At 36.6% G+C, this 1,153,433-nt stretch overlaps 4 protein-coding genes across 7 annotated transcripts; 2 read left to right on the top strand and 2 right to left on the bottom strand.

The window, feature by feature from the left end:
- Positions 1-80,883: 80,883 nt before the first annotated feature.
- Positions 80,884-82,123, bottom strand: Gem2 (Gemin 2). The gene has a single exon (XM_090411369.1). The coding sequence runs from the start codon at positions 81,933-81,935 to the stop codon at positions 81,081-81,083; it is 855 nt and encodes a 284-aa protein (XP_090267495.1). The 5' UTR covers positions 81,936-82,123; the 3' UTR covers positions 80,884-81,080.
- A 10,971-nt stretch (positions 82,124-93,094) lies between these two features.
- LOC150094614 (MKRN2 opposite strand protein-like) lies at positions 93,095-140,833 on the top strand. Its single transcript, XM_090411237.1, has 4 exons — positions 93,095-93,641; positions 118,323-118,372; positions 130,967-131,132; positions 138,653-140,833. Exons 1-4 carry the CDS (start codon positions 93,415-93,417, stop codon positions 138,858-138,860), a joined length of 651 nt encoding a protein of 216 aa, XP_090267363.1. The 5' UTR covers positions 93,095-93,414; the 3' UTR covers positions 138,861-140,833.
- Positions 140,834-208,282: 67,449 nt separating this feature from the next.
- Positions 208,283-778,715, top strand: LOC150094613 (diacylglycerol kinase theta-like). Of its 3 annotated transcripts, XM_090411566.1 has the most exons (21): positions 208,283-208,669; positions 281,139-281,218; positions 335,734-335,836; positions 349,025-349,113; positions 380,736-380,867; positions 387,522-387,678; positions 415,046-415,141; positions 446,590-446,684; positions 450,018-450,084; positions 462,423-462,564; positions 484,845-484,987; positions 489,826-489,890; positions 498,224-498,374; positions 525,665-525,849; positions 586,946-587,070; positions 626,909-627,166; positions 639,634-639,825; positions 677,588-677,743; positions 723,233-723,398; positions 743,778-743,876; positions 778,192-778,715. In XM_090411566.1, the coding sequence occupies exons 1-21, from the start codon at positions 208,486-208,488 to the stop codon at positions 778,414-778,416; spliced, it is 2,910 nt and encodes a 969-aa protein (XP_090267692.1). In that variant the 5' UTR covers positions 208,283-208,485; the 3' UTR covers positions 778,417-778,715. The 3 variants fall into 3 exon arrangements, with proteins under 3 accessions (XP_090267692.1, XP_090267690.1, XP_090267691.1); XM_090411564.1 differs by lacking the exons at positions 208,283-208,669; positions 281,139-281,218; positions 335,734-335,836; positions 349,025-349,113 and adding exons at positions 350,373-350,456; positions 378,678-378,789; XM_090411565.1 differs by lacking the exons at positions 208,283-208,669; positions 281,139-281,218; positions 335,734-335,836; positions 349,025-349,113; positions 778,192-778,715 and adding exons at positions 350,373-350,456; positions 378,678-378,789; positions 765,433-766,470.
- A 130,278-nt stretch (positions 778,716-908,993) lies between these two features.
- LOC150094612 (enoyl-CoA hydratase domain-containing protein 3, mitochondrial-like) lies at positions 908,994-1,137,692 on the bottom strand. Of its 2 annotated transcripts, none has more exons than XM_090411285.1 (9): positions 1,137,624-1,137,692; positions 1,102,714-1,102,823; positions 1,085,904-1,086,039; positions 1,041,504-1,041,609; positions 1,002,360-1,002,444; positions 968,606-968,715; positions 931,767-931,825; positions 919,748-919,854; positions 908,994-909,563 (listed from the first exon to the last, which is right to left on the bottom strand). In XM_090411285.1, exons 2-9 carry the CDS (start codon positions 1,102,797-1,102,799, stop codon positions 909,443-909,445), a joined length of 810 nt encoding a protein of 269 aa, XP_090267411.1. In that variant the 5' UTR covers positions 1,102,800-1,102,823; positions 1,137,624-1,137,692; the 3' UTR covers positions 908,994-909,442. The 2 variants fall into 2 exon arrangements, with proteins under 2 accessions (XP_090267411.1, XP_090267410.1); XM_090411284.1 differs by having other exon boundaries at positions 1,137,629-1,137,683.
- Positions 1,137,693-1,153,433: the final 15,741 nt, after the last annotated feature.

The following is a 1,153,433-nucleotide window of genomic DNA, read 5'->3' as shown; positions in this document are numbered from 1 at the left end:
CTACTTGTATGTGGAAGATATTGACCAGCACATCAGTTGCCTTAGTATTCCATAATTCAAAGAACACTTCCTTTCAGGTGTGTATATTGCTGTGCATTATGGGAACGGTCACTACCCAGAGTGTTTTCAATCTTTACTTAGATCTCACATCAGTGAGAACAAGACCCAAGAAGATAGAAGATACCAAGGTTAAATTGATGTAGAAGTCATATATTTTCCTTATACAAGCAGTAAAGAGATATCCACTCTATTATTAAAATATTTTGGATAAGCATTAATTCAATTTTGGTGTCTTCTTGCATGTGACTGTCAATGATGAGACCTCAATAAAGTTTGAAATGGTCTGGGTAGTGGGTAGCGACCCTTCCAGTATTGCATAACAATATAACGAAGTATGCTTTGCATCATGGAATGCTAAGGCAATCAATGTAAGGTCAACAGCTTTCATATACAAGCTGCCTAGTCAATGAAGAAACTTCATGCAGAAACTTGTTTGCACTTAGACAAAGGATTAAATAAGAACATAATTTCCTGTCAAGTATAATTTAATGCATTGTGAATTCTGGGAGTGTAAATGATATTGCCAATATTACCAAGCATTTTTTTAAATAATGTATGAAAGAATTAGCTATGTCCTTGATCTGGCTGTTATTATTATTATTTATTATTATTATTATTATTATTATTTCATGACAAGTCCAAAGGAGGACTTGTCATGAAATAATATCAAGGGAGGGCACCTACTCTACAACTCTCCGTCTCCATAATCTACATCAGGAGTCTTCAATGCATGGTCCGCAGAGCTCTTTGCTGTGGCCCACCAGCCATTTTGAAAAAATAATACTTAGCATTAAATAAAAAATAATTTGAATGAAGCCCGCAGGCCACTAAGCTATACTGCAATATTTAGAATTGTAAGATGCTTCCCAGATTTACAAAGAAACGCTGTGCATTTGATACTTTACACAAAATCCTATAAAAATAAATATTAAATAGACATGCTTCTTCAGCCATCTACCAGCGGCAAGCAGTACTTAAGTACTAGTACTAACATCGCAGGTAGATGGCTGAAGCAGTAATTCGTTTGAGTACGCTGTCTAGTGCCTTCCAGATACATCTCGAAGGTTCTCGATCATAGCCTATTAAGGTTTTATATTGCCAGACTTTTTTCATTAGTGTGAGACATTCAGTGGATAATAACCGTTACACGGCCATTTTGGATCATTTTTTGGGTTCACCTTCCATTACTATTGTGTCTATCAGTAAAAAGTGTAAATCAAGTGATTCTTGTCGGGTTTTTAATGAAAAGTGGACCAATTTGTAATTTTTTGTGCTGATCGACAATAAGCCAGTGTTAAATGGATAAGAATCCTATATTGTTATATAGCCAGTAAGTGAAATTCAAGATCGATAACTACGATCTATGAGTTTCAATGCCGAAAAACTATCGGCGAAGGCAATTCGAAGCAAAGGTGGAGCAAGCTCCCTCACTATTCTTGATATTCTCTCATAATGTAAAACACAGCTCCTAGGAGATGTAATACTGTCATTACATTATGAGGGGAGGTCACTACCCAGACCGGTTTCAACCTTTTTTGAGGTCTCATCAGTGAGTAGGTAGACCTGGAAAATATCAAAGCTTAGTGAAAAGAACTTACATACCTTCACTATATGAATGCCATAAAGGTGTGCTTGTATTTTGTAATTAAAATAAAAAGCCAAAAGGCTAGTTTTCTAGCAATTGAATAGACATTAAATGAATAAGAATCCTATATTGTTATATAGCCAGTAAGTGAAACTCAAGATCGATAACTACGATCTATGAGTTTCAATGCCAAAAAACTATCGGCGAAGGCAATACTCACTGATGAGACCTCAAAAAAGGTTGAAACCAGTCTGGGTAGTGACCTCCCCTCATAATGTAGTGACAGTATTACATCTCCTAGGAGCTGTGTTTTACATTATGAGAGAATATCAAGAATAGTGAGGGATCTTGCTCCACCTTTGCTTCAAATTGCCTTCGCCGATAGTTTTTCGGCATTGAAAAAACTCATAGATCGTAGTTATCGATCTTGAGTTTCACTTACTGCCTATATAACAATATAGGATTCTTATCCATTTAGTATCTATTCAATTGCCAGAAAACTAGCCTTTTGGCTTTTTATTTTAATTACAAAATACAAGCACACCTTTATGGCATTCGTACAGTGAAGGGATGTAAGTTCTTTTCACTAAGCTTTGATATTTTCCAGGTCTACCTACTCACTGATGAGACCTCAAAAAAGGTTGAAACCGGTCTGGGTTGTGACCTCCCCTCATAATGTAATAACAGTATTACATCTCCTAGGAGCTGTGTTTTACGTTATGAGAGAATATCAAGAATAGTAAGGGAGCTTGCTCCACCTTTGCATCGAATTGCCTTCGTCAATAGTTTTTCGGCATTGAAACTCATAAATCGTAGTTATCGATCTTGAGTTTCACTTACTGGCTATATAACAATATAGGATTCTTATCCATTTAATATCCATTCAATTGCCATAAAACTAGCCTTTTGGCTTTTTATTTTAATTATAATAAGCCAGTGTGTTTAATTTGTCATGAGTCAGTGTCAGTATCAAAAGAATACAATATAAAATGACACTATGAGACAAAGCATGCGTCCAATTTCAATCACATTCAAGGGTGGCTTTGTATGGATAAAGTGAACCATCTCCATATTGATTTAAAATGCCAGCAGGGTACATTTAAAAGGTAGAGGGAAGAGAGCAAAGCATGCGTCAAAGTAAGTTATGTAATAGCTGAAAAAGCTAAAAAATCAAAAGACTTCTTGGACAACGAGTCTGTGAAAGAGTGTCTCATCACTGCAGGGGAAATTCTGTGCCCAAATAATAAGGAAGTGTTCAAAAAACTGAGTTTGTCTGGGGTAACTGTAGTACGACATGTTGAAGAACTTGCCAATGACATTGAAGGAACTTTAAAAAAACTGAAATAGGTGTAAGGAGGTTGTTATGCCACCATATATAGTATTGATTAGACTATACCTGTGGTCATATTTGGTCACCTATTTTTCATTGTGATGTAGATATTCTAGAAAGAGTTCCAGAAATGAGAGCAATATCGCTCTGGAATGATAGTTATGGGGAGAGGATGAGGGAATATCCTCTCCTTCGGTATTGAAGGGTTTAGTTGGTTGGTTATTTTGGATTTATGGCAAAAGCAACTAACGTTATGATACCAATGTATTATGTCTATAAACTGCATGTGTTCTTCTGGCCAGTTTGCCTGCTTTGCAAGGGGAAATACCCTGAAAACATCACATGGAACTACAGAATTTGGTGGATTATATGATAAAGACTTCTAAGTTAGTGAGGGAATTTTACTGGATCAGTACATAGGGAATTAAAAAAAGAATGGAAAGTAAGAGAGAGAAATAATGAGAGAACATCCCTAAAAGTTGTGTAAAGGTGTAGGAAAGGGGAGTAGATTATTTTTTAAGAGAGGGAGGAATGAGCAGAATGCTGAGATCCAAGATCTCAGATATGATAGACATGTTGCTTATTAAGCAAGCATTACATTTATTGCTATGAGTCTGCTGACTCCACGAAATTTATTGTGAAATAATAATATATAAGTAGGAGAAGAAATAATTTTGGAAGAATAACATTTGACAGGGTACCACATGATAAGTTGATATTTAAGTTGCAGCAAATGCATTTAGATGTCAACTGGATTCAGGATTGGCTATCTGATAGGTATCGGAGTTGTGTATGGTGGGGCAGTATCAAGGAGGCAGAAGGTTACAAGTAGGATCCCACAGGACTTAGTATTGGAACCTGTATTGATATAAAGGTTAAAATCAACGATATTGTCAGTGGATTGAAGAGTGGGGGGTATTCAGTTGTTTGCAGATGATGTGAAGCTAGGAAGGGTTATTAGTAATAGTGCAGATATGGCAGCCCTGCAAGAGGATTTGAATAAACTGGACGGATGGGCAAATGAATGGGATATCAGTTTAATGCAGCAAAATGTAAGGGCTTGAAGTATGGGATACATCGATGGGAGGCTACATACCAGCCTGGTTGGCTGAGCGGTTAGTGTATCTGCTCTCCAGCCAAAAGGCTGCGGGTTCGAATCTCACCGTGGGCATGGATGTTTGCAATTGTCTGTGGAAATACTAGTGGTGGTGGCAGCCGGTAGATGGCGTTGGTGTAGGTGCGGTTATTTGTAGTTGGTGGAGATAGAGAAATGTAGAGTAGGTGTCCTCCCTCGATGAGTCTTTGGACTCCCTGGAGGTGTCGCATAATAATACATACATACATACATCTTCAAGGCCCACCTTTCCAAATTGGTTTGTGGGGGCAACAGCTGCAAGAGGAACTTCCAATGGTCATGATCCTCTGCCACTAAGCTCAGGTGTTCTGGTGGGATTCCCAAACGTGTCCACCCAAGGTTTTGGATATAATCTATCCAGTGAGTCCTTGGCCTTCCACGTGGCCTCCCACCCTCTGGCTTGGCAAAGAGGGCCTGCTGAGGGAGCCTCTCTTGTGGCATTCTGACCAGGTGCCCATACCAACGTAACTGTGATCTCTCAATACAGAGAAGCAGCAGTTGAGTATTGAGGGTTTCCCGAATTGCAGAGCTCTGACTCTGTCGAATCTTGTCATCCCCGCAACCCCTCGAAGGAACCTCATTTCAGCCGCTTGGATTCGTGTCCGCATTCTTTCAGTCATTACCCAACTCTCATAACCATAGGTGAGGATGGGGACATAGACTGTATTGAAGACAGCCAGCTTTGCCTTCTGGCTTAACTCCCGCTTCAATACTACTGAATGGCCAAGCTCCCGCAATATTGAGCTTGCTAAGCCAATTTGAGTATCTAGCTCTACGTCCCATTTTCCATCATTCGTGAATATGGACCCAAGGTATTTAAACTTCTCCACCTGCCTCATTGGGCATGTAGAGAATGGTACATGTAGAGTGCACTGGGATGGTTGTCTTGATACCACAAATGTTTCAGTTTTGGCCACACTGATCTTCATTCCCGCATCTGCACAAACAGCTACAAACCTATCCAGGGCCTGCTAGAGGTCATCTGTGGAAGAGCTAAGCAGAACTAGGTCATCTGCAAAAAGCAGACGTCCAATGCTACATCTTCCAATTCTGACACACTCACTTCCTTGGCTGTGCCTATCAATCCAGTCCATAAATATTATGAAAAGGAGGGGTGACAGAACACACCCTTGGCGGAGGCCAACGGAGACTGTGAAAGGTTCAGACTTTGTGCTGTTTACCCTGACACAAAACTCTGGGCATTCATACAGGGACTTGATGGCAGCTAATAGTTGGCCATCCACTCCATACCGCTGTACTACTTGCCAAAGCTTATCTGAGGAACCCAGTCATATGCCTTCTCCAAGTCCACAAAACATGTGTAGACATTCTTGGCATATTCCCAAGATTTCTCAAAGACTTGCCTTAAAGTGAAGATTTGGTCAGTTGTGCTTCTACCAGGATGAAAGCCACATTGTTCTTCCTGGAACTTTGACTCAACTATGCTCCTGCACTGTCTTTCCAGGCACCTAGCATACACTTTCCCAGGCAGGCTGAGCAGAGAGATGCCACGATAGTTACTGCAATCCCTCTTGAAGACTGGTATTATTATGCCTGTCTGCCATTGCTTTGGTGCTCGCCCAGATACCCAAGCAGCCTGACACACTTGAGTCAGGCAGAGAACACTGTCTCGATTTCAGGCTTTTAGCATTTCGGGCCGAATTTCAACATCGCCAGCAGCCTTGCCCGATTTTAGCGATTTTATTGCTAAATGGACCTCTTCTGCTGTGAGACTAGTCATTGCCCCGATCTGCACCTCTTGGATGTCCACAAATGCTGGGCCACCCAGGTTAAGAAGGCTCTCAAAGTAATCCCTGCATCTGTGGAGGATATCCTTCTCAGTTGTTAAAAGTGTACCATCAGAGGCCTTAACTGCCCTTGCTGTACACAATTTCCTCCCTCGAAGGTGGCGGACGGTCTGCCAGAATACTTTGCATTTGCATAGGATGAGTCTAATCTTTCTCCAAAAGGATTCCCAAGCCTTCTGCTTTACTGTCTTTACTGCCACAGCAACAGCTTTTCGTGCCTCGGCATACTGCAAACGCATCTCAGGTGACCTGACCCTAAGCCATGTTAGGTAGGACTCCTTTTTTCCCCAGACAGTTTTTTGGACTTCTTGGTTCCACCAAGGTGTCCTTTTCTCACTGCCCGTTGCCATGCCAAGCTGCTTTCTGCCATAGCATGAGAGTCCAGAGGCAGTGACAGCTGTTCTGAACAGCTTCCACTCCTCCTCAACATCTGCAGTATGCTTGGGAATCTCTTTGAACCTGGAGGAAATGTCATCTGCAAAATTCTTCCTCACAGCCTCATTTTCCAATGCCTCCCATTTCACACGGTATAGCTGCTTAGGCCTACCAGCGTTGATGGTAGCATCTGGTTTCTGAAGCTGTAGAGTGCACACAACAAGGTGGTGGTCAGTTGACAGTTCTGCTCCTCTTCTCACATGAACGTCCAGAAAAATAGGTCTGCTGAGACTATAAAGAAGTCATTCAGAGCCCTTTGTTCTAGTGTATCCCTGTACCAGGTATACTTATGGACTTCTCGGTGCTGGAAGAAGGTATTCGTTATGGACAAGCTGTTAGTACAGCAGAAGTCCAATAATTTCAACCCATTCGCGTTAAGGTCAGGGGTGCCATTCCTCCCAACCACATCCCTCCATGTCTGGTCATCTGTTCCAACATGTGCATTGAAGTCGCCCATTAGCAGGACTGATTCCATGTCTGCCACCCTGTCAAAAGCAGCATCGACTTCCTCTAGGAAGGCAAAGTATTCTGACTCCAGATTAGGTTCGTAGGCTTGCACCACAGCCAAATCATGGTTTTTCATCTGAAGCCTTAACACACATACCTGTCCCCCAATGGGATACACTCAGCAACACAGTCTGACAGCTGGGGGCTTGTGAGTATCCCCACACCTGCCTGAGCAGACATTGTCGAGCTCACACCAGAGTAGTAGAGTTTCCACCCCTTATCCAGGTCGACAGTTCCAGAGCCTCTTGGTCGAAGAAAGCCCGAAGAAAGCCTGACTATGTCTAGCCAGAAGCTCTTGGCTTCCTCGACCAGTTCCAACTCCTTCCCTGTCAGAGAGAGGATGTTCGAGTTGCTAAAGCATAGTCTGGTGGCGTTGTCATTGCCATTTCCGTCCTTTTGCAGAACCATTTCTTTGCGCTATCCCTAAACACCTCCCCAAACGGGTAGCAGGTCCATTGATGTTTCCTCTAGCAGAGTGCTGAGGAGTGGTGTCTAAGGGAGACTGTAACATATTTTTCAAACGGGTCCCTCTGCCTAAAACCGGAACGCGTCCCTTGGTAACCCGCACAACGGACGATGCAGTATGAACATTTTTTGATGGCCTGATCATGTTACGGTGTTTGATAATGTCCTGATAGCACAAGACAAAATGACATAGCAAAATAGGAAAGATTCCCCTCGAATACACTAATAGCATTTGGGGGAAGGAGCAAGAAGAGAAGAAAGAAAGAAGCAAGGAAGGAAGAGGAGTGACCAGTCTACAGATAATATAACAGATGTATATCACATGAAGTAAGGCATGGTCCAGCATCAGGTACCTCGGGTTTGCCACGCCCGTACTCACTAAAGTGAGTCCCTGAGAAAGCATAATAATAATAATTATGATTATTATTAATAGATTTTTTGCCACCCTGGTTGGCCGAGTGGTTAGCGTATCTGCTCTCCAGCCAAAAGGCCGCGGGCTCGAATCCAGACGTGGGCATGGATGTTTGTGATTGTCTGTGAAAGCACCAGTGGTGGTAGTCAGCAGTAAATGGTGTTGGTGTTAGATGATGAAGGCTGGTGGAGTAGTGAGATAAAGAGTTGTAGAGTTGATGCCCTCCCTCGATGAGTCTTTGCACTTCCTGGAGGTGTGATATAATAATAATAATAATAATAAAATATTCTGTTGGAGGAGATGTACTGGAGGAAGTAACGGAGGCAAGAGATCCTGGGGTGGTGATAATCATAGAAACCTGAAATTAAGGGAACATTGCCAAAGAGGTGAAGGTAACCCACTGCAATACTGAGAAGGACACTGACATGCAGAGATAAAAGAGTTCTCATTTCATTGTATAAAGCCCTGATCAGACCATACTTGGACTATTGTTCTCAGGATTTGAAGAGGATATATTAACCCTGGAAAGAGTGCAGAGGTGGATAACAAAGATGGAAAGATGGTAATAGGACTGTACAATGTTAGTTATGAAGATAGCTGAGGGATGTGGACTGCAGAGTTTGATAGATAGAAGAAAGAGAGGTGAGCTTTTAAACTGTCAAAAGTTAGCTGCAGGGTTGACACTGGGGGAGGGGGTGTCTTTTGTTTGGTGGAAAAGAGGGAAAGAGCAGGAACAAGGGACCATCCCTGGAAGTTATGAAAGGAAGCTGTGAGCAAGAGGGTGAGGAGTGGTTTCTTTGCATGGAGGGTGGTTGAACAATGGAATGCATTGCCTGATATAGTGGTGGGAGCAAGAACAGTCAATAAGCTCAAGGAGAGGTATGATAGACTTCATTTTCTAGGAAGGGCCTCCCACGATGAGTCTTTTGACTCCATGGAGGCATGAATCATCATCATCATAATAATATCATAAAAAAACAACTAAGATTCTTTAGTTAGAGAATCTAACTATCACCTTTTACCTGGTTTATTAGTTTGGGTTTTGTGACATCAACCAGGCCATGTGAGGCTTCCACATAATCATACTGTCCAATAAGCTATCTGAAAAGAATAATATTGTACTTGCCATTTATAAAAACGGCACAATTATAATTCTGTTTGTACATCCTGTTGTTTTAGTTATTAGAAAAAATTTTAGTATCAGAAAACATGATCAAATTGGTATAGATGAGTTCTTAACTATAGTCCGTAAGAGTTTGTAAAAGGTTGCTCTTGCTTTAGTGCTCTACTTGTATTTATTATTATTATTATTATTATATGACACCTCCAGGGAGTCCATAGACTCATTGAGGGAAGACACCTACTATACAACTCTCTATCTCCACCACTCAATACACCAAAACCATCTACCTCCCACCACAGTAGTAATTTCACAGATAATCACAAACACCCATGCCCACGGTGGGATTCGAACCCGCAGCCAAAAGGCTGCGGATTCGAAACTGCTCATTCACAGTTTCCACACACACACACACACACACACACACACACACACACACACACACACACACACACACACACACACACACACACACAGAGTTTCAGGTAATGTATTCCACTCATCAATCACTCTCCAACCAAAGAAACTACTTCTCACTTCCCTCCTCATGCCCTCTTTATACAGATTCCAGGGATGGCCTCTTGTTCTATCCTTGTCTCCCTCTACTCTATGAAAAATCTCCACCACATTAATCGCCCACTCAACCAGCAACAATGATCTTTGAATTTATTTACACTACCTGTGCTCACAATGCACTCAGGCAATGCATTCCACTCACTAACAACTCTCCACATAAAAAATCTACTCCTCCACCCTACTCAACCACATCTTTATAGAACTCCCAGGGATGGCCTCTTGTTCTATAAATTTTAACATTTACTCTTTTTTATAATTTCTTCTGTATTAATCTGATAAAATCATTTAACTAAGTTGAAGGTCTTTATCATATCTCCTCTTTTCCTCCTATCTGGCAACCTCTGTAATCTGCATTTTCTCAAACACTCTTCATAGTCAACACCTCCAGAGTACTGATATCACTTTGGTTATTCGTCTTTGGACCTTCTTTAGTGTTCTAACATCACAATGAAAACTAGGTGACCAAATGTGAGCACAATAGTCCATATGTAGTCTGACCAATGCCTTATATAGAGGCAGTGCCAGTTTAAGGGGCAGGCTGAGTGGATACCCACCCGGGGCACCAAACATATGTGGTGCCAAAACTAAGGTCTGCACTAGGGCCTTAGAGCCTGCACTCCTAAAAATAATGAAAAGAACGATTTGCAAATTTGAAATTCAAAAATGACAGTTTACATCTGGAAAACATCAATTTGCTGTTAGAAACTTTACAATTTTTAAAAGCAACAGAGTTTGCCCTGGGCAGACTCTGTGTGCACCCTGGACACACATACGGAGTCTGCCTGGGGTGCAAAATTATATTGGTCCAGTTTTGTATAGAGGCACCATCAACTCGTTATTCCTACATATCAATGTACTTTTTATCACAGCAGCTATATGATGTGCAGCCTTTGCAACATGTGGGATGTGCCCTCGACCTACGCACAATGCAGTATGTAGCCTTATATCTCTGTACATCTGAAAGTTTAACACCTTGCATTTATAACATCAAAACTGCAAAACTGCAGCCTCACTCATTTGTCCAAGCTAAATGTCATTGAAATCTTCCTGGAGAGAATTAACCTTGAACTGCTCCTTGCCTTTACATTATTAGCAAACATTTGAAGATCCCCAGTCAGTCCACATGAAATATCATTAACAAACAAGTTAAACAGTAGGGGCCTAAGAACAGAACGCTGGGGGTACACCACTGTTCACCTTCCTTTTCTGAGACATGGATCCATCATACAAAACTTGCTAGTATCGTTCAGAGAACACTCTCCGATCCATCTAACCAATATACTATCAATTCCTATCCTCTGCAGCTTGTACACCAACTTATCATGTGGTAATCCATCAAATGCTTTTGAATAGTCCAAGAATATCACTGTACGTGATTCTCCCTTATATTCCTCACCCTATCATAAAACATAAGGAGATTGCTAAAACAAGACCTGCCTTTCCCAAACCCATGCTGACCATCATAGAGAATCGTATGTTCATCAACCCAAACCTGTATTCTATTTCTAATCCATTTTTCCAACACTTGGAGCACAACTGGAGATATACAAACCAGTCTATCATTAGAAACTTCTGTTCTCAAACCACACTTGTGTAGAGGTATTATTTTGTCTTCTTTCCACTCCTTAGGAACCTTCCCCACTGCAAGACTCATTAAATAAGCAGGAGCATCACTAACTCTTTTGCACATTCTTTAAAAATACGTGGTGATATGTCATTTATTCCAATAGCCTTATTAACATTTAACCAGAGCAAAACTTGACACACCTCTAATTCTTTCACCTTTAATTCTCCTAATTCTTGCCTCCCTTCTACATGTTGCACAGCATCATTCACACCACTACGATATACACTAATAAAGTGTTCTTTAAATAATTACACTATATCATTTGCTATGGTTACTCTGCTCCCATAACTATCCACCAGCAACAACCTACCATAATTTTTTTCCCTCTTGCTTGCTACATAGCAGAAAGATTCGCTTGGATTAGCATTGACCTGACTAACCAATCTCCACTCATATTCTACTTTTTCTTTTTTAACCATGCTTGTCACTCTTCTAGCCTGCATTTTATGTTCATAATGCATCTGTTCACTCAAAATGTTTTGTACTTCCTCCATAACTTCTTCTGTAACACTGCTTGTTTGATTTCCCTGTTCATCCATCTCACTCCTGCTCTATTTGTTCACTTAACTTGGTATGCGGTTATGCATTGCTTGTGTTAGAAGCTGCCTTATCATTTCCCCTGTGCTGTCAACATCTTTTCTACACAATTCATCAGTCCAATGCATTGATGTTAGTTGACTAAGGAGCTTCTGATAATTTCCCACCTTATAATTCCACATGGTGACCTTCTTGATTACAACTTTTTTTTTTGTTCGACTGCCTTCCAAACCAATACCTCATAATCACTTTCACCAACAGGTAGCAGTGTTGATACCTCATTCACAACCACATCCTGTGAGGATATCACCAAATCTAATACTGATAAACCTCCTGTTGCTTTCATCACGTGCTGCTTTAGATTGGTATCCTGCAGAAACACAACAAATTCACTCTATGTTGTTACTATACACTATCTCTTTTTCCCAATCCACATTCCTATAATTAAAATCTCCACTAGGATCACCTTCCCCTTTTATTATTATTTGACAACTCCAGGGAGTCCAAAGGTTCATCGAGGGAGGGTACCTACTCTACAGCTCTGTCTCCTTTACTCAATCCTCCAACTGATCACAACTACACCAACGTCATCTACTGTCAAGCACCACCACCACTATTTCACAAACATCCATGCCCACAGCAGGATTCAAACCTGCAGCCTTTTGGCTGGAGAGCGGATACGCTAACCACTCGGCCAACCAGGCTGGCTTGGTTAGCCGAGTGGTTAGCTCTGCCAACCAAGTTTGTCTAAACATTTCACAATCCATACTCTTCACATTCCCTTCCTATTAACATCATCTTATTAGCTATACTATTCTGCTGATCTCAACTTCACACCAAGCAGCTTCAAAATCTTCACACATACTACTATTTTCCACTTTGACTCTTGAAGGACACAACTCCTCTCCTACCATTAACAATACTCCTTCCCTTTTCTTCATCTTCGTATCCTTTTGATAAATTTTATATCTCACCATTTCAAGTTCTGACAGTATATCATCCTAAGTCAACCAAGTTTCACTTATGACAATTAACTTTGGGCATACTAATTCAATCAATATTGCAAACTCCACCCTTTTATTTCTGACACTCCTCACAATAGTATACACTTATTGAGGCCATCTAATAAATACAATCACTTTTTACTCTCTCTCTCTCTCTCTCTCTCTGCTATAGTGCACTTCTCTCTCTTCATTCTGACCATCCCCATTTCCCTGATCTTCACTATGATTTTCGCATATATTCTTATCATTCCCCATTGTTTAGCACTGCATCACTTTGCTCTGCTATAATCACTTCCTCACCTTTGTATCTATCCTCTTCCTATCCTGATCTGTTCAAATTATCTGATCAAAATTTGTCCTTTGCCCACACTACCAATTTAAATAAATTTACAGTGTAGCAAAGGACAATGGCTGTCAATTTAATGTTATAAAATGTAAGGGAATACACTTCGTGATGCAAAAATTGCATGCTTCATATTATACTAATGGTACTAATTTATATGAAATTAATGATGCTAGGGATCTGTGTATGATGGTGGATAGAGATTTGAAATTCAGAGAATATATTGCAAGAGTTGGCAAAATAGCTTAGAGGATTACTTGGATGTTGAAGAACACATTTACAAGTAAAGATAGGGAGGTTATTATCCATCTTTATGAGGCTATGATTCGGCCACATGTTGACTACTGTGCACAGATTTGGTCAGTTGTGTTTCTTGAGGATTGGGAGGTGGTGGTGGTGGTGAAGATTCAGAGATGAGTGACCAAGCTGGTGACAGGTTTGTGGAATGTTCCTTCTGAGGATAGATTGAAGGTTGCAGAGTTTAGCTGACAGGTAAAGTTGAGGGGATATGACAGAAACGTATAACTAAAGGGATTCTATAAGATTGACATGAAAGAAATTTTTCAATACATGTGGAGTAGGAGAAAAACAAAAGATCATGATTGGAAGTTGTCTAAGAGTGTGGTTAGTAAGGGTGTGAAGACTAGGTTCTTTACTTACAGAGTGGTGAACAAGTATAATGGATTGCCAGAGGTGGTTGTGAACACCAGAATAGTAACTAAGTTTAAGGAGATGTGGATAGTGTGGATCTCCTACAATGAGTCTTTTGACTCCATGGAGTACTCATATAAATAATAATAATAAATGTAATGGGCACTAGATATGCACAACATTAGAGATGTATGAGGTATTGAGTAGGATAGATGTTAATAAGGCTATTGTAATGTCCTTGACCTGATTCTTTAATGATAATTTTTCACTAGGATCAGTGTTAATAAAATTCAAGTACTAGAACATATAAATGTGAAGGAATGGCAATTTATGCTAAAAGATATAAGCATCAGTTCTAATGCATTCTCATACAGAATGCAATATGATATACTGAATTTTTTAACATGGTAACCTTGCTCATGTTAAAAATTCACATTTAAAAATGGTATAAACACCTGTGTCATGTGAACAACATAGAAAATATGGCATATTCCTGAGAGTATTATTAATAACAAATCTTCATGCAATTAACAGACTTATCACACAAATTTTCATCACCCATCAACATATCTGTTAATTTAAACCTTAAATTTTTACCACTCCAAAAACATATTCCACTCACTTACTACCCCCATATAAGAAATCTACACCTTACTATCTTCTTCACCATATCCTTCTGCAACTTCCAGAACAAGATCTCTTGTTCATGCTATCATATCTATCCTACTCAACACCTTATACATCTCTGATTCTTGCATATCTAGAACCTGTTATATTTGCCTTCCTTATGCACAGCATCATTCACACTAGCTTGATATTATTATTATTATTAAACAAGACCTCATGGAGTCAAAGACTCATCTAGGAGGTCCTTTTATCTCACACACATCTCATCATACCGGGTCTTAAACACATTCAAACTCCTTGCAGACACCACACTCTCAGGCAAGGCATTCCAATCATTCACAACTCGGAAACGAAAAAAACCTACCTCTCACTCCCCTACTCACACCCTCTTTATAGTTTCCAGGGATGACCTCTGGTTCTCCCCTGATCTCCCACTATTCTCTGTAGAACTTCTCCACCATTGATCCTATAACAACCCCTTACCAACTTGTAGGTCTCTATCATATCTCTCCTCTTCCTTCTCTCCACTAGACTCTGCAAATTACATCTTTTCAATCTTTCCTCATACTTGACATTCCAGAGGTCAGAAACTACCTTAGTCAGTCGCCTTTGGACCCTTTCCAATATCTCTTCATCCTTCTGAAAACCAGGTGACCAAATCTGGGCACAATAGTCCATGTGTGGCCTAATCAAAGCCTTATACAATGGAACAAGAATCTCCCTACTTCTACGCGTCAGTGTCCTCTGCATCATTCCCAAAGTCTTTGTGTTGTCTTCACAATTTTGGCGATATGTCCCCTAAATTTTAGATCCTTATCCACTATCACCCCAGATCTCTTATTTCCTCTACTTCCAACAATATATTCTCACCAAGCATAAATTCTGCATCCCATCTTTGTTTTCCAAATTTTAAAACCTCACATTTTGCAACATTGAACTCACATCCCCATTTCCAAGTGCTCAATCACTCAATTTATTCAAGTCTTCTTGCAAGGCCACAACATCTTCACTACTCTTTATGGTTCGTCCCAACTTTGCATCATCTGCAAACAACTGAATATCTCCATCCAAATCTTCGCCAATATCATTAATATACAAGTTAAATAGTAATGGCCCTAAAACAGATCCCTGAGGCACTCCACTAGTGACTTTCCTTTTCCTGGATATTGCACCCCCATACACAACTTGTTGATACCTATCAGATAGCCAGTCTCCAATCCAATGCACTAATCTAATATCCAACCCCATCTGCTCTAGTTTGACTGTCAACTTATCATGAGGTACTCTATCAAAAGCTTTTGCGAAATCCAAGTATATTACTGTGTATCCTTCTCCTCTGTCCAAGGAAGCAGTCACTTTATTGTAATAAGTAAGTAGATTACTAAAACACGACCTCCCTTTAGCAAATCCATGCTGTCCATCAAAGATTATACCATTGTTGTCAACCCAACTCTGGATCCTAGTTCTCACAAGCTTCTCCAACAACTTAACCACAACACCTGACACACAGATAGGCATATAGTTTGATGCTTGAGTTCGATCACCTCCTTTATGAAGTGGCACAATCTTGCCCTCCTTCCACTCTTTAGGGACTTGACCAAGTGCAAGACTCGTATTAAAAAAATATGTCAAGGCAGGCGTCAACTCTCTGGCACATTCCTTCAGAATACGCGGTGATATATTATCAAGTCCCACAGCCTTATTTACATCTAGTTTACTCAACTCCCAAAACACCTCTTGTTCACTTACAGTCAGTCTCTCCTCCCCATCATCAACTGCTCTTAATCTCTCCATGAAGTCACAATCACAAGATTGAAAGATCTTTATGAACTGCTCATTAAGTATCTCCACCACACATTCTGCAACAGCTGTCTTTATACCATTTCCTCCAATCAATGTCATCCTTCCATAATCATTCTTTCTTTTGCTGGCTACATATCGAAAGAACTCCCTAGGATTCTTTTTAGCTTCATTGGCTAACTGCTGTTCATACCTCTCTTTAGCTACTCTCACCAACCAAGTCACTCTCCTTGCCTGGTCTTTGTAGACCTCATGAAATTGGTTACTTCCACTTCTCTTATGCTGCCTCCACAATGCCCTTTTTCTCTGTATTGCATGCTTAATCTCTTTATTCATCCATCTCACACCTACCTTATTTAACCTTCTCACCCGTGGTATACATTTAGACATTGCATTCACTAAATATTTTTTGAAATATACACTGACTAAGACAATATCAGGACTTTGGAATATTGGCTATGGAGAGAGGTTAAAGGAATAAAAATTCCAGAGTTTATGGATAGGAGGTAAAAAAGTGATATGATAGAAATGTTGAAGTTAGTGAGGGGATTTTATCAGATTAATCCAGAGGGAATTGAGTCCATTTTTTACATGGAGAGTTGTGGGTAAAATGAAAACATTACTAGAATATGTTGTCAATGCAGGGATTGTTAAATATTTTTAGGTTTAGTATGATAAATAGTTGTCAGTTGAATGAATTTCCCATGATGAGTCTGTTGACTCTGTGGAGGGCATAATAGTAATAATAATCCCTTCTGTATTAATGACATAAAATCCCTGCATTGAATTAAATGCCTTCATATGACAGAGGAAAAGGATACACAGTAATATATTTGGATTTCGCAAAAGCTTTTGATAGAATACCTCATGATAAGTTGACAGTCAAGCTAGAGCAGATGGGGTTGGATATTAGATTAGTGCATTGGATTGGAGACTGGCTATCTGATAGGTATCAACAAGTTGTGTAGGGGGGTGCGATATCCAGGAAAAGGAAAGTCACTAGTGGAGTGCCTCGGGGGTCTGTTTTAGGGCCATTACTATTTAACTTGTATATTAATGATATTGGCGAAGATTTGGATGGAGATATTCAGTTGTTTGCAGATGATGCAAAATTGGGACGAACCATAAAGAGTAGTGAAGATGTTGTGGCCTTGCAAGAAGACTTGAATAAATTGAGTGATTGGGCAAGCAAATGGGGATGTGAGTTCAATGTTGCAAAATGTAAGGTTTTAAAATTTGGAAAACAAAGATGGGATGCAGAATTTATGCTTGGTGAGAATATATTGTTGGAAGTAGAGGAAATAAGAGATCTGGGGGTAATGGTGGATAAGGATCTAGAATTTAGGGGACACATCGCCAAAATTGTGAAGACAACACAAAGACTTCTGGGAATGAAGCTGAGGACACTGACGTGTACAAGTAGGGAGATTCTTGTTCCATTGTATAAGGCTTTGATTAGGCCACACATGGACTATTGTGCCCAGATTTGGTCACCGGGTTTTCAGAAGGATGAAGAGATGTTGGAAAGGGTCCAAAGGCAACTGACTAAGGTGGTTTCTGACCTCTGGAATGTTGAGTATGAGGAAAGATTGAGAAGATGTAATTTGCAGTCTGGTGGGGAGAAGGAAGAGGGGAGATATGATAGAGACCTACAAGTTGGTATGGGGTTGTTATAAGATCAATATGGAGAAGTTCTACAGAGAATAGTGGGAGATCAGGGGAGAACCAGAGGTCATCTCTGGAAACTGTATAAAGAAGGTGTGAGTAGGGGAGTGAGAGGCAGGTTTTTTTTGTGCAGAGTTGTGAATGATTGGAATGCCTTGCCTGAGTGTGGTTTCTACAGTATGATGAGATGTGTGTGATAAAAGTACCTCCCAGATGAGTCTTTGACTCCATGAGGTCTTGTTTAATAAAAATAATAATAATAATATATCCACACTTTTCCATATATTGATTAACCTTTGTAATTTACATTTTCTCAACCTCTCTCTTCCCTCCAGTTTTCTCATCACAGTGGATGTAGTATGATCAAGGCCTTATATAGTGACACAACCACCTCTTTATATTTACTTGCTGAGTGTGCTTCTAAACAGTAATATGCTGCATAATCTTTGCAACACTTGCAATGTGCACTCTGAGTTTCAGGCTTCTTTCAGCCAAAACAATTTGATCGTCTCATCTACTTCCTGGATAGTTCCATGAATACAGTGCACATTTCTACATTTTGTACCAAGATGCAACACTTTGCACTTAATATACATTAAACAGGATTCCCACTCATTTTTTTCAAATTAAAACAGAACTGAGAGTTCTGTTTTAATTTGTGATGCCAATATCAGAACTGAAGAGTTCTGATATTGGCATTACTCTTTATAGCAGACTGAACTATGTATGATCAGTGAATATGCTACATTATTCTTTGTGAAACATTATTAACAAATCAGTTGTACAAATGGTCCAAGAACAGAAACTTGCGGCACACTACTAGTTACATTTCTTTTTTGGGGGATGTTGGTGTTCTCCCATTTCCATACAAATGTTAGTACCATTCAGATGACCAATCTCCTATGTATCTCTGATGTTAGAAATTTCATCTCTCCCAGCTTAGATGTCATCCTGTTATGCAGCAGTCTGTCAAATACCTTTCTGAAGTCCAAGAATGTTACTGTAATACTGTCCAAGAATATCACTGTACAAGTCCCCTTCATTTTCCTTATTGAGCATATTTGTAATTATCATTGCCGGCCTGGTTCATAGTCTGGAAACCCAGACTATGCAAAATGTAAATGTAAAAATATGTTTAAAAAATAAATAAGATAATAAATATTAAAATGGAGGATGTTATGGTTACAACCATATTTTGTACCCAAATACAGAAAGAAATTTAAAAAAAGTTTTGAAAATTTGCCAGATAGCTTATTGTAACTTTTGGCAACAAAGTTGCATTTCTTGTACTATTTAAAAGACACAAGTTCTGCCCAGGAATCCATAAATTTTCCCTATTTTAGTACTTCAATTATATTCATTGTGATCCAACAATTTGAAATTCGACAGCAATTTCAAATTGTTGGATCACAAGAGAACCCTGACAGAATCAAATTACCGAAATACATTGATGAAAGGCTTCAACTTTAAGTTTCTTTCTATATTTTGCTATAAAATATGGTTGGATCCATATTATACTTCATTTTAATGTCTTACCTATTCCTAACTGAAGCTTTTCAGCTGTATTTTGGTAATTTGAAATAATAAAAAAATTATAATAAAATTTCTTGCCGTACTGACGTACTATAGGTTTACAACCTTTTGGGAGCAGGGCCATCTTAACAAGTTTGAGCGCCCTAGGTTAAAAAAATTTGGCGCCTTAATTAAATTGGATTGAGCAATAATTAAATAACACATATAATTAATTAAATAACTTTCATTGCAAAAAATTATATTTTAAAATATATCGACATTGCACATTTTTATTTAATTCAACAATATTTATAATATAATAAAGGTAGTTTATTTGTAATTCTGCCATGTGGAGCATATGCTCATCCCTATGCCAGTCCAAAGTCTGGTTAAAAGAGGAAGGTTGAATGACAGGTTAATCACCCAACCTCATAAAAAAAACCATGATTACAGAAACCACGAGTGAAGCAAGAAATCCCTTGGGGCAGAGTGCTAAGACCTGTGGTCTCCCAACAGACGAATATTTACAGGACTTTACAGGGGAGCCAGCATCAATGATGCAGGTAAGGAAAAGCCTCATGGAACCTCACTTGCAGATGAAGTCAATCACTCACTTAAAATTAAACTTAAAATTGGAACATGGAACATTCACACAATGTACCAAATTGGAAAAACTAGGCAGATAGTCAACGAGATGAGTAAATACGGTCTTGTAAATACGAAATACGAAAATAAATACGAAACAAGATGGACAGGTTTTGGTGAGATAAGAACAACCGACAAATATTGCATATTGTATTCAGGAGATGATGAAAGACATGAGAAAGGAGTTGCAGTGATTGTAAGTGAGAAAGCAAGGAAAAGTCTGATGAAATAGAACCCAATAAATAACCAAATAATTAAAGCTAGATTTTTCTCCAGGTTCATGAAATTGACCATCATACAAGTATATGCAATCAGAAATGATGCCGAAGAAATGGAGAAAGCCAATTCTATGAACAACTCCAAAAAGTGATTGATAAAGTCCCTAAACACGACTTGTTAATTTTGATGGGAGACATGATTGCTGAGTAGGGAAAAGAAAGACGGAGGATGAATGTGCTATAGGAAACGAAGCAAGTGGTGAGCAAAATGAAAATGGAGAACTTTTTACATCCTTCTGTGAATTAAATAACCTCATTATAGGAGATAGTATCTTTAAACATAAAGAAATTCACAAACTAACATGGATCTCCCCCCCCGCTGGAAAAACAAAAAACCAGATTGATTACATTGCTATATGTAATACTTTCAAGAGGACGTTACAAGATGTAAGGGCTAAAAGAGGAGCTGATGCAGCTTCAGACCATTTTCTGCTAATTGCAATAGTTAAATTAAAGCTAGCAAGAAATTCAAAACTAAAAAATAATAAGAAAATTAAATATAACATTGATAAACTGAAGGAAAATAAAATAAAAGAGAAATTTACCAATGAACTGAAGAATAGATTCTCAGTTTTGGAAGAATCAAATAAAAAATTATGAGGAAAATAAGATTGAAGCCAACTGGAAAAAGTGTAAAGAAGCCTTCAATAAAACTGCAGAAGATATTTTAGGAGTGACAAGTGGGAAATCACACAAAGAATGGATTACAGGAAAGACATTAAAACTAATTGAAGAAAGAAAAAAGATAAAAGAGAAAATAAACAACTGCAAATCAGAAAGATTACGTGCAGAATATCAGAAGCAATACCAAGAAGTACATAAGATGGTAAAGCACTCTGCCAGAAATGACAAGAGAAACTACTATCAGCTGTTGGCTGAGGATGCTCACAGAGCGAATGATACTGGAAATCTTGGAGAAGTTTATAAAATTATAAGACAACTTGGAGGAACCTATCAGATGAATGAATGTGGGGTTAAAGATAAAAATGGTCAACTACTAACTCAAGAGCAAGAAGTTCAACAAAGATGGAAAGAGTACTTTGAAGAATTATTAAATGTTAAACAAGACTATAAATCCAAATATTGAATCCCCTTTTGAAGAACTGCCAAATCAATTCGAATTTCATATAAACATGGGAGAGATCACAGTGCAAGAAATCATGGAAGCAATCAAGATCCAAAAGAATAGAAAAGCAAGTGGAAATGACAACATCAGTGCTGAACTACTCAAAGTTGACCTAAAAACATAACATCAGCAACTATACTGTATAAACTGTTTAATATCATATGGGCATATGAGAAAGTTCCGAGTATCTGGAAAGAATCACAAATAGTCAAAATTCCAAAAAAAAAGGTGATCTTACAGAATGCACCAATTCGAGAGGAATCAGCCTATTGTCAGTACCATCAAAGATCTTCACTAGAATCATAATAAGCAAAATAAAAAATAGCATTAAGAAAATTCTGAGAATAGAACAAGCAGGCTTTAGAAATGGAAGAAGCATAATGAATCAAATTTTTATTCTTAGAAACATAATTGAACAGAGTATTGAACTAAATTCCACTATGTATCTCAGTTTTATTGATTTTGCCAAAGCTTTCAACAGCATATACAGAGAATGTCTATGGAAAATCATGAAAATGTATGGATTTCCTGACAAAATAATAAATATTATAAAAGATTTGTATGATGGAAGTAAAGGACAAATTCTATTAAATGGAACAGCTTTCAAAAGTTTTTACATCAAAACTGGTGTTAAGCAAGGTTGTGTCATGTCTGGAACACTTTTCATTATTGTCATAGATTGGATAATGCGAGGTACCCTCAAAAACCTGAAAACTGGAATAAGATGGAATATTGACACCACATTAGAAGATGTGGACTATGCTGATGACATTGTACTGCTATCATCTAGATTTGAAGATATGAAAATTAAGAAATGAAAAAATGAAGGGCCACCCTTCTGAAGGGGTGCTCTTGTTTTAGCAATATACTAGCCTTTTATGATAAAGTTACAAGAGCATTAGATGAGCGAAAGGCATATACTACCATTTTCCTAGTCTTAACAAAGGCATTTGACAGGGTGCCACATGATAAGCTGATATTCAAGTTTAAGCACATGGGTCTGGATGTCAGATTGGTCAACTGGATTCAGGATTGGCTGTCCGACAGTTATCAGAGAGTTGTGTATGGTGGAGCAATATCAAAGAGGCAGAAGGTTACAAGTGGGGTTCCACAGGGCTCAGTACTGGGACCTATATTGTTTAACCTTTATATCAATGACATTGTCCGTGGATTGCAAGGGGATATTCAGTTGTTTGCGGATGATGCAAAGTTGGGAAGGGTTATTAGTAATAGTGCAGATGTGGTACCCTGCAAGAGGATTTGAATAAGCTAGATAGATGGGCAAATGAATGGGGTGCAGTTTAATGCAGCAAAATGTAAGGTCTTGAGGTTTGGGACACATCGATGGGATGCTGCATACTCTATGGGAGGAGTTAAATTGGAGGAAGTAGGAGAGACAAGAGATCTGGGGTTGATGATTGATAGAAACCTGGAATTTAGGGGACATATTGCAAAGGTAGTAAAGGTAACACAGAGGAATGCTGCAATAATGAGAAGGACACTGACCTGGAGAGATAAAACGGTTATCATTCCGTTGTATAAGACTCTGATCAGACCACACTTAGACTATTGTTCTCAGATCTGGTCCCCAGGATTTGAGGGGGATAAATTAACTGTGGAAAGGGTACAAAGACGATAACAAAGATGGTGTTGGGACTGTACAACATTAGTTATGAGGATCGGCTGAGGGAGAGTGGACTGCAGAGTTCGGTGGATAGAAGGAGAGGTAATATGATCGAGACTTTTAAACTGTTGAGAGGTGGTTACAGGGTTGACACTGTGGAGTTCTTTCGCTTGGTTGAACAGCGGGAAGGAGTCATGACAAGGGGTCATCCCTGGAAGGAAACTGTGAGAAAGAGGTTGAGGAGTGGTTTCTTTGCATGGAGGGTGGTTGAACCATGGAATGCATTGCCTGATAGAGTGGTATGATAGACTTTGTGTTTCCTAGGAGGGACCTCCCTCGATGAGTCTTGATAGACTTGTGTTTCTCAGAAAGGACCTCCCTCGATGAGTCTTTTGACTCCATGGAGGCCTGAATAATAATTATAACAATAATAAAAAGTTAGAGGAAACTGCTAAACAAATAGGCTTACACATCAATGAGAAGAAAACCAAAATATTAAAAATCAACAGTAAAAAGAATGACCCAATCTTTATAAACGGAAATCAAGTAGAAGTGACAAACACTTTTAATTACTTCGGAACAACTGTCAACACGGAAAGTGGTACCAACGAAGACATTGCAATAAGAATAAAAAAATCTTGCTATGCATTTAAAACTTTACAGAAAATTTGGAAATCATCCAATATAAAAACAAACTTAAAGGTGCAAATTTTTAAGTCAACTGTTAAATCTGTATTACTTTACGGAAGTGAATCATGGAAATTAACCAAGCAACAAGAAAATAAAATAGATGCCTTCCAAACAAAATGCCTTTGCAGAATTCTCAAAATTTACTGGCCAAATAAAATCTCAAATATTGAAATTTACAACAAACCAAAACCAAACCCATTACAATAGAGTTAAAGAAACACAGATGGATATGGATAGGCCATGTATTGAGAATGCCAACATCAGAACACACAAGAATAGCATTGACATGGACACCTGATGATAAAAGGAAGAGGGGAAGACCCAAAATTACATGGCACTGGATGATAATCCAAGAACAAAACAAACCAGGATGGTCGAACTGGGGAAAAGCAAGAGAAGCAGCACTGGACCGAAGAGGATGGCATGCTAAACTCGGTGCCTCATGCACCTTACAGGTGTAAAAAGCAATAAGTCGAGTTTGTTTGTATTCATAAAATTACACACAATAGAAAAAGGCTACTCGGTTCTTAAGTGCCCTTGGATCTATAGCGCCCCTGGGCTTTATCCATTGGCCAAATGGGCTATAGCCCAGGGGCGCAATGAAAGCAACATATGATGCTGAGAGATACATAAAAAAAATCAACTTTAAAAAAATATATATATATATCAGCATCATATGTTGCTTCCATGATGTCCTCCTCCGGATTGCATGTTTAATCATTCATTCATTTCACTCATACTTTATTTAACCTCCAGATCTTTTGCATTTAGATATTGCAATAAACAGTTCTTGACTAGTGCCCAAGCAACATGATCTTCCTTCTATCCAACTCAACATTTTATTCTGTAGTCCCAAGATGTCATCTGAGCTTTCTGTAATCACCATCCTTGCAGTTCCACATGTATTGTTTTTCTTCACAGAAGTCTTCATTGTCAGCTGCCACCAAGGTTAATAAAGCATGACATTGTGGTCTCTCACCAACTGAAAGGAGATTCACCATCCTATTTATAATGTCATCTGATGAGATGATCGATTCTTGGGTTTCTTTTGTTACTTACTGACTAAAAATTAAAGGTGCCAAGAAATTATATTCTTGGTTTAATCCTTCATCCTACGTGTAAGCAAACAAAGTTTGCGCATGAAGTAACTTCATGAATGGGCTACTTTTATATAGAGGCTAATGACTTCACATTAATTGCTTCAGTATCCCATAATGCAATGCACATATCCTTATGGACATGTATAATGCTACGCATTATGGGAAGGACTTCTGCATTACTTCAACCTTGGTCTTTTACTTCTTTTGGTCTGGTTCTCACTGATGAGACCTTAATAAATCTTAAATCGATATGGATAGTGGCTCTTCCCATAATGCATAGCATTATACATCTCTGTAAGGATATGTATTGCATTATGGGATACTAAAACAATTCATGTGAAGTTATTAGCCTTTATATACAAGTAGCCCAGTCATGAAGTTACCTCATGCACAAACTTTGCTTACACTTAGATGAAGAAGTAAACCAAGAATATAATTTTCTGGCACCTTTAATTTATAGTATAACCAAGTGTAAAAACTTTTAACACTTACTGACTAGGGTAGCTGTTTCTCAGAAACTTGAAAAAAATTCATTTTCCTTTCCCCCAGATGTCATCACTTTGAGACCTTTTAGTTATTTGCTAAAGTAATTGGGGTTTACATTTTCTTGTTACTACACTTACATTTTCAGGCCTATAGCAACATCAAACTGAATATGTCCACCTCCACACCATACTGTTTGATAACCACCTCCACAGTTACCACCTTGCATCTCCCTTTTGCACAGGTATAATGTCTCTGTTGTCATTAACAGCACTACTCCCTCCCTTTTTGCCTTTCTTATCATCATACTTACGAAATGGATTCTTAAAGAAGGGAAACGAAGCCGAGGACATCCTAAAATAAGATGGAGTGATGAACTGTCCGAGTTTATTGGGGAAAGTTGGTCAACCATTGCCAAGAACAGAGAAAGGTGGAAAGAACTGGAAGAGGCCTTCATCCAGCAGTGGACAGAAAATGGCTGAAAAGAAGATCATCATCATAGTAAAAAAAAAATCATTTTATTTTCTTATTATTTTTCTTCTCTTTTTTTTCCATGGAAAGGTATTTTTACCCTACGACATCTGTTATTACAACAGTTTTTAAGTGAATGATCGTGATCAATGCAACAATTTGATCCCCTTATTTCCAGTACTCGTTGCATTTATAGACAAATATACCGACCTTCAGAATGATTCCTCCATACCAAGGCACAGAGTCAGAATGGGGTACATGGTGCATTATCAGATGTGTAGTAATGGAGGAGAAATTTCTGTTTTCCATACATTCCATTTCTTTATTCTGTGCTCACATACATTCACTATTGCATCAAGCATCCACCCATCTTACACTATCTCCAAATAAATAAAAAGGAATGAAATGCATGATTAGTAAAATAATATACATTCACTCACACACATTCACTACTGTTCAAGCATTCACCCTGCCAAATAAATAAAAAAGGAATGAAATGAATGAGCAGTAAAATTAGGCAAGCAAGATGAATATAAAATACAGACTAGAAAAGTGATAATTAGGGTAAAAGTTTGATCTAAGACTAGCCTTTTAGTTTGATTTATATTAGTATTATTGTTTGGTAACCTCCATGGAGTCAACAGACTCATCATGTTGTCACCAACTTCTGCATCTCAATCGTAACCCCCTTTTCCTTCTTCTATCCACAAGGCTCTGCAAGTTACATTTCTTCAATCTCCTCTTCTCATATCCAACATTCCATAGACCTGACAATGACTTGATGAATCTTCTCTGGATCGGATCCTCTGCAATACATCCTCATGAAAATCAGGCAACCCAACTGTCCATATGGTTCCTGATCAAAAGTTTATACAAGGGAACCATAACCTCTTTTTTAAAACCGATAAACATTACAATGAAAATGGAGGGGAGGGGGGGAGCATGTCCCAGAAGAGGAAATTCAACATAGATATGTGGTGGATGACACTGCTGTTTAACTTGCATGTTAAAGATATTGGGGAGGGCAGGTTTAAACAGGAATATACAGTTGTTGTAAGGAGCCTTTGATTCCTTCATATAAGACCTTGATTAGATCACACAGATTACTCTGTTCAGATTTTCAAAGAATTAGAATGACCTTATTCCCTTGAAAACAGGTAATCAAATCCAGAAATGACTGATTAAGGTAGTTTCTGGTCTCAGAGCCAGTCCGAGAGTATCTGATGCCCTAGGCAAAGAAAATTTAGGTGCCCCTATACATTGTCTCTCTCTATATATATTTTGTCATACTCACACAAACATAAGCCCCGAAGCCTTAGCACCCCTAAGCGATTGCCTAGGTTCGCCTAATGATAAAACCGGCCCTGTCTGGTCTCTGGAATGTTAGCTAGAAAGAAAGAATGAGGAAATGCAACTTTGCAGAACTTTATAGATAGGAGAAGGAGAGAGGAGGGGATGATATAATTGAGACATAAATAAATAATAATACGAGATTTTGTAGCATGCAGGACTTGTGAAATGTATGCATCCTGGCGATTGTATATGTGGCAGGTGAGAGAAGGGGGAAATACGTATATGCGCAAAATGCAGGTAATGGGAGGAACTTGGTGAGTTAGAGATGACTATAACTGACCTCATTGAGGCAGGAGATTCTCCACATAGAGAGAGAGAGAGAGATGAGTGGGATGACAGAGGGAGAGAATAGCAAGAGAAATATGAATAAAATAATGAGAGTGGGGAGTATGGAAAGGTTGAAAGATTGTGAAATTTTCGGAGATGGTCTCAATTGGGAGGATGAATGGCAAATAAGAGTGGCTGACTTGCAGGGAGAGAGAGAGAGATAGATGAGCAGAAAGAGCAGGTGGAATGTCTAGGGAATTAGATGAGAAGTGTGAAAGATGAGATTAGGCGAATGGAAGAGACGAATGCAAGGCAAATCACAGTAGGAGTGAGAGAGAATTACGGGAATGGTAGAAGAGGAGAGAATAGGAATAGAAGACAGGGAATGAGAGAGAGTTATGGGAATGATACAAGAGGAGAGAATAGGAACAATAGAAAAGCGGGAATGAGAGAGAGTTATGTGAATGATAGAAGAGGAGAGAATAGAATAAATGGAAGAGAGAGATATGGGAATGATAGAAGAGGAGAGAATAGGATAAGTGGAAGAGAGGGAATGAGAATGATAAAAGAGGAGAGAATAGCATAAGTGGAAGAGAGGGAATCAGAGAGAGTTATGAGAATGATAGAAGAGGAGAGAATAGGAACAATGGAAGAGAGGGAATGAGAGAGCATTATGGGAATGATAGAAGAGAAGAGAATGGAAACAGTAGGAAAGAGAGAGAATGAGAAGAATGCGAGGGAGCACTAGAACCAGGGATAGAGGGATGTCAGGAAGGCAGGTAAGTAGGGGAACACAGAGAGAAAGTGTTAGAGGAGAGAGAGAGAGAGTGAGGGATGCATGTGAGCAATTGAGGAACAGGGTGATAACAGGTGTAATGTATGGGGACTCAATGATCCGTGGTGTGCAAGATAGGATGCTTGAAGAATGTTTGCCTGCAAGAACGATAGAAAGTGTGGCTATAGCAATTCAGAGGGATGAAAGGGTGGATGAGATTATTGTGATGGTAGGAACAAATGACTAGAGAGGGAATGTAAATTGGGCAGCAAGAGATATGAGATTCTTGCTTGAGGTTGTATGAAAGAAGATGCGGAGAGGAAAGATAGTGTGTGCATTGCCTAGGTACGATTGTGACGAGCTAAGATGTCTAAGCTCGATATAAACAATTGTTTATATCGAGCTTAGACTCGATATAAACAATTGCTTCTGCTTAGCTCGATATAAACAACTGTTTATATCGAGCTAAGCAGAAGAGCAGAAATATTGAATAACATAATAGCTAGAATGTGTCAGAAGAGAGGATTGGAATATGTGGATGCTTGGAGGGCATTTGAGGACAGAAAGGAATTGTATGTTAAATACAATTCCTTTAATACAATTCCAAATAATTGTAGATTACTAAAACATGACCTCCCTTTAACAAATCCATTCTGTCCATCAAAGATAATGCCATTGTTGTCAACCCAACTCTGGATCCTAGTTCTCACAAGCTTCTCCAACAATTTAACCACAACACCTGACACACAGATAGGCCTATAATTTAATGCTTAAGTTTGATCACCTCCTTTATGAAGTGGCACGATCTTGTCCTCCTTCCACTCCTTAGGAACTCGACCGAGTTCCTAAGGAGTGGAAGACATGCAGAAGTATCAAAGAGATGGGAACATATGTGGAATTATAAGGCAGTTGATTATAATAGTCTTAGACATCAACTTGGGGAAATTTCATGGAGGGAGGAATTGGAAGGACAGGATATCATTAGTGCTTGGGAAATTGTGAGGGAATATTTATTAGCAGCAATAGTAAACTGTATTCCACAAGTGAAGAAGAGGATACGATTTGGAGTAAAGTGGATAACAAACAATATTAAACAAGAACTGCATGTGAAGAAGAAGTTATGGAAGAGATATAAGGAGACAGGTGAAGAGAAGATGCATGAAGAATATAAGACACGGGCCAGGAGAGTGACTAGTATGGTAAGGAAGGCGAAACTGGAATATGAGAAGAGATTGGCCCTAAGATCCAAAGAAAATCCAAGGGAATTTTTTTAGCTATTTGGCCAGTAGGAGGAGAAATGATTGTAGAAGAATTACATTGTGTGATAAAAATGGGAATATGACTGATCCAGAGGACATAGTGGAATTGTTCAATGAACACTTTACTGGAGTATTTCATCCTGGAGGAGTAAATTTTAATACCAGAGGGATAGGTCAGGTTCGAGGTTTAGAGGAGAATTTGTTCTAAATACTGAGTACTCTGGATGTCAGTAAAGCTGTGGGACTGGATGGTATTTCACCACGAGTTTTGAGAGAATGTGCTAAAGTACTAACAGCTCCTTTGACCTGGCTTTTCAATGAAAGTCTGGCTACAGGAAAGTTTCCCAGGGAATAGGTCACTTTGTGTGTCATCAGTAGTTGTTAAGATCTTGGAGAAATTAGTGAGGGACTGTATACAGCATTGGGAAGATGATGGTAATGTAATCTGTGAGAGTCAACATGGATTTGTTAAGGAGTGCTCTTGTTTTAGTAATATGCTAGACTTTTATAATAAAGTTATAAGAGCAGTAGATGAGGGAAAAGCATATACTGCCATTTTCTTGGACTTAGAGAAAGCATTTGACAGGGTGTCACATGATAAACTGTTATTTAAGTTGTAGCGCATTGGTTTGGATGTCAGATTGATCATCCGGATTCAGGATTGGCTGTCCGATAGGTATCAGAGAGTTGTGTATGGTGAGGCAGTTTCAAGGAGGCAGAGGGTTACAAGTTGGGTCTCACAGGGCTCAGTACTGGAACTTATATTGTTTATATCAAACCTTTATATCAATGATATTGTCTGTGGATTGGAGGGAGATATTCAGTTCTTTGCAGATGATGTGAAGCTAGGAAGGGTTATTAATAATAGTGCAGATGTGGTAGCCCTGCAAGAGGATTTGAATAAGCTAGAAAGATGGGCAATGACTGGGGATGTCGGTTTAACGAAGCAAAATGTACTGTATCTTGAGGTTTGGGAAACATTGATGGAAAGTTGCATACTCTATTGGAGGAGATATACTCGAGGAAGTAGGGATAAAAAGAGATCTGGGGTTGATGATTGATACAAACCTGAAATTCAGGGGACATATTTCAAAGGTGGTGAAGGTAACACAGAGGATTGCTGCAATAATGAGGAATGCTGACCTGCAGAGATAAAAGAGTTATCATTCCATCGTATAAGATCCTGATCAGATCACACTTAGACTACTGTTCTCAGATTTGGTCCCCAGGATTTGAAGCGGATAAATTAACTGTGGAAAGGGTACAAAGGCAGATAACAAAGATGGTTTCAGGACTGTACAATATTAATTATAAGGATCAGCTGAGGGAATGTGGAATGCAGAGTTTGGTGGATAGAAGGAGGATAGCAATAACAACAGGGTGATATGATTGAGACTTTTAAACTGTTGAGAGGTGGTTACAGGGTTGACACTAGGGAGTTCTTTCGCTTAATCCTTCTGCTAAACAGCAGGAAAGTTTAGCTTCCAGCGATGACAAGGGGCCATCACTGGAAGTTATGGAAGAAAACTGTGAGCAAGATGGTGAGAAGTGGTTTCTTTGCATGGAGGGTGGTTGAACTATGGAATGCATTGCCTGGAGCGGTGAGAGCGAGAACGGTCAATTAGTTTAAGGAGTGATATGATAGACTTTGTGTTTGCTAGCAGGGACCTCCCGCCATGAGTCTTGATAGACTTTGTGTTTCCTGGGAAAGACCTCCTGCGATGAGTCTTTTGACTCCATGGAGGACTGAATAATAATAATAATAATAATAAGAGGTTGGTAATGGATTAAAGTGGAACACATTTTTCGTAGCATAAGGGGAGTAAAAGGTAAAACAACGAGGCCATTCCTTGAAAGTGAAAGGGAGGATTTTTTTTGTTGTTGTTGTTGGAAAGAAGCTGGTGAGTAGAGTGCATTACTTGAGAGTACACTAAGTGTGAAAACAGTGAACGAATTTAAGGCATAGTTTCATGAGATATATATATATATATATATGACTCTCATGATGAGTCAGTCTTTTGACTCCATGGTGGTTTCATGATAGCAATGACAACAAGAATCTGCATGATTCTATCGATTTCTTTTCTCAACAAGTAGTAGTATCCCATGGTACTACTGTATGTTAGGTGCTGGTTCACACATAACAATTCTTTTTTATATATTATTTTCATAGATAACAAACCAGAGTGCAGTGACAAAATTATTTTATTAAGCAGTTTTTACTGTTCCTTCAATTTGATCTTAAGACTTACTCTAAAGGTGTAGCCTACAAATTACTTAGAAAACAGTCTCATTCACTTAATCTACTCAAGGATGCCTGCTACCAGTTACATCTCAGAAATTTGCAAAATATCAGATTTCTATCTGCAAACAGGACATATTGAATTAACAGATTCTCCAACTTCAGCAAATATGGTCAAGGCATAAATCCAGAATTTATTTATTTTTAATTATTTATTTATATTTGGTGAAGAAAAGAACCAAAATCATAAAGGAGGATTGCAAATATACATATTAGTATTTTTATCATTTCCAATTTTATTAATATACCATTTTTCCTTGATGTCAGGCTGAATAGATTGTCATTGCAATTAATCTGATGTCTTTGAAACTTAATTAATGCTCTGATAGGACAGTTAATCCAGTCTGGATATATATGTCAACTGTGTGTTCTTCTGGCCAGTATGCCTTTTTTGAAGGAAGAAAACCCTGAGCGTCCAGGTGGAAAGCCTTCCCACCTCTATATGAGACCAGCCAACTCACCTATAATTGAAAAGTCCACTTTAAATCTTCAATGGAATTCAAACACAGGTCCTTCCAACCAAAGGGCATTATCAAAATTGAATGAGCTACACAAGCTCTTTTAAGAAACTTTATTAGAAACTAAGTTTATAAAATTTTATCTAATTAAATTTATTTCAAATTTATAAATTTACATCATAATTCAAAAACATATACACTTTTAGATATTAATTGAAAAGTAAGCTTTTTTTTTTTCCCTAATTTCTTGAGGGAGGAGCATTCACTCCTGATAAAGTCAAGTGAACCTCCCTAAAATATGGAAAACTGTAATATTAAGATACATCTCCCTCTTTTAAGTTCAATAGTAAAAAGCTACTACTTGATGTATATTCTCTATTGGTGTTGCAGAATCCACAGAAAATCAGACTTCATGCTCTATTCATTAAATTTAAAAGATGGGCATCTAGTATTTAGCTAACTGGCTGACTCAAACCATCAAAGATATGAGTTGGAGACATAATGGTAAAAAAAAAAAAGTATTTTATTCATGCTTCCAAACTAGTCCAACAGAGAGCCTAATAAATCAGCTTACAGTTAAATGATATAACTTTATCAGTAACCAACTGAGTAGCTGGAAGATTACTGTATACATATCCACCTATCTTTCTGTAGCTGATGCTTCCTTTGTAAATGAGGTAATTAAAAAATTTATGTTGAATGCAAATAAAAAAGACTGCCTTGAGTAATGAAGTATAGTGAGAAAATTATTTGACTGAATGCAACTAAAAATTTATGATTTGAAAAATGAAACCTGGGTTTAAATAGGTCTCTGTCATTCACATACAAGTCTGTCAGACACAGACTCCTCAGCACAACCAATGCTCTAACAAACTTAAAGTTGAGCACAGTCACTGAACTGTACACAAAGTTCCAAAATTGTTGAAATTATGTCCAACATTATGCAAAAAATTCTGTATGTGTGCATAAAATATATGATAAGAGTTGCATATACACATACTAACAAGAATCTCAATTAATGAAGTAAAATACTGAATCCAATCAGTATGTAAGTATAGCATAAATAAAACAAAATATTTTTTTAAAGAAATCAAGCTTATATAGTTGTGCAAAAAAAAAAAGTATATATATATATATATGTGTATAGATTTAAATTAACCTACAGGAAAAGTCTTATAAGTTAATTTAAATCTATACTTACTATGTCAACAACAACGACAATAATAATAATAATAATAATTTATTATTATTATGTGGATTATCATCCACATTTCATTCTGTCACACTTCAATAGGCGCGAAAAAACGTCATGCCAAGAAAGTGTGTCCACAACAGGAAAAAAAAAAGTTTGAAAAGAAAAACAAATGGTATACTTTATATATATGAATTTTGATACGGGTTATATTTGATAAATTATTAACTTAAATTAGCAATAATGAAGTTACAATAACGTAAATTCGATACTAACAAGCAAAAACCACTTACCCAACTTCTACCCCTTCACCATACATTAATATGCTCGCACAAGAGTTAAAGTAGAAACCACACATGCTTCCTGTTACTGGACCATGTGAACGGTTGCCTTGGAAACTAGTAACAACACAAAGACATCCAATGATCATGTACTATCAGATCTTGTGGCATATTTTTAACACGCCGTCAAACCCAATCACAGTTTAGATGGCGGAATGAGGAAGTTCTGGTGATACAAGCAAAATCGAGATCTTACTGGTCCATGTTAGTAGGCTAAAAGTTTGTATTTAGAGTTCCGGAGCTTATTATTGATCACGATTATAATAGATAATAGTTCGCTCGTCCTTTCTCGTGATTTCTGCTTAATATTCGTAATGTCAGGAGTCACTGAAATCCGGCTAAAACACATTTCTCCGACAACTGTTAATAAAGTTATTGAAAATGTTCTTAACTTTGATTAAAGATAAATTTTATAATACCAAAATTCGAATACTCAGATATCCTGAATTTTGACTTGCGGTCCTCGTATTCTACAAATTCTTTTTGATAACAATCTAAAATGCCTTCATTGCAAGAGCCAGTATTTAGTTTAATAATCAAGTGTAGGTTGTATCTCATACAAGAAGTTTGGGTTCCGTGGGGTTCAAAGATGAACTGAATTCTACAAGCTAGCATTTAGCGTCTTTATCGATGACAATCAGTGTGTCTTATCATATCTTCATGCTTAAAGGATTTCAGGTAGCCTCAGAGCAAGTAATTCCCTTGTATTACTACATTTTTATATTATTAGTTAAACTATAGTTTTATGGACATGGAACTGAAAGCAAGTATTTGACGGAAGCAATATACTATAGCTATTGGCGAAATGTGTTGCCAATTCCGATTTGAAAATAATAATAATATTATTATTATTATTTGACACCTCCAGGGAGTCCAAAGACTCATCGAGGGAGAGTGTGCCAACAGCATCGAACGATTAAACAATTCCAGTTACTAACCGCGCTCAAACTTGCTTAACTTTTTGCGTGAGCATTAGTAGAGGAGCTCTACCAATCGACCAACCTTTGCTGGCAATATTTCCCTCAAAAGTGACAAAAATAGATAAAATGTCTCTTAAGTAAAGTAAATTTCGGTAATTTTTAGAAATTAAAAAGTTCATATATTTTGATGAACAAAATAAATAAATCCTTGAATTCTTTTCACTCCTCAAAGAAAGTGCAGCCTACTCTCCTTGAGGAATGAAAAGCCCTATTTTTAAAATTGGTATGCAACCCGTCACTACCGCGCCATCACCAGGGCTGCATTCATCTTCATGCTACGTTCTTATCCTAAATAGTTCGCTGTTTCTTTACTTTGCGCAGTCGATTTACTGAGTTGTGTGGTTAAAAGTACAGTTTCTACCGAAAGAAAAAAAAATCTAATCACCTGAGCCAAAGAACGGCAAATTCTGAACCTAGCTAGCGAAAAAAAAAAAAAAAAAATTAAAAAAAAAAAAGCGTTCCTTTAGTCGGTGACTAGATTCCAACCTAGAAGTAATTTTTCTGCTGACTTAGGGTCAAAGTTTATCACGAAACTACACGGGTACATTGGATACAGTGAACAGTTCTGAATAAAGCTGAGTCACAAGCTAAATAAGCAGTTACAGAGAATCAGTTGTAATAGTTTTGTGTAGCAACAAAAATAAAATATTACGTGGCGAGCTGTGGGCTGCCATGAAGAAAGCTCTTAGCCCTCATAGATGGCAGCATATTTATCAGTACTTAAGGTAGGCAGAGCCCTAATTGAGCAGAATGGCTTCCATAATGGACGCACACGGGCAGGATTGAAATTGTGAACCTTCATTGGTCATACGATTGCGTAGAGAAAGCAAAGGGAAACCATTTTGCGCTTTCCAGTGATAACCTAAATGTGTGATGTATATCCTCCAAATATAATTAGCAGCTAGACTGACAAACTGATCCATTTCTCAAACCAATACCAAATCTGTCAAGAAACAAATTAATCCCTCTTAAGAAAATATTAAGAATAGGAAGCTGTAATGATCGTAGTCTCCTGCAGATAAGAAAATTAGATATACTCCAGGAAGAAATGATCCTCCGAAGATTAAACATTTTAGACCTTATTGAATCCAACTGAAGAGAGAGTTTAGGCCATTTTGTGACCAATTTTGTGGCTTACAATAATACGTTGGAGTAGCTGTGATGATTGATAGCAACACAGCAAAGCTGCATATTGGTGTCAACTTTATTAGAGACCAAATTATGATAAACTCAAAACCCTCTGCTGATCACATTTTTTCTAGCTTATGCTGCTACAGCCGAACAATGATGAGGGTAGATATAATTGACATCTTCTACGATGAATTAAATAGAGCCTTCAGAGGAATACAAAACAACGTTATTGTAATACTTCAAGGAGATTTTAATGCTGGTTGGATAAGCTAATCGATTTTTCTTTCATTGACAATAACTGTCTACCATGAACACATTTTTTCAAGAGCATATCGCGATTATGGATTGTAGATTACGAGGACAGATTGAGAATATGTGGACTGCAGATACTGGCAAATAGGAGAAAGAGGGGTGATATGACAGAGGTATATAAACATCTAAATGGGTGTTATAGGTTATCAAATGATGAAATTTTTCGTTATATATGTAGGCTGACCATATTTTCTTGAGACAAAAACGGGACATTGGGATGGCAAAAACGGGACGGGGTTATGTAATATTTTATATTCATGAAAAAGTAAGACGACAAAAAAGTTTTACTTTGCTCAATATGTATGTATGATGATAAAACATTGGTAATTATTGCTTCTGATTTGGGACGTGCTGAAGAAAATTTTGGTTCATAAATTTTATTGATCAATGTTGACAAGCAGTCATTTGCGCGAAAACTTTGTCCGTGACGCACAGCATAATAAGCAACAAGAGCTTCACGTGATGCTATTTTATCGTTTTCACTATCATGACATCACGTCTCACCATAAACGAGCTGATATTTTTAACTGAAGCCAAAGTCTTTTCAGCATCCTTATGTTTCTGGCTATGCAGATATCTCTTCTGCCACCATGAACAACGGAAAAATGGACATTACAATGTTGGCATACCACTGTTGTTCCATCATTGCACAGCTTGTCCATTTTAATAAATTTGAATTCTTTCTGGAGATCGTCATTATAACTGCAGTTTCACCTCTTTGACATTAGAAGGATAGACTTAAAGCTTTAAAAAAATAAGACTTGAAACTTTTAAAATGAAATTTAAACCACCGGCATTGAATAACAAAGCCACCGGTTAGCATATACGCAAAGCAAAAACTAACGCTATCGCCTGAAATTAGTACGCAAAATAGCTCCGCAAAATATTTTATAAATTACGGAGCCACATAATGAGAGGCAATTCTACCAGCGGAACAGACGCCGCGTCTGAGACGCAAGCGTTGCCAAAATGTATTTATTATTTTCTCTGAATAAACCACTGCAGATATCGATATTTAGTATCGAACAGTGCGACTCCATGGTTATACAAATTACTGGTATCCATGATATTGATATACAATTACAGGTTATGAATAATAATTTATGATAAACATATATTAAAATATATTTATAGGTTTTATTAAAAACGGGACAAAATTGACATTTTTATTAAAACGACGGGACGGCCTGGAAATATGAAAAAAACGGCACGTATGCAGCCTATAAATATGGAAGTCGGAGAGAGAGGACAAGAGGAATTCATGGAAATTAGTTTTGTGGGTGACGGTTAAGAAGGAAAGGGGTGAGAGCTATATATTTCTCGCACAGAGCAGGGAGTGAGTGGAACAACTTGCATATTTAAGTAGAGATGCCATCTAATATAAATGTATTTAAGAGAAGGGATGACATTTGGTGTGGGTTGTTATTATTATTATTCGTGTGGAGTTCTCTCTCGATCCTCGACCTCCCTTCAGGACTGGTTGAGCCCTCCTAATGAAGGATTAAGTATGTATTTTTGATTGTAGCAGCGTGTGTTCACGGGGCCGGTTTTCTTGTTCTCAGGGAAGAATCCGAGTTTCCGAAAAAAAAACCCTCTCCCTTGATGGGTCATTGACTCCCTGTGTGTGTGTGTGTGTGTGTGTGTGTGTGTGTGTGTGTGTGTGTGTGTGTGTGTGTGTGTGTGTGTGTGTGTGTGTGTGTGTGTGTGTGTGTGTGTGTGTGTGTGTGTGTGTGTGTGTGTGTGTGTGTCTCTGATGATGATGATGATGATGATGATAATAATAATAATAATAATAATAATAATAATAATAATAATAATAATAATAAGCAAAAACTTTACACATAGAAGTCACACCTGGAAACAGAGATAGAAATCAAATATATTATATAATTATCAGAAACAGATTGAAGACAATCGTACAAAACTCAACGGCTTGTTCTGAAGCAGATTGGGGATAACATCAACTGCTAATTGTGATGTTAGAATCCATTTAAAAACCATAAAGAACAAACTTGTAAATAAATATGATTTTACCAGAACCCTATAAGCACATAACAATGAAAGCGAAGAAGGATTCCGCGAGGTCTTACAACATGCTTCAAATGTCCATCAGATGAATTATGGAACCAGGCCAAGATGATCTTGACTGAAACAGCAAATCATTATATCACAGAAATAAGTGGAAGGAAAATTAATAACTCCTTCAAGCGACACAATCAGATCAACCCAGAAAAGAAATAAAATCTTTGGGAATGACAAATGAAAGTTATAAAAGTCAATAAAATAAATCTTGTAGGAACGATAAAGGAACATGCATCAATAAAATATGTAAAGAGATTGAGTCCCATATGGACAGTAATGAAGCATACTTTGTCTTTTTAAAGATCTTATCTTTGAAAAGATGAAGTATTAAGATCTTGTTAAGATCTGGAAGAACAGGAAAATATCTATCAACACAAAGACCAGACGGATCAGATCCTTTGTCTTTTCTGTGATTCACAGTGTTGGACACTGCATAAAGCAGTTGCATTCAAAACTTGGACTTGGGGAAGGAATTTTCGAGTTCCTTGGATAGATAAGAGAGTCACCCTGAACACCAGACATCAATTAAATCTAGAAGCGATTCTCTGCAACATGGTGGAGGTGAAGAATCCTCATATATTCTGAAGACATTGCAAGAACAAAGGGAGAGAACATTGAAGATCTCTTCATGTAGGGCAAGATTCCAAGAGCAAACTTCATGTGAGATGGCTAGATCAAGCACCTTGTTACTAGACCAAGACTGGGGGGGTGCGTTTAGAAGATAGAGATAAATGGCGAAGAGTAATACATTGGGTAACAAGCCCACAGCCAACGGGCGATTGATTAAGATCGAGATAAGTAAATTAACACACACGCATACAGGTAGATATAAATATAAGTGTATATATATATATACACATATGTATATATATATACATATATGTGCGAGGGTGGTCTGAAAAGTTCTCGGCCTCGACCATAGATGGCAACACTATCGACAAGATTTTTTTCCAAGTTCGTACATCTGCCATAAGCATCGATGTGAAATTGCAAGTCATTCTATCAAGTTTGTTTTATACAGCTGTCTGAAGCAAAAATGTTGTGTGTATCCCTTGAAATAAATAAAATTGAGTGTTGTGCGGTTACAAAATTCTTTGTAAAAGAAGATTTAACGCCAAAAGAAATTCATTCGAAGTTCAAAAAAGTTTATGGGCACTCTTCTCCTTCGTTTTCGACAATTAAGAAATGGACTACATCAATAGTTTAAACTGCTGATGCAGCCCATTTAAACTATTGATGCAGTAAACGTGGCCATACCAGCCTTGAAGATGATCCACGTGACGTCCAAAAATTGTTACACCAGAAATCATTGATCAAGTGCACGATATAGTATTGGATGACCGGGGAGTCAAAGTGCGTAAAATTGCTGAGACTATAGGCATTTCAAAAGAACGTGTAGGATATATTTTGCATGAAGAATTGCATATGAAAAAGCTTTACGCAAGATGGGTGCCGAGCTTGCTCAGAGCAGATCAAAACACACTCCCATGAAAATCTCTGAACAGTGCTTGGAGTGTTTTAACAAGAATAAAACTGATTTAGTGCGTCTATTTATTACTATGGATGACACTTTGATTCATCATAACACACCAGAATCCAAACAGCAGTCAAAACAGTGGACAGAAGCCGGCTGTTGAGCACCGAAGAAGACAAAGTCGGTTCCATCAGCCATAATTGGGATATTAAAGGCATTTTTTTATTAATTTCCTTGAAAAGGGTTAAACAATAACCGGAGAATATTATTCTGATCTTTTAACCAGATTAGACGAAAAAAATTTGTGAGAAAAGACCCGGTTCGAAGAAGAAAAAAAATCATCTTTCATCAGGACAATTCACCTGCCCACAAAGGTGTTTTGGCAATGGGAAAATTAAAGGAACTGCACTATCAGTTATTGGAGCAGCCACCCTATTCCACAGATTTGGCCCCCTCTAATTTATATCTCTTTCCAAATCTAAAACTCTTCCTTGCTGCTCAGCGTTTTTCTTCGAATCAAGAGGTCATTGCAGCTGTAGAGGGGTATTTTGAAGATCTTACTGAGAACCACTTAAGGGAGATTATGTTGAAAAATAAAAATAATTTTGAAATTATAAATTCGTTTTTTCATTGTTAGGCCGAGAACATTTCAAACAACCCTCGTATATATAAATATATATGCATCGCCTTTCATCTAGAGTGCAGCGGAAATGCCCTCAATGGCAGCAACTAAGAAAGATGGAGAACAGGCGACTAGCGATTTCCAAAAACGTCAGCTCTAAAAGAATGCATCTTCTTTTTATTCAGGGAAGAGTAGACTCTCTGAGTGGATTTTTATTATTGTTATTATTTATAATGTCTCATTATATAAGGATGCTGCTTAACAATGCCCCATTTTGTACAAAAGGAATTGTTGCATTTCAGGATCCTTTGCATTCCATATCATAAAAACGTAATGATGCTAAAAAGTGATAATATAACTCCATGGGCTCTACAAAAAAAAAAAAAAAAAAGTACACTTTCCAAGAATCCATAATGTACTCTCATTCACTAATCAGTAATTGTCAGATTCACTGTTTTCTAAGATGTCCACCAAATGTGTAATGCACCAGTGCTTATTTACCACTCAATCCTCAGTACTAGTATTATAATCAAACATAATAATAAATATGGGCTCGTTTTTCGATTGCACAATTTTCATAAATAGTCTTTTTTTCAGTTGCTCACCAAAATAAAATTTTAATATCTTTGTGTAAAGTAAACAGCTTTCTTCATCCTTTGTTATTCTCCCCTGCCCTCTTAAATATTCAATTCTTCTTTTAAATCTATAATCGAAGTACGTTTCTGGGTCTAGACATTATTTATGACTGGAAACAAGAGGATAGACTCTAATGGTTGGAAGTATCAGCTTACCAGTAAACTGATTTTTTAAGAAGGGTGGAATTTATTATAGAATAAATACAGTAACTATACAGTATTACAGAGTATTATAGCAACTTTATTACAGAATGCGAGCAAGTTGCTCAAACATGATCCCTTAATAAACCCATGCTATTCATTGCGTAGTAGAGGTTCTTTGTCACCCCATTTCTGAATTCAAGTTCTAGCCAACTTATCCAAAATATTCACCGCCACTTCAAAGATACTAACCGGACTATAATTGGATACATCAGTCTTTGCACCATCCTTGTGGAATGTGATAACCATACATTCTTTCCACTCCTGTAAAATTTTCCCTTTTCTGAGACTCAAATTATATAGCATGGTAAAAGGAATAGCTAGTTCAGCTGAACATCATTTATCAACCATGCTGATATTCCATCAGTTCCTGTTGCAGAATTCTTATTCAATTTGCGAAACAGCCTCTAGTACCTCCTCCTCATACATCAATCCAGTGAGGAGGTAACAGCGAGCACAATGCTGTATACACCAGGTTGACCACTTTTAACAAAGCGGATGCTCATTACTTGAACAAACTCTTCTGCATCTGGCGTCCCATATCGTTTGCATTCATTGGAATTATTCTTTCAAATTCTTTCTTTCTTTCTTCTTGCAGAGCTGGTTTCATTTCATTCACAGACTTATATTTCCGTGTAGTAACAGTTGTAACTGTTATAGGCTGTTTCTTATCATTTCATACCTGACATCATCCATATGCACACAGTATTCCTTCCACATCATCTTTTTCTTACGAATCTTTCTCAATAAGATTAGACATTTATTTCATTCTTACCCTATTTATTCTTCGAACTCTAGGGACACATACCGGTACTGCATTATTTAAATATTTTAAAATGCATTGCACTGTCAATATTCTTCCCATTCAATCATTGCGCAGAACCCATCATACTCTTCATTTGGTCATAGTTTCCTGGTTGGTAGTTCAGCATTTAACGTTTTCTGAATGAGACATTCAGAAAAAAGTTACATGCTGAATGGATTGACAGTTAGTAGTAGTGATTATACGTTGGTGACGTGTAATCACTGTCACCAACCTGAAGCAGAATACTTATGTCTTTAACTTAAAATCTCTTTGACATTATAATCAAATCTAACTCTCTTTGACATCCAGTTGTTACATGTTTCTTGAGAAAGTTGTCTCGTAACAGAATGAAACTGAATTTATTTACTTTCATTCTTCTCATGAGATTTTTACAGCTACTCAATCAGTGTTCTAATAATTAAAGTCCGTTTCCTACCCATTATCATCTTTATTTGGTGCATTTCTTCATCACTAGCAATGGATCCAGTAGGTCAATAATAACATCCAATTATGTATTTGATGTTCTTATACCAAACCTTGATGTTCTTATACTAAACCTCACACCAGATGACTTCAAACTTACTGTCACATGAAAACAGTTACTAGTATTACAGTCAAAAATCTCAACTCTAACTGGATTCAAGTCATCGAAGATCATTAGCAGAATACCTCTCCTCTTCTATCCTGTCTATCCTTCCTAAAAATACTGTACCATTTACACTCCATAAAAGTTACTATGTCTGCTTCTGATGATAGCCAGGTCTCACTAATACCTACAATCTGAGGTCCCAACGTAATGACCAAGGCAACAAACTTCACCCCTCTGATTCTCCCAGCATTCGTGTACAGATAATAATATACTTGCATGCTTTTTTTTTTTTTTTTGTATACTCTTTTCTGTGATTTGTGTGATAGATTTTTATAAGTGGGACAGCTTACACCTGAATGTGTTTGGTATCAAGGGTCTAGGAAAATTTACAGGAAAAAAAAATAAGGGATTGGATCATTTTAGTGAGTTTCAATAATTTATTTCCTTTTAGTTTCTTTTCCTCTATTTTAATAAATAGGCGTCGTGACGACGAGCTTTGACGACCTATCTACACAACAAACTCCGGATAACAACAAGCGAACTGTACTGATTAAAAGATATTGCTCTTACATACATAAAAACATTAATCTACAAGGCATTACGTTAAAACATTTCAAGATATGGGACTGCATCATAGGCATTCTGCGCAGAGTATAAACATAACACATTACAATCGTTGCAATATAAAATTGTAAAACTGATATTATGGAAACAAAACTCCAAAATAAGAACACATAACATAAAAATATAACATACATACATACACACATACATACATAATATAAAAGTATAACACATAACAAAAAAGTATCAGTACGGAAAAGCCACCGGGATCTTCTAGATACCGAACATGATCAATAAAAAAATTCGATAAGAGAAACCTAGAGACCTACACAGAGCTGATAAGGGCACTATATAGATATTATAGCAAGATGGAAATTTAGAGGGAAAATACACAGACACAAATCATAACGAAGTTCTCTCAAACATCAATACAATGACAAAAATACCCTGTCCACCTTTAAACAGGTTTAAGCACAGGTAGGCGCTGTACTCACTTCTGCAGGCTAGCCAGAAAAAAAAAAAAAACTTATATGTAACTTTATTATTATTATTATTCCTGACACCTCCAAGGAGTCCGAAGACTCATCGCGGGAGGACACCTACAACTGTCTCAACCACTACACAGAACCTCTACTACGAATTATCTCAATCAACGCCATCTACCGCCCACCTCCGCCACCACAACTAGTATTTTTTGTCTGTAAATTGCGTGTGTTCTGAAGGGCCGATTTGTCTGTATGTGGGATGAAAAACCCGAGTTTCTGGGAGAAAAAACCCTGCTACCTCCTATGTAACTTTATATTTTTAATTTTTGTATTCCTAATCTTGACTGATATCATACAGATGTACGAGAGTAGTGGCATAAGTAATACAGATGTATGTATATCATGTATGACTACAGCCGATCTTTTTCCGAGTTACAAGATCAATAACCAAGTATCCCTCCGAGGTCGGAAAAATCTACTTACTTATGCCAAAATACAGACTAATATAAATTGAAAACAGTCGGGGGGGTGAAATTCCTGTAGTTAGTCACTCAAATCTATGAGTCTTTTTTCGAACTGACTTTATGAAAATTACCATGAAGTTACGTGAAGAATCTAAGAGCCATCACATAATGATAAGGAAATCCTATAATGCTATTGAATCTTGCTATTAATGCAAAAAAAGGCAAATTTCATTAATACAAGAGATGGAAATGATTATGAAAAGCATCACTTGAATTATCTAAATTATCTTGTACCTGTTAATCAGTTAAATTTGTTTCTGTTTTCTTCAAGTACTTGATGTCAGGGTGACAAGAGAAACTTTACATTTTGTTAGGGTTTCACTAATCTCAAACTATAATTTTTGTCCCTTCCCTGCAAAAAGCTTTCGAAAGTCTTTTCACTGTAACTGAGACTATCAAATTTTTAGTAAAACTCCATTACAGCCTTCCTTTGCCTCACCTAAGCTCTTCCTCTCTTTACGCATTGCAGGAATTCACGATTTGGTGGCTACGCCTCTGGTAGCAACACAAACTGTCAGTGTGTCTGATGTGGATACTTAGTTACTAAGTGCCAGTGACGCGCCCAGAGGGGGGGGGGGGACCAAGGGGCCTGTTCCCCCAAAGAAAAAGGAAATAAACACTAAAAAATTTTCCAAAAATTTTTTTCTAATTAAAATTCTTTTTATTTTTATTTTTATTTATGCTGTGTCGTGTCTTCTATTTCCATATTACCTATGAATTAGCGATCATTGCAGATGCTCAGTCATAGGTCGTATGAGATGCGTAGCGTGTATTTTCCAATCGTCTACTCAACTCTTCCCCCCCCCCCAAGATTAAATCCTGAGTGCGCTACTGCTAAGTGCACTGCGATGAAAGCTTTGGTAACAATTTTAAAGCAAAAGTAACACGTGGTAGCAAACAAGCTTTTGCTACACTCCTATTTCTTAAGTTTTAAAGTAGTTTTGAACTCGCGGATTAATGTTCAAAGTTTATCAATGAATTCAGTTCGTCAAGACGAATTTATTAATTTAAAAATCGTAAGTATCTGTTAAGAAGTATAAACGATTTCTAAGCTTAAAGAAAACACGGTTAAACATGTACTTTCTATCTTTCTATCACCGGAATAATCCGAAGCTACATGGCAACGAAAATGGAATGCAAAGCTCGACTAATGGAAGCGCCTATACTGTAGGAAAATCAAAGCAATGCAGCCTTCAACGGCATGCGACAAACAGCCAACACAGAAACTAACATCAGGGGAAATAGAGGACATGAAATATAATAACGCAAACGCATTGACCACATTTTAAATCTATTACATGAAAATATACCACAAAAATTAAAATACTGCTTAATCACATTTGAATCAAAAACTATTTGAAAAAACAGACCGCACATATTAGGGGGAAAATTAATCAATACGAGGAGTTTATCAAGTGTAATAATAATTCTGTAGAGAATTATTAAACTTGAATAGCGTAAACGTGCTAAGCGAAAGGCACCATAACTTAAAATTAAAGAGACAACGAAACTAAGTTGTCTAAAACTATATTGCGAATTCCAGCATATAAATGATCTCCTCATAGATGGTCTAAAAGGAAATCATAGAACCAAATTGAACCAAAAGATATCCCGTCAGTTCGTCGGTTACTTCAAAAAAAGGATAAAAGAAGGTTTGCCCTGACCTCCTCCGATTGTAGTGTGACTCATAAACCGCCAGACAAAAGATAACTGTAAAAAAAGCCAGAAGGATAAAGGAAAGCCAGTTGCCAAGGATCTGAATGGAACTCATGACCATACCCAAATCTGCCTGTACTTACCTCTTCACTGACAGTGAAACGGTTATTCTCCAAAACAGTTAATCGGGATCTTTATGTACTTCGCTCTCTTTGAGGGCACCATAATATTGTTTTTGTCTAAGTTCATATATATCAATATTCTCAGAAACAAATTAATTACCAACTAATTTTTATTATCCCCTAATTTTGTTACTATTTTATATTCAGTTAACAGAGTTTACAATCAAAGAAATACAGGAAACATGAAACAAAGTAATGAAATCTTTGACTGGCAAATGAGTCCAATTCGAATCTTATCCAACATGCTAGCAATCGACAAGATATCGCTGTTGTGAAATATCCCTAAAAGTACCATTTTATGGAGCTGAGGTGGCGTTATACCTGATTGGGATGCTGAACTTTTCCACATGTTTCAGAAATGTCAATGGTATTGCTCCTAGCGCTCCTATGAAAATTGGAACTGTTGTTGCTTTCTTGCTCCAAAGTCTTCGAATTTCAATCTCCAGTTTCCTATACTTGGTTAGTTTCGTGCACACTGTCCCCTAGTATTGCCAGATCAGTAAACCACACATGCTGCTGTTCGACTAGAACTTACGTCTGATATATTATATTCAAGATGTTTATCTGTCTGAATTTGAAAGTCCCATAATATTTTGGCATTTTCATTTTCAATAACTTTTTGAACTGTATTTCAAAGGGAGTTTGGAAGTTGGGAAACCATATTTCCTGCACAATCTCCACAGTAACAATTTTTCTACCAGACCATGACTTTGTTTATAGTCTGTATGGGCAATCTCGCTGCATAAACTAATTGAATGGTGCACTGTTTCTCCTTTATTTCTGCACAATCGGCATTTGCTGTCGTTAGAGATCTTTCAATTTTCGTCTTTATTGCATTCGTTTGTAGTTCTTGTTCTTGAGCAGCAAGTATCAGACCTTCTGTCTCTTTTTTGATGTTGCTTTGCTGAAGCCATTACCAAGTCAAGTGACTGTCAACTTTCGCTTCAATATCTTTTAAAAATTGACAATGGAGTGTTTTATTTTTCCAACCTCCTGATCCTTTTGCCATTTCTTTCTTCTTGCACTACTTTTTCTAAGCTTCCGTGCATATATTCATTCAACGCTCGTTTTTCTTCTTCTACTGTTTTCTTGACTTGGAAAGTTGGGAAACCATATTTGGTATCCATAAAACACTATGTCCTCCACGTTTCCTGGCTATGTAATTATCCGATCTACATCATGGGAAAAAAATTATTATTATTATTATTGCATATAGGCACCTTCATGGAGGCCATAGACTCATCGCGAGAGGTCCATTTCTAAAACATTAATTATCAGATATCAATGTCTGTATATATATCGATACCAATATCGATGCCTTGAAACCATTCACTGACAAAGCACACGCAACTGATTATGGCAATCTATTCCATGCATTCACCAATCTTCAAGCAAAACATTTAGTCCTCACTCCCATTCTAAACACACACTCTTACTCAATTTCCATGGGTGACCTCTAGTTTTCCTCGCATTATTCATGTACTGAAAATTTTCCTTCATATCAATCCTATAAATCTCCCCTAAGAATATTATATATCTCTATCATATCTCCACTTATCTGCTGATCAATCAGCTTCTGTAACTCACAAATCTTCGGTTTTTCCTCATTTAAAACATCACACAATCCTGCCATTATCTGGGTCACTCCCCTCTGAATCCACTCCACCTCGTACACATCTCCACGAAACTTAGGCGACCAGATCTGTGCACAGTAATCCAGATGAGTCTTTATCAAAGCCTTATAAAGAGGAATAATAACCTGTTTGTCTCTGCATATCAGAGTGTTTCTTCAATAACTAGGTAATCCTATAATCTGTTTTAGCTACTTTTTTGCAATATGTCCTCTGAACTTCAACTCTGCATCCACCAATACCCCGAAATCCCTGGCTTCAATTTCACGGAGTACAGCCCCATCAATATGGTACACAGCTGGTAATCTTTACACTCCAAAATGCGTAACCTACTCTTTGCCACATTAAATCTACACCCATTCTTTTTTGCCTATGCTACCAGTTTATTAAAATCATCCTATAAAATATTAACATAATCTTAATTGACTATTCATCCATCCATCCATCCATCCATTCATTGGACATCATCAGATATTGTATGGGCACTCTGTTACTTGGTGATGTGCCACAACCTTCCTAGCCAGTTGGCCACGTTGTATGCTTTTCTGAAGACTTTAACTCTCTGAAGATCAGTCACTCCAGACTCCAGACAGACAATCCGTCCATCTCGTTGAGGGTCTATTCCTTCCTTTTTTCCTCACAACTTTATCTTGTATTACCTCTTTGAGAAGTCTTCCTTCCATCCTTTCAAAGTTTCCAAAGTATTTCAGGTTTCTTCTATCAATATCTTTAAGGAGCTTTAAAGTTCTATCAATCCTTTCTAGCATTTGACCACCTTTCAGTATATCCTCAACACTCTTCTGTGACACCACATCTTGAAAGCAGTTATTATTTTCCTATCATTCTTTAGGTTCCAACTCTCACATCCATAAGTCGCTGTTGGGGAAAACTGACAATTGATCTACCTTATTTTGATCATCTGCAAACAAATGATTATTTCTCCTCAGATCATTTCCTATATCATTAATGAACAAGCTAAATAGTAGTGACCCAAGTACAGAGTCCTCTTGCACGCCACTAGTCACAGGTCTTCTACGGACTCTGTACCTACCTGTATAAACTACTGTATGGTATCTCTCCAGCAACCATCCTGTTGCCCATATGCTTAATGTCAGTACCCATTTTATGTAATTTATGTATCATGATTTTTTCTAATTCTAAATTCTTTATTGTGAACTTCATAGTATACTACAAAATTTTGAATATTCATATGTGTAACTTAAGAGCAACAGCTCGTCCAGGTTACAATATGCATATAGTTATAGATAGAAATCATCATTATATGCACGTATGTATATATACACATGTGGCCTGCCAGACAAGTGATGTCCAATACATTTGATAGGACAGTGTATACAGAAAGAAAGTTGCATACAACATTAATTAGATTTTGGAACAAAATAAAACAAAGTGATTAAATAACATTTAAATTACATTTTACACATGAGCCTGGACTTTGAACACAAATAAGCCAGAAGCCATTACCTAAAACCAATAATTTGCGCAATTATTTTGAACAGATTCCTCATTTCTGTAGAAAAATAAATATTCTTTCATTACCTAGGTTTGGTTTCACTTCTTACTGTTAAAGGTAGTGTGTTGAATATTATTTAGTATGGTATATTTATTGCAGATTGCAGCATGCTTGTATTTGTTTCTTTATTTTATTTTAAGATTTGAATTACTTTATTCTGCGTCAAAACTAGAGGTTTCGATGTAGCACAATAGATTCCTCACCAACTTAAAATACCATATTGTAGTGTGTTTTGAATCCCTGCTGAGTATAATATTTTTAATATATTTAAATTTAAGAATCTATTTAAATAGTAACTTCTGTTTATCATAATCCTCACTTTATTTACATCATGATGTGCGGTTTCCAAGTTAAATTACTAATAAATTTTAATTCCAAATGAGTAATTACATTGATTTTTTCTATTTCCATACGGTTGCAATGTACATTTGTTCTGCAATTCTAATCATGTAAGAAAAATTGTGAAGCGAAGTTCATTATACTTTTTTTTTTTTTTTTTTGCATTTCGCAAGTTAAAATATACATATTTAGTTTTTGAGACATTCAGAATGAGTTTATTTGACTGGAACCGATTTGTACTTTTAAAAGATTAGCATCCACTATACTGTATTATCTGCAAAAGCGTTTAGTTTATATTTAGTTTAAGATTGCAGGTCATTGATTAAATGCTAAATAAAAATGGTCCTAAGACAGATCTTTGTGATACACCATAGTCAACCGTTTTGGAACTTCTATAGCTGTGTTTATTTTTTTTTTTAATTTGTGATCTAGCATTTAATTAACTTTTTGAACCAATTTAGAGCAGTACCTCGTATTCTTATGATTTTAATTGTTCTTATTTAAATTGCATGTATTACAGTGTGTACAGCTTGTTTAATTTCAAAATGCTGCTAATGTTAATTTATGGTCATGTAAAGAGGTATAAACTGTGTTTATACAGTTCAACAAAGCATGCTCTGTGCTATTGTCTGAACCCAAACTGATTCTTTGAAAGGGAAAAAAAAAGTTATTTTTATCCAAATATTTCATGAGTCCAATTATTAGCAATTTCTCTAGTATTTTTGAAAAGGCAGGTAGAAGGACGATTGGTCTTTAATTTTTCAAATCATTTTTGTTTCTGTTGGAAACGTACCTGTCATCAGTGATAAGTTTAAAATGTACATTAGTAGTTCCGTAATGTATATTTGATTTGACATTTTTTTCCAACAATACTAGTGTTAATGCCATCCTGTCACGAAGGTTCGATGTCTGTCCTGCCAAACGCCTGCGCGAAGTCCAACAGTATCACTGTGCACTCATTACCTTTATCCAAATCAAATGTCACTTTATTATTAAAAGTGAGTAAGTTACTGAAACATTACCTACCCTTCACAAAGCCATGTTCCTCCCCCCCCCCATATAATATCCCATTCCTATCGATCAATTCCTAAATTTTGTCTTTAACCAACTTCTCCAATACTCTGACCCACTCCTGAAATGCTAATCGGTCTATAATTTGCTACTTCGGTCGTGGAACCTCCTTTATGCAATGGAACTATTTTCAGCTCCCTCCATTCCCTTGGAAGGAGGTGAGTCTCATATCGTTCAATTATTATTATTATTATTATGTGACACTTCCAGGGAGTCCAAAGACTCATTAAGGGAGGACACCCACTCAACAAATCTCCGTCTCAATCCACTACCAACGCCATCTACTGCACACCACAACCACTAGTAATTTCACAGACAACCACAAACATCCATGCCCACGGCGGGAATCGAACCCGCAGCGTTTTGTTTCGAGTGCAAATATGCACTCGAAAAATTTGTAACTGAAAATATACATGTATATAAAATAAACATACATTTCGAAAAGAGATTTTAGACATCGTCTTATACGCCCAATCGCCTTGCATTATGATTATAAACGCTGCATGGCTTTATAATAATTAAGTTGTGAAAGCTCAGTGCCTGACAGGAAACTTACAGTAATCTAACGTCAGAGAAAGATCTTATAAGCAGTTTTATCTTTATTATTATTATTTTTTCTGTTATGATTTAAACACTTTTGTATCTGTGGCCAGCTGCAGAATATCCCATTTAGTTAACAGATTTCATACTCATAAAATAATATAATATTAAAAAAAAAAGAAAAAAAGAAAAAATAACAAAATATTTCAGCGCAGCGGGACTGACTTTTCTAGGTGATTAACTATTCGAAGCAAATAGAAGGTTGCTGAAGAGGTTACTATTATGGTTGCGTGATACAACTGCTGACTGACAAACAATCCATCTTTTTTGTGCTTCATACTGCTGACGTGACTACACGATAGTGAACGCACGGTGCTCTTAATCGATTACTGTTGTTACTCTACTCTTTTTGTTGAAACGCGTGTGATTAGGACAATGACTGTGTGATTAGGGCAAAAATCCTTTTGAATGAAAACAAAACCTTGAATCACTTCCAATTCGTTACGAAGAGGCTATCTTAGTATGATTTTTATTAGAAGGATTACAGGATTCTTAAAACCTATCGGGAAAAAAAATACTCTAGAAAGAACAAAAAAATATCAATTATGTATACAGTTCTACTACACAGCAGTAAGTTGTGTATAGTGGAATAGTGTGCCCTCCCACGATAAGTCCTTGGATTCCTTTGGAGGTGTCACGTAGTAATAATAACCCTTTCATGCCAGACTGTGTCTCAAGCGAATTGCGAGTTAGAAACGTGCTTGACCGCATATCATGTCCCTTCCACATCGGGCGAACACATTTTTACAAACTATTAAATATATATGGCACTCCAGCATCAATTTATCCGGTACACTTTTATTTCTAAAATTTGTTTTTCGAAATAGCTTAATGTTATAAAATCTCCAATGCGATGTTATATTGTTTTAAATCGTAAAAGCACCATATTTTCGTTTGAAAATTTTCATTACTTAAATTATTGGTGTCTGTAATTTGCGAAATACATGCAAATTAATTAATTTTCCTTGTATATACATTTAAAAAAAAAAAAAAGCTATGAGCATAATGTACTCTATTTAGCGCTATATCAAAAATTTTACTTTGTTTGGCTTGCGACTGTGCAATATGATGTCAGTGGGGAAAGGATGTTTTTTTCTCTATAGTGGACGAGCATGGGCGGTGTCAATCGAAGCTAGACAAGCGACAGCTTATACTCTGAGTCTTACAGCCTCACATCATTACAAGGGCCTCTGAAAAGCTATTAAGCCTATAATTTACTCATCAGAGGGAAGGCTCTTAAACATTGCAGGGTGGGGGCGGGAGAGTGCATAACATCGAGCCGTGAGGGAGAGTTAAAAAATTGTCAGTTAAAGTAAATTAACTTCATTTAACTTCCAGGGATACAATTTGTAAATTTCGGAAATGTCTAATTGTTTAAAGTACAGTTTCAAAAAAAAAAAAAAAAAAAAAGAAAGAAAGAGAGAAAGAAAGCAAGCATTGGATGAACGCTTAGAGTACGATACCAATTTCAACAAGTAAATACGCACGAGGATTTTCACAAATTAATCTAATCGTCATTCCAACCGTAGCTTCGTTGATGGGAAAAAAAAAAAAAATTCTTCGTTACTGTTTGTTATAATTGTCAGTGACAGGCTTCGATTCGTGGCAACTTCGGGAACATCATTTAACAACAGGCACAGATAGTAAGGAAATAAGTCGGCCATATTGAACTGGATGAGAACTTAATGAAAATTTGGAATTTTTAAATTATCATATACATTTTAGTTATTTTTTTTTATTTAACTCTACAATTAATATATACTTAATAAACTGTGTTTTATATACTTAATTTGTTGTTCTTATCCCAAAAAACATTATCCCACTGTTAAGTAAGAATATCAGTAAATAATTTATTTTATTTTTAGTTATCTTTTCATATTCTTTTAATTTTTAATTTCCATGCTAGCAAAGAATGAGTATAGAAGCGTGTGGGATTCGCCTGGTCCCCACGCGGAAAATGGGCAAGGGCTACCGCACCAACAGCGAGTGCTGCCAAAGAAGATAGCTCGAAAGAGGAGAGGGAAACCAAAGTCAAAAACTACTTCACACATCAGAATGGAAAACCCTAACGGGGGTTCCCTGACCGGAAGAAGCTGAGAGGTTGCAGACATAATTCAGCAGCAGGGAAGGCTGGTGATACTGTGTGCAAGAGACAAAATGGAAAGGACAAACAGGCACGACAGATTGCAGCATGATATAAGGTATTTTATTGTGAGCGGGAACTGTACACAATCAGAAAATTAAGGGAAATGTGTTAGAAGTGAACAGAAAATCAGTCAGAATAAATGCAAACCCCATACACCTTGATTGTGAAATTCTGAATTTGGTGACGGTATGCGCACCTCAAGTTGTCGTGAGGAAGACGAAAAGGAAAAGTTTTGGGGAGATGGAGAATGCATAATAAGATTACAAAGTAGGGAAAGGATCTTTGTGTGTGTGCGTGTGTGACATCGATAGCCATGTCAGAGAAAGTAATGAAGGTAGGGTGACAATACATGGAATATAGGGAGCCAGTGCAAGGCACAAAGAAGGCGATAGAATTTTCTGATTTTGTAATGGCAGGGAATCTTGTTATATTGAACACCTTCTATACCAAACTATCAAACTACAGGAACGCATATAAGAGTGGAGGAGAGGCAGTCCCAGGTGGATTATATACTCTGCATAAGAGAACATATGAAGGAGGTAAACGATTGTAATGTAATACGAGGTAATAATAAGGTAATTGTAAGGAGAAGTAGTAGCAAGACAGCAGGCTTGTACTCTATCATGTAGAAATAAAAGGGGAAAAACAGATGCCAGTGAAAAGTATAATCAAAAACAAGATGGTGGTAGCTGGAAGAAAAAGACTTTAGGGAAGAGCCTGTCAAAAAAGGTTCAAATAAGGACTGCTGAAAATGATCCAATATAACAGGAGTGGCAAAGTTTCCTAAACTAAAGTGCCACTTAAGACTTACAGATAGTAGCGAGCCACAAGATATTTTCTAAAAAAAAAAAATTAATTATTAAAAACACAGATACATATGATTCTACTCACATTATTGGGCTGTTTAATTACTTTATTTTAAAACAATTTTAAAATACACTTACTCGTCACAATACAACGACCTCAGAATAAGTTAAGGGATGCTACTGGATACCATTGAGCGATGATTGATGTTAATTATATTATCGAGTTGATGCATGTCGAGCAGATCAAAATGATCTAAGAATGACGTATTTTATAGTCAATTTAAATCTTCTTCAGTTTTTATATTTGTTTATATTATGTGAAAAATATATGTATTGAATATTTGTATGTTATTATATGCATTCGGGATTTGGTTACAGGCAAAGAGAGCAGTAGACAGTCTTTAAAGATGTTAGTGTGTTTCTTTTCCACTGAGCTACATATTTCTCTCTAATAATATTTCTATATTATTAGAATTTTTTTATACTTGCTACTATTCGCTTGTGTGAAAGCTGCTTGACTTTGATAATTCCCATTTAAAATTCCATGGATATTCATGTATGCTGTTATGCCAGTGTTCATAGTGACATCAACAATAATAAATTTAATAAGACTTTTCTTATGCCTTGTGCGTGATCTATGTCAATTTGTGCACACCCTTCTGCTGGAGCGGTAGTCCATGTCTGACCAGAAATCCAACAGGTGCTTACGATTATTATATGCTTTTCCTAAAATTTACCGAAACATTTTTATATATCTGATAATCATTTCCTAAATATGTCTATTTGTCCAATTTCCCATTTTAAAATTTGCCTAAATCATTTTATTGATAGAACGAGGAGTTTTATTAATCACATTTGACACATTAAACGATTTGCTTGTGAACACTCTCATTCATATAATTGAATACTCATCTAACTTAAGTCTTCCATATATTCTGATATTTATGTCCGCTTCAGGAGAACAAAAGCGAAATGAGCAGAACAGTTGTTCACCGAAACAGAGAATATCTCGTCAGCCCTTTGGACTACTCTTGAAATTACTCAGAATTGATAACTCAAACATAGAGTACACGATAATCTCGATTTTCATATGCATACTTTAAAAATAATATATTCATCCATCACAGACTTTTTTCCTTATAGCAATATGGTTCCCTCTACTGCCAGGGGGGATGAACGGTGGTACTACTTTGTAGGCCTCCCGGCTAGGTCCATGGGACCCGCTAACCAATGACAGCTGCGGTCCTCCATTCATATTGGGGGTTGAATGGTTCTGGCGGCCCATTCCATAAAAAATGCCGCTCCGTAAAGCATCATGTCTACACAGAAAAGAATTAAAGCCCGGGTAGTCTCAGCCCGAAACGGTGGTGTCAGGGTGATATAGCAGGCCCTGCGGTATCGTCAGTCCGTGCCTGCTATAAAGAAACTCGACGCAGAAATTGCTTGAATGTTGCTACATGGAATGTGAGAGGATTGAATAAATGCGGGAAATTGGCTAATATGATGAGAGAGAGATGGGGAGATTGAATATTAGTATACTAGGAATAAGTGAAACTTTTTGGAAAGGATCATCAAATTTTGAGCCGAAACTTCCAAATGGTAAGATATATAAAATATATACGTCAGGTGGTGAAATATCAACAAGAGGTGTAGTGTTTATTGTAGAGAAGAAAACTAATAAAAACATTATCCATATAATCAAAAACTCAGATAGAGTAATGGCAATTCTAGTGAAATCTAAACTAGAGATATGCTGATCATCCAAATATATGCTCCTACAAAACAGAATAAGGAAGCAGAAATAGATATCATGTATGATGAAATAGAATGGTGTATAAAGGAAGTCGGAGGCAAGAAAGATCGAGTTATTTGTGCTATGGGTGACTGGGATGGAAAAGTTGGATCAAAGAGAACATCTACACACGTGGGTCCGTTTGGACTAGGAATTCGGAATGAGAGAGGACAAAAGCTGATTGATTTCTGTAACAAGCACAATCTCATCATAACTAACACTTATTTTGAACAAAAACCAACAGCAAGATACACATGGGAAAGTCCGGATGGAAGATACAAAAATCAGTTAGACTATATTGCAATCAGTAAACGTTACTTCAATGGAATACGGAATTCAAAGGTGATGCCAAGTGCTGACTGTGGATCTGATCATAGACTGGTCTTAACGAAGATGAATATTCGCCTGAAAAAACAATAACAATTAAAAGAAGTCAACCCCTAAAATGGGATCTGCAAATGGTACGAAATCCGATTATAAAATTAAAATTTAATGAAAATATTTCAGTACTGCTGTCTGCACAGTTGCAAAACGAAAATGAACCCTCTAAATGGAATAGACTACAAGCAGCTATCATAACATCTGCTAAAAACCACATCAATAAACAAGAAGAAAGAAAGAAAAAAACATGGATAACTCAAGAGGTAATCACCCTTATTGAGGAGCAAATGAAGAAGAAAGGTTAAGAAAACTTTGGGTAAAAGAATCAAGCACTTATGTAAAAGATTGAAAGAAAACTGATAAATAGGCAGTGCACCGAGATAGAAGAATTACAAAATAGGAACAAAACCAGAGAAGCATTCCTGAAAGTGAAAGAACTTAATGGAAAAACAAAACGCACACAATCTAATAACATTAAGGACAAAGGGAAACATACTCATTGATAAGGAAAAGTTAAATGGAAGATGGGTGGAGTACTTATCAGATCTCTATGTTGATGATAATGGTAACATGTTGGATGATTCACGACACCTTAAGTTAAACGTAACAACAGATACCACTCTACCGACAAGAAAGGGGGTAGAAAATATAATTAAGAATCTTCCTAATAATAAATCCTCTGGGTGTGATAATATTCCGGCTGAGCTGCTGAAAGCTTTGACTGGCAATAATAACAACTATTTAGTGGAATTCATTCAGGACATCTATAAAACAATACAATTACCTGAAGTTTTTACAACATCTACCTGTATACCAATTCCAAAGAAACATAATGCACAACATTATGAGGATTATAGAACTGTGAGCCTAATATCCCATGCATCTAAAATTATTTTAACCTTCGTTAACAAACAAATTGAAAGAGCCATAAGCAGTGAATTGAGTGAACAACAGAAAGGCTTCAGAAGAGGAATGGGAACAATTAATGCTATCCTGGAACTAAAAATACTAATAGAAAGATCACTTGAAAGAAATAGAATATTTACATATGCTTTATAAACTTTCAGAACAAATTGAGTTTTGTTCTTGTTAAATGTTCCAAGCACTGTTCAGATTTTCATGCGAGTGTGTTTTTGATCTGCTATGAGCAAGCGCGGCACTCATCTTGCGAAAAGCTTTTTCATTTGCAATTCTTCATGCAAAATATATCCTACACTTTCTTTTGAAATGCCTATAGTCTTAGCAATTTCATGCACTTTGACTTGCGGGTCATCCAATACCATATTGTGCACTTGATCAATGATTTCTGGTGTTACACCTTTTGGACGTCCTTCAGGTAGATCATCTTCAAGGCTGGTACGACCACATTTAACATGCTCATTGGCAATCACGCGATATCACGCGATGAGAGTTCTCACCGGTCGGCCGATCACGCGTTATCGCGTGGACGTCGCTAACTAAATTAAACAATAAAATAAATTTGGCCACTACACGAAATTCCAATTTTCAGCTTAGCAATGAAAGTGTTAAACTTTGCAGCCCATTTCTTAATTGTCGAAAACGAAAGAGAAGAGTGCCCATAAACTTTTATGAACTTTGAATGAATTTCTTTTGGCGTTAAACCTTCTTTTAGAAAAAGAATTTTACAACCGCAGAATACTCAATTTTATCCATTTCAAGGGATACAGACAAACTTTTCTTTAGACAGCTGTATATAAAACAATACTTGATAAAATGACTTGCAATTTCAAGTGGATGCTTATGACAGATGTACCAACTTTGACCAAAAAAATTTTGCGGATAGTGTTGCCATCTATGGCCTAGGCCGAAGTTCATATATATAATATATGTGTGTGTGTGTGTGTGTGTGTGTGTGTGTGTGTGTGTGTGTGTGTGTGTGTGTGTGTGTGTGTGTGCGTGCATCCGCATTCAGCAGGGTACACTATTATGCTGATTTCATTATAAAGGTGATGTTATATTTATTTACTCTCCTTGTTGCTGAGTTTACTTGTGTGGAGTAGAATTTTGTACCTTTTACTTTTAGTCTGTTGTCTGTTTACTTCTAATGAGAATTGTTGAATGCCTTGTGTGCTGTTATTTCACAATTCACCAGGGGACATAAGTCCATCAAGAATGACAACATTATTAACACTCGAAGTATTCTAAGCCAGATTCAAGGTTGATCCAACTCAAAATACCAACAAAATTACCCATATATTGTCTAATGCCACTATGGTAAAAATTTAAATCGTCTCCCTGAATTCCTGACGTTGAAGAGGATAGCTCACACTTCTTAACAGGCATAACGTCACACAATCCTTTTCGTTATACATATACAATAAAGCAATGTTAATGTGGTCAATAGTTCTAATTACATGCAACATGTCATGCAAAATTTCAGCAATGTCAGTTTACAATAATATCCACAGGTCCCTTGCTGGTTAATTTGTGTTTAAAAGTTACAGTAAACCCAGTGGCGTAGCTAGAGCTTTTTCCGCCCGGGACGGTCCCTGAGTTTGCTGCCCTTCTCAATGTACACCAAAAATACTACAAAAAAAGTCAAAAAGACGTATAGCATGTCTGGCAATCTTAGTCACAGTCATCACTGGTCAGACTGGCGGAGTTTTCGCCGCAGCTCCTTGATCGCCGTAAACTCCCAAACGCACAGCAGTATAATAGATTTGTTTAAATCTGGACTCTAGACCACAGGTGAGCAACTTATTTTAGTGGGCATGCCAAAATCGCCAAATCTTTGATGCAAAATTTTCTCCCGTGCCAACCGAAATTTTGTGGAACATATTATTTGGTGTCTTAAGTATTGGGAAGATTTTCAAATGATCACACTAGAATGGTAAAATCAAAGAATATTGTAAGAGTGATTATTGTAAGTGATGTAAGATTGAATGAATGTAAAAAAAATAGTGATGGAATTTTTACTTTACCTTCTACCCTGTTGATAGTTTGAATATTTTTTATTTCATTTAAGTGTAATTCTAGCTGCCATATAAAGCCGCACAATTTAAAGACGCAATTTTAACATAAGCAAGAGTAAACAATAATTCTGAATTTTTTTTTTTTTAATAAAGATCAATCAGACATAAGGTTTTTCAAGTTTTTCCAATATATTGCAATGCACAATCTCATAATCGTTTTACTTGACTAAATCACAATAAAAGAAAAGAAAATTAAAGATATAATTTTATTACTTCTTAATCCTTTAAGAGTAATACATGAAAATTACAGATAAATGTTATTTTATCTACATAATATATTAAAAGAAATTAATCTTTACAATTTTTTTAGCAGAAAACATCAAATCAAAGTTTTTCAAGGTTTTTCCAATATATTGCAGTGCACAATCTCATAATCGTTTTATATTTATTTATATTTCATATTTATTTAATTATTAAGGTGAGCCCTGGGTTGCCTGAAAAAAGTCATTGGCGTGCCACGTTTGGCACGCATGCCAAGGGTCTACTCTAGACTAACCATAGATAAAGAATACAATACGTTTTCAACGGTTTCGACAACGACCAAATGATATACAAATGTGTAACATTTATATCATTTGGTTAAATTTGATTAAAAAAAAAACTAATGATGAATCAAGAATTTTGGAATCATGCTTGTTAATTTTTATACACGCATCAAAAGTGTTAAGCAAAAATCGTAATATAATAGGGGACAGCAGAAATATTATTACTGGGAGCCTAAAACCCTGTCGATGGCCATAGTTATATGCAAAATTAGAATGGAAAAAAAATAAATACGTTTTCACAAATGTGTACTGACTGTGCGATGCCTATAAGCAATAACCAATAAAGCAATTGCCTTACCATGCGTTTTCTTGTTTAATTTTTAAGAATTTAAATTATAGTATGATAGGGAAATGTAACGGTTTTGTTATATTTATATTTTGTTTATTTTAGTTGTATAATTGTTAAAAACTAATTATTAATTAAGTAATAAAATTTACTAATTTAACATAAATAAAAGAATCGTCGACAAATAAAATTGTCTCACGTGAACCCCCCAAAAGTGTCGCCCCCTCCGCAGCGCCTAGCTACGCCACTGAGTAAACCATAATCAGTAACAATATCTGCTGCTTGTCAACACACCAAAAGACATTTATATCAGTTAAAAACCTTAATCCTAATTACTTAAACTAGGTTGTTCTGTATCAATTAATACGCATTTTTATTTCAGTTTTTGTACATTCTTAAATCTACCATAACATTTATTATTCATTCTTAATGTAATTCACACTGTTTACATTCAACACTTGCAGGAAGTTCATAACTTTTTCCATCCTAACCATAAAAAATGAATTCATTTTGCTCATTACCCTTATATCCCCTAATAAATCCATACTTCCAATCTTTAACATCATTGAGAGATGCGGGATCATCTGGACCCAATTTTATGACTGCAAAGAGAAATTTTACAACTAATATGATGAGTGTTCTGAAAGTAATGCCTCCGTTAGAACTCTTCCCTCAAGATATATAATAGGCACTTTATTCAGTACCTTTCCTGCACTATATAAGTTTCTCACAGCTGTAATAGTAAAACTATCCAGGCTGTGATGGCTGTTCCTCAACATGATCACAAGTACTTCACTGTTTCAAGGTTTTCACACAGATCTGAATTTACTCCCATCTCTTTCACAATACTGTCCTGAGGAATTTATGTTTGCGTTTACAAAAGATAGCATTCATTCTCCTTTGAAGGTGGCATTTTGGTCCTAGGTGAGATGGGGGAGGGGATATTTCACAGAAAATTTTCATTCTGGCTCATAAATGACTGACCCAACATTCATGATTATGGGAAGAAAATCATTGCATCCTCTTTGGTGTTGATTTGTCTGTTTTATTTTTCTAGTCAAATGATGTAGAACCTAATGTGCATGTATGCACGCACGCACATTTATTTCTGACCAATTCTGTAATAACTCAAGCTAATCCAGTGTTCAATTTCAGTGCAAGTGATCTGATTTATTTTCCGATATTCTCCAATTAACAACTCGGCTTTCTACTTACAAAAAACATCAGTTTTGTTCTTCATGTTCCGACATACGAGTATTGGACTATATAAATACGTATCCTGTAACTTATCTATCAGCTTATTATGCAATACCATGTCAAATGCTTTTGTAAAATCAAAAAAGCAGCAAATGCCTTTCCCTCATGCAACTGCTCTTAATTTATTATAAAAGGCAATCAGATTACTAAAACACAAGCACACCTTAAATCCATACCGATTCTCAGATAACATTACTCTTAACCTGCCAACTCGGGTGTGTGTCCTGTCATGTTGCCAAAGTGATGTCTGTTCTTCAACATAATTGTATATGATTTCTCACTAATTTCTCCAAAATCTTAACTGCAGAAGAAATGCAAACTGGTCTACATTCTTGTCTTGTCTACATACTAGTCTTGCATTATACAAACAAGTTGATGGAATGGCACTATCTTATCCTCCTTTTGCACCCACCTTTCCCATAGTTACTCACTATAAAGCCAAATCAACACTGCCAGTTCTGTATCTTATTCTCTCGAAACAAATGTTGAAATCGCATCCAGTCTCATTGTTTTATTGACATCAAGAGCACTTAGTATTCGAAACACACTCATTATGCACTTCTAAACCTTGAACCATCCCTCTAGTAACAAAAACTTACATTTCCAGGTTGAAATAAAGGGATCACTAAACAACTCCAGTTTATCTTCTACATTCGCTCTATTCTCATTTTTACCTAACAACATTATCATTCCACAATAATTTCTCTTTCTATTGCCCACATAGCAAAATAATTCCTTCGGATTTTCCTTGGGTCTCACAGCTAATCCCTTCTAATATTCAAGTTTCATCGTCCTCACCACGGTAATCACTTTCCTGGCTTGAGACTTATGTATTCATGAATTCACTGTCCAACCCTCTCTTTATACTTCTCCCATAACTTCTTTTTTTACATCTGCAGGTTCCCGTTTGATGCAGAGAGAGAGAGAGAGAGAGAGAACAAAATTCCCTTGCACTGGCAATGTCTTGCCCTTCCAATTCTTCATCCATGAAAATGCCTCAAGCTGATTTCTAAGATTATTATAATCACTTACCTTATAATTCCACATAAATTGCTTTCTCCTAAATGCTTCTGCCTGTCTATTATTCTCCCATCACCCTGAAGTCAAGACTACATGATCATTCTCTCCAATCAAGGCTAGGGATGTAATCTTAGTAACAATCAGATCTGCTGATGCTATGACCAAATTCAAAACTCTTGAATCTCATTTCTTCAACATACTGTCTGAAACATTTACACATCAAGAATTCCAGAAATTTTATTCCTTACTACTACTACTACTTGCTGTTTCCTCTTTCCAATTTATACTGCTGTAGTTAAAATATCCCATAATGATCATCTGTTTCACACTGACCAAACTGAATTGCCTAAACATCTTCTGCTCTTTACCCTTTTGTGTTCCCTAGCTCAGCAAACATTTCACTAAATATTGTCCTACCCACCTTATACCCCATACGTTCTCAAAACCATTAGTGCCATTTCTCCCCAAATCCTCCACTCTGAAAGAACACAGCTCATCAATTATAAGTAATAATCCATGATGTCTGCTATTCTAATCCTGCTGAAATATGCTATACCATGCTACTTCTACCCATGTCAGCATATTATCATTATTATTATTCCTAACACCTCCAAGGAGTCCGAAGACTCATCGCGGGAGGACACCTACAACTGTCTTAACCACTACACTGAACCTCTACTACGAATTATCTCAATTAACGCCATCTACAGCCCGTCTCCACCACCACAACTAGTGTTTTTTGTCTGTAAATTGTGTGTTCTGAAGGGCTGATTTGTCTGTATGCGGGAGGAAAAATCAGAGTTTCCGGGAGAAAAAACCCTGCTACCTCCGTATGAGATCGGCTAAATATCATCTTCCGTCAACTGCGTTTCACTGATTCCAATATTTGGATCAATGCTACCAATTCACCTCCTTTGTTCCAGATCCTCCTAACATTTGTATAAAGAAACATCATGGCATTATCAGTGTTTCTATTCCCATTATTATTCCACCCAGATGATGCATTACACCAATGATGTGCAACCCACGGCCCTCCGTCTACTAATCTGTGTCCTGAAACGTTGCACTTCATTTAGCTGAGGTGGGAAAATTTTAGCAAAAGGTACAATTGCTGGTGACGATAGTTCCCACGATTGTGTCATTTGCCTTTTCATTTTCAGTCGCGCACGAGCAGTCGTACTTGAACGATATATGAAAGTACAGTGGTATATCGCTAATCCGAACCTCTTTAGTCCGAACCCTTCAGTAATCCGAACCGCTGTTTTAAAGAAAAAAAAAATATTTATTACGTATTATTATTTTGTGTACTATTATTTTGCCTCCAAACTGTACTCCATTATTGAAACCAATGGATCAGAACATAATACAATCCATTAAATTAAAAGATCGCAAAGACCTGCTTTTAAATGTAATTTCCCAAAATTATGATGTTACTTATCAATAAAAAAATAATAAATTTGAAGGATGTAGCATTCTCAGTTGTTGCTGCTGCTTGGGAAGCCTCGAACCTGAAGCAATTAGAGCGTCATGGAAAAAAACTGCGTCGATCTAGAATTTATCAACATAACTACGGTGATATATATGCAAAAGGAGGAAATTCAAAACGTGCATAATTTAGTTAAAAATATACATCCAGATGTTATTTCACAAACAATTGTTAAGGAATGGATTACAGGTAGAACCGAAAGTGAATTCGAAATCAAATCAGATGCTGAAATTATAAATATGACGATATACAGAATGAATTAGAAGACGATGATGACGATAAAGAATTCGAAGGGAAAAAAAGTAAAACATGGAGAGGCAGTTGACAGTTTAATGTGTGTATAGAATGGGCTAAGCAGAATGAAACTCCATTCCACAAAATTTTATTGCTAATGCAGCTCCGAGAAGAAGCATTCGAAAAAAAGTTTAGCTTCCAAGAAGCAAAAGAAAATCAGTGACTTTTTTTTACAGAGAAATAAAAAAAAAACTTTTTTCGTGTGTTATTTTGCGAAACTTTTTTTGTGTTGTGTACAAGAAAGTGATATTTTTTTACGCAAATTAAGTTATGTACAGAACTATGCAATTTTATTAAATCAAAATCCTCAACAATACAGATATATAGAAACTAAATTTTTTACTAAAACAAACTTATTATTTTTTAAGTTTTACATTACAGTAGCTTTTTTTCTATCAGTTACTTCATTTATTTAGAATTAAATTGATGTACCATTAGAATCTGATTTTTTTTTTTTTTTTTTTTGTCTTAAACGCTAGTTGTCTCTTAGGGAGAAATTCGCTAATCCGAACGATCACGATTTTTATTAGTTCGGATCAGCGAGATACTACTGTAGTTACATTATTCTTTAATAAACTTATTGATACAAGTTCTCTCAAAACTTAAGCAAATTATAAATTTATAACGGTAATATTTTTTCTTTTAAAAATTGCGTCTTGACGAATTTTTTTTTTTTTTACAAACAGAACCCTGTGTTTAATCAATGAGTTCAAAGTCAAGAAAACGCAAAGTCGGGGACGAAAATCAGTTAAACAAAAGATGGACAGGTGACTATTTTTTTTTTTATTTGCATAAAAGAATTATCAAGCAAACAGCATTAAATGCTGTTTGCTTGATATGTTGTGAAAAGATATCTGTTCTGAAGGAATATAACATCAGTAGGCATTATAAAATTACGAGTAAACGTTTGTTCTTCAAAATTTGACAATTTGTAAAACAGTTTCGCAAAGACAAAGTGAATCAACTGCAAAAAAAAAATCTTACAACGGCAAAATGTATTTAGAGCTGCTTCATTAACTGCAGCAGTTCGTGCAAGCTATATTGTTAGTCAAATATTGGCAAAAAGAATGAAATCATTCTCCGAATATAGCAAAAGAATGCTTACTAGTAGTAGCAAATGTCGCTTTCTCTATTTATTATTATTATGTGACACCTCCAGGGAGTCCAAAGACTCATCGAGGAAGAGTGCGCCACCATTGACCATTGACGTTACTGACAGGATGGGTGAAGCACAAGTGCTTTTCATATTCCCCTTTATCTGTAATGAGAGTTATTTGGGAATGGGAGATTTGTGAGCAATTAAGCTCGCTCTCTGAGGGCAGTAGTGTTAGCTATGATCGGTTGAGAGAAGAATAGCCTTCGGTCTTTTGTGTTTGTAGTAATCAGTCTCACTGTAATTGACAGCTTGCACGATTAGTGGGTTTGAATGTGAACTTGACTTCACGAAGAATTTTTCTGCAAGATCACGAAGAAAGGAGGAGATGTATGGAGTGCCGGTTTCTCGGTGAATTTCTGATGAACCACGGTGCATCCAGGATCATCCTAAGGCATTTGTTTTGGATTCTCTGTAATTTTGAAATGTTTGATCTTGAAGTGTGACTCCATGCTGGTGAGGCGTAGGTAATGACTGGACGTATTACCATCCGGTAAAGAAGCAATTTGTTATGTAGGTTCAATTTGCTCTTGCGGTTGATCAATGGGTAGAGCTGAGCTATGACTTTGGAAGATTTGGAGCAAATGAGATTGATGTGTTTGTTGAAAAGGAGTTTCTTATCCATCAATACCCCAAGATATTTGATCTCTGAATGCCATGGGATCTTTTGACCAGAGAGCAGGATGTCTTCTTTGTTGCAGATCTTTCTTCTTGAAAACATCATGGCTGAGCTTTTGAGGTGGTTTACTTAAATTCTCCAGTTGGTGAACCAGTTTGCTAACTCATTGATACTTCCTTGGAGTCTAGTGATTGCTAGGTGAGGGCTGAGCGATCTAGCTAAATAGTGGTGTCGTCGGCATAAAGAGCCGTAGTAGTTGTTTTTTGGGTTGAGAGGAATATCTGCCATGCAAGTTGTGAAAAGTATTGGGGCCAGAAGAGAAGAACCTTGAGGTACTCCCGCCAGGATTTTGCGCTTTGAAGAAACAATTCCGTTGAGTTTTACTTGCATGTATCTTTCATTGATATATGAGTTTCACTAGTTTAATTGGGATATTGTTTTCAATTAGTTTGAAGATAAGGCCTTGATGCCAGACCTTATCAAAGGCCTTGGCAACATCCAAAAATACAGCAGCAGTATGAAGGTGCCAGTTAAAGCCATGAGTGATATGTTCTGTTAGTCGGTGAATTTGTTGCACTGTGTTGTGAGCTTTGCGAAACCCAAATTGCTCATTTGGGATTATTTTCTGTTGGTCCACTGCTGATTGTAATCTTGATAGGATGACCTTTTCTATTACTTTGCGAAGACAGGAAAGAAGACTGATGGGCCTGGAGCTTTGGGGAAGTTGTGGGTTATTACCAGGTTTTTTCAGAGGTATAATGTCCGCGATTTTCCAATCAGAGGGAAAGTATTGGAATCTTAAAATGGAATTGGTAATATTAACTAGATGAATTATGGCTTTCTGTGGGAGTAGCTTTATTATTCTATTGGTAATGCCGTCAGGGCCGGGGGCCTTTTTATTCTTCAGATGGGAAATGATATTTATTATTTCTGTTGGAGATGTGGGGGTGATGGTTTCTGAATCATCCTTAGGCTGACTTAATGCATATCTAACTTTACGATGAACTTTGTAAATAAGATTGATATTTAAGTTTGCATAAGATGGGCTGCATTGATTTTCCAGATTGTCAATTAGGGCTTCTACTTTTTCTTCATCTGTGTGTGCAACTCCAAGATTGGTCTTTAAAGGGGGAAGTGGTTGTCTTTTGGTACGAAGAGATTTTACAAACTTCCACATGGAGTTATCTTCTGGGTTGATTTCCTTCAGTTTGGTTTCCCATTTGGAGTTCCTGTGGACCTGGAGGGCTTCTCGAACCTGTCTGTTCAAAGTGTTTAAGGTTGCTTTGTCCTGCAGCATCGCACGATTGACCCTTCCAACTAATAACCGCGCTCAATATTGCTTAACTTTTTGCGAGCCATTAGTAGAAGAGGCTGTACCAATCGACCAATATCTATTTTCGAAAATCAGTTTGTCGCGATTTACAATTGCAAGAACGAGTAACGATCTTTCGCAAAGTATTGAGGAAATTTTGCAGGGACATATTTCTAAGTAAGAATGGATTTCTTTGGCTTTGGATGAAAGTTGTAATATTAGTGATATGGGCACAACTAGCTGTCTTTTTTTTGAGAGGAACAGATTCTAGTTTTAACATCAACGAAGAATCTTCATCTTTATGCACTGATGATGTGCTGTTATTTTCAATATGAAGTATCTGTACTTTCATTTCATTAAGGTTAATTACTGTGGTTATTGTATAATTTATTTATACTCATGGCACAGGTACCTTTAAAGATTAGATTAAGTACAGTAGGTAACTGCATGGGATTCAAATTCACTGCTTGCAGGCTATAGAACAAAACCCTAATCGCCTGCCTAACTATGCAGAATTTTTAAAATATAGAACTACTAAACTAGTCAAGCATGAAGTGTTACCATCAAGTTCCTTCCCCCCCCATGAAACTTACTTCAGATTTCCAATAAGTGGTGTGGTGGTCACCTACTGGGTGATAAAATTAACCTGTTACTTAAGGATATTAGCTGCCATGCTTGCAGAGGGATCAGAGCATAGAGCCGGTTATTAGTTGGTCGGACAGTGGACGTCCTTAACGCTTACTGGAAAATGGAAGTAAGAGTATTGGGATACACGAAGACCAATGTTCCCTTTAGGCTGTGCATGTAAGCACATGCACACTGGTCAAAAAGGGAGTGCACACAGCTAGTAACTATGCACATAAATGATTTGCTTTCAGAATTACGAATTTACAGTCAATCATTTTTGAATACTATATAAAAATGAATTACCGTATTTGCCGGCGTATAAGACGTACTTTTTTTCCTTTGAAAATAGTTCTGAAAAACAGGGTGCGTCTTATACCCCGATACTTAGTTTTTTATTTCTTTCATTTCTGGAAATTTTCTGCATTCCGAGTTACGCGATTTCTTTCTTGCTTACTTGCAGTGTGTGAGAGCATTCCAGTTACACAGAGTTCAGTGGATGTGCTTAAAACTGCTTAAAGGAGTGTTTGTACATGTTCACGCAAAAGGCTGGATGGATGGAGGAGGAATGAAGTTATGAATAGATAAAATTTGATCTAGGCGCCCTGCGGACTGTTGAAGAAGCCTACCCTGCTAGTATGGGATCAGTTTCATTCTCAGAGAACAGACTATGTTAAAAATAAACTCAAGGAATTGAAAACTAAGTTAGCTATAATTCCAGGAGATCTAACTAGTCAGCTTCAACCTTTAGATGTCTGTATTAATAAACCAGTTAAGGGATTTATGAAGGAGAAGTGGAGCAGCTGGATGCAGTCTTCAGATTTTGAGGTTATGCCATCAGGAAGAGGCCCTAGCATTTCGCAAGTTTTGTGAGTGAGTCAAAGCTTCATGGGATGCTGTGAAAACTGAGACAGTGGTTAAATCATTTAAGTGTGGTATTAGTTGCACTGGATGGTACAGAGGACAATTTGTTGTATGAGGACTCAGATTCTGATTTAGAAGAGGTTTCAAGTGTCTCTTCATTTAGCTGTGGAGATGAATTTCTGGGTTTTGATGAAGAAGATTAAAAGGAGGGTACTCTTTCCTAGTTAGATTAGGTATTTGTTGAAAGTACATCTACTTATTACTTTATATTTGAAATACTGTAAATTCGTTATAATATTCAGTGATAAAGTTTTTTTCCTAAAAAATGTGTACAAAAAAGAGGTTCATCTTATACGCTGGCAAATAGGGTACATGATAAATGATGATACCTCACCTATTTCATTTAGTAATTTCTCCAGTGTCTCCACTCCAACATTACTCTGACCCATTCCAACTTAATTCACTCTAATTAGTTACTTTTAGCCTTAAGTTTTTGGAGAACTGATACTGACATTGGCAAGCCAAAGAGGCATATTTGTTTAGAGCAGGGGTTGGCAAAGTGGTCGATAAATGTCTAGGGGTCAAAAGGGGATTTAAATTTTTAATATAATTTATAAATTTTTTTAAAGTATTTTCTTTAAATATTTCTTATTGAGAAGCAGTAATGAAGTAAAAGGGTGAAGGAATTATTATTTTTCAACTGAGAAATTTATTACTATAACATTTATTCATTTATTTAACATGATGGGGGTCGACGAAGGGGTCAATGGTCTAAAAAGTTTGCCAACCCCTGGTTTAGAGTGTCCACTGTCTAGATAGTACAGTCACTTGAGCTTGTACAAACCCTGATGGATATTTGTAGCTATGCAAATTTAAGCGAATAATTTAGTGCTTGCAATTTTACAGGTTACATACACACACACAAAAGTTACACAACATTAATGGGAGAAATATTACATTACCTGTTTTAGCATGTTAAACCCTCAAAATGTCAGCATCAAAATTAAAGTGGAAAAGAACTGTAAATTCATTTAAATTTGAGTGGCTGGACAAATGTGACACTTTGTTTATAAACTACATGTATGTACGTATATTCAGTATTCCTGATAGAAATATTTAGCATGCAATGCACAAGCTCGTTTAACAAAAATGGTGTCACCAATTTTAGGCATATTAAATTAAGAGTGTGTGGCTTGTGACTTTCACTACTGTGAGCACAGGCTATTGCACACATCGAGTCTAAGATAGGAAACTTGCACAAAAAAAATGTCTTTCATGGGGTGGCAAAAATCAGAAAGAATACTGATGAAGGCAGTTGAAAAAATCCAAATCTTGACAGCAGAAATGTATATAAGGACAAAACTGAAAGAATGGTCTTGAAGTCTGAGAAATAAACAGAAGAGAGGAGATATATAAGGTGATATATCTCCTCTCTGGTGATATGACAGAGAAATATAAGGTGATAAGTATCTCTCAGAGCATAGATATGGGAATCTGCAGGTGAAGAAATAACTTAATGGAAGTAAATAGATTAATATAATGATATTTCCTATTACACAATATCTGCACTGAATCTACTTGTTAAAAATTTCAGATTTTAAAATTTAAGGAACTTAAATCCAAATAATACTTAATAAATTTAAAAGTACCTAATGTTTATTTTCCTTACATCCTAACACTTGACAACTTCATCTACTATCAACTGTGAAACCAGATGCAAATGGCCTACAAGTAGAAAAAATGGGATTGTTGTCAACATCTCATCAAGAAGACAAGCAACATTCTGCAGCATATGCTGAAGGACCACTAGTGAGAAAAAAAAAAGCAGTGAGCATTTGGAAAGTAGTTAAAATTATTGAATATTCAGGTAGGCATGTGAAATATTTAAGAGGTCACTGACAAATGTTGTGGAATCTCTAACCAATGAGGTTGGAAAGGGAAAGCAAGCTCAGGTTGTGGATGTTAAAATCCCAAGAAAAGTAACATTATTATTAACACTGGGAAGGAGAAAATCACTATTTAAAGAAAGGTAATTAAGGTTAGAATGAATGATGACATTAAAAGAGATAAACACACAACAAATAAAAACTGACAGAATGCAGTTAAAAATCTTTTGCCTCGGTTTTATCTTACCTTAAACAGCTAACCCTGCAACTGAGATCATCTATTTCTGAAGTGAATATGGAAAGCTTTGGTTAATTTTGCATGACTTTTCAGGGTTAGCTGTTTAAGGTAAGATAAACCGAGAGCAGCAAGAAATGGACATGAGAAAGAAATGAGCGAGAGAGTTAGTTGTGATTGTAGAGACAAATGATCTAACTGAACATAAGGAGGAGGTGAGGACAAATATCAGGAGATTATTGAGAAGAGTGAAAGATAACAGTGTAGTAGGAAAGGTTGTCAGTGTGTTACCCAGGTATGATGATGACGAGTTGCGACAGAGAGCCAAAATCATGAATGGTATGTTGGCAGAGCTGTGTGAAGAGAGGGAGTGGAGTTTGTGTATGTATGGCATGTGTTTGAGGGAATAATGAAATTATATAGAGTGATGGGTTGCATTTAAATGGCTGGAGTGAATGTGCTAGAGAAAGTGTTGCTGGATGAAAGTATAGTGTGTGGAAGTACAGTGTGTGCCAGAGATCAGAAAGAAGAGATGAAGAGAAAATCAGGAGAGTGGTACTGAAGAGACAGCAGTGCTTGGCAGTGGAAACAGTAGTGGTGTGAGAGAGGAAGAGAGAATGGGAATACAAGAGGAAATGAGGGAGCTCAGGTGGACAGGGAGACATGATATAGAGAGAGTGAATGTTGAAAGTGGCAGTAAATGTGTGTATGAAGGAGTATATTGCAACGTGGGTAGAGAAGTGGAGATTGAGGAGGTATATGTGGTAAGCAGTGATAAAGGTGATTTGGCAGGTATAGTGGAGAAATCACAACCAACATATGGCTTGGATGAGACTGGCTATAGACCTAAAAATGAACTGTTGTGATTGTTTACAAATGCCAGAAGTATAAGAAATAAAGGGGATAAAATGATTTCAGTGATTGATTTTATTCGTCTCCAAATCATTGGAATAAGCGAAACATGGTTGAATGAAGATGATATCATAATGGGAATAGAAATGGAAGGGTACAGTATTTTTCGTGAGGATAGAAAGGGCAAGAAGGGAGGGGGAGTGCTGCTGATGATAGCAGGGGAATTAAGTCCACATAAGGTAGACATGAAAGGGGGAAATAGTGGCAATGGTTATGAGGCAGTGTGGTGTAACATGGAAGTTGAGGGGAAGACATATTTAGTTGGATGTTGCTATAGGCCTGAGATTGTGGAAGGTGGTGATGAAGAAATGTATAAACAACTTGGATTAGTGAACAAAGGAAGGGTAATTATTATGGGCGATTTTAATTATGGCGGTATAGATTGGAATGAAGAGATTGCATTTTGGAATAAGGAAAGTGAATTTCTCGAGTCCTTGAGAGATAACTATCTCAGGCAGCATGTAAAGAAAGGCATGCGAGGATTAAGAGTTCTAGATCTCATCATTTCATCAGAGGACGTAATTGTCAGAGAGGTTTCACATTTTCCTCTAGTTGGTGAAAGTGATCATGAAGTAATCACCTGTGTCATGGCTAGTCATATGCAGGCTTTTGGGAGGAAAGGATATATGTGGAATTATAAGGCTGGTGATTATGGCAAGCTTAGGAGACAACTTCGAGCTATAACATGGAACGAGGAGTTCAGCGGTAAGGAAATAAATGCTGCATGGGAACTTAGAGAAATACATAATAGCATCAATGTACGAATGTAACCGAAAGGCCAAAAGGCTGAATAAGGTTGGTGTAAAATGGATGAATATGGAGCTTACGCATGAAACCTGAAAAAAATTCATCTTGTATTTCCTTTGGAGGAAATACAAGATGAATAATGGTAATCAGTCACATGAAGAATATAAAGAACAAGCCAGGAGAGTGACTCAGTTAGTAAGGAAAACAAAAGTAGAGTATGAGCAGAAAATGGCAAATGAGGCTAAGAAAAACCCTATAGTTTTTTTTTTTTTTAGATATGTGGCAAGTAGAAGGAAGAATGATCATGGAAAGATGAAGTTAAGGGATGAAAGTGGTAGAATGGTAACTGCTGCAGAAGACACTGTTGAGGTATTCAGCAATCAATTTATAAGTGTGTTTCATCCTGATCAGTGTGGAATCATGAAGAACTTAAGTGTAGAGGATGGCTTAATTGTGAGTGAGCAGGAGGTATTTGAGGAAATAAATAACCTTGATGTTAATAAGGCAATAAAATTTGATGAAATATCACCACACATCTTAAGAGAATGTTCCAGGGAACTGGCAGTAGCATTGGCATACCTCTTGGAACCTGTGCTGTTGCAAAACAGCACAGGTTCCAAGAGAGTAGGAGGGTAAAATTGTTCCACTGCATAAAGGCGGTGATAAGGCTGTAGCTTCAAATTATAGACTGGTCTGTATATCTGGAGTTGTGGTGAAGGTCCTGGAGAGATTGGTAAGAAGTAGCATACAGAAATGGGTTGATAACAGCAGTATTATCTGTGGTTATCAGCATGGATTTGGAGATCATGTTTCACTAACTTATGTACTATAACAAGGTGACAAATACCTTGGACAGAGGCGATGCATATACAGTTGTGTACTTGGATTTTGCAAAGGCTTTTGATAGACTGCCACATGACAAGCTCTTAAATAAATTGAAACAGATGGGATTGGATAACAGACTTCTGTGTTGGATCAGTGACTGACTGTCAGATAGGTATCAGAAAGTGTATATGGGGGGGGAAGAGGCAGTATCTCGAAAGAGAAAGGTCACCAGTAGTGTGCCACAGGGGTCAGTTTTGGGGCCATTGTTGTTCAATTTGTATGTTAATGATATTGGGTTGGGTTTAACTAGTGATCAAAACTGGGAAGAGCAATGCACAGTTAGGCTGATGTTAATGCCTTACAAGAGGACTTGAATAGATTGCATGAATGGGCAGGTAAGTGGAACTATCAGTTCAATGTTCCCAAGTGTGAGGTTTTGAGATTTGGTAAACAACGATGGGATGCAAAGTATACACTTGTGGAGAAACTTTAACAAAAGTAGAGGAGATAAGAGATCTAGGAGTGATGGTGGACAAGGACCTGAAATTCAGGGGACACACTGCACAAGTTGTGAAGACATCACATCGAATAATGGCAATGATGTGGAGAACCCTGACACGCAAGAAATACAGGGGTTATGATGCCATTGTTTAAGGCCTTGATCAGGTCTCATATGGATTATTGTGCACAGATTTGGTCGCCGGGTTTTCATTGGTACAAGGATATGTTGGAAAGGGTCAGAGAAGATTCACAAAGGTAGTCAGTGGTCTTTGAATGTGGAGTATGAGGACAGATTGAGAGAGTGTAAGTTGCAGAGCCCCATGAATAGGAAGAAGAGGGGGGGGGGGGATATGATTGAGACATATAAACTGGTCAGGAGTTGTTATCAGGTAGACATGGAAGAGATTTTTAATAGAATTGGAGAGGGGAGTAGAACAAGAGGCCATTGCTGGAAAATGTATAAGGAGGATGTGATTGAAGGAGTGAGAAGCAGGTTCTTTGAATGGAGGGTAGTTGGTGAGTGGAATGCATTGCCTGAGTGTGTTGTGGACACATTAAATCAGTTTAAGACGTGGTTGGATGAGCACTGTATGCAATAGTGAGTACCTCCCATGATGAGTCTCTGACTCCATGGAGGTCAGGTGTTGATGATGATAATAATAATAATAATATGCAGTAATAGATCCTTTTCCTCAGCCACAGACATAAACATACATTTTCAACAATGGAGGCCTCTTTAGTGTTTCTCCTTACCACTACTCAGAACTGTAACTGGTAAGAAGACTACTTGATAGCTAACCTGACATCAACCTGAAAGCATCAGCATTATGTCTGGTCTGATATACTATCTAGTAACCAGTTGGTAGAATAAATGTTTTTAAGCTGAGACTTGAAGAGAAATCTTTGGAACTGTAAAAGCCAGACAATTCAGGAACTGTCATTCAAACTGCACGCTGGAGGAAACAAGGGGAAAAGTAAACAATCTTTGCACTGGAGGACAAATTTGATTTTGGTCACTTCAACTGATAATTGAAGTGACTGAATCACTTGTTAATTTTCTTAATAGTCCTAAATGTGTGTGTTCTGGCTGGTTTGTGAGATGAAAAACCCTGCCACATCCTTATGAAACAAGCTTCCAATTGAGGGAACTCATAATGGTTCTTCACAATCCACCAGATTCAAAACCAAGTGTTTCTTAACTAAAAGACAGTCCTGCATATGTGCATATGGGGACAGAGATGACATGCTCTTGGGAAGTAAGTGGCTAAAAGGTATGACAAATTCACAATATCAACTAATAGCCAGGACTGGAACATTTTTATAGATTTTTGATAATCCATATCTGTATGGGGGAGAGAGTAGCACAGTTTTAAGTCTGTGGTTTCTGAGATCTAGGAAATAATAATCTTTATAAGTTTTTTTTTTTTTTTAATATCATATACATGGCTGCAAACCTATTATACAATCATGTTAATAAAAAGCCAACAGTTTGATAGATATGGTTATAGTTGTAAATACTTTTTGGAGTGCAGTAATTATTCCTGTACTAAAACAAGATCAGTTTTTTTTTTTTTTTTTTTTTTTTTTAAAGAAAAGAAAAAAATAAATTTCTGTGAGCTTTCTGAGGTGTTTTTTTTTTTCTTTTTCCCTTTGATAGATTTAATTTTCCTATCATCAATCAGAGGTAAACCAACCTATTCAACAGATGGACAGAAAGTTAAAGAGAAAGGCAGCCTCCAGATTCTGGAAATACAAAAGAAAGACTGTTTCGGAAGACAGCAGTGAAAGGCAGTGTTTTTTAATTTATTATTACTTATTAACCTTTATTAACAGCAACACATGACATACAGATGAAGCATCGTTTTACTTAATTTTTTCTGCTGGCAAAGAATGCTTACAAGCACCTATTGTTTTCCAAAAAAAAGCTGGTAGAAGGAATGAATAAATGAAGTTAAAAATGTGTTCTGCAGGTTTGCAGTTGACCTGCGCAGGGATGATGAATAGCTGTTGCATGTGTTTTTACAGATTTAGAAGCATGAGGGAATTATCAGTGCCAATTATGATTAACAGTGTCCACTGAAATATTTTAGAAATTACAACCAACAGAAACTGAATTTGCATGAAAGAGTGACCTAGTAAGAGATGGGTCATTAATCAATATAGCTGCTTAGGGAGCACCATCCCAAATGTAAGAACAATATTCAATGTTTGAATGGATGGATTAGGGAAATGCTGCAGAGATATCTGAAACTTGTTCATGTCAAGAGAGAGATTTGAAGTTTAGATAATCCTAAGAAAAGGAGAGAAATCTCATCTTGTCTAGCCTAGCAAGTTGCCAAAATTTGAGTGGAAAGTTTATTTTAATTATTATTATTACATGACACCTCCAAGGAGTCCAAGCACTCATCGAGAGAGGGCACCTACTCCACAACTCTCCATCTCCACCATCAACAGCGAACTACCATCATCATCATCTATACCAATGCCATCTACCACTCACCACCAGCTTTTAGGCTGGAGAGCAGATACACTAACCACTTGGCCAACCAGGCTGGCATTATCTATTGCGAGAAATAAAAATATTGAGTTTTATTAAGGGTTATTTCAACTAGAGATTCCCTGCTGATAAACAGTGGCCAAATCTACACTGGCAAATGTTTATCAGTTTATTACAAGATTTAAAGCAGGATAGAAGATGTATTAAAAGAACTAGCATAACATCAAATTGGACTGTAATTTGATGGCCAAGATTTATCCCTCTTAGGATAAATTAGCTGAATATATTAATTTTCAGGATAGATACCACTGGAATAGGAGAGAATAATAAAGCAACATATGAGTTAACTCTGGATGAGAAATGCCACCAGGATCAAGAGACAGACTTTTTGATATCCAGTTTGGACAAGATTGTTCTGACCTCTTTCTGGTGAAAAATCCACAGAAGCACTGAATATGTTATGTTATGAAATGGAAAGATGACATTTAGAGAAATCGTAAGTACAAGAATTAGAGAAAAAGTAAACTAAGAGAATGGCTTTACCTGTCATTACCCACAGATAGTCAATAAACTGGCTGATTCTTGCATCCCCCTTTTCAAAATAGCTTACACTATTTTGTGCTTTGGTACAAGCAGAAAAGGCATATAGAGATTTTGATGAAGGCCACATGCGATATGCCTAGTTCTTCTCTTGTACAACTTTGGCACACTTCTCGGAGATCCGATGCTTCAATTTGAGATTCAAATTTAAAGTGGAATGAGGAATAAATGTTTCATACCAATAAGAATTACTTGAGTGAAAGGGTAAGTGGAAATATTTAGATTACAAGGCTAAAAACCAAAAATACAACCAAGCAAATAAGGCACAAAAATCATCCTGCTTGACATTAAAATCTCTAAGATGACCTTATTATTCAGAGCATCTGAATGTAGAACATCAGCATATAAATAAAGGAAATCAGCAGCAAAGGAGATGACAAATGAATCCAACAGAATGGACATGAAAGTTTGAAAAAAAAAAGGAGAATTTAAGTTGGAAATGCTGACGTGGTATATGAGAGTGAACATATTTACAAACCCTACCTTTGAGATGAAAAGAATCAAAGAGTGACTAGGAAAACTGAAGTGAGTAAACTTAGAAAAGGGTGTGGTTTGCAGAATGGAGGTGGAAATGAACATTACTTAGGTTGGAACTAAGACCATATATTTGTAGAAATATATATTTGTGAAAGTTTATTTTTCACTTGGTTAGACTATAATAAATTTAGTTTAATCCTTTATCCAAGTGTGAGCAACTAGTTTCGACCTTTATTGAGGTCTCTTCAGTCGGGGCCTGGCCCAGATGTGGAGATACCAGGCAGAAGCAATAGCAAGGTCATCTCTACCTATAGGAGTTGCCAAAGGGTGTGCCACCTTTTTATTAAATTACTCTGGATTTAGAGAACGATGTCGAAAGTTTATTTTTCACTTGGTTAGACTATAATAAATTTAGTTTAATCCTTTATCCAAGTGTGAGCAAACAAAGTTTGCACCTGAAAGTATCTTCAGGTCTAGGGTAAGGTAGTACAACACCGGGCAACTCGTTGCAAAGGTGGAGCAACCTAACATCACTCCTATCTCAGTATCTTCCATAATGCAAAACACATCTCCTTGCAGATATGTATAATGTTATGCATTAAGGGGCTGGCTCCCACTGAAGAGACCTCAATAAAGGTCAAAACTGGTCTGGGTACTGCCCCCCCCCCCACTTAATGCATAACATTATACATCTCCTCCATGAGATGTGCTTTGCATTAAGGGTAAATATTAAGAATAGTGATCGGGGCTTATTCTACCTTTACCACGAGTTGCCTTGACTTGCACTACCTGCAGGGTCAGCTAGACTTGCAACACTTGCAGGTGCAAACTTGACTGACTTGTCTGTTTGCTTACTTGGGAAATGGAGTAAAAAAAAAAAAACACAGGTTTATATTTAAAATAGCTTGGTATCTTTAACATATATTATACCCAAAATTCTATACATCTGTTTGTATGCAAAATGAAAAACCGGAGTTTCCAAAATAAAAAAAAATAAAAATAAAAAAAATTAAAAAAAAAAATAAATAAATAAATAAATAAATAAAACTGCTATTATGTTGAAGTAGTTTTCCAATTCGCCAATTCCACTTCTTTTCTACTGGTACTTCTGTTTATGTTGCTGATTTCGAATTCAGCCATTGTTTAGTTTAAGTTTATTCAAATAGCAGACTTTTCACTGTTTGTCCTGGTTTCCAGGAGAAAAAAAACAGCAGAACCCTGGTTTAAACAAACCAGGTAATGCCACAGCTGACATGACATTAACTTGTTGTAACATTACTCTCTTAATTTAATACAAAATACAATTTAAATGGCAAAATCCCATATGGCTATCAGCTAAGGATTTAGCAGTCCAGTTGTTCATACAGTATCCATGTAGATATTTACTAATGGGAAGAATCACAAGAAGGTGAGGAATGAACATTAGGTCAGAAGCCCGAGCCATTTCTCTATATTTTATAAAAGGCTATGTAGAAATCTCCAAGTTATCTAGCGTTGACTCTTAAATGATCTCCGAGTGGTAACAGATGCATTTGGTGGTCTTCATAAGGGACCAGAAATCTTGATTCTCATTTAAGCAGGAGACTTTTTTTTTTTTTTTTTTTGCACATAAACAAACAGCAAAAATTATTCAAAACCTGACTAGCTCAAGTGCAAAAAATACTTGCCTCCAAGTCCCTTACCAAAATCACTGGCTGTAGTGTTTGCTCATTTGTGTTTACATCTCTTACTATTATCACTCTTCTCCAATTCCTACAATGGTGACTGAGGAAAAGTATTCCAACCCACTTTACCAATAACTACTCATTGCATGTTGCCTCAGGTCTTTGAGAAAGGCATCTGAAGAATCTGGAACAGCCTTGGTAACCAGAAGTCATCTGTACAAAGTAAATCATCCTGATCCAGTGGTGGCTAGTGAAAATTTTAAGTGGGGGTGCTGCATATATAAAACCAGAAAAATAATTCATTTTTTCCTAATCAATAACCAATTATCATTAATTTATTTTTTTCCTAATCAGTAACCAAATTTATTTCTTTGAGATGCAAAACTTTTATTATGGTGCATGTTTGTGGTGAGGGCGAAATGGTGAAATATTTTTTGCCAAAAATATTTCACCCTCAAATGGCAAAAGTTTCGTATCTCACAGAAATAACGCACGCAAGCATACAATTTATCTGTAGTGACACTGCTCAATGAACAGTGTTGGATTTACTTGTTACGGACAGTGACAAGTGCAAACAAATATCGAAAAGTCTAGCTGCAACTGACCGAATGTGATAATTCCAACACCGTGTTAGATCGCAGTACATTTGTTTTGTAATCTAAAGCATTAATTGAGCAATTCCAATTACTATTCAATCAATGTTGAAATATAAGCTGTAACCTTTAGCATGCTGTATTGCATTTATATAATATTGTAAGCATTGTTTTTATTTATAAACACAAACAAAATTGAATTTTTTTTTTCTTTTTTTTCCTTGGGGGTGCTGCAGTGTTTATGTACAAGCCGCCACTGTCCTTATCCCAGATATGCTGCAGAATGAACACCTGTCCCATCAGCTTTATGATATTCCATACTCATCTGCCATGTATCCTAAAACATGAAAATAGGCTTAAATTCAATGTATTACAAAGGAAAGGGATAATAGCCAACCATCAAGCTGTTGTCCCATTATACTCACCTCAGGTTTTGTGAAAGAGAACTGTCACCTTCACTTCCTGGAAGCCCACTAGTTTATCATTCATCAACAATATACATTCTGTCATGCTACCAATTATTCTTCAAATTACTGCCTCAGCAGTACTTCCCTATATATCCACTTGATTTCTCTTCAGGTACACTTGGCAGAATTGTAGCAATACAATATGCTAAGTGACCTGAAAGTCTCCTAAAGTATCTCCATTAGGTTTGATCATAAATACTGTCCAGCAGCCAGTCTGCAGAATAACTATTTTAAAGCTGCATCCTCAAAAAGATGGAATATGTCTTTGTTATGTCTAACAACATTACTTCTATTGCATACTGGAATAAATAAACTGGAGAAAAAGTAAACTGTCTTTGATAAGGAGTCCAAATATGATTTTATTTTATTTTTAAGTTTCCAGTAAACAAAATAATGGTATTATTGAAATTCATCTGGCACACCTCATTTTCTGCAGACTTTAGTTCACTCCTTGATAGTTTCCTCTGGTCTGATGGATTAATGCCTACTGGCTGGGAGCAGCATATCTAATTGTTACTTATTGGTCGCCAATGTGAAGGTATAGACCAGTATTTCCCAACATTTTTTGGATCATGTCCTGCCTCAAAGATTTTGATGTCCCCCCCCCCTCACCGACAATGGTGAGTGTTTTGAGTATATCAGTGATGAGGTGATGAATGCAACATCATTTTCAAATTGTCTCCCAAAATATTCAAACTGTCCCCCTGTCAGGCATATGCCCCATGCGTTGAGAAACACTGGTCTACACCTGGAACGTGCTCTTAATAGCTATTGTTAAGAGCATGTTCCAGATGCTACCTGCATACACACAATAAGATACTGCTCAACATTTATTACCACATCAACAATACTTCAATTATAACAAAACCCATGCCACAAATAGAGCCAATTAAATTCTGTAGAAATAAATCACTGTATATTCATGGATTATTAGTTACTTTAATTAAAAGCTTTTAAACAAAAATCATACTGCAATTTTAATACTGTTACTGCTCTACAATTATGACCATATAGCAGTATTCCAATTATAACAAATTCTCATATATATGTCATTTTAATTTGCAGGAATAACTCACTTTGTTGTATTTGATTACTTTAAGTCTTAATATAATTTGTTCTTAATTCACAGATTCTGGCAAATCCATCAGATCTTTCTGATCAAAATAGCAAGCTACAAGACAAATAAGAAGGTTCAGTGGAACTAGGTTCATGTCATCTGCACTTTTGATTCTAGCTCTTAATCTGGAACATAGACGAGCTAGTGATCTCAAACTTGAACATACCTCTGGAATTAGTGGCTTTTCCAGGCAAGTCAGTAAAGCATATAACCAACAACCCTGATGTTGGGTAAATCCACAGTCATCCAACCACTTTATGTGATAATTTAATACCTGGGATACAACAGGCTGACACATTGAGCACATAATACTAAGCAAAGGAGAAAGTCCATCTGGCGTCTCTATATCATTTGTAAGCTTATGCTCTTGGACTGAATCCATATTACTTTTATCAATCAAATTTATTCGCTTTGCCATTTTAGTTCCTAAACACAGCTGACACCACCCTATGCTATCATTTACTTTTGGAAGTTCAACTAGCTCTATTCCTGCCTTTTTTAAGGATGTTCTATACACAGCGAAGTCATGACGCAGAGCTGAGAAATCTGCAACCTTCTGTTTTTGCCATGTTAAAGAAGGTGCAAAGCCTTCCGGCGCTGGCAGTAGGTCATTAGAGGAGCTGACTCGAACTGTCTGTTTATCAAGAAAAATGCTAGTATCCACATTTGCAGTGACTACAGCAGGGCACTGCTGATATTCCAGTTGCACTCTCCTCAAATATTCTTGTCCAGATGTTGGTGGCTGACTTATATCAAATTCCTCTTCATTGTTTTCAACTTGGAAAACCTTCACCATTAAACGGCTATCATCATCTGAATCACTATCCCTTTGATTTTTGGATGAAACTCGCAACATACTATAGGCTTCAAAACGTTGTCGGGTAAAAAAATAACATGTAAGTACACGCTTAACAATACCCAAGCATTCAACGTCCAAAAACACGAAAGAAAAACCGACTTTATAACGACTATAACAAAATTAAAGGCTAAAAATTTCTCAAATACACAAATACAATGCAAGTATTCAAACAAGATACAAATATCAAGTTAATCAACTAGCGCCACCTAAAAGAAAAAAAGAAATTTTAATGATACTTATTTGAAAATATTTATTAATTTTACCACATGCAACTAACGGAATGGGATAAATACTATGGATTTATTGTTAATAATTAATTTATGTCATGAATTAATCTATTGTTAATTCATATAGATATATATTTTTCGTATACGATAAGATTCGCTAAAAATATATTATTTTAGCAATGAACATAGTTATTTGCAATTTATTGTAATATATTATACTATAATATTACATATTATAGCATGCTAGACTGGCTGGCTGGCCAAGTGATTAGCGCATCCGCTCTCCAGCCAAAAGGCTGCGGGCTCGAATCCCGCCGTGCGCATGGATGAATGTCTGTGGAAATACCTGTAGTGGGTGGTCGGCGGTAGATGGCGTTGGTGTAGTTGCGGTCAGTTGGTGGATTGAGCAGTGAAGACAGGGCTGTAGAGCAGGTGTCCTCCCTTGATGAATCCTTGGACCCTCTGAAGGTGTCACATAATAATAGCAGTAAACCTGCTTAATACTTTGGTTTTGTTTTTGGATCTGAGGATTCTTCATTAACCAAATGGATGTCTTCATTTCTCGATATTCTGAAAGAAACCCCACAAAATGTTAATTCTATCAACTATCTCACCATGGTCCTAGTCAGAAAAGTAGGATTCTTAAAATCTTAGTGGATTTTGCCAAAGCTCTGTGATCCAGATGGCTACATCATCAGGTATTATAATATATTCATTATTATTATTTTATATTTTATTTTTTATTTTTAATAGTAATAGTAATTTTATTGATTGCTAAAATATTTACACATATAATAAACATATTGAGTAACATTGCAACTTATAATTTTACAGAATTCAGCTCTAAGTGCTGCATTTTCTACATTGATTACAACTAAAAATTTTAATAGTATTTTTTTGCCTCTATATTATGTATTTACAGCACATGTTCTTCTAATGTTAACAATGAAGATTATTCAGAATTTTTGTATAATAATTTTTTGTTTATATAATTTTTTAATTATAAGAATAATTTATTACATTATTTTTTCATGTTACATAAGAGTATTATATTAATGATATTATCACATAATAATCAGTATCTTCTTTGTTGTTGTATACTTTACTAACTGTTTTATTACATAATCTGCGTCTTTGGTTATAAGGATTAGGTGTGGCTGAGTGAGGCGAGTTAATCCCACCTACTACTACTGTTTATGTATGGGATGTTGGCATTGGATGCTGGTGATTTGTGATGTGTATGTTAGTGTTAATGGTATATTAACTTTTTTGGTATATTTTCTTCATGATTTAATGTTCTGTAGTTATCTATGTGTTTTAAATTTCTTGGTAAGTTGTTGAGTTGCGTGGGTATCTGATGTGATCTCACATCAGAGAAGGGTGTAGGGATGTAGATTTATTTTCATTCATTGAAGGGTGTAGGGATGTAGTGAGTTGTTGTAGGTCGTGTTATACGATATGTGTCTCTGTTGTTTCGATAGGTGATGTTGAAATAATTCCTTATTAATATCATGTAGTGTTTCAGGTTTTTAATGCTCAGAATTCTGTGTATCGCCATGTGCTGGTCAGATGTTGGTTGTTGCATGTAAGGTGTCCGGATCACTGTTGACACGATTTTCCTGCGTAATGTTTCTAATTATTATTATTATTATTATTATTATTATTATTATTATTATTATTATTATTATTAATTTTTCTCTCTTCACTGCATGCCACTTAATTAGTGATAGCCTTGGGCCAGCTATCTCTGATTGGGTACCAGTGGAGATTGAACTGCCCACTCAGTCTCCAAAAGTTAGATTGGGATAAAAACGGTCTCGCCTTCTCCCTATATACGGGAATAAAAAGGCGTTGGCTGATTTTTTTTTCTTATTTTATTCTTATTATTATTTCATTATTATTTTCCATTTATGGTCTGAATATCATATACTGTAGGGGGATGTCAATTGCATGGCCTAACTTTAAAACTACATCTCTGAGATTTTCTGTGGATGCAGTTTCTGGAAGACCGTTTATGACAAGATCTTCTTTATGTTGTTGTTGATTTAAAAGTTCATATTGTAGTTTTAAGGAATTAAGTTCCTCCTGCCCAACAATAAAAAAAAATATTATTACCTGGCACCTCCAGGGAGTCCAAAGACTCATCGAGGGAGGGTATACCTACTATGACCACTCGGCCAGTTTTAGTGAATTATCTTTATTAAAGCGTAATTGAAATAATATATTTTATTTCATTCATTTTTGTTACGCTTTTGTCAAGTAAAACGGGTATTAGAAAAATAATGATATACTGAACAAAATTCCAAGGAGCACTAAAGGTTTGTTTTTTAAAGGATTTTGCAAATTTTAGCATGCAGCCTTAAAATGGTTTGCAACCCCCCCTTCTTTAGAATGTCTTTAGACATTCTTTAGATGACTGCGTAGATGATTTTACAAGCAAACTGCATGTAATCGATAGATTCATCCAGTGAAACCCTAAACATTATGTAAATTAGTAACCAACAATCAGACAATACTCAAAAACAAATTCTGACTACTCTACTTATTCACCAGTCTGCAAGTGAAAAATCAACACTTCACACCGTTACTCCATACTCTTACCTCAATTTCCCTCGTTTTACCTGGTAGTATACTCGCCGCCAATGTTGTGATTGTGTTTACATTTAAAGGAATTAAATGTTAAGCTGCAAGGTAACAAGACAATTATTGTCATGTTTGATTTAATCAAAACATTCGAAGCTAAATTACCAATTTTTAATTGTGACGTTATTTCCAATACCTTTTGTATCATTTCTATGAGTACCTTAAAATAATTTCTATGACTATCTTTTCACCCTTTCCTGCATATCAGAAAATTTCTGTAACTCAAAAGCTTTAATCTATGTTCATAAGCAGTGGCGCACTCAGGATTTAATCTTGGGGGAAGGGGGGGACGAGCACTTAAGGTTTAATCTTGGCGTGGGGCCGAGTTGAGCAGACGATTTGAGAATACACACTACGCATTGCATACGACCTATGACTGAGCATCTGCCGTGATCTCCTCTGACCCATCTCGGGCAAAGTAGTGTGCGGTCCGCTCGGGCACTACTTCATTCGCCTTATGTTCACAGCGGCCGTGATTCCCGAGAGTTATAGGGTATTCCCACCTTATGTGACCGCTAATTCATAAGTAGTATATAAATAGAAGACACGACACAATATAAATTTTAAAAAATGAATTTTAATTAGGAAAAGATTTTTGGAAAATTTTTTAGCTTTTTTTTCCTTTTTCGTTTGGGGGACAGGGCCCCCTTGGCTCCCCTTGGGTGCGCTACTGCTCATAAGAAACATTCCATAGAACTGTCCCTCTCATGATCACTTGACCCAGGATACTTTCTAACTCTTCCTCATCCCTAAGAAACCCACACGACTAGATTTATAAGTGATTGTCCAGATGACTTTTTATCAAAGCATTATAAACAGGTGTAATAATCTGTGCTTTTGTGTTATATGCGCTCGTTTCTGTTATTCCGCTGTTATATGGACTTGTCATGGTGTCCCTCAAAAATAGTTTAACCAATGACCTAATTTACCTGCTTTTGTAATATGTCATCTAAACTTCAATTCACTATCCACCAACAGCACAAATCTCTGACTTCATTAATTTCTGGAGTACATTGTCAACAATATAGAATATAGCAGGTAATGTATTCCTTCTAAAACGTTAGCTTACTTATTAAACTGACAATAATTTTCGTTTGATGTAAAAGTCTGTTTTTATCACCGATCAGTATTTCAAGATTATCAGTGTATAGCTCTATCCATTTTTGTATCATCAGAAAACAAACGAATATTTCCCATCGTTCAATCCATATTATAAAATAATAATATGCTAATACGTTTTATTCCTGAAGCTTTTTAACCCTATCTAGCTTTTGGAGACTGAGTGAGCAATTCAATCTCCACCGATAGCCAAACCGAGATAGCTGGCCCATGAGTATCACTAATTATAGACAGACACCGATGAAGAAACCAACAAACAAGTGCTGCCATCTCCTGGTACCTAACCCTAACAGGATGTGTTACTGTCTGAAATAATGCTATTCTACGGGGAGATTTTCTTGAGCTTACAGGATGAAAAACCCGAGTTTCCAGGAGAAAGAGAGAAAAAAAAAAAGAGAGAAGAATAAAAAACACCTCCTCGTGCTAGAGATCGACTAACACGGGAACCAGTCAAACAAATGCTTAGAAAAAGTTCCCCCAGTCGGCGACTAGACTTGAAGTCTATCATCAGGTGGAGGATGCAAGCACCACTTCCACTGAGCTGCATAGGCCTTATCCTAAATTTTTAATATATAAATTAAATTTTAATCGCAAAAGTACAAGCCCTGTAGCATGCCGCTAGTCACAAGCCTTCTGCTTGACTCTGCTTTTGAATAAATTACTCTCTGATATCTCTCTCTCTGTTGGCTATGATCATATCCATTCCCATTAACTGTAATTTTCATAACAGAATTCCATGCAGTATCGGGAAAAATCTGTTGCAGTCCAGAACTATCATCCGGTAGGTATTATCTTCATCTACCTCACTGTAACTTTATTATTAAAATTACCTAAATTACTCATAAATGACCAACACTTTGACCAGAGCAACTGAAACACTGAATGATTGATAATCATGCCATCTGTGTCAGAGTCGCCTTTATACATTGGAACTATTTCACCTTCTTTCCACTCCTTTGGGTATATGCAGACCCTAAATAATCACCTGATCAAATCACTGTAAATTCCACAGGACATTCTCGTAATACGCGAGCTGATATACCAGGTCATCTCATAGCTGCAATCAAATCAACATTTTATAATATCTCTGCTCGCGCAACATTCTATGACATCTATGCTGCCGACCTAGCTGACCGAGCAGTTAGCGTATCCGCTCTCCATCCAAAAGGCTGCTGGTTCAAATCCCGCCATGAGCATGAACGTTTGTGATTGTCTGTGGAAATAATAGTGGTGCTGGCGCACGGTAGATGACGATGGTGCAGTTGATTAGTTGTAGTGGTGAATTGAATGGTGGAGACAGAGAGAGAGAGATGTAGAGTAGGTGTCCTCCCTCGATGAGTCTTTGTACTTATTGAGGGAGGACAATCCCGGGAGGTGGTGTCACATAATAATAATATTGGAGAGTCACTAATAGGTGATCTCTAATTGTTTTGTAATGAGGCAGAGATCGGCAAGGCAATCAGAGATTCTACTGGTATAGAGTATTTACAGGATGATTGAATATGCTTGAAGTGGGAGGAAATGATGTCTGTCATTTCAATATTAGAAAGTTTAAAGTTACACAGTTTGGTGACGCAATATCCATCAGCATATATTGACAGCATTATGGATGGAGTAACTGACGCGCCTAGAGATATTGGAGTTATGGTGGATAGCAAGTTGAAGTTCAATAATCATATAACAAGCATTACAAATAAAACTCAAAGGATAATGGTGATTTTGAGAGGATATGGAAGTCATTTTGACTGTTTCCAAGGTCTTGATACAACCGTGCCTTCAATACTATGCTGCGATTTGGTGTCCTGTGTTTCAAAGGGATAAAGAAACTGAGGACAGGCTGCAGAAAAGAGATACAAAAATGATATTAGGATTATGGAATGTAAATTATGATGGTAGATAGAGAGCATATTCTGAAGTCACTAGACAGGAGAAAGAGGGGAGTGATATGATTTTATGCAGTTACTAAGGGATAACTACACGAGGCAGCATGTGATGGAATATACTGGGAATTTGAGAGTGTTCGATCTAGTAATTAAATCTGAGAATTTGTCTATAACGAATACGATTACGTTGCCATGAATTAGTGAGAGTAATCATGTGCTCCTGACCTGGGAAATGGCTAAATGAGTGGAATTTTCAGCTAAGACGGGGTATATGTGGCACTACAGCTCGTAAGTATGACAAGATTAGGTGATTGCTTGAATCGATGCGATGGCATGTGAAACTGCAACTGCTGGATGTTCACAGTACATGAGAAGTGGTAAAGGAGTGCTTGAGGGAAATAATAGCAGACCGCATATCTAAAGTCAGGAGAATAAATCAAGTATCAAGTGGGAATTTAATGGATGAATATCATCACTAAGATGGTATTTTCTTTTACTTGCAGAGTATGAAAGTTAGCAATGCAGACTAAATAGAATTCCAAACGGTTTTTTCGATATGTTGCAAGTAAACGAAAGAATATATATAGCAGAATGATTTTAAGGAATGCAGATGAAAGAAATGTAAGTGCATCAGTCGCAACAGTAGAATTACTAAGTGAACACTTTGCAAGACCATATCACCATGGTAGTGATAGTGCAGGTAGTACGAGAGAGCCAAAGGCTGGAAACTCAGGTAAATTAAGTGGAGGTGCATAGCATATTACAGAACCTTAATGTGAATACAGCTGTGGGATTGGATGGTATACCAGCCCGAGTTTTACATGAAGCGCGGAGGGAATTGTCAGTGCTCTTGACCATATTGTTTAATCCAAGTCTCAGCTCTGGGTTAGTCCCGAGAGGGCCGAAAGAGGGGAAAAGTTCCATTGCATAAAGGAGGTTCCAAGATTGATGTAGCAAATTACCCACCGATCAGCATTAAAGGAGTTATTGTCAGAGTATTGGAGAAGTTGGTCAAGAGCAAAATACAGGAATGGATAGATAGATATGGAATACTGTGTGGGTGCAGCATGGTTCTGTGAAGGGTAGGTAATGCCTCAGTAACTTGCTCATGTTTTATAATACACTAATAGCTGAGTTGGATAAAGGTAATGGGGTCTACAGTGATACTGCTTGACTTTGCAAAGGCCTTTGACAGGATATGACATAGAATTCTAATCAGTAAGCTGCAGCATATGGGGATGGCTATAGGGCTAGTGAGATGGATAGAAGGGTAATTGATGGAGAGATATCAGAGAGTAATTTATTCAGGAGTAGAGTCCCAAAGATGGCCTGTTACTGTTGGCGTGCCGCAGGGTTATTTTCAATGACTGCTACTGTTTAATTTGAACACTAACAGTATAGGAATGGATCTGAGAGGAATTGTTCAGTTTTTTGCTATGGATGCAAAGTTGGATAAATTAATAGGTAATACAAACGATGTCAAAATTTTGCAGGATGATTTGGATAGATTGGCAGACTGGGCAAAGGATAATGAATATCTGTTTCATGTGGCGAAGTGTAAGAGTATTTGGATTGACAAGATTACCAGCTGTATACCACATTGGTGGAACTGTACTCCAGAAAAATGATGAAGCCAGAGACTTGAGAGGGTTAGTGGATAGGTAGATAAACTTTAGGTGCTACAGAGCAAAAGTAAAAAAAGCAGCATGTCTTACTTGGTTACTGAAGAATACTTAGACGAGCAGAGAAAATACGGTTATTGCCTCTTTATCGAGCCTTGATAAGATCTCATCTTGACTACTGTGTGCAGATTTGGGGGCCAGGTCTTCTTGGTAATGTGGAGGATTGGATCTAGATTGGATCTCAATCTCTCCAGCGACCAAAATGGTAACTGGTCTATGGAATAAACTTTATGAGAACTGGTTGAAGATTTATGGGTTACAAAAACTGGTTGATAGGTGGAAAAGAGGTGATATGACAGACATGAAAATTACTAAGGGGAGTTTTACAAGATTAATTCAGAGGAAATATTTCAGAAGAGGTCTAGTGGTGGGAGGACTAGAGGCTATTCATGGAAACTGATCAAGAGTGTAGTTAGCAAAGTTGTTAGAACTAGGTTTTTTTACTTGGAAAGTGGTGAATGAGTGGAGTAAGTTGCCAGAGTCTTTTGTGGGTACCATGACTGTCATGAGTTCAAAGTAAATTATGATAGATACTGCGCAAATATCGGATAGTTCTTGACATAATGTTCAGGTCCTCCGTCGATGATGTAAGGGCTCCTTGGAGTAGCACATAATAATAATAATAATAATAATAATAGTGGCGTTTACACTCTACGGCGCTTGACCCCATGAAGAAAGGATTCGGTGGTTCAAATCTAGTCGCCGACTAGGGTAAATTTTTCTAAGCCTTTTTTCGACCGGTTCCCGAGTTAGCCGATCTCTGGCACGGGATAGCGGGTTTTTTCGTCCCGTAAACTCAGGAAACTCGACCGTTGAACCAACATTATTTTCAGAGATTAAAAAGATTGTGTTAGGGTTAAGGACCACGAGATGGCGGCACTAGCTTGCTGCCATCTTCACTGCTTACCGATGAATCACTGATAGCCTTGGGCCAGCTATCTCTCTGATTGGCTACCAGTGGAGATTGAACTGCCCACTCACTCTCCAATAAGTTAGCTAGGGTAAACGGCCCTGCGTACTCCTTATACGGGAACAAATAGGCATTAGCTGATTTTTTTAAAATAATTTTTTTCACTTTATCGTGTCTTGCATACACATAATAATTACATTATAAAATTATAGATATTACAAAATTTAAAAATTACATATGTATGATGATATTATTATTATTTTTAATTCAATGATTTTTTTTATTAAAGTTATGATTGCATATTATGCATTTACGAAACATGTTGTTCTAGTTTTGTTTTGTTTTTTCAGTGAATATCATACAAATTTCTCCGTTTTTTTGTATAATGTGTTAATATTTACCATAGATGGTAATTTATAGTTTGCAATTGGATAAAATTACATTTTAAGAGCATTTACAGCATACTAGTGAGTTAGATATATTTAAAAATTTTTGCTTTTAATGTTTCTAACAGCTGTAAATATGGCACTTCAATATAATAAATAATTCTTTTTTTTTCTGTTGATCTCGGTTGAGATGTAATGTCTCTGCTTGCATCCTCGAAGTTTTTTAATAAGCTTATCTGAGGATGACACCAGTTAGATTTTTATTTAATTTTTTGTATTGATTTGATTGCTGCGTTGGAAGTAGGCTGATGTTTGGGAGGTCAAATGAATAATCTGATAGGTCTGATCGAAGGGAAATTGCCAGTATATTCTGGTGTTATTGCATCTGTCTTGATGGTTCACATTCATTTTTATTGTGGTCTTCTTTTTCAACTAATTACGAGACTTTTTTCACTGTGGCAGCCTTCCTATGAGCTTTTAATTTTTATCAGCTGTGAAGTTTGTGACTTCCTCAAGAATATTTTGGCATCTCTGATCCACAAAAATAACTTTTTTATCTCTGTATGTTAGTGTGTTCTTCAATAACCAAGTAATCCTATAAGCTATTTTGGACACCTTAGCAATGTGCCCTGTGAACTTCAACTCACTATCCACCACCTCCCCCAAGTCCCTGGCCTTATCAATCTATTTGAGTTCTGTAGCATCAGAACTCTTAGAAAGTGTATGAATTCTATTTCCTTTTTGCCATATGATCTGTCCTCTTTACAATCGATATCACCATAATTAAAATCCAGAAAATAATAATCAGTAACCCTGCACTCATTGTGGTAATTTGCTGATGCATGTCTTCTACAACATCCCTTGTACCCCCTGGCCTATAGCACAACCAACTGTATATTTGTTTCCGTTGGCCACTATTTCATACCTGATCGCCTCAAATAAACTATCATTCACACGTCCATCTTCTTGATATACTACTTTTTTGGCTGCAGCTCTTCAGCTATCATCAGCGACACTCCTCCCCCAAGTTCTATTTTCTCTATCCTTCCTGAAAATACTGTACCCATCACATGCAATTCCTGTAACTACATCTTCTACTGACAGTCAAGTTTCACTAATGCCTATAACTTTTGGAAAGTCTGCACTGACTAAAGCCAAAAATCTTTCCTCTTATTACTAATATATACTAATGCAAGAAGGCTTTTTGCATTAGTATACAAAAATTGTAGATTCCCTTTAGATTCCGCTCTATTCTCCAAATTATTCCGCGAGAAAGGATCACCAAACACATTCCCTAGATAAGCTTTTCCTTCTTACTCTCAATCTCTTCAATTTTAGTTTCCCTGTCCAATTACTTCAACTTGCTCAGAAAACAGCATCCTCTTCAAACTTATGATCTTCCATCTTCAGATGCAACCTATCTCTTGCATACAGCTCTCTTTTGCCTTCAAGCACACTCCAGACAGCAACGAATTCCAGACATCTTTTTCTGCACATTCTTGCAATCGTATCATTTATTGTTATCGCTCCTCTACTAAATTCATAATTATCAAAACGAGGCAGCACACACTTTGACACTTTTCTTCTTCACGATATTATTATTATTATTATTATTATTATTATTATTATTCTGTGACACCTCCAGGGAGTCCAAAGACTCATCGAAAGAGAATGTTCCAACAGCAACGAACGATTGAATCCCTTCCAACTACTAACCGCGCTCAAACTTGCTTAACGTTTTGCGTGACCCATTAGTAGCAGAGGCTCTATGAATCGACCAACCTTTGCTAGTATCTATAATGTTCTTAAATTCTTTGCTACTCGATTAATACTACCGCTCAGGTCATTTTTTGCCCACCATCGCTGTCATCTTTTATACATCTTGCCCTCTCCTTATCTCTAAAGTCACCCTCTCTATTGTTCCACAAGACAAGCACTCCTTAGGCGTTCTACTCTCCATACCATTAATCATTGAATCATATCATATCCTTCAAAAGAAATTTGTTGTTTGTATTCCAGGGAAAGATTGATTTTTTATTCTATTCTTAATCATCCTCGAAAATATCTTGCTTTTCTTAGGAGTAAAAAATAGAGGTATTAAAATATTGTTTAGATAAGGCTATTAAACGTGGCCACTTAATAATCTTTTGCCTTCTGTTATCTAGTTGTATCATTGTAGGTTGAAAAATGTTTTATGGTTTAGGTTCTAGTAGACTTCAAACAGCGCCTGCGCACTGTTTGAAGAAGCGTCTGAAAATAGGAAAAAAAAAGTGTATTATCAAAATATTGTTTTCTTTTTCTTTTTTTTTATAATAAAGACGACTTTTTTAAAATTATAAAAAAGACTTGAATTGTTTTTTACATAAATAAATAAATGATATTCATTACTGATGTGAGTTTGTTTCAAGGACTGTAAATAGAGTTTTGACAGTCGAATTAAAAGTTGAAAAGCTACAATTACTGTATTCAGTTAGGCATGTGAAGAGTCCAAATTTGTATTGGTGTTTATAATTCAGTGCATACGCGTTTTTTTTAATATATATTTATATTTATTTTATGGAAGTTTTAATGTATGCGTTAGTAGATTGAGATAGTGTTTGATACAAGGATTTGTTTGAGGTGAACTATGATTAATTTGTACCGTCGCTCTCGAGACCCAGGAATTTTATGCTTTCAACATTGTGAAAAGAACAAAAAACTTTTCAGCTTTAATATACCTGATGTATGCCCTTTGTGCCAAGAGGACATACAAAGAACTGAGATTTCTCCTGTGAGAGTGCCATATCCATTTCAAAGTGCAGAAAAAATTCCGTGCACTGTCGTCATACGCCCCACAAGTGGCGATTTCTTATAGTAAGTAAAGTGGGATAGGGCGACGGAAGTATCAGGGACGGCTTGAATAAAGAGCGATTGCAGTGTGCCCTGTTTAAATAGTGATGTAATATCTGTAAACATATCCCCCCCCCCCGTCATATTAAACTCGTAACGCGAGTGTTCAAGCCGACTCTGCGTTTAACTGTAGTGATGAGATTCAAAACTAATTTCACAAACTTCATCCGTTTAATGAATTTCTTTTTAGTGAGACCATTACTCTGTTTATTGAAGGCCTGAAGTGGATTGAAAAAAAAAAAAAAAAATTTTTTTGTATCTTGGAGTAAATTTCCTAATTACATGAATTTTGGCTGAAACACGGCATTGTTTTTAACATTCTGTAGGCAAGATTATCATTTAAAAAATGTGTAAAAGATGTCATTTCAGGGTGGTTGGTGTGTAAACTCTTGGTTTTTGATCACTGAGAAGCAACTGGCATAAGCTTGCTTTTCCAGTATTGAATGGTGCCCAGCCCTAGCGCACATTATGCTCATTGTCTGGTTCTTACACCAGTAAAAGTAGTGCCCCTTCTGAGAAGGAAGAATGAATATTTAAATAAAACTGAATGAAAAGGTGGATCAAAAGTAGAATGGCATCTTTTTTTGTGTGTGTTTATGAGTATGTGTGCTGTTCTGATAGTACCTTTGTGCACTTCAGAGGTCAGATTAGTTTGTCAAGGACCAAAGATGCATCTTTGTAATGGTTTAGGGCTGTCAGGTATATGTTGTTTTTGTTGGTTAATGATTGTGGTTTACCCCTACATTTTCTTGTGAATTAAATGCCATGTTGCAGAGTTTAATACACAAAAACACACACTGAGAGTGGAAAAACGTTAGTTTCTTTCCAACCACAATAAGAAATCAACAGTTGCATGCAATGTAGATGGTAAGCTATGTGATGTAGAATTCCTTTCCATTATAAGTGGAATCCATGGAGGCGTTACATGATAAAACATTGCATTTTTGATGCAGAAAAAGTGTGTGTGTGTATATGATTAATGCACATCATTGAAAGTTATAGGAAGCTATTTACAAACATGATGGGAAGTTATTTTTTGTAATACTGAAATTTTTTAATGTATGCTGTGTTCTTGCAGAGTTGAAGTTTAGTTGCTTTGTAATCTTGAATAAGAAACAGTACTTTCTGGCAACAAATACATTACACATCACAAGGAGTTGTTGTGTTCTGTTGTTTTCTTTCAATTCACTATATTGTTTCTCAGTCCAGAGCAATATGGTAACTATTCATCTAGGTACCTCTGGTTGCAGCTCATGAATGCTGGCAATATTTATATCCCACTCATGTCTAATAGCCTTCAAATAGGCTTCCTGTTTTTGGCAGTATTTGTCTATCAGTTTTTCATGACCAGGGCCATACTAATGCACAGGCACATGAGGCTTTAGCTGGAGGGGGAACCAAAAAATTAGGGCTAATTTAAGTACTCTAGATAATGAGAGAGGACGGCCCAGAGCAGTCTAGTGCTTCAGAAAAAGTGTAAGCACTGCCCTGGTCATTACTCCAGTATTGTTGGAACTTATATTTTGCTTCTACCTATCATTCCACCTCCATCTAGGCCATCCTACTGGCTTTTTCCTGCCATCTGGTCAACACATGTTTTTCTATCTTTCTTTTCCCATTCTATTGAAGTGACCATACTATCTTAGATTAGCTTTGTTCCTGCAATCCTAAATGCTAACAGTGTCAAGTTCCTTCCTAATATTAAGCACTTTCATTGTGCAATTGGAAGAACGATGATACATTGCATTGTTTGATCGAAAAGGCCTGAGTTCGATTCTCATCGTGATGAGAGGAATCTTTATTATTATTATTATTATTATTATTATGGGACATCTCCAAAGAGTTCAAAGACTCATCGAAGGAGGGCACCTACTCTACAGCTCTCCGTCTCCACCACTCAATCCACCAGCAAACTGCAACTACCATCATCTACACCAATGCCATCTACTGCCCACCACCACTAGTATTTTCACCAACAATCACAAACATCCATGTCCACAGAGGGATTCAAACCCATAGCCTTTTGGCTGGAGAAAGAATATGCTAACACTCGGCCAACCAGGTTGGCAATTATGCTGGGTGTTCTTCAAAGAACTTGAAATCATGTGCATTATATTTCAAGACTCCATATACACAACACAACTGCATTCACTTTTTAATATATTGTTGATGATAAAACTTAAACAGTTCTCATAAATACAGCTCATATCTAAATGTTAGTACCATAACTTGTTAGCTAAGCACCATAGGCATGTCTTTTTCAGGACCAAATGATCAACTTAATTATTATGAGTGCAAAACTGTTTTGGAGTAGTCTTGCATGTTAATGAACTTTAAAAACCATTGTAAGTTTTTCCACTTGGTTATACTATAAATTAAAGATACCAAGAAATTATATTCTTGGATTTATCCTTTATCTAAGTTAATGCAAACAAGTTTGTGCCTGAGCTATTTTCAGGACTGGGGCAACTTGTATAAAGAAGCTAATGACCACATCACTTGCCTTAGTAGTAGGGTGTGACACCTTTTGGCTACTCATATACGAAAATATGACTTCTGCATTACTTCAACCTTAGTATCACCTCTGGGTCTGCCTCCCATTGATGAGACCTCAATAAAAGTCGAAACTGGTCTGGGTAGTGATCCTTCCCTTAATGCATAGTATTATACATGTCCACTAGGAGATGTGCGTTGCATTATGGGATACTAAAGCAAGTGATATGAGGTCATTAGCTTCTTTATAGGAGTTGCCCCACTCCTGAAAATAGTTCAGGTGCAAACTTGTTTGGATAAAGGATTAAACCAAGAATATAATTTCTTGGTATCTCTAATTTACAGTATAACCAAGTGGAAAAACTCCCAACAACTTTCTCTAATCCAGAGTATTTTAGTAATAAGGTGTGACACCTTTTGATTACTATATAGAAATATGACCTCTGCATTACTTCAACCTTAGTATCCCCTCTGGGTCTGACTCCCAGTGATGCACTTTAGCATTGAAGCAGTTACTGGCCTGAGATATGAGAGGCTCTGCTTGTGGGTTGGTTTTTGCCCCTCTTTGATTGGGGCCACTGCTGAGTTTATGGCTCTGCTTGGTGGTGGGAGTGAGCCTGCCATTGGGCAGAGCCAACACTGAGGGTTCCTGTCTGTTGCAGGGTGGGGCTGTCACTGAGTGGAACCACTACTGAGTAAAATGATCCTTTGGATCGCTCACACTTGCTGAGTTTGGACTGATCTGGGGGATCTCCCTTCACTTATATAGTGAAACTGGTCTGGGTAGTGATCCTTCCCACAATACATAGCATTATATATGTCTGCAAGGAGATGTGCTTTGCATTATGGGATACTAAGGCAAGTGATGTGAAGTCATGAGCTTCTTTATATGAGTTGCCCCAGTCCTGAAAATAGTTCAGGTGCAAACTTGTTTGCATATACTTGGATAAAGGATTAAACCAAGAATATAATTTCTTGGTATTTTTAATTTATAGAACTTTAAAACAATCGCAACAGATCAAGCACAGACATACAATTTCACTACATACCAAACAATGTGCATGAAAAGTTGTGAAAAAAAAAAAAAAATATATATATATATATATATATATAGTGATTGAGTACAACTATGTAATCAAATAAAGCAAAAATGAAGGAAAAAAAAACTAAACTAAAATTTAAAAAAAAAATAGACCTGCCAATACAAATACTTGAAAATAAACAAATGTTCAAAAACCACACCTGTTTTCAGATTATGTAAAAAATATATTTAAAAAAAAATCAAAAAAATAAAGAAGAAATAATTCAGAACAACACAAACCTACTGCTCGGGTTCTCCAGTGTTGAAAACCATGTACCTGCTTTCCAGATTATGTAAAAAAAAATTAATAAAAATAAAATCAAGAAAAAAAAAAAGTAAACCAGAAATAATTCAGAAATCTGTTCTAGTTTCCCATTGAGGTGACCAATTAAAAATGAACCTAATTCTGTAAATGTAAAGGTGAGTTAGCTGATCTCATACAGAGGTAGCAGAGTTTTTTCTCCCAGAAACTTGGGTTTTTCATCCTGCATACAAACAAATTGCCCTTGAGAATACATGCGATTTACAGACAAAAAAAATACCAGTGGTGGTGGTGGTAGTAGCAGAAGTAGATAGCATTGATGGTATGGTTGTGTGGTATGTTTGGCAATTGTGATGGAGGCAGAGAGTAGTAGGTATCCTCCCTCTGTGAGTCTTTGGACTCCTTGGAGGTGTCGCATAATAATAATAATAATATCCATTTTTGGTAGGATTCTACCATTGGCACCATCTGTTCACTCCCCTAATTTATATTAGAATTCTCATATTAAGAGGAGTGAACAGATGGTGCCAATGGTAGAATCCTATTAAGAATGGATAGTCTCTTAGTTTCTAGTCTTTGGTTAATTGTTGTATTTCTAACCCGACTCTTAGATCTATAAGTCAAGTTGGTTTTGAATGTTGTCCTGTATACAGCTGGTTTAGTGTTTTAACTAAATTCTATCCATTTTCATATAAATTTATTCATTTGATTATCTACCATATCAGATTTGTTTATTCTTTTGTCTATTTCCATATTTAATTTGTTATCTTCATTTAAAATTGTGCTGAATACCTGAAATAATTTCCATGTTCTATAGGTTCTATATTCAGGATAGGATGTAACTGATATTTCAGTGCACCTGCCATTTTGCATAGTTTGTCTTTTTATTGCTGATTTTCATGTCATATTTGTTGCAGCAATTATTCAGGTTAGTTAAGGAATATGGCAGACAGTGCTGAATTTATATACGTGAAAGCATCATAACCTAAAGAGCTGCAATTAACAGCCTCAGATTATTAAATTATTTCCTGAAATAATTTAATAGTAACATCCTCAAGGTATGTAGGTTAAGTGATTTTGAAGGTCATGCACAGGGATACATATATGAGGGAAAGGCATATACTGCAATTTTCTTAGACTTAGCAAAGGCATTTGACAGGGTGCCACATGATAAGCTGATATTTAAGTTGCAGCACATGGGTCTGGATGTCAGATTGGTCAACTGGATTCAGGATTGGCTGTCTGATAGATATCAGAGAGTTGTGTTTGGTGGAGCAGTTTCAAGGAGGCAGAGGGTTACAAGTCGGGTCCCACATGGCTCAGTACTAGGACCTATATTGTTCAACCTTTATATCAATGACATTGCAAGGGGATATTCAGTTGTTTGTGGATGATGCAAAGCTGGGAAGGATTATTAGTAATAGTGCAAATGTGGTAGCCCTGCAAGAGGATTTGAATAAGCTAGATAGATGGGCAAATGAATGGGGGGGTGTCAGTTTAATGCAGCAAAATGTAAGGTCTTGAGGTTTGGGACACATCGATGGGATGCTGCATACTCTATGGGAGGAGTTATATTGAAGGAAGTAGGGGAGACAAGAGATCTGGGGTTGATGATTGATAGAAACCTGAAGTTTAGGGGACATATTGCAAAGGTGGTGAAGGTAACACAGGATTGCTGCAATTATGAGAAGGACACTGACCTGCAGAGATAAGAGGGTTATCATTCCGTTGTATAAGTCTCTGATCAGACCACACTTGGACTATTGTTCTCAGATTTGGTCCCCAGGATTTGAAGGGGATAAATTAACTGTGGAAAGGAATACAAAGACGGATGACAAAGATGGTTTCAGGACTGTACAATGTTAGTTATGAGGATCAGCTGAGGGAATGTGGACTGCAGAGTTTGGTGGATAGAAGAAGGAGATATGATTGAGACTTTTAAACTGTTGAGAGGTGGTTACAGGGTTGACACTGTGGAGTTCTTTCACTTGGTTGAGCAGCAGGAAGGAATCATGACAAGGGGTCATCCCTGGAAGTTACGAAAGGAAACTGTGAGAAAGAGGGTGAGGAGTGGTTTCTTTGCGTGGAGGGTGGTTGAACCGTGGAACGCATTGCCTGATGGGGTGGTGAGAGCGAGAACGGTCAATGGGTTTAAGGAGTGGTATGATAGATTTTGTGTTTCTTAGGGGGGGCCTCCCCTCGAATAGTCTTGACAGACTTTATTTTCTTAGGAAGGACCTCCCACGACGAGTCTTTTGAATCCATGGAGGCCTGAATAATAATAATAATAATAATACACTATAAGAGTTGTATCAATGTATGCAACAAAAAAAAAAAGCAAATAGAAAAAATTAGACCAAAGGACTAAGAAAAGCATCTTCTGTAGGCACTGGTAAGTTGCCTTGGCTGTTATTATTATTTGTTGAAAGATTTTCCACTTGGGCCAAGTGTAAGCAAACAAAGTTTGCACATGAAGTAACTTCACAACTGGGCTATTTGTATATAGAGGCTATTGACTTCACATGAATTGCCTTAGTATCCCATAATGAAAGAAGCATATCATTACGGACATGCATTATAGGAAGGGCCACTACCCAGACTAGTTTTGAACTTTATTGAGGTCTCATCAGTTGATGCTATTGACATGAAGTCATTAGCCTATATATACAAGTAGCCCAGTTGTAAAGTTTCTTCATGCACAAACTTTGTTTGCTTACACTTGGATAAAGAATGAAACCAAGAATATAATTTCTTGGCATCTTTAATTTATAGTGTAACCAAGTGGAAAATCTTTCAACGTCTATCTCTAATCCAGAATATTTTAGTAATAAGGTGTGACACCTTTTGACTAGTTTATGGAAATATGACCTCTGCATTACTTCAAACTTGGTATCACTTCTGAGTCTGGCTCCTACTGATGAGACCTCAATAAAGGTCAAAACCAGTCTGGGTAGTGGTCTTTCCCATAATGCATAACATTATACATGTCCATAACGATATGTGCATTGTATTGCTAAAGCAATTGATGCAAAGTCATTAGTCTCTATGTACAAGTAGCGTAGTCATGAAGTTACTTCACACACAAACTTTGTTTGTTTACATTTGGATAAAGTATGAAACCAAGAATGTAATTTCTTGGCATTTTTAATTTTTATTATTATTATTATTATTAATTTTTAGCATCTCCATGAAGTCCAGAGACTCATTGCAGGAGACACAAATCCTGTCATACTCTCCTTGAATCCATTCATCATCAATCAACTCACAACCAATTCTGGCAAAAAAAAAAAAAATTCCATCACAGCTGTTGACTGGTGGTCTGAGAATTATTGTTTTCCATTTCTTGGGAAGTTGCTTTAAAGGCGCACACAGTCTACTAAGGTTTAGCTGGTTTTAAGATCTGCTGATTCCAAAGAAAGTGGATTTCATGCATGATGTTCAAGTCCTAGTTTCTTAGTAGGCCTGACTGACTGACCATAACTGTAGCAGCATTTAAAAGTTATAAGAACATGTAGCCTTCAATAGACCTGGAATTAAGATGAAGGAATTGGTCTTTAGAAGAGCAGATAAGAGGATTGAAAGCAGTGGAGTAGTTATAGTTCTTTAAAATTGTTTTTGAAGAAATCTGTTTTCTATGAAGAATCCTGTACTAGTACTAACTTTACTATAATCTTCACTGTGTTATGATTGTTTTTTTTTTTTGTGTGTGTGTGTGTGTTCATGTTCTTCTTCGCTTTCTTGTGCAGGATGAGAAATCAATTTCTAGGAGGGTGAAACCCTGCCTTTGCACGAGACTGAGAAACTCACCTTCAGTGGAAAAGAATGTTTAACTCTTTGAGCAGTAAAGCAGTGTGTGTGTGTATATATATATATATATGTATTACCATGCTTCTATCTCACAAGACAGTATTGATGTGTGTGTGTGTGTATATACACACACACATATACAAACACATCAGTATATGTGTATATATACATATGTTCAAATTTTAACTATAACACAGCTGTAAATTTACATCGACTTTTTAGATTTTGAATGGAGACACTTCAGTCTCTTAGCTACTTTTTTTTTTTTTTTTGTCATGCATTTGAATGCCATAGAAGGTGAAGGGATTTTTAATTTACTGTCCAGAGGGGATAAAAAAAACGTTCTTCACATCCTAGACAGAATTCATTATCCAAAAGAGGAAAGAAATGGAAGGAACAAATGGAACTGTATAAGAGTGATGGGCTACATTTGAATGTTTTTAGTGTGAGTCATCTGGCGATGCTGTTTTCTGGATGGGAGAGTAATGACTGTAGAGAATGAAACCGAGCAATTAAGAAGTGATGTGAAAGATCAGAAGGTAGAAGGTATTAAGGAATGCTTTTGAATGGAGAAGTGAGGAGCAAGAGTGAACAATAAACAGGGAAAGGGGTTGTTAGGTGTGCACAGTGTGAGAAAAGTCGATGCTGGAATATGTGAGTAAACAAGGAATGTTGTGACCTGGGATGGATCGATGTGTTTGAGGGAGAGAGCATTTGGATCTAGAGAAGTTTCTGGGATGAGTAACGAGAGAGAGTAGAAGGTAAGGAAGAGTAAACTTTAAGAAGTTATCAGTGGTACTTGTTATAGACCAAGAAACGAATTGCTATTTAATATACAAATGCCACTAGTATCAGAAATAAGAGGAATGAAATTGTTGTATTGATTGAGTTTGTTCGCACAAAATTGTTGGAATAAGTGAGAAGACACTGTTGAATGAGTCCTGATAGAAATAGAGATGGAAGAGATATGCATATCTTTTTCTTGTAGAGAGAACGAGCAAAAAAGGGAGATGGGATGCTGTTGATGATAGAAATGGAGTTCTGCCTTGCAAGGTAGAGAAGCAAGGAAGAAGTAGTGACAGTGGTTTGGAGGCAGTACAGTGTTATTATAGAATCACATGTGCACCACAGTCTATTATACAGATATTTAAACATCTTGCATGTTGTAAGACTTCATCAGCGTGGTTAAAAAACAACAATGAGGAATTTGAATTTTAAAAAAACAGTAGAATGCATGCATTATGTTGGAATCCCTTTATTTATAGAGTCATGTGCTCATTACAAACTATTGGGCTGAAAATAATATAGAAATTAGATAATTTTAAGTTAAAAAAAATTTGAGAATATAGTTTATCCTTAACTGTATCCTTAATACAGTTAAGCATGACAGTTTCCCACACTTCAGGAATGGTAAGTAACCAATGAACACATGACTGTGTGTGTGTGTGTGTGTGTGTGTGTGTGTGTGTGTGTGTGTGTGTGTGTGTATGGAGAGAGAGAGAGAAAGAGATTCCAATGTAACATATGTGCTCTAATGTTTCTTTTATTCAAATTCCATGTTATTTTCTGTCCACACACACATATGATGTCTTCTGATACATAATACAAAATATCTGCATAATAAATCAATGTTTACTGTACACATGTGATTCTGTAATGATAGATATCCCACAGGTCTCATTATATTATTATTATTTATATGGGTACTCCATGGAGTCAAAAGACTCTTCACAGGAGACTAACTTTATCCATTAACACAATACCTTATCATACATCTCCTTAAACATATTGACTGTTGGGACACTCACAACCACCTCTGGCAACCCATTCTACTCATTCACCACTCTCCAAGAAAAGAACCTAGTCTGCACATCCTTAGTTACACTTCTTGTGTGATCCCTTCTTTTCTTCCTTCGTCTCGTGTATTGAAAAATTTCTTCTGTGCCAACCTTATAGTATTATCCCTTAAGTAACATAAGTTTCTCTCATATCCTCTCTCCTCTGCCTGTCAGCTAAACTCTGCAACCCACTCACCTTCAATCTATCCTCATAGGGAACATTCCACAGACCTGTCACTTGAATCCTCTCCAACTCTGAATCCTCTTCACTTCCTGATCTCCAAGAAACACAGGTGACCAAATCTGTGCACAGTTGTCAACATGTGGCTGAATCATAGCCTTATAAAGAGGGATAAGAACCTCTCTATCTTTACTTGTTAATGTGTTCTTCAGCATTCAAGTAATCCTCTCAACTATTTTGCCATCTCTTACAATATGTTCTCTTAATTTTAATTTTCTATTCACCATTCCCCCCCCCCCCACATCCCTAGTCTCATCAGTTTCCAATAAACTAGTACCATCATTATGATATAAAGTGTGTAATCTTTTCATCCCGAAATGCATTATCTTACATTTTACGACATTGAATTGATAACATTAGCCTTTGTCCACACTACCAGTTTATTTAAATCATCCTGTAAGATATCTACATCGCCTTTATCAACTATTGCCTCCCTAGTTTTACCTCATTGGCAAACAAGTAACATATCTCCCTTCAGATCTTCTGCTATATCATTAATGTGCAAATTAATGAGAGCGATCTTAGTACAGATCCCTGGGGCACTCCATTAGTCACTCTCATTCATTTTGATTCCACTTCAACATCCACCACCATCTGATGTCTATCATCACTCCTCCCTATCCATGCCACCAGCCTCATATCCATTCCCATTTGCTCCAACTTATGTAATAGTTTTCCATGCAGTATTCTGTTAAAAGTCTAGCAGTATCATAGTGTAGCCCAGGGTTTCCCAAATTGTGTTTTCCGCAGAAAGTGAATAAGTGTTCCGTGAAAACTTATCAAAATTAATATGAGTCTGGAATGGTTTTAAATGGTGCGACAAGTTCAAACATGTTTGAAAATCAGGCACTCCTCATTTTGCATGTGGATTGTGCTTTTAAAGCCAGCGTGCAATGGCCTTAATAGCATAGCGATAGTGTGCGCTTAGCTTTACATTGAATATGAGACTGATAATACTCTACTCCAACCAAGGTGTTCTGTTAAAATTCAGGATTTGTGAAGTGTTCTGTCATAGGAAAAATTTGGGAAAGAAACGCTGGTGTAGCCATTTCCTTTATCCAATTCTGCTGTCACCTTATTATAAAATGAATAAATTACAGAGGCAGGAGCTACCTTTTACAAAGCCATGCTGCTTCCTGTAGAGTATCATATTCTTATCCACCCATTCCTGAATTTTACTTTTCATCATCATCATCAAATTCCTGGTATGTATATATATACCCCCTCAAAGGGTATACAGGATATGATATTACTACATGAAAAATTTGCATCATTACTAACTTCCTATCTACAATTTTCCTCCAAATCAGTCTGTTACCTGTCAAGACTCCAACGTTATCAGATCTTATATTTCTTAATCTTCTAAGGCTTTACTGTATCAGTCCACCTATATCTTGGTCTTTCTCTGGGCCTTTTTCTTTTTCAGAGAACACTTGTTTTCCTAATCTTTCCTCTCCCATTCTGTATAAGTGACCATACCACCTGAGATTAGCTCTTCTAACATATTCCTGGATGCTGAGAGTGGCAAGTTCTTTTCTAATATCCTCGTTTTTATTATGATATTGCCACTGATGCCATCTGTTCATGCTCCTAATCTTTCTCGGGGCTCTCATATCTGTGGTTCTCTAGTCTTTGGTCAAGTGTTTTACTTCTCACCCAGCTTTCAGATCCATAAGTTAAAATGGCTTGAACACTGTCTTGTATATAGCTACTTTAGTGTTTTGGCTGATTTCTCTCTTATTCCATATAAATTTATTCAGTTGACTGCCTACCATACCAGCTTTGTTGATTCTGTTATCTATTTCCATATTTAATTTACCATCTTCACTAAAAATCGTGCGTAAGTAGCTGAAATATTTTACTTGTTCTATAGGTTCTCCATTCACAATGGCATTGATATTTTCAATGTTTTTGCCTATTTTCATGTCTTTGTCTTTTTAATGCTGACCTTCATACCATGTCTACTACAACAGTTATTCAATTTAGTCAGGGAAGCTTGCAGACTTTTAGCAGATTTATTTAGAAGTATAACATCGTCCACATAAAGCAAAGAGCTGAGATTAACATCTCCAATTTTGATATCAGGTTTAATACCATTTTCCTTCATAATGTGATCCATATAGATAATGAATAACAGAGGGGATAATATACATCCTTGTCTAACACCAGATTTAACATTAAACTGCCTTCCTGTACTTCCTTCATTTCTAACTCGATACAAATTAATAACGGAAAACTCACGTACAAAGATTATTTAATAGTATAATTTTTGCCTGTGTGTCACAGGCATTTTCAGTACATTTTAAGCTCAAATTGAACAATAACTGACAATTCCAAAAAGCACCACCTAAGTAGCTGGTGTAAGATAAAAAGGTCAATAAATTTCCTAACAAAAAAAAATGTATACAATAAAAAGTTAGGAAAGATTAGCTGATTTATAAAGTACTATCTCCCATAAAGGGGAATAGATGTAAACCCTCGGATCTGTTTAAGTTAGGAGAATGAAGTAAAGTTTCACATGTTTCTTTATAAAGGTGCTCCATGAGGAACCGACTTTTGTCTTTCTCCAATGAACTCTATGTCTAGTGAAGATGGCCAGTTCTGCAAGTCCAGACTTTTCAGGTTTCAAGTATTCAATATAAGATTGGTGTTCTTCTAGCTGAATAGAGGCAGATCTTCCTGTTTGTCCGAAATAAGATAATCCACAAGAGCACGAAATCTGGTAGACACCTGGATAATTAAGGTGTGGAAGCTTGTCCTTAGGAGAAGTGAGAAAGGTGGAGATTTTTCTAAACGGTCGAAAGGCAACAAAAATATTCAGTGGTTTTAAAACTTTTGCTATACGTTCACTAATGCCTTGTGCTTAAAATGTACTGAAGATGCCTGTGACACAGGCGAAAATTATACTATTAAATAATCTTTGTATGCGAGTTTTCCGTTATTAATTTTGTATCAATATGTCTACTCACAGTATATCTCTTTTAAAATTCATTTCTAACTGCTGACTCACAGCTGAAATAATTAGTAAGTATTTTTCTTGATATAATGCCCTATTGACATTATATCAAGTATAACCATAGCATTTTGAATAGCTTCTCTCTTGGCACCTTGTCATATGCCTTACTTTTAACCAGCTTTAATATTTAACCACTACTACAGAGATACTAATTGGTCTGTAATTTGCTACTTCAGTCTTGTAGCCACATTTATGTAATGGTACTATCTTGCCCTCTTTCATCAGAGGCCAGTTCTCTTGCACCTTCATCTTGCACCTCTACCTTATACAACTTTGCCCCAATCACTGCCAGTTCACTTGCACATTCTCATTATACACGAGCTGACAATCCAGGCCTACTGCTGTATTCAATCGATATACTGAGTACCTCCAGTTCATCTACCTCAATGCACTCATCAATGACTGTCACCTCAGTAACTGCAAAGTCACCACCTTGATGTATACCCTTGCAAAGTGATCACTTAGTAAGTGAACTATTTCTTCTGCTTCTATCATTTTCCTACTATTAGCACTGAGTAAATTTATCTTTCCATAATCATTCTCTTTTAGATTTACTTTGGTCTATCTACCTAATTTTCTCTCAAAATCTGATTTAACTTTCCTTACCATACTAGTTACTCTTCTTGTTTGTGCTTTATATTGCTCATAGGCACACTGATCATGTGTTAGGTAGAGGATAGAATGAATATTTGGTTGGATGTTGTGATATATATATATGGTAATGTGGAAGGCAGTGACACAAAAGGTAATCATTGTGTGATTTTAATTAGGATAACACAGATTAGAATGAGCATCTGGAAGTAAATGTATTAAGTTCTTGAGGGATAACTACCTTGAGCAGTATGTAACAGAGCACACTAGTATCAAGGATCTTGTATTTGAGGATATCATAAATAAAGTGTTCCATCCTTGATTGCCAGCTGTAAGAGGTTTCTGTAATGTGGAACTACAACTATGGTGATTATGAATCACCAGCTGTATCGTTCAGTGAGGATTTGGGTGAAAGGAGATCATTGCTATTTGAGAATTATCTAAAAGAAGCAATATTTAAATGTGTTCCAAGGGTCAGGAGGTTAAATCAGGTAAGTGTGAAATACATGAATGAAGAGGTTAAGCATGTGATCTGGAGGAAGAAGAAGAATTCCCTTCTCCAGCCAATTCTAGCCATACATCCTCTGATGCTACAAAGGAGCCCTTTCGAATGACCTCCAGAATTTCTACTCCTTTCCTTGGTTGACTATTGCTTCCATTCACTTGACCATAACACCTGCTGTGAACAAGTCACAGAAATTATTCTCACTGGTATGAAGGCCTTCATCTCCTGTTCAACTCATCCGCATCCACTTTGCAATACCTGGTTCAACCAAAAATGTGTCAAAACAGTCGAAGAAAAAATTCAGCTTAATGCATGTGGCATCCATGAATAACTCCAGCTTCATATTCTGTTTATACCAAATACCAAAGCATGCAACATATGCAAATCAGTCATCTGTAGATCCAAATCCATCTTTATTAAAGCTACCAGTAGAAAACTCACCTCCTGTCCAAATGGAATCTGTGCCTTCTGGTCACTTGCTTAGGCCATTGAATGCATCTTCTGCTCTCCTGCACTTCCTTTTCTCATCCTGGTGGCTCCATTGTTGCTTCACACAAAGATAAAGCTGACCTTCTGACATCAAACTCTTACACAGATGACCAAGGCAAATCACCTCCTACCATATTGACATCCAAGCACTGGTCTTCTGGTCCTGAAGGCATCTCCCCAATTGTTCTCAAACAATGTGCTCCAGAACTGACACCCATCCTGCATCATTTTCTTAATTTATTATACATATCAGGTACTTATCCCAATGTATGGAAGCAATCCGATATCCATCCTATTCTTATAAAGGGTATAGAAGCCTACTGTCAAATTACCGAACCAAATGCCAACATCTCTGTCATCTCCAAAATAGTGGAGAAAGTCATCAATATCCAACTCTTCCACTACTTAAAAGCCCACAAATTAATCATCGACCACCAGTACAGATTCTGCCATTGAAGATCTACAGCTGACCTTGTAGCTTACATCACCCCCACTGGACATGTACTATGGAAAGGTTCAGAGAAATTTGTGCTATTGCCCTTGATATTTCCAAAAGAAGCTTTCATCCGTGTGTGGCATCGAGACTTACATATTGCCATCCTTTGGTCTCCCTGCTACCCTCTGTAATAGTGTAACCAGCTTTCTCTTTGGCCATCCCCTGTAGGTCATGGTAGATGGTTCCCTCACTTTGAGCTTCACCTCTAATGTTGCAGTCCTTGAAGGGCCTTTTCTATCACCTACTCTCTTTCTCCCATACATAAATAACCTGCTCACAGTAACCACTAATCTTGTCCACAGCTTTGCAGATGAGAGTACTCTCCACTCATCCTACTCATTTGACAAACTATGCAGTATTCTGCCATCCCAGGCTACAAGGTTATCTATAGCTAGTGCCTTAAACATTGATCTATATTTTTTAGAGCAAGGACAACCTTCAATTGAATTATTCTGGTTTTGTGACCACATGTTTATTAAAAAGAACTGTTTTTTAAAACTAAACAAGTACTAAAAAACAAACCCGATAAGTTTCGTTAGTTGTCAGACTAACATCTTCAGGGGTAAAGAGAACTAACAGTTTAAAGCACAAACTATAAGAAATTGCGAAAAAACAAGTTCATTTGTTGGTATTATGAACATGAAAAAAGTTTGTTAAAAAAACCGAATAACAGATCTATACAACCGTTAATGCGTGTTAGCTGGAAAAGCAGTGCTGTTTGATGTCGCGTTCTGTGGTTCACTTTTTCTGTCCGAGGTCTGAACTGGGTAAATTTTTAATAAATGCTGACCAAACTTGATTTAAGATCAAACCCTGATTTTTGTTGCATTGCGTAGGAAGTTTAATCATATTTGCTGCCTCTTTGAATTTTCTTGTGAAACAGTTTTTATCAATGTGGGACATGTTTGTTCTGTCCCAGAATACATCATGACCAGTAGAAGCTGTGTGAAATGCCAAAGGCTTATGTTCTCTCTTTTTTTGTACGTCCTTTTGATGTTCACTCATGCATATTTCTTCCGATCTCCCCGTCTGGCCTACATAGCAGATGCCACTGGAACAGTGAATATCATAAACTCCTGATTTTTTCATTGGGTGATGTGAAGGTTTCGGAGGATGAAGAGATTTTGATATTTTTTCAAGTGGCAGGAAAGTCGCTTTTATGTTATACTTGTATAGAAGTTTGGCTAATTTATCTGTTACATTTTCTTGATATAAGGAAGTGTGACTGCATTCTTGAAGTCTTGTTTATTTAAGTTTCTTGTGGGTGCTGTATTGAGAATTTTCTTAATTCTTAGTTTTGAAACCATTCAGTTGTATGATCTGTGTTAAGTATTGTATTTCTTCTTTCCGCTTTTCTTCTGTACTGGGGATGCTGTATTCTTTATCCTTTAAGTTTTTTATTAGGCCTATTTTTTGCTTGGGGTGGTGGTGTGAGGTAGCATGAAGGAATTTTCCTGTGTTGTTGGCTTTCTATAAATGGAGAATGATAATCTGTTTTTTCTTTCATTTATTTCTATTAGGATGTATAGGAAAGGAAGTTTTTTATTTTCTTCTAGTTCCAGAATAAATTTTATGTTAGGATGTAAGTTAATAAGATGGTCTTTAAATGCAGTCAGTTCTAGTGCTGTTCCTGGCCAAATAATGAAGATATCGTCCACATAGCGGAGCCAAATTTTTGGTTTGATGTGCCAGTTTTGTAGAGCATTATTTTCAAAATTTTCCATATAGAAGTTTGCTAGAGTTGGTGAGAGGGGTAAACCTATTGCTAATCCTTTCTGTTCCCAGAATTTGTCTTGGTAAAGGAAGAACGTGTTTTTTATGGAATGTTCATAGAGCTGTACAATGTCTGGTGGGAAGAGATTTTCTAGGATGTTTACTGTTTCATTTCTTGGAATCTTTGTGAGAAGGCTGACCACATCTAAACTCGCTAATATGTCTGAAAGATCTATGTGTATATCTTTTACCTTTTCTATGAAGCCTGTGCTGTTCTTAATGAATGATGCCTTTTTTCCTACATGTGGCAAAATCAAATTTGTAAGCTTCTTTTCCAGATTTGAGGTAGGAGAGTCTCTTCCATCTACTATCGGTCTTAGTGGTATATCTTGTTTATGAATTTTGGGAACTCCATATATTCTAAGAACTAGTGGGTGTTTTGATTGTAAATTTCTTTTTAGTTCCTCAGACCAATTTGGTATATTCTTGATAAGTTCATTAGTTTTGTTGTGAGTTTGCTAAGTGGGGTCTCTGTCTAATGCTGTGTAGGTGTTGGAACCTTCAAGAAGTCTTTTCATTTTTTCGTTATAATCTTCTGAGTTTAAAATCACTGTTGCATTGCCTTTGTCTGCTTTTATTATGACTATGTTTTTGTCTGGTTTGAGTTTATTAAGGGCTGCGAATTCGGTTTTTTTTTTAGGTTTTTTGGTGGTAATTTGCAATTTTGGAAGTTTATTTTGCACTTGGTTAGACTATAATAAATTTAGTGTAATCCTTTATCCAAGTGTAAGCAAACAAAGTTTGCACCTGAAAATATCTTCAGGACTGAGGCAACTTGTAGTAAAGGTGGACCAAGCTCTCATCACTCCTTGTCTCAGTATCTCCCATAATGCAAAGCACATCTCTTTGCAGACATGTATAATGCTATGCATTGAGGGAAGGGCCACTACCCAGACCGGTTTCGACCTTTATTGAGGTCTCATCAGTGGGAGGCAGACCCAGTGGTGATAATAAGGCAGAAGCAATGGAGAGGTCATATTTACCTATATGATCTTTCGTATTTGCCTCCCACTGACGAGACCTGAATAAAGGTCGAAAGTGGTCTGGGTAGTGGTCCTTCCCTTAATGCATAGCATTATACATGTATGTCTGCAAGGAGATGTGCTTTGCATTATGGGAGATACTGAGACAAGGAGTGATGAGAGCTTGGTCCACCTTTATTACGAGTTGCATCAGTCCTGAAGATATTTTCAGGCACAAACTTTGTTTGCTTACACTTCCATAAAGGATTAAACTAAATTTATTATAGTCTAACCAAGTGCAAAATAAACTTCCAACATCTTTCTCTAAATCCAGATAATTCAATAATAATAAGGTGGTACACCTTTTGGCAACTCGTATAGGTAAATATGACCTCGCCATTGCTTCTGCCTTAGTATCACCACTTCTGGGTCTGCCTCCCACTGATGAGACCTCAATGAAGGTCGAAACTGGTCTGGTGGCCCTTCCCTTAATGCATAGCATTATACATGTTTCCAAGGAGATGTGCTTTGCATTATGGGAGATACTGAGACAAGGAGTGATGAGAGCTTGGTCCACCTTTACTACGAGTTGCCTCAGTCTTGAAGATATTTTCAGGCACAAACTTTGTTTGCTTGGATAAAGGATTAAACTAAATTTATTATAATTTGCAATTTAATAGTGGCATCTGCTACATAGGCCAGACGGGGAGATCGTGAGAAATCTGCATGAACGAACATCAAAAGAACGTACAAAAAAAGAGAGAACATAATCTGGCTTGGCATTTCACACAGCTTCTACTGGTCATGATGCACTCTGGGACAGAAGAAACATGTCCTACATTGATAAAAACTTTCCCGCAAAAACTCAGAGGCAGCAAATATGATTAAAATTCCTACGCAATGCAATAAAAATCAGGGTTTGATTTTAAATCAAGTTTGGTCAGCATTTATTAAAAATTTACCCAGTTCAGACCTCGGACAGAGTGAAAGTGAAGTACAGAACACATCAAATAGCATTGTTTCCATTTGCTAACACGCATTAACAGTTGTATAGATTTTTTTTTTTTTTTTAACGAACTTTTTTCATGTTCATAATATCAACAAATGAAATTTGTTTTTTCGTAATTTTGTATAGTTTGTACTTTAAACTGTTAGTTCTCTTTATCCCTAAAGATGTTAGTCTGACAACTAACAAAATTTGTCAAGTTTGTTTTTTAGTACTTGTTTAGTTTTAAAAAACAGTTCTTTTTAATAAACATGTGGTCACAAAACCATAATAATTTGATTGAACTTCTTAACCACAGAAACTCTGCATGATTAAGGACAGCCCTGTTATATTCAGTGCCATCAAAACAGTTTTACCTTTTCTCACACAAAAGAGATCCAGGCTCACCTACCCTTGCCTTTAGTAATACACAAATCACCAGACAAGATCCAGATCTCTTTGCCTGAATCTCTGTTGTTTATTTCAGTCTTTCCTGGCATAAACATATCACTAGTCTCCTCAAGATCCAAGAAACTTGGCATCTCTTTCATTCAAGAGTTATTTTACATCCAACCAACTCTTCACTATATACAAATCCCAAATCAGTCTATTTTTAGAATACTGTCCGCATGTTTGTGGTGATGTACTTAAAATTTCCTTTAAAATCCTTGACAATTAGGCCATAGATGATTCCTCTCTTATCGACTCACTTAAACCTCTATCTCACAGGCAGTGTTTCTGCACTGTGTCTATTCTACAGATACTTCTGTGGTTACTGCTCCAGTGAATTGGCAGCCATCATTCCTCCACTTTCTGTTGCTCCTGTTAATACAAGAGCTGTAGCTGCCTTGCACTCCTTTACTATTGCAACTGCAAACACGCTGAACCTGCTTTTATATATTCTTTTTGATTCCGTCCATCTTTGTCCTCTGGAACAGCCTTCCTCGTGAAGTATTCCCAAACAACTGCAACCTGCAACTCTTCAAAAAAAAAAAAAAAAAAAAAAAATCGGTAAACTTCTATCTCAGTCCTCATTTGCACCCCACATGCGGCATTAATGTGCCTATAGGTCCCTCAATCTCTTGTGTGTAGGATCAATATTTATTAAAAATAAAATCAGTTCCATGAGGAGTGTAAAGAACAGATAAGGAGTGACTCAGTAAGGGCAAAGGTGCAGTATGAGCAACAGTTAGCTAGCAAAGAAAAAAAAAAAATACATAGGGAGTTCTTTCAGTGTTAGTCACAGAAGAATGAATGATTATGAAAGGCTTGTGTGGGTCAGTGAAAATGGTAAAAGGATAAACACTGCAGAGGTGAATGACACCATGCAGAATTTGAGAAGAGTGGAAAGGGAGGAGGAGAGACTGAGTGAGCATAAGGTATATGGGGAAATGATGTTGATAGGCTGTGTGACTTGATGGTACATCACCATGTGTTCTGAGGGTATGTGCCAAGGAGCTGACATTTGCCTTGGCATACTTGTTTAATATAAGTTTTACTTTGGCCAGTTTCTAAAGGAGTGGAAGGAGGATAAGATTGTACTACTTCATAAGACATGACTCAGGCTTCATATTATAGGCTAACCCTGTGCATTGACTTGTTTTTGCAATCTTTGCTCCTCATCATTTTACTCCCATCATGTCACTGCACTTCAACAGACTTTCATATCCTCTTGCTTTCCATATGTCACCTTCAAAATTGTTTTGTGCCTGCCAAAACTATTAGTACTAATAATTTTGAAGGTGACACCTATGGAATGAGAGAGGATATGAAGGTCTGTTGCGTTGCAGTGGAGTGGTATGATGGGAGTAAGCTGATAAAGAGCATTAGAATGCTCTTTTCATTCTAATGGCATCATTAAGAACTTTAAACTTTCCACCATGAAAACAATATTTTAGCTCATTCTCATAAAGCACTCTCCAATCCTTGTCATGGAATTGCTATATGATCAGTGTGTGTTAATTCCCCTCACCCCTCTTGCTCTCACTCACTATGTCAATCTCTTCATTATCTTTCTTCTCCTCTCCTTGTCCTTTCTACAACCTGCAACTCTTCAATAAAATAAATTAAAATAAATAAAATCAGTACAACTCTTCATCATTGAATTTGAAACCAAGAAATGCTTCATCCTGGACAAGACTGCATTTTGAAGTTCTCATTATTCAGTAATATTATTATTACATGGTGTCTCCAAGGACTAAATGTTGTCTTTTTTGTTGAAATTATTATTACTGAAAGAAACATCAGAGAAGCAAACCGCACATTACATTAGTAGAAATAATGTCTCTCTTCAAGTTTTGGACGACTACTAAGAAGATATGAAACAGTGTGAAATAAGTATCACCAGCCATTCTCTCAATCCTAATAATTCATTTTACATACATATGGTTGTTAATTATTTAACCCCTTAACGCACTCAACCGACTTAACTCTAGTCCGAGAAACTGAATTTTTTCCGCATACCCGAGTTAATACGTGTAACCGTGAATTTTGGTTTCACATATAAATGCAACCAAATATACACGCTAGACAATTTTGTGCCTATTTCCTTTCAGCTGAGAAAAGTTGCCATCGGCGTGTGTCAGCTATTCCGTTTGCGTTTGCACATTTTTTGTCCACTGTTGCCTGCTGAAAACCAGAATACCGTCATTATTGGACAAAAAATCCATTATTATATACACCAGCAAATCAAACTCGCCCAAAAAATTGGTGGAAAAACGACCACTTTCTGATTTTTAATTGGTGCGTTAAGGGGTTAATGTATATTTTTTGCTTTAATTATCATTTTGTGTATGTATTATTATCTCTTTCATATTAATTTCTCTCTCACACAACAACAAAAAAAAAAGTTGTACTCCTACAGTACATTAGTAAATGGGAAAAGGAAGGCTAGAAGTTAAGCAAAGCACCAGCAAACAAATGCAATTCCTACATAAGACAGTTTAAGATGTGTATACTAATAAAATAAGCTGAAGATCTCTGCAGTTTCTCCTAGGAAGGACCTCCCACGATAAGTCTTTTGACTCCATGGAGGCCTGAATAATAATAATAATAATAATAAATACAAGAGATTATTTTGGATATTGATCATAAGTGATTATACTAACTTTGGCTTCAACCATTCAAATAGTCAAAAGTTGGCAGTCGCCACCTGATTGGTGAATTGGTTAATGAATCCAATCACCAGTGAGCTAGCTTTGGGTTCAAATCACATCATGGGCATGGATGTTTGTGATTGTCATGGTGGTGGTAGTCACACACACCAGGTGTGTGACTACCACCACCATGACAATCACAGGCCTCCAACAATCACCACCATGCTTATTGGAGGCCTGCAGTAGCTTGGAAAAAAGTTCATGTTTGGTCTTCAAGCAGGGTTTTTCAGACTATGTAAAAATAAATAAATAAACATTTATAAAATTCCATACCTTGTTTACGGTACTGAAGTACTATAATAGGTTTACAACCTTTAATGGGTTGGAGACAAAAAAAAAAATGTTAGTGAAGAGGGAGACAATGTCGAAGCTAATTAGCATGTCAGTTTCCAATAGTTGAATGTCTTTTATTTTTGCATGAAACTCTGTGGAATTTTTAATTGATGAAGCTGAGTGGCCTATGTGAGGATGGAGAAGGTTAGATAAAAATGCTAATTAGCTTCGACATTGTCTCCCACTTCGCTAACATTCCCCATAAGGAAACGGTAGACTTGTTAACTCAAAAATTTCTGTCTGATATTGTTGAATTATTCAAATTTGTTATTACGTCTGGTTACTTCACTTGGAAAGAAAAAATTTACAAGTAAGAGGAAGAAACAGCAATGGGGACTCCCTTATTGCCAAACTTAGCAAACTTGTTTCTAGAATATCTTGAAGAAAAAATTTTCACGTTTAAACCCAAACCAAAAATTTGGCTACGATATGTCGATGACATCTTTGCTATCTGCTGGGATCATTCCGAACAAGAATTACACCTGTTTCTAGATAAAATAAACCTCCTTCACGTTGAAAGTTTATTTTTCACTTGGTTAGAGTATAATAAATTTAGTTTAATCCTTTATCCAAGTGTGAGCAAACAAAGTTTGCACCTGAAAGTATCTTCAGGACTGGGTTAAGGTGGTACAACACCACAGCAACTCGTTGCAACGGTGGAGCAAGCTACCAACACTCCTATCTCAGTATCTCCTATAATGCAAAACACATCTCCTTGCGGATATGTCTAATGTTATGCATTAAAGGAGATGTGTTTTGCATTATAGGAGATACTGAGATAGGAGTGTTGGTAGCTTGCTCCACCGTTGCAACGAGTTGCTCTGGTGTTGTACCACCTTAACCCAGTCCTGAAGATACTTTCAGGCGCAAACTTTGTTTGCTCACACTTGGATAAAGGATTAAACTAAATTTATTATACTCTAACCAAGTGAAAAATAAACTTTCAACATCTTTCTCTAAATCCAGAGTAAATTATAAAAAAGGGTGGCACACCAATTGGCAATTCCTATAGGTAGAGATGACCTGCTAATGCTTCTGCCTGATATCTCCGCTTGGGACTGGCTCCCACTGAAGAGACCTCAATAAAGGTCGAAACTAGTCTGGGTAGTGGCCCTTCCCTTAATGCATAACATTAGACATATCCGCAAGGAGATGTGTTTTGCATTATAGGAGATACTGAGATAGGAGTGTTGGTAGCTTGCTCCACCGTTGCAACGAGTTGCCCTGGTGTTGTACCACCTTAACCCAGTCCTGAAGATACTTTCAGGTGCAAACTTTGTTTGCTCACACTTGGATAAAGGATTAAACTAAATTTATTAAACCTCCTTCACCCTTACATCAAATTTATGCTAGAAAAAAAATCTCCACAGGGTATCTCCTTTCTGGATTTACGCATCCAAAGAAAAGAAGATGGTTCCATCTCCACTTCTATCACAAGCCAACATTTTCAGGTCGCTACATTCACAATTCTTCTACTCGTCATCCATCTCAAAAATTTGGCATCATTAAATCATTAGTAACCAGAGCACACAGATTCTGCTCCTCTGAAGAATCTCTAAACCAAGAATTGGAAATAATCAAAAATACAGCCATATAATCTTAAAACTACTCAAAAAATCATCAGTCACTTCCCCACACATCAACATAAAGAAGAACAAGTCCATAGGATTCCCATACCTTATGTCAAAGGCATCTCTGAACATCTTAACTTGTTACCTTCTCCTAGAGACTAACTTTCACCTCCGATGCTATCTGGCATATACGAGGTTCCATGCTCCTGTAAATTGTCTTACTATGGACAGACAGGTAGATCTGTTCAGAAACGTATTTCGGAACATCAAGACCATATCCATTTTATCAAACTGCAGAAATCACGGAGTTGAAAACCCAAACCATAAGATTCATTGGGAAAAGACCAAACTTTTACATAGATCTTTATGTAAACATGAAAGTTTATATAAAGAAAGTGCTGAAGCCCTGCTTCGCAGACCAAATCTAAACCGTAATGACATTCTTGCTATTCCTAAAGTATCGGAAATTGTCATACAAAATTGTGTTAAATAATTTCTTTTTATGTATGTTATCTTATTTAAATTTTTTTTTTCCCAGTTATATTTTAATTTAATTCTATATCATGCTAGCGTACACATATTGGGATTCCATTGTAATCATGTGCCCTAACTGTATGTTATTCCTAGTATTGTTTGAATTAACTGTACTGACGATGTCCTAAGATACTTAGGATGAAATATTTACTTATTTAAACTTATTACTGTGGTTATTACATGTGTTTGTTTGATCATATTTTGATACTTAAGGTTTGAAAATAAGGCATGATTCTTTCTATGTTACCTAAAAAAAACTTTCAATAAAGCCTAGCGTTTCATTAAACATGCATGAAAAAACTTAGCAATACAGTAATTAAAAAAAGTAAATACTTTTTTGTGTATATAAAGTATGCAGTTACATATTAGTATATTTTTTGTCACATTAGCCATTTTTAGACCACCATTTGTATTTGAAATCAAATTGTTAGTATGAATTTATATGAGAATCTGCTAATAAATTAAGTGTAACTATGTAACTTTTGAAATGGATAGCCTTACTTTCATTTTCAGTGTTTATAACAAGGCTGCAGATCTTCACATTGGCATTACTGACTCTCAAGGTATGTACTTTTTTTTTTTTTTTTTTTTTGACAGTGGGGAGGGGGGGGTATATTCATGATATAAAATCATAATAAGTAAAATTAATTTTTATCCTTAATTAAGCAGACCCTACTCTAAATGATCAAATCCTTTTCCAGCCAACTAGATAACATTGCATCCCTTCAGGTGGCGCTGGGTTTGAATTTTTTGACATTTCTTAACATAGATGTTTGTGAAAATTATTAGGAGGTTTGAAGTGACTTGGAAAAAAAAAATGTTTATTTTCTAATAGGCTCTGACCATTTAAATCCTTAGCCTCCCACAGTAACTAAACATACCATAAATTTCACTCTTTTTATAGTACTCAGATGCATTTCTAATATCTCTTAATTGATAGTTTATAAAATTTAAAAACATAACTGTTTTGAATTCACAAGTATAGCTAAAAACTTTACATACTTTTCATTTTGGTTTGGATGGTTTGTCTTAAAGTTGAATAAATTTGTCTAAAAACTGAATAGATTTTATTTACCTACTGTTGTTTTTTAAATGTTCATTCTGTTCTAAAAATAACTGATCCACAAATAAATTAAAATCAAGGGTCATGTTTTAAAATTGATGAGTGAGCCAATTATATGCTTGGTTTAATCCTTTATCCAAGTGTAAGCAAACAAGACCTCAATAAAGGTCCACTGACAAGATATTAGTTTTCAGCAAGATAAGTACTTTGGTTTTCTTTTGTTTGTTTTTTACTTTAATTTATTTTACTGGTGCTAGTGATGGTTTCGTTCCCATTAGCACTGGTTTCTTTTAATAAATATTAGGATTGCTGGCAGTGCAGTTAGTATCTGCATTACGGGATTAGTTTTAGCAGTATCACTGCCACCATTTATATATAGTAGCTCAAACAAACATTTGCTGGTGGTGTAGAATTATTTCTGTATCATGGGATTATTTTATTCTCAGTCTTATGACTGAAAGTTTTTTTTTCCTTCCAATTAAACGCAGATATATATAGATTTATAGTCTTTTTCACACTTGAGATAATGGTACCAATTCCTTCAAGGGTGCAAACTCTAGGAATTAAAATTCCCAGGAATATGTTAGAAGAGCTAATCTCAGGTGGTATGGTCACTTATACAGAATGGGAGAGGAAAGATTAGGAAAACAAGTGTTCTCTGAAAAAGAAAAAGACCCAGAGAAAGACTAAGATATAGGTGGATTGATACAGTAAAAGCCTTAGAAGATTAAGAAATATAAGATCTGATAATGTTGGAGTCTTGACAGGTAACAGACTGATTTGGAGGATGTGAAGAAGTAAGATGGATAACTAAGGTTTTAAAAGAGATAGTCGATGCAAAAAGATTTATTCTTTCACCCCTTACGGTGGAGGGAAATATTTAATTGTAGTTAAAGATGTGGAAACTAGGGACAAACTATTACAGGGTTTTATTTTCGAAGGCAGCACAATTATTCCTGTAATGATCTGGAGCCAGGTAAAAACATTAAAAATCAAAAGATTTCTGGTGGAACATATAGAGAATAGTAACGAAATTCTTATACAGACATTTTCGAAATGGAGTAAGATTAGTAATATATGAAAGAGTTTGTCAAGCGAAGATCCAAATTGGTTTTCTGGTGATGTCACCTTCACAATGGATATGAAGATGCCTGTACCAAATTTTGTCAACATCGGTACAATGCGAGTTATGGTAAACTATCCCAGAGTACAGCATCAATGCCTGCATTGCAGTTCATACGATCACTTATGTGATAACTGTCCCAAATCTAAATGTTTCAACTGCATGGAGATCGGACATATCACTAATCAGTGCCTCAAATGCTGTCAGAAATGTGAAAGTTCTGAACACCGCATTAATACCTGTCCTTTTAGAACTTTTGTGGAAAGAGTGGGAGCTCCTGTAGAGCCAATTAGAACACCATATATATCATAGAGGCATAATGAAGAGTTCCCAGATCTTCCAATTCAGTCAAGTAAAGACGGCACTTTTAAGCAAACTACACTTGGTAAAATCAAAAAGTGCATGACCAAATCAGTTAGAAATTATCCCCAAAATTCTAGATCTGCAGGAGAAACTTTTCCAGTCAAATACTGATGGAACATCAATTAAAACTACCAATAATGAGCCTAAAATAACAAATGAACAGGTACACAATGAAATGCAAAAACATTCAACTGTTCTACAAGGAGAAACTGGAGAAGAAACAGAAAAGCAAGTAAGACAAAATCATCAAAAAGGAAAGTTGAATTAATACTAAAAATTGAAGATAAACAAAAAAAAATTAAAAAAAAAAGAACTACAACTAAAAGAAAAAGAAGTAATAAAAAACGTAAAGATGGAAAGACAGTGGATCATCAAATGAAAACTCATCAAACTCAGAAGAGCTCATGCTAATAAAAAGAAATCAAGAGATACAATTAAAGAAAATATAATAAGCTTTGCTGATTTAAAGTTTTTTCAGTACAGTCATCATCTACATGAAAAGAAAACAACTAGCTTCCAAATCAAAAATGATAGCTGTGAAATCGAAGTAATGGAAAGCAACTGTAAAAAAACTGGAAAACAGTTTACAAGAAGCACGTTACGCAATTGCTTCTTCGCAGATTGAAGACCTCATCAGGTTCATCCAAAATTTAGAAGTTAAGACTTACCAGTGACACTGCAATAATCATAGCATCTCCTTTTTGCATTGCCTCATTAAATGTACGAGGATTCCATAGGCAAATTAAACAAGAAACTATATGGAAACTTATGCTATGCCATAATATCGGGTTTTTGTTTCTCCAAGAAACATATTTCTGCAGATAAAGATATAAAAAGTTTAACAGATAGATATCTACTTCTTTCTTATTGGAGCTTTGGAAATTTAACAGGGCTGGAGTAGAGATCTTATTTTTACCTCCCTCCTTGGGTCATTCTGTAATATCCAAAGGGATGCAGAAGGGAGAATCTTGACAATAGATTGGAAATACTGTGGATGTGTAATAAGGTTTATAAATGTTTATGCTCCATCCAATGGAACAGTTAGACAAAAATTCTTCCAGGAATTGGAGCCATATTTATATGGTACCCACTACATCATAACAGTTGGAGACTGGAATTGTATTGAAAACCCCACATTAGACAAAATAGGAGGACACCCCAGGAGTGGAAAAGTGGGATATGTACAGTTAAAAACTGTCTTGACAATGCTCAATTAGTAGATATGGAGGATTTGCAATCCTAATTGAGCATTGTCAAGACAGTTTTTAACTGTACCAGGCATACACATACATGAATCAAGGTATTGGCATTATATTGATCGAATTTATCTCTCTTCTTCCCTTATAAATAGGATAATTCAGATAAAACATCTTGACATCAATATGTCAGATCATAATCCAGTTATACTTAAGTTCCACTGCATGTAAAAAGTAGAGATCTCTTCTGGACCATGGAGATGTCCATCAAATTTTCCATTGATCTTTTCAACTAAATTGAGTTAGAATGATTAGTCTTTTGCCACGGTATGACAGTGAAATGTTTAAAAGGAGGGCTATAATTGCAAATGACTTTATGCGTGGGTTATGTATGACGAGTGGTGTGGAATTTGTGGATGTGTGGAGTGAGTTTGATGGGCGAAAGGATCTATATAAGATGGATGGCTTGCATTTGAATGGTTACGGTGTAAGAAGACTTGAGAAAGTGTTGCTGAATGTAGTGGATGTGCAAATTCAGGGAAACTAGATTTGTTAGGGGGGGGGGGAGTAGAGATACAGTCCTTATGGAGGCAGTTGAATGTAAGAATGAATATAATATGCCAGAGCAAATAAGGACAACAAATCTGAGTGGGATAGTTAATATAAAGCATCAAGGTAGGGTTGGGGCTAATGGGGGTCTTAAATTCATGTACACTAATACTAGGAGTATTAGGAACAAGAAGGAAGAGTTTTTGGCCATGGTTGGCACTTCCAGACCACAGGTTATAGGTATTAGTGAAACATGGCTGACTGTAGATGATATAACTAGTGGGATTGAATGTGATGGGTATAGTGTGTTCAGGAATGACAGAGAGAATAAAATGGGGGGAGGAGTATTGTTGATGATAGCTGATGAGCTCCAGCCAAGGAGAATAGAAGTTGAATTGCAGGATAGAGAAAAGAGCACATTTGAGGCCATTTGGTGTGAGATTATGGCTAGCAGAACTAAATATACAATTGGGTGCTACTATAGACCAGGTGATGGAAAAGATGGTGGTGACAGTATGCACAAGCAAATAGAAGAAATGGGTGGAAGGAGGGTGATTATTATGGGAGATTTCAACTATGGTCGCATTGATTGGAGTGAGGAGAGGTCACACGGGAGGAAGGAACTGGATTTTATGCGGTTATTAAGGGATAACTATCTGCGACAGCATGTAATGGAAAATACTAGGGGTCAGAGAGTGCTTGACCTAGTAATTACATCTGAGGATTTGGCTGTAACGAATATGACCACATTGCCACCAGTCGGTGAGAGTGATCATAGGGTCTTAACTTGGGAGGTGGCTAAAGGTGTAGAATTTTCAATTAAGACAGGGTACATGTGGAATTATCGGGCTGGAAAGTATGACAAGCTTAGGAGTTTGATTGGTTCAGTGCCATGGCATGTACAACTGCAAGGACTAGAAGTTGATAGTGCATGGGAGGTAGTTAAGAAGTGCTTGCATGAAGCAATGGCTGACTGTATACCTAGAGTCCGAATAATAAATCAAGTAGGGGTTAAATGGATGAATAACACCATTGAGCTTGAGTTGCAAAAAAAGAAACAACTATATAGGGAATTTAAGGAGAAGGGTGACTGGCAGGCACATGAACGGTATAAAGTGCAGGCCAGAAGGGTGACGAGTGTGGTAAGAAAAGCAAAAAAGGATTACGAAAGAACATTGGCCATGCAGGCTAAAGAGAATCCTAAATAGTTTTTTAGATATGTAGCAAGTAAAAGGAAAAATGTACATGGCAGATTGATTTTAAAGAATGCCGATGGTAGGGAGGTAACTGAATCAGTTGAGATAGTTGAGTTACTGAGTGAGCACTTTGCAAAAGTATATCATCCAGGTGGTGACATTGCAGAAACGAATAAACCAGTAGATTATACGGGAATTGTGGTTAATGAAGTGGAGGTGAGTAGTCTATTGCATAACCTTAATGTCAATACATCTGTGGGATTGGATGGTATACCAGCTCGTGTTGTACGAGAAGCAGCTAAAGAATTGTCAGTACCCTTGACCATTTTGTTTAATTTGAGTCTCGGGTCTGGGTTAGTCCCGAGCAGGTGGAAAGAGGGGAAAATAGTTCCACTGCATAAAGGTGGTTCCAAGACTGCTGTTGTAAATTACCGACCGATTAGCATATCAGGAATCATTGTCAAGGTCTTAGAGAAAATAGTCAAGAGGAAAGTACAAGATTGGATAGAAGAAAATGGGATACTGTATCAGGGACAGCATGGTTTTGTGAAGGGTAGGTCATGCCTCAGTAACTTGCTCACGTATTATAACACAGTGACGGCTGAACTGGATAAGGGTAATGGGTTTACGGTGATTCTACTGGACCTTGCCAAGGCCTTTGACAGGATTCCACATGGAATTCTAATCAGTAAATTGCAGCATATGGGAATGGACATAGGGTTGGTGAGATGGATAGGAGGGTGGTTGACAGAGAGATATCAGAGAGTGGTTTACTCGGGAGTAGAGTCCACAAGACGGCCTGTGACTAGTGGTGTGCCACAAGGATCTGTTCTTGGACCACTGCTGTTTAATTTGTTCATAAATGATATAGGAAATGATCTGAGAGGAACAGTTCATTTGTTTGCGGATGATGCGAAGTTGGGTAGGGCAATAGTGAATGCAGATGACGTCAAAATTTTGCAGGATGATTTGGATAGATTGGAGGTCTGGGCTAAGGAGAATGGATGTCAGTTTAATATGGCAAAATGTAAGGTTATGCATTTTGGGGTGAAAAGATTGGCGGCAATTTACTGCATTGGTGGAACCGTGCTCCAGGAAATTGATGAGGCACGAGATTTAGGAGTGTTGGTAGATAAGGAATTGAAATTTAGGAGACACATTGCAAAAGTGACCAAAACAGCTCATCAAATCACTTGGTTGCTGAAGAATACGTTGACAAGCAGGTTATTGTTCCTCTGTATCGAGCCTTGATAAGACCCCATCTAGACTACTGTGCTCAGATTTGGTCACCTAGGTTTCTTCTTGATGGGGAGGAGGTGGAGAGGATCCAGAGGCGAGTGACCAAGATGATAGCAGGTCTGTGGAATGAACCGTATGAGAACAGGTTGAGGATTTGTGGGTTGCAAAAATTGGTTGATATTCGGAGGGGAGATATGATTGAGACATTCAAATTACTGAAGAGTTTCTATAAAATTAATTCAGAAGATATTTTTGAGAACAGGGCTAGTTGTGGGAGGACTAGGGGACATCCATGGAAACTGGGCAAAAGTGTGGTTAGTAAAGGTGTTAGAGCTGGGTTCTTTACTTTTAGAGTAGTGAATGAGTGGAATGCGCTCCCTGAGTCTGTGGTGGATGCTGTGACAGTGAATGAGTTTAAGGTGAGGTATGATAGATACTGTATGAATGCCAAATAGTTGTGATGAATATGATTTGGGGCCTCCCTCGATGAGTCTAATGACTCCCTGGAGTTGCCCGTAATAATAGTAATAGTAATAAATCCCAGACCCTCTGTTTGAATTGGAATAATGTGACCTGAAATTGGGATATGTGGTTAAAATTCAAACAAGCAGTAAAGCAGAATATGATGGAATGGAGAAAGGAACAGGCTTTCCTCAAAATGAAAAAGTTGAAAGATCTGTATAAAGAGAGAAGCTGGTTTGTAACAAACCAATGCAATGGTATAGAATGTAGCAAAGTCAATTAGAAACATTAACATAGAGATAGAACTGGAAAGGCAGAAACAAGTAAAAGAAAGAAATTTTAAGATAAGAATACAACAGCACTTAGCAGATAGCCCTTCAGCTGCATCTTCAATAGACAATTTACAATATTTTGCAAAGAAAGGACTACCTCTCAAATCTATGTTGATGGAAAGACATGTCCACCACTAAAGACATCCTTGACTTCTTTCCAAAATACTACAAAATCTGTTTGAAGACAATAGTACTGTTGGAAATTATAACTCTTGGAACATTAATGGCTTTCCTGTTCATATCCAAGATTGGCTTGACAGCCCCATTATAGCATCTGAAGTTACCACAGCCTATAAAGAATGCCAGACAAGAAAATCCCCAGGACCTGATGGCCTAAGGATAGAACTTTATCGTGAGGCCTGGGATTTTATTCTTCCCATTCTAGTTACACTGTTTAATTCCTTTCTCTCATGAGGACACATACCAAGTGAATTTGTAGCAAGCCATACTGTCCTCATTTCTAAACCTAATAGAGATCACACCTTAATCAGCAGCTGGAGACCTATTTCTCTATCTAATACTGACTACAAGATATTTTTCTGTATCATCAATAACAGGCTCAAAGTGGGAATGAAATATATAATTAAAAGCACACAGGTGTATGGAGTACCAAGTCGAGCAGTAGAATTTAATCTATTTCTACTACGTGATCTAATCCGCTTAGTTAGCACGAAAAAAGCAGTCGATGGCAGTGCTATCAGTTGATCTTACTCAAGCATTCAATAATGTCTGGCATCCCTTTCTATTCCACATCCTCCAGCAAATTAGTGTAGGTAAAAAACTGCTATCTGTTATCAAAGGAGCCTATGCCAATTCAACCACCTGCCTCTTAGTTAATGGGTTGTTGTCAGACCAATAAAAATTCAAAAAGGAGTCGAGCAAGGTCGTCCTCTCAGTCCACTGCTCTTTGCATTGGTTCTTGAACCTTTCTAATAACAATTCAACAATACACATGCTGTGTGAGGAATAACAGTTCTTTCAACTAAAAAGGAAAATAAGGTATTAACATATGCTGATAATGTGGTCATTATTAGCATATGCTGATAATGTGGTCGGAACTTTGAAGGATAATGATTCCATATATATATTTTTTGGTATTTTGGAAAAATTCAGCAAAAGCAGCAGATTAATTAATAATGCAGACAAGACAAAATTAAAAGTTTATGGAAAGTGGGATCTTAGACCAAAAAGCATTCTTTTGGTCTAACCCCTAAAGAGAGAGCCTCTCATACTTGGAATTCCCTTCTCCACTTAACCAATATTACCAGTCGAAGAACTTATATGCAAGAACTTGGAAATGTTAGAAGACTGGAAAATAGGATCGCTCTCCTTTTCTTCTAAAGACATAGTACTCAAAATCATAATCGTTCCTGCTCAGTTGTATACATAATAAATATTACAGACATCACAGAAACTGAAGAAAAGCAATTATATAGTAAATCTCTACAATTTTTTTGGTCTAGCCGATACCAAGAAGTTAAAAAGGAATTTCTTCAACTATCAACAAAGCACGGAGGATTTGGACTTCCAGTCTTAAAATTCTGCTATTTAAGCAATACAGCTTCAAAAATCCATAAAATATTGCAAACTAATCACATATGTGCAGACCTTCTCTGGTACTATTTGGGTTTTCATCTTCCCCTGTTTGGAGTTAATGATTATAAAGGTCCAAAATCTAAGATTGTTCCTGAATACTACAACACTCTGTGCTTAACTCTAAGACTGCTAAAACACTGCAGAATTGACATTCTTTCCATTAAAAAAAGTAAAATTTGGTATAAAGAAATCTTTAATCTCTTTTGCTGCGAAGTTCCACAGTTGGGTACTGACAACAATATTTTGTTTCATAACTTGATTAAGTTCCAAGGGTACCCTAACAGGAAGGATCTTGCTTGGAGAATTTGCATGTGGTCGCCTTCCAGTCAATGCCATCAAATGGAGGTACTTGAACATCAGAGATCCAATCTTTGACATCTGTTACTAATTGGAAACAGTAGAACATGCATTGTCCGCACGGTTGGCCTAGTGGCTTTGCGCTTCGCAACCGTATGCCCGGGGAAGGAGTGTCCTAGGTTCGATTTCCGTTGGAGACATGAGGAGCTGAAGGATCTTCCTCAGCCATAGCCAAGTTAGCCGGTCTTGGGCACGGGCAGTAGGGTTTTTTTCCGCCAGTTTATCTGGTGTTTTTCATCCCACAAGCAGGCAAACCGGCCCCGTGAACACACAGGGATACAGCCAAGAATACCTTGAGGCATTGGAGTGACCATTCTATCCTCGTATTTCGGTTACGAAATCCAAGCATGCTTGGAAGGTTGTGGGCTTAAAGCCTGTTAAAGCCATTGGGATAGATAGAACATGCATTCTACAGCTGCCCTCTTGCTCTGCATATTTGGAACAGATTATGTAATGTGTTGGACATGCTACTATTTACAACAGAACAGGTTTTTTTTTTTACAATACCCACCACCTGTCAGCCATAGGAAGAGAATTTTGATTTTTATAATTAATGAATTAAAATACCATTTATGGAAGGTTTTTAAAAAACATGGATTTGAAAACCAGCAATATGACATCCAAATGCTTTATAATATTGTATTGTGGAAATTTTATTGTTCAGTCAGATGTTTTTTGTATTTAGAAAGATGCATTCTAGGAGATATCAAATTTATCACTAGATTGTGTAGACCACCCATATTATGCAATATTCACCGGGGGGGGGGGAGATAAAATTCTGTCTATTCTTGCTATGAGAGGTTTTTTAAATAGTTCCATCCTCTTAATTCAATGTAGTTTTATAGTCAATTGCAGGGATGACTGGAGAGCAATTCCAGGCCAAGAAGGCCAACTCAAGGCGGTTAATCCAGATGGGGCTAACCACCTGGGTATCAGTCATCTTTGCACTTTAGTTTCAATTGGTGTTTTGGTCGTTCATCTATATGAGATTGGTGAAAAAGGAAAAGCCTTTGGCTATATGGTGATATAAAAGAGCTGAGGCCTTTTCTCTCTCTCTCATGCTATCTATCTGTCTTTTTTTCTCCTAATACTATCAGGTTCTCTTGAACCCCTATACTAACTACTCTAGGCCTATGATGAGCAACCCTTTACTTTTTCACCTCAATAAAGGTCAAAACCAGTCTGGGTAGTGACCCTTCCCATGTCTGCAAGGAGATGTGCATTGCATTATGGAATGCTAAGGCAAGTGATGTAAAGTCATTAGCTTTTTATATGAGTTGTCCCAGTCCTGAAAATAGTACAGGTGCAAACTTGTTTGCTTATACTTGGATAAAGAATGAAACCAAGTATATCGTTTCTTGGTATCTTTAATTAAAAGAGAACAGCTTTATCTCTTTATTTATTTATTTTGTTTATGCCATTGGCATGATTTAGGTACAAGTAGTAATTGAGGAAGAAAAATTACTCTAACAATGGCATAAAAAAAAAAAATCTGTTCTTGCTTAACATGTTAATGCTCACTGGTCCTTTATAGCTTAGTGAGCTTCTGATAGGATTATCTGAAGATGCATACTCTTCTGTGCCTACAATTTCCATGTATTTTCTTGCAGTTTTCTTGTTTTGCAGGTGGAAAAAGCCTAATTTTCCAGGAGGGAAAATGGGAAAACCTTCTCTCCGTATGATATCAGCCAGTTTCGTTGAAAATTCCTTATAATATATGCCATTCATGTCATTCTAACTAATTAGTGCCATCATACTGACTGTGCTATGGAGAGAGTATGGAAAATATAATTAAAATTTAAAGTGATAGCTAAATACAAAAGCAGTGGAAGCATAATTTGACTACACAAAATAGGAGAGAAGCGAATAAATAAAAATAATAATAAATCCGCTAATGCATTTTATTCCCTAAGGGAATATAAGCGAGGCTATTTAACCCTAGCTAACTTTTGGAAACTGGGGACAGCCAATCTTCACCATAAGCCAATCAGAGATAGTTTGTCCAAAACTATCAGTTTTAAATTGCATCTGCAGCACTTCTGAGTACAGTACATTACTACTCAAGATGGCAACAGTTGTATGACCAATCAGAAACAGCTTGTCTTTATCATCGTTTCAGATGGCATTCAGGAAAGAGAGTATGACATACTGCCATCTTGTGCCCCCCCCCAACACTAGTGTTAGGGGGCCACAAGATGCCGTACTCTCTTCCCCATGTGCCATTTAAAATGACTGATAGTCTTGGACCAGCTATCTCTGATTGGCTAAGGGTATAGATTATCTGTCCCCAGTTTCCAAAAGTTAGCTAGGATTAAACAGCCTTGTCTATTCCCTTTGGGGAATAAAAGGCATGAGCAGATTCGTTTTTCTTTCTTATTTTTTTTTTATTTATTCTTTTCTCTCCTAACAGCTGCTCTATTTGCATAGTCAAATTTTGCTTTCATTGCCTTCATATTTAGCTATCACTTTTAATTATGTTTTTTATATTGGCTGCATAGCACAATCAGTATGATGACCACTCATCTGAAATAGCATGAGTTCTATCAGTTTTCTTGAGAGGTGGATTAAAAACCTGCGTTGCCAGGAAGAGAAACCCTGCATGCCTGTGCCAGAGATAAACCAACTGGGGAACCAGTTGAAGAAAGGTTTGGAAAAAGTTCCTCTAGTAGTAGTGACTAGAGTCAAACTTAGAATAGTTTTTCTTTATGTGGCCTAGCACTTCAGATGCAAAGAAAAGAAAGTTCTTTCACTATGTGACAAGAAAATGGAAAATAACTATGGAAGTGATGACTTTAGTGTTGATGGTTGGAAGTAACAGAAGCAAAAATTGAATAATCACTAGGGAAAGAGCTTTGATGAAGCAGATAAGTTTCGTATGCATTTTTATTGATATATTCATAATAAAAATTCATATCAGTCAATTCATCAGACTTGAATTCACCTTCCATTAGAAAACACTGACATATGGATCCTTGAAACCAATAACCACTGCTCTTGCTCAGGATCAACCTTTTAGACTGAGCATAACTCTAGGCATGTGATTCTGGTTTACAATCATGCATATTCATTGAGATGATTGTTTACAATCATCTAAATTCACTGAGTTGTGTTTATCTGCTCTGCATGTTGTGAGCATTTATGCTGCAATTACAAAGGAATATATCATGGAAATGCAGTGTCCAGACCTTTGTTTACTAGGATCTTTTTGTTAGTTTTTTAAGTGTAGATTTACCTTCAAAGTTTATGACAGGAATGTATTATCATCCTGTATGTATGTGTGTTATTTTTAATTTTATATTTTTGGCTATAATTGGATACTATTTTTCTTGATAAAACAATCACAATTATAATGATAATGATTATTCCTCTCTAATTTGATGGGATTCATTGAAAAATTATATTTTTTAGTGAAATTCTTTTTATTTTAGCTGGACAGTTTTAATGCAAAATTAGGCAAACTAAAATTATGCCTACAGATAACAAAAATAAGTGTTTAGTTGCTTTCATGATGAATAATATTGCTATAAAGAATGTTAATACAAATTCCAGCAATTTTGATTGCTTGTAATCATTACTTGTCTCATGAAGATATATAAATTAGTTCTTAACGTGCCATATTTATTTATTACTGTAATTATTTTAATTTAATGGTGGCCTTTATTTCTTATTATTTTTTTATAGGAAATGTTCATGCATATAGTTATGAAGGATTGCAAGTGATACAAGGTTTTTGTTGGAATCAGTGTCTTGAAATTCCAGTAATTTCTAGAACAGATTCTATTTGGAAAGAATTTTGGGATCATACCTTAAAGAAAATATGGTGTCAAGATCAATTCAAGGCTCAGAGGTTTATTTTCTAATACACATTATTAATGAGTAGGAATGCACAGAATAAATACTAAACCTATTTATTATTTTTATTTAATATTTAGTATGTTTACTAACTCTTACATTTAGAAAATGGAATGTTTAGTAAAATTCAGTTTTCCTCAACTACTGTAAAATATCCAAAAAAAAAAAAAGTTTGCAGCACTTTGATAGGATTTTATGAAAGATGTTTATATTGCTTTTGATTTAACATCAATGTTGTATATAGGCTTAGGTTCTGGATGTTATTCATCTCATTTTTATGGAATTAAAACATAAAAAACAATAAATCATATAAAGATATTTATGAACTGGTTTATATTTTGCTGGGTTTCAAACATCCTTCATTTCCATTTTCCTAGCACATCTACTGCTTACAGTACAAATACTTTACAGTATGAATTGCTTCATGCTCATCATCATGTTTGTATACTGTAATTAGTAGTTCTCTTAAAATGCTGGTTTGAACAACTATTGAAATATAAGCTAGTTAATATCTTTATATGAGTTATTGTTTTTCATGTTATACTTCTACAAAAAGAATGATAGTTGATCTAAACATATTTGAATTTCCAAAAATCAAAGCGATAATGTAAATTTTGGATACATTTTGGTGGAAGAATACTATACTTAGCAGTCTATTCAGATTTCATCTTCTCTTGAATAATAATCATATCATTGCAAGATAAACTTGATGGAGAAATTATAGTAAATAAAAAGAGCATGTTCTCTTCAGGATACTGCCATTTATGTATACTAATGCCAGAAGCATTTATTAAGCTAACTAGTGCCAAAAGCCCCTCTTAGAAGGGCTTTTGGCCCTAGTTAGCTTAATTGGTCAAAAATTATAGTAATTAATGACACTTGGTTGACAGAGGAAGATTTAAGGTTAGAATGGTATTTTTAAGGTGGACACAGAGAATAATATATATATAGAGAGAGAGAGAATGAGAGCAGAACTGTATTCATCAAGAGCAGTTCACCTGGAGGGCAGAATATGGAAGTGCATTTCAGGTTATCTGGTGTAAAATAGAGATCAGAAGGACAAAATATATAGGCAAAAATCAGGAAGGTGGCAAAATGTATTGGAGGCTATTAAAAAAAGCTTAGCAATGGAGGAAAGTGTACAGTAATAGAAATTAGAGATGATAAAAAGTGACATGAAAACTGAAGATAAAGATATTCTAGATGTCTGTAATAATTACCTCGAAAGACTGCTAAATGGAACAACCAGTGACAGCATGATGACAGAAAACACTCAACAGGAATGCAATCAGTAATACATCAGTAGAAAAAGTTATCAAAAACCTGAAATGTGGAAAGTCAGCTGGAGTAGATAATATTAAACTGGAAATGCTGAAATATGGAGGTATAAAAGCTTTGCAGTGTACACTGCATAATTCAGAACTTGGTCAGAGGGTTGAATTCCAGATGATTGGAGAAGAGCTTCTCATAGTACCTGTCTATAAAAAAATTTCCCTACTTAGTGTTCTTTGCAAGATTCATGCAAGTATACTTGAGAAACGGCTAAGAAAAATTGTGGAAGGGCAGCTTGGAAAAGAACAAGCTGGATTCAGGCCATATGGAGGTTGAATCAAATTTTCACTTTAAGACAAATAGTGAAAAAATCATGGAAATATAATATGTTTTTTTATTTTTTTAAGAATAAAAAGTCAAGCCTTATAAACTCAAAGAACTATACAAGCTTGTCTAGAGCAGACTTATACAAAGCATCCATGCCTATAGTGGGACTCAAACCCATGACCTATGGGTTGGAGAGCAGGTATGTTATCCATCCGGTCAATCAGGCTGCCATGATCTGTATTTAAGTTTCGTAGATCTGGAAAAGGCATATGACAAGGTGCCAAGAGAAAAGCTGTTCAAACTGCTAGAGTTATATGATGTAAATTGAACATTATATGAAGCAATACTTAGTCTATATTTGAGTTGCAAGTCAACAGTTAGAATTGAAGGAGTTTTGTCAAATTTTTCTTGATAATATAGTATGTCAAGTGATACTTCTATACAGAATTTTAGTTTTCCAGTATTAGTTACACGTGATGATAAAAACAAAAGACAAAACTATGAAATTTTAACAGTCCTGCTTTGAATCTGATTCCTGTATTCTGCTTCAGTCTCATGTCACATAGCGTGATGTTACTTGTACAGCTTGATATGGGAGTGGAGCAAGCAAACAAACAAATAATGAAAAATCTTTATTCTTAGCTAGCAGTGTGTTCAATCTACTTGTACTCATAATCTTGTGGTGTAAGTCTGTTTTCCTTCAAGCTTCTGTCAGGTAGATTTGTAAACTGTGTAGTTTCAACACACTGTATTTATTCAAAGTTGTAGTGCAGATTAAATATATGTTTTTCATTTGGAATTGATACCTCATATTTTTATTACATATATATATAGAGTAGTATAGCAAGGCAGATATATAAAGTGTGTAGCATACTAAAATAACAGGGAAAAAGTTTTGCTTGTAACTCCATGTGTTCTTTTATTGATCTGTGTCCGACATTTTTTATTTTATTTCATTTGATACTTGAATTAAAAAAAAGTTTTTACTTCAATTAAAAGTTAATGAGCTTAATGTGCTCTAGAGCTAAAGACATGCCAGTTATTTATGAGGATGTGCTGAAAAGTCATGATAATCACAATGAAGGAATTGAAGCAAAACCATATAACTTACACATTATTCTACATATTCTCCACAAAGTGTTATACATTTGTTACAATGCTGCATCATTTGCAATCCTCTGAGAAAAAAGTCTTTCCCTTGTTTCACAGTGGAAAGACTTTTTTCCAGTCCTCAGCTGTGGATAAGACTTCATCATCTGTGGTAAATTTTGTTTCTTTCATGTGTTTCTTTAAATTTGGGAATAGGAAATAATCAGATAGGGCCAGGTCTAATTGAACAGAATTTGAGATAAGATTTCTACAGGAATAAGGCTAAAGGTTTCCTTGTCATTATACATGAATTAGTAAATTATAGCTGAAATTTTTTGGGACTTCATAAACTATGCATGCCTGTATTATTATAGGTACATTGAGTTACATGAAATCTAGTTGCTCATGTTCTAGTTTACCATGTCTGGAGAATGGATGCTATAACTGCAGTAATCACCATAAATGTCTTTAGTTTTGGTATTTATGCCATTAAAAAAAAAACTGATAGTTGCATAGTTGAAAAATCATCACAAAATAACAGTGATCTGTTTAAGAAAAGGCATATTACAAGGTGCCAAGAGAAAATCTGTTCAAAACAGTATGATTATATAGTGTAAACAGGACATTATATTGACCACCATGTTGTTGAAGTTATAAGTCAGCAATTAGAATTGAAAGAGATACAGGAATAATTTGATGTAAAATCAGGTATCAGACAAGGGTGTGCACTATCCCCATGTATATGGATCACATTATGAAAGAAAATAGCATTAAACTTGATATCAAAATTGGAGATGTTAATCTCAGCTCTTTATTTATGCAGATGATGTTACATGCTTAAATAAATTCAGTACATATCTGCAGATTCATTAACAAACTTTAATTACTGCTGTAGTAAATTTCCATTGAAATCAGCAATAAAAAAAACAAAACTGTGAAAATGGGAAGGAATATTGAAAACACCGACTGCATCCTGAATTGAGAACCTATAGAACAAGTAATACATTTCAACTATTTAAGCAGAATTCAGAGTGAAGATGGCAAATTAAATGTGGAAATAGACAATAGAATAAACCAAGCTAGTATGGTAAAAAGTCAACAGAAACTTTTCAAGTAGAGAAATGCCAGAAAAATCCATAAATATATTACATGAAAAACTAAGCCAGTAAACATTTGTATGCACATCATCTAGACCCTTGTTCTTCAACCTGTGATCCGCAGAAATTTCCTGGCAGCCTGCCAAAAATTTCTTCGTCTCTCAGAAACAACGCGCCAGCCAAGTATATCAAATTTTCTAACCTCTAAGCAGCAGCAGATGTCGCACTAGCTAAAAATTGTAATTTTATAACATTGGATTTAATAAATAAAATACTATCTACATTGGTTTATGTTTCTGTCTTAGCCATCAGCCGGTCCGCAAAATATTTCTCCTATTTTCCCTGGTCCACAGGTGTAAAAAGGTTGAAGAACGCTGATCTAGACTAAATAAGTATAAGGGAAATTAATAATTAACAGTTTTTATATATAGGCACAACAGCATCATATTGCCTCTGTGGCTAGCCATTTGATGATTTCCATCAAGTTGGTTTGGCAAAATAAGACTGTTATGATTGGATTGTAATTACCAATCAAAACATTTTGCTAGTTTTTTAAACCAACATCATCAGAGCACAAATTACAACTGTTGTAAACATGAATGCTCAATTTCTTTTTGGTTATAATTCAACTTATAACTGAGAAGGAACCAATGGCCTAACAAAGTGCCCTCTAGAAAGCTGATAACAGTGAAGTTGATTTGGAGAAGTCAAGCTAAGTGTGGTCTTAAAATTTGTCTTTTAGATCTTTGGCAAATGAATGCAGTCATACTTGTTGAGATTAGACGAGTGCTTCATAGCTAATGTTAATTCTAGAAATAGTCTCTCAGACCTGTGGTGATTTCTGTGTGTCACAGTTGTCTTCCTTCATTTAATCCTGTGCAAGAGAATATCTAGAGCATGATCTGCCAGTCTTGACTTGTCATACAGATGATCGTGGATATAGTTTTTCTGTCCTTCAAAGTAGATGTTAATGCATCTATCAGCCTATCCAAAGTAGGCAATATGCAGGCACAAGGAACATTTTGTGCTCCAGGATATGTAAGAGAATGGTGCTAATCCTAAGAGAACAGATGAACATAGCTGCTTGAATATGTGATTTGAAAGTGGGATAGAGATTAGATCTGTGGAGAACTTTGGCTATTTTTTCAGATGTATCCTGAATAAGGGATGGGAATAGTTTTGTTCTGATCTTGTGTGGTGGTGGTTGTAGGAGGAATGGTGGGATGGTTGTCACTTCCCAAAACAGAACTGTGTGACTACTGTTGCCATTTAGATGCAAAATAGTTACCTCATTTACTGTCAGATTCTCAGATGTTATTACCAGATATAATATTCTTGCACCCTGAGCCCTTCCTATGCTTCTTAAAGAAAAGCATGACTACAAGATCTTCTTGATTAATTTATAATAACATACTATAGCTTGCTGTTCAGTCCTTAGCATCTTCCTTTCTCTTATTTGAGGATTTGTGTACAACTCTGTGGCCAAGATTGAACTCAGATAAATTCCACACTGTCTTGTAAATCATATATATTTTTGGGGTATATAATGCAAGTGAAATATAGCATCTATATTATTATTATTATTATTATTATGTAGAGTGCTTTCCCACAATGAGTCTTTGGACTCGTGGAAAAATGTGTTATGATAAAAATCAAACTCGGATCTTTTCCAATCGAAGGGCGCAATACTCTGTTGTTCTTCCAGTTAGCTCTGTAGGCACTTATGAGAACATAGTGCATCAGCAGAAATTTTATGATATTAACATGCACACTGACATCCATATAGAAATGTCTCTCTCTCTCACACACACACACATTCTCCACACCTACATATATTTGCATGTCAAAGAAATTAAAATAAATTCAGGAAAGACAATTCACTATTTTCCATAAAATTACTTTCCCTGTTTCACTTTGAAAACGTGTTCGCTTTTTTGTGTTTCAAGCAAAAGGAAACATTTTTATCCTTTTATGTACAAGTTCATTTCAGGATTTAAAAGAACTTTTATAAATGCTTTTTAACTGAACTTATCTAACCCCACATGGAAGGGAAGCATCTTTTTACTCCCAGAAACTTGAGTTTTTACTTCCATAAATAAGACACATCTGCTAGAGAACACAGTTAACAGACATAATTGTACTGACTTCAAGACCTTAGCTGTCTTGGTCTAACCATTCTCAGTCTCATCTATTGAAAACTTCACTTAGGGACTCAGAAGTGCACAAAATGCTGAGCAGAGTTTAAGGGGCTAAATAGCATTTCACTAGTATAAGAAAATCAAATAAACGTAAAAAAAAATTAGTATACATTCACAAAAGGAGGAATGTAAAAATAGAAATTAATGAAAGAGTAAGAAGATAATGTATGTGCGTGTGTGTGTGTGTGTGTGTGTGTGTGTGCGTGTGTGCGTGTGTGTGTGTGTGTGTGTGTTTGAAACATTTCTGTGTACTTGTTAGTATCATAAAATATGAATAAAGAACTTAGTCATGTTATGGTTATAAAAGACTATCTCTGTGATTAGTGGAAATTTTCTTTCATACTGAATCAGTTATATGAATATCACTAAAATGTTATACTGATAAAAATGATAAAAGGCACAAAGATCAGAGATTGAATAAACTTTCATTTGAATTTTGTCCATAATGCATCAGCATATGAAGTTAATTTCATGTGCGAGTGGCAGGTTTTTTCCTCCCCAAAAATTTGGTCATTTTATGCAAAACAAACTGACTAATGAACATATTCAGTTAACTCTTTTTTTTAGAGAAACTTGTGCCATAGTTTTATGAATTATTTACATATAAACACAAGGTAAATGTAATAATTTATTATAAGGCCATATATTTCAGTCTTTTTTGCCACTGAATATGGTCTATAATTTTCAGACTGAAATATATTATTACCTTTATCTCATGTTTACATGTAAATAATTCATATTCAGTTAACATCACATAATATAATATACTTAGCAGCATGGTTGGCTGAGTAGATAATGCATCCTCTCTCCAACCAATAGGCTGAAGGTCCAAATCCTCTCTACGGGCATGGATTATTGTGATGGTCTTATTAATTTTGTGTGTAAGGGGAGTTACTTCTTCTAGCAGAGACTTCACTCCCAAAAATCCTATGAGATGGGAATGACCATAATGGCATCTAGTAAATGCCATATGGTTATCTAGAGATGATAATATGACCAAATACACTAGTCATATGGTCTTCTTAGTTACATTGGTCATAATTCCAGCCAGCTTATTATATATAAATGTCCATGTATGATGAACTGTTACTATAGCAAAATGATAAAGATCAAAGAAAATATTTAGTTATAGTGGGTGGTTTGGCATAGTAATTTCTATTAGAATAGTATTGATGCTTAGAGCTTTGTCCAGTACTTTTTTTTTTTTTTTGGCAGTTTATAAGTTCACTAGAACAGTCCTTGTTATAGTGACAATGGAATGTGTAATACCTTTATTACATTCAGTTATTGCCAACCATTTAAGTGATTGAAGAATTAAAAAAAAGGAGAAATATGTGTGTGACTCAAATTTTTTAAACTGAATTTATAGTACATATTAATTAAAAAACCATTTATGTTATGTTATGTTATGTTAAACCATTTATTTATGTTAAATCAAGAATTCAAGTTAGTACCTTGAATTCTTGATTTAAGTGATTTTTTAAATTTTATTTTTGGATATATTAATTTTTGAAATATTACATTATTTGTAGGTATCATGTGGATCATCATAACTGCTATACTTTCGTGATGACTTTTTTGAGTATGTTATCTGTCACCGAATTGGAATCATCATTAACAAATAAAACAGAGTTTTGTAAGAAATTTATTGTTCCACATACAAGTGCAGTAGCAGATTATATAGTCCTTTACAGATCATTGTTTTCAAAACAAGTTTATATTCAAACAGAGATTCCATAGAATTGAACAGATTGTGAATATTGGTTTGTAAAATAATAAAAGGGGTATTAATTTAAACATATATTCATAAAAGTTCATAAGTTAATTCTCCTTCAGAAACATTGAGTAAAAATGCTCATTTTGATATAAAAATTATAAACACGTTAAGACAAGAATTTAATTTAATGTCACAAGTGTCTCTCATTTTGGTATATATTTTATTAATTATATCATACCTGCATTAATGCATGTTTTGTAACATTTTTATATATAATTATATAATTTCTGTTATATAAATAAAATAGCAGTTGTACAATTGCTATTTTATATTTATTATTATTATCGTGTGTGTATCAGCATTATCTTTTGAATTTAGTGAAATTACATGTTTTTTCTTTTATCTTATAAATTAACTGGAATAACAAATTAAAATTTTGTCTAGTATTAATAAATAATAAAGGAATATTAAAACATGGACCAAATTTGTTACATCAGGCCAAAATGCTTTAGGAATTTTAATTTTTGAGAACTTACATATTCTGATGTTAGTTTGTATTTCTTGTAGTAGATATTGTATATGTTTATTAAAACAAAAGTGTCATCACCTTGGCTGATATCCAGGAAGTGCAAGACAACAAATGGTAATGCCTCTGGCATGGTATTCATTATGTTTCATTGTAGGGTTGGCCAGCTGATGCATTCCTGTGTGAGCATTCATAAATGCTATGGCAGAGTTCACAGGGTTTGCCCTACTTCTTTCTTGTTAGCTATAAGAAGTTTAGTTATGGATTAAACATTCTTTAGTAATGATACCAGCATGAGAAGTTGTTGAATCCAGAGCAGAGTGCCATCCATTTTCATTAAAAGTAATCAGGTCATTAACATAAAAATTTACCATATTTTATTTTGAATGGGTGGAAAATATCATTATAGAATTGGTAATCAGTTGGCAAGATAACAGGTAGACTCCAGTTTTTTTTTTTTTTGGTAAATGGTGATTTTTATAATTCAGTTTTTTGCAAGACACATTTTTAAAGATTAGATATTATTTATATTTGATAAGTGCAAGGTGTGAAGATAATTTTTGTATTAGTTAGAATGCATTATATATAGGTTAAGATTTCTTAGCATTCCAGAAATACTATTTAGCATATAGAATGAAAGTTCCAGTTAATTTATTTCTGTAAAGCTCTTACAGAAACAAATTAATTGGATCAGATCTTACTTTATACAAACAGTTGTAAGAATTCATTTCCAGACTTTTAAGAAATATCAGCCTACATAGTGCATTCCAACAAGTATTAAAATTATTTTAACTCTGCAATCCATATTACAGACAAACAGTAATCTCTATCTCAATTGGGCTCATGTAGTCATTTATTTTGGTCATACTGCTGGAGATCTACAGAAATTTGCAGATAATAACATAGGATACCTTGTCTATCGCCAGTCAGAATGGTCAGGATTTAAGAATTTTAACCTTTCTCCATATTATGGAAAAAGATTAAAATCTTGCATATACAAGTAAATATTTATATGAAGGATTTTTCAGTGAAAGTTGTGATTCCCTTCTCCACTCTTTTTACCTTAATTTATTTAGTGCATAAAATGTTGCTGTTTTAAAATGCTGTTCATCATTACTATTAAAACTGTTTTTTTTTTTAATTAATTAAAATGCAGAAACATAGTCGTATTGACTTTTTTAGCTTTACTGTATGCAGATGCAAGTTATGCATTAGTATACTTATGCATATTTTTACTTTCATGGAATTTGATTAAGTGTATTAACCTGTTGTTGTAGTTTCAACTTTGATGACTAAGACAGTTAGTGGAAATATTATTGTTGCAATAAACAGAATCTGAGGATAATTGAATTATTTTTTACTTCATCATGCTATAAATAAATGGAAAAGAGCATAGTAACATAATCTGTAATTTAAAAGGAATGTTACTTTTATTCAAATATTTAATAAAATTAGTATTCTGCTTTCTTATTTTTTCAAGAAGAGATCCATAAGTATTTACATGGTGCAAACAAAATCATTAAAACTGTAACAGAACCCTACAGAATGAATGGTCCTGTTAAAATTTTAATAGCCAGAAATATACAATATCATATGCATGTAATTACATCAGTTTGTATTTTATGGCTAAACTTCAGTCCACAACAACTGTGATCACATATAATATTATGCTCAGCAACAATTACAACGATACTATCTCCACAGTATGCAAGAATAGAATGGCATTATCAGAAATTGGGCAATGAAAGTTATGCACTTTAACTGAAGAGACTGCAAGCTGTGTAATATATTCAATGGGGTTGCATTGTAGGAAATTGATTAGACCGAGGATTTGTGATCATGTACAGGGAATTTAAAGTTCATATAAAATATTTCAAATGTGGCAAAATAGTGCCAAGGATTACTTGATGTTAAGAAGCGCTCTGAGGTATAAAAACTTCCTTGTCTTGACAAGCAGGATAAGGGGGTTGTTATCCCTCTTCACAATAAAGCTTTTGACATTATCCACATCTGGACTGTTGTCCACAGTAAATCTGTGGACAACTGTGGGCTTCTTGGGACATGAAAGTGGTGAAGAATACACAGAGGTGAGTGCTCAAAATGGTGACTGGTCTGTGCAGTGCTTGCTATGAGGATAGATTAAAAGTTTGTGGGTTATGGTTTAGGCAGTTGAAAAAGAAGGGATGTGATAGAAACATGTAAATTGCTATTGGGATTATTTTACAGAGTGGATGCTAAAAATATATTTGTTGAAAGTTTTATCACTTAGTTATACAGTGATATCTCACTAATCCGAACTAATAAAAACTGCTTGCTCGTTCGGATTAGGGAATTTTTCCCCAAGAGACAACAATAACTAGCGTTTACAACAAAAATAATCAGATTCTAATGGTACATCAGTTTAATTCAGTAAATAAATTAACTGATAGAAAAAAGCTATTCTACTGTAATATAAAACAAAAAAAAATACAGTACTCAAGTTTATTTTAGTAAGAAATTTAGTTTGTGTGTACCTGTATTGTTGAGGATTCTGATTTAATAAAATTGCATAGTTCAGTACGTAACTTAATTTGCGTAAAAAAAATATCACTTTCTTGTATGCAACACAAAAAAAAGTTTCAGAAAATAACACAAAAAAAGTTTTTTTATTTCTTTGTAAAAAAAGTCACTGATTTTCTTTTGCTTCTTGGAAGCTAAACTTTTTTCGAATGCTTCTTCTCGGAACTGCATTAGCAATAAAATTTTGTGGAATGGCATATCATTTTGCTTAGCCCATTTTTTTCACATATTAAAACTGTCAACTACCTCCTCATGTTTTACTTTTTTTTTTTCTTCGAGTTCTTCATCATCATCTTCTAATTCATTCTGTAGTGTCATATTTATAATTTCAGATCTGATTTGATTTCGAATTCACTTTCGGTTCTACCTGTAATCCATTCCGTACCATCTGTTTGTGAAATTTCAACATCTGGATTTATATTTTTAACCAAATTATGCACGTTTTGAATTTCCTCTTTTTGTGTACATTTGTGATTTATGCTGACATTACAGTACGTACTATACAGTATAAAAAAAGCAAACGTGAACACACGATAAATCCAAATAGGCCTCCAGTAACCATACAATAATAATAAAATAAATAATAATAATTATTAAATAAAAATAATAGTACACAAAATAATAATACGTAATAAATAAAACTTTTTTTTCTTTCAAACCACAGTTTGGACTACTGGAGGGTTCAGATTAGTGAGATACCACTGTACTATAAAATTAAAGATGCCAAGAAATTATATTCTTGGTTTCATCCTTTATTCAAGTGTAAACAAACAAAGTTTGCACATTAAGTATCTGCACAACTAGGCTACTTGTATACAGATGCTAATGATTTCACATCAATAGTCGGTATGGATAGTGGCCCTTTCCATAATGCATAGCATTATACATGTTTGTAAGGATATATGCCTTGCATTATGAATACTAAGGCAATTGATGTGAAGTCATTAGCCTCTATATACATGTAGCCCAGTCTTGAAGTTACTTGCAAACTTTGTTTGTTAACACTTAGATAAAGGATGAAACCAAGAATATAATTTCTTAGCATCTTTAATTTAAATATTTGAATACATGACTAGATAGGAAAAACAAGGGATCACCCTTGGATAGAGTATCAGTTTGGTTAGCAAGGTTGGACTCAGTTTTTTGTGTAGAGCACAAAAACTGAGAATTTTGTGAATGAGTATAATGGGTTGCTAAAGACATTGAATGCTCTGTTAGTATACATGTTTAGAGAGGTATGATAGGCATTGTAGTTAGTATGGCCTCACATGAGGAGTCCTTGAACTCCATAGTGATGTCAATGTAGCAACAATAATAATACTGTCACTACTTTAATCTTGATAAATGGATCTGGAGCATAATGATATCTTAAGTAATGCATCAACTTTTGATGATGTAGTTGGTGAGACCATACAAGTTTTGACATATGTGGTCTCACTACATTTTAATTTAATATTTATGACAGTGTTTTGTCCCAGATGTCTATGGTTAAGGACCCTGTTTAAAAACAATGTGATATCAATGGACTGACAAACCCAGAGCTTATCTTAACTCTCGTGGAGATTTGTGAGATGGATTGCAGAAAATTTGAAAGCTTGTTGTCGAAGTTGCTTCTGCTAACTGTATTAACAGATGTATGATGAACTGCAGAGTATTCATGCTACAACATGTCACGTGTGGAAAGTCTGCAATGCACTATGTTGTAAGCTAATGAGATGTGTGAGGCACATCATTAGCCTATATATAAATAGCAGATCATTTGTTTGAATTTATTTTTTGTGTTTCAGTACTTTATGGACTAGTATCTTGCGAAATTCATTAGACTGCTGAGTCTGACAATTATGTTTTTGCTCTCTTCTTGCTAATGTTATTGCAAGCATGTGACAGAAGGAACTCAAGGTCAAAGAGTGTTAGATTTGATTATAGTGTCAGAGGGCATTTCAGTTAAAAACATAACTATTCTGCCTCCGGTTGGGGATAGCAATAATGCGTACTCACTTGGGAAGTGACTAAGTTTATGAATGTTCCATTCAGGAAAGGTTACATGCTGAACTACAAAGCAGGAAATTATGACCAACTGAGGAGTATACTAAGTTCAGTAGAATGGGATTGGTTGCTAGACGGGAAGAATATCGACAGTGCATGGGAAGCATTTAAACAATACCTTAATTGATGCAATATCAGAGTGTGTCCCAAAGGTTCAAAGAATAAATAGAGTAGGAGTCAACTGGATTTGTAATCTTAATAAGCAAGCAATTCATAAGAAAAGGATTATCTGGAAGGAATACTATGTGCATAAGAATGATGTCAGTTATGAAAATTATAAACAGTAGGCTAGAATAGTCGCAACTTCTGTATGGAAAGCAAAGTCTGAGTATGAAAAGAAACTGTCTCTGCATGCTGAAGACAATCCACAAAAATTCTATCGATATGCTGCAAGTAAAATAATGAATGAGCATGAAAGGATAACTCTTCTAAATGCAGATGGCATGATGGTAACATGCCATCTGAATTTAGAAGTGACTGTTCAACTAATGGGTACCCATTTTGTTAAAAGCTATCAATCAACCTGTGTGCGTAACATTGAGTTCACTGCTACCTCTTCACTGGATGATGAAACTTAGGCAAGAGATTCGTAAGAAAAGGATGATGTCCATTATGAAAATTATGAACAGTCGGCTAGAATAGTCAACTGTTGTATGGAAAGCAAAGTCTGAGGATGAAAAGAAACTGTCTCTGCATGCAGTTTGAGGATCAGGTATTAGAGCTGTTGCACAAACTGAATAAGAATTCAGCAATAGAGACTGATGGAATATCAGCAAGTATGGTAAAAGAGTGTTCAGCAGAACTGGCTATTTCTTTGACCAAGCTGTTTAATATGAGTCTCAGAACAGGGAAGATTCTGCAAGATTGGAAAGAATGTATGGTAATTCCATTGTACAAGGGTGGTACAAAGATCGATGTATCCAACTATCAACCAATTAGTATCTCAGGAGTGGTGGCGAAGATTTTGGAAAAATTGGTTAGGGCTCATATTCAGAAATAGGTTGACAGTGAATCTCTATTTTGCAATGAGCAGTATGGGTTTACTAAAGGAAGGTCATGTTTTAACAACTTGCTCACATTCTATAACAATGTTTCTATTGAACTAGACAAGGGGGAATGGATACACCGTGATACTTTGGGATTTTGCTAAGGCTTTTGACAGAATGCCGCATGGTAGACTATTGCATAAATTGAAGAATATGGGTTTGGGTTATAGAATATTAGCATGGATAAGAGGATGGCTGACTCACAGATATCATGGGATATACAGGGGATGTGAGTCTGCAAGATTTAAGGTAACTAGTAATGTACCACAAGGGTCAGTGCTTGGTGGACTGTTATTCAATCTGTACATTAATGATACTGGGAAGGATTTGACAAGCAATACAGCTATTTGCTGAGGATGCAAAGATAGGTAGGTAGGTAGGGTAATCAGGAATGCTTCTGATGTGCAGAACTTGCAGAATGATTCAAATAGCTGGAATTGTGGGCATGGGAAAATGAATATCAGTTCAATGTCAGTAAATCTAAAGTCATTCACTTCGGCATTATTAGATATCCAATACTGTATTATATTGGTGGGATTATGCTAGAAGAAACTGATGAGACTAGGGATCTTGGAGTGTTAATAGATAGGAAGTTGAAGTTCAGGGGCCATGTAGCAAATATTGCAAATACAACTCAAAAGATAATTGCAATACTGAAACAATCATTCACATGTAAAGATAAGGATGTCATTTTGCCTCTTTGCAAGGTCTTGATAAGACCTCACTTGGACTATTGTGCACAGGTCTGGTTTCTATCATGGTTCTGATATGTTGGAGATAGAGTTTGCAAATGAGTGTTAAAAATGATATGAGGATTATGGAATAATGATTATGAAGACAGCTTGAGAATTTGTAGACTCCAGACACTAGCCATGTAGGGCCAAACAGGAGAAAGAGGGGTGATATGATTGAGACTTACAAATTTCTGAAAGGGTTATACAGGATTTCAGTTTATGGGGAGTGAGGAAAGGACAAGAGGGCATCCTTGGAAGCTGAGAATGAATGCTTCTAAGAAGGGGGGGTGAAGGTTATATTTTCTCTCATATGGTGGTGTGTGATTGGAATGGATTGCCAAAGGATGTTGTGAGTGCAAGAGTGTGAATGAATTCAAGAATAAGTATGATAGCTGGTGTGCGTGTGTGTAGTATGTGGCCTCCCTTGATGAGTGGCTGGCTCCCTGGAGATCTCTCTTAATAATGATAGTAATAGTAAGAAAAGGGGGTGCTTAAGGGTCAAAGCTGTATAACTGAGAGGAGACCTCCACATAGCCTTTAAAGGAATGCGGAGAACCGACCAGGGCTTCTGACCTAATGTCCAATCCTCACCTTCTCGTGGTGCACCCTGTTGGGTATCTACTTTGATACTGAACAAACGAGGATGGGCTGGCAGTTTCGGATTTAGCCGACCAAATTGTATTCTTATTGGTTAAACCAAAATAAAAAATGATGGTACAACATGACAAATTTTCATGCCGGCTGGGGCGTCGCCCGGTTAAACAAGGCCCCCGTTGTTTTCGCCAGGGAACCAGGGCGAACAGCGAAAAGTCAGCTACTGGAACAAATCTGAAAACAAACCCCAACTCAACATCACCAGAGTTAAAGATCGGTACTATCAACGTAAGAAGCCTGAATGGCAAAGAAATGGAGCTAGCTGAGGAGTTAGATAAGTACCAGATCGACATAATAGGGGTGACTGAAACAGAAAAGACCAAAACTGGTGAGATCTTTCTGAGCAATAAATACAAAATGTTATATTCAGGCAATGACAATCAAGGAAAAGAAGGAGTAGCCATAGTATTCAACACAAAATACGAGGCTAATCTTCTTGAATGGCAGTCAGTCTCGAGTAGAGTAATGTGGGCAAATATGAGAATGGGGAACTGGACAATGAGACTTATTTGTGCCTATGGTCCCACAGAAGGTTCTACTAAGGTAGAAGTGGAGGAATTTTTTGATGCTTTAGAAAAAGCAACTGACACAATGAAAAAGGAAAAGTTGGTCCTTGTTGGGGATCTAAATAGTAGAGTAGGAAATGATTGTGAGACATACAAAAATATTTTGGGAAAATTTGGAGAAAAGAGCAAAGCTAATAATAATGGCAAATATCTGTTGGATTTCTGCTCAGGACATGGACTGGTTATTACTAACACCATGTTCCAACATAAAAATGTGCACAAATTCACATGGAGAGAAGAGGCTAGGAATAAGAAAAGTCTCATTGACTATGTTATTGTTGATAGTGATGTTTTCTCCCTGGTGCAGGACACCAGAGTGTACAGAGGATTTGAAATTGGAAGTGATCACTATTTAGTCTTGAGCAGGATAAAATTGAATTTCATATTGAAAAGAATAACATGTAAGAAAGTTTTAAAGCGAATAAAAGTTGAGCAGCTCTCAGATGTGAACTGTAGACTAAAATACAGAAATATTATTGAAAAGAAAATGAAAGAGTTTGAGAACAGGAATCAAACCTTGGAGATTCAGTGGCAAACTCTGAAGGAAACATTGATTGATTCTGCCAGAGAAGCATGTGGTGAGGTTGTGTGAAAGGATAAAAAAATCAGAACTCCCTGGTGGACACAGGAAGTTAAAGAGGCAGTGAAGGAAAAGAAGAAAGCATATCAAAAGTTCCTGGCAAATAAGTCAGCTTTTACTCTTACAGAATACAGAGACAAATGTAAGAAAGCTAAACAGTGTGTAAAACTAGCTAAACAAAAGTCATGGGAGGACTTTGGCAAGAATATAGAAAATAAATATCAAGAACACCTTCTTGATATCAAAATATTCTGGAGGTTGTTGAAGAAGCTTAGGAATGGAGGAAAGAGTGCTGTAAAAGGAATTAGAGATGATAAAGGTGAAATGAAAACAGGAGAAAAAGATATCCTTGAAGTATGGAGTAATTACTTTGAAAAACTGCTAAATGAAACAAGCAGTGATGACAGCACAGTGATAAAAAACACTGACCAGGCATGCAGTCAGGAATACATATCCATACTTGAGGTAGAAAAAGTCATCAAAGGCTTGAAATGTGGAAAGGCAGCAGGAGTAGATGATATTCGACCAGAAATGCTGAAGTATGGTGGTATAAAAGTCTTACAGTGGCTGCACTGCATAGTTCAGAAAGCCTGGACAGAGGGACGAATTCCCGATGATTGGAGTAGAGCTCTCATAGTACCAATATATAAAAAGGGAAATAAAACTGAATGTGAGAATTACAGAGGTATTTCCCTACTGAGTGTTCCTGGCAAGATCTATGCAAGTATACTTGAGAAACGGTTGAGAAGAATTGTGAAAGAAAAGCTTGGTGAAGAACAAGCTGGATTCAGGCCAAACAGAGGTTGTCAGGATCAGATCTTCACTTTACGACAAATAGTCGAGAAAGCATGGGAATATAACAAAGATCTGTATTTAAGTTTTGTCGATTTGGAAAAGGCATATGACAAGCTGCCAAGAGAGAAGCTATTCAATACGCTGCAGTTATATGGTGTCAGTGGGGCATTATATCAAGCAATACTTAGTCTTTATTTGAGTTGTGAGTCAGCAGTTAGAATTGAAGGAAGTACAGGAAGATGGTTTAATGTTAAATCTGGTGTGAGACAAGGATGTACATTATCCCCTCTGTTACTCATTATCTATATGGATCACATTATGAAGGAATGTGGTATTAAACCTGATATCAAAATTGGAGATGTTAATGTCAGCTCTTTGCTTTATGCGGATGATGTTATACTTCTAAATAAATCCGCTACAAATCTGCAAGATTCTCTGACTAAATTGAATAGCTGTTGTAATAGATATGGTATGAAGGTCAGCAATAAAAAGACAAAGACAATGAAAATAGGCAGAATCATTGAAAATGTCAACTGTGTTGTGAATGGAGAACCTGTGGAACAAGTAAAACATTTCAGCTACTTAGGCACAATTTTTACTGAAGATGGTAAACTAAATATAGAAATAGACAACAGAATCAGCAAAGCTGGTATCGTGGGAAATCAATTGAATAAATTCATATGGAATAAGAAAGAAATTAGTCAGAACACTAAATTAGCTGTATACAAGACTGTGTTCAAACCAATTTTAACTTATGGATCTGAGAGCTGGGTCAGAAGTAAAACACTTGACCAAAGACTAGAGACTGCAGATATCAGAGTCCTGAGAAAGATTAGAGGCGTGAACAGATGGCATCAATGGCAATATCATATTAAAAATGAGGATATTAGGAAAGAACTTGACATTGTGAGCATCCAGGAATGCGTTAGCAGAGCTAATCTCAGATGGTATGGTCACTTAAATAGAATGGGAGAGGAAAGATTAGCAAAACAAGTGTTCTCTGCCAGGTTGGCAGGAAAACGACCCAGAGGAAGACCAAGATATAGGTGGATTGATACGGTACAAAGTGCCTTAGAAGATAGAAATATAAGATCTGATAATGTTGGAGTCTTGACAAGTAACAGACTGATTTGGAGGAAAATTGTAGATAGGAAGTTTGTAATGATGTAATTTTTTCATGTAGTACTGTCATATCCTGTACACCCCTTGAGGGTACATGGCAGGAATTTGATGATGATGATGATGATGATGATAGTAAGAAAATCAGAAGATACAATAATTCAGGTGTGTAGAACACATCAATGCAGAACACATTTTTGTGGTGGAGGGAAGGAATCCCATTGATGGTGCTGGCCCTTTTTATTCTTCATCTATCTACTTCTTGTATACTGCACCCTACTTCTCAATTTTTTTGCTTTCTTGCTCTACAGACCATCAGTTTGGGATTCAGTGTCCTCCTTCTGTGTACACGTGCAGTGAAATCCCTGAACAACTGGAAAGAAGAAGGATCCTGATGAGGGTGTGTATATACTACTTTGTCCTCTGCTTCAGCAAGTGGGCAGTCTTGGATAGCACAGCCAAGAACAGCTAGTTAGTGGGCTTAACTTTATGGATGAGTTTGCAGATCAGTGGTGGTTTGGAAGAATCAGTTAGTGGGCTTCTTTGTAAGGGTCAGTTGTTGTGTGGTAAGTTTCCTTTCCCATGGTTTATGGCTTGCTGCAATGCTAGTATAGCATCCAGGATTACCCTAATGTTCCACTTCTGAGTGCATTTATTGCTTGCTGGATACTTGGCATTCATGTGTTGCCTAGTGATAGCTGATTATATCTGACACTGAATCAGAAATCCCTTTTGAGATAAATTTTTTATTCTCAAAATTTTCTGGATCTTCACAAAGGCTTGAACCATGTATAATATAATTATGGATATAAGCAGTCCTTGCTATATGTCTTAATTAACCAATTCCCTGCCTTATCATGGACTAGAACTTGAAAGAAGCTCCTGCATTTATATGATTTCATTTGCAATGCACACCAAATTATTTCCTCTACATATCTCCAACTCAAGCCATCCCAGCTGTCCCAACACAGCTCTCTTATGCCACCCAGTCTCTTTGTTTCTTTTACAAGTTAATAACCACATTACAGCTTTGCTTAGGTTTACAGCGATTTATTTTGTATATTACCGTACTCATCCAAAAGAATTGGTTAGGCAGCTCCTGTCCATAAAAGAAAGCATGCCAGCTATGTACCAGATATTAAAATGGATAATGTTAAACATAAAGTGGTGAGTGGGTAATAGGCATTGTTCTTGTCCTCAGTATGCTAGGAATTGATATCTTACTGTTTTTAAGAATGCTAACAATTATGAAGCCATGACGATGCTGAGGCAGTCTGAAATAAAAATTTACATGAAAGAGGAGTGAGACAGTGTCAGTGGCACACCCAGTGTGTGTGAGGGAAAACACTAGACAATTTTCCAAAAATCTTTTTCTAATTAAATTTCATTTTTTTAAAATTTATGTTGTGTCGTGTCTTCTATTTCTATACTACTTATGAATTAGCGATCATTGCAGATGCTCAGTCATAGGTCGTATGTGATGCGTAGTGTGTATTCTCAAATCGTTTACTCAACTCTTCCCCCCCCCCCCAAGATTAAATCCTAAGTGCACTATCTGACAGTGTTGTGCTGATTATAGAATACTAACTAGTAGCAACATCAATAGCAGATCTTTATGGAAAAAAAAAAAAAAAAGTAAGCATGCTCAGCCCTCAAGGGAAGAGCTTAATGACTCTCAGTCAGAAGCTTCTAGTTTCCAGATGTCTTATGGTAGATGTGCAGATGATCCACTTAGTTTATATGCATCTCCTTCATTTTCTAACTCCAAACCAGCAATTTAAATTACTCATTCTTTTATATAAACTTTTGCATAGTTATGAATGTCCTAATCACATGAACACTATATTCCTTATTTCTTATGGTAAGTTATACTATGAGTGGATTTATATAGAATATTTAATCTGTGTTTTCCATTGGTATAGGTGTTGTTTCCTGTGTTATGATTCCCATTACACCTTAATTACATTAACTCGTATGAAAATTTAGTACTTGCTATGAAGTTTGCGTGCCTAGATGGCTGAATGGTTAATATACCTTTCATCCAACCAACAAGCTGCTGGTTCAAATCCCACCTTGTATGTATGGATGTTTGTGTTCATCTTGAGGTGGAAAATGAATTTCAAGAGTACCATCCCACTTATCAGAGGCCTCAAGTGGCTTGAGAAAGTTCCATTTTTGGTGTCTAAAATAGGGTTTCTGGATTTTGTAAAAATAAATAAAAGTAATAAATTCTTAGCCTACGCATGGTACGTATCCACTATAGGTTTACACCTTTCTCATGGGGTAGGATCGCATAACTGGGAGGATTCATCATTAGTGATTTTTTTTGTTGTCCATTATTGACTTATAATGAGGATTCTTATGCATCATTTTATAACAGAAAATAAGTAATAACAAATGATGTTTGATACATGTAAATGTACCATAATTTCTCACCATCTATGCACTGACCTAAAGGAATAATATTGTCACCTTTCTTTATTCAGAAAAGTTTAGTTGGATTGTAGGATTTTTCCATACAGCTAAAAACAATTACTTTTTGATGATATAGAAGGATTGCGTGTTGGCAACATTCAGAAAAGCTACAAGCAGTCTCCATAGGGAGGGAATGCCAGTTACTGTAATACTCCATAAAACACTCAATTATTCTTAGAGAATCATATCAGAATGGGATCTTTTTTGACATTCCAGATGAGGAAATGTGTTTCGATGTTACGGTCATACCTGTTACTCCTTGGTGATGAAAACTCACTGAAGGTCTCAAAATAATAGTCTTCCATATTTTAGGTAAAGCAAGGCAGCTGAATTTGTTCAGATTTGGTGATTGCTTAATTCTATGGCAGATTCTAGAAATAATCTCTCCTATTTATATCTGTTCACGTATAAAAAGGGAAATTTCTTTCCATTGCGATTAAGTGTCCATAGTATCGTCTGTTATTCCAGAGTGACTGCAATGCAGATAATGGACATAATGGGTGGTGGTGGGGGGGGCGAATCTTCCTTTTCCTACAGAAACAGATACAAATTTATAAATCGGAGATTATTCCTAGAATCTGCCACAGCATTCACTAAATATGTATATGACATATACATATTCATAATAATGGATATGTAAATATGGGCAACCATTATTTTGAGACCTTCAGAAAAGTTTCCATCACTGTACCCATATAGGGTGCAAAATTATGACTATAGAATCCTACATTTCATACTCTGTGTTTGCCTTTGTGTTAGTGTTACTTGCTTTCACATGCTTACTCTTTTGTGCCCAAGAAAGTTATTGAAAATATTGGCCGAGTAATTTATTAGCTAAATAAATTTAGTTAATGATTATTATCTCTAGATGTGTGTTTTCTCCAGTAAACTTCAGCATGAATGTTAATTAATTCTAAGTATCCATCTCACATGAAAGTAATTCTTGAAATGATTCTGCTGAACAAGAGCCTACTATTCAAAAAAATTATGGCATAAGCTCCACATAAAGAAATGCCCCCACCCCCCAGATACATCCATAGGAAAAAAAAAAGATAATTCAATAGCCACTGTAAACAACTAAAACAGATAAATAATCAGAGTAATAAGCATTTTTCCAGAGAAGATAGACACTGGCCAGCCATACCTCCTAAAATCATTTCACAAAGGTAAGCCCTCAGCCACTTGGAAATTGGATAAGTTACAAAGAAAAAGAATGTGGAAATTCGTACATTTTCTATTAGTCATAAGTTGAATGATTTGAGAGTAGTAATGTATGGGGATTAGATGGTAAGAACTGAAAAAGGTGTTTTCTGGGATGTAGAATGAGCTGGGTGATTGATGCATTGAATAAGAGGAGTACGTGAACAAAATAGTTGGTAGTGGTAGTTGGCACAGATGATTTGACTGGTAATAATAAGAATATGAAGAGGGATGTCATGAGGCTATTAAGGAGAGTGAAAGATAATAGTGTGGTAGATAAGGCAATCTGTGTGTTTACCAGGTGTGATAATAATGAGTTGAGAAGGCGAGTGAAGATTATAAATGGTATACTAGCAGAGTTGTGTGAGGAGAAAGGAATTTGTTTTGTGAATGTAGAGCTGAATAAATGAGATAAGCTACATTTGAATGGATTTGTTGAGTTATTTAGAGAAACTGTTGCTGCAAGAGCAGAAGAGTAAGGCAGGTGAGCTTGTGAATGGAGAGGTGAGTGGCACGAGTGAAGAGAATGAGAGAGAGAGAGAGAGAAGATGATGGACAGGGAAATGGGAGAAGTCAGGGTGACTGGAAGACTGCAATGATGATTTTAGTAGATGTGTGCAAGAAAGGATTCAAATAGTCAAGGATGTGGGGATGACATTTAGGTCTGTGGAGGGGTGAAATATCAGTGATGATAGGCAGGAATGGATGGGTGGGGGGTGGGGGGTGGAGGAGTGATATCCAAGAAGTGGGGTCAGTGGGACTTGCTATAGAAAATTGCTATAGTGTGCATGTTTACAAATGCGAGAGGTATCTAAAATGAGGAATGAAATTGCAACATGGATAGAATTCATTCATCCAAAAATTACTGGTATAAGTGAGACTGGTTGAACGAGGATGATATTCTGACAGGAATAGAGATGGAGACATATGTAGTCTTTTGTGAAAATGGACAAGGCGAAACGAAAAGGGAGGAGGGGTGCTATTGATGATGGCAGAAGAGTTGTGCCCAACTAGGAGATGTAAGGAGCAAATACCGACATTGGTTTGAAGCAGAGGTGGATAGGATGAAATGCTTAGTAAGTTGTTGCAGACTTGATAATGTGGAAGACAGTGAGAAGGAAATGTTTTGGAAAATTTGTCTGGCTAATAAGAAAAGAATGATCATAATGAACAATTTCAATTATATAGACTAGAATGAAGGGACAGCATCAGGAACCAAACAGAATGAATTTGAGTTTTTGAGGGACAATTACCTAACAGTACATAACAGAGGCCATACATGGATTGAGGGTATTAGATTTGATTGTAAACGTGATGCTATTTTATCTATATTCTAATATTATAGTTATTGGCCTTTGTATTCTATTATATCTATTTGTACAATCTTTTGTATTTTTCTTATTATTCAATTACTCTTGCTACGTTCTTCTTTATATTTTAATTTACTACTTCTATATCTGTTCTTCACTATCCTTATTTTTATCCTTTCTTTATCTAATCCTTTTATGTACTCTATATTAACTTTATTATCTTTGCTCTACCTTCAGTATTCCTTCCTTATTACCAGAGATCTCTAGAAATTTATTTTTTTTACAGACTGCGGCATTAAAGGTCTCCTTGTGGTATAAGAAATATCAATACTTCCAGTAAAGTTCGCTTTCTATACTAAGGCCCTTCTCAATAATTATTTACAGTCGTGGCTAACTCTTAACTTCAATTCGTACCTATTTTTCAATTCTCCGCTCACAGGATCGTATTTATTTGGATCAGTGCATTGCGAAAAAGATCAAGCAGCACACTTTGTAATTAAAACAAACACGTTTATTTATGCTGAAACATCATACAAATTATACACTAATGAAATGCCGGGGTGCACCGGCAATACGTGCAATGTGTGCAATGCACACAGGCGCCAGGATAGTAAAGGCGGCAAAGATTTCAGGTCAGGAGGAAATACTTAAAAAAAAATATTATTCATTAATTATATCAAAATAAATTACATTTTTGTTTAAATTTTAATTATATTTTATAGATTTGTCTTAAACAAATTATTTATAATCACTTATTTGTTATTATTCCTTAAGATCTTATTTTTTTTTCTGATCCTAGTTCTAACAAGTAGTTTAGCGTAAACAAGTAAAAACTTGAACTTGCGTGAGTTTACTGTTTACAGGATGATGCACGTTTGAATTTGTTTAATCTTGTTCACACTCGCATTTGCTCTAAACATATATAAGAAAATCTGCTGCAGTTTTTAACTTTATCCTATATTCTGCTGTTCTCAGCAGAATATAGGCAACATCTTGCAATGTACCTGAATCGTCATGAGAAAAATTTAAATCATTTGAACAATTACAAAAAATGGACAGAATTAATTACATCCTTAAAAAATAAAACTTGTATTGATCATTTGCAACAAACAGTTTTAGATAATGAAAGGAAACGTTAGTATGAAGTTATAAAAAGAATAATTTTTGTAGTACAGTTTTTAGGCAAACAAAATCTAGCTCTTTGTGGTAAAAGTAATAAACTTTACGATCGCAACAATGGCAATTTTTTAAAATGCAGTGAGATGTTAGAAAAGTTTGATCCTTTTTATATCGGAACACATACAATGTGTAGCTAATGATCCTGACTTTAAAAATATGCCCTCCTATTTAGGAGATAAAATTCAAAATGAAATATCACTTTATTGGCATCAAATATTAAAAATAACGTTTTTATAAAGTGTTTTTTTATTGGAGGGGGGGGGGGTATAGTGGCGCCAACCAACTAAAGTTTTGCACACAGGCACCAGACACTACTGCCATGCCCCTGATGAAATGCTACTTGTCACTCCTAAGTTAAGCGCTTTAGAGGAAACTTTCTTTTAAACATTTATGTAAGCATGCAGATGATATTATACTTCTAAATAAATCCGCTACAAGTCTGCAAGATTCTCTGACTAAATTGAATAGCTGTTGTAATAGATATGGTATGAAGGTCAGCAATAAAAAGACAAAGACAATGAAAATAGGCAGAATCATTGAAAATGTCAACTGTGTTGTGAATGGAGAACCTGTGGAACAAGTAAAACATTTCAGCTACTTAGGCACAATTTTTACTGAAGATGGTAAACTAAATATAGAAATAGACAACAGAATCAGCAAAGCTGGTATGGTGGGAAGTCAATTGAATAAATTCATATGGAATAAGAAAGAAATTAGTCAGAACACTAAATTAGCTGTATACAAGACTGTGTTCAAACCAATTTTAACTTATGGATCTGAGAGCTGGGTCAGAAGTAAAACACTTGACCAAAGACTAGAGACCGCAGATATGAGAGTCCTGAGAAAGATTAGAGGCGTGAACAGATGGCATCAATGGCAATATCATATTAAAAATGAGGATATTAGGAAAGAACTTGAGATTGTCAGCATCCAGGAATCCGTTAGCAGAGCTAATCTCAGATGGTATGGTCACTTAAATAGAATGGGAGAGGAAAGATTAGCAAAACAAGTGTTCTCTGCCAAGTTGGCAGGAAAACGACCCAGAGGAAGACCAAGATATAGGTGGATTGATACGGTACAAAGTGCCTTAGACGATAGAAATATAAGATCTGATAATGTTGGAGTCTTGACAAGTAACAGACTGATTTGGAGGAAAATTGTAGATAGGAAGTTAGTAATGATGTAATTTTTTCATGTAGTACTGTCATATCCTGTACACCCCTTGAGGGTACATGGCAGGAATTTGATGATGATGATGATGTAAGCATGCAACAAAATATCAGTGATACAAATAATTAAGCAATTAAATGAGTAACTATCAGCCCATTTACATAGGAATTATCATGCTTTGATTGACTATAACCATAAATTCCAGCCCTTACTCAATATATAATTCTCTTTATGGAAACTGCTTCTCATAATATATATAGTAATTCTATAATCTTATCAGTTCTTCAAAAACAGTCTTTTACAATAAACAAAATTACTTTAAAAACAACTTCTCTCTATGCAAACAAATTCATTCTATTGTATATAGTAATTCTATAAGATTATCAGTCCTTCTAAGCAGTCCTTCACAAATCAGAAAATTTACAACAAAAATTAACTCACATGACTCTCATCAGTGTAGTACACTTATTCATACTTCCTTTACAGGTTTCCTGGATTCCAATCTATGTCAGGGCTCGGGCTCTTACTTTAGAGGGTTCATGGATACCATATTCTCCTCTGGAATGGCATGCAGGGCTGGAGTGCAACTTTTCGGCGTTATAGATATTCAGACGTACAGTCTGACGATCAAGTCTTAGTCATCCTGGTCCTGGGCTGCTATTCGCTCTGTAAGTTTTCGCCTTCGGTTTTCCCTCCACGGCCGCATCCGGATTCGACGTAGTCCATGGATCGATTCCCTCCTCTTTTTTTCTCCTGGCATCAACTCTGCTATGGTCGAATGTCGATCTCTTTTCTATGATCCTTATATTTGGTTTTCCACAGGACTCTGGGTGAAGGTTTGGGACCCCCAAACATTCCCGTGCAAACTTTGAACTAGGTCTGAGACTCCTGTACTTTCACGTGCAAACTCTTAACCTTATTGAAAACGCAGACTTTTAGCTCTCCCTGAGGAGTATGTTTAATCCTTTTTACAGCATAGCAGAACTGTTTTTGATGTGTACCGTTCTCTTTTACTATTGACCTTGAAGGCGGTATCGGACTGACTTTGGATACAATAGGTTTCCTTTATACTAAACGTTAACATCAGTACATTCCGAATTCAAAGGCACATACTTCAAAGGCCCTTGAACATAATATTTTAAGACATCTTCTGTTTACTCTATTTATCATGTTAATTCCGCTGGGTTTCTATACATGGGCTTTTGGTATTACTTGGACAATTAGAATACATTTCTGATTTCTGTGACATCGCCCTTGAATTTAACATATTCACATATCTTCTATTTACACACTTTATCATGCTAATTCTTCTGAGTTTTAATATATGGGCTGTTAGTATTATTTACATATAAAATTTACAAGTTTACTTTTTGTGAATTTTTTATGTGACTCCTGTAAAAATCGATGCAATAAAAATAGAAAAATTTACGCTGCATTGAATTTTACATGATCATCTCATCAGAAGATATTGTTGTAAATGAAGTGTTGCATCTTCCTCCAATTGGTGAAAGTGATCATGAAATGATCATTTGAGTGGTGGCCAGCCATATCAGGACCTTTTTGAGAAAGGGTTATATGTGGAACTATAAGGCAGGTGATTTCAGGAGACAGTTTGCATCGATATCATAGAATGAGGAATTGGATAGGAAGGAAATATGTGCTGCTGGGTCTCTACCCAGGAAGTATCTAATACTAATGATCAATCATTAGTATAAAGTGAAGTCTCATAGAGTGTGCAAGTGTTTGTGTAACTTCCTGGGCTACACTTCCATTTACTCCTGCTTCATTAGTACTACACAAGTGATCCCTACAGTGTAAATCCAGCAGTAGTGATGCCTTCAACTTGTGTTAATAGTGCGAATAGCTTTTGTTATATTTGCAGAGAAGTGACTGTTTGCAAGCCAGAAAAAGGCCATCAATCCGTTAGTGAAAAAAAAGGCGTATCAGCTTTATTTTGGATGTAAAATTGGGGATTAGGACAAGACCTGCCCCCCCCCCCCACACACACATGCTGTATGTGTATGTGTGCTAGAAATCTTCCGAAGTAGATGAAAGGCAGTAGCGTATCAATGCAGTTTGCTATTCTGTGGCTTGGAGGGAGCCCAGCAATCCTGCAATTGACTGCTATTACATAGTATCACCTGTTTCAGGAAGCATCATGAGGAAAAAGGAGTGGACTCAGTGTACCCAAATATACCATCTGCTCTCCAACCATTCCAGAACCTCTGAAAGAAATTTCCATCAATCCAGAGGATGGAGGTGAACTGATGTTAGGTTGCCTGAGCCTTTGGCTTTAATGATGATCCACATATCAGAAAGAGTAATATGTGGTATTGCTCATGACAAGGGTTATATGTGGTATTGCTCATGACAAGTGCAAAACAGTCATTTGGAATCTTCTTAAGGAAAGTGTCCGAATGACTGTTTTACACTTGTCATGAGCAATTTGTGCCTTTCTTATGAAAGGGAGATGATGATCTTGTGTTCTGCTGCAATGTAGGTGGCCATGAATACCCTTTGAATTGAACATGACCTGCATATAGACTCAAAATTCAGTCTCAAGGTGGTGTTGCTGCATAATGGAAACCAGCTTCCGTCCATTCCAGTTGGACATGCTGTCTGTATGAAAGAAACCTACAACAACCTAAAACAGCTGTTGCACTGTCTTCAATACAGCAAGTATGGCTAGCATCTCTGTAGTGACTTGAAGGTAGTGTCTGTGTTGATGGGTCTGCAGTTAGGATATACAAAGTATTGCTGTATGAATGGGACTTTGTATTTTTTGTATGAATGGGACTTTGCCCTATGAGAAGAGAGACTGGCCTGCGAGGAAATCAAATCTCTGAAGGTTAGAGAGAAAAATGTGCAACACATAAAGAGGGAGTTTTTGCAGGTCCTCAGATCCAAGAGCTCTTCATTGATGAAATGTTTGACAACCTACTACAGGGTGATGAGAAAAAAAAGCTTGGGATGTATTTTGTCTAGTGTCAACTAACTTCTCGGAAGTGTCAGGGCAGGGCAGAAAGCTACAAGGACTGGTTGAGTACTTGCTGTCTCTGTATCACAAACCTGGCTGCAATATGTCCTTAAAAATACAATTGCTCCATTCCCCACTTGGATTTCTTCCCTGACAACTGTGGTATGGTTAGTAATGAGCACAGTTAACTTTTCCATTAGGAAATTGCAATGATAGAGAAATGATACCAGGGAAAGTGGTCTACTTCCATGTTGGCGGACTACTGTTGGACACTCGCTAGAGATGATCCTGAGCAGCTATACAAGTGACAGTCAAAATGACATAGGATGTAGAAGTTGACATTTACTGGCATATGTGATAAGGAGGAACTTTTCCAAATTCTCTAAGAAAGATGGTATCTATATTCTGTGATACAGCTTATGAATTTGGAATAATAAAGCAAAAATGCTTATCTGCTTGACCTTGATTTGAAATATGCAAAAATTTCTTACAAAGAAATTTTACAGAGACTTACTGTTAATGATTTTTACTTAATTATTGCCTTTACATATTCCAGAAAAGTAATAAAAAATAAAGTGGATTAAATTGTGGGACTTGAAAAAAAGTGCACAATACTGAATACTCTGTGGTCAAGCATTTTTAATCCTGTCTTATGTCAGATAACATTGTGTAAGTAGCATCATAAGATGCAAAAGAACTCAGTGGATAAGTAAATATTTTGGAAATTCATAGTTTATTAACACTAAACTGTTGCAATTCACTAATTTTGTGAATTGCTCATCAGATGCTTTACAGAAATGTAAAGGAATAGCAGTTTAGCAAATTCGTATACAAAGCGCTTAAGTCGACAGATTGAGTGGTTGTTTGCTTGTAACTAACATTTCATTTATATCCATTCCGTTTTGTGGAATGGATATGTACAGGGATGGCTCATGCATAGGCACTGCGGAACTGCAGCACCCCCAGTTTTTCTTGATATATATTTTTAAAGTGCTTAAGGGTCAAAGCTGTATAACTGAGAGGAGACCTCTACATAGCCTTTAAAGGAATGCGGACAACCGATCATGGCTTCTGACCTAATGTCCAATCCTCACCTTCTCGTGGTGCACCCTGTTGGGTATCTACCTGGATACTGAACGAGCCAGGATGGCCTGGCAGTTTGGAATTTAGCCGACCAAATTGTATTCTTATTGGCTTAAACCAAAATACAAAATGATGGTACAACATGACAGAATTTCATGCCAGCTGGGGCGTCGCCCAGTTAAACAAGGCTCCGTTGTTTTTGCCAGGGAACCAGGGCAAACAGCTAAAAGTTAGCTACTGGAACAAATCATAAAACACACCCCAACTCAACATCCCCAGAGTTAAAGATCGGTACTATCAACATAAGAAGCCTGAATGGCAAAGAAATGGAGCTAGCTGAGGAATTAGATAAGTACCAGATCTACATAATGAGGAGACTAAAACAAAAAAGACAAAAACTGGTGAGATTTTTCTGAGCAATAAATACAAAATGTTATATTCAGGCAATGACAATCAAGGAAAAGAATGAGTAGCCATGGTATTCAACACTAAATACGAGCCTAGACTGCTTGCCATCCAAGTAGAGTGATGTGGGCCAATATCAGAATGGGGAACTGGGCAATGAGACTTACTTGTGCCTATGTTCACACAGAAGGTTCTACTATGGTAGAAGTGGAGGAATTTTTTTTGAGGCTTTAGAGAAAGCAACTAACACAGTGAAAAAGGAAAAGTTGGGGATTTAAATAGCAGAGTAGGAAATGAATGTCAGACATACAAAAATATTTTGGGAAAATTTGGAGAAAAGAGCAAAGCTAATAATAATCGCAAAAACCTGTTGGATTTCTGCTCAGGACATGGACTATGTTATTGTTGATAGTGATGTTTTCTCCCTGGTGCAGGACACCATGTACAGAGGATTTGAAATTGGAAGTGATCACTATTTAGTCTTGAGCAGGATAAAATCGAATTTCATATTGGAAAGAACACATTAGGAAGTTTTAAAGTGAATAAAAGTTGAACAGCTCTCAGATGTGAACTGTAAATTAAAATACACAAACATTATGAAAAGCCAAAAGGCTATTTTTTTCTGGCGAGGTTGATATGAGTTAAGGGGATAAAAATCCCTTCTTGTGGTCACTTACGCGTATCCAAGCGTAAGTGGTCACTTAAGCTTGGATACGCTAACAGTTCGTCGGCATGAAACGTTACAGATCGTAGTGTTCGATCTTAGTTTCGCTTGCTGGCTGAAAAACAAGAAGGGATTTTTATCCCCTTAACTCATACACAAACATTATTGAAGAAAAAATGAAGGAGTTTGAGAACAGCAACCAAACCTTGGAGATTCAGTGGAAAGCCTTGAAGAAAACCCTGACTCAGCCAGAGAGGCATGTGGTGAGGTTGTCTGCAAGGATAGAAAAATCAGAACTCCATGGTGGACACAGGAAGTTAAAAGAGGCAGTGAAGGAAAAGAAGAAAGCATGTCAAAAGTTCCTGGCAAATAAGTCAGCTTGTGCTCTAAGAGAATACAGAGACAGATGTAAGAAAGCTAAACACTGTGTAAAATTAGCTAAAGTCATGGGAACACTTTAGTAAGAACAGAAAATAAATATCAAGAAGGTGGCAAGATATTCTGTTGAAGAAGCTCAGAAATGGAGGAAAGAGTGTTTAAAAGGAATTAGAGATGATAAAGGTGACATGAAAACTGGAGAAAAAGATATCCTTGAAGTATGGAGTAATTACTTCGAAAAATTGCTAAATGAAACAAGCAGTGATAGCACAGTGGTAAAAAAAAAATAACAGGCATATAGTCAGGAACACATATCCATACTTGAAGTAGAAAAAGCCATCAAAGGCTTGAAATGTGTGGAAAGATGATACTGATGAAAGATGAAAGGCACAGATGATATTCGACCAGAAATGCTCAAGTATGGAGATATAAAAGTCTTACAGTGGCTGCACTGCGTAGTTCAGAAGGTCTGGACAGAGGGATGAATTCCCAATGATCGGAGTAGAGCTCTCATAGTATCCATATATAAAAAGGGAAATAAAACTGAATGTGAGAATTAGAGGTATTTCCCTAATGAGTGTTCCTGGTAAGATTTATGCAAGTATACTTGAGAAACGGTTCAGAAGAATTGTGGAAGAAAAGCTTACTGAAGAACAAGCTGGATTCAGGCCAAATAGAGGCTGTCAGGATCAGATCTTTACTTTACGACAAATAGTGGAGAAATCATGGGAATATAACAAGGATCTGTATTTTAGTTTTGTAGATCTGGAAAAGGCATATGAGAAGGTGCCAAGAGAGAAACTATTCAAAATGCTGCAGTTATATGGTATTGATGGGGCATTATATCAAGCAATACTTAGTCTTTATTTGAGTTGTAAGTTAGCAGTTAGAACTGAAGGAAGTACAGGAAGGTGATGTAATGTTAAATCTGTTTTCAGACAAGGATGTACATTATCCCCTCTGTTATTCATTATCTATATGGATCACATTATGAAGGAAAGTGGTATTAAACCAATCAAGATTGGAGATGTTAATGTCAGCGCTTTGCTTTATGCTGATGATGTTATATACTTCTAAATAAATCCGTTACCGGTCTGCAGGATTCCCTGACTAAATTGAGTAACTGTTGTGATAGATATGGTATGAAGGTCAGCAATAGCAAGACAAAGACAATGAAAATAAACAGAATCACTGAGAATGTTAAGTGCATTGTGAATGGAGAACCTGTGGAACAAGTAAAACATTTCAGCTACTTAGGCATGGTTTTTAGTAAGGATGGTAAATTAAATATGGAAATAGACAGCAGAATCAACAAAGCTGGTATGTAGGAAGTCAATTGAATAAATTCATATGGAATAAGAGAGAAATTAGTTGGAACACTAAATTAGCTGTATACAAGACAGTGTTCAAACCAATTTTAACTTATTGATCTGAGAGCTTGGTCAGAAGTAAAACACTTGACCAAAGACTAGAGACTTCAGATATGAGAGTCCTGAGAAAGATTAGGGGCACGAACAGATGGCAATATCATATTAGAAATGAGGATATTAGGAAAGAACTTGACATTGTCAGCATCCAGGAATGTGTTAGCAGAGTTAATCTCAGGTGGTATGGTCACTTAAAGAGAATGGGTGAGGAAAGATTAGCAAAACAAGTATTCTCTGCCAGGTTGGCAGGAAAAATACCCAGAGGAAGACTAAGATATGAATGAATTGATACGGTAAAAAGTGCCTTAGACAATAGAAATATAAGATCTGATTATACATGTCAAGACTCCAATAGCTATTAGAGCTATTGGAGTCTTGACAAGTAACAGACTGCTTTGGAGGAAAATTGTAGATAGGAAGTTAGTAACGATGTAAATTTTTCATGTAGTACTATCATATCCTGTACACCCCTTGAGGATAAATGGCAGGAATTTAATGATGATGATGATGATAAATATATTTATTAATTTATTTATATTTGCTTGTAATATTTAATTTTATCATCACCAGTCCTATACAATTCTCTTATTTTGTATAAAAAATAATAAAAATCCATTTTGTAGCACTTAGGAGAGCGAAGGACGCTAGCAGCACTGTGTTTAGCACAGTGTCATATTGCTAAGTGCGCAAGCATATGCATGTCATAATGAGATGTGAGTTATTAGCATAATGCAGCACTGTCCGTTGCACAGTTCCACTATTGTTTATATGCAGTTTGTGCCAGTAGTAGAGTGTTTGTAGTGCTCATCATGTTTACTCCGTCTCTTTAAATATTTGGACATTACAATTAAAGGACATAACATTTGTTATAATTTTTATTTTAGAACATTATTGGGGTTATGATAATGAATTTTATCTTTAAGTAATTTTAAATCATAGCAAACTGTATAATTTTATCGATAATAAACAATATTTTTTCATGTTTAATTTTTTTTAAATTTTTACCATAATTTTGATATTTTATGCAAACACGTGTATGTATATTTCGAAAGTTGCAGCACCCCCACGATTTCAAGCTACAAGCCGCCACTGGATATACATGAAATGAACACCAACAGAATGTATATGTAAATTTCTTAAATGTTTTGCATAAAAAACTACATGATTTTCTTGTAAGCAGGAGTTCTTTAATCTTACATAAGAAAAGCTTTATATAGTTATAGCCTTTTGCAACCTATTTAATTACAATATTTATTTGTAAAAAGGACTTGCCTGTAATTTAGTCTTATTTCTGTAACGTCAAACCATGAAGAAATGCCATGTTATCAGGCAGTAGTAGTGTGCTTATATTAACTCTTTTGAGAGGAAGATGATCTAGTCAGAATATTACACTTTGAAATATCTACTGCATTGGTTAGAATAGGGCTCACATTGGTGAGTATGGGCATGGCAAACACGAGATACCCAAGCTAGACCTGATCTTACTTCGTACGATATACACATGGTATATCATATCTGGAGACTGGTCTCCTACTCTTCTTTCCCTCTACTCTCTCTTACTTCTTACTCCTCCCCCCCCCCTTCAGTGCCCCAGTGCTATTAGAGCAATTCAAGAGTGAGGGGGTGACTATTTCCTCTCAAACTGTAGTTTCCTATCTACTAAAAAAATTCAAGCCTAGTTGTCTTAAGGTGGCAGCCCCACCACTAGGATACCTATTGTCATGCTAGTCACTTGACATGGGAAACACATATTACTTTCAAGTCTCAACGAAATCCAAACTGGACAGAAAACATGGGAACCGACTGCAAACTGGAAAAGGTTAAGAAACTTTGGAAAAAGAAAAACGTGGTGAAATATGCTACATGGAACATTAGAAGCATAGCACATGAAGAAGTAGAATTAGATAAAATTTTAAATGAAGAAAATATAGACACTGCATTTCCTACAGAAACAAAAAAAGAAACTTTAAGGAACAAAAGAAACAGCTAACTACAATATCATATATAGTGGAGTGGAGACAAACAAATACATGAAAAAGCTGGTGTAGTGATTTGGATCCATAAATCAATTAAAGCAAAAATAACTCATTATACATACTGGAATGAAAGAATATTAGAAGTGCTATTAAAATTAAATACAGAAAATTTAACAGTTGTTGGAGTGTATGCTCCTGAAGAAGGAAAAGAAGAAGAAAATGATTACTTTTACAAAGAGTTACAAGGAATATATGAAAAATTAACAATAATATACAAAACTTTGGAGAACCAACATTAAACAAAAATGGAAAGCGACTCGTTGATTCTACAATATATAATAATTTTAAAATGTATTTATTATTTTTCAAACATAAAAATATACATAATACATGGTGTGCAAGAGGACAAAAATCAATAATAGACTACTTTATAGTAAATGAAAAAGCAGCAAACCTCTTCCTAGACGTTAAAATTAAAAGAAGGCTAGAAATGACAGATCACTATTTAGTACAGGCAAAACTAAGATTTCCACCAAACTGGCTATAAAAAATACAAAAAAAAAAAATAAACAAACTAGAGAAACAAAATCTAATTATAAAGTAAAACTACTAAATGATTCAAGTATAAGAAATTTATACTAACAGAGGGTTAATAATTACTTAGAAAAAATACAAATAAATGAAGACATGAAGAAAGAATGGAATAATATAAAAGAAAGTATCACATCAGCATCATATGAAAGTCTAGGAACACACAAAAAATATAAAAATAAAAAATTACATATATGGGACAATGAAATAAAAACAATAATTGAAAATAAAAAGCTGGCTTTTAAAAGATTGTTAAGTAGCAAAAAACAAGAAGGAAAAGAAATTGAATATAAAAAAAAGATGAGCAATAGCCAAAAGAGAACCCAGAGACACAGAGAAAGCTGGGAAAAATTTGTATCATATCTAGAAAATGACATACAAAATATGTCATTTTCTAGATATGAAAATGACATATTTTGAATATGAAAGATATGAAAAATTGACATATACAAAACATGTCAATTAAACAAAATATTGTTGGATTAGTTTACAGATCTTTGGACGGATAATACTGGCATCAAAAATAATTACACCGGAAACTTACAAAATGCATTAAATGATATGATAATGAAAGAATTAAAGGGCAACCTAAATAAAATAAAAAAATGGCAAATCAGCAGGAGAAGATGGGATAAACTTCGAACTGTATAAATTTACTGGGAAAAAATTTCATCAATGATTACTAAAGTTTTTAAATAAAATATATACAAATGGACAAATAACAATAGAATGGAATACAAGCAAAGTAATACCTATATTTAAAAAAATAAGATAAAACAAAACCTGCCAACTACAGAGATTTTAGTTTATTGAATACATGCTACAAAATATATAGCAGAATATTAATGAAAAACTAAATTTAGAAAAGGACGCTCTATAATGGATGCAGTTTTCTGTTTAAAACTACTCATAGAAAAAAGAAGAGAATTTAATTTGGAAACTCATCTTTTGTTTATAGATTACAAAAAAGCATTTGACAAAGTAAAAAGATATATACTGTTTGATACATTACAAAGAATAAATAAACATACCTAATATTTTATTACATGCAACATTGAATATATATGTATAAAGATAATGAAATAAAAATAAAAATACATGAAACGTTGTCTGATAAACAATCTATAAACCAAGGAGTAAGACAGGGATGCCCTCTGTCTCCAACACTTTTCAATCAATATATTTACATTAATGAAATATTAATACAGTGGAACACCTTAAACAATCAAGGTATAAAAATTTCCTGGAATAACAAAATAAATGTGCTATTATTTGCAGATGATCAGGTTATAATATCAGATAAGGAAGACAATTTACAATGAGCAATATATATAATTTAAACATTATAGTAGAACAGTTTGGAACGAAAATTTCCATAGATAAAACTAAAACAATGGCATTTAGTGGACAAACTCCAGTTAGAAGCAAAATAGTTATTAATAATAAAATAATAGAAAACGGATAAATACTTTCAGTTATCTTGGATGTGAAATATATGAAGGAGAAAAAGACATAAAATTAAAAACTTCAAAATTTTTACAGATTACAGGCCTGATAAATAGAACACTCAACCCAAATGTAGTACAAAAAGAAACACGCTTGAAAATATATGATACTTTAGCAGTGCCCACATTATTATGTGGCAGTGAAATTTGGACAATAAACAAACAAGATGTAAACAAAGAATAAAAACAAGTGTGAAATGAGATTTATGAGAAGAATGCAAAATACACATTATTAGATCAAAAAAGAACTGAAAACAAAATCAATAGAAGAAAAACTAAACAATTATAAACAAAAATTATTGAACATGTAAACCGGATGGTCAACACCTGACATCCTAAACAAATACTAAAATATAACCAATTTAAAAGAGAAGGCAGAGTAGACCTCAAAAAAAGATATTGGATGGATAATGAGACCAGAACAGACCAATATGGTCTACCAGTAAATAACGTTATGATGATGATGTGATAAGTACATATTACTCTATTATATAAGAAACTGTTGTGGATCTCTCACAAACCATAGCTAATTTTGCATTTTCATTGTTATATTAATTTTCAGCACCTCGAAATCTATAAGAAATGACTAAATTAATCTGGGGGGGATGACGTTTGTAAAATTTTGTTGTCCAGTGTAATCAGTTACATGAGGAATACAAAGAGCAAGCAAGGAAGGTGACTTGCTCATACTGCACTTGCTTGCAAAAGTGCAGTATGAACAGCAGTTAGGCTAATGAGGCTAAAAGAAATTCTAGGGAGTTTTTTCGATATGTGGATATACTACATATATCCTGTAGTATATCCTATTTCGATAAATAGGATATACTACAGGTGTTTAATGAGCAGTTCATTAAAATATACCATTTTTGTAATTGAAACAGAATGGAGAACTTGAAAGCAGTGGGAATGGGAGAGGAACCAATGATGGTGAGTGAGCAGGAAGTATATAAGGAATTGTGTAAACTTGATGTCATCAAAGCCATGTGACATAATGGTATATCACCATGTGCCTTGAGGGAATGTTTTAGCTTTAACTTGCATTTTTAACAAGAGATTAATACAAGATCCAAAGGAGTGGAAAGATGGCAAAATTATTTCGCTTCATAAAAGGGGTGATGGTTTCGAATTATATGCCAGTCAGCTTCTATTGAGTTATGGACAAGGTGTTGGAGAAGCTAGGGAGGATAAGGATTCAGAACTGGATTGACAGCAGCACTGTTTTCTTTAATGGACAGCATGGATTTGCTAAAGGAAGATTATGTTTTAGCAATCTGCTTACTTAGAATAACAAGGTGACAAATACATTGGACAGGGGTGGGATGCATATGCAGTAGTATGTTTAGATTTTGCAAGGACTTTCAATAGTTTGCCACATGACAAACTAGTAGTTAAATTAAAACAGGTGGAGTTGGATAGATTATTGCATTAGATTGGAGATTGGCTGTCTGATTGGTATAGCAGATGGTGTATGGAGGGGGGAGTAATATCCCAGAAGAGGAAAGATATTAGTGGCATGCCTCGTGGGTCTGTTTTGGGGCTATTGTTTAATTTGTACACAAATGACATTGGAAATGGCTTAAATGGTGGTATATAGTTGTTTGCAGATGATGCAAAGTTGGAGAGAATTATGAGAAGTAGAGCAGAGGTTGTAGTTTTGCAAGAGTTTTGGTGAGTGTGTGGGGGATATCAGTTTAATGTAGCAAAGTGTAAAATTTGAGAAGCAAATATGGCATGTAGTGTATAGGATTAGGATTGGTGGGGATATTTTAGAGGAGGTGGGAAAAATGAAAGATCTGGGGGTGATGGTAGAAAAGGACTTGAAATTTCATTGCCATTTTGCTAAACTTGTGAGAACAATGCTGCATATTATGGGAATGATGCAGCAAACACTGACATGTAAAAGTAAGAATGTTATGATTCCATTGTGATTCCACAAGATTTTGTTGTCTGGTTTTTCAAAAGGATGATGAGTTGTTGGAGAGGTCTCAGAGATGATTGATGAAGTCGGTTTCTGGTATCTGGAATATGAGAACAGATTGAGAGAAAGCAAATTAGAGCAGTGCTTTCCAAACTTATGGATGTAAAGGCCCCTTTGGAAAAATTAAAATATTTCATGGCCCCATCAAAAAAAAAAATTGCATGTGATCTGTGCTATCGTTGCCCTGCACCCCAAGCATATTTCTTTCTCATGCATTGCCCACACCTGTGTACACTCTAGCAATGAAACATTAATTTAAAGTGTGAAAAACTTGGCTGTTTTAAATGAGCGCAAGTTTTTGCGTTTGTAAGCTTTTTTGTGCTTCTTATCAATACCTTTGAAACGAAACTTATATGAATAAGCATATATTTACTAATATTCATTAAGCGTCGAAATACACAGGAAGCGAAATTTGTGAACCAACGCCAATGTGTGATTTTTTTTCCATTAAAATATAAAAAATAAATACATTTCTTTTAAGATAAAAAAAAGTATCTACTTAGTTAAAACATTTTAAATTTGTTTTCATTATTTCACAGCCTCCTCAACAAAACTAATGGCCCCCAAGGGGGCCATGAACCACAATTTGGGAAGTGATGAATTAGAGAACCTAGTGGATGGAAGGAAGAGGGGGAGACATGATCGAGATGTATAAGATCATGTAAGTGATCATTTCCCTGGATATCATCACTGGAACAAGCATTCTACTTCATGTATACCAAGCAACCAGGCTGACTAGAATATCTTTTCACAACTAGCAGAATTTAATCAGTACCAGTCATTCACCAAACACCTATCAGTGAAGCTGTGTATCTAAACAGTGTATGTGTTGTCTAGGTAGTGACAATTGTATTTCCAAAAAAGATCATCTATATTTCAATTCCATCCAAAACAAACTATGGGTCAGAACCCAGACTACCAAGCAGCCTAAAAAAAAAAAAAAAAGAGATCAAAATTGAGCATGGAGTATATTTTTTAGGTACCGTTCTTCCTAAGAACATAAAGTCTATCACGACTCATCAAGGGGAGGTCCCCTTTAAGAAACACAAAGTCTATCATACCACTCCTTAAACTCATAATGTTAGATTTTAGATTTAGATTAACCATAATGTTAGATTTATATTTCAGAATCAAAAACCAATCATGAATTGGGTTTACTATGATTACATAGTGCAAAAATAGTAGGGGATAAAATCAAGAAAATGAATGGCAGCTAATAAACAACATACACCACACCAAACCATTTGTTGATCCTATTATTATCACGTCTCACCTCCAAGTACTCAGAGGGTATTCTACTTTACTGCACACATTTCCCAAATGTGCCCAGACATGTAATATTGCTCCCATATTTGGGCTAGTGCACCAAAATTGTCTTTAAGATTGCTCAATTCTATCTAGAAAAGGGCAATCCAGTTAATTAATGATCCGTCTCTCACACACCCACTTCAGTTCCTCTCTCTCACAGACATTCAGTTTCTGTCTTATGACTCTTCTACAGATACTTTTTTCATGGGCAATACTCTGCTGAATTGGCCATTATTATTTCTCCATTCTCCTCCAAAAAAAAAAAAAAAAAAAAAAAAAGCCACTGTTAACCATCACCCTTCTGCAGTCCATCTCAAAACTCACCGAACAAACGCCATTGCCTCCTCTTTCATTACATCTATTTCTGTCCATTGGAATAGTCTCCTTCACTCTGCCTTTCCCAAAGATTACAACCTTCAGCTGTTCAAGCAAATTGTGAACAAATTTACCATTTCTTCTATTCTTCTTGCCCACACAGGTGGTATTAATGTATTATTGGTACAGTTATAAAATAATAAAATGATTTTATTATTATTTCATGACACCTCCTGTGATGAGTCAGTGGAAGTGTCATGAAATAATAAAATATGGTCTTAGGTGATGATTTTTTTTTTTAATGCTTGGTGCAAGACCACTACTCTACTTATTTTAGGCTTGAAGTGAAGTGAATGTTTGCTGTCAAGAATGTTTTCCAGAAAACCCTTGGTTCACCCTGGATATTGTATTAAGAAATAGGTCTGCTGTTTTTTTAATCCAGTATCCAGCAGTTTAATTCTATGTTGTGTAAGAGAAGAAGAGAAATTCATAGTTATGTAAGCTAATAAGATACTTTTAGTATTCTGTAATTTCAGTACTCATGTCAACATCATAATCAAATTTTGATTATGTATGCTCAAGGTACATACACAATACTGATAGCACTACATAAAAGATTTACAGTATTGATAGCTTCTTATCAAATATATTTCTTCAAATTAATCTTATCTTTCAAGACTCCAATATTTCAGATCTTATATTCCAGTTTTATAGGTTACCTCTAATGGTATCAATTCACCTAGATGTTGATCTTCCTCTGCAAGTTTTTTTCTGCCAGCCTGGCATAAAACACCTGTTTTGCTAACCTTTCTTTTCTCATTCAATTTAAATGACCATACCACTTTATGGAAGTGCAGCTTGTACATTCCTGAATGCTAACAATACCCTCAACTTTTAACATGATTCTGCCACTGATGCCATCTGTTCACTCCCTAATTTTTCTGAGGATTGTCATACACGTGGTCTCCAGTCTTTGATCAAGTGTTTTATTTCTAAACCAGCTCTCAGGTTCACAAGTTAAAACTGATTAAACTGATTTCCATGCCAAATTTGGTACAGCATCTGCTTAATTAAGGAATCCTGCAGACTTGTACTGAATTAATTCAAGTATATGTAACATCATCTGCATCAAGTAAAGAGCTGAGATTAGCATCTCCAATTTTGATATTAGGTTTAATGTCACTTCTCTTTGTAATTGATCCATAAACATGATGATTAATAGTGGAGATAGTATGCAACCTTACCTTGCACTTGACTTTATATCAAACCATCATCCTGTACCTCCTTCATATCTAACTGCTAAATATATTATTATTCGTGACACCTCCAAGGAGTTCATAGACTCATCGCAGAGACCCATGATTTCCCAACTGTTTGTCTTAAAGTGCAAATCTGATCCCTATAATTCCTATTTGTCATGTTCCCTACTTGTTTTCCAAGTTTCTTTCATAATTTTCCATAGCCTTTTCTCAATCCTCAATCATGCATAATTCTTACCTGAAAGATTCAGTAGGGAAATTCCTCTGTTATTCTTACATTCTGTTTTATTTTATTTTATACATAAATAAAATATATAAAAATTATATTTATTTATATATATAATTTTATATATAAATAAATATAAATTTTATTTTATATATTTTATAGCGCCTCCGTAGCACAATTGGAAGAACGACGGCATATTGCGCCGTTCGATTGGAATAGGCCTAAGTTCGATTCTCGTCGCGACGGGAGGAATCTTTATCTGGACGATTTCAATCGAAGGTGAGTTAGCCGATCTCATACGGAAGTAGCAGAGTTTTTTCTCCTGGAAACTCGGTTTTTCATCCCGCATACAGACAAATCGGCCCTTCAGAACACACGCAATTTACAGACAAAAAATACTAGTTGTTGTGGTGGTGGAGGTGGGCAGTAGATGGCGTTGATGGAGATGATTCATAGTAGAGGTTCAGTGTAGTGGTTGAGACAGTTGTAGGTGTCCTCCCGCAATGAGTCTTCGGACTCCTTGGAGGGATCAGGAATAATAATAATAATAATAATAATAATAATGTTTTATTTATTTATTTTTTTTGTAGATAAGTCTATGATAGTTCCTCAGTTAATCTGGAATTTGATCCTTTGACCATTCCTTTTGAATTATTCAGTGTAGCCACTGGAAAACTTTTTATATCTCCATATTTGAGCATTTCTGGTCAAATGTGATGTACTCTAGCTGTCTTTCCACATTTCAGGGTGGATTTTCTACCCCAAGTGTTGATGTGTCCTGCTGATTTTTATATTGCTCTTGCTTACAAGAAGTCAAAAGACATATTAACTTAATAAAGAAATAATTTATTAAGAAGTTTCTTGAAAAGCTGGAGGTTGTACTCATTGGAAAAAATAATATGCACAAGTCTGCGAAAGAACAGAAGTAGATGGAACAAAGGAAGATGATGAAACGTTAGTTCAATATTTTTGGAGATTGATTGTATATAAATGTTGTTTAGTGCTGCTCTAGATTGCATGTTTGCATTCTTTTGAATGAAGGCATATCATTCAAGAGGAATGATTACATTCTCCCTTAAATATTTTCTACCACAATTCTGTTGCCATTGTTTCATGACCATTACTTTCAAAATAATTACTCTAGATATTTAGAATATGTTCATTTAGAATATATTAGAATATCTTTAGTTTTCATATCCTCTTTATCATCTGTGTTACTTTTACAGTATGCTTCCACATTTATACATTTCTTTAATAGCCTGCAATACATTTTACCATACAAATGCAGTACATTACTAAATTCTGACCAAAATCTTCACATGGTTTTTATTTAGCTACTTTTACATGCTGCTTCACATTCTTACATTTTTCATTTTTGTCTGTATTCTTCCAGAGCACAGCCTGACTTGCTAGGAACTTTCATTATGCTTTCTTCTTTTCAATGACTGCCTCTTTAGCATCCTGAGTCCACCATGGAGTTTTCATTTTTTTTCCTCTCTTCACCTTGGAGACAGCTTCTCCATACTCCTCTGCTGGCTGAATCAATCACTCTTTTTCTGCCACGAAACTCCAAAGTTTGATTAAGTCTTCAGAGTTTTATTACATATAGTGGTGCACTCAGGATTTAATCTTGGGGGGGGGGGGGCACTCAAGATTTAATCTTGGAGGGAGGGTTAAGTATACGATTTGAGAATACACACTATGCATTGCATATGCCCTATGACTGAGCATCTGCAGTGATTGCCAATACATGATACCCATGATCTCCATTGGCCCAGCTCGGGCAAACAAAGTAGCACTCGGTCATACGGAGCAATACTTCGTTCACCTCGCATTCAACAGTAGCCATGATTCCCAAGAGCTATAGGGTATTCCCACCTTATGTGATGGCTAATTCATAAGTGGTATAGAAATAAAAGACATGACACAATATAAATTTTAAAAAAAAATTTTTAATTAGGAAAAGATTTTTGAAAATTTTCTGGTGTTTTTAACCTTTTTCTTTTGGAGGAGGCCAGGGCCCCTCCCTGGGTGCGCCACTGATTACATAAGATAATCTCATTTTAGACTTCGTAGCCCCAGAACTAAAAGAAATATACATGTTAAGCTATAGTAGCTCTTTTTAGAATGAAAGAAAACATTTTTATGCTTTCAATATATCACATAATAGAACTTGGTTATAATTCTTCTCACGGTAAGTGAAATTTTGCTATTAAACATCAATACAAAATTATGCTTTATCCACACACACACAAAAACTTTTGCAGCCTTTCATGCTTAAATGCAGCTTGGCAATGCTTAAAAATTCATGCATTTATGGCAATTGTAAGATTCATATTTATTGAAATATAGCTAATTAAATTAATGTTAATTTAATAACATAAATTAACTGAAAACATGATTAACCTGTCCTCCACTACTCTCAAAGAAGGTGCTGTGAATGCACTAAGTCGTAGCCAAAGCTTTTCCATTGCACCCAGATATTTACTGGCTAAAGATTTCACGATCCAAATCAAACATGGAATCTACAACTTGCTCTCAGTCAGGCTAACAGTATAAGGCTAGATGTAGTCAATTCTGTCACAGGCATAACCTCTTGAAAGTAACCTTCCCAACAGAGAAGATGGAGCTGTAATAAATCTCAAAAATAACCAACAACAACAACAAAAAAATCTTGAAAAATACAGGCAATGCAACTGTTATTTCTGAGCTATTCAGATTGCAATAAAAAAAATAATAAAATAAAAAATAAAAAGGGCCATGCTTCTTAAAAGCCATTCTACCTCTGCCAGCAGAGGTGGTAAACAACCTAAAACTCTACAATTCCCTCTCGCCCTGAATATATGAGTTTCCAAAGTACATAAAGAGGAAGCACCACTACTCTCAATTGTAGATGGTACAGACTTGCCTAGTACAACTTAGCCAAATATTTAGTCAAAATACTACTCTCTCATATTACAGGCAACATCTCTTCACATAAAAAACTGTCCATTTTAAGTCCTGTATAGAAGACCTCAGCAGATATAATGGCCAGTTTCAATGTCTCCTCTTTATTTTCAACGTCTCGCTTAAAGACATTCTCTAACTTAAGCAGAATTTCCTCTCAATATGTCAGTTCCTGTTTGTTCACTATGAACTCAGGCTATTTCATTTGGAAAGGAAAATTCTAAACAACTACAGGGCACAGCCATAGGCTTCCCTCTTTATCCTCTCTTGAGAAACTTTTTTATGGAAACATTTAAAAATAAACTTTTAAATTTCTAATCCCCCCCTGCAAACTTACTATTTGGCTATTATATTATTATTATTACCACCCCAAGACCTCATGGAGTCAAAGACTCATCTGGGAGGTCCTTTTATCACACACACACAGCTCATCATACCATGTTTTAAAAACATTCAAACTCTTTGCAGACACCACATTCTCAGGCAAGGCATTCCAATCATTCACAACTCTGCATGAAAAAAACCTGCCTCTCACTCCCCTACTCACACCCTCTTTATACAGTTTCAGGGATGACCTCTGGTTCTCCCCTGATCTCCCACTATTCTCTGTAAAACTTCTCCAGCAATCATCCTATAACAACCCCCTTGCCAACTTGTAGGTCTCTATCATATCTCCCCTCTTCCTCCTCTCCACCAGACTCTGCAAATTGCATCTTCTCAATCTTTCCTCATACTCAACATTCCAGATCAGAAACTACCTTAGTCAGTCGCCTTTAGACCCTTTCCAACATCTCTTCATCCTTCTGAAAACCCGGGACCAAATCTGGGCACAATAGTCCATGTGTGGCCTAATCAAAGCCCAATACAACGGAACAAGAATCTCCCTACTTCTACACGTCAGTGTCCTCTGCGTCATTCCCAGAAGCCATCTCACCAAGCATAAATTCTGCATCCCATCTTTGTTTTCCAAATTTTAAAACCTTACATTTTGCAACATTGAATTCAAATCCCCATTTCCGTGCCCAATCACTCAATCTATTCAAGTCTTCCTGTAAGGCCACAACATCTTCACTACACTTCATGGTTCATCCCAACTTTGCATCATCTGCAAACAACTGAATATCTCCATCCAAATCTTCACCTATATCATTAATATACAAGTTAAACAGTAATGGACCTAAAACAGACCCCCAAGACACTCCACTAGTGACTTTCCTAGATATCGCTCCCCCATACACAACTTGTTGATACCTATCAGATAGCCAGTCTCCAATCCAATGCACCAATCTAATATCCAACCCCATCTGCTCTAGTTTGACTGTCGACCTATTATGAGGTACTCTATCAAAAGCCTTTGCAAAATCCAAGTATATTACTGTATATCCTTTTCCTCTATCCAAGGAAGCAGTCACTTTATTGTAATACATAAGTAGATTACTAAAACATGACCTCCCTTTAGCAAATCCATGCTGTCCATCAAACATAATTCCATTGTTATCAACCCAACTATGGATCCGAGTTCTCACAAGCTTCTCCAACAAATTAACCAGAACACCTGACACACAAATAGGCCTATAGTTTGATGCTTGAGTTCGATCACCTCCTTTATGAAGTGGCACAATCTTGCCCTCCTTCCACTCCTTAGGAACTTGACTGATTACAAGACTCATATTAAACAAATATGTCAAGGCAGGTGTCAACTCTCTGGCACATTCTTTCAGAATACGTGGTAATATATTATCAAGTCCCGCAGCCTTGTTAACATCTAGTTTACTCAACCTCCCAATACACCTCTTGCTCACCTACAGTCAGTCTCTCCTCCCCATCATCAACTACTCTCAATCCCTCCATGAAGTCACATTCACAAGATTGAAAGATCTTTATGAACTGTTCATTAAGTATCTCCACCACACATTCTGCATCAGCTGTCTTTATATCATTTTCTCCAATCAATGTCATCCTTCGATAATTATTCTTTCTTTTGCTGTCTACATATTGAAAGAATTCCTTAGGATTCTTTTTGGCTTCGTTAGCCAACTGCTGTTCATACCTCTCTTTAGCTACCCTCACCAAACAAGTCGCCCTCCTTGCTTGGTCTTTGTAGACCTCATGGAATTGGTTATTTCCACTTCTCTTATGCTGCCTCCACAATGCCCTTTTTCTCTGTATCGCATGCTTAATCTCTTTATTCATTCATCTCACACCCACCTTATTTAACCTTCTCACCCTTGGAATACATTTAGACATTGCATCTACTAAACAGTTTTTGAAAATCCCCCAAGCTGCATTGATTTCTTTTCTAGCTAACTCTTCATTCCATGCTACACCCACAAGCTGTCTCCCGAGCTCTTCATAATCACCCCCCCCCCTTGTAGTTCTACATATACCTTTTCTCATAAAGGTCCTTGCACTGCCCAGGTAATCACCTCATGGTCACCCTCACCAATTGGTGGATGATTTGACACCTCATTTATAATTACATCCTCTGATGAGATGACCAAATCCAAGACCCTCAATCCTTGTGTGCCCTCTGTTACATACTGTCTGAGGTAATTATCCTTCAAAAACTCAAGAAACTCATTTTCTTTACTTCCAGTTGCTACCTCATCATTCCAGTCTATATTGCCACAATTAAAATCACCCATAATGATCACCCTTTTCTTATTTACTTGGCTAATTCGATTGTACATTTCATTATCACCACCATCCACATTACCTGGTCTATAACAACATCCCACCAAGTATTTAATTCCATTCACCTCTATCTCACACCATAATGCCTCAAAACCACTGGCACTATTTCCCTCTTGCATCTCTACTTTATATGGACATAACTCTTTCTCTATCATCAAGAGCACTCCCCCCTCCCTTTTTACCCCTTCTGTCCTCACGAAACACATCTTACCCTTCCATCTCTATTCCTGTCAGGATGTCATCCACTTCCATGTCTCACTTATTCCGACAATTTTTGAGTGAACAGATGCAAATAGTGCAACCATTTCATCTGCCTTGTTTCTTATACTTCTAGCATTTGTATACAAACACAACAGCTCATTTCTGGATCTACAGCTAGTTCCACTGATACCACTCACTCAGTGTGATCTCTCCATGCTCAACTGGGGCCATTTCCCTTTCTGCTTCTGCATTTTAAAACCCTTTTCAATTTCAACTGTTTCCTTTTGATCCCTGGTCATCCTATTACTTTCCTGCCTACACATGTTCACCTCCTCTTGGAGCATAGATGATGTGTTTGCTGTTTAGTCACATGGCTTAGTGGACACCTTTAATATTTAACTATTTGAATGGCCAACATCCAAGGATCCAATTCACAACATAAATCGAAAGTAACAACTGCCTACTCTTCCTAGACAACCTAGTTAAAAGACACACACTCAGGTAAATATATTCATCAACAGTCACATTACCCCTCCCAACAGTACAGTGTAAAATCGTGTATAGAAGGATTTTTATACAAAAATACCATACATACCGATTTTACTGGTAAACAAAATTCACTAAAAATACTTGTGGGTTAATAGAGAAATTTTCATATTTTTTAATTTGGAAATAATAAAATTTGTATATTACTGAATATTGTCACCTTAAAGGGTTTTGTAAAAGAACAGAAAATTAAGTGTAAGATTAATAGTGGCTAAAGAAACCTCTTAGTCACCAGTAATTCCAGACGGATTAAGGTATTAAGAAATGACCTGGGCAACTGCAACCTCGAGGGTCAATAGTGCGCAGGGTACTCCGAATTACACTGATCGACGAGGGCGACGGGTGCAAACCACCAAAGTAACCGGGGGACGATGAGGTAAGCAAAAAACGAAGGTCATCGGGACCGTATAAATAGCAGTTCTATGTCGAAAAGGGGTCTTGTCTTGCCTTTTTTTCTTGGAGTTCGAATCGATCCAGTGTGCGGTCCCGTTCTCGGGTCAGCAAGGAGTTTCGAGGTAACGTGGGGTTCCGACCTGAAGTTACGATGTACGCTACGGCAGCGGAGGTTTGCTAATATCGTCGGAGATAATTTGTAATCGCCATCGGAGACCTGTGTTCCAGATAGAAAATTGCTGATGGACCGACGCGACTAAGATAAGCTGTTTTAGAAGAAATTAGAAGCCGATTTTCCATGCTGCTAAGTTCCTGATGTCCGCTGATAATTAACAAGGATCTCACAAGCCCCAGAAAAAGGTATCCCAGTTCAATGCTAAAGTCAAACAGGAACAGAAGGAGATGATTTCAAGGATCATTCAGAGAAGTACAGACCTCTGTTCAAGTAAGATCTTTCCATTGCCTAACTAGAGAAAAAGATTGACGGTAATTTAATTAAGGGACTTATTTTATAGTGATACTTGAGGACTTTAGGCCTTATGCTGATAGTTAAAATATTTTGTTATATATGAGAGAAGGTCTGACTAAAATTTAAAGTGAAACATCGTGTATTTTATGTTATAGCTATTGCTTAATCCTGCAGAATGTTATGTAAGATTGATCTGAGTATAACCATGATTAACGAGAGAAAATTATAGACACGTGGTCTTACTAGAATTGAATATGACGAGGAACTAAATTGTAAACGTAGTCATTAGTTGTGATTTGAAGCATAGATGCTAATTTACTTGGTACTTAAAATCGACCCATTGTACATTTCATTGATGTTAAATAAATTATTTTCTTGTTTAAATAACTTGCCTGACTTCTATTTCCAATGCACTACTCATAAACTCGAATCTGTGTGAGCCTTAAAAATAAATATTGTCACGACTGCATAACAGGAAATTTAAGTTGATAGATTTACTTAGAATTAAGAGAGAAAAGTTCTGCGTGGCTTACTGTGTGTTATTCTTTGGAGGGAGATTCACCTCCCACCCACGAATTTGGTGGCACAGCTAGAAACTAAATAAATTTTCCAAATTCAGTTGAGAATAAACACCAGTAGGTCAGACAAAGAGATTGGCTTCAGCCTGAGGCGATTTCTTTGTTCTGTAAGTTTTGCACACGGGAGCTTTATATTATTTTCGGCCATAAGTCAGAAGTATAGTAAAGGTTGAGAACAAAGGTTTAACCGAGATAAGTATAGTTTTTATAAAGGCGCAGAAGACGAGATATAATGAAGATTTGATGATAATATTTAAAATAACGACATTTTAACAACAGCACTATAAGAACCGTAGTCCACAAGGTTAAAGTAATTTGTTTTGATAACACTGTACTCACCACAACTCAACTATATACAAAACATCTTTTTAGCCAATGGCTTTACTTCCACTAGATAAAAAGAATTCTAACATCTCCTTTCCCCTCCTCCAAACATAGATTACAACAAATCCATCACCATCTTTATATCCATGGCCTCCACAAAGGTGTTCAAGATTGTAAGCAATCAAGTCACTATTTACAAACCATAAAGTAGTATTCCTTATCTGCTTTCCCAAAAATCAACTGCAATTTCTGAATTTACATGGGATCTACCAGGTACCCTGCAACCATTATACTGTGGCCAGACAATATCAGAACACCAAGACTACATCCGTTTCCACCACTATAGGTGGAAACAGATGTAGGCTTGGCAGACCATGCCCTGGATAATTGTCACAGGGTCTGATGGATAAAGCCACCTTACTCCACTGAAGCAAGTTTAATATTGAGAGGCTTTTCTTTGTATCTGCTGCACCTCTGATGGCTATCCCAACCTGAACAAATATGGTTTCATCAGCCTTCCTCTCCTGTGAGAAAACCTTATCTGCAGACAATCAGCATAGTGGCTAAGAACACTTGACAAAGTCAGTAGGTGACGTAGTTTTAGGATTGGAGGCCTACCTGTATTTCTCCTGTTCCATCTCATTTACTGAAGTGTGCCTGTGTGCACATGTTGAAACAAGTGCACTAATCTCTGAAACTTTTAGACATTCAGGACAGCAGTTTGAGCAATTCCACTTTGCCCATAAGCAAAGGCAAAAAAAAAAAAATTGTAAATGTAAAATAATTTATGAATTATTATTATTATATAAGGTGCCTACATGGAGTCAAATGACTCATCACAGGAAACTCAACACTAACCGTTATTCACACAATACCTATCATATTCCCCCTTAAACTCATTCACAACCCTCTGGCAACACATTCCACCCATTTACTACCCTCCAAGCAAAAAATCTAGTCCTAACTTCCTTGTTAACCACACTCTTATACAATCTCCAGGGATGACCCCCTCATTCTCCATTCCTGCACGGGTCTTAAAAAGGTTATCAGCATCAATCCTATAAAACCCTTTTAATAATTTATATGCCTCTATCATATCTCCTCTCCTACATCTATCAACTAGTTTTTGAAGTCCACAGAATCTATCCTCGTTAGAGACATCTAACAGGCCTGCAACAATTTTCGTAACCCGCTTCTGAATCCTCTCCACCATTTCCACATCACCAAGAAATCCAGGTGACATGATCTGGTCATCTGGATTTCTTGGTGATATAAATCCAGGTGACCAGATCTGTGAACAATAGTCCAAATGAGGTCTTATTAATGCTTTATAAAGTGAGACAATCACTTACTTATCCCTGCCTGTCAGTGTGTTCCTCAATAACCATGTAATCTGATGTGAAGTTTTGGCAACCTTTGCAATATGCCCTGGAAACTTAAGTTCTCTGTCCACAATACCTCCCAAGTCCCTAGCCTCATCAACCTCCTGCAGTTCAGTTCCTTCAGTATAGTAAACAGTATGTGATCTCATCTTTCCGAATTGCATCACCTTACACTTGGCCACATTGAACTAGCAGCCATTTAGTTTAGCCCAAACCATCAGCCTATTTAAGTCATCCCGCAAGATATCCACATCATCTGAATTAACCATCGCTCTTCTCAGTTTTGCATCATCACCAAACGAGTGGATATCTCCTTTCAAAGTATTCTCAATATCACTGATGTACAAATTAAATAATAGAGGACCAAGCACTGAGCCCAGAGGCACACTACTAGTCACCTTCCTTCTACTGGACTCTGCACCACCATAAACCACTCTTTGATATCTATCCACTAGCCACCCTCTATACTTTAACAAGTGCCTTAACACTGAACTCAGAGATGGAAAGGAGTCTAATATGACTCATTTATATACTAATTCATGTGTACTTGTCAACTAGTTTCATACCTATCTCACTAGCTAACTAGCAAGTTAAAAGTTTTGATGTAAAAATCATATAATAGAAATTACTAGGTTTGTTATAATTGACCTTCTTTTAATGAAATCATGCATGCTATGCTCAGTAGTCATTCCACTGAAGGATATATATATATATGATTCTTAATTAATTTCCCCATTACCTTGTTTCTGATACTGATAAAAATTATGTAATGCATTTTTATACCTCGGGATTTAGGCAGATCTCTTTTAGTCCTAACATTCAGCAATTACAGGAAAGCTAGTCTCCATTCTTATCCATTACTGAAAGTGGAGTCCACAGCTATTGATTATTATTATTAACAATTGACCTCCATGGACTCAGAGACTCATCGTGGGAGGTACTCACTATTGCATACAATGCTCATCCAACAGTGTCTTAAACTGATTCAACGTATCCACAACACACTCAGGCAATGCTTCTAAAATCATTAATGATTTTAGAAGCAAAATCATTAATGATTTTAGAAGCAAAGCAGCAAGAAAGCAGTAGACATCTGCTGCCACCTTGTGATCATAAACTGTAAGACATGATGTGAAATATTGTTGAGTTGTGCAATCAATTTTTATTCTGAGATGCAGGGTTGAAATCCAAATGTTTTTGAAAAAAATCCCTACTTGCTTCTGGCAGAGATTTAATAATTTGGGAACTGGTTGGAGAAAAAAAAGGTCTCTATTAATATTTAGAAACGTGTAAAGTTTATAATTAGAAGCCAACTGAAATCATAGTAATGTTCAGCAATAAGATCAACATAATTTCGTTAACAAATAAAAACTTTGCCTGTTTGGCAATGTCATAATACTTGACTGCCAGAAGAAATGCTATTATGGGTTGTCAAGTATTATGACATTGGAGACATTGCCAAACAGGCAAAGGTTTTACTTGTGAACGAAATTATGTTGATCTTATTGCTGAACATTACTATGATTTCAGTTGGCTTCTAATTATAAACTTTACAGGTTACTAAATATTAATTGCTGCATATACTTTTATTTAATAATATGCACTTTATTGATAGACAAGCTGTGTACACACCTCTCAGAAATGATATATTATTTTCCCAGTGGTATAGCATTACAGTAATTCCATATTTGAAAGTCTGTAACTGGTTTCTTTCTCTTCATTAGCTAGAAGTATTCAAAGCCCTGGCTTTTTTTTCCCCATGTTAGGCAATCTTGATTGCTTATGGCAGCGATTTTTCTTCTGGAAATTCAACAGAAGTTTGAAGACGGTTGCAGAAATTTCTTCTGGAATGCAGTTGGTGGTTTATATGGAATGAAGTGCTATCACACCATGAGTTCTTAGAAGGTGTCATGTAATAATAATAATAATAAACAGGAAAATGACCATAGAACTTCTAATTCAAACAGTAACACAGGAGCTGTACTAATCACTGTATTAATCACCACTTGGGATTAAGCAAACAAGAAAGCAGCAGTCATTTGCTTTATTCTTGTCACAGTAAGTTTACATGTTTGAAATGAATTCAAAGATTCAGGCTACTTTGTGAAATGAAAAGGAATTGCAGGATCTTTAAACAATATTTTTTAAATAACTTAAATGAAACTGAATATCACTTTAAAAAATAGTAACAAATCTTCTACTAGCTATTTACTCTTGGAAACCTGTGAGTCATCAGTCATCATATGTAGTCATTGGCACTGAGTTAACTTCTACCAGTGGACTGGTGACAAGAGTATAGTAAATGATAACTACTGCCATTTGGTGTTTCTAATCCTAACTATTATTTTCTGAAATTAAATATAAATTCTACTATGCATTTTTATGCGTTCCGAGATTAAAAATCTGAGTTTGTCCAAACAAAAGACTACTTGTTTATGCCAAAGATCGACCGGCACAAAAAAACAGCTGAGAATGCCTAGAAAATTGATCAAATTTTCTAGGCCTTCTCAGACTAATATAGTCGATTAGAATAGAAACTATCATAGTCATTCATTGATCTGTCGATCATTGTTATGGAAGATGGAACAATACTTGCATCTTCCACTTTCAAAAAAAATATGGAAGTCCTGACATTGTGCGGTAATTTCTTCCCGCCTTACTTTTCTCGTTGGTTAGCCCAAGTTATGTATTATCATTTTAATGATTGATTTATTTGATAACGTGAATTTGGAAATGTGGATGGTGTCTTTGCTCTCCAACCAACATACAGAGGTTTTTTATAGTGTCATATGCTTGTGACATCTGTCAGTTGGAAAGCATCCATAACAAACATTCTCCTATTTAAAACCAATGCAAATGCAAAACTTATGCACATCAGTATCCTGTGTGGGTAAGCATTTAAGAAAAACGGTGGAACCTGTTGAATTTGATTTTTGTACAACTGGAGCTTGTAGTCATCAGGGGAAACTAGGGAAAACTTCCAGAGCAGAAGTAGAAGATATGAGCGAGTACAAAGAAAAGTTGGTTTGATATATTTGGAGCTGGATGTGGACCAGCAACTACTTGTCTATGGCTTTGAAGGAAAGTGGAGTCCCTCCAAAAGGAATGATATTTATTAGTTCAGTGGAAAAATAGTTCAGGAAAATATCTAGAAAAGACACGAAGTGGACATGATACATCTATGAGGTAGTGAATGGAGTGTGAGAGAAAAGGGTCACCAGTTAACAATCTCCCTCAGAACAAGTAGCATACTCAGAATTTAATCTTGGAGTGGACCGAGCACTCATGATTTAAACTTGGGGGGGGGGCCGAGTTGAGTAGACGATTTGAGAATGCACACTACATTGCATACGACTTATGACTGAGCATCTGCAGTGATTGCCAATACATGATACCAGTGATCTCCTCTGGCCTGGCTCGGGCAAACGAAGTAGCGCTCGGTCCGCAAAAGCATTACTTCGTTCGCCATGCGTTCACAGAGGAGGGGATTCCGGTGAGCTATAGGGTATTTCCACCTTATGTGGCCGCTAATTCATAAGTAGTATAGAAATAGAAGACACAACATAAATAAAAAAAAACAGAATTTTAATTAGGAAACGATTTTTGGAAAATGTTTTAGTATTTTTTCCTTTTTCTTTTGGGGGTGCCAGGGCCCCTTGGTCCCCTCCCTATGTGCGCCGCTGCTCAGAACAGCAGTACGCATTTTCGAAGAAGTTTTTGATGTACTACATATCTGCGAAGAATATTTTGAGGCCGTGTGCATTTGATATTTATGCAGTGTTTGGTGTTGTACTGGTGAGAAATAACGTTTTCAATAGAAAAGGACACTCAGTTTTGCAGAAGAGGCTATGGATACGATGTGCTTATGTCAATAAGCTTATGTGCTTAGGTCAACTAGCACAAATTCAATTCGCCATTGAATTTGACAAGGTTGTTTTCATCCACAGTGTTGCATGATCAGTGTTGAAGCCACTGATTACAGAACACCTTGCAATTTGGAAAATATGGCAAATAGAAGGTTTGTTAAAGGAAAGGCAACTATCTTCAACAAAAAATGTGGATAAGATTTGAAGTTAGTAATACTCATTTATGAAGAGGAGGTAGAGCATGGGCAAAACTAAGCTACCCGCATTGAATGACAAGAAAGGAAATTGGCAATTCAGTTTGCAAAGGACAGTACACATTACAATGGTAATTTGTTAATTATTATTATAATGTTAATTACCACAGCTGATCAAAAGTCTTGGATACATCTAGAGCGACTACACTAGTTTCACCACACCTTTCCATAGCTTCAGCATAGATAGATGTTGGTATAGCAATCTGCTCTAGAACGAGAGGAGGAAATCCATACTAATGATCACTGATTAACTGATGGACTTATAGGTGGTGAAGAAGTTGATTGTTGATGACAGAAATATTTCCATAGAACTGAGGTGAGTGCAATAAAATTACATTTGGCAGGATGGCCTTTATTTTCTCTCATTGGGATTGGATATAAACTTGTTCTGGTTTAAAGAGTACATGACAGACAGATAAGTATGAAAGACTGGAGTTGACACAGGATGGATGGATGTAAAAGAACACAAGTTTTAAACACAATTGGGGAAACCATCAACATGAGACACGTGTTGGTATTCAAGCTATTAAGGATTCTGTCTTTCTATCAAAGACTGAAGGAAGCATGTAGTAAGTTCTTATGAAGTGGACAAAGAGCATGGGCAAAAGTAGTCTCTGAAGTACTTTGTATCGAAAATAATATGGATGGGATAATTTGCTTTGTCAACCTTGGTTGGTGTTAGAATGGTCACGCCCAAGCCCTTGTATGCAACCAGAACGTTCAGCTGCTATTTCAGCAGTAAGTACGTTTTTTAAACTTAGTCCTTTCAGAGTCAGATTTGAAAGCTGCTGCATAATGCATTGCAAACTAAATAAGATGCTGGAGTTTTCGTTTTAAGCCATTCGTGGTATGCAGATTTTTTTTAACTTTTTTTGTACCTTTTGGAAAAGAAGTTCGTAAATTGTTTGTGATTTTCGATGGAATAGGGATGAAGGTCATTTTTCATTCATTTCATTTCATTTCTTTATTATTTCTTTATTATACAGAAGATATAAAAATCATAAAAGTTCTAATTGGCGAACTAATAGAATTAAGTAGACTTAAGTTCAAGTCTAGTCGCCGACTAGAAGAACTTTTTCTAAGCTTATCTTCAACCGGTTCCCGAATGAGTCACTCATTGGCACAGGCAAGCAGGTTTTTTTTTTCACCCTTATAGAAAGTAGGTGAGGCCGTTTTAGCCCTCTTTAACTTTTGGAGACCGAGTGGGAAGTTCAGTTTCCACTGGCGGTCAATCAGAGATAACTGATCCTAGTTATCACTAAGTTAATCACCACGCAGTGAAGAGAAAAGTGACGCCATGTCTTGCCTAACGCTACCACAATATTTTTTTAATGTCAGAAAATAGTGCGGATTCAATGGTCGATATATATATATATATATATATATCGACCATTGATATATATATATATATATATATATATATATATATATATATATATATATATATATATATATATATATATATATATATGAAAAAATTGAATGACTAGAACCGAGATTTAAGTAAAAAGGCTTTAATGTAAACACACTACTAGTTTCGGCCTGTAACAGCCTCCTTCAGGTGACATTATAAAAGAAAAAACACTAAACATTGAGGTTTAAAAGACTATGAACAAGATAGACAGTCTTTATACATAATTAGCATGAAAACGTTGTAGTTGTATTTGAAGCTGTTCTTTCGTTTGTTGCATTGTTGGGAGAGTGCGTGCTTGCTGCATCACGTGAACGCCAGTACATGATTACAGCTGAATGACTATCTGGGAGGTTGTAGCTTAAGTTGTTATTTAGATGAACAGGATTGAAGATGATTTCTGTAGATTCTACAATTTTTCTCTCTATTTCGTCACTGCAACGGAAGATGTTAGTAGATTTTTCCCAGCAGACTTTGTGACTTTGGTTATCATCATTAGGATTAGCCGAGAAAAGGATATGACTTGCCCTCTTTAACTTTTGGAGACTGAGTGGGAAGTTCAGTTTCCACTGGCGGTCAATCAGAGATAGCTGATCCTAGTTATCACTAAGTTAATCACCACGATTAACTTAGTGATAACTAGGACAGTCTTTTACTCTCATGTGTTCTTCCATACGCATTTCGACAGATTTGTCTGTCTGCCCGAAATAAGGAATATCGCAGTCACATAATATTTTATATAATGTGTGATAGTCATTCAGCTGTAATCATGTACTGGCGTTCACGTGATCAGCAAGCACGCACTCTCCCAACAATGCAACAAATGAAAGAACAGCTTCAAATACAACTACAACGTTTTCATGCTAATTATGTATAAAGACTGTCTATGTTGTTCATAGCCTTTTAACCCTCAATGTTTAGTGTTTTTTCTTTTATAATGTCACCTGTTACAGGCCGAAACTAGTAGTGTGTGTTTATATTAAAACCTTTTTAGTTAAATCTCGGTTCTAGTCATTCAATTTTTTCATAAATCTATGTATGTTAACCGAGTCAATGATCATTCTGTCATCTATAACCTTCATGACGAGGCTTCTATTATCAATAATAACAGAAACTTCAACAAGACACTAAAGAGGATTGGACTAAACATCAACAGGTTGGTCTTCTTAAAACGTTGCAAATTCCATGCTGTCTTTCCTAAATTTATATGCTTTAAAGAAAACATAACAACTGAACGTGCGAAGAGAATCTATCATAAAGCTAAATTAGACCTACTGTCTGAAAGAATATCGGATACTAAACGCACTCTCGCTTTTCTTTTCAATAAAAAAAGAACCATAGCTGAAATACTGGAAGAATCTCTAGATAATGAAAGTTGACATACCTTTAATACATACTGTGAATCTCAAGCAGCCAGAATACAATATAATAACAAAGTAAATCTTATAAGTAAATTTGAAACATTAAAGAGATTACAAAATAATAGGAACTCAAAACCACACATCAATATTGACAAAGTCGTTATCAACAAATCCTCCTATATACTTTTAGATGTAGAACAAAGCATTCTTAGTAAGAACAGCTTCAAATACAACTACAACGTTTTCATGCTAATTATGTATAAAGACTGTCTATGTTGTTCATAGTCTTTTAACCCTCAATGTTTAGTGTTTTTTCTTTTATAATGTCACCTGGAGAAGGCTGTTACAGGCCGAAACTGGTAGTGTGTTTATATTAAAACCTTTTTACTTAAATCTCGGTTCTAGTCATTCAATTTTTTCATAAATCTATGTATATTAACCGAGTCAATGATCATTCTGCCATAGTGAATGGCTTTACATTTACTGACATTGAACTGATATCCATTTCCCCATGCCCACAAATGCAGCCTATTCAAATCATTCTGCAGGTACTGCATATCAGCATTATTCCTGATTACCCTACCCATCTTTGTATCATCAGCAAATAGCTATATGTGTCTCTTGTCAAATCCTTCCCAATATCATTGATGTATAGATTGAATGGCAGTGGACCAAGCACTGGTCATTGTGATGCATCACTGGTTACCTTAAATCTTGCAGAAACACATCTCCCATATACAACTTTTAGATATCTGTCAGTCAGCCATCCTCTTATGCACGCTAACATACTATAATCCAAATCCATATTCTCCAATTTATACAACAGTCTACCATGCTGTATTCTGTCAAAAGCCTTAGAAAAATCCAAAAGTATCATGGTGTATTAATTCTCCTTGTTTAGTTCAATGGCAACATTGTTATAGAATGTGAGAAAGTTGCTAAAACACGACCCTCCCTTAGTAAACCCATGTTGCTCATTGCAAAGTTGAAATTCACTGTCAACCCATTTTTGAATGCAAGCCCTACATCACCACTCCTGAGATACTAATCGTTCGATAGTTGGATACATCGGTCTTTGCTCCACTCTTGTGCAATGGAATTACCATACATTCTTTCCATTCCTGCAGAATGTTCCCTGTTCTGAGACTCATATTAAACAGCCTGGTGAAAGGAAAAGCAGGTTCAGCTGAACACTCTTTTAGCACATGTACTGATATCCCATCAGTCCCTATTACTGAATTCTTATTCAGTTTTTGCAACAGCTCTAATACCTTGTCCTCAAACCGCAGCCAGAGACAGTATCTTTTTAAACTCAGACTTTGCTTTTTGTACAACAGTTGTGACTATTCTAGCCTGCTGCTCATAACTTTCATAACATATGTCATCCTTATGCAAACGGTATTCCTTCCACATAGTCATTTTCTTACGAATCTCTTGCTTAATAAGATTACACATCCATTTGACTCCTACCCTATTTATTCTTCGAACTCTCGGGACACATTATAATATCGCATCATTTAAGTATTGTTTAAATGCTTCCCATGCACTGCCGATATTCTTTCCATCCAGCAACACCGATCCCATTCCACTGAACTCAGTGTACTCCTCAGTTGTTCATAATTTCCTGCTTTGTAGTTCAACATGTAACCTTTTCTGAATGGAACAATCATAACTTAGTCACTTCCCAAGTGAGTACCGTATGATCACTCTCACCAACTGGAGGCAGAATAGTTACATCTTTAACTGAAACGCCCTCTGACACTACAATCAAATCTAACACTCCTTGACCCGAGTTCCTTCTGTCACATGCTGCTTGAGGAAGATGTCCCGCAACAGCTCAATAAATGCATTTTCATTTTTCTCATGAGATTCCATTGCTACCCAATCAGTATTTGGATAATTAAAGTCTCCCATTATAATTACTCTTTTCGCGTCCATCTTGTCTATTTGGTGATACATTTCTTCATCACTAGCAACCGATCCACCAGGTCTGTAACAACACCCCACTATGTAATTGATCTTGTTAGATTCCACCTCACACCAGACTCCAAACTCCTTGCAACATTAAATGCTGTTAGTAGTACTACAATCATTGGTCTTCCTGTGATTCTTCCTGGATTCAAGTCATCTGATATCATTAGCAGCAGGCACTCTCCTATCCTTCCTAAAAATAGTGTGCCCTTTACAAACGATACCAGTTAGTATGTCTGATTCTGATAGCCGGGTCTCACTAATGCCTACAATCTGAGGTCCTAACAACTTTTGTATACTCTTGTCTGCAGTCAGCACTACACAGTTGGACAACTTGCAGATCTCTTATCTTCTCTAGTGCCTTATAGATGTAGACATCTTTGCAACGTTTGTCGGGTCCGAACCGGACGAACACAAAGTCGAAATCTTTCCTCGTCAACATTTCCATGACAAAGCCCTATTATTATTATTATTATTATTATTATTATTATTATTATTATTATTATTATTATTACGTAATACTCTCAGGAAATCCAAAGACTCATTGATGGAGGGCACCTACTCTACAGCTCTGTCTCCACCACTCAATCCACGAGCTCCCACGAACCGCAACTACCATCATCATTTAAAACAACGCCATCTACCAGCCATCACCACCACTAGTATGTTATATAAATAAATATATATATATATATTTTTTTTTTAAACAAATTAAATTACTATAAGCCGTGAGATAAAAATTAGCTATTTTAATATAAATCGACTGCACAACTAGTTTCTTCTTCTTCTTCTTAGAAGGCTTCTTCGGGATATTATCAATGCTTATGAGCCTCGAGGCTCAGTATAGACGAAGCCCTTTGGGCGGAATGATGGCGGTTTGATTCCCGCCAGTGACTTGAGGAACCTTTATCTGATCTCTTTCGACAAAAGGCGAGTTAGCTGGTCTCATAGGGGCTAGTGTTTTTTTCTTCCGGAAACTCGGGTTTTTCGTACCCCATAACAGGCAAACCGGCACCGTGAACACATGCATCTACAGACATAAGACACACCGGGAGGAATATGGCTAATCACCTTATCCTCAAGTTATGGTTGTGGTTAGTTGGAATTGAAACCTCGATATCGTAAAGGTAGAAGAGGGAGGGTAGAAGTAAGTATTAACGCTTATACTTTAATACGCTGACGTATAGATTGCATAGATTTATACATTCTATACTGTAATACTATATAATACTATAATGCATAGATATTTTTTCTCTCTTTCAATGTTTGTGGGTAGTTCCCACAAAGAAGGCTATCCGCCCCCGACTGCAGTTTGAACCTTTCTGAAATTTTGCAGTTAAATCTAAAATACAGTCTGGAGAACTCAGCTCCAAATATTGTAATACTACTGCGAATTTTCCTCACAATTGCTGTAAGTGTTACTAGTTGTGAGAGGAATTTTTCTAAATAAAATAGATTAAGAATTACCTACATTATTATGAAATAGACTTTGTCAATGTCATCGATTTTGCTAACAGAAAAGCAAGAAAAATAACATTTTAGAATGCTGAAATTAAAGTTTTACTTCAAAAATAAACATAAGTGTTTTAATGTGTTTCCCTATACGTCGTTTTCACTTTTTTGTAGTATTTTTGGTGTGTATTGAGAGAGGCGACAAACTCAGGGACCGCCGCGGGTGGCGGCAGCTCTACTACGCCACTGGTAGTTCCCTCATGTTATACACCCGAAGAAGGCTTCTAAAAAGACGAAACTAGTTTGCAGTTTATTTAAATTAAAATAGTTTTTTTAATCTGTTTTTTATTTCTCGGCTTATAGTCATTTAATCTATTTTGAAAATATGTCTCTCAACCGAGTAAATCAATTATATATATATTGTTTCTTCTTCTTCTTCTTTACACGATTCTGTTTGAATAGGGTTTACAACTAATGCCATTCATTTATAGAACCCATTATTCCAATGCCGACAAAGTAGCTACAACATTTTCTCCACCACACGAATTCCATATTTTATCCTTTTAGTGTATGCCATTAGCGTACCATTTAACATTCACATCTCACATAGCCGTCAGAATATTTATGCTCTGTTAGTGCGTACCTCTGAACATATTTAGAATCACTTAGTCATCTGGCGGGAATAGAGTTCATTTACCTTTTCAGAATTAAGAGTAATTTGCTTTGATTTTCAGAAAAGATTAGCTTTTTATGACTAGAAGAATCAAAGACATTGGCAAAAACAGTGGCACGTTGCATTTATTACAATCATTCACTAGTATTATGAATAACTAAGAAATTTAGTCTATTTTTATCTGTGTAAATGTGTCAACTTTATTCATCTGAAAGAGCCTTTAGACAACTAGCTTTTTAAGACTGTTAACACATTCTATTAGGGCGGAGTCTTTCTACAAAAAATAATGCACAATTTCCGTAGGTCAACTTTCCTGTCAAATAATTTAGCTCTGAACTAGGTTAAAAGAACGTATGGATTATCTAATAGAATGATAAGAAGGTGTGTTTAGACCAGTTCTTAATTATATTAAATAGAAGCTGGAAGCCTACAGCCAGTTCTCAAATTAAACAACTAATTAAATGTAAATAATTAGTATTCTTAGAGTTGAGGTTTTGACGATATAAATCAACATAAGTTCTCCATTAATTAATGAGAAAAATACAGAACACAACAAGCAAAAAAAAAACAACAAAAACATCAGAATTATATAAGAGTACTGTTTCATTTTAAGTCTTAATCACGACTTGAGGCATAATTACTAGTTTAAAAGAAAATTGCTGTTAAAAATCGTACAATATGAACGCTTGTTCTGAGAGTGTGTTGTTATTGTTATTATTATGTACACACCCGGGGTCAAGTCTCAATGAGGGAGGTAATAGTAACATGCAATCCAAAGAGGTAATGCCTATCACACCCAGTAGCTCACTCAGGATTTAATCTTGGAGGGGGCCCGAGCACTCAAGATTTAATCTTGAGGGGGGGGCGAGAATGCATGCTACATTGCATACGATCTATGACTGAGCATCTGCAGTGATTGCCAATACATGATATCAATGATTTCCCCTGATCTGTCTCGGGCAAACGAAGTAGCGCTCGGTCCGCAAGAGCACTACTTCGTTCGCCTTGCGTTCACAGCGGAGGAGATTCCTGAGAGCTATAGGGTATTCCCACCTTATGAGGCCGCTAATTCATAAGTAGTATAGAAATAGAAGACACAATATAAATATAAAAAAAAAAGAATTTTAATTAGGAAAATATTTTTGGAGAATTTTCTAGTGTTTTTTCCTTTTTCTTTTTGGGTGCCAGGGCCCCTTGTCCCCCTCCCTGGGTGCGCCACTGATCACACCTCATCTTAAATTGATTCAATATTTGTGCACTTCTGACCTCATTCGGCAAAACATTTCACTCACTAACAACTATGCATGCAAAAAAGTTGTCTCACTCTCTTATGCACCACACCTTTATGCAATTTGCAAGAATGATATCTTGTTCTTATTTTCTCCTCTCCTTCAATCCTTTGAAAACTATCCCCAGTATTCAGCTGATAAGCTCCTCTTAACAATTTCTGCTTATCATATCACCTCTCCTTTGCCTAATTATCAGAATCTGCAAATTACATTAATCCAATTTATCATCATAGTCAGTGTTCCATAAACCAGATACTGCGTGTGTTAATGCACCTCCAAATCTTTTCCAGAGCTTGCTCCTCACCTAGAAACGCAGCAGTCCAGATATGGCCTAATGCAAGCCTTGTTCAGTAGAATGACCACATCCTTTTTTTTTTTTTTTTACTTGACAAAGTTTTACTTGACAAAATAGCACAAAGCATTTCTTTGTGCTATTTTTTTTTTATCACTTTTGAAATATGTCCTTCGAACTTTAATTCTCTATCTACCAATATTCCAAGATCCCTCGCTTCTTCCACCTCTTCTAAGGCGGAGGAAGAGGTGGATCATACTGGAGACATTGTATGTCTCTAGTATGATACACAGCGTTACATTTCCGAGTTCCAAAGTGCAATATCTTACATTTATTGCTGTTGAGTTTTCATCACCACACAGCCAATCTCTTCACAGTCTACACTGTCATAATAAGCTATTTCAGCTAAAAATGTCCATAAATGAATGAACTCAAGGAGTGAATTCATTTATGGACACATTCAAGTTTTTCCTCCTTGATTTCATTCATCAGTAAAGTAACCAAAATTGTCTTTAAAACTTGACTTTCTTTATATTTAGAGCGTAGTTCATTTTAACAAATCCGTCATTTGAGTCCTAATAGTCTTTGTTTATTAATAACAGATCCTTCTTCACCTTCTGTTTTAATGGTTACTGACTGTTCTCGTTTTGACTGTCGTTCATACATTTCATCGATCTGATCTATTAACGTATTCGCTATTTTCTATCTTTCTAAGGTTAACTACTCTAATTTTCTCTTCTGTTCTCTTGTTCTTACTGTCCATTTTTGTTCTTTCGTTTGTTTATCCATCTAGATGATTCCTTTCCTCTTTTTCGAGCTTCTTTGTCCCTTTTCCTCCTTTTAAAGTAAAGACCATAATTTCGTATTAATTATTGCTTAAGATGTGGCTAACTTTAGAGCCTACATCGGCAGCTCATTAGGACTGAGCACTACTTGTTTGCCATAAAGGCACCACAGATACAAATCACGCAGCATGGCCGCAGTACACTGCAAATATTCTCGTCCACTAGAATGTTGGGAGTAGATTTCGGCAACTAGCAAATAGCTGCAGGCAGGACAAAATAGAATAGTTAATTAAAAAAACTTTCTCATCACAATTTACTTTTAAGAAAATACAGAAGAATATGTGAAGGGCTATTCTAGTAACAAAAGATAATGAACTAAATTATATTAATTTTCATGAAATTAATGTGTGCACGCTGTACTTTTATTTCTTATTATCATTTACTTTTCCTTCATCGAATGGTTCGCATGCATAGCTGATCTTAAATGCCTCCGTAGCGTAACTGGAAAAACAACGAGACATTGCTCCCCTCGACTGGAAAATATCCTGAGATCGATACTCATCGTAACGAGAGCAATCGTTATATGAACTTTTTTCATCTGAAGGTGAGTTAGACGATCTCATATGGCAGCAGCAGGCTTTTTTCTTCCAAAAACTCAGGTTTTTCATCTGTCATACACATAAATCAGCCATGGAAACGCACGGAATATACAGACAAAAATGCTGTTAATTGCTGTAGATGGCGTTGCGTGTTGATGATATCATTGAGGTGGCTGTAGGGTGAAGGAATCCTTGGAGGTCTCACGTAATAATAATGCGGTATAGTTCGTGCTGTTTGCAATGAAGCAGGATAAAATTTTGTATGACAATGCACAACAAAATAACAATATAATGTGTAACCAGCAAGAAACGTCATACAGGGACGTAGAGATGTATAAGTATTACCAGAAAGATCAGAAGTAGACAGAATGTGCTTAAAAAATATGGTCACATAACATCAGTTTGGCATACAATCTTTTCTAACTGCTAAACCGGTCTGACAGTGATGGACCATGCTCGATATAAGGATGTCTATAAAATCCCATTCTTCAACCAGATCAGACTTTGGCTCAACAAATGACAAGCGGCGGCTGTTTGGCGCATATTGCCAATCAAGTACCTAATCCCCACACATGTTTGATAGGACTTTTGTCTAGTAATCGTGCTTTTCATAGTAGTTGTAGTCATTGAATATTTTAGTTCCAAGCTATTCCTCCACCACTTGAGTTCTATGGGCAGCGTCATGCATTAAAGAAAATATGGGCCACTGTACCCATACAATGTCTGCAAAAGGTTTGAGGATCTGTTGTCAGTACCTCTGCACAGTTCTGGTGCTCACTATTACAAATGTGAAGATGATGCTAATGACTATACAGGAGAACGCTGCTTCCATCATAAATGTCCCTTTCTCTGAAGTTGAGAAGGTACAACATTCATCGTTCCAGATTAAAGAACATCTAGAATCCATTTGTAGGGCTAAAACGATACTCATCAGTGAACCGAGCTGTACCCCATTTGTCAGAGCTGCAAGCCGCATGCTCATGACAAGTTTTGACGCAGCAGTGGGTTATGATTAATGAGATACAGACCACTGGCTTTGTTGCGTAGAGTCCATTTGAACTGAACTTTTCTCACACAGTCAGGTTGAAAATGTTTTCATCTGGGGCCACAGCAATATCAAGAGACAGTTGGTGATGGGACGTTGTTGGGTTTTATTTTCCTGTTACCAGTCTCTTATGGTTGATGTGTCCTTCAGGCGACGTTGTACATCTTTTCTTGTAATGGTTTCTGTCACGAAATTTGTTTCCATAGTGCTGAGACTACACTCACATTAAGTCAACTTTTCACCTTCGCCTGCGAATTTCCTGTGTCAAGTCATCCAACAACCTGCCACTTCAAGGAATAATCTAAATAATGCTAGCCTGTCATCCTGAAGGCACTCAAAATATGGCTAACCATTGCACATTTTGAGTGGTTTCAACCCTTGTTTTTATAGGCACGAATAATTTGCTTTGTGTGCGGACCTGTTGAGTATTAGATCAATTTCTATTTAATGCTCTGAATTTGCATGTCAAAATGCTTGCTATATGCTGAGTTAACTTTGTCGTAGGAACACCCACCTCTCTGTGCAATTAAGCTCGCAGACGTCTAAGAGCAGATTTCACAAGGTGTCGAACATCATGCGTAATTCGAATCAATATCTGCTACAGCAACTCCGTCAGTGCACGTACTTCTGTGATGAAGGATCAGCAGTTCTCACACACACACACACACACACACACACACACACACACACACACACACACACACACACACACACACACACACACACACACACACACACACACACACACACACACTATTCTAAGCATAACCCACATATGTTCACTTGAGTTACAGTCAGGGAATTTGGGGGGGGCAAGGCAATGTGGTGAATTCGCTGCTATGTTCCTCTAACAACTCAGTAGTTGTATGAGCCCGATGACAAGGTGCGTTGTCCTGCTGAAAAATGCCACTGTGGTCAGGATAGATTTCCTGCAGTTATGAATGGAGATCGTCTGCTAACAGGTCTCTATAGCGTTCACCATTTAATATTTGTGGGATGATAAACAAAGGGCATTCCCCAGACCATAACACCGCCAATGCTGGCTTGTTGAACCCTCAACTGTGCCAACAGCGCATAGGGCTTCGTGCTGTTAATACCAAATGAGAACCTGGCCATCAGCGTTATGTGGCAGGAAGCGTGACTCATCACTGCAGTGACCCTTTTTCCATATGTCCAGGTCCATTACTGTCCTTTACTGAAGAACAGGGCAATTCAACCCATTTCCACATGCACGTGCGGCGTACTTTGCCTGGGGGTCCACAGCTAGAGAAACAAGGATACCCATGAGGCAAGAAGCTCCAGGCAAAGCAGAGTTAGCCGCATGGAGAAATAGGTTGAACTGCCCTGCTGTACTGGTGGGTGAGCTGTTTGATTGGTGCAAATGGTTGCTGAGATACCAGTCGTGAAACTGATGCTGACCAATGCCAGTCCTTCTGCTGAAGTTTATGGTTTATGGTTAATTTAGTCCTGGTACACCCTTGATACAGTAGTATAGGAGCTACCAACAAGTGCGGCTATTTCCGAAATACTGGCACCTACACTCCGGGCCCGAACTATTTATCCGCGGTCAAATTGGCTTACGTCGCCACGTTTCCCAATTACTGTCAAACGTTTATTGCTTACATACAGAGGATAGATGTGTGCCCATTTATAGTGCTGCAAGTGATGTTGATATCATGCGGTACTTTGTTATCGTGCCGAATATGTAAATTGGGAGGGATATTGCAATAATGCAAAGCTAACTCAGTGTATTAAGTAATTGCTTTTGGAGACACTGTTAAATTCATGTTGTCGAGCATTTTACACTCATATGGTGCAGGGCTCGAAATATGAATGGTTTGTGAAGCCTTAGACTGTACGTGTTTATATATATACATATATATGACTACTACTATTAACTCGGGGTTGGGATATGTTCATTTTTAATATAAACTGACTATAAACCCGAGAATTATAACAAATTGAGATTTATTTGAAAACGCAACATGTTTCGTCGAGATTGGCTTCATCAGGCGTTAAGAACATAGATATTAAAAGACACTGAAATAAACATTGAGACACTCTAAAGCTATACAAGTATAAAGTTATGATATTCGACTGTAAAGTGAATATCATTGTAAATTGTAAATTTGTTGCTCTGGTTCTCTTATAAGTAATGTCTCTCTGGTGCTCCTCAAGACATAGAGAATAGATTTCTCCGTTTGGCCATAGTAAAGTTTTCTGCACTCACATGTGACTTTGTATACACCTGGAAATTGTAGAAGGTTGTGAGATTGTTTATAGTTGCTGAAACTTGATCTTATTTTTAGAAGAGTCGAGAAGCACGTTTGTATGTTGAATTTCTTTAAGATTCTACTCAGTTTTTTGGATAGTGTGCTGATATATGGCAAGGAGATATAACCTTTGGAGTCGTTCTGTGTCTCTACGTTGCTACGTTGACGGTGGGATAATTGTTTGTTGATACTTTTTAAAGAGTAGCCATTGCTTTTAAAGGTCCATTTAAGATGTTGTAGTTCTTTTTTTAGTTCTTCTTCATCTGACAGTACAGATCTTGCACGATTCGCAAAAGTTGATATAATACCCAACTTTTGCGCTGGATGGTGATGTGAGGACGCATGCAAATATCTGTCCGCGTGTGTTGGCTTTCTAAATATAGAAACTTTTATTGATTCAGGTGTCTTGGTGAGTTTAACATCAAGGAAACAGACGGAACAATTTTCTTCAATCTCCATGGTCAATTTTATATCCTGATGGAGGTTGTTTAAATGGTTGAGAAACCTGTGAAGATTCTCAATACCATGCTCCCATATGAGGAATATATCGTCCACATATCTAAGCCAAATTCTTGGTTTTAAACTAAAAGAGGAGATTGCCTTTTGTTCAAAATCCTCGAAAAAAATGTTGGCTAATATAGGGGAGAGAGGGGGATTCCTATAGCTAATCCTTTGACCTGTTTATATAGTTTACCTTCGAATTCAAAATAGCCAGAGTTTACACAGTGAGATAGTAGAGAGAACATTTTATTTGAAATCTTGTTCTTTAAAATATGGAGAACTTCTTGTGAGTTGTGAGTTTCTTCAGTATGATCTGCTCCATAATTTGATTGATAATTGGTAATGTTGCTATGGGTCTGTAATTGCTGATTAACAGTAACAATAACCAATGTTTTCGGATGCTTCTGATGTTAATATGCAAGATTGAGAGACCTCTCGCTTGTTTCAATGCATCAAGCGATTCGAAAGTACAACAGTACCGATTAAATGCCGATTAAGTACCGAATACGAAAGTACCGATTAAATGAATCCAAACGAGCCGAATTTTCGTCAAGTTTTGGTTTTTGTTTCAATTTACATTAGGTTTGGTTTTGGTTTCGCTTTACTATTTTCGGTTTTGGTTTTAGAGTTCTCTATTTTGGTTGAGTGCTGTGCAACAACAACAACAACAACAACAACAATAATAATAATAATAATAATAATCCTTAGAAAAGGAAGCGCGAGCAAAATTATGGGTGTAGTTGCCAAGATGATAGAGTACCGATTAAATGAATCCAAACGAGCCGAATTTTCGTCAAGTTTTGGTTTTGGTTTCAATTTATATTAGGTTTGGTTTTGGTTTCGCTTTACTATTTTCGGTTTTGGTTTTAGTTCCCTATTTTGGTTGACTGCTGCATGTTTTAACTGCCTCTACTGTGTTTATTAATAGTGTTGTGCATTTTTAATAGCGTAAACAAGTTGACATGCGTACTGTTTTGTGCAATTTCTGTAGCTATAGAATGGATACATCTCCAAGATGTATCCATTAATGCGAATTTAAAGAGGTTTAGGGAGACAGGTACCTTTTCTCCTGACATGCGAGCGAAAAGGAAAACTACACTTATTCAAGATCGTTTATTAGTCAGGAAAAGCGAAATGAAGCATCCAAGATTGTGTGCTGTAGACTTAAAAATAGCCCAGCTTTTAAAATAGCGGCTGGGCAACTAGTGAGATTAATGTTTCTGACATGACAGTCTGTCGAAGGCTGTTGGAAGAAGTGGGGGACTGCCCACAGACCAAAAAAGAAAGAAACAACTGTTTACCAAGGCTGTGCAGAGAAAGAGACTCCAGTGGGCAAGAGTATAAAGATTTGACTATTGAGAAATGGAAGAAGGTCATGTTCTCAAATGAGGGCCATTTCTTTGTCCAAGGATAGGGAATTCCCTATGTTCGTAAATCAGTGGCTAAGACTTCTCTCGTCACCTTTAGCACGCTTCTAAACACCCAACTAAAAAGATATTCTGAAGTTGATTTACACATGACGGTCTAGGATAATTTGTGCCTGTTGACGGTCTGATGAAAAGTTATCAATACATAAAAATATTGGAGAAAAGAGTGGTACCACATATCCAGAAAGACAAGAAACTTACTTTCCAACAGAATCTCGTTCTATGTCATACTTCGAAAAAAGTGAAAGAGTTCCTCAAAAATCACATCCAATCGCTTCAGTTTCCAGGTAACTCTCCTGACATTAATCCAATAATAAAGAGACTTGAGGAAAATTGGGATTAAAAAGATAACTTAATACCATCCATTATGAAATTATGGTTTCGATATGCAGAAATAAGAAAAATCTGTTCTACGTTGGTAGAGTCCATAAGCAAATTAATGAACTTATTAGGAATAGAGCCCCACATATAAATTATCAGGTAAAGTTGAAGTTTAATTTTTGTACTTATTTTCTTTTCTATTAAATTTGTACTTATTTTCTTTTCTATTAAATTTGTACTTATTTTCTTTTCTATTAAATTTGTACTTATTTTCTTTTCTATTTAATTTCTATTAAATCACATTTAATAGAAATTAAAACTTTTCTATTAAATGTGAGTATTTGAATTAATTTGTTTGATACTGTATTTTACATCCAAGTGCAGTATATCGGAAAGGCGAGAGAGTTAAGAAAAGGCCCAGAATGTGGAGGATGGTGAGGATTTACGATATTCTAGAATCGGAGTAGGTACATTACATAATTTCTGTTATACACGAACATCAACTACTTCGCCATCTCTTACATCTTGATTAGTGGAGTTTACAGCGAAATCCCTTTCAGTATTGTGAACAATGTGGTTCCTGAGAAGATAACGCAGAAAATATAGAAATATAGAAAATATACTTCAGAAATAAATAATCAAAGAGTTCAAAGTAGTTAATTATCAAAATTGGAAGAGAGGTAAAGATAACAAATTTGTGTAACAAAGTGTGGCTAGAAAATTTTGAGACAAAGCAGATAGGTAGAGAGGAATTTTAGGTTTCTGGTATTCTTTAAGAAAGAATATAATATTTAATGAATGTACATATACCGTTCTAGTGCCGCCATGAATCATGTAATGAATCTGGACAGTTGAGATGGACCCTGGTTATTGAGGATGTTCGTTCAAGTTATATATATATATATATATATATATATATATATATATATGTTAAGGATACCAAGCTATTTCCCCAAGTAAGTCAAGTTTGCGCCTTCACGTAGTGCAAGTCTGGGCGACTCCGCATCTAGTGCAAGTCTGAGGCAACTCGTGGTAAAGGTGGAATAAGCTCTGATCACTATTCTTAGTATTTACCCCTAATGCAAAGCACAACTCCTTGCGGAGATGTATGATGCTATGCATTAAAGGCAAGGGCCACTACCCAGACCGGTTTCGACCTTTACTGAGGTCTCATCAGTGGGAGTCAGGCTTAGAAATAACAAGGTATAAGTAATACAGAGCTCATAAATTTTACCAAAACAAGTTGCCATAAGGTGCTTTGACCTTATTAAATAAAAATCTCAGGATGAGAGATATATAATTTTCTACATTTATTATTATTATTATTATTATTATTATTATTATCGTGACACCTTCAAGGCGTCCGAAGACTCATCGCAGGAGGACACCTACTATACAACTGTCTCCTCTACTACCAATCATCTACATCAACGCCATCTACCGCCCACCACCACCACCACCACCACTAGTATTATTGTCTGTAAATTGCGTGTTCTGAAAGGGCCGATTTACTGTGTATATATATATATATATATATATATATATATATATATATATATATATATATATATATATATATATATATATATATATATATATATATAATGTACAGTAAAACACCGTTTTTACGTTCCCGCAATGTACGTTTTTCTGCCATTTACGACATTTTCCGTTGGTCCCGTCTTAAGGCCTATTTTTTACGATATATTGTTTTCCCGGCATTAACAACTTGATGTGGACGTTATTTCCCGAGATTTGAGTTTTTTTCTCGGGCGGCAATACCGATTTTCGAATTGATTTCCTCTCATTCAAATCTGCACATCTCTATATCCAGATGGCGTTGCTTTCGGCTGTAGTTTCGTTTCCGTTTCCGCCATCATTGTGACTTGCACGCTTGCAGTAGTGATGAGCGATACCGTGATTTTTCAATCACAGTACGAATTGATATTGCAGAATTTCTGCTACGTAATTTAGCAAGTAATTTAGCTTTCAAGTTGCGGTAGTGGATTATCCATGGAGAAAAAACACAGAAAATGTATTTCGGTAGAAGAAAAGATGGCAATTCTGCGGCGTGCGGATTGGCATGTCGGAACAAGTGTGCATTTTGCAAAAGATCTTGGAATCTCCGTGTCCACTTTGAATACGATAATAAAAAACAGGTCAAGCATTGAACTCAATGCAAAGCAATCTGGCGTTATGTCAAAAAAAAAAAAAAAGAAAAAGAAAATACAGTATATCCGGACATCGACATACGAAGAATTCGATAAACTTGTGACGGAGTGGTTTGTTTCTACGAGAGCGTCGGGTATTCCAGTCGATGGTACTATATTCCGAGCGAAAGCCCTTGAATTTTCTGCAAGGTTAGGGTAATCCCTAACCTTGATTAATGGTTTTACTGCGTCAAATGGATGGATTGATCGTTTCAAGATTCGTCACAATATTCTGTACAATCAAGTGTGTGAAGAAAGTAATAGTGTTGCAGGAGAAATTGCTAACTAGTGGAAACATGAACTAAAGACTATTCAGGACTACGAACCGAAAAATATTTTTAATGTTGATGAAACTGGGCTCTTTTATAACATTTTGCCAAGCACGGTAGAAAACTCAGGAAGCAGAGGGTAACTGTTTTGCTCATGGTCAATGCTGATAGATCAGAAAAATTACCACCACTGATCATTGGTAAATTAAAAAAGCCAAGGTGTTTTAAGAACGTGAAAAATCTGCCTACTAAGTATGATGCCAACATCACAGCATGGATGACCAGCAGCATCTTTACATCCACCATACATGTTCTGGATGCTAAAATGGGGGCAAATCACCGCAAAATACTACTGCTGCTGCTAAACAAATGTCCTGCATACCCTAAAGATCTGCAGCTCAGAAATATTAGATTAGTGTTCTTTCCCCCTAATTGTACAAGTGAGCTTCAGCCATTAGATCTGGGCATCATCCATGCATTTAAATGGAAATATAGAAAAATGCTTGTTGAAAAAGCTGTGTTTATGCATGACAATGGTATGGACCCAAAATAAATCACCATATCATTTTTTGATGTCATGCATTATGTGGCCAAAGCGTGGTTGCATGTTACTACTGAAACCATATCCAACTGTTTCCGGAAGGCAGGAGTTACGTTTGTGGAAGAGGAGGAACAACTACAGGAGGAAGAAGAAGATATGTCAGAGCCCAACAACTGGTATGTGATGGATGAGATTTCCTCATTTCAAGACTATGTTGATGTTGATGCTGGTGTGATCAGATTAATGATACCAAGTGTAGAAGACATCCTTTCCAACCACCTTGGTGAAGAAGAAGAGGAAGAAGTGGTTGAAGAAGACTGTGATCAAGACCCTACCGTTCCTACTAGTAAAGACGCAATGGAATCTATCTCTGTGTTGAGGCGGTATATTACAAGTGCATCAGGAGACGATGGGGGATTTAATGCCTTATACACTGTGGAGAGGCAGGTGGAACTTATAAGAGTGCAGAAAAAGCAAAAACAATCAACAATTAAAGATATTTTTAAATAGATAAATGTACGTAATTGTAATTTTATTTATTTTCAGTTATTAAATTTTGTAATCTAGTATGTAGACTCACATACTAGCAGTAAGTAATCTTTTAGCCTTTTTTTTAATGTTTTTTACGTTTCCTGATATTTACACTTTCCTGGTATTTACACTTTTTTTCCATCGGTCCCTCTGGAAAGTGTAAAAAAGGGGTTTTACTCTATATCTTTGTTTGTAAACTTTTTTTGGGGGGGGAAGGTGATCAGGGGGTTTCATACACAGAAAACCACTGTGCTTTTGTTGGCTTATGTGTATATGTCTCCCCTCCCAAATGCCGAGCGTCTCCTTTGCACAGTCGGATGAATAATGCGGCCACGATACGCGTTGACATGTGAAATATTTCTTGGGAACTAAAGAGCTTTTCAGCTGAAGGAGTGTTTAGCGAATTCTATGAGGTAGTAGTTTTTCATCCTTTACACAAACCTAAGAACATAAAAGGAAGACAATAACATCGCTTGTATTATGCATTTCCTATAGACGATCTGAATACTCAGGGTGTGTTATTAGAGAAGGGTGCCTATAATCTTATCACTAATATTGGAATCCAGATCTAGGGTAAGAAAATTCATCGGAACTTTAATTAGATATTGTAAATATGAATGTGACTTTTGAAGGTATCTACATATTCGATCAGTGGACTGACTCGAGGACAACTTTAGAAACATCTTTCTGCAACCTTCTCCCCTCGTGCAATCAGTAATCAACTGAAAACCTAAACTGCGTTGCCTTTATAAGGTGTGTTTAAAGCTGAATCCTCAAGAGCTTTGTAATTGTAATTTTATAGCTTTGTAGGTTTTGATGTTCTTAATCCCCGAAGGATTAAACTGTACGATTAATATTTCTTAGGGGGATATTCTGAAATATCGATATTGCAAAAAAAAAAAAAAAAAAACCTTATTGTTGTTGTTGTTATTATTATTATATGCTTTATAAACAAATTTTACGAAAACTGTTGCATCCACATCCTCCTTAAACAAATCCACGCGAGTGGATTTGTTTAAGGAGAATTGAGAGCTTGACTTGTTTTCATTTTATTTTATTTTTTATATATGACACTGATTTTTATATGCTTGTGATGTTCTACGATTAATCATTACATATTCATACTTCCTAGGGGAGAGGAGTGAAGTTATCACTCGAAGTGGCCCAGTGAACACACCAAAAGAAAAATAATTGATAATATAAACAATGCAGTTGCTTGGATTCCTGCAGAGATAGGTACAGAAACGTCGATGGTTTTCAGTCCACTTGATAATGTTTCTTTTCAACTCAGGGCCGTATTTACTCATAAACTAGACGGGGTCTGTGCCTCATTATAGATAACCTAAAATGTACTCAGTAGAGGGGGGGGGAGAGACTTAAAAGTTATAGCTTAGGAGACAAACCAACCGTAAATTCTGCCCTGCTTCAACCACTACAGTATGAAAGCGTAAATTATTCGAACCGAGCATCAGCGTGATGTATTAAATATTGTAATAATTTTACTCGCTAGCAATGTATGGAAAAAGTATACAAAACGACAGCAATATTCTCTGCATAACTTCATAAAACTTTCCTTCTTTACAGCTAGCATACAACAGAATGGAGGGTACGTTCAAAATTACTGGTTTTGAACGTACCCTCCATTTTATTTTTGTTTTATTTTTGTTTTTATTTTATTTTTGAACAGGCAGGCTTGAGTTTGACCAAAAAAAGCGTTTGATTTTCTGTACCTGAACAATCAAATACAAGAGCTTCCATTGTAGATGCTTATATCCGATTTTGAACTTATTAACATCTTATTCTTGGCGTACATCTACTTTGGCAAAAAAACAAAAAACAAAAAAAAAAAACATGAGCATGAAAGAAGTGTATTTTAAAATGCTTCCTCATGTCTTGACTTTCAGCGGCATTTTTTTAATCTGTTAAGGAAAATTAAAAATGCTGCTGAAAGGCAAGAAGACATAAGGAAGCATTTTACGGCATTCTGGAAGCATTGCATTTCGGAATTTGCTATTCTGCACGCTAATGAAGTATTGTATTTGAAGCGTATCTGATAATCGTTCACAAAAGAATCCAGAAGTTGCTTTTCAACTCTGTATTGACTCGTCATCAATAAAAAAGGAATAAATGAATAAAATAAAATAATATTCTTGAGTTTTTGGATTGAATTTAGTGTTGATAATTTTACAGCAATTATTCGCAACAACAACAATAATAATTATAATAATTTATTTTTGGCTCACAAAGAAAAAATTGTTTTAAATTATTATTAATTATTTACAGCTGTTCTTTATTTCAGTAGTTAATATGGCCTACGACGCAAGTTATGAATCCAATAATCCTATTCTAAAATGACGCATTTCGTATGTTTATTTAAGAATTCTCCACTCAGAAATCACTTCAGGTGCATTTTAAACTTTCGAAACAAACAAACTTTTCGAATTTTAAACTTGCAAAACAAATACACAGACACAAAAAGAAAGAATAACTGAAACCGTATTATCAGTGTAATGCCGTTTCAGTAGGAAAGATTTCTCTTTTTGTTGTTTTCATTATGATCTCTTCAAGATGTAAGAGCAAAACGACATTTAGGAATACTTGAAACGTTTAATGTGTATTCCATCTTCTTCCTGAAGATGCCGCTTCTTATATCTTAAAAAAAAAAAAAGTATTCACTAAAACATCTCTGCGGAAACGCACAGGCGCTGCACAAGAGAGAGAATAGCGCTTCGCGGATCTTTATATTGAATTGTCACAGTCCTTCACTCAGCATGGCTGGCAGACGTCAGTATCGCAACTCTTCCTCAGTTCGAGGGGGATATAATTTCGAACAAATAACACGGGAATAATGTTCCTTGTTAGTTTATGAATATCTGTATATCGATGTTTGATGCGACTATTCGTGTGCGTTACGTTGTCCGCATCTCGAGTAGTGTGCGAAGGGACCGGTGACTTTCACCGCAGTGGCGACTGTCCTTCGCAAACTGAACAATATGGCTTCGGGAGCTAGGCCTAATTTTGGGAGGCCATATGAAAAATCAAGTCCCACTACAGAAGTGCCAATGGAGTACGAACATGGACACTTCTTTTCAAAAAAGACCTTCCACAAGCCTACATATTGTCATCACTGTACTGACATGTTGTGGGGATTAATTGGACAAGGTTACATATGTGAAGGTAAGGCGGATGCCTGGTTTTCATTTGCTTGCAGAAAATATATTTTGCGGTCTTTTTTTCAGCCCAATTCAGTATGCGTTCTGCCCAACATTGTTTTAAACATAGCCAATAATATATATATATATTATTGGCTATGTTTAATATATATATATATATATATATATACTTTGCTTGATTACATGATAATTACGTAGTTCTTCATTTCTATTATTATTATTATTCGTCACCATTTCAAACTATTAATACTTGGGCATTTGTACATCATTTTCATTAATATGCAGAATGTAAATTTTGCTGTCCACGTTTTGACTGCTATTAACCTACATTTTAGATAGCTTCCGTGAGTCATATGACCCATATAAATCACTACAGTGATAGCCAAAAGATCGATTTTTCCACACGACATGTGCTGTTTCAAAAATAACGTACAAAAATAGGCCTTATGTTATTATTTCTTTAATATTCCGACAAATGGATCTATATTTCTGATAACCATAATTAATATATTGTGATTTTTATGTGGAAAGTATATCATGTTTTGTATTTCATCTATTTGAATGGGTCGACTAATTTGTCTTTTCTGTTCACATCAAAAGATAAAATAGTGCCATTGGATTTCTAAAGCTTTCCACGCTTACGAATATTCATATTTTGTATTAGAATTTCAAAGAAAGAGTAAGGGTTCGTATGCGATATAACCCGGTAAAATCAAATCTAAAATACTCTTTAATCGCATTTGATAATTTGATACATTAAATAGTTACATGGGATCCGTTTACGTAATGATGTTATGCTGCATTTAGTTCAAAATACGAATATTCGTAAGCGTGGAAAGTTTTAGAAATCCAATGGCACTATTTTATCTTTTGATGTGAACAGAAAACACAAATTAGTCGACCCATTCAAATAGATGAAATACAAAATATGATATTATACTTTCCACATAAAAATCACAATATATTAATTATGGTTATTAGAAATATAGATCCCTTCGTCGGAATATTAAAGAAATAATAACATAAGGCCTATTTTTGTACGTTATTTTTGAAACACATGTCGTGTGGAAAATCAGACATACATGAACATAATATTATTAACAGTATTATTATTATTATTACGGGTTACCTCCAAAGAGTTCAAGGACTCATCGTGGAAGGGCCCGCTACTTTTATTAGCATTTTTTTTTCTAAAATATATATGCTATAACAACATTTATTTATTTATTTATTTTCGAAACGGCAGATGAATGATTGTAACGCTACATAAACACTTTTGCTGATCGATGAACGCTACTGAACAATCAATAAACAACACTGCGTCTCAGTATAGCATCATCGTTGTAAATCCAACCTTAGTATTTTATTTTACTTTTAAGTATGTCAATGAATGTGTGATAATTACATATTGAACTATATGTAACATAACACCATTACGTGAACGGATGCGTATAAATATTTATTTATTTAATGTGACTAACGTGTAGTCAGACATCCGGTTATATCACTGAGTAACCCCTTATCATTTCTTAATTTTCATAATAATAATTTTCGACAACTGCAGATATAATGCATCTTCACATACGTATACATTGAGTTTCATCAATAACACATGATCTAATCTCCCTCTCACTTGCTCGCTCGCGCTGCAGAGAAAAATGCAGCGTGTTTATTATCGCCTCGTTCTGTAAAACATATAAATAATCCACCGTTTTTCAGCGGCAGTGTTTTAGTTGATCCAGTTACCTCACATGAGGTTTGCTTTAGAAGATTCGTTCCTTTTCAACAGTAGTTTAAGAAAAGGAGACTGCAGAGAAATGGTGATATTGATTTAAGCCTAGTAACGAGCATCGATAATCGATTTTGTGCAGCTTCGCAAAATTTTCACACGATAGCGGTTGTAGCGTCATATCGATTCCATCAATTTGGAAATCCTGTTTTGTGCGCATTCGTAGGAGTGTGTGTGTGTGAGAGAGAGAGAGAGAGAGAGAGAGAGAGAGAGAAAGAGAGAGAAAGAGTTGTATTTCTGGAAGAATATTTTTTCACATGTATTTTATTTCACTTTTCGAATTTGTTTGTGAATTGAGGTTAATTTATTTTATGTTACTCAACTTGGCAAATCGTCCGTATGCTTATCGTCGCTGAGGTTAACACAAGTCCTTTTTTTTAAATTATGTAATATCAGCATACTATACAGGATTATAAAATGTCAGCATTACTTGCTGGTGATACACACGGTTCTCTGACTTTCTATTTAATTACAGATTTATTACTAACTTAACTAATTATGGTCAAGTAATCTGTTAAAACTAAATAACACTATTAATTTTCAAAACTAAACTAAATCATTGAGAGTCTCCGTAGCTCAGTTGGTTTCAACGAAGCTCTTCGAGTGGAAAGAACTAGGTCCGAATTAGTCTGTCTCATCTGCAGTTGGCAGGGTTCTCCCCCACACCCCCACCCTTCCCCGGAAACTTGGATTTTTAATCCCAGAGCTAGGCAAGCAGCTCAGGAAACATGCAGTTTACACATGCGATTATAGTTATGATATAATTCTAGTCATTATATCTAAAAAGCTTAATTAACAAATAATAATAACATTTAATTTCATTAATGATACTGTGGGGTCAATATATTTATAAACGATAAACTATGGTGTTTCGAAATGGTAGGACTGCGACATGTTATACTAATCCAGAATAAAGCATACGACCAATTTCATACTGATAGGCTTATATTTAAAGTTATTAAAATAAATCAGTTTTACCTGATTATATAAAATTTAAATTACAAAAACATTAATATTATATATCAAAATAACAAAAAAATCATAATAGTTTCATATTTCCTAAAGAGTTGGAAAGTTATCTGCATTATTTCTGTATTTTTATTTTCTTTTTAATTGACTAAAATAACATTTAAAAAAAAAAAATCTTTTGGTCTAACAGATCTGTCCATACAGACAGTCCTAGGAGATGAACAATAAGCGATGTTTTCAATAAAGTACTGTACTGGGCTCATCAAATATAATAGAGAACAGTTTCAACCAAATGGGGAAAAGCAACTCTAGAAGCTTTGAACTTATCACACTGTAATAAAAAAAAATAAAATAAAATAATAATAAAAAAAAAGCACAGATTATTTTTTGAACATCGTAAATACCGTTGCTCCGTAATTCCTAACAACATAATAAAACGTTTCGTTTAGTTCCAGCTATTCAAAACACGTATCTATAAAAAGGGGGGAACCAAAATTTAAAATAACTGAACAGGACAATTTTTCTTGTCCTCTTCTCAAATATACTGACAAATATTTCCTTGAATGCTCAGTAAGAAAATTTACAATTGTCACATTTAATTTTGTTTCTTTTATTTTATTATTATTTTTTAGGGAATGTTGTCAGGAGAACCCACCTCCAATTCAACCTACTAATAAACTCTTCTGAATCATTTGAAATAGTTATTGTAATTTTATTTTCCTGCTTTAAGTCGTCGAGTATAGAATACTTCCGCTGCCTTCGCATTGTTCATTTAAATGTAAGATGGTTTTTCCATATCCATTATTGAATTTTTTTTTGTTTAAAAAAAGAAACTTCTCGCAAAAGGAGCGACAGATCTAAAAAAAAAAAAAAACGCACCAAAATTACTCATATGAATCTATGCAAAGCGACAGCAAAGTCACAAAATTGCATTCCATTAATGTGCAGATTTTTAGTTAATAAGACTTGTAAGCAATATTGTTTGTTATTTTTTATGGTTAACATCCATTCTCCATTGATAACAGGCATAGCTCAAGGTTTAATAAGCTAGAATCTTCCACTGAAGACCAAACGTTTTTTTTTTTTTTCATACTATCTGAAGCCTCAATAAGCAAAGTTTAATTAGTGACACAACATTAAGGAAATCTCTTCCATAGTTCAGTCTGTATCGACGATATATCTTTATTTGAAAGATCCAGGTTCGAATCTCGTCTGACGCGAAAAACATTTGTAATATATATATATATATATATATATATATATATATATATATATATATATATATATTAGCTGCTTCGGCCGTAATTCTGAACAACCTTAATATAAAGGAGAAAGAAACTTCTTTGGAGAAAAGATTGTGCTTTCGCAGTCCAATGTCAGTAGTCATCCGCTACACTTGTGAAGGGAGCCTTAACTTTGTGGGATTTTTATTTTTTTCACAAAATTGACGAGCGCCGATTTCTGTGTATTCTAACGAACTTATGAATATTCACTCTCCTTGATTTCTATAGATGAACGAGATTCTTGTTTGTAATATAACGCCACATGCGGTTGCGAATGAGAAAGTTGACAATATATATTATAAATTATACTATGGATGTGGTTGGTTGTCAACTGCAAGTCAGGTAACCCAAAACGTACACATGTCTGCGCAACTGTATTCTTCTTTTAAAAAGCTCTTAGAAGAAGACAAAAAATTCACTCTGAGAAAAGCTATCATCCAAACTTATTTTATTTACGAATATCGGTTTATTTATTGATCTTAATCATCCTATAAAATTATATTAATATTATTATTATTATTATTTTACGTGACACCTCCAAGGAGTTCAAGGAATCATCGTGTGAGGGCACACTACTCCACACAACTTAAAACAAAACAAAACATATATGTGCAATTAGCAGACATAATAGCGGTCGTCATAGTTTTAGCTGTTGCGACCGTTATTAAAAATAACCCAACAGTACTACTTACAGTAAGCATTAGTTACAAACAGCGCTGCTTTAGCATTATAAATAACATAAATTCTCTAACTCTTTTTTTTTTTTTTTTTGGAAATTGTTAAGCACTCTGTTTCCACGCTTAGTCATAACTGATAATTGAGCGAACATTATACCTACCATCATCATGTATTCCGAAATCCTAATTGTTATTATTGTCTTAAACAGTGTGAATTCTGTTGTTGAATTTTTCCGAGTTTGGTTACAACCCCGAATTCCCGGGATAAAAACGATACTTACTTGCTATAAAGATCGAATAACTCGGGAACCAGCTGAAAAAAGGCTGTGAAAAGTTTTAATCGGCGACTACAGTCGAACCTAAAACAGCGTCTTTTTCATGGCAGCCTAACGCTATGGAATCATGAAACCAGAAACGGTGTTGTAACAGACACACTTCAATGTATAATTGTTCAAATAAAATGGCTTTATATGTTCTTTAATTAATATCTGAGTCTTATATTTGTGATCTAATAACCAGGTTTGTCATCCTGTGACCATTTAATAGTTCCAGCCTTATATTGATAAACCGCTGTGGAAAATAAGTAAGTAATTTAACGCGATTTTAAAAACCCGTGGTAATGTATAATTAGCATTATACTTTGCAAAATTTACGTGAAATTTATTAGTATTTCCTTCTTAGGCGTGTGAGCAAGTGCAGAGCGCCTGTTAACTTCATAATGTTATTTATTTATTTTATTTTTTACGTGATTTCCACCGATGAAAGGTTGTAAACATATAATGCATTAGTGCCATGAGCGGACTAAGGATTTTCTCACCCCTTTATTTATTAATTTTATATATTTTGTATTTCATTTCTTTTTTACATAATTCTCGAAACCCTGTTCTAGAGACCAAACAGGAGACTTTTTAAAACCACTTCAAGCCGCCAATAAAAGGGGAAGTGGATTTTTATCGGGCTATGGAATTCATCTTTTATTTAAATGTAGTCAGAAACATTCATGCCCATTGCAAGATTCGAGCACTGTATATTTTTTGTAGCTCGAATCTCGCCACGAGCATATTAGTTGGAGAGCGGATAAGCTAACCGCTCGTCCAGCAAGCACAGTCAATAATTTGGGAATTCGGGGACCAGCTGAAAAAAGGCTGTGAAAAAAGGCTTCATTTCTTTCAAACAAAATGAAATTTTGTTTGAAAGAAATGAATTTTTTCTGGAAAAAACAAAGCAGCTGGGTATACCAAAGTGTTATTATAAAACAATTAAAAAAATTTTACAATCCCTGAATATAAATTCAATTAACTGCTATCTATATAAGTAAATATACTACTATACGATATATGGACAAAATAGAACATTTAAATCGAATAGACAATAGCATACTGCTAAAAATACTATATGGATATAAAAATAAATGGAAAAAGAAGGATTGAAAGACCAAGAAAGTGATGACATAACCAGAACAGGTCGCTTGGCCTATGATATCTATGATATGAAGAAGACTTCGTAGAAAATTCGAATAATTGCAATTTTTGTTAAAATCAGATAGTAATAAGTACCAATTATATGAAGATGAAAATATATTTTCACTATTCTAGTGAATGTTTTCTGGAGCAAGTGATTTAAATCGCTCTCTTAGGATCAGCAAATTAGTCCTGTCCAGTGAAACGTTGCAGTAATGTGTTGTGTTTTCTTTTTGTCAAGTACCAGTCGTTAAGCATCTTAATATCGCCAATATTTATTGTTTTGAATATATATATACTGTACGTTCTAAATTGCATTTTGAAATATATATGTTATTTAGAAAAACAGTGATGCAGATATAATACCAGTATTTGCGTTGCTGTTTTTGTCTAAATTATACATTTATCCGTTTTTTTTTTTTTGACACTTTTCCCCTTAAACGTTTGCGCAAAAACAAAGACGAAGGAGGAAGGCTTCTGTAAATATTTTTATTCAGTACTGTTTTGTTTAGCAGTCTACGAAAAGCCACGATATATAGCGTGTGTTTTGGGCGTGGTTTCTGGAAAATGACTATTTTTGTTGTTTTTCCGTTAATTCAGTGGAATGTGTTTTTGTATACTACTCTTGGTTCAAGAGGGATAGGTTCGCTATAATTAACATTTGTACTTTAATGGTGCTTATTATAACTGAATTGTTTCAGAATTCCTTTTTTATTGTATCCACACGTGAGGAGATTTTTCCCCCCTATTTCACTTGTAAATGATTAGGAAGTATTAAAATAAATAAATAAATAAATAAATAAATAAACGGAATCAGTTGACGTGTTTTTTGAACAGTTGGCCTTGATAGAAACAGTCAAGGAAAAGTTCTTCCAGTGAACAGAGGGGGATAGAATGAAATATGAGGAGGAAATAGCATCACACCTTGGGAGGTTATTGGTGCATCATTCCAAATGTAAGAACAATATTCTAAGGTAGGACGGATTTAGAATTTTTACTATTTTAGGAATTTACAAGTGAGAAGTAGTGATTTGAACGGAAGGATAACTTGCAACTCTAGCCATAAACTTCTAGAGGTGTAGTCAGTCCATGAAGAGGAATGTGATCTTGACTGGAGAGCTGAGTAGGATCAAAGTAAGGAGTGAAAAATATTTCTATTTTATTTTTTATTTTTTATTGTGAGAAACAAGACAAGACTGTGCATAGAGAGCATTGTCGTGTACTAGATTATTCTCACCTCACTGAAGACCAGTGTAAATTTAAGACATCTGTAATGGATTGTCTTGAATCTGAAAGTAGGTCATTAGTTCGTTGAGGTCTTGTTGCACGTTGGAGAGAGAGATAGAGAGAGTATTATTATTATTATTAATAATGTCTCTGTGTGTGTAAGTTAGTCTTAAAATCTGCGAAACAATCATTGACTGTAATTAAGAAAAAGTAGTAGTAATAATAATAATAATAATATTATTATTATTATTATTATTATTACTACTACTACTATTAATTATTATTATTATGATTCATTACGTGTCAGCATATTCGCGATATTGACATGGCTGGCCGAATGATAGTGTCTTTGTATTCCACTCCACAGTCTGTGGATCCAAATCCCATTATGGCCTGGTTGTTTGTGAGTATCCCTTTGGAACAACCGAAGTAGAGAAGTTTCCATTTTTGGTCTAGAGCAGAGTTCCCAGATTACACTATACAACATTGAAGTATGCCTTTAGGGAAAAACGCAGCGATTTTGCGATTAACGTAATTGTGCGTATCTGAATATCAAAATAACATCCATATTGTTCCATCACTCAGTATTGCTTAAGTACATGCCTTTTGTTCTGTAGAAGTCAGCCGCATTTATTTAGTATCATACGTTGACACAGTAAAGGGTATGGAAGGATTACATCATATGATACTAATATTTATCATCTGTTAACCAATGTTGTGAGTTTAAAGTGACTTTGTAAGAGCGCATTTTAATATAGTTTGCTTCTTGCGTAAAAGAAAGACCGTGTCATTTTGATTGCTGATCTAATGTGGCAGTTGACATGGCTGGCGGAATAACAGTGTCTCTGCTTTCCACACCGCAATATGTGGATCTAAATCCCACAGCAAACTGACTTGTTTGTGAGGCACTCCCAAACAGATCAATTTGTGTGTGTGTGTGTGTGTGTGTGTGTGTGTGTGTGTGTGTGTGTGTGTGTGTGTGTGTGTGTGTGTGTGAAGTTGGTCTTAAAATCTGCGAAACAATCATTGACTGTAATTAAGAAAACGTATGAACTTCGAATCTGGAGATTAAGATCGAATCTGGACTCCTTACATATCGAAGCGAAGGGGTGCTTCTGCAAAACGTTTTCTCTGTCATTCATATCGGATACTTTACATAGTACTGTAAAGGGGGATTAAGGGTAGACTTTCGTCAACCATTCCCCACTAGAATGAAGGTAATCTAGAGACCTTGCGAATGATTGGTAGAGCAACCAAAGATTTTAGGTACATAAGTCAAGTATCGATACACTAAAAATGCAGCGTCATGTTCCTTTGGAATCGGAACTAAATTTTCAGCTGTCGGTTATCGGTTATACGATCACCCTATTTAATCACTCAAGTTGTATTGAATCTGTAGAGATTTGAATTTTAGCAAAAATAACAGTTGAATTATCTAGACTACCAGAATGCAACCTTCTCGAAAATGATGCGAAGATTCTCTCATTTCTAAAGCTTCAGCAAAATTATTAACTTTGCTGAATGTAGCTGGAAACTTCATATTTTACAAATATTAACAAATTAATGAAAGCACTTAATTAATTAATCTTATGACATCGTGGTTTTACTTCTTCTTCTTCTTCTTTTTAAATACATTACCTATATCGAATACAGGCGGGAGATTTGCAGAGGTCTTTTGATCATAGTACTTCTGTGCAGTTAAAAATGGTATTATGAAGATTTTTTTTTAAAAAAATGCCAGTTCGATAGAATTTAGTACCAGGCGAGATGATTTCATATTCCCTTTGTGAAGCGTAAAAAGATTTCTTGTCGTTGCTCTACATTAAATCAGGCGTAATGAAAAAGTTCTTTAATAAGAATGATAACAGTTTCCGGCATTTAAAGAGCACGCTCCCAAGAATAAATGATGCAATAATTAAAGAAGAAATCTTGATCGTATTACATATTCTTAGGAAGGACATTTCTTTCGATAATATTTTAAATGATTAAAAAAAAAAAAAATTGGAATATTTTCGAAATTGTTATTGCTTTCAAGATCTGTTGGACGTAGTCGTTTATGGATGAAAGCTAGATAACTGGAAAGAGACCTCCACATAACCTTTTAAAGAATGTGGACAACTTACTGGGCTTTTAACTTAATGTCCGTTGCTCATCTTCGCGTGGTGCACCCCCTTAGTAGGTATGTTGATGGATACTTAACGAACAAGGATTTGCTGAATTTGGAATTTATCCGACCAAATTGTATTCTTACTGGCTTGGGCCAAAATAAAATGATGGTATAACATGATTGAATTTCATACCGGTTGGAACAATGCTCGGTTAAACAAAGACCCCAATGTTTTCGTCAGGGAAACCAGGGTAAAAAAGTCAGCTACGAAGCAAATTTCGCATGTTCTAAATTACCATCAGAAAAATTCAAGATTGTCACATCAGCATAACAGGCATCAACGGAAAAGAAGTGGAACTGGCAGAATGGAATCTTCTTCGAGACTTACGTGTACCTATGGGATCACAGAATGTTCTACTAAGCGAATGGGAGGATTTTTCGTCATTAGAGAAGGAAACAGAGACAGAAAATGGAAAAGTTGGTCCTTGTTGAAGAGCTTAACAGAAGAGTAGGAAACGAATACCAGACATACAAAAATGTTTTCGGAAAATTTGGAAAACTTACACTAAACAAGAGACTAGAAAATTAGCAAAGTTAATTTCTTCTTAGTTTCTTCTCAAATGTGCATGAGATGATAGTAAGAAAAATTGTGGAAGGGAAACTTGGAGAAGAAGAACAAGCTGAATTCAGGCCAAATATAAGTTGTCAGTATCAGATTTTTACTTCAAGACAAACAGATGAGAAATCATCGGAATGTAACAATGTAAACACACATAAATATTGAAACCGATTCCAGCAGTAGAGTGGAGAACAGTAGTCCAGATGGAAGTGAAGGGGTGCATCTGCAAAAATTTTTCTTTGCAATTCATATCGATAGGTCGAGCTCCTCAGGATGCTTGGGCAGAGGATCCTTATATTACAGCTTTTCATGCTTTGACATCAGCCAAAATTAAAATTATTTTATGGATGATTTCGATGGTACAATCATAATTATTCACAAGTATGGTCATAAAATTTAGGTTTCGTCATTAGAGAAGCCAACTGACACGGAAAATGGAAAAGTTGGTGTCCTTGTTGAAGATCTTAACAGAAGATTAGGAAACAAATACCAAATGAATCACTTCAGTATGAAGTGATTCATCTCCGTAACTCTGAGATTACTTCTTCCTGAATCGAATTCTGATCCTATAACATTTCATCCAGGAAGATGCTAGATTTTACTGATTTATTTTTTTTTATGTTATTGTGATGAAGACAATTGTGGTTTCGAAGATAACGCCATTGATTCCCTTACAGAGAGTGGACGAGGCCGTTTTATCCCAGTCTAACTTTTTGTAGACTGATGGAGGAAGTTCAGTTTCCACCAGAGGCCAATTAGAGATAGTTTGTCCAAGACTATCACTAATAATATCCGGCATCCGATGAAGAGAGGCGGCTGACAAGTGCCGCCATCTCGTAGTCCATAACACTATATATTTATTGTCTGAGATAGTGTGGGTTATACGGTCATTTTTTTGAGTTTAAGGGACGAAAAACCGAGTTTCCCGGAGAAAAAAAACCGCTTGACTATACCAGAGATCGACTAATGCAAAAACCGGTCGAAGAAAAGCTTAGAAAATGTTCCTCTAGTCTGCGACTGGATTTGAACCTAGGCCTTCCTTCAGGCGAACAAGCGTCGTAGAGTGCAAACGCCACTTCCTAAACGCCACTTCGACACAACCAGCTACACAGGCTGGTTGTGTCGAAGAATACATTTAAATCGGAACAAAGAATGCAATGAATGAGTCGCATCAGAAAACAACTCAACAACTCAAACATCTTTTGTTTATATTCCCTAAAATCAGTACTTCCATTGAACCCATATTAGACAAATGTTTGACAGATATTAGACAAATGTTTGACAGATATTAGACAAATTTCCAAGTTGTTGTCGTTGTGTAATCTAACGAACAGTCGAAGTGAATTTGCACTTCAACTGTTGATCCAGGTGCGAATATATTCTCATCCAGAGGATAATACCGTTTCTCTGATGTTATTATTTGTATATGGATTGGAAGTGTGTACGTTGAGTTCATTTTTGATACTAAAATATCGATGCTTGGGAAAATTGTTTTGCACAATTAATGCAGTATATATGTTAAAAAGCGTTTAATTTTCTTGACCAAAAAGCTCTGGAAAGACTTTTAATGGGATTATATTGATCAAGTGCATATAATAAACAACTATGTTATACCAACTAGTTTCACCAACTAAGGCTGTTAGCATCTTCAGGGTACATAACTGATGTAAGGCACTAAAAAGTAAAAAACTGTTACAAACTATAATCAACCGATTCCAATTATATTAAACAGAGCGCGTACAATACATGCATAGAGCGTGCATGATATCACTTGTTGATATTTAGGAACGTTCTATAGTTGGCACTATAATTCAGTTCTGGCGAGTTGAAGGATTATGTAGATATGTTTTATCTTAACCATGGTCCAATAAATCCAGTATAATGTATCATATTTAATATGGACTGTTAAAAAGGAAGATGAAAGTAAAATACAAGCAGCAGAAATGAGATATTTAAGAGCTGTTACAGGATGCACAAAAGTGGATCATAATAAGAAACGACGAGATCAGAAGAGAGGAAGATATTTACAACGTAAATGAAAAGATCAAGGAATATAGAGAGAAATGGAAAAATATCGGCTGCCAACAGAAGCGAATAAATATAGACCAAGGGGAGAGGGGGGAGAGAGAGAAAGAGAGAGAGAGGGGAAAACCAGCTGCAAGACGGAGGATAGATTAGTGAAGTCGGAACATGAAAATGCCTAATCCTTGAGGAGGAGAAGTAGAAGACTTTTATGCAGATAAATTCATAATGCCCGTTTTTATTTCAACAAAGGAGTGAGTGGAACTGTCTAGTCTAAGCTAAGCTTTAGAAATTGGAAGTGGCAGTCTTACTTGTCACTGGTAGCTGCGTAAATTCATGGCTGCTCATGATTTTAAGACTTCGGGTTCGAGAATGGCAGATAACTTCACTATCTCGTATTTATAATACCGACTACTGTACTTGTATTATTGTTATTATCGTTGTTATTAATTAATTGTTCTTATTAATGTAAAATTCAATAAATTGTCCGAATTGACATCGCACAAAACAAACTACCTGCAAGTGTATAACTCATTTCTTTAGTTTAGTTTGCTTCGTTTGTTGGAAGTTCTCAGAATAATAGTTTGATCTTCACCTTTCAATTTGTCGAGTTGCTACGCATATAAGCAGAATATGTTATCTTCTATTTATTAGAAGACTAGATAATGAAAAGTGTACTCGTAACATCTTGATATTCACATAAAATAAAACACAGTTGTCTGTTCACGACATATTTCTGTTTTTAAGCATATTTTCAGATTTCTTGCAATTCATAACATTTTGTACTGCTGTGCATGGGCAAAATTAAGAGTAAAAATTATAACTCGGAAGCTGTTTTATACATCAAACATGGTGGAAGAATTTTCACAAACAGAATATGAGAATATATACACGTATATAATTTCTGACTTTTGCTACTTAGTGCAACGGTTGGTGGTTGTCTTTCTTTATTGTGTTCCGATTAACGGGAGACAGTCTCCTTCCCCCCCCCCTCTCTCTCTCAGTTTCCTCTCTTTGCCATTATTTTTTCATTCCCTTTATGCATGATTTAACCAAAGTTTAACAACAAATACCTTTGAATATTTTTCTGACATCTGCAATCAATTCCGCGCAGAAAAGAGCAGGTAGATTGATTAATGACAACAGATCGCTGAAGTACTTGGACTTGTCTTGTACTTCATTAATGTTCATCCTCAAAAATTAATCAAGACACGTCATCATTACTGGAGACTTCAACTGCATCTTTGACCCCAAAATGGACAGCTCAAACTGCATTGAGCATCGCACCTCTTTAACCAGCCTCTACAGGAAATGGTGAACAATAGTGAACTTGTTGATGCCTTCTGGCACCAATATCCAGAAAATTCCTACACTTGGAGATCATCTATTACATCATCTAATAGGCTTCTCTACCGGGCTCAACTAGACAGGTTCTACTTCTAAACACACTATGCCTATGATAAGAAATATATCTCATATCCCGTCCTACATCTCAGACCACTGCATCATTAAACTGGAACTGTCATTACCCTACAAGGCATCCAAACCAGGAGGCACCTATTGAATCTTTAACAATACCCTCATGCAAGGCTAAGAATATGGACAGAATCTCCAGGCCTTGTTGTCCAACCTTACTAAATAAAAAAAATGCAATAGAACCCACGAAAATATGGTGGCCTAACCTGAAATCTCAACTGAAAGCGCATACACAAATCTATTGTCATCAATAGAGGAACATCAGCATTAGACAACTTGAACAACTGCTTCAGGTCCTCACTGAAGAAAGTTCACAAGACAATCAGTTCTCCAAGCACACCTCGAACAGTTCATCTTCAAAAATTATTCATCCAAAGGTTTCATCCTTAGATCATGGTACACAAACATAAACTTGTAGAAAAGAAATTCCAGACAGCAGCTTGCATCACAGCCATTGGAATCAGGACGGCAACATTACAGAAGACCCAAATAAAAGTACATCCGAAATATTGAAATACTACAAAACAATATATACATCCATAGGAATCTCTACTGATGCTATCCATGAAAGGCTGAGAAGAACAACAAAACTCTTCTGCACTACGAAACAACCTGGAGAAACCCATCACCTTGGAAAACAGCATGTAAATCTCTGGTAAAGAAAAAATCCCTTGACCTGGCCTGGACCGGCTTACTTCTGAGTTCTGCCAGGCATTCTGGGATTACCTGGGACAATTCCTCCTTAAATTGCTGCAAGATGTACCTAAATGGGCTTCCACAATCCGTCACAAACTAGTTGCGCGTTTCATTCCAAAGAAGAAGGGGGCTACATAGATCTTAGAAACTGGCACTCTATATCACTAATTAACACAGACTGCAAAATAATTTCCAAAGCAATCGCAAACCGTCTGAAGCCCACACTACCTGATGTTATTGGCCAATATCAATAGACCTATTCAGTGCCAGGAAGATCAATACATGATAACCTTCATTTAATCAGGACGATCAATACATGATAACCTTCATTTAATCATGAAGATCAATACATGATAACCTACATTTAATCAGGAAAATCAATACATGATAACCTACATTTAATCAGGGATATCATATACATCGCAAGCAGCCAAAACGAAAACTTAGCTCAAATCAATCTTGACCAGGAAAAGGCTTTTGACAGAGTAGAGGTAGAGCATGAATACCTTTCGAAGTACTGAGACATTTGAATACGGTCTCATCATCCAAACAGTCAAACTACTATACAGAGAAGCATGTCTATGTCTAAAAATAAATAATCGGGTCATCCGCACATTGCCGTACTCTTAAGGAACCATGCAATGATGTCCACTCTCTGGACAACTATACACACTAGCCATTGAACCTTTCTTGAGTAAAATATTCATCATCGTGATTACAGTACCATACAACACATGAAGATCAGCCTATCAGCATACGAAAATGATGTTACAATCATCATACGCAAGGATGAAGAAATGAAAGCAATCCACACAGTTCATACACTTATTCATAAGCCTCTGGGGGCAAAGTTAAATACTGAAAGTGTTCTTGCTTGTGGCCATGCAATTGGAAAACTAGAACGCACTCTCCATTCAAATGCAACTGTCAGGTAAAGGACAAAAATACCGCGGTAACATCCAAGCTTACAATTCACACAACTGGACCCAGTTACGCAACCGCTTCAAACAAGTGCTAGGTAAATGGCACAACATACGAGCAACTTCTTCACTTAGAGAAAGAGTACTAATCATTAGCCAGATGGCTAATAATGTGCTTTGGCACAGCTTCAAAGTATTAACAACGCCTGAAGACTTCCTTCATCAAATCCAGAAGTCAATAACATGATTGCTCTAGAACAAAATTAACTGGACAACCTACTCAGTACTCTGTAGGCCACTCAACAAGGGAGGCCAGGGCTTGGTCTTCTTGAAAAGAAAATCACCTCCTTTTAGGGTTATTTTTCTCTTTTGGACACTTTAACCTATTCGACAATTCTCGAACATATCCTGAAAGAAGTCACAGATGACTTGCGTTATTCACAATCCTTCAAGTGGTTATGCGCCGCCACCTCCCAAACTGTCTCCATTCTACCACGATGCCTTACAACGCTGGAAAAGCACAGAGCCTCATAACACACTAACCGGATAATCCCAGGAAGCAGTGCTCACAGCGCCTCTGTTCTCAAACAGAAACATTAAAGTCCCATACTGACCACCCTTTCGTCTTCACTATCTGGGGTTGGAGAGATATAAGAACTATAGAAGACCGTCTAACTCAGAAATAGGAGCCGAAATCTTTCAAAGTTTACCGCTGAAAATCAACAAAGCAACACAGCAATATCAACAAATTCAAACAGACATTATGAACGTTTCCAGACATCATTACACCACAAGGAATTCGAATTTCAACCTGAAATTATCAAGAACCCACCTTTCAACTCTTGTCCTCTGAAACCTTTCTTCTGCTTCTGTCTATTAATTTCAAGAAAGTATACCACCACCTTACTTCGGTATATCCTGACACATCCGGTTTCATGTATGAGTGCGTCGAATGTTTTAGTTAAGTCAATAAAGCTGCCATGAAAGTTTTGTTTTTATCTAATGCGGCATAAATTATATCTGTAAAATCTTCCAAGAGAGATGTTTTTCTCTTATTCTTTTGAAAACCGTACTGTATTTTGGGAATGATATGAAATTTCTCTGTATATGTTGCAAGTATGGGTGTATAATTATTACTAAAATTGTGAAGACGATACAACGGATTATGAGAATGATGCGGAAAACGCTGACGTGTTGAAGTAAGGATGTTTTGATTCCATTGTAAAAGACTGTGATCAGGCCGCATATGGATTACTGTGCATGCACAGATTTGGTCCCCAGATTTTCAAAAGTCCAAGGACTCATGGAGGGAGGGCACTACTCTACAATTCTGTCTCCACCACTCAATCCACACCAACGCCATCTACTGCTCACCACCGCTACTAGTATTTTCACAGACAATCACAAACATCCATGCCCAGGGCAGGATTCAAACCCACAGCCTTTTGGCTGGAGAGCGGATACGCTAACCACTCGGCCAACCAGGCTAGTAGCTTGGTTCGCCGAATGATGAAGACGTATAAGTTGGTAAGGGGTAATTACCAGATTAGCGTAAATGAGATTTTTCATAGAATATATGGAGACAGGAGGAGGAGGAACGGAAACTGTATAAGGTGGTTCTGAACAAGGGGATGAGAAGTAGATTTTTTGCATGGAAAGCGGTGGATGATTGGTATGCATTGCCTGAGAGTGTGGTGAGTGCAGGGACAGTGAGTCCATATAAGTTGAGGTACGATGAGCTGTGCATGTGAGAGTGGGGACCTCCCATGATGAATGTAGAAGCTTCGAGTTGCCTTTCCTTAGTGATCATTATATTTTTATATGATATGATTAGTTGTCCGAGGTCTTGTTATAGAGTATGTATTTCTGGCTGTCCTGCAGGACAGCCAGAAATACATCAAACCAGAAATACATCAACCAGAAAAAGGCATCAAACAATATTTTAGTATGGCTGCATAAGAAGTGTTTTGCTATTAATATTTTATTTTATGACATTGCAGTTAGTATTAAGCCGGTATTGTTTCTTTGTTCCGAAAAGATTAGCGTTATCACTTTGTTTATCTTTGTTACGTTGAGACCCTTGGCTAACCGAAGTGATGCCTCTTACTGTCACCGGAATTCCTATATTAGCAGCTATTGTCTGTATCGGGGTGGACAAGTCTTCTGCCTTCTCACTTGGGATTATGTACAAACATGGAAAAAAAGAAAATTAATTTCTTTTCCCATGTTTCTACACCTATATATGTGTGTAACTATAGCAGTCTTTAACATGATGGGTATATATACGTTCAGTGTCAAAGGTTTTACGGATTAATTTTAATATAATCGAACGTAGTTTAACTGCATGTTGTTTAATATCTTTGGGTTTGATGCCATCGAGTCCTAGACCTTTTACTGGCTTAGTTCGATAGACCATAGAGAACAGTTCGGTTTCTCTTATGGTCGGGAATTATGTGTAGTTTGCTTGTGGCCCGTGTAGGGAATTGCGCTTTGTAGGAGGAAGGATCGTTCCATGAAGTTGCAGGACGAAGTCCAAAATACTGATTAAAGCAATTTATTAGCTGCTTGGAAGATTGGCTTCTTTCATTAAGCTGTACTCGATAGTTTCAGAGACAGTGGTTTTTGAACAATCTAGCATCACGTGTGAGATGCCAGATTTGTTTACATAATTTTGTGCAGAAGTTAATTTGTCTCTATAGCACTTTCTGTTTTGCATTGCTTATCCGCGTTGTAAGGCGATTCCTTGTAATCCTATATTTGATTTTTAAAGCTGCGTTATTTGAGTATTTCTTTAATTGTTTCCACGGATTATCCTTTCTATGCTTATGCATATCTGAGATTATCTTTTGTGTTCCCAAAGGTTTCGGCTTCTTTGTGTGCTTATTTCGATTTTCTTTATGGTTTTTTAATATATTTCCTCCGATGGGGTAATTAACGTTTTGCATAAAATATCAGTCTCTACATAATCCGTGATATCATGAGTTTTCAGGGTTTTTTTTTTATTTTTTTTATTTTTTTTATTTTTTACATATTGCTTCTCAGATGCGTAGCAACACAAGGATTCTGTATTGGTATCTAGGTTTAGAGTCGTGAAATAAGGGTGTTCTGTTTTGCATTTTTCACTGCTGATGTATAACTATTTGATGGTGCCCATATGTTTATATGATCTATGATAAAATCTGTCATAGTATTTCCGACTATTTCTTCTCTTTTGCATGATATTATAGCTGGTGTTAACTTATACATGGATAGGTTATTGTACAGTGTCAGGTTATTGTACAGTGTTGTTGTGATTTATATTTACAATATTTATGTTTATATCACCGATCATCATTAATATTCAGTTAAGTATGATTCTGAACATGACGGCTAACTAGTTCATGTAAGGATTTTTAATCTTTAAGATTGGTGGTGCTGTTGATTAATAAATAGTCTAATAATAGATATCGCCACCTAATAATAAATAGCATTTATTATTTATTTTTTTGCCCTTTTTTTGGGGGGGGGAGAAGGGGGCGGAGAGGAAGAGGACTGATTTCTCTGAAATGCAGATAAGCTTATAACATGGCAATGCTCTCGAATGCTGTTTGTGTTTATTTTATGTGTAGAATGGCAGCTCTGCCTAGATCAGTGTGTTGCTTCTATGCACTGAGCGAATCAAAGACATACTAGCGTATTTTGATGTTGATGATTTCATAATCATTTTTATACGTTACCGTCTTCTTTTTTATGTGATTAAAAGTCTTTTTTACTATAGTAGCCTATGGCTTCTGCTTTTGATAGACTTTGAAGTTTTTGATTTCCTAAAGAATACCATTTCATCCATGACCTACAAAATTAGTAAATTTTCTCTGTTTTTGCTTTTCTTGCCTGGGACAGCAAATTCTGATAAAACGGTCATAAATACTTTGACTTAAAGATTGGTGTATTATCATGGGATGGTTTAAATCCTTGACCACTGGCGTTTTTATTCTGATGCCTTTTATAATATTATCCTATAAAAAGCCAGTATCCTGAAAAAGTCACCAGGTAGAGATAAGCCTAATCTCCTGAACTTCGCAACCGTATCACGTTGCGAAGTTCCATGAGATTAGCAGGAATAGGCGGCACAAAGAAGTGTCCTTCATGAATCCCCACAAGAAAAAGTCCATGGGGTTAAATCCGGTGACCGGGTTGGCCACGGCATTAACGTATCATCATCTTAATGTGTGCATCCTACCTAATGTTGTGGCAAGTTTTCGTTGAGGCACTTCGCACTTCAGTGTGGTAATGAGCCGGACAGCCATCTTGTTGACAGCTGTAATAATCAATGTCTTCATTAAGCTGTGGCATCAGCTAGTTCTCCAACATGTCCATGTACGTCATCCCTGTGACGGTGGACTTTGCCAAGAAAAATGGGCCGTACACCTTCACCTTTTGAAATTGTGCAAAAGACATTCACCTTTGGCGTGTCTCACACATACTCGATGACTGCATCGGGATTTTCGTTCCCCAGATTAGCACATTGTGTCGATTCACCTTCCCACACACATGAATAGTTACTTCGTCACGAAAGATGAGCGACTTGGCGAAACCATCACCTTCAAACCCTCCTGTAAGTCCTTGCAGAAATTAAGACGCACTTCTTTGTCATTAATGCTGAGAGCCTGATGCAAGTGAAGCTTGAAGGGTTTAACTTTTAGTCTCTTACGGAAAATTCATCTCGCTGTTGATTGCGAGACGTCAACTTCTAAACTTGCACGTGTAATGGACTTCCGTGGGCTGCGCGCATAGGCTTCTCTAACCCGATTCACAGTTTCTTCATTTGGCCCTGGACTTCGCGGCCGAATAGCGGTGCACAGGCAGCATTCATCGCGGAATTTCTCATACCACTTCTTGATAATGTTTTACACAGGCGGTTCCTTCTGAAATTCTGCTCGAAATCGACACTGCACTGTCACAACGGACGAGGTTCTTGAGTATTCTAATACACAAAATGACTTCTCACGTTTACTCAGACATCTTTGCTACTATTGCCTCCTAGCGGCAAACCACGGCAGCTACGCGCGGGCGATTTCCTCAAACAAACTTGTCGAGTTTGTCGTCCTTTCAGCATAAAACTTACCATTATCTGTTGCGTAGTTTATTAGTGGTCATCATCATCATCATCATGCATATCAAGGATTTAGGCCTAGCATGGCCTGTTCCGGCCTTAGAAGTCATCGTTGAATCGTTTAAGAGAATGTCCTGGTTTTCTTTTTCCTAATGGCTTGTATTTTAAGACTTGTTTTGGTAATCTTTCTGTTTTCATTCTTTGAACGTGTTCCATCCATTTATGTTTATATTTTTTTTTTAAATTTTTTTCTATTACTGGTTCTTGGTTTAATTCTTTCATAATTTCTTCATTTCTTTTGTGATCAAATAGGGTATACTTTGCAGTTTTTCTCATAAACTTCATTTCAACTGTTATTAATCTTTGTTTGTCTTTTTGTTTTATTGTTCAGATATCGCTTCCATACATTAAGACTGGCAGGGCTAATGTATTGTATACTTTTAGTCTGGTTTGTTTTTGAACTAGGTTTGGTTTAAATATAGAGTTAATTACACCTGTTATTTTTAAATATTTTGCAATTTTTACGTTTATATCTTTTTCATTTTCATATGTGATCATACATCCTAGGTACTTAAATGAATTCACCTGTTCTAAGATCTTGTTATCTATCACTATTTTAGTTCTTGCTGGATCTTGTCTTTTAAAGGCCATAGTTTTTGATTTTTCTGTTGATATTATCATACCATAATCTTTGGTTATCTCATTTAGATCTAAAATAGCTTTCTGTAGTTTATCTTCAGAATTTGTAATTATTATTTGGTCGTCGGCAAAGAGGAGAGTGTTTAAGTTTACTGTAGGAGAAAGTTTAATTCCTTGATGTAAATTTTTATTCCATTTTATTATTATTTCATTTAAGTAGATATTAAAAAGAGTTGCTGAGAGGGAACATCCCTGTCGACTCCTTGGTTTATCTCTCTCGTATATGATAGCTCATGATTTAATCTTATTGTTTGGCTTTGGACTTCTAAATAGCCGTCATGCGCAAAACATTGTTTTGCGCATGAAATACATTCACGTCTGCGCTACTTGTATATAGGGCAGGGGCTGCTCGTGCATAGGCACTGCAGAACTGCAGCACCCCCCAATTTTTCTCGATATATAAATATATTTATTAACTTATTTATATTTGCTTATAATATTTAATTTTATCATCAACAATCCTATACAATTCTCTTATTTTGTATGAAAAATAATAAAAATCCATCTTGTAGCACGTAGGAGAGCGAAGGACTCTAGCAGCACCATATTTACCATAGTGTCATATTGCTACGAGCGCAAGCATATGCACGTCATAGTGAGATGCGAGCTATTAGCGTAATGCGGCACTGTTCGTCGCGCAGTTCCACTGTTGTTTATATGCAGTTTGCGCCAGTAGTAGAGTGCTCGTAGTACTTATCGTGTTTACACCGTCTTTAAATATTTGGACATTACAATTAAATTATTTAATTGTAATGTCCATAAATTGTAAATCCATTCCTTTAATCACAATTAAAGGAATGGATTTTATTTTTAAGTAATTTTGAATTATACTCACTGTATAATTTTATCGATAATAAACAATTTTTTTGTTTAATTTTTACCATAAATTTAATATTTTATCCAAACACGTATACACTGTACTTACAGTGTGTATGTATATTTCGAAAGTTGTAGCACCTCCACGATTTCAAGCCACGAACCGCCACTGATAATAGAGGCTAATGACGTCACATCACTCGCTTTAGTATGTATCCCATAAAGCAAAGCACACACTCACCCTTTTGGATGTGTAAAATGCTATGCATAAATGGCAAGAGCCACTATCCAGATCGGTTTCGACCTGTATTAAGGTCCCATACTAAAGTAAATGATTTGAAGTCATTATCCTCTGTATACAAGTAGCACAGAAGTGAATGTATTTCACGCACGAAACATTGTTTTTCTGTCTTGTGATTAAAGGATTAAAACTAAGTACTGTATATAATTTCTTGGTATCTTTAATGTATAGTAGAACCAAGATAAAAAACTTTCAACATTATATATATATATATATAATTATTATTATTATTAGCTTTAAAAATTCTTCTTCCACCTCTCCTTCTTATACTCACTGCAGTCAGTAGCAACGTATATTTTTTCCATTTGTCTCCAAAATGGAATTGAAAAATTCTTCTCTCCCAACTAAACCCGAAAATTAGTCAAGAACAGGCAACAACAGACTGACAAACATAACATCGACCAACTACATCTGGTGCTTTGGAAGCGAATCAATGCAATCCTACATAAGTGTATTATCTCAAGCAAATTAAAAACTATTAATCACACCTCTCTACAAATTTGGAAAAAATGACATACAGAACTATAGATCCATCGCTTTCTACACTAGACACTACACTAGAAAAAATGATACACACTAGACTGCAAATATTACTCACAAAATACAATATAATCTCACAAAAACGATACGAATTCCAGAGAAAACAAAAAGTACTCACGTTATTAGAAGATATTATGGAACGCCATATACTGTTAGATATTAAAAAAATTCGACATTTTCGACCTAGACATGTTAGCTCGGTGGTAGTGAAGTTTGCATCATCTGCAACCCAAAGAAAGACTAAAGTTCAAATCCAGTCGCTGACTAGAGGAACTTTTTCTAAGCCTTTCTTCGACCGGTTCCGAAGTTAGTCGATCGGGAGAAATTTCGACTCACGGTCGAAGAAAGGCTTCGACCGTGAGTTTACGGGAGAAAATCGACTCTGGAACCCATACTATAGCAGGCAGTAAGATATATTGTTAGGGTTAGAGATCACGAGATGGAAGCACTTGTTTGCCGTCGGATTTCGCTTATAATTAGTGATAGTCTTGAACCAGCTAACTCTAATTGGCTGTCAGTGGAGATTGAACTGCCCACCTGGTCTCCAAAAGTTAGATTGGACTCCCTATAAGAGAATAAAAGCGTTAGATGATTTTTTTTTTGAAATTTTCGTCCACCAAATATTACTGGACAAATTAAACTCCATTGGAATTTGTGGAAAGCTACACTCTGGTTCAGAAATTACCTGTGAGACAGAATTCAGGTAACAAAAATAGGTGCCAACCATAGGACAGTCATTCAAACCAAGGCTCAGTATTATCACCCACCCTTTTAACATATACATAGACGATACTCACAACCTTCCCATATAGAGCCAGATATATCAGTATGCAGATTATGCGGCGGTACTAACATCCACAGAGATATTAACATTTCCCTCTCCAAAGCACAACAAAACCTGAATGAATTAAAGAGATATTTTCATAACAGTTCAATCATCATAATAATGCAAAACCCAAATGTTGATTATTGAAAACCCAAGGGTCATATCACACTACTCAGTCACACACACAATTATTGTATTATTAGTCCCCACAATTACTGTTGTACCGAAACCCCATCCTTAACACAACAGTAGTAGTATCTATTTCCTTCAGCCTCATGGCTGGTGGGGTAACTATATGCTACTATCATGAATCAAGGTGATTTCCCGTTGTCTTCCTTACCGCAACAGTAGTAATAGTATGTATATTTATCTAGAAATGTATTTTGTACTGTATGTTTGTATTAAACATAAAATTTAATATGTGAATTGTCTAAATGTAAATAGTCAGTATGATATCCCTTTGTAAAACTTTAAACAAATTAAAATGCAACTTGTGATCGTATTATCTATCATGTGTAACTGTGAACTATAATTGCAAACCATTATTTTGATCGTTATTATTCTGCTACATGAACTGCACATTATATGGATATTAATTGGCGTCTGAAGAAATCACGTGTAAGAAATTACAATATTGTTGCCTAAATTTTATAGAATATGAATATGCATGTAATTTATGAAAGGTAATAAAATGTTTTTTTTTTTTTAAAATACAAACAAACAGGCATCTCCATTGAGTCAGAAAACTTATCACGAAACCTATTACTCATATACTGGCTATCATTCACACAATACCTATCATACGTCTCCTTAAACTCATTTCAAGCCAATTCTGGCAACCCATTCCACCCATTTATCATCCTCCAAGGAAAAAATTTAGTTCAAACATCCTTGCTAATCATACTCTTACACAGTTTCCAGGGCTGACCTTCCTTCTCTCCTTTCCTACTGAAAAAAGTCTTGTGTCATTCTTATAAAATCCCTTTAATAACTTATATACTTCTGTCATGTCTCCTCTTTTGTCACATATCAGCTAGTGTTTTGAAGTCCCATAGACCTTAATTCTGTTCTCAGAACCACCACAGTCTTGTCATTTGCCTCTGGATCCTCTTCACTACTTCATCATCCCCACGGAATCCAGGTGACTTCATCCGTATGCGGTCTTCCAGATGTGCCTTATTAAAGTCTTATAAAGAGGAACAATAACATCGCTATCCCCTTGTCAGTTTATTCTTCAACAATCAAGTAATCTGATGTGCTGTTTTGTTCAATTTCGCAATATGCCCTCTACACTTCAACTCCCCATCCTCTACCAGCAATTTATCATTGCCTATATTGCCAGTCCATTTAAGTCATCCTTCAGAATTTTTGCATCACCTTCATTGACTGTTGCTGTTTCCAGTTTTGCATCATCGGCAATCAATTCAATATTTCTCTACATGTCATTTCCTGTATTACTGATGTACAATTAAACAACAGAGGACCAAGTACTGAATCCCATCACTAAACATAAATCTGGCACTGAAATATATTTGTCGAATGATGACATTTTATAGCTTTATAATTAAGAGAAAAAAAATCTAGTCCCCGCATGCCTTCACTCCACTTCCAGAGTGGTGACCCTCTCTTCTTTCCACTTCTGTCATGTATCGAAAAAACTTCACTTTATTTAGTTCTGTAGAACACCCAGTAGCAACTTGTGCGTTTTTATCATGCCACATCTCTTTCTCTCTTCATCCATCAATCAATTTCCATAATTCTCAAACGTTCGATCTATCCTGATACTGAGCCTTCCATAAGCCTCTGAATTCTGACTGATGTGGATTTATCTAATCCTACTGAAGAGGGATAATAACTTCCTCATCATTACTTGCCAGAGTGATTCCTGTTCACTATCACTTTTACTTTTAAATCGCTCATCTCATTAGTTTCTATCAGTGCAATCCCATCAATATAATACATAGCTTGAAATGTTTTCAGTCTAAAACTTTACATAACTTTACATGCTTAGAATGAATAAATTGACCAACAAACATAGTTACCTTCACCTGATTTGCCGTTTTTTCTCCAGTATTGCTCTGTGCTTGGACTTGCTCTTTTAAGCCAAAATTATTAAGTAAAATTAACACTTGCAACGAGCACAGCATTAGTATTTTGCCGCAGATGGATAAACTAGTAAACTAGTAGTCAGAAATTGATTGTTCAGTATGTATTGATGGATGGAAAAGAGGAATACTATTTGAACACTTATGAGCTGCTGTTGCCATCAGCTTGGTTTCTAATAGGTTTTTTTTTTCATTAAATATTGTGATGCAGAACCATAGCAAGATCTCAATATATCTAACTCAGTATAACCATATCTCAGTAGTAGAGGAATCGCTTGTGCTTTAGAGGTGATTAAGAAATATTTGATAACAGCTATTAATAAATTGCATTCTTCAGGTGAGAAAGATAAAGAGATTTTTTTAAAGAATCGTTACGAAGGGAGATGGGAAGCATTTGCATATGCAGTATGAATCTCGAATTAGGACTTACTGGGCTTATAAAACTTTGTAGAAAGCAAAGAAAGACCAGAAAAGCAAAAACTTTTTTCGGTTCTTGCTTTTCTGGTACAGCAGATTTCGGTAGAATGACTTAAATGTTGGTAGAAGATTGGTGTGTTATCTTGTGATACGCAAGCCATAACTAGATGAATAAAACTCACTACAGAATTGTCCGCGCGGTTAGCCTAATGGCTGTGCGCTTCGCAACCATATGACTGGGGAAGGAGTTCCCAGGTTCGATTCCCGTCGAAGATGTGAGGAATTTGAGGATCTGCCATAGCCAAGTTAGCCGGTCTTGAGCGCGGGCAGTAGGGCTTTTTCCGCTAGTTTATCTGCCGTTTTTCATCCCACAAGCAGGCAAACCGGCCCCGTGAACACACACGGATCTACAGCCATAAATACCTAACCTCCCATGAGGGAACTCAACTTGCTCCAATAGGGACGGGGGAGAAAAAGGGAGGAAACTCCATACGAATAAATTAAATAAAACTACAGAATTGTACGAACTTAATATTTTTATTATTCAGCACAGAATTTTCGTCCAAATATCAAGTGTATGTCCTTGATATTTGGACTTAGTATGTACTTAAATTTAAACAACTGTACTTGATTAAATTGAAGGTCATAACAGAAACCGGAAGAGTCAACAATGCAAACGCGTGAGCTACACTTACATGATTTAGAGTGCCACAGTCTAACAAATTTCCCGTAATATTTTCATAATTTCAGTCCATCATTTCTGTTCAGATTAGGACCGTGTAGTAAGGTTTCACAAACTTTCTTTGTATAAGTAAAAAAAAAAAAAAAATCAGCTAACGCCTTTTTATTCCCGTATACGGGAGTAGGCGAGGCCATTTAGCCCTATCTAACTTTTGGAGACTGAGTGGGCAGTTCAATCTCCACTGGTACCCAATCAGAGACAGATGGCCCAAAGCTATCACTAATTAAGCGGTACGCAGTGAAGAGAGACGGCTCAAATGTGCCGCCATCTCGTGGTCCCTAACCCTAACACAATATATTTAATGTCTGAAATAATGTGGGTTCTACGGTCGATTTTCTTGAGTTTACAGGACGAAAAACCCGAGTTTCCGAGAGGAAAAACCTGCTTGCCCGTGCCAGAGATCGACTAACTCGGGAACCGGTCGAAAAAAGGCTTAGAAAAATTTCCTCTAGTCGCCGACTAGACTCGAAATGAAGTCTTCCTTCGTTCGGCCAAGCGCGGTGGTGTGCAAACGCCACATCCACTGAGCTACAGAATTTGTATAAGTAAGCGTTCCATAAAATAGCTACTATTGTTCAGGACCTTATATAAAGTATAAGGTCCATACTATTTACAATGTATAATGTATTAATGTATACATGTGCACATATGTGATTTTGTGATTTACAATGTATACAGGGTGTTCGGGATAAATTTGACAGTTTCGTAAGGAAAAAGAAAATCTTCTTTGTATCTATTAAATTTAATGAATTGACAAAAAAACATTACAGGCAGAGTTAATTACAATACTATCAACAAGATTTACTCAAAATAACCACCATTAGCATCGATCACAGCTTCAATTCTGCTTCGGAACCTCGAACAAGCTGATGCTACAGTCTCCCTGGGAAGGGCCGCAAAAACTGTTTTAATTTTATCCATTAACTGGGCTTTTGTATTACTGGAAGTGCGATTGGTGTCTTTTTCAACTGCGCCCCATACAAAATAATCCATGGGGTTAAGGTCTGGGGAGTTTGGAGGCCAAACATTTGGACTGGTGAAGTCGTAGAAATTTTCAGACAACCATTTTTGACTTTTCCCAGAGGTGTGGCAAGGGGCCGAATCCTGCTGCCATACATACGGCCTACCATTGGCTACCCTTGTTATCCAGGGCTTGACTACAGTTAGCAACTCCACGAACAAAGCCCGAATTCCAATGCCAGGGTTCTTCAACACCTGTTCCTGCAGATTTGCGAGGAATTCTGCTGTACGAACGCAATCAGATCGTCTGCTAGGGATCTTTCTTCTGGCTACATCCTCGTAGTCACCATTGCAAGTCTCTAGTTCATGCCTGATTGTTTTTACTGTATTCAGGGAGCATTGGGCAGCAGTCGTAATATCCTTATTTTGATGGCGGGCACGAATCATCATGATACAAGTTATTCTCTTCCATGATTCAGGTGGGTTCCAGCTATCCATCCTTTCTGACATCTTGTATATGAATGAAGAAGGGTCCAAACTTTTAAATGAAGAGAAGTGTGTGTTAATACATGTAACTTACGGAAAAATATAATTAATTATAAATATGTCAAATTTATCCCGAACACCCTGTACATGTGCACATTTGTGTATACACACACACACACACACACACACACACACACTAAAAGTTTACGTTTTCTGTTCATTAATACATTTGTTTCATTCGCCCTATACATTTCATATACGTTATTATCTATGCGTGTTACATATACGAGTAGATACTCGTAGTAAGTACAATAACCTTAGCAGTATATTTAACGGCTAATTGGTTCATATCTTTCGAAGACAATGTTTGGCTAAAATGAAGATGCTTTAGGTGCCATTAGAGTATATAATTAGAATAGTAATTATTTTTATATTGGATTACTTTACTTTATATGCTTAAAACTATTACTAACTATTGCTGATATGTATACAAAGTACTTTTTTTGTACTGACTTTAATTGTACATATAAAGTATTATAATTATGCCATTCATGATACATTTATTGAACACATTAAGCTGAGGACATATTTTTTTTTTAAAATATACGTCATTATAATAATCGTAGTAGTAAGTACAATATTTTTGCAGTATATTTGATATTATTTCGTTCACATCTTTCGAAATCGATCTTTGCTTATGTGTTTTAGGTGATATTCGAATAATAATAGTTTTTGCATGTGGTTACTTTAATATCAGGCATTGTTATTGCCGGGTGTTGAGTATAAGGATCACAAAGCTCTCTTCAGGGCAGCATATGAAGTTAGGTTCTTTATATTGTACGGAAGCTTATTTAATAAGTATAATATATAGAATTGACGGGTTGCTTCTCCATGTGCGTTATTATAATTACTCTTGATATACTGTATGTTATATGCTAAGGCCTGATATGACATGGAATTGTTACTGTTTTTCGATATTTTCTGGAAAAGTAGTGCTTTTGCATGATAGTGTAATGTCTAAGATTTTTTTATAGTCAGAAATTGATTGTTCGATATGTATTGATGGATGGAAAAGAGGAATACTATTTGAACACTTATGAGCTGCTGTTGCCATCAGATTGGTTTCTAATAGGTTTAGTTTTTTCATTAAATATTGTGATGCAGAACCATAGCAAGATCTCAGTATATCTAACTCAGTATAACCATATCTCAGTATAGACTCACTTAGGGATTTGTAGACGATTTTCCTAGTATCTGGAGATAATATGTCTTGTAATTCATTTTATGCAATAATATTAGCATTTTTTTGTATATAGTTAATGTATGTGTTATTGCACATTGTAATCAAATTGCAAGCCTAGGTGTTCTAGTTTTCTTTGGACAATATGGGATATATTTCAGCGATATGTATAAGAGATCTATAGTCATCTGAGGATTTCTAAATATAATGACTTCAGATTTTATTGCTGCTTATTACAATAGAATTATGCTTGAGCCAATCAGTGATTATGTCGAAATCTGTTTGTAAATGTTGTAAGTCCGTTGAATGGTCTTTGTGTATGAGTGGTGTGTCATCTGCGTATTGGTAGACAGTAGCGCACCCAGAGTTTAATCTTGGGTGTGTGTGGGGGGGGGGGCACGTTGAGTAGACGATTTTGAGAATACACACTATGCATCGCATACGACCTATGACTGAGCATTTACAATGATCGCTAATTCATAAGTAGTATAGAAATAGAAGACACGACGCAACATAAATTAAAAAAAATGAATTTTAATTAGGAAAAGATTTTTGAAAATTTTTATCCCTTTTTCTTTGGAGGGACAGGGCCCCCCCCTGACCCCCTCTCTGGGTGAGCCACTGCTGGTAGATGTGACTATATAGTTATAAATTGGATAGATCATTTACAAAAATATTGAAAAGGCATGGCGCTAGGATTTCCCCTTGCGGAATGCCACAGTTAATCTCACTTCTGTTACTGTTGTTGTTGCTGTTATGTTCCATTGAGTTGAGTCGTTTTCGACTCCTGGTGACTCCATGAACATACATTCTCCATTCAGTGTCCCTGGCCATATATTTCAGAATTTCCAAGCGCATTGCAGTTGCTTCTTTAATTCCATCCACCATCTAATTCTTGGTCTTCCTCTTCTCCTGCTTCCATCAATTTTAGCAAGCATCATCATCTTCTCTAGACTGTCATTTGCTCGCATAATATGTCCGAAGTATGACAATTTTTGCTTGATGATCATAGCTTCGAGGGAGCAATCTGGCATTATTCTGTCAATCACTATTTATTGGTTTGCTTTGCAGTCCATGGTATTCTTAATAAGGGTCTCCAAACCCATAATTCAAATGCATCTATCTTCCTTCTTTCACTCTTTCTCAGGGTCCAACTTTCACATCCATACAGCACCACAAAGAATACCATTGCTTTCACGATTCTGATTTTTGTTGCGAGGCTAATATCTTTATCTTTAAAGATCTTGCTTAAATTTGTCATTGCTTTCCTTCCGAGTAATAATCTTCTTCTAAATTCTTCAGTACAATAACCTGTTACTATAGGTGCGATTTATTTTTCTAATGTTGGTGCTGTTTTTGAGAAAGTTTTCGAACTAGTTATGATGGTTTCTTCTTTTGTCCTGCTTCTAGTTTTTTTTTAAAAAAAAACAATTGTGCTCTATGATGTCAAAAGCTTTAGAGAAGTCAAGAGTAGTGCAAATACAAAGTAATTTTTGTCCAGAGATGAGTTGATTATGTCACAGAGATCATCCATTGAGATACTGGATCCTTTATTTTTACGAAATCCTTATTGAATGTTAGATATTATATAGAATTTCTCTAAATATGTGGATATTATTTCATTAACTATTCTTTCCATGATCTTTTCTATTACTGACAGCGAGGATGTAGGCCTGTAATTGTTAATTTCGTGATTTTCGTTTTTTATGTAGTGGAGTTGAGTTAGCGCTGCTGTTTTTAGGTCTGATACTATTTTACACTTCTGGAAAATTAGGTTTAGCAATTTGAGTATAGCTGGTCATTAGACAGAGTCATGCCTTTTTATATCCTCTGGTGGTATCTAATCTAATCCATGGGTTGCTTTAAAATTGATTTTTGAGATAACCCTGTCCAAGTCTTTTTGTGTTATCTGGGAAACAAAAGAGTTTTATTTTGTGTTTGGATAGTGATGGTTTTTGGTTTTTCCAAGATTGGGTATAGTTCGCCTCAAGTTTGTAATTTGTTCCTTGAAGGTATCATTAAATTTGTTCGCTAGTTGCTTGCCATTTAAACTATGTTTGGATCTGGATAATAGTCATTGAAGCAGGGGGAAGTGGTGTTTTCTTGAGTGTTTCGTTTATTATTGTCCCTGTTCCTTTAATTTTTCGTTAATTTAATTTTATTAAATTAAGGAAATTAATTTGGCGTATTTCTGATTGGAGTTTGTTCCTTTATTCTGTATATTCGCTTTTTAAGCTCTGATTATATGAATTTCTTTTGAACTGATAGTTCTATTTTGTATTTGAAGTAGTATATCGTATTTTATCCATGGAGGCGAATCCTTGCTGTTTTTAATCTTCGATATCTGGGTAGCTTTCTTATAATACGACGCATCAATGTGACGAAAGAGTCATACAGTTCGTTTCCTGATTATCGGAATGCATCATATGATGCCATCATCAGGTTTTCCTAATTTCTTTGTTAACGATGCAGTCGTCGATTAACTTTTTATTAAATTGTTTGACGTGAGTGAAAATTGCAATTTTGCTTTTTCGGTGCCGGACTATGTGATGATGTGAAGTAGTGGTCTGCTAGTTTTGCTTTAATAGTTGCGGACTTTACAAATTTCCACATGGAGTTATTTCTGGGTTGATTTCCATGGGTTTGGATTCCCATTTGGAATTCCTGTGCATCTGGAGGGCTTCTCGAACCTGTCTGTTTAGGTTGTTTAAGGTTGTTTTGTCCTGCGGGGCTCTAGTGTTGTGATATCGTTTTCTGGCTTTACGTTTGGCCCTAATCAGGTCTATTATCTCTTCTGGGATCCAGTTGGGAGCGTGAAAGACAGTAGTTTGAGTGACTGATGCTATTGCTGTGTTGATTTGCATAGTTAAATTGCTTACAGCTTGGTCTATTTCTTCTTTTTTACGAATGACAGGGAGTGGACCGATGTGGACTGGGAGAACCTTAGAGAGCTTTTCCCATGGTAAGAAAGAATGATTGGGAGAGAGCTGATGTTGAAGTCCTAGCCTGAGCAGGATGGGATTATGATCTGAGTTAAGCTCTTCTAATGTCTCCAGCTGGTATTGATATTCGATGTTTCTGAGGATAACTATGTCTAATACATCAGAACTTCCTGATTGGCTGTGGTGGGTGGGCTCAGTGGGTCCAGCTACTATTGATGAGTTGAGTGACGTGTAGTTGAATAAGGTACGGCCTTTGGAGTTGATTGACGAACTGAACCAGGCCGTATGTTTGGAGTTTAGGTCTCCTGCTATAATTATGGAATCCGTGGAGCTGAGGATGGAGTCTAAGTTTGCTGTCAATAATGGAATGATTGTACACTGCGTAGATTTTGAGTTTGCCTCCGTTATTAGTGTGTGCCTGCACACCTGTCACCTCAAGGTTTACAGTTTGGGGGCTGGTCAACGAGTTGTGTCTCAAATAATTTTTAATAAAAATAGCTGTGCTGCCTCCACTAGAGTTAAGTCTGTCTGTCCTATATAAAATATAACCTCTTAGTTTTGGGTTGTTTGATGGTCTGAGGTGGGATTCACTGATCAGGATTATGTCTGGATTGTATCTTTTTGCAAATTCTTGCAGCTAGAGAATTTTATTTGTTAAGCCATTGGCATTCCATGCTGTTATCATGAGGGAATTCAGTTTACATTTTTTAAACATTATAGAGAGTTGTTAATATGGATTGGGTTTCGAGATAGAATCTTTTTCTGGAAGAAGGTTGCTTGCTTTGCTGAATTCATGCAGTATTGTTGCAAGTGACGAGGTTAAAGTTGATGTGAGTTTAGAGCTTGTTTGCTCTTGCAATGAAGGAGTCTGGGTTCTTACCGCTTCTGCATATGATTTGGACATGGATGAAGGTCGAGTGCCTTCCTGTGCTCCCGAATGTGAGGTATTATGATCTGGAGGGCGACCTGTTTGGTTGTTTGTATCATTGCTTGGAGGAGCGTGGTTCGTTCTTGTCGATCCACGGTTTTTTGGATGGAAAAGGCATCCCTTGTAATTAGCGTGATGTGGTCCTCTACAATTGGCGCAGCAGGCAGGTGTGGATCTAGTCTTGGTGCAGGAGGTCGTTTGGTGACCCTCACCGCATTTTAGGCATTTGTAGGCAGTTCTGCACAGTTTTTGGGCATGCCCGAATCTGTGGCACTGCCCTGCCGATGCCTTCTTCCTTAGAGATTCGGTTGTAATTTTAAGCTTACAAATGTCAGTAACTTCATAGATTATTTTTTGTGTATTGGAGATTTCGACCAACACTAGTGGCATTGGTGTTTTATCTGACCTCAGCATCCTACTGTTTGATTGGGGTCAATCCTTGACTGATGAGGTCAGCTGTGATCTCATCAGTTGTGATGCCTTCAGCCACTCCTCTTAGAACCACTTTTAAGTTCTCGCTTGCTAGCGCAAAGGTGTGGAAGGGCAATTTAGAGTTGTCCAGCATTTTCATCATCATGCGATAATCTGTGAGTGGTAGGATGCATTTTTACACCCTCTTCAGTATTTCTTGTCCAGGAGAAATTGATATTTTGTTCCTCTATGGATCTTGAGACTGAGGTCCATTTATCTTTATCTCGAAGGATAACTGGAGGGACCTTTTCTTTTCTATCTTGGGTGACCTGATTTTCGTGAGTTGTTACATCATCTTCCATTCCATCTTCCGATGTTCTGCGTCTTTTATTAGATTGTTCCTCCTGTGAACAGTCGAACTGTCGGGGAGTCTTTGTAAGTGGAACAGGTGTAATGTCCTCTTCGATGTCCAAATCATCGTCTTCGGTGTCATTTACTTGACATTTACTTTGACGGATTACCAGGATAATCTGTTTCAAATTTCTTTAGAATGAATTTGAGAATGTCAAGTGACATATCTTGGTTTAAATGTTGAATGGCGTCGTTGATATCTTTTACATTCTCCATCCTTGTGTACAATGAATGAATATTCTGATGTCTTATTCCTGACAACCTAGGAGGGTCTTGACAAATCCCTTAGACTCACGCTAGAGTCTACCAGCTAAGCAATGTGTAATCACAAAAATAGTCAAAAGGAAGAAAGCTTACTTCTAAATATATCATTCGGAAGTCCCAACAATATCACACTAATCAAAAAACGCGAGCAGCTAATTCGTAATCATACTTCATGATGTAATCCAAACAAATTCACACTAGTTTCATATATACAATTAAACACATTATGAGTATTATTACATTTTTATTACTACAAAAATTTAGTCAAATTACGGAGTACATGCATTTATATAATAAATGCATGTACTCCGTAATTTATTTATATATTTATATAATAAATTTATTATATAAATAAATTTATTTATATAAGAATTTTGTCATTTATTTTTATAATAAATGCATGCATGATAAATAAATAAATAAATATTATTTATCATAAATGAATGTACTCCGCAATTTGTATACTAAATTATATTAGCGTGTCTGTGTGTGTGTGTGTGCGCGCGCGCGCGCGCGCACACACACACACACACACACACACACACACACACTGTTATAACATAAATATCCATGACTGTTTTTGTTACCGCTGCGCTGAATTTTTTTTTTCGTTTGTTTGTTCGAAGCGTTTTGTCTGTTTTCTTCAAAGATTGAGCTGAGTTTATCTGAGGAAGATATTAGAAGGCGGTGATTTCGTGGTTTTATTTCAATATATATATATATATATATATATGTCTTAGGCGCGGGCAGCATGGTTTTTTCCCCAGTTTATCCTGGGGTTTTTTCATCCCGCAAATCAGGCAAACCTGCCTTGAGAACTCAACACTACAGGACATAGGATACACCGTGACGTAGGGCTGACCACCTTATCCTGTGAACGGTTTAAGGTCCGATGATTAATAAACTCTGGACACCACAAGGTAAAAGAGGGTAAAGGAAGAAGATGATGATGATATATACGTGTGTGTGCATTCTTTCGGGTTAGTGTGTAGAAGCGAGTACATGGACAACCACTGCATGTGCGTAGTGTAACCTTTTTTGAAAGGTGTGGACAGGGGATGTTTGTGTCCTTGAATTGGTGTCGAGAGGAATTTATATGTTTTCTTTATTTTTGAGTAATTTCTGCCTAGTTTTCCATTTCTCTATAATATATTATAGATATTCTCTATATAGCACCTGTTTCAGGTTTTCTGTAGGTCTCTAGGTTTCTCTTGTCAAATAGCACTTTATTCGTCATGGTAGTATTTAGAATCTCCGAATACCTTTTCCATGGTGATTATTGTGCTAAAGTAGTGTTTTAACATGACTATATGCGGAATATTCTCTTTGTTCCAAGAATATCAGTTTTACCGTTTTATTTTGCATCGATTGTAATATGTTATGTTAGTTGTCTGTACAGAATGCATATGATATAATTGGATACCTTAAAATGTTTTCATATACTGCTGTCTAGATTAGTATTTTAATGTATGTGAAAGTAATGAGTTTTAATTAGAATAGTTTGCTTGATTTATTTGGAGTTTGTTAAATAGGTAATTTTTATGGCTATTCCAACTTAGATTAGCATCAACGTGAAGGCCGAGATATCGTGTTGTTTTCACCTGTGTGATGGCTGTGGTATTAGCATAAGTGTTTTGTGCTTAGTAGGATAGATGTAGGATAGTGAGATGGTTGGGTCTTGAGGATTTTAATATCATTAGCTTTTTTTTTCTTTCTTCAGTTTATACAGTGTATGCCATTTTCAGTTAGCCAGTTGGTGATTAGATTGATGTCGTGTTGCATATTTGCATAAGCTGTGTTTGCGTCGTTGTGAATGTTTGCGTCGTTGTTTGTGTCGTCTGCATATTGGAAGATATGACTTTTTTTGATAAATTGGTTAATATATAATAATAATAATAATAATAATAATAATAATAATAATAATAATAATAATAATGTTTCAACATATTAAACAGAATCGGTGAAAGAACAGCTTCTTGTAGTACTCCACAGGCTACTAGTAGCCCTGCTGTGTGCTGATAGTACGTGTGTGATATACTTTCTGTTTTCCGTGTATGCTTTGAACCACTGTAGTAGACATCCTCCGATTCCGATGTGTGTTAGTTTGTTCAAGAAGATTTCGTGTGTTAGTGTGTTAAACGCTTTTGTTAGGTTAATAAAAACAACTAATACTATTCTGTTTTTATCTAACGCTGCATTTATCAGATCTGTGAAATCTTCCTGGAGTATTGTTCCTATATTCTTTCGAAAACCTAAAGGATGATTTGGAATTTTTCAATATATCTGGTTTGCAATACACGATGCTTCCATAATTACGTTGATTACCGACAATGTGCCGATGGGTCTGTAGTTACTTATAATGTTTCTTTTTAAGTGATTACTTATGGGAATGAATAATACAGTCCTTAGTATTTCAGGTATGTATCCCGTTTCGAAAATTGTATTTAACTGTTTTAGTATTACAGGACATAGGTTATTAAATGTCTTTTGATATCTTTTGCTCTGATTCCGTCTATATCTGGTCCGATTTTAGGGATAATTTGATGAATTGAAAGTGACAATTTTTCTCTTGTTACTGTTGGAAACCGCATTGACTGGATGGCCCATAGGCCTGGAGAATATTTTTTTGTGTGAGGTAAGAATGTTTCCTGCAGTTTTGGACAGAGTTCATGAAGTTCTGATTGTGTTTTTTCATCTTAAATGAAAAAAAAAAAACACGAAGTTGTGTTTTTTCATTTAAGGCAGTGGCTTTATGTGTACTGTCTAGCATTTCATTGATCTGGTGCCAGGTTTCATTTATGTCGTTCTGAGCTGAGCTGTTATCACTCTGTTTCTATAATATATTTTTTTTTTCTGGCTAATCTGTGTTGTTAGGTTATTCCGTTTTCTTTTGTATCCAGCTTATTATGATATTATGATATTATGATACGCAAGCTCTTAAGTTGTTTCCAAAGGGCATCTTTCCTTTGTATATCTATTAATATGCTTTCTGTTATCCATGGATTCTGTCTGATTTTTGAGAATATTTTTATTTTTGTGATATATTTTATTATATGTAAGTCTAAGATTAGTATATATATATAGCATCTGCAGAGTGTGAAGATGCTATCTGCATGTAGTCTATTTTTCCATTTCGTCATTTATAATATTTTCATTTATGATGCTATTGTGTTGTTTTGCAGTGTTAGTGAGTTTTAACTCTTCTGGTTTAGTATGCAGTTGTAATACCATCACAGAATGGTCTGCTAAATAGTTTGCACGTCATGACGGTTGCAGTATAACTATTTGTAGAAACTTGTTTGTTTATGTGGTCATACGGGGGAGGTCATTGTGGACGGGGGGGGGAACACTGCGTGACAAGTGTAGATGATGGTTTCAGGAGTAAATGTATGAGTGCGCAAGAAAGGAATAAGACACTCAAGGATATAGGGGTGTCATGTAGGTCCGGGGAGGGTAATGTCAGTGAGACAGACAGAAACGGACAGGTAAGACTGTGGTGGAGTTATGTCCAAAAAGTGGGATTCGTGGGACCTGTTATAGAAACAGAAATGAGCTAGTGTATGTATGTTTACAAATGCTAGAATTATTCGAAACACAGGGAATGAAATTGTAGAATTGATAGAATTCATTCGCCCAAAAATTGTTGGTATGAGTGAAACATGGTTGAACGAGGATGACCTTCTGAGAGGAAATGCAGGGATATGTAGTGTTTCGCGAAAACAGGCAAAGCAAAGCAAAAAGGGAGGAGTGTTATTGATGATAGCAAAAGAGTTGTGCCCATCTAGGGTGGAGATGTAAGGAGCAAATACTGACACTGATTTTTGATGCAGTATGCTGTGAAGCAGAGATGGACAGGATGGCATGTTTAGTAGGGTTTGCTGTAGACCTGGTAATGTAGAAGTCAGTGAGAAGGAAATGTTAGGTAAATTTGTCCGGCTAATAAGAAAAGGGTGATAATTATGGACGATTTTCAAGTAGAATAATATTTCATTCTCTTAGGAACCAAAGAGAATAAATTTCTTCAATGTTTTTTGAGGGACAACTACTTTAAACAGTACAGAGATATGTGGATCGAGGGTGTTAGATTTGATCACCTCATCAGAAGATATTGTTGTAAATGAAGGTTGCATCTTCCTGCAGTTGGTGAAAGTGATCATGAAGGGATCATTTTGGTGGGTGGTCGCCAGCCATATCAGGACCTTTGTGAGAAAATGCTATATGAGGAACTGTAAGACAGGTGATTGTGACAAACTCAGGAGGTGGCTTGCATCGATATCATGGAATGAAGAATTGGATGGGAAGGAAATCAGTGCTGCTTGGTCTTTAGTCAGGAAATAGTTGGCAGAGGCAATGACTGAGTATATTCCAAAGATCAGGAGAATAAATAAGGTACATATAAAATTGATGACTGAAGAGGTGACGCGTGCAGTCTAGAAGAAAAAGGCATTGTGGAGGCGGCATAAAATGAGTGGAAATAATCATTTACATGAGGAATGCAAAAAGCAAGCAAGGAAAGTTACTCACTTAGTAAGGGTTGCAAAAGTTCGGTATGAGCAGCAGTTAGCGAATGAAACGAAAAGAAATCTTAGGGATTTATTTTTGATATGTGGCCAGTAGAAGGAAGAATGGCTATGGGAGGATGATGTCGGTAGGTGATAATGGAAGAATGATAAACACTGAGGAGGATATAGTAGAGGTGGTAAATGACCAGTTCATTAAAGTATTCCATCCTTGTGATTGTAACATAATACAGAACTTGAGAGCAGTGGATGGGAGTAACCATTGATGGTGAGTGAGCAGGCGGTATATGAGGAATTGAGTAAACTTGATGTCAACTAGGCCATGAGACTTGATACTATATTCACCACATATCTTAAGGGAATGTTCCAGTGAATTAACAACAGCTTTAACACTTTCATTGCCAAGCTGAAAATTGGAATTTCGTGTGGTGGCCAAATTTTTTATATTTTTTTATTTAGTTAGCGACGTCCACGCGATAACGCGTGATTGGCCGTTTGGTGAGAACTCGCATCGCGTGATCGCGCGATATCGTTCATTGCCAAGCTGAAAATTGGAATTTCGTGTGGTGGCCAAATTTTTTTTTTTTTTTTTTTTTTTTATTTAGTTAGCGACGTCCACGTGATAACGCGTGATCTGCCGTTTGGTGAGAACTCGCATCGCGCGATATCGCGTGGTTGGCAATGAACGTGTTAACTACATTTTTAACTTGAGTCTTAGATTAGTCCGTGCCCAAAAGAAGGGACAGATGGCAAAATTGTTCCGATTCATTAAGGAGGTGATACGACTAAGACTCTAAGCCAATCTGCTTGCCTGGAGTTGTAATCAAGGTGTTTGAGAAACTAGTGAGGACAAGGTTTCAAAACTGGATTGACAACAGCAGAATTCTGTTAATGGACAGCATTGGTTTGCTAAAGCAAGATCGTATTTTGGCATTCTGCTTACTTAATTATAACAAGGTAACAAGGTTGGGGGAGGCCATATTGGAACGAAACTGAGACAAAGTAGTGATCGGAGATTTTGATGTCGATTATTGATGAGGTATGTGTATTAATGGGTGCCCGTAACACAATCACGCGCTGATATGATCAGCGCGTGATTATGTTAGTGAATTGTTAAGTATTTCTTCTCTTATTGGGGAGTTTATAGTAAGGTTTATTATTATTATTATTATTATTATTATTATTATTATTATTATTATTTGACACCTCCAGGGAGTCCAAAGACTCATCGAGGGAGATTGTGCCAACAGCATCGAACGATTGGTTCCCTTCCAACTACTAACCGCGCTCAAACTTACTTAACTGAGCCATTAGTAGCAGAGGCTCTACCAATCAACCAACCTTTACCGGCTTATGTTGAATTGATTTAGTATATCAACGTATGTGTTAGTGGTTGAAGAAGCATGGTCAAGAGTATTTATGTTAATGTCTCCTATTAGGATGAGCTGATGTATTGTATGGATTTCAGTAAGCATATCCATGTTTCTAATTCTTGTAGGAAAGTGAGTGTATCATTATCTGTGCGTCTATATATTATGTTTATCCTGTATTTGAGGCTATGTCTGTTGTTAATCGTGATTTCCAAAATTAATGTTTCCGCATGTTCGAAACGAGTTTGTTTTTCTGTCACGCTGTATTTTTCTTTGATAAATGTCATTATGCTGCCTCCTCTTTTGTTTGGTCTGCATAAGGTGTTAGACTAGTAGTTATCAATATTGTATGCATAAGCTTCTGTGTCATTTATTGCAACTTCGGTCAGGATTAGTACGTCAATGTCTGTCGTACTATGCTTTTTATGTTTCTGTATATGATGGTGAAGTCGGTATTTGTGGAAGTATTGTCTGACTCCTTCAAAGATTCAAAGACATCCCCACTGGATATTCTCGCCCAGATCTGAGATCTTCGTGCTATAGTTTTTAGAAATAATTTTTAAGCTTTTAAGGATGGAGGAGAGGAGAGAGTTAATGTAATATATTGGTAGACTGCTTAGGTCGGATTCTCTTGAAATTACATAAACTCGCGTATTGTCATTCAGTCTCATAAACACTTGTGAATCCTTAGTTCACAGAAACGTGTAGTGTTTCTTCTGTTTTTGTTTTCCTTGTCAGATATAGAAGCTTTTTAAAAGTGAGGTCAAGTGTTGAGATATGTAGATTGGAGTTGTGGGTTTGTTGTCGGAATCGATGTTGCCGGCTTTTGTTTTCGTGCTTGCTGCGTAGAATGCGGTTTCTCCACGTTTGTTGGTAAAAAAAAAAAAACGATGATTAGTGGTAGTAGTCTCGCTTTATTTTTTTATTATTTTTTTGTGGTCCTCGATTAAGAGGGGTGTTGTCCGTGGTTGTGACTGGAATGCAGATGGTTGTGGCAATCAATTGCATTATGGAGCTCAAATTTTCTGTCTTTTCTTTTGATATTCCATCTGTTTGCAGATTTTTTCCCCTCTTTCTTTTTGCAGTATATGCTCGATTTGACACATGAGTGTTTACCTCTTTTTGCAGTTCTTCATTTTTGCGCTTCAGGTTTTCCTGCGCTTCTATTGCTGCTATTAGTTTCAATTGTATGGATGTTCTAAGCACTTCTATGCTGTCCGTTATTACCGTTACCGTTAATAAATTACCGTTATTATTTTTAAGTAAATTAATGAGTACTGATAAAATTAGGTAATAATAAAACCTTGTTAATAATAAGTTTGGTAATAAAGAATAATAATAAATGTGGACTAAAACAAAAATATGTTATAATACATACAATACATATAATAAATACAAAAAATATGTTATAATACATACATACACAAAGTTAGTGAATATATGTGGTATAAGTAACCAGAGTAAAATTAATGTCGTAAGAAGCATATGATCTTTAAGGATGTCAGTAGAAAGCCGATGTTCCATAGATAATATCGATTAAGGTAACTTGACCTAGATGTTAATTGTTATAGAATTATAATTCCACCTTCTTTGAAACTAGATTAAGCTTTTATGAAGAGAGTGGGATTATACATATGTGGTGTTTTCCTTTTAATCTCCTAAATGACTGATCATATTTAGTCTTTCGGTTCTATGCATGTCATGTTCTAATCGTGTTGGTATCACTTCCATAGTTATTTCAGTGTTTGATAATTGTTTAAGGTGTTTTATGTTGTGTAGTTATCGAACAATTGAGCAGAGTAGGTATCAGATGCTCTTTCACAGCTACAGCGTATGTTTATTGTACTGTCGTGTTGTAAGAGAGTAATGTCAGGCCACGTTATGTGATGTGTCTGTATGGCTGATGGTAATTATTACTGAAGTAATTATTTGATATGATTACACAGTGTCTCTAGTTTCATATGCATAAAATTTTATGTGCAAACATTGGTCAATGTTTCGTGTATATTTGGCCTCCAAATCACCGTTCAAATGGTTCTTTTGTGCAACGTTTCTAATTTCGATAGGTTAACGCCCTGTTCGCGTAGAATGTTATGTCGTATCTTGGTATTCTTTCACAGATGCCATTGTAGTTAATTTCGTTAGTTTGTTTGTTGACTGGCATATTATATTGTATATTATTGTTTGGTCTATATGTGTGCATGTGGTGTTTTTCCTTTAATCTTCTAAATGACTGATCAATTTAGTCTTTCGGTACTATTTACCCAGGTAATACCTCTCATTTAAACCCCTTCGTCAGCAATCTGTCATATTGATAGATTGAAGGGAAATAGATTGAAAGACCGAAGATTGATAGACTAAAGGATAGACTGAAGGCATGTAACTTTACATACCTTCAGTGTATCCTCATAGTCAGCATTCCAAACTCCTGAAATCATTTTTGTCAACTACTACTGCGCCTTCTCCAGATGTGGTCCTAGATGCGGCATAATCAGGGCTTTATTCAATTAAACCACGACCATTTTATCTTTGTTCGTTTAATGTTCTTCTTAATAAAGCAGCAGTCCTCTGCGTTATTTGTCTTTACAACCTTTGTAACGCGCTCCTTGAAATTTAGATTTCAATCTGCATCTCTAGATTTTGTGTCTCCTCCACTTCTTCTAGTTGTTTCATATATAGAGTATGCACTCTCCCATCTGCAGATCCCAAAGTTCAAAGCCTTATACTTTAGCGAAGTTAGCGACGTTAATCTACAACCCCCATTTATCTGCTCACCTTTCCAGCTTATTCAGATCCTCTTAATGAGCCGCATCATCTACACTCAATAATTCCCCTTGCTTCGCGTCACCCACAAACAACTGAACATGTTTCTTTGAAGTCCCGTGATAATATCAATTATAAAGGTTGAACTGTAATGGTCCTTGAACAGAGCCCTATGGAACCCCACTGGTAACTTTCCTTCTTCCTGATATTGCTTTCCACTACACGACTCTTTGATATCTGTCAGACAGCCAGTTGTGAATCCACTCCGCCAACTTAATATCTAAATCCATACCTTGCAGCTTAAATGTGTGACTATGATGTCGCAGCCTGTCAAATGCTTTAGCACAATTCGAACAATAAAAAAATGTATGCATTTACTTCATCTACCACTCACGTTATTTTATTATAAAAACGCAACCAGATTACTGAAACAAGAGCACCCCTTCATAAATCCGTTTGACATTCACAGTTATTATTACCTCACTGCCTGAATACACATGTATACGAGCTCTTACCATTTTCTCCATATCTTAACATTTACTCAAGTAATGGTCTGCAGTTCCCCATTCCTCCATCGCCCCTTCCTTACCTTATGCTACTCAACGGTCTTATCCTTCTTCCATTCATCCACTCCCAGGGACTTTTGCATTTGTAATCTTTTCATTAAACAGCCAAATTAATGGTGCTCGTAGTCATTTAGCTCGTAGTCATTCTTTTCAAACACGAAACGAAATCTCATCCGGTCTCCATAAATTTATCGATATCTTTGGTAGTTAATATTCTTAATACATTCACTTTGCTCACTTCTAAAACCCTCTCCATTCCATCTGGAATAAAACCTGCTTCGCCAGAATGAAATACTGTAATAGTGTATTCATTAAGCAGCTGCAGATGTCATATGCCTTGGTCACTCTAATTGTGCCATCTAGTAATATCATATCAAAAAAGAATTGTAATTTCCACCTCCTTATATACTAGTCACCTTTCTCACTTGAACTTTATATTCCTCACGCAACTGTTTTTCATCTAGAATTCCTTTTAATTTCCTTAGTCCTTCATTTTATCGCAAATATTATTATACCATTTTATCCCAAATCTTTATTACTGTTAATAACGAACCAGTTATTTTATTGAATTCTTCTTCAGAAGCCCAGAAAATGTTAAAATGTTAGAAATAATCACTTGAATATGTTACCATTGTATTTACTACTAGCGGATTCGGAAAAATATCTAATCTAAAAATTATGTTTTAAAGAAATTTTCTGCACAACCACATATAGCAGTGTGTGTGTGTGTGTGTGTGTGTGTGTGTGTGTGTGTGTGTGTGTGTGTGTGTGTGTGTGTGTGTGTGTGTGTGTGTGTGTGTGTGTGTGTGTGTGTGTGTGTGTGTGTGTGTGTGTGTGTGTGTGTGTGTGTGTGTGTGTGTGTGTGTGTGTGTGTGTTAAAATAGAGAATATTTTAATTTGGAGGTCCGATAAAGTGATTTTACATTAAGGAGAAACGGGAATACTTCATTTTCGAGAGCGAAATCATCGCCATGCGCACTTTCGAGAGCGAGAGTGTGCATGGCGATGCTCCACGGAAACTCGGCCATTCTTGCGACCTCGGTAGTAATGTCGTCCTAGCTCAGGGAAACCGATGAACAGGGTGCCGTAGTACACGTTGCGAAGAGGAGCTATTGATTTTCTTCCGCATCTACGTCTATTGCTGGCGCCTTTTGTGCTCTTTTCTGTCGGGATTGTAGCCGGATCACTTCCACTATGCACAAAGGGGAGAGGAAATTTAGCGGGGGTCAAAGTGACAGTTTACATATAAATACCGCCAAGCACTGATATTTTCGGTGTTCCGCGACTAAGCTTATACTTAAGTAGAATACATTGGAAAGTCCACTTTAGGAGGAGTATTTTAATAAACCTAAGCTGCGAATGGAGAATTTTTATTTCATATACAGATGCGGTCTGAATTCTTGATATAATATCTAAAATGTAACATAATATGTTAAATTTTCCATATAATATATATATATGGCAGATTATGAGCATTAGAAACTGTAACCGAATTAACTATTCCTGTTTTTATATGAATCTATGATAATGTACACTGTTGTCACTGAAAGGCGACAGAAATTAAAAAAAAATAAAAAAAGCTTAAAATCGAATGCTATGTCTAAATCTTAGTTAGCCGAATATAAACCCAAACGAACTCAGCAAAATTCAATTACTATGTAGATTATTCCACTTCTTGAATAAACTGAATACATGGAGCTGTGAATAATAATAATAATTTTTCTCAGACCATATGTTTTAACAGTAGTGATATTTGCTGTGTTTTATTGGTGTTTAATTTTTACAGTTTACAAACTTTCAATACAAGTAATTTGGTTGGTTAGTTTATGGTTTATTGGTACAGGAACAGCAAAGGTCATACTGCGCCATAGCAAAAGTTATTGCAGATACACAAGGTCAAAGGTCACAACAATACATAAACAGTCAAAGACAAACTAGTAAACAATATTAATATACAAAAACTAAGCCAAGCAATGGAGTATCTACATATAAATAAAATTATAGCAAAGGTTATGAGAAATTAGCAAACAATATGCACGCACAAAACTTAAAGTTTAGCAATGCAGTATATAAACAAAATTACAGTCAAATGTGTTTATACAAATTTATTTTGTGTGGAAGGTTAAAAACATCAGGCAATCTGTCTGAGTCTGATATCATCTTCCGGAGTATATATGGCTTGGCTTGGCTAGATAGGCAAAAATTTCCTTCCTCTCTCGTGTAAAGTGCTGGGCACTGCTGGCACTCGACCAGAATATGACAAATAGTAAGACGCATATTACATTTTTCACATGTGATCTATGCGGAACCTAGCAAGAGCAACTTCCTCTCTTCTCTTTCTACGTTGACTAGAATGCTAATGCTTAATTTCAAGCTTAATGTCGTAATTTTTGTTTATCAATGCTTCTTGTCACGATGACTGCCATTGAACGATTAGCTTTGATGCTATAAATTGTCTGTATATGGTACTATCAAACAGTACGTGGAGAAAGTATGAGCTGATCTAACAGCTGCATCTGCAGTTTAATTCCAATGTCGCTGGGAATCCAGCACAAATGAATATAAAAATTAAGGATTTTCATTTTGTACAATACATGTAAAACCTCATACAGCACTGAATGTGGATTATACATAGGAAAGGAGATAGCCTGCAAAGAGCTCAATGAGTCTGTATAAATTACATATTTTTGGTAGTAGTTTTCTTTTATATGCACTGAATAATTACTGCAATCTGGTTGGAGATAATAATGTCAGGAAATAATAATGAGATAATAATGTCAGGAAACACGGCAGCACAACCAACACAGTTGTCAATTCTTTTGCCATCAATATAAACGGCAAGAAATCAGAGTGGGCTGCTCTATGTGCGTTACATAACTGCAGGTAGACAGACGATAGAGTATGAAACTTCTGTAGTTGACAAAGTGAAAGGTTGCAGGATGAAGTGCAAACCTGCCATGGAGAGATGCTGTTATGTTTGGTGTGGTCACTGTCAACATTCATGCCAACAACTTGCATTGTCTCTTTAACGCGCATACCAAAAGGACGTTTGGCAGTTTGAGGGTATGACATTGAGCTTCCCAACGCAGAGAAAAGAGAGACTGGTCCATGTAGGATGCTCTAGGAGAAACAGAGACTCTATCTTTAGGGCATAATTAAGAGACAACTATTTTCGTCTAAGTGATAGAGCAGATTCATTTGCTTCAACATAAAGACTTTGAGTGGGTGATGTGCGAAATGCACCAGTAGCTATCCCTATACTCTGATGATGGACGGGATCCAACCATCGCAGGTTATTCTGCCTTGCAGAACCATAGATTGAGACTCATAATCCAGCTTTGAATGTATAAGCGCACAATAAAGAAGAAGCAATGAAGATAGATCTGTACCCCCCATTCAGTAGATAGAGTGCGAAGGAGATTCAATGCTCTCTTGCACTTTTCTGTTAGTTGACGACTGTGTGTAAGGAACGCCTGTTTTCTGTCAAAGATGAGTCCCAAGAACATGGCTTCTGTTGCTACTGGAATAACAGTTCGTCCCATTCTTAATTCAGGATCTGCATGAAGAGTGCATTTTCGACCGAAGTGTACACAAAGCCTGAACCCATTACTAAGAGCCATGAGCGTCTGTAGAAAATTTTCCAAGGGGGGGGGGAGGCAAAGCTTGGAGACAAATAAATACATCAATAAATTTTTATTTAAGTATTTAAATTTTGTTTCACAAGTACATCAGGGGGGGAAAGTGCCCCGTTTTCCCCCTCTGCGGACTCCCATGGTAAGATCCTAGAAAAACACGACTAAAATCTTCCTGAAGTTTGTCTTTCAATTACACTCATGTTACGAGGGTTGTGAAGTAATCAATCTATAGAGCATTGTCTACAGTGGGAGGAAGTTGTTCAGTGATGAATTAACTTTAATAGCAAAAAGTGTCACACTTAAAACAGAGCCTTGGGGAACACCCTGTTCATGATGATATGGCTGAAATAGCGGACTTTCCACTCTGACTTGGAAAGCTGTGTTGCCACTTATGCTGAGCTGCATATGATCGGATCCCTCATTACGTTGTAATAAGCATGTTGAAGGTCAGGATCGTCATGAGGGCATGTGTCTATCCTAGGCAAACGTTATTTTCCCGTCGCTAGATTCAAGAAACGTTAAAACAATCGGGCTTTTTATGGTTGAGATACAATAGTTACAATTTATTTTAACATTTAAAAATATGACGTAAGCGTTTTAAGGTAAAAGTATCCACAAAGTAAAATTTTTAATAATTAAACAAAATACGAACATAATAAAATACTCAAAAAAAAAAAAAACAATAGTTAAAAATGTAAATGTTTACTTTTTATGGTGTTTTTAATGCAAAATCAGCAACGCGTTCTTCTAAACCTAAACTTTATACAATTTTATTTTCAATTTAAATTGTCTGATATTTTATTAATTTAAGTTTTGAAAAACTTCTTTTGGCTATAGCAATACTTACCGGAATGATTAATAATATTCTCTAAAGTTTGGTTAAATTTGGATATATTTCTGTTAAATTTTGATTTAATATTAATTTTAATGCGTCCTGTGGTCCAGTTCCTAATCAAATGATTGAAATATTTTAAACTGTTCTTGAAGATCTGTTCCTTTAGTATCTGATTTATTATTATTAATTTATAAAATTTCTAATTTACAATAATTCAAGAGTGCTGCTAAACGTTAATGAATTAATATCATATAAAATGATTTATTATCATCATACAGGTATTTGCCTTATATAAAATCATACAGAATGTATTACATTCTCTATATTACATGCGCAATGAATGTATATCAGCTCAGATTTGTAACCCATCCTCTCGTTTCCAGTCTTCAATGAATCATGCACCCAGCTGATATCCAATTGCGCTTACTGCTTCGATCCGCGATTCTCAGCTTTTAATCGAAATATTTTTACGATTAAATTTAGTAAATATTTCTTTTAAAATATGATGCTTATCATTTGATGTAACGAAATGTTATAATTATTTCATAATAGGTATATGCAAGACCATGACGTTTATTGAACAAGAGACGAGAACTAAACCTTACGTGAAAATGAATTTAATAGATGTAAAATTTTCGCCATAGTATCTGAAGTATCTTTTGTGCATTGACAGTGGACACACACACACACACACACACACACACCACACACACACACACACACACACACACACACACACACACACACACACACACACACACACACACACACACACACACACACACACACACACACACACACACACACACACACACACACACACACACACACACACACACAGAGAGAGAGAGAGAGAGAGAGAGAGAGAGAACCTTGATAAAATACTATTTCCAAGAAATGAGATAACCGAAGTCTATCAGATCTATTTACATATGGACGATGTGACGATGTACGAGGGCAGTCTGAAAAGTTCTCGGCCTCGACAATAGATGGCAACACTATCGGCAAGATTTTCTTTTCTAAGTTGATACATCTATCATAAACATCCTTGTGAAATTGCAAGTCATTCTATCAAGTAGTTTGTTTTATACAGCTGTGTGAAGCAAACGTGTTGTCTGTATCCCTTGAAATGGATAAAATTAAGTATCGTGCGGTTACAAAATTCTTTGTAAAAGAAAGCTTAACGGCAGAAGAAATTCATTCAAAGTTCATAAAAGTTTATGGCGCTCTTCTCCTTCGTTTTCGACAATTAAGAAATGGGCTGCCGAGTTTAAGCGTGACCGTACCAGCCTTGAGGATGATCCACGTGAATGACGTCCAAAACGTGTAACAACACCAGAAATCATTGATCAAGTGCACGATATGGTATTGGATGACCGGCGAGTCAAAGTGCGTAAAATTGCTGAGACTATAGGCATTTCAAAAGAACGTGTAGGTTATATTTTGCATGAAGAATTGCATATGAAAAAGCTTTGCGCAAGATGGGCGCCGCGCTTGCTCACAGCAGATCAAAAACGCACTCACATGAAAATCTCTGAACAGTGTTTGGAACGTTTAACAAGAATAAAACTCATGCTTCGATTTATTTCTATGGATGAGACTTGGATTCACCATCACACACGAGAATCCAAACAGCAGTCAAAACAGTGGACAGAAGCCAGATGTTCAGCGCCAAAGAAGACAAAGTCGGTTCCATCAGCAGGAAGGTTCATGGCATCGGTGTTTTGGGATGCTAAAGGCATTTTGTTTATTAATTATCTTGAAAAGGGTAAAACAATAACAATAAACAATAATCGGAATATTATTCCGATCTTTTAACCAGACTACGAAGAAATTCATAAGAAAAGACCCGGTTTGCAGAAGAAAAAAATCATCTTTCGTCTGGACAATGCACCTGCCCACAAAGGTAATGACAATGGAAAAATTAAGTGATCTGCACTATGAATTGTTGGGACATCCACCCTATTCCTCAGATTTCGCTCCCTCTGACTTCTATCTCTTCCCAAAAACTAAAACTCTTCCTCGCTGGTCAGCGTTTTTCTTCGAATCAAGAGGTGATTGCAGCTGTAGGGGAATATTTTGCAGATCTTACTGAGAACCACTACAGGGACGAGATAATGGCGCTGGAGCATCCCTGGAATAAATGTATTAGTGTTAAGGGAGATTATGTTGAAAAATGAAAATAATTTTGAAATTATAAATTCGTTTTTTCATTCTTAGGCCGAGAACTTTTTAAACCACCCTCGTAGAAAGGCCTCACAATTCTCTTTGTATAAACGTTTCACAAGAAATATACTTTTGTTTTAAAGCTTTTTTTTTCCCTAAAAAAAAAGTACTCTATGTTTGGTAGGGCTGGCATGTTCAGCTATGCCAGATTGCACGCTTCATGGTACTAGTGATAAGATTTGTGTTCCTCGCTACGTACACAGCCTCGGATCTACCAGACTGTCCGGAATAAGATCAACCACCGGACCTAGGGATTTATCTACTAGACACCTGGAAAGATGAGTGTAGGAAGCTTATCTTTAGTTAAGACATTCCCTTAACATGTAGAAGAAGAATCCGTAAGATTTCTTCTTGAGACCCGAAGACTGGGAACCTAAATGTGCTAAATATTTAAAAAATAATAATAATAAATAAATAAAAAAAAAATAAAAAAAAGCAGATTTGATATAATTCAGTTCTTGGCGTAGACCTTCTTCAATTGAACATACACTATGAGCACAAATGTATTCTCTTGGATGATTTGAATTCTAGGATGAATCATATTTATTTTTGAGACAAAGCAGAATTACAAATGACATGGCGAATCATTCGATATCGGAAATATATAATCGACATATCTGTATCATAGTGTAGTTTTAGGAGAAATGTCACTAAGAAGACGATCTTCAAAACACTCCGTGTATTAGTTGGCAAGCGTAGGAGAAAGAGGGCTTCCCATGATTATACCTTCACCGTACTGATGTAATTAATTCTGGTCACTAAAATAACCGGAGTAGATAACTAACTCAAAAAGTTTGATAATCTCCGGAGGTAATTCTTGTTTAAGTAAGTTAATACACATACTGGCCACTGAATTAGAAACCTTTATGCATCTGCATGTAAACGTCTTACGCAGCGTGTAAGCAAACTTGGTCACGTTCGTTAACATGTGTTCTAGACAACTATTTAAGAATGCTGCTGGTCAGTAGTCAATAGTGTTGATCACAATGGGAAAAACAACGGATCTTTCAGATTTAAAGGGCTTCATGTGGGTGCCGTCTGACTGGAGCCACGATTTGGAAAATAGCAGAGCTGACTGGTTTCCTAAAAGGTGAGATATCTCGGGTGTTTAATCAGTGGAAAAATAACTCTCATTACTTGTCTAAGGAGGCGTAACTGCTTCTAAGACAGTCTATCAGGAACGAGATCTCCGTCGTCTGACAAGGGCTTAGAACTTCCTATATGTAGCAATTGATTGAAGCAATTAACGAAAGCTCTTCCGGACCGATATCTCACCGAACTAAGCGCAAGGTATTGAAGATCGGTATCGTCAGTCACATGCCTATAAGTTCAACATGGTATTAAATAAAAGTTTCTAATTCAGTCGCCTGTATATGTATTATCTTGAAAAGGAATGTTAGTGAAAAGAGAGGCTATATCGAGATTCATCATAGTATTGCGTTAATTACTATTTTACAGCTTTTTTTTTATTTTTATATTTAATGTTATTCATCGTTTTGAATTTCTGGTGTAATATTGTGTACTGTTTTTTTTTCTTTCTTTTTCTTCTTGAGTATTCTTCATTTTATTTAAATGACTTTTCAAAACACTATCAAACAAACTGAACATTCGACGAGTTTTTTTTTTTTTTTAAACTATCCATTGTTTTGTCCGTGCAATTTTGATACCCTCTAAATTCTGGGACTCTGTTGTACGAATTACTGCATATAAACGAAGAACAAAAGAGCTGTAGTGCTTATTTTCTCCATCAATTAAAATTTGTTGTTCGAAATCTGTAGTTTTGTATAATTTTAAATGAGTTTTAATTTCTTTCCATATTGCTATCCTCATCAAGCCTTTCCTTGATGAGGGTAGGAAAAGGGCAGTCCGAGCGACGGTTAGCTTAGCAGGCTAAAAAGAATCCCAATGAGTTTTTCGATAAGTAACGAGCAGAAAAATGAATGGTTATGGAAAGATGATACTAGTTGGTGAAAATGGTGGAATAATAACAACTGCAGATGATGTAGTCGAGATGATTAATGAGAATTTCGTAAAGGTATTTAATTCTTGTAAATGTGACATCATGCAGATGAATACAGTGGGAAGGTTGGAGGAGGAGCTACTCATGGTGAGTGAACAGGAGGTACATGAGGAAATGAGTAAACTTGAGGTTAATAAGGCAGTATTGTTTGATAATATATCACTACTTGTTTTGAAAGAATGTTCCAGAGAGGAGTTAACAACGCCTTTTACATACCTTTTTCACATGAGTCTCACACTGGACCGAGTTCCAAAGGAGTTGAAAGAGGGTAAAGTCATTCAGCTTCATAAGAGAAGTGATAAGACTAAAGCTTCGAATTATAGACCAGTCAGACAAGAGTTGGTTGTGGTTAAAGTATTGGAGAAGTTTGTCAAGACCAAGATTCAGAACTGGGTTGATGACAGCAGCATTGTCTTTGATGGTCAGCATGGGTTTACCAAAGGATGGCCGTGTTTAAGTAATCTGCTTACTTATTATAACAAGGTGACCAATGAATCAGATAAAGGTGATGCATGTGCATTTAGATTTTGCAAAGGCCTTTGATAAATTGCCACATGATAAGATGGTAATTAAAGTGGAAAGCATGTGGTTGGATAGTAAGTTAGTGCGTTGGATAACAGATGCTCTGTTTGATAGGTATCAGTAAGTTGTGTATGTACGAGCGATATCCCAGAAGATGAAAGTTACTAGTAGTTTATTCCAAGGATCTTTTTTTGGGGGGGGGGGGTTGTTGTTTCACTTGTATAGTAATGATATCTGGAGGGATCTGAATAGGGATATTCAGTTGTTTGCAGATGATGCAACGCTGAGAAGAACAATCAGAAATGAAGCCAATGTCGTGGTTTTGCAAGAAGACTTGAATACTCTTGGCTATATGGTCAAGTTATCGGGGGTTACCAGTTCAGTGTTGCAAAGTGTAAAGTTTTAAAATTTGGGAAACAAAGATGAGACGCAGAGTATACAATTGGTGACAACGTCTTGGAAGAGGTTGTGGGTTGTGGAGATGAGGAATATGGGAGTGATTGTAGATAAAGACCTAAAATTTTGAGAACACACTGCTGGAATCGTGAAGACAGGAGGACATCAGATTATGGTAATGATACAGAGGACATTAATACGTAGAAGTCAGATGGTTCCGCTATATAAAGGCTTTCATTAGTCCACATATGGACTACTGCGCCCAGATTTGGTCATCTGGTTTTCAAAAGAATGAGGAGATATTGGAAAAGGTCCAGAGACGATTGACACTAAGGTGGATTCTGGTCTCTGGAATGTTGAGTACGAAGACAGATTGAGGAAATGTAAATTGCAGACACTAGTAGATAGGAGGAGGGGGAGGATATTATTTAGACATATAAGTTATTAAGGGGGTTGTTACCATGTGAATGGTGTGTTATATAGAATGGAGAAGAACAAAGAAAAAACAAAGGCATTCGTAGAAGCTGTATAAGGAGGATGAGAAGCAGCTTTTTTGCATGGAAAGTGATCGCGAGAGTTTTATGAATGCGGAGACAGTGAATATACACTATCTACCAATAATTGTCCGGCACCCCTTGTTATTTTAAGTTATGGAACATTCCAAGTTTGTTAATGACATAAAAACCGGTGTACAGATAGCAGAAAACAGTATTTCATCATAGCAGTTAAATGCAGGTGGTATGGCAACACTACGTGAAATATATGACACCTCGAGAGAGGTGTCATTATGGGCTGTCACATGGGCGGCATGTACATATGTTCCATTGCCGCTCAACTAGACCATCCAAAATCAACGGTTGGCGATGTGATCAACAAATGGAGACGTTCTGGCATCACTAGTGCAAGAAAACACCCAAGGCGGCCGCCGTAAATGGCTGACAGTGACAGGAGATTGTTAAACGGGGTGGCATGCAAAAACCGGCTACAATTGGCACACACCATCGGTGATGAGTTCCAGAGAGCCAGTAACACATGGTGATCACTAATACTGTACAAAAATAACTCCATTTACTGAGTTTTCACGGAAGAGCAGCGACATACAAGCCGAACATCACAACAACGAACAAGTCGACTCGTGTGGCCTGGTGCAAAGAGCGTGTGAACTGGACAAGTGACCAGTGAAAACGGTACTCTAGAGCAATGAATCAAGGTTCACCTGTTTCCAGTCTGATAGCAGGCTGTGGGTGTGGAGGCAGCCTGGTGAACTCTCATTACCACAGTGTGTTATACCCACAGTAAACTTTGGTGGTGGAGGAGTAATGGTCTGGGATGTATTCAGCTAGTTTAGAGTGGGACCACTGGTCATTGTCCGTGGATCCATGAAGGCAGCTCACTACCTTGATATTCTAGATAATCGGGTACTGCCTACACTGGAGTTTTTATGGAAAGTTGTAAACAATCATTTTTACAAAATGATCTTTTTTCAATACCAATATCATTTGCATGGTTATGTTATATTAACTTCCACCCACTGAGCAACATCAGTGGGTGGAATACCAATCACATAACACCTCATAAAACACTCAATTCCTATAGAGGAGTGATATCAGAATGGGATATCCTTGATGTTACTGATGTTCAGAGCTTAAAAATCTGGGAGTGACAGGTGTGAATTGCCTGAAACCATACTTCTGATGGGCGACTTTAATAGTCACAATACTCTGTGGGGTAGTGCCAACACAAATAGACGAAGTCGAATCATTGAAAGAATCCTTCGCAATAATGACCTCTCCCATCTGAATAATATACTCAATATTTTCTTCCATATGCCTACCCACTCATATTCTGCGATTAATCTTACAATGTGCTTCTCTTCCATTCTTCTACTGCTCACTTGAGACGTTGAAGAGAACATATGGAAGCGATCACTTATTCTGCATAAGGTCTTGACAGAAACACGTTCACCCACACGGATGCCCATGTGGAAAATGGACCAGCCTGATTGGAACACTTTTTCTCATCTTGCAAAATTTAATGCTGATATGATACCCTCAATCAAACACCTATCAATGAAGCAGTAAAGTATATAGCAGAGTGCATTGGCGAGGCAGCAACAGCCTCCATCCCGAGAACATCTGCATTCTGAATTCCACCAAGGCTTTGGATAGAGTGGAAATCTGGATTCAATATTTCAAATACATATTTGCATTCCTATCTACATAAATGACTATTTGAGTATCAAATTGGAATCTCAATTAGGAGGTATCCAAGATTAGATGGAAGTTTTCTAAAAACATGTTGAATGCATAGAATGACAAATCAATGAATGAATTCACTGAACGACAAACACACTTCATTTCTATACAGGGTGCAACATCCTTTATATACTGTATATATATATATATATATATATATATATATATATATATATATATATATATATATATATATATATATATATATATATATATATATATATATATATATATAAACTATTCCACTATTCACAAGCACTTTTGTAAAACAATATCAGTTGATTCATCAATGAGCAATATAAACTGTAATCTAAACTACAATATAAACTGTAATTCTTACTTGCAGATCTCTTTTGAAATCTGCCTGTAATGCTGCACTGATCACCTTTTATTATTATTATTATTACATAACACCCCCAGGGAGTCCATAGACTTATCGAGGTAGAACACTTGCTCTACAGCTCTCTGTGTCCACCAACTACATCAACGCCATCCACCGTCCACTACCACATCCATGCCCACGGAGAGATTCGAACCAGCAGCCGTTTAGCTAGAGATCGGATACGCTAACTACTCGGCCAACCAGGCCGGCAATTTTTTAATTATCTGTGTGCACTTAGTCCGGCGCAATTTTATTCGTTCAAGAAAGCAAGAGCGCTGCATTTTCCTTGATTTTTGATTAACTCACTCTAATGATCAGCAACGATCATTGCATAATGACAAATAACCACTACTGCTAAGTTAATTTCAGTCCGTTTAATATTTTCTCGAAATTCAGAGTTTTCTCTAGGCACAAAAGACTCGAGAGTATTTTCATTCAAACCACTATTTTTAAATTTGTTTAAGAGATTTGTGTCTACTAAAATTATATAATTTACGTTTCACAGTAAATTCTGATGCATATTGTTAACCATGAACACTTTTTTTTTTTGGAAATCGGCGCTCACTACTGCCCACACACGTGAAAACAACAGACTGATGAGTAGACACTAATACATGCGGCAAACCAGCCAGTTCCTTCAGTACATGTTCTAAACGTCTTGTAACTTGTCCAGTATGCATTAGCTTTTCAAGCATACGAATGTGACAATTTAATTCCAGGAACGGCCGCGTAGTGACGCTCGTGTGGTGATTTGGTTGGAGTCACGTGAATACTCGTCTTTTTACATGTTTTAACTAATGCGTGCGTAAACCTCAAGCCGATAGAATCATTTGCTAGTTGGCTATTGCAAAAACAATAGACATCTGCGGGTAAACTTTGGCGTAAAAATGTGTGATCGAAATTTGGAGCAGCGTGTTAGCATCAAATTTTGTGTGAAAATCGGCAAAGCTGTGAAACGTTGGAGCTGTTGAAAGTGGCATATGGTGTGGATGCTCTGAAAAAAGTCAAGTGTCTTTGAGTGGCATAAGAGATTCAAAGGCGGGCGAGAAGATGTGAACGAAGAAGTGGTCAGCCAAAAACAAAAATGACGGGCACAAATGTGAACAGAGTGAGAGATGATTTAGTACAGTCTGATAGACGATTAAGTGGGTGATTAGTGGCTGATGAATTACAAATGAATCGAGAAACAGTCAAGGTAATTTCAACTGAAGAATTGGATATGCAAAAGATTTCTTCGAAGTTTGTGCTTCGGATCTTGAAGGACGAACAGAAGCAGCGGCGGCTTCAAGTTTTGACTGATCATTCTGCAAATAAGCACATGTTTCCGAGAGTAATTACGGGTGAAGAAAACTGGTACTTCCAGTACGATCCCGAAACAAACGCCAGAGCATGCATTGGAAAACCCTGAGTTCGTCACGTCCGAAGAAAGCACGCATGTCACGTTCTCAGTTCAAGACCATGCTGGTGTGTTTCTTTGATCACAAGTGGATAGTCCACTATGAATTCATTGATCAGGGATAAACAGCCAACCAAGAATGCTATTTAGAGGTAGTGAAAAGATTACAAGATTCTGTTCGGAGAAAAAGACCTGAATTGTGGCCTGACAAATGGGTCATCCATCATGACAATGCGCCAAGCCATCGTGCACTCATCGTGAGAGAGTTTCTGGTCAAAAAATCGATTACCGAATTAGGTCATCCTGCTTATTCACCCGACTTAGCGCCCTGTGATTACTAGCTGTTTCCAAAATTAAAGACTATCCTTAAAGGACGATGATTTTCTGACATCGCTGATATCCAGCATAATGTGGTAAAGAACTCAAGAGTATTCCGGAAAATAAGTTCTAGGCCTGTTTCCAAAAATGGGAACACCTTCTAAACCGGTGTATAAAATACACAAGTGAACTACTTCGAAGGCAAAGGCGACAATAGTCACTAATGTATAGTTCCGAACGTAGGTTTTTTTAAAAGTGAATTCCAGGAATTAAATTTTCACACCTTGTATATATAATACACTACTGTATGTTAACAAAAGTACATGTATGCCTAGTTGTGATAAAAAAATGCGTTTTAATTCCATTTCTAGTAACGGGTGGGACCATCTTTGGCCTGAATTACAGCAACTACTCTTAGCGGCACTTTCAACCAATTTCTGATACGTTGCAACAGTAATATTCTTCATTCCTCGCGCAAAGCTACTCCCACTGCCTGCCAATGCCGATGACTGCCGCTGTTGTCTGGAGTGAATTCTGGATTCTAATTCGTATCGAAGATATTCGATGGGGTTGAGGTCTGGACTCTGAGCCGACCAATTCAACACTTCAACATTGTTTTGTGGAAACCAGTCTTGGGAAAGCAGTACAGTATAGCATGGAGCATTGTCGTGCTGAAACATGCAAAGAAGTATGGTATGGCACAAACAAAAAAACAACAACAACAAAAAACCAGGACTGGACCTCGACACTCCCTTCAGTACACACGCTATGAGATATGTTGTTGGACTGTGTGCACATTAATAGAAAAAAACATCTGTAGAGTCTACGCCATTACATTTATCTGACGTTGAAAGAAAATATGTTTATTGTCGAGCATTATTTTCGTTCATAGAGAGTTTGTAGAGCAAATGGTCCAACTCTACGATATTTCTACAAGCAGTTTGTTCGTTGTTTCTCATGCCCCAAGCAATGGTGTCATCATTGCCTTAATCGAGAGGTTCTGCCACAACGCATAGGACATTCGGGAAGACCACGAACTGTGCTGTCTCCCAAACTTAGTGAACACCAAACATCGGTAAAACTTGGAATACCGAGGCGGTCCCTACAGAGAATTCATATGGAACTGGGTGCCTTTTAGTTCGTCATTCAGGTGGGTCAGTGTTTAAGCAACGGATTACGCTGCACGGCGGGAATACTGTGCACACATGCTGGCCAATATATATGAAGAGCCGTCCTTCCTCCTTAATGTCTGGTTCTCGGACGAAGCACATTTCCATCTAAGTGGTCATGTAAACAGACGACCCCACAGATCACGATTTCTCGAGACCGGAATTTGTCCAAGAGAAATCACAGTGAGAAGGTCACCTCATGGTGCGCAGTTTTTGGCAATAGCACAATAGAGCCCTGCTTCATTGAAGAGGGTGGGTAACCGATCTTGAATAGCGAACGCTACATCGAGAATGTGTTGGTTCCATTCACCAAGGATTTGCACAGGATGTCTCGTGCGAAAAACATACCATTTTGTGTACAGTTATTCCAAACAGGCCGAGCAACGTGTCAGACATCACCTGGTTCTAGAGCCTATTTATGAGAGCACTTTCCCAGGAGATTCATCTTGAGGTTCACAGAATTCCCATACCCTTCACATTCCCCTAATCTCACATCACTTGATGTGTTCGTTTGGGGTATGTTGAAAGTATGGGTATTTCACCATGACACATCTTTAGACCTTGATGAACTGAAAGGATAAAATCACATGGTATACCCAGCAGATGTCCCAACTCTTGTTCTCCAAGGTAACAGAGATCCTATGCATGCGCTACTAAACCTGTCTTGAATGACAAAATGCCCATTTCGAGCCCGTAATCTACCTTCGTGAATGCTTTATTCGACCAAGATTCTACCGATAGTTGTGTGATGTACATATCATCGTGTGTAAACATATATTTCTTTGTTAGTATACCCGTTTACTCCATAACATATATCGTTGTAGTTATTCAGTGTTTTTTTTTTTTTTTTTTTTTTTTTTTGGATCGAACTATACCGTACTTCCACAGCGCCGAAAGTATGAAGCTATGTAGCATGTTTAGGTAGCCATAAAATATTATGGTTTTGGGCACATCCACAATGGACCAAGCTCCATCTAACTGAAAACCCCCCATACTATCATCGAGCCACCACTAAACTTGACAGTTGAAATGATACAGTCCTGCCAGAACCGTTCCCCAAGTATTCTTCACATCCAAATACGATCATCTGAATGAAACAATTGAAAGTGATTCATTGCTACAGAATCCTTTTCCAATCATCTAAGGCTCAGAAATGGTGTGAAAGACACCATTCCAAACAGTGTTTGGACGTCTCTGAGAACATTTCTAGTGCTCACATGTCTCTACAGCGTTTTCCAGGGTGACTGCGAGGTTCGCTGCTGATAATGTGCAGGATATTCGAAAATTCCGAGACAGAGCTCGTCAGTCAGTGAGTGTCGGTGGCCTTCCAGGGCGTTTTCTTTCTTTGATAGCACCAGGGCCGGTTTTATCATAAGGCAAATCTAGGCAATCGTCTAGAGGCGCTAAGACTTGTGTACGTGTGCTTGCGTGAGTATGACAAAATATATAGAGAGAGACAGTGTATAGGGAACCTAAATTTTCTTTGCCTAGGGGCACCAGATACTCTGGGATCGGCCCTGGATAGCACCATCAACTTTCCATCTATAAATGACATAAGCAACGGCGGATTTCGGTGTACTGAGATGGGTAGCTATGTCATGAACAGAAAGACCATCAAAGACCACCTTTTATTGTCAGACTTACACAGACACTCAGACACTCCCTGATTCTACCGATAGTTGCATATGGTAGGATCCGAAACTTGCATGGCATAGGTTATATTATTATTATATAATATATTTTTTATTTAATATAACATATCTTCTCTGCTGGCTGCTTAATTAGTGATAGCCTTGGGCCAGCTATCTCTAATTGGCTACCAGTGGAGATTGAACTGCCCACTCAGTCTCCAAAAGTTAGATAGGGCTAAAATGGCCTCGCCTACTCCCTATACGGGAATAAAAAGGTGTTAGCTGATTTTTTTTATTAATAATAATATATAATATTGTATTAAATCTGAATTTATAACATGTTATTATAATTTTGACAATATCCACAAGAAATCCTCTAGAAAAAATTTTAATAGCTAGATTATAGAGGAAAATATCTCGTCTCATTTTACCTTCTTTTACCTTGCGGCATCAAGGGTTTGTTAATCATCAGACCTCAAACAGTTCACAGGATAGGGTGGTCAGCCCTATGCCCTGGTGTATCGTATGTCCTGTAGTGTTGAGTTCTCAAGGCCAGTTTGTCTGCTTTGCGGGATGAAAAACCCCAGGATAAACCCCACTGTTCACGCCCAAGACCGGATAACTTGGCTATGGCTGAGGATGATCCTTCAGTTCCTCACGTCACGAGAATCAAATCTAGAACACTCCTTCCCCAGGCATATGGTTGCGAAGCACAAAGCCACTAGGCTAACTGCACGAACAGAGGAAACGATGTCAAAGCAAATAATTTTTCAAAAAAAAAAAAAAAAAAAAAAAAACGAGAAATGGTCAAAGCAAAATTTTTATGCCAGTAACCTTTGAAAAAGGCCAAACTTGGCCACAACCTCCAATGGCAAAATTAACAATTATACATGAAGCCATGGGCCGCAACAGAAAAAAATCTCGAAATAAAGAGGAAACAGATTTTTTAATACTAACATTAGAGTGTATAAGTACAAAATACAATTACAAAAATACATATAAAATATAAAGTTTACATATCTAAATAAAATTATACATATCACAAGAAACTTGACAACGTTTTTATTAACGAAATCTTCAAACTTTGGTTGAATTTGTTGAGTTGTAGTTATTGTCAATATTGCTTGCATATGCTGGTCAGTTAATCTTGATCTTTCCACAGTTTTATTATTCTTTAAAGTTGAAAATAGTTGTTCGCATGAATATGTGCTGCCGAACATAGATAAAATAGGTCTAATTGCACATAACACATTGGAGTATCGATCGACTGATAAATAATTATATAACTTTGGAATTCCAACATCCGTATATTTTTGTTTCAATACGGAATCACACTGAATTTCGATTAATTCCAACTGCAAACTGTCATCAGCAGTTTCAACATCAATAGATAGAGGAGAAGTAAATAGGTGAAACTAATTTTCATATTTCTTAAATTCTAAAAATCTTCTTTCGAATTCATTTAAAAATAGCTTAATTTGATTGGCATATTCTGAAAATTTAAATTTCGTTGATTTTTGTAATAATGATTGACAACATTCAAAATGGGATAAATTTTCTTTTCGAATTTTTTTTTGCCCAAGTAATGATTTCTGTTTGAAAATGTTAATATTGTAAAATAACATGGTAACTACTTCATGTTTGCCTTGTAGCTTAAGATTAAGTTGACTAAGGTGACTTATAATGTCAACTGAAAAAGCCAGGTCCTTTATCCATTGATTATTTTTTAATATTTCTATTAAAATTCATAATTTTTCGATTAAAAAAAATGGTAATTTCGTCCAGCAATTCGAAGAATCGTTTTAAAACTTTATGACTGGAAAGCCTTCTAATTTCTACATAATAAGGTAGATCGCTATATTCACTTTCTATATCTTCTAGAAAGTTACTAAATTGGCGATGATTAAGCCTGCGTGCACGAATATAATTTATATTTTTAGGAGATGCCCAATATTTAAAACTTTGGAGCATAGTGTGTGCTGATGAATAATGCAATGAAAATGTTGAAAATTATTATTACCTTGTTTTTTGCATTTTTCTTTTAAATTTGTAACAACTCCTTTAACAACACCAGTCCCATGACAGGAGCACCATCAGTTGCAAGACAAACTAGCTTTTTTAACGGTGAAGTGTATTCATTCAAAACTTCCATAATTGCGTCAAAATCATCAGCTTCAGTGGTTGTATCATACATAGGAATAATTTCTAGAAGTTCTTCACTTACTTTTAAGTTCATATTACATCCACGAATAAAAGTAGCCAGCTGAGTGATATCCTGTACATCTGTACTTTCATCAATTGCAAGAGAATATTTTAGTTGATTCCTTAAGTTCCCGGTTATGTAATCAATTCTGCTAGCAATGGTATTTCGAGATAAGCTTGTATTTTTAAATTTCTTTAATTGATCAGGATACAACACTTCAACTGCTTTAATAATATATTCACGAATAAATTCACCTTCAGTGAATGGTATCGACTTGTTTGCAATTAAATGTGATAATAAACTTTAATTCTGACAATTTATCTCCACGAAGTTTCGCAACATATTTGTCATAGTTATCTTTATGATTTGTATCGTAATGCCTTTTAATATTATATTCTTTTCAAACTGTAATAGAATTTCCCATATCAGGCATCATGTTTTTTCCCCTTGAATACAAAAATATTGTAACTCCCATTTTTCTTGAAAACTATGATGTTCTTCTTCAATTAATCGTTTTTTACTCATACTGGTCGAAGGTTTCGACATTATTATTTTTATTCTTTATAAATTATAAAATTTATAAAGAATAAAAGTTTTGAATGTTGAGATCTGTACAGAAGTTGCACAGAAGGATACTTCCAGTATTGATATTCAGGAGAAGAGTGAACATGACTCAAGTAACCAGGCCTTGTTACTTGCTGAGGTGCAACAGAAAAAACGCAGTACAGAATTGCCACCAGTAATTAAGAAGAAAAGAGGAAGACCTCGAAGTAGATATCTTCGTGGTTCTAACAGTAAAGGTATGAAGGCCAATGTGTCATCAAAAGTAAATGAATTAGACACAACAGAAGATACTAACAGGCCAATAAAGTCGTTCACAAGTGAAGGAAGGTTAGAACTGTCAGGAACTGATTATCCATTAAATGAGATTTCTGTTTCTAATTCAAATATATATCCTAGTCCAACTCAGAACTGATTTCCATCTATACAGAGTTCAGTGTTGGTAAAAGGATCACAACAAAGTGAAGATACAATAATAGAAATTGAGGAATCGCAGGTGGTGACAACATCTTTTGACAGTTTGCTCCAAAATTCATTGTCAATCCCAGTAATGAATACGATGCCTATTCTTAATACTGTTGAGTTAATTGAAACTCACTCAAATAACATAGAATAAGGGCTAAGTAGATAGCCGAATATTAGTTCCTTATTCTGTATCATCTGAATTATCTACTTCTTTTCAAGTTGCACAAAGTATGATAAAAGATATCGAACCTGGTGTCTCGCTCTTATTACCTGGAGCTGCAGTTTCACCTTGTGCTAGTTCTTCACATCAAGACAGTAGATCCATGATGTCTTGGGATACATCCAGGCCTACTGCTGTTATGCCAAACATTCCTAAAATACATGATCAGCAGCTTCCATTACAGGATCAGAATGTTGCTCAAGAGAAGGAAAATGGGTCAGTTAATTATCCATGGATATCATTGTCAGAACATCATAGTGTGAGGACTGTTGTAGATGCTCCGAGACCAAAAATATCCAAAGACATAATATGAAACTACATGAAAATGACAGACAGGAATATATATTGGATGCGGATATGAAAGCAGAGTTGATGATGATGAAGCAAGAGATGACCTGCATGCGAAATGAAATGAAAAGAATTAGAGACATACATGGATGAGTGAAAAAGAGCAGAAGGAAAGATGGCAATGCGAAAGATATATCGAATGATTCGAGAGTGGTTCTCTGTGGAGATTCCATTATTAGAGGTGTGGTGAATGAGAAGTTGCATAAGGTTTGTTTTCCTGGTGGTAGAATGGAGAGAGTGATTGAAGCGTTGGACATGAGGAATAAGAGAGCACAAGAGTTGGTGGTTGTACTTGGAACAAATGATTTGGATGGGAACAAGGAAAATTCCAGATTGGATATAAGGAGATTATTAAGGAGAGTAAAAGATAACAGTGTGGTAGGAAAGGTAGTCGGTGTGTTGCCAAGGTATGATAATGATGAATTGTGGAGGCGAGCAAAGACTATGAATGATATATTAGCGCAGTTATGTGAGGAGAATGGAGTGCATTTCGTGAATGTGTGGGAGGAATTTGAGGGATGGATGGAATTGTATAAAGAAGATGGGTTGCATTTAAATGGTTTTGGTGTGAGTCTGCCGGAGAGATTGTTACTGGCAGGAGAAGTAATGACTGTTATGAATCTATCTGCGGTGGTGCGAAGTGATATGAAAGAGCAAAAAAGTAGGGTAGGGAGAGGTATTTGTTCACTTGCAAATGGGGAAGTGAATATTATGAATGAAGTAAATGAGAGAGTGCAGGTACAACACGAACAGGGAAACGGGGGAAGTCAGGGTGGATGGGGAGTAACTTTATGAAACATTTGGGTGCTGAATTCAGAGGTGAATGTGTAAGCTGACAAACATAGATTGGGATGGGTGGGAAGAGTTTAGGTGAGGAAAGTTGTAGAATTGGTGGTAATATAGAGGAAGTGACTGGGGAAGGTATTGAAGAGTCACATCATAGGTGTGACGTTTGTAGGACTTGTAGAAGCAGTAATGATTTCTTATATTTATTCTCTAATGTTAGAAGTATTCAAAATAAGGGGAATGAAATTGTTGCTTTGCTTGAGTCTGTTCGCCCCAAAATTGTTGGTATAAGTGAGACGTGGTTACATGATGATGACATCCTGACAGGAATAGAGATTAACGGATATGATATTTTTCGTGAAGATAGACAGGGAAGAAAGGGAGGAGGAGTACTGCTAATGGTAGCAGATGAGTTGTGCCCATCTAAGGTGGAATTGCAAGGTACAAATAGTGGTCACGGTTTTGAGGCGGTATGGTGTGAGGTAGAAGTAAACAGGATGAAACATTTAGTTGGATGCTGCTATAGCCTGGTAATATGGAGGGTAATGATAAGGAAATGTATAGGCAAATTGGCCTAGCTAGCAAGAAACGAGTTATCATTATGGGCTACTTTAATTATGGTAATATAGACTGGAAGCAAGAGACTGCATCTGGGGGTAAAGAAAATGAATTTTTGGAGTTTTTGAAAGATAATACCTTAGGCAGCATGTAACGGAGGGTACATGAGGATCAAGAGTATTGGATTTGATCATCTCATCAGATGATGTTATTATAAATGAGGTGTCAAATCTTCCACTAGTTGGTGAGAGTGACCATGAGGTGATCACGTGCAGGGTGACCAGTCATTCGAGGACGTCTGTTAGAAAGGGATATGTGTCGAATTATAAGACTGGTAATTACGAAAACCTCCGGAAACAGCTTGCGATAATAAATTAGAAAGAGGAACTGGATGGAAAGGATATCAATGCTGCTTGGGCCATACTCAAGAACTATTTGGTGGAGGCAATATCAGAGTGTATTCCAAGAGGGTATATAAAGTGGGTGTAAAATGCATGAATCAAGAGATAAGGTATGCAATCTGGAAGGAGAAGGTATTATGGAAGAAACACAAAATGAGTATTTATAACAACCAGTTGCATGAGAAGTACAAAGAGCAGGCGAGGAAGGTGACTAGCTTGATAAGGGTAGCAAAAATTCAGTATGAGCGGCAGTTAGCTAAAGCGGCCAAAAAAAATCCTAAGTGTTTTCGATATATCGCCAGTAGAAGAAGGAATGATTATGGTAGGATGGGATTGATTGGTGAAAACGGAGGAATGATAATCGCTGCGGAGATATAGTTGAGATATTTAGTGAGCAATTTTTAAGGCATTTCATTCTTGTGAATGTGGCATCATGCAGAACTTGAAAGCAGTGGGAAAGGAGGAGGAGGAGGATTAGGAACTGTTAGTAAGTGAACAGGAGGTATATGAGGAATTGAATAGACTTGATGTAAATAAGGCTGTTGGACCAGATGCTATTTCACCATGTGTCTTGAGGGAATGTGCCAGAGAGTTAACAACATCTTTTGTATATCTTTTCAACATGAGTCTCTCACTGGGTCAAGTTCCAAAAGAGTGGAAAGAGGGTAAAATTGTTCCAATTCATAAGGGAGGCGATAAGAGTAAGGCTTTGAATTATAGACCAGTCTGTGTGTCTGGAGTTGTGGTCAAGGTATTAGAGAAGTTAGTTAGGAATACTCTTTGGCGGCCAGCATGGATTTACTAAAGGAAGATCATGTTTTAGCAACCTGCTTGCTTTTTATAATAAAGTGACAAATGCGTTGGATAAGGGTTTGCATATACAGTGGTATATTTAGATTTTGCAAAGGTGTTTGATAAATTTCCACATGACAAGCTGGTAATTAAATTGGAACGGATGGGCTGAACAGTAGATTGGTTCGCTGGGTTGGAGATTGGCTGTCTGATAGATATCAGCGAGTTGTCTATGGAGGAGCGATATCCCAGAAGAGGAAAGGTATTAGTGGTGTACCTCAAGGGTCTGTTTTGGGTCCATTGCTGTTTAATTTGTATGTAAATGATATCTGAGAGGCCTGAATGGTGATGTGCAGTTGTTTGCAGATGATGCAAAGTTGGGGAGAGCTATCAGGAGTAGTGTGGATGCTGTAGCTTTTGCAAGAGGACTTGAATACACTGGCTGAATGGGTAAATAAGTGGGGATGTCAATTCAATGTTTCAAAGTGTAAGGTTTTGAAATTTGGGAAGCAGAGATGGGATGTAAAGTACACAACCGGTGCAAATATCTTGTGATTGGGAGTGATTGTAGACAAGGACCTAAAATTTCGTGGACATGTTACTAAAATAGTGACGACAACATAGCGGATAATGGGAATGATGCAGAGGACATTGACTTATAGAAGTAGGGATGCTATGGTTCCTTTGTATAAGGCTTTTATCAGGCCACATATGGATTACTGTGCACAGACCTGGTCACCTGGTTTTCAAAAAGATGAAATTGCATTGGAAAAAAGTTCAGAGGCGATTTACTAAGGTGGTTTCTGGTCTCTGGAATGTAGAGTATGAAGACAGATTGACAAAATGCAATTTGCAGAAATTGGTGGATAGAAGGAGGAGGGGGGGGATATGATTGAGACATACAAGCTGTTAAGAGGTTATTACCAGATTAATGTTGGGGAGGTTTTGCACAGAATGGGTGAGGATAGCAGGAGAACAAGAGGTCATTCTTGGAAGCTGTATAAGGAGGGTGTGATTAAGGGAGTGAGGAGCAGGTTTTTTGCATGGAGAGTGGTGAGTGATTGGAATGCTTTGCCCGAGAGTGTGGTGTGTGCAGAGACAGTGAATATATTTAAGGCACAGTATGATAAACTGTGTGTATAACAGTGGACCTCCCACGATGAGTCTTTGACTCCATGGAGGTTTTTATTATAATAATAATAATAATAATAATAATAATAATAATAATAATAATAATAATAATAATAATAATAAAGAAACCGCTCAGAGAGATCCCTGAGTTTTCCGTCCCTCTACACACCAAAAATACTACAAAAAGTCAAAACAATGTATAGGGAAATAAATTAAAACACTATGTTTATTTTTGAAGTAAAACTTTAATTTCAACATTCTAAAATGTTATTTTTTTTTTGCTTTTCTGTTAGCAAAATCGTCGATGACATTGGCGAAGTCTATTTCATAATAATGTAGGTAATTCTTAATCTATTTTATTTAGAAAACTCCTCTCACAACTAGCAATCCCCTACAGCAATTCTGAGGAAAATTCGCAGTAGTATTAAAATAATTGGAAATGAGGTTCTCAAGACTGTATTTTAGAATTAACTGCAAAAGTTCAAAAAGGTTCAAAGTGCTGCTCGGAGCAGACTGCCCCCCCCCGCCCCTTCCTGGCTATGCCTCTGCAAATAGAACATTATTTCTTTTAGAAATTGCAGAGTAGTTTGACGTATAAAATAATCTTAAGTGAAAATGGTATTTATTATTATTATTATTATTATTATTATTATTATTATTATTATTATTATTAAAACCTCCATGGAGTCAAAGACATATCGTGGGAGGTCCACTGTAATACACACAGTTTATCATACTGTGCCTTAAATATATTCACTGTCTCTGCACACAGTGGATGTGGCGTTTGCACACCACGGCGCTTGGCCGCACGAAGGAAGACTTGGTTTCGAGTCTAGTCGGCGACTAGAGGAAATTTTTCTAAGCCTTTTTTCTACCGGTTCCCGAGTTAGTCGATCTCTGGCACGGGCAAGCGGGTTTTTCCTCCTGGAAACTCAAGCAAATCGACCGTAGAACTCACATTATTTCAGACATAAAATATATTGTGTTAGGGACCACGAGATGGCGGCACATTTGAGCCGTCTCTCTTCACTGCATACCGCTTAATTAGTGATAGCCTTGGGCCATCTATCTCTCATCCCAACCAGTGGAGATAGAACTGCCCACTCAGTCTCCAGAAGTTAGATAGAGCTAAATGGACTCGCCTACTCCCGTATACGGGAATAAAAAGGCGTTAGCTGAATTCGGTGTTATCAAAAGTTAAATAACCATATTGGTTACAAAGTTTGGCGGGCCGAATGTTACCTATCGGCGGGCCTCATGCGGCCCGCGTGTTTGACATGTCTGTATTAGACCAACTAACTCTCCTCCAGTTGTAAAGCCCTGATAAAGGTTTTTCGCATTCTGGACAGGATTCTAACCCATGCCTTTCCAACCAAAGTGCTTCTTCTACACCGTATACTAATTAACCCCCACTCGGGCTCTATCAAAACACTCAGTAGAGCAAAATATAGCATCCACCCGCATTAAACATGGAAAACCGTAATAAACACGAACATTTTATCTATAAAAACAACAAAGAGGCTATGTTATTATATGACACCTCCAAGGAGTCCAAAGACTCATCGTGTTAGTGTATTCCACTCCATCCTGCCCATCATCTCCACTACTTAATTCTCTGTGTAGACATAACGCCATCTACTGTCCGCAAGCTGTATTTTTTGTCTGCAAGTCGTATTTGTTCTCTTGTCCGATTTGAGTGTGTGTGTAAGGAAAAACCCGAGTTTCCTGAGGAAAAAACCGTTGCTATCGACGTATGATATTGGTTAACTCACCTGCAGTTGAAAAAAAAAAAAAAAAAGCTATTTTTAATGAATTCCTTCCATAATGACCAGAAATGAACTCTGGTCTTTTCCAAGTTGAAATGCGTAATACGGTTTCCCATTTTGGGTTTACGATGTTTTTTTTCTTACTGTCATTCTTATAAAGCTGATTCCAGTTTGAATCTGTAAATTACACGTCTCGTCATATCATTATTGTTATTATTATTAATGACATTATTTTACCAAACTCAATTTATAAATTTACTCTTTCTTTTACTTTATTTTAAGCCATGATTATGTGAAAAAAATTGCTCATTTTATTTCGTCTTTATTTGCAAGTTTTTTCCTTCCTTCTCTCCATTTATCCAATACCATTCTGTTAATCATAATACCGATAAGCTCAGTGTAATTATGCTATTATTACACTGAACTTATCAGTTATGTAACTAATAATGCTATTATGTCAATTAAATACACCAATTAGAATTATGTCAAGACCTATATGAACAACTTGTAACATAATGTATTGAATAGATTCTGCATCAGCATCGTATAAGTAATTATTAAGTTTAAGTTACATGAAGAATAATTAAACTATTTGATTAGTAAAAATATATAATGATTATTAAATATATAATGATTTGATATTAACATATGTAATGATAATATTATCATATAACCAGACCTCCTTATTATCTATAATTTCTAAAGAATGATTCAGGCGTTTTGCACAGCCGGCAATGTTTTAATGCATAAAATTTAATAACACTGTGAAGTTTTAAAACTACTTAGTTAAATACCCTGTGAGATAGTAAAATCACTGTCATTGTATACAGTATTCTTTATATGAACTTTTTGTATTATTACAATAATAATGTAACGTTACTGAGCATTTTTACTATTAAAGTTTGTTATGGAATTCTCAATGTCTGTTAATCTGCAGCTGCAGTAGCAGTCCAAATTTCATTTCTGATGTTTTGATAGCATGCCCTCACAGGTGTTTGATTCCAGGATGGCACAAAAATACCAGAAGACAACATCTAGTGGACTGATGCAGTTAGAAGTGTTCCAGAGGACTGAAATATAAGATTTGACAATATTGAAGTTTTATCAAATAATAGATCAATTTGGATCAAAACTGTTGATAGGAAGTTAATAACAATGTAAATTAAAAAATTATGGAAATTAAAAAAAAAAATAGAAATAAAATCCAAGCTATATAATTCTGATGAAATGCAAAACAATATTTAGCTTATTTTATATGGATTAGGAAGATAGTTGGTTATTCACTGAATATTTCATATTATCTGATGTGAAGACCACATGCATGAATTTTGAGGCTGAAATCTGCAAACTTGGCATGACAAAAACTACTTCAGAAAATCACTGAACATTGATTTTTAAAATGATTAACCACTTAGCCATCCTGAAGTAACATGCATATGAAACATATTTTTTATATGTATTATCTATGTGGCTGTTTTGATGGTTCATAATTACGATATCATTAATGATGATGACACATTGACAATTTATATTATATATATTTGAAAAGTTTTTCCACTGGGTTACAAAATAATTTATACTAGACAAGAAATTGCATTCTTGTTTTATTCCTTTATCCAATATAAGTAAAATTTGTATGTGAAACATCTTCACGACTAGCTAACCATATGATATATACTACTTCAATGTAGATTTCATACAGAATCATGAAGATACTTCATGTGCAAACTTTCATTGCTTACCAGACAAGAATATAATTTCTTGATTAGTATAATTTATTGATATTTATTTTTTAATCAAACAAAGCTTTGTTAAAAGAAGATGCTGAAACTCTCTGTCTCCTTTTTACAAAGTTTGATAATGCTACTTTTTTTTTTTTTTTTAATTCTGCTACTACTGATGTCATTTTTTAATGACTTGTTTGGTTTTTATCATTTAAGGATTGTGAAGTAGCTCTTTGAATGATCTTGAGGACTATAAATTAGAGATGCCAAGAAATTGTATTATTGGTTTAATCCTTTATCTAAGTATACATAAACAAAGTTTACACTTGAAGTAACTTCATAAGTGGGCAACTCGTATATATAGAGGCTAATGACTTCACAGCACTTGCCTTAGTATCCCATAATGCAAAGCACATATCCTTATATGTGCTTTGCAAAGCATACTAACCAGAGTGGTTTCGACCTTTATTTAGGTCTCATCTCTAGGAGCTAGATCCAGAATGATACCAAGGTTGAAGTAATGCAGAACTCATATTTCCTTGAGGACTGAGGTCTTGAGGACTCACTATTACTTTTGTTATAGGGTGGTATATTCAGTGGATGTTAAAGTAATTCTTGTATTATTGCATCCTGAGTACACTGAGCCCCCGACAAATTTTCTAATCTTTGTTACAGGGTATTTTGCAATAACTTAGAAAGTAATATGATTGAGAGTCAATGCAAAAAAAGTAAACTGTTGCATAATTTAATTTGTATGCAGTGGAATCATACAAATTAAATGATTAGGTGTAATGTATTGCAGTACAGTCTAGAAGCAATTTTTTTGATAACATGAATTTTAGGAAAAGTAGGTAATTCAAAATGGCTGCTGTAGAGTTAATATGGTGGGCATTTTTTTCTGTCATTTTAACTCTTTGCTCAGAAGGTAAAGCAATAGTCAGAGTCCAACATGCAAATGGAAAGATTCAGTGATTATGATAATAGAGAGCTGCATATTTAATTTAATTTAAAATGAATGATGATGATGGAAATCAGATATATTATTACAATGCAAGATTTTTATATGCATATTGTTCTCTTCTCATGTAGTGTGTAACTTTGTTGTCCATGAGCGATGCCAAAAAACAGTGGTGTCACCTTGTTCAACTATAGCAACAGTTTTAATCAAAGTAAGTTTTACTTAGCTTTTTTATTTATAAATATCATTTAATATGATATATATGAGGGAAGTTTTCATTTAATATAATTGGAAAGTATTGTTAAGAATATGGATAACACACATATGGATGCATGCAGGCACACACAGAGTTACTAAAATTAGAGTTTACAATGGCTGAAAAAATTTTATAAGAAATAAAAAAAATAGTTATTATTAAAAGAAATAATAACTTCCTTATCAGTCATTTACCCTAGAATAAAAAGCATTGGTAAAAATGATGATAAAAAAAATGAAAATAGCATTTTTTCATAATTTCTGAGTTTTCAGAGTAATTTAGTCGAAAATTCTAATATCTCTGAATGGAATCAAAGGCTTCTTCATTTTCTATAAAGTCCTAATATCTCTGAGTGCAATCAGATACTTCTTCATTCTCCACTAGTCCCTACTCTCATTGCAGGAGACCTATACTATACTATAAGTACTAAGAATACTATACTACCTATATTAAACACTTTTCCTTAATGCATTCTTTGAATCCTTTCTTACCAAACTTCTAAATATGATCCTCATTATTCTATCCTCTTATGTTGTAAAATATTTCATTTACAGCTATCCTATAAACTCCATTAGTAACTTACACATTTTCTCATATCTCCTCTTTTCTGCCTGTCAACAAAATTTTGTCATCCATAAATCTTCATTTTATCCCTAATGGGGAGCTTTCCCTGAGGGAAAGCTCCCTATTAGGGATAAAATGAAGCTCCCTACCTACCTTTGGATCCTTTCACATCTTTGTCACCCTAAGAAACAAGAAACAGGGGGTGACCAAACCTATGCACAATCTAAGCTGAGTAGTCCACATTTGGATTATTTGTGCTAAGATTTGACATAGATTTGAAGGGAAAGAACATTAGAAGGCAGAAACTGGAATTTAGGTGCAATAAATGATGAGATAATTATCCACAACAGCATGTGATGGAGTGAAATTGAATTTGAGAGTGCTGAGTATGATATATCACAGGATTTGTCTATAACCAAATATTCTCTTTGCATCTGACCAGGCAGAGTAATCATGCAGTTTTGATCCAAGGGGTGACTAAATTTGTGTAATTTTCAATTAAGAAGGGACATATGCAGAGCTACACAGCCAGTGATGATGATGACAAATTTAAGAAACAGCTTGGAGAGAAGAAACACCATGGCATAAAAAACTATAAGAGAAGGATTTTAACAATGTGTAGAAAGTGGTCAACGCATATTTAAAGAGAATCATTATTGGACTACATACCCAACATTAAGAGGATTAAATAAGGTGAGATATTTCCTACTGAGTGTTCCAGGCAAGATTTATGCCAGTATACTTGAGAAACAGTCGAGAACAATTGTGGAAGAAAAGCTTGGTGAAGAACAAGCTGGATTCAGGCCTAATAGAGGCTGTCAAGATCAGAGCTTCACTTTACGGCAAGTAGTTGAGAAAGCATGGGAATATAACAAAGATCTGTATTTAAGTTTTGTCGATCTGGAAAAGGCGTACGAGAAGGTGCCAAGAGAGAAGCTATTCAATGCACTACAGTTATATGGTGTCAATGGACATTATATCAAGCAATACTTAGTCTTTATTTGAGTTATAAGTCAGCAGTTAGAATTGAAGGAAGTACAGGAAGATGGTTTAATGTTAAATCTGGTGTGAGACAAGGATGTACATTATCCCCTCTGTTATTCATTATCTATATGAGTCACATTATGAAGGAAAGTGGTATTAAACATCACATCAGAATTGGAGATGTTAATGTCAGCTCTTTGCTTTATGCGGATGATGTTATACTTCTAAATAAATCCGCTACAAGTTTGCAAGATTTCCTGACTAAATTGAATAACTGTTGTAATAGATATGGTATGAAGATCAGCAATAAAAAGACAAAGACAATGAAAATAGGCAGAATCATTGAAAATGTCAACTGTGTTGTGAACGGGAAACCTGTGGAACAAGTAAAATATTTCAGCTACTTAGGCACGATTCTTAGTGAAGATGGTAAATTAAATATGGAAATAGATAACAGAATCAACAAAGCTGGTATGGTAGGAAGTCAATTGAATAAATTCATATGGAATAAGAGAGATAATAGTCGGAACACCAAATTAGCTGTATACAAGACAGTGTTCAAACCAGTTTTAACTTATGGATCTGAGAGCTGGGTCAGCAGTAAAACACTTGACCAAAGACTAGAGACCGCAGATATGAGAGTCCTGAGAAAGATTAGAGGCGTGAACAGATGGCATCAATAGCAACATCATATTAAAAACGAGGATATTAGGAAAGAACTTGACATTGTCAGCATCCAGGAATGCGTTAGCAGAGGTAATCTCAGGTGGTATGGTCACTTGAATAGAATGGGCGAGGAAAGATTAGCAAAACGAGTGTTCTCTGCCAGGTTGGCAGGAAAACAACCCAGAGGAGGACCAAGATATAGGTGGATTGATATGGTACAAAGTGCCTTAGACGATAGAAATATAAGATCTGATAATGTTGGAGTCTTGACAAGTAACTGACTGATTGGAAGAAAATTGTAGATAGGAAGTTAGTAATGATGTAAATTTTTCACGTAGTACTATCATATCCTGTATACCCCTTGAGGGTACATGTCAGGAATTTGATGATGATGATGAAATAAGGTGAGAATTAATGAATGAATAACAACATTAAGTAGAAGCTACAAGTAAAGAAAATGCTATAGAGGAATTATAAGGAGAAATATAATCAACATGCTCATGAACAGCTCATGATCTAGTCCTGAGATTCTTGATCTCTTATTCTGTCATGATCACTTGTTCATACAATACTTATTATACCTCTCCTTGAACTCATTTATGACAAAGTATGCTCATGAGAGACTCTGGAAACCATAACACTAATTCACCACTCTCCTTTTTTGGATGAATGAAATGAGAGTTTTTTTACTTTCCAAGTGAAAAATCTAGTCCTCAGACTCTTAATCTCTTATTCTGTCAGGATCACTTGTTCTGTCATTTACTAAAAAATTTCCTCTGTATCAGTCCTGTAAAATTCTTTAAGCAATTATATATCTCTATCGTATTCCCTCCTTTTCACCTATCAGCCAACTTCTGAAACTTACAGATCTTCAATCTATCCTTATAAGAAGCATTCCAGAGACCATTCACCATCTTGGTCACACTCACTTTTGCATCTTCTCCCCATTTACCTTATCCTCAAGAAAATTCAGTTGACTAGATCTGGGCACTATCAATTAGATGTGGCCACCTCAAAACCTTATGAAGAGAAATAATAACTTCCTTATATTTAAAATGATTAAATATGCATAAAAATAATTAAATATGAATACCTTTTCAAAAAAGTTATGAAGCCCTTTTACATTCCTTTCTTTTAGTGTTGCACGGTGATCAGCATTCATTTTAGAAATTATGGACTTTGCAACCTTGCTATAAATAGCTATTTTAATTTCCCAGCAATTTGACCTTCATATTAAGGTCATCATCTGGAGCATAAACAAGGACAAGCTGAGCTACATTTCACACAGTAAGCTAAAGAAACAATGATTTGATCACTGGTTATTCTACTGGCATGACCTCTAGTGAAAAAAAAAATACAGATAAAATTACAAATTAATTAATTATTTAGAAACTACATCAAATCTAAATTCTATTTAAGATAACATGAGAGAAACATTCTTTCTTATAGAAATTGTTTTCTTACAGTAACAATGATGTCCTATTTTCAACATTACAATTGTCATATTAGATTTAGGATTCTGGATTATCTAGAGTCCTGTTTATAGTTAACTCTTAGGGAGAAAGTTCTGTGGGTAGAATATGTCTTCCATATGCTTGGGATTTTGAGACCATCATTATTGTTCAGATTGGGGTGGTTACATTGTCTTAACTTGAATCAGAACGACTATCTCTCTCTCTCTCTCTCTCTCCCCCCCCCCTCTAAAAGTTTGGGAGATTCTCAATTCATGCAAATATCAAAAATAGTTTTATATTATTTTTTATATTATTTATTAATATTAATTTCTAGCATGCAGCAATTATTTGTAATTGGTAAATAAACTGATTGTTGTATGTATTCCTTGTATTCGTGTTCTTAGATTTGCTTGTTGTTTCTACACATTGATGTTGTACTATTATTTTCAGTACAAAATATTCTGTCCTTTCATTAAAGTTAGTACTGTGATTATTGTGTAATTTTGTTGTTTTAATAACTTCTTTATTTCTGCTTATTAGTGTATTCTTCAATGACCAAGTAATCCTCTGAGCTACCATGACAACATTTGCAATATGCCGCTGAAATTTAACTCTCCCACCCCAAAGATCAATTTTCTGAAGATCCATTCCATTAATGTAGCACAATATTTTCATCCTGAAGTACATAACCTTTCATTTTTCTCACATTAAACTGGTAACCATTATCCTGCTCAAACTGTCACTCTACTTAACCTCTCTACCAGCCATGGTGGATGAAATAGTGAGACCAAATGCACTTCTTATCCATGTTATTCAATGGGTGTTACAGAATCATATTCAGATTTTTCTGGACATATGTAGATGTCATGGCCTGTTGGGGTGTTAAATCATTCTGTAAGATCTCTGTATCCATGATTAACTATTACGCTACTAATTTTGTATCCTCACCAAAAAATATATTATTTCCCTTCAGATTATTTCCTGTGTCATTAATGAACAAATTAAATATCAGTAGTCCAAGTACAGAGCTTTGTCCCATACTGCTAGTTACCTATCTTCTCCAGGATTCTGCTTCTCCTCCATCTACTATTCTTTATCTGTCCATTAGCTACTTTCCTACCCATATCAGCAACTAACATCCCCAATTGCTCCAATTTATGTAAGAGAGTTCAAATTTTGCCTTTGCAAAATCCATTGATATCACTGTAGATATTCCATTTATCAAAGGGAACTGTTGCTCCATCATTAAAAAAAAAATGAGTAAAACACTAAGGCATGATCTACATTTTAAATAGTTATGCTGTTTATCCCCTCCCCCTCCAAATTATCATATTCCTATCCACCCATTCTTAAATTTTGTTTCTGATCAACTTTGTTAATCTCAAATACCTTTACCACCTCTCTAGATACTGATCAGACTATGATTCACTACCTCTGTCTTGGAGCCTCCCTGGATCCTCCATCCAATCACTTGGAACCTTACTAGAGCTGAGACTTAAATGAAATAGCCTAGTCAGAGATACTGCCAGTTCCTTTGTATATTCTCATAATAATGCATAAGCTGATATCCCACCTAACCATGTAACCATATTTACATTAAAATTCTGTCATATTCTGAGCACCTCCAACTTATGTACTTCTTGTGCTATATTATTTCCTATCAATCATTACTTCCCCTGGATGACAAACCCTCACAAATTGGTTACTCAGAACCTTTACTTCTGTCATCTTCCTACCATCAGCACATATATTTTCCTTCCACAGTCATTCTTCCTCTTACTTATCGTATAGTGAAATAACTCTTTAAGGTATCCTATGGTCTGTTCAGCTAATTTCATCTTGTTTTCCGATTTTGCTTTCCTTATCATGCTAGTATTCCTTCTTAATGACCAGCATGATAGTTTGTGAGTGAACTTGCCAGTTGAAGTTTTCCTTATATACCTCCACTGCAGTTTGATTACTTCTTTATCACCTTCAAACACTGCTAATATCCTTCTCTTGCAGATTCATGTCATGGCACTGCTTCATGCTGCCTCCTAAGCATGTCACAATCACTTGCCCTATTGTTCTGTGTGTACCCACTTCACTGAAAATTCCATGTTTATCAACCTCCTAAGTCAAAACAGCATGATGACTCCCCATTTGGAGGCACTTAGGTTACCTTAGTTAAAGATAATTCTTTCTCTTTAACTAAGTAACTGCGATATCTGAGTAACTCCATTACATGTTAAGATATTTATGATATTATGCGATCCCAATCTGAATGTGAGCCTGGGATTAGATGGAATATTGGCCTGTGTATTATGAGAAGGTGCAATAAAATTAAAAGTACTTCTAACCAGGCACATTAATTTAAATGTCAGCACTGGTCCAAGGAAGTGGGAAGAGAGCATAAGAATTGTTTTATGTAAAGGATTCTCCACAGTAGGGGTATAAAATTATAGATTGATTAATATCTCAGATAGTGGTGGTTGAGTTATTTAAATGTTGGTTAAGGTCCAACAGTATCGTATTGCTAGACTTTGCAAAAGCATTTGATGGGATACCAGATGTATATTTATTGCATACATTTTAGCAAATTGGGATGGATATGAAGCTTGTGACATCACAAAGATGTTCATAGCAGAAGAGAATTATGAAGAAGATAAGTGGTCTGGCAGAGCTCTGTACTTCACTGCTATGTAATATGTACATGAGTGATGCTGGAGATGAGGGGCAGAATATTCTGTTGTTTACTTACAGTGCAAAACTGAGGAAGGCATAGTAAATAAAGAGATGGGCTGTTCTTCCAGCATGATTTGAATACTCCCTAACATTTTGATCAGAGGATAATGACTGTTTCTCTATCCTTACACATATGGCCATATATAAGGTTGGGACTGATGAGGTTAGAGATTTTCTGGTGATGGTATACTGGTGTTTATGCTCAGGAGCCATATTACAAAGGTGAAGAAATTAGCAAAAGTCACTTGGATGTTAAAACACACTGACATGTACTGATAAGAAAATTACAGAAGTGATTGTCCATCTTTATGGATTTGATATTTTTACATTTTGATTTTCTCACTTGAGATTGCTGTGGATAAGAAAGTGTTGGAGATAGCCCAGAGGTTGGTCACCAGAACACTGACAGGTCTGTGGAATTTTCCAATAAAAATAGATTGAAGGCTTATGGGTTAAAAATTTTCACTGATAGGTAGAAAAGACAGAAATGATAAAAGGTTTTATAGGATAGATGTAGAAGAATTTTTAAGCATAACAGGAGTGAAAATAAGGCATCAACCCTAGAAGCTGAATAAGAATGTGTATAGCAAGAATGTAATAATAGATAGATTTTTTTTGGCTTGATGAGCGAAAGAGAGTTGAATAGGTCAGAATATTTTTGCTCGTGGAGTCGAGGAGATTGCAAAAGTGAAATAGATTATCAGAATAATCATTCTGCTTGTTCAGTAGTGTGTGTTATTAGTTATTTTGTTTAAGGAGACATTTTTATGTATGAATATTGGCTAATATGAGCCTCCATGATTTGTATTTAGATTTAAACTCATAATAATAATAATGCCAGTGATTTTTGGCCAAGTTGAATTAACTCATATCAAAAAGAGAGAGAGAGAGAGAGATTTTTTTGATTATTTTATATTGATCCCACATGTAAGAGACCTATAAACACATCATTGCCTTGTATATGAGAACTGAGATAGAAGTGTATTGATGATTTTTTGTTTTGTTTTTTTGAAAAGCTGCAGCTGATGTTTCTGGCAATAGTAGGTATGAACAGTTCTGTCTTCTTTCTTCCACATTTGTAGTTTTTCTGAGGTCTCAAATGTGATTTCAACTTTTAAATCATTATAAGATGAAGGATATCAGATTTGAGATTTCAGAAAAACTACACTCAGCAGTTTCTAGCATTCCATTCTCACTCTTCTAAATGGGCCACTCACCCATCCATACCACACCTTCCTTCTAATGACAACAATTTTCACTCAGCACTTCTATTGTCTCACTGAACAACAAATTCTTTGGACATCTGACTCCAGATCCATTCATTTTTTTTATTTCTTTCAGTATCTCTTTCATGCCATACTTGTTCCCTTTCTAATCATTCATGCCTACCAAAACTATCAACTCCTTTAATTTTATTAGGTGGAGTGGTGATTAAGATACTGGAAAAGTTGGTAAAAGACAGAATTCGAGAATGGGTGGACAGGAATATGATATTCTTTGGAGGCAGCATGGTTTTATGAAGAGGAGATCTTGTTTTAGTTAATTTGCTTGCTTTTTTTTTTTTTTTTATAATAAACTGATGGTTGCCTTTGGTAAAGGAAATAGCACCACAGCGACACTGATGGAATTTGCAAAGGCTTTTTAAGAGGATACTAAATGGATCTATGTTACAGAAATTGCACAAAATAGGGTTAGATATGAATCTGATAATATAGATAAGAGAATGGCTGATGAACAGACGTCAAAGATTAGTATATGGGTGAGTTGAATTCAGGAGATTCAGTATACTAGTGGTGTATACTGCAAGGCTCTGCTTGTGCCAATATTATTTAATTTGAACATCAGTGGTAGAGGAAATGACATAAGAAGACATATCCAGTTCTTTGCTGAGGATGCAAATCTGGGAAAAGTGATAGTTAATGAAGAGTATTTAAAGAATTTTGTAGGATGACTTAAATAGGTTGCATGAATAGTGGCTGCTAGTTTAATGTGGCAAAGTGTAAGGTTATGCACTTTGGGTAGAAGAGATTACAAGCCTCATACTAGATTGATGGAATCAATGTAGTATGAGGCTTGTAATACAGGAAATACAGGAAATTGATGAGTCCAGGTATTTGGGAATGACAGTGGACATCTCATCAAATTACTTCTGTTGAACAACACAATCTGGGATACATAGAATATTATTCTGCTTTAAAAGGCTTTGATAAGGCCACATCTGGATTACTGTGCAGTAATCCAGATGTGGTCATTTGAATTCCTTGGGGATGAGGAAATTATTAAATAGTAGAGTGAATTGAGACAAGTGACCAAGATTGTAACAGGTCTAGAATGCTTCCTATGAGGATAGATTGAAATTCTGTGGATAATAATATAAATACCTAGTCTAGCCAAAACACTGTTACAACAACCTTTAATCTATCAGTAAATCATATACAGCTTTCAGCATATACAAACTATATCTATAACATGCATATAGCAGCACTCAATGTTCAAAACATCCCCTTTTGTCTTCACAAATGCCTGAAGTCTGTGAGGCCTCATATCAATGGTGGCATGCACAACATCCAATGGAAAAGCTGCCATTTTTCACTCCAAATCCATCTTCAGGCTAGCAATGCTGGGGGGTCATTTCTTGCAAGCTTCTCTCTCTCTCTCTCTCTCTCTAGCTTTGACCACAATTTGAAGTCCAGTGGATTCAGATTGGGACTTCCAGATGGCCAATCAGATGGTGATATGTGGTCGAGCACATTCACCTCCAAACACTTTTATGTGGTCCTTGCCTTGAGTGCAGGGCCAAGTACAGAGTTGGAAGGTTCACTGCCTACTGTGAAACAAGGTATTGATATGTCACCCCCCCCCACACACACACCAAATATTACTGATGACACAGGGTGATGACCTCTCTGAATCCTGGGTGTTATGGCATGTGCTGTGTGTCCATCCGGAGCATATATCCAATAGTTTTGGCAGTTGAACAACTCTTCAGTGAAAATATTCTCATCTGTGAAGAGGATATCCCTGTGTCTGTTGTTTGTGTACTGCTGGATGGATTTTTGCCTTTGATTTTATCATCCTCTGCTGCATAAGTTTTGTTGTTAGTAAGTGACAATAGGTCAGTAAGAATGACAATAGGCTCTCACCCCCAGGTATTCTCTGTGAAATTTCATCTCTTTTACGACATCACTTTCTGTGTTCTCACAGGTATGGGGGAGGCATGCTTTCACAGTCCTCACATGCTGTTGCATTTTGACGCAGTGTGGTTAGCTTGTTCTTTGGTTTCCAGATATGTCTTCTTTACCATTATAATGGTTAATAGTCCAATATATGAGCATCCTTCTGATCTTAAGTATTTTTAGCATATTGAAAATAACTGGTGGCTGCATTCTAACCTGAAGTACTATTACAGCTATGTGGTTCTCATAATTTCTCCACTGCATGTTAACCCATACAGTTAGACAACTGTCTCTATCTTTTGATAAACATGCAAATGTTGGCTGCACACAGTGTCATTAATGGAACTGGGCTTGTTCAATTCTGTGAGCAGTGCAGGGGTTTGTGGAAGTTTAAGAATATTTATGGCAAGCTTGTGTATAATGAGTGAAGTTGAAGCTTTAATATTTAAATAAGTGCAAGGTGTTGCATTTTCAGGTGCTGAAATATAATCTCATCCACTTCCCACTGTACTGCAGGAAGTGGCTGAGATTCCAGATCTGGGAGTGATGTTGACAGTAGACTGTAATTTAGAAGGAATATTGCAAATGTTGCAAAGACTGTGCACATCATAGTGCTGCTTTGATAAGGAGGTGGTTGCGCCACTGCATAAAGTACTGCTCAGACCACACTGACTGTTGAGCTCAGAAGGTTGGTCGATTGGTAGAGCCTCTGCTACTAATGTCTCGAAAAAAGTTAAGTAAGTTTGAGTGTGGTTAGCAGTTGGAAGGGGATCAATCGTTCGATGCTGTTGGCACACTCTCCCTTGATGAGTCTTTGGACTCTCTCCACCGAAGACTCGTCGAGGTGATCTAATAATAATAATAATAATTTGGTCACCTGGTGTTCATTGTGATGTGAAAACCTTGGAGAGGATCCAGAGACAAGTGACTGTTTGGCTGTGTAGAGAGGTTGGAGGAATTTGGATTGCATATTTTGGTGGAGAGAAGGAAATAAGAAGGATTAATCCAGAAGGGATTATAAAAAGAGTAGAAGGCAAGAGAGAGAGAGAGAGAGAGAGAGATGTGACCATCCCTCGAAGTTATGTAAGAGTGTGGTGAAAGAGGAGTGTGAGGAGTAGATTTTTTAGGTGGAGAATTGTAGATGAATCAACACATTACTGGAATATGTTGTTATTGCAGGGAGTGTTAAGGATTTTATGATTCAGTATGATAAATATGTTGTCAGTTGAATGAATCTCCCATGATGAGTCTGCTGACTCCATGGAGGATGTGATGATAATAATAATATTGCATTCTAACAGCATTACTAACATTAATCTTCTCACTCTCTTCAATTAAACATGATTTTTTTGCTGTCTCATCAAGTGCACCACTCATTTTGGAATTGCTGTATTATATGATGTCCTTGCTATTGCTCTCATGCTGTTTCCTATTCTACTTTCTTTTTCAATCATGGCTTTCTTTTTTTTTCTCTTCTCTGCTACACTACTTGCTATACCTTTCTGCAGTCATAATCTTTATAGCAAGGTTTTTGGATTAACCTCATTCCATCCATGGTATTAAAGTGCATTATAATATTTGAGGTGTTGGTTTGGTTTTGAATTGCAGCCAAACCATTAGAGCTATGAAGCTAGCATATTATGCCTGTTAATTGTATATGTTATTCTGGCTAGCATGTTTATTCCACAAGATGAAAAAAAAACTAAAGTTTTTTAGAGGAAACCCTGCTACTTCTGTACATGAATCCTAGATGGGATTCAAACTCAGATTTGAAAGTGTATGCCATACAGTTTTGATTAAAATAAAGATCATATTTTGTTATTGCCAATTTTACAAACAATTTAAAAAGAGATAGTTAGCCAAACTTAACTGCAGAGATATTGTGAATGTGTCAGTGTAAATATTGTAACAAATTGGGGTCTAAGTATAGACAAAGTAATAGTTTCTGTATATTATGTATACTGAAAAAGTAATAATTTCTGTATATTATGTGCAACTTGCCTCCATTTCATTCAAGTAGCTTTTATTATTTTGATACTTCTTATGTTTATGCTAAGCAATAAATATTCTTTCACAAAACATGCCTCATTAAGAAAGATTAGAAAATTGATCTGTAACAGAATGACTGTTTATCATTATTGATTTAGTAGTGCTGAATAAATAAATGAAAAGACTAAAACTGAAAATTGATATATTACTATGGTATATTATTTCAACTTAATTTCAATTGTCAGTGAATATTTCAAGTAGTCATTTTTGGAAAAGATTACTGCACCACATTGAGAAGTGTTGAAAGGATAAACTGTTGAAAGAATACACATTCTAAAATAATGGCATTGCTAAGAGCTAAAAACAAGAACAAACATATTTAGCATTAGTATGTTGCCTGTGCATATAGTTTGTGCAAAAAGGGTCTTCCTTTTTACATGATTTCCTTTTTATATACAGCACCATACCCCACTACATATAACTTTTACTGTATATATGATTTTTTTTTAAATTTAGATAGAATTTTTAATTTATATCAAGTAATAAATAATATGTTCTGTGTCAGTGTTTTGCAAAGAAACTTGGCCATGTCAGGGCAGGGAGCGCAAATTGATGGCCAAGAAACAACTTCATTCACACTATTTCCAGCACAACACAATGCATGTTATTGTCATCATTGCTTGTGATTGTCTCCTTGATATTTATTCATGAATAAATAAATAAATAATTATTAATATTAGTAATATTTATTCTTGAATAAATACATTATTATTGTTGTCTTTATTAACAGACCAACAGATTCATTGGGGATGTCTCGCACAATCATAACACATGATTGTGTGAGATACACATGACATTGTATATCTTACACAATGACATCATGTCACATCATGACATAGACACACATGACAGTGTGTGTATCACACTGAACCATAACTCTTTCATATTCCTGGTGTTACACTTTCTAATGCAGTATTTCTCAAAGTTTCTGGCTGTTGCCCACTTGGACTATACATATTATTCAGCACTCTCTAGGCCCCATACCTCACTCTTTACCAGTAGGTCATGTTTTACCACCTAGATGAGCCTTCATATGTTGTCTTCAAGTGCAAAATTATGGAATAGTTGGCATAATATTTTTCAATGAAAAATAGGATAAAGTTTCTCCACTTTGGCTGGCAATACAGTGGGTGACTTTATGTACCACTATATGTATTGTGTGTTGAGATATACTGCGTGTGGCAAATTATTATGCATATTGTTATGATAAAAATAAACGAATTATGCAAGAGAAATTTTTAATTGTTAGATTTTTAATATATTGTATTCTAAATTGAATCTGGAAATTTATAAACTAAGATTAAAAAAAAAATTATTTACTACCAAATTTCTCTTGTGGGCCCACCAAGAAAACCATATCACCTACTGGGCTGCAGACCACACTTTGAGAAACACTGTTCTAATGCATTGCACTAACCCATCTCTTTCCATGTTAAAAATCTATTCCTCACACCCTTTTTCACACACTCCATAACTTTAAGGGATGAAATATGGCCTCTTATTTTCTTCTTCTTCCTATAATCCATATTTTATTAATCCTGAAAATCCCCTCACCAACTTAATCTACAATGTTGAAAGTTTATTTTTCACTTGGTTAGACTATAATAAATTTAGTTTAATCCTATATGATGGGTAGTGGCCCTTCCCTTAATGCATAACATTAGACATATCTGCAAGAGATGTGTTTTGCATTATGGGAGATACTGAGATAGGAGTGATGTTAGCTTGCTCCACCTTTGCAACGAGTTTCCCAGTGTTGTACCACCTTACCCCAGTCCTGAAGATACTTTCAGGTGCAAACTTTGTTTGCTCACACTTGGATAAAGGATTAAACTAAATTTATTATTAATCTACAATGTCATCACTTTTCTACATATTCACTGAACTTTTCTCAGTTTACATTTTAGTGACTTCTTACTAGGAATGTGCTAAACCATGATTTTGTAAAATAACTGAATACCAAATATTTGGTTTGAAATTTACCTGAAGAAGCAAATATTCAGCTGAAGCATGCTGAATTAAATTTCATAAACAAATGTTTTGGAAAAAAAAATGCAATGATTAAAAGCTGATAAAAAAAATCGTAATTACGTGTATATTTTTTTTTTTGTTCAAAACATTTGTTTATAAATAACTCAAAATGTTTAAAATTTAATTCAGAATGTTTTGGCCAAATATTTGGTGCATCATCCAAATTGCAGAATGAAGAAAGTTTGAAAAATATGTATAATATTACTTTACCTAATAATATAATCACATGAAAATATGAAAATAAAAAGAATCATCTTATTTCATAACTGAAACTATGTATGGAAACTCGGAAAGTTTCGAAAAAAGACCAGAGAGCTTATGGAAATACAATCCTTGACATTGGAGTTGCCTTGGACTTGCAGTACTTAAAAGACATAAGCACTGCCTAGGGCAGGGGCAAACAACCATTTTAAGTGCGGGTGCCAAAATTGCCAAATGTTTGATGCAAAAATTTTCTCACGTGCCAACCAAAATTTTGGGGAACATGTTATTATTGGGTGTCTTTTAAATATTGGGAGAACCTTTTCAAATAATCAAAAATTACACTGGAGCTGTAAAATCAAAGAATATTGTAAGAGTGATTATTGTCTAAGTGTCTAGGAGTGACTATATTTGTAATAAATTAAATATATTAATTGACAATAAATGCCCCCATTCCATATTTTAATGACTTACGATTTAATTAAATCCACATATGTACGCACTTTAGAAAATCAATAAATTCTTTACGAAAAAATATATAAAATGATGGTAAAGGAGTCAGGCTACATCTGGTTGCCAAGGCAAATGATGCAACAACTGAATGGGACAAAACTTGTCCGTCACAGAGATAGATGGCTTGGAAATAGGATGTTTGTGTCATTTTCTTATTACTTATTATTACTAAAACAGTTGATAATGTTTGTTTCTTTATTGAATTTTATTTGGTATTGTTCTACTTAATAAAATTGTATTATTAAGTTAAAATATATAACTTAGTGAAGATGTTGGATATGTATTTATTTATCTGATTATTTTTTTAAGGTGAGCCTGGATTGATCGCTGAAAAAAACTCGGCATGCCATGTTTGGCATGCATGCCTAGCGTTCTACACCCCTGGCCTAGGGCATCTGTGTATTTACTTTTATTAAGATTTTTTTTTTATTATTAAAGTTTCACTGGCCTAACAGCTGTCCACTGTTGGTTCTCATCAGAGATCAGACAGAAACCTTAACAGGACAAACCCTCATTCAGTACCAAAGCAGTCATGTGTCAATGAGCTGTATTTTTCATAAGGCTAGGTGCATTGACTGTCAGACATGCTTTTGTTTCAGCTCCTGCTTCCTTCATGTTTTTTTGTGGTTTTTCCTTAAAGTAGATCCAGCATTAATGCATAGTTGTTTCAGTTTTCTATCAACTCTAGTTTATTAAATCTCTTGTGTTTGGATGCAGTGACATGTTTTCTGGAACAATTTGGTGATTCTGTCTAGTAAAAGTCACCCAGCTTAACAGCTTAGCTCCACAACTTTTTCCAACTTTGCTGCTGGAAGGCAAGTGGTAATGGCATTTGAAACAAATCAGTAATTCACATTGGGTACACCCTGCTGAACTAGGAATTCACTGCTCTACTGGTCATGACTCTGCTATGCTATACTATATACTATTGTTTTGTTAAGATAAGGTAGCTAAAATCTTTATTTTATTTTGATATTCTATAGGTTCATCTTCAACAGTGCAAATTCATCATGTAATACAGTCATACAAAAATCTTCTTCATACAAATTCAGCAGCTGAATGAAAAACTAGGTTTCCGGAGTTTCGAACTTGCTTCATGCTAAGCTTTCACATGTACTAAGATTTCACATGGTGATTGAACCAGTTACCAGTGAAAATTTGACATCAGAGTTAATCTATTATTGAGAGTATATTGATATATTTTATAACTTAACATTGCTGGCTTTTAACTTAGTGATTAATTTATAAAAGATGGATACTCAGCAGATCTACTTGAAACAGAACAATTGCCATTGATTTGTTAAATGTTTCTAGTCAATTACTGTCAAGTGAAACTTTTCTAGATGTCACTTTAGTTTCTGAACAGAAACTCAAGAAGCCTGGAAGATAACTTCCAGGTCTGCGTATCAATTCTTATACACATTGTGATCCTTACTATGATCCTCAAGGACATAAAATATTCAGATCTGGAAGTGATCGTGGAATTTGTGTACAAGGGTCAAATGAACATTTCGCAGGACCAGATTGCAGATGCTTCAAGTATTAATGTGACTGAGTAATGTAATCATCACTCGAGTACCCAGGCTTTATCTCTTACTGCGGTACAGCATAAACAACATAATGCAGTATTATTATTATTATTACACCCTCCACAGAGTCCATAGACTCATCTTGGGAGGTTCATTCAACTGATAACATATTTATCACATAGAATCTTAAATCCTTAACACTCCTTGCATTAACAACACACTCTGGTAATGCTTTCCATTCACTGACATCTCTCCATGTAAAAAATGTACTCCTCAGAATCCCTCTTCACTTCACTTTAACATAACTTCTAGGAGTGACCTCTGGTTCTTTCCCTTTCACCTTCTAAGCTTTTTATAATCCCCTCTGGATTAATCTGATAAAATCCTCTCACTAACTTAAATGTCTCTATCATATCACCTCTCTTCCTCCTATCCACCAAACTTTTCTCAACCTCCATAGCCAGCATTCCAAACTTCTGATACTGTCTTAGTCGCTCGTCTCTGTACCTTCTCCAATGTCTCCACATCACATTGAAAACCAGGTGACCAGATCTGAGCACAGTAGTCTAAGTGTGGTCCGACTAGTGCCTTATGCAGTGCACAACCACTTACTTATCCTTACATGTTAGAGTACTTCTTATCACAGCAGCACTACAACGTGCAGCCTTTGCAACCCTAGCAATATGCCTTCTAAATTTAAGTCTACTGTCAACCATCACTCCCAAATCTCTAATCTCATCCACTTCCTACAGCATTGCACCATTGATATAGTACACAGCCTTATATTTCTGCACTCCAAAATGCAACACCTTGCACCTATTGATATTAATACTACAACCCAACTCTTTTGTCCAAGTTAAAAAGTCTATTCAAATCTTCTTGAAGGGATTTAACATCAGCAGTGCTACTTATAAATCTTCCCAACTTTGCATCATCAGCAAATAACTGAAGATCCCCAGTCAGTCCACATGATATATCATTTACAAATAAGTTAAACAGCAGAGGGTCACAAGAACAGGACCCTGGGGTATACCACTGGTTACCCTCCTTTTTTGATACACTGCGCCATCATACACAACCTGCTGGTATCGTTCAGAGAGCTAATCTTTGCTCCAGCTGACCAATATACTATCTATTCCTGTCCTCTGCAGCTTTTACACGACTGACCATGCAGTTATCTATCAAACGCTTTTGCAAAGTCTAAGAATATCACTGAATATGATTCTCCCTTATCTAACACATTTGTCACATTATCATAAAATGCAAGTAAATTACTAAAACAGGACTTACCTTTACAAATCCATGCTGACCATCATAAAGAATCCTATGTCCATCCACCCTATTCTGTATTCTATTCCTCACCAATCTCTCCAACACCTTTACCACAACTGCAGTTATACAGACTGGCCTATGGTAGGAGACTTCTGTCTTAGAACCATTCTTGTGGAGTGGTACTATTTTGTCTTCTTTCCGCTCCCTAGGAGCCCTATCCAGTGCGAGACTTTCATTAAATAACCAGGTCAAAGGTATAGCCAACTGTGGTGCACAATCTTTAAGAATATGTGTTGATAAGTCACCATTCCCACAGCCTTATTCACATCTAATCCAACCAACATCCAATACACCTTTGTTTCTTTCACTTCCAATTCTCCTAATACTTCCAATACTTTCACTTCCAATTCTCCTAATCTCCAATTCTCCTGCCTCTCTCCTATATATTGCATGGCATCATTTACACTATTATTATATATGCTGATAAAGTGCTCATTCAATAATTCCACTATATCCTTTGCAGCTGTTAGTCTGCTGCCATGACTATCCACCAGTGTTAGTCTGTCATAATTATTCTTCATCTTGCTTGCCATGTATCAGAAAAATTTCTTTGAATTAACCTTGGCCTGACCATCCAATCTTCTCTCATACTGCACCTTTTCTTTCTTTACTATGCTCATCACCTTTCTAGCATGCACTTTATACTATTCATGGATCTGATCACTACCAACTGTCTTGTACCTCCTGTATGACATTTTCTTTTCCAGCACAGCTTGCTTGATTTCACTCTTCTGTTCATCCATTTCACTCCTACTCTATTTACTTGCTTAACCCTTGGTATGCAGTCATACATTGCTTTTATCAGATACTGCCTTGTGAGTTTCCATGTATTGTCAACATCTTTTCCGCTCAGTTCATCTACCCTACATACTGATGCTAAGTGACTACAGAGCTTACTATAATCACCTGTATTCATTTTTGGTAGTGACCTTTTCTTGTTTCATCACTTCCAAACAAGTGTCTCATGATTACTCTCACCAGTTGGTGAGAGTAATCATGAGACAGTGTCAGTGATATCACTGGTGTCAGTGTAAACACTTCATTAACAATTGCATCTTATGAAATTATCACCAAATCCAAAACATTAAAGCCTGTAGTTGCTTTAATCACATTCTGCTTGAGATACTTCTCTCAGAAATTCCACAAACTTTCTCTCCTTTCCACACACTATCTCCTCCTTCCAGTCTATATTCCTGTAATTAAAGTCTCCCATCAGGATCACCTTCTTTTTACATGCCCAGCTAATTTGCCTAAACATTTCACAATCAGTATTCTCTGTATTCTGTGATCTATAATAGCATGTTGTCAGATATACTAACCTGTTTATTTTAACTTTGCACCACATAAATTCAAAATCTGTGCATGCACTGCCAGCTTCCACTTTCTTTGTGGAGACAATTCCTCTGCAATCATTAACAGTGCTCTCCCCTCCTCTTTTCACATTTCTATCCTTCCGGAAAATTATATATCCTTCTAATTCTATTCCTGACATCACATCCTTCTCAGACAACTAAGTTTCATTTATTCCAATTATATTTGGACATACCATTTCAATCAATGCAACAAACTCAGCTCTCTTGTTTTGAATGCTACAGTTAAGTAGCAAGAAAAGAGAAGGACCTAGAAAAAGAGTTCTTAGCAACTCCCATAAAGACAGAAAGAAAAAAGGTGCCATCAAGGAACTAGACACACTGGAGGCATAAAAAGATACTGTTGGAGAGGTCAATACTCATTCTCATGTCATGGAATCAGGAGATCAAGTTTTAGTTCCTAGTTCTGTGCTATGTAGGTTATTCACACCAGATCAAAGTACTCAAAGTATAATACAAGACATCGATCCTGGCATCCCAGTTTTATCTGATGTAAGGGACAGAGCTTCAGCAGAAGACTGTACACAAGACCTAGGCTCCATTTTACTGGAAATGAGGAGTCTAAGGACCGAATTAATGTTGGTGCAGAATGAGATACAACAATTAGGAAAGAAGTTGACTATTGGAAGATAGTCTGGAAAGGTGCCAGTAAATGAGAACTTAATGGTGAATGGTTGTAGCAGCAATTTAGAATGTACTCAAGAATAGTATTGTTGGGGATTCAATTATCAAAGATGTAAAATCTGAATGTGTGCTAAAAGTGTTTCTGAGAGGCAGTACAATTAATGGAATGACTGAGGCTATGAAGAGAGAAAGAATTACAGATGATTTCAATGTGCTAGTTGGAATGAATGATTTGGGAAATAGTGTAAATTGGGCAGCATGGATTCTAGAATGTTATTAGAAGCTGTGAAGCATAAAAGTGTTAAGGGTAGGTTGTAAGTATATTGCCCAGGTATGATAGTAGGGAGCTGAAAAGAAGGGCGATGATTATGAATTGTATGATAGAAGGCATATGTAGGAGGCAGAATTTTGTGTTTATTGATCTGTGAGATAAATTTGAAGGTAAGAGAGAATTATTTGGAGTGACTGAGAATGGTTTTGCTGAGGGTGGTTTGCATTTGTAGTGATTTGTAGAATGGTAGTGATAAGCTTGGTAGATTACTGTTGAGTGGAGGAAAGAGTTTGTCTTGTCAAACTCATTCTAGTTTGACAAGAATTAGACTGAGTTTTTGAGTGAGTGCTCACAATAGGCATGTTTTGGATGGTGATGGAATGCACAATGTAGCTTCAGGGTTCAGTCCCCTATCACTATTCCTATCACTCTCGGGGTTCAGTCCCCTGAGAGTGATAGGAACTATATAATTGAAAAGGATTTAATGAGATCTTAAGCATTCTTATTAAGGGTGATAAATTTCCCGATTGGTGTGAGATTGAGAATGCAAAGATAGAGAAAATAGTGCGAATACAGAAGATTCAGGTAGGGATACACGTGGACAGGGATAGCAGTAAGGAAAATGAGTGGATTGAAAAAGTTGGATTTAGGAGCTAGAAAATCGGAATGAGATGGTAATTACAAAGTGCAGGAGAGTTGCGGAAAAATGAAGCAGTTCAGTTTTATGTCAAACTCAGGAGACTGCTTGGAGAAGTGCTTGTGGAAGACATTTAAAGAGGAAGGTGATCAGCAATCTCAAAAGCACTATAAAGCACAGGATAGATGGGTGACTGTATGGTAAAAAAGGCAAAAAAAAAAGAATATGAGGTGAAATTAAGTGAGTGAGCTAAAGATAATCTGAAGGAGTTCTTTCAGTACATGGCAAGTAAAAGGAAGAATGACTGTGGTAGAATAACTTTGGTAAATACTAAATGAGGCATGACTGAAGCAAAAGAAATAGTTGAATTGCTGAGTGATCATTTTGCAAAGGTGTATCATGCAGGGAGATATTGAAAGAGAGGTAGATGAAGCCGAGGTGTACATGGTCTTACAGAACCTTGATATGAATACAGCTATGGGCTTAGATGGGGGTATCAGCTCGTATATTACGAGAATGTGCTGCAGTACTAGTAGTGCCTTTGACCAGATTGTTTACTTTGAGTCTCAGCTCTGGGACAGTCCCAAAGGAATGGAAGAGGGCAAAATAATTCCATTGCATAAAGGAGGCCCCAAAACAGAAATAGCAAACTATCGACCAATCAGCATCTCAGGAGTGGTGGTCAGGGTATTTGAGAAATTGGTTTAAAAAAAAAGCAAGAACCAGGAATGGGTGGATAAAAATAGTATATTTTATGTGGGGCTGCATGGTTTTATGAAGGGTAGGTCATGCCTCAGTAATTTACATTGCCATTTAACTTTTTATAACTTAATTTTTTTTTTTTTCAGAGGAAGGACCCGCAATGGAGGAGCCTCCTTTCATTTCTCATTCCTTGTGCTGCCCATCCCCTGTACACACTTTGCACAGCGGGACTAGTCAAAGTGTGTATAGGATCTAATGTAACTTCCAAGTTGGATAAGGGGAATGGTTACGTAATGATACTTATAGATTTTGCAAAATCTTTTGACAAGGTACTGCATAGAACTTTGTTACATAAACTGGAGCAAATGGGCTTGCATATGAAACTGGTGAGGTGGATAAAAGGATGGCTAATAAATAGACATCAGAGAGTAGTTTATGGAGTAATTGAATCTAGGAGAAGGCATGTGACTAGCTGTGTGTCACAGGGCTCTGTACTTGGGCCATTACTATTTAACTCGTATACATGAACCATTAATGATATTCAGTTATTTGCTGATGATGTAAATCTGAGTAGAGCAATTGTCAATAAGGATGATGTGAAGATTTTGCAGGATGACTTATATAGACCAACAATATGTGCAAAGAAGGATGGCTATTAGTTTAATATGGCAAAATTGTAATAACGCAAAATGTAAAATGAAAAAAGGTTATCTGCTATGTCTAATCTTTAAAGATACCTGTGGCTTAACTATAAAACAACAAAATTACACGATAACCACAGTCATTTCATACTGAAAATAACAGTACATCATTACTGTGCAGAAACAGCAAACAGATCAAAGAACAGGAATACAAGGCACATATACAACAGTCAGTTTACCAATTAAAAATGGTTGCCATGTGCTAGAAATTAATATTAATATTAATAAATATAATATTAAAACTATTTTTGTATTTTTGGGGTGCTTAAGGGTCAAAGCTGTATAACTGAGAGGAGACCTCCACATAGCCTTTAAAGGAATGCGGAGAACCGACCGGGGCTTCTGACCTAATGTCCAATCCTCACCTTCTCGTGGTGCACCCTGTTGAGTATCTACTTTGATACTGAACAAACGAGGATGGGCTGGCAATTTGGGATTTAGCCGACCAAATTGTATTCTTATTGGTTAAACCAAAATAAAAAATGATGGTACAACATGACAAAATTTCATGCCGGCTGGGGCGTCGCCCGGTTAAACAAGGCCCCTGTTGTTTTCGCCAGGGAACCAGGGCGAACAGCGAAAAGTCAGCTACTGGAACAAATCTGAAAACAAACCCCAACTCAACATCACCAGAGTTAAAGATCGGTACTATCAACGTAAGAAGCCTGAATGGCAAAGAAATGGAGCTAGTTGAGGAATTAGATAAGTACCAAATCGACATAATAGGGGTGACTGAAACAAAAAAAGACCAAAACTGGTGAGATCTTTCTGAGCAATAAATACAAAATGTTATATTCAGTCAATGACAATCAAGGAAAAGAAGGAGTAGCCATAGTATTCAACACAAAATACAAGGCTAATCTTCTTGAATGTCAGTCAGTCTCAAGTAGAGTAATGTGGGCAAATATGAGAATTGGGAACTGGACAATGAGACTTATTTGTGCCTATGGTCCCACAGAAGGTTCTACCAAGGTAGAAGTGGAGGAATTTTTTGAGGCTCTAGAGAAAGCTACTGACACAATGAAAAAGGAAAAGTTGGTCCTTGTTGGGGATCTAAATAGCAGAGTAGGAAATGATTGTGAGACATACAAAAATATTTTGGGAAAATTTGGAGAAAAGAGCAAGGCTAATAATAATGGCAAATATCTGTTGGATTTCTGCTCAGGACATGGACTGGTTATTACTAACACAATGTTCCAACATAAAAATGTGCACAAATTCACATGGAGAGAAGAGACAAGGAATAAGAAAAGTCTCATTGACTATGTCATTGTTGATAGTGATGTTTTCTCAATGGTGCAGGACAACAGAGTGTACAGAGGATTTGAAATTGGAAGTGATCACTATTTAGTCTTGAGCAGGATAAAATTGAATTTCATATTGAAAAGAATAACATGTAAGAAAGTTTTAAAGCGAATAAAAGTTGAGCAGCTCTGAGATGTGAACTGTAGACTAAAATACAGAAATATTATTGAAAAGAAAATGAAAGAGTTTGACAACAGGAATCAAACCTTGGAGATTCAGTGGCAAACTCTGAAGAAAACATTGATTGATTCTGCCAGAGAGGCATGTGGTGAGGTTGTGTGCAAGGATAAAAAAATCAGAACTCCCTGGTCGACACAGGAAGTTAAAGAGGCAGTGAAGGAAAAGAAGAAAGCATATCAAAAGTTCCTGGCAAATAAGTCAGCTTTTACTCTTACAGAATACAGAGACAAATGTAAGAAAGCTAAACAGTGTGTAAAACTAGCTAAACAAAAGTCATGGGAGGACTTTGGCAAGAATATAGAAAATAAATATCAAGAAGGTGGCAAAATATTCTGGAGGTTATTGAAGAAGCTTAGGAATGGAGGAAAGAGTGCTGTAAGGAGTTAGAGATGATAAAGGTGACATGAAAAAGGGAGAAAAAGATATCCTTGAAGTATGGAGTAATTACTTTGAAAAACTGCTAAATGAAACAAGCAGTGATGACAGCACAGTGGTAAAAAACACTGACCAGGCATGCAGTCAGGAATACATAACCATACTTGAAGTAGAAAAAGCCATCAAAGGCTTGAAATGTGGAAAGGCAGCAGGAGTATATGATATTCGACCAGAAATGCTGAAGTATGGTGGTATAAATGTCTTAGAGTGGCTGCACTGCATAGTTCAGAAAGCCTGGACAGAGGGACAAAATTCCCGATGATTGGAGTAGAGCTCTCATAGTACCCATATATAAAAAGGGAAATAAAACTGAATGTGAGAATTACAGAGGTATTTCCCTACTAAGTGTTCCTGGCAAGATCTATGCAAGTATACTTGAGAAACGGTTGAGAAGAATTGTGGAAGAAAAGCTTGGTGAAGAACAAGCTGGATTCAGGCCAAATAGAGGCTGTCAGGATCAGATCTTCACTTTACGACAAATAGTCGAGTAAGCATGGGAATATAACAAAAATCTGTATTTAAGTTTTGTCGATTTGGAAAAGGCATATGACAAGGTGCCAAGAGAGAAGCTATTCAATACGCTGCAGTTATATGGTGTGAACGGGGCATTATATCAAGCAATACTTAGTCTTTATTTGAGTTGTAAGTTAGCAGTTAGAACTGAAGGAAGTATAGGAAGGTGATGTAATGTTAAATCTGTTTTCAGACAAGGATGTACATTATCCCCTCTGTTATTCATTATCTATATGGATCACATTATGAAGGAAAGTGGTATTAAACCAATCAAGATTGGAGATGTTAATGTCAGCGCTTTGCTTTATGCTGATGATGTTATATACTTCTAAATAAATCCGTTACCGGTCTGCAGGATTCCCTGACTAAATTGAGTAACTGTTGTGATAGATATGGTATGAAGATCAGCAATAAAAAGACAAAGACAATGAAAATAGGCAGAATCATTGAAAATGTCAACTGTGTTGTGAATGGAGAACCTGTGGAACAAGTAAAACATTTCAGCTACTTAGGCACGATTTTTACTGAGGATGGTAAATTAAATATAGAAATAGACAACAGAATCAGTAAAGCTGGTATGGTGGGAAGTCAATTGAATAAATTCATATGGAATAAGAAAGAAATTAGTCAGAACACTAAATTAGCTGTATACAAGACAGTGTTCAAACCAGTTTTAACTTATGGATCTGAGAGCTGGGTCAGCAGTAAAACACTTGACCAAAGACTAGAGACCGCAGATATGAGAGTCCTGAGAAAGATTAGAGGCATGAACAGATGGCATCAATTTCAATATCATATTAAAAATGAGGATATTAGAAAAGAACTTGACATTGTCAGCATCCAGGAATGCGTTAGCAGAGCTAATCTCAGGTGGTATGATCACTTAAATGGAATGGGAGAGGAAAGATTAGCAAAACAAGTGTTCTCTGCCAGGTTGGCAGGAAAATGACCCAGAGGAAGACCAAGATATAGGTGGATTGATACGGTACAAAGTGCCTTAGACGATAGAAATATAAGATCTGATAATGTTGGAGTCTTGACAAGTAACAGAGACTGATTTGGAGGAAAATTGTAGATAGGAAGTTAGTAATTATGTAATTTTTTCATGTAGTACTGTCATATCCTGTACACCCCTTGAGGGTACATGGCAGGAATTTGATGATGATGATGATTAAAACTATTTTTGTTGGTGACATAAAAGGAGAATCCTAACCCTAACTTTTTTTTTTGGGAGGAGGGGGAGAGAGAGACAATTGTTCTGATTCACATTAAACCAATGTAAAAAGACTTCACAGCTTTCTTTGAAAAGGTGTTCACATTTAAAACTGCATCTGTGGAGAAGACGAGCTTCATTTTATAGGATACTGTGTTTAGTGTCAAAACTATGCTGTACCAGACTTCATATGTTTCAATATAGTATTGATGTTCATCAATACTGTGCTGAATATGTGAAACTTCGGTAATCTTGTCTGACACAGCACAGTTTTCACACTAAACATAGCATCCTATGGAATGAAGCTCATCTTCTCCATAGAAGCAATTTTAAACATGAATGCTTTTTTACTTGGACATTGAGGGGAAAAAAAAAATTAAAATTTTGGGAAGCTTCAAGATGTGGATTTGGAGAAGGACGGAAAAAATAAAATGGACAGATAAAACAAATAATGAAGAGGTCTTAAAAAGAGTAGAGGAAGAAAGGAATCTGTTAAAAAGGATAAAAAAGAAGAAAGGTAAATTGGATTGAACATATCCTTAGAGGAAATGGAATAATCAGATATGCCATTGAAGGAATAATAGAAGGAGAAAGACCTAGAGGAAGAGTGAGGAAAACAATTCCTGATGACATGTTAAATGGAGAAAGATATACACACCATGAAAGAGAAGGCTCAGAAGAGAAGAAAGTGAAAGGAAAGTTTTTTGCTACTAAAAGAAGAATCCCCAAACGTTTGGGAGATTATCATTTTATGTAAACATAAAAGAGTTTTTATATTATTATTTATTAATGTTAATTTCTGGTACATGGTAACCATTTATAATTGATAAACTGATTGTTGTGTGTCTACTTTGTATTCTTGTTCTTTGATTTGCTAATTGTTTTTACATACTGATGATGTATTGTTATTTTCAGTATAATATATCTGTACTTTCATTAACGTTTATTACTGTGATTATCGTGTAATTTTGTTGTATTGGTGGAACTGGACTGCAAAAAATTATGGAAGCTGGGGATCTGGGGGTGGGTGGGGGAATGGATATTAGATTCTGGGTTAAAGTTCAGAGGACATATTACAAACGTCACTAAAATAACTCATAGAATTACCTGGTTATTGAAGAATACACCAACAAGCTGAGATAAGGAGGCCATTATACCTCTTTATAAGGTCTTGATACAGCCCATCTTGACCATTGCATACAAATCTGGTTACCTGGGTTCCTTGGAGATGTAGAAGAGGTGGAAAGTATCCATAGATGGCTGAGCAAGATAATGGCAAGTCTATGGATGTACATTTTGGAAAATTATGGAGACAACTACTGTGTTTGAGTAAACTTAAACACGGTAGTTGTCAACCTAATTTTCCAAAATGTATTCGGATCACCATGTAAGCCTAAAAGAAAGGTCTATGGATGTGTTTTTTATAATGATAGATTGAAGATTTGTGGGTTATAGAATTGGTGGATAGGAAGAAAAGTTTTGGGGGGGGCGGTGATATGATGGAGACATAAATTACTTAATTATTGTTATAGGATTGACACAGATAAAATTTTTCAGTACATGACTAGTATGGTAGTTATGCACTGAATACTAACCTTCATTTGCATGATGCCTGTCATGCTTTGCTTTGAACTCATTCATCATCATCACACTACTCACAACTGACTCTGGCAACCCATTTCACTCATTCGCCACTCTCCGAGCAAAAAAAAATCTAGTCCTCACTACCTTACTAACTAAACTCTTTTTAAATTTCCAGGGATGACCCCTATCTCCCCATTAAAATACTATTTAAATCTGTCCGGCTTTGATTCCTTTTTTTTTTTAGCTTCAGTAAATCCACTGCTAACTTGCAGAGCCTGTCGCAGCTTCAGCGAATCAGTTCAAAGCAAATTATGACAGGTATCATGCAAATGAAGGTTAGTTTCCAGAATGTTAGTGGACCTTCTGCAAGTGAGACTGTGGACTCCATTGAGGTGTCCATAATAATAATAATAATAAGCAAATGGCAGTTGGTGTGTAAAAGTAATTATCAGGGAAGAGCCTAAAAGTCCTCAATTTGGAATTGTAAAATAAACAGATCAATCCATATTTCATGCTGTCGTGTGTGTGTAACTCTTCTCCCTCGCATATGGAATTCATCCCCCCATTCACTTCAGATGAAATAATCTAATCTAATCCTGTGGCCTCCTCTTTAAGAGGGTTGCAGCTGATGAACAGTCTGCTTTCATGCCTCTCTGTCTCTTGCTTCTGTAAGATTCTTGCCTGTCCAATCTTTGATGTCGTCTTTTCATTGCAGTCAGGGTCTTCCTCTCCTTCCCTCCACCATCCCTGCAATACTATTCTGGGAAGCTCTCCTAAAGAACCCCTCATCAAATGTCCTGCAAACGCTATTTTTCTTCTTTGGATACTAGCCATATAATCTCTTTTCATTTTGAATCTTTTAAGAACCTCTTCATTGCTCAGTCCAGCTGATACAATCCATTTTTCTCAAGTACCACATTTCAAATGCATTCAGTCGGTCAATCATCACCTTATTGATCAGCCAGGACTCGCATCCATGTGTCCCCATGCTCCAGATCATTGTCTTGAGGATTCTTACTTTCAACTATTTGTTCAGATTTCTATTTCCTAATATGTGGTATATTTGATAAAATGCTGCTTTTGCTTTTTTAATTCTGTTCTTAATTTCATAATTAGATCTATTGTCTTCTGTTATCCAACTACCAAGGTATTCACAACTTTTTGCATTTTCTATTCTTTGTCCGTTCAAAGTGATTTCCATCCCATCATGGATGGAAATAAACATCTTCTGGATGTTTATTTTCATTTTATATCTCATTTCCAATCCTGTTCAGTCTGTTCAAAATTCTTTGCAAGCCTTCCTCTGTTTTGTTCATAAGTACAATGTCATCTGCATATCTTATATTATTTATCAAATGTCCGTTTATTTTTATTCCATCCTTCAGATCTTCCAAGGCCTCCCTCATCATCCATTCACTCTAGACATTAAAAAGGAGTGGAGATATCCCACAACAACCTTGCCTCACACCCTTTCTTATGGGGATCGATTCAGTATCCTCTCCTTCAAGTCTGACCCTGGCTTCTTGAGTTTTGTATATTCTGAACAAAATAATTCTCATAATATTTTTATCTATTCCTATTTTATGCAAAATATCAAATAAAACAGAGTGATTAACATTATCAAAAGCTTTTTCATAGTCCACAAAGCATATAATAATAATAAAACAGATGAAATAAAACAAGCATTAAAACAAATGAAAAATGGAAAATATCCTGGTGAAGACCTAATTCACATAGAATTAATTAAATGGGAGCGAACAGAATAATTCACCATGTCACAAACATACTAAATCTATGACTGGAAGAGTGTAAGATAACAAAAAATTGGAAAAAATGCTACTTTGATACTGTTATTTAAAAAAGAGGACAAAGAAGAAGTAAAGAACAATAGACCAATTAGTATCCTCTCTAATCTGTAGAAAATTCTCACAAAAGTAATAACAAACAGGTTAACCCCTCTCTTCTAGACTCAAATCAACAAGTAGAACAAGCAGAATTCCGTAAAGGCTTTAACACAATTAATCATATTCATGCAGTAAAACAAATAATAGAAAAAGCAGAAGAAAACCAATTGCCTCTCTGTTTAGCCTTTATTGATTATGAAAAAGCATTTGATTCCATCAAAACTAATGCAATAATCAAAGCACTGCATAATCAGGGAGTTCCTGGAGAATATATGAACCTCCTCCAGGAAATATATCACATTGCAACAGCAACAATCCGACTTCACACTAGTAGCAATAAATTATCAATTGAAAAAGGTGTTGTACAAGGAGACTCTCTATCACCCAAAATCTATGCAGCACTTCTTCAAGAAATATTTAATAATATAAACTGAACAAACCTTGGTATAAAAATTAATAACAGAAACTTAACACACCTAAGATATGCAGATGATATAATTTTTGCAAACACTCCAGAAGACCTTAATGTAATGATAGAAGACCTATATCATGAAATCAGAAAAGTCGGTCTAAAAATAAACAGAGAAAAAACTAAAATCGTGTTTAATCACTTTGTAACACCAAAAAACATAATAATAGAAAACAATTTCTTGGAAATATTCTCTTCATATACATACGAGGGCAGTCTGAAAAGTTCTTGGCCTCAACCATAGATGGCAATACTATCGGCAAGGCTTTTGTTTCTAAGTTGCTACATCTGTCATAAGCATCGACATGAAATTGCAAGTCATTCTATCAAGTAGTTTGTTTTATACAGCTGTCTGAAGCAAAAGTTGAAAGTTTATTTTTCACTTGGTTAGAGTATAATAAATTTAGTTTAATCCTTTATCCAAGTGTGAGCAAACAAAGCTTGTGCCTGAAAGTATCTTCAGGACTGGGGTAAGGTGGTACAGCACTTGGAAACTCATTGCAAAGGTGGAGCAAGCTCACAATACTCCTATCTCAGTATCTCACAAAATGCAAAACACATCTCCTTGCGGATATGTATAATGTTATGCATTAAGGGAAGGGCCACTACCCAGACTAGTTTCGACCTTTATTGAGGTCTCTTCAGTGGGAGCCTGAGATAGGAGTGTTGTGAGCTTGCTACACATTTGCAACGAGTTGCCCGGTGTTGTGCCACCTTACCCCACTCCTGAAGATACGTTCAGGCACAAACTTTGTTTGCTCACACTTGGATAAAGGATTAAACTAAATTTATTATTGAAGCAAAAGTGTTGTCCATATTCCTTGAAATGGATAAAATTGAGAATCGTGCAGTTATAAAATTCTTTGTAAAAGAAGGTTTAACACCAAAAGAAATTCATTCGAAGTTCATTAAAAGTTGATGGGCACTCTTCTCCTTAATTTTCAACAATTAAGAAATGGGCTGCAGAGTTTAAATGTGGCTGCACCAGCCTTGAAGATGATACATGTGAAGGATGTCCAAAAAGTGCAACGGCACCAGAAATCATTGATCAAGTGCACGGCATGGTATTGGATGACCGGTGAGTCAAAGTGCGTGAAATTGCTGAGACTATAGGGCATTTCAAAAGAATGTGTAAGATATATTTGGCATGAAGAATTGCAAATGAAAAAGCTTTGTGCAAGATGGATGCTGTGCTTGCTCACAGCAGATCAAAAACACACTCGCATGAAAATCTCTGAACATTGCTTGGAGTGTTTTAACAAGAATAAAACTGATTTTGTGCGTGGATGAGACGTGGATTTACCATTATACACCAGAATCCAAACAGCAGTCAAAACAGTGGACAGAAGCCGGTTGTTCAGCACCAAAGAAGACAAAGTCAGTTCCATCAGCAGGAAAGGTCATGGTATCGGTGTTTTGGGATGCTGAAGGCATTTTGTTTATTAATTATCTTGAAAAGGGTAAAACAATAACTAGGGAATATTACTCTAATCTTTTAACCAGACTAGACGAAAAAATTCGTGAGAAAAGACCCTGTTTGCAGAAGAAAAAATTCATCTTTCATCAGGGCAATGCACCTTCCCACAAAGGTGTTTTGGCAATATGAACATTAAGGAATCTGCACTATGAATTGTTGGAACATCCACCCTATTCCCCAGCTTTGATTCCCTCTGACTTCTATTTCTTCCCATAACTAAAACACTTCCTTGCTGGTCATCATTTTTCTTCGAATGAAGAGGTGTTATGTCTTCGTCTTCTCTGGTTTTCCTTTGTTTTCTTTTATTGTTTCTTTCTTTTCTTTTCTTCTATTTTTAGTTTTATATCTTAAGGTTACTTGTACCAGAAGTTAGTTTCCGACAAATTTATTTATTTTAGATCGACTGCGCCAGCCGGTAACTAGTTCCTGATACTCAAGCTTACTCTACTAACTATCTCGACAATATTATTTAGCATTGGGAACACGTGGTGTGCAGTCGCGGCTCACCTTTTTATCTTACATCAAATGTCCCCCCCCCCCCCCACTTACACAGGTTTGAAATTTTCTAAGTGGTAAGTCAGTCTCAAATAACAGAACGTACAAACTTCGATTTAAAATAATGCATTTTAATACAACTAAAAATCAAATACAGGAAATCATGTAATAATAATATAAAAGAAATGAGTTCATGCACAAATGCTCACGCAACTGCAATAAGCTCACTCAATCTCTCTCTCTGACATACTTTTTAATATGCAGGCTCATACAATTATATTCCACGAGCATCAGTTAATTAATCTTATTTCCGTGGTTTGCGTTAAGATTAAATGATACTCCAGTGGTTATGCAAGCTTTGGCAATACAAAGTTAATTAGATTGCACATGATATGTTCACTCAATTTTATCAATTACTATTTTTGTTAAAAAAAACTCCTTGCTATAAATCTTATACAAGTCACAGGCTTAATGTACAGAGCAGTGCCTTCACTCATTGTATCTCATATAATAAATCATCTCTTAACTGTTCCACTATAGTTTCACTCGACCACAAAATTACAAATTACAACAGGAAGGTCCTATCAAGACGTTCAGTCCAAAAACGGATCTTCTCGTTGGTCGAGCAGGGCTATGCTTAAAGTTCTCCTCCTTTTTGCTCTCTCTGGTTTTACAGCACTTGATATATATATAGGGTAAAAGATATGCACCTTACTGGCTATTTTCCTTAGCGAAATGGTTCCTTTGTTTTAGATCTGGTCCTCCCTCAGACGCAAGATTTTCTTGTCGCTCTGCTGTCTATCTCTGTTCATTCTTTTCAAAGTGTGGCTCCTTCACTATCATCACATTGGGAAACTCACCAATGGCCCTGTCTGCTGGTTCCCTGTTGTTCAGTTGGACGTCCTGTACACATAGAGTCCCACAGCAACGTGGAAAGTTGCTGGACACCAAGCTTCCTCAGCTCTCACGTCCTTCGAACTGGAACACAGAAAATTGCAGAAACAAGAGACTGTTTGAAGTGCACGCCACTCCTTATATCTCAACGGCAAGCGCCCTCACTCTCTGTCTGTGTCACTCACTCAGCCGTCTTTGATTCGTGAGATAATGATGAGGTCATATCCTTTTCTTGGCGGGACTGTTACTGCAGGGGGTTACTGGATGACTTTTCGCGTTTTCTGCTGTGTCATGGACTATTGCATAGTGATCAGACCTTCCGCTGATTGGTTAACATAATTTTCCCTGTATTGGGTGTGATTCTAAAACAGTATTTGAATTACACTACAAGAATATTATCAATTAAGTTAATATATCTTTCAATTACAAGTTATTTATTACCTCTCTGCCTCTGCTCTTGAGAGTTTAAGCATGTCTTTATGTTAAGATACTATTTTCTTATGTTGTGTTTGAAACAAATGGCCGACTTATAGTGGGCCAGTTATTTCTGACACAACAGAGGTGATTGCAGCTGTAGAGGGATATTTTGCATATCTTACTGAGAACCACTACAGGGACGGGATAATGGCCCTGGAGCATCACTGGAATAAATGTATGTCTTAAGGGAGATTATGTTGAAAAATAAAAATAATTTTGAAATTATAAAATCGTTTTTTCATTATTAGGCCGAGAACTTTTCAGACCACCCTCGTACTCAGGTCATCTCATTGATCTAAACTGTGGACTCCGAAAGGAAATAAATAGGACAGTTCAACTTGCCTGAAGTGCATTTAGAAAATTGAAAAGCATTTTTCAAAACAATGATGTCCCACTCTGTTTAAAAAGGAAGACATTTAACCTGCATATACTTCCAGTCATCATATATGGTTGTGAAACTTGGTCTCTAACAAAAGCACTGGCAAATAAACTAGGAACCACTCAAAATGCAGAGGTTGATTTTAGGCATCACATTAAAAGATAAGAAGTGAAACACCTGGATAAGATGCCAGACTCATATCACAAACATCATTCTTCACCATAAGTGACTATATGTCTGGAAATGGGCCAGACATCTATCCAGAAGAGAAGATGAGTGATGGACCACCATACTAATGCACTGGATTTCAAAAGAATGGAAGTGAGGCCAAGGACATCTTAAAAAAAAAAAAGGTGGAGTGATAAATTGTCAGATTTTGTTGGGAAAAATTGAAGACCAACTATAGAATAGAACAGAGAAAGGCGGGAAGAACTGGAGGAGGCCTTCGTCCAGCAGTGGACAGCAAATGGCTGAAAAGAAGAAGAAGAAGATATCAATGGCATCGTGTAGCCATTTAGGTTGGGTGTGCTGTCGTGTGGCTTATGCAATCTGTGGTTCAAAATTCATATCAGTTTGACTGTACGATTGCATTCTTATTGATGTATAAAAGTTTTAAGAGTGCATAGCGCATCAATGCTCATCTTAATTGGTCCAGTGCAATTAATTGTAGGATAAATATGAATACTTTAATTTATTAGTTAATATAATTTTAAATATGGAAAGTGTAAAAGTCAAATGAACAATAGCTATGCTTCACACTTGTCATTTATGTGAGATGCACAAAGAGTTTACTCTTCATGGTGAGATTAGATTGTCATTGGCAAATACTAAAGTGAGACACGGATAATTTGAATTTTTATACGATTTTTAAATACAGCCATATAATACGTACAAAAATCAGAATCGCTTGGGAAAGTATTATTTTTTCCATGTTGAATGAAAGAAAGCTGATTAAGTAAAGAAATTGCTTTTCTTACTTATTATACACAGATTCCAACCTCATCCGACTATAATCATACAGTCCACAAAAGCTCTTGCAGCAAACTGGACATTCAGTACATCATCAACCCTGTTTCCCATTGTAAATATGGGAAAAAAAGTTATAAATTATTTATAGAAATTATAAATATATATTAAAAACTTGTCTATATCAGTGTCATAAATATGTCAGCTCACACTTCATGTTTAAAACAGATGAAACTCAGAAAACAGAAATAGCAACTCATGACAAATGACAAATAACTTTCAATTGGATTGCTTCAATAACCAATCACAGCCACTAACGACTTGTTGGTGCTATCATCTCAGGGCACACCTTGCCTCGCCTTGGCTGTTTAAAACCACTGGAATGCTAAGAATTTGATATGCTGTACCACCTGTGCACTTGTTTAAAGGGCTCATAGGTTCCTGTAATTCTGACCGCACCCCTGGGCTATTAATGCAAACGTGATGCAATGTTTATGCTCCGAAAAGTGTCCTCTTCATTAAGCATTAGTATATTGTGTTTAATTTTAGGAATCACAGGAAGCCAGGAAACAATTAGGGGAATCTTTAACAGGAATAAATGCAATGATATAATAATACAGTCATCCCTCGCCTTACGTCCATTCAAGTTACGTCCTTTCGAAGATATGTCCATGACCCCATAAGGGAATAAATAATATTTTCTGCTCCAAAAAAAAGAGGACCTGAACCAAAAGCGCTTATATAGTCACAGTGCTAAGGCACTAAGTCTCTTCAACATGTTGAAGGAGAAATCAGAACTTGATTATGACTACGAATTCAATGCTTCTTCCAGTTGGTTCATGAGATTCAAGCAGTGTTTTGCACTGCATAATGTGAAAATGTATGGGAATCTGCAAGTGCTAAGAAGGCTGCCAAGGAGTTTGTGGAAAAATTGGCTAAAATTATTATGGAGGAAAATTATTTGCCACAGCAGATATTTAATATGGTTGAGATGTCCTTGTTTCCGAAAAAAATGCTGAGCAGACAGTCATCCACAAAAAGCCAAAATTTATACCTAGTTTCAAAGCTCTTAATGCCCATATTATGATTCTGTTACAGCTAATGTGGCTGGATATAAACCGAAACCATTTGTGATATGGCACAGTGAGAATACATGAATCCTCAAAACATTAGGAAGCATACTCCCAGTGCATTATCGGAGCAATAAGAAGTCATGGATCACTCAAAAATTGTTTGAGGATGCCTTAATCAACTGTTATGCGAGTATAATTAAAAGCTATTGTGTGAAATAAAATGTAAAATTTAAAATTTTATTAATTCTAGGTAATGCTCCAGGTCATCCATCTTGTACATCTTATAGCAGTGATCTTCACCAAATTCAAGATCATGTTTCTCCCTTCAGACAGTATTTCATTGATCCATTCGATGGATCAAGGAGTTCTTGCAGTGTTTAAGGCTTATTATCTATGGACAACTTTTTCACAAGCCTTTTTTTTTCTGTCACTGAAGGAAATGACCAGACTCTCATGCAATTAGGGAAAACATTCAATATTTATCATGCTGTTAAAAATATTGCTGTGGCTTGGGATGAAGTGACCTCTCAATGTATGAGTGGCATATGGAAAAAGACATTAAAAAGGTTTGTGCATGATTTGTGCAGAGGAAAAACGAGGAAAGGAAGTGAGAAAAGAGAAACAGGAAAAGGTAGTTAAACAATTTACAGTGAAGGGTCTTGCAGAAATGTTCTTTGCAGTTAGCGATGTTCTCAAAATTGATAAAGACATGGACCCTAATGTTGAGTGCTACTTATTAGTAGAAACGAAAGTACATGATGTGTTTGCTTGCTATGAACAAATTTATAATGAAAAGAAGAAGAGGAATAAGCAAAGCACATTGGAATAGTGGAAGTAACACACAGTACAGTTTTATAATAAGGTTTAAAATTTAAAATGAGAGTGTGCTTATTACGGATTAGTCCCTAACCCTTATAACTCTGTTGATTTAATGTATCGACTTATGTCCTTCTGGATGGAATGGAACTTAGACGTAGGTCGAGGGATGACTGTATAATATCGTTGATATTGCTATTCTGTGGCTATTCTAGCACACCTGGAATATTTGTCCCTAATATATTAGTCCCTTCTTTGATAAAAAAGCAGAAATAAAATTTTTGCTTTCCATAAATATATTAAAAGTAGAGCTGACTGGCTTGAATTTGGCATTAGTAAGATATTGAAAGGAGGATATTATGGATCCATTCATGTTTTAAAGCCAAATGCAAAAAAATTTACTAGAGCTTATGAAACATAACTTTGTGTTTTTAGTCACTAGTACTGTACATCAAGATCTGTTTTGGGTCCATTGCTGTTTAATTTGTATCTAAATGATATTCAGAAGGGTTTGAATGTTGATATGCAATTGTTTGCAGAAGATGAGAAGTTAGGAAGAACTACGATGCAATGATGTTGTAGTTTTGCATCTGGACATTTGTGAATGGCAAATGAATGGGGACTACGAGTTCAATGTAGCAAAGTATAATGTTTTAAAGTTCAGAAAGCACAGATGAGATGCAAAGTATAAGATTGGTGAGGATATCTTAGAGGACGTGGTGGAAAGAAGATGAGGAATCTTGTGGGTGATGGTGGATGGGGGACCTGAAATTTTTTAGACAAGCTGCTAAAATTGTGAGGACAGCACAGTGCATTATGGCAATGACGAGAACACAGACATGTAGGAGTAATGATGCTATGATTCTGTTGTATGTGGCTTTACTCAGACTATATGGATTACTGTGCACAGATTTGGTCACCAGATTTTCAAAAGGATGAAGAGATGTTAGAAAGGGTTCACAAACGATTGAGTAAGGTGGTTTCTGGTATCTGGTTATCATGTAATTTTGACAGACAGATTGATCAAACTGCATGTAGATTACAGTACATAGATTTGGTCACTGGGTTTTCTAAAAGATGAAGAGATGTTAGAAAGGGTTCAATTGACTAAGGTGGTTTCTGATCTCCGTAATGTTGAGTATGGAGACAAATTGGGGGAATGCAAATTTCATGGTGTGGTGAATAGAAGGAAGAATGGGGGACACGATCTAGACATATAAGTTCATTGTGTAGAATTTATGGAGACAAAAACAGGTGTTGGAGTGATTATTTTACTTACAATTAAGAAAATATCAACATTTCGATCTCTGTATTGCCATCATCATCATCATCAGGAAAATATATATATGAACAAAACTCAAGTTAGATAACACTACACGTATGTATGCTAAATCTAACTGCTTTGTTAGATTTAGCATACATACATACTAGCCTGACCTCTGGTGAGAAAAAATAAAAAATTACAATAAATTAAATGTAGAGTGTTGAATAAGAGGGATGGGTTGGCAAAATTAGTTGAGAGTTCCCTGATAGTAAATGAGTTTAAGAAGAGGTATGATATGTTTTTGTGTATAATAGTTAGTTTGGGAGTCTCATGATATAGTCTCTGGACTCCATGGAGATACTGTATAATCATCATCATCAAATCTAGACATGTACCCTTAAGGGGTGTACAGGATATGATGGTACTACATGAAAAATTTACACCATTACCAACTTACTATCTATAATTTTCTTCCAAATCAATCTGTTACCTATCAAGAGCTCCAACATTGTCAGATCTTATATTTCTATCTTCTAAGGCACTTTGTACCATATCAATCCACCTATATCTTGGTCTTCCTCTGGGTCATTTTCCAGCCAACCCGACAGAGAACACTTGTTTTGGTAATCTTTCCTCTCCCATTCTGTTTAAGTGACCATACTACCTGAGATTAGCTCTGCTAACACATTCCTGGACGCTAACAATGTCGATACTGTATAATAATAATAATAATAATAATATACAGAGAATAAAAGAATTACAATAAACTACATCAAAATACCTCTCTACAGTTCTGTTATCTTAGGATTTTCATGTTAGGGTTCTGCTAGCATGTTCTGGATGCTATATAGGTTGCAAATAGGTCTTCCATATTCTTGGAATTACTAATTCATCATTCTTTGATTGTCTGGCTTTGATTCCTTTTTTTTTAAAGTAAATCCACTGCTGGCTTGCTGAGCCTCTCGCAGCGTCTGCTTATTAGGAGGCAAAACTCCCACTGCAAGGGAAATAGAAAAGATATATCTTAGTCCTCAAAATATTCTAATAGCATTGGGGATAAGGAGCAAGAAGAAAAGAAAGAAAGAAAGAAGAGTATAATTTCTTCTTCACAGACTCCTACTGTGATTGTTTTGTCCGTAAACATAGGAGGTTACTATATCAATTTCCTGGTGTTCCGTACATGAATGGCAAGAGGACCAATAGCAAATAAATGCTATGTGTGGGCACTGGTTTGCTTTGTCTTTGTTTATATTTAATAATTTCTTTTAACTTTCTGTATTCAGCTCATTAATCATTTGTTGAAGTTCTTTTACAGAGTTTTCTGCAAAATCAGCAAATCATAAGTGATTTAGTTCTTTCCCATTTACTGTAATTCCTCTATTTTCCATTCCAGATTTTTAAACATAGAGTATGACTATATAATCCCCCATTAACCAAGTCTTACTAATGCCTATAATCTTGGGCTAAATTGAACTAACCAATGCAAAAAACTCTTTCCCTTTCTGATCTGCAGTATACGCTTCAGCTTCCTCTCATCTCGTCTTTCCCACTTAATTTCAGAACTTGAGGAACTACATTCAGCATTTCTTGATCACTGCTCCATTTGTTTGCCTCAAAGATGTCTGAACACATGCATGCACTCTCTCTCTCTCTCATCTAACCCCCCCTTCCCAAAAAATTGTAAATTCAAGACATCTATATTCATTTAAACCATCAGCCTTATATAAGTCCTTTGATCCATGAAACTTCTTTTTTTTTTAATGTGTGGTTCCCATACACCACACATCCACACCATTTCTTCTGAACTACCTATGAATTGACTCATTTGCAATTGTACCCTTCTTCTCAACTTGCTTCTATTATGACATGTCAGCCGACTGGTTATTCAATTTCCTCAATTTCTTATAGTAGACACAATTTCCTCTGTGTCTACTATAAGCATTATTAACATTCTTGATCTAGTCATTGGGTTTAAATGAAGAAACTTTGGAAAACTCCATATATAATTGATACACTAACCACTCTCCAGCCAAAAGGCTATGGGTTGTTCAAATTCTGCCATGGGCATGGATGTTTGTGATTGTCTGTGGATATACTAGTGGTGGTGATGGTCGGTGGTAGATAGCATAGGTGTAGTTGTGGTCAGTTGGAGGATTGAGTGGTGGAGACAGAGATGAAGAGCAGGTGCCATCCCTCGATGAGTCTTTGGACTCCCTGGAGGGAGTCCAAACACTCCTTTATTGTTTGACATCCCATTGATGAGGTATCAAATAATAATAATAATTGATTGACTAAAGCAATATTTACATTTCCACAACCTCGCTGCATAACCAACATTCTGAAGTGTTGGTTATATAATTTCCTTTCTGCCTGTCCACTAAACTCTACAATTTACATTTCCTCAGCTTGAGGAAATGTAAATTTCCTTGAGGTTGAGGAAATATAAATTGCATGGTTTAGTGAACTGGCAGAAAGGCGGTTATATAATAGAAATGTTTAAGTTGGGAATAGGATTTTACAGGATTAACAGAGAAGGTGTTATATGCAAGTGTATGTTGAGAAACGGTTCCTGGAAATTGGATAAAAATATGCTGAAAAGGGGATAGAGTGAAGAGTAGATTTTGTACATGTAGAGTGGTGATTGAGACCTCCTCTCCATTGATGAGTATGTATTCTCCATGGTGGTGTATATTAATAATAATAATAATAATAAATATTCTTATTGGTTTCTGAATATGACAAGGTAGCATTAATGTGTTTTTTACATTGTTTAAAAACGTGTGTGTTAACTGCTTTTCCTTCTTTTTTTCTTTCTCTTCTGTGAGAAAGAAATTTTATATGAGAATATAAAATTATGTAAAATTAATAATGTAAATGTTTTATGTGGTACTATCATAGTATCCTGTATGCCTCTTGAGAGTACATATCAGGAATTTGATGGTGTGAATGTGATAGCAGTCTTCATGAACATTGTTCATTAAAAAGATAACAAAAAAAAAAAAAACAGGCATAGGAATCTGACCTTCAAACTATCGACTCTTCAATTAACGGATCCCTTGCATGTCAACAGACTTTGGACAGAGCTGCTCTGTTAATTGAAGAGTCTGATAAATGGTAGATTACTGTAATTATAAAGAGATTTTTTAATAGAATTTTTTAATAGATATTTTTTAAGATATATTTTTATATTTTTTAAAGATATTTTTTAATAGACTTCTTATAAGGTGGTTTCGTCTATAACGTTGGAATTCTTATAAGATGGTTTCGTCTATAGCATTGGAATAAGTGAGACATGGTTTGATGAGGATGACATCCTGACAGGAATAGAGATGGAAGGGTATGATGTATTTTGTGAAGATAGAAAGGGTAAAGAGGAAAATGGAGGACTATTGATGATAGAAAAAGAGTTATGTACATACAAGTTAGAGATGGATGCAAGGAGGAAATAGTGATAGTGGTTTTGAGGCAGTATGTTATGTTGTGAGATAGAGGTGAATAGAATGAAATACTTTGTTGGATATTGTTGTAGACCTGGTAATATGAAGGACATTGACCAGAAAATGTATAAGCAAATTACCCAGGCAAATGGGAAAAGGGTGATTTTAATTATGGGAGTAAAGAAATTGAGTTTCTTGAGCTTTTAAGGGACAACTACTCTCAGGCAGTATGCAACAGAGGGCACATGAAGATTGAGGAGCTTTGATTTGATCATGTCATCAGAGGATGTTATTATAAATGAATTGTCATATCTCCCTTCAGTTGGTGAGAGTGACCATGAAGTGATTACCTGGGTGGTTGCCAGCCATGTGATGACTTGTGTGAGGAAAAAATATATGTAGAATTATAAGGCTGTTGATTATGAGAAGATCAGGTGACAGCTTGCAGCTGGAATGAGGAATTGGGTGGATAGGAGATCAGTACCGCTCGGGTGCTGTTTAAGAACTATCTAGTAGAAGCAATGTATCCCAAGGTAATATGTTTATATGGTAACTAGGTACAAATATCAGAAACGTTAGCACAAATTTTCTGGCATCTGATTATAGCATCACAATAATGCATCATACTACATGGTCCTAAGTGGAGTGCCAAGGAATTATTTATAGTGAATTATATTACTTTGAATTAATAATTGCATATTGAAATGTAATTTGTGTGTGCATCTTGTGAACGAAACTAACAGAGAGAGAATTTCAAATATGGCTTACATCGTAAGTCAAGGTATGTCTGTATTCTGCTTCTTCAACTGCCTTCATTTTACACACACAAATGGTGAGAGATCATAATGCATTTCCTTAATATGGTTGGTGACCAGATCATGTAGCAAAGTTTGACACTCAGACCCACTCACATGCTTCATTCTTAGATGGACACGTAGTTATGCGGAAGGAAGCTGCGAAAATACATCCGTGAAAATGCAAAGAGAATGTCATAAAAGTAATTAAAAATAATAAGAATTTTTCCAGTGGATGTCCCACCGACATCTAGAAAAGGTTAGCTTAATTCGGTAGTGAGTAATATGACTGAAAGAGCTTATTTTTCTCTACGTCGAATGTTGAAATACTGAAGAGCAGTGTGTGAAAAGGGGGAAAACATATTGCAAATTTGGTAAGACCACCAGAGAGAGACTAATAAAATATTACAAATGTTAGGATAATCAAAGTTAAACTGATCCACAATTCATGGGAATCTAGATTAAATAAAGTTAATAGCTTTTCTTTTTTTCTTTTTTTTTTTTAAACTTCAGTTCTATCAACTTTCATGCAAAGGATTATGTGCTTCCCAAGGCTAGATCCCAAATCAGACAGTTCACAGTCATTCTCCAATGCCTTCGAAATACAAATAATCAGAAACGTCATCAACAATTTTTTTTTTATCTATTTATTCATCACAATATTGCGCCATATTACTCGGCACTGAGTGTCCAAGAATTGTTAGTAAGTACAGCATCCAAATGACTTCACCCACATTGCTCGACCCCCCCCTCCCCTCGAGACCTGTGGTTCTCTGAGATTGAAACACACCTTAAGGGATGCTATTTCGAGGCGGATATAATCTTGAATATGAGCAAACTACAAGTCAGTTCTAAAAAGACTTGAAATAAACAATACGTTTTTGAAGAAGGTAACTCAAATTACCTTGGTGATTTTTCTTTTCTTTCTTTCTTTCTTTCTTTCTTTTTTTTATTATTATTATTCTTTCACACATGACATGCGAGGCTACAACACACACTCACATACAGAAATGCTCGTATGATATAATTGGTAAACATAGAATAATTTATTTATCAAGAATATTACTACTTTCTTCTTAATTACATACTTTTTAAGTATAAAAAAGTAACTGGGGGGGGGGGGGGGGCTACGTGCTCCCCCCACGTGTTCCGGACTGGTAGGCCAGTTCTCCTTGAATTCTGGTGACTTGAATTTTAAAGACTCGAAAGGGGGGGTTCTGCCCCACTGGCACGGTGCCCCCCCCCATGTTCTGGATTGGTAGGCCAGTTCTCCTTGAATTTTGATGACTTGACACTCAGGATAGCCTCTGAGTTTCAAAATGTTTCAAAAAACATACAAATGTGACATAAAAAGGCTTATCATTTTATATATATATAGGGTAGATAACACTGGATAACAAAATTTTACAAAAGTCACCCCCCCCCCAGATTAATTTAATCACTTCTTATAAATTTTGAGGTGCTGAACATGAATATGACAATGAAAATGCAAAATTGGCTAGAGTTTGTGAGAGATCTGCACTAGTTTCTTATATAATAGAGTAATACGTACTTATCACATATTATATAAATAACTGATAAATGTCTGCTTTTACATCCGATGTCACTTTCCTTCGCTTGTGTAGCTGCTGAGGATATCATCTCTAGTGAGCATCCAACAAAAATCTGTCAACATGGAAATGGACCATTTTCCCTGGTATCATTTCTCCATCGTTGCAATTTCCTAATGAAAGCATTCACCATGCTCATTACTAACCATGCTGCAGTTGTCGGGGAAGAAATCCAATTGGGAATGGAACAAGTATATTTTTAAGAACATGTTGCAGCCAAGTTTGTGATACAGAGATAAGTCCTCAACCAGTTCCTTGTAGTTTTCTGACCTGACATTTCCTAGGAAGTTAGTTGTCACCAGAAAAAACACATTCCAAACTTTTTTCTCATCACTGTCTGCCAGTGCTGGGTGTTGCACATTCTTCTCTCTCTCTCTCTCGCCTGAGATTTCCTCACAGGCCAGTCTCTCTTCACATAATGCAAAGTCCTTGCTCAGCTGTCCCATTCACACAAAAAAAAAACAGCAGTACTTCATATATCCCGGTTTCAGACCCATCAACCATCAACACAGATGCTACCTTCAAGTCACCACAGAGATGCCAGCCATACTTGCTGTATTGAAGCGCCAAAGCCAATCTAACAACTGTTTTAGATTGTCGTAGGTTTTTTCCCTATAGAAAAAACTGGAATGGATGGAAGCTGGTTTCCATTATGCAGCAACATCGCTTTGAGGTTCAAATTCAAGGATTCTATGAATCGTCACCATTTGTACAGGTCATGTTCAATTTGAAAGGCTTTCATCAAGCAAACTACATCATAGCAGAACACAATATCATCTTCCCTTCGGAAGTAAGGCGCAAACTCATGACAAGCACAAAACAAAATCACTTGGACATTTTGTTTTGAATGAGAAGATTCCATTGTAGAAGTCTTGATCCCAGTAGCTCTACTTTGGCCTTGACAGCTCCAGATCATGAATGAGATCATCCAGTTCTAGTGTGATGCAGATTATATACCTTGGCTGATATGGATCAAAATTAGACACTGAAAGCTCAGGAGAACTCAACTTTGGTTTGCCTCTATCCTCTGAATTAATGGAAAATGCTTTTGAAGGTTTGGGAATGGGAAGTTCTTTGTTGTCTAGAACTGGTCGGAGAGCAGATGGTATATTTGGGTATGTTATTGTCCACTTCCTTTTCCTTGTGATGCCTTCCAAAACAGATGGTACTATGCAGAAGTAGCAGTCATTTGCATAATCACTTGGCTCCCTCTAAATAGGAACAGCAAATGGTATTTAATGCTTTCCAGCTACTTTAGAAGATTTCTAGCACACATACCACAGCATATGTGTGGGGCCCAGGACTTGTCATGCTCCTGGACAATTTTTTTTTCCCAAGAACTATGGAGGGATGGAGACTTCAACATGATTGGTTATATGCAGAATGTCAAGTTAATTAAAACCTAATTGTTTCATATTTTTTACAAGTAGCTAAGAATATAAAATATACAGGTAGAAAAATTTGCCTTGGAAGGGTAAAAATTTTAGAGGAGGAGGGATGGAACATGGCTCCTGGGGTTGTTGTGCATGATTGGCTGATGCAATATGTTGCAATCAGGAGACTGAAATACAGCGTTGCCAAATGATACCTGTTTACACAATGTGGACTGAATGTCTCCTAAACAAGAGCCAATCTCTAGATTTTATTGTCATATAGATATTTAATGAGCAGTTCATAAAGGTCTTTCATTCTTGTGAATGTAACATCATGGAGAGTTTGAGAGTAGTGAATGATGAGGAGCAGAGACCGGCTGTGAGAGGGAGAGGTATATGGAAAACTGTATAAAGAGGGTGTGAGTAGGGAAATGAGAAGCAGATTTTTTGCTTGCAGAGCTGTGAATGATTGGAATGCCTTGCCTGAGAGTTTGGTGTTTGTAGAGAATTTGAGTGTTTAAAGTGTGGTATGATGAGTGTATGTGTATGATAAAAGGACCTCCTAGATGAGTCTTTGACTCCATGGGGTCTTGGGTAGTAATAATAATAATAATATTTCATACTGAAATTAACAGTACATTATCAGTGTAGACAAAAGCAATTCAAAGGAATACAAAGTGTATTCCATTGTATTCCATTCTTTTGAATTGATTGTTGTCTATACTGATGATGTACTGTTAATTTTTAGTATGAAATATCTGTACTTTTATTTCATTAAGGTTAATTACTGTGGTTATTGTGTAATTTATTATTACAATTATGTCACAGGTGCCTTTAAAGATTAAATTCTCCTTCATTCTTTCTCTGATACTCAATCAATATTCAGATAATTTAACTCATCCATAATAATTACTCATTTAGTACTCTTCAAGGTAATTTGCTGGTGCATTTCTTCATTTTCCCCAGTAACTGAATCTCCAGTTGCTGGGGAGGAATGAACATCCTGTTAGCTTCCACTTCTCATCAGATAGCCTTAAAATAATAATGTCAGTGCTACACAGGACATTATTATCATCTTTCTTGTGTTTCTGTTCTAACTGAACTTGAGTCATCTGATATGTTTGGTAGTACTCCTATCTCTCCAATCTCTATATAAGCTCTTCATGATTACTAACTTTCTATTTACAATATTTCTCCAAATTAGTCTGTTATATGTAGAAAGTCGAATATTATCAGATTTTAGATTTTGGTCTTCTTAAGATTTTGGTCCTCTTGGTATTTTCCCTCCCCATCCTTGCATTGAGACCCTGCTTTTGTAATCTTTCCTCTCCCATTTTGTTTCAGTGATAATACCACCTAAAATAGCTCTGCTGACACATTCCTGAATGCTAACAAGGGCAAGATCCTTCATAATATCTTCATTTTAAACTTGATTCTTCCACTGATGCCATCTATTCACTTTCTCTAATTTTTCTTAGAACTCTCATATCTGTGATCCCTCATCTCTGATCAATTGTTTTACATAATTATATCCCAGCTCTCAATCCATAAGTTTAAATTGGTTTGAACACTGATGTATATAGAGCTAGTTCATTGCTTTCATTAATTTCTTTCTTACTGCATATAAATTTATTCAGTTCACATCCCACTGTGCAGCTTTGCTTATATTATTGTGCCTAAATAGTTGAAATGTTTTAATTGTTCTATAGATTCTCCATTCAGGATGTAGTTGATGTTTTCAGTGTTCCTGCCATTTTATTGTAGATTTTCATGCCAAATTTTTTACAGTTATTCAATTTAGTTTAGGAATCCTGCAGACTTGCACTGGATCTATTTAAGAGTATATGTGAGGCTATTAGGATGCAGAAAGGTAAAGTGAAAGAGTTGATCGTTTTGACAGGTGCAAATTATTTGAAAGGAGACAATTATGGTTAGGTATGAGTGAGTTGAGATGAGAGGAATGAGAAGGGCTATGATTGCAAATGAGTCAGCACATAGGTTGTGAAATAGGAATAATATACAGTTTATGGATGTGTGAAGTGAGGTTGATGGATGAAAGGACTTGTATAATGCTAATGATTTGCACTCGGAGTGATTTGATGTTTGGAGTCATCTGAAAAAATGTGCTGAATGGAGTGAGAGTGAAGGTGCAAAATCAGGTTGACCTAATAGTGGAAGATGCAGGTGAGATTATTATTTTTATTATGATTATTACGGGCAACTCCGAGGAGTCCTTAGACTCATTGAGGGAGGTCCTAAACATCATGTCAAGAACTATCCAACATTTGCGCAGAATCTATCATACGTTGTTTTGAACTCATTCACAGTCATGGCACCCACAACAGACTCTGGCAACTTGTATTAATTCTTTGTATTTTATGTGTATGGCTCCTGCTGATGTGGAAGCTTGCTTGGCGTATCTTTCTGTTTTAGTGATCACTATGATGACCTAAGTTTCTCTGGTTCTTTCATTGCTTTTCTGAAACACCTCTCTCTCTCTCAGGTGAGTAATTGTTATTTTTTTCTTTGCTGCATTTGCAAGTACACCAACTGGACACTTATTAAGTATCCTGCACTGCAGCCTGCTTGCTACTGCCATGGAATATTTTGCCCCGAGATTGTTTGGTCTCTGCATGTCAACTTTTACTTCTTCTGGCTTGCTTTCCATGCAGAGGGAAGTGTGTGGGGGATGAACCGAATTTCCTAGTGTTTTTTTCCTCCTTTATCTTGTCAGCTCAATCTTTTGAGGAAGATTTTCTCTTTTTCAGGCACTTCTTAATACAGGATTTCCTCTTTTGCTGGTACTTCTGCAGAACCTTTCCTTTTACTTGCTGGTGCTGTCCGATAGCCAGTGTGGGATTAATTTGCAGGTTCTAATTCTGTTTTGCTTAGTGCAGAGTTAGTTTGCTGGCACTAATTTTTCTTAGTGCAGGATTTTCTTGCTGACACTGACTTTCAGTTTAGCCCAGTATCAATGCAGACACTTAATTTGATTTGAATTTCATCTTTCTTCTTGAGCTGTCTTTCAGTTCAGTTTCTTCCATGCTAGTAATGAGAAATGCAACTCTTTAGAGGATTTCAAATCTATCAAACTTAATATCAGATAAAAAATTTGAAAAGCTTGCTTAAAAAAGTTTCTTCCTGGTCTCCTGAAATTTAAAAAAAAAAAAAAAAAATCAACTCTTAGTTCTTCCCCTCACAGATATATGGATTTTCAAAATTGCACAAACCCATTTCCCTCCGAAGACCTATAATAGATGCTACAGATTCTCAGTGCTATAAGTTAGCAAAGCAGTAAGCAACCAACCCCCCCCCCCCCCCCACACACACACTGGTCATCATACCACTTCCTATACATATATAAAAAAACTATCCATTTTAAAACTTCTGTTGAGAATTTAATGTTAAATCATGCAGATATTTTGGTTAGCATTGATATCACCTCACTGTTCACCAATATTCCCTTAAATTACACTTTATCACTTATTATTATTATTACACCCTCCATGGAGTCAACAGACTCTTTCTGGGAGGTTCATTCAACTGACAACATATTTATTATATAGAATCTTAAAATCCTTAACACTCCTTGCATTAAAAACACACTCTGGTAATGCTTTCCATTCACTGACAATTCTCCATGTAAAAAATCTACTCCTCACAGTCCTCTTTACTACACTTTTACATAACTTCCAGGAGTGACTTCGGGTTCTTCCCCTCTCACTTTCTATGCTTTTTATAATCTCCTCTGCATTAATCTGATAAAATCCTCTCACTAACTTAAATGTCTCTATCATATCATCTCTCCTCCTCCTATCCACCAAACTCTGCAATTCACATTTCTTCAACCTCTCTCTCCATAGCCAGCATTCCAAACTCCTGATGCTGTCTTAGTCACTCATCTCTGTACCCTCTCCAGTGTCTCCACATCACACTGAAAACCAGGTGACCAGATTTGAGCACAGTAGTCTAAGTGTGGTCTGAGCAGTACCTTATGCAGTGCACAACCACTTACTTATCCTTACATGTTAGAGTACTTCTTATCATAGCAGCACTACAACGTGCAGCATTTGCAACCCTAGCAATATGCCCTCTAAACTTCAGTATACTGTGAACCATCACTCCCAAATATCTAATCTCATCCACTTCCTGCAGCATGGCACCATTGATATAGTACACAGCCTTATATTTCTGCACTCCAAAATGCAACACCTTGTGCTTATTGATATTAAAACAACAACCTGACTCTTTTGTCCAAGTAAAAAGTCTATTCAAATCTTCTTGAAGGGATTTAACATCAGCAGTGCTACTTATAAATCTTCTCAACTTTGCATCATCAGCAAATAACTGAAGATCCCCAGTCAGTCTACATGATATATCATTTACAAACAAGTTAGACAGCAGAGGGCCCCAAGAACAGGACCCTGGGGCATACCACTGGTTACCCTCCTTTTTTGAGACACTGCTCTATCATACACAACCTGCTGGTATCGTTCAGAGAGCTAATCTTTGATCCAGCTAACCAATACATTATCTATTCCTATCCTCTGCAGCTTGTACACCAACTTATCATGCAGTTATCTATCAAATGCTTTTGCAAAGCCTATGAATATCACTGAATATGATTCTCCCTTATCTAACACGCTTGTCATATTATCATAAAATGCAAGTAAATTACTAAAACAGGACCAACCCTTTACAAATCAATGCTGACCATCATAAAGAATCCTTTGTCCATACCCCCTATTCTGTATTCTATTCCTTACTAATCTCTCCAACACCTTTACCACAACTGCAGTTATACAGACTGGCCTATGGTAGGAGGCTTCTGTCTTAGAACCATTCTTGTGGAGTGGTACTATTTTGTCTTCTTTCCACTCCCTAGGAGCCCTACCCAATGCAAGACTTTTATTAAATAACCAGGCCAACTGTGTGTTTCATTCTTTAAGAATATGTGGTGATATGTCACCATTCCCACAGCCTTATTCACATCTAATCCAACCAACATCCAATACACCTCTGTTTCTTTCACTTCCAATTCTCCTAATACCTGCCTCTCTCCTATATATTGCATGTCATCATTTACACTATTATTATATATATGCTGATAAAGTGCTCATTCAATAATTCCACTATATCCTTTGCAGCTGTTAGTCTGCTGCCATGACTATCCACCAGTGTTAGTCTGCCATAATTATTCTTCCCCTTGCTTTCCACGTAGCAGAAAAATTTCTTTGAGTTAACCTTGGCCTGACCATCCAATCTTCTTTCATATTACATTTTTTCTTTCTTTACCATGCTCTTCACCTTTCTAGCCTGCACTTTATACTCTTGACGATTCTGATCACTACCAACTGTCTTGTACCTCCTCCATGACATTTTCTTTTCCAGCACAGCTTGCCTGATTTCACTCTTCCGTTCATCCATTTCACTCCTACTTTATTTACTCACTTAACCCTTGGTATGCAGTCATACATTGCTTTTGTCAGGATAGTGCCTTGTGAGTATCCATGCATTATCAACATATTTTCTGCTCAGCTCATCTACCCAACATACTGATGCTACGTGACTACAGAGCTTCCTATAATCACCTGCTTTATACTTCCACATGTGTTCATTTTTGGTAGTGATCTTTTCTTGTTTAATCAGAAAAAATAGCCAGAATCTTAAAGAAATACAAACTCTGCATGACTTTCAAGCCCCACCTAAAGCTTACTACACACATGTTCTACTAAAGATCAGCTCCCTCCTCTCTGTCTATGCCTATACCTACTAGATGAGTCTTTGACTCTATGGGTCCATTTTTCATACACACACACACACACACAGCTCATCATACCGTGCCTCAAATACATTCAAATTCTCTACAGACATACACTGTCAGGCAAGGCATTCCAATCATTCACAACTCTGCATACAAAAAAAACTTGCTTCTCACTTCTTTGCTCACACCCTGCTTATACAACTTCCAGGGATGACCTCTTGTTCTCCCCTGATCTTCCACCATTTTATTCAAAACCTCTTCAATGCTGATCCTATAGCAACCCCTTATCAACTTCTACATCTCTATCATATCACCCTGTTTCTCCTATCCACTAGATTTTGTAAATTGCATCTTCTCAATCTTTCCTTATATTCAACATTCCAGAGATCAAAAGCTGCCTTAGTTAGTCTCCTCTGGACTCTCTTCAACCTTTTGAAAACCAGGCAACCAAATCTGTGCACAGTAATCCATGTGTGGCCTAATAAGTGCTTTATACAATGGAACAAGACTCTCCTTACTTCTACAAGTCAGTGTCCTCTACATCATTCCTAGAATTTGTTGTCTTGTCCGGACAATTTTGGCAATGTGTCCTCTAAATTTTAGGTGCTCATCCACCATCACCCAAAGATCTCTTATTTCCTCTTCCTCGAACAGTATATCCCCACCAAGTGTAAATTCTACATCTCATCTTTGTTTCCCACATTTTAAAACTTTACATTTTGCAACATTGAACTGGCATCCCCACTCCCATTTCCGTTCACTCAGTCAGTTCAAGTCTTCTTGTAAGGCCACAACATCTGCCCTATTTCTTATAGTTCATCATAACTTTACATCATATGCAAACAACTGAATATCCCCATTCAAATCTTCTCCAATATCATTAACATACAGGTTAAACAGCAATGGCGCTAAAACAGACTCCTGAGGCACACCACTAGTGACCTCTTCCTGGATATTGCTCCTCCATACACAACTTGCTAATACCTATCAGATAGGCAGTCTCTGATTCAATGCTCTAGTCTAATATCTAACCTCATCTGCTCTAGTTTGGCTATCAACTTAGTATGCAGTAATCTATCAAAAGCCTTTGTCCAAGGAAGCTGTGACCTTATTGGAATAAGTAAGTAAATTACCAAAACATGATATCCCTTTAGCAAATCCATGTTGTCCATCGCTATTTTTGTCAACCCAATTCTGAATCCTGGTTATCACCAGCCTCTCTGACATTTTAACCACAACAATTGACACACAAATAGGCCTATAATTTGATGCTTTAGTTCTATCACCTCCTTATGAAGTGGCACAATCTTGCCTCACTTCCACTCTTTCGGAACTCGATCCAGTGAAAGACTCATATTCAACAAATATGTCAATTCAGATGCTAACTCCCTGACACATTCCTTCAAAATACGTGGTGATATATATCAAGTCCCAAGCCTTATTAACATCAAGTTTGCTCAATTCTCCATATCCCTCTTGCTCATTTACACTCAGTCCCTCTTGTTCATCGTCAACTGCTCTCAAACTTTCCACGATGTCACATTCACAAGAATGAAAGACCTTTATGAAATGCTCATTAAATATCTCAACTATATCTTCTGCAGCAGCTGTTTTTATACCATTTTCTCCAATCAATGTCATCCTTCCATAATCATTTTTTTTGCTGGCTACATATTGAAAGACCTCCCCAGAATTTTTTTTGGCTTCATTAGCTAACTGCTGCTCGTACTTCACTTTTGCTACCCTTACCAGCCAAGTCACCCTCCTTGAAGAAACAGGGAACTTTATAGACATTTATGTTGAGGATTACAAAGATCAGGCAAGACCTTTTGTCCATGTGTTTCACTTACTTTTGTGTTGCCTTTGTGTGTCTGTTACAAGTCCCATATTGCACTCTCTGATGATGTCTCAGTGACTGAGATGAAATACTGGAAGAGTTAAATAATATTTTAATCCTTTTTCAGTGCTGTTTCACTTCATTAAACCTCTAACATGACCAATTAGATATGGCTTATAGAGAATCAATTGGAAAAAGACCACTTTCTGTTGCAGTAAATTTGTAAGACCAAGACTATTTTTAGAATCTGCAACTGCGCTCAGAAATCAGCCAATTTAAATAAATATGGTTGCATTAAACTTCCAAAATATGGGAAACACTAATACTTTGAGATCCCAGTTTACATTTTAGGCCAACAGGTGCCCATAGAGGGCAGTCCACCTAGTTAGGACTGCAGTCTTTTGTCCACGTGTTTCGCTTAGTTTTGTGTTGCCTTTGTGTGTCTGTTACAAGTCACATATTGTACTTCCTGATGATGTCTCAGTGACTGAGATGAATATTTTCAGTCACTGAGATGAAATATATTTCATCTGAAATGAAATATTGGACTGAGATGAAAAATTAAAAATTAATATTTTTAATTTTTTCTCAGTGCTGTTTCATTTCATTAAGCCTCTAACATGACATCATAATAACAGTATTTACATCTTCATAAACACAGGTGTAATTCCGGAAGAATTTGTATCAAGCTGTACTGATTTTTATACCCAAGGCAAATAGAGATTTAAGTCAAACTGAAAAGTGGAGACCAGTACCACTGTCATTCTGGACTATAAAATACTATTCTGCATAATCAACAACCAGGTAAAAATAGGAATGAGAAATATCATCAAAAAGCACAGGTTTACGATATTTTGGGCCAATCTGTGGAGTGTAATTGGTAAATGATGAGAATCTATGAATTACAGAATTGAGTTGAGGTGCATTGATTCATTAAGATTAGATGGGTAACCCCTGTACTTAAACAGTAAAGAGCTGAGGCTTGGCATAGCTGGGATTTGCCTATGGCTGTTCAGGATTGAGGCTTGGAGTTAAGAGTTTAAGTAGAAATTTTGGTTTCAGTTACATAAGAGAGTGACCTTTTATTAGGTCATGTATGAGTTTTTGGAATTATGAGGATATTAAACTAATAACAACCTCAGTAAAATTGGAAACTAGTCTGGGTAGTAACTCTTCCTGTAATACATAGCAATATACATGTCTGAAAGGAAGTGAGCTTTGCATTGGGAAAGTGAGGCAGTTGTTGTAATGTCAATGGATTTTATATGCAAGTAATCTAGTCATTAAGATACTTCACTTGTAAATCTTGTTTGCTTATGCTTGAGTAAAGGATTATGCAATGGTATAATTTTTTGGCAAGTACAATTTACCAGGGGATGCAAATGAAGATTGTGCTGATGCATACACAGTATGCCTGTTAGGTAATGAGACAACAATTATTATATCAAATCAAAGAACTATATTTGGAATTGTCAGTTACTCAGATTCAAAATAATCTCCCTAAAAATGCACACAGTGTTTACATCTGTCTTAAAGGTGGTGGAAGTCCTAATTGGGAACCTCCTTCAGTGTCTGGGTCACACTGCATTGGATATCCCCTTTGTTGCTGAAGTGCTACCCTCTCAAGGTGCATTTTATCTTTGGGAAGAGGAAAAAGTCCCTGGGGACCAAATCTGGCAAATAGGAGAATGTTCAATCACACAGATTGACTTTGAAGCCAAAAACTTTTTCATAGACAGTGCACAGTTCTGGCAAAATGATTTTAAAATGAATGAACCATCATTTTTAGTTAGAAAATATAAGGTGTTTTTATTCAAGATTTTGTATGTTGTATATATTTTATTTTATTATTATTATTACATGACACCTCCAAGGAGTCCAAGATTCATCGAGGGAGGGCACCTACTCTACAACTCTCCATCACTCAATCCTACAGCAAACTGTATCATCGCCAATGTCATCTACTGGCCACCACCACTAGTATTTTCACAGACAATCACAAATGAAATATATAGGAATATACAAGGATTTGTATTTAAGTTTTGTTGATTTGAAAAAGGCATATGACAAGGTGCTAAGAAATTTACTAGCCTAGTTTTATTTAACTATAGTCATATAGCCTGTTACAGTCAGAATTCAAATACAAACATATATATATATATATATATATATACACACACACACACACACACACAAACATTATCATCTCCATATTATAGCTAGAAGAACAATATGTAAATTGCTACTCCTTTTGACTGGAAAAAACCTTGGCTCAGTTCTCATCATGAATGATGTGAGGAATCTTTATACTGGCTTTTTAAATTGATATTTAAATTTATATATTGATATTTAAATTTATACTGGCTTTTTAAATTGAAGGTGATTTACCAATCTCACACAGAGGTGTTATGGTTTTCTGCCTTGGACACTCAGTCTTTTCCTTCCTCAAAGCAGGTATACCATATGCAATTATCAGACAAAAATAGTCTGTAGTGTGTACAAGATGGAGTAAGTAGATGGTGGATTGAATAATGCAGATAGTGGATTGTGTAATGTAGAATGGTCAGTGACAATTGATATGTCCCTAAGAATTAATGGAGGCGTCATGTAGTATTAATATATATTTTGTATGTGTATACATGTGTTGTATATGTGCTTTATAAAATTATCTTTATTTCCATAGAATCCTGTTCCTCATTGTTGGAGTGAGCCAGGTCACCTCAAGAGAAAGTTTTGCAATGTTTGTAGGAAACGAATTGAGGACAGTTGTGCCATTCGGTGTGAAGGTAAAAAATTTGGAACAGATAAAAAATAAAAATTACTAGAAGGACAAAATGTTATTATGCTTTTTAATTAATATTTTCATTAATTATTAGTAATTAAGTTTTAATATATATTTTATCACATTCCAACTGCATTTTAGCAGATATGGTGAATTCATACATTATTATGTGAAATAATGAAATACAATAGGAATATACAAGAATTTGTATTTAAGTTTTGTTGATCTGGAAACAACATATGACAAGGTGCTAAGAAAAAGCTTTTCAAAATGCTACAGTTATAGGGTTAAATGGAACATTATATCAAGCAATATACATAGTCTATGTTTAAGCTGTAAGTCAGCAGTTAGAATTGAAGGAGGAACAGGAAGATGGTTTGATGTTAAATTGGGTGTGCGACAAGGGTGCATATTATCTCCACTGTTATTCATTATCTTTATGGATCACATTATGAAGGCAAGTGGTATTAAACCTGATATCAAAATTGGAGATGTTAATATTATTAATATTATTATTATTACATAACACCTCCAGGGAGTCCAAAGACTCATTGAGGGAGGGCACCTACTCTACAACTCTGTATTCACTAATCGCAACTACCTTCATCATCTACACCAATGCCATCTACTGCCGACCACCACCACTAATATTTTTACAGACAATCACAAACATCCATTCCCATGGTGGGATTCAAACCTGCAGCCTTTTGAGTGGAGAGCAGATACGCTAACGCTAAACACACATATGCTAATCTTGCTCTTTACTTTATGCAGATGATGTTATAATTCTAAATAAATCCAGCAAATTCTACAAGATTCCCTGACTAAATTGAATAACAGTTGTAATAAATTATTATTATTATTATTCAGGCCTCCATGGAGTCAAAAGACTCATCGTGGGAGATTCTTCTTAGGAAACATAAAGTCTATCATACCACTCCTTGAGCTCATTGACTGTTCTTGCTCTAACCACTCTCTCTTGGTAGGAAATTCAGTAATAACAAGACAAAGTCAATGAAAATTGTCAGAAACATTGAAAATATGAACTGCATTGTGAATGGAAAACCTATAGAACAAGTAAAGTATTTCAGCTATTTAGGCACAATATTTAGTGAAGATAGTAAATTAAATATGGAAATAAACAACAGAATTAGTAAAGCTGGTATGGTAGAAAATCAGCTGAATAAATTTATATGGAATAAGAAACACATTAGTCAGAACACAAAATCTTTCCTCCCCATCCTTAAACAGGATGGGGAGGAAAGATTAGCAAAACGAGCGTTTTTTGCCAAGTTGGCAGGAAAAAGACCCAGAGGAAGACCAAGATGCAGATGTATTGACACAGTAGTCCCTTAAAAGACAGATATAAGATCTGATAATGTTGGAGTCTTGATAGGTAACAGATTAATTTGGAGGAAAATTGTTAATGGGAAGTTAGTAATGGTGTAACTTTTTCATGTAGTACTATCATAATTATCGTGTACCTCCTGAGGATACATATCAGGAATTTGATGATGAAATACATAAGCCCTTTGATTCCATGGAGGTCAGATAATAATAATGAAATACTCATGAGAAACATATTAGGTACATTATGTTCTCAGCTTGGAAAAATTTTATGTTTAAAAACATAACTGTTTTATGTGAGCCTTCTGAGATTGTTTACACTTGTTTCTAGTTTATCATCCTGATGATACTTAGAGATAATGACAACAAAGCATGTTAGTGATTTGTTTAATCTGAATAAAACATTCAGATGAGCGTATTCTTAGTGTCTTGCTGTTTTTACTATTATTAACTATTAACACAGATTGCAAGCTGCATTTCTTGCAGAGATCTAAATTTCACATTTAAAAATCATTCTTACAATGAACAATTATATATTTTGAACAAGAATAATAAATACAGATTATTTACACAAAAAGAATGTGTTTTTTTTTTTACACAATTGCTAAAATGAATACCCTTTAATTTAAATCTCACTTAATGTAATTTTTTTTAAATAAAAGGATCTGCTCCATTGCAAAAGAAGCATAGCCTTTTTTTATCCAACATTAAAAAACTTTAGGAGCATCATGAATTTTCAGAAATTTTTTAGTATTAATATTTTTTATTTATAAAATTTTTACCCAGGATGTCATGACAATTTCTTGTATGATTTGAAAGATGCTGCCATAGCACAAGTATACATAACAGAAGGACTAACAATATGAATGAGTTATGAGTTGTGAAGTGGTGTTATGATGAAAGATTTGAGGTTAATGTTGGTAAAAATAAAAACAAGGAAAGATAAAATAAGATGTGTGGACATTCAGAATGTTTTGGATGAAAAAGCATTGAAGAAGCTCTTGTGTACTTCTGATGGCAATAGTTTGAACATAGAATGAATTCAGAAAGATAATCAAGTAGAATGTATGGAATGAAAATTGAAGGGAAAGACCAATGGAAGACCATCGAAAAGGTGGGGAGAGACCACATAAAAGAAGATTTAGGAAAAAAAGTAACTTGAGATGGAAGAGTGGTGTTCTTGAAAAAAGAATATGGGAAAATAGAAAGATAAATGGCAATCTTTTCTGTTTGGAACAGTTGTTGATAAAAAGAAATCATGAGTTGTGATAAAGCAGCATTGTTTAAATTATTATTATTATTATATGACACCTCCAGGGAGTCCAAGACTTGTCAAGGGAGGACATCTACTCTACAACTCTTTGTCTCCACCATCTGCACCAACGCCATCTGCTGCCCACCACCACTAGTATTTTCACAGACAATCACAAACATCCATGCCCATGGCAGGATTCGAACCCACAACATTTTGGCTGGAGAGTGGATACGCTAACCACCCGACCAACCAGGTTGGCCAAAATTAAGTTCAGTAAAAGTATAAAAAAAGAAAATGAACATTGATAGGCAGTGTTAATGAGCAGCAACACTACTTCTCACATAAATATATAAATGTAGTCCATCCATCAGACATGTTTAAAATATAATGATGTAGTAATGCATTATAACTCTCCTTATAGGCTTTCTATATGGAACCAATCTTAAGTCGAACTTTAGTGTGTGTTTTCTTAACCCTATGTGTAGAAACGATGGCTGCTTTACAAGCCTAAACTGTTTTTTGGTTTGTGATACTTGATGTATTTTTTATGTTCCTCAAGAGCTGCAGATCTCCATCTGTCAAAATAAACTTCATAAACAAATTTGAAGTGGCAACAGTGGGAAGTATTGTTTCTACTCTTCTGCAAATTTTACTGCTTCTCTCTTCATCAGGGTCAGCCTCTAAACATTGCTGCTTTAAAACTTTGATTGAACGAAAAGTATATTCAAATTGTTTCTGTGAAATCTCTTTTGGCTGACTGTCAGTGGTTAAATTTTCTTCATATTCTTCAGGATCTTCCTGCTGTGCATCTAAATTTAGCAGTTCGGAAACACTCAATTTCTCAGAATGAGATTTAATTAACTCTTGGACGTTATCATTGTCGATCTCATCAAAACCCAGTTCACACCCGATGTTGGCAATTTGCTCAACAACATTATCCATTTCATTTGAAACGCCACTAAAATCATTTGCACAATGTGGAAGAATGTGCTTCTAAATGGCTTGCATATTGCCAGCAGTAATTTCATTCCAAGATTGATGAATTTTGCAATAGATTTAACATTAAATTTCTTTCAGAATTCTACTAATGTCATAGAATTCTCCCCTGATGTTGCTTCTATTGCCTGTTTAAATGTTCTTCTCAGGTAGTATGCCTTAAAGTTGCAATAATCCCCTAGTCCATAGGTTGTATGAGAGAAGTTGTATTTGGCAGTAAAAATATCACTTTAATGTTCTTACACAATGAATCAAGAGAAATAGGGTGACCAGGTGCGTTGCCTAAAATAAGCAGAGCTTTAAAATCAAGATTTTTTTTGGCAAAAATTCTCAACTGTTAGACAAAAATAACTTGTGAACCATCTTTTGAATAAAGCTTTAGTAATCCATCTGTTCTTGTTAAACTTCTGAATAACTGGGAAGAAAGCTTGATTATTGCCTTTGAGGGCACTAGGATTTTGTGCCCTATAAACTACTATGGATTTTAACTTTAGCTCACCTTCAGCATTGCCACCTAATAGAAGAGTCATTATATCCTTTATGACTTTATAATTGATTTCTCTGATTTGGCCATAAAAGTCTTGGAAGGCACTTTCTTCCAAAAATGGCTTGTTTCATTGACATTAAATATTTGTTGGTCACAATAGCCTCCCCCCCTTCCACAATTTTCTTCAAAATCTCTGGATAATTTGCGACCACCTCCTTATCTGCACTTGCAGCTTCATCTGTGATTCAAACATTATGTAGGCTATTCCTCTTTTTGAAAGGCTCAAGCCACACACAGCACTAGTGTGGAATTCTTCTTCTTTTCCATTATTGATAGCCCTCTCTTTAAAGGTTGCAAAGAGACTTAATGCTTTTGATTTAATAAGGTCAGCTTAGTGGGATCCGTTTTTGGTTACAATCTTCGATTCATGTTTAAAGAAGTCTGTCCAATTCAATCATTATAATACTTTGGTTTTGAGTAGTCTGCATGCATGATGAACCAAGCAGCCTTACCTTTTTCTTTGTATCCAGCAGCTTTGCTTAAAATTGTTCTTATAGTTGATTCACTCATTTTGTGAATCAACTATAAGAATCCTTTCTTTGCTCTGGACTCACCTCGTTCATTTTTCTTCATTATTTCAAGTTTTTCTTCCAGTGAGATTACTTTTTGAATCTTTTTTATACTTCTACTTTTATGCTCACTAATTCTTTTACTCATGATTAAAGATTGGGAAAAGCCTTTAAAATATGTTATGATCAGCAAAATGCTATGTAATTAAGCAGATGACATAAATTTTGGCAGTAAATTTGAACCTAGTGTACATGGAAATATGTAGTACAGTACTGTATGCCATTAAAAATAACTTTGTAATATGTTTTAAATCAGTAACTAAATTATTTCATCCTGGTAAGTGATTTTTTAAAATATCTATATTTTTCTGTCTATATATGTTTTTATAGTTAGCCATAAAAACATGTATAGATAGAAAAATTTTAAAATCTGTAACATTTATTTTTAAGATGTATAATATATAGGTGTACTGATTGAATTTTTGAGGTGCACTAATTGCATTTGGGCATGGAAAAAAAAATGACGCTAATCCCACATTATTCGAGGGAATGCTGTACTCCTTTTTACAGCAAGAAATAGAACGGTTCACATCGGTTTTTCTCAAGATTTTAGGGATAAACAAGGCCATAACGAATATGGAGCTACTCCTCTAAAATCTGAGTGTATCACCATAATTCTTAGATCTCTGCAACATTCAAGTTTAATTCCATCCTGTTCAAATGATTTCTTCACTTTTGAGTTTTGCAAAAGATAAGCTTTCTCTGCTGGCATTCTTTGATATTTATCAGATCCCTTGCACCAGGAGATCTGCTGTTTGTATTTTCGTATGTTCATATTTTCTTATTTCCTTCAAAGGAACATAAGAAACACATTAAGTACTCTGAACCAGAATAGTCTGAGCTTGTAGCTTATCCTATCACCTTTACACACAGAGTTTGATGTAAAAAAGACTGCAGTTCTATATAAGGGCACGTTCCTTATGGAAAGACTATATAAAAAAGATATGATGCATTACTACATCATGCAATCTAAACAAACTCAGTGAACTGTATTATTTATCTTCGGTGTGAGTGTTTTTACTTAACACTGCTCAGAATGTAATTTAATTTTTTTTTTGTATATTTTGTATACTTTGGTCATGTGACACTTTAGGTTCTGGAACACTGTCATATAGTAAATCTCTGCCTCTTTCTTTATTTTTTTTGTTTGTTTGTTTTTGTTTTTACTTGAAAATGCATGTAATTATTATTATTATTATGTGACACCTCCAGGAAGTTCAAAGACTCATCACAGGAGAGTGTGCCAACAGCAGTGAACTATTGATCCTCCCTTCCAACTACTAACCACGTGTTCAAACTTGCTTAACTTTTTGCATGAGCCATTAGTAGTAGAGACTCTACCAATCAACCAACCTTTGCCGGTTCAATAACATTTATGAGCAGTCATATATGTGCAGTGGCGCACTCAGGGTTTAATCTTGGGGGGGGGGGGGGGCGACTGAGTTGAGAATGCGATTTGAGAATAGGCACTAAGCATTGCATACGACCTATGACTGAGCACCTGTAGTGATCGCCAACATGAAACCCGTGATCTCCTATGGCTCGGCTCAGGCAAATGAAGTAGCACTCGGTCCGCCCGAGCACTAAGTTGTTCACCTTCTGTTCACAGTGGCTGTGATTCCCAAGAGCTATAGGGTATTCCCACCTTATGTGACCGCTAATTCATAAGTAGTATAGAAATAGAAGACATGACACAACATAAATAAAAAAAATTATTTTAATTAGGAAAATATTTTTGGAAAATTTTCTAGTGTTTCTTTCCTTTTTCTTTTTTTTTCTTGGGGGGGAAGCCCCCCCACCCCCAAGTGCGGCACTGTATATGTGCATAACTGACATAAATAAAGCATCTAGTTACATCAGCTATGCCAACAAAAAAATTTATATAATTTTCTTAAATGAAAAAGTTATTCTAAATAGCTTGGCTTAACAACAAACCAGTTCGGTCATCTATCTACACCATTAAAAGTTTTTCCATTTCTGCAATAAGAATGCACATTTACAGAAAACTGTAGTATTAACCAGTGTAACACTTTTCACTTCCTTAAGAACTTGATCTTTGTTTTAAGCAACTGTAACAAGAGTAGTGTGAGATAAGGTTTAGCCTGTGGCCTATCTTAATAATTTTAATCTTGGTATTTAATATTACAGTTTATAATTTGATGCCTTTTGTTTTCCTTCATATGATATTTCACATCCAAGACAATTAACAGTATTTATCTGTTCTATTCTTTTATTATTAATAACTATTTTACTTCTAACTGGAGTTTGTCCACAGAATGCCATTGTTTTAAGTTTATCTGTAGATATCTATAGATAACTGATGCAGAGGACATAGTGGAATTGTTCAGTGAACACTTTATTGGAGTATTTCATCCTGAAGGAATATATTTTAATACTAGAGGGAGAGGACAGTTTCGAGGTTTAGAGGTGCAGGAGGAGAGTGTGTTCCAAATAACTGACTACTCTGGATGTCAGTAAAGCTGTAGGATTGGATGGTATTTCACCACGAGTTTTGAGAGAATGTGCTAAAGAACTGACAGCTCCTTTGACCTGGCTTTTCAATGAAAGCCTGGCTACAGGAACGGTGCCGATGGAATGGAAGGAAGGTAAGATAGTACCATTGCATAAGGGCGGTAGCAGACTGGAAGTATCTAATTATAGGCCTGTTTGTGTGTCATCAGTAGTTAGTAAGATCTTGGAGAAAGTAGTGAAGGACCTTATACAGCATTGGGAAGATGAGGGTAATGTTATCTGTGAGAGTCAACATGGATTTGTGAAGGGGTGCTCTTGTTTTAGCAATATGCTAGCCTTTTATGATAAAGTTACAAGAGCATTAAATGAGGGAAAGACATATACTGCCATTTTCTTAGACTTAGCAAAGGCATTTGACAGGGTGCCACATGACAAGCTGATATTTAAGTTGCAGCACATGGGTGTGGATGTCAGATTGGTCAACTGGATTCAGTATTGGCTGTCCGATAGGTATCAGAGAGTTGTGTATGGTGGGGCAATTTCAAGGAGGCAGAAGGTTAAAAGTAGGGTCTCACAGAGCTCAGTACTGGGACCTATATTATTTAACCTTTATATCAATGACATTGTCAGTGGATTGCAGGGAGATATTCAGTTGTTTGCAGATGATGTGCAGCTGGGAAAGGTTATAACAGATGTGGTCGCCCTGCAACAGGATTTGAATAAACTGGACAGATGGGCAAATGAATGAGGATGTTGGTTTAATGCAGCAAAATGTAAGGTCTTGAGGTTTGGGACACATCGATGTGACTTCATGCTCTATTGGAGCAGTCATACTGGAGGAAGTAGGGGAGACAAGAGATCTGGGGTTGATGATTGATAGAAACCTGAAATTCAGGGGACATATTGCAAAGGTGGTGAAGGTAACACAGAGGATTGCTGCAATACTGAGAAGAACGCTGAACTGCAGTGATAAAAGCGTTATCATTCCGTTGTATAAGACGTTGATCAGGCCACACTTAGACGATCGTTTTCAAATTTGGTCCCCAGGAGTTGAAGGGGATAAATTAAATGTGGAAAGGGTACAGAGGTGGATAACAAAGATGGTTTCAGGACTGTATAATGTTAGTTATGAGGTTTCTAAATCACTTAGGGAATTGAACAACGTAGATCCGAATATAAATTAAATTATACTTTAATAAATATTTCCGATATTTCGGCAATGTCACGTTGCCATTTTCAAAAGGAACTTACAAAAAGGCACGTGCATGCAGGCACTACAACACAGTAACTGAGAATGAAGATATGAAGCTATCGTTCTCCTAGAAGTCCTGATGGTGCCCTCTAGTGGGCTGAGTAAGTGTTCTTGGCCGTTGGGCTGAAAGTCTGCTGATGTATGCCTCCCAAATTTGGGGCAGTCACATACAACCAAATTTGTTGAGGTTTGGAGAGTTTCTTTGGGCTGAAGCTGATTCCATAAATAGTCTTTCGAATTTGTATTTGCTACGGTGTATTACTCTAGCTTTCTTCCACCGTATTCTGTCGCGTGTATCCAGAGCATAGTCTGCAAGACCAGAATGGCTGTACTTGTGCCACAGAATATGGCGGAAGAAAGCTAGAGTAATACACTGTAACAAATACAAATTCGAAAGACTATTTATGGAATCAGCCTCAGCCCTAAGAAACTCTCCAAACCTCAACAAATTTGGTTATATGCGACTGCCCCAAATTTGGGAGGCATACATCAGCAGACTTTCAGCCCAACGGCCAAGAACACCTACTTAGCCTGCTAGAGGGCACCATCAGGACTTATAGGAGAATGATAGCTTCATATCTTCATTCTCAGTTACTGTGTTGTAGTGCCTGCGTGCACGTGCCTTTTTGTAAGTTCCTTTTGAAAATGGCAACATGACGTTGCCGAAATATCGGAAATATTTATTAAAGTATAATTTAATTTATATTCGGATCTACATTGTTCAATTTACTAAGTGATTTAGAAATGCCTAACCAGTGTATAAGCCTGTCTACGAGAATTAGTTATGAGGATCGGCTGAGGGAATGTGGACTGTAGAGTTTGGTAGAGGTGATATGATTGAGACTTTTAAACCATTGAGAGGTGGTTACAGGGTTTTCAATGGGGAGTTCTTTCGCTTGGTGGAACAGCAGGAAGGAGTAATGATTAGGGGGCCATCCCTGGAAGTTATGAAAGGAAGCTGTGAGCAAGAGGTGAGGAGTGGTTTCTTTGCATGGAGGTTGGTTGAACCATGGAATGCATTGTCTGAAAGAGTGGTGAGAGCTAGAACGATCAATGAGTTCAAGGAGTGATATGATAGACTTTGTGTTTCCCTAGGAAGGACCTCATGTAATGAGTCTTGTTAGACTTTGTGTTTCCTAGGAAGGACCTCCTCCAGTTTTTGACTCCATGGAGGCCTGAATAATAATAATAATAATATTTTCAGAGACATTCGAAACTGTTCTGCTATAATGTTTAAATTATATGTTGCTCTTTGTAAATCGTCTTTCTTATCTGATATTATTACCTGATTATCTGCAAATAATGATGTAATTATTTTATTATTCCAGGCAATTTCTGTACTTGGATTGTTTCAAGTGTTCCACTGTATTAGTATTTCATTAATATTAAAAATTTTTGGAGACAGAAGACATCTCTTTCTTACACCTTGGTTTATAGATTGTTCTCCAGACATTTTTTCATTTATTTTTATTTTTATTTCATTATCTTTGTGTATATTCAATATTGCCTGTAATAAAATATTAGGTATATTTACTTAAGTATAAAGAGCTAATAAGCTTCATTTCGGCAATGAAAACATTACTTAAATTCAGGGGATATTAAATCCCCTGAATTTAATAAATTTCGTACCAATAAATTTGGTACGAAAATCAAAGACAGTGAAAATAGGCAGAAATAATGAAAATATTTTCAAGCATTGTTCTGTCACTGCTAATCGCATTTATCAATCTTTCCAAAATAATTATTGCACTAATCCAAAATATCAAAGTTTCTATGCTATTTTTATCATCATTAATTCCTTCTGTGCTATCCTTTCTTCCATCCCTGGAAATTCGGTTCTAAAACCGAATCATTCGGTTTTAAAACCGAATAAGAAACTCAAAGATTGGAATCAGAGAGTTTCTTGCCGAATATAGTAAACTATAAAGTATCGGCGAACACTTAGCGTGAACTAATGCAAGTGGCCCAGTACGTAGTACAATACCGGACGACTCGTTGCAAAGGTGGGGAAAGTTTAGATCGCTATTCTTAGGTATTTTCCATAATGTAAAAACACATTTCCTGGGAAATGTATGCTGTTATTACATTATGGAGGGAGGTCACTACCCAGATCGGTTTCAGCCTTTTTTGAGGCTTCATCAGTGAGTAGCTAGACCTAATACCGAAGTGTATTAAGTCTAGCTACTAGCTATTATTATTAGCTACTATTATTAACTCTTTATACCTAAGTAACTTAATGGTTGCACCTGTTTGGAAAACTCGTTCGCAGAGTACATAAGTTCTTTTCGCTATACACTTTAGGTCTAGCTACTCACTGATGAAGCCTCAAAAAAGGCTGAAACCGATCTGGGCAGTGACCTCCCTCCATAATGTAATAACAGCATACATTTCCCAGGAAATGTGTTTTTACATTATGGAAAATACCTAAGAATAGCGATCTGAACTTTCCCCACCTTTGCAACGAGTCGTCCGGTATTGTACTACGTACTGGGTCGCTTGCATTAGCTCACGCTAAGTGTTCGCCGCTACTTTATAGTTTACTATATTCGGCAAGAAACTCTCTGATTCCAATCTTTGAGTTTCTTATTCGGTTTTAAAACTATGTGGGATTTAATATCCCCTGAATTTAAGTAATTAGGTATATTTGTTCTTAGTGATATATAAACAACATATGTCTTTTAATTTATTAAATGCTTTTTCATAATCTATAAACAAAAGAGTTTATAAATTAAATTCTCTGCAAAATCTCCAAAATGTTTTATAACAGGTATGTAAATTAATGTGCTTTAATTTAAACCTCACTTGATTTTAACTTTTGTTAGCCCAATTATTACAAAAGGACTGCTCCACAGCCAAAAATAGCATTTCCAACTTTAAATAATCTTGGTGTTTAGGCTTATATGTTGATTCTTTTGTATCTTTTTTTTTTTTTTTTTTGTCATCTTTGTTACTAAAGAACATGCCTACATGCATGTGTTTAATACCAGTGTTTTGAAGTCCTCTTTGTTTGTTTGTTCCTCTGACCTTTCACTACTGCATTTTCAACATTATCACTGACACTAACATTTTCTGGACGTGTGTTAATATTATCTGTCCCATTATCTTATGTTTTACTCTTTCTACAAAACTGGCACTCACTCTCAAAATTCTTTCTATATTATTATTATTATTATCATCATCCAACCTCCATGGAGACTCATCATGGGAGGTATAGACTATTGCACATAATGCTCATCCAACTGTGCCTTAAACTGATTCAATGTGTCTACATTCACACACACACTCAGGCAATGCATTCCACTCTTCAACCACTCTCCATGTAAGGAACCTGCTCCTGACTCCTCTGTTCACACCCTCTTTATACAGTTTCTAGTGAAGGCCTCTTGTTCTACCCCCCCCCCATCTCCCATTCTATGAGAAATCTCTTCCATGTCAACCTGATAATAATTCCCGATTAACTTATATGTCTCGATCATATCCCCACTCTTCCTCCTATTCACGAGGCTTTGCAACTTACATTCTCTCAATCTGTCCTTGTACTCCACATTCCAAAGACCACTGATCAACTTTTTGAATCTTCCCTGGACCCTTTCCAGCATATCTTCATCACCATGATGAGGCCTGATTAAGGCCTTATCCAGTGCCATCCTGACCTCTTTATTTCTGCATGTCAGGGAGGTCCTCTGTATAATTGTCTTATCCAATGTGACGTCTTCACAACTTATGCAATGTGGCCCCTGAATTTCAGGTTCTTGTCCACCATCACTCCTAGATCTCTCATTCCTCTATTTCCTCTACTTCCTTTAAAGTTTCTTCATCAAGTGTTTACTTTGCATTCCATCACTGCTTACCAAATCTCAAAACCTTACACTTTGCAACATTGAACTGATAGTTTCACTTACTTGCCCATTCATGCGATCTGTTCAGGTCCTCTTGTAAGGCCATACATCTGCTTGACTCTGCATTGCTCTCTCCAATTTGGCATCATCTGCAGACAGCTGCATATCACTAGTTAAACCCATCCCAATATCATTAACATACAAGTTGAGCAACAATGGTCCCAAAACTAACCCTTGTGGTACACCACTAGTTAACTTCCTCTTTCAGGATACTGCACTCCCCATGAACATTTTGTCATGTGTCAGTCTATCAGTCAAGCGAATCAAGTGAATATATTCACTCATCATTCTCACTTTCCTTCTACAAATCTTTCATCTTTTGTGAAGAATACATCTCACACAGACTGCACAGAATGTAACAAAATATTTGCAGATGTAATAAATTCATACTTTGTTTTGTCCTAATATTGCATTTTCAGCTAATACCATGAAACATAATATGAATATATCATTGATTTCAATTGATTTTGTTGAATTTCTTTAACTGGCATAGTAATTTTCACTTTGATAAGTGCTGCAAGTAATATTACTTTTCATAAGAACTAAGTGTTTCAGGCTAATTCTTTATTGACAGTTTTTACAGGCTTGATAAAGAATTGATGCTTGTCAATTCTTTATTTCTATAGTTTTATTACAATTTCAAGTGAAAGAAGGAGGATAATAATAGTGAAAATTTGGAACTGTGCTTTCATCTACAATTCCAAAACTTTATATCACAAAATATATAGCATAGTTATCTTACGCATAAAGTTGAATGATCAGAAACCTAATAACTTTTAAAAAAATTAAGTTTTTGAAATTTTTATAGCCTTTTATTATTTTATTTACTTTCTTTCTTTCTTTTTTTTTTTTTAGTATGTGAATATTGTGTACATGTTGAGTGCCAAGACTTCGGCGTAGCCGATTGTAAAGAGTGTGCAACTTATGTTCCAAGTAGAGATCTTGTAAGTATGCTTATTTCTGAAATATATTAGTTTCATATTGTGTGAAATTCAACAGTATTCATGTTAATAAATTCTGCTTACCCTTTGCCCTAAATGTGTTAGTTTCAATGGCCTATCTTGTCCAAGTTTTCATTGATAGAATTATGGACATAAATTACCGTATTAGAGTGCTTTAATTCAAGATAAAATAACGCCCATTGTTTTCATCCTTTATATCACAGTCATCATCAGGAACACACACATACACCCTGGGACACAAGGTACAGAATATACTACAGTGAGCTACAGCATAACGTTTTGATCAGCAGTTGACCCTAGCCTGACCTCAAGTGAGGTAGAAAAATTTACCGTTAAAAAGAATTTACAAAGTTTGTTTTCATATAAATGTAATTAATGTCATGCAGTGGTTAATCCAATCCAGATAATTTGCTATATTTCCATAAGTATTTATTCTCTGATTGGTTTGTTTTTTGTAGGATTAACAGCCCCCCCCCCAAAAAAAGAAAATTGTTATATCTTATGAAACAACTAATAATATTGCTGTTTCACCTTAAGTTGGAAAAGTCCTTATAAATATTCCTCAGAGCCTGTTGGAATTTCCCATCCAGATGGGCATCATTTAAGCAAACTAAACTATGTATATGAGCTTGTGTTTTCTTTTAATATAAAATTTCATTTTCACATGATTCTTCTTCTTCTAGCTTGCAAGTGCTGTCTTTGACTTGTTTCTATCCTGAGATCTTCCATTCCAATTCATGTTTCCAGTCTCAACCAGATATTTTCTGATGATATCTAGCCAGGATTGCTGTGATTTTTCTAGGTCTCTCTCTTTCTCTCTCTCTCTCTCCACCAGGTCTCATCTTGAAATGTTGTTTAACCATTCTTTCCATGTGTCTAAGTCATATCAGTCTGTAAGCTCTAATTTCATCACTTAGCAACGGACTTCTATATAGCTGGGTAACTTCTTACAATTCCAGATACTTTTTGAAGGATTTTATTTTCAAAGAAATGTAAGGTTTCTTCATCTTGATCTAATACGCTGCAGCTTTCTGCTCCACATAAAATAGTAGGTTGAATGATTGTTTATCTCTCTTTCCTTTCCATTTCAGAGAATTTTAAAAGATAATATATGGTGAATGATAATTAACTTTATTTGACTTGTATTTAACTTCTACATACCACTACAACAGACTCTTTAGTTTTTACAATCTGATTTCCAGGAAGATATTGTTAACCTATTTAAATTCACTATCAATACAGAATATTGTGTACATGTTGAGTGCCAAGACTTCGGCGTAGCCGATTGTAAAGAGTGTGCAACTTATGTTCCAAGTAGAGATCTTGTAAGTATGCGTATTTCTGAAATATATTAGTTTCATATTGTGTGAAATTCAACAGTATTCATGTTAATAAATTCTGCTTACCCTTTGCCCTAAATGTGTTAGTTTCAATGGCCTATCTTGTCCAAGTTTTCATTGATAGAATTATGGACATAAATTACTGTATTAGAGTGCTTTAATTCAAGATAAAATAACGCCCATTGTTTTCATCCTTTATATCACAGTCATCATCAGGAACACACACATACACCCTGGGACACAAGGTACAGAATATACTACAGTGAGCTACAGCATAACGTTTTGATCAGCAGTTGACCCTAGCCTGACCTCAAGTGAGGTAGAAAAATTTACCGTTAAAAAGAATTTACAAAGTTTGTTTTCATATAAATGTAATTAATGTCATGCAGTGGTTAATCCAATCCAGATAATTTGCTATATTTCCATAAGTATTTATTCTCTGATTGGTTTGTTTTTTGTAGGATTAACAGCCCCCCCCCAAAAAAAAGAAAATTGTTATATCTTATGAAACAACTAATAATATTGCTGTTTCACCTTAAGTTGGAAAAGTCCTTATAAATATTCCTCAGAGCCTGTTGGAATTTCCCATCCAGATGGGCATCATTTAAGCAAACTAAACTATGTATATGAGCTTGTGTTTTCTTTTAATATAAAATTTCATTTTCACATGATTCTTCTTCTTCTAGCTTGCAAGTGCTGTCTTTGACTTGTTTCTATCCTGAGATCTTCCATTCCAATTCATGTTTACAGTCTCAACCAGATATTTTCTGATGATATCTAGCCAGGATTGCTGTGATTTTTCTAGGTCTCTCTCTCTCTCTCTTTCTCTCTCTCTCTCTCCACCAGGTCTCATCTTGAAATGTTGTTTAACCATTCTTTCCATGTGTCTAAGTCATATCAGTCTGTAAGCTCTAATTTCATCACTTAGCAACGGACTTCTATATAGCTGGGTAACTTCTTACAATTCCAGATACTTTTTGAAGGATTTTATTTTCAAAGAAATGTAAGGTTTCTTCATCTTGATCTAATACGCTGCAGCTTTCTGCTCCACATAAAATAGTAGGTTGAATGATTGTTTATCTCTCTTTCCTTTCCATTTCAGAGAATTTTAAAAGATAATATATGGTGAATGATAATTAACTTTATTTGACTTGTATTTAACTTCTACATACCACTACAACAGACTCTTTAGTTTTTACAATCTGATTTCCAGGAAGATATTGTTAACCTATTTAAATTCACTATCAATACAGGCATAATAAATTGTTTACTTGGCATAATAAATTGTTCAAACAAATTGAAGGTACAACAATCAACAGTCTTATCTCATCAGCCTTATCTGATTATTTTATGGAACATCTAGAAAAACAACTCTTTGACACTATATTTCCTCGGTTTCATATATGGTTATGTTTTGTTTCTGATATATTTGCAGTCTTGTTAATAATTTGATATCCCACAGGTCATGTTGAAATTTCAGTTTATTGGAAGCGCCAACTTTTACTGATAGATACATTTACTCATCCTACCATCATCATTCATCACAGAAGATGAGCACTCTATGTACAAGTCGTACATAGAGCTCATACAATCTGCTCTTTTGATTCCCTTTTGTTTAGCTGAACTAAATAAAATTAAAAGCAATCTGATGTATAATGGATACCTCAAAACTATCAAAAAATTATTGATAATTATCATCCTTCTACCAGACTACAATACGATGTTAGAAGAATTTCAGTACTCTATCTTAATGGAACCTCGGAACAAATAGCACGGATTCTTTTTAAATTCAGACTTTCCTTACTAGGCATCTATCAAGTGCCCCGCTCATGTCATATTTGCTATTTTGGACAGACTGGCTGTTCTGTCTAGATTAGAATTGAAGAACATCGAGACTCTAATATATTTTTGGAATCCTACAAGTCTAGCATTGCTTCTCATGTTGTTGACACTAGGTACAGAGTTCTTTGAAACTAGACAAAACTTCTTTATTCCAGAAAGTTCAAATTTGATCACCTTTTCCTTGAAACGTGAAGTGCTACAAAATTATCGAACCTCAACCAATCAGACTCAGACTTAGAGACTGGCATGCTTGACGGTCTCTAAGTTTTGGAAAGTGATCACTATTAATTATTCAATTTTTTTAAATTAATGATTATTTTAAATTATTTTTTATCTACACAGCTTTTTACAGTTGTTCCTTTGAAGTCAGTGTAATTATATACTTCAGCTGCAACCAAGACAAAAGGATTTATGATTCATTATTGTGATTGATGAGTTGAATGTACACCCTCTGTCCAAAAAAAAAAATAAAAAAAACCCCGAACTTTAGTTAGAAAATAAATCAGAGTCCAATTATAATTATTCAAATAATTTATTTCAATCAATATACTCTCCCTCAGCTTCGATACAGAATTTAGCATGGTCAACTAATTCGTTAAATGAGTTTTTAATATTGGGTTTTTGGGATACTGTTGAGGGTCATGGTTACTGCTGCTCAAACGTTTCAATGGTGTCGTATTTTTTACTTTCCTTTCATTGGCAAATGATGTCAGGGGAAGAGAAAGAAGTCACAGGGTGCTAAATCAGGTGAATACAGTGAGTGATCCAACACAAAAACTTGGTTTTTGCTCAAAAACTGTCTCATAATGTTCGAACAATGAGATGGGAATTATCGTGTGAAAGTGACCAGCTGCCTGCATCACTCATGCCGTATGCAACAAATTCTCGTTATCAATCACTTCAAAAATTCAAGTTAAATGCCCCATTGACAATTTGGCCAGGCGGACCGAATTCTTTGTGGATTCAAACCTCATATGCCCTTGGAATCATAGAAACAAATCAGCATTGTCTTTACTTTTGACTTCTCCAAGCGACTTTTTTTTCGGATGTCCCTCTTCTTGTGATTTCAACTCAGCACTCTGGCATTTTGTTTCTGGTTCACACTCAAAACACGTTTTGTCACCAGTAATGATTGTTTCAAGGAAGTTTGAGTCCTTACGAGTGGTTTTAATGAGGTCCTTGCAGTGTTCAATTCGATAAATTTTTTGGTCATCGGTCAACTTGTGGGGAACAAATCTTGAATTCAATTTATGATGGCCTAAACTCTCAGTCAAAATGTTGTGCACAGTTAATATTGGAATCTGCAATTCATCTTCAATCAATCTCATGGACGATTTCAGGTTTTCTTTGATGAAATCATGCACTTTTTGGATATTTATTCGCTCAGACCAGTTTTTGGATGGCCCGGCTTTTCGTCGTCCTCAAGCATCTAAACCACTTTGAAATCGCTTAAACCACTCGTAATCTTGAGTGTGGGATAAGCATTCATCACTGTAAGCCTTTTGAAGCATTTGATGCATTTTGGTAAAACTTTTAAAAAGTTTAACACAAAAGTCAATTGCAGCTCTCTGTTTGAAACTCATTTTCCGACCATTCGTGAAAACAGACTGTCACTCTTAGCACTATAACTCGGCTTCTAATGAAACAAATGTCATAAATAGTCGACACAACACTAATGAAGGTTGCTGCTTCCAACAACAAAAATATACAACAGGTGGCGCCACTGGTTTCTTCTATTTTCAAACAGTTCGGTTTCTTTCTGAACAGAGGGTGTAGTTAACAGTCTGTCTATCAAATGATGTCCATGTAATGTTCATCATCAGCCTCATCAAATTCCTGATACCCTCTAGGGGTGTATAGGATATGATAGTATTACATGAAAATTACATCATTACTAACTTCCTATCTACAATTTTCCTCCAAAGGGGTGTATAGGATATGATAGTATTACATGAAAATTACATCATTACTAACTTCCTATCTACAATTTTCCTCCAAATCAGTCTGTTACCGATCAAGATTCCAATTATCATATCATTATCAGATCTTATATTTCTATCTTCTAAGCCACTTTTTACTGTATCAATCCACCTTCATCTTGGTCTTCCTCTGGGTGTTTTTCCTGCCAACTTGGCAGAGAACACTTGTTTTGCTAATCTTTCCTAATATCCTCGTTTCTAATATGATATTGCCATTGATGCTATCCGTTCATGCCCTTAATATTTCTCAGGACTCTCATATCTGCGGTCTCTAGTCTTTGATCAAGTGTTTTACTTCTGACCCAGCTCTCAGATCCATAAGTTAAAATTGGCTTGAATACTGTCTTGTATACAGCTAATTTCTCTCTTATTCCATATAAATTTATTCTACTATACCAGCTTTGTTGATTCTGTTGTCTATTTCCATATTTAATTTACCATTTTCACTAAAAATTGTTCCTAAGGTAGCTGAAATGTTTTACTTGTTTTATAGGTTCTCCATTCACAATGCAGTTGATATTTTCAATGTTTCTGCCTATTTTCATTGACTTTGTCTTTTTAATGCTATCTATTACAACAGTTATTCACTTTAGTCAGGGAATCTTGCAGACATGTAGTGGTTTTATTTAGAAGTATAACATCATCTGCATAAAGCAAAGAGCTGAGATTAACATCTCCAATTTTGATATCACGTTTTATGCCACTTTCCTTCATAATGTGATCCATAGATAATGAATAACAGAGGGGATAATGTACATCCTTGTCTGACACCAGATTTAACATTAAACCACCTTCCCGTACTTCCTTCAATTCTAACCACTGATTTACAACTCAAATAAAGACTAAGTATTGCTTGATGTAGTGCCCCATTGACACCATATAACTGTAGCATTTTGAATAGCTTCTCTGCACCTTGTCATATGCATTTTCCAGATCTACAAAACTTAAATACAGATCTTTGTTATATTCCCATGATTTCACAACTATTTGTTGTAAAGTGAAAATCTGATCTTGACAGCCTCTATTTGGCCTGAATCCAGCTTGTTCTTCACCAAGCTTTTCTTCCACAATCCGTCTCAACTGTTCCTCAAGTATACTTTCATAAATCTTACAAGGAAGGCTCATCAGAGAAATACCTCTGTAATTCTCACATTCAGTTTTATTTCCCTTTTTATATATGTACTATGAGAGCTCTACTAAAATCATCCGGAATTCATCCCTCTCTCCAAGCCTTCTGAACTATGTAGTGCAACCACTGTGAGACTTTTATATCTCCATACTTGAACATTTCTGGTCGAATATGATCTACTCTTGCTGCCTTTCCAAATTTCAGGTTTTTGATGGCTTTTTCTACTTCAAGTATGGATATGTATTCCTGACTGCATGCATGGTCAGTGTTTTTTACCACTGTGTTGTCATCACTGCTTGTTTCATTTAGCAATTTTTTGAATTAATTACTCCATACTTTAAGGATATCTTTTTCTCCTGTTTTCATGTCACCTTTATCATCTCTAATTCTTTTTACAGCAGTCTTTCCTCCATTTCTGAGCTTCTTCAACAATCTCCAGAATATCTTGCCACCTTCTTGATATTTATTTTCTATATTTCCTAAGAGCACAAGCTGACTTATTTGCTAGGAACTTTTGATATGCTTTCTTCTTTTCTTTCACTGCCTCTTTAACTTCCTGTGCCCACCATGGAGTTCTGATTTTTCTATCCTTACAGACAACACCTCGCCACATGACTCTCTGGCTGAATCAATCAGTGTGTTCTTCAGAACTTGCCACTGAAGGTTTGGTTCTTGCTCTCAAGCTATTTCATTTTTTCTTGAACAATATTTGTGTATTTTAGTCTACAGTTCACATCTTAGAGCTACTCAACTTTTATTCTCTTTAAAACTTTCTTACATGTTATTCTTTTCAATATGAAATTCAATTTTATCCTACTCAAGACTAAATAGCGATCGCTTCCAATTTCAAATCCTCTGTACACTCTGGTGTCCTGCACCAGGGAGAAACATCACTATCAACAATGACATAGTCAATGAGACTTTTCTTATTCCTTGCCTCTTCTCTCCATGTGAATTTGTGCACATTTTTGTGTTGGAATATTGTGTTAGTAATAACCAGTCCATGCCCTGATCAGAAATCCAACAGATATTTGCCATTATTATTAGCTTTGCTCTTTTCTCCAAATTTTCCCCAAATATTTTTGAATGTCTGACAATCATTTCCTACTCTGCTATTTAGATTCCCAACCAGAACCAACTTTTCCTTTTTCACTGTGTCAATTGCTTTCTCTAAAGCCTCAAAAAATTCCTTCACTTCTACCTTATGGTTCCACAGAAGGTTCTACCTTCTACTTTTGGGCCTATGGTCCCACAGAAGGTAGAACCTTCTGTGGGACCATAGGCCCAAATAAGTCTGATTGTCCAGTTCCCTATTTTGATATTTGGCCACATCACTCTACTTGATACCGCCTGCCATTCAAGAAGATTAGCCTCGTATTTAGTGTTGAATAATATGGCTACCCCTTCTTTTCCTTGATTGTCATTGCCTAAATATAATATTTTGTATTTATTACTCAGAAAGATCTCGCCAGTTTTGTCTTTTTTTGTTTCAGTCACCCCTATTATGTCTATCTGGTACTTATCTAATTCCTCGGCTAGCTCCATTTCTTTGCCATTCAGGCTTATTATGTTGATAGTACCGATCTTGAACTCTGGCGATGTTGAGTTTTGGTGTGTTTTTAGATTTATTCCAGTAGCTGACTTTTCGCTGTTTGCCCTGGTTCCCTGGTGAAAACAATGGGGGGGGGGGGCATTGTTTAACCAGGCAACGCTCAGCCTTCATAAAATTCTGTCGTGTTATAATATCATTTTTTATTTTGGTTTAAGTCAATAAGAATACAATTTAGTCAGCGAAATCCCAAATTGTTATCCACCCTTGTTCGTTTAGTATCCAGGATGCACAATGAGAAGGTGAGGATTGGACATAAAGTCAGAAGCCCTGATCTGTTCTCAGCATTCCTTTAAAGGCTATGGAGGTCTCCTCTCAGTTATACAGCTTTGTCCCTTAAGCACCCGATGAAATATATTGGAGGTCTTGAATAAAATTCTATATCCCAGGAGTATCAAGAATAAAGGAGAGGAATTGTTTGCATTGATAGCATCAGCCTGGCCAAAGATTATTGGGATCATTGAGATGTGGTTGACAGAAGAGGATATAATAACAGGAATAGAAGAAACAGGGTATATCGTTTTTCTGCAGGATAGGAAGTGAAAGCGTGGTGGTGGAGTACTGCTTATGATAAGTGACAACTTATGTCCTCTATGAGTGGAGGCTTTGGAAGGCAGTGACACTAATGATTCTGAAAGCATATAGTGTGAGGTACAGGTGGGCAATACCTGTACCCCACACATGTAGCAATACCCCACTAAATAAGATATTTAGTGGGGTATTGCTACAGACCCAGGAGCACAGAGGGTGGGGACCAGGAGATGTTTAGGTAGTTGAGTTTGGCAAATGCAAGAAGAATGATTGTTATGGGAGATTTAACTACATTCATATAAATTAAGGAGAGGAAGATGCATGTAGCAATAAGGGAATGGAATTTCTAGAATTCTTGAGGGACAATTGTCTTAGGTAACATGTAATAGAGGGAACAACAGGTTTAAGAGTTTTGGATTTGGTTATAGCATCAGAAGAGTTGATAATAACTGAGATGACATCTCTCCCACCAGTTGGAGAGAGTGACCATATGGTTTTGACATGAAAAATGAATAGACATGCAGGAGTATCAAAGAGATGGGAATATATGTGGAATTATAAGGCAGGTGATTATAATAGTCTAAGAAGTCAACTTGGGGAAGTTTCATTGGCCGGGATATCATTAGTGCATGGGAAATTGTGAAAGAATATTCGTTAGCAGCAATATGTAAGTTGTATACTACGAGTGAAGAAGAGTACACAATTTGGAGTAAAGTGGATGACAAACAATATTAAACAGGAACTGCATGTGAAAAAGATGCTATGGAAGAGATATAAGGAGACATTTGAAGACCAGATGCATGAAGAATATAAGAAACAGGCCAGGAGAGTGACTAGTATGGTAAGGAAGGCAAAACTGGAATATGAGAAGAGATTGGCCCTAAGATCCAAAGAAAATCCTATAGAAGTTTTTAGCTATGTGGCCAGTAGGAGGAGAAATGATTGTGCAAGAAAGACATTGTGGGATAAAAATGGGAATAGAGTGACTGAGGCAGAGAACATAGTGGAAATGTTCAAAACACTTTATTGGAGTATTTCATTCTGGAGTAGTAAATTTTAATACTAGAGGGATAGGGTAGGTTTGAGGTTTAGAGGTGCAGGAGGAGAGGTGTTGCAAATATGAGTACTCTGGATGTCAGTAAAGCTGTGGAACTGGATGGTATTTCACCATCAGTTTTAAGAGAATGTGCTAAAGAACTGACAGCTCCTTTGACCTGGTTTTTCAATGAAAGTCTGGTTATGGAAAGGTGCCCAGGGAATGGAAGGAAGGTAAGATAGTGCCATTGCATAAGGTGGTAGCAGACTGGAAGCATCTAATTATAGGCCAGTTTGCGTGTCATGAGTAGTTAAGATCTTGGAGAAATTACTTAGGGACCGTATACAGCATTGGGCAGATGAGGGTAATGTTGGTCAGAGTCAACATGGATCTGTTAAGGAGTGCTTTTAGTAATATGCTAGCCTTTTATAATAAAGTTATAAGAGCATGTTGTTTCAGTGATACTTGTGACATAAGACTGAATGATATAATCACGTAATCACAAGAAAGATATTTATTTAACCAGATATTTCAGTCTGGAAATAGCAGACCATCTTCAGTGGTATTACAAGAACAGTTTAAAAAATACAAGCTAGAATACTAACAATAGATCGTTAAAATTAGAACACGCCACGTGATATTATATCACTAAGTATGAAACGGAATATTTTGAAGTAGAAACATGATTGAATTTGCTATTTAAAAAAAAAAGTGATTGGGTCCTAAAGCAATGCTACATTTTCTATATACCAATGTCAGAAGTATCAGGAACAAGAGGGAGGAGTTTTTGGCATTGGTTAGTGCAACCTCATCAACCTTATTATAGGCATTAGTGAGATTTGGCTAACAGTAGATGTAACAGTAATTACAGGGATTGAATGTGATTGATTTTAGTATTTTCAAGGAGAATAGAGTAGACAGGATAGGGGGTAGGGTACTGCTGATGATAGCAGATGAATTGCAGCCAACAAGAGTTGGAGTCAGTCAGGCAGATGGCAGTTCTTTTGAGTTGGTCTGGTGTGAGATTGAGGCCAAAAGGACAAAACATAAAATTGGTTGCTGCTGTAGGCTGAGAGGGGGGAGGGGTGCCAGGGATGATGTGGAAGACATACATCTGAAAATTAGTACAATGAGTGCAAGTCAAGTAATTATTATTGCAGTTTCACCTTCATAGATTGGAAGGAGGGGAGATCACATGGCAGGAAGCAAATGGAATTTATGCAGCTGCTGAGAGATAATTACTTGAAGTAGAATGAAGTGTGAGACTTGGGGTATGAGAGTGTTGGTTCCTGTTATAGGATCAGAAGAACCGTCCATAACTAAGGTGCTTTCCTCCTATGGGGAAAAGTGATCATGTGGTTTTTTGACTTGGGAGGTAGAAAAACATACCAAAAACAGGAGGTGGGGTGCCAGGGATGATGTGGAAGACATGCATCTGCAAATTAATACAATGAGTGCAAGTAAAGTAATTATTATGCTGGTTTCACCTTCATAGATTGGAAGGAGGGGGGGGGGGGGAGATCACATGGCAGGAAGCAAATGGAATTTATGCAGCTGCTGAGAGATAATTACTTGAAGTAGAATGAAGCAAACTTTGGGTATGAGAGTGTTGGTTCTTGTTATAGGATCAGAAGAACTGTCCATAACTAAGGTGGTTTCCTCCTATAGAGAAAGTTTTGGTACCTCCCAAGTCATGTGGTTTTGACTTGGGAGGTAGCAAAACATGGAAATTCCAGTTAAGGTGGGGATACATGTGGAACTACAAGGCAGGTGATTGTGATACATTTAGGAGGCAGCTTGAAGTAATACTATGGCATAAAGATCTGCAAGGGAAGGATCTTCAGTGCATGGGGGAATAGTCAAGGAATATCTGGAGGAAGTAATATCACACTGTATACCCAAGGTCAGGAGAGTAAATAGTGTTAGATGGATTAGTAGTATCATTAACTAGCATCAGCTCAAAACTAAGAAAATGTTGTGGAGGGTATATAATTAGAAAGATGACCAGTTAACTCATGAACAGTACAACGATCAGGCAAGAAAGGTAACCAGCATGGTAAGGAAGACAAAATCAGATTATGAGAAGAGATTAGCTGAATAGGTGAAAAAAAATTCCAGAGTTTTTTTTTGTTATGTGACAAGTAGGAGGAAAAATGACTATGGAAGAATAACTTTAATGAGTGCAGATGGTAGAGAGGTAATAGAGGCAGACAAAATTGTTGAGCTATTGAGTGATCTTTTTGTAAAGGTATATCATCCAAGTGAAGATATTGTTATGACAGAGGTGACAGGGACTGATGTGAAAATGGAGGTTAAAGAATTGGAGATACTTAGTATATTGCAGAATCTAAATGCAAATACAACTGTGGGACTGATTGGGATATCGGCTCATGTATTATGAGAATGTGCAGGGGAACTGGTGATGCGTTTGACTAGGCTGTTTAATTTAAGTCTCTATTCTGCCCAAGAGAGTGGATGGAGGGCAAAATAATTCCTTTGCATAAAGTGGATCTAAGTCTGTGGTAGCAAATTATAGACCAGTTAGTTTACCACCACTAACTGGTCTATAATTACCACCACCCATTCCTAAAGTTGGTCAAAAAATCAAAATTTAGGAATGGGTGGTTATTTGAAGGAAGATATTCAGTTATTTGCTAATGATGCAAAGTTGGGTAGGATAATAGTTAACCAAGGTGATTTAGAGAGCTTGCAGGTGATTTAAATAAGCTTACAGTATGGGCAAAACAATGTATGTAAATGTAATGTGGAAAAGTGGAAAGTTATGCATTTTGGGATAATACAAAGATTACAAGCTGTGTACCACATTTAGATAACTGTACTCCAGGAAACTGATGAAGCCAGGGATCAGGGACAGTAGTAGATATAGAGCTAAAGTTAAGAGGGTATTGCTTAAGTAGCCAAGGTAGTTCACAGATTATTTTGTTATTGAAAAATACACTAACAAGTAGAGATAAGGGAGTTATCATTTCTCTTTATAAAGTCTTGATATGACCACATCTGGATTACTGTGCTGCTCAGGTAACTTGGGTTTCTTGGGAATGAGGAAGTGGTGGAGAGGATCTAGAGGCAAGTGACCAAGATGGTGAGTGATCTGTGGAATGCTCCATATGAGGTTAGATTGAGGGGTTTGTGGATTGCAAAAGTTGATAGGTGAAATGAAAAGGGGGTGGATATGACAGAAACATTTAAGTTACTTGAAGGATTTTACTGGATTGATACATGAGAAATGTTTCAGCACTTGGCTAGAGGAAGCAGAACAAGAGGTCATCCCTGGAAGTTGGGTAAGAGCATAAACTCTCCATGATATCACATTCACAAGGACAAAAGATGTTCATAAAGTGCTCATTAAATGTCTCAATTATATCTTCCACAGCAACTCTCCTAATACCATTTTCTCCAATAAATTTCATCCTACCATAATCATTCCTTTATTTTGCTGACTGCACATCAGAACTCTGTAGGATTTTTTTTTCTTTGCTTCATTAGCTAACTGCTACTCATACTGCACTTTTGCCACCCTTTTGCCTGTTCTTTGTACTCCTCATGGAATTGAAATACATTTAGGCATTGCTTCTACTGGATAGTTCTTAAATAGCACCCAAGCTCCCACCCAACTCCTCATTTCAGCTACAAGCTGTCACCTGAGCTTCTTATAATCAACAGCCTTTTAGTTCCACATATACCTTTTCCTCACAGAAGTCATCCATGGCTGACAACCATCCAAGTAATTACTTCATGGTCACTCTCACCATCTGGAGGGAAATATGATGCCTCATTCATAATGACACATCCTCTGATGAGATGATCAAATCCAAGATCCCCAATCCTTGCATGCCCTCTGTTACATTTCTTTAGTTTTCCTTTAAAAACTAAAGAAATTATTTTTCTTTACTTCCAGTTGCTATCTGGTCATGCAAATCTATATTGCCATAATTAAAATCATCTGTAACAATCACCCTTTTTCAATTTGTTTGGTTAATTTGCTTGTACATTTCATGGTCATTACCCACCGCATTACCAAGTCTGTAGCAACATGCAAGTAAGCATTTCATTCTATTCACCTATATCTCACACAATACTGTCTCAAAATCAAATTCATCAATCGAAAGTCATCAATCCCCACTGCATCTCTACCTTGTATATTCATAATTCTTTCTCTATCACCAATAGCAGTTCACCTCCATTTTTACTCTTTCTATCTTCATGAAACACATCATACCCTTCCATCTCTATTTCTGTCAGGATGTCATCCTCATCCAACCATGTCTCACTTATTCCAACAATTTTTGGTTGAACAAACTCAATCATTGCAAACATTCCCTTGTTTCTGATATTTCTGCCATTTGTATACAAACATAACAGCTCATTCCTGGATCTGTAAAAGTTTCACTGATACCACTTATTAGATAACTTATCTGTACCTTCCTTGAGCCATTTCGTTTTTCTTCTTACCCATACCTTCTTCAAATCCAACTGTTTTTTCTCTCTACATCTTAGGACATTTCATTCCCTTCTTGTCTGCACGCACACATTCACTTCCTCATTGAGCATTAACCTTTCTCACACTGTGTTCCCCGTCCACCCCGAGTATGTCCGTTTCCCTGTTTGTCTTGCACACTTGTTCTCTCATCTATATTCATGCTACCTACTTCTTCATTCAAAATCATCAATTTAATCTCTTCTTTTTACTCTTACTCTTTCACATCTCTTTTTACTTGATCAGATTTATTCTCTGTACTCATTACTCTCTCTTGCAGCAGCAGTCTCTCCAAATGACTCATGCCAAAACCATTCAGATGCAGTCCATCACTCTTATTATTATTGCATAGGCACCTCCATGGAGTCCTCAGACTCATCATGAAGGACTAAAACTATCAACACAATAACTGTCTTACCTCTCCCTGACAACATTAACAGTCAAATCACCCACAAACTAACTCACGCAACTCATTCCACTCATTCACCGCTCTCCAAGCAAAAAATCTAGTCCTCATTCCCTTACCACAAGATAAGATGATAGTCAGACTAGAGAGATGGAGTTGGATATTAGACTAGTGCATTGGATTGGAGATTGGGTATCTGATAGGTCTTGGCAAGTTTGTATATGGGGGAGCAATATCCCGGAAGAGGAAAGTCACTAGTGGTGTGCCTCAGGGTTCTGTTTTAGGGCCATTGCTGTTTAGCCTGTATGTTAATTGATATCAGGGAAGATTTGAATAGTGATATTCAGTTGTTTGTAGATGATGAAAAGTTAGGAAGAACTATGAGGCATATATCAGACAGATGTTGTGGCCTTACAAGAAGACTTTCATGGGCTGAGTGAATGAGCACAGGAGTGGGGATGCCAGGTTCAGTGCTGCAAAATGTAAAGTATTATTTAAATTGTACATATTTGGTCTGATGTATTAAAATAAAGAACTTTTATTATTAAAAGACCAGAAGGTAAATGATAAAATATACAAAGAGCCAACAAGTTTCACTAGCCACTGTCTAGCATTTTCAAGGCTGAACTGGTGTGAAAACAAATGCATTAAGTTACATTTAAAACATACACTTTAGTAACTGTTATGCCGTTACATTTGATCATTCGTGTTTGATGGCATGCATGTGTTCGAATGCTTCAGTCAGAATCCAGTACATGACCACGTGTTGTGTAGTTTTTTGCATATTGTAGTTCTGTTGAACTGAGCGAGATGATGAGATTTTTCCATATGTCTTTAAGAATAATACCTTGATTTCTATTTAAATTATTGCCTGTGCATAGTACCACAGCTACTTCTTTTAATGACTACAGACACAGAACTTTAAAAGAAGCAGCTGTGGTACTACGCACAGGCAATAATTTAAATAGAAATCAAGGTATTATTCTTAAAGACATATGGAAAAATCTCATAATCTCTCTCAGTTCAACAGAACTACAATATGCAAAAAACTACACAACACGTGGTCATGTACCGGATTCTGACTGAATCCGATTCGTGTTTGATGGCGTGCATTCGAACACATGCACGCCATCAAACACGAATAATCAAATGTAATGGCCTAACAGTTACTAAAGTGTATGTTTTAAATGTAACTTAATGCATTTGTTTTCACCCCAGTTCAGCCTTGAAAATGCTAGACAGTGTCTAGTGAAACTTGTTGGCTCTTTGTATATTTTATCATTTACCTTCTGGTCTTTTAATAATAAAAGTTCTTTATTGTAAAGTATTATTATTATTATTATTATTATGTGACACCTCCAGGGAGTCCAAAGACTCATCGAGAGAGAGTGTGCCAACAGCATCGAACGATTGATTCCCTTCCAACTACTAACCACTCTCAAACTTGCTTAACTTTTTGCGAGCAATTAGTAGCAGAGGCTCTACCAATCGACCAACCTTTGCTAGTTTCTCTTCCATCCTCAAGATGGGTTTAGTCCCACGTGGATAAGAGCCTTTCACCTTTTTCTGTCCAAAGCAAGCTGTTTCATATGTCAGCAGCTTTGAAAGTCCAATGCAGCTCTGAGGGCTTTATGGCATGCCAAATTGGTCTTCCCCTGGGTCTTGTACCCTCCATAGTGTCTTCAGATATCAGCCAAGGAAGTATCTGATTCTATTCGCGCATTGTGACCAAACCGATGGAGTTGGAGCTTTTTAACTGTGTTAAGAGTTGTTGAGTTAGGAATATTCAAATCTTGCCATACTTGTACATTAGTCTCATGGTCTGTCCAATGAGTTCTGTTTATTTTCTTGAACTTTATGGCATGCCAAATTGGTCTTCCCCTGGGTCTTGTACCCTCCATAGTGTCTTCAGATATCAGCCAAGGAAGTATCTGATTCTATTCGCGCATTGTGACCAAACCGATGGAGTTGGAGCTTTTTAACTGTGTTAAGAGTTGTTGAGTTAGGAATATTCAAATCATGCCATACTTGTACATTAGTCTCATGGTCTGTCCAATGAGTTCTGTTTATTTTCTTGAAGTATTCATTTCAAAGGTTAACCATTTCCTCTCAGCTTCTTTTTTTAAGGTCCAAATTTCTGCCCCATAGAGAGATGTAGGTAGTATTATACTTTCACATATATATATATACAATAGTATCTTGCTAATCCGAATCTCTTTAGTCCGAATACTCCAGTAATCCGAGCTGCGGTTTGAAAGGAAAAAAAAAGTTTTATTTATTATGTATTATTATTTTGTGTACTATTATTTTTATTTAATAATTATTATTTTAACTATTATTATTTATTTTATTATTATTACAGTATAGTATTTTTTTTCATACTGTCAATTGTACGGTTACACTGTAGGCCTATTTTGATTTATTGTGTATTCACGTTTGCTTTTTAATACTGTAGTACGTACTGTATTGGTGGCATGAATCACCACTGTCGAGCATCATAGAAAAAACTGTGGCCTTCTAGAATTTACGAAGATAACTATGATGATACACAAAAAGCGGAAATTCAAAACGTGCATAATTTAGTTAAAAATAATTCTCGTGGAAAGGCTTAGATGTTGGTTATGCATTTTTACTATTATCCTATATACATTATAGTATATATACTATAATGTATATAGGATAATATCCTGTATACTATATAGGATATACATTAAAATAAATTTTAATACACTTCCAATATTTCAGCAACATCACTTTGCCATTTTCACAGGAACTTATAAAAACAAGACACGTGCACGCAAGCACAACAAACAGTAAATGAGGATGAAGCAGGAAGCTATTCTTTCTCCTAAAAGTCCTGGTGGTGCCCCATAGCAGGCAATGTTGGTATTCTTGGGTGATTGGGCTGAAGGTCTTCTGATGTAGGTTGCTCAAATTTGGGGCAGTCTCATGAGTATCCAGCGCATTGTCTGCAAGACCAGAGTGGCTGTACTGGTGAAACCGGATGTAGTTCTTCTTGTGTTCTGAAATTCTGATATCAGCTGTCCTGCCTGTTTGGCCAAAGTAGGACAGCTTACAGCTGCAAGGGACCTGGTATACACCAGGTAGGTCTTGGGGGGGGGGTCTCTCCTCAGAAAAAATTACAAAAATCCTAAAAAAACATGACTTAACTTCTTGTTACAGACCATATAAAAATTGGCATCCCTTATCCGCTCTACTACCTGTCCTACTTTGGCCAAACAAGCAGGACAGTTAATATCAGAATTTCAGAACACAAGGACTACATCCAGTTTCACCAGTACAGCCACTCTGGTCTTGCAGACCATGCGCTGGATACCCGCCATAGAATACGGTGGAAGAAAGCCATGATAATACACCATAGTAAATTCAAATACAAAAGGCTTTTCATGGAATCAGCCTCAGCCCTAAGAAACAATCCAAACCTCAACAAATTTGGTTGCATGAGACTGCCCCAAATTTGAGAAACCTACATCAGACGACCTTCAGCCCAGTCACTCAAGAATACCAACATTGCCTGCTAGGGGGCACCATCAGGACTTTTAGGAGAAAGAATAATGAAGCAGGAGAAAATCCTGCTTCATTAATGATGACAAGAAATTATATTCTTGGTTTAATCATTTATCAAAGTGTAAGCAAACAATGTTTGCATGTAAAGTATCTTCACGACTGGACTGTTTATATGTAGAGACCAATGACTTCACATCAGTTGCCTTAGTATCCCAAAGTACAAATCACACATCCTTAGGATACTAAGGGTGTGTGAGAACTCATTAGCTTCTACATACAAGTAGCTCAGTCGTGAAGATACTCCATGCACAAGCATTGTTTGTTTATATTTGGATAAAGGATTAAACTAAGAATATAATTTTTTGGCATCTTTAAGTGATAATATAATCACATGAAAAAACTTTCAAAAGGAGTAAAAGTATTTACTCCTTTTAAAGCCTGCAGATGATCTAGTAATTACAACAGATAACAAATCAAATATCCAATACCAGTTTGCAAAATTATAAGAAATCTGCAGAAATTATAATATGATTATAAATTCAAGTAAAACAAAGATATTGACAATTGGAAGACACCCAGAAGATATACAGACAACACTGAATCAGGAAAACACAGGACAAGTTAATGGTTTTAATTACCCAAGAGCATATTTGACTTCAAATTTAAATGACATAGCAACAATAAAATACAGATTATCCATAGCATGATCAATGATGAATAAACTAAATAAAATTTATAAAAACAGAAAAATTACTGCAATTCTATACATATATATATATATATATATATATATATACAGTGGTATCTTGCTAATCGGAACTAATAAAAACTGCGCTCGTTCAGATTAGCGAATTTTCCCCCAAGGATGGATGATGTGTTTGCTATTTGGCCACATGGCATGGACACCTTACACACTAATCCCATTCCAGTGAAAGCAGATAAAAGACATCTATTGAACTGTCATCCCATTATGCTAATTTGAATTCTTTTGAAAATAATTGGCAAAGTCATCACCATTCATCTTCTTCATGATCTGGAAAATCATGAATTAAGCAACTATTAATGTGGATTCTGCCGCTCTTGATCCATAGCAGATCTCCTTATCAACATCACTCATCTAAGGAAAGAGCAATTTCTAGATTGACCACATGGTTTTGGGAAAACCCATGTGGTCAATCTAGAAATTTACAGAGCATTTGATGAGGGCTGAGAGAAACACTTATTTAACTAATTACTATCTTATGTTATATTATCCCCTCCCCATACGATTTGGATTTCAGTTTTCTCTCTTTGATTATTCATTATTTATCATGTTAGTTACTTTCCTCTTTTCCAGATTCCCCCACCAATGCTGCTTTTGCCTGTCCTTTTTTCACAAGTGACCTTGACCTTTTATCATTAACCTCAAATCCTATCCATAGTTTGGCTAGTGACTTCCTCTTTTTCATTTGACAAACTTGCAGTATTCATATATCCCAAACTACATGATCCTCAGTAATCAAACGTTGATTTCCTTGCCATATTACATGGTGTGAGGACAACTTTGTCATCATGCCATCAAAATATAATCCTATCTTATAGGCAGGGCCAGCGGAAGCAGGCCTGCATTGTAGGCGGGCGCCACTACTAGGTGGGCGCCGTTTCAAAGTGTTAGTATAAAGTTTCATTCTTTCTTTAAATTTTTGTAAATGAATTAAGTAATAATAATTAGGTAAGTCAATATAATTGCTGCAAATTTACAGTTACAAAAAGTTACAAATTTACAAAGTTACAGTTACAAATTTACAAAACATTTTTGTAAATTCTTTTCACACGATTATGACAAAAATAAAAATAAATGAATAAATAGACATTTGTTTGGGGGCGCCCATTTCAGCTTTGCAGGCGGGCGACGTCCAGCTAAGCAGCTGCCCTGCGTATAGGATTATATTGAAGAAAGACCACACATACATTTGATAATGCTAAGATTTCCAAACACAATCTAGATTCTGTATTGGACTGATTTACACCTCTGGTCTCCCTCATAAGTACACTACATCCATGCCCTCCTCAGCCTCCACAAAACTATGCATCTTCTTTTCTGCTCAAGACACCTCTCTTGCACAACTCCTAACACCATGTAAATTCCATATCTACCCTATCTCAGAATATTGTTCTCACATATTAGATGGCATATCATCTGATTAATTGATGACCACTCCAATTACTTTCTCTTAGCTTTACCATTCTGCTTTATGCCTCTTCTAGAGGTATTTTCATGGATACTGTCCTGAACTTGCTGCCATCATTCTTCCACTTTCCACCAAGTTCATAAACACACACGCGCACTGATGTCCTACTTCAAGCATGCTGAATCAGTTTCCCCCATCTTCTTTCATTTTCCTTGTACTTTTGTGCTTTGAAACAGATAGAAGATTTTGGAACAATTGTTCCAAAATAAAATAAAAGGTTTCTTCTTGACCTCTTCAAATCTTTTTCAAATATACTTGAATATCAAAAGAAAGATTTCGGTATTGCGACCACATATTTATTAAGATAAATAAAGATAAACAAACCTGACAAGTTTTTGTATGTCGTTTGACTTACATTTTCAGGCATTAAAGGTAACTAAAAGTTTAAATCAGTGTTGCCAATTTAGCTCTTTTGGAGCTAGATCTAGTTCTTTTTTTTTCTTCCCTAGCTCCGAAAATTTTAATCTAGCACCTAGCTCCCAATCTAGCTCCTTCAGAACTAGCTTCAGCTCTTTTTAGTTGCTTTTATAACTTACTGTTAAAGAAATTGTTTTAAAAGTTTTCCAGATGTTCGCATTTGATAAGGGATTGTATTGTTCATTTGGTGTGAGCATCGTACACGTTTCAAACTCATGATGGCATCATGATGACAAAGTCAGTCACGTGGTCCAACGGTCTGCCATTTTGTCGCCTTAAAGTTGATAGCACTGCTACAAGTTAGTCTTTGCACAGTGTTCTGGTTGGTAGTTACGATAGTGAGTGGGAAGTTTTCAAAGACTGATTGTAATTTGTTGCAGTAAAGAGTTGTATACCCTTCAAAAATGAGCAAAGAGAAAAATAAAGCTTACAAGCAAAAATTTAGGAGGGAGTGGTTGCAAATGGGAATGTTTAGTAAATGGTTGCGTGAAGTTCCTGGTGATGCCACTGTAAGTTTTGCAGATGTGATATAGCTGCTAAATATTTTTAGCTTGTAAAGCATTGCAAAACTAAGAAACATCTTCTGCAGTTCCATATAAGGCTGTTCCTATTACAAATATGCTTGTGATAAAGTCTGATGAGACTGCGAACTTTGAAGATAGGTTAGCATTATTTCTTTGTTGTCACTCATCATTCAACAGTTGCGATCATCTAGTAGATATTTCCAAAAATATCATCCCAGACAGTCAAATTATGCCAAAGGTAAAAATACACCAAACCAAATGCTCTGTAATTGTAAAGAATATTCTAAGTGAGCATTTTGAAGAAGATCTAAATGCAGACATTGGAGATGGAAATTTCAGCTTGCTAATAGATGAATCGAATGGTATCACAGTGAATAAGATTTTAGGAATGGCTATCATTTATTACAGCAAGAAATTCAACAAAATTATGTATACATTTCTGAGCATGGTGGTTCTAGAAAAGTGTGACTCTAGTGGTATTGTGGTTGCACTGAAAAAAAAAAAAAGAGCTCTTGACCAAGAAACTGGGCATTAAAATTCTCATTGCAATTGGTACAGACAATGCCAGTGTTATGATGGCATTTATGAACAACTGAAGGCATATATTCCCTCCTTAATTTTAATTAGATGTGCATGCCATTCATTACAACTGAAATTTCTCACACCTGTGCAGAATCTCTCCCAAGAAAATTAGAATTTTTAGTTGCCGAAACACATAAGTGGTTTTCACATTCTTCTTCAAGAGCAGCATACAAAGAGCTATATCAAACTATCAGCGAAAATGATGCTCCTCAAAATTGTAAGCAATTATGCAACAATGTGGCTCTCCATTGAATCTCCAGTAGACAGAATTCTCAGCCAGTGGTTGGAATTAAAAACTCACTTCGAAGTTGTAAGGTGACTGAGAAATGTTACAAAGCTCAAATTTTGTGGGAGATTTACAAAGATGAAAGGAATCTGTTGTGCCTTTTATTTTTGCATCCTGTTCTAGTTCAAGTTCAGCAAGTTAACAAAATTTTCGAATCTAACAGTGCGGATAAGATGAGATTATTTGAAGACCTTTCTCGTTTGATTTGCTCTATTGCTAATATGTTAGTGCTACCATCATCCACAGTTGATCCTCTAGAGTCAGAGATTGATGACTATTTGGATCCCAATCCAAATCTTGGTTACAGATTTGAAAGAAAAATTTCAGAGGTTGATGATACAAAAGAAAATAATGCAAAATGATGAGCGAAATCTTAGGAGTATACAAGACAGTTTCTTCTTGGTCTCTTCAAACAGCTTAAGCAAAGGTTGCCTGAAAACTTGAATATTTTAAGAATGATGTCTTCTTTTTCTGTTGACAATACCCCCAAAAATATAAAAGAACCTATTACCCCCATCTTAGAAATAATACTGAAAACAGAAAAAGATGTTGCTGCTGCTGAATATCAGTACAATACTATCCACTTAAATAAATGGACAAATATAGAAAACATTGAGCTATTCTGGACTGAAGTACAAGAATATAAAGATACATCTAGAATGAATCCATTTAAAGAAATTGCTCAGTGTGCAATAAATTTATTAATACTGACACATTCTAATGTGAAAATTGAACAAATTTTTTGTCTTATAACTGTAGTTAAAACTAATTAAGAAACAAGACGGAACTGCCAATGGTACAGCTATTTTGTCAGTCAAGTATGGCCTCAGGCATAACAACAAGTGCTGTACAGACTATCATTTACCAGCATCTACACTGAATAATATTGGAACGATGGCCACATATAATAAAGCTGAAAATCTAAGTGAAAATGTGGGCGAATTAAGCGCAGAAGACCACATGGAAGATGTATTTAGCCACTTATATGCAAGTATCACTTCAACTTGAATAAAGTAAGTAACTTCAGCTACTACTTTTAACATTTTAGCTTCAAATTTTTATTCTTAACTCCTTTTTAGCTCATTTTTTTTTTAAGATTTAGCTGTTTTTAGTAATTTTCATTTGGCAACACTAGTTTAAACACAAGAAATTAGAATTTACTCAAAATAATCCATTAGATGTTGTTATGGCTCGAATTAAAAAAATCCAAATTTAGAATTGATACACACTCTAATGCATGCTATGTTTGAACAGTGCTGGATGTTGTCACATTCTGTTGTTCACGTTCACTCTGTCCGAGGTCTGACTTATGTATATTTTTTATGACTGCTGACCAAACTTAGTGGAATTAGGCCGTGGATTTTGTTGCATTGTGTTGGAATTCTAAGCATATTTGCAGCTTCCTTAAATTTCCTTGTGAAACAGTTTTTTTCAATATAAGACATGCTTGTTTTATGCCAAAGTACATTATGGCCAGTGGAAGTTGTGTGGGATGCTAGGCCTGATTTGTGTTCTCTCCTTTTTTGCACGTCTTTTTGATGTTTCTTCATACGAATTTCCACTGATCTTCCTGTCTGCCTAAGTAATAGATGCCATAGGAACAGTAAATTTTATAGACACCTGTTTTTTTTAAAGGGTGATGTGAAGGTTTTGGGGACTGTAGAAATTTTGATCTTTCTTCTAGCAGTAAAAAAGCTACTTTAATGATATGCTTGTATAGTAATTTCGCCAATTTGTCTGTAACATTCTTGATGTATGGTAGCATAACTGCGTTCTTGAAATCTTGCTTTTGTGAGATGCATATATGAGGTGTTGAGGATTTTTTTGATTGGCTTAGGTTCAAAACCATTTTTTGTTAGGATTCCCAGAATATTCCCAGAAATTAAACAGTGAATCTCCTTGAAGATCTTTTTCCACTGGACATTGTAGAACTATATAAATATTGCATAAAAAATATGTTCTCCATGTATCAAGACAAATTTTGGGAACAAAAAGGACTGGCAAGGGGCTTCCTCTATCCCCAGCTTTAGCAAACCTATATATGGAAAATTTTGAAAATAATGCACTAAACAACTATCATAAATAACTGAAAAGTTTGCTTTGTTATGTAGATGATATTTTCATCATATGGACATTAACAACAGAAGAACTCACTGCTTTTAAAGATTACCTTAATATTCTGCACAACAACATAAAATTCACTTTGAAACAGGAAGAACATAAAAAACTACCTTTCCTTGATATCCTAATAGAAATCAATGAAAAAGAAAACAGATTATCTTTCTCCATTTATAGAAAACCCACCAACATGGGAAGATTTCTTAATGCTGCCTCACCACCACCCCGTGCAAAAAATAGGTTTAATAAAAACCTTGAGGGATAGAACTTACAATATTTCCAACACAGAAGAAAAGCAGAAGGAAGAATTACATTATTTAACACAGATCCTCACAAAAAATGGTTTTGAACCTAAGACAATCAAGAAAATCCTCAACACACCTCCTACAAGCATCTCACAAAAGCAAGATTTCAAGAACGCAATTATGCTACCATACATCGAGAATGTTACAGACAAATTGGCCAGATTAATATACAAGCATAACATTAAAGTAGCTTTTCTACTGCTATCAAGATTTCTACATCCCCCAAAACCTCCACATCACCCTTTAAAAAAGCCAGGTGTCTATTTACTGTTCCTGTGGCATCTGTTACGTAGGCAAGACAGAAAGATCAGGGGCAATTCGTATGAACGAACATCAAAAAGACGTGCAAAAAAGGAGAGAACACAAATCAGGCCTAGCATCCCACACAACTTCCACAGGCCATAACGTACTTTGGCATAAAACGAGCATGTCTTATATTGAAAAAAAACTGTTTCACAAGGAAATTCAAGGAAGCTGCAAATATGCTTAGAATCCCAATCCAATGCAACAAAAATCAGGGCCTAATTCTACACCAAGTTTGGTCAGCGTTCATAAAAAATATACCTAAGTCAGACCTCTTACAGAGTGAACGTGACAACATCCAGCATTGTTCAAACATTGCATGTATTAACGTATGTATTGATTCTGCATTCGGATTTTTTAATTTGATGAACAGTTAGACTGCCATAACAACATTTAATGGACTATTTTGAGTAATTTCTCATTTCTTGTGTTTAAACTTTTAGTTACCCATAACCCCTGAAGATGTAAGTCAAACGACATACAAAACTTGTCAGGTTTGTTTATTTTAATAAACATGTGGTCCCAATACCGAAATCTTTCTTTTGAACTGCTAAACCACAGAAACCTACACCTATACTTGAATATCATTCACCTCCTGAAGCACACTTTGATTGATTCAGTACAAATCACTATACCTCTGCACACTACCTGCACAATAACAGTGTGAATACAAGAAAAATCCTATGGTGTGCTACTTGTTAATTTCCTTTTTTTTGTGGATGTTGTACTCGTTGTACAACTATCTTTCGACTAACTAATCTTCTATTTGTATGAATAATCTATTATCCAACTTTCCTGGATCAAAACTAGATAAGACTTATGGGGAGGAGACCTCTATACAAATCTTTTAAGGAATGTAGAAAACCAACTGGGGCTTCTGACTGCATGTTCAGTTTTCTCCTCAATGTGAAACCCCCATTATTTGGTAGCCTGACTACTAATGAATGAGAGTGAGCTGTAATATTCCCATTAGTTTGAAGAAAAAAGCTTTTGACAGATGTGTCTTACCTATAATTACATAATGCAATGAAACTGAGAATTTAACTAAAGATTTGGTTCACGAACTGGTGAACCAAAAGTTATTACCTATTTCATAAGATAAAGAACAGATGTACAGAATATTGTCAAATGCATGATACATTCAGAATGGAGCTGGATACATTGCATAACATACCAAAATAATAGCTTTCCAGAGGTAATTCCCTGAGCAAAAAAGAGAACATCTGACTTAGATTCTGAAGAGGTAGTATTTGTAATGTTTTTTTGTCAAGGAGAGAAATCTGTTGTCGAGAGCTTTGTGAATTTGAAAAAGAAAGAATGGAAGAGCAGGCATCACATTTTACTAGCAATGGAATTAACAGAGTTAATCTTTAATGGAATCTGTGACACAATAATCAAGAGTGAAACACATAGACATAAGGTATTATTTCTGGGAAAATTCCCATGTTATTCCTCTAAGTAAATATTAATTTTATGGCTATTTAGCCTATTTTTGTTTAGAAGTGCCCCCCTTTTATAATGTCATTGGCTTTTTATTCAAATTTTAGGGCATTACTGATGTTTTTATATATAGACAGATATATGAATATCTGAACACATTTAATAATAAAAAAAACCAGGTTTTTCAAAAAGGTTCACCATACCCCTTGCCTCAGCAATAATTCTCCCGCATCTCTCTGCCCCCACTTTTTCCAGCCCTCCCTTTCTTTCAATCATACTTCCTTCCTTCCTTTAACAGCAGAGGAATGTATATCACTACACACATCAGGATGCTGCTGAATAAGAAGACGACCAGCAACATCCTGCAAAGATATGTTCAAATTTTTCCTCCTATATATTCTTCATATATCTGTCTATATATAAAACATCAGTAATGCCCTAAAATTTGAGTAAAAAGCCAATGATATTATAAAAGGGACACTCTTATAATGCTAACTTTGTTTATTTGTTATTTGTTTTGAGATGTTTATTCACAAACTAAACATCTCAAAGCGTGCATCCTAAAATAAATTTCACTATAGAAAAATAAAGTAACAATTGTCTCTCCTTTCGAGATACACTAATGATTTGTCCTCATTATCCTTTTCCATTTACAATAAACCCACACATACAGGCAGGTACTTTCATAAGCAATCATACAACCACCTATCCCAACAGTATGACATCTTCAAAACCATTTCTCAAAACACTGACATCCTCAAAACAACAACTATTTGGTCAAATGACAGTCCTTAAAATTAAGCTCAGGGACTTTCAACACCTTTTTAGTGTATGGCTACAGCCTATGTAAAATAGATAAAATACTGCATGCCACCCCCCCCCCCCCACCACCACCACATCACTCATACAGCCAGTGCACAGGATCACAACAAAATTATTTCAGTCCCATACATTAAGGGCACATCAGAAAATATAGCTAAAGTTCTTTACAAATGCAATATTCATGCCACTTTTTAACCACTCATGCAGCTTCTGCTCTCTTCATCTGCTCTCCTAAAAATCAACTTCATCCTCTTACACATCCTGGAGTGTATAAAGTTTCTTGTGCCTGCAGTTTGTGCAAGAGGATGAAGTCGATTGGCCAGACTAATAGATAGTTAACTCTGCATTGAAGAACACAAAAATTATAGCCACTATCATCTTTATGGGAAGTTGTTGGGACTTGAAGACCATGCCCTGGATACTCCTTCACATAGGATTAAATGGAGGAACACTCGGTCAGTATAGGTCCAGAAGATGCTGATTCTACTTTTAGAATCAGCATCTGCTATAAAGCACTCTCCCCCAACCTGAGTGAGTATGGTTGCATAAATTTACCAAAGATCTTGTAGACAATCATTCTAAGACTAGTTAGCCTGACTTCTCCAAATTAACTGTATATTTAACCGGCTCATTGAGGGAGCTATGTTAGGATATTAGTTCTGTGTCATTTATGGACTGAATTATTTCTAATATTTTAGTGTAGTGTCCATGTGCTTGTCAGTTATAATTTATGTTCTGAAGATGCTGGTAGAAAAGCAGTGAAATATTCGTAAGTTGAATAAATTAATTTATTTTTTTCTTCTCTTGTGTTGTTTATGTCCTGAAGCACTATTATGAATCTTGTAACACCTCCTGTCACTCCTTTTTCCTGGTTAGTAATATCTGTAGTCCATATATTCTCAACCTGTCTTCATAATCTACATTCCATAATAATGTGTTACACTTTGGAGTGCAATGATATGAGGCTTTGTTCCGTATTGGTGGAACTGTGCTTCGGGAAGTGGATGAGATTTGAGATCTGGGGATGAGGACTGACAGCGGACTGAAGTTTAGAGAGCAAGAAATATCTACTGTTTACATCCTTGTTCATCACCAACCTCCAGGGATGGTCTCTCTTTCTTCCCATCTTATATTATACCATTTTAAAATAATTTTCTGTATTAATGAGATAAAATCCCCTCATTGACATAAATGTTTCTATCGTATTACCTCATCTCTTTTTCACCTATTTACTAAACTGTTCAATTTATATTTCTTTAACCTCTCCTCATAAACAACATTCCAGAATCCTGATATTGCCTTGGACACTTGTTTTTGGAACTTCTCTGATGTTTGCACATTATAATGAAAACTAGGTAATGATATTCAAGCCTGACAATTGTGTAATCGATAATTGTGTAAAGGTGAGAAGAATAGGGATGGGAAAAATTTTTTGCATGAAGAATTGTGGATGAGTAGAATACATTACTAGAATGTATTGTGAATGATGGGAGTGTTAAAGAGTTTAAGGTTCAGTATGATAAATATGTTGTTATGGAGTCTACTTCCTAATGGTGAGTCTGCTGCCTCCATGAAGGTCGATGTGATGATGATAATAATTATGATAATAATTATTATTAATTGATATTTGATTATTGATTACAATTGGTAATTGATTATTATAAGCATGATGCATGGATTTTTAAACAGTGATTAATTAAGGTTTAATGAATCTCAATATTGACATATCAAAATCCTCATACCAGAATAGTTCTGAGCAGTGTGTGGTATGCTGACATTGTCTAGTAATGTATCAGAGCATATATTTTAGTAGAATTGTCAACTGATAAGAAGGTTTTTTTTAATTATTGTTGTTGTTATTATTCAAGACTCATAGAATCGCAAAGACATCGTGCGAAGCCCATCTTAGCAGTACAGAGTTACCATGCCATTTCTTAAGCTCGTTTGCTATCTGTACTTCCATGACCCTTTCAGGCAATGCATTACATAGTTGAGCACCCTCCATGCAAAAAAAGCTACCTTCACCTTCTTACTTACCACTTATTTTTTTCATATTCCAGGGATAACTGCTTATCCTTGTTCTACAATATGAAAACCTCCCAAGTATCAGTCTCCTCCTAACAAACATTGTACAGACCCGATATCATTTTTATTACCTGCCTCTGTACCCTATCCAAGGTTAGTTTGTATCTTTCAAATTTTGATGACTAGATGTGAATACAGTAACACCTAGATGGGGGTCTGATCAGGGCTTTATGGAATGAAATCACCACTCTTTTATCTCTGCTGGAATAGGATTTCTGCAACACTGATAAGCAATCTTCTGGGTGACCTCCGTGATATGTGCCCTAAACTTCAAATTTCTATAGATCATCACCTCATGATCAGTCATCTCTTGTACACAAATATTGTGGCAGATTATCATTTGTGCTTGAGCATCACCAGTCTGTAAATAATTGATATCATAATGGGAAACTAGAGTTCTGCTTTTGCATCCCTATCACAAATGACTTGAGAAACTTCTACTGGGACAGGATGAAGAGGTTTATTATTCTGTTGATTACAGTGCATTTTTGATTGAAAATAATAAATATGTCACAAACAGTTTTTACTTTATTAGGCTTTTCCAGATCAAGGCCAATCAAGAACAAAGGTACAGCATGCACCTTTGCTCACAGAGAGCAGATGAAGGCTGGAGGTGGGCTGCAGGCTGGATAGGAGGAAGAAGACCAGTAAGTGGCAGTGATCAGGAGTGGATCCTCCTCACTGTTATAATATTCTTTGCTTTATAATATATCTCACTCCCCCTGTTTGCAAATATGAAGCATACCTTTTCATAATCTTTTCTTCTTCCACTGCCTGTCATCCTGTACAATGTTTCCTCTCCATCTGTTAAGCTCTTCTGACCAATATAACTATTGGTCATGTTTCACCTCCCTCCCCCCTCACCCATCTGTCAAGCTCTCCTGTTAATGACTTTCCTTCAGTCTGTCCTCAAACTCATTATCCTACAATTTTTATCTTGGTTACTTGCTTTCAAGTTCTTCATGTTTTTTCTCGGTACGCAATCTGTCTACTGTCATTCACATGTGACTTAGAAGTTATTAGGTCAGCATAATCGAAATTTGTTGACATTTTCTCATTATGGTAACACTCCAGAAATTCAGAAAAAATTTTCTGGAGAAATCTAGAAAAATAGATATGATTGCCCTTTCCATCCTTTTTCATGGAATCTGAACAAAAATAATACTGTGAACGTTTTCTTGAAGATTAAAAAATTGACTTATCTATATACATTTCTATGTAGTTAGATTTATTTATAATACTCATAATACAAATTTAAATTATAACACAAATTAAAAAATCAAAACAAATACAAAAAGAAAATGAAAAATTGCAGTGAATTATATTATTATAATAATTAAAAAAGCTTCTTTAGTAAGTGTTTCAATCCCAGCACATTGTCACCTCTCCCAAAATCAAAGTTTGATCGGTTACCAATTCTAAATAACTTTTGGTATGGTCTCTGAACCATCTTCACCATTGGATCCTTGTCTGATCCACTTCCCATGCAGTTTCTGTTTCACCAGTATATAGTACACTATGTGTCTTTGTCAAACAATGAAGACTGCATTCAACTGAAAATATTCAATCTTCCTAATGTGCTCTTTTGCTGCAGTTCCTTATTACATGAAAACAAGAAGGCTTTGCAGGTTACACCCAACTTTTTGCTGCTGTTGTTTTTTTTTTATTTGACCTGCAGTCCTCCCTGTCCTTATTTTGTGTTTTATATTCCAGGTTTTCATGGTAATTAATTTGCCATTTGTTGATGATCATTATCAAGCAAAGGAAAAAATATTTTGAAAGTTTATTTTTCACTTGGTTAGAGTATAATAAATTTAGTTTAATCCTTTATCCAAGTGTGTGCAAACAAAGTTTGTGCCTGAAAGTATCTTCAGGACTGGGGTAAGGTGGTACAACACCAGGGCACTCCTTGCAAAGGTGGAGCCAGCTACGAACACTCATTTCTCAGTATCTCCCATAATGCAAAACACATCTCCTTGCAGATATGTCTAATGTTAATGCATTAAGGGAAGGGCCACAACCCAGACTAGTTTCGACCTTTATTGAGGTCCCAGTCCTGAAGATACTTTCAGGCACAAACTTTGTTTGCTCACACTTGGATAAAGGATTAAACTAAATTTATTAAAAGAAAAAATAGTTCTTACACTTCTGAAATCTGGATATGTGATTTGAAATCACGGATTTTATATTGATTCTGAGAGAGTGCAAGTCTGATATATTTTTTCTTTCTCTCAATCTCTTTCATGATATGCTAATTTTACTCTGAAAGAATTAGGATTTTCTTTATGTTGTTAGTTATTTATATATCTATCTTTTTTTACAAAACAAAGTAAGGTTCTTCTAGATGAGTAGTCCAGCTATCCTGGACTAGCAGATGCATCAAACCTCACTGATATTTATCATGGATTAGAAAACATTACTGAGGAGCAGCTAGAGCTTCATAAGTGACCCCTGAGTCTTCAGAAATCATGATGAAATGAACTATATGGGGAAGTTGTTTGTTTTGTTTTGTTTTAAAATACTCTGAAGTGATGATATAAATGATATAATTAGAGATTATATAATCTTTGTATTGATTTTTTTTATTTTTTAGCCTTCAATTACGCAATTCCACCACTGGAGAGAGGGAAATTTACCTGGAAATTCAAAATGTCACCATTGTAAGAAGACATGTTGGTCTGCTGAATGTTTAGCAGGAATGCGTTGTGAATGGTGTGGGCTAACTGTAAGCATTAATGTCATTGTAATATATTTTGAAATGTTTTTTTCTCTAAAAAATTTATGTATATACAAAATTCTTAACATTTCTGTCTAAGTAAATTAAAATCTTCAGTATTTAAGGTATCACTCAAATAGCATTTTCCAGTTTTGAGCAACTTCTTCTTCTTCTTCTTCTCTCTTCCATCATCTATTATTATTATTATTATTATTATTATTATTCAGGCCTCCAAGGAGTCAAAAGACTCATCGAGGGAGGTCCTTCCTAAGACATAAAGTCTGTCAAGACTCATCGAGGGGAGGTCCCCCCCCCCGAGAAACACAAAGTTTATCGTACCACTCTTTAAACTCACTGACCGTTCTCGCTCCCACCACTCCATCAGGCAATGCATTCCACGGCTCAACCACCCTCCACACAAAGAAACCACTCCTTACCCTCTTGCTCACAGTTTCCTTTCGTAACTTCCAGGGATGGCCTCTTGTCATCACTCCTTCCTGCTGATCAACCAAGCGAAAGAACTCCCCAGTGTCAACCCTGTAACCACCTCTCAACAGTTTAAAAGTCTCAATCATATCACCTCTCCTTCTTCTATCCACCAAACTCTGCAGTCCACATTCTCTCAGCCGATCCTCATAACTATCCTTGTACAGTCCTGAAACCATCTTTGTCATCCGTCTTTGTATCCTTTCCACAGTTAATTTATCCCCTTCAAATCCTGGGGACCAAATCTGAGAACAATAGTCCAAGTGTGGTCTGATCAGAGACTTATACAACGGAATGATAACCCTCTTATCTCTGCAGGTCAGTGTCCTTCTCATAATAGCAGCAATCCTCTGTGTTACCTTCACCACCTTTGCAATATGTCCCCTAAACTTCAGGTTTCTATCAATCATCAACCCCAGATCTCTCGTCTCCCCTACTTCCTCTAGTATAACTCCTCCCATAGAGAATGCAGCATCCCATCGATGTTTCCCAAACCTCAAGACCTCACATTTTGCTGCATTAAACTGATACTCCTCCCATTCATTTGCCCATCTATCTAGCTTATTTAAATCCTCTTGCAGGGCTACCACATCTGCACTATTACTAATAATCCTTCCCAGCTTCGCATCATCCGCAAACAACTGAATATCCCCCTGCAATCCACTGGCTATGTCATTGATATAAAGGTTAAACAATATAGGTCCTAGTACTGAGCCCTGTGGGACCCCACTTGTAACCCTCTGCCTCCTGGAAACTGCTCCACCATACACAACTCTCTGATACCTATCAGACAGCCAATCCTGAATCCAGTTGACCAATCTGACATCCAGACCCATGTGCTGCAACTTAAATATCAGCTTATCATGTGGCACCCTGTCAAATGCCTTTGCCAAGTCTAAGAAAATTGCAGTATATGCCTTTCCCTCATCTAATGTTCTTGTAACTTTATTATAAAAGGCTAGCATATTGCTAAAACAAGAGCGTCCTTTCACAAATCCATGTTGATTCTCACAGATAACATTACCCTCATCTGCCCAATGCTGTACATGGTCCCTCACTACTTTCTCCAAGATCTTAACAACTACTGATGACACACAGACTGGCCTATAATTAGACACTTCCAGTCTGTTACCACCCGTATGCAATAGCACTATCTTACCTTCCTTCCATTCCCTGGGCACCTTTGCCAAAGCCAGACTTTCATTGAAAAGCCACGTTAAAGGTACTGTCAATTCCCTAGCACATTCTCTCAAAACTCGTGGCGAAATACCATCCAGTCCCACAGCTTTACTGACATCCAGAGTACTCAGTATCTGAAACACACTCTCCTCCTGTACCTCCAGACCTCGTACCAGTCCTATCCCTCTAGCATTAAAACTGACTCCTCTAGGATGAAATACTCCAATAAAGTGTTCATTGAACAATTCCACTATGTCCTCTGCATCAGTCACTCTATTCCCATTTTTATCCCACAATATCATTCTTCCACAGTCATTTCTCCTCCTACTGGCCACATAGCTAAAAAATTCCCTAGGATTTTCTTTGGATCTTAGGGCCAATCTCCTCTCATATTCCAATTTCACTTTCCTTACCACACTAGTCACTCTTCTGGCCTGTGTCTTATATTCCTCATGCATCTCTTCACCTGTCTCCTTATATCTCTTCCATAGCCTCTTTTTCGCATGCAATTCCTGTTTAATATTGTTTGTCATCCACTTCACTCCAAATTGCATCCTCTTCTTCACTCGTGGTATACAACTTACCATTGCTGATAACAAATATTCTTTCACAATTTCCCACGCACTGGTGATATCCCGGCCTTCCAATTCCTCCCTCCATGAAACTTCCCGAAGTTGACGTCTAAGACTATTATAATCACCTGCCTTATAATTCCACATAAGTTCCCGTCTCTTTGATACTCCTGCATGTCTATTCATTTTCCAAGTCAACACCATATGGTCACTCTCTCCAACTGGTGGGAGAGACGTCAACTCAGTTATTATCAGCTCTTCTGATGCTATAACCAAATCCAAAATTTTTGAACCTCTTGTTCCCTCTGTTACATGTTGCCTAAGACATTTGTCCCTCAAGAATTCTAGAAATTCCATTCCCCTATTGTTACATGCATCTTCCTCTCTCCAATTTATACTACTGAAGTTAAAATCTCCCATAACAATCATTCTTCTTGCACTTGCCAAATGTGGATGATGATGAGGCCGAATGAACTCTTTACACTTCTTTCTGTCCCAGGAGAGTCCGAGCAATTCGGTCCAGTTTGGTGTCGCTTGTTGTGCAACTCTTTTGGGAACTCTTAATCTTTAATCACCCAGTCCACTTATAGGTGATGAGCAATTATTTCTGGAGCTATTTAAGTATCTATTTTTTTTTCCCTTTAAATTATGTGAAAGTATATTTCAATATCACTAGATGTTTTAAGCAAGCCTTTATAACTTTTTTTTTTACCCTGGAGGAACCCTTGAAATAATTTTTAGGTCACAAGGAAACTCTCTCTCTCTCTATATATATATATTATTTATACAATGTTTATATTTTTAAGAACAGTTGCTCACAGAACCTCTAGTGACATATCGCATAACATTAGGATTCTGTGGAACTCAGGTTGAGAAACTCTTTTTTTCGACTATAAAAATAAGATCATTTTCATTTCTGTTACATTTCTAGCTAAAGCATTTATTCTTCCTTATCATTACACTTATGTAACACTTGTGTACAAATGCTTTTATTTACACACATCTTACTTACCTAGAAGGCAGATACAGAGTACATTGATCAGTCATGAAGACAAGGGGAACATATAACATGACAGTTCTACTAATAAACAACTATAAAAAATACACAAGATAATGCTAATAAAAAAAATTAATATACAGTTTCATCTAGAAATACAATTTTTGGAGTTTTTTCATTATATGCTCATGATAAAAATATTAGAAACAGTCAGTGCTTAATGGAATCTAATCAGGGGTCCACAGAAAGATGCGGATCCCATACATTGGCAGATTAGCACAGTGCATGCAGGCTGAGTAATTATTATTATTATTACATAACACCTCCAGGGAGTCCAGGGACTCATCGAGGGGAGAGTAGCTACTCTACAACTCTTTGTCTCCACCAATCCACCAGCCACACTATGTTCATCTATACCAACGCCATCTACTGCTGACCACCATCACTAATATTTTCACATACAAACATCCATGCCCAAGGCGGGATTCGAACCTGCAGCCTTTTGGCCGGAGAGCAGATACGCTAACCACTCAGCCAACCAGGCCAGCATATAATATAATAAGGTACTTCAACTATGGGAACATAGATTGTTGGGAGGGAGGGAGGAAAGGGTGCAAGTGGAATTGATAAGATATAAGTGGAATTCATACAGTTACTAAGGGACATTTATCTGAAACAGCATTTCATGTGGGAACCAGCAGTTTGAGAGCACCTGATCTCCTAATAGCATCTGAAGATGTATCCATAACATTGGTAGATACTCTGCCTCTGATTGGGGAAAGTGACCATGCCATCTCATTCTGGGTTGTTAAATGTGTTGAATTCTCAGTAAGAAAAGGTTTATGCTGAACTACAAAGCTACTAATTATGACAGACTTAGGAGGCACTTGGAGCAGCCATGACTTAAGTAGCTACAAGGAATGAATGTCAGTAGTGCATGGGCAGTGGTCAGGGAGTGTTTGAGAGAAACAGTATCATGCTGTACCATGGTCAGGAGGATAAATCAATTGGCAGTTAAATGGATGGATAGTGAAATAAGACAGGAGCTTAAAAAAAAATCTGGATGAAATACAAAGAAAGAAGATGATCATGAGCAGCACAATGAGCAAGTAAGAAGGGTGATAGTATGGTAAAGGCTTAATCAGAGTATATGAGAAAATTAGCTAAATAGGCCAAAGTAAATCTGAAAATGAGTTTTTTTTTTGCTATGTAGCAAGTAGAGAAGAAATGGTTATGGAAGGATAACTTTAATTATTGCCAATGGAAAGCGACAGAATCAGAAGAAATAGTCGACTTACCAAGCAATCACTTTCTGAGTGTGTATCGTCCAGATAAAGACACTGCAATTACTGAAGTGAGAGAGAGACTGATGTGAGAATTAAGGTAAATAAACTGGAAGTATGCTCAGCACATTGAAAAAAATATCACTGAGAATACAGTGGGACTGGATGGCATGTTGGCCACTGTGTGATTGTGCAGAAGAACTGGATGTGCATCTTGTGAAGTTCTTTAATCTACTTCTCTGCATTGACAAAGTTTCAAAAAGATAAAATACATTTCATAAAGGTGGCTACAAGACAAAAAGTAGCAAATTACAGATTAGTTATTATCCCTGGACTGGTGTTTCACTTATTGGAAAAGTTGGTTAAATGTAAAATCCAGGAATTTGTGGATAGGAATATGATACTCTGTGGAGGGAAGTACAGCCTTCTAAAAGGTAGGATCTACCTTAGTAATTTACTCACATTTTATAATAGTGTGATGGCAAAATTAAATAAGGGAAATGGCTAAGCCATGATATTCCTGGACTATGGAAAGGCATTTGACAGAATGCCTCATGTAAAAATATTACGTAAGTTTGAGCAGATAGGAATGGATATAAAGCTGGTGGCATGGATAGGTGGGTGGCTGATAGACAGATACCAGAGAGGTACATGGCAAAGTGGAATCTAGGAAAATAAGCATGACTAGTGTGACTGTTTTTGTATATTAATGATGTAGGGAATAATTTAAGTGTATTCAACTGTTTGCTGATGATTTAAGACTGGGGGATTGCAATAGTTGAAAGGTGATGTAGATATGCTGAGGATGATTTAAATAAATTGGGACAAAGAATAATTGTTGTCAATTTAGTGTTGCATACTGTAAGGTTATGCATTTTGTGAGATATGTGTACCTTCAGAAAAGAGGCATATGTGTACCTTCCCACAAGGAGTCCAATGACTCTTTGGAGGTATCACTTAATAATAATAATACCGTGTATCACATCAGTGGTACTAGATTGGAGGAAATCGATGAGGATAGGGTTTTGAGGGTAATGGTGGGCAGAGAGAGCTGAATTCATAGGGCATATTGCAAAAGTTGGCAAACTATCTTAATTGATTGCCTGGATGTTGAAAAACACTAAATAAATAAAGACTTTTTATCCCTCTTTATAGGCTATGATTAAGCTGTATCTTGACTACTGTGCACAGGTTTGATCATCTCAGTTTGTTTGGGATCACAAGGTGGTGGAGATGATTCAGATGAGTGACCAAACTAGTGATGAGTCTGTGGAATGCTTCCTATGAGGATAGATTGATGGTGTCTGGGTTGCAAAGTTTAGTTGATATCAAAATGATATCAAAAATGAAAGAATTTATAGAATCAGATAATTGTTTTAGTGTCTTACTTTGGATGAGTGTACCAGTATTGGAAATAAAAGGTATTTCAGCATTGTTGTTCATTTTCAGATACAAACATTTTTAACTTAGGATTAGTTCATATGGAAATATTCAGAAAAATGTTCTTCAACTAATATTCAAAATATTGTGGTCACAAATGAAAGAATTTGGAATAATTCTGAAAAAAAAGAAAAAAGAAAAAAAAATATTGTGGTTCTAAAGACAGATGGAGAGACAGCAGCACTGTCACTCCATCTGTTATGTGGATTGAAAATTCACTCTGCTTTAATTATGCCATTTATTTAGCAGTTATTGACTCATTTTATAAGATTATAATAAATAATAGATATACTTAAAAATAATTTTTATGAGCAAAATTGTATAGTCCCAGGGATTTCCAGGACTTGGAAAAAGAAAAGTCTTGAGTCCCTGGAACAGAAAGATAGCAAAGATTCAGAAACCCTATTCTTATACTTATCAGTGAAAGTTATGGCTTGTTAAGTTCTTTCATTATTTTTGTACTTATATATTTAATTTTGTTAACTCCTGGTGATGTTACGTAATATGGATAAAAAAAAACATTGAGTTAAAAATAAATGAGTTCTATTCATTCTCACATGTTGTTAATATCCAAAAATTATACTGAAATTTATTAGAATGGAAATACTTAAAAAAACAGGAAAGGAAATATTTATTGATTACTTTTTCTTATTTGAGACTATAATTGACTGTGAAAAGCTCATTTTTGATATGTTTTTTCTTTCAGGCTCATGCACTGTGTTATAAAAGTCTACCACCAGAATGTATGTTTGGATGTCTTCAGAGTATAATGTTACCTCCATATTGTATTAGCATACCACGAACTGATGTCCCTTTAGAAACTATTATTGGTGCACAGATGAAGAGGAGAGAAAATCTTTCCCGTAAGTTAATTATACTTAAAAAATGAATCTTTTAACATATTGTAATTTAACTATTTAACTGTAAAAAAAACTATTTATTTTAACAATGTGTTGAAACAAATAGTTTTTCTATACATTCTTTCATATTCAGAACAATAAGTAGTAAAGTGAACTGTGATAGTTTTTATAAGCAGATATCCTACTCTACCTAAACGGCTGCTAATTTGTAATCTTAGATATGATGCTTTGCAAACTTCACTTCAACATTTCTGTAGTTTGGGAAGCATGTTTTGCAACCGTTTTGTCACATTATCTCAAAAGTCATTAGTAAGAGTAATAATATTATAGACTTATAGACCAATTAGTATCATAGGAATTGTGGTTAAGTTACTGAAAAAGTTGGTTAAGGACAGAATTCAGGAATTTACACAAGTTGGAATTAGGGGGGGGGGCGGTGCTGAAGGGTCAAAGCTATATCACTGAGAGAAGACCTCCACATAGCCTTTAAAGGAATGTGGAGAACCGATCAGGGCTTCTGAACTAATGACCTAATCACCTAATGTCCTCACCTTCTCGTGGTGCACCCTGTTAGGTATCTACCTGGATATTGAACGAACGAGGGTGGGCTGGCAATTTGGGATTTAGCCGACCAAATGGTATTCTTATTGGCTTAAACCAAAATTAAAAATGATGGTACAACATGACAGAATTTCATTCAGGCTGGGGCTCACCCAGTTAATTAAGGCTCTCGTTGTTTTAGCCAGGGAACCAGGGTGAACAGCAAAAAGTCAGCTACTGGAACAAATCCTAAAACACACCCAACTCAATATCACCAGAGTTCAAGATCGGTACTATCAACATAAGAAGCCTGAATGGCAAAGAAATGGAGCTAGCTGAGGAATTGAATAAGTACCAGATCGACATAATAGGGGTGACTGAAACATAAAGGCAAAAATGCTGAGATCTTTCTGAGCAATAAATACAAAATTTTATATTCAGGTAATGACAATCAAGGAAAAGAAGGAGTAACCATATTATTCAACACTAAATACAAGTGTAATCTTCTTGAATGGCAGACAGTCTCAAGTAGAGTGATGTGGGCAAATATGAGAATGGGGAACTGGACAGTGAGACTTATTTGTGCCTATGGTCCCACAGAAAGTTCTGTTAAGGTAGAAGTGCAGGAATTTTTTGAGGTTTTAGAGAAAGCAACTGACACAATAGCAAAGGAAAAGTTGGTTCTTGTTGGGGATCTAAATAGCAGAGTAGAAAATGATTCTCAGATACAAAAATATTTTGGGAAAATTTGGAGAAAAGAGCAAAGCTAATAATAATGGCAAATACCTGTTCAATTTCTACTCAGGACATGGACTGGTTATTACTAACACCATGTTCAAACATAAAAATGTGCACAAATTCACATGGAGAGAAGAGGCAAGGAATAAGAAAAGTCTCATTCACTATGTTATTGTTAATAGTGATGTTTTCTCCTTAGTGCAGGACACCAGAGTGTACAGAAGATTTGAAATTGGAAGGGATCACTGTTTATGCTTGAGCAGGATAAAATTGAATTTCATATTGAAATGAATAACATGTAAGAAAGTCTTAAAGCGAATAAAAGTTGAGTAACTCTCAGACGTGAGCTACAGACTAAACTTTGGAGATTCATTGGCAAGCCCTGAAGAAAACACTGATTGATTCAGCCAGAGAGGCATGTGAGGTTATCTGTAAGGATTGAAAAATCAGAACTCCATGGTGACACAGAAAGTTAAAGAGGCAGCGAAAGAAAAGAAGTAACATATCAAACATTCCTGGCAAATAAGTCATCTTGTGCTCTTAGAGAATACAGAGACAAATGTAAGAAAGCTAAACACTGTGTAAAACTAGCTAAACAAAAGTCATTGGAGGACTTTTGTTTAGATAAGAACATAGAAAATAAATATCAAGAAGGTGGCAAAATATTCTGGAGGCTGTTGAAGAAGCTCAGAAATGGAGGAAAGAGTGCTGTCTGTTACAGTCTGTTACCTTTCACAGGTAACAGACTGTAAAAGGAATTAGAGATGATAAAGGTGACATGAAACTAGGAGAAAATAATATCCTTGAAGTAGGGAGTAATTACTTTGAAAAATTGCTAAATGAAACAAGCAGTGATGACAGCACACTGGTAAAAAACACTGACCAGGCATGCAGTCAGGAATACATATCTATACTTGAAGTAAAAAAGCCATCAAAAGCCTGAAATGTGGAAAGGCAGCAGGAGTAGATGATATTTGACCAGAAATGCTCAAGCATGGAAGTATAAAAGTCTTAGTGGCTGCATTGCATAGTTCAGAAGGCTTGGACAGAGAGACGAATTCCAGATGATTAGAGTAGAGCTCTCATAGTACCCATATATAAAAAGGGAAATAAAACTGAATGTGAGAATTACAGAGGCATTTCTCTACTGAGTCTTCCTGGTAAGATATATGCAAGTATACTTGAGAAACGGTTGAGAAGGATTGTGGAAGAGATGATTGGTGAAGAACAAGCTGAATTCAGGCCAAGTAGCGGTTGTAAGGATCAGATTTTCACTTCGTGACAGATAGAAATCATGGGAATATAACAGAGATCTGTATTTAAGTTTTGTAGATCTGTAAAATGCATATGACAAGGTGCCAAGAGAGAAACTATTCAAAATGCTACAGTTATATGGTGTCAATGGGGCATTATATCAAGCAATACTTAGTCTTTATTTGAGTTGTAAGTCAGCAGTTAGAATTGAAGGAAGTACAGAAAGGTGGTTTAATGTCAAATCTGATCTCAGACAAGGATGCATGTTATCCCCTCTGTTGTTCATTATCTATATGGATTGCATTATGAAGGAAAGCAGTATTAAACTGGATATCAAAATTGGAGATGTTAATCTCAGCTCATGTTGAGATTAACATCTCCAATTTTACTTCTAAATAAATCTACTACAAGTCTGCAAGATTCCCTCACTAAATTGAATAACTGTTGTAATAGATATGGTATGAAGGTCAGCATTAAAAAGACAGAGACAATGAAAATAAGCAGAAACATTGAAAATATCAACTGCTTTGTGAATGGAGAACCTATAGAACAAGTAAAACATATCAACTACTTAGGCACAATTTTTAGTGAAGATAGTAAATTAAATATGGAAATAGACAACAGAATCAACAAAGCTGGTATGGTAGGAAGTCAACTGAATAAATTTATATGGAATAAGAAAGAAATTAGCCAAAACACTAAATTAGCTGTATACAAGACAGTATTCAAGCCAATTTTAACTTATGGATCTGAGACCTGGGTCAGAAGTAAAACACTTTGACCAAGACTAGAGACTGCAGATATGAGAGTCCTGAGAAAGATTAGAGGCATGAACAGATGGCATCAATGGCAATGTTATATTAAAAACGAGGATATCAGGAAAGAGCTTGACATTGTCAGCATCCAGGAATGTTTCAGCAGAGCTAATCTCAGTTGGTATGTTCACTTAAACAGAATGGGAGAGGAAAGATTAACAAAATAAGTGTTCTCTGCCAGGTTGGCAGGAAAAAGACCCAGAGGAAGACCAATATATAGGTGGATTGATACAGTAAAAAGTACCTTACAAGATAGAAATATAAGATCTGATAATGTTGGAGTCTTAACAGGTAACAGATTGATTTGAAGGAAAACTGTAGATAGGAAGTTAATAATGATGTAAATTTTTCATGTAGTACTATCGTATCCTGTACACCAATGAGGAACAACATGGTTTTTTTTTGATTGGAGGTCTTGCCTTAGCAAATGGCAAATTGCATACTGTGAGTGAAAGAGTTAAACTAATTTTCAGTAAAATGGATAACTGCAGAAATCAAACAGGAACTCAAGTTGAAAAAGAGGTTATGGAAGACATAAAGAGAAAAGTGGAAAACAGTTGTATAAGGAGTGTAGGCTCAGGTTACGAAGATGATTACTGCAGTTAAGGAGAAAAAAATCAAACTAAGAGAGGAGACTAGCACTGCGATCCAAGGAATCCCAAGGTGTTCTTTCACTATCTAGCCAGTAGGAGGAGAAATGATTATGAACGAATGACTTCCTGAATGGAAACAGTAGTCAGGTGACCAATGCAAGTGATGCAGTAGAACAGTGTTATTTTATTCCTAGAGAGATGGGTAAGATTGAAGGATTAGAAGTGAATGAAAAGGCTGTATTCCAAAATGCTAAGCACTCCAGATGTCAGTAAGGCAGTGGGACTAGCAGCGATTTTTCACATGTTTTAAGGTATTGTGCTGTGGAGTGGACTACCATTGACCTGGCTGTTCAGTGAATGTCTGCCAAAATGACAAGTTCCTAATTAGTGCAAAGAGGATAAGATTGTGCCATTGCATTAAGGTATTAAACTCTAGACTTGTTTATATTTCACCTATGGTTGTTAAGATTTTGGTAAGAACTTGTATTTAGAATTGGACAGATGAGGAAAATATTATTTATGAATACCAGCATGGATTTATTATGGAAAGTGCTTGTTTTAATAATTGGGTTGCTTTTTATAATAACCTAATAGTAGCAGATGAGAGAAAGGCATACACTATTACTTTTCTGGATTTTGTAGAAAGCTGCGTAATTAGTTGCAACATATGATCTTATAGGTTGCAGTGTATTTCAATTGTAATGTATAGTGGATAGTTGTGTATGGAAGAGCAATATCAGGGAACAAGAAGGTTACAATTAGAGTTTCACAGTGCTCAGTACTGGGACTTTACTATTTCATCTTTATGTTAATGATATTTTCACTGGATTACAGGGAAATATTAAGTTGCAGATGATGTGAAACTTGGGACTATTATTATTAGTAGTGCTGATGTTATGGCTCTTTGGGGGGGGGGTGATTTGAATAAACTGGAAAGGTAGTAATAAGTGTGGGTGTCAGTGTGACACAGATAAATGTGTGGCTTTGAAATTTGTGATCCATTAATGAGATACAAAGTCTCTTGGTGGAGCTATATTGGAAGAAGTGGAGGAGGTGTCAGATTTTGGGGTGATGGTAAACAGATATATGAAGTTCAGACAACACATTTAAAAGCTTTAAACAACCAGAGAATTTGCTACAGTACTGAGCAGGATGTTGATCACCTATAACAATGCAGTTTCATTATAAAGACTGATCACATCGCACTTGGGTTACCGTGCTTGAATGCTTCATCCCATTCAAATGCTGGTGAGCATCTGAATGGGATGAAGTGACTGTGTAGAGATTACATAGGTGGATAACAAAAATTATATCAGAATTACAGAACATTGATTATAAAGATAGATTGAAGGCAGCATGCAATCTTCAGAGTGTGGCAGAAAGGAGAAGAAGGGTGATATGATTTTGGCATTTAAATTGGTGAGAGGTACTTACCAGCTGTTAATGGCAAGATTTCTTATATGGTAGAATGAGGGAAAGAAACAAAGACAAAGACCAGGTCATCCCTGGAAGTTTTGAATTAAATGGTGAACAAGAAGGTTTTGAAAAGCAGTGAGTAGTGCCTGAGAATGGTGAGAATTATCACTCCTAATAATTTTAAGAAATGTAAATAATAATAATTTGCTTACTTTCTGTAGTAAAGTGACAGCTGAATTGGATGGTGTAAGTAATAGTGTAAGTTGCAGCTGGTGATAAGATAAGATTGTGGATGGCAGCTAAACACGAGAGAATAGTATATTGTGGAGTTGAAACATAGAAAAAGGTAAGTTACCAATGGTATGTTACAGAGCTCTGTACTTAGGCCTGGCCCGTTCTGTTCAGTTCGGACGTTAATGATACTGAGAATAATTTGAAGTGAATGTTAAATTTTTTGCTGATGATGCTAAAGTTAGGAGAGCAATAGTTAATAAAGGAAATATAGAGATCCTGCAGGATGATATGAATAAACTGACAGTGTGAACTAAGGAGAATGTCTGCCAGTTCAGTGGATCAAAGTGTAAAGTTATTATTATTGCAATTATTTAGGCATCTTCATGGAAGCATGGACTCATTGAGGGATTGGCCTTGAAGGTCATGAAATGCCTTAATACCTGTCATACCATGCCTTTGAAACACTCACAAAAGACCAACTCACATTGTCACACTGGCAACTTATTCCATTCATTCACCACACACACACACACACACACACCATGAAAAGAACCTGGATCTTACATGATTCCTGACCACCTTTGTGTAGCTTCCAGGAACAATTTCAAGTTCTCCATCCCTGCCATGAGAAACACAATTTTACTGGTACTTGTACCTTAAGATTCCCCTTTTCAAGCCTGTATGTTTCTGTCATACCTTTGCTTCTTCTGTTTCTCAAACTTTGAAGGCTATGCACTTTCAATCTGTCTTCATATGCAAAGTTCCAGAAAAGTCATGCTATTAGGTCTTAAAATGATAGTCTCCCAGATCTTTGATAAATTAATGCAACCATACTTGCTGAGGTTGGGAGAGAGTGCTTCATAGCTGATGCTGATTCTGAGAATTACCTCTCAGACCTGTGATGACTTCTATGTAATAAAGATGTTTTTCTCCATCTGTTCCTATGTGAAGGAGTATCCAGAGCATAATCTGTCAATCCCAGCTTGTACTTTATATGGTTGAAACTGCACATACCACTCCTGTCTGGAAAAATGGACATTTCTAATAACCATGGTAAGTCTGGGCTTTCTGATCATTCCCTGGATACTCGACACAGAATTAACTGGAAAGGCATCTGTTCATTACATCACACCAAAACTTGGTATGAGCGCAAATTTATGGAGTTATGTGAAATTCTAATCAACCAGTCTAATTTCAATAATAATGATGAACTAAAAAAGCCAAAGAATATGGATGGCACATGTTCTATCCACATAACCTTTTGTTCTAAGAGGTCATTGTAAATTATAATTAGGACTGTAGTAATCTAGGATCTTAGCCTTAATGTAACATTAGCTTTAATATAACAAACATTTGTGCTAAATTACTGATAAGGCCACCACTACTGCTGCTGTATTAAAAGTATTAAAAAATATTATAAATTTGTTCTCTATGTAAAAATAGGATATTGCTTTAATGTACTGTTTTTTTTCCTCACTAGGGGGTCAGGCCAGTATAATAATGGTTGATCAAATGAATGTAACTTTGGCATACTCTTTGATATATTTTGATATAACCATTTTATATACATAGACAAGATACATATTGTAATGTAACTTGTCTCTCTATATATGAGGGTGGACTGAAAAGTTCTCAGTCTAACAATGAAAAAATGAATTTATAAGAGCCTCTGCTACTAATAGCTCGCAAAAAGTTAAGTAAGTTTGAGCATGATTAGTAGTTTGAAGGGGTCAATCATTCGATGCTGTTGGCACACTCTCCTTCGATGAGTCTTTGGAGTCCCTGGAGGTGTCAGATAATAATAATAATAATAATTTCAAAATTATTTTTATTTTTCAACATAATCTCCCTTAAGACTAATACATTTATTCCAGTGATGCTCCAGCACCATTATCCCATCCCTATAGTGGTTCTCAGTAAGATCTGTAAAATACCTCTCTACAGCTGCAATCACCTCTTGATTCGAAAAAACAAATACTGACCAGCCAGGAAGAGTTTTAGTTTTGGGAAGAGACAGCCAAATCTGGGGAATAGAGTGGATGTTCCAACAATTCATAGTGCAGATCCCTTAATTTTCCCATTGCCAAACAATGCACCTTCCAATGGGTAGGTGCATTGTCCTAAGGAAAAATGAATTTTTTTTTCTGCAAACCGGGTCTTTTCTCACGAATTTTTTCAACTAGTCTGGTTAAAAGATCGGAATAATATTCCCTGGTTATTGTTTTACCCTTTTCAAGATAATTAATAAAAATAATGCCTTTAGCATCCTAAAACATTGATGCCATGACATTTCTTGCTGATGGAAATGACTTTATCTGCTTTGGCTAAACAACTGGCTTCTGTCCACTGTTTTCTGTTTGAATTCTTTGAATTCTGGTGTGTAATGGTGAATCAAAGTGTCAGCCATAGAAATAAATTGACACACAAAATCAGTTTTATTCTCGTTGAAATGCTCCAAGCACTGTTCAGAGATTTTTGTGTGTGTGTTTTTGATCTTCTGTATGCAAGCACGGCACCTATCTTGTGCAAAGATTTTTCATCATCATCATCAAATTCCTGTCATGTACCTCAAGGGGGTGTACAGGATATGATAGTACTACATGAAAAAAATTACATTATTACTAACTTCCTATCTACAATTTTCCTCCAAATCAGTCTGTTACTTGTCAAGACTCCAACATTATCAGATCTTATATTTCTATCGTCTAAGGCACTTTGTACCATATCAATCCACCTATATCTTGGTCTACCTCTGGATCATTTTGCTGCCAACCTGGCAGAGAACACTTGTTTTGCTAATCTTTCTTCGCCCATTCTGTTTAGGTGACCATACCACCTGAGATTAGCTCTGCTAACGCATTTATGGATGCTGACAATGTCAAGTTCTTTCCTAATATCCTCGTTTTTAATATGATATTGCCCTTAATACCATCTGTTCACACCTATAATCTTTCTCAGGACTCTCATATCTGTGGTCTCTCTTTGATCAAGTGTTTTACTTCTGACCCAGCTCTCAGATCCATAAGTTAAAACTGGTTTGAACACTGTCTTGTATACAGCTAATTTAGTGTTCCAGCTAATTTCTCTCTTATTCCATATGAATTTATTCAATTGACTTCCAACCATACTAGCTTTGTTGATTCTGTTGTCTATTTCCATATTTAATTTACCATCTTCACTAAAAATCGTACCTAAGTAGCTGAAATGTTTTACTTGTTCCACAGGTTCTCCATTCACAACACAGTTGACATTTTCAACAATTCTACCTATTTTCATTGTCTTTGTCTTTTTAATGCTCACCTTCATACCATATCTATTACAACAGTTATTCAATTTAGTCAGGGACCCTTGCAAACTTGTAGTGGATTTATTTAGAAGTATAACATTGTCCGCATAAAAAGAGCTAACATTAACATCTCCAATTCTGATATCATGTTTAATACCACTTTCCTTCATAATGTGATCCATATAGATAATGAACAACAGCGGGGATAATGTACATCCTTGTCTCACACTAGATTTAACATTAAACCATCACTTCTGTACTTCCTTCAATTTTAACTGCCAACTTACAACTCAAATACAGACTAAGTATTGCTTGTCCCATTGACACCATATAACTGTAGCATTTTGAATAGCTTCTCTCTTGACACCTTGTCATATGCCTTTTCCAGATCGACAAAACTTAAATACAGATCTCTGTTATATTCCCATGATTTCTATCTGTCGTGAAGTGAAAATCTGATCCTGACAGCTACTATTTGGCCTGAATCCAGCTTGTTCTTCACCAAGCTTTTCTTCCACAATTCTTCTCAACCATTTCTCAAGTATACTTGCATAGATCTTGCCAAGAACACTCAGTAGGGAAATACCTCTGTAATTTTCAGATTCAGTTTTATTTCCCTTTTTATATATGGGTACTATGAGAGCTCTACTCCAATCATTGGGAATTTTGTCCCTCTGTCCAGGCTTTCTGAGCAGTGCAGCTGCTGTAAAACTTTTTTACCACTATATCTCAGCATTTCTGGTCAAATATCATCTACTCCTGCTGCCTTTCCACATTTCAAGCCTTTGATGGCTTTTTCAATTTCAAGGATGGATATGTATTCCTGACTGCATGCCTGTAGATTGTTTTTTACCACCGTGCTATCACTGCTTGTTTCATTTAGCAATTTTTCGAAGTAATTACTCCATACTTCAAGAATATCTTTTTCTCCTGTTTTCATGTAACCTTTATCATCTCTAATATCTTTTACAGCAGTCTTTTCTCTATTTGTAAGCTTCTTCAACAACCTCCAGAATATCTTACCCTACCTTCTTGATATTTATTTTCTATGTTCTTGCCAAAGTCCTCCCATGACTTTTGTTTAGCTAGTTTTACACATCTTTCTTACATTTGTCTCTGTATTCTCTAAGAGCACAAGCTGACTTATTTGCCAGGAACTTTTGATATGCTTTTTTTTCTTTTCTTTCCTTCTTTTCCTTCACTGCCTCTTTAACTTCCTGTGTCCACCATGGCATTCTAATTTTTCTATCCTTGCAAACAACCTCACCACATGCCTCTCTGGCTGAATCAGTCATGGTTTTCTTCAAGGCTTGCCACGGAATCTCCAAGGTTTGGTTCCTGTTCTCAAACTCTTTCATTTTTTCTTCAATAGTCTTTGTGTGTTTTAGTGTACGGTTCACATCTGAGAGCTGCTCAACTTTTATTCGTTTTAAAACTTTCTTACATGTTATTCTTTTCAATACGAAATTCAATTTTATTCTGCTCAAGACTAAATAGTGATCACTTCCAATTTCAAATCCTCTGTACACTCTGTTGTCCTGCACCATTGAGAAAACATCACTATCAACAATGACATAGTCAATGAGACTTTTCTTATTCCTTGTCTCTTCTCTCCATGTGAATTTGTGCACATTTTTATGTTGGAACATGGTGGTAGTAATAACCAGTCCATGTCCCGAGCAGAAATCCCACAGATATTTGCCATTATTATTAGCTTTGCTCTTTTCTCCAAATTTTCCCAAAACATTTTTTTGTCTGACAACCACTTCCTACTCTGCTATTTTGATCCCCAATAAGAACCAACTTTTCCTTTTTCATTGTGTCAGTAGCTTTCTCTAGATCCTCAAAAAATTCCTCCACTTCTACCTTAGTAGAACCTTCTGTGGGACCATAGGCGCACAAATAAGTCTCATTGTCTGGTTCCCCATTCTCATATTTGCCCACATTACTTTATTGGATACTGACTGCTATTCAAGAAGATTAGCCTCATATTTTGTGTTGAATACTGTGGCTACTCCTTCTTTTCCTTGATTGTCATTGCTTGAATGTAACATTTTCTATTTATTGCTCGGGAAGATCTCACCAGTTTTTGTCTTTTTTGTTTCAGTCAACCCTATTATGTTGATCTGGTACTTATCTAATTCCTCAGCTATATCCATTTCTTTGCCATTCAGGCTTCTTACATTGATAGTGCCAATCTTTAACTCTGGTGATGTTGAGTTGGGGTTTGTTTTCAGATTTGTTCCAGTAGCTGACTTTTCGCTGTTCGCCCTGGTTCCGTGGTGAAAACAATGGGGGACGTTGTTTAACTGGGCGAAGCCCCAGCCGGCATGAAATTTTGTCATGTTGTACCGTCACTTTTTATTTTGGTTTAACCAATAAGAAAGAATACAATTTGGTCAGCTAAATCCCAAATTGCCAGCCCATCCTCATTTGTTCAGTATCCAAGTAGATACTCAACAGGGTGCCCCATGAGAAGGTGAGGATTGGACATTAGGTCTGAAGCCCTGGTCAGTTCTCCACATTCCTTTAAAGGCTATGTGGAGGTCTCCTCTCAGTTATACAGCTTTGACCCTTAAGCACCCCTCAAAGATTTTTCACATGCAGTATTCTTCATGTAAAATATATCCTACATGTTCTTTTGAAATGCCTATAGTCTCAGCAATTTCACGAAATTTGACTCACTGGTCATCAAATACCATATAGTGCACTTGATCAATGATTTCTGGTTCTCCGCATTCCTTTAAAGGCTATGTGGCAGTCTCCTCTCAGTTATACAGCTTTAACCCTTAAGCACCCTTCAAAGATTTTTCACATGCAGTATTCTTCATGTAAAATATATCCTACATGTTCTTTTGAAATGCCTATAGTCTCAGCAATTTCACAAAATTTGACTCACCGGTCATCAAATACCATATCGTGCACTTGATCAATGATTTCTGGCATTGTTGCACTTTTTTGGATATCCTTTACATGTAGCATCTTCAAAGCTGGTACGGCCATGTTTAAACTGTGCAGCCCATTTCTTAATTGTCGAAAACGAAGGAGAAGAGTGCCCATAAACTTTTACGAACTGTGAATGAATTTCTTTTGCTGTTAAACCTTCTTTTACACTGCACGATATTCAATTTTATCCATTTCAAGGGATACAGACAACTTTAGCTTCAGACAGTATAAAACAAAGCTACTTGATAGAAACTTGCAATTTCACATGGATGCTTATGACAGATGTACCAACTTCGATTGTGGTCGAGGCTGAGAAATTTTTAGAGCACCCTCGTGTATGTGTGTGTGTGCGTGTGCATGTGTGCACTGCAGATAATGACTTTAATATGAAAGTTGAAACACACAAAATGCACATATATGATGTAGAGTTTCATGGTCTAAATACATTAAGGTTCTTGTGAGAGTAACTTTAAGAAGGCAAAACTGGAATATGAGAAGAGATTGGCCCTGAGATCCAAAGACAACTCTAAGAAATTTTTTTGCTAGAAAACACAAAGTACCACTCATTGAACTCATTCACCATTCATGCTCTCATCACTCAATCAAGCACTGCATTCCACAGTTCATCCACCCTCCATGCCCAGAAACCACCCCTCATCCTCTTGCTCACAGCTTCCTTTCATAACTTCCAGGGATAGCCCCTTGTCATCTCTCCTTCCCTCTGTTCCACCAAATGAAAGAATTCCCCAGTGTCACTCTCCATATGTGTGTGTATACCTTACAATACATTGACACTCTCCAGTGAACTACCTTTCAACAGTTAAAAAGTCTCAATTATAACACCTGTCCTTCTTCCACCTACTGAACTCTGCAGTTCACATTCCCTCAGACTATCTTCATAACTAACATTGTACATTCCTAATACTATCTTTGTTATCCGTTAATACACAGCTAATTTATCTCCTTCAAATCTCGGAGACCAAATTTGAGCACAATAGTCCAAATGTGGTCTGATTAGGACTTTATACAATGGAATGACAACTCTTTTATCTCTGCTGGTCAGTGTCCTTCTCAGTATTTCAGCAATCCTCTTAGTTACTTTCATCACCTTTGCAGTTTGTTCCCTGAATTTCAAGTTTCTATCAATTATCACCCCAAGATCCCTTGCCTCCTTCACTTGCTCCAACAGAATATGCAGCCTCCTACTGATGTATCCTAAACTTCAAGACTTTACGTTTAGCTGCATTAAACTGGAACCCACAATCATTTGCCCATCTTTCCAGTTTATTCAAATCCTCTTGCAGGGCTACCACATCTGCAAACAGCTGAATATTCCCTTGCAATACATTGACAATGTCATTGATATAAAGGATAAACAATACAAGTCCCAATCCCGAATCCAGTTTATTAACCTAACATCTAAACTCATGTGCTGCAACTAAAATATCAGCATATCATGTGGTGCCCTGTAAAATGGTAGAATATGCATTTCCCTCATCAACCACTCTTGCCACTGTATTATAAAAGGCTGGCATATCACTAAAACAAGAGCATCCCTAAATGACACTAAATGACTTTCGTTGAATTGCCAGGTCAATGGAGCTGTCAGTTATTTAGCAAATTCTCTCAAAACCCATGGTGAAATCCCATCCAGTCCCACTACTTTATTCACATCCAGAGTAATCAGTATTTGAAACACAATCTTCTCTTGCACTTCTAAACCTCGAAGCTGCCCTATCCCTCTACTATTAAAACCTACTTCTGCAGGATGAAATACCCCACTAAAGTGTTCATTGAACAACTTCACTATGTCTGTCCTTTGCATCAGTCAATCTATTCTCATTTTTATCCAACTATGCCATTCTTCCACAATCCTTTCCCTCTCCACCCCCTCTCCTTATATCTCTTTCATAACCTCTTTTATAGTGAAGAAAAGAACACCAAATTGTTTTCTTTTCTTCACTCGTATACAGCTTGCTATATGCTGCTAATAAATATTCCTTCACAAATTCCCAAGCACTAATGATTCCTCCCTTCATGGAGCTGTCCCCAAGTTGATATCTAAGACTGTTATAATCACCTTATAATTCCACATACATTCCTTTGTCTTTGATACTGTTGCATGTCTATTCATCTTTCAAGTCCAAACCACATGGTTACTCTCTCCAGCTGGGAATAGAGATTCCATTGCAGTTATAATCAGCTCTTCTGATGCTATGACACCAAATCTAAAACTCTTAAATCTCGTGTTCCTTCTACCACATGTTGCCTAAGACATTTGTCTCTCAAGAATTCTAGCAATTTCATTCCCTTATTACTATATGCAGTATTCTCTTCCTAATTTATACTGCTGTAGTTAAAATCTCTCACAACAATCATTCTTCTTGCACTTGCCAAGCTCATCTGCCAAAATCTTTTGCTAATCACCTTGTGTGCTCCCTGAATTGTAGCAGCACTACACTAAATATCCTGCCCTGCCCATCTCTACCTCCACTATATGCTTTCAACACTATTATTGCCATTGCCCTGAAAATCATCAACTATATGTCATCAGTTATCATGAGTAGTACTCCAAACTACCAAGTTTTCCTTTCCTATCCTGTCAAAAAAAAAAATACTGTAAATTCTTCGATGAACAGTACTATTTGAAAGGCACTGATCAACCCCGCTACTTCTATTCCTGTTAGTATATTGTTTTCCATTAACTACATCTCAGAGAAATCAATAATCTTTGGACAGGGCTGTCAGTGCCACCAATTAATCTCCTTCATTCCAGATGCTCCTGGCATTGGTAAGCAGTGTTTCTCAAAGTGTGGTATGTGTACCTCCTGGGGGTATGTGGCAATTTTCATCCATGCATTATTAATGCATGGAATCATTATTAAGAAAAAAAATTATTTTAAACATATTTCTCAAGAAATTATATATTATGTATGAATTCTCCTACTCAAATTGTGATAACTGCTTCATTTGAATAGTTTGCAAATTTGTGGGTGATCACTCGTGAATCTTCGTTCAGTTTCATAGATGAATGTACATTACGATCCTGCAACAACAACATGAAAAGCTACAATAGCGACTGATGAAAAAGTAATTAATGAATCAGTAGTAGATGTAATTAAGACAGTTAAGCAGATATTAATCAGTGTGCTTCATTATTTGATCATACTACAAATTTATTGTTAGTTGAAATAGCAATTAATAGGTTTGTATTACTTTTACAGTGATATAATTGCCTTAATAATGTACAGCAAGTTATAATACCTATAATAAATATAATTTTTTAGCTTTTAAATTCTTAAGTTTGAATCATTATTTAAAGACTGGATTTATAAACTGCACAAAAGAGAGCAATATAACAGATACAATTAGCTGTAAGCAACAAGAAAACTTTGATATTGTTTCTGGATTAAATGAAATTGATAAGGACGTGTCATCTGACATCTCTAAAGAACCAACTAGGAAGAAGATGAAAAAACTTCATAAGTACGATATGAATTACTTGAAATGTGGATTTTTCATGGATGGGAAATGAAGAGGAACCTATGAACTTATGGCAAAAGTGTGTTGGTAATAGAGAATTTGACACATTTCCATCTCTGTATGAATGCTCGCAGGTTCAAATGAACAAATTGATGTTTTTCTTGATGAAAATTTTGAATTGAAAAATCATTTACATAATTGGAAATGGCTCACATATATTTACTGTATTAAATAATCTTAATTTATTTTTAAGGAAAGGAAATTTCTATATTTCATTTTTAAGATGAAGTTATGGCAAAAGTGTGTTGGTAATGGAGAATTTGACATGTTTCCATCTCTATATGAATGCTCGCAAGTTCAAATGAACAAATTGATGATGATGTGAAAATTACTATCATGCAGCATTTACAAAGCTTACAAATGAATCTAGAAAAGTATTTCCCTGAATTGGATATTAATATTGAGCGGATAAGATATCCTTTCAATATCAACAAATCTATGCCAAAGGGTCTGTCAGTAATAGAAGAAAAACAACTTTTAGAACTAGCTTCTGATGGTTTCCTAAAAAATAAATATGATGAGAATACGTTATCACCATTTTGACTACAAATACGGAATCAATTTCCTGAATTAACAGATAAAGTTTGAAAGTTTATTTTTCCATTTCCAAGTTCATATCTGTGTGAAGTAGGATTTTTAGCCCTTGTAGGTATTAAGACGAAAAAGAGGAACCGCATTATAGATGTCGAACCACATCTAAGATTGAAATTAACAACTATAGAGCACAATTTTGCTGAAATTTTATCCCACCATAAGCAATTCCACTCCTCTCATTGATGATAAATTATTTAAATTAAGTAAAAATTTATACTAACTTTATAAATTTTGTTCTATTAAAAATAAATCACATTTTTTGTTTACATGCACATCTAAATTCAAATAAAATAGACATTTACAATGAAATATACTTATTTATTTATTTATTATTATTATTATTTTGGTAAGGGGGCTTGGTAATGATGAAAATTTAAGAAGGGGTACATGGATATCTAAAGTTTGAGAAACACTGGTATAAAGAATCAAGGCATTGTCAGTGTTTCTATTCATATCATTATACCCTCCATACTCCACTGGATTCAGCATTATTCAATGTATTTCTCTTTCTCCCAAGTACCTCTTTCCACAAGAGGCCATTCCTGTCTATCATCCACCCTGATATTTCTTGTTTCCCTGCATTGACACACACTGACTCATTCAGAGAACATACAGTTCCTTTGTGTCCTCAAATGCCTTCCAAGCATCCACATATCCCAAGCCTCTCTTCTGACACATTTTGACTATCATGTATTCCTTATTAATGCTCCTCTACTCAGCTTGTCATTATCATACCTGAGCAACAACCACACACACAATCTTCTCTCTCTCTCTCTCTCTCTCTTAGTCTTCCTGATCTCTTGCCACCTGATTCACACTGCCTGTCAAGTCATTCGTGCTCATCATCACAATTATTTCATCCACCCTTTCACCTCACTTAATTGCCATAGTTACACTTTCTATCGTACCTCCAGGTAAATACTCCTCAGGCATTCTATCTTGTACACCGAGTCTCCATACATCACACCTCTTACATATTTTTTCCCTTGCTCACCTGCATCCCTCACTTCTCTCTCCCTCTTCTAACACTTTTTTTCTTTATTTCCCTATCTACCTTTTGTCCTGTCATCTTTACATCACTGGTTCCAGCACTCTCTCTCACATTTTTCTCATTCCGTCTCCTTTACTGGTTCTCCTGTTCTCTTCTCTTCTATCATTTCCCATAACTCTCCCCCCCCTACTCTGATTCACTTTGCATTCATCGTTTCCATGGCTTAATCTCTTCTTTCATTCTTCTGAACTTATTCCTGAGACATTCAACTTTCTCTTTCACACATCTCCCTCTCTCTTTCTCTCTCTGCAAGCTACGTACTCTTGCTTGCCATTCATCCATTCCAATTTGTCAAGTTAATTATTCTTAACATGGTAGTAGTCTCCATAATTTATCAAATTGAATGTTAGTCATTGTGTAACATTAAAAGAAGAGATTCTTATAATCATTGTGAAAGTAATTTGATGTACTTTGGGCACACAAGCTCTTCTGTGAAAAAAAAAAAGAAGAATTAACGAACATCAATACTACATTGAATACATGAAACCTCAGAAGTCTGGTCTGGCACTGCATAGTTTTGACACTAAACACAGTATCCTGTGGGATGAAGCTCATCTTTTCCATAGAAGTAGCTTTAGATATGAATGTCTTTTTAAAGAAAGTTGTGAAGGCCTTTTACACTGGCCTAACCAGAATTGGAATGATTGTCTCTCCCAAAGGTTGGGAGATTCTAATTTTATGTAAACATAAAAAAAAAGTTTTAATATTATTTTTAATATTAATTTCTAGCATGCGGCAGCTGTTTTTATTTGGTAAACCAATTGTTATATATACCTTGTATTCTTGTTCTTTAATTTGCTTGTTGTTTCTGCACTTTTTCATGTACTGTTCATGTTGTTCATGTTTCATGTTCATGTACTGTTATTTTCAGTATAAAATATTTGTTTTTCATTACCATTTATTATTGTGGTTATTGTGTAATTTTTTTTGTTTATTAGCACAAATGTCAAAAAGAGGAGATTAAAGATTAGGCATCTTCTGGTAAGGAATATTTGGCCATACAAAGCACAAGTACCACTCTTGTGGCAGAATGAATACAGAGTGTAGTTTGGAGAGGTAAGATTGACTGTGGTTGGTGTGATAGTAATTTTGGGTTTGGTCAAAAACAGATCAAGTTTGGCTCTCTGTGATGATGGTGTACATCACTGAAGTTGGCATTTATGCAATTGATGTTGGTGAGATGGATGTGAAAGAGATTTTTTTTTTGTTTTTTAAGTTTTTTTTGCAGCAAGTTTGTTTTTCATTTTAACCACGGTGACAATATATCTATTAGAGTTTATTGTCATATTGGTTTAAGAACAGAGTTGGATTGAAGCTTTCATTTCAGTGTGAATATCTGTAATATGATCATAACAGTAGAGAAACACATAGTGGAAGTGATAGATTCTTAGATATGTTGTGCATATAGACCATCTAGTTTCATTGCCATAATGTATCCCTAACAATGTCCTCTGACATGCCATTACATTACCTCCCCACAGACACAATTTGTAAGTGTAGAAGGCAGCAGAATTGCACACTAACTGAATGGGAAATACATTTAAATGTGAGACCATCAAGTTTGTTCTGTATACAGTTTGGTGGCCAGCTTGTGGAAGTGCTTTACTTTTTTCTGAAAACCTATAGTACATTTATGCCATGGATGGGCTAAAGTTTTTTAAAATTTTTATTAATTTTATATATTTTTTGAATATAACTTTTTATGTTTATTTATTTTTTGCATAGTCTTGGAAACCCTGCTCCAGAGACCAAACATGGAACTTTTTCAAGCCACTTCAGGCTTTCAGTAAGCAAGGCACTGGTCTCACATCAGGAAATGAAATTCACCTTCCACCTAAAGACAATCACAAGCATTCATGCTCATGACAGAATTTGAACCTGGTTGGAGAGCAGAAATGCTAACCACTCATCTAACCAGGTCAGCACCCCCCTTCAAAGATTCAGTCTTCCCATCTTTGATGGTGGAATAGTATTCTCGAAGATGGGGGAGTGCTAACCTGGTTATCATATGAAAGTTATCAAATTGCTTGTCAGACGATTTGAAGAAGGACAGAAACTACAATTCCTGCTCTATGGACCAAAGATAACATCAGCTGCTTAATATCATGCAATAAGCAGGGTGGTTGTAGTTCACTGGCCAGTGAAAGTTATCTACCATCTGGTATGTCTAGTTGGCATTTCTTCCAGTTAAGATTGGTATATTTTAACTGCAGGAATGCTCACTGATAATCAGAACCTCTTTGGAAATGGGCTACTTCAAGAGGCAGAATTGACTTGACTGGGTGAGAATGTATGTTGTGCATCTCTTGCCTACTAATAGGCAAGTGATGCACAAACCCTACAAGTTTTGTAAGTCATCAGACTTACATCATCAGGAGTATTAGAAAAAGTTGTACAAAAAAGAGACCAGAAACAATCAGTTACACATATTAGATGTTATCAGATCTGGGGAAGACTGTTTCAAAGGACTAAGGTGGATGATTGAAGAAAGAAGATGATAAGTTGGTCCTGTAAGTTTGAAGCTTAACTGGATATATATTGACCACAGGTTGCTCCTGTACTTACCTGATTAGAGGATAGCAGAAAATGATAATGGTCAGCTTTATGAGGCAGTGCCCATGAAAGTATATGTAAAAAAGACAATGCAGAAACAGAGCATCTATGAGAAAGTGACCAGAGGGAGTCTCAGAGAGAGAGAGAGAGAGAGAGAGAGAGATCTCATCTATTAAGTGGATTGTCCTCTTCCATATATAGTTGGGAATTCATAGGTAGGTTCTGGGTGCACCTCTTCAAATGTGTGAGACCAACAGTCTAACATCTGGTGGATTTGGTTCTTGTGTAGAGGCTTAAGTGCTGTGAGGACATTGTGTTGGAGGTTTAATGGATTTTTTACAACACTCAAAAAGAATTAAAATAGAATTTAATACTTCCTATATTTCGTCCTAGTCACTAGGACATCTACGGGGATTACAAAGACAATTAATATAACATGCACACAAAAACTTACAGTACTAAGCCCAACCACGTGGGTGACAATAAAGTCCTATCTAGGTGGAGCGCCCTCTAAGGGCAGTAGTAGGTGGCCTGGAATGTAAGGTGGGACCTCTGGTGATGACTGTTTCCCAAATCTTCGGAAGCTTAATGCAACCGTATTTGTTAAGATTTGGTTGGTTTCTGAGATCTGCTGCTGCTTCTAAGAAAAGTCTCTCTTTCTTGAATTTGCTGTGGTGGAGCATGGTGGTTTTCTTCCATGATACTCTGTGGGTGGTGTCCAAAACATGGTCAGCCAAGCCTGAATGGCCATAGTTGTGTTTAACGATGTACGACTTGTGTTCCTCCAGGCGGATGGATGCTGATCTGCCTGTCTGTCCAAAGTACGCAAGCTTACAGGAACAGGGTACTTTGTAAACTCCAGGCAGAGAGAGAGAGAGAGGAGGGAGCTGATCTTTCATAGAACAGATAAGGGTAGCCAGTTTGCGGTAGGGCTTATATGCTGTATGTAGGTTATACTTTTTTAGTATCTTGGCTATATTTTTTCCGAAGTGCCACGGATGTAGGGTATGGTGATGGCATTTTTAAATTCTTGTTGACGAGAGGGATGGAGAATGGGGGAGGAATTGATTATTTTTTTGATGCTGTGTTCGCTGTAGCCATTGGAGAGGAAAGTTCTGTGTATGTGGTTAAGCTCAGTAGTGAGGGCGGTTCCACTGGAACAAAGATTGTGGGCTCTCTTGGTAAGGGTTTTAATGATGCCATATTGTTGTGAGGGGTGGTGGGAGAGTTTGTGAATGTATCTGCCTGTGTGTGTGTGTGTGGGTTTTCTGTATACAGTGAAGGCAAGTGTATCATTAGGCAGGCACATGACTAAGGTGTCTAGGAAGGGTAAACAATTGTTCTTTTCCTTTTCCATAGTAAACTGGATTCTTGGATGTAGGCTATTGAGATGACCGAGGAAGGAGTCTAACGTGTCTGGGCCATGAGGCCAAATAGAGAACACATCATCTACATATCTTAGCCAGATAGAAGGTTTGAGTGTGGCTGAGTCTATGACTCAGCCCCACTCAAACCTTCCTCGGTCATCTCAATAGCCTACATCCAAGAATCCAGTTTACTATGGAAAAGGAAAAGAACAATTGTTTACCCTTCCTAGACACCTTAGTCACGCGCCTGCCTAATGATACACTTGCCTTCACTGTATACAGAAAACCCACACACACAGGCAGATACATTCACAAACTCTCCCACCACGACCCCTCACAACAATATGGCATCATTAAAACCCTTACCAAGAGAGCCCACAAATATTTGTTCCAGTGGAACCGCCCTCACTACTGAGCTTAACCACATACACGGAACTTTCCTCTCCAATGGCTACAGCGAACACAGCATGAAAAAAATAATCAATTCCTCCCCCATTCCCCGTCCCTCTCGTCAACAAGAATTTAAAAATGCCATCACCATACCCTACATCCGTGGCACTTCGGAAAAAATAGCCAAGATACTAAAAAAGTATAACCTACACACAGCATATAAGCCCTACCGCAAACTGGCTACCCTTATCCGTTCTACGAAAGATCAGCTCCCTCCTCTCTCTCTCTCTGCCTGGAGTTTACAAAGTACTCTGTTCCTGTAAACTTGCGTACTTTGGACAGACAGGCAGATCAGCATCCATCCGCCTGGAGGAACACAAGTCGTACATCGTTAAACACAACTATGGCCATTCAGGCTTGGCTGACCATGTTTTGGACACCACCCACAGAGTATCATGGAAGAAAACCACCATGCTCCGCCACAGCAAATTCAAGAAAGAGAGACTTTTCTTAGAAGCAGCAGCAGATCTCAGAAACCAACCAAATCTTAACAAATACGGTTGCACTAAGCTTCCGAAGATTTGGGAAACAGTCATCACCAGAGGTCCCACCTTACATTCCAGGCCACCTACTACTGCCCTTAGAGGGTGCTCTACCTAGATAGGACTTTATTGTCACCCATGTGGTTGGGCTTAGTACTGTAAGTTTTTGTGTGCATGTTACATTAATTATCTTTGTAATCCCCATAGATGTCCTAGTGACTAGGACGAAATATAGGAAGTATTAAATTCTATTTTAATTCTTTTTGAGTGTTGTAAAAAATCCATTAAACCTCCAACATAAGGTGGATTTGGTATTTATGAAGTGTTAGGAATGGAGCAGGAGAGAAGTAGTATTTTGGAACAAAAGAGAATAGCAAGTTTTTTGGAAGCCAAGAAAGTTATAAATGCAAGGTGTTTGTGTCAGAATAAGCAAAATGCGAAAGCCAACCCCAGAAGAGAAAACTGATTATAACTGGAGATTGGAACATTATCAAAAGGAAATTAAGTAAGGTTTTTTCTTCCAGGAAATTATTATTATTATTATTATTATGTAATGCCTCCAGGGAGTCCAAAGACTCATCGAGGGAGAGTGTACCAACAGCTTCAAACAATTGAGCCCTCTTCCAACTACTAACCATGCTCAAACTTGCTGCTTAACTTTTTCTTGAGTGATTAGTAGCAGAGGTTCTACCAATTGACCAACCTTCACTAGATTATATTTATGTATGTTGAGAATAGTGAGGAAATTAGCATTTAAGACATTGGTTATAGGAGATATTGAAGCTTGAATCATTTGAGTACTTCAATGTTTTAGAATGAAGAAGAGGAATGGAGAGTATATCATCACCAAAATTATGGATAAGATTTGAAGTTAGAGAAAGGTTATTGATGTATAGGAGGATAAGATTTTCACAATAACATGGACAAAAAAGCATGGATCCCTGGATTGTTCCAGCATTCAGAAAGAAATCTGAGAGGAAGCCATCTGCTATGATATGAATGAAAGAGGAATCTCCTTTGTGATTGGATTGCAGGAAGGAGACCATAAGCTGTTAGTTGGTTTGATGCCAGATATAATAAAACATCTTAGAAGTACAAGAGCAACCATGTGAATTTTTCCAGACTTTTCTATGGCCTGTGTCTGAAGGTGGGTAAGGTTCGAAAGGAGATTTGCTTTGTAATGAGAATCACAGGTGGTAGTTAATTAACTGATGTGTTGTCAGATAAAGAAGCTGGTCATTAATGACCTTTTACATTACTTTTGAGAGTCCTGAGGTTAATGGAACATAATTGGATGGCTGATTTTTATGTCCTTTCTTTTAGTGTTACACCGTGATCAGCATTCATTTAACACAAATTGTGGACTCTACAACCATGTTATAAATAATTATTTTAATTTCCTTACGTTTTGACCTTCATATTAAGGTCATCATCTGGAGTGTACACATATATATACAGAGAGAAGCTAAATTACATTTCACATAGTATGTTGAAGAGACAATGATTTGATTATTGGTTATCCTACTAGCCTGACCTCTAGGAAAAATAAAATAAAATTACAATAAATAAATTAAATAAATTAACTACATCAAAGCTATATTATATTTAAGACAACATCAGGGAAACATTCTTTTATATAGATAGTTTTGTTACAGTAAAAATGATGTCCTAATTTAACATGACAATTGTTATATTAGATTTAGGATCCTGGATTACCTATGGTCCTATTTATAATTAACTCTTAGGTAGAAAGGTTAAGTGGGTAGCAAGCATATGTGCCTTCCATATGCTTGGGATTTTTAGACCATTATTATTGTTAAGATTAGGGTGATTGATAAGAATATGACAGGCCTCCTTAAATTTATGTTCATACCATGTTTTGGTGTGATGTAAACAACAGGTGTGCTTTTCCAGTCAATTCTATGTAATTCAGGGCATGATCAGAAAGACCAGCTTGACCATAGTTATTATATTTAATGTGTCATTTATGTTCCTTTTTTCTGATAGGAATTGTGCATCCTGTTTCCCCTATATAGGGAAAATTACAGGTGCAATGAATGGTATACTCCAGGGTGGGCCAGCAGAGAGTGGATCCTTGGATGAGTTGAGTAAGTGCTTTAATTTTGCAGGAGGTTTAAAGATAGCTTTAAGATTGTATTTTTGTAGTATTCTGTTTATTTTGTCTGATATCCCTTTATTGTATGGAATGGTTACAGTTTTATTGTAGTCTTGTTTATTTTTGTTTTTTTAAGTGAGGTCTTGTACAGAATTTTGTTGATAGTATTTTGGCTGTAACTTTTTTAGGAAGGTATTGCTGAAAGCTTTTAATTCATCTTTAAGTACTTGTTCATTGGAGCAAATCTTCAAAGCCTTGTTTTTTAGTGTATTAATGACCCCTAGGTTTTGTATTGGGTGGTGGTAGGAGTTTTTGTGTATATATTGGCTGGTATGTGTCGGATTCCAGTTAACAGTAAAGGAAATACTGTCAGAAGGAAGATATATGACAAGTGTATCTAAAAACATGAGTATGTTCTCCTTTTCAATCTCAATTGTGAATTGTATGCATTTGTGTTGTTTGTTTAGGTGACTGAGGAAAGTGTTTAATGTCTGGCAGCCATGGGGCCAGAGAGCGAAAACATCGTCCACGTGTTTTAGCCAGACTTTGGGTTTTAAAGGAGAGGAATCTAGAACACGTTGCTCAAAATATTCCATGTAAAAGTTAGCAGGGGGGGGGGATAATGGTGAGCCCATGGCTCTGCCTTCTTTTTTAAAAAGAACATTGACAATGTTTCAAATATGTTTCACCTCTCTCACATCCTGATAGTAACATGATAATATCATCCCAAAGTAAGATAGACTTCCTGATATCAGTCTTTTCCTCCAATTCTTGTGCAGATGGCCAAAACAAATTGCCTCCTACTATTCCATGAACCACTCAAAGCATTCATCCTCTGCTCTTTCAGCAGAAACATATCAGAAAAATATGCAATAGTCTTGATACCAATATGACTCCTAGCTCAGATGGTATCCTTCAAATTGTGCTAAACCTTGTGCTCCAGAACTAACACCATCCTTTATTGCCTATACAAGCTGTCATATTCATCTGACATCTACAACAACATGGAAACAAGCCTTCATCCATCTATACCTAAAAATGGACATAAAGGACTTTATGTCCTCATAAAACTCACATAAAATACTGTCTGAGGTAGTTGTCCCTCAAAAACTCAAGAAACTCATTTTCTTTACTTCCAGTTGCTATGCCATCTTACCATTCTATATTGCCATAATTAAAATCTCCCATAATGATCACCCGTTGCTTATTTGCTTGGCTAATTTGATCATATATTTCATAGTCACTACCATCCACATTACCAGGTTTGTAACAACATCCAACCAAGTATTTCATTCTATTCACCTCTCTCACATACTATATTGCCTCAAAACCACTGGTGCTATTTCCCTCTTGCATCTCTACTTTGTATAGGCATAACTCTTTCTCTATCATCAATAGCACTCCCCCTCCCTTTTTACACTTTCTATCCTCACGAAACACATCATACCCTTCCCAAGGCAGGATGTCGTACTCATCCAACCACGTCTCACTTATTCCAACAATTTTTGGGTGGTGAATAGACCTGATTGGCCGAGTGGTTAGCATATCTGCTCTCCAGCCAAAAGACTGCGGTTCGAATCCTGCCTTGGGCATGGATGTTTGTGATTGTCTGTGAAAAATACTAGTAGTGGTGGTGGGTGGTAGATGCCGTTGGTGTAGTTGGTGGATTGACCTGTGGAGATGGAGCTGTAGAGTAGGTGCCCTCCCTCGATGCATCTTTGGACTCCTTGGAGGTGTAAATAATAATAATAATAATAATTCTTGCTCTCTGCCTCATCTCACCATTGTCATACCTAGGCAACATTCTTACCACCTTTCCTATCACGCTATTCTCTTTTATCCATCTAAGCAACCTCCTGATATCCAGTCTTACATGTTCTTTGTTAGCAGTCAAGTCATTTGTATCTATTACAACTACCTTTTGCTTGCTTACTTCTCATATTCAATGCCTCAATCACTCTACCCATTCTACCTCCAGTAAAACATACCTTGTGCATCCTCTCATCCAGCACACCTTTAATAATTGAATCACCATACAATGCCACTCACAGGTCTTTCATTATTTATTTTATACCAACATTATTTGTTTTCATCATTTTCACTCTCTTATACATATCTCAAATGTTCTTTACTTCATTCGACATCCATTTCATCTCTTTCCTCATCCTAACCAACTCAGCTTGCGAATCTTGCATCACACTTTTGCTCTCATTCATTCTTTCAAGTTTTCGTACTGTTGAACCTTTCATCAAACTTTCACTTTCATTCATTCTTTTTAATTTTCAAGCTTTCGAACCTTGCTTCACACTTTTTCTTTCATTCATTTTCTTAATTTCATTGCCTTTTGCCACATTCACATCACTTTATTAGTGTCTTTATATGAGTTGCCCAGTCTTGATAATAGTTCAGGCACAAACTTTGTTTGCTTACACTTGGATAAAGGATTAAATCAAGAAAATAATTTCTTGGTAACTTAATTTATAGTATAACAAAATGGAAAAACTTTCAACCACTGTCCTTGGAAACTGTATAACTGTTTGGTTGGAAAGGAGGTGTGAGAGAATTTTTTATTTATTTTTTAATGGAAGAGTGGATCATTGGAATTTATTGTCAGACCTGTGAATGAATTTAAGTTTGTGATGTGACATGCATTACAGAATTCAGCATGAACTTTCAAGAATGACTCATTTGTTTGTTTTTATGGAGGTATGCTATAATAATAATAATAATAATAATAACAATATACAGTATATATGACTTGTACCACTTTACTTACTAACTCTCTTTATTTACACGAGTTTTTGTGTAATTTTTGCTGTTTTTTTTATATTCAGATTTTGAGAAGCATAACTGTTTTAAATTGATTTAAAACAAGGTTTCTCTGGTTCACATGAAAGTTGCTTTTTTTTTTATATATCATTCATAACAATTTTAAGAACAGTCATTTGGCACTAATTTAGAAGTTTTTCTAATCTGGTTTATTAATTGAAATTGAATTAATAATTAAAAATTTGCTTTATGATTATCAAGTACAATATAGGATACTAAGCAAACTGCATGAAATTTCTTTTGAGTCCTTTTTTGATTAAATTTATAGTGCTTGTTGACTGATAATTATTCACATGACACTTTAAATCAAGAAAATAATTTCTTGATTTATTGGCTTAGCACTTGATCTGCCATTTTGATTTTTTGTTATTCTTTTTTTTTTTTTCTTCTTAATATTGCTGCTAAGCTCTATGACATTATTAGATATAATGTTATACTCTTTGTTATTGGAAACTAATTACTGGAAAATATATTAGAAATGACTAAATTGCAGCTTTAAGTAATTGAGTTGAATAAATGAACCATGCCTAGTTTTGATGAAATATTGATATTTTTGATTTCAGCAAGAAGTATATCAGAAGAATTTTCCTCCATTACTGATTTGAAGACTAAAGAGTTTGATGAATATCTTTCACAAAAGGAGAAGGATAGAGATGAAGGTAATGTTGAATTTGAAAATTATGATTTGTCATTTTATTCATATTGCAACTGAGGAATGGGAATGTGTGCATTGAACACAGGCAGTTGAAAGTACTGGATACTTGAGTGTTACTGTCTTTGCTTTAGTAGCAGCAGAAGTTGTGACATGAAAATGTGTGTGTGCTGACATTTAGATAAAAGTAGTGTGTTTGAGGGGGAAAAAGAATGGAAAAAAGGAGTTGATGGTTTGACTATCGACTCCTTTTTTCCAATTTTCCATGCAGAGGAAGATGTTTTGATGGATGGCTATAACTGCATGAGTGAACGTTGGATGAAAGTAGGGTGTAATCATCGAGAAAGAAATAGAGGTGTTGAGAAAGGAAATCAAAGGCATGAACACTGAATTTAGGAGAGTGTCTGTAGAGATTATGCGACTTGCAAGAATACATATGAGAGAAAGGTATGACAGTGAGAGATAGAGCAAAAGCAAGAAAAAATGGTGAGAGAATGAGAGAAATAGGAAGAGAGAGGAAATGAAAAGAAGTTGGGAGAGGTGTATGGGTACAATGGATAGTAGATGAAAGGAAGGAGGAAAAGTGAGAGAGCGAGTGTGGAAATGGGAAGAGTTAGGGATATTACTGAGAAAAGAATGAATGGAGCTGTGAGGAATGTGATATATGGAGATTTGATGATTTGGGATCTGCAGAGTAGATTGATAGAGGAGTGCTTGCCTGGAGGAAAATATAGTGTACCAATGACAATGAAGCAGAGTGAGAATATGGATGGAACAATAGTGATGGTTGGTAGGAATGACCTGATAGGCAGTGAATTGGGTGTGTGTTGACTAGGTAACTTAATAAAAAGCTGAGGAGAAGAGCATTAATAATGAATGAGATGACAGTGAGAATGTATAGGAACATTAAAGTCTGGAACATATGGATGCTTGAAGTACATTTGATAGCAAAAAAAGTGAGCTTGGAAATTAGAGTTGCCAGTTCAAAGATAGCAGGGATGGTCTTATGTGGGGACAGTGTCTTGGAGGATGAGAGAGAGTCTATAGTATATTGCAAAGCCAAGTGGAGCTGTGGAGAGTAATAATAGTAATAGGAATATTTGACGGTGCGTTCATTTTCTCTATACTAATGTCAGGAGTATTAGGAATAAAGAAAATGAGTGTGTGTGGCATTGACAGACTTAGTATATCCAAAGGTTATGAGTATCAGTTAAAACATGGTTGAAAGAGAAGACAGGGATAGAAAATTTTCTATCCTGACAGGGATAGAAAATTTGAGAGATATAGCATATTTCTGCAGGATAAGGAAGGTAAATGGGGTGATAAAGTGTTATTTATAGTAAGGGATGAGGTGTGCCCGGGATAGAGAATTGGGAGGGAAATGATACTGATGGCTTTGAGAGTATATGGTGTGAGATAGAGGTGGAAAGGACAGGATATTTAGTGGGGGTTGCTGTAGGCTGGGAAATATAGAACATAATTACCAAGAAATATTTAAGCAAATTAGTTTGTCAAGTACAAATTAGTGGTCATTTTGCACTTGACAGGCTTTACATTGCTTACTTTAACTGTAGCAATATAAAGTGGGCAGAGGAAAGAGCATTCAGTAATAAGCAAAAATTTTTTCTAGAATACTCTTAGCCAACATGTGATGGAGGGAACACAAGGATCAAGAGTTTTGATTTAGTCATAGCATCAGAGGATCTGATCGTGACTGAGATATCATATTTGTCCACAACTGTGAAAGTAACTATTTAATCCTGACTTGAAGAATGAATAGACAAGGTGAGGTAACAAGAAGGAAAGAATTTATATGTAATTATAAAATACATGATTATAATTGACTTGGAAATTAGCTTTGGACAGTACTATGGATAGGAGAATTGGAAGGAAGAGAGGGCAGTAAGGCATGTCAGTTACTTAAGAAACAGTTATTAGCAGCAGTGTCAAATTGCATACTTTGGTGATAAAGATAAATGGTCTGAGTCAACTGGGGAGACTGTGCTGCATGGGAGAGTAACTACTGCAGTGAACAGAAAATCAAAGGAGGTGATAGGTGATGTAGAAGAGCATGAGAGTAGGCTAGAAGAGCATGAGAGTAGGCTAGAAGAGAACTGAAGAAGCATGAATGCAGAGATGCGTAGTGTGAGCTAGGAAAGTGAAAGAATAGGAAAACAAGACAGGCAGGGAACCAGGTGGACAGAGAGAGATACTGCATGAGAAGACTGGATACTGGAAGCATACAGGGATGTGTGAGCAGACAAGAAAGAAATTGAGTGGGCTGGGATATAAGGGGAACATTTGTATCTGGAGAAAATTATGGGATAGGTGGTGATAGAAAGGAAAAGAACTACTTATCAGATATGGAGTTACATCTGATAATTAGTATCAGCAGGACTTCTTATAGACTCAGAAATGAACTACTGTGTTTGTTTATAAGTGCCTGAACTATGAGAAATAAGGGAAATGAAATTGTTGCATTTAGTGAAATTTTGGTGAAATAGCATTCACCTCAAAACTGGCAGAATAAGTGAGACATAGTTGGATGAGCAGAATTCTGATGGGAATAGAGATGGAGGGGGATATGTTATATTTCATGAAGATAGAAAGAACAGAAAAGAAGGGAGAGTACTATTAATGACAGCAGAAGAGTTATGCTCATGCAAGGTGAAGATGGAAAGGGGGAAATAACAGTAGGGCTTTTGAGGCAATATGGTGTGAGATAGAGGTATATGAGATAGAAGCGTACAGGATGCAGTATTTAGTTGGGTGTTGCTACAGGCCCGGCAGTGTGGAAAGTATTGACAAGGAAATGTATAGGCATATTAGTCTAGAAAATAAGAAGAGATGATCTTTTTGAGTGATTTTAATAATGGTAATATAGACTAGAGTAAAAAGTTGGTATCTGGAAGAAAAAAGAATGGATTTCCGAAGCTTTTGAAGGGAAACCATCATAGGCAGTACATAACAGAGGGGACACATGAGATCTTGGATCTGATAATTTCACCAAATGTTATTACAAATAAAGTGTCCAATCTTCCTGCAGTTGGTGAGAGTGACATAATATGAAGTTATTAATTAAGGGGTGGCCAGCCATACGAGGACTTCTACGAGGAAGGGATATATGGAACTGTAAGGCTGCTGATTATGAAAAGCTCAGGAGACAGCTTGTAGACCTATCATGGAAAGAATGATTGCACAAAGATGATATTGGCCTGGTGACAGTGATAGTAATCACAGCAGTGGATATAGTTGAGATATTAAATGAGAATTTCATAAAGGTATTTCATCCTCATGAATATGACATCATATAGAGCTTCAGGTGCAGTGAGAAAGGAGAAGGGACTAATAGTAAGTGAACAGGAGGTATATGTGGAATTAAATAAATTAGATGTCAATAAGGCAGTAGGTTTTGACGATATATCACTGTATATTGGGGAAATGTTCGAGGGAGTTAACATCTGTTTGCCATGAATCTAAAACTGGGTATTGACAGACAAGTCAAAAGAAGGCAAAATTGCTCTGCTTCATAAGGGAGATGATAAGACTAAAACTTCAAATTATAGGTCAATCTCAATGTAGGCAACATCAGAGGATCTGTTGTTTTCATCCATAAATGCATAGGGCAATGGTTAGGCATATACTGTTGTATTATTTATATTTTCATGGATTGCCACATGACAGGTTGGTAATTAAATTGGGACAGATGGGGTTAGATAAGTAACTGGTGCATTGGATTGGAGAATAGCTATCTGATAGGTATCAGCAAGTTGTGCATAGGAGTTGGGGAATATTCCAAATGATGAAAGTCACTAGTAATATTCCTAGTGTTCTGTTTTGGGGTCCTTACTGTTTAGCTTGTATGCTAATGATATTCCAAACTTTGCAATTGATGCAAGGTTCAGAAGATCTGTTAGAAGTAGAGTGATTGTTGTGGCTTAACAAGAGGACTTGAATAAACTGAGTGAGTGGACAAGCGAGTAGGATTACCAGATTATTTTGAAAAATTGTAGGGTTTTAAAATTTGGGAGCGCATGATGGATATTATTATTATTATTATTATTATAATATGACACCTCCAAGGAATCTGAAGACTCATTGAGGAAGGGCACCTACTCTGCAACTCTTCGTCTCCACCACTGGAATGGTGGTGGTGGAGATGGACTCCATCCATCAACTACAGTGAACTGCTACTACCATTGTCACCAACACTATCCTATCTACTGCCCACCACTGCCACTAGTATTTTTTGTCTGTAAATTGCGTGTGTTCTCAAGGTCGATTTATCTGTATGTGGGATGAAAAGCACGAGAAACTCGTGCTTTTCATCCCATGCAAATGAGATTGTTGGCCAATCTCAGACTGAGTATGAGATTGGCCAACTCATCTTCAATTGAAAAACACCCATATAAACATTCCTTTCATCACAATGAGAATTGAACTTAGGCCTTTCCTAACTGAAGGGTGCAACATACTGTTGTCCTAATTGTGCTACGGAGGTGCTTAAAATGAGATACTGTTAAAAGTGCAGAAGTACCTCTCCAAAAACTGAGTGAACTAAAGATCACTTTAAATGTCACATAGTGACCCAAAAGGATCACTCCTAAATTCGACAAACTCTCATTGGTGGCTCTACTCAGTGACAAGCAAAAATTTACCACCAAGCAGAACTGCTCTACTCTCCTAAATCAAGTCCAAAGATAAAGATTATTAAAATGTCATCAATGAGAACCAGATATATACAATCGATGGGAATAGATATATCTTGGAAGAGGTGGAGGAAATAAGAGATCTAGGGATGATAGTGGATAAGGATTTCAAATTTAGGAATATATTGCTAAAATCTTGAGAACATCACAACAGATATTATGGTAATGATATGAAGGACACTAATGTGTAGAGGTAAGGAGGTTATAAGACCTTAATCAGGCCACATAGATCACCTGCACTGATATGATCACCAATTTTTAGAAGGATGAGAAGATATTGGAAAGGTTCCAGAAATGATTGACTAAGGTGGTTTCTTGAAATGTTATGTATGAAGAAAGATTAAGGGAATGCAGCTTGCAGAGTAGATAGGGAAACAATGGGGATATGATTTAGACATATGGCATGAATGAGATATATGGTAATGCATCTGCTGGAAACTTCCCAGTTAGCTTTCAAATAATCCTGCTACTGCTTACTCTAACTGGTCAGGTCCCTCACTTAACATTTTCCCATCAACTCTGCCAAGAAAGGGAACCAAACAAATGCTACCATGAATACCATTGAAAAATATCTCCCATAAAAAATTAAAAAAAAAAAGATATAACAAAGAAATGAGAAAAACAACAACAAAAATATGCCCAACAAACCAAAATAGCACAAGAATTTCATTCAATAAAAAATACTTCCACATCCATTTCAGGAACATCTGTAACATCAATACACATGCTGGCCACTGAATTAGAAACTTTTATGTAGATATATTAAACGTCACTTATGCAGCATATATGCAAAATACTTGGTCATGTGCATCATCACATATTCTGGGCAACCATATAAGAATGCTGGTCAGAATCAACAATAGTGTTGATCACAATGGAAAAACAAAGGGCTTATTGCTGCCTGTCTGGCTGTAGCCATGATTTCAAAACAGCAGAGCTGATTGGTTTCTCAAAAGATGAGATATCCCAGGTGTTAAATCAGTGGAAAAACAACCCAAATTTCTTGTTTAAGAGGTGTAACTGTGGTCCTAAGGGAGTCTGTCAGGAACAAATTGCCATCATCTGAGAGGCTTGTATCAACAAACAGAACTTCCTGTGTGCAGCAATTGACTGAAGCATTTAATGAAGGCTGTTCCAAAAAAACCCTGCTGTCCATGCCCAAGACTGGCTAACTTGGCTATGGATCTTCCTTAGCCATAGCCAAGTTAGCTAGTCTTGGGCGTGGACAGCAGGGTTTTTTCTCCAGTTTATTCTGGGGTTTTTCATCCCACAAAGCAGGCAAACTGGCCTTGAGAACTCAACACTACAGGCCATAGGATACACCGGGACATAAGGCTGACCACCTTATCCTGTAAACGGAGTGAGGTCTGATGATCAATGGACCCTCGACACCGCAAGGTAAAAGAGGGTATAAGGAAGATGATGATGATGATGATGTTCCTGACTTATATTTCACTGAACTATGCACAGGAAATTGAAGAGAATTGATATTGTCAGCCATATGCCTTTATGGAAACTACTAATTTCTTCTAAGAACCAGAAATTTCATCTACAGTGGTGTTAGGAACACCATTATGACACTGGAAGACTGGAAAAAATTCATGTGGTCCGACAATTCATGATACACCTTGTTCTGTAATGATGATAGGCAGTAAGTTTGGCAGGAGTCCTTTGAAGCAATGAACCCAGCTTGTCTCGTAAACACAATTCAAGGTTCTGGAGGTGATGTCATGGTGTAGGGCATGTTCTGTTTGTATGGAACAGGTTCCCTGATATTGCTAGAAGGTTGGGTGTCCTCGAAGGAATATCTGAACATTGTTGCTGATCAAATCCATCCTGCAATGTTGACTTTTTATCCAGAAAGTGATGGTTGTTTCATGAACAACAATGCTACTGTCTATTGCACAAGATTCTTTCAGCAGTGGTTGACATGACAAAAACTTCCACCATCTTTCCTGCCACCACAAAACCTGGGTCTGAACCCATTAAGAATATATGGGACATGTCAAAAAAACAAATTCGGAGCAAAGTCCTCTTCCATCAAATCTGAGCCAGTTAAAAGATTGTCTGGTGAATTACTGGTATGTTATAGACGTAGATGCAATCCAACACCTTGTGGAATATATGCCAAACTGTATACATGCTGTAATTTGGACTAAAAGAAGTTGAACACAGTATTAAATAAAAGTATACAAACATTAATGATACACACACACACACACACACACACACACACACACACACACACACACACACACACACACACACACACACACACACACACACACACACACACCACTACTTACAGGCATCAAAATCCTTAACCGAATCTCAGTTTGCATTCCCTGCAACTCAGTCCATCTCAGTTATCCGAACATCTCACATGATGCATTGCACACAAAAAAAAAAAGGAAGGAACAAGTGGTAAATCAATCATCCCTTGCTAAAGGCATGAAACTTGAATCCCTGCATTTTGATATCCTCTGTCTCAAGATTTCCACACCTCATGTTATAGCTTTCGTTTGCTGTTTTACCACCCACTTTATTCAGACAACCGTGTTGCCAATTTTGACTACTTACTTCTGAAAGTTATTTCATAGAATAATTATCCAAATTGTGAGATTATCTTCTTAAGCGACATTAATATTCATAACACAAACTGGCTAACCTTCTCTAACTTCACAGAGCAAGCTGGAAAGGAAGCCAAATTTGCTATCAGTCATGATCTAATAGAAATAGTTAACCTACTGACCAGAATACCATACAAGCCTCATCATTTCTTTCAACATTATAAAATTTTGTTAACTAGCTCCCTCCTAATACCAAATAGATACCTACTTGTCTCTTGGAAACTCTGGCTATAATCTTATTCATGTCTCCTTTTCCACAGATTGATTTCCTCCACACACCAATCTTACCTCATACCCTATTGCACTATAACAGTGCCACTTGGAATGATCTCCTGGATTTCTGCACCTCTTTTCTATGGTCAGTTCCTAATCCCAATACCTGCTCTGAACTACTAACTAAAATAATCCTAACTAGAATAAGGGCCTTCATTCTCCATTTTGCTGCAATCCCCTCCAACCTTTATCCAAACTTGGTTCTATAAACATTTTGCCTCTGCAGTTCATGATAAAAATACAGCATATGTTATTATTATTATTGCACAGGAACCTCCATGGTGTCCTAGTTTGGGAGACCCAAACTATCAATGCAATATCTGTCGTACCTCTCCTTGAAACAATTAACAGGCAAAGCACTCGCAGCCGGCTCAGGCAACCCATTCCATTCATTCACCCTTGATAACCACACTCTCTCTTAACTTCCAGGGATGACCTCTTGCTCCCACTCTTAGATCTTAGAGGGAAACTTTACATAGGTGCATGGAATGTAGGTCTACAGATGGGTATTCTTGATATTGTCTGTAAAGAGATGGAGAGGTATAAAATTGACATTGTGGGAATAACAGAAACCAGATGGAATGGAGAAGATCACTTCAAAAGACAGGATGGTAAGCTAATTGTTTATTCAGGAGGTGACTCAAAGCATCATGGCATAGCTGTGATACTGACACAGACAAGAGCCCTTCTTGGTTATAATCCCTTTAATGACAGGATACATTCTATTAGACTTAAGGCTCATTCTACCAAATGTGCCAATTGTGTAGTTTATGTACTACACACAGATAGGCCTGATGAAGAGAGTGAGGAATTCTTTGAAAACCTACAGATTATGTTGGACTTATGGGACTTTAATGCAATAGTGGGAAAAAGTATGACAGTTAGGTCTGAGTGTGGCATGTTTGGGTGAATGTAACAACCATGGTAAAAGACTGTTGGAATTTGCCCATGCTAACAGATTAGTTATTACCAGTACCTGCTTACAGAAACCCACAATGTACCTACAGTTAAACATTTAACATTGATAGCTCAAGGAACCAGATTGATCACATCATGAATCTTTAATGGTGCAAGACAAGCATCTCTGATGTGCATACTTGATCTGAAGCAAACCGTGGTATAGATCAGTGCTTCCCAAACTGTGGGCCGCGGCTCCCTTGGGGGCCGTAGGTTTTGTTGAGGGGAGCCGTGAAATAATGAAAACAAATTTAAAATGTTTTAAGACTAAGTAGATTTTTTTTATTTTAAAAGAAACATATTTAACTTTTTATTATTTCTTTTTTGTTATTTTTTATATTTTAATGGAAAAATTCACACATTGGTGTTGGTTCACAAACTTTGCTTCCTGCATATTTCGGCGCTTAATGAATATGAGTAAATATTGCTTATTCATATGTTTCATTTCAAAGCAGTGGTTAATTGTATTTACTTCGAATGCTCTCCAGGGAAGCTCCAAATCTTCCTGTTCCTTTCATCAGGCGTTCGTAATCAGGGACTGTTGATATTGACTTTATATACATATCAAAACTCGTTTTATATCATCACTGTCATCCGAGCTAGTTTTCTGTTACCAATAAAAGTTTCGCATATACTTCACACATGAAAAAAAGCTTAAACAAGTTCATGTGGGGAGATAGTAACTCGCTTGCAGTGGTAAACAACATGCCCTCCCTAACAGCCACTATACTGAAGAGGCAATAAAAACAAGTACTTTTATTATGCCAGTGAATAAGGTATGAGGAGTCTGTGTAATATATTTCTCAACAAATAGTGCAATAAAAACAAGTACTTTTATTATGCCAGTGAATAAGGTATGAGGAGTCTGTGTAATATATTTCTCAACAAATAGTGCAATTAGAGACAACCGGGATAAAAACACTAATTAATGAATCACATGACCCCTCATACAGAAACTATGCTGTATAGACTGAAACAAAACCATATATTGCATGGGCAAACACAGTATCTAACTAAAAACAATTGTTATTAATTAGATGTGTGTGAGTTCGATTTCCCAAGGCAACAATAAAATTCAACCGAACGTGTTAAAATTCATAAAAGTGTTAAAACTAAGTAATATATATATAAATAATGAATGTTATGGTAGTTTCACATATGGAATTCGGTTGAAGAGTTTAGGATTTCAACTCAATTGTTAGCTATGCTTTTATCTTTGGGTTGCGCGATCTTTTGTTAATACCGCACCAATCATATGCACGTTTTAATAACCTGCCTTTGCTGTCTGTTTCGCGTTAGGCTTAATTACCGTAAAGGGAGAAAAGTCACAAAAGAGAAAAATGTTCCTGGTCCAGGGATTCCCTTATTCAGGTGATATTCACTAATTTCATATTATCAGTCTGTGGTGTGCCAGTATCGGTAAGTGGTGATATTATTTGATCTATTCCAGATCAAATAATATCACCTTGATATCATCTCTAACCCTGAGATGGATAAGTGGCTGATTAAAAAAAAAAAAAAATCCCGCGAACAATCAGAAGAAGCAGAAACAGACTCAAAAAAAAGGACAGTATTTCATATTTTACCAGAACAGCCCGTATCGTCTTCAGAACCAAACGGTAAGAGGCAAAAAATGTAATATATGCATTTGATTTTTGCAATATTCGCTGTGTATGTTTTGTATTGAATATAAATATAATAAATATTATAATAATATATCTCTCTATTACGATTTTTTTCGAGGGGGGCCGTGAATGAAATATTTTAATTTTTGCAAAGGGGGCCCTGATATCCAGAAGTTTGGGAAGCACTGGTATAGATGATCAGCTATTAAGAGCCAAAATAAGACTAAGGCTACAAAACCTTTCAAGTCAGGCATATCCCAGTAGACTGGATGTTTGAGTAATCCTTAGTGTGTTCACAGAAGAAACATCAACTCTATTGGATGATTTTTTGGAGACTAATGAGAAGAACTTACCTGAAATGTTTGGGGAAGTAGTCAAAGTTATAATACAGCATACAGCCAAGAAGTCTCTGCCCAATTAGAAGACCAAGAGACCCATTTATATCAGATTCAACATGGGATCTAATCGAAAGAAGGTGATTGGAGAACAAATAGACACAGAGACTGAAGAATATAAGAGATAACATAGAGAAGTAAGAAGACCCATCAGGCAGAACAAGGAAAAATTTTATACTAATAAATGTGAAGAGATAAAGTTCCAGATGAGGAGGCACATTCATAAAAGGATGTTTCATTTAGTTTTTGACCTAAAACACAAGTTTAAGCTCAAATTGAATGTCATCAAAGACAGGAATTAAGCAGTACTAACAGAAGGACTGGAAATCAAAAACAGATGGAAAGAATACTGTGAGGAATTGTACAGCAGAGAGGATAAGGAAAATTAGGAGGCGTCCTCCCACCAGGAAAATTTTGATTTGGAACTTCCTCCACTTCAGCACGAGGTTGAAATAGCAGTTAAACAGCTTAATAGCAATAGGGCTTCACGAGAAAATAGTCAAGAGGAGAATACAGGAATGGATAGATGAAAATGGGATACTGTATGGGGGACAGCATGGTTTTGTGAAGGATAGATCATGCCTCAGTAACTTGCTCACGTTTTATAACACAGTGATGGCTGAACTGGATAAGGGTAATGGGTTTACAGTGATCCTACTGAACCTTCCTAAGGCCTTTGACAGGATACCACATGGAATTCTAATCATTAAACTGCAGCATATGGCAATGGATATAGGGTTGGTGAGATGGATAGGAGGGTGGTCGATGGAGCGATATCAGAGAGTGACTTATTCAGGAGTACAGTCCAAAAGACGGCCTGTGACTAGTGGTGTGCTGCAGAGTTCTGTTCTTGGACCACTACTGTTTAATTTGTTCAACGATATAGGAAAACGGATCTGAGAGGAAGTGTTCATTTGTTTGCTGATTATGCAAAGTTGGGCAGAGCAATAGTGAATGCACAGAATATCGAAATTTTGCTGGATGATTTGGATAGTTTGGAGAACTAGGCTAAGGTGAATGGATGTCAATTTAATATGGCAAAATGTAAGGTTATGCATTTTAGGGTGAAAAGATTAGCAGCAGTATACCACATTGGTGGAACTGTACTCCAGGAGATTGTGAGGCCAGGGATTTGGGAGTGTTGTTGGATAGGGAGTTGAAATTTAGGGAACACATCACAAAAGTGGCTAAATCAGCTCATCAAATCACTTGGTTGCTGAAAAATACTTTGACGAGCAGAGACAAGCAGGTTATTGTTCCTCCGTATCGAGCCTTGATAAGACCCCATCTAAACTACTGTGCCAAGATATGGGTGCCTGGGTTTCTTCTTGATGGGGAGGAGGTGGAGAGGATCCAGAGATGAGTGACCAAGATGATAGCAGGTCTATCGAATGAACCTTATGAGAACAGGTTGAAGATTTGTGGGCTGCAGAAATTGGTTGATAGGCAGAAAAGAGGTGATATGATTGAGACATTCAAATTACTGAAGGGTTTCTATAAGATTAATTCAGAAGATATTTTTGAGAATAGGACTGGTGGTGGGAGGACTAGGGGGCCATCCATGGAAGCTGGGCAAGAGTGTGGTTAGCAAGAGTGTTAGAGCTTGGATTTTTATTTGGAGAGTGGTGAATGAGCGGAATAAGCTTCCAGAGTCTGTTGTCATTGCCATGACTGTAAATGAGTTCAAGGCGAAGTATGATAGATACTGTGTGAGTGTTGAATAGTTGTTCTTGACATGACATTAGGGCCTTCCTCAATGAGTCTAAGGACTCCTTGGAGTTGCCTATACTACTACTACTACTACTACTACTACTACTAATAATAATAATAATAATAACTTGTACTGTGAGCAAGAAGCCATGGTAAGAAGAGGTGTTGGATTAACTGATTGACTTCAGGTTGGTAAGGGAGTTAGGCAAGGATGCCAACTTTCTTCTCACCTGTGTAGTATCTGTGCTGAGGACATCATTCATGTAGCACTAGATAAGCTAAGACAGGAATTAGGATAGGTGGTCAGTTGATCAGTAATCTAAGGTGTACTCATGATACAGTGCACCTTAGATTACAAATCTAAGGTTCACTGCATATTTTGCAAAGTTAATAAGATCAGATCTTTCATGATCTTTAATGATCATGAAAGATCTTATTAAAAGAATTGTTCTCTGTTAAATTAAAGTCCTCTTTTATTACTGATCTTATTAAAGATCATGAAATGATCTTTAATAAGATCAGAAATAACAGAAGATTTCAGCTGAATCCTAGCAATACAAAGATTATGATTCTGAAAGTAAATACAGAACAGACAGGGAAGCTCCTGAGAAGCAACTTTACCTTAATGGAAAAAGTATTGAGGAAGTCATGAAGTTTGAGTACCTTGAATCCATTATTAAAGTGAAGAATTGCTGTTCAGATGTCAGAAGAAGATTAGGAATAACTAAAATAACAGTCAGAGACTTGTCTAAAATCCGGAAGGAGGGATCAATCTCCACAGGAACAAAGTTGAGGATTTTGTATGCAGCTGTTTTTCTAACAACAACTTATGGATGTGAAACTTGGAACCTAAGGAACTTTGATAAGAAAAGGATAGCTGCTTTTGAGATGTGGTGTTACAGAAGACTGTTGAGGATACCATTTACTGAAAGGCAGATAAAGGGATGGGTGCTTGAAAGGATCGGTTTAACTTCAAGGCTCCTTAAGCATATCAATAGAAAAAAGTTGAAATACTTTGGATACATTGAAAGGATGGAAGGAGGACTTCTTAAAACAGTACTAGAAGATAAAGTTCCTGGAAAAAGAGGAAGAGGTACACCGTGTGTGAGATGGATGGGTGGTTTGTCTGGAGTGACTGATCTTCAGAGAGTTGAAACCTCCTGGTGACTGGTGTGGCACATCACTGAGCATCTGAGTGACATCTGATGATATCCAGCAATTAGATAGATGGACCATTGTCGCATTGCTTTCACCTCAGTATCCAGTACTCTCAAAAGGATTGAAGAAGATCATCAAACCAGTTTCTTTACTACTTAGAGATCCATTAGTTAATTAGTAATCACCAATATGGCTTTTGCTATTCTTGTTCTGCAGCAGATCTCCGTACTAACCTTATCCACCTTTGGATACATGTCATGGGAAAATTTGGAAAAACCCATGTGGTTGTTCTTGATGTACCAAAGGTGTTTGATTTTGTTTAACATTGAGGTATTCTCACCAAGCTATCATCTTATGGTCTCCTTCCTTCACTTTGTGATTAGATTGCCAGCTTTCTCTCTGATCATTCTCTGCATGTTATAGTAAATAGCTTCCTCTCAACATATATCTTTATCAATGCTGAAGTACCCTGTGGTTCTCCAGGGTACTCCAGTATTGATAAGGAAATATGTTTTGTTCATTTGTAGATTGCAGAGTATATACATTAGCAAAAAGGAATGTAATGCACTCTCTATAGCAGAACTGGGAATGGGATTATAGTCAACTGGAAAAGGTTATTAAAAGAATAAAATTAGTAAAAATTATTAGAAATTATGACCAACTGAAGAGTATACCGAGTTCAGTGGAATGGGATCGGTTGCTGGATGGAAAGAATATCGACAGTGCATGGGAAGCATTTCAACAATACTTAAATGATGCGATATCAGAATGTGTCCCGAGAGTTCGAAGAATAAATAGAGTAGGAGTCAAATGGATGTGTAATCTTTTTAAGCAAGAGATTCGTAAGAAAAGGACGATGTGGAAGGAATACCGTTTGCATAAGGATGATGTCTATTATGAACATTATAAGCAGCAGGCTAGAATAGTCACAACCATTGTACAGAAAGCAAAGTCTGATTATGAAAAGAAACTGGCTCTGCGTGCTAAAGACAACCCCCAAGAATTCTATCGATATGCTGCAAGTAAAAGAAAGAATGAATATGAAAGAATAACTCTTCTAAATCCAGATGGCATGAGGGTAACAGATGCAGAAGAGGTTGTTCAGTTAATGAGTGCCCATTTTGTTAAAAGCTATCAACCTGGTGAACACAACATTCAGCTCACTGTTACCTCTTCACTAGATGAAGAGGTAACAGTTGCACAAATTGAAACTGAATAAGAATTCAGCAATAGAGACTGATGGAATATCATCATGTGTGCTAAAAGAGTGTTCAGCTGAACTGGCCATTCCTTTGACCAGGTTGTTTAATATGAGTCACAGAACAGGGAAGATTTTGCAGGAATGGAAGAAATGTATGGTAATTCCATTGCACAAGGGTGGTGTGAAGACCGATGAATATACAACTATCGACCAATTAGTATCTCAGTTGGTAAAGATTTTGGAAAAATTGGTTAGGGCCCACATTCAGAAATGAACAACATGGGTTTACTAAAGGAAGGTCATGTTTTAGCAACTTGCTCACATTCTATAACAATGTTACCATTGAACTAGACAAGGGGAATGGATACACCATGATGCTTTTGGATTTCGCTAAGGCTTTTGACAGAATACAGCATGGCAGACTGCTGCATAAATTGGAGAAAATGGGTTTGGGTAATACAATATTAGCATGGATAAGAGGATGGCTGACTGACAGATATCAAAAAGTAGATATGGGAGGAGCATGGGGCAACTCCGAGGTTTACCAGTGCCACCATCTCTTTACATGACGTATGGAGTGTAGATACATAGTTATAAAGACTTGGGCTTATGCAGAAGGATATAAAAGATTTTTCCTTGAGGGCCCTACAGGGGCACACTGGTGCATAGTTGCCACCAGAGAATGACTACAATGATAACTAGAGCATACATAGGGTAAAATACTTGTAAAGGCTTATTCCTATATCAAGTCTGGACGTGATCTAAGGGTAGTACTGCCCATAATCAGTACAACAATTAAAAAAATAACAAGTGGTGTACCACAAGGATCAGTGCTTGGTCCACTGTTATTCAATCTGTACATTAATGATATTGGGAAGGATTTGGCAAACGACATACAGTTATTTGCTGATGATGCAAAGATAGGTAGGGTAATCAGGAATGCTGCTGATATGCAGTCTTTGCTGAATGATTCGAATAGGCTGGAATTGTGGGCATGGGAAAATGGGTGTTAGTTCAATGTCAGTAAATGTAAAGTCATTCACTTCAGCATGATTAGATATCCAATGTCATGTTATATTGGTAGGATTAGGCTAGAAGAAAGTGATGAGGCTAGGGATCTTGGAGTATTAATAGATAGGAAGTTGAAGTTTAGGGGCCATGTGATAAAGATTGCAAATACAACTGAAAAGATAATTGCAATGCTGAAACGAACGTTCACATGTAAAGATAAGGATGTTATTTTGCCTCTTTACGAGACCTTGATAAGACCTCACTTGGACTATTGTGCGCAGGTCTGGTTTCCGTTGTGATTCTGATATATTGGAGAGAGTACAAAGAAGAGTGTTAAAAATGATATCAGGATTGTGGAATACTGATTATGAAGACAGATTGAGAATTTGTAGACTGCAGACACTAACAAACAGGAGAAAGAGGGGTGATATGATTGAGACTTATAAACTTCTGAAAGGGTCATACACGATATCAATTGATGGAATTTTTCAGTTCATGGAGGGTGGGGAAAGGACGTGAGGGCATCCTTGGAAGCTGAGAATGAAAGCTGCCAAGAAGGGTGCTAGGGCTAGATTTTTCTCTCAGAGGGTGGTGCATGATTGGAATGGATTGCCATTGGATGTTGTGAGTGCAAGCAGTGTGAATGAATTCAAGAATAAGTATGATAGTTGGTGTGTGAAGTATGTGGTCTCCCTCGATGAGTTTCTGACTCCTTGGAGGTCTCTCTTAATAATAATAAAAATAGGCAAAAGGGTGAGCTGGATGCTCAATCCACAATATATAGCCTCTATCAGTCAAGTCACTCCCATCTTTCCATTGTATGTTCTGTTTCTATAAAAATGGTACTGGAAAGACAAGTATTGTTGCCTGATAAGCATGTTGGAAGAAATGTCACCCAGACCTCTGGGATGACCTTCATTGCCTGTGAAATGCCATTTCCTTTCTTATTGGATGTGAAGTGGCTATCAACATGTTTCACTTCCTGAATTGGATCTCTGGTTTCAGTTTCCACCCCATCTGTGTTTCTGTTTCAGGTGATGGTCTTGATGGGCATATTCAACATAATGTAATTAATCAGGAAGTTGTCACCTCCTCAATTCAAGTGGTTCCACAGGTCATCACTATCTGCTACATGAAACTGAACCCAATGTTAACATGTTAGGAGGTTTCACAACTACCTGACAAATTATCCTGCTACTGCTACTTACTCTGCGAGATCAGCCTGGAGGGAGGACAATAGCAGTATGCAGGGTACACTGTCAAGACACTGTTTGGACTGGAGTCAGAGCACTCCCTATGTGGGACCCAGATTCACAAGTCATTTACCCATACCGCATGCCTCTGCTGTGTAAGTTTCTGACATCACTAAGTATGGAAGACACCAAGATAAGTAATAGTGACGATAATACAGTTGAAAAAAATCATCAAAAGTCATCCAAAAAAAATCAACAAAAAATCATAAAAATATCAGAAATACCAAGTAAAAAAAAAATTGCAGAAAAAAAAAACGCCATGCAGAAAAACAACAACAACAACTTTACTTCCACATCCATTATACCAGTGTTTCTCAAACTTCAGATATCCGCATACCCCTTCTTAAATTTTCATTATTACCAAGTACCGTACCCCCTTATCAAATAATAAATAAATAAATAAAGTATATTTCATTGTAAATATCTATTTTATTTGAATTTATATGTTCATATAAACAAAAAATATGATTTATTTTTAATAGAACAAAATTTAGAATAGGTTCCTCTTCATTTCCCATCCATGAAAATCCACATTTCAAGTAATTCATATCATACTTAAGAATATTTTTCATCTTCTTCCTAGTTGATTCTTTAGAGATGTCAGACGACACACCCTTAGCAATTTCATTTGATCCAGATACAATATCAACGTTTTCTTGTTGCTTACAGCTGCTTGTATTTACTGAATATTGCTCTCTTTTGTGGTTATATAAATCAAATCTTCAACCAATGATCCATACTTAAGAATTTGAAAGCTAAAAACATTAACGTATTTACTCGAATATAACTCTCACTTTTTTCCCAGAATTAAAGCAAAAAAATTGTAGTGCGAGATATATTCCGGGGATTTTCTGAAACTAAAGTTATCAGAAAAAAACTGAAAATGATGTGACTTACCAAGAAGCTCCTACTCACTATCACTACTTTTGGCATTGAGAACAGTTTCCTTGTGTACATCGTCAAAGTCATCTACCCAAATAGCTTCGTCTTCTTTCCCATTATTTCAAGCAAAAATGACCAGTAATTTACAAGACTTGAGATACGTAGAGCAGCTATGAAGAAGTGCATATGATTGGTGCGGTATTAACGAAAGATCACATGAACCAAAGACAAATTAGCATTTCAACAGTTGAGTTGAAACGTTAATTAACTTCAACCGAATTCCATAATATCTGAAACACATTCACTATATATTTCTTAGTTTTAACACGTTCATGACGGGGTGCTGTCAAGCGAAGCCATATATTTAACCATATATTGCTGGTGCAACATATGGTTTTGCTTGAGTCTATACACTAGTTTCCATTGGAGGGGAGATGTGATTCATTAATTGCACTATGTGTTGATAAATATGATTCCATGCGTTAATCATGCATAGCTGAAAATTGCCACCTATCCCCAGGGTGTACCACACTTTGAGAAACACTGCATTACACTAATGTCCATGACCTCAGTTATAAACATTAATCAACACACCTCAATTTCCATGTATGCATCTAAACTTCATTCCTTACTAAATCTGAACAACCACAGTTCATTTTAACTGTCCTAACTACATTCTGCATGATCCTCTTCATAAGAAAGGCAGAACATGTGCATTTGATTTCACATGCCATGCTCGAGATTACTAATCCTGGAATCTTCCTCTATTTGAGGAGGATTCCAGAAATAGTAATCATGATTTCCTTGCCTCACTTTGTTGCTGTCATCTACTGCTCTTTTACTATCCTAATTCTGATGACAATACTAACATTTTGGATTATTTATTTCTGATTTCCTACAGTCTATTTACTCAAGTAGTCAAATTATCTTCCTTCGTACTGGAATCATATTCATCATTCAGATTGGCCTTCTTTCTCTGACTTAACAAATCAAGCTGGAAGAGAACTGAATATTTGCTGACAGTAATCATTTAACACAAACTAATCACCTATTGTTTACTAGCAGTTCATCCAGAATACAGAATATTAGATAATCCTCATTGATCTGGACCTTTTCTGCAAGTACAGTGTTTGTTCTCTCCTTTTTGTGGCACGGATCATAACCTCGTTTATGTTTCCTTTTCTATAGATATGTCATCATCCTGCCAATATCATCCTCATGTCCTTTGTCAATACTCTGTACCAATATCGATGCCCTTTAGGATTTCTGGGCTTCTTTCCATGGTCTAATTGCTATTTCTGTTCTCCTCACTTAAACATCTACTCCTACCAAATAACTAAAAATAACATGGCTGAAACAGGGCCTTCGTTCTGGGTTATATACCATTCCCTATTCACTATCCAATCCCTGATTCTCTATACAAACTGGAGCCCAAGATAAAAATTCATCATCATCATCAAATTCCTGATATATATCTTCAAAGGGTGTACAGGATATGATAGTGCTATATGAAAAATTTACATCATTACTAACTTCCTAGCTACAATTTTCCTCCAAATCAGTCACTTGTCAAGACTCCAATATTATCATTATCAGATCTTATATTTCTATTGTCTAAGGCACATTGTAGCGTATCAATCCACCTATATCTTGGTCTTCCTCTGGATCATTTTCCAGCCAACCTGGCAGAGAACACTCGTTTTGCTAATCTTTCCTTGCCCATTCTGTTTAAGTGACCATACCACCTGAGATTAGCTCTGCTAACGCATTCCTGGATGCTGACAATGTCAAGTTCTTTCCTAATATCCTCATTTTTAATATGATATTGCCATTGATGCCATCTGTTCACGCCTCTAATCTTTCTCAGGACTCTCATATCTGCGGTCTCTAGTCTTTGGTCAAGTGTTTTACTTCTGACCCAGCTCTCAGATCCATAAGTTAAAACTGGTTTGAACACTGTCTTGTATACAGCTAATTTAGTGTTCCAACTAATTTCTCTCTTATTCCATATGAATTTATTCAATTGACTTCCAACCATACTAGCTTTGTTGATTCTGTTGTCTATTTCCATATTTAATTTACCATCATCACTAAAAATCGTACCTAAGTAGCTGAAATGTTTTACTTGTTCCACAGGTTCTCCATTCACAACACAGTTGACATTTTCAACAATTCTACCTATTTTCATTGTCTTTGTCTTTTTAATGCTCACCTTCATACCATATCTATTACAACAGTTATTCAATTTAGTCAGGGACCCTTGCAAACTTGTAGTGGATTTATTTAGAAGTATAACATTGTCCGCATAAAAAGAGCTAACATTAACATCTCCAATTCTGATATCATGTTTAATACCACTTTCCTTCATAATGTGATCCATATAGATAATGAACAACAGCGGGGATAATGTACATCCTTGTCCCACACTAGATTTAACATTAAACCATCACTTCTGTACTTCCTTCAATTTTAACTGCCAACTTACAACTCAAATACAGACTAAGTATTGCTTGCCCCATTGACACCATATAACTGCAGCATTTTGAATAGCTTCTCTCTTGACACCTTGTCATATGCCTTTTCCAGATCGACAAAACTTAAATACAGATCTCTGTTATATTCCCATGATTTCTATCTGTCGTGAAGTGAAAATCTGATCCTGACAGCTACTATTTGGCCTGAATCCAGCTTGTTCTTCACCAAGCTTTTCTTCCACAATTCTTCTCAACCATTTCTCAAGTATACTTGCATAGATCTTGCCAAGAACACTCAGTAGGGAAATACCTCTGTAATTTTCAGATTCAGTTTTATTTCCCTTTTTATATATGGGTACTATGAGAGCTCTACTCCAATCATTGGGAATTTTGTCCCTCTGTCCAGGCTTTCTGAGCAGTGCAGCCGCTGTAAAACTTTTTTACCACTATATCTCAGCATTTCTGGTCAAATATCATCTACTCCTGCTGCCTTTCCACATTTCAAGCCTTTGATGGCTTTTTCAATTTCAAGGATGGATATGTATTCCTGACTGCATGCCTGTAGATTGTTTTTTACCACCGTGCTATCACTGCTTGTTTCATTTAGCAATTTTTCGAAGTAATTACTCCATACTTCAAGAATATCTTTTTCTCCTGTTTTCATGTAACCTTTATCATCTCTAATATCTTTTACAGCAGTCTTTTCTCTATTTGTAAGCTTCTTCAACAACCTCCAGAATATCTTACCCTACCTTCTTGATATTTATTTTCTATGTTCTTGCCAAAGTCCTCCCATGACTTTTGTTTAGCTAGTTTTACACATCTTTCTTACATTTGTCTCTGTATTCTCTAAGAGCACAAGCTGACTTATTTGCCAGGAACTTTTGATATGCTTTTTTTTCTTTTCTTTCCTTCTTTTCCTTCACTGCCTCTTTAACTTCCTGTGTCCACCATGGCATTCTAATTTTTCTATCCTTGCAGACAACCTCACCACATGCCTCTCTGGCTGAATCAGTCATGGTTTTCTTCAAGGCTTGCCACGGAATCTCCAAGGTTTGGTTCCTGTTCTCAAACTCTTTCATTTTTTCTTCAATAGTCTTTGTGTATTTTAGTGTACGGTTCACATCTGAGAGCTGCTCAACTTTTATTCGCTTTAAAACTTTCTTACATGTTATTCTTTTCAATACGAAATTCAATTTTATCCTGCTCAAGACTAAATAGTGATCACTTCCAATTTCAAATCCTCTGTACACTCTGGTGTCCTGCACCAGGGAGAAAACATCACTATCAACAATAACATAGTCAATGAGACTTTTCTTATTCCTTGTCTCTTCTCTCCATGTGAATTTGTGCACATTTTTATGTTGGAACATAGTTTTAGTAATAACCAGTCCATGACCTGAGCAGAAATCCAACAGGTATTTGCCATTATTATTAGCTTTGCTCTTTTCTCCAAATTTTCCCAAAATATTTTTGTATGTCTGACAATCATTTCCTATTCTGCTATTTAGATCCCCAACAAGGACCAACTTTTCCTTTTTCATTGTGTCAGTTGCTTTTTCTAAAGCATCAAAAAATTCCTCTACTTCTACCTTAGTAGAACCTTCTGTGGGACCATAGGCACAAATAAGTCTCATTGTCTAATTTCCCATTCTGATATTTGCCCACATCACTCTACTTGAGACTGCCTGCCATTCAAGGAGATTAGCCTGATATTTTGTGTTGAATACTATGTCTACTTCTTCTTTTCCTTGATTGTCATTTCCTGAATATAACATTTTGTATTTATTGTTCAGAAAGATCTCACCAGTTTTTGTCTTTTTTGTTTCAGTCATCCCTATTATGTCGATCTGGTACTTTTCTAATTCCTCAGCTAGCTCCATTTCTTTGCCATTCAGGCCTCTTATGTTGATAATACCGATCTTCAACTCTGGTGATGTTGAGTTGGGGGTGTGCTTTCAGATTTTTTCCAGTAGTTGACTTTTCGCTGTTCACCCAAAATTCAGCATATCTTAAATGGCTCAAGTCAAAAACCCTAGTTGCATTTAACCTACACTACTGCCTGCACAATCTATAAAAAGTTTGCCTCCCTCAAATGCCAATTGAGTCTTCTAGTCCTTGCTAAGACTAATGGATGCACTTTTGCTCTTTTATGCTTCCATATGTTTGACATCAAGAGAACACCTGGTAACATCACCTAAAGATAACAATGACCTCTTGACATTAGTCTTATCCTCCAGCTTTTATATATAAATGACCAATGGAAATTATCTTCCTCCTTACCACAGACAATGAACTGCATATTTCCTCTGTTCAGGAAGACAGAAAAATCCTTAACATTCTAGATACTAATAAGTCTCTTAATCATGCTAATATCCCTCCAATTGTTATGCAAACTTGAGCTTCTCAATTAATAGTCATCCTCTATTGCTTATACAAGCTGTCATACTTGTCTGGCATCTAGCCAAAAGCATGGAAGCAAGCTGTCCATTCTCTTCCTATAAGAGAGATATAAAGTCGACTATTGAACTATGATCCATTATTCCCACCTTAATACCTTCAAAAGTAATGGTAATGATAAAAGTAATGATCGTTAATAGCTAATTTCTCCACTACCTGGTGATCCACCAGTTAATTATTATTATTATTACATGACACTTCCCGGAAGTCCAAGGACTCATTGAGGGAGGGCTCCTACTCTACAACTTTCTGTCTCCATCACTCAATTCGCCAACTACGACGAACTGCAACTACACCAACGGCATCTACTGCCAACCACCACTAGTATTTTCACAGACAATCTCAAACATCCATGTCCATGGCAGGATTCGTACTTGCAGCCTTTTGGATGGAAGTTCGAATATGCTAACTATTCGGGCAACCAAGCTGGCATCAGTGATTATTAATGTGGATTCTGCCACTCTTGTTCCACAGCCAACTTCCTAGCCAACCTTATGACACAAACCATGAAAAAACTTGAGAAACATCTGGTTTGATTGAGTCTAGCATAGAGATCTTCATATGAATCTATCATTCTATGGTCTCCTTTTCACCTTTTGTGATTAAGTGCTATCCGTTTCTTCTATGGTCATTTATTGATATCATGGTGATGGCTTCATTTCCTCTGTTGATGCTGGGGTACCCTAGAGCTTCATATTTTCATCCACACTTTTTCTCCTCATTAATGAATTTCCCTCACTAACCTCAAATTCTCTCCACAGCATTCTGAAATGGAGTGTATTGCCAATGACAATATACTCCATTCCTCTTCCTCATTTGAGAAAACTTGCAATTCTAATGATTTAAGCTTCTAGACCTTCCACAGCCAATGTCTTAAATATATAATCTCGTCACCATTCTCATATTAGGGTGAAAAAAAAAGCAGTGAAATTCAGTTCTACCAAAACACAATTCTGTTTTATTTCTCAGAAGAAAAATCTTATTTCACTCCCTCTTACTTTTAATGAAATTCCAACTTCTATTCATGATCTTTTTCTTATATTGGATGGGATGGGATTCTTACCTTGGATGATGGAATGCAAAGTATACACTTGGTGGGGAAACTTTAAAGGAAGTAGAGGAGATGAGAGATCTTGGAGTGATCGTGGACAAGGACTTGAAATTCAGTGGCCACATTGCACAAGTTGTGAAGACGTCACATCAGATAATGTCAGTCATATGGAGGACCTGACATGCAGAAATAGAGAGGTTATGATGCCATTGTATAAGACCTTGATCAGCCCTCATATGGATTATTGTGCGCAGATTTGGTTGCTGGGTTTTCATGATGATGAGCATATGTTGGAAAGGGTCCAGAGAAGATTCTCAAAGGTGGTCAGTGGTCTTTGGAGTATGAGGACAGATTGAGAGAATGTACGTTGCAGAGCCTCGTGAATAGGAGGAAGAGGGGGATATGTTTGAGACATATATGCTAGTCAGGGGTTGTCATCAGGTTGACATGGAAGAGATTTTTCATAGAATGGGAGAGGGGAGTAGAATAAGAGGCCATCTCTGGAAACTGTATAAGGAGGGTGAAAGCAGAGGAGTGAGGAGAAGGCTCTTTGCATGGAGAGTGGCTGGTGAATGGAATGCATTGCCTGAGTGCATTGTGAATGTAAACCAGAAGAACACCAGTAGTTTCCGGTGCCTGTGTGCAAAACTTTAGTTGCCCCCCCCCCCCCTCCAATAAAAAATGTTTTTTTTAAAGTATTTCATCCTCTTTGGCACCTTTACTATCCTGGCACCAGTGTTTGTTGCACACATTGCACATATAATCGGCGTGCCCCTGATGTAAACATATTGAATCAGTTTAAAGCACGGTTGGATAAGCATCGTGTGCAATAGTGTGTACCTCCCATGATGAGTCTCCGACTCCATGGAGGTCAGATGTTAATAATAATAATAATAATAACCTTCTCAGTCATCCAAAAAAAATACTTGGTGTCCTCTTTCATTCAGAATACTACCCTTTTACCTATACAACTCTCAATGCATTATTAAACTCCAAATCCACCTGATCTTAGAATAGTGTTCTTACGTATGGAATGGGACACCAAAAATCTCCCTAAAATGCTCAATGTTATCAGACACCTTCTAATCACTTTCTCATTGATGCTCTTTTCTGCATTATGTTCAACATCTATCCTTTCTTTGCAGAAGCCTTCATATGGTTGGCCACCAGCTGATTGCTTCATTTTCACTCTTCCCAACTGAAGGGAGATTCAGCAACCCCATTCACATCACATCCTCTGATGATATAAGATCTCAGACTCAATTCTTGTGTGCCATTATTTATATATTACCCTAGATAAATGTCCTTCAAGAACAAATTGAAATTCATTTTCCATATTGTGAGATACCATATGTTCTTTCCAATCTGTATTACCATAATTGAAATCATCATCCCTTCTATTATTCACTTATCCATTTCTGGCACCACTCTCTCACATTTTCAGCCTATAGCAACATACAACTAAATATCTTATCCTGTCTACCATTTGGCCTCAAAACCACTGTTACTATTCCCCCCTTACATTTACATCATCTGTGGTATAATTTCCATGCTCTCATCAACAGCACTCCTCTCTCCCTCCCTCCCATCTTACCCTAATGAAAAAATATCATTCATTTCCATCACTATTTCTGTCAGAATATCATCTTCATGTGTTTCACTTATTTCACAAGTCACCATCTTTCTGATACTCATAGCATTCATAAATAACCACAGCAATTCATTTTAGGATGTATAAAGCAGGCATATCCACCCTACTTCTCAGCTGTGACTTCTCCACACTTTACCCTTCCTGCTCACATTTATTCTTGCTTCCCACATATTTCTCCCCACACTCAATTCTTTCCCTTAATTTCAGGCTGTTCTATTCCAGTGCTGACCATCCTCATACACCCAACTATTACTTCCATCATCCTCTCTCCTTATGCTATGCCTCCCCATCCATCTTCCATTCCTGTTCTCTCATTCTCATCTCTTGCACCACTCTCCTCTCATCACTAGAACCTCAGTCCCTCCTATTCCACTCTCCTGCTCTTTCAGATATCCTCTTTCTTCCTCTGATTTCTTTTTCATGTCACTCATTATTCTCCTATCCAGCAACAGCCCCCCCCCCCTAATATTCACACCAAATTAATTTAAATAAAATCAATTGCTTTGATACACATCCATCTGTCCCTCAAATTCATCCCAGAATTTATGTGAACTATACATTCACATAAATTCCTACTTGTGGTGGAGATGCAATGAGATTACTGGCAATAGTTTTGAGGCCCTAAGCATTGAAGAGGCGGAAGATGACAGGAAGAGATATTTATTTGAATATTGCTATAGGCTGAGTCATGCAAAGTTTGCAAAGAAATGTATAGGCAAATTGGCTTAGTGAAAAAGAGAGCGGTGATCATTATGGAAAATTTCAGTTATGTTAATATAGATTGGAATGAGGATATAGCATCTGGGAATAAGGGCAAAAATGAATTTAAGTTCTTGAGAGATAACTCTCTTAGGCAGTATGTAACTGAAAATACACGAGGATCAAGAGTCTTAAATCTGATCATATCACATCAGAGAATATGAATGCAGATGTAAATATGGTGTCAAATCTTCCCCAAGGTGACAAAATGATCATGAATCAAGGTGATCAAGCTGACATGAGGACTGCAAATTTTCTCAAAAATATTTAGATAGCATTTTTGAAAATATAACAGAATTCTATAATATTAAATTGCTGAGTTCTGCTTTACATAAATTTGTAAGCATTAAGTGAAATTGAATGTGTATCTTTTTCTTCTTACTGATAACACATTTGGTTGTTCTTGAATTGTGTGATCATGGATGTCCTTAATATAAGCAAATATTCATTTGAATTTTTGTGCTTTAAATTGCAGTAGTTAATTTGAGACCAGATTGCTTTAGACATAAGGAACTATACATTGCTTCATCAACCATAGGAGGTGGAGAAGATCTCTTTGGTGTAATAGAAGACAAAAAACTGCAGATATATACAAGTTGTCATCTGGATTACTGAAATTTTTTAATAATAAAATATTTTTCCTTTAACTATTTTGAAACTTTAAAGAAAATCCGCACGGTTAGCCTAGTGGCTGTACGCTTCGCACAGTGTCCGAGGTTCGATTCCCTAGGACACTTCCCCCAGGAGTGTCCTAGGTTCGATTCCTGTCGGTGACATGAGGAGCTGAAGGATCTTCCTCAGCCATAGCCAAGTTAGCTGGTCTTGGGCATTGACAGTAGGATTTTTCCCAAAGTTTATCTTGGGGTTTTCCATCCTGCAAAGCAGGCAAACCAGCCTTGAGAACTCAACACTATGAATAGGATATACCGGGGCATAGGGCTGACCATCTTATCCTGTGAACGGTTTTAGATCTGATGATTAATGAACCTTCGACACTGCAAGGTAAAAGAGAGAAAGGAAGATCAGATGAGAAGAAAATAGCATTTTTTTTTTTAATAAATAAAGTTAATCATCTAAAATGCCAAGAAAATTTTCTTAAAATCTTAACTAATAGGGTATATATAATAAACACAAATAATATAAGCAGTGATTATTTGTGTTTGTTCTATTTATTTATTTATTTAAAAAAAAATTAACTGGCATACAGAAATGAACCTTACATTGTTCAACAGGCAGGTGTAAAAAAAAGGTTTTGATACAGTACAGGTGTTTAGTTAAATTTTTTCTTTACCTTACTTTATATATTTTTTCCTTCACAATGACTGAATTTATCTGTTGTTTTGATGGGTGAATAAGGATAAACAGGGAAGAAAGTTATTTTCTCCTCTTGCTAAGTGGTTTCTGTTTCTATTATTTTTACTCTTCTTTTTCTCCTTGGAAGAGGCAAATTTTGAAGATATTAGTTGATAGCTGTAGCAAGATAGTTTGTCATCTGGCATAAATATTCTGTAATGATTGACTTTATAAAAATAGAGGAAAAGACATTTTCTCAGAATTTGTTGATTGTGGCAGATGCAGTTTATGGCTGATTGAATGTGTTCAGTTTAAGAACTATACTTAAACAGTTGCTGAATGTTATTATTTATTTCTGCCCTCCTACCTGGCTAACTTTTTTTTTTCAATATCCCTCCCCCCCTCAATATGCACATGACAAACTGCAAAATCTTTGCATTGCATATCATGTGTGTTGGCAAGTGCTGGGAAGTGAAACCTGTTACAGGTAACCCTCGTATAACGCAGATGTTTGGTTCCTTAGAAATGCTGCGTTATATAAATCGCATTATGCGAGACTCAGATTACATAGAAAAAGTAGGGTTATGTTCCGAAATCGTTTTTTTTTTTTTTAATTATATAAACAACAATGACATACTTAACAAACATATATTTTAAATTAATTCTTGTAATTCATGTAAGTTAAGAAAATAAACTATGAAACAAATATATAGTATAAACTTATAAAATTGCAAATTGTACGTAAACTTCATTGCACATAATAAAGTGCATATTTTAATCGTCATCACTGTCTTCAAAACGAACATTTCGTGGATGTTCTTTATTTGCGAGTAGCCAGACATCGTCATCACTTAAAATCTCTTGGACATCATTTCTATCATTTTCATTGCATACTTCTGCTGGTTTAGTTATCAAGAAGTCAGTAATAAGACCTTGTTTACCACTATTCTGCAATTTTTTATTAAGTTCATAATATGGAGCTAAACAAATATCCAATTGTCTCGTGAATTTTCTGGAGAGCTCTGTTGAGGGATCACTATCCGTAAAATAGCTTCCTAACTTTCTTGCCAAGCCCAATCCTTCTGCTAATTTCTTCAAACTGAATTTTTTTTAACGGATTCATCACAATCAGAATCTTCAGTAGAATTTCCCCCGCCATTTGGTTCGACGTAATCTATTAATTTTACCAGTTCCTCCTCATTTAAATCTATTTCCCCATCAATTAATTCACTAATTTTGTTTTCAACCATATCGCAAAAGCTCTCTAAGTGGCCATTACTATAAAAATAATTTTTTTACATAAAAAAAAACATTACATATTGTATGTAACTCACCAGAAAATAAAGTGCTCAGCACAGATTTTTAATGCGCTTTCCTGGAAGAAAACGAAGACAACTTTTAACAATAATTAACACTTTATATGGTAAACAATTGACGTACATGCGTGCTAAAGGGTATTTCCCCTAATATAAATTCGCTGCTTATCACTACATGCGCGATACGGGCAGACACAAATTTAATGAAGATAAAATTTGATTTTTAAGTAGCGAGGTGAAAAATATATGAAAAGATAAAGGGTTACTCCAATTTGTGGACTGTGTTATATTGAAACCATTGTAGAAGTACCACGTTGAACAAGGGTTGCTACAATTTGAAGACCACGTTATAGTGAACCCACATTGTAGAAGTGCCGTGTTATATGAGGGTTACCTGTAATTTGTTTTATGAAGATCTGGAAGTTGTGATCCTTGAGTAAAATGATGGAGATAGCAAAAGAACACAGGTAAATGGAATGAAAAAGGTAAAAAAGTTTTTTTTTTGTTATATGAGTTCAGCCCATGAGAAGTTGTAAATCTATCATATATTTAGTACTAACTCACTTTTTATCCACTAGTTCTGCCAAAATTTAGTAGATAGTGATTATGCTCTTACAAGAATTTATAAATAATGGTTATTACTGTTTTTGTCTCTTAAATATGACATGATGCAACATTTTTCTCATTTTAATTTAAAAGTCATCAATTAACATTTAAATTTAATTAAGTATTTTAATAAACGTAATTAAATGAAATGACAGACAAAAGAGGCAGACCCCAAACTCAATATTGGAAATACATCATTAATATTCTCCCCATTTCCTCCCATCTCTCTACATTATAGATCCATCAATTAGTACAGGGTGGCCATAAAATAACTTTCCCTCTTTGGAGGCATCTGTAGCTAAAACCAATAAACGGAATGAGACCAAATTTTATATTGAGACTTTTGAAGGCATGGGGAGATGATTTCTGCAAAAAAAAGATTTAGTACCAAAAGTCGCCGATAGGTCAAATTTTGGCGCTGGTGGAGCCGAAAACAAGCAGATAATTACATTAAAGGCAGATAAAATGGAATAATAACATTTCTACGGTGTAAGCAACAGCCACATCACTCATTCCAGCTGGATTGTGGCATGTCACAATGATAATAAGAATAATAATTATTAAACTAAAACAACAACTTGCGAGAGACACAGAAATTAATGTAGTGATTGAACTCACAAGAAATAATGTTTTATTCATCAGAATCAGGGTCCCCTGGACCACATACATGATTTTCAGTTAGCAACGTCTGTTATTGTGTCTTCTTGCACTGCTTTCCGTCCTCTGCCAGGTCTAACTCCTAGTAATCCAGTTTCTTCAAACTTCTTAATCATAGCTCTCAGTGCTACAGCTGGCATAGGACCTGTACACAGGTTATGAAGCCACCTAAATTCCTGAAGGGCTACTATGGCATTGCACTGTTTAAGGTAAAACAACTTAACAAGTAAAGCATGCTGAGGCAAGGTAGGATGCATATTGAGCACAAATCGTCAGTCATTCGAATAACTACCTGAACATTCCCAATCCCTATTAAGTGGAATTGGTGGTGCTGCTGTCATGTACGCACAGTAAAATTTGCATAATCCTTTTTACCTGCGTTTACTGCAAATATCTGACTGCTTTTTTGCTCTGCCAGTGCCAAAATTTCCCCTATCAGTGAGTTTTGGTACTAAATCTTTTTTTCGCGGAAATCATCTTCCCATGCCTTCGAAAGTCTCGATATAAAATGTGGTCTCATTCTGTGTGTTAGGTTTAGTTACAGATACCTCCAAAGAGGGAAAGTTAATTTATGGCCAACCTGTATATGACAGAGAAGCCTGGTTTTCCTTCATGTCATAAGAATCTCCAAGTCTTACCTTAGTGTATACACACAGACAACTTATTTGTTTTGATTGGTTTCCCTATTTATAATTGCAAAATTATAAATAAACAATGGTGGTGATTAAATGAAATAAATGTTTGATATTTCATTCAAATACTTAATAAATGATTTTTATTTTTTAAAAATAAAAATATTTATTATATATATATATATATATATATATATATTTGCCAGCCTAGTTGGTCGAGTGGTTAGTGTATCTGCTCTCCAGCCAAGAGGCTGCTGGTTTGAATCCCACCTAGGCATGGATGTTTGTGATTGTCTTTCACCTTCATACATTCATTCATTCATACAAGTGTATTAACCCCCCCCCCCCAAGATGGACTGGGTCACCATTGGGTAGTAGATCCAACCCTCCTGCAATGGGAGAGGCCTTCACCCTGTAGTGGTTATAAAACCAGCAAAGGTTGATATCAATTGGTAGATCCTCTGCTACTAATGGCTCACGAAAAAATCAATCTATCACTGACATCTATCAATTTGATATATAACACGAGGAAAACCTTACTTTGTGCATACTTTAGTGTATATTAGTGAAGTTAAATTTCATGATATTGGCAAAAAATTTTTGAATGCTCAGTAAAAAGTGTTAATAAATACACCTTAGGAAATTATAACTGCAAAATTTTTCAATGTTGTCTGTAAGTGACTATACATGATTTCACTGAATATGATGGCAGTGGTATTAATTGCTTATTACAAAATTTATTTGTTTGTTAGAAATGATAAAGGTTTATGATGGAAATGGTTCTATTAAAAGAAGAATGTTCAGGACAATCATTGTACCCAGAAGCTCTACAAAGGATCAGATCATTGTGAGTGGTCATATAGTATCATATTTTATGTGTAATTTTTTTTGTCTTAATTGGATGCATTTTTATATAGCACTGTATAATAAAAAAGGTTTGACAGATTTCATAACTTACATTTCAGAATACACACACTAAATAATTTGCAATAAAGCCCTGGATTAAAATTCCTGCTATTTTATCGTATCTTTAGTTTTATGTATTTTATTTTACAAGCAAAAATATTCTTTATGTGTAGTAGTTCAGCGTTTTTATGAAAGATTGGTAATACCAAATATCACTGCTATGAAATATAATTGAATCCTGTTGTCCGACAAACTTGGCATTTTTTAGCTTTCAGTAAACTATCAACATCATAAAATTCATGACATATGAACCGCTCTACACCTCAAAATGAACCCAAAGACAAACATTATTAAAATGTTATCAGTGGAAGCCAGACCCATATGAGATCTCTTTAATGGGAACCAGACCAAGAAAGATACTAAAGTGGAATGAGTGCTTAAATCACATATTTTCCATATACAAGTAGAAAAAAAGGTGTATCACCTGATTATTCACTTGTTTACAAAGTAAATTATAATTGCCACAAAATTATGTTCTTGTTTAATATTATTTTAATTCTTCCACTAGCCTCTTGTCCCCACTGATGAGTCCTCAATAAAAGTGAAAACCAGTCTGGTTAGTAACCCTTCTCATAATGCATAACAGTATGCATTACTTATGGGAGACTGAGGAAATTGATCTACAGTCAGTGTGGCACATATTACGTAACCTTTTCAACCTGAAGTGCATAACCTTACATTTTGCAACATTAAATTGACATCCATTATCCTTCAACTATAATGGAAGTTATTTAAATCATCCTGCAGGATATCTAAACCTTTATGAACTTTATGTTATGAAAGCAAGAGTGGAGAGAAAGTGTGTCAGAATTGTTTCATGTGTAAGTGCAAGAAATGTGAGATAGAAAAATAGAGGTTAGATGCAGAAAAAAAACAACAACCAAAAACATATTGATTTCCTTGGAGATCATTCCTTTAATGAGGGAAATTTAATTTAGTGCATCAGCTGTAAACAGCTTGATCTGAGACTGCCATTCTTTTGTGCCTTCTCTTAATACATGGAAAGATATCTCATCCATTCACAGCTTTATTTGTGTCAATATTTTGATGTCCTGAACACCTTATGTTAACCTACCTGTTTTCTCACACTAGTCCTGGTCACAGTGATCACTCAGTAATTGAGTTGTCTTTTACTGCTGTCAGCTTACTATTATCTTCATTAGTCATTTTCAATGAGTAGTGCCCACAGAAAAAAACTATAGAGAAAGTATAAAACAAAATCAGAATATGATGATAGAATGCAGAATGAGTTAGTATGGGAGGGTAAATAACCTGGTCTGGAATTATCATATAGAGAAAGAACTATCTAGGATTTTCTATAGCAAGCTTGGCTGATTTTCTTAGCTTTTGATTAATCTGATTTTGTTTTCCTTACCATGCTAATCACCTTTCTGCCTGTACTTTGTACTGCTCATGAGCTTGATTATCATATTTCTCTTTATATTTTTCCATAACTGTTTTTTTTTTAATTTCTTCTGCTTAATGATGCTACTCAACCATTTAACTCCCACCTGATTTATCATTCTGACTCTAGGTATACAGTCTAATACTGCTCCTCTCATACTCCCTTGACCATTTCCCATCTACTGCTCACTCCAGTTTCTGATGATATGGTACTACTCCAAGTAGGTTCCAAGTTTGTCGTAATTATCTGCTCTGTAATTCCATATATCCTATTTCTTAATTAAAAACTCAACATGCCACATCTGCATGCGCCTTCTTCCCAGTTAGAGGCAAAGTGGCTCTGATTGGGAAGAGTGCTGAATTTAGTGGACAAATCCTCTGATGCATTTACAGATCCAGCACTCTCCCCTTCACATGTCCTTTCCTTCTTCTATTATAGATCCTCATATTGGAGCTTCTTCATTATAGATCCTCACATTGGAGCTTTGTGCTATGCTCATTGAGCTAATTTGCTAAAGTATGGTCCATCAACATGGTTACACTAACATCAGTAACTATTTTTATTGATTAGTGCACTTGTGGGTAAAGTTGCACTAATCAATGTCAGAATTCCTCACCTTTCTTTGCTGAAATTTCTGACATTATTGGACTAGCATCACAATTGGCTCTCAAGTTTATAGATGCACCTATTACCCTTAATATGTGATCTGTAATTTATTAGTGGTATGGCAGCATACAAACAGGATTCAGAAAAAATTATAACACTATTGATCATTTATATGTAATAAGATAAATAATTGAAAAGACAAATGAATACCAAAAAACTCTTAGGTTTGGCATTTATTGATTTTGAAAAGAAATTGATTTAAGCTCAAAATTAGCTATTTTAGAAGCCCTTAAAAATCATGGAATTGTAAAAACTTACTTTGATATACTTAGCCATATATAATTGAAAAAAATTTACAAATGATCAATGAATTGAATGCAGAAAGTAAAAAGAAAGGATTAAATATATAAACAAAGACAAAACAAAAATCTGTATACTAAATACATCACCAAAAAGTCAGTACAAATAAAACATCAGGAAATTGTTATAGTAGCCTCCTATGTGTAACTAGGAGGAAAAAATAAAGGGAGGCTATGAAGAAGAAATTATACATAGAATTCAACTTAGTTGGATAGCCTTTGGAAAACATCTTAAAGCACTCAAAGGAAGCATCCCAATCTCTATAAAAGAAAAATATTCGATAGTTGTATACTTCCGGTCATGACATATGGAAATGAAATGTGGACTTTGAGTAAAAAATTGCCCAACAAGTTGAGGATTACCCAGAGGAAAATGGAAAGATCATTGCTCGGTATTACCATTTTCTGAACTCAGAATAGGGTGAGAGACATAACAGTCATTAAAAGATCCAAATGGCAATGGGTAGGTCATATTGCAAGAAGTAACACTCAGAAATAGATCAAGTTGATATCAGAATGATATCCCAGAGATGGAAAAAGACCTACAGGAATACTGAAGAGATGGTGGGAAGATGAGATTAAAAAGATGGCTGGAACTCAGTGGCATAGAAAATCTCAAGATAGAACTGAATGGAGGACTTTGTGGGAGGCCTTCGTCCAGCAGTGGACAGAAAATGGCTGATGATAATGACAGCAGCATACTTGACAGCATTGAAAGTGCATCCACTTTGTCAATAAAGGACTATTTATTTCATATCATAGTATACAAACATGAAAAAAAATTTTTGGCATAACATATACATTTAAAAGCTATTGTTCTAATATGGATTTGTTTAAATTTCAGGGTGCAGCATTAAGAGCGTTTCACATGCATGAAGACCCTAAGAATTATTATTTAACCGATATGGGTGGTGAGTATGTCATTGTTAATAAAAATTTCTTAGCAGGTATACAATACTGTGAGGCTTACAGTTGGTTTTAATTTTCTTTTTCATTGCCATAAAGTTCAATTTGGTTTGTGTATGTTTTCAGACATACCTGAATCATGAACAGTTTGGGGATATATTTTGATTTTGCTAAGACATTTGTCAAGTCCAGTGTAAATTTCTGAATAGCATATTTGTGTTCAAGTTGAGGGATGTGGTAATGGAAACAAATTAGTGAGATAAATATGAGACTAACTATCTGACAGATATCAAATTATGTATATAAGAGTGGTGTCACAACAAAGGAAGATGGAGAATGTTATGCAGCAGAGATCAGTTATTGCAGAGATCATGTTGTTCAGCTTATTTATGAATGATATTACAAGTGGTTTTGAAAGGAGATACAGACCACTCTTGCTGTAGTAAAATAATTGAAACTACAGGAATAGAAATTTGGCAGCAGAAATAATTACTGATAGCTTCCGTTTGGTGGAAACAGGGAGCATCTGAAGAGGGTGAAGTTGACTTGACTTGTAGAGGCTGTATATTGCACATTACCTAGTCATTTGTAGCCTGTTAATAATTTTCCTTTAAAATAGTACTGTGCTTTTGGAATTTGGATAAGACCTAGATAGTTTGTTGTTTGTTGTAGTGAATGTGTATGTCATAATGGTATTTGCTGTATTGAGAGTTGATTGTATTAATCTTTTTGCTGACATTGCAAAGTTGGGGAGAATTATAAGGAGTAATGATAACATGTCTCATCAGGGAGATTTAAATATTCTCATAGCATGGAGTTGTTTATTATTGTTACATACATAGTTTTCTACTTTGAAGTGCAATAGGATAATCTGTGTACTGCATTAGTGAAGCTGTGCTTCTGGAGGTGAAAAAGATGCAGGATTGTTGGGTAATGGTTTATCTACAAGGACCTGAATTTCTGGTTATGTATAGTCAGGATTGTAAAAACCATACAGCACATTACTTGTATGATGATTAGAACAAACAGAAATAAGGATGTTGTTATTTTACTGCATAATGCCTTAACAAGTTGCATCGAGAGTGTCCTGTACACAAAGTTGTATGGTTTTGATAGTGGTAAGGAAAAACCAGGACTCAGAATATTAGTTATGAGAGTAACTTGTGGCTTGGTGGATAGGCAGCCAAGAGGTGAGGAGATTTTTTAGAGAGAGAGAGAGGGGGGGGGGCAGAATTAAGAGCCATCTCTAGAAATTGTATAAATATTACAATGAGCAAGGGAATGCCAAGTAGAGGTGATTTTTTTTTTTTTTTTTTTTTTTTTTAATGGAAGGTGAAATATAGTTCCAGAAGATGTTGCATATGGAGACTGTGAGACTGTGAATAAATTTAAGATGAAAACATAACAGACATGCTATTGAAATCGAATTTGCAATTTAGGTTAGACATGAATTATATATGATAGTCTGTAATGAGTTCTCTGCCTCCACAAATGTTGAGGAGTAATATTAGCAATATTATTAATATATTATATTATTAAGAGATCTCTACAACTCTCCATCTCCACCACAACTCCATCGATCAACTACAGCAAACCAGTACTACCATCATTGCCTACACCAATGCCATCTACTGTCCCCCCCCACCAGTATTTTGTTGTATGTAAATTGCATGTGTTCTCAAGGCCAATTTGTCTTTATGCGGGATGAAAAACCTGAGTTTTGTTTTTGGGAGGAAAAAACCCCTTCTACCTCCATACGAGATTGGCTAACTCGCCTTCAATTGAAAAAACCCATATAAAGATTCCTCTCATCACAACGAGAATCAAATTCCAATCAAAGGGCACAACATACTATCATTCTTCCAATTGTTCCACAAAGATGCTTTCTGTGTATAAAGCATTAATCAATCACATTTGGATGATTGTCCAACTTCACAATGATATTAAAATGCTGAAGAGAGAGAGAGAGGAAATACAGAAATATGCCATGAAAAAGATATGAGAGGTAAGAGGAATACTGATAACTCCCTTATCTCTGTGTATTAGTGTGTTCTTCAATAACTAACTAATCCTGTGAGCTAATCTGGCTACTTTAGCAATATGCCCTCTAAACTTGAACTCTCTCTCTCTCTCTCTCTCTACTACTATCCCCAAATACCTGGCTTCATCAATTTCCTGGAGTACAGTTGTGGTACACAGTTTGTAATCTTTGTATCCCAAAGTGCATAACTTTATACTTTGCCACATTAAATTGACATCCATTATGCTTTGCCCATACTGTCAGCCTATTCTCTCTACATCATCTTCATTAACTATTACTCTACCCAACTTTGCATCCTCAGCAAACAAGTTGGTAGGATATCAATTTCATTACACAGCGTAAAACTGCCACTTCACTCAGTGGCGCACTCAGGATTTAATCTTGGAGGGGGCCGGGCGCTCAGGATTTAACCTTGGGGGGGGGCGAGTTGAGTAGATGATTTGCGAATACACACTACACATCGCATGCGACCTATGACTGAGCATCTGCAGTGATCGCTAATTCATAAGTAGTATAGAAATAGAAGACACGACACAACATAAATAAAAAAAATTAATTTTAATTAGGAAAAGATTTTTGGAAAATTTTCTAGTGTTTTTTCCTTTTCTTTGGGGGTGCCCGGGCCCCTTGCCCCCCCCCCCCAGGTGCACCAGTGACACCTCACTTATAAAATACCTGAAGTGACTTGAAAAAGTTCCATGTTTTGTCTCTAGAGCAGGATTTCATATTTGCTCACTTCTTGCAGAGCAAAGAAGATAAAATCCTTCAGAGGCAGCTTTTGTTGTACATTCACTAAAAAAAATCTGAAAACTCAAACTGTTTGAATTCATAACAGTTTATTTATTTATTATTTTTTTAATTTAATTTTCTGAACTGTGTACCTTTATCCAGCTGCAGATAGCAGCCATAACTTGATGTGCACTATATGTAAAGGCATTCACAGGAGTTGGCATTCAGCAAAGAGAGTTTTTATTTTTATTTTTTTAAATATTTTTATGTTGAGTCCATACACGAGAGGTTGGTTAATCAACCTGTAGCATGTTAGTACTGTGTGGGTAGTGTGTTGGGAAAGGAGAAAATCTGATTTAAAAGCCTGTATATTGTATTCCTTGGGAAACACATCAGGAGAAAGACTGTTCCACAATATAGCAGTAGCAGGGATGAAGGAGGAGGAAAAGAAACTTGTTCTGTAGGCTTCACGATGCACTGTGAAGGGTTGTTGGGCAGCAGCTGCATGTGTTCCAACGTACTTAGTAATGAGTGGGAGAATTATTTATGCTATTTCAGAGGAACATTTGCTATGACAATATTCATAGAATATACATATTGCAGAAACAAAATGCCTGTGCAAAAAGTTGGAGGAATGAGTTGGTAAGAGATGGGTTATTAATCAATCTAATTCCCCTCCTCTGTATTGTGCAAAGAATTTTGAGGCAGCTCTTAGAGGACACTCCGAATGTGGGAACGTTATTCAATGGCTGGGCAGATTTGTAATTTGTATAAGGTTATAGCAGCTGTTCAGAGTGAAAGTAATGTCTTCAGCGAAAGAAAAATCCGAGTTTTTTTAGAAGCTGAGGATGCAATAGTCGTGATGCGTTTATGCCAAGAGAGGCTCGATGAACCGTACATCGAAAAATGAATTATAAGACTTGAAGTGAAGTGTATTTATCAAAATGAGTTGCAATTTTTAATGGATTAACTTATGATGCGGTTGATGGTTAGCATGATGTCCCCTTTATATATATTAGATGTGGGTGGTAATTTTTCCTTTTTTTTTTTTTTTTTTGCAGAGATATAACTTTCAGTCAGTATATGTGTTTCATATATTTTATCTATGTTTTATTACACAATCTGGAAAAAATTATGTAAAAATCTTTGTCACCATGGATACTTCATCTCATCATCGTTATGTTTTCCTAATTAAAGGCACCTATTACTACTATTTCTCTTAATTATTATTATTAATAGTAGGTGCATTATTATTACTGTTAGTAGTAGTAGTAATATTCATCATCATCAAATTTCTGACATGTACTCTCAAAGGGGTGTGCAAGATATGATAGTATTACGTGAAAAATTTACATCATTACTAACTTCATATCTACAATTTCCCTCCAAATCAATCTATTATCTGTCAAGACTCTAACATTATCAGATCTTATATTTCTATCTTTTAAGGCACTTTTTACTGTATCAATCCATATATATATTGGTCTTCCTGTGGGTCTTTTTCCTGCCAACCTGGCAGAGAACACTTGTTTTGTTAATCTTTCCACTCCCATTCTGCTTAAGTGACCTTACCACCTGAGATTAGCTTTGCTGACACATTCCTGGATGCTAACAATGTCAAGTTCTTTCCTAAAATCCTCATTTTTAATATGATATTGCCATTTATGCCATAGGTTCACGCCCCCTAATCTTTTTCATGACTCTTTTAAAGCAGCGGTCACTAGTCTTTGATCAAGTGTTTTACTTCTAACCCAGCTTTCATATCCATAAGTTAAAATCAATTTGAAAACAGTCACATATACAACTAATTCAAAACACAACAGTGTTTTGACTAATTTCTCTCTTATTCTATATAAAGTTATTCAGTTGACTTCATACGATACCAGCTTTGTTTTTGTTCTGTTGTCTATTTCCATATTTAATTTGCCATCTTCATTAAAAATCATGCCTAAGTAGCCGAAATGTTTTACTTATTCTATAGGTCCTCCATTCACAATGCAGTTGATACTTTCAATGCTTCTGCCTATTTTCATTGTCTTTAACTTGTTATTGCTGACCTTCATATCTATTACAACCAATCAGGGAATCTTGCAGACTTGTAGCAGATTTATTTAGAAGTATAACATCATTTGCATAAAGCAAAGAGCTGAGATTAACATCTCCAATTTTGATATCCAGTTTAATACCACTTGTCTGACACCAGATTTGACATTAAGCCATCTTCCTGTACTTCCTTCAATTAACTGCTGACTTACAACTCAAATAAAGACTAAGTATTGCTTGATATAATCCCCCATTGATACCATACAACTGTAGAGTCTTCCTGGTAAGACTCATTAGAGTCTTACCAGGAAGACTCATTAGAGAAATACCTCTGTAATTCTCACATTCAGTTTTATTTCTCTTTTTATACATGGCTACTATGAGAGCCTTACTCCAATTATCTAGAATTTATCCATCTGTTCAGGCCTCCTGAACTATGCAGTGCAGCCACTGTAAGACTTTTATACCTCCATACTTGAGAATTTCTATTCGAATATCATATACTCCAGCTGCCTTTCCACATTTCAGGCTTTTGATGGCTTTTTTTACTTCAAGTATGGATATGTATTTCTGATTGCATGCCTGGTCAGTGTTTTTTTTTTACCACTGTGCTGTCACTACTTGTTTCATTTAGCAATTTTTCAAAGTAATTATTCCATACTTCAAGGATATCTTTTTCTCCTATTTTCATGTCACCTTTATCATCTCTAATTTCTTTTATAGCAGTCTTTCCTCCATTTCTGAGCTTTTTCAACAGCCTCCAGAATATTTTGTCACATTCCTGATATTTATTTTCTATGTTCTTACCAAAGTCTTCCCATGACTTTTGTTTAGCTAGTTTTACCAGTGTTTAGCTTTCTTATATTTGTCTCTGTATTCTGTAAGAGTACAAGCTGACTTATTCATCAGGAACGTTTGATATGCTTTCTTAACTGCCTCTTTAATTTCCTGTGTCCACCATGGAGTTTTGATTTTTCTATCCTTGCAGACAACCTCATCACATACCTCTCTGGCTGAATCAATCAATGTTTTCTTCAGGGCCTGCCTCTGACTCTTCAAGGTTTGGTTCCTGTTTTCAAACTCTCTCAATTTTCTTTAATAATGTTTGTGTATTTTAGTCTACAGTTCATATGAGAGCTGCTCAGTTGTTATTCACTTTAAAACTTTCTTACATGTTCTTCTTTTCAATATGAAATTCAATTTTATCCTGCTCAAGACTGAATGGTGATCACTTCCAATTTGAAATCCTCTGTACACATTCTAGTGTACTGCACTGAGGAGAAAACATCACTATTAACAACAACATAGTCAATGAGACTTTTCTTATTCCTTGCCTCTTCTCTTCATATGAATTTGTGCACATTTTTATGTTGGAACATTGTGTTAGTAATAACCAGTTCATGTCCTGAGCAGAAATTGAACAGGTATTTGCCATTATTATTAGCTTTGCTTTTTTCTCCAAATTTTCCGAAAATATTTTGGTATGTCTGACAATCATTTCCTACTCTGCTATTTAGATCCTCATCAAGGACGAACTTTTCATTTTTCGTTGTGTCAGCTTTCTCTAAAGCCTCAAAAAATTCCTCCACTTCTACCTTAGTAGAACATTCTGTGTGACCATAGGCACAAATAAGTCTCATTATTCAATTCCCTATTCTGATATTTACATCACTCTACTTGAAATTGCCTGCATTCAAGAAGATTAGTCTCATATTTAGTGTTGACCTGAATATAACATTCTGTATTTATTGCTCAGAAAGATCTCACTAGTTTTTGTCTTTTTTTGTTTCAGTCACTCCTGTTATGTTAATCTGGTAGTTATCCAATTCCTCAGCTAGCTCCATTTCTTTGCCATTCAAGCTTCTTATGTTGGTAGCACCAATCTTGAACGCTGGTGATGTTGATTTGGAGTGTGCTTTAGGAATTGAGGAATTGTTCCAGTAGCTGACTTTTTGCTGTTCAACCTGGTTCCCTGGTAAAAACAACAGGAGCCTTATTTAACTGGACAACTCCCCAGCTGGCATGAAATTCTGTCATGTTGTACCATCGTTTTATATTGTGGTTTAAGGCAATAAGAATATAATTTGGTCGACTAAATCCCAAATTGCCTGCCCATCCTTGTTTTGTTCAGTATCCAGGTAGATACCTAACAGGGTTCACCACAAGAAGGTGAGGATTTGACATTAGGTCAGAAGCCCTAGTCGGTTCTCCGCATTCCTTTAAAGGCTGCGGAGGTCTCTTCTCAGTTATACAGCTTTGATCCTTAAGTATCCCTAGTAGTAATAGTAGTAATATTAATGGTTATTATTATTATTAGGGAATAATTATATAGTGCTACATTATTAGGGAATAATTATATAACATCACAGTTTCCTATTATTTTTCTTGTCCAATAAGTGTCTCCTGTCTGTAAATAGGTGTGTTCATTGGGCTGGTTTGCCTGTTCCCCCAGAGGAAAAAACCCTGCCATCTCTGTATGAGGCCTGTCATCTCACCTAAAGTTGAAGAGGACTGATAATAATTATTCATGTCATATATGGGATTCAAACCCAAGTCTTTCAACATATTGACTGAACTATGGAAACTCCATCATTATTACTATTATTATTAGTATTAGTATTAGTATGTGACTTCTGCACACAGCAGTTATATGGGGTGGATGGAAGTGTTCAACAAATTTTTTTTACAAAATTTTGTTGAACATTTCCATTTTTCATTTCAGCTATATCCTGGGCTACATTGGGACAATTTGTCAAAATTTTATATTACAATAACTCTCTGACTTAGTGGATTTCAAAGAAGTAGTCTCTACAAGAAGTTGATGGAGAAAAGATGATATATAGAAAGGAAACATAGACTAGGTTATGGTAAGACTTGTCAGTAGGAGAGCTATCAGTAGTGTATTTGGAAGAAGACTGGCTTAGAAAGGTTCAGGGTGATGGGAGAATGACCTGGAATTTTAGTGGTTTGTGACCATTTTGTGCCAAATCATTGCTGACAGCAAACAGATTAAATTCTCTTCCTGGTTAATCTGAAGTTTGTTAAGAAAGGCCAGTCTAAATTATGATGTTTAAAATCTGTGGGGTGGGGGGGGTACTTAAGGGTCAAAGCTGGATAACTGGGAGGAGACCTCCATGTAACCTTTTAAAGAATGCAGAGAACCAAGTGGGACTTTTGATCTAATATGGGATTCGATTGGTAGATCTCTAATATGGTTCACCCTATTAGAGATCTACCAGGATACTTAAAAAATAAGAATGGGCTTGCAATTTATGATTTAGCCAACCAGATCGTATTCTTATTGGCTTGAATCATAATACAAAATGGTGATACAACATGACAGAATTTCAAGTTGGCAGGAATATCTTACTACTGGTTAAACAAAGCACTGTTGATTTCGTTAGGAAACCGAGATGAACAGTGAATAGTCAGATACCGGAACAGATCCTAAGTGAAAATCAGCAGAGCTCTGGCACCATCAACATAAAATTCATCAACAGAAAAGAAATGGAACTAGTAGAAGAATTGGATAAGGACCAAATTAACATAACATGTGTTACCAAAACAAAGAAGACAAAATCAGGTGAGATATCTTTCTAAGAAACAAATATAAGACATTATATCCAGGCAATAACAACCAGGGAAAAGGAGTAGTATTCATATCTAGGATTGAATAGTATTCAATCCTAGATATGAGGATACTCTTCTTGAATGATAATCACTATCAAGTAGAGTGATGTGGACAGATATCAGAATGGGGATCTAGATAATGAGCCTTATTTGTACCTATGGTCTCACAGAAGGTTGTAGTAAAAAAAAAAAAGTGGAGGAATTTTTCAAGACATTATAGAAGACAGCTGATACAACAAAAAATGAAACATTGGTGCTTGTTGGAAATCTAAACAGCAGACTAGGAAAATGATTACCAGACATATAGAAATGTTTTAGGAAAATTAACTTTAATTAACAGAGGAAAGCTAATAATAATGGTAAGTTACTGCTGGTCTGGTTGGCCGGGTGGTTAACCGCTCTCTAGCCAAAAGGGTGCAGGCTCGAATCCCGCTGTGCGCTTGAATGTTTGTGATTGTCCATGAAAATATTAGTGGCGGTGGTCGGCAGTAGATGGTGTTGGTGTAGATGATAAAGGTAGTTAGTTGTGCGTAGTGGATTGGTGGAGACGGAGAATTGTAGAGTAGGTGCCCTCCCTCGATGAGTCTTTGGACTCCCTGGAGGTGTTACGTATTAATACTAATAATATTTCTTTTCAGGATATGGACTAGTTATTACTAACATCATGTTTGAACATAAAAATGTAAATAAATTCACATGGAGGGAAAATACAAAGGATAAAAAAAGTCTCATTGACTATGTTATTGTTGATAGCAATGTTCTTTAAATGGTCCATAACAAAAGCAGAAACAGAGGATTTGAAATTGGAAGTGATCACCATTTAATTTCTAGCAGGAAAATTTGAATTTCATATCCTTGCCCCAAATCCCCCTCCTCTTCCTCCATCTCTGAAACTCAACTCTGTGAATTGTGCTTTCTCAATCCTTCTTCATATCCAACATACCAAAGACTGGAAACCATCTTAAACAATCCTTTCTGGACCCTTTCAAGATATCCTCAATTCTCCTTGAAAAACCAAGCACTTTTTCATTTTCAGCTATCTCAGTTTCCTGTTCTTTGACATCACTTCTTACTTCTTCAGTTCTCTTGTTCCGTTTTTTTTTCCTCACTTCATTGCTTGGGTTTTTCACTCAGGCTTTTTCATCCCACGTACAGATAAATTAGCCTTGAGAACACATGCAATTTATAGACAAAAAATACTGTTCTTAGCAGTGAGGGGCAGTAGATGGTGTTGTAGTAAAGAGGATGAGATGCATTTAACAAAGTAGAGTAGATTGCACTCCCACGATGAGTTCTTGGACTCCCTGGAGGTGTCACGTAATAATAATAATAATAATAATAGCTCTCTCCACTTTGGCAACGGACCCCTTCATCAGCACTACCCCCCCCCCCAGTTCTATTCAGATGCTGTCCATGATTCTTATACTGTTCTATTCATCCCTCAAATTCATCCAACACATTCTGGTGAACACGCAAAATGCTTCTCCTACATACTGTTGTCTTTCTCTCTCTCTCTCTCTCTCTCTACAGTAATCTCTTGATATTCATCATCACTTTCTCTTTTTGTCCAATTGAATCATTTGTTTCCAGATTCACTACTAACTCTCTTGCTCAATTACTCCTCATATTCAATGCATCAATCATTCTGTTTATTCTCCCTCCTGGAAAAGCAATTTAATACACTTTCTCATTCATAACACTTTTAATAATGGAATCTCCATACAGCACAAAGGGATTCTACAATGAAAATATGAAAAAAAAGTTTCTATAACACATGACCATGACATACATATGTTGTAAACAAAATTAAACTCATACATAATTTTGTGTATGAGTTTAATTTTGATTAAACTCATACACAATTTATTAAAACTAGTAAGTTTAATAAATTAACTGAGGGTACATTAGCTGGCACATTAAATTTAAAAATTAAGAGTATTAGTCAAATTAATAGGTGATTTTTACATAACAAGTACAAATCCAAATAATAGACACTTGAAGGACTGATTTTCAGAAGGTAGGTAAGAGTATGGGAAAGCTGGATAAGGAAAATTAAATAGAACATCAGATATCATGTATATCATTGTAGTAATGAATGCATCATTTAATTCGTAGAATTAACCGCCCAACCTCTAATAATGTGTGTGTGTACATATCATAGTTGTCATGGATGCAAAGTACATATTAATATTGTAATACGATTGATATTACATTGAAATTTCATGGATACAAAGTGCATAAGGAGTGATATATTTCATCCATATTGACGTTGATGTTGTTAATTTAAATGTGAGAAATGAGAGTCATTGTTTTTTTAAAAATGATTATATCTTATTATAAAGAACATTTTGAAATAAATTCATCCATTTTTTGCATAATAATGCATTGTATCAAAGAATTTTCAGTGCAGTGTAATGAATATTTGCTTTGAGGCAGTATTTGACAAGGTTCTGTTCAAGAATGGAAGATTGAAATGTTTCTTGTACAAGTTGCTTGCAACATGTTGCAGGCAACTTGCATCTTGACATGTATCCGTTCAAATTAATTAATCTTAACAGCAGAGAAATGAAATCAAGACATTCAGACATTGATGCAGAGCTGTAATTTTCTAAATAAAAAAATTGCGTTTACCATTTTTTTAATATTTTAAAATCAAGGTAATAAATGGGATTGATAAATGTTAATGAGTTTTATTATTATTATTTACATCTGACCATGGAATAACTCCTTGGAATCAAAATACATACTGTATGTGTGACAGTATGGCAACACAGTGTGTTATGTCAAACATTTGACAGTATCAAACTATGCTTTAAAATCATTCATTGTGTGTGTGTGCGTGCGTGCGTGTGTGTGTGTGTGTGTGTGTGTGTGTGTGTGTGTGTGTGTAGTCACAACACTCTGAGGCAATGCATTCCACTCACAAACCACTCTCCATGCAAACAATCTGCTTCTTGCACCCTTACTTCTGCCCCACCCTCATTATACAGTTTCCAGGAATGGTTCTTCCTGTCCTATGAAAAATTTCTTCTGCATTAATTTAGTAACAGTCCTTTTACCAACATATACCTTCTCTTACTCCTCCTTCTCTATTTGCTTATTCTTCCTACCTATTCACAAGGCTTTGTGAATAGGAAGAGTAAGAGAAGGTATCCATCCTCAATCTGTCTTCATACTCCACATTTCAAACACCAATTAGTACCATAGTTAGTTTTTTCTGGACCCTTTCTAATATCTTCAAAACTTTGAAAACAGGTGATTATATCTGTCCACAATAATCTATATAAGGCTCAATCAATGCTTTATACAATAGAACCATAACATCTTTATTTCTACACATTAAGGTCCTCTGCATCATTGCCATAATCTGATGTGATGACTTCACACTTTTCTGCAATGTGACCCCTGAAGTTCAGGTCCTTGTTAATGGATGAAAATCCATCATTTTCATCGATTAACATAATCACTTTTCTTACTACTTGCCTTACTTTTGTTTTATTAAATGATTACCACATATTCAGTAAAGAAGAGGAAGAGCAGAGATGGTAGAGGCATTTATGAAGATATGAGTACCAGCACATCCTTTTTTGCGAAAAATAAAAATGAAGACGGTACAAATTTTTAGTAGCATGCTGATAGTTTTCACAGTTAAAAAAAAAGTTTTTTTATTAATAATCTCCATTTTTCTTATTGCAAAATTCTTTGTTATTGATATATTTATTTATGTTTGGTATAGAAAAATTAAATTTTCTATAAAAATAGTTTTGCCTTGTGGTTAAAAAAAGTGTTGCATTAAAATACTTCACTCTTTTAATTTCCTCTCCCTCCTTTTCTTGGTTGCTGCTGTAATGTAGAAATGCTTACTTCAGATTTTTTTTTTTTTTTTGTACTCTTGCTTAGATCCAAATGAAAGGGAATTAACAGAGCTCATGCCAATACAGAATCTTACTAGGCGGGAAGGTCAGAGAGCTACTGTTGTTCTACGTTTTCGACCTCCAGATTCTGACATAGGTCACATCAAAGTTTATCCAGGAAAGTTAGGGTAAGTAGCCAAATAATTGTTTCCATTTATTATTATTATTTTTTATGACTCCTACCACGAATGGTTGTAATTCTATGACCATGGGTGAGTTAAGGATTTCTTTCCATTTTTTTTTAAATTTTTATATATTTTGTATTTTTATTTATTTTTTACACAATCTGGAAACCCTACTATAGAGACCAAACATGAAACTTTTTCACACCACTACAGGTGTCTAGTATGTGGGAAGGTAGTCTTACCCCTGGCAATGAAATTTATGTCCTGCCTAAAGAAATTATGAACATCCATGCCCGTGGTGGGATTTGAATCGTCAGCTCATTAATTGGAGAGTGGATATGCTAACCACTCATTCAGTCATCCAGCAAAAGAATTTTTAAAGAATATTTTTTATAAATCTCCCGAAATTATTTATGTCATAGTTTAGTTCTACAGTTACATGTAATATTTGAGTTATACAACAAAAGTACTTATATGTAAAATGGATATCACATAAAAATCTAAATAAAATATACATTTAATTATTTTTTCTGTTCATATGGAAACCATTCATCACTTCTAATAAGCAAGAAAAATTAAACTTCATATAAATTGATGACATGTAATTTCATCAAATAAGTGCTGCATATTACCTCACCTGTGCTGTGAATATATATTAGAATTAAAAATCAATTGTGCTGTTAGTAAAGTTGTCAGTTCTTTCTTAGGTATGACTGTGGTGAGTTGAAATGTCAAGCAAATATTGTGAAGGTCTGTTGGTTAAACTGCAGGAGAATAAAGAAGTGCTGTTTGTTAATGAATATAATGAATTCAAGAGGTACATTTCTAGAATTGCATACAACTGATGGATTGTATTTAAATGTATTTTATTTGAGTTGGAGGCTGTTGTTGGAAGAGAAAGTAATGAGTGATGTGAACAAGTGGTGAGATGAAAGAGCAGAAGAGTAGGATATGTGAGACTGAAGAAGCACTTAAATTAAAGATGAACAGTGAAACAAGGCAAGTTGAGGTGGACAGGGAGATTCGGCATAAGGAGAGTGGATGCTGGAAGCAGCAGTATGAGGATGGTTAGTATAGAAATGGAAATTTATGAATGCCATGAATATCAGAAATAAGGGAGATGAAATTGTTGCATTGATTGAGTTCATTATCTTAAAAACTGTTGAAATAAGTGAAACATCATTGGATGAGAATCATATTCTGACAGGAAGAGAAAAAGGAAAGGCAAGAAAGTATGGGGAGGACTTTTGATGGTATTAGGGGAATTATTATTATGCCTGCACAAGGTGGAGATGCAAGTAGGGCAGAATAGTGGTAGTGATTTGTAAGCAGTATGGCGTGAAGTGGAATTAAAGAGAGTGGGATATATGTTTTTATGATAGAATGATTATGCACAGTCTATCATAATGAGTTCTCATCTTCATCATTTTCTCTCATTCACCCAATCATTCCTGGAATAAAGTTGACATATAAAAGGTAGAAGGAAGTTTAGTGCATTTCAGAAGGTACTTCTGTGGAATGAGGGTGGTTTGTTACTTGGAGTAACCTTTGTAAAGCTTGCTTTGGTGATAGCAGAGTGGATATGACCGCTGATGAACAGCAAAAATTTTATCAAACTGGTTCTGTCTACTCTCTCTCTCTCTCTGTCTTGGGGAAAAAAAAGGTGTGGAAAGGATTTAAATCAACAGAACATTTTGTTTAGCAGCAAGATAAAAACTGGAACCATATTTGGCTTATGATGTTAAATAGTTTATGTATTAATTTCTATTATTGTGAATCATATGACTTTCTTTCCCCCCACTAAAAATGTAAACATTTGTCTAATAAAACCAAAATTCTACAGAAATCTTAAATACCAATCAGAGCAGAGTTAGTGTGTATGTGTACATACTAATTGATATATATTAACTGAAATACTAAAAAAAAAAATATATATATATATATACTGTGGACAAGGTATAAAATTGTATCATTAGAAATTGTGGAATACAAAAAAGTGCCAACACATAAAAAAAAAAAAAATCAAGAACAGAAAAGAATGAGTCTTTTCATAGAAACTAGTTTTATTTTTTTATTTTATTATCTATTTAATTATGATATTTGTATTTATAATAATTAGGAAATAATTTTAATTAGAATATCTATTGGAAAAAAGAAATAGTGTATGGAATCAAAGCAACTGAATATATAGAGGTACCATGTGTAAACCACATGGTACCTCTATATAATCCAGCACTCAGAAACCACATACCTTTGGTTTCTGAGTGCTGGATTTAGGAAGAATGCTGTGTTATGATAAGGTATCATAACACAGCATAAGGTACTGACTTGGGAAGTTGCCAAGTAAGAGAAAATTTCCATCCAAAAGAGATATATATACAGAGCTATGAGGCTGGTGATTATGAAAAGCTAAATAATCAACTTACACAAAATGATGGGCTCTTTTCCTCACTACTCATCATCTCATACCATGGGATGATGAACAGTGAAGAGAAGAGGTTACATAATATAATTAGTTAAAACACATTTGACTCAGGCTATGTACAGCTGCATACCATGAGTTCGGTAAGTGAATAATGTAGGAATGAAATGGGTGAACAGTGAAATTATGCAAGCAGTATGAAAGAAAGTTGTTGAAATGAAAAAAGTGCAGTATGAGAGGAGATAGATAACTCAGCAAAATGTAATACAAAAGAATTCTTTCAGTGTGGTAAGGAAGAGGATGAATAATTATGGTGTGATACTGGCTGATGGTGATGTGGCAAAGTGACCACTGCAGAGAATTAAGTGTAATTATTTAATAAGCACTTGGTACCTCATACTGGTATGAAAGATGTTATGCGGTGCCCAGAAGGAAGGCAAATACAGCAGCCACCAGAAATGAAGGAAACAGAGGTGTTCAAGGTGTAAGTAAACTAGATATTAAAAGTCGTGGAGCCAGATGATATATTGTGAAGAGTAAAAGAATTTGACTCCTTGATCTATTTGTGTAATGAGAATCTGGCAATAGGTCTCAAAAGAATGGAAAGACTAATAATAGACCAGCCGGTTTATCTGCAGTTGATTAAGATACTAAAGAGATTGCTATTGCTTTTTTGTTTTGTCAACTTGACCCAACCACCTACACATGCACACATAAGTGGCCATACCCAATGCATCATGTGTTATGTGGAGGATAAGTGGTTCAGGAAAAAAAGAAGGAATCTGTTAATTTGTTTATTGAAGAACTTGAGGGGAGGAGGTTGTGTTTATTAGAAAAAGCAGTAGGAGGAAGGCTTTTCAAAGAACAGAGGTGGATGGAACGAATGAAGAAAATGAGAAGTTGGTTCATTAAGTTTAAAATTTTGTTCTTACATGACTGGAGGAAAGCAGAAGAATGGTATTGGTTAGTTTGTTAGAGTACTGCTGATGAAAGTACCTGTGAAAAGACACTTCAGAAACTGAATATCTATAAGAAAGCATTTGGAGGTGCTCTTTCTCTCTCTCTCTCTCTCTCTCTGTGTGTGTGTGTGTGTGTGTGTGCGTGTGTGTTTATTCTAAGGACAGTATTCTAAAGACTGGTGGATTTGGAAATAATAAAATGTTAAAAAATGAAGTAATGTTTTAAATGGAAAGAATACCAAGTTTTTTGGAGACTATGGAGGAGGCTATTCATTTGATGTGTTTACTACAGAATAGACTAGAAGTGAAAGCCAACCCAAGAAGTGAAAATCAATCTTGTGTGGATATTGAAAATCTTTCTTTTGAGAAATAAGACAGGATTGTATTTCGATAGCATTCAAATCAATTAGATTATCTTCAACCCAAGTGAGAAGGTCAATGTTTAAGTCATTGGTTTTGGAAGGTCTTCAAGCTAGAATCATTTGAGTAGTGCAGAGTTTCTCAAATAAGTAAAACTATGAATAGAATTTGAGGTTCTTAAGAGAAGGTAACCAATGTTATAGGAGGCAAAGTGTTGGAAAGTGCACAGAGCTCTGAACTACTCCAACATTAATTTATTTATTTATTCATATGGAGTTCTCTCCCTTTCTCCCCCATCCCTATTGGGGCGAGTTGGGCCCCCCTCATGGGGGATTAAGTATTTATGGCTGTAGATCTGTGTGTGTTCAGAGGGCTGGTTTGCTTGCAGGATGAAAAACTCCAGATAAACTGGGGGGGGAACCCTGCTGTCCATGCCCAAGACCAGCTAACTTGGCTATGGCTGAGGAAGATTCTTAAGCTCCTCACGTTGACGACAGGAATCGAACCCAGGACACTCCTTCCCTAGGCATATGGTTGCGAAGCGCAAAGCCACTAGGCTAACCGCGTGGACACCAACATTAATAAATAAATATGACAAGAGGAATCTAGGAGGAACATTTGGTAAGAAGGCTTCAGTGCCAGACAGGATCGCCTTGTGAATATCAAGAGCAACCTTGTGAATTTCTCCAAACATTTCCACTGCTTGTATCCAAAGGTGGGTATGGTCAGTGAGAATGTCTACCATTGAATGTAAATGGTGGAATGCATATTGGCAATTGCTACTTAACTTGCTTCCATAAGTATAGGCAGTACAGGATTGTTAATTCAGGATAAACAATACCAAGAGAGGAAAAATATATATTTATTGAACTCACTAATATTTTGCTGGTTTTCTTACCAGCATCATCAGAGTACAGTTATAACTGTGATAGGCCATAGCACTAAACTATGTAATTGAGGAAAACAATTTAAATAGCAACTGACAACAGATGTAATTTCCTCACTTTGCAAATGTTGTATAATGCAGTAAAGGCTGAGTGGGATGTTATAGGTTTTGTTTCAAGTTGCTTGCAATATGTTGAATTATTTTTTTGGGGCTGATTTGCCACATTTGTTGGAAACCTAGGTATTGGCTGTTGGTCTATGTTTTTGGGATAGAATGGAGCCTTCATTCCATTAAGAGTTATTGGAAATATCTGCTGAAGCAGGAGTTTGGATAAAAAGAATAAAAACAATAGTCAGCCAAGAAAAAGAGGAGTATAAAAATGCTGGCTATCCCATTTGTCACTGTTGTAATTTTCCAAAGGATACGAGACTAAGAATGAGTAGGTGAAGAGCATTCTGCTGGAAAAGTGACTTGGATAGGTTATGGTTGGATTTACCAAAAGGAGGGCTGACATCCAAAGAATATTTATCAGGAGCATTGGATAAGTAGTCGAGAGCATCAGACAAGGGAAGATTCAGTTATGAACATTAAAGACTCCCAAGGAAGATGGCCTCACTATTAGGTACTTGTATATAACCAATGTCAGACAAATACTGAATTATAGAGACAGCAAATGAATGCATCTGAATGGTTCAAGCCTACAGAACAGATCATAAAATGGAGATTCAAGATTTGTCTTGAATCTCCATCTGACACTGGATTTCTCAGATTTGACAAAAACATAGGTTCTATTCTTCTTGCAGAAGAAATTAGGCATAGTACTTTGAAAAAATGCTAAGAGTTTCAGGAATATCTGTACTGAGTTTTTGGTACTGATCGAATCATACCCCATGGATAATTGCTATAAACAAAATTAGTTAACTAGAAGTGAGAATACTAATTCTGAGATATATAATTTTTCAAGAGGATAGAAAGTAGAAAAGAAGGGTGGGGAGCTTAACGAATGAAACTTAATTGTGAATGGCTCAGATTGTCGGTGGAAAAACGTATTACCTGCCTATACTTTCAGAAAATTCTGTATCTCTCCATTTCTATTTCTGATGGTATATCATCATTAGACAACCAAGTTTGACTTATGTTAAATTATCTTTAAGCATACTGACTTAATCAGTGTAAAATCTAAGCTTCTTTATTTCTGATACTCCTGATGTTAGTATACAAACATAATATTCCCACTCTCTTTGATACCATCTCACCAACACACTCCTCTGAGTTCTTTAGTACATCTCTCTCTTTGCTCTGACCACTCCTGTTTCTCTGTTTCAGACTGCTTTCCATTCATATCTCTCTCATCCCCACCTTTATGTCTTCCATCACTCTCTCTTTCCATAATCTCTTCTTCTTGTGCCCATCTTCTTTCTGTCCTTCCACAATTTCTTCCTCTATGTTAACTTTATCTTGAACTCTGTGCATTCTCAGCAAACACAGTGACAAGTTTCCTTTAAGTGTCCAGCACGAAACCCATTCAAATCCTTCAACCTTAAAACATTCCAATTTCCTTTCAAATTTACTCCATATTTGTGCCTACAACTGCTACTGACAAAAGATCAGTTATTTGTTGCAATGTGCCATTTGGAAAACATGCTTTATGTACCCTGTTATTCACCACACCTCTAATGACTGAATCCCTACATGATCCTAGACAATCATCCTTTGATGCTTACTTCATACTACTAACTTTCTTCTTCTCATTCACATCAGTCAATGAAGCAGTTCACTTTCAGAGCATTCAATTTCATCCATCTGTTACTTAATTTCAATTTTCATTTTCATCAACTCTTGCCAAAGCTCTTTTACCAAGTTGCCATTGTTATCATTACCAGCACTTCCATCCATTCATGACTACTGTTGGCAATACTATTCTCCTTTTTGGAATACTATAGCCCATCATCGCACTTCCCTCATACTTTGATACTTACCTCCTTTTCAGGAATGGCTCCATAAGCTATTTACATTTTTAGTACATACATATAGAGGGGGCGCTAGTGGGTCAAGTGCTACGAACGTGTTTTGAAGAGCTCCTGATTCAGATAAGTTTTACTAGGAATAATTAAGTATATATGCGTAATTGTTTAAGTAAGAGCGGTTGTAAATGTTGTACGCTACCGATATTATTAGTGTGGGGTTTTTTTTCTTGCTTAAACTAAATACGAAAACGTTAATATTAGACCTAGTAACCTGCAGAGAAAAAAAAAAAAAAAATGGCGGCGGCATTATCATTCCATGATTTTAATTTGGATTTCAGTCGGTTCGCTAAGTGTGAGGTCTGTTATATGTATTCCTTCGACTACATAAATGATTTGTGGATGTTTAGTGCGGATGGAAGAAGGGTGTGTGCGAAATGTGACCTGAACGAGGAATTGATGAATGCGAATATGAAGTTGATGACAGAAAGTGCTAGTACCGATTGTGTCGCGAGTGCACATTTGAAAGAGGAGGATGGTGAGAAGACAGGCGAAAAAATGTTAAAAAATCAGGAAAAAAAAAAAAGAGCGATTTGACAACCGTAACGGATGTTAAAAGGAACGAAAGTGAGGCAGAAAGAAACGAAATTGAGAGAACGAATGAAAGTAGAAATGGCGTGGTGCAGAAATCGCAAGTAAAAAAAATCGAAAATGAATGATAGTGAAAAAAGAATGACTGATGGCGAAAGTTGGACGCATGTTGGAACGAAAGTACTGAACCAAAGAAAGATGAATGACAGTAAAAGTGAGAAGAATGATAGCGAAAGTTGGACACATGTTAGTCCGAAAGTACGGAAACAAAGAAAGATATGTGAGAGTGAAAGTGAGAAGAATGATAGTGAAAGTTGGACGTATGTTGGACCGAAAGTACGGAAACAAAGAAGGATGAATGAGAGGGAAAGTGAGAAGAGGGGGTTGAGAGTTAGAAAGTTCGAAAGATTTAATGATAGAGTGAATGTGTCGCGAGGTTTAGAAGGTGAATTGGATTGGATGAAGCAAGAAATGAAATGGATGCGGAATGAAATTAAGAGAATTCAGGTCAAAACTATTAAAATAAATCATGATGGCATGAAAGAGATAACAAAAGATGAGCGAGTGGCGTTGTATGGCGACTCCATTATTAAAGGTGTGCTAGAGGATAAAATGCACAAGGTATGTTTTCCAGGCGGTAAAATGAGTAGAGTGATTGAGGCATTGAATATGAGGCGGTAACGAGCAAAAGAGTTAATTGTATTAATTGGTACGAATGATTTGAGAGAGAACAAAGAGCATGTCAAAATGAATGTCAGGAGACTGCTTGGAAAGATAAAGGAGAATAGTGTGACAGGAAGGGTGGTCAGTGTGTTGCCTAGGTATGATTGTGGTGAAATGAGGCGGAGAGCAAGGATTATGAATGATATTCTGGCTGAAATGTGTGAGGAGATGGGAGTACAGTATGTTAATGTGTGGAATGAGTTTGAGGGACGAAGTGAGCTGTATGGGAGCGATGGACTGCATTTGAGTGGTTATGGTGTGAGTCGCTTGGAGAGACTGCTGCTGGAAGGTAGAGAAGTGAATAGAGAGAATGAATCAGATCGAGAGGGGAGTGATGTGGAAGAGCAGGAGAGTAAGACAGGAGAGATTGAAGGAGTGGAAATGAATGTGGAAGTGAGTGGTATGAGTATAGAAAATGAGAGAATGGGTGTGCAAGAGGAGCAGGGAAACGGCGAGGCTCAGGGTGGACAGGGATACACAGCGTGAGAAAGGTGGATGCTCCAAGAGGAGGTGAGAGAATGTGTAAGCAGGAAAGTAATGGGATGATCAGGGATCAAAAGGAAACAGATGGAATTGCAAAGGGTTCTAAAATGAAGAAGCAGAAAGGGAAATGGCCCCAGTCCAGCATGGAGAGATCACATCGAGTGAGTGGTATCAGTGGAACTATCTGTAGATCCAGAAATGAGTTGTTGTGTTTGTATACCAATGCTAGAAGTATAAGAAACAAGGCAGATGAAATGGTTGCACTAATTGCGTCCGTGCACCCAGAGATTGTCGGAATAAGTGAGACATGGTTAGATGAGGACGACATCCTGACAGGAATAGAGATGGAAAGGTATGATGTGTTTCGTGAGGATAGAAGGGGTAAAAAGGGAGGGGGAGTGCTATTGATGATAGAGAAAGAGTTATGTCCATACAAGGTAGAGATGCAAGAGGGAAATGGGGCCAGTGGTTTTGAGGCAGTATGGTGTGAGATAGAGGTGAATAGAATCAAATACTTGGTGGGATGTTGTTATAGACCTGGTAATGTGGATGGTGGTGATAGTGAAATGTATAGTCAAATAAGCCAAGCAAATAAGAAAAGGGTGATCATTATGGGTGATTTTAATTATGGCAATATAGACTGGAATGAAGAGATAGCAACTGGAAGTAAAGAAAATGAGTTTCTTGAGTTTTTGAGGGATAACTACCTCAGACAGTATGTAACAGAGGGCACAAGAGGATTAAGGGTCTTGAATTTGGTCATCTCATCGGAGGATGTAATTATCAATGAGGTATCAAATCATCCACCAATTGGTGAAAGTGACCATGAGGTGATTACTTGGGTGGTTGCCAGCAGTGCAAGGACCCCTGTGAAAAAAGGGTATATGTGGAACTACAAGGGGGGGTGATTATGAAGAGCTCAGGAGACAGCTTGCAGGTTTAGCATGGAATGAGGAGTTAGCTGGAAAAGAGATTAATGCAGCTTGGGGGATTTTCAAAAAATATTTAGTGGATGCAATGTCTAAATGTATACCACGGGTGAGAAGGTTAAATAAGTTAGGTGTGAGATGGATGAATAAAGAGATTAAGCATGCAATACAGAGAAAAAGGGCATTGTGGAGGCAGCATAAGAGAAGTGGAAGTAACCAATTTCATGAGTTCTACAAAGACCAGGCAAGGAGAGTGACTTGGTTGGTGAGAGTAGCTAAAGAGAGGTATGAACAGCAGTTAGCTAATGAAGCTAAAAAAAATCCTAGGGAGTTCTTTCGATATGTAGCCAGCAAAAGAAAGAATGATTATGGAAAGATGACATTGATTGGAGGAAATGGTATAAAGACAGCTGTTGCAGAATGTGTGGTGGAGATACTTAATGAGCAGTTCATAAAGATCTTTCAATCTTGTGAATGTGACTTCATGGAGAGATTAAGAGCAGTTGATGGTGGGGAGGAGAGACTGACTGTAAGTGAGCAAGAGGTGTTTGGGGAGTTGATTAAACTAGATGTAAATAAGGCTGTGGGACTTGATAATATATCACCGCGTATTCTGAAGGAATGTGCCAGAGAGTTGACGCCTGCCTTGACATATTTTTTTAATACGAGTCTTGCACTTGGTCAAGTCCCTAAAGAGTGGAAGGAGGGCAAGATTGTGCCACTTCATAAAGGAGGTGATCGAACTCAAGCATCAAACTATAGGCCTATCTGTGTGTCAGGTGTTGTGGTTAAGTTGTTGGAGAAGCTTGTGAGAACTAGGACCCAGAGTTGGGTTGACAACAATGGTATAATCTTTGATGGACAGCATGGATTTGCTAAAGGGAGGTCGTGTTTTTAGTAATCTACTTACTTATTACAATAAAGTGACTGCTTCCTTGGACAGAGGAGAAGGATACACAGTAATATACTTGGATTTTGCAAAAGCTTTTGATAGAGTACCTCATGATAAGTTGACAGTCAAACTAGAGCAGATGGGGTTGGATATTAGATTAGTGCATTGGATTGGAGACTGGCTATCTGATAGGTATCAACAAGTTGTGTATGGGGATGCAATATCCAGGAAAAGGAAAGTCACTAGTGGAGTGCCTCAGGGATCTGTTTTAGGGCCATTACTATTTAACTTGTATATTAATGATATTGGCGAAGATTTGGATGGATATATTCAGTTGTTTGCAGATGATGCAAAGTTGGGACGAACCATAAAGAGTAGTGAAGATGTTGTGGCCTTGCAAGAAGACTTGAATAAATTGAGTGATTGGGCAAGCAAATGGGGATGTGAGTTCAATGTTGCAAAATGTAAGGTTTTAAAATTTGGAAAACAAAGATGGGATGCAGAATTTATGCTTGGTGAGAATATATTGTTGGAGGTAGAGGAAATAAGAGATCTGGGAGTGATAGTGGATAAGGATCTAAAATTTAGGGGACACATCGCCAAAACTGTGAAGACAACACAAAGACTTCTGGGAATGATGAGGAGGACACTGATGTGTAGAAGTAGGGAGATTCTTGTTCCATTGTATAAGGCTTTGATTAGGCCACACATGGACTATTGTGCCCAGATTTGGTCACCTGGTTTTCAGAAGGATGAAGAGATGTTGGAAAGGGTCCAAAGGCGACTGACTAAGGTAGTTTCTGACCTCTGGAATGTCGAGTATGAGGAAAGATTGAAAAGATGTAATTTGCAGAGTCTAGTGGAGAGAAGGGACAGGGGAGATATGATAGAGATCTACAAGTTGGTAAGGGGTTGTTATAGGATCAATGGTGGAGAAGTTCTACAGAGAATAGTGGGAGATCAGGGGAGAACCAGAGGTCATACCTGGAAACTGTATAAAGAGGGTGTGAGTAGGGGAGTGAGAGGCAGGTTTTTTTCCTGCAGAGTTGTGAATGATTGGGATGTGTGTGAGATAAAAGGACCTCCTAGATGAGTCTTTGACTCCATGAGGTCTTGTTTGATAATAATAATAATAATATAACAATTTTTTTCAGCATGTCCATCGAGAAAAATTCAGGGTAAAACTTAATATTGGAGCTGATGCACTTCCTTATGGACCATTTCCAAAATGTTTCACCAAAACAGAAACAACCAGCAACAATGCAAACAGACCAATAAAATTAAGATAATAAACATTACAGAAGATTATTATTATTATTATTACCCAAGACCTCATGTAGTCAAAGACTCATCTGGACACACACACACACACCTCATCATACCATGTCTTAAACACACTCAAACTCCTTGCAGACACCACACTCTCTGGCAAGGCATTCTGATCATTTACAACTCTGTATGAAAAAAACCTGCCTCTCACTCCCCTGCTCACACCCTCTTTATACAGTTTCCATGGATGACCTTTTGTTTCTCCCCTGATCTTCCACTATTTTCTGTTGAACTTCTCCAGCATTGATCCTATAACAACACTTTATCAACTTGTAGGTCTCTATCATTTCTCCACTCTTCCTGCAAATTACATCTTCTCAATCTTTCCTCATACTCGACATTTCAGATGTTAGAAACTAACTTAGTCAGTCACCTCTGAACCCTCTCCAACATCTCTTCATCCTTCTGAAAACCAGGTGACCAAATCTGGGCACAATAGTCCATGTGTGGCCTAATCAAAGCCTTATACAATTGTAACAAGAATCTCCCTACTTCTACACATGAGTGTCCTCTGCATCATTCACAGAAGCCTTTGTGTTGTCTTCACAATTTTGGCTATATGTCCCCTAAATTTCAGATCTTTATCCACTCTCACTTCCAGATCTTTTATTTCCTCCACCTCTGACAATATATCCTCACCAAGCATAAATTCTGCATCCCATCTTTGTTTTCCAAATTTTAAAACCTTACATTTTGCAACATTGAACTCACATCCCCATTTCCGTACCTAATCACTCAATTTATTCAAGTCTTCTTGTAAGGCCAAAACATCTTCTCTACTCTTCATGGTTTGTCCCAACTTTGCATCATCTGCAAACAACTGAATATCTCCATCCAAATCTTCACCAATATCATTAACATAAATTATATATAAATTAAACATCTTAATGCCCCTAAAACAGATTCTTGAGGCACTCCACTAGTGACTTTCCTTTTCCTGGATATCGCTCCTCCATACACAACTTGTTGATACCTATCAGATAGCCAGTCTTCAATCCAATGTACTAATCTAATATCCAACCCAGACTGTCAACTCATGATAAGTTGACAGTCTGCTCTAGTTTGACTGTCAACTTATCATGAGGTACTCTATCAAAAGCCTTTGCGAAATCCAAGTATATCATTGTTTATCCTTCTCCTCTGTCCAAGGAAGCAGTCACTTTATTGTAATAAGTATGTAGATTACTAAAACATGACCTCCCTTTAGCAAATCCATGCTGTCCATCAGAGATAATACCAATGTTGTCAACCCAATTCTGGATCCTAGTTCTCACAAGCTTCTCCAACAACTTAACCACAACACCTGACACACAGATAGCCTGTAATTTGATGCTTGAGTTCGATCACCTACCTTATGAAGTGGTATATCCGGCCTGAAAAGATAATAATAATAAGATTATTATGAAGGTCTTGAATTATGGATGTCCTGAATTAATATTTATTCAGGACCTCTATAGAGTCATGAGACTCATCTTGGGAAGCCCATCCTATACGACACAAAGTCTCTCATACCACTCCTTAAACTCCTTCACTGTTTATGCTTCCACTAGCCTATCAGGCAATACATTCCATGGTTTACCCACCCACAAAAAAAAAGCCAATCCTCATCATCTTGCTCACCACTTCCAATTGTAACCTCCAGGGATGGCCCTACTTGTCCTTATTACCCCTGTCCTTTGTTCCCATATGAAAGAACTCCCTAGGGTCAACCTTGTAACCACCTCTCAACAGCTTAATTGTCTCAATTGTACTACATCTCCTTCTTCTATCTTCCAAACTTTGCAGTCCATATGCCTTCAAACTATCCTCAAAACTAACATGGTTCAGTCTAGATAATTATTTTCATTATCTGCTTCTGCACCCATTCCAAAGTTAATGCATCCCCTTCAAATCCTGGTTACCAAACCTGAGCACATTAATCCAGATATGATATGATCAGACCTTTACACAATGGGATTACCATTCTGGTATCTTTTTGCAAGATGTCCCCTGAACTTCAAGTTTCTATCAATAATTACCCTAAAAGTTCCACCAACAGAGTATGTAGAATCCCATCAATGGATCCTGAACTTCAAGACCCTACATTTAGTTGCATTAAATTTACAACCCCATTAATTTGCCCATTTGTCCAGCTTATTGAAATCCTCCTGAAGGGCTATCATTTCTGCATTGTTACTGATAATCCTTCCCAAATTCACATCATCAGCAGACAACTAAATATTCCACCCCCTTGTACCCCATCGATATAGAGGTTAAACCACACAGGTCCCAGTACCCCACTGATCTGTGTAGAACCCTATTTATGACTTCTGCTTCCTTGATATTGCTCCCACATACACATCTTTGTGATATCTATCAGACAGCCAATCTCCAATCCAATTCACTAACCTGACATCTAAACCCACATGCTATAATGTAAATGTCAGTTTATCATGGGGAATTCTGTCAAATGCCTTTATTATTATTATTATTATTATTGTTATTATTATTAAGAGAGACCTCCAGGGAGTCAGAGACTCATCGAGAGAGGCCACATACATCATACTTATTCTTGAATTCATTCACACTTCTTGCACTCACAACATCCAATAGCAATCCATCCCAATCATGCACCACTACCCTCTGAGAGAAAAATCTAGCCCTCACACCCTTCTTGGTGGCCTTCATTCTCAGCTTCCAAGGATGCCCTCTCATCTTTTCCCCACTCTCCACCGGAAACATCAACGGAAACTAGGAGACCAAACCTGCGCACAATAATCCAAGTGAGGTGTTATCAAGGCCTTGTAAAGAGGCAAAATAACATCCTTATCTTTACATGTGAACAATCATTATCTTTTGAGTTGTATTTGCAATCTTTGCCACATGGCCCCTAAACTTCAACTTCCTACCTATTAACACTTCAAGATGCCTAGCCTCATCAGTTTCTTCTAGCCTATTCCCACTAATATAATACATTGAATATCTAATCATGCTGAAGTGGATGACTTTACATTTACTGACATTGAGCTGACACCCATTTTCCCATGCCCACAATTCCAGCCTATTCAAATCATTCAGCAAAGACTGCATATCAGCAGCATTCCTGATTACCCTACCTATCTTTGCATCATCAGCAAATAATTGTATATCGCTTGTCAAATCCTTTTCAATATCATTAATGTACAGATTGAATAACAGTGGACTAAGCACTTATTCTTGTGGTAGTATACCACTTGTTACCTTAAACCTTGCAGACTCAGATCCCCTGTATGCCACTTTTTGATATCTGTCAGTCAGCCATCCTCTTATCCTTGCTAATATTGTATAACCCAAACCAATTTTCTCCAATTTATGCAGCAGTCTTCCATGCTGTATCCATGCTGTATTCTGTCAAAAGCCTTCGCAAAATCCAAAAGTATCATGGTGTATCCATTCCCCCTCGTCTAGTTCAATGGTAACATTGTTATAGAATGTGAGCCAGTTGTTAAAACATGACCTTCCCTTAGTAAACCCATGTTGTTCATTGCAAAGTAGAGATTAACTGTCAACCCATTTCTGAATGCAGGCCTTAACCGATTTTTCCAATATCTTCACAACCACTCCTGAGATACTAATTGGTCGATAGTCGGATACATCGGTCTTTGCACCACCCTTGTGCAATGGAATTACCATACATTCTTTCCATTCCTGTGATATCTTCCCTGTTCTGAGACTCATTAAACATCCTGGTCAAAGGAATGGCTAGTTCAGCTAAACACTCTTTTAGCACACATGCTGATATTCCATCAGTCCCTATTGCTGAATTCTTATTCAGTTTGTGCAACAGCTCTAATACCTCGGCCTCACGCAACTGCGTTTCTTCATCTAGTGAAGAGGTGACAGAGCTCAATGTTGTGTTCACCAGGTTAATAGCTTTTAACGAAATGGGCACTCATTAACTGAAGAACGTCTTCTGCATCTGTAATCCTCATGCCATCTGGATTTAGAAGAGTTATTCTTTCATATTTATTCTTTCTTTTACTTGAAACTTGAAAAGAAACTGACTCTGCATGCTAACATGCAGAGCCAGTTTCTTTTCATAATCAGACTTTGCTTTCCATACAACAGTTGTGACTATTCTAGCCTGCTGCTTATAATGTTCATAATGGACATCATCCTTATGCAAACGGTATTCCTTCCACATCATCCTTTTCTTATGAATTTCTTGCTTAATAAGATTACACCATCCATTTGATTTCTACTCTATTTATTCTTCGAACTGTCAGGACACATTCTGATATCGCATCATTTAAGTATTGTTTAAATGCTTCCCATGCATTGCCGATATTCTTTCCATCCAGCAACTGATCCTATTCCACTGAACTCAGTATACTCTTCAGTTGGTCATAATTTCCTGCTTTGTAGTTCAGCATGTAACCTTTTTCTGAATGGAACATTCATAAACTTAGTCACTTCCCAAGTGAGTACTGTATGATCACTGTCAACAACTGGAGGCAGAATAGTTATGTCTTTAACTGAAATGCCCTCTGATACTATAATAAAATCTAACATTCTTTGGCTTTGAGTTCCTTCTGTCACTTGCTGCTTGAGGAAGTTGTCCCACAACAGCTCAATAAATGCATTTTCATTCTTCTCATGAGATTCTACTGCTACCCAATCAATATTTGGATAATTAAAGTCTCCCATTATGATTACTCTTTTCGCGCTCATCTTTTCTGTTTGGTGATGTATTTTTTCATCACTAGCAACCGATCCACAGGTCTGTAACAACACTCCACTATGTAATTTGTCTTGTTAGATTTTACCTCACACCAGATGGCTTCAAGCCCACTGGCACATGAAATATTGTTAGTAGTATTACTACTTTCATAGGTCTAAACTCTAACTGGATTTAAGTCATCCAATATCATTAGCAGCACGCCCTTCCTCTCCTATCCACACTATCCTTCCTAAAGATACTGTACACATGCACTCGATACTAGTTAGTAGGTCTGATTCTGATAGACAGGTCTTACTTATTCCTACAATCTGAGGTCGCAACATATTGACTAAGGCAACAAACTCTATCCCTTTGTTTCTGATACTCCTAGCATCTTTTTAAAAAAAAAAGCAGTGTATGTATTCCTGTCATCAACTGCTCTTGTTACTTTATTATAAAAAGGCAATCAGATTACTAAAATAAGAGCTTCCCTTAACAAATCCATTCCAATCCTCACAGATAACTTGACCCTCATCAGTCCAATACTGAGTATATACAGTGTATCATGACTACTTTCTCTAAAATCTTAACTATAGAAGAATTACAAACTAGTTTATAGTTTGACTCTTCCATTCTATCCCCACTCTAATGCACTATCTTATGCTCCTTCCAATCCTATGAATTGTAAGGGGGATATATCATCAGTGCATGGGAACTAGTGAAGAATAAAGTGATCATTAAACAACTCTGTAATGTCTTGAGCATCAGTCGCTGTACTCTCATTTTGTCTAATAGCGTCATTCTTCGACAATAATTTCTCCTTCTACTGGCCACATAAAATGAAAGAATTCCTTTGGATTTTCCTTGGAATTCATGGCTAATCTTTTCTCATATTCAAGTTTTGCCTTCCTTAACATGCTAGTCACTTTCTTGGACTCACTCTTATACTGTCATGCGTCTATTCCTCACCACTCTCCTTATACTTCTTCCATAACCTCTTCTTTATTTGCAGTTCCTGTTTGATATTGCTTGTTGTTTACTTTATATCAAATCATGTTCTTTTTTTCATTACATGCATACAACTTGTCATTGCTGCTAATAAATACTTCTTCACTAGTTCCCATGTACTGATGATATATCCCACTTACAATTCACATAAATTCCTTTTTCCTAGATACTTCTATCTCTCTTTGTTCATCCCCAAATGAACTATGTAGTCACTCTCTCTCTCCAATTGGGGATAGGGATGTCATCTCAACTAAAATCAGATCCTCAGATGCTAAGACCAAATCCAAAACTCTTGAACCTTGTTGCCTAAGATGTCCCTCAAGAATTCCAGAAATTCCATTCTCTGAATACTACATTCTGTTTCCTCTTCCCAGTTATACCAGTGTAGTTAAAATCTCCTGTGATGATTATTTGTTTTGCACTTGCCAAACTCAACTGCCTAAACATTTCCTGCTGTTTGTCATCTGTGTTCTCTAGCTTATAACAACATTCACTAATCCTGTCTAGCCCACCTTCACCTCACATTAGTGCTATTTCCCTCCAAATCTTCCATCCTGAGATGGAACAACCTATTACTTATTATAAGCAATACTCCACCACACATTTTTCCTTCTTATCATGCAAAAATATACTATTTCCTACTACTCCTACTACTTTCAGCATATCTTCTTCTGTCAACCATGTTTCACTGATAACTAATCTTTGGACAGGCCGAGGCTGTCAGTGCCACCATTTCATTTCCTTTGTTCCTATACTCCTAGCATTTGCATAAAGAAACAACAATGCATTGTCAGTGTTTCTATTTCTGTTATTATTCCCTCTAAGTTCCATTGCTTCTAAACTCATTACACCATACATTTACCCCTTCTTCCAAGTGACTATACCTACAAGAGGTCACCCCTGTTACTATCAGCCCTGCACTAAAACTGTCACTTGTCCCAAGAACAACATTCTCTCTAGATGCCTATGTCCTTCCTTATTGAAATGCACTGTTTCTTGCATTTCAATAAGGAAGGTCTCTTCTGTCTTCAAATGCACTCAATTCATCCAATAATCCATGCCTCTTTTTCAACACATTCTTGTTATTATGACATTCATTATGGATGCTCTCCTCAAGTGGATAACATGCTCACCATCCTTTCTCTCTCATGATCTTCTGCAGTATCACCTCAGATCTTTTTCCAGCCAATCCACACTACCTCTTAGTTAATTTTTACCCACCCTAACAATCATCGACCCTTTTACCTCACTTAATTGCTATAGCACACTGTATTATTTCTTCAGGCAAGCACTCTAGCATCTGTGTTTGCACTCCATGAATCACTGAATCTCCATACCTCACACTGCTCCATTCCTACCTTGCCCACTTGCATCCCTCATGTTCTCTCTCTCTCTTTCTTTGCACTCCCATTACCTGCCTTCCTGTCATTTCTCCATCCCTAACTCCTGCATTATTTCATTTTCCTCTTTTTTTCCTGGTTCTCCTTTTCAATATCCTTTCATTTGCATGACTTTCTATCACTCTGGCTCTTGTTTGTCTCGCATCACTTAAATTTGTCAACATCTTAATCTCTTCTTTCATGCTTCTGAACTCATTTTTATAAAAAGCTACACTATATAAATATAAATGGTTGAAAGGAACTGTTCAGTTAGCACACTTCTGCTACATTCATTTTAAATACTCAAGTACTTTTGTTTTTGTGACATGACTGAGTAAAAATAAAATGTTTAAAATATGTTTTAGTTTATGCATTCAGCAGTTTTTTGATTCAAGTACAACTGCAGGCTAGACATTCCTAATTTACCACACAAGGAACTGTCTTGCCACAAAACATGTTACGTGAGAACATGCGATATATAATGCTAGATATTATGAGACACATATGAGATATTATGCCATATTATGCTGTATATTCAACATCAAGTGGATAACATATATGTTGAAGCACGTTTTATATGACAGCTTAGTTGGATAAAGGTAATGGTTTTACAGTGATATTGCTGGACTTTGCAAAGGCCTTTGACAGAATACCACATGGAATTCTAATGAGTAAACTGCAGCACATGGAAATGGATAAGAGGGTAGTTGATGGAGAGATATCAGACAGTAGTTTATTCAGGAGTATAGTCCAAAAGAAAGCCTGTGACCAGTGGCATGTGCCACAGGGTTCTCTTCTTGGACTGCTACTGTTTAATTTGTTCATTAACGATATAGGAAAGGATCTGAAAGGAACTGTTCAGTTATTTGCCAATGATGCAAAGTTGGGTAGAGCAATAGTTAATACAGATGATGTCAAAATTTTGCAGGATAATTTGGATAGATTGGCAGACTGGGCAAATGAGAATGGCTGTCAGTTTAATGTGGCAAAGTGTAAGGTTATGCATTTTGGGTGAAAAGATTACCAGTTGTATATAACATTGTTTGAACTGTATTCTAGGAAATTGACGAAGCCAGAGACTTGGGAGTATTAGTGGATAGGAAGTTAAAGTTGAAGGGTTACATAGCAAAAGTGGTTTAAGCAGCTGATCAGAATACTGGTTACTGAAGAATACTTTGATGAGCAGAGACAAGTAAGTAATTGTTCCTCTTTATCGAGCCTTGACAAGACCCCCCATCTTATTAAGATGGGGTCTTGTCAAGGAGAGGATCCAGAGGCGAGTGACTAAGATGGCAACAGTTCTATGGAATGAACCTTATGAGAACAGGTTGAACATTTGTGGGTTACAAAAACTGGTTGGTAGGTGGAAAAGGGGGTGATGTGATTGAGACAAAGAAATAAATTACTGGGGGATTTTTACATCTTGTAAAAATCCCTCAGTAATTCCTTTTCCTCTGAAAAATTCAGAGGAAAATTTTCAGAACAGATGTGGTGGTGAGAGAATTATGGCCCATCCATGGATACTGAGTGTAGTTACCAAAGATATTCGAACCAGGTTTTTCGCTTGGAGCTTGATAAGACTTTATCGAGCCTTGATAAGACCCCGTCTTGACTACTGCATGCAGATCTGGGCACCAGGGTTTCTTAGTGTAGCGAATGAGTGGAGTAGATTGCCAAAGTCTGTTGTGGGTGCCGTGACTGTGAATGAGTTCAAAGCAAAGTATGATAGATGCGAATGTTGGATATTGACATGATATTTAGCGCCTCCTTTGATGAGTCTAAGGAATCCTTGGAGTAGTCCGAAATAATAATATATGCGTGTGGGAAACATCTCCAAGAACCAGCAAACTGAAAAATTTCTGAAAAAAACAGAAAACAGAAAAAAAAAATTTTTTTGAAAAAAAAACAAAAAACTGTTCAATTAACTTTTTCAGATGGTTAATAAATGGGAAATTTAACTCAGCTTGGATATGCATTATCTGTGAATAAATGATATGCAATTAAGCAGACAAATTAGTAATGGGAACTTAAGAAACAGTTTGAAACTTTTACTTTTTATGCACATAAGCATTGCATGCAATAAGCAATATGCAATTAAATGTTATGGTCGATATTAAAATAGAACCTTGTTTTACATGGTTCTTGTTTTGTATCCCACACACAACAGGAACTAGAACACTAATAGCACACTAATGCTATATGTGAGGTAAATATGTCTCTATGTTCCTACATAACATGCATTTAAAGCAACTAAAATGAGTTTTGCATGTCATTTGGGATATATATATATATATATATATATATTAACTACATAGTATTGAACAGGTAAAGGGTTTATGAGGCTTAAGAATTTTTTTTTTTTTTTTCAAAATTTTCTACTAGAGGCTCTCATATCCATACTTTCAATTAGCCTGTAAGTTTTTCTTGCCATATGTTGCTGGCCTTGTTGGCCGAGTGGTTAGCATATCCGCTCTCCAGCCAAAAGGCTGGGGGTTCAAATCCTGCCGTGGGTATGGGTGTTTGTGATTGTCTTTGAAAATACTAGTGATGGTGGTGGGTAATAGATGCCGTTGGTGTGGTTGTGGTTCGTTGCAGTAGGTGTATTGAGTAGTGGAGACAGAGAGTTGTAAAGTAGGTGCTCTCCCTCAATGAGGCTTTGGACTCCCTGGAGGTGTTGCATAATAATAATAATAATGTTTTTCTTACCATATAATTATGAGAACTGATAGTTCTCATAATTGAGTTTCAGTTCTCATAATTGAAACTCAAAATGCCAGTAACATAAAGTTAACTTTATTAGCAGTTTTTATTTTAAATACAGACAGCTATATTCAACCAGCATTGTTAAAATAGAATGGGGACATAATTATTAGTATTTTAAACAGACACCAAACTAAAAAAATTTTACAGAACTCCCACTCATAAAAAATTGTAACCCTTTAGTATGTTAGTACGATGTGAGGACCAAGGATTTTTTCCATCTTTAAAAAATTACAAAAAATTTTTGTAATTTTTTTTATATTTGTACTGATTTTTTTATCATAGTCTGGAAACCCTGTTCTAGAAACCAAACACATAAGTTCTCACATAAACATCAAAAGTTCTCACAGAACTTTTTATAAGCCACTTCTGGCCTTCGATAAGCAGGGGAGATGGAGTCTCGCACCAAGTAATGAAATTCATCTCGCATATAAAGGCAATCATGAACATCCTTGTCCACAATAGGATTCTATCCCACATCCTTTTGGTTGGAAAGCAAAAATGCTAACATACAACCATGTTGCAGACCTGGTTGCGATGCAAAAATTAGTTGTGATCATCATGATCTGGTGGAATTGTGGACCTATTCACATTTATATTCCATTAAAATGGATTTTAGAGATATTTTGTTTCCAAATGCTGTATAACTTGATGAATGCACAGTGATACAATGATCTCTCAATTATTGGGTTTTCAAATAACCAAATCTTTAGTGAACCAGGCCTTCAATTGGTTGGTTTGCATGTCATGTGACTCCTGGAACAGAACTTTGTAATACATCCACTTAATCACACTCAATTAACTAACCAGTAAATCCATTTCCTAATATGATCACCTAATTGAGGAATCACTATAAATGCTCTCTAATTTTAATTTTCTTAATTCTGAAATGGTCTAAGTTTAGGTTTTATGATTTTTAGAGCATTGAATACTCATCAAGTGTTAGATGTTACCAGTGATACGTGTGTTGAAGATGTTATGACTGAAGCACTTAAAAAATTTGGTCTTGATCCTTCAGATGTGAACAGATATCGACTTAGTGAAGTTTCGTTGGACAAAGGATGTAAGTAAATTTATTTTTTGTACAGGTCCTTATTCCACATGTGATATTAAGTGAAATATCATAAGAAATTTTATATCTTAATAATTGTCATTTTATGCTTTATACAGGATGTAAAAAACTCTAGCATCTCCATAGCTCAGTCATTATAGACGAAGCCCTTTGATTGGAAAGACCTGGGTTTGAATCCTGCCTAGGATACAAAGAACCTTTATCAGGGCTTTTCAACTGAAGGTGAGTTAGCCGGTCTCATATGAAAAACTTCCAGGAGGGTATTTTTTTGGAAACTCAGGTTTTTTTTGCTCCACAGAGCAGGCAAACTGCCCATTAGAACACACACAATTAACATACATAATACATTGTCTGTAGGGAAACAACAGTTTGCCATAATGAGGGTCCATAAAACCAATGGACAAATAGTCCAGTGGCATACACATCATTGTATTGGTTAAGGGGCCAGCCCCATCCAGGCACCAGCTTAATAAAAAAAAGCCTCTACCAAAAATTTGATAGATAAATTCCCTCACATCAAAACAAGACAAAAGTCCAGTGTGAATTATTGTCCTATCTTGCATAATTTCTCAGGACATAGTTGTGTAAAGGTTTGCTGGACTTACCTACACAGAAATAGTTTTGAAAAACAATACTGCCTATTAACCCTACGAGGTTTGTGAGAGAGAGAGAGAGAGAGAGAGAAGACCAGACCTGATTTTATATAAGTACTTGATTTTTTTTTTTTACAATGGGAGGGGGGGGGGGGGTACAACATTTCAGAAGCCAACTTGAATTTCTAGATGCGTTGTAAGCAACATAGGCCATCTTGATTTGCTGGCAGAGCACGTTCCATTTGTTATACAGAAAACTAGACTTCACTTATGTATCCTTTGGTTTTCAGCATCTTTGACATATTTTGCTGTACAGATTTTTTCAGAGCAGCTTGCTTTTCCTATGTAGCAGATACTACATGAGTAATGGATTGTGTGTGCACACGTTTTCATGGACATACACAGTATGTCCATGCACAAGAATCAGTAAAATTTCCTCTCTTGATTTAGTCACTTTTATAGGACTTTGTGATGTTTTGCAATCATACAATGTTTGTTTTACTATGATCATCTATCACGGCTTTCAGAGATGACTATCATCATATCCTACTGTGATATATACTTTAAGGGGGGGGATAGGAATGCAGGATATTTTGATAGTACTATATGCAAAGTTTTCATCATTACCAACCTCCTATTGATGATCTGCCTCCAAAATCAGAATTCGAGTATTGGCAGATCTTGTATTTCAATCTTCCAAGGCATTTTTCACTGTATTAGTCCACCTTGATCTTAGTCTTCCTCTGTTTTTTTTTTCTGACATCTTATTAAAAAAAGCAGTTGTTTTAAATCTTTCCTTTCCCATAATGTTTAAGTGACCAAACTCTGCTGTCCACATTCCCTCAGCCAATCCTCATAACTAACATTGTACAGTCCTTAAACCATCTTTGTTATCCGCCTTTGTACCCGTTCCACAGTTAATTTATCCCCTTCAAATCCTGGGGACCAAATCTGCGAACAATAGCTTAAGTGTGGTCTGATCAGAGTCTTATACAATGGAATGATAACGTTTTTATCTCTGCAGTTCAGCGTTCTTCTCACTATTGCAGCAATCCTCTGTATTACCTTCACCACCTTTGCAATATGTCCCCTGAATTTCAAGTTTCTATCAATCATCAACCACAGATCTCTTGTCTCCCCGACTTCCTCCAGTATGACTCTGCCAATAGAGCATGAAGTGTCACATTGATGTGTCCCGAACCTCAAGACTTTACATACATTTTGCTGCATTAAACCAACATCCCCATTCATTTACCCATCTATCTAGCTTATTCAAATCCTCTTGCAGGGCTACCACATCTGCACTATTACTAATAACCCTTCCCAGCTTCGCATCATCCGCAAACATCCGAATATCCCCTTGCAATCCACGGACAATGTCATTGATATAAAGGTTAAACAATATAGGTTCCAGTACTGAGATCTGTGGAACTCCACTTGTAACCTTCTGCCTCTTTGATATTGCTCCACCATATACAACTCTCTGATACCTATTGGACAGCCAATCGTGAATGCAGTTGACCAATCTGACATCCAGACCCATGTGCTGCAACTTGAATATCAGCTTATCATGTGGCACCCTGTCAAATGCCTTTGCTAAGTCTAGAATAATGATAGTATATGCCTTTCCCTCATCTACTGCGCTTGTAACGTTATCATTAAAGGCTAGCATATTACTAAAACAAGAGTGCTCCTTAACAAATCCATGTTGACGCTCACAGATAACATTACCCTCATCTGCCCAATGCTGTATATGGTCCCTCACTAATTTCTCCAAGATCTTAATACTACTGATGACACACAAACTGGCCTATAATTAGACATTCCAGTCTGTTACCACCCTTATGGCACTATCTTACCTTCTTTCCATTTCCTGTGTACCTTTCCCATAGCCAGACTTTCATTGAAAAGCCAGGTCAACGGGGCTGTCAGTTCTTTAGCACATTCTCTCAAAACCAGTGGTGAAATACCATCTAGTTCCACAGCTTTACTGACAACCAGAGTACTCTGCATCTGAAACACACTCTCCTCCTGCACTTCTAAACCTCGAACCTGTCCTATCCCTCTAGTATTAAAATTTACTCCTCCAGGATGAAATACTCCAATAAAAGATTGGCCCTTAGATCCAAGGAAAATCCTAGGGAATTTTTTAGCTATGTGGCCAGTAGGAGGAGAAATGACTGTGGAAGATTGACATTGGGGGTTAAAAACGGAAATAGAGTGACTGATGCACAGGACATAGTGGAATTGTTCAATGAACACTTTATTAAGTGTTCATTGAACAATTCCACTATGTCCTGTGCATCAGTCACTCTATTTCCGTTTTTAACCCCCAATGTCAATCTTCCACAGTCATTTCTCCTCCTACTGGCCACATAGCTAAAAAATTCCCTAGGATTTTCCTTGGATCTAAGGGCCAATCTTTTCTCATATTCCAGTTTCGCTTTCCATACCATACTAGTCACTCTACTGGCCTGTGTCTTCTTCATGCATCCTGTCTCCTTATATCTTTTCCATAGCTTCTTTTTTGCATGCAGTTCCTGTTTAATATTGTTTGTCATCCATTTTACTTCAAATTGTGTCCTCTTCTTCACTCGTGGAATACAGCTTACTATTGCTGCTAACCAATATTCCTTCACAATTTCCCAAGCACTAATGATATCCCATCCAATCCCTCCAATTCTGCCCTCCATGAAACTTTCCCAAGTTGACAGTCCACAATTGCTAATGGTCACAGTATAGATAGGATTTACAGCCAAGTTCATTATTGGGTTGTTTTTCTTTGAAGAAATTCATTGAGCATGAACTGTGATTGGCATGATCATGACTACACATTATTGGAATATGTTGAGCAGTTTTGCCATCCCACAACTGCAACAAAGAGGGTGCCCGAATACAACAGTGTTGATGCATGATGGAACATCTTATCACAGAGGATATGAAGTTCAGTAATCAACATTTTGCAGAGATAGAGTAATCATTCACTCTTTTTCTATGAAATGGACACTGAATTCACCAGACCTTAACTCATGTGATTTTTGGCTTTATGGTTACTTCAAAAGCATTGGGGCAAAGTTCTTCACTTGGCAGATTTGAAAGACAAAATTGCACATCAGGTGCGAAACCTTTCAACAAATCAATTGCGTTCTACTGTCGACTGTATGATGGTATTAGCTACTTCCTTCACAAAGGCCGACACATTAAGCATTGCCTCCATCATCATCCAGATCTCCTAGACTATTCCTTGCAGCAAGTTGGCTCTATGCAATATGTTTTCTGTATCACATTATTTTATGAAATAAGCAAAGTAAACATACATCATCAAATAACTTCATTTGTCATTGATTCTGAATCATTTCACAATTGCATATCATCCAGTTCACATTAATGTAAATTTTCTTCTGCTCACAGTGCCATATTTCCCCTATTGATCATTTTTGAACTTTTTTTTTTTTTTGTCAAAATCTTTCCCCATGATATCTGATTAGGATACCTATCCAGTTTGAAGGTACTTTGACTACTGGTTTTTTTCCATAGATTGCTCTGAATAGAGTTACTTTAATTTGAAACACCCTGTATATCAATGATATTGGGACAGTTTAACTGTAGATGTGCAACTGTTTGCATATGAATAAAAATGCCAAGGAATTTAGCTGATGTGGTCCTACAGAGGTATTTGAATAGTCTGTATGAGTGGGACTCTCACAATATCATTCAGTAGTCATTTCTCTTATCCATTATCACCTGCTGACACATGAGCTGACTAAAATAAGACCTGCCTTTTGACAAAGCCATACTGCCCTCTATAGAGGATCAGAGTGCTGCCTATCCATCTGTGGATTGGAAATATGGTAAAAGGTGTATGGACATGAGACTCTGAATCGATCAAGCAGCACTTTGATCCTAACTAGTCTCTCAGAGTATCTTCACTCCAGAGATAGTGATTGCCTGATAATTTTTTAATCAGGTAAATGCCTGATATTTTTTCTTGTATCACTAATTTCAAACTTGATGATTAGTATCCTTTATCTAAAAATAATATGACTTAAAATATCTGATCCATTCTATATGATAATCACAGAGTAGTGGATAATTTTTTAAAATTAAATATGTCTTTTGCTCTGTAAGTGAAAGTGTCATGGTAACACTAAGCCATACAATACCATTTGATTACTTGAAGTTTTATCCAGTAAGTAATATTATTTTTTGGCAATGTAAAGTTTTCTACTCTTACAGCTGTGCATGAGAGAGCAATGGATAACCAAGAAGGTCCATGGGATCTTTTAAAAAATATTGCAAGGGTAAGTCAATCATTTTTATAAATTTCTTATATTTCTTAATAATTATATACCACATATATATTTTAAACTATGTTTTTTACTTTTTTTAATGTGACAGTTCACATGAAAATTTGTAAACCTATAGTACATTAGTACCATGGTGGACTAAGGATTTTTTTTCTTTCTTTTTTTACTACTCAGCCAGATTGGTATTTCACATGCATTGTATAGTACACAATGTGGTCCATAAGTTTTAGGATTTGATTTGTTATGCATACAGTACTGGGGGCAATCTATTGGCAAGTGTGCTAGCTAAGTAATACCAACTAATGTCTAACCCCCCCCCCCAGAGAGTGAGGTGACATTAATTTACATTCAGTAGTGTGTGAGTTATGATGTACAGTGTAAAGTACTTTTTCTTTATATGTCATGGATATGAAAATTCAACTGAGAATGAGATTAAAATCTGTTTTAAAGTGGTCTTTTTTTGCTACAAAAATCCTGGAAATATGGTAAAAGGTGTATGGACATGAGACTCTGAATCAGTCTACTGTCATCAAGTGGTATTCATGATTTCATGATGAAAGGGAGTTCATAGAAGATAACGAGAAAAGTGGTTACCCCACGTAGGCTCGAACATAGGAACACATTGCCACTGATGCTAAGCTGGTTAAGAACGATCATCAAATCACATCAATGACGATAGTGGAAGCTTCAAACATTCCTAAGAGCATTGCTCTTTGCATTCTGAGTGAAGATTTAGCAAAGAGGAGATTGCACGCATGTTCATGGTGATGTCCTGAAGGCAGATGCAAATGAAACTTTCTTTAACAAAATCATTACAGGAGATAGGAGTTGGTGTTTCACCTGTGATCTCACAACAAAGCAACAAGTTCTGAATGGATTGTTGAAACATCTCTCAGACCGAAGAAATTGAGATTCCAAAAGTCACACATCAATTTATGACTTATTTTTAATGGTATTAACAGCATCAAACAAACTATGTTATCAAAAGATGTTTTATTAACTGCTTATATTTCGCTGGATTTCAAATCAGCATTACCAGAGCACAACACATGTATATGCAACAGTGAGTAAGTGAAACAATACAACTGTAATGAACAAAAGATCTAAAGTCCTATTTTTTGCACCCTCTAATGTTATAAAAAAAAAATTTAAAAAAATACAGCTATGTGGGAGTTGCTCTTAAGATAACAGTCTCCCAAATTTTTGGCAAATTAATGCAACCATATTTGTTCAGATTAGAAGAATTCTTCATAGCCATGGCTGACTCAAAAAATAATCTTTTGGATCTGTAACGACTTCTAAATAGCACATTTGTTTTCTTCCATCTAATCCTGTGTGAAGAGGGTGTCCAAAGTGTGGTCTACCAGTCCTGACTTGTCATAATTATAGTCGCGAATGTATTTTTTATGTTCTTCCAGGCAGATGTTAACCAATCTTTCCTGTTTTCCCATAGTAGGCCAAGTCACAGTGAACTTCATACTTCCCAGGGTGTACTAGAGGGTGAAGTTTATCCTTAGGCGAGCAGATCAGAGTTGGTAGTTTAACATGAAGTTTGAATGTGATGCGAAGGCCATGTTTCATCAGTACTTTGACTATCTTTTCTGATGTATCTCTGACATAGGGAATAAAAATGATAATGTTGTGGTCCTGTGTATTAGGAGAGGCAGGGAGTAATGGGGCTATGTAGTATTTTATCTATTTTGTAGGAATTGTAGCCATTGGCCAAGAACGTATGGCACAGATATTTGAGTTCTGTTGACAGAGTTGTATCATTAGAACAAATGGCTCTGGCTCTGTGTGTAAGTGTTTTCAAAATGCCATACTGTCGGACTGGATGATATGATTGTTTATATATGGATATTCCTGTGTGTGTTGGTTTTTCTGTAAATGGAAAAAGATAGTGATCCATCTGAAAGGCGGGTGACTGAGGCGTCAAGAACACTTGCATTGAGCTTGTAAGTTAAACAGCTCTATCACTGCTTTACAAGGAGAACTAATCAATGTGTTAAATCCAGAAATGTGGACTGTACTACATTACATCTCTAAAGTTGCTGCAAAAAAAGAATTCACAAAAGTTAAAACAAGACACCTGAAGAAATATGAAATCCTACAACAGTGCCAACATACTACGTTCTGACCACAACTTCGACAAGACCCCATGGTTGTAAATTTATCATCAGAAGTACTTACTGAAGAAGTCAAGAACACTCTTAGTCTAGGGTATAACCTTACCATCACACCCAAACAAATTTCAAAATTAAAAATCATGATGAAGGTTGAACAGGGCATCTATGATCTCGCACTGGCAATGGCCAATAATGTGCATTTAGATATAGCAAACATCCTAAAAATGGCTAAACTACCAACAAACAATATACCACATAATGAAATAACTGCCTTAAAAAGTTGCATAAGAATAAAAATATTAATATTACAAAAGCCGATAAGGGAAATGCAACAGTTACCATGGATCATGAAGATTATAATAGAACTATACAAGATCTCCTATGTGACGGTTCTACATGCCAAATTTGGTTTGGTTCTATGTACCAAATTATAGATCAAAACTCCACTATGTCTTTAAGGGAAAAGTATTTAAGGGAAAATTACTGAAAAATGTGACTTCCTGGACAAAAGAAATCATCCAAAAAAATAAAACAAATTCATGTTAAACTACTCCATATTTATGGATTACCAAAAATTCGCAAATGTAATATCTCCTATTCCCCATAGTCAGTAACATAGAATGTCCCATCTATAAACTTGCCCAACATTTAGCCAAGTTGTTTCCTTCTTCCCTCCCCATACTAGCAACTCCTGTTCTTCTGTAAAAAAAATCAGTCCATTTCAAATCACTAATACTGTTAATACCGTTAAAAATCATATCCTTAAAAATTCAGACACAATGGCTAGTTTTGATGTCACCTCTCTATTTCCCAATGTAACTCTTATAGACACTCTTGATTTGATCAGGTCTAAATTTCCTCCTTGATATTTTTGAATTATTCAAATTTACTATGTATGTAGGTTACTTCACATGGGGAGGAAAAATCTACAATCAGATTAATGGTACTGCTATGGGTTTCCCCTCTTCCCTGCTTTAGCAAACTTTTACATGGAACACTTTGAAAACAAAGTACGTACCACAGCTACATACAAGCCACTAGTGTGGTTACACTATATTAATACTGTTTGCTATTTTGCCCCATTGGACAAGACACTTTGGATGCATTTGCCACCTACCTAAACAGCCAACACCTTGAAATCCACTTCACAGTAGAAAAAAGAATCTAATAACTGTTTACCATTTCTTGACAACTTAGTCACCCTCCTTTCAGTTGAATCACTATCTTTTTCCATTTACAGAACACCAACACACACACACACACACTGGAAGATACCTACATAAACAATCGCATCATCATCATCCAAGTCCAACAGTATGGCATTTTAACAACTTACACACACACACACACACACACACACACACACACACACACACACACACACACACACACACACACACACACACACACACACACACACACACAGAGCCAGAGCCATTTGTTCTAATTATACAGCTCTATCCACAGAACTCAAATATCTGCACCACATGTTCTTGGGCAGCGACTACAATTCCTACAAAATAGATAAAATACTACATAACCCCATTACTCCTCCCTCCTTCCCTCCCCCTAATATCCAGGAACCAACGTTACCATTTCTTTTCCCTATATCAGAGGTACATCAGAAAAGATAGTCGAAGTACTGATGAAACATGGCCTTCGCACCACCTGTGAGCAAACAGGAAGATTATTTAACATCTATCCTCCTGGAAGAACATAAAAAATATATTTGCCACTCTTATTATGGCAAGTCCGAACTAGCAGACCACACTTTGGACACCCTTCACACATGATTAGATGGAAGAAAACGAATGTGCTATTTAGAAGTCGTTACAGATCCAAAAGATTATTTTTTGAGTCAGCCATGGCTATGAAGAATTCTCCTAACCTGAACAAATATGATTGCATTAATTTGCCCAAAATTTGGAGACTGTTATCTTAAGAGCAACTCCCACATAGCTGTATTATTTATTTATTTTTTTTTTTACAACATTAGAGGGTGCGAAAATAGGACTTTAGATCTTTTGTCCCTTACAATTGTATTGTTTCACTTACTCTCTGTTGTGTATACAAGCTGTGTTGTGCTCTGATGATGCTGATTTGAAATTCACTGAAATATAAGCAGTTAATAAAACATCTTTTGATAAAATAGTTTGTTTGGTGTTGTTAATACCGTTAAAAATAAGTCATGAATAACCGTCAACACCTAAGGTTATCTGTTAGAGAGACACATCAAAACAATGCTGATAATAATTTGTTTTGGCTTTCGAGGCACAATGTACAAAAAATTCATACCTCAGGGGAGAGCAGCGAATGAGGAATTTTATAAAGAAGTTATGGATCATCTCCCAAAATGCATTCAACATGTTCACCTTGCTGAATTCTGGTCACGAGATTTTTTCCTGTTGCACTATAATAATACGATGCACACATGTGTACATGTTCATCACATTTATTCCCTCCAACTCTTTTCTATTTCCCGATTTGAAAATGAAGCTGAAAGGACACCAGTTTGCATATGTTCCACCCATCCAAAATGCTGTAACCGACGAATTAACGACAATCCAAGAAGTAGAATTTTCTGCAACACTCTGAAAACTGTATGCCTATGCTAAATCCTTTATAGATGCTAATGGATTACTTTTTGAATAACAAATATGTTTTATCTTTCCCTCATGTGTTTTTGATTTTTTTAAAATTTTTGTCCTAAAACCTCCCTCAATGAGTCCTTGACTTCCTGAAGGTCTAATTTTATGGACTTCATTGTGGTTTTTTACTAAAATTATCAATTACAAACATTTACTAACTGATGTACCAAAGAAGAGTATTATTACTATTATTATTATTTGGCTATCTCGATAGGCTCTTGAGACTCATTGTAGAAACTTGTGCTAATTCGTGTATCTATAATATCTTTCCTTATACTCATTTTCTAATTTTGCACTTAAAGCCAACTCTGATAACCTATTCCATTTGTTCAGTACTCTCTGAATAAAAAAAAAAAAATTAGATCTCACATCCTTGCTAATCATTCTCTTACTCACTTTCTAGCAGTGAACTCTTCTTCTTTTTTCTCGTGCTAAGTACTAAAATATCTTCTGCATCTTTGTCATGAAATCCCTTTCATCATCATCATCATGCCTGTCAAGAATTTAGGCCTAGAGTGGCCTCTTCTGGCCTTAGAAGTCATCATTGAATCTCTTAAGAGGACGTCCTGGTTTTCTTTTTCCTAATGGTTTGTAATTTAAAGCTTGTTCTGGTAATCTTTCTGTTTTCATTCTTTTAATGTATTCCATCCACTTATGCTTATATTTTTTAATTTTTTTCTATTACTGATTCCTGGTTTAATTCTTTCATAATTTCTTAATTTCTTTTGTGATCAAGTAGAGTATACTTTGCAGTTTTTCTCATAAACTTCATTTCAGCTGTTTGTCTTTTTGTTTTATTGTCCAGATTTCACTTCCATGCAATAGAACTGGTAGGGCTAATGTATTATATACTTTTAGTCTGGTTTGTTTTTGAACTAGGTTTGGTTTAAATATATAGTTAATTACACCTGTTGTTTTTAAATATTTTGCAATTTTTAGGTTTATATCTTTTTCATTTTCATATGTAATCATGCATCCTAGGTAGTTAAATGAATTCACCTGTTCTAAAATCTTGTTAAGAACTAAAATAGTAATAGATCTTACTGGATCTTGTCCTTTAAAGGCCATTGTTTTTGATTTTTCTGTTGATATTATCATTCCATAATCTTTGGCTATCTCCTTTAAATTTAAAATATCTTTCTGTAAGTTATGTTCAGAATTTGTAATTATTATTTGGTCATTGGCAAAAAGGAGGGTGTTTAAGTTCACGGTAGGAGAAAGTTTAATGCCTTGATGGAAATTTTTATTCCATTTTATTGTTATTTCATTTAGATAAATATTAAAAAGAGTTGATGAAAGGGGACATCCCTATCGGATTCCTTGATTTATCTCGCTTGTATACAATAGCCCATGATTTAATCTTATTTGTATTTGATTATTTTCATATATACTTATGATAGCTTTTAGAATATTATTTGGTATTTGTCTTTCTTTTAATATGTTAAATAAAATGCTTGTTTTAACTTTGTCAAATGCTTTTTCAAAGTCAATAAATGCAAAATGTGTTTCTAAATTGTATTCTCTATTATTCATTTTAGGCAAAAGGCTGGGTCAATACATGGTCGTCCTTTTCTAAATCCATTCTGTACTTCTAAAATAAAGTTTTCAGAATATTTTATTAATTTGTTATAGTTCTGCTATATATACCTCACAATTGTTTTTCCATTCTGTTGGGGACTAGTCAAATAGATTTTATTTAAATATAATAGGAGTCTTTCTTTGAACCTTATTCCTGCATATTTATATAATTCTGAACCTAACTTATCTTCTCCAGGTGATTTTCTGTTTCTTGTTTCTTTCAGGCTGAGTTCCTTTTACTGAAAATTTTCTCCAATTCTACTCACAATTGGGTATTCCAAAGACCTCTCACCATCTTGGTTAACTGCCTCTCAATCTACTTCATTGCCTTCTCATCTCAACAAAACACCACACAAAAAACTCTGAGCACAAGCATCCAAATATGGTTATACCAAAACCTTATAAAAAAAGGATAATAACTTCCTTATCCATATTTGTCAGTATGTTTTTCAGAACCCTTTATGCTGTGTTTTCAACCTCTGTATTTTGTCCTCTGAACTTCAAATTCCTCTCCATTACTCCCAGATTCCTTACTTCATGACTTTCTTACAGTGCAGTTCCATCAATGTAAATCACAGCCTGTAACCTTTTATAGTCCATAGTGCAGAACCTTGTACTTTGTAACATTGAACTTGCAACCATTATTCTTTGTCCATTGTGTGAGTCAATTCAAATCAGATTAATTTACTATCTCTCCATAAGATTAATTTACTCTCTCCACCTTAGCATCATTTGCAAATAATTGCAGGTTCACTTTTCACTCATCCCAATATCAGGAATGTACAAACTGTGTAGCAGTGATTTAAACATAGAGCCCTGTTCCATATCATTGGTTATCTCCTGGATTCTGTTTCAGCTAGCCTCTTATCCATGCCTCCAGGTTCATATAATATTCTAGGAATAATTCTCAGTATAGTATTAGATCTATAATGCCTTGATTTTAATTATGGTGGTATAGATTGCAATGAAGAGATGGCATTTGAGAATAAGGAAAATTAATTTCTAAAGTTCTTTGAGCGAAGAGCTCTAACCTTTGAGCTGGATCTTCATCTTCGGGAAGAGAGCGAAGTCTGCAGGACCCAAATCTGGTGAGTAGGGTGGGTGCAGAAGTGAGATCATGTTGTTTCTGGCGAGAAACTCGCATGTGAGGAGAGCTCAGTGACAGGGTGCATTGTCGTCGTGGAGCATCCAGTTTTTCGCATGCCACAGATCTGGTCGCTTTTGCTGAATGTCCTCCCTCAGATGCCTTAAAACCTGGCAGTAGAACTCACTATTGACGGTCTGGACCCTGAGGATGAATTCTCAATGCACAATGCCGCGAATGTCGGAAAAGACAATGAGCATGCACTTGGTCAAGCTGCAGACCTGCCTCGCCTTTTTCGGTCATGGAGATGATGGGCTCTTCTACCATGAAGACTGTTGCTTCGTCTCAGGGTCATACCCATACACCCAAGTTTCGTCACCAGTAATGATCCTTGAATTTCAGATTTTTTCAAATGTGAATTTCACGTTTGCTCTTTGTTCTAACTTGCTGTCCATGATGAAATTGCAGATGTGGTAACGCAGGTGGTCAGAATAGCATCAGTTGCACAGCTCCCAATGTACACAGGACAGTGTCTTTTGGCACACTGACTTATGAAGGTAGGTGCTCCATGTGACTGTGTGTGCAGCTTTGTGCTGCCATCTGTTGGCGTGTTACCAATCTAGTCTTGAAACTTTTTGATGCCACCTCGTATATTGTATTGAAAACATTCGATAAACTACAATATTACAACAAAAATGCAGGTTTAATTTTGATAAGTGTTAAATTTTTCTAGGCTCATTTTTGAATTTATGACATTTCATGTACTTAAAAACATATTTTTATTGAAGGGAAAAATAATGTTTTCAATATAATAGTTTAATATTATTTTAATTCTTTAAGTATTTTGAGATTAATCAGGCTTAATAAAGTGTGTTATATTGATTCCTATAGGAGTCTGTTCGGCAGAAGGAACTTACTAGGTTTTGTCTTCGTCAAAAGGAAGACCTCCAAAGCTCATCTGTAGCACTCTTTGTTGGAAACCTTCCACCTAATTTATCTCAGCGGCAATATGAAATGCTCCTTCTAGAAATTTTGGGGAAACGTAAGTTTAAAAAAAAAAAAATTTAACTTGATAATATTTCTTTTCCATTGCTTGGTTACTATTACGATGTCTAAAACAAAATAATATTACATATATAATCATTGTTTCTTATTTAAAAAGAATCTTTAGTAGATAAATCATAAATTTTCAACCATCTTGCTTGCAGATCAGTAGGATGAAGTTTTAGAGAAGTGTAAAAATGAAAAGTAACTATTGTTGTACATGTGGTAATTTCTAGTGCTATGGATGGGTTACGGAATGAGAAAAAATTTGTTCATATTAAAACAACAAGCTTCTTACTGCCAGCAATCACACTGGAAAAAAATAATAAAATAAAATACAAACTTATGAAAAAAGTGTGAATAATAATTGATGAAACCAGATACTAAGGCAAGTGATGTGAAGTCATTAGCTTCTATATACGAGTTTTCCAGTTGTGAAGTTGCTTCGTGTGCAAACTTTGTTTGCTTACACTTGGCATGTTTAACTTATCAGAGCATGAAGTTAAAACCAATATCATATTACATTCACTTCTTAGATTAAAAAGAAGCTAGTATTAATACATTTGTATATATAAATTGTCAGGGCTTTCTCATCATCTCATCAAAATGCAGGCAATATATAGTGACAAATAACTTGTCACTTCATATGAAGTGTCAAGTTACTTGAGTGTTAGAATTTTATGCTGTAACAACAATGGAATTAGTGCACTAGAAACAAATGAGTGCCAGCAAAGAGATATAAGTGGCATGTTGAGGAAAACATGGAATAGATATCAAATGGGTTTATCTCTAGATAGCATGACTGAGGAAGGTGTAGCATTCTAATAGATGGCCTTCATTTAGTGGATAAATGTAGGGTTAAGGCTGGATGTTTGAGAGAGAAATAGAGGTGTTGAGAAAGGAATTAGAATGTATGAAGTGTGGAATAAGAAATCTTAATAGTAAGATAGAGAGAGGGGAAACTCTCTCTATCTTACTGATAATACTGTATCTGATGCAAGAAAAACAAGAGTGGAAGTTAGAAAAAGTCACGAGAATGAGACAATAAGGTAGAAAATGTAAGTGAGATGAGATCTAGAGGATGAAAGAACAAGGAAGCGTTTGTGAATAACATGATGGCAAGACAATGGGAAAACCATGGAAAGAAAGAAACAAAATGAGAAGTAGAGAGAGAGAGAGAGAGAGAGAGAGAGAGAGAGAGAGAGCAGATACAAGGGAAAGCAGGATTAGAGGATGGAAGAAAAGTGGGAAACAAGAGGGATGGTGAGTGAGGAATTCCAGTAAAAGAAGAATGAATGGTATTGGGAGAAGTATAATGTATGGAGATTTGGTGAGTTGGGATGTGCAGAGTAGAAGGTTATCTGGGTATTTGCCTGGGAGACAGTGAAGAGTGAACAGCATACGAATGACATGATGCTTATGGTTGGTATAAATGATCTCAGAAGCAGTGTAAATCATGTATTCATGATCAATTTTAGGGAATTAATATGCAGTAGAAAAGTGCAGAGAAGTGCACTATTTCTATTTGATGATGATGATGCAGAGTTGAGGGGAAGAGCAGTGATGAAGAATGAAGCAAGAATATGCAGGGAGAGGTCTGTGGGTGCTTGAAATGCATTTGATGAGGTGAATGGTGTATGGAAGAGATAAAGTGCATCTGAATGTGGAAGGATGCCACCATTCGGAAAGATTGCTGTTCTCTAGTTGAACGAGTGTTTGGACAGGGAAACTGGAGTTGCTAGGGTCGAAGACCTCAAAGATTGTCTCAGAATGTGGCATGGGAGATTGAATAGTATATCAAGTATAACAAGTGAAGTGTGGAGAGAGCAATAATATCTATCATGCAGATATTTCAGTTTTGTGTATCACAAACCTTCTTCAGTGTAGAGTAAACAGTGGAAAATTCAAAAAAAAAAAAAAAAATTAAAATTAGGTGCTATAAACAATGACATCTCCATGTGCAGTTGTGAAGTTTCCAGGTTGCCAATTATCAGGATCCTAAAGAAGAAGGAAAAACAAAAAAAAATGACAAAGTTGCTAATAACATTTTTGAAAATTAAGTTTAGGTTGGTACAAAGCTCAAGCACTCACTTTGAAGATGTGTTTGAATTTGTAGAATGCTTTTATGTAGCAACTTTGCACCATTCCAGGGATCCTGTGAAGTGTGAATTTCTCGAACATTTATTCAAGTGAAATACACATCGTAGCGAAATACACATTTCAAGTGAAATACACATATATTATTTGCTTGTAAAAAAGACGGTTATTTTTTGTATGAAATCTCTCAAAATGAGTCTTTTTATCTATGTAGGTCTGATAATAATGATTCTTAGCTACTGTCAATATTTGGAAATATATATATTGTTGCAATAAAATATATTGCAAAATATTAATAGTGGCCAAGAATTATCATCAGACCTCCATAGAATTAAAAGTCTCATTTCAAGACATTCATGCAAAAAAGATCATTGAACAGTGCCTTAAACCCATTCACAGTTTCCACACTCATTACACCCTCAGACATGGCATTCTTCACCATCCACTCTTGATGCAAAGAACCTGATTTTTTGCTTACACCCTCCTTATACAGCTTCCAGGGATGGTCCCTTATTTTACCCTTGTCTGCTTAATGAAAAATCTCCATATTAATATAGTAACAACCCCTCACTAACTTATTTTTCTCAATCATATCACCTTTCATTCTTCTAACACTCCCTGCAATTTGCATTCCCTTAATGTCTTATATCTCACATACCAGAGACCTGACATCTACTTAGTGAATCTTCTCTGGACTCTTTCTCTAAAATATCATCATCCCCTTGAAAACCAGGTAACCAGATCTGCACATAGTAGTCCATATGCAGCCTGATCAAGGCCTTATACAAGAGAACAATAATATATTTACTTTTGCATGTCAAGGTCATTCTCATCATTGCCATAATCTGTTGTGATATTCTTAAAATTTTGGCAATATGATCTTTACACCTTTAAGTCTCCATTCATCACCACTTGCAGATCTCTCCTCTCTTTTAACTTCTTCAAAATTTCTCCATTAATTGTATACTCTGCATCCCATCCTTGCCTACCAGATTTTAGAACACTATGATTTACAACATTGAACAGTAGCTCATTCACTCGCCCATCTACACAGCATATATAGATCTTCCTGTATGGTCACAACATCTGCTCTACTCTGCTTAGTTCTTCCCATCTTTTCATCATCTGCAAACAGGTGCATATCTCCTGTTAGGCTTGTTGCAATAATATTTATATACACATTAAACGGTAATAGTCCTTTGAAAAATCCAAGTCTACCACTATTTATGCATCGCTCTTATCCACTGAATTTGTCACCTTGTTGCAGTACATCATCAGCTTGCTAAAACATCACTTTCCCTTAACAAGTCCATGCTGACTATCATAGAGAATAGTACTATTATAAACACAATTCTGAATCCTGGTCCTCACGAAGCTTTCTAATATTTTAATCACTCCAGACACACAGACCAGCCTATAATTTGTATTCTCACTCTTATCTTCCTCTTTGTGAGGTGGAACAATTTTACTTTCTTTCTACCTCTTTGGGAGGTAGAAAGAGAGTAGCAGACTTGCCTTGTAGCAGACTCATGTTAAGCAGGCATGCCAAGAATGCTGTTAACTCTCTGGAACATTGTTCAAGACATGTAGTGACATATATATATATATATACTTGATATACTTCCTGCTCACACATTATCAATCCGTCCTCCACCATACTCTCTAAACTTAAGCTACTTATGATGTTGCATTCATGAGGATGAAAAAAATATATATATATATATACTTGATATACTTCCTGCTCACACATTATCAATCCGTCCTCCACCATACTCTCTAAACTTAAGCTACTTATAATGTTGCATTCATGAGGATGAAAAACCCTGATATACTGCTCATTTAATAGCTCAACTATATCCTCTACAGCTTTTATCAGTTTTTCAATTGGAGTCTGCTAACATCATCCTCCCATAGTCATTCTTTCTTCTACTTGTTGTATATCAAAAGAACTCTCTAAGATTTTCTTGACTGGCCAATTTCTGTTTGTACTGCACTTTTCCTGTCTTTATCAACCAAGTCATCTTCCTGGCTTGTTGATTGTACTCCTCATGCAACTGATTATTACCTTTCATCTTATACTGCCTAAAGCCTTCTTTTTCTAGATTGTGCCTAATCTCTTCATTCATTTGTAATTATTTAGAACATGGGTTAATGGTTACCATTGTTTGCATTGTAGCAGAGCTGTTCCAAAACAAAGTAAATTCTTTTGGTGTACAGAACAGATTTTGGACAAAGCAAAAGAAAATATTGAAAAGAAAAAAAAAGTTACAATATTTTAATGAAGGTATTTATATATATTTATCTCTAGATTAAGATTCATGTTGATAGTGATAATGATAAGTACAGAAGTGAAGAATCTGTATGTGACTGATGGAATCTGTATGATTCCATCAGTCACATACATGTAACTGATGGAACATGCCACAGTGCATGACATATGACACAGTGCATGTTGACTGGCAATGGGAGAATAAAGGAGCAGCTTAAGACCACATAGCACATAGAAAAACAGAGAAAGAAAGAGAAGGAAGTGATTGAAAATTTAAAGTTATGGGATAATATTAGTTGAGATCTTCTTTAAAATTAAGGAATAGAATGGAAATTTTATTAGGAAGTACACAGAAATACAGTCTCTTAAGGACAATTGATATGCTGCTACTTTTCAAGTACCTCTTAAAGGAATTGTTTTTGTTTAATTGAGAAAGCAAAGTAACAAATTGTTTGCATTGTAGCAGAGCTGTTCCAAAACAAAGTAAATTCTTTTGGTGTGCAGAACAGATTTTGGACAAAGCAAAAGAAAATATTGAAAAAAAAAGAAGTTAAAGTTACAATAGTTTAATGAAGGTATTTATATATATTTATCTTTAGATTAAGATTCATGTTGATAGTGATAATGATAAGTACAGAAGTGAAGAACCTGTAAAAGAGAAGAAACTGTTTTTATATATGTTATATATGTGGCTCTGTTATGTTATGTAAGAAAAACTGTCATTTCTTCATACAACATGGAAGTAGTAAGTGTTTTTATTGATGAATATTTTCTATACTACTGGAACTAAGAAAACAACAACTTTATTTCAGTGCAAGGATAGACATGATTTACATGCTCAGGATAGTTGACCAAACTAAGAGTGAAATTTAACATAAAGTGGTTTGATGGATTACTGTGGTATTATTTCTTGGCTTGTGTTTTTCTCACTGTGAGTTTGCTAATTTTAGTTGAGCTCAACCATCTTTGTTTATTGCACAGTTTAATTTGAAAAAAATTGTGTGAGTGAAGTAATTATTATTAATTTACAGTTTAATGACTTGTGTGTATATGTTTACTAAATGATTTGTATATAATTACTGTAAATAATATTTGATTAATTAAATTATTTATTTTGAATACATGGAGTAATTTCTAACTTCAACTAGAATAATTAATATTATTATTATTATTATTATTACATCACACCTTCAGGGAGTCCAGACTCATTGAGGGAGGGCATCTACTCTACAACTCTTCATCTCACTACTCCACCAACTTTCATCATCTAACACCAATGCCATCTACTGCCGACTACCACCACTAGTACTTTCACAGACAATCACAAACATCCATTCCCACGGCGGGATTTGAACCCGCAGCCTTTTGGCTGGAGAGCAGATACGCTAATCACTCGGCCAACCAGGCTGGCATGATTTAGTTGTGTTGAGTTGGATACTTGAGGTCTGAAATCAGTAATAGCATTTCTAAGGATGAACCAGCATTTCAGCATTAAAACTAAATGCATACTAAAAAAATAAAAGAAAATATATTAAACATCATAAGTCTGCCTTGTATAAAATATAATTAACAACACCATCCAAAAAATCCTTTGGAATGATGCAAATCGTACTGCCTCTTCAAAGAATGTGTTGAGGCTCTTCTACATCATCCCAAATTAAACCTAAACAATGGACTATCTTATGCTCTTAGGCATCCCTGTGATTGTCAGTAATAGAAAAAAAAAAAAAAAATATAAACATAAATGGATGGAACATGTTGAAAGAATGAAAACAGAAAGATTACCAAAACAAGTTTTAAATTACAAACTATTAGGAAAAAGAAAACCAGGACATCCTCTGAAGAGATTCAGTGATGACATCTAAGGCTGGAACAGGCCACTCTAGGCCTAAATCCTTGAAAAGCGTGATGATGCCTCCCCACACCATGATCCCCAGCACTTCCATATCTTTCCCTATCAAGAACATTCTCATGATGGTAAGCAGTACTAGTTTCAAGTAGTACTGCTTACCATCAAGTAGATCAAGTGTCATCTAGATTCAGAGGAAAGACTAAAACAACTCTTATCTGTAAAGAGTATTATTATTAGTATTATTATTACGGGCAACTCCAGGGAGTCAACAGACTCATCGAGGGAGGCCATAACATCATGTCAAGAACAACTATTCAACATTCACACAGTATCTATCATACCTCGCCTTGAACTCATTCACAGTCATGACACCCACAACAGACTCTGGCAGCTTATTCCACTCATTCACCACTCTCCAAGTAAAAAAAAACATAACTCTAACACCCTTGCTAACCACATTCTTGCCAAGCTTCCATGTATGGCCCCTAGTCCTCCCACCACCAGTCCTATTCTCAAAAATATCTCCTGAATTAATCTTATAGAAATCCTTCAGTAATTTCAATGTCTCAATCATATCACCCCTTTTCTGCCTATCAACCAATTTCTGCAACCCACAAATCTTCAACCTGTTCTCATAAGATTCATTCCATAGACCTGCTATCATCTGGGTCACTCGTCTCTGGATCCTCTTCACCTCCTCCCCATCAAGAAGAAACCCTGGTGCCCATATCTGGGCACAGTAGTCTAGATGAGGTGATCAGCTCATCAAATCACTTGGTTGCTGAAAAATACTTTAACAAGCAGAGACAAGCAAGTCATTGCTCCTCTGTATCGAGCCTTGATAACACCTCATCTAGACTACTGTGCCCAGATAAGGGCACCACGGTTTCTTCTTGATGGGGAGGAGGTGAAGAGGATCCAGAGACGACAAGGCTCGATACAGAGGAGCAATGACTTGCTTGTCTCTGCTTGTTAAAGTATTTTTCAGCAACCAAGTGATTTGATGAGCTGATTTAGCCACTTTTGCAATGTGCCCCCTAAACTTCAACTCCCTATCCATTAACAATCCCAAATCCCTGGTCTCATCAATCTCCTGGAGTACGGTTCCACCAATGTGGAACCGTACTCCAGAATCGTACTCCAAATTAGTAGCAGATACTGCTACTAATTATAGCAGATACTAATCTTTTCACCGCAAAATGCTTGACCTTACACTTTGCCACATTAAACTGGCATCTATTTTCCTTAGCCCAGTCCTCCAAACTATCCAAATCAACTTGCAAAATTTTGATGTCCTGTGCACTCACTATTACTCTACCCAACTTTGCATCATCAGCAAACAAGTGAACACTTCCTCTCAGATCCTTTCCTATATCGTTAATGAACAAATTGAAAAGTAGTGATCCAAGAACAGAACCCTGCGGCACACCACTAGTCAGAGGCCATCTTTTGGACTCTACTCCTGAATAAACAACTCTCTGATATCTCTCCATTAGCCACCCTCCTATCCATCTCACCAACCCTATGTCCATCCCCATATGCTGTAGTTTACTGAATAGAATTCCATGTGGTATCCTGTCAAAGGCCTTAGCAAGGTCCAGTAGAATCACTGTAAACCCATTACTCTTATCCAGTTCAGCTGTGATCGTGTTATAAAACTTGAGCAAGTTAGTGAGGCATGATCTCCCCCATACAGTATCCCATTTTCATCTATCCAATCCTGTATTTTTCTCTTGACTAATTTCTCCAAGACCTTGACAATGATTCCTGATATGCTAATCGGTTGGTAATTTACAACAGCAGTTGAACCTCCTTTATGCAGTGGAACTATTTCCCTCCCTTTCTGCCCCTTTGGGACTAACCCAGACCCGAGACTCGAATTAAACAAAATGGTCAAGGGCACTGACAATTCTTTAGCCGCTTCCCGTATGACACGAGCTGGTATGCCATCCAATCCCACAGATGTATTGATATTGAGGTTTTGTAATAGACTATTCACCTCCACTTCATTCATCACAATTCCCGTATAATCTATTGGTTCATTCATTCTTGCAATGTCACCACCTGGATGATATACTCTTGCAAAGTGCTCGCTCAGTAATTCAACTATATCAACTGATTTGGTTACCTCCCTATCATCTGCATTCTTTAAAATCATTCTGCCATATACATTTTTTCTTTTACTTGCAACCATCGAAAAAACTATTTGGGATTCTCTTTAGCTTGCATGGCTAATGTTCTTTCATAATCCGTTTTTGCTTTTATTACCACACTCGTTACCCTTCTAGCCTGTGCTTTATACCGTTCATGTGCCTGCTGGTCACCTTTCTCCTTAAATTCCCTCCATAGTTGTTTCTTTTTTTGTAGCTCAAGCTTAATGGTGTTATTCATCCATTTAACCCCTACTTGATTTATTATTCGGACTCTAGGTATACAGTCAGCCATTGCCTCATGCAAACACTTCTTAACCGCCTCCCATGCACCATCAGCATCTAGTCCTTGCAGTTTTACATGCCATGGCACTGAACCAATCAATCTCCTAAGCTTGTTATACTTACCAGCTTGATAATTCCACATGTACCCTGTCTTAATTGTAAATTCCACACCTTTAGCCACCTCCCAAGTCAAGACCCTATGATCACTCTCACCAGTTGGTGACAACGTGGTCATATTCATTACAGCCAAATTCTCAGATGCAATTACTAGGTCAAGCACTCTCTGACCCCTAGTATTTTCCATTACATGCTGTTGCAGATAGTTATCCCTTAATAACTGCATAAAATCCAATTCCTTCCTCCCATGTGTCCTCTCCTCCTTTCAATCAATGTTACCATAGTTGAAATCTCCCATTATAATTACCCTCCTTCCCTCATTTCTTCTGTTTGCTTATGCATACTATCTCCACCATCTACTCCATCACCTGGTCTATAGCAGCACCCAACTTTATATTTTGTTCTGCTAGTTTCAGTCTCACTCCAAATAGCATCAAATGTGCTCTTTTCTCTATCCTGCAGTTCCACTTCTATTCTCCTTGGCTGTAGCTCATCAGCTATCATCAATAACACTCTTCTCCTCATTTTATACTCCCTGTCACTCCTGAACACTCCATACCCATCACATTCAATCCCACTAGCTATATCATTTTCTGTCAGCCATGTTTCACTAATGCCAATAACCTGTGGCCTGGAAGTGCCAACCAAGGCCAAAAATTCTTCCTTCTTGTTCCTAATACTTCTGGCATTAGTATATATGCATTGCAGAAGCCTATTTGTCCCATCCCTATTTTGATGCCTTATACTAACTATCCCATTCTGATTTGTTGTCTTTCGTACTCGTTCAGGCATGTTACACACATTCATGCACTCAACTGTCTTCCTAAAGTCTGCATATCTACTCCCCCCCCCCCTTTAATAACTCCAGTTTCCCTGATTCTGCACATCCACTTCCACTACATTCAACACCTTTTCAAGTCTCCATACACCAAATCCATTCAAATGTAAATCATCCATCTTATATAAATCCTTTTGCCCTTCGAACTCACTCCACACATCCACAAATTCCACACCACTCCTCCTGCATAATTCACTCATAATGTCATTAGCAATTATGGCCATCCTTCTATACTCTTCGCTGTCATACTGTACTGTGGCAACAGACTCACCATCCTAACTCTCTCACTCTTCTCTTTTGCTATCTCAAGCAATTCCTTCAGATCCTCTCTCATAGCCATTTTGTCTCCTTTCAAATCATTTGTACCTGCTACTACTATCAATTCTTTAACCCGCTGCTTTTGCAACGGGTGAAAGAATTGTTAGTGCATTGGTGTTTTGTCCAATTTTTATTGATACAACACCACTGAAAATGTGCTCTATGATGAACTGTCAATAAAGGGATGCAGACTACAGGCATTTGGACATATAGGCGTATGTGGCAGATATTTTACAGCAGTTTGTCGAGATATCTGCATACCTGTGCTTGAATGGAGCTTACTTGCAATCTGACCTGCCATGGTGCGTTGATTATGATTTGCTGATATAAACAAAATCAAAAATGTTCCATGGTAGAGTGAGGGCGACCTCTTAGCAAAAGTCTGGAACATTCCATTGGTTTGAAATGCTGCCCAGAGCCTAGATATAATGCTAAATGAGATTCCAAACTCTCTGGCAATATCATTAATTTTGCAGCCTTTTTCCTTTCCAATAATTCTTCCCCATGTGAAATTATCTACATGATGTATTTGAGACTTAGAAGACATCGAAGACAGCCTTTCCTTCATCATATTGTCATGTTGTATCCAAGAAAGCCTTTTGCCTTTTATCCTGTTGAGTGCTACTACATAATCCCCTTTGTGTGTGATTCGAAAATTGAACTTATACCCACTTTCCACTTGAAATTGTCAGTTATACAAATTGCCACAAGCTGATCCATCCATCTGAATTTGCAATTGTAATATTCAGAAACAGTGTTTGCCCTTAGGCTTTGAACACCAGTGTATTTACACATTAGTAAATAGGAATAATCTCAAGTTCTTTTCTGATATTTTATTTTTTAATATGGTTCTGCCATTGATGTCATCTTTTCATTTGTCTAATTTTCATCAGAACTCTCGTATCTGAGATCTTCAGTCAACTATTTTGTTTCTAATCCATCTCTCAGATCCATAAGTTAAAATTGGTTAGAAGATCGTCTTATATTCTACTAGTTTAGTAGAATGTAAGTTCATATAAATTTATTTAACTGCCTCCCATCATACAAGCTTTGCATATTGTGTTGTCCATTTCTATGTTTACTTTGCTATTTTAACTAAAAACTATGTGCAGATTGTTTTATAGGGACCCTACTAAGAGTGCAGTTGATGTTTCCTGTTCTACTGTTTATTTTCAGTTTTCATCTTTCTGTTGCTGATTTTCAACCATAATTTTCAAACCGGTTATTAAATTTGGCAAAAGACTCGACAACTTCTTGCAGATTTATGAAAGGTCATAATGTTAGCTGCATGGAATTGGCTAGAGCTGTGCCTAATATTTGTTCTGTATGAATATCAGGCTCAATATCTCTTTCCTTAATGTGGTCAATGTAGAATATCAGTATCAGTAGAAATGGCATATAGCCTTCACATTACATCTAATTAAACATCACAGAATCTTCTTATATATCATTCAAATCTAGCTACAGATCTGTTGCATGAGTATAAGTTAATGTATTGATCAATAGAAGATTTCATTCATGTATATTCTTAATGTTTTGAACCTTTTTCCATGTTACATTTCAGCACTTTCTGGACAAATGTCTGCTAAGAGCATGTGTCTAACTTTGGGTTTAGTTTGTAGGTTTGGAGGTATACGATAACTTCCTCCATGGTTACAGATTCTCTTATTCCTCATACTACCACTTTATTGTGATTATTGTCATCCAAGAACTTAGTGCATGATAGTCAGCCTCTGTCTGCAGAGCTCTTCATCCATCTTTCTGGCTTTTGTAAAATTGATCTTATGGCTTTTGAGGATAGCAGTGGTCACTGCCATTCATTACTTCATAGCTTGCAGAATGACTGGAGAAACTCTTTTCTTATAGTGGTTGGTTTCTCCATTCATTATGTGTTGGTTCTTTACCTCATTTTTCTTCTTGTTTACTGCAGACCCATCATGTATTAAATCTGGAATGAACACTTAAATTGTCTTTGAGTATTTCATTCAGGATTTAAATGAAGTGCAAAGAAATCTCCTAAAAAGAATTACTTCATCATCATCATCATCTTCCTTATACCCTCTTTTTACCTTGTGGTGGGTCGTAGCTTCGAGGCGACAGAGTCGAGATGGAGTCGTTCAGCGGCGGTAATATGGTCAAAATAGCGGGCTTGTCCAAGCATAGTCATCCATGCGACGGGACAAACAGCGTACGCCAAAACTTCGTATAGCTCCAGCCATACCCATCTGCCAGACAGATTCTTGGACATAAGGTAAAGAAGTGATCCATGATTGAAATCTCCAAGAAGTCAAGGCAAGTAACAACAGCTCGATGAATAGGGTGATGACTGAAAGAAACCTACAAGAAGACACGATGAAAAGTATCTCCTAATGAATTCATCTGGTTGGTAACGTAAGACTTTATTTCTAATTGTATTGTGTAATTCTTAGGCCAGAGTGAGCTACAGTGTAAAATTTCCTTGGATCGGACTTGTTAAGACAGATTATAGGACTTTAGTACCTCTAACTATTCCTCTAACAAGGATCGGTGTAGTTATAGAAGTGTAGTGTTACAAGAATTGTCATTAGTTTAAGGTTAGTTTGAATTCGACGCATTGTATGTGCATTAATTGAGGAAGAAGTAAGGCATTCATCTACATATTTGTGTTAAGTAATCGGGTTAAGGACAGTTTGGATTTGTTAATATCACCTAATGAGAGATACCTATTGTGAACTAGATCTTGTTTGTTATTTGCATAATTAATTTTAGGGACCTTCATTTATCTTAGTTTTGGATTAACATGTATTGTATTTTAGAATGAATAAATTTCTTTGTTTCTTAACCCAAAATATGTGTATGATCTTCCAAGCCAATGCACCACCTGCTAAAAATATCGAACCTGTATAAGTAACAACGCGGGAAACGGTTACGACTGCTGTTTAGAAATAATAGTGAGAGCTTGTTTAACTTTGATAACTTTTTTGGAATCATGATAATCTGGGTCAAATCCCTGACAAGAAGTTCTCTCTTGTATAGGAATCAAAATGGCGCAGCTAAACAAATAAATTTTCTTGATTCCGAAAAGGACTTGTCCCCAGAATTTATAGATCAGGGAGAATTCTCCTTGTTTGAAGACTTTTGCACACGATTTAAGATTGAAGGAGAGGCCACGAAAGATTACAACAAAGGCACAGCAGACAAGGGATATAGTTATGGGTTAAATAAGACAAGGTTTATCTTTGAAAGAGTTTTTAAGAGTTAGTCAATATAGAAATATAGAGTTTAACACTATATGTAAAAAAATAACAACATTAAATATAAAACAGATAAATATAACACATGTTCTTTGGCTGTTTTCTGGGTCACCTACTAGTCGGATTGAAGATGTATAGTCTGGGATTCAGTCAGTTTTCAATGTTTGGGGTAGCCACTGATCTTTCAAATTCAAATTGTATAAGGTTATGCTATTTGGTCTGGACAAATGCCTGATTGAAGTCTAGCCTTTCCTACTGGGGATTTCCCATTAGAGGTTAATTGTGCAATTGCAAATTCTAATTCTAAGGGAAAGGGATAAAATTACTAAGTGCAATTTAAAAGAAGGTAAATGAAAGTATAAGAGAGGATATGAATATTTTAGATCTAAATAACTAATAGGTACTTAACCTCTATAACACCAGATTGAAGTCTGAAATGATACATCTTCACATGAAAATGAGATATCAATTGTGTTTTCTATACTAAGTCTCAATCTAGATCTCAATCAAAAAGCAAACACAGATTCATGAGATCTTAGAGGTCAAGAAGCAATTAACCATACTGAGGTTGAATCAGTGCAGATTTCATGTCTTTTTCCTATACAAGTGGTATAGAAAATGGCATATCTCCATATTATCAAAACACAGAAAGTTTTTTCACTTTGTTACAAAGTAAAGTATACTTGATTTCAAAGTACATTAAAACTTTCTACTGCAAAGTGGAGTTAGTAGGATAAATCAAGTAGGAGTTAAATAGATAAACAGCATCATTAACCATGAATTGGAGAAAAAATGCTGTAGAGTGCATATAAGGAGGAATATGATTACAAGTTCCTGAATAATACAATGCACAGGTGAGATAAGTGACCAGCATGGTTATTATATAATCCCAAAGAGCTATTTGAAATAATGATTATGGAAGGATAATGAATGCATAGGAAGATTACAGTGGCAGAAAAAAAAAAAAAACTAAATTACTGAATAATTACTTTTAATGATATATCTTTCAGATAGACATAATGGTGATTCAAATATAGTTCCATTGCACAATGCCTTCAAGACATAAGCAGGAAATTATAAATCAGCAGTTTCTTAGAGGTAGTGGTTATGTTATTGGAAAAATTAGCTCAGGACAGAATTCAGGAATAGGTTGATTGTAATATTATATTCTATGGATGGGTAGCATGATATCGTGGAAAGTCAGTGCTTTCCGTAGCAGCTTATTCACTTTTTGTGTGAAAAAACTCGCCTTTAAAAAGTGAGTTTTAGCAGTGAGTTTTTGTTCTAATGGCTTTGGAAGAAAGTGGAGAAATGATAGCTAGTTCAGCAGAACATTGTCCATGAATGTACCTGTAGGATGAACATAAGTAGAAACTAAATCTCTATGAGAGAGTAGTTGGAGTAGATAATAACAGAAATAGAAGTAGCCAGGTACAGCATTTTTCAGCTGGATAGAAAGGGAAAGTGTGGTGGTGGAGTACTGCTTATGATAAGTGATGATTTATGTCCTCTAAGAGTGGAGACTTTGGAAGGCTGTGACACTAATGATTTTGAAAGCATGTGGTGTGAGGTGGAGGTGGGCAAGACAGGGTATTTAGTGGGGTGTTGCTACAGACCAAGGAGCACAGGGGTGGGGACCAGGAGATGTTGAGACAGTTGAGCATGGCAAGTGCAAGAAGCATGATTGTTATGGGAGATTTTAACTACAGCAGTATAAACTGGGGAGAGGAAGATGCATGTAGCAATAAGGGAATGGAATTTCTAGAATTCTTGAGGGACAAATATCTTAGGCAACATGTAATAGAGGGAACAAGAGGTTCAAGAGTTTTGGATTTAGTCATAGCATCAGAAGAGCTGATAATAAGTGAGATGACATCTCTCCCACCAGTTGGAGAGAGTGACCATGTGATTTTGACTTGGAAGATGAATAGACATGCAGGAGTATCAAAGAGACGGGAATATATGTGGAATTATAAGGCAAGTGATTACAATGGTCTTAGACATCAACTTGGGGAAGTTTCATGGAGGGAGGAATTGGAAGGCTGGGATATCATTCGTGCTTGGGAAATTCTGAAGAAATATTTGTTAGAAGTAATAGTAAGCTGTATTCCACAAATGAAGAAGAGGACACATCCCTAAACAACCCCTGCTCCCCACCCTTTGTGCTGTTTGGTTTGTAGCAACACCTCACTAAATATCCTGTCTTAGCCACTTCTACCTCATACCATATACGTTTAAAACCATTAGTGTCACTGCCTTCCAAAGCTTCCATTCTTAGAGGACATAAGTCATCACTTTTCACAAGCAGTACTTCACTATCACATTTTCCTTTCCTATCCTGCTGAAAAATACTGTATCCTGTTACTTCAATTCCTGTTATTATATCATCTTCCTTCAACCACATCTCAGAGATCCCAATAATCTTTGGCCAGGCTGATGCCATCAGCTCCACCAATTCATTTCCTTTATTTCAGATACTCCTGGCATTAGTATGCATAAATCATAAAAATGTCACTGCTTCTATACCTATCATTATCTCCTCCAGACCCACTGGACTCAGTGTTACCTGATGTCATACCCCTTCCCCCAAGCACCCATCCCCACAAGAGGCCACCCCTGCTACCATCCGCCCGGGGAATTCTAGTTTCCCTGCATTGACACACCGACTTGTTCAGAAAACAGCAATTTCTCCAGATGTCTTCGCCCTTCCTCATTCAAATGCAAGTGGTCTCTTGCATATAGTTCCCTTCTGTCCTCAAATGCCCTCAAAGCATCTACATATTCCAATCCTCTCTTCTGACACATTCTGTCTATCATGCTATTCAGTATTACTGCTCTTCTGCTCAGCTCGTCACTATCATACCTGGACAACACATATACAATATTTCCTCTCAACATTTTCTTTTATGCAACCTCAAGCAAGAATCTCAGATCTCTTGCCACCCAATTTACATTGCCTTTCAAGTTATTCGTGCCCACCCCTCTTAATTGCCATAGAAATTACTTTCTATCGTCCCTCCAGGCAAACATTCCTCTGGCATCCTATCTTGCACACCATGGATCATGATGTCTCCATACATCACCTCTTATCACCCTGTTCCTTGACTGCTTACTTGCATCCCTCTCTCTCTCTCTCTCTCTCTCTCTCTCTCTCTCTCTTTCTCTCCTCTAATCCTTTCTCTCTCTGTTCCCCTACTTATCTGCTGTTCTGGAATCACTCTATCCCTGGTTCCAGCACTCCCTCACATTCTTCTCATTTCCTCTCTCTGAATGTTTCCATTCTCCCCTCTTCTATTATTCCTCTCTCTCTCTCTCTCTCATTCCTGCTCTTCTACTGCTCCTATTCTCTCCTCTTCTACCATTCCTGTACCTCTCTCTCTCTCACTCACTCCTACTCTGATTTGCCTTGTATTCATCTCTTCTTCAAAAACAGAGAATATACTTCATTTACTAAATTTTCAAAGAATCTTGTAAAATCTTTGAGCATTGTTCGCTTGAAAGAAAATTTTTTTTTTATATTGTAGGCAAGAGCTCAAAAACCTTGAACTACTGTGAGACAAAATTGTTTTGTATTCGATATCATCTACAAATTCACAGAATTCTTTAAGTTGGGTGGTTCTAACTGTGTATACATGAAAATATTTGTATATTTTAATTACTGTCACTTCATTATCCACAGATATCTGCAGTAGTCTGAACACAATTATTTGCTATATGTGCCAAGCAACCAATGCCTAGAACAAGATGAGACAAACTTCCTTCAATTTTTCTGAATACATTTTTTTCTCCCCTCCTATTTATTCCTCCAAAATTGGTGTTGCTATTATTGGTGCAGTAACATATCACCATTTTATCAAGACAGTATTTCTTGACTTTTCAAAAAGAAAATCACACAAGGTGTCTGAAGTTTCTCCTGGTATATCTTCAAAATGTAGGAGTTTTATCTGAATCCCATGATTTAAAGTAAAGTACCGAACCACTATAGGGACTAGTTTTATGTCTTTATGATTTAAACTATCGATTGTTACAGTTACGTAACTAACAGTTTTAAAAGCATCCAATATTTGATTGAAAATTAATGGCGGTATCATATTTATAATTATCACTTCAGTTTTTGTGCGAGTGGCTGAAAATTTTGGTTTGAATAACTTTTCATTAACTTAGGTGCACAGTCCGAAGTCTTGAAACTGATTTCATGCATTGCAGAATGATAAGCAGTTACAGCTGCTTTAGAAGCACATTTAAGGTCATCATCAGTAGTGTCTGTTGATTTAAAATTATTATTATTATTACATTCTCCATCGAGTCGACAGACTCATTGTGGGAGGACAATTCAACTGACAACATATTTATCATATAGAATCTTAAAATTCTTAACACTCCTTGAATTAACAACATATTCCAGTAATGCATTCCATTCACTGACAATTCTCACATGGAGAATTGTCAGTGAATGGAACACATTACATGAAAAAAAGTTTTACATGAAAAAATCTGCTACTCACACCCCTCCTCATCACACTCTTACACAAATTCCAGGAATGACCTCTGGTTCTTCCCCTCTCACCATCTACTCATTTTATAATCCTCTCTGGATTAATCTGATAAAATCTTCTCACTAACTTAAATGTCTCTATCATATCACCTCTCTTCCTCCTATCCACCAAGCTCTGCAATCCACATTTCTTCAACCTCTCTCTCCATAGCCAGCATTTCAAACTCCTGATACTGTCTTAGTTACTCATCTCTGGACCCTCTCCAATGTCTCCACATCACATAGAAAACCAGGTGACCAGATCTGAGCACAATAATCTAAGCACAATTCTCCATGTAAAAAATATGCTACTCACACCCCTCTTCACCACACTCTTACACAAATTCCAGGAATGTGGTCTGACCAGTGCCTTATGCAGTGCACAACCACTTTATCCTTACATGTTAGAGTACTTCTTATCATAGCAGCACTACAATGTGCAGCATTTGCAACACTAGCAGTATGCCCTCTAAACTTCAGTCTACTGTGAACCATCACTCCAAATCTCTAATCTCATCCACTTCCTGCAGTATGGCACCATCAGTATAGTACACAGCCTTATATTTCTGCACTCCAAAATGCAACACCTTGCACTTATTAATATTAAAACTACATCCCCACTCTTTTATCCAAGTAAAAGTCTATTCAGATCTTTCTGAAGGGATTCAGCAGTGCTACTTATAATTCTTCCCAACTTTGCATCATTAGCAAATAACTGAAGATCACAGTCAGTCCACATGATATATTGTTTACAAACAAGTTAAACAGCAAGAGCCCAAGAACAGAACTTTGGGCATGCCACTGGTTACCCTCCTTTTTTGAGACACTGCTTCATCATACACAACCTGCTGGTATAGTTTAGAGAGCCAATCTCTGATCCATCTAACCAATATGCTATCTATTCCCAGTCTCTGCACCAACTTATCATGTGGTAATCTATCAAATGCTTTTGCAAAGTCTAAGAATATCACTGTATATGATTCTCCCTTATCTAACACACTTGTCACCTTATCATAAAATGCAAGTAAATTACTAAAACAGGACCTACCCTTTACAGATCCATGCTGACCATCATAAAGAATGCTATGTCCACTAACCCAATTCTGTATTCTATTCCTGACCAGTCTCTCCAACACCTTGACCACAACCACAGTTGTGCAGACTGGCCCATAGTTGGAGACTTCTGTCTTAGAACCATGCTTGTAGAGTGGTACTATTTTGCCTTCTTTTCACTCCTTAGGAACCCTACCCACTGCAAGATGTTCATTAAATAACCAGGTCAGGAACATAGCCAAATATGGTGCACATTCCTTAACACGTTCGCTGCCACGCTCCTCAGGCATAGTTTGTTCCCGCACGCCAAGCGCTTTCACGTCTTCAAGGTCATTACGAGTAATCTCGTAGCTGGCTTATGAGATAGAATTTTGTTTCATAGGCCAAGTATGAGTAATCTCATATCACTTCCACCTATATATTACCTGTGCTGACGACGGTTTTTATTGCGTCTAGTCTAGTTTTAGTTTCTAGTCTCTAAGAACCTTCAATTTTGCCATGGCCAGTAAAAGAAAACTTACTGATATAGAATTAGAAGCTTATGCTAATATGAGCGATGATGAATTTCATGAAATATTTGGTTCCAATTCTGAAGATGATCCTACAGAACTCTAGCAGTGACTCAGATGATGAAGAAACTTTTGAAGATGAGGTTAGCATCCAGCCAAATACATCAACATCTGCTTATTGGGAAAATTCAGAACAAGAGCCCCCACAATTTGACTTTGTTGAAACTGCAGGTTTTAAAATTGACACTGGAAATTTGAGTATCAAAAGGTTAGTTGAACTTTTCTGAAGATTTTCACACAATTTTAGTAGAACAAACCAATTTATATGCTTTACAAAATATTGAGCAAAGCTGAGCACAGATCAAAAAAGTCAAAGAATTTCAAACTGGAAAGCAAAGGACATACCTGAAATGAAATTATTTCTTGAACTTTTACTTCATATGGGTATTTGTAATTTACCGTCTGTTGAGCATTATTGAAGTACAAATCAACTTTACAATTTGCCATTTTGGCACTCTAAAATGAGCCGAAATCGGTTTCAAATTTTATTGCGTCATTTGCATTTCGCAGATAATCCCAAGCAGCTTGATAAATTGTCCTAGATCATTTTAATAGTGTAATGTGAAATAGCTACACACCAGACAGAAACTTATGTATTGATGAATCAATGGTGTTGTGGCACGGTAGACTGGCTTTTCGACAATACATAAAAAACAAAAAACATAAATATGTCATGAAATTCTATGAACTATGCGAATCGAATGGATTGGTGATAAAAATAAAAATTTATACAGGAAAATCTGAATCCTCTTTAGCGAAAATGGGTCACGCACATAATATTGTATTCCACTTGATGGAAGAATATTTAGACAGGGGTTATGTATTGCATATGGATAATTTTTATAATTCTGTAGCTCTGACGGAATCGCTTACTGACAGAAAAACGTACATGTGTGGAATGCTGAGAAATAATAGGAAAAACAATCCACCAGATATTATTCAGAAGAAACTAAAGAAAGGGGAATTTGTCTGGCAAAGAAGAGGTCCTGTTGTAGCCAGCAAATGAAAGGATAAGAGGGAAGTTCTTTCCATTTCAAATATGCACAAATTTGAAATGGTTGAAGTGCAAAATCGGAATGGTAAATTTCAATTAAAACCAAATATTGTTAGGGATTATAATTTGGGTATGTCAGGCACCGATCTTTCTGATCAAATGCTTTCTTACTATTCCACCTTATGAAACACAATTAGATGGCCAAAGAAATTGGCAATACGCATTCTTGAGGTATACATTCAAAATGTGCATAAATTTTATAACATGATTACTGGAAATGCAATGACTGCATTTAAAATTTAGAGATCAATTTATGTCAGTTTTTGTTGGAATGGATAAGCTTACAGCATCAGAGAATATCAGGAGGAATCGGGATTTTCATTATTTGGAAATTTTACCTCCAACAGAAAAAAAGAATCGTCTGACAAAGCCATGCCGTGTGTGTACACGAAACAAATGACGACGTGAAACACGTTATTATTGTCCTGTTTGCCAAGAAAAACCCCATTGTGCTTGGAAAATTGTTTTAAAATGTAGCATTCTTAATTTGAATAAACTGTTTTTTTATTTTATTGATTGGTTTTTATTTTTATTGATTTTATTAGTTTTAAATTGATTTACAAATTATGTGTTATACTACGGATTAACTTGTGCTTGGCATAGGAGGTTGGTAATCGTAGTTATATTCGTAGTTGACTTCTGAGGCACATATATAATATACTATATTTTAGTTGAAATTATCCAAGGGTCCAAATTAAGGTAATTATATTAAGGGTTAATTCGTGTTTGGCATAGGAGATCGGTAAATCGACATACGAGTATACTTGTAGTTGGCTTGTGAAGCTCATATACGAACTACGAGTATGCTCGTAGTTGGCAGCAAACGTGTTAAGCATACATGGTGATATGTCATCCATTATTCACATCTAATCCAACCAACATCTGATACACATCTGTTTCTCTCACTTCCAATTCTCCTAATACTTGCCTCTCTTCTATATATTCCATCACATCATTTGCACCAGTATGATATATACCTGATAAAGTGCTCGTTCCATAATTCCACTATATCCTTTGTGGCTATTTATATGCTGACATGACTATCCACCAGTGTTAATATGCTATAATTATTCTTCTTCTTGCTTGTTATGTAGTGGAAAAATTTCCTTGAGTTAACCTTGGCCTGACCAGCCAATCTCCTTTCATACTGTACCTTTTCTTTCTTTACCATGCTTGTTACCTTTCTAGCATGCACTTTATACTCTACATGAGTCTGATCACCACCACCAACTGTCTTGTACCTCTTTCATAACATTTTCTTTTCCAGCACAGCCTACTTAATTTCACTGCTCATCCATTTCACTCCTACTCTATTTACTTGCTTAACCCTTGGTATGCAATCATACATTGACTTTGTCAGATACTGCTTTCTGAATTTCCATGCATTGTCAACATATTTTCCACTCAGCTCATCTACCCAACATACTGATGCTAAGTGACTACTTAGCTTACCATAATATCACCTGCTTTATACTTCCACATGTATCCATTTTTGGCAGTGACCTTTTCATGTTTTCTCACTCCCCAAACAAGTACCTCACGATCACTCTCACCAACCAGTGGCAGTGTCAACACTTCATTAATAACTACATCTTGTGAAGTTATCACCAAATCCAAAACTTTAAAGCATCTAAAGCATCTAGTTGCTTCAATAACATGCTGCTTAAGATACTTATCTCTCAGAAATTCCACAAACTCGCTCTCCTCGTTCCCATACACTATCTCCTCCTTTCAGTCTATATTTCTGTAATTAAAGTCTCCCATCAAGATCACCTTCTTTTTTAGATGCCCAACTAATTTGCCTAAACATTTCATATTCAGTATTCTTTGCATTCCCTGAACAGCATCCTATCAGATATAAAATGTTTATTTCAACTTCAAACCACACAGATTCAAAATCCTTGCATGCACTCTCAACTTCCACACTTTGCAGACACAATTCCTCTGCAATCATTAACAGCACTCCTCCTCCTCTTTTCACTTTACTATCCTTCCAGCAGTTGTTAAATTCAGCTGGGGGCCCTCTGGGGCCTGGCCCCGGAACTTTTTTATGCAGCAGGCCAGGACCCTGAACATTTTTCTGTTTTGCGACTTTTCTCCCTTTAAGGTAATCACGCCTACATTATTGTGTTATTATTCAACAGTTGTTTACAGTTTCGAATGTGTATATAAAGTCAATATCAACAGTCGCCTAATTACAAATGCATGATGAAAGGGATGGGAAGGTTTGGAGCTTCCTGTAATGAGTTATCTTGCAGCGATTGACAAGCATTTTGACAGACTTGTAGTGATATTTTGTCTTTTTTGGTTGGCAACACTGTCAGCAACAGTCAGTAACTAACAATAGAACAACGAATTAACAGTTGCTTATCAGAATTCATGATTGTGATAATCACAAAGAAAATTGTGTAATATTTTTGTGTTTATGTAGGCCTACTACTTCAGCTATGGATAAGTACATTGGTACCTTCTTTAAATGGTAAAATAGCTCGGATTTTTTTTTTTTTATGTTGGGCCCATATACGAGAAGTTGGCTGGTCAACCTATAGTACTTTAGTACTGTATATGGGTAGTGGGATGGGAAAGGAGAAACTTGTTGACATTTGATTTAAAAGCCTGTATATTGTATTCTTTGGGAAATTCATAAGGGGCAAGGCTGTTCCACAGTATAGCAGTAGCAGGGATGAAGGAGGAGGAAAAGAAACTTGTTCTGTGGGTTTCGAGGTGTACTGTGAAAGGATGTTGGGCAGTGGCTGTACGTGTTCCAATGGGCTTAGTACAGAGTGGGGGAATTATTGATGCTGTTTCAGATGAACATTTTCCATGGAAATATTTATAGAATATTCAAATTGCAGAGATTAAACTTTTATGTGAAAGTGGGGGAAGTGAGTTGGTAAGAGATGGAGCATTTATCAGTCTAATTGCTCTCCTCTCTATATTGAGTCAAGCATTTTGAAGGAGCTTTTAGGAGCCCACTCCAAATGTGAAAACAGTATTCAATAGCTGGGCAGATTTGTGATTTGTATAAGGTTAACAGCTGTTTTGAGGTGAAGTAACGTCTTAAGCAAAAGAGAAAGCCTAGTTTTTTGGAAGCTATGGATGCAATGGTTGTGATGTGTTTATGCCAGGAGAGGCCTGATGTCAAGGTAATTCCGAATGGGAATTTGAGTGTTATCAAAAATAATACTGGGGGAAAATGGATCTTTTTTGTGGGGAAATAAGACAGAATTGGGTTTTACTAGTGTTGAAGTTGACGAGGGTTATCTGAGCCCCATTGGAGGATGGCATGGAGGTCCAAATTAAGGGAAGTTGTGGTTGATGTTCTGTGGGTTGAAGTGAGTTGTGTAGGGTAAGGTTTATCAAATGAAAGGGAGGAGTGCAGTGTGCTGTCATCTGCAAAACTGTGTGTTGAGTTGGAGGTCAACCGAAGTAGGTCATTGATATACAGAAGGAAGAGGGTCTGTGAGAGAACCGAACCTCGTGTGACCCAGCATTAGTTGGATGGTGGGAGGATAGGGAGCCATCTACCATCACACATAGTATGCATGCAGACAGAAAGCTGACAATCCATTTTCAGAAGTCCTGAGACAGTCCAAATGATGGAAGTTTGTTTAGTAAGCCTCTGTGCCAGACCTGGTCAAAGGCTTTATAGATATCAAGTGCAACTACTTGGAATTTGCCAAATTTTTCCATGGCATATGTCCAGAGATGGGTGATATATGAAAGCAGGTCACCTGTTGATCGGCATCGACAGAATCCATACTGGTGGTTGCTTAATTGCTGCGTACCCTCAAGGTACAGTAGGAGTTGAGAATTGATTGTTTTCTCCATCACTTTAGATAGGATTCAGGTGAGTGAGATAGGCTGGTATTAGATGGCAGCCATTTGTCATCCTTTTTAGGAATGGATTGAATATAGACCAATTTCCAGGCTTTGGGATATATATATACCAGTGGAATAAGAGAGTATGTACAAATGGCATAGGATAGGAGTCAGTTCTGCTGCACAGACCTTCAGGGCAATTGAAGGAATGCCATCAATAGGAATCAGTTCTGCTGCACAGACCTTCAGGACCATTGGAGGAATGCCATCAGGGCTAGGAGCTTTTTTTGCATCTAATTTTGACGAGAGGTTTATGATATCTTTCTGGCAAAAGGATATAGGGGCATTGTATGTTGGGCTCGGATGACAGTGATAATACAAAACGAGTTTGTAATGACAGTTTGTGTGTAGTTTCTGAAGAGAAAAAAGTCTGTAACCACAGAAACCAGGATTCCTATCAGTTGCAATGCGATAATATGAATACGTTGAACGGAAAGATTTATATTTGTATTTAATGTTTCTAGTGGTGTGGAAGAGAAGGCCTGATGACTTTAACTCCACCAGAATAAATAAATAAAATTTTTAAAAAATGTTGCGACAATCTAGCAATAGCCTCATATTTATGATCCTTACTTTAAGGGCCCTCAGAGCTTATTCGTTTAGAATTTAACCACTGCCTTCCAGTGTGTTTGGGGCAATTCTACTAGCACCAACATTCTCTATTCTAGCTGCTATATCACACCTCTCTCTTTGGCTTGACCACTCCCATTTCCCTGATCCTGACTCTGATTTCCATTCCTACCTGTCTCATCCTCACCTTTATGCATTCCATCATCTTTTTCTGCTGCAACCACATTTTCATCCTCATAATCCATCATCCTCCTGCTGTACATTCTCTTGATTTGTGCTATCCTGCATTACAGGTAGGTAGACTCTTATCATTTGCTACATTAACTTCTTGACCCTGTGCCTTCTGAGAAAACAATTGCCTTTCTAAATACCAACACCAAACCCTTTCAAATGTAATCCATCAGCTTTATACCATTCTAACTTCCCTTCAAATTCACCCCACAGATTTACAAATTGAACCCCTTTGCCTCATACAACTCAGCCATCTTACTATTCATTATCTCTGCTCTTCTTCTCAATTCACTGTTGTCATATCTGGGAAACATGCCTATGACTTTCCCAACAACACTATTCTTCTTTGCCTGCTGCGACAACTTCCTCAAGTTTCTGTCAGCATTCTTTTTCTCCCCAACTTTCATAAAGTTGCATGTGCCCATGACTACCACTAATTTTTATGCCCGGTATTTCCTTTTCTGAAATATTTATTTGGTTATTTCCTTCATTGTTCCACCAAGAAAGCATGTTTTGTGTACTTTATTAGTAATCACATGTCTAATGATCGATTCCCCATACACTGATATATGACTATCCTTTGACTCTTTCTTCATAATATTAACTCCTCCTCCTTATCATCAGCCAATCTCGACTTTAGATGCTTAATATCATCTTCCAGATGTTTCATTTCGCTTTTCATTTTGACTAATTCCTGCCGAAGCTCTTCTACTATGGTCCCATTTCTATTCACTCTAATCTATCCAGACACTTTTCACATATGTTAACGCTTTCCTTCTTCTCGTTTACCCAAACAGTCCACAGATCTTTCACTTTTTTTTTTTTTTTCGGTGCATACATATAGCAGTTTTTGAAATGCATCCACTGTGAAAAATCCAAAGCAGAGCCAGACTTTCATAAAGAAGCCTTCTGTGCCACTGACATACCTTTCTTTATGGATGCCATCTTTAGAACCTGAAGCAGTACAACAAATAAGTAGCAAAACACTATATAAACAACAAAAATTTTCAACACCACCACCACTGAAGGACACTTGTATCCAAACTGAAAAAAATATGCACACAATTTACAACAAAAATCCACACTATACACTAATTAAAAACCACACTAATTAAAATATAAGCAGCAATGTTAGAATATGAAACACTACTTACAACTCTCTTGTGTTTAGCACTTTTTATATGATCTTCTATATCACCTCTTCCCTTGTGTGTGTGTGTGTGTGTGTGTGTGTGTGTGTGTGTGTGTGTGTGTGTGTGTGACTAAGAAGTCTCTATTATACAATGTGCAACTTACACAATCACTGTCATAAGAAGGTTTTAAAAACTTAGTATAAGTTTTTAAAACCATAAAGTTATAAAGTATAATGTTTTTTATACTCAACTTGCAACTTTTCATTGAAACTGCATTTTCTCTTTCCCATAGTAAGTAAATAAGGAATGCAAAAACTAAAAAAAAAAGATAGCAGACTTTTCAGACACAAACATCAAACACACAAGGGGAATTACTAATCACTAAACACATAAACTGGTAATTTAAAAATTCCAAACTTTTTTCAATCCTGCACACAGCTCTGGACATAATTACAAATCCAGGACTGTCTAGGCCAATCCCTAATGTCTGGTAACTCTTATTCTTCTTCTTTCACTATGCGTTATTCCTGCTTCCTATGCAGGGTCCGCGTGTTACTTAGAAGCGACTTCTTGTTAATACCACTCCCAACTGACCTGTTGCTAGCCTGCCGCTGGGGTGATATATTTTTGAACTGTAGAAGCGTATGTTCACAGGGCTGATTTGCCTGCTTGCGGGATGAAAAACGGCAGATAAACTGGTGGGAAAAACCCTACTGCCCATGGCCAAGACCGGCTAACTTGGCTATGGCTGAGGAAGATCCTCAAGTTCCTCACGTCTTCGACGGAAATTGAACCTGGGACACTCCTTCTCCAGGCATATGGTTGCAAAACGCAAAGCCACTAGGCTAACTGTGTGGATGTTTGGTAACTCTTATAATGAGGCAAATTTTAATAGCAGTTAAGCAGAAGTTTAAAAGCCTGAAACTTTGGTTTGCTTTTAGCTTAGAAAACAGTTCTCTTACAACTAAAGTATGCATACTTCTTTTTATATTTCCTTATAATGTTATATTACACATTTGTGGAAAATGTATATATTTTTCATGTAGCTTCATATAATCTTCTAGATTTAATGTCTTCATTATTGTGATTTTTTTTTTTTTTAGCTTATAAATTCCGCCACATAGGACCAATTTATTATGAATATGGCTCACTCATTGTTACCTATGACAATGCAGATATTGCTGTGAAAGCATTTTATATGTTGAGGGAGACTATTTATGATGAAAAGAACTTATTGGTGTTGCTACTGCCCAATATTATGGCTGAAATGGTTCCTCAGGGAATAAGGGTATGTGCTTTATAATTTTCATTCTGTGGATTATATATTATTTATTAATCTTAAAACATCTTAACCCTTTAAGTGATTTATTACAATATTTTCTTCATTCAAAATGTTTGCAGTAATATGTTTAGTTGATAGTGTTTATTCAATAACTACAGAATAGCTTGCATTTTTAACTGCAAATATGATATGTATTTATTTTGTGTGTGTGTGTGTGTGTGTGTGTGTGTGTGTACCAAATAAATATATATCATAATATACAAAAATGGAACAGTAACTATAAGACAACAAATAGAAATTAGCAAGATCCCTTTACAAAGTGGGATAAGACAAGGAGATTCTATCCTCTAGAATTTTTAGCAGCACTTCAGAAGATGATTCAAAAAATTAACTTGAGTTCCAAAGGCATAACAATAAAAAGTGAAAAATTAACCAATTTAAGATATGCAGATGATATTGTATTAATTTCAGAAGCAGCACAAAACCTACAGGATATGATAGATATACTAATAGAATGCAAGAGGATAGGTCTTAAAATGAATAGAGAAGAAACAAAAGTTAGGTTCAATAGGTACTTAAGAGCAAAAACAAAAAAACTTAATCATGAGCCAATAGAAATAGTCTCCTCTTATGTGTCTAGTCTCCTCTTTAGGCAACTTTTTGACATTGAAAATGGATTATAGAGCAAAATTAAAAGAAAAATACAGTTAGCTTGGTATTCATTTGGGAAATTGAACTACATCTTCAAAAATAACTTACCCATCTGCCTGAAAAGCAAAACATTCAACCAAATGCTAAACTAAATAAATGGAAAAACAAATACTGGTGATGGAAAGAAGAATGGAGAGAATCATCCTAGGAATAACACTAATGGATAAAAAGAGGAAAGAATGGATCAGATCACAGACAAAAGTCTTGGATGCAATAAAAATTGTAAAAGCATCCAAATGGAGATGGGCAGGACACCTGGCTGGAGGAATGGACAATAGATGGACCAGAAAAGTAACAGAATGGATGCCAACTGGAAAGAGAAAACAAAGACACCCAAAAACAATGAGCAAATGAAATAGAAAAACTGGTTGGAAAGAGATGGATATCAGTAGACCAAGAAAATTGGAAAGTCGTGGGGGAGACATTCATTGTCTCCCCCCACAATTGGATCTAAAATGGTTGAGAAAGAAGAAGAAAAAAAAAAATATATATATATATATACAGTATATTTATTTATTTATCTATCCACACACACACATATGAGAGGTACAAGAACTTATGGTACATCAATGCTGTGTGTGTGTGTGGGGTGCAGATGGGAGTTATTTATTTTTATTTTATTATATGACACCTCCAGGGAGTTCAAAGACCTCATCGAGGGAGGGTACCTACTCTACAACTCTCCGTCTCCACTACTACAACTACTTTTTTCATCTACACCAATGCCACCTACCACCAACCACCACTTTCACAGACAGTCACAAACATCCAAGCCCATGGTGGGATTCGAACCCGCAGCCTTTTGGCTGGAGAGCAGATATGCAACCACTCTGCCAACCAGGCCGGAGTTGAGAAAGAAAAAACTATTGACATTCTTCTTCTTAAAGAGCTGTAGTTTGAAATTGTTGGGAAACACATCATGAGGAAGGCTGTTCTAGAGGACAGAGGTAGATGGAATAAATGAGGAAGATGCACAGCAGGTTTGATAAGGTTGCAGTTGCACTGTAAAGGGATGTTGGACAGCAGTGCTCTTGTTTTAACAGGCCTAACACAAAGTGGAGGAATGATGTTTGCCAATTCACTGGAGCAGTGACCATGGAAGTACCTGTAGAAGAGACACAGAGCTGAACATTGCATCTCTGAAATAGAGGTTGACGTATGTGACGGAAAGGTCATCTATGAGCTGAATTGCTCTCTTCTGGACAGCATCAAGAATTTTTAAGGAGGTTTTAGGTGCACCACCTCAAATGTGTGTACAGTATTCTAAAGATGGGTGGATTTGGGATTTATATAAGATTAGTAGCTGGGTGGGTGGGTATAAAATAAGCAGAAAAGAATGCTTCATTTTTTTAGAAGCTGAGGAAACTATTAATGTGTCAGTCCTAGGAGAGAGAGAGTTCATCTGATCTGATGTGTGTATTAGTGAGGATGAGGGAAGGTGAACTGAGATCCCTTTTGCGACAGAAAAGGCAGGACTGCATTTTGGTGGCATTAAAGGTAACTAGGTTATCCTTGTCCCTCTGAAGGATGGTGTGAAGATTGGTGTTTAAGGCACTGGTTGCAAATGATCTTGATGTAAGGGATATCTGGGAACTACATGTTATTCAAAGGAGCAGGATGAGTGGAGAGTGTTATTGGCAAAGCTGTGATAGGATTTGTAGTGATCGAGATTAGGTCATTTATGTACAGGAGGAAGAGGGCAGATGAGAAAATGGAGGCTTTGAGGTACTCCTGCATTGGCGGCAAAGCTTGACGAGAGGGTGCCATCCACCATGACATGCAGTGAAAACCAGAGAGAAAGCTGGTTATCCAGTAACAGAGAGTGGCAGGTAGACTGAAGGAAGGCAGTTTGAAAAGCAGGCCTTGATGACAAACATGATCAAAAGCCTTGGAATGCCAGGGGCAACGGTATCTGTTTCTCCAAACCTTTTCATAGCACATGTCCAGTGGTGAGTGATGTAGGCTAAGATAGTGGCCGTGGGTCTGGTTTGGCAGAATCCATACTGGTGGTTACTGATTAATAGGTGAGTTTAAGTAGTGAAGAAGTTGGCCATTCATAACTTTCTTCATTATTTTGGAGAGGATTGAGGTGATGGCAGTTGGTCAGCAGTTGAGCAGTAGACTTTTGCCTCCCTTTTTTGGAATAGGTTGGATATATGTTAGTTTTCATAAGATGGGATAGGTGCCAGCTGAGTTTAGAAAATTGAAGAGACAGTAAGGGATAGGTTAACACCTGTCCTCTATTGTCTTTGTATTTTGTAGTGTTCAGGTTGTTTATTATTCTTTTTATGTCTTTCTGCTGAAAGGCCCACAGGAAGCAAATGATATTCAGTTGGTGGTATGGAAAGCGGTGATTTGCCTTCATCATCTATGCGGGAGTTAGAGCAAAAGAGTGATGGTAGGAGATCAGCTTTTTCTTTGGGTGCTGTAACAATGGTGCCATCAGGATGGAAACGAGGCGGGAACACAGGTGAGCCTAAGTTGCATCTGATGGCTTTTGTGAGGGACCAGAAGGCATAGCTACTGTTTGGACAAGAGACAAGTTTTCTGCTAGTAGCTTTTATGAAGTTAGATTTGGATTTGCTGATAATTGATTTACATTTATTGCATGCTTTTGCATAGGCTGAGTGTGAAGCTTGATTTCTTGATGCAAGCCACCTGTGATAGACTGAGATTTTTCTTTGACTTCTTTCATTCATCTGCTGTTGAACTCCAGGTTTTGAAAGTGGATGGGAATTTTAGATGGAATGAGGAATGAATGCCTTCATGCCACTGAAAATGATTTCTGACTTCTTCAGTGCAGGTATCTGGGTCAGAAGAATGGAAGGAATATTCATGCCATGGGAAAGAAGAGTAGTAGTTTCTAAGATCATCCCAATTTATACCTTTGTAGTACCAGGGGACATGAGGTTGGGTGTGGTCAGAGAAGAGACGTTCTTTTAGACTGGAAACTTGCATTAGATTATGGCCTGAGTTGCCAAGAGAAGCGGTAACATATACAGTGTGTAGGAGAACTAGTTAAGAAAAGATCAATTGGGAGAGTGGAGGGATTATCTGGAATTTGGATAAGTAGATGCATGATTTGCATTAGATTGTTGCTTATAGCAAAAACTTCTGTATCACATTTGGCTCGATCTGTAGTGTTGGAGAAGAGAGCCAGTTGTCGTTGTGGACATTCAGGTTACTTAGGATGATGACTTCACTGTTTTCACTGTTTGGGTAGCTGGATTGCAGATGGTCAAGTTTCATGGAAAGGAAGGTGAAGAGGGGGTTTGGTTTTCAGAGTTTGGAGACCAGTAAATGCAGCAGATGAATGTTATTAAGTGGGTCAAGGAAACCTGCTGCCAGAGGAGGTCTAAAGCAGGGGATTCTAAATTTGATATTCTCTGAATGAATGCCATTTATGTTGGAATTTATGCTGCATATGTTTGTGAAGTGGATGTGGAAATTAATTATTTTAGTAGGTATCCTTGTAAGTTTGGGATATTATGTTTGGTTTGAATTGATTAAATGAGCTGCTTGTTGAAGGAGATTTATTATGTTTGTAGTGTTGCTGTCATTGTTTGTCTGTTTCATTTTTTTTTTTTTCATTTTTGGTTTATTATTAGATGAAAGGAAAGAGCAGGATGTGTAGTGGGAGGAGATAGACTAGTGAACATGACATCCATTCAGAGAGCAACCAGTCTCCTTGACATATCATGGCCTCGACAGTGGCTTGCACATAACTACTACTCAGACTCTATCACCAGGCATGACCACTGAAAATGTATGTGGCAGTTGGATTATGAACCAGTTGACCAATAAGCCTCTTGGCTCTTCAACAACTGGTTCAGACCCGAATATTATCTGGCAGCCACCCTATGCTACTACCATTTTAAATGCTGTACCCTTGAAATGAAGGTAGGTCTGGGTCTTCAAATATGTTAGTCATGCCCTTGAAGGATATTGTTCACACTGTGTGGAGAAGTGATGAATGGGATGGAGGCCAGAACTTGTGCTCTGGAGGCCAAACATAGCATTAACCATTTCAGGCCTCTCTGTAAAAAGGGTGGTGGTGCTTCACCCAGTGATGAAGGTCATCTACCACCTAGTGGTTTAGTTGGCTTTTCCTCCAACTAGGAAGATATCCTTTTGCAGTAGAAATGCTCACTTTCTGCTGCAAAATCTACAATCATGTGCTACAAATGCCAAGCCCCTTTTGTGGAAACATATAAATGCATATGTATGTTATTTGATATATATATATATATCAGTGGCATTGCATGCCCATATCGGTTGGGTGTGCTGTTGATGGCTTCTCATCTCATCTCATCTCTTTTGCCTTGCGGTGTCGAGGGTTTATTAATCATCGGACCTCAAATTGTTCACAGGATAAGGTGGTCAGCCCTATGCCCCGGTGTATCCTATGTCCTGTAGTGTTGAGTTCTCAAGGCCAGTTTGCCTGCTTTGCAGGATGAAAAACCCAAGGATAAACTGGGGAAAAAAACCCTACTGTCCACACCCAAGACTGGTTAACTTGGCTATGGCTGAGGAAGATCCTTCAGCTCCTCACATCACCAACGGGAATCGAACCTAGGATACTCCTTCCCTAGGCATATGGTTGCGAAGCTCACAGCCACCAGGCTAGCCACGTGGATGGCTTATTAACTTATGCTACAAAATTCATGTCAGTTTCACCATATGATTGTGTTTTTCTCAATGTATGAAAGTTTTAAGAGTGCATGCCACATCAACACTCATCTTAATTTCTCCAGCACAGTTATTTGTAGGATAACATTGAATACTTTAATTTATTAGTTAATTGTGACCAAATCTGCATAGAGTAGAGTATGTGTTAAACATGTATTGTGAAATAGAGAAGTGTCTCATGCACTCAATTTTTGCATTTCTGTGCTTGCTCAGTAAATTTGAAAGATGAGGACAAGTCTTATCTCCTTCAACTACAATCATGCAATCTGCAGAAGCTCTTGCAGAAAATGGGACATTCAGTAGATCATTAACACTGTTTCCTATTGTAAATATAGGCAAAAAGATAAATTATTTATTGAAAATTATATATTAAAAACTTGTCTATATTGGTGTCCTAAAAACACATCAGTTCACACTTTATGCATGCAAAACTGATGAAACTCAGAAAACAAAAATAGCAACAAATGACAACATTCAATTGGATTGGGTGATACAATAACCAATCACAGACACTGATTTTTGGGTGCTGATTTCTGGTCTCAGCTGATTTCTGTGCCTCACCTTCTGGATGGTTTAAAACCTCTGGAATGCTAAGAATTTGAACTGCTGCACCATCTGTACATAGGCTCAAAGCATCCATATTTGTGACTGTACACTCAGGCTATTTACATAAATGTAATGCAATGTTTACATGTAGAAAAGTGTTCTCTTCATGAAGCGTTAGTATATTGTGTTTAATTTTAGGAATCAATCGAAGCCAGGAAACAGTGTTAGTGGAGTCTTTTACAGGAATGAATGCAAAAATATAATGTCAGTGATATTTCTATTCTGTGGGTGTGCACTGCACACCTAGCACACCCTGAATATATGCCTCTGATATATATATATATATATATATATATATATATATCATCCATATTGATGAATCAAAACTAGCAGATTTGGTATCTACTAATTTTGAAAGTAGGAATCAAAATTAGCAGAAGAAACTGCTTTAAAATAATTCATAGATATCTAAGAAATTTAAAAATATCTTAAAATGAAATATGCACTCCACACAGAGCAAAGATCAAATATATTATGGTATAGATTTTTTGAAAATGGTTTGTTGTCATATGAGTGCAGCATGTATGCATAGCAGAATGTGTAGGATGTATTTCTAGAGAGAGAGAGACTGAATAGCAGGTCAGAGAAGATATGGTTCCTAGAAAGTGCAATATTTTGTTGAATTACTAGTTATCAGCAAATGTGAAATATGCTGACAGAATTAAAGCTAGCATAATTGTGCAAAAGATTGCATGTATAATGGAATGAAAGTCGGTGAGATTGTGGAAGTCAAAGAACATATAAATTAAGAAATTAAACTGTGTGAGATGGAAACTTAAAACCCAGGGATGAGTAAATGAAAGTGAGCAATGGTGTGGAAGTGAAAGAAAAGGATGTTACAACTAGAGGTAGGAAGACTGTGGGAGCAATAGAGAGAGAATTTGCCAGAATGCAAGATATGAAAGATAGTTGATCAGAATGAGAAATAAAATGAAGAATATGCATATTTTGATTAGAATTTTGACAAAAGAAAATGAAAAAGTACAAATAGATGGAATGAAAGAAATTAAAGAAAAAGAGATGGGTGAATGATTGAGAATAGTGATGTATGGAGATCCAAAAATCTGTTTTCCAGGATAAAGCAAGATAACAGATTCAGTGCATATGAGCAGTCAACAAGCAATAGAGTTAGTGGTGGTTGTGGGAACAAACGATTTGGTTGGACATAAGGAGAATGTGAGGATGTATAACAAGAGGATATTGAGAAGAGTGAAAAATAACAGTCTTGAAGGCTGAAAGACATATTGCTAAAGGAGCCAGAGTAGCTCACATGATTACTTGGTTAATGAAGAACACACTAACAAGCAGAGATAATAGAGGTATAATTTTTCTTTATTATAAAGAAAATAGCATTGACATGATCACATCTTGGTTTACTGTGTGCTCAAGTCTGGTCACCTAGGTTTTTTGGGGATGAGGAAGAGGTGAGAGGATTCACAGACGATTGACCAAGATGGTCACTGGCCTGTGGAATGTTCCCTATGAGGATAGATTGAGGATGTGGATTGCAGAAGTTGGTTGATAAGAGAAAAAGAAGGGATATGATAGAAACATTTTATAGGATTATGATTTTATAGGATTGAATCAGGGGAAATGTTTCAGCACTTGGCCACAACAAAAGATCATTCCTGGAAGTTGAATAAAGGTGTGGTTACTAAGGCTGTGAGGATTAGATTTTTTGCTTGGAGTGCTGGGAATGAGTTGAGTGGGCTGCCAGAGTCTGTTATGAGTGCTTTGTCTTTTAATAGTTTCAAGGATAGGTATGATATATTGTGTGGATAGTTTGGGTCTCCTGTGATGAGTCATCAGACTCCATGGAGGTGCCCATACAATAATAATGATAATAATATTTAAATTATACATTTTTGGTCGTTTTATAATAGAAATACAATTTTATTAATACAGACCAGTTTACAATAAAAACATTTATTAAAACCTACCAGTTTCGCCAGCAAACTGTCTGGCTTTTTCAAGGCGTTACGGAGATATGAAAGCTAGTAAATGGAAATTAAAAGGAACATAAAAAACGTTGTATAACCAAACTTCACGTGAAACGTGTAACCAAACTAGTAGCTATGGTTACACGTTTCACGTGACAGAGATGACTTATTGTTCTTATTCATTATCGTGTTTGTTTTAGACTTGTAATGTGATTACTGGCTAGCTGTAGTTCAGATTGATTGAGAGAGAGAGGATCAAGTTTTTCCACGAACTGTTTAGAATTGCACCCTGATTTCTGTTGAGGTTTCCGCCAGTTATTAATACTATTGATATGAATAAGAACAATAAGTCATCTCTGTCATGCAAAACGTGTAACCATAGCTACTAGTTTGGTTTACAACGTTTTTTATGTTCCTTTTAATTTGCATTTACTAGCTTTCATATCTCCGTAACGCCTTGAAAAAGCCAGACAGTTTGCTGGCGAAACTGGTAGGTTTTAATAAATGTTTTTATTGTAAACTGGTCTGTATTAATAAAATTGTATTTCAATGATAATAATAATAATAACATCCAGTTTACTCATTTCCATATATACCTCTTGTTTGCTCACAGTCTCCCCTCTGCTCTTAAACTGCATGCTATCACATTCATATGAATGAAATACCTTTACGAACTGCTCACTTAATATCGAATCTAATCCTCTGAAGCAGTTATCTTTTTATCATTATTTTTCAATCATTGTCATCTTTCCATAATTATTCTTTTTTTTTTCTGCTGATTAAATATTGTAAGAACTTCCTAGGTTTTTTTTTTCTTTGCTTCATTAGCTAATGCTGTTTGCAATGCACCTTTGCTACTCTTATCAACTGAGTCACCCTCCTTGTTTGTTCTTTGTACTCCTCATAGAACTGATTATTACCACTCATTATGTGTTGCTTAAATAATTCCTTCTTCCTCTATATTGCATGCTTAATCTCTTCATTCATCCATTTCACACCTACTTTATTTAACCTTCTGATCTTTGGAATACATTTAGGCATTGCTTCTACAAGATAGTTCTTGAATAGCACGCAAGCAGCATTGATCTCCTTTCCGCCCAACTCCTCATTCCTTGGTACAGCTGCATGCTCTCTCCTGAGCTCTTCATAATCACCATCCTTGTAGTTCCACATATATATTTCCTTCACAGATGTCCTCACATGGCTGGCATCCACCCAGATAATCACTTCATGGTCACTCTCACCAACTGGAGGGAGATTTAACACCATACTGATATCCTCAGTTGAGATGATCAAATCCAAGATCTTGAATCTGTTGATGCCATCCATCTGTTACATACTGTTAGAGTTCTGGACTAAGGAGAATGGATGCCAATTTAACGTGATAAAATGTAAGGTTATGCATTTTGGGGTGAAAAGATTAGCAGCAGTATACCACATTGGTGGAACTGTACTCCAGGAGATTGATGAGGCCAGGGACTTGGGAGTGTTGGTGGATAGGGAATTGAAGTTTAGGGGGAACATTGCAAAAGTGGCTAAATCAGCTCATCAACTCACTTGGTTGTTAAAAAATACTTTGACGAGCAGAGACAAGCAAGTTATTATACCTCTGTACCGAACCTTGATAAGACCTCATCTCGACTACTGTGCCCAGATTTGGTCACCTAGGTTTCTTCTTGATGGGGAAGAGGTGGAGAGGATCCAGAGGCGAGTGATGAAGATGATAGCAAGTCTATGGAATGAACCTTATGAGAACAGGTTGAAGATTTGTGGATTGCAGAAATTAATTGATAGGCAGAAAAGGGGAGATATGATTGAGACATTCAAATTGCTAAAGGGTTTCTATAGGATTAATTCAGAGGATATTTTTGAGATCAGGACTGGTGGTGGGAGACTCTCTCTTGCCCAGTCACTCCACACTCTTGCCCAGCTTCCATAGGGGTCACCTATGGAAGCTGGGCAAGAGTGTGGTTAGCAAGGGTGTTAGAGTTGGGTTCTTTACTTTTAGAGTGGTAAATGAGTGGAATAAGCTGCCAGAATCTGTTGTGGGTGCTGTGACGGTGAGTGAGTTCATGTCGTATAGTTGTGTGAACATGATGTTTAGGGCCTCCCTCGATGAGTCTAAGGACTCCCTGGAGTCACCCGTAATAATAATAATACTGCCTGGAGTAGTTGTCCCTCAGAAAATTGAGATTTTTTTTTTTTGCTTCCTGTTGTATCTTGTCATCTTAATGTATATTGCCATAATTAAGATCACCCTTTTCCTATTTGCTTGGCTAATTTGGTTATACATTTCATGGTTGCTTCCAAGAGTGAATATTTCGTGTGTGTGCTAGGTGTGCGGTGCTCATCCACCAAAAAAGCAATATCACCATTATTATATTTTTGCATTTATTCCCATTAAAAACTCCCCTAATTATTTCCAGACTTTGCGTGATTCCTAAAAGTAAACACAATATACTAATGCTTCATGAAGTTATACTTATCGACATGTAAACATTACATCACATTCGCATTAATAACCTGATTGTGTGTGTTTAAGATACATACACCTTTGAGTCCTTTGAAAACATGTAGAGATAGTGCAGGCAGATCAAATTCTTAGCATTCTAATAGATTTAAACCACTCAGAAGGCAAGACAAGGTTAGCTCTGAGACAATAGCACCTAGAGGCTGTGATTGTGTGAACCAATCCAATCGAACGTTGTCATTTGTCATCAGGTGCTGTTTTTGTTTTCTGTTTCATCTGTTTTACATGTGTGAAGTGTGAACTGATGTGGTAGGCAAGTTTTTATATATAATATAGACAAGTTTTTAATATATATGTATATTAATATATATGTATATATAGCTGTATGGGGATTCGCTATTAAGAGGCGTAATAATTGAGAGTTTAACGAAGTCGTACCAGCCGGGTGCGATCATAAATGACGTCAGCGAATCTATTCGACTGCAAAAACAGAGGGTGAAAGAGATGATAATCGTGGCAGGAACGAATGATTTGAAACAGGGCAAAATGGAAATGATAGAGGATGTGAGGGAGTTGTTTGAGGTAGCAAAAGAGAAGAGTGAGAGAGTTAGGATGGTGAGTATCTTACCGCGGTATGACAGTGAAGTGTTTAGAAGGAGGGCCATAATTGCCAATGACTTTATGCGTGGGTTATGCATGGAGAGTGGTGTGGAATTTGTGGATGTGTGGAATGAGTTCGATGGGCGAAAGGACTTATATAAGATGGATGGATTGCATTTGAATGGAGTTGGTGTACGGAGACTTGAAAGAGTGTTGATGAATGATGTGGAAGTGGATGTACAGACTCAGGGAAACTAGATTTATTAAGAGGGGGGGAGTAGATATGCTGACTTTAGGGGGGCAGTTAAGTGTATGAATGAGTATATTATGCCCGAGCGAGTACGACGGACAACAAATCAGAATGGGATAGTTAGTATAAGGCATCAAAGTAAGGATGGGACAAATGGGCTTCTGTGATTCATGTACACTAATGCCAGGAGTATTAGGAACAAGAAGGAAGACTTTTTGGCCATGGTTGGCACTTCCAGGCCAGAGGTTGTCGGTATTAGTGAAACATGGCTGACAGAAGATGATAAAGCTAGTGGGATTGAATGCGACGGGTATAGCGTGTTCAGGAGTGACAGGGTGAATAAAAAGGGGGGAGGAGTGTTATTGATGATAGCTGATGATCTTCAGCCAAGGAGTATAGAAGTTGAACTGCATGATGGGGAAAAAAGCACATTTGAGGCTGTTTGGTGTGAGATACAATCCAGCAGAACAAAATATACAATTGGGTGCTGCTATAGACCGGGTGATGGAGTGGATGGTGGAAATATGCATAAGCAAATAGAAGAAATGAGTGGAAGGAGGGTAATTATTATGGGTGATTTCAATTATGGTAACATTGACTGGAAAGAGGAGAGGGCACATGGGAGGAAGGAATTGGATTTTATGCGGTTATTAAGGGACAACTATCTACGGCAACATGTATTGGAAAATACCAGAGGGCAGAGAGTGCTTGACCTAGTAATTGCAACCGAGAATGTAGCTGTAATGAACATGACCATGTTGTCACCAATTGGTGAGAGTGACCATAAAGTCATGACTTGGGATGTGGCTAAAGGAGTCGAATTTACAATTAAGACAGGGTACATGTGGAATTACCGGGCTGGTAAGTATGACAAGCTTAGGTGTGTGCTTGGCTCAATGCCATGGCATGTAAAACTGCAAGGGCTGGATGTTGATAGTGCATGGGAGGTGGTTAAGAACTGTTTGCAGGAGGCAATGGTTGACTGTATACCAAGAGTCCGAATAATAAATCAATTAGGGGTTAAATGGATGAATAACACTATTAAGCTTGAGCTGCAAAAAAAGAAACAATTGTGGAGGAAATTTAAGGAGAAGAGTGACCATCAGGCGCAGGAACAGTATAAAGCTCAGGCCAGGATGGTAACAAGGGTGGTAAGAAAAGCAAAAGCAGATTACAAAAGGAAATTGGCCACGCAGGCTAAAGAGAATCCCAAACAGTTTTTTCAATATATTGCAAGTAAAAGGAAAAATGCTCATGGTAGAATGATCTTAAAAAATGCTGAGGGCAGGGAGGTAACCGAATCAGTCGATATTGTGGAATTACTGAGCGAGCACTTTGCAAGAGTATATCATCCAGGTGGTGACTTTGCAGGAATGGAAGAACCAACAGCTTATACTGGAATTGTGATGAATGAAGTAGAGGTAACTAGTCTATTACAGAACCTCAATGTCAATACATCTGTGGGATTGGATGGTATACCAGCTCGTGTCGTACGTGAAACGGCCAAAGAATTGTCAGTGCCCTTGACCATTTTGTTTAATTTGAGCCTCAGGACTGGGTCAGTCCCAAGGGGGTGGAAAGAGGGGAAAATAGTTCCACTGCACAAAGGTGGTTCCAAGGCTGCTGTTGAAAATTACCGGCCAATCAGCATAACAGGAATCATTATCAAGGTCTTAGAGAAAATAGTCAAGAGGAAAATACAAGATTGGATAGAAGAAAATGGGATACTGTATCGGGGACAGCATGGTTTTGTGAAGGGTAGGTCATGCCTCAGTAACTTGCTCACGTATTATAACACAGTGATGGCTGAACTGGATAAGGGTAATGGGTTTACGGTGATTCTACTGGACCTTGCCAAGGCCTTTGACAGGATACCACATGGAATTCTAATCAGTAAATTGGGGCATATGGGGATGGACATAGGGTTTGTGAGTTGGATAGGAGGGTGGTTGACGGAGAGATATCAGAGAGTGGTTTACTCAGGAGTAGAGTCCACAAGATGGCCTGTGACTAGTGGTGTGCCACAAGGATCTGTTCTTGGACCACTGCTGTTTAATTTGTTCATAAATGATATAGGGAAGGATCTGAGAGGAACAGTTCATTTGTTTGCGGATGATGCGAAGTTGGGTAGGGCAATTGTGAATGCAGATGACGTCAAAATTTTGCAGGATGATTTGGATAGATTGGAGGTCTGGGCTAAGGAGAATGGATGTCAGTTTAATGTGGCAAAATGTAAGGTTATGCATTTTGGGGTGAAAAGATTGGCGGCAGTTTACTGCATTGGTGGAACCGTGCTCCAGGAAATTGATGAGGCACGAGATTTAGGAGTGTTGGTAGATAAGGAATTGAAATTTAGGGGACACATTGCAAAAGTGGCCAAATCAGCTCATCAAATCACTTGGTTGCTGAAGAATACGTTGACAAGCAGAGACAAGCAGGTTATTGTTCCTCTGTATCGAGCCTTGATAAGACCCCATCTAGACTACTGTGCTCAGATTTGGTCACCTAGGTTTCTTCTTGATGGGGAGGAGGTGGAGAGGATCCAGAGGCTAGTAACCAAGATGATAGCAGGTCTGTGGAATGAACCGTATGAGAACAGGTTGAGGATTTGTGGGTTGCAAAAATTGGTTGATAGGCGGAGGAGGGGAGATACGATTGAGACATTCAAATTACTGAAGGGTTTCTATAAAATTAATTCAGAAGATATTTTTGAGAACAGGGCTGGTTGTGGGAGGACTAGGGGACATCCATGGAAACTGGGCAAAAGTGTGGTTAGTAAAGGTGTTAGAGCTGGGTTCTTTACTTTTAGAGTAGTGAATGAGTGGAATACGCTCCCTGAGTCTGTGGTGGATGCTGTGACAGTGAATGAGTTTAAGGAGAGGTATGATAGATACTGTATGAATGTCAAATAGTTGTGATGAATATGATTTGGGGCCTCCCTCGATGAGTCTAATGACTTCCTGGAGTTGCCCGTAATAATAGTAATAATATAATTTTTGATAAAGTTATCTTTTGTTGCCCATATTTACAATGGGAAACAGTATTATAGTCGAAGGAGGTAAGTCTTGTCCTCCTCTTCCAAATTTTACACCTTTGAGTAATTCAAATACACAAATCAAATATAGCATTCTCCTTCATTATTGTTTTCTAATATTCAGTATCTTAAAACAAACATATTGTCCCCCATTCTGTGTAGATTTGGTTACAAATTAATTGTAATTGATAAATTAAAGTATTCAAAGTTATTCTACAATTAATTGCATTAGACCAATTAAGATGAGCACTTATATGCTATACACTCTTAAACTTTATATATATCGATATATATAAAGTTTTATATGTATATATAAACTTTATATATCGATAAAAATGCAATTTTTATCATCATCACACTCTGCCTAAACCACTCAGACCGCACTTAGACTATTGTTCTCAGATCTGGTCCCCAGGATTTGAAGGGGATAAATTAACTGTGGAAAGGGTACAAAGGCGGATAACAAAGATGGTGTCAGGACTGTACAATGTTAGTTATGAGGATCGGCTGAGGGAGTGTGGACTGCAGAGTTTGGTGGATAGAAGAAGGAGAGGTGATATGATTGAGACTTTTAAACTGTTGAGAGGTGGTTACAGGGTTGACACTGGGGAGTTCTTTCGCTTGGTTGAACAGCAGTAAGGAGTCATGACAAGGGGCCATCCCTGGAAGTTATGAAAGGAAACTGTGAGAAAGAGGATGAGGAGTGGTTTCTTTGCATGGAGGGTAGTTAAACCATGGAATGCATTGCCTGATAAAGTGGTGAGAGCGAGAACAGTCACTGCATTTAAAGATTGGTATGATAGACTTTGTGTTTCCTAGGAGGGACCTCCCTCGATGAGTCTTGATAGACTTGTGTTTCTTAGAAAGGACCTCCCACGATGAGACTTTTGACTCCATGGAGGCCTGAATAATAATAATAATAATAATAATATCTGTTCTCTCATTCCCTACACTCATTCTACCCACTTCTCCTTTCATAAGCACCACTTCAAACTAGCCCCTTCTTTAGTCTTCTACTCTTCCACATCTCTTCTTATTTGCTCAGATTTATTTTCTGCACTTATTACTCTTTCTTCCAGCAGCAGTCTCTCCAGATGACTCATACCAAAACTATTCAGATACAATTTGTCACTCTTCTACAGTTCAATTCATTCTTCAAACTCAACACATATTCCCTGACCGCACTCCATTCTCTTCACATTTCTGCTAACATATCATTCATGATGTTTGCTCTCCACCTAAATTCCTGAATGTTATACCAGAATATACAGAAAACACAGAATACTTTTCCTACACTATTATCTTTTATTCTTCACAGCAACCTCTTGATATCCATTCTCACCTTCACCTTATTTTCAACCAAGTCATTCGTTCCTACTTCTGCTAAAAACTCATTTACTCGCTTACTCTTCATGTCCAATGTCTCAATCAGTCTACTCATTCTTCCTCTAGAAAACAAACCTTGCACATCTTCTCTCTCTCTCTCTCACACACACACTACATCCCTAATAATCAAATCTCCATACAATGCCACATGTGAGTCTTTCGTTACCTCTTTCATACTGACATCAGTCCTCTTCACTCTTCCATACATATCTGCAATTTTCTTCATTCCTTCTTCCACATCTTCTTCATCTTGCCTCATCTTCAAAATCTTGTGTAATTTTTTTCACTGTCATTCTCTGTTGCTTTCTTACTATTAGTTGCACAACTTTTTTTTTTTTTTTTGCCTTTAGCCCCCACTAGCCATCTAGTGGGGCTAAAGGCAAAAGGTGTCTGTTTCTCACCATCATTATCACATTCTTTCTTATTGTCAGTTAGACTATTTTCTTTGCCATTAGTTTCATATGCTTTCTTAACATTTGCACAATCTTCCTCGTCATCTCTTTGTTCCCTACTCTAATTCATACATGTCTCATGGTCCATCAGTATATCACTTCCTGCATATTCATACATGCTCATTTGTCTTATTCAACTTCTCCACATAAACATGCACAACTTCTTACCATGCATATATATGCTCATGGCACTGTACCAACTTGAAAAAGCCACCATTCACTGTGTTTGTCATTTGTGCTGACCTACTCAATAATTTTCCTTTGCCATTTTGTTTCAGAGCTCTAAAAAGAAATAAAATTTTAAATAGTCTAGTCTTAGAAATTTAACCAAACATAAATATCACACAGCAAGACTCACTCTAAAAATTATGTGATATCATCACAGAATGAATATAAAATTAACTTATCTTGCTGTACCTCATCCAGTTACTGATGTTTATGCTAGCCACAAGGGAATTTTTTTGAGTTACTGAGGAAAACAATCTCAGGCAATGTATAACAGCAGGTACTCAGGGATTGAGTCTTTATATTATTAGAGAATGTGACAATGATTGGGATATTGAATTGCTCTCACTCCATTTTGCTAGAGTAATGACCATGATGGGTGATGGTCAGCCATGTTAAGACCCCTGTGTGGAAAGGACATATGGGGAATTACAAGGCCAGTGATTATAAAAAGCTTGAGAGATATCTTGGATATATAGCATGGGATGAGAATTTAGATGGAACAAAGATAAATGTTGCTTGGGACTGATCAAGCGGCATTTAATAGCAGCAGTGTATGTATTCCAAAAGTCAGATGATGAAATAAGGTAGGTATAAAAAGGATGAATGATGAGGTTATCATGTCATTGAGATGAATAATAATAAGAAAAGGCATCATGATGGTAGCATGAGATGAAAGATAATAATCACTTGCATGATGAGTACAAAGAGCAACCAGAAAGGTGACTTACTTGGCAAGGGCTGCCATAGTACATTAAATTGTCCATTCAAACCAAGAAAAATCCTAGAGAGTTTTTTGATATGTGCAAATCATTATGGATTTGTATATATTGATATGTGCAAATCTCGTTAGGGTTCTACGGTCAATTTTCTTGAGTTTACGGGATGAAAAACCTGAGTTTCTGGGAGGGAAAAAAACCCTGCTTGCCCATGCCAAAGATAGATTAACTCGGGAACTGGTCGAAGAAAGGCTTAGAAAAGATCCTCCAGGCAGCGACTAGACTTGAACTTAAGTCTAACTTCAGGTGGCCTAGTGCAGAAGATGCAAGTGCCACTTCCACTGAGTTACACAGGCCTTATGTAAATGATAAATTGAGAGTGGCTGTAGAGGATATAGTTGAGGTATTCAATAAGCAGTTTCATAAAGGAATTAGCATTAAGGAATTCCATCCTTATAAGTATAACATCACAAGGAACTTAAGTTAGAAGGTGTGGTGGGACGGTAGGACTTGATGATATAATACTGCATTTCTTAAAGGAATGTCCAGAGAGTTAATAATAGTCTGTTTAAGAAGAGCTTTGCAGTAGAGTAAATAGTTCTGCTGGAGTAAATATGACTCCAGGTAAATAGTTCAATCTATTTACCTGGAGTTTATAGTGAAGGTGTTGTAACTTAGTGAAGGCTGAGATCCAGAATTGGGTTGATAATTGTGGTATTCTCTTGATAGTGAACATGGATTTGTAAAAAGCTGGTTGTGGTTTAGTAATTTACTTATATACTACAACAAGGTAATAAATATATTGGATAAGGGTGATGCTTGTATAGTGGTTTTGTTCAGATTTAGCAAGAGCCTTTGATATGTTGCTACAAGACATTTCAACTAAACTAGAATGGTTAGGGTTAGATAATAGATTAGAGAGCTAGGCAGCTGACTGGCTGTTAGATAGGTATCGACAAGTTATGTATGTAAGAGTGATATGACAAAGTGATTACTGATGTGCACTGTATGGTTTTCTTTTGGGACTATTACTGTTCAACTTGTACATTAATGATGTTGAAAAGGATTTACTGGAGGTGTGCAGTTGTTTGCTGATGATGCAAAGTTAGAGAGAACTATAGAGCTGTAAACTTGAGACTTCCAGTAGGGCTGATATTATGAACCTTACAGGAATATCAGAAAAGATTATATGAGCTGGCAAGTGAATGGAGCTACCAGTTTGATGCTGCAAAGGGACAATATGTAGATATGTGGAAATTTTTAAAGGGTTATAGCTGATATTGTAGCCTTACAGGAATATCAGACAAAGATTATATGAGCTGGAGTGAATGAAGCTACCAGTTTAATACTGAAAAGTGGAAATACACTGCTTGGAAAGAAGTTAATAGACTCCCCCATGGACAAGGTGCCTCATGCCATGTAGCGAGTTAGGTGTTTGTATCCAGTATAAATTGGATGTGAGAAGGGAACAGATGGAGTTTGAAAGAGGTTTTGTAACAGGATGCCATATTGCAGACCTATCTGTTGACAAATTGAGACATATCAGGTCAACAATCAGTGATACCATACTGAGGTGGAAGTGCAAGGAGTCAACTGCAAGTGCTGTAGGGTGCTATGAAGGATAATAATATGTAAAAACCACCATTTGTCAGCTGACACATTGAATGCAGAGTTCTGTGCATTGACTTCAACATGAATCTGCACAAAAACATTCACAACCCAAGACTCACTACATGGGTTTCTATGGTAGAACTGCAATATACAGGCCCCACATTACCAACATCCAACCTCATCTTCAATGGTGAAAGAGTCTGTACAGTGGGATGTGGAAGCTTGGAAAGCTGTGTTATGGAGCAACGAATCACGCTACACCCTCAACCCAGCAGATGGTGTAGGTGTGGCAGATACCCAGTGAATGTCTCTTACCAGAATGCATAACTCTAACTATGAAATTTAGAGATGGTGGTGATGTGATGGTATGGTCCTATTTTTCATGGTTTGGCCTTGGACCTCTGTTTGTGGTTCCACAAATATTGAACTCCGAGAGGTATGTGAATATTCTAGACTAGGCATGGCCAACTTCATTCTATATGAGGGCCAATACATGATGAGTGGTAGCATCACAGGCTGCACACTTTTAGACAAAACTTAACTAAAAATAAACTCTGCATTTTTTCAAGGCAATAGTTATATGTATTGAATTACTATATTTGTTAAATCATTTTACTACTGGGAGAACAATATAAAATACTTGATTGATTTAAATGTTAGTTGTTATATTAAATTTAATTACATATTTCTGGTTTTTTCACATGTAACACGACTTAATGAGAACACTGTGGGCATTCATGTGCAGCAACAAGTTCATCAAAGTCGATTTTCAACAATGATGATGATATGCGTAACAAATCCTGAAGGTGGTCATCAGTCAGTCGGCTACTTTGTGATGATTTAACCACCCTCATAGTTGAGAAAGCACATTCACATATGTATGTGCTTCCAAACATGGATGCAATTCTCAAGCTGAAATCACTCAATGCAAGGATATTTTTCCCTTTGTACCAGTTTCCAAAAGTCAATACCTATCTCCACCCTTGACTGGAAAAAGGGGTCACTTTGAAGATCACACAACAGCAATTGAATAGCGTCATGCTGCTCTGAAATGTCACATTTCATTGGTTGTTAAATAATGTCAATTGTGGCCGCATGTCACTGAAGTCAGAAAATCACTTACTGAATTGCTCCAAAAGTTGGTCTAACATTGGAACAGAAAACTTGAAATCAATGTTATGGCTCTCCTCCATCAACTCCCTGTAGGAAGGGAATTGTACCAAGTTTCCTCTGAGTAAGGTGAATTTAAAAACCTTCAGTCAATTTATGAACCCATCTAGGTGTCCAACTAAATCTGAGATTGTTTGGTTATGTCCCTGTAACTTCATGTTGAGTTCATTCATGTGGTGTATGATGTCTGTTAGAAAGGCGAGTAAGCTGTTAAAATGAGGATCACATAGTTTTGCGATTAGTTCTTTGTTTGTCTTCTCATGTTCCTCTAAAAACTGTTTTATTTCCTTTCTCAAAGCAAAAAACGATTTCAAACAGTTCCCTCTGCTTAGCCAGTGTACTTCTGTGTACAACACTAAATCATCATATTCTGCCTCCATTTCTGTTAGAAAAGAAAGAAACTTACGTTGTGTCAAGGCCCGATTTCTACCCTTAATTAGATTCACACACTTTATTTCAGTTTTCATAACATCCTCTGTCTCATGAATTTTACCACACAGAGCCTCTTGATGTATAATGCAGTGCAATACAGGGCAATTGATTCCTTAGTTTTGAGTACTACACATTGATTTGGCACCATCTGTCACAATAGCTGTGAGATTGTTGATGTCACCAGTACCATTTACAACCTTCATGACTGCATCATAAATGTCTTGACCTTTGGCTGTGTTATGCAATGACTCTAATGCTAGTAGCTCTTCATTAATAACAAAATCTTTGGAAACAGTTTGAATGAAAATTAGAAGTTGAGATGTATCTGTTATGTCAGTTGATTCATCCAGAGCCAATGAGAAATAAGCTGAATCTGAACCTTTTTAATTTATTTAATATGTGAGAACCTATTTCCTCGACTCTTTTTGTTACAGTTTGTTTTGATAATGGGCCACTTTCAAACTCACTGCCAATTTTATCTTCCCCAAATGCACGTGCCATTTTCACAGAACAGTGTTTTACAAATTCACCATCAGATAATGATTTTTTTTGCTTTTGCTATCTCTGCGCTTACAACAAACAATGCCAAGAGTGAGCTTTTTTTTTTTATATTGATGTTGGTTTAGTAAAAATAGATTTCTGAACACTAACCTTTCTCTTCAAATTACATACAATTATAGTACGTACTTGTCCAATGTATTCTTAGTATTTAGCGGCATGGTGCTGTATCTATTGGCGTTTGAGATTTTATATTCCTTGTGCACAGACAATACTTGCAAACACACAAGGCACTGTGATTTGTTGTCATTATTGTTTATAAACAGAAATTCATTTTCCCATTTCTCCTGAAATGACCTGTTTTCTTCACCAATGCATATCTTACTCATAGTACACAAAGGCTGAAGTAACTGACCAGGGCAAACAAACTGCAACAATAACATTGTTAACTGTGAAACTAAGTCTCTGAAAGTGATCACTGTAACCAGAACAGAGCAAGTGACTTTCATTGATATGTCACTCTGGAATGCATAGAAATCTACCACTCCCACTACTACAACTTACGCAGAGAAGCAGTAGATTTTATAAATTGAGTAATCTTTTTAAAGCAATTTTGATTCCGTGTTGAGAATGTAAATTGTTTCTGTCATCAGAAATATGAATATGACTAGTATATCAATCAGAAAATCTGCAGTCAAAAGTAATAGCTAAATTGATAATATATATGATTTAATATAGTTTTTATTCTGCCGAGGGCTGCACAAAATCACTTTACAGGCCACATGCAGCCCACGGGTCTGCTGTTGGCCACCTATGTTCTAGACAATGCAGTGCTTCCTACTTTATGGTGTTTCTATGGAACTGACCATTGTTTATTTCACCAAGCCAATGCATTGTGTCATAACGCTGCTGTAACTGCATGGTTTGTGCACATGAACATCGTCACACTTGACTGGCCTTCAGTGAGTCCTGATCTCAACCCTATTGATTGTTTGTGGGATGAATTGGAGCATTGAATGAGGTCAAAGTACGCCTGTTCTACAAGAGTCCATGACTTCATTACATGCCTATAGGAAGAATGGTTCAAAATTCTCATTGATTGCTATCATACACTTGTCAGAAGTATGCCCAGTAGGATTGCTGCAGTCATCACAGCGAAAGGAGGTCCTAGGTCTCATTATGGTGGGTGCCATGGCTGTTTGTTCCTCACACTATGGTGTCTGTTGACTTCTTTCTAAGCAGCATGTATAGATATGTAGAAATTTTGAGGGCGATGGTAAAAATATGAAATCTAGAGTGGTGGTGAATACCTGAAGTTTAGGTGTTGCATTGCATTGCTAAAATTGTGAGAATTGCTGTGAAAAAACTGAGAACACTGTGAGAATCAAATTGTTAAATTATTAAAAACTGTTAAAATCACACTGGATTATGGAATTAATGAGGGGATTATGTTTCTATTATATAAGTCTTTGATCTGGTTATGTAGGGATTACTGTGTTCAGATCTGATTGCCTAGTTTTTCAAGGGGATGAGGATATCCTGGAGAGTATCTTCAGAAAACTGACAAATGCAATGTCAGGTTGCTGGAATGTGGGATATGAAGACAGAGTGAGAATGCCACTTGTACTTGTGAATAGGACGATTGGGACATATGATTGAGACATATAGTTTAATAAGGGATTGTTATCAGATTAATGTGGAGAATTTCTAAGAATGGAAAGCAGTCATCTCTGGAAGTTGTGTAAGGAGGTGTGAGCAAGCAAATAAAGAGAAGTTTCTCTGCATGGAGAGTTGTTGGTGAGTGGAATGCATTGCCTGAGAATGTTGTAAGTGCAGAAATACTGAATGAGTTAAAGGAATAGTTGCATAAATTTAATGTGTAACAGTTCCCTTCTCCAAGATAGTTGTTTGCCTCCATGGAGGTTTGGCACTAATAATTATAGTAATAATTATCTGCAGCTAATATAAACTTATATATTTGCAGTATAAAACAATTGAACTGGGAAAGATAATTCTGGGCCATACTGTCATCCACTCACCACAGAAATGCAACATCTTTAGCACTCTGATGGTGAAAGCACATGTAATATCAAGTGATCAGGGAAAGAAAAGCCAGGAGATTAAATACCTAAAGGATATTAATTAAAAAATTGTTGCATATGATAGCTTATCATAAACATCTTACAACCAGCACTCAAAGTGGCAGTTTAATAGTATAAGAACAAAGGTGTTTCATAAGAGGATAAGGATGTATTGAAGTAAGTTCAAGGAAGTTGATTATGTCAGTGTTGGCTCCTCAGAATGTTAAACATTAAGGCAGATTATTACAATGCCATTGCACAACCTTGTGAATAGGAAAGTAGAGGTATGTTTGAGATATATATAAGTTAGTAAGCAGTTGGTAATAGTTAAATGTGGAAGAGATTTTTCATAGATTAGATATAACAGGAGTAGAACAAGAGGTCACTCCTGGAAAGTGTATAAAGAAGGGTGTGAGCAGGTGAATAGAATGCATTGTTTGCGAGTGTGATGGGTGCAGAAAGGCATGGTTTGATGTACCCTGTGTTTGACAGTGGGGAACTCCCACAATGAGTGATTATTCCAGTTCATATCTGTATCAAATTAAATTCAAAGATATCATATTGTTTCCTCCTGAGTGGTGGTAATAGTTTTACAAATGTATAAGTTTTGTATTTAGAATGGCAGATGTTAGTTATTATGTACTTATTGTCAGCTGATTGGCTCAGTAAATTCTTAATATATTTTTTTTTCTTATCACTAAGTAGATTGATTTGCTGGGATTAATTGACAGGAGTGAGTCAGCTGATATCAGAAAAAAAAGAAGTGTGAGAAAAGAGAAAGGAATGCTTGACTAAGAGAGAAGGAAAAATTAAGGAGCAAGTCTTGTAGGATGATTCTATCATAAGAGGTGTGATTGGTGAGAGATTACGAAAATCATGCTTACCAGGTGTAAATGATGAGGCTATTAACTTGTTTTGGATGGAACGAATGATTTGAAAGGAGAAAAGTATTTTGGGGTGAAGAGATTACCATGAGGAAGTACATGAAAGAATTACTGTAAGAAGCAAAAGAAAAGAGTGAGAAAGTTAAGCTGGTGAGTCTGTTTCCATGGTACGACAGAGTTGAGTTGAGGAGGAGGGCCATAATAGCTAATGACTCAATGCATGGGTTATGCAGGAGGAATAATGTGGAATTTGTGGATGCACGGAGTGAGTTTGATGGGTGAAAGGACTTATACAAGAAGGGTGGTTTGCATCTGAATGATTTGGTATTCAGTGTCTGGAAAAGGTATTGTTGAATGAAGTGAAAGAGGATGTGCAAAATCAGGAAAACTAGCACTTTTAGGGGGAAGCTGTTGAGTGGGTATGCAGATATCAGTCAGGCAGTTGAGTGTAAGAATGTGCATAAAATGTCTAAGTTAGTACCACTAGTAACAAAAACCAAAATGGGATAGTTAGTATAAAGCATCAGGATTTTAGTGGGCCTAAGTGGCTTTTGCACTTAGGAGGCTCCAAGACTAATGTATCAAATTGCAGACCGATGACCATATCAGAGTCATTGTCAAGGTACTGGGAAAGTTGGTCAAGAGCAAAATACAGGAATGGATGGACAGGTAAGGTATACTGTATTGGGGGGCAATATTGTTTTGTGAAGGGTAGGTCATGCCTAAGTAACTTGCTCATGTTTTATAATAGAGTGACAGCTGAGTTGGATAAAGGTAATGGGTTTACACTGATGCTATACTTTGCAAAAGCCTTTGACAGGATACTATATGCAATTCTAATCAATAAACTGCAGCACATGGTAATAGATATAAAGTTGGTAAAGTGGATAAGAGGGCAGTTGATTGGAGAGATATTGGAGAGTAGTTTATTCAGGAGTAGAGTCCAGCAGAAAGTCTGTGACTAGTGGTGTGGCACAGAGTTCTTCCTTGGGCCACTGCTATTTAATTTGTACATTAATGATATAGGAAAGGATCTGAGAGGAACTGTTCTGTTGTTTGCCAATGATGCAATTGGGTAGAGCAATAGTCAATACAGACGATGTTAAAATTTTGCAGGATGATTTGGATAGACTAGCAGTCTGGGCAAATGAGAATGGATATCAGTTTAATGCAGTGAAGTGTAAGGTTATGCATTTTGGAGTGAAGATGTTACCAGCTGTATACCACATTGATGGAACTGTCCTCGAGGAAATTGATGAAGCCAGAGATTTGGGAGTGTTAGTGGATAGGGAGTTAAAGTTTAGAGGGCACATAGCAAAAGTGACTAAAGCAGCTCATCAGAGTGCTTGGTTACTAAATGCTACTTTTACAAGCAGGTTATTATTCCTCTTTATCAAGCTTGATAAGACTCAATTTTGACCACTGTGTGCAGTTCTGGTGATCTGAGTTTCTTGGAGATGAGGAAGAGGTGGAGGGGATCTAGAGGCAAGGAACCAGGATGGTAACAGGTCTATGAAATTAACCTTATGAGAATAGATTGAAGATTTCTGGGTTACAGAAATTGGTTAACAGGCAGAAAAGGGGTGATATTATTGAGACACACAGAGGAAAATTTTCAGAACAGGTCTGGTGGGGCTAGAACTAGGGTTCATCCTTGGAAACTGTGTAAGAGTGTAGTTAGCAAGGGTGTTAGGACTAGAATTTTTGCTTGGGAAGTGGTGAATAAGTGGAATAATTTGCTAAAGTCTGTTGTGGGTGCTATGACTGTGAATGAGTCCCAAGCTAAGTATGATAGATACTGCACAAATGTTGACGAGTTCTTGGTATGATGTTTAGGGTCTCCCTTGATGAGTTTAAGAACTCCATGAACTAGCCTGTAATAATAATAATAGTTTCAGGGGTGAATGCTGGTCTTGAAATTCACGCTTGCTCTTTTATCTTTCAGGGAGTGAGAGGTGTGATTGAAGTCTGATTAGCAGAATAATGAATTACTGACCATTTAAAACTATATATTTAGAAATTTATGTACATTTAATCATACAAATAAAACATTTATTTTACAAATTATATTCTATCTTTTTCAGTTTAGCTACTTGAAAACAAATTCTACCCTACGGTTCTTCTTTATGAACTGGTCAATAACATCGTCATAAAAAGTTTTTTTAACTTAATTTTCCTAAGCAACATGCACACTTGCAAAGGCTGGCTGAAGCTCACTGGCTAGAGCTACTTTGACTGCATATGGCCTGTGTTTAAGAAGGGAGAGGAAATGGCTCTGCGCGTGCATGAAATCACTGCAACTAGGACCTGGAAACTTCTATAACCGAGCAAGCCAAGGTAGCTTTGACTAGAGGAGCAAGCATCGGCCTTTAATGTACAATGCAAAGCTCAATTATTGCCGCGCAAGTTTAAGACGTCTTCTGTCTACAGAAATAAAAGCCTAAATGGAATGCTTATAAATGCATTATGCATTTATTAACAAATAAATATTACTTTTTTCTCAATTAATGAGCTTGTGCAGCAAGCATGGAGAATTCGCCACTGAATAGTTTAAATTAATGGAGTTCATGGTGAGTCAGTTGGTGACTAGATTTATGTCATATTGTACTTGGCCAATTCTTAAATTGTTATGAATGGATACTGTAACTTTCATATTTGCATATTAATAGAGATATCTTGCCTTTAAGTAGTAGTTGGTTAATATCATTAAATACTAATGTTTAAGAAGATTGGAGAGAGAGAGAAAAAATCACTTCATGTGGGACCCCATAAGTTACTGATATCTTCTACTGAAAGTTGATCCAATATATGTAATTTGTTTTCTGTTCTGAAGATAATTCTTAATTGTAAGTGCCCACCTATTTTAATATGTCTAACCTTTGTAAGTAGAGTTTTGTGTATAATGCTCATAATAATTATTATGTAAACAATTACTGTGTTAGAGTAAAACTTCAGTTTAATATAAACCAAAATAATCACTCGACCAGACAACCTTCACATTAAGGTCATCTGGAGTATACAAATATATATAAAGAAACAAGCTGCACTACATGGTATGCTAAAGTTACATTGATTTAGTTAACTGTTAAAACTACTGGCCTGACCTCTGGTGAAAAAAAAAAACCAAACTTCCTACATCAACTCTAGAGTTTTGTTATTATTATTATCGATTTGGTTACAAAAAATAAATCTACGATTGTTTCCATTATTTTTATGATGAATTCTGATCACAGTGTAACCATGAAGGAAAGGATTGTGTATAATGCTTTAGGCAGGTCTATAAAGATGACCATGCCAATTTTGTTTTTGTATTTTTGCAGCACTTGATTAGGTAATGAATAATGTGAAATTGTTTTCAATATGTGATGAGGTTTTTAAGAACAATTTACTCTATAATTGGGTTGAATTTTGATTTGCTGATTTTGAATTTATGATTGAATTTCTTTTCCTTTGTTTATATATATGTGATTAGTGCAGTCTTTAATATGTTATATGTCCCACTTGAATGATTTTATTTATTAATTTTAGCATTGGAACTAAGCATATTTACTGAATGCTGTTAGTCTTATGGTCCTGTGCCACTGATTCCTTAACCTTTGAATTAATGTGATAACTACAGAGAATGGTTCTGCTTGTGTTATGGTTGAGAACCATAGTGTGTGAGATTTGCTCATTATCTGAAGGGAGAGTCAGGCTCTGTGCAAGGAGGTATTTTTTTCTGTAGTTCATGAGTGTGATTGACAAAAAAAAAACAGATAAAATAAAATAATTAAAAAAAAATGAAAATACCCTTAGAATCTGATAAAACTGGCCTTGTATCCCATGCCACTGACAACAGCCATAGAGCTTACCGGAATCAAACTGAGACACTCCACACAAGTCAGTTCATATATGATCATCTCTTTTTTGGATAGGTGAAACATTACTGGATTGTCTAAATCTGAAATGTTCACACTCAGTGCCTATATCCAAGATTTGGTATATCTGCAATTAATTATTAATAATTTTTGTAACTCAGAGCAAATTATGCTTGTGTGGAAGAGCCTAAATGAGTGCCAACCTAGTTGGCCGAGTGGTGAGCGTATTACTCTCCAGCCAAAAGGCCGCAGGTTTGAGTCCTGCTGCGGGCATGGATGTTTGTGATTGTCTGTGAAAATATAGTGGTGGTGGTCAGTGGTAGATGGCGTTGGTTTAGATGATGAAAGTAGTTGTAGTTGGTGGATTGAATGGCAGAGACAGAGAGTTGTGGAGTAGGTGCCGTCCCTCAATGAGTCTTTAGACTCCCTGGAGGTGTCATGTAATAATAATGATAATAATAATATTATCCATGTCCTTTTTACATTGGTGTACTACCATTTGAAATAGATGTACTTCTTCAGGATACACTGTGTTCAAGATTTGCAGCATGAGCTCCTCAAAGAATCAGCTGGCTTTCAGCAGAAGAGCTGCAAAATGTTTTATATTATTATTATTTTTATTATGTGACTTCATCATGGAGAATAAGCACTCATTGCAGGAGAGTGCTAGTCTCACTATCCATCATTAACACTATACTATCTACAGTCTACTAATATACTACATAATCCACCTGCCAAACACAATGCCATCTATCACCCACTAATAGTATTTTTTGTATGTTAATTGTATGTGAATGTAAGAGATAACTGATTTCTCTGTATGCAGGATGAAAGACTTGAGTTTCGAAGAAGAAAAAAAACTGTTACATCTGTATGAGATCAACTAACTCACTTTCAACTGAAAAAAAATTCATATAATGTATTATATAATATAGTACAAAATATATTATTATTATTTTTACGAGCAACCTCCAAGGAGTCAACAGACTCATCGAGGGAGGCCCAAACATCATGTCAAGAACAACTAACCTAAAAAACCTAGCTCTAACGCCCTTGCTAACCACATTCTTGCCCAGCTTCCATGTATGGCCCCTAGTCCTCCCACCACCAGTCCTATTCTCAAAAATAACTTCTGAATTAATCTTATAGAAACCCCTTCATTAATTTGAATGTCTCAATCATATCACCCCTTTTCTGCCTATCAACCAGTTTCTGCAACCGACAAATATTCAACCTGTTCTCATAAGATTCATTCCATAGACCTGCTATCATCTGGGTCACTCGTCTCTGGATCCTCTTCACCTCCTCCCCATCAAGAAGAAACCCTGGCACCCATATCTGGGCACAGTAGTCTAGATGGGGTGTTATCAAGGCTTGATACAGAGGAACAATGACTTGCTTGTCTCTGCTTGTTAAAGTATTTTTCAGCAACCAAGTGATTTGATGAGCAGATTTAGCCACTTTTGCAATGTGCCCCCTAAACTTCAAATCCCTATCCACCAACACTCCCAAATCCCTGGCCTCATCAATCTCCTGGAGTACGGTTCCACCAATGTGATATACTGCTGCTAATCTTTTCACCCCAAAATGCATGAGCTTACACTTGGCTACATTAAATTGACATCCATTTTCCTTAGCCCAGTCCTCCAAACTATCCAAATCATCTTGCAAAATTTTGACATCCTGTGCACTCACTACCCAACTTTGCATCATCAGCAAACAAGTGAACACTTCCTCTCAGATCTTTTCCTATATCGTTAATGAACAAACTGAAATGTAGCGGTCCAAGAACAGAACCCTGCGGCATACCACTAGTCACAGGCCATCTTTTGGACTTTACTCCTGAATAAACGACTCTCTGATATCTCTCCATCAACCACCCTCCTATCCATCTCACCAACCCTATATCCATCCCCATATGCTGTAGTTTACTGATTAGAATTCCATTTGGTATCCTGTCAAAGGCCTTAGCGAGGTCCAGTAGGATCATTGTAAATAAACCAATTACCCTTATCCAGTTCAGCCGTCACTGTGTTATAAAACGTGAGCAAGTTACTGAGGCATGATCTACCCTTCACAAAACCATGTTGTCCCCCATACAGTATCCCATTTTCATCTATCCAATCCTGTATTTTTCTCTTGACTAATTTCTCCAAGACCTTGACAACAATTAATGATATGCTAATTGGTTGGTAATTTACAACAGCAGTCTTGGAACCTCCTTTATGCAGTGGAACCATTTTCCCCTCTTTCCACCCCCTCGGGACTAACCGAGACCCGAGACTCAAATTAAACAAAATGGTCAAGGCCACTGACAATTCTTTAGCCGCTTCACATACGACACAAGCTGGTATACCATCCAATCCCACAGATGTGATGACATTGAGGTTTTGTAATAGACTATTCACCTCCACTTCATTCACCACAATTCCTGTATAATCTATTGGTTCATTCATTCCTGCAATGTCACCACCTGGATGATATACTCTTGCAAAGTGCTCGCTCAGCAATTCAACTATATCAACTGATTTGGTTACCTCCCTACCATCGGCATTCTTTAAAATCATTCTGCCATATGCATTTTTTCTTTTACTTGCAACATATTGAAAAAACTGTTTGGGATTCTCTTTAATTTGCATGGCTAATGTTCTTTCATAATCCGCTTTTGCTTTTCTTACCACACTCGTTACCCTTCTGGCCTGTGCTTTATACCATTCATGTGCCTGCTGGTCACCTTTCTTCATAAATTCTCTCCATAGTTGTTTATTTTTTTGCAGCTCAAGCTTAATGGCGTTATTCATCCATTTAACCCCTACTTGATTTATTATTCGGACTCTAGGTATACAGTCAGCCATTGCCTCATGTAAACACTTCTTAACCGCCTCCCATGCACCATCAACATCTAGTCCTTGCAGTTTTACATGCCATGGCACTGAACCAATCAATCTCCTAAGCTTGTTATACTAACCAGCTTGATAATTCCACATGTACCCTGTCTTAATTGTAAATTCCACACCTTTAGCCACCTCCCAAGTCAAGACCCTATGATCACTCTCACCAGTTCGTGGCAACATGGTCATCTTCGTTACAGCCAAATTCTCATGCAATTACTAGGGCAAGCACTCTCTGACCCCTAGTATTTTCCATTACATGCTGTCACAGATAGTTGTTCCTTAATAACTGCATAAAATCCAATTCCATCTTCATGTGTCCTCTCCTCCTTCCAATCAATGTTACCATAGTTGAAATCTCCCATAATAATTACCCTACTTCCACTCATTTCTTCTATTTGCTTATTCATACTATATCCACCATCTATTCCATCACCTGGTCTATAGCAGCACCCAACTGTATATTTTGTTCTGTTAGTTTCAATCTCACACCAAATAGCCTCAAATGTGCTCTTTTCTCTATCCTGCGGTTCTACTTCTATTCTCCTTGGCTCTAGCTGATCAGCTATCACCAATAACACTCCTCCCCCCATTTTATACTCCTGTAACTCCTGAACAGACCATACCCTTCACATTCAATCCCACTAGCTATATCATCTTCTGTCAGCCATATTTCACTAATACCAATAACCTGTGGCCTAGAAGTGCCAACCAAGGCCAGAAATTCTTCCTTCTTTGTTCCTAATGCTTCTGGCATTAGTATACATGAATTGCAGAAGCCCATTTATCCCATCCCTATTTTGATGCCTTATAGTAACTATCCCATTCTGATTTGTTGTCTTTCATACTTGCTTCGGCATATTACACACATTCATACACTCAACTGTCTCCCTAAAGTCTGCATATCTACTTCCCCCTCTCCTCCTTAATAACTCTAGTTTCCCTGATTCTGCACATCCACTTCCACAGTCTCTGTACACCAAATCCATTCAAATATATATGTAAGGAAGTCTAGATGATAGTAATATCAGGAATGAGGAACATATTTTACATAATGAATGCCAGGAAAATGGAAAACAATGTGAGAATGAAATAGAAGAGATAAGGTAAGTAAGTAGCTAAAGAGGTTTTCATTGCCATTTTAATCATCAGAATCATCATCAAATTCCTGATGTGTACTCTCAAGAATACAGTATGATAGTACTACATGAAGAGTATACATTACTAGTAATTTCATATTGAAAATTTTCCTCTTAATTAGTATGTTACTTGTCAGGAGTCCAGTATTATCAGATCTTATATTTTGATATCATAAGGCAGTGAGATCTGGCTCCCACTGATGAGACAACAATAAAGGTCAAAATATAATTATGAACATACTTCACATTGAAACTTTGTTTGCTTAGACTTGGATAAAGGATTAAACAAGAATATTATTCCTTCGAAGGTGTAATTTAATTTAATGCCTACAACCTGGCATCAAAAATCTGGTTTGCTATTCTCTTCTCCCCCACTCTCTTTAAGTGATCATACCACCTAAGATTAGCTCTGTTTACACATGCCTGAATGCAAACAGTGTCAAGTTCCTTCCTAATATCTTCACTTTTACATATGGTTTTACCACTGATGCCATCTATGCATGCCACTAATTTTTCTCAGGTCACTAGTCTTTGATCACTTGCTGTATTTCTAACCCAGCTCTCTAATCCATAACTTAAACTTGGCTTGAACACTATCATGCACACAGCTAGTTTAGGGTGCTGACTAATTTCTCTTTTATTCCATAAAATTTATTCAGTTGACTCTCCACCATACCAGCTATGCTTATTTTGATGTCTATTTCCATATTAAATGTGTCATTTTCACTATAAATTGTCTGAATAGTCAATCTGGAGTATCAAAATGTTTATAAGTTTGTTCTATAGGTTCTCTATTCAAAATGTAGCGCATTGTTCCTACTTTCATAGTCTTTGTCTTTTTTTTATTGCTGGTTTTCATTACAAATTTATTACGGCAATCAGTTCAGTTATGGAATCCTGCAGACTTGTACAGGAAGTTCAGAGAGCATATTGCAAAAGTAAATTTAAATTTTCTGAAAGGATTACTTGGATGTTTAAAAGTGCACTAACAAGAAGATATGGAGGTTATTATCTCTCTTTATAAGGTTATGATTCAGCACTTCTTGACTACTGTGTGTGTGTAGATTTGGTCAGCTGGGATTCCTGAAGATTTGGAAGTAGTGGAGAGGATTTAGACATGAGAGACCAGCTGTGACAGGTCTGTGGAATGCACCTTATGAGGATAAGTTGGAAGTGTGTGTGGGTTGCAAAGTTTAGTTGATAGGCAGAGAAGAGGGGACATGATAGAAAGGGGCTTCATAAAATTGATGCAAGGAAAATTTTTCAATATATGACAAATAACCAGAGAACTAGGGGTCATCCATGGAAGTTATGTAACAGTGTGCAGACTAGATTTTTTTTCTTGGAGGATGGTGAATGAGTGGAATAGATTGCCAGAATTAGTTATTAGTGTCCTGACAGTGAATGGGTTTATGGAGAGAGAGATATGATAGGCATTGCATGTATAAGGTTATTGTGAGTCTTCCTGAATGAGTGTTCTGACTCCATGGAGATATCCATATATATTTTTTTATTAATAATAATAATTTTTTAATGTTTATTCTCTTTCAAAGAAATTACATGTACTCAAAAGTAAATAAACAAAAATTAACACTGTAATATAAACGTTTGTTACAATAAGTGGAATTGATATATGTAAAAAATAATAATAGTAAGCTTTTTAATAACAATAATAAACTTATTGCCCTTAAAGAATAGTTACACTTTTTTTTAACACCATGATACAAAAGTTTCAATTGCTGAGTACTTCGTTTTTATTACATTTAGTAGAATTAGTATATGTAATTTTTTTTAATAATAATAATAATTTTTTTTTATTGATCTCAAAATATTTACATATGTGCAATAATTGTCTTAAGTGACATTCCAACAAAACCGAAAGAATAATAAAGACCAGCCGAACAAACAAGAAAAACAAGTAAAGAAGAAAATTATGTATGGAGACTCAATAATCAAGGGAGTACTTAACGAAAGTATGACATAATCGTGTTTCCTGGGTGCAAAAATTCATGATATTAGCCACGCCATCCAGATGCAAAAAAGTAAGTTGAATGAAATGATTGTATTCTATGAGGCAGGATGTAAAGGAGTTGTTAGAAGAGGCAAAACTGAAGAGTGAGAAGGTGGAGATCATAAGTCTCCTACCATGCTATGATAGAGGAGGAGGGCATTGATAACCAATGAGTCTATACATAGATTGTGAAAAAGAAATTATGTAGAATTTGTGGATCTGTGGTCTCTGACGGAAAGAAGGATTTTACAATGCAGATGGACTACATCTGAATAGTTTTGGTATTAGATGTCTGGAGAGTGCTTTGTTCACTGAGCATTCTGACTTGCAAATTCAGGGAAACTTAAGCAATTAGTGAGGAAGCAAGTGCAGGGCTGACTCTACTGATGATGCAACATGTGCATATACATGGGGTGACAAGATTTTGGGGGGTGGCAAAATTGGCCTAAACTATATGAAAAATAAATTATAAAAACATTTATTCCTTCTCTGTTGAAACCAGACTTCAGGAGGTCATTAGTTAAATTTTTACATAATAAAACTTCATTGTACTGTATATTTTTTAAAAATCATAATAATTTAAAATAATGTAGTATTATGTTGTGTTTAATATTGCACTGTCAGTGTTAATATCAGACAACATGACAATAGCAGAACACCTTCTATCTTGCATTTATTTCTGATTCCATTGTTGGCCATGAGTTGACTTGAGGGTAAATCTCATTTAACCAATCAAACCAAAGGACCGTAATGAGATAATTAGTTAAGTGTAAACTTATTAAAGAAATAGGATCAAAATACATAAATACCGTTGTGCAGTGATTATTAATAATACTTTTTTGATACAGTTATTAGGATTTGGCTTTTAAAATAATTTTAACATTCCAATATGTCTGATAAAAGAAAAAAAGCTATCAGGTGCATAATATCGCAAACGTAAATTGGAAAAAGAACACGATATTCAGAATTAAAGCGGGGGCTTTGCATAAATATCAAAAAACTGAATCAGCTAATGTAGTACAAGAAAAATAAGTGAAAGGACCGAAATCCAAAAATTCTGAGCTCATGGCAAGTACTTCTAATTGTGATCCCAGTAATGTTAACATTAGCAACAGTGATTGCGAAAACGAAACTAATTTAACATCTTCCTCTTCAAAAAAATTAAGTGATGAACTTGAAATGAACATTGATCCAGCAAGATGGAATCCCTCTTTAAGTGATGCCAAAAGACTGGAAATTGTAATGAAAGGTCCGCCGGGGAGAGACCAAAAAGCCATTTTGATTTTTCCACGCAGTTCTAATGGTCAGAAATTTTGATTAAATCATTACACTAGGGAACTAAGCAATGGAGAACATATTAATCAGTCATGGTTAATGTATTCTAAGTCCGCATGGTTAGCCTAATGGCTTTGCACTTTGCAACCATATGCCTAGGGAAGGAGTGTCCTAGGTTCAATTCCCTTCGGTGATATGAGGAGCTTAAGGATCTTCCTCAGCCATAGCCAAGTTAGCCGGTCTCTTGGACATGGTCAGCAGGTTTTTTCCCACTAGTTTATCTGGGGTTTTTCATCTCGCAAGCAGGCAAACTGGCCCTATGAACACACATGGACAGGGCCATCATCAGATTAGACTACGCCCTGAGGCAAACAATTAAATATCGCCCCTGATTGATTATAAGACAAAAATATAAGAAAATCTCCAATTGCTATTTTGTTTTTATTACAAGAGAAACATTAATGCAAAACAATTACATAATATTAATTAAATGTTTGCTCGGGGATATCATACAATTAAACTGTTTATAAGCTCTTCTAAATTTAAATTACAAGCTATGTCTGCCTCTATCGATATAGTTGCTAGACCAACCAATCTTTCTTGGGTCATTGCTGTTCGCAAATAATTTTTAATCAGTTTAAGCTTGGAAAAACTTCTTTCTGCACTTGCTACGCTAACAGGAATTGTTAACAATATCATTTTTTTTTTAAAAATGATTCCATGCATTAATGATGCATAGCCGAAAATTGCCACGTACCCTGAAGACCTTTCAAGTACGTATCCCCCCCTGGGGTGTATGTACCACTTTTTAGAAACACTGATCTAATAAGTGGATTCTAAAATGTTTAGTTTTAGTATGTATGACTATAATTTTTTTTTATTATTAAAATATAATAAGCAGATAAACTAAATGCCATATATTTGTAAAATATCTTGTTGCCATAATATAGTGCCTATTACAAAATGACTGAACGAGCACCCTTATTAAGCGGCAGTGAGGTTGGCTGCCTCTGTGCTACACTCTGACAACAGTATAGCACACGAATCTACAGTCATAAATACTTAACCCCCCATGAAGGGGCTCAACTCACCTCATTAGGGATGGGGGAGAAAAGGGAGGAAACTCCATACGAATAAATAAATAAATGTATTCTAAAGAAAATGATTCTGTATTTTGTTTCTGTTGTAAGTTGTTTTCCAGTAATAAAATTTCACTCACTGCTGACAGATATAATGATCGGGGGCATCTATATCTGTATCTTAATGAACATGAAAAATCTAAAAACCACTTGGAGTCCCATTAAAAAAATGGATCAAGTTGTCACCTAGGCTTAAATTAGAACAGACTGATTGATTCAATGCAACGAAAATTGTTAAATGCAGAGGCTTGGCACTAGAGGAGCATAATAGAATGCCTAATTGCCATTGTTCAATTTTTAGCTCAACAGTATTTGCCCTTTCGGGGAACATCTGATAAATTATATGGTCACAATAATGACAATTTTTTTGAATCTTGTTGAATTAATTGCCAGATTTGATAATGCTATGTTTGGACATTTACCGAGAGTATCTCGTGGATCAGCCGAACATTATCTTGGGTAAAAATATTCAAAACAAATTGATTTCTCTCCTCTCTGGAGTGGAGAGAAATTTTTCTGTGGTGCAGAATGCTAAATAATACAGCATAGTTGCAGACTGTACTCCCAACGTAAGTCATATTGAACAATTAATACTAATTATAAGATTTGTTAATGTGGATCAAGGTGATATTAGTATCCACGAGCACTTTGTTGGTTTCATTCCTGTAGAAGCCCAGTGAATGTATTTTTAAAAAATTGTCAGATATGAATATTTCTATTGTAAACATGTGTATCCAGGGTTACAAGAATGGTTCAAACATGAAAGGAAAACATTCAGAAGTTCAACAACGCAGTAGGGATTTGAACTCGAGAGTTTTTTTTATATATTGCTCTTCTCATTCTCTGAACTTAGTTGTCAATTATCGTGTGGACAGACTTATGTGTTCATCGTACATGTTGTTTATTTTTTAACGGTATATATTAGAACACAGAATAATAAGTAAATAATTATTTATTAACTTATTGCTGATATTTCGCTGGCGTTATAACCAGCATCTTCAGAGCACAAAAACACAGTTTGTCACAATACGCGAGACTATAACAACATGGTGTAAACAACGGACTAGTTAAACAAACTTGTAGCAGCAACACAAAGACTAGAGTCCTGACTTTGGCGCCCTCTATCTGAAAAAAAATGCAGCTATCACATAAGACTAGAGTCCTAAACAGAGAAAAAAACTGGTACTAGTTTTTTCTTAAGATGACTGTCTCCCAGATTTTAGGAAAATTTATACAGCCATATTTGTTGAGATTTGGAGTGTGTTTCAGGGCTTCTGTTGCTTCTAAGAACAATCTCTCCAACTTGTAAGAGCTTCTGTGCAGTACTTTTGTGTTCTTCCAGTTGATCCTATGTGCAGGGGTATCCAAAGCATGGTCTGTAGGCCTGACTTGCCATAGTGATAATGCCGGATGTATCTTTTGTGTTTGTTGATGTGGATGTTCACAGTTCTTCCTGTTTGACCATAGTAGGCTTGATTACATGAGCAGGGTACTTTGTAGACTCCTGGATGTGATAAAGGGGGAATGCTGTCCTTGGGTGAGTGGATAAGGGTTGCTAATTTGCCACACGGTCTGAATGTGGTGCATAGTTCATATTTATTAAGAATTCTAGAAATTTTTTTGGCTGTGCCTTTAATGTATGGGATGGTGACTGTTTTGTTGTAGTTCTCTGTGGTTGATAGTGGGGGGGATTTCTTAGAAGCATTTAGTATTTTGTTTATCTTATGGGGATTATAGCCTTTGGCCAAGAAGGTGTGGCATAAGTGAGCCAGTTCAGCAGCAAGAGCATTGTCATTGGAACAGATTGCTCTCGCACTGTGGGTTAGTGTTTTTAAAATGCCATATTGTTGAGAAGGGTGAGGGTGTGATTGTTTGTGTAAATATCTCCCTGTATGTGTGGGTTTTCTAAAAACTGAAAATGATAAGGAACCATCTGGAAGACGTGTGATAAGTGTATCCAGGAAGGCCAGACAGTTATTAGCTTCCAGTTTTATTGTAAAGTGGATTTTTGGATGTTGGCTATTTAAATGCACTAAGAATGTTTTCAATGTCTCTGGGCCATGTGGCCAAATAGCAAGCACATCATCAACATAGCATAGCCAAAGTGTTGGTTTGAGAGTGGCTGTATTGATTGCTAGTTTTTCCAGGTGTTCTATCTAAAAGTTGGCTGGGGGGGGGGCATGGCTGTCCCATCTATTTGTTGTATTTTTCCCTTTTCATGTGAAATATCCTGCATGTATTGTGAATTATAATAGTTCAAATACATCAGGGGGGGGGGATTGTGACTTCAGTAGATTGAGGTTCCTTATCATTTTCAGTTTTTAGAAAACCCACACATACAGGGAGATATTTACACAAACAATCACACCCTCACCCTTCTCAACAATATGGCATTTTAAAAATGCTAACCCACAGAGCGAGAGCAATCTGTTCCAATGACAATGCTCTTGTGCTGAACTGGCTCACTTATGCAACACCTTCTTGGCCAATGGCTATAATCCCCATAAGATAAACAAAATACTAAATGCTTCTAAGAAATCCCTCCCACTATCCACCACAGAGAACTACAACAAAACAGTCACCATCCCATACATTAAAGGCACAGCCAAAAAAATTTCTAGAATTCTTAATAAACATGAACTATGCACCACATTCAGACCGTGTGGCAAATTAGCAACCCTTATCCACTCACCCAAGGACAGCATTCCCCCTTTATCACATCCAGGAGTCTACAAAGTACCCTGCTCATGTAATCAAGCCTACTATGGTCAAACAGGAAGAACTGTGAACATCCACATCAACAAACACAAAAGATACATCCGGCATTATCACTGTTGCAAGTCGGGCCTAGCAGACCATGCTCTGGATACCCCTGCACACAGGATCAACTGGAAGAACACAAAAGTACTGCACAGAAGCTCTTACAAGTCTGAGAGATTGTTTTAAGAGGCAACAGAAGTCCTGAAACACACTCCAAATCTCAACAAATATGGCTGTATAAATTTGCCTAAAATCTGGGAGACAGTCATCTTAAGAAAAAACTAGTACCGTTTTTTTTCTCTGTTTAGGACTCTAGTATTATGTGATAGCTGCATTTTTTTTTCAGATAGAGGGCGCCAAAGTCAGGACTCTAGTCTTTGTGTTGCTGCTACAATTTTGTTTAACGAGTCCATTGTTTACACTATGTTGTTATAGTCTCACGTATTGTGACAAACTGTGTTTTTGTGCTCTGAAGATGCTGGTTATAACATCAGTGAAATATCAGCAATAAGTTAATAAATAATTATTTACTTATTATTCTGTGTTCTAATATATACCGTTAAAAAATAAACAACAATTAGTTGTCAATTATGTTGCTATGTGATCTAGTGAAGGGATTTCATTTTTTGAAACAGTTCAGAAATTGTATGTGTTTTTCTCAGCATCAGCATTGCGTTGGGGGAATCCTTAAAAAAACATATCACAACTCTAACTCCCAAGCCACCGAGTACCACTTGCTAGGAATCTAGAATCAAAGCCGTTCGTCCTTTAAGATATTATGTTGACAAATTATATGATGCTTTGATAGAAATTGCTGATGACGAGTCAGTGGATTAAATGGCGAGACATGAGGCTGAAACCCTTGCTTTTAAGTTGAGAGATTTTAAATTTTTATGTTTGGTTATATGGCACTATATTTTAAATGAAATTAATATTGCTAGTAAATTATTGCAAATTATAAAAATAGAATTGTTTACTGCCATGTCTACTTTAAGAAATGTTCTCCAAAGCCTTGAGAATATCAGAAATGATGAAACATTTCAAAATTTTCTTGTAGATGCTATAACATTAGCTGAAAAAGTTGAAGCTGATCCTAATTTGAAACCAGCGTTCGTAAGTACTTGAGTGCATCAGAAGAAAAAACATGATTATGAAGCCAAAGATGAGCCTATTTCTGATCCCAAAACTAAATTTAAAATTGAGTTTTTCTTTCTTTTTATTGATGTAGCAACGAGCTCTATCCACGGACAATTTGGACAATTGGTATACCACAGTTCACATTTTTCGTTTTATGTGATATCCGTAAATTGAAATTTGAGGTGACAAATGAGCTTCTAAACAAATGTAGAAATCTATAAAGTATTATAATGCATCAAGAAAATAGAGACATTGATGACATTGAGCTATTTAATGAATTGAGAGTAGTTTCCCACTTAGTACCAGAAAATACACCACCAGTTAAAAATGACTTTGCTCCCAATGTTGCAGTAGCCTTAATAATATTACTTTCATTACCGGTAACAGTTGCAAGCAGCGAGAGTAATCTTTCAAAACTAAAGCTTATTAAAACTTATTTACATTCTACAATGGCCCAAATTTGATTGGATGGTCTTGCCTGATTTCAATTGAACATGAAATCGGTCAGAAATTAGACTACACTGACTTTATTTGTGATTTTGTGAATATGAAAGCATGAAAAGTTTAATTTTAAACAGTAAGTTTACATCTTAACAGTGTAAATGTCAATTAGCTTATGTTAAGACATGGCACGTGTTCTAAAATCTAAAAAAAATATATTTACCTTAGTTACGTGTTTGTGATTTAGCAGTTGTTCACTCTACGTGACGTGATGAGCATTACTTACATGTAAGTTAATAGTAATACATTATAAAAACAATATTTTTTAGATTGTGTTGATAGTATTTGTGATGTTAATGAATTTTGGAGCAATAAAATTATTGATTTTTCAAAGAAACTAACTTTTAATAATTGCCATTTTGTTATAATTTAATTAAAATTTACACCAGTTGCATGTTAATAGAAACATAAGTTTTCATTATTAGTTTTATTTCATTATTTTGTTTTATTTTATTTATACTTAGTACACTTACTGTAAGTGTTTTGTTTGTAATTGTTTGTAATTTTACTTATATAGTTATACTCCCTTATACATATTTAGTTGCGACACTATTTTGAATAATGGCAGCAGCTGCAGTTACAATAGCAAATGGCATATCACCAAGTCCTCCTCCGTTTAAGGATTCCATTTTGCATGATATCATATGGGATTTTGTAGCATGTGGGACTTGTGGAATGTATGCGTCCCGGCAGTTGTATATGTGACAGTTGAGAGAAAGGGGAATACATATGTGTGCAAAATGCAGGTAATGGGAGGAACTTGGTGAATTAGAGAATACTATTACTGACCTTGTCGAGTCAGAGACAGGAGATTCTCCATGTAGAGAGATGAGTGGTATGATAGAGGGCGAGAGAAATATGAATAAAATAATGAGAGTGGGGAGTAAGGAAGGTTGAATGACAGTTGAATTTGGAGATGGTCTGAATTGGGAGGATGAATGGCAAATGAGAGTGGCTGACTTGCAGAGAGAGAGACAGATGAGCTGGAAGAGCAGGTGGAATGTTTCCGGAATGAGATGAGAAGGGTGAAAGAAGAGATTAGGTGAATGGAAGAGACGAATGCAAAGCGAATCCGAGTAGGAGTGAGAGAGAGAGAGTTATGGGAATGATAGAAGAGGAGAGAATAGGAATAGTAGAAGAGAGGGAATGAGAGAGAGTTATGTGAATGAGAGAAGAGGAGGGAATGGAAACAGTAGGAGAGAGAGAATGAGAGGAATTCAAGAGAGCACTGGAACCAGCAATAGAGTCATGTCAGGAAGGCAGGTAAGTAGGGGAACACAAAGAGAAAGTGTTAGAGGAGAGAGAGTGAGGGATGCATGTGAGCAATCGTGGAACAGGGTGGTGAGAGATGTAATGTATGGGGACTCAATGATCCGTGGTGTTCAAGATAGGATGCGTGAGGAGTGTTTGTCTGGAGGAACAATAGAAAGTGTGGCTATGACAATTAAGAGGGGTGAAAGGGTGGATGAGATGATTCTGATGGTAGGAACAAATGACTTGACAGGTAATGTAAATTGGGCAGCAAGAGATATGAGATTCTTGCTTGAGGTTGTGCGAAAGAAGACACAGAGAGGAAAGATAGTGTGAGTGGCCTCGGTATGATAGTGAAGAGCTGAGCAGAAGAAAGTAATATTGAATAACATAATAACTAGAATGTATCAGAAGAGAAGATTGGAATATGTGGCTGCTTGGAGAGTGTTTGAGGACATAGAGGAATTATATGCGAGAGACCGCTTGCATTTGAATGAGAATGGACGTAGGCATCTGGAGAGATTGCTATTCTGAATGAGTCGATGCATCCCAGGGTGGATGGCAGCAGGGGTGGCCTCTTGTGGGAATGGATACTTGTTAGAAAGGGGACGACATCAAGCAATGCTGAGCCCAGTAGAGTCTAGAGGAGATAATGCTGGGTATAGAAACAATAGCATTTTTATGCTTTACACCAATGACAGGAGTATCTGGAATAAAGGAGAGGAATTGATGACTCTGATAGCATCAGCCTAGCCAAAGATTATTGGGATCAGTGGAATTTTTATGCTTTATACCAATGGCAGGAGTATCTGGAATAAAGGAGAGGAATTTATGGCTCTGATAGCATCAGCCTAGCCAAAGATCATTGGGATCAGTGAAACATGGTTGACAGAAGAGGATACTTAGTGGGGTGTTGCTACAGACAAAGGAGCACAGAGGGTGGGGACCAGGAGATGTTTAGACAGTTCAGCTTGGCAAGTGCAAGAAGAATGATTGTTATGGGAGATTTTAACTACAGCAGTATAAATTGGAGAGAGGAAGATGCATGTAGCAATACGGGAATGGAATTTCTAGAATTCTTGAGGGACATATGTCTTAGGCAGCATGTAATAGAGGGAAAAAGAGGTTAAAGAATTTTGGATTTGGTCATAGCATCAGAAGAGTTGATAATAACTGAGATGACATCTCTCCCACCAGTTGGAGAGTGACCATGTGGTTTTGACTTGGAAGATGAATAGACATGCAGGAGTATCAAAGAGACGAGAACATATGTGGAATTATAAGACAGGTGATTATAATAGTCTTGGACGTCAACTTGGGAAAGTTTCATGGAGGGAGGAATTGGAGGCACGGGGTATCATTAGTGCTTGGGAAATTGTGAAAGAATATTTGTTAACAGCAATAGTAAGCTGCATTCCACGAGTGAAGAAGAGGACACAATTTGGAGTAAAATGGATGGCAAACAATATTAAACAGGAACTGCATGCAAAAAAGAGGCTATAGAAGAGATATAAGGAGACAGGTGAAGAGCAGATGCATGAGAGAATATAAGACACAGGCCAGGAGAGTGACTAGTATGGTATGGAAGGCGAAACTGGAATATGAGAAGCGATTGGCCCTAAGATCCAAAGAAAATCCTAGGGAATTTTTTAATTATGGGACCAGTAGGATTAGAAATGACTGTGACAGATTGACATTGTGGGATAAAAATGAATAAAAATGAATAAAATAGAATGAAAATGAATAGAGTGACTGATGCAGAGGACATAGTGGAATTGTTCAATGAACACTTTATTGGAGTATTCCATCCTGGAGGAGTTAATTTTAATACTAGAAGTATAGGGTAGGTTCGAGGTTTAGAAGTGCAGGAGGAGAGCATATTCCAGATGCTGAGTACTCTGGATGTCAGTAAAGCTGTGGGACTGAATGGAATTTTACCACGGGTTTTGAGAGAATGTGCTAAAGAACTGACAGCTCCTTTGACCTGGCTTTTCAATGAAAGTCTGGCTACAGGAAAGGTGCCCAGGGAATGGAAGATAAAATAGTGCCATTGCATAAGGGTGGTAGCAGACTGGAAGTGTCTAATTATAGGTCAGTTTGTGTGTCATCAGTAGTTGTTAAGATCTTGGAGAAATTAGTGAGAGACCATATACAGCATTGGGCAGATAAGGGTAATGTTATCTTCATGTTAAAAGTTAAATGGAATATTAACAGCACTGAAAAAGGATTAAAACTAATTTTAATACTTCCAATATTTCGTCTCTGTCACAGAGACATCTTCGGGGATTACAAAAACTTTTTGTAACAACACACACACACAAATACAATGAACATCCCAGGCCATCTGCAAATCCTCTATGAGCATTTGCAGGTGGCCTGGGATGTAAAGAGGGATCTCTGATAATTAAAATTTCCAAAATTTTGGGAAGTTTAATGTAACCGTATTTGTTTAAATTAGGTTGATTCCTGAGTGCAGATGCAAATTCAAAGAATAGTCTTTCTTTTTTGAATTTACTATGGTGGAGCATGATAGTTTTTTTCCAGGAGATCCTGTGGTATGTATCCAAAACATGGTCTGCAAGGCCAGATTAACCATAATCGTGTTTGCAGATGTAAGAACTGTGTTCTTACTGGATGGATGCTGACCTGCCTGTTTGTCCGAAATAGGCAAGTTTACAGGAACAAGGTACTCTATATACACCAGGCACTGAAAGAGGAGGGAGCTGGTCTTTAGTGGAGCGGATAAGGCTAGCAAGTTTACGGTGTGGCTTAAAAGCTGTATGGAGGTTGTACTTTTTTAATGATCTGGCTATTTTTTCTGAAGTACCACAGATGTAAGGAATAGTGATGGCATTTCTGAAGTCCTTCTGAAGAGATGGACGGGGAATGGGGAAGGACTTGATTATTTTTTTAATTCTGTAGTCATTATAGCCATTGGAAAGGAAGGTGTTGAGTATGTGTTTGAGTTTGGTTGAAAGGGCAATTTTACTGGAACAAAGAGTGTGGGTCCTATTGGTCAGAGTTTTAATAATGTGATATTGCTGGGAGGGGTAGTGGTGGGAGAGTTTGTGAATGTATCTGCCTGTATGAGTAGGTTTTCTATATACAGAGAAAGAAAGGTTACCATTAGGAAGGCATGTTACTAAGGTGTCTAGGAAGGGTAAACTATTGTTATTTTCCTTTTCCATTGTAAGCCGGATTCTTGGATGTAGACTATTGAGGTGACTGAGGAAGGAATCTAATGTGTCTGGGCCATGAGGCCAAATAGAGAACACATCATCTATATATCTTAGCCAGATAGAAGGTTTTAGACGGGAAGAGTCAATGGCTCGTTTTTCAAAATTTTCCATGTAATAATTGGCAAGAGGGGTTGAGAGGGGGGGAACTCATGGCACTTCCCTCTATCTGTTTGTAGATTTTGTTCTTCCAAGAGAAATAACCAGAGTTGATGGCAAAGGAAAAGAGCTCTAAGATTATGGTCATTCTGGCCTTGCAGACCATGTTTTGGATACATCCCACGGGATCTCCTGGAAAAAACTACCTTGCTCCACCATAGTAAATTTAAAAAAGAAAGACTATTCTTTGAATCTGCATCTGTACTCAGCAATCAACCTAATTTAAACAAATATGGTTGCATTAAACTTCCCAAAATTTGGGAAACTTTAATTATCAGAGATCCCTCTTTACATCCCAGGCCACCTGCAAATGCCAATGGGTCTTGATGTCAGGTTGGTGCACCACCTAGATAGGACTTTAATTTCACTTTGTATTGTATTTGTGTGTGTGTTGTTACAAAAAGTTTTTGTAATCCCTGAAGATGTCTCTGTGACAGAGACGAAATATTGGAAGTATTAAAATTAGTTTTAATCCTTTCTCAGTGCTGTTAATGTTCCATTAAACCTCTAACATGAATTCTTCACAGCACTTTAGCCTCAACACACGGGTAATGTTATCTGTGAGAGTCAACATGGATTTGTGAAGGGGCGCTCTTGTTTTAGTAATATGCTAGCCTTTTATAATAAAGTTACAAGAGCAGTAAATGAGGGAAAGGCATATACTGCCATTTTCTTGGATTTAGCGAAGGCATTTGACACGGTGCCACACAATAAGCTGATGTTTAAGTTGTAGCACATAGATCTGGATGTCAGGTTGGTCAACTGGATTCAGGATTGGCTGTCTGATAGGTATCAGAGAGTTATGTTTGGTGGGGCAGTTTCAAGGAGGCAGAGTGTTATAAGTGGGGTCCCACAGGTCCCACATTGTCAGTGGATTGCAAGGGGATAGTCAGTTGTTTGCAGATGATGTGAAGCTGGGAAAGGTTATTAGTAATAGTGCAGATATGGTAGCCCTGAAAGAGCATTTGAATAAGGTAGACATGGAAGGCACTGGGGGAAAAGGGAATTGACCTGCTGTGGGACCTGTTCATGAAAGTTTGCCAACAGGAAAATATACCCGAGGAATGGAGGGAGAGTACTCTTGTTCCCATCTACAAGGGTAAAGGGGATGCACAAGACTGTAAAAATTACAGAGGAATAAAGTTGATGTCCCACACAATGAAGATCCTAGAAAGGGTTCTTGATGGTAGATTGAGGGAGGAGGTGGAGATTGCAAAGGAACAATTTGGCTTCATGCCTGGTAGATGAACAACAGATGCTATCTTTGGGTTACGACAGATGATGGAAAAATATCGAGAGAAACAAAGGGAGCTACATCTGGTATTTATTGATCTGGAGAAAGCATACGATAGAGTGCCAAGGCAAGAAGTCTGGAGGTGTCTGAGGGAGAAGAAGGTGCCGGAGAAATATGTCAGGTTGGTGCACGAAATGTACAGAAATGTGAAGACAAGTGTTCGGACCTGTTTGGGACAGACAGAAAGTTTTCAAGTAACAGTTGGCTTGCATCAAGGGTCAGCATTAAGTCCATTTCTGTTTAATATTGTGATGGAGGTGGTAACAGAGGAGGTGAGAGAAGATGCACCTTGGACAATGCTGTATGCAGATGACATCTTGCTCTGTGTAGATTCAAGAGAAGAAGCGGAAACTAAACTGGAAAGATGGAGAAAAGTACTGGAAGAGAGAGGTATGAGACTGAGCAGAAGTAAGACAGAGTATATGTGTTGCGCAGTGGGCGGTGGCCAGGAGACAGACCTGGAGCTGGAAGGAAATGTCATCAGGAAGGTGAGAGACTTTAGATACTTAGGTTCGACAGTGGAAGAAGATGGAGGAGGTGAGAAGGAAGTGGGATGCAGGATACAAGCAGGTTGGAGGAACTGGAGGGAGATGGCTGGAGTGTTATGTGATAAGAGGGTGCCGATCAATCTGAAAGGCAAAATTTATAGGACAGTAGTGAGGCCAGCTATGACATATGCTATAGAAACTGTGGCCCTGAGGAAAAATAACATTAGCAGGATGGAAGTAGCAGAGATGAGAATGCTTAGGTGGATGTGCGGTGTGACCAGAAAGGATCATCTGAGAAATGACTATGTCAGGGGAACAGTGAAAATTACGAACTTAGGAGCAAAAATACAGGAGGCAAGGTTGAGATGGTTTGGTCATGTGATGAGGAGAGAGGACGAATATGTGGGAAGAAGGGTCATGCAGATGGATGTGCAAGGAAGGCGGAAGCGTGGGTGGCCAAAGAAGAGATGGAGGGAGCTGGTAGAAGAGGACTTGAAGATGAAGAACTTGGATGTGGTGACAGCCCAAGACAGGAAGGTGTGGAGGAGACTCATAATAAACAGTGACCCCACTTAAGTGGGAGAAGCTGCAGAAGAAGAAGAAGAAGAAGACAGATGGGCAAATGAAGGGGTGTCAGTTTAATACAGCAAAATGTAAGGTCTTGAGGTTTGGGACACATCGACGGGACGCTGCTTACTCTATTGGAGCAGCTATACTGGAGGAAGTAGGGGAGACAAGGGATTGATGATTGATAGAAACCTGAAATTTAGCAGACATATTGCAAAGGTGGTGAAGGTAACACAGAGGATTGCTGCAATACTGAGAAGGACACTGACCAGCAGAGATAAAAGAGTTATCATTCTGTTGTATAAGACTCTGATCACACCACACTTAGACTATTGTTCACAGATTTGGTCCCCAGGATTTGATGGGGATAAATTAACTGTGGAAAGGGTAAAAGGCAGATAACAAAGATGGTTTCAGGACTGTACAATGATAGTTATGAAGATCGGCTGAGGGAATGTGGACTGCAGAGTTTGGTGGATGAAGGAGTGGTGATATGATCGAGACTTTTAAGCTGTTGAGAGGTGGTTACAGGGTTGCCACTGGGGAGTTCTTTCGCTTGGTTGAACAGTGTGAAGTAGTAATGACAAGGGGCCATCCCTGGAAGTTACGAAAGGAAACTGTGAGCAAGAGGGTGAGGAGTGGTTTCTTTGCATTGAGGATGGTTGAATCATGAAATACATTGCCTGATAGAATAGTGAGAGCGAGAACGGTCAATGAGTTTAAGGAGTGGTATGATAGACTTTGTGTTTCCTAGGAAGGACCTCTCACGATGAGCCTTTTAACTCCATGGAGGCATGAATAATAATAATAATAATAATAATAATATTAATACATTCCTGAATGCTAACAGTGTCAAGATTCAAATATCCTTGTTTATAATATGATACTGCCATCGATGTCATCCATTCATTCCCCTAATCTTTCTCTGAACACTAGTATCTGTGGCCTCCAATCTGATATTCAGTTTGATGAAGTATTTTGTTTCTAACCTAGCTCTTATATCCATAAGTTAAAATAGGTTTGAACACCTCGTATACAGCTAGTTTAGTGTTTTGAATAATATATATATTATCCCATAGAAAGTTTATTCAGTTGAAACATCCTGTTATACCATCTTTGCTAATTTGTTATCTGTTTCCATATTTAATTTGCCTTCTTCACTAAAAATTGTGCCTCTGTAACTGAAAAGTTTTACTGTTCTGTTGAATATCCATTCAGGATGTAGTTGATGTTTTCGATATTTCTGCCTAATTTCATTGTCTGTGTCTTTTCATTGTTGATTTTCATGCCAAATTTATTATAGCAGTTATTCAGTTTTAGTCATGGAATTCTACAGATTTTTATTGGATTTATTTAGGAGTATAACATAATCTGCATAAAGTAAAGAACTAAGAATTACAGTACCAATTTTGATATCAGGTTTATTACCACTCTCCTTCATAATGTGATCTGTATAGATAATGAATAATAGTGAGGATGATGTGCTCCCTTATCTCACACCAGATTTAATATCAAACCATTTTCATGTGCCTTCTTTGGTTCTAATTGCTGGTTTACAACTCAGATATAGACTGTGTTGCCTGATGTTATTATTATTATTAAGAAAGATCTCAAGGCAGTCAGGTACTCGTCGAGGATGCCATACTGTCTGCAACAGCTGTCATACTTGTTATTGAATTCATTCACACTACTAGGTGATGCATGACTGGAATGAACCACTCTATGAGAGAAAAATCCCCTCCCCCTTCTTGGCAGCATCCATTCTCAATTTTCAAGGATGCCCTTGCATCCTTTCCATACTCTCCATAAAGAGAAAAATTCCATATACTGAAATCCTGTAGAACACTTTCAGAAGTTTGTAAATCTCAATCATATCACCATTCTTTCTCCTGTTTTTACTAATGTCTGCATTTTCAATCTGTGTTTTTAATCAATATTCCACAATCCTGTTATCGTTTTTAATACTCTCCTTTGTACTCTTTCTCCACTGTATCAGAATCACCATAGAAACCAGGAGATCAGTCCTGCATGCAGATAAGTGAGTTGTTATCAAAGCTTTGTAAAGAGGCAAAAGGACTAAGGTTCATTCTAGCATTGCAATTACTCTCTGTGCTGTAATAGCATTCTTTGTTGTATGGCCCTTGAAATTCAACTTCCTGTCTACAAAAACTTCAAGATCCCTAGCCTGACCAGTTTCTTCTAGCATAATCACACAAATATAATATGACTTGGATATCTAATCACACCAAAGTGCATGAATTTACATTTATTAACATTAAAATGATAGCCATTTTGTGTGATGTACCTGGAGAGGCTGTTGCTGAAAATCTGAGTAATAACTGCAGTAAATAGAAGATCTAAGAAAGAAATAGTTGATGTGGAAGAGCAGGAAACTATGGTAGCAGAAATTGAAGGAAAGATTATGATTGGTGAGTAGCATCAGTGAAGGTGAAGAGAGCAGGAATGTAAGACAGACAGACAAATGGGGAGGAGTTAGGGTGGAAATGGAAAACACTGCATGAAAAGTGTGAATGATAGATGCAGAAGTTTATGTGTGAGTAGACAAGAAAGAATTGAGATGATGTGATATGTGGGGGGAAAGAGTTTTAGCTCTTGACAAAGTTATAGAATTGATGGTAATAGACAGGAGTGGTTGGGGGTGGGGGTATTTAGGATTCATATCTGAGAAATATTGTCAGTGGAATATGTTACAGAACCAGAAATGAGCTATATTTTGTTTTTACAAATGCCAGACATATCCAAAATAATGGGAACAAAATTGTTGCATCAATCAAATTTATTCACCCCAAAATTGTCAGAATAAGCGAGATGGAATTAGATGAGAAAAACATCCTGACCAGACAGAAATGTGGGGAAGGGATATGATGATTTATGTGAAGTCAAATAAGACAAAAAAATAAGGAGAAGTACTGTTGATGGAAGCAGAGCTATTATATCCATCTGTGGAGCTGCAAAGGACAAATAGAACAAGAAATACTAGTGATTTTCAGAGAGTGTGTGAAAAAGAGGGACAGGAGGAAATATTTAGTTAAATGTTACTATAGACTTAGCAGTGAGGAAGGCACTGAATAAAAAATGTATGGGTAAATTGCCTAGCAAGTAAGAAAAGAGTGATTGTTATGAGCGATTTAAATTATGGTAATATAGATTAGAATGAAGGAATGGTATCTGGAAGCAAGAATGAATTTCTTGAGTATATGAGAGACAACTACTTTAAAAGCAGTATGTAACAGGTTGCATGTGCATCAAAGATCATAGATTTGATCATTTTATTTGAAGATGTTATTACAAAGAGGAATCTTCTGCCAAATGGTGAGAGTGACCATGAAGTGATCACCTGTGGGATGGCTAGCCATATGAGGACTTCTGTGAAAAAGGGATACATGTGGAACTATAAGGCTGATGATTATGAAAAACTCAAGAGACAGATTGTAGCCATATCATGGAATGAGGAGTTGGATGGAGAGGAGATCTGGCAGAGGCAATGTAAGAATGTATTCCAGAAGTTAGGAGGTTAAATAAGGTAGGTGTGAAATGGATAAATGAAGAAAAAGCATACCATCTGGAAGAAGAAGAGGGTATTATGCAGGTAGCACAAGAAAAGCATAAATAATCAGTTGCATGAGGAGTAAAAATAGCAGGCAAGGAAAGTGAATCAGCTTGTAAGGCTAGAAAAACACAGTTTAAACTAGCTCGTACAACATTAATTAGTGGCAGTCAGCTAATGAGACCCATGGAGTTCTTTTAAAATTTTTTTTTTTAATTTTTTTTAAATTTTATTAGAAGGCGAAATGATTATGGAAGGATGATACTGGTTGGTGAAAAATTGGTAGAAATAAGTGATTGGTGAAAGATATCGTTTAGATATTAAATAAGTAATTCATAATGGTATTTTATCCTTGAGGTGTGACTGATGGTGATTGAGCAGGAATCCAAGTAAAATTGATGCTAATAAAGCTGTAGAACTTGATCATGTAGAAAGGCTTATGTGTTCGTCATCACACATGTTGAATTGGATTTTTTAACGGTATTGATGCGAACACAGATTGATAATTATTATTATTATTATTATTACCCAAGACCTCATGGAGTCAAAGACTCATCTGGGAGGTCCTTTTATCACACACACATCTCATCATACCGTGTCTTAAACACACTCAAACTCCTTGCAGACATGACACTCTCAGGCAAGGCATTCCAATCACTCACGACTCTGCACGAAAAAATCCTGCCTTTCACTCCCCTACTCACACCCTCTTTATACAGTTTCCAGGGATGACCTCTGGTTCTCCCCTGATCTCCCACTATTCTCTGTAGAGCTTCTCCACCATTGATCTTATAACAACCACTTACCAACTTGTAGGTCTCTATCATATCTCCCCACTTCCTTCTCTCCACCAGACTCTGCAAATTACATCTTCTTAATCTTTCCTTATACTCAACATTCCAGAGGTCAGAAACTACCTTAGTCAGTCGCCTTTGGGCACTTTCCAACATCTCTTCATCTTTCTGAAAACCCAGTGACCAAATCTGGGCACAATAGTCCATATGTGGACTAATCAAAGCCTTATACAATGGAACAAGAATCTCCCTACCTCTACATGTCAGCATCCTCCACATCATTCCCAGAAGTCTTTGTGTTGTCTTCACAATTTTGGCGATGTGTCCCCTAAATTTTATATCCTTATCCACTTTCACTCCCAGATCTCTTATTTCCTCTACCTCCAACAATATATTCTCACCAAGCATAAATTCTGCATCCCATCTTTGTTTTCCAAGTTTTAAAACTTACATTTTGCAACATTGAACTCGCATCCCCATTTGCTTGCCCAATCACTCAATTTATTCAAGTCTTCTTGCAAGGCCACAACATCTTCACTACTCTTTATGGTTCATCCCAACTTTGCATCATCCGTACACAACTGAATATCTCCATCCAAATCTTTGCCAATATCATTAATATACAAGTTAAACAGTAATGGCCCTAAAATAGACCCCTGAGCCACTCCACTAGTGACTTTCCTTTTCCTGGATATCTCACCTCCATACACAACTTGTTGATACCTATCAGATAGCCAATCTCCAATCCAATGCACTAATCTAATATCCAACCCCCATCTGCTCTGGCTTGACTGTCAACTTATCATGAGGTACTCTATCAAAAGCTTTTGCGAAATCCAAGTAATATATTTGGATTTGGATTTCGCAAAATCCAAATCCAAGGAAGCAGTCACTTTATTGTAATAAGTAAGTAGATTACTAAAACATGACCTCTCTTTAGCAAATCCATGCTGTCCATCAAAGATAATACCATTCTTGTCAACCCAATTCTGGATCCTAGTTCTCACAAGCTGTTGTGGAAGATATCGTTTAGATATTAGATATTAGATATTAGGTGCGACCATAAAGGACGTAACTGCGTCTATTAGAGAGCAAAAGGAAAGGCTGAAAGAAATGATTGTTGTGGCAGGTACGAATGATTTGAAAGGAGATAAAATGGAAATGATAGAAGACCTGAATGAATTGTTTGAGGTAGCAAAAGAAAAGAGTGAGAGAGTTAGAATGATTAGTCTTTTGCCACGGTATGACAGTGAAATGTTTAAAAGGAGGGCTATAATTGCAAATGACTTTATGCGTGGGTTATGTATGACGAGTGGTGTGGAATTTATGGATGTGTGGAGTGAGTTTGATGGGCGAAAGGATCTATATAAGATGGATGGCTTGCATTTGAATGGTTACGGTGTAAGAAGACTTGAGAAAGTGTTGCTGAATGTAGTGGATGTGCAAATTCAGGGAAACTAGATTTGTTAGGGAGGGGGGGTAGAGATACAGTCCTTATGGAGGCAGTTGAATGTAAGAATGAATATAATATGCCAGAGCAAATAAGGACAACAAGAGGAGTATTGTTGATGATAGCTGATGAGCTCCAGCCAAGGAGAATAGAAGTTGAATTGCAGGATAGAGAAAAGAGCACATTTGAGGCCATTTGGTGTGAGATTGTGGCTAGCAGAACTAAATATACAATTGGGTGCTGCTATAGACCAGGTGATGGAAAAGATGGTGATGACAGTATGCACAAGCAAATAGAAGAAATGGGTGGAAGGAGGGTGATTATTATGGGAGATTTCAACTATGGTCGCATTGATTGGAGTGAGGAGAGGACACACGGGAGGAAGGAACTGGAGTTATCCCTTAATAACTGCGGTTATTAAGGGATAACTATCTGCGACAGCATGTAATGGAAAAATACTAGGGGTCAGAGAGTGCTTGACCTAGTAATTACATCTGAGGATTTGGCTGTAACAAATATGACCACATTGCCACCAATCGGTGAGAGTGATCATAGGGTCTTAACTTGGGAGGTGGCTAAAGGTGTAGAATTTTCAATTAAGACAAGGTACATGTGGAATTATCGGGCGGGAAAGTATGACAAGCTTAGGAGTTTGATTGGTTCAGTGCCATGGCATGTACAACTGCAAGGACTAGAAGTTGATAGTGCATGGGAGGTAGTTAAGAAGTGCTTGCATGAAGCAATGGCTGACTGTATACCTAGAGTCCGAATAATAAATCAAGTAGGGGTTAAATGGATGAATAACACCATTAAGCTTGAGTTGCAAAAAAAGAAACAACTATGGAGGGAATTTAAGGAGAAGGGTGACCGGCAGGCACATGAACGGTATAAAGCGCAGGCCAGAAGGGTGACGAGTGTGGTAAGAAAAGCAAAAAGGATTACGAAAGAACATTGGCCATGCAGGCTAAAGAGAATCCTAAACAGCTTTTTAGATATGTAGCAAGTAAAAGGAAAAATGTACATGGCAGATTGATTTTAAAGAATGCCGATGGTAGGGAGGTAACTGAATCAGTTGAGATAGTTGAGTTACTGAGTGAGCACTTTGCAAAAGTATATCATCCAGGTGGTGACATTGCAGAAACGAATAAACCAGTAAATTATACGGGAATTGTGGTTAATGAAGTGGAGGTGAGTAGTCTATTGCATAACCTCAATGTCAATACATCTGTGGGATTGGATAGTATACCAGCTCGTGTTGTACGAGAAGCAGCTAAAGAATTGTCAGTACCCTTGACCATTTTGTTTAATTTGAGTCTCGGGTCTGGGTTAGTCCTGAGCGGGTGGAAAGAGGGGAAAATAGTTCCACTGCATAAAGGTGGTTCTAAGACTGCTGTTGTAAATTACCGACCGATTAGCATATCAGGAATCATTGTCAAGGTCTTAGAGGAAATAGTCAAGAGGAAAATACAAGATTGGATAGAAGAAAATGGGATACTGTATCGGGGACAGCATGGTTTTGTGAAGGGTAGGTCATGCCTCAGTAACTTGCTCACGTATTATAACACAGTGACGGCTGAACTGGATAAGGGTAATGGGTTTACGGTGATTCTACTGGACCTTGCCAAGGCCTTTGACATAATACCACATGGAATTCTAATCAGTAAATTGGGGCATATGGGGATGGACATAGGGTTGGTGAGATGGATAGGAGGGTGGTTGACGGAGAGATATCAGAGAGTGGTTTACTCGGGAGTAGAGTCCACAAGACGGCCTGTGACTAGTGGTGTGCCACAAGGATCTGTTCTTGGACCACTGCTGTTTAATTTGTTCATAAATGATATAGGGAAGGATCTGAGAGGAACAGTTCATTTGTTTGCGGATGATGCGAAGTTGGGTAGGGCAATAGTGAATGCAGATGACGTCAAAATTTTGCAGGATGATTTGGATAGATTGGAGGGCTGGGCTAAGGAGAATGGATGTCAGTTTAATGTGGCAAAATGTAAGGTTATGCATTTTGGGGTGAAAAGATTGGCGGCAGGTTACTGCATTGGTGGAACCCTGCTCCAGGAAATTGATGAGGCACGAGATTTAGGAGTGTTGGTGGATAAGGAATTGAAGTTTAGGGGACACATTGCAAAAGTGACCAAAACTGCTCATCAAATCACTTGGTTGCTGAAGAATACGTTGACAAGCAGAGACAAACAGGTTATTGTTCCTCTCTATCGAGCCTTGATAAGACCCCATCTAGACTACTGTGCTCAGATTTGGTCACCTAGGTTTCTTCTTGATGGGGAGGAGGTGGAGAGGATCCAGAGGCGAGTGACCAAGATGATAGCAGGTCTGTGGAATGAACCGTATGAGAACAGGTTGAGGATTTGTGGGTTGCGAAAATTGGTTGATAGGTGGAGGAGGGGAGATATGATTGAGACATTCAAATTACTGAAGGGTTTCTATAAAATTAATTCAGAAGATATTTTTGAGAACAGAGCTGGTTGTGGGAGGACTAGGGGACATCCATGGAAAATGGGCAAAAGTATGGTTAGTAAAGGTGTTAGAGCTGGGTTCTTTACTTTTAGAGTAGTGAATGAGTGGAATGCGCTCCCTGAGTCTGTAGTGGATGCTGTGACAGTGAATGAGTTTAAGGCGAGGTATGATAGATACTGTAAATGTCAAATAGTTGTGATGAATATGATTTGGGGCCTCCCTCGATGAGTCTAATGACTCCCTGGAGTTGCCCGTAATAATAGTAATAGTAATATTAAATAAGTAATTCATAACAGTATTTTATCCTTGAGGTGTGACTGATGGTGAGTGAGCAGGAAGCTGAGTAAAATTGATGCTAATAAGGCTGTAGAACTTGATCATGTAGAAAGGCTTATAAGAAAATAACTATTTATTAACTTAAAAGCTAATATTTCGTTGGTATTATATCCAGCATCTTCAGAGCACACAAACAAAGTTTGTTATAATAGCAAAACATCCACAATCCGGTGTAACAGTTGGACTAGTATAAGTAATTGCAGCGTACAACACAAGACTAAAGTCCTAATTAGGCACCATCTAATTAAAAAAAAAAAAAAAAAAAAACACTAGTCCAAAGTTTTGTAAAATAAAAATTAATTTGGTCTTAGGATATGACTGTCTCCCAAATCTTTGGTAGATTTAGTAGATTTATACAGCCATACTTGCTGGGGTTTGGAGTATGTTTTAAGGCTTCTGTTGATTCCAGGAACAACCTCTCTGACTTGTAGAAGCTTCTGTGCGGTACTTTTGTTATTTTCCATTTGATCTTGTGTGCAAGGGTATCCAAAGCATGGTCTGCCAGACCTGATTTGCCATAGCGAAAGTGTCAGATGTATTTTTTGTGTTCGCTGAGGTGGATGTCCACAGTTCTTCCTGTCTATCCATAGTAAGCTTGATGACATGAACAGGGCACTTCATAGACTCTGGTGTGATAAAGGAGTGAATCTACTACAGAACTACAACTAGAACAATAGAAGACTACTACAACAAAACTCTCATCATCCCATACATTAAAGGCACATCTGAAATGATATCTAGGGTGCTTAACAAACACCAACTATGCACCGTATTTTAACCTTATGTGAAATTGGCAACTCTCATCTGGACAGATGAGAGTTGCCAATTTCTCACTTAAGGACAGATTCATTCCTTTTTCACATCCAGGAGTCTATGAACTGTCTTGTTCATGTCATCGAGCTTACTACGGACAGACAGGACGAACTGTGGACAACTGCCTCAGTGAACACAAAAAATATATCTGGCACTTTCACTATGGCAAGTCGGGTCTGCCAGACCATGCTTTGGATACCCCTGCACACAGGATCAATTGGAAAATAAACAAAAGTACTGCACAGAAGCTTCTACAAGTCAGAGAGGTTGTTCCTGGAATCAACAGAAGCCTTAAAACATACTCCAAACCTCAACAAGTATGGCTGTATAAATCTACCAAAGATTTGGGAGACAGTCATCCTAAGACCAAATAATTTGTTTATTTTTTCAAACTTTGGACTACTATTTTTCAAAACTTTCAAAGACTACTATTTGGACTAGTATTTTTCAAAACTTCAGACTACTATTTTTTTGTTTTTTTTTTTAACTTAGATGGCGCCTAATTAGGACTTTAGTCTTGTGTTGCATGCTGCAATTACTTATACTAGTCCCTCTGTTACACCAGATTGTGGTTGTCTCACTATTGTAACAAACTTTGTTTGTGTGCTCTGAAGATGCTGGATATAATACCAGCAAAATATTAGCTTTTAAGTTAATAAATAGTTATTTTCTTATCGATCTGTGTTCGCATCAATACCGTTAAAAAATCCAATTCAACATGTAGAACTTGATGATATATCACCACTTGTTTTGAGAGAGTGTTCTGGAGTTAAACAACTGCTGTGATGTATTTTTTTAACAAAAGTCTTGCATAGGGCCAAGTTCCAAAGGAATGAAATGAGGGTAAAATTGATCTGCTTCATTAAAAAATAATAAGAATATGGCTTCAAATTATAGGTCAATCTGTTTGTATGGAGAGTTAGAGAGGTTAGTGAGCACTAAAATTCACAATTAGTTGACAATAGCAGCATCCTCTTTGATGGACAACATGGACATGCTAAAGGAAGATCATGTTTTAGCAAACTACTTGCACATTATGACAAGATGACAAATGCACTGGGTAAGGGAGATGATTAAACAGTGGTATATTTAGATTTTGCAAAAACCGTTGATAGATTGTCACTTGACCAGCCAGTAATTAAACTGGAATTAATGGATAGTAGTTTAGTGTGCTGAATTGGAAAGTTGCTGTCTGATAGATATATTAGCAGGTTGTATAGGGAGGAGCAATATCCTATAAGAGTAAGGTCACTGGTCGTGTGCCTCCTGGGGTATGTTTTGAGAATGTTGCTTCTTAATTTGTATGTTTATAATATTGGGATAGGTTCAATTGGTGACATGCAGTTGTTTGAGATGATGCAAGGTCGGGAATAACTGTGAGAAGTAGAGCAGATGTAGAGGCTTTTCAAGATGAGATGAATAGAATGGGTGAATGGACAAATGAGTGAGCGTTGCTAGTTCAGTGTTACAAAGTGTAAAGTTTTAAAATTTGAGAAGCAAAGATGAGATGCAGAGCATACAATTGGTGTGGATATATTAGAGCAATTGGAAGAGATAAGGGATCTGGGAGTGATGGTGGATAAGGACCTAAAATTTCTGGGAAATATTGCTAAAATATGAGGACAGCACAGTGGACTATAACAGTAATGCAGAAGACACTGACATGTAGAAGTGTGTTATAGTTCCATTGTATAATTCTTTGATCACACCTCATATGGGTTACTGTGCATAGATTTAGTCACCTGGTTTTCAAGAGGATGCAGAAATTTTGGAAAGAGTCAAAAAGAGATGATTGACTAAAGTGGTCTCTGGAATGTTGAGTATGAAGAGACTGAGGAGGTGCAATTTGCAGAGTCTAGTGTATAGGAGGGGGTGGGGTATATGATTGTAATATATAAGTTAGTAAGGGGTTATTAGCAGATTAATGTGGATGAGGTTTTTCATAGAATGGGAAGATATACAATGGAATTATAACAGGCCATACTTCTTATAACCCTTTATAAGAAGGGTTATGAGCAGAGGAATGAGAAGTGAGTTTTTTCATGAAGACTGGCAGGCAACTCACATCACATCAGAATTATAAAATGGAGTTATTGCAGAAGGAAGTTGTTGGCAGAAGTGTAAGAAGCATGAAAGAGTGAGTGGCAGTTTGGGCCAAAATTATTATCAGCAGGATGACTACAAATATTGAAAGTGAAAGAATGAGCAGCAGGCATAACGAATGTGGGTAAGAATGGAGAAAGAGTGATGGACAGGAAATTAAAGTGTTGGGAATGAAGGATGACAAGCATGAATGTGCAGGTCATGAACGAAGACAGTATTGTGCAAAGTAGAGTAGAAGTAATTTATATAATATGATTCAGTGATTTGTAATATGCAAGCAGGAGTATATATAAGAAATGCTTGCTTGGAGGTACAAATGAGAGGGCTATGGCTATGAAGTTAGATTCATATGTGGATGAAATGGCAATGATGGTTTAATATCTTGATCTAAAAGTCAGCATAAATTATGTTTATAAGAGACATGAGGAAATATTGGGAATGGTGGAACAGATGAGCAAATGATGCAAGATTCTGTATGCTGCCAAGGGTTGATATTCTTGATTTGAGGAGCCGATTGATTGTAACTTGTGAAATAATAATAATAATAATTATTATTATTATTCAGGCCTCCATGGAGTCAAAAGATTCATCGTGAGAGGTCCTTCCTAAGAAACACAAAGTCTCTCAAGACTCATCGAGGGGAGGTCCCCCCACCTAAGAAACACAAAGTCTATCATACCACTCCTTGAACTTATTGACCGTTCTCGCTCTCACCACTCCATCAGGCAATGCATTTCATGGTTCAACCACCCTCTATGAAAAGAAACCACTCCTCACCCTCTTGCTCACAGTTTCCTTTCGTAACTTCCAGGGATGGCCTCTTGTCATCACTCCTTCCCACTGTTCAACCAAGTGAAAGAACTCCCCAGTGTCAACCCTGATAGCCAAAATGTGTGGAAAAGAAAAGCTTGGGGTTTGTGGATGTGGGAATATATATCGTATTTACTTCTTATTTATTTCTTATTATATATTTCTTATTTATTATCTATTTCTTATTTACTTATTTATTTCTTATTTACTTATTTATTTCTTATTTACATTTCTTATGAAAAGAGAACTATATACAGAGGATGGCTTGCATTTTTTTGAATGAGTAGATGGCTTGGATATCATCTCCAATCTTCATCCAATAGGTTCCCATCTCACTTTTGCCATGGAGATGTTTTTGAATGTCTTAGCTGATAGGTGATATTTCATCATCTAGAGATAATGGAAAATCTTCTTGCATCTCCATCATTTTGCTTATTGGAGGCTTTAACATTCCTCGAAAAGTTCCATGTTGTCTCCAAAGTTTATTTCCAAACTGTCTTTACAGACAAGCTTTTGTGGGTGATAGAAGATCATTGCTTAGTGAAACACCATCACCACCACCACCATACTGCAGACCTAAAGTGACTTATGTGATATTTGATCCACAAAGTAGGACTTATACTCCTGCATTTTTATGTATGTTAGTAATTCTATGAGTGATATGAAGCATAATGCAGAGACTCAAAATTTCCTCCATTACAGGGCAAAACCCGAGTTTCTAGTAGGAAATATTTTACCATCTCCTTATGAGAATGATAAGGACTAAATCATCTTCATTTGAAACCTCTCATATATATATATATCTGTATGTGGGATTTTATCCTTTGTGCGATCCAAAGTCAGATCTTTCCAACCAAAGGGTTGTTTGCTTACTATCTGAAGATAATTATTATTCCGTATCACCTCCAGGGAGTCCAAAGACTCATTGAGGGAGATTACTTACTCTACAACTCTTCATCTCCACCACTCCACTAACCACAACTATCTCATCATCTACACTAACGCCATCTACCGCCGACCACCACCACTAGTGTTTTTCGCAGACACAAACATCCATAATGCCACAAGTTATTATCAAGTGGATGCCAGTTTATTTTTCATTGCATTATTTTTACATTGGAATAACTTTCAAATCAATCTCATTACTTTATATGTACATACATTAATCAGTATTAGATATATCATAATTATCTTTTAAATGTTTTAAATTTGTATATTTACATTTATATTATGTTTTCATACACAGTTGTATGTAATATATATACTTTTTTTTTTTTAAAGCCTCTTTTAGTGTTTGTTAATGTAAAAAGTGGTGGATGTCAGGGTTTAGAATTAATTTCATCATTTAGAAAGCTGCTGAATCCATACCAAGTTTATGACCTTGAAAATGGAGGACCATTACCTGGGTAAGTGCTTTTTTATTTTTTTAAAATCATTATTAATTAAACACAAGAGAAAGAATCATTTCCAAGTTTATATCTTTAAATTCTTCTTGGCTATTATGCAAAGTCAACACAACTAAGATAGGTTTTCTTCAAATTGTCCAGTTTTTTTGTTAGGTTCTGAATTTACATAATTTTTGGGAAGCTATATTGATATGACAGTGCACTTTGGATGGAAAGACATAGATTCAAATCCTAGGTCATTATGTCCAAAGGACTATATAATTCTAAGAACTATTGTAAAGACTTTTAAATAAAAGTGAGTTTAGTCATTCTTATGTGGAGATGGTGGTGTTTTATCTCCTAGAAACTTAGGTGTTTCATTCTGCAAGATAAGCAACTGTCCAGAAGAATACATACAATTAACAGATATAGTATACTAGCCTCATAACCATAGTTTTTTTTTTTTTCTATGATTCCGAACACTGCAACCCCAATTCATCTTCTGTTTTCTAAGGCACTCTAAACTGCATGACTTCATTTGTGTCTTATCATCATAGTTACTTAAATTTTTTTTTCATGTTTTTTTTGCCATCTTTAAATGTATACATGCTTTGTTAACCTTTACCTTCCTGTTTTTATCACAACATCTTGTATTAACTCTCCACTTTTTACTATATATATATATAGAGCACGATCTGCCATTTATTTGACCACAGCGAGAAAGCAAATGCCATTCTGATATGTGAAGGTACAATTACTGTGCTGTACCAGAAATCAGCTGAATATACAATTGTTAGTTAAGGATTTGAAAGTCTTTTTGATGTATGTATATTGTATATATAAATAACATACTTGAAAGCTATTTTTGAATTAAATAGTTTAATGTATATATCATTTGAGATCCTGTGATGTTCAGTGGATATATCCAGCAATTTTTTACTAAACTCAGATTTGCAATTTGTATAGATTTGTAGTGCCTATTGATTGGACCAAATCAATAACTCCTATATTCAAAAAAGGAGATAAAACAGAATGCGATAATTATAGAGGCATTAGCCTTCTCAGTATTCCAAGTAAGGTTTTTACTAAAGTACGTACTCCAAAAACAAATTAAACTTGTTTCCTAGAAATATAGGAAACAAGCAGGTTTCAGACCAGGACGAAGCACAATTGATCAACTATTCACCTTGAGACAGCTAATTCACCTTAAGACAGAAAAGACACTAGAGTACAACCAAAGTTGCTACATAAATTTCATAGACTTTCGTCAGGCATTTAATTCAATCTGTAGAAGAGAACTATGGAAAACTATGAAAGAATTTAGACTTCCCAACAAAACAATAAGAATAATAAAGAATCTGTATGAGAAATCTGAAAGTGCAGTACGAATGGAGGACACCTTAACCAACTGGTTCCACACAGAGAACGGAATAAGGCAGGGATGCAATCTATCACCAGACCTGTTCAATCTTACACTGGAAGAAGCAACCAGTAAGGCCTTAAACAATGAAGACTCCAGAATCAAAATATATGGGGAAAATGTAACAAATTTAAAATTTGCAGACGACATTGCATTACTTGCAAACACAGAAGAAAATCTACAGCAAATTTCTGATAAAATAAAGGAGTGTATAAAATTTGGATTAAGGCATTTGACAGGGTGCCACATGATAAGCTGATATTTAAGTTGCAGCACATGGGTCTGGATGTCAGATTGGTCAACTGGATTCAGGATTGGCTGTCTGATAGGTATCAGAGAGTTGTGTATGGTGGAGCAGTTTCCAGGAGGCATAGGGTTACAAGTGGGGTCCCACAGGGCTCAGTACTAGGACCTATATTGTTTAACCTTTATATCAATGACATAGCCAGTGGATTGCAGGGGGATATTCAGTTGTTTGCGGATGATGCGAAGCTGGGAAGGATTATTAGTAATAGTGCAGATGTGGTAGCCCTGCAAGAGGATTTAAATAAGCTAGATAGATGGGCAAATGAATGGGAGGAGTATCAGTTTAATGCAGCAAAATGTGAGGTCTTGAGGTTTGGGAAACATCGATGGGATGCTGCATTCTCTATGGGAGGAGTTATACTGGAGGAAGTAGGGGAGACAAGAGATCTGGGGTTGATGATTGATAGAAACCTGAAGTTTAGGGGACATATTGCAAAGGTGGTGAAGGTAACACAGAGGATTGCTGCTATTATGAGAAGGACACTGACCTGCAGAGATAAGAGGGTTATCATTCCGTTGTATAAGTCTCTGATCAGACCACACTTGGACTATTGTTCTCAGATTTGGTCCCCAGGATTTGAAGGGGATAAATTAACTGTGGAAAGGATACAAAGACGGATGACAAAGATGGTTTCAGGACTGTACAAGGATAGTTATGAGGATCGGCTGAGAGAATGTAGACTGCAGAGTTTGGTGGATAGAAGAAGGAGAGGTGATATGATTGAGACTTTTAAACTGTTGAGAGGTGGTTACAGGGTTGACACTGGGGAGTTCTTTCGCTTGGTTGATCAGCGGGAAGGAGTGATGACAAGAGGCCATCCCTGGAAGTTACGAAAGGAAACTGTGAGCAAGAGGGTAAGGAGTGGTTTCTTTGTGTGGAGGGTGGTTGAGCCGTGGAATGCATTGCCTGATGGAGTGGTGGGAGCGAGAACGGTCAGTGGGTTTAAGGAGTGGTATGATAAACTTTGTGTTTCTCAGGGGGGGACCTCCCCTCGATGAGTCTTGACAGACTTTATGTCTTAGAAAGGACCTCCCTCGATGAGTCTTTTGACTCCTTGGAGGCCTGAATAATAATAATAATAATAAAAAACATAAATATAGACAAAACAAAATTATGCAAATAGGAAAAAGAAGCACCAGTCTGAAAATTTAAATTGATAGTAAGAATCTAGAGCAGGTAGAAAACTTCACCTACCTTGGAGGAATTATTGAGTACAATGATGAAATTACCAAAGATATAAACAGATGAATCAGTCAAGCATCCCAAACTTTTGGATGACTCAATAAAATATGGAAGTCAAGAGACATCAAACAAGTAACAAAAGTAAGAATCTATGAAACAATAGTCCTCCCAATACTCCTCTATGGAAGTGAATGCTAGAATCTCAAAAAGGCTGAAGAGAAAAAATTATTAACTACTGAAATGGGTTGGCTAAGAAGATTACTTGGAGTATCTCTGCTGGATAGACTAAGAAACAAAGACATAAGGAAACGACTAAAACAAGAAATAACAATAATAGACAAAATCCAAGAAAGAAGACTGCAATGGTTTGGCCATGTGACCAGAATGGGAATACCTAAAGCCCTGAATACAATGATGGAAGGTAAAAAATCCAAAGGACGGCCCAGAATTAGATGGATAGACAAAATAAAAGAGGACATGAAAACCAAATCCCAACAAGTGACACCAAACTGGACAGAATTGTTCGGACTCGCCCGAGACAGACAGAAGTGGAAAGAGTTCATTAGGCTTCATCATCATCCACATAGATGATGGAAGAGAGAAGAAGAAGAAGAAGATAGATTTGCACTTTTTTAAAGGGAAAACCTAATTCCTGATAACTAAAGAAGAATTAGAAATCAGCTTGAAAGAAACAAGAAATGGAAAATCACCTGGAGAAGATAAGCTAGGTTCAGAACTATATAAATACGCAGGAACAAGATTCAAAAAAAACACTCTTATTATTTTTAAATAAAAATTATTCAACTGGTATCCTCCCAATAGAATGGAAAAAAAAAATTGTGATTCCTATCTTTAAAAAGGTAATAGAGATGACCCTAAAAACTATAGAGATATCAGTATACTAAATTCCTGTTACACAATATATAGCACAATTTTAAATAGTGAACTAATGAAATATTCCAAAAACTTTATTTTAGAAGTACAGAATGGATTTAGAAAAGGACGATCATGTATAGACCCGGCCTTTTGCCTAAAATTAATAATAGAGAAAAGAAGAGAATACAATTTAGAAACACATATTGCACTGAAAAAGCATTTGACAAAGTTAAAAGAAACATATTATTTAACATATTAAAAGAAAGACAAATACCAAATAATATCCTAAAAGCTATCACAAGTATATATGAAAATAATACAAATAAGATTAAATCACGAGCTATCATATACGAGAGATATAAACCAAGATGTCTGACAGGGATGTCCCCTTTCAGCAACTATTTTTAATATCTACTTAAATGAAATAATAATAAAATGGAATAAAAATTTACATCAAGGAATTAAACTTTCTCCTACAGTGAACTTAAAAACCCTCCTTTTTGCCGATGACCAAATAATAATTTCAAATTCTGAAGATAACTTACAGAAAGCTATTTTAGATCTAAATGAGATAGCAAAAGATTATGGTATGATAATATCAACAGAAAATTAAAAAAAAACTATGGCCTTTAAAGGACAAGATCCAGTAAGAACTAAAATAGTAATAGATAACAAGATTTTAGAACAGGTGAATTCATTTAACTACCTAGGATGTATGATCACATATGAAAATGAAAAAGATATAAATGTAAAAATTGCAAAATATTTAAAAATAACAGGTGTAATTAACTCTATATTTAAACCAAACCTAGTTCAAAAACAAACCAGACTAAAAGTATACTATACATTATCCCTACCAGTCTTAATGTATGGAAGCGAAATCTGGACAATAAAACAAAAAGACAAACAAAGATTAATAACAGCAAAAATGAAGTTTATGAGAAAAACTGCAAAGTATATCCTATTTGATCACAAAAGAAATGAAGAAATTATGAAAGAATTAAACCAAGAACCAGTAATAGAAAAAATTAAAAAATATAAACATAAATGGATGGAACACATTCAAAGAATGAAAACAGAAAGATTACCAAAACAAGCCTTAAAGTACAAGCCATTAGAAAAAAGAAAACCAGGATGTCCTCTTAAACGATTCAACGATGACTTCTAAGGCTGGAACAGGCCATGTTAGTCCTAAATCCTTGATACACATGATGATGAAACCTAATTCCTTAGATGCTGGAGAAAGTGATATTTGTAAAATGTTTACAAATATCACCTTCAAGAATCACAATTTACAAGAATCACACAACAAGGCTGTAGTATTATCCTACACTAGAAAACTGTATGAGACAAGGAAAATATGTTTTATTTAAATGAAGGGGATATTAAATCCCACATTATTTCAAAGCCAAATAAGAAACTCAAAGATCGGAATCAAAGAGTTTCATGCCGAATATAGTAAACTATAAAAGTATCGGCGGATACTTTTATAGTTTACTATTAAAGTATCCTTTTACCTAGTTTGTACCAGCGTAAGCTAAAGCACGTAGTACAAACTAGGGTAACTCATGGCAAAGGTGGATAAAGCTCTGATCATTATTCTTAGTATTTCTCATAATGTAAAACACATCTCCTAGGAGATGTATGATGTTATACATTATGATGGAAGGTCACTACCCAGACCAGTTTCAACCCTCATTTATGAGTAGGCTGACCAGATTAATACTGAGTCAGAACGCAGAATGTTACTGTCTATAAGTGTGAAGCATAATGCTTTTAATCCCTGCTATCTGATAGGTTACTGTGTAGGGAGAAATTTTTGAACTACATGCTCAGCCCGAGTTGGACAAGCTATAGATCCTGAAAGGGAGCTAGAATAGCCTTAGGTTGTCTGTATTTGCATAATTCCGATTCATAATAATTTGCTGCTTTTTGGACTAATTCATTTGGATGTGAGGACGATTTTGAGAAGTACTTTACTGCGAGAGATTACAGGAAAGAGTAGATATAAGGGATATTTGTGTCTCGATGAAGTTGAACATTTCTAATGTACCAGGTGCATTTAAGATCATGCATAAGCATTTGTTTTGCAATCTTTGCAGTTTAAGGATATTTGAGCTTGAAGTATGGCTCCAGGAGGGAGATGCATAAGTGATAATGGGACAAATCATCAACTAATAAAATCAAATAGGAGCAATTTGATTTTAATATCTAGTTTGCTGTTCCTATTGATAAGAGAATAGAGTTGAGCTTTGGATGCCTTTGCACATAAGGATTTTGTATGCGGGCTGAAGGTTAGTTTTCTATCTAGGAGTATACTGAGGTATTTGGCTTCTGTTTTCCAGGGAATTTTGATGTTAAATAGAAAGATGTCTTCTTTGGGAGATATTGAATTTTTTGTGAAAAGCAGAGCACTGCTTTTTTGAGGGTTTACTTTCAGTCTCCAAGTGGAGAACCAGTGTTCCAGTTTCAGCAGGTTATCTTGTAGTTTCTTTGAAACAAGATGCGGTTTAAGAGATCTAGCCAGTATTGCTGTATCTTCAGCATAGAAGGCAATGATAGATGACATCGGATTATGCGGGATGTCTGTGATGTAAATCGAGAAAAGTATCAGCGCCGGGAGGGATCCTTGAGGTACTCCAGCCAAGATCTGCCGCTGGGTAGACACCGCCCCATTTAGTTTAACTTGCATGCGTCTTCCAGAAAGAAAGGACTTTCTGGTAGATCAGATCCAATGGTATGCTTGCTAAAATCAGCTTGTATAGAAGTCCAAAATGCCATAATTTGTCGAAAGCTTTCTCTAAATCAAGAAAGACTGCTCTGGTGTATTGATGCCAGTTGAAGCTGGTGGTAATGTATTCAGCTAGTCTATGGATTTTTTGAGTAGTGCTGTGGAGTTTGCGGAAACCAAACTGCTCTATAGGAAGGATATTTAGCTTGTTTGCTGAAACTTGAATTTTGGAGAGGATGACTTTTTCAGCGATTTTGCCCAAATTGGAAATCAGACTGATAGGACGATAACTTTGTGGCAGCTGTGGGTCCTTACCAGACTTATAAATAGGGACCACATCTGCAACTTCCAAGCATAGGGAAAGTATTTAAATCTAAGCATGGCATTTATTATTGTTGTAAGATGTACGATGGCCTTTCGGGATAGCAGTTTAATAACTTTATTAGGAATGCCGTCAGGTCCAGGAGCTTTTTTATTCTTTAAATTCTGTACGATGTCATGGATTTCAGCTGAAAAAGTAGGTGAAAGTTGGCTGGTACAGGTATCATACTGTTTTAGCACGTGTCTGACGTGGCGGTGGATTTTATAAATATGATTGAAGTTCAGATTATCATGTTAAGGGCTGCACTGCTTTCCTAAGTTTTTAACTATAGTTTTGGCTTTTTCAGCAGCATATGAGTGAACTATGCCTAATTCCGATTTGAGAGGAGGAAGAGTTTTGTTTTTATTTTTGATATTTCTTAACAGTTTCCAAACGGTTTGATCGCTCAGTGAAATGGAAGCTAATTTATCTTCCCATAGTTTGTTTCTGTGATCCTTGAGTGCATCTCTCACTGCACTATTCAACCCATTAAGTAACTTTTTATCTTGGGAAGCCCTGGCATTAAAGTATCTCTTTCTTGCCTTATTTTTTTCCCTGATTAGGTTCATAATCTCTTCTGGAAGACTTTTAGGCTTAGATATAGGCGTAGTTGAGTTGATAGATGATAAGATTTGTTGAGTAAATTGCATTGATTTGTTGAGTAAATTTATTGACTGCAGCATCAATTTGTTCCTTAGAGTTAATATGAGGAACAGGACCAAAGTAGTTTGGGAGCACATTGGATAATTTTTCCCAAGGTATGAATGTGTTGTGAAGTGGGGGAACAGTCCCTTCTGATTGCCTAATTGGAGCAGAATAGGGTTGTGGTTAGAGGTTAATTTGTCAAGTGAGTCCAAGTTGTACTGCAATTTGACATTTTGGAGGACAACTATGTCTAGGATGTCAGAGGAGCCAATTGGACTGAGATGAGTTGGTATTGAAGGACCAGCCATGGCTATAGAATGCGGCCATTTTTGTTGATAGATTTACTGCTCCAGGCAGGATGTTTTGCATTGAAGTCTCCAGCGATGATGACCGGTCCTTTTACGCCAAGTATGGCATCCAGATCTGAGGTCAACAATGTTTTTGTTGGAGGGTTGTAAGCAGCAAAAATGTTTAGGTTTCCAGCTGAGTTTGTGAGGCATTAATGTCTGTGATTTCGAGGTTGGTGGTTGCAGGGTTGGTTATTGAATGATGGTTTATATAGTTTTTGATAAGGGTGGCTTTACCTCCATACCCAAGTCTGTCGTTTCTGTAAACCTGATACCCTCTGATTTTCAGGTTGTCAGCAGGCCTCAGGTGAGTTTCATTGATTAGAAGTATATCTGGATTATATCTATTATTCAATTCCTGGATTTCCAACACTTTTTTTTTTTTGATATCTTTGGCGTTCCAAGCGATAATCCTAAGCGAATCTGGAGTGATTTTTTTTCCTATGCATCAGAGAGTGCAGATAATATGGATTGAGTTTGCTGTAAAAATCTTGTGATGGGTTTGTATTGCTGAAATCCTGCAGCATATTTGCAAGAGAAGAGGTGATAAAGCTGATAGATTTGAATGTGGATTAGCCAGGTTCTGGTTTTGTACTAGCTGTTTGGAGCAGGCCACATCGGCATATGTTCTCGTTTGATGTTGAAGATTCATTTTCTTAAGGGACTCAGTTAATGATGAACGAGCACCTGTTGTCACGTTCTCACTTTTGGAGGACTGAGGAGCTTGAATTTCAGGAACTCTCGCACTAGATGACGAGGTAGGTTGACTATTTGGATCGTTCCATCTGTTTTTGGGATGACGAATACACCCTCTATAATTAGTGGGGTGAGGACCGCCACAATTAGTGCACTTAATTGAGGTGGATATTGGCTTGGTGCAAGTGATTGTGGGGTGATTCTCACCACATTTTAAGCATTTGTACTGAGCTTTGCACAACTTTTGGGCATGGTCAAACTTCTGGCATCTGTGGCACTGCCCAGAAGATGCTCTTTTCCTCAATGGTTCTGGGGTGATTTTAAGTCCACAGATTGACTTTAGATTGTAAATATCCTTATAAATGTTATGAATCTCTGCTAAAACTAGAGGCATAGGTGTCTTATTTGATCTGAACATTCTACTGACCATTATGGGAGGTAGATCCTGTAAGTTGAGGTCAGTGACTATTTCATCTGTGTCAATATCCTTGGAGGACCACTTTCAGATTTTTTTTCAGAGGTAAGTGAAAATGTATGGTATTGTATTCCTCTTGCGTCCAGCACCTTTGTAAGATTTCTATAAAAATTCAGCCTTCCACAGTGGCTGCTTATAGAAATCTTACAAAGGTGCTGGACGCAAGAGGAATACAATACCATACATTTTCACTTACCTCTGAAAAAAAATCTGAAAGTGGTCCTCCAAGGATATTGACACAGGTGAAATAGTCACTGACCTCAACTTACAGGATCTACCAATCTGTAATAGTCACTGACCTCAACTTACAGGATCTACCAATCTGTAATTACCAATCTGTAATTTATTTGTAGGTTAGCCATGATGGTTCTTAGGGTTGTCCATCTGCTTCTCCCTTAAGAAGCAGAAGGTTGTCCATCTGCTTCTCGCTCGTAAGAAGCGAGAGTTTTTCGCTTCTTACTAGTGTGAGTTTCTTCTTGATCAGAGGGATTAGAGGCAGACACCAGTAAACTGAGCTTTTCCTCCATTTGAGGAGAGTCTTCATTTTTTTCATTATCAACCTTGGGTAAAGAATATAAGTTTAAGTAGCCGGGCCATTCTTGTTAAAATTTTTTAAAAAGCTTTTTAATGAAAGTGAGTGCTAGCTCTTTGTCAAGAGAGAGTCGACGATGATGTCGGGATCAATCAAGTTAGCAAGCCATTTCAGTTTGAACTTCTTTTGAAGTTTATTAATGAGTACGATAGCCGGCTCTTTGTCAAGCAAGTTAGTGACAACGTCCAAGTCAGGCGTGCTCATATTGATTTAATTGTGTATGAGTGCAAATATAAATCCCGCAGGTCTAGAGACCCTCCAGCAAAATTTCTGTAGAGAATTCTGCAGGCGTAGAGAACTGCCTGTAATGCCAAGCATTGGCTAATGCAATAGTCTACCAGCTAGACAGTATGAGTGCAAAAATAGTCACAAAACGAAGAAAGCTTACCTCTAAAAATCATTAGGAATTCCCCAAAAAAATTATCACATTAATCAAAACGCAAGATTAGTAACTTTAGTAAAAAGTACACATAAACTCTCTTCATGATAGGCACCTTTTTTTTTTTTTTTAATTTTTTTTTTAATACTGAGGGCAGAAAGCAGAATGATACTGACTTGATGGGTGAAGCATAAATGCTTTTCATATTACCATTTGTCTGAGAAGGAAAGTTTTTTGAGTGGAGAATTATTGAGCTTTAAGCTCGCCCTGAAAGAGCAGTGAGATTAGCTGTGTTTAGTGAAGCATAGAATTGACTTGGGTCTTTAGTATTTGCAGAAATCTGCTTCATTGTAGTCTGCAGCTTGCTTGATCAGTGGGTTTGGATGATTAATTGTTCTTGATGAAGTACTTTTCTGCTAGGTCATGAAGGAGGGATGTGATGTAGGGAATGTTGACTTCTCTGTGAATCTGGGAGTTTCTGATAAACCATGGGGCAGCCAGGCTCATTCTCAGACATTTGTTCTGTATTCTTTGTATTCGAAGTATGACTCCATGCAGGAGATGCGTAAGTGATGACTGGGCATATTACCATCCTGGATATGAGTAGTTTGTTCTGAGTGTCCAGTTTACTTTTTCTGTTGATCATGGGGTAGAGCTGCGCAATTACTTTGGATGTCTTTGAGCTTATATGTTTTATATGACTGGTGAATTTTAGTTTTTTGTCGATCATTACGCTGAGATATTTGACTGTATTCTGCCATGGGATCATAACTCCTAGTAAATGTATATCTTCCTTGATCTATTATTATTATTATTATTATTAAAACAAGACCTCATGGAGTCAAAGACTCATCTAGGAGGTCCTTTTATCTTACACACACATCTCATCATACCGTGTCTTAAACACATTCAAACTACTTGCAGACACCACGCTCTCAGGCAAGGCATTCCAATCACTCACAACTCTGCACGAAAAAAACCTGCCTCTCACTCCCTTACTCACACCCTCCTTATACAGTTTCCAGGGATGACCTCTGGTTCTCCCCTGATCTCCCACTATTCTCTGTAGAACTTCTCCACCATTGATCCTATAACAACCCCTTACCAACTTGTAGGTCTCTATCATATCTCCCCTCTTCCTTCTCTCCACGAGACTCTGCAAATTACATCTTTTCAATCTTTCCTCATACTCAACATTCCAGAGGTCAGAAACTACCCTAGTCATTCGCCTTTGGACCCTTTCCAACATCTCTTCATCCTTCTGAAAACCCGGTGACCAATTCTGGGCACAATAGTCCAAGTGTGGCCTAATCAAAGCCTTATACATTGGAACAAGTATCTCCCTACTTCTACATGTCAGTGTCCTCCGCATCATTCCCAGAAGTCTTTGTGTTGTCTTCACAATTTTGGCGATGTGTCCCCTAAATTTTAGATCCTTATCCACTATCACCCCCAGATCTCTTATTTCCTCTACTTCCAACAATATATTCTCACCAAGCATAAATTCTGCATCCCATCTTTGTTTTCCAAATTTTAAAACCTTACATTTTGCAACATTGAACTCACATCCCCATTTGCTTGCCCAATCACTCAATTTATTCAAGTCTTCTTGCAAGGCCACAACATCTTCACTACTCTTTATGGTTCATCCCAACTTTGCATCATCTGCAAACAACTGAATATCTCCATCCAAATCTTCACCAATATCATTAATATATAAGTTAAATAGTAATGGCCCTAAAACAGACCCCTGAGGCACTCCACTAGTGACTTTCCTTTTCTTGGATATTGCACCCCCATACACAACTTGTTGATACCTATCAGATAGCCAGTCTCCAATCCAATGTACTAATCTAATATCCAACCCCATCTGCTCTAGTTTGACTGTCAACTTATCATGAGGTACTCTATCAAAAGCTTTTGCGAAATCCAAGTATATTACTGTGTATCCTTCTCCTCTGTCCAAGGAAGCAGTCAATTTATTGTAATAAGTAAGTAGATTACTAAAACATGACCTCCCTTTAGCAAATCCATGCTGTCCATCAAAGATTATACCATTGTTGTCAACACAACTCTGGATCCTAGTTCTCACAAGCTTCTCCAACAACTTAACCACAACACCTGACACACAGATAGGCCTATAGTTTGATGCTTGAGTTCGATCACCTCCTTTATGAAGTGGCACAATCCTGTCCTCCTTCCACTCCTTAGGTACTTGACCCAGTGCAAGACTCATATTAAAAAAATATGGCAAGGCAGGTGTCAACTCTCTAGCACACTCCTTCAGAATACGTGGTGATATATTATCAAGTCCCACAGCCTTATTTACATCTAGTTTACTCAACTCCCCAAACACCTCTTGCTCACTTACAGTCAGTCTCTCCTCCCCATCATCAACTGCTCTTAATCTCTCCATGAAGTCACATTCACAAGATTGAAAGATCTTTATGAATTGCTCATTAAGTATCTCCACAACACATTCTGCAACAGCTGTCTTTATACCATTTCCTCCAATCAATGTCATCCTTCCATAATCATTCTTTCTTTTGCTGGCTACATATCGAAAGAACTCCCTAGGATTCTTTTTGGCCTCATTAGCTAACTGCTGTTCATAGCTCTCTTTAGCTACTCTCACCAACCAAGTCACCCTCGTTGCCTGGTCTTTGTAGACCTCATGAAATTGGTTACTTCCACTTCTCTTATGCTGTCTCCACAATGCCTTTTTTTTCTGTATTGCATGCTTAATCTCTTTATTCATCCATCTCACACCTACCTTATTTAACCTTCTCAACCGTGGTATACATTTAGACATTGCATCTACTAAATAGTTTTTGAAAATTCCCCAAGCTGCATTGATCTCTTTTCCAGCTAACTCCTCATTCCATGCTACATCTGCAAGCTGTCTCCTGAGCTCTTCAGAATCACCCCCCTTGTAGTTCCACATATACCCTTTTTTCACAGGGGTCCTTGCACTGCTGGCAACCACCCAGGTAATCACCTCATGGTCACTTTCACCAATTGGTGGATGATTTGACACCTCATTTATAATTACATCCTCCGATGAGATGACCAAATCCAAGACCCTTAATCCTCGCGTGCCCTCTGTTACATACTGTCTGAGGTAGTTATCCCTCAAAAACTCAAGAAACTCATTTTCTTTACTTCCAGTCTATATTGCCATAATTAAAATCACTCATAATGATCACCCTTTTCTTATTTGCTTGGCTTATTTGACTATACATTTCACTATCACCACCATCCACATTACCAGGTCTATAACAACATCCCACCAAGTATTTGATTCTATTCACCTCTATCTCACACCATACTGCCTCAAAACCACTGGCCCTATTTCCCTCTTGCATCTCTACCTTGTATGGACATAACTCTTTCTCTATCATCAATAGCACTCCCCCTCCCTTTTTATCCCTTCTATCCTCACGAAACACATCATACCTTTCCATCTCTATTCCTGTCAGGATGTCGTCCTCATCTAACCATGTCTCACTTATTCCAACAATCTCTGGGTACACAGACACAATTGGTGCAACCATTTCATCCGCCTTGTTTCTTATGCTTCTAGCATTGGTATACAAACACAACAACTCATTTCTGGATCTACAGCTAGTTCCACTGATACCATTCACTCGATGTGCTCTCTCCATGCTGGACTGGAGCTATTTCTCTTTCTGCTTCTTCATTTTAGAACCCTTTGCAACAACATCTGTTTCCTCTTGATCCCTGGTCATCCCATTACTTTCCTGCCTACACATGCTCTCACCTCCTCTTGGAGCATCCACCTTTCTCACACTGTGTATCCCTGTCCACCCTGGGCCTCCCCGTTTCCCTGCTCCTCTTGCACACCCATTCTCTAATTTTCTATACTCATACCACTCACCTCTCCATTGATTTCCACTTCTTCAATCTCTCCTGTCTTACTCTCCTGCTCTTCCACATCACTCCCCTCTCGATCTGATTCATTTTCTCTATTCACTTCTCTACCTTCCAGCAGCAGTCTCTCCAAGCGACTCACACCATAACCACTCAAATGCAGTCCATCGCTCCCATACAGCTCACTTCGTCCCTCAAACTCCTTCCACACATTAACAAACTGTACTCCCATCTCCTCACACATTTTAGCCAGAATACCATTCATAATCCTTGCTCTCCGCCTCATTTCACCACAATCATACCTATGCAACACACTGACCACCCTTCCTGTCACACTATTCTCTTTTATCTTTCCAAGCAGTCTCTTGATATTCATTTTGACATGCTCTTTGTTCTCTCTCAAATCATTTGTACCAATTAATACAATTAACTCTTTTGCTCGCTCCCGCCTCATATCCAATGCCTCAATCACTCTACTTATTTTACCGCCTGGAAAACATACCTTGTGCATTTTATCCTCTAGCACACCTTTAATAATGGAGTCGCCATACAACGCCACTCGCTCATCTTTCGTTAACTCTTTCATGCCATCATGATTTATTTTAATAGTTTTGACCTGAATTCTCTTAATTTCATTCCGCATCCATTTCATTTCTTGCCTCATTCAATCTAATTCACTTTCCGAACCTCGCGACACATTCTCTCTATCATTAAATCTTTCTAACTTTCTAACTCTCGACCCCCTCTTCTCACATTCCCTCTCATTCATCCTTCTTTGTTTCCGTACTTTCGGTCCAACATACGTCCAACTTTCACTATCATTCTTCTCACTTTCACTCTCATTTATCTTTCTTTGTTTCCGTACTTTCGGACTAACATGCGTCCAACTTTCGCTATCATTCTTCTCACTTTTACTGTCATTCATCTTTCTTTGTTTCAGTACTTTCGGTCCAACATGCGTCGAACTTTCGTCATCATTTATTCTTTCGATTTTTTTTTACTTGCGATTTCTGCATTACGCAAGTTCTACTTTCATTCGTTCTCTCAATTTCGTTTCTTTCCACCTCACTTTCGTCCCTTTTAACATCCGTTACGGTTGTCAAATCGCTCTTTTTCTTTTTTCCTGATTTTTTAACATTTTTTCGCTTCTCTTTCTCACCATCCTTTTCTTTCAAACGTGCAATCGCGATACAATCGGTACTAGCACTTTCTGTCATCAATTTCATATTCGCATTCATTAGTTCTTCGTTCAGGTCACACTTCGCACACACACCCTTCTTCCATCTGCACTAAACATCCACAAATCATTTATGTAATCGAAGGAATACATATAACAGACCTCACACTTAACGAAACGACTGAAATCTACATTCAAATCATGGAATGACAATGCCGCCGCCATTTTTTTTCTCTCTGCCGGTTACTAGGTCTAATAATAACGATTTCGTAATTTAGTTTAGACAAGAAAAAAAAACCCACACTAATAAAACCGGTAGCGTACAACGTTTACAGCCGCTCTTACTCAAACAATTACGCATATATACTTAATTATTCCTAGTAAAAACTTATCTGAATCAGGAGCTCTTCAAAACACGTCTGCAGTACTTGGCCCACTAGCGCCCCCTTTATCTGAGGCTTCTTTCAACAGTATGGCTGAACTCTTCTGTGGATTTGCATGGATCCTCCAGTCCATCAACCATTTCTCTAGTTTGGAGTCTTATGATGGCTAGTTTGGGGCTGAGAGATCTTGCTAATAATGCAGTATCATCTTCATATAATGCAGTGGTTGTTGAGCTTGGGTTTTGAGGGATATCAACTATATAGATAGAAAACAGCAAGGGGGCCAGGAGTGAGCCCTGCAGCACACCCACCAGGACCTTTCGTCTGGTTGACATAATTTCATTTATTTTGACTTGCATGAATCTGTCTTTGCGGTATGAGTGAATTATTTTAACTAGATTTGTAGGCATATTGAATGTGATGAGCTCATAGAGAAGACCCTGATGCCACACCTTATCAAAAGCCTTTGCAGCATCTATAAAGACTGCAGCTGTGTGGAGGTTCTGGTTGAAACCTTCGAAGATGAATTTGATCAGCCTGTGGATCTGTTGAACGGTGGTGTGGTTTTTTCTAAATCCAAACTGCTCATTAGGAATTATATCTAGTTTATCCGTTTCTGATTGAAGAATTGTAAGGATTACTTTTTCTGCGATCTTTCCAAGGCTGGACAGAAGACTGATAGGTCTGTAGCTTTCAGGGAGCTGGGAGTTTTTTCCAATCTTTTTAATTGGTATGATATCTGCTATCGTCCATGTTAAGGGAAAGTACTTGAGTCTGAGGATGGCATTTATTATGTTGACTAGATGTACAATGGCTTTTTTGGGGAGTAGTTTCATTATTTTGTTTGTGATTCCATCTGAACCTGGAGCCTTATTGTTATTCAGGTGGGTTATGATATTTATAACTTCTGTTAGAGAAGTGGGTGTGACAGGTTCTAGGTCATCCTTTTGTTGTGTTATGGTCTGCCTGACTCGGCGATGAATCTTGTAGATAAGATTGATGTTCAGATTTTCATAAGAAGGGTTGCATTAAGTTTCCAAACTGTCTACCAGAGCTTCTGCATTTTCCTTGTCAGTGTGGGCTATTCCTTTCTTGGTCTGAATTGGGGGTAAAAGTTGCCTTTTAGTGCAGAAGGTTCTCAGGAACTTCCAAATGGAGTTGTCCTCTGGGTTTAGTTTTGTTAGCTTGGATTCCCAGTCTTGGTTTCGATGTTTTTGGAGAGCTTCACAGACTTGTCTGTTTAATTTATTCAGATTTGTTTTATCTTGCGGGGCTCTTGTGTTATGGTACCTCTTTCTGGTTTTGTTTTTCAGTCTGATTAAATCCATGATTTCCTCGAGGATCTGACCACTAGGATGAAAGACTGTAGTATGGGTAACTGACTATTGCTTTTTTGATTTGACTGGTAAGGTTGTTTACAGCAAAGTCTATCTCCTCTTTAGTATGAATAGCAGGGACTGGGCCAATGTGGTCAGGGAGAATTCTGGAGAGCTTGTCCCAAGATGTGAAAAAGTGTGTGTGTGTGGGGGGGGGATTTGCTTTTGTGTACCGAGTTAAAGCAGAATAGGGTTGTGATCGGACGAAAGTTCATTTAATGTTTCCAGCTGATATTGGTATCTGATGTTTTTGAGGATGACTATGTCAAGTACATCTGAGCTTCCAGCTGAGCTGTGATGGGTGGGCTATGTGGGTCCGGCTACAACAAGAGAATTTTGTATTGAGTAATGGTTTAGAGTTCGACCTTTTTCGTTGATTGTGGAGCTATACCAGGCTGTATGTTTGGCATTAAAGTCACCAGCCATGATGATGGAGTCTGTGAAGTCGAGAATGGTGTCCAAGTCAGATACCAATAATGGAATGCTGGATGGATTATACAACATAGATTTTGATACTGCCAGCATTGTTGGTATGAACTTCAATGCCTGTTATCTTTAGGTTCTTGGTTTGTGGATTGGTCAGAACATTGTGGTTTAGGTAATTTTTAATGTATATGGCTGTTCCTCCTTCACTGCTGGTGAGTCTGTCTGTTTTGTACATAATATAGTTCTGTAACTTGGGGTTATTAGCTGGCCTGAGATGTGTTTCATTTACTAATATTATGTCAGGATTGTGTCTGTGAGTGAACTCTTGCAGTTCTAGAATTTTGTTACTCAGTCCATTGGCGTTCCGTGCAGTGTTCATGAGATAGTTGGGATGGAATTTTCTTTTATATCATTATTGAGGGCTGTCAGAATTGAGTGGGTACCTTGTAGGAATCTTTTCGTGAAGGATGGCGAAGGATTTTGTCATGCTGAATTCTTGTAACATGGTAGCTAGTGAAGCTTTTCTTTTAGTGCTACACTGTGATCAGCATTCATTTTTGAAATTATGGATTCTACAACCTTGTTAAAATAACTCTTTTTATTATCCCGACGTTTCAATCTTCATATCAAGATTATCATCTGGAGCATACATAAATATACAAGATAAGCTGCTTTATATTTCAAACCGTAAGCTAGAGAAACAATGATTTGATCACATGTTACTCACTGGCATGACCTCTAGTGGGGAAAAAAAAATTACATCAAGCTAATTTAATTTTTGATTACATGAATAAACGTGTGGACAGACTTATGTGTTCGTCGAACATGTTGTTTATTATTTTAACGGTATAATAGAACACAGAAACTAAGTAAATAATTAATTTATTAACTTGATGCTGATATTTCGCTGGTATTATAACCAGCATCTTCAGAGCACAAAAACACTGTTTGTCACAATACGCGAGACTAAAACAACATGGTGTACATTAACAAAATTGTAGCAGCAACACCAAATACCAGCGAAATATCAGCATCAAGTTAATAAATTAATTATTTACTTAGTTTCTGTGTTCTATTATACCGTTAAAATAATAAACAACATACATGAATAAACATTCTTGCTTACAGATGGTTTTCCTTCCAGTAACAGTGATGTCCTGTTTCTATTATTATAATTGTTATTTTTAATGAAAAAAAAAAGTATTTATAAATTATAACAGGAATAAACTTTCTTATAGATTTTTTTCTTAACAGTGATGTCCAATTTTTCAGTATTAAAGTTGTTATTTTAGATTTAGGATCCTGGATTTTTTCCTTGTCTTGTATTTATATTTATGTATGCTCCAGATGATGATCTTGATATGAAGATCGAAATGTCGGGATAATAAAAAGAGTTATTTTAACACGGTTGTAGAATCCATAATTTCAAAAATGGTAGCTAGTGAAGCGGTTAATACTGATGTTAGATTTAAGCTTATTTGATCATGGGATGGAGCAGCCTTTGTTCGTGCTGCCTCTACATAAGTTTTGGGCATTTGTTTTCTTTCCTGAGTTGTCAAGCTGGAGATAATTTGGACCGGGGTGCGACCTGCATGGCTGTCTTGAGCATCACTGAAATGTGTTGGAAGGATAGTTTTTGCTGACCCTCAGTTCTTTGGATGTGCAATGCATCCCTTGTAGTTGGCAGGGTGAGGTCCTCCACAGTTGGCGCATTTAGCTGGTGTGGATCTTGGCTTGGTACACATGACGGTCTGGTGGCCCTCGCTGCATTTCAAACACCTGTAATTTGCCTTGCAAAGTTTTTGGGCATGGCCAAACCTTTGGCACCTATGACACTGCCCAGCTGATGACTTTTTCCTTAGTGGCTCAGTAGAAATTCTGAGGCCACATATCACAGTCAGTTCGCATATCTCTTTCTGTGCCTTGTCAATTTCTACGAGCACCAGTGGCATTGGCTGTTTATCTGACCTGAGTATCCTGCTCCCTTTTACTGGTGTTAGGCCCCGACTCATAAGGTCAGCAGTGATTTCTTCAGAGGTGACGCCTTCGGTTACCCCTCGAAGTACTACTTTGAGATTCTTTTCACTGGGTAAGGCAAAAGTGTGATAAGAAAGACTTTTGTTATCCATTAGTTTTGTCAATTGTCTGTAGTCACTGACTGAGGCTGGCTGGATTTTGACTCCTTCATCTTGATTTTTAGCCCAGGAATATGAGATTTTATGTTCCCTAAGGGCTGATATGACAGTGGTCCATTTGTCCTTGTCCCTTAGTATAACAGGTGGAACCTTTTTTGGTGTTCCTTGGGACGTCTGTTGTTTGTGAGTCTTCATCCATCTGGTCCTCTGTAGTTCTTCGTCTTTTGTTAGAATGCTCTCCCTGAGAGTTGTTTTGACAGGGGAATTTTAGTGACAGAGCAATAATGAGTTCTTCTTGTGATATCTAATTCTCCTCCTCCTCTCCATCCTGATCATTAGAGTGAACGTACTGTTTTATAAAACCCGGCCAGTCAGATTCAAGCTTGCCTATTATGAATTTCAGTATATCTAGGGACTGCTCCTTATTAAGGATCTGGATCTGCTCTTTGATGTTTTCCATATCAAAGTGGCAATTTTCTGCCAGCAGAAATTGTTTGATAGCAGTATAAATAATCCCGCAGGGATTATTTATACTGCTATCAAAGCTGGGCTTGCCAGCAAGGTGTCCTGTAGACCTAGATGGACTACTAGCAATATGTAATCCCGCAGGGCTAGGGGCCTGCCAGCAAAAGTCCTGTAGACTGAATTAGTCTAGCAAAATTTAACTGGTAATTAGTTTACGGAATTAATAACACATATAAAGTATATTAATTAAAGGTAACTTTAATAAACAACTTCTATATTTCAGCAACATCACGTTGCCATCTTCAGGAACATAAAGATATGGTATGTGCACGCAGGCACTAACAAAAGCAAATGAGGAAGAAAGCAAGAAACTAACATTGTTCCTAAAGTCCTAATGGTGCACTCTGGTGGGCTAATTTGGTTGACTTGGCAGTTGGGCTGAAGTTCTCAAAATGTAAGTCTCCCAAATTTGGGGTAGTTTCATGCACCCAAATTTGGGGTAGTTTCATGCACCCAAATTTGTTGAGGTTAGGAATGTTTTTTAGAGCTGTTGAAGATTCCTTGAATAATCTTTCGTATTTAAACTTGCTGCGATGTATTATTTTTGTTTTCTTCCAATGAATTTTATGGTGGGTATCTAAGGCATGGTCTGCCAGCCCAGAGCGGCTGTACTGGTGAAACCAGATGTAGTCTTTGTGTTCTGAAATCCTGATATTTGTTGTTCTGCCTGTTTGGCCAAGGTAGGACAATTTGCAGCTGCAAGGGACCTGGTATACACCAGGTAGGTCTAGGGGAAGTGGTTGGTCTTTGGTAGAGCGAATAAGGGATGCCAACTTTTTATATGGTCTGTAACAAGAAGTAAGGTCATATTTTCTGAGGATATTGGTTATTTTCTCAGAGGTGCCCTGGATGTAGGGGATGGTGATAGATTTGGTGTAATCTTTATTGTGGAGGGGGGGGTTGTAGTTTACTGGTTTGAGTATTTTTTGGATTTTTTTGGGGTTATAGCCATTGGCTAAGAAAGTGTTGTGGATGTGGTTTAGTTCAGTAGTTAGGGCCTTGTCATCTGAGCAGATTAATTTTGCCCTGTTATATAGTGTTTTTATAACCCCATATTGTTGTGAGGGGGATGGGTGGGATTGCTGGTGAATGTATCTGCCAGTATGGGGTGGGTTTTCTGTAAACAGAGAAAACCAAAGAGCCATCAAGCTGGTGGGTGATTAAAGTGTCTAGGAAGGGGAGGTGTTGTTTTCCTCTTTTTCTAAGGTGAACTAGACTCTGGGGTGTTGGTTGTTTAAGTGTGTTAGGAAGGAGTGGAGTGAGTCTGAGCCGTGTGGCCAAATAGCAAACACATCATCCACGTAACGAAGCCAAATAGTTGGTTTTTGTGGGGCAGAGTTTAAGGCTTTCTCTTCAAAGGTCTCCATAAAGAAATTGGCCAAGGGTGGGGAAAGTGGTGGACCCATGGCTGTCCCCCTCTATCTGTTTGTAGAACTTAACTTGCCAAACGAAATAGCCTGAGTTCATTGTGAACTGAAATAGGGCTGAGATATCAGGAGGAAACTTGGCTTGGATGAGCTCTAGGGTTTCTTTGAGTGGGACATTAGTGAATAGGGAGGAGACATCAAAACTGACCATTATGTCAGTGTGTTGGAGTCAGAGGTTTTCTACACTGGCTTTAAAGTGGACTGAGTTTTTTATGTGTGATGGTGTGTTGCCAGTATAGTGTGTGAGCGTTTTGGCTAAATGTTTGGCTAATTTATATGCAGGGGGATCAATGCCATCCACTATAGGACGTAATGGCACATTTTTTTTATGTATTTTTGGGAGTCCATATAATCGGGGGGGGGGGGGTCTAGAGTTATAAGGTTTTAGTTTGTTAGTGACTTCCACAGGCCAAGAAGTGACTTTCTTAAGGAGTCTGTGGAGAGTTCTAATCTGAGAGCTGGTAGGATTATATTCAATAGGGAGGTAAGTAGTACGGTCTAGTACTAAAGCATTAAGCTTACCTTTGTAGTCCTTTTGATTTAGCACCACAGTGGCGTTTCCCTTATCTGCTTTGGTGATTACTATTTTTTTGTTATTCTTCATTTCTTGTAGGGCTGCATATTCGTCTTTGGATAAGTTGGTTTTTGGAGGTTTGGCTTTGGTGAGAACACTGACTACATCCAGTGTGACGTTGTTGGCGATATCGTTAAGCAGGTTGCGAATCCCACATTCTATTTGGATCATGATATCTTCGGCAGGTATTCTTTTAGGAGCTAGGGCGAAATTGTGACCATGTGCCAGTGCGGTGAGAGCCTCAGGCTTTAAAACTACAGACGAGAGGTTGACTACTGTGTTGAGTGGCAGCTGTGGTAAGGAAGTAGAATTGTTTGTCAGGTTTTCGTATTTTTTCAAGTGCTGATTTCATATTTTTTCGAACTCTTTTCTTGCCGGTCAGTTTGATGTCTCCTCCCTCTTCACTAATGTCCCACTCAAAGAAACCCTAGAGCTCATCCAAGCCAAGTTTCCTCCCGATATCTCAGCCCTATTTCAGTTCACAATGAACTCAAGCTATTTCGTTTGGCAAGGAAAGTTCTACAAACAGATAGAGGGGGACAGCCATGGGTCCACCACTTTCCCCACCTTTGGCCAATTTCTTTATGGAGACCTTTGAAGAGAAAGCCTTAAACTCTGCCCTACAAAAACCCACTATTTGGCTTCATTACGTGGATGATATGTTCGCTATTTGGCCACACGGCTCAGACTCACTCCACTCCTTCCTAACACACTTAAACAACCAACACCCCAGAGTCCAGTTCACCTTAGAAAAAGAGGAAAACAACACCCTCCCCTTCCTAGACACTTTCATCACCCGCGAGCTTGATGGATCTTTAGTTTTCTCTGTTTACAGAAAACCCACCCATACTGGCAGATACATTCACCAGCAATCCCCCCCCCCCTCATAACAATATGGGGTTATAAAAACACTATATAACAGGGCAAAATTAATCTGCTCAGATGACAAGGCCCTAACTACTGAACTAAACCACATCCAGAACACTTACTTAGCCAATGGCTATAACCCCAAAAAAATCCAAAAAATACTCAAACCAGTAAACCACAACCCCCCCCCCCCCCTCCAGAATAAAAATTACACCAAATCTATCACCATCCCCTACATCCAGTGCACCTCTGAGAAAATAACCAATATCCTCAGAAAATATGACCTTACTTCTTGTTACAGACCATATAAAAAGTTGGCATCCCTTATCCGCTCTACCAAAGACCAACCACTTCCCTTAGACCTACCTGGTGTATACCAGGCCCCTTGCAGCTGCAAATTGTCTTACTTTGGCCAAACAGGCAGAACAACAAATATCAGGATTTCAGAACACAAAGACTACATCCGGTTTCACCAGTACAGCCGCTCTGGGCTGGCAGACCATGCCTTAGATACCCACCATAAAATTCGTTGGAAGAAAACAAAAATAATACACTGCAGCAAGTTTAAATACGAAAGATTATTCAAGGAATCTTCAACAGCCCTAAAAAACGTTCCTAACCTTAACAAATTTGGGTGCATGAAACTACCCCAAATTTGGGAGACTTACATTTTGAGAACTTCAGCCCAACTGCCAAGTCAACCAAATTGGCCCACCAGAGGGCACCATTAGGACTTTAGGAACAATATTAGTTTCTTGCTTTCTTCCTCATTTGCTTTTGTTAATGCCTGCGTGCACATACCATATCTTTATGTTCCTGAAGATGGCAACGTGACATTGCCGAAATATAGAAGTTGTTTATTAAAGTTACCTTTAATTAATATACTTTATATGCATTATTAATTCCGTAAACTAATTACCAGTTATGTATGACCAACGTATAAGCCTTGCTACTAGAATAGCAAAATTTAGTCTCGTTGCGACCTACTAATTGTGGAAAGAAGTATCCGCATCTCACTTGGCCACAGTTTGGAAACCTACTTTCCTATAAAACCTTAAATCCACCACTGGTCCTCATTGCTGGTGGGGCCTGCCGGCCATTTGACCTCTTGCACATTTCGTGCATAGGGGGAGACAGTAGGAATCAAACTGTGTCAATGTCAGTGCAATGTGAGATTACTGAGAAACCTTGTATGTAGTGTATCAGGCTCAGTCTAAAATAATACATCCGTTCTCATCAAAAGCCAAAAGCAGAATCCCTATTCGTCTTCCTCCCAATCATCATTCGTCAATACTGAAGGTATAGCGAAAAGAACTTATATACATTATTTAAATTAAGGGGATATTAAATCTCACATTCTTTTAAAACCGAATAAGAAATTCAAAGATTGGTATCAGAGAGTTTCAGCATGAAACTCTCTGATTCCAATCTATAGTAATCGCCGATACTTTTATAGTTTATTATGTTCGGCATGAAACTCTCTGATTCCAATCTTTGAGTTTCTTATTCGGTTTTAAAACAATGTGGGATTTAATAGCCTCTTAATTTAAATAATGTTTATATCGCAAAATGAAGCCTATTGGCTTTTTATATTTAAGGAACTTATATACTTTGCTATATAAGTTGTCAAAAAAGCTGCACCCATAAATTACTTAAATAAAAGAGCCGGTAGGCTTCACTTTGGCGATATAACATTATTTAAATGAAAGGGATATTAAATCCCACATTATTTGAAACCCGAATAAGAAACTCAAAGATCGGAATCAAAGAGTTTCATGCCAAATATAGTAAACTATAAAAGTATCGGCAGATACTAGCGTAAGCTAAAGCACGTAGTACAAACTAGGGCAACCCCCTTCATTTAAATAATGTTACATCACCAAAGTGAAGCGTATTTGCTCTTTTATTTAAGTAATTTATGGGTGCACCTTTTTTTGACAACTCGCATAGCAAAGTATACAAGTTCTTTTTGCTATACCCTCAGTATTAATCTGGTCTCTGCCTACTCACCGATGAGACCCCAGTGAGGGTTGAAACCAGTCTGGTTAGTGACCTTCCACCATAATGTATGACATCATACATCTCCTAGGAGATGTGTTTTACATTACGGGAAATACTAAGAATAGTGATCAGAGCTTTTTCCACTTTTACCACGAGTTGCTGTAGTTTGTACTACGTGCATTAGCTTACACTAGTATCCGCCAATACTTTTATAGTTTACTATATTTGGCATGAAACTCTTTTAATTCCGATCTTTGAGTTTCTTATTCGGCTTTGAGATAATGTGGAATTTAATATCCCCTTCATTTGAATAATGTTACATCGCTGAAGTGAAGCCTATTGGCTCTTTTATTTAAGGAAAATATGCCCTGTAAAAAAGGAAGCAAGTAAATGCTGTGAGGGATAAAAATGGTGTGCTGCTAACTGAAGAGGATAAGATTGTTGAAAAATAGAGAGAGAGAGAGAGCATTTCAATGATATTTTAAATGTAGAAAACAATGTACTGTATTTGCCGGCGTATCAGATGCACTTTTTTTCCTTGAAAATAGGCCTGAAAAACAGGGTGCATCTTATACCCCGATACTCAGTTTTTTTTAAATTTCATTTCTGGAAATTTTCTCTGTTCTGAGTTACGTGATTTCTTTCTTGCTTCCTTGCGGTGTGTGAGAGCATTCCAATTACGTAGAGTTCAGTGGATGCGCATGCGCTGTCATCGACGATCACAGCTGTGTTCCTGTTTGTTTAAACTTTCCAATTGTTGTCGTGGTTGTTTTGAATGGTGATAAATTTCTGCCGTTAAATTTTCTCTAAATTTCTTCTTAGTTAAATTTTGTCTCAAATTATGGATGAAAAACGTCGGCATTGCTACAATATTGCATACAAGCTACATGTGATTGCATATCAGGTATTTGTTGAAAGTAGACCTACTTATTACTTTATATTTCAAATACTGTAAATTCATTATAATATTCAGTGATAAAGTTTTTTTCATAAAAAATGTGTACAAAAAAACGGGGTGCCTCTTATAAGCGGTGTCTTATACGCCGGCAAATATGGTAACTGACATAATAAGAAGTTTAGTAATGACACAACCTCCTATAAGTGTAGATTTAAATATTACATTAGCATCAATATCTAATAATGAATATAATAGAGAAGATGAAACGGGAAAAAGCATTCTGCATTAATAATATAGCAATAAAAATGCTTAAGACAGCTAAAGAAATTGATAAGATAAATTTCAAGTGATTTTTAATGTGTTGGGCACTAAAAGATACCAAGATAATGGAAAAAGAAATGTGTTAACTGTGATTCCAAAGAAAGGTCTCATGAAATGTGAAAATTCTGGGGGAATTAGTCTACTTTCAGTATCTGCAAAAATTTTTTGTAAAATTTTGATAAATAGGATTAAACGTGAAATAGAAAAGACATTAGGGTATGAGAAAGTTGGTTTAGAACATTATTATTATTATTATTACACCCTCCATGGAGTCAACAGACTCATCGTGGGAGGTTCATTCAACTAACAACATATTTATCATGTAGAATCTTAAAGTCCTTAAGATTCTATATGATAAAATGCTCCTTGCATTAACATCACATTCTGGCAATGCATTCCATTCTCCATGTAAAAAATCTACCCATCACACCCTTCTTCAAGACACTTTTACATAACTTCCAACTTCCAGGAATGACCTCTGGTTCTTCCCCTCTCATCTTCTACCCTTTTTTATAATCCCCTGTGGATTAATTTGATAAAATCCTCTCACTAACTTAAACGTCGCTATCATTTCACCTCTCTTCCTCCTATCCACCAAATTCTGCAATCCACATTTCTTCAAGCTCTCTCCATAGCCAGCATTCCAAACTCCTGATATTGTCTTAGTCACTTGTCTCTAGATCTCTCTCCAATGTCTCCACATCACATTGAAAAGCAGGTGACCAGATCTGAGCACAATAGTCCTAGTGTGGTCTGACCAGTGCCTTATACAGTGGCACAACCACTTCCTTATCCTTGCATGTTAGAGTACTTCTTATCATAGCATTGCTACTATGTGCAACCTTTGCAACCCTAGAAATATTCAATAAAAGATTCAATATGCCTCTAAACTTCAGTCTCCTGTCAACCATCACTCCCAAATCTCTAATCTCACCCACTTCCTGCAGTACGGCACCCATCGATATAGTACACAGCCTTATATTTCTGCATTCCAAAATGCACTTATTAATATTAAAACTACAACCCCACTCTTTTGTCTAAGTAAATCTATTCAGATCTTCCTGAAGGGATTCAGCATCACCAGCAAATAACTGAAAATCCCCAAGTCAGTCCACATGATATATCATTTACACATAAGTCAAATATCAGGGGCACAAGAACAGAACCCTGGGGAATGCCACTGGTTACTCTTCTTTTTTGAGACACTGTTCCATCATACACAACCTGTTGGTATCGTTCAGAGAACCATTCTCTGATCCATCTACCCAGTATACATGTGAAAGTATTGTACATCATATTTTTATTTAAGGAATATCACTGAACAAATTATAGAATTTAGAACTTCCTTATACCTAAATTGTATAGATTTTTCCAAAGCCTTTGACAGTATTAATAGAGAGACATTATGGATAATTATTAAAATTATCCATAATTGCTGATATGCGAAAATACAAAAAGAAATGACCAAGGAAAGTAAAAGTTTTATTGTACAGTAATAACATCAGAATAGTTTGAGATAAAGACAGGAGTGAAACACAGTTGCATAATGTCTAGACTAATTAATTAATTAATTACCATGTGATAATACAGCATAAGTTCCCTTTTATGGGGAATGTATGGCACCATCTAATTCCATCCCCCCAAATTTTATCCTGGCTCCGGAACCGGCATAGCTGAAAAATCAGGCCTATGGCTGGGTCAGTATTCCTGACTGTAATCTGTGTGTGTCCACAGCCAGTTTGCCTGCTTGTGGGATGAAAAACCTCAGATAAACTGCTCGAAAAAACCCTGTCTGTCCACATCTAAGACCGGCTAACTTGGCTATAGCTGAGGAAGATCCTTAAGCTCACGTCGTCGACAGGAATCGAACCTAGGACACTCCTTCCCCAGGCATATGGTTGCGAAGCGCAAAGCCACTTGGCTAACCATGCAGACTCTAGACTAGTTTATAACATAGTTATTGATTGTATTATGGAAATGCTATAGGTATAAGTAGAGGAATAAAATGGAATCCTGTATCACAGTTGGAAGATTCAAATTATGTAGAAGACCTAGTTTGGATATCACCAAAACACACAGATTTACAAGCACAAGCAAAATCAGAAGCTTGTATAAAATAGCCATAAAAAGTGTGACTTCAAATACATATGAATAATATAGAGGATACATTGTGGTCGATGAATTTAGCACTCCTGTAAAATTGGTGATTTTTGTCTGTTTTATTGTGTTTTTTTTCCCTTAGAATATTAGTGTTTTATAGTATAGTAGTGTAGATTTTAGTGTGTTTAGTATTTTATAACCTATTTTTATTAAGTTATTTTAACAATTAGTGTAAGTTTAGAATGGCATCAAATATGCACAAGAAAAGTAATGCTAAAAACAGCCCTGCAGGTGAGAACAATAAGGCTAGCCCTGCTAACAAGGTTTTTTGGAGCTATGGAGGAGGTTAATGAAAATGAATTAACCTCCAAAATAGCAAAATTAAAGCAGATCATCAGAGAAACAATGCAAGAATTACAAAAATTCGAGAGGCATTTAAATTAGCATAGGAAGAAAATGAAAATTAAGCAGCAAAATAAGAAACAATAAAGCACGAAAACAGGTAAGTCAGGAAGTAACTAAAATCAAAGAAAGAAATTATTTGGTATGGTGACTGTATAATAAAACATGCTATTGATGAGCGAGCTATAACTTTGAATTTTCCTGGAGCGAAAATTAAGAATATAAAGGAAACAATTCAAAAACAGAAAAGAAAAGTAAAGGAAATCGTAATTGTAGTAGGTACTAATGACTTAACTATCGATAAGTTTAGTATGAGGGAAGACGAGTTGTTGGAAGAGGCAAGAGTGAAGAGTGAGAAAGTGAAAATCATCGGTATTTTACCTCGATATGATAAAAACGAATTAAGAAGAAGGGCTATAATAGCAAACAATTTGATGCGCAGGCTGTGTAGAAGAAATGGATGTGAGTTTTTGAATGTGTGGAGTGAGTTTGAGGGAAGATTGGATTTGCTTAAGAAGAACAGCCTACACCTGAATGCGTTTGGTATCAGGAGTCTAGAAAAACTAATAACTGGTATGAGACCTGACATAGAGAGTCAGTGAAACTAAATTATAAAGGGAGGAATGGTAAGAATGTGAGTGTAAGAGTGACAATGTTATATAACTGTGTTAATGATGGGAATGGGCTTCATCGTGGAAATGTTGATGAGAAGAGAGCAATTTTGACTCTTGTTTTTGTCTGGTTTGGACCCATCAAGCATGTGCAAAGATGTCTACATGAATAAGGCGCTAGAGAAGAATAGAGATCTGCAAGTTGTCCAAATGTGTCATGCAGACTGCAGACAAGAGTATACAAAAGAACATGCAGGTAGAATATTATGTCTGTACACAACTACTAGGAGTATCAGAAACAAAGGGATAGAGTTGTTGCCTTAGTCAATATGTTGGGACCTTATATTGTAGGGATTAGTGAGACCTGGTTATCAGAATCAGACATACTAACTGGTATTGAATGTAAAGGGTACAGTATTTTTTAGGAAGGATACATAGAATAGGAGAGGAGGGGGGGGTGCTGCTAATGATATCGTGAGAATCTCATGAGAAGAATGAAAATGCATTTATTGAGCTTTTGGGGACAATTTTCTCAAGCAGCATATGACAGAAGAAACTCGAGGTCAAAGAGTATTAGATTTGAAACAGTGGCAGCTCGTAAGAATTTGTAGTGGGACTGCAATGCTACCAGCCCAAACTACATGAAAATCATGCATTATCTCCACTGTGTTATCCCCACTAGGTAGTGTTTGGTGTGATCTGCATTGAATGCAGCTCCAGCAATGAGTATACTAGCCAGTACTGATACTAGCCCTAGCCTGCACAGCACATTGACTATTGCAAAATACAACTATTGCTACAAAATGAATTATATAAAATACTGTCGAGTGGTATTGCATTCCAAACAAGAAAATAATGGTTTTTAGATAAATATATAACAATTTAAGAATGGCAATAATAAAACAGGAACTTTCTTTTTATACTGGAGGGGCTGCAGCCCTGCAGCTCTTATGGACAAGCTGCCACTGATTTGATTATAGTGTCAGAGGGCATTTCAGTTAAAGATGTAACTATTCTGCCTCCAGTTAATGACAGAGATCATGCAGTACTCTCTTGGGAAGTGACTAAGTTTATGAATGTTCCATTTAGAAAAGGTTATATGTTGAAAAAAGGAGACACGATTTCCTACAAAGCAGGAAATTATGACCAACTGAGGAGTATACTGAGTTCAGTGGAATGGAATCCGTTGATGGATGGGAGGAATATCGACTGTGCATGGGAAGCATTTAAACAATACTTAAATGAAGATATCAGAGTGTGTCCCGAGAGTTCAAAGAATTATTAGGATAGGGATATGTAATCTTATTAAGCAAGAAATTTGTAAGAAAATGATAATGTGGAAGGAATATAATCATATCAAGAAATACTGGTACATAAGGATGACATCTGTTATGAAAATTATAAGCAACAGGCTAGAATAGTAACAACTGCTGTACAAAAAGAAAAGTCTGAGTAAGAAAAGAGAGACTAGCTCTGCATGCTAAAGACAACCCACAAGAATTTTATCGATATGCTGCAAGTAAAAGAAAGAATGAATATGAAAGAATAACTCTTCTAAATGCAGATGTCATGAGGGTTACAGATGCAGAAGTGGTGTTCAACTAATGAGTGCCTATTTTGTTAAAAGCTATCAACCTGGTGTACAGGACATTGAGCTCACTGCTATCTCTTCAATGGATGAAGAAATTCAGGTGTATGATGATGAGGTATTAGAGATGTTGTACAAACTGAATAAGAATTCAGCAAAGGGACTGGGATATCAGCACAGGTAATAGAAGAGTGTTCAGCTGAACGGGATATTCCTTTGACCATACTGTTTAATATGAGTCTGAAAGGAAAGATTCGGCAGGAGTGGAAAGAATGTATGGTAATTCCATTGCATAAGGGTGGTGCAAAGAGTAATGTATCCAACTATTGACCAATTAGTATCTCAGGAGTGGTGGTGAAAATTTTGGAAAAATTAGTTACGGCTTACATTCAGAAATGGGTTGACAGTGAATCACTACTTTGCAATGAGTAACATGGGTTTACTAAGGGAACGTCATGTTTTAGCAACTTGCTCACATTCTATAACAATGTTACCATTGAACTAAACAAGATGAATGAATACACCATGATACTTTTGGATTTTGCTAAGGCTTTTGACAGCATACAGCATGATAGACTGTTATATAAACTGGAGATGGGTTTGGATTATAGAATATTAGCATAGATAAGAGGATGCCTGACTGACAGATATCAAAAAGTGGTATATGGGGGATGTGAGGTAGGACATATATCTCGGTACTGTCCCAAATGGACAGGGCTATCCATCCAGCTGCGAGATCATGGCTCCGACTACCGCTTGACACTCATACAGCATATTTCCACTCGTGGGTGAAGAACGGCGGGCTAAGAGTTCCATCACTTAGATGGCTGATCCCACACCTGTGGTTGTCCAGAATCGTGAAGTTAGAACTCAGAGGCTTTCTATAGCCCATTAATACAAGAGACTTTAGGCAGGCTAAAGGCTGGTCCCATTATCAAGGTACCTTAATTGAGTCAGCACCCGTAGAACACAAGAGAAGGGCATCTGCTACACTGTTCTGTAGATGGTGCTCCTTTAAAAGAGTCATATCTGGTGACCCCCCCCCCCCCCAGCATGATTGGGTAAGAGATGGCACCAGACTCTTCCCTGGGTTCGAGTATATTGACCTTATCAGGACGAGGATCAGTGCCTTCCCACTCGAGCTTGCACAGCTCAATGGGGTAGTGACAACTCAAACTGTAGGGCTAGCTGCCACTACAGTGACACATTGTCTCATATAGCCCAGTGTTGTTTCTGCACCCATGGGGTCGGCATGCGGATGCATGACGCCGTGGTCTCCATTGTGAATAACCACTTTAAGAACAAAAGTTGGGAGATGCGTAGGTCCTATAACCATGTTATAGGACCTCCATGGGTTTGCGTAAACCAGACTTAGTGATTAAAAGAGGTGGTAACGTTTGGGTAGTTGATACACAGGTGGTGGAAACAGGGCACCCACTAGCCGCCTATAGCCATAATAATAAGGTAAAGTATTATAAGAATAACCAAGATCTAGTTAGTAAGATACAGGAGGAGCATGGGGCAACTCCGAGGTTTACCAGCACCACCATCTCTTTACATGGCATATGGAGCACACATAGCTATAAGGACTTAAAACAGCTTGGGCTTATGCAGAAGGATATAAATGGTCTTTCCTTGAGGGCCCTATGGGGTGGCATGCTGTTGTCACCAGAGAATGACTACAATGATAACTAGAACAGGCATAGGGTAAAACACTTGTAAAGGCTTAGGCCTATATCAAGTCTGTACGAGATGTCTGGATGTGATGTAAGGGTAGCACTACCCATAACCAGTATAAAGATTAATAAAAAATAAAATAAAATAAAATAACTAGTGGTGTACCACAAGGATCAGTGCTTGGTCCACTGTTATTCAATCTATACATTAATGATATCATGAAGGATTTGACAAGCAACATACAGCTATTTGCTGATGATGATGATGCAAAGATAGGTTGGGTGATCAGGAATGCTGCTGGTATGTAGTACTTGCAGAATGATTTGAATAGGCTGGAATTGTGGGCATGGTAAAATGGATATCAGTTCAGTGTCAATAAATGTAAATTCATGTACTTTGGCATGATTAGGTATCCAATGTCTTATTATATTGGTGAGATCATGCTTGAAGAAACTGATGAGGATAGGGATCTTGGAATGTTAGTAGATAAGAAGTTGAAGTTCATGGGCCATATAGCAAAGATTGCAAATACAATTCAAAATATAATTGCAATGCTGAAATAAACGTTCACATGTAAAGATAAGGAAGTCATTTTGCCTCTTTACAAGATGTTGATAAGATCTCACTTAACTATTGTGCGAAGATCTGGTTTCCGTTGTGATTCTGATATATTGAAGAGAGTGCAAAGGAGGGTGTTAGAAATGATATCATGATTATGGAATATTGATTATGAAGACAGATTGAGAATTTGTAGACTGCAGACACTAGCCAACAGGAGAAAGATGTATGATATGATTGAGACTTACAAACTTGTGAAAGGTTCATACAGGATTTCAGTTGATGGAATTTTTCAATTTATGGAGGGTGGGGAAAGGAGGGAATCATTGGAAGCTGAGAATGAATGCCACTAAGAAGGGGGTGAGGACTAGATTTTTCTCTCATAGGGTGGTGCGTGATTGGAATGGATTGCCATTGGATGTTGTGAGTGCAAGCAGTGTGAACAAATTCAAGAATAAGTATGATAGCTGGTGCATGTAGTATGTGGCCTCCTTCGATGAGTCCCTGACTCCCTGGAAGTCTCTCCTAATAATAATAACAATAAACAAAAGTTTTTAAATTGAACAACAGATGCTAGAAAAAAATTATGATTCATCTTCATTAGAAGAAGTTAAGAAATTACATGAAGATGGAACTGAAAAGTATATAACACAAACATTGGCCAACATCAGTTTCATCATCATGAAAGAGAAATTCAAAAACAACAATGTAGGCTAATGAGAATGATTATCTTTTCATGAGCAGTCATGAGAGAACTAGGTAAACATAATATTATTAGGATCTGATAACGGTGTGTAAGTGTGTGATAGAGAGAGAAAGATAAACTATATTTAAAAAAAAAAAAAAAAACTAAAAAATATAATTTCTCATTGAGGTTGAAGCTCAGGCAGTCGAGCATGAACAAGGACCTCAGCACATTCTTTGAAAAGACATTCAGATTTCTTGGTGAGCACCTGTTTACATCACACTAAAACATGGTATGAGCATAAATTTAAGGAGGGCTATGAAATTCTTATCAACCACCCTATTGTAAAAGGCAATTAGATTATAAAACAAGCACGCCCTTAACAAATCCATGCTGACCCTCACAGCTAACATTATCTTCATTGGCTTGGTCCAATGCTGTATATGATCTCTCATTGATTTCTTCAAAATCTTAACAACTACAGAAGAAATACAAACTGGCCTATAGTTTGATATTTCTGTTCTACAATCACCCTAATGCAATGGGCACTATCTTAACCTCCCTCCACTCCTTTGACACCTTTCTCATTGCCCAAACTATCATTGGAAAGCTAAGTCAATGGCACTATCAATTTCTTAGCACATTGTCTTAAAACAGATGGTAAAATTTCCATCCAGTGCTATTGCCTTATTGACGTCAAGAGTACTTGGTATTTTTAAACACTCTCCTCTTGCACTTCTAAAGTTGAATCCTCCCCATCCATCTAGTAATAAAACTTTCTTTTCCAGGATTAAATACCCCATTAAAATGATTCTTAAACATCTCCACTATGTCTTTTGCATCAGTCACTTTACTCCCATTTTCAGCTAAGAATGTCATTTTTCTACAATCATTTCCCTTTCTATTGACCACATAAATGAAAGAATTCCTTTGTATTTTCTTGGATCTCAGGACTAGCCTTTTCTCATATTCAAGTTTTGCCTTCATTGCCATGCTATTCACTTTCCTGCCCTTAGTCTTCTGTTCCTCATTTATCTGCTCTCCATCCTTTTTCTTATGTTTTTTTCTATAACCTTTTTTTTTCATTTGCAGTTCACACTGGATATCATTAGTCATCCATTTTACACCAAATCGTGTTTTTCTTTTTTCACTAGAGGTATGCAACTTGCTATTGTTGCTAATAAATATTTCTCTACAAGTTCCCTTGTACTGGTGATATCTTTCCCTTCTAATTCTTCCATGCATGGAACTGCCCCAAACTGATTTCTAAGACTTATAATCACCTGCCTAATAAGTCTACATAAACTCCTCTCTTCTTGACACTTCCACATATCTACTCATCCCATAACTCAAGACCACATGGTTACTCTCTCTCCAACTGGGAGCAGGGATGACATTTCAGTTACAATCAGGTCTTCTAATGCCATGATTAATCCAAAACACTTGAGCCTTTTGTTTCTTCTACTATGTTACCTGAAGCATTTATCCTTCAAGAATTCCAGAAATTCAGTTTCCTTACCCCACACGCTGCTTCCTCTTCCCAGTTTATGTTGCTGAAGTTAAAATCTGTCATAATGATTATTCATTTTGCACTTGCCAAGCTCAATTACTTAAACATTTGTATTCCAAAGTATTCATATTCTCTGGTCTATAGCAACATCCCACTAAATATCCTCTCCTGTTCATCTTCACCTCGTACCATATACTCTCAAAACCATTAGTGCCATTTCTCTCCAAATTCTCCACTATGAGAGGACACAATGCATCACTGATCATAAGCACTATTCCACTACTGTGTTTGTCTTCCTATCCTGCCAAAATACATTATATCTTTTTACTTCTATTCCTGTCAGTATATCATCTTCTGCCAATCATGTTTCACTGATCCCAATAATCTTCAGACTGGCTGAGGCTATCAGTGCCACTAATGCATCTCCTTGATTCCTGATACTCCTGGCATTTGTATAAAGAAACATCAACAAATTATCAGTATTTCTATACCAATAAATATTGGTTTAGAAATACCAATATTATGGAGAGAGAAATACCAATATATGGAGCCTGTGTAGCTCAGTGGATGTGGCATTTGCACACCATGGCACTTAACCGCACAAAGAAAGACTTGCTTTCGAATCTAGTCAGCGACTAGAGGAAATTTTTCTAAGCCTTTTTTCGAATAGAGGTCAACACTGCTCAGTAATTTCCAAAAGTCAGCTGTGGCTAAAGGATTCTGCCTACTTCCTTTGGGAAACTAAAAGGCATTACGTATTTATCCCATTTTCTCCTTGCATGTTAGGCTCACTGACCTATCATGGGTAAACTTGACTTCTTAAACTTAATCAATGCTCTGATAGTGCAGAACATTATCAGAGCATTGATTAAGTTTAATGCTCTGATAGTGCAATTCATCCTGTCTGCATGATGTATTATAGCTATCAATTTTGTTTATATTTATTTGGCTAGTTTTTTTGGGTTTCTGAGATAAAAAAACAACCTGAGTTTTCAGGAGGAAATACCCTGCTACCTCCATATGAAACTAGCTAACTCACTTTCACTTGAAAAGTCTTGATACAAGATGGAATTTGAACAGGTCTTTCCTGACAAAGAGCATCATTGAAACTGAATGAGCCATGGAGCTTATAGAGGAATTGCTTATATTTTTAAATATAATGCAGCCCATCTCTGTGTTATGCTTGAAATCAAACTTTGCATGCAGTGTTTACACTGAGTTTGTGATGATCCATACCATACAATACAAACATAATAGTAATTCCAATTCTTTTTTGTTCTTGGTACCTTCTTTCCTGTTGCTTTACTCATCAGATGTTAGCAGTTCTCAATAAGTTATTAGGCATTTAAAATAGAGTCATATTATAATGTTTTAAATAACTGCTTCACACATGTAAGAGAAAACTAAATAGAATTTATTACTCCTGTATATTTCACTCAATATGCCATGAGCTTCATTCAGGTAGAATGCAGAAGAATTAGCTACAACATTTAAATTATGAACACAAGAAAAAGTCATGCAGCATGCGTATAACATCACATGTATCAGTTGCAGCTGTACAAGTTAGAGTTCAGAGAAGTAGGTATAGGTGTATAATTAATTTTATTAAAAAATTATAAACATTTAACATCAGTCATTTCCCAAACTTAGAGATAGGCCTATGCTCTGGTCTGTCCAAGATTAGAACTGTGGCATAAATCTTTATGTGATTCCAAAAATAAGAACCTACTGTAATGTAGGTTTGGTTCCATTGAACTCTGGTCTATGTTGATGGCATGAGAAGCAAGGCCTGAACCTTTGAATTCCAGAAATCTTATATAATCTTGATGTTCTTGAATTTTAATCATAGCAGAATGGCCAGTGTATCCAAATAGCAAAGACAGCAAGAGCAAGATATTTGATAAACACCAGGCAAGAATAAAGGTGTATCTTTGATAGGTGGTAAGAAAGATGAAAACTTCTGGGCTGGTTTGAAAGTGGTATACAGATTATATCTAAGAAGAGCTATTGCTATTTTCCCAGATATTCCTTTAAGGTAAAATATACAAATCCTTTTAACATCAGATTGCAATCTGTGAGAGGGATGATAATTATCAATTATTTCCTGAATTTAGGTTTTGCTGCATCCATGAAGTAACAGAGTAAGTTTTATTTAATTTATTCTAATAGATGAGACTCAGAAGAACAAATTGTGTGTGTGTGTTCAACGCACAAGGCTTTTGATAATATCTAATTTTTGTGAAGGATGGTTGTCAGTTCAGCAGAGGTTTTTACATGAAAGTACCTGTAGAACTGGTATAAGCAGAATGTCTATGAAATAGGGATTGAAGTGGATCTGTGAGAGAGGAATGATCACTTAACTGGATTGTTCTGAATAGCAGCATGCAGTCTTAAAGAGAATTTGGGAGTACTACACAAAAGAGTATTCAATGGTTGGGAAAATTTGAGATTCATATGGTGTTAGCAGTTGCACAAGTGAGAAGCAGTTTCTAGAGTGGAAAAGTACATGGAGTTTTTTAAAGCTGTGGCTGAGATGTGTTTATTCTTGGAAAAGCCAGAGGTGTGAGTCACCCCATGAAAGGAAATCTGATCATGTTTGGATAGTAGGGTATTATCAAAAGTTAGGAGAAGTGACAGAAGATCTTTCTAGTGAGAAATCAGGCAGGAATGAGGTTTATAAGTTGTCGAAAGTTTTTCCTCTGGGTTAGAAATTAAATTAAACTTTCATGCAATGAAATTATATTCTTGTTTGATACTCTATCCAGGTGTAAGCAAACAAAGTTTGCACATGAAGTATCTTAGAAATATATACACATTAGCACAAGAATAATGTTTAATTTGCCAAATATTTCGGTCTGAATATTACAGACCATCTTTAGTGGCTACATAGGAATAGTTTTAAAAAACAAAGTGGAATACGAACAATTGATCATTCATACATAGAACATGCCGGTGATGTCATATCGCTAAGTATTAGAAGAGTAAACATTTTTTAAAAAAACATAATTAAAGATATTAATTCAGAAATTCATATAATGATCTTAAATAACATTATACCGATAAAAAAAAAATTAATGTGTTATCCTGATTAAACTTTCCCAAATTTTTGATATAGATATACAGTCATTATGATTCGAGTTAGGACGTTGAAGTAAGGCCTCTACACTTTCTTTAAATAAACATTCAAATTTGTAGCGACATCTGTGTAGGAGGAGAGTCTTGGACCAAAGGATGTTGTGGTTTGTTTCTCATCCACTGAGCTAATCCAGATTTCTTAGGTTTGCTGTGTTGAATTGATGACTGATGCTCTTGAATTCTTTTTTCTATGGAACATCCAGTTTGTCCAAAGTAAGAAAGATTACAATTACAAGGAACTTGATACACACCAGGTAGAGACAAGGTTGAGTGTTTATCTTTAGATGAAGGAAACTGGGTGGATAATTTGTTAATAGGTGTTAATAAGTGACTGTTAGATCATATTTCTTTAGAATTCTCGAAATTGGTTCTGAAATCCTGGAAACATAAGGAATTGGAACTCGACGTATTGAATCTTGGTTGTTCTGTTTTGGTTTGTAAGAATCAAAAAGATGTTGTGTACTCTTTTCAGAGAAGCCATTTAGTTTCATTTTATATTTCTAATCATTATGTCACAAGTATCGTTAAAAAAACATGAAGTATCTGTATGACTAGGCTACTTGTATATAGAGGCTGATGACTTCACATCAGTTGCCTTAATATCTCACAATGCAAAGTGTATATATATAGAAGTGTAAATGAAAAAGATGAATGGAGTATACTGCAATCACCAAAGCTATGAATAGGATTTGAAGTCAGTGATAGCAAGCCATTTATATACAGAAAGAAGAGAGTGGATGAAAATATAGAGTCCTGAGGTACTCCTGCATTGATGAGGGAAAATCTGAGGAGAGGAAACCATCTGCTATGACATGAGCAAGTGATCAGAGAGGAAGCTGGCTTCCTAACTGCAAGGTATAGAATGAAGACTGTAAGATGGTAATTTGCTGAGCAGGCTTCTGTGCCAGACCCAATCAAATGCCTTAAAAGGTCAAGGGCAACCAGGTGAGTTTCTTCAAACCATTCTAAGTCTTGAGAACAAAGGTAGGTAGTGCAGACTAATTGTTGATTGAGAGTGGTGAAATCTATATTACAAGTCACTATTTAGATAGTTTGTCCTCAGGTGGTGAAGAAGTTTGCTGTTGATGGATTTTGAGTGGTAAAGTGGAGGGAACCTTACCTTGTTTATCAATGCATGAATTGGAAGAGTCATGCCAGTAGGTCAACCTTGACTTTGGGTGATGTTGCTATAGTATATCTGGATTTGAGAGCTGGTGGAATCATGACGGGACAAAAGTTGCATCCAATAGCCTTGTCAGGGACTATAAGGTTCACTGCTGTTTGAACAGGATGTAAGTTTGTGGCATTTTCTCACTAATCTCAAAACACTTTGTGTCAAATACATGCAAGTGCAATACCACTATTATGCATATTTTTATAAATATAAATTTTCATTAAAGCTTAAATTTATTGAAAAGTAATTTTTAATACAGTTGTGATCAATAAATTTTCTATTCACATTTAGATATCTCATATGAGATATTATTCCTATAATGCTATATTTTAAAATTGTAAGTTAAATAATAAAAACATTTCTCTTTCTTTTGTATTGTAGTTATTCCCCTTATTTTATTTTTACAGATTATATGTGTTTAGGCATATTAGAGACTATAAGATTTTGGTCTGTGGTGGAGATGGAACTGTTGGGTGGGTATTACAATGTTTGGATAATGTTGGTCAAGATTCAGAGTGCCAGTCTCCTGCTTGTGCAATCCTTCCTCTTGGTACTGGTAATGATTTAGCAAGGGTACTCCACTGGGGACCAGGATATACAGGAGGTGAAGACCCACTATCCATTTTAAAAGATGTTATTGATGCTGAAGAAATAAGATTAGATAGGTAAGGTGTGCTTTCAAGCATTGGTAATATTGAATTTTCTCAACATTATAGAGAATAAGTTTTTTTATTTGTTTGTTTCTTTTTAAATAATAGTTTTGTAAAAGTTAAGGTTGAAATGAAATGAAAGTAAAGATTATGATTAAAATGATAACTCCTCATGAATCTTCTTAATAAATCTGTGAATAATTAAACAAAACTTTATTTAAAGGAGTCACTGCAAAAAGAATTATCATATATATAACAACAGACTACACACACATAAATTCATATTTTTGTATCAATGAATAATTACATAGCAGCAACAGCTATATATATATAATATATATACCGTTCTTTAGGTTCTTTAACTAGATAATCCTTTCTTCACCATTTTTAATAAAGCTTTGCTTAATTAGTAGGATAAAATGGAAGGCATGAAAATTGGCAGTGAATATTGCACGTGCGTGCGCACACATGCACACACACAGTGTGTAGCCTGTTAACTGCTATGTAATTATTCATAGATACAAAAATATATGCAAATATACAGTATTAGGGTCGATATTTTTAAGAATAGTATACTAATATGGTATTAGTTATTCTACCAGACTCATTTTAAAGAGATTATAGAATAAGTGAATGAACTCTTACTTGGTTTATCTATACAGAACAAAGTTGAATATCATCATCAGAAAAATGGTAATGAGTTCTAATATTAATCTCTATGATATAGTCCCTCCCTACTATGACCTAAATATTCGTGTTCAATAAACTCATTCAGTTCTTTTATAAACCACTTACCAGTCATTTCTTTAACCATTCTATCTCACTTTTTTTTGTTTGATATACTCCATATAGACATGTTGTCTGTTTCATCATATAACAACTAGTCATTCTCTTCATTTTCCAAGGGGTGGCAAGAGAGCAAGAATGGAATCACATGCACCATTTTTGCTGTCACTCATATCATAGGCTTCCTCCAAATTTCCAGGTGGTTTCTGTAATTAGCTAATTTATTGAGGAAACTGAGGTATGATTAAGTACTGATGGATACTATAATAGGGAAAGAGATCTTTCCTTTCCTTCTTATGATATCCATTTGGTTCATAATTTTGTCCATCTTTCATATGTTAATATGGGCATCCTATTTCCATTTATTAAGTAGCAGCAAATGAATAAATGAGTTTAAGCAAAGCAGCTATGGATTTTCTTATAGGAGGCAGTTATGAATTTTGGATAACATATTCTAGGGCAATTGAGCTTGAAGTTCTTCCATGAACTGTTCATCTGTTGTTGGTGATCTCTATGGTGGTTACAAAATATACATTCAACAATTTTGAAAAGGGATGATAAGAAATTATCCTGTTTAAATTATTTACTGAAACAATTAGTGTATATTCATCCTTTTCATCCATTCATCCCTTTCCTCCTATACATAAATGATGAACCCTGGAGTGCTCCTGCTTTGATAAAGAAGTCTCAAAAAAGGAAGCCATCTATCTTGACATAGAGTAAATGACCAGCAAAGACAATTTATTTATTATTTTAATATCCTATTCTAGAGACCAAAATATGGTACTTTTTTCAGGCCACTTTATTAATCTCATGCTGATAGCAAACATAAACCACCAAAAAACTGGCCATCCAATAATGTAATGTGTGGAAGACAGACTTATATGATGGGTGAAAGAGTTTGAAGAGAAGTATAATTCTAGAGGATATGAGATACTCAGAAGCATGGTAGAACACTGCTACTTCTTCCGCTCACGTCATGAAAGAAGTAGCTGTGTGTAAAATGGGCTCCTGTTTCAGATAAGTTCTTTGAAACAATTAATAGTATATAAGCTCATGAGTAAGAGTTTCTATAAAGGTTGTGCGATTGTAGTGTTATTAGTGTCCATGCGGTTAGCATAGTGGCTATGCGCTTCGCAACCATATGCCTGGGGAAGGAGTGTCCTGGGTTCGATTCCCGTCTCTGATGTGAGGAGCTTAAGGATCTTTCTCAGCCATAGCCAAGTTAGCCAGTCTTGGGCATGGACAGCAGGGTTTTTTCAAGCAGTTTATCTGGGGTTTTTTATCCTGCTTTTTCAAGCAGGCAAACTGGTCCTGTGAACACATGGATCTACAGCCATAAATACTTAACCCCCCCAGGAAGGGGCTCAACTCTCCCCAGTAGGGATGGGGGAGAAAAGGGAGGAAACTCCATACGAATAAATAAGTGTTATTAGTATGTGGGATATTTTGTTTAAATTTATTTAAAAATTCATTGATATTAGAGCTTAGTGTAGTAGCCTGCAAAGGAAAGATAGCGCTGGCTTTGTCCATGCAGGCATTTAAATTCAGTCATTTCATAAAATGTGAGGTGTGCTATATGTATTTGTTTGATTACATAGATAAATTGTGGATATTTATGATGGATGGAAGGATGGTGTGTGTGAATTGTATGCTGAATGAGGATTTGATGAGTGCTAATATGTTGATAACTGAAAGTGTTAGTACTGAGAATTCTGTGAGGAGGATGAGTGCTCATCTGATAAAGAAGGATGGTGTAAAAGAGCAGCAGAAAAATGTCAAAACTTTTTCAACATTTTTTTGCTGCTCTTTTACACCGCCCTTCTCTATCAGACAAGCACTCATCCTCATCGCAGCATTCTCACTGCTAACACTTTCAGTCATCAACATATTAGAATTCATCAATTCCTCATTCAGCACACACTTTTGCACATACCCTCCTTCCATCTGAGTGGTTTCTCAGAATGAGTGGTCTGAGAAACTTAATCGATGGTAAGAAAGAAAAAAGTGATGCAAATGTGGCAGAAGGCAACAAAATTGAGAGAATGAATGAAAGCGAAAATGTGACGCAAAGTTCAAAACCTCGAAAATTCAAAAGGATAAATGATAGTGAAAGTTTGATGCAAAGTTTGAAAACTTGAAAGAATGAATGAGAGTGAAAGTGTGATGCAGGGTATGAAAGTTTGAAAATTCAAATGGATGAACGACAACAAAAATGTGATGCAAGATTTGCAAGCTGAGTTGGTTAGGGTGAGGAAAGAGATGAAATGGATGCAGAATGAAGTTAAGAAAATTCGAGATATGTATGGGAGATTGAAAATGATGAAAACAAATAATGTTGGTATAAAATAGGTAATGAAAGACCTATGAGTGGCATTGTATGGTGATTCAATTATGAAAGGTGTGCTGGAAGAGAGGATGCACAAGGTATGTTTTACTGGAGGTAGAATGGATAGAGTGATTAAAGCATTGGATATGAGAAGTAAGCAAGCAAAAGAGTAGGTAGATGTAATAGATACAAATAACTTGACTGTTAACAAAGAACACATAAGATTGGATATCAGGAGGTTGCTTAGACAGATAAAAGAGAATAGTGTGATAGGAATGGTAGTAAGCTTGTTGCCTAGGTAAGATAGTGGTGAGATGAGGCAGAGAGAAAGGATTTTGAATGATATGTTAGCAGAAATGTATGAGGTGAAAGGAGTGCAGTTCGTTAATGTGTGGAATGAGTTTGAAGGACAAAGTGAACTGTATAAGAGTGATGGATTGCATGTGAGTGGTTTAGATGTGAGTTTCTTGGAAAGACTGCAGCTGGAAGGTAGAGAAGTGAGTGTGGAGAATGAATCTGATCAAGTGGGAAGTGATATGGAAGAGCAGGAGAGATTGAAGAGGTGATTATGAATGAAGAAGTGAGTGTAATGAGTATAGAGAATGAGAGAACGGGGTGCAAGACGGACAGGGAAATGATGTAAAAAGGGTGGATGCTCCAAGAGGATGTAAATGCATGTGTAGACAGGAAAGGGGATGACCTTGGATCAAGAGAAAACAGTTAGATTTGAGGGTTCTAAGATGAATATGGAGAAAGGGAAATGGCTTGAGTCGAGCATGGTGAAATCACATAGAATGAGTGGTATCAATGGAACTAGCTATAGATCCAGGAATGAGATGTTGTGTTTGTATACAAATACTAGAAGTGTGAGAAATAAGGCAAATCAAATGGTTGCATTAATTGAGTCTGATCACCCAAAAATTGTTGGAATAAGTGAGACATGGTTAGATGAGGACGACATCCTAACAGGACTAGAGATGGAAGGAAATGATGTGTTTTGTGAGGATAGAAAGGGTAAAAAGGGAAGAGGGGAGTGCTACTGATGATAGAGAAAGAGTTATGTCCATACAAAGTAGAGATGCAAGAGGAAAATAACACCAGTGGTTTTGAGGCAGTATGGTGTGAGAGAGAGGTAAATAGAATGAAATACTTGGTTGGATGTTATTATAGACCTGGTAATGTGGATGGTAGTGACTATGAAATATATGATGAAATTTGCCAAGCAAATAAGCAAAGGGTGATCATTATGGGAGATTTTAATTATGGCAATATAGATTAGGAAGATGGCATAGTAACTGGAAGTAAAGAAAATGAGTTTCTTGAGTTTTTGAGGGACAACTACCTCAGACAATATGCAACAGAGGGTATACAAGGATTGAGGATCTTGGATTTGATCATCTCATCAGAGGATGTAATTATAAATGAGGTGTCTGATCACCCTCCAATTGGTGAGAGTGACCATGAAGTGATTACCTGGATGGTTATCAGCAGTGTGAGGACCTCCATGAGAAAAGGGTATAGGTGGAACTACAAGGCTGGTGATTATGAGGAGCTCAGGAGACAGACTGCAGGTGTAGCATGGAACGAAGAGTTAGCGCAAGTGCAGCTTGGGGGATATTCAAGAACTATCTAGTAGAAGCAATGTCTGAATGTATTCCAAGGGTCAAAAGTTTAAATAAGACAGGTGTAAAATGGTTGAATGAAGTTCAAAAAACACTTGATGTTAATAAGGCTGTGGGACATGATAATATATCACCACGTATTCTGAAGGAATGTGCCAGGGAGTTCACATCTGTATATGATAAGATAAAAAAATCATTATGGAGGCAGCAAAAGAGAAGTGGTTATAACCAATACCATGAGGATTCCAAAGACTAAGCAAGGAGGGTGACTTGGTTGGTAAAGGTAGCAAAAGTGAAGTATGCATGCAGCAGTTAGCTAATGAAGCCAAAAAGAATTCTAGGGGGTTCTTTTAATATGTAGCCAGCAAAAAAAAAAAAAAAAGATTATGGAAGGAAACATTAATTGGAGAAAATGGTATAAGGACAACTGTTGTGAGATATAGTGGAGATACTTAATGAGCAGTTCATAAAAATCTTTCATTCTTGTGAATGTGACTTCATGGAGAGATTGAGAGCAGTTGTGGAGAGGGGAGAGAGACTGACTGTAAGTGAGCAAGAGGTGTATGGGGAATTGAGCACACTTGATGTTCATAAGGCTGTGGGACTTGATAATATATCATCACATATTCTGAAGGAATGTGCCAGGGAGTTGACATCTGTCTTGACATATTTTTTTTAATATGAGTCTTGCACTGGGTCAAGTTCCAAAAGAGTGGAAGGAGGGCAAGATTGTGCTGCTTCATAAGGGAGGTGATAGAAATGAAGCATCAAATTATTGGCCTGAGTGTCAGGTGTTGTGGTTAAGTTGTTGGAGAAGCTGGTGAGAACTAGGATCCAGAATTGGATCCTAGTTCTCATGTTCATGTTTTAATAATCTACTTACTTATTACAATAAGGTGACGTCTTCCTTGGGCAGAGGAGAGGGATACACAGCAATATATTTAAATTTTGCAAAGGCTTTTGATAGATTACTGCATGATATGTTGATAATCAAACTGGAGCGGATGCTGTTGGATATTAGATTAGTGCATTGGATCGGAGACTGGCTATCTGATAGGTATCAGCAAGTTGTGAATGGGAGAGCAATATCCCAGAAGAGGAAAGTCACTAGTGGTGTATCAACTGGGGACTATTTTAGGACATTACTGTTTAACTTGTATGTTAATGATATTGGAAATATTCAGTTGTTCGCAGATAATGCAAAGTTGGGATGAACTATGAAGAGTAGAAAATATGTTGTGGCCTTACAAGAAAACTTGAATAAATTTAGTTAATGGGCATGGGAATGGGAATGCGAGTTCTATGTTGCAAAAGGTAAGGTTTTAAAATTTGGAAAACAAAGATAGGATGCAGAATTTATGCTTGGTGGGGATATATTGTCGGAGGTGGAGGAAATAAGAGATTTTGGGGTGATAATTGATATGGATCTAATGTTTACGGGACACATTGCCAAAATTGTGAGGAAAACACAAAGACTTTTGGGAATGATGTGGATGACCCTGACTTGTAGAAGTAGGGAGATTCTTGTTCGATTGTATAAGCTTTGATTAGGCCACACATTGAGTACTGTGCACAGATTTGGTTAGCTGGTTTTCAAAAGGAAGAAGAGGTGTTGGAAATGGTCCAGAGGCAACTGACTAAGGTAGTTTCTAACCTCTGGAATATTGAATATGAGGAAAGGTTCTACAGAAAACAGTAGGAGATCAGGGGAAAACCAGAGGTCATCCCTGGAAGCTGTATAAGGAGGGTGTGAGTGAGAAACAGGTTTTTTTGCATGCAGAATTGTGAATGATTGGAATGCCTTTCCTGAGAGTGTGAGTGAGTTTAATGGATGAAAGGATTTATACAAGGTGGATGGTTTTGCATTTGAATGGAATTAGTGTTCAGAGTCTGGGAAAAGTGTTGTTGAATGAAGTTAAGAGTGGATGTGCAAAATCAGGGAAATTAGAGCTTTTAGAGGGGAAGCTGTTGAGTGAGTACACCATTAGGGTATTTGAGTGTAAGAATGTGGAAAAAATGCTTAAGTTAGTACCATTACCACTAATAATAAATCAGAATGGGATAGTTAGTATAAAACGGTCGGCCCAGGGGACATTGCACTTTATACACTAAGGCCTGGATAATTCATGCCAGGAACAAGATTAGACCACTTTGCCATCAACTGGTGAGAGTTATCATGTGGTCTTGACCTGGAAAACAGATAAATGTGTGGAAGTTAAGAGAGGGCAGGAATATGTAGAATTTTTACATGGCTGGTAAGTATGACAATCTTAGGAGTTTGCTTGGAGCAAGTGTTATGGCATGAGAAAATGTGAAGCTTGGATGTTCATAGTGCATGGCAAGTAAAGGAGCATTTAAGAAAAGAATAGCAAACACCTTACATAGAGTCAGGAGGATAAATCAAGTGGCAGTTAAATGGATGAATAGCATTATTAAGCATGAGCTACAAAAAATGAAAAATTTGTGGAGGGAATTCAAAGAGAAAGGTGACCAGAAGGTACATGAACAGTACAAAGCACGAGCATAAGGGTGACTAAGTCACAAGGCAATATGATAAGAAAGAGAAAATCAGAGTATGAGAGAAAAATAAGCAGTACAGGCCAAAGGTAATCCCAAATGATTCTTTTGGGATGATGCAAGTAAAAGGAAGAATGATTATGGCAGAATAATTTTAATGAATGCTGATGGTAGGGAGGTAACTGAATCAGATGAAATAGTTGAATTACAAAGCGAACACTTTGCATGAGTAAATTATCCAGGTCGAGATATTGTAATAACATGAGACATAAGGACTTATATGGAAATAGGGGTAAATAAATTGGAGGTACATAGGATATTACAGAATTTTGAGGTGAATACAGTTATGAGATTAGATGGTATACCGAGTTTTATTATTATTGTTATTATTATTATTATTATTGTTATATATGAGCACCTCGAAATTCTGCTGTATCCTAATGTTATGACCTTATAAGAGGACTTCAATAGGTTTCATGAATGGGCACATAAGTGGAATGTCAGTTCAATGTTGCAAAGTGTAAGGTTTTGAGATTTGGTAAGCAACGATGGGATGCAAAGTATGCAGATGGTGGTGAAACTTTAAAGAAGGTAGAGGAAATGAGAGATCTCGGAGTGGTGGTTGACAAGGATCTGAAATCCATGGGCCATATTGCACAAGTTGTGAAGACATCACATCAGATAATGGCAATGATGCAGTGGACCCTGACATGTAGACATAAAGAGGTTATGATATTATTTTATAAGGCCTTGATCAAGCTTCATATGGTTTATTGAACCTGGTTGCCAGGTTTTCATGGTGATGAGAATATGTTGGAAAGGGTCCAGAGAAGATTCACAAAGGTGGTCAGAGGCCTGTACAGTGTGGAGTATGAGGACAGATTGAGAGAATGCAAGTTGCAGAGCCTCGTGAATAAGAGGAAGGGGGGGGGGATATTATTGAGACATATAAGCTAGTTAGAGGTTGTTATCATGTCAACATGGAGGAAATATTTCATAGAATGGGAGAGGCCATCAATGGAAACTGTATGAGGGGTTCTTTGCATGGAGAGTGGTTGGGGAATGGAATGCATTGCCTGAGTGTGTTGTGGATGTAGACACATTGAATCAGTTTAAGGCACGGTTGGATGAGCATTGTGTGCAATAATGTGTATTTCCCATGATGAGTCTCTGACTCCATGGATGTCAAATGTTAATAATAATAATAATCTTCACCTTCTTGCTCTTCAGTTTTGCCTCTTCTAACAACTCCTTTACATCCTCTTTCATAGAATACTTCTTGCTTCTCAAATCATTTTTACCAACCAAGACAATCATTTTCTTTGACTTACCTTTTTGCATCTGGATGGCATGGCTAATATCGTGAATTTCTGCACCCATAAAATACGATTTTGTTACGCTTTCTTTAAGTACTTCCCTGATCATTGAATCTCCATACATAATTTTCTCCTTTACTTGTTTTTCTTGTTTCTTCAGTCAGTCTTTATTATTCCTTTGGGCCACCTGCATCTTTCTCTTTTCAGCCCTACTAATTTCTTTCCAATTCTATAATATTTCAATTTTGTGTTTAGTCCTATGAAGGATAACATTTAAGCTCACTATTTCTTCATTAATGTCCATTTCATTCTCCTCTATTTCCACAGCTGCACATTTGACATTAATAACATCGTTTTCCATCTTAATGTCAGTATTTGCTGCGTTCTTGTCACCTAACAGATACTCACTTTTGAAATACTTAATACATACTCTCTCTCTCTCTCTCCGCAAATTCAAATCGCTCGACAATGTGGTCTTTGCCACTATTGTTTGTCGTATTGGTGCCTTGCTGACAATATCACAATATAAATGTTATAAAGACACTAAATACCCTAAAACATGAAAATCTGCACTACACTCTAAAACACTAATTTTTATGAGAAGGTGCTAGGGAATCCACAGTGCCATTGACCACATTGTTTAATTTAAATCTCAGCTTTGGGTTGGTCCCAAGAGGGTGAAAGAAGGGAAAATAGTTCCATTGCATAAAGAGACTCAGTAACAAGATGGAGGCAGCAAATTACCGAGAAATCAGCATCTTAGGAGTCATAGTCAAAGTACTGGAGAAGTTGGTTAAGAGCAAAATACAATGCATAGACTGGAACAGGATACTGTATAGGAGGCAACATAGTTTTGTGAAGGGTAAGTCATACCCCAGTAACTTGCTTACATTTTATAATACAGTGAGAGATGAGTTGGATAAGGTAATGAATGGGTTTACAATGATAATGCTGGACTTTGCAAAAACTTTTGACAGAATACCAAATGGAATTCTAATCAATAAATTGCAGCGCATGAGATCACATGGGTTCATTATTTAATTTGTACATTAACAATATAGGAAATGATCTGAGAGGAACTATTTAGTTGTTTGCGAATGATGCAAAATTTGATAGCACAATACTCGATAAAGATTATGTTAAAATTTTGGAGGATGATTTAAATAGACTGGCATTATGGGCAAAGGAGAATCTATGCCAGTTTAATGTGCAACGTGTAAGATTATGCACGTTTGGGTGAAAAGATTACCAGCTGTATACCACATTGATGGAACTGTAGGAAGAGGAGTTTAGAGGACATATGTCCTCTAAACTTCAAAGCTATCTACTATCCTCTCCAAATAGAAGTGGTTAAAATAGTTCATCTCATTACTGAAGAACATCCTGATGTTCTTCAGTAATGAGATGAACTATAAAGAGGTTATTATACCTCTTTAAGGGCCTTGGTGAGCCCCTCATCTTGACTAATGTGCAGAGATGTGGTTATCTGGGTGTGTTGGGGATGAGCAGGAGGTGGAGAGGATCCAAGAGTGAGTGACCAAGATAAGTTAAAGATTTGTGGGTTACAGAAATTGGTTGGCATGCTGAAATGGTTGAGCAGGAGTGTAGTTATCAGGGGTGTGAAGACTAAAGTTTTTACTTGGATAGTGGTGAATGAGTGGGGGTAGGTTGCTAGTTTGTTGTGAATGCCTTGGATGTGAATGAGTTCAAGTGAAGTATGTCACAACTTTATTTTATTTATTTATTTTTTATTTTTGTTGGAGTATGGCCATCTCTTACCTGTGTTTTAGACACAGTGCATTACTGTACAAGCACTGACTTATTTCTCTCTCTCTCTCTCTCTCACTCACACATGCAAATGAAGATTTTTCTAATAATACTATAAATCACAACCAGAAAAAAGATAGTAGTGGCTTTCCCATCTTGTTCTACTTTTAATATCACTCTTTTAAACATTAACTTGCTCCATGCTTAGCACATTCATCACTCAAGGCCAGTAATGTTAGAAACAGAAACTGGACTTCAGGCACACTCAGTCAGATTTTTGTCAGTTGACAGCATAATAAAGACTGCAAGAATGATCCCACAAAAATGTCATTTGTACTTTGTTGCATTTAGTATTCACACCTAGCACATATATGAACTAGTGAAGATGACTCTGAATTGAAATTTGAAGTAAAATTAACATTAACAAAGTTATTTTTTTCCCATTTGCTGCTTAATACAAAATCTTCAAATATGATTGCTGAATAATGATTCACACTGACAGTTAGTTATTCAGCACATGCTCTTAAAACACATGGTGATGGTGATGTGTTGTATCAGTGTATCTTTATGCATTATAAACTTTAATCAAAATTATTTAATATTTCATAAACCTCCAGTTTGGCATCACTTCACACTTCTGAACTACCTCTAAGAGCTTGAAATTACTTCCTGTTAGTGGGATTGGTTCTGTTCTACTTTCATTAGTTAAGGGAACCACTTCATAAGAATCACTTTTTTCTTTTTCTTCTTCTGGCCTATTTGGACAGTTTTAATGTAGTTTTTCTCTTTGACATTGCACTTTATATTCTTCTTACAATTCTATGTGTTATGGGACCTAACAGTTATTATTATTATTATTATTACCCAAGATCCCATGGAGTCAAAGACTCATCTGGGAGGTCCTTTTATCACACACACAGCTCATCATACCATGCTTTAAACACACTCAAATTTTCTATGGACACCACACTCTCAGACAAGACATTCCAATCATTCACAACTGCATGAAAAAAACCTGCTTCTCACTCCCCTACTCACACCATCTTTATACATTTTCCAGGGATGACCTCTGGTTCTCCCCCTGATCTCCCACTGTTTTCTGTAGAACCTCTCCAGCATTGATCCTATAACAACCCCTTACTAACTTGTAGGTCTCTGTCATATCTCCCCTCTTCCTCCTGTCCACCAGACTCTGCAAATTGCATCTTCTCAATCTTTCCTCATACTCAACATTCCAGAGGTTAGAAACTACCTTAGTTAGCCACCTCTGGATCCTCTCCAATATCTCTTCATTGTTCTGAAAACCAGGTGATCAAATCTGGGCACAATAGTCCATCTGTGGCCTAATCAAAGCCTTATACAATTGTAACAAGAATCTCCCTCCTTCTACACGTCAGTGTCCTCCGCATCATTCACAGAAGCCGTTGTGTTGTCTTCACAATTTTGGCTATGTGTCCCCTAAATTTCAGATCCTTATCCACTATCACTTCCAGATTTCTTATTTCCTCCACCTCTGACAATATATCCTCACCAAGTATAAATTCTACATGGGATACAGAATTTATGCTCAGTGGAAGCCTGAGTTGCTTCAGTAGTATCTATGCTGTAATTCCATTCTATGCATCCTTCATTATATGTTTAGTGTCCTGTATTGTTATGATTAATTCCAACTTTATTCATTCTCTAACCCAGTGAATTCCTTTATTAATTTTTTGACTTAGGTTGCAGTTACTTTGGATCAGCCATCTCATATCAGTTGCAGTCTTCTGTTTTATACAGTTGTGCATAAACAATGATATAGTGGAGAGTGTTTTGATTCCATGGAGGTCTAATGTTGATAATAATAATAATGATAAATAATTTCTCTTTGAACCTTTTAAAACACAGATACTTTGCTTCATCTAATTTTGTTTCTTTGCACATGGTTTTGTTCATTTAGCTTGTTTATAATCGAGTTGTGAATGGTCATAGTCATGAATCATCTCCTAGCTTAGTTTCACCTAGTAGCTGTTGTAATGAATTTAGCATTATATGGGAAATTAAGTACTTGATATAATTTGTTAACAATATAGTTTTATCTCTATGTTTACTTGCTCTGATTTATTTATTTTTTTAAATTTCTTTTTATACCAAATTGATTAATAGGTGGACTGTTGTTTTCCATACTGATGATAAACCAGAAGAAAAGGGATTTTTTACTAATAGTTCTGGTTCAACATCTGAAGATAATACTGCCATCTTTGTTATGAATAATTATTTTGGAATTGGAATTGATGCAGATTTGTGCCTAGATTTTCATAATGCCAGGGAAGAGAATCCTAATAAGTTTAACAGCAGGTAAGCACTTGTTTTGCCTGAATTTAAATCATTGTTTTCATTACTTTGTAATTGCTGTTAATTCTCTAAATATTAAGAATGTAATACAGTGGATTATATGATCATTGTTACTATCTTTTGCTTATGGACATTTTAAAATTGGCAATTCACTTGTAGTTTGCTTAATTTTTATAATGAGATTTGTTTAATTATTATTGTTATTTTTTTATTTTTTAGAATGAACTTGCATTCACATTGAGCTAGGCTGATAAATGCATGCAAAATATATACGCTATAAATATGTTTATTCAGCAATACTAATAAAAATTGGGATTGGATGATAAACTACTCATTTGGATTAGAGGATGGCCAACCGAGAGATGAATGAAGGGATGTGAATTTGCAAGAATTAAGGTGGGCAGTGATGTACCCTAGGGATTAGTCCTTAGTCCATTGTTATTAAATCTTTACATTAACAACATTAAGAAGGCTTTAACAGGGAGACATACAGATATTTGCTGATGGTGCAGAGATAGACAGGTTAATTCAGGAATGCAACTGACATGCAGTACTTGCAGAATAATTTCAATATGCTGCAATTGTGGGCCTGTGAAAATGGCTATTAGTACAATGTTAGTATATGTAAAGTTATGCACTTTGGTGATAATATATCCAATGGCATATTATATTGGCAGTTTTATGGTAGAATAAAATGACCAGGCTAGAGATTTTGGAGTTTAAGTAGATAGAAATTTGAAGTTCAGGGACCATATAACAAAGATCATGAATATAAATCAGAGGATAACTTCAATGCTGAAATTAACATTGACATGCAAGAATAAGGAAGTCATTTCGTCTCTTTACAAGGTTTTGATATGACCTCATCTGGGCTATTGTGCTCAAAACTGGTCTCCTCGGTTTATGAGGAGATGCAGATACAGTTGAAGGGGGAGGTCGCAAAAGGAAGTTTAAAGATGATATCGAAACTGTGAAATGTAGATTATGAGGGGAGATTGAGAATTTGTGAAGTGAAGATGCTAGATGCTTGCGGCATGTATGCTTCTCGGGAATTACATATGTGGCTTGTTAAAGAGAGTGGAGAGCGTATGTGCGCAAAATGCAGGCAGTTGGAGGAAATAAATACGTTAGATATATCGATATCCGACTTTGTTGCTCCAGGAACGGAGAATAGGAAGACAAGTAGTATGATAGGAGCGAATGAGAAAATAATAGTTGATAGTGTGGAAGGTGTGAGTGACTGTGGAAGTTTAGGAGATGGTTTTGTATGGGAGAGTGAATTTAGATTAAGAGTGACTGACCTGCAGAGGGAGATAGATGAGTTGAAAGAGGAGGTGGAATGTCTAGTGAACGAGAGCAGAAGTATGAAAGATAAGATTAGGAGAATGGAAGAGATAAATGCAAGGCGAATCAGAGTAGGAGAGAGAGAGAATTTAAGGAGTATGAGTGAGAGGTATGGGGGTGCTAGAAGAGGAGAGAATGGAAACAGTAGAAGAGAGGGAATGAGAGAGAGGTATGGGAATGCTAGCAGACGAGAGGATGGAAACAGTAGGAGAGACGGAATGAGAGAGAGATATGGAAGTGCTAGAAGAGGAGAGAATGGAAACGGTAGGAGAGATGGAATGAGAGAGAGGTATGGGAATGCTAGAAGACGAGCAGATGGAAACAGTAGTAGGAGAGACAGAATGAGAGAGGGATATGTAAGTGCTAGAAGTGGAGAAAATGGAAACAATAGGAGAGAGGGAATGAGAGAGATGTATGGGAGTGCTAGAAGAGGAGAGAATGGAAACAGAAGAGAGAGGTATGGGAATGAAAGAAGAGGAGAGAATGGAAACAATAGGAGCGAGGGAATGGTAAGAGGTATAATGTATGGCGACTCAATGATCCGTGGTGTTCAAGATAGGATGCGTGAGGAGTGTTTGCCAGGAGGAACAATAGAAAGGGTGGCTATGGCAATTAAGAGAGGTGAAAGGGTGGATGAGATGATTGTGATGGTAGGAACGAATGACTTGAGTGGTAATGTAAGTCGGGCAGCGAGAGATATGAGATTTTTGCTTGAGACTGTACGGAAGAAGACAGAGAGAGGAAAAATAGTGTGCGTGTTGCCTAGGTATGATAATGATGAGCTGAGCAGAAGAGCGGTGATATTGAATGGCATAATAGCGAGAATGTGTGACAAGAGAGGACTGGTATATGTGGATGCTTGGAGTGCGTTTGAGGAAAGAGAGGAGTTGTATGCGAGAGACCGTTTACATTTGAATGAGGAAGGATGTAGGCATCTGGAGAGATTGCTGTTCTGAACGAGTCAGTGTGTCCCAGGGAGGATGATAGCAGGGGTGGCCTCTTGTGGAAATGGATACTTGGGAGAAGGGAGACAATGTCAGGTAACACTGAGCCCAGTGGAGTCTAGAAGGGATAAGGCTGGGTATAGAAACAATGGCATTTATATGCTGTATACTAATGCCAGAAGTATCCGGAATAAGGGAGAGGAATTGGTGGCGCAGATAGCATCAGCCTGGCCAAAAATTATTGCGATCACTGAGATGTGGTTGACAGAAGGGGATATAATAACAGGAATAGAAGTCGCTGGGTATAGCATTTTTCGTCAGGATAGGAGGGGAAAGCGTGGTGGTGGGGTGCTGCTTATGATAAGTGATGACCTATGTCCTCTAAGAGTGGAGAATTTGGAAGGAAGTGAGACAAATGATTTTGAGAGCGTATGGTGTGAGCTAGAGGTAGGCAAGACAGGATATTTAGTGGGGTGTTGCTACAGACCCAGGAGCACAGAGGATGGGGACCAGGAGATGTTTAGACAGCTAAGTTTGGCAAGTGCAAGAAGAATGATTGTTATGGGAGATTTTAACTTCAGTAGTATAAATTGGAGAGAGGAACATGCATGTAACAATAGGGGAATGGAATTTCTAGAATTCTTGAGGGACAAATGTCTTAGGCAACATGTAACAGAGGGAACAAGAGGTTCAAAAATTTTGGATTTGGTTATAGCATCAGAAGAGTTGATAATAACTGAGTTGACGTCTCTCCCACCAGTTGGAGAGAGTGACCATATGGTGTTGACATGGAAAATGAATAGACATGCAGGAGTATCAAAGAGACGGGAACTTATGTGGAATTATAAGGCAGGTGATTATAATAGTCTTAGACGTCAACTTCGGGAAGTTTCATGGAGGGAGGAATTGGACGGCCGGGATATCACCAGTGCGTGGGAAATTGTGAAAGAATATTTGTTATCAGCAATGGTAAGTTGTATACCAAGAGTGAAGAAGAGGGCGTAATTTGGAGTAAAGTGGATGACAAACAACATTAAACAGGAACTGCATGCGAAAAAGAGGCTATGGAAGAGATATAAGGAGACAGGTGAAGAGAGGATGGGTGAAGAATATAAGACACAGGCCAGAAGAGTGACTCGTGTGGTAAGGAAAGCGAAACTGGAATACGAGAGGAGATTGGCCCTAAGATCTAAAGAAAATCCTAGGGAATTTTTTAGCTATGTGGCCAGTAGGAGGAGAAATGACTGTGGAAGAATGATATTGTGGGATAAAAATGGGAATAGAGTGACTGATGCAGAGGACATAGTTGAATTGTTCAATGAACACTTTATTGGAGTATTTCATCCTAGAGGAGTCAGTTTTAATGCTAGAGGGATAGGACTGGTACGAGGTCTGGAGGTACAGGAGGAGAGTGTGTTTCAGATACTGAGTACTCTGGATGTCAGTAAAGCTGTGGGACTGGATGGTATTTCGCCACGAGTTTTGAGAGAATGTGCTAGCGAATTGACAATACCGTTAACGTGGCTTTACAATGAAAGTCTGGCTTTGGCAAAGGTGCCCAGGGAATGGAAGGAAGGTAAGATAGTGCCATTGCATAAGGGTGGTAACAGACTGGAAGTGTCTAATTATAGGCCAGTCTGTGTGTCATCAGTAGTTGTTAAGATCTTGGAGAAAGTAATGAGGGACCGTGTACAGCATTGGGCAGATGAGGGTAATGTTATCTGTGAGAATCAACATGGATTTGTGAAAGGACGCTCTTGTTTTAGCAATATGCTAGCCTTTTATAATAAAGTTACAAGAGCATTAGATGAGGTAAAGGCATATACTGCAATTTTCTTAGACTTGGCGAAGGCATTTGACAGGGTGCCACATGATAAGCTGATATTTAAGTTGCAGCACATGGGTCTGAATGTCAGATTGGTCAACTGGATTCAGGATTGGCTGTCTGATAGGTATCAGAGAGTTGTGTATGGTGGAGCAGTTTCCAGGAGCCAGAGGGTTACAAGTGGGGTCCCACAGGGCTCAGTACTAGGACCTATATTGTTTAACCTTTATATCAATGACATAGCCAGTGGATTGCAGGGGGATATTCAGTTGTTTGCGGATGATGCGAAGCTGGGAAGGATTATTAGTAATAGCGCAGATGTGGTAGCCCTGCAAGAGGATTTAAATACGCTAGATAGATGGGCAAATGAATGGGGGTATCAGTTTAATGCAGCAAAATGTAAGGTCTTGAGGTTTGGGAAACATCGATGGGATGCTGCATACTCTATGGGAGGAGTTATACTGGAGGAAGTAGGGGAGACAAGAGATCTGGGGTTGATGATTGATAGAAACCTGAAGTTTAGGGGACATATTGCAAAGGTGGTGAAGGTAACACAGAGGATTGCTGCTATTATGAGAAGGACACTGACCTGCAGAGATAAGAGGGTTATCATTCCGTTGTATAAGTCTCTGATCAGACCACACTTGGACTATTGTTCTCAGATTTGGTCCCCAGGATTTGAAGGGGATAAATTAACTGTGGAAAGGATACAAAGACGGATGACAAAGATGGTTTCAGGACTGTACAAGGATAGTTATGAGGATCGGCTGAGAGAATGTGGACTGCAGAGTTTGGCGGATAGAAGAAGGAGAGGTGATATGATTGAGACTTTTAAACTGTTGAGAGGTGGTTACAGGGTTGACACTGGGGAGTTCTTTCACTTGGTTGATCAGCGGGAAGGAGTGATGACAAGAGGCCATCCCTGGAAGTTACGAAAGGAAACTGTGAGCAAGAGGGTAAGGAGTGGTTTCTTTGTGTGGAGGGTGGTTGAGCCGTGGAATGCATTGCCTGATGGAGTGGTGGGAGCGAGAACGGTCAGTGACTTTAAAGAGTGGTATGATAAACTTTGTGTTTCTCAGGGGGGGACCTCCCCTCGATGAGTCTTGACAGAATTTATGTCTTAGGAAGGACCTCCCTCGATGAGTCTTTTGACTCCTTGGAGGCCTGAATAATAATAATAATAAATACAGGAGAAAAAGGGGGTGATATGATAGATGCCTACAAACGTTTGAATCATACAGGATACCAATAGGCGGAATGTTTCATTTTATGTAGGATGAGAGGACATCCATGGAAGTTGGGAATGAATTCAGCCAAGAAAGGGGTGAGTGCCAGATTTTTCTCTCATAGAGCATTGTATGACTATAATTGCTTGCCTTTTGAAAGTGTGAGTGCAGATAGTGTGAATGAATTCAAGAAAAGGCAACAGTTGGTGCAGGTGATATGTGGCCTCCCTCGATGTGATTCTGACTCTCTGGAGGTCTCTCTTAATAATAATAATACATTTATTTGTTCCCTTTACAGAATACATATGTTTGGTAACTATAAGAAAGAGGTGATAATTGCTATTAAAAAATACAGAGATGCATTTGGCTACATATTTATTGATAAGACAAATTTAAGATTTTGGAAAAATAAAAGAAAAGAATCCTGAATTGAAAATGCATAAACTTGCACTTGGTGACACTGAATTGATTCAGATACAAGCAGACTGACTTCAACAGACTGCTGAAGTCAGTTCTGTTTTGCCTGTGTCAGCAGTCATTTCAAGTCAGCCTGAAGCTCAAAAATAACTGGATATTACACTCCAGATCATATCTAATAACATTAATATACACATTAAACATTGATGGCCTACAAACACATCACTGGAATGCACCTGTGGCACATTCTCATGCTCTTAGAATCAGTACCTCCATGCATCACTCTTTCTGATAATCTGTCAGATAGTCTCCTATCCATGTCACAAGCTAGTTGTGCATACTTATTCCCTTTAATGTTTGTAACATACTCTCGTGTGGAATTATGTTGGATGTCTTGGCAAAACCAAGAAGCATTATGATATATATATATATATATATATATATCCATTTTTCTTATCTAACTCTGCTCATGTTCTATTATAGAAAATGAGCAGATTGCTAAAGCAAAACCTATCTTTTAACAAAGTCATGCTATTCTCTGTAGAGGATCATAGTACTATCTAATTGTTCCTAGATTCAGGTCCTAATAAGTTTTTCCAATATTTTATTTACTCATCTGTAATATCGATTAGTGCATAACTTATTGCATCAGTCCTACATTTAATGGATTTAGAGAGCTAATCCATCCAATGAGATTCATCCAATATACATTCCAGATGACAGCTAATCAGTCTTCTGGCATGTATATATACCTTAATAAAGCTATCAATTCAGTGTTTGATTTATTAAAATATACGTTAATAAGATATTTCTAGTGCATCTGACTTTTTCTCATAATCTACATTCCCTTTTTTTTACCTTCTACACAACAACAACAATCAAAAAAAAAAAAAAAAATATATATATATATATATATATATATGTCAGCTTTCTCGGTCTGTTCAGCCAACTTCCTAAAGATCATCGTCTGATTTAGCTTTTCTCACCATTGTTCTCATTCTCTTGGCCTACTTTTTATACTATTAAACCTGATCACCAGTTTTTTCTGATATTGGATCCACAATAAATTAAAGATACCAAGAAATTATATACTTGATTTAATCCTTTATCCAAGTCTAAGCAAACAAAGTTTGCACCTGAAGTATTTTCATGACTAGAGCAACTCGTATAAGGAAGCTAAGACTTTACATCACTTGTCTTAGTATCTCATAATGCAAAGCACATCTCCTTGTGGACATATATAATGCAATGTATTATGGGAAAGGTCATTATCCAGACCAGTTTCGACCTTTATTGAGGTCTCTTCGGTGGGGCCAGACCCAGAGGTGACACTAAGGTTGAAGTATCTGCTCCCACTGAAGAGACTCAATAAAAGTCGAAACCGGTCTGGGTGGTGACCCTTCCCATAATGCATAGCATTATACATGTCTGCAAGGAGATGTGCTTTGCATCATGGGATACTAAGACAAGTGATGTGAAGTCTTAGCTTCATTATACGAGTTGCCCTAGTCATGAAAATACTTCAGCGCGAACTTTGTTTGCTTACACTTGGATAAAGGATTATACCAAGTAGATAATTTCTTGGTATCTTTAATTTATAGTATAACCAAGTGAAAAAACTTCTAACGTTGGATCCACAACTTTTTGTTTTTTATACAAGTCCTGTTTTAAAACTTTATTAAGCCATTTAACTGTAATTTTATTTATTCTCCTGACTCAAGGGGATGTCAGATTCAGCTTTCTTCATATGCTCTTTCACTGCTTTTCAATGCACTTCTACCATGCTGCTTTTCATGCTAAGGCACTGTTTCAATTACTTTTTCAGTTTGTTGTAACCACCTGCCTTTTTTCTACCTATGTACCATCTTATTCAAATTTTCACATGCATTACCACCTTAAAAGTGGAAGTATCATTCTTCTCATTCTATTCCAGCATATCACTTAGAATAATGAAATTTCTATTCAAATTTAACTTAATTTAGAAACGAGATATTCAACCATGTATTTGATGATCAACTACTGCCAATTAACCTTTGGATAATTGGCACAAAAGGCACTAATGATGTTCATAGTTCAATATGTGAATGAGAAACCTAGCATAAAAAACATGCAGTGTGTGTGTTCTACAATTTTGTTTTATATTAATGCTATATGAGAGACCTATAAGCACGTCAGTGAAATGTGTGGAGTGCAAATCAGGACTGAGATAGATTTTTTTTTTTTTTTTTTTTAAGAGCTGCAGGTTGTAGTTGTTTGGGAATATTTCATGAGGAAGTCTGTTGTAGAGGACAGAGGACGTTTGAATAAAAAAGAAACAGGAGAAGTAGGTTTTGGTGTGTTTGCAGTTGCACAGTAAAGGGATACTGGGCAGCTGCTGCTCTTATATTAAGAGTTTGCAACAGAAAGTTGAGATTGCCAATTCACTGGAGCAGTGACCATGGAAGTACTTGTAGAATAGACACATTCCTGAAACACTGCATCTGTGAGGCAGGAGGCTGAATTAAATCTGTAAGAGAGGGATCATCAATGAGCCTAATTGCCTGCCTCTGAACATCATCAAGGATTTTAAGGAAAGTTTAAAGTACATCACTGAAAAAAGTGAGCAGTATTCAAAGCATAGGCAGTGGGATTTGTATATAGTTAAGAGTTGGTTGAGTGTAAAATAACCTCCTGAATGAAAGAGAATGCCCTTTTTTTTGGATGCTGAGGAAACTATTGATGTGATGTGATGTGATGTGTTGTGTTTGTGCAAGGAGACACTGGAGTCCAGTGATGTGATCTTGAAGAGCTCTGATCTTGTCTTGTGAGTTGTTTATTACTGAGGATAAGGGTAGGTGAGCTGAGATCTCTTTTGTGAGAGAAAAGGCAAAACTCTATTTTGATAACATTGAACATGACAAGGTTATTTTTGTCCCACTGGAGGAGAGTATGAAGATCAATGTTTAACGCACTGGTTGAGATGATTTTGTAGCTTGGGATGTCAGAGTACTGCATCATTTATGAAATTAATCAGTAAGGTATTGTTATTTTATTTTCTTTCTCTCTCATTGCAATCTGCAATGTCATAATAGTCCTATTATTGTCAGTCCAACTATTTTCCAAACTATTAACAGTAGAATTAATTTTTCCATCACATTAAAATACTGTATATGAGGGTGGTCTGAAAAGTTCTCGGCCTAACAATGAAAAGAACAAATTTAAAATTTTGAAATTATTTTTATTTTTCAACATAATCTCCCCTAAGACTAATACATTTATTCCAGCAATGCTCCAGCACCATTATCATGTCCATGTAGTGGTTCTCAGTAAGATCTGCAAAATACCCCTCTACAGCTGCAATCACCTCTTGATTCGAAGAAAAATGCTGACCAGTGAAGAAGAGTTTTTGTTTTGGGAAGAGATAGAAGTCAGAGGGAGCCAAATCTAGGGAATAGCGTGGATGTCCAACAATTCATGGTGCAGATCCTTTAAATTTCTCATTGCCAAAATACCTTTGTGGGCAGATGTATTGTCCTGATAAAAGTTGATTTTTTTGTTCTGCAAACCAGGTCTTTTCTCACCACTTTTTTTCATCTAGTCTGGTTTTAAGATCAGAATAATATTCCCCGGTTATTGTTTTACCCTTTTCAAGATAATTAATAAAAAAAAGGCTTTTAGCATCCGAAAACACCGATGCCAAAAAAAAAGGTTATTTCTAAGGTCAAGGAAGTAACTCCAGATATGAATTGGATACATTATTTCATACATAGGGAAGTGTTAGCCTCCAGTAGAATGCCATTAGAATTTAAAACTGTGCTATACAACGCTGTAAAGCTAGTTAAATTTATTAAGGCTCGACTAAAATGTTAAATAACAGGTTATTTCCATTAGTGAATATATACAAATTTTGCTTCATTCTGAAATTCGCTGGCTTTCCAGGGTAAAGTACTAACAAGGTTATTTCAATTAAGGCACGAAGTTTTATTGTTTGTAAATGAACATAATTCTGAATTTGCATCAATCCTTGTTGATGAAGCATGGTTATTAACACTATCCTATCTTTCAGACATTTTTTTCGAAATTAAATGAACTAAATCTTTCAGGAAAATTCTTTAACTGCTCTTAATGCCTACGAAAAAATAAAGGAATTTGAGAAAAAACTGGTGTCATGGATTAGTTATGTAAAAGACAGAAAATTTGGACCTTTTCCAACATTGGAATCCTTTTTAGTGGAAAATTATATTTTTGTTGATTCTGAGTTTTTAGAAAGGGTTTTGTGACCACCTCAAAACTCGGAAAAAGTATTTTGAAACATATTTTACGAATAACTTTTATAAGAAATGTCTGTGGGTTCGTGATCCATTTCAGGCTTACAGTCATGAGATGACCTTTCGTTATCAAAAAAAAAAGAGTTAATTGAGCTATCAAGTGACAGTGCGCTTAAAATGCAATTAAGTGTTCTTGGTTTGGCTCGATTCTGGATCTCGCCTTCAGTGAGAAGTGACTTTCCCAAATTATGTGAAGAAGCATTGAAAATCGTCATGCAGTTTTATACAACCTATCTTTGTGAGAAAGGATTTTCATCGCTCCTTCAAATAAACAAATATCAAAATATCAAATATCAAAATACAGAAATCGTCTTAGTGTGTGTGTGTGTGCTGATCTTCAACTGAGGCTGACCAATATTGAGCCAGATATCCAGCAACTCTTTTCAAGGGCCGAGAAGCTCAACCATCTCATCAAAAGCATTACCAACATTTCCCAAATGTTGGTAATCCACACATAGGTTTTTTTTTAAAAAAAATACATAACTTAGTAGTCTGTAGAATTTTTTTAGGCATTTACTGGTCCTTGGGCTAAGAAAGGTTGAGAAATGCTGCCCTAAGATAATATTCCTTGTTTACTGTCCTGCCTTGTGGAAAAAATTCATGGTGAACAGTGCCCTTGGAATCGAACTGTCATCATCACTTTGATGTTTGACTGTACTTTTCTTGCTTTTTTGGGTCTTGACCCTTTTGATACCCACTGTGATGATTGAGCTTTTGTTTCAATGTCTTAGCTGTAAACCCATGTCTCATCACCAACAATCATGGTTTTTAAAAAGTTTCATCCTTGTAAGCTCAAATGAAAAGCTCTTGGCTCACATCAGCATTTGGACATTTTCCAAAATCAGCAGTACAAGAATTGGAGGAGAAGTAGGAACCGGGATATTGGATTTTTCTGTGGGTGATGATGCAGAAGTGGTGGGAGTAGTGTTGGGCAGAAGTTGCAACCAAATGGTTGCAACCACTTAAACAACCAACACCCCAGAATCAAATTCACTCTGGAAAAAGAGGAAAACAACAGCCTCCCTTTCCTAGACACACTAGTCACCCGCCAGCCTAATGGATCCTTGGTTTGTTTACAGAAAACCCACCCATACAGGCAGATACATTCACCAACAATTCCCCCCCCCCTCACAACAATATGGAGTAGTGAAAACACTATACAACAGGGCTAAACTAATCTGTTCAAACGACTTGGCCCTAAACACTGAACTAAATCACATCCTCAACACTTTCTCAGCCAATGGCTACCCCCCCCCCAAAAAAAATCCAAAAAATATTAGAACCTACAAACCACAGATCCCCCTCCCCCACAACAAGGATTACTCTAAATCCATCACCATTCCCTACATCCGAGGCACCTTGGAAAAGATTACCAAAATCTTAAAAAAACATGACTTGACCTCCTGTTACAAACCTTACAGAAAATTGGCATCCCTTATCTGCTCCATTAAAGACCAACCACTTCCCCTAGACCTACCTGGTGTTTACCAGGTCCCTTGCAGTTGTAAACTGTCTTACTTTGGCCAAACAGGCAGGACAGTGAATATCAGAATTTTGGAACACAAGGACTACATCCGTTTTCACAAATACAGTCATTCTGGGCTTGCGGACCATGCTCTGGATACACGCCACAGAATACGGTGGAAGAAAGCTACAGTTATACACCGTAGCAAATACAAATTTGAAAGACTCTTTATGGAATCAGCCTCAGCCCTAAGAAATTCTCCAAACCTCAACAAATTTGGGTGTATGCGACTGCCCCAAATTTGGGAGGCCTACATCTGCAGACCTTCAGCCCAACGGCCAAGAACACCTACTTAGCCCGCTAGAGGGCACCATCAGGACTGTTAGGAGAACAATAGCTTCAGCTCTTCATTCCCAGTTTCTGTGTTGTAGTGCCTACGTGCACGTAACTTTTTGTAAGTTCCTTTAGAAAATGGCAATGTGACGTTGCCGAAATATCGGAAAATATTTATTAAAGTTTAATTTAATTTATAGTCTTAACTACGTTGTTCTATTCCTTAAGTGTTTTAATAATGCAACCAAATGGCTTTGACTACCAGAATCCATGACTTCCATGTGGGCAGGATGACAGTTTCCTGCTTTTAACTGTTTTTTTACCTCTTACAAATTATTTATTTTTTGACTTGTGGATAGTTTTGTTGCAACTATTCTGGGCTTTGGTTTAGGTAGTATAGATCAATGGGCTTTTGGATGCAAGTGAGTTATAGTATACTTGATTCTTTTCTTGTACAGCTTTGGCACACCTGTGGGAGAACCAAGGTTTAGATTGGGGAGAGGAACAGGGTGGAATGGGGAATAAATGTTTCCATGTCAATAAGAATTAATTCAATGATATGTTCAGCACATAGGTCAGATGGCTGGAAGCAGTAATTGATCCAAGTAAATGTGGCATAGCAGTTGCGTAGATCATCCCACTTGTCTTTCCTGTAATGCCATGTGATACATGGATGTGAGTGATTTGTGTTGTTTCATAGGAGAACAGATCAACACAAGCTTATGGTCTGGGCTACATAGGGCACAGACAACATTTATGCTGTACTTGGATGAATCAGTAGTGAGGAAGAGGTCCAAGGTATTTGGAGAGTGGTTAGGGTTGTCTGGTATTCAAGTAGCCATGTGTACTATTTGTGTTGGTGATGGCAAATGACTCAGCCTCTCTAGCTGCTTGATCTGTGTAATTGGAGTAGGAAAGCCAGATGGTGCTACAAACATTAGTCTCCAAGGAAAACGACCTCACTGTTAGAAAATTTGGACTGATGGTCAATGAAGAATATCGACTTTTAAGGAAAGGCTATCAAAAAGTTCAAAATCGTTTGGGACATTATGGAAGTGGTAGAGACAACAAATGAATTTGATGAATGAGGTTCAGAAATTTTCAGCTGGAGAAGGTCAAAATTGGGAGATTCCAGGTTGGGCACTCTTTGACATGGTATGTCAGAGTGAACATATGCACAAATCCCATCTTTAGGGTAAAAGGAGTATGTAACTGGGAAAGTTGAGGTGAGTAGTGCTTGGGAGAGTAGAAATTTGGGTTTCTGTCAGGAAATGTAAGTAGTATTTTGTAGAAATGGACATCATTCAAGTTTGAACAGAGTCCATGTAATACACTATACATTGGTATTAAGAATTCGATCACTTGTGTTTGGTTGCGTTTGCATCCTCCTCAATAATAATGCATACATGACTAATGTTGTATTCTTTAGTTGTATACTTTAACAGTCATAGCATTAACTGGATTACACAAAGTCTAATGAAGATGGAGAACTTGTTGAAAAATGGGCTGAAAACCTTTCTCTAAACCTGATACATAATCCAAAACTCCCTGCATCTTTCATCAGTGGCAGATGGAAGTGAGTCTATAACCCTGATCTCATATTTGTTAGCTGAAAAATATCCAACATTTGTGTTAAAAAGGTTTTGAACACAAAATGTTCAAAATGTTCCCATTCCGCATACTCAGCATAGATCTATAATGCTTCTATTCAACCCAGCCATTATGCCTAGCACAGTCCCTTACAGATGATGATTTAATTTCAAAAAAGCTAATTCAAAGTGTTGCATGGATCTTGATTGTGCAATAGAACCAGTCCCTCCAAACTCCCAAGAGTATCCCAAATTCATAAACATACTGAGGAAAATCACCACCAAACACATTCCCCCAAGGATGCCACACAAACTATATTCCAGGCCTTTCCAATGACATACAAGCCCAGTATGCTAATTACTTACAACTTTATAACACCAACTCCCTTCTCAGAGGAGACTATCCATGCAGGAGAAAAATTATGCTCCAAGATGGCAGAGGAAAGGCATGGAAAAAAGAAATAGAACCCCTTGATATGACCCATAGTAGCAGAAAGGCATGGAAGTTTATCAACAGAATTAGGAAGGATTTCACTAAGCCATATTGAGCATCCACAGGTAACAACTAATCAAATTGCCCATCAGCTGCTGCTGCTGAATGGAAAATTCCTAAAAAGCACCAAAAAAAAAAGATATTTAGAACCCCAATTAAGGAACAAAATATGATTAACTCAGATTTCACCATCACTGAACTCAACACTGCCATAAACCTATTAAAACCTATAAAATCTGCAGGCCTTGATGATATCTGTAATGAACAAATTAAACATTTTGAATCCATGACTAAAGAGTGGTTATTAAACCTATACAAAACTTGCCTCAGAACACTAAGGATACCAACTATCTGGAGGCATGCAAAAGTGGTGACCTTTCTGAAACCAGGAAAAACTCCAACCGAAGCAAAAAAAATTACAGACATATATCATATGAATAGGCTTCTCAGAGGAGACTATCCATGCAGGAGAAAACTTATGCTCCAAGATGGCCTTGTAGCTTCCTGTTAGGCTTCCTTATTGTTAAGGTGGAATAGACCAGTCTGGGTTTTCAAGAGGTTTGGTTTTAATTGATTACTGCTATAATATGTGGTTAGACTATTTAATATGTGGTTATATAACCCCTAATTGAATCCCATCTTATTGCTGAGTAGGCTGGTTTTAGACCAGGCAAATCCTGTACATCACAAATTCTCAACCTCACTCAATGTATAGAAAATGGTTATGAGCAAAAACTAGCCACAGGAGCAGTCATTGTAGACCTAAATGCAGCATATGATACCATAAACCATCTCACACTCAGAAATCAAATATACAGAATAACTACAGACTATCACCTCCTGATCCAATCACTCTTGGAAAACAGATGCTTTTTTGTGGACCTGGGGGGGGGATAGGAAGAGCCACTGGCATCCCCCCAAAAATGGCCTCCCCTAGGGAAGCGTTTATCACCATTACTTTTCAAAATATATCAGTGATCTTTCCAGGAACTAGAAATTTTAGCTGTGTGACCTTGCCATAGCTACTCAATCAAAAAATTTCAAGTTCATTGAAATGACTCTATCACTTGCCTTAAATAGTCTAACCACATATTATAGCAGTAATCAATTAAAACTAAACCTCTTGAAAACCCAGACTGGTCTTTTCCACCTTAACAATATGGAAGCCAACAGGAAGTTACAGATTTCTTGGGAAGGCTCTATATAGAACATTCCTGGAACCCAGTCTACTTCAGTGTGACTCTCGATTGCACTCTTTCATATAAAACACACATAGAAAAAACAAAGGCAAAAGTGAATGCAAGAAACAATATACAGTGGTACCTTGACTTACGAACCGCTTGATATAAGAACTTTTTTCATATCCCATTTGACCTCTAGATACGAACCTAGACTCGAGATACGAACCGTGATGCTTTTCTTTTCAAATGAACTAAAGCCTGTTTTACATTAATAAATTTAGTTTAATCCTTTATCCAAGTGTAAGCAAACAAAGTTTGTGCCTGAAGTATCTTCAGGACTGAGGCAACTCGTAGTAAAGGTGTACCAAGCTCTCATCACTCCTTGTCTCAGTATCTCCCATAATGCAAAACACAAGTTCATATGTTGAACGGTTCGTAAGTCGAGGTACCACTGTATATTGTTTCTTGCATTAACTTTTGCCTTTATTTTTTCTACGTGTGTTTTATATGAAAGAGTGCAATCAAGAGTCACACTGAAGTAGACTGGGTTCCAGGAATGTTCTATAGTAAGCCTTCCCAAGAAATCTGTAGCTTCCTGTTGGCGTCCATATTGTTAAGGTGGAAAAAACCAGTCTGGGTTTTCAAGAGGTTTGGTTTTAATTGATTACTTCTATAATATGTGGTTAGACTATTTAAGGCAAGTGATAGAGTCGTTTCAATGAACTTGAAATTTTTTGATTGAGTAGCTATGGCAAGATCATCAGCACAGCTAAAATGTTTAGTTCCTGGAAAGTTGGAAAGATGACATATATTTTGAAAAGTAATGGTGATAACACACTTCCCTAGGGGAGGCCATTATTTTGGGGATGCCAGATTAAACTAAATTTATCATAGTCTAACTAAGTGGAAAATAAACTTCCAACATCTTTCTCTAAATCCAGAGTAATTTAATAAGGTGATACACCTTTTGGCAACTCGTATAGATAATAAATATGACCTCTCCATTGCTTCTGCCTTAGTATCACCACTCTGAGTCTGGCTCCCACTGATGAGACCTCAATAAAGGTCGAAACCGGTCTGGGTAGTGGCCCTTCCCTTAATGCATAGCATTATACATGTCTGCAAGGAGATGTGCTTTGCATTATGGGAGATACAGAGACAAGGAGTGATGAGAGTTGGGTCCACCTTTACTATGAGTTGCCTCAGTCCTGGAGATACTTCAGGTGCAAACTCTGTTTGCTTACACTTGGATAAAGGATTAAACTAAATTTATTATAGTCTAACCAAGTGGAAAATAAACTTCCAACCTGTTTTACATTATTAACTTTTTTATGCACGTTTAGCTGAGCATGCGCTGAACCATCTGTGGTGTAATGATTGTTGTTACTATGTCGTATTTATCTGAAATACGACGAATGCTGCACGTATTTGTTGTGTATCTATTTCAGTATTTATGTAAACAAACAATACACTTTGTGAAATTTTTTTTAGGTTTGTATTTATTATGTGTATTGTATGTATTTCTTTTTATAAGTGACGCGTTTTATTGTAGCTTCATGTTTATTTTCTGAATAATCTACCAGTCATTTCACTGATCAGCATATTATTTTCAACATGGGGCCAGAGAAAACTAAGAAAGAAGAGAAGAAGAAAATTACAATAGAAATTAAGAAAGTGATTGTGGAAAAATATGAGAAAGGGGTCAGGCAAAGTGATCTGTGCAAGCAGTATGACTTGTCCAAATCCACCATAGCTACAATTATCAAGAAAGCAGATTTTTATAAGGATGTGGCCAAAGGAGTATCTGTCGTGTCATCTCGAAGAAATAAAGTTATGGAAGAAATGGAAACTTTACTACTCCTCTTGATTAATGACATGCAACTGAAATCAGATGGTGTATCTCAAAACATGATCTGTTTACAAGCTCAAACTATTTTCAAAGATCTTTCGCAGAACGCCATCCACTAGCAGTAGCAAAGACATCAGTGAAGAGTTTAAAGCTAGCAAAGGATGGTTTGAGAAATCCAAGAATAGAATTTCTCAAATGGATACTACCATGTCTAACAACACTATGGACACTGGTGGTATCCATAGTGTTGTTAGACATGGAGATGGTGCTAGTGCTGACAAAGAAACCGCTGAAAGGCTCGTGAAGGAATTTCAAAAGCTGATGGAGTCAGAAGGTTACAGACCAGAACAAGTTTTCAACTGTAATGAAACTGGGCTTTTCTGGAAGAAAATGCTTAAGAGAATGTTCATCACTAAGGAGGAAATAGCATTGCCAGGACACAGGCAATGAAAGGACTAACTTTGCTTTTTTGTACGAATGCCAGTGGTGACCTGAAGATAAAACCTCTGTTGGTTTACCACTCTGAAAATCCTAGAGTCTTTAAAAAGCAGAACGTTAACAGGCAAAAACTCAGTGTTATGTGGAGAGGTACCAGCAGAGCCTGGGTAAGCAGGCAATTCTTCTGTGAGTGGATGACAGAGGTCTTTGCTTCCACAGTGAAATGGTATCTACAAGAAAAGGGTCTGCCTGAGAAAGTTCTTCTTATAATGGACAATGCTCCAGCACATCGACCACAGTTCGATGAAGAGTTTGATTTTATCAAAATGAAGTTCTTGCCTCCTAATACCACACCACTCTTACAACCAATGGATCAATATGTTATTTCCAACTTCAAAAAGCTTTATACCAAAGCTCTTTTCCAGAGATGTTTTGAAGTTATCACTGACACAGAATTAACCTTCAGGGAATTCTGGAAGAATCACTTCAATAATCTACATTGTTTGCATCTTATTAGTCAGGCATGGGAAGATGTTTCTGTGAGTACTCTAAAATCAGCCTGGAAAAAGTTATGGCCCAACTGTGTCTGAAGAACTGCATTGGAAGCAACTGAAAGCGAAATTGACATTGTAAATATAGTTGTCTCCCTGGGCAAGACCATGCATTTGGAAGTTGATGAAGCAGATGTAGAGGAGCTGGTAGAGGAGCACAATGTTGAGCTGACCACTGAAGAGCTACAGGAGTTAAGAAGAGAGCAGGGAAAAGAAAGGGATGAAGAGGAAAAGCAAATGTCTTCTGGGGATGAAGAAGACAGCAACGAAAAGGGAGCAATTCCAACAATGATGTAAAAAAAAATTTGTAGCACTGGGGTGAATTGCAAGAATTGGTTAACAAGTGGCATCCAAATCAAAGTGTTGTTTCTAGAGCCACTAATATCTTCAATGACAATGTCATTAATCATTTTAGAAGGGTGTTAAGGAAATGACAGTTCAGTCAACATTGGATAGGTTTTTTAAACCTCCCTCACCTAAAACAAGCAGCTGATGACAACAAATCGAAAACTCCTGGACCACAAAACCAGCCACAAGAAAATTGATTTTTTATTACAATTTAATGGAAGATGATATTCATACTAATCATGTAAAACCAAAGATTTCATAAATAAAAATTAATATGTAATGGTATACAAAATGCATATTTATAGTGTAAAACCACTCCTTCTCCATTTCTTTGCATTTTCTTCATTTAGTTGGGAATAGTTTTATTTTTTGAATCTGGGAATGGATTAATTGATTTCTCAATGGAAAATTGGGTTTCAAGATACATGCTTTCAAGATATGAACCGCAGTCAGGAATGCATTAAGTTTGTAAGTCGAGGTACCACTGTACTAAGAAAGCTTACCTCCTCCAAATGGGGTGCAGACCCTATGAGATCTGCCTTGGCCCTTTGCTATTCTTCTGCTGAATATGCCTGCCCGGTATGGTCCAGATCCTGCCATGCTGTAAAATTTGACCCAAAATTGAATGAAAGCTGCTGCTTAATTACAGGATGCCTGAAACCAACACCACTGAGACCTGTATACTTTGGTTGGTATTGCACCCCCTTCAATTCAAAGATCTTCATTCTCAGCTGACGAAAGAAGCAGACAAATGAATGATGAATAACACCCACTATTTGGCCAGACCACAGTGCCCCAAAGACCAAGATCCTGACATAGCTTCCTAGTTGAACTGTTGAACCACCTAAAACCACTCCAGAGACAAGACTTCAACAATGGCTTGCACTATACCCAGAGAATAATAATGGTATTCTAACATCCGAACATCTTCCATTTGGTGCCCACTTGGACTGGAATATTTGGAAAAGCCTCAACAGACTTTGAATCACAGGATGCTGCAAACGAAACCTCATCAAATGGGGCTACCTCACTGGACAAGATAATTGTCAGTGTGGGACAACCCAATCCATTGTACACCTTCTTTCTTATCCCCTGCTGCAATCACCTTGCACAAAAGAGGACCTTATATCCTGCACAGAAAGAGCAGTTGATTGCACAAGATACTGGAGAAACATCTGACCATATTTATTGTATATAACTTATGTACAGTTTCTTTTTTCTTCATACTTATTATTCCCTGTATAATTCACCTACCAAATTTAACTGATCTCTTTTGTAATGTATCCTAACTTGTGTAAATAATGTTTACCACTTACTTACTACTGTACTGCTTGTGTTTGGATATGAAATAAATAAATAAAGAAGGATTCTGCAGGGTTTGCTGCTTAACCACATTGGTCACACACATTCCCTATGCAGTGACAGAGTTTGAGTTTCTGAGATGGCTGTTAGTAGGACTGTATTTTCATTAGTACTCCTTTTTTATGGTTAATTGTCCATGTGTCACCTCCATTTTGTTGCTTTACTTCCAGTTGTTGTTGTTGTAATTTTCTGTTTTGTTCCACTGGGCATATATGAGATCTAGCCAGGCTAGTAAACACGACATAGCAGTGATGCATTCTGACATGTTGTTCATGGTGTTATGGACATTGATATGCTCAGTGGCATATCACGTCACTTTGACTAGGTAGAAGAGATTTGTTTTGTCACTTTGTGTGTTTATGGGCCTAAAGCAGTGACAATGGGCAATTTTTCCAGGGTCAAATTTGTATTGTTTGCTGAGCTTCTAGATGTCATTGTTTAGTGCCACATGTCCAGTTGGTGAAAGTGATCATGAAGTAATCACCTGTGTTGTGGCTGATCATTTGCAGGCTTTTGTGAGGAAAGGATATATGTGGGATTATAAGGCTGGTGATTATGACAAGCTTAGGAGACAACTTCGAGCTATAACATGGAATGAGGAGTTGAGCAGTAAGGAAATAAATGCTGTATGGGAACTTACAAAGAAATACATAACAGCATTAATGTAAATGTATCCCAAAGGCCAAAAGACTGAATAAGGTAAAATGGATGAATGTGGAGCTTAAGCATCAAATCTGGAAAAAGAAAGTACTTTGGAGGAAGTACAAGATGAATAATGGTAATCAGTCACATGAAGATTATAAAGAACAAGCCAGGAGAGTGACTCAGTTAGTAAGGAAAACAAAAGTAGAGTATGAGCAGAAATTGGCAAATCAGGCTAAGAAAAACCCTAGGGAGTTTTTTAGATATGTGGCAAGTAGAAGGAAGAGTGGTAATGGAAAGGTGAAGTTAAGGGATGAAAGTGGTAGAATGGTAACTGCTGCAGAAGACATTGTTGAGGTATTCAGTGATCAATTTATAAGTGTTTCATCCTGATCAGGGTTGAATCATGAGGAACTTAAGTGTAGAGGACATAGGAGGGGATAGCTTAATTGTGATTGAGCAGGAGGTATTTGAGGAAATAAATAACCTTGATGTTAATAAGGCAATAAGATTTGATGACATATCACCATGCATCTTAAGGGAATGTTCCAGGGAACTGGCAGTAGCATTGGCATGCCTGTTTAATAAAAGTTTTGCAACAGCACAGGTTCTAAGGGAGTGAAACGAGAGTAAAATTGTTCCACTGCATAAAGGCAGCGCTCGTGAGTCAAGCATACTGGACGTGTATAAGAAGAGCTCCATATTGAGATAAGTATTCTTGGAATAATTAAGTATATATGAGTATTTCTTTGAGTAAGAGCTGCTAAAAGTTGTGCGCTACCAGTACTATTAGTGTGGGGGATTTTCATTTGCCTAAACTTAATTATGAATTCGTTATTATTAGACCTTACAGTAGTAACCGGCAGAGGAAATAACATGGCAGCATCTTTGTCATTCAATGAATTTAATTTAGACTTCAGTCGTTTCATTAAGAGTGAAGTGTATTATATGTATTCTTTTGATTTCATAAATGATTTGTGGATGTTTAGGACGGATGGAAGGAGTGTGTGTGTGTGTGCGAAGTGTGACCTGAATGAGGAATTGATGAATGCAAATATGAAATTGATGACAGAAAGTGGTAGTAGCGAGAATGTCACGGGGAAAATGAGTGCACATTCGAAAGAGAATGATGGTGTGAAAGAATGTTAAAAAAACAGTAAAAAAGAACACGAGTGATTTAAAAAACGTAACGGATGTTAAAAAGGATGAAAGTGAGGTGAGAGTGGAGGAAGGAAACGAAATTAAGAGAATGAATGAAACTGGAAATGGCATGATGCAGGAATCGAAAGTGGAAAAAATCGAAAGAATGAATGATAGCAAAAATTGGATGCACATTGGACCTAAAGTACGGAAGCACAGAAAGATGAATGAGAGTGTAAGTGAGAAGAGGATGTCGAGAGTTAGAAAATTAGAAAGAATGAATGATAGAGAGAATGTGACGCGAGATTCAGAAGTTGAATTGGATTGGATGAGGAAAGAGATGAAATGGATGCAGAATGAAATTAAGAAAATTCGGGTAAAAACTATTAAAACTAATCATGTTGGCACAAAAGATGAGCAAGTGGTGTTATATGGCATCTCCATTATTAAAGGTGTGCTGAATGATAGGATGCACAAGGTATGTTTTCCGGGCAGAAAAATGAGTGGAGTGATTGAGGCATTGGATATGAGGAGGGAGCGAACAAAGGAGTTGATGGTTTTAATCGGCACGAATCATTTGACAGAGAACAAAGAGCAAGTCAGATAGATATCAGGAGGCTGCTTAGAAGGATAAAAGAGAATAGTGTGACAGGAAGGGTTGTCAGCGCATGTTGCCTAGGTATGACTGTGGTGAGATGAGGCAGAGAGCAAGGATTATGAATGATATGTTGACCGAAATGTGTGAGGAGACGGGAGTACTGTTTGTTAATGTGTGGAATGAGTTTGAAGGAAGAAGTGAACTGTATGGGAGCGATGGACTGCATTTGAGTGGATATGGTGTGAGTTGCTTGGAGAGACTGCTGCTGGAAGGTAGAGAAGTGAGTACAGTGAGAGAGAATGAATCAGATCAAGCAGGAAGTGATGTGAAAGAGCAGGAGAGTAAGACAGGAGAGATTCAAGAGGTGGTTATGAATGGGGAAGTGAGTGGTATGAGTATATAGAAAATGAGAGAATGGGTGTGCAAGAGGAGCAGGGAAACGGGGAGGCACAGGGTGGACAGGGGTACACAGCGTGCAAAAGGTGGATGCTCCGAGAGGAGGTGAGAGCATGTGTAGACAGGAAAGAAATGGGATGACCTGGGATCAGGAGGAAGCAGTTGGAATTGAAAAGGGTTTTAAAATGAATAAGCAGAAAGGGAATTGTCCCTAGCCGATCATGGAGAGATCACATTGAGGGAGTGGTATCAGTGGAACTAGTTGTAGATCCAGAAATGAGCTGTTGTGTTTGTATACCAATGCTAGAAGTATAAGAAACAAGGCAGATGAAATGGTTGCATTAATTGCATCTGTTCACACAAAGATTGTCGGAATAAGTGAGACATGGTTGGAAGAAGACGACATCCTGACAGGAATAGAGATGGAAGGGTATGATGTTTCATGAGGATAGAAAGGGTAAAAAGGGAGGGGGAGTGCTATTGATGACAGAGAAAGAGTTATGTCCATACAAAGTAGAGATGCAAGAGGGAAATGGTGCCAGTGGTTTTGAGATAGAGGTGAATAGAATGAAATACTTAGTTGGATGTTGTTATAGACCTGGTAATTGGAATGGTAGTGACTATGAAATGTATAATCAAATTAGTCAAGCAAATAAGAAAAGGGTGATCATTATGGGCGATTTTAATTATGGAAATATAGACTGTAGGCTGGATAGATGAGACAGCAACTGGAAGTAAAGAAAATGAATTTCTTGAGTTTTTGAGTGACAACTACCTCAGACAGTATGTAACAGAGGGTATACGATTTGATCATCTCATCAGAGGATATAATTATAAATGAGGTGTCAACTCATCCACCAATTGGTGAGAGTGACCATGAGGTGATTACCTGGATGGTTATCAGCAGTGTGAGGACTTTTGTGAGTAAAGGGTATATGTGGAACTACAAGGGGAGTGATAATGAAGAGCTCAGGAGACAGCTTGTGGGTGTAGCATGGAATGAGCAGTTAGCTGGAAAAGAGATCAATGCAGCTTGGTGGATTTTCAAAAACTATCTAGTAGATGCAATGTCTAAGTGTATTCCAAGTGTGAGAAGGTAAGGTAGGTGTGAGATGAATGAATAAAGAGATTAAGCATGAGATACAGAGAAAAAGGGCATTGTGGAGGCAGCATAAGAGAAGTGGAAATAACCAATTCCATGAGGTCTACAAAGAACAGGCATGGAGGGTGACTTGGTTGGTGAGGGTAGCTAAAGAGAGGTATGAACAGCAGTTAGCTAATGAAGCTAAAAAGAATCCTAAGGAGTTCTTTCGATATGTACCAGCAAAAGAAAGAATGATTATGGAAGGATGACATTGATAGGAGAAAATGGTATAAAGACAGCTGTTGCAGAATGTGTGGTGGAGATACTTAATGAGCAATTCATAAAGCTCTTTCAATCTGTGAATGTGACTTCATGGAGAGATTGAGAACAGTACATGATGGGGAGGAGAGACTGACTGTAAGTGACCAAGAAGTGTATGGGGAGTTGAGTAAGCTAGATGTTAATAAGGCTGTGGGACTTGATAATATATCACCACGTATTCTGAAGGAATGTGCCAGGGAGTTGACACCTGTCCTGACATATTTTTTTAATATGAGTCTTGCACTGGGTCAAGTACCTAAGGAGTGGAAGGAGGACAGGATTGTGCCACTTCATAAAGGAGGTGATCGAACTCAAGCATCAAACTATAGGCCTATTTATGTGTCAGGTGTTGTAGTTAAGTTGTTGGAGAAGCTTGTGAGAACCAGGATCCAAAGTTGGGTTGATAACAATGGTATTATCTTTGATGGACAGCATGGATTTGCTAAAGGGAGGTCATGTTTTAGTAATCTACGTACTTATTACAATAATGTGACTGCTTCCTTGGACAAAGGAGAAGGATACACAGTAATATACTTAGATTTCGTAAAGGCTTTTGATTGAGCACCTCATGATAAATTGATAGTTAAACTAGAGCAGATGGGGTTGGATATTAGATTACTGCATTGAATTGGAGACTGGCTATCTGATATGTATCAACAAGTTGTGTATCGGCGAGCGATATTCAGGAAAGGGAAAGTCACTAGTGGATTGCCTCAGGGGTCTGTTTTGGGGCCATTACTGTTTAATTTGTATATTAACGATATAGATGGAGATATTCAGTTGTTTGCAGATGATGCAAAGTTGGGACAAACCATGAAGAGTAGTGAAGATGTTGTGGCCTTACAAGAAGACTTGAATAAATTGAGTGATTCAGCACAGAAATGGGGATGTGAGTTCAATGTTGCAAATTGTAAGGTTTTAAAATTTGGAAAACAAAGATGGGATGCAGAATTTATGCTTGGTGATTATATATTGTTGGAGGTGGAAGAAATAAGAGATCTGGGGGTGATAGTGGATAAGGATCTGAAATTTATGGGACACATAGCCAAAATTGTGAAGACAACACAAAGGCTTCTAGGAATGATGTGGTGGACACTGACATGTAGAAGTAGGGAGATTCTTGTTCCGTTGTTAAGGCTTTGATTAGGCCACACATGGACTATTGTGCCCAGATTTGGTCACCTGGTTTTCAGAAGGATGAAGAGATGTTGGAAATGGTCCAAAGGCGATTGACTAAGGTAGTTACTGAAATCTGGAATGTCGAGTATGAGGAAAGATTGAAAAGATGTAATTTGCAGAGTCTGGTGGAGAGGAGGAAGAGGGGAGATATGGTAGAGACCTACAAGTTGGTAAGGGGTTGTTATAGATCAGTGCCAGAGAAGTTCTACAGATAATACTGGGAGATCAGGGGAAAACCAGAGGTCATCCCTGGAAACTGTATAAAGAGGGTGTGAGTAGGGGAGTGAGAGGCAGGTTTTTTCATGAAGAGTTGTAAATGATTAGAATGCGTTGCCTGAGGGTTTGGTGTCTGCAAGGAGTTTGAATGTGTTCAAGGCATGGTATGATGAGCTGTGTGTGTGTGATAAAAGGACCTCCCAAATGAGTCTTTGGCTCCACAAGGTCTTGAGTTAATAATAATAAAGCTGTAGCTTCAAATTATAGGCCGGTCTGTATATCTGGAGTTGTGGTGAAGGTCCTGGAGAGATTGGGGATAAGTAGGATACAGAAATAGGTTGATAACAGTAGTATTTTCTGTGGTTATCAGCATGGGTTTGTTAAGGGAAGATCATGTTTCACTAAGTACTTACGTACTATAACAAGGTGACAAATACCTTGGACAGAGGAGATGCATATACAGTGATGTACTTGGATTTTGCAAAGGCTTTTGATAGATTGCCACATGACAAACTCTTAAATAAATTGAAACATATGGGATTAGATAACAGACTTCTGTGTTGGATCAGTGACTGGCTGTCAGATAGGTATCAGAAAGTTGTATATGGGGGTGCAGTATCTTGAAAGAGAAAAGTCACAAGTTGTGTGCCGCAGGGGTCAGTTTTGGGGCCATTGTTGTTTAATTTGTATGTTAATGATATTTGGTCGGGTTTAACTAATGATATCCAGCTGTTTGCGGATGATGCAAAACTGGGGAGAGCAATGCACAATCAGGCTGATTGTTAATGCCTTACAAGCGGACTTGAATAGATTGCATGAATGGACAGGTAAATGGAACTATCAGTTCACTGTTGCCAAGTGTAAGGTTTTGAGAATTGGTAAGCAATGATGGGATGCAAAGTATACACTTGTTGGGGAAACTTGAACAGAAGTAGAGGAGATGAGAGTCCAGGAGTGATGGTGGACAAGGACCTGAAATTCAGGGGTCAGACTGCACAAGTTGTGAAGTCATCACATCAGTGGCAGTTCGTACATAAGCCCTGCGACACTGCAGCACCCCTAAGGAAAAAATGAAAAAATTAAATTTTGTTTGTGTTTATAAATAATAACAATGCTTACAATATTATATAAATGCTATACAACATGTTAAAGGTTACAGCTTATGTTTTGACAGATTGAATTGGAATTCATGACTTATTTTTCACGGTATTAACAACACCACAAACACTTTTATCAACAAAGATGTTTAATTGTTGATAAAAGTGTTTGTGGTGTTGTTAATACCGTGAAAAATAAGTCACGAATAACCATCAACACCTAAGCTTATCTGTTAGTTAGAATAATTGGAATTGTTCGATTAGCACTTTAGTTTATGAAACAAATGCACTCTGATCTAATGCATTGTCAGAATTGTCAATTTAGGCCAATTGCAGCTAGCTTCACCGATATTCATCTGCGCTTCTCATTGCACGTTACAAGTGATTCCGACACTACTCGTTTGGGCAGTGTATCGTATGCTTGCACGTGTTATTTCTGTGAGATACGAAACTTTTATTATTGGTGCGTGTTCGTGATGAGGGTGAACTATTTTCTGTAAATATTATTTTATTTTGTTAAAATAACATATAATTATTTATTTATTATAGATACAAGGCTGAATTATGACAAGTATCACTGTTGAAAATATGAAAAGAATTATATTTTTTCAATTATCGCTACGTTGAGAATTATCGCGCCAATTGCAGCTAGACTCGCCGATATTTGTTTGCGCTTCTCATTGCATGTTACAAGTAATTCCGACACTGCTCATTTGGGCAATGTATCATATGCTTGCACGCATTATTTCTGTTAGTTATGAAACTTTTGTTATTGGTGTTTGTTCATGGTGAGGGTGAAATATTTTTAATAAAGTAATTTTTTTAATATGTAAATTTATTTATTAATAAATTGGTTACTGTTAGGAAAAAAAAATAATTTTTTATTATTTATTTATTTATTTATTTTTTGTATATGCAGCTCCCCCACTTAAAATTTTCACCGGCCGCCACTGCATCACATCGAATAATGGCAATGCTGCAAAGAACCCTGACATGCAGAAATAGAGAGGTTATAATTCCATTGTATAAGGCCTTGATCAGCCCTCATATAGATTATTGTGCACAGATTTGGTCACCAGGTTTTCATGGTAACGAGGATACGTTGGAAAGGGTATAGAGAAGATTCACTAAGGTAGTCAGTGGTCTTTGGAATGTGGAATATGAGACAGATTGAGAGAATGTAAGTTGCAGAGCCTCGTGAATAGGAGGAAGAGGAGGGGAGGATATTATTGAGACATATAAGCTGGTCAGGGATTGTTATCAGGTAGACATGGAAGAGATTTTTCATAGAATGGGAGAGGGGAGTAGAACAAGAGGCCATTGCTAGAAACTGTATAAGGAGGGTGTGAGCAAAGAAGTGAGAAGCAGGTTCTTTGCATGGAGGGTGGTTGGTGAGTGGAATGCATTGCCTGAGTGTGTTGTGGATGTGGACACATTGAATCAGTTTAAGACGCGGTTGGATGAGCATTGTATGCAATAGTGAGTACTTCCCACGATGAGTCTCCGACTCCATGGAGGTCAAATGTTGATAATAATAATAATGTTTTGGAATGGAAGTTCACTACAATGGCATATTTTTTAATCTCTGCCTCCATATGTTTTGGACTGACATGGTAAGTAATGAAACTGCAAAGTTTGCGCATTTTTGGTGGTGGGCACATTAATATTGAGTTACTAACTGTGAATCTCTTCTAGTTTTCTTTTCTAGTGCATTGATTTTACATGAGAAAGGCTTATGAAGCATAATAAGCCACTGCTCTAGACTGCCTGTGTGCTTTCTGAGATTTAGAAACTTTAATGGAAAGGGAGGCACAAGGGACAAAAGAATGGCTGCCTGAGGTTGACAGGAGTTTTACTGCTGATTTGTCAATCTTTTCTCAAATAGTGTCCATTGACTGGCAGCAAAAATCACACTAAAGATTTTTTTTTTTTTTTGACTGTAAGATCCAGCTTGCAGCTACAGCATTTCTGAACTTCAGCTGGCTTGTCAGAGTCAGCTTTGTTGCTGCCGTCTTTACTTTGGGCTGCAAGCATATCTATATGTATAGTGCACAAACGCTTGCTTGGCCAATGTTAGAGTAGAAAAAATCTTTTTTGTTAGAAAGTTCACAGTACTTACAGTTGTCTTGATATCTTCAATTCCTTTACATCTACTGTTGCACTGATCTTTGGGACGTAAAATTGGGTAATTCACTTTAAATAGCAGTAAAATTAGAGAGCACAAAATTTAACCAACATTCATTTGGATCTTCCCCTAAGATATCCTCATTCCCTTAAAAACCAACTGACTAGATCCATATGGTGGTCTATGTGCAGCCAGATCAAGCCTTATACAAGGGAAACATGATCTGTGCTTCTATGTGTCAAAATCCTCCTCGATTGCCATAATTTGTTGTGATGTTCTAATAATTTTTAGCAGTGATTTCTAAACATGAAGTCTCTATCCACCACCATTCCCAGATCCCTCATCTCTTCCACCTCCTTCAAAATTTTCCCATTAATTTTATACTCTGCATCCAATCAAATTTCAAGATTTTGTAAGATTAAACTGATAGCTCCACATACACAGTCTATTCAGATTTTCCTGTAAGGCTACAATATCTGCTCTACTCCTTACAATACTTCCCAACTTTGCAAACAGCTGCATATCTCCAAGTATCATTAAATTACAAGTTTAACAATAATGGTCTCAGTGCAGACACCTATAGTATTGCTGGTGACCTTCCTCTTTTCTGATATCCCCTACATACACAACTTTCAGATACCTACTAACAGTAATTACCTATCCAACTTGCTAGTCTCTTATCTGATACCATCTTTTCCAATTTAGTCACTATGTTGTGGTGTGGAAATCTATCAAAGGCCTTTGAAAAATCCAAGTATATCACTGCATATTATTATTATTATGTGACATCTCCAAGGAGTCCAAAGATTGATCAAGGGAGGGCACCTAATCCACAACTCTCTGTCTTCACCACTCAATCCAACCAACTACAGTGAATCACAATTATTATCGTCATCTATACCAATGCCATCCACTGCCCACCACCACCACCCTAATATTTTCACAGACAATCACAAACATTCATGCCCACAGCTGGATTCGAACCCACAGCCTTTTGGCTGAAGAACTAATATGCTAACCGAGGGCCATAGCCAGATTAGCTTGTGCCCTGAGGCAAACAATTAAATAGAGCCCCTGATGGATTATAAGACAAAAATATAAGAAAATCTCCAATTGCTATTTTGTTTTTATTACAAGAGAAACATTAATGCAAAATGATTACATAATAATATTAATTAAATGTTTGCTCTATGGGAATATCGCACAATAAAACTGTTTATAAGCTCTTCTAAATTTAAATTATAAGCTATGTCCACCTCTATCGATATAGTTGCTAGACCAACCAATCTTTCTTATGTCATTGCTTTTTTGCAAATAAATTTAATCAGTTTAAGCTTGGAAAAACTTCTTTCTGCACTTGCTACGCTAACAGGAATTGTTAGTGCAGTGACGGCACCTACAACAATATGGCTGAACAAGCACCCTTATTAAGCTGCACCATGAGGCAGGCTGCCTCTGTGCTACACCCTGTCGATGATACTAATTACTCAGCCAACCAGGCCAGCATATGATCCCCCTTATTCAATGAATTTGTCACCATGTAAAATTAGTCGATTCTTTAAGCAGATTGCTAAAACATAACCTCTCTCTCAACAAAGAGAGAGAGGTTATGTTTTAACTCATGCTGACCATCTGTTATCAACCCAATTCTCAATCCTTGCTTTTATCACCCACCTCTTCAGCACCTTATGATATAAGTTACCGTGTTAAACACGTAATTTTAGCCACCATAGTGCAATTGGAAGAATAGCGGAACATTGCGCCCTTTGATTGGAAAAGACCTGGGTTCGATTCTCGTGATGAGGGGAATCCTTATATGGGCTTTTTCCATTGAAGGGGTCAGTTAGCTGATCTCATATGGTGGTAACAGGGTTTTTTCTCCCGGAAACTTGGGTTTCTCATCCTGTGTACAGACAAATCAGCCTTCAGAACACACACAATTTACTGACAGAACATACTAATGTTGGTGATGATGGGCAATAGATGGTGTTGATGATAGTAGTGTCGTAGTTGGAAAATTAAGTAGTAGTGAAGAGGATGAGATGTATTTAGCGAAGTACTGTGCCCTCCCATAATGAGTCCTTGGAGGTGTCACGTATAATAATATATATACATATATATGTGTGTGTGTGTAGAAAGTTTTTTACCTTGGATATAATATATATTAAAGATACCAAGCAATTTTATAAACTTGGTTTTAATCCTTTTTCCCAAGTAATCAAACAAACAGGTAAGTCAAGTTTGTGCCTGAAGTATTTTCAAGTCTGAGAAAACTCATGGTAAAGGTGGAGTAAGCTCTGATCACTTTCCTTAGTATCTCCCATAATGCAAAGCACTTCTCCTTGCGGACATGTATGATGCTATGCATTAAGGGAAGGGCCATTACCCAGACCAGTTTCAGCCTTTATTGAAGTCTCATCATTGGATCTCATCGTTCAAGACCGCCAGGTGGCATCGGTGAATAAGCTACTCCAAACTTGTGCTCCCCAGTTTACCATTATTGCGAGTGTTTTTTCATCAAAATTAACCATCAAACGGAAACCTTAACAGCGGGTGCTGAGCAGCGGAATACTCCAGTACAACCTGTAAGTACTTATAGTGTATTAAACCAGCTATCTTTACAATTCAAAATCAGCCACGTGTAAGCGCTCACAGTGCCTACCATATGCAGCAAAGATGGCAGCATCAAAAACCAACGGTGAACGAGCACCATGTGTCTCGCCAGCACAGTGCCGTCGATCGCCGCTGACAAAGCTATTACATGCCGCCAGCTGCAAAACTGGTGTCACAGACAGAAAAAAGAGCATATTCTGCAAGTTCTGTTGCCACTGGCTGCATGCTTCCTGTGCAAAAGCTATCATCGAACTTAACCAGCTGTTCTTCTGTTCGCTGTGCCTCCCTTCATGGAAAACAACTTCTGAACATTGGTAAATGTATCAAAAACATCGAACAGCACATCAGTGCTTTAATTACCTCCAAAATACATGCAGTCAAAGCTAAGCTAGAACAAATTGAAAACCAGCGCACCGCAAGCTCTACTTCGCCAGTGAAAGAACTTCACGATCTAATCGCATCAATGGTAAACGACTTGATGGAGGCCAAACACAAAAACTCAATGCCATCATTTTGAACTTCCTGACGGAAAATGGAAAATCATTACAAGAGGACATCAACAAACTAGCTGAAGAATGCAACATCGATCCTAAGAATATCGTAAGGTGCCATCGTTTCGGGCCTATAAATAAAAGGAAAGACGGAATGAACTTTCTGCGCCTAGTAAAAGTGACTTGCAACATGCCAACAAGCACATCAAAAATAATAACAGCAATCAACTACAAGTTCAAAGACACCTTTCCCCAATCGCGCATACATGCACAACCTGACTTACCATTTGCACAAAGGGAACAAAGACACCAGCTTCGAAGACAACCCGAAGAAAAATGTCAAAGTGGTGACAACAGTTGGACCATCGACTACAGACAAGATAAACTGGTGAAAAAACCAAGTCATGCCACTAGCAGCCACCATGGAGACCAGCATGCTGGCACTGCATAGGAAATGTGCAAGACATATGCGGTCCAACATATGACTCACAAAACCCTACACATCCATTTCACCAACATCTGTGGCCTAAACTCCATCCCGAATAGTGTCCACTACCACCTACAGTCTACCAAACCCCACCTACGCTTCCTGGCATTAACTCAAATCTCACCTCCCCACCAGCACCACTTTTCTCAACCTTCCGAACTACTCACTCTTTAACAACCTTCGTCCTAAGGGTGGTGTCTGCACATACATCCACTCTGCCATACCTTGCCAGAGAGCACCCAACCTAAAATCATCCAACTTTGACCTTCTTTGGTTGAAAATATCCCTTCCCCACTCAGTCCAATTCATCTGCTGTCTCTATTGCTCCCCCAACAAACCAACCACCCTGAGCTCTTTAATTTCCTCTCCCTAAAAATCGACTTTCTCCAATTCCACTTTCCCAACAGCAAAATCATCCTCCTAGGAGATTTTGATGTCCACAACACTAGCTGGCTTTCCTCCTCCAGTTATACAGATCTTGCAGGCAGAGACGCTGAAACATTTGCCATCACTAAGGACTTTCCACAACTTGTCCTGGTGCCAACCAGAATACCAGATAACCCAAATCACTCCCCAAACACCCTAGATCTCTTCCTCACCAATGACCCCTCCAAATACACAGTGAAAGTAGTGAGCCCCCTGGACAATTCTGAACACAACCTAGTGCTCATCTCCTCCCCCATGCAACAACGTTTACACAGCCACCCCATGCAAGAGTTGTTTGGGGTGGCTGTGTAGTATAACAGTGCCAAGTGGGACAGTCTCCGCAACTTCTATGCCACATTCCCATGGTTGGACTATTGCTTCCGGCCTTCCAACCCAAACATATGTCCCAAGCTTATTACCAAAGTAATCCTCACTGGCATGAATACATACATTCCACACAGCACTCTTAACTGCCATTCCCTAACGAAACCCTGGTTATCCAAAAGATGTCAAGGCTGTAGAGATGAAACACCAGACATACCACAACTGGCTGAAAGCAAGAACCTCATCCTCCTTCAAAGGTTACACCGAAGCCCATAATAGATGCAAAAAAAACAATCAATGCTTCCAAAACAGAGTTTGAAAGAGCAAAAAGCAGGAGGATACTAGCAGCCTGTCCAAATGGCAGCAGAGCCTTTTGGTCTCTCGCCAAAGCAGTTGGCCATAACTTCTGTCCAACACTATTCCCACCCCTATCATACCCAGATGGCTCTACTGCACCATCTTCCACAGAAAAAGCCAATCTTCTGGCTTCATATACCAAGGATTCCATTAATTCCCTGACATCTTGAAAGTATGCTCCAGGGAATTAACAGTGCCCTTGGTATATTAGTGAGCTTTATATTATTGTGCTCACTCATTATTAGACCTTCAACCATTCCAGACACCCAACATACAATGCCCCCTATATCCTTTTGCCAGGATGAGATCAGAAAAATACTGTCCAAATTAGACCCAAAAAGTCTCCTAGCCTGGATGTCATTCCTCCAATTGTTCTGAAAGTTTGTGCTCCAGAACTGACCCCTATCCTATGTCACCTATATATATTCTCTTACTCCACTGGAATCTATCCCACAAACTGGAAATTGGCCTATATTCAGTCCATTCCCAAGAAGGGTGACAAGTCACTGCCATCCAATTACTGCCCTATCTCTCTTACCTCGGTCCTGTCAAAAGTAATGGAAAAAATCATCAATTCCCAACTCCTACACTATCTTGAAGACACTCACCAAATAAATGACTGCCAGTATGGATTCCACCACTGCTGATTAACAGGAGATCTACTCACATATGTTGCCCATCTCTGGACAAATGCTATGGAGAGGTTTGGCGAATCTCAAGTGGTTGCACTAGATATCTCCAAAGCCTTTGACTGGGTCTGGCACAAAGGCCTACTGGGCAAACTACCATCATTCGGTCTGGCCCAGGGCTTTTGTAGTTGGATTGCCAGCTTTCTGTCTGGATGCACACTGTGTGTGATGGTGGACGGCTCCCTATCCTCTCACCACTCAATTCATGCTGGGATCCCACAAGGTTCTGTCCTCTCACCAACCCTCTTCCTGCTATATATCAATGACCTACTGCAGTTGACTACTCCAACCCAATACACAGTTTTGCAGATGACAGCACACTTCACTCCTCGCTTGCATTTGATAAGCCTTACCCTTCACAACTCACCTCAATCTACAGAACATCAACCACCACCACGCTCAACTCCGATCCCCAAGCCATCCTACAATGGGGTTCAGATAACCTCATAAATTTCAACACCAAAAAAACCCAGTTCTGTACTATTTCCCATAAAAAAGAACCATTTTTTCCCCAGTATCCTTTTTGACGATACCCAAATTTCCAGACAGCCTGAGATCTCGCTTCTTGGAATCACCCTCACATCAAACCTCTCCTGGCATAAACATATCACAACCGTTGTATCCTCAGCCTCAAAAAAACTAGGATTTCTCTTTCACTCAACACGTTACTTCACCCTCGAACAGCTACTAACATTATACAAATCACAAATCTGCCCAGCTATTGAATACTGCTCCCACATATGGGGTAGGGCCTTAAAAGCTCTCTCAAAATGCTCGACTTAATACAGAGGAAAGCAATTAGACTTATCAATGATCCATCCCTTACCAACTCTCTCCCCCCACTTTCACACAGATGTATGGTCTCTGCAATATGTTTATTCTACAAATATTTCCATGGGAAATGCTCATCCGAAATAACGTATAATTCCTCCGCTCAGTACAAACTCATTGGAACACGTGCAGCTGCTGCACAACATCCCTTCACAGTACACCTAGAAACAAACAGAACAAGTTTCTTTTCCTCTTTTCCATGTTTCCCAAGGAATACAATTTAAAGTCATTCAAATCAAATGTAAACAAATTCCTCCTTTCCCAACCCACTACCCATACACTGTACTAATGTACTATAGGTTGACCAACCAACCTCCTGTGTATGGGCCCAACATTAAAAAAAAAAAAAAATTATTATAAAAATTTTTTTTATTAATATTATTTTTTTATTAATAAAAATAATAATAAAAAAAACATGAGATGCCAAGGTTGAAGTAATGCAGAACTTATAAATTTTACCTATACAAGTTACCACAAAGTGCTTTGACCTTATTGAATAAAAATCTCACGATGAGAGAAAGATGTAGAAAGTTTTTTACCTTGGGTATACTATACGTTAAAGATACCAAGCAATTTTATAAACTTGGTTTTAATCTTTTTTTCCCAAGTAATCAAACAAACAGGTAAGTCAAGTTGCCTCCCTGAAAATACTTCAGGCACAAACTTGACTTACCTGTTTGCTTGCTTACTTGGGAGAAAGGATTAAAACCAAGTATATAAAATTGCTTGGTATCTTTAACATATATATATATATATATACAGAGGCTGACTTGTAATTAGTACCCAGTCCCTTGTAAAATGGAACAATTGTACCCTCTTTTCACTTCTTTGGGACTTGCCTTGTTGTACAACTCATGTTAAACATATATGCCAAGGATGCCATTAATTCCCTGACATCTTGAAAGTATGCTCCAGGGAATTGACAGTGCCCCTGGCATATTAGTGAGCTTATATATACCTTGTGCTCACTCATTATTAGACCTTCCTCCACCACAGCATGTACTCAAGTCCCTGTTGATGTTACATGAAGACTGATAAACTGCTTGTACTTGCCACATAATATTCACTCTTTATTCCATTTATTATTCACTTTTTTGTTTAACATGATCTAGCCATGTATTATTATTTCATTGTAGAATCTCTTTTTCCAGATTTGTATAACTCACGAGTCCTTTTGAACACAGTAAATGTGTCTGTAGACAGCTTCTAACATTGAGACTACATGTTTAAGATAAATAACAAGTTTAATAAAACTAAGTAAATATAATCCTTCAAGTTTAGTAAGTCATCAGACTCCTATGAAAAAACAGGCATTTATGAGATCATTGCTATTATGTCATTTGTTATGTAGGCCAGACGAGAAGACAGGGAAAGATCTGCATGTCTGAACTTGTAAGAATCATTAAAAAAAAAAAAAAAAAAAAAAAAAAAAAAAAAAAAAAAAAAAAGTCAGCATAAATCAGGTTTGGCATTTCATGCAATTACTACAGACCATCAAGTAGTTTGGCAACAAACAAAAATGCCTTATATTGATTATAATTGTTTTAACCCTGTGGAGGTCACAGTTGAAAAAACTGCAGCATAAGTCGCGTGTATCTGAGAGATACATTCTTTACTATTATGTGCTAAAATGCAATAAAACTTAGGAAAAAAACACTGCAAATATAATACATGATGGTTTATTTATTTTCAGTTATAATCTAGAAATTATTGAACAAAGAAACAAAGGAAAAAACTAAACCAATACTATACTGACATCAGAGGTCGCGGTATCTCTCAGATACAATTTACTATCAAATATCACTTTCACTTTCGGACGCGAGTAACATTTGCTGAATCTCTTCAACATCTGATGGATTATCCTGTTGATATATTTTTCCAGCCATTTTCAATGGCAAATAAAAAAAACAACTAAACCAATACTATACTATACTGACATCAAAGGTCACGGTATCTCTCAAATACAATTTACTATGAAATATCACAAATCTTTACATAACACGTGTTAAACCAAAGCATAGATGTTGGTCGATTGGTAGAGCCTCTGCTAATAATGACTCACGAAAAAAGTTAAGCAAGTTTGGTTTGAGTGTGTTAGTTGTTGGAAGGGGTTCGATGCTGTTGGCACACTCTCCCTCGATGAGTCTTTGGACTCCCTGGAGGTGTCTAATAATAATAATAAACAGTGTGGAATATCACTCGTAATATATGAATGCACAACTACTCATGACCTCCAAGCTATACACTGGATATGTGTAAGAATATTATTATTATTATTATTATCCAGGCCTCCATGGAGTCAAAAGACTCATCGTGGGAGGTCGTTTTTAGGAAATACAAAGTCTACCATACCATTCCTTGAACCCATTAACTATCCCCACTCCAGCCACTCTCTCAGGCAATGCATTCCAAGGTTCAACCACCCTTCATGCAAAGAAACCACTCCTCACCCTCTTGCACACAGCCTCCTTTTGTAACTTCTAGGGATGGCCTCTTGTCATCGCTCCCTCCCGCCATTCCACCAAGTAACTCTGCTTATATAAACAATTTGCATGTATTTGTCAGATCAGCTGCGACCTCCACAGGGTTAAAAGAAAGTTCAAGGAAGCCTTGCAAATGCTAAGGATCACCACACAATGTAGAAAAATTAAGGCTTAATCCTAAACCAAGTTTAGTCTGCTTTCATTAAATATCTAACTGCTATAGACCTAGGATATGACATATGCAATTCTACAGAATGCAATAGCAACAACAAGCATTGTTCCAACACATATATAGTAATTAATTTACTGTTTTTTATTCTGGTTACTTATTTATATGTACTAATTGTGTAGCGCTGATAACATCCAATATATGTAATTAATTGTTTCTAGTCTCTTTTTTGTACAACTTTTGCTTATAAGTCTGATGACTTATGAAACATGTAAGGTTATATTTATTTAGTTTTATTCAACTTGTTATTTATCTTAAACATGTGGTCTCAACACTGGAAGCAGTGTACAGAACTCCTAAACCACAGAAACATTCATATTCATAACAGTGAATGTGTGCTTAATTTTTTTTAATTTATTTAATAGACTTCATAATAAGGGAGTCTATGTAAAGATGGGACTCAGGAAGATGGTTAGTAGGAAGACATGGAAAGATCTTCATAAAGAAATTCGTGTTGAAGTTGATGGAAAAGTTATTGAACTACCTCCAGTTGAAGGTATCATTATCCTTAACATATTAAGGCAAGTAATTTTTTTTGAAAATTTTCTTTTATTAAATTAAATTTCTTTTATTAAACTCTGCTGGAACTTTATTGGTTGGAGAGCAGATGTGTCTGCTTTGATGAACAGATGACATAATAGAAAATAATCACCTAATTCTTCTAATTAAACTAACTAGTTTAATTAGAAGAATAATCATCACGTATATGGAGGCATAGGCTATTAAAGTGATTGATATAGTGAAGAAGAAATTGAAAGAGTTAGTAATACAAAATCTGAGAGATTTCTTTAATTGATTAGTATAAGAATGGATGAATAGGAAAAAAATATTTATTATTGTTATCTGAGACCTCCATGGAGTCAAGGACTCATCGAGGGAGGCTATAAATCACCCAAAGTAGCTGTCATACTTTCCCTAAAATTCAGTCACACTAGATGCACTTATCACCCCCTAAGGGCAAGCTATTCCACTAACTCACTACTCTCCGGAAGAAAAACCTAGCTCTTACCCTTTTGTTGACTGTGAACAAACTTAAAGTCCATGGATGTCATTGTGTTCTCTCCTCACCTTCCATATAACAAAAAAATTTCATCAGATGATATCCTATAACACCCATTCAAAAGTTTATAGACCTCTATCATATCACCCCTCTTTCTCCTGTTAACCAGAATCTGCAATCCACATACTTGCAATCTGGCCTCATAATCTAAATCTCATAATCCAGATATAATCTTTGTAATTCTTCTTTGTGGAACCCGGGAGACAAATCTGCACACAATAATCCAGGTGTGGTGTTATCAAGGCCTTATGAAGAGGCAAAATGACTTCCTTGTCCTTACATTTCAAAGTTCACTTCAACATCATAATTATCCTCTGAGCTATATTTGAAACTTTTGCTATGTGACCTTTGAATTTCAAATTCCTATCCACCAATATGCCAAGATCCCTTGCCTCCTCAGTTTCTTGTAGCATAACCATGCTAATATAATATGTCGCTGGCGAATCACATCAAATTGCATAACTTTACACTTACTGACATTAAACTGATAGCCATTTTTGTTTGCCCAAATTTCCAGTCAATTCAAAATCATTTTGTAAGTGCTAAATATCAGTAGCATTCCTTATTGCCTTGCATCATCATCAAACAATTGCACATCTGGTGTTACACCCTGCTAAAGTCATTAATGAATCCTGAGGTATACCACTGGTCATCTTAAAACTGGCAGATTCACACCCACTGTATACTTTTTGATATCTGTCTGTCAACCATCCCCTGATCCAAAAGAGTCATCATCATCAAATTCCTGCCATGTACCCTCAAGGGGTATACAGGATATGATAGTACTACATGAAAAATTTACATCATTACTAACTTTCTACCTACAATTTTCCTCCAAATCAGTCTGTTACTTGTCAAGACTCCAACATTATCAGATCTTATATTTCTATTGTCTAAGGCACTTTGTACCATATAAATCCACCTATATGTTGGTTTTCCTCTGGGTCATTTTCCTGCCAACCTGGTAGATAACGCTTGTTTTACTAATCTTTCTTCGACCATTCTGTTTAAGTGACCATACCACCTGAGATTAGCTCTGCTAACACATTCCTGGATGCTGACAGTGTCAAGTTCTTTCCTAATATCCTCATTTTTAACATGATATTGCCATTGATGCCATCTGTTCATGCCTATAATCTTTCTCAGCACTCTCATATCTGTGGTCTCTAGTCTTTAGTCAAGTGTTTTACTTCTGACCCAGCTCTCAGATCCATAAGTTAAAACTGGTTTGAACACTGTCTTGTATACAGCTAATTTAGTGTTCCGAATAATTTCTCTCTTATTCCATATGAATTTATTCAATTGACTTCCCACCATACCAGCTTTGCTGATTCTGTTGTCTATTTCTATATTTAATTTACCATCTTCACTAAAAATTGTGCCTAAGTAGCTGAAATGTTTTACTTGTTCCACAAGTTCCTCTTCACAACATAGTTGACATTTTCAACAATTCTACCTATTTTCATTGTCTTTGTCTTTTTATTGCTGACCTTCATACCATATCTATTAAACAGTTATTCAATTTAGTCAGAGAATCTTGCAGACTTGTAGCAGATTTATTTAGAAGTATAACATCATCCGCATAAAGCAAAGAACTGACATTAACATCTCCAATTTTGATATCATGTTTAATACCACTTTCCTTCATAATGTGATCCATATAGATAATGAATAACAGAGGGGATAATGTACATCCTTGTCTCACACCAGATTTAACATTAAACCATCTTCTTGTACTTTCTTCAATTCTAACTGCTGACTTACAACTCAAATAAAGACTAAGTATTGCTTGATATAATGCCCCATTGACACCATATAACTGTAGCGTATTGAATGGCTTCTCTCTTGGCACCTTGTCATATGCCCTTTCCAAATCAACAAAACTTAAATACAGATCTTTGTTATATTCCCATGCTTTCTCGACTATTTGTCGTAAAGTGAAGATCTGATCCTGACAGCCTCTATTTGGCCTGAATCCAGCTTGTTCTTCACCAAGCTTTTCTTCCACAATTCTTCTCAACCGTTTATCAAGTATACTTGCATAGATCTTGCCAGGAACACTTAGTAGGGAAATACCTCTGTAATTCTCACATTCAGTTTTATTTCCCTTTTTATATATGGGTACTATGAGAGCTCTACTCCAATTATCGGGAATTCGTCTCTCTGTTCAGGCTTTCTGAACTATGCAATGCAACCACTGTAAGACTCTTATACCACCATACTTCAGCATTTCTGGTCGAATATCATCTACTCCTGCTGCCTTTCCACATTTCAAGCCTTTGATGGTTTTTTCTACTTCAAGTATGGATATGTATTCCTGACTGCATGCCTGGTCAGTGTTTTTTACCACTGTGCTGTCATCACTGCTTGTTTCATTTAGCAGTTTTTCAAAGTAATTACTCCATACTTCAAGGATATCTTTTTCTCCTGTTTTCATGTCACCTTTATCATCTCTTACTCCTTTTACAGCACTCTTTCCTCCATTCCTAAGCTTCTTCAACAACCTCCAGAATATTTTGCCACCTTCTTGATATTTATTTTCTATATTCTTGCCAAAGTCCTCCCATGACTATTGTTTAGCTAGTTTTACACAGTGTTTAGCATTCTTGCATTTGTCTCTGTATTCTCTAAGAGCACAAGCTGAATTATTTGCCAGGAACTTTTGATATGCTTTCTTCTTTTTCTTCACTGCCTCTTTAACTTCCTGTGTCCACCATGGAATTCTAATTTTTCTATCCTTGCAGACAACTTCAAGACTTGCCACTGAATCTGCAAGGTTTGATTCCTGTTCTCAAACTCTTTAATTTTTTCTTCAATAATGTTTGTGTATTTTAGTCTACAGTTCACATCTGAGAGCTGCTCAACTTTTATTCACTTTAAAACTTTCTTACATGTTATTTAATATGATATTCAATATGAAATTCAATTTTATCCTGCTCAAGACTAAATAGTGATCACTTCCAATTTCAAATCCTCTGTACACTCTGGTGTCCTGCACTAAGGAGAAAACCTCACTATCAACAATAACATAGTCAATGAGACTTTTCTTATTCCTTGCCTCTTCTCTCCATGTGAATTTGTGCACCTTTTTATGTTGGAACATGGTGTTAATAATAACCAGTCCATGTCCTGAGCAGAAATCCAACAGATATTTGCCATTATTATTAGCTTTGCTCTTTTCTCCAAATTTTCCCAAAATATTTTTATATGCCTCACAATCATTTCCTACTCTGTTATTTAGATCCCCAACAAGGACCAACTTTTCCTTTTTCATTGTGTCAGTTGCTTTTTCTAAAGCCTCAAAAAATTCCTCCACTTCTACCTTAGTAGAACCTTCTGTGGGACCATAGGCACAAATAAGTCTCATTGTCCAGTTCCCCATTCTCATATTTGTCCACATCACTCTACTTGAGACTGACTGCCATTCAAGAAGATTAGCGTCATATTTTGTGTTGAATACTATGGCTACTCCTTCTTTTCCTTGATTGTCATTTCCTGAATATAACATTTTGTATTTGTTGCTCAGAAAGATCTCACCAGTTTTTGTCTTTTTTGTTTCAGTCATCCCTATTATGTCGATCTGGTACTTATCTAATTCCTCAGCTAGCTTCATTTCTTTGCCATTCAGGCTTCTTATGTTGATAATACTGATCTTTAACTCTGGTGATGTTGAATTGGGGTGTGTTTTCAGATTTTTTCCAGTAGCTGACTTTTTGCTGTTCGCACTGGTTCCCTGGGCAAAAATAACGGGGCCTTGTTTAATTGGGCGACGCCCCAGCCGGCATGAAATTTTGTAATGTTGTGCCATCATTTTTTATTTTGGTTTAACCAATAAGAATACAACTTGGTTGGCTAAATCCCAAATTGCCAGCCCATCCTCGTTCGTTCAGTATCCAGGTAGATACCCAACAGGGTGGTGCATCACGAGAAGGTGAGGATTGGACCTTAGGTCAGAAGCCCTGGTCGTTTCTCGGCATTCCTTTAAGGGCTATGTGGAGGTCTCATCTCAGTTATACAGCTTTGACCCTTAAGCAACCCCCCCAAGTCAAGAGTTTATATTCCAATCCCATATTCTCCAATTTATGCAACAGCCTTTCGTGTGATATCCTATCAAATGCCTTAGAAAAATCCAACATTATCATCGTGTATCGATTCCCTTTATCCGACTTGGCCATAACATGCTTATAAAATATGAGGAAATTTCTAAAACATAACCTTCCTTTAGTAAACCCGTTCTGCTCCTTGCAGAGTATAGCCTGTTTATCTACTCATTTCTGTATGCAAGTTCTTACCAACTTCTCTAAAATCTTCACTACCACAGCAGAGATTCTGATCAGTAGTTAGACACATCAGTTTTTGCACCACCCTTGTACAATGGAACTATCTACATTCCTTTCGTTCTTGTGGTATCATTCCTGAGCTGAGACTCAAGTTATAGAAACATGTGAAAGGTGTAGCCAATTCGGCTGAACGTTCCTTTAGCAAACGGGCTGATATTCTATCTGTCCCTATATAAGTGGCGGCCGGTGAAAATTTTAAGTTGGGGTGCTGCATATACAAAATTAAAACTAAAAAACTATTTTTTCCTAATCAGTAACCAATTTATTAATAAATAAATTTACATATTAAAAAATTACTTTATTAAAAATATTTCACCCTCACCACAAACAAACACCAATAATAAAATTTTCGTATCTCACAAAAATAATGCAGAAGCATATAATACACTGCCCAACCAAGCAGTGTCAGAATGACCTTGTAATGTGCAATCACAAGTGCAAACGATTATCAGCGAGCCTGGCTGCATTTCGCCAAATGCAATAATTCTCACACTGCATTAGATCGCAGTGTATTTGTTTTGTGTAACGATAATTGAGAAAAATATAATTCTTTTCATATTTTCAACAGTGACATTCATCATAATTCAGCCTTGTATCTATAATAAATAAATAATTATGTTATTTTAACAGAATAAAATAAGATTTGCAAAAAATAGTTCAACCTCACCACGCACCAATAATAAAAGTTTTGTATCTCACAGAAATAACGCGCAGAAGCATATGATACACTGCCCAACCAAGCAGTGTTGGAATGACTTGTAAACATGCAATCACAAGTGCAAATGAATATCGGCGAGACTGGCTGCGATTGGTCGAATTTGATAATTCCGATACTGCGTTAGATCGCAGTGTATTTGTTTCATAATCTAAAGCGTTAATCGAACAATTCCAATTATTAACTATTCAATCACCGTCGAAACATAATCTGTAACCTTTAACATGTTGTACTGCATTTATATAATTTTGTAAGCATTGTTATTATTTATAAACACAAACAAAATTTAAATTTTTCATTTTTTCCTTGGGAGTGCTGCAGTGCCGCAGTGTTTATGTATGGGCCGCCACTGCCCTATATACAAATTTTTATCGGGTTATGCAACAATTCTTCATCCTCATTTTCATGAACCTCTAACTCTTCATCCAGTGTAGCAGTAGCGCTGTGCACCATGTTACATACACCTGTTTGATGTCTGATATATTTTAGCAAAGTGAGTACTCATTAAGTGAACAATCTCATTAGCTTCCAACTCAGGTACCATCTGAATTCAATAGTTATTCTTTCACATTCATTCTTTCTTTTGCTTGCAGCATAATGATAAAATTCTTTTGGATTGCCTTTAGCTTGCATGGCTAATTTCTTTTCATACTCCGGTTCACAATACTCCTGGCCTGAACATTATATATTTCATAACTCCTCTCACTCTTATTCTCACGATATTCTTTCAACATTATCTTCTTCTTGTGGATCTCTTGCTTAATAAGGTTGCACATCCATTTCACTCCTAACCTATTTATTCTTTGAACACTAGAGATACATTCAGATACTGCCTCATTTAAGCACTTTTTCAAAGATTCCCATGCATTGTTGACATTTTTCCCATTCAGTAACTGATACCATGGGACCAAAGATAGTATTCTCCTAAGTTGATCATAATTTCCACCTTTTCAGTTCAACATGTAACCAGTTCTAATTAGAGCATCAATGCAATTAATCCAAAAAGAAACCGAACTTTTGATAGAAAATAAAACACAGGCCAATTATAATTATTCAAATCATTTATTTCAATAAATATACTCTCCCTCAGCTTCGTTACAGTCTTTGGCACAGTCAATTAATTTGTTAAATGAGTTTTTTATATCGGTTTTTGGGATACTGTTGCGGGTCGTGGTTACTGCTGCTTGAACGTTTTCAATGGTGTCGTACTGCATTCTTTTCATCGGCAAATGAAGTCAGGGAAAGAGAAAGAAGTCACAGGGTGCTAAATCAGGTGAATATGGCGACTGATCCAACACAAAAACTTGGTTTTTGCTCAAAAACTGTCTCACAATTTCGAACGATGGGATGATGCATTATCATGCAAAAGTGACCAGCTGCCTGCATCACGATATTTATGCCATGCACGATGAATTCTTGCTATCAATCACTTCAAAACTTCAAGATAAAACTCACCACTGACCGCTTGGCCAGATGGAACGAATTGTTTGTGGATAATGCCCTTGGAATCTTAGAAACAAATCAGCATTGTCTTTATTTTTGACTTCTTCAAACGACTTTTTTCAGATGCCCCTCTTCTGGTAGTCTCCCCTCAGCACTCTGGCACTTTGTTTCTGGCTCATACTCAAAACACCATGTTTCCTCACCAGTAACGATCATTTCAAGGAAGTTTGAGTCCTTATGAGTGGTTTTAATGAAGTCCTTGCAGTGTTCAATTCAATACATTTTTTGGTCGTCGGTCAACTTGTGGGTAACAAATCGCAAATTCAATTTACGAAGGCCCAAACTCTCAGTAAAAATGTTGCGCACAGTTGATTTTGGAATCCCCAATTCATCTTCAATCAATCTCATGGACGATTTCTGGTTTTCTTTGATGAAATTGTGCACTTTTTGGATGTTAACTTCGTTCAGTCCAGTTTTTGTACGGCCCAGCTTTTCATTATCCTCAAGCATTTGACAACCACTTTGAAATCACTTAAACCACTCGTAAACTTGAGTACAGGATAAGCATTCATCACCATATGCTTTTTGGAGCATTTGATGTGTTTCAGTAAAATGTTTTCCAAGTTTAGCACAAAAGCCAGTCACAAGTCTCTGTTTGAAACTCATTTTCCAATCGTTCGTCAAAACACACTGTCACTCTTGGCACTATATTTCGGCTTCTAATGAAACAAATGTCATAAACAGTTGACACAACATTAATGAAGGCTGTTGCTTTCTACAACAAAATGATACAACAGGTGGCACCACTAGTTTCTTCTATTTTCGAAAAGTTCAGTTTTTTTTTGGACAGAGGGTGTAGATACTTCCCAAGAAAGCACAGCATGATCACTGTCACCAATTATTGATAAAATAGCCATGTTCTCAACAGAGACCCCTTCTGACACTATGAGCAAATCCAACACTCTTTGACCTCCAGTTCATTCTTTCACATGCTGCTTGAGAAAGTTGTCTCACAACAATTCAATAAATTCCTCTCCTTTCTTATCATGAGCTGGTGATGCATTTCTTTGTTCCCTGCAACTGAGCCACCAGGCCTGTAGCAACACCCCACCATATATTTCATTCTGTTAAATGCTGCTTCACACCAGATAGACTCAAACTCACTGCTACATGGGACATTGTTACTATCATTGTTTTCTTGTGTTTTTACCTTAACTGAACTTAAGTCATGTGATATCATTAGTAGTACTCCTCCTCCTCCTCCTTTACTATCTCTTCTATCATTCCTAAAAATAGTATACCCATTACACTTGATCCCACTTACCATATCTGATTCTGATAGCCAGGTTTCACTAATGCCAACAATCTTAGGCCACATCATATTCAATAAAGCAATGTACTCAACTCTTTTCTTTTTGATGCTCCTGGCATTTGTGTATAGGCATAATAAATTCCCATCTAACCTATTCTTATAATTAGATATACAATCTATTTGGTCTTGTTCTAGAATTTTCTCTTTTCCCTCCCCAGACATGTTTAAAAGGTCTGAATGCAAAGCATATTTTTCCACTCCTTGGCCACATACATATCGATGTTCAAAGACATTCATATCTTTATCACATTTGCATACCATAGCTGAACTTTCACACACATTTTTCCCATTCCTCCCTTGATGATCTAGTTTCCCTGACTCTCCATTAGGTCTTATACCAAGAAGTAATTTCTCCAGACTCTTGATGTCAAATGAATTCAAGTGCAGGTTATCCCTCTTATACAAATATTTTCTGCCATCAAACACACTCCACACATCTAAAAACTCACAACCATTTCTTCTACACAGCTTACACATGAAATCATTTGCTATCATGGCCCTCCTTCTTAACTCAATATTGTCATATCTGGGTAGCAATTCAAAAATTTTTACTCTCTCACATTTCTCGCTTCTGCCCAGACCTTTCATATCTTCTCTCATGCTATATTTGTCACTACTTAAATTATTAGTACCTACCAGAACTACCATCTCTTTTACTTTTCTTTTTTGCTTTTCAATTATGTTTATCATATTTTAATTTTTCCCCTCAGGAAACCAGAAGTGGTGACTTCCTCAGCAAGCACAAATTTTAAGATTGAGTCACCATACCATATCACTTCTTTTTTCTTAGATTTTAACTGACTTACCTTGTTGTTATCAATCTTACGATTACCAAGTTCAGTACTTTCCTGCCTGTTCTTATTCTGATCCTTTTTCTTATCCTGTCCAAGTTTAGTCAAACGTTTTTCCAATTCTCTGGTTGATTTTCTAATAATTTCTTTTAATCGATATATTTCTATTTCAACTTATTCTCAGATAAATTATCATCCTCACTGCAGCAGTACTTTTGTTCATCAGGACAAATGCTCTCCTCAGTAGTAACAACTTGAAATTTAGACACTGCCTTGTTGTGATATGTTTTCTCTGCCATTCTTAAGAGTAGCAAAAACTAATAATATTTATGCAATTATGTTATAAAATGCTGTAGTACAATAATTACACTAAAAAACTACAATAATATACTAAAAATTCACAATTAATCTAAGAAAATACTTTATAAATCAACAAAATTCACAGATCTTTAAGGAACTTACAGCATGTTTATTCACCAGATAGACTCAACACCAAAATCATTACTATTATGTGACACCTCCAAGGAGTAAAAGGACTCATTCAGGGAAGGCATTCCACTCTATACAACCCACTGTTTACCAACTTAATCTTCCATCTACATACAATGCCACCTTTTAAACACTAGACCACCACTATCCATCATCATCTATGCACAGCGTCATCTACTGTCCACCAGTTGTATTTTTTGTTTGTAAATTGTATCTGTACTTTGGCCAATTTGCCTGTATATAGTGAAGACATTCTGTGAAGAGCAGTTTTCATTCTTGTGATGATGGCACTGAGTACCAGGGCAGCAGAAAGAAAAAAGGTCAGAAGTGACTGAAATATTAAACGAATGAGATGTCCATAATTATGGCAGTGAAGTGAAATGATATCAACATGATGTGTGTGATTTGATATTGGAAAGTTAATTTTTTATTTTGAAAATTTATTTTTTGATTATATTCTCACCTACGAAAGATACAAATGTTATATCTTTCTTAAGTCATCCATAGTGCTAACATGCTATATATTAGTATTGTTGGTGGCTTAAGGGTAAGACAGTTCAGAACCTCTGATTATTCATAATTAAGGAAAGCACATAACTACAGCAAAGATAAAAAATCTGGTGCAGCAATAACGACATAGTGCAACCTAAGAAGAGAAGAACAGAAATTCAATATCAACAGGATACAGTTGTGCTTTATGAGCAGATGTTGGAGAGAGGGTTATGGTAAGGACACAAGGCTGAAGCAATAGGGATCTAAAGCCTAGTCTTGTTTCAGTAATTTACTTATATTTTTATAGCTTGAAAACTGTATTGATTAAGAAGATAGCTGTATATGTACAGTAATTCAGTAATTTTTCTGGATTTTATAAAGTATTTAATAGAATATTACATTACATGTAGGTATTGAAATTGAGGAGGATTAAATAGTGTTTTGCTTGGATATGGGAATGACTGTTTGATGAGCATCAAAGAGTTGTGGGCATGGGTGAAAAAATGTTTCAAAAGAAATATTACAAGAAACATATTATTATTATTATTATTATTATTAAACAGGCACCTCCATGGAGTCTGAAAACTCATTCCAGGAGACCCAATCTATCCACACAAGCTATCATATCTTTCATTAACAGACAAAGCACTCGCAACTGACTCTAGCAACCCATTTCACTCATTCACAACTCTCCAAGAAAAATATCTAGTCCTCACACCCCTAACATCTTTATTCAACTTCTAGGGATGATCCCTTCTTCTGGTCCCTCTAGCCAAGTGCTGAAACATTTCCCCTACATCTATCCTATAAAACTCTTTAAGCAACTTAAATGTTTCTATCATATCGCCTCTTTTTCTATAATCAACCAACTGCAATCCATGCACCCTCAATTTGTCCTCATAGGGAACATTCAACAACTGAATATTTCTTTTCAGGTTATTTCCTATATCATTTATATACAAATTAAATAGCAGTGGTCCTCCCAGCACCAAATCTTGCATCACACTACCAGTCACCTGTTTTTTTTGCCTTAATTCTGCCCCTCCATATACCACTTTTTTGATATCTGTCCAGCAGCTACCCTCTTATCCACTTAACCAGTATCATGTCCATCTCCATTTGTTCTAATTTGTGTAACAGACTTCCATTCGGCATTCTGTCAAATTCCTTTTGCAAATCCAGCAAAATCATGGTGTAGCCATTTCCTTGATCTAACTTGGCTTTTACTCTATTATAAAAAGTTAGTAAATTACTAAGGCATGACTGACCTTTCATGTTGACCCTCATACAGAATCGTATTTTTATCAACCCATTCTTGAATACCCTTTTTGACCAATTTTTCTAGCACTTTTACAACCACTCTGGAGATATCGATTGATCTATAATTTGCCACTGCAGTCTTAGAACCTCTCTTATGCAAGGGAGGTTCTAAGAACTCTACCAGAGCTGAGACTTAAATTAAACAGCCTAGTCAGAGATATTGCCAGTTTCCTTGCACATTCTTTCAAAACCCTTGCTGATATCCCATCTAATCAAATAGTTGTATTTCATTGAGATTCTGCAACATCCTAAGAACCTCCACTTCATCCACCTCTGTTCCCACATTAGCATCTGTCATATAGGTTAAAGCAGTAACCTCACTAGGATGATACACCCTTGCAAAGTGGTCACTCAGTAATTGAACTATTGTATCTACTTCTGTCTCTTTGTGACCATCATCATCATCACTCATTAAGGTTAATCTTCCAGTCATTCTTCCTCTCACTTGCCACATAATGAAAAAACCCTTTGGGATTTCCTTTGGCCTGCTTAACTAGATTCTTCTCATAATCTGATTTTGCCTTCCTTGCCATGCTGATCACCTTTCTTGCCAGAACATTATACTGTTCATGAGTTTGCCATTTTCTCTTTCACTTTCTCTTTATATATCCTTCATAACATTTTCTTCATCTGCAGCTCATATGAATGATATTACTCATCCATCTAACTCCTACCTTATTAACCTCACTAGGATGATACACCCTTGCAAAGTGGTCACTCAGTAATTGAACTATTGTATCTACTTCTGTCTCTTTGTGACCATCATCATCATCACTCATTAAGGTTAATCTTCCAGTCATTCTTCCTCTCACTTGCCACATAATGAAAGAACCCTTTGGGATTTCCTTTGGCCTGCTTAACTAGATTCTTCTCATAATCTGATTTTGCCTTCCTTGCCATGCTGATCACCTTTCTTGCCAGAACATTATACTGTTCATGAGTTTGCCATTTTCTCTTTCACTTTCTCTTTATATATCCTTCATAACATTTTCTTCATCTGCAGCTCATATGAATGATATTACTCATCCATCTAACTCCTACCTTATTAACCCTCCTTACCTTAGGTATACAATTTAATATTGCTTCCTCTAGATGATCCCTAATTATATTCCATGCACTACTAACATCCTTACCTTGCAGTGTTTGATGTCATGACACAGATTTAAGTTTCTTCCTGAGCTTGTCATATTCTTATATTCATCATATATAGTCATCATATAGGCACAAGAAATTAATAATAATTTATTAATGCAGATATTTTCAATTGAATCTAACAGATAATTTCTAATATGTTCCAATCATGTTATCATTACACATAATCATATTTTTTTTATGACTTGCTTCTGTTTTTGTTTTGTTGTTATTCTCTGCTCTTTCTTTTATTTGCTGTTATCCTTCCATAATCATTAATTTTTATGCTGGCTACATATTAAAAGAACTTCCTAGGTTTTTTTTTTTTTTTTTTATCAGCTAAGTGCTACTCATACTGCCCTTTTGCTACACTTGAGTCACCCAACTGGCCTGTTTTTTTTTATTTTTTTTTTTACTCTTGTGGAACTGATTATTATCACTAATCTTGTGTTGCCTCTATTATTCCTTCTTCCTCTGTATTGCATATTTAATCTTTTCATTTATCCATTGCATGTCTTATACCTATACCTACTTTATTTAACCTTTTGATCCTTGAAATATATTTAAATAGCACTGATTGCATTCCACCCAACTCCTCATACCATGCTATAGTTGTAAGCCATTTCTTGAGCTTTCCTAATCACCTTTTTTTTTAACAGAAGCTGGCTTCTGTTAAGAAAAGATGGCCGACGGCCATCCAGGTAGTCACTTCATAGTTATTATCACCAACTGGAGAGAGATTCAACACCTCATTTATAATGATATCTGCAGTTTGGGGTGATCAAAACTAAGACCTTCAATCCTGGTATGCCATCTGTTATACACTGCCTGAGGTAGTGGTCCTTCAAAAAATTGAGAAATTCATTTTCTTTACTTCCAGATACTATCTCATCATCATCCCAGTCTATATTGTCATAATTAAAATCATTGAGAATGATCATCCTTTTCCAATTTGCTTATACATTTTATGGTCACTACATTACCTGGTTTATAGCAACATCTAAGTATTTTATTCTATTCGCCTCTATCTTACACCATACTACCTCAAAACCACTGCTGCTCTTTCTCCCTTGCATTGGCATAACTATTTTTTTTTATCATCAACAGTACTGCACCTCCTTTGGTACCTTTCTGTCTTCACTAAAAAAATCATACCCTTCTATCTCTATTCCTTATCTAACTATGTCTCACTTATTTCAACAATTTTTGGGTGAATGAACTCCATCAATGCAACAATTTTGTTGCCCTTGTTTTTGATATATTTCTGGCATTCGTATACAAACATAATTGGCCACTAGACCACAATGTACATAGTGTTAGAAAAGAGCTCCAGAAAAGATAAGTGCTATTTTGCTTAATAATTGGTGATACTGCATGTATTTTATTATAGTATTGTTTATTTTTGATAACTTAGTGTGTCTAAGTTATTACTGTTACTGACTTTATTATTAATTGAAATTTTGAATCTTGCCTTCTTTGAACAGAACACAATGGCAGTACTCATATTGACAAGGTCAACTACTCGTCTAGTCACACAGGCATCACATCAGCCAGTGTGACTAGGCGAGCGCTGAAAAATTCAAGTGCCATTAAGAGCATAGACTTTTCAAAATAGTTTGATGTTGTGATTAATATATATGCTTAGTGGTAAGAGATGTGTTTGTGGAGAGACTGAACAGGAGATGAGAGAGAGTAAGGATTTGTAGGAAGTGCTATATTTTGTTAAGATTGCAAAATAGACTGAAGAAATTAAAGATGGTGTAAATAAAACAAAAGCTAGTGAGAAAAGGAGTGAATGAATGCAATAATGTAGAAGTGAAAGTAAGTGATAGGGAAGTGAATAGAAGTAGACATGAAGAAGTAAAGTGCAGTAGAATGAGAGGTAGCAAGACTATGAGAGTGGCAGAGAGTGAAATTGTTGGAATGCAAGATTTGATGAAACAGTTATTCAAAATGAAAAATGAAATAAGGAATATGCAGAGTGATATACTTTTAGTGGAAACAAATGAAATTATACAAAAGAATAGAATGAAAGAAAAAAAGGGTAAAAGAGTGATTCAAGAATAGCAGCGTATTGAGATTTCATTGTTAGAGGATTGGTTAATGAGAGATTCCATAAGGTCTGTTATTCAGGAGGGAGAATGAACAAGATAATTCATGCTTTGAGCATGAAGAGGAAACAAGTAAGAGAATTAGTGGTGGTTGTGGGGACAAATGATTTAAGTGGACATAAGGAGAATCTAAGAGCAAACATCAGAAGGTTATTGAGGACAGTGAAAGATAACAGTATAGTGGAAATGGTTGTCATTGTGTTGCCAAGGTATGGCAAAGATGAGTTGAGACAGAAAGCCAGAAACATGAATGGTATGCTAGTTGACTATGTGAGGAGTAGAGAGTACAGTCTGTGGATGTATGGCATGTATTTGAGGGAAGAATGTAATTATACAGATTTGATTGAATGCATTTGAATGGCTTTAGAGTGAGTGCACTAGAGAAACTGTTGCTAGATGGAAGTGCAGTGTGTGATGCAATCAAGAGAAGTAAGAGGTGAAGTGAAAGATCAGACAAAGTGTTTGGCAATGGTGCAAGAGATGAAGAGAGAATGAGAATGCAAAAGAAAGAGGGAACCTGATTGGACAGGGAGATATGGCATAGGAGAGTGGATGTTGGAAGTAATAGTAAATGTGTGTATGGGGATAATCAACATAGAAATGGAATAAATCAGGATGTGAGTGGGGAAGTTGAAATTGAGTGTGTATATGTGGTAAGCAGTGATAAAGTTGATTGGGAAAAAAGATAGATGTGGTGGGGAAATCACAACCAACAAGTGGTTTGATTAGGACTGGTTATAGACCTAAAAGCGAACTATCTATCTATATCTATATGTTCACTGGGCATCCACAGATGCCGTATGGTCACTCCGATGCTCGGTGATGTGTCAACCTTGTCATGTAGTCTTGTTGTTTTCTTTTCTGGAGACCTCAACTCTCTGCAGATTAGTCACTCCACACACACACACACCATCCATCCATCTCATTGATGGTCTACCCCTTCCTCTTTTACCAGGAACTTTACCTTCTATTACTGTTCTGAGAAGTTCTCCTTCCATCCTTTCAATGTGACCAAAATATTTTAACTTTAAGGAGCCTTAAAGTTCTACTGATCTTTTCTAACAGATATCTGTTTTTTATCTGACTTCTTTAGATTCCAAGTCTCACATCCATAGTCTCTGTTGGAAAAACAACTGCATCCAAAATCCTCAACTTTGTTCCCATGGAGATAGATCCATCCTTGCAGATTTTAGACAAGTCTCTGACTGCTGTTTTAGCCATTCCTAACCTTCTTCTGATGACTTCTGAACAGCAATTCTTCACATTAATCATGGATACCAGGTACTCAAACTTGCTGACTTCCCCAGTTCTTTCTCCATTAAGGTACACTTGTTTCTCAAGAGCTTTCCTGTTTGTATTTCCTTTGAGAATCACAATCTTTGTCTTGCTAGGATTGAGTTGAAGTCCTCTGTTATTACTGATCTTGTTAACTTTGTCAAGAATTAGTCCTAGTTCTTCCATATCAGTACAAAGGAGTACTGTATCATCAGCATACCTCAGATTACTGATTAATCTACCTCCTATCTTAATTCCTGTCTTGAGCTTATCCAATGCTTCATGAATGATGTCCTCCACATATATACTAAACAAGTGAGGAGAAAGTAAACATCCTTGCGTAACTCCTTTTCCAACTTGAAGCCAATCAGGTAATCCAACGCCTATTCTTACCGTGGCTTCTTGCTCCCTGTAAAAGTTGGCTATCAACCTGATAGTGTGTTGAGGAAAACCCATTCTTTTCATTACTTCCCACAGTTTCATATCCTCAACACAGTCAAAAGTTTTACAGTGGTCTAAGAAACAACCATTATCGGAGGGAGTCTGAATTCTTTATATTTTTCTATGATCTCTAAGGCAAATGATCTGATCTCTGGTGCCCTTACCTTTCCTAAAACCTGCTTGTTCCTCGGCATCTCTGTCTCAACTTTGGCCTCAATCCTATTTAGTATGATCTTCAATAAAATTTTGCTTGCATGAGATATTAAACTAATAGTTCTATAGTTCTTGCATGCCTTCATATCACCTTTCTTATGTAGTGGTATGAATACTGACTTCTTCCAGTCTCTAGGCCATGATCCTGTCCCCATATCTTTGTAATCAATCTATGAAACACTCTTATCCCTCCATCCCCTGTGGCCTTAATTAACTCTGCTGGGATTTCATTTGCACCTGGGGCCTTATAGTTGTTAAGCTGCTTAACTACTCTTTCAACTTTATGCCTAAGTGGAAGAGGTTCCAAGTCAAAATTTTCCTGGTGAGAGAGTTCCACATTTTTTTTATCCACTCTACTGTACAGTTCCTCATAGCATTCTTTCCTCTGTTTTTGATTTTCAACTCTTCTGTAAATAATGCTCCATTCCTTTCTTTGATGACATTCAATGTGGGCTTAAACTTGTGCTTTAAGTCACAAACTAAATAAAACATCCTTTTATAATTGCCTCCTCATCTGAAACTCTATCTCTTCACATTTATTAGTATGGAACTTTTCCTTGTCCTGCTTGATGGCTTTTCTGACTTCTCTGTGTAATCTCTTATATTCCTCAGTTCCTGTGTCTCTTTATTTTTCCAACTGCCATCTTTTGATTAGTTCGCATGTTGAATCTGATATCCATGGGTCTCTTGGTCTTCTTATTGGGTCGAGATACTTCGCTGTATTCTATATTATCACCTTAACTCCTTCCAAAAGCACTCCTCATTGGTCTCCAAAAAATCGTCCAGACGAGTTGATGTTAAATCCACTAGGAATTACTCTCTAACATAAAATCTAGTGGGATGTGCCTGACCCGGAAGTTTTTGGAGTCTTAATCTTACTTTGGCTCTTACTAGCTGATGGTCTGTACCACAATCTGCTCGAGGACAAGCATGCACATCAGAGATGCTCGTCTTCCACTGCTGGACAGACAGGATGTGATCAGTCTAGTGCCTTGACCTATCAATGTTAGATATCCAAGTATAGGTCTGTCGTGGATGTTTCTGGAAGCAGGTATTGGTAATAATTAATCTGTTAGCATGGTAAAATTCCAACAGTCTTTCACTATAGGTGTTACATTCACCCAGACCAAGCATGCCACACTCTGGCCAAACTCTCATACTCTTTCCCAATTTTGCATTTAAGTCTCCTAAGATATAAAGTATGTCTCTCCTTGGTAGGCAGTCCAAACCAATTTGTAAGTTTACATAGAATTCTCACTCTCTTCTTCAGGCCTATCCTTGTGGGGTGCATAAACTACCACAATTGATACATTGGAAGGCTGAGCCTTAAGTCTAGTACAAAGTATCCTATCATTAGTTATAGCATCAGAACAGTTCATAATAACTTAGATGACATCATTCCCACCAGTTGGAGAGAGTAACCATATGGTTTTGACTTGAAAAATGAATAGACATGCAGGAGTATCAAAGAGATGGGAACGTATGTGGAATTATAAGGCAGGTGATTATAATAGCCTTAGACGTCAACTTGGGGAAGTTTCATGGAGGGAGGAATTGGAAGGCCAGAATATCATTAGTGCATGGGAAATTATGAAAGAATATTTGTTAGCAGCAATGTAAGTTGTATACCACGAGTGAACAACAGGACACAATTTGGAGTAAAGTGGATGACAAACAGGAATTGCATGTGAAAAAGAGGCTATGGAAGAGATATAAGGAGACAGGAGAAGAGAAGATTCATGAAGAGTATAAGACATGGGCCAGAAGAGTGACTAGTATGGTAAGGAAGACGAAACTGGAATATGAGAGGAGATTAGCCCTAAGATCCAAAGAAAATCCTAGGGAATTTTTTAGATATTTGGCCAGTAGGAGGAGAAATGACTGTGGAAGAATAATATTGTGGGATAAAAATGGGAATAGAGTGACTGATGCAGCAGACATAGTAGAATTGTTCAGTAAACACTTTATTGGAGTATTTCATCCTGGAGGAGTCAATTTGAATGATAGGGCAGTTTCAAGGTTTAGAGGTACAGGAGGAGAGTGTGTTTCAAATACTGAGTACTCTGGATGTCAGTAAAGCTGTAGGACTGGATGGTATTTCACTACGAGTTTTGAGAGGTCAAAGGAACTGACAATGCCTTTGACCTGGCTTTTCAGTGAAAGTCTGGCTGCTGGAAAGTTGTCCATGGAATGGAAGGGAAGGAAGGTAAGATAGTGCCATTGCATAAGGGCAGTAGCAGATTGTGTCTAATTAGAAAGTGTCTAATTATAGACCAGTATGTGTGTCATCAGTAGTTAGTAAGATCTTGGAGAAAGTAGTGAAGGACCATATACAGCATTGGGCAGATGAGGGTAATGTTATCTGTGAGAGTCAACATGGATTTGTGAAGGGGCGCTGTTGTTTTAGCAATATGCTAGCCTTTGATGATAAAGTTACAAGAGCATTAGATGAGGGAAAGGCATATACTGCCATTTTCTTAGACTTAGCGAAAGCATTTGACAGGGTGCCACATGATAAGCTGATATTCAAGTTGCAGCACATGGGTCTGGATGTCAGATTGATCAACTGGATTCAGGATTGGCTGTCTGATAGGTGTCAGAGAGTTGTGTATGGTGGGGCAGTTTCAAGGAAGCAGAGGGTTACAAGTGGGGTCCCACAGGGCTCAGTACTGGGACCTATATTGTTTAACCTTTATATCAATGACATTGTCAGTGGATTGCAAGGGAATATTCAGTTGTTTGTAGATGATGCGAAGCTGGGAAGGATTATTAGTAATAGTGCAGATGCAGCAGCCCTGCAAGAGGATTTGAATAAGCTAGACAGATGGGCAAATGAATGGGGGTATCGGTTTAATGCAGCAAAATGTAAGGTCTTGAGGTTTGGGAAACATCAATGGGACACTGTATACTCTATAGGAGGAGTTATACTGGAGGAAGTAGGGGAGACAAGAGATCTGGGGTTGATGATTGATAGAAACCTGAAATTTAGGGGACATATTGCAAAGGTGGCGAAGGTAACACAGAGGATTGCTGCAATAATGAGAAGGACACTAACCTGCAGAGATAAAACAGTTATCACCCTGATCAGACCACACTTGGACTATTGTTCTCAGATTTGGTCCCCAGTATTTGAAGGGTATAAATTAACTTTGGAAAGGGTACAAAGGCGGATATCAAAGATGGTTTCAGGACTGTACAGTGATAGTTATGAGGATTGGCTGAGGGAATGTGGACTGCAGAGTTTGGTGGATAGAAGAAGGAGAGGTGATATGATTGAGACTTTTAAACTGTTGAGAGGTGGTTACAGGGTTGACACTGGGGAGTTCTTTCACTTGGTTGAACAACGGGAAGGAGTGGTTACAAGAGGCCATCCCTGGAAGTTACGAAAGGAAACTGTGAACAAGAGGGTGAGGAGTGGTTTCTTTGCATGGAGGGTAATTGAACCATGGAGTGCATTGCCTGATGGAGTGGTGAGAGTTGGAATGGTTAATGAGTTCGAGGAGTGGTATGATAGACTTTGTGTTTCTTAGGGAGGGGACCTCCCCTCGATGAGTCTTGATAGACTTTGTGTTTCTTAGGAAGGACCTCCCACATAGAGTCTTTTGACTCCATGGAGGCCTGAATAATAATAATAATAATAATAGTGGGGTTATATCCAAGAAGACTTTTTGCCTAGACTGTCTTCAGTATCACAGCTACCATATGATGTTTTGAGTTACCATCCAAGTAAATAACTAACTTACCATCCTGTCTTTTGAAGTGACTTTCTCCGTTCCATCTGGTCTCTGTAATTCCCAGGATGTCAATTTTATACTTATCAATCTCTTTACAGACAGTCTCAATAGTACCCATCTGTAGACCCCCAAACATTCCATGTGCCTATGTAAAATTCCGTTCAAAGATTTATCTTATACACTCTGTGTTGCTCATTCACAATATCACTGACTTTTTATGGAGACTGTAATATACTTGAACAGGACCCTCTGCCTAAGCCCTGAACGCAGCTCTGATTATTCTGCATGACAACCGATGCAGCATGAGATGTTTTATAAGGCACAACCATATTAGCATTTTGGAGTGTAGTCACTGCAAGAAGAAAGTGGTAGGGTTGCAGAGGCCTTTTTCTACATAAGATGAGATGAGATGAAATAGCAAAACACAAAAGATTCACATCTAGTCCTCGAATACTCTAATAGCATTAAGGGGAGGGAGCAAGAAGAAAAGAAAAAAGGGGAGGGACCAGTATGCAGATAATATAACAGATGTATGTTACATGAAGTAAGGCATGGTCCAGCATCAGGTTCCTTGGGTTTGCCATGCCCTTACTCAATAAAGTGAGCCCTTAAGGAGTAAAAGTGCACGGCTGTGTTTATTTACAAAGGCCAGAAGTTCAGAAATAAGGGAGATGAAATTGTTTTGCTGATTGAGTTTATTCGTAAAATGAATAAAAAGTGAAACATGTTGAATGAAGTTGATATCATAATAGAAACAGAAATGGAAGAGTACAGTGTTTTTCAAAAGGATAGAAAGGACAAGGAGGGAGAGTGCTGCTGATGATGCAGGAGAATTATGTCCATATAAGGTAGACATGAAAGAGGGGAAATAGTGCCAGTGGTTATGAGGCAGTGTTGTGTGAGGGGGAGGTCAACAGGAAGATGTACTTAGTTGGATTTTACAATAGTCTAGGGAATGTGGAGGCTGGTAATGAAGAAATGTATAAAAAACTTGGGTTAGTGAATAAAGGAAGGGTGATTATTATGGGTAATTTTAATTATGGTGGTAAAAAGTGGAATGAAGAGCATTTGGGAATAAGGAAAATGAATTTCTCGAGTTCTTGAGAGACAATTATCTCAGGAAGCATATAAAGGAGGTCATGTGAGGCTTGAGAGTTTTAGACCTGATTATTTCATCAGAGGATGTAATTGTGATGGGGTTTTGCACTTTTCTCCAGTTGTCGCAAGTGATAATGAAGTGATTATCTGAGTTGTGGCTAGCCATATTCAGATTTCTGTGCAGAAAAGATATACAGGGTGTTCGGGATAAATTTGACAGTTTCGTAAGGAAAAAGAAAATCTTCTTTGTATCTATTAAATTTAATGAATTGACAAAAAAACATTACAGGCAGAGTTAATTACAATACTATCAACAAGATTTACTCAAAATAACCACCATTAGCATCGATCACAGCTTCGATTCTGCTTCGGAACCTCGAACAAGCTGATGCTACAGTCTCCCTGGGAAGGGCCGCAAAAACTGTTTTAATTTTATCCATTAACTGGGCTTTTGTATTACTGGAAGTGCGATTGGTGTCTTTTTCAACTGCGCCCCATACAAAATAATCCATGGGGTTAAGGTCTGGGGAGTTTGGAGGCCAAACATTTGGACTGGTGAAGTCGTAGAAATTTTCAGACAACCATTTTTGACTTTTCCCAGAGGTGTGGCAAGGGGCCGAATCCTGCTGCCATACATACGGCCTACCATTGGATACCCTTGTTATCCAGGGCTTGACTACAGTTAGCAACTCCACGAACAAAGCCCGAATTCCAATGCCAGGGTTCTTCAACACCTGTTCCTGCAGATTTGCGAGGAATTCTGCTGTACGAACGCAATCAGATCGTCTGCTAGGGATCTTTCTTCTTGCTACATCCTCGTAGTCACCATTGCAAGTCTCTAGTTCATGCCTGATTGTTTTTACTGTATTCAGGGAGCATTGGGCAGCAGTCGTAATATCCTTATTTTGATGGCGGGCACGAATCATCATGATACAAGTTATTCTCTTCCATGATTCAGGTGGGTTCCAGCTATCCATCCTTTCTGACATCTTGTATATGAATGAAGAAGGGTCCAAACTTTTAAATGAAGAGAAGTGTGTGTTAATACATGTAACTTAAGGAAAAATATAATTAATTATAAATATGTCAAATTTATCCCGAACACCCTGTATATATATATATATATGGAAGTATAAACCTAATGATTATGACAAGCTTAGAAGATAACATGGAATTATAGCATAGAATAGGAGTAATGCAGTAAAGAAATAAATGCTGCTTGGGAACTGACAAAAGAATATATAACAGCATCAATGTGCAAATGTATTCTCTGAAAGTCAAAAGGCTGAAAAAGGTAGGTGTAAAATGGATAAATGAGGGACAGCATGAAATCTGGAAGAAGAAGAAGAAGGCTGTTTGGAGGCAGTACAAGATGAATAATGGTAATAATCAGTTTTATAAAGAGTATAAAGAAGAAGCAAAGAGAGTGACTCAGTTAGTAAGGACAACAAAAGCACAGTATGAGCAGAAATTAACAAATCGGGCAAAGAAAAACCCTTGAGAGTTTTTAGATATGTGGCAAATAGAAGGAAGAATGATTATAGTAAGATGATGTTGATGGATAGTAATGGTAAAATAGTAACTGCTGCAGAAGACATATTCAGTGATCAATTTATAAGGGTGCTTCATCCTTATCAAGGTGGAATCATGAGAAACTTAAGTGTAGAGGATGTAGGAGAGGATGGCTCAATTGTGAGTAAGCAGGAGGTATTTGAGGAAATAAATAACCTTGATGGGATTTGATGACATATCACCACACGTCTTTAGCAAATGTTCCAGGGAATTTGCAGTAGCACTGACATGCCTGTTTAATAAAAGTGGTTGATAACAGCAATATTCTCTGTGTTTATCAGCATGAATTTGTTAAAGGTTGATCATCTTTTACTAACTTATGTACTATTGCAGGGTGACAAATGCCTTGGTCAAGGGAGATGCATATAGACAGCCACATGACAAGCTGTTAAATAAATTGAAACAGATGGGATTGAATGGGTACTGAGTTGGATCAGTGAGTGACTGTCAGACAGGTATCAGAAAGTTTTATATGGGGTGCAGTATCTTGAAAGAATTGCTCTCCCCAATTTTGCATCATCTGCAGACAGCTGCATATCACCAGCTAAATCCAACCCAATATCATTAATATACAAATTAAACAACAATGGTTCCAAAACTGATGCTTGTGGCAGTCTGATAGGACCATTGTTGTTCAATTTGTATATTAACGATATTTGGATAGGTTTAACTGGTGATGTGTTTGCAGATGATGCAAAATTGGGGAGGGCAATTCAGAGTCAAGCAGATGTTATGGCCTTACAGGAGGACTTGAATCGATTGCATGAATGAACAGGTAAGTGGAACTGTAAGTTCAATGTTATAAAGTGTAAAATTTTGAAATTTGGTAAGCAGTGATGGGATGCAAATATACACTGCATGGGGAAACTTTAAAGGAGATGAGAGATATGGGAGTAGTGGTGGTGGTCAAGGACCTGAAATTCATGGCCACTTTCAAAAGTTTTGAAGATGTCACATAGGATAATGGCAATGATAATGGACCCTTACATTCAGAAATAGAGAGGTTATGATATCATTGTATAAAACCTTGATCAGGCCTTATGGAATTTTCTGCACGGATTTGGTCACTGGAATAGTGATGAGTGTATGTTAGAATGGGTCCAAGGGAGATTCACAAAAGTGGTCAGTGATCTTTGAAATGAGGAGTATAAGGACAGATTGAGAGAATGTAAATTGCAAAGCCTCGTGAATATAAAGAGAAGGAGAGGCGGGAGATATGATCGAGACATATAAGTTAGTCAGGGGGTTGTTATCAGGTTGACATGGAAGAGATTTTTCATAGAATAGGAGATGGGGTGGCTAGAAAAAGGGGGCCTAGCCATCCCTGGAAACTGTATAGGGAGAGTATGAGCAGAGAAGTGAGGAGAAAGTTCTTACACTTACAGCAGATCATGAGTGGAATGAATTGCCTGAGTGTGTTGAGAATGTAGATACATTGAATCAGTCTAAGGCAAGGTTGGATGAGCTTTGTGTGTGATAGTGTGTACCACCCATGATTAGTCTCTGACTCCATGGAGATCAAATGTTAATAATAATGATAATGATAATAACAGTTCATTTCTGGATCTCTAACAAGTTTCACTGACACCACTTATTTAATGAGACTTCTCAATGCCTTCCTTGAGTCTTTTCTGTCTTCCATTACCCTTCCCAATACCCTCTTTAAACCCATCTCCCCCCCCCTACACTTCAGGCCATCTCATTGCTTTCCTTTCTACTCAAACTTTCACATCTTCTTTGGACATCTACCTTTCTCGAGCTATGTTCTCCTGTCTTCCCTGACCCCCCCCCTTGTTTTGCATACTTGTTCTCTCATTCTCTACACTCATGCTGCTCATTTCTCCATTCACCAGCTTGCACCAGTCTCTCCAGATGACTCACACCAGAACCCTTCAAATTCAGTCATCGTTGTTATACATTCCATTCATCCTTGAAACTCACCCTACTTATCACAATCTGCAGTTCTTTCTCTTTACATAATTCTTTACACTGCTGCTGTCCACCTCATCTCATCATTGATCAACACAGTGGCTACCTTTCCTATTATTTTATTATCTTTTGTTCTTTTCAGCAACCTCTTAATATCCAATCTTGCATTCTCCTTTTTTCCAATCAAGTAATTTGTTCCTGCTACCACTACCAAATCTTTTGCTTTCTTAGCCCTCATATTCAATACCTCAATCACTTTACTCATTCTACCTCTCAGAAAACAAATCTTGTACATCTTGTTAACTGCAGCTGTAATAATTTAATCACCATACAACACCACTTGCAAGTCTTTCATTACCTCTTTCAAACCAACATCATTTGCCTCATTTGTTTCCGACTTCTTTTTTCTTCCATAGATATCTACAATCCTCTTCATTTCACTCCACATCCGCTTCATCTCTTGGTTCATCTTTACCAACTCGTCTTTCAAATCTTGCATCATTTTTTGTTATCATTCTCTCTTTCTCTCTTCTCTGCTGTTTTACTGTCAGTCATATGTGCCTTTTCGTCATCAAACTTGCTTGTCATCTTGCCATTATTTTCACTCTGTTTTTCACTGTCATTCTTGACCACTTTTTTTATGGTCAGTTGCACTTGTTTCTGTGCTATCAGTTTCACTTGCTTTTTTAACTTGTATGCAATCTTCCTTGGCATCATAACTTCTTTATTTCTGAATGTAAGGGTCCGTATCATTGCCATTATCCAATGTGGCCATGAATTTCAGGCCCTTGACCCCACCACTCCCATATTTCTCCTCTCCTCTGCCTCCTTTAAAAGTTTCCCCGTGAAGTGTTACTTTACATCCCATCACTGCTTACCAAATTTCAAAACCAAACCCTACACTTTGAAACATTGAACTTACAGTTCCACTTACCCCTCCATTCATGCAACTATTTGAGTCCTCCTGTAAAGCCACAACATCTGCTTGACTCTGAATTGCTCTCCCCAATTTTGCACCATCTGCAAACAGCTGCATATCACCAGTTAAACTCATCCCAATATCATTAATATACAAATTAAACAACAATGGTCCCAAAATTGACACCTGCGGCAGACCAATAGTGACCTTCCTCTTGCAGGATACTGCCCATATACAACTTTCTGATACCTTTCTGACAGCCAGTCACCGATCTAACTCGGAACCTCATATTTCATATTGCTGCTGAGATAAATTAGGTGGAAGGTTTCCAACAAAGAGTGCTACAGATGAGGAATTCTTCTTTATGACGAAGACAGTGAGTTCCTTCTGCCAAACAGACCTCTAGGAATCAATATAACACGCTTTATTAAGCCTGATTAAACTCAAAATACTTATTAAAGCATTAAAATAATATTATGCTTATTAAATAATTTAAGGAATTTACAATGTACACAGGATATAAATTAAACTTTAATCTATATTTCTAATATTTCGGCAATGTCATGTTGCCATCTCCTAAAAGGAGAAACAATAGCTTCCTGCTTCGTCCTCATTTACTGTGTGTAGTGCCTGCGTGCATGTGTCTTTATTTTATGTTCCTGTGAAGATGGCAGCGTGACGTTGCTGAAATATTGGAAATATAGATTAAAGTTTAATTTAATTTATATCCTGTGTACATTCTAAATTCCTTAAATTATTAAATAAGCATGTTTAACCAACGTCTAAGCCTCTCTACGAGAACTAAAATAATATTAAGCTATTATATTAAAAACATTATTTTTTCCTTTAATAAAAATGTGTTTTTTAAGTACATCAAAGGTCATAAATTGAAAATTGAGTCTAGAAAAATTTCACACTTATCAAAATTAAACCTGCATTTTTCTTGTAATGTTTTAGTTTACTGAATGTTTTCAGTACAATATATGTTAAAAGTTAAAAAAATTGTTCATAAAAGATCTGAATATTGATTCCATTTTCTCTGTTATGAGTTTTCCTAATTGATAACATGCTCTGATAGAATATTGCATTTTACTCGTTATTGTTTGCACCTGGTTTCAGCAGAAAGTCTAAATGGGTATTGAAAAAAATGCATTTGTAATTATATATTATATATAAATGTACATATACCTGATTTCAAAGAAAATTTTCAGCAGGTTCCTGCTAATTCTACACAATCGCAGGATTTTTCATTTCTTAAGATACGAAAAGTTCCTTCCTGATACCTTGATTTTTAATATGATTATTATTATTACCACCCCAAGACCTCATTGAGTCAAAGACTCATCTGAGAGGTCCTTTTATCACACACACACACACACAGCTCATCATACTGTGTTTTAAACACATTCAAACTCTTTGCAGACACCACATTCTCAGGCAAGGCATTCCGATCATTCACAACTCTGCGCGAAAAAAACCTGCCTCTCACTCCCATACTCACACCCTCTTTATACAGTTTCCAGGGATGACCTCTGGTTCTCCCCTGATTTCCCACTATTCTCTGTAAAACTTCTCCAGCATTGATCCTATAACAACCCCTTACCAACTTGTAGGTCTGTATCCACCTATCCACCAGACTCTGCAAATTACATCTTCTCAATCTTTCCTCATACTCAACATTCCAGAGGTCAGAAACTACCTTAGTCAGTCTCCTTTGGACCCTTTCCAACATCTCTTCATCCTTCTGAAAACCCGGTGACCAAATCTGGGCACAATAGTCCATGTGTGGCCTAATCAAAGCCCTATACAATGGAACAAGAATCTCCCTACTTCTACATGTCAGTGTCCTCTGCATCATTCCCAGAAGCCTTTGTGTTGTCTTCACAATTTTGGTGATGTGTCCCCTAAATTTTAGATCCTTATCCACTATCACTCCCAGATCTCTTATTTCCTCTACCTCCAACAATATATTCTCACCAAGCATAAATTCTGCATCCCATCTTTGTTTTCCAAATTTTAAAACCTTACATTTTGCAACATTGAACTCACATCCCCATTTCCGGGCCCAATCACTCAATTTATTCAAGTCTTCTTGTAAGGCCACAACATATTCACTACTCTTCATGGTTCATCCCAACTTTGCATCATCTACAAACAACTGAATATCTCCATCCAAATCTTCACCTATATCATTAATATACAAGTTAAACAGTAATGGCCCTAAAACAGACCCCAAGGCACTCCACTAGTGACTTTCCTTTGCCTGGATATTGCTCCCCCATACACAACTAGTTGATACCTATCAGATAGCCAGTCTTCAATCCAATGCACACCAATCTAATATCCAACCCCATCTGCTCTAGTTTGACTGTCAACCTATCATGAGGTACTCTATCAAAAGCCTTTGCGAAATCCAAGTATATTACTGTGTATCCTTTTCCTCTGTCCAAGGAAGCAGTCACTTTATTGTAATAAGTAAGTAGATTACTAAAACATGACCTCCCTTTAGCAAATCCAATCCATGCTGTCCATCAAAGATAATACCCTTGTTATCAACCCAACTCTGGATCCTATATTATATAGGATCCAGTTTTTTAACTTGGGTATATTATGTATTCAAGATACCAAGTAATTTTATGTAACCTTGGTTTTTAATCCTATTTCCCAAATGAGTCAAGTTTGTGCCTGTACGTAGTACAAGTCTGAGGCAACTCATGGTAAAGGTGGATTAAGCTCTAATCAGTTTCCTTAGTATTTTTCTCTTAATGTAAAGCATATCCCCTTGTGGAGATGTATGATGCTATGCATTAAAGGCAATGGTCACTACCCATACCGGTTTCGACCTTTATTGAGTTCTCATCAGTGGGAGCCAGACCAGACAATGCTAAGATTGAAGTAATGCAGAGCTTATATGAATTTTACCTAAACAAGTTGCCACAAGGCACCTCCTATTCATGAGGTTTTGCAATTTACATTCTTTCAATCTGTCCTCATACTCCATCCAAAGACTACTGACAACCTTTGTGAATCTTCTCTTGACCCTTTGCATCATATCCTCATCACCATGAAAACCTGGCAACTAGATCTGTGCACAATAAACCATATGAGACCTGATGAAGTCCTTATAAAATGACATCATAACCTCTTTATTTCTGCATGTCAGGGTCCACCACATCATTGCCATTATCTGATGTAATGTCTTCACAACTTGTCCCCTACAACTCTAAGGTCTCTCATTTCCTCTACCTCTTTTAAAGTTTACCCAACAACTGTATACTTTGCATCCCATCATTGCTTACCAAATCTTAAAATCTTACACTTTGTGACATTGTACTGACAGTTCCACTTACCTGCCAATTCATGCAATCTACTCAAGTCCTCCTGCAATGCCATAACATGTGCTTGATTCTGGATTGCTCTCCCCAATTTTTCATCATCTTAAACAGCTGCATATCACTAGATTAACCCATCCCAATATCATTAATATATAAATTGAACAACAATGGTCACAAAACTGACCCCTACAGTACACCACTAGTGACCTTCCTCTTACAGGATACTGCACCCCCGTATACAACTTTATGATACCTATCTGACAGCTAGTCACTGATCCAACTTAGAAGTCTGTTATCCAATCCCATCTGTTTCAATTTATTTAATAGCTTGTTGTGTGGGACCTATCTAAAGCTGTAGCAAAATCCAAGTACACCACTGTATATGCATTTCTCCTGTCCAAGGCATTTTCACCTTGTTATAGTGCATAAGTAAGTTAGTAAAACATGATCTTCCCTTAACAAACCCATGATGATAACCACAAATTATACTGCTGTTTTCAATCGAATTCTGTATCCTACTTCTCACTAATCTCTACAATTCCAGATATACAGATTAGCATATAATTTGAAGCCACAGCCTTATCACCATCTTTATGTAGTAGAACAATTTTACCTTCTTTCTACTCCCTTGAAACCTGTGCTGTTGTAAGACCCTTATTAAACAAGTATGCCAATGTTACTGCCAATCTCTTGGAGCATTCCTTTAAGATGCATGGTGATATATCATCAAATCCTATCTCCTTATTTACATCAAGGTTTTTTATTTCCTCATATACCTCCTCACAATTAAGCCATCCTCTCCTATGTCCTCTACACTTAAGTTCCTCATGATTCCACAATTAAGTCATTCCTCCTATGTCCTCTACAGTTAAGTTTCTCATGATTCCACTGTGATGAGGATGGGACACCTTTATAATTTTGATCACTGAATACTTCAACAGTGTCTTCTGTAAGAGTTACTATTCTTCCTTCTACTTGCCACAAATCTAAAAATCTCGCTAGGGTTTTTCTTTGCCTCATTTGCCAATTTTTGCTCACTGCACTTTTGTTTTCCTTCTAATTTGAGTCACATTCCTGGCTTGTTCTTTACACTCTTCATATAACTGTTTATTACCATTATTCTTGTTGTACTGTCTCCAAAATACCTTTTCCTTCCAGATTTCATGCTTAAGACCCTCATTCATCCATTTTACACTTACCTTGCCTTCGGAATACAATCGCACATTGATGCTGTTATGTATTTCTTTATGAGTTCCCTAGCAGTATCTATTTCTTTATCACACAACTCCTCATTCCATGCTATAGCTCCAAGCTGTCTCCCAAGCTTGTCATATATACCAGCCTTGTACTTCCATATATACATCCTTTCCTTACAGAAGTCTGCATTTGGCTAGCCACAACCTAGGTGGTCACTTCATGATCAATCTCACCAACTGAAAGAAAATGTGAAACCCTACTCATAATTACATTCTCTGATGAAATGATCAGATATAAAACTCTTGATCTTCCTGTGCCCTCCTTTAAATGCTGCCAGAGATATTCCTCAAGAACTTGAGAAATTAATTTTTCTTATTCCCAAATGCTATCCCTTCCTTCCAAACTATACAGTCATAATTAAAGTCGCCCATAATAATTACCCTTCTTTTGTTCACTAATTCAAATTTATACATTTCTTTATCGCCATCCTCCACATTTCCTGGCCTATAGCAACATCCAATTAAATATGTCTTCCTGTCAACTGCCACCTCACACCACACTGCCACTATTTCTCTCTTTCATGTCAACCTTGTGGACATAATTACCCTGCTATCATCAGCAGCACTCCTCCTTCCTTCTTGTTCTTACTATACTCACAAAAAATATATCTGTCCATTTCTCTTCCCAGTAGGATATCATCTTCATTCAACCATGTTTCACTTATTCCAACAAATCTGGTGTGAATAAACTCAGTTATTGAAACCATTTCATATCCCTTATTTCTGATACTTCTGGCATTTGTAAACAATCACAGCAGTTCATTTTTACATCTATAGCCAGTCATATCTGAGCCACTTGTTATTTGTGATTTCCTCATGCTAAATCACCTTTATCAGTGCTTACCACATATATCTGTTCAGTCTAAACTTTCCAACCCACACATTCACTTCTGCTTTCAACAAATCTGCTCTCTCTCTCTCTATGTCATGTCTCCCTGCCCACCCAGTCTTCCTACCCAGTCTTTCCCTGTTCCTTTTGCATTCCTGCTCTCTCTCTCTCTCTCTTCATCTCTCCTGCTACTATTTCCACTGCCAAGCACTTCTGCCTCTTTAATACCACTTTCCTGATCTTTCACTTTATCTCCTACTTCTGATCTTTGCTTTTATCACACACTGCACTCTCATCTAGTAACACTTTCTCTAGTGCACTCACTCGAAAGCCATTCAGATATACTGCATCACACCTGTATAATTCCATCCATTCTTCCCTCAAACACATGCCATGCATCCACAAACTCTGCTCCCTTCTCCTCACACAGCTCTGCTAGCATCCCATTCATGACTCTGCCTTTGTGTCTCAGCTCATTACTGTCATATCTTGGCAACACACTGACAACGTTTCTCACTACACTGTTATCTTTCACTCTTCTCAATAACCTCCTGATATTTGCCCTCACATGCTCCTTATGTCCACTTAGATCATTTGCCCATTTTTTAAAAGAGTCACCTCTTTTGCCCTTTTTTCTTCCATTCTTCCATTTCCTTTTTCATTTTCATTAACTGTTTCATTAAATCTTGCTTTCCAGCAATTTCACTCTCTGTCACTCCTGTAGCCTTGCTACCTCTCTTTATGCAGCACCTTACTTCTGTTTCCTCATTTATTCTTCCTTTCATCACTAACTTTCACTTCTACATTCTTGCATTCTTTCACTCCCTCAGTTTCACTAGTTTTCGTTTCATTTCCATTTCTTTCATTTATGGCATCTTTTATTTTTTCATTTTGTTTTGCATTTATAAACTTGTGTAATAAGATATCACACACTTCTTACAAATCTACATCTTCCCTTGTCTCCCATTCATTCTCTCCACAAACATATCTCTTACATTCCACCATAAATATACATATTATGTAAATATATATACATAATGGGAAGAACTCAGTGAGTCAGATGTTACGATATCCGACCTCCTTGCGTTAGGAGTGGGAGAATCTTGAAAGAAGAGTAGTGTGATAGGTGAGAATAACGAGTGAAATATGAATGAAAAAATAAAAGTGGAGAGTGTGGAAGACTTGAATGATTGTGAAGTTTTCGGAGATGGTCTTGATTGGGAGGATGAATGGCAAGTAAGAGTGACTAACTTGCAGAGAGAGAGAGAGAGAGAGAGGAGTTGAAAGAGGAGGTGGAATGTCTCAGGAATGAGATGAGAAGTATAGAAAATGACAGCAGGCAAATGGAAGAGATGAATGCAAGGCAAATCAGAGGAGCAGTGAGAGAGTGTTATGGGAATGATAGAAGAGGAGAGAATAGAAACAGTAGATGAGAGGGAATGAGAGAGAGGTATGGGAATGATAGAAAAGTAGAGAATAGGAGCAGTAGAAGAGAGGGAATAAGAGAGGTATGGGAATGATAGAAGAGGAGAGAATGTAAAGAGTAGAGGAGAGGGAATGAGAGAGAGTTATGGGAATGATAGAAGAGGAGAGAATGGAAATAGTCAGAGAGAGGAAGTGAGAAGAATGTGAGGGAGTGCTGGAACCAGGAATAGAATGATGCCAGGATGGTAGGTAAGTAGGGGAACACTGAGAGAAAGGGTTAGAGGAGAGAGAGAGTGAGGAATGCAGGTGAGCAGTCAAGGAACAGAGTGTAAGAGGTGTGATGTACGAAGACTCGATGATCCATGGTGTGCAAGATATAATGCCAGTGGAGTGTTTGCCTGGAGAAACAATAGAAATCTATGGCAAATATCTGCCTATGGCAATTAAGAGGGGTGAAAAGGTGGATGAAATGATTGTGATGGTGGGCATGAATGACTTGGGAGGCAGTGTAAATCGAGTGGCAAGACATCTGAGATTCATGCTTGGGGTTGTACAAAAGAAAATGCAGAGAGGAATGTGTGCTACCCAGGTATGATAATGAGGAGCTTATCAGAAGAGAAGTAATAATGAATAGCATAATAGCCAGAATGTGTCACAAGAGAGGATTGGAATATGTGGATGCTTGAAGGGCATTTGAGGACAGAAAGGAACTGTATGAGAGACCGCTTGCATTTGAATGAAGTAGACATCTGGAGAGATTGCTGTTTTCTGAACGATATCAGGGAAACTAGAGTTCCCAGGGTGGGTGGTAGTAGGGGGTGACCTTTTGTGGGAATTGGTGCTTTGGGGAAGGGAGAAATGACATCAGGTAACATCAGGTCTGCAGGGGATAATGATAAGTATAGAAGAAGTGACATTTTTATGCTTTATACTAATGCCAGGAGTATCTGGCATAAAGGAGATGAATTGGCAGTGCTGATAGCATTAGCTTGGCCAAAGATTATTGGGATCTCTGAGACGTGATTGACGGAAGATGATTTAATAACAGGAATTGAATTATTGGGATCTCTGAGACGTGATTGACGGAAGATGATTTAATAACAGGAATTGAATTATTGGGATCCCTGAGACATGATAGACAGAAGATGATATAATAACAGGAATAGAAGTAGCAGGGGGGGGTACAGCATTTTTTGGCAGGATAGGAGGGGAAAACGTGGTGGTGGAGTACTGCTTATGATAAGTGATGACATGTCCTCTAAGAGTGGAAGCTTTGGAAGGAAGTGACACTAATGGTTTTGAAAGCATATGGTGTGAGGTAGAGGTGGGCAAGACATGATATTTAGTGGAGTGTTGCTACAAGCTAAGGAGTACAGAGGGTGGGGAGCAGATGTTTAGGCAGTTGAGCTTGGCGAGTGCAAGAAGAATGATTGTTATGGGAGATTTTAACTACAGCAGTATAAGTTGGGAAGAGGAAAATGCATGTAGTAATAAGGGAATGGAATTTCTAGATTTCCTGAGGGACAAATGTCTTAGGCAACATGTAATAGAGGGAACAAGAAGCTCGAGAGTTTTTGATTTGGTCATAGCATCAGAAGAACTTATAACAAATGAGATGACATCCCCCCCTCCCCCTATTTGGAGATAGTAACCATGTGGTTTGACATGGAAGATGAATAGACATGCAGGAGTATCAAAGAAAAAGGAATGTATGTGGAATTATAACGGGGGGGGGGATTATAATAATCTTAGATATCAACTTCCATGGAGTATGGAATTGGACCGTCCAGGATATCATTAGTGCTTGGGAAATTGTGAAGAAATATTTTTTAGCGGCAATAGTAAGCTGTATTCTATGAGTGAAGAAGCAGACACAATTTGGTGTAAAGTGGATGACAAACAATATCAAACAGTATCTGCAGGAGAGGGGTGGAGAGCAGATGCATGAGGAATATAAGACTTAGGCCAGGAGAGTGACTAGCATGGTGAGGAAGTCAAAACTGGAATATGAGAAGAGATTGGCACTAAGATCCCAAGAAAATCCTAGGGAATTTTTTAACTATGTGGCCAGTAGGAGGAGAAATGATTGTTGAAGAATGAAATTGTTGGATAAAAATGGGAATAGAGTGACTGATGCAGAGGACATAGTGGAGTTGTTCAATGACTACTTTATTGGAGTATTTCATCCTGGAGAAGAAGGTTTTAATACTAGAGGGGTGGGGCAGGTTTAAGGTTTAGAGGTGCAAGAGGAGAGTGTGTTCCAAATACTGAGTACTCTGGATGTCATTAAAGCGGTGGGACTGAATGATATTTCCCCACGGGTTTTGAGAGAATGTGCTAAAGAACTGACAGCTCCTTTCACCTGGCTTTTCAATGAAAGTCTGACTGTGGGAAAGGTACCCAAGGAATTGAAGGAAAGTAAGATAGTGCCATTGCATAAGGGCAGTAGCAGACTGGAATTGTCTAATTATAGGCCAGTTTGTGTGTCATCAATAGTTGTTAAGGTCTTGGAGAAATTAATGAGGGACTATATACAGCGTTGGGCAGATGAGGATAATGTTATCTGTGAGAATCAACATGGATTTGTTAAGGGGTGCTCTTGCTTAAGTAATACGATTGCCTTTTATAATAAAGTGACAAGTGCAGTTGATGAGGGAAAGGCATATACTGCCATTTTTTTTGGATTTTGGAAAGGTGTTTGACAGGGTGCCACATGATAAGCTGATATTTAAGTTACAGCACATGGGTTTAGATGTCGGGTTAGTCAACTGGATTCAGGATTGGCTGTCTGATAGGTATTAGAGAGTTGTGTATGGTGGGCAGAAGGTTACAAGTGGGGTTCTGCAGGGCTCAGTACTGGGACCTGTATTGTTTAATCTTTATATATCAATGACATTGTCAACGAATTGCAAGGGGATATTCAGTTGTTTGCAGATGATGTGAAGCTGGAAAGGGTTATTAGTAATAGTGCAGATGTGGTGGCCCTGCAAGTGGATGTGAATAAACTAGACAGATGGGCAAATGAATGGTGGTGTCGATTTAATGCAGTGAAATGTAAAGTCTTGAAGTTTGGAATACATCAATGGGAGGCTGCATACGTGATTGGAGGAGCTGTACTGGATGAAGTAGGAGAGACAAGGGATATAGTGGTGATAATCGTTAGAAAACTGAAATTCAGGGGGCATATTGCAAAGGTGGTGAAGGTAACCTAGAGGATTGCTGCCATACTGAGAAAGATGCTGACCTGCAGAGATAAAAGAGTTATCATTCCATTGTATAAGACCCTGATCTGACCACACTTAGACTATTGTTCTCAAATTTGGTCATCAGGATTTGAAGTGGATAAATTAATGTGGAAAGGGTACAGAGGCAGATAACAAAGATGGTTTCAGGTACAATTACACAAGTACACAAGTTAAACTTCATAATTAACTGTACAATGTTAATTATGAGGATCAGCTGAGGATATGTGGACTGCAGAGTTTGGTGGATAGAAGAAGGAGAGGTGATATGATCGAGACGTAAACTGTTGAGAGACAGCTACAGGGTGGACATTGGGGAGTTCATTCACTTGGTGGAGCAATGACAAGGGGGGTCATCCGTGGAAAGTACGATAGAAAGCTGTGAGCAAGAGGAGTGATTTCTTTGTGTGGAGGGTGGTGGAACTGTGGAGTGCATTGCCAGATAGAGTGGTGAGAGCAGGATCGGTCAATGTGTTCAAGGAGTGGTATGATAGACTTTGTGTTTCCTAGGAAGGACCTCCTGTGATGAGTTTCTTGACTCCATGGAGGCCGGAATAATAATAATAATAATATTACACTCATAACATCGAATATTTTTGAAACGTTTATGTTGTTGATGCCACTTGATTTTCAAAGTACTCGCCTAGTTGCACCTTTCAGCACTCCTGTGGTTGACCTCGTGAGTACTGCCATTATGTTTTGTTTAAATAAGACAATTTTAATTAATAAATCATGCAGAAATCACCCCAAAAAGCATGTGCCCTAAATTACCAAAAATAAACAATACAACACCAAAATTCAAACAATACTGCCAATTATTACTCAGAATAGCACTTATCTTTTCTTAGTGCTTTTCCAACACTTCACATTTTGTTCCAGACCACTAAACAAGAAACATAAATTTAAAATGATATTGTCTAAAAATTTAGCCAAGCATCGCACTCTAATCACAAATTTCACAAAGCAACACACTCAGTCTAAAAATTATACAATATCACCATACTATAAATATAAAATTAACTAATCTTGCCTCAAGGTAGAGTCTCCTTATTGGAGCCATAGAAAGATAATAATATGTACACTGTATGCTAGCTGAAACCTTAGCAACGTTGAATAAAATCACCCAAAGAACAGCATATCAGAGAGTTCCTTTTGCAGTATTAATAGGAAATATGTGCATATGTGCCTCTTTCATTGTTAATAGTTTTGTTAGTGTCAAGAAGTGGAGTTGAAAAGACCCCAATTCTTTCATACAGGAGAGTGCAGTTAGTAAGCATGGAATCTTTCTGTAAATGAAATTGATGCTTTAATTTTATACAAATGGGAATAATGTTATTAATCCTGCAGCATTTTAGAAAGATGGGTCTGTTAAGTTGCCTTGATAAATTTAGTTTTAGCATAGCAAATTTCCTTATGTGCTGCTAAATCTCTGTGAATTATTACAAGTGTTGTGAACCAGTTATATACTGATTATATCTGAAGTTTACATTTTCACAAGCAGATTACAGCATACAGATCATGTTGGATTGGGAAGGTAAACAGGGTGGTGGAGTCTCATGGTATAAGATGAATTACACCCTCCTAGGTAGAGAATGCTGATGGCTTTGAGAGTATTTGGTATGAGAAAGAAGTTTAAGACAAAATATTTATTCAGGTGATGCTGTAGACCAGGAGATATAGGTGTTGATGAGCAGGAAATGCTTAGGCAAATTAGCTTGGCACGTGCAAAGCAAGGAATCACTATGGGGAATGTCAAACATATCAATATAAACCGGACAGAGGAGGCAGCATTCTCTACTGTGGGAACTGAGTTTTTGGACTTTTTAAGGGATAACTCTCTTATGTCTTAGAAAAAACATGTGGTGGTGGAAACACGAGTTCCCTCCACCATACAATCCAAGAGTTTTGGATTTGGTCACAGCATCAGAGGATCTGATTGTGACTGAGAATTCATACTTGCCTCCAATTAGTGAGTGACCATGTAGTCCTGATTTGGAGGATGAATAGGATGTAGAGGTATCAAGGAAGAAGGAATTTATGTCAAATTATAAAGCAGGCAGCTATCACAGACTTATAAACTATCTTGCAGCAGTACAATGGATGAAAGCCTTTAAAGGAAGAGAGGTCTGTAGTGTATGGGAGACACTCGAGAAAAAAACTTTTGACTGATAGTACATATACCTCAAGTGAAGAGGATAAAGTGGTTTGGAATCAGATGGATGACAAGGGAAATTAAAGAGGAATTGCAGAATGAAAAAGTGATTATGGAAAGTTTATTAAGAGAGGGATAGAGAACAGTTACAGAAGGAATATAATACTCAGCTAGGAAGGTGACTAGTATAGTAAGAAGAGAAAAATTAGAATATGAGAGGAGATTAGCACTGCAATCCAAGGAGAATCTCATGGAGTTTTTTCACTGTGTGGCCAGTAGGAATGAAAATAATTGTGGACAGATTAACTTGCTGGAATTGATGGAACACTAATAATGTGATATTCTGTCACATTATTAGTGTTCCATCCGGTTAAAGCAAGTTTTATTCTTAGATGGATAAGGAGGAGGAGTGAAGTATTAGAAGTGGATGAAGAGGATATATTGAATACTGATCATGAGAGATGTGAGTAGAGCAGGGGAAATAAATGGAATTTCACCATGTGGTTAAAGGAATGTGGTGAGGAAAGGAACTAACCATACCGTTAATTGGCTGTTTAATGAAATTCTTGCAACAAGATAGTACAGTATGATAGTGATATTGAATAAGCGTTGTAGCAGAATGTAGGTATCTTAATTAGAGATCAGTTTGTATTTCTTCTTGGCTGTTAAGATTTTGGAAAAATTAGTGTGAGCTTATTTACAGAATTGGTCAGTGAGGCAATATTATTTATGCAGGCTGGTATGGATTTGTTAAGGGGCACTCTTTTTTTTTTTTTTTGCAAAGGCATTTGACAGGGTGCTGCATGACAAGTTATTTTTAAGCCGCAATATATAGGTTTGGAAATCAGGAGAGTGGATTCGTAATGGCTTTCTGATAGATATCAAAAAGTTGTATATGAGGGGACAGTAGCAGGGAGTGGGACGGTTACAAGTGGAGTTCAGTACTGGCATGATTACTGTTCATTGTTTACTTCAATGATATAGTTGCTGGACTGTAGTTAAATAATCGTTTGTTTGCAGATGATGTGAAGCTTGGAAGGATTAGTAGTAATAATGCTGATGTTTTGGCTCTTCAAGAGAATTTTAATATGCTGCAAAGGCAGGTAAACAAATGGGTGGTAGTTTAATGCAACTAAATATAAGGTTTTGAAATTTGGAATCCACAAACAGCACACTCCATACTCGCTTGGTGAAGTTATACTGAAAGACATGGAGGATGTGAGGGATCTTGGAGTGATAGTAGATAGAAATTTGAAGTTCAATGGACATATTGCAAAGGTTATGAAGACAACTTAGAGAATTGCTACAGTATTGAGTTGGACATTGACCACAAGAGATAAAAGAGTGGTGGTGTTCCATTGTATACAGCTTTGATCAGAACACATCTGGATTTCTGAATGCGTATTTAGTCAGTGGGATTTGAAGGAGATGAAACAGCTTTGAACAGGATGCAGAGGTGTATAATGAAAATGATATCAGGACTGTGCAATGTTGATTATGTGTATAGATGGAAGGTATGAAAACTATAGAATTTATTGGATAGAAAACAAAGAGATATGATTGAGACACTTAAGTTGTTGGAAGGTTATTATTGGATCGATACTGTGGAAGATTTTTCATATGGTGGAACAAGGACAAGAGGACTATCTCTGGATGTTGCAAAGAAGTAGCAGTAAGTAAGGGGGTAAGAAGTAAGTTTTTTTTACATGAAGAGTGATAGGATCATAAAATGCATTGTCTGAGAGGATATGAAAGTGCAAATGGTGGATGAGTTTAAGGAGTGGTATAATAACCTTTTGTAGTGTTGACCTCCCATTATGAGTCTTACTGATCAATGGAGGATCAGAAATAGTAATAATAATAATCCCACTCTCTTCATAAAAGGTTACTCTACACGTACACCGCTTCAACACATCTTCATCTCCTTATCTATCATTTCTATTACTAATATTTTAGCAAACTTGCTTTATATATTTACCTTTTCTTTCAGAGACTTTATGTTATTACAAAACTTGCCATAATTTATCTCGTGTTTACTTCCTCGTGAGCCATTCTTTTGTAATTTGTTTTTCCTTTCTTCTTTTTTAAATCCATTTTGTTCTGTACTGCTCCTTAATTATAATAAATTAATTACATGATTATACAAGTTCCACTCTCAATATGCAAATGAGATACTGTTATATAAACTTAATGTAATGGTAATGGTACTAATTATAATTTTCAGTGAGGATTTAACAATGAAATTAGGTATTTCTGATTAAATTTTCATTGTACACCAAATCAAATCTAACAGTTTAATTTTCTCTATTTACCTTAGAGAAAATTAAACTGTTAGATTTGATTTGAAAATATACATACAAGTAATCTGCCATTTATCTGTACTTCAGAACAATGAACCTTCATTTAACCAATGCTTAAATGTCAACTGACTTCAAGTACAGTACCGTGTAATTGATTTATCCAACAATTCAATTATTGGAATGGCAAATTGCCTTTGTGATGTGGTCAAATAAACAGAAGATTACTGTATATATAAGTTATGACATAATCTGTTCTTGTAGTTACAATTTAGAATCTAAAGTATAAAATTCAAATGTTTAAAAAAAAAGAAAAGAAAAAAAGTACTCCGAATTTTCTGCTGCATGTAAATTGTAACTTGCAATATGTGATATAATACATCAGTGTCCAAAAGCTAAGGACAAACTATATTTTTATCTGTATATAAAAAATTATCACGACTGCAGTTGAATGTGGACATAAATTTATTGCCAGCATACTAATAAATTATATTACACAAAAAAGTGTTAGAAATTTTATGCAACTTAAATTGCAATATGCTTAAGAAAGTTACAGATTTCTTAAGGACATAGTTAAGGAATTAATGTACAATGCTTACAGAAAACTATCAAAGAGATATTTCAGTATGGGATATGTCCACCCCGAACTATGATGCAACTCTCACAACCATACCACGCTTAGCACCAAGTAATTCAGGAGTTCTTGAGGCATACTGGCCCACTCCTCCTTCAGAGCATGGGTAAGGCCTTGTTTGTTTTCTGGAAGAGAATTTCGAGCAGCAATGCATCTCCCTGTTGCATCCCAAACATGTTCTATGGAGTTGAGATCTGGGGAGTGTGCTGGCCACTCAATTCAGTTAATATTCTCAGTCTCCAGAAGTATCTCCATTGCTTATGTATGATGTGGTGTGGCACTGTCATCCATAAAAATGAATTCTTCACCTACAGCACCATGGAATAATCAAACATACTGTTGAACTGTTGAAGAACTTTGTTACAATATTGTTCATCAGTCATAGTCCCTTTTTCCAGCACTTGTAGCTTGGTGCATCCATTAAGCATATTGCCTCTCCAGCACAACCATATCTATTCTTTTCAGGAACATTCTCATGGTAGTAAGCAGTACCACTTTTATGCCAGATTAAGTGTCATCTAGAATCAGAGGAAAGACTTGTCCAATTTTTATGGATATAACACCACTTAAAACGTGCTCTTTGATGAGCTGTGGATAAAAGGGATGCAGGCCTTCGGTCATATGATCCTACTTGTCATATACGTCTTATCGCAGTTTGTTGAGATATCCACATACCTGTGCTTGAATGGAGCTGACTTGAAGGCTGACCTACCATGATGCATCAATTACGCTTTGCTGTTATAACCAGAAATCTGTCTTCATGCTCCATTGCAGAACAAGGGTGACCTCTTAGCAAACGTCTGGAACTCATTCTAATTGTTTGAAATGCTGCTCAGAGCCTGGATACAAAGCTATGTGAAATTCAAAATGCTCTGGCAATGTCAATCATTCTGTGGCCTTCTTCAAGTTTTCCAATAATTCTTTCCCACATGAAATCATGTGGGAAAGAATTATAATAATAATTATTAATAATAATACGTTACTTATACGTTTTATGTGAATTAAATGAAATATACCAGCTACAATAGTATACTGCATACCTCCCATGGGTTTTCACTGGAAAGACATGAGCAGAATCGTATAAACCTGGATAATAAAACGGCTTCTAGTCCTGATGATATCAGAAACTTTGCTATTTTTACATCCTGTAATTTTTAGTTGGCATCCAGTTCATGGCACAAAAGCACTCATATTTTAGCCCATTCAAAATGAAGGTCATCAACAGCCAACTTCTCTTGACTTGGAGAACAATTACCAGTTGATGTGACCAATAGTATGGTTTCAGTCACTCAAGACCTATAACAAATCTTCTTGAAGACATTACAGTTGTGGTAAAGTCATAGTACCTCCAGGTGTAAATAGGGCAGCAAGAGATATGAGATTCTTGCTTGAGGCTGTACGAAAGAAGACACAGAAAGGATAGATAGTGAGTGTGTGAGGAAAGATAGTGAGTGATAATGTCCAGCTGAGCAGAAGAGCGGTGATATTAAATGGCATAATAGCGAGAATGTGTCAGAAGAGAGGATTAGAATATGTGGATGCTTGGAGTGCGTTTGAGAGCAGAGAGGAATTGTATGCGAGAGACCGCCTGCATTTGAATGAGGAAGGACGTAGGCATCTGGAGAGATTGCTGTTCTGAATGAGTCAGTTTGTCCCAGTGTGGATGGTAGCAGGGGTGGCCTCTTCTGGGAATGGGTACTTGGGAGAAGGGGGACGACATCAGGTAATGCTGAGCCCAGTGGAGTCTGGAGGGGATAATGCTGGGTATAGAAACAGTGGCATTTTTATGCTTTATACCAATGCCAAGAGTATTCAGAATAAGAGAGAGTAATTGGTGGCACCGATAGCATCAGCCTGGCCAAAGATTATTGGGATCACAGAGACGTGGTTGACAGAAGAGGATATTATTACAGGAATAGAAGTTGCTAGGTACAGCATTTTTCGTCAGGATAGGAAGGGGAAGCGTGGTGGTGGAGTACTGCTTATGTTAAGTGACGACCTATGTCCTCTAAGAGTGGAGGCTTTCGAAGGCTGTGACACTAATGATTTTGAAAGCATATGGTGTGAGGTGGAGGTGGGCAAGACAAGGATTTTAGTGGGTTGTTGCTACAGACCAAGGAGCACAGAGGGGTGGGGACCAGGAGATGTTGAGACAGTTGAGCATGGCAAGTGCAAGAAGAATGATTGTTATGGGAGATTTTAACTACAGCAGTATAAATTGGGGAGAGGAAGATTCATGTAGCAATAAGGGAATGAAATTTCTAGAATTCTTGAGGGACAAATGTCTTAGGCAACAAGCGGTTCAAGAGTTTTGGATTTGGTTATAGCATCAGAATAGTTGATAATAACTGAGATGACATCTCTCCCACCAGTTGGAGAGAGTGACCATATGGTTTTGACTTGGAAAATGAATAGACATGCAGGAGTATCAAAGAGACAGGAAGGTATGTGGAATTATAAAACAAGAGATTATAATAGTCTTAGACGTCAACTTGATGAAGTTTATTGGAGGGAGGAATTGGAAGACCGGGATATCATTAGTGCTTGGGAAATTGTGAAGGAATATTTGTTAGCAGCATTGGGAAGCTGTATTCCACGAGTGAAGAAGAGGACACAATTTGGAGTAAAGTGGATGACAAACAATATTAAACAGGAACTTCATGCAAAAAACAGGCTAGGAGGTTAGAGGTGCAGGAGGAGAGTGTGTTCCATATACTGAGTACTCTGGATGTTAGTAAAGCTGTGAGACTGGATGGTATTTCACCACGAGTTTTGAGATAATGTGCTAAGGAACTGACAGTGCCCATGGAATGGAAGGAAGGTAAGATAGTGTCATTGCATAAGGGCGGTAACAGACTGGGAAGTATCCAATTATAGACCAGTTTGTGTGTCATCAGTAGTTAAAGATCTTGGAGAGAGTAGTGAGAGTCCATATACAGCATTGGGCAGATAAGGGTAATGTTATCAGTAAGAGTCAACATGGATTTGTGAAGAGGTGCTCTTGTTTTAACAATATGCTAGCCTTTTATGATAAAGTTACAAGCGCAGTAGATGAGAGAAAGGCATATACTTCCATTTCCTAGACATAGCAAAGGCATTTGACAGGGTGCCACATGATAAGCTGATATTCAAGTTGCAGCCCATGGGTCTGGATGTCAGATTGGTCAACTGGATTCAGGATTGGCTGTCCAATAGGTATCAGAGAGTTGTGTATGGTGGAGCAATATCAAAGAGGCAGAAGGTTACAAGTGGGGTTCCACAGAGCTCAGTACTGGAACCTATATTGTTTAACCTTTATATCAATGACATTGTCCGTGGATTGGAAGGGGATATTCGGTTGTTTGCAGATGATACGAAGCTGGGAAGGGTTATGAGTAATAGTGCAGATGTGGTAGCCCTGCAAGAGGATTTGAATAAGCTAAATAGATGGGCAAATAAATGGGGAGGTGTCAGTTTAATGCAGCAAAATGTAAGGTCTTGAGGTTTGGGACACATCGATGGGACGCTGCATACTCTATGGGAGGAGTTAAACCGGAGGAAGTAGGAGAGACGAGATCTGGGTTTGATGATTGATAGAAACCTGAAATTTATGGGACATATTGCAAAGGTAGTGAAGGTAACACAGCGGATTGCTGCAATTATGAGAAGGACACTGACCTGCAGAGATAAAAGGGTTATCATTCTGTTGTATAAGTCTCTGATCAGACCACACTTAGACTATTGTTCTCAGATCTGGTTCCCAGGATTTGAAGGGGATAAATTAACTGTGGAAAGGGAACAAAGGTGGACAACAAAGATGGTGTCAGGACTGTACAATGATAGTTATGAGGATCGGCTGAGGGAGTGTGGACTGCAGAGTTTGGTGGATAGAAGGAGGAGGGGTGATATGATTGTGACTTTTAAACTGTTGAGAGGTGGTTACAGGGTTGACACTGGAGAGTTCTTTTGCTTGAACAGCATTAAGGAGTCATGACAATGTGCCATCCCTGGAAGGTGCGAAGGGAAACTGTGAGGAAGAGGGTGAAAAGTGGTTTCTTTGCATGTAGGGTGTTGAACCATGGAATGCATTGCCCGATTGAATGGTGAGAGCGAGAACGGTCAGTGCATTTAAGGAGTGGTATGATAGACTTTGTGTTTCCTAGGAGGTACCTCCCTCGATGAGTCTTTTGACTCCATGGACGCCTGAATAATAATAATAATAATATATAACATCCCATGGAAATGTTTGAAGAAACTTATGCTGTTGCACTTAACACTGCTAAGACATTTGATAGAGTCTAGCACAGAGAGCTACTCAACAGCTTGCCATCTGTCTCCATTTTTTTTTTTACAAAATTCATTTTTAATAAAATGTAAATTTTTTGATTATATTTTTGATTTACAAATTCATTACAGCTGGGGATCAGGTGCAAATCCATGGGGTCCTGAAAAGGAAGATCAGTTTTCGAAGCCTAATCACTATGATGGCATGTTGGAAATAGTTGGAGTGACTGGAGTTGTACATATGGGCCAGATTCAGAGTGGATTGAGAAGTGCTATCCGTATTGCCCAAGGAGGGCATGTAAGTATTAGTGTTGTTTGTACAATTAAGACTTTTTTGTGGTTTTTTTTTAAATATTATCATTGGCAATCAAGACATATGTACATATATATATATATATTTTAAAAATAGAGATTTAATGACTTTAAACCGAGATAAAATATTAAGTTTTAATGAGAATGATACAACTAGTTGTATCGTTCATCTTAACAACCTAATATAAAATTCACTGCTGAACTAGAACGACATAACTGCCTTCTGTTCCTGGATGTAATTCTTACATGATGCTCTGATAGATTTAAAATCTCTATATACAGAAAACCCACTCATACTAATAGATATCTGCACTGTCAATCTCATCATTTTCCACCACAAAAGCTTGGAACTATTTTTACCTTAGGACACAGAGCAAGATCTCTTTTAAATGAAACAGATGAACTCCAAAAAGAAATTAATCACCTTTCTCTTATTTTTAAACAAAAAGGATATTCTGAAAAAACGATTAAGAAATTTCTTCTGGATCCTCCTAGGCTATAAAAACTACCATTTTTAAAGGTAGCATCTCCATCCCATACATTAGTTCAGTCTCCAATAAGTTGGCTAAAGTCCTTAAAAATACAACATCAGGACGTTTTTCATTACTCTTCCTAAAATCCGTTCTCTTATAAGCCATCCGAAGCCTATTCATCACAACCTAAAATATCCAGGTGTATATAAATTATGGTGCGATTGTAATATTCCTTATTTTGGACAGACTAATAAATCTATTGAACTACGTATAGAGGAACATAAGAGAGACATCTCCTATAGAAGATCACATGCAACTGCATTATCCAGTCATGTTCTTTTCTCAAACAATCCTCACGATGATATCCAAAGTCACTCAGTTTGCTGGGATAGATCTGAAAACATTTTTTGCTGCAGTGATGAGTTTGAAAGGAAAATTGTGGAATCCAGGGAAATCCTCCTTAATCCTGAACATTTAAACAACAATTTGAGTTACAACATCCCTGATAGCCATACTGCAGTTGTTCAATACTGGCGTTTACGAGCGCCTACAAGCACACACGCAATAAACAATAGCACGTTGGATAGAACAACTTGAAAAAATACGTTTTTTATATGTCAATAATGTATTGCTTTTTTACCTGTGATTTTCAGTTTTTTTAGAAACTTCAATTTTTATTATTATTTTCTACCTTTAGTGGATACCTGATAAAGGCTGTAAAAAGCTGAAACTAGTTGTATCATTCTCATTAAAACTTAATATTTTTTCTCATTTTAAAGTCATTAAATCTCTATTTTTAAAATGTATCATTACAACCGAGTCGAAGCTCATAATTATATATATATATATATATATATATATCTCAGGGGTGAATATTCCAGGTGTGCTAGGTGTGTGGTGCACATCCACAGAAAGCAATATCACTGATATTAGATTTTTGCATTTATTTGTGTTATAAACTCTCGTAATTGTTTCCTTGCTTCATGTGATTAATAAATTAAACACAATATACTAATGCTTCATGAATAGAACACTTTTTGATGTATAAACATTGCCTCACATTTGCATTAATAGCCCTGGTGTGTGTGTGTGTGTGTGTGTGTGTGTGTGTGTGTGTGTGTGTGTGTGTGTGTGTGTGTGTGTGCACTCACAAATACATACACCTTTGAGCCCTTTGAACAGACGTACAGATGGTGCAGCAGGTCACATCCTTAGAATTCTGGTGGTTTTAAACTGCCCAGCAGGTGAGGCAGGGTGAGCACTGAGACAATAACACCCAAAAATCAGTAGCTGTGATCGGTTACTGTGTCTGATGCATTCATGCAGCATTGTCTATGGGAGCAGAGAGTTTTTCCATTAAGTGTGTCATTCGAGTTATCTCTGATTACACTAATCATTTTAAATATAGTACACAGTTGTTAAATATCTGTTTGCTGTATTTAGGGATAAACAAAGCTAATTGTTTTTCTTGCTTGTGCAGTATAGTATCTGTTGAGGTTAGAAAGTTTTTTAACAGTATAGGGACATTTTTATTCTAAATTAATAGCTTAAGGAAATTACAACGTACAATAGAATATACATTCAAATAACTTTTAATACACTTCAATATTTCGGCAATGTCACATTGCCATTATCACAGGAACTTAAATACAAGACACGTGCATGCCAGCACAACACACTATAAATGAGGAACGAAGCAGAAAGTTATTCTTTCTCCTAAAAGTCCTGATGGTGCCCCCCTAGCAGGCACTGTTGGTATTCTTGGCCGATTGGGCTGAAGATCTTCTGATGTAGGTTTCCCAAATTTGGGGCAGAGTCATGCAACCATATTTGTTGAGGTTTGGATTGATTCTTAGGGCTGAGGTTGATTCCATGAATAGCCTTTTGTATTTGAATTTACTACGGTGTATTATCGTGGCTTTCTTCCACTGTATTCTATGGCAGGTATCCAGTGCATGGTCTGCAAGACCAGAGTGGCTGTATTGGTGAAAATGGATGTAGTCCATTTTCATTGCCAAAATTGCAAAATAAAGGATGCCAAAAATTGGCATCCTTTATCTGCTCTGCTAAAGACCAACCTCCCCCCCCCCCCCCAGACCTACCTGGTGCATACCAAGTCCCTTGCAGTTGTAAACTGTTCTACTTTGTCCAAACAGGCAGAACAGCTAATATCAGAACACAAGGACTACATCCGTTTTCACCAATACAGCCACTCTGGTCTTGCAGACTATGCACTGGATACCCGCCATAGAATACAGTGGAAGAAAGCCACAATAATACACTGTAGTAAATTCAAATATGAAAGGCTATTCATGGAATCAGCCTCATCCCTAAGAAACAATCCGAACCTCAACAAATTTGGTTGCATGAGACTGCCCCCAAATTTCAGAAACCTACATCAGAAGACCTTCAGCCCAATCATCAAGAATACCAACATTGCCCACTAGGGGGCACCATCAGGACTTTTAGGAGAAAGAATAGCTTCCTGCTTCGTTCCTCATTTACTGTGTGTTGTGCTTGCGTGCATGTGTCTTGTATTTAAGTTCCTGTGATAATGGTGACGTTGCCAAAATATTGGAAGTGTATTAAAATTTATGTTAATGTATATTCTATTGTACGTTGTAATTTCCTTAAGCTATTTTGTAAGAATTATAACTAATGTCTAAGCCTTTCCACGAGAATTTTTATTCTAATCTTCGGAAACAACAGACATTTACCTTGATTACCTTGATGGACCTGTGGTTTCAGTCAGGATTTCTCCATGACTGCAGGTCGTAAAGAGTCCAGCTATTCCTCTCTTGGACTTTTCTTCTCTATTTTCTTCCAACTTTCTTAATCATTGGGTCTTCCCGCCTTAAGGCTGGTCTTCCAGGTTTCCTTTTGGTATCTCTCGGATACCAGTTTGTAACTCTGACTGTCCATCTGTTGTCTCTCATTCTGGCGAGCTGTCCTGCCCATCTTCTTTTGCTGTTGTAGATTGTTTTTATTATATCTGTGAGTCCAGACTTCTTCCTGATTTCTGTGTATCTTACGGGGTCTATTTTGTTTATATTGCATACACACAGTAAAAATGTATCTATTCCTGAATAAAAATGAATACTTTTGTGTATTATAAGAAGTTGTTGATCTACAACAAAATATTGAATGTTGACAAGAGGTTCAAGAGTTTTGGATTTGGTTATAGCATCAGAATAGTTGATAATAACTGAGATGACATCTCTCCACCAGTTGGAGAAAGTGACCATATGGTTTTGACTTGGAAAATGAATAGACATGCAGGAGTATCAAAGAGACAGGAACGTATGGAGAATTATAAAACAGGTGATTATAATAGTCTTAGACATCAACTTGCGGAAGTTTCGTGGAAGGAGAAATTGGAAGGCTGGGATATCATTAGTGCTTGGGAAATTGTGAAGGAATATTTGTTAGCAGCAATGGTAAGCTGTATTCCACGAATGAAGAAGAGGACACGATTTGGAGTAAAGTGGATGACAAACAATATTAAACAGGACCTGCATGCAAAAAAAAAGAGGCTATGGAAGAGATATAAGGAGACAGGTGAAGAGAAGATAAATGAAGAATATAAGACACAGGACAGGAGAGTGACTAGCATGGTAAGGAAGGCGAAACTGGAATATGAGAAAAGATTAGTCCTTAAGATCCAAAAAAAATCCTAGGGAATTTTTTAGCTATGTGCCCAGTAGGAGGAGAAACGACTGTGGAAGAATGACATTGTGGGATAAAAATGGGAATAGAGTGACTGATGCAGAGGACACAGTGGAATTGTTCAATGAACACTTTATTAGAGTATTTCATCCTGGAGGAGTCAATTTGAATACTAGAGGGATAGGGCAGGTTTGAGGTTTAGAGGTGCAGGAGGAGAGTGTGTTCCACATACTGAGTACTCTGGATGTTAATAAACCTATGGGACTGGATGGTATTTCACCATGAGTTTTGAGAGAATATGCTAAGGAGCTGACAGGGCCTTTGACCTGGCTTTTCAATAAAAGTCTGGCTGCGGGAAAGGTGCCCATGGAATGGAAGGAAGATAAGATAGTGCCATTGCATAAGGGCAGTAGCAGACTGGAATTATATGCCAGTTTGTGTGTCATCAGTAGTTAGTAAGATCTTCGAGAAAGTAGTGAGGGACCGTATATACAGCATTGGACAGATGAGGGTAATGTTATCTGTGAGAGTCAGCATGGATTTGTGAAGGGGTGCTCTTGTTTTAGCAATATGCTAGCCTTTTATGATAAAGTTACAAGAGCATTAGATGAGGGAAAGGCATATACTTCCATTTCCTAGACATAGCAAAGGCATTTGACAGGGTGCCACATGATAAGCTGATATTGAAGTTGCAGCACATGAGTCTGGATGTCAGATTGGTCAACTGGATTTAGGATTGCCTGTCCAATAGGTATCAGAGAGTTGTGTATGGTGGAGCAATATCAAAGAGACACAGAAGGTTACAAGTAGGGTTCCACAGGGCTCAGTACTGGGACCTATATTGTTTAACCTTTATATCAATGACATTGTCCATGGATTGAAAGCAGATATTCAGTTGTTTGCTGATGATGCGAAGCTGGGAAAGGTTATTAGTAATAGTGCAGATGTGGTAGCCCTGCAAGAGGATTTGAATAAGCTAGATAGATGAGCAAATGAATGGGGGTGCCGGTTTAATGCAGCAAAATGTAAGGTCTTGAGGTTTGGGACACATCGATGGGACACTGCATACTCTATGGGAGGAGTTAAACTGGAGGAAGTAGGGGAGGCAAGAGTTCTTGGGTTGATGATTGATAGAAACCTGAAATTTAGGGGACATATTGCAAAGGTAGTGAAGGTAATGCAGAAGATTGCTGCAATAATGAGAAGGACACTGACCTGCAGAGATAAAATGGTTATCATTCTGTTGTATAAGACTCTGATCAGACCATACTTAGACTATTATTCTCAGATCTGGTTCCCAGGATTTGAAGGGGATAAATTAACTGTGGAAAGGGTACAAAGGTGGATAACAAAGATGGTGTCAGTACTGTACAATGTTAGTTATGAGAATCGGCTGAGGGAATGTGGACTGCAGAGTTTGGTGGATAGAAGGAGGAGAGGTGATATGATTGAGACTTTTAAGCTGTTGAAAGGTGGTTACAGGGTTGGCACAGGGGAGTTCTTTAGCTTGGTTGAACAGCATTAAGGAGTCATGACAATGTGCCATCCCTGGAAGGTGCGAAAGGAAACTGTGAGGAAGAGGGTGAAAAGTGGTTTCTTTGCATGTAGGGTGTTGAACCATGGAATGCATTGCCCGATTGAGTGGTGAGAGCGAGAACGGTCAGGGCATTTAAGGAGTGGTATGATAGACTTTGTGTTTTCTAGGAGGGACCTCCCTCGATGAGTCTCGATAGACTTGTGTTTCTTAGAAAGGGCCTCGCATGGTGAGTCTTTTGACTCCATGAGGGCTTGAATAATAATACTAATAATACTAATTGTTGTTTCTATCCTGGCTTTCTATTTATTTTTCTTATAAACATTTATTGATTCATATGGACGTCCTGTCTTCTTATATATAGCTGAAATGATCATTCTGGGTGCTGTCTGCATGTGTGTAGTAAAGTCTTATCAAGCAAAACTTTTATTTCTGCTATTAGTAATATCACCCATCTTTAGTTCTGTTTCGTAGCTTGCCTCTGTGTCTGCTGCTGGACACTTGGCTTCCTTGCCTCTACCTGTAGTCTGCAAAAAGTAAAAATACGCTTGGAGACAGAAAATTGATCTATCACACAGTTTTTTTTTTAACTGTGTGAAATATAACTAATCAGATTAAAAAGAAACCCATAGAATTACTTAAATCAGTCACTTCTTGGCCCTCAGAGACATTTAAAAAACTGCTTCTGCATGTTTGCTCCCCTGAGAATTCAGGGTCTGCCTACAATTCATAAGGAGAATGTACCACTTGAACTTATAGTTAAAGATATCGAGAGCCCGAATATAACCTATCCAAGACACTAGCATCAACAGTCAAGGAGTTGGGGGATTAATCCCCCTCCTATATAAAAAACACAGAACACTTTATAAATGAAATTAAACACATCATACTTGATAAAAGTGACTTATTAGTTAGTTTTGATGTGTCTGCCCTTTTCCAAATGTCCCAATCAATGACACAATTCTTCTTTTACAGGATAAATTTCCACCCAGTATCATGGTTTCAATATCACTATTGAAATTGAAAGTCAGAACACGCTTCCACTTCTGGATACCCTTGTCAACACATCTTCCTTCCAGCAGTCTTTCCTTCACTGTTTACAATAAGCCTACACATACTGGTCAGTATATACACATACACTCTAACCAACATCCAACACAAAAACTAAGTGTCGTTAACACACTAAAAAATAGGACTTTAAAGATTTGCCTCCAATGAGCAAGCACTTAAGCATGAATCAAAAATTATCAGCAGTATGTTCCTAACAATGGCTATAGCAAAAATACTTCAACAAAATTCTTTACAAGATAATAAAAATACCTAAGAATAAAAATAAACTAGATTACAATAAAATTATAGCTAGCCATTCTATGCATTAAAGGGATACTAGTTAAAATAAACAGAATGCTACTGAAATACAATCCTAATGCTGCCTTTGAACCAGCTACAAAATTAAAGAACTTATTCTGCCCTTCCTCCTCTGACCTACCCTGGAGTATACCACATTCAATGCACCTGTAACCTGCCTTATGTAGGTGAAACTGGATACACAATTTATTTTTGGATGAAATTAAATTAATTAATTTTTTAATTAAAAAAAGTAATTTTTATGAAACCCAGGTAATGTTACTAATAATGGTGCTATATTAATATTAGGGTTATGCAATAAATATAGAATGAAATATACAAATATTGTTGGGGTGGGGGGGAAGTAAGAGTTTGAAAACATTAACTAAACACTGGCTGAGTAGAGATAGGAAAATTAGAATTCTTTGGTGGACACCATGAGTCCATGAGTAGAAACCTGATAGTTAGTAATTTTACATGTGCTCTAAGATAAAAAAAACAGAAGTAGGAAAGCTAAGCTATGTATAAAAGTAGCTAAACAAAAGTCATGGGAAGATTTTAGAAAGAATATAGCAACTAAAATGAAATGTACATTCCTTCATTACTAAAGAAGCTTAGTAATGGAGGAAAGTGTACAGTGAAACGAATCAAGCATCAGAAAAGTGATATAAAATTGAAGAAAAGAATATTTTGTATATCTTCAATACTTGCTTTTCAGTGTATGAAATTATTATTAACATCAGACTTCCATGCATTCAAGACACTCATCATAAGAAGTCACACACACACACACACACACACACACACACACACACACACACACACACACACACACACACACACACACACACAAAACCACATGATTTTAATGCATTCACTGTTTTTACATTCACCAAACTTTCAGGCAGTGCATTTCAAACACCTACCATTTTTCATGCAAAAAAAAAAAAAATTGCTCACATCCTACTTATGCAGTTCCAAGGGTTAGCTTCGTTTTCTTCTACCTCCCTCTCTCCATCCATTGTGTGAAAAAATTTCCTAATTCTGTCCTCATACACAACATTCCAGAAACCCAAAACCACCTTAATTGATCATCTCTGAACCATTGACAACTTCTCTTCATCCTTTTGGATTTGAAGAACGTTATAAGAAGAATAAGGAGAAAAAGAAATGGCTTGAGTTAAGCATGGAGAAGTAACATCAAATAAGTGGTATCAGTGGAATTAGCTATAGATCCAGGAATAAGCTGCTGTGTTTATATACAAATGCTAGAAGTGTAAGAAACAAGGCAAATGAAATGATTGCATTCATTGAGTCTGTCCACCCAAAAATTGTTGGAATAAGTGACATGTGGTTGGATGAGGACAACATCCTGACAGGAATAGAGATGGAAGGGTATGATGTGTTTCATGAGGATAGAAAGGGCAAAAAGGGAAGGGGAGTGCTATTGATGATAGAGAAAGAGTTCTCCATACAAAGTAGAGATGCAAGAGGGAATAGTGGCAGTGATTTTGAGGCAGTATGGTGTGAGATAGAGGTGAATAGAATGAAATACTTGGTTGGATGTTGTTATAGACCTGGTAATTGGGATGGTAGTGACTATGAAATGTATTATCAAATTAGGCAAGCAAATAAGAAAAGAAAAGTATGTAACAGAGGGCACACAAGGATAGAGTCTTGGATTTGATCATCTCATCAGAGGATGTAATTATAAATTAGGTGATTTATAATTACATAATCAAATCACCCTCCTGTTGGTGAGAGAATGACCATGAAGTGGTTGCTAGCAGTGTGAGGACCTCTGCAAGAAAAGAGTATATTTGGAACTATAAGGCTAGTGATTATGAGGAACTCAGGAGACAGATTTCAGGTGTAACATGGAATGAAGAGTTAGCTGGAAAAGAGATTAGTGCAGCTTCGGGGATATTCAAGAACTATTAGTAGAAGCAAAATCTGGATGTATTCCAAGGGTCAGAAGGTTAAATAAGGTAGGTGTGAAATGGATGAATAAAGAGATTAAGCATGCGATACAGAGAAAAAGAGCATTATGGAGGCAGCATAGGAGAAGTGGAAAACCAATTCCATGATGACTACAAAGACCAGGCAAGGCAGGTGACTTGGTTGGTGAGGATAGCTAAAGAGTTAGCATCAGCAGTTAGCTAATGAAGCCAAAATTAATCCTAAGGAGTTTTTTCAACATGTAGCCAGCAAAAGAAAGAATGATTATGGAAGGATGACATTGATTGGAGAAAATGGTATAATGACAAATGCTGCGAAAAATATCATGGAGATACTTAATGAGCAGTTCATAAAGGTCTTTCATTCTTGTGAATGTGACTTCATGGAGTGAGAGCAGTTGAGGATGGGGAGGAGAGACTGACTGTAAGTGAGCAAGAGGTGTATGGGGAATTGAGCACACTTGATGTTAATAAGGCTGTCGGACTTGATAATATGTAACAACGTATTCTGAAGGAATGTGCCAGGGAGTTGGCATCTGCATTGACATATTTTTTTAATATGAGTCTTGCACTGGGTCGAGTTCCAAAAGAGTGGAAGGAGGGCAAGATTGTGCTGCTTCATAAGGGAGGTGATAGAAATCAAGCATCAAATTATAGAGCTATCTGTGTGTCAGGTGTCAAGTTGTTGGAGAAGCTGGTGAGAACTAGGACCCAGAATTGGGTCGACAACAATGGTATTATCTTTGATGGACAGTATGGATTGGCCAAAGGGAGGTAATGCTTTAGTAATCTACTTATTACAATAAGGTGATTGCTTCCTTGTACAGAGGCGAGGGATACACAGCAGTATATTTAGATTTTGCAAAGGCTTTTGATAGATTACTGCATGCTAGGTTGATAGTCAAACTAGAGCGGATTTGGTTGGATATTAGATTAGTGCATTGAATCGGAGACTGGCTATCTGATCAGCAAGTTGTGTATGGGGGAGCAATATCCCAGAAGAAGAAGAAAGTCACTAGCGGTGTGCCTCATGGGTCTGTTTTAAGGTCATTGCTGTTTAACCTCTATGTTAATGGATATTGGCAAAGTTTGGATGGAGATATTCAGTTGTTTGCAGATGATATAAGTTGAGACAAACTATGAAGATTAGAGAAGGTATTGTGGCCTTACAAGAAGACTTGAATAAATTGAGTTAATGGGCACAGTAATGGAGATGTAAGTTCAGTGTTGCAAAATGTAAGGTTTTAAAATTTGGGAAACAAAGATGGGATGTAGAATTTATGCTTTATTTGGATATATTGTTGGAGGTGGAGGAGATAAGAGATCTTGGGGTGATAGTGGATAAGGATCTGAAATTTAGGGAACACATTGACAAACTTGTGAGTACAACCCAAAAAATCCTGAAATAATGTGAAGGACAATGACTTGTAGAAACAAGGAGATTCTTGTTCCATTGTATAAGACTTTGATTAAGCCTCATATGGACTACTGTGCAGAGATTTAGTCACCTGGTTTTCAAAAGGATGAAGAGATGTTGGAAATGGTCCAGAGGTAATTGACTAAGGTAGTTTCTGATCTCTGGAATGTCGATTATGAGGAAAGGTTGAGAAGATGCAATTTACGGAGTCTAGTGGATAGGAGGAAGAGGGTTGATATGATAGAGACTTACAAGTTAGTAATGGGTTGTTATAGGATCAGTGTTGGATATCCAACTTTGCATCATCTGCAAACAACTCTATCTTACCATTCAAGCTCTTCCCAATATCATTTACATAAAAACACAAGTATCCCCAAAACAGAATTCTGAGACACACCTAGCGACTTTCCTCTTCTTGGATATCCCTTCCTCATATACAACTTGCTGATACTTATCACAGAAGCTATTCCCAATCCAACATACTAATTTACCTTCCAACCCCATCAGTTCCACTTTAATTACCAGCTTGTCATGTGGTAATATATCAAAGGCCTTTGAATGATTGCCACATGACAAGTTGGTAATTAAATATACTATTTTGTATGCATCCCTCTTGTCCAATGCATTTGTCACCTTGTTATAGTAAGTAAGCAGGTTATTAAAACACGATCTTCCTTTAGTAAATCTATGCTCTCTCTCAAAGAGAATTCTGCTGCTGTCAACCCAGTTCTGAATCCTGGTCCTCTCTAACACCATGGCACCACTCCAGACAAGAAAATCCTTGTGAATGTTCTTCTTGAATTTTCTTGTGAAACCTTAGTCTTATCACCTCCTTTGTGAAGCAGAACAATTTTTTTCCCTGTTACTCCTTTGGAACTTCGGTCCATCTAAGACTCATGATAAAGAGGTAAGTTGAAGCTATTGTTAACTCGTTGGAACATTTCCTCAAGATATGTACTAATATACCACCAAGTCCTACAGCCATATTGACATCAAGTTTACTCAGTTCCTTATATACCTCCTGCTAACTCATCATCAGTGGCTCATACCTTCCCTCCCACTGCTCTCAAGTTCTGCATTGTGTTATATTCACAAGTATGAAATATTTTAATGAATTGCTCATTTAGCCTTTCTACTATATCCTCCTCAATGGTTATCGTTCTACTATTATCACTAACTAATATCATCCCTCTCTAATCTTTCTTCCATCTACTGGCCGCATCTCAAAAAAACTCCCCAAAATTTATTTTGGCTTCCTTTGCTAACTGCTAACACTAGATCACTATGCAGTCAAAGACTCATCATGTGAGGTACTCACTGTCACACAATCTCATCAAAGCATACTTTAAACTCATTCAGTGTGTTTGGATTCACCGCACATATTTCACTCACCAAGAACTCTCCATGCAAAGAACTTGCTCCTTACTCCCTTCCCTTTCCTAACTCACCCTAATTGTACATTTTCCAGGAAAGCCTCCTTGTTCTATTTCTATCTTCCATTCTATGAAAAATGTCATGCACATTATCCTTGTAACAACCCTTACCAACTTAAATATCCCTTTCAATATGGTTATTCCGGTTTTGTGACCACATGTTTATTAAAGAAAACTGTTTTTAAAACTAAACAGTACTAAAAACAACACCTGACAAGTTTCATTAGTCGTCAGACTAACCTTCACCCTCTTAAACAGTCACCCTTCCTTATATCAAGAATGTAACAGATAAATCAGCCAAACTTCTCTACAACATAAAAGTGACTTTCCTGACACTTGAAAAGATATCAAGATCTCTTCATCCTCCGAAACCGACACAGAACTCGACAACAAATAGCATTCTCTAGCTAACATGCATTAATGGTTGTATAGATCTGTTATTCGTTTTTTTTAAGGAACTGATTAGATGTTCATGATACCAACAAATGAACTAATTTTTGTATTTCTAGTAGTTTGTGTCTGAAATTACTCTCCGAAATTTTAAACTTCTCTTTTCCCCTGAAGATGTTAGTCTTTCCTGCCACTTGAAAAAATATCAAGATCTCTTCATCCTCTGAAACCTCCACATCGCCCAATGAAAAAACCACGGGTTTATAATATTCACTGTTCCTATGGCATCTGCTATGTGGGCCAGATGTGGAGATCGGGAGAAATCTGCATGAGCGAACATCAAAAGGACATACAAAATAAGAGAGAACATAAATCGGGATTGGCATTTCACACAACCTTTAACGGTCATGATGTACTCTGGGATAGAACAAACATGTCCTATATAGATAAGAATTGTTTCACAAGAAAATTCAGAGGCAGCAGATATGATTAAAATTCCTATGCAATGCAAGAAAAACCAAGGTTTGATTTTAAATCAAGTTTGGTCATCGTTTATTAAAAATTTACCAAATTCAGACCTCGGACAGAGCGAGCATGAACCACAGAACGCGACAACAAATAGCATTGTCTCCAGCTAACATGCATTAACGGTTGTATAGATCTGTTATTCGTTTTTTTAATGAACTGTTTAGATGTTCATGATACCAACAAATGAACTAATTTTCGTGATTTCTAGTAGTGTGTGTGCTTTAAACTTTGTTCTCTTTACCCCTGATGTTAGTCTGACGACTAACGAAACTTGTTGGGTGTTGTTTTTAGCACTTGTTTAGTTTTAAAAACAGTTTTCTTTAATAAACATGTGGTCACAAAACCGGAATAACTCTATTGAACCACAATAGGTTAGCCACAGAAACCTTCGTAGGAATGAATATCCCTTTGTTTAGTGCCCAAGCAGCATTTATCTCCTTCCGAGACTTAACTCTTCATTCCATTCTGTAGCTCCAAGATGATGATGTTTCCTGAGCTTTTCACAATCAACAGCCTCATAGTTCCACATATATACTTTTTTCACAGAAGCCTTCATATGGCTAGCCATGTCACTTCATGATCATGCTCACCAACTGGAAGGAAGTGTGCCATCCCACTCACATACTCTCTGAAATTATCAGATCTGAGACTCTCAATCCTCATGTGTTCCCCTTTACGTACTGCCTAAGATAGTTATCTCTCCCCAAATGCTATATCCTCATTTCACTCATAATTAAAATCATCCATAATGATCACCGTTTCCTTGTTATTGTCAACCTGCACCTCAGGCCATAAAGCCTCAAAACCATTGTAACCATTTTGCTCTCGCATCTCTAATTTATGTGGACATAATTCCCTTGCTATCAACAGCAGCACTAACAGTCCCTTTTGTGCTTTCTATTTTCACAAAAAATACCAGCTTGTCATTCTGTATCATTCTTGGAGGGTTTAAATCCCTCAAGGGCATGGATGTTTGTGATTGTCTGTGAAAATAGTAGTGGTGGGCAGTAGATGGCGTTGGTGTAGATGATGACGGTAGTTGCGGTTCGTTGTGGTTGATGGATTGAGTGGTGGGGACAGAGAGTTGTAGAGTAGGTGCCCTCCCTTCTTGAGTCTTTGGACTTCCTGGAGGTGTCACGTAAATATAATAATAAAAAAATTCTATTTCTGTTCCAGCCACAATATCATCCTCATCCAACCATGTTTCACTTATTCCAACAATTGTTGGTTATATAAACTCAGTCAGTGGAACCATTTCTTTTCCTTTATTTCTGATGCTCCTGGGATTCGTAAACACAGCAGTTCACTTTTAGGTCTATAACTAGTCCTACCCATGCCACCTGTTAGTTGTGATTTCACCACCACACCTGTCCATGCTCAGTTACCTTCCCATTAACCTCATATATCTCTTCCAACTAAATTATCTCCTCTCCCCACACACATCCCAGGCCATTCCATTGCTGTGCTGATTTTTCTCATACCCACATTCCTACTACTTCCAACATCCATTCTCCTTATTCCGTGTTTCCCTGTCCACCCAAACTCTCTTCAGTTTACCTGTCCATCTTGTATTCTTGTTTTCTCATCATCTTTTACACTATGATTATTACCATTAACAAACACTCCAGTCTCATCCATTCTATTTTCCTGATCTTTTGCTTCACCTCTCATTTCCTTTGATTTCTTGCTTGCATCACTTCACTGCACTCTCTTCTAGCAGTCTCTCCAGTTGACTCCCACTAAAACCATTCAAATGCAATCCTTCACTTTTGTATAAATCCATTCTTCCCTCAAATACATGCTACACATACAAAATGCACTCCCTTCTCCTCACAGAGCTCTGCCGACATATGATTCATGCTCTCCATCTTAATTTGTCATTGTTATAACTTGGCAACACACTGACACTCTTTCCTAGTATGCTGTTATATTTCATTCTTCTCAGCAACCTCCTGATGTGCATTCCTTACATTCTTCTTATATCCAACCAGACCATTAGCTCCTACATCCATTACTAACGCTCTTGCTTGTTTACTTCTCATATTCAGTTATCTTGTTCATTCTACCTCCTGAAAAAAAAAAAAAAACCCTTGCGAATCCTCTCATTAACCACATCTCAAATAATGGAATCTCCTTATATTGCTATTCTTGAGTTATTAATCACCTATTTTTATCTTCTTTCCATCATTCTATCCTTTTGCACTCTTTCATTCCTTTCCACCAAACACCTAATATCACTGTGCATATTTCTAATTTCATTTCTCATTCTGAACAACACTGTCTTCGAATCTTGCAATTTGCCAATTTTGCTGTCTGTTGCTCTCTCTCATTCTGCCATTCCTTTCTTTCATTTCTCCACCCATTTTCTTCTTTCCCTTCTATTTCATTCCTTTCCATCTCATTCTCTTCCATTTCCCCATTTCTACTTTCTGTTGCTTCCATAGTCTCACTTAATATCTTTTTTCATTCCCATTGTGTCACTTGCTTTCATTCCATTATTCACACACTCTTTTGCATCCATATTTAATCTAGCTTTTATTCTGTCGGTCTGTTTTTCTCATTCACTGATAAGTCTAACAAAATATCACACTTTCTACAAACCCATACCTTTTCTTGTCTCCTGTTCAGTCTCTCTACAAACAGATCTTTCACATTTTGTCTTTCTTGCATATATGTTGAATTTATGACATCAAGCCATTCTTGAAAAATCTAGGTTGTTGATTACATATTTGTTTCAACAACCTAGATAATTTTGTTTCATTCAAGGCATGTTACAAAATTCATTAAAAAAAAAGTCAGTAAGAAAGCCCCATATTCATGCAGTTACACTAAGCTATCAAAAATAAATAAGATTATCCTAATAAGATAACAACAATATAACAGCAGCAGAAGTCATTCAAGAGGAATTGCAACCTGAAATATGGTGGTATAAAAGTGTTTAGTGGCATTGCTACATATTAAACTTGCCAAGAAATTATATTCTTGTTTAATTCTTTATCTGAGTGTAAGCATATAAAGTTTGCATGCAAAGTATCTTCATGACTAAGCTACTTGTACATAGAAGCCAAATGACTTCACATTAGTTGCCATAGTATCCCATAATGCAAAGCACATATCCCTTTGGGTGTGTATAAAGCTATACATTATGGAAAGGGCCACCTCCCAGACTTGTATCGACCTTTATTGAGGTTTCATCAGTGGGAGCCTGACCTAGAAGAGATTCCAAGGTTGAAGTAATGCAGAAGTCATATATTTCCCATATTCGAGTAGTGAAAAGATGTCACATCCATAATACATAGCTTTATATACATCCAAAAGGATTTGTGCTTTGCATTATGAGATACTAAGGCAACCTGATGTGTTACTAGACACCTTAGTAACACACCTTTTAATGGTAACCTTTCTTTCTTTCTCTGTATATAGAAAACCTACTCATACAAGCAGATACATTCACAGACTCTCCCACTACCACCACCCCTCTCAGCAATATGGCATTATTAAAACTAACCAATAGAGCCCACAATCTTTGTTCCAGTGAAACTGCCCTTTCAGCCGAACTCAAACTTCCTTTCCAATGGTTACAATGATTACAGAATTAAAAAAAATAATCAAGTCTTGCCCCATTCCTTGACCATCTCTTCAGAAGGACATCAGAAATGCCATCACCATACCTTGCATTCATGGCACATCAGAAAATATAGCCAGATCATTAAAAAAGTACAACCTCCATACAGATTTTAAGCCCATCGTAAACTTGCTACCCTTATCTGTTCCACCAAAGATCAGCTCCCTCCTCTCTCAGTGCGTGAAATATATAGAGTACCTTGTTCCTGTAAATTGGCTTACTTCAGACAGACAGGCAGATCAGCAACTATCTGATTAGAAGAACACAAGTCATACATCTGTAATCACGATTATGGTCAATCTGGCCTTGCAGGCCATGTTTTGGATACAACCCACAAGATCTCCTGGGAAAAAAACACCATGCTCCACCATAGTAAATTCAAAAAAGAAAGACAGTTCTTTGAATCTGCATCAGCACTCAGGAATCAACCTAATTTAAACAAATACAGTTGCATAAAACTTCCCAAAATTTGGGAAACATTAATTATCAGAGATCCGTCTTTACATCCTAGGCCACCTGCAAACGCTCATAGAGGGTGCACCACCTAGATAGGACTTTAGTTTCACTCACTGTTGTATCGTATTTGTGTGTGAGTTGTTATAAAAAGTTTTTTGTAATCCCTAAAGATGTCTTTGTGACTGAGACGAAATATTGGAAGCATTAAAATTAGTTTTAATCCTTTCTTAGTGCTGATAATATTCCATTAAACCTCCACCATGAGATATTAAGATTACATTTATGGCGATGATATTGTCCTCTAAAAAAATCTGTAGCAATCGGAGATTTTAACTACAGCAGTATAAATTGTGGAGAGGAAAATGAATGTAGCAATAAGGGAATGGAATTTCTGGAGTTCTTGAGGGAGAAATGTCTTAGGCAACATGTGATAGAGGGAGCAAGAGGTTCAAGAGTCTTGGATTTGGTCATAGCATCAGAAGAATTGATAATTACTGAGATGACATCTCTCCCACCAGTTGGAGAGAGTGGCCATGTGGTTTTGACTTGGAAGATGAATAGACATGCAGGAGTATCAAAGAGACGGGAAATTATGTGGAATTATAAGATAGGTGATTATAATTTTGACCTAAGTGTCTTAGGACATCGTCAGTACAGTCGGGAACAATACTAGGAATAACATTCATGCCCCCTGGTCTGTATGTTATTCCTAGTATTGTTCCCAACTATACTGATGATGTCCTAAGACACTTAGGTCAAAATATTTACATATTAAGAAACCTATTACTGTGGTTTTACGTGTGTTTATTTAGTCAGGTGATAATAATAGATTTATAATAGGGGAAGTTTCATACGGGAGGAATTGGAAGGCCAGGATATCATTAGTGTTTGGGAAATTGTGAAGGAATATTTGTAAGCAGCAATAGCAAGCTGTATTCCACAAGTGAAGAGGAGGACACAATTTGGTGTAAAGTGGATGACAAACAATATTAAACTGGAACTGCATATGAAAAAGAGGCTATGGAAGAAATATAAGGAGACAGGTGAAGAGCAGATGCATGAAGAATATAAGACACAGACCAGGAGAGTGACTAGTATGATAAGGAAGGCGAAACTGGAATATGAGAAGAGATTGGCGCTAAGATCCAAAGAAAATCCTACGGAGTTTTTTAGTTATGTGACCAGTAGAAGGAGAAATGATTGTGATAGAATAATATTGCGGGATAAAAATGGGAATACAGTGACTGATGCAGAGGACATAGTGGAAATGAACACTTTATTGGAGATTGGAGGAGTAAATTTTAATACTAGAGGGGTAGGGCAGGTTCGAGGTTTAGAGGTGCAGGAGGAGGAGAGTGTGTTCCAATTACTGAATACCAATGTCAGTAAAGCTGTGGGACTGGATGGTGTTTCACCATGAGTTTTGAGAGAATGTGCTAAAGAACTGACAGCACCTTTGACCTGGCTTTTCAATGAAAGTTTGGCTATGGGAAAGGTGGTCAGGGAATGGAAGGAAGGTAAGATAGTGCCATTGCATAAGGGCAGTAGCAGACTGGAAGTTTCTAATTATATGCCAGTTTGTGTGTCATCACTAGTTGTTAAGATCTTGGAGACATTAGTGAGGGACCGTATACAGTAGTGGGCAGATGAGGGTAATGTTATGTGTGAGAATCAACATGGATTTGTTAAGGTACGCTCTTGTTTTAGTAATATGTTAGCCTTTTATAATAAAGTAACAAGAGCAGTTGATGAGGGAAAGACATATACTGCCATTTTTTGGATTTAGTGAAGGCATTTGACAGAGTGCCACATGATAAGCTGATATTTAAGTTGCAGTAAATGGTTTGGATGTCAGGTTGGTTGACTGGATTCAGGATTGGCTGTCCGATAGGTATCAGAGAGGTGGGGTGGTTTCAAGGAGGCAGAAGGTTACAAGTAAGGTCCCATAGAGCTCAGTACTGGGACCTATATTGTTTAACCTTTATATCATTGCAAGGGGGGGGGGATATTCAGTTGTTTGCAGATGATGTGAAGCTGGTAAAGGTTATTAGTGATAGTCCAGATGTGGTAGCCCTGCAAGAGGATTTGAATAAACTAGTCAGATGGGCAAATGAATGGGGGGTGTTGGTTTAATGCAGCAAAATGTAAGGTCTTGAGGTTCGAGACTCATCAATGGGAAACTTCATAATCTATTGGAGGAGTTGTACTGGAGGAAGTACAGAGGCGGATAACAAAGATGGTTTCAGGCCTGTACAATGTTAGTTATGAGGATCAGCTGAGGGAATATGGACTGCAGAGTCTGGTAGATAGAAGAAGGAGAGGTGATATGATTGAGACTTTTAAACTGTTGAGAGGTGGTTACAGGGTTGAAACTGGGGAGTTCTTTTGCTTGGTTGAACAGTCGGAAGGAGTGATGACAAGGGGCCATCCCTGGAAGTTATGAAAGGAAGCTGTGAGCAAGAGGGTGAGGAGCGGTTTCTTTCCATGGAGGGTGGTTGAACCATGGAATGCATTGGCTGATAGCATGTGAGAGCAAGAACGGTCAGTGAGTTCAAGGAGTTGTATGATAGACTTTGTGTTTCCTAGGAGGGACCTCCAGTGATGAGTCTTTTGATACCATGGAGGCCTGAATAATAATAATAAAAATAAATCTTCCAGGGTCTTTAGGAAAATTAATTATTATTGTTTTCTTACAAATTTGGTAAGAAAAAAAAATAATAAAAGACTATGAATGTGGGCCTGAAAGCAGAAAACATCAAGCATTCTCAGTATTGAACTTGTAGAACAGGTGTGCACATTTTAGCTGTTTATGCACAATTTTTAGTTAAGATAAAATGTTAAATATGAAATGTATTATAAAATATGTAAGATAGGTATGGTGGGAAACTAGTTAAATAAATTTATATGGAATAAGAGAGAGCAATTAGCTACAAAACAAAGCCAAGACAGCATTCAAACTAGTTTTAATGTATGAAAATTGGAGAACTGGGTTGGAAACAAAATAGATGATTCAAGATTGGAACCACAGGGATGAGCATTCTGTGGAAAATTAGGGGAATGAAAAGGTTAGATATCAGTGATAGAACTATATTGAAATAATGAATATTAAGTAAGAAATTAGTATTACTAGTTGAGAATGGTTAAATATTGCTAATCTAAGAATGTATGGTTAATTAAATGGAAATGGGAGATGAAAAAATTAGCAAAACAAATTTTTGATGCAAAAACAGCAAGGAAAAAAAAAAGGCTCAGAACTGGCAATTCAGAGTGCTTTGGAAGACTGAAATGAAGCTTTTCAAATCAGAGACTGAAAAATAACAGATCACTTTGGGGATGGGGGGAGGGTAGGAATTGAACAAAACAAAATATTCATAAAATAACAATTGTGTGATTCTCTAATAATATATAATATATACTAGAAAACGATGATTATGAATAGTGCTAATTATAAAAAAGGTTCTTAAATCTGTGGATTACTAGATCAGTATATCAAAATGCATTTAAAATATATTTAATGCTTTATGATTTTCTTGTATAGCTACGAATTAGGCTAAATACAGAAATGCCAGTACAGGTAGATGGTGAACCATGGGTTCAAAGTCCTGGAGAGGTTGTGGTGCTCAGATCTGCCCTTAAAGTAAGTAATTTTGCTCCTATTTTTCATCTTTTTTTAAACATTGAATATGTGTGTATGAGTAGGATTATACATACAAAAATGGACACTTTTGAAATTGTACATATTTGGACTCTTCAGTATTTCATACAGGCTGCATGATAAGTTGAACTTTTGGATACAGAACTACTCTTAAAAAAGAAAAAAAAAATCACTTATAGCACCTTTTTTTTGGTCAAATGATCATAATCGCATTTATATGCTTTATACTAATGCCAGGAGTATCCGGAATAAGGGAGAGAAATTGGTGGCGCAGATAGCATCAGCCTGGCCAAAAATTATTGCGATCACTGAGACGTGGTTGACAGAAGGGGATATAACAACAAGAAATAGAAGTTGCTGGGTATAGCATTTTTCATCAGGATAGGAGGGGAAAGCGTGGTGGTGGGGTACTGCTTATGATAAGTGATGACCTATGTCCTCTAAGAGTGGAGGCTTTGGAAGGAAGTGAGACAAATGATTTTGAGAGCGTATGGTGTGAGGTAGAGATAGGCAAGACAGGATATTTAGTGGGATGTTGCTACAGACCCAGGAGCACAGAGGATGGGGACCAGGAGATGTTTAGACAGCTAAGTTTGGCAAGTGCAAGAAGAATGATTGTTATGGGAGATTTTAACTACAGTAGTATAAATTGGAGAGAGGAAGATGCATGTAACAATAGGGGAATGGAATTTCTAGAAAACATGTAACAGAGGGAACAAGAGGTTCAAGAGTTTTTGATTTGATTATAGCATCAAAAGAATTGATAATAACTGAGTTGACATCTCTCCCACCAGTTGGAGAGAGTGACCATATGGTTTTGACTTGGAAAATGAATAGCCATGCAGGAGTATCAAAGAGACCGGAACTTATGTGGAATTACAAGACAGGTGATTATAATAGTCTTAGACGTCAACTTTGGGAAGTTTCATGGAGGGAGGAATTGGAAGGCTGGGATATCATTAGTGCGTGGGAAATTGAAAGAATATTTGTTAGCAGCAATGGTAAGTTGTATACCACGAGTGAAGAAGAGGACACAATTTGGAGTAAAGTGGATGACAAACAATATTAAACAGGAATTGCATGCAAAAAAGAGGCTATGGAAGAGATATAAGGAGGCAGGTGAAGAGAAGATGCATGAAGAATATAAGACACAGGCCAGAAGAGTGACTAGTGTCATAAGGAAAGCGAAACTGGAATATGAGAGGAGATTGGCCCTAAGATCCAAAGAAAATCCTAGACAATTTTTTAGCTATGTGGCCAGTAGGAGGAGAAATGACTGTGGAAGAATGATATTGTTGGATAAAAATGGGAATAGAGTGACTGATGCAGAGGACATAGTGGAATTGTTCAATGAACACTTTATTGGAGTATTTCATCCTAGAGGAGTCAGTTTTAATGCTAGAGGGATAGGGCTGGTTCAAGGTTTAGAGATACAGGAGGAGAGTGTATTTCAGATACTGAGTACTCTAGATGTCAGTGAAGCTGTGGGACTGGATGGTATTTCACCACGAGTTTTGAGAGAATGTGCTAGGGAACTGACAGTGCCTTTAACCTGGCTTTTCAATGAAAGTCTGGCTTCGGCAAAGGTGCCCAGGGAATGGAAGGAAGGTAAGATAGTGCCATTGCATAAGGGTGGTAACAGATTGGAAGTGTCTAATTATAGGCCAGTCTGTGTGTCACCAGTAGTTGTTAAGATCTTGGAGAAAGTAGTGAGAGACCGTATACAGCATTGGGCAGATGAGGGTAATGTTATCTGTGAGAGTCAACATGGATTTGTGAAAGGGCGCTCTTGTTTTAGCAATATGCTAGCCTTTTATAATAAAGTTACAAGAACATTAGATGAGGGAAAGGCATATACTGCAATTTTCTTAGACTTAGCGAAGGCATTTGACAGGGTGCCACATGATAAGCAGATATTTAAGTTGCAGCACATGGGTCTGGATGTCAGATTGGTCAACTGGATTCAGGATTGGCTGTCTGATAGGTATCAGAGAGTTGTGTATGGTGGGGCAGTTTCAAGGAAGCAGAGGGTTACAAGTGGGGTCCCACAGGGCTCAGTACTGGGACCTATATTGTTTAACCTTTATATCAATGACATTGCCAGTGGATTGCAAGGGGATATTCAATTGTTTGCAGATGATGCGAAGCTGGGAAGGATTATTAGTAATAGTGCAGATGTGGTAGCCCTGCAAGAGGATTTAAATAAGCTAGATAGATGGGCAAATGAAAGTGGTGTCAGTTTAATGCAGCAAAATGTAAGGTCTTGAGGTTTGGGAAACATCGATGGGATGCTGCATACTCTATGGGAGGAGTTATACTGGAGGAAGTAGGGGGAGACAAGAGATCTGGGGTTGATGATTGATAGAAACCTGAAGTTTAGGGGACATATTGCAAAGGTGGTGAAGGTAACACAGAGGATTGCTGCAATTATGAGAAGGACACTGACCTGCAGAGATAAGAGGGTTATCATTCCGTTGTATAAGTCTCTGATCAGACCACACTTGGACTATTGTTCTCAGATTTGGTCCCCAGGATTTGAAGGGGATAAATTAACTGTGGAAAGGATACAAAGACGGATGACAAAGATGGTTTCAGGACTGTACAAGCATAGTTATGAGGATTGGCTGAGGGAATGTGGACTGCAGAGTTTGGTGGATAAAAGAAGGAGAGGTGATATGATTGAGACTTTTAAACTGTTGAGAGGTGGTTACAGGGTTGGCACTGGGGAGTTCTTTCGCTTAGTTGAACAGCAGGAAGGAGAGATGACAATGTGCCATCCCTGGAAGTTACGAAAGGAAACTGTGAGCAAGAGGGTAAGGAGTGGTTTCTTTGTGATGAGGGTGGTTGAACCGTGGAATGCATTGCCTGATGGAGTGGTTGGAGCTAGAACGGTCAATGAGTTTAAGGAGTGGTATGATAGACTTTGTGTTTCTTAGGGGGGACCTCCCCTCGAATAGTCTTGACAGACTTTATGTTTTTAGGAAGGACCTCCCACGATGAGTCTTTTGACTCCATGGAGGCCTGAATAATAATAATAATGTATCCAAAATGTGCATAATGTTTTTGATATTTTTGATTTCATTCTACATTACTATGATGCATTATTTGCTTCATAGTTGGATTTTTTTTTTTTTTTGTAAGTATTTTACATGTTTTACTGGAAATAACATTTGCAGTTAATGAGAAAAAGATCTAAGTGATGAAGCAAAATCATCATATAGGTTGAAATTGGCTGCAAGCCAACAAATAATGAAAATTGTTAGCATGTCCACATAATATCAATTATAGAAGTGTATTTTTCCAAGGAAGTTGTGTTTTTTTATAGAAATTTCTCATGACATCATTTCCAGTGAAACACTAAGATGACCAAAGGAAGAAGGCTAATTTTATGTAGGTAGAAAACTGAATGAAATGGTGCATTATTTTGTACTATACTATGATATACTATGATGCATTATTTGCTTCATAGTTGGAATTTTTTTTTTTTTGTAAGTATTTTACATGCTTACTGGAAGTAACATTTGCAGTTAATGAGCAAAAGATCTAAGTGATGAAACAGAAGAATCCTATAGGATGAAATTGACTGCAAGCCAACAAAGAATGAAAATTTGTTAGCATGGGGTGGGACACATTATATTCATTATAGAAGTGTATTTTTCCAAGGGAAGTTACATTCTGCTATAGAAATTTCTTAGAACATCATTCCCCATGAAACACCAAAGAAGAAGACTAATTTCAACTAGGCAGAAAGCTGAATGAAATGGAAAAAGGAAAATATCAATATTGTTACTCAAATTTTAGATATAACTGCTACTTTTTGGATCTAAAGAAGATCTTTGTTTATGTTTTTTATACTACCAAGATAACATTCATAGCACTGTCTTTTAATTCACATTATTGATGATTATAATATTTTTAGTTTTAATTAAAAGAATGTTATTGATTAAAATATTTTCACAGCATTCACTCTTATTTAGATATAACTGCTATTGTTTGGATCTAAAGAAGATCTCTTTGAATTTTTCCCTTAGATCAAGAATGGGAAGTAAAATATACTGTTTGTATATATTTATGTTTTTTATACTACCAAGGTAACACTTGTAGCATTGTCTTTTTAATTCACATTATTGATTAAAATATTTTTATAGCATTCTTGAAATTCACATCATTCATAATTAAAATATTTTCCAAAACTATAAGCATACTTTCTTTCATTTCAAAAAGAATAAATGATATATTTGATGTAGGTCTATTCAAGTAAACATTTGCCATTTGAGTATATCTGATTCTAGAGTTATAAATAAATCAATCCTCTAATGCCTTTTTATTTGCCAAAGAAAGAAAGAAGGGCAAACTTCTCTAGTCCTAATTAACTTTTGGAAATCATTAAGCTCACAGTTATTACCAATAACTGTGAGCTACCATGTTGAATCAGCTTCAAAATCAATGGTAGCTCACTTCTGCTGATGATTGTGAAGCATTGGGGTGAGAGTATGACAGACAGTTGTGGCCATCTCATGCAGATAAACCTCAATTTGTGTTTGTTATTTGAAATACTATGAATTCTGTGGTGTATTTTTCAGAATTACAGGGAGAAAAAACCCTGCAGCCTGCACCAAAGATCACTTAACTTAAGAACTGGTTGAAAAAATTGGGCACGGGCTTGGGAAGTGCAGGGAATGGCAGAGAGGTAAGATGGTGCCAGTGCATACAGTTGGTAGTGGTAAATTGGAGATATCAAAGTATAGACCAGTATTTCTTCTATTGTTGTTAAGATTTTGAAAACCTGCTAAGAAATCATATACAAAATTGGACAGATGAAGCAATATTATTTATGAGATCAGCATGGATTTGTTAAGGGGCATTCTTGTTTTAGTAATCTGGTTGCCTTTTACATTGCCCTTTGGTCGAAAAGACCTGGGTTCGATTCCCTTCAGTGATGCGAGGAACCTTTATCTGGTCTCTTTTGATGGAAGGTAAGTTAGCTGGAAGAGCAGTGGATGAGGATAAGGCAAACACTATCTTTTTAGATTTTGCATAGGCATTTGACAGGATGCCACACAAGAATTAGTGTTTAAGTTGTAACCTGTGGGATCAGGTTAGGTGACTGGATTGGTAACTAGCTTTCATAAATATCAGATTGTATATAGGGGAACAGTATCAGAAAGCAGGAAAGTTACAAGTGGATTTCCACATAGTACAGTACCATTATTGTTCAATCTTTATGTCAATGATATTGTCTCTGGACTATACGGAGATATTTAGCTGCCTGTAGATGACATGGAGATCCTCTGTACCTCAGTCAGTATAGACGAAGCCCTTTGGTCGAAAAGACCTGGGTTCAATTCCCTTCAGTGACGGGAGGAACCTTTATCTCTTTTAACGAAAGGTAAGTTAGCTGGTCTCATATGCAGACAAGGAGTTTTTTCACCTGGAAACCCGGTTTTTTCATCCCCCAGAACAGGCAAACTGTCCCCATGAACACATGCTTCTACAGACATAGGACACCTTCAGGAATAAGGAGTAACCACCCTATTCCATAAGATTTCGGTTCTGAATGCTTATACGGCAAAATGTGTAGGTCTACACGTGAGTGTAAATTAGAAAATTAGGATAGATGACATGAAAGATGACTTGAAGCTAGATAGGTTGGCAAATGAATGGAGGATGTCCACTGGCAAAAAATACTACAGATGAAGATGGCTCCGACTCTGATTGGTTGGAGCCAGGAAAGACCTCAGGATCTACTCCCAAGAGTAGATCCTGAGGTCCAGGACTTGTTTGGCAGCGTGCCAGTCACCCATCCCAGCTCTGTCCTCAAGAAAAGGAGACGTTAATGGATTTGCGGACATTCAATACCTACTAGTCAGAGACATCAATGCTTCAGTGTTCCGTCAATGCACCAATCCAATGTTCATCGGCGTCGGCATTAAGAGACTTCTTCTGTACTAACTATAATTGTACATTTTCCAACAAGGTAGGCCTAGGAATGCATCATACCTCCAAACATCCTGTAGAGGCCAACGACACTATACACACTGACCATAAGAAAATGCATTGGAGTGCTAAAGAAGAGAAGATACTTGCTGCCCATAAAGTTCAACTAATGATGAAAGGAATTAGAAACATTAATGAGGCCTCAGTTGAGGTGCTTCTACATAGATCGTTGGATGCCATCAAATGCCACAGAAGAAAGACCAACTACAAGTTATTGGTCCAGGAAATGATTGAATATCCACCTGAGGAAGGGGCAGGTAATATCTCTGTATCTCCTGGCTCTTCCTCTCATACCTCTGTCCATCACTTCCCTAGCCAGTATCTTGAATCAGCTGAGGAGGCTCTGATCACTAGACTGGCATCATCTCTAGATCAACCTTGTCTCTCTGATTACAGTCATAGTTCTTTCAAAGATCTTATTCAAGCCCATTTGTTGGGTCAGGATGTTACGGATGGGCTGGATCAATATCTCTATAAAGAATTCTCCCAGCACCAGATGCTTTGTTGACATCGGCCTCAGCCCCACTCACCTATCTTGACTTTCAAGAGAAAGCAGAGGAAGAGGGTCTATGCAGTAATGCATACCCTCTATAAGAACAGAGGAATGTGCACCAGGACGATCTTAGATGTCAGCATGATGACTTTGTGAAGTCCTGCAGCTTAATAATTTCTGCTCCACATCTTCCTGAAATGGACCGACCCTTGGTACTATGCTCCATCCCCCAAGGAGATCAATGTAGCTTGGGGAATTTTCAAAAACTATCTAGTAGATGCAATCAAGTAGGTGTGAAATTTGGTCACCTGGTTTTCAGAGTACGAAAGCATAAGTTGCTCAGTGAATGATATTATTATTATTATTATTATTACCCAAGACCCCATGGAGTCAAAGACTCATCTAGGAGGTCCTTTTATCATATACACAGCTCATCATACTGTGCTTAAAACACACTCAAATTCTCTGCAGACACCACACTCTCAGACAAGGCATTCCAATCATTCACAACTCTGCATGAAAAAAAACCTGCTTCTCACTCCCCTATTCATGCCCTCTTTATACAGTTTCCAGGGATGACCTCTGGTTCTCCCACTGTTTTCTGTAGAACTGCTGCAGCATTCATTCTATAACAACCCCTTAATAACTTGTAGGTCTCTATGATATCTCCCCTCTTCCTCCTGTCCACCAGACTCTGCAAGTTGATTCTTCTCAATCTTTCCTCATACTCAACATTCCAGAGGTTAGAAACTACCTTAGTCAGTTGCCTCTGGACCTTTTCCAACATCTAGAGAGGTAGAGAAGATGTTGTGGCCTTACAAGAAGACTTGAATAAATTGAGTGATTGGAGATGGGAATGGGGAGAAGGGTGAGCAGGTTAAATAAGGTAGGTATGAAATGGTTGAATAAAGAGATTAAGCATGCGATACAGAGAAAAAAGACATTATGGAGGCAGAATAGAAGTGGAAATAACTAGTTCCATGAGGACTACAAAGACCAGGCAAGGCAGGTGACTTGGTTGGTGAGGGTAGCTAAAGAGAGGTATGAACAGCAGTTAGCTAATGAAACCAAAAAGAATCCTAAGGAGTTTTTTCGATATGTAGCCAGCAAAAGAAAGAATGATTATGGAAGGATGACATTGATTGGAGAAAATGGTGTAAAGACAGCTGTTGCAGAAGGTGTGGTGGAGATACTTAATGAGCAGTTCATAAAGGTCTTTCAATCTTGTGAATGTGACTTCATGGAGAGATTGAGAGCAGTTGATATGGGGAAAAGAGACTGACTGTAAGTGAGTAAGAGGTGTATGGGGAGTTGAGCAAACAGATGTATATAAGGCTGTGGGACTTGATAATATATCACCACATATTCTAAAGGAATGTGCCAGGGAGTTGACGCTGGCCTTGACATATTTTTTTAATATGAGTCTTGCACTGAGTCAAGTTCCTAAGGAGTGGAAGGAGGGCAAGATTGTGGCACTTCATAAAGGAGATGATAGAACTTAGGCATCAAACTATAGGCCTATCTGTGTGTCAGGTGTTGTAGTTAAGTTGCTGGAGAAGCTTGTGAGAACTAGGATTCATAAATGGGTTGACAAATGGTATTATCTTTCATGGACAGCATGGATTTACTAAAGGGAGGTCATGTTTTAGTAATGTACTTATTACAATAAGGTGACTGCTTCCATGGATAGAGGAGAAGGATACTCAGTAATATACTTAGATTTTGCAAAGGCTTTTGATAGATCACTGCATGATAAGTTGATAGTCAAACTGGAGTGGGTTGGATATTAGATTGGTGCATTGGATTGGAGACTGGCTATCTGATAGATATCAACAAGTTGTGTATGGGGGAGCAATATCCAGGAAAAGGAAAGTTACTAATGGTTTACCTCAGGGGTCTGTTTTAGGGCCATTGCTATTTAACTTGTATATTAATGATATTGGTGAAGATTTGATGGAGATATTCAGTTGTTTGCAGATGATGCAAAGTTGGGATGAACCATGAAGAGTAGAGAAGATGTTGTGGCCTTACAGGAAGACTTGAATAAATTGAGTGATTGGTCACGGGAATGGGGATGTGAGTTCAATGTTGCAAAATGTAAGATTTTAAAATTTGGAAAACAAAAATGGAATGCAGAATTTATGCTTGGTGAGGATATATTGTTGGAGGAAATAAGAGATATGGGGGTGATAGTGGATAAAGATCTGAAATTTATGGGACACATAGCCAAAATTGTGAAGACAACTCAAAGGCTTCTGAGAATGATGCGGAGGACACTGACTTGTAGAAATAGGGAGATTCTTGTTCCATTGTATAAGGCTTTGATTAGGCCACACATGGATTATTGTGCCCAGATTTGGTCACCCGGTTTGGATGAAGAGATGTCGGAAAGTATCCAGAGGCAACTGACTAAGGTAGTTTCTAACCACTGGAATGCTGAGTATGAGGAAGGATTGAGAAGAATCAACTTGCAGAGTCTGGTGGACAGGAAGAAGAGGGGAGATATGATAGAGACCTACAAGTTATTAAGGGGTTGTTATAGGATGAGTGCTGGAGATGTTCTACAGAAAATAATGGGAGATCAGGGGAGAACCAGAGGTCATCCCTGGAAACGGTATAAAGAGGGTGTGAGGAGGGTAGTGGGAAGCAGGTTTTTTTTCATGGAGTTGTGAATGATTGGAATGCCTTACCTGAGAGTGTAGTGTCTGCAGAGAATTTGAGTGTGTTTAAAGTACAGTATGATGAGCTGTGTGTATGATAAAAGGACCTCCTAGATGAGTCTTTGACTCCATGGGGTTTTGGGTAATAATAATAATATCATTCATTATGCAAGTTATGCTTTCCTACCGTATCTCCCTCCCTCTCTCTCCTCCTACATCAGATGTTTTCTTAGTCCATTAACTATCAATTCATGCTCATAGGAATTGTTTTCGCTGAACTAACACCATCATGGTCATCTACTTCTAGGTTTTCTCATCTACTTTTAGGTCATCTACTTCTATTTCTTCATCTCCAAGAAACAAACAAATCTGCGATCAGCAGTCTGGATGTGATTGTGTCAAAGCCTTATAAAGAGATATAATAACTATATTCATATTTGTTAGTGCATTTTTCAACACCCATGTTATTCATTGTTATTCTGTCAAGTTTTACTCTTGTCAAGCTCAATTCTCCCCCCCTCCCCCTTTCACCTGGCTTACCAACTTCCTGTAAAGTAATTCCATTAATACAATTAATGTGCAATTAATACAATGCACAGCTTGCAATTTTTATCAACCTTCCAAATTGCAATTTTTATCAGTATATAACTTTTCACTTGGCACGATTGGACTTATAACCATTATCCTTTTGTCCATAATGCCAATTTCATTAGCAAACAAATGGATATTATTATTATTACAATTATTAGACCTCCATAGAGTCAAAGAGTGATTGTGGGAGGCTCTTGCTCTTTCACACAAAGCTCACTGAACCATTCCTTTACTAATTCTCTGTATCTGCATTCAACATTTTACCATGAAATTATCCCTAATATCATTAATGTTCAAATGAAATAGTTGACCAAGTGCATACTGTAACCCACTACTAGTCATTTGCCTTCTTGATTCTGCTCCATATATTACCTTTTGATATCTGTCAGTCACTATTTTATCAGCATCATCAGCTTCCCTTTCCCATTTGCTCCAGTTTACATAACAGATGTCAATGCAGTATTCTCCCAGCAACTTCTTGCACCTTTATCCTGTTAGTGTATCCTACAGATCAGTTAATTACTTAAGCAAGACATCCTTCACAGAACCATGCTGTCCCCTATATACAGAGTATTATGTTTCTCTCCACCCATTTCTGAATTTTATCCTTAACCAATTTTGTCATAATCATTATCACCTCTCAGACAATGACAGATGTATCTGCAAGTCATGGAGTCTCCCTTATGTAATGGAATACTCATGCTGTCCTCCTTCCAATCTTCTGATAACCTTCCAGTAGCACTGCCAATCCTCTTTCACTTTCATGTAATTCAAGAGCCTATACCCATCTAATTCTATAGCCATATTTGCATTGAGATTCTATACTATTAATGCAGCCGGCTCGTCACTCCTCTGCTGCATCCCTTAGGAGAAAGTATTCATGATTGTAGATTCATGTGTGTGTGTTCACCGGGGCTGGTTTGCCTGTTCTGGGGGACGAAAAAGCTGAGTTTTTGGGTGAAAAAACACCCTACCTCTGTATGAGACCAGCTACCTCACCTTTATTCGAAAGTAACCAAATAAAGGTTCTGCATGTCTTGGACAGGAATCGAACCCAAGTCTTTCTAACTAAAGGGCTTCGTCTATATACTGATTGAGCTATGGAGCTGTGTGTGAGTGTGTGACCTCTATAACTCAGTCAGTATAGACACTCGGCCAACCAGCCAGCCTGGTTGGCCGAGTGGCTAGCGTATCCGCTCTCCAACCAAAAGGCTGCGGATTTGAATCCCGCCATGGGTATGGACGTTTGTGATTGTCTGTGGAAATGCTAGTGGTTGTGGTGATGGGCAGTAGATGGCATTGGTGTAGTTGGTAGATTGAGTGGTGGAGATGGAGAGTTGTAGAGTAGGTTCTCTCCCTCGATGAGTCTTTGGACTCCCTGGAGGTGTGATGTAATAATAATAATAATTAGGACCCAGATTTTTCTAACCAAAGGGCTGTGTCTATACCAAGGGGGCGGCAAAGTGGTCAATATCGACTCCTGGAGGTCGATGTGGCTATCCAAGGGGTCGATAAATGTCTAGGAGTCAAAAGGGGATTTAAATTTTTAATGTTCTTTATCATCATCATCATCATCATACGTATCAAAGATTTAGGCCTAGCATGGCCTGTTCCGGCCTTAGAAGTCATCGTTGAATTCGTTTAAGAGGACGTCCTGGTTTTCTTTTTCCTAATGGCTTGTACTTTAAGGCTTGTTTTGGTAATCTTTCTGTTTTCATTCTTTGAACGTGTTCCATTCATTTATGTTTATATTTTTAATTTTTTCTATTACTGGTTCTTGGTTTAATTCTTTCATAATATCTTCGTTTCTTTTGTGATCAAATAGGGTATACTTTGCAGTTTTTCTCATAAACTTCATTTCTGCTGTTGTTAATCTTTGTTTGTCTTTTTGTTTTATTGTCCAGATTTCGCTTCCATACATTAAGACCGGTAAGGCTAATGTATTGTATACTTTTAGCCTGGTTTGTTTTTGAACTAGGTTTGGTTTAAATATAGAGTTAATTACACCTGTTATTTTTAAATATTTTGCAATTTTTGCATTTATATCTTTTTCATTTTCATATGTGATCATACATCGTAGGTAGTTAAATGAATTCACCTGTTCTCCTGTTCTAAGATCTTGTTATCTATTACTATTTTAGTTCTTGCTGGATCTTGTCCTTTAAAGGCCATAGTTTGTTCTTTATACAATGTTCTTTATAAATTTCTTTAAATATTTCTTATCGAGAATCAGTAATGAAGTAAAAGGATGATGAAACTATTATTTTTAAATTGAGAAATTTATCACTGATAACATTTATTCATTTATTTAACATGTTGGGGTCGATGACAGATCAGAATTCCATGAAGGGGTCAATGGTCTAAAAAGTTTGCCGACCCCTGAGGAGGCTCTGTATGTATATATATATGTGTGTGTGTATATATATATATATATATATATGTGTGTGTTAACCTGTATAACTCAGTCAGCATAGCAAAACCCTTGGTTGGAAAAATCTGGATCGGAATCTGTCTTGAATGTGAACTTTTATTGGGACTTTTCAACTGAAGGTAAGTTACCCTATCTCATATGGAGGTGGCAGAGTTTTTCCTCCTGGAAACTCAGGTTTTTCATCTCACAAAACTGACCAGAAGAATTGACTGAGCTGTCAGAGCATTAATCATCTTCCAAACAAGCGAAGTTACTTGGTTTGGACAGATTACTGAGCCTGACATGCATGACTTATGTTCAGATCCCACTGTGGGTGTGAATGTTTGTGATTGTTCTTAAGCAGGGGATGAATTTCATGCCCAGTATGAGACCACCACCATACATGTTGAAGCCTGAAGTGGTTTAAAGTGTTTGGTCTCAGGCACAGTTTATATATATTTTTAATATGATGACTATGTAAAAAATAAAACTACAAAAAATATATAATATTAATAAAAATAGAAAAAAAAACATAGCCTTATCCCACCTATAGTATATCAATAATAATGTACTATAGGTTTATAAAGACCTTTTGTAAGTGGGTATATAAAAAAAAAAAAAAAAAAAAGATGAGTAGTATCATTAAACACAGCCTGAAAAAAACATGTAGAGGAAATATAAACAGATTGGTGATCAACAAGCTCATAAAGCACAGACAAGAATATGGCTATCTTTTGCATGATAATGAAGAAGCCTAGTATGAAGGCAAATTTTACTGGCCATAGTAAAATTTGAAAGAAAAATTTCATTATGTGGCATATAAATGAAAGGATGAATATGGAAGACTAAGTTCAATGAATGCAGAAGGTAGGAAAATGACAGAAACAGAAGTAGTTGAATTACTGAATAATCCCCATTCCTACTCTTTTCTCTAATCATGTAAAAACAAGTATCTGCTGGTCAACATTCATATAATTTTAGTTCCAACCTTAATGCACTAACTTCTCACTCACTTTTGAACCTATCTACTACCATTCTTTGGAACAACTTTACCTTAGCCAAACTGTTTTTCCCCTAATAAATGCAACTTGCAAATTTTCAAAATAAAATAAAATAAAAAATAGCCTATGCAGTTAGCCAAGTGGATAGCACACCTACTGGCTAATTAACAAGTCATGGATTTGAATCCCACTGTGGACTTGGATGTTTGTGAAAGCTTGCTCTGGATGAGCTTGCATAGCTTCTTGAGTTTATAAAGTTTTTTTTTTTTTTTTTTTTTTTTTAATAATGTAAATGTTTTTAACGTAAACATTTTTTTATAAAAAAGTATTTACAGACTTTACACATGATTAGAAAGATCAAAACTATTGTGTGATAAGTTTTGTGATGTGAAGTTGATATATATATATATATTTGCATGTAAACTTTGCCAGTGCATGGGTAAATATATGACAGTTTTTAAGACAGTAAACCAGAATTTGATATAAGTAACAGAAAACACATTTCATCTTACTTATATACATAACACTTCTTCAGGTGTAAAAATAAAAAAATATAACTAATAGACACACACAAACAGTAAAAAGATTAGTAAGGTGACTACCATTATAGAGTTATGTATGATTCCAATAATTTCAAATTATGTATAGATACATGTTGCATTTTGAGTACACTGTGCATATTCACACTTACATGTTACACTAGCTAATAGCTAGGATATATTCTGACAAATTAATACTAGGATCTATATTTAGGTTTTTGGAATCCAATGTGATTTCTAAAGTTTTAAAGTTTCTAAAGATTTTAAAAATTTCTCAAATTCTTCTTTTGGTTTTATCTTAACAATAGTGTAATAACAGTTTGGACTCATCCCATAATACACTGTCTCTCTATCTAGGCATCATCTTGTAGGTCAGCTTGAAGAGAGTATATGTGATGATAGAGCTGAGGCCTCACTTCTCTGGTATTAAATATCTCTGATATGTTCTTCAGTGCATTGTTCAATACACCAAAGAACAATGCACTGAATAACATATTAGGTGCATTGTTCAATAGATTTTCTGCCTGTCCATAATATGGTGTTCTGTAGTCACACCATAGTTGATAAACACCTTGATATCTTAGGCGGCTGCATCAAGGTTTTACAAATCAAAGTGGTGATCACATCCTGATAAAAAGAGTGGATACTGTCTTGAATTTTATGTTCTATAAGGATTTTGGTGAGTTTTACAGAAATACAACTAATATAGGTAAGGTTTATAAAACCTTTGATTTCGTCATCATGGGAGGTGTCTTGAGTGGCATGTTGTTCAAGAAATCTTTAGACAATGCATTTGTAGCTGTTTTATAGAATGGTGATTTTAGAAACTATTCTTTAGCTAATTCATCCATGTCAATAATGAGATGATGGACTCTATCTCCTAGTGTTGAAATGACACTCAATTTTTGAGATTTCTAATGGTGGGAAGAAGCATGTAGATATTTGTTAGCATGTGTTCATGTTCAAAAGATAGAGACTTTTAATTCACTAGATTATTATAATCTAACTTGTAGGTAACTTTTATCTTAGATGTTGGTTATTGATGTGGTCAAGGAAATTTAAAAGTGAAGGTTGTCTTCCAAGTTAATATCTCATGATTATCAGTCCACAATCAATCATTGTAATGCTTTCATTGCATATTCACTTCTCTTTTCACTATTCCCATAATTAAAATACTCCATTAAGACTACTGTCATTTACTTGCCTTTTTAGTTTTCTAAACATTTCATCCTCGTCACCTTCAACATTCTCAGGTCTATAATAACATCCTATTATACTATTTTGGTTATCTCAACCACACACACACTGACTGCCATGTCTGTCGAAGCGTGTGTTCACGGGGCCGGTTTGCCTGCTTTATGGGAGGAAAAACTCCAGGATAAACTGGGGGAAAAAACCCTGCTGCCCATGCCCAAGACCGGCTAACTTGACTATGGCTAAGGAAGATCCTTGAGCTCCTCATGTCTCCAATGGAAATCAAACCTAGGACACTCCTTCTCCAGGCATATGGTTGCGAAGCGCACAGCCACTAGGCTAACTGCATGGACATAAAATAGCATATGCCTAGAAATGTAATCAGAAAATGGATGAAAGTGCTGTCAATGATATAATGGAAATGAAGTGGAAGAGCTTAGGCAAGAGTTTATGAAAATGAAGAGTGGAGTTAAACAAATGGGGGGGGGAGGAAACTGAACATCTGCAGAAGCAAGTATCAAAGGATGAGTGGCACCTTATAAAGAATCCATCACAGTTGAGTTGAATAGTGAAGCTCTAATAAATTGAAGTTTGAATAAATCACTATTGAGTTGAAATAGTGAAGCTCTAATAATAAATGAACTGAAGCTTCATTGTATGAAGCTTCAGTTCATTGGAAGAGCGGTGAATAACAAAATGCATAAGACAGGTTTTCCAGATGGTACGTTGAAATAAACATCTGATACTTTGCATGGAAAGAAGGAATAGTTATCATAATTAGTGACAGTGGTGGACACAAATAACTTGGATGGTGAGACAAGGAATGTGGAAAGGGATTTGAAGTTGTTGTTGCAGAAGGTGAAAGATAATAATTTCATTGGGAAAATGGTTAGTGTAGGTATGATAATAGTGACTTATGAAGGAGAGCAATAATACTGAATGACAAAATGGCTGAATGCTGTCAGGCAAATAAAGTCAAATTTGTGAATGTATAGAGTGAATTCAAAAGGGAAGTTTGAATGGTTTGAAGTTGATGGATTCTATTTGAATGGGTTTTGTATTGGACATTTGGAGTGACTGGTGTTTGCTAAGACTACATGGAGTCAAGATAAAATTAGTATGGCTAAGGATCAGAGAGATTGAGAAGCGGGTTGTGGAAAGACAGAAAGAAAATAGATACAAAAGTGAGGAAGTGATTATGGCAGGGAGGAGTGATTCAGTGCATAAAGATAAGGATGAGAGGGATATGAATGGAATCTAGGATCGGGGAAGTAGGACTGGTAGATCATAGAGAGGGATGTACTGTAGCAGCCAGAGTACAGTGTGACGATATTGATGGGATGGTCTCAAAGAGATGGAATTGTTATATTTGTATACTAATGTAAGGAATATTGGAACTAAAGGGACTGAGTTTGTGGCATTGGTTGAGTCAGTATGCTCAAAGATAATAAGTGAAGCTTCATTGTCTGAAGATGATATACTGCCTGGCAATAGAAGATGTAGATTTTTCCATTAGGACAGGAAGGTCAGGAGAGAGGAGTGAGTGGGTGATAGCAGAGAAATTGTGTCCATAAGGAGTAGAAGTTGAAAATCAGTGATAATACGTTTTATGGAGAACCTATCCATGAGAGGTTGGTCAACCTACAATACACTAGTACTATGGATAGGCAAGGAGGAACTTGTTCATTCACATTTGACTTTAAACAGCTGTGGATTGTATTCCTTGGAAAATATGTATAGTGGGAGCCTATTCCAGATGGCAGCAATGGGAAGGATGAACAAAGAGGAGAAGAAATTCGTTCTATGGGTTTGGAGTTGAACTGTTTGATTGCCTGCTGCACATATTTTGATGTATTTGATAGGTGTGGGGGAATTAGTGATGTTATTGTTATGATAGGTTTCACGGTATAAAAGAACACAGATGGTTAAGCAAATAACTATTTATTAACTTAAGGCTAATATTTCGCTGGTCTTATATCCAGCATCTTCAGAGCACACAACACAAAGGCAAGACAACCACAATCCGGTGTAACAATGGGGACAGTATAAGTGATTGCAGCATGCAACACCAGACTAAAGTCCTAATATGGTGCCATCTAGGTTAAAAAAAAAAAAATAAAATAAAAAAAATTTCAAGTTTTGAAATAGTAGTCCAAATGATAAAAAATAAAAGTAATAGATATTAATTTGGTCTTAGGATGACTGTCTCCCAAATCTTTGGTAGATTTATACAGCCATACTTGTTAAGGTTTGGGGTATGTTTCAAGGCTTCTGTTGATTCCAGGAACAGCCTCTCTGACTTGTAGAAGCTTCTGTGCATTACTTTTGTTTCTTTCCAATTGATCCTGTGTGCAGGGGTATCCAGAGAATGGTCTGCCAGACCCGACTTACCATAGCGAAAGTGTCGGATATATTTTTTGTGTTCACTGAGGCAGATGTCCACATTTCTTCCTGTCTGTCCGTAGTAGGCTTGATGGCAAGAACAGGGCACTTCATAGACACCAGGATGTGATAAAGGAGTGCATTTGTCCTTGGATGAACGGATGAGAGTTGCTAATTTTTTATAAGGTTTAAATACTGTGCGTACTTGGTGTTTGTTAAGCACCCTAGATATCTTTTCAGATGTGCCTTTAATGTATGGGATGGTGATTGTTTTGTTGTAGTCTTCTGTGGTAGATAGAGGGGATTTATGGGTAGCATTTAGTATGTTATCTATTTTACGTGGATTATAACCATTGTTTAAGAAGGTTTGACGTAGGTGAGAAAGTTCAGCAGTGAGAGCACTGTTATTGGAACAGATTGCTCTAGCTCTATGGGTTAGTGTTTTTAAGATACCATATTGTTGAGAAGGGTGATGGTGTGATTGTTTGTGTAAGTATCTCCCTGTATGTGTGGGTTTTCTGTAAACAGAAAATGATAAGGTACCTTCTGGAAGACGTGTGATCAGTGTGTCCAAGAAAGGCAGGCAGTCACTGGCTTCTAGTTCCATTGTAAAGTGGATTTTAGGATGCTGGCTATTTAGGTGCGCTAAAAATGTATTCAATGTGTCTGGGCCATGTGGCCAAATGGCAAACACATCGTCAACATGGCGTAGCCAGAGGCTAGGTTTGAGAGTGGCTGTGTTGATAGCTAATTTTTCCAGATGTTCTATGTAGAAGTTGGCTAAGGGGGGAGAAAGAGGTGAACCCATAGCTGTCCCATCTAACTGTTTGTATATTTTCCCTTTCCATGTAAAATAACCTGCCTGTACTGTGAATTTAAATAGCTGGGATATATCTGGAGGAAATTGTGAATTTAGTAAGTTAAGTGTTTCAATCAGTGGTACATTAGTGAATAATGAGGTGATATCAAAACTCACCATTAGGTCTGAACTATTTAAGGTGTGGTTTTCTAAAATACTTTTTAGATGGGTAGAATTTTTAACAAAAGAGGGAGAATTGTTTGTGTGAGTGGTTAGTAATATTTGCTAAATGTTTGGCTAGTTTATATGTGGAACTGTTTATACTATCTACAATAGGACGTAAAGGTGTACCTTGTTTGTGTATTTTTGGAGCACCATATATTCTGGATGCTTTAACGTGTATGGGTTTAAGTTTTTTGACAATTTCTTTAGGCCAGGAAGTGATTTTGTTCAGTAACTTGCACACCTTATTCTTTTGTAAGTTGGTGGGATCTCGATCTATGATTTGATATGTAGACCAGTCTTGGAGCAGTGCATGCATTTTGCTTTCATATTCTGTTGTATCCATAACTACAGTGGCGTTTGCTTTGTCTGATTTGGTTATTGTAATGTGGTTATTATTGCGTAGTTCTTTTAGAGCTATTATTTCTTTATGCGGGATGTTATTTTTGGTTATAATGCGTTGATGCATTATATTTGATGATTGTTGATGGTTATAATCCGCGTAAAATAGATAACATACTAAATGCTACCCATAAATCCCCTCTATCTACCACAGAAGACTACAACAAAACAATCACCATCCCATACATTAAAGGCACATCTGAAAAGATATCTAGGGTGCTTAACAAACACCAAGTACGCACAGTATTTAAACCTTATAAAAAATTAGCAACTCTCATCCGTTCACCCAAGGACAAATGCACTCCTTTATCACATCCTGGTGTCTATGAAGTGCCCTGTTCTTGCCATCAAGCCTACTACGGACAGACAGGAAGAAATGTGGACATCCGCCTCAGTGAACACAAAAAATATATCCGACACTTTCGCTGTGGTAAGTCGGGTCTGGCAGACCATGCTCTGGATACCCCTGCACACAGGATCAATTGGAAAGAAACAAAAGTAATGCACAGAAGCTTCTACAAGTCAGAGAGGTTGTTCCTGGAATCAACAGAAGCCTTGAAACATACCCCAAACCTTAACAAGTATGGCTGTATAAATCTACCAAAGATTTGGGAGACAGTCATCCTAAGACCAAATTAATATCTATTACTTTTATTTTTTATCATTTGGACTACTATTTCAAAACTTGAATTTTTTTTTTTTTTTTTTTTTTTTTTTTTTTTTTTTTTTTTTTTTACCTAGATGGCACCATATTAGGACTTTAGTCTGGTGTTGCATGCTGCAATCACTTATACTGTCCCCACTGTTACACCGGATTGTGGTTGTCTTGCCTTTGTAACAAACTTTGTGTTGTGTGCTCTGAAGATGCTGGATATAAGACCAGCGAAATATTAGCCTTAAGTTAATAAATAGTTATTTGCTTAACCATCTGTGTTCTTTTATACCGTGAAACCTATCATAACATGTCTGACGAACACATTAGTGATGTTAGTTCTGATGAACAATGGCAACAGAAGTATTTACAGAAGATGCAAGGAGCAGAAACTCAGTGCCTGTGTGAAAATGAGTGGAGTGTATTATAAATGGCCCTTTTCTCTATAGAATCTGTGTTTTTTTTTTAGGGAGCCCTTTTGGGCACCACCCCAGATGTGATATTCATTGGTTAGTTGGATATGTGATTTGTATAGAGTTAGGAGCTGTTTAGAGTTGAGGTAACTCCCTGAGCAAAAGAGAAAAACAAATTTTATGGATGCAGAGAAAAACAAATTTTATGGATAACATTTGTACATTTCTATGTTTTTGCCAAGAGAGAGATTTGAGGTTAGAATTATACTAAGAAGATAAATCTCATTTTGAATAGAGATTTGAGTGTTGTCAAGGTAAGAGTGGAAGAAATTTTTTTTTTCCATTTTTCTGTGAAATAAAGAAATGCTGTGTTTTGCTAGCATTGCAGTTGATAATGTTTGATAAAGAAGATTCACATACAGTGATATTCTTGGACTTTGCAGAGGTATTTGATAGATTACCACATCGTAGGTTAGTGTACAAGCTGCAGAAGATGGGAATGGATAATATATTGGTTACATGGATTGAAGATTGGCTTTCTAAATGATACTAACAAGTTGTATATGATGAGAAGTTTCTCTGAAAAGGAAGATGACCAGTTGTAGCCTCAAGATCAGGGTTCTGTTCTTGGCTCCCTGATATTTAATATAATTTTTAGTGATATTTCATGTGGATTGACTGGAGATCATGAAACGTTTTCTGATGATGCAAAGTTAGGTAGAATTATGAGGATTATTGCTGATGTTCATTTTCTACAGAAGATTTGAATAAACTTTTAACTCAGACAAATGTGTGGGTTGTCTTTTAATATTAATAAATGTAGGTGCTGCACTTTGGGGTGCAGAGATATAAGGGTGTGTGCTTTATTGGTGGAGCTGTACTTCAAGAAAGATGAGATTTGGGATCTTGAGGTGATGGTTGACAGTGGATTAAAGTTTTGAGGGACTATTTTGCAAGTTTTGTGAAGACTGCATATCATATTGTTGCTGTGATAAGAAGAACACTGACATGCTAGGATAAGGAGGTGGTGGTACCTCTATATAAGACATTGGTCAGAGCACCCATCGGCTATTGTACAGATTTGGCTACCTAGTTTTCATTGTTTGTGATATGGAAACACTAGAGAGGATCCAGAAAGTAATATCAGGACTCTTAACCGTTGGTTATACTGAGCATTGCCAGAATGTAGATTACAGAGCTTGGTGGATAGAAGGAAAAGATGTGATATGAAAGAGACCTTCAAGCTAATGAAGGAATTTTACTAAATTAATACAGAAGATATTATAAAAGGAATGGAGGATGAAATGGAAAGAATAAGAGGCCATCCCTGGAAATTGTGTGAAGATGTGGTGATGAAGGATGTAAAGAGCAGATTTTTTACATGGAGAGTAGTGGGTGAGTGGACTACATTGCCAGAATGCATTTTGAATATGGGGGAGTGTAAATAATTTCCAAGCAACAATAGACATGTTACTAATTAAGATGGTCTCACACAGTGAGTATGCTGACACCATGGAGCTTACTGTAATAATAATAATAATTATCATTATAAGTATAATTATTTGAAGATGAAATATATTTTCAAGTTTGATATGTTAGCATTTAAGTTAAATGTTAAATTAAATATTAGCATTTAAGTTAATAAATAGTTATTTTATTATCAATCTGCGTTCACATCTATACCATTAAAATCCAATCAAGAAGTTTTATATGTATTTTATGAAAAAAGTGGGTATATTTTGAAAATTAACAAAAATCCTTTCTTCCTCTTCTTCTTCTTTAGGCCACAATGCTAAGAAAGAGCAAAATGAAACGCAGAAATACAGAACCTGTGTTAACAGCAGGGAGTGGTGAAAAGGCTACTGATGAGGGATAATTCTTTCCCTGTGCTCCATAGAAACTGAAGGACATTATTGCCACTAATTAATAGTCAGTGTATTACCAAGTTCTTTGAACTTCATGAGCAGTGCAGAATTAGTGTCTTTGGCACAATCATTTCATCAGTAAATTCACCTTATGAAGAATATTTTGTTTTAAGAGATTTTACTTTCATACTTTTGTGATGTTCCCCCCCTCTCCCCACTTCTTTCAAAGTGCTTCAGATGTGCTTTGAACAACTGTAAATATGTCACAGTTTATGATGTTATGTTACTATTACAAAGTTATAGTTTTTATAGACATTCATAATCTGGCTATTTGCATGTTTTGCTTAATTATTAGTACTAACTGTAACATTTATTTCCAGTACAGTTTAATAACTGTCACTGTCTTTGTGTTGTGAACATATCTTTTGGAGTCGATTGTTGTACTACTGTTAGCAACATACTGGAGGAGAGTGTATATAAACCGCCATTGTGGGTAACAATATTATATATATATATTTGGATTTTTATTTATTTATTATTATTATTATTATTTAGTATATAAAGCTTAAATTCATGAAAGATGATGAAATATATTAATATATTTCTTATTTGGTGAATATAAGGTAGACTATTTAGAAGTCTTGGAATTAGTGGAGTAGAAATACAAATATATTGCTCATTAAAATGAACAATTTAGTACATTTCCTTTGGTTTGCTTCTGTGTTCGCTTTGTTATATTCACACTTAAAAAACTTCATTTGAATTTTTTCAGCTCTGTGCCCTAAAAATCAAAAATGTATTAATATGTGAGGAGAAACCTGGTGGTCATCGCCTTTAATATTAGCTCAAGTATCATCACAAATACTCCATGAAGATGGTCTAGTGTTTTTGAATCAAAGTACATTTTTCAGGACTTTTTTTGGAATACTTTACCATGTACCAAAGGAATCATCACAAAAAAAAAGTATATATTACTGGACAGTTCATGTGCTGAATATTGTAAAGGGTCATCTGCATGATGAAAAATTAGTGTTTAACTTGGGTGCAACTTATTTAAGAAATTTCAGGTTGTCTGTGTGAAATGATACTTTAAAAACAAAGTTGCCTCTTTTATTGGGTTTGTTACTGTTTGACTTCATTTGTTGCATTTAACTTTTATTAGACTTCAATTAGGTAAGTAAACTACAGACTGCTTTTTTTTTTTTAAATATTGACCATTATCAAATGCTGTAGCCTACTGAATTTAACTTGTTTTTCTTCTAAACAGTGCAACATACATGCAATAATAAGTAAATGAACAATTTAGTATGCTTCTGTGTTTGCCTTGTTATATTCACACTTGAAAAACTCATTTGAATTTTTTCAAACTCTGTGGTCTAAAAATCAAAAATGTATCGATATGCAAGGAGAAACCTGGTGGTCATCACTTTCTAGATGTTCCTAAACAAATAATCATTGCTAATATTTTGTAGATATGAACAAAATTTTTACAAACACAAAATGTAGGATCTCTCTCTCTCTCTTTTTCTTGGCTGTTTGTTTGGATGTTTTGAGTTTTTAAAAAAAGAGCATATCTTCTGACTTTGGCATCTTCTGCTTTGTATTTTCAGTACTTCATAGTCTTATGAATTTTCTATCTGTCTTTTATATGGAATGCTGCTGTAGCTACACCGGCACTGAATATATCAAATCTTAATATGATATCTCTTAATAAAGGTTTGCTAACTTGTATGATATAGGGAATTGATGCATATAAGATTAAGGGACCTTTTGCATCGTCTTCCATTACAAAAGTTATTATATGACTAATATAACTTTGACTAAAGTATGTTGATATCAATTATTAGTCTGCTGCTTGGATGCAGGTAAGTTAAAATTTGGACTAGGTATAATTATAAGGATAATAGGTATGTTACAGAAATGTTGTAACATAATATTGAAATTCAGAATTATTATTATTGTTATTACCACCCAAGTCCCCATGGAGTCAAAGACTCACTAAGAGGTCCTTTTATCATACACACAGCTCATCATACCATGCTTTAAACACACTCAGATTTTCTGCAGACACCACCCTCTCAGGCAAGGCATTCCAGTCATTCACAACTCTGCACACAAAAAAAACCCGCTTCTCACTTGCCTGCTCACACCCTCCTTATACAGCATCCAGGAATGACCTCTGGTTCTCCCCTGATCTTCCACTGTTTTCTGTAGAACCTCTCCAACATTGATTCTATAACAACCTCTTACTAGCTTGTAGGTCTCTATCATATCTTCCCTCTTCCTCCTATCCATCAGACTCTGTAAATTGCAATTGTAAATTAAATTACTGAATTTCAATACCCCCCCCCCCCCCCCAAAAAAAAGTGAATATCACATATGTGTATATTTTATATCATATCTGTGAAAGTAAGTTTGGCTATAGCACAACATAAAATTAGTGAATGCATATAAAATTAAAGAAGACATTATATTGATCTTAAAATACAATTTCACATTAAAGAAGACATTATATTAATCTTAAAATACAATATTACAAATGTCTTAAAGGATCAGTACAGTCATTGTCATACATTTTTGCTTTAAGAAAGGTCTAAAGTAAACGCATAAAAAGAAAGAAAGAATGTGCAAGATGAATTCTGTTGTTAGAATCATCAAATGCTTTTGTTGAAAATACTAATGGGAAACTTATAGCCATTACACATAGATGAAAAACAAATCTTGTTGTTTGGATATTTTGGGTTTTAAACAAAGAGCATATCTTCTGCCTTTGGCATCTTCTGCTTTGTATTTTCAGTACTTCACTTGCAAAAATTTATATATATTTGAACCACAACAACAAAAAATTACATGTACATATACAGTCAGTCTTTGACTTATGATGGAGTTCTGTTTCAGTGATTCTGCCATAAGTGGAAAAGCTTGTAAGTCAGAAATCACTATATGAACCATAAGGAAGATATGTTAAAAATTAGCATGCCTGAATGCAAAAATGTGTAGGACTGCTTTGTTATTTTTTAAACTAATTTTACTCTTTGTTTATAGTGAAATAATACAATGTATTATTGTATAAAATAACATAAAATTTGATGTATATTATTATTATTATTTCGGGCGACTCCAGGAGTCCTTAGACTCATTGAGGGAGGCCCTAAACATCATGTCCACACAACTATGCGATTACATTCTCACAGTATCTATCATACCTTGCCTTGAACTCGTTCACCGTCATAGCACCCACAACAGACTCTGGCAGCTTATTCCACTCATTTACCACTCTAAAAGTAAAGAACCCAGCTCTAACACCCCTGCTAACCACACTCTTGCCCAGCTTCCATAGGTGTCCCCTAGTTCTCCCACCACCAGTCCTGATCTCAAAAATATCCTCTGAATTAATCCTATAGAATCCCTTTAGCAATTTGAATGTCTCAATCATATCTCCCCTCCTCCGCCTATCAACTAGTTTCTGCAACCCACAAATCTTCAACCTGTTCTCATATGGTTCATTCCATAGACCTGTTATCATCTTAGTCACTCGCCTCTGGATCCTCTCCACCTCCTCGCCATCAAGAAGAAATCGAGGTGACCAAATCTGGGCGCAGTAGTCGAGATGAGGTCTTATCAAGGCTCAGTACAGAGGTACAATAACTTGCTTGTCTCTGCTCATCAAGGTATTTTTCAACAACCAAGTGAGTTGATGAGCTGATTTAGCTACTTTTGCAATGTGCCCCCTAAACTTCATCTCCCTATCCACCAACACTCCCAAGTCCCTGGCCTCATCAATTTCTTGGAGTACAGTTCCACCAATGTGGCATACTGCTGCTAATCTTTTCACCCCAAAATGCATAACCTTACATTTTGTCACATTAAATTGACATCCATTCTCCTTAGCCCAGAACTCCAATCTATCTAAGTCATCCTGCAAGACTTTGACATCTTCTGCATTCACCTACCCAACTTTGCATCATCAGCGAACAAATGAATTGTTCCACTTAGATCCTTCCCTATATCGTTAATGAACAGATTAAACAGCAGTGGTCCAACCCTGCGGCACACCACTAGTCACAGGCCGTCTTTTGGACTCTACTCCTGAATAAACTACCCTTTGATATCTCTATCTCTCTCTCTATATATCTATCTCTATATATCTCTATATATAGTACTGTATTGTAATAAATAATGAAACATGAATGCACAGTGTTTCTGTACACTTATCAGTAAAACAATCAGCTAGAAATACATTGTAGCAAATCTGCTGCTTTATTAATTGGACAGTTCATCAGATGATGCAGGAGAGGCTAGGTATTCAAAAATGTATTCAAATTCAGGAACTGCAATGAAGCATTCTAAGTACAGTTCACCAGATGCATATGTGGAAGGTCTTCAGGCTCATTTTCAAAGGATGAAGTGAGAGCAGGAGTGGGATTCTTTAAAAATTTATACATTATGCCCAATTTAATTTGTACAGGTTTCTTTTGATTTTCTGCATAAATTTCTGCATTTTGCAACTTGCATCATTCTGTTTACTTTCTTAAATCTCTCCATGTCAGGATCTGTTTCCCCTAACAACTGAAATGTCTTATTAACAGAGACATGTTCCTCTGCCATTTTTTTTAATTTTAATTTTTTTTTGGAGGGGGACTCAGCTTCCCTTCTTGTTCTTCTACTTTTTCCTCTCTTCTTTGTTTGAGAGGCCTTCTTCCATAGCTTCCAAAAAATACTCTACATCTTCATTGTCAATCTCGAACTCATTTTTGGCAGCTCGTTTTAAACACCATTCTTACACTCTGAATGTCACCTCACTTACTGTCAATCACTCCACGATTTCAGCAATAACTTGAGCAAAGGCATTTCTTAGATAATATGCCTTGAAGACAGCAATAACACTCTGGTCCATTGGTCACAGGAGAGAGATGATATTTAGCAAACATGTTAATGGGATGGCCATCATAAATATGAGTGGTTGTAATTCACACACACACTATAAGTTGTGTACTGATTACGTGTATTTTATAACATAATAAAATATGTAGATATTTGGGAACAATGGCACATTATCATGAAACAAAGACAAAATCAATATTTTATTGAATTAGATTAGCAACAGGAGCAGCTTTACCAGTTATTGTTCCAATCAAGTTATTTTTTAAGCAAAATTTTTATAAATGTTGTTTTAATCAATTTCATTTCTAATGCTGTTTAACTTGTGAGATTAGGCTTAAGCTTAGCAGCAATTACCATGAAATGGCAAGAGATACACTGTTCAGGTGGTGAAAACATCCTGTAAATTCTGACTGTTTTTTCTTGTTAGTTTCACTAGTTCTTGCAAGAAAAATTTTGAATAAGAAATTGTAAGAAAGATACTGAATTCACTATATTCATTTTTATTCTGACTTTAATTCTGACCAGAATTCTGACTTTAAAATAAATAAATAAAGGTCTGAAATGTCAATACGCTTATATTAGCAAAAGACATTTTGCTTACCCTCATGCATAATTGTTTTGTTTCAGAAGAGAACATTTAGCAAACAACTTATCATTGCTTGATTAGTTTATTAATCACGCAATGCTTGATTAATAACTAAAGAACAAACTAACAAACTAAAGACCTTTGTTCATTATCCTTGTATATAGTAATCCCATCCACAAAAGGTCAAGAGCCTGTAGTCCTATGAATGGACTAGGGTTAGGAGAATCCTTTGATAGTTATCTAGACTCGAACATTTTCCTCATTCTTTAAGTAACAGTGATATCATCAGGAACATGACTGATCACAAAAGAAAAGTGAGCATGCAGGCACACACACACAGTGTTTCTTTTTCTTTCTTTCTTTCTTTGTTTCCTTTTTTTTTAAACAATAGATGCTAGCATTCATTCTTTGCTAGAAGGAAAAATTTTAAATTAAAAGAGCATGAAAAAAATTATTTACTGATATTTTTACTTCATGGTGATAATGTTTTTGGAATAAGAATAACAGATTAATTATATAACATGCAGTTTATTGAGCATAAATTTATCGTGTAATTTATATATATAAAAAGTAAGTAAATTGCATACAATAATTTTTAATAAAATTTTATATAGCAAATATCTTAACAATGGACATAGTGAAAAATGTAAATTTTATTAAATAACTAAGGTGAATGTAAACCTGCAAAAAATGACTGAATATTAAAAATTTCTAAATTTACCATCTCCGTATGCCACATGTCACTATTAATATAAAGGTGTTGGTATAGCTGTTCCATTATTGTGTACCATTACCATCCCTAAAAAAAGCACTGTATGTGTACATATATATATCATAGGACTAACCACCTTATCCTTGCTACAGTAGCGGTTAAATGTAGAAAAATCCTCGACGCCACAAGGTAAAAGAGGAAGGAAGGAATAGTAAGAAGAAGAAGAATATATATATATATATAAGTACACACCAGAAAGAAGTTGAAAAGTTCACTGCATATATCTGTAAGATATTTTCTGCAGTTGAAAGATGGTATTATTGTGTAATGGATATTGGCAGATGGCTTATGGCCATCTGCCAATATCCATTACACAATACCATCTTTTGGTTGGGTGTGTGTGTGTGGGGGTGGATGGGGGAGGGCATATCCTTTAAAGAATAAAATGTGCTTTTTTTTAGACTGTCTTATTTCAGACTGAAAGCCTAGATTTGTTATAATGTAGGTATAGTATAGGTCTTTTCTTGTTATTTAAAATAAAAAGAAAAATGAAGTGCATGCCACTCATTATGGGGATGTCAATGGAATTGCCCATTCAGAAATGCATTTTTCTAAATTCTTACAGTGCTTAGCCCCTTCAGAAGAGCATCATCTGTGAACACGATTTCCACCATTGTTATCTTTTCCCAAAAATGGGTGTCATTAGAATGCTTGTCTATATAGTTGAGATAACCTGCTCTTCTTAAACAGCCATTCATTTAGAAATAAGATATCCATGAATAATGTCTGTAAAAGAAATATCATTATGGCCAATATCAATTCAACAAAAAAAGAAAGAAAGAAAAGAAAAGAAAAAGCAGAAATGCTGTTAAGTACTAAATAATACAAAGTACATTAATATCACCCTCCAAAATCTGAGGCCTTTTCCTTCTCATTTTGGCACCATGATAGGTACCTACACATGCAGATACACAGGTTGTTTGTCATTAATTCAGATGCAGAAACTCCAGGACTAGATAAAATTACAACATTATAATAAAAATGGGAATTTTAGACCATGAGAAAGTCATAATAAAGGTGCAATATAGATGAAAAATGAAAAACATCCCTGTCACCACAGAGCACAGTCTAGATAGAAGAGAGGATTTAAAATTTGGAAAACAAAAATGGGATGCAGAATTTATGCTTGGTGAGGATATATTGTTGGAGGTGGAGGAAATAAGAGATCTGGGGGTGATAGTGGATGAGGATCTGATATTTAGGGGACACATAGCCAAAATTGTGAAGGACAACACAAAGGCTTCTGGGGATGATGCGGAGGACACTGACGTGTAGAAGTAGGGAGATTCTTGTTCCGTTGTATAGGGCTTTGATTAGGCCACACATGGACTATTGTGCCCATATTTGGTCACCGGGTTTTCAGAAGGATGAAGAGATGTTGGAAAGGGTACAAAGGAGACTGACTAAGGTAGTTTCTGACCTCTGGAATGTCGAGTATAATTGAGAAGATGTAATTTGCAGAGTCTGGTGGACAGGAGGAAGAGGGGAGATATGATAGATACCTACAAGTTAGTAACCCCTTACTTACTACAAGTTAGTAAGGGGTTGTTATAGGATCAATGCTGGAGAAGTTCTACAGAAAATAGTGGGAGAACCAGAGGTCATCCCTGGAAAGTGTATAAAGAGGGTGTGAGTAGGGGAGTGAGAAGCAGGTTTTTTCATGCAGAGTTGTAAATGATTGGAATGTCTTGCCTGAGAGTGTGGTGTCTGCAAAGAGTTTGAGTGTGTTTAAGACACGGTATGATGAGCTGTGTGTGTGTGATAAAAGGACCTCCCAGATGAGTCTTTGACACCATTAGCCAACTTATATTTCACTGGATTTCAAACCAGATCTTCCAAGTACTTTAAATGTTACAGTTAACACACAATAATGAGTAAGTGAAACATTTCAAATTGTAACAGAAAAAAGAACTAAAATCCTAATTTTGGTATATCCTCTAAGATAAAAGTCTCCCAAATTTTTGGCAAATTAATTCAACTATACTTGTTCAGGTCAGAAAAATGCTTCAAAGCCATGGCTGACTAAAAATAATCTTTCAGACCTGCAATGACCTCTATGAAGCACATTAATTTTTCTTTCACCTAATTCTGTGTGAAGGTGTGTCCCAAGTGTGGTCTGCCAGTCCAGACTTGCCATAATAATGTTGCTCAACATTATTATGGCAAGTAATAACTTGCTCAACAGTTAGCTAAGTTGCTTGCCCCATTACTGGCAACTCTTCCACTTTTATAAAAAAAATTCTGTCCATTTCAAATCACTAGTTAAAAATCACATCCTTAAAAATAAAGACATCGTGGTTTGTTTCAATGTCATGCCTTTATTTACTAATGTACCACTAATTCATTAGTGGTACATTAGTATGAATTGACACTCTTGAATCAATAAAGTCTAATCCCTCCCCAATATCTTAGAATTATTTATATTTACTATGCATGCAGGTTACTTTATATGGCAAGAAAAAAGTCTACAAACAGACTAATGATACTGCTATGATTTCCCCCCCCCCCCTTAGCTAACTTTTACATGGGATACTTTGAAAACAAAATACTTATCACAACTGTACACAAGCTCTTTGTGGGGTTATACTTTGTTGATGATGTCTTTGCCATTTGATCCCATGGAAAAGAAAAGACACCTTGGATTCTTTTGTTGCCTTTTGCTACTTACCTAAACAGACAACACCTCAAAATTCACTCCACAGTAGGAAAAGAATCTAATAACTATTTGCCTCTTTTCTTGACACATTAACCACCTGACTTTCAGATTTTACTATCTTTTCTATTTATAAAAAGCCAACCCACACAGGAAGATATCTACATAAACAATCACATCATCATCCAGCCCAACAGTATGGTATTCTAAAAACACTTACACACAGAGCTAGGGATATTTGTTCTAATGATGCAGCTTTCCACTGAACTTAAACATATTCGCCATACTTTCCTGGCCAATGGCTACGGTTCCTACAAAACAGATAAAATACTACATGGTTCTCTTACTTTACCCTCTTCAAACACACAAGAACAAAACACCACTATTCCTATTCCCTATGGCCGAGGTACATCTGAAAGGTTGTCAAAGTACTAATAAAATATAAGCTTCACACTACATGTTAAATTAGCAACTCAGATCCACTCTCCTTAGGATAAACTCTATCCTCTGGCATATCCAAGGGATAGGATTTATGCAGCAGTGTATGAAGTTCCATGTGACTGAGACTTGGCCTACTATAGACAGACAGGAAGATATGTTAATATTTGCCTTGGAAAACATAAAAAAATACATTGTTACCATTATCACTAGTATGGCAAGTATGGACTGGCAGATCATGCTTTGGATACCCCTACACACACAGGATTAGATGGAAGAAAACCAATGTGATTTATAGAAGTTTTTACAGATTAGAAAGGTTATTTTTTTTTTAGTCAGCCATGGCTATAAGGCATTCTCCTAACCTAAGCAAGTATGGTTGCATTAATTTGCCAAAATTTGGGAGACTGTTATCTTAAGATCAATTCCTATATAGCTGTAATACTTCTTTTTTACAACATTAGAGGGTGGAAAATTAGGACTTGAGATCTTTTGTACATTACAATTTGAATTGTTTCACTATGAGTATGAGTAATTCAGAGCACATTACATGCTGGTTTAAAATTGAGTGAAATATAAGCCAGTTAATAAGCAGCTTCTTTTATAAATTAGTTGATTTGGTATTGTAATACTGTTAAAATAAGTTACAGACTTCATGATAAGATATTTCACTATAGTAAATCTAATGCAAAAGAATTAAATATAATACAAATTCTAGTTAAGTTATTTTATTATTATTATATGAGCATTTCCAAGGAATCCAAAGACCTATTGTGTGAGGCCTATTAAATGTTTAACCAAGTAGCAACCATCATTCACACAATTCCTGTCATACTTCTTTTTGAATTCACTCACAAAAAAAAAAAAAAAAAAAAAAAAAAAAAAAAAATTAGCCTTGATATCCTTGCTCAGACTAATAATCAATTTTCAAGAATAACCCCTCTTTTCTCTCTCCCCCCTCATCATGTATTGAAAAATTTCCTCAGTATCAATCCTATAAAACTCTTTTAGTAATTTCCAGTATATATATATTTCTGCCGTACCCAAAAAGTTCTTTTGGTATGTGAATATATGGCTAGTAGAAAAAAAAAAAAGGAATGATTATTCATACCCTTGCTACCCAGACTAATACTCAATTTCCAAGAATAACCCCTTTTTTCTCTTTCCCCCCCTCATCATGTATTGAAAAATTTCCTCAGTATCAATCCTATAAAACTTTTAGTAACTTCCAGTATATATATATTTCTGCCGTACCCAAAAGGTTCTTTTGGTATGTGAATATATGGCTAGTAGGAAAAAAAAAAGGAATGATTATGGGAGGATGGATGATATTAATGAGATAGTAGACTGGCTACTATTGCAGAGGATATAGTTGAGGTATTTCATGAACAAAGGCATTAAGATATTTCATCTCTTCAAGTGTGATATCATGCAGAACTAGAGTGCAGAGGAGTTTTTTGGTGAGTGAGCAGTGAGTATATAACTAATTAAGTAAAGCAGATGTTAATAAGGATGATATATTAGTGCATGTTTTAAGGGAGTAATTCAGTGAATTAATGGCAGCCTTGACCTATTTATTGAACAAGAGTTTTGGTCAGTGTTTCAAGAGAGTGTAATAGTGTTCTCCACTTTACAAAGGGGATGGTAAGACTGAGATTTCAAATTATAGGTCAGTCTATGCATCAAAAGTTAGAGAAGTTGGTGAGAGCTAGGATCCAGAACTGGGTTGATACAATCAGGATCTGCATGCATTTGTTGAAGGAAGGTTGTGTTTTAGCAGTTTATTTACATGTTAAAACAGGATGACAGTTGCACTGGACAAGAAAGAATCATAAGCACTTTTATATTTAGTTTTAAATGGCCTTTAATAGATTGCGCATGACAGTAATTAAACTGGAATGGGTGGAGCAGAGTAATTCTCTTTTCATAATATATGGCAATATATACACATCCAAAAGGAAGTGTACTGTGTGTTATAGGATACTAGGGCAATATGATGTTATTCCATTCATATACAGGTAGCCTATTGTAAAGTTACTTCATATTCTCACACTTGAGTAATGAATAAAACAATAATAAAATTGGTGATACACAATTATTCACAGCTGCTGCAAAGTTGATAAGAATATTGTAAGGAGTAGGGTAGATGCTGTGGCTTTGTAGGAAGATGTGAATAGACTGCTTGATTAGATAATGAGCAAATCTATTAGTTCAATTTGATAAAATGTAAGGGTTTGAAATTTGAAGGCTGGGAGATGGATGCAGAGTATACAGTTGGTGGGGATATTTTGAGGAGATGAAGGAAATAAGGGACTGAGGTAACTGAGGACAAGAATCTCAAATTTAAGAGCCTTCTAGAATTGTAAGGACATCAGAGTGGATTATGAGGTGATGAGATGAAAAGTGACATGCCGATTATGATTCCATTGCATAATGGTTTGATCTGTGCCTTAAATTTGTTCACTGTTCCAAAAATCACCACACACCAACCAACTCATGCTACACATGAAATCTTACTTCTCTCTTTCCTGCTCACATTCACCTTAAACTGCATAAAGGGACGAGCTTTCATCTCCTCAAGGTAATCTTATACAATGAGATTACCTGGTTTTCACAAGACTTTCCTCTTCTGAGATGCTATTTCTTTCCCTCCTCATACACAATATGCTGATGTCCTATCAGGCAGCCATTTTTATTAATAATATAATAAAAATTATATATATATATATATATATATATATATATATATATATATATAATTTTTATTATATTATTTTTTCCCCAGAAGTATAATTTTAGTTAAAGTAAAAATACAATATTCAGTAATTCAAGGTAGTAGAGGTGGAGATGGGCAGGAGGAGATGAAAGCTCATCCCTTTAAGCAGTTTAAGGTGAATATGAGCAGGAAAGAGAGAGGTAAGATTTCATGTGTAGCATGGGTTGGTTGGTGAGTGGATGAGTGTGCGGTGATTTTTGGAACAGTGATGAGATGAAAAGTGACATGCTGATTATGATTTCTTTGCATAATGGTTTGATCTGTGCCTTAAATTTATTCACTGTTCTAAAAATCACCACACACTGATCCACTCACCAACCAACCCATGCTACACATGAAATCTTACTTCTCTCTTTCCTGCTCACATTCACCTTAAACTGCTTAAAGGGATGAGCTTTCATCTCCTCAAGGTAATCTTATGCAATGAGATTACCTGGTTTTTAAGGCACAGTTCAGTCTGTGTGTGACAGTGAGGACCTTCGCAAGATAAATTTTTTGACTTCATGAAGGTCTGGTGATTATCAAAGTTAATAACATCATCTAATTCAGATATCTTTCCAAATTTCAGGTTGCTGATGGTTATTTCTATCCATTCATCTATTCATTGGACATCACCATCAGATGCCATATCAGATTCCATATCTGTTGCTCGGTGATATGGCACACAGTCCTCGCCAGGTGGTCCTGTTGCATGTTTATCCTTAAAGGAGCCTTAAAATTCTATCAGTCATTTCTAGCACCCATCCATTTGTCTACCTTTAAGTATATGATATCCTTAAATAGCCTTCTGTAACACTATATCTCAAAAGCAACTATTCTTTTCTATTTCTATCCAGAACTGAAATTTATTTGTTGCTTGTTTAATTTTCAAAATGGTTCTATACATCCTGAATATCTATGTCTTCAGTTTTTATGTCATCTTTATTATCTTCATTTCCTTTTGTGAAATTTGCTTTAATACAATTTGTGTTCCTTGTGTAAATATTAATAGCATACTGTAGTCTATAATTACACATTTTGATGTAAAGGTAATGAAAGGGAATTTTTTTCATTTCCATTATATGGTAATAAAATATGTTTCTGGTCACTGTGTGGAAGATTTATTTATTTATTTTTTTTTACCTTTAAGCTAGCATTACTTATTTATACTTTTAAGTCTTTTAGAAGAAAAAATTGTATAAATTATTCACATTAGAAGTGAAAATTAACATCAAGAGGAAATTGCATGACAGCTCTTCATTATGACAAGACAATAGAATATTTGTTTAAATGAGGAGCTGCAGTTTATTTTATTTTTATGTTGAATTATGACTTCAGTATGTATATAATTTTTATTATATTATTTTTTTTTCCCAGAAGTATAATTTTAGTTAAATTAAAAATACAATATTCAGTAATTCAAATATAGTCTTTTTTTTAATCACATTTTTTTTAATGTAAGTGAGAAATGAGAGTTGATTTATAGGTATATAAAGTGATATTTGAGTGGATATGAAAAAATCTACAGGAGTATACTTAATAGAGAGGAGCATGAGGTTCTTCATAAAAGTGGAGTAAATCGCTGTGTAGGGAGAAACATTTTTGGATTTCCCAGATGGTTTAAAAGGAATGTGTAATAACATATGTAGTGGGGGAAAAGAGACTGAATACTTAAGACAATGGTATTCAACTTTTTTTTTTTCAGATGCAATTTCCCTTTTCCAGTTCTCTAATGTTTTAAAAATGTCACACACACACACACACAGAGAGAGAGAGAGAGAGAGAGAGAGTCTCTAAGTCTCCAGATTGAAAGTCACTGTTTTATAACAAGATTTATATGCAAGATTAGACTGGATTATCTGGGATGAATTAGTCCATTTTTGGACATCACACAGTGCATTTTTTAAAAGATATACCTCTCCCCTAGTATATGTGTATAACATGTTGGTAAAACAACAAAGGCTACCACCTATTAATATTGGCTTCATTCTTAATGTAGCTAATTATTTCTTATATATATATGTATTTTGTTTTTCTCACATTAACATATATATATTATTTTGTTTTTCTCACATTAACATTTTTATCTATTTAATCACTCCCCTGTTAAACAAGAAAACAAGCATAGTCACTTAACAATAATTTAAGATATGTTATACCTAACTCTGACATGCATAATATTGTTTTATGTCATTTTCATTTTGGTTCAATATTTTAAGGCAGATGTAAATGTATTTATAGAATTTAATTGTAAAGACTTTTTTAAAAGTGATAATTGCATGGTCATACACTGTCAAAAAACAACAACAACAACAGCATACATTTGATGTATGATGTAGTATTCTTCTTGTTTAAGTAATCCAATTGTATAGCATCATTAACTAGATCATCTCGGCTTGATCTATCAATGTATAGTTTGTACATCAACAAGTTTGTACTTAGTACACATATTTTTGGCTGCAATCTCTTATTGCAGTTCATGTGCCAATGCATCTGGTGCAAGCAAAGTGTTTTAATAGAGTTTGATTATGGCCACTAAGATAAGTTATCAAGAAAAAGCAGCAAGCCCACTGATCACCCATTGTAATTGCTGTGCTGTGTCCTGGGACATTTTTGTGATTGTGTGGTGCTGTTTTTTTCCTTTTCTTTTCTTTTCTTTTTTTTTTTTTTTTTAACTAGTCATTTTTGTGGGGAATAGCAATGTTTCTTTTTGCTCATGAACCCTTTACATTTGTGTTGTTTTATCAAACTATATTTGAATGTCAAGCAAGATTTGTAAACTACTATTTAATTTTTCTTTTGCAGTTAGTATTTTTGAAACTATTTGTTGTGATAACTAATTGCAATGTATATTTATAATGGACAGACATTTTCAACTCTGCCATTTTTCCTTTTTTTTCTTTCCTACTTATTGGTAATGCATATATGGAGCATACAAATGTACACAGCATATGGTATGTTTAATTGTTATTATTATTTGAATTAAATAGAAGCATTGGTTTCAAAATTATCGCTGCTAATTTGTATTTTTATTCCAGAACCACTTTCTGGAATAATAAAACAATGCATTGAATAACTATTTTATTATATAGATATATTTGATTTGATACCTATCTAGTGAAAAGATAATTATTTAGATTATCCATAGTTCCAAGAATACAGGTATTCTTAATGTTTCTGGATAGAATTAAGCAAATATGAAAAAAAAAAAAACAATAATTCATACGAAATATGGCATAATCAAACAGTGGTGTAGCAAAAGTGCCATGTGCCAAAGCAAAATTTGTGCCTCCCAGTCATCTAGAATAGATACAAAATAGGAAAAATGATTATAAAGTTGCCTCATAATAGTTTCACTTGCAAATGTGCTCTGTGCTTTCCTTGTGCTATGCCACTGTAACAAAATGAACCAAATGTTTTAAGATGTAATAAGATTAACAAATGTGTACGATTAATATTGTAGTCTTTCATTATTTAAGAAATTTATCAAATATTTGATCTCTTTTAATCCAAAGACAAAATATGTATATGTGTGTGTGTCTGTGTGCTTGCATATCAAATTTATTTAAAAACAGTGTATAAACATTTTTTGTTTGCACTTCACTCTTTTATATATGTATGTATGTATGCATATATGTATGTATGTATATATATATATATATATATATATATATATATATTCATTTTTAATATTAACTGACTTAAAACCCGAGAATTATAACAAAATGAGATTTATTTGAAAACGCAACATGTTTCGTCGAGATTTCGTCGTGTGTGTGTGTGTGTATATATATATATATATATATATATATATACATACACACATACACACACACACACATATAAGTGGATTTCAAATAAGTACTTTCTTTATAACATTTTTTAGGAAATCAGCATTTAATATTATATTCCAGAAATTTTTGATGAGATTATAAAAATTTGTTCATGTAATTTGCAATATTGCAGTATGCTAAGTTAATTTTTTTTTTTCAGTAGTTGATACTATTGAAAATTAATGTTCTTGTGCTGTTACTTTATTTATTTTATTTATTCACCTGGAAAATGATTCCAGATATTCCAAGATCTAATATACAAGATATTATGATTATTATATATTGTACAGATATGGCTAAGCTTACTACCTCTGGAATGGTTTAGCAACCTTAAAATTACACAATAGTCGAATGGTACTAGAATGAAAGTTTACAATTAAAGAAATATATTTCTCTTATTTATAAGGGAAAAACAGTAGATTGAGTCTTGATAGACTTGTGTTTCCTAGGAAGGACCTCCTGTGATGAGTCTTTTGACTCCTTGGAGGCCTAAATAATAATAATAAATTAACAGTATATATTCGGAACTATCTATCTATCTATCTCTATATATTATTTAAAAACTGTGTATAAATATTCTTTGTTTACACTTCATTCTTTATTTTATAAGGAGTGAAGTAAGTGTAAACATGATTTATAATATTTTTTTAATTAATTGGCATTCAATGTTATATTCCAGAAATTTCTGATAAGATTGTAAAAATTAATTTTTACTTTGCAGTATGCTATGTTAATCTTCTTCTTTCCCATAGTGGTACTATTGAAATTTAACAGTATACCATATACTTCTGTTTGGAAACATATAAAATCACAACGAAGTCATAAAATATAGCATATCAGTCTTAACAACTTTTCTCAAGACATTATACTTAGATAATTACAGATAGAGATAACTTTAAATAACATGTAAAATGTTCCAGGACTGATCTACAGTTGCTAAACGGATATTCTTAAGTAATGCAAATTTCACTTGGTTAGAGTATAATAAATTTTGGTAGCTTGCTCCACCTTTGCAAGGAGTGTCCTGGTGTTGTACTACCTTACCCCAGTCCTGAAGATACTTTCAGGCGCAAACTTTGTTTGCTCACACTTGGATAAAGGATTAAACTAAATTTATTATACTCTAACCAAGTGAAAAATAAACTTTCAACATCTTTCTCTAAATCCAGAGTAATTTATTAAAAGAGGGTGGCACACCATTTGGCAACTCCTATAGGTAGAGATGACCTGCTAATGCTTCTGCCTGGTATCTCCACTTGGGCCTGGCTCCCACTGAAGAGACCTCAATAAAGGTCAAAACTAGTCTGGGTTGTGGCCCTTCCCTTAATGCATAACATTAGACATATCCACAAGGAGATGTGTTTTGTATTATGAGAGATACTAAGATAGGAGTGTTGGTAGCTTGCTCCACCTTTGCAAGGAGTGTCCTGGTGTTGTACCACCTTACCCCAGTCCTGAAGATACTTTCAGGTGCAAACTTTGTTTGCTCACACTTGGATAAAGGATTAAACTAAATTTAGTAGATTGTTTGAAAGTTTTTTCCTAAAAAAAATTTTTTTAAAAATCAGACATATTGAATGATTTATGTTTGTATGATTCCAGTAATCTTTGTGGCACCCTAAATCTGGCTAGTCATTAGCAACCTTAATATTCATCTTTGTAACTCATCAGAGATGATTAAGTTTGTGACATGAGCCTAATACCAATTTGCTAATGGATAGTCAAATACCATATAGTTTACTATGTTGCTGGCTTCACATTATAAATAAGCCTATGCTCTTTTGATACATATTCATTCATAGTGATATAATAAAATGAGCAGATTTTGAGTTTACCATATACAGTATATTATTATAGTATTATTTCCAGGCCTCGATGAGTCAAGAAACATGTATGGTGTATGTGTACACACACACACATATATATACACACACACACACATCATGTGCAAACTTCTGTTTGTCTGGAATCAAGTAAAGGATAAAAATTGGAATTTCTTGTCGAGCATAATTAACTTTTTAATTTAAACACACACATACAATATTCCTTCAATTATTCAGTTGCATCAGAAAATCAATTTTCTGGTCAGATAATTGAGAATTTGGTTAACTAATTCAGTTACATGGTACTGAACAAGACATCAGTTGACGATAACCATTCAAGGGTTGGTTAACTGAGGGCCTAGTTATTTGAAGGCTGGATAATTAAGGAATCACTATGTATATATGATTACACTTAAAAAAATGTGGAATTTGATAACATCAAATGAATACAAAGGTTCATGGTGCATATACTGATATAACATTGCATTCCTGCCACAGTTCAGGCAGCTGATTCTATATTATTGTGTTCTGTTTCTGTGTAGACTTGTGGGTGTATATTATGTTTTCATATTTTCACCTGTGAATTCATCATCTCACACTCATCACTGCTGTAATCTGTGTAGTAGAATACATTAGATAAAACTGATAGAAATCTAATGATTTCCACAATAAATTCTGTCTCACTAGATTGTTTATATACCATATTTTAATCCTTTTGAGAAATTGCAATAAGTTTATTACGCGAGATTAACAAATGTAACTATTTTTAATTTAAAAAGATATGGAAATTCTAGGTTCATGGTGTTTAGCATGAAATCACCAAAAATTACAATCTTCTATCATAATAAGCAACCCTTATCTTAGCTAAATCAACTCTTTTAACCATAGGTTAAATGTAAAGAAATAAAACATACCTTTAAAATCTCACTTTGGATAATTAAATGAGTAACAAAGATTGATTTAATTTTGAAGACTCTTTGATCCAATTATATGACTGACCTAAAATTCAGAAGTTAGATAAAACTGTATATATAACTGTATATATATATATATATACGATTTCTGAAGGGAAACTATCCTGAAATTCCAGTGATTAAAAAAAAAAATGAAATATATCATAAATAAACAGGAACATAAACTAATATAAAGCACATCAAATGTGCTTTATATTACAGCACATCAAATTAAAGCACATCATATTAAAGCACATCAAATGTGCTTTAATATGATGCCTGCTGCATCATATTAAAAATTTTATAAATTTATAATGCACTTTAATTTAAATAATTTATATTGATAAATTGACAAAAAATAAATAAATAAAAGAAAAAAGAAATTTAGTCTTCCAGCATTTTCAGGATTTACATCAGAAATGGCTAAAATCAAGGTAGAGGTGAAAACAGGAGTCTCATGTTGGAAAATTTTGGATTATAAGTTAAGTTATTCTGAAGTAAAATAAAATAGTACCTAAAATGAAAGAGAAAAGCTATTTTTCTTGGATTCTGAGAAAGCCACACATGGTAAAATATCATGTAACAATACATGATATTTTCTCTTTGTAACATAACATAAGGTAGACAAAATAATAGGTTAAGTATAGTAGCTCTCCGAATACTGTAACTTTCATGTTATTTTTTCCATACTTAATCTTTAAAGGAAAAAAAGGCAGGTCCCCCCCCCCCTGGCATTTCTTTTTTGATACCAAGTGACCATGGATTTGAAGTTTATGTGATGATTTGAAATTTTCATTAGAGTAAAATTAAAAAAACTTATGTATTTTTTTAAAAATTTATAATTAGAATTTTCTTTCATGCTTCATGACTAATTTCATATTTGTAGAACATACTTTTTCATTGTGTAGTTGTTATTCAGTTCTGTTTTTTAAAGATGCACAGAAAACAACCATGAAATATGATGGTTATAAAAAACTCATGCATGTTTTTTTCCATTTTTAATTGTTACTGTAATGTCACATAATTATAATCATTTATGTCTGTTTTTCAAGAAATTTTCAATATCTGCTTGTTTTGTAGTAGCTTACCATTTTTGTTAGTTTCTTTATTCTTTTAGATACTCCACAATTGATGTTTATGAACTGAAAACTATTAGACAGAAAAATAATTTAGAGCAGTTAAATGGAAATTAATCATGTTTATTGAAACTGAACTGCAAAAATGTCAATAACTATAGTGTCCAGAATACAATGTTTGCCTACTTAAGTATGTTTCTCCATCAAGGAGAAATATAAATTGACCTTGAGACCATCTGTGGTATAATTTTTGATGAGACAATAAGTGGGCTGAAATTGAAAGAAAAGTTACATTATTGCTGGAAAGTCTATATCACTTGGAAAGTTATTACAGCTCAGATGATGACGCTTATATATATATATATATATATATATATATATATATTATTATTATTATTATTATTATTTGTGACCTCCAGGGAGTCCAAAGACTCATCGAGGGAGGGCACGTACTCTACAGCTCTGCTTCCACCACTCACAATCCACCAATTGACTGCAATTACACCAACGCCATCTACCGCTGACTGCCACCACTAGTATTTCCACAGACAATCACAAGCATCCATGCCCACAGCAGGATTCAAACCCACAGCCTCTTGACTGTTGAGCGGACATGCTAACCACTCGGCCTGCCAGGCTGGGCAAGTGGTTAGCGTGAGATTGAATACGGAACAAATACTAAGTTGACTATATGGTAACTTCTATTTCCTGATTATTTAGACAATCAGTCTATAATTTAGATAGTCAGTAATTATGAATTCTTAATTAATGTTTAGCATCATCTCATAAGGCATATTCTCATAATATATTATTATTATTCCAGAGTGCCATGGAGTCATAATGGGATGTCCACCTTAGACAACGCAAAGTCAATTACACTACTACTTAAACACATTCAATGTCTGTCTGTACCAAAAATACCTCCTCTCACCAGCTAAATGTCTCAATCATATTCCCTTTCTACCAGATTCTATAGGTTACATTACATTACATTTATGTTCACAAGGGTTTTTTTTCCAAACACCAGTGAAGAACAGTTTGGAGAACAGAATTCAGGACTGTAGAAATTAATATTCTGAAAATTTTGTTGATTTATATACCATAAGGTTTGTCAAATGAGAAAGAGTGCACTCATCAGCAAACTATTGCATTTGCAGTCAACTGGAGAAGGGAGAGAGTAGGTGAAAGAAAACACAATTTTGTGACACTAACATCAGTTGAAATGTTGAGGATAAAGATTATCCACCATCACACATAATGTACATCTAGACAGAAAGTCAGCAACCTAGTTTCAGAAGATGGAAGACAGACCATATGATGGGAGCTTTTAATAGGCTTTTCTGCCAAATCCAATCAAATGCTTTAGAAATATTCTGCATCAATCACTTTGTCACTTTTTCCCTTAGGAATGAGGTATATATGAAGGAATTAATTTCTAAGATACAGGACATTTTTGTTTTGCATCTTGTAAACATGAAACAAGAGAGAATAGGTGGATGACAGACTAGAATTGAACTCTACAACAAAAACTTTCAAAATGATTAGAAAAATGTGTATCATAACCAGAAGACTTTTTTAGTATCTGATTTGAGTAAGATCATTCGGATCTCTAACCAATCAAGCCATCAATTTTTGTTCCAATAATCAAAGCTGAATTTAACTGGATAGTACACACCTGCTAATTTAATGGCAACAATTCTAACAGAATTAGCATCCTTTTTTTATGCATGCAGATTATAATAGTGTAGATACTATTCCTTTCTTCCAAAGTACATTACAAAAAAAAAAAAAAAAAAAGCCAGAATATTAAAAAAATAATAAATTGCCCTTATTCATTTCCTAGGGCTTCCTAGGAAAAAGGGTTAATAAGAATGAGTAAGAAACTTTGCTATTTATGAAAGTATGCATGGAGAAAATCAACATTTATAGAAATGAAATAAAAAAATTTCTAAGAGTGATTTTTATTCAAGGATTAAGAAGAGACGATTCTACAAAAAGAAGAGAAGAAACTCTTCCCCCCCCCCCCCCACACACACACACAATACATCAGAGAGTATATTATATCAGTAATGCACAACTTTTGCTTTTGAGGTGAAAACTGGCAGCATGACTGGGAGACTGAGATGAGTGGTTATTGATGAAGCTGAAATTTGGAAAAATAGGGTGAAGATAGAAAGGAACACCGAGTTTAGAAATAAGGCCATGCATAGTTTGTGAAATTAATCTAGAAAGCTTTGGAGGTTTGCCTGAGAGCTGCTTTGAGAATAATTATCTGAGACAGCATGTAATGGAGGGGATTTGGAGTCTGAGAGGAGTGTTAGATTTCTTGATAGCATCAAAGTACTTGTCAGTAACCTAAGAAGCCACATTACTTACAATTGAGGAGGAGGACGATCATGCAGTGTTGACATGGACAATTGCCATATCCAAAGAATTTTCATTTAAGAATAGATATATGTGGAATTACAAAGCAGGTGATTGTGACAAGCTGAGGAGCTAGCTTGGAATAGTGCCATGGCACGAGAATTTGGAAGGGAAATATATAGGCAAGCATGGGAGATGGTAGAGGGGGGGGTGTTTGAAGAAAGCAGTAATACACTATGTGCCCAGTGTTATGAGGATAGATCAAATAAGTGCATCATTAAGAAGGAACTGCAGAGAAAGAAAATATTGTGGAGGATATATAAAAAGAAACATAATCAGCCAGTTCATGAGCAATACAAAGCAATAAGGGTGACCAGTATGGTAAGGAGGGCAAAAATGGATTACGAAAGGAAACTAGCCAAGCAGGCCAAAGAGCATGTCAAAACAGCCTTTTTGCTATGTTGAGTAAAAATGAAGAACAAGGAGCTCTCATTAAAATATTACTTTAACGAGAGCTAGTGATAGGGAGGTATACCAGAAGCAGATGAAATGAGTTACTGAGTGGCCACTTTTGCATTGGGGTATCATCCCAGATGGAGATAACTTCTGCTAGATATGACAGTGACTGATGTGAGAATAAAGGGAAATGAATTGGAGGTGCTTAGGATATTATAGAAGCTTAATGAAAATACAGCCATGGGATTAGATATGATGTTTGCCTGTGTATTACAGACAGTGTTTTTTGTTTTTTTGTAATAAAATAGGTGCCGGTACTCATTCTTTGCCAGCAAAAAAAAAAAAAAAAAAAAAAGGATATCAAAAGAAAACTAAATAATTATTTACTGATATAGTGTGATAATGTTTTAGAATAAGAATAACAAATTAAGTATATAAAACACAGTTTAGTGTACTAGTAAACAGACACAAGTCTGTATACTTGTACACCAGGCTCTATGTCTTGCATGAGACCCAGCCTGGCATGAACATATATAAACATGAAAGCAATTTAAAATTATAAAAATGATTATAAAGTTTTATATAACAAAATATCTTAATCATTGTTGAATATTACAATTTCTGAATGTACTTCATCTGTATTGTCAAACATCACTATTAATAAAGGTATCAGGAATTGACAGTTGGTCTGAATAAGCTTTTAAGTCTCAGCTCTGGTTAGGTACCAAGGCAGTGGAAAGAGTGCAAAATAGTTCCATTGCATAAAGGAGGCTCCAAGACAAAGGCTGCAAATTACAAATCAGTTAGTATCTCAGGTGTAGTGGTTAAGGTGCTAGAGAAGTTGATAAAAGGCAGAATTCAGGAATCAGCAGACATACTCTATGGGAGAAGCATGGTTACTTGATGGGTAGGTATTGCCTTAGTAGATTACTCACTTTTTATGATTAAGTGACAACTGAGTTGGATGGATGACTACACAGTGATACTACTCAACTTCACAAAGGCATTTGGCAAATACATATGGAATATGGAACTCTGTTATATCAGCTGAAGCAAATGGGGAGATATGCAGCTAGTGATATGGATAAGAGGATGGCTGATGGACAGACTTCAAAGAGTAGTAGTATATAGGAGAATTGAATCCTGGAGCTGGCAGGTGACTAGTGCTGTACTGCAGGGTTCTATAATTAGACCACTGCTATTTAATTTGTCCATCAGTCAAAATTTCCAGTTTAAGGGAAAATATCTTATTTTGCTGATGATGCAAAACTGGGTAGAGTGATAGTTAATGAAGAAGATATAGAAATCCTGAAGGATGATCTAAATAGACAGGAAGTATCAGTCATGGATAACAGATGACAGTTTAATATGGTAAAGTATGCAGTAATGCACTTTGGAATGAAGAGATGGCAAACCATGTACTATTCTAAGGGAATTGGACTGCAGGAATTTGAATAAAACTTGGGATTTAGTAATGAAAGTTTAGAGGACATATTACAAATGTCATCAAAATAGCTCATAAGCTATTTTGATGAGCATGGATATGAAGGTTACTAGCCCTCTTTATAAGACTTTAATATGTTCACATCTGGATTATTAAATTGTCCATATCTGGTCACCTCGATTACCTGGGGGATGAGGAAGTGATGAAGAGATCCAGAGGTGAATGACCAAGATTGTGACGTGATCTGTGGAATGCTCTCTCTATGAAAATAGATTAATGATCTATGGGTTATGAAGGCTAGTTGATATGGAAAGAGGAGATATGATAAAAACATATAGGAATTTTATAGGATTCACATAGGAGAGTTTTTTATTAAATGGCAGAAGAGAAGAGATGTAGAGGATCACCCCTGGAACTGTCTAAGAGTGTGGTTAGCAAAGTTAAAAGGACTAGACTTTTTGTGCTTGGAGTGATAAACAAAAGGAATGGGTTACCACAGGCCACTACAAATGCTTTGTCAGTGAATGAGTTCAAGGAGAAGTATGATAGCTATTGTGTAAATAGTGGTAGGTGTAGGTTTCCCACAATGAATCTTTGCATCCATAGAGATACCTGAAAAAATAATAATCTATTTCTCTTTGCTTGGCTTTTCTTTACTGATGTCTAAGGTGAGTTGAAACTGGGAGAGATACTGAATATACAGTAATGGATTCTTTACTAAGCCATACCCCCATGAAAAATTTCATCACTTTTTTTTTGTAAATTGCAGCCTTGGCAATGACCCTGTCTACATACCACCATCAAACTTCCTCTAGCACACCTGGCAACATAGTGGCTGTAAGTTGTTAGTTGATTGAAAACCTCATAAAGTATTATCATTAGGTTTAGTCCAGTATACAGTCTAGTAGGTGAACTGTGGAGTAACTGTTTTAAAGCTGTACATGCTAAAAGAAATGGAGGATAATTAAACCAGGTCTTTATTTTGGAGTCCATACTGGTTTTGGCCACTTGAAACCTCCAATTAGGAAGTGGTGATATTACACTGGGCAATGAAACTCATGTACCACCTTGGTACATGAGTTTCATTGCTTGGTTCATGCTTGGTACCACATAAGTTTGGCCTTTCCTCTGAAAAGTGTGAATTGCTCGACACATCCCAGTGCCACACTTCAACAATGCCTATGTTCATTCCTAAACAGTTTCTTCCAGTCTAACATTTTAATGTGTCTTGAATGTTGTATGTATTGAGACCTTTTATTGCTGCAGACTGAAGCAGAATATCAGTTTGGTCAGCATTTAGACTTAATAGGTTTAGTACTAGGCACTGCAATGAAGAAATGTCTATTTCAATAAGAAGAATGTCTTCAGTTTCTCCCTTGTCCATTTAATATTCAATATCCATTTTAATATCTTATTTTAACGTATTCTATTTTTTTTGTATTAAGAGCAATACTCATTTATGCTTTTATGACTCTTTTCTTAGTTTCCCTATTTATGATGGAGGGAAATAATAATAATTATTATTATTATGTGACACCTCCAGGGAGTCCAAAGACTCATCGAGGGAGGACACCTACTCTACATCTCTTTGTCTCTGCCACTCAATCCACCAACTACACCAATGCCAACTACTGCCTGTCACCACAACTAGTATCTCAACAGACAATCACAAACATCCATGCCCAAGGCAGGATTCAAACCCGCAGCCTTTTGGCTGGAGAGCAGATACGCTAACGGCTAACCGCTCAGCCAACCAGGTCGGCAAATAAGTGAGTAATAGCCTTTTGGCTGGAGAGCGGATACGCTAACCTCTCGGCCAACCAGGCAGGCAAATAAGTGAGTAATCTCATCTCCATTAAATTTTCCATTGCATTGCAGTTCTACACCTTGTGTCTTTTCCCTCTAGACATTTAAAACTTGAAACATGGTGTATTGTTTCATTACTAAGTGTGATCCTAGCAATGACTGGTTCCTATTTGTGACCTGGACTTTGGTATTCCTGCATTTATAGTCATGTGTATATTCTGTCTTGTATTATTCTGAGATGTACCTTGAGGCATGTGACAAGATAGTATTTAATACTGAGATTAGTAATTACACTTTGTATGAAATCTCTCACTGTTCTTTTCTGTAACTTTCTGTGATAAGTTTGAACTCAAATTGCATCACATCAGCAGCTTTATTTAATCAATGTTGTTCTCGTATTATATTGAATTTTTTTTTAAAAGTTGAATTAGGTTTTATCAAATTCTTCTCCAAGAATATTGGCTTCTTCATCTTCACATGAACAGTTTTTTTTGCTCATTCATGAGTAAATCCTGCCCATTGTATAATTCTTTAGGATTTGTCATGAACTTACCATTTTGATCTCTTTTACTGCAATATTTCTGGTTTATCACAGTTTGTGTTTCCCTTATTAATCTGTAAGCAGTTTTTGTTATTCGTTCTTTCATATTTTTAATTTTCTTGCATCTTTGTTATTTAGTTTTCCTTGTCTTCTGCTGTCTGAAGTAATTCTGTTTCTTGATCTTACATATTCCTGTTTACTATTGTTATTCTGTTGTTTTTACTTTTGTTTCACTTGTCTACACTATGTAAGAGCAAAGGTTATTGCCTACTATTTTAGCATAGAAATCAGAAAGCATAACCACCTTTTTGATATGAGACTTGTTTTTGACCCTTTTGAAATCAATGTTTGATTCATGTTTTGTTCAAATTGCAACAAGGTTTACTGTAGGTAGAAAAGGAAGTTAGGGATTTAGCGTCATTCTAATGATGATTCCAAACATGAAAAGTTAGTACAACTCATTGTACACTAATACCATGGAGAACTGAGTATAATAAATTTGTTAATGTATGATGCAGGAAATACATATGACAGGTGGTTATTTTATTATTATTACAGGTATCTCCATGGAGTCAGTAGACTCATCGCAGGAGACCCAAAATATCAAAACAATATCTATCATATCTCTTCTTGAATTCATTTACAGATGAAGACCTCACAACTGAGTCAGGCAATGCATTCCACTCATTCACCACCCACCAAGCAAAAAACCTCGTTCTCACACCCTTGTTAACCACACTTTTCCTTAATTTACAGGGATGACCTCTTGTTCTTCCATCATTATTACACAGCTGAAACATTTCCCCTGCATCAGTCTTATAAAAACCTTTTAATAATTTAAATGTTTCTATCATATCTCCTCTTCTCTGCCTATTAATCAACCTCTGCAATTCACAAGCTCTCAATCTATCAATGTATCATTTTTTACATCACTCACCAACTTAGTCACTCTTCTCTGAATCCTCTCCACAATCTCCTCATCTCCAAGGAATCCAGGTGACTAGACCTAAGAACATAATCCAAATGTGGAAGTATCGATGCTTTATAAAGGGGAATAATAACCTCTTTATCTCTGGATGTTAGTGTATTCCTCAATAACCAAGTAATCCTATGTGCAATAATGGACACCTTAGCAATGTGTCCCCTGAACTTCATTTCCCTATCTACCAACACCCTATGTCCCTAGCCTCATCAATCTCTTGGAGTACCGTTCCATCAATGTAGTACACAGCTGGTAACCTTTTAATCCCAAAATGCATAACTTTACACTTTTCCACATTGAACTGACATCCATTACCTTTTGCCCATTTTGCCAGCTTTAAATCATCCTACAAAGTCTAAACCTTAGCTTGATTTTTTATTGCACTTCCCAACTTTGCATCATCAGCAAACAACTGAGTATCTCTCTTTAAGCCATTTCCTATATCATTTATGTACAAATTAAACAACAAGGGCCCAAGCAAGAGCCCTGAGGCACACCACTGGTTACCTGCCTCATCCTGGACTCTGCTCCTCCATACACCACCTTCTGGTATCTCTCCCTGAGCCATTCTCCTATCCATATCACCAGTTTAGAATCCATCCCCATCTGCTCCAATTTGCACAACAGTATTCCATGGGGTATCCCAGTGGTGTAGCTAGAGCTTTTGCTTCCCGGGGCAGTCCCTGAGTTTACCACCCCCTCTCAATACACACCAAAAAAAATCAAAACAACATATAGGGAAATAAATTAAAATACTGTGTTTATATTTGAAGTAAAACTTTAATTTCAACATTCTAAAATGTTATTTTTCTTGCTTTTCTGTTAGCAAAATCGCCGATGACATTGTCAAAGTCTATTTCATAGTAATGTAGGTAATTCTTAATCAATTTTATTTAGAAAAACTCCTCTCACAACTAGCAACGCTTACAGCAATTGTGAGGAAAATTCGCTGTAGTATTACAATAGTTGGAACTGAGTTCTCGGTACTGTACTTTAGAATTAACTGCAAAAGTTCAAAAATGTTCAAAGTGCTGCCTGGGGTGGACCCCCCCCCCTCTAGGGTATCCTGTCAAAAGCCTTAGCAAAATACAGACGTACCACTGTGTAGCTATTTCCTTTGTCCAACTCATATGTCATTCTATTATAAAAAGTTAATAAATTGCTAAGGCAGGATCGACCATTAATAAAACCATATTGGCCCCTATAGAGATCATATCCTGATCCACCCCATTCTTGAATTTTGTCTTTAACCAACTTTTCCAATACTTTTACCACCACTCCCAAGATGGTGATTGGCCTGTAATTAACTACCGCAGTTTTAGAGCCACCTTTATGCAAAGGAACTACTTTGCCTTCCTTCCACTCCCTAGGGACCATACCTAGGCACATTCAAACTTAAGTTAAATTACCAAGTAAGAGGCATTGATAATTCCTTTGCACATTCACGCAACACCCGAGCTGATATTCCATTTAAACCTACAGCAGTGTTTGCATTTAAATTTTGCAATATACTAAGTACCTTTGATTTCTTGACTTCAATTCTTACATTGGTATTGCTACAGGTACAGAGATATCCTCACTTGGGTGATAGACTTGAAAAGTGAAGAATTTTAAAGAATAGCAGCCATGAGTAAAAACAAAACAGATTAAATTGGAATGCGAAGGGGTGGTGATTGGTTGCTGTATGTTGCTTGTCAGATTCAGAGGAGAGAGAGAGTGATAAAATTACAGATGACAGTTATAACGAACTGCAATTATGGAAATATTTGTAGAAAATGCAAGAAAAAAATAAACCAAAGTGTCTGGAAAGTAGTCAGAATTATCTGATATTTCAGCAGGTCTGTGAGATCTTTGTTATAGCAGATACCTTGGTGTCACACTTGCTAAACTAGTGCAGCTGGAAATGCTGTAAAGATTAAAATCTCCAAGGAAGATGATTTTGCTATTAGGAAAGGACTGGGGAAAATCAAAATGTAAGAAAAGAAAATTTTCAGCTTGGAGACAAAATGAGTCAATAAATAAATTTTGATAGAGTGGGGTAAAGAAATATACCACTTAAGTGTTCAGAGCTGCTTTTTTCCTGAAAGCTCTGACACATCTGTTTAAAAAAACATTTAAAATAGTAAATATTAAATATATTCATTTTCTCTGCATGGGAAGGGATGGTTTGTGAATGAATTGATATTTCTCAAGTATTAAGATTTTAAGCAGGTTTTTTTTTTTAATCTTTATATATCAGGTTACCAAGACAAAAGAAGGCATAAAGGTCAGTCTCTTCTTGTAATTATGTGAATTAAGAAATTAACTATAAGAAACTAACAGAAGAGTAATAAACAGCAGTAGAAATGAAAAGATAAAAAACAAACAGAAATGAGAAGTAAAAACTTTTAAAGAGAAAAAGATTTTTCAATATTAAGAATTATTTATACTTACGTTCATTTATGATTAATGAATTGCCTGATCTTTTCTTTTAATTTATTCATCATCAATATGATTTCCAGATAACTATAAGATTTTTGATTTTTTTATGATTTTCAGAATTTTGATGTTATAATTTTATATTAGTGTATTTTTATATCTTATGAAAAACAGTGCAAAGGAATGAAAAAATGCATGAGCAAAGAAAATGTTATAATTGAACTTGTTAATATAAGAACAAAAATAGTCTGAGAGAATTATAAGATAGGTGTATTTTGCAAAACCAATTTTTTTTTCATTATCATAGCAGCAGAACCTAGTTCTTTTTTGGCATATGTTATATGTACAGTTCATTTTCATGGTAACATATACTTGTGTTATTTATATTGCTTTGCTTAATTTTTACTATAAATGGTCTGAGTGACATTGAAATGACCTGACAAATTTTAAAAGCGATTGTAAATACCAAATTCATTATCCAGCCAGAGCTGAGTTATTAGTCGCTGTCATCATTATTATTATTATCTTCTTTACCTCCGTGGAGTCATAAGACTCATCATGGGAGGTCAACGCCAGTCAATACAAAGTCTATCATATCACGCCTTAAACTCATCTGCGGTTTGCACTTTCACCACCCTCTAAAGCAATGCATTCCATACTCAACCACTCTCCATGCAAAAAAACTTAGTTCTTACTCTTTACTCACTAATTCTTTTTGTAACTTCCAGGGATGGCCACTTGTCCTTGTTCCCTCCCCTCATTCTACCATTTGAAAAATATCCTCAGTGTTAATATGATATTAACTCTTCACCAGCTTAAATGTCTCAATCATATCTTCCCCTTTGTCTTCTATCTACCAAACTCTACAATCTGCATGCCCTCGGTCTTTCCTCATAATCAACATTGTACAGTTCTGATATCTGTTTTTGTTATCTGTCTCTGCATACTTTCCAAGGTTACTTTATCCCCTTCAAATACTGGCAACCAGATATGACCACAGAAATCCAGATATGGTCTGATCAAAGCTTTATACAATGGGATCACCACACTTTTATTCCTCTTATTCCTCATGGTCAGTGTCTTCCTCAATATTCTAGCACTTCTCTGAGATGTTCTTTACAACCTTTGCGATATGTCCTCTGAACTTAAAAATTTCTATCTACAATCACCCCAAGATCCATTACACTTCTACCAGTGTAATTCTATTAAGTGTGTATGAAGTATCCAATCTGTGGATCCCAAATTTTAAAACCTTACATTTACTTACATTTAAACTGATATCCCAATGCATTTGCCTATCTTTCCAGTTTATTCAAATCCTCTTGAAGAGCCAAAATTTTGACATTATTACTAATAATCCTCCCAAGCTTCACATCATCTGCAACCAACTGAACATCTCTTTGTCCTGTGACAATATCATTGACATAAAGATTGAACAGTAATGGTCCCAGTGCTGAACACTGTGGAGCTCCACTTGTAATTTTCCTACTCCCTGATACTGCTCCTCCATATACAATTCTCTGATATCTGTCAGAAAGCCAATCCAATATCAAACCCATATGTTGCAACTTAAAAACTAACTTGTCATGTGGCACCTTGTCAATTACCTTTGCAAAATCAAAACTGATGACAGTGTATGCCCTACCCTCATCCACTGCTCATTACTGTACTGTAAAAGGTAACGAGATTACTAAAAACAAGAGTGCTTTTAACAGATCCATGCTGTCCTGCATGGATCCTGCATAAAGAATATTGTTCTCATTTGCCCAATTCTCTATATGAGTTCTTACCAATTTCTCCAAAATCTTAACAATACAAAAGAATACAAACAGGCTATAGTTTGATATTTGCATTCTACCTGGTTTGATACACTTATGCAATGGCACTATCTTTTTCCACTCTTCAGGAACATCTCCCATTGCAAGACTTTCGTTAAACAGCCAAGTTAATGGCACAGTCAGTTCCATGACACATTCCCTCAAAACATGTCGTAAATTTTCATCTAGTCCCCCTGCCTTACTGGTATTTAGTGTATTCAGTATTTGGAATACAACCTCTTCATTTTTCCATAATTGAGAAACTAGAGAAATATTAAAATTTAAGAAAGATTTGTAAATTCAACATTCAAATCAAATTCATTGAGTCAGAGCTGGGTTTTTATCTGTATTGTGAAGAGAGAGAGAGAGAGAAACAAAACTAGTCTCAGGAATGCCATTTTGTAAAACATCTCACAGTATATTTCAAAACTGAGTAACTGGATAACTCTGTTATAAATAATAACAATCTGAAAATGAATTTCACAGCACACATGATCTACACAAAAACTCACAAAAACATAACAAACTGGTTCACAATTATAATAATAACAGTAAACATATAAGATGCCTATTATTACTTAACAGTATTACTACTGTTAATTAGTATTAAAGAAAAGTAAACAATAGTATTTAAGGATTAATGATTTAAGAGGTAAAATATTTTTGCAAAGTTATACTATACTGCTTAATTTATTTTTCTACTTAACAATCTGTGGGTCAGGTATTTACTGTGGGAATCACCACTGTAAGATATGGCTTATCCATATTATGTATGCTAGTATATAAACTGGCAGATTGTAAAGTATTATAGTTCTTAAAAATGTGCTTACCACTGCAAGGCACAAAGTTGTACAGAATATTACTGTTGTATTTCAATTTGCCTACTGTTGAATGTTGTATATTTCCAAGTGTGTATATATATATATATATATATATATATATATATATATATATATATATATATATATATATATATATATATATATATATATATATATATATATATATATATATATATATATATATATATATATATCTCATCATCATACTAAGTCTCTTAGTATGTATCCCTCGTAGCTGCTTTGCAGTTGGTGAAATTTTATTTTGTTTTCGCCTTCATATGTTGACTAGAAATAGATTCATATGATTATTCCACAATATTTTGTTCATTATATTATTTTTATTATTTTATCCAGTCATTATTCCTCAAGAGTTTAAGCTCATGATTTTCACATAGAACAGGTTTTGATGTTTGAAAATACAGTGTGAATCTTTAACATGGAGAAAGTAACTGAAGAAATATTTTATATATCTTGATGTTAATAAGATATTTCTAATGCACAAATCCTATTACTCATGTCTTAACAATTAAGAAAACCAGATAATTGTTTTTTAGGAGAATATGATTATTTATAATGTTAACTGGCTACATGCAAAATAGATATCAGTAACCATTAGTCAGAATACTTGTATGCAATTTTGACTTCTGAATTTCTGATGTTGTCTAAGGATTTCAAACTAATTGAACCTGTATGAAATTAAGTTATATAACTTAAAATATATTAAACTTTATGTTATTTATGAATTTTTAAGGTTTCCAATTTTCTTACACTTTAAGTGATGAGAAGTTAAAATATATGTAAATATCAAGGCACCCTATGCAAGAGTCCTAAATGTTTGTCAGTTATTTGAGGGAATAATCATATAATTAAAGAGCATATTTAGTACTATATTTTGATGATGTTTATGGAAATAAATGCCATTTAAAAAAAGGGAAAGCAAAATATATTTATTTATATATACTAGTTGGCTGTTGGTTGTTTAGGAATGGAAAGATATTTTGAAAATCATAAGTAGTTGCACATATTTAATTTGTATGTCACAGGCTGTGTTTAGACAGATTGACCTAATGTGTTTTTGTATACTCTTTTGAACATGATGACTGGTAATGTACCCACCATATAAAAGAAAAGGAAATATTAATTTATTACTAATTAACTGAAGGAATTGCTAGTATTTTATTTAATATTTTGGAATGATTAATTTATTTGATCTGCAATTTTGGCAACAACAACTAGGTTTAAATATACAAGGAAGAACTCATACCACAATTAGTTAATTTTAGAGCAGGTGCTGCATACCAGAATAGATATGCTGTTGCTACCATCCTTAGTATTGATAATAATAGGTTTAAATTCATGATTTCCTGTTTTAGTTGTTACTTGTATAATTTCAAATTAGCTGTTAAGTATCAACACTGAGGACAGAATGAAATAATCATTCTGAAATATTACATGCATCTTCAAAATTAAAAATTATCTAATATTTCCTTTTTTATACCATTAGGACCTGTCACTAAAGATAACTGCAGGTATTGTTAAAGCTATCACATACATACACAGATTTTAAACATTTTCACTGAATGTAATTGCTAGTCAAAATGACTATTATTATTATTATTATTATCATCATCATTATCAGTGAAATCCTGATTCAGGAGAGTCATTGTCTATACATGCATTATCTTTGGAAGAAATGCACTACTCCAATGCATGGAAAAAAAAAAAAAAATCTACTTCTCACTCCCTTGTTCATCTTTCTTGATGCAACCTCTTGGGATGCACACCCCCTTGTTCTTGCACCTTCCCTTTGGGTTGCCCAACCTAGTCAACATATGTCTTAATTATATCATATTTCTCCTCCCAGGTTTTTCATTCCTGCAAAGCAGAAGCCAATGTATTATGTCTGTTAATGTACACGTGCAATTAAAAGTCAAATGTACCGGCCTTATAGTCTTACTTTCCATAGCTGTAATTCCTAACAACTCTTTTCCTATTCACCAAACTCAGCTGATTACATTTCCTCAATCTTGCTCCACAGCTAACATTCCAAAGCCATGATTTTATTTTTGTTACCTACCTTTATACTGTTTCTGAAGTTTTGTTATCCTCTTGAAATCTATCTCGGTACACAAAGTTCAGGTGTGGTACAACCAAGGCTATATGTAATGGAATTATCACATCCTAATTTATACTTGTTACTATCATTCTCAACGCTGCAGTAATCTTCATCAACTTTGCAATGTGTCCCCTGAAGTTAAAACTCTCTGTTGACCATTATAGTTCCAGCAATATAATACACAGCCTTCTCTGAACCTTACACTTAATCACAATGAATTATACTCACTCATTTGCCCACCTTGAATACACAGATTTCTCTGAATTTCAAACTCTTACACTTAATCACAATAAAATCTGTCCTTTTCAAATTTTCTTCAAGAGCCACTACATCAGCAGTGCATCTAATAACTCTCCATAGCTTTGCATCATCTGCAAAACTGCATATCCCTTCCACTGCAAGCTAATCTCAATATCTTTAACATAAAGACTAAACAGAAATGGCACCATTCCTGAGCACTGAAGACCCCTCCTCACACACACTTGTTAGTTTCTTTTCCTTAATACTGTGCTCCTCCAAACAGAACTCTTTGATATCTGTCATACAGCATAGAATCCAGTAGCTCATTAACTCATTCATTATAATTTTAATATCAATTTGTCATGTAGCAACTGTTAAATATTGTTGAAAAATCAAATATTACAGTATATTACTCCTCTTATTAACTACTATTGTAACCTTATTATAAAATGTGACCTTTAAGGCCAGCATGAATTTTCTAAATTCATTCTGGCCCCTACAAAGAATCTTATCCATCCACTCCTATGCATGAGCTATTGAAGAAATGCAAACTCTCTATTATAGTCTGATGTTTCTATTTTAGGCCCATCTTTATGCAAGCATATCTTACCAGCATACCTTACCTAAGTTAGATTAGTTTAATGAAAGTTTTCCTTGCTATACCTTTCACCCTCCTAGCTTTGAACCTTATACTCCTCATGCAACTGCTGTTCACTTTATATCTCTACTACAACCTCAATTTGATTCCCCCTTCCTTCATCTATTTCACTCCAAATCTATTTATAATCCTCACCCTAGGAATATACTTTGTCACTGCTATTATCAAATATCTCTTATCTAACTCCAAAGCACTGATGATCTCTTTTCCCTCAAGATCTTTCATCTGTGATACAACTTCTAGTCTACTCCTAAGTTCACCATAATCACTAACCTTTTAATTTTGCATTACTTCCTTCTTGTTTTCTTGAAACTGCTTCCAGGCCAAAACCACACAGTTACTTTCTCTAACTGGAGGTAAAGATAACATCTAATTCACAATGATATTCTTTGATGCTGTGATCCAATCTCTTGATCATGTGGTTTACTCAATTATATGCTCCCTCCCCCAGATAAATGTCCTGAAGAATTCCAGAAAGTCAGTTCTCTTATCATGAGATGCAAATTCTACATTCCGTAATTAGGCATATTAGTAGCTATCCTAATTGGTCTAAATCATCATTCTGAAACAGGTCAACCTCTATCAGGGTATCATCTTCTGTCACTATGTTTCACTAACAAGGCAGCAAATGCACCCACCTTATATCTAATATTTCTAGCATTCATATGAAGACAAAGCAGTGGCATTCCTGGTATTCCTATTATTCTTAATCCCATTAATGTTCTCCTCACTCTTCTTCACTCTCTCCTGTGATAATACACAATTTCCTCTTACCCAAGCTACAGTTTACAATGTGACATCATACTTACTGCCTCACATGTTAATGACTGCACTCACTTGCTCAGAAAACAACAATCTCTCTTTCTGTTTAAATGCATTCCGCAGTCTATATATTCTAAACTTCTCTTTCTTCACACAGCTCATTTCATTATCTTTCCAATACCATCCTGAGGCAACTCGGTCAATATCAACCTCCCACCATCTCATATTCTTCTGCCACATAATCTTTAACACTGCTCTTAAATCGTTGCTGACTTATTCACAGGTACTGACAAAAACTATTATCTCATCAACATTCTGACCAATTTTCATTGTCAAATTTAAATTCTTTGTTGTTCCTCCTTGGGAATACTTTTTAATATTCTGTTCTGGTGAGCCACAGACTCTCCATACATCAACACATAAAGACAAAGTAGTCCTCATTTTTCATCTCTTTCACTCTATCTTCCACACACATGCAATAATAATAATAATAATAATAATAATATTATTTTCTCAAGCATTTCCATGGAGTCAGACTCATTTTGGGAGGCCTGCACTAAGCATTATTTACATAATACCTATTACTATAGCTTCATATACTGAATATAATCAGACCACATCAGAAAAAGGTATAAAAGAACTTACTCTTGCATATTGTGTCATCAATTCCTGTTTTCCTCTTGCTATTTTAAAATTGTTTCTCTAACTACAGTGAAACGTTAGTTTGAATGGTGCAACCTGTTTTTGAATAAATGACCTGAATGGTATGACCTGTTTTATGAATCCTTGTTACTTTCCTATATATTTGTGTTTATTCTTGATAGTAGTTCAACATGTGGAGCCCAATATAATTTTTATTTCCCTGACAGTACTGTGCTACTGGGGCAATCTGCATGTTTTTTTTGTTTTTTTTTACCTAAAATTAAATGCATAGAAATAGACAGAAATCAAAACATGATGAAATTGATATATTTGGGCATATATATAAATAAAACTGACTATTGTTATTGTCTTTTATTTTGTCTGAGTTGGGAATCTATAGCAAAAAAATAAATAATTTAAATGGAATGCATACGACCTCAACAAACAAGTTTATTTTTGTTTGCTATGCAAAGTCAGTGTTTTTTCTATTCCAGAACAAAAGGGAAGAAAATGTGTACATCCAATATAGTCAAAAGCATATTGTGGAAAAAAGCAGTGATATACATTTCTAAGATCAAGTATCTAAAGAGCAACATGCATTAATATTCCATTATGCTGTAGGAAGATATTTTTGAAAACAATGGCAATTAATAACAATGAATATTTTATATAAATTCACATAAGAAGTTGGAATATAAGAACCAAGAAAAGCAAAGCAAAAGTCCATTATACAACCACATTTATCATTGCTGGCATTAATATTAAGTTAATTACACTGGAAAACTATCAGTTTACTATGACTGACCACATTGATTAAAAAGCAAAATTCTTATTACAGTTGTTATCATGAAATTTCAGCATACTGGTAACTACTACCATTATATATTTCTTGGTAGTGTAACAAGCAGTCTAGACATTATTATTATTAAAACCAAACCTTTGTGGAATCAAAAGACTCATCACGGGAGGTACCTGCTATCACACACAAAGCTCATCAAAGTGTGCTTTAAACTCATTCATTGTGTCTGTATTTACCACATGCTCTCAAGGAATGCATTCAACTCACCAACTACTCTTCATGCAAAGAACCTGCTCCATACTCTCTTCCTCACACTCTCCTTATATACTTTCTAGGGATGGCCTTCTGTTCTACCTGTCTGCAATTATATGAAAAATTTCTTTACTTACTAAACAATAACAACCCTCTGAGAATTGCATTCCATCAATCTGTCTTCATACTCAGCATACTAAAGAACCAGACTCTGAACCTTTCTAATATATCCTCATCACTATGAAAACCAAATGACCAAATCTGTGCACAGTAATACATATGAAGCATGATCAAGGCCTTACGCAATGGAACCATAAACTCTTAATTTATGCATGTCAAAGAATTGCATAACTTATGCAATGCCCCTAAACATCTACTACCATTTCCAGATCTCTCATTTCTTCTACCTTCTTCAAATTTCCCCAGCAACTGCATACTTTGCATCCCAACCATATCCACCAAATTTCAGAACCTTACACTTTTCAACAATGAACTTGCAGTTTAGCATTGTCCTTATTCACTCATTAAATCTATTCAAATCCTCCTGTATGGTCACATCTGCTTAATTACTCATCATTCTTCCATGATCTGCAAACTGTTGTATATTAGATAGGTGTTCTGTGTATCTGCAGTACACCTATCTAATATCATTAATATACAACCTAAACGACAGTGTCGCATATTCCTGTGACACATCACTAGTGACTTTGCTCTTGTGACATCAAATACCATGTCCCATACACAACTTGCTGATGTCTGTCTGAGAAATAAATCCACCACCCCTATCCACTTCACTAATCTAGTATATAATTTCATACATTCCAGTTTAGTTAATATTGTCATGTTGCAATCTGTCAAAAGCCCTTGCAAAATCTAAGTACCACTTTATATGCACATTGCTTATCCAATGCATTCATCTCCCTGTTGTAGTTCATAAGTAAATTGATAAAGCATGACCTTTCTTTAACAAATTCATGCTGACCATCACAGAGAAAAGTACCCCAGCTTTATTACTACTTTTGTGAAGTGGAACAATTTTACCCTCTTTCCACTCCTTTTGGACTTGTGCTGTTGCAAAACCTCTTGTTAAACAGGTATGCCAAAGATAATTCCAGATTAATTCCCTAGAACATTCTGTTCAGACATGCAGTGACAGATCACCAAGTCCTATTATCTTATTGACTATAATGACTATAGACAATAAATTACGCTGGTTATTGTGTAATGAGATAATTAACTTTAATGAAATATAAGTACAGATATTTTGTACTGAAAATAATAGTACATCACCAGTGTGTAGAAACAAGCAAATCAAAGGAACGGGAATACAGAGTACATACAGCAGTCGGTGCTTTGCCAATTAAAAACTGTTGCTATGTGCAAGAAATTAATATTAATAAATAATATTAAAAACTATTTTTGATAGTTACATAAGATAAGAGTCTCCCAAACTTTTGGAAGAGACAGACAATCGTTCCGATTCAGATTTGGCCGATGTAAAAGGGCTTCGTAACTTTCTTTGAAAAGGTGTTCGTATTTAAACTTGCTTCTATGGAGAAGACAAGCTACATCCCACTGGATACTGTGCTTAGTGTCAATACTATGTTGTGACAGACTCTTGAGGTTTCATGTGTTCAATATAATTGCCAGCCTGGTTGGCCTAGTGGTTAGCGTATCTGCTCTCCAGCCAAAAGGCTGCGGGTTCGAATCCCACCATGGGCATAGATGTCTGTGAACATACTAGTCGTGGTGGTTGGCGGTAGATGCCGTTGGTGTAGATGATGAAGGTAGTTGCAGTTGGTGGAGACAGAGAGTTGTAGAGTAGGTACCCTCCCTTGATGAGTGTTTAGACTCCCTGGAGGTGTCAAATAATAATAATAATAAGAATATTGATGTTCATTAATTATTTTTTCTACAGAAAACGGCCTGCCCAAAGTATGTTAGATTATATTCACAAGGTATCTAGTTAACACCAGCTAATGATAAAGGTGAGAATTTGTCTTTTTAGATGGCAACAGATAAGAAATTTTGTTGATAGGAAAATATGTGGGAATAAGATGATACTTCAAAATTCTACCAATCGGTTCAAAGATGCCAGAAACATAAGGAATAGGAACCATCCTTCCCTCGAATGCATCTTGCACATTAACAAACTGCACTTCTTTCTCCTACACAGCTGTGCCACATACCATTCATTACCATCTCAAGTTGTCATATCTTGCCAAATCACCGACAACCTTTCCTACCAGAGGGGGACTTTCTGCAGCTATCGGTGTTCACAGTATTTTAAAAATATGGTGATATATCATTTTGCTTTGTGTTTATAGAAAATATGTGTGTGTGTATATATATATATATATATAGATAGATATAGAAAAACATTGATTTATCCTCAGTATCTTCCTGAGTATAGCTTCCATTGAGGATACCTCAATAAACATCAAAGCTGGTCTGGGTAGTGACCTGTGCTATAATGCATAGCAGTATACATGTTTGAAAGGAGGTAGGCTTTGCATTATGGGATGCTAATGCAAATGGGTATCTGATGTGAAGTCAACAACCTCTATATACAAGCAGGCTAATTGTAACGATACTTCACATCCAAACTTTGGTATAGGACTAAAATAAGAATATAATGTCTTATCTGTTATAATAAGTCTTTCCTGCAATGCTATTATCTTTCACCCTCCATAATCTCCGGATAGCTATCCTCACATTCTCCTTTTGCCCTGCATTTGTTACCAAAACTGCCACAAGCTCTTTTTGCTTGATGCTTCTTATATCCAAAGCATCGACCATCCTGTTCATTCTTCCTACTGCAAATAGATCTTATGGGACTCTCATTTACCACATCTTTAATAATGGATTCTCTACATTTGCTACTCTTGAGTCATTTATCATCTCTTTTTCTGTATATTTCTTTCATTCTATCCTTTCACACTATTTCATTCCTATCATTTCATTCATTCATCCCATTTCTCATCCTGATCAACTTGTTCTTCAAATCTTGCACCCAAGCAACTGCATTCTTTTTTGCTCCCACAGTCTCGCTTGCTTTTATTTCTTGATTTATTCCCCCCCCCCCATATTGCCTCTTTCTCTCCCACATTCATGCTTGTTTTTTGTTCCATCATCCAAAAAGAAGAAAATATCAATAAATGCTGCTGTTCAAATGAAAAGCATATACATTTTCTATTATTATACTCTTTGCATAAACCATATCCAAATCAGGATAAGGAAAGTGTGTGTGTACGTGCATGTATGCAGAGAAACTTGAAAGACATATACTGTTGTTCTAAGCATACTTATGTACAAATGCAAGCTACATCTGAAATTTTTCATATCATGTTTCTTCAGTATACTGTATTACAAATACTGGAAAATTATGACACTTACTAAACAAAGTGAAGCGAACTGAACTGAAAAGAGTTGCAAGAAGCCTCATTCTAAAGAGCAGGAAGATCGGAAAGCACTACTGACTATCTTTCAAAAACAGGTGATATCTGTGTGTATGTGTATGTGTAACATTTGTCTGGCTAGCGATCATCACTAGGTATATGATTAAAAAATCAGTATTTTAATAATATAGGAAGAAATAATATTGGAAGAAATGAATGTTGAAATTCTGAGAGAAATATTAGTTTCATTCTGAACATGGGGAAAGGATAATATGATTCAGATATAAATTAGTGATAGGTTTTTACAAATTGTTTTTGGAGAAATTTTCATGGAGAAGAGGGAAAGGACAAGAGGCTATCCCCAGATGTTGTACAAGAAGAGCGTAAACTGGGGTGGCAAGTCTTTTCATGGAGCAGTTGACAAGTGTAATGCTTTTCCTGCTGAGAGTGTAGTGAATGCAAATTAAAAATAAATTTAAGGCACAGTTTGATGAGAGTTATGTGGAACCATAACGACTGTTCAAATTGAGTCTTTTGTGGACAGTATCTAGATGGTCTGCTACTACTACTAATAATAATATTTATTAGTGAAACAGTTTAATCCATTTAGATAGAATATTATCTATTATTATAACAGTTAATGAAACTGTGTGGTTTGTTATTTATTAAATGGGATCAAGTGATAAATGTTATTTATTAAATGGGATCAAGTGATAAATGTTATTTATTAAATGGGATCAAGTGATAATAAATGATACAAATAAAAAATAAAAATAAGTAAAAAAAAAAGGGATAGGAGAGACAGAGAAAAATCTTAATAGTGGTTCTTAATGGATCATGATTTAATAATAATAACAAATCCCATTGTTGTTTTATATCTACCTTTTTTTTTTTTTTTTTTTTGCTTTGCTTTTAATTTATAAATCAGTCTAAGAAAAACATGGAAGAGATTATTTCAACATTTAGTAGGTTTATCTTAATTTTAACCACTATACTACTGTGGTTTCATGACAAGCTATTTAGTCAAAAGATATGCATTTGAATCTAGACATGAGAAATTTTACCATGAGGGGAGGGGTGTAGATACTGTATGGCACTATATAATTAGGTTTCAGTTATTATACTAGCTTCCTATCAACAATTTTCTTCCAGCTTAATCTGTTATTTTTCAGGTCTCCAAAGAGTCAGATGACTCATTGTGGGAGGCCAAACCTTCTACAGTCCACAGTACATATCATATCTTGCCTCGAAATTATTCATCACTGAGGCATTCAACACCTCTACTTATTCATCACTTGCAAATCAAAAAATCCATTTTTTGCTCCCTTACTCACATGATCATTATTCAGATTTCAGTGATGACCTTTCTTGCTACCTTATGTCTCAATCATATCACCTTTTCCTCTCTTATCTGCCAAGCTCTGCAGAGCACATTCTCAAAATCTGTCCCTATATAAATAATAATTCATACTGAAAATTCCATCTTTTCCAGAGTCCTGAGACAGTTTCAGTCACACACCTCTGCACTCCCTAACGTTTCCATATCATCTAGATATGGCCTGGTTAGTGTTTTGTACAATGGAGCTATCACCTTCTTATTCCAATTTTTAGTATCTTTTGCATTATGGCAGCAATTTTCTGGGTAATCCTAAAATCAGCAAACAAGTGATTACCTTCTCTCAAACCTTGAACGATATCAATAGCATATAAATTAAACAGCAGTAGGGCCAGAATAGAATCCTGTGGTACCCCGCTTCTTACCCTTCTGATTTGAGACATAGCGACCCAATACACAACTGGCTGTCAACAACACCATCCCTGTAACCAAATTACTTAATGACTATCCATCTCCATCCTCCTCAATTTCAATATTTTGTCACTGTGGTATTCTATCAAATATTTTTGCAAAATCCAGAAAAATCAACCTTCAGGCATCTCCTCTGTCTAATATACTTGTCATCCAGTTATAAAATGTAACTAGCTTATTGAAGTAAAATCTCCCCTTAAATGAAGTAAACTCAGAAATCTTGGAAATTCATTTGAAATCTTTCCAGAGATAGGCACTAGATTTACCTCATTTCTCATATATATTGCTCACTTGTCACTAATCTTTTCATTTTGTGGAAAGGATTTTGCTTCTCCAATTTAACAAAGGATTAAGGCTGAAGCATAAGACAGCACTCTTTAAGAAAGATGTTCTCAATATCAGAAATACTTTGGATATGGTTAGAAATGCAATAGCTTCTTTGAGAATACAAAAGGCCTTCAAACCATCAAGGTTTGATGGGCTTCTTGAAGTAAATGATGATTCTATTTGTAGAAAGTATTTTACCTTGGGTATAATAAATGTTAAAGATACCAAGCTATTTTAAACCTGATTTTACTCCATTTCCCAAATAAGCAAACAGACAAACAAGTGAAGTTTGTGCCTGCAAGTGTTGCAAGTCTAGCTGACCCCGCACATAGCAAGACCAAGGCAACTCATGGTAAAAGTAGAATAAGCTCTGATCACTAATCTTAATGCAAAGCCCATCTCCTGGAGGAGATGTATGATGCTTTGTATTAAAGGCAAGGGGCCACTACCCAGACTGATTTCGATCTTTATTGAGGTCTCATCAGTGGGAGCCAGGCTAGAAATACCAAGATTTTAGTAATACAGAGCTTATAAGTATTTTACCAGAAATTCTACCACTGATGAGACTTCAATAAAGGTCGAAACCGGTCTGGGTAGTGGCCCTGTGCCTTTAATACAAAGCATCATACATCTCCTCCAGGAGATGGGCTTTGCATTAAGGGTAAATATTAAGATTAGTGATCAGAGCTTATTCTACTTTTACCATGAGTTGCCTTGGTCTTGCACTACGTGCAGGGTCAGCTAGACTTGCAACACTTGCAGGCGCAAACTTGACTTGTTTGTCTGTTTGCTTACTTGGGAAATGGAGTAAAACCAGGTTTAAAATAGCTTGGTATCTTTAACATTTATTATACCCAAGGTAAAATACTTTCTACATTTATATCTCCTCCTGAGATTTTTATTTAATAAGGTAAAAACACCTTATGGTAACTTGTTCTAGTAAAATACTTATAAGCTCTGTATTACTACAATCTTGATATTTCTTATTATTATTTCTAGCCTGGCTCCCACTGGTGAGACCTCAATAAAAGTCAAAACCGGTCTGAGTAGTGGCCCCTTGCCTTTAATACAAAGCATCATACATCTCCTCCAGGAGATGGGCTTTGCATTAAGGGTAAATATTAAGATTAGGGATCAGAGCTTATTCTACTTTTACCATGAGTTGCCTTGGTCTTGCACTACGTGCAGGGTCAGCTAGACTTGCAACACTTGCAGGCGCAAACTTGACTTGTTTGTCTGTTTGCTTACTTGGGAAATGGAGTAAAACCAGGTTTAAAATAGCTTGGTATCTTTAACATTGATGATTCTATTATTATTATTATTATTACCCAAGACCACATGGAGTCAAAGACTCATATAGGAGGGTCCTTTTATCAGACACACAGCTCATCATACCGCGCTTTAAACACACTCAAATTCTCTGCAGACACCACACCCTCAGGCAAGGTATTCCAGTCATTCATAACTCTGCATGAAAAACAAAAAACCTGCTTCTCACTCCCCTACTCACACCCTCCTTATACAGCTTCCAGGGATGACCTCTGGTTCTCCCCTGATCTCCCACTATTTTCTGAACCTCTCCAGCACTGATCCTATACCAACCCTTTGATAACTTGTAGGTCTCTAACATATCTCCCCTCCTCCTCCTTCTGTCCACCAAACTCTGCAAGTTGCATCTTCTCAATCTTTCCTCATACTCGACATTCCAGAGGTGAGAAACTACCTTAGTGAGTCGCCTCTTGATCCTCTCCAACATCTCTTCATCCTTCTAAAAACCAGGTGACCAAATCTGGGCACAATAGTCCATGTGTGGCTTAATCAAAGCCTTATACAATGGAACAAGACTCTCCTTACTTCTACAAGTCAGTGTCCTTTGCATCATTCTCAGAAGCCTTTGTGTTGTCTTCACAATTTTTGCTATGTGTCCCCTAAATTTCAGATCCTTATCCACTATCACTCCCAGATCTCGTATTTCCTCCACCTCTGACAATATATCCTCACCAAGCATAAATTCTGCATCCCATTTTTGTTTTCCAAATTTTAAAACCTTATATTTTGCAAAATTGAACTTCTATGAAACAAAAGAAGAATTCAAAACAAAATGAAGAATGATCTAAACAAATGATAGCACAAAATATGAAATGCATTTCATTTCCTGAGAAATTAGAATCTCTCACAAAAAAAAAAATTTACAGTTTTTTTTTTTTGTGAGGAATTTTAGGTAGATAAAGTTGTTTGAATAAAATCAGAACAACAACAAAAAAAAAAAAAAAAAATTATTTATTCATATGGGGTTTCCCCTGTTCCTCGACCACCCCTTAGGATTGGTTGAGGCCTCCTAATGAGGGATTAAGTATGTATTTTTGATAGCCTGTGTTCACGGGACCGGATGAAAAACCCCAGATAAAGCTGAGAAAGATCCTTAAGCTCCTCACGTCATCGACGGGAATCAAACCTAGGACACTCCTTCCATAGGCATATGGTTGCGAAGGATTAAATAAAATTTATTATAAAAAGTATCAATAACCTACTGATAATGTAATGTATTTACATGTAATGAAACACTCATAAACCTGAGTAGTGAAGGCTGACTTTTCAGATAATTCGAAACAGTGTAATCATAATACTTATAAACATCACAAACTGTAGATTTGTCAAAATCTTCATATTGCAAACACTCTGAGAATCATTATTACCTTCTAACACTGATACACAAAATACTGGAACTAATTTCAAAACTTTTACCACCCTAAACATAATGGAAGCAGAACCTCTAAACTTAGTGTCTACTTCCATTTCTGCATGCAGCCTTTCTTTTCAGGCTTAAAAACTGCTTTGCATAATAAAGATTTAAATAAAAAACAAAGCTAAAAGAAATTTTAAGCAGGAATGATTGGCTACCTAAAATATATCTGTTAAAATAGATTCCCTAATTTTAACATTTCAATATTTAATGAACATTTAGTCTTGCAGCTCTTGTAATAAATTTCATATATTATCCTTAGAAAAGAATTTCTACAACTTTTTCTTTTTCTATTCTGTTTCTATAAATAAACAGAATAATTATTATTATTATTATTATTCCTGATACCTCCAAGGAGTCCGAAGACTCATCGCAGGAGGACATCTTCAACTGTCTCTACACCTTACCTCTACTACGAATCAACGCCATCTACCGCCCACCTCCAACACCACCACAACTAGTAATTTTTGTCTGTAAATTGCGTGTGTTCTGAAGGGCCGATTTGTATGTATGCGGGATGAAAAACCCGAGTTTCCGGGAGAAAAAACCCTGCTACCTCCGTATGAGATCGGCTAACTCACCATCAATTGAAATCGACCAGATAAAGATTCCTCCCGTCGCGACGAGAATCGAACTTAGGCCTATTCCAATCGAAGGGCGCAATGTACCGTCGTTCTTCCAATTGCGCTACGGAGGCGCTTAAGAAATCTGTTATTACCTCTTAAACATTTTATCAACAGTAGCAGAATAAGAATTTCTGAATAAGTGAGATATTGGGATACACTCGTTTAAGCTTCATAAATCCTTGGTTTAAAAGGAATAACACAAGGACTAAATATGAATAAGTGAGACATTAAAAATACACTCATTTATAGAATTATAATTTTAATATGAATAAAGAAGTCAAGCCTACATGTTTTGCAATCCAACTTACAACAGCATTATCTGGAAATTTTGCTGAAAACTCAAAAAATCAGTCCAGCATAACAGTACAGTTAAACATGTAAGATGTCTAGTATACTTGCTGCTGTTATGTATAACTGAAGTTGATTGCTAGCATATAATAGATCTAATGCAATAAGATTTTTTTTTTTTTGTGGTTCCCAGAAACCCACGAAAGGTTATCAGTAAACTTAAAGTACATTTGTACTTTATATTGTGTGTGGGCTAAGGATGTTTTTTTCCAGTTTTATAAATTTTAGAAGACATGGAAATTTTCAAGCTACTTCAGGCCTCCAATAAATGTGATGGTCTCACACCAAGTTTCTGTACCGTACAGCAGTACAAACCATACATAGCATTTAACCATGTGTACTCTAAGCTCTAAATTTAAATTGCAGTTACACAGTGTTGATTTCATCAGGAGAAAATTTTTTCTTGCCATTTCAATTCTAATTCTAACTTTTATTTCCATTTCTGGATTACGTTCTTCATTTAACCAGCATCCGAGATATTTAAATTTTGTCACTCTTTCTATTTGTTTCCTATTTAAAGTAAGTGAAATTAAGAATTGGCTTCTTGCTTATGACCATGAATTTAGTTTTGGTGACATTTATTCTCATTCCCATTTTTTCACCTCTTCATTCACTGGTTCGAGAAGATATTGAAGATCCTGAATATAGTCAGCCAGGAGATCTGTGTCATCAGTATAGGATGTTATTGATGACTTCACTATTTATAATAATCCCTTCCTCTCTTCCTTTTAAGATTGTTTGAAACATGGCTTCTGAGTATACGTTAAAAAGGAGAAGCAACAGCACACATCTTTGCCTTACTCCTCATTTGATGTTAATGAAGTCTGCAATAATGTCATAAACTTGAACAGATGCCTTTTGGTTCCAGTATAAGTTTTCGATGATCTTGATGTCTTTACCATCTAATCAAATTCTTTTTAATAATTCAATCATTTCAGTATGTTGGACTTTTTCAAATGTTTTCTCGAAGTCGATGAAGCAAATGAATACTTCCTTGTTTTGGTTACTACATTTTTGAAATAAGAGTTGAGAACAGCTTCTCTCATCCCCAGATTGCTTCTAAAGCTGAACAGGGTATCACTGATGGGGTCTTCACTGATAATTTTTGATATAGTTTCTATATCAAAAAATGGAGATGCTGGCACCTTCTCTGAGCCACTTTGAATATTTTTATGATCCATGGAAGAGAGTGTTCTTTTTCAAAAATATCCTATGTCTACAAGATCTCTTTGTCTTTTGGTAAGAGGTCAGACTTGAAGAAATTTTGAAATCTGGGAGACTTATCATCCCAGCAATGTCACCTGCAAATATGTATAAGGATAAATCAGGTCTTGCTCTTACATCTTCATGGATCAAAATGATATGGATTGTTAATTAGCTCCAGTTCTTATCTTGATGATAACCTCCTATCGCAGCCTTATAAAGAATTTAGTGAGGTTATACATTCACATGGCAGTCTAAACAAAAAACCAAGGCCTCACTTGCATTATTTGGAAGGCGCTCATCCATCCATTGAGTACATTATATCTCTTCTATATCAGCAATCACCTGCATGTTATAAATAATAATGGAAAACAGCAGACAAGAACTGCATTGGCATCCTTGGACTTTTTTTGTGAATCTTCAAAATGTATTTCTTTATTACTTTTGTTTTATAGTAAAAATGTCCAAAAAATGCTGTCAGAATTGGACAAACAAAACACATAAACATGATATTTTTTATATTAAAGATATAAACCTATAAATGAGTATATTCATATTTATATTCCTTGTGTTATTCATTTTAGACAAATTATGGACTCTACAACCATGATATAAATAACTATTTTAATTTCCCGTCATTTTGACCTTCATATTAAGGTTATCATCTGAAGTATATACATATATATATACAGAGACAAGCTGAATTACATTTCACACAGTATGCTAAAGAGACAATGATTTGATCATCAGTTATTCTACTGGCATGACATCTAGTGAAAATAAAATAAAACAAAATTAATAAAAAATAAAAAATAAACTACATCAAAGCTATATTCTATTTAAGATAACATCAGAGAAACATTCTTTCATATAGATAATTTTATATGAATGATGTCCTAATTTAACATGACAATATTAGATTTAAGATCCTGGATTACCTATGCTCCTATTTATAGTTAACCCTGCAGAGGTCACAGCTGATCTGCAGATACAAACAAATTGTTTAATATAAATATTCTTACACATATCCAGTGTATAGTTTGGAGGTCATGAGTAGCTGCGCATGCATATATTACAAGTGATATTCCACACTGTTTATGCAGTCAGTTTTGGTTTAACACGTGTTATGTAAAAGTCTGTGATATTATTATTATTATTCCTGATACCTCCAAGGAGTTCAAAGGCTCATCGCTGGAGGACACCTACAACTGTCTCAACCACTACACCGAACCTCTACTACGAATCATCTCCATCAACGCCATCTACCGCCCACCTTCACCACTACCACAGCTAGTATTTTTTGTCTGTAAATTGCGTGTGTTCTTAAGGTAAATTGTATCTGAGAGATACCATGAGCTCTGATGTCAATATAGTATTGGTTTAATTGTTTTTGTTTCTTGTTCAATATATTACAAGTGATATTCCACACTGTTTATGCAGTCAGTTTTGGTTTAACACATGTTATGTAAAGGTGTGGTGTGTGATATTTCATAGTAAATTGTATCTGAGAGATACCACGAACTCCGATGTCAATACAGTATTGGTTTAGTTGTTTTTGTTTCTTTGTTCAATAATTTCTAGATTGTAACTGAAAATAAATAAACCATCATGTATTATATTTGCAGTTTTTTTTTTTTTTTTTTTTTTAAGTTTTATCGCATTTTTAGCACATACTAGTAATGAATGTATCTCTCAGATACACGCGACCTACACTGCAATTTTTTTGACTGCAATCTCCGCAAGGTTAACTCTTAAGGAGAAAAGATTAAGTGGGTAGAATATGTGCCTTCCATATTCTTGGGATTTTTAGACCATCATTATAATTAAGATTAGAGTGGTTGATAAGAATCTCAGAGGCTTCCTTAAATTTACGTTCATGCCATGTTTTGGTGTGATGTAAACAACACGTGGTTTTCCAGTCAATTCTATGTAAAGTGTTCAGGGCATGATCAGAAAGGCCAGCTTCACCATAGTTATTATATTTAATGTGTCATTTATGTTCCTTTTGTCTGATAGGAATTTTGTGTCCTGTTTCCCCTATATGGGGTAGGTTACAGGTGCAATAAATACGGTATACTCCAGGGTGGGCCAGGGGAAGGACTGAGTCTTTGGATGAGTTGAGTAAGCCCTTTAATTTTGCAGGAGGTTTAAAGGTGGCTTTAAGGTTGTATTTCTGTAGTATTCTGTTTATTTTATCTGATGTCCCATTAATGTATGGAATGGTTACAGTTTTATTGTAGTTACTACAATAAAACTTGCTACTAAACTTACTAAAAGTTACTATAATGAAACTACAGTTTTATTGTAGTTACTACAATAAAACTGTAACCATTCCATACATTAAAGGGTCATCAGATAAAATAAACAGAATACTAAAATATAATCTTAAAGCCACCTTTAAACCTCTTGCAAAATTAAAGAGCTTACTCAACTCATCCAAAGACCCACTCCCTCTGCTAGCCCACCCTGGAGTATACCGTATTTATTGCACCTGTAACCTATCCCATATAGGGGAAACAGGACACAAAATTCCTATCAGACAAAAGGAACATAAATGACACATTAAATATAATAACTATGGTGAAGCTGGCCTTTCTGATCATGCCCTGAACACTTCACATAGAATTGACTGGAAAACCAAGTGTTGTTTACATCACACCAAAACATGGTATGAACATAAATTTAAGGAAGCCTGTGAGATTCTTATCACCCTCCCTAATCTTAACAATAATGATGGTCTAAAAATCCTAAGAGTTAACTATAAATAGGAGCATAGGTAATCCAGGATCTTAAATCTAATATAACAATTGTCATGATAAAGTAGGATATCATTGGATTTTTGAATTAACAGTAGGAATTATTACAAGTATTAGAATTTTGGCTGTAGATCTTTTATTTGAATTCAATATTTTTTAATCTTTAACAGAGCTTTTAAACACACACACTCTTGGTTTAAAAGGAATAATATAAGGGCCCTTTCCTTTAGTGTTACACAGTTATCAGCATTGATTTTAGACAAATTATGGACTCTACAACCATGTTATAAATAACTATTTTAATTTCCCGACACTTCGACCTTCGTATTAAGGTCATCATCTGAAGATGAGCATGGGAATTGATAAGACAGTACCAGACACAAGCAATGTATAATTTCATTAATAGTAAAGCAAATAAATAGAGTAGGAGTGAAATGGATGAACATGAAATCAAATAAGTGGTGTTGGAAAAGAAGCTGTTATGGATGCACAAGACAGTCAATGGTGATCAGATTCATAAGGAGTATGAAGCAGATGCTAAGAAAGTGACAAGCAGGGTAAACAGGAAAAAAAATGCAGTATGACAGGAGCATTGGCCAATCAGGCCAAGAATAATTCAAGAGAATTCTGCTATATAGAAAACAAAAGGAAGAATGATTATGGCATGTTGGCACCAGTGGATAGTTATAATAACAGAGTGACCATTGCAAAGGATGTGTTGGAGTTATTTAATAAGCATTTCATCAGTGTATATCATACTGGTGTAAATGATGCTGTGCAACATGTAGAAGAAAGACAAGTATTAAGAGAATTAGAGATGAAAGAATTAGAAATGGATCATGTATTGATTAGGTGAGATGTTAATAAGCCTGTGTGAATGGATGACAGATCATGTATTTTTTAAGGAATGTGCAAAACAGTTAGCTATGTTCTTGACCTTTAATGAAAAAGTTATTTAATGAAAGTCTTGCAGTGGGAAAGGTTCCTAAGGAGTAGAAACAAGGCAAAATAGTACCATACCACAAGCATAAATCTAAGAGAGAAGTTTTCATAGACTAGTCTGTATATATGCAATTGTAGTCAAGGTACTGAAGAAGTTGGTTGGGAGCAGAATACAGGATTGGGTTGATGGACACAGGATTCTTTATGATGGTCAGCATGGGTTTGTAGAGGACAGGTTTTGTTTTAGCAATTACTTGCATTTTATGATAAGATAACAAATGTGTTATATAAAGAAGATTCACATACAGTGATATTCTTGGACTTTGCAAAAGCAGTCTTCAAAAAGTAAAGGCAAATTCTTGGGCTTTGATAGATTACCTCATGATCAATTGGTGTACAAGCTGCAGAAGATGGGAACAGACAGATGGATTGGAGATTGGCTCAGATCAATGCTAACAAGTTGTGTATGATGGTGCAGTGTCTCACAAAGGAGGGTAACTAGTGGGTGCCCCAGAGTTCTGTTTTCTTGGGTCTCTGCTGTTTAATTTATTTGTTAATGATATTTCATTTCGATTGACTGAGGATCTTCAGTTACTTGCTTATGATGCAAAGCTGGAGAAAATTATGAGGATAGCTGATGTTAATTTTCTTCTGGAAGATTTAGACTTTTAACATGGACAAATGAGTGTGATTGTAATTTAATATTAATAAGTGCATGGTATTACATTTTAGAATGCAGAGATATAAAGCTGTCTACTGTATTGATGGAACTGTGCTTCAGGAAGTAGTTAAAATTCAAGCTCTGGGGGTGATGGCTACAATAGGACAGAAGTTTAGAGGGTTGCAAAGACTGCACATTGCATTGTCATTGTGATAAAGATTAACTGACATGTAAGGATAAGGAGGTAGTCATGCTGTTGAATGAAGCACTGGCCAGCCTGCACTTTGTCTACTGCTCTCAGATTTGGTCACCTGGTTTTCATTGTGATGCGTCAACATTGGACAAAGGTCAGGAGACAAGTGACTAAGGCAATATCAGGACTTTGTAATGTTGGCTATGGAAAGTTTACAGGAATGTAACTTACAGTTTAGTGGGTAGGAGGAAAAGAGGTGTTAAGATACAGACGTTTAAGTTAGTGAGGGGATTTTATTAGATTAATACAGGAGGGATTATAAAAGAGTAGGTGAGAAGAGTAGATTTTTTATATAGATCAGCAATTCTCAACCTTTTTTGATACATGTACCACCAAAAACCAAAACCGAAAAATTTCCAGTACTACATATTAAAATATGTACAATACAAAATGAACTATAAAAAGAATTGGCATGGTGATTTAATTTCTGGGAATGTTTGTTCCAGTGAATCTTATGAGTAAATTTTCATCAGAAAATGTAATCATAATACTGTACTAACAGAGTTAGTATTGCACTAATAGAATGTACTAACACAACCAGTTGGCCTGGTTGGTTGAATGGTTAGCGTACCCACTCACCAACCAACAGGTCGTGGATTCGAATCCCATGTTGGACATAAATGTTTGTGATTGTCTTGAGTTTGTCATGAGATGATTTTCATCATCCAGTATGTGACCACTGTCCCGCTTATTTATTGGAGGCCTAAAGTGGTTTGAAAAAGTTCTGTGTTTGCAGGATTTTTGGACTATTTAAAAATAAATAAATTACAAAAAAAGATATAGAATTGAAGAAAAAAACTTTAGCCCACCCATGGTACAAATGTGCTAAAGATTTACTAATAGCCTTTTGTGGGTGGGAACCACATAAAAAAAAAAGAAAAGAAAAATTAAACAAAAGGAAATGTTGATGTGACATTAAATTATGTGAGCAGGCACATGAGACCTTTACTAATTTTCAACTCTGCATGGTAACTGACTAAAGCAACAATGCATACTGACAGCAACAGTGCTATATAAGAAAGTTTTATAGGAAGGAATAAAAAACAACATGAGATAAGACTCTCACAATTTTAAGCTTTATGAGAAATATATATATATATATAGCTATCTGCTCAGAGGTTGAACAAACAAAATATTTGGAAATCAAAACAATTTGTCAACTCCTGCTAGATTGCAAAAAGATAGGTAAAATATGTAATTATCTATAGAGTGTGGGGGAGCTTTTAATATTTTATTTTTCATAATTTTATAAATTTAAAAATTCAACTATCCATTATTTACCTACAACCAAATCTTTTACCACACACACCACCGGTGTACATGTACCACTAATTGAGATTTAATTTTTATGGTGCAAAGACATCAAAGATCATACTGTGCCAGGACACAGGTTACAGCAGGACATTAAGGTAAACAGTTAGCAAGACAATCACAAACATCCATGTCTTTGGCAGGATTTGAACCCACAGCCTCTTGACTGGAGAGATCGGCTGAGAAACGCTGACATAGAGAATTGCAGATGAACCAAATATATTACCAGAATATGTCATGAATGTTAAGGATTTTAAGGTTCAATATGATAAATATGTTGTTGGTTGAGTGAACCTCCCATGAAGGGTCTGCTGATTCCATGGGCGGGTGTAGTAATCATAAAATATCAGTAAATAAAGCCATACAGATAAAAATCTTATTGTTGGAGTTGTAATGATTAAAACCAAATTTTCATTTATTTTTCTCCCACTTAAAAAAAGTAATAAATACAGTTTGTTAATTTGGTATTAAGGAGGACCATATAAGCATAGTCAATTCAATAAATTTAATTTACAAGGTTTCTTAATTTAATAACCGGTAAATTATTGTTAAAAATGTACATGTGGTTACTCTTTATTAATTTCTTTCACTATCAGGAAAAAGTTTAAATAAATTGCATATATCAACCTTTTATTAAATAATTAAGACTGCTAAATATAAGAAATATTTATTAATTCTGCAATAGTATCCCAGCTATTTTTTTAATAAGCTATAATGTTGAAAACATTATCATAATACAAGAAACTAAAACTTATTGACATATTAGTCATGTGGCCTTAAGTTTATATTTATTAGGAGCAAACATCTGGTAAAAGCATTAAATATTAATACAGCAAACAACCAAGAAACTATTCTATTATTATAAGCAATGTTTTAGTGAATTACTCTTTTTTTTTTCAAGAATTATCAGTGAAATTTTACTTTTCATAAAAAATAAAGCTTCTCATTTTGATAATAACCAGTATCTTTTCAGCTATTTAGGCGTGTGACTACTGATTTGATTGCCAGTAACCTAATTTGTTTACATCGTGTGATATTATGCTTGAATACATGCTACCTGCATATGCTTGGAAACAGGTATGCCAACTACATTAGCACCTTCTTTCTTTTCATGAATTTATGCCAGATGGCCTATTTTGGATTCTAACTGACCTATCATCAGCCCTGTCTCTTATTCCTTGTTGTCTGTAATCCATTATCTTGGTATTCTTCCAAATTGCATTCTTTCTAGGTGATATTTTTATTAAATATAATGCTGTGTCATTCAATCAATTTAATTATTTAAATTTTGTTAATTTTTCTATTTCAAATCATCATCATTATTATTATTATTACATAACACCTCCAGGGAGTCCAAAGACTCATCGAGGGAGGGTACCCACTCTACAACTCTTCGCCAATCACAACTACACCAATGCCATCTACTGCCCACCACCGCCACCACCATTATTTCCACAGACAATCACAAACATCCATGCCCATGGCAGGATTCGAACCTGCAGACTTTTTTTGGCTGGAGAGCAGATACGTTAACCATTCGGCCAACCAGGCATTTTAATTTTAGTTTTGGATTTAATTGTAATATCGTTTGATTTTGAAACTGCCCGTATGGTGGCATTCTTGTATGTGGCTTGGTGTTGTAAATAGGATTAACGTTCTTTATTCTAGCTTCACCTTGTAATTTCACTGATGCACGGACGATGGCCCATTAACTTCTGGCTGAAATTATTCTTTATTCTTGTGAATACCTGTGTCTAATATTCTTTACTATGTCATAAGTGCCATTAAAAACTTTATCTTTCCATTTATTTCTTTATGTTTGTATCCTGCCGTGGGCATGGATGTTTGTGATTGTTTGTGGAAATACTAGTGGCGGTGGTCGGCAGTAGATGGCATTGGTGTAGTTGCAGTCAGTTGGTGGATTGAGTAGTGGAGACTAAGTTGTAGAGTAGGTGCCCTCCCTCGATGAGTCTTTGGACTCCCTGGAGGTGTCAGATAATAATAATAATATCGTTTTCTATTTCTAATCATATTTTGTTTAATTTTTTCACTGTGTCTTCTTCATTTTTTTATTTTTTTAGTCTAACTTTATATAAGCATTTGCATTTGTTATTTGCATCTTATTTCTGCTGATCCTTTTATTCTCTTCTTCCATTGTACTTCATGTTGGTATGAGAGAATATTATACATTCTTAATCTGCTCTTTCTGATTATTAATGTTAGCCTTATTTAATATGCTATTTATCTTTGAGAGTTTATTTGCTTTGTTAGATATGTCTAAATCTTCATTGTAACTTATTTTGTAATCCAAATAGTTACATTGATATACTGTATTTTTTTTAAGTAAATTTATATATATATATATAAATACTACTCATGAAAGGTTCTAAGCCTGTAGTACATTAGTACTGTGGGTGGGTTAAGGATCTTTTATTCCATTATTATTATTATTATTATATATATATATATATATATATATATATATATATATATATATTCAAGTTATTTCAAATAGAGAACAAGAGGGCTTCCCTGGAAGTTATATAATAATGAGGTTAAAGGTGTATGCAGACTAGATTTTTTGCTAAGATTCATTGCAAGTCTCCCACAATGAATTTTTTGACTCTATGGAGATCCGTATAATAGTATTAGAATTACCTATATTAAGTTCAGTTACAGGAAAAAAAAAAAACAGTTTGACTAGTGTAATCAATCTCTTTTCTCCTTGATTGAGAACACAAAAAGGCACTCATAGAAGACAACTCCATCTTCCACGTGCATTATTTTACCTAATTAATATATAGAAAGTATATATATATAAAGGCTGTGTTACTCAGAAAAAAAAAGATCAAATATGGGTTTCTGAAATGATGTACTATAGTTAGACTGCAATTAGTTATGGATGTGTAATGCAATAAAATTGTGTAACAGTATAACACTTATATTTTGTAATTTTGTTCATCCCCTTCAATGCTCATTTCCTTATTTCATTGAATTTTTCTTCCCCTTCATGTATGTATTTTGTAAAATGCATAAACACCTATTTGATTCATTTTTGTTCTTTGTCCATACGTCATTGACCTCTGGCTTTTTCTTTTTTCTTGAAATTTGATACTTATTATCTGTTACTGAAATTTGTCAATCCAGCCATTTTGGTTTTTTAGTTGAATTACATTACTCCACTTCAAACAGATTTTAATGAAATTTGGGATCCTTGCCATATCTGTTAATTTATTTCAATTTTAGTTTAAATCTGATAATTTTTATATTAAAATTTGACAAGCATTATTTAAAACACTTATAATTTTCCTAACATATTTAAGTCAAAAGTGGCTCTCAGTTGTTGAGATGATGAATAATAATCACTATATAAGGATATTATTATAGGATGTACCTTTTTTCTTTTTTGTTTTCATCAATCATTTTTGTAATAATCACTGAAAACTATGAGAGGCAGAACTGATAAAACTGGAACGATTTAACAAATAAAGCATAATTTCAAAATCAGATTAAAAATTTTAAAACCATATGTCAGGTTTTTTCATCAGAAAATCAGAAAATAGTTTTCCTCACATTAATAATACTTATACAAGCTCTATAAGGTACACCACAGGACTTGGACTAGGATTCGTATACCATTAAATTAAACATACCAGTATACAATTGACTTTTTCTATAGCAGACACCATTATAATAAACTCAACCACTGCAATAAACTATTGAAAAGTTTTGACCAAATAAAAGAATTGAGATAACCAGGGATGTGGGGACAACAAACAGATCTGCAGAGAGGTGTAAGATTAGTGGTGATACAGAAGAGTGGTCTTGGGGTAGGGGAGGTCATCTGATAAGATGAATCAGTGGGACTTGTTATAGAACCAGGAATAAGCTAGTATTTATGTTTACAAATACCTGAAGTATTTGAAATAAAGGAAATGAAACTGTAGTATTAATATATTGGATTTGTCCAAAAATTCTTTGGATAAGTGAGTTCATGGTTGGATGAAGATGACATTCTGACAGAAATAACAGATGAATGGATATGATGTTTTTCGTGAAAATAGAGAGGGTAGAAAGGAAGGAGGAATGCGGTTGATGGTAGCAAAGGAGTTATCCCATCTAAATAGTGGCAATTAATATTATACCAACATTTAATTATTGTTATTATTTCAAGATCCCATGGAGTCAAAGACTCATCTTGGAGGCCCTTTTGTCATTCACACAATTATCATCATACCATGCCTTAAACACACTCAAATTCTCTGCAAACACTGCACTCTCAGGTAAGGCATTCCAATCACTCATAACTCTGAATGCAAAGAACCTACTTCTCACTCCCCTGCTCACACTCTCCTTATACAGGATCTCCCAGGGATGACCTCTGGTTCGCCACTGATCTCCCACCGTTTTCTGTAAAACCTTTCCAACATTGATCCTATAACAACCCCTTACTAACTTGTAAGTCTCTATCATATCACCCCCCCCCCTCTTCCTCCTATCCACTAGATTCTGTAAATTGCATCTTCTTGCTGGCCTGGTTGGCCGAGTGGTTAGCATAACCGCTCTCAAGCCAAAAGGCTGTGGTTTTGAATCCCACCATGGGCATGGATGTTTGCGATTATCTGTGAAAATACTAGTGGTGTGGTCAGCGGTAGATGGTGTTGGTGTAGATGATGAAAGTAGTTGTGGTTGGTGGAGACAGAGAGTTGTAGAGCAGGTGTCCTCCCTCAATGAGTCTTTGGACTCCCTAGAGGTGTTACAGGATAATAATAATAATTCTTAACCTTTCCTCATATTCGACATTCCAGAGATCAGAAACTACTTTAGTCAGTCACCTCTGAACCCTTTCCAACATCTCTTCGTCCTTTTGAAAACCAGAACTGTGCACAGTAGTCCATGTGTGTGTGGCCTAATCAAAGCTCTATACAATGAAACAAGAATATCCTTACTTCTATAAGTTAGTATCCTCTGCATCATTCCCAGAATCCTTTATGTTATCCTCACAATTTTGGCAATGTGTCCCCTAAATTTCAGATCCTTATCCACTATCACTGCAAGATCTCTTATTTTCTCCACCCCCAACAATATATCCCCACCAAGCATAAATTCTATGTCCCATCTTTGTTTCCCAAATTTTAAAATCTTACATTTTACAACATTGAACTCGCATCCCCATTCCATTGCCCTTTGTACCAGTCTTCTGCAGTCTGTTAAAATGAAGTCCATTTAATTTTTTGTGTCTACATTCTATGATTCTCTTATGTTCAGTGAATAAACTGTGCAATCGATAATATCTCCATACACAGACTAAAAATATATATCCTAGATGATTGTTGTGGGATGTCTATTAACTACTACTGGTATTCTACTAATGAAATTTTCTTAGTTTATGAAGCCAAACCTCCACATACATATCCTTGGAAAGGACATAGTATTTTATCTCCTCTGTTGTTGCTGTTTTATGTGAGGTAGAAGCTGTTTTTTCAATTTTAACCGTATGGAATGATTTTTACCCCCATTGGCTCCAGTAATAACAGATGTGTGAATGTTTACTTGAAAGAATAAAGTTATGGAAGTAATTGATTATGCTGAGAAGAATGCTTTTTAACTGTACTCCATATATATATATATATATATATATATATATATATATATATATATATATATTTTTTTTTTTTTTTTAGTTGGTTTTACCAGCCATACTAAAATTATGTTGTAGTCGAAGAGAAATCTGAGAGATATGTTAATCATACATAAATGGATTTATGTTAGTAAACTAATGATTTTTTGTTTTAATATTATAAACAATATTTGTTATAGCTAAATCTGTTCCATCAGATATGTTCTTCTCTTTATCTGTTATTTAAAGTGAGAGTGAGAGAGTGGGTTTTTCATAAGTCACTTAATTAAAAATGGGATTCCATTTCAATGATCCTGTCATTGACAACATATGGATTATATTAACAGTTAACATGCCTAAATGCAAAAATGTGTAATCTGTTTTGTTATACTTTAAATTAACAAAACATGAGCATACAGTGCTTCTATGTACTTACCAGTAAAATAATTAAATATAAACACATACAGCAAGATAATATTCCAAAGCTTCTGCTTTATTAATTGGTCAATCATCAGAAGAGGCAGGGGAGGCAAAGTAATTAGCAACAAATTCTTCAAATTCAGTAATTGCAACAAATTGTTCTGAGGATGGTTCACCAGATGATTAAAACATTTAGGCTCATCTTCAGAAGATGACGTGAGCCTTTTTAAAAATTGGTACATTATGTCCAATTTAATATTCACAGGATTCCTTTTCTTTTTTTGATTAAATTTCTCTGTATCAAACAATTGCAGCTTGCATCATTTTTCTACTTTGTTAAATCTCTCCATGTCAGGATCCATTTCCTCAAACAATCAAAATGCCTTATTAACAGAGGTAAATGCCTCTACCTATTTTGTCACTGCAAACATTTTTAGGGACTCAGCTTCCTTTTGTTATTGTTCTGTTTTTTTTTTTTCCTCCTCTCTCTCTCATATCCTTCTTCTGCAACTTTCTGTGCTTCCAGCTCTAGAAGGTTATATTTGAGAGCTCTTCTTCCACAGCATCCAACAAATGCTCTACATCTTAATTTGTCAACCTCCTACTCCAACTCTTAGCTACACTATCTTGTCACCAATCTCTTGTTAAGCTTTCTTTATAGAATCCTGTAAATGTATGAAGATATTTCAGCAGCTTCTTCCAAACACTTCATGCACCTGCTGTCAATTTACTCTGTGCTACATTTGCAAGATATTATATTCCTTCCAGAAGTTTCTGAGAGTTTTCTCTCTCTTAGTAGTTAGTGCTTTCAACTACTTGAAGGAAGCAACTGCCACCTCACTCCTACAATTCTGGTGTAAGGGTTGCAGGAGTGAGGTGATATTCAGTGAACATGTAAATGGGATGGCTGTCGTAAATACAAGTGGTTGTAGATTGCACATATCATAATTCAAGGACTGACTATATATAAGAGATTTATTATCTGTAATTTTTTTTCTGTTGATTCACAGAGCCAAGATTCACTTCTTTTTCTTACTGCAGGCTAAGTTAAATATAAAGTCAACTTAGTCTGCATTTCTTAAATAAAATACCAATCCAAATATGGAAAAATGGAGAAGTAAGAGAACATGGTACTAGCATATTTTCATACAACTGAAAAGTTGCCTTCACTCTACCAAACAAATTACCCATTACACTGTGATCACTAAATTCACCTCAACCATCATTAAAAATTATAGGAACAAGATATATTGTGCACATATTTAATATATATATATTGTGTCAATTCCAAATTTGTTATATGGATCAGATTAAGGCCACTTGGAAAAACTGAAATGAATGAACATATTAAAGATGCACAAAGAAAAAAAAAGGATTTAGCCTTTCACCCAATGTAAAAGAGAGAAATGCTATATATACATATCTTGCATACCATATAATGAATACATTAGGAAATTCAAGGATGCATCCGAAATTATTTTCATCTTCTTTATACCCTCTTTTACCTTGCGGTGTCGAGGGTCCATGCCTACTTAATATAGTAAAATAAGCCTATGGCTTAATTCTCCTACACAAGTGGATTACCAAATAGTTTTATTGCCCTTATAGGGCAGTAAAACTAAGCAGAGTTGGGATGTGAAAGACTATACATTAGCCAGATCAACAACGATGTATGTATTTGACATTATTAATGCAAAGAAAGTTCTAACTGCTATTATACTAGAATCTAATGTATATTGAGAGCTCTTCTTCCACAGCTTCCAACAAATGCTCTACACCTTCATTTTTCAACCTCCTACTCCAACTCTTGAGCTATACTATCATGTCACCAATCTCTTGAAAACTTTCTTTGTAGAATCCTGTAAATGCATGAAGATACATTTACAGGATTTGACTTTTGAATGGCATGGAAATCGATCTTTATATTTAAAATCTTTTAAGCCTGTTTATGGTAATTTAATCCTGAAGAAACAGACTTGAAGGGGGGGGTGAATATGCTGATTATTATTATTATTATTACATAACACCTCCAAGGAGTCCAAAGACTCATCGAGGGAGGGTACCTACTCTTTTTGAAAAAATGTGAAACAAAATTTTTTGTAAATCTATACTGTACTTTAGATTTACAGAAGTAGTCTTTTATAGTGGTGTTGCTTTTAATTATGAAAGAAGACAAATTATATTAAAAATTCATTATTCATAATATTTGATTTTTGACAAAGATATTTGTTCTGTTCCAAACAATAATTCAGAGAGCAGTACCATTGGTGTATACGTGTCAGAATTCAAGATATTTTCAGAATCATTTAGCCTTTGCATCTTAAATTGCATTAGTAATATTATATTTATTCTAATAAATTTTTTATGTTGAGTGTTGTCTGCTTTTTGAAATTTCATCTAAAAATATTGCATGAATAGACAGGATTAACTATAATGCTGGGCCAGACTTAATGAAGAACATTTTACGATTATCATTATTACTAACTGATACCTCCAAGTAAGTAGTCCAAGGAGTTATTTTAGATAAACATTTTTTGTTATAACTTTTTAAATGTTTATGCAATGACAAAATGGTTGTATAATGTTTTTTTCCAATATAATTTAAAGTCACCTTCATTCATAGAGTAGATAAAGAATTATATATATACACAGCTACTGAACAAAGTAACAGATTGCAACATGATATGTTGCATTTTATTTTTCATGTACTAAAACCTACAGCAATGTAATATAATAGTTGCTGTAAAATATGAATGTTATAAAACTGCATATTAAAGATAATACTATGTGTTTGCTTTTGTTGTTTTTGATTCTTTGTCTCTTTGTAATGATAACTGGCATTAATGTATAAATTGAAAGCTGAGAATGTGTGACTTGTGTTTTTGCTTAACGGAAGAAACAAATGTCTAGGCATAATAATTAATTACCTGGTCACTAAGGCATCACATGCATAAAGATAATAATATGCAATGGATGAATGAATACAGAAGGAAGGCAAACAACAGAGTGACAATTAAATAGTGTACTCCTACGGTCCTGAATGACACCCTCTACAGACATCCTAAGGAAATCTTGATTACCGGGTAGAGGAACTCACTAGAAAGTTTTTGCTTGGTTATCAAGTAAATTATAACAGACAAATTATAATCTTGTTTTAATCCTATACTAAAGTACAAGTGAACAAAGTTTGCATGTAAAGTGTCTTCATGACTATGCTACTTGTAGACAAGAGGCTGTTACTTCATATTGACAGAACATGTGTCACATCTGCAGATGTGGTGGAAATGTTCAATAAGCATTATGTTAATATATTCAATGTAGGGGATTAAGATTGATGTTGAATAACAATAGGAAAAAGAACAAAAGAATGAGAGTAAAAAATGGGAAGTGTTTAAAATTTTAAGTTACCTTGATGTTAATAAGGCTGTGGGAATGGATGGGATATCACCATGTATATTAAGGGAATGTTGCAAAAGAGCTGGTAATGTCCTTCACTTGGTTGTTCATCAAGTCTGGAAAGAGGCACAGTCCCAGAAAGAAAGGAAAATAGTGCCACCATACAAGGAAGAATCCAAGTCAGTGGTGTTCAGCCATAAGCTAGTGTGTTTATCAGGCATACTGATAAGATGCTGGAGAGGCTGGTTGGAGATAGAATACAAACCTGGAATAATGAGAATGGAAATCTTTTGAGAGACCAGCATGGGTTTGATGAGGGAATGCTTCAGTAACTTGATACATTTTATAATTTAATGATTAATGTATAAAATAGAGGATATGCTTATACAGTGATTTTTGTGGATTTTCCTAAAATTTTTGAGCAGGTACTACATGATAAATTACTGTTGAAATGGAACAGGATGGGGATAGATAGCCAGGCAGTAGCTTGGTTACAGGGATGGATGGCTGATAGGAGTGAGCGAGTTGTATGGCAGTGTGTGTGTGTGGGGGGGGAATAACAAGCAGGGTAACCATAGGGTTCTGGCCTAGGTTTAATTTATTTATATAGTTGGGCATGTAAAAAGTTGATCCTAATGGGAAACTTTAATTACAGGAATATAGAATGGAAGGAGGAGATGGTATATGGGGAACAAGGAGAGTGAGTTTGTGGAATTTCTGAGAGATAAGTATCTTAAGCAGCATGTGATTACAGGAATATAAAATGGAAGGAGGAGATGGTGTATGGGAACAAGGAGAGTGAGTTTGTGGAATTTCTGAGAGATAAGTATCTTAAGCAGCATGTGATTGAAGCAACCAGAGGCGTTTGGGATTTGGTTATAACTTCACAAGATGTAGTTCTTAAAGAGGTGTTGACACTGCTGCCGGTTGGTGAGAGTGATCATGAGGTACCTGTTTGGGAAGTGATGAAACAAGAAAAGATTACTGCCAAAAATGGATACATGTGGAAGTATAAAACAGGTGATTATAGCAAGCTCTGTAGTCACTAGCATCAGTGTGTTGAGTAGATGAGCTGAACAGAAAAGATGTTGACAATGCATGGAAACTCACAAGGCGGTATCTGACAAAAGCAATGTATAACTATAAAGCAAGGGTTAAGTGAGTAAACAAGAGTAGGAGTGAAATGGATGACCAGTGAAATCAAGCAAGCTGTGCTGGAAAAGAAAATGTTATGGAGGAGGTGCAAGGCAGTTGGTGGTGATCGGATCCATGAAGAGTATAAAGTGCAGGCTAGAAAGGTGATGAGCATGGTAAAGAAAGAAAAGGTGCAGTATGAGAGGAGATTGGCTGGTCAGGCAAAGGTTAACTCAAGAGAATTTTTCTGCTATATGGCAAGCAGGAGAAAGAATAATTATAGCGGGTTAACACTGCTGGATAGTCATGGCAGCAGAATAACAGCTGCAAAGGATATAGTGGAATTATTGAACGAGCACTTGATCAGCATATATCATACTGGCATAAATGATGCTGTGCAATATATAGAAGAGAGGCAACTATTAGGAGAATTGGAAGTGAAAGAATCAGAGGTTCAGAGGTGTATCAGATGTTGGTTGGGTTAGATATTAATAAGGCTGTGGAAATGGATGACATATCACTACGTATTCTTAAGGAATGTACACTACAGTTGGCTATGACCTTGACCTGATTATTTAATGAATGTCTTGCAGTGGGTAGGGTTCCAGGAGTGGAAAAAAGGCAAAATAGTACCATTCCATAAGCATGGTTCTAGGACAGAGATCTCCAACTATAGACCAGTCTGTATAACTGCAGATGGTTAAGGTGTTGGAGAGATTGATAAGGAATAGAATACAGGATTGGATTGATGAAAATAGCATTCTTTATGATGGTCAGCATGGATTTATAAAGGGTAGATCCTGTCTTACCAATTTACTTGCATTTTATGATGAGGTAACAAGTGTGTTAGATAAGGGAGAATCATATACAGTGATATTCTTGGACTTTTAGGAAAGTGTTTGATAGATTACCACGATAAGTCGAAAGGATGGGAATAGATAGTATATTGGTTAGATGGATCAGAGACTGGCTGTCTGAATGATACCAGCAGGTTATGTATGATGGAGTAGTATCTCAAAAAAGAAGAGTAACCAGTGGTGTGCACCAGAGTTCTGTTCTTGGGCTCCTACTATTTAACTTGTTTATAAATGATATGTCATGTGGACTGACTGGGGAGCTTCAGTTGTCAGATGATGCAAAGTTGGGAAGAATTATAAGTAGCACTGCTGATATTAATTCCCTTCAGGCAGATTTGAATGAACTTTTTACTTGGCACCTTATTAGTTTTAATAAGTGCAAGGTATTACATTTTGGAGTACAGAAACATAAGGCTGTGTACTATATCGATGATGCTATACTGCAGGAAGTGGATGAGATTAGAGATTTGGTAGTGATGGTTGACAGTAAACTGAAGTTTAGATGGCATATTGCTAGTGTTGCAAAGGCAGCACATTGTAGTGCTGCTATGATAAGTGACTAAGTGACTAAGACAATGTCAGGACTTTAGAATGCTGGCTATGGAGGTTGAAGAGAAGTGGATTACAGAGTTTGGTGGATAGGAGGAAGAGAGGTGATATGATAGAGACATTTAAGTTAGTGAGAGGATTTTATCAGATTAATCCAGAGCGGATTAGAAAAACAGTAGAAGAGTAGAACTCTGAAAGTTATGTAAAGGTGTGGTGAAGAGGGGTGTGAGGAGTAGATTTTTTTACGTGGAGAATTGTCAGTGAGTGGAATGCATTACCAGAATGTGTTGTTTTTAAGATTCTATATGATAATATGTTGTCAGTTGAATGAACTTCCCACGATGAGAGTGGTGTAATAATAATAATATTCTTCATGGAGGGTGTAATAATAATAATAATAACAATATATCAATGATATAGTTCAAGATTTGAGAGGAGATATTCAGTTTAATGATGATGCTAAATTGGGAAGAGCAATGCCAGGAAGTTCCAACATGATGCTATTGCAAGATGATTTTAACAGATTGAGAGCTGCAGAATGAGAAAGTCACTTCAGTGTTGCTGTGTGTGAAGTCATGCACTTTGGTCAGAAAAGATGGAATGAGGTTTATCATATTGGAGGAACTGTGCTACACTAGGTGGATGAGCAAGGGGTGTAGGGATCTTAGTGAATAGGGAACTGAAGTTCAGGAGAAACATGAAAAAAGTTGTAAGGCAGAAAAACTGCTGTTATACGAGGATGGTCTGAAAACTTCTCGACCTCGACCATAGATGGCAACACTTTCTGCAAGATTTTTTTTATTCTAAGTTGATACATCTGTCATAAGCATCCATGTGAAATTGCAAGTCATTCTATCAAGTACAGGTATCCCTTGCTTAATGTGGCGAAATTAATTGCAGCAATCCCTTGATATACGTGGCAAGAGTTTTGATTAATGCACCTTTAACCCTGCGGAGCTCGCAGCTGATCTGACAGATACATGCAAAATGTTTAATATAAATATTCTTACACAATTTAGTGTATAGCTTGGAGGGCATGAGTAGCTGTGCATTCATATGTTACGAGTGATATTCAGCACTGTTTTTTGCTGTCAGTTTGGTTTAACACATGTTATGTAAAGGTTTGTGATATTTGACAATAAATTGTATCTGAGAGATACTGCGACTTCCGATGTCAGTATAGTATGGTTTAGTTGTTGCTTTTTTTATTCTTTGTTCAATAATTTCGAGATTGTAACTGAAAATAAATAAATCATCATGCATTACTGAAATAGAGAGCCAAAGGAGAGGTGCTTTACATTATGGAAAATACTAATGAAAGTGATCTGGAGCTTACTCTACCTTTACTACGAGTTGCCCATAAGGTTGCTTATGCTTGCATCCGCTGAAACTTTTAGTTTCTATATTCAGCTATGAAATAATGTTGGATTCAATATCCACTTAATTTGTACCATCATGTATTATATTTGCAGTGTTTTTTCTTTATGTTTTATTGCATTTTAGCACATACTAATAATGAATGTATCTCTCAGATATACTGCAACCTACACTGCAATTTTTACCACTGCGAGCTCCGCAGGGTTACATTTACCACACAAAAACATGCAAGCCTCATGGCGTGAGCATGATGACATCATTCCTCCTATGCAGCTGCCTAAGAATTATTAATACAGTAATCGATCATGGACGAATTGTAATTTTTACCATTGATTATTAGATTTGATTAACACAATTTTGATATACGTGGTAACATCGAGGGATTGATTAACCGTATTAATCAAGGGATACCTCTAGTTTGTTTTATACAGCTGTGTTGTCTGTATCCCTTGAAATGGATAAAACTGAGTATTGTGTGGTTATAAAATTCTTTGTAAAAGAAGGTTTAACATCAAAAGAAATTCATTGGAAGTTCATAAAAGTTTATGGGCACTCTTCTCCTTCATTTTCAACAATTAAGAAATGGGCTGCCGAGTTTAAACATGTCCGTACCAGCCTTGAAGATGATCCACATGAAAGACGTCCATAAAATGTAACACCACCAGAAATGAAGTGCACAATATGGTACTAGATGACTGGCACATCAAAGTGAGTGAAATTTCTGAGACTATAGGCATTTCAAAAGAACGTGTAGGATATATTTTGCATGAAGAATTGCAAATGAAAAAGCTTTGCACAAGATGAGTGCTGCACTTGCTCACAGTAGATAAAAAACGCACTTGTATGAAAATCTCTGAACAGCTGATTTAACAAGAATAAAACTGATTTTGTACGTTAATTTATTACTATCGATGAGACTTGGATTCACCATTACACCAGAATCCAAACAGCAGTCAAAACAGTGGACAGAAACCGGTTGTTTCAGCGCCAAAGAAGACAAAGTCGGTTCCATCAGTATTAAAGCTCATATCATCGGTGTTTTGGGATGCTAAAGGAATTTTATTTATTAATTATCTTGAAAAGGGTAAAACAATAACCAGAAAATATTATTCCAATCTTTTAACCAGACTAGACAGGAAAAAAAATTGTGAAAAAAAACATGGTTTGCAGAAAAAAAAAACCATCTTTCATCAGGACAATGCACCTGTCAAAATTCCCATTACCAAAACAAAGGTGTTTTTGGCAATGGGAAAATTAAGGGATCTGCACTATGAATTGTTGGAACATCCACCCTATTCCCCGGATTTGGCTCCTTCTGACCTCTATCTCTTCCCAAAACTAAAACTCTTCCTCACTGGTCCGCGTTTTTCTTCGAATTAAGAGGTGAGTGCAGCTGTAGAAGGGTATTTTGCAGATCTTACTGAGAACCACTACAGGGACAGGATAATGGTGCTGGAGCATTGCTGGAATAAATATATTAGTCTTAAGGGAGATTATGTTGAAAAATAAAAATAATTTTGAAATTATAAATTCATTTTTTTTCATTGTTAGGCCGAGAACCTATCAGACCACCCTCGTAATGCAAAGAATCCTGACAAGTAGGGAGTGGAAGTGATAGTTCTGCTGCATAAGGCACTAATCAGGTCACATTTGGATTTCTGTGCACAAATCTCATTTCATGGTTATATGTACAATAACAAAACAAGAGAGAGAGAGAGAGTGCAGAGATGAATAACTAAGACTGTCTCAGGACTCAAATCTTGAATATAAGGAGAGATTAAGGGAATACGGTCTGCTGGGCTTGGTAGATAGGAGAAGAAGGGGTGATATGATTAAGACATATAACCTGGGCAAAAGGAGTCTATCAGACTGATATAGTGGATTTAGCAAACAGAGTAATAACAAGTGTTAGGGAAATGAGAGGTCATCCCTGAAATTGTACAAAAGTCAGGAGAGCAAGGAAATGAAAAGGAACTTTTTTGCATGGTGAATATTTCAGTGATAAATGTTTCCAAGGCAAGGTATAATAGTTATTGTGAGTGTTTGACCTCCTATGATGAGGCTTCTGACTCCATGGAGACCTGAAAATAATAATAATACTATCAAGAAGGTATGTATATGTGTGGAATTATAAAGCAGGTGAAAAGATCCATAGCTAACTATCATTAATACCAAGGGTTGATGAGCTGTGAAGAAAAGTGGTTGAAAGAGCATGAGAATTGATTAGGAAGCATTTAACATGAGCAATGAATAAAGAACTGTATACCAAGAGCTAATAAGCAGAGTAGGAGTGAAATGTAGAAATGAAATGATGATTATGTGCAAGCTAGAAAGATGAAAAGCATGGTCAAGGAAGAAAAGAGTGAAGTATAAGAGAGGACTGGCCAATTAAGTCATTGATAATCCAAGAGAATTCTTCCATTATGTGGCAAGCAAGAGCTGAATAATTATGGAAGGGTGACCTACATAGGATGTAGTGGAGTTACTTAATAGGCATTTTATCAGTGTATATCATACTGATATAAATGATACAGTGCAACATATATAAGGGAGGCAAGTATTAGGAGAATTGGAGGTGAAAAAATCAGAGGTATATCAAGTGTTGACTGGGTTAGATGCTAATAAGACTATGGGAATGACATATTAAGGAATGTTCGAAAGAGTTAGCTATGCCTTTCACCTGGTTATTTAATGAATCTTTCAGTGGGAAAAGAACAAAGAAGGTAAAATGACACCACTCCACAAGCATGGTTCTAGGACAGAAATTTCTGGTTATAGACTAGTCTATACAAAGTGGTATCTCAAGTTGTAATCTAGGTATTGGAGAGGTTGGTTAGGAATAGAATACAAAATTGAGTTGATTGATATACAATTCTTTAATGATAGATTTTGTTTTAGCAATTTACTGGCATTTTATGATAAGGTGACAAATGTGTTTCATAAGGGAGACCCCCCCCCCCAAGTGTCAAGCCACTGTATGAAAAATCTCATCCACATTAATCTGGTAATTATCCCTTACAAAACTTATATCTCGATAATGCCCCCCTCCCTTGTCCACCATGCTCTGCAATTTGCATTCTCTCAATCTGTTCTCATATTCCACATTCCAGAGACCCAAACTGACTTAGCTAATTGTCTCTGAACCCTCTCCAACAACTCGTCATCATCTTTTTGAAAACTAGGCAACCAAATCTGTACACAGTAATTCATATGGAGTCTAAACAAAACCTTGTACTACATCCTTACATCTATATGTAAGTATTCTCCTCTTCATTGCCATAATCCACTGTTCTATACTCATAATTTTAGCAAAATGCCCCCAAAATTTCAGGTCCCTATCTACTATCACCTGCAGAACTTTCATCTCCTTCACTTTCTCTAAGATATCCCCCAATCTTATACTCTGCATCTCAAATATCAAAACCCTACACTTTGCTACATTAAATTGACATCCCTCACACACTCACCCATTTACCCAGTCTATTCAAGCCCTCTTTCAAGGCTGCAATATCTGCACTTCTTCTCATAGCTCTCCACAACTTTACATTACCTGCAATCAATTGTATAATATAAAACCACCAAAGCCCTTTCCAGTGTGATTTACATACAAATTAGACAACAATGGCCCAAAATCAGATTTCTTAGGCACACTCCTAGTGACCTTCCTCTTCTGGGATATCAACCTGCCATACACAACTTGCTGATACCTATCAAACAATATGAGTCCCCAATCCAACACACTAATCTACCATCTAACCCTGCCTGTTCCAAGATTACTTCACTTAGCAAGGACAAACTGTGAGTGTTTCCACTGCAGTGGAGTCCTTCCTTTCCTTCCCCGTCTGGTTAACTTTTACATGCAGCATTTTGAGATGGTCTACACTCAAATGCAAACCATTTGCAGCAACAGCTCTCCCCTAACTTCAAATTTAGTTCATACCTCCACAAACTAGCAATACCCACAAATCTTGTGCTGCCTCATTCACACTTCCTCACAAATCATTTGTCCCAACTAATGTCAACTTTCTGTATTTCTTCTCCTCTCCACAGCCTCAGTCACTCTTCCTCTCACTGCTAATCTCAGACGTACTTTTGATACCTACTCCGTTTTTATATCTTTCACCTACAAGAAAACAAATGTGCTATATAGAAACTGTTACAGATAAGAGATACTATTTTTAATCATTAATTTTGGAAGACAGTCGCCTTAAGATCAACTTCTACACAATTGTAATAACTTCTTTTGTACAGCATTAGAGGGCTCCAAATTAGGACTTTAGATCTTTTATCCATTATAATTTGAATTGTTTCAGTTACTCATTGTTGCATGTAAACTAGAACATGTTTTTGTGCTCTGAGGATGCCGATTTGAAATCCAGTGAAATATAAGCTAGTCAATAAACATTTGTTTTATAATTTAGTGCTTTTGTTTGGTGTAATACCAATAAAATAGGTCATGAGTGGGAGAAGGGAAAGTGTGAATGCATCTGTCCAAGTAAGTTTTCTGTACACTGTGAAAGAAATTGCACCATTCAAAAAATGTGTTATTTGACTATAGCACATTGTCTATAAAGACTATACTATTGTTATTTCTTTTCCTGTTAAATTTAAAGTTCTTTTCTAGTAAATTTAAAGACACCAACTTATACATCTACCTTCACCCATGTTCAGTATTCTTGCTTCTCCACAGACCAGCTAATGGACGCACCCAAAGGCTAATGGCAATATATAAGTAAACTTCTTTCTGAAGATAAGACTCATGAACCATCTGACATTTATCAATTAACACATAATAGACCAACTTGACTCACCTTCATTTAATAAACTTTATCTCCATGAGTTGTTACATGCATATTTCTGTATATATTTTCCTATTCATATATGAATGAACAATAACAGTAAATTGGATTCTGGGAATGTTCACTGTTTCTCTACAGATGGCATCCATGAATAAAGAAAATGAACTTCTTGAGTTTCTGAGGAACAACTATCTTAGGCAGTACATAACAGAGAGAGCACAATGATTCAGACTCTCAGATCTAATCACGGAAAGGTCCCTTGCACAACAGTGAATATTGTGTCGAATCTTCCTCCAGCTGACAAGAATGATCATGAAGGAGATTACCTGAATGGTGACCAGCCATACGAAAGCTGTGAGGAAAGGATATAGGTGGAACCACAAGGCCAGTCATTATGGAAAGCTTAGGAAACAGCTTGGAGCTATAGCATGTTATGAGCAGTTAGGCAGAAGATAAATGTTACTTAGCATTGCTCAAGCACAATGTAACAATAGCAATGGGCTTTCCAAAGGCCAAAGATATGATCATTGTAAATTGGACGATTGAAGATATTGAGCACATGCAATCTGGAAGAAGGTATTATGCAATTAGAAGCAGTGTCTCCTTGTCCCTTGCTAAGGCTATTGGACACAACTTCTACTCATCTGCACTCCCAGGTCTCTCTCATCCTAATGGTACCACTGCTACTTCACTCAAAGATAAAAGCTGGGCTCCTGACATCACTCTTTTCTCAAAACTCCTGCATAGATGATCAAAGGAAATCACCTCCTACCATACCAGAATCCAAATACCATATGCCTCCTGTAGTTTTTCAACAAAAAAGACATTAAAAAACTACTAAATAACTTGGATGCTAAAAAAGTCTTCTGGTCCTGATGACATCTCTCCAGTTGTTCTGAATGTAAGGACTGATATATGCCTGATGGACTGCACTTAAATGGTTTTGGAGTTAGGTGCTCAGAGAAAGTGTTCAGTGAGTCTGGAAGTGCAAAAGAAGGGAAACTAGAGATATTAGGGGAGAAGCAATCAAGCATGTGTCTAGCCCCCCCCCCTTGGGACAAATGAGTGTGAGGGCAGGAATGACTTGGCTGAAGTAGCCACCCCAGGAATGATTGTGAAGAACCGGGTGCTCCAGAGCTAACATCCATCCTGATCCTGCATCGTCTCTATAATTTATTATACATATTTTGTACTCATCCCAATGTATGAAAGAAATCTCATATCTATCCTATTCTAAAAAAGGGTGATAGATGTCTACCGTCCAACTATCAACCAATTGCAATCATTTCTGTCCTCTCCAGAATAATGGAGAAAGTCATCAATAGTAGTAGAGGAGCCAACTCCTCCACTACTTAGGGTCCACTAATTATTCAGTGACCCAGTACAAATTCCACCATTCAAGATCCACAGCTGACTTCATAGTTTACATCACCTACAACTGGACATATGCCATGTAAGGATTCAGAGAAACTTGTGCTGTCACCCTTGACATTTCCAAAGCTTTTGACCATGTGTGGCATTGAGGACTGCTAAACATCCTTTGATTTCCCTGCAACCCTATATAATTGGACAGCCAGCTTTTTTGTTAGTCATTCTCTGCAAGTCATGGTAGATTTTCTTCTCTTCAAGCTTCATCATCAATGCTGGAATGCCTGAAGGCTCTGTCCTGTCACCTACTCACAATCACCACAAATCCTACCCATAGTTTTGCAGACAATAGTATAATATAGTGTAGTATAGAAGAGGGCGCTAGTATTGTCCTTAGTAGTAGCTGGAGAAATTATTTGCGTGTGGTACAGAAGGATGGAGAATAAAAGAAAGAGTGAATGGAAAAAGCATAACATTGTGAGAAACTGGCAGAAAATAAATAGTCTTGTATGAGCATTCAATGATAAGAGGTATACTTAGTAAGAAAGTGATGAAAGCATATTTTTCAGGTGCAAAGATAAAGGATGTTAGTGAAGCTGTAAATTTGCAGAAGCAAGAAGTGAATGTGTTAATTGTTTTGGCAGGTGCAAATGATTTGAAAAGTGAGGAAATATCCAATAAGAGAGGATATGAAAGAGTTCTTAGAAGCAAAAATCAACAGTAACAAAGTAAAGATTGTGTCTGCTGCCTCGGTATGGCAGGACAGAATTGAAAAGGGCCATAAATGCCAATGGGAGAATTGTAGAGGAAGAATGGGATTGTTTATAGATGTGTGAAGTGAATTTGATGAATGTAAGGACCTGTATATGCCTGATGGACTGCACTTAAATGGTTTTGGAGTTAGGTGCTCAGAGAAAGTGTTCAGCGAGTCTGGAAGTGCAAAAGAAGGGGAAACTAGAGATATTGGGGAGAAGCAATCAAGCATGTGTCTAGCCACTGCCACCCCCCCTCCCTTTGGTAAATGAGTGTGAGAGCAGGAATGACTTGGCTGAAGTAGCCACCCCAGGAATGATTGTGAAGAACTGGGTGTTTCCCAGGTTTCAATGGGAAGGTAATGACACTATGCAAGGGCAATTGTGGGCCCAAGGGGATGATGAAATGAATGTACATGAATGTCCCAAGTATCAGAAATAAAGGAAAAAAAGTTTTGTGAATTGGTCAGCTCAACTTAGCATTAACGTGGTCTGTTGTCATATAAATGATATAGTTACAGAGATAGTGTAAAGGATATTGTATTTTCAGATAAGATAGAGGAAACAGGGAAGGAGGAAGAGTATTATCAGTGATAGCTGAAGAACTTCAACCAACAAAAATAGAAGTTAATGAAGAGTGTAGATCTTATGGAAATAGTTCATTTGAGGCTGTCTGGTGTGAGATAGAGGACAACAGGTCAAAATATACTGCTGGTTGCTGCTACAGACCTGAGGTCCCCAGAAGAAGATGTGGATGACATGCATTAGCGCAAATGAGTGCAGGTCAAACAATTATCATGGGAGACTTTGATATAGATTGGAAGGAGGAAAGAGCACATGGCAAAATGGAAATGGAATTTATACAGTTACTAAGGGATAATTACCTGAAACAGCATGTGATGGAAGGAATCAGGAGTTTGAGAGTATTGTATCTGGAAATATCATCAGAAGAGCTATCAATAACTATAGTTGCAACTCTACCTTTGATCAGGGAAAGTGACTATGCAGTATTGTCCTGGGAGGTTGCTCAACATGCAGACATTTCAGTCAAGAAAGGGTTTATGCAGAACTATAAATTTGGCAATTATGACAAACTTAGAAGGTAACTTGCAGCAGTGCTATAGCATAAGAAACTATATGGAATGAATGCCATTGGTGCATTGGAAGTGGTCAGGGATTATTATGCAGACTCTGGATATGCAGTCTGATACTAGGCAGTATCAGACTGCATATCCAGAGTCAGGAGGATAAACAGATTATGGATTTAGTGGATGAGCAATATAAGGTAGGAGCTGCAAAAAAAAGAATGCAATGTAGAAGGATATAAACAAAAAAGTGACAGCATGCCCATGAGCAATATAGAGCATAAGCAAAGAAGGGTAAATAACATGAAAGGCTAGATCACATTTTGAAAGAAAATTAGTTAAACAGGCCGAGGAAAGATTAGCAAAACAAGTGTTCTCTGCCAGGTTTGCAGGAAAACGACCCAGAGGAAGACCAAGATATAGGTAGATTGATATGGTACAAAGTGCCTTAGATGATAGAAATATAAGATCTGATAATGTTGGAATCTTGACAAGTAACAGACTGATTTGGAGGAAAATTGTAGATAGGAAGTTACAAATGATGTAAATTTTCATGTAGTACCATCATATCCTGTACACCCCTTGATAGTAATGGCAGGAATTTGATGATGATAAGTTTACCATGGTCCTTTCTTTCATTACTTCCTTTTTAGTTCCACGTATATATACCTTTTTTGACAGCATTCTTCTGCTGCTTTGATATTTCCTAAGCTAATACCAATATTCATCGCAATTACCCACCAGTGCCAGTGCCATTCACATCTGCATTCTCCAAGGCTGTCATCAAATCCAACACAATAAAACTTGGTACAGTTTCCATTATACTGGTCTGATATAAAGGTGGCAAGGTTTTACAGCCTGAAGAACAAACACACACACAAATTAACCAACATAATTAATAGACACTGACCTCATAGCCTTAGTTTTTTCAGCCATAATTCTAAATGATGTGTAGAATTCTAAACCATAATATGTAGCATCAGGTAGTTATCCCTGCAAAGCTCAACATTACTTTTTTTTTTCTTTTTGCTTCCATAGTAGTAGCATCTCCTCTTTCCTGTTCATTTTCTCATAATTATAGTTCATTTTTAGGATCACTCTCATTTTTCTAGCCAGTTTGTCTTACAATTTTAGACAAATTAATATTTTGTCTGATATTTTGCCAGAAGGATATCAAAATTTTTTTCAGTAAACATGACACTAATTAACTCTTTGGTCTAGATTTCTTCCAATTGTGCTAAAAACTTGTACTTCAGATGCCTGCCCAACAGCTTGGGAGTAAATTTTTCATCCAGCCTATCTTTAAATGCAGAGATAAAAGTAAGCCATCATATTATCATCCCATTGTCTCATCTCAATACTCTCAAAATTAATGAAAAAGGTCACTAATGGCCAGATTCTTTACTACCTGGAGACCATTTAAGTAATGATCACCAATATGGATTCCTACATTCTCGTTCTATAGTTGATCTCCTTGCCCATTTTTGGGCACAGGCTAAGGAAACATTAAGAGAAACTCGTGATTGCTATTCATATTTCCAAGGCATTTGATTATGTCTAGCATCAAGACTTCCTTACCAAGTTACCATCTTATGGTGTACCTCCTTTCATGACTGTATTGCAAAATCCATCGTTGGTTGTTCATTAACTGTCATGGTAGACAACTTTCTCTCATTAGATTTCTATATCAATGTTAGAGAATCCTGATCAAAATTGGCACCATCAATATAAGAAGCACAAACATAAAAGAAATGCAACTAGCAGAAAAATTGGATAAGTTCCAGATCAACACAATAGCTGTCACTGAAACAAAGAATACAAAAACAGGTGTGATCTTTCTTGTTCCAGCAAAAAATACAAGATGTTCTGTTCAGGAAATAACAATCAGGGAAAAGGAGTAGCAGCTATAATATTAAACACTAAATATGAGGATAATCTTCTTGAATGGAAGGCAATATCAAGTAGAGTGATGTGGGCTAATATCAGAATGGAGAACTGGACAATGAGACTTATTTGCTTATGGTCCCACAGAAGGTTCCAATAAGGAAGAAGGGGAAGAATTTTTTGAGGCATTAGAGAAGGCAGCTGACACAATGAAAAGAAAAAGTTGGTTCTTGTTGGAGATCTAAACAGCAAAGTAGGAAATGATTACCAGACATATAAGAATGTTTTGGGAAAATTTGGAGAAAAGAGCAAAGCTAATAATAACAGTAAGTACCTGCTAGACTTCTGCTCACGACATGGACTAGTTATTACTAACACCATGTTCCAGTATGAAAATGTGCACAAATTGAGATGGAGAGAAGATGCAAGGAATAAGAAAAGTCTCATTGATTATGTTATTGTCGACAGTGATGTTTTCTCACTGGTTCAGAACACAAGAGTATACAGATGATTTGAAATAGGAAGTGATCACAATTTAGTGTTGAGCAGGATAAAATTGAACTTTATTTTGAAAAGAAGGGTGTGTAAGAAAGTTTTGAAATGAATCAGAATTGAACAGCTATCAAATGTGAACTATAGACTCAAATACACAAATATAATTGAAGAAAATCTGAGAGTTTGAAAACAAGAACCAAATCTTGGAGATTCAGTGGCAAACCCTAAAGAAAACTTTGATTGCTTCAGCCAGAGAGGCATGTAATGAGGTAATCTGCAAGGATAGAAAAATCAGAACTCCATGGTGGACTCAGGAAGTTAAAGAGGCAGTCAAGAAAAAGAACTATTGAAAGGTTCTGGTAAATAAGTAAGTAAGTCACCATGCACTCTTAGGGAATACAAAGAAAAATGTAAGAAAGCAAAGCATTGTATAAAATTAGCTAAAAAAAAAAAAGTCATGGGAAGGCTTTGGTAAGAACACTGCAAATAAACATCAGGCGGGTGGTAAAATATTTTGGAGACTATTGAAAAAGCTCAGAAATAGAGGAAAGGTACTGTAAAAGGAATTAGAGATGATAAGGGGAGATGAAAATTGGAGAAAAAGATTTTCTTGATGTATAGAGTAATTACTTTGAAAGATTGCTAAATGAAACAAGCAGTGACAACATGATGGTAGAAAACACTCAACAGGACTGCTATTCGGAATATATATCTCTACTTGAAGTAGAAAAAGTTATCACAAACCTGAAATGTGGGAAGGTAGCTGTAGTAGATGATATTTGACCAGAAATTGTTATTATTATTATCCAGGCCTCCATGAAGGTCGTTTTTAGGTAACACAAAGTTTATCATACCACTCCTAGACCTCATTGACCGTTCTTGCTCCAACCACTTTCTCGGGCAATGCATTTCACAGTTCAACCACCCTCCATGCAAAGAAACCACTCCTCACAGCTTCCTTTCATAACTTCCAGGGATGGCCTCCTGTCATTGCTCCTTCCCACCGTTCCACCAAGTGAAAGAACTCCCCAATGTCTATCCTGTAACTGCCTCTCAACAGTTTAAGTCTCGATCATATCACCTCTCCTTCTATCCACCAAACTCTGCAATCCACATTCCCTCAGTCGATCCTTGTAACTGACATTGTAGAGTCCTGAAACCATCTTTGTTATCCACTTCTGTACTGTTTCCACAGTTAATTTATCTCCTTCAACTCCTGGGGACCAAATCTGAGAACAATAGTCTAAATGTGGTCTGATCAGGGTCTTATACAATGGAATGATAACTCTTTATCTCTGCAGGTCAGTTTCCTTCTCAATATTGCAACAATCCTCTGGGTTACCTTCACCACCTTTGCAATATGCTTCCTGAATTTCAGTTTTCTATCAATCATCACCCTCAGATACCATCTCCTCTACTTCCTCCAGTATAGCTCCTCCAATCGAGTATTCATCCTCCCATCGATGGATCCCAAACTTCAAGACTTTACATTTTGCTGCATTAAATCGACAGCTCCAGTCATTTGCACATTTGTCTAGTTTATTCAAATCCTCTTGCAGAGCTGCCACATATGCACTATTACTGATAACCCTTCCCAGCTTCTCATCATCCACAAACAACTGAATATCCCCTTGCAATCCATTGACATAAAGGTTGAACAATACAGGTCCCAGTACTGAGCCCTGTGGAACCCCACTTGTAACCTTCTGCTTCCTTGATATTGTCCTACCATACACAACTCTCTCTCTGATACCTATCAGACAGCCAATCCTGAATCCATTTCACTAACCCGACATTTAAACCTATATGCTGCAACTTAAATATCAGCTTATCAGAAGAGCCAGGTCAACAGAGCTGTCAGTTCTTTAGCACATTCTCTCAAAACCCGTGGTGAAATACCATCCAGTCCCACAGCTTTACTGGTATCCAGAGTACTCAGTATTTGGAACACTCTCCTCTTGCACCTCTATACCCTGAACCTGCCCTATCCTTCTAGTATTAAAACCTTCTTCTCCAGGATGAAATCCAATAAAGTGGTCATTGAACAACTCCACTATGTCCTCTGCATTCGTCACTCTATTCCCATTTTTATTCTGCAGTGTCATTCTTCCACAATCATTTCTCCTCCTACTGGCCACATAGCTAAAAAATTCCCTTGGATTATCTTTGGATCTTAGTGCCAGTCGCTTTTCTTATTCCAATTTCGCCTTCCTTACCATATTAGTCACTCTCCTAGCCTGAGTCTTATATTCTTCATGCATCTGCTCTCCATCCCAGTCCTGATATCTCCTCCATAACATCTTTTTCACCTGTAGTTCCTGTTTGATATTGTTTTCATCCACTTTACACTAAATTGTGTCCTCTTCTTCATCCTTGAATACAGCTTACTATATGCTAAAATATGGAGAAATAAAAGTTTTACAGTGGCTTCCCTGCATAATTCAGAAGACCTGGTCAGAGGGTCGAGTTCCAGAAGATTAGAGTCAGGACCACCCTGTACAGTAGCATATTTTGCTTCCCCTTCCCCCTTATTTTTCATATAGTTTATGCCAATTTTGCTTCCCCAAAAAAACTTGCTGCCCCCTTGCAAATGCACATCTTGTACTGTCGGTAGAGCCAGCCCTGATTAGAGTAGAGCACTCATAGTACCCATCTATAAAAAAGGGAGTACAGCTGAATGCAAGAATTCCAGAGGAATTTCTCTACTGAGTCTTTCTTTCTGGCAATATTTATGCAAGTATACTTGAGAAACACCTAAGAAAAATTATGGAAGGGAAGCTTCGTGAAGAACAAGCTAGATTCAGGCCAAACAGAGGTTATTATGTGACACCTCCTGACACAGGTTGTCAAGGTCAGATTTTCACTTTAAGACAAATAGTTGAAAAATATGGGAATATAACAAGGATCTGTATTTAAGTTTTATAGATCTGGAAAAAGCATATGATGAGGTGTCAAGATGAAAGCTGTTCAAAACACTCCAGTTATATGATGTAAATGGGACATTATATCAAGCAATTCATGGTCTCTGTTTGAATTGTAAATCAGCAGTTAGAATTGAAGGAGGTACAGGAAGATGGTTGGATGTTAAATCAGGTGTGCGACAAGGATGTACATTATTTCCACTGTTATTCATCATCTATATGGATCACATTATGAAGGAAAGCAGTATTAAACCTGATATCAAAATTGGAGATGTTAATCTCAGCTCTTTACTTTATGCAGATGATGTTATATTCCAAAATAAATCCAGGACAAGTCTGCAGGATTACCTGACTAAATTGAATAACTAATTAAAAATAAAAAAACAATGAAAATAGGCAGAAACATTGAAAACACCAACTACATCTTGAATGGGAAAACCTATAGCACAAGTAGAATGTTTCAGCTATTTAGGCACAATTTTTAATGAAGATGGCAAATTAAATTTGGAAATAGACAGAAGAATTAGCAAAGCTGCTGGTATGGGAGGAAGCCAATTGAATAAATTTATATGGAATAAGAGAGCGATTGGTCAAAACACTAAACTAGCTGTACGAGTATACACAACTGTGTACAAGAGAGCGTTCAAACCTATTTAGCTTATGGATGTTAGTGCTGGGTTAGAAATAAAACTCTTGATCAAAGACTGGACACCATAGATATGAGAGCCCTAAGGAAGATTAGAGGACTGAACAGATGACATTAATGGCAGTATCATATTCAAAATGAGGATATTAGGAAGGAACTTCAAAACAAGCCACTTCTCGTCCTCTTGTTCACCACTTCCATTTGCAACTTCCAGAGGAGGGGGGGGCACTTATCCTTTCCCCCTTTTGTTTGTTCTATCATATATAAGAACTCTTCAGTGTCAACTATGTAACTACCTCTCAACAGTTTAAATATCTCAATCATATCACCTTTCCTTCTTCCATCTACTAAACCTTGCAAGTCCACATAGCCATTGAGGAAGCAGAGCAACTAATAGCAAAATGGTCAGTCCTGAGTGGCTGTAATGGTGGAACCAAATGTAGTCTTTGTGTTCAGAAATTCTGATATTGGCTGTCCTGCCTGTTTAGCCATAGTAGGACAGTTTGTAACTGCAAGGGAGCTGATAGACTCTTGGCAGGTCTGAGGAATGTGGATAATCTTTGGTGGAGGGATAAGGGATGCTATATTTTTTTTTATGTGGTCTGTAAGTAGTTGTAAAGTTGTATTTCCTTAGGATTTTTGTTAATTTTTTAGGTGTGCCCCAGATGTACGGAATGGTGATCGATTTTGAGTAATCTCTACTCTGAAGGGAGAGGAGAGGCGGTTGAAGTTACAATGTTTTAATATTTTTGGAGGATTGTATAAAAAACCTCACACTCCTTAAAGATGCCAAGAAATTATATTCTTGGTTTAATCCTTTGTCCAATTATAAGCAAACCAAGTTTGCATGTGAAGTAACTTCACGACTGGGCAACTCATATATAGAGGCTAATGACTTCGTATCATTTACCTTAGTATCCCATAATGCGAAGCACACATCCTTACGGACATGTATAATCCTATGCATTGTGGCAGGGCTATCCAACCTTAGGTAATCCGAGGGCCACATTAAAAAAAAAATGTATCCGAGGTCCGCATCACAGTGCGTATCTTGTAATTTGGCGAGCAGCAGCAATACAACCTTGAAAGCTGAACAAATGAACAACACTAATCGCACACTCACGTTCCCCATGAGCACCCGGAGCATGCACATTGGAACAAAACAGGGTAAGAACGTTTCTTTGACACATCTAATATTTGAAAAACACGTGGGTATATAGTGATGTAAAAAGATCAAATAAAATTATCAACATCGAGATCGATTAGTGATAGAATTAAAATATCTAATACGCATTCAATTCAAATTATTTTATTTTTTCGCTCGTGAAAATCAAAACTCACAGGTGGGCCACACAAAATCATACCGTGGGCTGCATGCAGCCTGCGGGCAGTGCTTTGGAGATCCCTGCATTATGGGAAGGGTCACTATCTATCCGGACTGATTTCGACTTTCATTGAGGTCTCATCAGTGGGAGCCGGACCCAGAAATGGTACCAAGGTTGAAGTAATGCAGAAGTGATATTTCCATATACAAGTAGCCAAAAGTTGTCGCATCTTATTATGGTAATATGATGTTAATTGATGAAAGTGGGAGATTGGTAACTGCTGCAGAGGAAGTAGTCGAGGTATTCAGTGAGCAGTTCATCAGGGTGTTTTGTCCTCTGTGTGAAATCAGAAGGTCAAGTAAGTGTAATGAGAGAAGATTTAATGGTGAGAGAGCAAGAGGTACACAAGGAGTTGAGTCAGCTAGATGTCAGTAAGGCAATAGGATTTGATGATATATCACCATGTGTTTTGAGGGAATGTTCCAGGGAGTTAACATCAGCCTTGGCGTACATGTTTAACAAGAGTCTTGCAACAGCACAAGTCCACCAGGAGTGGAAGGAGGGCAAAATTGTTCTGCTTCACAAAAATGGTGATAAGGCTAAGACAACAAATTATAGGCCAATCTGTATATCTGGAGTTGTAGTTAAGGTTTTTGGAGAGATCTGTGAGATATAGGATTCAAAAGTGGTTTGATAACAGTGGTATTCTTTGTGCTTGTGAGCATGGGTTTGTTACCAACTTGACTATATATTGCAAGAGGGTGACAAATATATTGGTGAAGGGAGATGCATATACAATGGTATATTTAGATTTTGCAAAGGCTTTTGATGGATTTCCACACCACAATTTGGTACTACACTGAAGTAGATGGGATTGGATGACAGATTAGTGAGTTGGATAGGCAGCTAGCTCTCAAGTATCATCAAGATGTGCATGGGAGTGCAGTTTCCTGGAAGAGAAAAGTCACTAGAGGTGTTCTGTAAGAGTCAGTTTTGGGATTGTTATTTAATTTGTATATTAATGATATTGGGATAGGTTTAACTGGTGATATATAACTGCTTGCAGATGATGCAAAACTGGGGAGGATAATGAGGCCTTACAGGAGAGCTTGAATATATTATATGAGTGGGCAACATTATGGAAATCTCAGTTCAATATTGCAAAGTGTAATGTTCTGAAATTTGCTAGGCAACAATGAGAGGCAAAATATACACTTGGTGGGGAAATTTTGGAGGAAGTTGAGGAGACAAGAGACCTATTGGTGATCAAGAATCTGAGGTCACATTGCACAATTTGTGAAGTCATCACATCGGATAATGGCAATGATGTGGTGTACATGCAGAAATAGAGGTACTGGTTCCATTGCATAAGGGCTTGATCAGCCATCGTATGGATTATTGCGCACACATTTCGTTCCCTGGTTTTTCATGGTGATGAGGATATACTGGAAAGGATCCAGAGGAGACCGGAGGTGGTAACTGGTCTTTGGAATGTGAGATTGCAGTTTGCAAAGGCTTGTGAATAGGAAGAAGAGAAGGTGATGTGATTAAGACATATAAGTTGGTAAAGGGTTGCTACCTGGTAAGTGTGGAAGAAATTTTTCAAAGAATGGGGGAAAGAGTTGGACAGGGGGGGCATTCCTGGAAGCTGTATAAGGAGGTAAGCAGGGTGTGAGCAGGGGAAAAAGGAGCAGGTACTTTGCACGGAGAGTGATTGATGAGTGGAAAGCATTGCCTGACGTGGTGAATGCAGATATATTGAACAAGTTTAAAGCATGGTTTGATGGGCTTTGTGTGTAAGTGTACAAGTATATCTCCCATGATGAGTCTTTGACTCCATGAAAGTCTGTGTTATAATAATAGTAAAAAAAAACTTATTTCTGAAGGTTCCCATAGTCACACATAAGGATCATCAAATGCATTAAACTTATTCATCATTTCTGCATTCACCACACTCTCAGGCAACATACCACTCACCATACAAACATCAACTCCTTATTCCCTTGCTCATACTCTCTCGAACAATTTCTGGTGATGGCCTCTTGTTCAACCCTCATATATTCATATTATAAAAAAATCACATTAATTTGGTAACAACCCCTCACCAACTTATATGTCTTAATAATATCCTCTCATCTCTCTCTCTCCTTCTAGTCACAAGGCTCAACAAATGTCATTCACTTAATATGTTTACATATTACATGTTCTGGAGATCCAACATTACCAAAGTCAATGTTTCATCTTGGACCCCCCTCTAAGATATCCACCTCCCCCTAAACTAGGCAACCAGATCTACACAGTAATCCATATATGGCTTGATTTACAAATAAAATCATAACCTCTTTGTTTCTGCATGTTAGGATCCTGAAAATGAGTGCCATAATTCATTGTGATGTCCTCACAATTTTAACAATATGATCCTAAACATAAACATCTCTATCCACCAACATTCCCAGGTCTCTCATCTCCACTATTACCTTCAAAATTTCCAACAAACTGTATACTCTGCATCTCATCCTTGCCTACCATATTTAAAAACCTTACCTTACTCTACAAAACTGGAATCCCACTAAATTGCTCACTCACACAGTCATATTGTACATCCTTTGCAACCAGCTGAATAATCCTCAGTAAGATTATTCCAATATCATTATCATACAGAATAATGGTCCCCTTAAGATATGCAATATAATGTCAACTAACATTATATTGCATATCTTTTTTTTCAACTGAAGGTGATTTAATTGGTCTAAATTAGAGATATTTTAGTAATATCTATAATTTAGAGATAAGGTGTGACACCTTTTGACTACTTGTAAAATGTGGTGAAACTTGGTCTCTAACAAAAGACTGGCAAATAAACTAGCAGCAACTCAAAGAAAAATGGAGAGGCTGATGCTAGGCATCACATTAAAAGATAAGAAGCCAAACTCATATCACTGACATCATTCTTCACCACAAGCAACTAAAATGGAAATGGCCGGACATCTATCCAGAAGAGAAGTTGAGCAATGGACCACCAGACTAACGGACTGGATTCCAAAATAAGGGTAACGAGGCCGAGAATGTCCTAAAAGAAGGGTGGAGCGATGAATTGTCACATTTTGTTGGGGAAAAATGGTCAACCATTACCAAGAACAGAGAAAGGTGGAAGGAACTGGAGGAGGCCTTCATCCAGCAGTTGACAGAAAATGGCTGAAAAGAAGAAGAAGAGAAGGAAGATGTGGTAGAAGGGTTATTTCTCCAAGAAACTTGGATTTTTTAACTCTGCAAAGCAGGCAAACCAGCTATTAAAACACATATGCAGTTAACAAACAATAGTCTGAGTTGCTTTGGTTGTAAATCCATATGTGTTTTAATAGTTTCCGGTTTCCAGATTTAATAATCTCCGGTTTCACCCAGAGATAAGTTTGACACAAAAGGTATCACACCTTATCTCTAAATCAGTCAATTAACTTAATTCCTTGTACACTTTCAATGGGGTAAGGCTGAAGTGGGAGGTTTCATGGAATATATACAGCACTAGGAAAGGATTAAAAACTAATTTTAATGCTTCCAATATTTCGTCTTAATCACTGAGACATCTTCAGGGATTTACAAATAACACAATACTAAATGAAATATGTGGGTGACTCTAAAGTCATAACTAGGTGGTGCATGCTCTATGGGCATTTGTAGGTGTCCTAGGATGTAACATAGAACCTCTTACAATTATTGTTTCCTAAATTTTGGAAAGTTTTATGCATTCATATTTATTTAAATTGGGTTGATTTCTGAGTGCTGCTTCAGATTCTAAAAACAGTCTTTCCTTTTTAAATTTACTATGGTAGAGCATGGTGGTTTTCTTCCATGAGAACCATCCTATGGGTTGTATCCAATACATGGTCTGCAAGGCCAGATTGATCATAGTTGTGATTGCAGATGTACAATTTGCATTCTTCTAAATGGATAATCACTGATCTACCTGTCTGTTCAAAATAAGCCAACTTGCACGAACAGGGTACGTTATATACTCCAGGCACTGAGAGAGGATGTAGCTGATCTTTGGTAGAAGGGATAAGGGTAGCAAGTTTCCAGTGGAGCTTAAAAGCTGTGTAGAGGTTGTACTTTTTTAAAGACCTGGATATTTTTTCTGATATGCAATGTAGGAGATGGTGATGGCATTTCTGAAATCTTCCTGAAGCGATGGTGGAGGGACTGATTATTTTTTTAATTCTGTAGTCAGTGTAGAGTCGCTGGTGATACTATAAATTAAAGATACCAAGAAATTATATTTTGGGTTTCATTCTTTATCCAAGTGTAAGCAAACAAAGTTTGCACGTGAAGTAACTTCACGACTGGCTACTTGTATGTAGAGACTAATTAATGACCTCACATCATTTGTCTTAGTATCCCATAATGCAATGCATATATTCTTATGGAAATGCATAGTGCTATGCATTATGGGAATGGCCAATACCCAGACCAGTTTCAACCTTTAGTGAGGTCTCATCAGTGGGAGCTAGACCAACAAGAGATACCAAGGTTGAAGTAATGCAGAAGTCATATTTCCATATACAGTAGTGAAAAGAGGTCACACCTTATTACTGAAATACTCTGGATTAGAGAGAAAAGTTGAAAGTTTTTACACTTTGTTATACTATAAATTAAAAATGCCAAGCAATTATATTCTTGGTTTCATTCTTTATCCAAGTGTAAGCAAACAAAGTTTGCACATAAAGAAACTTGTAAGTGTAAGTATTTTAAGTATAAATATTTTAATTTTTTTTAACTTGTGTTTTTGTGGGATCATGATCTTCAAATGTAAAACTTTCATGTGATTGTGAAATAAAAAAACTTATTTTAAAAAGTATCTTCCTGGCTGCCTGACATTACAAAAAACTCAAACCCTTTCGTTTGCATCTCCTCAGGGTATATGGTTTACTTAAAATCTACAAACCTAATTTCCCCCTAAAACCTATTATAGTAGATGCCAATGATGCACCATAATACATATTGTCAAAACAGCCGGCTAACTCTCTTATTCCCCTTACTGGACTTACCACATCCTATATAAAAAAAAAATCTACCCACTTTAAAACCTTTGATTGAAAATCTAACTTTAAATAATACTGATATATTGGGAAGCTTTGACATCGCCTCACTGTTTATATTTCCTTAAATGACAGCTCAACACTCTTAAAAAATGTTTTTTCCTTCTGATATCTTAGATCCCTTTTCCTTTGCCATCAATTTTGATTATTTTTCTTAGAAGATCAAACTGTACAAACAGATAGAGGGAACTGCTATGCCCCCCCCCCACCTCTTCTTGCCAATTTTTACATGGAAAATTTTGAAAAATGAGCCGTTGACTCAGCTCCTCTCAAACCTTTTATCTGGCTAAGATACGTAGATGATGTGATCTCTATTTGGCCTCATGGCCCAAACACATTAGACTCTTTTCTCAGTCACCTCAATAGTCTACATCCAAAAATCCAGTTTACAATGAAAAGGAAAATAACAATAGTTTACCCTTCCCTTAGTAACATGCTTTCCTAATGGTAACCTTTCTTTCACTGTATATAGAAAACCCACTCACACAGGCAGATGCATTCACAAACTTTCCTACTACTATCCCTCTCAACAATATATTATTAAAACCAACCAATAGACCCTATAATCTTTGTTCCAGTGAAACCACTCTTTCAACCAAACTCAACCACATACACAACACCTTCCTTTCCAGTGGCTACAGCAATTACAATATTGAAAAAATAATCAGTTCCTTCCCCATACCTCAGCCATTGCTTCAGAAGGATTTCAGAAACATCATCGCCATCTCTTTCATACCTGACTCAGCACGTCAGAAAAAATAGCCAGATCTATAAAAAAAAAGTACAACCTCTACACAGTTTTTACATTCCACCAGAAACTTGCTACCCTTATCCCTTCTACCAAAGATTAGCTCTCTCAGTGCCTGGAGTATATAAAGTACTGTGTTCCTGCAAGTTTTCTTACTTTGGTCAGCAACAGGTAAATCAGCAACTATCTATGTAAAAGAACACAAATTGTACATCTGCAATCACAACTATGGTTATTCTGGCTTGAACACCATATTTTGGATACAACTCACAGGATCTCCTGAAAGAAAACCCACCATGCTCCACCATAGTAAATTTAAAAAAGAAACACTGTTTTTCAAATCTGCAGCATGACTCAGAGATCAACTGAATTCAAATAAATATGGATGCATAAAACTTCCCAAAAATTTGGGAACAATAATTGTCAGAGGTTCCACGTTACATCCTGGGCCACCTACAAACACTGATAGAGGGCGAACAAACTTTAGTATTGTGTTGTCTTTGTGTGTGTGTGTTACAAGTGTGTGTGTATTACAAGTTTATTTGTAATACCTGAAGATGTCTCAGTGAGTGAGAAGAAATATTGGAAGCATTAAAATTAGTTGATGTTAGTTAATATTAGTTGATCCAACATGATGACCTTATATACTTTCTGCTCATTCAATATCAGTCCTCTCCATACTCTTCCACATCATATCCTTTACAGTCAGGCTCCTCACAGTATTACACTTATGATGTGGATGAAATTCTTTACAAATAATACTTTTTTTCTTCTTCATATTAATTCCATACATGAGAAATCAAGAGACCTATAAGCACACGATTGCTGTGCATAGGGATTGATAACTGAGATAGAAATTGATTGATTTTTTTTAAAATTTTTTTTTGAAGAGCTGTGGATGTGGAAGGCAGTTCCAAAGACAGAATAAAAAAGGAAGAGAAGAAACAGGTTCAGTTTGCAATTGCACAGTAAATGGATTTTTGGCAGCTACTGCTTTTCTTATTAACATGATCAACAGGACGTGGAGAAATGCATGCAGCCTTGTATAACCTTCATGAATACACTGCCGATGATCGAAAGAAGGCTGATGCCACAGTAGTTCTTGCATTCCTGATTATCACCTTTCTTCAGGATCGGTATGAAGATGGCTATTTTCCACACTACTGGGATGCATTTCAAGCACCAGATGCATGTCAGAAGGATATGAAGTTGCTGCTGTAGCAGGACATCTCTTCTGGCTTTGATCATTTCAGTGATTTGATCTACTTTGGGTGCATATCCATTCCTCAATGATCTTATTGTACTCTAGACCATTAACTGTTGGTTCACTGTTGAAGAATGGATTCTCTGGCAGGTCAATGGGTAAAACTGCTGGAAGAATTCTTTCCACCCCTGAAGATGCTCAAGAGGGGAACTCACGAATCTGCCTTCTTGATGTGGTTATTTATTGATTTAGTTTTACCACTCAGTCTCCTGAGGGTCTGATATAGGGTCCAGTACTCATGCCTGGATGCTGCTGCTTCTAGATCAGCCGTGACACTATTCCCATTAGGCTTCATGTTCCACCTTCATTTTTCATCTAACCCTTTTGTTCAGTTACTGGAACTGTTCGAAGTTGACATGCTTGACTCATTTCCATTTATCCACCAAATCCAGGCACTCATCTGATGGCAGATAGGTGGACATGGGGAGGGAGGGGGTGCAACACTCTAGGATAGATGCTGATAACTGCTTCTCTTCCACATCTACATCATCCTATAGCTTGAGTACTTCAAATTTGTTTGATAAGGTAATTTGAAATTTCTGCATGAGCACTGGATCCCTAAGACATGTCTATTGTTCAATTTGGCTTGGGTGTGTGTGTGGGGGGGGTCCTTGTGCTTTGCTGCTGTAGCCATAGTTCTACTTTGGAATGAACAGCCACAGTCAGCCCCCCCCCCCCATTGCATGAACATTGTTGAACGATGATCAGAATCGAGAACTGATCAAGATATAGTCCAGGATGGCTGAATCCTCAGCTGGATTGCACCATGTAAACTGGTGTTTTGTAGTACTATTTATGAGCTTGATAATCATATTTCTCCTTATATTTCTTCCAGAACATTTTCTTTTATTTGCAATGAAAAGAGAACACTCACTGAACCTTCTTTAATGATACTACTAACTCATTTAATTACAAACTAAACCCTTGACTATTTCCAGTGCACTGCTAACATCTACTTCCTTGCAGTTTTTATACTATGTCATTGCTCTCACATCCTAAGTTTGCCATAATCATTGGCACTTTGTAGCTCCACATATGTCTCTTCTTAACTGAAAATTCCATGTGCAGTTTGATCTTCAGATCAACACAAGATTGCTTTGGTTATTGTTTATTAGCTGCTGAGGAATAATTATCTAAAATGGCATGTGTTTCATTGAACCTGAACTGATATCTAATGATAGCATTATTATTATTTATATGGGTACTCAATGGAGTCAAAAGACTCACTGCAGGAGACCCACTATCCATTAACACAGTACCTATAATACATCTCCTTAAACTTATTTACTGTTGGGGTGCTCACAACCACCTTTGGCAATCCATTTCACTCATTCACCATTCTCCAAGTAAAGAACTTAACCACACTATTAGACAACTTCCAAGTGTAAACTCCTATTTTCCCCTACTCCCCATGTACTGAAAAATTTCTTTTGTGTCAATCTTATAGAATCCCTTCAGTATCATATAATTGCTATCATGTCCCCTCTTTTCTGCCTATTAACTAAACTTTGTAACCCACACACCTTCAATCTGCCATCATATGGAACATTCAACAGACCTCTCACCAACTTCCAAGTAATCCTCTTGCATTTGTCCACTGAATTTCAAAGCTCTATCTACCATCACCCCCTGATCCCTAGCATGATCAATTTCCTGTAAACTAGTACCATTCTAAAAAGCAAAAACCTTTCTAAAAGGCAGAACCTGAATTTTAGAAAGTCATGATGTCCCCTGCCCTCAATAGCATGTCATATACCCCTATAGAGTATCATATTCCAACTTTACCAATACTTTAACCATCTCTCCAGAGATACTAATTGGTTTGTAATTTGCTACTTCTGTCTTGAAAGCCACCTTTATGTAGTGGGTCTATCTTACCCTCTTTCCATGCCCTTGGAATCTTGCCAGAGCCAAGTCTTAGATTAACACGTTCACTGCCAACTACGAGTATACTCGTAGTTGGCAAACCAGCTACGAGTATACTCGTATGACGCTTGCCGCTGGCAACGAGATTACTGTACTGACCTTGAAGAAGTGAAAATGCTTGGCTTGTGGAGCTAGCATCAAAACTGTGTATTCTCATAGAAGGTATATGCTCTGCACAAACCAACTACGAGTATACTCGTATGACGCTTACCGCCGGCAATGAGATTACCGTACTGACCTTGAAGAAGTGAAATTGCTCGGCGTAGGGGAACAGACTATGCTGAAGTGGCATGGCAGCGAACGTGTTAAACAACTTTGTCTGAGGCACTGTCATTTCACTTGCACATTCTTGTAGCACATGGGCTGACATATTGTCCACCCACTGTATTCACATTGATATTCATCAGTTTCTGTCAATTCAGTAACTGCAAAAGTCATTACCATGAAAGTGATCACTTAGTAACTGAACTATTTCTTCTGCATCTGTCACTTTCCTACCATCAGCACTGAGTAAAGTTTCCAATATCTTTCCTTTTTCTTGCTACATAGCAAAAAAAACTTTTGGATTTTTGAATAGCTTCTCTCTTGGCACCTTGTTATATGCCTTTTTCATATCGGCAAAACTTAAATACAGATCTTTGTTATATTCCCATGATTTCTCAATTATTTGTCGTAAAGTGAAGATCTGATCCTGGCAGCCTCTATTTGGCCTGAATCCAGCATGTTTTTCACCAAGCTTTCTTCCACAATTCTTCTCAAATATACTGGCATAAATCTTGCCAGGAACACTCAATAGGGAAATACCTCTGTAATTCTCACATTCAGGTTTATTTCCCTTTTTATATATGGGTACTATCAGGGCTCTACTCCAATCATCAGGAATTCATCACTCTGTTCAGGCCTTCTGACCTATGCAGTGCAGCCACTGTAAGACTTTTATACCACCATACTTCAGCATCTCTGGTCGAATATCATCTACTCCTGCTGCTTTTCCACATTTCAAGGCTTTGAAATGTGGAAAGTATGAATATGTATTCCTGGCTGTATGCCTGTTGAGTGGTTTTTTACCACTGTGCTATCACTGCTTGTTTCATTTAGCAGTTTTTCGAAGTAATTACTCCATACTTCAAGGATATCTTTTTTTTCCCATTTTTATGTCACTGAAAATGGGAAAATTTTTGTTTAGCTAGTTTTACAGTGTTTAGCTTTCTTACATTTGTCTCTGTCTTCTCTAAGAGCACAAGCTGACTTATTTGCCAGGAACTTTTGATATGCTTTCTTCTTTTCCTTCACTGCCTCTTTAACTTCCTGTGTCCACCATGGAGTTCTGATTTTCCTTTCCTTGCAGACAACCTCACCACATGCCTCTCTGGCTGAATCAATCAGGGTTTTCTTCAAGGCTTGCCACTGAATCTCCAAGGTTTGGTTCCTCTTCTCAAATTCTTTCATTTTTTCTTCAATGACCTTTGTGTATTTTAGTCTACAGTTCACATCTGAGAGCTGCTCAACTTTTATTCATTTTAAAACTTTCTTACATGTTATTCTTTTCAATTGGTAAACTTAAATCAACACAATTACAATTGCAAAGCACAAAAGCAATGTATAACTATACATTTAGGGTCAGACAAATAAGTTATTTTTATTACAATTTATAATGAAATAACAAGAATAACTGATGAGAGGATAATGCATATATTGTCATTTCTTCTTCATTTCACAAAAGTATGTGACAAACTGATAAATGATTGATATTTAAATTGTAATAAATTGGTTTTGATATCAGGCTAGAGGACTGGATTTGCATCTGACTGTCACACAGAAATTAAATACCGTACTTGTATACGAGTATAATGGGAAGTAGTATCAAGAAGAAAGGTTACAAATGAGGTCTCATACAGCTCTGTATTGAAATCAGTACTATTCACTTCCTTCATATTAATGATATTGAAATAAAGGTAACTAAATTGTAAGACTTCAACTTTTTTGCAGATGATAAGGCAGGGAAGAGTTATTGGTAAGGGTGCTGATGGCATGGCTCTTCAAAAGGAGTTGAATAAGTTGGAAGGGTAGACATAAAGACTATACTAGTTTAATATACCTAATAATAAGGTTTTAACTGAAGGATCCATGGATGGAAGACTGAAAATTCCACTAGTATGCCTCTACTAGTGGAATTTTCAGTCTTCTACTAGTGGAAGACTGAAAATTCCACTAGTAGAGGCATACCTGAGGAAGTAAAGGAGGTAAGGGCTGTTCAAATAATGGAAGAGAGAAATTTGAAGTTCAGAGTTGCAGAGATTGTGAAGATAACCCAGAGGATTACTGCAGTACTACTGAGAGGAAGCAGGATTTTCACCTGCGGAGAATAAGAACATGGTGGAGCTATTATATAAAGTCCTGATCAGAACTGCATCTAGACTACTGTGCTTAGATCTGGTCACAGAGATTTCAAGAGGATGTATGTTCTCTGAAAAAAGTTTCAGAGAACATACATTCAAAGGGTATAATAACATTAGAGACAAGAACAAAAAATTGTGCAACATCCTCTCAGAGTGGTGAGTAAAAGAGTGAACTTACTATTCATCCTAAGCAGTTTTTTGGATGGGGAGTGGTAGGTGCATGAAATGCATTGCCTTAGATGGTGAATGCAAACAATGAATGAATTTCTGGGAAATACAACAAACTTGTGGTATTTAAAGGGAAGGGGGAACTGATACTGGAGTAGTGAGACTCCCATGAATCTCACTACTCCAGTATCAGAAGATTATCATCAAGGACTTGCAGTAACATGAGCACAATATGAGGGAATGAGATAAAGAAAGAGAGTTAGCGAACAAGGATAGAAGAGAGAATGTAAAGAAATTGACAGAGAGTACAAGAAATGAGAGTAACGTCAGTAACTAAGAGAAAAAAAAAGGAAGGGAGGGGGGGGCATGCAGGTAAGCAAGGAATGAATGGATTTGAGAGTTGTATGGAGATTTAGGGATTCATAGTATGCAAATATAATATTAGAGGAGTGCTTGGCAGGTGAAACAATAGAGTTCATTGCCACAGTCACTGTAGCAATGAACTGAGGTGAGAATGTGGATGAGATGATAGCAATGGATGGGACGAATCCCCTGAGATACAGCATGAATTGGGTGGTGGAAGATCTGATGTTAATATTAGAAACTACTCTCAGCAGAAAAGTGTGAGGAAGGATAGTGAGCATATTGCCCAGATATGGTAATACAGAACTGGAGAGAAGAAGAAGAAGAAGACCAATTATGAAAGACATGACAGCGAAATGTGTTGAGAAAGAGATCTAGAATATGTGGATGCCTGGAATTCATTTGAAGATGGAACAGATCTGTATAAGAGAGAGATCAGCTACATTTAAACATTGAAGGATGCAAGCATCTGTTGAGACTGCTGTTCTCTGGGCAACTGAGTGTTAGGACAGGGAAACTAGAATTGTCATAGCAAATGGTTGCAGCGATGGCTTCTTGTAGGGATAGTTACTTGGAAGATGGGAGAATGTATGGTATATTACAGAGTCAAATGGAATTTACAGGGAATAATAAGAGGTATAAAAATAGTGATAATGCCTTGTTGTTGTTTTTTATACAAATGCCAGATGCATCTGAATAAAGGAAATTAATCAGTAGTATTGATGGCCAAGACCTATTCAAAGATTGCTAGAATCAGTGAAATGTGGTTGGCAGATGATGATGATATTCTAACAGGAATAGAAAAAGAGGGCTGTAGCATATTTCAGCAGGAGAGAGAAGAGTTAATGGGGTAGTAGTGTGTTACTTAGGTGATGAGTTGTGTCCTTTCAGACTGGAGAATTTGGAATGAAATGGCACTAATGATTTTGAGAATATATGGTGAGAAGTCAAGGCAGGAAGGACAAGATACGTAATGGGATGTTGCTAAATGCCAGGAAACACAGATGGTCATGAGGATATGTTCAAGCAGATAAGCCTAGCAAGTAATCATAATGGAAGATTTCCACTATAGCAGTATAGTTGGGCAAAGGAAACAACAATGTGGGATAATAAGAGAATGAATTTTCTGGAACTCTTGAGTGAAAATGTCTTGGCCAACATATAGAAGAAGGAACAAGAGGATCAATGTTTTGGATTTGGTCCTAACATCAGAAGATCTGATTGTATTTGAGAGGACATCCGTGTCCATGGTTGGCAAGGATGATCATGTTGTCTTGACTTTGGAGGATGAACACATGCAGAAGTATCAAGAAGAAAAAAGGAACATTGAATGAAGCGAGTGACTATAATAATCTTACAAATCTAAGTAGGCAGTTCCGCTGTTAAAAGAATTGGAAGGAAGAGATATTGGAGAAGCATTCACTTTCCACCAAGATGAAAAGAGGTTATGAAAAAATTATAAAGAGGTAGAGAGCAGTTCATGAGGAATACAAGTCTAAAGCCAGGAAAGTAACTACTGTTGCCAAATGGAAATTATTAAAAACAGCTAAATATTTTTAAAAAAAAAGGGGGGTTAAAAATAAAAATTTGAAGCTAAAATTTTAGAAATAGTAGCTGATACTTACTTTATTACTATTACTTTATTACTTACTTTATTGTTACTTTATTCAAGTTGAAGTGATAATTGCATTTCAGTTACTTACTTTATTCAAGTTGAAGTGATACTTTCATATAAGTGGCTAAAGACATCTTCTAAGTGGTCTTCTACACTTAATTCAGATTAAGTGTAGAAGACTTAATCCCACTTAGATTTTCAGCTTTATTACACGTGGCCATCATTCCAATATTACTCAGTGTAGATGCTAGTAAATGATAGTCTGTACAGCACTTGTTATGCTTGAAGCCATACTTGATTGACAAAATAGCTGTCAGCATTGGCAATTCCATCTTGTTTCTTAGTTATAACTACATTAATAGAACTAAAAATTCATTAAATTTCTGCATCAGAATTTGGCAGTATTAATAAATTTATTACACACTGAGCAATTTCTTTAAATGGATTCATTGCAGATGCATCTTTGTATTCTTGTACTTCAGTCCAGAATAGTTCAGTGATTTCTATATTTGTCCATTTATTTAAGTGGATAGTACACTGGTATTCAGCAGCAAAATCTTTTTCTGTTTTCAGCATTTTCTAAGATGGGAGTAACAGGTTCTTTTATATGTTTTAGGGCAGGGGTCGGCAACCTTTTCAGACTTGCGGGTCACATTCAACTTTTATTTTTAATAATCGGGCCACAAGCATTTATTTAATAGAAAATAGTGAGTGAAAAAAATACTCAAGTATCAATCTTTATTATATCAATCTTAAACAAAACACAGAAATATTTCAAGTACGAGATATGAAACAAGCATGAAAATGAATCCCAATGAAAAATTATTATCCCCTACAAACAAAGTAATATAGTTTTATGCATCACAATATGTATGACTCCATGCTTAATCTGACTTTTGTGATTGTTTTCCCTTAGCAAAATTATCTAGATCCACTTTATAACCTGAGATGTAAATTCGAATCGAAGCATGCAAATGTTCATCAGTTAGTCGAGAAGAAAATTTATTTTTTTGGAAACTCGGGGCAGAAAATGCTTGTTCGCAAATGTGCTTCCAAATTTGACTATCATCTGCTTTATGAAACTAATTAATCCTTCAAATTTCTTTTGGTAAGCATTGATAAATTTTTTTGATATTTTCTAACGAAAATGCGTTCTTTAATATTTCATTGTGTTGCAATTCCAAAACTTCCACCTGTAATCGGTTTGGTAGGTCATCAATGTTGACATTAAAAGGGTTCAATATCCACAAATCTTATTGAAAATTCCGTTTGTAAATCTTCAATAATACCAACAAAAGTTTCCTTTTGTGTTTGCCATCCAACTGTAGATGCCCATTTGCAACATATATAATCATGTAGATTTTCTTCCATCATACATTTCTTCAACAGACATAGTTTGCCTTCAAATGCTTTTATTTAAGAAAATAGTTCTGATAGTAATTTACCTTGGCCCTACAGGTTCAAATTAAGTTCATTAAGGTAGTTGTAATGTCTACATAAATGCAAGATGGATTTTATCGGATAAAATCCATCTTTTATCCGATAGTTGTGGGACAGTATTTTCGTGTTCTGTCATGAAAATATCTATTTCTTCAAGTAAATTAAAAAATATTTTTAGCACAGCACCTCTACTTAACCATCTAGCATGTGACTAGTAGGTAATGTCCTCTTGAAATGTCCATAACGTCTTTTCTTGATGATAAAATTTTACGGGCCACATGCCATGTAAGTATGGTCAACCTTTTATGAACCACCAAAAATGCACGTTTGGGTCGCATGCCGATCCCTGTTTTAGGGTATTGTCAATAGAAAAAGAAGAGATCATTCTGAAAATATTAAGGTTTTCAGGCAGCCTCTGCTTAAGCTTTTTGAAGAGACCAAGAAGAAACTGTCTTGCTCTATTTCTAAGATTTTGTTCATCATTTTGTGTTATTTTCTTTGATACCATTGACTCTGAAATTTTTCTTTCAAATCTCTAACCAAGATTTGGTTTAAGATCCAAATAGTCATCAATCTCTGACTCTAGGGGATCAAATGTGGATGATGGTAGCAGTAACATATTAGCAATGGAGCGAAACAAACAAAAAAGGTCTTCAAATAATCTCGTCTTATCTGCACTGTTAGATTTGCAAATTTTGTTAATTTGCTGAACTAACTAGAACAGGATGCAAAAATAAAAGGTAAAACAGATTCCTTTCATTTTTGTACATCTCCTGCAAAATTTGAGACATTTATTTGTAACATTTCTAAGTCACACTCACGACTTTGAAGTGAGTTTTTAATTCCAACTACTGGCTGAAAATTCTGTCTACTGCAGGTTCAATGATTCTAGTAGGCAAGGCTTATACGTTGGTCAGACATAACTGGTGATTAGTTTACGGAATTAACAATGCATATAAAGTATATTAATTAAAGGTAACTTTAATGAATAACTTCTATATTTCGGCAACGTCACATTGCCATCTTCAGGAACATAAAGATATGGTATGTGCATGCAGGCACTAACACAAAGCAAATGAGGAAGAAAGCAAGAAACTAATATTGTTCCTAAAGTCCTAATGGTGCCCTCTGGTGGGCTAATTTGGTAGTCTTGGCAGTTGGGCTGAAGTTCTCATAATGTAAGTCTCCCAAATTTGGGGTAGTTTCATGCACCCAAATTTGTTGAGGTTAGGAACGTTTTTTAGAGCTGCTGAAGATTCTTTGAATAATCTTTCGTATTTAAACTTGCTGCGATGAATTATTTTTGTTTTCTTCCAACGAATTTTATAGTGGGTATCTAAGGCATGGTCTGCCAGCCCAGAGCGGCTGTACTGGTGGAACTGGATGTAGTCTTTGTGTTCTGAAATCCTGATATTTGTTGTTCTGCCTGTTTGGCCAAAGTAGGACAATTTGCAGCTGCAAGGGACCTGGTATACACCAGGTAGGTCTAGGGGAAGTGGTTGGTCTTTGGTAGAGCGGATAAGGGATGCCAACTTTTTATATGGTTTGTAACAGGAAGTAAGGTCATATTTTTTGAGGATATTGGGTATTTTCTCAGAGGTGCCCTGGATGTAGGGGATGGTGATAGACTTGGTGTAATCTTTATTGTGGAGGGGGGTTGTGGTTTACTGGTTTTAGTATTTTTTGGATTTTTTTGGGGTTATAGCCATTGGCTAAGAAAGTGTTGAGGATGTGGTTTAGTTCAATAGTTAGGGCCTTGTCATCTGAGCAGATTAATTTTGCCCTGTTATATAGTGTTTTTATAACCCCATATTTGTAGTAAATACTTCCTACATCTATATCTCCTCCTGAGATTTTTATTTAATAAGGTTATAACACCTTATGGTAACTCGTTTTGGTAAAATACTTACAAGCTCTGCATTACTAAATCTTGGTATTTCTAGCCTGGCTCCCACTGATGAGACCTCAATAAAGGTTGAAACCGGTCTGGGTAGTGGCCCCTTGCCTTTAATACAAAACATCATACATCCCCTTCTTGGAGATGTGTTTTGGCATTAAGGGTAAATATTAAGATTAGTGATCAGAGCTTGCTCCACTTCTACCACGAGTTGCCTTGGTCTTGCACTACCTGTGGGATCAGCTAGTCTTGCATATATTGCAGGCGCAAACTTGACATTTTGTCTGTTTGCTTACTTGGAAAAAATGGAGTAAAACCAGGTTTAAAATTACTTGGTATCTTTAACATAACCCCATATTGTTGTGAGGGGGGGGGGGACTGCCGGTGAATGTATCTGCCAGTATGGGTGGGTTTTCTGTGAACAGAGAAAACCAAAGATCCATCAAGCTGGTGGGTGATGAAAGTGTCTAGGAAGGGGAGGGTGTTGTTTTCCTCTTTTTCTAAGGTGAACTGGACTCTGCGGTGTTGGTTGTTTAAGTGTGTTAGGAAGGAGTGGAGTGTGTCTGAGTCATGTGGCCAAATAGCAAACACATCATCCACATAACAAAGCCAAATGGTGGGTTTTTGTGGGGCGGAGTTTAAGGCTTTCTCTTCAAATGTCTCCATAAAGAAATTGGCCAAGGGTGGGGAAAGCGGTGAACCCATGGCTGTCCCCTCTATCTGTTTGTAGAACTTTCCTTGCCAAACGAAATAGCCTGAGTTCATTGTGAACTGAAATAGGGCTGAGATATCGGGAGGAAACTTGGCTTGGATGAGCTCTAGGGTTTCTTTGAGTGGGACATTAGTGAATAATTCACTAATTATTCACTAATGTCACTAATGGCTCCTCACAATAGTGATAAAAAAACACTCAACAGGCATGCAATCAGGAATACATTTCCATACATGAAGTAGAAAAAGCCATCAAAATCACGAAATGTGGAAAGGCAGATGGAGTAGATGATATTCAGCAGAAATGCTTAAGTATGGAGGTATGAAAGTTTTGCAGTGGCTGCACTGCATAGTTCAGATATCCTAGACAGAGGAACGAATTCCAGATAATTGGTGTAGAGCTCTCATAGTACCCATATATAAAAAGGGAAATAAAACTGAATAGAGGCTGTCAGGATCAGATTTTCACTTTACAACAAATAGTTGAGAATCATGAGAATGTAACAAAGATCAATATTTAAATTTTGTAGATCTGGAAAGGTATATACAAAGTGCCAAGAGAAAAGCTATTCAAAACAGTACAGTTATATGGTGCCAATGGGGCAGAGGTAGGGGGATGTGGAGGGGGCAGTCTGCCCCGGGCGCCACTTTGAACCTTTTTGAACTTTTGCAGTTAATTCTAAAATACAGTCTCGAGAACTCAGTTCAAAATATTGTAATACTACTGCGAATTTTTCTCACAATTGCTGTAAGTGTTGCTAATTATGAGAGGAGGTTTTCTAAATAAAATAGATTAAGAATTACCTAAATTACTATGAAACAGACTTTGCCAATGTCATCGATGATTTTGCTACAGAAAAGCAAGAAAAATAACATTTTAGAATGTTGAAATTAAAGTTTCACTTCAAAAATAAATATAGTGTTTTAATTTATTTCCCTATACGTCGTTTTGACTTTGTGTAGTATTTTTGGTGTCTATTGAGAGGGGTGGCAAACTCAGGGACCACCCTGGGCAGCAAAATTTCTAGCTACACCACTAAGCAATACTTAGTCTCTATTTGAGTTGTAAGTCAGCAGTTAGAATTAAAGGAAGTACAAGAAGATGGTTTAATGTTAAATCTGGTGTCAGACAAGGATGTACACTATCTTCTCTGTTATTCATTATCTATATGGATCACATTATGAAGGAAAGTGGTAATAAACCTGATATCAAAATTGGAGATGTTAATCTCAGCTCTTTACTTTATGCAGATTATGTTATACTTCTAAATAAATCCAGTAAAAGTCTGCACTGCAAGATTCCCTGACTAAATTGAATAACTGTTGTAATAAATTTGGTATGAAGGTCAGCAATAACAAGACAAAGACAAAGAAAATAGGCAGAAGCATCGAAAATATCAACTATATTATGAATGGAGAACCTACAGAACAAGTAAAACATTTGAGCTACCTAGGCACAATTTTAGCAATGGTAAATTAAATATGGAAATAGACAACAGAATCAATAAAGCTGGTATGGTAGGAAGTCACCTGAATAAATTTATATCGAATAAGAGAAATTAGCTGTATAAACAACATTGTTCAAATCAATTTTAACTCATGGATCTGAGAGCTGGGTTAGAAATAAAACACTTGTCCAAAGACTAGAGACCACAGATATGAGAGTCCTTAGAAAGATTAGAGGTGTAAACAGATAGCATCAATGGCAATATATTAAAAATGAGGGTATTAGGAAAGAACTTGACATTGTTAGCATCCAGGAATGTGTTAGCAGAGCTAATCTCAGGTGGTATGGTCACTTAAACAGAATTGGAGAGGAAAGATTAGCAAAACAAGTGTTCTCTGTCAGGTTGGCAGGAAAAAGACCAAGAGGAAGACCAAGATATAGGTGGATTGATACAATAAAAAATGCCTTAGAAGACAGAAATATAAGATCTGATAATGTTGTTTATTATTTTAACGGTATAATAGAACACAGAAACTAAGTAAATAATTAATTTATTAACTTGATGCTGATATTTCGCTGGTGTTATAACCAGCATCTTCAGAGCACAAAAACACTGTTTGTCACAATACGCGAGACTAAAACAACATGGTGTACTTAAACAAAATTGTAGCAGCAACACAAAGACTAGAGTCCTGATTTTGGCGCCCTCTATCTGAAAAAAAAAAAAAAAGCTATCATATATTACTAGAGTCCTAGAAAAGTGCTAGTTTTTTCTTAATATGACTGTCTCCCAGATCTTCGGCAAGTTAATACAACCATATTTGTTGAGATTTGGAGTGTGTTTTAGGGCTTCTGTCGCCTCTAAGAACAATCTCTCTGATTTATATGGGTTTCTGTGTAGTACTTTTGTATTTTTCCAGTTGATCCTGTGTGCAGGGGTATCCAGTGCATGGTCTGCTAGGCCCGACTTCCCATAATGATAAATCCGGACATATCTTTTATGTTCGCTGATGCGGATGTTCACAGTTCTTCCTGTTTGACCATAGTAGGCTTGATTGCATGAGCAGGGTACTTGGTAGACTCCTGGATGTGATAAAGGAGGAATGCTATCCTTGGGTGAGCGGATGAGGGTGGCTAATTTGCTACATGGTCTGAATGTAGTGCGTAGTTTATGTTTATTGAGAATTCTTGAGATCTTTTCGGATGTGTCTTTAATGTAAGGGATAGTGACTGTTTTGTTGTAGTTCTCTGTGGTGGATGGTGGGAGGGGTTTCTTAGGAGTGTTTAGTATTTTGTTTATTTTATGTGGATTGTAGCCGTTGGCCAAGAAGGTGTGGCGTAAGTGAGTCAGTTCAGCAGTCAGAGCCTTGTCATTGGAACAGATTGCTCTCGCTCTCTGGGTTAGCGTTTTTAATATGCCATATTGTTGAGAAGGATGATGGTGTGATTGTTTGTGTAAGTATCTGCCTGTATGTGTGGGTTTTCTAAAAACTGAAAATGATAAGGAACCATCTGGGAGACGTGTGATGAGTGTATCCAGGAAGGGCAGACAGTTGTTGGTTTCCAGTTCCATAATAAAGTGGATTTTTGGATGTTGGCTATTTAAATGTGCTAAGAATGTTTTCAATGTCTCAGGGCCATGTGGCCAAATAGCAAGCACATCATCAACATAGCGTAGCCAAAGTGTTGGTTTGAGAGTGGCTGTATTGATTGCTTGTTTTTCCAGGTGTTCTATGTAAAAGTTGGCTGGGGGGGGGGGGGAGCCCATGGCTGTCCCATCAATTTGTTTGTATATTTTCCCTTTCCATGTGAAATATCCTGCATGTATTGAATTTGAATAGTTCAAATATATCAGGGGGGAAGTGTGACTTCAGTAGATTGAGGGTTTCTATTAGTGGTACATTTGTGAATAGTGAAGTGATGTCAAAGCTTACTATTAAGTCTGAGCTTTTTAGGGTAAGGTGTTGTAAGATGCTTTTTAGGTGTGCTGAATTTTTGACAAAGGAGGGAGAATTGTTTGTGAGAGTGGCTAGTAGCTTAGCTAAATGTCTAGCCAGTTTGTATGTGGGACTATTTATACTGTCCACAATTGGGCGTAGGGGTGTGCCTTGTTTGTGAATTTTTGGTGCTCCATAGATTCTCGGTGTTTTAACATGGAAGGGTTTGAGTTTGTTAACTGTGTCTTTGGGCCAGGAAGTGACTTTTTTCAATAATTTTCGTGCCTTATTCTTTTGTGTGTTGGTGGGATTGCGATCTATAATTTTGTATGTTGACTGATCTTCTAATAGTGTGTGCATTTTGTTTTCATATTCAGTTATGTCCATCACCACGGTTGCATTTCCTTTGTCTACTTTTGTTATGGTAATCTGGCTGTTGTTGTGTAGCTCTTTTATAGCAATGAATTCCTTATGTGGGATATTATTTTTGGGAGGCTTGGACTTGATTAGGATGTTGGCCACATCTAAACGTATGTTGTTAGCTATTGTTGGAGGCAATAGCTAACAACATACGTTTAGATGTGGCCAACATCCTAATCAAGTCCAAGCCTCCCAAAAATAATATCCCACATAAGGAATTCATTGCTATAAAAGAGCTACACAACAACAGCCAGATTACCATAACAAAAGCAGACAAAGGAAATGCAACCGTGGTGATGGACATAACTGAGTATGAAAACAAAATGGACACACTATTACAAGATCAGTCAACATACAAAATTATAGATCGCAATCCCACCAACACACAAAAGAATAAGGCACGAAAATTATTGAAAAAAGTCACTTCCTGGCCCAAAGACACAGTTAACAAACTCAAACCCTTCCATGTTAAAACACCGAGAATCTATGGAGCATCAAAAATTCACAAACAAGGCACACCCCTACGCCCAATTGTGGACAGTATAAATAGTCCCACATACAAACTGGCTAGACATTTAGCTAAGCTACTAGCCACTCTCACAAACAATTCTCCCTCCTTTGTCAAAAATTCAGCACACCTAAAAAGCATCTTACAACACCTTACCCTAAAAAGCTCAGACTTAATAGTAAGCTTTGACATCACTTCACTATTCACAAATGTACCACTAATAGAAACCCTCAATCTACTGAAGTCACACTTCCCCCCTGATATATTTGAACTATTCAAATTCACAATACATGCAGGATATTTCACATGGAAAGGGAAAATATACAAACAAATTGATGGGACAGCCATGGGCTCCCCCATCCCCCCAGCCAACTTTTACATAGAACACCTGGAAAAACAAGCAATGAATACAGCCACTCTCAAACCAACACTTTGGCTACGCTATGTTGATGATGTGCTTGCTATTTGGCCACATGGCCCTGAGACATTGAAAACATTCTTAGCACATTTAAATAGCCAACATCCAAAAATCCACTTTACTATGGAACTGGAAACCAACAACTGTCTGACCTTCCTGGATACACTCATCACACGTCTCCCAGATGGTTCCTTATCATTTTCAGTTTTTAGAAAACCCACACACACAGGCAGATACTTACACAAACAATCACACCATCATCCTTCTCAACAATATTGCATATTAAAAACGCTAACCCAGAGAACGAGAGCAATCTGTTCCAATGGCAAGGCTCTGACTGCTGAATTGACTCACTTACGCCACACCTTCTTGGCCAACGGCTACAATCCACATAAAATAAACAAAATACTAAACACTCCTAAGAAACCCCTCCCACCATCCACCACAGAGAACTACAACAAAACAGTCACCATCCCTTATATTAAAGGCACATCCGAAAAGATCTCAAGAATTCTCAATAAACATAAACTACGCACTACATTCAGACCATGTAGCAAATTAGCCACCCTCATCCGCTCACCCAAGGATAGCATTCCTCCTTTATCACATCCAGGAGTCTACCAAGTACCCTGCTCATGCAATCAAGCCTACTACGGTCAAACAGGAAGAACTGTGAATATCCGCATCAGCGAACATAAAAGATACGTCCGGAATTATCATTATGGGAAGTCGGGCCTAGCAGACCATGCACTGGATACCCCTGCACACAGGATCAACTGGAAAAACACAAAAGTACTACACAGAAACCCGTATAAATCAGAAAGATTGTTCTTAGAGGTGACAGAAGCCCTAAAACACACTCCAAATCTCAACAAATATATCTGTATTAACTTGCCAAAGATCTGGGAGACAGTCATATTAAGAAAAAACTAGCACTTTTCTAGGACTCTAGTAATATATGATAGCTTTTTTTTTTTTTTTTCAGATAGAGGGCGCCAAAATCAGGACTCTAGTCTTTGTGTTGGTGCTACAATTTTGTTTAAGTACACCATGTTGTTTTAGTCTCGCGTATTGTGGCAAACAGTGTTTTTGTGCTCTGAAGATGCTGGTTATAACACCAGCGAAATATCAGCATCAAGTTAATAAATTAATTATTTACTTAGTTTCTGTGTTCTATTATACAGTTAAAATAATAAACAACATGTTCGACGAACACATAAGTCTGTCCACACGTTTAAGGATTCTTCATCTGATAATGTTGTAGTCTTGACAGGTAACAGATTGATTTGGAGGAAAATTGTAGATAGGAAGTTAGTAAGAATGTAAATTTTTCATGTAGTACTATCATATCCTGTAAACCCCTTGATGGTGCATGTCAGGAATTAGAATGACAATGATATTTTTAATTACCTTGGATGTAAAATATTGCATGACCAAGAAGAAAAAGATATCAGAATAAAATCCTGTAAAATTTTACAAATTATGGACTTTATTAAATAAAACTAGACATAAATCCTAATTTAGTATAAAAGAGAAATTTTTAATATATATATATATATATATATATATATATATATATATATATATATATATATATATATATATATATATATATATATACACACACTGCTTCCAAAGAAGTCAACAGACACCACAGTGTTAGGAAAACAAACAGCTATGGTGGCCACCTCAATAGGATGTAAGACCTCCTTTCACTGCGATCACTGCAACAATCCTGTGGAGCATACTTTCCACATGAATATGATAGCATTCATATTAGAATGCTATCATATGGAATATTAACAGCACTGAGAAAGGATTAAAACTCATTTTAATACTTCCAATATTTCGTCTCCGTCACAGAGACATCTTAGGGGATTACAAAAACTTTTTGTATCAACATACACACACACAAATACAATACAAAGTGAAACTAAAGTCCTATCTAGGTGGTGTGCCCTCTATGGGCATTTGGAGGTGGCCTGGGATGTAAAGAGGGATCTCTGATAATTAAAGTTTCCCAAATTTTGGGAAGTTTAACGCAACCGTATTTGTTTAAATAAGGTTGATTCCTGAGTGCAGATATAGATTCAAAGAATAGTGTTTCTTTTTTGAATTTACTATGGTGGAGCATGGTAGTTTTTTTTCCACGAGATTCTGTGGGATGTATCCAAAACATGGTGGATAGAGGCCAGACTGACCATAATCGTGTTTGCAGATGTAAGAACTGTGTTCTTCTAACCGGATGGATGCTGACCTGCCTGTTTGTCCGAAGTAGGCAAGTTTACAAGAACAAGGTACTCTATATACACCAGGCACTGAAAGAGGAGGCAGCTGGTCTTTAGTGGAGCGGATAAGGGTAGTAAGTTTACGGTGGGGCTTAAAAGCTGTATGGAGGTTGTACTTTTTTAATGATCTGGCTATTTTTTCTGAAGTACCACGGATGTAAGGAATAGTGATGGCATTTCTGAAGTCCTTCTGAAGAGATGGACGGGGAATGGAGAAGGACTTGATTATTTTTTTAATTTTGTAGTCATTATAGCCATTGGAAAGAAAGGTGTTGTGTATGTGTTTGAGTTCGGTTGTCAGGGCAGTTTTACTGGAACAAAGATTGTGGGCCCTATTGGCCAGAGTTTTAATAATGCCATATTCCTGGGGGGGGGGGGAGAGTTTGTGAATATATTACATTCACAAACATGTTCAGGACTATGTGGAGGCCAGTCAAGTATGGTAATGTTCATGTCTGCAAACCATGCAGTTACAGCAGCAGTCTTATGACGTGCTGCATTGTCATCCTGGAAGAAACAACGGTCAGTTCTATAAAAATGCCACAAAGTGGGAAGCATTGCATTGTCCAGAATGCTCAGATACATCTTGGAGTTCATTGTTTGTGACACCATAAACAGAGGTCTGAGGCCAATCCAGGAAAAACAGGACCATTCCATCACACTGCCAATTCCAAATTTCAGAGTTGGGATTACACACTTTGATAACTATTGTTGAAGTAGCCAGAGTAGCTCACAAGATTACTTGGTATTGAAGAACACACTAAAAAACAGAGACATGAAGATATCATTCCTCTTTATAAAGCCTTCATATGACCACGTCTGGATTACCATGGTCAGGTCTGGTCACCTGAGTTTCTTGAGGATAAGGAAGTGGTGGAGAGGATCCAGAGGCAAGTAACCAGGATAGTAAGTGGTCTGTGGAATGCAAAAGTTGCTTCATAGGCAAAGAAGGATATGATAGAAACATTTGAGTTACTTTAAGGATTTCATAGGATTGATGAAGGGAAATTGTTTCAGCACTTAGCTAGAGGGGAAGAACATGAGGTCATCCCTAGAAGTTGGGTAAGAGTGTGGTTAGTAAGATCCTGAGGACTAGATTTTTTGTTTTGAGAGTGATGAATAAATGGAATGGGTTGTCTGATCAGTTGTGAGTGCTTTATATGTTAATGGTTTGAAGTCGAGGTACAATAGATATTGTGGTGATAGTTAGGATCTGCCAGGATGAGTCAGAGGACTCCATGGAAGTGCCCATGCAATAATCACATTATTGTAAATATATATATATATATATCTACATCCACTCATCCCCAGATTATACAGCCTTCCAAAGGTACATAAAGAAAATTGCCCACTAAGGCCAATTGTTGATAGTATTAACTCACCTACGTATAAGTTATCAAAATATCTAGCATCCTCCTTAAAAGGTTTAGCAGGAAAATCTCCTTCTTACATTAAAAATTCAAAAGACTTCGTCTCCAAAATTAAAAATATAAAACTCAAGAATTCAGATATTATGGCAAGCTTTGATGTAGTGGCACTCTTCACAAATGTTCCAACTCAAGAGGTTCTCAATATTTTAAGTAACAAGATCTCAAAAAAGATGTTTGCTCTGCTGTCACATTGTATTAATTCAGGTTACTTTAAGTTTGAAGAAAAAATTACAAACAAAATAAGGGATTAGCAATGAGCATCCCCCCCTGGCTCCAATATTAGCCAACATTTTTTTCAACGATTTCGAAGTAAAGGCCATCTCTACTGCTACACTAAAACTTAAAATCTGGCTCCGTTACATGGATGAAATATTCCTTATTTGGGAATATGGTATAAATAATCTTCACATTTTTTTAAATCACTTAAACAACTTCCACCCAGACATCAAGTTTATCACCAAAATTGAAGAAAATGGATCTCTGTCGTGTTTAGACATCAAACTTACTAACGATGTCTGACTCCTTAAAAATCTTGATCTTCAGAAAATCAACGCACACGGATAGATAGATACCTGCATGCATCCTCACACCGCTATCCAGCACAGAAGTTAGGTATCATCTCCCCTCTAGTTCATCATGCCAGGTTTGTATTGCCAGATGAGTAGGAGCTAAAAAATGAACTGCAACATCTCAAAAGAACCTTCTCAAATAATGACTACTCTTCAAATCCTATCAATAAACAACTATACTGCCGTCCTCAAAAAAACACAGAGACACAGGACAACCCCAAGGGTTATATCTCTTTACCATACATCAGCTCACTCTCTCAAAAAGTAAGAAGAATTTTGAAAAAATTTAATATAAAAACGTGCTTTTCTACTCTTCCTAAACTCATATCAATTCTAAGCCAACCAAAACAGGCTCACAACAATCTTTAGTTTCCAGGAGTATATAAAATCATACGTGACTGTGGGAAGCCATATTATGGCCAAACTGAGAAGTCCATCCTCCTGCGTCTCGAAGAACATCAAAGAAACATCGCTTATAGTAGAACCAGAGCAAGCACCCTCTCAAGCCATGTCCTGTTCTCAGTGAACACAAATAATGAAAGCTACCACCACAAAATAGACTGGAATACAACATCAAACACTCATATATGCTACTATGAAGTGGAACTCTGCATAGTTGAATCCAAAGAAATTATCCTAGACTCTTCTTGCATAAACAGTAACTAACCAAACTATAACTACTTAACAGTAGTTATAGTTAGGCAGACTCACATTGCTCTGCTATCAGATACTGGCACACTCGTGAAGAAACACGCTCACATATGCCTAACAATAGAACTTTAGCCCGGACTATAGCTTCAGTTCAAACTTAATTCCAGTTCATAGTCCGTTATTGAAGTGGTACAATGTTTCTTTATGGTGTTTTTTAAGTTTGCTTTTAATGTTAATTAAAAACATGTGTGTTAAATTAATTTAACATTAACAAATGTTAACCTTAATAAATTAATTTGTTTTTTCTAATTCTCGGAATTCACTCAGTAAATAATACGAACATCTCTACATACCAGGTCAACATATCTGATAATCACATTATTATATATGATTATCAGCTATATATATATAATTCAAGAAGACCATAAATGTAGATTGTGCAAAGAAAAGGAAGAAACGGTAGAGCACATAAGTGATTGCAGCAAAATCGCACAAATTGAGTACCCTAAAAGGCATGATAACGTAGCTAAAATAATTCACTGGCATTTATGTAAAAAATACGGGTTTAAAGTATCTAAAGACTATTTGAAACATAAAGTTCACCAGAAAGTAATTGAGAATGAAAAAGCTAAAATACTCTGGGATTTCAAACTCCAGACTGACAAAAGCTTGGAATGTAATACACTCGATATAACAGTGGTTGAAAAAAGTGAAAACAAGGGTGTTCGGTTTATTGAAATATCAGTACCAGAAGATAGCCGAATTATGAAAAAGAAACTGAAAAAATTACGAAGTATCGAGAGTTGCAAGTCGAAGTTGAATGAATCTGCAAAAGAAAACGAAAGTTGTTCCCATAATAATAGGTGTTTTAGGCACCATCCCTAAGACATTGAAAAAACATCTAGAAGCACTCGAGTCAGATGGATTAAAAATCGGGCAGCTGCAAAAGGCCACTTTGTTCGGCACAGCATCCATATTCAGAAAGTATTTCCACAACTCATAGGCCCTTGGGTAGGATGCGAATTAGTGGAATATAACCAGCCTTTTACTTAACACTAAGGAAGCAAATCAAGCTTGGATGAATATTATATTATTATTATTACCACCCCAAGACCTCATGGAGTCAAAGACTCATCTGGGAGGTTCTTTTATCACACACACAGCTCATATCATACCGTGTTTTAAACACATTCAAACTCTTTGCAGACACCACATTCTCAGGCAAGGCATTCCAATCATTCACAACTCTGCACGAAAAAAACCTGCCTCTCACTCCCCTACTCACACCCTCTTTATACAGTTTCCAGGGATGACCACTAGTTCTCCCCTGATCTCCCACTATTCTCTGTAAAACTTCTCCAGCATTGATCCTATAACAACCCCTTACCAATTTGTAGGTCTCTATCATTTTTCTTCTCTCCCTCCTGTCCATCAGACTCTGCAAATTACATCTTCTCAATCTTTCGTCATACTCGACATTCCAGAGGTCAGAAACTACCTTAGTCAGTCTCCTTTGGATGCTTTCCAACATCTCGTCATCCTTCTGAAAACCCGGTGACCAAATCTGGGCACAATAGTCCATGTGTGACCTAATCAAAGCCTTATACAACGGAACAAGAATCTCCCTACTTCTACACATCAGTGTCCTCTGCATCATTCCCAGAAGCCTGTGTGTTGTCTTCACAATTTTGGCGATGTGTCCACTAAATTTTAGATCGTTATCCACTATCACCCCCAGATCTCTTATATTCTCTACCTCCAACAATATATTCTCACCAAGCATAAATTCTGCATCCTATCTTTGTTTTCCAAATTTTAAAACCTTACATTTTGCAACATTGAACTCACATCCCCATTTCCGTGCCCAATCACGCAATCTATTCAAGTCTTCCTGTAAGGCCACAACATCTAAACTACACTTCATGGTTCATCCCAACTTTGTGTCATCTGCAAACAACTGAATATCTCCATCCAAATCTTCACCTATGTCATTAATATACAAGTTAAACAGCAATGAACCTAAAACAGACCCCCTGATGCACTCCACTAGTGACTTTCCTTTTCCTGGATATCGCTCCCCCATACACAACTTATTGATACCTATCAGATAGCCAGTCTCCAATTCAATGCACCAATCTAATATCCAATCCCATCTGCTCTAGTTTGACTGTCAACCAATCATGAGGTACTCTATAAAAAACCTTTGCAAAATCCAAGTATATTACTGTGTATCCTTTTCCTCTGTCTAAGGAAGCAGTCACTTTATTGTAATAAGTAAGTAGATTACTAAAACATGACCTCCCTTTAGCAAATCCATGTTGTCCATCGAAGATAATACCAGTGTTATCAACCCAACTCTGGATCCTAGTTCTCACATGCTTCTCCAACAACTTAACCAGAACACCTAACACACAGATAGGCCTATAGTTTAATGCTTGAGTTCGATCACCTCCTTTATGAAGTGGCACAATCTTGTCCTCCTTCCACTCCTTAGGAACTTGACTGAGTGCAAGACTCATATTAAAAAAATATGTCAAGACAGGTGTCAACTCCCTAGCACATTCTTTCAGAATACGTGGTGATATATTATCAAGTCCCACAGCCTTATTAACATCTCGTTTACTCAACTCCCCATACACCTCTTGCTCACCTACAGTCAATCTCTCCTCCCCATCATCAACTGCTCTCAATCCCTCCATGAAGTCACATTCACAAGATTGAAAGATCTTTATGAACTGCTCATTAAGTATCTCCACCACACATTCTGCATCAGCTGTCTTTATACCATTTTCTCCAATCAATGTCATTCTTTCATAATTATTCTTTCTTTTGCTGGCTGCATATCGAAAGAACTCCTTAGGATTATTTTTGGCTTCATTAGCCAACTGCTGTTCATACCTCTCTTTAGCTACCCTCACCAACCAAGTCACCCTCCTTGCTTGGTCTTTGTAAACCTCATGGAATTGATTATTTCCACTTCTCTTATGCTGCCTCCACAATGTCCTTTTTCTCTGTATCACATGCTTAATCTCGTTATTCATCCATTTCACACTCACCTTATTTAACCTTCTCACCGTTGGAATACATTTAGACATTGCATCTACTAAACAGTTTTTGGAAATCCCCCAAGCTGCATTGATCTCTTTTCCAGCTAACTCCTCATTCCATGCTACACTCGCAAGCTGTCTCCTGAGCTCTTCATAATCACCCCTCTTGTAGTTCTACATATACCCTTTTCTCACAGAGGTCTTTGCACTGCTGGCAACCACCCAGGTAATCACCTCATGGTCACTCTCACCAATTGGTGAATGATTAGACACTTCATTTACAATTACATCCTCTGATGAGATGACCAAATCCAAGACCGTCAATCCTTGTGTGCCCTCTGTTACATACTGTCTGAGGTAGTTATCCCTCAAAAACTAAAGAAACTCATTTTCTTTACTTCCAGTTGCTATCTCATCATTCCAGTCTATATTGCCTTAATTAAAATCACCTATCATGATCACCCTTTTCTTATTTACTTGGCGAATTTGATTGTACATTTCATTATCACCACCATCCATACATCATATCTCACACCATACTGCCTCAAAACCACTAGCACTAAATATATATATATCTTAGTACTCATATTATTGGAAAAAAAGAATGTAGAAGTGTTAGCACATTATTATATGTAAATAAAATTTCACAATTAATTGAATCAGATAAAGAATAGAAACAAAAGGAAAAAACCTATATATTTATTAAAATAATTTAAAATACAACAGGTAAAACTAATATTAATAATACATGTAAACAGAACTGGAAAGCGTGGATAAAACAAGGGTCAAATGCCCGATGTGCTAGACAAATTATTAAATATATTAAAACAATAATTTCTTCAATCCTTTACCCAAATGTAAGCAAATAAAGTTTGCACGTGAAGTATATTCATGGCTAGGTTACTTGTATGTAGAGGCAAGTGACATCACATCAATTGCTTTAGCATCCCATGATGAAAACCAAGCTGCCTTTTGAATGTGTATATTGCCAACCATTATTAGGGAGCTTCACTATACAGAGCAGTTTTTCCCCTTTATTGAGGATTTCATTTCATTTCAATTCTCAGTGCACTATCCTGAATCTCATTGCCATATGGCCAGAGACAAACCCATGATATGCCAAACCAAACCTCAGCTCTATTCAGTAGAATGCAAAAACTTCTAGCATCCGCTTGCCCAGCAGAAGACAAGCCTGCAGTACACAATGACTTACCATTCTGCCCAGAGAATGGGAGGATTTGTCATCAATGGGAACCAGATCCAGGAAGATACCACAGTTTTTGAATGAACTGGTAAAGGGATAGTTGATGAGCATGTGGCTCACCTATTGTGGGCAATGAGACTGGAATTTAGATTTAGTTGAGAAATATTGCTTTAGGGCTTTTAAATTTCACAAAATGATATTAATTGCAATCTAATGCTTTTACTAAGTGGTTCGATTTTAACTACCATGTTAATATAAATTTCAACTTGCTTCTTACTCATCGTGGGAGACCCACACTATCCATTATTATTATTATTATTATTACTCAAGACCTCATGGAGTCAGACTCATCTGGGAGGTCCTTTTATCACACACACAGCTCATCATACCATGCTTTGAATGCATTCTCAGGAAAGTCATTCCAATCATTTACAACTCTGCACGAAAAAAACCTGCCTCTCACTCCCCTACTCACACCTTCTTTATACAGTTTCCAGGATGACCTCTGGTTCTCCCCCGATCTCCCACTATTTTCTGTAGAACTTCTCCAGCATTGATCCTATAACAACCCCTTACCAACTTGTAGGGCTATATCATATCTCCCCCTCTTCCTCCTGTCCACCAGACTCTGCAAATTGCATCTCTTCATTCTTTCTCATACTCGACATTCCAGAGGTCAGAAACTACCTTAGTCAGTCGCCTTTGGACCCTTTCCAACATCTCTTCATCCTTCTGAAAACCAGGTGACCAAATCTGGGCACAATAGTCCATGTGTGGCCTAATCAAAGGCTTACATAACGGAACAAGAATCTCTCTACTTCTACACGTGAGTGTCCTCTGCATCATTCGAAGCCTTTGTGTTGTGTTCACAATTTTGGCTATGTGTCCCCTAAATTTCACATCCTTATCCACTATCACCCCCGGATCTCTTATTTCTTCCACCTCCAAACAATGTATCCTCACCAAGCATAAATTCTGCATCCCATCTTTGTTTTCAAAATTATAAAACCTTACATTTTGCAACATTGAACTCACATCCCCATTTCCTTGCCCAATCACTCAATTTATTCAAGTCTTCCTGTAAGATCACAACATCCTCACTACTCTTCATGGTTCATCCCAACTTTGCATCATCTGCAAACAAGTGAATATCTCTATCCAAATCTTCACCTATATCATTAACATACAAGTTAAAACAGTAATGGCCCTAAAACAGATCCCTGAAGCATTCCGCTAGTGACTTTCCTTTTCCTCGACATCGCTCCCCCATACACAACTTATTGATACCTATCAGACAGCCAATCTCCAATCCAATGCACCAATCTAATATTCAATCCCATCCTCTCCAGTTTGACTATGAGGTACTTTATCAAAAGCCTTTGCAAAATTCAAGTATATCACTGTGTATCCTTTTCCTCTGTCCAAGGAAGTAGTCACTTTATTGTAATAAGTAAGTAGATTACTAAAACATGACCACCGTTTAGCAAATCCATGCTGTCCATCAAAGATGATACCATTGTAGTCAATCCAACTCTGGATCCTAGTTCTCACAAGCTTCTCCAACAACTTAACCACAACACCTGACACACAGATAGGCCTATAGTTTAATGCTTGAGTTCGATCACCTCCTTTATGAAGTGGCACAATCTTGCCCTCCTTCCACTCCTTAGGGACTTGACTGAGTTCAAGACTCGTATTAAAAAAATATGTCAAGACAGGTGTCAACTCTCTGGCACGTTCCTTCAGAATACGTGGCAATATATCATCAAGTCCCACAGCCTTATTAACATCTAGTTTACTCAACTCCCCATACACCTCTTGCTCACTTACAGTCAGTCTCTCTTCCCCATCATCTACTGCTCTCAATCTCTCCATGAAGTCACATACACAAGAATGAAAGACCTGTATGAACTGCTCAATAAGTATCTTCACCACACATTCCACAACAGCTGTCTGTATACCATTTTCTCCAATCAATGTCATCCTTCCATAATCATTCTTTCTTTTGCTGGCTACATATCAAAAGAACTCCTTAGGATTCTTTTTGGATTCATTAGGTAACTGCTGTTCATACCTCTCTTTAGCAACCCTCACCAACCAAGTCACCCTCCTTTTTGGTCTTTTTAGACCTCATGGAATTGGTTATTTCCATGAGGTCTACAAAGCTACACTTCGCTAAATTCTACTAAAGGTCCACTTCCCTTATGCTGCCTCCACAATGCCCTCTTTCTCTGTATCGCATGCTTAATATCTTTATTCATCCATCTCACACCTACTTTATTTAACCTTCTCACCCTTGGAATATATTCAGACATTGCATCTACTAGATAGTTTTTCAAAATCCCCCAAGCTGCATTGATCTCTTTTCCAGCTAACTCCTCATTCCATGTTACACCCACAAGCTCTCTGCTGAGCTCATCATAATCACCCCCCCCCCTTGTAGTTCCACATATACTCTTTTCTCACAGAGGTCCTCACACTGCTGGCAACCACCCAGGTAATCACCTCATGGTCACTCTCACCAATTGGTGGATGATTTGACACCTCATTTATAATTACATCCTCTGATGAGATGACCAAATCCAAGGCCCTCAATCCTCGTGTGCTCTCTGTTACATACTATTTGAGGTAGTTATCCCTCAAAAACTCAAGAAACTCGTTTTCTTTACTTCCAGTTGCTATCTCATCATTCCAGTCTGTAATGCCATAATTAAAATCACCCTTTTCTTATTTGCTTGGCTAATTTGATTATACATTTCATTATCACCACCACCCACATTACCTGGTCTATAACAACATCCAACCAAGAATTTGATTCCACTCACCTCTATCTCACACCATACTACCTCAAAACCACTGGCACTATTTCCCTCTTGCATCTCTACTTTGTATGGATATAACTCTTTCTCTATCATCAATAGCACTCCCCCTCCCTTTTTACCCTTTCTATCCTCACGAAACACATCATACGCTTCCATCTCTATTCCTGTCAGGATGTTGTCCTCTTCCAACCATGTTTCACTTATTTCAACAATCTTTGGGTGAACAGACACAATTAATGCAACCATTTCAACTGCCTTGTTTCTTATACTTCTAGCATTTGTATACAAACACAACAGATCATTTCTGGATCTACAGATAGTTCCACTCATACCACCCACTCGATGTGATCTCTCAATGCTCGACTGGGGACATTTCCCTTTCTACTTATTCATTTTAAAACTCTTTTCAATTCCAACTGTTTCCTCTTGATCCCAGGTTATCCCATTCCTTTCTACACATGCTCTCACCTCCACTTGGAGCATCCACCTTTCTCATGCTGTGTATCCCCTGTCCACCCTGAGCCTCCACATTTTCCTGTTCCTCTTGCACGCCCATTCTCTCATTTTCTATACTCATACCACTCACTTCCTCATTCATAACCACCTCTTCAATCTCTCCTATCTTACTCTCCTGCTCTTCCACATCACTTCCCACTTGATCTGATTTATTCTCTCTCACTCTACTCACTTTTCTAGCTTCCAACAGCAGTCTCTCCAAGCGACTCACACCATAACCACTCAAATGCAGCCCATCGCTCCCATACAGCTCACTTCGTCCCTCAAACTCATTCCATAGATTAACAAACTGCACTCCCGTCTCCTCACACATTTCAGCCAGCATATCATTCATAATCCTTGCTCTCTGCCTCATCTCACCACAGTCATACCTAGGCAACACACTGACCACCCTACCTGTCACACTATTCTCTTTTATCCTTCTAAGCAGCCTCCTGATATCCATTCTGATGCTCTTTATTTCCTCTGTCAAATCATTCGTACCGATTAAACTCATTAACTCTTTTGCTCGCTCCCCTCCTCATATCCAATGCTTCAATCACTCTACTCATTTTATCACCTGGAAAACATACCTTATGCATCTTATCATCCAGCACACCTTTAATAATGGAGTCACCATACAACGCCACTTGCTCATCTTTCGTTAACTCTTTCATCTCATCATGATTTATTTTAATATTTTTTACCCGAAATTTTCTTCATTTCTTTCTGCATCTATTTCATCCCTTTCCTGATCCAATCCAATTCAACTTCCGAATTTTGCATCACATTCTCTCTATCATCAGTCTTCCTAATTTTCTAACTCTCGACCCCTTCTTCTCACTTTCACTCTCATTCATCCTTCTATGCTTCCGTAATTTCTGTCAAACATGCGTCCAACTTTCGCTATCATTCATTCTTTCGATTTTTTCCACTTTCAATTCCATCATCATGCCATTTCCAGTTTCATTTGTTCTCTCAATTTTGTTTCCTTCCTCCACTCTCACCTCACTTTCGTCCTTTTTAAAATCCGTGACGGATTTTATATTATTCATTTTCTTTTTTACTGATTTTTAAACATTCTTTCGCCTCTCTTTCACACCATCCTTCTCTTTCGAACGTGCACTCATTTTCTCCCGTGACATTCTTGCTACTAACACTTTCTGTCATCAATTTCATATTTGCATTCATCAATTCCTCGTTCAGGTCACACTTCACACACACACCCTCCTTCCATCCGCCCTAATTATCCACAAATCGCTTATGTAATTGAAAGAATACATATAGCACACCTCACACTTAACGAAACGACTGAAGTCAAAATTAAAATCATGGAATGACAAAGCCGCTGCCATGTTTTCTGCCGGTACTGTTCTAAGGTCTAATAATAATGAATTCGTATTTAATTCGTAATTATTTCTGTAATTATGCTATAAAATTCTGTAGTACAACAATCGCACCAAAAACCACAATAATACACCATGAAATCAATCAACAAAAATCACAGATCTTTCAGGAGTTTTCTAACAGCACGTTATTTCACCAGATAGCCTCAACCAACAGTCATATACTTCAGGTGCAAACAAAGTTTGCACCTGAAGTATCTTCACAACTGAGGCAACTCGTGGTAAAGGTAGACCAGGCTCTCATCACTACTTGTCTTAGTATCTCCCCTAATGTAAAGCACATTCTACCCAGACCGGTTTTGACCTTTACTGAGGTCTCGTCAGTGGGAGCCAGACCCAGAGGTGGTGATACTAAGGTGGAAGTAATGAAGAAGTCATATTTACCTATACAAGTTGCCAAACGGCATCTCATCTTATTATTAAATTACTCTGCATTTAGAGAAAGATGTTGGAAGTTATTTTCTCACTTGGTTAGACTATAATAAATTTAGTCTCTATCCGAGTGTAAGCAAACAAAGTTTGCTTACACTTGGATAAAGGATAATTGGAAAATAATAAATAATTGGAAAAAAACTTCCAACATCCATTATTCCCATAATACATATCATACATACATACCTTAAACATACTGACTGTTGGGGTGCTCACTATTACCTCTGGCAATCCATTACAATCATTCACCATTCTCCATGTAAAGAACCTAGTCCACACACCCTTAGTAACCACGCTCTTAGACAACTTTCAAATGTGATCCTTCCCCCCCCCCCAACTCCTCATGTATTGAAAAACTTTTGTGTCAATCTTATAAAATATGGATATCAACTTATAATCCTAGATCATATTTAATCTTCTATCATAGTATTTAAGTTATTAAAGGGTTTTTATAGAATTGACACTGAAGACTTATTGCAGTACATAGCAAGAAGGGAGAGAACAAGAGGGTCATCAGTGGAAGTTGTGTAAGATGTTAGCACTTTTTTCTTTTTTTTTTTTGCTTAGCGAGTGGCGAATGGGTTGTCAGAGGTAGTTGTGCATGCTTCATGATGAGTTCTGACTCCATTGAGACACAGACTCCACCTGTATAACAAGTTCAACAATAATATCATTTTGCCAATGCCTGTTTGCTAAGCTCTGCAACCCACACACACACACAATCAACATATCCATATAAGGTGCATTCCAGAGACCTGTCACCAACTTGGTCATTTGACTCTGAATCCTCTCCACAAACTCCTGGTCCCCTAGAAACACAAGTGACCAATTCTGTGCTCAGTTATCAATATGTGGCCGAATCATGGCTTTATAGACAGGGACAATAATCTCCCTATCTTTACTTGTCAACGTGTTCTTCAACATCCAGGTAATCCTCTCAGCTATTTTCCCAACCTTTGCAATTTATCCTCTAAATTTCAAATCTCTATCCACCACTACCCCTCAATTCCTAGTCTCATCAATTTCCTCTAATCTAGTACGATCAATAAAATAAGTATGTATTTTTCTCATCCCGAATTGACTTGAAGCTTACATTTTGCAACATTAAATTTTGTCCTTTGACAAGACTTCCAATTTATTTAATCATCCAGTAAGATATCTACATCACTTTTTTCGACTATTATTATTGTTATTATAATAATAACAATAAGGAGGAAAGACTGACTGTGAGTGAGCAAGAGGTGTATGGGGAGGTGAGTAAACTAGATGTTAATAAGGCTGTGGGACTTGTTAATATATCACCACGTATTCTGAAGGAATGTGCCAGGGAGTTGACATCTGCCTTGACATTTTTTTTAATACGAGTCTTGCACTCGGTCGAGTTTCTAAGGAGTGGAAGGAGGGCAAGATTGTGCCACTTCATAAAGGAGGTGATCAAGCTAAAGCATCAAACTATAGGCCTATCTGTGTGTCAGGTGTTGTGGTTAAGTTGTTGGAGAAGCTTGTGAGAACTAGGATCCAGAGTTGGGTTGACAACAATGGCATTATCTTTGATGGACAGAATGGATTTTCTAAAGGGATGTCTGTTTTAGTAATCTACTTACTTATTACAATAAAGTGACTGCTTCCTTGGACAGAGGAAAAGGATACACAGTAATATACTTGGATTTCGCAAAGGCTTTTGATAGAGTACCTCATGATAGGTTGACAGTCAAACTAGAGCAGATGGAGTTGGATATTAGATTAGTACACTGGATTTGAGACTGGCTATCTGATAGGTATCAACAAGTTGTGTATGGGGAAGCAATATCCAGGAGAAGGAAAGTCACTAGGAGTGCCCCAGGGGTCAGTTTTAGTACCATTACTGTTTAACTTGTATATTAATGATATAGGTGAAGATTTCGATGGAGATATTCAGTTGTTTGTAGATGATGCAAAGTTGGGACGAACCATGAAGAGTAGTGAAGATGTTGTGGCCTTACAAGAAGACTTGAATAAATTGAGTGATTGGGCACGGAAATGGGGATGTGAGTTCAATGTTGCAAAATGTAAGGTTTTAAAATTTGGAAAACAAAGATAGGATGCAGAATTTATGCTTGGTGAGAATATATTGTTGGAGGTAGAGGAAATAAGAGATCTGGGGGTGATAGTGGATAAGGATCTAAAATTTAGGACACATCGCCAAAATTTTGAAGACAACACAAAGGCTTCTGGGAATGATGCAGGGGACACTGACATGTAGAAGTAGGGAGATTCTTGTTCCGTTGTATAAGGCTTTGATTAGGTCACACATGGACTATTGTGCCCAGATTTGGTCACCGGGTTTTCAAAAGGATGAAGAGATGTTGGAAAGGGTCCAAAGGAGACTGACTAAGGTAGTTTCTGACTTCTGGAATGTCGAGTATGAGGAAAGATTGAGAAGATGTAATTTGCAGAGTCTGGTGGACAGGAGGGAGAGAAGAGATATGATAGAGAAGGGGTTGTTATAGGATCAATGCTGGAGAAGTTTTACAGAGAATAGTGGGAGATCAGGGGAGAACCAGAGGTCATCCCTGGAAACTGTATAAAGAAGGTGTGAGTAGGGGGAGTGAGAGGCAGGTTTTTTTGTGCAGAGTTGTAAATGATTGGAATGCCTTGGCTGAGAGTGTGGTGGCTGCAAGGAGTTTGAATGTGTTCAAGCACAATATGATGAACTGTGTATGTGTGTGATAAAAGGACCTCCCAGATGAGTCTTTGACTCTATGAGATCTTGGGATAATAATAATAATATGTGCACCTCCATGGAGTCTCATCATGGCAGACCCATCCACATGATTCATCATATGGATGGGTCTGACATGATGAGTATCCCCATATAACCCCATACCATTCAAAGCACTCACAACTGACTCTGGTAATCCATTCCACTCATTCACAACTTTCCAAGCAAAGAATCTAGTCCTCACAACCCTACTAACCACACCTTTATTCAACTGAGGGAAAAGAACAGGAATGAACCCCTTGTTCTTGTCCCTCTGGCCAAGTGTTGAAGCATTTACCCTCATCTAGCCTATAAAATCTAAGTAAATTAAACGTTTCTATCATACCCTTCTTTTTTTCTCCTATCAACCAACTTCTGCAATCCACATACTTCTTTCAATCTATCCTCATAGGGAACATTCTACAGGCCACAAACAATCTTGGTCACTCGCCTCTGAATCCTCTCCACCACTTCCTTATCCTCAAGAAACCCGGGGGGACCAGACTTGAGCACAGCATTCCAGATGTAAGCGTATCAAGGCCTTATAAAGAGGAATAACAACATCCTTATCTCTACTTTTTAACACGTTCTTCAATAGCAAGTAAGCTTATGAGCTACCTTAGCAATATATCCTCTAAACTAACTCTCTGCTTACTACCATCTCTAAATATCTAGCCTCATCTATTTCCTGGAGTACAGTGCCATCAATGTGATACACTGATTGTAATGTATTTATCCCAAAATGCATAACTTTGTATTTCTAGACATTAAACTGACACTTTTTAAGTTTTGCTCATATTGACAGCCTATTTAAATCATCCAGCAAGCTCTCCAAATCGCCTTGATTAATACTCTACCTAATTTTGCATCAGTAAACAACTGAATATTTTCTTTTAGGTTATTTCCTACATCATTTATGTACACATTAAACAGCAATGGATCCAGCACTGAACCTTGAGGTACACCAGTAGTTGCCTGTTTTCACCTCAATTCTGTCCCTCCATATATCACTTTTTGATATCTGTCCAGCAGCCACCCTCTACTGGCCTCTAGTTTTGCATCATCAGCAAACAATTGCATATCCTTCCCCCTCAAATTTTCCGCTATATCATAAGAGTTACAAATTAAGGAGTAATGGTCCCTTTGATGTGTCTATCAACCCCTCCCAATCCATGCCACAAGTTGCATGTTCATCCCCATTTCCTCCAACTGATGTAATAGTTTTAGATGCATAATTCCATGGTATATCATGGTATACCGTTTACACTATCCAACTCTGCTTTCACCTTATTATAAAATGTGAATAAATTAATACATCATCACCTACAATTTACAAATCCGTGCTGCCCACTACAGAATACCGTATTCCTATCCACCCATGACTGAATTTTACTTTTAACCAAATTTTTGTATAATTTAACAATTATTCCAGAGATACTAATTGGTCTATAATATACTACGTCTGTAATGAAGACACCCTTATGCAATGGAACTATTTTACCTTCTCTCGAGTCCCTTACATGCCAGAGCTGAGCCTTTAATTAAACAACTTCGTCATATGCATTGCCAATTCTCTTGAACATCAGATTCACATTGATATTTCTAAAAATACTAAGTACCTCCAGTTCATCTACCTCAATTCTCACATCAGTCTCTGTAACATCAGTAAATGCAAAGTCACCACCTAGATGATATATGCTTTCAAATTAATCACTTAGTAAACTATTTCTTCTGCTTCTGTCACTTTCCTCCGATCAGCACTGAGTAAAGTTATCTTTCCTTCTCTTACTTGCACATAGCAAAAAAAAACTCTTTTGAATTTACTTTGGCCTCCTTAGCTAATTTTCTTTTGAAATCTAATTTAGTCTTCCTAACCATACTAGTTATCCTTCTTGCTTATGGTTTTTTTTTTTTTTTTTTTTTACTGTTAATGACATGCTGATCACCTTGTTGTTTGTATTCCCTCCACAATGCATACTCTCTTTTTTTGCAACTCCTGCTTAATTGCTATTCATTCACTTATTCTACAATGTTTATTCTCCTGATCCTAGGTATGCAGTCAGATACTGCCTGGTTCAAAGAAATGTTTTCTAATGTTATTACCAGATCCACCAACACTCTCAATCCCCTCAGTCCCTTCATCAAGTGCAGTTTTCAGGTAAGTATCCTTTAGTAACTGTATAAATTCCTTTTCCATTTTGAGATGTACTCTTTCCTCCTAATCTATAGTTGAAGTCTTCCATGATAATTTCTTGGCCTGCACTAATTGTCATAACCTGCTGATTCATTTAATCCACATCTTCTTCTGGACCCCTAGATCTATAGTAGTAATACTCTTTTGTCCTAATAGTCCCCATGGTACACCAGACGGACTCAAATGAACCATTTCACTCAGATCTACAATCTATTTAACTTCTATTTTTGTTGGTTGAAGTCCTTCATCAATAATACCCCTCTTCCTGCCCAATTTCCTCTATCTCTCTTAAAATACAACAGCCATTACCTTCTACTGCTGATGACAATAGTTTTCAGTCAAGTCGAACTGCAAATCCCTTATTCCTAATACTTCTTGTATTCATGCACATGTATTTCAACATCCCATTGCACCCACAATTTCCCTTATATAAGGTAAAATTCGAAACTTGGGAAACTGCACAGAGCTTTCCCCATTCACTCCTGCACTCATACTCCTTTTTCTCAAGTGTGGTTATTTCAGCACACTCATTCCCCTGCACTAACACTCATTTGTCCCAGGGTGGTTTCAGACATGTTCAATTTCTAACCACCTATTGCACGTAGCTTCCTCGATTTTGTACTTTTAAACTCAACAATTCAAATGCAATCCATGAGACATATACAGATTCTTTTGTCCAATAAATTATTCCCAAACATCTACAGAATGATCAAAATTAAAGTATTGCTGTTTAAGGCCTTGGGAGCACCACCCAGTAATTCAAATGCTACGAATCCTTTCCTTTAGTGTTACACGGTGATCAGCATTCATTTTAGATAAATTATGGACTCTACAATCGTGTCATAAATAACTATTTTAATTTCCCGACGTTTCGACCTTCATATGAAGATCATCATCTATATATACATATATACAGAGACAAGCTGAATTAATTTCACACAGTGTGGTAAAGAATCAATGATTTGATCAACGGTTATTCTACTGACATGACCTCTAGTGAAATAGAATATAAAAAAAATTAAATAAATAATAAAAAATACAAATGCAAATAAAAAACTACATCAAAACTATGTTTTATTTAAGATAACATCAGAGAAATCTTCTTTCATATAGATAGTTTTCTTACAGTAACAATGATATCCTAATTTAATATGACAATTGTTATATTAGATTTAAGATTCTGGATTTTACTTAAGGAAGGTTGTATTTATAGTTAACTCTTAGGGAGAAAGGTTAAGTGGGTAGAATATGTGCCTTCCATATGCCTGGGATTTTTAGACCATAATTATTGTTAAGATTAGGGTGGTTGATAAGAGTTTCACAGGCTTCCTTAAATTTACATTCGTATCATGTAAACTGGTGCTTTATAATGGAAGAAAGCTATACTAAAATTAAAATATAATGAAACAACCGAAAAAAATTAAAACCAATAGAGGTCTCATCCAAGGAAGTGGATTATCACCAATACTCTTCAATATATATACAGGGTGTCCTTAATTCATGGCCCAAATGTGAGAGCATGGTAGTACATACCGAAACCACCAATATTTGTCATAGAATATGTGGCCGCAAATGCAGTGAGGAGTCGGAAATGAAGGACACACACACATTTCCAAAGTGACATTTATTGGAGATCATTACAACAAATGCTCAAACGTCCGCCCACCAACATTGATAAAAGCGGCACAACGTCAGAGTAGTGATTGGCGTACCTGCTCGTAAACACCAGGCTTGTCGTGCACATCGCTGGCTGCAACAGACAGTTGGGCTACCAGATCCTCCAAGGACTGCACAGGCGTCTTGTACACGACACTCTTCAAATGTCCTCACAGAAAGAAATTGAGACAAGAAAGATCAGGTGATCTGGTGGCCCAAGGGATGGGACCACTGCACTCAATCCATCAGTTCCCAAATGTGGCATTAAGATGCTGAAATGGGCGGGTGCCCCATTGTGCTGGAACCAAATACGAGAGCGGATGGTGACTTGAACATCCTGAAGCAATTCTGGCAAAACCTGTTGCAGAAAAATACGGTACATTCGCCCATCGAGGCAGTCCGGCAGTAGGTAGAGTCCAATTAAGTAGTCATGCACGATCCCTGCCCAGACATCGTCGGTAAACCACTGCTGGTTTGACTGTGGACGTGTACCATGGGGGGTTCTGGGCCTCCCACAAATGCGCATTATTGACATTGACTACGCCTTCACGTGAGAAAGTTGATACATCCGTAAAGAGCACATGAGCGGGGAAATCGGGCTGCATGGCACTTTGCTGCAGGAACCACTGGGCGAAATCCATGTGCAAGGGATAATTAACAGCTGTCAATGCCTGCACTTGCTGCAAGTGATAGGGGTGTAGCCCTTCTTCATGCAGTACTCGCTAGACACTGTTCCGATGCACACCCAGGCTCTGGGCAGCAGATCACATGCTTGTACCCAGATTATCTGTCACCATACACAAGATGTCCTCACTCATTGCTGGTGTTCTGACCGTCTGTGCTTGTCTGGCATCATGCCAACTGACGTGGAAGATGCCTGCCTCACACAGCTGACGGTGCAGGTCGCGCAAACATTTTATGATCAGGCACACGGCACATAGAATATCGCTTAGGTACAGTCTTTGCACCTCTCTACCACTGCCCTCAGCTATGCCGTACATCAGGTGCATGTCAACTTTCTCTGCATTCGTAAACTGCTCCATCTCATGTCCGGTTGACACTGAGAATGCTAAGGTTTGGCTGACCCAGCGCTTTTAAGCCATGCCGCCTCATTTGCGCCCCCTACCGCCACCAGGCTGCGTTTGCGGCTGCATATTCTATGACGAATATTGGTGGTTTTGCTGTGTACTACCATTCCCTCACGTTTGGGCCATGAATTCAGGGACACCCTGTATATATATGGAAAAAATTTCAAGAGAGTGGAGGGAAAAAAAAAATCATGGGAATTAAAATAGGAAATAAAGAATTAACCAGCCTTTTGTATGCTAATGATCAAGTTATTTTTGCTATAGAAAATGAAGACCAATTACAGAAAAATCGACAAGTATTGAACAAAACAAAAAAACAGCATGACATGAAAATCTCAATAAATAAAACGAAATCAATAGCATTTCAAGGTAAAGAAATTAAAAGATGCAAACTAGTCATCCACCACAAAGTAATAGAACAAGCAAACAAATTTAAATATCTAGGAAATTACATAAGCCCCAATGGAGAAATCGACATTGCATATTAGTAGTTGGAAGGGGGCCAATCGTACGATGCTGTTGGCACACTCTCCCTCGATGAGTCTTTGGACTCCCTGGAGGTGTCAAATAATAATAATAATAATATAAAAAGCAAAAATTCCTAGCAGTCATTGGAATTTTGATTAGACACTTCAGTAAACAAATCTCTAGAACAACCCAAATAAAACTACATAAAATAATAGCCAAACCATTTCTGAAATATGGCAGTAAAACATGGACTTGGGGAGAACTAGATAAAAGACAAGTGGAAGCTGCAGAAATGAAGTTCCTAAGACTGCTCGCAGGCTATAAAAGAATAGATAAGATAAGAAATGAAGAAATAAGAAAACAGTTAGCCATAATTAGCATAACAGAAGACATCACAAACTATAGAAAGAACAGAAAAAACATAGAAAGAATGAATGAGGACATATGGCCAAATATTGCTTTGAAATATAAACCAGAGGGACATGGTTCAAGAGGAAGACCCAGGAGGAGATGAGCAGAAGACTTTTTAAACCCTTGAAAACGTTACAGGCAAACAACTGGTCTATTACGGGAGGCCAAGAGGTAGTAGTTTACATTCCTTTTGTCTGATAGGAATTGTGAGTCCTGTTTCCCCTATATAGGGTAGATTACAGGTGCAATAAATACGATATACTCCAGGTTGGGACAGCGGATCTTTAGACTTATTTTATCTGCTATGGTAGTTGGGGTGAATCTTAAGCCTCTTTCAATATTATAAATAAAATCCAGTTTGTTAATCGATCTAGATGCTATGGCGAAGTTTAAACCTTCCCTGAGTAGCAAGAGTTCATCTTTGTTTAAGGCATGGTCGGATAGATTGACTACATTACTTTTACCTGAAGGCAATTGGTGGCTCCTGTTGTTCCTTGCTTCTCGTCTATTGTTATTGCTGGCTTGTGGTTGGTTGTTTACGTTCACTGTGGAAAAATTCAAAATTGTACGTTGGTTTTCCGAATATTGTCTATCTTTTAGTTCTATGAAATTTGGATATGAGATTTTCTTTCACTGTTTGAAGGACATGGTTTGCCAAGTTGTCTGTAATATTCTCGAGGATAACCCAAATATCTGCGTTCAACTAACTTGAAAGTTCAGATTTTTAATTTTGTACCTGGTTTTGAGTAAAGGCTAATAGTAACCTGGATCTGTTCTCTGAGTAAAGCTTTCTCCATTTGGTGTATATTAGTTGCGCCTTTGTTGAGGTAAATTTTATTAATCACTAAAATCAAATCCAGACATTGTAATTACTAGAGCCAATAAAGGCAGTGCCACAGTTATTCTAAATCGAACTACGTATTTAGAAAAAATAAATCTGATAGTTGCGGACAATAGTACCTACCAACTCGTTAACTATGACCTAACCAATAAAATAAAAAAGAAAACAGAGAAACTACTCTTAAATATAGGGGAAACAGGATGCACAATTCCTATCAGACAAAAGGAACATAAACAACACATTAAATTTAATAACTATGGTGAAGCTGGCCTTTCTGATCATGCCCGGAACACCTTACATAGAATTGACTGAAAAAGCACCAGCTGTTTACATCACACCAAAACATGGTATGAACGTAAATTTAACGAAGCCTGTGAAATTCTTATCAACCACCCTAATCTTAAAGATAATGGTCTAAAATTCCCAAGCATATGGAAGACACATATTCTACCCACTTAACCTTTCTCCCTAAGAGTTAACTATAAATATGGAGTTAAGTAATCCAGAATCGTTTTTCACTAGAGGTCATGCCAGTAGAATAACCATTGATCAAATCATTGTCTCTTTAGCATACTGTGTGAAATGTAATTCTGCTTATCTCTGTATATACTCCAGACGATGACCTTGATATGAAGGTAGAAACATTGGGAAATTAAAATAGTTATAACATGGTTGTAGAGTCCATAATTTATCTAAAACAAATGCTACGAACCTTTGCAGGAATACATTGTGCATCATGCAGAAGCGATATCTGAGCATAAAAAATAGTTCCAAATTCACCACCAGGGCACATTGTAAACATCGAATGCATGGAATTTACATATCACGTAGATCGGTAAGTGCCAGGTTTTAAAAAATGGACACAGTATTTTCCCTTCATTCTGATTGTTAATATCATTCACAGGGATGACACTAACTCTGCTCGAATATGCTTTGCTTGTGAAGCTGTACTACCTAAACAACTGCAATGCTGTTGCCGCACTCCAGGAATTTCATCACCTGAACAAATGTCGACGAGGCCCAGTATCTGCATGTGCTCTGCAACAAATGATCTTTATTGTTGGAAGTTAGACGTAGCAGAGGTCACAACCCAATCAGTTCGCAACTAATGAATGAAGTTGCCGTTGTGCAGCAGGCCAGGAATAAGAGCATTGGTTGCTGCATCAAGACACATAGATGTGCCTTACACAACTGTGTGGAAAATTCTACTGAAGATTCTGCATTTCTACCCATTGAAGGTGGGTAGAAATGCAGAACCCTGACACAGGAGTTCCACACACAGCACTTCGAAAGTCGAGTGACATTTGCTTTAACATTTCTTGCTCGAGTGGAGTTGGACGATGCATGGTCATGGATAATTTTGTTGGGAGAGGAGGTTCACTTTCACCTGAACGAAGCTGTGAACACCAGCAAATGCCGGGTATGGGCTATGCAAAATCCATATGAAATCCAACAAATTCCTTTGCCTTCACCCAATCAAAAGTCTAGAGAGTTTACAGCTTTGTTTATCATTGGACCATTCTTCTCTGAGGATATTTGCCAGACCAGTCCTGGCGAATATCCTCAGAGATGGTTTTCAGCACTGGTAACTGGCCAGTGCTGAAAGGCAGCATAACCCAGCATGTGTGCAACATCAATCTCTAACTGCATTCTGCTGTTGATTATAGTGTGCAAAGGATGCAGTTTGTGGCATACCTGGAAGGACTGCACATTGAACAGTAAAGCCAGTGAATACATAATAGAAGTGAATAAAAATGTGTTATGGTTGTGTTACTTGTCTGCTTATGCACAAAAAATTACATCTACATTCGGTATATCATATCATACTGTGATAATGAAATTTTGGAACTGCTTTTCCCCTCAGATATCGTTTCTGCATGACATGTATTCCTGCAAAGTTTCATAGCATCTAGATCACCGGGTGGAGCTCACAAGGCCTTGAACATGGATAGTTTAATATCGATAAACCTGTATAAACTGCACACCATTCTTCCTGCACAATCTTCTCATTAACAATCATAGCCCTTCTTAATTCTCTCCTATCATACCAAGGCAGTAGACTCACAATAATTACTTTCCTACTAATTTTTACATCCAACAACTCTTTCATATTCTCCCCTTTGAAATCATTTGTGCCTGCCAAAACAATCAACTCGTTCACTTCTTCCTTCTGCAGGCTTTGAGCTTCACCTTTATATTTGCACTTGTGCAACACTTTCATCACTATCTCATTAACTAGATCTGTTATCATCAAATCCCCATACAGTACTTTCTCTTTTCTCGCAGGCCTCAATGGAGAAAGGCGAATCAAATTGACTCAACTTTCTCCGTTATTCTACAGAGGATTGAAATTATGGCGATTGGACATTAGTCAGATTGCAGATTTTTATCTCCTTTTTTTGGAAATGATTAGACATATGTTTGCTTTGGATAAGTGCCAGCTGAGTACAGAAGATCACAGAGATGATAAAGGACAGGGTCATTGTGCTCAGGGGCCATTTGAGTACAGGTGAAGAGATGCCATCAGGACCCAGAAGATGTTTTAGTGTTCAAATTGTTTTACATTCTTCTGATGTCTTTGCCCATGAGGATAATTTCTGTGAATTGCTAAGAGCAGGCATTTGGATCAAAAGAATGGAAGTATTAGTCAGGCTATAAAAATGAAAAGGGAAGCCAGTTGGAGTTGTGGATATTAACATTAACATCCACAACTCAAGTAGATGATGTCACTATTTGGATAATCAGACTGAAGGTGGAAATTCGTGGATATGAAGATTAAGAGTAGTTTTTAGAATTTGAAGAGTGGTAAATGCAACAGATGAAGTTACTGAATGGGGATAAGGAAACTTTGCCCAGTAAAGATGAAAAGTAGAGGATTCTAAATTATGCATTCTCTGCCAGGTCTGATAAAAGCATGGGTGCCACCCTTGTGGTGAAGTGAATCATGAAGTGTGTAATTTACACACTGAAGGAGAACTATTGTTGATGTAGCTGCAATTCTGGTTTCTGTCAAAAAAGTAGAAGTCTGGTCTGGATTTCTTTAAGTGATGACAGACATAATTTATGTTGGAGTTTGTGCCACCGATGTTGGTAAAGTGGATATGAATTAGGAGACAGACTCTTGACCATGAAGCAACAAGTTATCTTGCCATCTATGGTCTTAACAATGCCAGACATGATCTAGCAGAGTATGTATAGCAGGATTATGTGCCAGCTGACTGAGAAGCCTCTTAACTCATTACTGACAGGTTTGGGCCTATTTCATATGGCAAAAGAAATGCAGCATCACTGTTTTACTGATGAACCCTCTAAATAAAGGAAGTTTTTGATTTCCAAGTATGTTGAAGGGTATCACTCACAAAGCATGGGATGGGGGAGGAAATGAAATGGAAATCCTGTTCTTGTGGCCAAACATGGCATCTTCAGGCCTCCAATAAGCAGAATGGTGTTGTTTCACCAGGTGAAGAAAATGATGAAGATCTACCACCTAGCAGGTCAAATTGGCATTTTTCTCCACTAGGAAGATATCCTTTTGCAATGGGGATACCATGTTTGCTAGAGCCCTTCTGCAGAACGAGGCCCCACCGCAGAAGATGGAGTTGACCTGACAAAGAGAGGTTGTCTATTGTTCATCAGCTGCCCATTACTGATCCATTAGAATTAATATTAGTTCAAAAAAATCTGAGAAATCAAACTTGAAGCAGATAAAATTCTGATGTTAACATCATTTTAAATCCCAAATTTTGTTAATCCATGTAGTTATAGCACAGCTATATCATTATTTGAAACATTTTGCATTGTCCTACAGTTAGCCGAATGGAAATTACAGAACATCAAAAATTCAATAAAATCCATGCATAATCAGTGCCTAAAGCATGCAAACACTGTTAAAAAAAATGCACCTAAAAACGTTTATTGACAGATTGAAAATGCAAATTGATGACTTGCAGTATAATGGATGTTTTGGAAAAATGAAGTTTAGCATAGCTATTTTTAGTTAAATGCACCTGTCTTCCCCCCTGCCCAGATAACAACCCACCCTCCATTGCAAGTATATGCATTATAAAATGCAATTCTTTCCAATTTTAAGCTCCAATTACAGGCTACAGATTGAGACTGGAGGTTAGGTCCCCCCCCCCTCAACATTGTAAATATATTTTTATAAAAATATATCTATAAGTTAAAAAAATCTGTTAACAGAAAGTAATCAAAATCATATTAAATACAAGAAAATGTTTAAATTTTTTGAAAATATTATAAGACTTCTCCATTATTATTAACACTAGACCTCGATGGAGTCAAAAGACTCATGGCAATAACCCTCAAATTAAGTTTCATGAACATATATATTTTCTTAGGGACTCAGCAAATGATAAGAAATTTCATCTCTTTTTTCTTGCATGCAAAAACGCTTACTGATTCTGTATTGCAATTAGAAGGACATGATGTGCCATTCAGTGGATAAAAACCCCATGAAATGAGGAATTTTATATAGGGATTTTAATTCGTAATCCCATGTCATACAAAGTCAACTGGGGGGGGGGGTAGAATATGATTCCCAAAACTTGGGTTTTTCCTTCTAGAAAAACTGAACAGACAGCATATCAATTAATAAACAAAAATACATTTAAGGGATATGCTGTGTAGAAAGATGTTCAGTGATCCCCATGCAATAATAATCTGAAAATGGTTTCAAATGTTTTATTGAAAAACATCATAACTGTTATCCCAAGGTTACAGTGATGTTATAGAACATTTCTCCATGGTCTATAACATCACTTCAGGATAGCGCATTCTTTTGGTTATAGTGATTAAATACTAGTTAAATTGGCGAGTATTTAACTGATTATGAGAGGGATATGAAGTTCCACGTAACTGAGTAATGTTTTGTGGTGTGTTTGTTATAGTCATGAATGTATACAGCTGTCAACTGTTATATGAAATGAAAATTACAGAATAAGTCATACTGAATAAAATCACACATCTAAAGTATTTTAGAAGAATAATAATCCAAAGGTGATGAATTTATGTGAAATAAATACATAGTTACAAGGTTTTTATGGCTGGAGAACAAGTCAGTTGTGATTTCCTTGCTTAAGCACTAACCTCCCTGCCACATTTCAATGAGGTGAAGATTATCTTGTCGACTTCAATGCCATCAAAATGCAGTTCTGTTACATATCTTATTTAACAATATATTCCAGGCAAGAAAGATCTTATGCTACTCCACCCAATTTTGATAATACCAGTTCTCTACACAAGATCAGATCTTTCTTCAAGCCTTTCCTTGCATAAGCACACCCCATCCATAGTTTCCTACATGTCCAAAAAACTAGTGTTACGTCGTTGATTTTTCTTATAAACTATACTTCTATTATTCCCTTTTATGCCAACTAAGAATGAGATCTCTAATCTATCTCTCTGGGATCATTTCCTTTACGAACTCTGAAAAATTTGTTTGTTTAAGCTGCGCCAGTCAGAGTTCTAGGACAGAAGAATTCTTGCCTCAGAGAAACCTCCCAGAGTTCTAGAGCTATATAATCTTGTTAAAAGTTTAAAGCATCTGTAGAAATCTTAGCTTGCAGTCACGGCCTTATTACTCTAAAATTCCCTTATCTTCCCCTTATGCAGAGGTTCAAACTTTTATGAGTGGTAAAATTAGTCTCATGCTCACATAGCAAAACATGTTTATTAAGAATCTAATGAGCTTACAAATACGTTTAAACATATCAAAGGCATATCACATTATCATTACTAAATCAATTGACAAACAATGAAAGAACACTCTAATTAATAAACATACTCATATCCTTAGGTTAAATAAATAAATACACACTTAGCATAAAATACATGTTCATAATTCCTAACTTCAATTGCCAACATAGGCCCCTCCACATTAATTAGGTCTCACACAAAATCTTAAATCTTCAGACTACCAGTCCAATGGAACTAACAAATCACTTAAATGACTAAGCACATTAATCACTCAAAAGTTCTCTAAGTAATTGTCCATCTTCCTATCCAACTAAATTCTCGTTCACTCCTTTCCTCTAATGCTAATTGTTAATTGAATAAGAAATTTCTGTACGTTACCACCACCATTTGAGGTTACCGTGTCCCTTTCATCCGTCTTTTGTCCTTAGATACCTTTCTGCTTCAGCAGGTCACGTCGCTCGTCACGTATAGCCATTTTCTGCATTCTGCTGGGCAGACGCTCGTCTCACTGGTCACTGTCGTTAGCCTGACCGCTTTCCAGAGGGATCCTTCTGCTGTCTCATCCCGGTAAAAACCTTTACCGATGGCCCGAATTGGTGGGTGCCACCATCTCACGTACAGCTCGTCTGATACTAGTTAGCCAGCAACGGAGGGAAAGGCTTGCCATCGGTCATCGTAGAGCTTCTTTCCACTGGTCAGCATCATAGCTCCAAACGAGAGTGGGAACAGAAAAAACGGGGGTTGAAACCCGCGCGAACCCACATTTATTCTCCTCCAAATTTATTCTGCCCTCTTTTGGTTACAGAAATTTCTCGTGCCATCTTCCTATTCACCCTCATGTTATCACGTCACAATTCTTTTCCTTGAAGAGCGCGCGATTTGCTTTCCACGAATGTTTTTGCCTCAGGCATTATGCTATCGTAGATAACTTGCACGTGACCTTTGTTAGCATTTTGACATGCATTTTGCATAGAGTATATTTTAATCACTAATGCTTTTAAACAACAAAATTTCTATTTAGACAGACAAAATTCTCCTCCTTATTATTTCCTTTTAAGGTAATTCAAATATGTTATCTTTTTATAATTTATTTTCTTCGCTAATAGTACAAATATTTCTTGGCCAGTATTGTATTCCTGTTAAATCTTGAATGAATGATCCTTTTGATGAAAAGGTCCTCATTCAGGATCTAACACTAGGTATCCTTTTCCAATTAAGATGCTACTTTTTATCAGTATAACTTATAGCATTTGTATATTTCAAATACATCACATTTTAAGTGATGTACCAAAAATGCTTGATGCTGTCTACAATCTTCATAAAAATACTTGAACTATCCAAATGACTGATGACTCCCTTTCTTTCTTCCCTCTTTTATAGGCATTTTCATGGAGCTGTTGCAGAGAACTGAATACTACCATCACTGTCTCTTTAGTCTAAAAAGCATGCCAACAACTGCCGGTCAATATCTGTTCACTTTCCAGTTATAAACTTACAAAGTATTTTTGTTTATGCGTTTAATATCACTTACTTGTTTTCTGAACAGCCTTCCTCCTTCAGAAACTTCAGATATGCATCTTCTTATTGACTTATATCAGGGCTATCCAACCTTAGGTAATCTGAGTGCCGCATCACAGTGCGTATCTAGTAATTTGGTGAGCAGCAGTGACATAACCTGAAAAGCTGAACAAATGAACAACACTAATTGCACACTAATCGCATGCTCACATTCCCAGTAAGTGCCCAGAGCATGCACGTTGGAACAAAACAGTTCAAGAACACTTCTTTGACACATCTAACATTTGAAAACACTTGGGTATATAGTGATGTAAAAACGCCAAATAAAATTATCGACATTGAGATTTTCGATTAGTGATAGAATTAAAATATCTAATACACATTCGATTCAAATTCTTATTTTATTTTTTCGCTTGCAAAAATCAAATCCCAGAGGCGGGCCGCATGCAGTGCTTTGGACAGCCCACTTATATGATTAAGAAGAAAGAAAGGCATGATGCGGCTATGCTACAGTTTTGCAGCTTATCATGTGCACAATGCAGTACTTATACAATGCGGTCTAGAAATTGTAGTAACCCTTGTTCAAAACAGTACTCATACGTGGTTTCGATATAACATGGTCTACAAATTGTAGACCGTGTTATATATTTTTCACCGCGAGACTTAAAAATCAAATTTTATCTTTATAGTTACAAATTTTATCATGCATATAGTTATAAGTAGCGAATTTATATTAGGAGAAATATCCTTTAGCATGCATGTACATCAATTGTTTACCATATAAAGAGTTTATTGTTGAAAATTGTCTTCGTTTTCTGCCAGGAAAGAGCATTAAAAATCAGAAGTGTGTTAATCTCAAGCTGAGCAATTTATTTGCTAGTGAGTTACGTACATAATAAATATGTAATGCTTTTTTAAGGTAAAAGCATTATTTTTATAGTAATGGCCACTAAAACTGTAACACAAGGGAAAAAAAACCAACGTTGAAAAAATATAATTAAATTTTCTCGAAGAAAAAATTAAACTCTTGGATCGGTTGAAAAATGGTGCAAGGACTTTGAATTTAAATGAATCAGTATGACTTAGCTCGGCATGCACTTCCAATCGATGTCGAGCTAAGTTATATAATAAATGTCTCGCATATTTTTGCGATATCGCTGAAAACGAAAATAGTAAATTAATTGTTGGGGAAACAGATTTAAATGAGGAGGAACTGGTACAATTAATAAATGACATCGAACCATATTGCAGGGAAAGTTCTGCCGAAGATTCTGATCGTGATGAAATTAGCAGAAGGATTGGACTTGGCAAGAAAGTTAGGAAGTTATTTTACGGATAATGATCCCTCAGTGGAGCCCTCCGGAAAATTCACAAGACAATTGCATATTTGTTTAGCTCCATATTATGAACTTAATAAAAAATTACAGCATAGTGTCTTATTACTGACTTCTTGATAACTAAACCAGCCGAAGTCTGCAATGAGAATTATACAAATGATGTCCAAGAGATTTCAAGTGACAACATCGTCCACACGTAAATAAAGAACATCTATGAAATGTTATTTTTGAAGACAGTGATGATGATTAAAATATGCACTTTATTTTATTTTGCCTAAAACATTTATGTATTATGTGCAATGAAGTTTACCTAAAATTTGTAACTTTTATAATTTTGTTTTCTTAACTTACATGAATTACCTGAATTAAATAAAAATATATTTTTGTTGGATATGTCATTGTTGTTTATATTAAAAAAAAAATTAAAATAAATAAAAAAATTAAAAAAAACGATTTCGGAACACAACCCTACTTTTTCTATGTGATCTGAATCTCGCATAATGTGATTTATATAACCCGGCATTTCTATGGAACCTAACATCAGCAGCATTATATGAGGGTTACCTGTATGTGTGTGTATATATATATATATATATATATATATATATATAAAGTAAACAGATTAATGACTAATTTATCCCTTAGTACATGCAGATTGTTTATGCACAAACTGATTCAGTTTAACTGAGTGACCTCATAATAAATTTAGTTTAATCCTTTATCCAAGTGTGAGCAAACAAAGTTTGCACCTGAAAGTATATTCAGGACTGGGGTAAGGTGATACAACACCGGGCAACTCGTTGCAAAGGTGGAACAAGCTAACATTACTCCTACCTCAGTATCTCCCATAATGCAAAACACATCTCCTTGCGGATATGTATAATGTTATGCATTAAGAGAAGGGCCACTACCCTGACTAGTTTTGACCTTTATTGAGGTCTCTTCAGTGGGAGCCAGGCCCAAGTGGAGATACCAGGCAGAAGTATTAGCAAGGTCATCTCTACTTATATCCACAAGGAGATGTGTTTTGCATTATGGGAGATACTGAGATAGGAGTGATATTAGCTTGCTCCACCTTTGCAACGAGTTGCCCGGTATTGTACCACCTTACCCCAGTCCTGAAGATACTTTCAGGCGCACACTTTGTTTGCTCACACTTGGATAAAGGATTAAACTAAATTTATCATACTCTAACCAAGTGAAAGATAAACTTTCAACATCTTTCTCTAAATCCAGAGTAATTTAATAAAAAGGTGGCACACCGTTTGGCAACTCCTATAGGTAGAGATGACCTTGCTACCTAGTATCTCCACTTGGGCCTGGCTCCCACTGAAGAGACCTCAATAAAGGTCGAAACTAGTCTGGGTAGTGGCCCTTCCCTTAATGCATAACATTATACATATCTGCAAGGAGATGTGTTTTGCATTATGGGAGATACTGAGATAGGAGTGATGTTAGCTTGCTCCACCTTTGCAACGAGTTGTCCAGTGTTGTACCACCTTACCCCAGTCGTGAAGATACTTTCAGGTGCAAACTTTGTTTGCTCACACTTGGATAAAGGATTAAACTAAATTTATTATAGTCTAACCAAGTGAAAGATAAACTTTCAACATTTTTCTCTAAATCCTGAGTGACCTCAAACATTAGTAATAGCTGAATCAACATGTATATATGAATTTGGGTAATGAATGGGACTGATAGTAAAATAACTTATGCAACTGATGAAAAGACAATAAGAGCAAAGGATAGTAAAAAAGTGCCACAAATTTGGATGCAAAATCAGTTATGAGGCAACAAATGAAATATATGCAGAGAAATAAAGTGAATTGTATGTAGTATGGAAGAATGAAGGACTGGAAGAAATAATGGCCATTGTTAATGGGGGCCCAGTGGGGATATGATAATTACAAGTGTAATTATCATGATAATTATAAGTGTAAATGAAAAGATCCATTTCGTGGAGGAGAAAGAGTAGAGTGATTGAGGTGTTGGATATGAGAAGCAACTGAGCAAAAGAGGTGGTAGTAGAAACAAATGACCTGTGTGGAAACAAGCACAAAGAATGGTATCAGGAGGTTGTTGATGAGAATAAACGATAGTGGAGTAGGAAATGTAGTCAGTGTGCTACACAGATATGACAGTGATGAGTCGAAGCAAACAACTTTTGGTGCAAGTCATCTGAGAGGATGCTACTGGAAGGTAAAGTAATGACTGCAGAGAATGGGAAAACAGGAGTGCAAGACAGGGAAAGAGACATCAGAGAAATTTCTTAGATGCCAGAAGTATCTGAAATAAGGTAGAGGAAATTGTTGAATTGAATGAGTTTGTTTACCCCAAATTGTTAGAATAAGTGAGGTGTGGTTGGATAAGGATGACATCCTGACAGGAACAGAGATAGAAGAGTATGTTTTTCTTGAAGATAGAAAAGATAAAATGGGAAATTGAGTGCTGTTAATAAAAGGGTTTGTGCCCGTGCATGCTAGAGATATAAGGGAGAAATATTGGCATTGACTTTGAGACAGTATGGTGTGAGGTAGAAGTGAACAGAGTGAAATACTTTCCTCCTGATCACCTGGTCTGTAACCAGGTGATGAGGATGATAGCAACTGTGAAATGTATAAGCAAATTAGTCAAGCAAATAGGAAAAGGGTGATCATATGTGTGATTATAATTATAGTAACACAGTTTGGGATGATGAGATAGCATCTGGAAGTAAAGGAATTAAATTTTTTGAGTTTTTGAGAGAAAATTGCCTCAGCCAGTATGTAACAGTAAGACATGTGAGGATTAGTTATCTTGGATTTGATGATCATCTCATCAGAAGATGTCATTATAAATAGCCATGGTGGAAAGGAGATCAGTGTTGCATGAGTGATATTCAGAAATACCTAGCAGAAGAAATGTCAATGTATTACACAAGGGTCAGAAGATTGAATAACACACGTGTGAAATGAATAAATGAAGAGATTAAGCATGTAATCTGGAGGGAAGGCATTATGGAGACAGCATAAAATAAGTAATAATAATCAGTTGCATGAGAAGTACACAGAACAGGCAAGGAAGGCGATTTTTATTTACTAAAGGTAGCAAAATGCAGTGTGAGCAGCAGTTAGCTAATGAAGCACAAAAAAAAAAAAAAGTAAATTCTTTTGAAAATGTGCCCATCAGAAGGAAGAATACTGGCTGGTCAAAATGGTAAAAAGACCACCACTTTGGAGGATATAGTTGAGATATTATTAAATGAACAGTTCATAAAAGCTACTTGATTCTAATGAGTGTGACATCATGCAGAGGTTGAGTGCTATGGAGGAACTGATTGTAACTTAGCAAAAGGTATATGAGGAACTGAGTAAACTTGATGTTAATAATATTAACTAATATAAAAAAATAAAATAGTAATATTATTATTAATCTCCCTTGATGAGTCTTTGGAATCCTTGGAGGTGTCATGTAGTAGTAATAATAATAGGGCTGTGGGAATTGATGATATAAGTCTAAAACTGGGCTAAGTTCCAAAGTAGTGGAAAGAAAGCAAGACTCTACTGCTTCATAAGAAAAGTGATGACTCAAGCTACAAATTATTAGCCAGTCTGTGTCAGGCATTGTGATTAAAGTTTTGGAGAGGTTAGTGAGGATCAAGATCCAAAATTCGGTTGACAATAGTGGCATTGTTGTGATGGATAGCAGGATTTGTTAAAAGGGATAACATTTTTTTAGTAATCTGCTTATTTATTACAATGTGACAGGTGTATTGGACAAGGGAGATGCATATACAGTTGTATACTCAGATTTTGCAAAACTTTTGATAGAGTGCCGCATGATAAGTTCATAGTTAAATTAGAATGGATGGAGGAAGTTTTTTCCCACTTGGTTAGACTATAATAAATTTAGTTTAATCCTTTATCCAAGTGTAAACAAACAAAGTTTGTGCCTGAGGTATCTTCAGGACCGAGGCAACTCATGGTAAAGGTGGACCAAGCTCTCATCTTAGTATCTCCCATAATGCAAAGCACATCTCCTTGCAGCCATGTATAATGCTATGCATTATGGGAAGGATTACTACCTAGACCAGTTTTGACCTTTATTGAGGTCTCATCAGTGGGAGCCAGACCCAGAGGTGGTGATACCAAGGTGGAAGCAATGGAGAAGTCATATTTTACCTATATGAGCCAAAAGGTGTCTCATCTTATTATTAAATTACTCTTGATTTAGAGAAAGATGTTGGACATTTTTTCCCACTTGGTTAGGCTATAATAAATGTAGTTTAATCCTTTATCCAAGTGTAAGCAAACAAAGTTTGTGCATGAAGTATTTTCGGGACTGAGGCAACTCATGGTAAAGGTGGACCAAGCTCTCATCACTCCTTGTCTTAGTATCTTCAATAATGCAAAGCACGTCTCTTTGCAGCCATGTATAATACTATGCATTATGGGAAGGGTCATTACCCAGAGGTGGTGGTACCAAGGTGGAAGCAATGGAGAAGTCATATTTTACCTATATGAGTTGCCAAATGGTGTCAATAGAGGTCGAAACCGGTCTGGGGTAGTGACCCTTCCCATAATGCATAGCATTATACATGGCCACAAGGAGATGTGCTTTGCATTATGGGAGATAATAAGACAAGGAGTGATGAGAGCTTGGTCCACCTTTTACCACGAGTGCCTCAGTCCTGAAGATACTTCAGGCACAAACTTTGTTTGCTTACACTTGGATAAAGGATTAAACTAAATTTATTATAGAATTGATGGGGTTGGATAACAGATTAAAGCATTAGATTGGAGACTGGTGGTCTGATTGGTATCAGCAAGTTCTGTATGGAAAAGCAAATATTCTGGAAGACAAAAGTTCACTAGTAATGTACCACAAGAGCCTGTTTTAGATCCATTATTTCTTAACTTGTATGTTAATAATAATGGGGAAGTTTGAATGGGGAAATTCAGTTATTTGCAAATGATGTAAAGTTGGAAAAAGCTATGCAGAGTAGAGTAAATGTGGATTTACAAAAAAAAAGGCATGGCAGTGGACTTGCTAGTTCACTGTTGTAAAGTTTTAAATATCAGAAAACAAAGGTAGGATGCAGAGTACACAATTTGTTGACAAAATAAGAAATCTGGAGGTTTCTGGCAGTTATGATGCAGAGGAGAGTGACCTGTAGAAGTAAAGAGATTATGGCCTTCATTGTATTAAGGCCTTGATTAAAGTCATATATAAACTACTCTACACAGATTTGGTCACTTGGTTTTCAAAAGGATGAAGAAATATTGGAAACAGTCCAGAGGGGTATTGACTCAGGTGGTTTCTGGTCTCTGGAATGCTGAAGCTGAGAAAAGGTAATTTGCAGAATCTTATGGATAGGAGGAAGGATATGATAGAGACATATAAGTTGAAACAATTGATTGCAGCAGCAGCATTCTTTTCATATTCAATTAAAAGGATAATTGTCTTTTCTAAGAAAAAATTATAAATATTCTGAGTGAATTTATGCTTTAATAATCGACAATAAATGCCTGAATAAATGCCAATTTAGCTAAGCTTGTCAGTTTTATATTTTTAATATATATATATATATATATTTTTTTTTTTTTTTGTAAAGCTATTGTATATTCGTAATGTGGGTGGGATCAGGATGTTTTTTCTATTTATTTATTATTAATTTTATATATTTCTTTATATTTTTATGATTTTATTGGCATGATTTTACAATATATAATGATGATTTTAACATCTGTCATCATTAAATTGCCTAACGAAAGAAACATGTTTCAAATTTTACCAGAGAGTTTATGAGAATAAGCCTTCAGCATAGGAATTGCCTTGGTTTATGCTACTTAAAAGACATGAACTGGAGCCCATAATCCTTAGTATATATTAAAAAAAAATCCTCAGTACATTATAAAATTCTGACTAATGGAAGCCTTTTATTAAAGTATGATTTACACTTGCTGGAAAAAAAACTTTTTTTCATACAATGTGATCACACTCATCACATAGGAAACTTTCTTAGAAATCAAATTTTCTGTAGAAATGAGTTATACTTTTCTATGTAATAAATTCATCACTGTCTTTACTAAAAATAGGAAAGTAAAGACAACATCACTGATACACAATGATAAAGTATCTTACTAATAAAACACAGCCTCTGAATGTATCTGAGTGTGTGTGCGCTCTTAATATTATTAGCAATCTGAAATGATTTACAAATGGAGAATAATCATACACAAACTAAATTTTTCAAATAATTATTTCAAGTGATAAGTTTTCAGTAATTATGTAAGGAGCTGAATTAAAATTTAATAACAAAGTAACTTTTACATATACACAAAATATTTAAAAGCACTTCAGTACAGTTAATTGTGTATCTTTTCATTTGTATGCAGCCAATTTGGAGAAGCTTTTTGAAAGAATGCTTTAATACCTTCTTGTGTATCTTTAAGTTCCAAGTTATCTACCATCACTTTCTCTCCTTCCCTGAAATGAAATTTAATAACTGTAATTTTTATAATTATACAAACTTTTATACACAGCTATTGAAAGATTTTTTCACTTGGTTATACTATAAATTAAAGATGCCCAGAAATTATATTCTTGGTTTAATCCTTTATCTGAGTGTATGCAAACAATGTTTGTGTGAAGTATCTTCAACACTGGGTTACTTATATATAGAGTCTAATGACTTCACATTAATTGCATTAATATCCAATAATGCAAAGCACGCACACCCTTTCAAATGTGTATAATGCAATGCATTATACATATCTGATTGCAGCTAGACCCAGAAGAGATACCAAGGTTGAAGTAATTTAGAAGTCATATCTCATCTCATCATCAAATTCCTGATATGTACCCACAGAGGATGTACCGGATAATTATGATAATACTATATGAAAAAGTTACACCATTACTAACTTCCAATCAACAATTTTCCTCCAAATTAATCATTCATCTGTCAAGCCAACGTTATCAGATCTTATATTTCTGTCTTTTAAGGCACTTTTTACTGTATCAATCCATCTACAGCTTGGTCTTCATCTAGGTCTTTTTCCTGGGAAAGTCACTTGTTTTGCTAATCTTTCCTCTGCCATTCTATTTAAGAGACCATACCACCTAACACATTTCTGAATGCTAACAATGGCAAGTTCTCTCCTAATATCCTCATTTTTAATGTGATACTGTCATTGATGGCTCCATTAATCTTTCTCAGAACTCTCATATCAGAAGTCTCCAGTCTTTGATTGAGTGTTTTGTTTCTAACCCAGATCTCAGATCTGTAAGTTAAAATTGGCTTGAACACAGTCTTGTATACAGCTAATTTAGTGTTTTGACTAATTTCTTTCTTGCTCCATATAAATTTATTCAGCTGACTTCCTACCATACCAGCTTTACTAATGCTATTGTTTTCATTTCGACTATTTAGGCACAATTTTTAGTGAAGATGGCAAATTGAATGTGAAATGTTTTTCTTGTTCTATAGGTTCAACATTCAGGATGCAGTTAAGGTTTCAATGTTTCTGACTATTTTCATTGTCTGTCTTTTTAGTGCTGACTTTCATACCAAATTTATTAAAATATATCCAGACCTGCACTGGATTTATTTAGAAGGATTATGTCATCTTCATAAAGTAAAGATGAGATTAACATCACCAATTTTGATATCAGATTTAATACCACTTTCCTTCATAATGTGATCCATATAGCTTATGTGCACCCTTGTCACACACCTGATTTAACAGCAAACCATCTTCTTGTATTTCCTTAAATTCTAGCTGCTGACTTACAGCTTAAATAGAGATTATGCACTGCTCAATATAATGTCCCATTTACACCATATAACTGGAGCGTTTTGAACAGCTTACCTCTTGCACCCTGTCATATAGCTTTCCCAGATCAACAAAACTTGCATACAAATCCTTGTTATATTCCCAAGATTTCTTAACTATTTGTCTTAAAGTGAAAATTTGATCCTGAAAAGCTCTATTTGGTCTGAGTCCAGTTTGTTCTCCACCAAGCTTAAGCTTCTCTTCCACAATTGTTCTTGCTATTTCTCAAGTATACTTGCATAAATTTTACCAGGAACACTCAGTAGGGAAATACCTCTGTAATTTTCAGATTCAGTTTTATTTCCCTTTTTATAAATGGATATTATCAGAGCTCTGCTCCAATCATCTAGAATTCGATTATCTGACCAAGTCTTCTGAATCATGCAATGCTTGACTTATCTAGGTGCTGTCAGCCCAGGGGGACTTTTGGCCTCAAGCACCATGTGACGCCACTGGGCACGGTCCTCTGCGACTATCAGCCACATTCCAGTCTCTAGCCCGATAGCCTGAAGATCCTCCTCCTCCTGATCCACCCATCTCCTTTTCAGTCTCCCTGGCAGCCTCCCTGATCGGGGTTGGGCCTCCCACACTTGTCTCACAGTCCTTTTGGGGGTCCATAGTGCAGGTGCCCCAGCCACTGAAGACGCCAGGCTCGCAGCTCTGTCAAGATGTCCAGCAAGTTGTACAAAGTGTTGAATTTCATCTACTACAGCTGCCTTTCAGGTTTTTTTGATAACTTTTCTACTTCAAGTATGGATATGTATTTCTGACTGCATTCCTGTTGAGAGGTTGCTATCACTGTGCTGACACTGCTTGTTTCATTTAGCAGTCTTTCAAAGTAATTACTCCAAACATCTAGAATATCTTTATCTTCAATTTTCATGTCCTTTTTATTCCCTGATTCCTTTTACAGTACTATTTCTTCTCCATTTCTGAGCTTTTTCAATAGCCTCCAGAATATTTTGCCACCTTCTTGCTATATTTAATTTCTATATCTATATTATTATCAAAGTTGTCCCATGACTTTTGTTTAGCTAGTTTTACACAGTGCTTCATATATTTAAGAAGAATTCATAAGAAGTGATATATTTATTATTCATATACAAATAGTGAAAATGTGTCACACTTTATTACTAAAATACTCTGCATTAAAGGCCTCTATATACAAGTAGCCTAATCATGAAGATACTTCACACACAAATATTGTTTCTCATAAACCTGGTTTATAATTTCTTGGCATCTTTAATTTATAGTATAACCAAGTGAAAAAACTTTCAACATCTATTGATAATCTAGAGTATTTTAATAATAAGGTGCGAGATTGTTTTAGCATTGTCTTGCTGAAAGAGACAATGGTCAGTTCCGTAGAAACTGCCAAAAAGTAGAAAGCATTGCACCGTCCAGATAGCTCTTGGAGTTCAATGTTTATGGCACCACAAACAGAATTCTGAGACTGAACCAGGAAAAACAGGACCATACCATCACCTCGGACTTTCATATTGAAGGATAAAACTTCTTTGTATGGACTAATCAGTGAATGCCACAGGTGATGTCAAAATGCAGCATAGGGAGTGCAGAAGCAGCACCTCAGATGGCATGGCACTGCAATGTTATAGATATGAAGTTCTAGAGCAAAAGGCTCAAAAGATACCATCCTTTCACCAAACATCACTGTTAAAAGTGTGTGCATGTCTGACTAGCAGCAATTCCTACCTGCACCATGGAGACAGACAGTTATTCATACAGCACAAACAATGAGCAATGGATTCTAGTAAGAGATGTTCACCAGGCATCCATCTGATGAACGTTGTGAATTGTTGTAGTTGGTAGATTGAGTGGTGGAGACAGAGAGTTGTAGGGTAGGCGTCCTCCCTCGATGAGTCCTTGGACTCCCTGGAGGTGTTACGTAATAATAATAATAATAATAATATTGCATTAATATGGATATATGAAAAGTAAATGTAGTGCAAGATAAATTTTACAAATAGTTTTTTTATGTATTTATGTGTTATTTATTTTGATTTTCATAATATTTTTATTCTTACACAGTGAAAGTAATATTTTATTGATCAGTGAGTTTCCTAATGTTTGTGTTGTCTTACAAAGTTATAAATATTCTTTCTTACTTTGATATTACAGGTTCTGTTGATGGAATATTAATATTTACATAACTGGAATAGGATGGTTTAGGGAGAAAATCACCTTATTTCTGAATATTTGTTCTGCGAACCTTTTACTATTTTTTCTGCACACTTAGACACCCACCCAGATGTGACACACACACACACACATTTTATCTGAACTAATTCAAAAGATGAGGTGTTTCGGTTATTGAATACATGTGTATTTTGAAAACGACTCCACTTTTCCTGCATATGAAAGATATGTTGTACGCTGTTATCATTTAAAGATCTAGTTTAAGATAATAGGTGCAATTTTGAGTAATTATATTAAAGAAAATGATAATAAAATTACTTAAATGCTATCATAATGATGTAAATCAACATAAGCTAAATTGCCACCAGCAGCTGCAAGTGTGGCTCCAGTCTCATACAGAGGTAGGGGGTTTTATCACCTGGAAACTCGGGATTTTTCCATCCCCCCCTTCCCCGAACATACACATCTACACACACAGGACACACTGGGAGGCATATGGCTAACCACTGTATCCTCAGGATGGGTACAGTTTGGAAGGACTTAAGACAGCTCCATAACAGGCCAATAAGCATAATATGAAAAAGGAAGAGGAGGAGGAAGAAATATTAGTTGGAAATAACTATTACTCTAAATATTCTTAAATATGGTGTCCTTTCTCCCTAACCACCCTATTCCAGTTTTGTAAAAATTAATATTCCATCTACAGAGCTGTAATATCTAAGTAAGAAAGAATATTAATAACTTTATACGGAATAAAAAATTTCAGAATGCCAAACATAATTGAAATAATAAATAATACATAAATTTTTTTTTTTTTTTTTCACATATGGGAATGACATAACCATAGGATTTCAAATTTTCTTGCGATGAATTGTGCGAACTAGGTCCACCATTGTTATAGCCAATGATGAAATACCCTCTGAGGGTATTTCGTCATTTCTGGGTGCTTTTGATGATTTCATTTGATTAAGTGAAAGGATTGCTTCTTTCTCTAGATTACGGGTGCTGTCTTTTTCTCACTGGTATATGTAGGTGAAAGCTTTTATCTTTAAAGATATTAGAGAAGTAAATGTGCCAGATGTGTTCCATTTCTCTAATCTTTCCAGTTGCCTTGTCTTGCGAATCTTTCATGGTGAGAAGTGAAGGAATATAGTCTAATCTCTTTAACTGTCGAGGAGTAGAGAACTTAGGAGTCATGACGTAAATAGGCTTCTGGAAAATACAAAAAAAGATTGTATGAATGATAATGCAGACAAACTATTTTTGTATTTTGGCACATCCTGTATAGCTAGTTTTGTAGGCTTCTGTGATATATTATATTTTGGTCATTATATAGTTTATTCAGATGTTCTTTAGCCTGTCTTTTTTGCTCACATAATCTCATTACCTCAGGTGTTATCCAGTGATTATTTGGTTTCATTGTTTTTTTCTAAAAATCTGTTAGCTGAGCCGGTTATAACATTTTCAGAAAGTTCCATTCATTTTCTATGTTAGCATCTTCCTTGTTTTTGTCTTTCCTTTGGGACAGACAAAAGAATATTAATGAAAAGTTTGGTTAGTTGTTTTATACATCGACTGATTTCATTTTGATATGCTGTTTTGACAATATCCAAGTGGAATTTTTCCGGATTTGGTTAAAACTGCTTTACTTTTACTCTGAAGTGTTTTACTTTGTAACATTTTAATTGGATCTTGGCAGATAAAAGTTCACACTCTGTATCCAGTTCAGCGCTATGTAGGGTTTTGACATACAAAACCAAGGATTTTACAGTTTTGTGAATTAGGAACTAATCTATGCAGTTCTTAGTATTTGAGTCTGGTGAAGTCCAGGTGTATTTGTGGGCAGGTCTATAATAAAACATAGTGTTTGCGACCTATGCGATTATTTTCTCCACAAAAATCAAGCAGATACTCTCATTTCACGTGTTGATTCCAAATTTACCCATTACACCATGCATGCATTTTGTCTGAATATTGTCCAAATTTGACATTAAAATCACCGATTATTATCAAATATTTTTATTATTATTGTTTTATTTAATTTTTTACTAAGTAATTTAAGGAAATTACAACGTCAACTAGGATATACATTAAAATAAATTTTAATATACTTCAATATTTCGGCAATGTCACATTGCCATTTTCAAGAAACTTAAGAACAAGATACTTGCATGCACGCACAACAAAACAGTAAATGAGGAAGAAGCAGGAAGCTATTATTTCTCCAAAAGTCCTGATGGTGTCCCCTAGCGGGCAATGTTGGTATTCTTGGGTGATTGGGCTGAAGATCTTCTGATGTAGGTTTCCCAAATTTGAGGCAGTCTCATGCAGCCAAATTTGTTGAGGTTTGGATTATTTCTTAGGGCTGAAGCTGATTCCATGAAAAGCCTTTCCTATTTGTATTTACTACGGTGTACTATCGTGGCTTTCTTCCACCGTATTCTATGGCAGGTATTGGTCAGCAAGACCAGAGTGGCTGTATTGGTGAAACCGGATGTAGTCCTTGTGTTCTGAAATTCTGATATTGGCTGTCCTGCCTGTTTGGCCAAAGTAGGAGAGCTTACAGCTGCAAGGGACCTGGTATACACCAGGTAGGTCTAGGGAAGGAGTTTTGTCTTTAGTAGAGCGGATAAGGGATGCCAATTTTTTATATGGTCTGTAACAAGAAGTCATGTTTTTTTAGGAATTTTGTAATTTTTTCCGAGGTGCCTCTGATACAGGGTATGGTGATGGATTTAGAGTAATCCTTGTTGTGAGGGGGGGGGGGTTGTGGTTTACTGGTTTCAATATTTTTTGGATTTTTTTTGGAGGGGGGTAGCCATTGGCTGCAAAAGTGTTAAGAATGTGGTTTAGTTCTGTGGTTAGGGCACTGTCATTTGAACAGATAAGTTTAGCCCTGTTGTGTAGTGTCTTAATGACTCCATATTGTTGTGAGGAGAGGTGGTGGGATTGTTGGTGAATGTATCTGCCTGTATGGGTGGGTTTTCTATAGACTGAGAAAACCAAGGTTCCAACAGGCTGGCGGGTGACTAGTGTGTCTAAGAAAGGAAGGCAGTTGTTTTTTTTTCGTAAAACAACTGCCTTCTAAATGGGACGTAATGCACATTACATGCCATTACGTCCCATAGTGGATGGCATTGATTCCCCCACATACAAACTAGCTAAACATTTGGCCAAAGCTCTCTCACACTATACTGGCAATACACCTTCACACATAAAAAACTCAGCCCACTTCAAAGCCAGCATAGGAACCTTACACTCAAACACACTGACATAATGGTCAGTTTTATTGTCTCCTCCTTATTCACAAATGTCTCACTCAAAGAATCCTTAGAGCTAATCCAAGCTAAATTTCCTCCCAATATCACAGCCCTTTTTCAGTTCACAATGAACTCAGGCTATTTTGTTTGGCAAGGAAAATTCTACAAACAAATAGAGGGGACAGTCATGGGTTCTCCGCTCTCCCCACCCTTGGCAAACGTTTACATGGAGACCTTTGAAGAGAAAGCCTTAAACCCTGCCCCACAAAAACCAACCATTTGGCTTCGCTATGTTGATGATGTGTTAGCTATTTGGCCACATGGCTCCGGAAAAACACACATAAACAACCAACACCCCAGAATCAAATTCACCCTGGAAGAGTAAAAAAACAACTGCCTTCCTTTTTTAGACACACTAGTCACCCGCCAGCCTGATGGAACCTTGGTTTTCTCAGTCTATAGAAAACCCACCCATACAGGCAGATACATTCACCAACAATCCCACCACCTCTCCTCACAACAATATGGAGTCATTAAGACACTAGACAACAGGGCTAAACTTATCTGTTCAAATGACAATGCCCTAACCACAGAACTAAACCACATTCTTAACACTTTCTCAGCCGATGGCTACCCCCCCCCAAAAAAAATCCAAAAAATATTGAAACCAGTAAACCACAACCCCCTCACAACAAGGATTATTCTAAATCCATCACCATACCCTATATCCGAGGCACCTCGGAAAAAATTACAAAAATCCTAAAAAAACATGACTGAACTTCTTGTTACAGACCATATAAAAAATTGGCATCCCTTATCCGCTCTACTAAAGACAAACCTCCTCCCCTAGACCTACCTGGTGTATACCAGGTCCCTTGCAGCTGTAAGCTGTCCTACTTTGGCCAAACAGGCAGGACAGCCAATATCAGAATTTCAGAACACAAGGACTACATCCGGTTTCACCAATACAGCCACTCTGGTCTTGCTGACCAATACCTGCCATAGAATACGGTGGAAGAAAGCCACGATAGTACACCGTAGTAAATACAAATATGAAAGGCTTTTCATGGAATCAGCTTCAGCCCTAAGAAATAATCCAAACCTCAACAAATTTGGCTGCATGAGACTGCCTCAAATTTGGGAAACCTACATCAGAAGACCTTCAGCCCAATCACCCAAGAATACCAACATTGCCCGCTAGGGGGCACCATCAGGACTTTAGGAGAAATAATAGCTTCCTGCTTCTTCCTCATTTACTGTTTTGTTGTGCCTGCATGCAAGTGTCTTGTTCTGAAGTTTCTTGAAAATGGCAACGTGACGTTGCCGAAATATTGAAGTATATTAAAATTTATTTTAATGTATATCCTAGTTGACGTTGTAATTTCCTTAAATTACTTAGTTAAAAATGCATAACCAACGTCTATGCCTTTCCACGAGAATGTTTTATTTAATGTTCTGTCAATTTCCTCTTGTGTTTGTTGATAGAAATCAATATGATCTTCTGGATGTGAAGAATCAGGGTCATATGCGTGTATTATTTTAATGAAAGTTTTTCTTTCTTTTGCTTGTAGACTAATGGGTTTAAATTCTGCTGTGAGAAAGTGATCTATGGACTATGACAGCTATTCCTCTGTGCGCCAAATCATTCCTGCCTGAGTAATATAATATTAAATGTTTCAGATTTATATGGCTTTGTCCAGTCCAGTGTGTTTCTGAAAAACTCACAGTGTTCCATTTAAATCTCTCCAGCTCTTTCTCCATCAAATGCATCTTTCCAGGTTTGTACATTGTCCCAATGTTTATAGTAAGTATGTAACGAATGGATTTCGCTGACCACATAACCAATTTCTCTGTGGCATAAGATTCAGCCTGTTAGCTTCCCTGTACACAGTAACATTATTGACACTTTTTTTTAGCAATGTAATCCATATGGGTTGAGGCAGTTGAATTTAGTGTAGCTGGCCTGCCCTTCCTCTGCTGAATTTGCCTACTTGGGTAAGGCAAGACAGGAAAGATACACTGTTAAAATATTTAAATATCTTAACATGGTTTTATTTATGAAAAATATTATTGTCACTTAAAGTAATTGAAAATGAAATAAAAAATGTATAAAAATATCATTACTTTGATAAAATTATTTAGTTTTGCTATAAAAAAAAATAGCAGAAGTACCTGTAGTTGACTAGTGAGGCCATTAAGTCTAACTACACCTCATGGTTCAAGTCATTGGTGGATCTTTCTGCAGTGGAATTAAAATACCTATAGACATTTTTCATACTGATGCAATGAAATAATCATCAAATGGAAAAGAAACTTCATTGCATTGCTAACAAACACATCCAGTCTGGTATTACTTCAAAACTTCTCTCTGATGTTTGTGATACCCGGCTGTCACGACACCACTTCATGCAATTGCAATTGAGAGAATACAGTGTATGATTGACTGTGATATAAAAATCAAACAGCTGTTGCAAGAGAGGGAGAGAGAGGGATTGGTATATATGTAGAGAGGTGGAAAAAATGGAAAAAGATGGAAGAATATAAGGGAGAGATTTAAATAATTCCCTTTTAAGAAATAAGTAAAAATATAAGAAATGAATGTCTGTATATTGTGGATTCCTTATATATACAAGTTCCTATTAAGAAGTTTATATATCTTCGCTGTTGTGATTTTGAGTTTTTTGAGTGAAGATTAGATGAAAAGCTGTTCTTTGTTTGTGTGGAACTGACAGTTGTCAAGCTGGAGTCAAAAGACTCATTGTAGGAGGTACACACTGTTATGCATAAAACCCATCAAACTGTGCTTTACACTCATCTAGTGTATCTGCATTCACCATAATGTCAGGCAATGCATTCCACTCAAAACCATTCTCCATGCAAAGAACCTGCTCCTGCTTACACCCTCCTTATACAGCTTCCATTGATGTCCCCCTTGTTATATCCTTCATTCTATGAAAAATTTCTTCCACTTTAACCTGGTAACAAACTTTACCAACTTAAATATCTCGATCACATCCTCTCTTCCTCTGATTTACAAGGCTTTGCAAACTGCATTCCCTCAATCTGTTTTCATACTAAAGACCAGTTAACACCTTAGTCAGTCTTCTTTGGACCCTTCGCAATATCTCGTCTTCATCATGAAAACCAGGGGACCAAATCTATGTACCCATATAAGTAATAAGACATACCTTTCTATATTTCTATTTCTACAATAACCAATATAAGGCCTGACCAAGGCATTATATTGGTTATTGTGCATAATAGATTTGGTTATATAATAGGAAAAATTACTACTAGATTACTTGACAATGAACATTAGTTGAAAAATGACAATGTTCTGATATACACACAATACATTATCTCATAAAGGATAATATTAAGCAAAGGAGAAAAGATATTAAAATTAAATTCCACTTACTGATAAGCTAGTTCTGTACTCTGAAGTAACTGCTGATAATAAAACGTTTTACCTATAGCAAGAACTGATCTGCTTTTATTGACAATAGCTTTCACTATCTCTTCGGTCTATGAGAAATAGAAAAGCTTAGTCATTTCACCCAAGTTCCAACATTACCATACTTGATAATCATTTAATTGCTTTTGAAAATTATGAATTTAATAAAAATAAATAAATAAATAAATAAAATCTTTAGGATTGTTATAGGACTGTTAGCTTCTTCAACAGTAATAAAGATTGCCAATTCACATTTATTATAATACTTATTATGATATATACTGCATATAAACATGATATCCCACATATCATATACCATATGAAATTGGTGATATAACTGGCAGAATGGACAACATTTCTTTCTCTACTCATTAACAGGTTTTGGGATTAAATCACACTATGGTATGGATGTTTGTGAAAGTCTTTAGGTGGAAGAAGCGAATTTATCACCCAGTTTGAGATTATCACTCTGCTTACTGGAGACCTGTAATAGCCTGAAAAAGACCACATTGGTCTCTGCAGCAGGTAATCCAGATTAATCCTCATCTCACCCACAATACTAAACGCACAATAAGTTTTCAATCTTTTGTGGGTGGGATCACAAAAATATCATCAACATCAAATTTCTGTGACATCTCAAGGGATGCACAGGATATTATGATAGCACATTAAAAAAAAAAAATCAGCTAACGCCTTTTTATTCCCATATAGGGGAGTAGGGGAGGCCATTTAGCCCTACCTAACTTTGGAGACTGAGTGGGCAGTTCAATCTCCACTGGTACCAATCAGAGATAGATGGCCCAAGGCTATCACTAATTAAGCAGTACACAGTGAAGAGAGACGGCCCAAATGTGCCACCATCTCGTGGTCCCTAACACAATATATTTAATGTCTGAAATAATGTGGGTTCTACGGTCGATTTTCTTGAGTTTACGGGACAAAAAACCCGCTTGCCCGTGCAGAGATCGACTAACTTGGGAACCGGTCGAAAAAAGGCTTAGAAAAATTTCCTCTGGTCGCCGACTAGACTCGAAACCAAGTCTTCCTTCGTGCGGCCAAGCGCCGTGGTATGCAAACGCCACATCCACTGAGCTACACAGGCTCCTATGATAGCACACAACACGAAAAAGTAATATCATTACTAACTTCCTATTGACAATTTTCCACCAAAGTAATCTGTTACCTGTCAAGACTCCAATATTTCAGATGTTATATTTCTCTCTTCTAAAGCACTTTTTTACTGCATCAGTCCAACTACATCTTAATCTTAAGCTGGGTGTTTTTCCTACCATCATGGCAAAAAACATTTGTTTTGCTAACCTTTCCTCTCCAATTCTGTTTAAATGGCCTGTTACCTAGAATTAGCTCTACTAACACATATCTGAATACTAACAATAACAAGTTTTTTCCTAATATCCTCATTTTTAATAAGATACTGCAATTGATGTCACCTGTTCACTTCAATAATCTCTCTCTCAGAACTCGCATATCTGTGGTCTCCTGGCTTTGATCAAGTGTTTTATTTCTATCCCATCTCTTCTCAGATCCATAAGTTAAAATTGGTTTGTATACAGACACTTTAGTGTTTTCAATGATCTCTCTTTTATTCATATAAAGCTGTCTTCCTACCATATCAGCTTTGCTAATTCTGCTGTCTATTTCCATATTTAATTTGCCATCTACATTAAAATTGTGCCTAAACAACTGAAATGTTTTACTTGTTCTATAGGTTCTCGATTCATGATACATTCAATGTTTCTACATATTTTCACCTGACTTCTTATTGCTGATTTTCATACCAAATTTATAATAGTTATTATTCAATTTAATCAGGTAATTCCCAAGACTTGTAGTGGACTAACTTAGCAGTATAAGATCGTCTGCATAAAATAAAGAGGTGCGATTAACAACTTAAATTTTGACCACTTTTCTTCATGATGTGATTCATATAAATGATGAATAACAGAGATAATGTATACCCTTGTCTCACACATGATTTAACATCAAACCATCTTCTTATACCTCCTTCAGTTCTAACATACAACTCAAATACAGACTAAGTATTGCTTACAAATATAAAAATACACACACACATACACAACAAGGTTTGATCAAAAAAGTATCAAGACTGACCAATTATTCAAGGAAACAACACCATTATTGGAGTGAATGTAATGACAGGTCTCCTCAGGTTACCACTTGTTTGGTTAATCACATCTTATTGCACTCTTTCAGTCATTCATACTCAGTATTGAAAATTAATATAATGGCAATTACAACAAGAGTATACAAATATTGTTTGAAATTTAATAAGTCATTGAATGAAAAACTACTTCACTGCTGCATCAAAGAAAGCACCGTTAGTGATATGGATGAGCAAGAAGCAACTTGTTCACATTTAGTTTGAAAAGCTTTGGATTGTATTCCCTACCATACTAGCTTAGCTAATTCTGCTGTCTATTTCCATATTTAATTTGCCATCTACATTAAAATTGTGCCTAAACAACTGAAATGTTTTACTTGTTCTATAGGTTCTCAATTCATGATGCATTCAATGTTTCTACATATTTTCAACTGAAATGTTTTACTTGTTCTATAGGTTCTCGATTCATGATGCATTCAATGTTTCTACATATTTTCACCTGACTTCTTATCAGGTAATTCTGAACAGTCTTCCAAATTCAGATAATTCGGAAGACTGTTCCAGAAGGCAACAGTAGAAGGGATGAATGGGGGGGGGGTCTGTGAATTTGGGAATGAACTATGAAGGCGTGTTGATGAATGAATGAACTATGAAAGAATGTAAGGAATTCCAATTCCTTACATTTCTGGGATTTGAACCAATTTCGAGAATTCTAAAGAAATATAATCTAACAGCCACTTATACACCTATCAACAATTATCCACCCATTTTCCTTCATCTAAAGAAAAATGCTCAACCTTGTCTCTACCTAGTGTGTATCAAGTTCCTTGTAATTGTAATCTTTCTTACTTTGGACAAACTGGATGTTCCATAGAAAAAAGAATTCAAGAGCATCAGTCATCAATTCAACACAACAAACCTGAGAAATCTGGATTAGCTCAGCATGGATTAGAAACAAACCACAACATCCTTTGGTCCAAGACTCTCCTCCTACACAGATGTCACTACAAATCTGAACGTTTATTTAAAGAAAATGTAGAGGCCTTACTTCAACGTCTTAACTTGAATCGTAATGACTGTATATCTATATCAAAAATTTGGGAAAATTTAATCAGGATAACACATTAAATTTTTTATTTTTTTAAAATTTATTTTTTTTTTATCATTATAATGTTATTTAAGATCATTCATATTAATTCAGAAATTCATATGAATTTCTGAATTAATATCTTTAATTATGTTTTTTTTTAAAAAAATGTTTACTCTTCTAATAGTTATTATGTTGGAGGTTTAATGGATTTTTTACAACACTCAGAAAGAATTAAATTAGAATTTAATACTCCTATATTTCGTCCTAGTCACTAGGACATCTATGAGGATTACAAAAACAATTAATGTAACATGCACACAAAAACTTACAATACTAAGTCCAACCACGTGGGTGACACTAAAGTCCTATCTAGGTGGAGCGCCCTCTAAGGGCGGTAGTAGGTGGCCTGGAATGTAAGGTGGGACCTCTGGTGATGAGTGTTTCCCAAATCTTCGGAAGCTTAATGCAACCGTATTTGTTAAGATTTGGTTGGTTTCTGAGAGCTGCTGCTGCTTCTAAGAAAAGTCTCTCTTTCTTGAATTTGCTGTGGTGGAGCATGGTGGTTTTCTTCCATGATACTCTGTGGGTGGTGTCCAAAACATGGTCAGCCAAGCCTGAATGGCCATAGTTGTGTTTAACGATGTACGACTTGTGTTCCTCCAGGCGGATGGATGCTGATCTGCCTGTCTGTCCAAAGTACGCAAGCTTACAGGAACAGGGTAGCTTGTAAACTCCAGGCAGAGAGAGAGGGGGGAGCTGATCTTTCGTAGAATGGATAAGGGTAGCAAGTTTGCGGTATGGCTTATATGCTGTGTGTAGGTTATACTTTTTTAGTATCTTGGCTATTTTTTCCGAAGTGCCTTGAATGTAGGGTATGGTGATGGCATTTTTAAATTCTTGTTGACGAGAGGGACGGGGAATGGGGGAGGAATTGATTTTTTTTTGATACTGTGTTCACTGTAGCCATTGGAGAGGAAAGTTCTGTGTATGTGGTTAAGCTCAGTAGTGAGGGCGGTTCCACTGGAACAAAGATTGTGGGCTCTCTTGGTAAGGGTTTTAATGATGCCATATTGTTGTGAGGGGTGGTGGTGGGCGAGTTTGTGAATGTATCTGCCTGTGTGTGTGGGTTTTCTGTATACAGTGAAGGCAAGTGTATCATTGGGCAGGCACGTGACTAAGGTGTCTAGGAAGGGTAAACAATTGTTCTTTTCCTTTTCCATAGTAAACTGGATTCTTGTATGTAGGCTATTGAGATGACCGAGGAAGGAGTCTAACGTGTCTGGGCCATGAGGCCAAATGGAGAACACATCATCTACACATCTTAGCCAGATAGAAGGTTTGGGTGGGGATGAGTCTATGGCTCGTTTTTCGAAATCTTCCATATAGAAATTGTCAAGGGGGGGGGGGGGGGGTGAGAGGGGGGGAACCTTCTATCTGCTTGTAGATTTTGTTATTCCAAGAGAAATACCCAGAGTTGATGGCAAAGGAAAAGAGATCTAAGATGTCAGAGGGGAAAACGTTTTCTAAGAGAGATAAAGTGTCAGTTAAGGGAATATTGGAAAACAAAGAGATATCAAAGCTTACCAATATGTCTGTATTGTACAAGGTTAAATTTTCTGTGAGGGCTTTAAAGTGGGTCGAATTTTTTATATAGGAAGCTGAATTTCCGTTGAGGGGGGACAGAGAGTTGGCCAGCTGTTTAGACAGTCTGTAACAAGGTGCATTGGTGGCATCTACTATAGGTCTGAGTGGGGAATTGGGTTTGTGGATTTTTGGTAAACCGTATATTCGGGGGGACGGGAGCGGAAAGGTTTAAGTTTTTTCGTGACGTCAGGGGGCCAGGAGGTTACTTTTTTAAGTAAGATTTTTAATTTCTTAACTTGTGTTTTTGTGGGGTCGTGTTCTAGCAGGATGTAGGTGGCGCGATCGCGGAGGATAGTGTTCATTTTATGATTGTATTCGCTGGTATTAAGAACAACTGTGGCATTACCCTTATCCGCTCTGGTGATGACGATACTTTTTTTCTTTGCGTAGTTTCTGGAGAGCCATGCGTTGGGCATAAGATAAGTTATGTAGATGATGTGTTCTCCATTTGGCCTCATGGCCCAGACACGTTAGACTCCTTCCTCGGTCATCTCAATAGCCTACATCCAAGAATCCAGTTTACTATGGAAAAGGAAAAGAATAATTGTTTACCCTTCTTAGTCACGCGCCTGCCCAATGATACACTTGCCTTCACTGTATACAGAAAACCCACACACACACAGGCAGATACATTCACAAACTCTCCCACCACCACCCCTCACAACAATATGGCATCATTAAAACCCTTACTAAGAGAGCCCACAATCTTTGTTCCAGTGGAACCGCCCTCACTACTGAGCTTACCCACATACACAGAACTTTCCTCTCCAATGGCTACAGCGAACACAGTATCAAAAAAAAAATCAATTCCTCCCCCATTCCTCTCGTCAACAAGAATTTAAAAATGCCATCACCATACCCTACATCCGAGGCACTTCGGAAAATATAGCCAAGATACTAAAAAAGTATAACCTACACACAGCATATAAGCCATACCGCAAACTTTCTACCCTTATCCGTTCTACGAAAGATCAGCTCCCCCTCTCTCTCTGCCTGGAGTTTACAAACTACTCTGTTCCTGTAAGCTTGCGTACTTTGGACAGACAGGCAGATCAGCATCCATCCACCTGGAGGAACACAAGTCGTACATCGTTAAACACAACTATGGCCATTCAGGCTTGGCTGACCATGTTTTGGACACCACCCACAGAGTATCATGGAAGAAAACCACCATGCTCCACCACAGCAAATTCAAGAAAGAGAGACTTTTCTTAGAAGCAGCAGCAGCTCTCAGAAACCAACCAAATCTTAACAAATACGGTTGCATTAAGTTTCCGAAGATTTGGGAAACACTCATCACCAGAGGTCCCACCTTACATTCCAGGCCACCTACTACCGCCCTTAGAGGGTGCTCCACCTAGATAGGACTTTAGGGTCACCCACGTGGTTGGGCTTAGTATTGTAAGTTTTTGTGTGCATGTTACATTAATTGTTTTTGTAATTCCTGTAGATGTCCTAGTGACTAGGACGAAATATAGGAGTATTAAATTCTAATTTAATTCTTTCTGAGTGTTGTAAAAAATCCATTAAATCTCCAACATAATGTCCTCACAGCACTTAAGCCTCTACACAAGACTTCTAATAGTTAGCTATATGGCATCACGCAGCGCGTTCTATGTATGAATGATCAATTGCTCGTATTCCGCTTTGTTTTTTAAAACTATTCCTATGTAGCCACTGAAGATGGTCTGTAATATTCAGAACAAAATATTTGGCAAATGAAACATTATTCTTGTGCTAACGTGTATATATTTCTGATACTGAAACTATCTTTCAGCAATTAGAAGAATTTAAAGGAGTCAGCATAGGAGGCAGGAATATAAACAACTTAAGATATGCAGACGATACAGTACTGCTAGCTGAAAATAAAAAAAGTTCTTCAAAACCTACTAGAAGAGATGCTAATACTAAGTGAAAAATATAGACTTAATTTCAACTTCAAAAAAACAAAACCATGCTGGTAACAAGAGAAAAAGCGAAAATACCTGATATAAATATTAAGATCAGAGGAAATACTTTAGATCAAGTAGAGTTACACATAACTGGGTCAACTAATTACAGAGAATGGAAAGTGTGATAAGGAAATATTAAGAAGAATAGAAATTGCTAGATCAACCTTTATTAGCATGAAAAACATTCTGACCTCAAGGGAAATTCACACAAAAACAAGAATTAGGCTGTCCAAATGCTACGTATGGTCGACACTGCTATATGGAGCAGAAACCTGGACAATATCAAATTATGCAAAAATAAACTAAAAGCCTTTGAGATGTGGATCCTCAGAGTTCCATGGACTGCCAAAAAAACTAATTTAGAAATATTAGAGATAATTGAAGATGATGATTGAAAACCATTAAGAAAACCACCTACCTTGGTCACATACTAAGGCATGAATCCCTAAAAAAAAACACTTCTAGAAGGAATAATACAAGGAAAAAGAAGAAGAGGAAGACAAAGAATATATTGGATGGGAAATATTAAGGATTGGACCTTTTTGTCTCCTATGAAGAATATAAAAGAGAAGCACAAAATAATCTGACAAGAACTGTTTTAATTCTTTATAAAATTTTCTAGTTTCTCTTTTCTCATTATACTCCACTATCTGTTCCACCTTCTTCTCCTTCATTTCTTCCTTTTTTCTTTTTACGAATTTTACTTGCCTGCTTTCTTTTCTCTTCATGTTCCCCTCTATTATTTCTTGTGTTCCTTTGTAAACACTTTTTCAATTCAATTATTTCCACATTCTTCATCAAACCATTGATTTCTATTTTTCCTATACCATCCTATTTCTTCTTTCTTTCCTTTTTCTATTGTTTTAATATTATCTTTTATTTTTTTCTGATATTTATCAATTATTTCTCTATTTTGGAATGCTTCAGTGTTCCATTTCTTTAGCTTTTCAGTTTTCCTTTGATCTACATTTGATATTCTGTATATAAATTTAATTTTAACTAGCATATGATCAGAGTCACAATGTGCTCCTCTATATGCTCATACATTATTGGCTAAACTTGCCCCTCTTTTTGAAATCAGGACATGATCTATTTGATTACATTCTTTGGTTGTTGGAATAATCCAAGTCCCCAGATGTATCTTATGTTGAAAATGTGTACTCATTATTCTAAGTTTATTTGATATTGCTAATTGTATAAGTCTATTTCCATTTTCACTGATTTCTTCATGTAGACTGTACTTTCCAATTAATTCATGAAATATGTCCTCTTTCCCTATTTTTGCATTAAAATCCCCTAATATTATCATGGCACCATTTTTATTTATTTTTTCACATGTTTCTTGTAAAGTCTCACCAAATTGATCTATCACAATCTTGTCAGCATTTTCAGTCTGGACATGTACGTTAATAAAAGTGATATTATGGAATTTTCCTTTAATTCATAAGTTGCAAATTCTTTCATTTATTGGCATGAATCCTAAAATTGATTTTATTATCTTCTTTCTAATAATAAATCCTACTCCATAATTTCCTTGTTCTTCGGCACCACTACAATACATAATATAATCTTTTTGTTTATTCTTCCTTTTCCTTTCTATCTTAACATTCAATTCATATTTCTTGAACTTTTCTGTTATACTTTTCCCTACCTGTAACATTATTCTAACATTCCATGTCCCAAAATTCATTAACATTTTCCTTTTTATGTGTTGTTTCTTTGAAGTAAGTCTGGCTTTCAATTGTTTAGCTTTCTTAACAAGAGATTTTTTATAGGAAGAAGTTGCTAGCCCATTACCAAACCCCAAACCTGGAGGACCAGGCCTCCAATTTTTGTCCCCTGGAGGCAGGGTAGCCCAGTTGCAGTTCATTATTACAATAAAGTGGTCTCTGATAGTAGGGAGTAATTCTTCTGAAATTTTCTGGTGCACTTGTGCATTCACTGAACCTTTTGTGAAATACAAGTTTTTTTGTGAAATGATGTCCAATACATCAGTACTATTACTATTCCATTTGTCAGCAGCATTTCCAAAAAATTAGCTAACCTTCTAAAACCACATAATGTCAGAGTAGCATTCAAGTCAATCAACACTATTCGGAAATTTTTAAGATCACCGAAAGATCCTCATCCATTCTACAAGTACTCTGGAGTATGTAATATACCTTGCTCATGTGGTATTAGTTATGTAGGTCAGACCTCTAGAAGCTTTGAAACGAAAAAGAAAGAACACATAGGATATGTCAGAAACAACAGACAAGACATTTCAGGCCTTTCTTGCCACTTTGCCTCTACTAACCATCACACTGAGTGTGATGGTTAGTAGAGGCAAAGTGGCAAGAAAGTGGCAAAACTTCTATATAGGGCATAAGGCAATAAGAGCCTTATGCCCTATATAGAAGATAACTACCATTCAAGAACCTTCAAGGAAGCAGCTACAATCGCCCATAAAACTGAAAACCTAAACAAGAATCAAGGTCTAACCTTACCAGAAATTTGGAAAGCTTTAATCAGATCATTAAACATCAAAGAAATGAACTTTCATGACAATTACATCATGAGCCATAACGAATAAATCACGTTCCTGAGACACGCGCATTGCCTCGTTCAATACTAATTTTTTGTATGAATTAGAACCATCAGTTATAACCTAGTCTGTTACCTTCATATAGCTTACTAGTTTGTATTCCCTGAAGATGCCGATAGAAAATAATTGTAGGATAATAAAATAAAGCTACTTGACAAACATTATATAAAAAAAGTGTAATAGTCTTATAAATTATATTCTTGTTTTATTCTTTATTCAAGTGCAAGCAAACACAGTTTTTTGCATGAAGTATCTTCATGACAAGGTTGAATTAATCTGCATTAATTCAACCTTGGCATCTCTTCTGATTGTGGATCCTACTGATGAGACTTCAATAAAGGTTGAAACTGGCCTGGGTAATGATCTTCTCTATACTACATAACATTATATACATCCAAAAGGATGTATGTTTTGTATTATGGGACACTAAGGCAATTCATCTGAAATCATTAGCCTCTATATACAAGTAGTTTAGTCATGAAGATACATTACATGCAAACTTTGTTTGCTTACACTTAGATAAAAGGTAAATTAAGGATATAATTTCTTGGTAAGTTTAATTTAATTTACAAGAAAGTGAAAAAAAAACATTCTACTTATTTAACTTGTGGATATGAGCGTTGCATTGGAAATAAAACTGTTGATCAAAGACTAGAGACTGCAGAGATGAGAAATCAGAAAAGAGAATAGATGGCATCAGTAGCAAATCTCATGAAAATTGCATTATGAGGAAGGAATTTGACATTATTAGCATTCAGGAAGGTGTGAGTAGAGGTAACCTAATGTGATATGATCACAAAAGATTAGCATATGTTTAATGCATCAAATATCTTAATCTCTCTCTGAGACCAAGATCTTGGTTTACTGATGTAGTTAAAAATGCCTTGGAAGGTCAAAGTATAAGATTTGATAGATTATTATTATCTTAAGACTCCATGGAGTCACAGGCTCATCTAGGAGGTCCGTTTTGCATAAACACAGCTCATCATACCATGCCTTAAACACATTTCAAATTCTCTGTAGACACCACACTCTGATCATTCACAAGTCTCCATGCAAAAAAACTACTACTCACTCCCTTGCTCACACTCTCTCCTCATACAGCTTTCAGCCACCATTTTATAAAAAACCTCTTTAATGTTGATCATATTACAATCCCTTCCTAACTTGTACATATCTATCATATCACTCCTCTTCCTCCTATCTGCTAGACTCTGCAAATTGCATCATCTCAACTCTTCCTGATATTCAACATTCCAGAGATGAGAAACTATTTTGGTCAATCACTTCTGGACCCTCTCCAATATCTTTTCATCCTTTTGAAAACCAGTTGACCAAATCCATGCATAGTAGTCCATATGTGACCTAATCAGAGCCTTATATAATGGAACCAGAATCTCCTTGCTTCTGCTAGTCAGTGTCCTCTGCATCATCACCAGAATTCGTTGTGTTCTCACAATTTTGGCAATATGTCCTCTAAATTTTACATCCTTATCTTTACAATGCCAAGATCTCTTATTTCCTCCACCTCCAACAATATATCTCCACCAAGAGTAAATTCTACATCCCATCTTTGTTTTCCAAATTTTAAAACCTTTTGGTTTGCAATGCTGAACTGGCATCCCCACTCCTGTTCCCATTCACTCAGTTTATTGAAGTCTTCTTGTAAGGCAACATCTACTCTACTCCTCATAGTTTGTTTCCATTTGCATCATCTGCAACCAACTGTATATCCCCATTCAAATCTTTCCCAATATCATTAACATACAGGTTAAACAGCAATGGCCTAAAAGAGACCCCTGAGGCACACCGATAGTGACTTCCTTCTTCTAGGATATTGCTCTCCCATATATCAGACTTGCTATCAGACAGCCAATCTCCAATCCAATGTACTAGTCTAATATCCAACCCCATCCACTCTAGTTTGACTATCAACTTATCATGCAGTAATCTATCAAAAGCTTTTGCAAAGTCTAAGTATACTACTGTGCATCCATCTCTTATATCCAATGTTGTTGTTACCTTATTTTAATAAGTAAGTAATTACTTATAAATGACTTCCCTTTAGTAAATACACATTATCCATCAGAGATAATGCTATTGTTGTCAACCCAATTCTAGATCCTGATTCTCAGCATTTCCAATACTTTAACCAAAACACTTGACACACAAACTGGCCTATAATTTGATACTTGAATTCTGTCACCTCCATCACTAGGAGTGTCAGTGAAAATATGCAATACAATCAATGGGCTGTTGCACGATTATGCAAAAAGAAAATTTGGTAGTGGGTGAACTGACTGTGAAGTAACTGGAAGGCATGACAACATTTGCAGTGAACTTGCTGTGGTGAATATTCTAACTATGAAATAAAAAGAATTAAAGATGCTTTTCTTTAATGGAGTCTTGTATACGTAATATTTTAATAAAAAATACTGCTTTGTGTGTTTGCATGTGTGTGTAGTGATTATTACTTCTTTTATTTTTAAATAATACAAAATAACATATAACTCTATTATGCCAATATATATAAAATTTTGAAAAGCAGTAATATTTATTTCAATACTTACAGCTTCTTCTAGCATGTTATCTGGTACAACTTTACTGACTAGCCCACTTCTAAGAGCTTCTGCAAACCAAATTAAGAGATGCTATTTTAAAATACATATTATGATTAGCAATTTTAATTAACATCAACTCTCACTATGGCAGACTCCTAGGAAATGTAAGAATGATTTATTACATAATGAATTTTCTTCCAAACAGATGCTGTGCAGCTTGGTTAAATTTTTTTGGTATTCTATTATAGTGAGTGGATTTGTTATAATGGTGTTAGCCATATTGAGAGGCAACTATATTCACATGTATTCAGAAGTTTCCATCTAAGATTAATTTTAAAATTTAATTTATAATACAAATAAATATTACATATGTCATCAGGAGAGAATGATTGATTTATAAACAGTTGAGTGTTGTGTGTCAAAACGTGACAAAGAAAATGGGGTGATGAGCAGAGTACCATAGATTTTTGTTCTGGCTATTTATTTAACTTGTACAATATATCAGCATTCCTGATGGATAATGGCTGACATGTTCAGAATTTTTATTGTGGTTTAAAATCATTAAGTGTTGTTTTTTTTGTAAAGACATTCTCATTATGCTAACGGAGACATGTCAGCCATTATACCTAACTTCTTGCTTGCCACTCACATATAGTGCGCATGCTCGCCAAGGAGATTGATGCGTGATTAACAGCTGACAAGGAGAGCATTCGGTATCGAAGTAATGGGGAGTAAACAAGAGAGAGCTAATGGAAGTTTAAGAATGCAGACGGAGGAATTTTGTTCTTATGAAGTTTATTTAGTTGTATGTGACAGTCAGAGGAATATTAATAGAAGATTCCAAAAAAGGAATAGTAGAACTGCGAGCTTTTAAAGTGGAGGAGTTAAGACTATCAAATAAGTATTAGTAAATAAAAGAAGATATTGCAATTGACATTCTAAAGGAATGTTCGAGGGAATGCTAATTGGAAAGTTTCATCTCTCTTAAGGATGTCAGATCTATTTGTTATTTCTGCTGAAAAGGCGACGGAATTAGTGCAACTTAGATAAAGTAGTAGAAGAAACCTTTTTTGCTGGTACAAAAATGAGAAAAATTGAACTGCAAGAGGTAAGAGTACTTTATACTTCAGTGAATTCAGAATATTTATACTTCAGAGACAGGAGGAATAATGTGTGCTACATAAGGGTGATAAGAAAGGATCCTATGGAAAAGGAGAAGAAAATTTTATATCTTTGGAAAAAGGCCTTAAAAAAAGAAACCGACGATGAACATTTTGCTATTGTGTAAACAAGGTGTTTAGTCTGGGACATGATTAAGTATATGTTAAACAATCTAGTAATAGAATGAGTCAGAGAATGGGTGATTTTAATATTTTTGGATAAGAAAATCTCTAAAGTGTAGGTTTATTTTAGAAGGCCTTGGATCCAGTATTTTGTATTTATGCAATTTTAAGTGCATATATATTGTTTTAATTTTATTAAATGCATATTTTTTTTTTTTTTTTGTATTTGGTCTCGAGTCAGTGATTTTCGGTATTCTGGAAGAAACAATTAAAAGTCACTGCACCAATCGGAACTGAACCCTTGTACAATAATAAACACTCGGAATTAGAAATAATCATTATAGAGATAATATCAAAACAAATGACGATTAATAATTATCAAAATAAATAAATAATCTCTAATCTTTACAAAAATGGTGCAGTCGACTTACAGGATTGGTTGTGACTTAACTTCACTTTAGATTCTGGAAAGTAAATCAAAAGTCAAATGGCTACAGGAGATAGCAATTTTAGTAGTGAAGTTTCTTCAATTAAAAATGAGGAATTTTTTAAGTTAATTAATCCAACCTTAGTAATAGGCAATCTGTTTCAGAGTATTATCACAGACTTTGGAGCATTGCTCATAAATTTAATGTTTCATCTCAAGAGAGATCCTCTTTAGAATGGTTGCTGTTTAGCCAGTTTAGGCATGGCCTTAAAGATAATTTTAAAGAAACAGCATTCAAGAAAAAGGTTAAAAATCTTGAGCAATGTTTTCAACATGTTAGGGAAAAGGAAGAGAGACTTAGAGATATATTTCATTCCACAAACAATAAACTCTTTTCAGTATAATGAAACTTATTCTCCTAACACAGTGGCTGCAGAAAAAGTGAAAGAAGGGAAGTTTCAAAAATTAAAAGGCTAAGAAAAAGAGTATCAAAACTTACTTCTCCAGGATGAAATACTTCAATAAAGTGTTCATTGAACAACTCCACTATGTCCTCTGCATCGGTCACTCTATTCCCATTTTTATCCCACAATGTCATTCTTTCACAATCATTTCTCCTCCTACTGGCCACAGAGCTAAAAAATTCCTAGGATTTTCTTTGGATCTTAGTGCCAATCTCTTCTCATATTCCAGTTTTGTCTTCCTTAATTTCCCAAGCACTAATGATATCCTGGCCTCTCATTCCACACTCCATGGAACTGCCCCAAGTTGATACCTAAGATTATTATAATCCCCCCCCCCTTATAATTCCACATACATTCCCTTTTCTTTGATACTTCTGCATGTCTATTCATCATCCAAGTCAAAACCACATGGTCACTCTCTCCAACTGGGGGGGGGGGGGGAGATGTCATCCCAGTTATTATCAACTCTTCTGTTGCTATAACCAAATCAAAAATTCTAAAGCTTCTTGTTCCCCTCTATTACATGTTGCCTAAGACATTTGTCCCTCAAGAATTCTAGAAATTCCATTCCCTTATTGCTACATCCATCTTCCTCTCCCCAGTTTATACTGCTGTAGTTAAAATTCTCCCATAACAATCATTCTTCTTGCACTTGCCACGCTCAACTGTCTCAACATCTCCTGGTCCCCACCCCTGTGCTCCTTGGTCTGTAGCAACACCCCACTAAATACCCTGTCTTGCCCACCTCCACCTCACACCACATGCTTTCAAAATCATTAGTGTCACAGCCTTCCAAAGTCTCCACTCTTAGAGGACATAAGTCATCACTTATCATAAGCAGTACTCCAAAACTTCCTATCCTGCCGAAAAATGCTGCTACTTCTATTCCTGTTATTATATCATCTTCCATCAACTACGTCTCAGAGATCCTAATAATCTTTGGCCAGACTGATGCTATCAGTGTCACCAATTCATCTCCTTTATTCCAGATACTCCTGACATTAGTATAAAGCATAGAAATGACACTGCTTCTATACCTATTATTATCCCCTCCAGACTCCATTGGACTCAGCGTTACCTGATGTCATCCCCCCTTCCCCCAAGCACTCAATCTCACAAGAGGCCACACACCTTCTACTAACCACCCTGGGAATTCTAGTTTCCCTGTATTGACACACCGACTCATTCAGAAAACGGCAATCTCTCCAGATGTCTATGTCCTTCCTCATTCAAATGCAAACAGTCTCTCGCATACAGTTCCTTTCTGTCCTCAAATGCCCTCCAAGTATCCACATATTCCAATCCTCTCTTCTGACACTTATTATGCTATTCATTATTACTGCTTTTCTGCTCAGCTCGTCATTATCATACCTGGGTGGGTAACACACACACGCATGCGCACGCGCACACACGCGCACACACACACACAATCTCTGCATTTTCTTTTGTACAACCTCAAGCATGAACCTCAGCTCTCTCACCACCTGATTTGCCTCTCAAGTCATTCATGCCCACCATCATAATCATCTCATCTATCTTTTTGCCCAGCTTAATGGCCATAGCTACACTTTCTATTGCTCGTCCAGGCAAACACTCCTCTGGCATCCTATCTTGCACACCACGGATCATCGAGTCTCCATGTTTGCAGATAATTAAATTGTATTAACTGCATCAGAAGATGATCTACAGAAATCAGTAAAATCATTAAATGAAATTTCAGAACAATATATGAGAATATCAAAAGAAAAGACGAAAATAATGGATTTTGAGAAAATCTAACAAGAAGTACAATAGTGATAGATAATAAAATATTAGAACAAGTCAATACTTTCAAACACCTGTGATGTGGCTTATCATACAAAGATTCAAAAGATATATTAAAGAGGAATCGTCTTGGGCCGCATATAAAATGTATAATATAGTTAATGTATATAAGTAACAAAACTTCCTTTAGTTTTTTTTAAATTTTTTTATTCTAGCATTAAAAAAAAGGAGGTCCGCGCGGTTAGCCTAGTGGCTATGCGCTTCGCAACCATATACCTGGGGAAGGAGTGTCCTAGGTTCGATTCCCGTCGGTGATGTGAGGAGCTGAAGGATCTTCCTCAGCCATAGCCAAGTTAGCCAGTCTTGGGCGTGGACAGCAGGGTTTTCCCCCCAGTTTATTCTGGGGTTTTTCATCCTGCAATGCAGGCAAACTGGCCTTGAGAACTCAACACTATAGGCCATAGGATACACCGGGGCATAAGGCTGACCACCTTATCCTGTAAACGGAGTGAGGTCCGATGATCAATGGACCCTCGACACCGCAAGGTAAAAGAGGGTATAAGGAAGATGAGATGAGAAAAAAAGGAGGGCAGCATAAACACAAAACTAGTGAGATATTTGGCCTTGTTTACATGCAACCAATGTCTGGTTCGATGGAAGTGGGTGCAATTCGTAGCGAGCTCTCAAGGTTCTCGTTAGAAATTTTTGATCTAACTTTACTCTTCGTATGCTTCATTCTTCAAAATAGTTGTTCACAAATGTACGTACTACCAAAAGGCGATGACATGAATAAAGCGTGATTGTGAAGCAAAGGATATTTTTTTCTGGGAAGATAGGCGTTATAAAAATCTATCAAAGAGACATGATAAAATTTTTCTTTGAGTTGAATATCTGATTGCAACTCTGTACATTCCATTTGAAAATTCGAAGGTAATGTATTTATGTTGACTGATAGTGGAGTTGCAAATAAACAAAAAAAACTGATAATTTTTTTCTGAAATCTTGAAACCTATTCTCAAATTCCTGTATCAAAATGGAAAGAAAGACAGCATATTTTTTGCATCATATAACAATGTTAAAAGATTAAGATCTTATGGGGCAGTATCACTAATAGCCCAGAGGCCCAATGCGGCTCACGGGTTGAACACTCCTGATATAGACATTAAAATATAAAAGTAAACAGCATAATAAATAAAAATATTTAAGCCATCAATAGTATGCTCTGCATGCAATACAGAGAAAAAGGGTATTGTGGAGGCAGCATAAGAGAAGTGGAAGTAACCAATTTCATGAGGTCTACTAAGACCAGGCAAGGAGGGTGACTTGGTTGGTGAGAGTAGCTAAAGAGAGGTATGAACAGCAGTTAGCTAATGAAGCTAAAAAGAATCCTAGGGAGTTCTTTCGATATGTAGCCAGCAAAAGAAAGAATGATTATGGAAGGATGACATTGATTGGAGGAAATGGTATAAAGACAGCTGTTGCAGAATGTGTGGTGGAGATACTTAATGAGCAGTTCATAAAGATCTTTCAATCTTGTGAATGTGACTTCATGGAGAGATTAAGAGCAGTTGATGATGGGGAGGAGAGACTGACTGTAAGTGAGCAAGAGGTGTTTGGGGAGTTGAGTAAACTAGATGTAAATAAGGCTGTGGGACTTGATAATATATCACCACGTATTCTGAAGGAATGTGCCAGAGAGTTGAAACCTGCCTTGACATATTTTTTTAATACGAGTCTTGCACTCGGTCAAGTCCCTAAAGAGTGGAAGGAGGGCAAGATTGTGCCACTTCATAAAGGAGGTGACCGAACTCAAGCATCAAACTATAGGCCTATCTGTGTGTCAGGTGTTGTGGTTAAGTTGTTGGAGAAGCTTGTGAAAACTAGGATCCAGAGTTGGGTTGACAACAATGGTATAATCTTTGATGGACAGCATGGATTTGCTAAAGGGAGGTCGTGTTTTAGTAATCTACTTACTTATTACAATAAAGTGACTGCTTCCTTGGACAGAGGAGAAGGATACACAGTAATATACTTGGATTTCGCAAAAGATTTTGATAGAGTACCTCATGATAAGTTGACAGTCAAACTAGAGCAGATGGGGTTGGATATTAGATTAGTGCATTGGATTGGAGACTGGCTATCTGATAGGTATCAACAAGTTGTGTATGGGGGTGCAATATCCAGAAAAAGGAAAGTCACTAGTGGAGTGCCTCAGGGATCTGTTTTAGGGCCATTACTATTTAACTTGTATATTAATGATATTGGCGAAGATTTGGATGGAGATATTCAGTTGTTTGCAGATGATGCAAAGTTGGGACGAACCATAAAGAGTAGTGAAGATGTTGTGGCCTTGCAAGAAGACTTGAATAAATTGAGTGATTGGGCAAGCAAATGGGGATGTGAGTTCAATGTTGCAAAATGTAAGGTTTTAAAATTTGGAAAACAAAGATGGGATGCAGAATTTATGCTTGGTGAGAATATATTGTTGGAAGTAGAGGAAATAAGAGATCTGGGGGTGATAGTGGATAAGGATCTAAAATTTAGTGGACACATCGCCAAAATTGTGAAGACAACACAAAGACTTCTGGGAATGATGCGGAGGACACTGACGTGTAGAAGTAGGGAGATTCTTGTTCCATTGTATAAGGCTTTGATTAGGCCACACATGGACTATTGTGCCCAGATTTGGTCACCTGGTTTTCAGAAGGATGAAGAGATGTTGGAAAGGGTCCAAAGGCGACTGACTAAGATAGTTTCTGACCTCTGGAATGTCGAGTATGAGGAAAGATTGAAAAGATGTAATTTGCAGAGTCTAGTGGAGAGAAGGAAGAGGGGAGATATGATAGAGACCTACAAGTTGGTAAGGGGTTGTTATAGGATCAATGGTGGAGAAGTTCTACAGAGAATAGTGGGAGAACCAGAGGTCATCCCTGGAAACTGTATAAAGAGGGTGTGAGTAGGGGAGTGAGAGGCAGGTTTTTTTCGTGCAGAGTTGTGAGTGATTGGAATGCCTTGCCTGAGAGTGTGGTGTCTGCAAGGAGTTTGAATGTGTTTAAGACGCGGTATGATGAGATGTGTGTGAGATAAAAGGACCTCCTAGATGAGTCTTTGACTCCATGAGGTCTTGTTTAATAATAATAATAATAATAATAGTACAAAAACACCAGATTCAGACTATATAATGTTCTCTCTAAACGAACTTATTATTTGGAAGTGAAACAGGGCCCATAAAAGAATGAAAAATGGATTTGAACTGCAGAAATGAAATTTCGCAGAAAAACAGCAGGATATATCAAATGGGACCATAAAACAAATGGAGAAATTTTACAATCCCTGAATATGTGAGGGGTTTCCAAAAAGTAACACATTTTTTTTCCTTCTTAATAATGGTGAAAGGGAATGAGATAAAATATGGTGGACAAATAAACTTGCTAATAACCTTCAAAAAGACCACCACTGCAGTGTGGTGCCAATGTCCAATTGCAAGATGGTGATCGTGCAACTGGACAGTAGGTGTCCATGAAGTTATTCATTTTTTGCAAGCAGAAGACACCAAGTGATATTCACCATGAAATGGTTGCTGTATATGGACAAAAAGGTAATGTCAAAGAAGCAGGTGTTTGTGGTGCAATGAATTAAAAGTAGGCAATGGTGACACTGAAGATCGACTTCAGGCAGGAAGGCATTCAATGAGAAGAGACAGGAGACAACATTTCACACATTAAAGGCATTGTTCTTGAAGACTGGTGAGTAAAACTGTGTGAAATTGCACAAGTGGTGAACTCAAGTAGTCCACTGTTTATGAAATTGTTCATGATGTCCTTGACTTCTGAAAGGTGTGCTCCCATGGGTGTCCTGACAATTGTCACAGGAGCACAAGGCAACATACATGGGGATATGTCTGAAGAATCTGTTGTAATACAGCGACAAAGGCAAGGATTTTCTTGTTCACCTAGTCACAGGAGGCAAAACATGAGTTCATCACTTTACTGTGGAGAGCAAACAAGACTCCATGACCTGGAAACATCCACAATCTCCTGTGCACAAAAAAATTCAAAACTGTTCCCACAGTGTCATGGCCACAGTGTTCTGGGATCACCAAGGTGTTATGTTCGTGGACTTCTTGCAGAAGGGAGGAACAATCAATGCAGAGCTTTACTATGCAACATTGGACAAACTGAAAGCCAACATTCCACACAAATGACCAGGACTGCTGACAAGTGCCGTGATTTTGGTTCATGACAATGCTACTCTACACACAACTCGCAAGTGGTTGTGCTGTAATTGTTGGGAAACTGCTACATCCTCTCCTCTAGCCCAAACTTAGTGCCTTCAGACTTCCATTTGTTTGGACCCCTCAAGAAAAGTGTTTCTTGAAGGGTCCAAACAAATGGAAACAAATTTATTGATACACCTGACCCAACAATAAGTCCTTTTATCAGTACCAGTACTGATGAACTTACTCAATCCATAGTGAAACAATAAATTTGGAGACTTTGTGAGAAAATGTGCATGTTCACTTATTTCTCAGTGTATAATTTCAACTTCTTATAAATAAACATCTTTGAGGAAAAAAAATGTGTTACCTTACTTTTTCAGAAACCCCTCATAAAACCAATTAATTACTATATAAGTTAAATATAAACAAAAATGGTTAGAACATCTAAACAGAATGGGCAATAGCAGACTGCCAAAAGTACTATACAGATATAAAATAAATAGAAAAAGAAGAATTGGAAGACCAAGAAAGTGATGGCATGACACTAGAATAGGTCACTTGGCCTAAAATCCATGATAGGAAGAGGAATATGATCCCTCTGATTTAACAACTTTCTTCTTCTTCTAAATCCATTTCAAAAAACTTCTAAATACATTCAAAAAATTTGATTCAAGTGAATTAATCCAGTTTACTTTTTTTGATGTTCTAATCTTCAAAGAAGAAAGAATTTCGTTTAAACATTTTTCATAAACCATCCATATTAGGTGCTATTTTCATGCTTCATCTTGTCACCATCCCTATCAAAAAGTAATCATAATTCACACCCTAAAATAAAAAAAATAAAAAAAATTGAGCAATTGGTGTTTTAAGAGTAGATGACTAGGCGGTAGATGATGCCCTTCATCACTCAGCAAATACTACCACCTTGCTTAATGGGGATTAAAGTGGCTGTTGCCATATCTGGTTTTCAGAGCAGAAGGATTCAACATGTTGGAGGCTTAATGGAATGTATACAGCACTCAGAAAGGATTAACATAGGTTTAATACTTCCTATATTTCATCCTAGTCACTAGGACATCTTCAGGGATTACAAAAACAACTAATGTAACATGAACACAAATATCATACAATACTAAGCCCAACTACGTGGGTGACACTAAAGTCCTATCTAGGTGGAGCACCCTCTAAGGACGGTTGTAGGTGGCCTGGAATGTAAGGTGGGACCTCTGGTGATGAGTGTTTCCCAAATCTTAGGAAGCTTAATGCAACCGTATTTATTTAGATTTGGTTGATTTTTGAGAGCTGCTGCTTCTAAGAATAGGCTTTCTTTCTTGAATATGCTGTGGTGGAGCATGGTGGTTTTCTTCCAAGAGACCCTGCGGGTGGTGTCCAAGAAATAGTCAGCCAAACCTGACTGACCACAGTTGTGTTTACAGATGTAAGACTTGTGTTCCTCCAGGCGGATGGATGCTGATCTGCCTGTCTGTCCAAAGTATGCCAACTTACAGGAACAGGGTACTTTGTAAACTCCAGGCAGAGAGAGAGGAGGAAGCTGATCTTTAGTAGAACGGATAAGGGTAGCAAGTTTGCGGTGGGGCTTATATGCTGTGTGTAGGTTGTACTTTTTCAGAATCTTGGCTATTTTTTCAGATGTGCCACAGATGTAGGGTATGGTGATGGCATTTTTAAACTCTTGTTGATGAGAAGGACGGGGAATGGGGGAGAGGAACTGATTATTTTTTCTCAACATGTACCATCGTTTGCATCTGTGGTTTAAGCCAACAGAGAGTACAATTTGTTCAGCTAAGTCACAAATTGCCAGCAATCCTCGTTTGTTCAGTATCTAATATATACCTACTAACAGAGTGTACCTTGTGAAGGTGAGGATCGGACATTAGATCGGAAGCTCAGTTGGTTCTCTACATTCCTGAAAGGTGATGTGGAGGTCTCCTCCCAGTTATTTAGCTTTGAGCCTTAAGTGACCCTATAGTTTTTAAAAATGTCTTGTATCTATTCAAAATACTGAGTTTCAGACTGACAGGGAAATGCTATACATTTCTGAGAGGGACTCTGGTCACATTTAATCACAGTTGGTTGACACTTCATCCAGTTCATTTGTAGGTTAATAATTTTGTGATGATTTAAAAGCACAGCATAGTTTATTTTTTCAGTATCTTTAACATAAGTTGTGGAGATAGCATGCAGTCTGTCTGGAGTCCAGAGATTCTCAAATTTTCTTCATAATCCGTATTTCAAATTCTCCTTTGCACACTCTGAAGTGTATCAGCATCACCATGGAAACCACTAGACCCAGACCTATGTACAATAGTACAAGTGATTTCTTATCAAGGTTTTGTAAATAGGCAAAAAGAATTCCTTATCTTTACATGTCAAGTTTGTTTCAGCATTGCAATTATCCTCTGAGTTGCATTTGCAATCTTTGCTATAAGGTACTTGAACTTCAACTTCCTGCCCACTAAAAGTCCAAAATCCCTAGCCTGATCAGTTACTTCTAGCATAATCACACCAATATAATACGACATCGGATAGCTCATCACACCAAAGTGCTTTATATTTATTAACATTGAAGAATATTTATTAACCATTTTCTCATGCCCACAGTTCCAGTCTATTCAAATCATTCTGCAAATACTACATATCAGCTGCATTCCTGATTACCCTACCTATTTCTGCATCATCAGCAAATAGCTGCATGTTACAAGGGAAATCCTTCCCAATGCCATTAATATATACAGTGAATAACAATCGACCGATAATTAATGTTGTGGCACACAACTGGTCACTTTAAACTGTGCAGACTCAAATCCCCCATACACCACTTTCTGATATATGCAATCAGACATTTTCTACTCCACACTAATACTTTATAATCCAATCCCACATTCTCCAATTTATGCAACATTTTTCTATGCTGTATCCTGCCAAAAGCCATAGCAAAGTAAAAAGGTATCACAGTGTATCTATTCCCTCTGTCAAATTCAATGGTAACATTATAAAATGTGAGCAAGTTTCTCAAACATAACCTTCTCTTAGTAAACCTATGCTGTTCATTGCAAACTATTGGTTCTCTGTCAACTATTTCTGTATATGAACTCTCATCAACTTTCCCAAAATCTTCACAATCATTTAAGAGATACAAATAGGTAGTTAGAAATATCAGCCTTTGCACCACCCTTGATGACATTATCATGCATTCTTTCCACTCCAATGGAATCTTAACTGTTCTGAGACTCACATCATATAGACTAGTCAAATGGACAGCCATTTCAGCTGAGCATTCTTTTAGCATCTGTGCTGATATCTCATCACCCCTGTTGCCAAATTCTTATTGTTGCACATCAGTTTATGCAACAGCTCTAGTACCTCCTCTTCATACAACTAAGTTTCTTCATCCAGTAAAGAGGTAGTAGCAAGATCAATGTTGCATAAACCAGGTTGAGCTTCTAGCAAACTGGACACTCATTAGATGAACAATCTTTTCTGCATTTGCCATCTACAGTAATGAGAGTTATTCCTTCACATTCATTCTGTGTTTTACTTGCAACATAACAATAGAATTATTTCGGACTGTTAAAGACTTGAACTTGAATTTAACTTGTTCAAGTTAAACACTTGAACAGCTAGTTTCTTTTCATATGTACACTCAGCTTTCTTTACACAGTTGTAACTGTTCTGGTCTGCCACTTATAATTCTCATAACTCTCATAACTGACATCAATCATCCTTATGCACACAGTATTCCTTCCACATTCATTACACTCCTACCCTATTTATTCTTCTAACTCTAGGGACCCATTCAAATACTGCATCATTTAAGCATCCTTTCAAAGCATGTCATATAGTTGCTGTCAATATATTTACCATCTAGCAACCAATACCACAGGAAAGAACCTAGCATATTTCCTGCTCTGCAGTTCCGCATGTAACCTTCTGTGAATGGACATCCTAAAAATTGCAACTTCCCGTGAAGCTGCTGATTTTCTGTCTCCCAACTGGAGACAGAACAGTAATGTCTTTAAAGTGAAACCTTCTCTACCATTATAATCAGATCTGACACCCTTGAACCTCAACTTCCTTCGGTTGCATGATGCTTGAAGAAGTTGTCTCATAACACCTGAATGAATTCAATTTTATTCTTCTTGTGAAATTTCACCATTGCACAGTCAATATTTGGATAATTAAAGTCATCATCCACGATGATTAATTAGTTTCACATTCATTATGTTTATCAGGTAATGCATTCCGTTGTTACTAGCAACCAATCCACTAGGTCTGTAACAACACCTCACTGTGTATTGTTACAGACCTTGTTAGACTCCACTTCACACCAGATGGCTTTAACTCACTGCTACATGGAAAATTGTTTCTAGTACTGCAGCCAGCGTTCTACCCAAACTGGACTCAAATCATTAGCAGCAGCACCCCCCCTCCTTCTCTTCTATCTTAAAAATATTGTATCCTTTAACACTTCACCTCTGCTAGATAAGTTTCACTAATGCCTACCAATATGAGGCCTGAACGTATTAACTAAGGCAATAAACTCTATCCACTATGTTTCTGATACTCATAATGTTTTGTGTATAGATATAAGTTACCTGCAGGTTTTTCTGTATACTCTCTTCTGGTCTGCATGACCCAGCTGGACAACTTGCAGATCTCTATTCTTATCCAATGCTTTACTCATGCATACATCCTTGTACAAGTTTAATAAGTCCAATCAAGATGAACACGACTGCACTTTTCTCATAATCATTTCCATGATAATGCACATTTCTATCATTAACACAGTTGCCTAACATGGTCACTCTTACATACAGATTCTCACCATTCCATTGTGTTTTAATTTTGCTTCTCTCTGTGCAAAGCATCATGCGAATTAATTTCTTCAGACCTCTGATACAAAAACACATTCAAGAGTAGGCTGTCCCTCTTATACAAATCCATTCGTCTCTCAAACTCACTCCACACATCCAAAAATAATTGCATCAATTTTTTCTACCTAGCCTATGGATCAAATTATTTGCTGTCATTGTCCTTCTTAATTCATTTCTGTTATATCTAGGTGATAAAACAATTATCATTTTTGCTTCTTCCAACAATCATTTCATATCCTCTCATACTCAATTGTTCACACCTACTAGAATTGCTGTATCTTTTACTTTTCTGTTTTTCGACTATGTTATATTTTTGAATTTGCTCTGGAATACACTTAAGTAATAAGGTGGTCATCAGTGGCATGTTTTATGATGAAATCACCATACCAAAATAATATCTTTCTTTTTATAATCAACTTTATATACCTGATTATCATTATTCAATATCTTACTCGATTCAGTACTCTGTTCCTCATTTTGCTGCTTAACACTCTTGTCCTTCCTATGTCTCTTCAAGTACCTTTCAACTTTTTGTAATACCCACTTATCTGTCTCATAATCTGTTTAAATTTTGTGATTTTGGAGGTTAATTCATTTTCAATATCTTCCAAGTCTCTTTATGGCATGAGAAACTTTCTTGTTCTCTGCTGTTTTTCTTAGCATTCCATTTTGCCACTGCTCAATTGTCGTACGTTTCTGGCACCATTTGCAATATGGAATATCTCAAGTATGTTATTAAAACACAAATACTATAAAAACAAGAAAATCAGCATTAATACACTATAAAAAATACTAATTTTCTAAGAAAAACAGAATAAAACAGATAAAAATAACCTATTTTAATTGAGTGCTAAATAAACCAGCAACTCAAGATGTAGCCTCAAACTTAAAACGTTTTGTTGGAAAAGTGTTAATAGAGGTGTGTTGATGGTACTAATGACAATAAGCTCTTCTATGGAGACTCTCATGTTTTGAAAATGCCCAATTTTTGGACAGGATAACTCTCAAGTGTTATGATATCTGGCAGTGTGCATGAGTACAATAAATGAAACACTTGGGTTAACTTTCTGAAAGGATAAAATCCCTTCTTTGGTTACTTCTAAACATGAACAAATTCTGGGAGGATATTGTTAAGGCTAGATAGGAAATCAGAGAAAGGTCAGAGCCATGGGGTCAAATGTTCTGATTTATATACGAGTCGAATTTTGGGTTAGGGGAAGAGAATGCATAAGTTAAAATTTTAAAGAATTCTTTGTATAAATTAGCAATGAGGAGCATAAGTAGAGAACCCATTACTACAGCTTCAACACAACTGTGTGTTTACAGAGCTGCTTACTTTAATTAAAAAAATAAACAGATCTAAGGCAATGGTTCTAAGCTCACAAATATTTGGGACTATGTAGGTAAGATTTTTAAGAGGAGTACAATGTATCATCAATCGTAAAAATGTACAAAGTAAAGATACCAAGAAATATATACTTGGTTTAATCCATTATCCATGTCTACAACCAAAATGTGTCACACCTTATTATTAAAACACTCTGGATTAGAGATAGATAGTTGTTGAAAGTTTTTTACTTGGTTAAATTATAAATCAAAGATACCAAGAAATTATATATACAGTCATCCCTCAACTTATGTTGGGGTTCCGTTCCATCCAGCAGGACTGTGCGTTACTGCCACTATAAAACAGGAGAATAATCACCTAAATCTTCCTCCACAATCACATCTTCATTACTTTTCCAATGTGAAAGATCAGGCTGCAGCTCTTCTGGTGTAACCTTTGATTTCCTGATGAAAATGTCCAATGTGCTTTGCTTATTCCTCTTCTTCTTTTCGTCATAAATTTGTTTATATCAAGCAAACGCATCATGTGCTTTCCTTTCTACTAATAAGTAGTGTTCAACATTGGGGTCCATGTCTTCAACCATTTTGAGAACATCTGTAACTGCAGAAAACATTCCTGCAAAACCCTTTACTATGAATTATTTAACTAACTTTCACTGTTTCTCTATTTCCTCTTCCTTTTCTCGTTCTTCCTCTTACGCAACACGTTGTTCCTCCAGTTCAACCAATTCTTCGTTGTCAACTCTTCTGGAGCACTTTCTATGAATTGAACTACGTTGTCATCATTCCCTTAGAGATTCAGATTGTTTGCTAGGTTCACTATTTCCTCACTCAATTTACAGAGGTCTACATTTTTTCAAAACTTTAAAAATCGTGCACAAACCTTTTTAATGTATTTTTCCATATGCCACTCATGCATTGAGAGGTCACTTCATCCCAAACCACAGCAATATTTTTAATAGCATGATAAATATTGAATGTTTTCCAGAATATCAAGCTGAGAGTCTGGTCATTTCCTTCAGTATTTCTCTGTGGATAATAAGCCTTAAACACTATGAGAACTCCCTGATCCTTTGGTTGGATCAATGAGGCAATGTTTGGAGGGAGAAACATTACCTTAAACTTGAAGATCACCAATATAAGACGGATGACCTGGAGCATCATCTAGAATTAATAAAATTTTAAATTCTACATTTTCTTTCATCACAACAGCTTTCCATTCCACTCACATAACAGTTGATTAAGGCATTCGCAAACAATTTTTGAGTCATCCACAACTTCTTATATCTCCGCTAATGAACTGGAAGAATATGCTTCCTAATGTTTTGGAATTGTGATATGGCACAGTGGATTCTCACCGTGCCATATATGACAAATGGTTTCAGTTCATATCTAGCCATATTACCCCCTAAGAGAATCATAACAGTCTTTAAGAGCTTTGAAACCAGACATAGATTTTAGCTTTTTTTGTGGATGAATTGTGCGCTCGGGCATTTTTTCCAAAACAAGGAGGTCTCATCCATATTAAATATTTGCTGTGGGAAATAATTTTTTTCCATAATAATTTTATCCAATTTCTCCACAAACTCCTTGGCAGTCTTCTTATCGGAACTTGCAGATTCACCATACATTTTCACATTATTCAGTGCAAAATGCTGCTTGAATCTCATGAACCAACCAGAAGAAGCATTGAATTCATAGTCTTAATCGGGCCCTGCTTTCTCCATCAACATGTTGAAGAGACTTAGTGCCTTTAATGGTTATGGTCATAGTGTTAAGGGGTATACGCATTTGGTTCAGGTCCTGCATGATTGAGGTAGCTTTTCCAATCCTTGTTGTTTTGCTACTATCGTTGAACTTGCAACTTCATTTCAAGATCAATTCCTCTCCTCTTGGCCATGTAGGGGCCATGTTGCACAAAACATCGCAAAATATTTAACGATAAATACACAAATAACCTATATTTCAAACACAAAATCAACAGAGAGACTGTTGAAGCCATGTGCCGACTGCCAAGGGAGATTGCCGCCGAATGTGCTGTTCCAATGCATTGTTGCTAAATAAAAACCTTTTTACTTTATGCTCACTCCTGTCTTGTTTGAAAATATAGTCATAAATGTTATTTGTTCCATTATGGGATCACGGACATATCTTTGAACGAATGGACGCAAGTCGAGGGATGACTACTTGGTTTAGTCTATTATCCAAGTGCAAGTAAACAAAGTTTGCACCTGAATTATCTTTCAGGACTGGGACAACTTGTGGAAAAGGTGGTAGTGGCAACTCATACAGGAAAATATGACTTTGCATTACTTCAAACTTGGTATCACCTCTGGATCTGTCTCCCACTGAAGAGACCTCAATAAAGATGGAAACCGGTCTGGGTAGTGACCTATCCCATAATGCATAACATTATACATGTCTGCAAGAATATGTGCTTTCCATTATGGGATACTAAGGCAAGTGATGTTAAGTCATACCACCTTTGCCATGAGTTGCCCCAGTCCTGAAAGATACTTCAGGTGCAAACTTTGTTTGCTTACACTTAGATAGTGGATTAAACCAAGTATATAATTTCTTGGTTATCTTTAATTTATAATAGAACCAAGTGAAAAACTTTCAACAACTGTAAAAATATACAATTTATATATGGTGAAATAGGATGGCAAACAAAGCTAACTTAGCAATAATTCTCCTTTAACTGAAGATAGATATTTATAAGAAGGACAATATACAATATAACAACCTTCTTATATAAATATCTATCTTTATAAGAAGATAGATATTTAAAACATCCTTCTTGATATTTTAAGGATACGTGTGACATAAGTATCAACATCCTTCATCCTATATGTTTCAACATCCTTCTTATAAATATCTATCTTTATGGAGTTACTGATTGTAGACTAGGAAGTCCACAATATCTTATAATGTCGTCATGCCATATATGTAAACCATATAATGCCTACCAAATTAAAAAAATATATATTTTTTAATTTAGCCATGATTTCAGGTGACCAACTTGTAACGCTAACTAAAAAGCTGAAAATTATTATTGTTTATTTATATGCCTAGTTATTAGCTGAATAATAATAATAATTATTATTATTATTCGTGACACCTCCAAGGAGTCTGAAGACTCATTGCAGGAGGACACCTACAACTGTTTCAACTACTACACCGAACCTCTACTACGAATCATCTCTATCAACGCCATCTACCGCCCACCTCCACCATTACCACAACTAATTTTTTTTTTTTTTTTGTCTGTAAATTGCGTGTGTTCTGAAGGGCCAATTTGTCTGTATGCAGAATGAAAAACCCAAGTTTCCGGGAGAAAAAACCCTGCTACCTCCGTATGAGATCGGCTAACTCACCTTCGATTGAAATCGTCCAGATAAAGATTCCTCCCGTCGCGACGAGAATCAAACTTAGGCCTATTCCAATCGAAGGGCGCAATGTACGGTTGTTCTTCCAATTGTGCTACGGAGGCGCTAAATCAAAAGACTCATCGTGGGAGGTCCTTCCTAAGAACATAAAGTCTGTCAAGATTCATCGAGGGGGAGGTCCACCTTAAGAAACACAAAGTCTATCATACCACTCCTTAAACTCATTGACCGTTCTCGCTCTCACCACTCCATCAGGCAATGCATTCCACGGTTCAACCACCCTCCACGCAAAGAAACCACTCCTCACCCTCTTGCTCACAGTTTCCTTTCGTAACTTCCAGGGATGGCTTCTTGTAACCACTCCGTCCCGCTGTTCAACCAAGCGAAAGAACTCCCCAGTGTCAACCCTGTAACCACCTCTCAACAGTTTAAAAGTCTCAATCATATCACCTCTCCTTCTTCTATCCACCAAACTCTGCAGTCTACATTCCCTCAGCCGATCCTCATAACTATTATTGTACAGTCCTGAAACCATCTTTGTCATCTGTCTTTGTATCCTTTCCACAGTTAATTTATCCCCTTCAAATCCTGAGGACCAAATCTGAGAACAATAGTCTAAATGTGGTCTGATCAGAGACCTATACAACGGAATGATAACCCTTTTATCTCTGCAGGTCAGTGTCCTTCTCATAATTGCAGCAATCCGTTGTGACCTTAACCACCTTTGCAACATGTCCCCTAAATTTCAGGTTTTTTCTATCAATCATCATCCCCAGGTCTCGTCTCCCCTACTTCCTCCAGTATAACTCCTCCTATAGAGAATGCAGCATCCCATTGTTTCCCAAACCTCAAGACCTTACATTTGGCTGCATTAAACTGACACCCCCATTCATTTGCCCATCTATCTAGCTTATTTAAATCCTCTTGCAGGGCTACCATATCTGCACTATTACTAATAATCCTTCTCAGCGTCGCATCATCCGCAAACAACTGAATATCCCCTTGCAGTCCACTGACAATGTCATTGATATAAAGGTTAAACAATATAGGTCCTAGTATTGAGCCCTGTGGGACCCCACTTGTAACCCTCTGCCTCCCTGAAACTGTCCCACCATACACATCAGGATTGGCTCTCTGATACCTATCAGACAGCCAATCCTGAATCCAGTTGACCAATCTGACATTCAGATCCATGTGATGCAACTTAAATATCAGCTTATCATGTGGCAATTATAATTACGAAGTAACCTCAACAAAGCCTTTTAGGAATGTGGAGAACTGACCAGGAGCTTCTAACCTAATGTCCAATCCTCACTTGAGAACTGAACAAACAAGGTTGAGTTGGTAGTTTAAGATTTAGCTTACCAAACTGTATTCTTACTGGCTTAAACCATAATACAAAATGTGATACAATATGACAGAACTTCATGCAAGTGGAGTGTTACTTCGTTAAATAAAGTCCTTTTTTTGCTTTCTTCAGGAAACAAGAATGAACAGAATCCAATATTGCAATAAATGATCATGGTGTATCCTATTAATAAGTATCCATTTGATAACTGAACAAACAAGGTTGAGCTGGTTATTTGGGATTTAGCTGACCAAACTATTCTTATTGGCTTAAACCATAATACACAATGATGGTACAATATGACAGAATTTTATGCAGGCCGAGGCATCGCTTGGTTAAATAAAGCACTATATTGTTTTCTTCAGGGAAACCAGAGTGAACAGCAAAATGTTCAGCTACTGAAGCACATCAGCAGAGTTCAAGTTTAGCACCATCAACTTAAGCATTAATAAAAAAGAAATGGAACTAGCAAAAGAACTGCATAAGTACCAATGAACATAATAACTGTCACTGAAACAGAGAAGACAAAAACAGGTGAGATCTTTCTGAGCAAAATATACAAGATGTTCTGTTCAGACAATAACAATCAAGGGAAAAGAAGGAGTAGATACAGCATTCAACCCTGAATGTGAGGATAATCTTCTTGAATGGTACACACTATCAAGAAGAGTGAATTGAACAATGGAGGAATTTTTCAGGATATTACAGAAGGCAGCTGACATAATGAATAAGGAAAAGTTGGTCCCTGTTGGAGATATAAACAGCAGAGTAAGAAATGATTACCAAACATATAGAAATGTTTTGGGACAATTTGGAGAAAAGAACAAAGCTAATAATAATGGTAAGTACTGAATTTCTGTTCAGGACATGGATGAGTTATTATTAACACCATGTTCCAACATAAAAATGTGCACAAATTCATATGGAGAGAAGATGCAAGAAATAAGAAAAGTCTCACGGATTATGTTATTGTTGATAGTGATATTTTCTCACTGGTTCGAGATATGAGAACATAGAGGATCTGAAATTGGAAGTAATCCCATTTAGTTTTAAGCAGGATAAAATTGAAAGTCATACTGAAAAGAAGAGTGTAAGAAAGTATTTAAAATGTACCACAGTTGAGCAGCTTTCAGAGGTGAACTCTAGACTCAAATACATAATATTGTTCAGGAAAAAATTAGAGAGTTTGAAAATAAGAACCAAACCTTGAAGATAACATTGATTCATTCAATGGACATGTGGTGAAGATGTCTGCAAGGATAGAAAAATCATAACTCCATGGAGGACTTGAGAAGTTAAAGGGAGGTAAGAAAAAAAATGTCAGAAAGGTGGCAAAATATTCTGGAAGCCATTGAAAATGCCTAGAGGTAGAGGAAAGAGTACAGTAAAAGGAATCGCAGATGATAAAGGCAATGTGAAAAGTAAAGATAAATATATTCTAGATGTGTCTAAACATACACACATAACCACAGTAATAAGACTTTTTTTTTTTTTTTAGTAAGTAAATATTTCATCCTAAGTATCATAGGACATCTTCAGTACTGTTAATTCAAACAATACTAGGAATCACATACAGTTACGGCGCATGCTGACAATGGAATCCCCGTATGTGTGCAGTAGCATGTGATAGAATTAAATTAAAATATATCTGAAAAGAAAGGGCTACATTAAAATGAGATGAATATATAAAATTATTTTACACAATTTAGGATGACAATTTCCCAGACTTTAGGGATAGTAAGAACATCATTACGGTTCAAATTGGGTCTGTGATGTAGGGTTTCAGCACTTTCTTTATATAAATGTTCATGTTTATATAAAGATCTATGTAGAAGTTTGGTCTTTTTCCAATGGATCCTATGATTTGAGTTTTCAATTCTGTGTTGTGTGAGGACAGATTTCAGTGGTTTGATAAGATGGATATGGTCTTGATGTTCCGAAATGCGCTTGCTAATGGATCTACCTGTCTGTCCATAGCAAGATAATTTACAGGAACGTGGGACTTTGTACATGCCGAATAGCATCAGAGGTGAGAGTTTGTGGATCTGATTGTTGTTTGTAGGTAGCAGCCAACTTATATTTCCTCATAATTTTTGAAAGGCATTCAGAAATGCCTTTGACATACGGTATGGGAATCCTAAGGGCTTGTTCTTGTCTAGGTTGATGTGTGGGGAAGTGACTGATGATTTTTTGAGTTGTTTTTGGGTTGTATTCATTTTGTATAGCTGTATTTTTGATTGTTTCCAATTCTTGATTTAAAGATTCTTTGGAGGAGCAGAGTTTGTGTGCTCTGGTTACTAATGATTTAATGATGCCAAATTTTTGAGATGGATAGATCCATTATGTGTGACAGCTAGATCCATTAGCAAATGCATTTTGGAACATCGACAATATCTGTCTTATCAAACTATTGAAATCTGGCCTCACCCGGAATTGTAAACTCAAACCATAGGATCCACTGGAAAAAGACCAAACTTCTATGTTAGGTCTTTTTCCAAATGCTGGAGCCGTACGTCACAGACCCAATTTGAACCGTAATGACGTTCTTACTATCCCTAAAGTCTGGGAAATTGTCATCCTAAATTGTGTAAAATAATATTTATATATGTTATCTCATTTTAATGTAATTTTTTTTTTAAATCCAGATATATTTTAATTTAATTCTACAACACACTACTACACGCATAGAGGGATTCCATTGTAAGCATATGCCCTAATTATATGTCATTCCTAGTATTGTTTGAATTAACTGTACTGAAGATATCCTATGATACTTAGGATAATATATTTACTTACTAAAAAAAAAAAACTTTATTACTGTGGTTACGTGTGTATCATGTCATGACTGCTCCACAGGTTTCATTATACAACAAATTCTGGATGTGTGGAGTAAATACTTTGAAAGATTGCTAAATGAAACAAGCAGTAATAGCACAATGGAGAAAACACTCAACAGAAATGTAATCAGAATACATATCAATACTTGAAGTAGAAGAACACATCAAAAACCTGAAATGTTGGAAGACAGATTAGATGATATTCGATCAGCAATGTTCAAATATGGAGGTATAAACGTTTTACAGTGGCTATACTACATAATTCAAAATGCTAGCGTTATACAATTTAAATAAAACATCATCTCATATATAGTCTGTATTTGAGTTTTAAGTCAGCATTGAATTGAAAGCGGTACAGGAAGATGGTTTGTTGTTAAAACAAGGATGCAAATTATATCCACTGTTATTCATCGACATCAATCACATTTATGAAGGAAAGTGGCATTAAACCTGATATCAAAATTGGATACACTTTTTAAGCATATCTTTTATATGTGGATCTGAAGTTATGTGGTACATAACTTCAAAACTTATGTACTGTTGTACATAATGAACAGCATGTTGCAGCACATTCTGGCATAACGTGAGTAACGTATAAGCAGTGAGTGTCTGTGAAGTTTAATTTTGCATGTGAGTAAGTGTTTGTCTTTTCATTATCGAAAGTCTAAGTTTTGATCATTTTTATTTTAAAGATTTAATTTGTCCCAATGGAGAAAAAAAGCACCAAAGAAAAGCAATTTCTTTGGAAATTAAAACTGCAATTTCAGATCACTTAGCAAAAGGAGAGGGATCTATAGCGATTGGTAAATATTTTAATTTAGGTGAATCTACTATAAGAGCACTTAAAAAGAATGAAGTCGCAATAAGAAAATCTGTCATTTCTGGCACAAAACTAAGTGCCAAATTATCATCATACTCAAGAGATGCTTTATTAGAAAAAACAGAACGAAAGCTCGTAATTTGGATTGAAGAATTAACCCAAAGACGAATTCCTATAAGTGGTTATTTAATTAAACAAAAAGCGCCTTCATTTTTATGAACAGATGAAGCAATTGGAAGCCATCTACTTCTGCTTTCCAAGCTGATAAAGAATTTTAGGCTAGTAAAGGATGGTTAACCGGGTTTTTAAAAAGGAATGCACTTCATAATGTGAAGATTACAGGGGGGGGTTGCAGCAGCAGCAGCAGATGAAGAAACAGCCAAAAATTTTCAAGAGAAGTTAGCCAAAATTATTGTAGATGGTGGATATTGTCTCGATCAAGTGTTTAACACTGACAAAACAGGATTGTTTTGGAAGAAAATGCCTAGTCGAACTTACATCACAAAGTCTGAGATAAAAGCAAGTGGGTTTAAAGCAAACAAAGATCGAGTAACATTGTTACTTTGTAGCAATGCATCAGGAAATCGAATGTTGAAATCCATCCTAGTAAATCAATCTCTAAGACCATGTGCTTTAAAAGGCAAAGATCTAAAGCAGCTACTGCTACATTGGATGGCTAATACAAAGGCCTGGGTAACAACTGCTGAATATCATTATTCAGTAAATACAAATAGTATTTACTGTTCAATAATTGCTTTGTACCAGAAGTGGAAAACATATATGAAGCAAAAAGCTCTCGATTTTAAAGTTTTATTAATTGTTGACAATGCACCAAGTCATTCACATTTAGAACATCCAAATGGGTAGTGTTTTTTCCAACCAATACAACAAGCATTATTCAGCCATTAGATCAAGGTATAATTGCTACTTTTAAAAAATATTACGTTAAGCACACTTTTCAGTTTATATTGGATAAACTAGAAAATGAATCATTAACAGTAACCGACGTTTTGAAAAAAATCTTCTATTTTGGACTGCTTAAATCATGTTGCATCTGCTATCACTGAAATAAGACCACAAACTTTAAATGCCTGCTGGAAAGCAGCTTGGCCTGGATGTGTTGCAAACAGTGCAACATACAAACATCTACATTATCAACTGAAATCATTACTTTGGCACAGGAAATTGGTGGAGAAGGTTTTGATACATTTAGCCAGAATGATGTAGACGAATTGCTTGTAGATAATGCCTTAAGTGGTGATGATGATGATGATGATATTATTGGATATCGATTAACTTTAGATATCATCGAAGATCCAGAAAACGATAGTGAAGCGGAAGAAAAACCTGTTCTCCCTCACTGCAAATATTATTATTATTCCTGATACCCCCCAAGGAGTCCAAAGACTCATCGCAGGAGGACCTACAACTGCCTCAACCACTACATTGAACCTCTACTACGAATCATCTCCACCAACGCCATCTACTGCCCAACTCCACCACCACTAGTATTTTTTGTCTGTAAATTGATTGTGTTCTGAAGGGCCGATTTGTCTGTATGCGGGATGAAAAACCCTGCTACCTCCGTAAGAGATCAGCTAACTCACCTTTCGTTGAAATTGTCCAGATAAAGATTCCTCCCGTCGCGATGAGAATCGAACTTTGGCCGATTCCAATCGAAGGGCGCAATTGTACTGTCGTTCTTCCAATTGTGCTATAATTCAAGAAGGTCTTGAAGTGTGCAATAAATTGGAAAATCATTTTCTTATTAATGACACAAATTCTGAACGATCCTTTAAATTCCAACATGAGCTGAAGAACTGTATGACTGGATATCACGAGCTATATAAAAAATTAGTAAAATCATCATCGCAAAGTTTAATCACTGATTAAACTGAGAGAATTCTTATATCTCTTGGGTAGTGTCTGATGATAGCTCCTGACCAGATAAGTGATATTTTGAGTAAAAATTGATGAATTTGCATAGTATTTACATAGTATTGTTTACTTTTAGTATTTTAACGTGTCTGGGTGATTTTTGTGTGTTTTTTTGAGTATTTTAATAGTAAATTGATAGATCGTTTATCTGTGCACATGGCTCCCATAAAGAGGAATACAAAGATGGCATCCAGGTCACTATTTTTGTCTGAAAATCTTAACTTAAAAGACTTGATTCAGTGTACCGTTAGCGAAATGTATGCATCAAGGAGAGCGGTTAGAGTCTGGTTAAACAACGATTGTGGAGTGAATGTGTGCAAAAAGTGTAAAGAATGTGAGGATTTAAAGTGTTTCAAGTCGTGTGAGTGATAACATTGTCGAAAGTGAGAATCTAGATAACAGCGATATTAGAGGTATGAATGAGGATATTTGCGAGGTAGTACCTGATAGCTGTGAGAGTGGCGTTGTAAGAGAGAATGAAGTTAACCATACAGAACGATTGAATGAATCATCAGAAAATAAAAATGATGACACTGACGCAATGAGTGAAATAGCTCTATTACGCGGAGCGATACATGGATTAAACCAGCAACTGGAACGTTGGCAAAAATCTTTAACAAGCATACCGACTAATAATCGGCAAAAGTATGATAGAAAAAATAAGGGTATGATAGTGAGTGTAAACAAAATGAAAGAGCGTGTGTTGTATGGAGATTCCCTAGTAAGAGGTGTGTTAGTTGAGAGTTTAACAAAATCGTACTGACCCAGTGCGACCATAAAAAATGTAAGCGAGTCAATTAGAATGCAAAAACAGCAGGTGAAGGAACTGATAGTGGTAGCGGGTACAAATGATTTGAAAAGAAACAAAAAGGCTATGAGTAAAGATGTGAAGAATTGCTTGAGGTAGCAAAAGAAAAGAGCGAGAGAGTTAGGATGGTGAGTCTGTTGCCACAGCATGACAGTGAAGAGTATAGAAGGAGGGTCATAATTGCTAATGACTTTATGTGTGAATTATGTTTGATGAGTGGTGTGGAATGAGTTCGATGGGTGAAAGGATTTATATAAAATGGATGGATTACATTTGAATGGATTTGGTGTGCGTTGACTTGAAAAGGTGTTGTCGAATGTGGTAGAAGTGAACGTACAGAACCAGGGAAACTAGAGTTATGGGGGGGGGGGAGTAGATATGCAGATTTTAGGGAGACAGTTGAGTGTGTGAATGTGTGTAATATGCCCAAGCGAGTAGGAAAGACCACAAATCAGAATGGGATAGTTAGTATAAGGCGTCAAAACAGGGATGGGACAAATCGGCTTCTTCAGTTCATGTATACAAATGCCAGAAGTATTAGGAACAAGAAGGAAGAATTTTTGGCCTTGGTTGGCACTTCCAGACCACAGGTTATTGGCATTAGTGAAACATGGCTGACAGAAGATGACACAGCTAGTGGGATTGAACGTGAGGGGTATGGTGTGTTCAGGAGAGACAGGGAGAATAAAATGGGGGAAGGTGTGTTATTGATGATAGCGGATGAGCTACAGCAGAGGAGAATAGAAGTGGAACCGCATGATAGAGAAAAAAGCACATTTGAGGCTATTTGGTGTGAGATTGAAACTAGCAGAACAAAATATACAGTTGGGTGCTGCTATAGACCAGGTGATGGAATAGATGGTGGAGATAGTATGCATAAGCAAATAGAAGAAATGAGTGGAAGGAGGGTAATTATTATGGGAGATTTCAACTATGGTAACATTGATTGGAAGGAGGAGAGGACACACGGGAGGAAGGAATTGGATTTTATGCGGTTATCAAGGGTATCTGCGACAGCATGTAATGGAAAATACTAGGGGGTCAGAGAGTGCTTGATCTAGTAATTGCATCTGACAATTTGGCTGTAACGAATATTACCACCAATTGGTGAGAGCGATCATAGGGTCTTGACTTGGGAGGTGGCTAAAGGTGTGGAATTTACAATTAAGACAGGGTACATGTGGAATTATCAGGCTGGTAAGTATGACAAGCTTAGGAGATTGATTGGTACAGTGCCGCGGCATGTAAAACTACAAGGGCTAGAAGTTGACAGTGCATGGGAGGCGGTTAAGAAGTGTTTGCATGAAGCAATGGCTGATCTAGAGTCCGAATAATAAATCAAGTAGGAGTTAAATGGATGAATAACACCATTAAACTTGAGCTGCAAAAAAAGAAACAACTATGGAGGGAATTTAAGGAAAAAGGTGACCGGCAGACACATGAACAGTATAAAGCGCGGGCCAGAAGGGTAACGAGTGTGGTAAGAAAAGCAAAAAAGGATTACGAAAGAACATTGGCCATGCAGGCTAAAGACAATCCTAAACATTCATATTAATTAAATTAGGGAAACAAAACACACGTGTTAAAAAGATTATTTTACTGATTACAAATAAAATATTTTATTTCTAATCAGTAAAATAATCTTTTTAACACGTGTGTTTTGTTTCCCTAATTTAATTAATATGAATGCTGATCACCGTGTAACCTTAAAAGAAACAATCCTAAACAGTTTTTTCGATATGTTGCAAGTAGAAGAAAAAATGTATATGGCAGAATGATTTTAAAGAATGCCGATGGTAGGGAGGTAACTGAATCAGTTGATATAGTTGAATTACTGAGCAAACACTTTGCAAGAGTATATCATCCAGGTGGTAACATTGCAAAAATGAATGAACCAAGAGATTATACAGGAATTGTGGTGAACGAAAAGGAGGTGAATAGTCTGTTAGAAAACCTCAATGTCAATACATCTGTGGGATTGGATGGTATACCAGCTCGTGTTGTACGTGAAGCAGCTAAAGAATTGTCAGTGGCCTTGACCATTTTGCTTAATCTGAGTCTTGGGTCTGGGTTAGTCCCGAGGGGGTGGAAAGAGGGGAAAATAGTTCCACTGCATAAAGGAGGTTCCAAGCCTGCTGTTGTAAATTACCAACCGATTAGTATATCAGGAATCGAGGTCTTGGAGAAACTAATCAAGAGAAGAATACAGGATTGGATAGATAAAAATGGGATACTGTATGGGGGACAACATGGTTTTGTGAAGGGTAGATCATGCCTCAGTAATTTGCTCATGTTTTATAACACAGTAATGACTGAACTGGATAAGGGTAATGGGTTTCCAGTGATTCTACTGGACCTTGCCAAGGCCTTTGACAGGATACCACATGGAACTCTAATCAGTAAACTGGAGCAGATGGGGATGGATATAGGGTTGGTGAGATGAATAGGAGGGTGGTTGATGGAGAGATACCAGAGAGTGGTTTATTCAGGAGTGGAGTCCAAAAGACGGCTTGTGACTAGTGGTGTGCCGCAGGGTTCTGTTCTTGGACCACTACTTTTCAATTTGTTCATTAATGATATAAGAAAGGATCTGAGAGGAAGTGTTCACTTGTTTGCTGATGATGTAAAGTTGGGTAGAGCAATTGTGAGTGCACAGGATGTCAAAATTTTGCAGGATGATTTGGATAGTTTGGAGGACTGGGCTAAGGAAAATGGATGTCAATTTAATGTGGCAAAGTGTAAGGTTATGCATTTTGGAGTGAAAAGATTAGCAGCAGTATATCACATTGGTGGAACCGTACTCCAGGAGATTGATGAGGCCAGGGATTTGGGAGTGTTGGTGGATAGGGAGTTGAAGTTTAGGGGGCACATTGCAAAAGTGGCTAAAACAGATCATCAAATCACTTGGTTACTGAAAAATACTTTAACGAGCAGACACAAACAAGTTATTGTTCCTCTATATCGAGCCCTGATAAGACCTCATCTGGACTACTGTGCCCAGATATGGGCGCCAGGGTTTCTTCGTGATGGGGAGGAAGTGGAGAGGATCCAGAGACCAGTGACCAAGATGGTGGGGTCTGTGGAATGAACCTTATGAGAACAGATTGAAGATTTGTGGGTTGCAAAAATTGGTAGATAGGTGGAAAAGGGGTGATATGATTGAGACATTCAAATTACTGAAGGGTTTCTATAAGATTAATCCAGAATATATTTCTGAGAATAGGGCTGGCAGTGGGAGGACTAGGGGCCATGCATGGAAGCTGGGCAAAAATGTGGTTAACAGGGGTGTTAGAGCTAGGTTCTTTACTTGGAGAATGGTAAATGAGTGGAATAAGCTGCCAGAGTCTGTTGTGGGTGCTATGACCGTGAATGAGTTTAAGGCGAGGTATGATAGATACTGTGTGAAAGATGAATAGCTGTTTTTGACATGATGTTAGGGCCTCCTTCAATGAGTCTGTTGACTCCTTGGAGGTTGCCCGTAATAATAATAATAATAATAATATTACATTGTCAGAAGAAAAAAATCACCACCGAACAAGGGTGAAGCTAATTTTGTTTGTGAAGAACCATTGCTTTTACCATACAGGTCTGATGCGCTGACTATCTCTTCTGGTGATGAAACTGATTTCGCACCAGTTCGCAAATGTTGCAAAATATTGTCTAATAGCGACGATAATTTTGATGACAAAATGTAAAAAAAAAAAAAAAAAAAAAAAAAAAAAAAAAAAAAAAAATTACTTTTCAATAAAATTAAATGAATAAAGCTTTAAAACAAACTTAGGCATTCTTATTTTCCTGAATTTCATAAACTTTTTTTATGCGATTTTAGGTTTATTTTAATTCATTGCGTCAGTTTTATGTGGTTTTAGAAAAGTATGGAACGTATCCCTAATTTTTCAACATAAGTTAGGTTTTTTTTCTGTGCGATTTTTTATATGCAGTTTTCTGTGGAACGTATCTACTGCATAAAAAAAAGACCCGACTGTATATTAATCTCAGCTCATTACTTTAAGCAGATATAATTTGTTAAATAAATCCAGTGGAAATGTGCAAGATTCCTTACTAAACTGAATAATTGCTGTAGTAAATTTTGTATGAAAATCTGCAATAAAAAGACAAAGACATCAAAATGGGCAGAAACATTGAAACTATGAACTGCATTCTGAATGGAGAACCTATACAACAAGTAAAAGATTTCAGCTATTTAGCCACAATTTTCATATGTAATTTCCAAATTACATATGGAAATAGACTGCAGAATTAGCCAAACTGGTATGGTAGGAAGTCAACTGAAGAAATTTATACAGAATAAAAGAGAGAAATTAGTCAAAACACGAAACTAGCTGTATCTGAGTGCTGGTTAAAAATAAATCACTTGAAAACTGGAGAGAACAGATTTGAGAGTTCCGAGAAAAATTAGAAGTGAACTAATGGCATCAGTGGCAGTATCATATTAAAAATGAGGATATTAGAAAAGATCTTAACATCGTTAGTATTGCAGAATGTGTCAGCAGAGACAATCTCAGGTGGTATGGTGAATTAAACACATGAGAGGAAAGGTTAGCAAGACAGTGCTTGATGTTTGGATGACAGGTAACGACCCAGAGGAGAACGAAGATATAAGTAGAGTTATATTGTTAAAAAGTGCCTTAGAAGACAAAAGTATAAAATCTGATAATATTCGAGTCCTGATGGATAACAGGTAACAGGGTAATTTGGAGGACAACTATTGACAAGAAGTTAATCATGATGTTTTCACATAGTACTATCATAATATACTGTAAACCTCCTGAAATGATGATGATAAATTGAAAGTTTTTCTGTTTTTATTTTAACCAGTTGGGTTTCCGTGTATTGTATTGAATAAGTCTTATTTTTTTAGTTGTACAACTATATAGTTGTACTTATGTTGACAGTGGCATATTCTTTAACTTTTTCTTCTGCAGCTTGTCTCAATTAAGTAGGGTCACTGTTTTTAGTGAGTCTCTTCGACATCCTCTTGTCTTGGGCTGCAACCACATTCAAGTTCTTCATCCTCAAGTCCTCCTCCACCAGTTCCCTCCATCTCTTCTTTGGCTGCCCGTGTTTCCTCCTCCTCTGCACATCCATCTACATGACATTTCTTCTTACACACTCATCCTCCCTCCTCATCACGACCAAACCATCTCAACTTTGCCTCCTGTATCTTTGTTCCTAAGTTCGTAACTTTCCCTGTTCCCCTTATATAGTCATTTCTCAAATGATCCTTTCAGGTTGCACCGCACATCCAACTAAGCATTCTCATCTCCACTACCTCCATCCTGCTGATGTTATTTTTCCTCAGGGCTACAGTTTCCATAGCATACGTCATAGCTGGTCTCACTACAGTCCTGTAGATTTTGCCTTTTAGACTGATCGGCACCCTCTTATCACATAGCACTCCAGCCATCTCTCTCTCTCTCCAGTTCCTCCATCTTGCTTCCTTCTCAGCCTCTCCATCCTCTTTCACTGTTGAACCTAAGTATCCGAAGTCCCTAACCTTCTTGATCACATCTCCTTCCAGTTCCGTCTCCTGGCTGCCATCCACTTTGCAACACATATAATCTGTCTTACTCAGTCTCATACCTCTCTCTCTTCCAGTACTTTCTTCCATCTTTCCAGTTTTTTATTTCTGAGTTAAATTTCAAATTTCTGAAGATTTTATTTTTGTAATATTTTTATTAGCGAAAAAAAAAAAAATTATGATAACCTCAGCTGGCCAAATATTTATCATCAATTACTTGAAAAGTACCTTGAGTGTACCTGAAAAGTACACTCAAGTGCAATAGTTTGCTTCCAAATTAATTAATCCAAGTCTCCATCCAATACTGTCAAATCTCATTTCATTCTTCTTAAGACACTGCTAATTACATCAATTGACCAAGATCTAGATCCTTCTCCTCTAGAACTTTTTTTTTCTGCTATTTTGACATTAAATACTTGTTTTGTTAAGCTTTCCCATTATGTTTCAATGCACATTCTACTTCAGATCTATTGGTTCCAATGACATCTCTCTCTCTAATCTTGTGCTCTAGAGAAAGCACCTGTCGTTCATTCTCTGCAATCTTTTGTACTTGGCTAACAATTACTTCAATATACAGAATAAAACACATATCCAACCTATTCCTAAAAAAAAAAAAAAAAAAAAAAAAAAAGAGAGAGAGAGAGGGAGAAAATTTTGTTTGTTGTCCAACTATTGACAATCGCCATAATCTCAATCCTCTCAAAAATAATAGAGAAAGTAATCTTTTCCACTGAATAACACACTGGAGTTTGCAAAATGCTTCAGAGATTAGTTTTGAATTCATTAGACTCCATGTTGAAGGTTTAATGGAATATTTAGAGCACTAGGAAAGGATTAAAAACTAATTATTATTAAGAGAGATCTCCAGGAAGTCAGAAACTCATAGAGGAAGGCCACACGCACTAGCTACATACTTATTCTTGAATTCATTCACATTCCTTGCACTCATAACATCCAATGGCAATCCATTCCAATCACGCACCACCCTATGAGAGAAAAATCTAGCCCTTACCCCTTTCTTAGCGGCATTCATTCATTTCAAGGATGCCCTGTTATCCTTTCTCCACCCTCAATAAATTGAAAAATTCCATCAACTGATATCTTATATGACCCTTTCAGAAGTTTGAAAGTCTCAATCATATCACCCCCTCTTTCTCCTGTCTGCAGTCTACAAATTCTCAATCTGTCATCATAATCAGTATTCCTAATCCTGATATTATTTTTAACACTCTCCTTTGTACTCTCTCCAATATATCAGAATCATAACAGAAACAAGGAGACCAGACCTGTGCACAATAGTCCAAGTCAGGTCTTATCAAGGCCTTGTAAAGAGGCAAAATGACATTCTTCTCTTTACATGTGAACGTTCGTTTCAGCATTGCAATTATCTTTTGAGTTGTATTTGCAATCTTTTCTACACTGCCCCTGAACTTCAACTTCATATCTACTAACACTCCAAGATCCCTAGTCTCATCAGTTTCTTCTAGCATAATCCCACCAATATAATACAACATTGGATATTTAATCAAAGCAAAGTGCATAACTTTACATTTACTGACATTGAACTGACACTCATTTTCTCATGCCCACAATTCCAGCCTATTCAAATCATTCTGCAAGTATTGCATATTAGCAGCATTCCTGATTATCCTACTTATCTTTGCATCATCATCATACGTATCAAGGATTTAGGCCTAGCATGGCCTGTTCATGGTTGAATCGTTTAAGAGGACGTCCTGGTTTTCTTTTTCCTAATGGCCTGTACTTTAAGGCTTGTTTTGGTAATCTTTCTGTTTTCATTCTTTGAACGTGTTCCATCCATTTATGTTTATATTTTTTAATTTTTTCTATTACTGGTTCTTGGTCTATTACTTATCTTTGCATCATCAGCAAATAGCTGTATGTTGCTAGTCAAATCCTTCCCAATATCATTAATGTACAGATTAAATAACAGTGGACCAAGCACTGATCCTTGTGGTACACTTGTTATTTTTTTTTATTTATTTATTTATTTTTATTGATCTTTGTACCAGTTATGGGCAGTACTACCCTTACATCAGGTCCAGACTTGATATAGGCCTAAGCCTTTACAAGTGTTTTACCCTATGCCTGCTCTAGTTATCGTTCTCTGGTGGCAATGCCATGCCACCACTGTGCCCTGCAAGGCCCTCAAGGAAAGAACTTTTATATCCTTCTATGTAAGCCCAAGTTGTTTTAAGTCCTTATCTGCACTCCATACGCCATGTAAAGAGATGGGATCGCTGGTAAACCTCGGAGTTGTCTCATGCTCCTCCCGTATCTTACTAACTAGATCTTGGTTATTCTTGTAACAGTTTACCTTATTATTATGGCTATAAGGCACCCTGTTTCTACTACCTGGACATCAACTACCCAAACGTCACCATCTCTTTTAATCACTAAGTCTGGCTTACGCAAACCCACGGAGGTCCTATAATGTGGTTCCACCGTGGTCTCCCAATCTTTGTTCTTAAAGCGGTTGTTCAGAATGGAGACCACGGTGTCATGCCTCCGCACACGGACCCCATGGGTGCGGAAGCAACACTGGGCTATATGAGACAATGTTTCACTGTAGTGGCAGTCAGCCCTATGGTTTGAGTCGTTACTACCCCATCGAGCTGTGCAGGCTCGAGTAGACAGGGCATGATCCTCATCCTGATAAGATCAATATACTCAAACTCAGGGAGGAGTCATCCCTTATCCAATCTGTCAGTCAGCCATCCTCTTATCCATGCTAATATTCTTTAATAACCCAAACCCATATTCTCCAAATTATGCAAAAGTCTACTGCACTGTATTCTGTCAAAAGCCTTAGCAAAATCCAAAAGTATCATAGTGTATCTATTCCCCTTGTCTAGTTCAATCGCAACATTGTTATAGAATATGAGCAAGTTGCTAAAACATGATGTTCCCTTAGTAAACCCATATTGTTCATTGCAAAGTAGATTCACTGTCAACCCATTTCTGAATGCAAGCCCTAACCAATTTTTCCAAAATCTTCACCACCACTCCTGAGATACTAATTGGCCGATAATTGGATACATCGGTCTTTGCACCACCATTGTGCAATGGAATTACCATAGGTTACTTCCATTCCTGCAGAATCTTCCCTGTTCTGAGACTCATATTAAACAGCATGGTCAAAATAATAGCCAGTTCAGCTGAACACTCTTTTAGTACATATGCTAATATCCGATGAGTCCCTATTGCTGAATTCTTATTCAGTTTGTGCAACAGCTCTAATAACTCATCCTCATACACCTGAAGTTCTTCATGCAGCGAATAGTAAGCAGTGAGCTTAATGTCGCATACACCAGGTTGATAGCTTTTAACAAAATGGGCACTCATTAGTTGAACAACTAATTTTAATGCTTCCAATATTTCGTGTCAGTCACCAAGACATCTTCAGGAATTACAAATAACTCTTTTAAACACACATCTAGGTGATGTGCCCTCTGACAATTATCGTTTTGCAAATTTTGGGAAGTTTTATGCATTTGTATTTATTTAAATTAAGGTGATTTCTGAGTGCCACTGCAGATTCTAAAAGCAGTCTTTCCTTTTTAAATATTACTACGGTGGAGCATGGTGGTTTTCTTCCAGGAGATTATCTGGGTTGTATTCAATACATGGTATGCATGGCGATTGACCATACTTGTGATTGCAGATGTGTGATTTGTGTTCTTCTAAATGGATAGTCACCTGAGCTACCAGTCTGTTTGAAATATGTCTACTTACAGGAACTGGTTACTTTATATACCCCCAGGCTCTGAAAGAGGAAGGAGGATGTTTGGTGGAATGGATAAGGATAGCAAATTTCCGATGGGACTTGTGCTATGTAGAGATTGTACTTTATTAACGACTGACCTATTTTTTCTGATGTGCCAAGGATGTAGGGGGATGGTGATGGCATTTCCGAAATAACTCTGAATGAATGGCCTAGGAATGTGGGATGAACTGATTATTTTTTTTTTAATTTTGTAATTACCGTAGCCATTGGAAAGGAAGGTGTTGTGTATGTGGTTGAGTTCGGTTGAAAGAGTGCTTTCACTTGCACTGGAACAAAGATGATAGGGTATATTGGTTAGTTTTAATAATGCAATATTGTTGAGAGGTAGTGGTGGGAAAGTTTGTGAATATATATGCCTGTGCAGATACATTCACAAATTCATTCACCTGTGTGAGTGGGTTTTCTATATACAACGAAAGAAAGGTTACCATTAGGAAGGCATTTAAGAGAGAAACTTAAAAAAGGGAAGACTAATACTATTGTTATTTTCCTTTTCCATTGTAAACTGGATTCTTGGATGGAGACTATTGAGGTGACTGAGAAAGGAGTCTAATGTGTCTGGGCCATGAAACCAAACAGAGAACACATTTACGTATCTTAGGCAGATAGAAGGTTTGAAAGGAGCAGAGTCTATGGCTCATTTTTCAAAATTTTCCATGTAAAAATTTGCAAGAAAGGGTGGATGAAAGGAGGGAACACATAGTGGTTCTATCTATCTATCTCTTTGTAAATTTTGTTCTTCCAAGAAAAATAATCAGAATTGATGGCAAAGGAAAAGAGATCTAAGATATTGGAAGGAAAAAACGTTTTCTAAGAGTATTAAAGGTGTCATTTAAGGTAGTATTGGTAAATAGCAAAGTTATGTCAAAGCTTACCAATATATCTGTATTATTTAAAGTTAGATTTTCAATCAAGTTTTAAATTGGGTAGAATTTTTTATATAGGAAGTGATAAGCCCAGTTGTGAGGGGGGGGGGGAGTAAGAGCCAGCTGTTTTGACAATTTGTAGCATAGAGCATCAGTGGCATCTATTATACATCTTGGGGGGGGGGGGGATTATGTTTGTGGATTCCAGGTAAACTATATATTCGGTGGGGACAACAACCAAAGGGCTTGAGTTTTTTGTAATGTCCAGAGGCAAGGAAGATAAGTTTTTAAGTATTTATTTAACTTGCATTTTTGTGGGATCATGATCTAGTATATCCATTCACTTATAGATCAGCTCCTTCATCCAGTGCCTGGAGTATATAAAGTAACCTGTTCCTGCAATTTAGCTTTCTTCAGACAGGCAATTAGATCAGCAACCATCCATAAGCATATAAATTGTACATCTGAAATCATGACTGGTCAATCTGGCCTTGCAGACCATGTATTGGATACAACCCATTGCATCTCCTGGAAGAAAACCATCATGCTCACCATAGTAAATTTAAAAAGGAAAGACTATTTTTAGAATCTGCAGCAGCACTCAGAAATCAACCCAATTTAAATACATAAAACTTCCCAAAATTTGGGAAACAATAATTGTCAGAGGTCCCACTCTACAACCTAGGCCACCTACAAATACACATAGAGGTATTCACCACCTAGATAGGACTTTAAGAGTCACCCACATGTTTAATTGAGTGTTGTGTTGTCTTTGTGTGTATGTGTTACAAGTTATTTGTAATCCCTGAAGATGTCTCAGTGACTGAGATGAAATATTGGAAGCATTAGAATTAGTTTTTAATCCTTTCCTAGCACTGTAAATGTTCCATTAAACCTCCAACATGATGTCCTCCCAGCACTTTATCCTTAACACACACTTCATAAGAGGTCTTTTAAGAAAATGAATAATAAATTTACATATACAATAAATGAAAATAATTAAACTTATTCTTTCTTTTTCCATCAATTCCACTTAAAAAAAAAAAAAAAAGATTAAATGAACACTATATTCTAAACATAAATAAATTATTACCCATAGAGCTAATACTGTGTCCTGTTAAGAGCATATAAGAAGCCACTTTGCGAGGAACAGCCCTTGATAAGGCAATGCCAGGGGTGGAACAGAACAAACCAACTGATGCTCTGCATGAAAAGATAACTGATTCTTTTATATAATATCACTAGTGTAAAACAATAATTACCAAATTCATTTTGATAAAAATTTGAGCTGTGTTAAGAATATTATTTGAATTTCCTGACATTCATATTAAGATCACCATCTAGAATATACAAATATACATACAAAGATAAGTTACATTACAAATGAAACAGTAAGTCAAAATGACAATACTCTGATCAACTGTTATTTTATCTATCCTGACTTCTAATGAATAGTGAAAAAAAAAAAAAACCTACATCAGAGCTATATCCTATTCTTAGATGGCCAGAGAAAATGGTCGTCTAATCAATAATTTAACATAACCTAGCCAAGAAACTAACTTCAACACTCTCATGGATTTGGTATGTCATTCCCCTCCTATATAAAAAAATTCATTTTGATAAAATGAATTTTTTTATCAAAATGCAACAAAATTAAAAACATCACACATGATATATAATAAATTTAGTTTAATCCTTTATCCAAGTGTGAGCAAACAAAGTTTGCACCTGAAAGTATCTTCAGGACTGGGGTAAGGTGGTACAACACCAGGGCACTCCTTGCAAAGGTGGAGCAAGCTACCAACACTCCTATCTCAGTATCTCCCATAATGCAAAACACATCTCCTTGCGGATATGTCTAATATTATGCATTAAGGGAAGGGCCACTACCCAGACTAGTTTCGACCTTTATTATATCTCTACCTATAGGAGTTGCCAAATGGTGTGCCACCCTTTTTTAATAAATTACTCTGGATTTATAGAAAGATGTTGAAAGTTTATTTTTCACTTGGTTAGATACTTTCAGGCACAAACTTTGTTTGTTCACACTTGGATAAAGGATTAAACTAAATTTATTATACTCTAACCAAGTGAAAAATAAACTTTCAACATCAATAGCTTGCTCCACCTTTGCAAGATGTTGGTTTATGTACCACTTGGTTAGATACTTTCAGGCGCAAACTTTGTTTGCTCACACTTGGATAAAGGATTAAACTAAATTTATTATACTCTAACCAAGTGAAAAATAAACTTTCAACATCACACATGATATAAGTCATTCATTACTCGGTTTTGATGCATTATATTTTGATATATGCCTTTTTCATGAATGCACCAATGACATTCTACAGGACAAATTTCCACCCAATATTACAGTCCTCTTTCCCATAAACTATGTTCTGGTTATTTTATTTGGCAAAATATTTTTTACCTACAAAAAGAAGATATAGCTATATTGGCTTGCCTTTATCTCCACTGGCCACCAACTTTTATATGGAAGCTTCTGCGTAACATGCTCTAGATTTCTTTACTTTAAACAGCTTCCTCAGTTGCAACCTGTACGAACGTCACAAACAATTCACAACTGAAAATGAAAATTAAAACCCACTTCCATATTCAATGCACCTGTAACCTACTTTATATAGGTGAAACTGGATGCACAATTAATATCTGGATAAAGGAACATAAATGACAATAAATCATGCCTTTCTGATTATGTCCTGGATACTCTACAAAAAATAGAAAAAAAGAAATAGAAAAAATAGACTTATTTTTCTTATTATTCTACATACTTAGACACGTGAGCTTTGAGATTAATTTTAATTTGCCTATACCTGGTTGGCTAATGAACTAGGAATTACCATCATGTTGGATGTGAGATACAACAGCAAAAGCAGAAAGAAATGACATAAAAGGTGTTTATAAAAACATTATAAAAAAAGACTGGAGCAGTCAAGAATGAAAGAGGTGAAATTCTGATAGAAAAAAGAGAAGAATATTACAGAGATGGGAAGAATATGTAAGTAAACTTTATGAAGACAGAGGAAGAGGAGAAAATCAAATGAAAGAGCATAGTGGGCAGAGGCTGTACATTATGAGAGAGGAATTGAATCTAGCAATTCAAAAGATGAAAGAAGGAGAATCCCCTGGAATAGATGGTATACAGATAGAACTTATAAAGAATACAGGTGAAAAAGGTATAGAAGTGTTATGGCAAATTATTAACGGAATTTATGAGGGACAAGAATTACCAGAGGAGTTTAGAAGATCAATTTTTATCCTCATTCCAAAAACAGATGGGAGTTTTAGACTGTAACAATTTTATAATGATAAGTCATAACTCACACAGAAACATTTTGGGACAAATAATTTTAGAGAGAATTACAAATAAAATAGAAAAAGAAATGCATGAGAAATGGATTCGGAACCAACAGAGGAATTAGAGAGGGTATAACTTGTCTAAGAATTATTGGGGAGAAAGCACTAAACCATGGTGGAAAGTTGATTTGTGGATTTCTAGATTTTGAAAAGGCATTTGATACAGTGAAACATAAAAGGCTTTTTGACATTCTAGAAAATATTGACTCTTATGACTTGGAAATTTTAAAGAGATTATACTGGTCACAAACCGTGTCAGTATATGCAAATAGAGAGGAAACAGGAGAATTCCCAGTGGAGAGAGGAGTTAGAGAAGGATGCAAGTTATCACCATTAGGTTTTAACCTTTATAGTGAACAGATGCTTAGAGAGGCCATTTGAGGATGTAGAAGTAGGAATAAAAATAAATGGAAAAAATCATTAATAACTTAAGATATGTGGATGCTGTAGTGGTGATGGCAAAAAGTGAAAATGGATTACAACAAATTGTTCAAAGAATTGAAAACTCTTGTAAAGAGTACGGACTAAGGATTAACACAAAGAAGACCATGATAATGGGCAGAAAAATAGGAGATAATGTAAAGATAAGATGTGGAGGAAAGATTTTAGAAGTGGAAAGATTTCAATATTTAGGTAGCTGGATCTCAGAGAAAGGAACTTCAGAGTTGGGCATTAAAAACTGAATAGGCAAAGCTAAATCGGCATTTATGGAAATGAAGAGAATTTTAGTAAACAAGAATATTAAAATAGGTGTTAGAATTGGAATAGTTAAAGCAACAGTTTGGAGTATTGCAAGTTATGGAAGTGAGTCATGGACACTCAGAAAGAGAGAAAGAATTAATGCATTGAAAATGTGGTGTTATAGAAAAGATTAGCTATATAGAGAGAATATCAAATCAAGAAGTTTTAAGAAGAGTTGGGATGGAAAGAACACTGCTCAAGAATATTATGCAAAGAAAGACCAGATTTGCAAGACATCTTCTGAGAGGTTCTTCGGGACACCTGACAAGAACTATATATCAAGGGAAAGGCTGAGGGGAAGAGAAGACGTGGAAGACCAACTAGAGAGTGGTTCAATGACATCGTGCAATGGACTGGTTTAAGAATGATGGAGGACACAAACAGAGAGAAATGGAGAAGAGCTGCTCATCTGCTGCAACCCTCTTGCTAGAGGAGCCTACCAGAGAAGGAGGAGGATGTTTCAGTTGTGCCAAGAAGTCGATGAATGACCACAGAAGGGATTTACACTGTGCAATAATGATTTTTTTTTTTAACACATGCATCTCAGGTAAGAAGTTCAACTTGGATGTATTTAGATTATAAGCAGAACATATAACTAGTTATAGCCATATTATAAATGCTTTTAGGAGTAAATAAAATTAAACTGAGGTTAGAGTAAAGGCCACATCTGATAGTAAACCTCCACCAAAACCAGACTATAAGGAATGCAGAGAACCAATGGGGTGCTCATGATCCAAAAGCTAATCCTAACCTCTGTAGGTTTCACCCCGTTATTAAACATCCTCTTAGGGCTGGTAACTGAAGGACTTAGCTTTTCTATATATATATATATATATATATATATGTAGAAAGTTTTTTACCTTGGGTTTATTATACTTTAAAGATACCAATAAATTTTAACCTTGGTTTTAATCCTTTTCTGCAAAATATACATTTTCATTTTCTGTAAAATATACTTTTCCCAAGGAAGCAAAACAATGTTTTGCTTCCTTGGGAAAAGAATTAAAACCAAGTATAAAATTTCACTACATACAAGTAGCTCATACATGAATATATTTCACATGCAAAATATTGTTTAGCTTCCTTGGGAAAAGGATTAAAACCAAGTATAAAATTTCTTGGTATCTTTAACATATAATATATCGAACCCCCACACAAAGCAAAATCTACAACACAGGTATGTGCAAGGATATCTGTATAAGCGAAGAATCAAATATGAACAGAGATCTGAAAGTTGTCCAACTGGGTCATACAGCCTACAGATGAGAGTATACAAAAAAGCCTGGAGGTAACTCATTGTGCCTGTAGATGAATGCCAAAAGTATCAGGAACAAAGAAGTAGAATTTATTACCTCAATGTATATGTTGGGCCTCAGAGGTAGATATATGAACTGGTATCAAATTTAAAGGGTGAAGTATTTTTAAGAAAGACAAGAAAGGAGAGAGGGGATGTGCTACTAATGACATCAGATGATTTGAGTCCACTTAGTGTAGAAAGCTATGACTGCAATACTTACCTAGCAAAGTGGTTGCTAGCAATGATGAAATGCATTACCAAATCAACCTGATGGGTACACTAAATGATTAATTCTCATCGACAACTAATTATTTGAACATTGACTGGATAGTGGTGAAACCTCATGAGAAAAATGTTTTAAACATTGTAAGCTGCTGCAAGACAACTTCTTCAAGCAGCATGTGACAAAAGAAGCTCAAGGGCAAAGAGTGTTAGATCTGATTATATTGTCAGAAGGGGTTTCAGTTAAAGATGTGACTGTGATCATGCTGTACAGATCTCAGAAGTGGCTAAGATTTGGATGTTCCATTCAGAAAAGGTTATTATATGCTAAACTATAATGTAGGAAAGTATGACCAACTGAGAAATACACTAGCTTTAGTTCCATATGGGAATGATATGCAGTGTTTCTTGCATTCAAAGAATAAAGAGGTTAGGAGTGAAATGGTGCAATCTTATTAATCAAGAGATTCTTAAGAGAAAGATAATGTGGAAGGAATGCCATATGCATAAGGATGCTGTTGTTGTCAGTTATGAAAATTAAAATGTGCAGGCCAGAAGATTTGCAAGTATTAAATAGAAAGCTAAGGTTGAGTACAAAAAGAAACTGACTATGCAAACTAAAGACAATAAAAATAATTCTATCATTATGTTGGAAGTAAAAGAAAGAATGAATGTAAAAGAATAACTCTACTGCATTTTTGAAAATTATGGAGACAACTGCCGTGTTTGAATAAAAACTTTAGTTTAATATAACTAAAATCTACATTCAACGCTTCGACCTTTATGTGAAGGTTATCTTCTCGAGCATACAACTATACACAGAAAACAAGCTACACTACAATCGAACTGGTTTGTTAAAGATACTGACCAACCACTGCAACAATTGTTGGCCTGACCTCTGGTGGGAAAAAAAAAAAAATATATATATATATACAGGGTGTTCGGGATAAATTTGACAGTTTCGTAAGGAAAAAGAAAATCTTCTTTGTATCTATTAAATTTAATGAATTGACAAAAAAACATTACAGGCAGAGTTAATTACGATACTATCAACAAGATTTACTCAAAATAACCACCATTAGCATCGATCACAGCTTCAATTCTGCTTCGGAACCTCGAACAAGCTGATGCTACAGTCTCCCTGGGAAGGGCCGCAAAAACTGTTTTAATTTTATCCATTAACTGGGCTTTTGTATTACTGGAAGTGCAATTGGTGTCTTTTTCAACTGCGCCCCATACAAAATAATCCATGGGGTTAAGGTCTGGGGAGTTTGGAGGCCAAACATTTGGACTGGTGAAGTCGTAGAAATTTTCAGACAACCATTTTTGACTTTTCCCAGAGGTGTGGCAAGGGGCCGAATCCTGCTGCCATACATACGGCCTACCATTGGCTACCCTTGTTATCCAGGGCTTGACTACAGTTAGCAACTCCACGAACAAAGCCCGAATTCCAATGCCAGGGTTCTTCAACACCTGTTCCTGCAGATTTGCAAGGAATTCTGCTGTACGAACGCAATCAGATCGTCTGCTAGGGATCTTTCTTCTTGCTACATCCTCGTAGTCACCATTGCAAGTCTCTAGTTCATGCCCGATTGTTTTTACTGTATTCAGGGAGCATTGGGCAGCAGTCGTAATATCCTTATTTTGATGGCGGGCACGAATCATGATACAAGTTATTCTCTTCCATGATTCAGGTGGGTTCCAGCTATCCATCCTTTCTGACATCTTGTATATGAATGAAGAAGGGTCCAAACTTTTAAATGAAGAGAAGTGTGTGTTAATACATGTAACTTACGGAAAAATATAATTAATTATAAATATGTCAAATTTATCCCGAACACCCTGTATATACATCAAATGCTAGAGTCCTATTATTAGTGTTATCTATTGGTTGTAGAAATACATTGGGCATAACAACAAGTATCTATCTATATATATATTAACATCATGATTATACTTGTACGTTCCAGCCAGTTGGTATGGAATGGTTTCTAATACTAGCTGAAGATTGGCTAGAGTCCTGACTTATGCTGGATCTTATATATTAGGTAGGCTTTCTGCCATCCAGATCCTTGGAATTTTCATGACATCTTTGTCGTTGATATTTGGGTAGTTTATCAGGATTTTGCAGGCTTCTTTAAATTTCCTTTCATACCAGGTTTTTGTGTGGTGTAAAGAGCGGGTGCTTTTCCAGTTGATTTCATTCTGCCATCCAGATCCTTGGAATTTTCCAGTTGATTTCATTCTGCCATCCAGATCCTTGGAATTTTCATGACATCTTTGTCGTTGATATTTGGGTAGTTTATCAGGATTTTGCAGGCTTCTTTAAATTTCCTTTCATACCAGGTTTTTGTGTGGTGTAAAGAGCAGGTGCTTTTCCAGTTGATTTCATGTAAGGTGTTGAACGCGTGGTCTGAGAGGCCTGCTTCACCATAATCGTTATATTTAATGTGTCTAATGTGTTCTTTCTTGCGTATAGGGATTGTCCATCCTGTTTCACCGATGTACGGTAAGTTACAGGTGCAGCGGATGCAATAGACTCCAGGATGTGCTAATGGGAGGAGAGGATCCTTAGAGGAGTTGAATATGGTTTTAAGTTTAGTGGGTGGTTCAAAGGTTGCATTGAGGTATAATGTTGTAGGATTCTGTTGATTTTTTCTGATAATCCTTTAAAGTATGGGATGGCTATGGTTTTACTGTAATCTAGATTCGTTTTTGTTGTTGTTTTATGGAGTATTTTATTAATAGTATTTTTGATATAGCCATTATTTATGAATGTGTTGCTGGTGATTTTTAGTTCTTGTTTCAGGGCTTGCTGGTTAGAGCAAATTGTTGTAGCTCTGTTTTTAAGGGCGTTGATGACTCCATATTTTTGTGATGTGTGATGGTATGAATTAGCATGTATGTATTGGCCAGTGTGTGTCGGTTTTCGGTAGACTGTGAAGGATAGACTGCCTGAAGGAAGACGTGTGACTAGTGTGTCTAGGAACGAGAGCAAATTTTGATTTTCGATTTCGATGGTAAATTGTATGCATTCGTGTTGTTTGTTCAGGTGGCTAAAGAATGTGTTTAGCGTTTGTCGCCCGTGCGGCCAGATCGCGAGCACGTCGTCAACGTATCTAAGCCAGACTGTCGGTCTTAGCGTGGCGGAATCAAGAGCCCTTTGCTCAAAGGTTTCCATGTAGAAGTTAGCAATTGGGGGGGGGGGGGAATAGTGGTGAGTCCATGGCTGTACCTTCTTTCTGTAGGTAAAATTTGTTTTGCCACACGAAGTAACCCTTTTTGCCCACGTACTACAGTCCGGTTACCTCGTGTGGCAAAACAAACAAACCGAAAACCGACACACACTGGCCAATACATACATGCTAATTCATACCATCACCCATCACAAAAATATGGAGTCATCAACACCCTTAGAACACATTAGACACATTAAATATAACGATTAAGGTGAAGCAGGCCTCTCAGACCACGTGCTCAACACCTTACACGAAATCAACTGGAAAAGCACCTGCTCTTTACACCACACAAAAACCTGGTATGAAAGGAAATTTAAAGAAGCCTGCAAAATCCTGATAAACCACCCAAATATCAACAACAAAGATGGCATGAAAATTCCAAGGATCTGGATGGCACACATTCAGCCTACCTAATATATAAGATCCAGCATAAGTCAGGATTCTAGCCAATCTTCAGCTAGTATTAGAAACCATTCCATACCAACTGGCTGGAATGTACAAGTATAATCATGATGTTAATATATGTATATAGATAGATACTTGTTGTTATGCCCAATGTATTTCTACAACCAACAGATAACACTAATAATAGGACTCTAGCGTTGATGTATAATTTTTATTTTATTTTTTTATTTTTTTTTCACCAGAGGTCAGGCCAACAATTGTTGCAGTGGTTGGTCAGTATCAAATCAGTTTGATTGTAGTGTAGCTTGTTTTCTGTGTATAGTTATATACTCCAGAAGATAACCTTGACATAAAGGTCAAAACGTTGAATGTAGATTTCAGTTATATTAAACTAAAGTTTTTATTCAAACACGGTAGTTGTCTCCATAATTTTCAAAAATGCATTTGGATTGCCGTGTAAGCTTAAAAGAAAGCATAACTCTACTGAATGCAGATGATATGTGGATGATAGATGCAGAAAAGACTATTTGACTAATGAGTGTCATTTTGATAAGAGCTATCAACCTGTGTGTGTGGGTGCAACATTCAGGCCAATGCTACCTCTTCACTGGATGAAGAAACTTAATTTTATGAGATACCACACCTACTGCATAAACCGAATAAGAATTTGGTCACAGGAAGTAATGGGTATCAGCATAAATGCTAAAAGAGTATTCCTCTGAACACTGGCTATGCTTTCAACCAAACTGTATAACTTGAGTCTCAGAACACTGAAGATTACATACACTGCTCATAACAATTAGCAGATATTTTAGTTTCTGTTGGATAATTATAAATTTCTGCAAATAATTATACCTATTGGGTACTTTATACATGAATAAATATTTCTTACTTATGGATAGGGTGTAATTGATGAGATATTGTTTAAATAATCAATATTTATTACAAATTTAACAAATTATACATTTTAGCGTGAAATAATTTTAACAAGAATAACAACAAGAATAGTCAAGAAAGCTTTTGTTAATTTTTAATACGGCGTATGGTCTCCATTAACAGCCAAAACAGCGGTCCTTATCCAGTCCTTGATTGCATGGACCGGATAAGATGATCAAACAGTTCTTGTAGGATATTTCCCCACTCTTCTGTGAGAGCAATTTCGAGCTCTTGAAGCTATCGTGGTGGCACTAGTCGAGCAGAAATGCACCTACCGAAAGCATCCAGGCATGTTCGATTGGGATTACAATCTGGTGAACAGGCAGGCCAGTCCATTTGTTCAATACCTTCTTCCTCAAACCACTCGTACCAAATTTGCATGGTGTGGATGAGCATTGTCATCTATAAAAATGAATTCTTGGCCAATTGCAGTAGCATATGGATGAACTATAGGTTCCAAAATCTCATTGCGATACCTTTGGGCTGTTAAGGAACCGTTTCTGATAAAACAGAGATCAGTATGGCCACCTATACTTATTCCAGCCCATACCATCAAACTCCCGTCTTGATGTTGGGGTCTTTCATGAACAAACTGTGGATTATTTCTTGTTCCACTTTTAAGATACGTCGGTTATCTAGTTGGAGACTGAACCTGTACTTGTCACTAAAAAGTACACATGCCCAATCCTCATTTGTCCAGCTGTGGTGTTCCTGTGCCCAATTTCTATGAGCTCTTTTGTAATTTGTAGTAAGTGAAATGTAAACCATTGGTCTTCGAGCATATAAACCTATGGCATGAAGACGATTTTGAACATTTCCCATCTCCAGAAAGCAATTCCAAAGTCACGAAATTATGCTTTGAGCTACACGACATGCTTGAGCAACAACTTGCTGCATTTGTCCAGCTTCTAATTGACCAATGGCTCTCCAAGCCATGGAATCCTTGATATCATGTTGCTCTGCCATTTTTAACAAAATAATGGTGGTAGTTGACACAAATTTACAATTGAAGTGATAATTATGCACTGTGGAAGTGAGTGCAACAAGTCACGTTTCAACAAGTCTTAACATGATTTTGTATGCAGTTGCATGTTCTGCACTCTTGTATATTAAGAATATTTTAAAATAAATGTTTTATATTTTAAAATTATTTTTATAACTTTATAATTTACAAGAAAACCAAAATATCCCCTAATTATTTTCAGCAGTATAGAAGGGGAAACAATGTACATGATAATTCTATCTGCATGAGGGTGATACAAAGACTGACAGGTCTAACTATTGACTTATCAAAATCTATAGAAGCATTTGGAAAAGACAGTAAGAGCAAGAATACAGAAATAGGTGATGGTGAATCAACATTTTGGAAACAGTATGGATTTATTATTCTTTATATTATTATCATCATTCAGGACCTCCATAGAGTCACAAGACTCACTGTGGGAGACCCATTCTAGACAACACAAAGTCTATCGTACCACTTCTTGAACTCATGCTCTCACCATCCTAGTAGGTAATGAATTCCACAGTTCAACCACCCCTCCATGCAAAGAAACCATTCTCAACATCTTGCTCATGACTTCCTTTTGCAAATTCAGAGATGAACCCTTGTTCTTCCATATGAAAAAACTCCTCAGCCCAGTGTCAACCCTGTAACCCTCTCAACAGTTTAAATGTCTCAATCATATCATCTCTCCTCCTATCTACCAAACTTTGTAGTCAACATTCCCCCTCAGTCTACCCTCATAATTAACATTGTACAGTACTGATATAATTTTTGCTATCTACAGCTGTATTCTTTCCAAGTTTAATTTCCCTTCAAATTCTAGAAACCAAATCTGAGCATAATAGTTCAAGTATTGTCTGATCAGGGCTATATATAATGGAATCACAACTCTTTTATCTCTGTGGGCTAGCATCCTCAGTATTGCAGCAAACTTCTGGGTTACCTTCATCACTTTTGCAATAAATCCTCTGAACTTCAGGTTTCTACCAATCACCACCCTAAGATCCCTTGCCTCTATCACTTCCTCCAACTTCCAGAAGTAAACAGAGTATGCAGCCTCCTGTCAATGTATACCAGACTTCAAGACTACGCATTTAGTTGAATTAAACTAATACCCAATTCATTTGCCCATCTGTCTGGCTTATTCAAATCCTTCTGAATAATCCTTCCCAGCTTCACATCATCAGCAAACAACTGAATATGTCCTTGCAATCCATTGACAAAGTCACTGATATAAAGGTTAAACAATACAGGTCCCAGTACTAAGCCCCTGTGGGACCCCACTTGTAACATTGTGCTTCCTTGATACCAAATTCACAACTTTCCGATATCTATCAGACAGCCAATCCAATTTAGTAACCTGACATGTAGCCTATGTGCTGTAACTTAAAATATCAGCTTATCATGTGGCACCTTCAAATGCTTTTGTAAAATCCAAATAAATGGCAGCATTTGCCTTTTGAACTTTCATCACCCTCATCAACCAATCTAGTTACTTGATTATAAAAGGCAATCAAAATATTGCCTAACTCTCACAGATAACATTACCCTCATCTGCTGAATGCCGTATATGAATCTCCACTAATTTCTCCAAAATTTTTAATTATCAGTTTGCACTTCAGTTAGTTACAGAAGAAATACAAACTGGTCTATATTTTGACACTTCCATTTTGCTTGTACCATTATGTAATGGCACTATCTAACCCTCCATCCAGTGCTTAGACTTCTTTGCCATAGCCAGACTCTTATTGAAATGCCAAGTTGACAGAGCTGTCAGTTCTTTAGCACATTTCCTCAAAATTTACGATGAAATCTCATTTAGTCCCATTTCTTTATTGACATCCAGAGTAATCAGTATTTGAAACACACTCTCCTCTTGCACATCTAAACCTTGAATCCTCTCCAACAACCAACTAGTATTAAAACATACCTCTCCAGGATTAAATATCCCAATAAAGTGCTCATTAAATAACTCCACTATGTCTTCTGCATCAGTTAATCTACTCCCATCTTTGTCTAACAATGTCACTCTTCCACAATTATTCCTCCTCCTACTGGCCATGTAGCAAAAGAATTCTTTAAGATTTTCCCTGGATCTCATGGCCAATCTCTTCTCATATTCAAATTCTACCTCCCATACTAGTCACTTTCCTGGCTCGAGTCATATTCTTCATGCATCTGCTCTCTACCCCCCCCCCCTCATTATATCTCTTCCATAACCTGTTGTTCATCTGCATTTCCCTTTTGATATTGTTTGTCATTCACTTCAAAAAAAACACCAAAAAAGTGTGTTCTTTTTTTCACTTGAGGTATACAACTTGCCACTGAATATTTCTTCATCAGTTTCTATGCACTGATGATATCTTGCCCTTCCAATTCCTTCATCCATGGAACTGCCCCAAGTTGATTTTTAAGATTACTATGATCACCTGCCTTATAATTAAACACAAATTCCACCTCTCTGATACTCCTGCATGTCTATTCATCTACCAAGTCCAAACCTCATGGTCATTCTCTCATACTGGGGTTTAGAAATGCCATCTTGGTTACAATGAGATCCTCTGATACTATGACCAAATCCAAAACTTTTGAACTTCATGTTCTTTGACCTTTAAGGATTCTAGAAATTCCATTCCCTTACTATTACTACATGCTGTTTCTTCTTCCCAATTTACTGTTGTAGTTAAAATATCCCATAACAATCATTATGGGACATTTTATGTTGCCAAGGTCAAATGCCTAAACAATCTTCTATGCTCCCTGGTTAATAGCAACACCCCCACTAAACATCCTGCCTTGCCCAATTTTCCATCTCATGCCATACGCTCTCAAAACAATTAGTTACCCTCTGAACATGACTCATTACTTATCATAAATAATACTCCACCAATGCCTGCCTTTCCTGTCCTGCCGAAATACACTATACCCTGCCACTTCTATTCCTCTCAATATATCGTCTTCTGAAAATCATGTCTCACTGATTTTAATAATTTTTGGACAGGGTGTGGCTATCAGCACCACCTAATCAATTCCTTTATTTCAGATATTCCTGGCATTAATGTAAAGAAACATCAATGCATTGTCAGTATTTCTACATCTATCATTATTCTCGGCAGATTACACTGGTTTCTGCATTATGCTGTGTGTTCCCACAAGAGGCCACACCTGATACCATCTGTCCTAATAATTCTAGTTTCTCTGCACCTACACTCTTACTTGTTCAGAGAATATTCTCTCTCTATGTCTGTGTCCTTCCTCATTCACATGCAAGCCACCTCTCGCATACAGTTCCTTTTTGTCTTCAAATGCACTCCAAGCATCCACATAATCCAAACCTCACTTGATACATTCTGGCTATCATACTATTCGTTATTAACGCTCTTACATCTATTGTTTCCACAGGCACACACTCCTCTGATCACAGAATCTCCATGTATCACATCTCTTACTACTGTGTATCTTCTTTGCTCACTTGCATCCCTCATTCCCTCTGCTCGGACACTATCTCTCCTTCTGCTCCCACTTACTTGCCTTCCTGTTATATCTTCTCTTCTCCCCCCCCCCCCGTTTTTCCTATTCTCTCTTTCTATCATTCCCATAATGCTCTAACTCCTATTCTCCTTCATTTCATATCTGTTCTTTCTAGTCTCTTAATGTCTTCTTTCACTCTTCTTAATGCATTACTCATATGTTCCACTTCTACCTTCAGTGCATATCTCTCCCTCTCTCTCCAAGCAACCTACTCTGCTCGACGTTCACACTCCCAATCTTCCAAAATGACACTATCTTTCAAACCTACTACACTCTCTAATTTTGTATTCTTATTTAGAATTCTCTGATATGCTACATTTCAAACTGTTGGGATGTGAACATGCTGCAAGCACTGCATACCAGAAAATCCCATAGTAGGATGTATAAAATGTAGTCCTTAAATGTTGGCAGACTGGGCAATAACATATAAGCAAACTAAATTATGGTGGCTGCCATTATTCAAACATTACATAAAGAATATTAACAAACTATACTAATATATCATGTTATAGTTCAAATTCAAAAAGCGCAAACTATCCACAAATTATATTATTATTACCTTAAGACCCCATGGAGTCAAAGACTCATCTAGGAGGTCCCTTCATCATATACACACAGATCATCATATCACGCCTTAAAAACATTCAAATTCTCTGAAGATACATTTTCAGGCAAGGCATTCCAATCATTCACAACTCTACATTCAAAAAACCTGCTTCTCACTACCTTGTTTACACCCCCCACCCTCTTATACAGCTTCCAGAGATGATACTCCATTCCCCTGATCTTCCACCATTTTATGAAAAACCTCTCCAACATTAATCCTATAACAACCCCTTACCAACTTGTACATCTCTATCATATCACCCCCTCCCTCTTCCCCCTATCCACTAGATTCAGTAAATTGCATCTTCTCAACTTTTCCTCATAGTCAACATTCCAGAGAACAGAAATCACTTTAGTCAGTTGCCTCTAGACCTTTCCAACATCTCTTCATCCTTTTGAAAACTAGATGACCAAATCTGTGTATGGTAGTTCATGTGTGGCCTAATCAGAGCCTTATACAATGGATCAAGAATCTCATGACTTCTACAAGTCAGTGTATTCTGCATTGTTCCCAGAATTCATTGTATTGTCCTCACAATTTTAGATCCTTATCCACTATCACTCCAAGATCTCTTATTTCCTCCACCTCCAACAATATATCCCCACCAAGAGTAAATCCTACATCCCATCTTTGTTTCTCAAATTTTAAAACTTTACATTTTGAACAATGAACTGGCATCTCCGCTCTCATGTGCATTCATGTGTACTCAATGTATTCAAGTCTTCTTGTAATGTCACAACATCTGCTCTACTCCTCATTGTTCATCCCAACTTTGCATCACCTGGTTCAGTGGTGAGCTATAAGGGGCTTGCAAGAGCCCTTTGTTAAATTTTTCTCAAATTTGTGAGCCCCTTGTTCTTCTTGTTTACTTTTTTATTTTTTCAAAATTGTAACAAGTAAACAAATTACTAAAAATGACCTCAAATTAGAAAATCCATGTCCAATTTTTTTTTGAAACATATTAAGCAACAAACTCATACGGTAACCTAACAAGAATTAATCTAATTGAAAGGGAGATGGTAAATCCCGTTTTATTTTCTCCCTTTCAATTAACTTATGTAGCCGGTAAAACATAGTAATAATAATAAGAATTAATCTATTCGGTAGTGTATAGATTATTTCGAATGATTGCTTCAACTCCTCTATAACGAATGCGCCCAAGTTTGAAAATAAAATATGCACATGTGCTATCTTTACCCTTCTCCCTTCTGGTAGCCAATTGTATGGTAAAACCAGTAGCCAATCAAATGTTTAATAAAAGATTATAAAAGATTTCATTCTTATTATATTTTGATAGTTAAAAAATGTTTTTCTTATGTAAGATAAATTAACACAGTTGATTGTGTACAAATATTTCATGTTTAGATCATGAAATATTTGTTTAAAAATGATAGCCTTTAGAGGTTGATTGTCCTCTCATACTTTTTGATTGGAATTTGTACACAAACTGTATTAATAAAAGTTTTTGTGTGAAATACAGCTTTTTTTTCCTTTTTTTGTTTTTTTTTTTTTTGCTCGACAATGTTAAAATTTCCATAGCTCACCACTGCCTGCAACCAACTATATTCCCATCCAAATCTTCCCCAATATCATCAACATACAGGTTAAAGAGCAATGGTCCTAACTCACACCAGAGGCACAATACTAGTGACTTTCCTCTTGCAGGATACCACTTCTCAATATACAACTTGCTGATACCTATCAGACTGGCAATCTCCTCCAACGCACTAGTCTAATATTCAACCCCATCCACTCTCATTTGATCATCAGCTTATTATTTGGTAATCTATTAAAAGCCTATGAAAAGTCAAAGTATTGCTGCAATGAGTCTTTTGACTCCATGGGGCACCTTATATATAATAATAATAATAATAATAATAATAATATATACTACTGCATATCCATTTCCTTTGTCTAATGAAGCCATCACTTTATTGTAATAAGTAAACAAATTACTAAAAATGACCTCAAATTAGAAAATCCATGTCCATCAAAGATAATACCACTGTTGCCAACCCAATTCTGGATAATGGTTCTCACCATCCTCTCCAACACTTTAACTACCAGTTTAATATGGCCAAGTGTATGGTGATGCACATTGGAAAGTAAGAGATCACAAGCTATGTACTATATTGATAGAACGGAACTGTAGGAAATTGATAAGACCAGGGAATTAGGGGTAATTGTGAACAAAGAGTTGACATTTAGAGGGCATTGTGCAAAGGCAGCCAAAACAGCACATCAAATTACTTGGTTGTTGAAGAAAACACTAATAAGCATGTAATATAAGGTGCTGTGATTGCAATATATTTTCTCCCTTTATAAGGCTTAAATAAGACGACATCTATACCAGTGGATGTAGATCTGGTCACTTGGACTCCATGGGGATAAAGAAGTGGTGGAAAGGATCCAAAGCAAGTGACAAAGATTGTGACAGGTGTATGGAATGCTTCCTATAAGAACAGATTGAAGTTCTGTGGGCTGAAAAACTAGCTGATAAGCAAAGTAGAGATGGCATGATAAAAGCATATAAGTTATTAGGACTGGCTAAGGACTTTTTTTTTCCCAATAAATGGCAGGAAGGGAGAGAACGAGGGGTTTCCCATGGAAACTGTGTAAGAGTATAGTAAGGGTGTTAGAACTAGATTTTTTGCTTAGGGAAGGGTGAATGGGTTGCCAGATGTCGTGAGCAGGGCTCCAGAAATACTACTTAATCTACTGGTCACAAAAAAAATCTACTTGCCCATTGTATGAATTGTGGTAAGAGATGCATGCATGCACATGCCCCCAGTGGTGTGTATGTGTGTGTGTGTATAAAATAATAATGGCATTATTAAAATAATAATAATAATATACTTTAATAATAGAATTTTAAAACAGCAAAATTCAAATTGTCTGGAATAATTTGTAAGCCCTAGCTTGTCCTCTCTCTTTAATTTTGCTACTAGTCAATTGTTTTTATTATTATTATTATTATTATTATTATTATTCAGCCCTCCATGGAATCAAAAGACTCATCACAGGAGGTCCTTCCTAGGAAACACAAAGTCTATCATACCACTCCTTAAACTCATTGACGATTCTCACTCTCACCACTCTATCAGGCAATGCATTCCATGGTTCAACCACCCTCCATGCAAAGAAACCACTCCTCATTCTCTTGTTCACAGTTTCCTTTCGTAATTTCCAGGGATGGCCCCTTGTCATCACTCCTTCACGCTGTTCAACCAAGCGAAAGAACTCCCCAGTGTCAACCCTGTAACCACCTCTCAACAGCTTAAAAGTCTCAATCATATCACCTCTCCTCCTTCTATCCACCAAACTCTGCAGTCCACATTCCCTCAGCCGATCCTCATAACTAACATGCTACTTCTCTTCCCACTGCCTGCTAACCAGTTGTGAGTCTTCCGCGACAAGAAAAACTAATTCATTTTACTCTCTCAAAGTGTTTTAGAGTTTTAGAGAGAAATTATGTAAACAAATGCTTCCTTCATTTTTATGTATGCATCGTATATAACAGATGAGTTTTGCCTTATTTGAAATATCTCTAGAAGCATCTACAAGGACTCAATAATAGTATCTTTGATTTCCTTGACTAATTTTTGTGTAATGGCATCAGTAGTAACTGACAACTTCTCTACATTTTATGTCATTTTGATATTGTCTTGCTATTGGGCATATTAAGTTTCTGAAATTAGTAAATGATTTATTGAATTCAGCTTTATAATCGATTGTATTAAAAAGGCACTTCAGGTGTTCAAACATTTTCAAATCCATCTTTCTTTGGAAAGCAGCTAGAGGTATATTACATAGGCAATTTCTGGCCACATCTCACAACATTTTTTTTTTCTTTTTTTGTGAAAATTGAAGTCTCACGAAATCTAAATTCTCAATTTTAAAAAGCCCTCAAAAACCTTGTAGCAATCTGAAGTTTCTCTCAGCAATCTCAGGATATTTATATACATAACAGAATGCAACTTTGTCTTCATAGCACAACTTCTTGAATTCCTTGAGCCGTTTGTCTTAAAAGCATATTTTTTACTTGATGACACAACAGAACTCTTTTCTCCAGTGTTTTTAGTGTATTCTGATCCTTTACTTTCACCTTCAATTTTGCACTACAAAACGGTGTAATTTGCATTTCCTTTCATTGTCCATAATGAAGGGCAAATTTATATAAATTTGCCCTTCCATAAAATAATTCAGTAGGAAAGACAAATAAGTTTACAAAAACAACAGAAAATGGTCAACACTTGTAACAAAGGCAGTAACTTTTCACGATGGTCACAAAAATGGTCAATAATGTGATTGTTCTGACTGATCTTTGCAAGATAAATGTATTTTTGAAATAACACTGTTAAAAAGCCTTTTCAGCACTAGTCTGCTGGCCGAGTGGTTAGCGTATCCGCTCTCTTGCCATAAGACTGCAGGTTCAAATCCAGGCATGGGCATGGATGTTTCCGATTGTTTTTGGAAATACTAGTGGTGGTGGTCGGCAGTAGATGGCGTTGGTGTAGTTGTGGTTAGTTGGTGGATTGAGCAGCGGAGGCAGAGTTGTGGAACAGGTGCCCTCACTCAATGAGTCTTTGGACTCGCTGGAGATGTCTAATAATAATAATAATTACATTAAGCTAATTCATGTTGTAAAATGTGAAAATAAGCTTACATTACAACTGCATATTTACTTAAGGGTTAAAGAGGGTATTGGAAAAATTACAGTTGGCAGAGAAACAAATGCAAAGGTTAAATTAATTTTTTTGTTTAACAGTAGTCTCTGAATTTTATATTTTATATTTGGTATGAAAATCAACAATAAAAAAAACCAAAACTATGAAAATAGGCAGGAGCATAGAAAACTTCAGCTGCATTCTGAATGGAGATCCTATTGAATAAGTAAAATATTTCAGCTATTTGGGCACCGTTTTTAGTCAAGATGTCAGGTTAAATCTGGAAATAGACAACAGAATAAGCAAAGCTGGTATGGTGGGTGGCCAGCTGAATAAATTTATATGGAATAAGAGAGAAATTAGCTAAAACACCAAACTAGTAGTATACAAGACAGTGGTTAGACCAGTTTTAAGTTATTGATCTGAGAGCTGGATTTAGAAATACAGCATTTGATCAAGACTAGAGACCACAGGTATGAGGGCTCTAAGAAAAATTAGTGAACTGATGGCATCACTGGCAGAATCATATTAAAAATGAAGATATTAGAAAGGAAATCTGACATTATTAGCATGCAAGAATGTGTTAGCATAGCTAATATAAGGTGGTATGGCGACTTAAATAGAGTGGGTGAGGAAAGGTTAGCAGAACAAGTGTTTAATGACAAGATGGCAGGAAAGAGACCCAGAGGAAGACCAAGGTCTAGGTGGATTGATTCAATCAGAAGTGCTTTAGAAGTACAAAACGTTAGATATGACATTATTGATGTGTTGACAAATAATAGACTAATCTGAAGGGAAAAAAATTGATAGGAGATTAATAATATAAACTTAATCATGTAGTGCTGCCATAGTAACCTGAATACCCCTAGGGTACATATCAGGAAACTGATGATGATGATGGTAGTGGTGGTGATGACTTGCAATTTATGCTAAATAAAATTTTTGAGAAATATTTACTTCACATTTCTGAAACAGCAGTAAGGTAATTTTGAGAGTACTACCATTCAAACTAACTTTTAGCAGACTGGATGGTTGATTGACTTTTGGAAGGAATAAACAGTCTATGAAGGAATTTACTTACTAAATTAATTACATAAGGTTCTATCTCCTGCTTGGAAGAAAAATGTAATAAAACTTCTTTATTACATTCATTGAAGGCTGCCACTGATAAAATAACTTGATAGTGAATGAAATGTTTTAAAATGGAAAAAAAAAAGTGTATATTATTGTGAAGAAAATAAGGCAATATTTTTATGGAACTAGAACAAGTCTGAAAATTCACTTGCCTGTGGTGAGCAGGAAAGTGGATTTCTGGGGTTGTGAGTATTTCATCGTTGAATGAATTTAAGGAGAGGCATGATAAGTATTGTATGAATAATGGATCTTCCATATATAGTCTTCTGACTCCATGGATATACCTGCATAACAATAATAAACTATGAATAGGATTTGATGTCAGAGAGAGGGTCACTGATGTGAAGAAAGAAGAGAGCGGATGAGAGTACAGAATCCTAGGATACACCAGCACTGACAAAGAAATCTGATGAGAGGAAGCCATCCACCATGACACATAACAAACCAGAGAGGAAGCTGGTAATCCAATCACAAAGCACAGGCTGTATTTGTAAAGCTTGTTCAGGAGACTTTGATATATCAAGAAGGACTACAGACCGACCAGGAGAGTCCGGCCATTAGGTCAGAAGCCCTGGCCGGAGAACCGACCAGGGCTTCTGACCTAATGTTCAATCCTCACCTTCTCGTGGTGCACCCTGCTGTATTTGTAAAGCTTGTTCAGGAGACTTTGATATATCAAGAAGGACTACATGGATTTCTTTCCATGGCCTGTGTCCAAAGGTGGGTAAGGTTACCGAGGTCTGCTGTAGGAAAAGAATGATGTAATCCATTTTGGTAATCGCTAATTAAATGATGTGTTTAATAATAAGGTCTTTCTAATAAGGCAGTATGTGGTCTTAGAGAATATAGAGAGGGGAAATATATTATATATATATATATAAGAGGGGTGCTTAAGGGTCAAAGCTGTATAACTGAGAGGAGACCTCCCCATAGCCTTTAAAGAAATGCGGAGAACCGACCAGGGCTTCTGACCTAATGTCCAATCCTCACCTTCTCGTGGTGCACCCTGTTGGGTATCTACTTTGATACTGAACGAACGAGGATGGGATGGCAATTTGGGATTTAACAGACCAAATTGTATTCTTATTGGTTAAACCAAAATAAAAAATGATGGTACAACATGACAAAATTTCATGCCGGCTGGGGCGTCGCCCGGTTAAACAAGGCCCCTGTTGTTTTCGCCAGGGAACCAGGGTGAACAGCGAAAAGTCAGCTACTGGAACAAATCTGAAAACAAACCCCAACTCAACATCACCACAGTTAAAGATTGGTACTATCAACGTAAGAAGCCTGAATGGCAAAGAAATGGAGCTAGCTGAGGAATTAGATAAGTACCAGATCAACATAATAGGGGTGACTGAAACAAAAAAGACCAAAACTGGTGAGATCTTTCTGAGCAATAAATACAAAATGTTATATTCAGGCAATGACAATCAAGGAAAAGAAGGAGTAGCCATAGTATGCAACACAAAATACGAGGCTAATCTTCTTGAATGGCAGTCAGTCTCAAGTAGAGTAATGTGGGCAAATATGAGAATGGGGAACTGGACAATGAAACTTATTTGTGCCTATGGTCCCACAGAAGGTTCTACTAAGGTAGAAGTGGAGGAATTTTTTGACGCTTTAGAAAAAGCAACTGACACAATGAAAAAGGAAAAGTTGGTCCTTGTTGGGGGTCTAAATAGCAGAGTAGGAAATGATTGTGAGACATACAAAAATATTTGGGGAAAATTTGGAGAAAAGAGCAAAGCTAATAGTCATGGCAAATATCTGTTGGATTTCTGCTCAAGACATGGAATGGTTATTACTAACACCATGTTCCAACATAAAAATGTGCACAAATTCACATGGAGAGAAGAGGCTAGGAATAAGAAAAGTCTCATTGACTATGTTATTGTTGATAGTGATGTTTTCTCCCTGGTGCAGGACACCAGAGTGTACAGAGGATTTGAAATTGGAAGTGATCACTATTTAGTCTTGAGCAGGATAAAATTGAATTTCATATTGAAAAGAATAACATGTAAGAAAGTTTTAAAGCGAATAAAAGTTGAGCAGCTCTCAGATGTGAACTGTAGACTAAAATACGGAAAGATTACTGAAAAGAAAATGAAAGAGTTTGAGAATAGGAATCAAACCTTGGAGATTCAGTGGCAAACTCTGAAGAAAACATTGATTGATTCTGCCAGAGAGGCATGTGGTGAGGTTGTGTGCAAGGATAAAAAAATCAGAACTCCCTGGTGGACACAGGAAGTTAAAGAGGCAGTGAAGGAAAAGAAGAAAGCATATCAAAAGTTCCTGGCAAATAAGTCAGCTTTTACTCTTACAGAATACAGAGACAAATGTAAGAAAGCTAACAGTGTGTAAAACTAGCTAAACAAAAGTCATGGGAGGGTTTTGGCAAGAATATAGAAAATAAATATCAAAAAGGTGGCAAAATATTCTGGAGGTTGTTGAAGAAGCTTAGGAATGGAGGAAAGAGTGCTGTAAAAGGAGTTAGAGATGATAAAGGTGACATGAAAACAGGAGAAAGAGATATTGAAGTATGGAGTAATTACTTTGAAAAACTGCTAAATGAAACAAGCAGTGATGACAGCACATTGATAAAAAACACTGACCAGGCATGCAGTCAGGAATACATATCCATACTTGAAGTAGAAAAAGCCATCAAAGGCTTGAAATGTGGAAAGGCGGCAGGAGTAGATGATATTCGACCAGAAATGCTGAAGTATGGTGGTATAAAAGTCTTACAGTGGCTGCACTGCATAGTTCAGAAAGCCTGGACAGAGGGACGAATTCCCGACGATTGGAGTAGAGCTCTCATAGTACCCATATATAAAAAAGGGAAATAAAACTGAATGTGAGAATTACAGAGGTATTTCCCTACTGAGTGTTCCTGGCAAGATCTATGCAAGTATACTTGAGAAACGGTTGAGAAGAATTATGGAAGAAAAGCTTGGTGAAGAACAAGCTGGATTTAGGCCAAATAGAGGCTGTCAGGATCAGATCTTCACTTTACGACAAATAGTCGAGAACGCATGGGAATATAACAAAGATCTGTATTTAAGTTTTGTCGATTTGGAAAAGGCATATGACAAGGTGCCAAGAGAGAAGCTATTCAATACACTGCAGTTATATGGTGTCAATGGGACATCATATCAAGCAATACTTAGTCTTTATTTGAGTTGTAAGTCAGCAGTTAGAATTGAAGGAAGTACAGGAAGATGGTTTAATGTTAAATCTGGTGTGAGACAAGGATGTACATTATCCCCTCTGTTATTCATTACCTATATGGATCACATTATGAAGGAAAGTGGTATTAAACCTGATATCAAAATTGGAGATGTTAATGTCAGCTCTTTGCTTTATGCAGATGATGTTATACTTCTAAATAAATCCGCTACAAGTCTGCAAGATTCTCTAACTAAATTCAATTGCTGTTGTAATAGATATGGTATGAAGGTCAGCAATAAAAAGACAAAGACAATGAAAATAGGCAGAATCATTGAAAATGTCAACTGTGTTGTGAATGGAGAACCTGTGGAACAAGTAAAACATTTCAGCTACTTAGGCACGATTTTTACTGAAGATGGTAAATTAAATATGGAAATAGACAACAGAATCAGCAAAGCTGGTATGGTGGGAAGTCAATTGAATAAATTCATATGGAATAAGAGAGAAATTAGTCAGAATACTAAATTAGTTGTATACAAGACAGTGTTCAAACCAGTTTTAACTTATGGATCTGAGAGCTGGGTCAGAAGTAAAACACTTGACCAAAGACTAGAGACCGCAGATATGAGAGTCCTGAGAAAGATTAGAGGCGTGAACAGATGGCATCAATGGCAATATCATATTAAAAATGAGGATATTAGGAAAGAACTTGACATTGTCAGCATCCAGGAATGCGTTAGCAGAGCTAATCTCAGGTGGTATGGTCACTTAAATAGAATGGGAGAGGAAAGATTAGCAAAACAAGTGTTCTCTGCCAGGTTGGCAGGAAAATGACCCAGAGGAAGACCAAGATATAGGTGGATTGATACGGTACAAAGTGCCTTAGACGATAGAAATATAAGATCTGATAATGTTGGAGTCTTGACAAGTAACACACTGATTTGGAGGAAAATTGTAGATAGGAAGTTAGCAATGATGTAATTTTTTTTCATGTAGTACTGTCATATCCTGTACATCCCTTGAGGGTACATGGCAGGAATTTGATGATGATGATATATATAAGAAAGTTATGTGTTTAAGTAGCCTAAACAAAAGTAATAAGAAAATCTTGGAAAGATAAACATGAAGATTGTAAGATGATTTGTAGACTACAAAGCAAGAATAAGTAGGAAAGAGTTTCATGAAAAGAATAAAATATTATAAAGGTGACATAAAAACTGAAGATAGATATTCTGGATGTCTGAAGTAGCTACTCTGAAACCTATAAAATGAGCTAAGCGTGACAAGGACAGTATTAGAAAATATCCTGTATACATTCAATCAGGACTACATATCAATAGTTGAAGTTAAAAAACTTCAGAAAGCAGGGGTGAGGAATGGCAGCTGAAATAAATGATATTTGACTTGAGTTTGTAATGGTACTACTCCAGAAGGTTTGGGCTCAAGGTCTGAATTCCAGATGGCTGGAGTGTAGGTAAAGTAAGCATTGTCGAGACTAGACTAGACTCCAACAAAATTCCATATTAAAAATAAAAATAAAATCTTCCATTCCACATAATATCGATGATATGCTCAACTGGTATCCTCTATGACTATCACTCACCTAAACTTTCAGAGTACATTATGCAGTAGATTTCTCCCTTCTTATAATAGACTTCTGTAAGAAGAGTGGAAAATATGCTTTTGTCAGGTTTGATAACCCATACCAAAAACTATTAGACCTGGGATCTCTTTTATATGATTTGCTTTGGTACAAGATTTCCTTGCCTCATTTTGCTGCCTTCAATGCTCTCCTAATTCTGATTATTATACTAACTTTTTTTGATTGTATATCACTGAAAATTTGATCACATATAGCGTAATCACCCAAACAGTAAGAAAATCTTACTTAGAGATTAACATTCCACATTCTGACTAGCTCCCCTTCTCTAACTTTATAGACCAAGCTGGAAGAGAAGCTGAAATGTTCTGTCGGTAACAATCTAATGCAAATTGTTACTTACAAATTATTGAAAATGAGCCAAGTTGCTCTGTTTTGTGCCAAATAATAAATGTCATATGGTTCATGAACCTCATCTTCAAAAATAAGTTTGCTTATGTATTGCCATAATTGATTTTGTGTCTTCCTCTGTGTCCATTAGCTGATCTGTAATGAGCAAGAGCACTGAATGTAAGTGAAGGTGGATGTCTAAGATGGAGTCCCAATCATTTTAGTTGATTTTTTTAAAATTTTTTTATTAAGAGTCTTTGTTGGCTTTCTTCAAGAATGACAGTATTAGGAATGTGATCTTGCCATATATATATATATATATATATATATATATCCTAGTATTATTCGAAGGCATGTTGTCAAAAAAGCTATTTAAATTAACTGCTAGTTGAACAGTGATGTTCCATGTCTGGGCACCATATGTAAATATGGCTTGACTAGTGGTTTTATACAAATGAATTTTGGTATTTGTAGTGATCAGATGATTTCCAGATATCAGTTAGACTTTTATGGAACTGAAGAGCTTTCTACTTTCTTTTCGCTATGTCAGAGTATCGATGTAGGAACAAATTACTGAAAATCATTTACTTCTCCAAGAATGTGGTTATTTAGCCTAGTATTTCTTTCCGTTCTTCAGGACTTTAGTTTTACTGCTACTACTGACTGCCAGCCCAATCAGTGCTACATTTGTACATAAATTATCAAAGTGGTTTTGGGCAGTCTGAATGTTACAGTCAATCAGTACACTATCATCAGCAAAACTTATGTTGGTTTGTCCTGTCGAATTTCTGAGAATTATTCCATACTCATTTCCTGTAAGTCTGAATACATAACGAAGAGTAATAATAAAAAGATAAGGTGCCCAAGAGTCTCCCTGAAGAATTCCAGTTGAAAATGGGAAATCTCTCAGTCATCTTTCCATTAACCATTGCTTTTGCATGATAATTCTGATATGGGTTCTGCTATTGCTTTGATTATTTTCAAGGGTATGTAATAACTGTATGTAATGCTGTAATAACCGAGAATTTTGAACATCATTTTTCTATCAACTGAAGGCCTTTGAGAAATCTATATAGTTTAAGATTAAGGGAAGGTTTTTAAAGCACTGTAATGAAGTTACTCAATAGTTTTTTGAAGTCATTCTTTCCACACTAAGAGTTCTTCATTTTTGTCTTCAGATATCTTGCCATTGTTAGCTTTTATTCTTAGTCTTTTGGGCTTCCCTTCCTTGGTGCATAAGCAATTAGTTACCTGGTACGTTTTTCTGGTTTTATGGATATTTTTATATAGTTCTAATTTTTGACTGATAGCCTGGATATGGTTTTCCTTGTCATTTTGAAAGGTTACTTGATCATTTAGTTCTTTTAGATGAGCATGTAGATTATGTGTCCTCCAATCCCTGTATTGCTAGTTAATGTCATTGCATTTCTTTATCAGTTCTTCAGTGGTTTGTGTTACCCATTTCCTTTGAGAAGATGAAGTCTTGGTCACCAAGACTTCATCTAGTTTTTGCTACTACTTCGTAGATGGATTGTACAATATGAGCAAAGCTCAGGGATGGATTTTCAGGGGCATCTCGTAGTGCTTTATACTGAGTTAGTACAGTAAAAAGAGTTAGGTCATTCCAGTGGTATTTATTTTGTTATTCTTGTTTCACTGTTGAGATTGAACTATTCTATCTCAATTATTACTATTCTGCGATTGAAGTTTAGTTCTACACTGATGTAAGTTCTGAAATTTTGAGCTGATCTCACCTACTTTCCATTGATGAATATATGATCAATTTGTGATCTTGTTCCATTTTGATGTTCCCAGGTCTATTTTCTTCCAGATTTGTGTGTGAAATTTACTCTGCAGATTGACAAGATTATGAGTGTTGCATAGTTCAGTTAGAAGATATATATATCTGTTTTCATTTGTTGTATTGTGGTGTATGAAAGGACCTAAGTTTTTTGTGATTCCTGAAACATCTCATCCTACTTTGTGAATTAAAATCGCTGCCTATGATGTGGAGATTGCATGTTGGGACATTGTAGAGTGAGTCTGAGAGTTGACTGCAGAAAGCATTCTTGGAGTTTTAATGCACATGTAGATTCAGATATTTCAGGAATCACAAAAAAAATTTGGTCCTTTCATGCACCGCAATACAACTATCTATCAGCAATCTATGCATCCATCTGAAGTGTCAGTGGGTGCATAGGTGCATCAGGTTATTGTTGCTTTTGTGTTAGAGTTAAAAGTTATTGCCATTATTCTCGTGGAAACTTTAGAGATGGATAAGATGTAATTATAGATCCTTCTGTTGACTAGGATTCCAATTCCTCCATTACCAGATTTGTCTGCTGATGTATAGATGAATGTCCTTTTTTTTTTTTTTTTTTTCAATTTGATGTAACTTCATTCCATTCAAAATCTGTTCTCTATCTGTGTTCTTGGATGCAGAAAGCATCAAGGTTTGCTGACTCTGCTCTGGTGCAAAGTTCATGCATTTTCCAGATTTCAAGAGAGTATGAACACTGTAAATAGATATGATAAGTGGGTTTCACCTGAATTGATGTTTTGAGTGTCTACCTCTACTTGCTTCAGCTTGTGGGCTTCCATGAAAGCTTTCACCAACAGACTTCATAATTTCTCTTTGAGAAAGAGCAATGAAGGTTGCACTAGATTTTTCTGTATCTCTTATTTCTTTTGTAATAGTCCATTTATCAGGTGATTGGTCCTAACATGCAACACCAGTCATGCTAGCCTACTGGAATTGTACCTAGCATTTCCCCATCGGTCACCAACTAGGAGGTGTGGCTTGGGTTTTATTCTCTTGAAATGAGTGGATCAGAGTTGCTAATTTGAAATGTAGTTTGAATATGGTGTGGAGGTTATATTTCTTTAGTACTTTAGCTATCATTTCAGATGTATACCTCAGTTATACAAGGTAGAAACAGTGGTATTATGCCCTTGTGTGTGGGAGAAGGAATGTGGGAAAGAAGGGAAACATGCCAGGTAGCAATTGATCTTTTTTAGAACTGTAGCCAATGGCTAAAAAAAGTGTGGTGAAAGTAGGTGAGTCCTGTGGCAAGGACAGCATCACTATAATAAACAGCTCTGGCTCTGTGAGTTAGTATCATTTTTAGAATTCCATACCGTTGGACTAAATGATGATGATATGATTATCTTTTAGTGTGTATGTGTGTGTGTGTGTGTGCTGGTTTTCTATAAATAGAAAAAGATAGTGAACCAATCAAAGACCTGCAAATAGTGTGTGAAAAAAAGGCACAAAATTATTTGATTCTTATTATAATGTGATGTCCAAAGTGTTTTCCCCATGTGGGCCAAATGGCAAAATGCATCTACATAGCACAGCCAGTTTAAAGGTTTGAAACTAGCTATGCTAAGTACTTTGTTCTCAAAATTCTCAATGTAAAAATTGGTCAAAGAAGGGCAGGCAGCAGGGTATTGCAGTACGATTAATTTGTTTGTAGATTATTTTCCTTGCCAGTTAAAAATAAATAACCCACATACACAGTAAATTTGAAGAATTCACAAATGCAGAAGGGGAAGTTTGATTTTATTAACTCAAGAACTTTCATCATCATCAACAAATTCCTAACATGTATCTTCAGGGAATGTACAGGATGTTAAGATAGTACTACACGAAAAAGCTACTAGAACATCATTACTAACTTCTGATCAACAATTTTCCTCCGAATTAATCTGTTATGAGTTAAGACTCAAACATTATCAGAATTAGTCTTCTAGGGCATATTTTATTGTATCAATCCACCTACATCTTGGTCTTCCTCCTTTGGGTTATTTTCTTGCCAACTTAACAAAAAAATACTTGTTCTGCTAATCTTTCTTCTCCCATTCTGTTCTAGTGCCCACTCTGCTAACACATTTCTGAATGCTAACAATGGCAAGTTCTTTCCTAATATCCTCATTTTTAATATGACACTGCCATTAATACCATCTGTTCACTCCCCAATCTTTCTCAAAACTCTCATATCTGTAGTCTCCAGTTTTTGATCAAGTATTTTATTTCTAAAAATTAAAATTGGTTAAAATGTATTCTTTATTCAGCTGATTTCCTACTATACCAGCCTTAATAATTCTGTTGTCCATTTTCATATTAAATTTGCCATATCCACTAAAAATTGTGTCTAAATAGCTGAAATGTTTTATTTGTTCTATAGGTTCTCCATTCAGAATAGAGTTGATGTTTTCAATGTTTCTGCTTATCTTCATTATCTCTGTCTTTTTATTGTTGATTTTCATACCAAATTTATTACAACAGTTATTTTACTTGCAGAGCTGCATTGGATTTATTTAGAAGTATTACACATCTTCATAAGGATTAACATCACCAATTTTGAAATCAAATTTAATACCACTTTCCTTCATAATGTGATCCATATAGATAATGAATAACAGTGGAGATAATATGCAAGTTTGCCACACACCTGATTTAACATCAAACCATCTTCATGTATTTCCTTCAATTCTAACTGCCGACTGAGAGCTCAAATAGAAACTATATATTGCTTGATATGTTACATTTAAGCCGTGTAACTGTAGCATTTTGAAGAGCTTTCCTCTTGGCAACTTGTCATATGCCTTTCCAGCTCTATGAAACGATTACAAATCCTTGTTATATTCCCAAGATTTCTTAACTATTTGTCTTAAAGTGAAAATCTGATCCTGATAAGCTATTTGGCCTAAATCCAGCTTTTTCTTCCCCAAACTTCCCTTTCCTCCCACAATTTTTCGTAGCCATTTCTCAAGTACGCCTGCATAAATCTTAGGAACACTCAGTGGGGAAATACCATTGTAACCCTCACATTCAATTTTATTTCTCTTTTATAAATGGATACTATGAGAACTTTATTGTAATCATTTGGAATTTGATCCTCTGACCAGGTCTTCTGAATTATGTAGTTCAGTCACTGTAAAACTTTTATACCTCTACATTAGAGCATATCAGGTTGAAAATCATCTATTTCAGCTGCCTTTTGCACATTTTAGTTTTACAATGGCTTGTTTACTTCAAATATGGATATGTATTCCTAACTGTATTACTGCTGAGTGTTTTCTACCACTATGCTGACATGCTTGTTTCGTTTAGGAATCATTCCAAGTAGTAGCTCTAAACCTCTAGAATATCTTTTGTTTTCATGTCACTTTTATCACCTCTGATTCCTTTCCACCATTTCAACAGCCTTCAGAATATTTTACTACCTTTCTTATATCTTTTTCTGTTCTTCCTAAAGTCTTCCCATGACTTCTGTTTAGATAGTTTTCCACATTGCTTTGTTTTCTTTTATTTTTCTCTGTAGTAAGTCAGCTTATGCTCTTAGACAATACAAAAACAAGATGGCTTACATGTCACGAACTTATGATATACTTTCTTCTTTGATTTTGCCACTAACTTCCTGAGTCCACAATAGACTTTTGATTGGTGAGGGTGGTCTCTATCCTTAGAGAGAATCTTCACCGCATGCATCTCTGTCTGAATAAATCAATGTTTTCTTCAGTAAATAGTTACTGAATCTCCAAGGTTTAGTTCTTGTTTTCGAATTCTTTCACTTTTTCTTGAACAATATTTGTGTATTTTAGTCTACAATTCATTTCCAAAAGCTGCTCTACTTCATTTTAAAACTTTCTTACATACCTTTCTTTTCAACATGAAATTCAATTTTATCCTATTTCTTGCATCTCCACTCCGTGTGAATTTGTGCACATTTTTACGTTGGAACATGGTGTTAGTAATGGAAATCCAGTAGGTACTTAGTATTATTGCTAGCTGTGCTGTTTTCTCAAAATTTTCCCCAAACATTTCTATATGCCTGATAATCTTTTCCTTTTCTGCTGTTTAAATCTCCAACAAGGACCACCTTTTCCTTTAATGTTATGTCAGCTGCTGTCTGTGATGCCTTGAAAAATTCCTCCATTTCTTCTTTAGCAGAACCTTCTGTGGGATCCGAGGAACAAATAAGTCTCATTTCCAGTTTCTCCACATCATTCTACTTGATATTGCCTGTCATTCAAGAAGATTAACCTTGTATTTAATGTTGAATACTATGGCTACTCTTTCTTTTCTGTGATTGTTATTGTTTAAATATAACATTTTGTATTTATTGTTTAGAAAGATCTCACTTGTTTTTTGTCTTGTTTGTTCTATCCCACCTATTATGTCGATCTGGTACTTATCCAATTCTTCTGCTAGTTACATTTCTTTTCCATTGATGCTTCTTACATTGATAGTATCAATCTTGAATTCTGTTGATGTTGAATTGGGATATATTGCAGGATCTGTTCTAGTAGCTATCTTTTTTGCTGTTTGCCTTGCTTCTCTGATGAGAACAATGGGGGCCTTGTTTAACTGGGTGATACCCGAGCTGTCATGAAATTCTATCATGCTCTACTATCATTTTGCATTATGGTTTAAGCCAATAGGAATATAATTCGTTCGGCTAAATCCCAAATTGCAGACCAGTCCTTGCTCATTCGGTATCCAGGTAGATACCTAACAGAGTGCGCCACACTCTGATTCAGTTTATTTATCTAAATTTTGATAAATTAACTGAATCATGTTAATTTCCTGTTAATTTTAGTTTTACTTTTAATTGTAATCTCGTTTTATTTTGTAATCACTCGTTTCGTGGCATTCTGACATGTGACATGTAGCTCAGCTTTGTAAATAATCTAGTGATTATGCTGATGCACTGATGACAGTCTGTTAATTTCAGGCCAAAATATTTCTCACAGTCTATTCAAGCAGGTCTCTTATCATAGAATTTCCATATAATACTAAACTTTTGCTATTCCTTCTTTCTTACTCTACCTAGTCATTTTTTCTTTCATTCTCCTCTCTGCTGTACCACGTGCCAGACATTTCTCAAGTTATTTGAGCTCACATTTCATAACTCTATTACTTCCACTTCCTTATTCACACCAGTTTATGTCCTTTCCTCCATATTTCATTAGCTACTGCTTTCTCTTTGAACAACACTCTATATGACATTCTCACTCACACACCTTTCATCATTCATATTCGTTACTTCATTTTCCCACTTTCGAGATATGTTGCACATCTCGTACTCACTTGATAGGAGTGTGATATGTATATTCAAGGAATTTGACAGAAAGAGATAGTTTTTTTTTTTTTGCCAGAGAAGATTAAAAATAAAAAAGATGAGATTTTGGTTTGGATAATCTGTGATATGGGATATCAGAGTGAACATATGCATAAATGTAACAAAGTAAGTGTGAGATGCATTACGGGATATTGCAAAAAAAAAATGATGTGAAGCCAACAGCCTCTATATACAAGCAGATTATCTGTAAAGAAACTTAATGCACAAATTGTGTTTGTAAGGATTAAAATATACTTTCTTGTCATGTTTAATACTCTTTGTAATGAGGCAAAAAACTTTTTACAAGCATTTATTATTTTCATGCGACACCTCCAAGGAATCCAAAGGCTCACTCACCACAGAAGAGTACTCCACTCTACTAATCGGAACACATCAGAATGTGTACTGATGGTCGATTTGTCTGTATGCAGGATGAAAAATCCAAATTTCTGGAAGAAAAAAACCTTGAAACCTCTATATGAGATCAGCTAACTGCCCTTCACTGAAAAAGTCCATATAAAGATTCCTCTCATCATTATGAGAATCAAACTCAGGTTTTTTCCAATTTTCCAAATTTTCCAAAAAAGGGCAAAATTCGCAGTTATCCTTCCAATTACACTATGGAGGCACTTTATTTATTTTAATAACTTCTGCAGTGATTTAGCCTTAGAATCTTCCTGGGTCTGGCTCTCATTATTGTGGTTTTGCATAATGACTTCCCATAATGCACAAATGTCAGCTTTAAGAGATAAAAAAAAAGTAAAGGACTGCATATGTGAGAAAAATGAATACCTGTTCATTGTCTATAAATCTTTTCTTAATGTCAAAGAATTTATTTCTATCCACTGTAACCCACAAAACAAAATAAATAATATAAAATTAAACTTAATTTTAACTTTTATAAACAAAGTAGAAAATTTAAATTCTTCTAGCTTCTCACTTTATGTGTAGTTTAATTTGTCGAGTTTTTTTTTTTTTTTAACTTTCTTTGTCAAATCACTGTTCTTTATCCAAAAATTGGCAGTGACTATTTCCAGCCTGCAAATTACCAACAGACAGCATAAGATTATTGTTGATTAGATGTAACTCTCAACTTGTTGTGTTTGCTAAGAAATAAGAAAATATAATAGTTAAAAAAAAGTATAAAATTTACTATTTCATCTCAGACTTCATTTCATTATGAACAGAGGCACACTGCAGCTACATAAAAAAAATTCCCTTCAGTTCTAAATTTAAATTTAGAACCGAAGGGAATTTAAGATAAGTATATTGAAAAGCATTTAATTTGATAATGTATTTCATTTTCCAGAAATTTTCATTTCCTCTTATCAGTATTCCTTACCTGGTAAGCAACACTGGTAAGAGAAAAAATACAAATCTAATCAAATAATCTTACCCTGGAGTTGAAAACTTCGCATTTTCAGAAGCTACTACAATGTCACAAGATGCAACGAGCTGACATCCTGCAGCAGTTGCCAGTCCTACAAGAAAAAAGAGGAAACATGCCTTATACACACACATCTAGTTAAATAGTTATGGCTAGATTTATAGCCATGATAAGTTATCATAGAAATGACAGAGATTTCATCTGGTTCCCATCATGAAAAAAGAAAAAAAAAGTAAGCAGATTCTTTTCTTAAAAATAAGCAGATACTTTTCTTAAAATTGAATTTCTTTCTTTCTTTCTTTAAAAATTATTTTGCTGTGTTTCAGAAGTCAATCCATCATCAAGGAGAAGAGAGACAATAAACTGAAAGATATTAATTAAATAAGCATAAAATAATTAAAGAAATATAGAATTTAGCTAATAGTAACCATGCAATTGTGTATGTGAAATAAGGGTCTTGTTAAGGTACTGCTAGGGAAAGTTATACTTTTTTTTTTTTTATGAAACAGGGCTAAAAATAAATGACTAAATGCAATTAGTGAGATTGTTATTCTGAATGAGTACGGTATTGCATCTTCACACTGGTACTGCTTCTTTGAAAATACATTCATGTGTTTTTTTTTTTCTCCAGCAGTAATGATGAATGACTGCTAAATTTTGAATACACTTCATGTGACTTTTCAGTGGCATGTAAGGATAGTTCTCTTTTGTCTTCCTTACAATGTACAACATCTGCTAAATGCTCTTTTTTCTTTTCTCCAAAGTCTTTCTTGCAAAAGGCTGTGGGTTTGAATCGCACTGTGGGTATGGATTGCGAATGTCTTTATGTGACAGATGAATATCATTTCCTGTTTTAAGACCACCAATCCATTTATCGTGATGGCTGAAGTGTCTTGAAAATAGTCATCTGATCTTCAAGAGCAGAGTTTCCAGATTATATAATCCTTAGTCTACCTTGTACTAATACTAATGTACTATATACTATGCAATAGTGAGGGTTATAGAGAACAGACTGAAGAACAAAGGTTGAATAATAGCAGTAGAACATCACTATAGGACTAAAATTGGATTGAGAAAGCTTGAACTTGTATCAAAGAGAGGAAATTAGTTAACCTTTATTGATGTACAAGTTGTGTGTGCTAGACAACCACTCACTATCCTCCATCATGAGAAAGCTGCCTACTATGCTGGAAACTAAGATATAGTATACAGCTACTTCAGGAAGAATACCACATTATACAAAAATTTACCTCTGTAACTATATCCTTTAAAGCCATATTGTGTCACATTGTTATATGGACTTACTAAGCTTTGAACTCTCTTGGGGTGATTTATATTCGCTTTGTGTACTTTGCAAAGCACACTGGCAGTATGGAGAACAAAGAATGACTTCTCAAATCCCCAGGTTTGGAGCTGGATAGCACAGGTTATTGTTGGGGGATTAGGCCTCTTTTGGTCTGACATGTAGGACCACAGTATGTAGTACTGTTTCAGTGTGAATTTAGGAAAATAAAAATAAAATAAATTTACAAATCTTTCTTGGTTGGTTTTTTTCATAAAAAAACCAACAGACAGAGAAATGCTTAAGGATAGGGATAAAACTTGACAATATTCAGAAAAGACATGATGAAATCTGTAATGCTAAAGTGGAAAATCCATATTAATTGTTTTGATTAGCAAAAAACATTCAAAGAAAATAAATTAGATATAAGCTAGACTATTGTAAAAGAATTCTGGAGGCTTTCCTAAGGAGAACAATCAGCATTATTGGAAGGCTTCAACTTTGTTGTATTACTTAGGGTTATCTCCCAAACAATATCTCATAGCAAAAAGAGATTTTACTTTTAATAATCTATTGAATGTAAAATATGAAACGAAGGTACAAATTTTCTCAATTCTTTTGCATACTGAACTTTTTTCCTTCCAAACTTAAGAAGAAGTGGAGCAAAAAGCATCATGGAATCTTAAGAAAAAATGATAATGATTTCTCATGTCAGACAAAGTCAATGTGACATGAGAATATAGTACTGGATTGCAAGCTATGAACAAAAGATGCCTGATGTGTTTGGAGAACAAAATACAACCAAACCTATGTGAATAATACACTTCATGACAAATAAATTCAATATGGTGACCTGTAAGAAGAGCTGAAATCAAAATGAAAATCTAAGCATTTCTGTCATTCTGATTTATGGCTCACAGAATCAAAGAGCCTGCATACTCATTACCTAAATAAATGGCAATGCTTCTTAGACTCCACCTGGATAAGACTAAATCCTATTTGGATAATAAGAGGATATTATCTCCATACTAAAAATGTTATTCTATCTATCTGGTAATACTATCCTGGCTGTTGCCCCACTTTGCCAAAATCCTTATTAAAGAAACTATGCTTATCTTAATATCATTTCTCTATACATGCACTAGTTCTGATCTGTTGTATCACAGTCAACAGCTTTCAATGGATAAGATATACTGTACTCTAAAGTTTCTGGCTTTGTCAAAGAATGTTCAACCTCTACTCCACCACCTTCACATAGATCTCATTATGGACTCTGAATATGAAATCCCTAAGCATTCACATCCTTGGTACAAACATTTTGGATATGTATGAGATAATTTAACATCCTCAGTCCATATTTAGTCAAACAAAAGGCTTTTGAGAGGAGGAAGAAGCATATAGCATATGTTGCACAGTGCAAAAAAGACAAAATAGCACTATCCATGCATGATACTGAAAGTGGAGTAGAATTCTATCATCATGCTTTTTGCCATGGAAGAAAACAATTGTTTTTTTCCCCCATGAAATGGGTACTGATGACATAACATTCTAGAATGCTTAATCAGAATGAATTATTATTATTAACGTCAGACCTCCAAAGAGTTAAAGGACTCATTGTAGGAGGTCCACACTCTCACATATAGAGATCATAAAACTTTCCATGCAAAGAGCCTTCTCCTCGCTCCTTTGCTCACACTCTCCTTATACAGCTGTATAAGTAAAGTGTGAGCAAGGGAGTGAGGAAAAGACCCTTCTCTCTACTAGATGAAAAATCTCCTCTGCCTTAATCTGGTCACAAACCCCTCACCAACTTGCACATATCAATCATGTTGTCTCTGCTACTATTCACAAGGCACTATAAAGTGCATTCCTCAATCTGTCTTCGTATCTCACAGATCCAACACTGACTCAGTGAATGAATCTGCTCTGGATCCTTTCTGAGACATCCTCATCCAGGAGATCAGATCTGTGCAGAGTAGTCTGCATGTAATGTTGGAACCATAACCTCTTTGCTTCTGTATGCCAAAGTCCTCATAATTGTCATAATTCACCATAGTTCTCACAATTTTTGTGATGTAATCTCCTAAGTCTCTGTCTACCATCACTACTAGATCTTGTCTCTTCTCAAAATTTCCACACTCACTGTATACTGTGCATCCCATCCTTGCCTACCAAATTTCAAGTTTCAAGACTTTGCTTCTGCTTTGCTACTCATAGTACTTCCTAACTTTGCATCATCTGCAAACAGCTACATATCTCCAGTTAAGCCTTTCCCGATATCATTAACATGTATTAAATAATAATGGCCCCATAAACAGACTCTCATGGTACTCTGCTGGTGTGCCATCCACTTGAGTGGTATATGAGTACCACTCCATGGCACCCACATGTCACTCTCCCAATACTCAACCTGCTAATATCTGACAGCCAATCAGCTATCCAACTTACTAGACTCTCTTATCCAATCTCATCTATTTTAATTTAGTTACCAGTGTGTCATGTGGCAATCTATCAAAGGCCTTTGAAATATCCAAGTATACCACTGTACATGCATTTCCCTTATCCAGTGAATTCATCACCTTGTTGTAGTATGCAACCAGATTGCTAAAACAAGATTTCTCCTTAACAAATCCATACTAATGATCATAGAGAATTCTGTTATTATCAACCCAATTCTGAATCCTAGTCCTCACCAACTGCTACTCCAGAGACACAGAGGCAGATCTATAATTTGTAGCCTCAGTCTAATCTCTCCCATCCCACCATATGTGCAGAACAATTTTTCCCACTTTCCATTCCTTTGGACTTGCACTGTTGCAAGCCTTATGTTAATGCTTGCAGCAGTGCAAGTCCAAAGGAGTCCCATTAATTCCCTAGAGCAGGGATTCTCAACCTATGGTACGTGGGCCACTGCCTTACTGGTACATCTAATATCTTGAATTAAATATAGTCATACGCTACTGGAAAAGGTTGAGAACCCCTGCCCTAGAGCATTCCTTCAAAGCAACAGGTAATAAGCTTTCAGGCATTCCCACTGCCTTATTAACATCATGTTTATTTAATTCCACATATACAGTGGATTCAGATTAACTGGGCCACATCAGGAACAGCATAATTTGGCACAATTAAGCAGCTGCCCAAATTAAACAAAGATGCACATCAAAGGTTAAAAGGTGTACATATATATATATATAAGCTTAGACAAGTTTTTTGTTTATCGTGCAGCAAAATTACTGACTAATAGCTAAACAAATGACTTTAATTAAAGTATCTGGCACAAAACAATTCCATTTATATAAGAATTAAACATGAATGTAGTTCTTAGCAATTAATGGTGTCATAGGAGTTAATCGAGTTAGCCTGCCAGTTTTTTTTTTTTACTGCAGTTAATCAGCACAGATATCTAGTGCAGATATAGCACTGCCTTCATTGCTTTCCTACATGAAAAAGTTGTATCCAGTAATACATTTCCTAGGGTTTTGGATAGTTATTCATTCAAGTTCAGGAGTATCATCCTTATCACTTTCTTGTTCTCCTAATGTCCTCTGATGTTTTGCTGCAATTTCCTCGTGTTGTACGAGAAGCAGCTAAAGAATTGTCAGTACCCTTGACCATTCTGTTTAATTTGAGTCTCGGGTCTGGGTTAGTCCCGAGCGGGTGGAAAGAGGGGAAAATAGTTCCACTGCATAAAGGTGGTTCCAAGACTGCTGTTGTAAATTACCGACCGATTAGCATATCAGGAATTATTGTCAAGGTCTTAGAGAAATTAGTCAAGAAAAGAATACAGGATTGGATAGATGAAAATGGGATATTGTATGGGGGACAACATGGTTTTGTGAAGGGTAGATCATGCCTCAGTAACTTGCTCACGTTTTATAACACAGTGACGGCTGAACTGGATAGGGGTAATGGGTTTACAGTGATACTGTCGTGACGTTCTATTTTCATGTTATGTTCTAAATCCGCCATCTTGGTTCAAGTCACTCTTATCAATATAACAACTAATTGCAAATTGATCACCGATCCAAAAGTAGAGAAATTTATAATTATACTGCGCCACCCTATTTTTAGATTAGTCTATATAAAATAGTAGGATCAATTCTTAATTAAGTTAGCAGTCTCCTCATTTATTTAGGCCGAATTATTTACTATTCCACTTGGGTTTCCTGTAAGATTCGAATATTTATGAACGGTGCAATAAAAGGGAATTCAGGCAAACACAATATTTAGATTAACAAAATAAAACATTTAATATATGATATATATAACAAATACAAGAATTCTGCTTTAAAATGAAACAATACAATCAACTTAATACATCTTGCTAAGTCACTCATGCCAATTCAATGTTCTAAACTTTCACATACAATTCACAGCTTCAAAATCACAAGCTTTCTTAACTCAAGTTAATAAAACGAAACTTCTTATTAATCAGTCTCCACATATCTATCAGCTGTACTTAATGTTTAAATTCACAGGAAGCACTAATCAAGGTAGACAACATTCCAAGCAATCTTATTTCGGACTTTGAACTTCGAAGATATGTTAACGTTAGAATAAACAAACAAGTATGATTACTCTTACCAGATACAATCTTCAATACATCAATTAATTGTGAGCACACTTATGAATTAACTTATTTACGTTAGCGGAACACATTAATAAAAATTCTCCAACGATTTAACTGAACTACTGTTAATTGCGCTTCACTACTCAAAAAAAAAACACATCAATAAGGCACTGATATCTTTCCTTGTTTACTTTTCTCAAACTAGTTAATTTCAATATAATTCTTCTCAGGGCAACATAGAATTAAGACGTAATCCTAGACTAACTGGAACTAATCAGAATTTTCCATTGAATGTCCAGTTCTCTATTTATCCGGATACGGCATTAATTTTCCTTTACAACACAGCTGACTTCACTTGCAGCTAAGTATATGATTCACTATGTTTTGGCTCACTTCTAAACACTATTCTCATGAATTTCTGCCCTAGAGAACTTATAATTTTCTTCCACTTCTTTTGCTTGTATCCTACCTTCCTTCCTGCTCCGCAAAAACTTCCTCTCTCCTTCTAATTCAAAATCTTCTATATATATAATATCTTTCCTCTCCTTTCAGTCCGAAGGTCATGCTCTATTCAACTCGTGCTTGTTTATTTCATGCGTCTCCATGACAACAAATAAACGCAAACATTTCGCTAATGTAATACAATGCTCTACTACTACATGAGTGATTACATAATGTTAAATTTTCACAAATAAGAATAAACAGAATATTTGAGCTACTTAATCAGCTTTTTCATTACGTATAGAATTAATTATAATAATACTTTTCGTTACATCATATATGTATTTTAGTTATTATAAATTCTGCACATATTATTGCTTAACAAATTAACAGTAGGTTAAGTTTAGAATAAATATTTAAATAGTAATCCTAAATTAAGGAATAATAAATAATTTTTATACAAATCATGATTAATACATAATAATCAATGTTAAATGTGAATGAAAAAAAATAAACTAACCAACATAGTTTCATTCACAATTTAACAATACTACTGGACCTTGCCAAGGCCTTTGATAGGATACCACATGGAACCCTAATCAGTAAACTGGAGCAGATGGGGATAGATATAGGGTTGGTGAAATGGATAGGAGGGTGGTTGAAGGAGAGATATCAAAGAGTGGTTTATTCAGGAGTGGAGTCTAAAAGACGTCTTGTGACTAGTGGAGTGCCACAGGGCTCTGTTCTTGGACCACTGCTTTTCAATTTGTTCATCAATGATATTGGAAAGGATCTGAGAGGAAGTGTTCACTTGTTTGCTGATGATGCAAAGTTGGGTAGAGCAATTGTGAGTGCACAGGATGTCAAAATTTTACAGGATGATTTGGATAGTTTGGAGGACTGGGCTAGGAAAAATGGATGTCAATTTAATGTGGCAAAGTGTAAGGTTATGCACTTTGGGGTGAAAAGAATAGCAGCAGTATATCGCATTGGTGGAACCATACTCCAGGAGATTGATGAGGCCAGGGATTTGGGAGTGTTGGTGGATAGGGAGTTGAAGTTTAGGGGGCACATTGCAAAAGTAACTAAAACAGCTCACCTGAAAAATACTTTAACATGCAGAGACGAACAAGTTGTTGTTCCTCTGTATCGAGCCTTGATAAGACCCCATCTGGACTTCTGTGCCCAGTTATGGGCACCAGGGTTTCTTCGTGATGGGGAGGAAGTGGAGAGGGTCCAGAGACGAGTGACCAAGACGATAGCAGGTCTGTGGAATGAACCTTATGAGAATAGGTTGAAGATTTGTGGGTTGCAGAAATTGGACGATAGGCGAAGGAGGGGTGATATGATTGAGACATTCAAATTATTGAAGGGTTTTTATAAGATTGATCCAGAAGATATTTTTGAAAATATGACTGGTGGTGGGAGGACTAGGGGCCATGCATGGAAGCTGGGCAAGAGCGTGGTTGACAAGGGTGTTAGAGCTAGGTTCTTTACTTGGAGAGTGGTAAATGAGTGGAAGAAGCTTCCAGAGTCTATTGTGGGTGCTACGACCGTGAATGAGTTCAAGGCAAGGTATGATAGATACTGTGTGAATGTTGAATAGTTGTTCTTGACATGATAGGGCCTCCCTCGATGAGTCTGTCGACTCCTTGGAGTTTCCCGGAACAATAGTAATAATAATAATAATAATAATAATAATAAGATCTTCATTTTCATTATATTAAAGGCTACAGTCAATGGATCAAAATTCTTCATAGTTTCTGATGTGATTCACGTTTAATGGGATGTGATTTTCACTATAAACCAAGTGTCAAAAGTCATATTTGGCATATCTGTGATTGAATGCTTAAAACCACAGTGAGCAAAACAATTTTGAATGGTCTTGATACTTATTCCATGATTGATTGTAAAAAATTAACTTTGCGGTGAACAGCCTAGCAACTATCAAGAACCAGTAAAAGTTGTCTCAATTTAATTTGTAATTCTCCATTCCCAACTCAATTCTTAAAAACAGATATCTTCCACGCATTTTTGTTTGCATGGTACTGAACTGATAAACTTTCCATTATAATTCCTTTAAAGCAGAAGCCTGTCCTTTATTTCAATAACTAATAGCCTTCATTTATCAGTTCTTGAAATATTTGAACAGCATAACACTGTTGCCCAATCCATTGCTTCCACTGATACAAAGAGCACAGTGGGTTTATTATTATGCTGGTCTGGTTGGCCGAGTGGTTAGTGTATTTGCTCTCCAGCCAAAAGGCTGAGGGTTCGAATCTGGCTGTGAAAATAAATGTTTGTAATTGTCTGTGAAAGTGGTGGTGGTGGGTGGTAGATGGCGTTGGTGTTATTGCAGTTCATTGTAGTTGGTGGATTGAGTGGTGGAGGCAGAGTTGTAGAGCAAGTGCCCTCCCTCAACGAGTCTATGGACTCCCTGGAGGTGTCATGTAATAGTAATAATAATAGTAATTATTATTATGTGAGACCTCCAGGGAGTCAAGGACTCATGGTTGTTTTATACCCTCTCATTGAGAGAGGCTATAAATCATCCTCTCTCATTGAGAAAGGCTATAAATCACCCAAAACAGCTGTCATACCTTCCCTTAAATTCATTCACACCAGATGTACTCACTACCCCTAAAGGCAAACTATTTCACTCACACACTGCTCTGTGAGAGAAAAACTTCTTAGCTCTTACCCCTTTCTTGACTGCGAACAAACTTAATTTCCATGGATGCCTCCCCCCCCCCCCCCGTTCTCTCTCTCCCACCTTCCAAATAATGAAAAATCTCATCAGATGATATCCTATGACATCTGTTAACCAGAGTCTGTTCTCATAATCTAAATCTCATAATCTGGATATAATCTTTGTAACTCTTCTTTGCATCTTTTCCACTTCTTTTTCCACATGGAACAGGAGACCAAATCTGCACACAATAATTTAGGTGTGGTTTTAACAAGGCCTTATAAAGAAAAATGACTTTGTTATCCTTACATGTCAAGGTTTGCTTCAACGTTAGATATATTCTCAAAGTTGTATTTGCAACCTTTGCTATGTGACCTTTGAATTTCAGATTCCATATCCACCACTATGCCAAGATCCTTAGCCTCATAACCATGCTAATATAATATGCCACTGGAAATCTCATCATGCCAAAGTGCATAACTTTAAGATTGATGGTGAGAATTCGTCGCATACGGCATGAATATCATGACGATTGACTGTTCATCAAACCAAACTGTCACTCTTGGCACTATAAGTCAGCTTCTAATGAAACAAATGTCATAAACAGTTGATACAACATTAATGAAGGTTGCTGCTTTCGACAACAAAAAGATACAAGTGGTGCCACTAATTTCTTCTATTTTCAAAAAGTTCAGTTTCTTTTTGGACAGAGGGTGTATATATTTCATAGCTCCTCTCATTCTTTATTCTCTCCACATTATCTTCTTGTGGATGTAATATGAGAAAATAAAGAGACACCCTCAGAATGGTAAAAACATTAATTGTACCAATATATAAAAAAAAGAAACAAAAATGAATGTGAAAATTACAGAGGGATATTGCTCCTGTCTGTAGGCTACAAAATTTTATCTATTTTACTAAAAAGAATCTTACCATATGCTAAAGAAAATATAGGCAAATATTAAGCATTATTTCAAAGAAATAGGCCAGATTTTTACACTTGACAATTGACCAGATTTTTACACTAAGGCAAATATTAAAGAAAAAATTAAGAATATATATTAATCAGCAGGTGTATATTTTATTTATAGATTTTAGAAAAGCATATAACAGGATTCATAAAGAAGGTTTTGGGGAGTATTAAACAAACTTGACCTCATAAGATAATAAATTTAATCAAAATTTGCACCACTCACAGTCAAAGCATAGTATTGGCTAATGGAATTAGATCTACACCTTTTCCATGATGACAGAAATGCCCTTTTGCCCATCCAATTTTAACTTAACTTTAGAAAAATATATTTGAGAAACTGTAAAAAATAACACAAGCAAAACAGTAATATTACAATATGCAGATGATATATGTATAGTTGGAGAAAATGCTGAAGACATTACAATAACATTCAGAAAAGTTAAAGTTTCTGCTGAAAAACTAGGATTATATATCAATTAGGATAAAATTGCATATTCAGAAGTATGTGGAAACAATAATCGAGGGGAAGATGGCCAGTTTGCCACTCATAACCTGAAATTTAAAATACCATCATCATCATCATCAAATTCCTGCCATGTACCCTCAAGGGGTGTACAGGATATTACAGTACTACATGAAAAAATTACATCATTACTAACTTCCTATCTACAATTTTCCTCCAAATCAGTCGGTTACTTGTCAAGACTCCAACATTATCAGATCTTATATTTCTATCGTCTAAGGCACTTTGTACCGTATCAATCCACCTATATCTTGGTCTTCCTCTGGGTCATTTTCCTGCCAACCTAGCAGAGAACACTTGTTTTGCTAATCTTTCCTCTCCCATTCTATTTAAGTGACCATACCACCTGAGATTAGCTCTGCTAACGCATTCCTGGATGCTGACGATGTCAAGTTCTTTCCTAATATCCTCATTTTTAATATGATATTGCCATTGATGCCATCTGTTCACGCCTCTAATCTTTCTCAGGACTCTCATATCTGCGGTCTCTAGTCTTTGGTCAAGTGTTTTACTTCTGACCCAGCTCTCAGATCCATAAGTTAAAACTGGTTTGAACACTGTCTTGTATACAGCTAATTTAGTGTTCCGACTAATTTCTCTCTTATTCCATATGAATTTATTCAATTGACTTCCCACCATACCAGCTTTGCTGATTCTGTTGTCTATTTCTATATTTAATTTACCATCTTCAGTAAAAATCGTGCCTAAGTAGCTGAAATGTTTTACTTGTTCCACAGGTTCTCCATTCACAACACAGTTGTCATTTTCAATGATTCTGCCTATTTTCATTGTCTTTGTCTTTTTATTGCTGACCTTCATACCATATCTATTACAACAGCAATTGATTTAAGTCAGAGAATCTTGCAGACTTGTAGCAGATTTATTTAGAAGTATAACATCATCCGCATAAAGCAAAGAGCTGACATTAACATCTCCAATTTTGATATTAGGTTTAATACCACTTTCCTTCATAATGTGATCCATATAGATAATGAATAACAAAGGGGATAATGTACATCCTTGTCTCACACCAGATTTAACATTAAACCATCTTCCTGTACTTCCTTCAATTCTAACTGCTGACTTACAACTCAAATAAAGACTAAGTATTGCTTGATATAATGCCCCATTGACACCATATAACTGCAGCGTATTGAATAGCTTCTCTCTTGGCACCTTGTCATATGCCTTTTCTAAATCGACAAAACTTAAATACAGATCTTTGTTATATTCCCATGCTTTCTCGACTATTTGTCGTAAAGTGGAGATCTGATCCTGACAGCCTCTATTTGGCCTGAATCCAGCTTGTTCTTCACCAAGCTTTTCTTCCACAATTCTTCTCAACCGTTTCTCAAGTATACATGCATAGATCTTGCCAGGAACACTTAGTAGGGAAATACCTCTGTAATTCTCACATTCAGTTTTATTTCCCTTTTTATATATGGGTACTATGAGAGCTCTACTCCAATCATCGGGAATTCGTCCCTCTGTCCAGGCTTTCTGAACTATGCAGTGCAGCCACTGTAAGACTTTTATACCACCATACTTCAGCATTTTTGGTCAAATATCATCTACTCCTGCTGCCTTTCCACATTTCAAGCCTTTGATAGCTTTTTCTACTTCAAGTATGGATATGTATTCCTGACTGCATGCCTGGTCAGTGTTTTTTATCACTATGCTGTCATCACTGCTTGTTTCATTTAGCAGTTTTTCAAAGTAATTACTCCATACTTCAAGGATATCTTTTTCTACCGTTTTCATGTCACCTTTATCATCTCTAACTCCTTTTACAGCACTCTTTCCTCCATTCCTAAGCTTCTTCAACAACCTCCAGAATATTTTGCCACCTTCTTCATATTTATTTTCTATATTCTTGCCAAAGTCCTCCCATGACTTTTGTTTAGCTAGTTTTACACACTGTTTAGCTTTATTACATTTGTCTCTGTATTCTGTAAGAGTAAAAGCTGACTTATTTGTATGGAATTTTTGATATGCTTTCTTCTTTTCCTTCACTGCCTCTTTAACTTCCTGTGTCCACCAGGAGTTCTGATTTTTTTATCCTTGCACACAACCTCACCACATGCCTCTCTGGCAGAATCAATCAATGTTGTCTTCAGAGTTTGCCACTGAATCTCCAAGGTTTGATTCCTGTTCTGAAACTCTTTCATTTTCTTTTCAATAATCTTTCTGTATTTTAGTCTACAGTTCACATCTGAGAGCTGCTCAACTTTTATTCGCTTTAAAACTTTCTTACATGTTATTCTTTTAAAAATGAAATTCAATTTTATCCTGCTCAAGACTAAATAGTGATCACTTCCAATTTCAAATCCTCTGTACACTCTGGTGTCCTGCACCAGGGAGAAAACATCACTATCAACAATAACATAGTCAATGAGACTTTTCTTATTCCTAGCCTCTTCTCTCCATGTGAATTTGTGCACATTTTTATGTTGGAACATGGTGTTACTAATAACCAGTCCATGTCCTGAGCAGAAATCCAACAGATATTTGCCATTATTATTAGCTTTGCTTTTTTCTCCAAATTTTCCCAAAATATTTTTGTATGTCTCACAATCATTTCCTACTCTGCTATTTAGATCCCCAACAAGGACCAACTTTCCCTTTTTCATTGTGTCAGTTGCTTTTTCTAAAGCGTCAAAAAATTCCTCCACTTCTACCTTAGTAGAACCTTCTGTGGGACCATAGGCACAAATAAGTCTCATTGTCCAGTTCCCCATTCTCATATTTGCCCATATTACTCTACTTGAGACTGACTGCCATTCAAGAAGATTAGCCTCGTATTTTGTGTTGCATACTATGGCTACGCCTTCTTTTCCTTGATTGTCATTGCCTGAATATAACATTTTGTATTTATTGCTCAGAAAGATCTCACCAGTTTTGGTCTTTTTTGTTTCAGTCACCCCTATTATGTCGATCTGGTACTTATCTAATTCCTCAGCTAGCTCCATTTCTTTGCCATTCAGGCTTCTTACGTTGATAGTACCGATCTTTAACTCTGGTGATGTTGATTTGCCCACATTACTCTACTTGAGACTGCCTGCCATTCAAGAAGATTAGCCCTCGTATTTTGTGTTGAATACTATGGCTACTCCTTCTTTTCGTTGATTTAAAATACCATTTCCTTCAAATATCTTGGAACACTGATTACTTCAGATAATAAAATTAGTATAAAAGCTAAAATACATATCTTCAATAGATCTTATCATTTGCTACATCATTTATTATTTTACAAAATTCTATCAAACAGAAATATACAAGAGACTAATTGTTTTATGTGAAACAAATACCTAGAGCAAAAACAGACCAAGATGCAAGATGCAAAAGCTTTGCAGATCTATGGAAATAAAATCCTTGGAAAAATCTTTGGACCTGTAAGAGATAACAACAATACCTGAATGGGGAAGAAGACAATCAAGAACTATATGAATTCTATAAGTCCATAATACTAACCAATGAAATCAGAGATTGCAGTTTAAGATGGCTTGGGAATGTGGAAAGAATGAGTTGAGGACAGAATGGCTAATTCAAGATGAGGCCTGATGGAAAGCGACCAAGAGAAAGACTGAGGCAATGGTGGGAGGATAACATTCGTAAAGACTAAGCAGAGATAAAATCCCGGACTGGACTAGAAGAGTTCAAGACAGAAAAGAATGGAAAAAGTTGGTACATGCAACAAAGAACCTTAGAGGTTCTTGGTTCCTTAGAGGAACTAAGCTAAAGAGGAGTTATCTGTAGAGCTGGCCAAAATGTACTTGAAGTATGAGGAACATTTGAGGAGCAGTGGGATTAGTTGCATTATTTGGTATTTAATGTATTCTTAGACTTATGGCATGGCTGCCTTTTCAAGCAATATCCTTCTTACTATATACTTTATCTGCATTACTCTATCCAATTTTGAAAGATGCAGTGGACTATTTCTGAGATGTCTTACATAGGAATAGTGGTTGTTTGCTTTATTGCTATGTTGGAGAGAAATTTATGTCTTTTTAGATTTTCAAACAGAAGGTTTAAGTACTGCAAATGCCCAAAAAATCACATAAAGCAAAATCAAGTATTCAAGGCACATTTTCTACAAGTATTCCTTGATATGTACATCTGTTGTTGTCCAGAAAGGTCAACTTTTTGCTAGAAAACTTATGCATATGTTCATTCCAGCTATAGTAAGATCAAGGGGAACTCTTTTTGCGCACTTAGTTCATGTTAAATCCAAATATAACAATGTGGTAAACCCTTTTCAATGATAGGTTATACTGCTAGACAATTAATGCTGGTATTGTTTAAGGGTCAAGGCTGGATAACTGGCAGGACATCGTGACAAAACCGTTCGTTCCAGTGACTTGGGTTTCTGACCTAATGTCCAATCCTTAATTTCTCATAATGCATCACATTAGCATGCATCCATCTAGATACTGAATGAAGGAGGATTGGCTAGCAATTTGGGATTTAGCTGACCAAAATGTATCCTTTATTGGCTTAAACCAAAACAAAATGATGGATCAATAAGATGAAATTTCATATTCACTATGGAATCACCTGGTTAACCAGACTTCAGCTGTTTTCATCAGGGAACCAGTGTACACAGTAAAAAAGTCAGCTACCAGAATGAATCCAAAGTTAACATCCGTAGAATTCAAAATAGGCATCTTCAACATAAAAAAGTATCAAATGGAAAAGAAATGAAACTGGCAGAAGAATTAGAAAGTACTATGTTGACAAAATTGGCTGTACTGAAACAAGATAAAAACAGCTGTTATTCTTCTAAATAAAATACAAGATGTTATATTCAGGCAATAATAATCCTGAGTGGCAGGCAATGCCATGTAAGATGAAATGGACATACATCAAAATAGGAACTGGGATGAAACTTATTTCTGTCTATGGTCTGGAGGTTCTACTACAGCAGAAGTGCAGAAAAATTTTTGAATTATTAGAGAAAGCAGCTGACAAACAAAAAAAAAAAGGAAAGTTGATCCTAGGAGATGAAATGATATCTAAACAGCAGAGTAAGAAAGGCATGCCAGACATAGAAATGTTTTGGGAAAATATGGAGGAAAGGTCAAAGTTGATAATAAACTTATATAACTAGCTGTTGGATTTCTGTTCAAGACATAAGACTTCTTCAACATTTTTCACGAAATCATCCTTCCAACTACTTTCTGATTGACCAGGCATTCATTTTCCTTCATATGGATACAGCTGGGTGATTGTGTTTGTCCATCTATCATTTCTCATCTATGCAATATGTCCTGCCCATCTCCATTTTAATTTTAAAATCTCTTCCCTTGTATCCAATATTTTGGTTTCTTTTCTTATATCTTCATTTTAACTTGCAATCTGATGTTTAGCATGGATCTCTTTCCATTCTATGTGCTCAGTTTTCCTTATTCTGTCCAGTATTTCTTTGGTTATTGGTCCCATGTTTAATTCGTATGTTATAACTGGAATGATGCATTGGTTGAAAAGTTTGGCTCTATTTTCACATTTTATTTTACTCTACAGAAATGTTTCCAGTTTGCCAAAAGCCATCCCAGACTAGCTGAATTCTTTGCAATTCTTCATTAATGTTTCTTTTTCCTAATGTAAAAGTTCTTGCAAGGTACACATATTCTTATACTTATTCTATATTATTATTATTGTCTATTGCTATTTGTTCTTTTATCTCTTTTTCTTCATTTATTTCTTTGTCATTATTTTAGTTTTTTACATAGTTCATGTGTAATCCTACTTTATTTGAGAGTGTATTTAATTCATTCATCATCACTTCTATTTCTCTTTTGTTGTTTGCTATTAAAACAATATCAACAGTGGGTTGTAAATTATTTACTTTTTTGCTACTGATATCCTTTTTCACTTTGATCTAGTTCACTTCAAGCATATTCTAATACTGCATTGAATACTTGGTGTGAAACCGTATCTCCTTGGCGTATTTCTTTATTTAGTTTTGAATAAACCACTTTGTTCACATATAAGGATAATAGTAGTTGCTTTTTCACATATTTTATTAGCTATGTATAATTCTGGCTTATCCTGTGTTTCTTTATTGCCATTAGATTGCTGTTTTTCACCTGAATCAAAGTCTTTTTTTTATAATCTATAAAACCTAAACGCAACAGTGTATTCTATTCTCCGCATTTTTCTCTTATTTGATTCAATGTCTGCAGATGTTGACTGTGCTAAACACCTTTCTGAATCCAGCTTATTCATTATGCTGAGCTTCACTAATAATCTAGTGCTTCTGTTTGCTATTATTTTACAGTTTATGTACTTGTGACAGCAAGCTTATAGGTCTGTAATTATCTTTTTTTTTCTACTGCTCTTTTTGAATAACAGTGTCATGATGATAGCATTGTTCCAGCAGTTTGATAAATCTCTCTCTTTCAGGCATTTATTAAATAATTTTTAGTTCTGTTAATGTTTCTCATGCTGCTTTTATAATTTCTATTGTAATTTCATCTTCTTTTAGTATTTTATTATTTTATTGGATATATCTAGTTGCACTAGATATATCCAAAGCCTTTGACCGGGCCTAGAAGAAACACCTACTAGGCAAACTACCATTATTTGGTCTGACCCAGGACTTCTGTAGGTGGATTGCCAGTTTTTTGTCTGGATGCACACTGTGTGTGATGGTGGACAGCTCCCTATCCTCTCACCACTCAATTGTTGCTGGGGTTCCACAAGGTTCTGTCCTCTCACCAACCCTCTTCCTGCTATATATCAATGACCTACTGCAATTGACCTCCAACCCAATACACAGTTTTGCAGATGACAGCACACTCCACTCCACACTTGCATTTGATAAGCCTTATCCTACACAACTCATCAACCTACAGAACATCAACCACCACCACCCTCAACTCCGATCTCCTACAATGGGGTTTGGATAATCTCATAAATTTCAACGGCAATAAAACCCAGTTCTGTACTATTTCCCATAAAAAAGAACAATTTTTTCCCAGTATCCTTTTTGATATAAAAATCAACTAAATGATACTGCAACAGAAGTAATCAAAGAACTAAAAGCAATCTCTCCACCAGCAAAGATCTTTGCAAATGACATCTTGGAAGAGGAGGTGAATAAGGCTATAAAACATCTCAAGAACAATAAGAGTCCTGGAAATGACAATATAATAGGCAAGATGCTAAAATATGGGGGGAGAATCAGTTGTAAAAGAAATACATCAGCTATGTAATGAAATATGGATATCAGGATATGCCCCTGAAGAGTGGAAAAAATCGGTCTTGGTTGTTCTTCATAAGAAAGGCAGTGCTTTAGAATGCACCAATTACAGAACTATTGCATTAATGAGTCATCTTGGCAAAGTGCTGATGAAAATATTAACAGAATGCCTGAAGGGGCATATGGAGGCACATCTTCTGGATGAGCAAGCCAGATTTCGACAAGATCAAAGTACAGTGCAACAAATACTCGCACTAAGACTAATAGCAGAGAAAGAAGAACAAACAAAATGATATATTTTGTTCTTTTTCATGGACTTCCAAAAAGCATTTGATAATATTGACCAAAATATAACATGGGCTGTCTTGGAATCCTATGGTGTGGACAATAAATTGATCCGCTTGCTGAAAGATATAAACAGCCAAGCACAAGCAAAAATCAGGATAGCAGGTGAGACTGGAGGTTAGTTTGCCACTAGTTAACGCACAAGACAAGGGGACCCAATATCACCAATCATCTTCATCGCACATCTGGGAAGAACACCAGATAAGATTAAAGAAGAAGGTGGAGGCATTTCAATAAATGGCATGAGAATAAACTACCTCTGCTTTGCAGATGACATCGTCCTGATTGAAGAAGATGCAGCAAGGCTGGAACAGACATTGCAAACAATATACACAGAAGGAAAAAATATGGACTAAATGTCAACTTTGAAAAAACTAAAACAATGATATTCGGAGATTAACCTTGGAGATTCAGTGGCAAGCCTTGAAGAAAACCATGATTAATTCAGCTAGAGAGGCATGTGGTGAAGTTGTCTGCAAGGATAGAAAAATTAGAACTCCATGGTGGACACAGGAAGTTAAAGAGGCAGTGAAGGAAAAGAAGAGAGCATATCAAAAGTTTTCCTGACAAATAAGTCAGCTTGTGCTCTTAGAGAATACAGAGAAAAATGTAAAAAAGCTAAACAGTGTGTAAAACTAGCTAAACAAAAGTCATGGGAGGACTTTGGCAAGAACATAGAAAATAAATATCAAGAAGGTGGGGTAAGATATTCTGGAGGTTGTTGAAGAAGCTTACAAATGGAGGAAAGAGTGCTGTAAAAGGAGTTAGAGATGATAAAGGTGACATGAAAACAGGAGAAAGAGATATCCTTGAAGTATGGAGTAATTACTTTGAAAAACTGCTAAATGAAACAAGCAGTGATGACAGCACAGTGATAAAAAACACTGACCAGGCATGCAGTCAGGAATACATATCCATACTTGAAGTAGAAAAAGCCATCAAAAGCTTGAAATGTGAAAAGGCAGCAGGAGTAGATGATATTTGACAAGAAATGCTGAAGTATGGTGGTATAAAAGTCTTACAGTGGCTGCACTGCATAGTTCAGAATGACTGGACAGAGGGACGAATTCCAGACGATTGGAGTAGGGCTCTCATAGTACCCATATATAAAAAGGGAAATAAAACTGAATGTGAGAATTACAGAGGTATATCCCTACTTAGTGTTCCTGGTAAGATATTATTATTATTATTATTATTTCGGTCGACTCCAGGGAGGCCTAAACATCATGTACACACAACTATACGACATTCTCACATTATCTATCATACCTTGCCTTGAACTCGCTCACCATCATAGCACCCACAACAGACTCTGGCAGCTTATTCCACTCATTTACCACTCTAAAAGTAAAGAACCCAGCTCTAACACCCCTGCTAACCACACTCTTGCCCAGCTTCCATAGGTGTCCCCTAGTTCTCCCATCACCAATCCTGATCTCAAAAATATCCTCTGAATTAATCCTATAGAATCCCTTTAGCAATTTGAATCTCTCAATCATATCTCCTCTTTTCCACCTATCAACTAGTTTCTGCAACCCACAAATCTTCAACCTGTTCTCATATGGTTCATTCCATAGACCTACTATTATCTTAGTGACTCGCCTCTGGATCCTCTCCGCCTCTTCCCCATCAAGAAGGAACTGAGGTGACCAAATCTGGGCACAGTAGTCGAGATGAGGTCTTATCAAGGCTCGGTACAGAGGTACAATAACTTGCTTGTCTCTGCTCGTTAAGGTATTTTTCAACAACCAAGTGAGTTGATGAGCTGATTTAGCTACTTTTACAATGTGCCCCCTAAACTTAATTTCCCTATCCACCAACACTCCCAAGTCCCTGGCTTCATCAATCTCCTGGGGTACAGTTGCACCAATGTGGTATACTGCTGCTAATCTTTTCACCCCAAAATGCATAACCTTACATTTTGTCACATTAAATATTAAATTGACATCCATTCTCCTTAGCCCAGAACTCCAATCTATCCAAGTCATCCTGCAAGATTTTGACATCTTCTGCATTCACTATCGCCATACCCAACTTTGCATCATCAGCGAACAAATGAACTGTTCCACTTAGATCCTTCCCTATATCGTTAATGAACAGATTAAACAGCAGTGGTCCAAGAACAGAACCCTGCAGCACACCACTAGTCACAGGCCGTCTTTTGGACTCTACTTCTGAATAAACTACTCTTTGATATCTCTCCATCAACCACCCACATCTCACCAATCCTATATCCATTCCCATATGTTGTAGTTTACGGATTAGAATTCCATGTGGTATCCTGTCAAACGCCTTTGCCAGGTCCAGCAGTATCACTGTAAACCCATTACCCTTATCCAGTTCAGCCGTCACCTTGTTATAAAACTTGAGCAAGTTACTGAGGCATGATCTACCCTTCACAAAGCCATGCTGTCCCCTGTACAGTATCTATGCAAGTATACTTGAGAAACAGTTGAGAAGAATTGTGGAAGAACAGCTTGGTGAAGAACAAGCTGGATTCAGGCCAAATAGAGGCTGTCAGGATCAGATCTTCACTTTACAACAAACAGTGAAGAAAACATGGGAATATAACAAAGATCTGTATTTAAGTTTTGTCGATTTGGAAAAGGCATATGACAAAGTGCCAAGAGAGAAGCTATTCAATACGCTACAGTTATATGGTGTCAATGGGGCATTATATCAAGCAATACTTAGTCTTTATTTGAGTTGTAAGTCAGCAGTTAGAATTGAAGGAAGTACAGCAAGATAGTTTAATGTTAAATCTGGCATGAGACAAGGATGTACATTATACCCTCTGTTATTCATTATCTATATGGATCACATTATGAAGGAAAGTGGTATTGAACATGATATCAAAATTGGAGATGTTAATGTCAGCTCTTTGCTTTATGTGGACGATGTTATACTTCTAAATAAATCCGCTACAAGTCTGCAAGATTCTCTGACTAAATTGAATAAATGTTGTAATAGATATGGTATGAAGGACAGCAATAAAAAGACAAAGACAATGAAAATAGGCAGAATCATTGAAAATGCCAAATGTGTTGTGAATGGAGAACCTGTGGAACAAGTAAAACATTTCAGCTACTTAGGCACGATTTTTAGAGATGGTAAATTAAATATGGAAATAGACAACAGAATCAACAAAGCTGGTATGGTAGGAAGTCAATTGAATAAATTCATATGGAATAAGAGAGAAATTCTGAACACTAAATTAGCTGTATACAAGACAGTGTTCAAACCAGTTTTAACTTATGGATCTGAGAGCTGGGTCAGAAGTAAAACACATGACCAAAGACTAGAGATCGCAGATATGAGAGTCCTGAGAAAAATTAGAGGCATGAACAGATGGCATCAATGGCAATATCATATTAAAAATGAGGATATTAGGAAAGAACTTGACATTGTCAGCATCCAGGAATGAGTTAGCAGAGCTAATCTAAGGTGGTATGGTCACTTAAACAAAATAGGCGAGGAAAGATTAACAAAACAAGTGTTCTCTGCGAAGTTGGCAGGAAAACGTCCCAGAGGAAGAACCAAAATATAGGTGGATTGATACAGTACAAAGTGCCTTAGACAATAGAAATATAAGATCTGGTAATGTTGGAGTCTTGACAAGTAACAGACTGATTTGGAGGAAAATTGTAGATAGGAAGTTAATAATGATGTAAATTTTTCATGTAGTACTATCATATCCTGTACACCCCTTGAGGGTACATGGCAGGAATTTGATGATAATATTTGGACAACAGGGGTTACTGAACAGTTATGATAGACAGATTTCAACTGGAAAATGTGGAACACTTCACATATCTTGGATGCCTCATGACGCATGACTTGGACCCCAAAAAAGAGATAAAAATTAGAATAGCCAGAGCAACAACTATTCTAAAAGCCATGGACAAAATATGGAAGAGCCGAGCTATAAAGATGCAAACTAAACTGCACATTGTAGAAACCTGTATCTTCAAGAGCATGCTCTATGGATGTGAGGCCTGGGTACTCCTGAGAGAATCTGAAAGGAGGATATTGGCATTTGAGAGGAAGTGCTATAGAAAGATCTTGAGAATAAGCTGGATAAGAAAGTGAACAATGAGGAAATCTACAGACGAATACAACCAAAAGAAAACCTGATCCAGAAAATAATCAAAAGGAAACTACATCTATTTGACCATATATGTAGAATGAATGATGAGAGAAAACTAAAAACGTTGCTGTTTGGAATAATTGAAGGAAAGAACAAAAGAGGAAGGCCAAACAGAGAATGTGGCGATGACATCATCAAATGGTGCAGAAACTCTATACACAAACTGAGTCATCTTGCACAAAATAGAATGCAATGGAAGAATCATACCAAGATGTCAGCATACACCTACGAGCATTGGACCCATGGTTGTTGTTGATGATGATCCTTTTTGATGATACCCAAATTTACAGACAGTTTGAGATCTCACTCCTTGGAATCATCCTCACATCAAACCTCTCCTGGCATAAACATATCTCAAACATTGCATCCTCAGCCTCGCAAAAACTAGGATTTCTCTTTTGCTCAAGAAACTACTTCACTCCCTAACAGCTATTAACATTATACAAGTCACTAATCCACCCAACTATTGAATACTGCTCCCACATATGGGGTGGGGCCCCTAAAAGCTCTCTCAAAATGCTCGACTCAATACAGAGGAGAGCAATTAGACTTATCAATGATCCATCCCTTACCAACTCTCTCTCCCCCCACTTTCACACAGACGTATGATCTCTGCAGTATGTATATTCTACAAATATTTCCATGGGAAATGCTCATCTGAAATAACATCAATAATTCCACCACTCAGTTCTAAGCTCATTGGAACATGTGCAGTTGCTGCACAACATCCCTTCACAGTACACCTAGAAACAAACAGAACAAGTTTCTTTTCCTCTTCCTTCATCCCTCCCACCTGCTGTGTTTCCCAAGGAATACAATTTAAAGTCATTCAAATCAAATGTAAACAAATTCCTCCTTTCCTAACCTACTACCCATACATGGTACTAATGTACTATAGGTTGACCAACCAACCAACCTCCAGTGTATGGGCACAACATAAAAAAAAAAGGGGGAGGGCAGTTCCATGGAGAGCCGAATTGGAAGGTCAGGTCACTAGTGCTTGGGAAATTGTGAAGGAATATTTGTTAGCTGCAATAGTAAGCTGTATTCCGAGTGAAGAAGCTGACACAATTTGGTGTAAAGTGGACGACAAACAATATCAAACATGAACTGCAGTTGAAAAAGAGATTATGGAAGAGATATAAGGAGAGGGATGGAAGGCAGATACATGAAGAATATAAGATGTAGGCTAGGAAAGTGACCAGTATGGTGAGGAATGCAAAACTGGAATATGAGAAGAGATTGGCACTAAGATCCAAAGAAAATCCGAAGGGAATTTTTTAGCTATGTGGCCAGTAGGAGGAGAAATGATTGTGGAAAGGAGGATAAAAATGGGAATAGAATGACTGATGCAGAGGACATAGTCGAATTGTTCAATGAGCACTTTATTGGAGTATTTCATCTTGGAGAAGAAGGTTGTAATACTAGAGGGATAGGGCAGGTTCAGGGTTTAGAGGTGCAAGAGGAGAGAGTGTGTTCCAAATACTGAGTACTCTGGATACCAGTAAAGCTGTGGGACTGGATGGTATTTCACCACGGGTTTTGAGAGAATGTGCTAAAGAACTGACATCTCCGTTGACCTGGCTTTTCAATGAAAGTCTGGCTACAGGAAAGGTACCCAAGGAATGGAAGGAAGGTAAGATAGTGCCATTGCATTAGGGTTGGTGACAGACTGGATTTGTCTAACTACAGGCTAGATTGTGTTTCATCAGTAGTTGTAAAGATCTTGGAGAAATTAGTGAGGGACCATATACGGCGTTGGGCAGATGAGGGTAATGTTATCTGAGAATCAACATAGATTTGTTAAGGGGTACTCTTGCTTTAGTAATATGATTGCCTTTTATAATAAAGTGACAAGAGCAGTTGATGAGGGAAAGGCATATACTGGCATTTATTTGGATTTTGCAAAGGCATTTGACAGGGTGCCACATGATAAGCTGATATTTAAGTTGCAGCACATGGGTTAAGATGTTGGATTAGTCAACTATATTCAGGATGGGCTGTCTGATAGGTATCAGAGAGTTGTGTATGGTAAGGCAGTATCAATGAGGCAGAAGGTTACAAGTGGGGTCCCACAGGGCTCAGTACTGGGACCTGTATTATTTAACCTTTATACCAATGACATTGTCAATGGACTGGGGTTATTAGTAATAGTGCAGATGCAGCAGCCTTGCAAGATTTGAATAAATGGGCAAATGAATGGCAGTATGGTTTAATGCAGCAAAATATAAAGTTTGGGATACATTGATGGGAGGCGCTGCATGCTTGATTGGAGGAGCTGTACTGGCGGAAGTAGGGGAGACAAGAGATCTGGGGGTGATGATTGCTAGAAAACTGAAATTCTGGAAACATATTGCAAAGGTGGTGAAGGTCACCAAGAGGATTGCTGTAATACTGAGAAGGACACTGACCTACAGAGATAAAAGAGTTATCATTCCATTGTATAAGACCCTGATCAGACCACACTTAGACTATTGTTCTCAAACTTGGTCCCCAGGATTTGAAGGGGATAAATTAACTGTGGAAAGGGTACAGATGCAGATAACAAAGATGGTTTCAGGACTGTACAATGTTAGTTATGAGGATATTACATTACTGATATTACATTTACAATTTTAAATGTAATATCCAAAACATCTTTGTGTTTAATCTTTTACTAGACAGTACTTGTTGGCGAATAATACAGTGGTACGTTAAAAAATCTGGATATTTGTCATCGTTTTTACATAATGAAATGAAGCCTGATTTATTGCCTATCATTGCAGGAGCACCATCAGTAGTAATAGACACAAGTTTAAAAAGCGGAAGTTTGTGTTGTTTCACAAATTCATCAAATGCCAAAAAAATGTCTTCTCCCCTAGTCCTTCCCAATAATAGTACAATTTTCAAAAATTCTTCTTTACTTGAATAATCTTGAAATACCATGCGAATAAATACCATTAACTGAGCAATATCAGTGAAGTCATTTGATTCATCAAATTGTAATGAAAATGCAACACACACTGGAAATGTCTGACATTAATCTGGCCTGGAAACTTTTCTCTGGCAATTGGAACTCTTCCTTTCGGCAATTTGAAACCTTGTATGAAGCCTAGAAGTAGTCTCTCTAGCGACGTCTCAAACCGAGAAGCTCCTTTCTGGAAGCGGGAAACTCCTCTCTCAAGCACATGGATCTGGCCAGTCTATCTGATGGCAACTCGGGACTGGGCGGACTCCTCTCTGACAGCAATTCTGGAACCGGGACCCCTTCTGCCTGCTTCAGTCTCTTTTTATTAGGCCTCCTCTGAGGCCTCGCATGAAGTTTGGCAACCCCCAAAGAATCGGTATGAGTCTTTATATTAAGTTTCAAGTTCGGCACGCCTTTTGTTCTCCTCCCCTTTCTTTTGATTGTAAGTTGCCAGCCATCGGAAAGTTGTTTGAATTCTTTCTGACTGCCTTCAGAAATGTTTACACTTAGAGCCTGCAAGCCTTTCTCATACATACATACAGGTTTCAATAACAATCTTTCTAATGCCGCCATGTACAGCTTCGGCGACAAAAACATTGCCTTTGTTTTTAACACTCTAACATATTCTTATTAAAGCAGTATATACAGTTAGCTTCAAAAGAGTTATTTACAAAAACATCTAATACAAACTATACCGAGACAAACAAAGTTTATTTTTTTACAATATTCACATGGGACTTAAGTAAAAAATCGATGTACCGTGCTTTGGAATATTTAATATTTAAGCTACAATTGAGTTTTTACACTTTGCTTATAATCGTATTCACTCGGCGTGCTGTTTGACTTCCACTGATCCAAATTAATTCATTTACCCAGACTTATAAGAAAATTACTGATTTGACAATTTTAATGAAAAGTAAATAAACAATAGCAATACACTTAAAGCGAATTAAAAATAATATAAAATAATGATAAATAAAATATTATGTTTTCAGTTTTAATTAAATTTGTAAGTAAGGAGGAATATACAAGAGATCGACTAAAAATCGCTCTGCGATCGACGGGTTGAACACCCCTACCCTAAGGGAATAAATAACATTTTTGACTATGCTTTTGAACAACACACAAGCGAGTGAAGTAAAAGGTTTCTATTTAGCAACGATGCATCATGGCGCAGTGGCAACAGCGCACTCAGCAGCAACTTCCCTTGGCAGGTGTCTTCAACAGTTCCTCTGTTGATTTTGTGTTTGAGAAATAGGTTATTTGTGTATTTATCGTTAAATATTTCACAATATTTTGCACAGGCCCCTATATGGCAAATCAAAAAATCTAGTGTGGAATCACAGAAAAAAGGCAAGCAATTGATCTTGAAATGAAGTTGCAAGTTATAAAGCAATATAAAGCTGGTAAGCCCATCAACGTGATCGCACATGACTTCGGATGGTCTCATTCTACAGTGATGACCATTTTGAAAAAAATGATAAAATCGTAGAGGCTGTGAAAGGATCTGCTTCCATTAAATCAACAATAGATGAAGCAATGACAAGGTCCTATTGGTGATATGGAAAAGCTACTTGCATCATGGATAGAGGACCTCAACTGAAAGCAAATGCCCCTTAGCAATATGTCCATAACTGCTAAAGTAAAGTCTCTTCAACGTGTTGAAGAAGAAAACAGGGTCCAATTACGACTACAAATTCAACGCCTCTTCCAGTTGGTTTATGAGATTCAAGCAGCGTTTTGTGCTACATAATGTGAAAATGTATGGTGAATCTGCAACTGCTGATGAGAAAGCTGCTAAGGAGTTTGCGGAGAAATTGCATAAAATTATTAAGGACGAAAATTATTTGCCAGCAAATATTTAATATGGATGAGATCTCCTGAAAAAAAATGAGTGGACATTCCTCCACAAAGAGCTAAAATATATGCCTGGTTCTGTTAGGAGGTAATGTGGCTGGATATAAACTGAAACTATGTGTGATAAGGCACAGTGAGAATCCACAAGGCTTCAGAAACATTAGGAAGCATACTTTTCTAGTTCATTATCGGAGCAATAAGAAGTCATGGATGATCCAAAAACTGTTCGAGGATGCCTTAATCAATGATTATACAAGTGAAATGATAAGCTATTGTTTGAAAGAAAATATAGAATTTAATAATATGTATAATAATAAGCTAACACTTTTTATTTCCTTATAGGGAGTAGACAAGGTTTTTAAATCCTATCTAGCTTTTGAAAACTGAGTGGACAGTTCAATCCCCACCAGCAGCCAATCACTAATTATAAGCAGCCATCGAGTGAAGATCACATTGAGGTGAATTAGGGTGAAGATCAATATTGGTGATCTTCACCCTAAGATCAAGGTCATGTTTCTCCCTCCAAACATTACCTCATTGATCCAACCAAAGGATCAGGGAGTTCTTTCAGTGTTTAAGGCTTATTATCTACGGAGAACTTTTTCACAAGCCATTTCTGATACTGAATGAAATAACCAGACTCTCATGCAATTCTGGAAAGCATTCAATATTTATCATGCTATTAAAAATATTGCTGTGGTTTGGGATGAAGTGACCTCTCAATGCATGAGTGGCATATGGAAAAAGACATTAAAAAGTTTGTGCATGATTTTTGAAGTTTGGAAAAAAATGTAGACCTCTGTAAATTGAGTGAAGAAATAGTGGGCCTAGTAAACAATCTGAATCTCTAAGGGAATGATCATGACATAGTTCAATTCATAGAAAGTGCCCCTGAAGAGCTGACTAACGAAGAATTGGTCAAGGTGGAGGAACAACGTGTTTCAGAAGAAGAAGAACAAGAAAGGAAGAGGGAACAGAGAAACAGGAGGAGATAGTTAACCAATTTGCAGTGAAGATCCTTGTAGAAATGGTCTCTGCAGTTAGCGATGTTCTCAAAATAGCTGAAGACATGAATCCAAATGTGGAACGCTACTTATTAATAGAAAGGAAAGTACATGATGCATTTGCTTTCTATAAATAAATTTATGATGAAAAGGAGGAAAAAGGCAAAGCACATTGGACATTTTTATCAAAACAACAAAGGTTACATCAGAAGAGCCGCAGCCTGGTCCTTCACATAGGGAAGATAATGAAGATGTGATTGTGGAGGAAGATTTGGGTGATCATTCTCCTGTTTTATAGTGGCAGTAACACACACTACTGTTTTATAAGGTTTAAAAATTAAAATGATAGTATACTTATTACGGATAAGTCCTATAACTCTTTGATTTAATGTATCGACTTATGTCCTGCCAGATGGAACAGAACCTCAACGTAAGTCGAGGGACGACTGTATATCGAATCTGTTCAACAAAATAAGACAAGCAAAAAATAAAAACCAGAATATAAATCTTTAAACAATATAATAAGGAAAACATGCAGAGATTGAGAGAGAGAGAGAAAGAAAAAAAAAAAAAAGAGAGAGGCCCAAGAAACATGACTTAATAATAAATGCAAGGAAATAAAATACCTAGAAGTAAAACAAACTCAAGAGCTACATCAAAAAATAAAAGAAATGTCAATCAAGAAAATGAATGATCCACACAATTTTTCAAACAGAGAAATGATGACAAAATGTTATCTGAAACCGAAGAAGTTAAGAAAAGATAGGTTGAATACACTTCAGATCTTTTCACAGATGAGGAGAGAAATAATAGCAGAGTTTAAATACCCTCTGGGTTATTAAACTCTGGTTTTATTTAATTGGCCCTCCTATACTAAAAGAAGAAATATTAAGAGCTAATGAGCAAATTAAGGCAGGAAAGGCACACAGGTCATGATGAAATTCACACAAAAATGCTAAAGGCCCTAGAAGAAAATGTAATGTAGTGGAAGAATTCATAAATGTAGTTAAACAGTTAAGAAAACTGTTTAACTACATTTATGAAACTGGATGTGTTCCTTAATAAACGCAGGAATTGTATTTTTATAAACATCCCAAAAAAGGCTGGGGAAAGCGAATGTAGAGATTATGACCAATAAGAATGTAATAAAATTATTATTAAGAATTATATAAGAATTACAGAGAATAAAATCTAAAAATAGCAAACGAAATACAGAATGCCCAAAGTGGATTTTATTATTATTATTCGTGACACCTCCAAAGAGTCTGAAGACTCATCACGGGAGGCCACCTATTGTACAACTCTGTCTCCACCACTACACCGATCATCCATATCAGTACCATCTACTGCCCACCACCACTGCTAGTATTTTTTTGTCTGTAAATTGTGTGTGTTCTGAAGGGCCGATTTGTCTGTATGTGGGATGAAAATCCCGAGTTTTCGGGAGAAAAAACCCTGCTACCTCCGTATGAGATTGGCTAACTCACCTTCGATTACGAGGAAAAAGAGCAGGTATCTTCAATATTAGAATGAAAACTAGAAAGAAACTTGGAAATGCAGAAGAAATTAATATTTCACCATAAGAAATTAATAGCAACATTAATAAAGAAAAGAACAGACAGGAATGACATTAAGATTGATATTCCACATATATTAGAACCAAATTGCAAACTACAACAATGAGCTGTCAGAAACTTTTCAAATAATAATAATAAAGTGGTAGACATGGATTTGTGCTTTTTTCTGTTCTATTCAATATTATTATTAAGAGAGACCTCAAGGGAGTCAGGGACTCATCGAGGGAGGCCACGTACTACACACATCAGCTATCATACTTGTTCTTGAATTCATTCACACTGCTTCCACTACATCCAATGGCAATCCATTCTAATCATGCACCACCCTCTGAGAGAAAAATCTAGCCCTCACCCCCTTCTTAGCAGCATTCATTCTCAGCTTCCAAGGATGCCCTCATGTCTTTTCCCAATCCTCCATAAATTGAAAATTTCCATCAATTGAAATCCTATATGACCCTTTCAGAAGTTTGTAAGTCTTGCTAGTGTCAGCAGTCTACAAATTCTTAATCTGTCATTATAATCAGTATTCCACAATTCTGATATCATTTTTAACACATTCTTTTTCATCTCTCCAATTATAAGAATCACAAGGGAAACCAGGAGACAAGACCTGCATACAATAGTCCAAGTGAGGTCTTATCAAGGCCTTCTAAAAAAAGAGGCAAAAAGGACATTTTTATCTTTACATGTGAACATTTGTTTCAGCAGCAATTATCTTTTGAGTTGTATTTGCAATCTTTGCTATGTAGCCCCAGAACTTCAACTTCCTATCGACTAACACTCCAAGATCCCTAGCCTCATCAGTTTCTCCAAGCATAATCCCACCAATATAATACGACATTGGATATCTAATCATGCCGAAGTGAATAACTTTACATTTACTGACATTGAACTGATATCCATTTTGCCATGTCCACAATTCCAGCCTATTCAAATCATTCTGCAAGTACTGCATATCAGCAGCATTCCTGCGTTATCCCACTTATCATTACATCATCAGCAAAGAACTGTATGTAGCTTGTCAAATCCCTCCCGATATCATTAATGTACAGATTCAATAACAGTGGACCAAGCATTGATCTTTGTTTTACACCACTGGTTACCTTAAATCTTGTAGACTCAAATCCCCCATATACCAATTTTTGATATCTGTCAGTCAACCATCCTCTTATCCATGTTAATATTGTATAACCCAAACCCATTTTCTCCAATTCATGCAACAGTCTTCCATGCTGTATTCTGTCAAAAGCCTTAGCAAACTGCAAAGGTATCATGGTGTATCCATTCTCCATGTCTAGTTCAATGGAAAAGTTGTTATAGAATGTGAGCAAGTTGCTAAAACATGACATTCCCTTAAGAAACCATGTTGCTCATTGCAAACTAGAGATTCACTATCAACCCATTTTTGAATGCACGCCCTAACCAATTTCTTCAAAATCTCACCCACCACTCCTGAAATACTAATTGGTCGATAGCTGGTCACATCGGTCTTTGCACCACCCTTGTGCAATGGAATTACATTACATCCTTTCCATTTCCTGTGGAATCTTCCATGTTCTGAGACTCATATTAAACAGCCTTGTCAAAGGAATAGCCAGTTCAGCTGAACACTCTTTTAGCACACACATGCTGATATCCCATCAGTCCCTATTGCTGAATTCTTATTCAGTTTGTGCAAGAGCTCTAATACCTCATCCTCATACACCTGAGTTTCTTCATCCAGTGAAGAGGTAGCAGTGAGCTCCCTCATCTGCTGCAACTTGTACACTAGGTTGATAACTTTTAACAAAATGGGCAATCATTAGTTGAACAATCTCTTCTGCATCTGAAACCCCTCAACGCCATCTGCATTTAGAAGAGTTATTCTTTCATATTCGTTCTTTCTTTCACTTGCAGCATGTCGACAGAATTCTTGTGGGTTGTCTTTAGCACACAGAGCCAGTTGCTTTTCATACTCAGACTTAGCACTAAAATATCTACAGTGAAGAAATGTTTTTAAGTATGGAAGAACTGGAGGGAGTACAAAAAAAGAGGAGGAAATATAATTATGCAGATGATATGTATTGATTGCCGAGAAAGATTTTCAGAAGTTAATACAGAAAGAATATCAAATCCAGAAGTTTTAAGACGAGTTGTGATGGAAAGAACACTGCTAAAGAATATTATGCAAAGAAAGACCAGATTTGCAGGACATTTTCTGAGAGGTTCTTTGGGACACCTGACAAGAACTATATTACAAGGGAAAGTTGAGAGGAAGAGAAGACGTGGAAGACCAACTAGAGAGTGGTTTAATGACATTGTGGAATGGACTGGTTTAAGAATCATGGAAGAGACAGACAGAGAGAAATGGAGAAAAGCTGCTCATCTGCTGCAACCCGCTTGCTAGAGGATGCTACTGGACGACGATGAATAGAGCAAATAAATACACAGAGTAAAGAATATGGCATTAAATTTATCATACTAAGCAGAGAAAAATATACCCCAAAGTTAACGATTAAAGTTGAAAGCCAAATTATAGAATAATTCCAATGCTACACTTATTTAGGACACTGAATTATAGAGGATGGAAAATACAAAAGAAAAGCATAGAAACTGCAAAATGAATAGAGTCTGCATAGCTGGTGGAAGTGTTTGCACTCGTCAGTGTTAGACCACCCGTTTTGAGTTTGATTCTAGTCACTGATTAGAAGATTTTTGTCTAAGCTTTTTTCCCCACGCAATTCTAATCAATAAACTGCAGCACATGGGGATGGATAAAGGGTTGGTGAGATGGACAGGAGGGTGTTCTAGGACTGCTACTATTTAATTTGTACATTAATGATATAGGAAAGGATCTGAGAGGAACTGTTCAGTTATTTGCTGATGATGAAAAGTTGGGTAGGGCAATAGTTAATACAGATGATGTCGATATTTTGCAGGATGATTTGGACAGATTGGCAGACTGGACAAAGGAGAATGGATGTCAGTTTAATATGGTGAAGTGTAAGGTTATGCATTTTGGGGTGAGAAAAGTATCAGCTATAAAACATATATTTAGTTTAATCCTTTATCCAAGTGTAAGCAAACAAAGTTTGTGCCTGAAGTATCTTCAGGACTGGGGCAACTTGTGGAAAAGGTGGACTGACTTCACAATCACTTGCCTTAGTATCCCATAATGCAAAGCACATCTCCTTGTAGACGTGTAATGCTATGCATTATCAGAAGGTTCACTACCCAGACCAGTTTCGACCTTTATTGAAGTCTCTTCAGTGGGAGACAGATCCAGAGGTGATACCAAGGTTGAAGCAATGCAGAACTCATATTTACTTATGCCAGTTGCCAAAAGGTGTCACACCTTATTATTAAATTACTCTGGATTAGAGAAAGATGTTGGAAGTTTTTTTTTCACTTGGTTAGACTATAAATTATATATTTAGTTTAATCCTTTATCCAAGTGTAAGCAAGCAAAGTTTGTGCCTGAAGTTTGCACCTTGGATAAAGGATTAAACTAAATATATAATTTATAGTCTAACCAAGTGAAAAAAACTTCCAACATCTTTCTCTAATCCAGAGTAATTTAATAATAAGGTGTGACACTTTTTTGGCAATTTTGGCAACTAGCATATGGAAATATGAGTTCTTTCATTGCATCAACCTTGGTATCACCTCAGGGTCTGGCTTCCACTGAAGGACCTCAATAAAGGTCGAAACTGGTCTGGGTAGTAAACCTTCCCATAATGCAAAGCATTATACACGTCCGCAAGGAGATGTGCTTTGCATTATGGGATAGTAAGGAAAGTGACGAGAACTTAGTCCATCTTTGCCACGAGTTGCCCCAGTCCTGAAGATAATTCAGGCGCAAACTTTGTTTGCTTACACTTCAATAAAGATTAAACTAAATATATAATTTATAGTCTAACTAAGTGAAAAAAACGTCAAAGATTACCAGCTGTATACTACATGGGTGGAACTGTACTCCCGGAAATTGACGAAGCCAGAGACTTGGGAGTGTTAGTGGATAGGGAGTTAAAGTTCAGGGGATATATAGCAAAAGTGGCTAAAGCAGCTCAGTTCTGATGAGCTGCTTTAGCATTACTTGGTTATTGAAGAATACGTTGATGAGCATAGACAAGTTATTGTTCCTCTTTATTGGGCCTTGATAAGACACGATCTTGACAAGTACTCACAGATCTGGGCACCAGGGTTTCTTAGTGATGAGGAGGAGAAGGTAGAAAGGATCCAGAAGTGAGTGACCAAGATGGTAGCAAGTCTATGGAATGAACTTTACAAGAACAGGTTGAAGATTTGTGGGTTACAGAAAATGATTGATATGCAGAAAAGGGGTGATATGATTGAGACACACAAATTACTGAAGGGTTTTTACAAGATTAATTCAGGGGGAATTTTTCTGAACAGGTCTGGTGGTGGGAGAACTAGGGGCCATTCATGGAAACTGAGTAAGAGTGTAGTTAGCAAGGGCGTTAGAACTAGGTTTTTTGCTTGGAGCAGTGGTAAATAAGTGGAATAAGTTGTGAGAGTCTGTTGTGGGTGCCATGACTATGAATGAGGGGACACAAAATTTAGGGGACACATAGCCAAAATTGTGAAGACAACAAGGCTTCTGGGAATGATGCGGAGGACACTGACGTGTAGGAGTAGGGAGATTCTTGTTCCGTTGTATAAGGCTTTGATTAGGCCACACATGGACTATTGTGCCCAGATTTAGTCACCGGGTTTTCAGAAGGATGAAGAGATGTTGGAAAGGTTCCAAAGGAGACTGACTAAGGTATTTCTGACCTCTGGAATGTCGAGTATGAGGAAAGATTGAGAAGATGTAATTTGCAGAGTATGGTGGACAGGAGGAAGAGGGGAGATATGATAGAGACCTACAAGTTGGTAAGGGGTTGTTATAGGATCAATGCTGGAGAAGGTTTACAGAGAATAGTGGGAGATTGGGGGAGAACCAGAGGTCATCCCTGGAAACTGTATAAAGAGGGTGTGAGTAGGGGAGTGAGAGGCAGGTTTTTTTCATGCAAAGTTGTGAATGATTGGAATGCCTTGCCTGAGAATATGGTGTCTGCAAAGAGTTTGAATGTGTTTAAAACACGGTATGATGAGCTGTGTGTGTGATAAAAGGACCTCCCAGATGAGTCTGACTCCATGAGGTCTTGGGGTGGTAATAATAATAATAATAATAATGAGTTCAAAGCATGTATGATAGATACTGCACAAATGTTGGATAGTTCTTGATATGTTTAGGGACTCCCTCAATGAGTCTAAAGGACTCCATGGAGTAGCCCATAGTAATAATAATATACTAACATCAAGAGAAATACACAAAAACTAGATTAAGAATAATTAATGTTTTATTTGGTCTACTTTTCTGTATGGAGCAGAAACATGGACAATAAACAAGGAAGACAGTAAATAACTGATGCTTTTAAGATATGAACATACAGAAGAGCATTGAAGATCTCATGAATTCAGAAGAGAAATTAAGTTTTGGAGATGATGGGTACTAAACTGGAACTAATAAAGCGCATACAAAAAAGAAAAATATCATATGTGGGCAATATTGTGAGGCATGAAGGTCTTCAAAAAAAGTTTTATTAGAGAAAAGAATTGAAGGCAAGCAAAAGAAAGGAAGGAAGAGAAGCAATACATGCACGTGGTCCAAAACATAAAGGGCTGGCTAGGCCTGAACTATATATAGAGAGCAGCCCAAGAGAGAAATAGATGGAGATGCATCTATAATTGTCAACCTGGATGGAGATGACACTTGCTAGAATATGACAGGACAATCTCAATGGTAATGATAGTCTAAAAATTGCAATCGTTTTTGAAATTATGGATTTTACAACTGTGTCATAACTAACTCTTTTTATTATCCCAACGTTTCGATCTTCATATCAAGATCATCATCTGGAGCATACACAAATATACAAGACAAGCTGAGTTACATTACAAACTCTAAGCTAGAGAAACAATGATTTGATCACATGTTATTCTAGTGACATGACCTCTAGTGGGAAAAAAAAAAAATTTATAAATTACATCAAGCTAGATTTAATTTAAGATAACATGAATAAACATTTTTTCTTATAGATAGTTTTCTTTCAGTAACAGTGATATCCTATTTTTAGTTTTACAATTGTTATTTTTGATTTAGGATCCTGGGTTTACTACAGTCCTGTTGATAGTTGTTCTTAGAGAGGAAGGTTCCATGGGTCGAATATATGCCTTCTATATGTATGGGATTTTTAGACCTTCATTACTGTTCAGATTGGGGTGGTTGATAATGATCTCACAGGCTTCCTTAAATTTGCATTCATACCATGTTTTAGTGTGATGTAGACAACTAGTGCTTTTCCAGTCAATTCTATATAAGGTGTTCAAGCGTATGATCAGAAAGGCCAGCTTCACCATAATTATTATATTTAATGTGTCATTTATGTTCTTTTTGTCTGATAGGAATTGTGCATCCTGTTTCTCCTATATATGGTATGTCACAGGTGCAGTGAATAAGATATACTCTAGGATGGGCCAGCAGGGGGAGTGGGTCTTTGAATGAGTTGAGTAAGCTTTTTAATTTTGCAGGGGATTTAAAGGTGGCTTTGAGGTTGTATTTTTGTAGTACTCTGTTTATTTTGTCTGATGTCCCTTTAATGTAGGGAATGGTTATAGTTTTGTTGTAGTCTCTGGTTTGTCTTTGTTTTTTATTGAGGTCTTGTAGGGAATTTTGTTAATAGTGTTTTGGCTGTACCCATTTTTTGTGGAAAGTATTGCTGATTACTTTAAATTCGTCTTTCAGTGCCTGTTCACTGGAGCATATTTTCAGAGCCCCGTTTTTTAGTGTATTGATGACATCTAGTTTTTGTGTTGGGTGGTGGTAGGAGTTTACGTGTATACATTGGCCAGTATGTGTCGGTTTTCGGTAAACTGTGAAGGAAAGATTGCCAGAAGGAAGACTTGTGACAAGTGTATCTAGAAACGAAAGTGTGTTCTGTTTTTTAATCTCAATTGTGAACTGTATGCATTTGTGTTGTTTGTTTAGGAGGCTAAGGAATGTGTCTAGCGACCATGGGACCAGATCGCGAAAACATCGTCAACGTATCCAAACCAGATTTTGGGTTTTAAAGAGGAAGAACCTAAAGCAAGTTGCTCAAAATGTTCCATGTAAAAGTTAGCAATTGGGGGGGGGATAATGGAGAGCTCATGGCTGTGCCTTCTTTTTGTAGGTAGAAAGCATTTTGCCATACAAAATAATCAGAACGTAATAAATGCGTAAAAACAACCATTCCCTACATTAAAGGGACATCAGACAAAATAAACAGAGTACTACAAAAAATACAACCTCAAAGCCACCTTTAAACCCCTTGCAAAATTAAAAAGGTTACTCAACTCGTCCAAAGACCCACTCCCTGTGCTGGCCCACCCTGGAGTATACCGTATTCACTGCACCTGTAACATACCATATATAGGAAAAACAGGATGCACAATTCCTATCAGAGAAAAAGAACATAAACGACACATTAAATATAATTATGGTGAAGCTGGCATTTCTGATGTTGCCCTGAACACCTTACATAGAATTGACTGGAAAAGCATTAGTTGTCTACATCACACCAAAACATGGTATGAATGCAAATTTAAGGAAGCCTGTGAGATCATTATCAACCACCCCAATCTGAACAGTAATGAAAGTCTAAAAATCCCATACATATAGAAGGCATACAGACCCACAGAACCTTCCTCTCTAAGAACAACTATAAACAGGACTGTAGTAAATCCAGGATCCTAAATCAAAAATAACAATTGTAAAACTAAAAATAGGATATCATTGTTACTGAAAGAAAACTATCTATAAAAAATGTTTATTCATGTTATCTTAAATTAAATCTAACTTGATGTAATTTATAATTTTTTTTTTTTGTTTTGTTTTTTTTCCACTAGCGGTCATGCCAGTAGAATAACATTTGATGAAATCATTGTTTCTCTAGCTTACGGTTTGTAATGTAACTCAGCTTGTCTTGTATATTTGTGTATGCTCCAGATGATGATCTTGATATGAAGATCGAAACGTTGGGATAATAAAAAGTTAGTTATAACACGGTTGTAAAATCCATAATTTTGAAAATGAATGCTGATCACCGTGTAACACTAAAAGAAAGGAATAAAAATTGCAATAATATGGACAACCCACATTTGTCCCATGTAGAATCTAGCAGATATGATCCAAAGAAAGCAAATTCAGGATGTTTAATACTCTGCTTCAAGATGTCACATAAAGTTCTCAATTTAAGCAAAAGGACTCTAGTTCAGAAATATAATAAATTAGACCTTTAGGTCACCCAGCGATCTCTAATTCCAGAACTTTAGGCACCAAACAAAATAATCACAATCTAAGTGAGACAGAAACTTCACAGGAACAGGACTGTAGGTCAATATTATTTGGGATCGGTGCAGGCATTAAACCAAAGCCTTTCAAAATAGAAGTAGATGATAACATTCTAATGCTTGAAGGATTTTTTTTTTCTAGTCATATAAAAATAACAAATCTCAAGATAATTAAACCCAACAGCTATTTATGTAATTTATGTATGTGTATAAAAAAAAAAAAAAAATTCACCAGCTGTCAGGCTATGATTAATGATTGGTCAAATTGATAATACTGTAGAATATTGGATGATGACATTAATATAACACTGAAGTGGTTGGCAATTACTTTATCTTAAATTGAAGTTATAACTCCAACATGACGGCAGCCTCCATAATTGTAGCACATTGAATGAAAATTGACATATAACAATGAAAGAAAGGATATGTGGTATAGGCACTTAGAAAAGTTAGCAGTATTCTATCAGAATCAGTATTTTGTAAACTAATAGTACATTAGTACTGTGGGCAGGGTTATGATTTTTATTATTATTATTTGTAGTTTTTTTTTTATTATTAATACCAACTGGTGTAATTTTGACTTTTTTTTTTTTTGGTTTTTTTTGAGGCCTTGAGTAAGACAAATGGTGGTATTACATCAGACATTGAAACTTATTTACCACTTGGTGGTGCTTGATTTAGACTTGTCTTTGAAGAATATGGATACTACACCTTGACCTCTGCCTACACTGGTTAACTCCTAGATAGTTTCATCCAGAATGATGGATTAATTACTCCTTACTTAAGAGGGCAATTATATCTAAAGATACTAACAAGCAGAAACATGAAAATAAATAAAAATTATTGCTGCAGAGCAACCAGACTTTCGCAATCAAATTTTAGACTTTCAAGGTTCAGTCATGTTAGGTATTTCGAATATTGCAATCCATATCAGATACCCAGAAGAGCAAATCCTTTTTCAAAATTTGCAGACTGATAAATGGTTGGTAAACAGCAGTTGAAGAATTTAGTGAAGGTGTTTTTAGAACAATGGTATAATAATTTGCAAACAGAATTGTCAGAAAAAGTGGTAAGGCTTGGAACTTTGATTTTTTTATATCTGAAATAATGCATTCTTTCAATCTTGAGAGTTCGTAAGTATGATAAGATTTATTTTTTACAGGTATTATTCGATTATCTTAATTTATACATGAGCAAAATAGTTAAATGAATTTTCCTAACCTCGAACCTGTGCAATTACTGGTACTGGTAACTTTGGAATAGCAGTCATCACTTCAGTACACTGTTTAAAGATTTTCTCATGGAATTCTTTTCCTGTTTCTGATTGCTTATATATATATATATATATAAAAAAATAAATAAATAAATAAAATAAGATTGAAATTTTCCATACCATCACTATCTCAACATCAATAAGTGAATTAAACTCTGAGTAAGTTTTTCAAAAAATTTACAAAATAATAAACATAATCCAAAATAAGACATGGTTGATTGACTGTGCGAATAATCAGACTTTGCAATCACAGTCACTCCTTGAACTGTAGCTGGGTTCTGCTTCAGTCATCTAGTTGTAAGTCAAAAATCACTACATGAACTAAAAGGATACATGAACAATTAACATATAAAATGCAAAAATGTGTAGGTGTTTTGTTATACTTTTTTAATAAATTTTACTCTTTATTTCTAGTGAAATAATATAATGTACAATTATTCTAATCTTTAAACGTACCTGTGGCATGACTATAAATAATAAATTACACGATGACCACAGTTATCATGTAATTAACTAATTACATTAATTTACATTAATTAGTTAATGTAATTAGTTAATTAACTTTAACAAAATGAAAGTACAGATATTTTGTACTGAAAATAACAGTACATCACCAGTGTGCAGAAACAAGCAAATCAAAGGAACGGAATACAGAGTACATACAGCAGTCGGTGGTTTACCAATTAAAAACTGTTGCTGTGTGCAAGAAATTAATATTAATAAATAATGTTAAAAATATTAAAAACTATTTTTGATGGTTACATGAGATAAGAATCTCCCAAACTTTTGGAAGAGACAGACAATCATTCCGATTCAGATTTGGCCGACATAAAAGGGCTTTGCAACTTTCTTTGAAAAGGCATTCATATTTAAACCTGCATCTATGGAGAAGACAAGCTTCATCCCACTGGATATTGTGTTTAGTGTCAATACTATGTTGTGCCAGACCAGCCTTTTGAGATTTCATGTATTTGATATAATATTGATGTTCATTAATTCCTTTTTTCACAGAATGGCCTGTTTGTCCAAAGTATGTAGATTACATTCACACGGAATCTGATAAACACCAGCTAATGATAAAGGTGCCAGTTTTTCTTTTGTAGATGGCAACAGATGAAAAATTTTCTTGATAGGAAAATATGTGGGAATGAGATGATACTTCTTCAAAATTCTACCAATCGGTTCGGGGATGCCAGAAATATAAGGGATTGGAACCCTGCGGTCTGTTGAAGAGTCCTGAGGTATTGGAACATAGAAGTCAATTATCTGCTGGATTTGATTAGGGTTGTAACCATTAAATTCCATTAACGTTTTGATAGTGAGAAGTTCTTGTTGTAAGCTTGAGGGAAAGGAGCACACCTTATGTGCTCTATTAATTAAAGATTTCATGACACCAATTTTTTGAGAGGTGTGATGGGCAGACCTTTTGATGAATGTATCAGCCAGTAAAGGTAGATTTTTGATAAACACTGGTTGATAAATTACCAGAGGCTGTGCATGTAAGATGGATGTCCAAGAATGGTAAACTACAAGCATTTTCTTTTTCCATGGTGAACTGAATGTGTGGGTGAAGGCTATTGATCTGTTTGTAGGAAAGTGGTAAGTTCATTTTCAGAATGAGGTCAAATAGCAAAGACATCATCAACATAACAAAACCACTGAGAGGATTGTGGATGAATGGATGAGAACAAGGTATCTTCCAGATGGTTCAAAAAATAGTTTGCCAAAGGTGGAGACAGAGGGCTTCCCAAGGCAGTACTTTCAACTTGTCTATAGAGCTTGTTTTTCCAGCTGAAATATCCTGATTGTATAACAAATTCAAAAATCTTTGCAATATCAGGAGGGTAATGATCATATAGTAAATTAACAGTGTCAGATAATGGAATGTTGGTAAAGAAGGAAAAATGTCAAAGCTGATTAACAAATCCGACTCGTGTATTTGAATATCCTCGATTTTCTCAAGAAAATGTGTTGAATTGATGAATGATCTAGATTGTTCAATATGGTCAGTTAATAAATGTGACAGAAATTTAGCAATTCTATTGGTGGGAGAGTCAATACAATTCACGATGGGTCTTACTGGATAACCTTCTTTATGAATTTTTGGGAGGCCATATAAATGAGAAGTTATTCCAAAATGAGTGCATAACTTGTCCACAGTATTTTGATCCCAACTAACAACTTCATCAAGCAGCTTATTTAATAGTTTAATTTGTGTTTTTGTAGGGTTATAATTAATTTCTTGATAGGTGGAGGTATCCTGTAAAAGGCAGTCTATTTTTCTCTCATAGTCAGCCTTATCCATTACCACTACTGCTTTTCCTTTATCTGCTTTCGAAACAGATACATTACTATTTTTTTCTTAATAGCGCATGGGTTTCAAAATAGTGAACGCCTTTTCAAAGAAAGTTGCGAAGCCCATTTACATCGGCCAAATCTGAATCGGAACGATTGTCTCTCTCTCCCAGAAGTTTGGGAGATTCTTATCTTGTGTAACCATCAAGAATAGTTTTTAATATTTTTAATGTTATTATTAATATTAATTTCTAGCATGTCTAGCAGAGTACATACGCCGACTGCTGTATGTACTCTGTATTCCAGTTCCTTTGATTTGCTTGTTTCTACACACTGATGATGTATTGTTATTTTCAGTATAAAATATCTTTCATTTCATTAAAGTTAATTACTGTGGTTATCGTATAATTTATTATTTATTTAATATGCAATTATTATTGTCATCAAAGACCTCCAGGGAGTCAATCACCAACAACAGATATACCTTCTCTAAAACTCATTCACAATGGATGCACTCGCCACTTCAACAAGCAAACTGTTCCATTCACTCACTATTCTGTGAAAGGAAAATCTGGCTCTTTCCCATTTCTCAATACTGCACACAAACTTCTGTGCATGCCCTTCTTGCTTTTCCCTATCTTCCAAATAACAAAAAGTTTCATTAGCTGACAACCTAGAACATCCTATGAAGTTTATAGACCTCAATCAATATCATTCCTCTTTCTATTTATCAATGCCTGCAGTTCACATTTGCAATCCGTCCTCATAATCTACATTCCATAATCCAGATATCATCTTTGCACCCTTTCTGCATTTCTTTATCTCCTACAAACTCAGGAGACCGTATCTGTGAAGTGGTCAAACCAAAGCCTAGTAACATTCGTTTCAGCATTGCAATTATCCTCTGAGTAACATCTGTAATGTGACATTTGAATTTCATTCCCTATATGCCATTATGCCAAGATCCTTATTCAACAATTTACTGTAACATAATTTCACCAATATAATACACCATTGGAAATCTTATCACTTTAAAGCAAAACTTTACACTTATTAACAATGAACTGACAGTCATTATTTGTCCACTATTCCAGATTATTCAAATGATTCTCTAAGTGCTGCATATCATCACTAGTATATTGATTGCCTTGCCTATCTTTGCATCATTAACAAACAAATGAACATCTCCTGTCAGGTCTCTCCCATTATCATTAATGCATAGAATGAATACAATAATACAAAGATAAGAAGTGCATCAGGAGGATGAATGCAGAGGAGGAGAACAGTTCATTTGAAACTATCTGGTGTAAGATAGAGGCCAATAGTATGAACTGCCCTCTGTATCCATCCTCCTGATGTACTTCTCATCTTTTTGGCTCCAATTTGTTTGTTATTGTTAGCAATGCCCCATCCTGTTCCTTCTGTCCTATCTGAAGATACTATATCCTTCGCATGCTATTACTATGACTATATCATCCTTGGTAAACCAACTCTCACTAATCCCTGTAACTTTTGGCCAATTTGAGCTAACCAGTGCTAAAAACCAGTTCTCCTGCAATCATTACTCAACCTGCACTCATTGTGCTAATTGGCTGCTGCTGTAATCCAAGGAGTAGAAGGAAGAATGTAGATGATGCACTGGTATTTAGCAAGATGAGTGCAAGTTGAGTAATTATTATGGGGAACTTCAACTATAGGGACATAGATTGAGAGAAGGAAGGTCACAGGGGAAGAAGGAAATGGAGTTTATAGAGCTACTGAGAGATAACTACCTGAACCAGCATGCAAGGTCTGAGAGTGCTGGATCTGATCAAAGTGTTAGAGAACTTAACAGTAACTAATCTAGATACACTGTCTACACTTCAGGAAAGTGATCATGAGGTCTTAACCTGGTCTAAATTATGCATGCCTGGGAGATTGCCAGGCATGCATAATTTTCTGTTATAAAGGAGTATACGTGGATAAATTAAAGATGACAAGAAATTACATTTTTGATTTAATCCTTTATCCAAGAGTAAGTAAAGAAAGTTTGCACATGAAGTATCTTCATGACTAGGCTACGGTCGTGTAGATACTTCACGCACAAACTTTCTTTGCTACACTTAGATAAAGGATTAAACCAAATATATAATTTGTTGGCATCTTTAATTTATAATCTAACCAAGTGAAAAAACTTTCAAAGGTATATGCGGCATTATAAAGCACGATTACAGTTAAGAACCTGAGGTGTTACATTTTAACATCGTGCAATTACTTTCCCACTTACTAACCTATAAGTAGCCTGGATGGAATTCCATTCATCTGGATCACCTCCCAAACATGCTTGTTTCCCTGACTCTGCATAACACTTTCTCAAGACTCTTGACACTAAATCCACTTAAATATAAGCTATCCACTTTATGTAAATCCTTCAATCAAACTTAATCCACACATCCAGAAACTCCACACCATTCTTCCTGCACAATCTGCACACTGACTCATTGGCATTCAGTGTTCTCTACCTCAGCTCACCTCTATCATACCATACCTCTATCATAAATTTTACTTTCTCATTCTTTTTAGCATGCACCAGAAACTCTTTCATATCTTTTCCCTATTTATTGCATTCATCACATATATTATTAATTGGATTCGAGGATACATTGTGGTTGGTTGGTGAATTCAGCGCTTGTGTAAAACCGGTGATTTTTGTCCAGGTTTGTTCTTCTAGGCTAAAAGTTATTGGCATTAGCAGGACATGAATGGCAGAAAATGATACAACTAGTAGGATAGAATGTGAAAGCTATAGTAATTTCATGGAAGATAGAGAGAGAAAAGAATGGGGCATGAGTGAGGTGGTGATTGCAGATAAACTACAACTAAGAAAAGTAATTCAGCAGAAGGTCAGCGAAAGCAGTGCATTTTAGCCCATCTGTTAATTGGTGCTATAGGCTAGGGGAGGCAATGGATGATGTGGATTGAACTTATAAGGAACTCATGAACCTTGTGAGTATAGGTTGAAGATTTGTGAGTTACAGAAACTGTTTGATAGGCAGAAATGTGAGGATATCCTCCTAATTAAGCTAGAGCATGATTAACAGGTGTGAGGACTATATTTTTTGCTTGGAAAGTGGCAAATCAGTGGATCGGGTTGCCATATTCTTTTGTAGATGGCTTGTTGGTGAATGAGTTCAACGTAAAGTATGACAGATATTGTACAAATGTTAGTTTGTGCTTAGCAAAATGTTAAAGACATCTTTTGATGAGACCACAGACTCCATGGAGATACATATTTAACAGTAAATAATAATATTCCATTTTTGTTTCTTTCAAACCCATTTATTATTATTTTCTCAGACTTCTCTATGAAGTCACTCGTTATGAGAACCATGTATTCATCATTATTCACACAATACTTATCATACTTTTCATTGAACTCGTTCATCAGTGAAGCATTCAAAATGATCTCTAGTAAAGTCATTCTGCCCATTCACCACTCTCCAAGAAAAAAATCCTAGTCGTAACACCCTTGAAAATAATTGCACTCACACAATTTACCAGCATTATGCCCTGTTCTCCTCCTGCCTATCATGTATTGTAAAAGATTTTGGTGTCAGTCCTATAGAATCCCTTTAATGATTTATATACTTCTATCTGGTTCCCTCTTTTTCTAAAGCCTGATGATTGTTCTCTGTAGCCCAAGACTTCATCCCCCATGGAATCCAGGTGATTAGATCTGCATGCAGGGATTCAGATGAGGCTTATATTATAAATGTGAATAATAACCTCCCTATTCCTTCATTTCAGTGTGTTCTTCAACAGCCAAGTAATCTGATGTGCTGTTTTGCCAACCTTTTTTCATTTGTCCTCTTAACTTCAACTCTCTGTGCACAATCACTTCAAAGTCCCTGGTCTTATCGATGTAGTACATAGTTCATGATCTCTTCATCTCAAAGTGCAAGGTCTTTAACTTGGCCCATTAAACTGGTAGTCATTATCCTTTACCTACACTGCCAGTATATTTAAGTCATCCTGCATGATCTCTACATCTACATTGGCATTCAGTCTTCTAGCATTCCATCAGTAAACAACTGAATATTTCCTTTATCATCGATGTATAAATTAAATAGCAGCAAAGTACTATGCCACGTGTGATAACTAATCATCTTCCTTCTCCTGGATTCCCAATGTATTACTCTGATGTCTGTCCACCAGCCTCTTATCCAAATCACTAGCTTCATAACCATCCTCATTTGCTCTACTTTATGTAACAGTGTCATGTGGAATCCTGTCATATGCCTTTTGAAGTCCAGAAGTATGACTGTATAGCATTTCCTTTATCAATCTCAATTGTCAATTTATTATAGAAAAGTAGATTACTATGGCAAAACTTACCCTTCAAAAAACTGTTGTCACTATGAAGTGTCATATTCCTGTCAACCCAGTCTTGAATTCTGCTTTCTAATTTATCCAATGCCTTAATCACTACTCCTGAGATATACTGATTGGCTTATATTTTGCTACCCTCTGTCTTTGAGCCTCCTTTAACCACACTACCAGCCAAGATGTATATATATGTCCAGGTTATCAGGGATGTGAAGTGCAGATTAAAATTGTAATACCATTGATATTACATTGAAATATATGATGGATACGAAGCGTATGAGAATGCGTATTTGATCCATAATGACCAGTAAGGTGGTTAAGCAATGGAACTATTTTGCCCTCTTTTTACTCATAAGCACTTCTGAGAATTGAGACTTGGTTTGTTCATAGTAACTGCTATTCCCTTGCACGTTCTTCTAATACATGGACTGATATGCTGTTAAACCCATAGCCATATTTGCATGAAAGTTCTGCAGTATCCTAAGCACCTCCATTTCGTCTACCTTTCTTCTCACATCTGGCTCTGCATTATCTCCACTTGGATGATATGATGGTATGTGCTCTCAAAAGCATCATTCAGTAACTCAATTATTTCATTTTCTTCTGTTATGTTCCTACTATCAGCACTCATTAAAGTCATGTTTTCATAGTCATTCTTCCATTTATTCACTGCACAGCCAAAGAACTCTTTGGCTATGTTTTGTTACTGCTAATGGGCTTGCTAATCACCTCCTCTTCATATACCCTCCATAACTTTTTTTCCACTTCTGCAACTCCTTCTTAATGATACTGCTCACCATCAGATACATCATCAAATTCCTGCCATGTACCCTCAAGGTGTGTACAGGATATGATAGTACTACATGAAAAATTTACATCATTACTAACTTCCTATCTACAATTTTCCTCCAAATCAGCCTGTTACTTGTCAAAACTACAACATTATCAGACCTTATTTTTCTATCGTCTAAGGCACTTTGTACTGTATCAATCCACCTATATCTTGGTCTTCCTCTGGGTTGTTTTCCTGCAAACCTGACAGAGAACACTTGTTTTGCTAATCTTTCCTTGCCCATTCTGTTTAAGTGACCATACTACCTGAGATTAGCTCTGCTAACGCATTCCTGGATGCTGACAATGTCATGTTCCTTCCTGATATTCTCGTTTTTAATATAATATTGCCATCGATGCCATCTGTTCATGCCTCTAATCTTTCTCAGGGCTCTCATATCTGCAGTCTTTAGTCTTTCTTTGGTCAAGTGTTTTCTTTTGACCCAGCTCTCAGACCCACAAGTTAAAACTGGTTTGAATACTGCCTTGTATACTGCTAATTTAGTGTTCCGAGTAATTTCTCTCTTATTCCATATGAATTTATTCAATTGACTTCCTACCATACCAGCTTTGTTGATTCTACTGTCTATTTCCATATTTAATTTACCATCTTCAGTAAAAATCGTGCCTAAATAGCTGAAATGTTTTACTTGTTCCACAGGTTCTCCATTCACAACACAGTTGACATTTTCAATGATTCTGCCTATTTTCATTGTCTTTGTCTTTTTATTGCTGACCTTCATACCATATCTATTACAACAGTTATTCAATTTAGTCAGGGAATCTTGCAGACTTGTAGTGGATTTATTTAGAAGTATAACATCATCATCCGCATAAAGCAAAGAGCTGACATTAACATCTCCAATTTTGATATCATGTTTAATACCACTTTCCTTCATAATGTGATCCATATAGATAATGAATAACAGAGGGAATGATGTACATCCTTGTCTCACACCAGATTTAACATCAAACCATCTTCCTGTACTTCCTTCAATTCTAACTGCTCACTTGCAACTTAAATAAAGACTAAGTATTGCTTGATATAATGCCTCATTGACACCATATAACTGTAGCGTATTGAATAACTTTTCTCTTGGCACCTTGTCATATGCCTTTTCCAGATCGACAAAACTTAAATACAGATCGTTGTTATATTCCCATGCTTTCTTAACTATTTGTTGTAAAGTGAAGATCTGATCCTGACAGCCTCTATTTGGCCAGAATCCAGCTTGTTCTTCACCAAGCTTTTCTTCCACAATTCTTCTCAACCTTTTCTCAAGTATACTTGCATAGATCTTGCCAGGAACACTCAGTAGGGAAATACCTCTGTAATTCTCACATTCAGTTTTATTTCCATTTTTATATATGGGTACTATTAGAGCTCTACTCCAATCATCGGGAATTCGTTCCTCTGTCCAGGCTTTCTGAACTATGCAGTGCATCCACTGTAAAACATTTATACCACCATACTTCAGCATTTCTGGTCGAATATCATCTACTCCTGCTGCCTTTCCACATTTCAAGCCTTTGATAGCTTTTTCTATTTCAAGTATGGATATGTATTCCTGACTTGTGGTGTACAAAAGATCTAAATTCTATTTATCGTGCCCTCTAATGTTGAAAAAAAAAAAAAAATCATTATAGCTATGTGGGAGTTGCTCTTCCGATGACAGTCTCCCAAATTTTTGGCAAATTAATGCAACCGTACTTGTTCAGGTTAGGAGAATTCTTCAAAGCCATTGCTGACTCAAAAAATAAATCTTTCAGATCTGTATCAACTCCTAAATAGCACATTTGTTTTCTTCCATCTAATCCTGTATGAAGGAGTATCCAACATGTGGCCTGCCAATCCTGACTTGCTATAGTAATAGTAGAAATGTATTTTTTATGTTCTTTCAGGTGGATGTTAACTGGTCTTCCTGTTTGTCCATAGTAGGCCAAGTCACAGTCACAAGGAACTTCATACATCCCTGGATGTGCTAAAAAGTGAAGTTTATCCTTAGGCGAGCAGATCAGAGTTGCGGGTTTTACGTGCAGTTTGGCCATGTTTCATCAGTACTTTGGCTAACTTTTCTGATGTACCTCTGACATAGGGAATAGAGATGGTCATGTTGTGTTCTTGTGTATTAGGAGAGGGAGGAGTAATGGGGCTGTATAATATTTTATCTATTTTGTAGGGAATGTAGTCGTTGGCTAAGCACCTATGGTGCAGATATTCGAGTTCTGTGGTCAGAGCTGTATCGTTAGAATAAATGGCTCTGGCTCTCTGTGTGAGTGTTTTTAAAATGCCATACTGTTGGACTGGAAGATGATGTGATTGTTTATGTAGGTATCTTCCAGTGTGTGTGTTGGCTTTCTGTAAATGAAAAAAGATAGTGATCCATCTGAAAGGCGGGTGACTAATGTGTCAAGAAATGGTAAACAGTTATTAGATCCTTTTTCTACTGTGAATTGGATTTTGGGGGTGTTGACTGTTTAGGTAGGTGACAAATGCATCCAAAGTGTTTTGTCCATGGGGACAAATGGCAAACACATCATCTACATAGCATAACTCAACTAATGGCTTGTATGTAGCTGTGGTAAGTACTCTGTTTTCAAAGTATTCCATGTAAAAGTTTGCAAAGTGGGGAGAGGGGTGGGGGAACCCATAACAGTACCATTAACCTGTTTGTAGATTTTTCCTCCCCATGTAAAGTAACCTGCATACATAGTAAATTTGAATAATTCAAAAATATGAGGAGAAAATTTATACTTATTCTTGTTGAGAGGCTTATATGCTGGTTAAACATGATAACTAATATTTAAGGAATTGACAGCGTATACTAGAAATACAGATTAAATAAACTTTAATTTATACTTTCCGATATTTCGGCGAACGTCACGTTGCCATCTTCTTGGGAACTTACTACTAAGACACGTGCACACAAGTACTAATAACAGCAAATGAGACTAAAGCTAGGAAGCTAGCGTTTTCCTAAAGTCCTGATGGTGCCCCCTGGCAGGCTATATTGGTAGTTCTTGGCCTTTGGGCTGAAGTTCTTCTGATAAACGTTTCCCAAATTTGGGGCAGTCTCATGCATCCAAATTTGTTGAGGTTTGGCATGTTCCTAAGGGCCGAGGCTGATTCCATGAATAGTCTTTCATACTTGAACTTGCTACGGTGTATTACTGTGGCTTTCTTCCATCTTATTCTGTGGCGAGTATCCAGAGCGTGGTCTGCAAGCCCAGAGTGGCTGTACTGGTGAAATCGGATGTAATCCTTGTGTTCTGAGATTCTGATATTTGCTGTCCTGCCTGTTTGGCCAAAGTAGGACAGTTTACAGCTGCAAGGGGACCTGGTATACACCAGGTAGGTCTAGGGGGAGTGGTTGGTCTTTGGTGGAGCAGATAAGGGATGCCAGTTTTCTATGTGGTCTGTAACAAGTGGTCAAGTCATGTTTTTTTAGGATTTTATTGATTTTTTCCGAGGTGCCTCGGATGTAGGGAATGGTGATGGATTTAGAGTAATCTTTATTGTGAAGGGGAGGGGGTGGTGGGATGTGGATAACTGGGTTAAGTATTTTTTGGATTTTTTGGAGGGGGTAGCCGTTGGCTGAGAAGTGTCACGGATGTGATTTAGTTCAGTGGTTAGGGCTTGATCATTAGAACAGATTATTTTTGCCCTGTTGAATAATGTTTTAATAACTCCATATTGTTGTGAGGGGGGGGGGTTGTTGGTGAATGTATCTGCCTGTATGGGTGGGTTTTCTATAAACTGAGAAAACCAAGGTTCCATCAGGTTGGCGGATGACTAGTGTGTCTAGGAAGGGGAGGTTATTGTTTTCCTCTTTTTCCAGGGTGAATTTGATTCTAGGGTGTTGGTTGTTTAAGTGTGTTAGGAAGGAGAGGAGTGAATCCAGGCCATGTGGCCAAATAGCGAAGACATCATCAACGTAGCGAAGCCATATGGTAGGTTTTTGTGGGGCTGATTTTAAGGCTTTCTCTTCAAACGTCTCCATGAAGAAGTTGGCCAAGGGTGGGGAAAGTGGTGAACCCATGGCTGTCCCCTCTATCTGTTTGTAGAATTTTTCCTGCCAAACGAAATAGCCTGAGTTCATTGTAAACTGAAATAGGGCTGAGATATCGGGAGGAAATTTAGCTTGGATTAGCTCTAAGGTTTCTTTGAGGGGGACATTCGTGAATAGGGAGGAGACATCAAAACTGACCATTATGTCATTATGTTGGAGTGTAAGGTTTTCTATACTGGCTTTGAAGTGGGCTGAGTTTTTTATGTGTGATGGTGTATTGCCAGTATAGTGTGAGAGCGCTTTGGCTAAATGCTTGGCTAGTTTGTAAGTGGGGGAATCAATGCCATCCACTATGGGACGTAATGGCACATTTTTTTTGTGTATTTTTGGGAGCCCATATATGCGGGGGGGGGGGGGTCTAGAGTTATAGGGTTTTAGTCTGTTGGTAATCTCCACAGGCCAAGAAGTGACCTTCTTAAGGAGCCTATAGAGTTTTCTAATTTGTGAGTTGGTGGGATTGTAATCAATGGGGAGGTAAGTGGAACGATCTAATAATAAAGCCTTGAGCTAACCTGTGTAGTCTTTAAGATTGAGTACCACAGTGGCGTTCCCCTTATCCGCTTTGGTGATCACTATTTTTTTTTTGTTTCTCTTCAATTCTTGTAGTGCCTTGTATTCACTAATGGATATGTTGGATTTTGGAGGTTTTGCTTTATTGAGAACACAGGCTACATCCAATCTAATATCGTTGGCGATGTGGTTTGGAAGTTGGCAAATCCCGCGTTCAATTTGGATCATTAATTCCTCGGCCGGTAATTTCTTAGGAGCAATGCCGAAGTTGTGACCACGTGACAGAGTGCTTCTGACTTTAAGGTAACTGACGAATGGTTAACAACAGTGTTGGTTTGCAGTTTAGGTTTGGACCCCCGAGTTCTTTATTACTTTATCAAACTTGTTGATATGTCGGCTCCGTACTCGTTCAAATTCTTTTTTAGCTGCTGTACACGAGACGTCATGTAGGATCGACAAAAGCTCGTGATTCAGCGTAAGTGAAAGCTCATTTTCTAGCGTTGAAATAGCTCTGTTTATGTCAGCTAGGGAACCCTCGTGTAGCAGTAATTTGCTCCCGAAGTAATGCCTGGCTAGCGCGGTCGTAAATACGGAGAGCTTTCTGTGAGAAGAAGCGGTGTTTAAATTTCACACAGTTCGGGATGACATGATTATCCCGGCAGCGTTTTAGGAATGCCAGACGGTTAAGTTGTCTGGATAATTTCAGCTTCAGTTTGCCGTAATGGCGGGCCTTGCGTGCGAAGAGATCTCCGTGGATGATCATTATTCTTGTTGAGCTTTCACTTACACTGAATCACGAGCTTTGGTCGATCCTACATGACGTCTCGTGTACGGCAGCTAAAAAAGAATTTGAACGAGTACGGAGCCGACATATCAACAAGTTTGATAAAGTAATAAACAACTCGGCGTCCAAACCTAAACTACAAACCAACACTGTTGTTAACCTTTCGTCAGCTACCTTAAAGCCAGAAGCACTCCACGCTCTGTCACGTGGTCACAACTTCGTCATTGCTCCTAAGAAATTACCGGCCGAGGAATTAATGATCCAAATTGAACGCGGGATTCGCCAACTTCCAAACCACATCGCCAACGATATTAGATTGGATGTAGCCTGTGTTCTCAATAAAGCAAAACCTCCAAAATCCAACATATCCATTAGTGAATACAAGGCACTACAAAAATTGAAGAGAAACAAAAAAAAAAATAGTGATCACCAAAGCGGATAAGGGGAACGCCACTGTGGTACTCAATCTTAAAGACTACACAGGTTAGCTCAAGGCTTTATTATTAGATCGTTCCACTTACCTCCCCATTGATTACAATCCCACCAACTCACAAATTAGAAAACTCCATATGCTCCTTAAGAAGGTCACTTCTTGGCCTGTGGAGATTACCAACAGACTAAAACCCTAAAACTCTAGACCCCCCCCCCGCATATATGGGTTCCCAAAAATACACAAAGAAAATGTGCCATTACATCCCATAGTGGATGGCATTGATCCCCCCACTTACAAACTAGCCAAGCATTTAGCCAAAGCGCTCTCACACTATACTGGCAATACACCATCACACATAAAAAACTCAGCCCACTTCAAAGCCAGTATAGAAAACCTTACACTCCAACATAATGACATAATGGTCAGTTTTGATGTCTCCTCCCTATTCACGAATGTCCCCCTCAAAGAAACCTTAGAGCTAATCCAAGCTAAATTTCCTCCCGATATCTCAGCCCTATTTCAGTTTACAATGAACTCAGGCTATTTCGTTTGGCAGGAAAAATTCTACAAACAGATAGAGGGGACAGCCATGGGTTCACCACTTTCCCCACCCTTGGCCAACTTCTTCATGGAGACGTTTGAAGAGAAAGCCTTAAACTCAGCCCCACAAAAACCTACCATATGGCTTCGCTACGTTGATGATGTCTTCGCTATTTGGCCACATGGCCTGGATTCACTCCTCTCCTTCCTAACACACTTAAACAACCAACACCCTAGAATCAAATTCACCCTGGAAAAAGAAGAAAACAATAACCTCCCCTTCCTAGACACACTAGTCACCCGCCAACCTGATGGAACCTTGGTTTTCTCAGTTTATAGAAAACCCACCCATACAGGCAGATACATTCACCAACAATCCCACCACCCCCTCACAACAATATGGAGTTATTAAAACATTATTCAACAGGGAAAAAATAATCTGTTCTAATGATCAAGCCCTAACCACTGAACTAAATCACATCCGTGACACTTTCTCAGCCAACGGCTACCCCCTCCAAAAAATCCTTAACCCAGTTATCCACAACCCACCACCCCCTCCCCTTCACAATAAAGATTACTCTAAATCCATCACCATTCCCTACATCCGAGGCACCTCGGAAAAAATCAATAAAATCCTAAAAAAACATGACTTGACCACTTGTTACAGACCACATAGAAAACTGGCATCCCTTATCTGCTCCACCAAAGACCAACCACTCCCCCTAGACCTACCTGGTGTATACCAGGTCCCTTGCATCTGTAAACTGTCCTACTTTGGCCAAACAGGCAGGACAGCAAATATCAGAATCTCAGAACACAAGGATTACATCCGATTTCACCAGTACAGCCACTCTGGGCTTGCAGACCACGCTCTGGATACTCGCCACAGAATAAGATGGAAGAAAGCCACAGTAATACACCGCAGCAAGTTCAAGTATGAAAGACTATTCATGGAATCAGCCTCGGCCCTTAGGAACATGCCAAACCTCAACAAATTTGGATGCATGAGACTACCCCAAATTTGGGAAACGTTTATCAGAAGAACTTCAGCCCAAAGGCCAAGAACTACCAATATAGCCTGCCAGGGGGCACCATCAGGACTTTAGGAAAACGCTAGCTTCCTAGCTTTAGTCTCATTTGCTGTTATTAGTACTTGTGTGCACGTGTCTTAGTAGTAAGTTCCCAAGAAGATGGCAACGTGACGTTCGCCGAAATATCGGAAAGTATAAATTAAAGTTTATTTAATCTATATTTCTAGTATACGCTGTCAATTCCTTAAATATTAGTTATCATATTATAAAATTTATACTTGATCAAATCCAGAGTGTCTATAAGTGATACATTTGTAAATAAAGAGGTGACATCAAAACTAACCATTATGTCTGGAGTTTTTAGAATACAATTTTTAATTAGTGTTTTGAAATGGACTGAATTTTTTACAAAAGTAGAGGAGTTGCCAGTAAGAGGAGCAAACGACTTGGCTAACTGTTGAGCCAGTTTATACGTAGGACTATCTATGCTATCGACTATGGGGCGTAGGGGATTATTAGGTTTGTGGATTTTTGGTAATCCATAAATACGAGGTGGTTTAACATGAAGTGGTTTTTATTTTTTTTGGTGATTTCTTTGGACCAGGAAGTCACTTTTTTAGTAATTTTCAGACTTTTTTTTCTTTGAGACATAGTGAGTCTCGATCTATTGTTTGGTACATGGAACTGTCACATAGGAGATCTTGCATTTTTTGTTATAATCTTCTTAACTCCTGGCTTCGCACTTTGCCTCCAATGCATGCAATAACTATCAATGGCAAATACTCCCAGTCATTCCAACTACCCAACATACAATGCCCGCTATATCCTTTTACCAGAAAAAAGATCAGAAACCTATTGTCTAAATTAGACACAAAAAACAATCTCCTGGTCCTGATTACATTCCTCCAATTGTCCTGAAAGTCTGTGCACCAGAACTGACTCCAATCCTATGCTGCCTGTACATACTCTCTTACACGACTGGTATATATCCCAAAGCTTGGAAATTGGCCTATATTCAACCCATTCCTAAGAGGAGTGACAAATCACTGCCATCTAACTACCGCCCTACCTCACTCACCTCAGTCCTATCTAAAGTGATGGACAATGCCATCAATTCTCAACAACTACACTACCTTCAAGGCACTCAGCCATTAAGTGACCACCAGTACAGATTCCATCGCTGAGATCAATAGGAGATCTACTCTCATATATCATGTATCTCTGGAAAAATGGCATGGAGAAATATGGCGAATCTCAAGTAGTTGCACTTGATATCTCCAAAGCTTTTGACCATGTCTGGCACAAAGGTTTACTAAGCAAACCTCCATTATTTGGACTGTCTCAGGACTTCTGCGGTTGGATTGCCAGCTTTCTGTCTGGATGCACACTATGTGTGATGGTATACAGTTCCCTGTCTTCTCACCATCCAACTAATGCTGGGGTTCCACAAGCTTCTGTCCTATCACCAACCCTCTTCCTTCTGAATATCAATGCCTTACTTCAGCTGACCTCCAACCAGTGGTGAACTATAAGGGGCTTCACGCGAGCCTTTTGTTCAATTTTTCTCAAATTTGCGAGCCCCTTGTTCTTCTTGTTTACTTTTTTATTTTTTCAAAAAAAATAAAATTTTTCTTTGAAACATATTAAGTGACAAATTCATACGGTAACCTAACAAAAATCAGTTCTATTCGGTAGTGTATAGATTATTTGGAATTATTGTTTCAACTCTTCTATAATGAATGCGCCCAAGTTTGAAAATAAAATAAGCGCTTGCACTATCTTTATCCTTGTCCCTTCTGGTAGCCAATCGTATAGTAAAATCAGTAGCAATCAAATGTTTTATAAAAGATTATAAAAGATTTCAAGATTTCAGAGTTAAAAAATGTGTTTCTTATGCATGATAAATTAACAGTTGATTGTGCAAATATTTCATGTTTAGATCATGAAATATTTGTTTAAAAATGATAGCCGTTAGAGGTTGATTGTCCTCTCATACTTTTTGATTGGAAGTTGTACACAAGCTGTATTAATAAACTTCAATGCTAGTAAAACCCAGTGCTGTTTTATTTCTCACAAAAAAGAACCATTTTCTTCCAAATATTATTTTTGATAACACTCAAATTTCCAGACAAGATGAGATTTCTCTTCTTGGAATTACCATGACATCAGGCCTCTCCTGGCATAAACACATCACAACTACTGCATCATTAGCTTCCAAAAAACTAGGATTTCTCTTTTGCTCGAGATGTTACTTCACCTCTATCCCAGCCCTTATACAAGCCACAAATCCAATCAGCTATTGAATACTGCTCTCACATTTGGAGTGGGGCTCCTAAAAGCTCCGTCAAAATGCTTGACTCAATACAGAGGAGAGCTATTAGGTTGATAAATGACCCATCTCTTACCAACTCACTCTCTTCACTTTCACATATATGTTTGGTCTCTGCAATTTGCATGTTCTACAAATATTTCCATGACAAATGTTCATCTGAAGTAGCATCAATAATCCCACACTCAGTACTAAGCCCATTGGAACATGTACACCTGCCACCCAACATCCTTTCACAGTACACCTTGAAACTTACAGAAAAAGTTTCTTTTCCTCTTCCTTCATTCCTGCTACTGCTGTACTGTGGAATAGTCTTTCCCCTGAAGTATTTCCAAAGCAATACAATATACAGACTTTCAAATCAAATGTAAACAAGTTTCTCCTTTCCCAACCCACCACCCATATATGGTACTAATGTGCTATAGGTTAATCAGCCAACCTGTTGTGTATAGGCCCAACATTAAAAAAAAAAAAAAAAAAAAAAAGCAAGAGAAAGAATAATTATGGCAGATTGAAACTGGTGGATAGTCATGGGCAGAATAACAGTTGCAAAGGATACAGTGAAATTACAGAACGAGCACTTTATCAGTGTATATCATGCTGGTGTAAATGATATGATGCAATATATGGAAGGGAAGAATGTATTAGGAGAATTGGAAGTGAAAGAATCAGAGGTATACCAGGTGTTGATTGAGTTAGATGTTAATAAGCTGTGAGAATGGATGACATATCACCATGCATTCTTAAGGAATGTGCACAACAGTTGGCTATGCCCTTCACCTGGTTGTTTAATGAAAGTCTTGTAGTGGGTAGGGATCTAAAAGAGTGGAAAGAAAGCAATATAGTACTACTCCACATGGTTCTAGGACAGAAGTTTCCTATTACAGACCAGTCTGTATAACTGAAGTTGTACTCGAGATGGGAGATTGGTTAGGAATAGAATACAGGATGGCGTTGATAGACATAGCATTCTTTATGATAGTCAGCATAGATTTGTAAAGTGTAGGTCTTGTTTTAGCAATTTACTTGCATTTTATGATAAGGAAAGTATGTTAAATCAGAAATAATCATATACATTGATAATCTTGTCCTCTGCAAAAGCGTTTGATAGATTACCACATGATAAGTTGATGTACAAGCTGCAGAGGATGGAATAGATAGTATATTGGTTAGATGGATTGGAGATTGGCTCTCTGCATGATACGATGAAGTGTTCCAAAAAAAAAGGAGGGTAACCAATGGCATACCCCCCCCTGTTCTTGGGCTCCTGCTGTTTAACTTGTTTGTAAATGATACAGCATGCAGATTGACTGGGGATCTTCAGCTGTTTGTTGATGATGCAAAGTTGGGGAGAATTATATAAGTAGCACTGCTAATGTTAATACCCTTCAAGAAATTTTTAAAAAAATTGACTTTTAACTTGGACAAAAGATTGGAGTTGTAGTTTTAATATCAATAAGTGCAAGGTTTGGAGTGCAGAAATATAAGGCTATGTACTATATTGATGGTGCTGTATTGCAGGAAGTGGATGAGATTCAAGATTTGGGAATGATGACTGACAGTAGACAAAAGTTTAGAGGGCATATTGCAAGTGTTGCAAAGACTGTACATCATGGTGCTGCTATGGAAAGAAGTACTTGAGCATGTAGGGATAAGGAAGTTCTTGTGCCACTGTATAAAGCACTGGTCAGACAACACTTGGACTATTGTGCTCAAATTTAGTCATCTGGTTTTCAGTGTAATGTGGAAACATTGGAATGCTTTGAAAACATTGGAATTTGAAACATTTAAGTCAGTGAAGAGGATTTTGTTGGAATAATCCAGATGGGATTATAAAAAGAGTAGAAGAAGAGAGGGAAAAAACCAGAGGCTATTCCTGGAAGTTATGTAAGAATGTGGTGAAGAGGGTGTGTTAAGAGTAGATTTTTTACATGAAGAATTGTCAGTGAATGGGACATATTATTAGAATGCATTGTTAATGCAAGGAGTGTTAAGCATTTTAAGATTCAGCATGATAAATATGTTGTCTGTTGAATGAAGCGCCTAAGATGAGTCTGCTGACTCCATGAGTGTGCAATAATAATAATACTACTGGGATGCTTTTTCAGTAATTCTTCTCTTACCTCCACTTTTTTCCTTTGATGTTTCCTATGCTGAAAGTACCAAACTTTGTATTGTCATATTTATTGGTGTACTTGAGCCAGCACTAAGGACAAAAAATGGGAATGGGACATTTAGAATAACTCATCAAGATAGGGGTGGGACAAAGGGATCACTGCATGTCATGTATACTAATGCCAGGAGTATTAGGAACAAGAAGGAAGAATTTTTGGCCTTGATTGGCTCTTCCTGGCCACAGATTATTGGCATTAGTGAAACATGGCTGACGAAAGATGATATAGTTAGTGGGATAGAATGTGTAGGTTATAGTGTGTTTAGGAGGGACAGAGAGAATAAAATGGGGGGAGGGGTGTTATTGATGATAGCTGATGAACTGCAGCCAAGGAGAATTGAAGTTGTATTGCAGGATAGTGAAAGGAGCTCATTTGAGGCTATTTGGTGTGAGATTGAGACTGGCAGAATAAAATATACAGTTGGGTGCTGCTATAGACCAGGTGGAATAGATGGTGGAGATAGTATGCATAAACAAATTGATGAAATGAGTGGAAGGAGGGTAATTATTATGGGGGATTTTAATTATGGTAACATTGATTGGAAGGAGGAGAGGACACATGTGAGGAAGGAAATGGATTTTATTCAATTATTAAGGGATAACTATCTGAGACAGCATGTAATTGAAAATACTAGAGGTGTGAGAGTGCTTGATCTGGTAATAGCATCTCACAATTTGACTGTAATGAATATGACCATGTTGCCACCTATTGGTGAGAGTGATCATAAGGTCTTGACCTGGGAGGTGGCTAAAGGTGTGGAATTTTTGATTAAGACAGGGTATATGTGGAATTACCGTGCTGGCAAGTATGAAAAGCTTAGGGAATTGCTTGGATCGGTGCCATGGCATGTACAACTGCAAGGGCTGGACGTCGATAGAGCATGGGAAGTGGTCAAGGAGCATTTACAGGAGGTTATGGCTGATTGTATACCTAGGGTCCGAATAGTAAAACAAGTAGGAGTTAAATGGATGAATAACACCATTAAGCTTGAGCTGCAAAAAAAAAAAAAAAAAACTGTGGAGGGAATTTAAAGAAAGGGGGTGACCTGCAGGCACACGAATGATATAAAGTGCAGGCCAGAAGGGTAACGAGTGTGGTAAAAACAGCAAAAGCCGTTTTTATGAAAGGAAACTAGCTATGCAAGCAAGGAAAAAACTGTACATGGCAAAATGATTTTAAGGAATGACGATGGTAAGGAGGTCACTGAACCAGTCGATATAGTGGAGTTACTGAGCGTGCACTTTGCAAAAGTATATCATCCAGGTGGTGACATTGAAAAAATGAAGGAGCCATTGGTTTATATGGGAATTGTGATGAATGAAGTGGAGGTGAATAGTCTATTACAGAACCTTAATGTGAATACATCTGTGGGATTGGATGGTATACTGGCACAGGTCTTGCGTGAAGCAGCTAAGGAATTATCAGTGCCCTTGACCATGTTGTTTAATCTGAGTCTCGGGTCTGGTTTAGTCCCGAAGGCGTGGAAAGAGGGGAAAATAGTTTCACTGCATAAAGGAGGATCCAAGACTATGGTTGCAAATTACCGACCAATCAGCATATCAGGAGTTGTTGTCAAGGTCTTGGAGAAAGTAGTCAAGAGAAAATTACAGGAATGGATTGATGAAAATGAGATACTGTACAGGGGACAGCATGGCTTTGTAAAAGGTAGATCATGCCTGAGTAACTTGCTCAAGTTTTATAACAAGGTAATGGCTGAACTGGATAAGGGAAATGGGTTTACAGTGATACTGCTGGACCTGGCAAAGGCATTTGACAGGATACCACATGAAATTCTAATCCGTAAACTACAACACATGGGAATGGATATAGGGTTGGTGAGATGGATAGGTGGGTGGTTGATGGAGAGATATCAAAGAGTGGTTTATTCAGGAGTGGAGTCCAAAAGACGGCCTGTGACTAGTGGGGTGCCGCAGGGTTCTGTTCTTGGACCACTGCCGTTTAATCTGTTTATTAACGATATAGGGAAGGATCTAAGTGGAACAGTTCATTTGTTCACTGATGATGCAAAGTTGGGGAGGGCGATAGCGAATGCAGAAGATGTCAAAGTCTTGCAGGATGACTTAGATAGATTGGAGTTCTGGGCTAAGGAGAATGGATGTCAATTTAATGTGACAAAATGTAAGGTTATGCATTTTGGGGTGAAAAGATTAGCAGCAGTATACCACATGGGTGGAACTGTACTCCAAGAGATTGATGAGGCCAGGGACTTGGGAGTGTTGGTGGATAGGGAGATGAAGTTTAGGGGGGGGCACATTGCGAAAGTAGCTAAATCAGCTCATCAACTCACTTGGTTGTTGAAAAATACCTTAACGAGCAGAGACAAGCAAGTTATTGTACCTCTGTACCGAGCCTTGATAAGACCTCATCTCGACTACTGTGCCCAGATTTGGTCACCTCGGTTCCTTCTTGATGGGGAGGTGGAGGAGAGGATCCAGAGGCGAGTGACTAAGATGATAGCAGGTCTATGGAATGAACCATATGAGAAAAGGTTGAAGATTTGTGGGTTGCAGAAACTGGTTGATAGGCGGAAAAGGGGAGATATGATTGAGACATTCAAATTGCTAAAAGGATTCTATAAGATTAATTCAGAGGATATTTTTGAGATCAGGACTGGTGGTGGGAGAACTAGGGGTCACCTATGGAAGCTGGGCAAGAGTGTGGTTAGCAGTGGTGTTAGAGCTGGATTCTTTACTTTTAGAGTGGTAAATGAGTGGAATAAGCTGCCAGAGTCTGTTGTGGGTGCTATGACAGTGAGCGAGTTCAAGGCAAGGTATGATAGATACTGTGAGAATGGCATATAGTTGTGTGGACATGATGTTTAGGGCCTCCCTCGATGAGCCTGGAGTAGCCCGAAAAATAATAATAATAATAATAATTAAGTAGTACTAATTGGCAACGGGAAACCACCTTGCTCATAATTATTTCCCTAGATAGTGGCATATATAGCTACCCCCAAACAGCCGTAAGGCTAAATACTATCAAAAAATTAATTGGTCAGTTAAGTCAAAAATTTCTCGCCCATCCTCCTTTGTTCAGTATCCTAATGGATTCCTGAACAACAGCACATTAAGATTACATGAAGTTTATACACCAGTTTCCATAAATTAAGGAACAAAGAGAAAAAAATTCAAGACAACTCAAACCTGTATGATGAAATTTAATGCAATTTGGTAAAAATCAGTATGATGCGATGTGAAAGAAATACGCATAAAAACTGTAAATAAATAGTAACTAGTAACATGAGGACAATGGTCAAAAACTTCTTCTTCTTCCTCTATGCGTTTATCCCGCTTCCAATGCAAGGTCCACGTGTTACATTTTTGATGCGACTTTTTGTTAATACAAGCCCCAACCGGCCTGTCGCGGGGAGGATGTATTTTTGACTGTAGTAACGTGTGTTCACGGGGCTGGTTTGAATGCTTGCGGGATGAAAAACCCCAGATAAACTGGGGGGGGGACCCTGCTGTCCATGCCCAAGACCAGCTAACTTGGCAATGGCTGAAGAAGATCCTTAAACTCCTCATGTCACAGACAGGAATCGAACCTAGGACACTCCTTCCCCCGGCATATGGTTGCAAAGCACATAGCCACTAGGCTAACCGCACGGACAATTGTCAAAAACAAGAGGTGAAAATGAGATTGTCAAAGTGCCTCAATAATGAATGTGGTCAACTCTCACGGCAATTCAGTACTTACAACAATATTTCATACTGTACATAATGGTGTCCAGAACCTCAGTTGGTAATAACAACCATTGCACCTGCAAAAGCCCTCCTTAGTCCCTCACAGTTTTGGAGAAGGGGGGGGATGAGAGTAGCAACATGTCTATCTAGAGCATCTTCAATGTTCAATATGATTAAGATCTAGAGACCTGGCTGGCCAGTACATATGTTCAGTAGTCTCTTCTTGAAGATATTGATCCACAACTGTCATTAGCTGAGGATGAGCATTATCATCTTGCAGGATATGTCTCAAATGTCTTTCCTGTCACACCCATATACAGATGAACATAGAGGATGACCTCGTCTCTATAAGTTGCAGCATTCATGGTTCTGCTCATTCATGTTCTGTTCATCATTCACAGATGTACATACAGGTTGATGCGTCCACCCAACGAGTTGCCACCCAATGATTTGGAAATCATTGCACTACTTCCACCATAAGTGTACATTTCATGGATATTAGTAGGATGATAATGTGTCCCTGGTTCTCTCCAGATCAGAGCACATCTGGTATTGCTTTCATGAGTAAATCAGGACTTGTCTGTAAACAATACTCACCTCTATTGGTCTTGGATTCAGTTGGTGCAGCTTGGCCCAATTCAAACATTCTCCCCTGTGGTTTGGCGAGAGAAGCAAGCAGACTACCAGCCTAGCATACAGAACACCTACAGGAAGCCTTCTGAGCACAGTGGAAACAAATACCAATGTTCCTATAGCTGATATGAGATCAGATTGTAGTTGATTTGAATGGTACTCCAGTTTTGACAAGCAGATAATCAGAGATATTGATCATCCACTGTGGTTGCAGCCTGTGGCCTTCCATTTGTATCTTCAGGATGCAGTTTGCAACCATAGGAATGAACTCCACAGTCTATGAACCCCAAAACAATATATGCAACCATCTAGCTACTTTCACTTGACTTTGTTCAGCCTTTAGTCTTATGATGGCTTGCCACCTGAATTTATCAGATAAATGATGTCTGTGTGTTAAGGCTTAAGTGCTGGAGGACATCAAGTTGGAGTTTAATGGAGTATTGACAGCACTAGGAAAGGATTAAAAACTAATTTTAATGCTTCCAATATTTCATCTCAGTCAATGAAACACCTTCAGGGAGTACAAATAACACTTGTAACACACAAAGATAACATGGTACAGGCAATCTTCATATAACATGATGCTTATACAACGCAGTTTCGATATAACACAGTCTACAAATTGTAGTAACCCTTGTTCAATGCAGTTTCGATATAACATGGTCTACAAATTGTAGTAATCCTTTATCTTTTCATATATTTTTTACTGCACGACTTAAAAATCAAATTTTATCTTCATTAAATTTGTGTCTGCCCATATCGTGCATGTAGTTATAAGTACCAACTTTACATTAGGGGAAATACCCTTTAGCAAGCATGTACATTGTTTTTTTGTAACGTGACAATTGTTTATCGTATAAAGTGTTTATTTTTGTGCATGTAGTTATAAGTAGCAAATTTATATTAGGGTAAAATACTCTTCAGCATGTACATCGATTATTTACCATATAAAGTGTTTATTGTTGAAAATTGTCTTCGTTTTCTGCCAGGAAAGTGCATTAAATATCATAAGTGTGTTAATCTCAAGCTGAGCACTTTATTTTCTGGTGAGTTACATATATAATTAATATTGAATGCATTTTTTTAATCTCTCAGGGGACTCTGTAACCCCTAGAGAGCGCGTCCCCTGGGTGGCGGATAGGGGAGCCCACCATGTGTGTGTTATATATATATATATATATGGTGGGGTGGTCCGAATATACTGAATAAGGACTTGTGGTCCAACAGGGCCATAAGGGGCAATCATCTTGATTGTAAGGGAAGCGGCACTCCCATGGACCCCTAGCTGGATCTATCCTCTCCTTCTTCTACTTTGAGGAAGACACACTTACTTTAATCTTTCCTATAAGGCCTTATCAGCCAACTCTTCTTACTTTATGACCCTTGTGCTATTAGAGTACTCGAGGGCCATGGGGTCTTTTCATTTCTGGCCTTACAACTATGTCCTCTCTATAAACCTTACTATATTTCTTCTATAATCTACCCTTTCCCCTTCAATATACCCTATTCCTCCGGGTTTAAATTCAGAAGAAGGCGAGTTCAGAAGCCTTAAGGTAGCAGCCCTACCACTGAACAATTCCATCGTCAGGCTAGTCCCCCTGACATGGAGAACATAACCATACTTGTAAGCTGACAGAAAAAGATAATCGGATTGAATCTATGGGAAACGACCCTGGAATGGAAAAGGGAAAACAAAAACGGAAACGACAAAATATAATACACATAGCAAACTGGAATGTAAGAAGAATAGCATATAAAGAAATAGAATTAGATCAGTTATTAAATGAAAGAAATTTTAAAATAGCAGTAATCACTGAAACAAAAAAGAAATTAAAAGGAACTATGAGAACTGAAAATTTTAATGTGATATACAGTGGAGTTGACAGAGACCAAAGAGCACAAGCAGGAGTCATGATTTGGATTCATAACTCCCTTTCAAAACAGTTAAAACATTATAAATTATAGAATGAAAGAATAATAGAAGCTAGAATAAAAATAGATAGAGGCTATTTAACAATAATTGGTTTATATGCCCCAGAAGAAGGAAGAGAACAGGATAATATTGATTTTTATAATCAGCTACAAAACATATATCATAAAATAAATAAAAATGATTACATAATTTTAGCAGGAGACTTAAATGCAAGAATTGGAAACACGAAAATTAATAATAATATAGGAATATATGGAGAACACACTCTAAACAGAAATGGTAAAAAATTGATTGACTTTGTAGTTTATAATAACCTAAAAATAATGAATTCCTTCTATAAACATAAAGACATACATAAATATACTTGGGCAGCAAGAGGATGGAAATCAATATTAGATTACTTCATATTAAATGAAAAGACATCAAAATTTTCACTAGATGTTGGAGTTCACAGAGGATATGAAATAAGCAGTGACCACTTCCCTGTTAAAATAAAATTAAGATTACCACCTAAATGGCTACAAGTAACAAGAACAGAAAGAAAAATTGAAACATTTGTTTATAAAACTACACTACTGAATGACACAAATGTACAATGGCTATATGAACAAAGAATTAACCAGTATCTAGATAAAATAAAACAAAATGAAGAAATAGAAATAGAATGGCTTAATATAAAAACGATACTAAATGCAGCAGCAAATGAAAGCTTAGGAAAGACCAAAAAATTCAATAAAAGAAAAAAACTGAAGATCTGGGATGATACAATCAAAGAAATAATCAAAAAGAAAAAAGAAGCCAATCACAAATGGTTAAGCAGTAAAAGATTAGAAGATGAAATAGAATATAAAAGAATAAGAGCCATAGCTAAAAGAGAAGTCAGAAAAAGACATAGAGAATCATGGAATAAATTTGTTTCTAATTTAGAACATGATTTATATAAAAGAAGACCCAATGTATATAAGATTTTGAAACACCTAAATGCAGATACCAAAGAAAACATAAAATTAAACACTGAATTGAAATTAGAAGAATTTCTAAATTACTACACAGAACTGTGGACAGACAAATATTTTAAAAAAGACAACTGGCAAACAATTAACAAAAATGAAAAGAAAATAACTGAAGAAGAATTAGAAATCAGCCTGAAAGAAACAAGAAACGGAAAATCACCTGGAGAAGATAAGCTAGGTTCAGAACTATATAAATACGCAGGAACAAGATTCAAAGGAAGACTCTTATTATTTTTAAATAAAATATACTCAACTGGTATCCCCCCCAATAGAATGGAAAAAAGCAATTGTGATTCCTATCTTTAAGAAAGGTAATAGAGATGACCCTAAAAACTATAGAGGTATCAGTATACTAAATTCATGTTACAAAATATACAGCAGAATCTTAAATAACAAACTAATGAAATATTCCGAAAACTTTATTCTAGAGGTACAAAATGGATTTAGTAAAGGACGATCATGTATAGACCCAGCCTTCTGCCTAAAATTAATAATAGAGAAAAAAAGAGAATATAATTTAGAAACACATATTGCATTTATTGACTTTGAAAAAGCATTTGACAAAGTTAAAAGAAACATTATTTAACATACTAAAAGAAAGACAAATACCAAATAATATCCTAAAAGCTGTCACAAGTATATATGAAAATAATCAAATACAAATAAGATTAAATCATGAGCTATCATATACAAGACAGATAAACCAAGGGGTCCGACACGGATGTCCCCCTCTCAGCAACTCTTTTTAATATCTACTTAAATGAAATAATAATAAAATGGAATAAAAATTTACATCAAGGAATTAAACTTTCACCTACAGTTAACTTAAACACTCTCCTCTTTGCAGACGACCAAATAATAATTACAAATTCTGAAGATAACTTACAGAAAGCTATTTTAAATCTAACTGAGATATCCAAAGATTATGGTATGATAATATCAACGGAAAAATCAAAAACTATAGCCTTTAAAGGACAAGATCCAGCAAGAACTAAAATAGTATTAGATAACAAGATCTTAGAACAGGTGAATTCATTTAACTACTTAGGATGTATGATCACATATGAAAATGAAAAAGATATAAACATAAAAATTGCAAAATATTTAAAAATAACAGGAGTAATTAACTCTATATTTAAACCAAACCTAGTTCAAAAACAAACCAGGCTAAAAGTATACAATACATTAGCCCTACCGGTCTTAATGTATGGAAGCGAAATCTGGACAATAAAACAAAAAGACAAACAAAGATTAACAACAGCAGAAATGAAGTTTATGAGAAAAACTGCAAAGTATACCCTATTTGATCACAAAAGAAACAAAGATATTATGAAAGAATTAAACCAAGAACCAGTAATTGAAAAAATTAAAAAATATAAACATAGATGGATGGAACACGTTCAAAGAATGAAAACAGAAAGATTACCAAAACAAGCCTTAAAGTATAAGCCATTAGGAAAAAGAAAACCAGGACGTCCTCTTAAACGATTCAACGATGACTTCTAAGGCCGGAACAGGCCATACTAGGCCTAAATCCTTGATACGTATGATGATGATTTTTTTAATGTAAAAAATTTATTTTTATAGTAATGGCCACTAAAACTGCAACAAAAGGGAAACACCAATATTGAAAAGAAAATTCATTTCTCTCATTCATTCACCAGAATAAAATTCTTTAATTTTCTCCATTTCTTTGAGAGAAATGGAGAAAATTAAAGAAAATAGAGAATTAAAATGAAGAAAAACCAGGAGTTGTTGCAAGGACTTTGAATTTAAATGAATCAATTCAAACAATCAAAACAAAATGAACATAAAATCTGAGAAAATGTTATTGCTGGGTCAACGGCAAGTGCAAAGTGCCCTGCTCATGTATGCGATATTCTAATGGAAAAAAATAGAGAAACCTCTAATGATTAGGATAGAAGATTGCACTCAAAACAAAATTCGTTTGGATGGAAATCTTATTATACAAAAAGCTCTCAAAGTTTATAAACATTTAAAAAACTTGATCAAGATTCTTTAGAAGAAAGCTCTCAGCATGGATTCTGTGCCATTATGGCAGATGAATCCGGATTATATTGGAAAAAAATGCCAAAATGCACCTATATTTTGTAAAATGAAAAGATCAGCTCCTGGATTCAAAGTTTCCAAAGATAGAATTACTCTACTGTTTTGTAGTAATGCATCAGATGATTATATGACAAAACCAATGTTTATTAACCGATCTTCAAATCCTTGCGGCATGAAAGGGTTAGTCAAGTCCACCTTACCTGTTTATTGGCGGGCCAACAAAAAGGCATGGATTATAGCTAGGATATTTTAAAATTGGTTTTGCAAGTGTTTTGTACCCGATGTAGAAAGTTACACAAAGAAAAAGAATATCGACTTCAAAATTCTACTAATTTTAGATAACACATCATGTCACCTAACATATTTAAGTCATATTTATATTAAAATAATTTTTTGTCACCTAATACTACTTCACTTTTTCAACCATTTGACCAATGAATAATATCAACATTTAAGTCTTATTATATTCGTCGAACATTCCAATTAATTTTGAAAAAATGGAATCTAATCCAAACATGACACTGCCTCAAGAATGGAAAGGGTTGTATCCAATATTGAATTGTGTGAAAATTATTTCTCTGTCCATTAAGGAATTACATCGATCCCTCTTCAGTTAAAGCCATTCTGGAACAAAATTTCTTACCTCCAGTGGATATTGAGCTAAGATGTATAATAAATGTTGCACACATTTTTGGTAGAGAGGGCTTTTGCAATATGGTTGAAAACGAAATTAATGAATTAGTTGATGGGGAAACTGATTTAAATGAGAAATAACTGGTACAATTAACAGATGACGTTAAACCAAATAGTGTGGAAGGTTATGCCGAAGATTCTGATTGAGATGAATCTGTTAAAGAATCCAGTAGAAGGATTGGACCTGGCAAGAAAGTTAGGAAGCTATTTTAAGGATAATGATCCCTCAATGAAGCTCTCCGGAAAATCCACGAGACAATTGGATATTTGTTTAGCTCTATATTATGGACATAATAAAAAAATTGCAGCATAGTGGTAAGCAGGGTCTTATTACTGACCGTCGTCACTTGAAATCAAGAGATTTCAAGTGACAATGACGTCCAGCCACTCATAAATAAAGAACACCTATGAAATGTTACTTTTGAAGACATTGATGATGATTAAAATATGCACTTTATTTTACCTAAAACATTTATGCATTATGTGCATAAAAATTATATTTTTATAATATGTATTTGTTTCATACTTTGTTTTCTTATCTTGCACAAATTACTGAATTAAATAAAAATATTTTTTTGTTGGATGTCATTGTAGTTTATATAATTTAAAAAAAAAAAGAACGATTTCAGAACATAACTCTACTTTTTCTATGTGATGAGTCTCGCATAACAGGATTTATATAACACGCTATTTCTACAGAACCTAACATCCACATTATACAAGGATTACCTGTACTTAATGAAAAGCAAAGATGTCTCTAAAGTCCTATCTAGGTGGTGCACCCTCTATGGACATTTGTAGGCAGTCTAGGTTGTAAACTGGGACCTTTGACGATTATTGTTTCCCAAATTTAGGGAAGTTTTATGCATCTGCCTTTGTTTAAATTAGGTTGATTTCTAAGTGCCACTGCAAAATGACTGCAAATTCACCATAGTAAATTTAAACAGTCTTTCCTTTTTAAATTACTATGGTGGAGCATGGTAGTTTTCTTCCAGGAGATCATCTGGGTTGTATTCAATACATGGTATGCAAAGCCAGATTGACCATAGTCGTGACTGCAGATGCACGATTTGTGTTCTTCTAAATGAATGGGCACTGATTTATTGTCTGTCTAATGTAATCCAACTTGCAGGAACATGTTATTTTACCTACTCCAGGCTCTGAGAGAGAAAGCAGCTGATCTTTGGTTTAACAGACAAGATTCTGGTGGAGCTTAAAAGATGTACAGGTTGTACTTTCTTAAAGACTAGACTATTTTTTCTGAAATGCCAAAGATGTAAGGGGAAGGCGATAGTAATTCCGAAATCCTTCTGAAGGGAAGACCAAAGAACAGGGGAGGAACTGATTAATTTTTGAATTTTGTAATCACTGTAGCCATTGGAAAGGAAGGTGCTGTGTGTGTGTGGTTGAGTTTGGTTGAAAGAGTGGTTTCAACCAAAGATGTGTTCTCTATTTGGCCTCATGGCCAAATAGAGAACACATCATCTTTGTATCTTAGCCAGATAGAAGGTTTGAGAAGAGCTGAGTCTATGGCTCATTTTTCAAAATTTTCCATTTAAAAATTGGCAAGAAAGGGTGAGAAGGGGGGGGGGGGTAAACCAACAGCAGTTCCCTCTATCTATTTGTAAATTTTGTTCTTCCTAGAAAAATAATCAGAATTAATGGCAAAGGAAAAGAGATCTAAGATATCAGAAGGTAAAACACATTTTTTAAGAGTGTTAAGGTGTCATTCAAGGTATTGGTAAACAGTGAGGTGATGTCAAATCTAACTAATATATTTCATCATCATCAAATTCCTGCAATGTACCCTCAAGGGGTGTACAGGATATGACAGAACTACATGAAAAAATTACATCATTACTAACTTCCTATCTACAATTTTCCTCCAAATCAGTCTGTTACTTGTCAAGACTCCAACATTATCAGATCTTATATTTCTATCGCATAAGGCACTTTGTACCGTATCAATCCACCTATATCTTGGTCTTCCTCTGGGTCGTTTTCCTGCCAACCTGGCAGAGAACACTTGTTTTGCTAATCTTTCCTCTCCCATTCTATTTAAGTGACCATACCACCTGAGATTAGCTCTGCAAATGCATTCCTGGATGCTGACAATGTCAAGTTCTTTCCTAATATCCTCATTTTTAATATGATATTGCCATTGATGCCATCTGTTCACGCCTCTAATCTTTCTCAGGAATCTCATATATCTGCGGTCTCTAGTCTTTGGTCAAGTGTTTTACTTCTGACCCAGCTCTCAGATCCATAAGTTAAAACTGGTTTGATCACTATCTTGTATACAGCTAATTTAGTGTTCCGCTTAATTTCTCTCTTATTCCATATGAATTTATTCAATTGACTTCCCACCATACCAGCTTTGCTGATTCTGTTGTCTATTTCCATATTTAATTTACCATCTTCAGTAAAAATCATGCCTAAATAGCTGAAATGTTTTACTTGTTCCACAGGTTTTCCATTCACAACACAGTTGACATTTTCAATGATTCTGCCTATTTTCATTGTCTTTGTCTTTTTATTGCTGACCTTCATACCATATCTATTACAACAGCTATTCAATTTAGTCAGGGAATCTTGCAGACTTGTAGCGGATTTATTTAGAAGTATAACATCATCCACATAAAGCAAAGAGCTGACATTAACATCTCCAATTTTGATATTAAGTTTAATACCACTTTCCTTCATAATGTGATCCATATAGATAATGAATAACAGAGGGGATAATGTACATCCTTGTCTCACACTAGATTTAACATTAAACCATCTTCCTGTACTTCCTTCAATTCTAACTGCTGACTTACAACTCAAATAAAGACTAAGTATTGCTTGATATAATGTCCCATTGACACCATATAACTGCAGCGTATTGAATAGCTTCTCTCTTGGAACCTTGTCATATGCCTTTTCCAAATCAACAAAACTTAAATACAGATCTTTGTTATATTCCCATGCTTTCTCGACTATTTGTCGTAAAGTGAAGATCTGATCCTGACAGCCTCTATTTGGCCTGAATCCAGCTTGTTATTCAACAAGCTTTTCTTCCACAATTCTTCTCAACCGTTTCTCAAGTATACTTGCATAGATCTTGCCAGGAATACTCAGTGGGGAAATACCTCTGTAATTCTCACATTCAGTTTTATTTCCCTTTTTATATATGAGTACTATGAGAGCTCTACTCCAATCATCAGAAATTCGTCCCTCTGTCCAGGCTTTCTGAACTATGCAGTGCAGCCACTGTAAGACTTTTATACCACCATACTTCAGCATTTTTGGTCAAATATCATCTACTCCTGCTGCCTTTCCACATTTCAAGCCTTTGATGGCTTTTTCTACTTCAAGTATGGATATGTATTCCTGACTGCATGCCTGGTCAGTGTTTTTTTTATCACTGTGCTGTCATCACTGCTTGTTTCATTTAGCAGTTTTTCAAAGTAATTACTCCATACTTCAATATCTCTTTCTCCTGTTTTCATGTCACCTTTATCATCTCTAACTCCTTTTACAGCACTCTTTCCTCCATTCCTAAGCTTCTTCAACAACCTCCAGAATATTTTGCCACCTTCTTCATATTTATTTTCTATATTCTTGCCAAAATCCTCCCATGACTTTTGTTTAGCTAGTTTTACACACTGTTTAGCTTTCTTACATTTGTCTCTGTATTCTGTAAGAGTAAAAGCTGACTTATTTGCCAGGAACTTTTGATATGCTTTCTTCTTTTCCTTCACTGCCTCTTTAACTTCCTGTGTCCACCAGGGAGTTCTGATTTTTTTATCCTTGCACACAACCTCACCACATGCCTCTCTGGCAGAATCAATCAATGTTTTCTTCAGAGTTTGCCACTGAATCTCCAAGGTTTGATTCCTGTTCTCAAACTCTTTCATTTTCTTTTCAATAATCTTTCTATATTTTAGTCTGCAGTTCACATCTGAGAGCTGCTCAACCTTTATTCGCTTTAAAACTTTCTTACATGCTATTCTTTTCAATATGAAATTCAATTTTATCCTGCTCAAGACTAAATAGTGATCACTTCCAATTTCAAATCCTCTGTACACTCTGCTGTCCTGCACCAGGGAGAAAACATCACTATCAACAGTAACATAGTCAATGAGACTTTTCTTATTCCTAGCCTCTTCTCTCTATGTGAATTTGTGCACATTTCTATGTTGGAACATGGTGTTAGTAATAAACAGTCCATGTCCTGAGCAGAAATCCAACAGATATTTGCCATTATTATTAGCTTTGCTCTTTTCTCCAAATTTTCCCAAAATATTTTTGTATGTCTCACAATCATTTCTTCTCTGCTATTTAGATCCCCAACAAGGACCAACTTTTCCTTTTTCATTGTGTCAGTTGCTTTTTCTAAAGCGTCAAAAAATTCCTCCACTTCTACCTTAGTAGAACCTTCTGTGGGACCATAGGCACAAATAAGTTTCATTGTCCAGTTCCCCATTCTCATAATTGCCCACATTACTCTACTTGAGACTGACTGCCATTCAAGAAGATTAGCCTCGTATTTTGTGTTGAATACTATAGCTACTCCTCCTTTTCCTTGATTGTCATTGCCTGAATTTTGTATTCAGGCAATCATTTTGTATTTATTGCTCAGAAAGATCTCACCAGTTTTGGTCTTTTTTGTTTCAGTCACTCCTATTATGTCGATCTAGTACTTATCTAATTCCTCATCTAGCTACATTTCTTTGCCATTCAGGCTTCTTACGTTGATAGTAGCGATCTTTAACTCTGGTGATGTTGAGTTGGAGTTTGTTTTCAGATTTGTTCCAGTAGCTGACTTTTCGCTGTTCGTCCTGGTTCCCTGGCGAAAACAATGGGTGCCTTGTTTAACCGGGCGATGCCCCAGCCGGCATGAAATTTTGTCATGTTGTACTATCATTTTTTATTTTGGTTTAACCAATAAGAATACAATTTGGTCGGCTAAATCCCAAATTGCCAGCCCATCCTCGTTCGTTCAGTATCAAAATAGATACCCAACAGGGTGCACCACGAGAAGGTGAGGATTGGACATTAGGTCAGAAGCCCTGGTCGGTTCTCCGCATTCCTTTAAAGGCTATGTGGAGGTCTCCTCTCAGTTATACAGCTTTGACCCCTAAGCACCCCACTAATATATTTGAATTATTTAATTATTTAAAGTTAGATTTTGAATTAAGGAAAATGGGTAAATTTTTATTATATAGGATGTGGTAGGTCCAGTGACGGGGAGAGTAAGAGAGTTTGCCAGCTGCTTTGACAATTTGTAGCAGGAGCATCAGTGGCATCTACTATAGGTCTTGGGGGGGGGGGGGGGTGAGATGGAAATTAAGTTTGTGGATTTAGGTAAACCATATATACAGGGAGTAATGAGAACCGGTTGTTTTGAGTGTTTTTGTCATGTCCAGTGGCTAGGAAGATACTTTTTTTAAGTAGGTTTTTTTTTCCCACCCTGATTTTTGTGGGATGTAGGTAGTGCAATCTTGGAGAATCATAGCCATTTTTTGATTATAATCCATGGCAAATGATGTTTTGCAGCCATATTCAAGAATTTTGCTGAGACAAAATATCTTGTTTTCACTGCAGGCAAAATGGAAAATTGAAATTCCATGTTCATTTGCATATACCCCAGAGAGTGACTCATCTGTATATGATAACCCGACTCGGTGTCACTTTTACATGATGTACCTGACTTTCACATTTTTTTTTTTTCCTTTTCCACCTGCATTATCACAATTTTTCTCTTTGTCCCTTAATTTATTGAAGCCAGTGTATAATAAGTTAGAAACTATGGTCAGCTCTCTGTATTCCTTAGAATATTATTTAACTCTGACTGTTAAAGCAATCTCATTAGTGAACTGATAATGCTATATTTCTGGTCATAAGACTTCATGGCTTCAATTTGAGCAATACTTACAGCTGATAGAAATACAATTTTATTAATACAGATCAGTATATTACAATAAAAACATTTATTCAAACCTACCAGTTTCACCAGCAAACTGTCTGGCTTTTTCAAGGCATTACGGAGATATGAAAGTTAGTAAATGCAAATTAAAAGGAACATAAAAAGTGTTGTAAACCAAACTAGTATCTATGGTTACACGTTTCGCGTGCCAGAGATGACTTATTGTTCTTATTCATTATCACGCATGCGTGTTTGTTGTAGACTTGTAATGTGATTACTGGCTAGCTGTAGTTCAGATTGATTGAGAGAGAGGATCAAGTTTTTCCACAAACTATTTAGAATTACACCCTGATTTCTGTTGAGGTTTCCGCCGGTCATTAGTACTATTGTGGCTTCCTTAAATACACGATGCCTGTAGTCATCATCGAGATATGGCATGGAGCTGTTTTGCCAATCTATGTGTGGTTAGACGTGCAGAAATGATGTGCTAAGCCGGTTTACATCACCAACATGTTCTTTTTGTCTAATTTCTAAACTTCGTGAAGTTTGTCCGATGTAGGCAAGACCACAGGAGCAGGGAATGTAATATACTCCTGGATATTTGTAGAACAGAACTTTATCTTTTGGAGATCCTAAAACTTGTCTGATGTTGGTGGTTGGTTTGAAGACCACTCTGATGTTGTGGGCTCTTAGTATTCTTGCTTGATAAGAAACTGACTTGATGAAAGGTATCACTACAGTAGAAATGTGCTGACGGTGGGATTCTTCTTGTCTGGGGTTGTCATTGTATAGATATTTTTTGATGATGTTTTGAGGATATCCATTTTGTGATAATGGATATCCTCATTTTATTAAGTTCGTATCTCATGTGTTGGATCCTTTCTCTAACAAGTGCCAATGAAGTGCGTAGATAAATTTCTTAGCTGATATAGAGTTGATATGACATCTGACTATAAGGAACTTGGGAATGATGGAGAATTCCCTGCAATGTTTAAGGAACGTTAAGTGGTTCAAAAGTCAGAGGTCATATCAACTCTATATCAGCTAAAAAAATTTATCTACGCACTTCATTGGTGCTTGTTAGAGAAAGGATCCAACACGCGAGATACGAACTTAATAAAAGTGATATTAATTGCCGCAAGTTCGTTGATGAAATTTCCAACAACGTAGAATACACCATATGGAATCAATTAGATCAAATGATACAACGCAGTTATGAAAAAACTTTCAAACTTTATAAGGACAAACAAATTAGGAAATTCAACAAGAAAAAATATCGGACACAAAACAACCTCCCGGATGACAAAGTGATTTTCAATTTGTCAAATCATAGCCTCACAAAAAATGAATCTGATATTCTCAAAAAAGGTTTTAATTTTGCGATTACGCCCAAACACATTCCTAAAATGGATTTTATGTGTGGAATTATAAAAGGCCTATATCCACTACCAAAAAACGTTGCTGACACTATTAGATTCAAAAGTACAATAATCCTAGACAAAGCCAAACAACCTGTTCTCAACACGTCTCCTTATGATAGAAAGGCAATTCTCAACTTGAAGTAAAATAAAGATATCATTATTACAAAAGCTGATAAAGGAAATTCTACAGTTATCCTCAACTCTAAAGATTATTATGATAACTTAAACATATTACTATCAAACACCTGAACTTATAAAATCCTAGACAGAGACCCCACAATAAAAAATCATAATGAAACAAACCAACTAATCAGAAATTGTAACAATTGGCCAGAAGAAGTGAAGAGAACACTAAAATCCTCACATCCTATCACTCCAAGACTATATGGGACACCTAAAATACATAAACAAGATATACCTCTCCGTCCAATAGTTGATGGAAGATCATCACCAACCTACCTTTTGGCAAAGCATCTTGCAAACTTATTAAATAATAAAATAAGATCAACAGAATCCTATATCAAGAATAGTCAACCTTTCTTTTAGGCTTGCACGGTGATCCGAATGCATTTTTGTAAATTATGGAGACAACTACCGTGTTTGAATAAAAACTTTAGTTTAATATTACTAAAATTTTACAATTCGACGTTCCGAACTTTATGTCAAGGTCATCTTCTGGAGCGTACAAATATACACAAGAAACAAGCTATACTACAATCATACTGGTTCGTTAAAGACACTGACTAACCGCTACCACAATTGTTGGCCTCACCTCTGGTGAAAAAAAAAAAAAAAAAAAAAAAAAATATTTATACATCAACGCTAGAGTCCTATTATTTGTGTTGTCTACTATATACATATATTAACATCGTTCCAGCCAGTTGGAGTGGAATGGTTTCTAATACTAGTGGATTGGCTAGAGTCCTGACTTATGTTGAATCTTTCATATTAGGTTAGCTGAATGTCTGCCATCCAGATCCTTGGAATTTTCATACCATCTTTATTGTTGATTTTTGGGTGGTTTATCAGGACTTCGCAGGATTTTTTAAATTTTCTTTCGTACCATGTTTTTGTGCGGTGTAAGGAGCAGGTGCTTTTCCAGTTGATTTGGTGTAAAGTGTTAAGTGCATGGTCTGAGAGGCCTGCTTCACCATAATGGTTATATTTGATGTGTCTAATGTGTTCTTTCTTGCGTATAGGGATTGTCCGTCCTGTTTCACCAATGTATGGTAAGTTACAGGTGCAGCGGATGCAATAGACTCCAGGATGTGCTAATGGGAGGAGAGGATCCTTAGAGGAGCTGAATATGGTTTTAAGTTTAGTGGGTGGTTTAAAGGTAACATTGAGGTTATAATGTTGTAGGATTCTGTTGATTTTTTCTGATAACCCTTTAATGTATGGGATGGCTATGGTTTTACTGTAATCTAGATTCGTTTTTGTTGTGGTTTTATAGAGTATTTTATTGACAGTATTTTTGTTATAGCCATTGTTTATGAATGTGTCACTAATGATTTTTAGTTCTTGTTTCAGGGCTTGCTGGTTAGAGCAAATAGTTGTGGCTCTGTTTTTTAAGGGTGTTTATGACTCCATATTTTTGTGCTGGGTGGTGGTATGAATTCGCATGTATGTATTGGCCCGTGTGTGTCGGTTTTCGGTAGACCGTGAAGGATAGACTGCCTGAAGGAAGACGTGTAACTAGTGTGTCTAGGAACGGGAGCGAATTTTGGTTTTCGATTTCAATGGTAAATTGTATGCGTTCGTGTTGTTTGTTTAGGTGGCTGAGGAATGTGTTTAGCGTTTGTCGCCCTTGCGGCCAGATCGCGAACACGTCGTCAACGTATCTGAGCCAGATTGTCGGTCGAAGCGTGGCGGAATTAAGAGCCCTTTGCTCAAAGGTTTCCATGTAGAAGTTCGCGATTGGGGGGGATAATGGTGAGCCCATGGCTGTACCTTCCTTTTGTAGGTAGAATTTGTTTTGCCACACGAAGTAACGGGACTTTAGTACGTGGGCAAAGAGGGCCGTAATGTCGGGCGGAAATTTGTTCTGTAGTAGGAGAATTGTGTCATTGAATTGTGTCATAACATAGTTCGATAGTTCTGATTGTAATTTAGAAACTAGATTTTGTGTTGTAGCTAGGTTTCGGCGGGCTGTTTGGATCTGTTCTCTAAGCATTGCTTTTTCTGTGCGGTCATAGATACAATGCTTAGAGAACGGATCCAAACAGCCCGCCGAAACCTAGCTACAACACAAAATCTAGTTTCTAAATTACAATCAGAACTATCGAACTATGTTAATCCAGACATTCTACAAACACTTGAAAGAATTACTGACAATTCGACCAAGCATACCCTGGAAAAGAATAAAGAAAAACTCCAGAAAAAATTCCACAGGTTGAAACAACGGCAAAATATGGCGGCCAATCAGAGGACTTCCTCCCTGAGAAACAACAATGAACAACAAACAAGGGAGACAAGGAGCAACCAACCACCGCCTAGCAAGAACCATGTGATTAACATATCAAGCCACACCCTGAACAAAGGCGAACTCACGCTGCTGAATAAAGGACTGAACTACGCAATAGCGCCTAAAAAGGTAAACAAACTGCATTTTATCTACCACATTGAAAGAGGCATCAGATCCCTATCTAACAACATAGCAGACAAAATACGACTAGAAACCAGTAATGTCCTAAATACCAAGAAAACCATACAGAACAACCTGACTAAAACAGAATTAGCAGCAATTAAATCATTAAAAGCCAAACAAAACATAATAATAACGAAAGCTGATAAAGGCAGTGCCACTGTTGTCCTTGACAGGTCAACATACATACTGCAAATGAACCAACTAGTAGCCGATAACACATATAAAATGGTAAATTATAACCCAACAAAAAGGATAAAGGACAAAACAGAAAAATCACTAAAGTCCGTCACTTCTTGGCCACCAGACACAGTTAAAAAAACTCAAACCCCACTACGCCCACCCCACCAGAATATATGGGGTTCCAAAAATACACAAACAAAATGTGCCCTTTCGACCAATAGTGGAAGGAATAGACAGTCCCAATTACCACCTAGCCAAGAAATTAGCGGCAACACTCAAGGAGTTGGTAGGTCATTCCCCCCTCCTACATAAAAAACACACAACACTTTATAAACAAAATCAAAAACATAACACTTGACAAAGACGACTTATTAGTCAGTTTTGACGTTTCTGCCCTTTTCACTAATGTCCCTATCAATGACACAATTCTCCTACTACAGAACAAATTTCCGCCCGACATTACTGCCCTCTTTGCCCACATACTAAAGTCCGGTTACTTCGTGTGGCAAAACAAATTCTACCTACAAAAGGAAGGTACAGCCATGGGCTCACCATTATCCCCCCAAATCGCGAACTTCTACATGGAAACCTTTGAGCAAAGGGCTCTTGATTCCGCCACACTTCGACCGACAATCTGGCTCAGATACGTTGACGACGTATTCGCGATCTGGCCGCAAGGGCGACAAACGCTAAACACATTCCTCAGCCACCTAAACAAACAACACGAACGCATACAATTTACCATCAAAATCGTAAACCAAAATTCGCTCCCGTTCCTAGACACACTAGTTACACGTCTTCCTTCAGGCAATCCTGCATGGTCTACCGAAAACCGACACACACGGGCCAATACATACATGCGAATTCATACCACCACCCAGCACAAAAATATGGAGTCATAAACACCCTTAAAAACAGAGCCACAACTATTTGCTCTAACCAGCAAGCATTGAAACAAGAACTAAAAATTATTAGTGACACATTCATAAACAATGGCTATAACAAAAATACTGTCAATAAAATACTGTATAAAACCACAACAAAAACAAATCTAGATTACAGTAAAACCATAGCCATCCCATACATTAAAGGGTTATCAGAAAAAATCAACAGAATCCTACAACATTATAACCTCAATGCCACCTTTAAACCACCCACTAAACTTAAAACCATATTCATCATCATCATCATCATCATCAAATTCCTGCCTTGTACCCTCAAGGGGTGTACAGGATATGACAGTACTACATGAAAAAATTACATCATCACTAACTTCCTATCTACAATTTTCCTCCAAATCAGTCTGTTACTTGTCAAGACTCCAACATTATCAGATCTTATATTTCTATCGTCTAAGGCACTTTGTACCGTATCAATCCACCTATATCTTGGTCTTCCTCTGGGTCGTTTTCCTGCCAACCTGGCAGAGAACACTTGTTTTGCTAATCTTTCCTCTCCCATTCTATTTAAGTGACCATACCATCTGAGATTAGCTCTGCTAACGCATTCCTGGATGCTCACAATGTGAAGTTCTTTCCTAATATCCTCATTTTTAATATGATATTGCCATTGATGCCATCTGTTCACGCCTCTAATCTTTCTCAGGACTCTCATATCTGCGGTCTCTAGTCTTTGGTCAAGTGTTTTACTTCTGACCCAGCTCTCAGATCCATAGGTTAAAATTGGTTTGAACACAGTCTTGTATACAGCTAATTTAGTGTTCCGACTAATTTCTTTCTTATTCCATATGAATTTATTCAATTGACTTCCCACGATACCAGCTTTGCTGATTCTGTTGTCTATTTACCATATTCAGCTCCTCTAAGGATCCTCTCCTCCCATTAGCACATCCTGGAGTCTATTGCATCCGCTGCACCTGTAACTTACCATACATTGGTGAAACAGGACGGACAATTCCTATACGCAAGAAAGAACACATTAGACACATTAAATATAACCATTATGGTGAAGCAGGCCTCTCAGACCATGCACTTAACACCTTACACCAAATCAACTGGAAAAGCACCTGCTCCTTACACCGCACAAAAACATGGTATGAAAGAAAATTTAAAGAATCCTGCGAAATCCTGATAAACCACCCAAATATCAACAATAAAGATGGTATGAAAATTCCAAGGATCTGGATGGCAGACATTCAGCCAACCTAATATGAAAGATTCAACATAAGTCAGGACTCTAGCCAATCCACTAGTATTAGAAACCATTCCACTCCAACTGGCTGGAACGATGTTAATATATGTATATAGTAGACAACACAAATAATAGGACTCTAGCGTTGATGTATAATTTTTTTTTTTTTTTTTTTTTTTTTTCACCAGAGGTCAGGCCAACAATTGTGGTAGCAGTTAGTCAGTGTCTTTAACGAACCAGTATGATTGTAGTATAGCTTGTTTCTTGTGTATATTTGTATGCTCCAGAAGATGACCTTGACATAAAGTTCGGAACGTCGAATTGTAAAATTTTAGTAATATTAAACTAAAGTTTTTATTCAAACACGGTAGTTGTCTCCATAATTTCCAAAAGAATAGTCAACATTTTGTAAATAAATTCCAAGCCATTAAGATTGCACCAACTGACATGCTAGCCAGCCTAGATGTTGTATCCCTTTTCACCAATGTTCCAGTAGAAGAGGTAATAAACATCATCCAAGACATCTTTCCTCTAGACATCACACAGATGTTTAGACACCGCCTTCAATCTAATTTCTTCAAGGTTAACAACACCATATACCAACAATTAGAAGGCCTAGCAATGGGAAGCCCACTATCACCATCTTTGTGCAGACCTTTTTATGGAAAAACTTGAAAAAGAAATTCTCTTTGCAATCTCTCCGAGACCATCTACATGGTGGAGATATGTGGATGATATATTCATCATATGGCAAGACAGCTTAGACAACCTAAAATCGTTTGTGGATAAAATCAACTCAATACATAGCAAGATAAAATTCACTCTGGAAGTAGAAAACAACAACCAACTGCATTTTTTAGATATCTTGATAAAAAAACAACCTAACAGTGTCAAATTATCCATTTACAGAAAGCCCTCAGATACTGGAAGATATCTTCACTATACTTCAAACCATCACAAGTCACACAAACTGAGTATTATCCACATGTTGAAACATAGAGCCAAAAAGTTTATATCAGAAGAGGAGGATACACAGAATGAACTCTCACTAATAGCCAACACATTATCACAAAATGGATAGCCTCAAAACATCATCAAAAAATATCTATACAATGACAACCCCAGACAAGAAGAATCCCACCGTCAGCACATTTCTACTGTAGTGATACTTTTCATCAAGTCAATTTCTTATCAAGCAAGAATACTAAGAGCCCACAACATCAGAGTGGTCTTCAAACCAACCACCAACATCAGACATGTTTTAGGATCTCCAAAAGATAAAGTTCCGTTCTACAAATATCCAGGAGTATATTACATTCCCCGCTCCTGTGGTCTTGCCTACATCGGACAAACTTCACAAAGCTTAGAAATTAGACAAAAAGAACATGTTGGTGATGTAAACCGGCTTAGCACATCATTTCTGCACGTCTAACCACACGATAGATTGGCAAAACTGCTCCATGCCATATCTCGATGATGACTACAGGCATCATGTATTTAAGGAAGCCACAATAGTACTAATAACCAGCGGAAACCTCAACAGAAATCAGGGTGTAATTCTAAACAGTTTGTGGAAAAACTTGATCCTCTCTCTCAATCAATCTGAACTACAGCTAGCCAGTAATCACATTACAAGTCTACAACAAACACGCATGCGTGATAATGAATAAGAACAATAAGTCATCTCTGGCACGCGAAACGTGTAACCATAGATACTAGTTTGGTTTACAACACTTTTTATGTTCCTTTTAATTTGCATTTACTAACTTTCATATCTCCGTAATGCCTTGAAAAAGCCAGACAGTTTGCTGGCGAAACTGGTAGGTTTGAATAAATGTTTTTATTGTAAAATACTGGTCTGTATTAATAAAATTGTATTTCTATTATAAAATGACCAAAAATGCATAATTTTAATATACAGCTGATTTTCATATGGATAAATTAGCATGTCTTACTATGCAGTGTACTTTTCTGCTGTGTTATTGTATCTACTTTATGATGTAGGGGGAAGCATCCCCCTACATGTTTAATGCATCTAAAAGACATAAAAGTGGAAGTACACTGCTAAATGTTGAAAACAGAATTTTTTTAAACATAATGTGGACACTATGGTTGATATATGGCAAGGAAAGATTTTTTTTTTTTTTGATTTTCTGACTATAAATGAACAAAAGGAACTGAAAAAAAAAATGACTGGAAGAGTAGAAAGGAAGCAAAAGACACCCATTAGAAAACAAACAAATATGAAATGCCTTGTAAGAGGTTCAAAAGATTTTAAAAGAGAAGCATTTCCAGATGCAGAGCCAAGAAAGAGTCACTATTCTCTGCTGTGTCAATGGTACTAGTATAACAGGTTATGGTTCACATGTATTATACCAACATGACACACATACTGTGTATTCTGCATGTAACTGATCCACAACTGAACAATATTTTTTTTTTTACATGATAATTCTACCTACGAAAGGTTGCAAACTTAACCCATTTCATGGGTGGGATATAAATTCAAATAAATTTGAACAGAAAGGGTAAGAGGGGAAAGGAAACAAAAGTATGAATTATTACCCTTTTCAGTATTCCTAAAGCTTTTAATAAGGATATAGACTCTAGAAATATAAATACATGTTTACCAATTCTTTCAAGTCGTGACCAGCAGAGAAAACAGGTCCACTTCCTGAGATAACAATGCAACGTAATGTAATATCATCAGAATCTGCTAGCAAGTCTTTTTTAAGTGAGTCCAACATGGCAAGTGACAACGCATTCCTAGGGAACAAAAAATTATTTAAAAGTGCATACTGTTAGCAAAAAAAAAATTGGTATTTATTGAATTATTCCTGAGAGTTTTTATTAAAAGTCACAGCTATGTGTAAAGCTAGGACCTGTGTAGAAGTTGAAAGTTTATTTTTCACTTGGTTAGACTATAATTAATTTAGTTTAATCCTTTATCCAAGTGTGAGCAAAGAAAGTTTGTGCCTGAAAATATCTTCAGGACTGGGGTAAGGTAGTCCAAATCAAATGAGTATTTACATTTTAAAATGACATGAGAATAATAAACATCATAAATCTGCTCAACATTTTCTTCAGGAGATATAACCATTCAAAGTTACTTACCAATCACACTATAAATATTTAAGATTTTGATTTTATAATTACTATTACACCATTCCTATTCATAGAACCACTCTCAATGTATGGGCAACATATCACTTATACTGAAACTTAAACTTATTCACACTATTAGCAAACACAACATATTCTAACATTGCACTTTAGTCACCCACCACTCTCCACATTAAAATATATATATAATCCTCATTCTATCCTTCTTTATTCTTTACAACACCTGAAACATATTCTAAAGCCTTTTATTATATATTTAGTTTAATCCTTAATCCAAGTATAAGCAAACAAGGTTTGCACCTGAAGTATCTTCAGGACTAAGGCAACTCGTGGCAAAGGTGGACTGACTTCACATCACTTGCCTTAGCATCTCATAATGCAAAGGACATCTCCTTGCAGACATGTATAATGCTATGCATTATGGAAAGGGTCACTATCCAGACCGGTTTCGCCCTTTATTGAGGTTTCTTCAGTGGGAGCCAGACCCAGAGGTGATACCAAGGTTGAAGCAATGCAGAAGTCATACCTTCATGTACGAGTTGTCAAAAAGTGTCCTAAAGATATTTCAGGTGCAAATTTTGTTTGCTTACACTTGGATAAAGGATTAAACTAAATATATAATTTATAGTCTAACCAAGTGAAAAAACTTCCAACATCTTTCTCTAATCCAGAGTAATTTAAAGGTGTGACACCTTTTGGCAACTCGTACATGGAAATATGACTTCTGCATTATTTCAACCTTGGTATCACCTCTGGGTCTGGCTCCCACTGAAGAGACCTCAATAAAGGTTGAAACCGGTCTGGGTAGTGACCCTTTCCATAATGATAATATTATACGTCTCAAGGAGATATGCTATGCATTGAGATACCAAGGCAAGTGATGTGAAGTCAGTCCACCTTTGCCATGAATTGTCCCAGTCCTGAAGATACTTCAGGCATAAATATCTGTTTGCTTACACTTGGATAAAGGATTAAACTAAATATATAATTTATAGTCTAACCAAGTAAAAAAACTTCCAACATCTAAAGCCTTTCACTTTTTTCCACTGTCACTCTCTACTTAATGTATATTTCCTTCTGCCTTAATTGCATGTTAGAAGCTTAATGAAGTGAACAGTACTGAGAAAGGATTAAAATATTCTTTAATTCTTCTAATATTTTGTCTCAGTCACTGAGTCATCATCAGGGAGTACAATATGAGATGTAGCACACATATACAAAGGCAACACAAAACTTTGAAACACATGGTTGAAACACTACAGTCCTAACTATGTGAGGTGTCCTCTGTGGGCACCTGTTGGCAGCTTAGAATTGTAAACTGGGATTTCGACATATTAGTGTTTCCCATATTTTGGAAGTTTTATGCAACCATATTTATTTAAATTAGGCTGATTTCTGAGAGCTGTTGCAGATTCCAAAAATAGTCTTTCCCTTCTAAATTTACTATGATGGAGCATTGGGTCTTTTCCAACTGATTCTATGAGCCATATCTAAAGCATGATCTACAAGGCCAGACTCATAGTCATGACTGGAGACATTTTTTATTATTATTATTATTTAAATAAATATGGTTGCATAAAACTTCTCAAAATATGGGAAACATTAATACTTTGAGATCCCCAGTTTACATCCTAGACTGCCAAAAGTTGCCCCCCTCCCCTAGTTAGGATTAGTGTTTCATCCATATGTTTCACTTAGTTTCGTGTTGCCTTTGTGTATGTGTTACAAGTCTCATAATGTACTCCTTGATGATGTCTCAGTGACTGGGACAAAACTGAAAGAAATAAATATTTTAATCCTTTTTCAGTACTCTTTCACTCCATTACGCTTCTAACATGAGTTTCTCCCAGCACTTTAACCTTAACACATGGATTCTGCATTAATCCTCTAAAATCCTCTCACCAACTTAAACATCTCTATTATATCACTCGTTTTCTGCTTAGCCATCAAATTCTACGATTCACATTTCCTCAACTTCTTTCCATAATCAATATTCCAGAGTTCTGATAGTGCCTTTAGTCACACTTCCATATACACTGGTACAACAACCTGCTAATCTCTGCTTGTCAGTGCACTCCTTATCACAGTGGCAATGACTATGTAGTTTTCTCAATACTTCAGGCTGCTGCCGGCAATTATCCCTATATCCTAATTCACCTCCTGGAGCACACATTTAGCAGTGGAGTACACAGCACTTGTGCCATTGTACACTTATTAAAATTGCACGTTAAATTTGCAGCTACACTTGCTTTTCCAAGTTCAAGATCCATTTAAATCTTCCTGAAGTGAGTTGACATCAGCATTCACTGCCTATAGCTCTCCCCAACTTTGTATCATGAGCTAACAACTGAAAATCTTCTGTCAATTCCCGTGAAATATTATTAACACACTAGTTAAACAGTAGGGAACAGATCTATAAGGTACAATATAGATTATCTACCCTTTCTTGGACACTGCCCTGAAACATAGTACAGGGGAATCAGTCTCCCCTCCATTTCTCCACAGACCCACTTTTGTTCTGCAAATTTGTCAATTTATCACAAAATGAAGTTAGAAGCTGATTATCACACATTATCTTATATCCATCAACAAATTATGTATTCTATTCTTAATCAATTTCTCAATACCTTAACTACAACTGCAAATACAAGGACTAAGAAAATAAAATAAAATAATTCCCTGACACCATTCTGCCTTCTTTCCACTTCTACAGGGATCTTCCTAACCTGTTTAGTCTACAAGACTAAACAGCCAGGTCAAGGACATAGCCAACTACTTTCCACATTTCCTAAAATAAATATGTCTAATGCTTAAAGGTAACTGTGGCATAACAATCATACAATGAAAATACAATAACCACAGTAATAAACTTTAATGAAAGCACAGATTTTTCATACTGAAACTAACAGTATATCATCAGTGTAATTTTTCATCATCAGTATATCATCAGTGTAATCAAAAAATATTTTGATTTACATAAAATGAGAATCTTTCGATCTTTTTGAGGAGGGGGGGGGGGGGTTGAAGAGATTGAGAATTGTTCTGATTTAGGTAAGGCTAGTGTAAAAGGACATAACTTTCTTTGAAAAGGCATTCATATTTAAAACTGCTTCTATGTAGAAGACAAGCTTCATCGCACAGGATACTGTGTTCAGTATCAATATTACATAAAATGAGACAAGCTTCATCTCACATAAACATAATATAAAAAGGCAAACATAAAAAGACAAGCTTCATCCCACAGGACTGTGTCCAGTATCAATATTGTGCTATGCCAGACAAGACTTTTGAGGTTGAAGTATTCACTGTACTAGCAATGTTTATTAATTCTTTTTCCACAAAAAATAAATCTGCTCAAAATACTGAGAATGTCATCTGAAATAACTCCACTACAGCCTCTGCCAAAGTCATTCTACTAATGGAACTATTTACCAGTGTCACTGCATAATTTTTTTTCTTTAGCTTGTTTCCTATAGAATAAAAAAATTTTCTTGAATTTTCTTTTGTTTTCTCATATGGTGCATTATCTTACCTATTGTTGATTTTTATCAATATTTTAAATAACACAAACAATACCATATTATAAGCCATTCGCTTGATAAGATTTTTTTTTTTTTAATATGTTGAGCCCATACATGAGAGGTTGATTGATCAACCTATAGTACATTAGTACCGTGCATGGAATAGTGGATTGGAAAGAAGGAACTTGCTTACATTTGATTTAAATGAGTGTATATTGTATTCCTTGGGAAACACAACAGGGGGATGACTCTTCCACAATACAGCAGTTGCAGGGATGAAGGAGAAAGAAAAACTTGTTCTGTGGGTTTCAAGGTGCATTGTGAAGGGATGTTGAGCAGCAGCTGCACGTGTTCCAACAAGCTTAGTTGAGGGGGAATTATTGATGCTATTTCAGATGAACATTTCCCATGGAAATATTCGTAGAATATACACATTGCGAAAACCAAATGCCTGTACGAAAGTGGGGGGAGTGAGTTGGTAAGAGATGGGTCATTTATCAACCTAATAGTTCTCCTCTGTACTGAGTCAAGCATTTTAAGGGATCTTTTAGGGGCCTCACCCCATATGAGAGTGGTATTCAACAGCTGGACAGATTTATGATTTGTATATGGTTAACAGTTGCTCAGGGATGAAGTAACATCTTGAGTGAAAGAGAAATCTTAGTTTTTTAGAAGCTGAGGATGCAATGGTCGTGATGTGTTTATGTCAAGAGAGGCTTGATGTCAGAGTAATTCCAAGAAGAGAAATCTCAAATTGTCTGGAAATTTGGATGTTGTCAAACATAATACAGGGAGAAAATAGTTCCTTTTTTATGAGAAATAAGACAGAACTGGATTTTATTAGCATTAAAATTGACAAGGTTATCTGAATTCCATTGGAGGATGGCTTGGAGATCAGAATTGAGTGCAGTGGTGGTAGTTGATGTTCTGTAGGTTGAGGTGAGTTGTTGTGTAGAGTAAGGTTTATCAAATGAAAGGGAGGAGTGCAATGTGCTGTTATTTGCAAAACTGTGTATTGAGTTGGAGGTCAACTGAAGTAGGTCATTGATATATAGCAGGAAGAGGGTTGGTTGGTGATAGGACTGAACCTTGTGGAACCCCAGCATTAGTTGAATGGTGAGAGGATAAGGGACAATCCACCACCTGTGAGATCAAACACTCACACTTTGAATCAACCCTTTCAGCATTCAACAACAAAGTAGTAGGAGGTGTTGCAAAATATATCAATAAACTTTTTAATAAAACATTCCTCACAAATTCTGCATAAAATAGGAGAGGGTATACAGAATAAAGGCCATAAAGCACAAAACAAAGCCAGAAGGGGCCCTTCCCAATACAAGACAAGACAGCTTTCCAGATAAATGAAGACAATGTCTTAAAACTGAAAAGGAGGAACTTGTTATATGATAAAGCTGGAAAAACAACAGAAAATGACAACCCAAAATGATCAACCTAAAACAAAGTAAGAAACTCAAACAGAGAAATTTACAAATAGGAACATTTAATTGTAGAACATTAAGAAGAGAAGATCTGATCGTTCTGAAAGAAATTTAAAGAGAATAAAATGGGATATAATAGAATTTTGAGGTAAAAAGAAAGGATGAGGAATTTATACAACTTTAAAGTGGCTACTACTTTTATCATTATGGAACAAATACAAAAATAGGAGTAGGATTTATCATCAAAAAAATCCTTATACTAGATGAATTTCCTATATGTCTTGCTGTCTATATGGCTAACAGCATCATTAGGAGGTTTATTTAACCTAAATAAAAACTAACAAAAATTAAATGTTTTCCAACAGCAGTTAGTATCTGTAAGTTGAAAAGACCGGAATGATAGTTTAATCATGAGTATCATTAGCTGTTATGTTACATGCAGTCTCTACATTGCTGTGCAAACTCTGTATGTGATTGATGGCATAGAAGAGATCTTTAATGTTACACATGTTATTAATGACTTCCAGATGTTGTGAAGGATCATTTCTATTTCTATTTGGTGTGCCTCCTGAATGAATGATCCTAGAGGACTCCTTGAACATCCTGTTGAAGTAATTCTCTTCAAAGTAAGAAATGGAGGATGCTTGCCAATTTACCATGTGATGGTCTTTGAGGATGTGCACTATAAGTCCTCTTTTTTCATCCATTTTGTTTTGAACATTGCCTATACGTTCTTTGTTATGGATTTCGAAACTTTTTCCAGTCTGACCTATATGTATCTTTCCACAAGAACATGGAATCTTGTATACACCTAGATATTAATAAAATATAACTTTGTCTTTAGGTGAGTGTAGAAAGCTTCATAAAGTGTTGACTGGTTTGAACGCTGCTCTGATATTGACTGTCTTTAATATTTCAGCTATTTTTCTTAATGCATTGCCAATGTATGGAATGGATATATGTCTTTGTAATTAATTTTTGGGTTATCACAGGATGGTTTGTCAGAAAAGAAAATAAATGTCTCTTTTAGTACCTTTTTTGAGTATCTGTTTTGGAGGAGCTGATTAAATAGGATTTGAAGTTCTTGTTTTCATTGGAAGTTTTTTTCACTTGGTTAGACCATAAATTATACAAGGTGATTCAGAACTCTTGGGCCAAATTTTAAGGGGTGATAGAACACACCTAAACAAGCACTTTTCGTCCTACAATGCATGGTCCGAACTCAAGTGGTGAAGCGCTAGAGGCCGCTTTCCAGTGAACACTTATATGTGCTGGTTTTTGCAGTTGTCGTTATTTCTACCGTGAAGTGCAAAAATGATGGATTCTTTCACAAATCAGGCTGACATGCATTTCATTTACGGAGCTGCAGACAGGAATGCGAGGGAAGCCCAAAGACTGTACCAAGAGCGCTTTCCAACCAGACGCATGCCTGATTGTAAAACCTTTCAGCGATTGCACCGGTATCTGTGCGAAATGGGCTCCTTTGTCAGCGGCATGCAGGATACAAGGCATGCAAGGAGTGTGAGGACACCACGTGTTACAGAGGAAATTCTACGTAGGGTTGCAGGTCGTCCTGAAAGTAGCATGCGATCAATTTCCCATGCCATATGTGTGCCCCTATTGATGGTGTGGCGAGTTCTACGAGACAAATGATTACACCCCTACCATGCACAGAGGGTGCACGCCCTGACACCTGCAGATTACTGGCCTCGTGGATTTTGCACAGTGGTTCCTGCAGCAGACTGCAGTGCAGCCGGACTTTGATGCACATGTCTTATTCACTGACAAATGCACCTTTACGCATGAGAGCATTTTTAATACCCACAATTATCATGTGTGGGCGAGCAGAAATACACACGCCACACGTCCACATTCGTACCAGTGGCATTTCTTCATAAAGGTTTGAGCTGGAAACCTACATGACCAATTGATTGACCTATGCCTTCTGCCAGCACAACTGAATGGGAGAACGTACCTCATAATTTTACAAGAGGTTTTGTGAGAATTACTGAACTCTGTTTCAGCAAACATTCAAACACATGTGGTTCCAACACGATGGAGCGCCACCCTATTTCAGCATGGATGTGCAGAATGCCTTGGATGCAACATTTCCAGGACGACGGATTGGTCGGGGTGGTCCCATCGCTTGGCCACCACAATCGCCTGATCTCTCATGTCTGGACTTTTTCCTATGGGGCTATATGAAAAGCCTGATCTATGATAGCCCCACCAATTCCAATGAGGACCTTATTGCCAGGATTTCTATTGCCACTACCACTGTATGAGAAATGCCTGGTGTTTCTGTCAATGTACGCCAATCACTACATCGAAGGTGTGAAACCTGCATTAATGTTGGCGGTCACTCTTTTGAGCAGTTTCTGTAATTTGTTCAATAAAATTCTTTAATTTATGTTCTGTAATTTCTGCAATTGTTTCAAATCTCCTCTGATATTCTTGTATTTCTTCATTTCCTGACACAGTAGTTGCTAACCCCTAGCGCTCCACCGCTTGAGTTCAGACCATGAATTGTATGAAGTGCTTGTTTAGGTGTGTTCTATCACCCCTTAAAGTTTGGCCCAAGAGTTCTGAATCAACCTGTATATTTAGTTTAATCCTTTATCCAAGTGTAAGCAAACAAGGTTTGCACCTGAAGTATCTTCAGGACTGAGGCAACTCATGGCAAAGGTAGACTGAGTTCTGATCACTTTCCTTAGTATCCCATAATGCAAAGCACATCTCCTTGCAGATATTTATAATGCTATGCATTATGGGAAGGGTCACTACCCAGACCAATTTTGACCTTTATTGAGGTCTCTTCAGTAGGAGCCAGATCCAGAGGTTACCAAGGTTGAAGCAATGCAGAAGTCATATTTCCATATGCCAGTTGCCAAAAGGTGTCAGACCTTATTATTCAATTACTCTGGATTAGAGAAAGATGTTGAAAGTTTTTTTCATTTGTTTAGACTATAAATTATATATTTAGTTTAAACCTTTATCCAAGTGTAAGCAAACAAAGTTTGCACCTGAAGTATCTTCAGGACTGGGGCAACTCATGGTAAAGGTGGACTGAGTTCTGATCACTTTCCTTAGTTATCCCATAATGAAAGCACATCTCCTTGTGGACATGTATAATGCCATGCATTATTGGAAGGGGTCACTACTCAGACCAGTTTCGACCTTTATTGGGGTCTCTTCAGGGTCACTGACCATTCCCATAATGCACAGCATTATACATGTCAGCAAGGAGATGTGTTTTGCATTATGGGATACTAAGGAAAGTGATCAAAACTTGGTCTACCTTTGCCAAGAGTTGCCCCAGTCCTGAAGATACTTCAGGCACAAACTTTGTTTGCTTACACTTCGATAAAGGATTAAACTAAATATATAATTTATAGTCTAACTAAGTGAAAAAAACTTCCAACATCTTTCTCTAATCCAGAGTAATTTAATAATAAGGTGTGACACATTTTGGCAACTGGCATATGGAAATATGACTTCTGCATTGCTTCAACCTTGTATCTCCTCTGGGTCTGGCTCCCACTGAAGAGACCTCAATAAAGGTCAAAACTGGTCTGGGTGGTGATAAAGATGTCATCCACATATCTCAACCATACATGCAGTTTTAACGTTGCATGAGCTATAGCCAGTTCTTCAAATTTTTCCATAAGTTTGAGGCAATAGAGGTGAGCCCATTGCAAGACCATATATGTAATAGTAAAATTTTAACTTGCTAAATTTTTTATGGGGAAATCTGAATGTTTGAAAGTTAATCTACAAAATATGCAGAGTTTAAGTAGGAGTTTGTCTGATATGAGGCTTGAGGAAGCTAGATAAGTGTTTAGAGGAAAGATATGTTGAAGAGCTTCTTTCATCAAATAGTGACATACAGGGAAGTCTAACTTATGAAGTTTAGGCACACCACATAATCTTGGACAGATTGAGTGACTGGATTTCTGTTGCTTTTTAAGGTCTTCTGTATGTTCAAAAAGTACTGGAAATTAGTTCAGTTTTTAAATGTGATGACAAAGTGGGATCATGGTCCATTTCTGAATATGTGAAAGGGTACAATGACATGGAGGGTGATCTTGATATCATAGTCTGCACTATTTAAAAAACACTGCTAAATTTCCTTTGTCTGTCTTAACTATAATGATCTCATCACTGTTACGTAAACTTCTCAAAGCTTCTTTCTCTGAAGCTGCAAAATTACTTTTTGGCATGCAACTGCTTAATAAAACCAAAGCACTCTTGAAGTAAACTTGCAAATAATGCTTCTTCATGAGATGATAGAAATTTAGTAGCTTTTTCAACACTGGTCATAATGTCTACTTTTGGAATGTGTCTTGCACTGATGACATAATTAAAGTCCTTTAAAACTGAAGTTTCTATATTAGTAAGATTATAGTTTTGAAAAATTTAATACACATTTATTAGAATTCCAAAAGGTTCCATTTTTGTGAACTCTACTTTGTGAACACAGATGCTTGAATTTTTCTGAGAGACTATGTTTGCAATTTCATTCTATTCTGGGGATCTTTGAGTGTATACTACCTATAACATTCCATGTATTTGGGATATTAAATTAGCAAGTACAATGTAGGCGATAAGCTTTTTGCTAAGTTGAGAATAAGTCTGATCTAGTTTTTTTGTATTTCGAATTGCAGAAGAGCAAAGCTTGCACTTCTACATCCTTGCTACTTTAGCAGTATGTATATCTTCTTTGATTCTTAAAAATGCATAGACTATAGAGTTATCTCTGCTATTTTACAAACAATTAAGTCTGAAAAGCAATACTCTCTTGCATTTCAGCTTTTCTAAGATACATACCTGTTTCTTTGTCTCCCTGATGAAGAATCCCATGATAAGCCAGAAATTATTTACAAAGGTATTCATTCCATACGTTGGTAATGCATCAAGAAAAATAGCCAAAATATTAAAGACAGTCAACATCAGAACAGCCTTCAAACCAGTCAACACTTTATAAAGATTTCTATGCTCCCCTAAAGACAAAGTTCCATTTTATAAATATCTGCATGTATACAAAATTCTGTGTTCTTATGGAAAGATATATATGTAGTTCAGTCTGGGAGAAGTTTTGAAATCCACATCAAAAAACATATAGGCGATATGCAAAACAAAAGGGAAGAAAATCCTCCATGTCCTACTTAGAAGAGAATTACTTTGACAGGGTGTTCAAGGACTCCTCCCTCGGAAGGCACGTTAAGGTCTTCTGTATATTCAACAATGGAGACTAGCTCATCAAGAAATCAAGAAATGAAGATCTTCTGTATATTCAAACAATGAAGATTAGCTCATGAAGAAATCAAGAAATGAACCTTGAACATCTGGAAGTCAATCAATAACATGTGTAACATTAAATATAATAACATGAAAGATATCTGCTAGCAATCACATACAAAGTTTACACAACAATGCAGAGACTGCAAACAACATGTCTAATCATACTCTTGATTAAACTATTATTCCAGTATTTTCAACTTACAGATACTAACTGCTTTTTTTGTCAGTTTTTACTTATGTTAAGCAACCTCTTGATGATGATGCTGTTAGCCACACAGACAGTGAAACATGTAGGGGAAATATGAGGGTGGTCTGAAAAGTTAGTAGCCTAACAATGAAAAAAAAGAATTTATAATTTCTAAATTATTTTTATTTTTCAACATAATCTCCCTTAAGACTAATACATTTATTCCAGCAATGATCCAGTGCAATTATCCCATCCCTGTAGCGGTTCTCAGTAAGATCTGCAAAATACCCCTCTGCAGCTGCAATCACCTCTTGATTCAAAGAAAATCACTCACCAGAGAGAAAGAGTTTTAGTTTTGGCAAGAGTTAGAAGTCAGAGGAAGCCAAATCTGGAGAAAAGTGTGGATGTTCCAACAATTCATAGTGCAGATCCCTTAACACGTTCGCTGTCAACTACGAGTATACTCATAGTTGATATATGAGCATCACAAGCCAACTATGAATATACTTGTATGACGCTTACCACCGGCAACGAGATTACTTGTACTGACCTTGAAGAAGTGAAAATGCTTGGCATGCGGAGCTAGCAGCAAAAGTGTGTATACTCGTAGATGGTATATGAGCCTCACAAGCCAACTACAAATATACTCGTATGTCAATTACTGCCGGCAACAAGATTACCCATACTGACCTTGAAGAAGTGAAATTGCTTGGCGTATGGTAACAAACTATGCCCGAGTAGCAGGGCAGCGAACGTGTTAATTTTCCCATTGACAAAACACCTTTGTGGACAGGTGCATTGTCCTGATGAAAGATTATTTTTTTCTTCTGCAAACCTGATCTTTTCGCATGAATTTTTTCATCTAGTCTGGTTAAAAGATCAGAATAATATTCACCGGTTATTGTTTTACCCTTTTCAAGATAATTAATAAACAAAATGCATTTAGCATCCCAAAACACGGCATCAGTGTTTTACTTGTCCATTCCTGCTGATGGAACCGACTTTGTCTTCTCTGGCGCTGAACAATGAGCTTCTATCTGCTGTTTTGACTAATGTTAGGATTCTGGTGTGTAATGGTGAATATAAGTCTCATCCATAGTAGTAAATCGATGCACAAAATCAGTTTTATTCTTGTTAAAATGCTTCAAGCACTATTCAGAGATTTTCATGTGAGTGCGTTTTTGATCTGATGTGAGCAAGCGTGGCACCCATCTTGCGCAAAGCTTTTTCATTTGCAATTCACAATATATCCTACGCGTTCTTTTGAAATACCTAGTGTCTCAGCAATTTCATCCACTTTGACTCGCTAGTCATCCAATACCGTATGATCAATACCACTTGATCAATGATTTCTGGAATCCTTACACTTTTTGGACGTCTTCTATGGATCATCTTCAAAGCTGGTACAGCCACATTTAAACTTGGCAGCCCATTTCTTAATTGTAGAAAACGAAGGAGAAGAGTGCCCATAAACTTTTATGAATTTCAAATGAATTTCTTTTGGCGTTAAACCTTCTTTTACAAAGAATTTTATAACTGCACAATACTCAATTTTATCCATTTCAAGGGATACACACAACACTTTTGCTTCAGATAGCTGTATAAAACAAACTACAGGTATCAATTGCTTAGCGTGGATTTGCTTAACGTGGATTTCATTATCGCAGTGAAATTAATTGCGGCAATCCCTTGATATACGCAGCAAGAGTTTTGATTAACACACCTTTAACCCTGAGGAGCTTGCAGCTGATCTGACAGATACAAGCAAAATGTTTAATATAAATATTCTTACACAATTCATTGTATAGCTTGGAGGTCATGAGTAGCTGTGCATTCACATGTTACGAGTGATATTCCGCACTTTTTTGCTGTCAGTTTGGTTTAACACATGTTATGTAAAGGTTTGTGATATTTGACAGTAAACTGTATCTGAGAGATACCGCTACCTCTGATGTCAGTACAGTATGGTTTAGTTTTTTTTTTGTTCAATAATTTTTAGATTGTAACTGAAAATAAATAAACCATCATGTATTACAATAGAGAGCCAAAGACTTATTTATCATACATGTCCTCTAGGAGATGTGCTTTACATTTATGGAAAATACTAAGGAAAGTGATCTGGAGCTTACCCCACCTTTACTAAGAGTTGCCCATAAGGTTATTTATGCTTGCATCTGCTAAAACTTTTAGTTTCTATATATTCGGCATGAAATTCTAGTAGTTTCTCTATTCGGCTTTGAAATAATATTGGATTCAATATCCACTTAGTTTGTACCATCATGTATTATATTTGCAGTGTTTTTTCTTTACGTTTTATTGCTTATTTGCCAAAATATGGAGTCATTTTGCTTGTTATCGTAGAATTTATGCCAATAAGAAAAAAAACTAAAACTGCTCAAACGACTCTTGATAACTTCTTTTGATAAAAAAAACTGCAGTAAATAATGTAGGTACAAACATTTATTAAACATTTACCTTGCATTCATTTTTTTATCTTTCCTAAAAGAGTACCACATAAAACGAATTATTAATACAGTAATCTATCATGGACGAATTGTAATTTTTATCATTGATTATTAGATTTGATTAATGCGATTTTGATATACGTGGTAACATTGAGGGATTAATTAACCACGTTAATCGAGGGATACCTGTACTTGATAGAATGACTTGCAATTTCACATTAATGCTTTTGACAGATGTACCAACTTAGAAAGAAAAAAAAAATCTTGCCAATAGTGTTGCCATCTATGGCCGAGAACATCTCTGACCACCCTCGTACATGTAATATAAATAAAAATACATATATGAGTTAAAACCTGGTATTTATGATTCAAGATGTCTAGTACATCTACTTTATTGTATAAGAGCCAACTGCTAAAACAAGATTTCTCCTTAAAAATTCATGCTACTTCAAGGGAGAGAAAATCCCATGCCTATCTTCCCCAATCATGAACCCTTCTTCTTACCCATCTTTCAAACAATTCTTATTACTACTTTAGAAATACACACCATTTTATACAATTTTTGTCAGCTTTCCTATACTGATGTTTAGTGAAAGACTCCCAAAAGTATAGTCCCTAAAAGAAGGCAGAATACAGGAAAATCTGGCTGAAAGCAATTAATTAATCCATCAATTAATGTGCGGTAAGAGAAATCGTGTTAAGCGAATACAATAAACAACAGGAATAATTATAATTCATCCATCAGTTAGCGTAAATTTGGAAAATAAATTACATTATAAGCTAGATTAGAGGATAAAGTCATCAAAGTTAATAAAAATCAACTGCTTAAATTTTTATTTAATGTCTAAACATTAGATTGAGCTACTTTTTTACACAAAAAAAAAAAGTAAAGATGTTGATTTAGGCAGGCTTTGAAGCTTCATTCCATATCAGGATCAGCATAAAAAACAAAATTTCCTTAGCATACGCAATGCAACTGGAAACTAGCTCAAGTTCTTTTGCAGTTAGCTTCTTAGTAGTAACATTGTTCTTTTTTGCACTCCTTATCTTTTTCTTCACATGCATGTTGTTCTTCTAGTTGAAGGAGATCTTTCTCACTTAAATGTTCTGAATGGGAATCGAGCAAGTTTCTCACATCTTCATTATGCTGTTCATTAAATCCAAGTTCTTTTCTAATTGTGCTGATTTCTTCAGTAATATTAGATTTTGTTCTGCAAGATAATCTAACATAGGCTTGAGTTTAAAGTCACATTCTGCAATGCCTCCTAAGATGATCTTTAGATACTTTGTATCCTGGTTGAGATGCTTCAGTTTTAGCTAAGAAAGTTCTTGTTGGCATGTGCTTACAAAAGAGACCAATTTCATCGACATTGAATATTTGCTGATCGTCATAATTACCCTCCTGAATTATCCTTTGCAATTCTTCAGGAAACTTAGCAGCAGAATCTTTACCAACACTAGCAGATTCCCCAGTTATTCTTCAGTTATGCAGTCCAGTTTGATTTTTAAAACGATCAAACCATCCTAAACTTGCAGTAAAGCTTTCACATTCCTCTTGAAATTTGGTCTCTTTCAATAAAGTAAATATATAGAGAGCTTTTGCATGAATATTCCATGTACTAAGAGGTATTCCTTTTTTGGTTATAATCCTCAATCCAGAGTAACAGAAGATGCTCCATCTCGATCATTAAATGGCTTCTATTTCGGGATCTGCTTTCTTAAAGAAACAGTAGCAACTTTTGTTGTTCTTTGTATTCTTTGCTCTTATTTAATATAGTCCAAACTGCAGACTTGCTGTATCCCAGGTCTCGCACAATCATTATATTACTAGCACTACTTTCATGTTTCTTAATGACTTCCAGCTTTCCACTCACTGCAGATTGGTGACAAAAAATTTCGCATAACGTGAAAAATCGCGTTAACTGATTAATCACTCACTTAAAGTGGGAAATAGTATCATTTCACTCAATCGCACATATGGAATTCACATTAAGCGAGGTTTCCCTGTAGTCTCTATTTAGCATATCGGTTCTACAACTAAGAGGCTGTGGGTTTGAATCTCACTGTGGTCACGGATGTTTTGTGAAAGGTTTTAGGTTGGTGATGCACTTCAGTGCCTGATTCATGATAAAGTAGCTTAAAGCTCCATGTTTGGTGTCTACAGTATGTAGTTTCCAGATTATCTAACCATTATCTTTAAAGGTATCTATGTCATAATTATAAAACCACAAAATTACACAATAACCAAAGTAATAAACTTTAATGAAAATACAGATATTTTGTACTGAAAATAACAGTACATCATTATTGTGTGTAGAATCAACAAGTAAATCAAAGAACAGGAACATAATGTACATACAACAATTGGTTTACCAATTAAAAATTGTTAACACATGCTTCTTGATGTTTACATAAAATAAGAATCTCCCAAACTTTGGGAAGATTCTCACTTTACAATGGCCTAACCTGAACTGCATTGATTGTCTCTCTCTCTCGAAAGTTTGGGAGATTCTCATTGCATGTAAACATCAAAAATAATTTAATATTTATTAATATTAAATTCTAGCACATGGCAACCAATTTTAATTGGTAAGCCAATTGTTGACTTGTATTCCTGTTCTCTAATTTGCTTGTTGTTTCTACACATTAATGATGTACTATTATTTTCAGTATGAAATATCTGTACTTTTATTAAAGTTTATATGGTTATTATGTAATTTTGTTGTTTTACAGTAGGTTATCGTGTAATTTCGTTGTTTTATCTAATCCTTAGTACATTAACAATTAACATAAGTATGAACTTAATTTTGTTTGCCTCATTTTGTATGGAAAGACTGGATTCACATAAATATGAACTTAATATAACTCTGGTTCATTCCTCTTCTCTCTTGCTCATATATTGTACTTACATAAAATCACTCTTCAATAAATACTCGAAATATAAACCAAATAATTCCTCAGCAGGAAGAACAGTAGGAATGATTTAAGTTCTCTCACACTGTGAAAAAGGAGATGGTACTAAGCTTTCAAAAACATTGTAACACTGCTTTAAATTTACTTATAATGGTTAAATATTTTTGACCTAATATAGTACCACTGATTTGTCAAAAAATTGACATGTATGCTCCAATATCATTCTTTTAACAGATTTTGCATGGGACAATTTCTACAAAACTCTAACTTACTGTATATCTGAGGCTTTGCATTCTTTTGCAATTTTTACTTACAATTATTCAAACATATAATAATATTTATCCTTTCAAAGTGTTGTTGCAACACAACATGTAAAAGCAGCTCAGTAGTCCAAGACTAAATCAACAATCTTTCCTTTTCCAGGAATGATATAAATGATATTGACTTACAATAAAATAATGAACATTTTTGGACATCTACTATATCATCACCTTTTTTTAGGATTATTAAGAATAATTCTTTTAACTCCATTGTCTTTACTTGCTACTGTTAAATATTTTTGACCTAAAAGCTGCATACTTGTACGACAGTTTTCAACATTCTGAAAGAAAAAAAAATTATGTATATGAGAGGCTACAAATGAGGTGACATGCTAATGAACATATTAAACACGTATAGAGACAGATAACCTATGAATATTCGATGTTCTACATGAGGCAAAACAGAGAGAGGATGATAAGCTGTTATTTTCTACAAGTCTTAAAACATCTTGCTATGTTTTGAGAACTGTAAGCTATGCTGGGACTTTGAGAGTTATGGTTGGGTAATTGCTATTAACCTCATGGATGATTTCACACATTGAATAAATTATATTCAGAGCATGATGTAACAAAGTTTTAATAATTTCCATCTTACTGTTGAATATAGTGTCCAGGAGGTTTTCGATAAACAGAAGTAATTAGTTCACCTCACAATCAGCTGTAGACTAGGATGTCTAGGAAAGCTAGTTTCCTTTCTTTGTTCTGTTTCCATTATGAAATTAATTCTTGGTTATAGATTGTTTATGCTTGCTAAAAAGGTAGATAAGGTATCTTTTTTGTAGGGCCAGATTGCAGAAGCATCAAAGTAATGGGCGAGAGTGTAGGGACGAAGAAAGGATGTCTTCAAGATATCCCAGTTAAAAGTTTATGAGAGTCAAAGAGAAAAAGAGAGAGGACTCTCTATGGAACATCTAGACCTTTTAAACACGTGGATAGGCTTATGCGTTCATCACACATGTTGAATTGGATTTAAACGGTACTGATGCGAACACAGATTGAATAGAAAATAACTATTTATTAACTTAAAAGCTAATATTTCACTGGTATTATATCCCGCATCTTCAGAGCACACAAACAAAGTTTGTTACAAATGCGAGACAACCACAATTCAGTGTAACAGTGGGGCTAGTATAAGTAATTGCAGCATGCAACACAAGACTAAAGTCCTAATACGGCACCATTTATGTTCCATTAAGTTAAACAGTAGTCCAAAATTTTGAAAAAAATATAGTAGTCCAAATAGTAGTCCTTGAAAGTTTTGAAAATAGTAGTCCAAAGTTTTGAAAAAATAAAATACAAATAAAATTAAAATAAATATTAATTTGGTCTTAGGATGACTGTCTCCCAAATCTTTGGTAGATTTATACAGAAAATACTTGTTAAGGTTTGGAGTATGTTTTAAGGCTTCTGTTGATTCCAGGAACAACCTCTCTGACTTGTAGAAGCTTCCGTGCAGTACTTTTGTTTTTTTTCCAATTGATCCTGTATGGTGGAGTATCCAAAGCATGGTCTGCCAGACCTGACTTGCCATAGCAAAAGTGGCAGATATATTTTTTGTGTTCTCTGAGGTGGATGTCCACAGTTCTTCCTGTCTGTCTGTAGTATGCTCGATGACAAGAACAGGGCACTTCATAGACTCCTGGATGTGATAAAGGAGTGAATCTGTCCTTAGGTGAACGGATGAGAGTTGCCAATTTCACATAAGGTTTAAATACAGTGCGCAGGTGGTTTGTTAAGCACCCTAGATATCTTTTCAGATGTGCCTTTAATGTACGGGATGGTGATAGTTTTGTTGTAGTCGTCTGTGGTAGATAGTGGGGGGATTTCTGGGTAGCATTTAGTATTTTGTCTATCTTATGGGGATTATAGCCATTGGTTAGGAAGGTGTGGTGCAGGTTAGAAAGTTCAGCAGTGAGAGCAATGTCATTGGAACAGATTGCTCTAGCCCTATGGGTTAGTGTTTTTAAGATACCATATTGTTGAGAAGGGTGATGGTGTGATTGTTTGTGTAAATATCTCCCTGTATGTGTGGGTTTTCTATAAACTAAAAATGATAAGGAACCTTCTGGAAGATGTGTGATCAGAGTGTCTGGGAAGGACAGGCAGTCATTGGCCTCTAATTCTATTGTAAAGTGGATTTTAGGGTGCTGGCTACTTAGATGCATTAAAAATGTATTCAATGTGTCTGGGCCATGTGGCCAAACACCAAACACATCATCAACATAGCATAGCCAGAGACTAGGTTTGAGAGTGGGTGTGTTGATAGCTAGCTTTTCCAGATGTTCTATGTAGAAGTTGGCTAAGGAGGGAGAAAGGGGTGATCCTAGCTGTCCCATCTAATTGTTTGTATATTTTTCCTTTCCATGTAAAATAGCCTGCCTGTACTGTGAATTTAAATAGCTGAAATATATCAGGGAGAAATTTTGAATTTATTAAGTTAAGTGTTATGGTCAATGGTACATTAGTGAACAATGATATCAAAACTCACCATTAGGTCTGAACTATTTAAGGTGCAGTTTTCTAAAATACTTTTTAGGTGGGTAGAATTTTTACCAAAAGAGGGAGAATTGTTTGTGCAAGTGGCTAGTAGTTTTTTTTTTTTTTTTTATAACTTAGATGGTGCCATATTAGGACTTTAGTCTTGTGTTGCACGCTGCAATTACTTATACTAGCCCTACTGTTACACCGAATTGTGGTTGTCTCGCATGTGTAACAAACTTTGTTTGTGTGCTCTGAAGATGCTGGATATAATACCAGTGAAATATTAGCTTTTAAGTTAATAAATAATTATTTTCTTATCAATCTGTGTTACATCAATAGCATTGAAATCCAATTCAACATAGACCTTTTCTCACCCACACACCTTTCAGGAGGGTAAACAAGTAGGGATTTAGTAGATGAGTAGCAATATAAAGCAGGTGTAAAAAAGGAAAGCATTGTAGACAGGGTTGGTCTGAGAGTATCTGATACCCCTATACATTGTCTTTATATATATATTTTGTAATACTCACAAGCACACATACATCTACACATGTGGATATTTATAAAAATAATATCATTATGAACATTAAAAAAATTTATTAATCAAAACCAATAATTTGTATACATATATGATTACTCCTAATATCTGTATAGCAAGAAAATTATTACATCTTAAATACAAAAATTAGTCTTCCAGCCTTTTGCTTTGGCAAAGTTTTGAATTAATTCATCTATATTGATTGTAGATGCAATTTCATGCTCTATAGATATTATTGCTAGACCAGTGAGTCATTCCTGAGTCATCATAGAGTGATTGTAAGTTTTAATTTCGATAAATTCCTTTCTGAATTTGCTACCGATACTGGCAATGTCGAAAAAATTCTCAGAGCAATAAACACATTTGGAACACTATTTTCTAAATTATTTTTGCATATGTATGACAGGGCATCTAATGAGGAAGTATTTTCTGGAATTTGCCTTGCTATTATTTGTAATTCACTACATAAATCTGTTCCATCAATATCTCTAGAATTATCATGTGTTAAATAATTTTTCAATATCAAACATGTTTTAAGCAGTTCTACTGAAGTAATTTTTTGAAATTCATATATATTTAAAAGAAACCAAACTTTTCATTAAGAATTTTTCATCAACATATGCAGTTGCGTATCAATAATTGAAAAATAAAAATCTATCTTAAATTTTTGTTTAAAATCTGTTATGAATTCATCCTCTGCTTCATACACAAATTGTCTCTCTTTTTTTTCTAAGTAACTGTTTCTTGTTCAAAATTAGGCATTACACCTAAGACCTCAGCGATTTTTTCTGCATCTGTTAACATCTTTTCAAATTCCTCCTCATTTTGGATTTTCATTAAGAAATTAGTAGAAGAATGCCAGAGTGGGGATGATGACAAGTAAAGGGAGCGAAGAGAAAGACCAATTAGAGGTCTTATTTCACGAATACTACCAATTAGAATCCCTGCCACTGCAATTCTATGAAAATTCCCACATCATTCTTATACTGATTTAGAATAAATTGAACTGAATTACCCAGATGATTCTGAGAAAATGAATGACGTAATCCCCAACTTCTCAGACCTCAGAGAGCTCACAAGACTTAATCTAAAAATCAACAGAATTAAGTCCATAGGGAATGAAGATAAGAAGTGAGAACAGTCGGTTAGTCGCAACCACTGATTGTTAGTTTGAGGGATACCCCAGAACTTCCCTGCTCATCTTGGGACAGATGCCAGGAGGAGGAAAAATCTCTGCACTTGAGGTTAAGTATACAAAGAGAGGGAAGTGGAAGAAATAGAGAAAAGCGAAAGTTGGTTAAAATGTAGGATCATCAGCGAGCACCAGGACAACTTAATTTATTTCAGTTTTTTATTATTAATCAAGGTTTTACTAATATTTTTGAAAGGTTGTAATTTTTCCCCCAACTATGTAGCAAAATCTGGTGCCCCGAAGTCTTAGCACCCCTAGGCAATTGCCTAGGTTTGCCTAATGATAAAACCGGCCCTGACTGTAGAAGGAATATAAAGAACAAGGTGATCAGCATGCCCATGAGCAGTATAAAGCACAAGTAAGAAGGGTAACTAGTATGGTAAGCTAAACAAAATTTTGAGAGAAAATTAGCTAAACGGCCAAATTAAATCCAGACAAGTTTTTTTCACTATGAAGCAAATAAAAGAAAGAATGATTATGGAAAGATAACTTTACTGAGTGCTGATGGTAAGAAAGTGACAGAAACTGAATAGTTCAGTTACTTAGTGACCACTTTGCAAGGGTATATCATCTGGGTGGTGAATTTGCAGTTACTGAAGTGACAGAGACTGATGCGAATACTGAGGTAGATGAACTGGAGGTTCATTACATGAAAAATATCAATGTGAATACAGCAGTGGGCTTGAACATATATCTGCTTGTGTGCTATGAGAATGTGCAAATGAACTGGCAGAGCCTCTTACAAAGTTATTTAATCTAAGTCTTTGCTCTGGCAGGATTCCAAGGAAGTGGAAAGAAGGTAAGATGTTCCATTACATAAAGGTGGCTCCAAAAGAGAGAGAGAGAGAAGTAGAAATTTACAGACCAATTAGTATCTCTGGAGTGATGGTTCAAGTATTGGAAAAGTTGATTAAAAGTAAAATTCAGAAATGGGTGGATAGGAATATGATATTCTATAGGTTCTGCCTCAGTAATTTATTTCTATTTTATAATAAAGTGACAGCAGAATTGGATAAAAGAAACGGCTACACCATGATACTGCTAGATTTTGCAAAGGCATTTGACAGACTACTGTATGGAAAACTATTATATAAGTTGGAGCATATAGGAATGGATATGAGGCTGGTGACATAGATAGGGGTGTGGCTGATAAACATCAGAGGACGGTGTATGGTGGAGTGGAAACAAAGCAAATGAGGGTGACTAGTGGAGTGTCCCATGGCTCTCTACTCTTTAATTTGTATATTAACGATACAGCAGAAGATTTGAAGGGAGACATTCAGCTGTTTGCCGATGATGCAAAACTATGGAGGGCAAGAGATAGGGGTGTAGCTGATGATTTAAGTAAATTGGCAGTGTGGGCAAAAGACAATGGCTGTCAATTGAATGTTGTAAAATGTAAGGACTTGGGGATGAAAACACTATACACTTCGTATATCATATTGATAGTACTAGTTTGCAGGAAACTGATGAGGCTAAGGGATATGGGGGTGATGGTGGATAGAGATTTGAAATTCAGAGGACATACATATTGCAAGAGTTTGCAAAATAGCTCAGAGGATTACTTAGATGCTGAAGAGCACACTGACAAGTAACAATATGGAGGTTACGATCCTTCTTTATAAGGATCATAACCTCCTATAAGGCTACACATGTTGGACTACTCTGCACAGATTTGGTCACCTGCATTTCTTGGAGACTGGAAGGTGGTTGAGAGGATTCAGCTAGTGACCAAGCTGGTGACAGGTCTGTAGAATGTTCTCTATGAGGATAGACTGAGGATGAGTGGATTGCATAGTTTAGCTAACAGGCAGAGGAGATGGGATATGATAGAAACTTATCAGTTACTAAAGAGATACTATAAGATTGACATAGAAGAATTTTTTCAATACCTAGGGAGGTAGGGGGAAAACAAGGGGTCACACTTGGAAGTTGTCTAAGAGTGTGGTTAGTAAGGGTGTATGGACTATGTTTTCTTTTTTTTTTGGAGAGTGGTGAATAAGTGGAAAGGATTGCCAGAGGTGGCTGTCAGCACTCCACCAAGGAGATATATGATAGATAGAATGAGTCTCCTGTGATGAGTCTTTTGACTCCATGGAGTGTCCATATAAATAATAATGTTTCCTCAGTTATTCTATGTACAGAATAATACCACATAGCTCTTACTGTTTCAAACAACCCATTATTCTTGTTCTACTTTGAAATGCCTGATGCCAGTGATGACGACCTGTAATTTTTCAGATTAGAATATATGACCTTTAAAGAAAATATATTATTCACTCTTTTCCTTGTTATCATTGATAATTTACAAAAGAGATGATCAGACTAGAAGTTGAAAGTCCTAAGTAGGGCATTCTCTATGGGTGCTTGGTAGACGTCGTCAGCTCTTTGGTGAGAGGTCTAAGAATTTCTGTTTCCGAAATCTTGGCAAGTTTCTCACAACTGTATTTATTAAGACTTGGAGTTAATTTTATTTTATTATTATTTAAATTTGCTGCTGTTTCCAAAAAGTTTTTTAAGTGTACATTTGTTGCAGTAGTGTTTTTGTATTTGATTCTGTGCAAGTTGTCCAAGGCATGATTAACTAGACTTATATGACCATGATTGTGGTGTCAGTAATATACTGTTTTTCCAGACAGATGTTGACAGATCTAGTTTTCATAATATGAAAAGTTGCAAGAATAAGGAATCTTGTACACATTTGGAACAGATGGGAAGAGAGAGAGAGGATCCTTAGCAATCACGTATGTTTAACATGAGCGACTGCTATGGATCATCTCTCATATTAATTTAATGGAGAAAACATTTGAAGATAATTAACTAAATTTATTTTGCTAATTAGCTTATTAAGCCAATTTTTTGCTTTGGTCAACAATGCATTTTCATCATCATCAAATTCCTGACCCTCAAGAGTTGTACAGGATATGACAGTACCACATGAAAAGACATTTTCATGGGCACAAAAATATACTAAGCACATACACACCAACAGGAAGGCAAACACAGACTGATTTTAAAAGGAAAGTCCTTACAGTCCTAATTGGCACCATCTATTGGTGCAGTGATGGAATCTTGCACATAATGAAGACAGATTTGTTTAGGTTTGGAGAATGTTATAATACTATGGTAGATTCAAGGAACAGTCTGATATATATATACGTTTTTGTACAGGAGAGAGGTTTACACAGTTTTGTGTAACAGTTCCTACATATTCAGTTTTTAGTTATGTAATGATTCATATTTATTGCTTATAATATATTTGTTTGTTCTTCCTAACACAGACGAAGCCACTAGCATATGTGGCAAAACTAGTAGGTTTATTTAAATAACTATTACAACTTATAAACCCAGTGTTATTGCTATCAATATGTCTGTTTCTTGATTTTGCTTTAAACAAGCCTGTTCTGTTCATCAGTACATTTTGTGTACTCATAGAGTAGCAAGGCCTGTTCTTTACTTTTGTCATTGGTAACAAAAACAATGTCTGCTGGTGAACAGTTCTAGTGTTGGCACTGCTGAAACAGCAATGCAACACTAAAATTGATGCCTACCTCATCATCTTTAAGTCACTGATTACAGCGAATAGTCAACTAATCTTCCAGTTTCATCAGTAAGAATGGAAAAAGAAAGCTGGCTGGATTTTTGTAATTTAATGTTCACAGATCTTTTAATGTAACAAAGAAGATGACTTTATTGTTCAGATAACTGTATTGCAGGAAATTAAGTCAAAAATAAGAAGTTAAACGGGTCAGTGTTTTTCAGAATTATAGAGAAAGACAAACAGAAAAGATATGCTGATCTAGTTGACAGAGTAGTAAGTATACCCACTGTCCAATCAACAAGCTGCAGGTTTTGAATCCAACAATAGGCATGAATGTTTGCAACTACCTTTAGGTGGGAGATTAATTTTATCACCTAGTGTGAGACTGCCGCTCTGCTTATCAGAGGCCTGAAGTGGTTTTAAAAAGTTTCCTATTTGGTCTCAAGAGCAGGATTTCCAGACTACAAAATATAAATTTAAAAAAAAAATTAAATGAATAAAAATCCTTAACTCTCTTCAAAAATGCCTATAATACGAATATTGGTAATAAATTTATAAATAAACCAATAATAATATAAATAAATTCCTTTTTTTTTCCTAAACAAAGTGCACAATAATTATTTCTGCGATTTTTTTCTCAACAAAAGAGAATGTCAAAAATAATCATAAGAATTAAGTTTTTTGCATTAGTTGCCAAATACATAATTTTTGATAATGCTGGCCTGAGTAGCTGAGTGCTTAGAGTATCTACTTTCTAGCCAATAGGCTGTGGGTTTGAATCTCACATGGGCATGGATGTTTGCAATTGTCTTCAGGTAGGAGATGAATTTCATAGTCTGGGGTGAGCCCACCACCCTACTTAATGGAGTCTAAAAGTGGCTTGAACAAAATTCCATGTCCTGAACAGGGTTTCCACACTTTGTAAAAAAAAAAAATATATATATATATATATAAAATTGACGAAAATAGAAAAAAATCCTTAGCTCACTTACGATTCTAATGTAATATAGGCTTACAGTAAACTTTTGTGAGTGGGAGTCAAAAGATGTATGTTTTTTTTTTTCTTTTTACTGAAGTGAAAAGAGAGGAATCTGCAGCTGAACACTTTGAACACTTTGACTGTTATGTGCAACAAGTGTGCCTCATACATACACTTTCTGCTAGAACAATGTGATACGTATCTGTTTCACAGGTTAACTTGTTATTATTCCCAGTGGCCTGTGAAGATGGGGAAAAAAAAAATTAGTATTGTGGCAGTTAAAGTACTGCAGATATCAGTGTTGCAGTGCAAAGTATACAGCTATGTACCAATCTTGGAAGACCTGTACTTCATGAGGTGGATGGCAGCTGGCAGTGGCTTGAGGTCCAGAGTATGTTGTAAGTGTTGTGACTACATAGTATTATTGCTATGATAAGGAACACATCAATTAGAGAAAACAGGTGGTTGTACAATGTGTAAGGCACTGTCAGATGAAAAATAGACTGTGTTCAAATTTAGTTACTTCATTTACATTATGATGCAGAAACCCTGAAAAGGATCATGCATAGACTGAGGCAATGTCAACTGCAGAATTTACTAGATAAGCAGAAAATAAAGGTGCTGTGATAGAGAAGCTTAAGCTTGAGGGGATTTCATGGATTAATATAGAAGGAATATTACATAGCAGGATGACAATGAGAGTCCATTCATGGAAGTTCTGCAGGTGGTAAAGGGGAGGGTGTGAAGTTTTTTTTTTTTTTTATTGGAGGGAGGGAGAGAGAGAGAGTACATTGTCAAAATGTTTCATGAATAACAGAAATGTATGAGTTTAAAGTTCCATATGAAAGATATGTTGCTTACTGAGTATACAGAACGAGTTCCTTATAACAAATCTGCATGGTGTCACTGTTTTTCTTTGTACTGTTTTGTTAATAATAAATTCTGTAATAGTTGTTTAAAGAAATAAGTACAGAAGCTAATAAGCATTCTGCAAAATGATTTCTAACTAGTACTTACCAAAATAAAGAGCCAAAAGGCTTCAGTTCAGCGATGCAAAAATTATAAAAATCAAGTGGATACTAGATCCAGGATCACTTCAAAGCCGAATGTAGAAACTATGAAGGTTTCATAAAAATAAGCAGCCTCAAACTGGCCAGCTCTCCTCAGGCCAAAGTCAAAAATCGACCAATTTAGAAGGCGAATATATGGACACCTGGGCAACGTTCATGCTTTCTAAAGTGGTCTGTGCTGGGGTGACTCGTAAATGCCAGCAGGTGTGTTCCTGTAAGCTCTCTGGCCAACTTATTTTTACAAAACTTTCATAGTTTCTACATTCGGCTTTGAAGTGGTGCTGGACATGGTATCCACTTCATTTTTATGATTTCTAGGATTATGAATGTATAATGAGGAAAACATGAAAAGACAAACAGTGCACTTTTTTCTAAGACTTGGACTAATACAATTAGTATATAAGTTTTTCATGAAAATAATCTTAAGGTTTATTCAGAACAATAAATAACAGAGCTGCTGTCATGTATTATTAAGCAAATTAACATAGGAAAAAAATTGATCCTTTCCAGGCAAATGCAATATTTATTGTGCAGCAATTGATTTGCAGATTTTTTTATTTATTTATTATGTGACACCTCCAGGGAGTCCAAAGACTCATCGAGGGAGAGTGTGCCAACAACATCGAAAGATTGGGCCCCTTCCAACTACTAACAGCACTTAAACTTGCTTAACTTTTTGCTGAGCCATTAGTAGCAGAAGCTCTACCAATCAACCAAGATGACATTGTTATTATTGAAGAAGATGAAAGAGAATTACAAAAAACACTGGAACTGTTAAATGAGAAAGGGAAGAGATTTGGACTTGTTATGAACTTGGAAAAAACAAAGACAATGGTATTTGGTGAGAAGAACATGAAACAAAAGATAAGATACAAGTGGATGGAATTGATATAGAAAATGTAGAACAATTCACATATTTGGGAATATACAAACCTGAAGGCCATGGATAACATCTGGAAAAGTATAGTGAGCAGCCTGCAAACAAAACTAAAAGTACTGGAAACATGCATCTTTAGTGGTTTACTGTATGGATCTGAAACATTGGTAATAAATAAGGAATCAAGGAAAAGAATTTTGGCACTTGAAAGAACTTGTTACAGGAAGATTTTAAGAATAGGATGGTCACAGAAAATCACAAAGGAAGAGCTCTATCGGAAGATACAACCAAAAGAGAATCTAATAAAGATTATAAAATGGAAGCTGCAATTGTATGTAGAATGAGTGAGGACTGGAAAATAAAGACATTTATGTCTGGTATTTTGGATGGTTTAAACAGAAGAGGTAGACCATGCAGAGAATGGATAGAAAATATAAAGGACTGGTGTGGAATGAGTGTACAGAAACTGCAACACTGTGCACTGGATAAAGAAAGGTGGAAGAAGATAGTGAAGGAGGTATCGGACACCAATGGGTAGTGAGCCCATGGTTCGTGATGATGATGATGAAATGATTATAACACTTTCCTTACACAATGATGGATAAATCGATTTAAAAAATTTCATATACTACAAAATAGAAGCTCCTCTCCTTTTGCCCTGCTATTAACAATAAAATACACGATATAGGCGGTCCCCGGGTTATGGATGATCTAACTTACAGCGTTCCGTACTTACGAACAGGCTCCCAAGGCTCCCCAAAAAGATAATTAAATAATTGAATTAATAATTCGGGAACTAGTTTCTTTCGCACATGTAAACAAACCCACACTTCTCCACGTTATTAAAATAGCTCTTCACATTATTTGGAAGTCAAATTTAAGGGCATGAGACACTTGCTATATTTGAAGATTGGATCTTGAATTGTTTTATTCCTGCTGTGGAATGCTATTGTTCGTAAAAGAAAATTCACTTTAAAATTCTATTTGTGCTGGACAATGATCCTGGACATCCAACATCTTTAAATGACCTTCACCCTATTGTACAAGTCATATTTTTACCACCCGACACTACATCGTTACTACAGCCAATGGACCAGAGAGTCATTTCTGCATTTAAGTCTTATTACTTACAGTGTACATTCCCGCAAGCAGTCAGGGCTATGGAAGATGATGTGATGACCTTGAGAGAGTTCTGAAAGAATTATAACATCCATGATGCCATCAAAAACACTGCTGATTCTTGGGAAGAAGTGAAACAACAACAATTAAAGGAGCATGGAACATCCGGCGATGTCTTCTGTGGCTTCACAGAAGACATTGCCGGAGTCAGAAAAGCTGTGGTGGACTGGCAATGCACTGCAATTGGACATCAATGAAAATTATTTCACTGACTTACTAGAGTCCCATTCACAAGAATTAACCAATGACAACCTTATGGAGATAGAGAAGCAACTAATAGAAACACAAGAACATGAAGAATCAGAAGATCCAGAGCCAAGAAATTTATGACAAAATAATTAGCTGAAGCCTTTCATCTCATTGAAGGATTTGCTAAGCTTGAAGAGCAAGATCCTAACATTCAGTGGTTTACAAAGGTTTACCGTGCAGTTAGTGAGAACATCAGCTGCTACAAGGTCATTTATGATGCAAAAAAAGAAAAAGAATGTGCAAACAACCCTAGATATCTTTTTTCAAGAAACCTACTTCAGTAGTAAGCTCCACTAGTCAAGAAACAGAATCAAATCCTGATTCTCAGCGGCATTTCCATCATCATCTTCTGATTAATGTTAGCCTACCTTCTTGCCACAGAAATGCCTCTTCCAGTAAGCAAGACATTGATGAAACCTTTAATATTCTTTTTTGAAATTTCTCTTAAATAAACTTTATGTATGAGTTTGTTTTTGTTCTGTTTGTTTGAATTAAAAGAAAGAGCACAATAGTTTCTGTAACTTATTATTACAGTACAGGAATATTATTATTATTATTACAGTATTACACTGTATTATAATTGCCACATATGAGCCATTATAGCATTGCTATTATTATCATCACCGCATATGCGCTGTACATCAGGGATCCGAATTACATACCAATCCAACTTAAAGACGTTCTCGGGAACGTACCTCATTCGTAACTGGGGGACTGCCTGTATTGTATATGTTTAGTTTAATATTAACTCTGAACTGTCAAATTCTATTGCATACTTCATGTTTTAAGTCAACGGAACACTACAATGGCCAATAAAGAGGTTAAGGAAAAAGGTTAGAAAAACATATTTGGTAATAAGATGGCAGAAAAAAGGTCAAGAGAAACATCAAGCTCTAGCTGAAGTGATGCACTTACTAGTACTTAGAAGACAAAAACATAAGATCTGACCTTGAAGCCTGACATAACAGATTAATGTGGAATAAAACTGATGACAGGAAGGTAATAATTTTGTAATCAATTATTGTAGGTAATAATTGATTACATATAGCCGGGTTGATTGGCCGAGTGGTTAGCGTATCCACTCTCCAGCCAAAAGGCTGCAGGTTCGAATCCTGCCGTGGGCATTGATGTTTGTGATTGTCTGTGAAAACACCAGTGGTGGATGGTAGATAGTGTTGGTGTAGATTATGCTAATTGCAGTTCATTGTAGTTAGTGGATTGAGTGGTGGAGACAGAGGTGTAGAGTAGGTGCCCTCCCTCGACGACTCATCTGGACTCCGTGGAGGTGTCACATAATAATACTATCACAGTGATACTATTACAACATAAAAAAATGATGAAGAGTAACTTAATAAGTGTTAATCCCTTCCTATTTATCATGCTCTTGGATGTACTGGCAGAGATGGTAAGAAATGAATCACAATGGATGATGATGATATGGTGATTTGCACAGTCAGAGGAGAAAGTGGAAAAAAGACTAACAATGGAGGAAATCTATGGAAGACAGTGGCTTAAAGTGCACTAGAAATAAGACAGAGTACAAATCTTGCAGTGAAGCAGAGAGAGAAATAGAGAGGGTATAATATTACAGGGCACAGACATTCCCCAATTGGATCCTCCTATTGAGTTCCGGTTACGAACAAGGTACGTTCCTGAGAACGTCTTTAAGTTGGATTGGAAATTTAATCACATAATAATATGTGATTATTATGTGATTAATCACATATTATTAAACCACTTTCATTGACCTAACATCAGCTAATGACACAGTCTGGATCAGGAGCCTCCTCCTAAAGCTAGGAAATATTATAAGGCGCAAAAAAACTTTCCAACTTTTTGAATCCATTCTCTCCAACAGAAAGATCTGGGTCCATATTGGCAGAAAAAAGAGGGCCCAGATTCCTTCACAACAGTCTCCCTCAGGGCTGTGTGTTATCCCCTTTACTTTTTAACATCTACGTGTATGACTTACCACACACCAGCTCAAGCAAGTATATGTACGCTGATGACCTAGTGATCCTACATCAATCTACCTTCTTTGCCAACCTGGAATCAACCTTGAACATCCTGGAAGAGTACTTCAAGCAGTAGTACTTGAAGCCAAATCCAACAAAAACTGTGTCCACAGTATTTCACCTGAACAATGCAGAGGCGAACCGACACCTCAACCTTTCTTTCTGTGAAAAAATGGTAGAACACGAGCCCCACCCGAAATATCTTGGAGTGAGCCTGGACAGAAGCCTAACCTATAAAAGACACATCACCAACCTGTCCAACAAAATTTAAAATGAGAAACAATACCATTTCAAGGCTCGCTGGAACAACCTGGGGTTGTGGTGCAGAAGTCCTAAGGTCGTCTGCACTAGCCTTCGCATTCTCTGCAGCAGAATATTGTGCCCCTGTCTGGAAAAGAAGTGCTCACACTAACATTATAGACACTCAGCTAAATTCTACCATGCGCACAATTAGTGGGACAGTGAGAACCACCCCTCTCTCCTGGCAGCCTGTCCTATCTAACATTGCTCCACCAAACATACGGAGAAGACAAGCCTCGTTTAAAGAATTTAATAAAGCAATGAGCAACCTATTCCTGCCCCTGCACCAGACTCTTATAAATCCACCTAGTCTTTGCCTAAAATCTAGATAGCCTCTCTGGGCCATGGACGAACTCTCTCTTCAGCTACCCTGTCATCAACACCTGACATGTGGAGAGAATATTGGTCCAACAATCTCCCAAACAAACAGCTTCCTGGTAGAAGATCTCTGTGCTCTGCAGCCTGGTTTTGCTCTTCCTAGGAAGATTTGGTCATCAATCAACAGGATCAGAACTAACAGGGCAGATGTGGCTACCTACTGCACAAATGGAGGCTGTGCGACCACTCTTATCGTGACTGTTCTCAGATGATTACTCATATTGTGAACAATTGCCCAAAGCACCAATTTCATGGTGGTGGCCTACAGGACATCCACAAGGTGATGGATGAGGCCTTGGATTGGCTTTCCAGTCTGGACATTGACCTTAGTTGGTATGATGGTGGCGGTGGTTATGGAGGAAATAGAAGATTCAAGGTCCCATTCACCACGAAGATGTTATTCTCGTAGCCGCTCTCATAGTCCTTGTCGAAGTATCAGCAGAACTCTTCCTCGTGCTAGAAGATGATGATGCAAAGTGAGATGGGTTTTCTCTAATGGATCAAGATTTCACAATTGCTCTCTAATAAAACCTTGGATACAGCTACATCTGTGTTGTGATGTGTTGAGAGAACATGTAGTCTTGTCATTGGTGCAGTAGGATGATAATTTTCCCTGACTTGATTATAACACATTACTTTTGCTTTTTTAAAAAAAAGGAAGACTTGGAATGCAGTTTGTGCCTTTTATGTAATGAACTTTTACAGGTTAAGATTTTCATCATTTTTTTTCTGGAGATTGTGATTGTACATTTCACTTGCCAGTTTCACAAAGCCATATGCGTAAATAAATAAATAAATTGAGTTCCTAAACGTAGATATTCATTACTTTGGACACATGAGAGGATCTAATCACAGTGGATGAGCTGAAAGGTTTCAGGTATCTTGTGTAATACAAAAGTGCCTAGCAAATTGCCAGCCTGGTTAGCCGAGTGGTTAGCGTACCCGCTCTCCAGTCAAAAGTCTGTGGGTTCGAATCCACCGTGGGTACAGATGTTTGTGATTGTCTGTGGAAGTGGTTGTGGTGGGTGATAGATGGCATTGGTGTAGTCGTAGTGGTGGAGACAGAGTTGTAGAGTAGGTGCCCTCCCTCCCTCGATGAGTCTTTAGACTCCCTGGAGGTGTCACGTAATAATAATAATGACAAGACAGAGTACATATCTTGCAGTGAAGCAGAAAGAGAGAGAGGGTATAGCATTACAGGGCACAGACATTCCCCAATTGGATCCTCCTACTGGGTTCCTAAATATAGATATTCATTACTTTGGACACATGAGAGGATCTAAGCACAGTGGATGAGCTGGAAGGTTTCAGGTATCTTGTGTAATACAAAAGTGCTTAGCAAACTGCTGCTCTGGTTGGCCGAGTGGTTAGCATATCCACTCTCCAGCCAAAAGGCTGCGGGTTTGAATCCCCGTGGGTACGGATGTTTGTGATTGTGGTGGGCGATAGATGGCATTGGTGTAGTTGTAGTGGTGGAGACAGAGTTGTGGAGTAGGTGCCCTCCCTCGATGAGTCTTTGACCTCCCTGGAGGTGTCACGTAATAATAATAATATAATTAAAAGGAAAGATCTACAAAATGGTAATAAAACAGGCACTGATCTATAACAGTCAGAAATGGTACATGACCAAGAAATGAGAATGCTAAGACTTGAAAGTGGTATAACAAAGCCAGATAAGATCAAAAACTCACTGATCCAGGAGACAATGAATGGAACCAAGTATCTAGGAAAATTAAGAAATCAAGGCTGAGGCGATTGACCATGTTAAGTGGTGAGACAAAAACTATGTAAGAAGGAGAGTGCTGGAGATGAAGTCACTAGACAAAAGAAATAAGAGAAGACCTAAACAATGCTAGTTGGACAGCTTGAGAGGGTACCTCCAGGACCTTGGAGAAAAAAACATGGCACTAGATAGAACTGAATAGAGGAGGCTGATATGCTGCAGTGACCCCACTTGAGTGGTAAGGAAGCTGAACTTAGTAATTTCACACAAAAAGGTAATTTCATGATATTATAACAATTAACTGAGCACCTCATATAATCCAGTATAACTGAGTTTGAACATACAATATTTTTCACTATCTTCACACACTTCATATACGGAAATATCTGACCTGTTTGATAAAGCATAAGGCTACTCATTTGATGTAGTTGGTTACTGCTAATACTGAGAGAGATGAAATTGGAAACAATTTTATATTTATTATATTATTAGACACACATTCACAAGAATAAAGAATATTTTATTGTGTAGCTCATTGGAGGTGGCATTTGCACCCAAAGATAGACTTCAGATTGCCTAGTTGCCCAATGGAGCAACTTTTTCCAAACCGTTTCTTGAAATGGTTCCCGAGTTAATCAATCTCTGGCATGGGCAAGTGGATATTTTTCTCCTGGAAACTCCAGAAAATTGACCCTAAAACCCACACTACTTCAGACAAGAACATATACTTTTAGACTTAGGTACCAAGAGATTGCAGCACTTGTTTCCCAGTCTTTTAATCAGTTGCTGCTTATATTAGTGATAGGGCCACCTATCTCTGAATGGCTACCGGTGGAGATTGAACTGCCCACTCAGTCTCCAAAAGCTAGTAGGGTTAAAAAAGTTCTCGCCTACTCCCTATAAGGGAATAAAAGGCATTAGCTCATTGCTGATTTACTGCAAATATTTACATGAGTGCCATTTTAAAAATAAGTTTGAACGGTTATTTAAAGAGTTGCTGAAGGATTTATATCAATGGCAGAATGCAGCTAGTCGGTAGTGATGTTGTTTGTGCACATACTGCATTATGCTGTCTTTCAGCACCAGAAAGTTATCAAGATGATTCCGATAAACCTTGTCTTATAGAAATACCAAGAGCCAGAAGTCACAAAGGGTCAGATCAGGCGAACGAGGTGCCATGCAGTAGGAAATGCACGACTGATCTGTCTTCTGTGAATGTTCTTGAAGCATATCATATATGGATCTACCGATGTGTAGGTCAATCCTGCAAGAAAATGACTGAATCCATGTGCAGGTGCTGCTACACCTGTGGCACAACAAAATTGTTTATCATATTGCGAAGCTTCCTGGCAATAGCTGAGCAGGTAACAGGCCTGACTGGCAAATGTGTTGAAAGAAGAATCGTCCAATGATAAATGAACCTGCACAAACTCGCACAAGACTGTAACTTTGGGTGAATACTAAAGAATTTCACAGCTATGTTCAGGTGAAAGTGAGCCTCATCTCCCTGCAAAATCATCCCACAGCCACATAGTGCCCAACTCCACTTGAGCAAGAAATTTTAAAACAAATGTCAGTTGACTTTGAAAGTCTACAGGTGCAACGCCTGTCAGGCAAATCCATGTGTCTTGATACATCATGTGCACTACAGGAACCAATGCTGTTATTCATGGCCAGCTGCACAACAGAAGTAGCAACTTCAATGACTTTTGAACTGATTAGTTTGCTACCTCTGCCAGGTCTAACTCCCAATGATCCCATTTCTACAAAATGACTAATCATTTGTTGTAGAGCAAATGGAGATAGTGGACCTCGTTGGCATGTGTTCAGGCAAAAAAAATTCATCGAGTGCAGCAACAGCATTGCAATTGTTTAGGTAATTCAGCTTCACAAGCAAAGCAAGTTGTGGCAGGGTTTAGTGCCATCACTGTAGACAGTATTAACAATCAGGACAGGAAAAATTCCATGTTCATCTTTTTTTAACCCTCCTGGCACTTGCCTAGCTGTATGATATGCAAATTCCATGCATGCGATGTTCATAACGCCCCTAATGGTGAATTTTCGAATTACTTTTTTTTCCCCTCAGATAATGCCTTTGCATAACAATGTATTTCTGTAAAGGTTTGCAGCATTTGGATCACTGGATGCACTTCATAAGGACTTCAACAAGGATACTTCATCTAAATTTTGTTAATTTTTGTATTTAAAATTTTAATTTTAGTTTTGGATTTAAGTGTAATCTCATATGAACTTGCAACCACTCGTGCAATAGCATTCTGGCATGTGGCTCAGCTCTGTTAAATGGATTAACATTATATTTACAATAATAAAAATTATTATTCTTTAATAAATTTAATTTAATCCTTTATCCAAGTGTAAGCAAACAAAGTTTGCGCCTGAAGTATCTTCAGGACAAGCAACTCGTGGTAAAAGTGGACCAAGCCTCAGTCCTGAAGATACTTCAGGTGCAAACTTTGTTTGCCTATACTTGGATAAAGGATTAAACTAAATTTATTATAGTCTAACCAAGTGGGGAAAAAAAAAATTCCAACATTATTATTCTTTATTCTTGTAAATATGTGTGTAATAATCTTTACTATATAATAAGTGCCATTAAAAACTTGTTATATTTATCAGACAAGGATGTAATTTTTCTGCATTTTTTTAAAATTCACAATAAACTTTGTATGTTTTTAAACAATGTACAATTTCTTAAAAGTTTATTATTATCCTAAGAAACCCCCCCCATGGAGTCAAAGGAGGTCCCTTTCATCACACACACTCATACAAATAGCTCATCATGGCATGTCTTAAACACATTCTCTGCAGACACCAAGAGCTCAGGCAATGCATTCCAATCATTCACAACTCTATATACAAAAAATCTGCTTCTCACTCCCTTGCTCATACCCTCCTTATATATCTTCCATGGATGACCTCTTATTCTCTCCCAATCTCTCACTATTTTATGAAAATCCTCTTCAACATTAATCCCATAACAACTTGTGCATCTCTATCATATCACCTCCCTCTTCCTCCTATCCACTAGACTCTGCAAATTGCATCATCTCAACCATTCTTCATGTTCAATATTCCAGAGATCAGAAACTATTTTGGTCAATCACTTGTGAACCTTCTCCAACTTCATCACTTTGAAAACTAGGTGACCAAATCTGCACACAGTTCATATGTGGCCTAATCAGAGCCTTATACAATAGAACCAGAATTTCATTACTTCTACAAGTCAGTGTCTTCCACATCATTGCCAGAATTTGTTGTGTTGTCTTCACAATTTTGGCAATGTGTCCTCTAAATTTTAGATCCTTATCCACCATCACCCCAAGATCTCTTATTTCCTACACCTCCAACAATATATCCCCACCAAGAGTGAATTCTATTCAACAATTATATTAAACTCTCATATCTTATAGTACTATCTCAACAATTATATTAGGAACTACATCCTATACAAGAAAAACTTGAAAATCAGCAGTAACATACTATAAAATACTAATTATTCTAAAAAAGAACAGAATAAAACACAAATAAACATTGTCTTATTAAAGGAGCATTAAACAAATTTACCTTTCATAATATAGCTGCCTTGAACCAAATCTCACTTGCCCAAACTGTCAGAATGCTTGAAGAGTATGATGCTTTTTAGGGACATAGAAACAGAAAAGGCTGGTGCTGTTGATGATAACAGAGAAGTCACTCTCATCAAAAGTGGAATGAAAGAGTAAAATAGTGGCACTGGTTTGAGGCAATATGGTGTGAGGTAGAGATGGATAGGATGGATCAGTTGGATATATAGACATGACAATGTGTAGGAGAGTGACAAGGAAGTGTATAAGCAAATTAACCAAATAAATAAGAAAAAAAAGAGTGATCATTAATGAACTGAAATGAAAGATGGTACCTGGAGAACAAAGAAAATGAATTTGTATATTTATTATTATCAACAGACCTCCATGGAGTCAAGAGACTCATCATGGAAGGTCCCACTCACACACAGCTCATCGTACCTTGACTTAAATGCATTCACTGTCCCTGCACTCACCACACTCTCAAGCAATGCATTCCAATAACACACCACTCTCCATTCAAGAAATCTACTCCTTGCCCCCCCCCCCACCTGTTCACAACTTCCAGGGATGTTGGAAGTTTTTTCCCACTTGGTTAGACTATAAATTATATATCTAGTTTAATCCTTTATCCAAGTGTAAGCAAACAAAATTTGTGCCTGAAGTACCTTCAGGACTGGGGCAACTCGTAGCAAAGTTGGACTGAGTTCTCATCACTTTCCTTAGTATCCCATAATGCAAAGCACATCCCCTTGCAGACATGTATAATGCTATGCATTATGGGGAGGGTCACTACCCAGACTGATTTCGACCTTTATTGAGGTCTCTTCAGTAGGAGCCATACCAGAGGTGATACCAAGGTTGAAGCAATGCAGAAGTTATATTTATATGCCAGTTGCCAAAAGGTGTCACACCTTATTATTAAATTACTCTGGATTAGAGAAAGATGTTGGAAGTGCTTTGCATTATGGAATACTAAGGAAAGTGATGAGAACTCAGTCCACCTTTGCTACAAGTTGCCCCAGTCCTGAAGATACTTCAGGTGCAAACTTTGTTTGCTTACACTTGGATAAAGGATTAAACTAAATATATAATTTATAACTTCCAGGGATGGTTTCTCATTCTTCCCCGATCTCCAGATATTCTATGAAAAATCTCATCCACATTAATCTGGTAATTATCTCAAACCAACTGATAGGTCTCCCACTCTTTCTTCTATCCACTAGGCTCTGTAATTTGCATTCTTTCAATCTATCCTCATATTCCACATTCCAGAGATCAGATACCAACTGAGTCAATTATTACTGGATCCTCTCCAACACCTCATCATCCTTTTGAAAATCTGGTGACCAAATCTGTGCACAGTAATCCAAATGCGGCATGATCAAAGTCTTGTACAATGGAATGAAAACATCCTTACTTCTACACATCATTCCCATAATCCACTGCATCATCCTCACAATTTTAGTAAAACATCTATGAAATTTCAAGTCTCTATCCACCACAACTCCCAAATCCTTCATATCCTCCAAATTCTATACTCTGTATCCCATCAAATTCCTATAATCATTTTTCCTTCTAACAGCCACATATCGAAAAAAAAACAACAACTAGGATTTCTTTTAGTGTCACTTACTAACTGCTGCTCATACTGCACTTTTGCTATCCTTACTAAGTGAGTCACTTCCTTTCTTGCTCTTTGTACTCCTCATGTAACTGATCATCTCCATTCATCTTGTGCTGCTTCACCTCTTCATTCATCCATTTTACACCTGCCTTATTTAATCTCCTGGCCTTTGTAATACACTCAGTCATTGCCTCTGCCAGATAATTCCTGAGTAAAGACCAAGCAGCATCGATTTCCTTCCCATGCAATTCCTCATTCCATGATATCATTCTAAGCTATCTCCTGAGTTTGCCATAATCACCTGCATTATAGTTCCACATAACTTTTTTTCCACAAAAGTGATATGGCTGGCCCACCATCCACATGATCACTTCGTCACTTTCACCAACTGGAGGAAGATGCGACACTTCATTTACAACAATATCTTCTGATGAGATAATCAAATCCAAACTCGATCCACATGTAGCCTCTGTTATGTACTGCTTAAGGTTATTATCCCTTAAAAACTCAAGAAATTCATTCTCTTTGGTTCCTGATGCCATCTCTTCATTCCAGTCTATATTACTATGATTGAAATTGCCCATAATGATCATCCTTTTCTTGTTAGCCAGACCAATTTGTCTAAACATTTCCTTCTCGCTGACTTCCACATTACCAGGTCTCCAGCAACAAACTACTAAACATTTCATCCTCCACTTCCACTTAAACCACTGTCATTATTTGGCATCTTGTATCTCCACCCTAGATGGGCACAACTCCTCTGCCATCATCAATAACACTTCTTCTCCTCCCTTTTTTGCTTTGTCTGTCTTCACAAAAGACTACATATCTCTCCATCTTTATTCCTGTCAGAATGTCATTCTCATTCAACCATGTTTTACTTATACCATATCCTACTTATAATACATTTATAAGGATAGCTTACATTTTCATGGCATTTAATGGTGAGTATGCATTAGAATACTAATATTCTCACACTGATACCTTTATCAATTATGTTAGCTTATTTCTGAATTAAATCGTGGCAGTGTGGCTCTTAAGCCAAGAACTGTAGTAGTAAGTCAATTTCTACTGCTGGTACTTCGATTATTAGGACCAAAATTTAACTAGTGGTTGTAAGTCTAATCTTATTGGTCTGCCACATTTTATTTGACATGACATAATCTGCCAAATTTTAAGCAACAAATCTAAGAAATGGAAAGGAACAGAGCAGTTTGAAAATAGTAAAATATAGCTAGAAACTAGCATTCTTTTCCTTCTTTGTAGACACTAGGTGTTGCACCATTCAACTAGTTTACAATCCTAGGAAACTGTTGTTTATGCTGCTTAAAAATTCACCTTAATCAGACTAAAATTAAAGGAGAGAAGGTATTTACTCGACTTGCATTTTTATAAGTTAAAATGGTAAACTGATTTTGATAAAATTTGGAACATTGTTTTCACATAGCTGGAGAGGTTCAACACACGAGCACACAAATAACGAGATCAAGTGGGGGAAAGTTTCACTTCCCCCCACTTGATCTTCCTTTAGAGATGCTCTATAGGTCATATGTTTCAATCACTTTCAACCAAGAAATATGCAGTAATCTTTCAATTATTATTATGTAACACTTCCAGGGAGTCCAAAGACTCATCGAGGGAGGGCACTTACTCTACAGCTCATCATCTCCACCACTCCACAACTACCGTCATCATCTACATCAATGCCATCTACCGTCGACCATCAACACCATGAGTGGTGGAGATGGTCGACGGTAATGGCATTGATTGAATCCATGGCGGGATTTGAGCCCACAGCCTTTTGGCTGGAGAGCGGACATGCTAACCACTCAGACAACCAGGCCAGCAGTTATGAGTGCAACTAACTTATATTATAGCAGAAGCTGGTCGTTACCAAACTAAACTATTCAAGAATCAGTTAACTGAGGGTCAGACAAATTAGAGAGAGCACTGAATTTTTTCAATAGTTGATAGGGGAGTGACAATTTTGGCATAATCAGACCAAAATTAAAAACAAGCTTAAAGGTGAGAGTAAAATGCCACTGATACTGTCAAAAGTCACACCAATTACGAGCAGCTATTCTTTGACTATTCTACCAATTTCATCTAAAAAAAAAATATCATCTCACAAAAAACATCTCAATGTGAAAGACAGCAAAAACTGAGAAGGCAGGAGACTGGATACCATTCAGAATTTAATTACTGAGAATATAAATTCTACTCTGAAACACATCATTAATAACAAATGTCAGTAAAGCAGTTGGTGATTCTGATCCATTCTCATTATTTCAGAAATATTTCAAAAAAAAAAAAAAAAAAAAATCAATTCATGAAAGGGTGTACAGTCTACAATGATATACAGTACTACATTATTATTATTATTCAGGCCTCCATGGAGACAAAAGACTGATCGTGGGAGGTCCTTCCTAAGAAACACAAAGTCCATCAAGACTCATCGAGGGGAGGCCTCCCCCTAAGAAACACAAAGTCTATCATACTCATTGACCGTTCTCGCTCTCACCATTCCATGGTTCAACCACCCTCCATGCAAAGAAACCACTCCTCACTCTCTTGCTCACAGTTTCCTTTTGTAACTTCCAGGGATGGCCTCTTGTTATCCCTCCTTCCTGCTGTTCAGCCAAGCGAAAGAACTCCCCAGTGTCAACCCCTGTAACCACCTCTCAACAGTTTAAAAGTCTCAATCATATTACCTCTCCTTCTTCTATCCACCAAACTCTGGAGTCCACATTCCCTCAGCCAATCCTCATAACTATCATTGTACAGTCCTGAAACCATCTTTGTTATCCACCTTTGTACCCTTTCCACAGTTAATTTATCCCCTTCAAATCCTGGGAACCAAATCTGAGAATAGTCCAAGTGTGGTCTGATCAGGGTCTTATACAACAGAATGATAACTGTTTTATCTCTGCAGGTCAGTGTCCTTCTCATAATTGCAGCAATCCTCTGTGTTACCTTCGCCACCTTTGCAATATGTCCCCTAAATTTCAGGTTTCTATCAATCGTTAACCCCAGATCTCTTGTCTCCCCTACTTCCTCCAGTATAACTCCTCCCAGAGAGTATGCAGTGTCCCATCGATGTTTCCCAAACCTCAACACCTTACATTTTGCTGCATTAAACCAACACCCCCATTCATTTGCCCATCTATCTAGCTTATTAAAATCCTCTTGCAGGGCTGCCACATCTGCACTATTACTAATAATCCTTCCCAGCTTCGCATCATCTACAAACAACTGAATATCCCCTTGCAATCCACTGACAATGTCATTGATATAAAGGTTACACAATATAGGTCCCAATACTGAGCCCTGTGGGACCCCACCTGTAACCCTCTGCTTCCTTGAAACTGCCCCACCATACACAACTCTCTGATACCTATCGGATAGCTAATCCTGAATCCAATCTGACCAATTGACCAATCTGACATCCAGACCCATGTGCTGCAACTTAAATATCAGCTTATCATGTGGCACCCTGTCAAATGCCTTCGCTAAGTCTAAGAAAATGGCAGTATATGCCTTTGCCTCATCTAATGCTCTTGTAACTTTATCATAAAAGGCTAGCATATTGTTAAAACAAGAGTGCCCTTCACAAATCCATGTTGACTCTCACAGATAACATTATCCTCATCTGCCCAATGCTGTATACAGTCTCTCACTACTTTCTCCAAGATCTTACTAACTACTGATGACACACAAACTGGTCTATAATTAGACACTTCAGTCTGCTACCGCCCTTATGCAATGGCACTATCTACCTTCCTTCCATTCCATGGGCACCTTTCCAGCAGCCAGACTTTCATTGAAAGGCCAGGTCAAAGGCACTGTCAGTTCCCTAGCACATTCTCTCAAAACTCGTGGTGAAATACTATCCAATCCCACAGCTTTACTGACATCCAGAGTACTCAGTATTTGAAACACACTCTCCTCCTGTACCTCTAAACCTTGAACCTGCCCTATCCCTCTAGCATTAAAACTGACTCCTCCAGGATGAAATACTCCAATAAAGTGTTCATTGAACAATTCTACTATGTCTGCTGCATCAGTCACTCTATTCCCATTTTTATCCCACAATATCATTCTTCCACAGTCATTTCTGGCCACATATCTAAAAAATTCCCTAGGATTTTCTTTGGATCTTAGGGCTAATCTCCTCTCATATTCCAGTTTCGTCTTCCTTACCATACTAGTCACTCTTCTGGCCTGTGTTTTATACTCTTGATGCATCTTCTTTTCTCCTGTCTTCTTATATCTCTTCCACAGCTTCTTTTTCGCATGCAATTCCTGTTTAATATTGTTTGTCATCCACTTTACTCCAAATTGTGTCCTCTTGCTCACTCGTGGTATACAACTTACCATTGCTGCTAACAAATATTCTTTCGTAATTTCCCACGCACTAATGATATCCCGGTCTTCCAATTCCTCCCTCCATGAAACTTCCCCAAGTTGATCTCTAAGACCATTATAATCACCTGCCTTATAATTCCACATATGTTCCCGTCTCTTTGATACTCCTGCATGTCTATTCATTTTCCAAGTCAAAACCATATGGTCACTCTCTCCAACTGGTGGGAGAGATGTCATCTCAGTTATTATCAACTCTTCTGATGCTATAACCAAATCCAAAACTCTTGAACCTCTTGTTCCCTCTATTACATGTTGCCTTTTGTGCCTGAAAAATTCTAGAAATTCCATTCCCTTATTGCTACATGCATCTTCCTCTCCCCAGTTTATACTACTGTAGTTAAAATCTCCCATAACAATCATTCTTCTTGCACTTGCCAAACTCAACTGTATAAACATTTCCTGGTCCCCACCCTCTGTACTCCTGGGTCTGTAGCAACACCCCACTAAATATCCTGTCTTGCCCACCTCTACCTCACACCATATGCTTTCAAAATCATTAGTGTCACTGCCTTCCAAAGTCTCCACTCTTAGAGGACATAGGTTGTCACTTATCATAAGCAGTACTCCACCACCACACTTTCCCTTCCTATCCTGCCGAAAAATGCTGTACCCAGCGACTTCTATTCCTGTTATTATATCATCTTCTGTCAACCACGTCTCAGTGATCCCAATAATATTTGGCCAGGCTAATGCTATCTGCGCCACCAATTCCTCTCCCTTATTCTGGATACTCCTGGCATTAGTATATAGCATATAAATGCCATTGTTTCTATACCCAGCATTATCCCCTCTAGACTCCACTAGGCTCAGTGTCACCTGATGTCATCCCCCTTCTCCCAAGTACCCATTCCCACAAGAGCCCAAACATAATCAAGTTTACATTATTACTAGCTTCGTATTAACAATTTTTCCATCATTGATTTCCTGATATATACCTTCAAGGGTATATAAAATATTATGACAGTAAATGATATAAACTTAACAGGCAGTAATCTCCTATCAGTGATTTTCCTTTAAATTAGTCTATCACTTGTTAGAACTCCAATGCTGTTATATGTAATATTTCAGTCTTCTAGGGCACTTATGACTGAATCAATCCACCTAGATCTTGGTCTTCTTTTGGGTCATTTTTCTGCCATTTTGGCATTAAATGCCTGTTTTGCTAATCTTTCCTCTCCCATTTTGTTTAAGTGATTATGTCACCTTAGATTGGCTCCTCACACAATCTTGAATGCTAATAATGGCAAGTTCCTTCCTAATATTTTTAATATGTTACCACTGATGCAATCTGTTCACTCTTCTAGTTTTTCTCATGTGGTTTCTAGTCTCTAATCATAGCTGAAATATTTTACTTGTTCTAGAATATTCTCAATGGAGAATATTATAGAACAAGTAAATTTAGATACATAGATTCCATTTTTATCTAAATAGAAATAGAATTCAATTTAGATGGAATCTTGGACACTTGCACTGGATTTGTTTAGAAGTACATCATTTGCATAAAGCAAAGAGTTAAGTTCTTTCTTTCATAATGCAATATATACAGATGATGTATAACAGTGAAGATAGTGTTCATATTCTGGCTGTTTTTCCACATTTCAAGCTTAACACCTGATTTTAATCAGACCATCTTTCAGTATTTTCTTCGATTCTAACTGATAACTTACAACTTCAACATAGACATACTGTTCATACAACATACTGTTCTATGCAATGTTACACATGCCTCATATAATTGTGGTAATGTTTTGAAAAGCTTTTCTGGACACTGTGTTATATGCTTTTTTGTTTTTCTTCGTATCTACAAAACTTAATTATAGAATAGATCCTTGTTATATAGCCATAATTTCTCAACTAAGTCAAAATCCGCTGTTGACAATCTCTATTTGGGATAAATGCAGCTCTTTCTTAAATAAGTTTCTTATCTACTTTTTTTTTTTTTTAACTTCTTCTCAAGTGTGCTTGCATAAATCTTATTTTGAACATTAGAGAAATTCCTCTAATTCTCCCACTGTTTTACTCCCCTTCTTATAATGGGAACTATGAAAGATCTATTCCAATCATCTGGAATTTGAACATACATCAAGGTCTTCTGAATTATGCAGTGTAGCCACTGCAAAACTATTATACATCCATATCTCAGCATTTTTAGTTAAATATCATATATACTGTGGCTGTTTTTCCACATTTCAAGCTTTTGATAGCTTGTTCTACCTCAAGTATTGATACATACCCTAGTTTGCATTCCTGCTAAATACTTTCTACCACTAGCATGTGCTGCTTGTTTCACTTCAGTCTTTCAAAGTAATTACTCTAGATATCCAGAATATGTTTAGTTTTCATGTCAACTATATCTGATTTTTCCTGCACTCTTTCCTCCATTTCTAACTTTTTTTCAAAAGCATCCAGAACATTTTACCACCTTCCTGATATCTTCTATATTGTTGCTGAAGTCTTCCCATGACTTTTATTTTCTTTTATACATAGCACAGTTCTCTTACATTTTTCTCAGTAGACACTCTGCTAACTTATTTCCTAAGAAAACGTTTGGTATGGCTTTCTTTTCTAACTTTCTGTTAGAGAAGAAACCATTATGGTGTTATTTTTCAATACCTGATAACAACTTCATCATACACCTACCTAGCTACATCAATGCTTTTCTTCAGAGTTTGCCACAGAAAGTACAAGGTTCAGTTCTTGCTTTCAAACTGTTATTATTTATTTTTTTAGAATACTGTTTGTATAGTCGAGTCTCCAGTTTACCATAAAAGACACTCAACTTTTAATTCTTTTTAAAACTTTCTTACATATTGTTCTTTTCAATGTAATATTCATTTCTATTCTACTTAAAATTAAGTGATGTGCACTTCAAATTTCAAATCCTGTGTACACTCTTGTATCCTGAACCATCGTCATCAAATTCCTCATATGTGCCCTTAAAGAGGGTGTACAGGATATGATAGTACTACATGAAAAACTTACATTATTATTATTACATTATCTACAATTTTCCTCCAAATCAATCTGTTACCTGTCAAGACTCCAACATTATCAGATCTTATATTTCTATTTTCTAAGGCACTTTTTACTGTATCAATCCACCTATATCTTGGTCTTCCTCTGGGTCTTTTTTCCTGCCAACCTGGCAGAGAACACTTGTTTTACTAATCTTTCCTCTCCAATTCTGTTTAGGTGTCCATACTACCTGAGATTAGCTCTGTTAACACATTCTTCGATGCTAATAATGTTAAGTTCTTTCCTAATATCGTCGTTTTTAATATGATATTGCAACTGATGCCATCTGTTTTCATGCCTCTAATCTTTCTCAGGACTCTCATATCTGTGGTCTCTAGTCTTTGGATAAGTGTTTCATTTCTAACCCAGCTCTCAGACCCACAAGTTAAAATTGGTTTGAACACTGCCTTGTATACAGCTAATTTACTGTTTTGGCTAATTTCTCTCTTATTCCATATAAATTTATTCATTTCGCTTCCTACCATACCAGCTTTGTTGATTCTGTTTGCTATTTCCATATTTAATTTACCATGTTCACTAAAAATCGTGCCTAAGTAGCTGAAATGCTTTATTTGCTCTATAGGTTCTCCATTCACAATGCAGTTGATATTTTCAATGCTTCTCCTATTTTCATTGTCTTTGTCTTGATACTGCTGACCTTCATACCAAATCTATTATTCAATTTAGTCAGGGAATCTTGCAGATTTGTACTGGATTTATAACATTATCCACATAAAGTAAAGAGCTGAGATTAACATCTCCACTTTTGATATCAGGTTTAATACCAATTTCCTTCATGTGATCCATATAATGTACATCCTTGTCTGACACCAGATTTAACTAAAACCATCTTCCTGTACTTCCTTCAATTTTAACTGCTGACTTATAACTCAAATAAAGACTAAGTATTGCTTGATATAATGCTCCATTGACATCATACAACTGTAGCATTTTGAATAGGTTTTCTCTTGTCACCTTGTCATATGCCTTTTTCCAAATCTCCAAAACTTAAATACAAATCTTTGTTATATTCCCATGATTTCTCAACTATTTATCATGAAGTGAAAATCTGATCCTGACAGCCTCTATCTGGCCTGAAACCAGCTTGTTCTTCACCAAGCTTCCCTTCCACAACTCTACTCAACCATTTCTCAAGTATATTTGTATAAATATTGCAAGGAACACTCAGTAGGGAAATACCTCTGTAATTCTCATTGTTTTATTTCTTTTCATATATGAGCACTATGAGAGCTCTACTCCAATCATCTGGAATTCATACCTCTGTCCAGGCCTTCTGAACTATGCAGTGCAGCCACTGTAAGACTTTTATACCTCCATACTTGAGCATTTCTGCTCGAATATCATCTACTCCCACTGCCTTTCCACATTTCAGGCTTTTTTTACTTCAAGTATATATTCCTGATTGCATGCCTGTTGAGTGTTTTTTACTACGATGTTGTCATTGATTGTTTCATTTAGCAATTTTTCGAAGTAATAACTCCATACAAGGATATCTTTTTCTCCAGTTTTCATGTCACCTTTATCATCTCAAATTTTTTTTACAGCACTCTTTCCTCCAGTCAATGAGACTTTTCTTATTCCTTGTCTCTTCTCTCCATTACTAATACCTTGTTCCAACATAAAAATGTTGGAACAAGGTGTTAGTAATAAACAGTCCATGTCCTGAGCAGAAATCCAACGGGAATTTGCCATTAGTTAATGAGGCATTTTTTCTTTCGTGTTTTCTCTCCATGTGATTTTGCACAATCCTTATGTTGAAACATGGTGTTACTAATGATTAGTCTACATCCCGAACAGAAATCCAGCCGGTACTTACCATGATTATTAGCTTTGTCCTTTCTCACTTTGCTGCTTGCATCTCTCCTTGTTGATCTAAACAGCAGAGTGGGAAAGGACAAAAAGCACCAAATAAGCCTCACTGTCTACTTCCCTACTCCAAAGTTTTCCTATATAAGTCTACTTGAATTGCCTTCCAATCAAGAAGTTCATCTTCACTGTTAAATTCTATTGCTGCTGCTACTTTTCCTTGATCATTATTGCCTAAACATAACATCTTATATTTATTATTTAGCAGAATCTCAAGTTTAGTTACTGTCTCATTAAACTGATTATCTCCACATGGTTCATTTCCAATTCTACTGGAAGTTTGATATTCTTTTTGTTGATACTACTACACCGACAGTCGGTGTCTTCAATTGTTTGATGTTGGTTTTGTTCCAGTAGCCAAATTTTCACTGTTCACCCTGGTTCACCATGAAAACAGCAAGGGGCATGTTTAGCTGGGAGATGTCCCAGCTGGAATGAAATCTCATCATGCTATATATATACCTCGATTATTTCTTTCATCCAACAGAGAATAAAATTTGGTCAGCTATATTTCAAGCCCATACTTAATTAAAGGCTATTTGGAGGTCTCTTTCCAGTTATTTGACTTTGACTTTTAGGTGACAACAACTTTCTTCCAAATTAAATTGTTAAGTTACCATGCACTTCAGATTTGCTCTGCTCACATTTTTGAATGCCATGGTTCCTTTCTAATCTATTATTTATCCGACCACACTGGGAAGGCAATTTGCAATTCTGATGATTGGAGAGTCAGGTAATTGAAGTAAAATTACATGGTGTTTTACCATAAGTCAGTTGACATGTAAGTGTCAATTAATTGAAGAGTTGTTGTTTTGAAGGTTGGGTAAATGGCAGGTTCGAAATGATTTTGTCATTGATGCCATCCAAAGTTTCTTGGGTCTGGTTCTTATTTGGACCTCAATAAAGGTCTAAATAGGTCTAGGAAGTGACTCTTCCTATAATACAAGTGACTTACAACTTCATTATGTTACTTCATGCTTATCCTAATGATTGGGTATAGTATTAAAACAAGAATATAATTTGTCAAGTATAACATACACTGATGCCATCTGTTTTCTCACCTAATTTTTTTTAAATTAGGTGAGAAAACTAAATTAGGTGATAAATTAGGTGAAAAAAAAATTAGGTGATAAGAACCAGACCCAAGAAACTTTGGATGGCATCAATGACAAAATCATAATGACAAAATATATCAAGCATTCTTACACATGAAGCCTGCTCAAACTTCAATTTAAAATTGATGCTTAAATCAGTCTTGAATCATCAAGTATGACTTAAAACGTTTTTATCTCCATATCTGAGCATGTCTAGTCAAATGCCATCTACTCCAATTGCCTTTGCACATTTCATATTTAACTCTTTTTCTACCTCCAATACTAAAATGTATTCATGACTTTACTCCTGGATATTTTCTATCACTGTATTTTCACTCTATTTTGTTTAATTTTTTTTCTAAATAATGTAATTACACCAAATATCAAGAATCATTATTTTCACTTTTTCAGTAATTTCCAGAATATTTTTCCAAGGGGATAAAGAAACTGTGGAAAGGGTGCAAAGAAGAGTTACAAAGATTATATCCAGATTATAAGATTTAGATTATGATTTATATTTAGAGGACGGATTGCAAGGATGTGGATTGCAGACTGGTTAACAGGAGAAAGATGGATGATATGATAGAGGTCTATAAACTTTTGAATGGGTGTTATAGGATATCATCTGATGAAAATTTTCATTATATGGAAGGTGGGGAGAGAACACAGTAGCATCCATGGAACTTAAATTTATTTATTTGCAGTCAAGAAAGGAGTACGAGCTGGTTTTTCTCCCAGAGAGCAGTGAGCGAGTGGAATAGTCTGCCTTTAGGGGTAGTGAGCGCATATAGTGTGAATGAATTTAAGGGAAGGTATGACAGCTAATTTGGGTGAATTATAGCCTCCCTTGATGAGTCCTTGAGGTCTCAAATAATAATAATAATTTTACTGCCTGAGCCTCTGCTACTAATGGCTCAGTTAAGTAAGTTTGAGCGTGGTTAGTAGTTGGAAGGGGACCACTCGTTTGATGCTGTTGGCACACTCTCCCTCAATGAATCTTTGGACTCCCTGGAGGCAAATAATAATAATGATATGACATTCATCTTATATATTCTTCTCACAGTCTTTCCAAGAGTTTTGTTAAGCTACTTGAACATTTAGCCTAAAATAATAATAAAAACTTCCCTCTGTTCTCTAAAAGGTACATCCATATTTGAAGGAACTTTCAATATTCCATCTCTTTACCTCAAACTTCTTCATTCCACAAGTAATGCCCTGATTTTTCTATCCTTGCAAGCAATTAATTCACCATTACATGCCTTCCTGGCTGAATATTAATTTTTGTTTATTTGTTTGTTTGTTCTATATCTGTAGTTCTAAAACTTAATTCACAACACCAAAGGAACAATAAATAAGATATTTATTTGATAACATTTCACTGGTTTTATAACCAGCATCTTCCAATCACAAAGTCGTATAAAAGATCTAATAATTTTTGTGAACAATTTACAATTGTAACAAACAGAAAAAAATTAAGATTCTAATATGGTGTCCCCACTGGATAAAAAGAAGCTTACAAATTTGAGTTACATTTAGATCTACTGTTCACCTCTCTTTCTTTCTTTCTCTCTTTTTTAACACCCTCTGTATATATTTTTCTTTTCAGCATGTTATTAGTTTTTATCATGCTTTTTATTGTGTTTCAAATCCTGCATCATACTCTTGTATCACAGACAAATCTGACAAAAGATAGTACCATCGATAAGAAGTCAATAACAATTATTTCTTGTGTTCTCTCCATGTGAGCTTACAAACATCTTCATTTTGGAGCATGGGGTGTTAGTAATTACTAGTGAATGTCCTGAGCAGAAATTCAGGTCTTAACATTATTTGCTTTGCTCTCTTGTAGAAATTTTCCTAGTTACTACTATACAGTTCAAGTTAAGGCCTGCAGCACAACCAGCCTTTCTTTCTTACTTTTTACTGTTCTAACAACTCAAAAAATTCCTTTGCTTCTTTTGTGTTAGAACCTTCTGACTACAGACGGGTTTGGATTAGCAAATTCTCCAAATCCAAATTTTGTCCATACACTTTCTTTACCAGAAACTGTAGGCAGACTTTATCTTCACATTTAGTGCTACAAACTATGGTTTCCCTTTCATTTTCTTAATTACTATTCCCTGAATTTAACAAGTATCACATGATTTTGTCCTAGTAACACAAATGCCATCAAAATGGCATGCCTATAATTCCTCAGCTGAAATAATTTCATTTCTATTAATACTTCATATGTTGTTGGTAATCCTTTCAATTCATGAGTAGGAGGTTGTTCCAGTAGCCTAGAGTTTATCGACTGTCCTAGTCCCATGACAAATACAGCTGAGCACTTGTTTAATCATGCAGTCATCCATGGAATAGCATTTGATCATGTATTTTCAAATGCGGTCTAGTAGTTTCGATATTATAGAAAAAAAAATTGCCAGAACGTATTCCTCTTTACAATAATCAAGTTGCACCACAGGAAGGTAAGGATTGAATCATTAAACAAATGCCACAGCGAGTTCTTCGCATTGCTCTGCTTACGCATAGAGGGGGAGGGTTGTACCAGTTATCTAGTTCCGGAAGAAGAAAAAAAAAAATTCTCGTATATAAATACGAGCCCTGAAAGCAGGAAATGTTTGAAGATTTAGACAATGAAAAGCATGAAGATTTAGACAATGCAAAAGTAGGCTACTTAGAGAAAGTGTTCACGTAAATACTCTTTTTTTTTTTTATTTATTTATTTTTTTTTTTTTTTTGCCAAGATACCTTGCTCTTTCAAACTTTAAGGTGAAGTCATAGTGCTAAAACAGCCTTGTCTATTCTATTTAAGGCATTAATAGATTTATTTACTAAGTAAAGAGAACGTTAGTAGGACTTAGATATTTTACCCCCATAAACTCCAAATTATCCTTTATTTACACAACCACCCACAAAATTCTGCATACCTTACCCACATAAACAATCGTCGATTACAGAACTCAAACCACGGCTTTCTGAAAACAACCATTTCGAGTAATTAACCACAGCACCATCTATCGGAAAATAATATCCATACGTATGGATGAACGGAAGAAAATCTTAAGAACAGAGGCTTAAGTTATTGTGAAATAGTGCTGGAAGATGGAACACCCAGTTCCGAAAGCATCGAAATGGCTACCGGGTAGAAGCAGAGCGGAACTTCCAATGAAGTTAACAATAATGATGAAGCTGGATCAAAGCCTTCTGGGAATTCAGCTTCTGATAGAGTTCATCTCAGAATGCATACAGGTGTATGCATCCAGTACAGATTCAAGTGAAGATGAAAATTTTACAGCAGCAGCGTGCAATAATTATAGTATGCAATATTGAAAAAGAAAAACATATTTCCTGTTGATATTAGATGACTGGAGTACAAAAGTGGAAGAAAAAGAAGAACGAGGCATCACTGAAAATTTGTTAAGGACTGAGGAATGAAGCAGGAGAAAGGAAAGATTTGCATTGAGAACAGTTGCTTTATAGCAAACACTTGCTTTCAATAACATAAGAGAAGATCGCATTCTCCAAGCAGCAAAAACACTACATGGTGCAGACGGGATGTATCACGAATTATTAATAGCTGAAGTTAAATTGAAATTAAGAGCTAAGAAGGAACAGAAGGAGACAGTATCAGATTTCATTTAAATCATATAAATGAAGCATTTAAAGTAGAAGTCTGGGGGGGAAAATGTTTGGAGAAGATAGGAAGAGAATTAGAAGAATTGTCGGAAGAAACAAAATGTGCAGTCATAGAAGCAGCAAAGAAGACTCTAAGTAAAGCAACAAGAAAGAAAGATTGTAAATAGCTGTCAGAAGAAGTTATTCAAATAGCACAGAAAAGAAGACAATGAAACTCCAGAGAAACAAAGAAAGAGTTAGACAACGGAGTGCAGAGTTTTTGAGACAGGCTAAGAAAGATAAGAAAAGCATCTAAACAAAAGGTTCAAGGAAACTGAAAAAAAAAAAGCATATTATAATTGGAACAAGATATATGTTTAGGAAAATAAATGATGTTACATTGAAGTTTATCCCTAGATTATCCAGACTACAGGAAGTTTCGATCGAGTTGTAAAAAGTAACTCGGGAAAATGTCTGATGGAAGAAGAATCAGTGAAAAAAGATGAAAAGACTATGTGGAGGATTTGTACAAGAAAGATAACAATATAAAACGAGAATTTGAAAGGAGAGAATTTGTTGAGAAATAATTGTTAAGGATAATGAAAAGTGAAGTGATATGCAATGGAACAGCTGCCAAAACTAAAAGCTTCTTGAGCTGATGGTGTGTCAGTAGAATTATTGAGAGCAGCTGGAAATTTAGTAATGAATATATATGTATATTGACTGGAATTTGTCAACAGGTTTGGAAGATAATATACTGGCCTAGAGATTAGAAAACATCAGAATTCATCCCAATATCAAAAAATTAAACTCCAAAGATTGTGAGAATTATAACGCCATCGCTATAATTTCACATGTAAGCAAAGTTATGCTGAAAGTGACCCAATAAAGGCTGATGCCATCTATGAACAGATAAATGCCACAAGAACAGGCAGGCTTTGGGAGTGGTAGAGGAACAAAAGAACAAATAGCAAACATGAGATGGATTAATGAAAGAACAAGAAAATTTCAGAAAGTGGTAGTCATCTATTTTATTAATTATAAGAAAACTTTTCATTGAAGTCTCAGTAAAAACAGTCTTTTGAGAAACAGACAGTTTTTGAGTGGAAAAAGGGGTGCGACAAGTTTGTATACTGTCTCCTTAGCTTTTTAATATTTATAGTGAATATGTTGTGAGAATGCCTAACTTGGACAAAGATCCAGCTGGAAATAAGATTGGTGGGTAGCAGAAAAATAAATTATTTAGATATGCAGATGATACAACCCTCATAGCAGAAACTAAGGAAGTTCTGGAGAGGTTGGTTGTATTGGTTAAGGTGGAAAGTAACAAAGCTAGACTTAATTTAAACATCCTCAAAACAAAGTTGACAATTTAAATAAATTTATAATAGAGGGCGATAAAATAGAAATCGTTGGAAGTTTTTTACTGGGGTTAGCATCAGAAATGACGGTAAATGTGAAGGTGATATTAAAGATAAGACCCCATCTAGATAAGATAAGACTTGATGAGGCTTCATAAGACCCCATCTAGACTTCTGTGTCCAGATATGGGCGCCAAGGTTTCTTCTCGATGGGGAGGAGGTGGAGAGGATCCAGAGAAGAGTGACCAAGATAATAGCAGGACTATGGAATGAACCTTATGAGAACAGGTTGAAGATTTGTGGGCTGCAGAAATTGGTTGATAGGTGGAAAAGGGGTGTTATGATTGAGACATTCAAATTACTGAAGGGTTTCTATAAGATTAATTCAGAAGATATTTTTGAGAATAGGACTGGTAATGGGAGGACTAGGGGCCATCCATGGAAGCTTGGTAAGAGTGTGGTTAGCAAGGGTGTTAGGGGGTTTAATAGAGCTAGATTTTTTACTTGAAGAGTGGTGAATGATTGGAATAAGCTGCCAGAGTCTGTTGTGGGTGCCATGACTGTAAATGAGTTCAAGGAGAAGTATGATAGATACTGTGTGAATGTTGAATAGTTGTTTTTGACATGATGTTAAGCCACCCTCGATGAGTCTAAGGACTCCTTGGAGCTGCCGGTAATAATAATAATTATAATAATAATAAAAGAGGGTTGGTCATCAGAACAAAAAGACATGTTAAATCTGACAAAAATTATGAAAGGTAGAGGTGTGTAAGGCCACCAAAGTTAGAACTGTCAAAGCAATGGTATTTTAAATGGTTATGTATGAATGTAAAAGCTTGATTATTAAGAAGAACGACAGAACGCGAATTGATTAATATTAATTATGGGTGTGGAGGAGATTATTAAAAATTCCATGAATTACAAGAAGGAATAATAAGAGGGTTCTATAGAGAATAAAGATAGAATGCTCTTTGGAAGTGATGATCACTAACAAAAGTTTATGCAATTTAGACATTTCATGTGATCTGATGAGTCATTGGAAATGGCATTTATATTGGGGAATATTGAGGATATGAGAAGAAGAGGCAGACTACAAATGAGTTGGGTGGACACAATAAAAGAACTTGCCAACTTGAACATACAGTTGTTAAAAGAAAGAACAAGAGGCGGAGTCGAATGAAGAACCTTTGTTCATTGGTTTATCAAGAATAGAAAACGACTGGATGGTACATAACATCAACAAATGGAAGAATGGTGTCAAAAATTAAACGCTTCGAAATTAATGAAGAACTTTTGAAAACACAAACTTTAGCAAAAGCCTTTTTGTATTTCACTACTGAGAAGTCAGGAATATAGGATGCATCCATTCCCACTTTTATTTGGATTGTCCTGCTTTTTTGTATATTTGACAAAAGTCCCACTTTGTCAATACATTGTTACCCTTTTTCTTTAAAATTAAAAATTATATTTAATATGCCTGCGTAGCTCAGTGGAAACAGGTAAACTAGATGCAACTTCATTATACACCAACGTGGATGTCCCCAGAACATTAGACATTGTACACACACTACTCACTGAGGACCACACCCTACATACACACGCACAAAATTAACATCAAATGACATCATTAGCTTTATCAAACTCACAATATTTGCCAACTTCTTTAAATTCAACAACTCCTTATATGTTCAAATTTTCGGTCTCCCAATGGGCCAAAACATCAGTGGACAACTGGCAGAATTATTCCTGGCACACATTGAATCACTTCTACTCCACCCTTCCCTCTCCCCTGGCATCACCTTTTATGGCAGATACGTAGACGATATTCTATGCATTGGCAAACCCTCACACATCTCCGCCTTACAAACATCCCTCAACGATTATAGCAACAGACTACAATTCACCATGGAAACAGAACAGAACAAATCCATCAATTTCTTAAACCTGACATTAATCAAAAGCCATAACAGGATAGCTACGAAGATATTTCACACACCCACACATATCGAAAACTACCTCCATTTCAATTCATACCACTCATACTCAGTTAAAAAATCAGTCATCCTATCACAATTTATCAATGCTTACAAATTCTCAACCAACAACAATTATTTTTACACGGAACTAAAGTATTTAACACAGGTTTTCAAAAATCGCAACTACCTCACACATCTAATAAATTACGCGAAGAATACGGCAAAATCCCGTCTTAACAATAATACAACCAAAACTGACTTCCAGACACGTATGGTCATCAAATTGCCATACATCCAAAACACATACAAAGCCTACAAATACAATTTCAAAAACACGGACTATAAACTAGTATTCACCACGAACCAAAAATTAGAACTCCCCTAAAACCTAACAAATCTCTCACTCACAAAGAAATATTCGAACACCACAATGTAGTCTACAAATTTCCTTGTCAAAAAGACTGTGACATCACTTACACTGGCTCAACTATTAGATCCTTATGGACTAGACTACAAGAACACTTCAGGGATTGCAATATTCCCATTCCGTAATATCTAAACACAAAAAAAACGTAATCGCAACAACAAAAAGAAAAACAAAACACAGAGTACAGGGAAGAAAATTGCAGCTCACGCCCTTGAACTAAAACATATCCCCCAAATCGACAAGGCCATAATCATAGACAAACAAGACAATGAAACAATGCTTAGAATATCCGAAACTATTGCCATAAAATGCGATGAAAATTCTATCGACGTCCACCGCCCCTACCTAATTTTCGAATGTTGGACGATCCAGAACTTACAAACTAAGCCACATGTAGCGACCAAAATGTCCTAATTTGGCAGATGCAACTTGCAGCCTCGACATAGCCCTACACTCATTCCGACAAAGTTCCGATGATAATCAGACGACGACCGAAACGGTCCACACCCCGTTAACCCCTGTCCCAGTTTCCACATAAGGATACCCTTCCCCTTCCCCCCCCCCTCTTCGCACCACAAAGAATGCGGCCTTAAACAAAATAATATAGATATACATTTATATATATATCATAAATAGTAACCCGGGTTTCCAAACTCATTTCCCACGTCAAAACACACACCCATGTTCCTTCCCCCCACTTCCCCGTTTATAAACAACCTTCAGCAGGATCTTGGAATTAGAAGGCATCATAGAACCAAAAACAAGGTATGTACAAAATTTTTCCACCTCTTTTATTCTGCCATAATTGCCTTCTATACTCACCCATAATGCCCTAAAATATTTATACCCCTTTTTTTGAGTAATGTTAGCCAATGTATTAAAAATAAGGGACACTCCTAAACAAAAACAGGCTACAATAGCCGTAATTATATTAATTGGTAAATTAATGATTGATTGAAGATGAAAAGACTCATCTGATCACTGATAGTGAAGCACTAGGTAAGACTTTGACTTTTGATGCAATTTCATTGCTATTGCTTCGCGTATTTAGCTACCGCTTGGTATTGCTGGCAGTCCTCTGCGGCTGCGGGATTTTCTACAGAATTTTTGCTGGCAGGTCTCTAGACCTGCGAGATTTCTATTTGCACTCACACGCAATAAAATCGATATGAGCGTGCCTGACCTAGACTGGACGCTGTCACTGATTTACTCGATGAAGAGCCGGCTCTTATACTCATTAATAAACTTCAAAAGAAGTTGAAGCTGAAATGGCCTACTAGCATGATCGACCCTGACATCATTATCGAGTCACTCACAAAGGGCTAGCACTCACTTTTGTTAAAAAGCTTCTCAAAAAATTTGAACGAGAATGACCCGGCTACTTAAACTTATATTCTTCACCCGAGAGGTTGATGATGAGGAAAATGAAGACTCTCTTCAAATGGAGGAAACACTCAATCTAGTTGTCTCTGCCTCTAATCCTTCTGATCAAGGAGAGATCCACGCTCGTAAGAAGCGAAAAACTCTCGCTGCTGAGCCAACAAATGATGTTGATATGGACGAAGACACTCCCATTTCAGACCCCTCTGCCTCCCCCAATGAAAAGGTGCTACCGATTATCCCAAAGGAAAAGCAGAGATGGCCAACACTAAGAACCACCATGGCTAACTTACAATTAAGTTATAGATCGGCTAAAAATGTAGATGAGGGCATTAAAATTCAGCTCGCCATGGTGGCTGATTATAGAAATCTTACAAAGGAGCTGGACGCAAGAGAAACACAATATCACACATTTTCACTTGCCTCCGAAAATAATCTGAAAGTGGTCCTACGAGGAGCCTCCGAGGATATTGACATGGATGAAATAGTCACTGACTTCAGCATACAGGATCTACCTCCCATAAAGGTTAGTAGAATGTTCAGATAAAATAAGACACGCATGCATCTAGTTTTAGTAGAGATTCATAATATTTACAAAGACTTACAATCTAAAATCAATCTGTGGACTTAAAATCACCCCAGAACCATTGAGGAAGAGAGCATCTTCTGGGCAGTGCCACAGATTCCAAAAATTTGGCCATGCCCAGAAGCTATGCAAAGCCCAGTACAGATGCTTACAATGTGGCGAGAATCACCCAACAAACACCTGCATCAAGCCAAAATCCACCCCGAACCCCACAATTAGAGCACTTAGCGCTAATTGTGGGCTCCTCACCCCGCTAATTATAGAGGATGTATACATCACCCCAAAAACGGATGGAACGATCCAAATAATCAACCTACCTCGTCAACTAGTGTGAGAATTCCTGAAATTCAAGCTCTTCAGTCCTCCAAGAGTGAGTGTACATGACAAGGGGTGCTTGCCCACCATTAACTGAGCCCCTTAAGAAAATGAATCTTCAACATCAAGCAAGAACATATGCTGATGTGACCTGCTCCAAACAGATAATACAAAACCAGAACCTGGCTAATCCACATTCAAATCTATCAGCTATTATCACCTCTTTTCTTGCAAATATGCTGCAGGATTTCAGCAACTCAAATCCATCACTGAGTGTTACAAAAAGATTTTTACAGCAAACGCAATCCACATTAACTGCACTCTCTGATGCATAGGGAAAAAATCACCCCAGATTCGCTTAGGATTATCGCTTGGAACGTCAACGGTATCAGAAATCCAGGAATTCAATAATAGATATAACCCAGATATATTTCTAATCAATGAAACTCACCTGAGGCCTGCTGACAACCTAAAAATCAGAGGGTGTCAAATTTACAGAAACGACAGACTTGGGTATAGAGGTGGAGGTACAAGCCACCCTTATCAAAAACTACATAAACCATCATTCAATAACCAACCCTGCAACCACCAACCTCGAAATCACTGGTATTAATGTCCTCACAAACTTAATTGGAAACCTAAAAATTTTGCTGCTTACACCCCTCCATCAAAAACATTGTTGACCTCAGATCTGAATGCCATCCTTGGAGTAAAAGGACCGGTCATCATCGCTGGAGACTTCAGTGCAAAACATCCTGCCTGGAACAGTAAATCTACAAACAAAAATGGGCACATACTGTTTAACTACTCAAGTTCCATTTGCATAGCTGTGGCTGATCCGTCAATACCAAATCATATCAGTCCATTTGGCTCCTCTGACGTCCTAAACATAGTGGTCCTCCAAAATGTCACATTGCAGTATAACTTGGATTCACTTGACGAATTAACCTCTGACCACAACCCTATGTTGCTCCAATTAGGCAATCAGAAGCGACTGTTCCCCCCGCCTCACACCTTCGTACCTTGGGAAAATTATCCAATGTGCTCCCAAACTACTTTGGTCCTGTTCCTCATATTAACTTTAAAGAAGAAATTGATTCTGCAGTCAATAAATTTACTCAACAAATCAATGCAACCTTATCATCTATCACCTCAAATGCGCTTACTTCTAAGCCTAAAAGACTTCCAGAAGATATTATGAACTTAATCAGGGGGAAAAAAAATAAGGCAAGAAAAAGGTACTTTGATATCAGGGGTTCCCAGGATAAAAAGTTACTCAGCCGGTTGAATAGTGCAGGATAGAAAAGGAGAGAATATTCAAACCCTGAGAGGGTAATGGATGACAATGTTGTAGCCAATGAAGTTCTAACTGAGGTTTGGCTATTGTTGTTACCCTACTGCCATGATCAGAGCTTTAGTAGCTCAATAACACCTTATCCCTACACTGTCCTCTACAGATAACGAGGAAGATGAAAGCATTCTTGCTTCGCCCCTTTAAGCCAGTCCTTCTGAATAGTGCAGTGAGAGAGATGCACTGAAGGCCCACAGAAACAAACTATGGGGAGATAAATTAGCTTCCATTTCACCCTGTGATCAAACCGTTTGCAAACTGTTAAGAAATATCAAAAATAAAAAATAAACCCTTCCTCCTCTCAAATCGGATTTAGGCATAGTTCACTGAGATGCTGAAAAAGCCGAAACTATAGTCAAAAACTTAGAAAAGCAATGCAGCCCTTCTTATGATAACCTGAACTTCAATCATAATTATAAAATCCACCGCCACATCAGATACGTACTAAAACAGTGTGATTCGTGTACCAGCCAACTCACACCTACTTCTCCAGCCGAAATCTACGCCATCATACAAAATTTAAAAAATAAAAAAGCTCCTGAACCTGACGGCATCCCTAATAAAGTTATTAAACTGCTATCCCGAAAGGCCATTGTACATCTTACAACAATAATAAATGCCATGCTTAGATTCAAATACTTTCCCTATGCTTGGAAGTTGGCAGATGTGGTCCCTATTTATAAGCCTGGTAAGGACCACAGCTGCCACAAAGTTATCGCCCCATCAGGCTGATTTCCAATTTGGGCAAAATCGCTGAAAAAGTCATCCTCTCCAAAATTCAAGTTTCTGTAAACAAGCTAAATATCCTACCTATAGAGCAATTTGGTTTTCGCAAACCCCACAGCACTACTCAACAGATCCATAGACTAGTTGAATACATTACCACCAGCTTCAACTGGCATTAATATACTGGAGCAGTCTTTCTTGACTTAGAAAAGGCCTTCGACAAATTATGGCACTTTGGACTCCTATACAAGCTGATTTTAGCCAGCATTCCACTGGATCTGATCCACCTCATTAAGTCCTTTCTTTCTGGAAGACGCATGCAAGTTAAACTAAATGGGGTGGTATCTACCCAGCGGCAGATCTTGGCTGGAGTGCCTCAAGGATCCCTCCTGGCGCCGATACTTTTCTCGATTTACATCGCTGACATCCCACCTAACCCGATGTCATCTATCATTGCTCTCTATTCCGACGATACAGCAATACTGGCCAGATCTCTTAAACCGCATATTGTTACAAAGAAAACTACAAGATAGCCTGCTGAAACGGGAACACTGGTTCTCTATTTGGAGACTGCAAGTAATTCATCAAAAAAGCAGTGGTCTTCTGTTCACAAAAAATTCAACATCTCCCAAAGAAGACATCTTTCTATTTAACATCAAGATTCCCTGGAAAACAGAAGCCAAATATCTCGGCGTGCTGCTAGATAAACTTTTTGATTATTTTTAGCTATTTTATTGTTTTGTGCACATCTTTCGCTCATTCACTTTGATCCTTGGGCGCTGAGGTTTAGCAAAAGCGATGTGTAGCAGGTCTTTGTCAGTCAGTTTACAATTGATACCGTGTGGTACGGAGTTGTGCTTTGTACGTCCTTTGTGAACATTTGCTGTTTTGTACTTTTTCGACAATTAAGCTTGTTTTTACATTGAGTTATCCATCACAGTGCAAAAGAAAATTAGCAAAAGGAAACACAGAAGGTGATAGTAAGCATGAATTAAATCAACACTGGGAAAATTAGTTCTTATTTAAAACGCATCCGTCAGGAAAACCGTTGTGAATTGTTTGTAAAAATACTTTCTCACATAATAAAAGACATGATCTTAATCGACAGTATAAAACACATCAGATTGAAAATAGAAGGAAAACTGAAGCTAGTGCTAATAACTAATTTATCTCCAAACATTAAAAGTTGGGCGAAATCAAAACAGACTCGAACGTCTCATCAAGGTAAGTAAAGTTTATCTTCTTTTTTTTTTATTAAATCAATATGTCATGTCTATATTAACATATTTTTACAGAGAATTTTTACGGGAACAAGGCGCATCTGAACTCGCACGTGAAAAAATTGGCATATTGAACGTAAAAGGTTGGTCACCCCTGCCTTAGTCAATACATTGGAACTCGGTATTCTAGTAATTTGTGAAATCTGGCTCTCAAAAGCATATCAGCTGAAATCGAGTGGAGCAGATACACTAGATTCCAATTAAAGATACTTAATGATATTAGATGACTTCAATCCAGTTAGAGTTGAGACCTGTGACTTCAATACTAGTAGCTGTTTTCCATATACTGCGAATTTTATGTCATCTGGTGTGTATCAAGTACATAACAGGCTGTTTTTACAGACCTAGTAAATTGGTTACAAGTTTTATATAGAGCTCAAGGTCAAATATCTGATTGTAGAGCCAGAGGGGATTTTAGTTAAAGATGTAACTATTCTGACTCCAGCTAGTGAGCTTTATCATGTAGTACTCTCTTGGGAAGTGGCTGTTTATGAATGATCCATTCCGAAAAGGCTACATACTGAAACGCATATAACCTTTTCTTGTGCCATGGTATCAGTTTTTTTTTTTTTTATATAGGAAGGATATGGACAGTGTTTAAAAGTACTTAAATGATGCAATATGAGAATGTGTCCACAGAGTTCCAAGAATAAATAGGGTAAGTGTGAAATGGTTGTTTAAACTTATTAAGCAAAAATTCGTGAGAAAATCATGATGTGGAAGAATTGCCATTGGCATTGGATAATATGACTCTCCTGGCCTGCTCCTTACCAGCAGGTCAAGGGTGTCATAGCTTTCTTTACAGCTTATTTTACAGTTTAAGTATAAGTATTAAAAGAAACTGGCTCTGCAAGCAGCTACAGACAACCCAAAAGAATTTTATCGCTATAGTACAAATCAAAGAAAGAACAAATATGAAAGAATAATGCAATCGGATATACACCTATCCAAAAAGAAACCGAACTTTTCGAAAATAGAAGAAACTAGTGGCGCCACCTGTTGTATCTTTTTGTTGTGGAAAGTGACAACCTTCATTAGTGTTGTGTCAACTGTTTATTACATTTGTTTCATTAGAAGCCGAGTTATAGTGCCAAGAGTGACAGTGTGTTTTGACGAAGGGTCGGTTGTCACGATATTCATGCTGTACTCGACGAATTCTCGCTATAAATCGCCTCAAAAATTCGAGATAAAACTCACCACTGACCGTTTGGCCAGGCGGAACGAATTCTCTGTGGGTAATGCCCTTGGAATCTTAGAAACAAATCAGCATTATCTTTACTTTGACTTCTCCAAGCGACCTTTTTTCGGATGACCCTCTTCTGGTGGTTTCCACTCAGCAATCTGGCGCTTTGTTTTGGGCTCATACTTAAAACACCACGTTTCGTCACCAGTAGCGATCGTTTAAAGGAAGTTTGAGTTCTTACAAGCGGTTTTAATGAGATCCTTGCAGTGTTCAATTCAATACATTTTTTGGTCGTCGGTCAACTTGTGGGGAACAAATCGCGAATTCAATTTACGAAGGCACAAACTCTCGGTCACAATATTGTGTACAGTTGATTTGGGAATCCCCAATTCATCTTCAATCAATCTCATGGACGATTTCAGGTTTTCTTTGATGAAATCACGCACTTTTTGGATGTTAACTTCGCTCAGTCTAATTTTTGGACGGCCCTATTTTTCATCATCCTCAAGAGTCTCACGACCACTTTGAAATCGCTTAAACCACTCGTAAACTTGAGTACGGATAAGCGTTCATCACCGTATGATTTTTGAAGCATTTGATGTATTTCGGTAAAACGTTTACCAAGTTTAACACAAAAGTCAATCGCAGATCTCTGTTTGAAACTCATTTTCTGCCCATTCGTCAAAACACACACACACACACACACACACACACACACACACACACACACACACACACACACACACACACACACACACACACACACACACACACACACACACACACACACACACACACACACACACACACACACACACACACACACACACACACACACACACACTGTCACTCTTGGCACTATAACTCGGCTTCTAATGAAACAAATGTGTCAAAAACTGTTGAAACAACATTATTGAAGTTGCTGCCTTCGACAACAAAAATATACAACAGGTGGCGCCACTAGTTTATTATATTTTCGAAAAGTTCGGTTTCTTTTTGGACAGAGGGTGTAAATATTAAGCGGGAGACATGCAGAAAAGGTAGTTCAGCTAGTGTTACTCCATCTTCTCTGTACTAGCCACTTTGAGTTTTTTTCTCTTACCGTTATAAGCCCTGAAGAAGCCGAACAGCTCCGTCGGCGAAACTTGTTGGTATTAGATGTTTATAAATCATGGTCAATTAAAGATCAATATATATTACAATTTAATTTTATCCTTAACGATTATTGCATTAATTAATTGAAGATGTACCGGATGTAGTTGGTCAAAATGTGTTATACGTTCAGTTAGCCTGATGCTGTCTATCTCTCGGCCATTTTAAGATTTACTTTGGTGAAAACATCTTTCGTTTCAAGTTTGGAGACGGATGGAATGAATATAGTTTGCTGCTGACTGCAGTGAGTTGATTTTGTATTGGGTGTGATATGACTGATGTCTCTCTTGAGTAATGTTGTTTTCAACCAAAACTTTGTAAACAATTAGGTGTTGTGCTTCCGTGTCTTGGCCGAAATTGTCTACGATGACGTCTTGCGGGAATGTTTTACATTTCTGTTATGCAATTGGTTGAGTGTCGACCACGTTTGTTTAGTTTATTTTAGCAGAGCGTATTTTGCTGTTAGTTGGTTTCTTGTATGTTTATAAAATGTTTTTATTTGGGTGTAACTAGGTGATTGTTTTATCCTTTCCAGAGATTGTTCTTTAAAGAAATTCTGTTTATCTCGTTGTTTATCAAGGATTTGCGTCTGTTTGTTTTCTTTTTTCTTTTATTATTTTTTTAAAAAACCTTTCTTTGACTTTTTTGTATATTTCTGTAAAACGGAAGATGGAGTTTATATATAAAGTTATTGGATCATCCAAGCTTAGTAAACTGTTCCAATACATGTGTTTTTATGAGGTTGTCTATGATATTTTTTATCTTCGATTCTGGTTTGCTATGTAGCGTTCCTTTGCCAGTGTTTGTGGAGGAGGAGGAGCAGTTGGCACGTGTACTGTGGAAAGTGATAACTATTATGCAATTATCCGTTACGTTATTGTTATTATTGATGATGTGTATGAGTTTGTAGGCGCTCTTATGTTGATTTAATCGATGCATGATTTTGTAAGTGTGCTTTCTCAGTTTTCCTCTCTTCTTAGAGAATCTATAGTAGGTAGATATTCATGGTGGCAATGGCAGGATCTAGCGTATTGATATTGAGGTCTTCTATTAAAATGAGATCGCCTGCTGTGTGAATAGTGATACCGTTTATCTAGAAAAAAAAATGAAAACTAACAAAAAAGAAGCCATAAATATAAATTTTGAATTAAAATAAACTACAAATTGAAATATAAATAGAAATGTTAGAAAGCAGAAATAACTATATAACTTGTTATTACTTCTATTAATTACTCGTATTATATTGTCGTAATATGGGCCTGTGTAGCTCAGTGGAAGTGGCGTTTTTTATTTTTGTTTTATTAAATATAAAGAAAAACGTTACTTTCACCGAGCTACACAGGATCATATCATGCATTGCAAAAAAAAAAAAAAAAAAAAACTTTTGCTATAACAGCAGGGGACATGAATTTGATATAATTGAAAATGAAATAAAAGACTAAAAAAAAAATAACTGAAGTATCACAAAAGGAACACAATAACATTTTTAAAGACTGCGGACTTACTGATAGATTTACGTTTTTATATCCGATGATAAAGGAATTCACCCACTTCACTCCAAGCAATACGACGAGAATAGATAAAATATACAGTTCATCCTATCGAGGTTTAACTGTTAAAAGCGTTAACTCCAGTCGTCTTTAGTGATCACCACATGGTAGAGGCCAAACTTCAATTTTTCTCAAAAAAAAAAAAAATATATATATACAGGGTGTTCGGGATAAATTTGACATATTTATAATTAATTATATTTTTCCGTAAGTTACATGTATTAACACACACTTCTCTTCATTTAAAAGTTTGGACCCTTCTTCATTCATATACAAGATGTCAGAAAGGATGGATAGCTGGAACCCACCTGAATCATGGAAGAGAATAACTTGTATCATGATGATTCGTGCCCGCCATCAAAATAAGGATATTACGACTGCTGCCCAATGCTCCCTGAATACAGTAAAAACAATCAGGCATGAACTAGAGACTTGCAATGGTGACTACGAGGATGTAGCAAGAAGAAAGATCCCTAGCAGACGATCTGATTGCGTTCGTACAGCAGAATTCCTCGCAAATCTGCAGGAACAGGTGTTGAAGAACCCTGGCATTGGAATTCGGGCTTTGTTCGTGGAGTTGCTAACTGTAGTCAAGCCCTGGATAACAAGGGTAGCCAATGGTAGGCCGTATGTATGGCAGCAGGATTCGGCCCCTTGCCACACCTCTGGGAAAAGTCAAAAATGGTTGTCTGAAAATTTCTACGACTTCACCAGTCCAAATGTTTGGCCTCCAAACTCCCCAGACCTTAACCCCATGGATTATTTTGTATGGGGCGCAGTTGAAAAAGACACCAATCGCACTTCCAGTAATACAAAAGCCCAGTTAATGGATAAAATTAAAACAGTTTTTGCGGCCCTTCCCAGGGAGACTGTAGCATCAGCTTGTTCGAGGTTCCGAAGCAGAATTGAAGCTGTGATCGATGCTAATGGTGGTTATTTTGAGTAAATCTTGTTGATAGTATTGTAATTAACTCTGCCTGTAATGTTTTTTTGTCAATTCATTAAATTTAATAGATACAAAGAAGATTTTCTTTTTCCTTACGAAACTGTCAAATTTATCCCGAACACCCTGTATATATATATATATATATATATATATATATATATATATATATATATATATATATATATATATATATATATATATATATATATATATATATATATATATATATATATATATATATATATATATATATATATATATATATATATATATATATATATATTAATATATATATATATTAATCGGAACTTTCCGTTATGGAACTTCAATCCTAAGCTAACTGAGGAAAGTAAATTTAATAGAAGTGGAAACATAATAGCAGAAACAGAAATACTTTAAAATGCAATAAGTGCATGGGAAATATTTAAATCTACCCTATATATATATAAAATGATAAGCCTTTTTATGTAACATTTTTATGTCACGTTTTTTGTCAAGTTATTTGAAACGTTTTGAAACTCAGGGGTTACCCTGAGTGGCGAGTCATCAGAATTCAAAGAGAACCGGCCTACCAGTCCGGAACTCGGGGGGAGGGGGAGCCGTAGGCGCCAGAAGGGGGGAGGGGAGGAACCCCTTTCGAGTCATCAGAATTCAAGGAGAACCGGCGTACCAGTTAGGAACTCAGGGGATTGGGCGCTGTAGGCGTCAGGGGGGCGGATCCCCCTAGTTAAATATAAAAAATGTAACTTTACTTTACGAATAAGAAGAAAAATAAAGCATCAGCGGGAGAGAGAGAGAGAGAGAGAACATGAGATATTATCTAGCCTATACTACTCAGACGGAAAAACAGACAATTAAAAACAGAAATATATTTGTTAACATATCCAGG

The sequence above is a fragment of the Typopeltis vanoorti genome, chromosome 21 (genome assembly GCF_054136105.1).
Source record: "Typopeltis vanoorti isolate ZY-2024b chromosome 21, IOZ_Tvanoo_1.0, whole genome shotgun sequence".
Classification (NCBI taxonomy): domain Eukaryota; kingdom Metazoa; phylum Arthropoda; class Arachnida; order Uropygi; family Thelyphonidae; genus Typopeltis; species Typopeltis vanoorti.
The sequence above is the reverse complement of the archived record's forward strand: the minus strand, read 5'-3'. Positions and strand labels throughout refer to the sequence as shown.

Excerpts from the sequence above, each read along its gene's own strand:
- LOC150094613 (XM_090411566.1), top strand. The coding sequence starts at position 208,486 with ATGGCTTCGGGAGCTAGGCCTAATTTTGGGAGGCCATATGAAAAATCA. Across the intron at positions 349,114-380,735 it reads ATGTTCCAAGTAGAGATCTT|CCTTCAATTACGCAATTCCA; the intron begins GTAAGTATGCTT and ends TTTATTTTTTAG. Across the intron at positions 677,744-723,232 it reads ATTATCCTTAACATATTAAG|CTGGGGATCAGGTGCAAATC; the intron begins GCAAGTAATTTT and ends AATTCATTACAG.
- LOC150094612 (XM_090411284.1), bottom strand. Across the intron at positions 1,041,610-1,085,903 it reads GTCACGACTTGAAAGAATTG|CAATCAGAAACAGGAAAAGA; the intron begins GTAAACATGTAT and ends TATATATATAAG. Across the intron at positions 919,855-931,766 it reads ATAACATGCTAGAAGAAGCT|ACCGAAGAGATAGTGAAAGC; the intron begins GTAAGTATTGAA and ends TATTTCTCATAG.
- Gem2 (XM_090411369.1), bottom strand. The coding sequence starts at position 81,935 with ATGTTGCGAGTTTCATCCAAAAATCAAAGGGATAGTGATTCAGATGAT.
- LOC150094614 (XM_090411237.1), top strand. The coding sequence starts at position 93,415 with ATGATTAATTTGTACCGTCGCTCTCGAGACCCAGGAATTTTATGCTTT. Across the intron at positions 118,373-130,966 it reads TGGCATTACTGACTCTCAAG|GAAATGTTCATGCATATAGT; the intron begins GTATGTACTTTT and ends ATTTTTTTATAG. Across the intron at positions 131,133-138,652 it reads GATCAATTCAAGGCTCAGAG|GTATCATGTGGATCATCATA; the intron begins GTTTATTTTCTA and ends CATTATTTGTAG.